This window comes from Lissotriton vulgaris, chromosome 1_2 (genome assembly GCF_964263255.1).
Source record: "Lissotriton vulgaris chromosome 1_2, aLisVul1.2, whole genome shotgun sequence".
NCBI classification, from domain to species: domain Eukaryota; kingdom Metazoa; phylum Chordata; class Amphibia; order Caudata; family Salamandridae; genus Lissotriton; species Lissotriton vulgaris.
The window spans coordinates 14,816,898-15,970,330 of NC_141686.1; the positions used below are offsets into that span (position 1 = coordinate 14,816,898).

At 46.8% G+C, this 1,153,433-nt stretch overlaps 2 protein-coding genes and 1 long non-coding RNA gene across 3 annotated transcripts; 2 read left to right on the plus strand and 1 right to left on the minus strand.

Annotated features, from left to right (window-relative positions):
* Nucleotides 1–847: 847 nt before the first annotated feature.
* On the minus strand, nucleotides 848–616,227 carry KIAA0930 (KIAA0930 ortholog). The gene is made up of 10 exons (XM_086952743.1): nucleotides 615,801–616,227; nucleotides 304,789–304,937; nucleotides 241,891–241,998; nucleotides 228,485–228,562; nucleotides 189,547–189,648; nucleotides 152,986–153,126; nucleotides 127,461–127,655; nucleotides 58,185–58,350; nucleotides 19,521–19,676; nucleotides 848–5,351 (listed from the first exon to the last, which is right to left on the minus strand). Exons 1-10 carry the CDS (start codon nucleotides 615,940–615,942, stop codon nucleotides 5,311–5,313), a joined length of 1,278 nt encoding a protein of 425 aa, XP_086808869.1. The 5' UTR covers nucleotides 615,943–616,227; the 3' UTR covers nucleotides 848–5,310.
* On the plus strand, nucleotides 534,091–538,371 carry LOC147733846 (uncharacterized). The gene is made up of 3 exons (XR_015307592.1): nucleotides 534,091–535,055; nucleotides 536,425–536,659; nucleotides 537,639–538,371. It is a non-coding gene; the product is annotated as an uncharacterized LOC147733846 (long non-coding RNA).
* A 413,199-nt stretch (nucleotides 616,228–1,029,426) lies between the features above and the next one.
* UPK3A (uroplakin 3A) lies at nucleotides 1,029,427–1,034,984 on the plus strand. Its single transcript, XM_086952744.1, has 7 exons — nucleotides 1,029,427–1,029,589; nucleotides 1,031,062–1,031,244; nucleotides 1,031,637–1,031,871; nucleotides 1,032,703–1,032,782; nucleotides 1,033,094–1,033,226; nucleotides 1,033,341–1,033,498; nucleotides 1,034,682–1,034,984. The coding sequence occupies exons 1-6, from the start codon at nucleotides 1,029,526–1,029,528 to the stop codon at nucleotides 1,033,495–1,033,497; spliced, it is 852 nt and encodes a 283-aa protein (XP_086808870.1). The 5' UTR covers nucleotides 1,029,427–1,029,525; the 3' UTR covers nucleotide 1,033,498; nucleotides 1,034,682–1,034,984.
* Nucleotides 1,034,985–1,153,433: the final 118,449 nt, after the last annotated feature.

The following is a 1,153,433-nucleotide window of genomic DNA, read 5'->3' on the forward strand; positions in this document are numbered from 1 at the left end:
TGCCAGTCCCGCCTTGCAGAGATTGTGGACAGAGGCTCCGCCCAAGAAGCTTTGAGAAACAATAAATTATAATGGAACCGCAGCAACACCAGGCGAAGGTCAGTGCTGAGGTTGGGGAATCACTTTCCAGCCTATTTCTGCAAAATGTACTGTGCTTAGCTGAGCTGTGAGCGCCGTTCACCTTCCTGCCCTGCAGCAGCGAAGGAACCTTAGTATAAAGAGAGAGCGGGAAAAGAGAGACAACAAGAGAGAGCGGACTAGAGAGAGTGAGTCAGAGAAACAGGGAGAAATATAAGAGATTAATAGAGAGGAAGAGAGACAGTGACTGAGAATGAGACAGGGAGAAGGAGACATAAATACAGATAAAGAGAGTGGAAGAGAACCAGGCGTGTAAAGTGACAGAAATGGGAGGGAGAGTAATACAGACAGATGGACAGAACAACAGGGCGAGAGAGACAGGAGGGAAGAGAAAAAGAGAGAACGAGAGATATGGGTAGATAAACAGAGAAATAGAGACTGACTTATAGAATGACAGAGACCGAGGGAAACAGATAGAAGAAGAGAACAAGTGCACGGTGGGAGCGTGTGAGGCAGAGAGGAGACGCCATGCGCGTGCACATCGCCTGTCCGTGCGCGCACATGATTTGTCTCTCTTCGCACACCAAACCGACAACAATAGTCTCGCCAAGGCGAAGCAGCGCATGCTCTGCGTTCGCTAGGCGAGACCTAAAAACTTAAGTTTGTTATCGTGGACACGAATAAAAGATTTTTGGCTAGCGCAAATCGACAGCATGAAATTTACTGCAGCAGAAATCAAATGGCAAAATCGCAAAGGAAGCTGTTGATCTACATAGACTTACGTTTATTTGAATATCACTCCTTCCTGATGATTGAAAACAATTTTACAAAAGAACATATTATTTAACATAGATACACAACAGGAAAGAAACGGAGGATTGTGGCAGACACACACGGAAAAAAGGTGATAAGAAATGTAAAGAATGAACTATAAGAAAAGATTAAAGAATCGGATGAATTCCTAAGAAACAGAAATGACACAGGAGGTAAATGAGTCAAACAGACAAAACATCACAATATAAGGAGAAGAAAAAAAGACCAATACAAGTTAAAAGAAGGAAATAAAAAAAAAATAGCATCCTCCACTCTGGAACATACATGATTAATAAATCAGGCAATGCCAGTAATAAAACAAACCTAAAAAACGGACATAAAACTGGGAACTCAAAAACGAAACGGCGACAGAAAGGAATAGGCTGAGAACGAATCAACAGTCACCAACAGAAATTCAATCTTACAGACAAAATAATCAACCTAGGGGCTGTCATGGATGACATCACTTGGTACATATGCCTGGGTCAGTCGACACACAACATCAGAGTCCTTGCGCAGGAGGCAGCGAGGTGATCCCAAGTAACACTTGCATCCATTCTGACGAGTAAGCAGATAGCGGTAGAGCTGTGCAGCCTGCCCACTGCCTCTTTCCACGAGCAGAAGGGCAGCCGAAGCAGAACACGAGACAGCCTTCTTCAGTCGCTCCGCCTCTTCCGGTCAGTCGGCGCGCGCAGCCTGCTTGTTCTTTCTATTGTTCGGCCTCTCAACCAGTCAGGGGCTAGTGAGAGACTAGCCAAGGCAGAAAACAAGGCAGCCTTCCTCCTGCCTGTCTGTCTTTTATCGAAGTCCAGGCAGTACTATCGGGACCGCCACCCAAGCCATTTATTTCAAGCACAATGTAACTTTGCAGTGTTTTCATTTTAATTCCCTCCAAAAATACTGAAATGATCATACAAAAAAATGTTCAACTGTAACAAAGCGACTAAAAGGATTCCATATAATGTAGCACCTTCTATCACTGGTAGCACATCACAGTATTTGTAGAACAGCTCTACCAATTCCATTCCCCCATCACAAATCTATGTATCCGAAAAGGCCATGGTACCCGAGGCAGAATGTGAACACATATGCTCTAAAGACCCACAAAATAATACCACAGTGCACGCTGACTCCCAAGCTACTATGCGCCCTAAGTCCTAGTTCAGATTAAAGCTTGACGAGGTAGGCAGCCACCTCAAAGCTCCCTTCATAAGAAGGGTATGCCACATTATACTGCGCCTTAATGTGCTGGGGAGGGTCAGGGACTTGAGGATAGGGCGCAAAGGCGCGACAAACATTTTTCGAAGAAGCAGACGCTTCCTTCTTATCCATAACAATTCAGAGTCTGGCATTTTGGTTCTTTTGGCTTCTTCACTCTCAGGACTGTTGTCTGAAACTGATAGGTGCTTCTAGAGAATCCTTTTTTTGTTTGTTCGAATGTGGCCACATTGCATGAAAGGGACCACTGAAAATGTCAGTGCTCTTTCCAACAAGATGACTTGAAAGCTGCCAGAGGACACTCTTCACCTCTACTTCAATCCTAAGGAAGTAAACTCATGATATTGTAATGGCCATGCTGTAAGCAAGAGATATGGTATAACAACTTGTAGAGACATTTTTAAAACAGGGACCAGCAATGATGGCACCCAATGAACTCAAGTGGCGTGCTTGACCCTGGTGCTGGGCTTTGGTATTATACTTTCAAATGGGTCGCCAAATGGGTCTAAGGGATTAGTCTGAGCTGGTGCAAAGCGGTGGTGTATGAACCAAATTTGGCATCTTAAATTATAGTGTGAAACGCCTTATCAGAAAATGCTTCCAGCGCAGATAAACATTGTTCTCTACACTGTCAGATGCAATGTGAGCAGCACAATGAAATATTTCCTTAAGTGCTCTGTTACTCTCCCGTTACTGAAGTGCTCAATGAAGGCTAGAATAAACCATTCGAAGAAGCTTCCTGCCTTCCAACGCAGTAATGTACTTCCTATTCTTAATTAGCCTTCCCAATGTCATTCTATCCATTTTGCTGAATGGTTATGTCTGGTGCCAAGCACAGACATCAGTATTAAAGTACCACGGGCATGCACGCCAGCCAAGTCCAGGAGCTGCAGCAATCTCTGATCGAACTGCAGACAAGGATTGAAATCGAATACAGAAAGTTACAATTTAACTCTGTCAAGAGTGCTGGACTGCCCAAATTACTGTGACTATACATTTGTATTACCTGCCTTCGACTGCCATCTCCTATAACTTATTTGCCCACAGCTTCCATTTTTATGTGTATAGAATTTCAATTCAAACATTCCCTTGAAACTGGTGAGCCCAACCCATTGAAAGTATTTTATAAATGTCAGACCCACCAGCTCCCGCGTACCAAGAATTGCTGTTATGCATATGGCTAATTCTTCTAATTTGACCCACAATCCCATAATACTGTTTTTAGTGTCCTGCTACAAACTCCCAAGAGTTGTGTGTAGCAAAACTCAGAATTAGTTATTCAGAGCTAAAGAAGCAGCTACTCTACGTAAATTCAACCTGAAATGAAAATAGAAATATGGGTCATAAGTCACCTAACTTCAGTCACATGCATTCCTTTTGGTTTCATACACACAAACGTCTTTTGAAAATGTTACTTGTTTAGGACAGTTTAATAGACCATGGTGAGTGCTTGTTTCAGTATGAGTCACATACTGGATTACAAGTATAATCTTTTAGGGATCACTTATCAGCAATTAACCCTAGCTGAACTCTCTATCCCATACACTTTCTTTCAAAACAAATGCATTGAATAAATTATCTTTATTAGATTCAAGAGCCGAATGGGACCCTGTTGCAAGCACCTTAAACCTATATGTTAGAGCAGTGCCACCCCAACAATGTGGGATACAGAGTTGTAGGTTCAGCAACATTTCAAGACTAGGCAGACAAGGTTCTTTTAAACCCCAACCTGCCCTTTTCCCTGCGGCAGTCACATTTTGAACTGAACCAGACAGTGATTGCGCCTGCGTTTTGTCCTGCCCTACACTTTGCACGCGATCTGTCAGATGCATGGGCTCTCAGTAGAACATGAAAGCATGGCATACAGGCTTGCATTAGTGCTTCATCAGGCTGACGTTCCAATGCCCACTGGTCCCTCCCTCTGGTGGATGGTCTCACCTAGAGCAGATACATTCTACCTGTCTGAATACAAATGAACAGGCAATGTGGTCGGACAGTCTGTGCAGAGTAGGGAATCTGAGGAATTGGAAATCTTGTTCAGCCAACTCTGCAAAGGTCTACGAATAGGGCTGTAGCTGAGGATGCACCCTTCAAATGCAGTGCTTTGGATGACAGTTCATCACTGCACTATAACCTGACAGGGAGCAAAGGCTGGACCTCACCCTGTTAGTACTGCTCTAGTAACAACCCTAGAGATTTGCCTGGTTTCACATTCGTGGGAGAGCAAACCTTACAGAAAAGACCAGCGATTGCCCAGACTAAGAGCAAGCCTCGCTGAACGGCTGCACAAGCAAGTCTCCTTCATGCATATTACTGTTTTCAGTAGTGTTTCGCCATCTTGCAGCATCGTTTCTGCCTTTTCCGCTTCGCTGTGGTTAATTGGTGATAACATTGGTCTAAAACGGAATCATTTGGGTGTCGAGCCTTTTCGTTGAGTCGCTATACTTGGGTGTAGCGCGCCTGCTTGTAACCACACTGTATAAAGAAACGCTCCCTCCGTGTACCCTCAGATACCGTGCCTTCGTCTGCTCGATGAGATCTCCGTGAGACCCAAACCAGCATTCACCCTCAGCGCATTAGTAGGTTAATTCTAGAGTTTTCTTCCAAAAACCACGAACTCAAAACAATCACTTTCACTCAAGGCAGCAGTGCGCTACCATTACATAACCAAATGCGACATGGACAGCCGTTTAAATAGTCTTGAGGGACCCTCAATGAACTGTGACGCGGCTTCTGCCCCGGAAGTGAGTGCGACCGTACATATCGGGTTCATCTATGTACAGTAATCAAGCATCAAGTTCATTGGTACATTTGGAAACTCTAAGTCAATTTCTTACCAAAGCATATATATAAATGTCAGCACATATTACGTACATTTCGTTGCATTCATTGTCTCTGTAACAAAGTAAACATCTTAGTAAATTGTTCGTAAAGCATTTACGTCGTTTTTTTTAATCGCAGCCCCTTTTCACGTTTTGTTACGTCCTCGCCTAGAACACTATGAGGAGAAGCACGGTACGCACACTCTTCGACTGCAGAATAAAGAGGCACTTTTGATTGGCTGGTATTCTTGAAGACTTCCCTTTTCTCTCTGCACGTACGTGCTCCTGACACTAGGTGGTAGTACTGTCATAGAAAACCAACGCAGGTCTGGTAATGAGGCACTTGGCAGCAAGGTTCCAAGGCAACGCCAGTTCTCTGCTATGACATCAAGATGGGCTTCTGTCGCACCTCCAGGATATCTAGATGGATAGAAAACATACATTTATCTCCGCAATACAAAAAGAACTGTAAAAACATATTGACAATCGAAAGAAAGGGCAAAACACATTAGCAAATTCTACAAAAATCCCACGAACATACAGTGTTAATGTTAAAGCAAGAGGTAGGCGAGCCAACAAATGAACAGGGAGAGCCGAGCCAAGGGTCTGGCTCGGCTCTTGGAGCCCGTGAACGAGCCAAGCCCAGTAATGTTTGCTATGTAACTCGTACAACAAACATCGCGTAAAACATGAAAAAGGCTCTTCAAAATTCGAAAAAGCATATTTATTTAACATGTTGAACGTTTAACACTGATCCGTCACATTATAGCACTGCACTGAGAAGTACTTGTTAAAAGTGATAGATTCTAAACATACACTTAGAATCATTCCTGCCCCCGCCCTAACTACAGTGCCACTAGTAAACTAAGAGGCAAGACAGGTGTCATGTGAACCTTATTTGTGCCCCAGTTTATTATAATCTGCGCGCAACATTATGAACAACATTACAATTCAGCAAATCAAAGTTTTTTTGTAGAGCTGGCATTCTGAACTGACGTATTTTAAAGTGCATTCATACACAATTAGGAAGAAAAAGGCGTTTGGGTGCAATAAAAAAGGTGCCTAAAATCCCAATTAAGCAGGGGAGCTACGATGTATGCAGGTTTTCTAGTTTCAGTTTCTCTCACCTTTTTATCTTCATGCTTTGTTTTTTCCTCTATGTGCATTTTCAGCAGTTTCTATATAGGTCAAACTCGACCCAAAGGTACTGGTGTGCTTTACATTAGCCCCAGTTACGTTACAGAAGGGCACATTCATTTTTTGCAGGCATGGGCAGATTAAGTGATTTGCCCTGAATCACAGGATGTTAGGTAGTCGCCAAGACTTTAACCTGGCTCCCCAGTTCCAAAGTCAGCAGGTCTGGCAGTAACGTTACATCCTGAGTAGAGCAGAGAGTGACAGGCAGAAGCAACATGAAAGTTTGTCTTACTATGTGCTTGAGGTTCCAAAAGGACCTTGAGCTGAGCGAGAGCCAGGCTTCAGGCTTGAGCCTGGCTTCAGCTTTCAGTGGCTCGCCCACCTCTTGTTAAAGCCTCATCCGCCGGACCTACAGCAGCACGGAATACTTGGAAAACCAGTAAACTTTTCATTATCTTGTTATTATAAATTCATTAAACTAAGGTACGTACAAAGTATTAATAAAATAGATACTTACCTGAGCTACATTCATAATAATAGATCTATGCGTTAACTGACTGGCGCTCATTTCACTATGATCTGATGGTGTGGGAGCTTTTATGTATTAATCAAGAATTTGCATTATTAACCCGTATCTTGCTGCCGTCGGCCAATGGCCAACACGGCCCGCCCGTTTTGCGGAAGTACGGCACTGCGGGAAAATCGGGGCCGCAGTAAACGGGTTAATAGTGTCCTGAGCAAGTAATCTAAAATCCAATCCATATGTGTTCCCGGACATGGAGCTATTGTTTTTTTAAACAATGTCAACATGACCTGTTAAAGTGTATTTTCTTGGCTTATGCAAAATAGGCCTCAGCTGGGCCTCAACGCCATCTTGTTCAAAATCGACGCCTCATCATGTTTGTGCTTTATATTTCTGCTGCACATAGTCAAGCAAGACATATGTTTATTTCTGAATGACACTGTTCTCAAAGACTCTCTAGCATGGGCTCACTATTATAACATTTTTCCAAGGATCTTCCACGTGGACACCGTATTACATGCATTCACAATTGTTTTTGGAACTAGTTTGTTCTGAAACTTCCGGATGATATTAGGCTTGAATCAATATTCATGTAGTGGGTTAGTGCTTAAATGGTAAGGCAATACAATTAATAAAAAAATCCATATTATGATTTGTTGATAATGTATTTCTTTGCACACACCATAATGATTCCGCAGTTTTCGTGTACTTCTATGGGGAAATATCCTTTGATTTTGGGAGTGAGCCAGAGACTATTCCTTTGCACTAGGCATGCTGTCTGATTTCTTACTGATCTCACTGCACATTTGGGACTTACCTATTTCAGATGTTCCCTATTATTCTGCATTGTACCGGTTACTGAGAGGCTTAATGGCAATATTCTATCCATTTAAATGAGATCTACTGCATCTGCACTTCACAATTTTTGTAGTGTGCTTTTTCAACTTTTTTAATAAACATTTATAGCTTTCCCAATTCAGCTCTAGAACTCAATTACTGAGTCACTTCTTTCTAATTTGACTATATTTTTTATGCTGATTTGCACCTTATCTTTGGACACATACCCCCTGAATATTGAGGTTAACACCATCCTCAATCCACCCAACCAGAGAGCATCCTTTAGAGGTGTATGATCTTAGGGGCACAACGCGTCCACAAAAATGTTGGTAGCAGTGGATGGTTTGAGTGGGTGGCTTTAGAGACTCCTTTTTGCCCTTTTCTCAGAATGAATGTATGTAGGTGGAAGTTGCACTCAATTGATCAAAAGAATCTGATCAAACGTTTACGTGTGCTATGTTGTATTAATGCCTGCTAAGCATTATGTTGATCAGTGAAAGTGGCCTAACCCCAAAATTTGGCAGCTAGGGCTACAACATGCATCAACTTAAAAAGAATTTTCAAAATCATTAGAACAATTTTATCGATTTTCATCAACACATTTAATATGTTATTTTCATCACATATTACACTTTTTGTGTTTTATCAACAAGAATCCATGATACATTTATTTTCTTAAGCATAAATTCTACCAGCAGTTACAATTCTTAAGAACCCAATGCATTTCGGGACTCACAAAGGTCCCTTTATCAGGGGTACCTGTGTTACAAAAAAGAACAAGGAAACACTTTTATGTGATGCCATTATGAGCCTATGTAAAATTCAATACAAAAACAACAGTAGAAATCAGTACATCAATTAAACACTCATTATATAATTCGTTTCAAATGTGGTCATGACACAACATATAATTTATTATTTGCCAACTAGATGTGCATTTATATATTACTTGGATCACTATTGGGAAGTACCTGTTCTACTTCTTATACTTCCAAAAATCAATGGAGTCAACAATGTTTCTGAAAGAGACAACTATACTAATGTACATTCACAATTCGCTTACCTGAATTGTGAAAAAGATAAAAGAAACTGCCTGCGGATACAAAATTAATGGGTTTTCAATACTTCTGCGGTAACGGTAATACGATACATCAACAAGTACCAGATTCAAAATCTCACCTGGTATCACCATGATCGTCACGATAAGTAATAGTGCAATCTAAATAAACAAGAGTGTATCCTAATTTTAGCAACCGGAATATAGAAAGAGCCGATTAAGACGACAAGGAGGTGAAAATGATATCACATCTCACCTGCTTTAGCAGCATATATTCCCACGAATACCTTGTCGTCTTAATCGACTTTCCTCTGAACTCAAGGCAAGAGAAGCAGTGGTGGGAATGAGTACAAGAGACCAAGGTCTCATCAGATAGAATGCATCTCCCAGTGATTTTCATGGAGGAAACTCCAATGCACATTAGGTTCGACACTGAACATTCTTGATGGTGAAAAACAGATCTAACCAGGGTATGTTTGCTCCACTGATCGAAGACTCCCCTTGCCACCTTGAGGTGGGAATCCCACTGGTGAGGAGACATCAGCACATTTTATTTGTACCAGCATTTAGATAATGTGTATCCTGCCTCCTGCCAGCTGAGTATGGACTGTGAGGGCAAGTTAAAGCAACCTGGTAGCCGCTGAAGCAGAAGAGGAAGCAATAAAGGAGAGCTGACCCTGTTCGTGTGATCAGCCTCTACTGCCGCCACCACAACCTCTGCCCCAAAAGGCATGGGCCTGCTATTGCTGCACAGGGTGGGAGGGCCGCATTGTCTGCAAGGTATCCCCCTGGAATAATCCCTAAACGTCCTGTACTGTGTCGTGGAACTGCTTAGCGTGGCGCATGAGTTCCAAAGATTGTTCTGTGGTTTGACTGTCCTTAGATCATTTGAGCCCGAATCAGCATTGGCATTCCCTTGAAAACCCAGTGATTAAACCCAGGCATGTCTTCTAAGCACTAGACTGGTACTAACAGCACTGCCAACAAAGTGTGGTGTCCAAGCAACCACGTAGGACACACTTTGTCACCTCCTGCCTATCATATAGTTTTTTGAGCCTGTGAGGCCCTGATGTATTACGGGAACGGCTACCTAAATATCGCTGGTCTTATCACACTCAGGAAGCCTGGGCCCACGGCGGGCCCATCTTGCGCCTGTCAGCGACGGACAGAGGCCGGGCCACCCCTCTTGGTCCTTGGGGTCAGATAGAACTTCTATGCCCTAGTAAGGTTGTTTTGCTACAGGGCTGACTTTTCCGTAAATCATTTTCTGGTCTGTTTTTGTTGTAGGAGTATCCAACAGCTGGACAAGCAGGCGGGCTGTTACTGGGACATTGGGATACCGCCAATTACTTTCTAAATCATCAATCCTTTCCTATCTATCCTCGAAAGTGGGGGTGGGTGGCAATTAATGACGAAATTTACACCTGCAAAAGAAGATTATGTATTAGTATTGTCCCGACTGCCTCAGTTGTAACCCCTGTTATGTAAACCCTGTTGTTATTTTAGATGACCCTATTATCATAGCCCACAACAACACTTCGACTAGTGCCCCAGGAGCGTTAGGCTCAACCCAGTTAGCAGCCACCATGACTGTCACCGTTCAAGTCCACCAACCGGCAGTTGTGGCTGGGTCAATTAACTTATTTGAGGACTGTGGTCCCCCAACCCCAAAGGGCAAAAAAAGTAAAAGGGCAGAAACTGTAACTGGTCGGTCTGGGACTAGGGCATAAGGGGGCCAAAATTGCCAGACTGCTGGGATAGGCAAGCCCCATAGTACAGTTTCTAAATCCATTAATAATAATGGGGAGTGTGTCCCCTTGTTGCAGTCAATGATTGAAGCCAGGGTGGGAAATTGTACGGCCAATGGCTGAATAACTTTTCCTCAATTGAGGCTAGTCTTAATATCTTAATAGAGTTTTGTAAATCCAACCCGTTTCAGACGTTGCCTAATGTGATCAATATGACCCCTGCTCCTGAAGGTCAGGGACAGGTGGGGCAAACAGGTTTTAAGACTGCGAGGGAGCTCAAGTCTGGTGCTATAGCCACACATCGCCCCCTCAAGGTGGGCCTGTAGTGCCTTCTATTAGCTTGACATCCACCCAGGAACCGGTGGCATCTTACAACCTGAAAAGCTACAGGAAATTCCATATTGTGAGGTCATATATTGACCATTTACTCCATGGTGATCTTGTTTCTGTCTGACCCGGCCTTTCAGCTGCGAAGGCAGGCAGGGCTTACTTGAGCACACACAGAAATGTTTATGTTTTTCACTTCATCAGGGGTGTGGAATTTAATAAAATATCTACTTGTCCATGGGGAAGGTTGCTTCATAAATCTACTTGTCCTGTAACAAAATCTACTTGTGCCTTAGGTGCTGTGTAGTGCAGCAACAAATTATGGCAGAAATCTCATTATATACAAGCTCTGATATAGCCTCTCTGTTTATGCTAGGGCTCATACCATAGTAGTGTTTGAATACTTGCAATCCCCTTATGCTGCCACGTTTCCGCAAATCTAAATATTGGGGCTGCAGTAGTGGTAAGCAACAGATCCAGGGTTAGAATGCCCTTTTCAGTAAAGCAAACCTACTAACTTGCATTGTTTTAAGGGTTTTCCACAACTCTTTTCTAATCATTCCCATACTGAGAAATGTTGGAAATTTACTCTTGACAATGGCAGACGTAAACCTTCTTCCAGAGTTGGTAAAAAAGTGGTTGGAGGGGAAGCGAACTTGCAAACACTCATATTTTCGCATGAGAAAATCAACACATGCATATTTGCTCATGCTGAAATGCAGTTCAGAAATATTTTCTGGGAGTACTATTTCTTGTCCTACTTCAGTAAATTCTTGGGAATTCATGAAAGCTGTATAGCTGCACTTAATGCAAGGACCTATACCATGGGTGCACTTTACAGACTTTCTTTATTAATTTACTAATTTGGTCTGGCGTTGACCGTGACCTTTTGTGTTTATTAAAATACGTTCTCTCTCTCTCTCTCTCTCTGTATCAGCTGGCTTCACTGTGAGTGACGGCATTCTGCTCTTTCATAAGGACCATATCTGCAAATAAAGTAGTTGTGTTCAGTGCCAGTAACTACTGTGGCAGGGTGTGCTTTTTGAGACAACAAAAATGTTTTGCTTTTGCCAATATTTGGTGTAATGGAGAAGGCCCGGCAGCTCCCACACCAATAAGGTTTACAAAAACCATGCCGAAACAATTCACACATTGATTAAATTAAAAAGATGACCACCAATTTCAGACCTACTGGCTTTGCCAATGCTTGTTTATTTTTGTTTCCCATAATCTTATTGAAACTGGTTACACTGATTTTCCATTATGAATACTTTTGGGAAATACTAGCCTGCATCAACACATGTTACTAAATGATGCTGCAAAGAAATGGTACCTCAAAGTTTACAGTAGTTTAGCAAAATGTTTTTTTCCTGTTTTTTTTTTTATGAACATTTTATTTTGAAAGCAAAGAATCATCAATCTTGCTTTCAAACCTCTGCAAATATTTGCATCAAATCAGAGAGCAATCTGGGAGCATTATACATAGCTTCATATTGCTAAACTTTGAAAACCTGTGGACACATTTTTATACTGGAACCACTGTCCCCAGTGAGGTTGAGCTTACAACATTTACTTAGACTGCTCACCCTAATAATAAGCATTTGCAATGTAATAGGTCTCGCAGCATTAAAGTTTGAGTTACTGGCATTGTAAATGACAATGCTTTGCATTCATTTTTTTTCTTTAATTTGCAATTGGTATATAAACATTGTTTGTGAATGGTTAGCTGTTGCTTATGCTAAGCAAAGTTGGCAGTAATATAGAGTGCTAGTCTTGCTTGTTATAAGCATGCTGATTTAAAGCACTCTGATACCTGTGGGTAAAGTTTGCGCCATATTAAAGTGAAAACTAATAAATAAATAAAAAAACCCTACCTGTACCACGTCCACCAGACCATAAATAACGTGCAAAAAGAAAAGACCATTCACCATCTCCTTCTAGGAATGGGGCTGCCCACTATGATCCCATACTGAAACCCCCAGCAGGCAATAAAAAATATAAAAACATTGGGGTGGAACACAAACGATATAAAATAATGGGTTAGGCATATAAATACCGAAAGGTTTTGGGGTAGATGGGGCGAGACATACAATTTAACAATAATAATCCAGAGTAACAATTTAGTCCTGATTAGCATGACGATTGTGTATTTGATGGCAGCCAAGTAGACAAAATATTTAGAACATCGAACAGACCGGGAAGGTTTAAAGTAAGGGGGTCTCGCTACAAGCAGGAGAGAGAGAACGGGGATGGAGCCCCGAAATATACTGTGAGAGTGGTCCGTTGCCAACACTACCCGCACCCCATCTTTCTGTGCAGTTCGGGGCATAAATGAATGAGTGGGTAAATATTGGGGGGTTTTAAAGCGCGACTTGGCGCCTTTGGTCCTGTAGCTGCCCCCTCAGTCATGCCCACTGTCACTGGCCCCCGTCCTCCCTCCTGTCTGTATTCCCGTCATGTCCTATCTGCACCCCTCCCAGCCCTGCCTTTTGTTACAATCTTGTCTGATGTCACTACCACTGTCCTGCAGGCCGTCACTGGCACAGGCTCACGTGCGCGACCCAATCCCAAGGCGCGCGTCGGAATCCGACGCTGCCATAGACAATGCTGTGCGCGTGGCAGCTCTTGTCTCCCCTCGTTGTCGGCTGAGCCGACAGCTATAGCTCACGCGGCAAGAGTGCGCTTTCGCCAGGGCGAGACCTAATAAAGGCTTTTAATGAATGAACCATAAATACAAGTTTGAAAAGCATTAACATATGGGCAACAATATTACCTTAACTGCAGACAGTTCCCTTTCCTGATCCATAATGTGGTACTGCAAACTGGCAGTCAAAGGGTTTGTGCTGCAGGGGGTTGGGCCTACTTGTCCCAAGGACAAAATACACATGAAAACTTGTTGCCCTTGAACGCAAACTCTTGGGAGTCGGGCTATAGGAATTCCACATCCCTACTTCACTGAGCAGGAGAGATAAGCTGCTAGAACGGACAGTATGGGCTGAATAGCCCAAGGTCTAAAAATTGAAGAAATCTGCCTCAGCTCTCATCGGAGCCTGGCCAGCTTCATTAAGTCACCTCAACGTAGAGAATGCAGCCAACATCTACAGTGCTAAATAAGGGAGTGGGAGCTTCCAGAAGCCTCTTTCTGTGTTAGCAAAGAGTGTAAAGACGGAGACCCTCTTGGCGTTTTGTCAGAAACTCTCTTTAGGGGTGGACACACCGCATATAGACCGTTTCCCGGTTGAGAGCTCCCACCAAGACTGTCGACAGGTTCCCCAGTTGTGCTGGCAGAATGATGCAAGACAGGCAAGCAGTGATGTATTCCAAGTTTTAATTACCTTATTCTTGTGTACATGCAGTTATCTTTCTATGCGTTTATTTTTGTGTATTAACATTTACTATATGCATTTATTTTACATGTGCATTATTGCTATTTTGATATATGGAAACTTGATGTAATAAATATTCCTCTTTACTTGGGAAATGAGTGTTGAGCTCTGTTTAACTTGTACCTTGATATTCTAAATGGGTGTAGCGTCCTATTTTGAAGAGTATTCACGTAGTGTCCTGGCGTTTTGAAGTCTTGCTCAGGTGTTCTGAAGAGAAAGCTAAACACAACCCGAACCCGCTTTCAATGAGCCCGCTGAGCCTTCCCTTCACCAAAAAGGATCCTTTCACTCGATTGTCGTTGGACCCCCACTGGGAAGGGTAGGCACCACCAAAAGTAAGGAGGGCTCATTTTCACTGCATGCTTACTGAATCTTCCACCTGCCTTGGTAACTTATGTAGTGGTACTCACCAGAGTTCCTGTACTAAAGCGCCAAACTAAAGAAAATTATTAACCCTTTAAGGAATAAAGTAACAAATTGGTTGTCCTTACTTGGCAATGAAGGTCATAGACTATTACACAGGCTTATCACGGCCAGAAGGGTCGACTGGGTGGGACCGTCACCCAAAAAACAATGGTGGGGATTGTGTTGCTAATAATTTTGACCATTCAGGAGTAGCTCCCACGGTCCTGAATCTTGCCAGCCTGAAGGACTGGCAGACATAGACCCTGGAAGATTTATATCGGTCACCTATTGTTACAACTCTCCCTGGGCCCATTGTGAATATCATTTGTCCCCGCAATAGATAAGGGAGAAATCCCAAAGTAATTAGTTTTTTTTTAAAGACTTGTAATAGGTTCGAGGCACTGGGTGCAGAGGCACTTGACCTACTCACTTGTCCACAGTAGAGAATTTGTCTGACAACACACTCTAGAATGGCCAGGTCGCAAATCAGGGTTTTTGTGAACTCACTTTTGGGGGATCCCTTGCCTTGGTATATGCTGATATTGAACATGGGCTCTAATCTCCCCTGATACAATTTGCCCTGGGGATTGTAGTTTTAGTTTTCTGGAGAAGCATCTATCAGGAGTTTAGGGGCACCGGTTCTGGGTCTGGCTCCTCGGGTGTTATGGAGGATTCCAACCCTGTTGGCACAGCAGGGAATGAAATATTACTGGCCCAAATTAATACTACTAGTGTCCTTAGACTGGCATCTTTGAATGCGGCAGGTGTAAATAACAAAAGATTGGACCTGGATTGTCTATCTTACCTCAAATCTTTTTCTATAATTTGGAGAGCTGGGAGACTGACTGCTCCTTCTTTTTAGATGGCTAGAAGTATTTTTTCATCCCTGCCACGCCATCTACAAAGGATAGGCATAAGGGTGGTTTCCTTTTCTGCAGGTGGTAGTTTCTGGTTTTGAATTTATATAATGCAACTCAATGATTGTAATTCACATTCTGTCCTGCAGGCCCAGCTTTTAGAGTTTGATTCCCAGGGTATTACTAGAGCTGGTTTTATTTTAGTGGGTGATTTTAATAAACACCTGTATCGATATGCTTCTACCCTCTGTGACCAATTTCCTGGGGAGGATGGCTTTCACTTAGAACATAGTCAAGCAGGAGGATGTTTAAATTACATTTGGTGGAGACGTGAGTCCCAGGCACTCCACATCACTGGAGTCAAGCTATCCAGGCTGAAGAAGGCTGATAGCCAGAAACCAGTCCTTGGATGCTTGATTTCGGTCTAGGAAAGACATGGCTTGGTAGTTCGGGCTGGACTGTTCCCATGAGGCACTGGGTCAAGGCTGATTTGCATATAGCCATTGTCCAACCTAGGGTGGTGTGGAGTGCAAAAAAACGATGGATTTAGGCCCAGATCTTTGTACTGGGGTGAATGTAAGACATTGTTCTGCATTCTGTCCATCAACTGTGTTTTTTACAATTATCACATGATCAAGGCACATATTAAGGTTAGGTTGTCCCTTCCCCCTAATAAGGCACTCAGAAATCAACCTGGATAGTTTGGCAAGGAATGCTCCAATGCTCATAAATCAGTACTGTTTGTGCTCAAAGCTCAGCCAAAAGATCAGGGTTTAATCTCATCTAGACATGCTTTATATGAAAAAGGGATAGTGAGAAGGAAAACGGACCTTAGGGAGGACGCAAGGTCCGACCTGGTGGAGACAGCTACAAAGGCAGACAGTGTCTGATTTTTGGAGACTGTTAATCGCCCACTTTTCAGTGTAAGTAATGGCCAAGCTATTGCCTCCCATATATCCCCCGCATTTTGAAGGCATTTATGGTTCATAGGACCAGGTTTCCTCGTATGGGCCCCCTGTGGTAGCATTGCAGCAAGGCAACTTAATATTTGACGTAGAGGAGATTGAATTGGCAATAATACGTATGACAAGCCATAAGGCTCCTCATCCTGACAGGATCCCTGCCGCCATGTTCAAATTTTAACACTGTTATTTAATCTGGTTGTGGTTGTTGGGTTACCACGTTCATGGTCCAAGTCTATTATTATCCCTTTGGATAAAAAAGGCTCTAGGGATCTTCCCTCTTGTTATAGGCCCATCTCTTTGAATGAGTCGGCGTCAATGTAACTGGTAGGGTGATCTTAAAGAGGGCGATGTCATGAGCAGAGGATGGGTCTGTTCTATCTAATCTTCAGTATGGTTTTCGGTTGTGTTTGGAGACCTGTGATCAGTATTTCAATTTTCACATGCTGTTCAACAAGAACACCGTGGCAAAATCGGGCTCAAAGTTTGTCGCGTACAGGGATTTGTCTTCTGCCTGCAATAATGTGAACAGATCTAAATTGTGGCAGGTCTTGCTGGACATGGGCCTCGATCCAGTGATTGTTTACTTCCTTAGTGAGTTGCATTAGAGATATGAAGGCAGTTGTTCGGTGTAACTCCGAGAGGTCTTGCACAAGCCCTTTTTTCTGAGGTCGGGTGTTAGACAAGGGTGCACAATGGCCCCACCTTATACGCAAATGATTTAGGGGCCACATTACTTGATGAGCAGGTGGAATACCCCTGTATTTGTTCTTGCCAAATTCCTGCATTGTTATGTGCAGATGATACTGTCTTATTGTCTAGAACCGCCCTGGGTCTCTGGACCTTGTTAGCTGGTTTCGTAAGTTACAGGAATCAATTAGACCTTTCCACCAACTATAGCAAATCCCAAGTAATGGTGTTTGGCCTAAAAAGACTAAGTCAAGATCTTTCCATGTACAGGGCAATAGTCTATCCAGTGTACAGCTGTACACATATTTAGAGGTACGCAGTCATGCATTAATAAGAACAGGTCCTGCCATTGAACCATATTTGCTCACTACTATTAATGTCCATCATAGATTCCTCCTCACCAGATTCAGGTTTAAACAGTTACATATGTTGTTAGCTTTCCCTAAAACCGCTGACTGGAGTACAAAGTTAAGCCCCTGTATTTGTGATAATGTTTCTCCCCAGGACCTATTGCATTTTTTTTTGTGGCTACTATGAAACCTTCCAAAGAATATATCTAATCCCACTATTAAAAGCTTTGCATTTGGTAGTAGTAAAACCTGCATTATTGTATTTGCAGATGGGTATTCTACATATGTTATAGCTCGCTTTTTGCCTCGTCTTTGAGGTTGAGAAAGTCGTATGATGAAGGGAGTGCCGACATGTAAACGCTGTTAGTCTTTTTGGTAAGAAGTTGCTTGTGGACATGTAACTGTCCTTCGTGAAAAGTATTTTAAGATGTGCTTCTTTTAATCTTTTAGATGTGATGTATAGTTTTTGTAATGTATTTTTATTTACATTAGTCATCTACTGATAAAGTACCCGGTATGCTATATACATTTTATGCTTTTTATGGATATAAGCGGCTAATTGCCATAGCATTTGGAATATTTTATTCTTTGTGTGAATTGTCTGCAACCGCAAATGCACACCATTGATCAGGCACAAACACCTCAAAGCGGGTTCCATCCCGTATTCCCCATGGGGCAGATTTTTCTTTGAGAAATGTATCAGGAAGCCGGCAGTTGCACGGGGGACCACTGCTTGCTCCTCCAAATGTGCTTCCGAAATGAAAGACTGCTTTAAAGTAGCACCTGTGCCTTTAATGAGCATGGCCTGCTTTAAAATAAACGAGTTCCTATTTGGGAAAGAAAATGTAAGGAAGGTGGCCCTCTGTACCTGATAGGACACCATTCTGAGTTTACAGCACTGCACGCAACCTGCATAACTTATATAGGGTTGGCAGGTCGTTTTCAGGATTTCAGACAGGTCAGAGGCTGCACTGCAGAATGAGAGGTCAGTCACAAAAGGTCAGTCCACAGTCTGCATATGCGGACTTTCTACATACATCAGGCCCTTAATGCCCTTTATGACAGGTCCAAGGATACCCACCACTTTACCACTAACCTCACTAACAAGAAACAGTCCTTCGTCTTTGGGTTATATGGCAAAAGGTGACCTGTGCCATTTTGCATTTTATCACGCGCACGCGTGTGCTTCCTGGACTGGATTGCTGCTGCAAGTACTCAGGGTGAAAACAAAATGTTGGTAGGTGGAATGCTTGAATTGATCTCAGCCACCCGGAAATATTCATGGCAACATTCCAGTGCGCTGTTTTTTAGCTCACTATGCCACTGTAGACTGAGACTAGCCATGTACGAACCCGTCTTGATCGTACTCCATAGGAATAGTTCAGCCCAAACGACCAGTCCAGTCCCCTCCAGAAAGGAGCCAAGTAACTCCAGACCTGTTTTTGAGTACTGAGGCCTCATCACTGATCTACAGCTTAATTTCTATATAATAGTGAACACAGGACTCACAACTGGACATGTCCTTCACACACAGGGTATCGCATAAGGTGTCACATTGAGGAAAGCAAAAAGGCAGGAAGCTTGAATTAATCTCAGACTCTGGTAGCTACTCGGGTCCACATTCCAAGGCACTGTTGTTTGTCCATTATTCCACTCGAGCACAAGCAACCCCAAGGCTTATTTTGGCCTAAGCAGGCGTCATCAGTGAGGAATAGCCTGATTCTTATAGCACAATGGTAGAAATGTTACGTTATTCCCACAAATAGTGTTGCAGGAGCTTATTGGGGTTCATTTTCCAAAACGATGAAAGTGTGCTCTCTGAGCGTCGTAAGCGGGAAGCTGCTTCTTCAATAAGCACCCGGAGCCAGATCACCATAAAACAAAGCAGAGCAGAGACATACAAATACATGCTATACAGATAGGAATTGAGCACTAACTGAAAGCACAACTTAACTGCACGTCCCATTCTTCAACTGGAACAAGAGAGGACATTAATCCACACATAATTCAAATGCTGCTATCAAGATGTCTGAATGCATGCATAGTCTTCTAGTATCCCACAAATGAAAAGTTGTTGTCATTTCGGTTGTCTCAATATTTGCTCATGTTTCAAGTGGTGTGAATGAGGAACAGACTATGATAATGTTTATAAAAAGCCACGGTTTTATATCATGATCTCCACGTGAGGATACATCTTCTGGTAAAGACAAAGACCTTGACTGTTTTCTGCAAATGACAATCATGCCTCAATTCTTAATTTATTTGTTTTCACAAACAAGGCCTCTATTTGTACACAAAGTGGAACGTTACCTGATAAAATACGGTGTAATGGCAAAGTGACATAGGTTAGATGTGCATAGAGTAGAAAATTCTCATCCGTTCTGTTTAGCTTCAGCCACGAGCCAACCAAAGACCTTCCTGTTCCCGATAAGGACCGCGATCTCAGATTTGTGGCATTGTGCATTTCTGAAAAGATATAAGCAAACCATGGGAATTCATACTTTACAAAGAAAAATCGAAATCGATTTTTCTCATGTCAAAAACTGAATCTCTGGAAGACAGTTTACTTAAGAGAAACAATCTAGCCGATACTTATTCACTTCAAATTAGAATTTGTCGGTCATCTTTGTTCAGAAACTTAATTTCAATACATTTTAGGATGAATCTCAAGCCAACAAACATGTTTGGGTAAACAAGGACTTTGCCAAGCATCAACAAGTATTCAGTCACTTTGTTCTCTGACCTGGTGTTACTCGTGAGCCTTGGAAAAGTCCTTGTTCGACACAACATGTGTTAACAGGATTGAGTTTTATTTTAAACAAAAACATAAAAGAAAGATCTCAGAATATATACGACTGAAGAGATTTAATTTAGAGCGCTTCTCCATAATGTATATACTGTATAGATGGGTTAAAGACTACCTTGTCAAAAAGGTAGCAGAACACACCATTCAGACAATCATCTAGTAAATCGCATAATGGATACTGCAGGTCCGAGCGCTAGCGATACTACAATTGTAATTTCAGCAAAATTAAATCAGATAGCCAGTCAGACCTTGATGCCTCACTAATACAGTGACTTTGAGTTTTTGTAAGTAGAATATTATGCAATCCACAAGTGATGGGGACAGGGAGCAGAAAAAGAAGTCCAGTTCCCTAGCTCCCAAGAAGAGGTATGCAATACACAAGGACATAGCTGTTCCTAAAAGAATAGAGCCATGTGAGGGGATTGAATCCTGGAAGGATGTTAGAGTCAGGGGGAGCTTCCTTATTAGGAAGTGTGGCCCTCACAGACCTGTGAAGGTGTCATGCTTCATCATTGTGTGTTTTTGCTCCTCGTGGGGTTGGCACTGCAATACTCCACGGACCCTGCGAGAGGGCTGTTTGGCAGAGATCTTTTAAAGTAAAAAAAGATTTAATGGGTAACAGAAGAGGCTCAAAGTTGTAACTTTGAACCTCTTCTGTTACCCTATTCTGCAGATCTCATACAGCGAGCACCTGCCCTTACCTAAGAGGCTATATCCGTTACCAAAGAGTGTAAGCAACATATCCCTCTTAAGTCATGGACGTTTATCAATACGCAAAATCTAAAGATGATTTTATGTGTTTGTTGTGTTGGGTGTGAACTTGTGGTCCTGCTAACGATACAATACTTTTTTTAAGCATGTGAATGCATGTCACACACACACTTTTTCTGAATGAGTGACACCCAGCAATGATATAATCTTCATACTGCAACTCCAGCACATCTTTTATAGGACATTTTGATTTTCTGGTGGCTGTATTCTTACCTCATTTTTTCTCCCCTCTTTTTCAGGTTGAATATATATTTTTTAGGTGACTGACCATCTACCCTTTTCCTTGCACCTAATTTACTAGTCATACCCAAACTAGGACAAAAGTGGGTAATCTACTTAATACCCACTACCTGGGTTTGCCTCTCCTGAATCTGGGCAGGGATAGATTTTCATTTTTTCTTTTATTACACTATACTTGGTCTTGATGAAACGCCATGGATCCCTCCTGGACCAATAGGGCATGAAACATGTCGACCCAATCCACTTCACCTGCACCTATGACTAAAATGTATTTCCTAATTGTTGGGAAGTAACAGTTTGGCTTCTGTTTTTAACCTGACCAGGTGGACCCAGGAATAAAAATCTCCCTTTTTGGGCAACTCCGTGGTATTTTTAATCCACGGTTTCACCAGCTCCATACACTTGCACTTACCATTACGGTGTTTTTAACTTTAAAAGATCTCCGCCAAAGAGCCCTCTTGCGGGGCCCCCGGAGTACTGCAGCGCCAACCCCACGATGAGCAAAAACACCCAATGATGAAGCATGACACCTTCACAGGTGTGGCAGGGCAACACTTCCTAATAAGGAAGCTCCCCGACTCGAACATCCTTCTTGGATTCAATCCCCTCACATGGCTCTATTCTTTTTGGAACAGCTACCCTCTTGTGTATTACAGTAGAGTATTATGCCCAGGCACACCTGAATGTTTTCATATAAGAGACAAAGGAATTAGTCAACTAGCCCGTGACTGCAAGCTATTCAGCTTTTAGTTTGTCAGTACGTAGGCCACAAAGATAAACCTGAAAGTAAATGTAGCCCTCCATCCGTTGCAATTTTTTTCTTTGTTTTAAAATTGAGAGAAGGGCCGCTCATTTTAAAGGCATCAGTAATTCATTACAGGTATGAAATAGTTCAGCACAATGCTGGTATACAGAAAAACAATGAAGATAATGTGTAAAAATTCTTTTTACTACAGAGTAACATCACATTTTTGGGGACAATCCATACTTTAACTAGACAGCGCTTCAACTATTGGTTATTACTACAGGAATAACTGTTGTATGATACCAGTATTGCTCCACAAGACTCTACTGCGTTCAGCTGGATAATGCCAGCACGTCTAAATAAGAAATTGATTTAGTGACATGGCGTTGGTACTTCTGAGCAGGATTGAAATACTTTCAGTGAGAAAGCAGTATCATTTTGTTCAACTGTCTTACTAATGGGATACAAGCAGCACTTCAGACATTTGGGGTATTACAACTTCGGCATGGATAGGCAAGCGTGATGTTGAGTACCCTGTTGATATGACTTCGAATGAAGATAATTGACGGATGAAATAGAAAGGGGTGGAATACTGTACATTACATATGGCTGTCAACAGGAGTATGTTTAAGAATAGGCAATATATGACTAAGTGATCGTTATGCAAGAAGTGTTCCAACACTGTGATGAATCTGGTCGATGTTATGTTATGCAGATTTGTAGAGAGTACTATCACACGGGAGGGTATCCTGGCACTGAGCAGGTGTGAGTCTGTACCTAGCTGCACAACATGGATGTTATCTGATTGATCAGAATGTTTTAGTGAGTTGACTACAGAGCTTTCTATCAAAAGTATTCTGACCATTCTGCGCACGTCCATTCACATCAAACCGGGCACGATCATTCATCCCTCTAGTTCAGGGAGTCAGTCAGTTCCACTGTCACAAGCGGAGAGTAGGAAACTAGAGAAGGGAGCTGTTGCAAAAAAGCAAGAGCTGTTCTCAGACCACAGACATTTAGGAGGTTTTGTTCTGGTCAGGACACTTTGGTCCCCTGGTGGATGCTTGCATACTGAGGAGGTGGCAGGGTGATGGCAGGGTGATGGCGATGGGGGAGGGTGCAGGCTTAAATTTTACTTAGGGACATGGGCTATGAATATTTCCTAGAGTTAACAAATTTAGAGGGGGAATAACATTTCTGTTGGGAGGAGGGCTCAATTTTTTGTATCCTAAATGGTATTTAAATTAATCTCTGTAATAAAGATATTGCTTAATTGAATGTTACTTGGCTAGCCAGAAGATGCTTCACTGAAATGGCCAGCGGCCTACTTTATAAAATCTCAATAAAACAGCTGGTTACAAAAAACGTACCATACATTTCACCATCTCAGAGGCCAACTGAGAGACTCTGCACTGGGTTGTTGGGGAGGCAGGCCGGGTGTGTAGGAGCCGACAATGGCATCAAAGTCTGATTATTAACTGTGAACAAGTCACTTGCGATGTCACACAAAATCATGAGGTCCACATGTTTTTTGCCTAGGTTACTAATGGCAATTGATGATCTGTGGCAATTCTTCCGAACCAAACAAAAATAAATTCTATAAAAATACAATATAGACCTGATTAGGCTGAAGTATAGAAACCTAATGAGCCCTCCCGAGGTGCTGGTGACAGGGTAGGTGGCCGTGAGATCGTCGCCAGGTCGACTATGCTGAAGGACCGCATACTGCTTCAGACATCGTCGAGGAGGCAAACACACAACTCTAATTGGGTCAGCCTCATTAGGTTTCTGCAATCCAGCCTAATCAGGTCTCTGTTGTATTTTTATAGAACTCTTCACTGCTTGGATCACATGTTTGTTACTATTGGTTTCAAGCATTGTGTAGATCATAACTTCCTTTCTGTTTGTTCCTGAAGAATTTCCACAGATCATTAATTGACTAACATAGGTAACAAACATGTTGACCTCATGATTTGGATAAGCCGCTATAGATCATTGCCTCTATGAGTTTTGCGCTTAATTTTTAATTGGATAGGTGGGGTCATTGAATATATAATCTTTTGTCTTATTATCCGCCTGGTACCTTTTTAGTCACCTGCATTTATACACCTTTCTTGCACATGTACATCAAGGGCCCTACACAGATACTACACAGACTGCTTAGGATATAAGATCTCTGCCAAAAAGCTGCCTAGAGGGTGCCCGTCGAGCATTGCAGCGCCAGCTTGACGAGGACAAGGCCCTATAATGAAGCATGACACTCGCAAGAGTATGTGAGGGCTCTTAATACAATGAGGAATCGCCCCTCCCCCCAGTTCCTTACTTTTTCTGGCCTGTTAGAACTTCTTCCTTTCCACCTCTACAGGAACTGCATACCCTTGCACTGACAAGTGTTCAATTGTAGCATGTATGCGGTACCTTCATGCACTCTTGCCCCCTAGTTGTTTTCTGCCTATTTTCTCATTACACTAGTGAATAGAAGATTATTTACTAATAGTGTATTAACAATGGAACAACCAGAGCTGGAACCAGAGCTTCTCTTGCAATTAAAATGCTTTTAAATGTAAGTTGTGTGCATGCTTGAAATTGAGTGGGTTTGTGTTAGATCGAATGTATATGTGAGAGCCTGTGTGTCTGTGAATGTGTGACAGCAGGTGTTTGGGCGTTAGAGTGAAAGTCAGTAACAGGTAATGAGTGAGAAGGAGTGAAACTGGGTGTCAGTAAGTGATTATGAGTGAGTCAGGGAGTTAGGATGAGTGAGAGTAAGAGTGACTGCAAGTGGCTGAAGACGTGGTGACAATAAATGAGTAAGAATGTGTATGAGGGAGTGTAAGAGTGAGTGAGTGTTTGTGATGATCAGTGAGTGGCAGTGAGCACGTGTAACTGAGTGAGAATAAGGAGTTATAAAGTAAGGATAAGTGAAAGTGAGTGCAGATAAGTATGATTGAGAAAGTATGAGCATGAGTGAATGTGAGTGAAAGTGAGCATTAATTATTGAGGCAGAGTGAGAATAAGTGCCATCAAGTAAGAATGAGGAAGTGAGAGCGAGTGCAAGTTAGAAACTGAAAGAGTTAGAGTAAATAAAAGTATGAATGTGGGAGAATAGGTGAGTGAGAAAAGAGTGAGTGTAAAAGAACGATTGAGAATGAAGGAATGCAAGTCAATGCGAATGAATGAGTGAGAGAGTGAGTGAGTGGATGGCAATAAATGGGTAAGAATGCGTAGGAGGGAGTGTAAGAGTGAGTGTGATAATGAGTGAGTGGCAGTGAGTGGGTGTAACTGAGTGAGATTAAGTGAGTTAAAAAGTGATGATAAGTAAGGATGAGTAAGTGCAAATGAGTGGTTAAGTGAGAAAGTATTATCAAGAGTAGAAGTGAATGTGAGTGAAAGCGAGTGTGAATTAATGAGTTAAAGTGAGAATAAGTGACAGTGAGTAAGAATGAAGAAGTGAGAGTGAGTGCAAGAGAGTGTGAGTGAGAAACTGGGTGAATGTAAAAGAACGAGTCAGAATGAAGGAGTACAAGTCAATGCAAATGAGTGAGTGAGAATAAGTATGAGTAATTGAATGTGATTGTGGTGTTATGCTTGCAACTCTGCCATTAGCCCTGGCATACTGAAGATTATTTTATTGCTTATTTAAGCACCCATGGCAAAAATACAGGCAATGGCATACTGACGGCTATTCTTAGCATGACAGATTCTTGCGACAAAAATATGGGTACTGACATACTTGAGGTAATTTTTGGACTAATGGGCACCCATGGTAAAATACTGGTATTTGTATACCAGAGGCAATTTCTGGCATATTGGGTACCAGTGGAAAAATGCTGGTGTCGGTATACTTGAGGAAGTTCTTGGCATGGGGGGTATTTGTGGTAAAATGTTGGCAGCACATTGGAGGTTAATTCTGGTCATAAGGGAGGACGACCATGGCATATGGAAGCAGAGCAACCATGCCAAAATGCTGGCTCTGACATGCTAGAGATCATTTCTGATGAAAGCGCAGGGATGTGATTTCCGGTAGCCAGACGCCCAGGACATATTGTTTGGGGTCAAAGGCAATAAGTTTTAATGTGTATTTTGTCCTTGGGACAAGCAGACCTAACCCCTTACAGCACAAACTCTATGGCTGTCAGTTTACATATTATGTATCAGGGAAGTGCAATGTCTGCAGTAAAGGTAATATCTATGTCCACGTTAATGTTGTTCAAACTTGTATTTATGGTTCATTAATGCAAAGCCCTTACTATTAGGTTGATCGCTCTAAGTAAATGTAAGCTCAGACTGTACTACTGACAGTGGTTAAGTATAAAAATGTGTACAAACGTTTTCAAAGTTTTGCAATATGAGGCTATATATAATGCTCCCAGAATGCTCTCTGATTAGATGCAAATATTTGCGGAGGCTTGAAAGGAAGCTTGAGGAGTCTTTGCATTCAAAATGAAATGTTCATAAAAAAATGCAAGAAGGCAAAAAACATTTGGCTAAACTACTATAAAGTTTTAAGTACAATTTCTTTGCAACATCATTTAGTAAAATGTGTTGATGTTTGCTAGCATATTCCAAAGATATTTTTAATGGAAAATTAGTGTAACCAGTTTCAATATGATTGTGGGAAACATAAAAGTAAATATGCATTGGCAAAGCAAGCAGGTCTGAAATTGATGGTCAGCGTTTTGGTTTTGTCAATGTCTGAATTGGTGTGTCATGGTTTTTGAAAAACCAAATTGGTGTGGGAGCTGCTGGGCCCTCGCCATTATAACAAACATTGGCAAAAGCAAAAATAGTTTTTGGCCTCAAAAAGTACACATTGCCACTGTAGTTCCTGGCACGGAAAAAAACTATTTTGTGTGCCGATATGTTCCTTGTGAAGAGCAGAATGCTGTCACTCTCAGTGAAGTCAGGTGATAGACAGAGAGAGAGAGATGGAATTTTAATGAACGCAAAAGGCCATGGTTAATGCCAGACCTAATTAGGGGCCCAATTTTTTAAGAAAATCTCAAAAGTGCACCCATGGTATATGTCCTTGTATTAGGTGCAGATATACACAAAAAGGTACAGAAGTAGGCCAAGAAATAGCACTCCAAGGACATTTTGTGAACTGCATTTTAAAATGAGTAAATGTGCATGTGTTGGTTTGCTCATGCGAAAATATGAGTGTTTGCAAATTCACTTTACCTCCAAATACTTTTTTTCCCAACCCTGGAAGAAGTTTCACATCTGCCATGGTCAGGAGTTAAGTTCCAACCTTTCTCAGTATGGGAAAAGATCAGATAAGAGTTGGTGAAAAACCCTTAAAACATTCAAGTTAGTAGGATTGCACAGACTCAAAAGGGCATTCCAACTCTGGAACTATCGCTTACCACTACCTTCAGCCCTAGTATGTAGATCTGCGGATACGTAGCAACATAAGGGAATGGCTAGTATTCAAACCCTATTATGGCATGAGCCTGGCATAATCAGTGAGGTTATATCAGAGATCTTATATAATGAGATTGCTGCCATAATTTGTTGCCGCATTACATGGCACAAAAGGGACATTGTTTTGGATTTTGTTACAGGACAAGTATATTTGTGAAGCAAACTGCCCCATGGACAAGTAGATATTTTATTAAATACCACACCCCTGACGCGTCACTGATAGCATTTGGGCAGCATTAAAAGCAAACTTTTAGCACCAGCATATTGTATGTAATTTTTGGCCTAAGCTGACACCAGGGACTTATGGGGTACCCATGACAAAATGATGGACCTGGCACAAGGGAGGTACGTTTTGACATATGGGGCACCCAAAATTTATTAAGAATAAAATAGGATCACATCTTGAGAAGCGACAGGTTTTATCGGCTTGGCACACCATAAAAGTACATGAATATTTAATGAGTACCCTTTCAGAGCCAGTGGCTTTAAACTTACGTAAAAAGTGTGCTTTAAAATGTACTTTGTGACTCATTTGTTTCAAAATGTTCTCCAGGTGAGTGTACTCTCGAGCACCCCATAAAAGAGGTCTGTCTCACTTGCTTTGCCTGTTCACTACAATTCAGAGCAAGTATTGCACGTACCACTTTCAAAGAACAAGTTCAAGTTGCCACCCTAATATAGGAGGTATCTACAATAGATATTTCTCTGTGTTATATTGATCATGCAGTTACTACATAACATTAGAAGTGTCAATTATTGTGATGTCATCACAGTTATGGCCATGTGACATCACTTCCTCAAAAGATTCACGGTCATGGGTCACTTACTGTGATGCTATAAGAAGTGGGATGGCGGCACACCCTCTGTAAAAGTTCAACAAGGTCAACTTGAATACGATAGTTATCGATCTTAGGGTGCCTAGGAAAGAGTCCCTCCCGGCCAGTGGGGGCTCCGAATTTCAACAAAAGAACTAGGGGAGTGCAGGAACCACCTGCACTGCTTCCTGTGGCACTCCGAGTGGAGAAGAAAGCTTTGACAATGGAAATTTAGTAAATGTAAGCAAAGTCGAAAATGGAAATACACTGTTCGTCAATAATCCATTTCAAGTGTGTTTATTATGAATGTCACATATTAAATCATAGTGACTGCGTTGAAGAAGTGTATACACAATTCAAAGTTCAAAAGAGATCCAATTGCATTGATGGTGTCCCTATGCATTTCTGGATGTGGCCTTCAAAATACACTGTTCGTCAATAATCCATTTCAAGTGTGTTTATTATGAATGTCACATATTAAATCATAGTGACTGCGTTGAAGAAGTGTATACACAATTCAAAGTTCAAAAGAGATCCAATTGCATTGATGGTGTCCCTATGCATTTCTGGATGTGGCACTTCATCAGGGGACAATTCGCAATCTGAAAGTAAGAGTACAGCGTATCAGGGAGGGAAGCCGCCTCCAGAATATAAGTACATAAACAGGGATAAAACCAATCTTGAAACGTGCCGGAGTAGATATCATAAATGGTGAATCGAGGCTGGAGCAAATGCGGGTATGAAAGACAGCATGCAAAGAAGTGCATATTAAACATAGAGAGACTGAATGGTGCTCGAAAAAGGTAAAGGGCGTGGTGGACAAAGATGTTTAAATGAGGCTAAAAATCCCGAAGGTGAAGTAAACACGGATGCATGTTAGCCGGAGAGGGTACAAATCATAATAAGAATGACGATAAAGAGAAGTTGAAAGTCCCAGATATTGTAGCGTTAAGTAGAACAGGGTGCATGCCGGTCAAAAATAACTTACGAGCAGTTTATTTAACTAACGGATTTACGAAAACCAAAGTGGGTTTAAACAGCAAGCGTTAATCACCCGTGTGACAGAAGTTAGAGGGAACGGAGTGTTCCGAGCTTACCGGATAGTATACAGGAAAGACGCGTAACGTGTCAGTCAGGAGAATGAGGGTTCCGTGAGTGGATGCGGAAGTGAATAGAAATAGACAAGGGGAATAAAAACAAACGATAGACTAGAATAAGAGAGCGATCAACGGGAACAGGGAAATTAAATGTGGGTGACAGTAAGATGAAAATATAACCAGGAAAGAATGCATTTAAAGTGCGTGAGATGTACAATAGTGAAAAGAAATTTAAGGATGTTTGACAAAAACCTTAAGGACAGACGCACACAGGCGGCCATCTTGGGTGAGGAAATCACGGGTTGTGTGGAACATGGTGGGTGAAATCGGACAATGAACACGAATACCACCATAAGCATACAAGAAATGTGAGAAAGATGGGAAATGGTGACCCTGGAGGCAAAGGTCATATAAAAATCCGGAACGATAAATGAAAGGAAAGAAGGACAAGAGCTCAAAAAATGGTCATTAGGATGAAGCGTAAATAAGTCAAGGGATGAAACAATGAGGGTAAAGAGGAAATGAAGGTAAATTAGAGGGGAAACAGGGCCGTGAGGCACAAGGTAACACGATGTGCAATGAAGTGAAATAATAAGGATACGCGAATGAAAAAGGAAAGTGCAAGAATGTGAAACATCTAGGACAATGAAGTGAAAAAGTACTAGGGCAAAAGACAGTAGGTGAAGCAGAGTGTGTAGAATGTAGAGAAAACAGAAGTAGAGAGTGAAAAAAAGCTAGAACAGGAGTTCATGAAGGTCAAAGATGATTATCAGCAAGTAAGACAACGAGTTGATCAAAGAAAACAACTATATTTAATCCTATCATTAAGGCCTTTAGGCTGGCAGGCATCAAGTCTCTTTATCCAGACAGTTTCTCTTTGTAAAAGTCTTTTTTTGTTATCCGTGCCTGGCCTCAACGGTACAATCTCCAAGACAAGGAACCGCAGTTGACTAACGTTGTGGTGGTGTGCGGTAAAGTGGGCCGCAAGGGGTGCTGTAGTAGTCTTATTCCTTATAGTGCTCTTATGTTCGGTCAAACGAACCTTAACTTTTCTTTCAGTTTTTTTTTTTTTTTAAACCTTTATTGTACCTTCACATAGTTACACAGCCATTTGCCTACAACCCAGAGGGCCGGACGCTAATAAATGAGCATTGGAAGTCATGTATAAAGTATGTCCATACTGTGATCATGCTGCTAAGGGCAAAAGGTGCATCATACGGTTAAGTGAAAGGTATACAATCGATATCATGTTGCAAAGCAGTTAAGGTTTTGTTTTTTTGTTTTTTATGAAAATAACAAAAATAACAATGAGGAAATCACAGTGCGGTCATCTAAAAGTAGTAATGCTGTTTAGCTGTATGAAAGATCCGCATGACAGTATGTGTTGCTATTTTTTGTCATGGATTCAAGCCAAAGAGAAGGGCAGTGATTCCCATACATCCACGTGTAACTGTGTAGCAGTCCCTATCCTCCGTCGACCCCTCAACCTACCCCCCCCTCATCATCCGACTCCAACTGGTCGTCCTCTGGCAGAGGATCACAAATTTCACCACGGTATACATTCCATGGGGACCATATCTTATTCCATTTTCCCGGGCACGCACGGCTTAAGTATACCGCCCTCTCTGTCACCATTATCTTGTCCATATTCATGCACCACTGCGACTTTGTCGGTAGTTCTGCCGCCCCCCAACGCTGAGCGATATCTCTCTTGGCCACCATCATGCCTAACGTTACCCAAAGTTGGCCACATCTGGACAGGTCAGTCGGTCCCCACACATTTAAGAGACATCGCCTCGGTTCCGGAAGGAGCGAGGTCTCTAGAGTCTGTGACATAGTGCGTAGTATTTGTCTCCAGTAGTTTTGTATGCGTGGGCAGTCCCAGATTGTATGGAAAAAGGACCCCTCCTCCCCACAGCCACGGAGACAGTAGGGATGTTGTATTCTGTGGATGCGATGTAAGAGTGTTCTCGTATAATATACTCTGTGTAGGACCTTAAGCTGTACAAGTCTCAGCCTGGCTGAGATGCCTACCTCTTTTGGGGACGCCAGTGCCTCATTCCATTCGTGTTCATCCAGGGCGTCCACTTCCCCTTCCCATCTATCTTTCAGGGGGGCCAGCGGGTCAGGTAAGTTATTTAGGAGTTTACGGTAAGTCAGTGATGTCGCTCGTTCAATCATGAAGTCAGTTAGAAGACGATCCTCCAACAGGGAGCATTCTGGTAGAACCGACCTGGAGGGGATGGCTGCAAGCAAAGCGTGCCGTATCTAAACGTAGCGGTATGATTCGTGTGGCCCCAGTTAATACAATTCCCTCAGGCGGTTGAATGAAATGACCTCACCCCGTTCCCACATGTCGCCCACCGTGGATATCCCGATGGAGTCCCAGTGAGAGAAGCCCCTACTGTATTTCAGGTTTCCCAAGGCACGGGTGTCCCAGAGTGGGGTAAGTTTGGTAATTTTCCCCTTCCAGCCCAGCGCAGCCAGCGCCACATGCCACAGCGACACAGTAAGTTTAGTAGGCCCCGTTAATGTTCGTACTTTACGTTGGTCGTAGAGTGGGGCTAGCATGTTGTTGGTGCCCAGTTGTGCCCTATCTGTTTGGAAAGCTGGGTCAGTCTGTGAGGCATGTATCCACTGGTTAATGGGTTTGAGGTGCGCCGCCCAGTAAAATAGGTGAAGATTCGGCAACGCAATTCCACCATCATACCAACCCCTGTGTAGCCTGGCTTGCGCTATACGCGTCGGGCGATTGCTCCACAGCAGACCAGAGACTACTGCTGCCACCTTTTTAAAGTATTTTTTTTTTTTGTTCTACTCGAGCTCGGCGGTGATGGGTAGGTTTCTCCACGAGGACACGGCCAGAGTGAGCTACATACAATAGACTCACCCCCGATGTCCAGACCCGCCGACCCCTCATGTGGCCCTTAGTCCCTGACCAATAGGCATAGGACAGTCCACAGAGGTATTGTACACACTACACACATGACACAAGCATGCTGTTGTAAACTCTTCTTTGCACTTTCTTGTAAGGTCCTGATGAATCGCGGGTGATTTTACCCTGAGCGAGAAACATGTCGACCAGTCTCACTTCTAGCTTTCTCTAGGGTCACTCGACCTAACTTGTTGACACCTAGCGAGCTAGCCCCACCTTTTAATTGCAGCTAGGGGACCCCCAGAATAAAGTTAATTCCGGTACCCCCAGCTACATTTTAATTCCTTAATTCCTTCATCACATAACACAATATCCCGCCCACACACCCCCACTTCACCATAAGGCTGTTGGATAAAAAGATCTCCGCCAAAGAGCCCCTCTTTGAGGTGAGCCCGTCGGGGATTGCACCGCCTCCCGGATGAGGAGCAAACGCCTATGATGCAGCATGACACCCTTATGGGTGTGTGAGGCAACTACATCCAACAAAATGGATGCCCTAGGGTGTCTCTTTGATACCTTGGTCACGCCAGTCTAATCCCCCCCAGTCTGTCTATAGGAACAGTTCAGCAACCATTTGTTTGCACCTTTTTAAAGTACCCCGGCGCCACAGGAAATGGCGTGTTTTCCAGTATATACAGAAAGCGGGGCAAAGACATCATTTTATATAGCGCTGCTTTTCCCAGCATTGTCAATGGCAACCCCGCCCAGAACTTGACGTCTTGCTTGAGCCGTTCAAGTGGTGGCGTCAGATTTAATTGCATAAATTCCAATGGATCCCGTGTGACATGGATCCCCAAATACTTGAAAGAGGAGCCAGCTAGCCTCAGGGGGCAATCGGGCCGAGCGTCGGGACCTGGCCTTTCAGAACATACAGCTCTGATTTGTTCCAGTTAATCGTGTAACCTGAAATTTTACCATGATCGTCACACAGATTCAAGAGCACCGGTACACCATGCTCGGGGTCTGTTAAGTACACCAGCATGTCGTCCGCGTAGAGGGACAGCCGGTCTTCCCAACCCTCCTTCCATTGTATCCCCTTAAGTAAGGGCGTTTGCCTTATTAAATTAGCTAGAGGCTCCAGGGAGAGCGCGAAAAGCAGAGGTGAAAGGAGGCAGCCCTGTCGGGTGCCTCTCCCCAGCGGAAATGTTCGAGAAATGTGGCCATTTGCTACTACATGTGCCATCGGTTTCGTATACAGCAGTCTGATCCATGATATAAATTTCGAGCCGAAGCCCATACAGGACAAAACCTCAAAGAGGTAGCTCCATTCCACTAAATCAAAAGCCATTTTCGCATCTAGGGCCAATATAACTGCGTGGTCGTGGATCAAGTCCGCTCTCGCCTGTACCCCATGAACCCTGCGAAGGTTTAGAGCTGTGTTCCTATGGGGCATAAATCCGGATTGATCTGGATGGATAAGATCAGGCAGATGTGCCATCAACCGGTTAGCTAGGAGCTTGGCCAATATTTTACCTTCTGCGTTTAGCAGGGAGATGGGGCGATATGAGGAGCAATCCTCTTGTGGCTTCCTGGGTTTAGGTATCGCTACTATAGTGGCCGTTCTTTGATCGAGTGGAAGCTCACCCCTCTCTCGGCATTCCTCGTACATGTTGAGTAAGTATGTACTGAGCTCCTCGGACTGGGACTGATACCATTCCACTGGAATGCCGTTCGGTCCAAGAGCTTTGCCAGGTTTGAGCGCTCGTATGGCCAGCTGTATTTCATCGCTGGTTATGGCCACATCCAGGTCGGCTATTGCCTCCGGTTGCAATACTGGGATTTCCATTCTACTCAGCGCTTCCCGTGCCATGTCAGCGGTCACCACCCGTTCTGGGGTATACACCTGCTCAAAATGTGTCGCCAATGCTTCCACTATCCGTTCAGGGCTTGTTTGAGTCGCGCCGTTGCTATCCCTCACTTGTTGGATCCCTCTGGAACTACCCCCCCCTCTTGTCGAGCCGGCCAACATCTTACCCGCCTTATCTCCAACATCGTATATCCGATTCTGTGTATCGGTGATGTGTCCCTTCACCATATGGCGAACATGTTCCGTGTATAGTCGCTGATGGAGTGCAAGGGTATGTGCCGTGTCTACTGTGGGGTTAGCCTCATGCAAAGTTGTTAAGTCGCGTAGTGTCAACTCAAGCTTAGACTGTTCAGCCGTCTGTTCCTTTTTATGGGCCGCAATAGAGCTTATAGCTTGCCCCCTCAACATTGCCTTGTAGGCTTCCCATAGCACCTCGGAAGAGGCCACAGTAGCCACATTTTCCTCGAAATATTGTGTTGTAGCCTTCTGGAGGGTTTCCCTGATTTTCGGGATTTTGAGGTAAGACGCTTGAATGGGATATATACGGTTACGTGATTTTTTCTGGGTGGAAACTGTTAGGGTGATCGAGAGTGGTCTGAAATGCCTCTAGGGTGTATGTCTGCGGTATCTACGTGTTGTAACCCTTCACCCAAAGCCAGGAAGTAATGTATTCGGGAAAGACCGTTATGGACTGTGGAGTGGAACGTGTACTGTTTGTCTTGGGGGTGGACGTGACGCCAGATGTCTACTAACCCCATTGCTGTCAGGAACCGCTGAAACCGGGAGGGCCCCCCAGGCGAAACTGTCGTAGGGAATCTGTCAAGCTGTGTATCTACTACAGCATTAAAATCCCCTCCCAAAATTACATCGCTTTCGGGGAGAGACAATAAAAAGTCACTAAGAGCTGGAAGCATTATTGAGTGAAGGGATGGCGGGATGTACACTGATACCACAGTCAGGGGGCGACCCTCCCATTGCCCCTGCAAGGCTGCGAAGCAACCCTGACCATCAGTTTTCGTGCTCAGTGGAATGAATTGTGAGGATTTTTTAATCAAAATGCCAGTTCCCCGGGAGCCCGATGTGAAGTCTGAGTGTGCCACCATCCTGTACCCCCTCCTATCTTAGGCTTTAGTGGCCCCCCTGTCAAGTGCGTCTCTTGTAATAGCGCCAGTTGGGGTTGTTGCCTCTTCAACGCATTTAGTACCAGGCCGCGCTTCACCTTATCCCCAAGCCCCCTCACATTCCACAAGAGTATTCTAAGGGAGGAACCACATGACCGTGACTCAGCGCTCCCCGCGTTACTTAGCTGCTCATCCGCCATTTCCAATCGTGCAGACACACACAAACGAATCAAGGAGGATCAACCGGACCTGTAGGTGTATCCTTCCAGCTATAACACATACACAGCGAGCACCAATTTCTGACCGACGTAGTGAATTTCCAACCAACAACCAACACCCCCCCCACCCATTCCCTCCCTGCCTCCCTGCTTAACGGACCTTCAACTGCCTGCCTCCCCAACTGAGCAGAGCGCTTAACCCATCCCAAAAACAGAGTACTTGCACGTTGGGGGAGAGTGTCTCCCCGAGCAGGCGGCTCCCCTGCTCCCTTCGGAGTACCCAGGCCGGCGTCCATTAACGACCTGTGTGTATAGGCAGTCAATCAGGGAGTCAGTGTCCAAGTTGTACACGGGCTGGCCATATTATTTTCCCCCGGCAGCCTCAGACAGGTCCGGTGTCGGTGATTTGCTCGCGCCTCTTCTATCTGAAGTTTGTGAGCCAGTCCGGCTGTCGTTTCGATGTCCGTGATGCATTCTGTTGGACCTGCGTTCTACTGTGCGCCAGCCATCAAGCCAGTCTCTTGCCGCCTCGGGGGAGTCAAAAAACCAAACCTTCTTATCGGCGACCACCCGTAGCCGAGCCGGAAATAACATGGAGTAGGATAATTCTTGCTCGCGCAACGTCTTTTTTACTTCTAAAAAAGTCCTCCTCCGTCGTGTTACCTCCGCCCTATAATCAGGGAAAAAGGATATCCGCGAGTTTTGAATTTGAATGGCTGGTGCCACTCTGGCTGCCTGCAGGATGGTGTCGCGATCTCTAACGTTAAAAAGTCTCGCAGGATCGGGCGCGGTGAGGCCCTTGGTTTCAGTGTCCCTCCTGGTACTCTGTGGGCCCGTTCCACAGTGAAGAATTTTGAAAGACCCTTGGGGGCTAGCTGGTTCTTGATCAAGTCCTCCACGTATAAATCTATAGCTCCTGTGGTTTCAGATTCCGGGACCCCCAAAATACAAACGTTGTTTTGCCGGGAGCGTCCTTCATGATCGTCCAGCTTTTCCTTGAGCAACTTGTTATCGGCCTGCAGTTTCTCCATTTCTACCTGTAGATCCGAGACGTCCTCCACCAAAGATTTAGCTACCACCTCCACTTGCTTCACCCTTTCGCTCATTTTCTGGAGGTCCGCCCGTATAAGGGTCACTTCTGTTGCGGTTGCCCCCACCGTCGCCTGTACCTGGGTCAAGGCGTTCAAAACATCCTCCAAAGTGGCCTTCTTCGAACCTTCTCCTTCCGTGCCTTTGCCCAGGGATTTGCGCTGCTCTGTCTGGGAGAGTGATTGTTTCTCAAAGGCAAATTTATCAAGCTTAGCTTGGGTGGAGGTATTTCTGGACCCTTTGCCCGCCATGTTATGACACTGGTACTCAGCCTGTGGCGGTCCCTTGTTGAAGGAGTGATCACGGCGAACGGTCAGCCGGGCCACCCGAGTTTCAGCAGCGCCCAGTCTACGCAGCTGTTAGGCTTCCCACAGTCGGGTCTGCACTCTGTACTCCAATCGTGATAGTTACTCAGGATCTAGTACCGAGCTTGCGGTACAGGTCGCTGGCCCTGCAGTTGAGAAAGTTCGTGCCCACAGTGGCGGATGTGATAGAAAATGGCGGCGTCTACGCACTTGCCTCTCAGGCTTCAGTTGCAATTAGCGTCGCCGTCATCCACAGCAAAGTCTTGTCGTTGGAGCGATATGTCGAGCCCTTATGTGATCTGTAAGGAGCTTCAGACTTCCACCGCCGTTGTCGCAGGGTCCGTACTCGCTGCGGGCACTTCCGGTTAACAGCGCCGACGAGGCTCCACTTCCGCCCTGGCAGCTCCCAAACCAGCCGCCGCGGCTGCGCTCACGCCACCAGGCCGCACACAGAGGTCGTCTTTTCCACCCGTTCCTGGGGCACCGATACTCCCAAACTTCTCCTCCAATTGCCGTTCGGTCACCGGACCCGGGGCACCTCGTCTGGGTTCGTTTTTGTACGGATAGGCATGCGGATTGATGCGGAAAGCCGCCTTACTCTGGGAGCCTCTCTAGTTTGCTGCCGCCATCATCGGCTGCTAGCCACGCCCCTTCTTTTCTTTCAGTTTTACCGACATAGGGTAACCCGCAGGGACATTTGAGTAGATACACAACGTTTTTGGAGTCACAAGTTGCGTTGGTCATAAGTTTAATGACTTTTCCAGATGATGGATGATTGATGGTATTCCCTTTGATAATGTTGTGACAATGACAGAAATTTAAGCACGGTTTGGTGCCAGTGTAATGGATGGAAGAGTCAGTAGGTTGAGTCTCCAAAATATTCTTGATGTTTTTAGCTCTCTGGTAAGCAAACAGTGGTCTGTGGTTGAAAATACCCTGAAAGTCTGGTTCATATTGGATCATGTCACAATTCTTTAGGATGATATTTTTGATGACAGTACTTTTGGTGAAATATTTAGACACAAAAACCGGTCTCTGGTTGCTGGTAGGTTTGATGTGTGGAGTCAGGAGATCATGGCGATTCTTTGTGGAAGTGAGTGTTTTAGCTGTCTGTAAAGTAGATTCCGGATATTTGCGATCCCTGTATTTCTGCAAAATCTTTTGTTTAGATAAATCATACGCCTCAGGTTCCGAACAGATTCTTTTGGCCCTTAACAGCTGGGAATAAGGTAGGTGCCTTTTCAAAGAAGTAGCACGACAACTGGTGTAGAATAGGGCATTGTTTCTGTCGGTGGCTTTCACAAACAAGTTGGTGACTAGTTTGTTGTCCTGCAATGTGACCTGAACGTCCAGGAAAAGTAAACTGGTGGTGCTGATGGTGTGAGTGAATTGTATATGATCATCAAGATTGTTGATGTACATTAGAAACTCAGTGATTTCTTCAGGTTGACCAACCCAAATTAAAAAAATGTCGTCAATGTATCGCCACAGGGTCAGAATGTTGTTTATCCATTTGTTGTTGCACAAGATGTGATCCAGTTCCATGCGGTGCATGAAGAGGTTGGCGTAGCTAGGCGCTGTGCAATTACCCATTGATGTACTAACGAGCTGTAGATAGTAGTCATTGTTCCAAGAAAAGTAGCTGTGGTAGAGTGTGAATTGTATAAGTTCAAGTATTAGAACTTTCAAGTCATCGTCGATGGGGTAAGTTAGCAAGAAAGATTAGATAGCTTCAATCCCCCTGTTGTGAGGTATCGATGTGTACAAAGCACATACGTCAATGGTAACCAAGGTATATGTAGTATCAGGCTCCAAAGTCACTTGTTGAAGTCGGTTTAGGAAATCTGTGGTGTCACATAAGTAGGTGGACATGGTCTTACCAATGTTCTGAAGGTATAAGTCGATAAATGTCCCTGTTGGTTCATGGATAGAGAGACTTGATGCCTGCCAGCCTAAAGGCCTTAATGACAGGATTGAATATAGTTGTTTTCTTTGATCAACTTGTTGTCTTACTTGCTGATAATCATCTTTGACCTTCATGAACTCCTGTTCTAGCTTTTTTTCACTCTCTACTTCTGTTTTCTCTACATTCTACACACTCTGCTTCACCTACTGTCTTTTTCCCTAGTACTTTTTCACTTCATTGTCCTAGATGTTTTACATTCTTGCACTTTCCTTTTTCATTCGCCTATCCTTGTTATTTCACTTCATTACACATCGTGTTACCTTGTGCCTCATGGCCCCGTTTCCCCTCTAATTTACCTTCATTTCCTCTCTACCCTCCTTTTTTCATCCCTTGACTTATTTACGCTTCATCCAATGACCATTTTTCGAGCTCTTGTCCTTCTTTCCTTTCATTTATCGTTCCGGATTTTTATATGGCCTTTGCCTCCAGTGTCACCATTTCCCATCTTTCTCACATTTCTTGTATGCTTATGGTGGTATTCGTGTTCATTGTCCGATTTCACCCACCATGTTCCACACAACCCCGTGATTTCCTCACCCAAGATGGCCGCCTGTGTGCGTCTGCCCTTAAGGTTTTTGTCAAACATCCTCAATTTTCTTTTCACTATTGTACATCTCACGCACTTTAAATGCATTCTTTCCTGGTTATATTTTCATCTTATGGTCACCAACATTTAATTTTCCCGTTCTCGTTGATCGCTCTCTTATTATAGTCTATCGTTTGTTTTTATTCCCCTTGTCTATTTCTATTCACTTCTGCATCCACTCACGGAACCCTCATTCTCCTGACTGACGTTACGCGTCTTTCCTGTATACTATCCGGTAAGCTCTGAACACTCCGTTCCCTCTAACTTTTGTCACACGGGTGATTAACGCTTGCTGTTTAAACCCACTTTGGTTTTCGTAAATCCGTTAAATAAACTGCTCGTAAGTTATTTTTGACCGGCATGCACCCTGTTCTACTTAACGCTACAATATCTGGGACTTTCAACTTCTCTTTATCGTCATTCTTATTATGATTTGTACCCTCTCCGGCTAACATGCATACGTGTTTACTTCACCTTCGGGATTTTTAGCCTCATTTAAACATCTTTGTCCACCACGACCTTTACCTTTTTTGAGCACCATTCAGTCACTCTATGTTTAATATGCACTTCTTTGCATGCTGTCTTTCATACCCGCATTTGCTCCAGCCTCGATTCACCATTTATGATATCTACTCCGGCACGTTTCAAGATTGGTTTTATCCTTGTTTATGTACTTATATTCTGGAGGCGTCTTCCCTCCCTGATACGCTGTACTCTTACTTTCAGATTGCGAATAGTCCCTTGATGAAGGGCCACGTCCCGAAATGCATAGGGACACCATCAATGCAATTGGATCTCTTTTGAACTTTGAATTGCGTATACACTTCTTCAACGCAGTCACTATGATTTAATATGTGACATTCATAATAAACACACTTGAAATGGATTATTGACGAACAGTGTATTTCCATTTTCGACTTTGCTTACATTTACTAAATTTCCATTGAAGAAGTTTTCTTCTCCACTCGGAGTGCCACAGGAAGCAGTGCAGGTGGTTCCTGCACTCCCCTAGTTCACTTACTGTGATGCCATTAAGATCAAAGCTTGTATCGTGTCACTTCCACTACCACTAGCATTTCTGTGAATTAAAATCCATGCACTTGGCTTTTATACATCAAGTGAAACTTTGCAAATATGAATATGGAGGACTTCTTCACGTGCCTCACCACACAACCGTGCTCCTTTCTTCGGGCAGGAGTACCATGTGAAAGTGCTCAGTCGTTTTATGATGGAGGGATGGAATGGCTACTATTGAGACACATTAATAGGTGACACACTTGACCCTACTAAATGAGTGCTTGTTTCAGCTGAAGTATTACCCAGGGATCAGAATGGGAGCTCTCATGGGAATTAACTCCCTTGCATGATATCTACACTAGATGTCCTCTGCAGGGTTCCCGCTACCAAGCAGACAGGAGTCCAAATACAAAAGGAGGACGCGAAAAATGGCAGGATTAGTAAGCCAGCCTGCTAGCCAGATGGCCTTGCGGGTGGCAGCATGAGTTAAGCATGTGGGGTGCGGTGGGGTTTGTAGGATGGAACTACATCTCGTGGACGACATACTGACTTAAGGACATATTACATTATTTGCTGAATTACAATCAGAGGATGCGATATAATCCACTCAGTTTTGTAGAAATGTTACAGCATGCCCTGAGCCCATACCAACCTTCAATAGACACAATCCTAGATTTCAATTCACTAGAGGTGAAATTAATAATTTACAAACAAGTCTGTCTATACTTGGTGACCCAGGCACATTTATAAAACTGAAGGTTGGGTGGGAGGCTGATCTTGGGCTATTGTCTGAAAAGGAGGGGAAGGATGCAAAAATGGTGCCTAGAAAGATGGCCTTCTCTGTGAGATTTCGCTTGATATAGTTAAATTCCCTGCCCTAAATCGATTACATAAGAGAGACTGTAGCACGTCTAACAAGATTCCTCCACCAACTGTCTTATAGGCAAGATTCTCAAACTGGCAAGCATTCAGCAGATGAAGCATTCACTCTGTAGTTAATATCCTTTCCTTAGCCTGTCATCGAATAAGGAACCTCGAGTCTCTTTCTGGAAAGGCAATTACGAAAATTGAAGAAAAATGCGTAGTGCACCAGTTCTCTCAGACATTTAGTGTGGCTCTGAAAGATCTGGCCTAGTCTTGACCCCAATTATTCAGCACCGTGACAAAAAGTTAGAATATGAAAGCAATTGATTGTAAACCCCTTGTTAGGCCTGTCACATATCTGCCATGTTTTAAGTGTCTAGAATCCTGCATGAACTCCCCTCCGCAGACAGGGAAAGGCTTTAAAAGGAATAACAATGAAACCTTCTCAAGTCTCTCTAACAAAGGCACCTCTTCAGGTGGGAACATGCCAGTGCACCCAGGCACATCCTTAACGGAAAGAACGACACGATTTCTTTGACGATGGACCTACATCCGTGAGTAGTTGTTGGTGATGCAAATTAAACGCCAGTTAAGGCCCAGAGAATGGATTTTAACATCCAATGCCGCAAGGAAGATTACCATCAAGCCTTAGCCAAGCGGGCTGGTTACGGAATAGATCTTTAATGTGATCGTCGCCACGAAAAAATATAAATAAAAAAATGAGGGGCAAATCAAAACAGAGAATTTGTTCTCATCTTTTTAAAACAGGGAAAAGTTAAGATCACATAAACAAGAGTGAATAACGTTTTTACATATAGAAACATGCAGACACATAAATGGTTCTGCCTTGGGATTGGGGGGGACGATAAATTAGCTTTATTATTTGGAAAAGTAAGGGGTCAGGAATAGAAACTATTTTATAAATGGAACCCACGACATTAAATAGCTAAGAAACAACAATCTGATTAAATTGCTGACATCCTCCCTGTTCAGAAAGAACATAAAGATGGTAGGAAAATTAGACACTTTTTTCACGTGCAATACCACTTTTCCTTTTTTCTGTGTAGTAACTTGCATTCTATCCAATCTTATTAATGTTATTTCAAGTTTATTCATAATACAGATTTTATTTCCATCGCCACATTTTGTTTATCCGAAATGTTTTTAGTAAATTTATATACACTATGACAACACCTCTGGGTGGGCGCACAGGTTCTGAACAATGGGAAGTTTCTCCAGTGTGGATTTAGTGAGAGAGGGACACTATGAGATTGTTTGTAGTAGAGAACACAGGAACAGCTGCAAAAGTGGGTAGGGTTACCTCTGAGACATTTTACCCCATTGGTTAAGGAGGGGCCAGCAGTCACCACCACCAACAGGATACTGCCAGGCATGAATGTCGTACCATCTGCACCTTCTTCAGAATACTACCAGACTTGTGAAAGTACAGAAGAAGGACTGCAACTGCTGTTTGAGTCATGAGAGGAGACCTGAAGGGCTGGACCTGCTCCCACATGTACCCAGGACAAAGAAATGGACTTCACAGGTAAGTGGCTGACCTCCTGCAAAGGCGATAGGGCCACAATAGGCTGCAAGGGATCAGTTTCTAATCTTCCCAGCTGACCAGTACCAACGGAACCGGATCTGGACCCTCCCTGCTGGTGGCCTCTGCTGGAGTGAGTCATGACCCCATAGTGCTGTTCCTGAAGTCCTGGGACCTTGCTGGTAACTAATTTGGCTTATCGCATCATCACTGAAAAACCTGTGACATGCAAAATTTGTAGGCTTCAGGCCTCCAGAAGACAAGGACAAGCCTGCCAAGTGGATCCGCTCAAGGTGCTTTGCTGCTGAGCTGAAGAAACAGGCTCCCCCTGCTTGGAACTTCTCTGCAGCAGCAAATCTGTTCCAGCGGGAACTTGTGGAGAAGGTATAAGGCCTTGTTAAACCCTCCTTGGATACAGCCCACAGTATTGCCCTGCTGGAGGGTTCTGAGCTCTATAAAAAAAAGACTATGTCCAAAGGTAAAATCTTGATTGGGAGAAGGCGGCAAAAAATTTCAGGCAGTGAGAGAACTTCCCTGGGGATGGAAATTTAAATTTCTCCCTCACCGAGCTTTTCTCACCAAAAGCAATGTTGCGTGCTTATCTAGGATCCTGATCGATACTGTGACCTTATGCCCCTATTCGGCTATAAATCCATTTATTCCCTATATTGGCATAACCGTTCAAGAGCGATATTCAGAAAGTCATCTCTGGCCTCACACGAACAGAGCCACATTCCAGAATAGTTCTCTGCCACTTCCTTTGCAACCAATTAGTGCAATGACAGAGCAGAAGTCACTATCTGAGATTCCTAGATTAACACTCCGAGTTCTTCAACAAGATAAAAACTCAGCAAACCTGGAAATCCCCGCTTGCTGTGTTTTGATTAGTAATGGAACTCTAATGAGCAACTGATAGCTATCACTTCCTAGTGACATCTTTAATTGACGTCTTATGTCCAGCAAACTTACGTCAAACCAGGCACCTGTCAGGTATAAATATTACCAACGTTGCCTTAAGCAATGGTCCTGTTGCTAGCTGTCTGCAGTACACTGATGCTGCTGCCCGTCGCCTGAAGCTGCTGATACCATTATCGCTGCTAAAGCGCGAACGATGGTGTGGTGAAACTAGGAGCTGAACAGCCGTCCCTCTGCGAAGAGCCCAGCAGATGCCAGCTGCCCGCGGACACTGTCCCCCCTCCTCCTCCTCGACGCGCTGAAGAGAGACGCTGTCTTTCTCCTGCTGAGAAATCCAGCTCCAGCGTTTCTAGTCTGCCCTCGCGGGTGACTGAGATACCGAGTTCCCCCTGAAGGAGATACCAGACCTCCATCATTCTATTCAGAGGTATGGTGTTGACTAAACCCTTAGTGAGAATTCTTGAAGCAAACCTTGGCAAAACCAACTTAAACTGAAGCTACTTACTTACTCCCCTCCCAAGTATTAGGCTTAGGTCAGGTACACTGGGGTAGGCGTAGTTAGAAGCACCAGTTGAGTATTTTAGCCTAATGTATATATGAATGTATATATGTTTTATTACTTTTAAACCATTGTATGGCTAAGAAACCATATCAATGCTTTTACAGTATTATCTTGCAATACTTCTCTTACTGTACGTACTTTTTATCATAACAAGTCTAGCAATTGTGGCAATACATTTCTCTTGTACGAGAAGACTGTTCAATAAATGTGAACCCTTTATTGACAAACGCCCGTCTCTCTATTCTCTACATATTGTGAAAGTAAACTGCACTAACCTGACTGAGTAAAATAACTGTCTATTGTTTCACACGACCCTAGAGATTGACTCTTGATCTGAGGAGCAAAGTTGTCATGTTGCACGGTTGTTGGAAAACTGAATCCCTTCTTGTCTGTGCCAGGGAAGCTGATCACTTCCTATTCAGTCAAGAAAGTTTCCAGTGACCTCTGAGCTAGTTGGTAACAAACCCAATTAAGTTTAGCATAGTCAGTGGAGGCCTGGAAGATCCGCACTTCTACGTCGATACTACTGTTTATGTTATTCCAATGCGCAGGGCCTAGTGGGAAACTAGGAACTACACTACAGCAATGGCTTCACCTGGACGTTGTCCAATGCCTATCTGATGTCATGGAGCCAGCCTCCTGTCTTCCCTCGCTGAAGACTTTTGCCTTTCAGAAAAAAACTAAGTCCTAAAGAAAAAACGGACGGCTGGGTCGAACCTGGTCGGTGTATCTGACCCTCGATCCATCGCAGACGAACTTATATAGCAGCTAGATTCTGGTTCTGGCAACCATTGAATATCATTGGCCCTTAGCGCTTTTTGGTACTAAATTTTACTTAAATCTTAATAAAATTATATTATTATAGTTCATTTTTTTCTGTTTTGGTGCCATTTTATTAATAAAATTATTCTTTATTGCTATAAATTGGAGTGGGATGTTTATAGTGTTGTCTTTTTAACTATTTTGCATTTACAAATGTTGTATACATTTTTGTAAGTTAAACTTGTATACGCTGTGCCATAGATACTAGAGGTGGAGCTCAGGTTTAAATGATTGAAATCTTTAACTGGACCTAAAAATATAGTGGCCTTATTACTTGTGGTTGACCACAATACACCACATCTAATAACCTCTTTCTCACAGCCTCTGTTCAGATTTTAAGAAACTCACAAAAGCTGCTGCTAATTTACCCTTTCAGTTCCTCTGATAAAGAAACAGGTAAAGTAATATATACTTGCAAAGCAGATCCCAAACTAAATTATAATCTACAATGCTGCAGAGTGAAAAAATACCTTCACTGACTCATATAAAGCCACGCCTCCTGTGCCACGTCAGAGATAACACATTAACGCAACACCAAACCCCTATGTAGTAGCGTATACACATTCTGTCTAGTAAGAGCCAGGGAGAAGTGGCACATGGAGACCAGGGGGTGGGTATACAGATGTGGAATCCAAACCTCCTGAATCCCCACCCCGCCGCACAGCCTCCCTCCAGTAACAGCACAGGGAGCCTAAAAACACAGAGAGCTTTCAATGCTAAACAACTCCAATGCTAATTACCATCTCTTCATTCTATATCACAGTGGGAAAAGTAAAAGGATGGTGGTGAGCTGTATTCGGATATCACGGACAGTCACTTCCCTCCACATGACTAAATGGCCTTTAATTGCCTAGAAGCTCCACTAATGTAACACTTGTAATAATGTTCTTAAGGCTCTTTGTCATGCGAGTGAACACAAAGCCATTTGATTCAGCACTGCTCTTAGCAGCATGGAAGATAGATGGCTTCGAGCTACATATAATGCAGCCTAAAATAGCAAAGTGCATTAGCAGCGGCATCAACAAACCCTGGGCTTTCAGGTGAACTCACAAGGTAGGAGTTCAGCCCAAGTGCTGATGGATTTCTCTGCAGTATTCGACTCAGTTTGTGCACTTTTAAGAGCAGAAATTATATCGAACCGCTTCTTTTGTTTTGTGTTTTTTAGATCTGGCTACAGACTGCTTTAGTTGTCCGATGACATCATAGCCATACATTATTCATCAAAGTCTCATGATAGGTATTTTGTTGACAGTGTAGAAAGCTAAAAAAAAGTCATGCATATAATATCAAGTATTTCTCAAGATGATCGGGTAAATAGAAATGGTATAACAAAAACTTATTTGGCCCCTATATTACAAAAGAGAGATATACAGCGGGTTTCGCCCTTTTTTATAACAAAACTAGCAGCCCGTCCCGACGTTGTCCGGGTATGAATTGCTGCCGGCCAGTAGTATATTGGCCGGCAGCAGTATATTGTTTTATAGGATTTCGTTTTGATAGCATTTATCTGTGACAGGCCTGTGAAACGCTCCGATTCACAGTGCACTGCTGATGCTCTTAAGAGTGCGCGTTCAGTAGTGTGTGAACTCGGGTTTCCCTACTTTATTTTTCCTTGCAAAATTATATAGCGCGAACTCTACAACATGGCGTGAGCACAATTTACATTACAGAAGAACACATTCATTTGTGGTAGGCACGGAGAGACAAAGCAATTTGCCTGGAATCACAGGATGTTGAGCTGATGCCGAGATTCGAACTTAGCTCCCCAGCTCTAAAGTTCGCAATTCTAGAACTTGTGGCGGGAGGTGTGTCTAAAAGTGTATGTCGGTGCTGGCCATTAATGAGAGAGACCTGTGCATTTTTCAAATGGGTGGTGAAAAAATATGAGTATGTTGCTGGAGATGTGGGCCGCCGTGCCACCAATGTACTTACCGGGGCAGGGTAAACACCCATTATTACGCAACTTTCTTTCTGCATACCATCACTCCGCATACTTTCATTAGGAAAGTACCATGACTCCGCAATGCCATTATAACGCATGGCATTACATTTTATATGCTTTTACCACGCATACATTTACAACGAAATTCGTTGTAAATGCATGAATGGTAAAAGCATGTTTTTAAAAAAATGTTTGGATAAGGTAAGTATGGGTATAGGGGTATATGTTTTGGGGTACTGAGGTATATGTTTTGGGGTGTTTCGGTATTTTAAGGTTTCAGATATAGTTTTGGGTTATGGGGTACAGGGGTAGTTTTAGGGTTCAGGGCTAGGTTTGGGGTTTGGGTATAGGGGTATTTTTAGGGTTCAGGGCTAGGTTTGGGGTTTGGGTTTTGTGGTATAGGGGTATTTTTTGGGTTCAGGGGTAGGTTTGGGTTTTGGGGTACAGGGGTATTTTGAAGGGTTCAGGGCTAGGTTTGGGTTTTGGGGTACAGGGGTATTTTTAGGGTTCAGGGCAAGGTTTGGGTTTTGGGGTACAGGGGTATTTTTGGGTTTCGGTTTTGGGGTACAGGGTTATTTTTAGGGTTCAGGGCTAGGTTTGGGTTTTGGGGTACAGGGGTATTTTTAGGGTTCAGGGGTAGGTTTAGGTTTTGGGGTAGAGGGGTATTTTAAGGGTTCAGGGCTAGGTTTGGGTTTTGGGGTACAGGGGTATTTTAGGGTTCAGTGGTAGGTTTGGGTTTTGGGGTACAGGGGTGTTTTTAGGGTTCAGGGCTAGGTTTGGGTTTTGGGGTACAGGGGTATGTTTAGGGTTCAGGGCTAGGTTTGGGGTTTGAGGTACAGGGGTATTTATAGGGTTCAGGGCTAGGTTTGGGTATTTGGGGTACAGGGGTATTTTTAGGATTTAGGGATAGGTTTGGGGTACAGGGTATATTTATAGGGTTAAGATGGGTTAGTGTTTAAGGGTGTTGGGGTATTTTAAGGAGTAAGGGTGGGTTATGATTATGGGGTACAGGGGTATTTAAAGGGAGCAGGGTGGGATTAGTTTTTAGGGTGTAAAGGGTAATAAAATAAAATAAATACAAATAATATAAATATATATATTTTTATTTATATATATATATATATATAGATATATATATATATATATATATATATATAAATAAATACACATATATACAAACATATTTTTGATGTTTTAATAATGTAGTTTTACAATGTATATGACTTTACCACACTTGCATTTGCGTTATAATGGCATGCGTGATAAAGTCATATGCGTTGTAAACGTTTTAGAAATTATGTCTTTGCGGAGTAATAGTCCTGCGTTATAAAAATTGTGGCGTCATGGTATGCGGGATGTTGGTTTGCGGAATATCATCACATATTCCCGGGGGAGGGATAGTCCCTTTCTTGCTATTTCCGTGGAGGCGGGCCTTGTGTCCGGATGTGCATGGCGCGAGGCCTGTGCGCAACAGAAGTGGAAAATCTCCAGTGTGCGCTTCAGGCGTCACCGGAAGTTAAGGCGAGATTACATTTCCTGCACAATGGTCCCTGTTTGCACTCCTTCCGGCCCTTGGGAATAGCGCCATGCCTGGCCTCCATACAGTAAAGCAGGTGCACGTCACTGGTAAGCACACCTGGAGCTGGAATGTACAGAACCTGGGTTGAAAAAACAATGAAATAATGGGCACAACGCGCGCTTTTTTTTCCGTAATCCCGAGCCCCACGCCCCCAGCACACGCCCACAGCACACGATATGAGACATGGCATGAAGGGCGGGACGTACTACACGCCCCCAGCATTTGTCACGCCCCCAGCACACGCCCACAGCACAACGCAGATACGCCCACAAGGGACTACTTTGCTGGCACGGTTCTTTTACCTTTCAAATGTATATGGTGGGCGTCCTCATAGCCTATGTCCTTCTGCTGCAACTGCCCTTTCCAACGCTGTATTGGGTGTTGTGATTGGTGCTGTGGTTCCTGAGATTACCCGCCTCAAAGGTTTGGGCTCTCTCTTTATTATATTAGTATAGATGAGCACACACGAGCTTTCTAAAAAATGCACCAAAAACTGGCAATTTTTAAGTTTCACCGCTATTGCCACATTGCCATTCTATCACTAAAAGCAAGAGCCAGATATACAACGGGTTTTGTGCACTCACATAGGCTTTCTGAAAACAAGAAGCTAAAGCCTTGTCAAAGTGTCCTCCGAGATAGGGCACACTTTCTGTTCCAGCTAATATGCCAGCCTTGTTACAGAGGTTTGCATTCTATGAAACCCTCGTGGACTGAAGTGGCACATTTTAACTATATCCTCAAATTTCTCTGACTATTCAACAAACTATTCACAATTAAACAAGTTAATCAAAAGAAAACCAAATCCAAACCATATGGGGTATTTCAAAAACGTTTATAAATTGCATCATTTATAAATACCTTTGTTACAATATTTGCAAGGCTGTTAAAGGCACACAGTGACACATAATATGTGAAGAAGGTGACATTTAGTGCTCAGTGAAATTGTGAATGTGTAATATATACAAAGGTGATTGAGGGGAGAGGAGGGGGAGAGAGAATTGGCCAGAGATACAGGATATTTCAGGTACTTCTGCGGACTAAATGAATAAGTCTCATCCCAGAGTCCTACAGCTGGTCCAAATATTGTAAGGTCGACATTTCAACCCTGGATCTGCACTGTTGGAAGGTCAATGCGGGTCTTCATCACGACTTGGAAGGGGGGGTAACAGCCTGTTGATTATAATGATCAATGGTCAGGTTTAGATTGGGAGGTAAGGTGCCAACTCATTGTTGCAGCACTGAAGGAGGTGAAAACTCACCTCAAAAAAGCCCATGCGGGCTCACCGCAAATTAGCTCAAGAAGTGTCACTTTCAAGGCTGTAGGTAGTAGTAGGAGCCTGTTGTTCCTTTCATTCAGTGGCTCTACAGAAAAAATGGGCGTAAGATTACTATCCCATTCTCAATTTCCCCAATGGGTCAGGAATAATGGCGGTGGGTGGAAGACTCACCTCGATAGTGGATGGTGGTGAGTTAGCAAAATGATCAACTCACAAGGTACTCAGTCAATGTTGTGGTTTGCAACTCGCAACTCAAGACGAAGTCTGTAGGAAGGAGAATGTGTGTTAATTAGCTCCATGCCGGGATTAAAATAATAATATAGGGAAGTGGTTTCTCTTATGGCAGTCTGCTCACCTTTAAGATCAACATGTCGATTTCCTTAGGCGTACGGGTATTTTAATTTCTTTTAGCCGCGTCCGCGCTCACAATTGAGGCAGCTGCGGCTTCGAAGCGGGACCCGTTTAAACCTGTTTAGCGAGCACGAGGATGCTTCGCCTGCAGGGACGCGAGGAAAGGTTGCCAAGCAACCAGTCGGGCGTAACTGAATCACATCGTCTGAAGTGCCGGGACAGGTCAGTGTTTGCGGTGGCTATCCGCCAAGTGCGAAGTAAATGAAACGGAAGGATTTCAATTCAATATATGCGGTGCTAATATTTACAGTGTGTCACAGAATAAGATTATACATAAATTGAGGAAGAAGATTGGGATGGAGATAATTAACAAACATTCTCTTCCCTACAGACTACGTCTTGAGTTGCAAACCACAACATTGACTGAGTACCTTGTGAGTTGATCATTTTTCTAACTCATCACCATCCACTATCGAGGTGAGTCTTCCACCCACCATCATTATTCCTGACCCATGGGGAAATTGAGAATGGGATAGTAATCATACGCCCATTTTTTGTGTAGAGCCACTGAATGAAAGGAACAACAGGCTCCTACTACTACCTACAGCCTTGAAAGTGACACTTCTTGAGCTAATTTTCGGTAAGCCCACCTGTGTTTTTTTTAGGTGAGTTTTCACCGCCTTAAGTGCTACCGCAATGAGTTGGCACCTTACCTCCCAATCCAAACCTGACCATTGATCATTATAATCAACAGGCTGTTACCCCCCTTCCAAGTCGTGATGAAGACCCGCATTGACCTTCCAACAGTGCAGGTCCAGGGTTGAAACGTCGACATTACAATATTTGGACCAGCTATAGGACTCTGCGATGAGACTCATTCATTTAGTCTGCAGAAGTACCTGAAATATCCTGTATCTCTGGCCAATTCTCTCTCCAACCTCCTCTCCCCTCCATCACCTCTGTATATATTACACCTTCACAATATCACTGAGCACTAAATGTCACCTTCTTCACATATTATGTGTCACTATGTGCCTTTAACAGCCTTGCAAATATTGAAACAAAGGTATTTATAAATGATGAAATGTATAAAAGTTTTTTAAATACTCCATATGGTTTGGATTTGGGTTTCTTTTGATTAACTTGTTTATTTGTGAATAGTTCGTTGAATAGTCAGAGAAATTTGAAGAAATAGTATGCACCCGATAGAACCAATTGAGTACTTTTTCATTACTGCCCAGGTTCTGAGGGATACTGGGTTACCCCATTGTAACTAAACTGCATTTTAACTATAGACAGCAAGTGTTTTTGTTATCAATCATTGGTGTTTCTGTTTTGGATGTGGCACGGTTTGCCCATTTAACCACACGTCTTTTTGACAACATCTCTCTTGTTTCTCTACCTACACCGCTGTCTACACGCCTTCCACACCCATCTCTATCTGCAACTGAATCTTCTTGCATTGCTGTCAGCCTGGGCGCCTCACCTACCTCTACCTGCAAGCACCCCGTCAGTCTACAGCCATCAAACACATATGTTTGTACGCACCTTCCCAGGCTGCACCTCAACTGGCCCATACCCTTCCAAGCCCACGTTCACCTCCTCATGTGCTCACCTCTGCCTCCACATACCTCTCCCTTCCTGTACCTTACCCAGCCAAAACCTCTACCTGCCGGAGCCTCTCGCTGCCAGCACCTCCCCCAGTCTGCATCTAATCTGCACATATCTCTTCCAGCCACCTCCTCCCAGCCCTGCACCTTTTCCTGGCCACGCGTTTCACCATAACTTTTCCTGTAACGTTTTAGTTGGAGCCAGAATTTAGCTTATTTTTTGATACGTGAGATAGGACAGCTTTTGCTATATTTTTGACAAGGAAAGGTAGTTTTAAGATTCCTCAGAGGATTTGGAAGTCAAGGTTTGGTCTCTTTGGCAGGGGTGCGTGATCAGATCCTACTTTTGTGATGATGGGTATATATTTTAGGGAGGAACTGATGATTCTGAGGATTGGCAGGGTGTGGCCTTGAACACCACATTTATCATATTTGCTGTAATCGACATATGATGATGGCTTTGGGGCTTCCATGATTTGGAGTAGCAACAGTAGGTCTAGCTTATTGAACTGTGTCCATTTAAGGATAGAGCTTGGTGGTATGGTTGGACTACAAGTCTTAATTCGTTGTGGATTTTCGAGGTTTACATGCAGAAAAGGGTAACAATATTAATGGCAAATCACAGGATACAATACTATTTGTGGGTTCGCAGAGGTATGTTTACACAGCGTTTTATGATACACATGAATGCTTGATCAGTTTCTTTAAATAGTTGGCTTTGATGTGAGGTGTTGTGCCCTTCTGGATTTGTATCTCTACTCAGTGATCTTAAGTTTGGTATTTGCCTACATATTTTTCTAGTTTCCTGATTGTTTCTTTACTTGTATTAGTTTTAGTGGTGTAGCTTAGATCGGAGGTTTTTTTCTTTGAAGGCTTGTTAAGTAAATGGTGCAAGTTTCTGGGTTTTAGGTGAATGAAACATTTAGTGGCCTTATTCAAATTTGGATGGTTTTGTTTGCTCTCTTTGTGTAGCTTTATGGTGTAGCATAGAACGGAAGACTGCAGTGGTCTGACCAATCAAGTTTGATTAATTTGTTAGGGATGATGAGGTTTGAGGATGCAATGATTCAGCAACCTGTATTTCCTTTGTTGTGAGTCATGAAAGGAGTGAGCTGGGAGAGGTCATGAAGAAAGATTTCTGATGATATTCAATGAATTGTTTTATTTATGTTCCACAGGATGTCGGGACTTTCAGGACGATATTGGTAGAGTAATGAATTAGCATGGAAAAGCAAGGTCATTGAAGTGGCCAGGAAGGGACAAAGTATGTCCCAGAGGACAGTAGATAGTGTGAAAGCTTACGGCTTTATTTCTGGGTGGCTTCATGGAAGTGTCAGGAAGGAGAATCTGGTAATTCTTCTACTGCTAACTCGTGTTTATAATGGCTGAGCCCCCGCTTTCTTCTCTGGGCCTTTCTTTGTGGAGTGTGTCATTATCAGTTGTACTACGAGGTTGAAGAAGTGGCTGAGGACCAGGTTTCAGGAGTCTGAGTCATGAAGTGTACTTGTTCTATAATCTTTCATTAATGAGCTGGAGCGGATCCAGCATTAGTTAGAATGCATTAGACGTGTTTCTTGGAAAGGTATTGAATGATGGACTGCAGTTGTCTGATTTGGAAAAGATCCTTCATATGTACTCCTTGCAGAGGTATGATTGAATATAGTGTGTGCCTTTTCAATGCCAGCTGGGTGGTAATGACTCGACAAAAGCACGTCTTGATCAGAGCTCAAGTGTTTTAGGTTTGAGAGTTGGCGAGCATGAGAGTAAATTGAGGAGGCCCTGCAGGGGAAAAAGAGGCGGAGGTAATTGAGGAAAGTGTTCTATTCCATCTATCCTAAAAAGAGACTCCTTCCTTAATTGTTGTAGATGGTGTGTTACAATGAGTTTTACTGTTGAAATCTTGCCTGAGGAAAATCACATGTTGGATGCCACAAAACGCTCCATGGTTACATTCGCAAAGGACGGAATTCCTTCTCATTCTCCCAGACAAATACATTAATTTGACCCTACTCTTTTGGCACTCATTGATGATAAACTACTTTGCACCATCCTACCCCACACTGTGGATCCTACATTAACTCTTATCCTTCACATGATAGATTCACACCGTAGATCCTACATTAACTCTTATCCTTCACATGATAGATTCACACCTTAGATCCTACATTAACTCTTATTCTTCACATGATAGATTCACACCGTAGATCCTACATTAACTCTTATTCTTCACATGATAGATTCACACCGTAGATCCTACATTAACTCTTATCCTTCACATGATAGATTCACACCGTAGATCCTACATTAACTCTTATCCTTCACATGATAGATTCACACCGTAGATCCTACATTAACTCTTATCCTTCACATGATAGATTCACACCGTAGATCCTACATTAACTCTTATCCGTCACATGATAGATTCACACTGTAGACCCTACATTAACTCTTATCCTTCACATGATAGATTCACACCGTAGATCCTACATTAACTCTTATTCTTCACATGATAGATTCACACCGTAGATCCTACATTAACTCTTATTCTTCACATGATAGATTCACACCGTAGATCCTACATTAACTCTTATTCTTCACATGATAACTTCTTCCTACGTATCTTAAAGAAGCACAAACATTTAATGTTATTTGACCACTTAAAAGCCTCAGTCTAAGCTCTCACTTCCAGGATTGGTTTTGGATTTGTGTCTAACAGTCCTCACTAACTCCTATTGATGCAATCCTATATCCAGCAGTCAGACTGGTTACTAATACAAAAAGAAATCATCCATGTTATGGAGCTCCTCCGTGATCCTGAATGGCTACCTGTGGCAGCCAGAATTCGTTTGAAATTGTGTGGCCTCAACTATAAAGATATTCATCAGGAGCAACCCATGTATAGATCCAGGCTACTTCTCACCCTATTCCACTGCTCTACTAAACTGACCTTAGTTACAATTCTATTACCGAGTTCTGAAATGTGTTTCATTGTTTTGATTTGCATGCCATCATCTGATCTGTTTGATATATTCTGATGTAACAGCTCAGAGTTCTCCGTAAGGAGCAGTAACACTTATAGTCGTCCAGGAGCACTATACCTAACGGTGAAATTAATCAAATAAAAAATACGAACTTACTCAGCATCAAAGAACTCAATTTCAATGAATCCCATCACATAACTAATTAGAGCAATTGCAGCAAAGATATGTAGAAGAGTGGCGAGGTTTATTGTTCAAATTGTACACAACAGTTGATGAAATTACGAAATAAAATAGAAATGAATCAAAAGATCCGTTCCATATAAACACAAAACAATAAACATAACGGAAAAAATCACTTCATGGTAACACTGTTGAAGCACAAAAGAACCCTCTTCTTTTCTCCAGCTGTGATAGAAATATTAAAAGAGCTTCGGGTGCTTCTTTCAAATTTAAAAAACTGAACAATAAACACTGTAAATAGCTGATTGCAATTCAGTCCAAGAATGGACAATAGGCTTTCTATAGGACCGGTACTTTATATGCCAAAGTTATACATGCATGTCATACCCGTTAGATTTCTCCCATCTCCACTGATCTATATTTGACCTCCACCTGGCACCTACTACTGTAGGTCAGTGGTGTACTGATCTCCCGATCTGTTGGTCTTCCTTTTTCTGTTCTTGGGACTGGCTAATCCTTTGAATGCCTTAGTTTACCACTGGGTACTTTTATTATGCATCTAAGACCTACTGTAAGCTATCTTTTGTAGGTGTTGCCTACAGAAAGGCATACAAGCTATTGTCTCCAACTACAATATAATAATTAGAGTGAGCTTTGGTTCAGCCCATTGCTCATTATTTATAGCCTTCATTGTCCATTACTTTAGTTTCTTGCTCATGATTCAATGTCTTTGAATGCAATTAAAAGGCTGGTTGTCCAGGAACTCCAAATATGTTGAGCGGGACTGCGCCAGTCCCTGCTCAGCATAGTGCTTTGTAACACTCCTGCGCCACTGCCAGGAAACCACTGTTTCCAGCTGCAGCCGACGGTAAACCACCAGTCCACCCGCAATACGACTTACAAAGTCGTAATCGGCAAAACGGTAGACAGCCATTCCAGCACCACCGCGAGTCTGGTGGTCGCAAGACTGCCAGACTCGTAATCAGGTCCTCAGGCTCCTAAGAGGTATTCAGTAACTGGAGGGGGTAATTTCATAGAGCCTTTTTTCCTACATTGAATAGCAAAGAATCCGTTGGCAAATGAAATGGGAAATTCCACTTTTAGGACCCTCTACTTTTTCCCAGAACCTGCTTAATGGATGTGCACAAAACTTGCCATGTAGAACCCAAAGTAAATGTACCTTTTTTGGAAAACTGTGTGCAAATTATTGGAAAGGTACCAAAGATAATAAGAAAACAAAAATAATATTTACTATGGAAACTCAGACTTAACCATAACAACACTGGTACTGTCACTTTCGGTGCAATATATGTTACATGTTTTTGTGCTTTAATTACACACAATGCAGTGGTATAAAAATATGGGAAATAGAATGACAGCCCAGAAACCACTCTGCAGAGGATTAACACTGTCAGGACTACAAGGATCATGCGGCATGGAGGCCAAAATTATGTGGCATGGTTATCTAAATTTTGCATGTCATCATTATATTTAATTCATTTGAAATAAAAACAATATTTTTCATGAAATCTGGAAATTTTGGAAACAATGTGGCAAATGTAGTAAACGCTAAATTGACTAACCCTCACCATTGTCCCTTGTTTATTAACACTTTATTCAAGAAAGGTAAACAACGCCTAAATATTTGAATTTTAATGAATGCTGCAGTTTGAAGAAAACTGCTGTTTTGAGCAAACTGCCTGCAAAATAAACATGTAATATAGCCTTGTAGCCCGCTGTAGAGGGCTATACCGGCTATTAAAGGCCCTCTCCAGCGTTAAAGGCCCGAGTCGAAGGCGGGGGCCTTCAACAAGGGAGAGGGACTTTAATAGCCAGTATAGCCCAGCTACGAAGGGCTTTAAGGCTATTAGAACATTCTGTCATTTGAGGGCAGAATGTTCTAACAAAAAAAACAAAAAAAGCCTTATGGGAGCGTGAGGAGGTTGGAATCCCCTCAGGCTCCCTGAAGTCTTTGTTCACAGCCAGAGCTGTGAACAAAGAAACATTGAAATGTTGGAGCTCCAGGCTTATACCAGGCATTTTAAGCCTGGAGCACTCCATTGTTTTCAAGGGAGTTCCCAACATTTCAATGTTCTAATATAGAAAATACATAGCGGATACCATGTTTAATTTGGTTCCATATTGCCACATCGGAGTTCTGGTGACATAACAAACGACTCAGCAAACACTTGCTAAAGTCCTGCACAGATTCTTTCTAATGAGACAATGTATCACCATCTCCTGCCAAGGCTGGTCGCTACTGGATTTTCAGGAATGCCCATCAGATGAAATGGATGACAAATTCCAGGCACGGTTTAGCCAACTATGTCTGCACCAGTTTTACACAGTGGTACAGCAGCCATTTTAGTTGGGAGCCACAGACCACTTCTGTACCATGCTCTACCCAGCTCATCTCTCTTACGTTGATATATCAGTGGTAAAGCTCTCTGTCTTCCCCCAACTTCCTGCTTATGTTTCTCTACGATTTCGTATATCATAGGCAGAAACAGAACTGCACATCACACACCCTATGGTCACCAAGGGCCAGATTACAGCTTTGGCAGTGCAGTGCTGGGTACGCCCCACCGCCGCACCTTCAAAGCTGTGGTCAGACCACCCGCCAGACAGAAATGTAACTCGTGCTTGAGCAGGCTTTTGTTTTGACGATCCCAGGGCGGTGCCCTGAAAATGGGCACCACAATGGGAAAGCCAAAAACAGTTCCTGCACAGCATGGATTAAAAAGTCCATGCCATGCAGGAACTGGGGTGCATGCACACCGGGTGGGAGGGGGGCACATGTTGTGCACCCTGGTGTGCATCCACATGCAGAGGAGGCACAGGGAGCCCCGCTGAGCCCCCTTTGTTTCCGCTACGTCACAGTGTACACAGAGTAAGAACCTCTACCACACCGCCGGCGCGGAGGAAACTCGTAATATGCTTGGTGGGTCCACGGTGGTCCCGTCAAGCATACTGCGGCCTTATGAGCGCTGCAACCCCACCATGGAATGGTGATTACCTGGTGGCTGCAGCAGGGCTCTGGCGGCCTGACCGCTCGAATCGTAATAGGGTAGTCGAGAGACCACCACACCCCCATTATTAGTGTGGTGGTCCATGGACTGCCAGGCACGTAATCGGGCCCTAAGTATCACAAGAGCTCGGAGTTCATGAAGGTAGCTCCTACATAGCCAAAAACGTTGCCTCTCTGTGCCCAACAAGAAGATTTTAATCTCTAAACATATACGTATTTTGAGGCCCAGTTACCAAGTGTCTCGTAACAATGATTTACTATAGTACTTGCTAAGAAGAGTTACTGCTCTGGAAACCATCACTGACCAGCCTGTGATATAATTCCTTAATTCTGTAATTTTGCAATGCCTGTATAACAATGCTACCATCTCTAATCCCTTACCTCCAGTGTCATCACCATCTCTGAAGAACTCCTCACTATCATTGGCTGAGTGGGACTTCTTCATTTCAGCTATTCGATTCCGAGGCACTTTCCTCTTAAGAGACGGGGAGAAAAACGATGGACGATTGTTGCGTTCCGGCGTGGGAGGTGTACTAAAGGACGTGACCTGAGAAGGGAAATAGCACATTTATCGAACACATTTCTTTCCAGTTATCCTATTTCAAGGTATCGAATGGTTGTCAAGAACATCCCTAGCATTAGTCATGCCTTTCTCTGGGTATCCTATTTACTATGATTAAGTAATGGTTTATTTACTATGTAACGGCTTGCAACTGTAGACATGAAGTAAAAGTGCAAGTTGCATGTGAAATTTACTTTTCGGTTGCTCAGACGTTTTTCGGAGATGATCTGGTTGGAAATTAATGTTAAACACATGGCAGCTGTACCAGGCCAATGGCGTATGCAAATTTCTGACAAGGCCTATTTAGTGACTTTTATTTTCAGAGGGTGAACATTTAATATTTCTAATTTTTCATAATAAAGTTTCATCCCCCTGTACAAAAGGTATCACTGCCATCCATTGTCAACAAGAGGCAGCAAGTCTGTATTGTGGCCAAGTTAAAGTACCAAGTTTCAAGCCTGCAGGGTAGTACTTTATATTACTTAGGTGTATATAGTGAGCCGCTGAAAATACATTTTTAGTGTTCAACCGCCATATTTGGTTAGATAAACACACATTACACATTAGCAAGAATAACAAAAACTACCTTTGCGATTTCTGAGAAGCAGTGTACTGCTAGACTAAAACATATTCCTGGAATTCAAGATATGAGTGGGTAAAGGCGTTTTAAAGAAAGTGGAAGAAACTCATCTGCAAACATCGGGTGTGCAGGAAAAAACTAATCTGCACAGCTAAAATACCAATAAGCCAAATATGTTTTTTTCTACACGTTTTGTTAGTATTAGTTTGTTTCCCAAAAATAGCTTAAAAGTTTACACATGCACTTAAAACAGGCATTGGAAAAGCCAATAGGTATGGCGATGAATACTTTCTGGCTTTGCTAGGGCTTGTTTTGGTCTGTCACCGTTTGCCCAAACCTGTATTGTTGGGGAGGTGCCAAGCACTCATCAATCTAAAAGAAAAGATGTTGGCTGAAAGCACAAATATTTATTGGTTTCAAAAAGCATATGTAGCTATTGTAGTGCCAGGCACTCAATGCAACACCTTTGTGTGTGCGTGTGCTCCTTAGTGAACTACTTTGTGTGTGCTCCTTGTGAAAGGCCAGAATGCTGTCGCTCACAGTGAACTACTTTGTGTGTGCTCCTTGTGAAAGGCCCGAATGCTGTCGCTCACAGTGAACTACTTTGTGTGTGCTCCTTGTGAAAGGCCAGAATGCTGTCGCTCACAGTGAACTACTTTGTGTGTCCTTCTTGTGAAAGGCCAGAATGCTGTCGCTCACAGTGAACTACTTTGTGTGTGCTCCTTGTGAAAGGCCAGAATGCTGTCGCTCACAGTGAACTACTCTGTGTGTGCTCCTTGTGAAAGGCCAGAATGCTGTCGCTCACAGTGAACTACTTTGTGTGTGCTCCTTGTGAAAGGCCAGAATGCTGTCGCTCACAGTGAACTACTCTGTGTGTGCTCCTTGTGAAAGGCCAGAATGCTGTCGCTCACAGTGAACTACTTTGTGTGTCCTTCTTGTGAAAGGCCAGAATGCTGTCGCTCACAGTGAACTACTTTGTGTGTGCTCCTTGTGAAAGGCCAGAATGCTGTCGCTCACAGTGAACTACTCTGTGTGTGCTCCTTGTGAAAGGCCAGAATGCTGTCGCTCACAGTGAACTACTTTGTGTGTGCTCCTTGTGAAAGGCCAGAATGCTGTCGCTCACAGTGAACTACTCTGTGTGTGCTCCTTGTGAAAGGCCAGAATGCTGTCGCTCACAGTGAACTACTTTGAGTGTCCTTCTTGTGAAAGGCCAGAATGCTGTCGCTCACAGTGAACTACTTTGTGTGTGCTCCTTGTGAAAGGCCAGAATGCTGTCGCTCACAGTGAACTACTTTGTGTGTCCTTCTTGTGAAAGGCCAGAATGCTGTCGCTCACAGTGAACTACTTTGTGTGTGCTCCTTGTGAAAGGCCAGAATGCTGTCGCTCACAGTGAACTACTTTGTGTGCTCCTCTTGTGAAAGGCCAGAATGCTGTCGCTCACAGTGAACTACTTTGTGTGTGCTCCTTGTGAAAGGCCAGAATGCTGTCGCTCACAGTGAACTACTTTGTGTGCCCTTCTTGTGAAAGGCCAGAATGCTGTCGCTCACAGTGAACTACTTTGTGTGTGCTCCTTGTGAAAGGCCAGAATGCTGTCGCTCACAGTGAACTACTTTGTGTGTCCTTCTTGTGAAAGGCCAGAATGCTGTCGCTCACAGTGAACTACTTTATGTGTGCTCCTTGTGAAAGGCCAGAATGCTGTCGCTCACAGTGAACTACTTTGTGTGTGCTCCTTGTGAAAGGCTAGAATGCTGTCGCTCACAGTGAACTACTTTGTGTGTGCTCCTTGTGAAAGGCCAGAATGCTGTCGCTCACAGTGAACTACTTTGTGTGTCCTTCTTGTGAAAGGCCAGAATGCTGTCGCTCACAGTGAACTACTTTGTGTGTCCTTCTTGTGAAAGGCCAGAATGCTGTCGCTCACAGTGAACTACTTTGTGTGTGCTTCTTGTGCAAGGCCAGAATGCTGTCGCTCACGGTGAACTACTTTGTGTGTGGGTGTGCTCCTTGTGAAAGGCCAGAATGCTGTCGCTCACAGTGAACTACTTTGTGTGTGCTTCTTGTGCAAGGCCAGAATGCTGTCGCTCACGGTGAACTACTTTGTGTGTGGGTGTGCTCCTTGTGAAAGGCCAGAATGCTGTCGCTCACAGTGAATTACTTTATGTGTGCTCCTTGTGAAAGGCCAGAATGCTGTCGCTCACAGTGAACTACTTTGTGTGTGCTCCTTGTGAAAGGCTAGAATGCTGTCGCTCACAGTGAACTACTTTGTGTGTGCTCCTTGTGAAAGGCCAGAATGCTGTCGCTCACAGTGAACCACTTTGTGTGTCCTTCTTGTGAAAGGCCAGAATGCTGTCGCTCACAGTGAACTACTTTGTGTGTCCTTCTTGTGAAAGGCCAGAATGCTGTCGCTCACAGTGAACTACTTTGTGTGTGCTTCTTGTGCAAGGCCAGAATGCTGTCGCTCACAGTGAAGTTAGCCAAAGTAGGTTGGTCAATTGCTCCATGCTATATGCTGAAGTGGGTGGGAGAAAAATGTGAATTACACAATACCAAATGAATGGATGAAGAGGGCTGACTGATAGCCAGAAGTAAGACTATTACACATATAATTTCAGTAAAATAAAAAGGTCTTGGCTGCCACCAGACCTAAAGAGTAGCAACTGGTTTATTAGTGACATTAAAAAGGGTAGAAATGACTGATAAGAAGTTCTGAAAATGATTTACAAATAGTTTACAAGTGCTGTATTTTTTTAAATAAATATGTTCACTTCAATAGAAATGATAAGAAACCATCACAGCATACAGAACTTTCGTACAAGATTAGTACATTTGACATTAGAAACCATAAAAGCATACAGAACTTTCGTACACGATTACTACATTTGACATTAGTACACAGCAGCTTTGGAAATATAATTTGGTATCAAGAAATAGATTCTAGCAAAAACGAATACAGATAAAATACACATATGATAAAACATTCTAGATTAAAACTCGTCAAAACTGCAATCACTGTATAATTAAAATATCTAAAAAAGTCATGCATTAAAAGAATCTGTATTTAAAATACAAGAATAGAGTTGCATTTAAGTTCATACTGATTATCTTAAAAAAGAATACCCGACAGATAAACCCTATGTAAAAAATAAGACCAAGTCATAATTATTATTAAAGTTACAAAGGCATACATATTGTTGTACTTTTAAGGCAATCTTCAGGTGTTTTAACCAAACTTCAGTAAAAAATGACTTACTGCAAAGGCAATTAGGCTCGAGGAATCTGTTTTTAAGATTATATGTGCAATGAAATAATGTGTACTTTTTAAGTTTAAACAAATTGGGCGTATCCAGCACTTGCGAGGATGATAATACGCAGTGCAGAAAAAAGGGCATGTTCTTCTGTTTTTGGCACTAGACCAGATGCTGGACCCTTATCTGAAGCGTGCGCTCCAACCCTATCACAAAAGTTTCTTAGGGGCAAGAAGCCCAAACGAAATCTCAAAAACAAATTCTTTGCTAATGGCGGTGAAACTATATCTAAAAATAGTTCAAATTTGGGACTGGATTTAAAACTCAGAAATTGGTGAAACGTCCTGCCTTTGCACTCAAGGTATATTGGTCATGCACATATTTCCAGTGTTTAGTTTTTTCACAGTAGGTATCACTGCCTTACTTATTCCCTCGGGGTGATCCCACAGATTGGACAGGCCAAATAACTTCAACCAAGTTGCCACATGCTTCAACCAGAGAATCTTTTGGTCGCTATTTATCCTCAACAGCTCCTTCAGAGCCTCTCGAAAATCGAGTAGCTCAGGCATAGACCGCAGTCATCCCCAGTACATCAATGGCTTCAGTGATGCAACATCGGTAATACTTTTAATGCCTACATCATACGACAGAGAGACCAATGGGGTGCTAGTGGGGACCGAAACAAGAGACCTTAAAAAATGATTCTCTACAACTACCAATTTATTAATGTACGCGTATCCCCATATCTCCAAAGAGTGCAGCACCTGGGGCTTTAGCACGATAAACCTCCAGAGCTGGGCTTATTGGACACAGCGGGATCTGCTTAAAAAAACAGAGGACAGTTTTGATCGCTGTACTGTAAGCAGGTGGCTTTTGCTGAGTTGTGGGTCCCAGCATAACCTATCCGACATCTTAACACCCAAATAGTCAAAACTGTGAACCTGCTCAAGGGTCTTTCCATTAACATTAACTATAGAGTGTATAGATCTACCCTTTCCAAACACCATAAATTGTGTCTTTGCTGTGTTGAGTTCCAGTCCCCTACAGGCACAAATATTCAAGAATTCATTTAGTAGTATCTGTAGGCCAGCAGGGGTCTTAGCTATCAATAAGGAATCATCAGCAAACAACAGAATTTGTATTTTCCTTCCATTCAGACATGGTAAATCATTCCTTCATTCAGTAAGATCATTTACCACCCCATTTATAAACAGGATAAATAATGTTGCGTGCCAAAACGCACCCCAGGTGTGCTCCACGGTGTATGGGTATTCTTTCAGTTACCTCTCTGCATTGTGTAATTGGCTTCGTGCATCCTGGCTATCCGAGTTACCACGTTAATAGGGGTTCCTCTGCTTAACAGTACATTCCATAAGCTTTCTCGAGACACAAGATCAAATGATGATCTTAAATCAACAAAAGCAACAGACATTTTCTGGTTGTTTAACAACATGTGTTTCCAGTTTAATAATTTAAACCTAAAAACTTGATCACAAGTACTTTTATTGGCATGGAAGCCTGCATGAAGAGGTGAAAGAATACCGTTTTTATCCATCCAGACCTGCAATTTGTCCAATAATGGTCTTGAATTTTTTGTTGTTGCAAATTGTCGAATAAGCTAATGGGCCTGTGATTCATTGAACTCGAAGCATCACCTTTCTTGTACCCTGCAATTATATCCGAAGCCCTCCAAGAATCAGGAATGTCTTCCCCCGGCAGCTACTGCGTTTAATATAAGATTAATATATGGTGACCAGATTAGGGGCTCTGACCCTCAAGCATACCTTTATATCTAAGCCAAGCTGCTGATATGTCCAAGTGGCTACACTCTCTAATAGTTTCCTTCCGACCTTCACTCTGCATTACACCATCTGTGCCCATTCCGGAGAACGGGAGTCCTTTGGGTTGCCTCCTTATTAAATACTTGGCACAACATTTTTAAAAATTCATCATGAATAGCCAGTAATGATGCAGGGGCAAGAGGGGAATTTTCATAGCTATTAAAAAACTACAAGAACACAAGAACACATGATAAATCCTAGAGTGCAATCTACAGTCTGCTTAAACCCGGGGCATGTGATTCTTCTGAAATTATTTGTTAGGGTGGGCTCCTGGGCTAAACTAAAATATGTATGGTATATTTAAGTGGTATTTAAAAAAATACAATTATTCGTCATAATTTCATTTGATTTAATTAGCCGTTTGAAATTGTTTTTACATAATCTTATTTGCGAATGTATTCCTTTCTTATGTATTTGGTAATAATAGTATGCTCTTAGTGGTATATATCACATCAGTATTTCTGTTAAATTATTTAATATAATCAGCGACCTGTGGGGGTTGTTATTAAATATTATTTAATATTTATTCAAGTGGTTTTTATTTTTTAATTATACGACTCATCAATATTTTTCCTAAATCCACTTAAATACATAAAATGTGCTACACCACTGTATCACATTTCCAAATATTTATCTCAAATTGTATCACACATATGCCTAAGAATTGACATTTCCAAATAAAAGCACATAGGTTTCTGCTGTTAGGCCATTTATTATTCTGATTGTATTTATTCCAGCACTTCCATGGAAGCCTTTTGTGCCCTCATTTAAAAACATACATACAGATGTACTCCAGGATTAGGCAGGCCGTGGTCTCTTTATTTATACCATGAGGGGAATTTATGTTCTTTCCTCACAGACACCCTGCACTTCTGATCATTATTAGGAATTCTACTGAAGTGAGAAAGGGAAAGGGACAGGTCAGACATCCTTCCATAGTTTCACATCATAAGGTGGAGGATTTTGTGGCGTGCCAGATCAAGTCCAGGAATTATTCCCAGAAATATCAGGGCAAAGTATTTCTATCACAGTTTCACATAGAAGTTGCGAAACACATGCTAGAACACGTTTTAGTATCTAGAGGTTGAATGGGTAAATAGTTCTGCCAGAAGGGAGAACAGGCAGAACCACCAGATTCCACATGGCCTGTCAATGTACTGAATCCGGTGGATTCTCCTTAATATGTCCTGTCAACAAGTCCTCCGTGGCACCTCTGGCTGTGCAGCACCCTTCAGATTATGAGGGCAACAACGAGTTTTGGCCAATCTGACTGGCCACTCTGCGTTTGTTTTTTAAACTGCTCCCAGCTCAAACCCCCATCATCTGTACACGCTTGCAGGAGGCAGCTGGGGACCTGTTCTAGTCTTTTTACTTCTGACACAATGGTAATACCACAGCTCAGCCCCCTCCAAAAGTAACTCATCTTCCCCATATTTTCAGATTCTTTTTCACATTATCCTTCACCCCCTCCCTCCATATCCTTTTTGTCAAATCATGTCTTACTTAAGGCACATAACTAAGGTGGGTAAAAAAGTTTTCTTTTGTTGATGCAAAACTGATTAATTCACAAAACAAACGGGTTTTTGCCACGACCAACTTCTTCATTCTCAGAAAGGAAAGAATTGCAACAGGAGTGATCCTGTAGCAGGTTATAAATCACTGGGAAAAGACAGACCACACCTTTTAATAAATAATCATTAAAGGCTTGAAAGTGACATTATTATTACTATTATTTAGTTCTTGTTTAGGGCATAGCTACCCATAGGGCTTCCCAGCGCTTAGGAACAGAATGCAACGGCCTCGAATGGACATTTTGTTTCTCTCCTAAGCAGTCAATCAGACTGGTCCAAACATAAAGAATAGTAGTAAGTGGTTGAAGTGTTGCCTCTGACAGTTCCTGGAATAGGTGGATATTTCAGCAAATCTAACTGGCGGTACTTCAGGCATCAGGATAAGTCACCGGAGGTACACCATGTTGATAAACTGCTGGGCAGGTGATGCCTCCCAGGATTGTTCACTTAGTCCACCTGCAAAGTAAAATTAGACATTTTCCGAAATAAATTTGCTGCCTAGGTGGACTAAAAGTGGAACAGATTCTATGTCTGGACCGGAGGCTTCAGATTATGCTATATCTTCCTTTGCTTTATTAACATAAAGACGCCACAGCAGCTTAGGAAAAGATATATAATAGTAACAAAAATGCTTTCAGACATAAAGCATTGACGGAACGTTCAACAAATCAAACAACAACTCCCGAGAGTCTCTTTGTATAACGACAGTCCATAGTCCTTCCACTCTGTCCATCACCGCTATAAATCCGGTCTTCTCTTCCTCTTCCTCCTCTTTCTTCGCTGCTCCCGCAGCCAGATAAGTGCTTTTCATGTTTTTTCCTTTCAAGGTTTACTTGATTGTATTGTGTGTACGATCGTTGGGGGACTCATTGCATGGTTTATTCCCTTACAGAGTCCCCGGTCGCGGGAACGCTTCGTCGTTCCTACGCGATCTTTCTTCCCCACTTGTGTGCGGTGCGTAAGTAGGCCGCCAGGGGGCGCCCTGACGTCTCGCCGACCCTCCGACGCGCCTCCGCAGTTGCAGGGGCCGCGCCGTGGAGTCTGCTTGCGCAGGAGCCAGCCCTCGCGTACCCCTCTGACACCTGGTGCTCCGGGTCTGTACATCCCTACTCCTGACGCCCCGTTGGGGTCTGTATTGCGGCCCAGACCGCGTAAAACACCTCCGGGTGAACTTTTTGCACCTTTTGATACGAAGTGTGGCTTAGCGCGCTTGAGGGGTGCGGAGACCCGGTCCCGGCGAGGAGGGTCGGCGCGCTGGGGGATTGGTGCAGCCCACTTGCCAGTCCAGTTGGCCCCGAAAAGTGATCGCAGCCAGTTGGCCTGCCCATATCCGAGATTTATCTCGACTGCCGCCCTACAGGGTGCCCCGGATTTACCCCTGTGCTTCGGGATGGAAGGGGAGTACGAAGAGGAACCCTACCCCTATCTGCAGGACGACGAATTTTACCAGGCAGTGGACAATTCCATTTACCGCTGCGTGACGGAGGTGGTAGGCCCTATGGAGGACCGCCTCTCCGCCCGCATCGTGGAAGAGTGCGCGAAGCTGGCATCGGCGCACGTGCCTCCGAGCCCCGATCTCCCGGGGACGTCCGGCGGGTTGCCACCCGCCCCGAAGAGGCCTTGTAAGGAAGGGCCGTCATCGGAGGCCCAAGGAGTGGACAGGGGCGCGTTTGAGCGCCTTCGGGACGCCTTTCTGGCAAAAGCAACAGCGGTGCCCCCTACCCCCTTGGTGGATCCTGGGGCCTCGGGAGACGTGTCGACGGCCCCCGCTTCCCCTGTGTACGACTCTCCAGACACCGACGACGACGGGGAGTCGACCCGATCTTGGCTTCCGGCGTCCTCTGCCAAGGAGATGCCAAAGGATCAGTCGGGCATGCTGGATCCGGACGAGATCGTCCACCCCCGCTCCGCGGCTTGGACGCCGGGAGAGACGGTGGCTAAGTTTGTGGCGGGCAGGCTGCGCAAACCCCTGGAGAAGGAGGCGCGGGGTTGCCTGCGTGGGGAGTGCCCTAGGCCAACCCTGGACGGCAAGGTGGCCATGACGCCAGAATTGGATGCCAAGATGGCCACCTTCCTGGCAAAGTTTATGAAGGATCCCAGGAAAGGCATCGATCGGTCCTGGCGGGCCTGCCAGGATAAACTGCTGGATGCGGTTGGGCCTGCCACGAAGATCCTCGATATGGCGGAGGAGGCGAAGGTGAATGGCACCGTCATTTCCCCTGAGGTGCTTTCGAATTGGGCCCAGAGGGTGATAGTGTTCTTGGGCAACGCCAACTGCGCACTTTCTACGGAGAGGCGGCGCTCGCTCCTGATCAAATTGGACCCGAAGTTGGGAGACCTGGCCTCGTCGGAGGCGGGTGCGGTGGCCCAGGGAGGCCTTTTTGGCGAACCCTTCATCAGGGAGCTGGGCAAGTTCGTGAACACATTCACGTCGCTGGATAAGGCCCAATCAAGCATGAAACGGGTGTTCCACAGGCGTTTCTCCGGAGGGGCCGGTCGCGGTAGGGGCCGCGCGATCGGGCGTGGCCAGCAGGCCACCAATAAGGGACAAGGCTCCGGAAGAGGACAATACCAGACCTCTGCCAACTATAACAACTTCTACCCCACCAGAGGGCAGCGCTTCGGCAGCAGAGGGTTCAGGAAGAACTCCGGACAAGGAAATGCCCCCGGTAAGTGTCCTTTGTTTGGATCGAGTTCCAATTGGGGGGAGGCTGGCAACCTTTCACGAGGAGTGGGAATTGCTCACTGCCGACGCTTGGGTCTTGCAAACGGTACGTGGGTTCCACATAGAATTCTACGACCAGCCCACGCAAGCGGTGCCCCCGCGCCCAATGGTTTTTTCGGAGTCTGACGCGCGGTTGATAGACGGGGAGGTCTCGGACTTGCTCCGCAAAGGGGCCATCCGCCTATCAACGCGCCACCCGCACGGGTTCCTCAGCAACGTCTTCTTGGTGGACAAGACCGATGGGGGCAAGAGACCTGTGATCAATCTCAAGGAATTCAATGGGTGGTTGGTCTACCGACATTTCAAGATGGAGGGTATACACCTCCTTCGAGACGTGCTTCTCCCTCGGGACTGGATGGTGAGACTGGATCTCAAGGATGCCTATTTAGTCGTCCCCATCCATCCCCCGCATCGTCGTTTTCTTCAGTTTCTATGGAACGGCAGGGTGTTCGAGTTCACCGCGCTGCTGTTCGGTCTGTCGTCGGCCCCCTGGTGCTTCACGAAAGTTCTCCATCCGGTAGTGGAGTTCCTCAGGAGTCAGGGGGTCAGAATGTTGGTGTACTTAGACGACATCCTCCTCATGGGGCAGTGCCCGGAGGTGTTGGCGGGCCAGCTTCGGCAGGCCGTGAACCTTCTCCAGAGGCTGGGGTTTGTGATCAACGGCTCCAAGTCGGTTTTGGTTCCTACTCAGAAGATCACCTTTTTGGGTTTCGTGGTGGACTCGGTGCAGGCGGTCTTGAGCCTGCCGGGTCGGAAAGTCGCGAAAATTCGACACCTGCTTCGGCAGACGATCGCAAAAGATCACACTTCCTTGCGCCATATCGCCAAGGTGGTAGGAATCCTGTCGTCCTCCATCCAAGCGATTTTCCCAGGCCCCCTGCATTACAGGGCGCTCCAGCGTCTGAAGGCGCAGCATTTGCATCGTGGGATGAGTTACGATCAGTGGGTTCCCCTCACGGACGAAGTGAAGGAGGAAATGTCTTGGTGGCTGTCTCACATGGAGGCATGGAATGGTCGGGCGATCTTCGGTTCGGCCCCGGACCTGGTCATAGAGTCCGACGCCAGCAGGTCGGGCTGGGGCGCCCGGTGCGGGGATTTTTCCACCGGCGGCGCCTGGTCTTCAGAAGAACAACGGTTGCATTTCAATTGTTTGGAGCTCCTGGCGGGCTCCTTCGCAGTCCGTTGTTGGACCAAGGATTCGGTCAAGGCCTGTGTCCTTTTACGGATGGACAACATTTCAGCGGTTCGCTATGTGAACCATCTAGGGGGTCCTCGTTCCCGCGCTTTAGCGGACTTGGCAAAGGACTTCTGGGACTATTGCCTGTCACGTCACATTGCGGTGACAGCGGAATATCTACCGGGTCAGTCCAACCAAGTAGCAGATTGGCACTCCCGGCACCTCAGGGACGCCAGCCAGTGGAAGCTGGATCCGGAGGTCTTCCGGTGGGTCCAAACTCTCTGGGGTCCCTTTTCAGTGGACCTGTTTGCGTCCCGTCTCGACCACCAGCTGCCGCGTTTTTTCAGCTGGAGGCCGGACCCTCTGGCGGAGGCCACGGACGCCTTTCTGCAGGATTGGAGTCGGGAACAGCCGTTTGCGTTTCCCCCGTTCTCCATGATACTGCGAGCGGCGGCCCAAATACGCCGCCAGGGAGCGGAGTTGATGTTGGTTACACCGCTCTGGAGGTCTCAAGTGTGGTTTCCGGTTCTTCTGGAACTTTCTTGGGATTTTCCAATCCTACTCCCCCTGTTTCCTCTGCTCCTGACAAATCCGGATCGGGAACCGCATCCTCTCATCACGCAGAGCTCTCTCCGCCTCGTGGCATGGAGGCTCTCAGGAGACGCTGGTCGCTCCCAGGCCTTTCGGGGTCTGCTGAGCACTTGCTCTCCAAAGCATGGGCCGATAGTACGACGAAGCGCTACAGATCCGCTTGGCTTAAGTGGATGCGTTGGTGTCTTCGAAGGGATCTGGATCCCTTGGTCGCAGGCCTCGTTCCCGTGCTGAATTTCCTAGCTCACTTAGCCGATAAAGGCTTGGCCTATAGGACGATCAATGCTATTCGATCGGCGATTTCGGCAGGCCACGATAACATCGATGGCCACCCGGTAGGGGAACATCCTTTTGTTTATCGGCTTCTGCGGGCTATTCGCCTCGCGTTGCCTCCTGAGCCCAGGTACTCCGTCCTTTGGGACGTCAATTTGGTTCTGAACTTGTTCTTGTCCTGGCCGGCCAACTCTTATCTGTCTTTTAAGGAGCTGTCGGCGAAGTTGGCCATGTTGTTATGTTTGGTTTCTTGCAGACGCGTCTCTGATGTGCGCGCGCTGGATGTCTCTGCACGCATTTTTTCCCCGGATGGGGTTACGTTTACCGTGGGCCGACGCACTAAGACGTCGTCGCGGTCCATTTCCTATCCAGCTTTTCTTGACACTCCTAAGTTGTGTGTTGTGCAATGCCTCAAAGCATATGAGGATCTGACCTTGGAGTTGCGCCCTCCGGGCGAGCGTCAGTTGCTGATTGCCCTGCGGAAGCCACACAAAGCTGTCTCCTCTCCCACTATTGCTCGGTGGGTGCGGTGGGTCATGCAGGAAGCGGGCATCAATACTTCTCTCTTTGGAGCACACTCCGCCAGGGGGGCCATGGCCTCTAAGGCATTCTCAGTGGGTGCTCGCTTGGAGGACCTAATGCGAGCGGCGGATTGATCCTCGGATTCCACCTTTAAGAGGTTTTATTTTAAGCCGGTGGTGGATTTGGCCCAGTTGGTGGTAAGTAAGCTTTGAACTAGCATAATCTGAAGCCTCCGGTCCTGACATAGAATCGAAATTTGCCTAGCTTACGTAACGGTAAGTTTCAATTCTATTAAGGACACGGAGGCGAGGATTATCCCACCCAGGCTACAGTGGTGTCTCTACCCACCCGTATGGCAGTAAGTAAAGCGTTTTCCTTTACATTGTCGGTACTGTACTAGTCATTGAATGCTCCTCCCCTTATTGTTGCATTCCTGGGCCACCTCGCTGATGCTGTTCCCTTTTTCGACAGGCAACGAGGGTGCTAAGCAGGATCAATGAGGTTCAGGCGTGATCTGCGCCAAGAAAGATGAGGAAGAGGAAGAGAAGACCGGATTTATAGCGGTGATGGACAGAGTGGAAGGACTATGGACTGTCGTTATACAAAGAGACTCTCGGGAGTTGTTGTTTGATTTGTTGAACGTTCCGTCAATGCTTTATGTCTGAAAGCATTTTTGTTACTATTATATATCTTTTCCTAAGCTGCTTTGGAGTCTTTATGTTAATAAAGCGAAGGAAGATATAGCATAATCCTCGCCTCCGTGTCCTTAATAGAATTGAAACTTACCGTTACGTAAACTAGGCAAATTTCGATTCCCCTCTATCACATTTTCGGATAGACTTTTGCCTACTCTCTACTAATAACCATAACCACTTACGCTTATAAGTGCATCACTGTAAAACTCTCAAACTAAACGAATCTGAGAGCACATGTTAATTTTGTCTTGTTTTGAAAATTCTTTTTTATTGCAGTTTCAATAAAAGTTCCAATTTAAGGGACAGATGCACGAATAACTGGTTGCAAAATAATGGGGTACAAATTGCGAATAGTTGATTTGTCATAGTGAGTCGCAATCCGACCTCCCGTGTGAATATTAATGAGACACGTTGCAAATTGTGACACTACGATTAGAGGATTGCGGCGTTCTGTGGTCAGCAGGCCAGCCTGTCTGCGATAGCTTAGAAGCAAACTTTTTGTTAATGTTAAATGCAGAATGTTTTTCTATAAAAAAAACGGGGCTACATTTAAAAGCAAAAGTTTTATTTTTTTGATTGAGGGTTGGCAGCAACAGACAGTGCTTGTTCCCAAATGGTCCTTTTTATTTTTTTATTCACAAAGCGAATGGATTGCCATTTGCTTTGAGGTCTCTGGAACTATTTAATGCTTTTTGACCGGATTTTATTGTACGATATTTATACATGCACAGCATAAATATTCAGTAAGTGGAAGGGATACCTACAACATGCCTCTTCTAGATAATGGATTGTTATCCATTTGCAACCGCACATAGGAGTCGGAAAAACTTTTCTGACTCCTAAAACTTGATTAGTCCACCCTAAAAAGCATTTTTACAGTTGCAAATGCTGATTCAGAGCGTTTGTCACTGTATAAAAGCTTAAAACTCCTCGTTCCTATTAAAGACTACAGTACATCAGTTGTGTGTTATCACATTGTATCTGGCAAAGGCCACCCTGTGTCAGATAATGTATAAAACAAAGTGAACTTCACATAAACCAAATACCCCTGCCCTCAAACCCCACCTCTAAGGAACTATGTGCAGGTCTATTTAGGTTTTTCGTATAACTTGCCTCTGCCATTTTCGAAGTTAATGGAGTCTTCCATCTTCTACCTTGGAGGCGCATGTCTCATGGGTCCCTATTCAGTCAAACAACAGTAATGCTCATATTGGTAGGACAAATAATCTCCCTGCAGTCCTTCTCTATGTAGCTCAGGACAGACTGCCATGCCCCAAAAACCTCTCTTTGTCTTTCAACAGGTGAATGGAATGCCTTTTAGCACAAATGTGTTCCATATTTTGGAATACCTGTTGAGGTTTGTTGGCTCACCTTGACTGTTTACACTTGCCTGATATTTTATTTATGCACAAACCAACAAATGGAATATCAGTTTCCACATTTTACCATTCAGCTCTTCCCATCTGCCCGATCAGAGCCTGGGGTTGTTATAGCTGGGTCAGCCGGTATTGAGAACCTGAGTAGTCCTTGATGGCTGCCAGAACGTCCTTCCAGACGATGGATATTTTCGGGCTGGCGCTCTAACCACTCGTAAGTTGTCAATTTCAAAGTTCACATGAACAAAACAAAAACGTTTTGTTTAGTTCATGGGAGGAGTGTCTATTGCCATATCACAGGACACGGATTAAGGTGTCTGTTATGGATTTGACCCATCCCTAGATACTTGGTTTGGCATACGATTGGTATTTCTGGAATCTTCCACTGATAAATGAACTTTGAAAATTACAACTCACGGGTGGTTGGAGCTGCCGCTCCCAGGAATTCTAAAGGTTACTTACGGGGAATATCTAATACCCCGAAGAACTCTACTGTGCGGAAAAAGCACGTTGGCTGTAACATCTGGATTATGGAATTTAAAATACATGTTGGAAAATATAAATAAAGGAAGAAATACAGAAAACTGAAGGACTCAAGTGGACTTTGTTTCATTTGATATTGGTCCAATTTTTTGGTGCACCACTATATCTATATAGAGAGTTGAGATGCCATTCAGTAGTTCTGCACATAAAGGAAGCCTAGTCTTCCCTTGTGTCTAGGAACTCCGAGAATAAACTGCAAGATCCTCACAAAATTCCCCTGCGACAAGAAATCCAACATTGCCTTCCAGCGTCTCAGTAATACCGTGGTTTCTATTCCTATCAAGAGGGCTCAAATATTTATAGTAGGTTCAGCTGTATTGTCGTTTTATGGCAGTGATTATTCCCAGTTAGAGGAGAAAAGTATTGCCATCTGCGAAAGTCTTTTTTTATGTGCTCTACCAGGAAGGACTGTTGACCTCATACAGGCCTCTCACCATGAGTGTTATATGGTCCCTCCAATACATTAGAGATTTAACAGTAGTGATTCTAAAGGGTGTGACAGCCTGCAATCAAGTGCTAGCTCTCCACCCCATCCGCAGGGCAACAGATCGGATTTTACATCACTCATCTTCCAGCGGAGGCATCTTCATAGGTGCCAGGAGATGTTGAATTGTCTTAAACAGATTAGTCAGTTATATCAAAACATCATTGGCAAAGAGAGATTTTGAGTCTATAGCCCAGGAAATCTCTTTCAATTGTCTAGCACAAGGGGTTTTCATGCCAATACAAAAAGATAAGGGCACAATGGGTACCTCCGGCTTGTACCTTCTGAACATTCTGCGAACTTTTGTGTATGATAGCAACCTCGTTTTGTCCATGTCAAATTTTGCCTTAACCTTCCTTAAAAATGTACAGTTCACCCTGTCAAAAGATGTTTCAGCATCTAGGGCCAGCAGTATTTTCCTTCTGTTTGCTTTTTGAACATGATGAGCTGCTCATAGCTTGCTATTAAAAGCCTTCCTTTCTGTGACGAATCTGGACTGATACTCATGTGCAACATTGGAAAGTTTCAGGTCTAGTCTTAAGGCCAAGACTTTCAGGTAGATTTTATTGGCTCTATTTCATAAGGCGATCGGCCTAAAAGGAGTGTATTGTGGAAGGTCCCATTCAGGCTTCTTGATAACTATAATTCCCCCCTGCAGCATCATGGTTGGGGTCTATCCATTTTCCACTATGGATCAAAACAATATCCTCAGAAATGGGGCCAGTTGTGGCAAGAATATCTTTTAGAATTCACATGGGAGACCACCTGGTCTTGGTGTTTTGTACCATCTTAGGCTTTTTATCCCTGCCAGAACTCCTACAGTGTCTCCCTGTTCACTTGTCACTCTGAAGAAGTTCAGTGCCCTCGGAAATCCGTCTTGGGCTTCAGCCTTTTTTTCCTCTGCCCTGCTTAGATTGATATAGAAAATCCTTCAACAACGTTTTTTCTCTATAATATGCCAAATAGTCCCATCAGCTATGTTTATCCAGTAAATTCTGCCCGTTTTTTCCCCGGATTTTCATGCATTCGCTAACAGAGTGTGGGTCTTGGTCCATTTTCAAACACTTTACGTTTTAGTGCCGTAGGGATTTTTCAGATCTATTTATGAGCATGATGCGTCATTGCCACCGTGCTGCTTTGACCATGTGAAGGTCTGCTCTGCCTCATTGTTTGTGCCACTCTTTAGCCTAAATCACAGCCTTTAATGCATTCCACTCAGTCTCTTTGGATGTTTCTGATTTGTCACTGAACTGTAAAACTTCCTGGATGGTAGTTGCAATCTTGGTTCTGTTGTTCATGTAAAATGTATATACATAACCACCATTTATTGTCTCTAGGTGAAACTTCCAATTCCTCTCTCTGCATTGTTTTGAGAAGAGATCAGCAATGTATTGCCTTTATGGACTGTCAGTATATGGTCGTTCTCGTCACTCCCCTGAAGGTGTATTCCAAATGAAAATGTAAACCCGAATCGTATCCCTTTGTAGTTGAGCATGCCTGCGAGAGTTTTACAGCAAGACTGGCTGGTACCAAGTCATGTAGGAAAATGATCTTCTTGTCTCCAAACAGGGGGCACATTTATTCGTCATATGTAGAAATTCTTTCTTCTGTGGGTATAGGAGATTTTCACTATTATGTCATGGATTTGGATGGAATCCTCTTTCTCCCTAGTAGCTACTCTATGTACTTTATCAATCCCAAACATGTTGCATTCCTTCGACCCAGAAGTTGCCCAAAGAGGCTTGGAACATAACTTTTAATGTTGGTCCCTTACATCTTCTCCGATGCATTCCAAATTCTAATATTGCCCCATCTAGCCAGGTTTCCGAGGTCTTCGCATTTCTGTTGGAGGAAGTCCACCTCCGCATCTAGTGATTTGAGTTTATCTTCTGCATTGTTTATGTTGGTGAAACAGTTGCCCGTCATTTCTTCATTCCTGACCACACTTGCTCCCAAATTAGTCCACATCCCACAGCTTGGCGCACTGCCTCCATAAGGCTCTATTTATCGTCTTCCATCTCCGGTTGTAGGTCTGTCTACCTTTCCTTTCACAGGTCCTGCAAGCATACTTTGAAATCAAGGGCAAATACATTCTGTATCCTATATGATTCGACATACAACCCTTGTAAGATGCAGAAGTGTTCTTCCCACACTTAGCCATCATTGTGACACAATGACATTGTTTTTAACTGAATAACTTCAATAAAAAGATATCTATGCATACTTTTAAATTACTTTTGTAAGGGCTGTCTGACCCTTCTTCTCTGCCACTACGAACTGTTCAAGAGTCTCCCTCATTGACTTTGTTGTTGTAATCTCACCGTGCTTTTAGTAGAAATATATTCTCTTCCACCTTGTGCTTTAAGACTTGCATGAAGTGACATGCGGGCTGGCAGGGTTGGGTTCCTCCGGCAGATAGCGTTACCACAGTTCTTTTGGTCCTAGGCTAAACTTATTTCTTATTATTAATTTGTGGAAATCGAAGTCTCATGGCCATCTTCAGCTGGCCATTGAATCTTGCACCACCCACTGCCCCTGCAAGCACTGCCAATGCCACTACCAACACAACTACTAACCATCACACTGCTACAAGTGTGAACATTCAGACTATTCCATGCCCCTAAAGCTATAAGAATGGCTCGGTGGCAGGTACTAGTAATTTGTCGTGTAAATTGAATTAGTAAACAACTGTTGGTGTGCTCATTTATAAATTAGACAATCAGCGCCACCATGTGGCAAATTATCACAAGCACTGGTTCCGAGCACCGGAAACCACCAGCTCAAATTTAGCACGGAGTGTACCTCATCCTTGTAACCACCAGTCCCTTTCTTGATTCATCCGTTTTTGGCAATATGTGTCAAAAGCTGAGATACCTCGCTGCTCGTCCGTATAAGCAGAGGTGCCTTTGATTCGTAAGTTAGCCCTCAACTCGCATTCTCCAATCAACCAATCAATCAAGTAGTATTTGTATTGCCCGACGAATTACACCAGTCGCATCCAGGTGCTGTGCTTCAGGTATCAGTTGAACAGCCAGGTGTTGAGTCCCTTCCTCAAGTGGTTTAGCGAGGACAGAGGTGGAGGGGGATTCCAGGCTTTGGCGGCGAGGTGGGAGAAGGCGCTTCCTCCTGAGTGACTGAAGAGGATACAAGGTGCCTGAGTGAGGGCGAGGTATGCAGAGTGGTGGTTTTTGGAGGATTGGTCGAAGCTCAGGGAGTGGTTCATGTAGTATGGTTATTGGTTGTGGAGGGCTTTCTCTGCGTGGGTCAGGAGCTTGAATTGGCATCTCTTCTGGATGGGGGCCAGGTTTGAGGTCTTTCAGGTGCTGGGTGTCCTCTTGAGTGGGTTGAGGATAAGTCTGGCTGCTACGTTCTGGTTTGTCTGGAGTCTTTGCAGGGGTTCGGTGTAGGTGCCGGCATAGAGTGCATTGCCATAGTCGATCCCTCAGGTGAGGAGAACCTGAGTCACAGTTTTCCTTGTGCTGATGGGGAGCCATCTGAAGATATTCCAGATCATGCGGATCGAGTGGAAGTATGCTGAGGCAATGGCGTTGACCTTATATTATATGAATAGTTCGCTGTCCAGTATGATGCGGAGATTGCAGGCCTGGACTTTAGGCGTGGAGGGGCGAGTTCGAGTTCCGTTGGCCACCAGGAGTATTTCTAAAGGGCGGTGTCTCTGCCAAAGATCAGCACTTCCATGTTGTCCATGTTGAGTTTCAGGCCGTTTTTTTATCCAAGTCGAGATGTTCTTCATGCAGTTGTGGTAGCTGGTTTTCATCCAGGTAGGAATCGTTAATGACTAGTTGAGTGTTGTCGTCGTAGGAAATTATGTTGATGTTGTGCGATCTGACGATGTCTGCGAGTGGCGTCATGTAAATGTTGAAGAGGATGGGGATGAGGGTCGACCCTAGGCTCTGCAGATGGTGCACGTGAGTTGCGAGGTGAAGGGAAGGAGGCAGACTCTCTGGGTGCGACCCATGAGGAAGGGTCCCTTCCATCTGCGCTCATCGTCTCTGATTCCAATCTGGCAAAGTCAGTCTATGAGTGTGTGGTGGGAGTGTGAAAGGTTGCGGAGAGATCCAGGAGGATGAGAGGGGCTGACTCTCATCTGTTGAATAGGGCTCGGATGTCATCTGTTGCTGTGATGTGGGCTGTCTCTGTACTATGGTTGGCTCTGAAACCTAATTGGGATGGGTCCAGCAGTTTCTCTCTTTCCGGATGTTCGGTAAATTGGAGGTTGTTGCCTTTTCCAGGACTTTGGCGGGGAACAGGAAGAGAGAGATGGGACAGTAGTTTTGGAGCTCTCTGGGGTCTGCAGAAGGTTTTTTGTGGAGGGGGTCTAACCTCTGCATGCTTCAGTGCGTCGGGGAAGGTGGCTGTGGTTATGGAGGGGTTGAAGATGGTGGTGAGCTGGTGGCTGATCGTGTTGCTTCTGAGGTTCAAGAGTTTTTTTTTTTGTTTTTTTTTGGTAGACCTTTATTGCACATTATGAATAAACACAGCGGTGTGCCTACAACCCACTGGCAGGGCCGGCCGCAATCAGTGTACTATACAGTCACAGTGGATCTCAATAACACACAACATCATTACAAGTGCAGTTCCAGACTGAGCTCCTGTAGGCACCATATATGTTCCAATTGCAATGATCAAAGCACACGTTGATGGCGGCCGTATAGCCCTTATGTGATCTCGGTCTCATTTTTTCGATTTTGCAGAACAAAGTCAACCGACTAACAATCTCAACTCCCCCCCACCCCTCCCAATCCTGGTCTTAGCGAGCCTTACGATTCGGACACATACACCGCTCAAGGGTTAGCTGTTGCAGGAAACGGCACAGTGTGCATGGATAGAGTAGGCATCGTAACGCAATTCTTACATCATACACTCGAAACACAGCTGGATAGCAGAAGGCAGTCTGGTCTGGTCAACCTCTCATAGCAAATGTATAGAACATATCGAGCACAACAGCACGAGTACATTTCACGACGCATTCATCTCCACCGCTTTCGAGCAACACTCAATCCGATACATGATCTTCTTCCGGCAAGTCAGTGGTCGTATTCCTCTCACTATCCGAATCCTCCAGAGACAAGACAAAGCGTAAATGGAGCCCATATGTCTTGCGGGCGAGACCTCTCCGGCAGACCCTCATAATAACAGTGCAGCTGGTCTCTGCAGTAAGCCATATCCTTCAGCCAGAGCTGCACGTCTGGTGCCCTCCTTCCCCCCCATCCTATAGCGACTCTCCTCTTGGCTAATTGTAGCGCCAGTACCACTAGTCGTCGTGATTGTGCTGCCACCCCAGAGGCTATACCCAACAGACAGAGACGCACATCAAGCTTAACCTCAGTTGTGGTCATAACCGTCAGACACTCAGTCACCGCCCTCCAGAAGTCATACACTCGCGAGCACCCCCAGGCCAGATGTATAAAGTCAGCATCATCCTCACCGCATCTCACGCACCGAGCAGCAGTTCGAAGACCATACCTCACTAGTTGAATTGGTGTGTAGTACCACTGATGCAGGAATTTATAATGTAAAAGACGGAAGTTTCCGTTTATCACATATCCTCCCGTCATGTTACAACACTCACGCCATTTGTCATCACTAAATGGGTCTGGAAGGCTTCTATCCCACCGCGCTCTTGCCAGTTCCGCCCCCCCTCCCTCATCCTCCTGCGCAGCCTTATACAGTTTAGAGACCAATTTAGCCCTGTTTTTAGCTGTGTAGAGCAACTGCAATGCCCCGAGTGTCGGTGGCTCCTCTGGGTACGTTGGATACAAATCCTTTATCGCAGCCCGCAGTCGGGCATAAACAAAAGTAGGCATGCACGTGTTAGTCGATCCAGCCGTCATGGCCTGCAAGGAGAGAAATGACGCCCCTGGAAAAAGGTCCCCCATGGATTGCAATCCGGCTTCCCTCAAAACTTGTAACCCTCCAATCTCACCGGTTACTGAAATATCAGAGTGGTAGAGTAGCGGCATAGCCGGTGCATATAACGGCAGACGGGCCGCCCGTCGACCAAGGTGTTTTCCCAAGCTGTCGCCGTGATCCGCACTGTGTCTATCTCTCCCTTCTCAAAAACCGAATGTTTGTTAACAACCATGGCCCTCAGCGGATACGGCAGAACCGCACTCGCCTCAAGTGCCACATGCGGGGTGTAGGGCGGAGCATTCAACCAATAACTCGCAAAGTGCGCCTGTGCGCAGAGATAATACAGCCTCATGTCCGGCAGGGCGAACCCTCCCAGTGCATACGGTTTGGTCAGCACCTCCCAAGTCACTCTTGGTTTCTTGCCAGCCCATGTGAGAGTTATCAGGAGCGATCTAAGCCTTGCAAAGAAATGCGACTTCAACAGAATAGGAATGTTAATGAAAAGGTAGAGAAATTTCGGCAACACCACCATTTTAATTAAGGATATTCGGTCCGCTAGAGTCAATGGGAGACGAGTCCAGCGCGCTACTTGATCTTCTAGCTTAGATATGGCAACACCATAGTTGGCCCGGATGACCTCCTGGCAGTCCCTATGCACCCAGACGCCCAGATACCGAACTGATTCTGTTGCCTATTCCAGGGGGAATTCTAGCTGGGTCTGGCGAGTTGCTTCTGTGAGCGGCACAATTACAGATTTATCCCAATTTATAGTGAGCCCGGAGTGACGACCAAACTTAATGAATTCGCGTAAGATGTTCTCCAGGTGGAGGGCCGGTTCCCTAACATACAGGACCATGTCATCCGCGTACATTGACACCGCCAGAGATCTGAGCGGGAATTTCAATGCAGCTTCAGCATACCGTTGCCGCAAAATACAGGCTAGAGGTTCCATTATGATGGCAAACAGTAACGGAGACAGAGGGCATCCCTGTCTCGTCCCCCTCTGTATCGGGAACGAGGAAGATACGTGCCCGTTGACCCTGACTCTCGCCGTGGGTGCAGTATATAAGAGGGCAATTAGTGACGTGAAGAAGAATGGCACCCCCATCCGGTGCAGTATAGCCATCATGTACTTCCACGCCACTGAATCGAAGGCCTTAGCCGCGTCCAGCATGACCGCGGCTGCAGCCAGTTCTGGTTTAAGCAGGTGCAGTACAGCAAAGAGTGTCCTTAAATTATGTGTAGTGGATCTGAGTGGTATGAAACCCGATTGGTCCGGTAAGACCATAACAGGTAGCAGTAAACGCAATCGTGTGGCCAGAACTTTTGCGATTATCTTTACATCAGTGTTCATAAGTGAAAGGGGACGATACGAGTCACACTTATCAGGCGGTTTCCCCGGTTTAGGTAGTGCCACCAGCAGTGCCTCCCTCATGGTTGCCGGTAATTGTCCGCAGTCAAACGCTTCCTCCAACACCTGTGCCAGCTGCGGGACCAGTAAATCTGCATACGTTTTATAAAATTCGGAGGGCAAGCCATCCGTACCAGCCGCCTTACCACTAGGGAGGGCTGCTATTGCGTCCCTAAATTCGGCCTCGGTGATGTGATGCATAAGGAATTCCTGCTGTCCCCTAGATAGCCACACCAAGGCTATGTCTTCCAAATATTGATTCACTTCTTCCTCATCAGCTGTGTCCCTATGTTCATAGAGTTGCGCATAATGTTTGGAGAAGCAGGCCAGTATACCCTCCGTGCTAGTCACCACGTTCCCATGATCCTCAATCTCCTGCACTGTGCAGTGACGTGCCCATGGATCCCTGATCCGATCCGCTAGGCCCTTTCCTGGTCTACCCCCTTCGCCGTAATACCTAGCTGTAGCCTTTTTGGAGAGGAATTTTACCTCCTGCTCCGCCAGATCGTTATATTCGTCCACCTTTGTTCGAATGTCAGCAAGGACCGTGCCTTCCACCCCCTCTTCCAGTTGCCGCTCCAGAATCAGCAACTCTCTTTCCAACCTGGTCATGGAGCCCCTAATGGACGTGAGCACCCCTGACCTCAGCCCAATACACGCACCCCTCACCGTCACCTTGAAGGCCTCCCAGACCGTACCCATTTTGTCTACAGACCCCACATTGTTCGTAAAAAACTCCTCAATTATCTGCCTCAATCTCTCAGACAACACCTGATCCGTCAGCACCCCAGAGGAAAGTCGCCAGGTGAAAGGAGTGGGGGCATGCGATGGGAGCTGCAGCACCAGTGTGACGGGCGCATGATCAGAGATAGTACGAGGCAGATGTTCAGCACTCACCACCCAACCGCTGATATCTCGGGTCGTTAGCCAGTAATCCAATCGCGACCATGTATCATGTGCTGAGGTGTAGCAGGTGCCCTCCCGCTTGGTCGGATTGCGTAGTCTCCATACATCCAGCAGTCGCAACCCATCCATACCCTCGCATACCGCATCCACTGCCTTCTTACGCACAGGAGGTCTGTCTTGTTTCCTATCAAGATCCGAATCCAGTGTGACGTTCCAATCCCCCCCACAAATAATAGCCGATGGTGCAAGTAAATAGAGCTTGTTCCAGAGAGTTACATAAAAATCAGGGTCATCCACATTTGGACCATATACATTGAGCAGAGTTATCAGTGTGCCGCACAATTTACCCTGTACTATGATGTATCTACCATCTAGGTCGATGTCTTCATGTATAACTTCAAATGGAACATTTCTCTTTATCAGAATCATCACCCCTCTTGCATAGGAAGAGTATTTCGTAGCCAGTCTCACCCCCGCCCATTGTTTGCCCACCATTTCGGCCGCCTTACCCTGAAGGTGCGTTTCCTGAAGGAATGCCACCTGCGCGCCATGTCTATTCAAAAAGGCAAGCATTTGTCTAGTCTTTTGCGGCCTATTGAGTCCCCGCACATTCCAAGTAATGCATTTGATTTTACCCCCCCTCTCCATAACGACAATCCCGCAATCCACCCTCAATGCAATAGGCTTTCCCCGGCTTCCATCTTAGAGGCCCATCCACCACAACCATCAGCACATAAATGACATGAGACCCTCCATTGCGGAGGCCGAACCAGAACCAGAAATTCCAAGCACAGTCCAACAGCATCACAGATCTCACTTCTCTGACCAGAAAAAATAACAGTCCCCCAACATCCCCCAGAAACCCAACCCCCATCCCGCCACCCACTTCAGCGTACCCAATGTGCCAAAGCAATCCCATTGTCCCCCCTTCCACAAACCCCAACAATACCAACAACTGCGTGTGGGGATCTCCCATCCCGGGGGGCGTAGTGGCACTCCACTCCCGCCAGGAATTGACGAGAGCGTAGACCTAACACTAGAACTATATCCCCATACCTGCAGCCCTATTTCGTGAATATAACAGTAACAGACAATCGAGTAAACCTCAGTACATTGTTAGATTAGCCCCCGCCCGGGTCCACAGCAAATAGATCAGAACTTGTAGGCAAAAGCGCACCGCATGCGCACCGCAGCACGTGTACACAGCGCACAAACCCAGCGGTCCACAGCCCGGCCCTGCACTGCGCACTCAGGTGAAATGACCTAGAAAAGATCAGTGCCTCACTTTCCACTGAGTCCCCATCAGTTAGTGTGCCCCTCCATCCACAGTGTACATATACGCTTAACAGGGCAAAGCAGACCCCAGTGGATCCCGAGGTCTAGAAGCTATAACAGCCCGAGCAACAGTGCAGGTGACATAACGCAGTGACTCGCAGCAATTCCCCCTCCACAGTCAACAGCACATTACAGATCAGGCGGCCTCTTCCTGCCCGCCATCGTCATCGTCCCGGCGGTCCCTCGGCCCTTTAGCTCTTTTTTTCAGTTTTTTGGCGTAGTCCATGGCCGCCTTTGGGGAGGAAAATATCTTATTGTCCGCAGGAGGTCCGATCCGCAGGCGTGCCGGGTAAAGCAGGCATATGCTACGTCTTCAGTTCGCAGCATCTGTTTCACCACGGCAAATTCTTTACGAGCCGTCTGCACCGCCATGGTGAAGTCGGGATAGAACTCGAGTTTGTTGCCCTGGTATTCAATAGTACCTTTTTCCCTCGCAAGCCGAAGAATAGTATCTCGGTCCCTATAGTTTAGTACCCTGGCTACAATCGGCCGCGGTGGTGCCCCAGGCGGAGGACGTTTGGCTAGAGAGCGATGGGCCCGCTCCACTATAAAGACTCTGGACAGTTGGTCAGCCCCAAATATATCAATAATCATGCGTTCCATGTAGTCTTCCATACGACCCACATTTGTGGATTCCGGCAGGCCCGTGACCCTTACATTGTTCCTTCTGGACCTCCCTTCCAACTCCTCATTTTTGGCCTGTATGACCGCCAACACCCTCTCCATACTGAACACTTTAGAAGAGACTGTGGCCAGCCCATCCTCCGTGGCAGATACTCTCTGTTCCACCTCCCCCATGCGTTCGTTTTGGCGGTCGAATTGTGTCGCCATTTGATCGAGGCGGTGATTGACTAATTCCATGGTGCCCTCAATTGATTGTAAGGTCTTTTGCATGGCCACCAGAGTGGATTCCAAGTTCGGGGTGCCCCCCACAGCCTCCCCCTGATCAGAGTCAGCAGGCACCTGGGAAGATGTGTGCGCATTTTTTTTATTCGCTTCAAATGTTATTTTTGGCTGATTCCTGTCTGGCCTGCCCATGGTGGCGGTTAGTTCAGCCCAAGAAGAGGCGCCAAGCAGCAACGCAGCTATTCCAGGCTATGCCCACAGTTCGGGCCCAGTACACACAGTCACTGCCTTGTGCTATTTCCAGCCTACAGCAGTGCTCTTCAGTATAGCGCTGGTAGGTCCACCGCCCTCTGCTAGAGAAAGCAGAAGCGCACCTCGTCGCAATCACAGGCACTTCACAGCTCTATGTGACCACAGCCAGCACAGCTTCCGATGAATTGGAACAGAACACCACTATCGCGTGCACAGTCTGTGGCTACTGTTGATGAGGCTCCTATCTAAGGCCAATGCCTCCCGATCTGGATGTCTGCCCCTTAAAATGGCGGATGTGCTTCAGGTCGCCAGTCCTCTAGTGCAGCATAGGACCGTAGCGGTTCTGCATCGCTCGGGACGATTCACCGCCGCAGCCCAGGGCGATTGGACACACTCCTCAGGGTCGCTGCCCTGCCATCTCTACGCGCCGTAGCCCCTTCGCCCTGCCCGCCTCAGCTCGCGCGGCCCAACCATGCCCGGCGCCACCTCCGCAGCCCCGGGCTTGCGTAGCGCCCCGCCCCACTCACCAACGCCAGCGGGCCGGGTCCAGGCCGCTCGTCGCTCCGCCACCACTCCGGAGTCACTCCGCTGTCGTGCACCGCCGCAGCCGCACCTCCGCAGTCCGCCGACTCCACGCCTCCGGGACAGCTCACACAGGAGGTAGCGGAGTCCTCAGGTCGGGCGGCAGCGGGTCGTCTCCTCCACGAGGCCACTAGACTGCACCAGCGTGATCGCGGCCCAGAGCGTCCCAGCCCCCAGGGGCTCTCCGTGTCACCTCAGGCGCCAGAACAAAGCGTCGCATCAGACCCCCGATATCAGTGGGGTTCTCTCAGCTTCCTCGCAGGGTGCAGGCATGAGATATTTAAGGATAAATGGACGAATATGAGTAGGTCTCGACAGAGCCTCACGTAAGTGCGGCCATCTTGTCCGGCGCCCTCTAGCGCCACCCCCGAGGTTCAAGAGTTAGTGGGGGCATGGGTCGGTGGGTGCTACTGAGTGGATGGAGCCCATCAGGGTGGCAGTTGTTGGTGATATGAGTTGTTCGTATGCGGTGAGCAGGTGGTTGGTGGTTGTGGCTGAAGGGTTGCAGAAGAGGTCAGAGGGTTGGGGATCGAAGTTTTTGCAGGCGGTGTTGAGGGCACGGAGTTCTGCAGAGGAATATCTGGGGGGTGAGAAGGTCCATGATTCCTGGCGCTGTGCAGGGTCTAGACATGGACCGGCACAGACTGTCTTGCCTTTGAAGCGCCAGTGGCACGGTTGCACTGTGCCCTTCACTAAGACGCCCTAGAGGGTGGGAGGGGCTGTCCGGGAGGAAGGAGGGCAGGGGACTTGGGTGGCGGGGGAAGAACGACAAGGAGCAGGATACCGGATTGAATCAGAAAGAGAGGCAAAAACAATTCAGTCAGAGCACAGTAAAGGGAACAACAAATACCTATTACAGAAACCCCACTACTATCCCAGCGTTTTTAAACTAGGTGACAACAGTGAAACAATACAATACTATCTCTGTGCGTTTAAGTAGTAGCAGACAGTGAAAACAACAACATTGTTGCCAAAAAACTTCAGGGCACACCAGGGGGACCGAGAACCGAGGAGTGGGTGGCTGAGGGACCAGAACAGTGCCTATACGCTACCGCAGCTGCAGGCAGAAGAGCGGCGAGCAAGACCAAGGTCGTCGAGGGCTACACCAGGCACCCATAGAGAGCAGTGCTCTGCAGTTTATGTTGTTAAGAGTCCCCGCTTTGCTTCCGGCTTTTCGAGTCAAGTTGGTCAGCTGCTTGCTTGTGTGCCACTCTTAGATTCTCCCAGTTCTAGCATGTTACAAACTTTCTGTCTAGAGCCTTCCTGGATGCCAGGGATCCTTTAATCAAGGTGTTCACCAATTCCCATCCAAATTCCTTCTATAGCACCCCTTAAGAAGTGGGGTTTTCATTTATTTTGTCTTTCATCTTTTTGGGGTTCAGCACCGTCTGTCTTTAGAAAACGGGAGTCGATGGCCAGTCTACAGAGGGCCTCACATCTATCCCCACCCCTTTCGACTCCCTGCTGTTCACCTTTGGCTGCTTCAGTTGGTCTACTACTCTACAACACTTCCTTAACTTGCATTGGCTATAAATATTTTCTCCATAATCCCGGCTTCTACGTGTGGTCCCATCTATGTATTCACGTTCCCTGGCCTTTACGCTACCTAGAGTGCATCTGCAGTTTCAGCTGTGGGTGACATTTTTGCAGGCAATGGTCGCTGTAGGTTAATGCTGTTAGTGGGCTTTCTACAGGAACTTTGGTTCAGCAGCTGGTTTCTTCCATAGCTAATACTTCAACTCTAAAGCTGCAGGTGTGAGTTTAGTTGGTTTTATTTGTGCTTGAGCTGTGCCGGAGTATCATAGATATATGACTTGAGTCTGCTATGTTCAAAGCCCTGGCCATGAACCAGAAGTTATTTTTTCACATATGGGACTGTATTATACATGCGGCGCATATGCCTTCATTGAACTGGACGCACCTTTTAAAAGGTGCGCTCAGCCCAATGACGGAAAATGTGCTGTGTTATGATGAATGCGCTGCCCTCAGGGCAGCCGCAAAATAGTGCTGCCCTGGGAGCAACACATTCATGTGAAAAACGTAGTGGCTGCTTTAAAGTTGCTCTGTGTTTTCACAGTGCAGCGGCAACCCGGCAGCACTTTGAAGGAAGATTAGAGATGTCTGGGGCGGGTGCAAGGGGCCCCTTTCCCCCTGCAAAAAAGAACAATTGATGGGCAGAATGCAGAACAATGTCATACATTCACCCCAGTACAGACATCTGGGCCTAAATCCTTCATCGTTTTTTTTGCTCACCATGCCATTCCAGTTTGGACCCAGCCGTATGCAAATCAGTCTTGACCCTGAGTCCAGTGGGAATAGTCCAGCCCGAACTGCCAAGCGAAGTCCTCCCTGGACTGGAAACACGCATCCTAGAACCGGTTTCAGGGTTTCACCCCTCATCAGCCAGGATAACTTGGCTCCAGTGGCATGGAGAGCATGGGACCCATGTCTGGGCATACCCGTCGGGGTGACAAATGCAAAAAGAAAAATCAATGGACAAAATGCAGAACAATGTCATACATTCACAGTACAGAGATCTGGGCCAAATCCATAGTTGTTTTGCTCACCGTGGCATTCCAGTTTGGACCCAGCCGTGTGCAAATCAGTCTTGACCCTATGCCCAATGGGAACAGTCCAGCCCGAACTGCCAGGCCAGGTCCTCACTTGACTGGAAACATCTTAGGACTGGCTTGGCAGTTCGGGCCTAACTGTTCCCATGAGGCACAGGGTCAAGACTGATTTGCATATGGCCAGGTCTAAACTGGGGTGGCATGGTGAGCAAAAGAATGATGGATTTAACCCATATCTCTTGACTGGGGGGTGAATGCTTTGATTGGTTCTGCATTCTGTCCATCAATTGTGTGTCTTTTGCTCCTTTTCCCCCTGTCAGAGGGCTGCTCTCAGGGGGGTGCAATGCCAGTGTGCCACCTCTAGGTGCACACTATCAGGGCGCCTTCAGAGAACTTTGTTGCCTCTGCACCCGCGTCTGTAATACAGTGCAGGCACAGAGGCAAAATAATTCCCTCAATTGCATGGGGCAAGCCCCCATGCAAATGAGGGACCGCCCCCTGAAGATAGTGCTGGCGCTTTATGTGCACCAGCGCTATCAGTATTACAGAAGGGGCCGCATAAGCGTACGTAGCCCCTCCTGTAATATTAAAGTGCCCCGGGGGCGTGCAAAGGAGGCGCAAATGCCTGTTGCGCCCCCAGGGCACTTTGGGTAATGCGGCCTCTGGTGTTTCACTGCCATTGGTGAAAACAGAGACCTGAACTAAGGTGTTGGCAGGTGGGAGAAGAAATGAGAAAGACAGCAAGCAGCTTCTTAGTACCAGCCTGATAGATAGTGTAGAACAGTGGGGGTCATCGGGAGACATGAACTAGAACCCCAAAAATCATCGATGCAAACCTGAGGAAATTACATAAAAAAACTAAAGAAAAACAAAAGGAAGCAATCACAGTGAGCTGGATGCTAAACAGTGTTTGCAGTGAAACAGATGAGAGGCCTTATCTGCTACCAACGCCTATAGATCTATACATGAAAGGAACGGAGTAATCTCGGCTTCTGAGCACCTGGGCAGCCTTCCAGCAGGCACCGCTCCGTAGCCGAGGTCACATCTGCGTGAACACACTGGGGACAAGAAGCCTAGTTTACAGTAAATAAGAGGCATCAATGAAAAGAAAAGGCAATCAGATAGGATCAGAGAAATGAAAAGAAGAGGGCGCATCTTTCAGCCATGATCATAGGATGCTCTCAGCGGCCAGGAGCAAGGGAAGGGAAGAAAAGGCTGAATGACGTACTCTGTCTGCAGCAGCAATTGAGAGAAATGATAGTACAATGGAGATGCTTCTTGCTGGGCTTTCATTTTCCTGAGCTAAAAATGATACGTGTCAGCACAGACACTGCACAGACACTGGCGGACTGCATGCTGAGGGCTCCACTCCAACCAGAGGCGGTGAGCCAGCCTTGCCAGCGTCTGAGAGGCGCACTCACGAGCACCAGCCTGCCTCTGGTCCAGAGCTACGGAGTCTGGCGGCCACCCACCATTAATATGGAGATGTTCAGGACGAAATATATTGTGTTTATGATCAAATCCGTCTTCTGACGAGCGGCCGGCTTAGAGCAGGCTGCTGTTCGATCAATCACAGTTAGAAACAATAGAGCCTAGTGGTGCTGGGGAGGGGGCGGTGGGGCAGAGGCGGGCCTCATTGGGAGTGCCAAGCAAGCACAGTGCGCGTGGCAGGTCTTTTTCTGGGCCAAGGTGGGTCCTTCACACATGGCATATTCATCTAAGATGTGTAGATGAAAAGGCAGCACGTCTGCCCATTTGATTAGTACCGAGCCTACGTAACAACACTGTCCTGCATTCATTACACTGTGCCTGCACAGGGCGGCTTGCGCCGACACACAGAGGATTACAAATAATCACGGAATCTCGCTAGTCAGCGGTCAGAGACTGGCTTCGAGCGCTCGAGTTCAGAGATGGGTAATGTGGGGCGGCGCCTTCGGGCCTAGGCACGGAGGGCCGGATAAAAACGCCTTAAGGTCCATCCTGACTGAGGGATGTGCTGATCGCACATGGCATGCGCCTCGCCAATCCTTCAGTCCTTGAGGCGCTGACAATGTGAAACAAGCATTCACAATGCAATGGTCTCGGCACTGTTAAAGTTAGAGCTATGGCATTGCTCATGACATTTTTTATTTATGTTTTTGTTTTTAAAACATATAAATAAATGGCATTGTCATTTATAATGCCAATAGCTTAATCTCTCGAAAATGCGAGACCTATTGCATTTGCACCCACAGTCCCACACACAGAGCCACACACAAAGCCACCCACACACACATACAGAGCCACCCACACAGAGCCACCCACAGTCATACACATAGAGCCACCCACACACAGAGCCACCTACACACAGAGCCACCCTCACACAGACAGAGCCACCCTCTCGCAGACAGTGCCACCCTCTCGCAGACAGTGCCACCCTCTCGCAGACAGAGCCACCCTCACACAGTCACAGACACAGAGCCACACACACAGAGCCACACAGAGGCAAGAAAAAAAACGAACAGCAGCAGGGAACAGAGGCAAGAAATAACAAGGGCAGCTCCCACCAGATACAGAAACGTATTCCCAGGTGCTTTGTGAGTTTGCAACCGCCTGCCCCACCTACAGGGCAAATTGACCTAAAAAACAGGCAGTCTCACCCCAAAGAGGATGAAAGCAAAAGAAACTAGGAGTGAGGGATGCGGAATGAGGAACTAGGAGTGAGGGATGCGGAATGAGGAACTAGGAGTGAGGGATGCGGAATGAGGACCAAGGAATGAGGGATGCAGCATGAGGAACTAGGAGTGAGGGATGCGGAATGAGGAACTAGGAGTGAGGGATGCAGAATGAGGAACTAGGAGTGAGGGATGCGGAATGAGGAACTAGGAGTGAGGGATGCGGAATGAGGAACTAGGAGTGAGGGATGCGGAATGAGGAACTAGGAGTGAGGGATGCAGAATGAGGAACTATGAGTGAGGGATGCAGAATGAGGAACTATGAGTGAGGGATGAGGAATGAGGACCAAAGAATGAGGGAAGTGGAATAAAGAACCAGAAGTGAGGGATGCAGAATTAGGAGTGATGGATGTGGAATGAAGACCAAGGAGTGAGGGATGCGGAATCAGGAACTAGGAGTGAGGGATGCGGAATGAGGACCTAGGAGTGAGGGATGCAGAATGAGGAACTATGAGTGAGGGATGCGGAATGAGGACCAAAGAATGAGGGAAGTGGAATAAAGAACCAGAAGTGAGGGATGCAGAATGAGGAACTAGGAGTGAGGGATGTGGAATGAAGACCAAGGAGTGAGGGATGCAGAATGAAGAACTATGAGTGAGGGATGCGGAATGAGGACCAAAGAATGAGGGAAGTGGAATAAAGAACCAGAAGTGAGGGATGCAGAATGAGGAACTAGGAGTGAGGGATGTGGAATGAAGACCAAGGAGTGAGGGATGCAGAATGTGGAACTAGGAGTGAGGAATGCAGAATGAGGACCAAAGAATGAGGGATGCGACATGAAATAACAAGGGCAGCTCCCACCAGATACAGAAACGTATTCCCAGGTGCTTTGTGAGTTTGCAACCGCCTGCCCCACCTACAGGGCAAATTGAACTAAAAAAACAGGCAGTCTCACCCCAAAGAGGATGAAAGCAAAAGAAACTAGGAGTGAGGGATGCGGAATGAGGAACTAGGAGTGAGGGATGCGGAATGAGGAACTAGGAGTGAGGGATACAGGATGAGGAACCAGAAGTGAGGGATGCGGAATGAGGAACTAGGAGTGAGGGATACAGGATGAGGAACCAGAAGTGAGGGATGCGGAATGAGGAAGTAGGAGTGAGGGATGGGGAATGAGGACCAAAGAATGAGGGATGCAGAATGAGGAACTAGGAGTGAGGGATGCGGAATGAGGAACTAGGAGTGAGGGATGCAGAATGAGGAACTATGAGTGAGGGATGCGGAATGAGGAGCAAAGAATGAGGGAAGTGGAATGAAGAACCAGAAGTGAGGGATGCAGAATGAGGAACTAGGAGTGAGGGATGTGGAATGAAGAAATGCTGGCATTGATGCTGTGCCTACATGGGCTCTTCTGGCATGACATGAAGCCGGGGACAGACAGAGGACCCGCTGAAGTTCAGTGACCTTTGCAGGCACAAGGTGTAATTTCCGCCTTGTGTGTCACTCCCCCTTTTGTAAACATTTGCCCTGCAGGGAGCGCCTCGAGTTTATTCTGATGGAAGACACTACTCTCTGCCCTTGGTGACGTGGCATATTTCTTTAGTGTTGCGCTAACACCGCATTTAAAAATAATATTAGTAAGTACGACGCTGCACAATTCTCTCCCGATTGCTCGGCGCTACACCCAGTATTTTCATGCAGCGCTACGTTGCATGGTATTTTTAATAACTGTGAGACTTTTTCAGGGTGTGGAGACAAGGAAATGGCTGAATTGAGCTGAAAAAGCAGAACTTAATAAAACGTAATAAAATTGTGATGAATCGGGTCTCCTCAATGTCTTTGACTTGTTTACTGCCATTAGAGCGGGATTACTTGGGCCTTATTTGGAGAGATGTGTGATGTGACGTGTAATCGGATTACCGTATATATATTACCGTATATACACACACCGAGCGCGCATCTTGAGCCCTTTGCAGGCCTCTGGTATCCACTGCTTCCTGCTCGGCAATTGCCCTAAGAAATAGCACTCAATTTAATGGAAGAGAATTAACTCACCTTAAAAGACGAAAGGCTAAATTAGTTTTGTGAAAATTCAATTTGTTATTCTCAGATTAAAGTAGATGTCAGCAGCAAACGTTCATTTTAACATAAAATGTGAACGGATTTGCTGGAAGGTAAATTCTAAACATAATTTTGCTGCGTTCTTTTTTATCGTACATCGCAACAAAATAAGGTTATTGAAGCATCTATTTATAGACATTAGTCTTTTTTTTGCAAAGAAAATGCAAGGCACAACTCTTAGTCCTATGACCTATGCTATCCGTTAATTGTATCATATATGCAACGTTTTGGTGGAGGAGAGAAACTTGTAATCTTTTCCTCAAAACCACTATAAAAAAAAATCAAAACATGTCGAATTAGCCAGGCACCGTTATCGCTGAATTGAGTGATTTGGCAAAATCTGCAGTAAAATAACCCTTATGACAGTGACATCATTTTGTAAAGAGTAAATTTGAAGAATGTTTAAAAAAAAAAATTATGTAGAGCGAACTCAGTCCAAGGGCATTAGAGCGTTTTTGCATGAGCACCAATTATTTTGCTTGTAGATTAGGTTAGTTGCCCAGAATCACAGGATGTTGAGTCGACGACGAGACTCGAAGCTCCCAAGTCTACAGCTGTGGCAATAAGACATTTCCTATGTTTAGGGAGACTCCTGGTGCGAGACTTGGGGAGGCTGGCGTCTTTGAGGGAGACAATGGGCTCTCTGGGGTGATCGGGGCTCCCTGTGATGTGGGGGTTGTTTATTACCCGGGCTGCCTAGTCTTGATTCCCCATCAGGCCTCTTTCTTCCATATCCTAGCTTTTCTCTCTTCATCTGACCATTGCAGGTTCTTTTCCATCCGCATTCTCCCTCTGTATTTGCCTCACCAACATTCAAAGGATGAACTGCTCAGCAGGCCCCGCTGGGTGTCAAGCCATTGCACTGTGCTGAATACAGGTGTCTGCGGCACATGCATTCGCCCACTGAGCAGTCCTACCCAGGCACAGCTTTGTAACAGCTAAACCTTGAGGTGATTGTCTGTGCTGGGGCAGAGGGGGACGTTTGTGAAACGGCATCTGAGGCTCATTTGCATAATGTTTTCGTCCTACGACACATTACTTCTGATTACAGCGTTAGCCATTTATTTCCTGACGGTGGTGGGTCGCTAAAAGAAATTGTAATCTAATGAGTTTTTTCCTCAAAACCATGATAAAAAAAAAAAATCAGGTTTTGGGAAAACTGATTTGAAAGAATGTATTACATACATTATATAATGTATTTAACCCATAAAACACGTCGAATTAGCCAGGTACCCTGTTATCAGTGAATTGAGTGATTTCGCAAAATGTTCAGTAAAATAACCCTTAATACAGTGACATCATTTTGTGACGAGTACATTTGAAGATTTTTTTGTTGTTGTTGCATTTTTATGTAGAGCGAACTCAGTCCAAAGGCATTGGAGCATTTTGCATGAGCACCAATTGTTTTGCTTCTATGCGCGAGAAGATTAGGTGAGTTGCCCAGAATCACAGGATCTTGAGTTGACTCCGAGACTCGAAGCTCCCAAGTCTGCAGCTGTGGCTATAAGACATTCCCTATTTTTAGGGAGACGCCTGGTGCGAGACTTGGGGAGGCTGGAGGTTTTCTGAGGGAGACAGGGGGCTCTCTGGGGAGATTGGGGCTCCCTGGGAGACATCTTGGGGCGGGGGAAGCCACTCTACCTGAGCCAGGGGTGCGTTTTTATCACAGCACAAGTCGTAAGACAAGCTGCCTGCCACTGCATCCTAGATTAAGAACGGCGAGGAGGGGGTTTGGGGGGGGGAGGGGTATGGGGGTAGTGCAGACACCGGTGACGCCAGCCCACCCCCCCAAATGACGGGCGTTTCTCCGAGCCATTTATGAATGACATCGGAGAAACATGGTGGTGTGGAGCGCTCCTCTCTTGCCTTACGATCTCGGAAGGCAAGAGAGGAGCGCTCCACACTACCATGTTTCTCCGAGGTCATTCAAGAATGGCTCGGAGAAACGCCCATCATTTATTAGATTGAGGGGCGTGTTTAGGTCAGACTGGGACCTCGGCGAGAGGGATGGTGTAACGCCCACCACTAGAAAAGGGGCGGGGCTTAAAAAAGAGAGAAAAACACCCTCGAATCGCGTCAAGGCAGGGCCTGAACTGAGTGACGCTCCTCTCCTCCAATGGCTGGCCAGCATTTACGAGGCTAGCCAATGGAGAAGAGGGGCGTGTTCAAGCCCCCATACTACACAACATAAAATTTTGGCTCCGCCCACTGCTTACGCAGTGAGACGGTAGCCTCAACCTAAAAACGCCGTCGGATTCGAACTGTGCCTTGAGAGATGTTAACCTGGCCTTCATCTGCTCCATCTGCTCCAAGCAAGTGAAATGATCAAGTGACTGCATGGAATGGAGAGACGCAAGCATTAACCATGCATGAACCCTGCATGGAATGGAGGGACGCAAGCATGAACCATGCATGGAATGGAGGGACGCAAGCATGAACCCTGCATGGAATGGAGGGACGCAAGCATGAACCCTGCATGGAATGGAGGGATGCAAGCATGCACCCTGCATGGAATGGAGGGACGTAATCACGAACCATGCATGGAATGGAGGGACGCAAGCATGAACCCTGCATGGAATGGAGGGAAGCATGCATGAAAAGGAGGGACGCAAGCATGAACCATGCATGGAATGGCGAGAAGCATGCATGAACCCTGCATGGAATGGAGGGAACCAGGCATGAACCCTGCATGGAATGGAGGGAACCATGCACGAACCCTGCATGGAATGGAGGGAAGCATGCATGAACCATACATGGAATGGCAGGAAGCATGCATTAAACCTGCATGGAATGGAGGGAAGCAAGCATGAACCCTGCATGGAATGGAGGGAAGCATGCATGAACCATGCATGGAAGGGCGGGAAGCATGCATGAACCATGCATGGAATGGAGGGAAGCATGCATGAACCCTGCATGGAATGGAGGGAAGCAAGCATGAACCCTGCATGGAATGGAGGGAAGCAAGCATGAACCCTGCATGGAATGGAGGGACGCAAGCATGAACCCTGCATGGAATGGAGGGACGCAAGCATGAACCATGCATGGAATGGAGGGACGCAAGCACGAACCATGCATGGAATGGAGGGAAGCATGCATGAACCCTGCATGGAATGGAGGGACGCAAGCATGAACCCAGCATGGAATGGAGGGACGCAAGCATGAACCCTGCATGGAATGGAGGGACGCAAGCATGAACCCTGCATGGAATGGAGGGACGCAAGCATGAACCATGCATGGAATGGCGGGAAGCATGCATGCCCCATGCATGGAATGGAGGGAAGCATGCATGAACCATGCATGGAATGGCGGGAAGCATGCATGAACCCTGCATGGAATGGAGGGAAGCATGCATGAACCATCCATGGAAGGGCGGGAAGCATGCATGAACCATGCATGGAATGGAGGGAAGCATGCACGAACCCTGCATGGAGTGGAGGGACGCAAGCATGAACCCTGCATGGAATGGAGGGACGCAAGCATGAACCCTGCATGGAATGGAGGGAAGCAAGCATGAACCCTGCATGGAATGGAGGGAAGCAAGCATGAACCCTGCATGGAATGGAGGGAAGCATGCATGAACCCTGCTTGGAATGGAAGGACGCAAGCATGAACCCTGCATGGAATGGAGGGACGTAAGCATGAACCCTGCATTGAATGGAGGGATGCAAGCATGAACCATGCATGGAATGGCGGGAAGCATGCATGACCCATGCATGGAATGGAGGGAAGCATGCATGATCCATGCATGGAATGGCGGGAAGCATGCATGAACCATGCATGGAATGGAGGGAAGCATGCATGAACCCTGCATGGAATGGAGGGACGCAAGCATGAACCCTGCATGGAATGGAGGGACGCGAGCATGAACCCTGCATAGAATGGAGGGATGCAAGCATGAACCCTGCATGGAATGGAGGGAAGCATGCATTAGCCTTGCATGGAATGGAGGGACGCAAGCATGAACTCTGCATGGAAGGGAGGGAAGCAAGCATGAACCCTGCATGGAATGGAGCGAAGCAAGCATGAACCTTGCATGGAATGGAGGGAAGCATGCATGAACCCTGCATGGAATGGAGGGACGCAAGCATGAACCATGCATGAACCCTGCATGGAATGGAGGGACGCAAGCATGAACCATGCATGGAATGGAGGGACGCAAGCATGAACCCTGCATGGAATGGAGGGACGCAAGCATGAACCCTGCATGGAATGGAGGGACGCAAGCATGAACCCTGCATGGAATGGAGGGACGCAAGCATGAACCATGCATGGAATGGCAGGAAGCATGCATGAACCCTGCATGGAATGGAGGGAAGCATGCATGAACCATGCATGGAAAGGCTGGAAGCATCCATGAACCCTGCATGGAATGGAGGGACGCAAGCATGAACCATGCATGGAATGGAGGGACGCAAGCATGAACCCTGCATGGAATGGAGGGAAGCATGCATTAACCTTGTATGGAATGGAGAGACGCAAGCATGAACTCTGCATGGAAGGGAGGGAAGCATGCATTAGCCTTGCATGGAATGGAGGGACGCAAGCATGAACTCTGCATGGAAGGGAGGGAAGCAAGCATGAACCCTGCATGGAATGGAGCGAAGCAAGCATGAACCTTGCATGGAATGGAGGGAAGCATGCATGAACCCTGCATGGAATGGAGGGACGCAAGCATGAACCCTGCATGGAATGGAGGGACGCAAGCATGAACCCTGCATGGAATGGAGGGAAGCATGCATGAACCATGCATGGAAAGGCGGGAAGCATGCATGAACCCTGCATGGAATGGAGGGAAGCAAGCATGAACCCTGCATGGAATGGAGGGAAGCAAGCATGAACCTTGCATGGAATGGAGGGAAGCATGCATGAACCCTGCATGGAATGGAGGGACGCAAGCATGAACCCTGCATGGAATGGAGGGACGCAAGCATGAACCCTGCATGGAATGGAGGGAAGCATGCATGAACCATGCATGGAAAGGCGGGAAGCATGCATGAACCCTGCATGGAATGGAGGGAAGCAAGCATGAACCCTGCATGGAATGGAGGGACACAAGCATGAACCATGCATGGAATGGAGGGACGCAAGCATGAACCCTGCATGGAATGGAGGGACGCAAGCATGAACCATGCATTAACCCCCTGCATGGAATGGAGGGAAGCAAGCATGAACCCTGCATGGAATGGAGGGAAGCATGCATTAACCCTGCATGGAATGGAGGGACGCAAGCATAAACCCTACATGGAATGGAGGGAAGCAAGCATGAACCATGCATGGAATGGAGGGACGCAAGCATTAACCATGCATTACCCTGCATGGAATGGAGGGACGCAAGCATGAACCATGCATGGAATGGCAGGAAGCATGCATGAACCCTGCATGGAATGGAGGGAAGCAAGCATGAACCCTGCATGGAATGGCGGGACGCAAGCATGAACCCTGCATGGAATGGCAGGAAGCAAGCATGAGCCCTGCATGGAATGGCGGGAAGCATGCATTAACTTGCTTCGGATTCACCAGAGGGATGGCACACGTCAGAGAGGCCATTCAGGACAGAGTCCCAGATTACCGGACCAGGCGCAGCACGGGACAAAGGTGAGTGAACTGTTAGCTCAGCCCACACAAAGACTGATAGTGTGACATTAAAGACAAGGTCCTCTTGTTGGTGTGGCCCATTGTTGTGGCCAGAGCTGCAGTCTTGAAGCAGGAAGTTAAGAACCTGGATTAATCATTCACCCTCACCCAACCTCACTGGTAAACAGCAAGAGCCTAACAATCCTATGAATGAAGAATTGAAGGGAGTGGATGAGTGGTCTGGGCATTGCTCATCTGGGTTCACGCAAATGACCTACTCTACCAGTACTTAATTTGTAAAAGAAGGAGCGCAGGAGCCCGAAGCTCTGCTCAGAAGCACACAGCTGGAGCAATTCAACGCCGGGCACCGAATCCAAGGACGCCAAGTCTTGAAACCACCTCATGCCTTAGGTCACTCCCAGCCCTTTATCTCACTCTTGCAGGTTCCTGCTCTCCCTCTGTGAAAGTTATTCCGTCTTTCTCTTCCTCTTCCTCTGTCTTTCTGATCTGTGCGTTTCTCCCTCTCTTGCTGTCGGCAAATATCTGATGGGGAAATGAAGAGTCGGTTCCCCAAAATAATCGAATTAAGCACTGCACTGGACTCACATTATTTTTAATTATATTGGATTGTCAACACACAGATCAAGCAGACTGTGTACACAACATATGCATCGGATAGTAGACATGCAGTGACATACAACAGGATCATACATCAAAGGCGGGTATACTGTTTGGTTACAAATCAGGCAGAAGGTAATAATGCACACTTTCGTGCGTTCATTTTGCCACTCCCGGACTCACCCGGTGTGGAAGACCTGCCCGGATTGGTCCTGCCGAACCCCATGCTGCTTTTTATTTACGTTCCCTCGCCTACTCCCCCAACCTTCACTTCCCGCCACATGTAAAGGGCCCCCCGCATACATTTACCACCTGCTTGGACCAGACAGTAAATGTAAGTGGTAAAAAAGCGTAGAAAAGGGCATCGCGTGAAGCTTCAAAGCCGTAAAAATCATCAGAGTTTGCGATTTAACGGCGGTTTGCCGGTAACTGCACAACACTGGTGAGATTTTACCATACAGAAATAAATGGAAACTCTACACTTCTTTCTCGGTCCATGCCTAGCAAACACTCCTGTAGCAGGGTCTCCTTGTCCTATCACCAATGCAGGGGCGGCTCTAGGCTCATGGCGGCCCTGGGCAGGGAACCCCGGAAGAGGGGGTCCGGGCGGGGCGGAGCGGAGCGCGGAGGTCAGTGAAGAGGGGGGAGGTCAGGGTGTTTGGAAGTGGAACAGTGCCGGAGGCCGCCAAATCCCTGACAGGGGCCGACACGCAAATATGTATCCATCCTCCGAGGATTATTATATTAAGGATATATATTGGCGTGGCGGGCCCCTGTGGTTTGGTGGCCCTGTGCAGGTGCACAGCTAGCACATGCCTAAGGCCGCCCCTAACCAATGCCTCATTTGGCTACCAGACAGCGAGGCCCATCACCATGCAGATGCTTTGCGGTGCTCCCACATCTCTGATAAAACCAACAGTGCAACCTTAGGAGTAAGAGGAACAAGCATTTTCAATGCAATGAGTTGCGCATTTGCATAAGCTATTGGCAATGCCTTTTATTTATGTGTTTTTAAAAAGGAACATATATATGTCAAAGGCATTGTTATTTTGAATGCCAAGAGCTCAAACTCTCCCAAATGCGAGACCACTTTAATGGTGGCCACACCCCTTTTATTAGACACTGCTCGCATATTCAGGTTACAGTGAACATCGTCTAAATAAAGGGGCGCGGGCAACATTAAAGTGAAAGCGGGTATGGCTCTTTCAACCTAAGGGGAAAAAAAGTAATTTCAAAAGGTTCTGTAGCATGGCCGCTAAGGTGAAAGCCGCCCGCGCTAGCTGGTAATTAAATAAGTGTGGCCACTAAAGTGAAAGGTTGCCACCCCGTACATTAAATAATAAGTGTGGCCGCTATAGTTAAAGCGAACCGTGCTGTAATTTGAATAAACACGTTACTAATAAAATAAAAGCCGGCTTGTGCTGCGATGTCGAAGGTGGAATAGGGGAAGAGCATCAAAGAAACTAGTGTTCACTAACTAATAATGCAAACCGTGAAAAGGGCCAGTCCTCATAGGAGGTTACAAATGAAGAAAAGGCGGCACTAAGGCAGGACTAACAAGCCTATGTACAAATCAGAAGTCAGTATTTACGAAGGGCAATGACACAAGCCAATGACAAATATGGGTGGAGAGTGGGCGGGGCTTCAAGAGCATAGTCCAATATGGTATACAGCAGAGGAGCGCATGTTCTGCCCACGCTCGACCTAAAAAGCCACCTCACTAACACTGATAGCAAAAGTTGCATTTGTAACCAGTACTCTCTGAATTTGAGCATGCCCAGACCCCATGTGTAAAGTTGCCAATCACATCATCGCATCTGATGCGATTTGAGGATGTGCCTGCCCGGCACACATTTTCCACATACCTTCTTGAGTATTATATGTTGTGAGGAAATAGCAGAATTGAATGAGACATAGGTGGATTGATACAGTAACATTTTAGGGTGTCACTTTCACCTCTTTAGGGGCTTTGATTACTAAGGAGCAATACATCTGGAATATGCATCTCTTTCCCAGCAGCTTCAGAACCAACTTCACTTGTACTTGACGATAGTTTGGTGGCTCCATTTGCTGCTTTCTGTAGGGTTCCAGGGCAAAAACCAGAAGAATTGGGTTTTGTGTAATGAGAAGTCTTTCGTCAGGTGCTTGAATGATCCCATATAGCTGTTGTCCCAGACGTCGCCTAATTCAGAGATCCAGCTGCAGTCCAGAGGCCCTCCAATCACACTGAGCGGGACAACCAGGCCCTTGCAAAACAGGGATCTCCTGCGTAGGTCTATCTTACCAACCCTATCCACCGCCAGCCCCATGCTAGGCTTACACTGTGGCGTAACAGAAGGGAGAGCATTGAGAATAGAACCCTGTAAGAAAGGTTGTGCGCACCAGCCACTCCAAAAAGATCTAATTCCAGCCTGTATGCTGAGCTGTCACCACTATCCGATCCGTAATAAAGTTGGATCCCCTCTGTGCCCAGCCCACGTCATAGACTGCCTGCAAGCACTTCTGAAGGATACCCTGGTCTGTTTGTCCACCACAGGAAATTGTGGAATAAGTGTGCACGCTGTGTCAAAGAGGCTGACTGAGATGTTATGTTATGTTATGTTATAATGCGTTTATATAGCGCACGGCTACTCAAAAAGAGTGTCCCGGCGCTTTCCACATGCAGCTCAAAGTCGAATAACACAACAGGGCATAAACAAACACCAGAAAAGAAGAGGAAAACAGAAAAGGCCTAAAGATTAAAAAGCCAGGTCTTCAGGCTCTTCCTGAAGTGAAGCAAATTGGCGGTGCTGCGTAGCGTCAGCGGAAGCGAATTCCACAGCTGGGGAGCCTTACAGCTGATGTCATATAATGCTCTTGAAGAGTATAGCGCATCTTCGCCAATGGTATCATTTATAGCTGATGGGTCAAAACATTAGCTAAGAGCCTTGCCTCTATACTATACTGAGGAGGGAAACCTGTCAGAAGGAGGTGCATGGATCAGAAAGTCTGCCAAGTTTCAGTATCACTGATACTATGGTGTGGAGGAGGCCATGTGGGAACTGGCCAATCTGGACCTCACTGAAAAAGACCAGGAGGTAGATGGGTCACTAATGATGCAAACAGTTTGAAGAATTCCACAGGGAAGACATTTGGGCCCAGAGTTTTCCTGCACTGCATCCTTGCAATTGTCTTCAATGCCTCCTAGGGTGTAAGAGGAAGATTAAGGTCCTCCTGGGCATAACAATTTAGGCCCCAGATGGGAAGTTCTCAGATCAAGAGATCAGATACTTTAATCACTGATGGAGGTTGTGATGTGTACAGCGATCCCAAACGAGTCAGCAACCAAGTGTTGGGCTATAATCCTTATTGTGGACACATTTCTGGAAACCACATTATATGTGGCCAGCCAAAACAACAGCCTGCCTGCCTTGTCTCCTGCTTCAAACAAAGTATGCTGCAAATTCATCCTGGCCAGTGTAGCCACATACACGGATAGCATATGCAGCTGTGATTTAGTGGACCACCACTTCCTAAGTAGCAAGTCATCCGACAACAGGAATACCTTCTGCTGTAGAGTAATCACCTTTGCATCAAGGAGGGTGATTACAGATTCTCTGTCCTTATTTTTAGGGTTAACATGAACCACAGACCTTTTCTGGTTAACCATCTTACGCCTTGCAAAGTGAGGCTATGATTGAGGCTGATCCTGTATTCAAATTGAAGTATGATTCTAGCCTTCTTGCAGGAAGCCACCAGCCTTCCTTGGGGCCCAATCATCAAGAGCCCGCTTTCACCTGGGCAACTTCCACCCGCAGCCCCAGAAAGTCTGGTCAAGTCCTTCCATTCTTCAAGTCAGTCCCAGACACATTCAGATGTATCGAAGAAGTGTAACTTTCCTTCATGGAGCACTTCACAACAGCAGGGAACAAAATACATTTAGCCCAAATGCATTGCTCTCAATTATTTGACCTCTGCATAGGATTGCATTGTTGCTGAACACTGAATGTATAATCCAGGAAGACAATGACTTTCAAGGAGTTATGGAAGAGTTTTCCTTCTTGGCGAGTGGCTGGCAGGACTGCATTTCGGTTCGTGTCGTTAAAGAACCAGAATTTGAGGGGCATGAAGGAGCCCCAGGGAGATGGTGCGGGACCAAGGATATAGATGTCCTTTCAAAGATAATGCAGCAGTTTAAATCACCCAGGAGCAAAGAAGGGGATAGTATACTGTGGCCTGGATGAGGACATTCTGGAAAACCTGCAATTCTGATATGGTTATGCCCACAACTGTTTTCGGCAACCACAACCCTGTTTTCCAGCTGTTTGTCAATGTTCAGCTGATGGCCGACATTGCTCTGGTGGGCCTATATCATGTCTTTTGACCGTAAGACGTCTGTAATGCAGTATATGACTTTTCGTGTGTTCTGGCGGAGGACACCGACATCCAGGACAACCTCACCAAGTTTGCACTGCAGCAACGCTCCTGTGTCCTAGATTGCCTGAATTATTGTTTCCAAAGTGGTAATGTAGCCTTCATTGCCGCCGCCACACCACAAGCTGGGGCCAGTACTTGCCACTCCTGCATTGCTTTTGACTTTGACCATGGCATAACTTTGTGACCCATGAACGATGAGGCAGCAAATGCACGTCTCCATCTGTTGCTACACTCACTGACCAGTAGACTCAGGACCACACTTCTCTCAGTGCCAATGACACTTCAGGCCTGCACTAGGTGCAGGGACATTGCCAAGGACGGTGACATAATCTTCAGGATCTCTGTATCCCCATAACGTAACCATCCACATACATAGCTCCAGGGACCTGGGATCAGGCCAGCACAGGGGCCCCTCAGTTATCAACCTGCATTAAAGCCCTCCATACCAAAGTGATCCACTAGGGTCAAGGGTAAGGGGAATCAGAGAGTACTGAAGAACAGTAGTTACTTACCTGTAATCTGTGGTTCTCCAGTATTGGTGTCTTTCATAGATTCACATGCCTGAATCATTCCCCGACGTCGGAGTGGGAGTACCACGGTACATAAAGCACAAGTTACTACTTGTGTAACGATATATCTGTAAGAGACATTAGTTAGTGATAGATTCCTTACCTTAGAATATCCCCAGGCGTCAGACTGGATCCGGAAATTTTTGCGTAGCAATACCCCTGCGCGTCGGTAAGCGTCGTCTGCGGCTCCGAGTCCGTCGGCGGCGGCTCCGAGTCCGTCGTCGGCGACGTTAGCGCCGGAATGACATCGTCGGAGTACTTAGACGCCGCCCTTGCGCGCTGATGTCAGTTCTGATACACAGCTTTTCCGCGCCAGATACGCAGAGCCATGATAGAACCAACACTGGTGCCATGAAACTAGGGCCCTGAAAGGGGATGACCTTAACCCTAGATATCGGTTCGCGGAACGGGGAGGATGGGTGGGTCGGTAAGGAATCTATCACTAACTAATGTCTCTTACAGATATATCGTTACACAAGTAGTAACTTGTGCATCTGAAAGAGACACGTTAGTGATAGATTCCTTACCTTAGAATAGATACCCCAGCAATACCAACCCCAGTGGTGGGTCTGCGAACCAATATCACACCAGAAAGTCCTGGAGGACGGAACGGCCAAAGAAGCCATCCCTCCGGACTTGACTGTCCAGGCAGTAGTGCCTTGCGAACGTGTGCAGGGAGGCCCACGTCGCTGCCTGGCAAATGTCCTGTAAGGGGACTCCTCGGCCCAGGGCAGTTGTTGTTGCCGTGGCACGAGTGGAATGAGCCCGCAATCCAGCAGGGGGCTCCTTTTTCGCCATGGAGTAACATGCCTGAATACACAAGATGATCCACAGCGAAATGGTCCTCTTGTGTACTGCCTTTCCCTTCTTCGCGCCCACGTAACCAACAAAGAGTTGGTCATCCACCCGGAATTGGCGTGTGCGATCTAGGTAATAGGAGAGCGCACGTTTTGGATCCAGACGGTGGAGCCTCTCTTCCTCTTTCGAGGGATGCGGAGGCGGAAAGAAGGTGGGCAAAGTAATGGACTGCCCGATGTGGAAGGCCGTGACAACCTTGGGCAGAAAGGAAGGTCGTGTACGCAACACCACCTTGTCTGGATGAACAGATAGGAAAGGTGGAGTAGAAGAAAGAGCCTGGATCTCACTCACCCTCCTGGCAAAGGTGATGGCGACCAGGAAAGCAGTCTTCAATGTGAGAAGACGGAGAGGACAGTTATGGAGCGGCTCAAAGGGAGCACACATCAGATAAGTGAGAACAAGATTCAAGTCCCACTGGGGCATCACAAAGGGAACAGGAGGGAACATGTGTGTGATGCCCTTCAGAAATCTATTTACAATGGGGGACTTGAATAAGGAAGGCTGATCAGGTAGCCTTAAGAAGGCGGAAAGAGCAGAAAGGTACCCTTTCAGAGTGCCCAGAGCAGAGCCCTGGTGGGCAAGGGAAAGAAGGAAGAGCAGCACTTCAGAAAGGGGTGCAGAGAGAGGATCCACAGCCTTTGCTGTGCACCATGCCACAAATCTGTTCCACCTGCAGGCGTATACCGACTTTGTGGAGGGACGCCTAGCTGCCAGAATGATATCACAGACTTCAAGAGGCAAGTCAAATGGCCTCAACTGTCGCCGCTCAATCTCCAAGCTTGTAGGTGGAGACTGGACAGGTTCGGGTGCAGCACCGTCCCCTGCTGCTGCGACAGAAGGTCGTCCCGAAGAGGCAGACGAATCGGGGGATCGACTGACATGCTGAATAGCTCGGGATACCAGTATCCTCGTGCCCAGTCCGGAGCCACAAGGATAACCTGGGCCCGGTCGCGCCTGATCTTCTTCAGCACTCTGGGCAGAAGTGGTATAGGCGGAAAGGCGTACAATAGACCGCAACTCCACTCGCGACGAAAAGCGTCTCCGAGCGAGTGCCGCCTTGGAAATTCCAACACGCAGAACTGATGACATTGCGCGTTCTCTTCTGTGGCGAATAGATCTAACCAAGGCTCTCCCCATTGCTGAAAGAGATCTTGCGCCACGTCCGAGTTAAGACGCCATTCGTGATCCATCATGCACCGCGGCTGAGTTAGTCTGCCCTGGCATTCAGAGAGCCTGCCAGGTGTTGAACCACCAGGGTCACGCCCTGATGTTCCAGCCATTGCCAGAGGCGCAGAGCCTCCTGGCATAGGGTCCACGACCCCACCCGCCTTGTTTGTTGCAGTACCACATGGCGGTGGTGTTGTCGGTGAACACTTGCACTACACTCCCCCGGACAGAGGGGAGGAATGCCTTCAGTGCTAGACGAATCGCCCGCAGCTCCAACAGGTTGATATGGAGCCGGGACTCCGCCGGAGACCAGAGGCCTCTGATCTCCGCCTCTCCCATATGGCCTCCCCAGCCCTGGAGGGACGCGTCCGTCACAACCACGTGCTCCGGGTGGGGTAGGGAGAGGGATCTGCCACTGACCCAGTTGCGGTCCGTGAGCCACCACTGCAGTTCTTTCGCAGTGCCCTCCGAGATCAAGACATGATCAGACAGGTTGCCCTGATGTTGGGCCCACTGAAACTTCAGGTCCCACTGCAGAGCCCGCATCCGCCACCTGGCGTGATGCACCAGAAGGATGCAGGAGGCCATCAGCCCCAGAAGCCGCAGCGTCAACCTGACCTAGACTCGGGATAACGGCAGGAAGATGGGAATCAAAGCCTGTATATCCAGAACCCGCTGTTCGGGCGGGTAAACCCGAAACTGTGCCGAGTCGAGAACCGCTCCGATGAAGAGGAGCTTCTGAGAGGGACACAGGTGTGACTTCGGCACATTGATGGAGAACCCCAGTAAGTGCAGGAGGTCGGCCGTAGTCTGGAGGTGGTTGACGACTGCCTGTGGCGAGCCCGCCTTCAACAACCAGTCGTCTAGGTAGGGAAAGACTGACACCCCTAACCTGCGCAGATGAGCTGCGACCACCGCCATCACCTTCGTGAACACCTGTGGGGCGCTGGTAAGGCCGAAGGGGAGCACGGTAAACTGAAAGTGCTCTTGGCCTACCGTGAACCGCAGGTAACGCCGGTGGGCCGGCAGGACGGGGATGTGGAAATAAGCGTCCTGCAAGTCCAACGCTACCAGCCAGTCTTCCGGGTCCAGGGCAGCTAGGACCTGAGCAAAAGTCAGCATCTTGAACTTCTCCTTCCGGAGGAAGCCGTTGACGTTCCGCAGGTCCAAGATAGGGCGTAGGCCCCCTTTGCCCTTCTTGGGTACCAGAAAGTAGTGGGAGTAACATTCACACCCTACTTCTGGCCCAGGAACGCGCTCGATGGCCCCCTTGGCCAAGAGGGCCGAGACTTCCTCTTGCAGAAGTTGCAAATGATCCCCCGACACGCGGTGGCATTGCGGTGGCATGGATGGAGGGGTCGCCTCGAAGGGGAGGGAGTAAACCCTTCGGACGATCTGCAGCACCCACCTGTCCGATGTGATAGTGCGCCAGTGGGAGAGGTGATGGCTAACCTGCCTCCCACAGGCGTCACATGGGCCTGAAAACTCGGACTAGGAAGGTTTTGAGGCGGGTGCTGTGGAGGGAGGTGTGGACTGGCCTCGCCGTTGTCCCCGACCGCCACCACGGCGGTTTCCATGGCCGCCACTGCGCTGTTGGACATTCTGCGGCGCGTGGCTGGCAGCACGTGTGGGGACGCCCCTTCTGTGGCCACGAAAGGAGTGAAAGGCACCCGATTGCTGGCGTGGGGCCGAGAGGCCCAAGGACTTGGCCGTAGCCCTGGAGTCCTTGAAACGTTCCAGCGCATGGTCTGCCTTGTCGCCGAAGAGGCGACTGCCATCGAACGGCATGTCCAGAAGAGTGGCCTGGACATCGGCCGAGAAGTTGGCGGACATCAACCAGGCGTGGCTTCGAACCGCCACCGTCGTTGCCATCGCCCTGCCCAGTGAGTCCGTTGTATCCAGCCCACACCGAATGGAACAACGCGCCGCATCTCGTCCCTCCGCAAGGGTTTGAGCGAGTTTAGCCCGGACCTCCTCCGGGCATTGTGGCAGCACGTCCGCAACCGTGTCCCACAAAGTGTGGGTGTAGCAGCCCAAGAGACAGGCGGTATTAACAGACCGCAGCCCTAGGCTAACAGACGAGAACACCTTCTTCCCGAACTGTTCATATCTCTTGGATTCCCTGTCGGGCGGGGCCGACGGGAATGCAGTCTGGAAATTGGAGGCCTGGATGAACAGGCTCTCGGGGGTGGGATTGGTGGACAAAAAGCATGGGTCGCCCGGGGCGGGGCGGTAGCGTCTGGCCACGTTCCTATCCACAGGCGGACCTGTGGTGGGCTTGGACCAAGTGCCTACATGAACGTCACACAAGGCCTCATTGAACGGCAGCAGAGGCTCGGCCGAGCTTGACTGCGGTTTGAGGACCTCAGTGAGGAAGTTAGTCCTCACGGCCGCGACGGGGAACTCAAGGTTTAAGGCCTTGGCTACCTTCGTCAACACTACGCTATATCTAGATCCCTCCTCCGAAGCCACAGTCGGAGGGGAGACAAATCCAGTGTCTGGCGATGTGTCAATACCACTGGCCTCCCCAAGCTCATATGTCCAGTCCTGTTGAGACTGGCACTCCTGTGCCAGAGGGTCCTCGGATCCCTCCCAATCCTCCTCGTCACCTTTGTATTGTAAACCAGGATTAGTAGACAGGGCCTCCTCATGGAGCTAAAAATCTCCAAAGGCCGACGGAATCGGCGCCCAGCGGCGCCGTTCCGACGCCCGAGTCGGACCGCAGGAAACATTGGGGACGGCACCCCCAGTGGGCGCCGGGGGCGACACCTGTGGGGACGGCGCCGGTGAGGCCGTAAGGTCGACCGGCGACGCCCGGAGCCGGATCCGGTGAGGTCCTGCGGCGCCGAGACCGAAGTCGCCGGTGGAGCTGGGGCCGAAGCACCCAATGGCGTCGGGGCCGAAGCACCCGACCCGTTAGGACCTCCAGACGGAACCGTTGGGCCCGAAGGCGTCACGGGAACGGAGTGAGGAGGGAGGGTTCTCATGGCCATGAGGTACCGCTCGATCTCCTCCGGCGTCGCGCCTTGCCCAGGGACCCGAAGGTGTGGGGCAGGCGGCGACGCTTGCGACTCTCGCGGAGCCGCGTGGGCGGTGTTGCCCGAGCCCCCGGTCGCATCGTGCAAGCGTCGGGGTGGGTCGGAGGAACGATGACGTCGCTCCTTCCTCTCATGCCTCTTACCTGAGGACTTGGAACCTGACGACCGGTGTCCACTCCTGGAAATTCGATGACTTAGACCTCGCGACCTGTCCCTCGACCTCCCGTGGGACCGGGACCCGGAGCGGCGCAGGTTCGATCGTCATGGTCGAGGCCTAAGCACTTCAGGCACCGGCGTTGGGGGTCCGTGACCGACATCAGTCGATCGCACTTCGAGCAGGGCTTGAACCCGGGCATCCCTACCGGCACCGATAGAGTAGAAGACTCGAAGAAAAAGAGTGTTCAAAAGATCAAAAAGTTCAGTCATAAATTGACTGGGGGTAGAGCTTCTCCGGATCTGCGCTAGCTGGCGCGGAAAAAAGAAGAACTGACGTCAGCGCTCATGGGTGGCGTCTAAGTACTCCGACGACGTCTTTCCGGCGCTAACGACGCCGACGACGGATGCGGAGCCGCAGACGACGCCTACCGACGCACAGGGGTATTGCTACGCAAAAATTTCCGGATCCAGTCTGACGCCTGGGGATATTCTAAGGGAAGGAATCTATCACTAACGTGTCTCTTTCAGATAAAACAATATTTGTACATAATAACCAAAAAACCTTTGTAATAAACAACCAGGAAGTAAAGTAGCCCAAGAGAAAAACTTCCACACTCATGACTATCATAGTCATTATGTATAGTCCGACCTGCAGCCAATCAGGGACAGCACCCACCACAATTATCTCCCCAGAGGCTCAGGCTCTCAGATTTTCTCGCACAGGAGTGCAAAACAAGATAACGTAAACCAGCCTCTGAGGGGAGGTGGGCGGGTTGCATGTGAATCTATGAAAGACACCAATACTGGAGAACCACAGATTACAGGTAAGTATCTATTGATCCTCACAAGTATTGGGGTGTCTTTCATAGATTCACAGGCCTGAATCAGTGTAGATAGCCGTACAGAACATAATGCTCGTAAAACACTCCTTGTACCAAGTATATATACATATATACATATATCAAGTCCAATCCCCCTGAAAGATCAAGGAGAGAAACACCAACAGGACTCCAGGGAAATCAGCACATAAAACCCTTTGTTTTCGGCATATGTAGACACGTTTCGTTTATTTCAAACTTCATCAGTGCTGCCGAGGTTCTAACCCAGGTGAGTCTTTCGCCCTCGTTTTAAAGTCAGTAGTCCTGCTACGATTGGACAGGACCCTCCAGGTGATAGTAGCGTGGTGGAAGTGAAAACCCAGAATGGATTCTCACGGAGCAAACGTCCATGTGCCAGTGCAGACCCCAGTGGGCTGTGTCTGCTCTAGTTCCACCCATGCTCACCGTGTTCTTACAGGAGGGCGGTGTTGCAGATTAACATGTCCCTCACTCCGCCGCCAAATATTCACAGCTTTCGCCCAAGTATCCTGCTTCAGTGAGCAAAATTACTCCCACGTAGTGTCGAGGTGCGCATGGTGTGTCAAGACGAGTTGTGAATGAGCGGCGTGTCCCATTTTTACCACAAAGTCTGTAGTGAAGTGGGTGTTTCAAAGGGTATTCGTGGCAGTACCCTATATTTCAAGTCCAATCCCCCTGAAAGATCAAGGAGAGAAACACCAACGGGACTCCAGGGAAATCAGTACATAAAACCCTTTGTTTTCGGCATATGCAGACGCGTTTAGTTTATTTCAAACCTCATCAGTGCTGCCGAGGTTCTAACCCAGGTGAGTCTCTCGCCCTCGTTTTAAAGTCAGTAGTCCTGCTACGATTGGACAGGACCATTATACACACACATATAAAAATAACTTTTGGAACCTCGTACCTTTGACGTGAAAGACAGACGTTGAGAAATGAAAGAAATAAATGGATTAACTTTTGGAATATTTTTGAGTACGTGCATAATGTTAAACACAAATGTCTATAAAGCTGTGCAACTCTTGGTGACTCGCACAGCGCGTGTCACACTTTTTGCGGTACCAAGAGATCTTGCCATTTCTGTGTCCTTTTTAATAGCCTGAAGTGCTTTATCGACATGCTGGCCAAATAGTAACTCCCCTGCAAACGGCATATCAATAATTTCGGCTTGGACCTCTTGGCGAAAAGATGAAGATTTCAGCCAATCTTGTCTCCTTAACATTTCTGCACCCGCTAACTGTCTGAATCCTGTGGATGCAATATCCACGGCTGTGTCAATTATTTCCGCAGAGGTACACTCTCCTTCATGCAAGATCTTCAAGGCTTCGGACTTGGAAGGTTCTGGCAGCATGTTAAAGTAGGGGTAGATGTCTGACCACATCTGTCTGTCATATTTCCCTAATATGGCAATGGAATTTGAAGCACGGACAGTTGTGGCTGCCATAGTGGAAACCTTTTTCCCAATCTAATCCAGACTTCTTCCATCCCTGTCTGGTGGAACTGTTATAGGCGAAGAGGGGTTCCTGGCCGGTCTCTGCGCCGCTTTTGGCTGACCTAAGAGGCATGCAGGTGAATTGCTAGGTGCCTTATATTTTTTGTCTAATCGAGGTAAGACTGCAGGCAGAGAATTAGGTCCTGACATACTCTTCAACCCTTCCTTCCAGTTGAAGTCTATGATGGGAATGGTCCGTACTTCTCTTTGTGGCTACAGACTCAGGGCAAGAGTCTTCCTCCTAGTCTTCGTCTTGATACTAGATCAGCAGTTCCAACGGACTTCTAGCAGTGTGGAATCTGTCATCCTCTTCGGCTTCCTCTTGGTCCTCGTCAGAATCCAGCAATTGCTCAGGCAACTTCAATGGGGATAGAGCTTCCAATGAAGAGCCACAATTTTTTGCAAAGAAGCCGTTGTCGTAGGCGGGGCAGAGGGGCAGTAGCCGTTGTTGCAGACCAAACTTGAATTTCTTTGCAAGATGACAAAAGAGGACGATATCGTCGTCGATGGGGTCAGCATCAGGAAAGTGACCGTCGACGAGGCAGCTGTTTTCGTTGACGACGAGGCAATCTTCGTCAACGAGGAGGTCGACGACGACGAGGCAATCTTTGTCGACGATGTGGCCGTCGACGACAAATCAGACTTCGTCGTCGAGGCAGTCATCGACGACGAGGTAGCCGTCGACGAGGTAGTCTTCGTCGACGAAGCAACCGTCGACGAGGCAGACGTTGACGAGATCTTCTTAACTTTCACCGTCGACGGAGCGCTGACGACAGATGAAATCTCCTTCGTCGACGAGATGGGTCTAACAGCAACAGAGACCAGCGTCGACGGAGATGAAGCCGATGACATTATGATCTTGGGTCTCGGTGACGAGAAGGTAACTGTAGACGCAGAAGTACAGTCTACGATGATAATCGTCGACGGAGGGGCCGTCGACAACGGAGCTATTTTCTGAGGAAAATCTTTCCCAGGAAGTCTTTTCGACGCCAGAGACTTTCCAGTCTTTCTCGGGGGCATAACAGGCTTAGATTTTGAAGGTGGAGAAGCCTTTTTGAGGAAGAAGAAGAAGGCAAGCTTGAACCCTTAGTGGGTTGAACTTTTCTCGACACCTTAGCCCCAGGAGAAGATACATCTTCCTCAGCCATCCTCTTCCTAGATGATACAGATGAACCAGAGGCCACACTTCCCACCTCAGATAAGGGGTTGTCCTGGTCTTTAATCTTCTGTAGCCACAGAGGTAGGCGCCCTTCTCTATCCCAGAGGGTCTTCTAAGGGAAGGCCCTGCAAATTTTACAATCTCTCACCTCATGATCTGGATAAAGTCAGTAGATGCACTTTTTGTGGGGATCTTCTGAAAACAGCCGGAGCTTCCCACAAGATTCACAAGGCCTAAAGAGAGATTTCTTAGAAGATGACATTCTGAAGAGTAGTAAAAATCCAGAAAACTAGTGAAGTACTGAGCAGAGCTCAGGGAGACCCCCTTCATTCGACGTGCGGTAGAAAATCTGAGAGCCTGAGCCTCTGGGGAGAACATTCTGGTGGGTGCTGTCGCCTGATTGGCTGCAATTTGGCCTACACATAATGACTATGATAGTCATGAGTGTGGAAGTTTTTCTCTTGTAGCTTCGGTCTACTTTACTTCCTGGTTGTTTATTATCAAGGTTTTTGGGTTATTATGTACACATTATTACTTTTTTATGTACCGTGGGACTCCCACTCCGACGACGGGTAATGATTCAGGCATGTGAATCTATGAAAGACACCCCAATACTGGAGAACAATAGTGTCTCAACAGTCCTCGCCTCCACAATGGCAACTTCCCATGCATGGCCACAAAGTCGCACAGAGGAAGAGGTGGAGAAAAGACATAATAAAGAGCCCTCTGTCCCGTGTGGAATCCACAGCCTCCTGATACTTGGAGCCAAATCAGTTTACTTCAGGGGGGGCTAATTGGAAGAAAAGGGCGTACACGTGCAAAGCAGGGCCCCCAGTCTCAGGCACAGCCATACCCCAGGCTGACAACATCTTGCACATCCACTTGTCAAAGCTCGCTGCAGTGGGTAACCATCTGTTCCGACAACACAATGTGCATTAGCTGGGATTACAAGGTTCAAAGGATGCCACAGCACCCAACCACCTCTACTCAAGATAATGAAGTCACTCAGCAGCAGGCATCAACACCTGCAACATTGACTGGCCGTGCCGGCAAGCTTCACCAGCTCCAAGGGGCCTTCAGAACAGCTGCATCACTCCTTTGGGAGATCTGCTCCCATACATCATAACAGACCCAGGAAAATATAATGCCTTTGTTCTTTAGAAGCCCATCAGGTTTCCCACATCAATATGTGCTCCAAACACTCATCCAACGTCCCAAACAAGGCAGGGCCAGTCAGGAGAACACGAAGAGCTAAGTCCTCAAACACTGGGGCTCAGATCAGCATGGCCCTCTGGAATTTCTCTCAGCTATGGATGGCTACAAAATGCCCAGGGCAATGCTAGATTGCGGTTCACCAGTCCATAGTTCACAGAAAGGCAGTTGCCATGTTTGAGGGCCATACAAATCAAGAGGAGGGAGCGGAGAGAGTGTGCAAGCAGCATACAGAGAACACAGGGAGAGTGGGAGGTGGCAGGGGGGAGCGGCTTGCCCACTGTTGGTAATACTGTCTGTTTGAGCAGCATCTGAGGCTGCCCAAACAGACCGTATTAACAACAGTGGGCAAGCCGCTCCCCCCTGCCCTCGAGTAACACCGCCCACTCTAACTTCTGCTTTCTCGCCGTGCGAGAAGGCAGAAACAAATGGTAGTTATTACGGTAATAACTACCATTTGTTTCTGCCTTCTCGCATGGCGAGAAAGCAGTGGGGCGGCGCCCAAACGCCCACATGGACGAGCCATCCCTGCTCGTAATGCTGTTTTTTTTAATTTTCTGACTCACTTCCCCAATGGCGATTCCCTCTGTAGCCAGCACTGCAAAATGCAGAGTTCCTGATGCTGTATTATCAAGGCCTCGTCGAGACAAGGAGGAAACGGCCGCGAGCCTCTTGTGAGAGACAGGAGACGGCAGCGGATGGGCAGGTACACTCCGAGAGACTTAGGACAGAGTGACAGACAAAGAACTGGGGGCAGAGGCAGCAGGTGGGCGATAACGACAAATGACGAGAAGTAATGGAGAGTTACATGTCAAAGGATGAAGTTAGGTATATAGGACCTTACTGTAGCCGGACTACAATCCGGTCAATGCGAACAAGGATGTGATTGGGTAACGAGACACGACGAAAGATGGGAGCATGTGAATGTTTGTAAGGGGAAGGGGGGTTGCAATGAGAAATGGGAGAAGCAGCGAAAGAATGAAAGGCATAGGCTATTCACCTGATGTTTTTAAATTAAAGAGTCATTGTTTTTTAGCAGTTTTAGGGAGAGCTGCACCTTGCCGCTCAGGGATTGCTGAGTCCTCGGCTAACAAGCATTTACAATGCAATGGTCTCGTCTTTGTTAAAGTTAGAGCTATTGGCATTGCTCACAACATTATTTTTGTTTTTAAAACATATAAATGAATGGCATTGTCATTTACAATGCCAATAGCTTAATCTCTCGCAAATGCGAGACCTATTGCATTTGCACCCACACACACAGAGCCACACACAGAGCCACACGCACCCACACACACACACAGAGCCACACACACAGAGCCACACGCACAGAGCCACACGCACAGAGCCACACGCACAGAGCCACACACTAACAGATAGAGCCACACAGACAGAGCCACACACACAGACAGAGCCACACACACACACACACACAGAGCCACACACAGCCACACACACACAAACAGAGCCACACACACATACACACAGAGCCACACACACACAGAGCCACACACACACACACAAAGCCACACACATACAGAGCCACACACACACACAGAGCCACACACACACACACAGAGCCACACACACACACACACACACACAGAGCCACACACACACACACACAGAGCCACACACACACAGAGCCACACACACACAGAGCCCCCCACACAAACACACACAGAGAGCCTCCCCACATACACACACACAGAGAGCCCCCCACACACACAGAGCCCCCCCACACACACAGCACCACACACACACAGAGCCACACACACACACACACAGCCTGAGGAAATATACATTTTATGGTCAAGTTGTGTTCCCTAGCGTGTACCCCACCGTCTCCATGTACGAGTTAAAGTGCATGTAACTTCCCTCCTGTACCAGCTATGAAGATGCAAATACATTTGCGTCCAACGTTAACATGTCCTCTTTCAGACCCACCCTGAATGGGTTGAATGGTCCGTTCCTAAGTATGTCATGCCAACGTCTTTTTGTGGTGTACTTCTCCGTTTTTCAGCTCTAGCTGAGTAGGCCCTGAATTTCTGCCACCGAGCCTCTTTTCTGGCTTCTGACTCCAAGGGCCTCTGCCCAGGCTGCCTCTGTACCCGTGAACTCTGACTTACTTTCAGCGCGGCCTCTCGTGCTCAGCTCAGCCTGCTGCCTGCCAAGATTGACTATAACCTTCGAGTTATCTGTTCCGCTCCTCGAAAATACATTCCTGCCTGCTAGCTTCAGTAAACATCCCCCTCAGCTACAGGGCCAAAGGGCCGACCTGTCTCCGTGCAAGTAATTCATAGCTTCTGTTGCCATGCTCCCATGGAAGGCCCATGCCCCCACGCTTCTCATACAGACACTCAGGCGCTTATACATGCACTCACAGTTAGTATAGAATAGCTTCTGCCCTAGAGACCTTTCCGTCCAGATAGCTCAGTTCCTAAACACCAGATATCAGATATGATAGAAGCACAAGTTGATCTGACATGCCAGACTTCTGTCTCTTTCCGTCAGTGTAAATGTCAAGTCCCCTGCACCCTCCAGTTTTACGTCCATCACACGTCATGCAGCTGCGCGCGCATCCAAGCTTCCAATTTCTGCGGACATTGCAACATTTCTGTTAGTGCCACCCCTTTTGTGACACCTATCTGTGACGTTTCTAGTTCACGCCTAGTCCACGCCTTCTGATTACGTACTAGTAACACGTGTATACTGTTATCTTGTCTTCTCTCAGCTGTTACGCCTACTATAACTGTTTCCTATGACATGAATTAAGTATATAAGCTATGTAATGTAATAAAATGTAGCGCTCTATCCCTTCTGACACCCCTGTGGTGGTCAGAACATGATATCCTGGTCTTGACCATTCCTTTTTAAGGAATAAAACCCCTAAGAACTCTAACACCACGGACTCTGTTTTCTTTCTTTCCGATTGAGTTATTATTGATTAAGTACTTACCTGCATAGAAATTAAGAGAGTAAATTAATTATTTACGTCATTTTGGCGCCCGAATAGGGACCCCTCCCCCACCTCACGCGCCGGTTGGTGCGTTGCAAGCTATGTCCCCTGCCATCAGTTAGATGGAAACTACGCGTACCGGCAGGATTTCCTGCATCTCCCTCTGACCCACGGAGGTGACGAAGACTGCGATCAGTACCCAGACGAGGCGGTGAGGAGTGCGGAGGATCCCGACCAGAGCCTAGCCGAAAGAAGCAAGGTCCGAGGTGTCAAGAGGCCCACCAGGTTTCCGAAATTTTCCGAAGTTTTCCGAAGTGTCGAGTCGAGTCCAGTCGAGTTTTCCGAGGCCTTCTGTTTCCGTGCTTCCCGGTGAGTACCATTGCTGGGACGTATCTAGACGGGTTTGGGTACACAAGTCCGGTCTGCACTGTTTTTAGGCAGTGTATCTGTACTGTTTAGCAGTATATCTAGTATTCTGAATTTCTGCACTGTTACACCAGTGTATCTGTACTGTTTAGCAGTACATCCTGTATAGGGGGTAGTCATCTATGTCTCAAATGTCTTTTCATGTGATTAATGTCGTGGTATGAATGTGACCGTTTTAATGTGCATTATTGTGTTTCTTGTAAAACTAGCCGTATCCAGTATTAAGTAGTAAGGATTGAGCATTCAGTAATAAGTAAGCAAAATGCCGTTTTTTAACAAGTTAAAGCAGATAGGAACTAGGAAAGGGATACTGGAGGAAGAAATTCCTATTCCCCCTAGGGACACTCCAGGTAACTTTATGTACCACAAGCATGGCATAGATGCCATATTATATCTCGATTTATGGGCTGACTATACCAAACATCTAGACGAAAGACACAGATGGCCCGTTAACGGAACCTGGGATGCCGAGTGCATCATGAAGGTAGAGGAAGCACTATGGAAAAAGAAAGCCAGACAATCTCAGAAAGACGCCATAGAATTTTGGCGTAAGGAATCACATAAACGTGCTGAAAGAGCATTACGTAGAGAAGATAGACTTAAAGAATCAGAGAAAGCCCAAGAAAACGAACTAGTTACCGAGGGGATCCGAGTAAAGACAGAACAAATAGACCGCGCACGACATAATCTTGTAAACGGTATGTATCTTGCGGCCGAGGGTACACCTGAGGCCCTTTCAGAAATACCGAAAAACTTACCGCCACCATTAGTTCCAACTAAAGTAATGCATAAGACTACTAAAGATATATTCCTAAATTCTTATCTAGAGGATGTAGCACCGGCTTACACCAATCTGCCTGTTCGTGCCTTGCCTACTGACAGGGACGGGGATGGCACCCCGCCCCCAGATCATGTTCCGCCGGTACCGCGACAGACCTCCCCCGTTCCGCCAGCCCCGCCACTTCCCGCACCCAAAATTGACCTACCGAAACAACGTTTACCTGATCCAACTAAACGACAGATTCAAGTTCAGATACAGACTCCACAGGGAGATAATGCACAAGCCTCCGCTTCAGGAGGTGCGACCGCGGGTCTTCGGACCCCGCCATTAACACACAGATTCAATCTCAGGGATATGCAGAGTCCTCTCACGTTCAGGTCACCCCGCCTTGACGCATTAAAAGAAAACATTTCAGTTTGCAGATATGATCCAGTACCCGGAAGAGACGATCTGATGATATTGGCATCACTACGGTTAAGATCTGCTACTGATGTCTTGCTATGCTATGTAGGAATGAAGGACCGTCTGGATAGAATATATGAGTTTGTTCAGACAGGGAAAGACCCTGACAGTATTAAGGAGGCCATGGAGAAACAGAAAGTTGACATTCAAGCACAGATACTACGTTTTTTTATAAATTGCCTAATAAGAGAACGAGACAGGCCTGGAACAGATCAGAGTGAATTAGATGCACTGAACAAGTGGGGTCAAAATATAGCTGAAGGAAAACATGACAAGGGGACTTGCATAGCCAGTATGTGTAGAAAAATAAGAAAAGCAGTGATAGCAGTACACCAAAAAGAGAAAGAAAAAGCTTCCTCCGAGGAGGAAGAAGAACAGGAAGAACCAGAGAAGACTACAGATATTATAGCGTATGTAGGTAAGGGAACTTACCTTAGGAAGGGTATCCGTCCGGAAAACAAGAGAGTTTTTCTCTCTGCTTTAACAAATCCGAATTCTTCTGAACATCAGTTTCAGGAGACTGATAAAATGCTTCGAGACCGAATGGGGTACCATGTACTCAATTCTATGGATGAACAAGAACTAGCCCGGTCAGCCGTATTATGGGCCGAAAACGCAGACATATATAATGATGATACCTTAGCACAGACGTTTCTGAACCTTTCTCCAGACGAACAGAAATTAGCAGGTATATACATGATTCAGCACCTCCTCACGAAATACAGAAACCAACATTCTGACCCAGGTCCCTTACACGAAACATTAGAAGCACTACTTATGGATAGATGGAGAGGTTTCAGTACCAAGTTAATACAAATAATTCTAGAACAACGACATAAATATAACACTTTCGTAAGCTCTGAATATGTTCCCGCCCCGCCTCCAGAAAGGAAAATGTACCACATGCAATGCGGGAGTGGCATTGAAAGCCAGAACCCTTTACGAGAAGTACACCCAGTTATGGGTGAGGATCACCGTTTGAAACGCGTGTATGTTCACACTCCTCTGACTAAATTAGAGCTGTTAGAAATGAAGAAACTAGTCCCGTGTCATGATAAAGACCCTGCAGGTTTTCACAGAGAGCTTAAAGACATGTTACTAATGGGGGATTACACGTATGAGGATATCATGAAAATGTTGAAGGTACTGTTGCCCACGGGCATCTACGAGAAATTAAAAGAAAAAGACTGGGAGGTGGGAGACACAAAGATTGCATGGGCAGAGATAGAAGACGAAGAAAGCAAACGTGTCCCAGGGGTAGGCCTTGGGGACAAAACTAAAGCATTACCAGGTTTAATAGTACAGGTTCTGCCAAGATTATTGACAACTAGAAAGGAAGATTGGGACGCTATCTCGTCCTGTAAACAGAAACATGATGAAGATACTAGTGACTTCTATTCAAGATTCGAGAAATGTTTCATTATTAATAGTGGCCTCAAACCAAGTAGCGAGTCATATCCGCATCTTTTTGTATCAAAACTAGTCGAGAACTCCCTACCATTAGTTAAAAACCGAGTGTACAAAGTTGAAAGTACTTGGCAGGCAAATACGCCATCCCAGATGTTACAGATGCTCCAATATCATCAGAACAGAATTAGAGAAGAACAAGATCAGGAACAAAAACGCATGAAAGACACGAAGATGAAAATGTTAGTAGCTCAGACGGTCCCAGCCGACGGTCAAAGGAAGGGTGGGACCCAGACAAGTCACACTACAGCTCCCGTTAAGGGGACATGCAATTACTGTAAGCAGCCAGGTCACTATGTACATGAATGCCCAGTTTTGAAACATAACATAGCAACAGGTAAAACTAAAGAAAGACCGCATCCGCCTAGACAAGATCATAACCAGCATCAGTCTTCACAGAATACACAGAATACACAGCCTATGCATGCTTCTTCACCTCCAGCACAGACAGTAGCGGTACCACAGCCACAGCCCATTGCCGCGTCCCAGCAAGTTTCGCAACAGATGTACCAGTATGCCCAGTCCGCTTACCCTGATTATCAACGATATACATGAAACAGCCTAGAGAGGGAATTTGGCTTGCCTCTTATTGAAATTCCTGTAGATCAAGAAGGTCCTTATGTACACAGTCAAGTATTGGGAAAAGACAGAAAGTTTTTAATTGACACAGGGGCAAACCGCACCACAATCAGTCATGATGAAGTCCCAGGGTCACCCCTCTCAGGCTCACAGAATGTTTCCCTTGGTTTTTCAGGACAGCCCATTGTAAATGAAGTATCAGAACCAGTCCCCCTGGCTGTGGGTCCATTATCACGTGTTACAGACTTGTTACTTACAAAATCATGTCCAGAAAATCTGTTAGGAATTAAAACATTGAAGGCTCTAGGAGCTATAATCTGCTGTTCCCCGGAGGGAGTTAGACTCTTTCTACGGGATTTCAAGGGTCATTATGTTTTGCGAGAATTCGATGTCAGATTGAAAAATGTACCAGATCACTTGTGGGCAAAAGGCCCAACTGATGTAGGTTGTATGCATATCACACCATACCGTGTTACACTCAAAACAGGAGTTGTACTACCCCGAATCAGACAATACAAGTTACCACCCGATGCTGTAGTGGCTTTACTGGAAATCATTGAAGAGCTTATAGCACAAGGAGTGGTCGTAGAGACCGACTCCAATATCTGTAATTCACCCATTATTCCGATTCTTAAACGTACTGATCCCAATGCACCGCCAGTATATCGGCTGGTGATTGATCTTCGAGAACTGAATAAATGCATTATTCCACAGTACCCTGTGGTCCCCGATATCTCATCCCTATTGACTGCTATTGATTCAGAAGCAACGTTCTTTACTGTAATTGACCTCAAGAACGCCTTCTTCAGCGTGCCTATTGATCCAGAGAGCCAATATCTCTTCGGATTCAGTTTAAATGGACGCAGTTTCAAATTTTCACGCGCACCTCAAGGATTCACAGAAAGCCCCAGCATCTATAGTCAAGCACTGAAAAGACAACTAGATTGTATCACAATGCCAGTTAACACCGCATTACTGCAATACGTCGATGATCTGCTGATCACCACACGAAGTGAGCCCGAATGTGAACAAGCATCGCTGACAGTTTTACATTTTCTGGCCGACAAGGGACACAAGGTGTCTCCTTCGAAGCTACAATTCTGTGTTCAGCAAGTTGTGTACTTGGGTCACTTGCTGTCCAAAGTGGGGAGACAGCTCACTCCCGATCGCATTCAGTTAATTGTGAATATGCCGCAACCCCAGACACAAAAGGAAGTGCGGGCCTTCATAGGCCTCACCTCGTACTGCAGACAATGGATTCCTCAATATGCATTTCTGGCCAAACCACTCATCCAGTTAACGACACAGGAGGCAGCGATTTCGACTGCCCTCCCTTGGACTCAGGAACACACACAAGCTTTTGAAGAATTAAAGAAAGCCTTATGCCAAGCACCAGTTTTAGCGACACCATGTTACAGCAAACCGTTTACACTTTTTGTTACAGAACGTGATGGTACAGCGTTGTCTGTCCTCACTCAAGATCAAGCAGGCTCACATAAGCCTTGCGCTTATTTCTCAAGTACATTGGATTCAGTAGCCCAGGCACTCCCTGCGTGCTTGAAGTCAGTAGCAGCAACAGCGTTAGCCATCAGACAGAGCGATTCAATTGTTTTAGGCCATCAATTAACAGTACAAGTTCCACACTCTGTAGAGGTTCTTTTAAACAGAACCCAGACTCAGCACTTGACTATAGCACGACTGACAGGTTATGAATTAACGCTATTCCAGCCACACATAGAAATCAGGCGCTGCAGCATTCTGAACCCCGCAACACTGTTACCTACAATTATGACAGATCCAGCCCCGCATGATTGTATAGAAATCATTAATGCAGTAACAAAGCCACGACGAGACTTAACAGATGTCCCACTGACAAATCCAGACCTGACACTTTATGTGGACGGTTCATGCATGAGAACAAGTACAGGAGAATTAGTGGCCGCATATGCAGTGACCACTGAAACTGAAGTTAAAGAAACACATCGTATTGACACACTGTCTGCTCAAGCAGCAGAGCTCATCGCTCTGACCCGAGCTTGTATACTAGCCAAGAACAGAAATGTTAACATATACACTGATTCCCGTTATGCGTTCGGAGTCGTACACGACTTCGGCATGTTATGGCAAGAACGAGGTTTCCTGACCTCTCATGGTGCCAAGATACAACACGGTCCCCTCATTCAAGCACTGTTAGAAGCAATACATTTGCCCTCGGGCATATCAGTCATGAAATGTAAAGCACATACTAAGGTCACAGATTCTGTTTCCCAGGGTAATGACCTGGCAGATCAGACAGCGAAACACACAGCATTGACTCACACCCAGACAACTGATGTGACAAAGACAATAGTACCGACAAAGTGTATGGCAGTCAAGGATCCCGCTCTAGATGTAATTGATATTCAGGCACATGCTACCCCAGAAGAAATAAAGAGATGGATTGAACTAGGAGGGATCCAGACAGATCAAGGTTGGATGACGAAGGGAAAATCTACATGGTTTCTCCCTGACTCTATGGTTCAAGTCATGATTAATACAGCACATAGCCCAGCACATCTAGGAGAGAAAGCGATGTTAGACAGTTTACAAAATCTTTGGAACAATAAACACTTACGAACAGCCGCAAAACAGAAAGTGCGTACTTGCATGATCTGTTGTCAGTTCAACCCAGGTAAAAGCGTCCCTGTAGAGCAAGGTGGATTTCATCCTCCCGATCACCCTTTTGAAGTCCTCCAAATGGATTATATCCAGATGAACCGTTGTCGAGGATTCAAGTATGTCCTTGTAGTTGTTTGTGCTCTGTCCCGCTGGACCGAAGCATACCCAGTCTCAGACTATACTGCTCCGACCACTGCCAAGCAGTTGGTTCGTGAATTCTTCCCACGATACGGTTTGCCTCGTGTCGTGTACTCAGATAACGGACAACCCTTCTCGTCCGAGCTAATGAAACAAGTTTCTTTACTGTTAGGATACCAGTGGAAATTTCATTGTGTCCGACATCCTGAAGCCGCAGGCCTTGTAGAAAGGCATAACCAGACACTAAAGATACGCCTTGCAAAAATATGTCAGGAGAAAGGGGTCGACTGGATAGTCGCCCTGCCCGTGGCACTGTTCTACATGAGGATGGTCGCCCACTCGAGATCAGGGCTATCCCCGTACGAAGTGGTTTTTGGCAGACCACCGAATATGTGGGGGACGCCCATTCCTAAAAAGATCACTGATGTTGATTGTAATATGTTGACAGATTACCTTGCCTCCTTGATGTCTGCACTCCAATCATGTCGTTCACAGGTTGCCGCCGCCTTCCCTGACAACACTGATGTAAAGCCGCACGAGGTCCGTCCTGGGGATCTAGTCCTGGTGCGAAATTTTGATAGGAAGAGTCCGCTGGAGCCCCGCTGGAAATCTCCGAAGACCGTCCTTCTCACCACGAGGACCGCCGTGAAGATCGAAGGGAGAAAGGGGTGGGTCCATACGAGTCATGTGAAAAAATTCCATGAACTGAAACCAGACCGAGACTCGTCCACCCCCACCAAAGACTGTGTTGAGCCAAAAGACTTTACAGTTACCGAACGAGAGAAAACTCCCCAAGAGGAGTACCGGTCGAAACTCCGATCTAGCAAGTCAGACAGTTTAATTGTTTAAGTCCTCCCCTAGGTGAATCGGTTAAATAGTTTCTGACATGTATCCCCTAGATCGAGATAGAGAGAGAGAGAGACAAATTAAGAAAGGTGCATATTGTAAATCACTTCGTAGTCACTGTATAGTGACACTATTAATCATGTTTATTCTGAGTATCTTAGTTATTGTTGCTAGCATTCTGCTACCTATCTACTGGCCTATTTTCAGGCGTGAACAATCTGTTTACAATGTCTCTGCTGAACACACCTTTAGTGAGTTACCTCTACACGAACTCTCTTACAGACTTGCGCTGCGCAACAACACATTCATTAGTATGTTACACCATTCCCATCAAACTAACAATGCTACAGACTGCTGGATATGTGGCCGACTCCCTCCCTACCAGAATTACAAGGGAGCTCTGCCCCTCTTTCCGTACCCGTTCACTCACAATGGCTCCTGTGGGGCATGGTTTAAAATAATTAATTCCTTAGATCCTGATATTGCCGTTTTCGGTGGGGGCTGGGTTTGGGGAAACTTGAACTTAGTCCTGCTCGACGTCTGTTACCCTGATAAGGAGGGACTCCCCACTCGAATAGGAACTGATCTAGAAAATGAAGTATATGGATTAGGTAACTACACAATTAGCCTTATGATCCTTACTGTTGAATCCGAGGCTGCACCAGTCCTGCCCCATATGCTAGTATTACCAGTCACTGGTGAATTATGTGTCCGAAAGAAAGGTTCAGTACACTTAGGTCATAGTAAATGCACTACTGTGGTCGAATTCAGTGATCATGGTAAATCGTCCTTCAAAGCTATCAGTCACTCTTATTTTGTTTGTGGTCATACCGCATACATACGCTTGCCTCCAGATTGGGATGGTACCTGTTACATTGCATTCCTTCTGCCACCTGTTTTCCTAGCTCCCCCTGATTACCATAGAAATACAGATCTAGTAAAGAATAGACCCAGAAGAGATATCCCACTTGTCGACTACACAGAAACGGCATGGGAACAGTACACTGATTTTAATAAGGGATTCTTTTTCTTTTTAGGCCCCGTCCAAAACAGTAAATTAATACGTAGATTAACTAGAACACTTGAAGCTGTAGTACATGAAACTGCCTCTGCCTTAGGTAACTTAACAGAGGAGCAATCTGCTATGCGGGTTGTTGTCCTTCAAAATCGTCTCGTTATTGACGTCATCTTGGCAGATAGAGGTGGAGCCTGTAAGGTCATCGGGTCAAGTTGCTGCGTTTTCATCCCACAAAACGCGCCATCTGTCTATCAAGCTATTACCCGTCTGCATAAAATTGCAAATCAGATACATCAGAATCCAGGCACCTGGACTTGGTCCGGTTGGTTCTGGACAACGTTAACTGCTTGGGGATGGAAGATCCTATCCTTCCTATGTTTTGGCCTTGTCATAGTATTCAGCTGCTGCCTGTGCCTACAGTGTGGGCCGGCGATATGTGGACTGTGTGCCACATCGTGCATTGAACATTCCAGTTTTCTCTCAAATAGACAACGGAAGAGAGACGAACAGATTAAGTTACAAGAACAAACTGATCAATTTATGATGATTGATATATCATGAAGGGTCCGTAGGGAACAAGGAGGGAATGAGGAAATATAAATTTTATGGTCAAGTTGTGTTCCCTAGCGTGTACCCCACCGTCTCCATGTACGAGTTAAAGTGCATGTAACTTCCCTCCTGTACCAGCTATGAAGATGCAAATACATTTGCGTCCAACGTTAACATGTCCTCTTTCAGACCCACCCTGAATGGGTTGAATGGTCTGTTCCTAAGTATGTCATGCCAACGTCTTTTTGTGGTGTACTTCTCCGTTTTTCAGCTCTAGCTGAGTAGGCCCTGAATTTCTGCCACCGAGCCTCTTTTCTGGCTTCTGACTCCAAGGACCTCTGCCCAGGCTGCCTCTGTACCCGTGAACTCTGACTTACTTTCAGCGCGGCCTCTCGTGCTCAGCTCAGCCTGCTGCCTGCCAAGATTGACTATAACCTTCGAGTTATCTGTTCCGCTCCTCGAAAATACATTCCTGCCTGCTAGCTTCAGTAAACATCCCCCTCAGCTACAGGGCCAAAGGGCCGACCTGTCTCCGTGCAAGTAATTCATAGCTTCTGTTGCCATGCTCCCATGGAAGGCCCATGCCCCCACGCTTCTCATACAGACACTCAGGCGCTTATACATGCACTCACAGTTAGTATAGAATAGCTTCTGCCCTAGAGACCTTTCCGTCCAGATAGCTCAGTTCCTAAACACCAGATATCAGATATGATAGAAGCACAAGTTGATCTGACATGCCAGACTTCTGTCTCTTTCCGTCAGTGTAAATGTCAAGTCCCCTGCACCCTCCAGTTTTACGTCCATCACACGTCATGCAGCTGCGCGCGCATCCAAGCTTCCAATTTCTGCTGACATTGCAACATTTCTGTTAGTGCCACCCCTTTTGTGACACCTATCTGTGACGTTTCTAGTTCACGCCTAGTCCACGCCTTCTGATTACGTACTAGTAACACGTGTATACTGTTATCTTGTCTTCTCTCAGCTGTTACGCCTACTATAACTGTTTCCTATGACATGAATTAAGTATATAAGCTATGTAATGTAATAAAATGTAGCGCTCTATCCCTTCTGACACCCCTGTGGTGGTCAGAACATGATATCCTGGTCTTGACCATTCCTTTTTGAGGAATAAAACCCCTAAGAACTCTAACACCACGGACTCTGTTTTCTTTCTTTCCGATTGAGTTATTATTGATTAAGTACTTACCTGCATAGAAATTAAGAGAGTAAATTAATTATTTACGTCAAGCCATACACACATGTGCATCTTACACAAGGCAATCTTTAGGTCCCATCCTTGGACCAACAGTTTGGCGTTTTATTTTATTTTTTACAGTTGGCTTTTTAACCAAGCGCACTTTGCATTAGTGGGAGGAACTGAGGTAGGCTGGGGGCAAACCAGAGGCGTGAGGCAATGAAGACGAGGCAGCATCGGAGGGTCAGACGGGAAATATTGTGGGAACAAGGCGTGCTAGAGGACGAGGCCGGATGAATTAAACTAGACATGAGGAGACCTTCATGAACTTCGGGGCTTGGGACTGGTCACAGCGGAGATACCAGGCGGAGGGTGCCTGGCTGTAACCAGGAGGCGGTGTCAGCAGAGCGAGCCGCTCTTACCACCACGCCCGGGGGAGGTTCAGGTTTTTTTAGGAAGAAACTGTTATGTCATACACCTCAGTTTTAGGGGGAAAAGTGTGTGAACATTATTTCTGTTGCAGCTTTTTAGTACCAATGAACACAGGCCAATCGGAGCTTTTTGTGGACTACTTATTGAATAATGCCACGCATAACTTTTCTGCAGAGATTTATCGGATGCCTACACCCTGTCATTACTGTCTCCACAGACATCATTAACAGCCACTGACAGAAATAGAGCCCTATTGACCACAATGATACATCAATAAGCAGTAGTCGCCCATCTTTCTACTTACCCTTTCGTGCACAGGTGACCCGGGGTAGGAATCGTCCTCCGTTCCATAGGGGGAGGTGTCGCCCGTTGAAACTCGACTCACTGCCATCTCTGCATGGCCCTTCCCCTGCGGGCCCTTCATTCGCACAAACTCCATGGTGTTGTATTTATAAAACCCAAATGACATTTTTTGAGCCATTTTAGCAGCAACACTGACCTGTGTAAACATGAAACAACATGTTAGCTCAGTTGCACACTATTCTTCCATGTGTCAAACATTTAGTTCTATTCTCTTGAGGAATGTGGCTCAGGAATCAGTGACCCAAGAGTATCAGTCTTTCAGTCGAACATGTGGAAATGAGTGTGGGTTCTCTAGTTAAAAATGAATCGGTGACCCAGGATTGTTGGTTCTCTAGTAGTACATGAAACAGTGACCCAGGAGTGTTGGTTCTCTAGTAGTACATGAATCAGGGACCCAGGAGTGTTGGTTCTCAAGTTGCACATGAATCAGTGACCCATGAGTGTTGGCTCTCTAGTAGTATATGAATCAGTGACCCAGGAGTGTTGGTCCTCTAGTTGTACATGAATCAGTGACCCAGAAGTGTTGGTTCCCTAGTTTCAAACGGATCAGTGACCCAGGAGTGTCCTTTCCCTATTTACACAAGAATCAGTGGCCCCTGAGTGTTTCTTCTCTAGTTGCACATGAATCAGTGACCCATGAGTGTTGGTTCTCTAACAGTATATGAATCAGTAACCCATGAGTGTTGGTTCTCAGTGACCCAGGAGTGTTGGCCCTAGTCGTACATGAACCAGTGACCCAGGAGTGTTGGTTCTCTAGTTGCATGTGAATCAGTGACCCATGAGTGTTGGTTCTTTAGTAGTATATGAATCAGTGACCAATGAGAGTTGGCTCTCTAGCAGTATATGAATCAGTGACCCAGGAGTGTTGATCCTCTAGTAGTACATGAATCAAGGACCCGGGAGTGTTGCTTCCCCAGTAGTATATGAATCAAGGACCCGGGAGTGTTGCTTCTCTAGTAGTATATGAATCAGGAACCCAGGAGTGTTCGTTCTCTAGTTTCACATGAATTAGTGACCCAGATGTGTTTGTTCTCTAGAAGTATATGAATAAGGGACCTAGGAGTGTTGGTTCTCTAGTAGTAGATAAATCAGGGACCCAGAAGTGTTGGTTCTCTAGTTCTACATGAATCAGTGACCCATAAGTGTTGGTTCTCTAGTAGTGTAGGAGTCAGTGACTCATGAGTGTTCGTCTTCTAGTAGTACATGAATCATTGACCCAGGAGTGTTGATTCTCAAGTAGTACGTGAATCAGAGACCCAGGAGTGTTGGTTCTCTATTAGTACATGAATCAGTGACCCATGAATGTTGGCTCTCTAGTAGTAAACGCATCAGTGACACAGGAGTGTTGGCTCTCTAGTTACACATGAATCAGTGACTCAGGAGTGTTGGTTCTCTAGTTACACATGGATCAGTGACCCAGGAGTGTTGGTTCTCTAGTAGTAAATGAATTCATGACTCATGAGTGTTTGTTCTCTAGAAGTATATGCATCAATGACCCAGGAGTGTTGGTCCTCTAGTAGTACATGAAACAGGGCCCCAGGAGTGTTGGTTCCCTAGTAGTAGATGAATCAGGGACCCAGGAGTGTTGGTTCTCTAGAAGTATATGAATCAGGCACCCAGGAGTGTTTGGTTCTCTAGTAGTAGATAAATCAGGGACCCAGAAGGGTTGGTTCTCTAATTGTACATGAATCAGTAACCCATGAGTGTTGGTTCTCTAGTAGTGTAGGAGTCAGTGACTCATGAGTGTTCGTCCTCTAGTAGTACATGAATCATTGACCCAGGAGTGTTGATTCTTAAGTAGTACGTGAATCAGAGACCCAGGAGTGTTGGTTCTCTAGTAGTACATGCGTCAGTGATCCAGGACTGTTGGTTCTCTAGTTGCACATGAATCAGTGACCCAGGAGTGTGGATTCTCTAGTTACACATGGATCAGTGACCCAGAAGTGTTGGCTATTTAGTAGTACACGAATCAGTGACCCAGGAGTGTTGGTTCTCTAGTTAAACATGAATCAGTGACCCAGGAGTGTTGGTTCTCTGGTTAAACATGAATCAGTAACCCAGGAGTGTTGTGTTGGTTCTCTAGTTAAACATGAATCAGTAACCCAGGAGTGTTGGTTCTCTAGTTACACATGAATCAGTGAGTGCTTTCCAGATTTTGAGCGTAGGAGTTTTTAATCTAAATATCTATTTGCATCTTAAGTTATCACTGCTACCTGTAACACCCAAAAGAGAGTGTAACATCTTACTTATTCGCTTTTGAAGACAGCCTAGCAGACATATGCACGCATGTGGTTTTTAATGGAGCCATAGTAGAGAAAGAAAGTCATAAAAGACTGAATGACTTTACGAAGGCACATAACACAGTCTTGAAGTCTGGGATAGGTTTAATGTATTTGGTCTCTCTTAGTAGATGCTATTGGGAACTGGCTGGTATCGATTATTAGATTAATGTGCAAAGTGAGCTTTAGCTGGAAGTTCATGATGAATCTCAAGACTCTGTATTTACTGTGGATTAGGATCTATCTTAGATGAAATTTGAGTGTCATCTGCCAACTGGTGGAAAGAGGCAGCACGACTATCCAGCAGGCTACCCAATAGCTCCTTGTAGATACTGAAATTAAGGGGTGGGAAGCTAGCCTTGTGGGATATTGCAAGTCTTTCAGAAAATACTATTTATACAACTGTCAGAATACAGAAACAGAATTGAGTTAAACCCAGTTTAGGTACACTGAAACCCATGTACAATATATGAAACTCCCCATGGTTTAACACACAGCTTTCCAAACTGTGTCGCGACACGGCACTGTGTTGCCTCCTATGTGTGGGTGTGTCGCGGCCGTCGCGATGACTTCTGTGGGCCGGGCCGATATTCGGGGAATGTGTAAGGGCAAGGACGACGTACGACGTGCGTGCAAGGTGGAGCGGAGCCTCGGCGGATCTGCATGGTCAGTGGAGCATGTCCAAGGCTCAGGGGCGGACTGACGCGGTCCTGGATTTAACGAGCAAGAGGCCAGTGGGAGGTTTGACACCCCCTTCCGGGAGTGCGCCACATAGCATGCAGCGCTGCTAACTGCTCTGTCCTGACCTCACTGCTTCTGAGCGCACGGCCTTGTTGCGACGTAGTGACCACGGAGCCGCCTCTGCCCCCATCTCAGGCGCTCGATAAGTTATATTTGGACATTTAAAAACTCCCACGTAGTCTGGCACAGATTTGACTGCTGCCTAACCATATGTGTCCACTGTGTACCAACATTACCCCCACTCAAAGTCTCATTGCGACAGCCCCGAAATAATGGAAAGGGGCGACCACTCGGTCCCCCCGAACGTATGGTTGGGTACCCCGATCCCCCCGGGAAACCATTTTGGGCGGGAGGCGTGTCTCGGCTGGTATGCCCGAAGTGGCGTACTCGGGGCGCGCCTTTTTCCCGCCCAAGAGGGGTTGTCCTAGACACCTACACCATTGGACACGCCCCGTGGGCGGTTGGAGGAAGGTCCACGCCCTCCCGAGGAAGAATAAAAGGAGCAACAATCCAAGGAAGCATCCTCTTGTTCCTGTGCTTGGAAGCTGCACCTCCTCGTTGCACGTGAGCCCGAGACGGAACAAGGAGCCAATTTTGAGAACTTGTAATTTTTGTGTTTCTCTTTCAGTGATTCCGAAGCTTTGGATCCAGGACCTCGAGTCGAATATCCGTGACGATGCCTGGCAAGAAAGTCGGAAAGAAGGTTGGGACCGAACAAATGCTTCGCATGCTGGTGAAGGACATGGCGAACATGAAGAAGCAGATGGCGGCAATGAATGGTACGGGTAGACCGAAGAAAGTCATCGGACCAGCATTGCCGGGAGTAGTCCCTGCCGGGAGAGGTAAAAGGGCCAGGAATAGGGCGGCAGGAGGGGAGGCCCTGGTCCCCGAGTCACCTCCGGCGAGCCCGGTCAGTCCGGTAGAGGCCCCAGTTCCGATCCCGAACGCGGGACAGCCGATCCCCCCGAGCTGGCCGCACAGTTGGCGGCATGGTTAGGCAGGAACAACGAGGGTGCGGAGGCACCGGGAGACGCGGCCGAGGAGGCCAAGTTAATAATGAAGCAGTTGCGGCAATCGAGAGATGCTGCGAAGGCACCTTGTCCTCTTGTTTCCCCGCAGGTTCCCTCGGAACAACCGGCGTCGAGCGTGGGAACAGCATCGACAACGGACCCAGCTACTGGTTCGGGTAAGCAGCCGTTGCCAATGGCGGGGGAGGGATCGTTACCCTCAAGGAGGGAAAAGGTGGTCCAACATATTCCTATGGATGTGAAAGAAAGGATTTGGTCTGATAAATATGTGAACATGTTTTCTCTGTTGACCGATCACTATGAGATAGAGCACGTTAAACAGCAGAAGGAGTTGTTGCATCCTAGTGTATGGCGTGCGAAAATGGCGGGTTTCAGAGTGGATGAAACGATCGCTAATTGGGCCAGGGCGTTTGGAATGTTCACGGCAATCATAGGGGAACGTAGGCCTGAAGTATTGGCCGAATTAGCTTGTTACCAGACACGTATTATGGAATTTTATGAATCATATGAAGGCAATCAATGGATGGGTTATGATAACAAATTTCGTAAGGCCAAGGAGCACGACTCATCCCTGACGTGGGATTGTTTCGACTCCATTTCCTGGCAGAAACAGGTTATGCCGAACACGGCAAAGTCGTCATCTTTTGGCGGGAATGGGGCGGAGCCTTCCCGCCATTATTCGGCGGCGCCCTTTCGGGCGGGCACCAGCAATGATCAACACACAAAGAGTAATGGGAACTCGGGGAGGAAAGGGGTCTGTTGGAGTTTTAACAGAGGCAAGTGCACTAGGCCACAAGGGGCATGCAAGTTCAGGCATGAGTGTGCAGGGTGCGGACAGGCCTCACACCCCGAGAGTTCATGCAGAGCCAAGAATGGTGATACAGGAGGTAGAGGAGGAGCCAAACAGGTCTAATATCGACCGAGGGGCACCGTTACCTACTCCCGTTGACATCATGGCAATGATCCCTTGGCTGAACGAATACCCTGATCATGTCTCCGCCGGGGTGTTGAGAAACGGTTTTTCATATGGTTTCCACATCCCGGCGGGGGACTTTCGGGGGGAAGCACAGTGTAAAAACCAACTATCGGTTCAACAAAATACGGCGGTGGTACAGGCAAAGATTGGAAAGGAGGTGGCCCGAGGTCGGGTTGCGGGACCATATGTAAACCCGCCTGTTGTTAACTTTGTTTGTTCACCATTGGGAGTTGTCCCCAAGAAGGACCCGGGTGAGTTTAGGTTAATCCATAATTTGTCCGCTCCTAAGGGTCTTTCGGTGAACGATGCGATTGACCCGGGAGTTTGTTCGGTGCGATATGCATCCTTTGATGAGGCCGTCGCCATGTTGAATCGCCTGGGGCCCGGAGCGCTGATGGCTAAATCAGATATCGAGTCAGCGTTCCGGTTGCTCCCGGTACACCCACAGGATCAGCTTCTCTTAGGTTTTGTGTTTCAAGGACGCTACTACATGGATAAATGTATGCCGATGGGTTGCTCCATCTCTTGTGCGTATTTTGAGAAGTTCAGTACTTTTTTGCAATGGGCGTTCACCAGAGCCACGGGCTTTACGCAGGTTATGCATTACCTTGATGATTTTCTGTTTCTGGGGGCAGCCGGTGACACGGAATGTGCACAGGCTTTGAGGGAATTCTGTAATCTCATGAAACGATTTGGTGTGCCACTGGCACCAGGCAAAACAGTGGGACCATCTACTTCACTCGAGTTTCTGGGAATTGAGCTCGATTCAGTAGAGGGGTGCTTCCGTTTGCCCAAAGAGAAGGTAATGAAATTTAAGGCCTCGCTTGAGATGTGCCTCGGCGAGAGAAAAGTAACTCTCCATCAGTTGCAACAACCTGTGGGTCAGCTTAACTTTGCCCTCAGAGTAATACCGATGGCTCGCCCCTTTTCCCGCTCTATCGCACAAGCCATGGTTGGCCTCAAGGAGGGGCACCACCGCACAAGACTGTCAGCAGAGGTTCGCCAGGATATGCGCATATGGCTGGCATTTCTGGCGGATTTCAACGGTCGCGTCGTGTGGAACAAACCGCCAGCTTCCTCCGAGGAGCTGGGGTTGTGGACCGACTCGGCGGGGAGTGTGGGTTTTGGCGCCATATTTGGTAATCAATGGTCGGCACGAACATGGCCGGCGTGGTGGCACGATGGTGGGCTCACAGGTAACATTGGGTTTCTTGAGCTGTTCCCCATTCTGGTGGCCTTGAAAACATGGCCAGAGGGGTTTCGTGATCGCTCTGTGGTGTTCTGGTCTGATAATATGACCGTTGTTGAATGTATCAATAATCAGGCAGCACGCTGCAAATGGATTTTGAGATTGCTGAAAGAAATTGTCCTGCTATGTATGAGACTAAACGTCCACTTTAGGGCAAGACACGTGCCGGGGGTACTGAACCAGGCAGCTGATGCACTCTCTCGTTCCCATATGCAGGCCTTCCGGGGTTTTCTGCCCTCAGCGGACTTGGTGGCGGCACCATTTCCCGAAGCTCTCTGGTCTCTCGGTGCCCCGGATTACAAAAACTCGTGGGAGAGAGTCTAGCACCCAGGACAAGGAAGGCATATGAAGGAGTGTTCCGTTCCTATTTGTCATTTTTGGGTTCAGCTAGTGGGGAGCATTGGGGGCAGGAGGAGTATGTCCTGAAATTTCTGGTATCATTACATCAGACAGGCAGATCAGTGGCTACAGCCAATAGGCACCGGGCCGCCATTTCCTTCATGGCGCGGGCTCATGGCATCCAGAACCCCACATCGTCCTTCCTCGTAAAGAAGGCACTGCGTGGGTGGCAACGCCTTGAGGGTCGTAGAGTGGATGAGAGGCACCCGATAGGTCTAGCAAGGTTGTCCCTGTTAATGTCCGTACTCCCTGCGACATGTTCATCTCAATCAGAGACGGTGCTGTTCCGGGCCGCTTTTGCATTAGCATTCCATGGGGCTATGCGGGTAAGCGAACTGGTAGCGAGGAATAAGCAGGATACGAGGGGAGGTCTGTGTCGAGAACACATTCAAATTAAGGGGGAGACGATGGTAGTATCAATAGCCAGGTCCAAGACCGATCAGGGAGCGATCGGGGACAGTGTGGTAGTCCAGCGGATTCCGGGGTCTCCCATGTGCCCGGTAAAATGCGTGGAGGAGTATTTAGCGCAGAGGGCGGCATCATGGGGGGGAAGCTTGCTGAGGCACACCGACGCCACCCCACTGACTAGGTTTCAGTTTCAGCGGGTGTTAACAATGGCAATCGCGGCAGCGGGCTTGAACCCGAGCGATTCTGGGACCCATTCCTTCCGGATAGGGGCTGCTACAGAGGCTACAGCCAGGGGTCTGAGTGTTGAAAAGATGAAACAGTTGGGGCGTTGGTCCTCGAATTTTTATAAAAGGTATGTGCGGTTGCACATGTTGTGAAGCTAATGTCATGCACTCACGCTTCTTGTTTTCTGTTTGGTTTACAGTTTCGCGAGCAGGCTTTGCGGGGCGGACTGTGCAGTTGACCCGACACCTGGGGACCAGCGGTCAAAGATCACCGGCTGAGGGAAGAGTGGTGTGGGTCATTGGCCACTCATACGTGAGGCGCGCCGCAGACGTATTCAAAGCAGGTGACATGATTCACGTGGCTGGGGAATACGGGTACAGGGTGACCTTCCACGGAAGGGGCGGGCTCTGTATTGACCAGTTTCAAAGTTTTATGGAGGGACTGTTAGGGCGGACGAGGTCACCGCCATCTGTAATCATAGTGCATCTTGGGGGCAATGATTTGGTGACCATTGGGCGACGAATACTTCTCGAGTTAATTTTATCCACAGTAAGTTGGTTGGCGAGAAGGGTTCCGGGGTGCACGATTGCATGGTCATACATGATTCCTCGGAAGGTGTGGCGGGGGGCCCTCTCTGTGACGGCTTTGAATCAGTCGGTAAAGAAGGTTAATAACAAACTGGGTAGGTTGTTTCGTACAGAGAAATTGCATTGTATTCCACATGGATGTATCCGGGGGGACCATATGTATCTGGAGGATGGGGTTCATTTGTCCCGGGTGGGGAATGTCTTACTCATAGGAGACTTCATAGCTTGGTTAAAGAGTTTGTGTAGCCATGACCTTTAGTAGGAGTTTTTTGGGGGGTCCGGATAGCCGGTCAACTATCCGGCCTGTGGCGGTAAGGTCATGATCGGTGAGCAGTAATTGGAAGATCCCTAGAGGTGGGCGCCACCCATTATGGATGGGAGCGCCCGGGGGGAGGCGGCCATTGGCCCCTCACACGGGGAGGCGGTACCCTCTAAGGATGGGGCCGCCGAAAGGGAAGGCGGTCATAGGCCCCTCCCTGGGGAGGAGGGGCTACGGGCCCCTCCTGGAAATTTCCCGGGGCCAGGACATCCGCGACGGCGGATGTGGTAAGCAGTGTGTGGTGGGAGGGGGGTCTACGCTACCTTCTAGACACCTCACACAAGTCCTCAGACGACCACCAAGATGGCCTCGAGTAAATATGGGGCCCCCGCTAAGACAAGGGAAATTGGAAGTTGGCACAGAGGTACAGTCCTCTGTGCGCCCGCCCCTCACAAGTAAGGGGGGGAGGTCTGGTATTAGGGATCTGACACCGGTTACGACCTTGCCGTTGGCCCGTAACGTTAGGATGTACAATTTGAATTTTGAGAAATGCATTTACAGGATGTTTTAGAATCGGCTAGGAGAACCTTTGTATTAGAGATATGTTGAGGTTAGCCAATAAACATCGTAATGTGTAAATGAAATTGTACATGATATGAAACTGTTATTTTAATGTTTTAATTTTGTTTCATATTTTTAATAAATACGGCCGGGAGGGTAACTCCCTCCCGCCTTCCAAAAGTTCAAGAACCGTTTCCGTCTTCCCATTCTTGGGGATTGTGTTGGGAGGGGGTGACGGGTATCCCGGCCATATTCCTGTTATTTCCTCACCCTGCAATTGTTAGCCAGGTTCCAGGTAACTCCAGGGCCTGAGAAATGATAAGTCTTTGGGGAATAACATGTGAAAATCGGCATTTCTATGACAATTCTTATATATTTTCCTCCCGTGTTTCAAAAGATTCCAGCTGCTTCTAGAAGCTCGTCGGATTTTGCTAGTGAAACACCAAAATGTATAATCCTGGTGAAGTCGGTACCTCACTTCTCCTGCCCTAGAGGGCACCCTTAATGCAGCTCCTCTTAGAAGTACTTAACTCTCTTTCTTGAAAATATATCCAGCAGAGAAATAATGCAACACACCATCTACCGTAACAAATAAAAAATACTTTCGGCACAGGGAATGCAAGGAAAAAAAACTGAATTTATTAAAAGGCCCTCCTATTATTTTTTAATGGAGATTGTTTCTGAAGGCTAACCATGCCATAGTATTGTGCATCTGGAAAGATAAACAATGGCCCGTGCTCCATCAGAAAGTCTCTCTGGACTTCAGGCAACAGCCAAAGGTCAGAGGTCCTGCGCATGTGACCCCTGCGGGGAGGGAGGAACAGGCTGCGCTCCATCAGCTCCTTGTCTCTAAAAAGGCATTTGTACAGGACTGTGTGAGCCAGTGAGGCCAGCTGTCCCTCAGAATCTGCCTTTTATACCTTAATATCTGGGGTTAAAGGGGCCTGCCTGTATTGTGGTGATAATTTGTATGTCATGTACTGTATTTCCCTGCGCTTGCCCCGATGCATTGGCCTCTGTATGTGTGTCTGTGATGGTGTGTTTTTTGTATACGCATCTGCTCATGTGTGTGCACTGATTTGTGTACTGCTGTGTTCTGTTCCTGTGTTCTGTGTATGCGCATTTGGTTATGTTTCTTTTTGTGTTCTTGTTTCTTATCAGAGTATCTCTGCATGTCTTTGCACCAGTTTGTATTGCGTGCGCCTGGGACCATGTCTGGTTACATTCATGTTTTGGCTTTCCAACCTGCATTTTTTTGCCTTGCTGTTTTTTTGTTTCCGAACCATTTTCTTTGTGTGCGAGTCGTTGTTGAGTGTGTTTATCTGCCTGCGTGGGTTTCTGTGTTTGTTTTGCGTGCACCCGCCCTTTTTGTGCCGTAAATGACTGGGACATGCATCAATGTGTGCATCATTATATTCTTGTTTCAGGCACAAACCTAACCTTGCTTACATCCAGTTTTGCCAGTCACTGTCTTTGTTAGAACAGATTCACATTTGTTTTATTAACCTTCCTGCTTTCTCAAATTTGCTTGAAAATGCACCATTTGCCTACTTTTTTTTCAAAATGTTCTCGGGGGAGAACCCCCGGATCCCCCTAAGGTAGTTCGGGCTAGCTCGCATTGCCTTGTCGCAAGATGAAAATTGTCTGAAAGGTGTGTCACCAACATGAAAAGTTTGGAAAGCTGTGGTTTAACATATCAAAGACTAAAAAAAGATGTTTCCTAGATATATGAATCGTTTATTTTAAGCATTATAAATAATGCAAACCTAGCTTCAAAGATCACCTAAATTCCACTGAAGCTGTGTTTCACTATGTCATGCTGTTTGGAAACACTGTTGTCAAGAGATAAGATAATCACCAATACAGTATTTCTCCTTGGTGACCTTCAATACCCTACTTCCACCTCCTCCTGCACCTCAAACCTAGAGGGTTGCATTAACCGAAATGCATGTCTAGGCTTTTGCTTGCATAAAATATTAGCTGTCAGCATTCTGACGGACCTTTAAGATTCTGTCAATTCCATTAAGGTACACCAGATTCCTCTTAGGTATCGGTGTTATGATGAAGCTAACTAATCTCTACATAGACTCACACCTTCCATTTCAGTATTCCTATAGATTGTATTATAAATACATTAACCCAGGACAGGGTTTAGTGTTCATCCCGATGGCACTGCAACTGTCACATTCCCATCCCCACAGTGCACTCCGTGTACCACTGCAAATCTTGACAGAGAAGACAATTTGAAAGCTCTTTAGAAAGCAAAGTACCAGCAGTACTCCTGCTTCAGGGAATGCTAAAAGGTGGATCCGATATGTGCTTAATCGTTCATTGTATGCACAATAAAATGAACTTTTCAACAAAGTAAAGGCTAGAATCCAGACTGAATATCCAGACTGAATGCATAGTAACATCACAGCCAGTATAGTAAGGGACAGACAAAAAGTCTTACAAAAGGAGGCTTAATTCAATGTGGTGATATATGGCCTCTATCCACAAGTTTCAACTCAGTTACACCATCTAAGGGCTACCCCCTGTAGGGGGAGCACCATTTTGGCCACACACATGGTATGATGTTAATGTTGGGCCGAAAAATCTCTTCTACTGTTGAGATAGAAGACTCAGTCTCACCAGAGCTATATTAGTGTTAATATTGAGAAAGTCTATGTCAATATAAAGAACAGTACATTTATATATAAGGCAACCCTTCATCCTCCCAAGATCCCCCCTTCCCCCGCTGACAATCCCTTTAATCCTCTACCTACACTCTCTCACAGTCCAGATAGCAACCTCACCTCTCCCGACCTAGCTCGGACATAGAGTCTGGCCTCCTGGATCGTAACTCTCCCAAGTCTATAGGAATGCAAGGTTCAACCTCTTCTTCCCCCCTCACTTGCCAACAAGCCTAAGCGCAATCTGGCTGAAACTCAGAGCCCAAGTTTGCAAACCACCCTACCCCCCCCCCCCCTCATTTCCCCACCCTCCTTACTCACTCCTGTAGTCCATTCAAATACAAATACCACCCCCCTCTCAGCACATGGCCTCGAGGACCAAGAACCTGCCCCCATACTGGTCTGGATTCTAGGTTAAATGCTATATCACTTACATTCCAACAACTAATGGCAGCTGTACATACCTTCTTTCTCCTCACATCGGAGCAGTCGGTTAATAAGTCAAGGGAGTTCTCAGAGACTGTGCCACACATCTACAGTCATCCCTCGACGTCTGGGGCTAGACTGCCTGTATACACCACCACACTATGTCCTCACCTCCAGGGGCTCATACACTTCAAAGCTGGAAAAAACTACCCTTCCCTAATGACCCCTCTCGGCCTCTCAGAGCTAAAGTACCACTCCTAGACTTGGATATTAAAACCCTTCTGCTATTTTATGAGGCATCAGCTGCTTTGAACACTGATATGATGTACCAAATTGAAACTATCCACTCTGACCCAGGTAGAGAACCCACGACCCAGGTAGAGAACCCACGGCTAATACTAGATTGTTGAATAATAGCAACCTCACCATGGTCCCCACCACCTCCCTCTCCTCAGATGATCTCAAACCCCAGCTTAAATGCATACTTCTCAATTGCAGATCGGCAGTTCGCCACGCTGCAGGCATCGCTGACCTCATCCTTGCAAATGATCCTGATATTGCAGTGCTGACTGAAACCTGGCTTAACAATTCTGCTGGTCCCATAATCAATATTCTAGTGCCCCCCAACTATAACATTATCAGGCTTGACAAACTGGGTGGGCTAGGTGGCGGCATCGCTTGCATTTATCGTATCAATTTATCAGTTAGACAACTGAACTCTGATTCCCTGGCTTCATGCAAATAAATGTGCTTCAAGGTCGCATGCAACAGCAAGCAGACCTGCAAATTCCATGCCCTCTATCACCCTCCAAGAGGCAATTCCCCTTTTATAGGACAGGCATTGGAAATATTTTCAACAAATTTGAGCAATCCCGGAACCCAGATCTTCCTGGGGGACTTTAACTTGCATTGCAATGACTTAAATGACACGTCAGTCAATAGCCTTAAAACCTTCATATCAGACCTCAACCTTACTCAAATATGTGACAGCCCTATGCACAGCAAGGGAGCTACCTTAGATCTGGTGTTTGGCAAGAGCAACTCCACTCAACTTATATCTATCCTCCCATGTGACTGGTCCGACCACCAGTGCATCTCCTTCCTTGTCTCAAAACCGGCAAGAACCATTAAATCGCAAATCAAGAAACCTGAATCTGGCAAAGAAACCTGAGAAATATTAACCTATATGATCTGCTATGCTGCACAGACAACATCCTGCCTCCTCCCATGGACATGTTGGCGGTCGATAACCTCACAAATCTCTACAATGACCCGATGTCCAACATACTAGACACTATGGCACCACTACAACAGAAAAGAAAATCCTCCAAAATATCAAAACCTTGGTACAACAGGAACCTAAATACTGATAGAGGAAATCTAAGACTAGCAGAACATATATGGAGATCTTCGCCCTCCGTGTACCATCTTTCGTAGCTGAGATCTCTCAGAAACATATACAACAAACGCATCAGAAGCTCCAAAGCTAGCTACTTCAGAGAACAACTAGACCCGGCAATAACTCATCCAAAAAAGCTATTTGAGCTCATCAAGCTTCAATCTAACAACATACCTATTCTGACCTCCACAGGACTTGACCAGCACTGTGTGGAGTTTGCTTACTTCTTCCGGGTTAAAACAACAAAGATTGAACAGGATCTACAGGCAGCCAGTGAGAATCTACTTGTCACTTTTCTATCCTCTGGGATGGTTATGCCCCCTCAAAGTCTGGTATTTCTCCCATTTGGCCCATCGACCAGGGGCTTTTTCAAGGCTGGGTAGGTATAAGTAAGGAAGAAAGGGGTGTTGGAGTTATGGGTGCAAGGACCGTTAGAGTGTGAGAGAGCAGTTTGAAACAGTGGGGATAGATCAAGAAAAAAAGGAAGAAAAGAAAAAAAAAAGTCCGGGCAGGTCACCCCCATACTAAAAAAAAACAACAGCTGACCAGACCGATCTTCATAACTTTCGTCCAATCTCGGCCATTCCCACACTGGCAAAACTCCTGGAGAAATGCGTTCACACCCAACTTTGTAGTTATATAGAACAACTCCAACTTCTTGACAAATTCCAATCCGGCTTCATACAAGGTCATAGCACGGAATCTGCTCTTATTCACATTGTGGATGATGCACTACGTATGCTGAATCAAAATGAATCATGCTTTTTGATCCTGCTTAACCTTTCATCAGCGTTTGACACAGTCAAACATGATACCCTCATCGGTCTACTGGAGCTCAGGATGGGGTTATCTGGGATGGTACTTAACTGGTTTTCTTCTTTTCTACACAATAGATCCCAAAGGCTGAAGGTTCATCAGTCCCTCTCTGAACCTTCTCCGCTCACTCTGGGAGTACCGCAGGGGTCCATGCTCTCACCCACTCTCTTCAACCTGTTCATGGAACCTCTAACAGAAATCTTGAAAGTGTCCAACATTCATTATCAAATGCATGATGACGACACACAAATATACCTGAAAATCTCCTCCCCAGCGGACATCAGATCTCTCAACTCAGTGCTTCAAGAAACACAAAGTTGGCTAACACTCAATCATCTGAAACTGAATGCTCTCAAAACTGAATTCCTCCTCATCGCCCCTGACAAACAGTTCCCAGTCATTGCAAAATGGATGCACCAACTGACAGCCCTCAACTGCTCGCCAAATATCATGGACTCTACGAGCTCACTCGGATTAATACTTGACAGACACCTGAACATGCAGAATCACATCAGCTCTCTCACCAAAGGAGCGAACTTCCATCTAAGCCCACTAAGGAAATTAAAACCGTTCCTCCCCCACGACCTCAAAACTGCGGTGCAAGCATTAGTGATCTCTAAGCTGGATTATGGCTGTGCAACCCTATGTGGTCTTTTGAGAGCGAGGACCGCCCCACTCAAGGCCTCTCTCAATTCTGCTGCAAGGCTTGAAACGTTATCATCACATCTCGACTGAGCTTAAAGTTCTTAATTGATCCCGTATGAGGCATGGATACATCTAAAAATTGCCTGCATAACTCACAAAGCTTCCCCTTCAACACCCCTCTATATCTTGCACAAAACCTTGAGCTCTCAGTAGGTTCTGATCCTCTAGACGCTCCAGCACCTTACTACTTAAACCACAGAAATTCCATAAAATGAAAACATACAATCGAGGATTCTCAGGTATTGCACCTAGAATTTGGAACTCCTTACCACCAGAATTAAGACTGAATAATTCCACAGCTTCATTCAAAAGGGAAGTCAAACTGATTCTGATGAAAACATTTCTGGCCTAGTTCCACAGCCCACTTGAGAAGGCGATGCTTTTTCCTTATCTCTAGTGTACTGCAAAGGTTGCTATTGTCATTTAGCTCTGCCCTCTCTCGGCTATGACATTAACTCTTGCTCCCGGATTAAGAAAGTCTTAGGGGTACACTGAAAGAACTTGGGCTCACTGACTTACTCTACGCCCTGTTGAAATATGCTACAGTTGTGACAGATGGTGTCCCTTTCCAGGCTTCCCTGTTCTAATGTCGTTTTTATTGCTTGTACCCTGTAATACCGTTTCTATTGCTTGTAACCTTGTAACTATACAACTACCTGTCTTTGAAGCGCTCTGATACCCCCGGTGGTCTTGTCCGTGCTATATAAAACTCTCAAAATAAAATAAATAAATAAAAACAAAATCGCATCTTTATTATTGAATTCGCCCGCTATGAATTCCATGTCAACCTGGAATCAGAAATACGTATTCAGGCAGGCTTCAAGACCTAGGCATAAGGACACTGGTTGATAGGTCACAGGTGGGACAGCACGAAGCTGGCTGACGAAGGCACAAAAAAGAAATCCCAGATCAACTCCACAGATAGATGCAGTGACACCACAATGGTCCAGGAAGATTGGCCCTAATAAAGCACACATGGTCGGAGGGGTACGCACGCTCCGAAAACCCTGTAAAGTCAGATGCCACATAAGTTAAGAACATATAACCAATCAGGACACAGCACACACAGTACATGCAGTGATCACGCACTCCCTATGCAAGACATCTGGACACGTAACCCACGGCCATCATTTTGTTTATGCAAGGTCCAGCCCCACCTGGATTACCCATAGAATACATTAATTTATGACTCCAAAGCCAGCTGTTCACTTCCTTACCAAACAAGGATCGCCAAAACTGTTTATGGCATTCAATGAGTTGTATATAAACCCATCTCAGATCGACTAAGTTAACAGTCCTCAGATCCTATGCCTGTAACTGTTCTAACAACAGAAATGTTTAATTAAACTAACTGTTCCTGTTTTGCCAAAAGCCTCTTTTCTCTTGTTTTTTCAATGTATTTCATGTTTAAGCAACATAAAAAGTAATAGTCTGTTTCTACAGCAAGATCCGGGGACAGCATCTGGAGGAAAGGGGAAGGGAACCCATTTACAAGATTAGCACGATCCACCAGTCTGAAGTCACTTGCAGGCAATTCCCTAGAAAGCGAGAGGTTCAAATCCACACGAGAGACCAGGTACAATTGAGTAAAATGCTAGAATTCTCTTCTGTGTGTTTGCTCATTGCATTTTAAAAGGTTCAAGCACCTCCAGAAGTGCTTGCAAGTTCTATTAAAGGCTAATGTCAGATGGGACACCTCTATATGTATTAGCAAGTGCCAGAAGTCACCAAATGCAAAATAACACGTAGGCTTTACCTTACCCAGCACCAGGTGTGAAAACGAATAACGTGCTCGGAAGCAGGGTTGAGTTCCAATTCTCTGGTTGCTCTGGCATTCAAAGTAGTGCTAGAGGTTGGAGCATAATGCGATGCCATGATGTTGAATATCTTCCAAAAAGGAGGCTAACTTCTTATGGTCTAAAACCATGGTGAAAGATATCTGCAATAACCTTGAGAACTCCTCAATAAAGGCACCGTAGTGGAGAGTCAGGGAGCCAGCTAAACTACACTGTTTCTCCTTGAGAGACAGAGGCATAGCATAGACTGTGATGTTTTATTGGAGCTGTGAAGTTACTTTAGGAGCTACACAACTGGAGTCATTGCGGCTCGCCCTACTTCCAACTGCTGACCAAGTTTTCCAGATCTAAACTGGTGCTTGGGTAATTTTTGAAGATGAAGAAGGTGCAAGAAGAAACAACCATGTGAAATATAAATATTTAAAAAATGCTGCATGGAGGAAAGTCATGTGGCCCTTCCCAACAGACAGAATAAAAATTATATTTGAACAACCTGAAGTACAGAAAACTGAGAAAGTAATGCGACCAGGTTGATGCTAAGACACTTGCCATGCAAGCATCCCCAGTGACTATATACTCAAATGGATGGGCTAGTCAAAAGTGCACAATCCACTGACATTCTTGGGAGCACTATAACAAAAGAGCCCACTGTTTCTGTTGAATATCTTACAGTTTTAATTAATGTAATCAAGGAAGATTTGGTTCTGTTATAAAGGAGAAAGTCAGACTGTAAGGAGCACAGTATATTGTAATCTCAAATAAGGTGTGCACTCCAACTATCGAGACCAGAAAATCAATGGCACAGAATATCGAGGACAAAATTTAAAAACCAAAATATTGATAGGTAAGTAAGTATAGATTTTCTACACCTAACGCCACATATATGTATCTTCGAGATATATATTTAGTCAAGATATGCAGATGTGGAGTTCAGAATAGTAAATCTACACACCCCTATGTACACAGACCTCTCGATATATTGTCCCCTGATATGGTGTCCACGATATTCTTTTAAAATTATGTTCTCGGGGTTGATATTTAGTAGTACAATCCTCGAATAAACAGGGGGAATCCTTTACAGATCAAGGTCCTTTTCACATGAGCATGTTTGGAAGGGTCGAGACAGAAGCATTAAATAAAAAAAGGCGAAATCTCCCACATGATGGAAGATAGCTTAAGGGGGCGTGGTTTGGGCGCCGATGGAGCAGGCGGCGTGAGCCGATAGCTCTGCGCTCGATCCCCCGATTTATCCTGAAAATCAGGGTTTACGGTGGCCTGGGACCGTGGAGCCTGTGTCGGAACACCAACGGCACAGTTTGGACCCGGCATCCTGGCTGGCGGAGCTTCGGTGCCGGAGTTTTCTTTGTTGGCGCTGGGGCCGGGCGGCCCGTAACGAAGCTTCCAAGATGGCGGAGATCCCTCCCCGATAGCCCTGTGGGAAGCGGACTTATCCTGGGGACCGGCGGAACAGTCAGCTGCGGCGAGGCCGGAGAGGGACGGCGGCTGCCAGGCGCCGAGACCTGCGTCCCCCAGGGGGACACTGCGGAGGGCGACCGCTGCCGGCCAGAGACTGGCGAGACCGGACTTGAGCCTTAAGATGGCGGCTACCGGGAAGACCTACAAGGAGCTGTGGTAACCCCTGGGCGGAGATCGGGGTCCCGTGGAGGTACGGAGCAGGGCCCGGTTGGGAGCAGACAGTTGCTGCACGGCCCCAATCGGAGCAGTCCTCGGGTTGTTGGAGTGCGGAGCAGAGCACAGGGCGGAACCAGATGCGGGCGGGCCAATATCTGGAGAGCCGGGAGAGCACTCAGACCAGATCGCGGAGAAGGATCGCGAGGCCACGGGGGTGCCGGCCCCCCGGTCCGGGACACAGGCGGATGCCCAGGAGGGTGAGGCAGCGCCGGTAGGGTGTTCGGCCCCGACGGGAGGATCCCAGGCAGGGAGCCGCCAGCTGGCTGTGGAGGGGACTTGCTGGGGGCCTCGAAGTGAAGGTCCCGGACTGGCTGGAGTGGGGGGGGCCTCTCTCTGGCGCTGCGGCCGACAGCCGAAGTGGTAGGGGATTGGCCTGAAAACCGGACAGTGCCAGTGTTTGGGGGCAAGAAGCGGACTGTTGGACTGGGAGCCAAGTGAGTGCCGGACGCCTGCGAACGGCCTGGAGTCCCTGCGTCTGCATCACTCTCGGGGGCCTACGGCCATAGTGGAGCCGCGGAGGCTGACTGGAATGTGCTGAACGGAGAGGGGGTGACTACGGAGGGTCTACTACTCGGCTGTTGGCACAAACTGACGAGAATTGGTGAAGCCCTGCGGGCATCGGGTGCGGAGAATCACGCCGGAGGGCGTTGTTACGTGGGACAGTGTGTGGTGCGGCCTGCGCGATGAAGCCAGGAACAGCGGAAGGAGGCGTGGTACCACAGACTACCGCCCGACGGGTGAGGAGGCGATTGGGGGCTCAGAGTCAGAAATGAGGTTGGGCAAACGTCTGGACCAGATACTGGAAGCCATCGCTGTGACCAAAGAATCTCTCCATAACGACATAGCGCAGGTGGCAACGGGGCTGGGCCTCCTAAAGGCTGATCATTCGAAGCTGGTGGACCGGGTGAAAGACACTGAATTGTCGGTGCAGGAACTGAAACCGTCGGTGGTGACTGTGGAGCGGAAGATGGAGGGTGCACTGCAACGGCTGTCAGCGCTGGAGAAAAGGGCGGAGGATGCCGAAAGTAGGAACAGGCGCAATAATGTGCGAGTGGTCGGCCTGCCAGAAAAAATTGAGGGGACGGATATGATTGCATACCTGGAGAACTGGTTCAGGACGCAAGTGGCCCCGGAGGGTTTATCCCCCTTCTTCACGTTGGAAAGGGCGCATGGAGTCCCGGCCAGGCTGCCATCATTGGGGCGCCCTCCCAGGCCGGTGGTGGCTCGTCTCCTCCACTACAAAGATAGGGATCTGTTGATTCAAAATGCGCAGTCACTGGGTCCCTTCAAAGTGGAGAACAGCTCGGTAACCATCTTCCCGGATTATACCCAGGAAATCCAAAGAGCTAGGGCTTCTTTCCTTGCGATCAAAAAGGAGCTCAGAACTGAGGGGATTCAATATTCATTACTGTTCCCGGCTAAACTACGGATTATCCTGGATGGCACGACGCAGTTTTTTATGACGCCTGATGAGGCCTGGACCTGGTTAGAGACCTACAGAGCGGGTACGGATCGCAGACATAAAGCTGAGAATGACCTATCTAAGCCGGCGAGGGTACGCCAGTCGCAGCGTCTCCGAAAACGACACAAGACTCAGCAGGCCCTGCTGCTCGCGCAATTGGCGGCGGACAAACAGGGGGCCCTAGCGGCGACTGCGGCCATCACGGGATCGCGACGAGAGGAGTTGGCAGAAGGTTCAGCATCTAAGGACGACAAGAGACATTCTGGGACTGAGATTTCAGATGTGGATAGTACTGCTGGGCCGGAGGTGACTCCCCGATCGGCGGACGATTTGTGACTTCTAAGACCTCCGGGGCGCAGTGCGGGGCACAGCCACCTGTGGTAGAGGATGGACTTCATGGTATCCTTCTAGAGCACGGTAGCGGTACCAGGCCACGGGGGGGGATCACGGGGCGGGGGGCTGGGGCGAGGGCTGCCGCTTGTCGGGGCACGACCGCGCTCCTACTGCCCCTAAGGCAGCCTGCAGTGGCTACTGCAGGGTAGATCTGTTTGTTTGGTGCGTGAGGTTTGGATGGGGGCTGTGGCGCAGTTGCTGGTTCCTGTTCTGGGGGAGTGGGTGTTGGGGATTCTGGGGGATGTTTGGGGGGAGGGCACTTTTGATGCTGGTGTGGGCTGGCGGGCTGCGGTAGGGCTGCTGCGATTGAAAGGTAGCCATGGGGACGATGCCTGAGCTGAAGTGCGTCACGTGGAATGTGCGGGGACTCCACACCATGTCCCGACGCCACAAAGTGCATGCATATCTGGTACGCCGTGGGGTTCAGATTGCGATGCTCCAAGAGACTCATCTTACTAAGCTGGAATGTGCGTCGCTTCAGAAGCGGTGGAGAGGGCAAGTGTTTGGTACAGCATATTCTGCGTTTGCGAGGGGGGTATTGATTTGGGTGCGGGCGGGGATTCCCTTTCAGGTGACGAGTCAGACGATTGATCCGGAAGGTAGATATGTAGGGGTGGCGGGGAGGCTCTATGGTAGGGAAGTGGCGCTCTGTTGTATTTACGCCCCGAACTCCGACCAGCCCCGCTTCTTCAACTCCATCTCGGGCCTCCTGGCTCAGTATCTGGCGGGGCAGGTCATACTGGGAGGCGATTTTAATTCCATTACTGATGTCACCTTGGATAGATCCCACCCCCCACTGATTGCATCCCCGGTGCGCAGAGTGGCGAAACAGAGGAGCGACTGGCAAGCTGAGTGGGGGCTGATTGATGTGTGGCAAGGGCAACATCCTGGGGACAGGGACTACTCCTTCTTTTCTGCACTCCATGAGCTACATGTCAGGATTGAAACGATCCTCTGCGACCCCACCACTGCCTCTTTGGCAAGACACACTGAGTACCTGGCTAGGACCATCTCTGACCACAATCCCCAGTTGCTTTCCCTCCAGTGGCAGCGGGTGAGGACAGCGATTCCTAATTGGCGACTGAACCCGGACACATTAGAAGATCAGGTCTTCCAGTCAGAGATCCGCGAGGGGGCGGAGTCATTCTTTGCGATTAATAAGGGAACGGCCTCCACTAGGGGGCTAGAATGGGACGCATTCAAGGTGGTTATGAGAGGCCTATGTATTGGGAAACACACTGGAGAAAGGAAGGTGGTATTGGAGGAGGTCAGGAAGGCGGAGGATGCGTTAAGGGAGGTGGAGAAACAGAGGCCGGAACGGGGGGCACTGCAGACACAGCTCTTGGAGGCTAAGGAATTAGTGGCATCGGTGACCGAGAGGCTGAGATGCTATGACTACAGGCAATACATAGCGAGGGTCCATGCAGAGGGCGACAAAGTGGGCCGCTGTTGGCGCGACTGGCGAACCCGGTGCCGCGGGGGGGTGCAATAATGAGTGTGAAGTTGGAATCAGGGGATACCGTTTATTCACAGGGGGCGATCCTCTTACGTTTTGCTGGGTATTATGAGACCCTATACCAGAGTCGCTCAGAGACGGAGGGTGGTGTCCTATCCAATTACCTGGCGGAGGTCACTCTCCCACAGCTTGACGATGAGGAGGCTAAGACCCTGGGTGCTGTGATCACACTGGCAGAGGTTAGGGGGGCTATCAAGCACATGGCACGGAAGAAAACACCGGGGGTGGATGGCCTTCCAGTTGAAATTTATGCTACATTCGTAGACATATTGGCGTCCCAGTTGTTAGAAGTCTATAATGAGGCGTTGAAACAGGGCCGGCTGCCCGGCTCGATGAGGGAAGCTCTGGTTGTGCCCCTGCTGAAACCGGGAAAAGATAGTACGGATGTGACTTCTTATAGGCTGCTGTCTATGTTAACGTGGACTATAAAATCTTGAGCCGCATCCTGGCCACCAGATTGCTGCCGCACATGACATCATTGGTACACGAGGATCAGGCTGGCTTTATCCCCACTCGGAATACCTCGGCTAATATCCGCCGCCTTGTGCGAGTCTTAGGTAGTGAGCTGGACCCGGGCCTGCAGTACTATCCGTCGACATAGAAAAAGCATTTGATAGTTTGGAGTGGGGCTATCTGGATGAGGTGTTGAGGAGGTTTGGCCTAGGGTCTAGGTTCAGGCGCTGGACGAGAGTATTGTATTCCTCGGCTACTGCCAGGGTGAGACTGGGCTCTGTGATCTCCTCCGCATACCCGGTCCAAAGAGGCACGCGACAGGGGTGCTCATTGTCGCCCCTACTGTTCGCCTTAGCTATAGAACCCCTGGCAATTAGAGCTAGGTCGGGGTTGGTACACGGGGGGATTGTCTGCCGAGGCGAGCAACACCATATATCGCTTTATGCAGATGATCTACTGCTGTTCTTGGAGGACAGGGGCGTTGAGGGAGGCAGTGAATGCGCTTACGGGGTTTGGAGCCCTGTCGGGTCTCAAAGTGAATTGGCGTAAGACTTGCCTTTTCCCGTTGAGAGCGGGGACACCACAACCGTCGTTACCGGCAGATGTGATTTGGGAGGACTCCTGTTTCACCTATCTGGGAGTCAGGATCTATCACACGTCCGAGGGGTTGCTGGAAGGGAACTTGTCGGTGTATGAGAGCCCTGCGGGGCTCGACGGCGTTTTGGGCCATGCTCCCACTATCGGTGGTAGGGAGAGCGGCGCTGCTCAAAATGGTGGCATTGCCACGCCTCCTATATTACTTTAGGACCTTGCCTATATGGGTCCCACCTAGGTTCTTTAAGGACCTGCGTACCCTCACCACTGGGTTCATATGGGGGAACTATATTATTTGGCGGCGCAGCTGCAGATCCTCACGCAACACGTAGCGAAGGAATTTCGGGGACCTGACCAGCACAGAGTGAAGGGGGTCCCGAGACACGTCCTAGCTTACATTGTAATGAACCAAAAGCTTGATGTGCGGGACTTGACACTCGAGGAAAAAACGTGGCGACTGTGCTGGAATAGAAGCCGGAAACGTGCGGGAGTGGAACACCCGTTTGCCCCGGAGATACCTCTGGGCATGTTGACGGCGCTGCCACACGGAGGGGATTGGACCACCCTTTTGGAGTGGGAGGAGTTGGGACTCCAGGTGATGGGCAACGCGGAGGGAGAACTGCTGCCCTTCCAAGCGGTGCAGGATCAGTTTGGGATCCCGGCTGGGAACTTCCTCTTGCACATGGCCGTCACGGCAGCGATTAGGAGGCACTGGGGTGAAGGGCAGAAAGAACCAGCGACCACATTGGCGTGCCAGTATGTCGTGATGGCTGCGGGGACGATTAAAGCGATTACGTGTCTCCAGTCGGAAATGCTTCGCGAAGGACTGACAACCCTTGTTGGATTGAAGCAGAAGTGGGAGGAGAGTATAGGGAAACCCATTCCAGATGAGACGTGGGGTAAACTCTTGCAGAGGGCGGGGAAGGGTTGCAGGAATGCACGCTTCCAGCAAGTGCATTTCTTTGTGGTCCATAGGGCCTATCTAACCCTGGGTAGGCTACAGAGGCATTTCCGAATCGCGGGGGCGGCTTGCCCCAGGTGTTTTCTTCCGGGGGCGGAATTGGACCATATGTTTTGGGACTGCCCAAGACTGGGATCCTACTGGACTGAAGTGGGTGAGCTCCTGAACGAAGTGACAGAGAAGCAGGTGACCTTTGACAAGGCCACCTGCCTGCTGCTATGGTTTCCCCACACGAAGAAGACGAAGGTTACCAGCAAATTTATCGATCTGGGGTTAACTCTGGCTCAGAGAGAGCTCACGTGGCGCTGGAAGTCGACGGAGGGCCCATCTAGTAGGCGATGGGCGATGGAATTGAGTAAATGGGCCAAGAGTGAAAGTATGATCCGGCTTAGGCAAGCAACGCGCGCCGCGGATGAGAGGGGTTTGGAGGTAGCACGGGCGTGGGAGTGTCTGGTGCAAGTGTTGGTGGAATACATGTCGCAGGAGGAGGACGAGGAGGAGTGAAGCAAATGGTGCATTCCTGGATGGCGCACGGTTGCCTGAGTGTTGTTCCCTTGGCTCCTGCACAACAGATTACATTCCAGCAGTCGGCATACACCAGCGATACTTCAGGGAATGGGTGGGGGATGGCAGGTATGGGGGGGGCCCCGAGGGAGGCTTGAGGATGATCACAGTGCGCGTAGGACACGGGTTGCGGCAAGTAGGTGGGCCGAATCGGTCCAGTTTCATTGGGTGGAGGGGAGGCGCTGACCCGAATCCTTATTCCTCGATGCTTCCTAGTAGGGGGGTGTTTTTGGTTTGGGGCTGGGGGGAGGGGGGCAGGTATTAAAAAAGCAGCGACATTCGACAGGCCTACCTTGATTGACGTCGAATTATTGTTCACATCGTTACTTTATCACCTAGCGCCATGCCATCCCAGGTCATAGACTTTTGCCGCCCTGCCTCCGGGATGTGGGCTGAATGGCTGTGTGATGCTGGAATACCGTTGGGGGTGGGCGAAGTGCAGAGAAGGGCAGTGATATGAGTAAGCTGTATAACTTTGATGCTGCAATAAAAATTGTTTTAAAAAAGAAAAAAATGATGGAAGGTAGCTTAAAGAAGATATGGGGTGCAACGTCTGTACCATCATTGTGCAAAATAAAAAGTCTGTCGAAATGAGATGGATATTTAAGTTGTCTTTAACACAGGCAAAACAAGTCGAAATTATGGAGTAAGGAAAATAATGTTAGCATGTGTTTTGTACCTCTTTAAGCTTGTGTAAATTTGACCTGTGAACCATGTTTAAGTCTGAAACACATAAAAAAGTAGTGGAAAAAAAGAAACAATTCATGAGCCATAAGAAACTCGAATCAACAGGAGCACCAACCAGTAACAGTTCCAAGAAAGACTGAACCGATTGGCCATATTCAGGTGCATGGCATATGCAGAAGTCTCTAATGGAATTACACATAATATGCCATATCTCAGTGCACTTTAAATAAAATGTAACCTACAAATGTCCATTTCAGTATCAAAGTAACAGCTGTTCATTATAATGCAACAATCGTTTTGCTTTGTTTATTCTGCATTTGCTGGACAAACAATTTACATTTTTTCCAAAATTTAGTGCTGCCTGTTTTATATTAATTACATAATAATAAAGTCAACTTCAAAATCAAAGGTGTATTTTTTCCATTTTATGCTGATGGTCCTAGCATATGGGGCTACAACTTTACACTGCAAAGCTACAGAGAAATTGTATACTTCATATGGTAAGAAAAGAATAAGCAATGTTCTCTAAATATATGCCTTGACCATACCAGAGTTAAATCTTACAAAACAAACAGTCATTTGAAATTGTTCACGAAGTGCAATGCATCAAATACCCACCCGGTTGTCATACACCTTCTTGAGAGCTTCGTAGCGGATGGACCCCTGAAAGATCACCCCCTGGAAAGTGTTGCTTTTATCACTAGCCACCAGCTCAACACAGACCATCTCACCTTCGCCAACAGTCATGTCGCTAAATACCTGCAATCAACATGGTTAAAACCAAAGGGTCAAAATCAAAATGTAAGCTGGCAATTCAGTTTGTCAGAGATACCACTGTAGGACCACAATACACATGGTAAACATTATGCATTTTTTAAATGTTATAATCAGCTATTTATTACTTTTGTAAAGAAAGGACAGTGGGCATCGTTGATGACAACGGATGTCACAGAACATGGGATGAGTGATGTAATATGTGAACACATAAGCAGTGTATGGTGGTGGTGCCAAGTTATACTTAGGGTAGTAAACTATAACTGATGCATTTCAACATATTTTGAGAATTTTTTTAGTTTAAAACGAAACGTTACGTTTGAACTGACATAGCTATAAGGTCACTTTAACGTTTGATTTGGCACGTTCTCTCCCTTCCCGTGCCGCATTTGTCCCCGGGGACCCCAGGGCTTTAAGAACAAAATTAGAGGAGGGGTGCCTTGTAGTCCAAATCCCAAGTCTTTAAAAGGTCCTGGAGACCCCATTCCCCAGGCAGGTGTTTTACAAAAATAGAAAGGGGCCACATGGCCCACGTCCCTGAGCCTTTATTGGCCCAGGAACTACATCCCCCATAGCAGGCTCACATGCTGTGTCCCAGGGAGCCCACCCCGAACCACAGCCAATTTTCCTGCCTGCACAGGCATGGGCAGGAAAACTTATGTTTGCTGCCGCCTTGCAGAAACATTTTTGAAATTCCAGCCAAAATGGAGCAAACAAAAAGTCTGCCACCAGCAGGCAGGAGCTTTTGAAAATGCACCCACCAGCTGGGAGCAGACGTTTGATCGGTTTCCCTGCCCGCACTGATGTGGACAGGGAAACAGATCAAGATATTTCTCCCACCTGGAGAAAGCAGCATAAATAACAGCTCCATGTGGGCGGGAGCAATGCAGGGCCCGCACCATGTGGGGAACCGACTGGGGCCGCAGAGGCCCTGGGCTACTCCTGTGGGCCCCAATGTTATAAATGGTGGATGTCTTAGTTTGGCACCAAGGCACCCATCTATACGAAAGGCAGACCCCGGGTCCAGAATAGGATTGGGAAGGAGGGGCACACAGCCCCCACCCCTTAACAAACAAAATCAAATAAAATGGCCCTGGGGGATGGGTTCCCCAGGCCCTAATGAGTCTTGGGGAGGGGCACACAGCTACTATACCATGTTCATTGGTTTGGTCCTTGGGGATGGGATCCATAGGGCCAAAGGTTCGGACGAGGGCCGAGTGGCCTTCCTCTCCTTTTTTATTATTTTGAGCACTGGGGATGAATTCCTCGAGGCATAATATGGCTTGAGGCGGGGAGCTGCCCCCCGCCCCCCATAACTTTTGGCCTCAGGGGAGGTGGTTCCTGCGACCTATATATGCTCGTGGGGGCGGTGCTTTCCCTCCCCATAATATATATGTTTTGACCCCAAGGGATGGGGTCTCCGGGGCCGAAAGGCCAACCCTACGCTAAGCACGGCAATGTCTGTGCGTGGTGTGGGGTTGACAGCCTGCTTGGGGTTTGGCCACAGGGCCTCGGGGCAGGCCAAACCATGCGACCAATTGCCAATCTGTACATAGCCAAAAGCTGTGCGCAGCGTGGGAGGATGCCTGCCTGTAGGGACTTGGAAGCAGGGTCTGGCTGTAAGCCAGGCCCTGTGGCCAAATTCATGTTGTACATGATGAAAGGCTGTGCGCAGAGTGGGGGTGACAGCCTGTGGTGGGGGTGGCTGTGGCCAGACCCTATTGCTAACCCCTGCTGTGCACGACCAAAGGATGAGCACAGCTTGGGGTTGGCAGCCTGTGGGGGGGTTCCCAGAGGGCCTGGCCGCAGGCCAAGGCTTGTGGACAATCGCAGGCCACGCAAAGCCACAGGCCATGTGTGGCGGGGGTTGGGCTTAAAATATAACTTTGCTTTAAAAAAACGTTATAAATTCACACAAAAACAAAGGTGAAATTAACATTACAGGTGGATAAAAAGATATGTTTTTGCTTTTTAAAAAAAATTAGAAATTCAATACACAAACCAAAGGTTAAAGTGACGTCTTAGGTGAATATGCCAGTGAACACATTAAAGATTTAAACTAAAAAAACACAGAAATTTACCAGTTATTGTTAGCAGAGATAACTATTACTTGCACCGCTGCCATGAACTGCTTATGACCTCACATATTACACTACTCATGACATGCTCTATTACATAATTTATGACGTCACTGATGGCATCATCCAAGTTGTTTTTGTACACATTACTCTATGAACTCGTAGGACATTAGAATACGGAAATTAAGTACAAAATTGCTTGGAATAATATGAAGCATCATTAATACTATCTCAGATACAATTCCCTTAGGTATTGCAAGCACGTGTTATGTGCAACATAGACACAATACCATACACTTCACAGGTAGCCTATTTCACATTAACAATCAATCACAGATATATGGGAAACCCTCATTGCACACAGTGTTTAATGAGTACAATTTTTCAGAGAAAGTCAGGTTCCTCAAGATACTCAACATCTGTTCCAAGATGAATGCCCTACTGCAGACAGCCTGTATCTGTATCAAAACCCCTCACAGTCACCAAACCTACATTGAGAAATTAATTTGATACAAGCAGAAAAGTGGGTACTGTAAACAGTGTTTACTTTATGGAGAGTTTACTGTTTGCAGACAGTGAAACTCTCATGAGATATACATCACAGATTAAGGACAGTGTACACTCTAAGGCAACTGTGCCTAATAACTCAAGGCTGCTTACAATACTTAGGGCCTTATTACGACTTTGGCGGTCCTCCAGCGGCACCATCACAGTGCCAGATGCTGAAGAACCGCAAAGACCGTGGTGTGCCCCCAGCTGGGTTATAATTGTAATGCATGGCGGACAGGCAGTGCAGGGGCGGTCTGATGGCAGTGGTCTGTTAGGCTCATTGGAGCCCCTAACATTTAGACCGCAACTATGAGAGCTCCGACTGCACGTTCCTGCATGGTGTTGCATGCATGCCACGCAGTGCAGGAATAGGGGTTACAAATCCAGAGAGGCACACAGATGCCCCCCCTGCATGCATCCCCAGGCCCAGGAGCGACAGGGGACCCTGTTAGGGTCTTATTAGTTGCCTCTCCGCCACCCTTTTCATGGCTGGCTTACCACCATAAAAGAGGCGGTGGAAAGCCAACACATATTATGCTCGGCAGTGCAGCAGCGGCACCGCCAGCATATTGCACCTCCCTGACCACAGCGGGATCCTGAATTCTTGGCGGATGCTTTGGGAGCACATGTGTTTTGCAAACACCTTCACCCATTAACTGGACACAGGGTGTACAAAATTAGGTAGAGAGATTTAATATGGTAGTTACCCACTGCTATATAAACTATAAAAAAAATAAAGTAGCACACTTATTGGATGATGTCATCAGAGATGTTATTTGAGATGCCATCAGTAAAGTCATAAATGATATAACTTTGCTAACTATAACTGGTGTCTTTTTTTTTGTTCAAAAGATAAATATTTTTTTAAGTTGTTGTGCAACATAAAGGGTCTCGTCCCCTCTATGGAGACACTATATATATATATATATATAAAAGAACAATGACACCAGCGGAAACGACTCTACTTAAAAGGGGCATCAACTTTTGTCCCACAAGAAAAATGGATTTAGCACAAACACGGATAGATTTATATCTATATATTCGAAAGATTAAACTGGCTAAACATTTTCTGGAGAGACAAAACAAACCTCAAATCCACAGAATTCCAATGAAACCATTCTCAGACCTAACAGTGAAAGACGCAGACGGGTATTTAACCCTTCTCAATTTGAATACAGAGGAAGAAAATGAAATAACTGACCACAGCTATACCACAATTAGGAGCTGGGATAAGCAGAATGAAGGCCAAGTCCAAATTTTATCCACAACTCACTCCAGGCAATAAAATCGATATCTTTCAGGAGGCGGTCATACAGGAATTATATAATATTCCAAAAACGAAATTCAAAGACAATCTAACCCCGCAAGAACGAGCAGCACTGACAACCCTCATCAATGACAAAAATGTGGAAATAAAAATGGCAGATAAGGGGGGTAACGTGGTGATTTGGGACAAGGATCTATATACGGAGGAAGCTATGACTCAACTTTCAAACACCGAGTATTACGAACAACTTGTGAAGAACCCAACAGATCAACTAAAGAGAGAGTTAGACCAAAAACTCTTAATATGGGAAAACAGCAATTTAATCGACTATGAAGAAAGGAAATACCTAACAGTCGATTTCCCACGTATGGCAACCATGTACTTCCTGCCTAAAATTCACAAAAACCCCACTAGACCACCAGGAAGACCGATAGTATCGGCAAACGGTTCATTGATGGAACCAATGGGAAATTTTATTGATTTCTTTTTAAGACCTTATGTGGAGAATCTGGAATCATATTTGAAAGATACTACAGACTTTGTGTGTACATTATCTGATTTGGTCTGGCAGGATAACTATTTGCTAATATCCATGGATGTTATCGGACTGTACACAAACATTGACAATGATTTGGGATTGATGGCTTGCAGATACTTCCTGGAAAAACGCAACATACATTATAAGGAACATAATGATATGCTGTATGAAATGATCAAGTTGTTACTCTCAAATAACATCTTCTTCTTTGGAGAACAACTCTATCGTCAGCGCAATGGCGCGGCAATGGGGTTCTCATTCAGTCCAAGCTATGCTTGCATAGCAATGGGGTGGTGGGAGGAAGAGATTGCCTGGAATCAACGAAATGTCAAATACACCAAACACATCGTACAATGGAAGAGATTCATTGACGACTTATTTATAGTGTGGGGGGGAAGTGAAAGTGAATTTGAAGAATACTTTGAACTTCTGAACAACAGCACAAGAGGTCTGAAATTCACCTACACAATAAGCAGGCAATCGATATCCTTTTTGGATACAGAAGTTTATATCCAAAAAAACAAAGTGGAGACGACCTTACACAGGAAGAAAACAGCTACAAATTCAACATTGGAAGCCACAAGCTTTCATCAACCTGCCTTGATATCAAGTATACCATATGGTGAATTCCTCCGTGTCAAACGAATCTGTAGTGAAAAAACAGAATGGGAGAAGCATAGTACAACAACAATGGAGAGATTCCGCAAGAGAAAATATGGTAAAAACCTGACGAAAAAATGTTGGGAAAGAGCCAACGCAAAATCGAGGGCAGAATGTTTGAAACCCCAAATCAAAGAAAAAGAAACGGAAGAACCTATAAGACTAATACTGGATTATAGCAAAGAAGCAAAAGAAGTGATTAAAATTCTAAGAAAAAACTGGAAATTATTGAAATTGGATCCGACAATTGGTCAAAAAATGGGTGATCACCCAGTGGTCACATACCGCAGAACCAAAAATCTGAAGGACCAATTAATCCATAGCCATTTTATGAACCGCAAAAAAACATCTTGGCTCAAAACAGTTGGATTCAACAAATGCCACAACTGCAAAGTTTGCGAGATAGCGAAACCAACTAAACAAATTGAAATGGCTAATGGCAAAACTTGGAAGATTAAAGAACTAATCACTTGCAAAAGCCAGTATACTGTCTATCTAATTGAATGTCCGTGCAAGCTGCGCTATATAGGAAGCACTATCTGTGAACTTAAGAAGCGTATCTTGGAACACACTAGGGCCACAACTAACAAAGACAGAGGAAATGCAGTGGCCAAACACATGGAGACAAATCATGATAGCAATTGGCGACTTCTGAAATTCCTAGGATTGGAAACATTGGCCCCAACGGAACGGGGGGGACATCGAGAGAAATTGTTGCGCCAAAAGGAATCACGCCATATCTTGAACTTTCGAACAATGACCCCTTATGGTCTGAACCAGTCCGAAGAACTTTATGTACATATTTAATAACAATGAAAAGCTTCTCTGAATGTACTCCATAATTAACTTTTCCCTCCACAAAACCACGGCAAAACATACATGAAAACCCAAATCTGGGCAGTTCTTGTGACATAATCTAACACCCTAGTCAATGTCAGCCCACCAGAGGGCTTTAAATAGGTCTAAGGACAAAAGACCTGGACAAAATACCCTATTGTTGTCCTTTTGTTTATTTTTTGAAAAATTATATGTTGAAAATCATTGAATTTTAAGTGCTGGAAACACAAAATTTGCAAGGTATAAGAAACCTCCAGCAAATTATAAGTAGTAATTATATGACGGAGTCAGCCCACTTGAGGGCCTTTATTTTCATTTCATTCATTTTTTCTGAAAAGTTGATTCTAATGAAAAAATAATGATTGTGTTTTTCTGGTACACAAGAAATCCTTAAATGTAAATATCATGAAAGGAATTTATGATTTAAAAACTGTCAACCAGTAGGGAATGGGTGTATAACCTGTGTTTTTTTTTTTTTTTGTTTTTTTTTTCTGTAACAACACGAAATGACATTCTATAAAGTAAAAACTACGAGTCCCAGAAGGCCATAGTGTCAAAGAAACACATGGTCGGAATCATGTGACCGATGGGGGGAGGGACTCCCTTTTAAATTATTTTCAGCAAACAGTGTTTGTAACAACCGTGATCAAGTGAGTGGGGAGCTCACGAAACGCGTTGGTTTTTCGCTGTGACAACATGCTGTAGAGGTTTAAATAATAAATCTACTGGTTTCTGAAAAACGCATTTGACTGCAGTGGCGGCTTCTTTTGTTTTGGACCCGGGAGGCCCTGGGGACAAACGCAGTTTGAATATATATATATATATATATATATATATATATATATATATATATATATATTACCTACTGGCAGTCGCCAGTAGGTATATATAGTTAGGATTTTTTTCCTATGGGATTTCTGAAAATTCTATGTCGAATAACTTTGGCGTTTGTGGACGGAATTGGCTGAAATTTTCAGGAAAATGGCACATGTTGTTTCTGAGCAGCCCCTGACAATTTTGGGGGGTTTCGGCAAGGGGGGGCCGAGAAAAAAGGGGGGTCCCAAAACGCGTTTTTCCCATTCATTTTTCCATAGGGTGGTTGGAATCACTTTTAGCTCGAACGGCTGAATGGATTTACACGAAACTTGGCAAAATTGAAGATATGGTTTGCCCGACGTGCCTTTGCTATGTCTCAATATATGTGCTCCAGTGGATTTTGAGAAATTAACGTTTTAAAAAACAGATATATCTGTAACAGCGCTCCGGTTAGCGCTCCGGTTCGCGTACCTGACGCGTAACGGAACTTCGCGAAGCGAAGCGGATTGGCTCTCCGGTGTCTGTCAACATTCTAAACAGTCCGGAGCGGCCGCCATCTTGTCTCTTGGTAGGATCGAGAGACAAGAGTTGGAAAAAAAAGGGGGGAAATGAAGGAAAGGGGGTAAGGTAGACCCCTCCTGACCCCCTAGGATTGATGAGGGGGCTATTAAAGTGCCCTGCGGGGCAAAAAAAAAAATGCGATTAAAAAATGCGGTAGAGGCGCGTCCCGGTAGGCGAACCGGGCAGCTAACCGGCATCGTAACGGGAGTCCGCCATCTTGTGTTTTTTGGAGCGTCCTGTTCGCGTACCGGGTAGCGCCCGGTAAGCGTAACAAGGGGAAAACCAAGAGAAACCGTAAAAAAAAATTTAAGGGAATAGATTTCCACCAAACTTTGTAAAATTGTAGGGACTGTTTGTTTGATGTGCCTTTGCAAGGCCTCAAGATATGTGAACGTGTGGATTTTGTCTAATTAAGGTTAAAAAAAAAATATATATCTGTAAGTGTGCTCCGGCGCGCTTACGTTACGGGTTTTGTTTGCGCTGCAGAGCAGATATGTCACGGTTATGCGACGCGTCATGAGACGTCTCACGTGGCTACGTGATACGTCATGTAATAAAGAATATATTTTACAGCTATAGATATTAGCTTTTAAAAAACCAATGAAAATTCACTGAAAAAACCATAGGTTATAGACCATATATAGTTAGGAAATTGCATTTACAAAACCTTAAAAATTCACAGAAAAAACCATAGGTTATGGACCACATATCTGTTAGGGATTAGCATTTACAAAACCTTATTTTACTCGCACAAAACCATTGAAATTCGCATATATAGTTAGTTGCACTAACTATATATCGCGTACCCGCAATCCACTGCTGATGATGTCACATATTACATCATTCATGACATGGTCAGTGACAGTGAAATTCCTAACTATATATGGTCTATAACCTATGTTTTTTTCAGTGAATATATATATATATATATATATATATATATATATATATATATATATATATATATATATATATATATATATATATATATATATATATATATATATATATATACATACATACATACATACATACATACATACATACATATATATATATATATATATATATATATATATATATATATATATATATATATACATATATATATATATCCTTTTTCCACAACAGAGATGAAACCGGCACTCCAAGGGTTTTCACTTGATTTTATTTACTTTTTGGTGATGGCATCTATGCATTTTGGCAGCCTTGGTCACAATACTGAGCCCCATTTTCGTTCTCATTTAAATATACACACGTTATTTTCAAAAAAACAAATTTCGACATAGGACAGTTACTATTGTAAATCGAGGCAGGTCACTTAGTTAATACAGGCGCCATTTTAGAACATTTCATATTGCGCATGATACCTCTTATTTTCAATGCTAATGCAGAATATCATCATTATAAAACATTTGACCTGGACAGTTCCATATCAGTACATGAACTTTAAAATAAGCAATATATTTAAAAGGAAAGTTCCTACTTTTTGAAGTGCCTCTGTGATTGCTGTTCTTTAGTTGCCGATTTGCACCAAGAAGTTCGAAGTGTATTTTTCAGTACTCACCTCCATTCTGCGTTATGTTCACTGTATTGTTTAAAGACTATGGTCACAATAAACATATATTTTGACTTGACTTGAGTACTCACCTCCCTTACATCAAGTGCCAGTGCTAAATTTATTTTTATGTTTTTCAATTTCATACTTTTAAAAAACTTTTTACAAACAAAGGGAAGGTTTTTATATATTATTTTTTCATTTCTAATGTCTTAAAGTGCTAGTGCTCATTCAAGTTTCTAATATAAAGTGCTCTCTTACAATAAAGTGCTAGTGCCTACTCTCCTCTTCCAAAATAAAAAACATATTATAATTGGCTCTCTTGAGTGTACAATCTCTATAGCAGTTGTCAATATAGGCATGTGAACAAATCCTCGTCCATATTTAATCCATTTGGCTCTTTACCGTCTAGTTCAAGGATATAGTATGTTTCCAACTTTCGTAATTTCTTTTCCCTGTTTCCACGCCTCCTTCTTCTGGGTACCTGTGCTATGCAACTGTACCGCATCAATGACGGATCACTTTGGTGTTTTTCTCAATGTGTCTGGCAACAGGGTAACTTTGATCTTCATTAATTATCACTCTTTTATGCTGCAAGAACCTTTTATGAGCTGGTAATGTGATACTTCCTACATATGTCTTCTCTCAGGGAAACTTTAAAATGTATACCACAAAACTTGATTTACAAGTTGAAGAACCTCTTATTTTCACAGTTTGGGTTCTCCCCATGGTGACGGGCTTTACCTTTTAAACACTTTCTAAAACGTTCTCTTTGCTGTAACAAGGTTTGATTTTCAATAGTCTCTTTTTAGTCACTTCTTACAATATGATCTTTTAAGATTTTGCTTTCCTATATGTTATTTCAGGATATTCTTTTGTATACGGTCCTAATGTAGGGTCGCCTCTAATAAGGTGCAAGTGCTTCTTTAAAATAATCTTTACTTCTTTATGTTTAGTATTATAAGTTGTTATGAACCTGTGTGTATTATCTCCTCCTCTATGTATTTTCGTTTTTGCTGTCTTGGAGGGTTCAAATAATGCTTTTTCTCTACTCACAGTGTTTTAAGTTTCTTCGAGGCCATTTTTAAGATTCTAGATGGATAGCCCCTCTGCATGAATCAACTTATCACCTTTTCCACAATCTCATGGTCGTCTAGAGCACTACATGTCCTTCTTGCCCTGTAAAACTCTCCAAAAGTGATGTTTCAAATGAGTGGTGTTGGATGGGAGCTACCCGCAAGCAATATTGTGTTACCTGTCATGGGTTTTCTGAAAACTGTAGTTTCCAATTTGTCTCTTCTCACTAGTACCCTTACATCTAGGAAGACGTTTTAGTATAGTGTCCCATAAAATTTAGATTCAAGACATTCTTCTTTAGATCATTGATGAAAAGATCTATACTGGTTTCTGTGCCCTGCCACAACACAAAAACATCACCAACAAATCTTTACCAAATTAAAACATTTTCCGTCCAATTATCTAACGTCTGCCCTCCTCCCACCAGATGTAAATTAGCATAACTGGGGGCGAAGCAAGTGCTCATCGCCGTCCCTTGTTCTTGTTGGAGCATTTCACCTCCGAACATAAAAATATTTTTTGTAAGGCACTACTCCATCATTTTAAGCATCATCTTCTTGTGTCTCAAAAATCTCATTGGTTTCATGCTTAGAAAATGTTCAGTTGCCCTCAAACCATCTGCGGGTCTTATACTTATAGAGGGTAGAAATGTCTAGAGTTACCAGTACCATACTTTGGTCCCATTTGACATCGTAGGTGCGTTTGAGAAAGTCTGCTGAATCTCTTATATAAGATAGGAGAGTTTTAACAATCAGATTTAAAAAGTCAATCTATTTTCAAAAATGTTCAAACAAACTGTTACAAGATGAGATTATTGGTCTCCCCGGTGGATTAAAAGTCTCTTTATGAACTTTAGGTATCATATACAAGACTACCTGGGTTCCCCTGCTTGACAAATCTGTATTGATCCCAGATCAATAGGTCCTGTTCTTTCCGCTCACTCAATATTTAAAAATATAGGTCTTTTACTCTTTCATATTCTGGTGTTGCAATCCTATTATAGCAGTCTCTGTTGTTCAGTTGACGTAATGCTTCTTTTCTGTAGAGTTCCCTACCCCAAAGAACAACCTTTCCTCTCTTGTCCTAGGGTTTTACTAATATTCCTTGTTCTTTTTGGATCTTATCACTACTTTTCTATCCAGAACTCGATTAATTTGCATTTCATTGGGGTCAGCCCCTCTCTTTTGATTTCCCATATTTTGATATAATCTTTGCAGGTCCCCTATCACATTTTCTGAAAAGATATCTAGATTATCTCTCATCATTTGCGGTATAAAGCAAGACCTTGGACGAAAGAGAGTATGATCATCTCCTTCCAGAGTCAAATCTATTGTGCTCCCTCCTGCGTCTTCTATTGAGTGCTCATCAGTTTGTTGATATTCATTCCATTTTCATCTTGTAGAGACCACATATCTTCCAAGATTGGTATATATGACACAGTTAGGTTAATCTGGCCTGATGGGGGAGTAGTTGTTGACAGCTCGAAGCTCCACGGGTCCATCCACTCACACAGTTACAAAATAGATTCATGTCTTCATACAATCAAGCATTGACAAACTCACTTTTCATCCTACCACACAGCCAATCTTTTAGTATTGCATTATGATTGAACTCTGATCAAGCAAGAGTTAGCATGAATTTGTGTATCTGCTCATCTAATACCCTGGCTCATCCACACTTCTGCAGACCTTTGAGAGAATTAGTGAGAGGATGAAAATGCACAAGAAATCCATGAGGGTCAAAATATGTTTCATGCTAAACATATTTGAGGAGTGCATTGGCTGTCTACAGTCTTATGATACTTGAAAAGTAGTGATGGATTCTGGAACTGTTGCTGCATTATGTAGGCAGTATTTTTCTCAAACAGTAGTGGTAAACTTACAACCCCTTACAACACAAAAAAGGCTTACACTTCTTGTCTAATTCAACATGCTGCCACCAATGCCAGCCTTCCCCACCTCAGGAAGATAAAAACAGTTGTTTCTCCAAATGAGGCTACACTTTGGGTGCCCCTTCCAGACCACAGAGACCCACTTTGGATCTCAAGGAAGATGTAAAAGGGTTGCAAGACACCAAAGAAAGGAAGGAACAAGGCAACTGAAGAAAGGTCTGCCTACCGCTAAGAAAGCACACACCTTTTCTTAAAAGTTTAAAGTTTGGTGGTTAGCGAATGAGCAGATGGTAGCATGATTCCGTGTCTCCGCACAGACTGAAACAAATCGGCACACACGGATGCTAAAATCAGGTCTTGATATCTACAATGGAGGGGTACTATGCCCTGAAACCAGGTCCCTAGCCAAGGACAGCACAAGATGGTACAAGCAACTGGCGAACACTAATGGAGATAACTTTTGGCCACACCTTACAAAGCATGGGCCTCTTGTGGCTACGTTCTACATCCAACTGATGGGTCTGCAGCAGTGTAGATGAGCAATTAACATGTGGCAGATACAGCCAACTGCATGGAAATACAAGATGGCACCCACAACTAGCACACACTAACGGAGATAACCTTTGCCAGTGTCACCAGCTGATTTGGTATACTGATCCTGGTGTGATTCACTTGACCCACTTCTTGGTGACACAGGCAACAGCCAAAGTCCAATGGCTGACTACTGGGTTTAAATTTAATTAAATAAGAAGCAACACTTTGGAAAGGTGAGCGCTTAGGGTGAAGGTTCATCATTATCTTTAAATCTGTAAACATTTGACAAAAGGACACCAAAATGGTGGCACTTAGATGGAAGTTAGCCTGCCACTAATAATGAGGATCACTAGTCACGCATGAGTCTGTAATAAACAGTCAATGACTTAACGTTATACATAAACGATGAGTGGGAATAAATGTTCTGTATTTAATTAAAAATGTCAAAAGAATAAATACTTCTCAGTGGCTCATTAGGGTGCTGATTATTCAGATGACAAAAATAGTGATGTTTGGTGAGTTTTACTGACAAAGTTGTATGAAACTTAAATTAACAGAACACAATGCTCTAATTGGGCAAAATGGCAAAGAATGGTGACAAGAATTTAGATTTTTACTGAGTCTTACTAACATATTAAAAACCCTATGCAAATCTAACAGAGAACAGGTAAAAAAGCTTATGAACGGCCACAGATGACTGAGGGACATGCAGAACCACTAGCCATACAGAATATGCCACTCTGTATTCTACTTTGAGTGCCCAATTTAACCCCAACGTCATTAACCCTACTGAAACTACATTGCTGGATGCTTGATAACATATATGAGAACAGACTAGTCACATCAGAACAACTAGTCATTTTCCATGACTGGTGAGGAGAACAGAAGTGAATGTAAAACCTTATGGTCTGTGTGCGAACGGTGAAATCCAGCTACGCAGAAACAAAGGTCTTGCAGTAAATTATTAATAGGGACAAACATTGCTGACCTGTTTTGCAAACTTACTCGAATCACATTTCTTCTAAGCATGGCTGAATCAAAAAAGAAAGATACAGGACAAGAAAGAATTGGAAACTGGACAGAAAAGGTACCTAAATCACAGATCAAAGAGAAAAAAGACACAAACATCAATTGAATACTCCAACGGCTATCCAGAGTGCAAAAACAAACACAGATCTCCTACATTGGGAAGTGCAAGGTCTCTAGAATAACGTTAGAGACCCAACAGCCAGAATAACAGATGCAGAGTCAGGAATAAGCATGGTGAAGGATAAGGAAAATGAGATGCAGAAAGAAACTGTCCAACTCACAAAAAGGTAAATACTCTGGAAAAGAAATTCTACTGAAGAAACCAAAGGAGGAAACCTGAGAAATTTGGTCTCACTGAAGATGAAGAAAAAGAGGCACAAACCTGTACATACGTCTTAGAGATCTGGATCCCTAAAGTCGTAGACATAAATTTCAATGATTTCTAAATAGAAAGCGTACACATGATTTCATCTAAGAAAGACGGCTCACTAAGACAATCGGGGCCCTTAATCCTCAAGCCTTTGACATGTTCTCATGCAAAAATGTTCCTTGCACAAATGTGAAACCATTACATTGAGAAGGGGTTTAAACTACAATAGCTGAGGAAATAAGTAAGGAAAATTAACTGTCAAATGAAGGTAAGGATTCCTAGCCCTGCTGAAGTCTGGGTCCCTGAGAGGTTTTACTAGGGTGACCACCCGTCCGTTATTTCTACAGACCATCCATTATATAAGCTTGTAATTTGTTGTCAGTTAGTCTTTCTTTTACGGACACCATTTGTACGTAATTACAGAACTGCTGTGACATGGCCAATGTTTGTTTATTGGTCACCCGTATGTGCCTGTTGTTTTACTGCTAACCAGGAAAAGGTGGAGCCTTGAAAGCATTAGTATAACTAGGTAACACAGGACTTCTTCGGCTCTCTGTCATTCTTTACTTAACAAATGTAGACTTGGCTGCCTTCCGGTGTCAGCCTGTAGGTCAACCTTCAGGCAGCAAGAATGCTTGCCACTGGAGGATTGTGACATAAGACAGTCCTGGAGTGACTGGGCATGTGAGGCCTCTGCCACGAAAAGGAGGAGGAACGAATGAATGAAAGAATACGCACTTATATAGTGCATGGCTACCCGTGGGGCATCCCAGCACTTCCTGTCACCACACTCATTCAACAGTAATCAAGCAAAAAGAAAGGTCTTCAGCTGTTTCTTAAACCTGAGATGGTCAACTTCAAGGCAGATGGCATCAGGAAGCTGATTCCAAAGCCTTGCTGCGTTATAGGAGAACAATCGTCTTCCAGTCCGAACTCTGGAGGAGCCAATTCAGCCTTTTAAGAGATGCTGCCCCGGAGGTGGGACAATAACTGCACGAGTGGTGAACTGACAAGGCCATTAAGCATCCCTGAATTAAACTACCAGAGGTCGTCTTATTCTAGCTAGCATAGGGCGTGGCATAACTCATCAGGGAATTACTTTCCAAAGTTTTCCCTCAAAAGTGGCAGAATATGCGTGTTCACTCCTCTCCTATCTGAACAGCAGGAGAGAAGACAGTACATTTAGCAGCTTGGATTAGTAATCACTGACCCTAACTCCACTAGTGACCTACGTGAAAAATACAGATATAAACCCAAAAATATACAGAAATAATTTTAACCCACATATATATACAAATATATATATATATGAATATACAACTCTATACAAACACACATCCTCACAGGCAAGCTCAAAATTCATCAACCCCCATGCAAGGTACTTTGTACCTTGTTGGTTTAGTCAGACACAATAATTCCCTGTTGCAAATAAAAATTGCATTCGGAGATTGCCATTTTTCTACTACATTTGACTTTTTTCCATAAACAATGGAGCTTAGCAGGCACAACAGTTGCAGTGTTCAGACAGCACTAGATATAACAGCTTTTCTCAGCAGGTTCGCATTTAGTATTTAGCTCAAATGAGTTAGCACAATTATCTCTCAACTCCTATTTTGAACTAGTGCAAAAACAAGCACAAAAGTAACTGCTCATGTAGCTGCACTAATGTCAACCTCTTAATGATGCCCTTGGATGTGGATAGTTACACTGACGCCAAGCAAAATTGGCAAACACGTATAGCTCCATGTGCAAAGGCACATGAATTGCCATATGAAAGACTCAGGTTCAAATACCTGTTTTGCCCTAGTATTTTAGGCAGTGGAACATTTGACTTTTTTCCATAAACAATGGAGCTTAGCAGGCACAACAGTTGCAGTGTTCAGTGTGCAGTGTTCAGACAGCACTAGATATAACAGCTTTTCTCAGCAGGTTCGCATTTAGTATTTAGCTCAAATGAGTTAGCACAATTATCTCTCAACTCCTATTTTGAACTAGTGCAAAAACAAGCACAAAAGTAACTGCTCATGTAGCTGCACTAATGTCAACCTCTTAATGATGCCCTTGGATGTGGATAGTTACATTGACGCCAAGCAAAATTGGCAAACACGTATAGCTCCATGTGCAAAGGCACATGAATTGCCATATGAAAGACTCAGGTTCAAATACCTGTTTTGCCCTAGTATTTTAGGCAGTGGAACATCAAATTGGGTGAACATACGACATACTTCGGATATGTGCCTGATTACTTTGCAGACGCACCCACGTTTTCAGCTTTGCTCACTGAGCATCAGTGCAGATAGCAAGGTGGCTGGAAAATGTTTGCAATTTCTCACAATGATGCCCAGTAGAGGCACAAAACAGATTACTGCATGTACTTGCACAAACACAACATTCATCAAGGGGATGCTGAATATGGTGCACTGGTGATAGCAAACAGAGCAAACATTTTTGTCTGCAGCAGTGGACTGGTTCAAATCACTTCCCAAGTCCATCATTTCTGCAAGATCTGCATATGTGAGCCACATTTTACGATAGAAATGTCTCTCGTTTGATTATGCTACACATTTGGGTAAATGTTTAGTATACATTTTCTCTACACACAAACTAAAAAAATGTTGGTAAAGTCAAAAAAGAGGGTTTTCAGTAGGTAGGAAGTTGTGTCGCTCAGCTAAGTTTGCATGTGTGTCAGGACCGTTACAAGTAGATATGGTGCTGGCCAGGTAGGGGAGACCCCTGTAACCCCTATATGTGTGTGGGAAATTCCCACAGCAATGTCGTACTACCAAGTCCTGGGCACTCATATAAGATAGTAATTGGAAAATTTCCTTAAATATAAGTCCATTTGAAAAGATCAATTAAACAAAGTTCGCAGAGGGAGGGGTTGTTTCTGGTTTCTTTTAATTTTATTTATGGAATTTTTAATGCGCAGCTAATACCCGAGGGTGTCTAGGCGCAGTATGATGCTTTAGGATTTGCGTTGTAAAAAAAATCTGCATATAACAACCAGCTGACACGTGTTTGGCCAGGGGAAGGTGGACCCCCGTCTCTTCAGGGCTGTGTTGAAGGAAGAGAGGTGGCATAAACGAGATGCCGGTGATAATTCCAACCCGGCAAGTCTGTACTGGTGGGAAGGGGCGGGGTAATTTGCCTATTTGCCCGCTTTTTAAAGATTATACCTGTCCGTGCCTGTATATTGGCGGGACGCTGGCGGGGGGCTGGCGGGGGCAAGGAGGGAACGCTCCTGTTCGTAGGTTGTTTCTACCGAACTCACTGACCCTGAGATCCTCGTTTCCTCGGTTCCGTTTCAGCTCGTTAAATGATCCTCTCGGCTTGTCACCCGCTAATCACCGGCTCAACTTACAACACCGAGCCGTATCCAGCAGCCGCTCTCTCGCTCGTCTCGTCCGTAGGTTACCGCTCCGCTCCGGCGTCCACAGCACGTTGGTGTCACGGGTCACGCATGTGCAGTACACTCTACGGCAACAACAGAGGATTAAGTGGCAGCTCTTCTGCTACACCAGAATCAGCCCTGACAAAAATGTTCAAACCAGCTGCCGTTTGCCGGAATCGTGGCAAGAATGTGGCATTTGTGGCAGTCCACCCTACACTAAAAACAGTCCCCTAGTCTGCAGGCACCGGTGAAATGCCAAAGTGGCAAAGTACTGCTATTTGATGCACAAACCATAGCATTAAAAACCGATTTTGAGTCGTACTTCTGTCAGACGTCAGTTTACACACTTTTATAATACAGCCTGACCTTGTCAGATGTATCCATAAAATTGACCTTTTGTCCTGAAATTAATTTTGCACTGAATTGTGACTTTCTGTCCTAAATTTTCACTGTCACTACCCACAATTGGCCTTGATGCCAGGTGGTCACCCAATCTCTCGTTTCATTTGTCTTCACAGGCCTCTCCAAGTAAAATAAATATTATGGTCTCAAAATGTAAAGGTAAAATCCAAGAACTAAATATATTAGTGGTACAAAAGTGCTGCAACAGAACACTCACTTGCCCACACTAGCATGTTAATAGTGAACATATTCAGGAGAGATTGTGGGCACATGCAGATTTTACACTTGCGTGAAGTAGTTACGTTGGTAAAAAAAAAAGGTAAATGGCCAGTAGATGTGCCAAGTTGGTTCTGGAGAGCTCTTTGTTCAAGGCATCTAATGAGTTGGTAACTAGAGTTAAGGTGGGAAGAAAGAGGAGTTTGCAGGGATGTGAAGAACATTTTTCGAAGAGGAGATCAAATACTGGGACCAAAGGAGTGGGTAAAGGAAAGAGGAGCTCCTTCCATCTGCGAACAAAATTCTGTCAAAAGATGCTATAGGTGTGGGAGGGATGAACATTTAGCCTATAGCAAGTGGGGTCCGGCAGTAAATCAGAAATGTTCCACTTGTGGCATTAAGGGGCATTTTTCTAACATGTGTAGAAGTAAAAATAGAGAAGGAAGAGTAAATATGGTGGATGACGAAAGTAGTTCCGACTCAGAACATACAACGGAAGAGGAAATGGGAAACTGCGGGTAGGAATGTGTGTTAAATATTGAAATTAAAGAAAAGATTGACACAGATGTTGTAGAAAGTCTGTCTAAAAGCAATAGGAATAACCCTGTCTGCAAGATCAAGTTGGGAGGGTTCTACTTTTAATACATTAGAAAAAGTGCCGGGTTTACATCTCCTCAAAACAAATATTTCTCCTGAAAGTTTCACTTGGCAACCAATTCCTATGGTGGGGTACAGAGAACTGGAATTTGAATTCAAGGACAGATTGGCTATTTGGAAATTATATGTTGCTGAAGAACGACCATCAGTGTTAGGGTGGATAGACCAGAGGGCAGTTAATATTATCCTCAACCCAGAGGGCAGTTAATATTATCCTCAACCCCAACAGTGAGAAACAAGTTTTGGGGGGAAAAAGAGAGAAAGAGGGATTCATGGAAAAGGGAGTGTCCTGAAGTGTTCTCTTGAAAGGTGAGACTATTGAAACAATTTGAACATAAAATTGTTCTAAATAAAGATGCAAAACCTAAAGTTCACAAAATGAGGAATTTACCCTACAGTGTAAAGGAGGAAGTGGATGTGGAAGTGAATAGATTGTTGAGTGAAGGGATAATTGAAAGCGCAGAGACGTCTGATTGGATTGCTCACAAAGTGGTTGCAAGAAAACCCAATTGGAATATACGTTTATGTGTTGATCTGAGAAATCTAAATGAGAATATTGTGGTAGAAAGATTTCCTCTGCCAAAAAATAACGATATGTCATCCATGACAAGAGGTATGAAGTTGTTTTCAACTGTAGACTTGAAGTCAGTGTGCCACCAAGTTAGGTTACATCCAGAGAGTAAACATGTAACTACATTTATGATGCATTCAGGATGCTATAGATTTGTAAGGATGCTGATTGACTTAGCTTCGGCGGCCGCAGTATTCCAGAAACATATGCATGAGCTTTACAAGGGAGAAAAAGGGGTATTATTCTTTCAGGATGATATTCTTATTATGGGCAAGGATGAATCTGAACATGAGGATCGTTTAAGATCAGTACCTTCTACCTTGAAAAGGAATGAGTTGTCTGCTGAGTTTGGTAAGTGCAAATTTAAGGTTCATACTCTGGAGCATTTGGGCCATGAAGTAAATGATGTAGGCACAAGACCAGAAAAGGTTCTGTTGCAAGTTATTAAGGTTGCTCCATGACCTAAGAACAAAGAGGAACTAAGGTTGTTTACTGGTTTGATAACATTTTATTCTTAATTTGTGAACTGCTTTTCAGATAGTATGGAATGAGACAGCTTTTCAAGAACAAGGTCAAGTTTAAATGGTCAGAAGGATTAAGAGTGGAGTTTGCTTCTATAAAGAATCAATTGTGTAAGGCAGATCCTTTACATGGATTTGACCCAAATTTAAAATGTATTATTACTAATGATGGCACTGCGAAAGCCATTGGTGCCGTTTTGAATTTAAGAAAATGAAGAAAACAAAGAAACCACTGTGGCGTTTGCATCAAGGGCCCTTTCTCCAGCTGAAGAACATTACTCTATGGTGGAAAGGGAAGCGTTGGCAATAGTATGAGGTTTGGAGCATTTCAGAAGAAGATGTGTTGGTGGAATGTGACCACAAACCTTTAACCAAATTGTTGACGCTGGAAGGGCTACTTACTGCCATACCTGGAATTGCAAGGTTATCTTATCTATAAGATTAATGGACTACAACTATAGGAGGCAATATGTAGCAGGAGTGAAAAATAAAGTGGCAGATTGCTTAAATAGACTTCCTTTACCTTTAGGTGTGGAGTGTGGTAATGAAAGTGAAGAGTGGAAAGTAGCCTGGATGGACGAAGTAGAAAAAAATGCAGTGTCTCCAGACGAGTGGAGAATGCAAGGAATGAAGATGTTACATTACAAATGTAAAAGAGTATATGATTAAAGGGTGGAAGTTAAAAAGGCTTTTGGAAGAAGATTGTTATAAGTTTTAGAAAATGCGGGAAGAATTATCTGTATGGAAGAAGAATTTATTGAGAGGTAATAAAATTATTCCACCTCAGAGTTGCCATTGAAAAATTGTGAAAAAGTATCATGAGGGTCATTTAGAAATTGTTAAGAGCAAGAAGATAGCGAGGACAAGTATTGCTGGCCTGGAATAGATTGTTATGTTATGTTATGTTAATTGTTTATAAAGCGCTCAAACACCCTGGGGCATCACGGAGCTGACTAGGCAGATTTTACTGAGGTAGGGAAGTAAGGATAGATTTAGGTGAATTTACTTAAACAGAAAAGCTTTCAGCTGTTTCCTGAAAATGCTGTAGTTTGGAATTTTATGTAAAGCCGGAGGGAGTTCATTCCAATATCTTGGAGCAAGATATGAGAAGGCTCTACCTACCGTGCGGACAAGCCGAATTCGGGGAATCTGCAGGAGATCCTCAGCAATGGATCTGAGATTCCTGCCAGGAGAGTATTTCTGTAATTTTTTCCGCAGATAAAGGGGGCCTCTTTCATTCAGTGCATTGTATGTCAGGCAACAAATCTGGAAAAAGTATCTTTTCTTTACTGACAGCCAGTGCAGTTCCGTCAACAGAGGAGCGGAAGATGAACCTGCGGGTCGATTTAAAATCATTCTAGCTGCAGTATTTTGTACCATTTGGAGTTTGGCCAATAATGTCTCTCCTACTTCAGCCAACAAAGCATTCCCGTAATCCAAGCGGCTGATTACCATGGCCTGTACTAATGTTCTACGGTGGGGGGAGGGCATGTAGGGAAGGATTTTTCTAAGGAGCCGAAGACTATAGTAGCACGAGCTTGTCGTGGCCAATACGTGATCTTTCATGCTCAGAACCGTTCCAATTTTAGACCCAGGCTTGTACATTCAGTTTGGGGGGAAAAGGAGGTGGGGGGCAAGGCCCAACTGAGCCATCCACCAATCCTCCGACCAGACGTCCATGGCTTTTCCCATGAGCATCACTTTGGTTAGTTGGCAGTCATCAAGTTGGAGATGGCAAGCATACCGGTGGCAAAGCGGGTTTTGTAAAGCGCTGGGTTAGGACCGATGGTAATATAAGCTGCGTATCGTCAGCATACGAAATGATCTCAAAACCTAGCCGCTCGACGCTCCCAGCCAGAGGGTTGGGCCCTGCGGAACGCCCTTGTCGAGGTGCCGTTTTTCGGAGGTGTAAGGTCCCAGCATCACCGTTTAGGTTCTATCAGACAAAAAGTGCTTGAGCAACTTAAGTGCAGCCCCTTGACACCACAGGTCACAAATGTCTCCGCCAGCTTAGAATAAGAGATGGTATCAAAAGCTGTGGAGAGATCCAGGAGGATCAGAATTGCTGAGCCCCCCGCATCTATGGTCTGTCTGAGAGAATCGGTCACGGCCAGAATTGTGGTCTCTGTGCTAAAGCCTGGCCGAAACCCCGACTGTGATGGATCCAGGAGATGGTTATCTTCCAAGTAGGTACTTAGTTGTCGGTTGATAATACCTTCCAATATTTTGCTCAACAATGGTAGCAAGGAGATGGGCCGGTAATTACCAAGGGATAAGGTATGTTGAACGTGTAGTGATGGCATGTGAATGTGCTGACAAATCCAAAGTTACTTTAAGGCCACCAATGATTCCGGTGGAGTGTCCCAAGATGGCATGGGAGACTACTGATGTGGATATTATGGGCCCTGTAGTTAATGAAGAGGGAAGTTGTAAATTTGTCATAGTGGCGATGGATTATTTTTCTAAGTGGCCTGAAATAGTTGTTGGGGAAGCAGTAAGTGCAGGAAATGTGGTTAAGTTTTTGGATCATTTGTTTCAAAGAGAAGATTTACCCAAGAAAATCTTAACAGACAATGGCCCGCTATTTCGGAGCATGGAACTACAATTGTTCTTGCAGCGTAATGGGGTGGAACATAAACGTACGTAAGTTTATCATCCAGAAAGTAATGATGAGGTGGAGAGGTTCGACAGCATGATTAAGGGAGCACTCAGATGGCGAGTATCAGAGGGAAAGACTGGATGATGAAGGTGAAGAAAATGGTTTGGATGTATCGTATAACGACTTGTGTGACTGGATATAGTCCTTTTATGCTAATGCGAGGTAGGGTTACCAAAGACACTCAGGATTGGATGGAACAATCTAAGCAAATTCAATGGTCACCAGATTGTGAGAAAAAATGTAGAGGCACAAATTAAGTACAAAACATGTAGTGATGTTAAAATGGGTGCCAAGGATGTGGAGGTACAAGTTGGAGAAATGGTGTATGCAAGGAGGCTGGTAAAAGGGAGAAAGGATGGGGGTATGTTTTAAGATCCTTGGAGGGTGGAACAGGTTTTTGTACATGGAGCTAAATTAAGTGATAGCAGTGTATGGCACATGAGGTGGATGGCTAAATGTAAGAATAGAGTGGAATCTTCAACAAAGCTAGCGCCACCACTACACCCCATCGTCCGCAAGGCCATCAACATCTCCTTTGAGATCGCAACCTTCCCGGAGAGCTGGAAGCACGGCGAGATCAACGCCTTACTCAAGAAACCCAAGGCAGATCCGAAGCACCTCAAATACTTCTGGCCCATCTCCCTGCTCCCGTTCCCACTGAAGGTTTTTGAGAAGACCGCCAACAGATAACTGACCCACTACCTCGAGGAGAACAACATCCTGGACCGATCCTAGTTCGGGTTCCGCAGCAACCACAGTACCGAAACTGCTCTCATCGCCACCACCGATGACATCAGGGCCCTGCTGGACAACGGCAAAACCCCGGCCCTCATCCTCCTGGACATATCAGCCGCCTTCAACACTGTCTGTCATCAGACCCTACGCACACGCCTCCACAACGCAGGAATCCGAGATAGGCTCTGGAAAGGACTACCTCCTTCCTCTCTGTTAGAACCCAGAGCGTCCGCCTCCCCCTTTCCGGTCCGTAGCCTCCAAGATCATCTGCGGCGTACCCCAAGGATCATCCCTCAGGCCGACACTGTTCAACTTCTACATGGCACCGCTCGCCCACGTCGCCCGACTGCACGACCTCAACATCAACATCATCTCTTAAGCCGACGACACTCAGCTGATCCTCTCCCTCATCAAGGACCCCCTCACCTCCAAAACCAACCTCCACGAAGGAATGAAGGCCATCGTCGAGTGGATGAAGAACAGCCGTCTGAAGCTGAACGCGGACAAGACGGAGGTCCTCATCCTCGGCCCACCCCCTCAGCCTGGGATGACTCCTGGTGGCGGACCGCACTGGGAGCAGCACTGAGACCCACAGACCACGCAAGCAATCTGGGGTTTATCCTTGATTTAACACACTCAATGACCAAGCAAGTCAACGCCGTCTCTTCCTCCTGCTTCAACACCCTCCGTATGCTCCGCAAGATCTACAGGTGGATCCCCACCGGAACAAGAAGAACGGTCACCCAGGCCCTCGTCAGCAGCAGGCTGGACTTACGGCAACGCCCTCTACGCAGGAGCCTCGCCCAAACTCCTGAAACGACTTCAACGCATACAGAACAGCTCTGCATGCCTAATCCTCGACAGCCCTCGTAACAGCCACATCACACCCCACCTGAGAGACCTGCACTGGCTTACCGTCAACAAGAGAATCACCTTCACGCTTCTCACCCATGCTCACAAGGCACTCCACAACCCCGGACCGGCAGACTTCAACAGAAGGCTCACCGTTTAAACCCCGAACCGCCAGGTCCGCTCCGCCGACCTCTCCCTCGCCACCGTCCCCCGCATCCGAAGGGCGACCACCGGCGGAAGATCATTCTCCCACCTGGCCACCAAGACCTGGAACACCCTCCCCATCCTCCTACGGCAGACCCAGGACCTACTAACCTTCAGGAGGCTACTCAAGACCTGGCTATTCGAGCAGAAGCAGCACCTCCCCCGCCTGCAGCGCTTTAAGACCCTCACGGGTAAGTAGTGCGCTTAACAAATGTTCTGATTGATTGATTGGATCTCAGGAGGTGGACAGGGAGAAGAGATTTTAGTGGTAGGAAATTGAAGAAATAGAAGGTGTTGGCATGTTGAAGAGTAGGAATGAGTGTGTGGGTGGTAATAAGGGAGATATGAGGGCAAGTGAAAGATGAAAGAGAAATAGGATGTGCTGAGGGTCAGAGAAGTAGTAGAGGTGTGACATAACGTAAGGAAAGAGTCAGTGAGAGTGGACGTGTGGTAAATAAACCTATGCACTAGGAGGAATTTGTTCTGGGGTATGTTGCATAGTTGATATATGTAATAGAAGGAGGTAATGTTATATATGGGATCTAGTAGAAATATATTATATTGTCATAGTCAAATCCTTGTTCTAGTAGTTAATACTTTGTTCTAGTAATGGAGGTTTAGTTTATTAGGTCATTATACATATTTTATATCATGTATATATGTTTTCATTTCTGTAACTGTTAAGTAAGAAAGGGGATGTGCTAAGTCATTAGATTCTTGTCTCGAGGTATGAGTTAAGAATCTAAAGTAGAATGTGTAGTTTTGAAGAGGAACAGTTATTTAGTTCCTAGATTGTAAGAAGGTTTCTCCCGAGTCGTTCCCTCAGGACTGAATTAAGAAGTAAATGTTTATCTTACTTTGTCGAGTACTTCTTTACGACACCTATTTCTATTTTATTAATCTTTCTTCAAATGTGCTTTTCTTTGCGGTCACCCCTCCTCCTCCTCTCTTAACTTCCCTTTCCTGTTCCTCATTTTCCCACATTCTTAGACTCTCAGCCCACTATCTTGAGCCACTCTTCTGTTTTGCTGTGCACTTTTCACTGTATTGAGCCTGTGGCATTTTTAAATCCCATTGGCGCCACACTCACTCTCACCTCTACTGACCATTACAAAAGTTGTCTTCGCACCTCCTTTCTGGCCTTTCCCTAATCCAAATGGCCACCAACTTGCTTGTGTCTATCAAATGGTTTGCCAACCAACTACTTCCTTAGATGCCTAGAAACCAATCCTTCAATGGTTACTTTGTAACTGGCCTCTTCAGCCGCCAAGGTACTCTCCATTTTTCTCCCTTCCTTACATACTATTCATTTACTGTAAATATGGACACTGTTTGAAAGGTAACTCCCCCCATCTGGCATAACTCCAGTTCCTGAGTTCTACAGAATAATAAAAAGCAAGAAAGAAAGAAAGAAAGGAAGAAAAAGGGTGGTATAGTATACCAGACAGGCCTGTGTGTCTGGCAAGGCTTATTTATTTATTTTATTTTGAAGGTCTTATATAGCGCGAACAAGATCCTTACGGATATCAGAGCGCTTTACACTCAGTTAAACAAGGTATACAAACAAGTAAATGTAGGCACATCAAGAATACAAGTTACATAGTACAAAAGTGAAGCATAAGGGTACAAGATGAGAACGTTGAATTAGGCAGTGTTCAGTGTGCGTACCTAAAGGAGTCAGGAGGCCCTTTGTCCAAGAGGGAGTCAAGGAAAGGGGGTACTTAGACAGAGGGAAACCTTGGACTATGGGAAGGTGAGTTTTGCCACAATATCCAACATGCGAGAGATTTGAGAGGCCTTCCGATTCTATCAAACAATCATTTATGAAGAGCGGGAAATCACGAGAGGCTCTCAAGGCACTGGATTAAAAATGTTTACAAAACACAAACCAAAAGTCCGGGAACGACCATTAGGGGCAATGTAAACTAGGCTCGTCCCCTGCATCCCACAACTAATTCTGAAGCACATTCAGCACACCTTGAAGACGGACAGGGTACCTATGCCAGCTTCTGAGGAAGTAATTAGCAATGATTTCCCTTCCTCCCCTTCCTGGTTTTGCAGCGCCAGCTGAAGATGGTAATTGACATTGTGTGCTAAAGGGGTGTCATCATTCATCTCACTCCGCTGGAAGAGATAGCAGTGCAGCATTAGGAAAGATGCTCCTGCACCTGTACCCCAAGCTTGGCAACCTTTCTTCCGAGCCTATCTTCGATTCAAACTATGGGGTACCTCCTCGAAAACAAATTCATCAAATCCCTGTCCAGATCTGTCTCTATGTTTACCTCACTGGTTAAGGCCAAGCAAACATGAAGCATGTTTTCCGCAAGCCCCATCTATTTTTTCACAGCCGGCGATCATTGGGGGTTCTTGTAAAGCTGCCTCCTAGACTGCATCTCTGTCCGACCCTCTTTCTGAGGGTGCTAGGACCTCACCTGTAGCTACAGCACTCCCACCTTGTTTCCAGTGCATCCTCGCACCTCCAAAGGTATCAGCCGTGTTTTCAAACATCCATACTTCCCAGCGCCTAATCAAGGTAAGCAATCTTTCCATCCTCTTTACACTCTGCCCCTCACGGGCAGGTGTTGCTTTAGACCTCCTAGCTTGAATCACCATTACCTCCAATCCTTGGGTCCTGCAGAGAGTTCCAGTAACAAAATCGGCTTTGGGCTACACCATCCCAGTCCCACAGACCAAACCCCATTCCTTTTGGGACTGAGTTATCCATCCTAGTAGATCAGGAGGTTTTAGACATGGAGCAGAAAACTGCAATAATTCCCACATCCCCTAAAAGAAGATTTATGAGCTTGATCGTCCTCATTTGCAAAAATGAGAAGGGCATTTACCAGTCATCAACCATCAAACTCGAGATCATTGGGTCTTGTATGGATGGTACACCCTTCTTCCACGGACTGGTTAGTCAGGTGTGATTTCAAGGATGCCTATTTTTCAATTTCAATCTGCTCAGACCATCAACTGTGTCTGGAGTACCGCAGTAGACGTGGCTGTTCCGCTGCTTCCCTTTGGTCTGTCTTTCTCACCTTGTTGCTTCACCAAGGACCCCGTGCAATAGGTCCCCATTTAAGGGCCAGCACGTTACACTCATTACTTGCCTTAACGATACCATTCTCATGCACCAGCCTGCAAAAACACTTTCTCTGAACCTCGTTCCTACAGTCTCACAATCTGGAATTTACATTTACATTCTGAAAATCTTCTAGCACCCCTTCTTCCTCGGTTTAACTGTGGACAGTGTCTCTTGTGCACTCAAACTACCAGACAATAAGCTGTCCCTCATCAGGGGTGAACCGAAGTCCACCTTATCAGCACCCTTCCTTTCCTTAAGGTCATTAACGCAGTAGTAACGCAGTAGTGACAAGCAAGCAAAGGAAAAAACACTGATCTGACTGTAGTGAAGAGCAGGAGGCGATATTCGTAATATAATGTACTTTAATTAGTTATATAATTAAATGAGGAAAGGTCATCTACACACACTTCTAATGGACTAGGTAATCTAGATAAACAGTCCGCCACAATATTTTCCCTTCCTGGTAAATAAATCATCTTGTAAATGTACTCCTTCATTCTCATTGATATCCTTCCTAATCTAGCAGAGGCTACGCAGTCCCTTCACCCAATAGAATACGAACTAAAGGTCTAAGATCTGTGCGAATGATTACAGGTCTTCCCCACACATAAGCTCGAAAATGTTCTAAAGCCCATGCACAAGTCAGCGCTTCTCTTTCTATTATGGGATATATTTACATTCTGCAGGAGACATGCTCTTGCAGCAAACAAAATAATTTTGTCTTTACCCTCTTTGCTCTGCTGTGAAAGGACTGCCCCAAACCCTTGTCACTCGCATCCGCTGTTAACAAACACTCTAAATTTGGGTCAAAACTAAATAAAGCATTTACATTTTGCAAATCTCTTTTAACCTGTGCAAATTCCCTTTCACACTCCTTTGACCATTTGAATTTTAAATTCTTTTTAAGCAACGATCGAATAGTGTACACTTTAGATGCAAAATTGCTTATAAATTTGGCACAGTATTCTGCCATACCTAAAAACCTTATTTCCTCTTTTGAACTAGGAGCTTGTGATTTTATAATGTTCTCCACCAGTGAAGGTTTTGGTTTAACTCCTTCCTCGCTTATTATGTGGCCCAAATACGAGACGCTTCTTTGCCCAAACTTACATTTCGTTAATTCTATGGCTAATCCAGCTGATTGTAATGTTGTCAAAACCTGATGTAACCTTAAGTCATGTTCTTCTTTGTGCGCAGCAACAATTAGAATATTGTCTTGGAAAAAACAGACTCCTTCCATTTCCCCAAACAATTTGTGCATCAGCCGCTGATAAACAAAAGGCATACGCCTGAATTGGTAACACCCAAAAGGCGTAATAAAAGCCGTAAGACTTCTTGACTCCGGTTCCAACACAACCTGATGATATGCAGCCGAAAGATCAATGGTTGAAAACCATGTTGCACCTCTCAAAGAAGACACCATCTCAATAATTTTTAGTAATGGGAACTTTTCTAGAACTATATTATTATTTAAATGGTGTAAATCATTGCACAAACACATTTTTCTGTTCGGTTTTCGTGCAACCACGACCGGAGAAATCCATTGAGATGTTTTAATCTCCTCGATGACCCGCTTTTGCAACAACCCTTGTATTTCTCTTTTGACCTCGTCTCTAATTAACATAGGAATAGTCCATACTTTATGGACTCTGGGTACTGCATTGCTTTTAAGCACAATTTTGTGTTCAAATCCTTTTAACATCCCCAAATCCTGCTCAAAGACCATATGAAATTTGTTTTTAACACCTCACTCATCTTACTGGATTTATCCATAATAAGTACCTTCTCTTCACTATTCGAATCTAGTATTATGTGTAAGTCTTTCTGTAAGACAGATGGTCCCACCTTGGCTACATATAGTTTTCCTCTTGTAGATCTTCCTTTAAAAAGGAATGTAAGCCACCTGAAACCCAACATGTCAATTTTCTCACCCGTGTAACTGACAGGATTCACGTCTGAAACATTCAACTTTTCACCAATTTTGTCTACAAATTTCTTTTTCCAAACTTCCTCGTTTATAATTGTATAAGGAGACCCAGAATTAGCGTAAACATTTACACACACACCCCTAATGACACTTCACAAATAGGTTTCCCTTCCATTGACTCTTCATTAATATTCAAGACTGAATTTCCTCTCACATTCTTCACGCAATCTTCATTATCCTCAAACTCCTCGTCATTACAACCATCATCATTCCAAATACATTTGACATTGCTACGCCTACTGCACATTTTGCTGAAATGACCTAGAAGTCCACAAATGCCACATTTCTTCCTTAACCCCTTCGATGCTCATTACGGAACGGTTCCGTCATGAGCATCGGTCGCGCTGTGCTCATGACGGAACCGTTCCGTCATGACCACACCCGCGATTGGAATGTTCAGCACCGGGGGAGAATCGGCGCCGCACGCAAGGTGTTAAGGCTGGGCACTTTTTACTAAATGCTAAATGTTCCTTGCTGTCACATCTATAGCACCTCCTTTCGTCTGTCTTTGTCACTCCTCGCTGTAATTTTGACGGTTGGTTGGTCCATTTTCCCTGAGTCTGCTTAGAATTGTATTTGGTTGTGTTTTGTATTTTAAACACCTCTCCTGCATCTTTATCTAGGGCTTTCTCTGTTTCTTTAATTACATTGGCGCACCTTCCTGACATTTCGGATTTTCTTATTATAGCTAAAACATCCTCCAAAGGCGCGTCACCATTCACCCATAGACGATCTTGTATAGGTGAATTATTATTGTGCATCACCAACTGATCGCGAATAAGGTCATCATGTAGATTACCAAATTTACAGTCAATCGCCAACTTTTTTAAATCGTCAAGCCGCTCATCTACCATTTCATCTGTATTTTGTTTCCTTTGAAATAACTTGTGTCTAATTACCCCTATGCACACTTATCCATATCCTTAAGTGTATTTTCAAACACATTCAAATTGGTATCTTCTACTTTTGTCATCCTCGAATGGGTTTATAATCCTATTGGTCCAAGTGAATGGAGGAGTATTCTCTTCTTTTTTTCTGCTTTCATTTTTCTTGCCTAATCAATTGCAGAAATATAATTTACAAAGTATTCCTTCCATTCTACCCATTTAATGTTGGGCTGTGAAACCTTAGCCCAAAAAGGTTCTGGAGCACTAATCAAAAAATGTTGTTGTGCCATAACCAGTTCTGTTTCTTTACTGTTACTATGTCCCTTTTCCATAAACTGTAAATATATCTCTTGAAATTATAATCTCACCTGTCTCTGTGAAGTTTATTCAGCAATTTCCAATTAATATCTTAAATAATATTTTATTTTTCGCTGTTTTCCGACTGCCTTACCCGTTTCCTCTATTCCGTTTTCTACTTCTGCCCAAACGTCCTTTCAACTATTGCAATTATAAGTCACTACTGTGACTCCGGCAAGAAGTCGTTCCAACTCGAAGTTCCGATTTCTGTCAGCCAAAACGGTCACCAACCCTTCGCGATGACGTTGGTACGCGCTACTCTCATTGAATACTCGATGATGTTGCAATTCCTCATCAACATCGCGAGGTCAGCACCCTTCACGCTCCCGGAATGTCGCCGCTGTTCGAAAGATGCAGCCGAAGGCGAATTCCCAACAGCTTCAGTTCACATCAAAGTAAGGTAACAAGTACTTCTTACCCCAAAATTATGTTCCACAGCTAGCCGTAACTGCAAAGTTGCTGAAGACAGTTTGTTGTCTTGACAAGTTCACCTTGTCATCAAAACATTATTTCCAATTTTGACCATCCAGCGCTCACGTCGATTTTCACCGTGGTGTAGCTTAAATCTTGTTCATTCTCCGTCCCTCATCGCCATTTGTAGTGAAGAGCAGGAGGCGATATTCGTAATATAATGTACTTTAATTAGTTATATAATTAAATAAGGAAACAAGCGTACCCCAGGAACACAGCTTCTCCTTTAATTCTCCAGCAGCAACAGCTCTAAATGGAATCCAATACAGAACAAAAGATACACATTCCATGGCTTGCTAAGGGGGGTTTGGGGGGGGGGGGGGCCAGCCGACGGCAGGGAGGTTCCCCCCCGGGCGGTTTGGGAGGGCCGTGTGGGGTGGGTTTTAGCAGCCCAATTGGGACATCCAAGGTTGAGAGTGGCATGAACACTGATGCAATTGATTTGGTGACAGGTACTTTGCATAGCAAGGAGCTGAAAATTAAGAAATTGCCCTACATGGGCGTCACAAAGCCTTTAGGTGCACATTTGATGCTATCCACAAAAGAGAGAATTTGGAAGGGTGAGTATGTGGAAATTTTAAAATTATTGCACAGGGAGGTACGTTCTAAGGAAGGTTCGAAGGAGGAAGAGTAGGAGTTGGCTAAGCGCCCCAAAGTTCCCCTCACCATTGAAAATTGGACAGCGGCCTTTTTAATATACGCTAGCGTATATCGCAAAAAATTTATTTCCAGAGCGCTGCGTTGCTATTTTTAAGTACATGGATGTTATCAGGAAGGCACAGATAACAGGTAGCGGTTTCGCGTGGGCCCAATATGAGGAAGAGTTTAGAGCTCGGTTGGCTTGGGACCCTGAGGCAAAGTGGGTGGAATTGGACACGGATTTATGGCAACACACAATGGGGGCATCCGCTGGTGGTAAGACGATCTTTACTGCTAGTGGATTATCTTTAGTTTACCGGCCCTTTCAGGGTAAGCCCACCAGGGGAGGGGTGGGACATGCATCAGCAACACAGTCTGGGGTGGGTACCTGTTGGGACTTTAACAAAGGTTTGTGCACCAGGGAATTCTGTAAATATCGCCACGAGTGCTCACAATGTGGTAGAAGACACCCCTTGGCTAAGTGTTGGGGGCCTCGACCTTCAGGGGGTCAGCAGTGGTCACAGCAAAGTGCTGGCGCCTCAGGCACACCGCAACAGTCACAGGTTACAATGGAGGGAAAGACAATGCAGGGGTTGGGCCCAAAGGCTCATACTCCGTTTAAATTGGTTCAATTGATGAAAGGTCTCCTGGATTATGATGATGTTAGAGCACAACAACTTTTGATGGCTGGTTTTCAAGAAGGTTTCTGTCTTGGTTACTCAGGGCCGCGGTTGCGGCGCTGGTCCAAGAATCTAAAATCAGCTGATGAGCACAAGGCTATAGTGCAAGACAAATTGGACAAGGAGGTACAGGAGGGTAGGATGGCCGGTCCTTTTGATGACTGGCCTCTGGATAATTTGATCATTTCCCCAATTGGTGTTGTTCCGAAAAAGGAAGCAGGTCAGTACAGATTAATTCAACACTTGTCATGGCCAGAAGGGTCCTCAGTTAATGACTTTATTGATGAGGAAGCAGCTTCTGTGTCTTACTCTTCTGTTGATGTGGCAATGTCCTTAGTGGTGACCGCTGGCATTTCGGCTGAAATGGCAAAATGCGATATAAAATCTGCATTTAGATTGCTTCCAGTCCATCCTGAAGATTGGAATCTTCTGGGCATCCATTTCAATGGTAAATGGTACGTGGACAAGGCACTGCCAATGGGTTGCTCCATATCCTGCTCTCTTTTTGAAACGTTTAGTACTTTCCTTCAATGGTTTTTTACACACAAGTCTGGACATCAGTTAGTGACACACTATTTAGATGACTTCTTTTTTGTCGGATCTCAGGGCTCTTCAGACTGTCAGGCAGCTTTGGACACATTTCAGAAGCTCATGGACCTTTTAGGTGTACCGTTTGCACCAGAAAAGACAATGGGTCCTTGTGCGACCATGTCCTTTTTGGGCATTGAGATTGATTCTCAAGCAATGGAGACTCGGTTACCAATGGATAAGAAGAAGAAAATGCTGGAGTTATTGCAATCAATGTTGGCAAAAACAAAGGTTACAGTCAAGGAAGTGCAAGTGCTGTTGGGCCATCTAAATTTTGCTTGTAGGGTGGTCAGAGCCGGAAGAACTTTTTGCAGGCGCTTAGGCAGGTCCTTGTCTGGTTTTAATCTGACCCATCACCATGTGCGCTCGTCAGCAGGGGTCAAAGAAGATCTGCGCATGTGGGAAGCCTTTTTGCATTCCTTCAATGGTGTTCCTTTATTCAGGGAGGACGATTGGGTTTGGGATGTTCAGATTTTCTCGGACGCAGCGGGCAGTGAAGGTTTCGGGCTGTACTGGCAAGGGAAGTGGTGTGCAGAACAGTGGCCTGCCAGGTGGAAGAATGGTGGTAGGAGTATTGCCTTTCTTGAACTATTTCCAGTGGTGGTGGCTTTGACATTGTGGGGACAGGCTTTGGCACACAAGAAATTTCTCTTTCGGATCGACAATCTGGCTTTAGTGGATGTCATCAATAGGCAATCAGCTAGGGATACGCAGATTTTGAAATTGCTCCGAGTTGTTGTGCTGGGCTGTCTTAGGTATGACATTAGTTTCAGGGTCTTGCACATTCCTGGTGTGGACAATGACATTGCGGATGCTTTGTCCCGTTCGCAGTGGGAGTGATTCCATGGGCCGGCCTCGGAAGCGGACAGGACTCCAACCCCCATGCCAGAACACCTCTGGGAGGTAGGTGACACAGGGTCATACAGCTGGTGGTAGGTTCTTTGTCTTTATCTACTCGGTCTGCATATGAGTTAGCCTGGAGAGAATTTTTGGAGTCAGGGGCTTGCAGGCGTGATCTTGGCTGGAGACGAGTAGAAGATGTTGTGCAGTTTATTCTGGATTTGATGGACAGACAGTTATCCAAGGTGACCATTGCGGGCAAGTTAGCTGACATTTCTTTTATGGGCAAGCTTTTGTGGGGTTACTCTCCTTTGGCTGGTGAGGTAGGGAAAAGAATGTTAGAAGGCTGGTCCCGGTAGCTCGGAGCCCCTTGTCTTGGCAAAATTTAGCTAGAGTGGTGGAGGTTTTGCCCCGGATTTTCAGGGATGATTTTGAAGAGTCCCTTTTCTCCACTCTTATGGTGTGGATGTTTTTTGGTGCTTTCAGAGTTTCGGAGTTGTTAGGTTCTAAGTTATTGGGGGGGTTGTCTGGGGGATGTTCATTTGTCAGAGAGGGGTGTTCATTTGTGGTTACCTCAATCAAAAACAGACCAGAGAGCGAAAGGTAAATGGGTCTGGCTAGACGCGTCTTCTCCCTTAGGTACATGCCCTTTACACTGGGCACGGCGATGGTGGTCTGTTTCTGGGGGACATCTGGATGATCTTGTTTTTCAGCATGCTGACGGATCCAGGGTTACAGATTTTCAATTGCGCATGGTGCTCCGTAAGGCTTTATGGGACATTGGTTTAGATGCTAAGAAATATGGTACTCATTCTTTTAGGATCGGGGCGGCCACTGAAGCACACAACAGGGGTTGGTCTTCCCAGGACATCATGCGCTTGGGGCGTTGGTCTTCACAATGGTTTAAGCGCTATGTGCGAAGTGAATCAGAAGAAGCGCTGGCGTCATCATCTTTTTCGTAAATTTGATACTGCCTTTTTTGTTTCAGGTTCCGTGGCTGGCCCCCGCTCAGCGGTTATGACCATTTGGATAGCGGGACACTCCTTCGTGAAGCGAGCATCTGTACAAGCTTGTGATAGATATTTTGGTTCTATGTTGGGGTTCAATGAGCGTTTTTTCTCTGTAATTTGGAAAGGCAGGGGAGGCATGCTTTGGAAGGATTTAATTCCTGCCCTTAATGCTTGGTTGGTCGTAGGCCAATGCCCGGATGTTTTGGTTTTTCACTTAGGGGAAAATAACTTGTGCACTGTAAAAGGCGTTGTCCTGTTACGAGCTATGAAAAAATATATTTCTTTGTTGAAGCAGCAGTGGTCGGGATGCCATGTTTTTTGGACGGAGTTGGTTCCGCGGAGGTCATGGAGAGCTGCACTCAAGCCTAAGGCAATTGATAGAGCTCGTAAGAAGATCAACCTTGAGGTTTCCAGATTCTGTAGAGGTTTGGGTTTTGGTCGTGTGACTCATGGGGATATCTGGTATGACACGGTGGAGTTTTTTCGTGGTGACGGCGTCCATCTTTCCAGGATTGGTATGGATTTGTATCTTCTTGAGTTGAGAGAAGTGCTATCTCGTTGTTTGAGGATTCAGCAGATTGCGTCATAGGTTCATGCTACTTTTTGAGTCGTTTCTACTGTTTGGGGGGCAGAAAGGGGGGGTGTAGTTCTCCCCCCCCCCGCTTTCTGGGTGGCGGGGATTTTGGTGCTTTTGTCAGGATTGGCAAGATTTCGGTTGGCATGTGTTTAAGTTGTGGCATTGTCAGGGGGTTTTGGGCAGGATGATTCCTTGGGTATGTTCCATAGGTTGGGGGACCTGGATTGTTTGGGGGGCAAATTGGGCATTTGTGTTATGGTTGGGGAATTTGATAAGTTGAAATGTTTATGCAGGGGCTTGCATTGTTTGAATTTTTGTAATTATGTAATGTACGGGAGGGGGCGGGTTTTGATGATGTGTTAGGGGTGGGGTTGGTGATAAGGGGTTGAGGATTATCATATTTAGTGAGGACTAGTTTTGTAAGGCTTGGCCGAGGTATTTAATTTGTTAATGTGCACCTGTTTCAATAAAGCGGCCTTTTTCACACACAACTTTTGTTTGGTCTGCTCAACCCCTCACCCCTCCTCCCAAGGCACGAGCCACAAACCATAAGAAAATATATTGTAATGCAAACCAACACATATATAACACTGACGCTCGGCGCTCCACTACTCGCAGCTCTTCTGGGCACATGCTCCCACAGTTCCCGTTGGCTAATCCTAACACTACTCTCACCAGGAGAGCAGTGTCGGGATTAGGCGGAGTGCACTGGTTTTGCGCTCCATCTGGAGCTGGGAGCCTGTGCCTGCTGGTCTCTCCACCCAGCAAGGCAGCTGGGTTGGAGAGAAGTCAGTGCGCATAACGATTTGGACGCCGGCCAAACTGTTATGCACACTGGCAACAGTGCCTAACACTCCCCTCACCCTACTGCATTGATATGGCCCCACCTACAAGACTCGGACGGATGAAAAATAAAATGATTATCATTTTATTTTTATTCTGCCTCTGCTGGCGGGGGGAGGTGGGGAGCCAGGGGTGCCGCTCCTCCACCATAGTGGAGGATCCGGCGTTGATTACATCTTGTGAAAAAATTTGACAGGAGTGCATTGTTGCTGTAAACCCCGTACTCTGATTCAGCAGGTAACTCCAATTTATAGATGAATTGGGATTAAGTCTCAACAAAGAAGAGATGAACAAGAGGTGTTTTAACTGCTGAATTGCTACAAAACAAAGCCACCAAAAGGAGTAACTAAGTTATGCATGTTCACGACCCAGTTCTATCGCATCCATAAATTTTTCGGGTCTGCTGCATCATTTTAACAGTTTCAGCAGGACGTCAGCCCACTATTAGGGCAATTTAGGCTTGCTCACCTCTTCGAAATTGTCGATCATGTAGAATATGTTGGGGTAGCTGATCTTAGATTCCTCTCCTTTGCTGTCCATCGGATGTTTGCTCGGCGAGGCAAAAACTTGCTGAAAATGATTTAGAAAATGGTGATGGTGATTAGTAGTTTCTCTGCCATATCTTATGTTCAATTTTTATCTTCAACTGATTTTTCTGTATTTTATAAAGTGAGTAATGCTCTATTGTATTTTACATATCTGCACCTGTAAGGTAACGTCTGAACAACTGTCTGGTAATTATTTAAAAATAGTTACGTTAATAAGTGGAGAACACTGTGTGATCATTTAAGCAAAACGTAATAATCATGGAAAAGAAAGGACAACAGCCATTAATTCCGTAAAGAAGATTGTAGCATACAGAATTATAGATGGATAATTGTGAATAAAGAGGATCTTCTTCATAAAGGGGTCTGAGTGACACCAAAAAGAAAACAAGGGCGGTGGCAGAACAGAGTAACCAATTTGGTTACCTACTGGTGTGGTGTCACTTAAGTGAATACTTAAGATTTAAATATGGTTATTCATTTTGAGGCATATGCAAAAAAACTGTGCTTAATTTAAGACAGTGGTTGCAGGTAGGGCCCACCGGCACTCGTTTTTGGGAACCAGCACTTATTTTAGCTCAGCAGACTATGACCCAGAGCAAGCGAGCGCAAAACTCAAAAGGGGGAAAGAATGACAGAGGGAACATTTTATTTTTTATTTTATTTTATTTTGAAAGTTTTTGGAAAAACAGTGACAAAGAAACACAGCATGGATGAAAAAAGGAACCGGAAAGAGGGAGATACAGGGGCAGGCACTCTTTGGTGATGGATGAAAAAGGCATGGGGTGAATCATGTTTACGCAAATTTGGTATTCAGCACCTCCCACATTTGATAATGCTGTCGAACAAGTTACTTACCTTCGGTAGCGCCTTCTCTGGTAGCCTTCCCTGTTAGCTGCAGGTTCTTTACCTTAGAACAGGCTTCTCCAACGAGTAACTCAAGAGCTAATAGCAGCTCTCCAGCTACTTGTAAGTAGCTCTCTTATGTACAGGCCAATCTACTAAATTAGAAGCTTTTGCCTTATTGAATTTAAATGTATATACCAAAAAGAAAAGCGCATTTGAGATACACATGTGTGTATTTTTAGAACTCATTGTTCGATGTTTGGAGAAAAGCGGTTACATTTCAAATTACATTTCCCGTTCAACAATACAAACTACTGAGTTAGGTAAAAATAGACATATGTAATTCCAACGCCAAGATACTCTTCATCTTCAAGTGAAGCCTTCATCAGGACAAGGGCGCGAAAGGGGGCAGTGAATCTGATCTAAAAAACGTAATCAGAGATGAGAGGGGAATCCGTCACATGAATCAGGATCCTGGAAATCTTAATAAGGCTGTAGGACCCAAGGGGTTCCTATGTGATTAATTTATTTATTTATTTATTTATAAATTTATAAAGCGCCTGGTGACCTCCAATCTCTCCAACAATGTACTCGATCTTGTTCTGACACATTCAAAAATGCTGGACTCTAATGAAGGGATCTGGATTGGAGTTTAATTGGAAACGATGGTGACTACAACCGTTGAGAGGTGTCCAGCTTCTTATAAAAGGTTCTCGGGCTGCCACGAGGGTCTTGAGTATCTTAGTTAGATGGCCACACAAGTTGGTTGAGGAATCTGCTGGAGAGAATCGCGGGCTTACACGGGGGTTCAAATCATCCACGACTATGTACCGGGGTACCTGAAGGAGTGATTGGGTAGATGAGCGAAGCTCACGGACAGGGGTATACTCTTTTAACAGAGAAGAGATGAAGGCAGGGGCAGTGCCCTGGCGCGCCTGAAAAACCATGTAACCAGTTTTAAAAAGGGATCGCTCCCTAACAGGTAGCCAATGTAGTGCCTTCAGTAGGGGAGTGGAGTGATGGGAGCGGGGGAGGCTATACACCAATCTGGCCGCCTAGTTTTGAACCAGCTGGAGCTTCTGCAGACTGTACGCTGGGATGCCGTTGTAGAGGGCGTTGGCGTAGTCCAGCCGGGAGATAACCAGAGCGGACATGATTAACTTGAGTGCAAGGGGAGAAAAGAAACAAGAAACAGAGCGGATAGTTCGAAGAACAAGAAAACAGGAAGAAACAACAGAACTAATTTGTGAGTGAAGGTTGAGATGATTATTAAGTTTAATGCCCAGGGTCTTAACTGAGGAAGAAGGTGTAGGGGGGGATCCAAAAGAGGAAGGCCAGAAAGAGGAATTCCAGGGACTGGAGGAACCACCCGTAAGGACCAATTCTGTTTTGTCAGGGTTCAACTTCAGATGGTTGTGGTTCATCAAGTCCCTGATGAAAATCATAGTAGACTGAAAATTAGAAACAGAATGAGGAGAAGAAGACAGATTAAAGATAAGCTGGAGGTCATCTGCATAATTGTAAACAGTGACTTCCAGTTGCTGAAGTGCAAAGATCAGAGGATAGATATAGAGATTAAACAGAAGAGGGGAAAGAGAAGAACCCTGAGGAACACCACATGTGACTGAGTTGGGTGGCCGAAAAATCCCCCAGCCGGACCGCCTGGGTGCGGTCCCTCAGAAAGGACGATGCCAAACCAAGGCTGAGCCCTCGACCCCCGCTGCTCCGACACGGGAAAGTAAGATGGAATGATCCATCGTGTCGAAGGCGGCGGAGAGATCGAGGAGCACCAGGGCCTGGTAGTTGTTTTGGTCCATGCCCTCCCTGAGATTATTCAGGACCGACACCACAACGGACTCGGTAGAGTGCCTAGGCCGGAAGCCTGCCTGGCGGGACGCTAGGCCCCCATTGGCTTCTACATGGGCACTGAGGACCAATGTTACATGTCGCTCCAGCACCTTGCCCAAGTAGGGCAGGAGGGAGATGGGGCGATAATTAGCTAGAGCAAAGGGATCCGCGCCAGGCTTCTTCAGGATGGGCACTATGGTGGCAGATTTAAGTGCTGGAATTACCACCCCCTAGGCCAGCGAGCTGTTGAGAAGGGAGATTGGCGGTTTGGGGCAAACGGAGTAAATCTGTTGCAAAATATGGGCTGGACAGATGTCCCCCGGGGAACCAGACTTTACTTTGGGAAGTATTGCAAGAAACACTTCTTCGGTAAGCGGAGGGATAGAAGAAAGACAGCAGTGAACAGTCGGGGGAGAAGGCTCAGAAAAAGTAGGGGAAGGAAGTGAGATGTTGGCTTTGATGTTGCCAATTTTTTCTAAAAAATAGGAGTTCAAAGAGTCACAGAGGGACTGAGAGGGGGGAGGCTTGAGTGTGGCCCTGTCAGAATAGGCCAAGTCCTGAACGATGGAGAAAATCTCCCTGGATTTATTCTCCGCTACCAGAATTTTAGCTGAGAAGTGTGCAGTTTTAGCGCTTAATATGGCCCTTTTATAGTCACTCAGCAAAGTCAAATAATGAGTTTTTAGTAGAGGGCAATAGTCCTTTCTCCATTGCCTCTCGGCCCGCCGGAGGGTCAGCTTTTTTATCTTCAGGTCATCGCCAAACCACCGATTGGACTCCTTAGATCTTCGGGTTGATATCCGTCGTAAAGGGGCTACCATGTCGCAGCCTCCAGCAAGCCAGGTATCGATGGCAACGGCTTGAGAGATAGAAGATAAGCCCTCTAAATTAGGTGCGGAGTTCAAAAGGGAGGATGACAATGCAGGAAGGTCTACCCTATTCCAGTTCCGCGCCCAGGTGTTTTTGGCAGGCGGAATCTTTGTTGCCGACTTAAGGCGGAGGGAAAAGGAAATCAGGGCATGGTCTGACCAGGGGCATGGGGACACGGACATGGAAGAGACCGAGGTATTAAGAGACCAAACCTGGTCTAGTACATGACCGTGAATATGCGTAGGAGTCTGCAGATGGGAGATAAAATTCAGGGATACAAGTGAGTCAGAAAATTGCTTAGAGGCAGTACATTCATGGGGGTCTAAGGGCCAATAATTAAAATCCCCTAATACCAGAACTGAAGCGTGATTAATCGCTAAAGTGGCTAATAGGTCCTGAAATGCTGGCAAAAACAGGTGGGAAGACTGGGGAGGGCGATACATTAATAAACAGGTGAGCGGCGGAGAAAAGGCGAAGGAGCGAGCCACAAGGTGCTCGGTAGGGTTGGTAGGAGAGGAGGGAAGAAGTTGGAAGTTGTGCTCAGATCGAGCAATAAGAGCCACGCCACCCCCTGCTTTACCCGCTGATCGATCAGCGCGGAGGGCCACATAAGAAGGGGGAAGGGCAGCCAATAGGCAGGGAGGAGTCACAAAACCATGTTTCTGTTAAAAGTAACATGTCAGGGTGGTGAGTATCAAGCAGCACAAATAACTCCTGGTGGTGCTTTACTGCCGACCTGGTATTGAGTAAGATGATGGACAGGGGAGGGGAAAGGAATGAGGAACCAGGATCGGGGACGTAGGACAACGGAGGAATCGTGTTAGTAGGTATAGGGTAATGGGAGGTAGGATCAAGGCCAAGAGCAGAGATGCGCCTAATAATGGGTACAGCCAGGGGCCAAGGACCCTGAAGAGCAAGTAGGTCCACAGATGAATAAGGAGGGACATAAGGACGCGCCCCTAGCCCTGTCTGGGCGCAGACGGGCTTGACTTAGGCTCGACTTCGGCGCGCCTTTGTCGCGCCCGCTGCGCTTCCTCATTGGGGGACGTTTAAATAGGGGTGGAGCGCGGGGGTGTGGCGCCGAGCTAGGTCGCCTGACCAGCCCAAACGAAGATGGCGCCCACACTCCACCGAGCCCTGAAGAGGTGAGATTAAAAGTTAGTCTCCTGTTGACTTTGGAGCAAATAAAAACAATTTCTGAAGTCCAGCGCCGCTGCTCTCATTCAGCAGGGCGTCAGCAAAGCACAGTCTCGTTTCTGACTGCAGGCGCGAACCCTCTGCCACCGGGGTCGCCTGCCTCCATTAGCGAGCAATGAAGAAGCCACTCCTAAATAGGGGCAGAGCGCGGGGGTGAGGCGCCGAGCTAGGTCGCCTGACCAGCCCAAACGAAGATGGCGCCCACACTCCACCTTCAGCCTCTTTCCCGATTTATCATTTGTGATTTTGTTTTTCTGAGGCATGAGTTTGTTCTAATCAATATATGAATTGTGTTTTTTCAGTTTGTCAATTAAATATTATTTCTGGTTTATTGAGGTCATAGTGACTACTGTTCTATTACTTATTCAGTACTTTCACCATCCAAACACTACCCTTCCCTTTCCATTTCTTTAGGGGCATTAAATGTGATCAATGACGGATGTATTTTATGAATAATTTTTATGATACACGTTGTGAATAAAAACAATTTTATATTTTCTCTGAATTCATTCAAGCTGTTCAGTTATGGTTTATTTGCTTTAGTACCTGGGACCACCTTGTTTGTATCATTACTGAACCCATTCACTCTTCTTCATATATGGGTTATAGAAAATACTACTGTCTATACCTGGGAGAGATAAAAGACAAAAAATCATGGATACATTTTGTACATTAACCGTGGCTTAAGCACATAGCGACAATCTTACTATAGTCTGAAACCTATGATTGTATCTTCCAGCATTACTCAAATATTCCTACAAACAATGAATAGTACCGCACTTATATCGTAATGTATGAAATGTATCCATGAGGTGGAAGATAAGGACATCACTTGGAGAACCGAGCACTCAAGTGATAAAATACCCAATGATGATACTACTCATTAGACATCAGAACGGAGAATCAAAATATAGCGCACCATGGCTCCCACCGGTCCCGACCCCCATTTTAGGCGCGAGAACCAGTGGGAAAACCTAGCAAGGAAGGGAGGTGTGCCCACTTTTGTCAACTCCACCACTCATGTGCGGGAGGCGAGGTGAAGCATCCATCTCAGTCCCCACCACCTCATAGATGGGGGACCCCTCCAATCAGCAAGGGGCTTATGCCTCCCTCCCACTTGAGGGTGGCATACTAGGAGGTGTAGACACCCCAGGAAAGGGACCCATTGGTGCCAACCTGCACACCCCTGTAACACCCCTAAATCTAGTATTTAGGGGTACCTCTGAACCTTGCCTCTTCAGATTCTACGTGACAAGAAGAAGAAGGACCGAAGAGCCGTGCTGCAGAAGAGGAGGAAGACAAAAACTTCTTTCAGCCCAGCCCTATTGGCCTGTCTCCTGCTCTGAACCTCGGCGAGCTGAACTCCGGTGTGTCCTGCAGCCAGCAGCCTCTTGCTAGCACATGCTTCAGGAGGAGCGAGGCCTCAAATTGTGCGGTTATTCCCACACCTCCCCTGATGACTATGACCGACACAGTGAAGTCAAAGAACACTTCAAATTCATGGGCTTCATGTGCTCCTTGTGCTACCTGACGATTTGGACTGGAAGGTCCAGAGACTGCTCAGGAGCGGCTCCATGAGCAGGACCAGGACCTTCTGTGTGACTGGACTCAAGAGCGTTGAGGGGATGGCCTTATGTCGGACAGCACGGAGCTCTAGAGAATGTTCCCTAAGCACCTCTGGATTCATGGCGCAGCAGTCCTCACAGGACTCCAAACATCACAAACAAACCAAATGTGGGACTGTCAGTTATCTGCATGTGATAGGTTTTTTGGGGGACATTACAAAGCACACCAAGAGTAAGTATTTGCAAAAAATGCTCTGACAAAACATCAAAAAATCTCAGTAAAAAAGTGACTGGGGAGTAGCTCTTCCAGATCTATGCTGACTGTCATGGAAAGAGAAGACCTGATGTCAGCGTACTGGGGTGGCACCTATAAAGGCACCGTGCATGTCACATCCAGCACTGACAATGCCGGCGCAGAGATGAATGACCCAACCTCCCAGGGCACTGGGCTTCTGCCTGGAAATTTACAGATCCAGACTGACACCTCAGCTATATTCTAAGGCATGGTTACTCACAAACTTTCTCTCAGGGGCTACATTTACAGTGAGGTTTATGGCCGAGGGCCACACCGGTGGGGGCGGGGTCAGTGGGGGAGGGGGCAGGGCTATAGCACAAAAAGAAAACTGTGACCATGAGGTTAAACCCAGGCCCCTGCAGCGGACGCCTTCGTCCACTGAGCCACCAGACCTGGAATGTATATGTATATGTATATGTATATGTATATGTATATGTATATGTATATGTGTGTGTGTGTATAAAAGGGAGGCACACCAGAGGCCAATAAAGAGTAAGACTTGCAGGAAGCAGTGTTTGCCGGAAATGGGTGTAATCAGCAGGCCTTCGAGAAAGGAGCATGATGGCTCCGAAACGCGTCAGGCACGAACTGGAAAATAACTGGGATGAAACTCCGGTCTCCTTTACAATAAAGATTTGGTGAAATCATCTGTTGCTGGAGTGGCGTCCTCAATGCAGGGGCAACTTTGTGGAGATGTTAATACGCGGATAGCCCATCCACGGAGGATTGCACCGCCCAGAAAAAAGGTAAAGGGTCCGTGGGGACTAGAAAACTTTCAGGACCCCGAAACGGTAGCAGCGGAATAACAATGATGAAACCGGAGTGTTTATCCTGGGACCCACTGGAGGGTTTTTGAATGAAAAGTTTTAAAACATTGTTGAAATGCACCAAACCCACTGGAGGGTATTAATGCGGCTTTAAATTTGTACCACAGCTCCCAGCATGCAATGTGATCAAGCCCGAAAAGGGAGGCACACCAGAGGCCAATAAAGAGTAAGACTTGCAGGAAGCAGTGTTTGCCGGAAATGGGTGTAATCAGCAGGCCTTCGAGAAAGGAGCATGATGGCTCCGAAACGCGTCAGGCACGGACTGGAAAATAACTGGGATGAAACTCCGGTCTCCTTTACAATAAAGATTTGGTGAAATCATCTGTTGCTGGAGTGGCGTCCTCAATGCAGGGGCAACTTTGTGGAGATGTTAATACGCGGATAGCCCATCCGTGGAGGATTGCACCGCCCAGAAAAAAGGTAAAGGGTCCGTGGGGACTAGAAAACTTTCAGGACCCCGAAACGGTAGCAGCGGAATAACAATGATGAAACCGGAGTGTTTATCCTGGGACCCACTGGAGGGTTTTTGAATGAAAAGTTTTAAAACATTGTTGAAATGCACCAAACCCACTGGAGGGTATTAATGCGGCTTTAAATTTGTACCACAGCTCCCAGCATGCAATGTGATCAAGCCCGAAAAGGGAGGCACACCAGAGGCCAATAAAGAGTAAGACTTGCAGAAAGCAGTGTTTGCCGGAAATGGGTGTAATCAGCAGGCCTTCGAGAAAGGAGCATGATGGCTCCGAAACGCGTCAGGCACGGACTGGAAAATAACTGGGATGAAACTCCGGTCTCCTTTACAATAAAGATTTGGTGAAATCATCTGTTGCTGGAGTGGCGTCCACAATGCAGGGGAAACTTTGTGGAGATATATATATATATATATATATATACACACTATGTTGCTATATTTATATGCTGCTATTATGATGAAATGTGTATTTTGCACATTATATGAATATCTGGCTGCTTTATCTTAAGTCTGCTATTCATCAACCATAAATTTGCACACTACGTGATTATTATGCTGCTACAATAATATGCTGCTATAGAAATGAATTCGATATTCAATTATTTTTATGCACATTGAAAAATGATGTTGTATCATTATATTGCGAATTTGCACAACTGTGGAGCATTATGCTGTACACTAACTTGTCTATGTTCATGAGAAAGAGGGAGAAGCGTCATTTCCTGGTCTAACACTTTATAAACACTTACCCCGCTAAGGCAACACGTCATGTGATCAAGACCTGATAGGGGTTGAAACGTGTCATGGTGGACTGGCTGGTCAAACTATAATAAAGAATCTTTGATTGGCACAAGTACCTGGGTCCACTATCGTCTCTTTGTTGTACAAGAAGCAATTTCAAGCGACGTTGGAGAAATATATATATATATATATATATATATATGTAAATGTGTTTCGATTTATATAGCGCAACACTTTAACCCAGGGGTCTCAAGGCGCTTGCTTAGGGAACCCGTCCTGGTATTCCCCTGTGAGATACCCCGGTCGGGTATCCACAAGGTGAAAGCCAGGCATCCCGCCGCGAGGGCCCGTAGTGGAGATTAAGCAAGCTATTGCCCAGAGTCGCAGAGTGTGACCCCATGAGTCGAGTAGGCACCGGATCGAGAATTATCGACTCTGTGGATTTTTGAGCCAGAGACCCGCCGAGGCGGGGAATCGAACCCTGGTCCACGGCCGATCTCAGCTTCCGGGTCTGCCGCCTCTAACCACTGAGCCACGCTTCTCCATATGTGTGTGTGTGTGTATATATATGTGTATATATATGTATGTATGTGTATATATATATATATATATATATATATATATATATATATATATATATATATATTAGGAAGCTATTCCCCCCCGTTTAGGGTGGGAACTCACCCCATTAACACTTTTACATCTAAGTGGGGTAACTCACAATCCAGCAACGGCCCATTTTGTCTGGACATGACAGAAACATTAGGTCACATCTTTTTCGTCTGTCCCGCTTATAGCAAACCCAGATCTAGAGGGTTGAAACCCACCTGTGCCAACTTGGGTACTAGGTCCAGCCTAGAGGCTCTTAGAATCCTCAAAACATCAGTGGCTGGACCGGTTGTGGTTGCGGTAGTTAATTATCTGGGCTGGGTATGGGTGCTTCGTTGGAAAGAGAAGAGGCAGAGGCACCGGTCCACCCCGATAGGCCTCTTTTGTTTTTTTAAACATCTATTATGTATCACCCCATAGAGACATTACCCATTTACTGTAAATGCAGGGCCCCAATTTTAGGCCATTTGTTTTGGCTCGGTTTTAATGTTTTTATATATATTTATCAACAATTTTACAATGGATATATAAGGTGCTCGAATGGATATATTGTATTATTCCTGTTCTGTCTCTTGACAACTACAATGAGTAGCTCCACTATCTTTATGTCATGTATATGTTGTTTTAACTTTTGTGATTTTATGCAAATCGAAATAAAGTTATACATGATATTGATATATATATATATATATATATATATATATATATATATATATATACATGATATATATATATATATATATATATATAATATCCCTCTCTCTCCCTCTGTCTCCCTCTCTCTGCCTCCCTCTCTCTGCCTCCCTCTCTCTGCCTCCCTCCCTCCCTCTGTCTGCCTCCCTCTGTCTGCCTCCCTCTGTCTGCCTCCCTCTGTCTGCCTCCCTCTGTCTGCCTCCCTCTGTCTGCCTCCCTCTGTCTGCCTCCCTCTGTCTGCCTCCCTCTGTCTCCCTCCCTCTGTCTCCCTCCCTCTGTCTCCCTCCCTCTGTCTCCCTCCCTCTGTCTCCCTCCCTCTGTCTCCCTCTGTCTGTCACCCTCTGTCTGTCACCCTCCTCCCTCTGTCTGTCTATCTCCCTCGCTCTGTTTGCTTCCCTCTCCCTCCCTCAGTCTCCCTGATTCCCTCCCTCGTTCTCCCTCAGTCTCCCCCTGATTCCCTCTCCCTGTCTCCCTCCCTCGGTCTCCCTCCCTTTGTCTCCCTCCCTCTCCCTGTCTCGGTCTCTCAGTCTCCCTGTCTCGGTCTTTCAGTCTCCCTGTCTCGGTCTCTCAGTCTCCCTGACTCAGTCTCCCTGTCCCCTGTCTGTCTCTCTGTCTTCTTGTCCCTGTCTCCCCGTCTCTATCTCCCCGTTTCGGTCTCCCTGTCCGTTTCGGTCTCCCCGTCCCTTTCGGTCTCCCCGTCCCTTTCTGTCTCCCCGTCCCTTTCTGTCTCCCCGTCCCTTTCTGTCTCCCCGTCCCTTTCTGTCTCCCCGTCCCTTTCTGTCTCCCCGTCCCTTTCTGTCTCCCCGTCCCTTTCTGTCTCCCCGTCCCTTTCTGTCTCCCCGTCCCTTTCTGTCTCCCCGTCCCTTTCTGTCTCCCCGTCCCTTTCTGTCTCCCCGTCCCTTTCTGTCTCCCCGTCCCTTTCTGTCTCCCCGTCCCTTTCTGTCTCCCCGTCCCTTTCTGTCTCCCCGTCCCTTTCTGTCTCCCCGTCCCTTTCTGTCTCCCCGTCCGTTTCTGTCTCCCCGTCTGTTTCTGTCTCCATGTCTGTTTCTGTCTCCCCGTCTCTGTCACCCATGTCTGTTTCTGTCTCCCTGTCTGTTTCTGTCTCCCTGTCTGTTTCTGTCTCCCTGTCTGTTTCTGTCTCCCTGTCTGTTTCTGTCTCCCTGTCTGTTTCTGTCTCCCTGTCGGTTTCTGTCTCCCTGTCGGTTTCTGTCTCCCTGTCGGTTTCTGTCTCCCTGCCTGTTTCTGTCTCCCTGCCTGTTTCTGTCTCCCTGTCTGTTTCTTTCTCCCCGTCGGTTTCTTTCTCCCCGTCGGTTTCGGTCTCCCCGTCGGTTTCGGTCTCCCCGTCTCCGTCGCCATGTCTCCGTCGCCCTGTCTCCGTCGCCCTGTCTCCGTCGCCCTGTCTCCGTCGCCCTGTCTCCGTCGCCCTGTCTCCGTCGCCCTGTCTCCGTCGCCCTGTCTCCGTCGCCCTGTCTCCGTCGCCCTGTCTCCGTCGCCCTGTCTCCGTCGCCCTGTCTCCGTCGCCCTGTCCCTGTCGCCCTGTCTCTGTCGCCCTGTCTCTGTCGCCCTGTCTCCTTTTCTCCCTGTCTTTGTGTCTCCCTGTCTGTCTCTTTATCGCCCTGTCTCTGTCTGTCTCTGTCTCTCTGTCTCTGTCTCTCTGTCTCTGTCTCTCTCTACATGTCTCTGTCTACATGTCTCTGTCTACATGTCTCTGTCTACATGTCTCTGTCTACATGTCTCCCTGTCTCTGACTCTGTCTTCCTGTCTCTCTGTCGCCCTGTCTCTGTTGCCCTGTCTCTGTTGCCCTGTCTCTGTTGCCCTGTCTCTGTCTGTCTGTCTCACTGTCTCTGTCTCCCTGTCTCTGTCTCCCTGTCTCTGTCTCCCTGTCTCTGCCTCCCGGTCTCCGCCTCCCGGTCTCCGTCTCCCGGTCTCCGTCTCCCGGTCTCCGTCTCCCGGTCTCCGTCTCCCGGTCTCCGTCTCCCGGTCTCCGTCTCCCGGTCTCCGTCTCCCGGTCTGTGTCTCCCTGTCTCTGTGTCTCCCTGTCTCTGTGTCTCCCTGTCTCTGTGTCTCCCTGTCTCTGTGTCTCCCTGTCTCTGTGTCTCCCTGTCTCTGTGTCTCCCTGTCTCTGTGTCTCCCTGTCTCTGTGTCTCCCTGTCTCTGTGTGTCTCCCTGTCTCTGTGTGTCTCCCTGTCTCTGTGTGTCTCCCTGTCTCTGTGTGTCTCCCTGTCTCTGTGTGTCTCCCTGTCTCTGTGTGTCTCCCTGTCTCTGTGTGTCTCCCTGTCTCTGTGTGTCTCCCTGTCTCTGTGTGTCTCCCTGTCTCTGTGTGTCTCCCTGTCTCTGTGTGTCTCCCTGTCTCTGTCTCCCTGTCTCTGTGTCTCTGTCTCCCTGACTCTGCCTCATCTGTATCTGTCTCCCTGTCTCTCCCTGTCCCAGCTCTCACTCCCTGCTGCCCTCTGTCACCTCACCTTGTGTGTGTGGCAGCCCAGGAGGAGACAGCTTCCCCAGCACACACACAGCCACACCCGAGTACTTCACTGGTCTTTAAAACATCATTCACTTGTTAATGAGGCTTTGTTGTATTTTACCTCTTCTCAGCGCCCCTACAGCTCCACTCTGACTATGGCTGGAATCGCCCGCCCCCATAGAGCAAAGTCTGTGTTTGCTGATACTCTTTAAAAAAAAAAGAACACAGGTGAGATGTCTGCAAGGTCCGCGGGCCGCCAAGGAAGGCTTGCTGGTCCGCTGGCAGCCCGCGGGCCGTACTATGAGTAACCATGTTCTAAGGTAAGGAATCTGCAGCTAAAAGTCTTTATCAAGTAGGAGGCTACAGAGCAAAACTTTGGGACCCAGCACTCATTCTTTTACAAATTACATACTGCAACAAAATGTTACTAACTCTCCAGCTGCACTACCAAGTGTAATTGGAGAAGGAACAGCACAACAATGATCTTAAGGTGTTCTAAATCTAATGCTCTTTTGAAATACTAGTGTTATAAAGAGCTTAAACTCTATCAGAGGATCATGGTCCTAGGCCAGGCGCGCAACACCCATTGGACTCAAAGGGCTTCAGCCCCCCCCCCCGTCGTGTGTGGTAGCGCGGCAGAGACAGCTTCCCGGGCACACACACAGCCACACCCGAGCACTTCACAGGTCTTTACAAGAGCATTTGCATGTTAATGAGGCCTTGCTGTTGTTTTACCCCTTCTAAGAGCCCCTGCAGCTCCACTCTGCCAATTGCTTACAGATTCAGCCCCCCTCCGAAATGTTATCTTAGTAGAACCCCCCCTCCCTCCGCCCCCGAAATTTGGCTCTAGTTACGCCTCTGTCCTAGGCTGAAGCTAGCTAAAGTCTTTCTAAGTCTAGTAAGTGACTGTGGGGCTCCTGCTGAAGTGGTTAGTTTTGGGGAGCATGGCAAAGTTTGATTATGTAGCCGCCAAGGTTGCTTCGCCACTGGAAAAGATTTGCTGTCTTGCCCTGAGACAGCGAATGCTTTCCCTTTGGACGTAGTCACTTTTTTGGGTCTCAAAATCTGACAGTGGGGCAAGGCTGAAAGCTATAGCTGGGAAGAGCTACACAGGATGGATGCCTTTACTCCAGGGTCATGTTGACCCCATTTTCAGTGCAGCAAAATAGCTAAAGCCTGAACATATCTGGTTTTCTTTTAAGCCAATGATTCAATCTCCCTGGGCAAGTGTCAGCACCATCCTCTGGATGGGAAATATTACAAAGCCACACTTTTCTTCAACTTCTGAAAAAGTTCTTTCTGGTCACTCCTGCAAACTCAGGTCCTTTGAGAAGGCTTAGAGGCACCAGTTCTTTCTTTCTATTTTGGAAGGTCCAGGAATGTTCTGAGGAGGTGGTGATGATGAAGAGGTAGCCTTATCCTGTGCACCAGCTAGCTAATGATTAGGGAGGTTTTCCTATCAAATCTAATCTACTTTCTTGTCCCACACTCATCTTCTTTTAAAACACTTCTTTCATATACTTTACAATTTCCAGAAGCCCTAAGACCACAATAGTTAACCATTTATTTCCTCTGGTGAGGCTCTAGTTAGTTAGCCACTGCCCTATTTGTAGTATTATTTTATTTGTTTATTGTATCGTTAGTTAAAACCATAACAATTTTACATAAGACAACATATTTCACTCGAAAACTTAAAAGCAATTTAACATTTTACAGAATAAAAATCATCATGGGGTGTATAATAACAATGAGTATAAAAATCAGTATATAATATGGGTTAATTTTGCTCTTCCTTGTTTTACTAGCTGAGCATGCTAAAATAAAAATAAAGTGCATTTGTGATAAAAGTAAACATTTGCAGTGCCAATCTAATTATTTACTTCCAACCTGGCAATGAGTTACATGTGTAAATCTCTTAGTCCCTTAACTAACAAAATTGTACTGGCAATACTACTGAAGGGGATCCACTTTGTTAATTCAGGCAATCAGTGATGGCCGCCTGTTTCGTCCCCTTCTCTGTATAGTAGCTAGTAGGAGTTCCCTATTCATATGAGATAACCTCTCCTCTGTCAAGGCAAACACTTGGTGCCCCTTCCAAATGGGGCTAGAGCCAGAAAATCTAGGAAGGCATTGCGAAGTTAGTTATATTTTTGTTATATGCATTAGTGGGGTAAATATAATTTGCGGGCCACATATGATATTTAACTTCCACACTACTGGTGTAGTTTTCAGCACCAACTTACAGTGGCCTTACTAGAGTATTACTATACCAAGGGGGGAAACAAATTACTAATGGATACTCCTATGTGCAGATCCTCATCTCACGAATCCTCCCAGGCGCCAAACTAAACACAGAATCTTGATTTAGTTTTCATGCACAGCAGGTAGGGCCACCATTCAAACTCTACTCCAGCTGCTCCCCAGACATGACACCACCCGGATATATTGGTTGTCAGCCAGTACACAGACATCATTTTCTTTTTTCCAAGCACTTCCGGAAGGTTTCCTTTGATTTTTTGGTATTGGCAGTTGCAGAGCTTGGAGTTTCGGTGCTAGGTTTGCATCTAGTCTTGCTGTAACTTGACCTGTATCTGTCTCATGTCCCTCTTGTGATCGCCTGAATGTTTTCTCAGGTCCTGGGGGTTTTGGCCCTTTAATTCCTACCACAGTTTGTGCGCCCAGGGAGACTCTGAGATGGCTTTGATGACCCTTCGCCTCACTCTGCTTAAGGGGTGCTCTACACCCCTCTGGCTCCTGTTTTTGGGGCAGATCTATTTGTCATTATTCCCATTCCCCAACTCTATCCTTTGAGTCGCAAGTTTAAATGTTAAAGGAGAGAGCGGTGAATCTAATTTCTCACTGTATCATACTACAGTAAAACTCTAGGAGTGGGACAAAAAGTTAATTACCAGCTATTAGCCATTTGACATACTTGGGAAAAGTGTTAGACGCCACGGACATCATTTTCAAGCTGGAGATACCCAGATGGACCTCCCCCTCCAAAAAAAATATATCTCTAGGATCGCAAGTGGATTGACAAATGTGGCTCAGGCTTTGGTGGTTAAGCAGGTACTACTGGCCTGCTGGGAGGTAAAAGAAGACGCCAATGGGTCCAAGGCTGGCTATAGAAAATCATGCTATACCTCGAAATAGAAAAGAAAACTGTCTTACTTTCCAACAACACCCGCTACTTTGACTTCAAGTTTTGTCAGCAGAATTTTCATTGGCTAGATATCTGCGAGCACTTAAGATCATTAGTCTACACAATTCCCAGTTTATGCAAAGAACTATATGTCATGAGGTGCATGTTGAAACACAGTGATTCTTAGAGACATAATTAGCAGATCTTCATCTTAGGTTGTGGCGAGTGAAGGGAAGAATGGAAGGATTAAGAGAGGATGAATAGGAGATTGTCGGGGAGAGGCAATTTTCCCCTTTTATTGGACCCTTTTTTGAGTTATGTACTTTTCATACTAAATACAGATGATAGATTATAGAATCTAGATTTTGCACCAGACCCGCTGTCTTGAATTACTTTGTACAACTAAAATATTGTTTAAAGAGGAACTCGAGGGCTATTTACAAGATATATTACTTCGCTATAGTGAGGATAGACATGGCTTTAGCAAGAGGCAGGAATGCATTTCAGCTATAAACGTAACTGCAGAAGTAAGCGAAGGAATGCCTTGCTCAATTCAAGGCTTTAAAATGTACTCACTTGCTTTAAGATGAGCCAACAAATTTTGATTTTGAGTTTACCCAGACCAGAGTTTTGTTTTTAGGGAACTGCTTGTGAATCACACACTTATTCTAGAGATGCTTAATCTACAGCTGCATGTGTGTTTGGCATGTTAGCTGAAGACTAACAGATATATACACATTCTAGAACTGGTACAATTGGTCCATAGAAAGGTTTATGTGCCAGGTTATACTGGAAGCCAAATATTTCAACTATTACTTTCAGCTTGAACCTAGACTTGTTTCTCAACAAACATGTTGAGCTCACTATCTGTTCATGTTTGGCTGTTTATCCGTAATCCTTGTGCCTGACACCGATCACGTTAAAAGAGATTCCAAACCTAAAAGTGTTTGGAAAATATAAGGCATTCACAGCAACTACAACTTAAATCTCAAGGCTGAGTTTATTCGCACTAACGAATCGAAGGCAAAACAACAGGCACATCACACACACACAGTGTAAATAAGTGGCAACCACCTACTCTGACCCTGGTGTTGGTGGTAACAGTTCCTAACCTTACAAATCAAAATTCTCTCTTGTGGCATTAGTCCATCATTAATGTTGACGGTCCGCCAACATCACAAAGAGATCAAAGACAAAATCCACATGGTTGTAGATTATGAAGGTTAAAAGGCTCAAATGACCTGCTACCTAATGAAAAGCTGTTGAAGATAATGGGGTAGCCCCTGTGTCACTCAGAACCTGGATACTAGTAATAAAATCTACAATGGGTTCTGTTGAGTAGACCAATTGCTTAGTGAACAGAATTCAATAAATGATACCACAAACAAACACCCTCTTTTACATAAAAGTTAAACAAAGCAAAGTATAATGAAAAGAACATTATCCTGGCCTTCCCTGGTTTATGAATGTAGTTCCTTCCCATCATTGCACACTTGCCCAGGGAATATCTCCTGTAAGAGCAAATGCAATTGTTTCACTGTTTGTTTGCAAACAAATCATGCCATCGGAGGATACTTTAACACCTTAGATGCAGCGCAAATATCCCTCCCCAGTGCTGCGCTGTCCATTGGAACTAGTGCTGAATGGACGTCCAATGGACGTGCGCAGCACTGGGGAGGTAGTGCTGCCGTCAGCCAACGCCCCGACGCAGCACTTATGAGGCTAGAGAATATGCTAGAGAAGACATAATCACAAAGTCATAGATGGGGAGGAGAAAAGAAGAGTTAGGATTCAGTGGAATTTATAACTGACCACGTGAATTTGCATTCTGTATAGAAGGCTTTGTGTAACAAGGAGGCTCTTCAAAGGTTTCTGGAAGCTAAGGAGGCTGTGTTTATCAAGATAACTTATGGGAAGATCAGTCCTTAAGTTGTGTTGGTGGCTATAGGTGGTAGGCACCAGCATTCATTTTTGGGAACTGGGAATTATTTTTGATCATCCAAATTTGACCGACCTCATGAGAAAGAAAGGCACAAAATGGAGAAGGCAAATGGCAAATGGAGAAGGCAAATGGCAAAGGGAGAAATCAGGGATGAAAAGGAACATGAAGGAGTTACATAAAGGTATAGTTAAGTGTAGGGTAGTAGAAGAAAGATGCATAGATCAACATTAGGAAGCCTTAGTCTTCGGCAACTCAAGCATCCAGCAGGGTCAGTAGTTGGCTCACAAGGAAAGCTTTGGGCACCAGCACTAATTATTAGTATTACAGTTTATTAATAATTTTTTGTCTATAAATTAGGCACTGTGGGGAAGGTGTTCCACAGTAGTAATTCTTAGTTAGCAAAGTTTCCATCATCAAAACACATTTGATTAAAATATTGATATTAACAATACATTTCCCTAGTAATTTCAACAATTAGTATGCCTATTTCGGCTAGGATTTACAGGTATAATGGCATTGTTGACAAGAGGGCTCGATAAATGATTCATAAAAATGTGGATACTTGTCCTTAAAGTGTTCATAATAGGGTTGATAGCCCTGCTTAAACAGATGCGTCAGTCTGGCCGCTTTAATCTCTGTAATGTGTGGGTTCCAAAGGGCATTCCCTGGTAAACCAATTAGAAAGGCTGTTATGGTAGTGAAAGGGAGTAAACATTTTAGTTAGTTTGAAAGTGGTGGTTTTGTGTTTACAAGATTTAAGAATTGAGAACCAAGATTAGGTTAGCATCTACATAACCTCCTAGATTCCACACATTCACAATTGGGAGGAGATGACAAAGGAATGTAATAGTTTGGAGGAAACAAAATTGGCTGTAAAGGTCTTGCTGATACTTGTGGCATGGGATTTTTAATCCATGTGTGGATGATCTGAAAGCTAGAAATATTAGAATCTGGAATGGGGAATCATGTTCTATTTCAGTCATAAACCTCCTACACCAAGTAAAGCAGTACGGACATCTACAAATACACAAAATATCGTACTGAAATGTCTGGCGATACTCAACTACGGTTACATACAGGTATTGAATAAGACGGTGGAAAAATCTAAATTACTCTGACGATGAAGACACAACTGCAGTCAAAAGAAGGCCTGACCAAAAACTACCTTCTAGTATCCCAGTTGATCTAGGAGTGTTTTGGGGAGATGGTGTCAAAAGTGACAACAAGCCCAGCAAGATGAGAAAGGCTAGGCAGCTCCTGTCCAGTTTCCACCACTGTGTGCTTCTGACATCAAGCAGACTCAGTGCCTTGTCAAAAACTACAATCAGATTGAGAGAAATAAAAAAGCTTCTGAAGGGGAAAATTAACTGAATGTTGTTTTAACCCACACCTATTTCAACTACTGTAAATACGATAAAGTGATGGGAGACTGGACCGAAGTTAATTTGAATGTTGTTTCCAAAGTTCGTTTGTAGGTCGTGCCTAGAGTAGTGCATGCACTGCTTGCTCGACTTTTAGTAAGGGGGTTTTCAAAGTGCTACCCACAATCTTTTGCGGCCTCAAGCTTGAATGCACGCTCGAGTGCACTCGAGCAGCCGCCATCTGCCTATCTTATCTCGTATCTCGCCACTACTTTCACTTTCATGGCCGCAAGGGAAATGCTCTGTGGGTCTGTTAGTTTGGAAATTAACTATTTTCTGTGCAATGCCCCCATCTAATGGTGTTAAGTCGGTATTACTCATCCTTCTTGGACACACATTTTCAATAATTGTTACTATCTAGTACCCATGTGCTTGCCGAAGAAAGCTGTTGTCTTAAAAAGGGCAGTAGTATTTGAATATTTCAGGCAGGATGTCCTCAGCCACTTCCTTTCGCTAATGGAAATTACCCTGGTCTGTTAAAATTGCTAAATGCCAATATTGTAAACTAGAATGCAGTTTATAAATGAACGTCCTTATCATCCCAACTGTTTCTCGAGATCACATTTTAAAATTACAGTCTTGAAGGGTAAGTGAACTTTATGTTTTATGGATTGTGTAGCCATATCACGTTTTCATTCATTTTATTGTCAGGAACCGAGCAGCAGTTAGTTTAATTAAAGTCTGCTTAGAGTGGCCGGTCTGCTTGAGTACATAGCCGTTGGTCTCATTTTAATCTTTTCCCTACTTACATTTTTCAAACATGTTCTGGGTATGTTTTGTGCGCTTACCAAACGGACATCCTAGTCGCCTCTTTGGAAACAAAATAACTTTTCCAGTGTTAACCAGAAGCATACAATTAAGGATCCCGTTGCATAATCTATTGTAGTCTTGTGTGAATTAACCTTAACCGTAGTTTGTTGACACAGTTACATACGATTTAACTTGTCGTAAAAAAAATCATTTTGCGCTGTTATTTTTGTGATCTTTCAGCATATATGCAAACAAGAACTGATGAAAAATAAGCGTTCCAGATTCTTCTCGCACTTGTTACACCAGTTTAATGGATTAGAAGTTAAGATGTGATATAATTAGGGTGACCAGACATCCTGCAGTTTCCATGGGAGTTTTGGTTTTCCACCAATGGTCCCGACAAATTTCGGGTTTCAGACACCCTGTATAGACACCCTGTATAATAAAGAGGGAGACATTTTTTATTTGTTCTAATATAGAATTAGCTAGCAGGCATAGCAGAAATAAATTTACTTAACACAGGTGATACCTTTTGTAAATGTTTCATTTAATTCCCCAAATGTCTCGTTTAATTTGTATCATTGCCACATTGTGTGTTTTATATGTTGCTGAGCATTGTCAGATAAGTCATTCTGTACCCCCCGGTCAATGAAGAATTGTAGTTCTACTTCTGTTTGTGGAATGCCCCCCTTTTTTTGATTTTCAAAATTTGGTCATCCCAGATTAAACAAATGCAATTCAAACATCACTACATAGAAAATAAGTCAAGTGCCTACTATATCTTCCAATTAAAAGACTCCTTTAATGTTCAGACCAGACCTATCCCCTTCCCCGTTTCAGGTCACTGCATTTTCCACACAGGACGGAAGGACAGTTTTAACGCCTAGCTTTCTTCTTCGCAATAGCCATTTGAGCCTTTACAACTATATTCCTATACTGTTCATACTCACAAAATTGTGAATGCTTTCATCTTTCCTTTTCCAATCCAGTATTTACTGGGGGTTGCATTGTAAATAAATATTGCCAACTATTTCTGCTTTCAAAAAGAATGCACTATCTTGTTGCATGATACTCTGACATCCACACCAGTGTGAACATTTTCAATAATGTTTTTTTGTGCTGCATTAACTTGGTCTTCCAGTTTCCTAATAAACAACAAGGGGGATTGTAGTCATTTACCTAATTGAATAGGATTGCAGAGACTTGGCTCCAGCATTATCCCACATTTATTCAAGCATCACGTTTTCTGCCACGGTCTTGTTTTCATGCGGTCTTCTCCCTTCGTGCTTTCTATTGCTTTTGCTCGTTGTCATGCAAACGTTTGTTTTTCTTGACTTGCAAATTCACTTTATTTGAATTGTAGCTCCCATACAGCGTCAGGGCATTGCTTTGGTGGCGTCCACTATTGTCTCAATATTAGGATCGAGAATTCATGGATGAAGTTGTTTTTGTCTCTTGTATGAATGCCTTAGGCATTATTATCATCTGAGGTAATAATATTTTCTTCTAGAGTGCGGGAGGGTCCCATCTGGTCCTCTGATTTTTTTTCTTTGTGACCTTTAGGTGCTAAGAACCATGTGTAAAGGACAGTTGGTTTACACCTTGAGTCCCTCATACGTATTAAGTCACCCTTGAAAAAGTGTATCTATTTTGTGGGATAACATAAGAGACGACTTATCACATTTGAGCCTTAGGCGAGTGTCTGAAAATGATGCTTTTCAGCTTTTTGTATTTGTTGAAGTACATTTTAGGTGCAGAATTTAGTGGCTGTACTGCTGGTCTTACATATGTTGTTTCCCGATATATTTTAGATTATTGACTCCAATTTGTAAGTGTTCTGTTCCCTCGCACTGTCTGGCTCCTCATCAGCGTGCTACATTTTTCTCTTGCAATTTTACCCTTCTTTCTGTGCGAATGTATTTCGCCCTCTGATAAATCGTCTACTATTGTTTTACCCACATAACACACATTTTCTTTTTTTCTTTTTAGCATAGTGACGCATTTGCAACACTAGGGCATAATGCTTTCCTACTAATGTAAACAGGTGACAATGTATTTCTCCTACGGGATGCATCCATTTTGCACCTACATTCAAAGAGTACATCATGCCACTGGGATATTCACTTGTGCAGATTTGTTTTGCCTCCCTGTGACTGGGAGTTACACCTGTTAATGAATTAGCCATCTTCAATTGGTGCCTTCTCTTAAATACTGTACCGGTAGCCATTACCATTCAAGGAACGTTTAACTATAGAACTAGCGAAGATTCCTTCTCAAAATGATAACCACAGTTATCAGAGGTCATATGTTTAGCAAGGGCCTCCTTAAATCCATTTCTTGGTCCAGGTCTGACAACTGCTCCACTAGATCAGTTTTTAAGCATACACATTTGATATTGAGGTACATTCTACCTGAATCAAGAACACACAGTTGAAGGAAGACACAACAACCCATACCTTTTAACATCAATCCATAAAAACATTAAATGCAGAGCAACAATAAATATAGAAGGAATAGGATCGAGTGGGAAAGACGAATAGCTAAGGAACAATTCTTCAGAGATTTGCGGTTATAGTCAAAATCAAATAAAACACCCATTTCAAATGAGCAACACGCCAAATAAATGTAGGTTAAAACTAGACGTTAATATTTTACATTGCATTAATAATCTTTTTTGCAGCCTTCCGGCATTTTACCTGCTACTTGCAGGATGCTCTCTGAACTCAGCTTCATGTGCAATAGCTCACTACAGTGCTTTAAAACTGAATAGTGCCTAATGACACATTTGCTAGCTATCATAAGCATGTTCAATTTCATTAACGGCACAGAGGCAAAGTTTATGCTTCCTAATCCCTTTACTACTTCAAAATTATAGCATGTCAAAACAAGCATTGGTATATCCAATAGGTCTCGCCTTTGGGACCTTATAAGTGTTTAGCCATGCAACAGTTGATGTTGTACCAAGGATATTGAGCTGGATAACTAAACACTTATAAGGTCCCAAAGGCGAGACCTATTGGCTATGCCAATGCTTGTTATGAGTAGCAGTAAGGCCAAGCCATACATTAGGCTTCATGAGACATCCATTATAATAAAAATATGTTGTTGCAGGTAGGAGTACCAAGGGCACCTCGGGAGGAGGGACGCTGAGAAAGGTGCCAATGTCAGCTTATGAAACTATTGGACTAAACAGTAGTAGTTATCGTGAATTTCTTTGAGGAGGAGTCTTATAAGGAGATACACAAATCACGGGTGTGCTTTATGCATTGGTCATGACACAGAGGTTTCTTCAGGGTTTAAGTGACTTTGCACTGCCTGGATTTAAAGGTTGGGGTACTTCTATCTTCTTGGTCTTTTTATTTGCAACAAGCAAATGTGCAGAAGTCACCTGTTTTTGGTTCCACGTGTTCTTTTAAACAACCTGCAACCCGTACACATTTCATCCAGGCCAATGAACTCACAACTGTTCTTTGTTAATTGTGAGTTTCCTTTGGGCAATAGGATTGCAAGGACCTGGACGAATTTGTATAGTTAAAGATTAAATTATACAACATGGCGCCCACAGTGTATTGGGTTCTGGCCGAGAATGCCAGGGTTGTTATTAAAATGCATTTACAAGCTCCTGGATTGATTTGTCTTGTGGAGGGTAAATCATACTCTATCAAACAAAAAAGATTCAAAAGGGTGCAGTATGCCGCCAACCAAGTATTGAAGACCTATACAAAATAATTCACAGACAATGTGTGGACTGACTTAAAACATTTTTTTTAATGTAACATTGAGTTCAGAGTGACACATCATTTTGCCACACGTATATAACTCTATATTTTTTTGTTCAAAGGTTTTATATAGCACTACTGGACCCAAGAGTATCAGAGCACTTTACAAGGATGGTGAACATAATGTGATAAAATTAACAATTACGCGAAAAAGAGTTACAGTACGATAATGCATTCAACAGGGCTAAGGGGGCAAAGAAACAGAGATAAAATTAAGTGGAAAATGAATATTAAAAGTTAGGAGAGAGAGGGGGTGATGAGAGTGGAGTGAGAAAATGAAGGGATTGGGAAGGGGTGGGAAGAGAAGTGGACAAGGGAAGAGAAAGGAGTGAACATGTTCAGAGTCAGTAACATTAGATACCCCAATACTTGTTGAGAAGAAGTACTTTGAGTTCCTTTTTGGAGAGAGGGTAAGAGGGGTTGCAGCGAAGATCCTCAATACATGTTTCCAGACCCATTTTCATTTAAAAATCTGCAGCTGTCACAGGATGCCCTAGTAAGTTCTGCACTGATCTAAATTTTCTCCCATTTCTTCGGACAACCCCCCCTTCATATATGAACTCTCAGCTATCATGCACCAGTCCATGTTTCTTTCCATATTTCCAGATCTGGAGCCCAAGCTGCCCTCCCCCCCCATTGTCTGATTATGTTATGTATTGCCAACATGAGTTCCAGCCTGTAGAATATCCTTTGGTGCCTCTGTACGATAATATTCTTTCAGATGTCCCGTAAAAACTTCTTGGGGCTGAGTTCCCTGTAAGAATCCGTAAGCCCATATAAGAAACTCATAAACCATACCCCGGACCCACTATTGGCTCTAAGGGGGAAATGGGAAGCAGAAGGAATCGAAATTGACGACGAAGAATGGCGAGAGGCACTGGCATCCCCTAAGGAGATAGCAATCTCGGCAAAACTGCGACTGATCCAGTTGAAAATCCTGCATCGAGTTTATGTTTCTGGCACTAGGCTAGTTCTGATGGATCGTAGTGAGGATGGACTCTTTCGCAGGGGGTGTGGGGAGGTTGGTACCTTCCTACACAAACTATGGGAATGTCAAGTGATACAGACCTACTGGACTCGGTGCTCAATTGTATGTACAAGGTGTGGGGGGTGTAGCTGCGCCTTGAGGCTAAGAGGTGCCTCCTTAACATCTGGGAGCCCTCTGACCGCTCATCAAAAGGCAAATTATGGGTTACGTTAGGCCTAGCAATCGCAAAGAGAAACATTGCGAGGTTGTGGGGGGCTGTTACACCACCAACACTTGGCTCCTGGAAGAAGGATATGGACTGGAGTATGGTTCAGGAGAAGACGGTATATGTGGCCCGGGGATGTCCACGAAAGTGGGTGGCGGTGTGGTCCAACTGGAATGACTACCGGGGAATATATGTGAACCACCCCTTATTGCCCCTATTGACAAGCTAATTGACTTATGATCTCCGTAACAATAGACTCAACCCTGTGATTAGATGGGATCTGACAGAATTGCAATTCCTGTAAATTTCATGTAGATATCATGTACCAAATGTATGCCTTGTGTGTGACGACCACCTTTCGTTGTTGTTCTTGCACAATAAAAAGATTATAAAAAATAAAAATAAAAATAAAAGAATCCGTAAGCACAGTCAGACAGTCCCCAATCCCCTTCCAAAAGGGCACCAGGTGGGGGCACTGCCATACTATGTAGACGAAATTGCCTAGCTCTCCACATCCGCTGGAGAAGCTACATATTTCAACTCCCCTTGTTTGAACTAAGCCCTCCCTGGTCAGATATGCTTTGTGGAGCATTGTGAACCACACTAAGCAAAATCCCGCTCTTATCGACACAACCCTCTGTGAGTAAATCATCTCCTTCCATTTTCCATCATATAGTGTTCTTAAATCCCTTTCCCATTGCTGTTTCAGTTTTCCATGCAGGTCCAGTGAATTATTTGTTATCTTTTTGTAATATGCAGGATATTGCTTTCTGGGGGAAATACTCCAATAGAATAATATCTTATAACTATGTGGTGGTCTCCTTTGGAATGTGAGCCATTAATGCATGCCAGCGTTCAGTGACTGCCAGTTCATATGTTTTCATTAGCCCTTCTAGTTTAGGGCTTCTTTCCACTGGACATCTCACAATTTACTAATTTCTACCTTGTCCCATTTTTGGATCCCCTTCTGAGTGTCCACCTCTTTTAATAGGTAACTGCCACATTTAGGCGTTTCTTTAGTTGGAATTCCTTCTCCTTTCAGCACTGTTTTTGTGAGAACAGGTAGGGATTTCTTTTCTTCAGATGTAGATCGCAGCGAGGTAGCCTCTCGGCCTTATCGAGTGCCTAACTATTCTTAAGGGGGGTGTGCCCACTGATAGGAAAGCCCACTCATTTATCACCACCATCTGAAAGGCCCAGTGATATCTTTGGGTATCAGGCAAGATGGTTACTGTCATAGACCCCTCTGCACTAGCTTTGCTAATGCCATTTGTGGTGGCCGTCCAACCCGTGGAAGAAACCGCACCTCAGCTTCTATCTTCCTAAGGACAAAGTCTGGGACACAGTAATGAACATTTTGAAGAACATATTTGGATTTTGGCAAGGCAATCATCCTAAACACTGTTACTCAACCAAGGAGGGACAGCTGCGTCTGTTACATCCTTCCTGAATTTTTACAAATATTACGTTAGTATTCCTATGAAAGAACTCCTCCTGAATCCAGGTATGTAGAGGTCTAGATATTGAAAACCATTTGGAGAGATGGTAAATGGGCACTGAAATGCCACATCCGGCAGTCACTTTTACAAGGGGTACTGCACTGACTTCTCCTAGTTTATTTTATATCCTTATTATCTACCAAAAATTACAAATATCTGAAATGTCTGGTTCCCAGTTGCCTCTGACTCCGCTACGTATAACAGGATGTTCTCTGTATACAGTGAGATCTACTCATCCCATGTTTCCCATTGGGGACCCCTTAGTAACCGGTCTCTCTGCTTTCAGCAAGCCAGAGGTTCTAGTAACCATGGGCGTAGCATTGAGGGCAGCTGGCACCTCCTCTCCAAACATAAATGGATTTGAAAGCATCCCACTGACAATCACTCTAGGTAGTGACTCAGAGTAGAGCAGCCTTACTTACCCATGTCAAATAATATCTGCTGATTCCCATCTGAGTCAGCACTCTGAACATATAGGGCCATTCCAGGGAGGCAAATGCTTTGGCGGGATTTAACGACACCATTGTTGATGGTTCCTGCAGGTCTCTCGTATATGCCAGGCATCCAAAAAGGCGCCAGAGGGTGAGGCAGATGTTCCAATGTGGCATAAATCTGGATAGATCCAGACGCACTAGGAATCTAATCACCCTATGTACTCGAGTGATCAATACCTTAGCGAGTATTTTAATTTCACAGTTTAATACCAATATCAGGCTGTATGCCTCACATTCATTGGGCAATTTGTCCCGATTATGAATTATGACTATTGTATGATGGCATCATTTTCTTTCTCGCAAGGCTGTACGAGAAATTGCAAACTAGTGTACGCTTCGGAGCCAAAGAAAAATGCACCCCAAAATTCCGTGTTAAAAGAGGAATCAGACAGGGCTGTGTTTTGGCCCCCCTCCTTTTTATATTATTTATTAATGGAATTGATGCTATTTTAAAAAAAAGTTAATGCAGATTAAAGGTGCCCCGGTACCGGTGTTATTATACGCCGATGACGCTGTCTTACTTTCTAGAACGCCTGTGGGTTTACAGCGACTATTGGATAGTTTTTCTTCCTTTATTAAAGATAAAAAATTTGTAATTAATAAAGGTAAAACCTATATAATGACTTGTGGGGCAAAAAATAAACTCTTAAATGCTTTTTTTATTGACAGTGAAAAGGTACAACAGGTTGACAAATTCTGTTACCTAGGTATTACCTTCTCTAAAGAGAGGAAATGGACTAATGAATTTAATAATATCCGGAATAGAATGGCAAAGAATGCCCATGGCATTTATAGATTTGTTGTGAAGGTTGGGGATCGCCGTACCGGGGATATGTTGAAGATTTACCAGGCTAGATGTGTTACCGTAGCATTGTATGGGGCGGGAGTATGGGGCCATAGTTGAGCTCATAATCTGCAACTGGAGGAAAATTCATTCCTAAAAAAGCTCCTGTTTTTGCCACCCTCCGCCCCTACCGAATTGATCCAACGAGAGTTAGCCACCAATTATGTAATCTATCTGTTATCCCTTAGGCCACTGAGGATCTGGCGGTCTATTTGGCTTAAGGATGAGAAGTCTTTTAACAGGACCATTATAGAGGATTGTTTATTGTTGGATAAATATCTTGAGATACACTGGATTAAATATGTAATTGTCTGCTTCTCAGACATATTTAACTTGAATATCTTACTTGACCCTGGTGCAGCAGCAAGGATCCCCAAAGCTGAAATGAAAAGGGTATTCTTGGTATATGCTGAAAGAAAGCGGGCATTTGCCACTGGAACAATGTCCACTGTCATGTTTTATAATCGATATATTTCTGGGGAAGGTTTTCCTTTTTATTTAACTAAGGTAACTAGGCACTCACATAAATTTGTGCTAATCAGACTTAGGTTTGGTATGACACATTTTCTAGTGGCCAATCCAAACATTAAAAAACACCCAATTGGGTCATGTATGTGTGATGGTCTGTCTATCCAGAGCACTCTGCACTTTTAGCTGTTTTGTAAACTACACAAATTTTCGTACTACCTTTTTGAAACCTATATTTGTTTTTTCAATTCAATCTTTATTTCGTTGCATTGCAACATAAAAGATACAATAAAATATACAATACATTATAAGACATACAACTGTAAAAGCTTCATCATGGGGGCACCCTAGTGTTACATTAATTCTACAATTCAATAATCTAGCACATTAGCAAATATTTCATCAATAGAGCACATAATATATAACTCGGTTTGGCACAGTATCAATAAATATTAAAATAATTTAAAAAGAGTAGAAAAGTTAAAAAAACATTAAATTGAGTTTACACCAAAAATTAAAAATGCTATACATTGGCATTATTCATGGTTCCGGGGAGTCTAGTTTAAAGTGGAAGAGATAGTTTCCTTCTAACAAAGTAGGTGGACAATAGGAATTTACTAATGCCGAACACAATTACTTGGCTGGTGTCCATAGTTAGGATTCTACCCGCTTCCCTATGGGAGGATGTACCAAGATTGCGGCACAGGGGGACTATCCATTTTTTCCTAGCTTTGTCATAACTAGGGCAAAAAAACAATATGTGGAAGATGTCCTCCCTTTGGTTATCGGTGCACAAAGTACAATGCTCTTTATCAGACTTCCCCCATCTTTTCTCTGTTACTTTTAACCTCAATATTCCATACCTGAATTTTAGATATAGTGTTTTTGCCAATGGGGGTTGGATTTCATCTAGAAATTGTTCGAATAGAACCTCATTTTTTGCCAGTAGGAATTTATCAGTAAGGGGGCCATGGGTTCTCGAATACACAGAATTATAGTGCACATATGACCAGAAGCTTAGTTTAACAATTTTCTTGGAGTTTGGATTTAGCGTTTCCGGCTCGTTCCAAAAATGTGCTAATCCGAGCTTGGTAAGCCAGTTTTTCACGTGCTTAAACCAAAAGATCTTATTGTCTCTATCCAGCTCTAAAACTTCGTTCAGGCCATTTCTGTAGTCAGATAATTCTACAGTTGTCCATAATCTGATCCACATCAGCAATGGTCTCAATATAGCATGCTGATCTGTGTGTTTGATGTCAAGGTCTAGATATAGGGGTATCAGGGGGGTGTTAGTTGGAATTTTTAATAGTCCCCTGACAAATTTGTTTTCCAATACTTCAAAGGATTTTTTACATATTGGACCCCAGATTTCTGCCCCATACAGGGAGGCGGATTGTACCTTATATCTAAAAAGCTCTATCGCAGGAGTAACTGCTTTGTTTACACTTTTATTATATCTCTGTGTGATTGGGAAGCAATTTTGTCTGAATACCAATTTAGATTTTTCCAGTTGTGGGCCCCAGCCCATTGCGGAGTCCATCAGTACCCCCAGGTAGGTAAAACTGTGCTCGTAGTCCAGTCTTTGCCCATTCAACATAAGATTCTTTTTAAAGGTTTTGTGCGGGTTCAAAGCCATATATTTTGTTTTTTTTATGTTAATTTCTAATCCTTTATTAATACAGTACTGTTGGAACCTGTCTAATAGGGTCTGTAGGCCATGAGGCGTTTGCGATATTAGGATTGTATCGTCCGCGAAGAGGAGGGACGCGACGCGTTCCCCTCCCAGTCGAGGAGAATCATTATCGCAATCTTGCATATAGGTTGCAATGTCATTTACATAGAGGGAGAATAGGGTAGGCGCCAGGACGCAGCCCTGCCGCACTCCCCTTTTTATTGGAATTGGGTGTGTGAGCTCCCCATTTGGGCCCCATCTAACCTTAGCGTAATTCTCCCGATGCAATCCTATTACTAGTTTTAAAAGGTCGCCAGGCAGCCCTTGCCTGTTCAGGGTTTCCCAAAGTAGATCTCGTGGGATGAGATCAAATGCTGCTCGTAAGTCAACAAAGGTCACATACAAGTGACCTTTGCGCATGATGACATACTTCCAATACAAGCAGCATAGCCTGAATACTTGGTCTATAGTACTAGTTTTGCTTCGGAATCCCGCCTGGTATTTAGATAAAATTGACTCCTCTTCCAACCATGAATTTATTCTATTAAGAATATGCCTAGCATATATTTTTTGCGTGATATCTAAAAGACTAATGGGGCGGTAATTTGCTGGATCACCACGATCCCCTTTTTTAAAAATGGTGATGATTTCTGCGCCATTCCAAGTATCTGGAATGTGCTCACTGGCTGTAATCATATTAAATAAATGATTTAGATAGGGTGCCCAGACTTCGATACTATAAAGGTACAGGTCACCAGGGATTCTATCGAGCCCTGGCGCCTTCCCTTTCTTGATTGTAATGATTGCTGCCTCTGTTTCTTGTAAGGTGAACACTACCTGCTGAGTGTTAGCTGGTATTTTAGGGGGCGGTACATCGTTGGCTGCCTCGGTCGAGGTTTTGGCTGCATATAATGACGAAAAGTGCTTAACCCAAGTGTCTTCATCTAAGTAGACCTCCCTGGAACCTTTCTCTCGTTTATTTTCTTTAGCTGCCAATTCCCAAAATTGTTTCTGATCCTTTGTTTTAGCGGCTATTAACATATTGAGCCACACTTCCTCATCCCATGTGGATTTAGCTTTCATTATTAGTTTGTTATAGGCCTTTCTTTGCTCTCTAACTATAGATGGGCTTTCCCCTTTAACAGCATTAATCAGTGCAGTTTTGGCAAGGCGGCAATCCTTGTTGTACCAAGGTTTGCCTAAGGGTTTTGCACCGGTCCTACCTGCACCTCTTTTTGGTTTCTTAGTAAGCATTTCTAATAATTTGCTGAAAAGGGATTTGTGCAGATCAATAAATTCTTTAGGGGAGCAGCTACAGGGGCAATATTGGTCCAGGGTATCTGCAAAAGCACTATATATATTAGTCAGTAGGTCCTCTTTTTCTAACACAAATGCCCATTTAACCGCCCTGCGATTGTTGCTAAGGACAATATTATCGGTAGTGGTTAGGGTTGCTATACTCTGATCTCCCTCCCTGTTATCAGGCTCCATAACCAAGCTTAATAGAAAGCTCATTTCTAAGGGGTAGTGATCACTTTCGTATCTTTCTTTGACTTTTAGATCCACTGTAAAAGGCCAGAGGTCAAAGGAGACAATAACATAATCTATTTTACTCCCATAATTACCTCTCTTAAATGTAGGGGCTTTTGGGCTATCTGAAGGCATACGTCCATTACATGCTCTCAGACCGTGTGAGGTCAGGAAGCGTGTAATCTGTAAGGCCAATGCTGTACCGGCAACCATACAACTCTCGCTCAGGGCAGGTATTGCATTGGCAATGTCCTCCTCCTTAAACAGTGCGGCTATCCCTGTGATAGGTTCAAAGTTGCAGTTCAAGTCTCCACATAAAATAACACCAGACTCTAATTTTAGTAAATCTACAAGCGATTCCAACTTCCCTATGCATATGGATTCCTTGTGGGAAGATTGGGGACTGTTGTAAACATTAAATAAATGAAGTGTCCTATTATCCGCTGTTCTTATTTCCAGACAAAGAATGTCTGGAGAGTCGGTGTTGATCATATTGATAGTTAGCTTTATGGAAACATTAACCCACACTAGGAGGCCTCCAGAAGCACGACCTCTCGGGGAAGGGACAGCCTCTATTTGGTAGGTTTTATAGCCAACCCTGTGTAGTTGTGTTGTAGCCCACGTTTCCTGGAACACACAGATGTCGAAAGTATTTATGTATGCGTTCCAGTCGGGATCGTTCAGTTTTGCACGCACCCCCGCAATGTTCCATGAGACCAGTGAGAACAGGGGAATTCCCCTATTCGTGTCATGGAGCACTGCAGGAGCAACTGGTATAGAACTCCTATTCACTTTATCTGGGGCTATAACAACAACAGAACATGTGTCCTCCATAATACTACTATCACCTTCTATTCGGTGGACATGACCCAGGGTACACAGTGCATTTACAACCCCTCCAGCGTCTCTTCTTTCTAAGCTCAAAGCAGACAGAAATGGGCCCTCATTTGTCTCTAGAGACACTATAGGTAATGCAACAGTCGATCTTTTTTTGTTTATATCATCACAAATACCAGTAATGTTTTGCCCAGACTTCAAACAACCTAATCCTTTTTCCACAGTACACCCCCTAGTACATGGGACATTTCCAATACCGCTATTATCTTCCCTGCTCTTTAAACATCAATCGCACTCTTCCAACCCACTGAATGCCTCAAACCTATTGGTCAGTTCCAAGAGAGTAAATGGGATAAGATTGGGCATATTACCATTTCCTCCTATGTTGTGATTAGTTGGTACAGTGTTCCACCCATGGAACACGGGGGGTGGGACAAACTGTTGGAAGTGAACAGGGTTCCTAGATGTTTCTGCATTCAAATATTGCATGTTAAATGGAATGAGTCTAGATGTGTGTTGAGTAGGGAATACAGTTGCTCTAGGGTAGAAGTAGGTTAATGGGCGTGGCACTACACAGTTGCTTTCATTGCCATATGGCCAATTCAATATATATTGGACCGCCTTCCTGTCCCTAAAATTTACCACTACAATGTCGCCCCCAATATCCTTTGTTCTGCTACCCAGCCAGGACAAACGGCGGACATGAACAATTTCGCCATTTACATGGTTAGCTTTCGGTCTGTACAATGATAACCAATGCATGATCTTGTTTTTTAACTGAAAGTAACCTTCCCGCTTGCCACTTGTCAGCTCGGGAACCCCAGTAAGCACCACTACATATGGTAGCGCTTCCGGTGGGAGTTCCGTAGGTGGTATCCTTCCCTGACCCCCTCTTGCATGACCAGCCTCTTTCTCTTCAACACTAGGTAACCAGTTTGAAAAACTGGTTGGATCCCTAGGTTGAGTATTGGCCAGGGTATCCGTAATACTTGGTATTGCGGTAGGTTTACTCTTAGCAGATTGTTGAATTTTTAGGTCAGTTTTTTTAGGAGGTTGACTGACAGGGTGAGTACCTTTAGTTGGGTGGTTAGGGGCAGCTGCATTAACTACTACCACGTTGTTATCTTTTGTTAAGTTAGTAGCTTTCACAGCTTCTCTTACGGTAGAGGGGGTACAGGGGGTGCAAACTGTATGTGTGGCTTTTTGGGGCTGTATTGCATTCTGTGGTCTTAGTGGCCTTTCCAATTGCCCAAGAGCTGTCAGATCCAGCTCAATCCTCCCCAACCTTGTTTCCACTCCCTTTAATCTGTCCGATAGAGCTAGCATATAGGTCCGTACAATCATTTCAATATTGTCCAGTAGATCCTTCGGAAAGATTGTCTGGGGACCTTCTTCCATCGGGGTGGGAGTAGTATCAGGCAATATGGTTAATGGTGGGGGAGATGTTATGGATTTTGACGGGGTTAAGGCAGTAGCCGTTGTTTGCTTGCCAACTGGCTTCCCCACTGTCATAGTAGATGCAATGCTGGTCTTCTTGCCAAACTCGAAATGGCTTAGCTTGGACTTGCTTGTGTCCATTTTTGTTCGTCTCCTTTTAGGGGGTGGGGGCCCATGTATTTTATTAGCCAGTGACCTCTGTTGTTTCCCTCTTACAACTTTCCCCGGCCTAATAGTAGGGGAAATCAGAGTTGCTGCTGGGTTGGGTGTACTGGGGAGATCTTGGCTCTCAGATTGTGAGACAATCCCAGTTTGCGTGGGTGAAATAGCAGGTGCCAAACATTCCTTGAGCAATAAGGGCACACTAGCAGTTGGGGATGGGTTGTCTGTCAAAGTGTTATAAGTGTCATTATCCAGGGTTACAGAATAGATGGGCTCGGACAGAGTCCTATTTTTAATACGTTCAATTGAACGACGTCTGTCTGCCCGCTTTTCTGCAAGAGATAATTCTTTGCTACCCTCTGGAGCAGCCTTGGAAAAATAGTCATCCAGTGTTCTGTTTAGTGCACTCCCGGATTTATCCAGCCCAGTATTGGCAGCGCTTACAGTGGCAGAAGCCATATAGCAAGATAATATAACTCGTGGATATGTTTTAACTTACTCGGGATTTTGTCCAGGACCTCGGGCCCAGCCCAGCCTCCTCCGGCCTAAGAGGGCCCGCCATTTGCCCGGGCTTCGCCCGGCTGCTCCCGCGCGCGACTCGCGTGACGAGAGGCACTCCTCTCTTTTCTGGCGCCTCCGGGCGCAAAGCTGGCGTCAGGGACGCGACTTGGCCGCCGGGGCACCTGGGAGGTGTAGTTTGTGGCCCCCGGTGGCTGCAGGCGGTGTTGCGGCGTTTACAAGCTGCCGTTCCCGTCACGGCGTGTCCCTTGGTCTGGTGCAAGAGCCGTTGCCCTCACGGCAGGGTAAGTAACAATACAAGCGTCCCAAGAGCGCTCGGCGCTCCTCTCTTTTCTGGCGCCTCCGGGCGCAAAGCTGGCGTCAGGGACGCGACTTGGCCGCCGGGGCACCTGGGAGGTGTAGTTTGTGGCCCCCGGTGGCTGCAGGCGGTGTTGCGGCGTTTACAAGCTGCCGTTCCCGTCACGGCGTGTCCCTTGGTCTGGTGCAAGAGCCGTTGCCCTCACGGCAGGGTAAGTAACAATACAAGCGTCCCCCCCCTATATTTGTTAAATATGGTGTACGTACAGTAAAACATGCTATGGTTTTAATTTTTAACCTGCAATCTGTAGACGTCTGTTTTTATACTGCAATGTTTTTAAATCAGTGCATCAACTCCAGGAAAAGTATGTGTTTTCAACTGACCTCCGACTGTTAATTATTTTGTGAATCAATGTGTGTTTTAATAAATTTTGCTGTCCATTAATACTACTTGTATAACTTTTAATGAAATGTCGACGTTTTTTATGTTGTGCTTTTATGGTCATTTACATGTACCGAATAAAGCTTCATGAATTGACTACTGTAGCCATTCAGAGATTGTAGAGCACAACCCCATCTGCTCTCACTCTTTCAAACATACATCTGAGGTGGGGAGCAATTTACTAGCTATGCTTTTGTAGAGCTCCACTGGCAGCCTATTAAGGCCTGGAGCCTTTCCCCAAATGGACCTTCTTGATCGCTTCCCAAATTACGACAAGTCTTTATATTTTCTGGGTCATTATCTCTACTCAGCCACTACCTTCCTGGTTGCAACCGGATGATGGGCCTGCTTCATATTCTCAAAAGGGCCACATCTGCCCCACTAGTATAGTCTAGGGGTCCGCTCCACCTCGCCTTCTTAGCATCGGCAGTCCCCCTTTCATCATTTCATAGGCTTACATGTTTAAATAGGTTTTCCTGAGGGGGGTGGGGGTCTCTCACCTTAGGCACGATCCCTGTATTTTCTGCCCCCTATACTTTTCACGTGGGGCCTCCAACCACTCCTCTCCATTCCTGCGGCAACAATTCCTGCAGTAGTTTTCTGAGACATTCCGGAAGGAGATTAGGCAGTCTCTATCGCCACTGTCTGCTGGTCTCCTAGGCCACCTCCTCCAGATAGTGCAACATGTTGCTGCAGCCACTAGGGCTGCCAAGGTGTGCAGGAGTGCCAGGCAGTTCAGGCCACTTGCTAATCTAATCGAATGTGCAAAGGCCCAGGCCTGACCATGACAATGTGTGGCCAGAATCTGTTCTGTGGTCTGGAGGAGCACAACCAACATGACCTCATACAGCATACAACTTAGACATCTCTTCCAAAGATGGGCATGGTTATAGCATCCACAGAACGAACTGTAGAGTGGGTAGCAACTGAATCAATTCAGAATGATACAGGGTGGCCGATCACCTCACCATGTAAATATGCACCACTCTGGTCTACCTCTAGGACTGCACCAAGCTGCAATCCTCCAACCCCCTCAAACACCGTCATTATGAAGTCGTCTCTGATGTAAACTGAAAAAAAATCAGAATTTGGAAACAATGGATTCTGTTGGTACCCTGGTTTATAAGGCCTTTTCTTTCCCGTGTTTTGCTGCATCACGAGAGCTACAGAAATATTTGTATGGAACTGCCCTTGATTTTCACATTCTGGACAGAAGTCTGTTGAGCTGCGACAATCTGTGTCTGCATCTCATATGCATTTTGCTGCATCTGGGGAACAAAATCATTTTGGAGTGGATCTGGATTCTGCCTACACTTAGGCTTCAAGAGCCCTATTTTGCCACAGAAACGACAAGCAGTGGTCTTCTTCAGCAAATTAATGTTTGCATTTACATCCAAATTATTCACAACCGTCCTACGATGACCCTGCATCTGCACCACCTCATTCCCATTCTCACAACTGTAAGGTGGTACATTTAAACAGTGGTTAGAAAGCAAGTTGGGTAATCAGGAGACAGGATATGGTAGAGGGACTGGGGGTTTTGCCTGTAATAGTTAATGAAACAACAGACAAAAATAAAGCTATTGAGGGTGACCGAGAGAAGCAGAACCAAGAACGGGCTAGATGCGTTGACTCTACAATGCTGTACCACTCCACAGGTACACACACAACCCAATGCAGGCCAAGGTTGATTTAAGCATACAGCAACAGGACTTTATTAGAGTGGGCCAGAAGGCACCACTACAGTGACAAAGATAAGGAGGCCTGTTCACTCTACTGATTACTATTATTTGAAAACAAGGTATGCTGCCACCACAGCACACATGCTGCTTAACTCCCAGTGAAGGAAGTAGCCATCCACCACCCAAGTGTAACATTTTGTGTGCCCCTCCCAGTCTTCAGCAAAGCTACAATCCATACGACAGGTCTTGGTCATGGCATAGACGCATGATCTGTGCTCGCCCATGACCAACAAACCAATCCTCCAGCTCGAGACGTGCTCTTCCTAGTTGGTGCCAGCGTGTATGATTACAAGGAGCAAGGAAAACACCATTGTGAGTGTGGGCTCTCCACCATGAGTGCGGAGGCCCTTTGTGAATTAGGCCCTATGTGTATGAAGAGGTGCTTGGAGTGGAAATGAAGGGGTTAATCTACTGAAAACGTTAGTGATATCTGGACCGTTATGCACTGAGGACTTCCGCAGGACTCCTGCGGGACCAAACATTTAAAAATACTCAAATCCCATTGAGTGAGGACGCCTTTTTTTTGTCAGCCGTTGGGGTACCACAGTACATCACAATTTAACTGGTCGGCCAAACAGCTTAAAAAAATGATGGGGTGTCCGTTACAAGACTCAATCCCCGTGTCGTGAAAAAGTTTTTCAAAAAAAGAAAGCCATAATGGGGCTTGGAAGTCCCTAAAAGAAGTACAGTACATAAGGACATTAATGGTTTGGGTGGTAACCAAAAAGAAGACGGTAGAATTGATGACGCCAAAATGGTTACTGAAGAACAAATACAAATGTGCATTAAATTGAACATGCCTACATATTTATACCCTAACAGGCCTAAAGATGACAGCATTCTTATCCAACAGTTGAAGACACAAATATAATTTCAACTTGATCAGACAAAACAGTGATCAAAAATGTCAGCAGCGATAATACAGCCGTACTGTTTGGGAATAATTGCGGTACTATTGGAAATAGTGGGACTTGTGCTGCTCAAGCAAGAAACTCTGTATCCTGGGTATATAGGGGGACCAAACGGGCATCAGATACCAATAATTATTTTGTAGTGTAGATATGATTGTAGCGTGACGTGTTATTGTGTAAATGTGGGGACTCAAACTATCTGTATCTGTCAGATCCTTGAGATCAAACAGCCTTCGCCTTTTGGTGGCACCCAGATTTCGTCTCGCCAGGAGTGGGGGCAGAACGTTTGGAGTGGCCGCGGCCAAGTATTGGAACAGCCTTCCTCTGGACCTCAGGTTCATTGAGTCAGAGCAAGTATTCCGACGGAAACTCAAGACCTGGCTGTTTTCTAATCCTTAAATGTATTTATCCTCTGAGGCTCTCTGTAGTTCCGGGTTATGATGGACATGCACCTGGTAGTTCCACCTCATGAATGACATGTATTTCACAGCGCCGGGACACCCCCTTTTGGGGGTAGCTGCGCGCTTTATAAGCTTCTTAAATAATAATAATAATAATAATTGTGCCTGCAAAGCCCAAGCTGGAGCAATGGAGTAAAGATACATGGTGCATGGGGTTGAGCTCTTTGTTTACAGAGGGAGAGGATCCCCGCACATAGTTGAGAAACTATGGGGACCATGGAGGAATCGTAAGGGGCTTCTGTGAGCTCAGTGACATATGTATATGTCCTTGATGCCCAACAAAAACCAGGAACAAATTATTGCTATGGTGGTTGCATGTATGGGATGTTTACTACTCAAATAAGTAATATCTATGATGCCCGGAGCAGCTCCAGGGAGATACCCACCTGTGTACTGGGTTTTGTTCCACGCCATGTACTTTGTAAGGTCTTTATTTCAAACAAATGTGGTTTTAAATAATAGCAAAGATCAAGGCTACACAGTGGTTGGGGGACACGTTCTATTTCAAGGTTTCGGTGCAATTGGGAAAGAACCTGAACACATCCTCGATATAGTATTCATTCTGTTCTTCTACCTGCCCCTTAACAGTGTGCTAGTTGGCTAGCGCTGGCTGTTTAATCTTTCTTTGTGATATTCAGGGCTCACAGTATTGTAGTTGTTCGGAGTACAAAGCCCCTCACAAACGGTATGTGGGCCATCATCAATGTGAAAGTTGCCCTTGCCAAGAAGCGAAGGTACCCCCTTAGTCCCTGGAGTCAGAGCCATAGATGATTCAGTAACTGTTGCTAGCTGGATGGAAATTTACCTTACAAGCACATGTATTCACTCCTGTAAGCCTGCTTTAATTTTTATGCTGCTACATGCCGAAATATAGGAAGCCCAACCAGACGCTCACCTGTGATTTCTTTTTGTGAATGTGAATATCGCCTGCTTCGGATCGTGTGCACACAGCGCAGGTCACCGTATAATCCAGCTGTGAAACAGACCAACATTTATTACATTACAGTATACATTCTCTGTAGTGACCCTGTGCAAAATATACAATAATAACTGGTAGAAATCACAATTCCCTTCCCACAGTGGGCTTTATTCAGCTAGGAGACCTGCCAAGAACCCCTTTGTTCAGGAGGACACTAAAGACCTGGCTGTTCGATCAGTAGCGGCCCCCACCTCACCCTCCAGTGCCTTGAGAACCTCGCGGGTATGTAGTGCGCTTAACAAATGACTGATTGATTGATTTGTTATGCTGATTCTAATCATTTAACTTTATTTCTCTAAATAGTGAAAACATTAAAAGCTGAAAGTAAAAAAATAAAAGAAGCTAACGAATTCATCTAACTCATGGTGATAATGAAATTACATCGATACTGAATGAACCTTAAACGTGTCGTATAGAGGGGTCAAAGGAGGAGCAGGAAAAACAAGCACATAGATGCAGACATCAGAGATGCAAGAGCTTCCATGCAACGAGCACCTAAGCTCATAACCAGACATACCCTTGGCATCCCTTTTCAGGGGTAGCAGCTTCCACCTGGCATGCCCTCCCTCCAACCGAATAAACAAGACCTATCGTTCTGGGAAAATCTTAAAATGTTCTTCCGAAGGAGATCCAATGAGGCTGAACATGTTACATCATCACCAAAGCTAAGCCCTCTACAGGTGTCCCAACTCTACCTCCTCCTGCATCTTCCTCCCTTGACTTCTACATTGTACCTCTCTCTCCTGTGTCTCCCCTCCCCATCCTCCTCTTCCTACTTCCTTGCCCTCTCCTCTAACCTTGTTGGTATTTGTAAGGGACCAGGCCCTAGCACGTGTGTGTCCCTTGCTGTGCAGCAGCACTAAGTGATTAGGTAACAGTGGGGCAAAGCCGAATTTAACATTTCCCTCTTACAACACCTGACATGAATTTGTTTATTCCCAGCCATATTGATTCCAGGACTCTTAGCCTACTGGCTCTCTCACATTTGTTCAGTGCAGAGGCCACAGGCCTGCACAAACATCTTATGAAGTGGAAACTCTTGCCATGGCACTCTGGTCCTCATCTTCCTGAGCAGATACTCCAGGTGTCCAATGCATTTTGCTACTCTAACCGTAGGCCATTCCTGGCTTCATACAACTATTAACAGAGCCAGGATGTCCAGGGCCCATAACAGGCAGAGAATAGTAAAGGGTGCATGGAATTTCTCAATTAACCTCGAAACGGACTACTAGGGGAAACAGCCTTTTGGGTGAAAAGAAGCAAGTAGTCTGCAAATTTCAATAGATCTAATCAGAATCACAGTGGAAGGTTGTGGAGGGATCCATGCCTAAATCCATCAATGCTATGAAGCACAGGAACTAATCCACTTAGGAAAATGTCTGATTATTTGCCTGGCAAACCTTGTCTTAACAATATTTTCTTTGGGCTGGCCATCCCTCTCGAAACAAGCATTAGCAAAGCCAGTTAGTCTCATTTTTTATAATGTGAGTGCTGAACTGTTGGCTTTACAAATTTCTGTCTGTATGGTATTCAAAAGCAAAAAAAACATTTTCAAAATACAGGAGGAAAAGCAAACTTATTATTATTAAATCAATTCTTGGTTTACCGCATGGCTGCCCGTAGGCATCCCAGTGCTGGTTGCAACCAAAAAACATATTCCTATTTCACTGCAGTTTACTGAAAGAGAGGTGGTGGGATGTGTATCTAAGCTGTAGGAAGAGTGAGTTCCACAAAATGGAAACGTTGTATGAAAACATACGTCCCCCCCCCGTTCTTACCCTCCGAATCTTCGGGACCTTGGCTAGGAACAGATTGGCAGATTTCAGGGTAGAATGAATTTTTGGGCCTGTGTCCCAGAGGGTCTTGTGTGCAATGCAGAGTGATTTAAACATTATGCGTTCTGAGATGGGAAGCCAGTGCAGTGTCCTCGGTGCTGGTTTAGCCGATTGTTTTCTAGGGATTTTATACAATAGTCTGGCTGCGCAGTTCTGTACCACTTGCAGTTTTCTTATTACGGAGTTAGGGGTGCCCAGGTAAAGTGTGTTGCAGTAGTCCAGCCGGGAGAGTATAGTATCCTGAAACTGTACATTAAATTCAGTGTTTTCAATCTTAATAAATGGCATGGTATATCTTTCAAATTCTTTTCACTATTGAAAATCAGAACAGAACTTAGAAAGTATAATGAGAAAGTATAAGAATGGAAATGGAAATGCATGCCAAACACTTGGCAAAGTCTAATTTTCGTTCTACTGGTTTCAGACATTTCATACTCTGTACTAACCCAGAAAGGAGCTATATTTCCATATTGGAGAATTGTCATGCTATGTACACCTTCTGCCACAGATAGCAGCTCAGTACAGCAAACGGCCCTTCCCTCAGCACCATAAAAGCCTCTGTGTGCCAAAGCTTGTGCTTTCATGCAAAATGTGTGATAAAAGTGATAAAAGGCCTTGCCCCTGCAAAAATATCCTTATTGCTGTACTTTTACAGAAAAGCTGGCAGGGTCATCCGGCAACACAGCATGGACAGGCGTATATGAGGGGGTGGGTGGAGCAGCAAAGGAGGGCGAGAAATAGAACACACATGCACTTTCATGGAGTGTTGAAAGAATAGAAAAGAAGTTCCCGAAATATTAGCACTGGAAAGGTACAAGCCGGCCAATCAAAAAGATTTTAAAGAGGCGATACTTTACGAGAAGGACAAACAAAAGAAGAGAACGGCACGCCGTTTAATAAAAAACAAGCAAATAAGAGTGATAACAAGGCAAACCAATGGTACGCCGCGGGAGCGCTGTAACTTCACAATAGGTCTTTTGTAATCAGACAGTGTATGAGACTAAAACAAAGGCTTGTAGGCGTATATACTGTTCTATCACCAAGTGGTGCAGAAACATTGTGAATATTATCGTTTCAAGTCTGAATGTCTCATACCTTGAAACAGAAAGCGTCGAGGTGCATGCTGCACCGGTCAGTTCTACTTTGCTTCAGGATGTGATGTGATGTGATGGGGCATAGGATCCAGGCCACTGTACACTGAGGTCTTGGAGGGGAGGGGAGGACAGGAATGAGCGCTCCCTACAGTCCAGTGGATCTGAGGCCGGTTAACTCTACTTGATGATACTTCACATTTTACTTGTCATTCTGTCCTGGACCAAGCTGAGGTCTCTAATTGGGAGATTTGATCTGTTCATTAAGACTCCCTACCTTCCAACAACTTTAAAGATATACAGCAATAGTACTGAGTAATAATAACAGACAGCAGAAATTAGGGACAACATTTACTGCTCTATTAAAAATATTCATAATATATTTGATCCATTGGTCATGCCTGAGGATGTTGCAGGAACATGTAAGTAAAAATTCAATAGCGCATATGAAGATGGTTCTGTTTGATGGTCTCCCAGAGGTGGACGACACCTGCAAACCATGGCTGACTGAACAGCCCCAAACCTTTCATGCTCAATGGCTAAAAGTATTAATGTCAGTTTTTATTTCACACTTTTCCGATACAAATCCTTGAACAGGTTATCCCCCCACCCCTGCCATCCTGCAATGTTCAATACAGATATTCTGAAGGATTGTAGCGATTGCTATGAACAAGTCGCTATCTTTATGAATCGTGCATGGTATTGCTTAGCAATATCTAGACTTCAATCAATCACAAATATCTTTACTGAAACTAAAACAGTATAACGCAAGTACAATGGCATATTCTGTAGGTACCCTACAGAACATTTGGTAGGAATCTTTCACCTGAAAGAGTATTTTTTAACATGTATGCCAGACCAACTAGCTACATACTCGCCAAGATATGTGTATAGCCTGCACATCATCGATTTAAATCTTATTATGGCACATTAAGTCTACCCTCCTTCCAAAGTAGTCTACTTTTGTTAAAATTGTGCAAAAGCACTACCTGCCATTTAAAGTACCAAAACTGGAACACTAAATGGTGTAAAAAAACATATATAGAAAATGACAGTAGTGGAAATAGTTGTTCCACTTGCAAAGCTGTCAAATTTTTTATCCACATCAAAAATCTTTTTGATTAAGGGTTTCTGGGAAGTATTTGTAAAAGCTTAGGATCTGAGTTGGAATCGGAGTTGCAGGGGCGTAACCTATAGTTAGCTCAGCCAACTATAACGGCTTAAATTCACTGGTTTTGTACGGGTGAAATCTGAGCCATAACTAGAACGTCCCTGTAACCTTTGTTTTTTCTGTGAATTACGAACTTTAAAAACATTTTATATCCTCACTATAACGTATCTGTAACCATTGTTTTTTCCAGTGAATTTCTAAGGTTTTTTTAATTTAATTTCCTGACTGTAACCTGTAACCTTTGAGAGTGGGTGGGTGAGTGGCTGTATAGGTAAGTGAGTGGGTGTGTGACTGGCTGCATAGATCAGTGAGTGGGTGTGCGAGTGGCTGTATAGGTCAGTGAGTAGCTGTATGGGTCGGTGAGTGGGTGTGGGAGTAGCTGTATAAGTTGGTGAGTGGGTGTGTGAGTGGCTTTATGGGTACGTGAGTGGATGTGTGATTGGCTGTATGAGTCTGTGAATGAGTGCGGGAATGGCTCTGTGAGTGAATGCATGAGTGGGGGGGTTGAACGCATCCTGGGGAGCACTGTCACCTGAGCCGACCGGCAGTCTGTTTGTGTGGTTCCCCGTCGCTGCAGACCAGCGCGGCAGCCTGAGCGGGAACTACACATCCCAGCAGTCTCTGGGGCATCGCCTTCTACCTTCATCGGACTTCCGCGCCAGGAGGCGCTTAAAGCCCAGCTGTCCCCCCGGTAGAGCGGGGGTTGAACGCATCCTGGGGAGCACTGTCACCTGAGCCGACCGGCAGTCTGTTTGTGTGGTTCCCCGTCGCCGCAGACCAGCGCGGCAGCCTGAGCGGGAACTACACATCCCAGCAGTCTCTGGGGCATCGCCTTCTACCTTCATCGGACTTCCGCGCCAGGAGGCGCTTAAAGCCCAGCTGTCCCCCCGGTAGAGCGGGGGTTGAACGCATCCTGGGGAGCACTGTCACCTGAGCCGACCGGCAGTCTGTTTGTGTGGTTCCCCGTCGCCGCAGACCAGCGCGGCAGCCTGAGCGGGAACTACACATCCCAGCAGTCTCTGGGGCATCGCCTTCTACCTTCATCGGACTTCCGCGCCAGGAGGCGCTTAAAGCCCAGCTGTCCCCCCCCCGCCTCGCGGGAGCGCGCGGGGCCGCGCCGGGCTAAGCCCGGGCAAAGGGCGGGCCCTCTTAGGCCCTCAGAGACCGGAAGAGGTCGGGTCGGGCCACGGATCCTGGCTCCATGGACTATGAAGTACAAGTAAGACTCTGTTTCCCTCATTGTTACATACTGCAGTATTGAAGAGTAACTGTTGCTCGAGACTGTGATATTATAGTTGTTCTGCTACCCGCTAATATGCCCACCATTACTATGGACCCATCTACATCGGGCCTACGTACCTTGGACAACTTCGTGTTTAAAAAAGTTACACAAATTAACAATGAACGTAGGGCTTCATTGGGTAGTAAAAGTCTTTCACCCTGTATGGATATTACATCTAACGAGCCCACAGAAGTGCCAGAATGCATCCTAGCACAGGCTGCACACAGCACTGAGGTCCCCAGTGTAGTTGTACAGGCACAGGTGCACTCTGAGAACCCAGTGAATCCAGTGGAACTGCTTGTCACTTCAGAGGAGGACTCAGTAGTAGAAGAACCACCGGAGGTCTCTTCCACACAAAGACCAGTGAGGAAATGCAGAAAGACTCAGGTGAGGCGTGGGGGAAAGTCTGCAAAATCTAAAACTCACGTCAACCAACCCAATAACTCTAGGGACACTAATGTTAACAGTGCAAGCATTCAGGTGGTGGAAGAATCCAATAAAGAGGGCTGTAGTAACGAAGGAAGTGTGTCCTTGTCTGACACCAAGTTAGAAGAATTAATGAATACAATAGTAGGTAAACTGGAGGCTAAAATTGTACATTTAATTACTCCAATAATGTCCAAACTGGACATAATAGCCTCTGAGGTGGAAAGACTGGGTAGTTTGGTGACGGGATATATGACCCCTGCACCAGTCCCAGCCCCAGCCGTGATATCACCTACAACTATTCCCGGCGGGAGTGTGAAGGAGCACTTGCTCAGGGGACAGAGTACACAGCAGAAGAGGCAGTCCAACCAAGAAACCGTGGCTGTTACTGTACCCGCGGTTCCCACGGCTCCTGTGACTCAGCCGACCCATCAGGCCTCTGCCCCGGCCCCCCTGGGCAATTGCCCAGTGGTCCCTCAGAGGGCTAGACTTAGGAATGTTAATCTCCCCCCCGAATGCGTCCCATTTGTGGTTGTGCTGACTAATGTCCCGCGTTATGAGGAAATTGCAGCACAACCCCATGGAGAATCACACGACTCATTAAAAAACAAAACGGTGGCATGGCTAAACAAAAACTGTGGCTTTCCATCTCACTACTACGATCAAATTATATCTACTGTAAGAGTAAATTGGATTGGACCTTCAAGGAAATCAACCACGGGGGACTGTGTAATCGTTAATTTTCAGCACCCACAACACGTTGCTACAGTCTTGTTACGCGCATCCTCACTGGTTTACAACACAAACAGTGTCTGTGTGCGACCCCTGGGATATTTCTATGCGCCTGACCAAAACTCACCTAAAAATCCCCCTAATACTTTCCGTGGGTACAGACCTACATCACAAATTCAGACACCAAATTCGGCAACACCATATATGTATAACAATGACACTAGTGGGCTACCTGGGTGGCAAACGCCAGCAGTAAACGCCAATGGCTGGCGGATACCACCTGCAAATTTTAATGCAGAGAATCTGAACAACAGAGGGTACAATATTCCTACACATAACCGATTTGATATGTTTTCAGGGCTGGATGCCTGCGACTGACTGAGGGCCTTGGAGGGTCAGGAAAACGACCAGTCGCCTGTAGCACAAACGTTAGAGGTGATTCCATCAATTACACCAAAAAATAATCTTATATGTTGGAATGTGGCGGGCTTAGAGAACAAAATGCAGGATGATAGTTGGTTAGCCTATATTAGGGGCTTCCAAATCATTTGTTTACAAGAGACCTGGTCAGTGAAATGTGATATTCAAATGGATGGCTATAAGGCATATTTTGTACCTGCTATACCAGTAACCCGGGGTAGATCAAAGGGGGGTATGGTAATGTTCATATCGGTAGCACTGAAATGCACAACTGTAAGTAGGCCTTCAAATAATCTTGGCATACAAGGTCTAGTTTTATCGGCGGGTAACTGCAAGGTTGGTCTGATCAACTTTTATAACTCCACTAATAATGTTACTAGTTACGCCCATTCCGAATCCTTAAGTGAGTATATAGGCACTTCAATGAGGGATTGTTCACACAACTTGTTGATAATGGGAGATTTCAACACTCATTTATGTAGTGATCCCCTAGACAAAAGCCTCCTGGAACTGTACTGTCCCAGAATTAACGGTCTACATTTAGAACATACCGTGGAAGGGACACTTTTTAATAACCTACTAATCGAACATGGTCTCACGATTGCAATGAGTTTATGTGATCCCTCAAAGCGCTTCTGCACCCCTACCTTTAAAGGGCACGGGAAGGGGACATTTATTGATTACATGTTGCTAACTGCCCCCATGCAAGTGTTTGTGCGTTCATTCTCTATAGATAGCAATCCACTCAGTGATCATAATCCCTTGACTATACATCTAGGGGGCCCCTGGGTGGAAAGAGAAGGACGTAATTTAGGTCGGGGTAGTGTTACAGCTACGGACGGTAGACGCCGTTTAAAATGGTCTATGTGTACCCCGGCCCTCATATATCAGAATATTCAAACTAACTGCAGTGAAATCATTGCCAGATGCACCCAAGTTGATTCAGACCCAGCCCAGGTTCTATTGGACTTCAAAAGCTTAACTGATAACATAGCTATCTCAATGACAGAACCCCTAAAATATAGAGGTAAGGAGGGCCCAAGGTGGTTCAATAAGGAATGCTCCAAAGCAGCCCGTGATCTCAAAGCAGCCTTACTGCTAAAACCTCGCAACAAGGAATTAGTCCAGAGATCACGTAAAGAATATAAAACAGCCATTGTATCAAGAAAGGAGGCACTGAGGAATGAGGCCTGGGCTGAGATCCTGGAACCCCAAACACTGAAAAACAGTGCTAAATTCTGGGCGGTGCTAAAGAAACCCTTCCTGGTGAAAGATCCAGGGGAAGGGTTAGAATGTGTCATCTCAAAAGAGGAATGGGTTGCTCACTTTAAACGACTGTACGGGGGGGGAGATATTAATGTGGTACCGTATGAATGCACTGTTGGGGGTCCTTGTATGAATGTTAGTATAGGAGAGGTCGTGATGGGCATCGAGGGGCTTACAGCGGGCAAATCACCTGGCCCGGATGGGATACCCCCGGATCTTTTCAAATCTGATCCTAATTTTTGGGCACCGATTGTCGCGGCAGTTATTAACGCAGCCTCAAGGGCAGGGTGCCCGACGTCATGGGGTCTATCCACAATTGTGCCCATATTTAAAAAGGGGGACAGGGCTAGTCCCCTTTGTTACAGGCCTATCTCCCTGATCAACTCTGTGGCCAAACTGGTGGGGAGAATAGTTTTGCGGCGACTAATTGAGTGGACACGGGACAAAAACATCATGTCCATCGCCCAATATGGCTTCTGTAATGGCCGCTCGACTACAACACAATGCCTGAATCTCTTCTTATTACTAAGTAAATATACCATCGTTAAAAAAGGCACAGTCTACTTGGCCTTCATGGACCTATCCTCAGCTTTCGACTGTGTTAACAGGGGGAAGCTGTGGGGGTCCATGAAGGATAAGGGAGTGGACAATGATATTATAAACTTTCTGGCTGACCTCCATAATAACACCAGTGCAAATGTAAGGTATTCCCAAGATTTATCTGTAACTGAGGATTTTAGAACCGGGAAGGGGGTTAGGCAAGGTTGCATACTGGCCCCCTTCCTTTTTAATTTTTATATAAATGAGCTGGATGGTGTTTTACGGGAGGTAAATTCAGACAGCCCAAGAGTGGGGACTAGAAGCATTCCAGTCTTGTTATACGCAGACGATGCGGTTCTGTTAGCAAGAACTGAAAATGGCCTTCAATTGTTACTGAATGCTTTCAAAAAATTTATGGAAGACAGGGATTTGTTAGTGAACAACTCCAAATCGTTCATCATGCAGGTAGGGAAACAGCCAAAGAGACAATATACTTTCAAATTAGATGAGACAGTTATACCACTTTCAAGTACATTCTCCTATTTGGGAGTACTCTTTGACTCTAAACTATCTTGGGCCCCCCAACTCGCAAAGAAAAAATGTGATGTTTCAAAGGTTAATGCCTCCATTTTTAACTTTGCATCAAAGCTTGGCAAAAAACCAACGGCTGCTATGATCAAATTGTATGAAGCAAAATCTGTAGCTACCGCAGCATATGGGAGTGAGCTTTGGGGCTATATGGTGGGGGAACAACTTCAGACCACAGAAAATCTGTTTTATAAACGGCTTTTGTGCGTTTCGGCCTCCACCTCAAACTTCATAGTACATGAGGAACTAGGAGTAGGGTACCTGAGTGATATCCTGACCCTACGACCTCTGCTATGCTGGCTGAAAATGTGGTTATCTGAGGAAATCCCCCTAACACACCTAATTGTCAAGGATTTCCTGGCTCTTGAGCACGCTTCACGCACTCCCTGGTTGAAGTACTTAAAATCATGTTTTACCGAGATGGGTCGTCCGGAATTATTTGAACACCCAGAAGGAATTGTGAAGGCGGATATTGACTCAGTTAAGCTGTTGTTCTTCCAGCGTAAGAAGGCTGAGAGGGAGGGTGCTGAGCTACAAAAAGTTAGTGTGAGGAAATTCATCATGGTAAAAACATGTTTGACAACAGAGCCTTATCTACTCGGCACTTTCAGCACCCATGATAAATTCCTGCTTACAAGATTCAGATTTAATCAGTTTCAACATCTGCTTATCAGACCCAAAAGGAGAGCTTCTGTAAACATCCTCTGTCCTGTGGCTGCGACGGTAAGTCTCCACAGGACATGATGCATTTTATGTTCTTATGTAAATACTATGAATTCCCCCGTAAACGCTTTTTAATTGCTCTTTTAAAAGAAATGAATTTTAAACAGATACGACCAGCCTTTTTATACTTACAATTGCTATACAGCAACAGTGTCCTTCAAGTTCTTGAATTTTTAAAACTGGCTCTTAAACTGCGACTTTGCCTGGACCAATGACTGAATCACTGTATGTAATGATCATAGTTCTTTTATCCTTTGAATTTACAATGTAATTTTGATGTATGTACTGTATGTTTTTATTGTACTTTTATGGTTGAAATATTACCGAATAAAGTCTGCTTTGAATTTGAATTTGAATGCATGAGTGTCCGAGTGGGTCTGTGAGTGGTTGAGTGGGTCTGTGAGTGGCTGTGTGACTGTGAGTGGGTGTGTATTCTGATGCATGAAAGTCAGAGTGGGTCGGTCTACGAGTGGGTGGCTCTGTGAGTGGGTGCTCAAGTGTCTGAGTGGCTCTGTGAGTGTGTGCGTGAATCTGTGAGTGGGTGCATGAGTGTCTTAGTGGGTTTGTGAGAGGGTGTGAGAGTGTCTGGCTCTGTGTGTGGGTGTGTATTTGGGTACATCAGTGTCTCAGTGGGTCTGTGATTGTTGTGTGAGTGAGTGAATATATGTGAGTGGGTGTGAGATTGTCTCAGTGAGTCTCTAGGAGGAAGTAGGAATGTCTGAGTGGGTCAGTGAGTGTAGTGGGTATGTAAGTGGCACAAACTTACTTTGTTGTCATGAATATTTTTATCCTTTTAAAGTGGAAACTTTTACCATTCAGCCTGTGCTACTTTCTCTTCCAGCTGAAAATATGAGAGCTAGCCAAAACCATGCCAATGAAAGAATCATGTACCAGATACATAACTATTTGGGTATGCATATCCTTTATGTTATGTTATGTTAGTAGTGTTTAATAAATCGCTCGATCACCAATTGGTTTCTTGGCGCTGGATCTACGATATGCCGGAAAGTTTGATAGTTCAATTGTAAGCCTGAAAAAGCAACCAAGTTTTAAGCAGTTTTCTGAATTTCAGTAGATGACTTGATTTCCAGAGGGATTGAGTTCCATAACTGAGGGACCAGGGTCGCAAACCTGGCTCCTCCTTGTCACTTTAACTTGAAGGTAGGGATAGACAATAGCTGGAGGTGGGCCGAGCGAAGGTTCCGTGGTGGGGAGTATCTTGAGATGAGGCTGTCTATAAATCCAGGACCCTGACCGTGCAGTGACTTGAATACCAGGCAACCAATCTTAAATGCACATCGTTGGGGCATAAATCATCATTAGCTTATTAATTTCAGCATACAGTCATGGAGTTTAAAACATTCTGTATAGTCCACCTCCTCGTTCAGCTTTCTATTTTGTATAGACTTCTGAATCATGGAATGATTTCAAAACTCAAACACTTTCAATAAAGCTGTAAGTGTGTTAGTGGCCCTGTGAATGGGTGCATGAGTGTTTGAGTGGGTCTATGAGTGGGAGTATGAGTGTCTGAGTGAATCTATGAGTGGGTGTGTCTGAATGGGTCTGTGAGTGGGTGCGTGAGTGTCTTAGTGGTCTGCAACTAGGTGCGTGAGTGGATGTGAGTGTGTGACTGGGTCTGTGAGTGGGTGTCTCAGTGGTTCTGTAAGTACCTGTGTGAGTGAGTGCCTGAGGGACTGCGAGTGGGTGCAGGACTGAGTAGGTCTGTGAGTGGGTGCATGAGTCTCTGAGGGGGTCTGCGAGGGGTTGCGTACCTGTCCAAGTGGGACTGAGTGGTGCCTGAGCGGTCTATGAGTGGGTGCAAGAGTGTGTGACTGAATCTGTGAGTGGGTGTGTGAGTCTGTGAGTGGGTGTGTGAGTCTGTGAGTGGGTGTGTGAGTCTATGAGTGGGTCTGTAAATGGGTGCATGAGTGCCCGAGTGGATCGGTAACTCGGTGCATTAGTGTCTGAGTGGGTGCGTGAATGTGTGAGCGGGTGCATGAGTGGATGTGTGAGTATATAGCTTTTTTTTCACAGAATTTTTTGAATCGGTCGCAAAGTTACATGGGGGGGCCAAACTGAGTATCGCAACGGATTTGTGAATCCTCACACGTGTAAGAAAACTAAACTATTGCTGAACATTTACTACCGCTGCCCCTGTGAGAACCCCTGTATTGCCCCCAGGGGGTCATGGTACTTCTACCAAGCTCCCTACAACATTTAATGTTATTTTTTGCAGCCAGCCACCATTCTCCAATGTAAAAAATGGGGGCCGCAACTTTCTACTCAGGTTGCGGGCAACCAATCACTCCATTCCTGTTGGTTTGAGGATTAGTGAAGTGCTGTGAGGTTTTGCTAAGCCTTGCCACGGATTCACAGAAGATTCAAGTCCCTAGATATACAAATGTGTTTTCCCTTTAATATCTTAAAAACTGCTGAGCCAATTTACACCAAATCACAAAAAGGACGCTTTCTAGACCTAGATCTAGCTTTCTGCCACATTTGGTGTAATTCCGTTCAGCAGTTTGGGCTGTAGTCGAGTCGAAAATCTCTGTGGGGATTAACATGGAAAAACACTTTTTGTTACCCCCTTTTTCTGGACTCCGGCTTGATGAATCACCCTGAATCTTTCCATGCACAACTAGAGTCAGGAGGACACTTGTTTTGGTCAATTTCGTGAAGATTCGTAAAATGGCACCAAAGTTATAAGCAAGTCAAAAAAAACGAGGAAGGAAGGAAGGAAGGAAGGAAGGGAAGGAAGGAAGGGAAGGGAAGGGAAGGGAAGGGAAGGGAAGGGAAGGGAAGGGAAGGGAAGGGAAGGGAAGGGAAGGGAAGGGAAGGGAAGGGAAGGGAAGGGAAGGGAAGGGAAGGGAAGGGAAGGGAAGGGAAGGAAGGAAGGGAAGGGAGGGAGGGAAGGGAGGGAGGGAGGGAAGGGAGGGAGGGAGGGAGGGAGGGAAGGAAGGGAGGGAAGGAAGGAAGGAAGGAAGGAAGGAAGGAAGGAAGGAAGGAAGGAAGGAAGGAAGGAAGGAAGGAAGGAAGGAAAGAAGGAAGGAAGGAAAGAAGGAAGGAAGGGAAGGAGGAAGGGAAGGAGGGAAGGGAGGGAAGGGAGGGAAGGGAGGGAAGTTAGTTTGCTAAGAAGAACTTTGGTGATGTTTGATTAATCTTCATATATTTAGACATTTAAAAACGAAACCCTACCTAAACTGTTCAGTCATTATTACTGAGGGCAGGTTATGAGAATTTCTTTTTACCTTCTGCAGAACAAGGTTCAGGTACACACTTTCCTCCCAGTCAATGTCGGGGTCACCAAGGCCAGGCAGCTTTTTGGAATCCTTCCGGTAGACTTCAACCTCCACCTGCTGGCAGTGAACAATATGCTCATTAAATACATCATTCACAAATCATGTGATAAACTGCGTGCAGAAGTTGTGGACAACAAGACCTTCATATGTTAATATATTTCACAATTTCAATGTCTGCAGCGTCCCAGAATATTGATGTTAACAACTAAGACTTCTGTGCTCCGCTCATGAGTACTAAGGCCTGGGACGATCTTCAGAGTTGTCTTAAGCTTAGTACCAGATCTGAGCCGGTGGTTGCAGGTGGGGCCCAATAGCACACATTTTTGGGGATCAGCATTTAATTTTCATCATCAGACTCTGACCCAGAGAAAGAAAGAGAAAAACACTAATGAGGAAAGGAGAAGAAAGAGAAAGAGGACAAAAGAGTAACAAAAGAAGAAAGAATAGATGAAAAAGAACCTCCAATAGTGAAATAAAATGATAAGGAGTGAGTGTATGATGGTGTAAAACAGAGGCTTGTGATGGAGTTAAGACTACGCAGCCTTGGTATTCAGAAATCCTGACATCAGTCAGCTTCGGCTGCGGCGTTCTGAGTAAAATATTGTCACCAGCACTTACTATTTTACAAATTATGCTCTGCTCAAGTCCAGCAAACACATTATCTTAGTACCTCAGGCAAAAAAATCCACCAAATTACAGTTTCCCTACCAATGTAAGATTCTCATCTAACAAGTCCTGTTATAAAGGTCTTAAACATGGGGACAGGAGTTGGCCTAACGGCTAGGGCGGTCGACCTCGAATCTGGGGAACTGGGTTCGAGTCCCAGCAGTGATGCTGAACATCCTGTGATTCTGGGCAAATCACTTAATCTCCCTGTGCCTAAAAAAAATTAATGTGTCCTCATGTAATGCAACTGATGCTATGTACGGCGCTCTGATACCCGATACCTTCGGTTCAAGTTTGCGCTATATGAAACTCTTTAAAAAAATGAAATCACTGAATAAAAGCTCTGAAAAATATGTCAAGTCTAAGAGGAAAGCAGAAAAGAGACGAATAGACACACCTGAATCCAGGTAACCAGTGAGAAGTCTATTGAGTAGCAAACGCATGATTTTAACTTCGCTGGAGATGTTGTAGACTGCTGTCAACCAAATGCAAATCCGTCTTGGTCAAGCCCCAACACGAGCGGTCCAATCCTACCAGCTAGTCCACCTTGCTATAATCACCCGTTGTATCAGTGTGTCAGCTCTGTTAGCAGAGGCCTCAGTAGTAATGCGTAATTCTTACAAGTACAAGGTCTGGGGTGTACCTCATGTTAAAATTACACCTGTGGATCGGAGAGGACAGTGGTGTAACACAAAATGATGCCCCCATGCAAAATGTAATAACAGACCTCTGTGCCTTCCACATCTCACATATATTAATTGGCCATAGGCTAAATGTGGCCCGTCTGAAGGATTGGGGCCCCCCTGCACTGCAGGGGGATGTGTTACGTCCCTGTGAGAGAAGTTAACGGACCCAGAAGTTAAACTGGGTCCGTCAAGGAGTTTTTCAATAGGAGCAAAATATCCAGGCATCAAGCATCTAATCCATTGAAAGTTGACACGAAACCTTTGAAGTTTGGCAGCAGTTTTAAAATTCGCTGCTAAATTCTCAAATGTGAATTTCAAAGTTGTTTCTATGAATCTGTATTTATGTCACATTGTTGGCCAGTTATTACATTTTCCCATTCATTACTTGCCCAAGCAACACACCTTTCCCTTAATAGGCGAGCTAAGAAAGAGATCTTTTAGTGCTATTGAGATAAATTGCTTTACAATTGACTACTGAAAGGATCATGCCTTCCAGCCAAGAAGTAAGTCTTTATTCCTAGCCAGATCTCCACTGAAAACAACCTTCACCTCCCAACCACCACATTCCAGAACCCCATACAACCACATTCCACTAAAGCCCGTGCACGCGACCACATGAGAGAACAAGTAATAAGTAATGCAACCCAACACATCTTCCTCCTATACAATCACAAATAAACATAATACAGAAATATTTCAGTTCAAGATCAAACGTTTAACACTATGACATAGTTCAGAAATATTTGGATCAATGCATGACACAACACTTTAACATAGCAGATAAATATTTGGATTAATGCATAACATACTCTCAGAACTTTGTTGGCAACCTAGTTATCCTGGAACAAGGCACCCGGTCTTTGGCATCATGGTGCTCCTCTCTGTGATCGGCTTGAGACCCATCCTCCCCGGACCCACTATCCTGCGGTAACTTAGGCACCGTGATTTTACTTTTGTTCCACCATCTGCCATCCTCCAATATCACTGCACTTCTGTTGATTCTCATTACAGTCTTGAGTTCAGAGAACTTAGACTCTCCCTTAGGAAGAATCCTACAACATTTTACTCTCACTTGATTACCAACATTTACTCTTAGCTCTCTGGCCCCCAGCTGAACATATTTGTCCTGAGCTTCAACCCTCTTCCTATCTGCTTCCTTTATTTTCCCTTCGGGCAACTCAAACTCACCCGTCCAACTCCTCAACATTTTGGAAGCGGGTCTTCTCAACAATATGAATGGAAAAACCTCTGCATCAGCGTTGGCCGTTGTGCGCACTGCCTACAACAGTTTTTTCAGTTCTTGCTTACAATTTAAACCATTCGCTTTGGACAGTTGTACATTCTCTCTGATCACCCTATTAAACCTCTCTACGAGACCATTGCCCCTTGGTTGATAAAGAGAAGTTCTAGTGTGTTTTATGCCCATAATTTCCATGAACTCCCTCTAAATTGTGTCGCAGTGAATTGACATCCATTATCGGAAAGTACCTCATCTGGAACCCCTGCCCCTTGCAAACAATGATTCAAGAAATTCAAATCACACAAACTGCAGTGGGCAATTTCACAAACGTAACCTCAGGCCAGCGACTGTAGTAGTCCACAAGGACTATGCCATACTCAGGAACACATCTGTCAGACAGTGACATGGGACCTATGATGTCAATAGCAAGTTTGAACCAAGCCTTTGTGGGCACCTCAACTGCTTCTGCAAGGCTGGGAACGGTTACTTTTGACTAATTGCTAACAGCAAAGTGCATGTAATCTCACAAAGTATTCTACTTGCCTGTCCAAACCCAAGCACCAGAACATTTCCCTGATTCTCCTCTTCCTGGCACGCATGCCAATGTGACCCTCGTGAGCTAACATAAGAACTCTGTTCCGCTGGCTTCAGGGACCACAAGTAAAGAAGCCAGATACAATAACCCATTAACAACAGACACATTTACTGAGAGAGTTGACCATTGAATAGCTTCCAGTCCAGCCTATGTGCATCAGGCTTATGACCTTTTCAATTTCCCCATCCATTTAATAAGCACCTCTCCACTCTTGTTCCAAAATGGCACCATTTGGATTACATACTGAATGGCAGATGATCTTAGAGTCAAAATCCTTTTCTTCATCTCCACCTCCATTGTCCTCACAACTGGATAATCTAGACAGACAATCTCTTCAACAAATTCTTCTTGCCAGAACATATGCAATATTAAAATTGTGCTCCAAATGTCTATATTGCCACTTGGCAATCCTAGGGGTTGCCTTATCACCGCCCTTTGTGGTGAATAGCTGAACTAAAGGTTTATGATCCACCTTCACTGTGAATTTTACACCCCATAAATAATGTTTAAAATGGACGATGCCTCACCAGCAGGCTAAAGCCTCGCGTTCCACAACGGAATACATTGCTTCAGGATCTCTCAAGTTTCTGGATGCAAAAGCTATCACATCATCCATCCCCCCTCTCTGTTGCATAAGCACAGCACCCAACCCTTTCTGACTTGGGTCAGTCATGAAAAGTGTATGATCCCTGGTATCAAATGGTTTTAAAGGAAGGGCATGTGCGATCTCCCTTTTGATTGAAGCAAATATGTCTGTACATTCGCTACCCCACCTGAACATGGAGTTCTTCTTGAGAAGGTCCCTCATGTGATAAGTCTTTGTAGCACAGGTGGGTACAAATCTTGCATAAAATTAAATGAGTCTGTGACCAGGGGGCGGAGCAGGTAACTACAACAACCCCTCGATACCTAAATCCCGCTTTGTCTCCACTACAGCGACCGGTGACCTGGAAAGGAGGGTCATCTGATGCAGCCAGTGAAGTCCGGAACAACGAGGGTGACTGTTACTTTAATTGGGCGGAGTTCCAGTCCGAGCACGCCCCCTGGTCAGCCGGGGCTCCGGAAGTAAAGGGCGGCTTTCCCACAACAGGTGTGTGGCTATCACCCGGAGGCGGAGAGGAGGTGTCGAGAGGAGAAGGAGACGAGCGGAAGGAAGGAACGGACGAGGAACGACGAGAGGCGGAGGAAGAAACGGAGGTCGAGACGAGACCCACTACTGGAGAGCCAGGAGGCCAACGACAAGGCGCTTCGCCCAGCCGCACTTCAAGGGAAGTGTGGCTCACCCAGGCACGGGACCGTATCGTGGGCTGGGCGGGGAGAAGAGGTTTTAGACCTCCCTAGAGCACTCGCCGCCGTTATCCATTCACCATACCCCATCCCTGTGTGAGCACACTCGGCACTTCGTAAAAGCTTTGGTTATTACAGCACGCGTGACTCCTCACTCCCCTTTCCCTGTCAGACTGCAGTAAACAGAGCAAGTTTACTCAGAGCCTTTTTCTTTTCTTTTCATACGGGCGGAGAGCGGCTCCCAAGACGGACGAGACGGCGACTGCAACACCCAGAAGTCCACGGGAGGGCAGAAAACCCGGAGGGGACCAGAGGAAAGAGAGGAGTTCGCCAGCACGTCGGGACAATGATCCACCTTTACCATATTATCGCAATGTAACCAGGCGAAGGCGTTTGATAAAAGGAATAAAACCCGCCTTACCACAACCTAAAGTCTACGAGATTCTATCGAACCCGCTACAGAGTCCCATAAAGGATCTCAAATGATCCTTTTCTTCATGTGTGCGAAAATCTTCTAATGGCCTTTACTAACCTGGGCGTGGGCTTCACCCCCTCGGCGGACAGCTTGTAGCCTAAATACTCCACGGTGGTCCTATTCAACTTGCATTTTTTAAGACTTAGTGTACTTTCTAGACAATACAGAGTGCAACCTTTCATTGTTTTGTTTCTGATCGACACCAACCCATTGTCCTGAAAAGACATCACCTGGGACATCCCCATGAACATGCTCTCCATAATCCTCTGAAAAACCGTTGAAGCAAGTTAAATGGAATAAACCTTCCAGGGGTGATAAAGGCAGTGTAATGTCTAGAGTCAGGGTGCAGATCGATCTTGTGTAAGGCTGATGTCATATCTATTAAACTGAACCACTTTCAACCCTTGAGAGTGGATGTCATTTCCGTAATGTTGGGCAAAGGGTGTTGATCTACCCATAAGTGCCGATTTAAATCGCGTAAGTCAACATACATGCGTAGGGCCCCTTTGCCTTTCTTGGCCAGAACAATCAGAGAAACCCAGTCAGACAACTCATTTGGTTCTATTAAATTGCTAGCACACAACTTATTCAATTCTATCTTTAACTCATCTTGTAAAGCCAAAGGTACTCTACGGACCTTGTGCACAACCGCTTCCGCCCCATCGACCAATCTTATTTTATGCTTAAATCCCTTAAAGAGATCTAGTTCCCTTTTGAAAACTCTTGCATATGTTGTCTTCCATGATTCTTCCTTAATAGTTTGAACACCGATAAATTCTTTCTTCAATATCACTTGATGGGGATCGTTGGGGTCCAGTATAATACCCAGATTGCTTTGGTCAGGCCACCTTACCAAACTAGCATCTTCTTTTGCCACATGCACCATCCTTTGGGATTTACTGTCTTTGAAACATAGATTCGCTTCGAATTTGCCCACTAGATCGATAGTTTTCCCTCCATAAAAAACTGGTCGTATTCTAGAATATCTCAAAGTAATTCCCTGTGTTTGGAACAAATCCTCCCATACTCTCTCGCTTATTTTTTTTTGTAAACACGTTTTTGTATAATGCATCTTCTTATACTTTCATCTCATTAGATTACAGGACACTCCATTGCATAGCTATTGTTTCTAGTACATTTGTTATTCCCATTTGCCCTGCTGTATTCCTGGTATCCTCATACTTGGTTATGCATGATCAAACTCCTCCTCCCCCAAATCCACCCTCCCTCTCCTGCACTGCAGACTTTCCTTCCATTATGTGTCGCTTTCCCTTGCTATTTGTTGACCATACTCTCTCACTTATAAGGGTAAATGGAGAGAATGACTCTGCCAACACTAACATCCACCCCACTGATGTTCACTAAGCACAAAGGATGCCTAACTCCTTGCGAGATAGCACTACAAGTGATCACACTGCGTAATTGTTCTTGAGATTCCATAATGATGAAGATCTGATCTTATTCACTTCTCCTTCTGTACATTGTTCTACATTGAGCACATTCCTTGAGGAATCTGCGTTGAATGACCTTTGGCAAAGGCCTATTTTAAAACACTTTGCTCATGTTTTGTCCATAGCAGGACACACTCTGACATTACCGAGATGGGAAGAGCTGCCACACTGGAAACACTCCCATCGTTTATGTGCGGGTTTAGAGACAGTTTTCTCCTTTCCATTGTTTCTTTCTTGGTGCAGTTTATCCTTTGGTTTCTTGTATTTACTTTTGACTGCCAATACCCCACTGGAATGTGTTTTTGAATTCAAAATCACAATTTATTCTAAAAAAGATGTTGTGCTTTCAATCCGAGTCGCTATTTCTAAAGCCTTTTGCAAAGTCAAACCAGGCTTGGACAGTGAAGTGAAGTGAAGAGATACTTATATAGCGCAAAACTGTCCCCTAAGGGTATCCTGGGGCTTAGATTGAAGAAAGCCATTATAGCAGCGGAATCAGCTGTCCGTGAGACAGTCTAGTGTTCGCTCCTGGGGAACAGCCAGGTTTTCAGACTCTTCCTGAAGCAAGTCAGCGAGTTGATCTGTCTGAGGTTCTGGGGCAGCTCATTCCATAAGCGCGCAGCCGCCACACCAAAGGCTCTGCCCCCGACCTGGATCTCTTGAATCTGGTGGCCGTTAGCGCTAGAGGAGCGAAGTTGCCTCCTGGGATTATACCAGGTAAATATCTCCTGCAGAGGAACAGGTCCCAGATCGTGAATTGCTTTGTAAACAATACAGAGAGATTTAAAGCAGATTCTCTCCTTGATAGGCAGCCACAGAAGATCGCTCAAAGCCAAAGCTTTAGAGGACCTGTGCTGTCCATTAAGCACCAGCTTTGCGGCCATAGACTGGACTCTCTGCAACCCCTGCAAAATATATTGCTGTGCTCCTAAATATAGGGAGTTGCAATAGTCCAGTCTGCTTAGGGTTATGCTCCTCACTACCAAAGAGCGGGTATCATTTGGTAGTAGCAGAAGGATCATCCGTAGCATTCGTAATAGGGAGAGACAGACGCTGATGGTTTTATTGGCCTGTGACTCCATTTGGAGGTTGCCATCCACCAGGACCCCCAGGTTACGCACAGTTTTGGCTGGAGTCAAAGGTTCATCCTCAGGGGTGAGCCTGAACTCTGCCGGTAGAGGTCGAGACACTCTAGTAGCAGGACAGAACACCACCTCTGTTTCCCCCCCATTAAACTGTAAGGTGTTTTTACTGAGCCAGCCATCAGTCTGGCGCATGCACTCCTGGAATGTATCTATAGACACCGCGTGTTTTCTTTCCAAGGAGAACACCAGTTGCGTGTCATCTGCATAGTTGACCAGGTCAATTCCATAAGATTTAATGATGGAGAACAGGGGACGGAGGTAGATATTAAAGAGGATAAGGCTGATCGCAGAGCCCTGTGGTACTCCGTGATGTACTATGGACTTGTCAGAGACAAAAGGCGTCATAGACACAGCCTGTTGTCGTCCTGACAGATAGGATTGTAGCCACTTCAAGGTCCGTCCGTTAACCCCTATACTCTTCAATCTTTCCACTAGCACTGTGTGGCTCACCGTATCGAATGCGGCTGTCATATCCAGTAATACTAGGACCGAGGAGTTCCCATTGTCAGCTCGCATTCGTAAATTGGACGAAAACCAAATTAGTCCTTGTCCAGCAGCAGATTGTCTTCCAAATAGCATGACAGGATCTTACTAACTGTCTTTTCTAATATTTTGATTGGACAGGGAAGGAGGGATATGGGTCTAAAATTTGCTGGAGTTGTAGGGTCCAAAGAGGTTTTTTTTTAGCAGAAGGTAACCACTGCCTGCTTCCATACCTCTGGCACCTCTCCTTCCTCCAAAGACTGGAAACAGTTCTGTCGCAGCCAGGGAAAAGTTTCCTGCCCAAATGTTTTCCAGATTTTATGTGGGAGGGGGTCTAGGGGAGATCTTGAAGACACACTTTGGGCGAGATGATTAATGGAGTCTTCCCTAGGGATTTGAAAGTATTCCAGAGAGGTGTCTACCTGGGATCTTTCATACACCTTCCTGAAAGACTAATCCTGGCTGCTGTGATCAGTAGGCTTAAGTTCCCCAACAATTTTAAAAAATTTCTCTTCAAAATAAGAGGCAATCTTGTTACTGAGTTTCTGCGATGCAACCACCTTGTTGCTCATGCAGGCTCGGCTAGAGAGATCCCTGAAAATATTGATGAGCACTTTTGTGCTGTTGGGCGCTAGCAAAATGGATTTGGTAAAAAAGTTTGCTTTGGCCCTAGCAATAGACTCCTCATATTGGGACTGTAGTAATTTCATGTCTATTTTGTCTGACACAGATTAGGCCCTCCTCCATTTTCTCTCAGCCTTTTTGCATGCTACACATATCAATTTCAGCTACTCATTGTACGGTGGGCAGAAGTATTTTTTCTGTTCTTAAGTCTTTTTACTGGGGCTAGCAGGTCAAGGGTATCGGTTACATAGGTACAGTAAGTTTGGTAGTTTTCTCCAACGGAGACAGAAGGGTCAAAAAGATTCTGTTTCGGAGATGGCATATGGGTCCTGCTTTTCACTAACTTAGCCCATTCTCTTCTCTTTTGATAAGTTACCGGCCGGTTGTTGCTGTTTTCAGCACCAGTTGTCAAAATACCAAAGTGAATAAGGGAATGGTCGGTCCAGTTTTGAGGCAATACCTCAACCACCTCAGTCTCAGTCTGATTTGCAAACAAAAGATCTAGGGCGTTCTAGATGAGTCAGCTGATGAACCAATTAATGCAAGTTAGAGTTCTCGCATGTGTGCCTTAAGTCTCTCAAATGATTGTCTAACTTATCGTTATCCCACAGGTTAAAATCCCATACGACAATCATTCTAGAGTGGGATAGACTCAAATTGGTAATGATGTCCTTTAAAAAGTTCTTAGCTGAGCAGAATATAGTCAATATTCAAGTCCAATATTTGTCTCAAGGGAATCATATATGACTGATAGAGTTGTAAGTATCCTGCTTTGTGTCCAAAGCGATGTGTTCTTCAGATTAACAACACCAGGGTTTGTTGTCAAAGCATCAGTGTAATTTATTTCAGTTCGTATTCCATCAAACAAAGACACAGCCAACACGTGTTTCGTCGGGCATTACAGTCATGACTTACGACTTCTTCAGGGCTGCAAGCCAAGAAGATAAAAGTACTTAGTCACTATAACGTACAAGACCCTAATCAACGTAAAATTACAGTAACGGGGGAGATTAAGTCTTATGTGAGGTCACCATCAAAGTTACCATGTGACTGACATTATACTAATTAGAAAATCACCTACATATAAAGGTGCTATCCTGGTGTATAGACAGAGTCACAAGAAGAGACCCACAAGTCCCAAGATTGAAAGACATAGTAAAGTAAAGTTCGCTTTACCAAAGAAAAGTTATATCCTTCCTGTGGTTCAGGCCTCCAATGGTATAGCCGTGAGTTACACCCTAGAATGAGAGAGGACACTCCTCATTTCCTTCTCATACTCCTCATTATGTCCAAATATACCATTATTAGTCCATATTGTCCTAATATTCCTAAAGCTAGTTACACTCTGCAGTATTGTTCCTCTTTTCCCAAAGGTCAGTCTTATTGTACATGGAAACCACTAGTAACAAAATAGAAGTACACAGCCCTTTTATGCAATGAGACTTATTTTAGCAAAAAAGAGAAGTAAATAGCACGTAAACCCCGGTTTTATAGTGTGATACAGTAATCAATTAATATGGCTCACCTCATTGTAAGAGGAATAGTCTCCAAAGTAGCGAAGAAATAATAATGTAATAAAAAAATCTCCAAATTCGTCAAAAAGCTGGGTTTGATAAATATATATTATCTGTAGCAGGAGACAATAACATGATGTTCCTAGTTTAGTCGTTAACGTCCAAAACGATAAAGTATAATTATCCAGACTAAGCCATGCCAGTAACACTCACCCGAATTCTTGCTGACAGTTTCCAAAGTTCTGAATGTCCCCGTTCTTAACAAGAGTACGTGACGGGTTATCCTCTATCTAAAAATATTAAGAGAGCGTGCGTAAGCCTCTGTTATATCCATCCGTTATTTGGTACGGAGAGCATGTACACAACAACACCGGGCAGCTTACCTGCAATCTACCGCGTGTACGCCGTCAGGTAAACACTGTCAGCGGCTGGCGTCCTGCACGGGCGCCGTTTTATTTACACATACCAGGCGTGTACGAGATGTGACTTTAGTCGCCATCTTGTAGTAGCCAAAATGCATATAAATGAGTGGTATATATGTTCTCTAATCGGAGATATATATTCTTATCTCTGTTAAATGTTGTAAATAGTTGTAGTACATGAAATTGATATAAAAGAAGTGAGTTACGCCTTTATACGATTAATAGGGATCATGTCCACGCCGTAAACGTCAGCTATTACAGTACCAAAGTATAGTACAGATATCCACATACTAAATCGCAATTGTAGTGTGCCATATAGAAATTATATACATGTATTCAATCCGAAAAAATATATTAATCGAAACCAGTATTATGCCTTCAACTACAGAGCCGGTATTCGAACCCTATAAGTTCAAAAGAAGATGTATTCTTTACACAGCTCCAATCACTCGCGCTATCGCCGCCGTTAGGAATCTTAACTTGAAATTATACTATAAAAGATTCAACTTCAGATAAGTCAACCAAAGTTAATATTGTACTTAGGGATGTCCACCCACGCTCCAGAGTTATAACCCCAAGTACACCCGGAGATCTGAAACTGTCAAGATCGTGTCTTAGGTTAGTTGGGGAAAAGAAAAAGTAGATGACAGGTTTGGGAAGCAGGGTTGGGGCAAAGTCAACAAGAACAGTTACCATCCAGTATACTGGTAATTAATAATTTTACAGTATGTTCACTCAGTATTCAAGTCAATAATGCACATATTGATACTTATCCTTCACATTTCACTAGAACAGAGGTTAGAACATAACCACATTATTTATAAATTATAAACGTCAATACTCAAAAAAATCAATCGTGCAATGTGCTAGCAGTCCATAATTATACCACGTGTAAATCAAGAACGATACATCATTTTAATCTCCTAGAAAAAATTGCAGTTCTGAATCCGAATTTAAACCCTCCTCAACAGCTCTCAAAATCATAATCCATCTAGCTTCTCTGGGTCTTAGTTTTAAAGTTCTGTTTCCACCTCTTCTGTCAGCCCTTACATGTTCTATTCCATGGTAAGTAAATACATGGTTTTTAGAATCATCTCGGTTTTGAATCGCATGGGAAGCAATTGGGTAACGTGTATCTCCATTCTTAAGAGTACAAAAGTGCTCCATCATTCTTTCCTTCAAACGTCGCACTGTGCTTCCAACATAGATTTTTCCACAACTACAAGCTATTATATAAATAACGTATGTAGTTTCACAGTTGATAAATGTCTTGATCATGAAAGTGCCAGTATTGTTGTATTCAAAAGTCATAATCTTCTTTTTTGCCCATCTGCAACAGCTACAGAAACCACAGTTATGAAAACCAATAGGTTTACACCGTAACCAATGTTCTGATTGTACAGACTTTGTTGTGGGGTAACTTGGACTCACCATATTGGCAATTGTAGTACCTTTTCGAAAAGTTAAACTCGGTTTCTCAGATAGAAATGGTGCTATATCTCCATCTGTCCTTAGTAAATGCCAATGTCTGTTCAAAATAGCATACAATGTATGACTCCCTATTCCAAAGTTAGTAATCATCCTTATCTTTTGTTTATTCCGAGTCAATTCATTCGCTGACAGTGTTTACCTGACGGCGTACACGCGGTAGATTGCAGGTAAGCTGCACGGTGTTGTTGTGTACATGCTCTCCGTACCAAATAACGGATGGATATAACAGAGGCTTACGCACGCTCTCTTAATATTTTTAGATAGAGGATAACCCGTCACGTACTCGTGTTAAGAACGGGGACATTCAGAACTTTGGAAACTGTCAGCAAGAATTCGGGTGAGTGTTACTGGCATGGCTTAGTCTGGATAATTATACTTTATCGTTTTGGACGTTAATGACTAAACTAGGAACATCATGTTATTGTCTCCTGCTACAGATAATATATATTTATCAAACCCAGCTTTTTGACGAATTTGGAGATTTTTTTATTACATTATTATTTCTTCGCTACTTTGGAGACTATTCCTCTTACAACGAGGTGAGCCATATTAATTGATTACTGTATCACACTATAAAACCGGGGTTTACGTGCTATTTACTTCTCTTTTTTGCTAAAATTAGTCTCATTGCATAAAAGGGCTGTGTACTTCTATTTTGTTAGTAGTGGTTTCCATGTACAATAAGACTGACATTTGGGAAAAGAGGAACAATACTGCAGAGTGTAACTAGCTTTAGGAATATTAGGACAATATGGACTAATAATGGTATATTTGGACATAATGAGGAGAATGAGAAGGAAATGAGGAGTGTCCTCTCTCGTGCTAGGGTGTAACTCACGGCTATACCATTGGAGGCCTGAACCACAGGAAGGATATAACTTTTCTTTGGTAAAGCGAACTTTACTTTACTAGGTCTTTCAATCTTGGGACTTGTGGGTCTCTTCTTGTGACTCTGTCTATACACCAGGGTAGCACCTTTATATGTAGGTGATTTTCTAATTAGTATAATATCAGTCACATGGTAACTTTGATGGTGACCTCACATAAGACTTTATCTCCCCCGTTACTGTAATTTTACGTTGATTAGTGTCTTGTACGTTATAGTGACTAAGTACTTTTATCTTCTTGGCTTGCAGCCCTGAAGAAGTCGTAAGGCATGACTGTAATGCCCGACGAAACACGTGTTGGCTGTGTCTTTGTTTGATGGAATACGAACTGAAATAAATTACACTGATGCTTTGACAACAAAACCTGGTGTTGTTAATCTGAAGAACACATCGCTTTGGACACAAAGCAGGATACTTACAACTCTATCAGTGATATATGATTCCCTTGAGACAAATATTGGACTTGAATAATGACTATATTCTGCTCAGCTAAGAACTTTTTAAATGTTCTAACCGGGGGGATCCTTGGTGTTTTTGAGGAAGAAAGGTGACCTTCCTTTTCCTAGCAGAAATTTTTTTGTACAGAAGATATCTTACAGTGGCCATAATTTTTGTTGAGCACCTGCATATTACCTGGTCATCGCATTGTATCTGGTAATGATGTCAAATAGGGCTTGATAATGAGTGTCTGAACCCTCTTGAACATTTTATTTCTTGTTTTCTCTACTAATTGAACTCATCATTTCTTCTTCAAAAGTTTTATATTCTCAAGACACAGCCAAAATGTGCAGTGCAACAACATAGCTGGATGCTGATTCTCCAGGTAAGTATGCTCTTTTTTAGAATTTGTGTCTCTCCAATGTTACATATTTGGAACCTTTGAATCTTGCGTCTAAGGATTAAATGGCTGTAGCTTATTCATCTTCTACACCATCACCTTCAACTAACAAAACAACTATCTTAGGAATGTGTTTCAGAATGCTGCAGCCATCTGAATTTAAACAGTGAATTAGAATTGCGTACTTCTTTTTGTGTGTGAAAGACTCGCCCTCAAGAGCATCAAGGCAAGCTTCAAATCAGTCTTTCCATCTTTCCCAATCAGATTCTGGAGATGCAGGATTAGGTACAAATGCAGCTGGTGGCATTATTGTTTGTTGCATGCTTTTATTTTTGTGGATAAAAACAAAGAAAATTTCAAATATTATTTAAACCAAATATGTTCTTAAATCTCATTTGGGGTTGAGATGTCTTAGCAGATAGACACGCGAAGATATTTATGCTGCTCTGCGTTGCATAAATTTGCTTTCACCAATGCTTGTTTTCTTCTTTCTCTTATGTTAAATGAATTGACTCACGCGGGGATACTGGGGTGTGTCACAGATTTTTATTTTTTTATTTTTATAAACGAAACTGCCACGTTTTCTTAACTGTGTGTGTGTCACCACTGTATGGATGTGCCGCAATGGCAGAGGAGAGGCTATTTAATGGCCTTGTCCAGCCCAAAGCAAAATGGAAGCCGGAGTGTGTGCGCGTACGTGCGCGTTGTCCGACAGGTCAGGCAACAGATCAGGAGATTCTGAACTGGCCGACAACAGCTCGTTAAAGGACCTCGGGCTGCGGAGATACATTACTGGATACCAGGATCTCACCTTAAAGATTCACCACCCGCCTGAAACCGGAGGATTGAGTGCCAAACTCCGGGTGCCGAGGACATCGGAGGCAAGACTTTGTCAGTAAAAAAAAGAGAACGCACTTGAAAGACGACTTTGTTAGCTCGGTAGTAACGCGTGGGAGCTCCTGCTGGCTGGCAACTCGTCGCCACTGAAAGGATCACGCCTTCAAGACAAGACATATGCCTTTATTCTTAGCCAGCAGGAAGGTCACGGCCACGACAAGACATATGCCTTTATTCTTAGCCAGCAGGAAGGTCACGGCCACCTCTCCACTGAAAACAACCCTCACCTCCCAAGCACCACATTCAAGAACTCCACACAACCACATTCCACTAAAGCCCCTGCACGCGACTACAGGAGAGAACAAGTAATAAGTAATGCAACCCAACAACTACCATAAATGTATTAAAACCTTGATGTTTATATGTCTCTATGAATTTATTTATTATTTATTTTTTATATGTGTATGGCGCACAGCTACCCAAGAAGGGTTTCCCGGCGCCGATGACAAATCGGACAAAAGTAGGAGGAAATTGATAAATGAAAAGTTATTTTATTTCTGGAAGAGCCAGGTCTTCAGGTTCTTTCTAAATCTGGCATAGCGGTCTTCCTTGCTGATGTGAAGCGGGAGCTTGTTCCAAAGAGTGGGCCCTAGTACAGAGAATGATTTCCCTCCCATTCTCGCTAGTTTGAATCTCGGGATTGAAAATAATGCCGAGGTCTGGGAGCGCAGTTCTCTAGCTGGAAAGTAGGGGGTTGCAAGAGATTGTAAATACTTTGGTGCGGTGCCAGATTTGATCTTAAACATGTAGCTCAGGGCTTTGAACCTGATGCGGTTTTCCACCCTGAGCCAATGAATGTCAGTCAGATGTTTAGACACACTAGATTTTTTAGGGATGTTGCAAAGCAGTCTTGCAGCCGCATTCTGGGCAAGTTGCAGGCGTTTGGTGACGGCTTGGTTGGAGCCCAGGTAAAGGATGTTGACGTAGTCAAGCCGAGATGTTATGAGTGCATTGACTACGGTCTTCTGGGTAGCAAGGGGCAGCATCCATAGGATCTTTCTCAACCATTTCATGATAGTGAAACAGAGGCCGACCACTTTGTTTGCCTGTTGTTTCATTGAGAGGTTGTTATCAATGATAACACCAAGATTTCTCACGTGTGTGGCCGGAGTGGGGATGGAGCCGAGTTCGGGAGGCCAGTGGGATGGATTCCAAAGGTCTTTGTTTTTTCCCAGGAGAAGGACCTTGGTCTTGTCTCCATTTAACTTCAGCTGGTTAGTTGACATCCAGCTGAAGATATTTTGGAGACCTTGTTTGAGACGAGATGGGGCCATTGGGCTTGACTCTGATAAGGAGAAGATGATTTGAGAGTCATCGGCGTATGTCATCAGAGTTAGTCCTGATTTATCAGCTAGGTCAGCCAGGGGTCTGAGGTATAGATTAAAGAACAGAGGGCTCAAGATAGAGCCCTGTGGTACTCGATGAGGAGCATTTACTGACTCTGAGCAAGCTATAGAGGATGTGATTTGGAAAGTTCTGTGTGACAGAAAAGACTCAATCCATTTAAGTGCATCACCACGAATACCGATTCTCTCTAGGGTGGCCAGAAGTTTGGAATGGGAGATGGTATCGAAGGCCGCACTCAAATCTAACAAAATGAGTGCGACTGTCTGGCCGTTGTCTAGGAGTTTTCTGATGTTTTCGGTAACTCCTAGTAAGGCTGTTTCCGTAGAGAAACCCACTCTGAAGCCGGACTGTGATGAGTGAAGGAGAGAGTTCTGTTCAGGAAAAAGAGTGAGGGTAGTGTGAATGTGTCGTTCCAGTAGTTTTGAAAAAATTGGGAGAAGAGAGATGGGCCGATAATTTGCTAAAAGTTCAGGGTTAGCTGTCGGTTTTTTTAGGAGTGGGCTGACCATGGCATGTTTCCAGAGTGAGGGAACTGCGGAGAGCTGAAGTGAGGAATTTAAAGTGTCAGCGATAATAGTCAGAGCGGGAATGTCCATTTGCTTAAGAACAGAGGCAGGTATTGGATCACAAGGGGAGCCTGATTTGACGGTTCTAAGGATGGAATTGAGTGATTCCAGGGTGATGGCAGGCCAGTGAATGTATATTAATGCACTCTATTAAAGTTAATATAAAAAGTTTGACAAAAAAACCCTTGATGTTATTTCAGCAGTTTCAAAAGGGAAAAACAAGTATTATAAAAATGTGTGGAGCCCCTGGCGGCGCTCATCCGACAGGACCCACTTATTCGGGGTTGGGCCTGGGACTCGAGCCAAGTGGAGAAGATAGACCTATATGCGGACGACGTACTGCTCTATCTGGCGGATCCGGAATGCTCTGGCCCCAGGTGCCTGAAGGTCCTCTCGGATTTCGAGCAGGTTTCTGGGCTCCGCCTTAATGCGGCGAAATCCGCTCTGGTCCCACTTCATCCCTCCAGAGAGTGCTTTGACTGGCAGTCGGATATCCCCCTCAGGCGGCACTCGGTCAAATACCTGGGCGTCTGGGTAGCTCCAAACAATCAATTGGGGAAGTGTAGAGGAGATGATAGAATCACCCTCCTGAACTAGACTTGTAAACAATGGGATTCTATCAATGTGAGTGGTGACTAATTTTATATGATTGTGTATATTCTCTACTATACACTGCAATTTGAAAATCAGGCCTCTCTGCGAGTGGCAGAATGAGGGCACTGTGTGTTTTTAAAATACCCCTCACACACTATGAGTTATAGTCACCACTCACATTGATAGAATCTCATTGTTTACACGTCTGGGTAGCTCTTCTGCCGGAGCTTGAGAGGGCCTTGAATGTTACGCCTTTGGTCGTCAGGATGAAGGCAGATTTTAAGAGATGACAGACCCTCCCCCTAAACCCCCTAGGCAGAAGTGCGCTCTTCAAAATGATGGTCCTCCCCCGCTTCCTTTACATACTGCAGAATATCACGGTCTACCTTTCGGGTAGCTGGTTTCGCGAGCTTGACAGCTTCCTCACCCAGTTTCTTTGGGGAGGTGGGAGATCACGTATATCCCTGGCACACAGTCGCATTCCCCCCTTTGACGGGGCATGGGGGTGACCAATCTCCATCTCTAGTATCTGGCCACGAAACTCATCGTCATCCACGACTGGTATGCGGGCGGCTGGTCCGACCCTGCCTACCGTGTAGAACTCAGTGTTGGACTTCATGCAGGTTCAGGCGTTCTTGCACGGTAGTCCAGTGCCGCAGGCGAAGGCCCCGGTCACCAGGATGGCGTTTCAGGCGTGGCGCACGGCCCTAGGCTACGTGGGGTGGGACCGGCAACTCACTCGACAGACGCCACTTTGGCATGGGTCCTGGATGCGGGAATTCTTGTCCCTGCTGGGGTTCCGAAGGTGGGACCTCATTGGAGTTTCAGTGCTCGGAGATGTTAGGGTGGGGGACCACATCCGTTCCTTTGCTGACCTGCAGCAGCGCCACACCCTCCCTCACTCCCAACTCTGTCGCTACCTGCAACTTAGACACGCTCTCTACATACATGTCTCACTTCCTGTCTCCCTTCCCGAGTTTAGCCCGTTGGAAGCTCAGGTGATGATGGGGAACCTAGGTAGAGGGGGAGTGTCCCACATATATCGGTCCCTGGTGAATAATGGTCCCGCTTCCCTAGATCGGCTAAGGGCTCGCTGGGAGGGTTGGTTGGGCCCCCTAGAAGAGGCAGATTGGAGGGATGCCCTCATGGCGCCCAAAACCCTGACCACATTCTCCAAATTGCACCTGGTCCAGCTTTACTAACTCCATGCGGCATACCTCAGCCCGGCACGTTTATTTCAGGCCCGATTGAGGCCCTCTCCAGCATGCGCGCGCTGTGCCGCTGCTCCGGCTGATTTTTATCACATGGAATGGTGTTGTCCGGCGCTGGCGCAGTTTTGGAGGGGGGCAGGAGCTTGAACTTATGCAGGCCCTGGGGTGGGAGGTACCGCATGATCCAATGCGTCTGCTGCTGGGGGTCTTTGATGGCCTGGATAGCTCTAGGATGGACAAGCGCATTTTGGGGACAGCTGTGGCGGTGGCCAAGAGGGACATAGCAGCGCACTGGTCACAGGCCAGGGCTCCTACTGTGCAGGGATGGAGGAAGGGAGTGGATTGGTGTGGGATCCAGGAGGAAGCCCTATTTGAAGCCCAGGGCTGTCCTGACTTCTTCAACAAAGTGTGGGGTAAATGGTTTAATATGTTGCCACCATGATGATCTGTCTTCCTTTTAATCCACGTAACACTATAACTACTGTATGGACTGCGGTGTTCGACCCTGCTGGACCGGCCCTACCTTTGTCATCAATTAATCCGGTCATGTTCCTTTCAATGATTATTGACCTGCAACCAATGAATTTTCTTAGTTCTCATAAACTAATAAAGTTGATTATAAAAAAAAAGTTGTAAAAAATTGATGCGCCTAGTGAGCACGTACGTGATGTTGCGCTAAGTGAAAATGCCTTCTTTAAAAGAATGCTGGACAGAATGATGTTCATGCTCTGCTTTCCCCAGATAGTACAGCCTGGTCAGGAAGCACAACTAGTGTCCCCTCAACTGAAACACACCTACTACTCTTCACCCCTTAGGGGAACTTTGGTGCAATGTAGGCCTACTGACTCTGCAAATGCTTATTTGATAGGCAGCGGTATTCATAAAAAAAGCAGAGGCACATATAACCTGATTTATCAAGTGGATAGGAAGAGGGTGATGATACTATGAAATTCTTATTATTGAGTGTCAAAGTAAAAAATTGGTACATGGCAAGTCCAAATTAATCTCCTTAAGAAAACAGGTATATAGTCATTTTTGTTTCTTTGACTTTTATATAGCGTGGACTAGATGTAGAATACGTATTAGGAAAAAGGCAGCAATGAATGGAAAATAATACATTCAGCAAATAAAAACATTGGCAATGAATATGGATGAGTTTGAACACAGTGTTACAACAAATAATTTACATATACTTTGAAGTAAATAGGCAGGGTAACAAATTGACAGTATCAGGCATTATAGCAATCAGATAGGTGATTAAAGTCATCAATCGAAGCAGCATCAAAATCGTGTAGATAAAGGTGGCAAAGCACTGAAACAGAAATAGCCATACCAACCACATAACTAATACAGTACGGGGGTGTTAGGAGTTTATTCTAAACAGCAAGGCTCTGCAGCACTGCATTTCCTAAAAAAACAACAGCCTTGTGTTATTGTACACAAGTCGGTAAAGGTATGCACTGGAGCCTTTGTAGCAACCTTGCATATTTCCACCAGACACACATTCCTGGAAAAGGAAAGAGAATCTAGCATAGGCATGAGGAGGTGGGATTTATGCTAAGAAACAAATGCAAGCTGACATGGACTGTACTTCTCATCCAACAAATATATCCTCGTAAATACTCATGACGAAACAAAACATGATTTCAAAGCGGATCTACCAAAAATTGGTAAATTCGAGCCCTATTTAAGTCTACAGTAAAATATATTATACAAAAATGAAAATTCAAGCTAAATACATCATTTACAATAGATGATAGCCATAATTTGCTTAGACTCAGCTGTGCACAGTTGGCTGCCTGACAATAAACCTGAAGATGGACTGCTTTCAATAGTTTTTTTATTTGTTCCTACACTCTAATGGCACAAACATTACTTTGTTGTCATGAATACGTTTACCCTTTCAAAAGTGGAAATGCAAAGACCTTGAACATCCAGCCTGTGGTGCTTTCTCTTCCGGCTGAAAATATGAGAGCAAGCCAAAACCACGCCATTAAAAGAATAATTCTTTGGCATGCATATCCTTTACAGAATCATCATTAAGCATATTCATTTCTGCATGCAGTCATGGAGTTTAAAACATTCTGTACAGTTCCCTCACCTAAGTCAGTTTTCTATTTTGTGTAGTCTTCTATATCATGGAACAGTTTCAAAGCCCAAACACTTTCAATAAAGCTCCTCAGATGAACTTAACCTTGTTAAGTGGTGCTGACTTTCATTGCTGCACAACCATTCATAATGTTATTTTTAAATGAATGAGTACCTCATTAAACATTGATCAGTATTTTACTACTAAATGAAGCTTGAAAAGGGACTGAAAGATGCGAGGGCAACATCCACCACAATGAAATCGGATGTTACTGAAAATAGCCTTGCTGAATTTAATGACCTTTGAAAGTTCTGTGCCGCGTTGCTTGAGTGTGCTACAATCTCTGTTTAAGTCTTTAAGAACTGTAGGTTCCAAGTTCAGGGATGTGCCTGGGCTGCTCCTTGCTGAACAGATACTTGAGCAATGTGCCATCAGAGTTGTTCTGCAGTGTTCAAAGTTACCACCACCTAACAAGATGAACATTCATCTGAAGAGCTTTAATGGAGGATAAACGTCATGATGTTAGGACAGCACTTTAGTAAAGTGATTCAACTGTTTAAATTAAAACAAGCATTTGCAATGCAATGGTCTCGGCATCATTAAAGGTAGAGCTATTGGCATTGCTCATGACATTTCTTTTTTTTTCTTTAAATCAAAAATAAATGGCCATTGTCATTAACATTGCCAATACACAGCACTCTGCACTCAACAGCACACAATGCTCTGCACACTCACTCTGCACACTCACTCTGCACACTCACCACTCTGCACACTCGCCACTCTGCACACTCGCCACTCTGCACACTCGCCACTCTGCACACTCGCCACTCTGCACACTCGCCACTCTGCACACTCGCCACTCTGCACACTCGCCACTCTGCACACTCGCCACTCTGCACACTCGCCACTCTGCACACTCGCCACTCTGCACACTCGCCACTCTGCACTCGCCACTCTGCACTCGCCACTCTGCACTCGCCACTCTGCACTCGCCACTCTGCACTCGCCACTCTGCACTCACCACTCTGCACTCACCACTCTGCACTCACCACTCTGCACTCACCACTCTGCACTCACCACTCTGCACTCTGCACTCACCACTCTGCACTCACCACTCTGCACTCACCACTCTGCACTCACCACTCTGCACTCACCACTCTGCACTCACCACTCTGCACTCACCACTCTGCACTCACCACTCTGCACTCACCACTCTGCACTCACCACTCTGCACTCACCACTCTGCACTCTGCACTCTGCACTCACCACTCTGCACTCACCACTCTGCACTCTGCACTCTGCACTCACCACTCTGCACTCACCACTCTGCACTCACCACTCTGCACTCACCACTCTGCACTCACCACTCTGCACTCACCACTCTGCACTCACCACTCTGCACTCTGCACTCTGCACTCTGCACTCACCACTCTGCACTCACCACTCTGCACTCACCACTCTGCACTCACCACTCTGCACTCACCACTCTGCACTCACCACTCTGCACTCACCACTCTGCACTCACCACTCTGCACTCACCACTCTGCACTCACCACTCTGCACTCACCACTCTGCACTCACCACTCTGCACTCACCACTCTGCACTCACCACTCTGCACTCACCACTCTGCACTCACCACTCTGCACTCTGCACTCACCACTCTGCACTCACCACTCTGCACTCACCACTCTGCACTCACCACTCTGCACTCACCACTCTGCACTCACCACTCTGCACTCACCACTCTGCACTCACCACTCTGCACTCACCACTCTGCACTCACCACTCTGCACTCTGCACTCACCACTCTGCACTCACCACTCTGCACTCTGCACTCACCACTCTGCACTCACCACTCTGCACTCTGCACTCTGCACTCTGCACTCACCACTCTGCACTCACCACTCTGCACTCTGCACTCACCACTCTGCACTCACCACTCTGCACTCACCACTCTGCACTCTGCACTCACCACTCACCACTCTGCACTCACCACTCTGCACTCACCACTCACCACTCTGCACTCACCACTCTGCACTCTGCACTCACCACTCTGCACTCACCACTCTGCACTCACCACTCTGCACTCACCACTCTGCACTCACCACTCTGCACTCACCACTCTGCACTCACCACTCTGCACTCACCACTCACCACTCTGCACTCTGCACTCACCACTCACCACTCTGCACTCACCACTCTGCACTCACCACTCTGCACTCACCACTCTGCACTCACCACTCTGCACTCACCACTCTGCACTCACCACTCTGCACTCTGCACTCACCACTCTGCACTCACCACTCTGCACTCACCACTCTGCACTCACCACTCTGCACTCACCACTCACCACTCTGCACTCTGCACTCACCACTCTGCACTCACCACTCTGCACTCACCACTCTGCACTCACCACTCTGCACTCACCACTCTGCACTCACCACTCTGCACTCACCACTCTGCACTCACCACTCACCACTCTGCACTCTGCACTCACCACTCTGCACTCACCACTCTGCACTCACCACTCTGCACTCACCACTCTGCACTCACCACTCTGCACTCACCACTCTGCACTCACCACTCTGCACTCACCACTCACCACTCACCACTCTGCACTCACCACTCTGCACTCACCACTCTGCACTCTGCACTCACCACTCACCACTCTGCACTCACCACTCTGCACTCACCACTCTGCACTCACCACTCACCACTCTGCACTCACCACTCTGCACTCACCACTCTGCACTCACCACTCACCACTCTGCACTCTGCACTCACCACTCTGCACTCACCACTCTGCACTCACCACTCACCACCACCAAGCATTGACAAACCCAATACCTTATGTAGACGAGACCTATTGGCTTTTCCAATGCTTGTTTTTAACTCTGTGGTCGCGTCCTTCTGAATATGTTAAAATATAAACGTTCACATTCTATCGCACGTTGGCTTGAGGGCTGTTGGAATTCACTGTATGCTTTAATCCAAAATGTTGATGCGGGTTCAACGAGAGAGAGACAGAATTTGGCAGTACGGCAAGCGATTTTCTTGCATGAGTTCAATCAATGGGTGATGTAAACAAAGCGTCTTTCATCATTGAACTCGCGGCCGCCCCGGAAGTCAGGCACGGTCGCCTGTGACGGGGGCGGGGCCACGTTCACACCGGAAGAGGAGGCAGGCGGAGTCGTAGCGTCTCGCGGCCCGGGGCTCCTGTGAGCGGTGTAGAGCCCCGGGGCCGCGCCAGCAGGAGGTTGGGCGCCGCGTGCTGAGGTAAGGTAAGTTCTGGAGCGCGATTGGTGCACTTGTGTGTGTGTATGCTCGTGTGTGTGTGTGTGTATGTATGTGCGCGACGGTGACGGCGGGGGAGGGGGGTCTGGAGCGCGATTGGTGCACTTGTGTGTGTGTATGGTCGTGTGTGTGTGTGTATGTATGTGCGTGACGGCGGGGGAGGGGGAGGGGGGGCCTCGGTGCACTTGTGTGTGTGCACGCGCGTGAGTATGAGTCAGGGGTGGTGTCTCTGTATGTATGTATGTGCGTGCGTGCATGCATGGGCGCGTGTGTGTGTGTATGCGCATGCGTGTGTGGTGCTTGCGCTTCCCAGGAGACAGCGCCTGGCCACAGCGCGCGTTCCAGTTACAAATCGCCTGGAAGGATGCGCGTGACCAGGACTGTCTCCTGGGACTGCTACTCGCTGACATAAGATCTCGGCGGAGACGCGCTTACGCGCGTCTTTTAGCCGAGACCTAAAAAGAGTTGACCACTGGAAATTCATCCGTTGTTAGTGGTTAATAGAGGATGAAAAAGAAGCTGGCAGGACTGCATCTTCCACAAAAGGGACTACATCTTCCACAATATTATGCAAAATTGCTAAAGGCAACATTTCTGAAGGTGCATATCTGTGAGGAGTTTTGTGTTGCTTTGTTTGAGTGCTACCATGTTCTGTTTATGTATTCTATCATCGTTTGGGGCCAAAATCTTGATTATTCTTATTTCTCTCCTGTGTTGAGTTGCACAAGATACTTTTCAAGGATCTGCAGCAGCCCATTAATACAAGCCACTCTCAGATGAAACGAGTCCCTCACAGATGCACTTAACAGAACGGAATAGAATGCAGGACCCTAATATATTCCTTGGCCATACACTAGACAGGAGTTGAATGAGCTCAAGCACGAAAGGTTATCTAGTGTTAGATGGAAAAGAGAAATGTCCTAAAAAATTGACTTTTCAGGAGTCTAAGAAAAGAATTCACTAACTATTTCAGCGTTCAAGAGGCTGAGCCCTGGGTATTGCGACCCAAGAGTGCCATATGTTCTTGCAGTTTGAGTGAAATATTTCAGTTTAACTGCTGAAAATATAGACTCTTCGGTATAAGGCTAGACTCTGCATTTTTTTTGTTTACATGGTAAATATTTTGAAGTGACTGGGAAGCCATGTCACTTCAACCAATGCTAGAGTTCACAGAAAGTGCATTGTAAGAAGTAACAATTTGATGTTGACTATGCATGAAATCGCACTATATGAACAGAGGGCAATATCTATTTTGTGGAACAATCCTCACCTGCTACTTTATTCTGATATTTGCAATAAAAAGAAGGGATGCAGAAAGTATCCAGGTAAAGTGTTTTGCTTTTGCTAGAAATATCTCATCATAATGCTAGAATAAGCCCTATCGCACATCCAAGCATTCCAGAATAGTTGTCAGGATATATTGATAAGTCAGAAACAATATTGTTTCACCATGCATAGGAATACCCACTAATAATTCGAACAGATCAAGCAATATTTTGGCAGCTTATATATAAATCTTTCCATTCCTAAAAGTCATCTGTAAGAAATTTGTTAGGCTTTTGAAGAGAACGTTTATAATTGCTGCATAGAGGCTGCACCTAGGTGAGATCAACCATATAATTGAATATATGATTGTGCTGATGGTAACTTTAAAGGGTGCCATGCACTGAAGGTCAGCAATTTCCTTCTCTGGAATATGGAGAGACAGTAATAACAACTTATCTTCACTGGTTTTATTTTCAGACATGGATCCATATTTCCGTAGTACTGGGAGTAAAAGTGGCAATGATCTCCCTGGGCACGGTAAAGAAAGCCTCATGGCATCTACAAATAAAGATGTTGTTTTCTTTGATGCCAAAGGCAATATCTCGGATGGCATTAACCACATATACTCACATGGCCAGGTGTTTTATCATACGACAAACATCAAGGGAGACATGGAACATCCTGTCTGGTGCTGCGGTACAAATGAAGCAACTGGGAAAACACTCCAACTGCTAACACCTTAAATTTTGCTCTGGGAGCTTGCCAAGATAATAATAATAAATATCTGCCCCAGACCAAATCTATTCAGCACTTCCTCCATTAAGGAGCAGCTCACCCTCTTGAAAGCTGTTTCAGTGACAAGCCCTAACAATGCCACATTTAATCTACCTGCGTCTACTTTTCCCAGCAAGGTAAGCTAGTCCTCAGACAATGTCAAATGTCTACCATCCCAGAACCAATCCCACCTGGTGTGAAAGGATCTAAGAGGGCTGTAGCACCGTCATACTGTTTGCATGTTAAAATTCGTATATAAACTTTTATGTCCAGGTTTAATAGGTTTATAGGCCAAACACTTCGATCTTTCTACGGTTTAGGGATGTCTATTTTATTTGCATCTTTAGTAGACAAGGACTATCTAGGAATCTCTACAAATGAGTGGAAACTCTTTTCAATATCAATGACCGCTTATTGAAAAAAGTTGTATAGAATTCTTCACTGAAGCCATCAGGATTTGGAATCTTGTTGGTTGTAATCTTTTATTGGTCTTAAGGATTTTATTCTCATCCATCTGGGCTCTAAGTTCTGCTGACTGTGCTAACGTCAACTACAGGAAATGACCTTTGCTTGCATTCACTTAAGTAACGACTATTCATCAATATAAGTTTGCATGGAAGGCGAAGAACATGAATGCCTTTTCACTTGCCCTTTTCATAGGTCAAATATTTTGTTCCTTTTAGTTTAGCCCCGAGTTTACTCGCCAAAAGTCTCCAACTATACACTTTTCACTTAAGAACCAGCAGTTCCCTTTTAGATTTGGCAATAAGGAGTACCTTTTACTTTTATTGACATCTTATTGTGTTTGCCATCTTCAAATCCATTCATGATCTACAGTCATTATCCTTTATCTCAGTGAGCTTTAAATCTGTCTCCAACCAAGTCTGCAGTAGAGCCTGTTCCCTTTTAGCAGGCACTGTGACTGCAATCATTCACCCCCTTGATCAATGCTTCCAAGGCAGAGGGGTATTAAGCTTATTACACTCCATATAGCTATACATTTAGAGACATCTGTGGTTAGGGTAGCCACCAGAAAGAGTGCCACTGAAGATAAATAATATTGTTCTGATGGATACTTGTAACTGCAGCTTCTCAACTTGTGAACAGCTCACCAAAGCAGTACCCCACAAGGAGGAGGGTCTGTGGAAAGGCTCAGATCAAGAAGTCCTGCAGAACCAAACAGGTGAAATGCCCATCTCGTCAGACCTGACTGTCAAGGCAATAGTGCTTCGTCAATTGTGCCCATCAGATATTTAGGACAGGCACTGTCAACCGGACAGATGTCTAGGACAGGCACTCTGCATACTAACATGTAGTAGCAGCTTTGACTTCAGTGGAATGGACTCTTAATCCTTCAGGTGGTGTAGCATAGATTTGCATGCAGAGGATTATCCACTTACAGATGGTTCTTTTCTGCACTTCCATTCTCTTTTTGCACCAGCGAAACCCGCAGAGCGTTGATTTATCCATCTTGCGGCCCCCGGTATGATCAATGTAGAAACTGAGGACTCTTAATTTCCAAAGATGGAGTCTTTCCTCCTCTTTCTAGGAATGAGTTAGAGCAAAAAATTAAAGAGGGGCGATAGCCCTCCCTGCATGGAAAGGTGTTATTACTTTCAGTTCTCAGCACCAGTTTCTCTGGATAAAATGTGGTTTAAGGAGGCTGAACTCATAGTGCCTGCAGCTCACTCATGCAACGAACTGCCATTATTGCGGCTACAAAGACTGTTTTCAGGCTTAAGAGACAAAGTGGAAAACTGTGAATTGGCTCAAATAGGGTACACATTAGAAATATGAGAACCAAATGTATGTGCCATTGTGGCATCAAAAAGGGCTTTGGTGGAAACCCGAGGTGTAAATCTTTAAGAAATATAATCACAACAGGTAGTTTAAGCAAAGAAGTCGGATTCAACACCTTCAAACAACAACACTGTAGACAGCTTGGCTTATAGTGGATCAATCTGATGGAGGCCGCAACAAGCCACAAATTAGTCATGGCTGGCACGGGGAAGTGGTAAGATGGGGAGGGGGGCACAGACAGAGCTGCTATCAGCCGGAACCTTCTCTATAGGGCCTAAACTTTTTGTTGCAAAACAAACTTGCATTGCTCCATCAGCTTCGCTGATAGGGATGGAAGGGACGGTAGTGTAAAAATAAAAGTGAGGGTATAGCCCCGCTTGACAAGTTAAAGGCTCCATGTATCCAGAGGGATGTCCTGCAATCTTTAGAGGAAATGTTTGATCATTCCTCCTACAGCAGGCTTCTCCAACGAGTAGCTTGTGAGCTACTTGTAGCTCTGCAGCTACCTATAAGGAGCTCTCCTTTGTGCAGCCGAGTGAACTAAATGAGAAGCTTTTGCTTGGTTGAGAAGCTTTTACTTGGTTGAATTAATGTATGTATACTGAAAAGGAAAAGTTTGTATTCGAGATGAAAATGTGTGTGTATTCAGAACTAGTAAAGTTGATATTTGGAGGAAAATGGTTGAATTTCCAATATACATTTAAAATGTATTCTTGATGTATAAAAATCAAAACGGTGTTCGGAGCACTAATTCATAATATTATTAGCTTAGGGGCATATTTATAAGGGCATTGAGTCATGCTTGTACCTCATATAGCGGTAGATGCACAACAAAGCTCCAAGTCATATTTATGAAACCACGCAAAGCCGCTTTGAATGGCTTCACAAATATGGAGTGATGTAACACAGCGCAAATTGCTGTGTTGCCTTCCTCTGTGGAAAGGAGGAAGTCCATCAGCATTGCGGTGGGTGTTCCGACGTAACTCCCAAAGGTTTGGAAATGCTTTAAAATCCAGGGCAGGTGTAACGAGGAGAATTGTTTGATTTTTCCTTGTTTTTTCCTCTTTCTATACGTCATAGAAAGAGAAAAACACCTCTTTGGATTGCTTTTGTGCAGTAAGGTGCCCCTTTCGGCACATAAACAATCCTGCCAACAAGACAGGCACTCTTGCACCATGGTGCAAGGATGCCTACGTTGGTGCTAAATTCTAGAAACGGCACCAGCACAAGGGGAAAGGAGAAGAACGCACCGTATTAGATACATATGGTGTATTCCTGCCCTTTCCCTGTATGCTGCGCTGCCCTGCACACCATTCCCATAAATATGCCACTTGGTGCTAGTGAAATTGCAGCTACGACTGAGATGTATTACTCAAGAAGAGGCAGTCCACATTGACAATGCATTTATTTTACATTACTGCTGACAACCATGCCTAATGCACTGAAGTGCTCACTGCTGGTAATCTTGCATACGGTGGGCACTAATGTACCTTTGTCTTATGTGGTTACTATTACATTTATAATAACATTAGTAGGTCAGGAGGAATTTCATTGACCATAAGTATCTCTTACAACAAAAAAGGTTGGAGACCACTGATCTGGATAATGCAGAAATTCTCTGCCCCTTCCCTTGCACTTGTTTTTATAGCTGAAAAACAATTTTAATATGAACAGTTTAGCGCCTGCAATAAAAGAGCTGATCTACATTTCTTTAAAATATAGGATTTTGGAAACTTCATAATATACAGATTTTATAAGTGTAAATAACATTTGTGGCATCTTTCCACGTCAATTGTTCTAGAAAACAAACTTTGATCTTAGTTTGATATTCATTTTAAAACGGTAAATCACAAATTTGGGCTATGCCTACAACTAACCCATCTTCTCAAAAAAGTCAATACCTCGCACCTGCGATCTTTCATAAACCTTCATGGTTTCTTTACAAACAAGTAACATTTTCTAAATATGGATTTAAATGTGGACTAAGGGTAGAGCCATTAGTGCTAATATTAGTGAGTCAGCGATTTCACATATGGAAAAGTCTTATTTCTTTTTAGATTATCACGAGGTCACTGGAATCACTTTGAGAACACAACTACTGCTGATCTTCGACATTATGGGAAATATATGTACAAACAGTGCTTACCACAAAATAAAGACTTGTAAATTGTCTCTGAAAAGGCACTGAGGGATGAGTTAATCAGTATCTTCCCTATAGGTTTTTGGATAAAAAGGCTTAAAAAGTTATAAATAAAGACACAACATATCTGTGGGAGTTATGTGAGCCACAGTGGTTGTGATCACTTGAATTTATTCTAATGTCAGGAACCTTAAGAGAGTGGATCTTAAGTTCCCATTCCATTTCTACTAGGTGCCAATAGAGCTCTGCTTCTTGCAGTCCAAAACGAACCTTTGCCAATTCTCTTGAGACCAATATCAATCACTTGTTTTAACAGGGGGGTTAAAGTAGCATTCTGAGGGCAACTATCTGGGCAGCACTGGAATCATTGCTTATATCCCGGTTGCACCATTTCAAAGATGTGCTAATCAGAAGGAATCTTTATATTTTGTTGGAGAGAGATACCAGTACCCACTGTCGGAGCAGTGTCCCTGAATGGCGGCTGGACTGAGACAGGCACGGCTTTTGGGATCACAATATCCCTTTCCAATAGCCGTTTTCATGGTGGATAAATGAATGCTATCTAAAAAGCACATCTATGAAAAGCATAGTCTGTACCTGAGAAAGAATGTATGGCATACTAAAAAGCCAAATTATCTGAAAATTTAAAAAAGGATTCCCAATAAAACATGAGTTGCAGCAACATATTGCACTCTATTTGGTATTTATATAGTGCAGTTGTAGCTTTCAATTGGGAGAGGAAGCAAAATCATTATGGGAAGAGGATGTGGCCTGATGGCTAGAGCGATCGACCTCGAATCGCCCCGTGCCTAACAAAAATGAATGTGTCTGTTACGCAATTGCTGCTCATGAAAGTGCACTGATACCTTTGGGTCAAGTTTGCCTATATAAAAATCCAAAAAATCAAGAGATCATGAGGCAGGTGTCGAGTCGGGTAGCGAAGAGATACACTAGGTTTACATGATAAGACTTTTGTTCAAATAAAGTATAAAATGCACTGGTTTATTTTAACTGCCTGCAGACATCAGGAAGAAAACGGACTTTAAAAAATCAGTTCTGGAAAATAACTACTATGGGTGCTAGAGACTTATTAACAATGCAGCATACATATCGTTTTAGCATCTAACTATGAATCCTGAATGTAAAAGTCCAATCAATATTTATCCTCACATTCTGTTGCGTTCAATTTACTTAATTGCTTGCATGTGTAATTCTGTGATATGACATTTTTTTTATAAAATGTGAAAGATGCCTCAAACACATAGTAAATGGAGCTCCCTCAGCAACATCTGTAGCGATACTAGGCAGATTCCTTTTAATTCTTAGACAGTGGTTTTCTTCCAGGCCTGAAGCGGGAGCATGGGGTAACTGGAGAGGAGCTTGTTACACACTCCTTAAAACAGAGGATTTCAATAAGAATGAAAACGGATTCTCAACTAATATGATTGCTCAATTGGCTTTTTCACTCCAGGCACTTGGGAAAGAATCCCCACCAGTAATCATAAAGTTGTAGCAAAACAACACCTTCTTCATCTTGTCGTAAGAGCAGATACTCCCTTACTGGTTTGTAAAAGGAAAATGTTAATAACTTAATGATACATTAAAGAGCCAAATGGTACAAAAAATGATCGGTCTCCACTACTGACTGACAGAAAAGCTATATACTTACGGGTGGTGATCTAAAGGCATCTCCCTGCTATCTTCAGAAACTTGCCTCACCCGCAGGTACTAGGGAGCTGGTGTGTGTTAGATTTACTGGGTAACACATGTATGTAAGTAATTTAACCAATTAGGGAAAACAGAACTGGAGAATTTCCTTTTACCTTTATAGGTGTGTCAGATTTATTCATGCACAAACGTCCTTCCTTCTTGCCCCCCCTTTTCAAACACTCACAATTAACATATAATATTGAAGAATCCCAATCTTTTAGTTTACACATTCTGTTCTCCTGGTTTTCTGGATCTTCCAAAACACAGCCCTAGAAAAGGCTGTCTAGACCTCCAGGTACTAAGGACTTTGTCAATACGAGACAGAAGGCCAATTGCGAATGCAACCACCCCGCAACACACTGAGTAGTATTTGAGTGAGACAAATGTCATGTAATCAATTCTATAAAATATTATAGGGATGATTAATGGATCCCAAACTCTCGTTCATGATAGAAAGCCACACTCAAGAACACTAGGAAACAGTAGATATATCTTAATGATTTATTTTAAAATCAAAATCCAATCTGTGTGCACACAATATGAATTGTTACTATGATAAAAACAAACAAAATAGTAGCTGCAACATTTACTAGGAGGATGAACAACTAAAAATATTGTAACACTTTGGTTAATGAATTAAGTTGATTTATGTCTATATTTTCAATCCCAACCTCACCTTAGCTAACTAAACTTAACAGAGCACCAAAGAAAGGGACTAATTTGAGTTTCAAAGATGGGTCACTTTCTCAGACCGATTTTGAACTATGAGGCTAATGTTAAATGTAATCATTTTGGCTCTATTCTTGTCTGCTTTGGCAGGCAGGATGATAAACACCTCTAGTTAGTGTTGAGCAAAAGTAGGTGAAAAGATTCTGCATGGCCTGTCTCAGTTTTCTGGAAGGAAGTTCCTCGATCACCCATCCCATTCTGTTCTAAGCTTACATACCATTATCTGGTCACTGTTGAATTTTTCAAAATCAACCATTACCAGGAAAATCCCTGATGCCATTTTACTTATTTTCATTTTATGGAACCATGTCCTCAATATAATAATAATCAAGAAATGAAGGTACAATTTCCATGAAAACGTGTTCATAACTCAAAAAAAATTATTCAGAACAGTGTTTAACTCAGATTAAGTACATCTACAACAATCAAGTAGACTTGATTATCGCATTGCAATGAATAAAAGTATTAACAGATGGCATTCTATAGTTGTCACTTATATTTAAATAATCAAGGTATATAACTCAAGAAGGGGATACCTAGAAAGGAAACACATGATAATTATAACTTGAATATTCAAAAACCATCACAGGAAAGCAGTCCGTCAACTGTAATATCTATCCACTAAGCATAATTTCAATTAGCATACCATCCATTTTCCCAGTGACTAAATAATGGGTCTAGATCCCACAAAAGGTGTAGTGTTGCAGTACAATTATTTCCATCAGTCACACCTCAGTATTCAATCATTTACCTAATACTATTTGAACTGTGCTTAGATATTTGATTGATTTGATTTGATTTTATGTTTTCTTAAGCGCGCAGCTACCCTGGGGCATCCCGGCGCTGAAAAAGACTACGGAACTGAGGGAAGGAAGGGTCAGGAGGTGAACTCAGGGGAACAGTAAAGTTTTTAGGCGTTTCCTAAACCTGAGGTAGTTGTGTTCTTGCCTCAGGGAAAGGGGGAGGGCGTTCCACAATCTAGGAGCATTATAGGAGAACAGGCGACCGCCTGATCTGGCTTTCCTGATTCTGGGGACATTGGCTAGGGAAAGAGAGTTGGACCTCAGATGGCGACTCGACTGTTGTTGAGTCACCAGTGTCCTGAGTATGGGAGGGCCCTCATTGTGCAGAATTCTGTGGGTGATGCACAGGGTCTTAAAATCGACCCTCTCCTTCACTGGCAGCCAGTGCAGACTTCTGAGAGCTGGTTTAGCTGAGTTCCTCGTTGAAGTTCCTGTGAGGATTCTCGCCGCTGCGTTCTGAGCGCATTGAAGTCTATGGGTCACCGATGCTGGGGCTCCCAGATACAGGACGTTTCCGTAGTCCAGCCTGGAGTTTACGAGCCCCTGCAGCAAGAGTTTCCTGGACTGGAGTGGCAGTAGATGTAAGATCTTCCGAGCCATCTTTATCAGGCCGAAGCAAGTTCCCGCCGTTTTTCTCGCCTGAGTTTTGAAGCTTAGATCCTGATCAAGCCAAATCCCTAAGCTCTTGACTTCGGACTTGGTTCATGCAAATCCTAAATATTCCATATGAATCAGGAAATTGTGTTTCTTGGGGTGTAACTTTGGAAGGGAAAGAGGTCCCAGCTATACTGGTCATTGAGAAGAATGGATCAGTCATCATACAAGATACAGAACGTCTATGATAACTAGGTGATAAGTCTTGAACTTGCCAATTGCATGCAGTATTTTGATATCCAATTAAACATTTCCTAGCAAAAAAATCAAAAAGAAAAATATTTATGTATTTGACATTAAAGAGGACGCTATTGTTTACTCTTGTGTTGCACTTGTTCCTGAGCAAATTATTGTACTTATCGCAGGGCCACTGGAAATATGTGGCACAGGAGGATCGAATTATACAGCAGGGTTGACTAGAATATGCAGAAAAAAGGCAAATTAAGCAACATAATGTGGCACATTTTGTGATAGTGTTACTTTATAATTTTTACACATTTTAGCACTCTCTGGGCAAAGGTATCACATCATTTGCACCAGTTTCACATCTACATACAGTGATATACAATGGAAAGGTAACTAGTCAACCTTCGCATAGGGCCTTCTATTGTGTTGCAACATGTGTAGCTGTGACTTTAGTATCCTTTGATCCACTTGAGCTAGAAGAACAAGTTTCTTACCTTCGGTAAAGCCTTATATAGTAGAGACTATCTAGCCATAGAATCCTTACCTTAGAATAATCCTTAGGTGTCAGACTGTATCCGGAAGTTTTTGTGAGCACCATTCGGCTCGGAGTGGTGTCGGCGTGTCCATGCCAGAAGTGATGTGCGCAGATGTCCAGGACCGGACCTCTGCATGCTAACGCAGTGGTAGCAGCTTTTGCTCTGGTGGAAAGAGCAAGCAAGCCTTCTGGGAGTTGCATCTTGGCCAATCCATAGCAGATCCTAATGCAGAGAACAATCCATCGGAAATGGTTCGTTTCTGCATGGTCTTCACCTTCTTTCCTCCGACATACCCCACAAAGAGTTTATTGTCCACCCGTAATTGTTAAATGTGGTCAAAGTAGAACAACAGTGATCTTTATTGGTCCAGCCAGTCCAGAAGGATGCTTGAGACTGAAGGACCAGTTTGTCTGGTTAAAAAGAAATGTACGAGGCTGAGATGACACTGCTTGCTGTTAACTGACCATCTGGGCAGATGCAATTGCCACCAGTAAGGCTGTCTTGATGGTGGGGAGCCAAAGAGGGCAGTTATGAAGCAGCTCAAAGGGAGAACATTAGAAAAGTAAGAACCAAATAGAGGCCTCATTGAGGCCTAATGAAGTGAGGTGGAGGATACAAGTGCTGAAGATCTTTAAGGAGCCTATTTGCAACAGGGCACTTGAAAAGAGTGGGCGGAACTGGCAGTAGCAGAAAACCTGAGATAGCAGGCAAATAACCCTTCAAATTGCCGAATGCAGAGTTCTTCAGGGCCAGGGTAGGAATAAACGGAAAAACTTGGGAAAGGAGTACAGACAAAGGGTCAACTGGTTTGTCTGTACATCATGCCACAAACTTGCTCCAGTGGCCAGCATATACCCCCTTACAGACTTCGGGTGGAAGGTCAAAAGCTGTCAACTGTCACCGCACAATCTTCACACATGAAGGCAGAGGGCTGACAGGTTGCGGTGGAGAACCCTCCCCTGCTGCTGCGACAGACTAGCAGCCTGACTGGGGAACCGACGGACGGAGAGTCTGGTATGCCTACCAGACTCTCCATACCAGACACTTCGAGCTCTATCCAGAGCCACAAGGGTGACTTGGGCAAAGGCATTCCTGATCTTCATGAGAGCTCTGGGCAGTAGTGATACAGGCAGAAAGGTTTACAGGAGGCCAGAGCTCCACTCAGGATGAAAACCGTCTCTGAGCGAGAGCCGCTCTGGAAACTCCAGCGTGCAGAACTACTGATATTGCGCTTTCAAGGCGGTGGCGAACAGATCTAATCAGGGATCTCCCTACTGCTGAAATAGGCCTTGCACCACTGCTGGCTGGAGATGTCACTTGTGATCCGCTAGGCATCCTCAGCTGAGTTTGTCAGCTTTGATGTTCAGAAAGCCAGGTGTTGAATCACGCAGATCCCAGGTCCTCTTGACAAAGGGATCATGACCCCATCCTGCCCAGTTTGTTGCAGTACCACATAGCGTTTGTGTTGTCTGTGAACACCTGCACTAGCCTTTCCTTGATGGAGAGTAGAAAGGCTTTCAATGTCAACCAGATTGCTTGGAGCTCCAACACGTTGATGTGGAGTCTGGAATCCTCCAGAGACCAGACTCCTCTGATTACCACCTCTCCCAGATGGCCGCACCAGCCCAGGAGTGACATGTCTGTCACTACTGTCAGATGTGATTGGGGAAAGGAGAGGGGTCTGCGATTTGACCCATTTGCAGTTCATCACCCACCACTGTAGATCATTTGGGGTGCCCTCTGAGATCTAGATCATGTAAGAGAGATTCACCTAATTCTGCGCTCACTGGAACTTCAGGTCACACTGCAGAGCCCACAAATGCTAGCATGCATGCATCACAAACAGGAAGCAGGAGGCAATGATGCCCAACAGCCTCAGAGTCAGTCGCACTAAAATCCAGGTTAGAGGCTGAAACGTCGGTATAATACCCTGAATATCTAGGACTCGCTACTCATGAGGATAAGCAAAAAACTGCAGTGTCCGGAACAGCTCAGATGAAAGGCAGCATATGTAGAGAGGGCTCAGTTGAGATTTCGGCACACTGATAGTGAACCCCAGCGAGTGTATGAGGTTTGCAATAGTCTAGAGGTGGGAGAAGACAACCTGAGGCAAGCCTGCCTTCAACAGCCAATCGTCGAGATAGGGAAAGACTGGAACCTCTGATCTTTGCATGCGAGTTGTGATTACCGCCATCACATTGGTGAACACCCGAGGAGCACTGGTAAGACCAATCGTGAGCACAGCAAACTAAAAGTGCTCATGGCCCACTGTGAACCGCAGGTAAGGTCTGTGGGTAGGTAGGGGGGGAATGTGGAAGAATGAGTCTTGCAAGCCCAACACTACCATCCAGTCTCCCAGGTCCAGGGCAGACAAGACTTGAGCGAGCATGAGCATTTTGAATTTTTCCTTATTCAGGAAGAAAAAAAACAACAACAACAAAAAGAAACTGAGAGGGTGCCAGTCTAGGATAGCAGTGGCGTAACAAAACTTGAGGGGGCCCCCCTACAAAGCACATGGAGGGGCCCCCCACCCCCCGGCAACCCGGCCCGCCAGTTACTACTTTGCTCCACCACCAAGAAATCTAGTATATTTTGATTTTAAACCTCCAACATTTAAATAAAATGTCTCTATATTGTCTTTCTCTATGTACATTGGAACTACACGTACATCAGATCCAAGCCTGCTTCCTCTTCAAGACCAGCTGCATCACACAAGACAACCAGAAACTATACCCCTGCAGACCTGCCAGAAAGAAAACACCTCAGGCACACAGTTTTGTGCTAGAAGACAGGACATTGTCATATTAGAAGCAAATTGTAAACACACTAAAAACAAAAAGTAGGCTTTTCCTAGCCAAGCTACCCGGAATTGGAATATCAACATCAGAAAGGCCCTACCCTGAAAGGACCTGAAGATTTGCCTTTTCAAGAATGCTACACTGCTTAACAATAGAAATCACCATTTTAAGATTCTGCCTTTTGTCTATGATAATTAATCATATCCCTGGACTCTTAACAATGTAATTATTAATAATTAGCTTATAAAGCGCACTGAAACCTAAACTGTATCCTGGTGCTGAGATAAACGGCAGATTCCAATTAGATAGGAGTACCAGATCAGGCATGTTGTTTATAAAGCCAGGTTTCTAAGCTTTACTAACACAACCGCTGTGGATCTTCTGCAGAGTTGGGCAACGTGTTACAATGTTGAACAGATTTTACTGAGGAGTTGCCTCCCAACTGAATTGCCGAACGTAGCGCTCTGGCTGGAATAAAAAACGTCAACTTATTTTGTATTTAACATGGGCCCTTACCATGTTGAGCCCAATGGGTCAAGCACAAAGATTTGAAACTGACCCGCTTGACAATCGATAACCAATTAAGAGAATCCCATCCTAAGGAATCCAAAGGCATCCTTGGCCATTTTAAGGCTAGTTTCGCAGCCACATTCTGAATAAGCTATACGCCCTTAAATATGCCTACTGCATATCCTAAGAATAGGAAATTACCATTATCCATATGGTTCACAATAAATACCTAGACAACCACAGGGCAAGCTTGAGAAGGAAAGAGTGGTTCAGCATTCAAATCCTCCCTAGCTAAGTCTGTGCTATGTGAATATACATACACACAAACCTGGCCATATCTAAGCAGTCAAAAGTACCCCACTTGGTTGTTTGAGACCTGTGCAGGGATTTACTACAGTCTCAACTGATCATTATGTCCAGAACAGAGACTGGTCAGTTTCCAAGTACATTACCGCTAACTGGGTCACAGATTTGAGCGCCCGTAACAAAGAAAGTGACCTGTTCGCCTCCCTCTGCTAATCCTAAACTATTACAAATGCCTGTGAATCTCCAACCTGTGCATCCCTCAATAGTTAAGCGTCCTGTAAGCATATAATGTCATCCTCCATTACATAGGGGCCTGTGAGATCCATACAAGGATAATAAATAACACTATTAAAGTCTTCAAATTGTTCAACTGCCCTTCTCTGACCAGGTTCAGAGATATGCAGAATTTCATCTGGCAGTCCAGAGATTTGTGAGCTTTTAACTCGGCTATTCTGGAGAGAACTGAACCTCCATTTAGCAACTCTTTACCAGTATCGAGACGTTCAGGTCTCCCAACTGGCCACCCATTTACCACCTGGCAAACAAAGAGTTCCAACTGGCTATGTGAGAGATGATGTGAAATATGCAACTCTTCCACATGGACATCCCTAACCTCTTCAGAGACTAGCAGGTCACCAACTTTGCTGTCCATAACCAGGGTTAGAGATGCGCGCACATGCCATGCACTACTGTAATAATCCATGATATTCGACTTGCAAACCTTGGAAAGTTGAACAAGAATGTGTCCTGTATTAGCCGGCACTGTATAGACAAACTTTTGAGAAGGTGGAGGGATCCGCATTTGAAACTTGCTAAACCTAGAGTGTTTTTCGTGGCCCAAATGCATTTTGCTATTTTGAGTCTTGGCAAAATTTCAAAATTATTACAAATCATGCACAATTCTATAATATTAACTTCCGTCCAATACACTTCCCTCTGTTCCACAGCAGCACTTTAACATTGTGAGGCCTCCAAATCACCGTGTTTCAAACCTTACCTCACTGAAACATGAAGTCATTGCAGAAGCGCTAATATCCAGTCATTCTAAAGGGTGGAAGGCTGAGCTACTGGGGAGTGGCGCGCACTGCTGCTGAGGCTAACAGCTGATGACGCAATGCAAATATCCGGAGCCTCTTTTGAACCCTGTCCCTTTCACATTTCGTCACAGGGAGAGGTGGGATCTGTAAGTCTCGCTGATCACACCCTGCCCTGTAAGGAGACGGGAACATGCAGTGTGCATTTTCGCTGGTTGACAGACAGCCTCGGGAAGTAAAGGGCTTAAGCCTAACATTCCAGGGCTGTGTTTAATTAGCGAGGCTGCACCATCGGGTGTAGTCGTAAAGCCTGGCAGGCTTTAGAGGTCCGGGCTGAACTAAGCCCCGCAAATAAAGGAACAGCAGCGCACGTGGCTGTAAAAAAAGGGCCCGATTGTTTTAGTGACTGAAAATGCTGAAATATAAAAAATAAAAAGAAGACAGCAGGAAATCAGAAGAGGGTTGGCACACTGAAAGGTACCACCACTATAAAGAGCAGAGGCCCGGCCGGGCCTGCGCACCTTTTAATGAAAGAAGAGGGGAACACCTGTTGGGTGACCAGACTGATGGGGAGATTGAAACGACGGAACACCGGCCCGGGGCCCACGCATGCGCAGTTGCGCACCATTCAATTAATGAAGAGGGAGCCTCTGAGGCCCTGCCCCGGCCGGGCGACAGGGCATGCATACAATGCAATTAATGAAGAGACTCTGAAGCCAGGCCAGGGCCCAGGCGTGTGTGCTGTGTGCACCATTACATTTAAGAGGCCGGGCGGGCATGCCGTGCCACTATTTTTAATCATGATTCATGATAAAGTGAGGGGGCCCCTGGAGCGTGGGTCCATCCCCCCCCCCCCCAACGCGGGGGCTACGTGGGCCTGTGTTACACCCCTGTAGGATAGGACTAAGGCCTCCATCCTTTTTGGGCACCAGAAAGTAGCGGGAATAAAAACCACAACTTACTTCTGATCCAGGCACTCTCTCAATAGCTCCCTTGGCCATGAGAGCCTGCACTTACTGGCAGAGTATCCCTGCCACACCAGGAGATAAAAGCCTAAAAAATATTTGACAAAAGGGTAGGAAATAGGTCAGTCAAAAAGTGACTGGGGTTAGCTCTTCTTCGGATCTGCGCTGACTGGTGCAGAAATAAAAAGAACCGACGTCAGCACGCTTTAGTGGTGCCTGTAAAGGCATGAGCATGTCACTTCCGGGGCAGGCAACCCCACGCGGAGCCAAACAATGCTAACTATTGAACTCACAAAAACATTCCGGATCCAGTCGGACCCCTGGGATTATTGTAAAATAAGGCAGCTAGAAGTCTCGATCAGGTGCAGGTTTTCTTTTGTTAAAATCTGTAGATTATGCAGCAGATGATTATGTGGCAACTCCATCAAATCCAAAATAATGTGAAAAACACAGAAAAATCGCACAATTCCTGTGGCCTTGACTTATGATTACTTACGCTTAAGCAGGGACCACTGAGTAAATTATATTCATTTTCAGCTGGATATTAACTATCTAACTTCTTTGCTGCAGGTAGACTGTGTGTAGATTCACCCATTCCCTGACCTACACACAGTAATCTACCGACATGATAACAGCCTTCACTAAAGTGTCTTCATTTCTACTAGTTCAGGGAGACCCGATCTGTTATCTAGCGAATAAAAAGGTGTCTACTGTCCGGTTTGTTTTGCTATGCCCTTCGATATCTGTAACTAGGTTCCTGGCCACCACAAGCCCTATAACAACCTTTAAATGAAATCACCCCAACACACCCAGCTCATGCATGATCAACAGAGTACTCAGGAATCTTAAACCCAAAGCAAATAATTCCACTCCCTCCAGTGGAAACTATGTCCACTCACCCTTCCAGAAGCAGATCGTATCTCTGTACAGGTCTGAATACAATTGAAAGACCTTCATACAGGCAACCTTCTGGTAATGTTAACTTTCTTGTGACACTAAATTTGGAGCTAACTACACCAAATGTGGTCACTTTATGTGGTATACGAAGTAATTCATGGATTTACAAGACAACAGCTTTCTCAGTAGTCGGGTGGGTTATATTGCATCATGAAAGGGATTATTCTAAACAGGTTACTTTTTCTTTTCTGGTGGAGGAGAAGCGTCTCGTAAAGATAACAGGCTGAACAAAGATAACTCCATCGCCTGGCGATTGTCCTAAAACAGCTTGTATGAGTCATATGAACTCTTGGAGAGCGACTGTGTAATAAGTGTTTACTTTGATTTGATTCCACAACACAAGCAGATTTCCTGAAGACAGTTTAACCAGCGCGATCTTTCCCCTTCTGCTCTGATCCTACTATTTTTAATAGTACTTTGGGGAGGGAAGGGAATACAATGAATATAAAAAGTTTGTTTTCAGACGCCTGCTCACAAAGCACCCACACCCACAGACCATGCACGTAACCTTGGCTTCATCCTAGACTCCTCTCTCTCGATGTCCAGACAAGTCAACGCCGTCTCGTCCTCCTGCTTCAACGTACTTCGCATTCTCAAAAAGATCTTCCGCTGGATCCCCCTCGAGACAAGAAAGACTGTCACCCACGCACTGGTCACGAGTCGACTGGATTATGGTAACAAACTTTACGCCGGAATCACAGCAAAATTACAGAAAAAACTCCAGCGCATCCAAAACGCGTCAGCGAGACTCATATTAGACATCCCGCGCCAAGAACACATCACCGGACATCTAAAAGACCTCCACTGGCTTCCCGTCAACAAAAGAATTACTTGCCGCCTTCTCACCCACGCTCACAAGGCCCTCTAAAATCTAGGACCCGAATGCCTCAACACTTGACTGTCCTTCTACAAACCCACCCGCCAACTAAGATCGTCCAATCAAGCCCTTGCCGCAGTCCCGCGCATCCGGAGATCCACCATGGGTGGCAGATCCTTCTCCTTCCTGGCTGCCAAAACCTGGAACTCACTCCCCACCCACCTCTGCCTTACTCAGAACCACATCTCCTTCAGAAAAGAACTTAAAACCTGGCTATTCGACAAATAATGAACCCCTTCCCCTAGCGCCTTGAGACCCTCTGGGTGAGTAGTGCGCTATACAAATGCCCGAACTTGAACTATTACATTAAATATAAGAAGAGTCAAAGTTGTTTACAAAAAAAATGTCTTCAGACTTTTTTTCTGAAACTGCATGTGCAGCTACTGAGACAAAATATTAAGGATCCCCGTAGCAAAGGGATGTCCAATTGACTCGCTGCACATCTGCACTACAGCGGCACGTTTCCTGGCCTAGCCAATGTGCAAGAGGCAGATCCCATTCCAACGGCCATGACTCCCTGCGAAATCCACAACCGTTGTTTGCATCAAATAGCGGGTGCCCCAGGGGGAGATTTCGTTCCTTTATCACAGGCTAGGCAGCAGCTTTTGACAAAGTGATAGCGGGATGAATGCCGCACTTAGGAGACTGGCGAAGAACTACTGCTGAGAACTTCAACTTGGCTGTTAAAGCCAGTAGCAGGTTCTGGGAAGCCACAGATCCCATGCACAAAGCATATAAAAAGGGCATAGATGGAGAAAAGATTTTGAATAAAAGTAAGGACATTGGTTGCCCATTCCCTGGCACTGAAGGGAAGTTCTTTGTAGCAGATGTGTGCACATTGGGCTCAGGAAAAATAAGCGTATCCATTGCCCTTTGCCAAATTGTGAAAGACCGTGCAACACACCAATATATGAAGGGGCTGGCTAAAACCTTTTTATGTACGTGTATATATAGGTATTTTTTCAAAAACAAAAGGTCTTGGCTAACAAATACGTAAAAACTGAGACTACAGACAGCGTATATCCTCTTTATTTGGGTTCAAACCTCAGCTATAATGGGCAATATTAACTTATACCGTTATTGCAGCTTCAGATAGAATTACTTTTATATGCACTAACACAGATGTATATGCTTTGGACAAAATTTTCATGATCATATAAACAATTTCTGAAAAATATGCTCAGCTTATTGCTTTTCCTGTATCAAACTAGTTTCCGCAATGACATCTCTAGAAGGCTCACAAAGTCCTTCCATTCCCAAGTGACTCATAAGCGTCGCTCTCTTTGTAACACTGAATAATGCATGAGACGCATGTTCCATCTGATAAGAAAATACTTTGCATTTCAATTTCCCACAAGAACTCTCCTTGCAACATAGGCAAGGTAAATGAAAAGCTCTAGCGTGCACTGTCCCGAGACCAGTGGCTCACCGTGTGGTGAAGTAGGACATTCTCATTCAACAGAAAGAAGACTTGGTGACTGTCCTTGAGCATATAGGCCACTTTAATGAAGTATTGAGGTAAACGATGGCTGATGTTTAGATAAAAGACACAATACGACTTTTAATCCAGGACAGCTCTAAAATATGCAACAGGGGACTCAGAATCTGGAGGTAAACTTTTCACCTGTCGCAATGATATTAATGTACATTTGTATTCTACCTGTGGATCCACAAATGGTACCACATTATTCGGGCGGGTTAAACTTTCCAACTGAAATGAAATGAAATAAATAAATATATATATATATGATTAGGTGATCAAGAGTACTTGATGCTTGAAACGCGTCATCGTTGAGAGGTTGCAAAAATAAATCATTTGCCTAACCTGAGCCGTGGGGTCCGTCTCTTCATTTCGCAATCCAGTGGAGATATATATATATATATATATATATATATATATATATATATATATATATATATATATATATATATATATATATATATATTTCCGCACTTGTGTTCCTGCTACCACGCCAGGCTATCAATCCTCAGCCATCAAACGAGTAAGAACACGGAAGACCCAGAGTGCAGGTGAGTTTTTATTTTTCAGTACACCACGCCAGGATAACGTTTCGGCCTGCACAGAGGCCTTGGTCACATGACGCACTGATGAAGTTGCGTGTAGTTAAAGTGCTTTGTAAAATTTCATGTATTTACAATTTGTGCAATGTTGCAGCCGCACTGCTGTGCATGATATGGCTATTTTGTAATCACTGCATAAATGCAATAGCCCCTAATGTACAAACTGAAAGTCCTCAAACTTCCTAGTAAAATATATACAAAAATTTCATCTATATACATCTATATACAATTAGCATCTTGCGTACTATTACCCGTAATAAATTTGTAGTATTGACTGGTAGTAGATAACCGGATAACAAAAAAGAGGGCCCAAAATGGTACATGCCTAACAACATTTTCTGATGCCCAACTGGAGTTGCTATTACCACATGAACCCATGCCGTTGTTACAAACACCCTAATAAACAAGTGAAGGTTAAAAAAACAGTTCTTACTGAAATTGAAATTGTAAGGTACAGCTAAACACAACTAATGAGGATCTATCGCAGTAACTAATAGGATGGCTAATCAAATATCTGTTTAAACTTTATCTTATTGGCTAGTTACGTTTCATAGGTGACATCTAAAAGACTCAAAAGATGACATAGAATGTGGGCGCACAGCCGACAGCATACAGCACAGGAATGGGGGGTATTGATGAAGGCTGAGGAGATGGAGAAAACTATAGACATGTATAAAAGTCCTCTGTGGAATTCAGACCATTTGGGCTTTTACTGTCCATCTCCAAGATGTATCTGGTCTCAAGAGCCCTTAAGATCCCTTCTCGGTTACCTCCCCTCCTGAGCGGACCTATAGCGTCAATAGCATAATATCTAAGGAGCCCACTATTGTTATTGTGGAACTCCTTAAAATATATATATATATATATCCTGCTCAAAACACTTCGCATTTCACGCAAAGACCACAGTACTCTGGAGGGACCGATCAGGTCCACAGTTTTCAGTTTTCTTTATTAGGGAACCTCACAAATGCGTTTCGGCCTTCTGCCTTCGTCAGTGTCAGTGACACTCTGCTCCTGACATGTTGATAAAGTTCCTCAACCTCCATGGACACAAACAAGGGACTAACTCCTCTGCGATGACTTAGTTGCCATCCTGGAGCGTATATTTACATCAAACTTTGCTGTCATTCTCATATAACATTGCAATCAGTTATCATGTAAAGGCAGAGGATATACGTCATTGTATTGGAAAATACCACCCCATCTAGCCGTTGGACGGCTAATATCCCTTGTTACACTGTCCAGGACGAAGTAAACCCCATCATTCAGACCGGAACAGAAAAATATACAAATATAGTAGACAGCAGAAACCTCAAGCTAAAATGCTCGATATTATGTTTCAATTACTACAAATCAATACTGCGCGACAGCCTCAGAAAATACTAATAATCACTCTAAAAATTCATTTCCTACGTGATAACTCCAACACATATTTTATCACATTATTTCATCTTATTTTTACCTTTTAACTTAATTACTCCAGCATACTTTTTTAGTATATTTTTTATCCCTGTATCTAGAATTTCATATAAGAGTGAGTTCACTTCCTTACATGTAATATATACACTATAGCTGACAGTATGTCAATCCTGTATTATCCCTGTCACTTCCCTAAATGAAATGCCATCTCCTCTCCACTGTTCAGGCCCCTAGGATGTTTGGTAGACAGGTCTATGATATATCTTGACTGCAGTCTACGGAGCCGCCTCAGCCGGTCCCCACCCCTGACATTTAGTGGTACAGAGTCCAGTCCGAAGTATTGTAGCTTGTTTCTGTCCCTCTCATGTAATTCTGCAAAATGACGGGCCACCGGGTAGGCCGAGTCCGCTTTGTCAATGGCTCTAAGATGTTCGAGTATTCTTATTTTGAGCTGGTTGATCGTACTGCCGATGTAGCATAAGCCATATGGGCAGACCAAGCAATAGACAGCGTAAGGGGTGCTACAGGTGATAACATTCTTTATCTTCATTGTTTTCCCTGTGTCTAAAATGTTGTATGTCAGGACTCTTCTACTTGCTGCACAAGCCTTGCAGCGGCCACAGGGATAGAAGCCTTTAATTTGTCGTAGGGTATTAGTGCAAGGGATTGATTTCTCCAGATGGCTCCTCACTAGCATGTCACCCAATGACCTCGCCTTGCTAAAGGTCACTAAGGGATACGCCGGTAAGTCGTCCTTTAGCACACTATCCGTCAGGAGAATGTGCCAATTCTTCCTCAGCATTGCTCCAAGATCATTTGCGCCAGATGAAAATGGGGTTATCATCCTAAATGGACCCTTGTTCTTGTCATCTTTGCTCTTGGAAGGTTTCACATGTAAGAGTTCCTTCCTCGGGATTCACCTCACCTTCTTAGGAGCGCTTAACAGCAACTTCTCACTACACCCTCTCTGGATGAATCGTACTAGGCATTCCGAGGCAGCCAACTCGAAGTCGTGATCCCTCGAGCTGTTTCTACGGAGTCGCAATAATTCTCCGTAGGGTATGCTTTTCACCAACTGTGGCGGATGACTACTACTGGCAAAAAGAATAGAGTTGCCTGCATTTTCTTTTCTGAAAAGTGAAGTATGTATGTGGCCATTGTCAATGAACACCCTCAGGTCCAAATAGTCCGCTGCCACCGGACTGATGGACCCTGAGAAGTGCAGCTTGTACTCGTTGTTATTGAAGATTTTGATATATTCCTCTGCCGTATCCACTGCCCCTTGCCACACAATGAATAGGTCAGCAATATATGGATGCCAGCATACAACCTTTCCACTGCTCTGACCCACTGTGCAGCTCCTGGGCGCCCATCGCCGTCCCAGATCTCTGTATGTACAGTTGTTCTTCAAACAAAAAGATGTTGTTTGTGAGGCAGAATGTTACAAATTCCAGAATCATGATGTTATGTTGCGCAAAGCGCAATTGTCGGTGGTTAAGGAAGTGCCAGACTGCATCCAGACCATGTTTATGTTCTATACATGTATGTAGACTGGTAATGTCCAGGCCCATCAAAAGGTAATCAGAGTTCCATACCATGTCCTCGATTTTATTTAAGAAGTCCTTAGTGTCCTGGGCATAGGACTGTAAACACGGACAATAGCTTAAAGCCAGTCACTCCAAGTTCAGCAATAAGCGAATGGGAAGCCTTGATTGCAGAATTGCAGCAGAACCTGGGGAAAGTTCAATGCAAGACCCAGAGAATGAAGGTGGAAAGGATACATCACGGAACTCGTCAATATAAAGTTCAGTTTCAGAGCAAGGATGCCCTCCAAAGGGCATTGAGAGCAAAGAAAATAAAATAATGAGGCAAGGAACTAGAGGGGCTCTCCATAGCTGCTGACGGTCAGCATATAAAAAGAAACTATGAGAAAACAAAAGGGAACACATAAAATGGGAATAGTTGAAAGTGTTATCCATGCTGAAAGAAATGAACACTACCAGAATGTTGAGGTATATAAATCGACAAAAAAATCAAAGTTGGTCAAAGGAGAATGTTGTTGCCAAAAAAGACTAGGAAAGACACGTTAAACAACTTTACTCGAAAAATCGTCCCCTGTTGCTGCGACAGAAGGTCCTCCTGAAGAGGCAGACGAACCGGGGCATCGACTGACATACTGAGTAGCTCGGGATACCAGTACCTTCATGCCCAGTCCGGAGCCACAAGGATGACTTGGGCCCGGTCACGTTTGATCTTCTTCAACACTCTGGGCAGAAGTAGTATAGGCGGAAAGGCGTACAACAGACGCAACTCCACTCGCGACGAAAAGCGTCTCAGAGCGAATGCCGCCTTGGAAATTCCAACGCGCAGAACTGATGACATTGCGCGTTCTCTTCTGTGGCGAATAGATCTAACCAAGACTCTCCCCACTGCTGAAAGAGGCCTTGCGCCACGTCCGAGTTCAGACGCCATTCGTGATCCATCATGCACCGACGGTCGAGTTTGTCCGCCTTGGCGTTCAGAGAACCTGCCAGGTGTTGAACCACCAGGGACACGCCCTGATGTTCCAGCCATTGTCAGAGGCGCAGAGCCTCCTGGCATAGGGTCCACGACCCCTTCTCACCCTGTTTGTTGCAGTACCACATGGCGGTGGTGTTGTCCGTGAACACCTGCACTACACTCCCTCGGACAGAGGAGAGGAATGCCTTCAATGCAAGACGAATCGCCCGCAGCTCCAAAAGGTTGATATGGAGCCAGGACTCCGCCGGAGACCAGAGGCCCCTGATCTCTGCCTCTCCATGTGGCCTCCCCAGCCCTGGAGGGACGCGTCCATCACAACTACGTGCTCCGGTTGGGTAAGGGAGAGGGATCTGCCGCTGACCCAATCGCGGTCCGTGAGCCACCACTGCAGCAGTCTCGCAGTGCCCTCCGAGATCAGGACATGGACGGACAGGTTGCCCTGATGCTGGGCCCACTGAAACTTCAGGTCCCACTACAGAGCCTGCATCCGCCAACAGGCGTGATGCACCCGAAGGATGCAGGAAGCCATCAGCCCCAGAAGCTGCAGCGTCAACCAGACCGAGATTCGGGATAAAGGCTGAAAGATCGGAATCAGAGCCCTAATATCCCGAACCCGCTGCTCGGGGGGGGATAAACCCGAAACTGCGCCGAGTCGAGAACCACTCCGATGAAGAGGAGCTTTTGAGAAGGACACAGGTGTGACTTCGGCACGTTGATGGAGAACCTCAGCAGGTGCAGGAGATCCGCCGTCGTCTGGAGGTGGCTGACGACTGTCTGGGGCGAGCCCGCCTTCACCAGTCGTCGAGGTAGGGGAAGACTGAAACCCCTAACCTGCGCAGATGAGCTGCGACCCCCGCCATCACTTTCGTGAACACCCGTGGGGCGCTGGTAAGGCGGAAGGGGAGCACGGTAAACTGAAAGTGCTCGTGGCCTACCGTGAACCGCAGGTAGCGCCGGTGGGCCGGCAGGACGGGGATGTGGAAATAAGCCTCCTGCAAGTCCAACGCTACCATCCAGTCTCCTGGGTCCAGGGCAGCTAAGACCTAAGCCAGTGTCAGCATTTTGAACTTCTCCTTCCAGAGGAAGCTGTTGACGTTCCGTAGGTCCAAGATAGGGCGAAGGCCCCCTTTGCCCTTCTTGGGTACCAGAAAGTAGTGGGAGTAACAACCACACCCTACTTCTGGCCCAGGAACGCGCTCGATAGCCCCTTTGGCCAAGAGGGCCGTAAATTCCTCCTGTAGAAGCCGCAAGTGATCCCCTGATACGCGGTGGTATTGCGGTGGCATGGCTGGAGGTGTCGTCTCGAAGGGGAGGGAGTAGCGCCTTCGGATGATTTGCAGCACCCACCTGTCCGATGTGACAGTGCGCCAGTGGGAGTGGTGATGGCGAGCCCTGCCCCTCACTGGCGTCACATGGGCCTGAAAGCACGGACTAGGAGGGTTTTGAGGCGGATGCTGCAGGGGAAGGTGTGGACTGGCCTCGCCGTTGTCCCCGACCGCCTCCACGGCGATTTCCACGGCCGCCACCGCGTTGTATCTTAGTCTGCGTTACGTGGCTGGCAGCACGTGTGGGGGCGCCCCTTCCTTGGCAGCGAAAAGAGCGAAAGGCACCCGTTTGCTGGCACGGGGCAGAGAGGCCCAAGGACTTGGCCGTAGCCTCGGAGTCCTTAAAGCGCTCAAGCGCATGGTCTGCCTTGTCGCCAAAGAGGCGACGGCCATCAAACAGCATGTCCATCAGTGTATTCTGGTCATCTGCTGACAAGTTGGCGGACCTCAACCAGGCGTTGCGACGAAACGCCACCGTCGTTGCCATCGCTCTGCCCAGTGAGTCGGTTGTATCCAGCCCACACCGGATGGAGAAACGTGCCGCATCTCGACCCTCCGCAAGGGCTTGGGCGAGTTTAGCCTTGACCTCCGCTGGGCATTGTGGCAGCACGTCCGCCACCATGTCCCACAGGGAGTGGGTGTAACGGCCCAAGAGGCATGCGGTGTTGGAAGACCGCAGTCCCAAACTAAGGGAGGAGAATATTTTTTTTCCATAATTCTCATACCTCTTGGATTCCCGATCAGGCGGAGCTGACAGGAATGCGGTCTGGGAATTAGAGGGCTGGATGACCAGGCTCTCAGGGGTGGGGTGGGTGGACAGGAAACAAGGGTCGCCCGGAGCCGGGCGGTGGCGTCTGGCCACGTTCCTATCTACAGGCTGACCTGTAGCGGGCCTGGACCAAGTGCCCAAAAGTACGTCAGTCAAGGCCTCATTAAACGGCAGAAGAGGCTGGGTTGAGCTTTACTGCGGTTTAAGGACCTCAGTGAGGAGATTAGTCCTCACGGCCGCGACGGGGAGCTCAAGGCCCAAGGCCTTGGCTGCCCGTGTCAACACCACACTGAAGGTTGCCCCCACCTCCGTAGCCACGCTAGGAGGCGAGACAAAACCAGTGTCTGGCGAGGTGTCCAGACCACTGGCATCCCCAAGTCCACCTGTCCAGTCCTCCTGGGACTGACACTCACGTGTCAGAGGGTCCACAGACCCCTCCCAATACTCCTCCTCATCACCCATCTCCTGGTACTCAGGGTTGACAAATGATGGGGTCGGTTAATTGAAGTAGAACTCCCCAAGCGGCGTCGAGAGCGGCGCCCAGCGGTACCGCTCCGGCGCCAGAACCGGGTCGAGGGAGGTATTGGGGACGGTGCCGCCCAGGACGGCGCCGGAGGTGACACCTGTGGAACCGCCGCTGGTGAGGTCGTCAGGTCGACCGGCGACGATCTGGATCCGGAAGCGGATCAGTGGGGCCCTGCGACGCCGGCGGCGTCAGGGCCAAAGCGCCCGCCGGCGTCGGGCCGAAGCACTCGACCCGCTAGGACCCCCAGACGGGTCCGCTGGGCCCGAAGGTGCCGCGGAACCTGCCGGAGGAGTGATGGACCTCATGGCCATGAGGAAGCGCTCGATCTCCTCTGGTGTCGCTTGCTGCCCAGGGACCAAAGGGGATGGGGTAGGTCGCGACGCCCGCGACTCCGACGGAGCCGCATGGGCGGTGTCACCCGAACCCCCGGCCGCATCGCACGAGCGTCGGGGGAGTCAGAAGAGCGATGACTTCTTGTGCTTACCTGATGACTACTTCGAACCCGAGGAGTGATGTCGACTTCTGGAGCTGTGGTGGCTCCGCCCCGCGACCGGTCCCTCGACCTCCGTCCTGACCGGGACCTCTCACAGCGCGGGCCGAGTGCCGGAGTTCGAGCCGCTTGCGGGACCGCTCCCGCCTAGCTTTCGAGGTTAAGGCCCGACAGTCAGAGCAGGCCTTGTCGTCGTGATCGACGCCGAGACAGTGGAGGCACCGACGGTGAGGGTCGGTGACCGACATCAGTCGGTCGCAGTCCACACAAGGCTTGAAATCAGGCATCCCAATTGGCACCGATCGGAGTCGAAGACTCTAAGAATGATCAAAAATATCTCAAAAAGTTTAGTCAAAAAGTGACTAAGGTACCACTTTTTCCAGATCTGTGCTGCTGGCGCGGAAAAAAGAAGAACTGACGTCAGCATGCGGAGGCGGCGTCTAAGTACTCTGACGACGTCATCACAGCGCCCACGACGCTGACGACGGACGCGGAGCCGGAGACGAAGCCTACCGACGCGCAAGAGTACTGCTACGCAAAAATTTCCGGATCCAGTCTGACGCCTGGGGATATTCTAAGGTAAGGAATCTATCACTAATGTGTGTCTTTCAGATAAACAATCTGAAGATGGAGAAGATGCCCATGCGCACTGTAGTCCAGGGGAGGAGTCACCTATCTTGTGATACTTCGAAGACTCTTCCAAGACAACAAGGTGCAAACATCCGGACCCAACACTAGGCGACGATCTATGCTAAGATTTGAATTCAGCAGCCCACATGCCTCGAACGTACAACTTCTGGCGAAAAAAATCAAGCAATGAAGACGGGATAAACAAACAAATATCAGGCCTTGCACCCATTTGTGCATCAAGATTGTCTGAATCATATGTTTTGAGCCGAATCAACACCCTTTATTAAAGCACTCACTACATTATGCTCCCAAACAGGGCATTACACGTCCATGATTGTTCAACACCTTTGAGCGATATTTGTAATTTTTAGGACAAGGTCATGCTGTAAAAGTACTCTATTTTTCTCTGGAGCAAAAATATTTCTCTAGTGTGGCCTGCAACAAAACCTTTCTATAATTCTTTAGGCTTCGATTTCTTACTCCCAAAAGTCAATACATTGAAGTTTTTTTTTTTCAAATGTGTAAGTTTGGGATCTCCTATCAAAACCTTACTATGAAGAAGGCTCCCTTGCTGCAATTCAGATTGGGTATTACATCTGACTTTTAGCAGTGTCAGTTGAGGATGTGGGTGAAGCCAATAGAATAAGTGGGTGGAGCCACTGGGGGAAGTGGGTGGAGCTGGCGAAAAGTAGGTGTGGCCTCTGACAAATATTTGAGCACCTGGACTTCATATTTTACAAATTAAGAACTGGGTACTATGGGGGTACCTCGGGTTAAATTGCCCGTTTGTTTTCCCCTCTTCTTATGGTTCTTTTCCGAGAAACGGTCAGACCCCCTCCTTCTGTCTCTAACCTAGGCCCATAGCTGATGCGACCAAGGTCTATGGACAGTGCTTTGTCCCCTTTTGTATGGGGAGACAAGGGACAATGTCCCTTGGGCTGCACATGAGCCTGCCCGCTATGTGGCACGTCACCTCGTAATGCTGCCACAGGAGGCTTCATGGAACAGTCTCCCACGCCTCTGTGCAGTGCAAAGGTTTTTCCCCTTCCCACTCCCTTCCCCCTTCCGCCCCTTTTTAATTGTGCCAGCCATAATTAAGCCAGCTCCTGCCACTGACCGCCCAGCCTTTCATTTCCACATGCCCATTTGCTGTTGAGCTACACCATTTTTCCAATAGGGCATTCCATCCCCCTGTTCCAGCCCGCATTTACTCCATGCTTGGTCTGTAATTGTCAGACCACTCTTTGGGTTTTAACTCAGATCAGCCCATCCAAGGATTACATGCCCACTTTTACCAGGGCTGTATTGCTATATTTAAGAGATGGTTTCTAATTACACCTTCCTGGAATTTACACCCAACTAACACTGTCTCGCTGTGCTAATTACTTTCCCTTTTCCATCGGGCATTGTCTGTAGGGTGTATGTCCGGATCCGGTATTTTAACACCCCGGCAATCCGGTGAATACCAGCCCCTTAACAAGGACTCATTTTTTTACTAATGACGTCACCCATATCTATCATGATGCGGTGCTAAGCTACACTTCCCAGCTTAAACAAAAATTATTTTGGAGCACGCATGTACATATTAAAGTCTTAGTTTCAGAAGTAACAAAAATATCAACGGCTGGCCTGTACACGGGCTGCACGCGACTGAGACGTTGCAACTTTAACAAACGATGTGATCGAAGTAACTGCTCAAAGCTAGAACGATATTTATTAACTGCATTCCGTGACACAGCGGGATTTGGAATTGAGTCGTGAGGAAATTTTTGGAATGAGCAGCCTTTGGCTTCTTACTAAGACCAAATCGTGTGGTTATACTGATTATCACGGAGAAACAATCCTTAATCTGGAAACACTTTGATTACTATATCAAGAGACTGTAACGATGGAGACAGCTATTACATAACAGACGACAGCAAGACATTGCACCTGAAGAGAAGCTAAAGCCCTGATGAAGCCGTAGGTTAACCCAACCACGGCGAAACGCGTTGGCACACAGGGATTGGAGTGTGACGGAAATAAAGAAAAGAACTGCAAGAGCCCCACTGACAATCTGCGTTGATATTTTTGTAACTTCTGAAACGGAGACTTTAATATGTACATGCGTGCTCCAAAAGAATTTTTGTTTAAAATTTTCAATCTCTGATTGAGTATAGGGAGGTACAGGTGTTCTCTTCCCAAATTTTGGATGCACCAGACTAATTTGCCCTGGGAATAGGGATTTCAAGTGGAATTTACTATATGAGCGCCCATCTGTTCCATACACCCAAAAGAGTTATACACTTCCCAGCTTCTCCCGGTCATTTCCGGTCTTTAGACAAATTTTAACATAGCGCCCGGCACTTCTGAGAACCTGCCTGCTTGGACATCCGTCCTGGGAGACAAAGCTCCCCACTCACGTAAGTGCCTATTTTGCTCTTTTTCACCACATCGTCTATACTAGCACCGGCCCACGGCTTGGTTCACGGATTGCCTTGCCTTTAAATTCCAGCTTTCCCTGCCTATGTCCAGAGCTTGGGGCTTGCGCGATATTTAGCGCTCACTTTTTCTGCCTCAGGTCAGTATTTATTTAAACCCTCCTTTGAGGGTCGTCCCCGACATAGTGCCTGCCTTCGAGCTCACATCTTTTAGAAATGTGGCTTGCAGGGACACACTTGGCACCATAGATTTATTGAGCGATATCACTCCCATTACTCTTAACTTAGCTGGGTGTTCCCCATATAACCACACAGGTATTATTGGGCCCCACATTTATAGTGTTCAACCTAGTCTAGCATAGCAATACCTGGGATATGCAGCACCCATATCTACACAGGTACCAAGACACTAGCCTGTACTATCCCCGTCTAGCGTTTTCCCTTTATCCCCCCCTTTACCTCCCCTCCTTTGTTTTGTTTTGTCTAACCTTGATGCCACCACCTTTCTCTCCCAGGTTGATTGGCACGTGTACCTATGGCTAATTTAGTCCCGGACAGAAGTGGTCACATTTTTACCTTACATTGATAAGTGCCTCTTCTCCTGCCACTTTTTGAATATAAAAGTGTCTCATTTGTGTTGAGCACAGTTCGCTCCACGGCTGTTTGGATGGGGTAGAAACCAAGTTCTTGTATTCTCTTTTTTCTAGGTCCTATCGGTGAGGCCTAGTGGACACAATCATTCTGGTTTAGTACAGTATACTGAGGCACATTTTAAATCATATATTTTGTTGTGCACTTTACACTAGTTGCAGTAGCTGCTCACTAATTGATCCTGATGAAAGCCATGACACCTGGATATGTTGTATGGCTGAAACATGTTGATCCTGTATATGTAGCTGTCTCTAATGTTGGTCAGCTCCATTACCCAGCTTATTACGTTTTAGCCCTGCCGCTAAGTAGCTAAATAAAGTTTGCTATCAGCTAGCCTTACGGGCAGTTTTAAACTCACTATAACGTACATTTGAGCACTGCACATTCCTTATGATTCTTTCAAACACCACGCTTACATAGGGTTTTAGTACAACCTAATTGCCCAAACTGAAGACGTCCCTGAGCTCCCACCTCGTAGAGAGGGGTTTGTAGCCCGCGTTAAGACTAGGTCTTGACATAAGGAGGCACCCCTATGATGAAGCATGACACCTATGGTGTGTGAGGGGAACCGTCCTAAAAAAGGGATTTCCCCTGCGTTGCGCTTGGTCTTTCTAGTCCCCTTTCCTCTCCGTCAAACATCTTGGACCCGCGGCTCGTTGTGTGATGGGGCCTCAAGAATGCAGACAAGACCAAAATGTACCCTATAAGAGTGCCCAGAGCACAGCCCTGCTGGGCAAGGTTCAAAATAAAGAGAAGGACTTGAGAGAGGGAAGGACAAAGAGGATCAATAGTCTGTTCTGTACAATATTTTTGCCACCGGCAGGCATACAGTCTTGATAGAGGGACGCGTGGCTGCCAAAATCACAACACAGATTTCGGTAGGAAGTATGAATGCTGCCAACTGCTGCAGCTCAATCGCCATGCAAGAAGGCGTAGAGTTGACAGGTTCGGATGGAGGACCCTCCCCAGCCACTGCGACAGACGATCCTCCCAAAGTGGAAGCCTGATCGGAGGATCAATGCCCAGCTGGAGAAGCTCAGGATACCAGACTCTCCGCCTGGAGTCACAAGAATTACTTGAGGGGGCCAGTCACTCCTGATATTCTTGAGCACTCTGGACAGGAGTGGTATTGGAAGCCTGAGCTCGACTCGAGGTGAAAAGCATCGCCAAGCAACTGCCGCCTTGGAAACTCCATCTCGCAAAACTGCTAACATTACGCATTCTCAACAGAGGCACACGGATCTAACCAAGACTCTCCCCACTTCTGAAAGAGGCCTTGTGCGCCCTCCGGATAGAGACACCATTTGTGATCCGCTATGCAGCGACGGCTGAGTTTAACCGTCCAGTCGTTCAAGGAACCTGCCAGGTGTTGAACCACCAGGCATATGCCCTGCTTTTCCACCCATGTCCAGAGACGTAGGGCCTTTTGACAAAGGGTCTAGGACCCCGACCAGTTGGTTGCAGTACCACACAGCAGAGGTGTTGTCCGTGGACACCTGAATCAGCTTTTCCTTGATGGAAGGTAGAAAAGCTTTCAGTGCCAAGCAAATTGCTCGGAGCTCCAACAAGTTGATGTGGAGTCCGGATTCCGCCAGAGACCAGAGTCCACTGATCTCAACCTCTCTCAGATTGCCGCCCCATCACAGGAATGACACATCTGTCATTACTGTGTGATCTGATTGGGGAAGGGAATGGGGTCTGCCTCTGACCCAATTGCGGTTGGTCAGCCACCACTGCATATCCTGTGCAGGTCCCTCTGAGATCTGGACCATGTCAGAGAGATTTCCCTGATGCTGCGCCCACTGAAACTTCAGGTACCACTGCAAACCCTGCATATGCCACCTGGCATGTGTAGCTATCAAATGCAGGAGTTCATAAGGCCCAGTAGCCTCAGTCAGTCTCAGCAAACTCCAGGATTGAGGCTGAAACATTGCTATCATAGCCTGAATATCCTGGACTCGCTGTTCAGCAAGATAGGCCCGAAACTGCACTGTATCCAGACCAGCTCCAATGAAAGGGGGCATCTGAGAGGGAGTCAGGTGTGACTTTGACACATTGATAGTGAATCCGGTGAAATCAGGAGATTCACTGTAGTCTGGAGGTGGGAGAGGACAGTCTGGGACGAGCTCTCCTTCATCCGCCAGTCGTGGAAATAGGGGACGACTGGCACCCCTGACCTGCGTAGATGAGCTGCGAAAACTGCCATCAACTTGGTGAACACCTGAGGGATGCTGGTAAGGCCAAAGGGGAGCACTGCAAACTGAAATTGCTTATGGCCTAATGTGAAATCCAGGTAGCGCTGATGAACAGTCAGGACGGGAATTTTAAAATAGGCGTCCTGAAAGTCCAACAATACCATCCAGTCTCCGGGGTCTAGGGCAAACAAGACCTGAGCCAGGGTGAGCATTTTGGAAGAAGTAGTTGAGAGGGCTCGCAGATCTATAACAGGATGAAGGCCCTTGTCCTTTTTCAGGACCAGAAGTAGCGGTAATACCAACCACAGCATACTTCTGGTGCTGGAACCTTCTCTATGGCTGTTTTGTCCAAGAGAGTTCAGACTTCCCCATGAAGCCAGTCCAGGTGGTCCACCGTTAGCCGGTCATAAGCCAGAGGCATGGAGGAAAGGGTAGTTTCGAAGAGGAGGGAGAAGCTCTTTGGAACTATCTGAAGAGCCCACTTGTCCAATGTGATATTTTGCCAATGGTGGAGGTGATGGTTGATCCTGCCACCAACTGGCCACCCATGATCTTGAAGGGCCGGACTAGGAAGGTTTAGAGCCTACAGGGGGAAGAGTGGACTGACTCCACCTCTGTCCGTCTGACCCACGGGTGGCCAGAAAGGGCCAGAAAGGGGGGAAAAGCAGACGAGAGACGGGTGGTCATCGAGAGGCCAAGGACTTTGCCCTAGCCATGAAACCTTAAAGCGCTCCTGGGCCATGTCTGCCTGTTATCAGAAGAGACAGGTGCCATCAAAGGGCATGCCCATAAGGAAAGCCTGGACTAATGGTGAACTATGCTGCATCACTCCCGTCTGATACCGCTTGGGAGAGAATGGCCTGGGACTCCTGGCGGACCAGCGGCAGCTATACCAACAAGAGAGAGATGGTCATAGGGATATTTAAAGACCTGCCCAGGTTCACATCCCCATTGCACTCTAATGTAAAACACAAAAAGAACCGGGGGTCTAATGGCCAACACTGTAGCCAACGGACCTCTACTCTATAGAGGGAGAGAGAACATGGGTCACATGAAAGCCCACAAGGACCAAACAAGCAATGAAAAAAGAGAGCAGAAGTAAAGTGACAAATAGTGAGATCCAAAGACAACTAAATGGATTCCCATCAATTTATAGCAGTGATCAATATTCTCATTTGGTCATCCATCTATCAGGATGGTATGTCCCTTGATCATCGAGACTTGTTACCATTCCAATGAAGATCAGCTGGATTGGATCAGACCCATAATCACTGAAGACAGACTATGTTACTTAATTCCAGATCACAAGAGAATACAGTGTAGTGCAAAACACAAAAAAGTGGTGATTAAAATAGGGTGATGGAGCGAAAAGCAGTAAACATTTTATTAGGAAAACGACTCACCCCCTAATTAAAAAGAGAACAGTGCAAGAGGCAGTTAAACAAATAACTGCAAACGAAAGGCCAATATGTTTCAACCTATAGGGAACCAAATCCCTCAGCTTTCTTCAGGGCCTCTGCTCTATAACTTTGCTACTGCAAATTCAGGTTTGTGCTGACATACAGTGAAAACTTATATATAAGGGAAACTACTTATAGTGAAATTAGAGATAAGAATAAGAGGTTGGAACCAATACAACCTACTTCAACTGCTCCTCCACATCAAGGGATGCAGCTATCATCTAAGGAAAATGAAATGTACACCATGTTACTCAAATAAATGCTCTCTTATTTGCTTATTCATAACGATGTAAATGTAAATGTAAATGTACAGGAATTTATATAGCGCAAATCACCGAGCGGTTTCTAAGCGCTTGCTTAGGGAACCCGTCCTGGTATTCCCCTGTGAGATAACCCCGGCAGGGTATCCGCAAGGTGAAAGCCAGGCATCCCGCCGCGAGGGGCCGTTGTGGAGATTAAGCAAGCAATTGCCCAGAGTCGCAGAGTGTGAACCCGTGAATCGAGTAGGCACCGGAGCGAGAATTTTCGAGTCCATGGACATTGTAGGACTCAAGACCCCGCCGAGCCGGGAATTGAACCCTGGTCCCGGGCTGACCTTTGCTTCTAGGTCTGCCTCCTCTAACCAGTGAGCCACACTTCTCAATGATTAGCATTCATTCAGAACAATTCAGTATGCTCACCCAGCTTGACAGGGGACTGGACCTCACCTCACCTGGAACAAGCTCAGGAATTGAAGGCCCCACTCTGAAGGTAAAGCAAAGGGAAACCATAGAGTACTATGGGAGAACTAAAAATGTTCAGTCCTTCTCATACTCTGTTCTAAGGGCCCTCCTATTGACAATCCTACTCAGAGTTTGCCAATTCTGTGGCAGCACCTGCTTAACCATTTCCCACAAGGAGTGGGCATAACCGCCCAACAGACATGCAGTGTTTACTGACAGCAATGCAAAGCTGGCAGGAGACAAAAAATCATCTTGCTGCCAACTATCCACTCTCTTGAATTTCCTGTCATAGGGGTGCAGGGAACGTGCCTTGTGAGGTAGAGGCTTGGACCATCAAGCTATCGGGCGTAGGATGGCTGGTGAGTAATTTTTGGTAACCCGGTACAGGGCGATGGTGGTGGGCGATTGTCCTATTCATAGGAGCCCCTGTGCTGGGTTTGGACCAGTTTCCTAGAAGGACACCAGTCAAGGCCTTGTTTAAAGGCAGGAAGGGTTCCGAGGAGAAGGCAACTGGCTGCAGGACGTCTGTCAAGATGTTAGTCTTGACTTCCATCTAAGAAAGCTAAAGGTCCAGGACTTCGGCTGTCCTTCTCACCACCTTATCATATGAAGTTCCCTCCTCCATAGCCGTGGAAAAGGGAGAAAACAGGTTAGAATATGGGGTGTATCCAGTCCACTGGCCTCACCCAATTCCTCATACCAGTCCATTTCGTGCTCATGATGGTCTTGTAAAGGGTCCAGTGACCCATCCCAGTCTTCCTCCATTCCTAGCCCCTCAAAATGAGGCTGAGGAACAGACTTAGGACCCAAGGTGGTGTTGGCACCGGAATCGGTGTCAGTAGGTGCAGATCTAGCTCTAAGTCATCACGGATAAGAATTGGGTTGGAGGCGCTGGTGAAAATTTCACCACGGGAGCCCATGCAGGAGAAGTCACAGGGGTACGACCAGCGCCAGTTCGAATCTACCACTGGATCCATTGGGGAGCATCGGTGCGGGAGCCACCAGCTAGGAACCTGATGGAGCCCCCTCTGAGCCTCTGGGCATGTAGGAGCGCCGGGAGAGTCAGGTTGCCCAAACATGGGGTTATAGAATTCTTTAAGCTGGGCGGGGGTCGGTCGGGCTCATGGAAAGGCAGTGAAGCGCTCAGCCGACTCTGGCGCAGGTTCTGCATAACGAGGTTTGGAGCATCAAGATTACTGCGTCACGTCGGCCGACGGACAGGGAGATGTTTAAGCACGCTTAGAATTCTTGTGTTTCTTATGCCTCTAACCTGATGACAACTTTGAGCGGGAGTATGAAGACTTCGGAATCCCGGAGCGGTGCCTGGACCTCTCTCTTGACTGGGAACAAGACCTACAGGGCGAATGGCATGTAGCCAAACGCCAGGCTGCAAGCAGCTTTAGGGATCCCTCCCTTAAAGCCTTTGGAGCTATGGCCCAGCAGTCAGAGCACAACTGAGTCGTGGTCGCACTCCAGGCACCAGAGACAAATTAAGTGTGGATCAGTCACAGACATGGATAAATGGCAGGTGCTGCATGGTTTGAAACCAGATGGCATACAGGAAAAACCTGCACACCAAAATCGTGGGCAAAATGTCGAAAAAACATGTCAAAAGTGACAGAGGGTAGCTCTCCTCAAGGATCTTTGCTAGCTGGCGGGGAAAGAAAAGAGTTGAAATCAGCGCACTAAAGTGACGCCTATATAGATGACGTGGACATCAATTACGGCGTGGATGACGCAGAGGTCAAGTGGAGCCGACCAATGCTACCTACCGGCACGCAAGGGTATTGCTTGAACAAAAGTCTTAGAGATCAAACCAGATACCTGGGAAATTCCAAGGTAAGGAATCTGTTGCTAGATATCTCTATCAAATGCCATTCTTGCAAACTGGAAAAATCACAAAAAAATGTCATATCACTCTCGGTGGGTCTGCGTTTGTTTTATCACAAGTGAAAACAGCGTTATTCACAGTAGTGAATTTAGTACAAAATCTTCAACACCCGTGGACAAGACTAGATTTTTACTTAGAAAATGATAAGTCTCCATGAACATCATTTAACACCATTTACATGGTCTGAATCTTCAAGTGTGTGTACGCCATAGCCCTCTTTCCCTTCTTTGTCCTCTGTGTGGTTTCTTACTTTTACCTCTTTTCTCTTGCTCCGGTCTATGAACTATCCGGCTAACTCATATCCATACTGTAACGGATGTTACTTTTAAAGCATCAGTATGTGGTAAACTGAGCTGTATTGGAACGTACTGCCATGCATGAGAATGTATTGTTCTTTCTTTTGATTCTCCAATAAAAAAATCTTTGTAAATTAAATTTGAAAAAACCTGCCTGTAATATGCAGAGCCTATTCTCAACCATGAATTTACATTTAGTTTTGTCAGATGTCTTACAACAACGCACTTTCAAAAGACTAAAGAGTAAAGGGAGATCTTTAGGGGCTCATGGCCCAAGATTCTAGAACTCTTAGGCCACAGCTCGAATGTTTCTAATTGCTTTTTATTTAGGGAACTCTTGAAAATGTTGTTATTCAGATCAGCTTACAGTTAGTCGTCTGCCTCATCAAGTGAAGCAACTGAAAGATGTTGGTACTAGTACCAACATTTACATCTATTTTCCTTCTTTTATTAATTATGAATGTTTTTAGGTCGTATTCGCTGTTGCTTGTAACACATTTTGTTTCATGAAAGGGAGCTTAGAGGTCACCTATTGCTTATCATTAGTTGGCTTCATCATCACTCTAATTTCCTTGCTTCCCTTTGGTCAGCGCGTGCCGACTTTATTTCCTCTTTCCGTGTTTGTCACTCTCTGGAACATGGCCCAAGTACTGCTTCCCTATCTAGTGCAGTGCCCTCCCACTGCTCGCACGCTTTCAGCAGTATTATTTTTCTTATATACTTTAAGTGTGCATGTGTTTGCAGACCATCATCCCCAATCCTGCTCTTCGTTGTTACGTGCCTCAATGTTCTTGCATGTCCCATCCCTCTCCAATACCCTGCCCCTTCTTGCTTTGTTACTTGAACCATTCCCGCGCACAGCGAATAGACCAGTATACCCTGACCCACTTCCCCATAACATTGCTTCCTCATACCCCTTCCTCCCTGTCATGCTTTCCCAATTCCCTATGCCCCCTGTTATTTGGCCGGTCTTCCACAACCCCCCCCCCCCCCCCAAGTTATCCATCCCTCCCTTTTGTTCAAGCCCCTATCCCTGGCCCTCTAACCAGTCAAATAAAGTGCTATGAAACTGCCACTGCTGGCCACAAACTGGCGTTTTTTCCCTAACTTTTAGCTATGCTGCCCAGCAGCCATGCCTCTGTACAACATGTCTAAAATACGTTGACAAAGCCACGGCTCTCACATAGGTGAGACCTATTGGCTTTGCAAATGCTTGTTTCTTCTAACACTATGATGCAGCCGAGGTAATATTTGTTGCAATATAAAACTCAAAAATATAAGAATCATGATGAAAAGCTGATCATCCAACAGGCTTGTGTCACTTACATTCTTATACAGTAATGTGCTGCTATACCCTTTAAATATTGCGATGCAGTTGCTTTCATCCCCTCGTGCATAAACTGCCTTGAAATTAGCGAATGATTTAGCTTCCGAACAGCTAAATATTTGTTACATCAATTATTTTTTTCACAGAAAGGCAAGCGTAGAGGCATAGAGAAGCTGTGATGAGTTTGGTTCTCCCTGGTAGTTGCGGACAGGCTTCAAAGGAAATCAGACTTCATACATTGCTTGCTAAGTTTCAAATCTCAGAAATTCAATTTACCTTCTTTCCCTCAGTGACTTCAATGCCAACATATGACAGCTTTCTTCGGACGTAGAATAGCATGTCATCCTGCCGGGAGGCCCACTTCTCCATGAAATAGTCAGAATACATTGAAGTCCAGAAAACGATACGGTCATCTTTGAAGAACCCTAAGAAAGAAAAAGAAAAATACCGTAAAGAAGTGCTTGAGACCTCTCATTGAGATCTAAATGAGTCCTCACTATGGGGGCGTCCCATTACTCAAAAAGAGAGCCCCAACACCAACACTTGTGTATGAGCTGCTACAAACTCTGTTTATGTACGTCTGTAAATTCAGTTAACACGAGCACACTACAATATAAACCAAATAGAAAACCGGTTAAGAAAAAAACAGGCAAGTTAACTTTTTTTGTTTTGTATGACTGCTTCATTGTCACCAGCGGTGGAGGAGTAAACAACTAAGGATACCTTGATAAGCTGAAACCCATCTACTGTAACTATGTTTTTAGATTGAGCCTGGGCAGCTCATGCGCTGCTCTGCGAGCCATACTGTATTGGAATATGTACTTGAAGCCCCGTCCATATTTGTCATTGGCTTGTGTCATTGACCTTCATAAATGCTGGCTTCTGATTCGTTATTATGCTTGCTAGTCCCTCCTTAGTACCGCCTTGTCTTCATTTGTAACCTCCCATGAGGACTGGCCCTTTGACTACGGTTGTTACACGGTACGTCTTCTTTAGTCTGTGAGCACTATTTTCTTTAATGGGTTCCTCTTACTGCAGGAGGGTCTTTCCTGCAAATCTGTGACCATCAGCTTATTTATTTAGCTCCTAGCAAATGGGGAGCTCTTTAGGGACCATGGGAGACAGACGGGGGCAACTCAGCGATACCTTCAAGCATTTAGAATGCAATCGGTCTCGCATTTGCAAGAGTTTAATCTATTGGCATTGTAAATCACAATGCCTTTTATTTATGCTTTAAAAACCAAAACATAAATAAAATGCATTGTTTTAAATGCCAATAGAGCAAACTCGTGTAAATGCGAGACATATTGCATTTGCAGATGCTTGTTTTATTTCTGTGTTCTCATGTAAGCCAACATGCCACCAGATGGCTGCTTCATAGAAGGCTGTTACCGAAAACAGAAGAGAAAGAGAAAGGTACTAGAAAATATCACTACACACATTAACTCTGCAGTAGCTTTAAGGTACTGGGATTTTCCTTTTAGCAGTCACCACCTGGACGTTCTACAATTAATCATTTAATTTGTACGTCTGTAGCCGTCCTTATAAATTACTTCTTTGTTAACTTTGCTTTGAAGCTTATTACATTGGTATGTAAGTCAACATAAAATTACCACATCCTTATGTTTTTTTATTTTGTTGCAATAATCTTGTCTGGGAAATAGGATTGACATTTTTTATTTTGTTGCAATAATCTTGTCTGAGAAATAGGATTGACATTGAATTTGACTGCTTGACGCCACGAGGAAATACAAGTGAAAAGGAAAAGTAGCTTCATGGCTATCGTCCATACTCTTAAGGTGGTTACAGCAATACAACCTGATGATGTCCAGGGCCTCTTGCAGAACAGTCTGAAATACAAGTACCTCTCTTTTATTTAGAGCTAGGTAACAAAGAAAGACACGTTTCTCGCTATACTTCAGGAAAACGAGAGTGAATTCCTTTGTATGGTCTGGCTTGACAGCAAAGCTGTCGCCAGACAAATATGTGAGCATGACTATGGAGAGGCTTCAGCTCCGCCCACTTGTTGGGAGCCAGGAGTACATGTGTATATTGGGTAGAAGCTATATGCTTCCACAAAAAAGTTCTTGCCCTCAACACAGCTTTGATTATTTTGCTTATTTATCCTGTTACCCAAGCTTGAACTTGCAGGGGTACACACGACATTGTAATGCTATTTAAAGTGACTAACGAAATAGATTATGGTGTTTTTCTCTAGCAGCAACACAGATGGGAGAAGGGCAGTCATTAATCTACATGGATGTTTAGGTCTGGCTTGACTGTGCAACTGTCACCTGGCCTCTTACTCTAAATCCATATTATTATACAGTCCTTTGCTTCCACATTAATATATATCAATTCCTATGCTATTTAATGGTAATATTTCACATTACCATATAACATTCCTTTAAAGCCAGACCTATTGGCAAAGCTTGTTAGCAAAGATGTTTTAAGGCATGGGAAAAGTGGGCTCTGGCCAAGGGCCCCAGCCTTTAAGGAGGCCCCGATAGAGCCAGCTCTGTTCTGCAGAATTCCTTGCCCGGATTTTTTTTGTTTATATTTATTTATTTATTTTTAACTTTTGGGGTTAATTAGAGACGGTATACATGAGCACATCTCAGCGAAGGATACAATCAGATCACGTTGGCATTTTAGATTAAGATAAAGTTGAGCAGTAATACATATCATAATCTCGATCAATGTCTGGCTTTGGTGTATGACAAAACGTCAACCGCCAAGTATGTTATGTTATGTTATGTTAAAGAGTTTATACCGCGCACGTACACCGAGACGGTTTCTTGGCGCTCATAACAGACATCGGGAGCCAGGGCAGAGGGGATTACTCTGAAGCCTCTTTGAAGAGGAAAGTTTTTAAAGTTTTCCTGAACAACTCATAAGAGGGGCAGTGGCGAAAGGAAGAAGGGAGGGAGTTCCAGAAGGAAGGGCCTAAAAAAGAAAAACGCATTCCGCCATGTTTTTTGCAGCGGTTAGATGGAATGCAGAGTAGATTGTCAGCAGAAGATCGTAAATTACGGGTAGGGAGGTATCTCTTTAGCTTGGAGGAAATAAACTCGGGGGCGCGACTATGGAGAGATTTGAAAATGGTGCATCCAAGTTTAAAGGAGCACCGTTTAGCCACTGGAAGCCAGTGGAGGCTCCTCAGAAGGGGAGATACATGCTGGTGTTTAGGTTGGTGGAACACCAAGCGAGCGGCCTGGTTCTGAATTAACTGGAGTTTTTGAAGCTGATAGGCGGGAATCACTACATACAGGATATTAGCAAAGTCAACCCTGGAGATGACCAAAGCCAGTAAGACTAGTATGAGTGCCTCTCTGGTAAGAAATCGGCAGATCTTACGGATCCTGCGCAGTTGAAAAAGACAGGATGATGTGACAGCCGAGATCTGAGGTTTCATAGATAAGTCCTCAGAGATGATCACTCCAAGGCTTTTCACAGAGCTAACCGGGCGAGGGGGGGTGCCAAGAGAGAGGGGCCAGTAATTGTCATCCCATGGATTGGTAGGACCACCCACCAGAACAAGTTCCGTCTTAGACGGGTTCAACTTGAGCTGGCTGTGAGCCATCCAGTCAGAGATGAATAACATTGTTGTTTGAAAATTAGAGCGAGAGGAAGGTGAGGTGTCCAAGGGGAAGATCAGTTGCAGGTCGTCGGCATAATTATATATTGTGGCAGGGGAGTGACGGAGGGAGACCATAAGTGGTTGCATGTATAGGTTAAAAAGAAGCGGGGAGAGAGCTGAACCCTGGGGAACACCACAAGTGAGGGGGGAAAAAGGAGCAGAGAAGGTAGAAAGGTGGACTGCCTGGGAACGGCCTTGCAAGAAGGATCGAACCCAATCAAGGGCAATGCCCTGGATGCCGGCGTTCCTGACACGGTCGATCAAGATAGTATGATCGACCGTGTCAAAAGCCGCCGAGAGATCCAACAATACAAGGGCTTGAGAAATGTTTTTATCGGCACTGGTTCTAAGAGTGTCCATGACAGCCGCGATCACCATCTCTGTGGAATGGAGGGGGCGAAAACCAGCCTGTTGGGGGTCCAGGAAAAGGGAAGTCTCCATAAACTAGCTCAGACACCTAGTTACATAGGTTTCTAAGATCTTTCCCAGAAAAGGGAGAAGGGAGATAGGTCTGTAATTGCTCAGCACAAGTGGGTCTGCGTTGGGCTTTTTCAGAATAGGTAATACCACAGCCTGCTTGAAAGCTTCTGGAACCACTCCTGATGTAAAAGATAAGTTGAGGAGGGCCAGAGCCGGATCAGGGCAGGTCATGAAGATTTCTTTGAGTATATGAGGGGGGCAGCAGTCCTTGGGAGACCCGGAACTGACTTTGTGAAGAAGACTGTGGAAGTCGGTGATGGAAATAGGGGGAAAAGTATAAAATTTCTGAGGGTTTTCAGAGGGGAGGGAAAATGATTTGGACGGGGAAAGTGGAGAAATATTGTTTTTAATTGTGGAAATTTTATTTTGAAAGAAGGCATTAAGTTCATCACACAATGCCTGGGTGGGCACGGGTGGAAGTGTGATGCGATCGGGAGGTGAAAGCTCATTGACTATCGAAAAGATGTCTTTGGCTTTTGAGGCCGACTCCAAGATTTTACGGGAGAAGTAGGAAGTCTCTGCCTCTAGTATGGAGGATTTATATTTATTAAGTAAAGTGGTAAATTCGGTCTTAAGTGCGGGGTCGTACTTGTGGCGCCAGCGACGTTCAGCTTGGCGGAGGGCTAATTTATCAAGTTTAAGCTGGTCAGTAAACCATCGCTGGGCGTCGTGGGGGCGCAGGACTTTTATGGTCTTTAGAGGAGCTACAGTATCGGCTGCTGCCTTCAGCCAGTGCTCAAGAGTAGAGGCTTGCTGAGAAACGGATTCAGAGACTGGAGGGACTGAGGCTGCCAGAAGAGAATGAAGTTTTGTCAGGTTGGCATTCTTCCAATTACGGGCCGTGGTGTTAGCCAGGCACGGAGGGCGAAGGAAGCTAGGAAGATCAACGGAGAAAGAGATAAAGTAGTGGTCTGACCAAGTGCAAGGGGTGATCAGTGGAGGTGAGATGTCGAGGTTAGCCATCCAAACCTGATCAAGTATGTGGCCCTTGCAATGGGTGGGAGTGGAAATCAATTGCTGGCAATTCAAGCTAGTAAGGGTTTCTGAGAACAGCTCAGACAGTCGGCTTTCTTGAGGGTCACTAGGCCAGTAATTAAAATCACCCAGAATGAGAATTCTGGAGTGATTAATAAGAAGCTGGGAGACGAGCTCTCCGACTAATTGAGCGAAAGAAGGCATGTAGGAGGGGGGTATATACATGAGAACGCAAATAAGGGAGGTAGTAGTTGAGCGGAGCTGGATGACGAGGGTTTGAGTGTTGGGGATGGGAGTGCAGTCTAAGATGGAGAAGACATGTTCTTTACGAATGATGGCTGCAACTCCACCACCAGCTTGTCCCCCGGGACGGTCAACGTGTAGTATATAGTAGCCGTTGGGAGTAGCGGCCAGGATATCAGGTACAGAGCCCTCTGTGAGCCAGGTCTCGGACAAGAAAAGGATGTCTATGTTAGTGTCATCTAATAGGCGGTAGATCTCCAATTGGTGTTTCACCATGGAGCGCGTATTAAGATAGAGGATGGTTAGGGCACAGGCGACAGGTGCGGGGGCGAAAGTAAGTCCGGGCGGGTGAGGGGTGGTGAAGATGCCACACTCTTGAGCCCTCCTAATAGCCTCAGGTGGCAGAGGAACAGCATGTTGCAGGGAACATAAGTCCGCTGACGAATACAGGAATGTTTGGGCAGAGTGTAAGGCCGCTGGTCGCGGACGGGCGCAGACGGGCAGGACTTTGGCTTGACTTCGGCGCGAAGTCGGCGCTCCCGCTGCGCTCGTCCGCTGCGCTTCCGCCATACCGTCATTTTATGTGATTGGGGCGTTAAACCACTAGACCGCTAACCTGCGCTGGGTGCGGCAGGGCGGAAGTGGAGAAAGGAAGACGGGGAATGGCGCTCTCTAGTTCGACCCTCCGCGCAAACGGCACTCAGCCGGGGCGGAACGGGGTCTGGAGCGAAGGGAAACAGGTGAGATTTCTCACAAATAACTACAACAGAAAGCCAGTTTGCAATTTTAAAAGTGACAGTGATTTTAAAAATACACAGCGATCAATGCGGAGAAACCGCGTTAAAAGCTATTAATCAGCTACAAACACTTCACAGAGAGATAATCACACAGCGGCAGCCTAGATCGCCGCGTCTGTCAAGTAGTGTGTCCAATAAGGATGACGTCTAGCCTATAATGTCATTGATTCCCATGTGTGGTGCAAGAAAGGAAGGGTGGGCTAGGTAGGTGAAGTGTCGAGGAAGGGGGCAGGCGGGATCAGGGTGCGAACAATAACAACTGTTGCCTAACGTAGGTTTCTATCGCCTTTTACTGATCAGATCAGGTTTAAGTCCCTACTTTTCCATCAAATATTGTGTATTCAGGATATATATGTGTGATGATAAAGTATTAGGTCTTGCGACAGCTTGCCCATTGGGTCGTACATGTGTCCCTGCTGTGCTTTGAGTGCCCTGCCCTGATGACCTTTAATAATTCTTAAACAGATTGTTTTGAGTACCATTTTGCTCGAATTTATATTTAACTAGCAGCCCGCCCCGGCGTTGCTCGGGGCAGAAGAGGGCTGGGGGCAGCATCGCAGCAGGAGAGGCGCAGCAGAGCGGCCGGGAGCAGCAGAGCGTACTTACAGTGTTTCCTTGCTCCGGTTTTGTTGGTCCTGGCCGTTTCTGCCCACGCTTGTGTCCGCTGTTTCCCCCGATGTCCCAACTTTGAGGAAAAGGCTTCCGAGCACTCATGGCCCCCGTCCGTCCCGCCGCCTGTCCCTCGGTGCGCACCCACGGCTCTTGTCCGCTGTTTCCCCGACGTCCCGACTTTAAGTAAAAGGCTTGCGAGCACTCATGGCCCCCGCCCGTCCCTCCGCCCGTCCCTCGATGTGCACCCGCGGCTGCTTCACTTACTTCAGCCGCCGCTCTCCCCGTGCTGCTGAGTTTACCGCTCACTGCTCCTCCGCTTCTCGCCGCTCCTCACCGCTTGTCCACTGCTCGCCGCTCCTCCCCGCCTGTCCGCAGCTCATGTCCGCCGCTCTTCCTCTTGCTCCTGAACGCCGCTCCTCCCCGCGCTCCCAATGTCATCACGCACGTCGCGCCCGGCGCTACTTGCAAGGGACTACTTTTTTTTATTCCTATATTTTTTAAAGAACGTATATTTTTTATTTTTATATAGCCTATGTCCTTCTTCTTGCCCTGAGGTTTTCAAAGATGTCTTGGGTGTTTGGATTGGTGGTGTACTTTTCGAGTTTACCTGGCTCAAAGGACACAGTTCTCTCTTTATAATAGTAGTATAGATGAGATTGATGTATGAGAGTCTATTACAGACTTTTATAGAGAAATTATGTGTTTGTTACATGCAACATCCATTAAAAAGTTTCTTTTCGATAAAAACAGGACCTCACATATGAGAATTGGGAGGGCAGTCACAGAGATTATTTGCAGTAATTTTAGTGCGCTGCTACTGTATTACAATATTGAAAAGTCACTATCCCTGATTATTAGATGCAAACATATTTGGAATTTGGACGAGCGTGCCTGTGCACTGTCAGAGACCTGGCCGAAGAGGGCATGAAAGAGCCAAAACTGGATCATAACTTCAAAGGGTTTTCTGAACGGGCCCCCAATTACGTTTGGAACCCAAATACGTTTGGACCAGGGCCTCCAAAATCCTTACGATGTCCCTGCTTGTTAGCCTATGTAGAGGCATATCCACCTGTGTAATGGTACATGTTATACAATTACACACAATGAAATGTTGACACCTTTTATCAAAGGCACGTTATTTTTAATCATGAAAAAACCTGTCTTCCCAAAGAAAAGCACTTTTTTGGGGATATCTTTTTGAAGTAGCTTGTCGAGAGTGATGTCAAGCAGATAACATTTGGATCTGGGAACACCTTTTTGAACCCAGTTTCTGCAGCTAAATTAACAATATGGGCAGCTACTTTTCTACTGAGGTTCATTACGTGGAGCTAGCATTCAATTAACTTAATTTGGAAAGTAGGTCAATTGTACAGTCATTTGAAACGTATTTCTGAAATTTCTGTTATTTGATGACAATACTTTTGTTTTATTTTATCTGATATTGCTATTTTTTTCCTCTGTCTTAGTAGCCTTTCTTTAAATGTGAAGTAGTGTGGCTCACTGGTTAGAGGCGGCAGACCCGAGAGCAGAGGACGGCCCGGGACCAGGGTTCGATTCCCGGCGCGGCAGGTTTCTGGACCAGGGTCAGCGGACTCGATAATTCTCTCGCCTCGGTGCCCACTCTGATCAGCGATCACACTCGGCAACTCTGGGCATTAGCTTGCCTCATCTTCACTAACGGCCCCACCAGACTGCCGGGGATGCCTGGTCTCACCCTGGAGATACCCATTAAGGGACCATCTCTCAGGGAAGCCAGGAAGGGTTTCGCAGCGGTCGAAGCGCCTTGGGACCCTACGGGTAAGTAGTGCGCTATATAAATGCCAATACATTTACATTTACATTCTAATGACAAAGTAATAGTAAAACAAGCAGTTGTAGAAGAACTTGTTAAAACATGTTGATGTCTCAAGAGACTGATTTTGCCATCTGGACACAAGGTTTTGAGCATTCTCTTTAATTATTGATTTATTTATTTGAGAGTTTTATATAGTGCTAGCTAAACCTGAAGGTATCAGAGGGCTTTACAACAGTAAATGTTCACATCAAAGATAACAATGATCTCCGCATACAAAGAAATCCACATGCCCTTTTTAGCACTCCTAACAAAGGCAATGATAAACTTTACATGAATACAGAGTTCTCATTATGTGCACCAATAAGAACAAGCAAGAAAAAACTGTTTGTTACAGAATACATTAAAAGTTTTTCTCATAGTCGCTCGGCTCCGCGAGCCCATCCGTCCCACACGTCTATCCTGCCGAATATCCTGACCCACGGAGGCATACTTTGATAAAGGGAAGACAACAAGCACCTACCGTTTGCTTCCGGAGCTCCTGCGTGCCGCCGATCCTGGGAATTCCCCCCGATTGCTTTGCGGCCCATGCGATGGTGAGACCGGGGCGTTGATTAGGCGGGCCTACGGCCGCAGCTGCTGCACCAACGGCCGTTGATGGCGGCGGAGAGCCTGCCGGTAGGGGCCGATGATATGAAGGACCGCACCAGCGGTGAAGACCCGACCCGCTTGTCGGGGGACCCTTGAGGGGCAGCGTGGCGACCCAGGATTGAGCGGGGCGCTGGACTCCTGCCCCCTTCTCTAAATTTTGTTGCCCGGGCATAGCCGAAGATTGCCCCCGACACGGGCGGGCGTGTCCCGAGGCCCTGCGGGACGCTAGCCTTTTGGTGGCTCTCCTTCCTGGACCCTGCCCCACAGTTCGTTTGACCTGGGGACGCATCCTGCGGTGCCCGCACAGTAAGGCCTGATGCCTGAATATGGTGAAGAGGGACGGGCCGACTGGATTAAGATGGCGGCCGGTGCCCCTCTCTGTGGTCCACGTCCATGTTGGGCGGCTGATGCAAGGAAGGGGCCGAGATGCCCGCAACGTATGACTGAGTTCACATCCTGGTACGTGTTGGCTGCCCTAACAGTTTTGCACGAGACTATTGATCACCACGCCCGAGACCTGGGTGCAAGGATAGACGCCATTACTGTTTCGCCATCTATGGCGGCCACGGTCCTATTCCATGGGTCGACCGATGGACTTGCTGCTGCATCCGTGGTGCAGGTTTCGGATCCTTGGAGGCACCTTGGGTCACTTGAAGACCGGGCTCCCGTGCCCGCGCGGACTGTCTCGGTTGCTTGTATGGAGAAATCCTCGGGACACAAGTCCGGCTGGTGGATGGGGGTGGAGCGCTGTTTTTCTTCTTGGACTGGCCTGGTTGTATCGCGATGGTGGCCAAACTATTTGTCTCTCCTCTCCTATATGATGTTATTATCTGCCAGCTTTGGGAGGTTCATGGGACCGGCGTTGTTGTTGCCTGATCTTCGCTTTCAATATTTGGACAGATTTGGATTACTATGCTTTTTAATGGCTTCGCCCCGTCCGGGCTCATCCATGCTGCTTGGACCCTCAGGACTGTGCTTTACATTGCTTAATGAGAGGGCTTCGGGCGGTACTACCGCCAAACGGGGTCAGGGATGAAGTGGTTTACAATCTGTTTTATTATTGACAGACGGTGCAGTGGGTAACTTTGATCGATATTTCACTGTTTTTGTACTCGGGATGTGTTATTCTTCCTTATGGTATTGCTTCCTACTTGTGTTTCCGAAGTGTAGGGGTGAACAACTGGTAACAACTGGTTGACAACTGGTTGACCCATGCGGGCGACGCCTTCGCCCCCCTCAGACGTATCACGGTCAAGCGAGCCCACGCCGCCAACCGGTGGTTCACTCCCACTCTTAAGGAGAAAAAGCTGGCCGCACGTAGGGCAGAACGAGCATGGAGAAAAGCATACTGTCCTTCTCTAAAAACCATCTATCTCTCCGTGCTCAAGGAATATAAGCAGAGCATCCTTGATGCCAAGACCTTATTCTATTCTAATAGAATATTGTCAGCAGAGTCACAGTCGAAGGAAATTTTCGCCACAGTGCACGAGCTCGCGTCATCTAACAGAGTCTCGGCCTCTATTCCACCCTCTCAATCTCTCTGTGACTCGCTCAACGACTTCTTTGTGGACAAGGTGATAAAGATTAAGGCCAATATCCCTCCCCCATCCCCCACTTTCACCAATCCTTCCCCCCCCCCGTTTCCTCCAAACTCACCTCCATCCCCCCCTTGACCACAGCCACGCTTCTCCCCCTGCTTCACAGGGTGAAATCAGGTTCCCCCCTAGATTTCGCCCCCGCCCACATCTTGAGAGAAATCTTCCGAACATGCCCATCCCCTCCCCTCACACTTCTAAATGATTCCCTCAGTAATGGAGTGGTTCCCGCCCCCCACAAATTTGCAGCCGTTATTCCTATTCTAAAAAAGGCTGGTGCGGACCCTTCATCCCCTTCCAACTATCGTCCCATTTCCCTCCTTCCCTACCTGGCAAAGGTTCTAGAAACCCACGTCACCGCCACTCTGAGCTCCCACGTGGAAATCAACCACTGCCTTTCCCCTCGGCAGGCGGGCTTTCGCCCCCTCCATTCCACGGAAAAGGTAGTGGTCTCAGTTATGGACAGCCTACGCGAGGGCATTGACACCAATCTCCCTCAGGCCCTCATTCTTTTAGATCTGTCCGCCGCGTTTGACACGGTGGACCATTCCACCTTACTTTCCCGTGTCAAGGCGGCGGGCATAGAGGGTCTAGCCTTCGCTTGGCTTGAGTCCTTTCTAAGCGGCAGAGCTCAGGCAGTCCATCTCACTGGCTTCACTGCGGCCTCCCACAAGGTGACGTGTGGGGTCCCCCAGGGTTCCTCACTTTCCCCCCTTCTGTTTAATTTATACATTTTCCCCCTCATTTTTATGTTACAGCAGCTCGAGGTCACGGTGTACAACTACGCCGATGACCTCCAGCTTATTTTTAACCTTTCCCATTCCCCTTCATCCTTCCAGAATGTCCAATCTGTCATGCTGTTCATTCAGGATTGGATGAACTGCAACCACCTCAAACTCAATCCGGACAAGACTGAACTAGTCTTGACCGGAGGTGGTTGCAGTCCTTGGTCCCCTTCTCACTGGCCCTCCCCACTCGGTGCTCCCCCACTCCCGGTCCCCAAAGTCAAAACCCTTGGTATCTTCCTTAATCCCTCACTTTCTGTTCATTCACAGGTTAGTTCTGTTGTCTCCTCTTGTTTTTTCTCCCTCAGAACCATCAGGAAGATCTCTCGGTTTTTTTTCACTCCCCGCCCTAAAGATCATAGTGCTGGCGATGGTGTTGTCGCGCCTCGACTACGGCAACATTATTTACAATGGCGCGCCTGCCTACGCCATTCACCGGCTGCAACTAGTGCAGAACCAGGCGGCCCGACTTATCTACGGCCTGCCTAAATATCATCGGGCCACCCCTTTACTGCAGGCACTGCACTGGCTGCCGGTGAAAGAGCGGGCCCTGTTCAAGCTTGGGTGCCTCACCTTTCAGGCCAGAATGGGCACTGCACCCGAGTTCATCTGCTCGGCTATCAAGCCTTACACCCCAGGGAGAGAGCTTCGCTCCTCTCACCTGGCCCTCTTAACTGTCCCCCGTTTCAAAAAGAAAAGGGCTGGCGGCACTAAGTTTTCTGTTCTGGCCCCTGTGTTTTGGAACTCCTTGCCCGTGACACTCCGTACAACACCCTCCTACACTGAATTTAGGAAAAACCTCAAAACCTTCCTCTTTTCTCGTGCTTTTGCTGCCTAATTTCTCCTCGTTTGCCATCCCCTCGCAATCTGAAGCGCCATGAAACCGCATGGTATAAGTGCGCTATATAAATGTTTTTAAATTCAAAATTCAAGGGCGGGGCCGGGCGGCGAGATGAGGGCCCTCCTCCGTATATTCTCTTTTCTTTTCTTTCCTTTTCCCTGTCTTTCTATATTTCGGGTCTATTGGGGCGACAGGCACGCGGCTGGGGGGTAGGCCATGACCTTCTGCGGGTGTGCAGGGTGGGGGGTTGTGGGATGGGTGTTAGATTAGTATTTCTTTTGTTTCCATGGCCCTTAGTCTTTTTCCTTTTTCTATAGTGTCGTCTTCACCCATGGTTCCTGTAACGTGTATTGTCTTAAGGGGTGGGGTTAGGATTTGCTATCCATTGGATTTGTGCTTACGCTTCTCCTGATTTGTGTGCCTTACCCCACTACTTTGTGTGTATTTATACTAATTGTTGACATCCTGATTGCGTGCTGTGTTGCAGGACCACATGTGATTGTACGGCACTTTCTCAGTTCTTATAAATTTAAAAATGAACCTTTGTAATCCTGATTCCGGACCTGATCATCTGTTCACGAGTTGTCTCCTGGTCTACGTATCGCCCTGGCTTTTGAACTGTGCTGATTTTCCGCATTGACTGCTACATTTTTACTTTACTTCGCGGCCAGCCGAGTAGGTTGTAGGCCCGTACCTGTAATTGATTGCAAGATTAATATAGGTTTTTAAAAAAAAAAGAAAAAAGTTTTTCTCATGGTAGTAATACATTGGGTTTGCCAGCATTCTGATAAAGGCCAGCACTCGTCAATCTCCGCAGTGGTATATCGGCAACAATCTGTTGTGGGCAGGGCTTTCCCAGATCTAATTTCATAAGTTGATCATTACTATAGACGCTTCCCACACGGGATGGGGGCACATTTACAGGACATTTATTTTATTTTTGTATTTATTTATAAAGTTTTATATAGCGCGAACAAGATCCCGAAGGATATCAGAGCGCTTTACAAAAGGATGGAAGGACAAATGAAATATCGACATAAAGTAAGAATGCAAAACAGAACTAATAATAGGAAAATATACCTTTGCAAGGGAGGGCTCCGCCCACCTTTGCTTTGTAGATTTGTCAAGTGCATTTAACTTGGTGAATCATTCAAAGTTATGGGAGATGTTGGGAGGGATTGGTGCCCCCGAGGACATTATTCGTTTCTTATCTCAAATCTACGCACATCTGCAAAGATACGCTGTGGGAAACATGGGGAATGCAAGAAGCACTTTAATATTACACGTGGGATTAGACAGGGCTGTACTCTTGCGCCTCTTTTGTTTACACTTTATATAAATGGTGTTGACTTTTTATTACAGAATTTGGGGGTAGATGTTCCTAAGGTCGGTAAGCGGCCTACACCCCTATTATTGTACACCAATGATGCTGTCCTAATTTCAAGGACAGCGAACGGCCTACAAACTTTGATGGACAATTTTACCCTTTTTATGACGGAAAAACATTTAAAAATTAACCTGAGTAAAACCTTGGTTATGTCCTGTGGTAAAAGGAACATTAAGACAAAAGCACATTATATTAGCGGGACATTAATAGAGAGAACGTTTACATTTTCTTATTTAGGGATTCTTTTTAATAGTAAGGGTACTTGGAATACACATATAACCCTATGCAAGTTGAAATTTGTGAAACTAGTGAGGGCCATTTTTAGATTCTCCCCAAAAAATCTGTAAAAAAGCCTGTAGAGATTCTAAAATTATACGGAGCAAAGTGTATTAAAGGGAGTTATTACGGGGGAACCCTTTGGGGCTGGGCAGATACTTCACTGTTACAAACCCTTGAAAATAACTTTTTGAGACGCTTGCTAGCCGTACCCGCTTCTACCCCTTCCATCATTTTGTATAGAGAAACTGAACATCATACATACATGATTCGATTAGTATGGCCGCTTTAAATCTGTGGCACCGTGTCTGGACTAGGGACGAAACTCACTTCACGAGGGATATTATTTTAGACTGTTTTTCCCAAGACCGATGCAAGAAAATACCCTGGTTAAGTTATATTAGTGGTCTTTTAGAAGAATGTAACTTGGCCATGAACTGGAATCAACCTGAAGATATACAAAAGATTAGTAAGATTGAATAAAAAGGAGTCTCTTGAATGTTAGGACAATGTCATGAGACGAGGTCTCAAGTACCAAAATAACAGTTTCATTTTATCTTGAGGGGCCAATTGCCATGGGTACACAGCCTTACCTCGTCTTTATAACTAACGTCCAGCATAGATTCTACCTAACCAGGTTATGGATGAACACATTACATCACCTCTTTGCTTTCCCTAAAAGGGGCAAGTGGTGTGCTAATCTTCCAAATAGCCCGTGTGATGGTAGGTCTACACAAAGCACCCTTCACTTTTTACTTTTTGGTACATTTTATATGGAAATTGAGAAAAATGTTCTCCATCCAATTTTTAAAGATAATTGCCAGTTCAGAGGTTGTGGTCTCACTCTAAAACAGACCTTCCACATAAATTAGCTGGGATCGGCAGTCCCCTTGGTGCTTAAAGCTTTCTTATGCCCCATTCAACACAAAACAGCCCTGATCAAGACAGATAACATGACTGCTATGTACTAACTTAAGAAACAGGGGGCAATCACTCTTCTCAACTATCGAAGTTGGCACAGGAAATTTGGCGATGAGCAGTTCACCACAAGATCCACCTAACGGAGTGAACAGCAACTTTACAGACATGCTCAGCAAGATGCAGCAACAAGTCCACGAGTGGGAACTCCTTCCAGAAGTCCTGCTCCAATGCTTTCACCACAGCCAAAACAGTATGAACTGTTCTGCAGAAGTCAATCCTAGCCCCCACGCAATTCAATCTGTACATAGAGCCATTAAGCTTAATCCTAAACAACTCGGTCATAGCCCTGCACCAATATATAGGTGACAGCCAGCTGAACATAATTCCAGATGATCAACGACACCATATTTGCTATCTTTGACAGAACAAGTCCCTACCTAATAGACCTACTTAGCATCTCAGGTGGTTAAAGAAATGTTAGAAGTAAAAAAAAAATTCTCCTTAAAAGTGCTAAATTTAGAATCTCAACAGCACAAAGACCCTTCTCTTCCGGCCACTCAATCTCAGAATCCTGACCACGCTCAACATGCTACAAAAGGAGCTTGAGGCTCACCTCATTAGATATTTCCTATATTAAGTTTGCAAAGGCTCTATGGACTCTAGAGCAAATACATAACTGTTATGAACTCTCTCTCCAATTGCTTATATCTTCTTCCCATCTGGATATAGCCTATGTTGTGCTTTGCTATGTTTCAATGTAAAGTGCCTTCACATCAAAATGTACTTGCACACTATAATAGTGGTTAAATAAATACAAATAATTAACACCGCTTTCTCAATGTGAATACGGCATAGATGTCAGAGGAAGTGAAAGCAATACTCTTGACACAAATGGAAACAGTTCCCAAAATAGGAGTCTTTTCAAGATTTAAAGATTTTTGCTTGGGCTAAAATCAAACGTGCAAACGTGTACAAACAATACCAGGGCTGAGGGATATTTAAAGCTACACATCAACTAGTTTGCACAGTAGAGTAACAAGAATTACTAACATTACAAAGGCAAACCAGAAAGATTGGTTTGCTAGATAGGTTTGCTAGATTCCCACCTGCGCCGTGGCTGGCCATGTTAATGCACCGAGACACACTCATCGTAGTGAATAGCACACATAAAGAGAAATCAAGAATAGGATTTCAAACCCCTTACATTGTAGTGTTTCTTTGGGAGAGACACAAATCCACTGCTAACAATATTTACTTATGATCTAGGAATATAGTCACTCACAAATAAAAGGTAGTCAAAGAGTAGTGAATCACATAAAGGGAGTTTCACCACACACTATGACATTAAACTTAAGCACCTACCTCAAAATGGCAAAGCTTTCACTATGGTACATAAATAAGCACAATATATCCACGCTGTAAATTTCACAAGACCGTATGCAAATAAGTGAGATTTTAGAGCAGTAAATGTAAAAACCTGAGTTAGCTAGGAACCATGCCATCAAAAAAAGATATTGCACATAAATAAACACTCAAACAGATAACCTGTGGTCCATAAACAAGTGCTGAACTCACTTGGCAGTTGTATCATCTTTCAACAAGATCTTGATCTAGAAAAGCATTCACCCGTATTTTGGAAGAAAAACAACCTCACTAAAAAACACAAAGATGCGTGCATGGAGCATGGCCAAAACACAACTCATCCAAGAACAAGATGCAGGCAGCTCGGAATTCAAAAATGAAACAACCCCTACATTGATAACATTAGTAATGGACTTGCACCTTTCAGTCCAAAGTGATATTGTTGAAAAGAAAGAAGCCACTGAGACACTGGATAGAAGAAGACTGACATTCGGGAAGAGGGAAACTTACATCGATTTAAAGGCACCCAACACTTACACACCACAATGTGTACTCCTGGAGATCCAGAGTGACACTGACCTACCACAGACACCTCCTCTTCTGCACACTGTAGTTTGCGCTAGCAAAGACGTATATGTGGAGAAGTGTGGCTCAATGGTTAGAGCTGCAGACCCTGATGTAGAGGTCTAGCCCGGGACCAGGGTTCAATTCCCCGCCTCGGTGGGTCTTGGGCTCAAAATTCCACGGACCTGATAATTTTCGCCTCAGTGCCTATTCCAATCATGGAGTCCCACTCTGCAACTCTGGGCAATAGCTTGCTTAATCTCCACAACGGCCCCCACAACGCTAAGGATGCCTGGCCTCCACCTTGGGGGTGCCCTGGAGTGGACGCCTCACAGGGAAAGTCAGGATGGGTTCCACAGCGGTATTCGTACAAGCGCCTTGAGACCCTTGCGGGTGAGTAGTGCGCTATACAAGTATCAATTTACATTTACATTTACATATAGCAAAAAGATTAGGCACCCTCAGGTGCCCACCAAACATTTGTGGGTGACGGACATAACACACTGTATGGAGGTAGAACGATTAGTATATGAAGCCAGGGGGAGCCCATAGAAATACACACAAAAGAGTGGGGGTGGATATCCTACTACAGACTGGACGTAGATGAACAGGTGACCTGAGAGTACCCTCTGCCGAACACTGAGGTATGTACTGGAAACGTGGCTATGGAAGGGGCTTAACAGGGGTTGACTCTTAGCAGAAATGGACCCTCCTAAAGCCAGAGAACCAGATAATCACTGTGACTATGTGGACCGCTCGCTGAGACTCGTTCCGTCACGAGAGTTATTGTATCATTGGCGGGTATCAACAATGTATTATTAACGATGGACAGTAGTGTTCTGTTTAAAAAACTGGGGAAAAAAAGTAGTTTAATCAAAAAAGAAGACTGACATTCAGGGATGGAAGCACACAAATCCTTTAGCAAAAAGTCCTTCCAATACAGGCAAACCAATATCATCATGAATAATAATGATGCAAGAAAATAAGAAAAAGTGGCGAGAAGAAAATTTATTTTTTAGAAATAAGAACACTTTTGTAGGGATGTAGAGAAAATGCTGTAGGGATGTAGAGGAAATGCTATATGGGTTATAGGAACAGTAACCCTATGAGATTTATTTTGTACAAGAAAATGCTATTACAGGTTAAGTGTTTACAGCTTTTAAATATCCCACCCTATGACATGCTAATCGCGCTTCCTGCCTGCAAGTGCAAGTAAGTAGGACACACTGAATAGCTAACAGAGAAGAAAATACTCTAAATGTACTTTCTTCTAGCTATTGGTCAGACTTGCTGGTCCTTGATTTTTACTGAGATTCAAGGCCACCTGGCTATATGATCTTCACTGGGGCGACGTGGTCCAACAGAATACACTTTAAAAAGTAAAGTAGTGATGTGCTTTTAAAAGCAACACAGGAACATGCATTTTTCCCAGGTATTTTAGATATTGCCACAAACATGTCTGTGAACTGGATCCTATTGAATGGGTGCTGCAATTAGCCAATCATCATGGTTCTAGTTTCGGAAAAGATACAACCAGGGTGACAGTAAGGAACAAAGATTTCGGTTGGAGCAGAGTATGCCCTTACAATGTTCAATGTTGACACACACACACACACACAGAGACACACACAGAGACACACACACACACAGAGACAGAGACAGAGACAGAGACACAGACAGACAGACAGACAGACACACACACACACACACACACCCCCCACCCACCCACCCAAACGAAAGTTACCAGCCTTCCTCTAGGTATGGGCAGCATCCGCTCGAATTATATTTTTCTCAAAGGCATAGTATAACAGGAACGTGCTGCACTAACTCCCTAGCGTCCTTTAAATGCTACGCCCTGTATGGGACTGCTCCAATGAGACTATGGGACACGCATTATGGGAGTTGAAGTGCATTTATTTCAGTCAAACATTTCAGCGCACTTATCACTGCATCCGTGTATAGTTCCTAAAATGAACCCCCTGCCAGCTGATTCCGCCCTCAATCCTGTTAAGAAACTCCACATTGAGGTAAGCGAATCTTGTCCTCGTGGCCCCCTTTCTCTTTATCCGGGGTGGTGCTTGCTCGCGGCCGATATATATTATCTACTGGCGATAGCCAGTAGGTATATATAGTTAGGACCTGGCTACCATAGGAAATCTGCAACATTCTATTGGGAATAACTTTGGCGCCGGTTGAGGAATTTGCGTGTAATTTTCCAAAATTTAAGCCAGCTCCGCTTCTTCCCTGGAAGTTTCGGGGGGATTCGTCATGCGGGGGCCGAGAAAAAAGGGGGGTCCCAAAACGTGTTTTCCCCATGTTAATTTCCATAGGACGAATAGACAAGGCTACACCCCGAACCGCTGAATGGAATTACACCAAACTTTGCAAAATTGTAGGGACTGGTACGCAGAAGTGCCTTTTCTATATTTGGTGAAAATTGCTCCAGTGGTTTTTATGAAAATTAACTTCAAAAACACATATATCTGGGCGGTGCCTAACCACACATCTTATCGTGAGATCTGATTGGCTGTCAGCACTTTATCCAAGAAGTGTTGGCAGCCATCTTAGGACCAATATATATGATAGCACCTCATTAAAAAGCATTGTAGTTACATTATAAATCATTTGTTGATGGTACCATACTCATTTTAGGAATTGTGGTGTGTTCTAAGGTGATTTTGTGAAAAAGCCTTCTGCTGGGATAACATTTTGAGTGACTTCTCAAATCCTCTTCTATTTCATAAAAAAATTCTGACATGCAGTCTCCCAAGATGGCCACCAGAGACAAAAGAGCCCAAATGTAGCCCAAATATCACCCAGATGTAGCCCAAGTATAGCCCAATGACAGAATGTCCCAGAGTGTTCTAAAGAACAACTAGAGCACTAACAGTCTTACTTATGACAAAAGTATGGCACACCAGAAGCCATCTTGATTGAGGGGGCTCATTTTGCCATAGAAAGTATGATTAGTGCTTCAGAAAGAAAAATCAGGGCACATTTTGAGTGACTTCTCAAATCCTCTTCTATTTCATTAAAAAAATTCTGACATGCAGACTGAAACATGCACTTTTGAAACACCAGCAGCAGACTTCCCTGGTGAGCAGTAGCTTTACTACAGTGATCTAATGAGCAACTAGAGTGCTAACATTCAGAATTTATGGCAAATGTGTGACACATCTGAATGCCTTCTTGATGGAACCGAAGTAAACAAGCATTGAAAATGCAATAGATCTCGCCCTCGTTTAAGTTAAACCCATTCTGTTTGTAATGAGGTGGCTTTTTAGCTTTGCCTTTATTAGTGTTTTTAAAACTTTCATGTAAATAACATGGCCCCCACATCAAACCTAGGGGGTCAGGGGGGGTCTATCCTGCCCCCTTTTGGTCATTCCCCTCTTTGTTTTAGCCACCTCTTGTGTCACGATCCTACCGGACTGTTTGGAATGTTTACAGACACCCGAGAGCCAATCAGCTTTCCGCGCGTGAACTCGCGTAGCGCGCTGGTTCGCGCCCCGGTGCGCGTACCGGGGCGCGCTTATAGATATACATATTTTTTTTAACCTAAATTACTCAAAATCCACTGGAGCACATATCTTGAGACATAGCAAAGGCACATCGGGCTACCAGTCCCTACAATTTTGCCAAGTTTCGTGGATATCCATTCAGCCGTTCGGGGTAAAAGTGAGGTCGACCGGAATATGGAAATGAACATGGGGAAAACACGTTTTGGGACCCCCCTTTTTTATCGGCCCCCGCTTGACGAATCCCCCCCAAAACTTTCAGGCAAGGACCGGAGCGCCGCGAGGCAAATTTGAGGAAATTTTCAGGCAGATTCCTCAACCGGCGTCAAAGTTATTCCCAATAGAATGTTGCGATTTCCCTATTGAAAATAACCCTAACTATAACTACCTACTGGCGACCGCCAGTAGGTAATATATGTATTTATTACTAACACAACCCCTCTGCACTCTTTATGAGGCCAGAGTTCAAGATATAGCACAAGTTACTCAATAAGCATACTATAAGTTGCACAAATACAATTCTGCCCCAGGGGCCTCACCAACCATATACTAAATAAGTGGTATAAGAACCACTTCAGGACAGGTGAATAGGCCTAGGGCATCGTTGGGGCTACACTGAGTAACCAAAGGTTAGGAAGCAGGATCCCTACAGGATGTGTGTGCAGTGTCTTTACACACATGCAAGTTCTCATAGACTTAGAATGGGACCGTAAAAGTTAGAAACTAGTTGATTTCGGACACTTCCGGAGTGACTACGGGAACACCCAGTTAAAGTAGGACACTTGGATAGTTAATACCCACGGGAGCACTGGAGTACTCGAGTTACCTCACCCAGGGACGCCGGGTGCATAGGTGCGAAGTTGTGTCGGGTTTCGTTGTCGAATCCTATGGAGAGCTGCAAGAAGAGGCTGCAGGTGACCAGGAGGAAGATGTCCGGGTGGATCCAAGGGTGGATCGAGGAAGTGAAGCAGAGGGGACAGAGTCTGGGTCACTAGCCAGTGACCAGGAAGGAACCAGGCGATGTCAAGATGCAAACAGGTGAAGAAATGAAGCTTGTCTCTGCAGCCACGTGGACCAGGAGGTGTCGACGGCGATCAGGAGCTGGATACGAACTGTCCTACGAGGGCTCTCGCTGTTGGCGGTGTCGGCCTCTGGCTGGAGTCAACAAGCCCTGGCAAAGGCAACCCACGCAGGATGTGAAGATCAGCTTCTTGTACAGACCAACACGGTCTGTGGGGCTTCCCTTTTACAGGAAAGCAGGAGCAAGCCCAGAGCAACCAGGCAAGCAGTGTTGATTCAAAATGGTGTCTTCAAGATGGCAACTAGCCAACAGGCTAGCAACCGCAAAGACACGTCGAGGAGAAATGCAGGAGCGGGCCCCAGGCGGCACTGGTGCAGTGTGGAGGGCTGAGCTTTGGTGCACATACGGCTCGGGTTGGGGCTTCTCAATCCCCAATGCACAACTTCGAGGACGCCTTAGAAGCTGCACAGTTTAGTAAAGAGCAAAATGGCCAGGTGTCCGGTCCCACGTCTCTCGTGTCCGCCACGGGTCTCAGCTTTGCTGGAGGTGTGGATCGGGGTCCGAGAAGTCTGGAAGTCCAGTCCTGTGAAGCAGAGTCGTCGGGATCCTTCAGGAGCGTCGACAAAGCAAACCGGCAATTCGCTAGGTGGTGCCTGTTTGCACAGGGTGTTCACTCCTTGACCATAAGGGAGATTCTTCAGTCTTCTAGTTGCAGTAGAATGTCGAAGGTCCAGAGTTTCGTTTCAGAATTTCAGTTCAGGATAACCCAAAGTCTCTAGACTCAGCTCCTAGCTTTATACAAATTAAAGGGGCTGGATTACCTGCTAGGTCCCTCCTATGCATAATGATAGAAGCACGAAGAATGTGAGGAAAACTACCCCTTGGTACACTCCGGAACTTCAACTTGCGAAATCTGCCTGCAAGAAGCTGGAACGAGAGTGGCGAGTCAGCTTCTGCCCGGGGATTAAAACAGACTATAAGAAAATGCAAAAAGAGTACTATAAGGCTATAAGGGTCTCCAAAGCCACACACTATAAAAATCGCATTGCGGAGGCTGAAAATTCCTCGAAGGAACTTTTTAAAATTTTCAAAGAGATATCTGTAATCTCGGACAATAGTGTGCCTTCCGCTGATTCAGTGGAAACCTGCAACAACATTGCTCAATACTTTGCAGGTAAAATTACGGACATCTATGCCAATTTTACGGGTAATCTGACTAATGGCCCTGATTTCGGCAGTAGTAGGGAGGTGGGTTTATTAGATTCAGAATTACCCAGCTTTCAGGTCCCTGCTGCGGAAACACTAATCACTGTATGCAAGAAGGTTAAATCAGGCTCCCCCCGTGATCCGGCCCCCCCCAAAATACTCAATGCTAGTCTGGATGTGTTAGAGCCTCTGTTCAGACATGTTATCCAACTGTCTTTCTCCTCGGCCACCCTTCCAGGAGACTGGAAGAAAGCCATAGTTTTGCCGATAAAAAAGAAATCTAATGTAAGCCAGGATATACTGGAAAATCTCCGTCCAATCTCCCTTTTACCTTACTTGGCGAAAGTGACGGAAAAACTGGTAAACACTCAGCTTATGGAGTACTTAGAGTCAAACAATATGTTTCATAGCTCTCAGTCCGGCTTTCGAAAGAACTATTCCACTGAGACTGCCCTGCTGAGAGCAACCGAAACTTTACGGATCGGAGCTGATGAGGGTAACACTATGGCACTTATCATGCTCGACCTCAGCGCCGCATTTGACACTGTGGCACATTCCACCCTGCTACAGTGTCTGAGCAGCGCTGGGGTTACCAAGGCAGCATGGGGATGGCTCAAGGACTTTCTCTCTGACCGTAGTTTCCAGGTTCAGAGAGGTATGTTCCTCTCCAACAGCGTTGCCTTAGAACAGGGGGTGCCTCAGGGCTCTGCCCTGAGTCCCACCCTGTTCAACCTGTATATGGCTCCATTGGCAGCTGTAGTTCAGTCATACGGCATAGATCTAGTATCTTATGCCGATGACACGCAGCTGCTCATCTCCCTGTCACAGTCACCCAAGTTAGCAGCAGCCAATTTTAAAACCTGCATGCAGGAGCTTGCTGGCTGGATGAATCAACACTGCCTGAAGCTCAATGGGGCTAAAACGGAGGTGCTAGTGATAGGGGGAGATGGGGCGAGCTGGACTCAAGAATGGTGGCCGCCTTGCCTTGGCTCTCTGCCCATCCCGTGCAGTGAGGCCAAGAACTTGGGGGTCTGGGTTGATGCTAAACTCTCTTTTGAGAGTCATGTTGACAAATTGGTGGGGAAATGCTTTGGGGTTATGAAGACCCTAAACCGCACTCTGGACCTACTGCCACTTGAGGCCAGACGCATTATGATCCAAGCTCTGGTCACTTCTCGTATTGACTACGCGAATGTGCTGTTATTAGGAACTACGGAGAAGAACCTGAGAAGACTGCAAGTGCTGCAAAATACGGCGGCCCGTTTAGTCCTCAGACTCCCCAAAAGAACAGCATCCAAGCCTACCTTGGCTGCCCTTCACTGGCTTCCTATAAAGAAAAGAATCCTCTTTAAAGCCCTCCCCTTTTGTTATAGGATAACTTCTGCGAAAGCGCCAGGGTATTTGAAGGACTTGGCTATCCCCTATCTACCCCAAAGAGCACTTCGCTCTGTGGGTATGGGTCTCCTTACAGTTCCTCGTGTAAGAAGGGCCAGGATGGGAGGCCGCTCCTTTCGGGTGCTGGCAGCCACCCAGTGGAACAGCCTTCCAGCTGTGATCAGACTAGCCAAAACTGAAACTATGTTCCGGAAACTTTTAAAAACACATCTGTTTGCCCTTTAGGGATGGATGCCTCTGTCCTCTTGACTCTCGCTCCACAGCGCGGGGATACGCCGTGATGGCGTCACCAGGCGCTTTAGAAACCCCTTTATTATTATTATTATGGGTGGAACCTGGGAAGGGGGTGGTTACACCCCTTTCCCTTTGTCCAGTTTCACGCCAGAGCTGGGGCTGGAGTGCCTCAGCAACTGGTTTGAACCGGGCTATGCATGGAGCACCTAGTGTGCCCCAAGCAGTGTCTCATTTCATTCAACCCACCCTGCCCCAAAACACTATAGCCTGTCTGGGGAGGTGCTAGCACCTCCCAAGGCAGGAAATCTATTGTCCAGGCCTCCCTCGCTGGAAGGACTCCCAGCTGCAGGAGGTCAGACTTATGACTGTGGCAGCAGCATCCATTTTGTGATGGTGAGGCTCTGTTTAACTTTAACCGGGTAAAGCAACAACTACATGTCTTCTCCCTCTAGACGGGTGGAATGCTACTCCCTCCGCCAGGACTGGCAGGGGGGTAGTATTCCAAAGCGTATGACACCTTACACGACATGGTTTGATAAAGCCAAACCAAAGTTAGCATTAACCGCGAGGATCATAATGCACCTAAGAGTATATGGTATGGCTATATCATAGAACAGCTATAAAGACATGGTTCAGAAAGCTGCAGACAGGCTCAGCTCATGCTAGAGCACCATCTCACATAAAACCAAGCACTCTGCCTTCAGGATTGTCAAGGCCTGACATGTATTGGTAGGTATAGGGATACTATACCTAAGCAAGGGGTGATTACACGACCTTGCCCCAGCTGAGTGATCAGCCAGTTGTGTCAATGTGGATGGCCAGCCAGGGGTAGCATAATAAATGCTGCAGCCCCTGGTGGGCCTTGGATGCACCTATGCCCTGGGTACCTATGGTACACTATACAGGGGCTCACAGGGTGACCCAACTTCCAATTGGAGATGTACCTAAAGTACATGGAGTCCATTTTACAGAGAGAGCAGATAGCCCGAGGCCCTGATTAGCAGGATCCCAGGCCAACTAAGTTAAAAACCAGCTAAACACTGGGCAAAAAGTTGGGATAACCATATAGTCAGATATCCACCTTCCTACAATGCCCAGGAGGCAAAAAAAAACGGTTCTGGGAGGAAACTTTAATGCAAACTTGTAAAGTATACCAGGAAAACAGTACAGCTGGCCAGTTCCTTAACCACAAACGTACACCTAGCCTAGAAGCCTTACATGGATTGAATGTACCCATACCGATCAAAATGCTTATATGTCCAATTCAGGTGTGGCATACTGCCCCAGAAAGCCCACACTATGAAATGAAACAAGACACCCTCAAATTCCAGATTTTGCCCAATCTGCCCCAACATTGCGGAATCTGTTGAACATTTTATGTTCTTCCGGTCTCAGTATAGAAACACACGCAAGAAATGGATAATGGCTGCACTAAAATCCATGGGTTTGAGGCACTTTAGGGAGGCGGAAAGGCTCCTTAAGAGCGACACCAGGGAATTACTAGCATTGGCAGTTTCGCGCTACTTGCACTGTGCTTGGAATCAGAGGCAGAAGGCCATAGATAATTTGCCTCTTATGATAGCCAGTTCGTAGTGAAAGGCATAGAAGGCTTATACAGCGTCTTGCCCTCTTTCAGGTCCTATACTCCTAATAACGACATTGGGGATAATGTCATTTTTATGGCTTGTTTATTAAATTGTTTTATCTACACATGATTTTTTTTTATCTCTATGATGAACACCTGTACAATAAGTTAATTCAGTTGGTATTGAGAATAGCGTAAAACTATTTTTTTTTTAATCATACATTTTAACCTTCGCTGATTTTAACTTAATGTAAAAAGTATGCTCGTTTGATGTTCTAATTGAAACTGTATTTTATGTTTTTTTGATTGTAACTTATTATGGCTTTTAGCCGAATAAAAGGTTTTGATGATGACCACATCAAGGGCTAGAAGGTGTCTATCACCTTACCTCTTGCTGAGCCACAATGAATGCGCGAAAATCCCATGCACAGTCTTACTCAACAGTCTGTCAACTCTGGAAAGGGATGTATTGACAAATGCATCACTGAAGGCTGCTGCTCACAGGGATTCCGGCCAGAAGAGACATTGTCTGAACATGCACTGTTCAAAGCTGAAAGAACTTCTAGATAAAATGGGATAGCACCTCAGGACTGAACTCCAAACTACTACTTCTGAAGAAGAAACATGGCGACCAGCTCCCATGGCTGTGACCGTTGCTTCTATTTTCCATTCCAGAGACTCCTGTTATGCTTCAAGGAAGGTGTCCTCTCAGTGCTTTGAAGCTGATGCATAGGGATGCAACAGATAGCTATTGTTCCCATTTCAAAACCTAGTCGCTGTATCAATTTTATATTTTTACATTTATCTGTTGTAGGATTTTACACTGTCAACAAATATGGCTTATTCTAATGGAGCGGTACTTTAAGCTCTGTCAATAACATGAAATAATGTTCTTACACATGCTCCATTAGAAATACCCTACCAACAAGAAGTGAATAAATAATGCTTAATGTGGAGCAACTCACTCTGCTTACAAAGTCAGACTAGAAGTATCTAACTCCATTCTGCATCAGTGCCTTTTAAAATCACAACAAATTAAATCATGGATTGGAACTGCTTTCACGGCCACCTGTTGAAGGTCAAGGCCTTTAGGAATATGAGAGGGGCTTAAGAAGATAACCCCTGCTCAATCTTTTGGCTTACTTTGGCCTAGCATGAGTAGGTGGAATCAGGGCCTGGGCTTTTTTTAAATTGTGGTTGGCAACCTTACTTTCTCTTTCTTTCCTAGCTAATGAGGCGTTTGTGTACAGCAGTATGGAGTAGTCTTTCAAAAATGTGCGTCTCTACTGCTCACATCGCAAACTTACATTCTTGTACATTGGGCATAATTTTATTTATCCGACAACACCTCTCCCTTGCACATTTTGTCATTTGGATTACTGGGCGTTCTCAGACTATCCCTTTTTTGAGGTACACGAACACAGCCTATATCTGTTAGTTCTCCTGCCCTACAACTAGACTACCTATTATACAGACTTTGCAAGCCTCTGCCTCTAGCATAAAAGAACCCATAAACATAGCAGGAGGCCAGCAGATTATATTGTAAACATCAACTATTTATATTTTAAATAATTGTAAACAAGCTTAATTCTCATACCGACTCTTCCATCAAGTGCTGTGCTCCATGAGAAAATAAGAACACTTTTCTGGAGATTCGCACAGCTCAAAAATGTTGTTCAAATATGCACATAGTATATATGGCACTCTGCCAAGCTTGTGCTGCCCCACGGTGTAGCCTGGTATCTGTCTGAAAATGTGCTTCGGTGCCCAAAAACAGGGCAAGAAGCACTACATAAAGGTTACAACACAATATAGTGTATAAGTTACATTTTTCAGTCTCCACACTAGCTATGCGTACATGAGAAGAAAACAGAAACTGGTCTTGCCTCCACCTGCTTTAGCTGTCAGCTGCAATCCATGGCCAACAATATAGATGCTCCAGCCAGAGAGCAAAAAAGGCACATGTCTAACTATTACTTGATCAGTTGATCACTTGATCAGGATGCAATGTCTGACTAACTCCCAGAACCGGGGCTCTTTGTCGGGGACCCGTTAGGGGCAAGACCAGGCACGAAACATGTCGACCTTCCTCACATAGATTGCCCCCTAGGACCATTATTTTCCACACAGGGGCACGCACTTAATTTTTAATTAGGCCAGAGCTACCTTTTTTATATAAATTGATTGAAGAGGACTGCTCTATACCTTTTTAAACTATTTTCACCTCTTTGTGCACTACCCAGCCCCCACAGCCGCATGCACCTCACGGCTCCTTCTTCAAAAGATCCCTGACAAAGAGCCCCGGTTCCGGGAGCCCGTCAGGCATTACAGCGCCGGCCTGACGAGGGGCAACAGCCCTATGATGAAGCGTGACACCTGTTGGGGTGTGTGAGGGCAACATGACGATAGACCTGTCTTCACCCCGCGTTCACACAGGAACTGCATACCTTCTCTAAATCTCAGTGCTAAGTGACCCATAGGTAAATATCAGGTAATGGTATGTACGAGTGGTCAGACGTGACCCAGGTGGAGAAGAACATGAAAATCTGGAATAAATCGCGATTTAAAGATATACATGCAGTTGCTGGGAAAAATGATGAAGAGGTGGGTCAAATCCAGGACTTCCGACAGTGCGTATGGAAGCCAAGACATGTGAGGGTGATCCCACCTTTGGGCAATAAGGGCTGGAAGTCCGTTCTCTAGCTTACATCTTATCTGAGTGAAGAAGATAAGAAAATAGGAGGTTGCCATTGGGTTGAAAGATGGGGGTGTAGCCAGGTACATTGTGACCATTGAAAGCAGAGGTCAGCATTATTGCCTAGTTTCGCAAGCTAAAGTTCCACTTTTACCCTAGACAATTGGGACAGCTCTGAGGTATCCTCGTTGCAACAGCAAACAAGCATGTGCAATGCAATAGGTCTTACATTTGTGAGAGTTAGAGCTATTGACATTGTAAATGACAATGTCTTTTACCTATGTGTTTTCTGTTTGGAGTGGAGTGATTGTATGTGGTGTGGAGTGTTAATATGTGGTTTGGATTGGAATTGTGTGTGGTGGAATTGTGGGATGTGAAGTGGATTTATGTAATGGAATAATGTAGCATAGTGGGCAGTGGAAGTATGTGGACAGTCCTTATGTCGTATTCAGTGTACTGAAACTATGTGGAGTGGGATTGTTTGTCAGGGAGTGTAATTATGCAGAATGGTATGTTGTGGAGTGGTATGCACTGGAGTTTAGTTATGTGGTGTGCTGTTGAATTTTGTGGCATGATGTGGAATGTTGTGGTGTGGATTGGACGTATGTGGTGTTTTGCGTAAATGTGTTGTTGAGTTGAATTATGTGGTTTGTTGTTGAATTATGTGATGTGGAATGGAAATATGTAGATCTGAATTGTGTGGCGTGGAAGTGTGTGTCTTAGTGAAAATTATGCTGAATGGTGTTATGTGGCATGGTATGGAGTGTATTTATGTGGCGTGTTGCTAGGTGGCATAGGCTGGAAGTATTTGGAGTGTATTTATGTGGTATTGAGTAGAGTATAATTATGTGGGTAAACAACCTTTACAACGAAACTTTTACAACGCACTACCATTACGACGCAACTTTTACAACGCAAACCATTACAACGCATTGCGCTGGGGGGCGCTCTAGGATAGGGAATAGGTTTAATGTACTATCCAACACCTTTCCTACTATCCACGGGGACTGGAGTTGGAATAGTAAATTAAACTATTCACTATCCAGCGCCCCAAAGCACTATGCGTTGTAAAGGCATGCGTTGTAAAAAACGCGTTGTAAAGGCATGCGTGGTAAAAGCATGCGTTGTAACGTCATATATCCAATTATGTGGAGTTGAATTATGTGGTGTTGAGTGGTATTAAGTGGAGTGGAGTTATGTTGTGAGGTGACTTGTGTGGGGGCTGAATTGTGTGGCATTGTGTAGTATTATGTGCCATGGTGTGGTGTAGAATTGTGCACAGTGAAATTATGTGGCATGTTGTTAAGTCAGAACTAGTGTTGTGTTTTCCATATTGTAACACAGCAGCAGTTCACTAATATTACTGCCTTAAAACGCCTCTGGCAGTCTGGGCTTGCTCAGCTTTGTGTACCGTTCCGAAATATCTGTTCGGCTTTTTCCTTGTAAACTTTTTTTAAAGAATCTACAGAGGGATAATCTTTTCAGCCCTTGCTGCTGACACTATTCCTAGTTTTTGGCCTTCAGAGGCACCCTCAGGTTAGCAGCTGCCAGGATGGCGCAGAGATGCTAAATTACGATCTTTCAAGCCCATTTACAATATTTGTGGAATGTTTAACTGTCCAAAATATTCCAGGATTGCAGTTAGAATAGGAAACGCTGATGGATGAAGTGGGAGAAAGCTGTAACTTAGCCTACAGAACATCTGCTACTTTTAGGGGTAGAGGAGGGCGAGAAACTCAAAATTAACTCTGCTTAAAAAACGAAAAACGCTGGTCGTATCGGTCTGCTTCAGAACAATGCATTACATGAAAACATTATTTTACAACTATTTATTGACAACAACAATTCGAACTAGTGAGGCAAAATTATAAATTGTGCCTTCATTCTAAATGGAGGCTCCTCCTGCTAGTTGAGCAGTGCGAAAAAGAAAATGATAGTAAAAAGACGTTATTATCATTGTATTTTTCTGTGCAGGACTGGAGCCAGGTCGGGACGAGGAGGTGGCTGAGCAAAGTGAGGAGAGGTTTGCACTCCACAAGTGCTGAGTGCGCATGAATGTTTGGTCGACCCTGTTGCGCACTTAGCATGCTCTCCACCTGGCTGTATTGCTCAGCCCGGTGGAGAACATCCCCAGGCTCCCGCCAAACAGGCTGCTCAGCCCAAACACAGCGCTGCATGCAACATCGTGATTGGCTGGAGAGCCGGAGAGCCCGGGAGCCTGGGTGCTTTCAGCACTGCCAGCAGTGTGAGGATGCAGCACAGGCGTGCGCCGGCGGCTAAGGTAAGTTTATTATTTCCCCCCACCACCCCTGTTCTAAAGCATCTGCCACTGTTCATTCTGTGTGAATTCCACTGAAAAGGAGAGCCAAGGAAGAAGTCGCATAGTGTCTAGATTTGGGCGGGTGATGTTTCTTTTGTGCTGCTTCAGGGAAAGGGCCTTAATCCCTGTTAGTTCCGTCTCTTTGAACGCTAGAGATTAAATCTCAGCCGTGCGAGCAGAGCAGCCCCCTCAGGTTTCACATGTGTTGTGGGTGCTGCCAGGATCAGAGGCGGTGCAGCAGATGTGGTCTTGGAAGGCAATGGACAGTGGCACATGAAGCTCTGCGCACGCGTGCTCCTGCCTGACTTTACTTTACACTATGCATGCCAGCGAGACACCTTATCAGAAGACACTGATTGTGCAAGTCCACGCAGACGCGACAAAGCACAGCTCTCAATTAAAGATAATAGTTCCTGGCAGGCTTTACAGGATTCATCTGATTAACTGCTCCCTGCAGCCACACATCTGGATGAGCAGCACCTACACAGTGGTTTGTTCCTCAAAAAAGCATTTTGGGCTGGAAACCTGCAGAGTGACACTTTTTAAAATTGGGAAATTGCATAGAATGGAATGGTTAATTACCAGTAAACTTCATGAATCTGAATCTAGGCCTTCCTTGCGGTGCAGCGGTGAGGGCTGCTAACTCTGGATGGGGATCCATGTTCGAGACTCGACATTGGCTTAACATCCAGTGGGCTGTAATTCTTGGCAAATCATTTGAACTCCTGCCCGCGCTCTACTAATTTAAATTAAACAACAACACCAAAAATAGCGAGGTCAAGCAGTGTTGTTGGAGGGGTGGAGGCATGGCAAATCAAGCTCCCAGAAGCAAAGTAAACACAACAGCGACTTAGGAGATGCAGGTCATGCAGTGTGTGGGAGGGGTGGAAGGGCATGATAAATTAAGCTGCCAGAAGCCAAGTAAACAGAACAATTAAGGAGCAGAGGCATGCCAACAAAAGAAAATAGGGCAGTCAAAGCTCTCTAAATAACCCTGACGGATAAGATACATGCAACAGGGGCTGTACTCATGGGAAGTAACAATAGAAGGAGGGACTACTAACAAAATAAACCAATGAACTAAAAGAATTCTGAAAGACACTGCAAGGAGCCAATAAAATGTACGGGCGGAACATAGGCAGAGCTTTATGCCCATATCTAACACCAGCCAGAGCTGGCGTAGTGCCACTACGTGGAGTTCCACACAGTTGGAAAGAAACTCAGTGGAACTCCGCTCCCCTCTACCCTCCCTAATGTAATTCAAATTAAAAGAGGCACTTACCTACTGTTGCTGCCTCCTCTTCGCCATGGTCTATCTCTTCTTCCTTGACCTCATCATCCTCGTCCATGGAAACCCCTACGTTGTAAGTCTTGCGCGTGCGCACACGTAAGGTGTACTACGTAGGGGTTTACGAGGACGAGGAAGGAGAGAGAGACCATGGCAAGGAGGAGGCAGCCACAGCTGGTAAGTGCCTTTTTTAAAATTATAAACACATTAGGGAGGTTGGAGGGGCCGGCTAACTTCGCTCCGCCTTGGAGCCGGAGTTTTGCCTGAACTCCGCATTCTGCGCGGAGTAGGCAAAACTCTGTAAACTCTGCTGGCGGAGCGGAGTTACCCACCTGGGCTTACCTATATCCTGAATACAACTTGAAGAGACAGCGCAAGCGCTGTGTTGTACCTGCTACTCAGCCAGTGTGAGTGTGGTGTGGAATGTTGGTGTGTGATGATGCTATGGAATGTTAGATGAGTGAGGCTGTCAGTTGGAGTATGGGCTGAGCAGCAGGAAGGCTCCTCCTGGTGGGGCTCTCTGTACCTTTTATCCTGAACTTACTATCATAATAAATACTACCTTAAGTTACCCTGGAGTTGCATCTTCATTTCATTACAACGTTTTGGCGCCAATTTACAAAGAAGAACCTGCATGTGAAAGTTCTACTAAGGATATATGATCTAAGTGGATTCGAAGCCTAAAGTAACTTGAAACTCAAGAAGAAGTGTAGTGTAGTTCCTAGTTTCCCACTAGGCCCTGCGCATTGGAATAACATAAACAGTAGTATCGACGTGGAACTGCGGATATTCCAGGCCTCCACTGACTATGCTAAACTTAATTGGGTTGTGTTACCAACTAGCTCAGAGGTCACTGGAAACTTTCTTCTCTGCATAGGAAGTGATCAGCTTCCTTGGCACAGACAAGAAGGGATTCAGTTTTCCAACAACCGTGCAACATGACAACTTTGCTCCTCAGATCAAGAGTCAATCTCTAGGGTCGTGTGAAACAATAGACATGTATTTCACTCAGTCAGTCTAGTGCAGTTTACTTTCACGAGATGTAGAGAATAGAGAGACGGGCGTTTGTCAATAAAGGTTAACATTTATTGAACAGTCTTTCTTCTCGTACAAGAGAAATGTATTGCCACAATTGCAATAATTGTTATTATAAAAAGTATGTACAGTAAGATAAGTATTGCGAAATAGAACTGTAAAAGCATTGATATGGTTTCTTAGCCATACAATGGTTTAAAAGTAATAAAACATATATACAGTCATATATACATTAGGCTAACATACTCAACTGGTGCTTCTAACTAAGCCTACCCCAGTGTGCCTGACCTAAGCCTAACACGTGAAAAGGGGAGTAAGTAAGTAGCTTAAGTTAAGTTGGTTTTGCCAAGGTTTGTTTCAAGAATTCTCGTCTAAGGGTTTAGTCAACACCATACCTCTGAATAGAATGATGGAGGATTGGTATCTCCTTCAGGGGTCTCTCTCGATATCCCAGTCACCCGCGAGGGTAAACCGGAAGCGCCGGGACTGGATTTCTCTGCACGAGAAAGGCAGCGGCTTCTCTTCAGCGCGTCGAGGAAGGAGGGGGGACAGCGTCCGCGGGCAGCTGGAATCTGCTGGATGTCTTCGCAGAGGGACGGCTGTTCAGCTCCTTAAGCGTACTGCACCATAGGTCGCGCTTTGGCGGCGATAATGGTATCAGCAGCTTCACCACCACAGGATAGCAGGCTGCAGCGACAGAGTGCTAGATTTACCAACACAGGGTCATGCAGGCAGCTGGCATCAGCAACAGGCAACGAACATTGCTTAAGGCAACGTTGGTAATATTTATACCTGACAGGTGCCGGGTTTGACGCAAGTTTGCTGGACATAAGACGTCAATTAAAGATGTCACTAGGAAGTGATAGTTATCAGTTGCTCATTAGAGTTCCATTACTAATCAAAACATAGCAAGCGGGGATTTCCAGGTTTGCTAAGTTTTTATCTTGTTGAAGAACTCGGAGTGTTATCTAGGAATATCAGATAGTGACTGCTGCTCTGTCATTGCACTAATTGGTCGCAAAGGAAGTAGCAGAGAGTCATGCTGGAATGTGGCTCTGTTCGTGTGAGGCCAGAGATGACTTTTCAGAAAATCGCACTTGAACGGTTATGCCAATATAGGGAATAAATGGATTTATAGCCGAATAGGGGCATAAGGTCACAGTATCGATCAGGAACCTAGATAAACACGCAACACCCACTCCACAGGTTAATGTCCATCAAAATTACTAAAACTAAGCAATTAGATGCATGTGTAACATTGCCCACCCCAAAATACATAAATGCATTCGAAATAGGCGTACTTGTAATACATGGAATTTAGGTACTGTACGTTTTTTTAAAACATAGTAATCATTCAAAAAATTATTGCATATGAAATCAATGAACGATTATGCATAAAGAATTACACATGAAGTATCTCTGACAGAAGAAAAGCGAAATAAATCATCACATAAAAATGCATTGTAATAACATGTGTGCTAGAGGCTGGTGTAATGTTGTTATGTCTCTAGATGTGTTTAGAAATAGAAGTGTGAAGCTTCTGTTCTCTAAGAATAGTTTTTACGTTAAGCAAAGAATTGTTCGTGCCAAAAAAGGTCAATATTAGAAAAAATTGTCCAATTCAAAGAATTATTGCTTGAACGGGGAAAAATAGATTTCCAAAGCTTATTGTAGTTTTTGTTGATCAAAACTGAAGGCCGAATTCAGAGTTCATGGGAACACTGTGTGTCGGAAAGCTTCTAAAAGTTATTGTTTCTCAGTGGGTGAGAACATCGTATCAGACAGGCTCTCAAAGAATTGGTCTACAAATTCAGGTGACAGTTCAACCAAATTAGATAGCGCTGTAACTTGGCAGGTGTGAGAATGATTGCTGTCATCATATTCGGGAGCAGCAATGCTCACAGCTCGCTGTACCTGGGTGATGTTGCTTTTGTCACTCGCTCCACTGTTACCACTTGGCTGTAGTACAGGAGTCTCCACAAATGCCGTCATCAGGATTGGTAGCCGCTGGGGACAACACAATGCGTGAGCCGTTATTGGACTGAGCAAAGTATCGACGTCCATTGGTACTGCTGATGGAAGTGAAAGACAGATGTCCAACACGCATTCATCGCCGCAAAGCATACACCGTAGCACAGGTAAAATGCAATTTTGCCATATCGGTCTGAATGAAAGGAACCAGGTCATGTTTAGATCTCTCAGCCTGGCCAATCCAAGGACGTTAGTTATCCTGTCCCTGTAGCGCATTGCTAGGATTGTCTCTTCCATTCCCATGGGAGCTATGTCTGAGCCGAGGCTTGCCATAACGAAGCAGGAGGGTCAAAAATAGAATCCCTGCGACGAGTCCCAAAAATAATGGTATGCCGCCAAAAATGGAGTGCACAAAATTAGGAAAGATTCCCAAAATTGCCTGGAAGGGTGTTAGCAGTCCCGTAAAGACTGTCTTAAATATGCCTGGGATGCTTGTTGCACTAGACATGTTAAGGAGTTGGCTGAACATTTCTACGAAATGCACGGGGCAATTTGTTGATAAAAGGTCATGAATTTCAGTAGCTGTCCTTGCAACTAGAAGATCATACGTCTCTTTAGATGACGTTATAGGCACTGTTGTCTGTAAAAGTACAGATTTCATTTTGCTTAATGTATCAATTCGTATAGAATAGAGATTCAGACGAGGCCAGATGGGAGTCACTATGTCTGGAGGCCCACTCGGGAACAATGCTTGCATACAGCATTTGACCATGGACGTTACTTCTATTAGATAACTTTTCCCTGGCGTCAGGCCACAACATCTGTGATCCGTTCTAAGAATGTAACTCCCGTTTGCGAGTTGCATAAAGAAGGGCTCTATCTGAGTTGCAGGTGTGACTAGCTGGTGGCATGAAAGGTTGTTTGAATTTCCATCACATGCTCCGTGTAAATTAATACCCTGACACAAAAGTATACCGCTTAGTGAATGTTTGCAGTTCTCACCACTAAGAAATAAATTTTTGTCGCTGTCACTATAGCAAGAATGAGTGTATGGTAATTTCCATATAGATTTTACAAATCCTTTACCCAATTGTTCATATTGGCCAGCAGGTATGTATTCAAGGCACTTTTTAAATCGGAAAGTTGTTATCGGAATTGTGATAATTCCGTGTATTATCCATTCAATGACAGGACTCTCTGACATTGTCAATGGTAATCTCTCGAGTTTTTCGATGCTCAGGATTGTATAGTCTGCTCCTTTCTGTGCCAAACTGATCTGTTTATCAGTAAGGTTAAAACTGGAAAATAATGACGTTGTGTTGATTAAACGCCAAGGCACATAGCCTGAACGAAGATTTTGCAGCGTCCAGCCTAATTCTATAATAGAGCGTAATTGAGACTGGCCATGTTGTAACATAAGCAAATCTCTGTCTATCACATCAAAGGCAGAGGATACAATATTGTCCAACGAATATATTCTGGAAGACAGAGTCGTTAACCCATTGTCTACCACAGAAAGTGATTTCTCCAAATTAATACGATCAATTTCTCGTATTTTTTCAGCAGTTTCAATTTGCTTTACTTTCCAAGCCTCGTTGTAAGCAGCATAGATGCTGGTCGCTATGAAACGCTTTTGACGCTGTTTGCGTGGTCCAAAAATGAAATCGCGCAAATCAGCACCATCTTTTAATAAAGACAAGTGTTGCTTAATTTCAGCCAGTGTGGATGTAGTTAGCCATTCAAGGCAGAGCTTCCCTACACTGTATGTTGTTATAATCCCTGGATGTTGTCTCTGGGAATATCTTGAGTCTAATCTGGTCATTTTTAACCCCTGTGTTTTATTCAGGAATCTATCTTGACAGCTGTTTGTGTCAGTAGGCCAGATTAACCACTTTTTCCAATCAGGATGTGTTCTGTTGAAATGTAAAATTTGTGATACGTCTAACTCAATATCTGCGGTTGCATTCTCAGCTATTGGCTTTGGTATAGACGGTGTTTTAAGGTCTTTGTTCTTAGCTAGGCCAAGAAAAGATGTTTGGTGTATTGTGTCATTTAAAAACAACATTTGTTCTGGTATCATGCAGGTTCTAAATAGTGCTTCAATGCCTTGCACCTGCCAATCTTTTGTACCCCAAATTGTTTTCGTTTCAATATTATTTTTCCAATAATCAAAACCAAATGTCATCATTTTGTCATAAAATGCTTCTGAATATATCAATTTAGAATTTGTCAGCATTGTTTTCATTCCTGTTTTATCTAATAGTTTGTAATAAAACGTTTCTGCATCACTGGTGTTAAACCCTGAGAAGTATTTGAATTTCTCAAAAAATGCTTTAGAACTGCTTTTAGGTGGTGTAGAACAATGTTCCCATTGATTATACATAAAAACATTTCTAGGCTGTGCAGATTTATGCAAGTAATGATCCCCATAGTGGGTGTAACAGAATAATTGCTCATAACTAGATGAACCTTGTAAATAATCATGATCTGTGAATCTAGCTGACATTACTAAATCAGACATCATGTCATTAATACTGTTAAAGTCCCAATCATCAGAGAATGTACTTGGTGTCACAAAGTCACTTAAGGAAACCTTTAGTTGATGAGGATACTTCAGGATTTCGACCGGACCATATATCTCATAGTCTGTTTTCTCCCATACTACCCCACCAGGTATTGGAATTGCTGTGACATTTACTGTTGACAGTTCTCTTTTCTTCACGTGGGATGATCTGTGTGGTTTCAGGACTAGGTTGATGTTCTGACTTGCTGTGTCCATTCAATTGTAATGAACTTTCCTAAAATTAAAACTAAAATTAGGCATAGTAGGAGTATGAATACCCCTGAAATTATCCAATGCTCAATCAACGGTGAATCCAGATATAGTTCTTTGATTTGTTGAAGGAGTCCTGTTGTATTTTCTTTAGAATACTTTTTTGTTTCTGGCATCACTTCGAGGTTATTTAAATCTTCAGAGAAGTTGTCGAAGTTGATGAAATAACCAGAGGCAGTTCTGTCAATTGATGGGATTGTTCTTTCAATCTGTCTTTCGGTAGCACTTTCTGATGCCACATCATTGTAGACTGGTGTTGTTTCTTGACGAACTGTTTCAATCTGTGTTTCAAGAGGCACGAGTTCCATGGCATTATTGCATAGTCCTTCATTGTGCACTGCAGGCTGATCGAATGTGATGAGTCTTTCAGTTTGAACCTCTTGGATTGTTGCAAGTTTGGGTATTCTGTTGTTTCTTGGGAGTCCACTGGGCCTACTGTTGATTATAGGCCACATGCTTGTGGTTTTACCAGATCGATAGACACGACTCTGTTCTCCTTTTTACCAGCAAGGGGCGGGAGCACAACTGATCTTGTTCCGGTGACTGCCAAGACAGGTACTGCTTTTCTGTAAGAAGGCCCAAATTCCTTCTTAACCGCGATCTTTTCTCTGACTAGATCCCCAATCTTTGGAATCCAGACAGGCCTTGCTGGGGCTGTTGCGGGTGGTGCCTCGTCAGTGGTACTTGGCTGTTGCTTTAACTTTATGTTGCTTAATGATTTTCTTGTTTCATTCAGTTCCTGTAAAACAGCCAAACGATCCTTTACATCAAAGTGCTTTGTTTCTTCTTGTACCACTGACATCTGACTATCGAGGTCCTGAACTCGCATTCTAATTCCGAACAATAGTTCGTATGGGCTGAAACCTTTTAGAGAATTTCTTGGCATGTTGTTAAGACTAGTCTGGACACTTATTAAATGTTTGACCCACCCAGCGCCTGAACCTAATACCTTCGCTGTTATAGATTGCTTTATGTCCCGGTTTTTTCTTTCTACCACACTATTCCCTTCGGGGTGCGACGGACAAGAATACCGCAACCCAATTCCCATGCTAGCCATGGCCTCCTTATAGGCTCGAGAGCTGAAAGCAGGACCCTGGTCAGAATGGAACGTGGTAATTGCGTATGTGCCGATAAAGACTCGCAAATCTTTAATAACCGTTCTAGCGTCAGCCGAGCGCTGGGGCCACATCCATATGAACCTCGTACAGGAATCCACTGCTACCATGATATATCTATAGTTGCCGTCCCTTTCTAGGGGACCACAGTGGTCCAGGTAAACGCATGCAAATGGTTTATCCGAGATGAGAAGGGGTGTCTGCGCTGGTCGTTTCACTGTTGATACTTTTATCCTTTGGCATATGTCGCATTCCAATACATACTTTTTAGTTTGTATTCTCAAGCGGGGCCACCAATATCTCTGTTTTAATAGTGATATTGTTGCGGAAACGCCAGCGTGTGCAGAGGCAAGCCCTTCGTGTGCCGCTTTGATTAGTCCTAGTCTGTGTTCCCTGTTTGGAATTACTCTATCCCCCACTCCAGGGATTCGAGCAAAAGGAACATTATTTGTATCCGTTAAGTACAAGTACTTTTTAGGAAAGCCTTTTGGGAGTGTTTTCTTATCATTTTTTACTGACGTACTGACAGCTTGTAGAATATCGCTGTCTATTTTTGTTTGTGACCGAGTCATCGCAGCTACGGAAGCCGTTTGCACAGCTGCCTTCGCGGCTTCATCAGCCAATGAATTCCCTGCAACGTGAACGCCATCACGTTGATGACTCAGTGTATGTATCACGTGAGTCTTTTGTAGTTCTTTTTGTAAAAGAACTACCTGTTCCCAAAGCATTTTATGCTTTATTGTGCCACCTTTTGCATCTTTGAAACCATTTTCCACCCAATTCTGCAAGTATTCATTATAGGATTGTACGCAATAGAAAGAATCGCACACTATTAGTGTGGGGAATTCGCGATCGGTATTTTCTAGCGCCATCTTAAATGCTACTAATTCAGCTCGTTAAGCCGAGCAGTCTCCTAGAGATTGTGTTTTAGTGACCAGTGGTCTGAATTTTCCATTGTGCCAGCGACCTTTTACAATCGCGCACGCAGCACTGTAAGCTTGCTTACCCCCAACTGCGGGTTGTGCTGATCCGTCAGTATATATAATACTTCCGTATTCTTCGAGAGGCAGGATTTCAATTGGCAGAGGACATTCATATTCATATTGTAAAAATTCCTGTGTTTTTAAATTAGGATCAAATTCGTAAACTACGTCTGTTGCAGCAAGAGAATTAACCCACTGAATCCATCTCGGATGCAAAGCTTTAGCATTAGGAATGCTTGCTTTAGTTACCGCTTCTAAAGCCGGTATAGGAGTTACGATTATTATTCGTTTACCTTGTGCTAGGGGCCTTTCTTTCGCTACAGCAGTTTGAACCGCAGTTATAATTTTCTCCGTTGAACTGAATTTTATTTCAGCCTTTGTGTACAAATGTGATTTGTAAGCTATTGGTACCTTTTCTCCCTCATTAGAGGTTAGGTATGTGAATCCGCATCTTCCTGGGATGACTCGGATTACAAGATCACGTGTGTTGTCACGTGTGTCTAATTTTGTTTTTGCTAACATGTCTGTTTGCAGTGATCTCAAAATTTCTGTGTGTTTTTGAGTCCAATTGATTTGTTTAAAATCAGGTTTTATTAGTTCGTAGAGAGGTTTAACCCTCTCTGCGTAATTTAGGATGTAAGTTCTTCTGAAATTCAGAAAACCTAGAATGGATTGTAAATTCTTCAGCGTTTTTGGAGCTTGGAGTACAGCGCACTTCTCTAAGAAGTTGTCCGCTAGGCTTTTCCCTTCACTTGATAATTCGTACCCTAAAAATAGTACTGTCAGATGGGCAATTCGGGACTTTTTAAAGTTGAATTTGTAACCCTCTGCTGCGAACCCAAGTATAATGGTGTTCACTCTCTTCAAGTGAGTATCCAAGTCGTCGTCTGTGAGATAAATATCATCTACGTAAGACAATGCTTCATCATCATAGATTTGTAGTAACTCTGTTACCCTAGCTGAGAATAGTCCTGGGCTGTTCTTGAACCCCTGTGGGAGTCGACAGAATTTTTTCTGCGACCCAAATGCGGAGAAAGCGGTCAAATATCTGCTTTCTGGTGCAATGTTTTGACAAAAGAAACCATTAGATATGTCTAATGTCGTTTTATATTTTTTCCTAACTATGTTATTCATTAGGGCTGCACTATGCGAGTTTTGTACTGCAAAAGTTTTGCAACATGTATTAAGGTGTCTGTAGTCCAAAACTAGACGATATGAATTGTCTGGCTTGGAGACAGGAAACAAAGGATTGTTCATTTGAGAGGTGCATGTTTCAATCACCCCCTGGTACTCAAGTTGATCTAAGATCTCCCTGACCTGTTTTTTAGCTTCTTGCTTTATGGGATACTGCCGTTGGGCAGTTGGTTCACTTTTTAGTTGGATTTTGTGAGGGGGAGAGTCCTCATCCCATCCTACATGATTTTTATATAATGCAGGTGCCTGGGCTACTGCCCATTTCCGTGCATATGTATATTTTTTGTGAATCGGTATGTGATTCGAGAAGGCAGGCATAATCACTTCTTCGCCACGAGGGCACTCCCTGACAAACTCCGGGGGCCAATCTTTTTCAGCTAACAGAATATCATAGCCTTTTGAGAGCTTATCCCAAAGTAGACCCTTAATTTTCCTAGTCTTATCACCCTCTATACGCAATGTTATTTCGTATATTTTATGGGGCTCGCTAAGTCTGGCGTCGGCAGTTTCAACCTGAATGTACTCATTTGTGTCCACTGTCTCCAGATGACTCATCAAGATCTTGCGCGCTATACTGATTTCTGCTGCACTGTCCAACATTGTCAATGCCCACTCCCCGTTTTTCAACTGTGTCCTCAGTATTCTCGGCATGGTTGATTACTCTAATACTGGCTACCTTCTTTTTAGGAAATTGAGATTTTTTACTCTGAGCAGGTTCCTTGTCTTTGGACTTGGTGTGCTCTCCTGGGTCTGACCGTCCTCTTCTTTCCGAATTCTGTGGAGAAGATCGAGAGGGACGTGTATCAATACTTTGATATCTATCAGGTTTTTTCAGATTATCCCTATTTCTAAGGTTATATCTTTTCTCAGAGGGCTCCCTCTGGGGAGACTGGCGTTCTCGAGTCGGAGTTCTTTCAATCCGTCGAGGAGACCTTCCTCTGGACTGGAACACTTTTTCCTTGGGAGTGGATTGTTTATTTCCATCCCAGCTCTTTTTAGGAGTGTTTAAATTATTTTTAATAAATAATTTTTCAGGATTTTCGAGCAGTTGGGGCTTTACTGGTTTTCCACCCAAGCTGTCTCTACCTAATTCTTCATAGCATTTTTCTATGATTTTTGCTAGCTCAACAGGATCTTTTATATCTGTTTCCTTCAACTTCTGGCGAATCGCCACAGATGCTGCTTCTCCCTTTATGTTGGCTAATAATATAGCCGTGACCTGCTTGAAGTCTTTCAGTAATTTCATACCTAGATTTAAAGCGGGCTCTGGACCGAATTCATTTTGAATCTGTTTTAGCACTTCTGGTATTACCGCCATAGACGGAACACCGCGTGTTTTTGTGTAAATGGAAGCAAAGACTGTACCCCAAGTGTCGCAGTCCTCCACGTGTGGTGCGATTCCCATAGGAAGGCAGATGGTCAAGATTCTGTGTTTCTCAATAGGGGTAGTATCAGGAAATACTGCCTCTATTTGAGTGATTTTCTGTGCTAACCAGAAAGGAATTTGTTCCCGTTTTACGGGTGTTTTACCAAGACATGACTGTATGTTCTGTGGTGTAATTTTATTTGTGTTCCCCTGGTGAGGGGTTAGCTGGTGTGAATTAACAGCTGGCTGGACTGTTGCAGTCCGCATTACATATTGGACTAATTGCCTATGTATTTTTATTAATGTGTTTAGCTGTACTAACAGCTCTTCTCTTGACATTCTTACAATGTCAGGATGTGGTGTGTAGCTGGCTAGAACCGGCCACGTTGCTCCTGGTCTCCCTAGAGGACCGAGCCTAGTTATGTGATCATTGTGTTTTAGGGCGCCATTAAACCAGAGCAGGTGCTCTTGAAATTTAAGTGGAATTTCAATCTCCTCGAAAGGAGCGTACTCTTCCGGAGGTTTCTCTATTTTGTAATAGTGAAACTCTTGTGTTGTAGCGTTTGCCGCTGGAAAGTTTATCCATGAATAGAATACCTCTGTCTGCCGATACTCGTGAGCCTCTATCACGAAAATTACTGTACCACCTTGAGGTGTCAGTCCGTTCTCTATAAGTTTTAACGTTATAGATCTTCTTAAGTGGACCGGGATGATAATAGCATCCGGGTCTGTGTGTTCGGGACCTTGCTGAGTCGCATCTGCTGCGCCCCCAGTGGTTCCGTTATTTTCTACTGACATTGTATAAATGCAAGGTTTGCAGAGTAGGTCTCCAAGGAGACAAAGATTAGGTGCACAATATTTTGGAACACTGTATCCTTCAACGTTGAATAAACCAGAGCTTTACATAGGAATCTCTTCCTACTAAGGTCGGGCGGATTTTAACCTTTCACCCACTCCAGACGTCTATTGGAGTATTTACGGGAGAAAGGGGTCTGTGTGAAATATGCACGACTGAGTTACTCTACTGTCTTGCGTTAGTTTATCGCCTTACCAAACTTTGGGCGCCATGTAGTGTAGTTCCTAGTTTCCCACTAGGCCCTGCGCATTGGAATAACATAAACAGTAGTATCGACGTGGAACTGCGGATATTCCAGGCCTCCACTGACTATGCTAAACTTAATTGGGTTGTGTTACCAACTAGCTCAGAGGTCACTGGAAACTTTCTTCTCTGCATAGGAAGTGATCAGCTTCCTTGGCACAGACAAGAAGGGATTCAGTTTTCCAACAACCGTGCAACATGACAACTTTGCTCCTCAGATCAAGAGTCAATCTCTAGGGTCGTGTGAAACAATAGACATGTATTTCACTCAGTCAGTCTAGTGCAGTTTACTTTCACGAGATGTAGAGAATAGAGAGACGGGCGTTTGTCAATAAAGGTTAACATTTATTGAACAGTCTTTCTTCTCGTACAAGAGAAATGTATTGCCACAATTGCAATAATTGTTATTATAAAAAGTACGTACAGTAAGATAAGTATTGCGAAATAGAACTGTAAAAGCATTGATATGGTTTCTTAGCCATACAATGGTTTAAAAGTAATAAAACATATATACAGTCATATATACATTAGGCTAACATACTCAACTGGTGCTTCTAACTAAGCCTACCCCAGTGTGCCTGACCTAAGCCTAACACGTGAAAAGGGGAGTAAGTAAGTAGCTTAAGTTAAGTTGGTTTTGCCAAGGTTTGTTTCAAGAATTCTCGTCTAAGGGTTTAGTCAACACCATACCTCTGAATAGAATGATGGAGGATTGGTATCTCCTTCAGGGGTCTCTCTCGATATCCCAGTCACCCGCGAGGGTAAACCGGAAGCGCCGGGACTGGATTTCTCTGCACGAGAAAGGCAGCGGCTTCTCTTCAGCGCGTCGAGGAAGGAGGGGGGACAGCGTCCGCGGGCAGCTGGAATCTGCTGGATGTCTTCGCAGAGGGACGGCTGTTCAGCTCCTTAAGCGTACTGCACCATAGGTCGCGCTTTGGCGGCGATAATGGTATCAGCAGCTTCACCACCACAGGATAGCAGGCTGCAGCGACAGAGTGCTAGATTTACCAACACAGGGTCATGCAGGCAGCTGGCATCAGCAACAGGCAACGAACATTGCTTAAGGCAACGTTGGTAATATTTATACCTGACAGGTGCCGGGTTTGACGCAAGTTTGCTGGACATAAGACGTCAATTAAAGATGTCACTAGGAAGTGATATTTATCAGTTGCTCATTAGAGTTCCATTACTAATCAAAACATAGCAAGCGGGGATTTCCAGGTTTGCTAAGTTTTTATCTTGTTGAAGAACTCGGAGTGTTATCTAGGAATATCAGATAGTGACTGCTGCTCTGTCATTGCACTAATTGGTCGCAAAGGAAGTAGCAGAGAGTCATGCTGGAATGTGGCTCTGTTCGTGTGAGGCCAGAGATGACTTTTCAGAAAATCGCACTTGAACGGTTATGCCAATATAGGGAATAAATGGATTTATAGCCGAATAGGGGCATAAGGTCACAGTATCGATCAGGAACCTAGATAAACACGCAACAGAAGATCTTGAAAAAGCTCCTCTTGAAACTAAGTTGTGTGTGTACAGCAAGCTGGCAGCCCTGAGCCTCACCAGTGACCTTTAGACAGGTCGGCCCCAACTCGGCGTGTTGGTTTCTGCTGTATCTTCCTGCTCTTGTTTGGAGTGGAGCTGTGGTGTGTAGTGGAGCTGTGGTGATTCAAGCTGTCCCTCATTTGACCATTTACCGGTCTGCTGCAGCCTCTATTTGGGACATCCTGCTGTGGTTACTCAAGCTGTGTCACTGTCGCCACTTGTGTCGTGCCTCCAGCACTGTGTTTCGATTTGGGCCACTGCGCTGTGTCCAGCGTGCTGCCTGCCAATTTCCCCTCTGTCGTGTAGGGAAGAGTATATGGGGAGCTGCTACTTGAAGAGGTGTCCCTGTGGTGAAGAGCAACTAGCCCCCAGAGCTCCTGTGTGGAAGTACCAATGGCAAGCCCACAGAGCAACTAGTGAGAGAAGTACCCGCAGTCTCTGTTTTGTGGACAGAGGAGCCCCCTTTGTTTGGGTCTAGAGGAGGAGCAAAGGGTAAGGGGCTCGGAGTCCGGGTTATGGAGGTGTGTATGGCCTCAAGTGTCCCCTGTGTCTGTGTGAATTGGAACAACAGGTGTGAGGAGTCCCCGGAGTTTGTGTCACAAGCGATTTGGGAAGAGGAGTTTCCACCCGCCTATGTGTTTCCTTCAATCGGCTGTCTTACGTGGATTGGTGCGGTGTTTGGTACATATGAGGTAATCTTGTCTCAACATTCGTCTGCTGCACCTGTTTTTTTAAAACTGTTGGAATCCGTTGGCTCACCTGTCTTCAACTGCCGTCCTCTTGCCTTCAGCGAGAGTCGTGGCTTCGGAAGCTCGCGGTGTGTTCTGCAGCTCCCACGCTGTGTTGTGCGTGCGTGGAGGCACCAGGCACGCTCTTGGCATACATGTCATCAGCTTGCTGCCATCTTTATTACGGGCTGTAGCTGGAGGGTGTTGGATATTTTCCCTCAGCGGTATTGTGGTGATCCATCAAGACTTGCGTATCTGTGTGCCTCAGCGAGGAGTTCTGGTGTATAAATGTGTGGAAGCGAGATATTTGAACAGCGAGGAGTTCAGGTGGCTCAATGGTTGGAAGTGACTTTGTTAAAACGGCAAGCCTCAATTTTGTTTCCTTTAAGTTTCACCTTCGGCAGCAGCGGATCACCACCCTCCTTTTTGGGACAACTATTACTGGTTTTTTTGTTGGTATAATAACAACTTCAGTGCAGAGGTAGGAACTCAACTTGGGACCTTGAGTAACAGCCCGGGCCCGGACTGTTCAAGCCTAAGTTCTTGCTCTGTATTTCAAGCTTAAGGGTTAGGTTTTAAAAATGTTAATGTCTTGAATATGGTGCTTGGCTGTATATGTCTTTCCTTAAACCACTGTTTTTGCTGTGTTTTGGAATTCCACTTGCAAAATATTGTTCTTTTGAATGATTGTGGTTTGTGGGTTGACTCTTTAACTTTAGGGTCACACTGGGTTACCACCTTGTGGTGGTAGTGGGAGACTTAGTTGAGTCTCCTACTGAGTGTGTATTTGAGAGTTGACTTTTACATGTTAAGTCTCTCTCGGTTATCCCCTTGCGTTGTCGTGGGAGTTTGTGAATCTCTCTGTTGGGGGTATGTGTATGAGAAGGCTCTTAGGTGCAGAGTTTCCCTGGCCTACCACTATTTTTGTGGTTGTGGGTTTACTTAGATCTGTTACCCTGGTGGGCGCCGTATTTGAGTTGACTGGGTAAAAGTCTCTTATGTCTACCAACTTTGGGTGGTTGGTGGTTGATTTTGGTTTCAGCCTTGGTATTGGGTGTGTGTAAGTCACCCTGTTGCTGTGGTCTTTGAGCTGACTAGCCTTTAGTCATTCATATCTACCACCTTTGTGTGGTTTGGGGTTGATTTAGGTTTCTGCCCTGGTATTGGGTTTGTGTAAGTCACCCTGTTAGTGTGGTCTTTGAGTTGACTAGTCTTTAGTCACTCGTGTCTCCCACCTTTGAGTGGGTATGAGGTGAATTTGGCTTCACCTCTAGCTTTGGCATTTTGGTTGAGGATTGTCTGTGTGTTTGTCCTCCCTTTTCTTCCTCCTTTATAGCTTGGGGGTTGGTGTCCTGTAGTGTTTTGTTTTGCTCTGGCAAGATATCTTCTGCACTGTTGGGGTTTGGTTCCCTGTGTGTTCATGTTCATTTTCAGCCTGGCCAGCTGGTATGTTTGTGGCATGTGGGGTTTGTTGGTTGTGCGCGGTGTAGTACTTTTCTGGTTTGTTTGGTGTTGTTTGGAAAGGTAGAAGGTATTTGTTTGTTTTGTGTAGAAAGGGTGTGGATGTGGGTAGGTATTTTTATTTTAGGTTAAAGACTTATTTTCCTTGTCCTGTTGTTGTTTTCATCATTGTGAGTACATGGGTGGGCATTGTCATTTTTCATCATTGTATTGCTTTATGTTACCATTCATACACTGTCACTTTCTCCTGTGCTTTGCTGCATTTTGATGTTAACTTGCAAGCCCATTGCACTGTTTTCCTTGCTTTTTATCCTAACAGGTTTGCCCTTAACCATCTTCAGGTCTTTGCAATGGATCCTCTTGTTATATCTTTGCATGTTATTTTTACCAATGTGAGCTGTTTCCTTGGACCCTTGCATTTCGTTTTTGTTCACTGTGAGGAAGGGAGAAGTATTGTACCTGTTGATCAGCCAGTGTGAGTGTTGTGTGGAATGTTGGTGCGTGCGGACGCTGTGGAATGTTGGATGAGCAAGTCTGTCAGTTGGAGTATGGTCTGAGTAGCAGGTGGGGCTCTCTGTACCTTTTATCTTGAACTTACTATCATAATAAATACTACCTGAAGTTACCCTGGAATTGGATCTTCGTTTCAATACAACACGCTGCCTAGCCGAAACCTAAAAACGAAAGACAGCTCGCATCTGGCGTTGTCTGAGCTTGTGCACTCAGACGACCCTTATTTATTTATTAACGCCATGACCAATATGAGAGTGCAGTGATGGGTTTGACGTATCATGGTTTTAACACTACAGCTCTACTCTGGGTACAGACGAGAGAACTGGTTTCAAAGTCTACTACCCAGGCTATTAGACTATTTAAACGAATATATGTCTTTACCACGAATACAAATACTCCGCATGGCATTACCACGCGAATTTTACTTCGCAAGTGGCTTTACCACGTAGCTTTTTAGTACGCAGGTTCTAACATCGCATTTAAAAAAACGTTACGTTCAGCAGCTCTTACTTCCATCCACCATGGAAATATGCGTGAAAACACGTCTACCAAAACTAAAAAAGGACTACAATTTTGACGTACACTGCCACATCTTTGGTGCGGCTCTTTTCTTTTACTTTTTAATGGCACTGTAGTGCGTTTTTTTAATGTATGTAGCCTGCTCGTTTTTTTTTTAATGGGGGGGGGCCCCCCAACGTCACGCAGAACTTACAAGCAGGACGACCAAAAGGAATACCACTTGCGTGGTAAAGACGGTTGTGGAAGGCACCCGCGTTGAAGAGACGTTTGCGGGGTAAGTGGATCGTTGATAACGTCATGCGTGGAAAAGACATCGTTGTAAATGATGTTTCCCATTTAAACTCATACATTTTAATTTAGCATGACTGACACTACTGCAGAGCTATTTATTACACAGGCATTTCACATTTCTGGTCGTGAAGTAATACAGAGCAGCCCTCAAAAGAAATGTAACTCCTTGAATCCTGTGTCTCTATGGTTTATAGCCTACGAACTCCTGAGCAATTACAAGTGTTAAGTGTACTCAAACGATTCATGCTGAAAATGCGCTGGGCCTATAACTCTGAAGAAAAGCCTGTCCAAGTAATTTATGACTGTGCACGGTTTACTTTGCAGCATAATTTCACCGCTAAGTATTAAAAGAAGACATCTCATTTATTGGTCTTAAGTAGATTACTGCACTCTTTGGGTAAAGCTGTGCTGCACAATACTGATCATTATGTTATCCAATTCCGAAATAATCTAGCCATTCTCCACAGTGGACTACTAATCTTACTTAAAAACGCGCCGGAAAAAAGTGGCTCTCACTACAAATTGTTTTCACAGTGAAGCACAATATCTCAAGCCCTCAACTCTCTCCCATCTTCTACGGGGGGGGGGGGGGGGGGGGGGGGGCGGGGGCGGGTGTTGGGGAGGGGGCAAGTGGATAACCCCAGTCACCTTCCACCCCCACAACCACGTTGCAGCCAGCATAGGTTTTCAAAATATAGGCTTTGCGGTTTAAGAAAAGGTAATTAATATTTTTGTACTTTTCTTTTGCAACAGTGGGCAAAGCGTTGTTGTGTTGCACATACCAAGCCTGACATCCCACCTCCCTCTACATATAGAGCTTCACTTGGCTGCCAGAAAACACACAATGCACTGGAGTGACGAAATGTGTTAATGGTCCCAGTGAAGATGGGTGCGGAATACCTCACTAGATCCTTTGAAGGGATACTGTAAAAAAAAACAAAAACGCAACTCTGCAAGAACGCACTCTGGGCAGCAATCATTATATGACAACGATGGAAGTTTTAATTACTTCAGATAACCAGTACTGGTGAATTGCAGTGCATTTTGTAGTTATAATTAACATATTCACGTAACTATAACATCACTTTAATCTTTGCTCTTTTCAATGAATTTCTACGTTTTCTTAAATAGAAAGTAATATATCATTACCATACAAAACTTTAACATCACATAAACTTTTGTTTTTTCAATGAATAAATGTAATATAAAGTACTATTTCATTACCATACCTTACTATGCCACCTCAACACCATGCACGGTATCAGGGTTTAGGCACAGGGCCTGGCCTACCCTCCAGCAGGCACCCGACTCCCCCGCCACGCAGGGCCTTCGGATGCGTGGTTGGATGAAGGGCCCAAACCCCAACAAGCATGACGTGCCCAGGCCCTGCGCCCAACCCCCACTTGCTGAGGTACCGAAGGTGTGAGGTTGAGCGCAGGGCCTGCCACCTAAAACCAGCCCTGAGTTGCCTTAACCTTTCTGTGAGAAGTTTTGTGAAGATTTGTCAAACTGGGCCCAAGTTATTAGCAAATAAAAAATCTATTTCTTATGGAAACATGGTCCTAACTATAACTACACGGTGGCGACTGTGACTGCCACTGTGTATTATATAAACACATATACATATCCTATGACAATATGAATGGAAAATGGTGTATTTGGGACCCTCCTTTGTTAGGGCTCGCGTCCTGCGCTGCACTGCGCAGCAATGCCCGTGCAGGCGAGAGAGCTTTTGTCCGAAATAAACTCTGGAATTGCACACACATGTGCGTGTGTTTTTACTTTTGTGGCCTGCTATTGGCCTTTTCCTGCGTGTTAGTTTTTAAAATAGCACACAATAGGCCAAAGGCGGGCGCATTGCTCCACCCATGGCCTATTGGTGTCTATTACGCGCAGTCCTGCCATATAGTTTCAATTATCGTGCCCAGACACGGGCGCGTTAATTGAAACCATATGGCGTGCACGTGAACCACTCGCAGCTTTGTTTTTCCCAAAAGCGATCGCTTTCAGTTTCGCGATCGCGTTCCTCCTCCCTTTATTTCCCAGCGTGCACTCTGTGGACATGAATGAGGCTGTGTGCTCTGATGCACATGGTGTACCACACGTTTGTGTGCACGTTGGCCGGTCACCAGTTCACCCAGGGCACCTCCGGGGTTGTTATGAAGACAACAGACACCGCAGCATTTACTGCAGAGTACAGGGTGCTGGGAGCCAGCGTCGAGGTGCTGATTTTAGCCCAGGCCGTTGAATGGTTGACTGTGGAGTTAAGGTTAGGGTGCACTTTCTTGTTTTGTAGCTGCTGAAGCCTGTTGACTAAAGTTGCATTATTTATTTATTTTGCGCCCTGACAAACTCCTCATTTCTATTTGCAGAGTCCCTCCCCGTGAGCTGCACATGCGTTCCTGCGGCTACACCGCGTTGAGTCTAAATTCCTCTCAGTTATTACTTTGTTGCCAGGGCTACACGTTCCTGTCCTGAACGCAAGTTTTGTCCGAGCCACCACATTGGCCATCTGAGGAGCGCCTGCCCCTGTTGGACGGGAGCCGCGGGAGCTCCGGGAGCCCCAGTCCATCCCAGCTAAATGACCTGGAAGGCGCCCGGAGAGGTGAGCTTTGTGGTGCGCTGGGGCAGCAAATGCCTTCTTAACGCACGCTTTGCAGCCCCGTGCACAGCCCTGGAAACACGCCGGCCTCCCTTCACCTCACACGGGCCGCGTTTTACCTCTCACATTTCTTCACTAAACACTCGACTCACTATATAATTTATTACCACCCACGGGTCCCTACATGTCTTTACTTCACACGTAGTTCACTGTATAATTTATTCCCTACTTTACCTAGTACCTTAGCAAAGTTGCCACAGTCCCTGGTGCGAGCAAGAAAATGGCCTGTTTCACTATTGTTGGAGGTGTATTATCAGGTCTCAATGGACCCTAGGCGCTCGGCCCCGGTACACTGTACCACACACGAGCTCCCTATACTTGCCGCACTTTACCGTTCATCGGGCTCTGTGCCTCTACCGCAGGCAGGATCTTTACCTTCTTTGCCACAGGGGCGTCCCTCTTTACCGCTCGCCATGTCTTTACCTTCTTTACCACAAGCGTGCCCCTCTTTACCGCTCGCAGGGCCTTTACCGTGTTCACCACACGCGTGCCCCTCTTTACCGCTCGCCAGGGCACTTTCCTCTTCTTTACCACAGGTGGCCTTTTACCTCACACATAGCTCCACACCTGTCTTTGCCACACTCGGGGTCCCTTCTACACACAGACACTTTACCCTTGTTCACCTCTCGCTTTACCAGACTCAGGGCTCTCTAGTCTCCCTTTCATTGCCACAGGCCTGGCTCACTTTACCACACACACAGGGCTCTTTACCATAAGAAGGGGTCAGTACCTCGCTTTACCACATTCCAGGCTCTGTGTATCCTGCAACATCAGAGACAGGACCCTTTTAGCTCAGTTTTCTGTGTTACCACAAACACGTTCTTACCTCCCCAGTGCCCTCATTACAAAAACATGCACACCCCTCCCCCCCCTTTATTATTTGCAGGGCTCCCTCGCTACCGTATTTGTGATATTACCACATACTGGATTATTTTACCAGCGCACCCACATCAAGCATGGGTAAAGTTATGCTCACTCCCTCTCACAGCTTTACCACACTTAGGGTTATGCTCCCCTCCCTCACTCCAGCCTTTCTTTGGTACTCTATGTCACACTCAGGGCTTTTTCTAACTCTGTACCACACTCGCACGCTCTCCATTACTCCCAGAAACATGCAGTGCTCTCTTACACACCGGGCAGCACCCCAGAGGAGTATTTCTTCAGTGTTCTTCGCACTGCCCTTTACGTCCCCATATAAATTCTTCACTACTCTTTTTCAGACGTAGACCTCTCTTACACACTTTGCACCAGACACAATCAGTTATTCAGTGCAATTTCTCACTAGCCCAGCTTTTTACGTCTCCTTATCACACTTTGGGGTTGATTTAGATTCTTTCCTACTTTTTTTAATCACACGCAGCACTATTCCACCACACGCAAGATTTTCCATAGCAATCCTAGGCACACGCACAGCTTTTTTACATCTCTTTAACCCCTTCGAAGCTAATGACGAGCTGGGCTCGTCATGGCGCTTACCTGCCGTGCGCGGATGACAAGGCCAGCTCGTCATGAATGATGGCATTCTGCATATCTCAGCACAGGACGGGAAAACGCCTAGCAGCCATGTGGTTAATACACTATTTACTATTGATTTTCACTCGCAGGACTCCATTACACACTCTGCACTACATAAATGCCTATGTTTTCTTTAGGTCTGTTAATCACACTGATGGCCAAACTTTACCATATGCAGTTTCACTTTACTTTACCACACACTCTAAATCCCTAACCCAACGGTGGTATTGCATTGATACATCGCTTACTATCCCTTGAGGCGTCGAAGCGCTTTGTCAGCTTTGAAAGACATGCGTTGCCTGCTTGTAAATTGCGTTTTTTTTATTGACACAAACCACGGCTGGGGACGACATGCGAGATGCCTGCTCAGTTCTGCGGCAAGGGGCAGCTTTCATTCGCAGCACTGTTTAGAGGTTTGCTTACCCCCAAAGTGTTTGAAAGGAACGTCAACATTTGTTAAACCACATTTCATGCAAATGAGACTTAATAAATTACCACAACCCGCTGGTTGGGTGTAAGAGTTTAGCAGGGCTAATTGCAGTCAATAGGGCCGAGATGGCCTTTGCCAGTAGCTGCTGGTTGAAGTTTAGTTAGAGGACGTGTCAGCCCCAGCCATGGGTAATTGCTTTATTGCTCACAAACCTATCACCCAGTTAGAACATTTGCTCCAATGTGAATCTGCAGCACTACATGCCACGAACAGATGCCCACAGGGTGAGTAACATTTTCCTTTCTTCATGTTACATTCTCTTCATTTATTAGCACACCTGATGACAGCTCACTGAGTTCTGATTGTTGGCTTATTCTTACTGCTTGTAGCAAGCTGACGGCCAATGCCAGACCTATTGGCTTTGCCAATGCTTGTTTCCGTTGCTAACTTTTTATTTTCCCTATTAAAATAGTGTGCTATTTAATCAGCGAGTAAAAGGACATGTAACCTATGAACAACAGTGTAAGCAACATCTAACTGTTTCATAAGGTGATGATGCTTGCAAGTGAGCACTCTAGTAGATATGCAACGTCCTCCTGAGCGCAAAGAAAGGATGCTTGGAGGTTAGCTCTGTTTCTCCGTGTGCAGTCTCAAGCACAAATTTCAGATTTTGCTTCAGAATTCCAGACCAACACAGTTGGCTGTCACTGAGTGTGCATTTATAAGTGTGATTTGAGAAGACGACATCCATAAGGTTACACTTCTGGGCTTCTACCACATTCGTGGTGGAAACAAGAGACGGACAGTCCACTTTGTGCCATTTAGGACTCCAGTATGTTTAGGTCGAGACTGGGCAGCGCTGCTCTGTGAGGCATGCTGTATTCAGGTAGGAACTTGAAGCTTCGCCCACTCTCGGCCATGTTTTTCATTGACTTACTTCATGCCACTGTAAACTGTGGCTATTCATTGGTCAATAGGCTTAATAGTCCCTCCTTAGTACCGCCTTGTCTCATTTGGTAGCCTCCCATGCCCACACCCTCTCTTACTTGTGTTGTTATTCTGTAGGCTTTAATTACAGCCTCTAAGCACTATTTTCTCAAATAGCAGGCTGGACATGCTCTCTCCTAACCCTTTAAAAAAATAATTATAGCACGGGCGCTGAATGCTTTTGCAATGCAAGAGGTCTCGCGCTTGCGAGAGTTTAAGCTATTGGCATTGTAAATGAAAATGCCTTTTATTTATCGGTTTAAAAAACAACACATAAATAAAAGGCATTGTCATTTACAATGCCAGTAGCTCAAACTCTGGTAAATGAGAGAACTATTGCATTGTAAATGCTTGTTTTCCTTGGCCCTAGCTTGATGGATCAAACCTTTCAGGAAGGAGCTGAGGTGTTTAAGACTTTTTTTAATATTTCGTGAAGATTTATGTAACGGCGCCAACGTTATAAGTAAACCAAAAAGTCTATTACCTAAGGAAATGTGGCCCTAACCTAACTATAACTACACAGTGGTGACTGCCACAGGGTAACTAACGCACACATAGGTTATGGTTGCAATTCCAAATCCAAGCACCATCGACCTGAAATGTGCTAGTTGGGGAGAGCACATCCCCCTGAATGCACTGAGCATGACATCTCACACATCATAGATGACATCCAAATGACATGATTGATGACATCACCAGCATGGGGCGAGTGACAAAAGTCAATGAGCGCATGCATTATTTGTTACCTCCCTGGTTTATCATGGATACCATTAATGAGCTGCCTGACCTTTTATAGACTAAATGGGATTTTGTTGTATGAAGCTGCCAGAGAGTAGAAGGACAAACGAAATTGAGGTACACAGGATCCGGAAGGTCTTACATTTCATTTCTCCTCTTTAGTCAATGAGTTTGTGGTTTGCATTTCTTACAAAAGGCTTGAAACACTCATATGCATGGCGAACCATAGGTTAAGGAAACTAATAGGTGTGTGTGGTCCATGAAGAGGCCCAAGAGGACTACTCACTACTGTTTAGCCCAAGAGTCTTCCATTTTCCACTATTTTAGTGTATACAAAGGAGCTCGGGGATAGTTTCTTTGGAGTGTAATTAAAATAAATTGTACTCCTGGAGTTTTTAGGGCGTGAACCCGAACTTTGTAAATGAAGATATGTACTGATTGTACGAAAAACCTTTATTGAGAGGACTCGCAGAGTCCGTTTATTTAGGTGATTTGTCCCCAAAAAAATAAGCCATGTCCTTTAAAAATGGCAGTAAGAGAAAGCAAGGCAGAGGTAGAACAAACAAGACAGTGCATTCATAAATACAACAACATAAATTTGCCGTAAGCACACCTACCACCCACTTGCGACATGGGAAGCTTTTCAGAAGGCGTGGATCCTATACTTCCTATTTTTTCAGTTGCTCTTTCTGGGCTTTGCAGTTTCTCCATGATCCACCATTTTGTTTATCAAGGCAGAAAAAACATATATGGTAATCCATTGCAAGCAAAAGCGTTGACTACTTAGACCTTAACCTTTTTCCAGAATGGCGAGCATCTTCGAAAGAAAGGGTACAAGGATTATACCAAACGCTTATTTGAAGCTCTTTTTAATGCCCCTTGCCAGAGACCGCCATTTTGGGACTAATAATACGGAACAAGCTTGTCAGAGCCCACTATAAAAGAGTGACTCATTAGAATGAATGGAAGCGAATACATCTACCGCATCACTCCTCTCCTGTTTAATTAAAAGGCTCTCTCTCCCTGGATAGATACTGTTCCTGGATGGATAATGTCAATACATTATCAATTCCTGAAGGCAGTTAGCAGCCCCAGAATAGCAACAAAACCATGCACGGCAGGTGGAACATTAAAGAAACTTTAATTGGATACAGAGAACGCACAAAAATCGCAGTTTTCTCTACAAAAAAACACCAAACTGGCCTTTTGTATGTGGAAATGCCTTATCACCTCTACTGAGCAAGTGAACACTATGCATCCATGTGCATAAACTTTACCCAAATAGTCAACAACTCGAGTGAGAATAGGTAATTATCTTATCCTCGAACATTTGGGTGGGTTTCTATGTCCCTGGCAACCTGGTCAAGGAAACTGACGTATACTCTTTGACCTCACACCCACAAAAATGCGTTTATTTCTTGGGGAAAATGGAACGAAGCAAAAAAAACACTTTTCAATTTAACTTGAAGTTTCACTTCCCAATTGATAACCAAAGACATCAAAGTGTTGACCTTTCACCTCTTGTTCTTATAACAGAGAATGTTCAACTACTTCTAATAGGATAAAAGAGTTTGTCATTATATTCATAATATTGAGTTTTAGTTTAGTTTTATTGTGGGTATTTCCTAATGCGTACCGTCACCCAAAGATGTCCTGGCGCTACACGTTGATAACATGGGGAAGCAAGAATAAAATCCACCAATCAGTGGATGAATCACATTTAGTTGATTTCCTAAAGTATAGATAATTGGAAGTGATTTGGAGATCGTTGAGGAGGTTGTTCAAAAAGCTGTGCTTGAATTAAAAAAACACCTTTGCCACCAAACGAAAGAAAGCAAATGTGATCAGTGTTAGAGAGTGGAGTATCCTATTGGGAAACTCTTATCTTCGAAAGTAGCAAGGAAATGTGCCAAACGGGGTACAATGTATAGAGTTTTGAAGATGGCCCATTGTTGAATCAGGAGCCAATGCAACCATATCAATTATGAGGAAACCGCCTTTACAACGACAGCTGAACCAAGCATGCCATTACCATGCAGTCTTTACAACACATGCATCTTTACCATTTATTTACGCCTTTACGAAGGCTGAACCAAGCATACCATTACCATGCAGTCTTTACAACACATGCAATTTATTTACGCCTTTACAACAACCGCTGAACCAAGCATGCTATTACCACGCAGGCTTTACAATGCATGCACCTTTACCACGCATGCCTTCAATTCTATTAAGGACTCGGAGGCGAGGATTATGCCTTTTTTCTCCACTTTATTCAACAGCGGCAAAGATACCAAAGACTACATTTCCCATGGAACCACTGGAACATATACTTCAACAAGAAATCCAGAAACACCTGGTAACAACCATTGAAATGTCCAGTCTCACTGTCCAATCAGGGCGCCTGAAGCCCTCACATAGTCCCTCAACAGTGTCCTCTCCTCCTCTTTCTGAGCGCGTAGCCATAGACAGTCACTCTCTGCTCTTCAGGCGTCCTGCTTAGAATCCGAGCCTGAGGGTAAGAGGAAACATTACCAGAGGAGGCACAGAGGAACAGTAATCAAAGTCAAACACAGTGCAGAAAAAACACTTCAAACAGAATTAATTACTTTACTTACCTACATACGGGGAGGGGTCTCCTCTAGGAAGCCAGGGCGGGATAATCCTCGCCTCCGAGTTCTTAATAGAATTGAAACTTTCTGTTACGTTCCCTAGGAAATTTTTCATTCTATGTCAGGACTGGAGGCGAGGATTATGCTTGTTCAAAGCTTGCCCACAACTAAGTGTGCCATATTCAAGATAGGTTTGAAATAAAGCTGCTTGAATGTGGAATCTGAAGACCAGTCTGCCGCGTTGAGAATATCCTTAAGACGCGCCCCAAGACTGAAGGCCTTTTAAGCCATGGCACCCCTTGTGGAGTGCGCTCCAAACTGGCTAAGGTTGATGTCTGCTTCCTGCATCACCCAACGAACCCACCTGGCAATAGTGGGTGAAGAAACCGCTTTAAAGGGCTTTCTCAATGAGATGAGGAGCTGTCTCTCGCCTGGAGGGCGGAATTCCTCCATCGCCTACTCATAAGCCTTAAGACAATTTACCACACAGAGCTTCGGGGAATCCGAGAATTGCACATTGTTCTGTAATCCAGTATCTGGTCTGCAGTCAACCCTTCACTGAGAATTGCGGATAGGAAATTGATCTAGTATGGCACTTCGTGCGCCTGAGCAAAGTAAACGTCATCCCCTCCGGAGTGAAAATTCTGCTAGAAATATCAAAAGCATGCCCGTCCGACACTCGCCTGCAAGACATGAGGCACAAGAGCATGGCCAATTTTGCAGACAACTCTTTCCTGGAGAGATATCTATTGTGCTGCCAGGAGAAAAAAAAAGGACAAAATTAACGTCCCAAAACGCGGAATAACGTGGTTCCGGGGACCCAGAAAGACGAATGTCAAACAATCGGCAAACCAAAGGGGTGTTCACCCACCGGAGCTCCATCCACCGGGACATGACCAGAAGAGATAGCTGACCTAAAAGTGTTGATAGACCGGTAGACCAGACCTTCCAAGGCCAGCTGGGCCAAGAAGTTCACTACGTGGACCACCTCCGTGACCAAGGGATCGAAACCCCGTCGCAGACACCAATGGGTCCATCTGTGCCATGTGGACCTGTATCTCTTGACAGTACTGTCCGCCCACGCTTTAGAGATAAAGAACTCAGCCTCTCGCAAAAGGCCAGGGGTTTCCCATCAACCCCTGAAATCCGCCACGCCATGAGCCTCAGCGAGCTCGAGGACACTAGAGGGTGAGGAGTCCAGTTTAGACTCAGGAGAAGGGTCAGAAACAGGGGGAGTAGGATTGGAAAATCCCCAAAAAGTTCCAGAAGAACTGGAAACCATACTTGCGACTTCCACAGAGGGGTGATCACCACCAGCTCTGCTGCTTGTCTGCGAACCTGTGCCGTAACGCTCGTGATCATGGCAAAGGGCGGGAACGCGTAACCCTGTTCCGCCCTCCAGGCCTGGAGAAATGCATCCGTCGCCGCAGCGAGCGGATCTGGTCTCCAGCAGAAGAAACAAGGAATCTGGTGTTCTAGTCAGGAAGCAAAGACGTCCACCGAGAAAGGACCCCAAAAGTGGTTCAGACTCCTGAACACCAACTGGTCCAAACACCAAAGACTCGAATCTCGGAAGGGGCGCGACTGGAAGTCTGCTTCAAATTGTCCCGGCCCGGAAGATATTCTGCCGTGACGGAGACGTGATTGTTGAGGCTATATTGCCAAAAAATTGCCGCCAGATCCGACAGGGTTTTCGACCTGATGCCCCCCAAATGTTTCACATAACGGACCGCCGAGATGTTGTCCATCTTGAGTATCACACAAGATTGTACTGAATCTTTCGTCCAGCACCGCACTGCGAAAGATGCCACCAGAAGTTCCAAACAATTTATGTGTAACTTCTGTTCGTCGGGCGACCACAACCTGTCTGTTGAGAGATCTCCGCATCGGGCTCCCCAACCCAGCCCGGGGCGGACCCGAAGATTGCTCTTCCGTTCCAAGCCTCCATGTGATCCAACCACCATTGGATTTCGGACCGAGCCTCTGCGGACAAGCCGACTTTGTGAGAATACAGATACCCTTTCGGAAGGAAGTACCCTTTGAGGCGTTGAAGGGCCCTGTAATGTAGAGGGCCCGGGAAAATTGCTTGAATGGAGGGGGACAAAAGGCCTACCACTTGAGCCAGTTGACAGAGGGAGATCTGTGGTCTGAACAAAACTCGCCGCAGCTCGTGACGGATTTTGGTCACTTTCTTGCCTGGAAGACTGAGCGTGGATACCGTGGAGTCTATGACGAATCCCAAGAATGTAATGCTCTGGGTCGGCTGTAACAGAGATTTCTTCTCGTTGATCACGAATCAGAGGTCCTGAAGGAGTAACACCGTCATCTGCAGGTGCTGCAACAGGCGGCGAGGACAAGCCGCCATCAAGAGAAGATCGTCGAGGTACACGATCATTCTGACACCTCTGGACCGCAAAAACTCTACCACCGGTTTGAGCACCTTGGTGAAGCACCAAGGAGCCGACGAGAGGCCGAAAGGGAGAGATGTGAACTTGTAAGTGTGGGGACCTCAGAGGAACTGAAGGAAGCGCCGGTGGGGAGGGAAAATTGGAACCTCTAGGTTGGCGACATGGAGGACCAAGCGGACCATCCAATCGAGGGGTCTGAGTACATCCCTGAGAAGATGGATCCCTTCCATCTTGAAATGGCGATAAACAAGCCATTGATTGAAGTCGGAAAGGTTTATCACTGGTCTCTTCCCCCCATCGGTCTTGTCAACCAGGAAAATGTTGCTCACAAAACCCCGGGGATGCTGAGATATGCGGGCAATGGCACCATCCTGGAGGAAGGAGGAAACCTCCTCATCCACTAGAATGGCGTCTTGAGCGGAGAACTGGATGGGGCGCGGCAAAGAACCTTGCACCGGAGTTCCCTCGAACTCTATGTGAAAACCCCTCACAGTCTGCAGAATCCATGCATCGTGCGTGATGGTAAGCCGCACTTGAAAACATTGTGTCAACCTCCCTCCTATGTCTTGTGGGGAAGAAGGGAGAATTCTAACCTGGCTAGAGGCTGCAGCTCCTCCACGGTATCCTCTTCCATTACCCCTTTTTCCTTGTGTGGGGTAAAAGTTTCAGAATCTGGATTGATCCTGGTAGTTTCCAGAGCCTCTCTGGTTGGTCTGGCATTGTTGGCGACCGGCCGAGCGGCCCATCCTCGGCCAGCCCCGCGAAAAACACGGGGAAACACCTTCTTAATCGTGGATTGAGCATGGTCAAGTGATGTGAAGGTATTCACAAATTTACCGAGCTCCTTAACGAAGGGCTCGCCAAACAGGTCACCTTGGGCGACCGCGTCCGCCTCCGAATCGGCCAGGTCCCCCAGCTTCGGGTCAACTTTAATAGGAAGCGACCAGCGGCGTTCTGTGGACTGGGCACATTTAGCATTGCCCATAAAAATAACCACTCACTGTGCCCAGCCTGAAAGGGTATCAGGGGAAATGATAGAGCCAGACTCTTTGGCCTCCTCAGCCATATCTAGGATTTTAGTAAATGGTCCCAGGGCGTCCAGGAGCTTATCCTGGCAGGCCCTCCAAGATCTGTTGATGCCTTTTTTGGGGTCTCTAATAACCTTTTGAAGAAAGGTGCCCATTCTAGGGTCACTCTCCGGTGTAAGGGCTACCTTCCCGTCAAAGGAAGGACGAATGCCTTCCGCCCGCAAACAGTTGCGAGCTTCCTTTTCAAGAGGGCGCCGGATATGGGCGGCCACATAAGCTGCCACTTTATCGGCGGGGGTCCATTCCGAGAACCGCGGGCGGACTATATTGTTGGGATCCAACATATATGCCGTGCTCTGAGGCTCTTGGGATGTCCCTGGAACAGCCTGAGGGACTGGGGCTGCAGGGAGGGGAACCTGACCGGGAGGGGAAGATGGCCCTGGAACCGTAGGTGGGGGGAGGTGCAGCTGGCCTACTGGCCATAAAGGCCTGCCTAGGGCGGTCAAAAGCATCCCAATCCACACCCGCCTCGTGGGAACGCTTAGGTGGAGGGGAGCCAAGAGGTTCCTGGGGCGTTGGCGCAGAAGCCTGGGAGGGGGCAGGAGCAATCTGCTGGGAAATCTTTGCAAAAGCCTGCTCAATTTGGCGCATCAGCCTATCTTCTAGAGGGGAAATGGCATGGTCGACTGCCCTATAAATGGCGGTATCCACTGCCTCAAAAAAGGCGTCCCCCCAGGGCATGTCAGCGGGGGGGTCTTCCTCCTCCTCCTGATAGTCGTCATAGTACTCCATGACATCACAGCGTGTAGCTGCCAGTATTAAACAGGGTGGGCACCCACTGGCCTGGAGACAGAAAGGCTTAGCAAGGGCTGGGTGGCAGCCAGACACTTTAGGTAGCAGAAAACCGCCAATCAATGGGTTCAAGCCCAGGGACAAACTGGCAACAGGAAATTGATCAAAAAACCCTCTTTGTACAGAGCAACCGGCTGGGCAATGTCCCTTTTTACTTGTGTCCCCTCACACTAAAGACCTAAACAGGTGTGAGACAGCTTACTGCTGCACATACAGGCTCTGCCCTGGTAGCAAAAAAAGAAATCCAGGGCCAGAGCGTAGGGCACAAGAATCGCGGTAAAAAATATTCTTGGAATACCGCTGATACACCTCACGGGCATTCTTCCTCAGCCGGGGCTGCCAACTGACGCGCGCGCGCGACGTTTGAACCTCTCTGAAGAGAGATCAAATGTCGCGCAGCGCCTGTCCCTACTCACGCGCCCTCTAAAGGCGGGAGGACCAGGGAGCAACTGCCAGTATTAGCCGCGTAGGTACGGGGGAAACCCGTAGCCGCGGAAACTCCTTTCCCCGCAGCTCTCCCGCTGCGGGAGAGGGGAAACAATAACACGGTATCGAAGAAAAAAGAAACACGCTAATTAGAACCGAAGCACATTAACGCATCAGTAAAAACCATGCCATAATGTGATTAACACAGTGTGATGCCATGTTATCTAGCAAATGCAACAAAGCAATTAACACAGCGTGAAGCCCTATACTATCCAACGAAAGCAGCGCTTTACAAATAGAGATGTCACTCACCCTAAAAGGCTAAAAACACAAAGGAAAAGCCTGAAGGGTACTGATCTTGCTGTGCAGCAGCGAAGAAAGAGGAGGAGAGGACACTGTTGAGGGACTATGTGAGGGCTTCCGGGGCCCTGATTGGACATTGAGACTGGACATTTCATTGGTTGTTACCAGGTGTTTCTGGTTTTCTTGTTGGGAAATGTAGTCTTTGGTATCTTCGCTGCTGTTGAATAAAGTGGAGAAAGAAGGCATAATCCTCGCCTCCAGTCCCGACATCGAATCATCACATTTGAAATCACATTCCGGCATTGTTTCTTGATCACAATTTTATTGCTTCTCCGCACCCAATACTGTTTATAAATCTAGGATGCCAGCACCGGTATACCCTCTCATGCCAGTTTATAGGGCTTTTTTGTTCATATATCACAAGGTGATCCTTTTCTGGGCTGAACAATAATCCATCCCCAAAATTCATGAATAGTTTTAAAACAGTCACTACATAATTGCTCTGTGTTCTTTGCATTTTGTTCTATAGCCTTGAAAAAGCCCTAGGCTTGCATGCCTCCAGATAGCAAAACACGTGTTGGCTACACATTCGCCAAAAAAATACGTGTGATAAAGAATAATAACGCCGTAATAAGACGATTTGTGTGTACCGATCAAATGTTTCTCACATCGAGATATTAGCATAGCTTGTAAAAAATGAATATTAATAGTACACTTGGAGGACACAATCATTCTTTTCTCTCAGTTAAACTTCAGATAGCTGTGGTAGGCCCTACCCTCATATGAGTGTCCCAAAATCCTCCATTCCAAAAGCCAGTATCTTAAACAACTGCCATTTATTGGAAAGCCAAGAGTGTGTCAGGCCTCACTTTGTTACTTCAAAAGCAATATTAGTTGCCCTTCACACCCACTGCAGAGACACTACATAACCTTCAGCCCATCTGCTTCTATCAATGTCAAGGTCAAGGTCCAAAGTAAAATACTCGCGAACAGACTCTTACAGCACATGACACGCGTCACAAACAAGTATCAGAACAGGTTTATCCCGATACAACCCTAAGTATCCTCATACTGCACCCATACTAGAGTGTTCTGTTGATGATGATCCCTGCATAGTTGTACTCTCCACTGACATAAAAAAAAAGCATTTGACTCTATGCATTAGGACTCTCTGTATGCCACCATGGAAAGGATGAGACTGGGAGAGAGCTTTATACAATAGATTCAGCTACTCTATACTAACCCAACAATTAAAGCACGTACAGGTCAGACCATATCCAGGGAATACAGTTCGGAGGGGCACAAGGCAGGGATGCCCATTGCCTAATCTGTTTTTTCCATGGCAGTGGAGCAGTTGACTGAGATGTGTAGAAGAACAGGGAAGTTTAGAAGAACAGAGGTTGGAAGTAGAATACATTATATTTTCCTCTATGCAGATGATATCTTGCTTGACGTACGAGACAGCAGGGTAGATATGGAGGAGGCTATAGAAATGTTACACACTTTTGGATTAGTCTCTGGCCTAAAGGTACACTGTAGCAAAACCAGGGCTTTTCCAATAATCCCTTGGGGACCAACTGTAGACACACCAATGTTGACAGAGAGTCTGACATCGGAAACATATAATATTTAATTACCTGGGGTCTCAAATATATATAATGGAAGAATACGTAATGGAGGGGGAATAGTAAGCCAGCTGTTTGAGGCATAAGAAGCTGCATAAACATCTGGAAAACACTATCAACAGCCATGCCAGGCCAGATATCACTTGCGCAAACGGTCTACCTTTCTGGTAAAAATCGAAAAGAAGTTGTTTCGCAAGATGGATTCTATTCTGACAGATTTCACTTGGGGGACAGACTGCCATCGACTAGCATTTGTGAAACTACAACTTCCAATGTAGGAGGAAGAAATCGAGGTTCCTGACTTTGAACTGTACTACCTAGCTGCACAGTTGCAATAGGTCACCAGGTGGGTAAGCTTTTCCCTCGGATATAGGGGCAAGGCTGCAACATGATATACCAAATCTCGCAGAAATTCTGGTGGTTTTGCTGAAGTCCCAGAGAAGGATTAGAGAGAGTCTATACTACTCCATGATAGCTGGCATACAGTACTCTACAGGACGGGCACCATGAAACCATATGCCAACTCCCTCCCATTACAATGCCTTTTTGCCACCCATGAACGTATCCATAAAAGTAATGGGTGAAATGCTTGAATTATTCATAGCCACTGGCAATTACTCAGGTCCCATCCCAGTCCAGAGTTATTTTGCACACCATGGCACTTCAGTTTGGACCCAGCCATATGCTAATCAGTCTTGACACTGATACAATGTGAACAGTCCAGCACGAACTGCCAAGCCAGGTTCTCCTCGAACCCTAACACAAGCAACCCAGAACCAGTTTTGAATTAGATAATGCTCAACAGCCAAGTGTAGCTTGATTCCTGTGACACAGTGTGCAAGGGACCCACGTCTGGGCACACTCATCTCACTTAGGGCAACACACAAAAGAATGCCAAAAAGTGATGGATGAAATGTTTGAAATATTCTCAGCCACAGATAATTACTTGGGCTTCATCCCAGTCCATAGTTATCTTGCCCACAATGGGAAGTACGGGTGGAGGGTGTGGTTGAACTACAAAGAATTTGGACTGGAAACATGGGAGACTTATACCAAGGGGAATCTTCAAAAACCTTTGACGACCTGAGAAATGAGTATGATATTCCAATTTTTGCTACATGAGTCCGTACAAAAAGTGGTGCAGGCCATAATGGGGGGGAGAAGTGTAGGAATCACCTGAGCACAAGGGCCTTTAAATGCTATGCACTACCAGCGGGAATGCCAAAGCCATTACTTTTAATGTATGGGGAATTACTGGCTCAGGTCAAGAGTAGTCTGGATGATTTATTATTAGCATGGGTAGCTAACATCCCTAGTAAGATTAAGGAAGAAGAATGGGGGAGAATACTGCAAAATGCCCATAAAGCCTCTAAGAATACTAGATTTTGCCTAATTTAGCTATTCCTCATACATAGGGCCTACCTAACACCCAAGTGATTTAACAGAATGTTCCCAGGACCACATGCTACTTGCCCAAGATGCTTATACCCTGAGGCTGCATTTAATGATATGGTTTGGGACTGTCCTGTTCTAAGGGTGTCTTGGGAGAAGGTGGCCCAAACAAAACATGACACGACACACAAGGATATTCCCGGTTCCCCACAAGAATATCTCCTGGGGCTCTTTGCTTGACCTAAGGTTAAAAGGTCACAACATGCTTCATTGTTTTGGCATGAACACTAACAAAAAGGCAGACAGCCCGAAACTGGAAGAGTGGTACGGTCCAACGCACTTTAAGTGGCTGCAGGATTTGAAGAAGTGGGAGACTGCGGAAGGAATTCCACTGCACATTGGAGACAAGACGAAGCCGCAGGTCACCAGGATTTGCAGGGCCTGGGACGCCATACTTGCTGCCATAGCAGATACATATGAGGGTGCACCCTCTCATTACGAGAAAACCTGAGCATTTAAAATAAAGAAGGGTGACAGAAGAACCTAAAACTGAGGAATTAAATTATATTATCCATGATGTAATGGGGCACACTAAGCCGCCTCAGCACTCAAGTCCAACCGCTTCTTTGTGAATGCCTCCCAATTTCTGCCTTGTGAGGAGTGTTGTTTATGACAGATGATGTGGGTAGCCCCCTTCCCTCTTACCGTCCTTTCCAAAGATGACAGAGTTGCTATAAGGAATCCCCCACACCTCCCAGTTCACAGGAGAAGCAGTTGTTATCAAACGCAGGAGGGATGGTTTCTTATGTTCTTTTCTATTGCAAGTCAATGTTATGGAATGTTAATGGTGTTGTTTGTTGATGCAAAACTCAATAAAATCGTGTTTTAAAAAACTGGTTGCAATCAAGAACCTAAACAGCAATTGACTAAGCCAATGGGTTATGTGGTGTGATAGTTCATATATAATATATATTGTTTGTAATGTTAATTCCCATAGGAACCTTTAGCCACACCTACAGTCCGAACCGCTAAACGGATTACACCAAATTTGTCAGGGAGGTAGATGTTGGTTCGAGGAAGGGCATTTAGCCTATTTGCTGTAAATCTGTTCAGTAGTTTTTGAGAAATTTAAACAGAAAATAAAAGTGATATTTCTGGCCGCGGATATTTTGCAGTGGTTTCACGATTAATTGCGAATGCACTTGCTAACAGGAATGCTCTGATTAGCTGGATGCAACCTGAACAGAAAGCAGCTGCCATTTTATCTATTAGGAACGGTTCATGGGGCTGAAAATTTGAGTGAAGGCCCACATAAGGGGTCAGGGTGGAGATACTCTGACCCCATGATTGAGAAATGGGGGCGGACCCGAAGATTGCTCTTCCGTTCCAAGCCTCCATGTGATCCAACCACCATTGGATTTCGGACCGAGCCTCTGCGGACAAGCCGACTTTGTGAGAATACAGATACCCTTTCGGAAGGAAGTACCCTTTGAGGCGTTGAAGGGCCCTGTAATGTAGAGGGCCCGGGAAAATTGCTTGAATGGAGGGGGACAAAAGGCCTACCACTTGAGCCAGTTGACAGAGGGAGATCTGTGGTCTGAACAAAACTCGCCGCAGCTCGTGACGGATTTTGGTCACTTTCTTGCCTGGAAGACTGAGCGTGGATACCGTGGAGTCTATGACGAATCCCAAGAATGTAATGCTCTGGGTCGGCTGTAACAGAGATTTCTTCTCGTTGATCACGAATCAGAGGTCCTGAAGGAGTAACACCGTCATCTGCAGGTGCTGCAACAGGCGGCGAGGACAAGCCGCCATCAAGAGAAGATCGTCGAGGTACACGATCATTCTGACACCTCTGGACCGCAAAAACTCTACCACCGGTTTGAGCACCTTGGTGAAGCACCAAGGAGCCGACGAGAGGCCGAAAGGGAGAGATGTGAACTTGTAAGTGTGGGGACCTCAGAGGAACTGAAGGAAGCGCCGGTGGGGAGGGAAAATTGGAACCTCTAGGTTGGCGACATGGAGGACCAAGCGGACCATCCAATCGAGGGGTCTGAGTACATCCCTGAGAAGATGGATCCCTTCCATCTTGAAATGGCGATAAACAAGCCATTGATTGAAGTCGGAAAGGTTTATCACTGGTCTCTTCCCCCCATCGGTCTTGTCAACCAGGAAAATGTTGCTCACAAAACCCCGGGGATGCTGAGATATGCGGGCAATGGCACCATCCTGGAGGAAGGAGGAAACCTCCTCATCCACTAGAATGGCGTCTTGAGCGGAGAACTGGATGGGGCGCGGCAAAGAACCTTGCACCGGAGTTCCCTCGAACTCTATGTGAAAACCCCTCACAGTCTGCAGAATCCATGCATCGTGCGTGATGGTAAGCCGCACTTGAAAACATTGTGTCAACCTCCCTCCTATGTCTTGTGGGGAAGAAGGGAGAATTCTAACCTGGCTAGAGGCTGCAGCTCCTCCACGGTATCCTCTTCCATTACCCCTTTTTCCTTGTGTGGGGTAAAAGTTTCAGAATCTGGATTGATCCTGGTAGTTTCCAGAGCCTCTCTGGTTGGTCTGGCATTGTTGGCGACCGGCCGAGCGGCCCATCCTCGGCCAGCCCCGCGAAAAACACGGGGAAACACCTTCTTAATCGTGGATTGAGCATGGTCAAGTGATGTGAAGGTATTCACAAATTTACCGAGCTCCTTAACGAAGGGCTCGCCAAACAGGTCACCTTGGGCGACCACGTCCGCCTCCGAATCGGCCAGGTCCCCCAGCTTCGGGTCAACTTTAATAGGAAGCGACCAGCGGCGTTCTGTGGACTGGGCACATTTAGCATTGCCCATAAAAATAACCACTCACTGTGCCCAGCCTGAAAGGGTATCAGGGGAAATGATAGAGCCAGACTCTTTGGCCTCCTCAGCCATATCTAGGATTTTAGTAAATGGTCCCAGGGCGTCCAGGAGCTTATCCTGGCAGGCCCTCCAAGATCTGTTGATGCCTTTTTTGGGGTCTCTAATAACCTTTTGAAGAAAGGTGCCCATTCTAGGGTCACTCTCCGGTGTAAGGGCTACCTTCCCGTCAAAGGAAGGACGAATGCCTTCCGCCCGCAAACAGTTGCGAGCTTCCTTTTCAAGAGGGCGCCGGATATGGGCGGCCACATAAGCTGCCACTTTATCGGCGGGGGTCCATTCCGAGAACCGCGGGCGGACTATATTGTTGGGATCCAACATATATGCCGTGCTCTGAGGCTCTTGGGATGTCCCTGGAACAGCCTGAGGGACTGGGGCTGCAGGGAGGGGAACCTGACCGGGAGGGGAAGATGGCCCTGGAACCGTAGGTGGGGGGAGGTGCAGCTGGCCTACTGGCCATAAAGGCCTGCCTAGGGCGGTCAAAAGCATCCCAATCCACACCCGCCTCGTGGGAACGCTTAGGTGGAGGGGAGCCAAGAGGTTCCTGGGGCGTTGGCGCAGAAGCCTGGGAGGGGGCAGGAGCAATCTGCTGGGAAATCTTTGCAAAAGCCTGCTCAATTTGGCGCATCAGCCTATCTTCTAGAGGGGAAATGGCATGGTCGACTGCCCTATAAATGGAGGTATCCACTGCCTCAAAAAAGGCGTCCCCCCAGGGCATGTCAGCGGGGGGGTCTTCCTCCTCCTCCTGATAGTCGTCATAGTACTCCATGACATCACAGCGTGTAGCTGCCAGTATTAAACAGGGTGGGCACCCACTGGCCTGGAGACAGAAAGGCTTAGCAAGGGCTGGGTGGCAGCCAGACACTTTAGGTAGCAGAAAACCGCCAATCAATGGGTTCAAGCCCAGGGACAAACTGGCAACAGGAAATTGATCAAAAAACCCTCTTTGTACAGAGCAACCGGCTGGGCAATGTCCCTTTTTACTTGTGTCCCCTCACACTAAAGACCTAAACAGGTGTGAGACAGCTTACTGCTGCACATACAGGCTCTGCCCTGGTAGCAAAAAAAGAAATCCAGGGCCAGAGCGTAGGGCACAAGAATCGCGGTAAAAAATATTCTTGGAATACCGCTGATACACCTCACGGGCATTCTTCCTCAGCCGGGGCTGCCAACTGACGCGCGCGCGCGACGTTTGAACCTCTCTGAAGAGAGATCAAATGTCGCGCAGCGCCTGTCCCTACTCACGCGCCCTCTAAAGGCGGGAGGACCAGGGAGCAACTGCCAGTATTAGCCGCGTAGGTACGGGGGAAACCCGTAGCCGCGGAAACTCCTTTCCCCGCAGCTCTCCCGCTGCGGGAGAGGGGAAACAATAACACGGTATCGAAGAAAAAAGAAACACGCTAATTAGAACCGAAGCACATTAACGCATCAGTAAAAACCATGCCATAATGTGATTAACACAGTGTGATGCCATGTTATCTAGCAAATGCAACAAAGCAATTAACACAGCGTGAAGCCCTATACTATCCAACGAAAGCAGCGCTTTACAAATAGAGATGTCACTCACCCTAAAAGGCTAAAAACACAAAGGAAAAGCCTGAAGGGTACTGATCTTGCTGTGCAGCAGCGAAGAAAGAGGAGGAGAGGACACTGTTGAGGGACTATGTGAGGGCTTCCGGGGCCCTGATTGGACATTGAGACTGGACATTTCATTGGTTGTTACCAGGTGTTTCTGGTTTTCTTGTTGGGAAATGTAGTCTTTGGTATCTTCGCTGCTGTTGAATAAAGTGGAGAAAGAAGGCATAATCCTCGCCTCCAGTCCCGACATCGAATCATCACATTTGAAATCACATTCCGGCATTGTTTCTTGATCACAATTTTATTGCTTCTCCGCACCCAATACTGTTTATAAATCTAGGATGCCAGCACCGGTATACCCTCTCATGCCAGTTTATAGGGCTTTTTTGTTCATATATCACAAGGTGATCCTTTTCTGGGCTGAACAATAATCCATCCCCAAAATTCATGAATAGTTTTAAAACAGTCACTACATAATTGCTCTGTGTTCTTTGCATTTTGTTCTATAGCCTTGAAAAAGCCCTAGGCTTGCATGCCTCCAGATAGCAAAACACGTGTTGGCTATACATTCGCCAAAAAAATACGTGTGATAAAGAATAATAACGCCGTAATAAGACGATTTGTGTGTACCGATCAAATGTTTCTCACATCGAGATATTAGCATAGCTTGTAAAAAATGAATATTAATAGTACACTTGGAGGACACAATCATTCTTTTCTCTCAGTTAAACTTCAGATAGCTGTGGTAGGCCCTACCCTCATATGAGTGTCCCAAAATCCTCCATTCCAAAAGCCAGTATCTTAAACAACTGCCATTTATTGGAAAGCCAAGAGTGTGTCAGGCCTCACTTTGTTACTTCAAAAGCAATATTAGTTGCCCTTCACACCCACTGCAGAGACACTACATAACCTTCAGCCCATCTGCTTCTATCAATGTCAAGGTCAAGGTCCAAAGTAAAATACTCGCGAACAGACTCTTACAGCACATGACACGCGTCACAAACAAGTATCAGAACAGGTTTATCCCGATACAACCCTAAGTATCCTCATACTGCACCCATACTAGAGTGTTCTGTTGATGATGATCCCTGCATAGTTGTACTCTCCACTGACATAAAAAAAAGCATTTGACTCTATGCATTAGGACTCTCTGTATGCCACCATGGAAAGGATGAGACTGGGAGAGAGCTTTATACAATAGATTCAGCTACTCTATACTAACCCAACAATTAAAGCACGTACAGGTCAGACCATATCCAGGGAATACAGTTCGGAGGGGCACAAGGCAGGGATGCCCATTGCCTAATCTGTTTTTTCCATGGCAGTGGAGCAGTTGACTGAGATGTGTAGAAGAACAGGGAAGTTTAGAAGAACAGAGGTTGGAAGTACAATACATTATATTTTCCTCTATGCAGATGATATCTTGCTTGACGTACGAGACAGCAGGGTAGATATGGAGGAGGCTATAGAAATGTTACACACTTTTGGATTAGTCTCTGGCCTAAAGGTACACTGTAGCAAAACCAGGGCTTTTCCAATAATCCCTTGGGGACCAACTGTAGACACACCAATGTTGACAGAGAGTCTGACATCGGAAACATATAATATTTAATTACCTGGGGTCTCAAATATATATAATGGAAGAATACGTAATGGAGGGGGAATAGTAAGCCAGCTGTTTGAGGCATAAGAAGCTGCATAAACATCTGGAAAACACTATCAACAGCCATGCCAGGCCAGATATCACTTGCGCAAACGGTCTACCTTTCTGGTAAAAATCGAAAAGAAGTTGTTTCGCAAGATGGATTCTATTCTGACAGATTTCACTTGGGGGACAGACTGCCATCGACTAGCATTTGTGAAACTACAACTTCCAATGTAGGAGGAAGAAATCGAGGTTCCTGACTTTGAACTGTACTACCTAGCTGCACAGTTGCAATAGGTCACCAGGTGGGTAAGCTTTTCCCTCGGATATAGGGGCAAGGCTGCAACATGATATACCAAATCTCGCAGAAATTCTGGTGGTTTTGCTGAAGTCCCAGAGAAGGATTAGAGAGAGTCTATACTACTCCATGATAGCTGGCATACAGTACTCTACAGGACGGGCACCATGAAACCATATGCCAACTCCCTCCCATTACAATGCCTTTTTGCCACCCATGAACGTATCCATAAAAGTAATGGGTGAAATGCTTGAATTATTCATAGCCACTGGCAATTACTCAGGTCCCATCCCAGTCCAGAGTTATTTTGCACACCATGGCACTTCAGTTTGGACCCAGCCATATGCTAATCAGTCTTGACACTGATACAATGTGAACAGTCCAGCACGAACTGCCAAGCCAGGTTCTCCTCGAACCCTAACACAAGCAACCCAGAACCAGTTTTGAATTAGATAATGCTCAACAGCCAAGTGTAGCTTGATTCCTGTGACACAGTGTGCAAGGGACCCACGTCTGGGCACACTCATCTCACTTAGGGCAACACACAAAAGAATGCCAAAAAGTGATGGATGAAATGTTTGAAATATTCTCAGCCACAGATAATTACTTGGGCTTCATCCCAGTCCATAGTTATCTTGCCCACAATGGGAAGTACGGGTGGAGGGTGTGGTTGAACTACAAAGAATTTGGACTGGAAACATGGGAGACTTATACCAAGGGGAATCTTCAAAAACCTTTGACGACCTGAGAAATGAGTATGATATTCCAATTTTTGCTACATGAGTCCGTACAAAAAGTGGTGCAGGCCATAATGGGGGGGAGAAGTGTAGGAATCACCTGAGCACAAGGGCCTTTAAATGCTATGCACTACCAGCGGGAATGCCAAAGCCATTACTTTTAATGTATGGGGAATTACTGGCTCAGGTCAAGAGTAGTCTGGATGATTTATTATTAGCATGGGTAGCTAACATCCCTAGTAAGATTAAGGAAGAAGAATGGGGGAGAATACTGCAAAATGCCCATAAAGCCTCTAAGAATACTAGATTTTGCCTAATTTAGCTATTCCTCATACATAGGGCCTACCTAACACCCAAGTGATTTAACAGAATGTTCCCAGGACCACATGCTACTTGCCCAAGATGCTTATACCCTGAGGCTGCATTTAATGATATGGTTTGGGACTGTCCTGTTCTAAGGGTGTCTTGGGAGAAGGTGGCCCAAACAAAACATGACACGACACACAAGGATATTCCCGGTTCCCCACAAGAATATCTCCTGGGGCTCTTTGCTTGACCTAAGGTTAAAAGGTCACAACATGCTTCATTGTTTTGGCATGAACACTAACAAAAAGGCAGACAGCCCGAAACTGGAAGAGTGGTACGGTCCAACGCACTTTAAGTGGCTGCAGGATTTGAAGAAGTGGGAGACTGCGGAAGGAATTCCACTGCACATTGGAGACAAGACGAAGCCGCAGGTCACCAGGATTTGCAGGGCCTGGGACGCCATACTTGCTGCCATAGCAGATACATATGAGGGTGCACCCTCTCATTACGAGAAAACCTGAGCATTTAAAATAAAGAAGGGTGACAGAAGAACCTAAAACTGAGGAATTAAATTATATTATCCATGATGTAATGGGGCACACTAAGCCGCCTCAGCACTCAAGTCCAACCGCTTCTTTGTGAATGCCTCCCAATTTCTGCCTTGTGAGGAGTGTTGTTTATGACAGATGATGTGGGTAGCCCCCTTCCCTCTTACCGTCCTTTCCAAAGATGACAGAGTTGCTATAAGGAATCCCCCACACCTCCCAGTTCACAGGAGAAGCAGTTGTTATCAAACGCAGGAGGGATGGTTTCTTATGTTCTTTTCTATTGCAAGTCAATGTTATGGAATGTTAATGGTGTTGTTTGTTGATGCAAAACTCAATAAAATCGTGTTTTAAAAAACTGGTTGCAATCAAGAACCTAAACAGCAATTGACTAAGCCAATGGGTTATGTGGTGTGATAGTTCATATATAATATATATTGTTTGTAATGTTAATTCCCATAGGAACCTTTAGCCACACCTACAGTCCGAACCGCTAAACGGATTACACCAAATTTGTCAGGGAGGTAGATGTTGGTTCGAGGAAGGGCATTTAGCCTATTTGCTGTAAATCTGTTCAGTAGTTTTTGAGAAATTTAAACAGAAAATAAAAGTGATATTTCTGGCCGCGGATATTTTGCAGTGGTTTCACGATTAATTGCGAATGCACTTGCTAACAGGAATGCTCTGATTAGCTGGATGCAACCTGAACAGAAAGCAGCTGCCATTTTATCTATTAGGAACGGTTCATGGGGCTGAAAATTTGAGTGAAGGCCCACATAAGGGGTCAGGGTGGAGATACTCTGACCCCATGATTGAGAAATGGAGGTGTTGGTGGCACAACTTATGTGGCTAAAATTGATCTTTTTTAATCGCATGCAACATTTGCGACAACTACGCGACTGACACTGCATCCCCGTGTACCATCGCGGGGACGTCGCGACTACCGATGACATTGTGAATATTGGTAAAAATATAAACAAATATATCAGTGAATCATTAATACACATTGTTATAGTGATATTGAAATTCTGACAAATGTTTTTATAAAGTTGTTTATATAGTGAGTTATCTACTGTGATGGTTAGATGTAATTATATAGTTTTAATTTTTGAATGTGGTGGTGGATATTGAATTCCTGCTTTTGTTTTCCGTTTTCGAGACGTGTCTGAGGAACTCGTGATTACCAACATCATTGTGACCTCTGGAGTCTCTGCGAAAATATAAAATAGGTTTTAGAGATGGTTTTTATAGAAACTCTCTAGAAACACATGACTTTAAGGAATACTGTAAGAAACCCCTAGTGTGTAAAATACTGTTAAGTGAGTATATATTTACACTTTATAAAAAAGGCTTGATTGGCGCGGTTAACGACATTATCGCGATGACCTGAATAACCGCAAAAACGGAAAATAGGTCTGAAAGATGGTTTTTAAAGAAACTTAGTAGAAAAATATTAGTTTAAACATGCTTTTAAATAAGTATGTATATAGTGATATGTGTAGTGCAATGTTCAGAATGGATATTTGTACATATTATTTTTGGATGTTTTGGTGGCCATTAAATGTCTTCTTTTGTTTTCCGTTTTCGGCACGTATTCGCAGGGATAGCAACGTCATCGCCAAGATCCACAAAAACTGAAAAAAATTATCTTTTTAAACAAAAAGAACAATGTTTCGGGTACTACGGTGGCTCTGAATAGAGCCTTTGAATTGCTTGTGTGTATATGGCTACTACAATAAGACCAGATGCAGAGTTTCAGGTTACTTAGAAACTCTGTTGCTTTCATCTGTAAAGTGCACTCCATCATTTCTATAAATTCCATGCATGTCAAAAAGCAGATTGTTGTTATAGATACAGCCCATGCGATGGTCTCTGAGGAATGCAGAAACAGTTTTATTAACATGTTTTCTGCTTTGTCAATTTGTGTACAGAATTGATTGGACCACTTCCATTTAGGTCTTTGGCATATGTTAGAGTACACCAAAACAGGGTGAGGGGAAAAGCATTATCAATTCAGCAAAGGTATCCTTCATTAGGATTTCCAGTCCTACTCCAGTTAAGGTGACTATGTCATTGCAATCACAGTGCACAATCACGAAGATGGTTACAGGAACGTTATAGTTAGGAAATAGCATTTTTTTAAACTTTAGAAATTCGCTGAAAAAACAAAGGTTACAGGGACGTTATAGTTTGGCTCAGATTTCACACGCACAACACCAGAGAAATTCAGCAGTTATAGTTAGCTGAGCTAACTATAACTTGCGCAATGCACTGCCTATGACCTCACATATTACATCACTCATGACATGGTCAGCAACATCACTGAAGACATCTCAAATGACATCACTCATGACATCATCCACAGCATCTCTGATGCACCCACTCACATCCCAATATAACCTCTCATACACCTCTCCAAATTCTACACTAGCATTCTCAAAACCATTGACATACCCATACCAGTACTTGCACACCCACTCACTGATTCATAGGTGTACACACACTTCCACTCAGTTACCCATACAGCCACTCATACAACAACTCACTCACTAATACAGCCACTGATATATCCACTTATATAGCCATACAGCCACTCATACACAGTCAGTCAGTCACTCACTCACTCACTCACTCAGGGAGCTACTCAAATACCTACACACTCCCCTTTAAAGTAAATCACACAGCCATTTACTCGCCTAAACAGTTATATACACTTATTCATATAGATACTAACACATACTCACTCACCTTTACAGTCACTGACAAGCACACACTCACCCATACAGCCACTCTCACAATCACTCACTCACACATATTTTATTTATATTAATTATAGAGCGCTATCAATCAACCCGAAGGATATCACAGCGTTAGGTAACAAGAATTCATCGTACAGCTGCCAGCGGGAGTAATAGATCTGTCAGATATTAGGTCTTGGGAAACAGATAGGTTTTATGTTTTTTTCCTAAAAACTAAAATGTCTGCCATAAGGCTTAGGTCTTGAGGTAGTTTGTTCAACTTCTTTGCTGCCAGATATAAGAAAGAACGTCCTCCTGCCCTCACATTCCTTATACACTTTGTCCTGGTCTGCGCTTGATGCTGTGACCGTAGGCTCCTCGCAGGAACGTAGAATTCAATTTTATTCTGTAAAATTCTTGGTCCACTACAGTGCAGTGCCTTATGTGCATGACTAAGTAGCTTAAACACTGCTCTTTGTCGCATGGGTAGGTAGTGGAGATGTTTCATGCACATCGATGCTGAACTCGGTCTGCTTTTATTGCACACCAGTTTGGCTTCAGCGTTTTGTAGCACCTGTAGGCATGCAAAGAGGTAGTCTGCCATGCCTACAGAGCACTGCCATAGTCCAGATTGCTGAAAAGCAGGGCCTGTGTAACAGTTCTTCTACATTCCAGTGGGATCCAGGGAAAAAGTCTTCTTCGCAATTTCAGAGTTGCAAAGCCCCTTCCTCACAGGGCCATCACATGGTCCTTCATGGAAAGGGTATTGTCAATGAGGATGTCTTCGTTTTTAGCACATTGCTTGGGTGCTGGGGCATCTCTAGGATCATACTCAAACCCTCATGTATACTGCCTTTCACATATGCAGTTATTCGCCCATATACCACTGACTCATCTATTCACTCACCGATACAGCCATACGCCCACTCACTCACCCATACAGCCACTCACAGAGTACTCATTAACCCAGATATGTATAACCACTCTATTTTAACAACAAAGGTAGACCCAAGAGCTATTAAAGATACAGAGTCCATGCTCCCAACCTAATCACTAAAACACTAAAGGGACACTGCAACTAGGACGTTGGATGCAAAAAGTCATCCTGAAACGTAGGGGTGCAAAAAGTCACCCAAACAAACAATTTAAAGAGAAGGAAGAAAAGGGGGGAAGGAGACAAAGAAAGAAGCCTAGGTATAAACACCCATCGTAACAAAGGCAAATATTGTCCTTAGTTGCCCTCACACACCCTTAGGATATCATGTTTCATCATACACCCATAGGATGTCATGCTTCATCATCGGGCTATAGCTCCACGTGGGGCCGGCGCTGCAATCCCCCACGGGCCCCAAGAAGGGACACTTTACAGGAGATCTTTTAGGACAGCCGGATGGTGCATGCAGGTGTGCGGGGTAAAGGAGGTATGGGGTAAGATGAGGGAAAAACCAGTGCCTAGTGAAAAATCAAAAAAGGGGGAGGAGGGTTGTACGCAACAATGTGTCGTAATGATATACCTCAAGCAGTAGTAGCTATGAAAGACGTTCTTGTTCTAATAGGTATATTCACCTGATGAATCAAGGAATCAAGGGTCAACATGTTTCATGCCCGTAATCGCCCAAAGGTCGGTGGCATTTCGTCAGGACCAAAAACTTATAAGTGCACGTGAATTATAAAAATAGAAAAAACCTCTCAATACCACTAACCACTCACCTATACAGTCAGTGACACACCGACTAAATCATACATACAGGCACTCATACACCCACTCATTCTTCATTACACCTTTGTGTACAAATACTTAACACCCAAACTTTTTAGAAACACTTACAGTCACCGAATTATGTCATCAGTGATGTCATTTGAGATGTCATTAGTGATGTCACTGACCATGTTATGAGTGATGTAATAAGTGAGGTCATAAGCATTGCATTGCAGGGGGCGAATTTTAGTTAGCTCAGCTAACTAGAACTGCTGAATTTCTCCGGTTTTGTGCATGTGAAATCTGAGCCTAACTATAACATCTCTGTAATCTTTGTTTTTTTCAGTGTATATATGTATACACACACACACACTAACTATAGGTTAGCGTTTGGGTTCTTAATAGAAAATCTTAGAACATCAAAACATCTCAATGAAACTGTTTTATCTAGTGAATTTATACCTATATTTAAGGGTACATGTGTGTGCAGACACACAGAGCTAGGATTTAATTAACAAGGCTAATGCAGATTTCAGCATAATGGTCGCCCTAATTGCTCACATTGTTACACAGGAGATGTAGTTTCCCTGTTTTTCTTCACAGTGGAGAAGACAAGAGTATAACATTAAGTTTCAGTATGCCATAAGGCTGTCGGTTACATTTGAAATCCATATATATTTATTTAACCAGGACTTTAGTACATAAAGTAATACATTAAAACTAAAGTGTTTTATTAAGTATTTTAAATATTAAATTGTTTTCATGCTTTTCGTTATTCAAGTGAATGGTTTTATTTAGGTATATTTGGAGTACATAAGTGGTAGGAACTAACAAGTGTCTACCTGCACCCTCACAGGAGTCCTCTGAGCCTGAATCATTTAGCAAGAAGGTGGAAAAAAACATTGCTTTTACCCCTTCCACCACTGAGGGCTCATTTGCAGGTCCTGTTTGCCTATCACTGCAAAGATGGGAGCGTTAACACTTAATATACTGTTTTGTCAGTAGGATTGTTAGATTTCTACAACGACATGCACTACAAAGTTGAAAAGAATATAGAGCATTGCCTGATTTCTGGTTTATAACAATATTTTGCCCTCATCCTGTGTAGGAGTGGGATGCACAGCAACCACAGATGCTAGCGTTTGAAGTGACAAATTGGACTGTATGTTTCTGTTGCCTTTTTCTTCCTTTAATTTTTTTCTCTCTTAGATGGGCAGTAGTGCATCACTGGGGCTTCTGAAGTGTTAGCCCTGTTAATGTGTGGCAAGAGTTTGAACACGCTCTGTAGCCCCCTCTAGCCACAGGTCTGCTATAGTAGCCTGTGAACCCCGATGAAGGGGAGCTGGACAGAGTTGCCACTATTTCTCCTGTGAGGAATATCACAGGCAAGATCAGTATGGGGAGTAGTTGGTGGCCTCCCCATCCTCAGCTCCCCGAAGCAGGGCGCGCGCACACACAAACCCACATGCTCGCACATAGTCACGCACGCACACCGATGCACGCACACAGACGCACTTACACAGAGTCTTGTATCTAACAGGTCTTTATTGGGTGCTTTTCTAGTGCAGAATAGAAGTAGCAAAGTTTTAGCAAATACAGTCAGCATAAGCAAAAGTGGACATTAAAAAAGTGGATAAGATGGAAACACACATCATGATACAGCTATATACTTGTATATTCTAACAAGAACTCTGCCATAATGAGAAGTGCATTATCATCCCTGCAAGCCTTTGCTAGGCTGAACAGTGCCTCTGTTGGGTACTTCATGATTGCCCATGAGCTGCTCACTGCTATCAGACAGAATAGCCTCCGGATTTCTTTTTACGAGAATGAATCACCTACAAAGATGTTCAGCAACAGTACCCCACTAGCAACTTGAAAATCCCAGGGGAACTATGTAACACTCAGAAATATCGTCAGGCGCAAGCAAAGTAAATGCCAGACAACAAGCCGTCTCTCCCTGTTCCTAGTGGCTGCTCCTCAGAGGATCGCCCCACAGCTTTGCAGCAGTGAAATAAAGGAAAAATACAATTATAATAACTATAGGTTATCATTCCATGTTTTCCTGCTACGGCAGCTGTGCAGGCGGGGCGGCCTGCTCTGATGAGAGGAGCAGGGGAAACGTGATAGCACACTCTAAGTGCGCATGAGTGTTTGGCCAGCCGTCTCAGGCCGGCTAAACAGTCATGCGCACTTTGCATGTTCTCCATCTGGGCTGTATTACAGCCTGGGTGAAGAACATGCCCAGGCTCCCACTGCCTGTCTGAGCGCCATACCATAGCGCATGATTGGCCTAGGGGAGCCTGGGTGCTTCCAGTTCTGGTCCCGGCAGAAGGGACGATGGAGGAGAGACCCTCCTCCGCCCTTTGATCTGTGCCGGGAGCCACTGACCTACATTCCAGATCAGGTTCAACCAGCTCTATTTCTGGAACTAATAGAAGCCTTATTTCTTCAAAACAGCAGCTCGTGCATGAAAAAAATAGCCCACAGCACTCTGGCCTAGGACACTCAAGAGCCCAAGAGTACGACCCCACCAATTCATCACTTCCTATCTCTTCCTTCCTCCACTCTATACCGCAATCTGGTGCTTTGTTGATAGGTTTATACTCTGAATACAGGCCCATACATACCCTTCTCTAAATCACAGGTACTCATCAGGGGAAAGAAAGGAAATCTGAGATGAACCTACTAAGAAGCATCGCTAGAATACCCAGCTGTTCGTGGGTTTGTCAAGGACAGGGATTCCCCAGCTAATGCAGAGCTAAACACACTCTGCATTACTAATTACCAGCCTGTTAAGGGTAGTGCTCTGCACACTCCGATTGGCATCTGAGTATTCACTGGAATACTAATTTCAGACCTTGTACACAATCCAACAGCCAGGAGAACACAATGACTGCCAATCAGTCAGGAACGAGGGGGTGAGGGGTTGTCAGAGCCAGCTTGAGCATTGGTTCAGCTGCTCTGCTAATGCAACGCGCTGTCACAAAGACAGAAGAGGTGCACACAAAAAAGAGTCCCTGCTTGATAACTTCTCACTTATAACAGTAGAAACGTTATAAGGTGAGGAGAACCTGGGTTTTTCTTATACAGAGGACCCAAAGGATAATAAAATGTATTATTACATAGGCGCTCGTTCTTATTCAACTTACACAACAAGCATGTTTACTGGTAAACATGGTCACATGTAGTGCACCTGGGCTGTGTGTCAAAGCTAAGAAACAAAATAGGCCCAGAAAGTCCAATTGATACCATATTTTCCGGGTATTTCCAAAGGATACATATACAGACAATTAAACTAAACAGAACATATTTACATATTTAATGGTTTTCCTAAAATTACTGCCTGGGTCCAGTCTTTCTGGACCTGCCATGGTTACCCCTATAATTCAGAATTCTAAGTGAGTCTACAATATATATATATGAAGACCCCAAACTGTCTCAGGAGTCTTTGTAGAGTCGTCCGGCTGCCCGTTTCTACCCCTAACATACGTAGGGATGCTATGTAAATTGCCAAGTAGCGCAGTTCCACAGTAAGAACAACATTTCTGTTAGAGATGGTCCTCCATGATGCAAATAAATACAACACTCAGCCGGGGGTTGCAGTACCCCTCCCCCCCCGTCTGGAGCGGACAATTGCCTGAGAGCCGGCTGCGGCCAAAGAGTGTGCTGGGCGCCTCGAGGACTTATGCGGAGCATTTGAGTTGTGTAGTGGTGCGAGGGACAGAGTGTGAACGACCCCACCTCGCATAACGGTGCCCTGGGAAGACTAGGAGTCGACGGTCATCGCAGGGATCCTCCCCTCCCCCCATGGGGGTGCGCTGATGCCTGCGGAGTGCTGGGGCTTGCTGTCTAAGTGATGGGTTACGCACGGATCCATCCACCTTTTGAAGTCTGCAATGCTCTTTTTGTGACCAGCGGATACATCAATTTCATGGCAACTTTGCATTCTGGGACGTGTAGTTTTGTCAATTCAAGTTGAACAACTCTTTCTAGTTACAAATCTACTGGACGCTGTTTTCAGCCTTGGTTTTACCACCAGGAGGATTTATAACCCGCTCGAGGAGGTGGAGTTCTTCTTCTCTTTCTGGGCAGAGAGAGTTTGTCTGCGGGACTGCGAGGACCAGCAGCCCTACAGCCGTGACGCTGATGCCTCTTTTCCGCCCCCACCCTCTCCCGCACGCCGGACCTGTAAAGCAGCACCTCACTGCCCCTGCTTCGCGGGTGCCGCTCGAGGAGGTGGAGTTCTTCACTTTCTGGGGCAGAGAGAGTTTGTCTGTGAGACTGCGAGGACTAGCAGCCCTACAGCCGTGACGCTGGTGCCTCTTCCAGCCCCTCCCACACGTTCTGTATCTTTTACCACGCCCTCCACTCCACGGGCGCGTTTAAGCCCGTTGTAGCCCGGAGGAGACCGGACCAGGCCACCCCTCTTTTGCCCGCCTCTGAACAAGCCTACGCCCCGGGCATACTGTAAGTACTTTTTGTGGGGGCAGACAGAACCAGCATTATGGCTGCATGCAAGAGTAGAAATAAGGCCCCAAGTGGTCAGCTAATGGGAAAATTGGATAACTTTATAATAAGAGCTAACTCTGTGATTGACCAGGGCATTGTACTGATGGAACGCCGGGTTTCCCAGGACTTAGCCATGGCCAAAAGATCATCTGTGGGCCACTTTGCCAACGCTCGTACCCCTGAGTTTGCTAGGGGACCGAACACGAACACTGTTTCTGCGTTTGTACATAACCCACCCAATCTCCAAGACCAGGTCGTTACTTCCCCTGTTATGCATTCTCAATCAAGTCAAGTCAAAAGATTTGTATAGCGCGCTACATACCCAGAGGGTCTCAAGGCGCTTGAAGAAGGGTGGGGAGTTACTTGTCGAATATCCACGTTTTGAGTTGCTTTCTGAATGCTAGGTGGTTCTGAGTGAGGCGAAGGTGAGTGGGAAGTGAGTTCCAAGTTTTAGCTGCTAGGTAGGAGAAGGATCTACCTCCCATGGTGGTTTTGTTGATGCGAGGTACAGTGGCAAGGGCTTGGTTGGAGGATCGTAGCTGGCGGGAGGGGGTGTAGAAGGATAGTCGTGTGTTGAGGCATTCGGGTCCGATTTCGTAGAGTGCTTTGTGTGCGTGGGTTAGGAGCCGGAAAGTGATCCTCTTATTGACGGGGAGCCAGTGGAGGGTTTTCACCTCTATTTCTACTCCGGCTAAGTCCCCTGAAAGACCCAACACTCGTCAGTTGCGGGAAAGACGCGAGGGTGCAAAACCTAAGAGGAAGCAGGCCACTGCCAATACTGTTGGTGGAAGGAAGGCCAAACTTGTTAAAGGCTCTGGCAACGATGTTACAACAGCTGGACACAAGGGAGCCCAGGAACCGAGGCCTACTGATACAAGTGCTTCACCTGTGTTGGCTGCAATAAACCCTGAAGAAAATTCACTAGCCGTGGATACAGCTATCGATGGATCAGTGGTAGCGGAGGATCACCTTTATGTGAAACTGGGTGCCCTATTGAGATCCTCACAAGCCACATTGGGAACTCTAGTCAATATTAAATCAAATGTGTTAGTCCAGGGCAACTCTCATCTTAATACTGCTCCAGGGGGAACTGCAATGCTTAATTCTCACACTGATGTGGCACAACCACTGGTAGATAATTCTATTGTACCAGCTGTAAGAGCAACAGCAGTTCTGAATACACTGCCCAATAATGTTGGAGAGGGAGATTCACAAATTGTAAAACAGGGTGGGCGGGCTCCTATTGTTGTGGGCTGCAAGGAGGAGATTAGAAATGATTTGCCCTCGGAAACGAGCCCGTATTTGGTTGTTTTGACAGGGGTCCCTGAAATTACTTCCCCTAAGTTGGAATCATACACCAATTTGAAAAATAGAGTCACCTATTGGCTCAACAAGAACAGACCACTCCCCCTTCATATCACCAGTGAAATATTGATGGTACAAAGGGTGTCCTGGGTGGGCCATAGCCCTAAAACTACTACTGGTGACTGTTTTTTGGTGAATTTTAGGGACCCACGTACTGTAGAATACATTTGCAACTTCTGGCACCATAGTCCTGGGGCAACGATTGAATCCCGCCCACTCTCATATTTTTATCCCTCCAACGATTTGTTAGACATAGAATACGGATGGTCCCTGGTATCGCATCATGTGTGGGAAGGGGTGAGAAGGGTAGGCATGGCCGTTTACCATCTGTACAGAGCCAGGTTGTATGCCATAACAGATACATGGCCTGGAACAGGTTGATTGACTAAACTGTAGCAGGGTGGAAGCATTAGGTACTAACCCCAGCAGGAGCAATGTCAATACTGGGGGTGATCAACCAGAACCCCAGGTTTGCATCCAGGGGAGCAGCCTGAGAATGGGCAAGGATGGCCTGGCAAATGTAGAGTTGGCCCACGTACTGGAGTCGCCCCAAGATTCATCTAGTGAAGGTGTTCAATTGGGGAGTGATATCACCTGCTCCAATCCTAGTAATTTGAGGTGTATGCTAATATTGTCATGGAATGTGGCAGGCTTATCTCACAACTTAAACTGTCCAGAGTGGGGTACCTTTGTGGATAGAAATGACATCTGTCTCTTCCAGGAGACTTGGGCCAGGGAGGAACAACATAGAGTGGGATTTGCCGCTTTCCACGTTCCCGCTCGATGGGGAGGCAAGGGACGCCCATCTGAGGGTCTCACCACCTGGGTTGGTTTACACCTGGGTTGCACGGGTGAGCCCATCTGCACCTATTCTGATGATATTCAGTGTGTGCTTTTGAAGTGGCCTAACTCTTATAAACTCGCTATTGTGAATGTCTATTCACGCCCGGTAAGTCCGGCTAACAAGTCTACTACTATTGAGGAGCTATCGTACTTCTTGAATACCCTCAGTAGCGACCTTTGCTTTGTGGTGGCTGGTGACTTAAATTGTCATTTCGAGCCCCTGCGGGGATTGAATGAGGGAGCCCTAACGGGTGAGGATGAACATTGGGCAATTCCGCCATGCCGTCGCCCTGTTCCAAGTCTTGGTCCCCTCTGGCGATTCAGATCTTGGCCCTAACCCTCAATAATTCGATCAGGGCCTGTAATGGTAGGACTCCTTCTGACATTCCGTCAAAGTGTACCTTTAACAAGAAGGGCCAAGAATCACGTCTCAATTACACTATGGTGGAGACCCGGCTGTGGTCCAAGGTTATCAATTTTGAGGTAATCATTAGGGCCGACAGCGATCATAATGCACTATGTCTGCAGATGGTTTTTCCTGGGCCTAAGGACACTGAAACTGAAGACGTGGCAGATCTAGGAGATGGGAAGATCTTAACTAATAACAGACGCAGGGTCAAGTGGGGAAACATTGTGGCATCCTCAGATGGATTACCTACATTATATAATACAATCTTACCTCTGCTCATGAAGCTTGATGCTCTAACTACCCCACCCCTGGCCACTGATTTTAATGACATATTGCAGTCCACGCACCAGGAATTGGTAGTCTGCTTAGCTGAAGTTTTCAACTGCCAGGTCCCTAGCGGGAGAAAATGGGTGCCTGTATCCTCATGGTATAATACCTCCTGCAGGAAGGCTAAAACTGAGTTGCTTAAGGCTCTCAAGGATGGGAATGACAAATATAAAATCCGCTCTCTGAGACTGCAGTATAGGGTGATAATGAACCACGCGAAGAAAGAGTGGGATATGGATAGGTGGACAAACTAAACCTCCGCCCTAGACTCCAGGGATGCACGCAGATTTTGGGCAATAGTTAGTACAGGTTCTGGCGAACCAAAATCTGCGATAGAACCCAACATTGAGCCGGGGTTTGGGAGGATCATTTTAAAGTCCTATACTCAGCTGAAATGGGTCTGGAATTTATGTCGTCACCCGTAGATTTAACTGCCCAGCCAGTTGAGTTAGAATTCACTTCAGAGGAGGTTTCCCACGCCATTGGGACACTCGCCTCGGGAAAGGATGCTGGCCTCGACAAGCTCCCAGGTGATCTTTTTATGCATCAACCCAGGATTTGGGGACCCTATCTGCATATTCTTTTTAATTCAGTTCTTAGAGGCATGGAGGTGCCCAGTACTTGGCTGGGAGCAGAGATAGTCCCAATATTTAAGAAGGGTTCTCCTCTGCTCCCAGCCAACAACAGGCCCATTAACGTTCCCCCCAAAATTTTCTCAAGGCTCATCTGGATCGCCTGTTGGATTGGATGGAGGAACATGATGTCCTCATCCCGTATCAAGCTGGGTTAAGAAGGAACACATCCACCATGGATCAGATCTTTCGCCTTATTTTACTTTATTGGAAAACGGCAAAAATAGAGGGTGTCAGCCTCTACATGGTGTTTGTGGACCTCCGGGACGCTTTCGATCTAGTGCCTAGGGGAAAACTTTGGGCTGTGCTTCTGGAGCTGGGTGTTCCGCATGAAATACTGAGGGTTCTGATGAGGCTGCATGCAGGGAATTTTGCACAGGTCAGATGTGGAAGGAATGGGGCGCTGTCTTCCAGATTCCCAGTTGGCAGGGGGGTGAGGCAGGGGTGTGTTTTGGCACCGACCCTGTTTTGCCTCTATGTAAACGGTGTTATATCGCACCTGGATGCGGTCCCCAATAATGATGCACCCAGGTTGGCTGGCAGGAGGGTGCCGGCGATCATGTTCGCTGACGACACCCTACTGCTTTCCAAGACTCCCATGGGGATCCAACGTGTACTGGACGGTTTCGTGAATTTTTGTCTTTGCTGTGGATTGGAGATTAATGCGGACAAAACGAAATTTATGATTTTCAATCCACCGGCATCTACCCACCCTACGCCTATTTTGGGATCTGTAAGACTAGAGAGGCTACAGACCTTTCTGTATTTAGGGGTCACGATAAATGAAAACTTGTCCTGGGGCTCCAACAGGGCCCGCCTGCTGCGCCGTCTGGTCCATATGCACATAATATAGGGAGAGGGCAGGAAAACGCCAAGCAACTAGAGCGCTGCCCTGGTGTCCACCTAAGATGGCGGCACCGTTTCTGCGAGCGTGTTCCTACAGTTGCAATTCCACGAGTAAAAAGGTCACGCTGTGAGCAGGTAAGGCGCAATAACAAAGTGAAGCACAACAATAAAATTGCACAAAGATTGGCAATAGGCAGCGTAAATGTAAGGATTAAAAATGAGGAGTGTAGCAGCCTAGAACCCCCGGCTCACGCCTGAGGGGACCAAAAGTACAATGAACACAGGCGCGCAAGAATGCTGCGAGATTTAAATGCAGCAGGGGCAGGGAAACGCAAAGCAACTAGAGCGCTGCCCTGGTGTCCACCTAAGATGGCGGCACCGTTTCTGCAAGCGCGTTCCTTCAGTTGCAATTCCACGAGTAAAAAGGTCACGCTGTGAGCAGGTAAGGCGCAATAACAAAGTGAAGCACAACAATAAAATTGCACAAAGATTGGCAATAGGCAGCATAAATGTAAGGATTAAAAATGAGGAGAGTGGCAGCCTAGAACCCCCGGCTCACACCTCAGGGGACCAAAAGTACAATGAACACGATATACTGTGCTAATTTACAGTGTGCTATTTAAGTTCTTGTATTGTACTTTTGCCTCTAGCCTCATAAAGAAACTAGAGAGGTTGTGTTTAGAATAAATACATATATTTGGTATATATACCTGGTGTGGTGCTCTTTCATTTGATCATTCAAGAGATTATAGACTGGTAAAACAAGCTGCTTTACATTCCTTCAAGACTTAGCCTGAAGGCTGCTCTCCACAGCTACCACTAGGATAGCTTTTGTTTGGACTGGTGCAAGGTGCCCACTAGCATAGTGGACATCATATGCCAGGCCAACTACTCACACTTATCAAGTGCTAATGTCAAAAGTAACCATACAAATATTGCCAACTCTTCAACTGATGCCTGGTTTATGCATAACTGGTGCATCTGATGCACGTTTTATGTATCACAACTGTATTTCCAAATCCTCTTTACCATTCAGACTACAGAGGACATGTCAGGTCTAAAATAGGGGTTTTGAGCAAACAAGCCAGCTCACCCAGGAAGTTAATGAGGGCATAACAGATGCACAAGCAACTGGAAAGGTTGGTAAGCAATGCTATTTAGCAGCAGCAAGCAAACTTCAAAATCCTCCCCCACACCTACAAATGCCTGCACAACAACGGACCCAAATACCTCAATGACAGAATAAACGTCCACATACCCAAAAGAAACCTGTGATCATCCAACCATACACTGGCTTAAACACAGAGGATCCACAGAGCCAGATCAGGCGGGAGATCGTTCTCTCACATCGCAGCCACGATCTGGAACAAGCTATCGGCAGACATCAGACGTGCCCCCTGCCTGAACTCCTTCATGAAGACCCTCAAGACCAGGCTCTTCGGCTGAACGGAGCGGCATAGCTCTCCCTCCCCTCCCCTCCCCTCACCCCCACCCCCCCAGCGCCTTGAGACCCTCACGGGTGAGATGCCCACTTACAATCCCCGATTGATGGATCGATTGAACGGCAAGCCAGTTTGTGCATTTTTCATTATAAGGCCCTATCCTCCACAAAACTTACCAGTGCAAGCGACAAATGTTTCCAATAAGAAGCCAGAGCAGCCCAATAATCATCTCATTTTGCAAAACCTACGATGTACACCTACTCTTTTAGTTCGTCTCGAGATGCAGAAGTACCCGAACAATTATTAGAGTGGTGGTGCTTCCATTAATGTTACATCACTGAAGCCAGAGGGATTGCCAAAAATCCAAGCCTAACACAAAGAACAAGTGTAGCAAATGTGCCTTACAGCAGGAGAGTGGAGAGGTTGTGGGATGTAACTGGCGCAGCATTTTGGAGCACTGGTGAGATAGTGCACTGTCATTTATAGAACGTATATATTCTGTTGAAATGGCCACTACATTTGCACAAACATGCAGTTTTACTAGTAAACCTATATATAGCATCAAAAGTAATTATGTGTTGAAATCGGGTTTCAAAGAATATTTATCATTTGCCCATCACCGAGTAAGGTGTCCTGATTTGTTTAGATTGTATTCAAATCTTTGTACCCATCACACTTCAAGATTACAAAACAAGGCTTAATTTATGCTTTCCTAATTGCTGATATAATTTGAAGTGAGGTATGGATTAGTTACTTACCTGTAATCCTAGTTCTCTTCCAGGGGTATCCTCATCAAAGTCATAAGCATTAGAATATTCCCGCCCATGTGCGGGACCCCGGAAACACTATATTATATGTGCCCCACATATATATACATATATATATATATATATATAAATAATATATATATAAAAAACATGCAATAGCAGCCAAATAACATCAGAGCTGAAATATGCTGTGAAGAATTTCCACCATACATGTAATAATAAGCATTAGAAACATGAGAAACAACACCAAAGATTGTTTAGAAACTGTTTTAATGCTTAGAAAGCAGTAGAAATTCTCATAACTCACTGGAAGAATAGGAAGCTCCCAGGCTGCATTGCAAACACACAGTCTAAAAAGACTGAAAAGCTAACCTGTAGCTGAATAGCAATAAACTGACACCGTGCCTTTAAGGCACCCATGACCCCCCTGTATCCCATCATGCCCCAGGGGTGACAGTTAGGTCAGTTGTTCTTTTCGGAGACTGAAAACAAACCCAATAACAAATAGGTTAACCATATCTCCTTATTAAAGAGTATCCTTTGCCCAGGGAGGCAGGAGGGTTGCTTATGACTTTGATGAGGATACCCCTGGAAGAGAACTAGGATTGCAGGTAAGTAACTAATCCTTCTCTTCCAGGGGATCCTCATCAATAGTCATAAGCATTAGAATAGAATAGCGAGCCTCTCCTCTTCCCTGCGGGCAAAGGAATGATAAGACAGAATCTCATCACAAATCTGAGTACACTATAGACTACCCAAACAGATTCCTCAAGGAGGCGTGCCCTACTTGAGTATCGGCCCTGGAATCAGATTCGAGGCAGTAATGCCTCGTAAAGGTATGAACTGATTTCCAGGAAGCAGCCTTGCATATCTCCGACATTGGTATGTCGTGTAAGAAAGTTACTGTAGCGGCTTTCCCCCAAAGGCTTGCCTGCAAGCTGATAGGCCAATTTAATGCAAGAGACAATCCATCTGGAGATGGATCTCTTGGCCGCTGGAATACCTGTTCTCATTGAACCATAGTTCACAAACAGTTGGTCCGTTTTCCTAATCCCTTTAGTCTTTTCCAAATAAAACTTTAGCACTCTCTTAAGATCTAAGGAGCGAAGCGACCTCTCGGCAGGGGTCGTAGGATTTGGAAAAAAGGAAGGGAGGGAAATAGACTGATTAATATGAAAATCAGAGATGACCTTAGGCAGGAAGGATGGATGAGCCCTTAGGACTACTCTGTTGTGGTGGAAAACAGTATATGGTTCCTTCGCACAGAGTGCTTGTATCTCACTTACTCTGCGCGCAGAGGTAATCGCCACCAAAAAGGCTGCCTTCCAAGAAAGATGTTGCAAGGAGGCCTTGTGGATGGGCTCGAAAGGAGGTGACATTAACCTGGACAGAACCAGGTTTAATTCCCAAGGAGGAGAAGGATTTCGCACAGGGGGATGCACTTTCTTCAAACCCTGGAGGAAGTCCTTAACCACTGGAACCTGAAAGAAAGACATCTGATCAGGTGACTTTCTGTATGCTACAATGGCTGACAAATGCACTCTAATAGAAGTGTACTTTAAACCAGCAGTTGCTAGGTAAAGGAGGTATGGTAAGATGACGTCCTCCTGCCCCTTAGTCGGATCTAAGTGATGATCCCTACACCACAAGTAAAACCTTTTCCACTTGAACGCATAGGACGCTCTCGTGGAAGGTCTCTTAGCCTCCTGTAAAATGTTCATGCATTCGGGAGGCAAGTTCAAATGTCCATATTGCAGGACCTCAGGAGCCATGCTGTTAGGTTCAATGATGGGAGGTTAGGATGCATTATCCTCCCGTTCATCTTGCTCAACAGGTCCGGCCTGCAAGGGAGCCGTTTGTGTGGACACACAGACAGATGTAGAAGGTCCGGGTACCACCACTTCCATGGCCAATCCGGAGCAATCAGGATCATTTCCATGTTCGACCTGAGGATCTTGGATACTACTCTCGGAATCAGAGCCAGGGGAGGAAACGCGTATGCGAACGTCCCTGACCAATCCATCAGTAGAGCATTCCCCTGCGTTCCTGGCCGGTGGAACCTAGACGCGAAGGCGTGGCATTTGGCGTTTTCGTCGTCTGCAAACAAGTCTATGGATGGACGACCCCAGCAACAAAAAAGCTCTTCTACTACTTCGTCGTTTAGCACCCAGTCTGGCTGATCTTCGAAGTGCCTGCTGAGTGCGTCTGCTTTTACGTTCAACTCGCCTGGAAGGTGCACTGCCACTATTGTGAGCCCTCGAGAGAGTAGCCAATGCCAGATTGACTGAGCCTCTCTCGAGAGATTGGGCGAGATCTCGTGCCTCCTTGTTTGTTCAGATAGAACATGGTGGTCGTATTATCCGTCTGAACTAGGACGGAGCTGGATTCGATCGCTGGTAAGAAAGCTTTGAGAGCCAGGAATACCGCTCTGAGTTCCAGCATGTTGATGTGGTAGGTCTGCTCCTGCGCAGACCACTGGCCTTGAATTTGCAGCGGACCCATGTGTGCTCCCCAGCCTTGCAGGGAGGCATCCGTCACTATCGACTGGGAAGGAACGGGATGGTGAAATGGAACTCCTACCAGCACATTCTTTCACCGAGTCCACCATTTTATGGCATCTTTCGTTGCCTGGGAAAGAGTAATACGGTCTTCCCAGAGTCCTGTCGCTTGGTCCCACTGATCCTCTAGAGCCTGTTGTAGAGGACGCATTCTCAGCCTGGCATTTGGGATGAGAAAAATGCAGGACGCCATGGAACCCAGCAGGGATGCTACTTGTCGGGCTGTTGGAAGCCGAGACTCCAGCAGAATCCCACATGACGTAGGTCGAGTATTGGCCTGAACTTGTCCTCCTGATCTTTTTTGGGGACAAGGAAGTATCTGGAGTAAACTCCCTTTCCTCTTTGAGCGGAAGGAACTTCTTATATCGCTCTTTTCTGCAGTACGACTTTCACCTCTCTTCGGAGCAAGCTTAGCTGGTGAGGGCAAGAGCTCTTTGGAGGCATGCTCTTCGGAGGAGTATGGAAACGTAGCTTGTATCCATTGCGTAGTATATTCAGCACCCACTGATCTTTTGTGATGCTGACCCACTCTGCCAGGTGTTGTGAAGCACTTCCTCCCACTGGAGTGGGTAACGGCGCCAGAGGAAGCCACTGCTCAGGCCTTTCCTCCTCTAGTGGTGTTAGAGGATTGCTGGTGACCTCCTCTACCTCTGCTGGGCTTGCCTCGAAACTGGGGTTTCCCCTGGCTCTTACTTTGGGACCACTGAGAGGTTTGAACCCTCTGTTGAGCCCCTCTCCCCCTGTTGGACTTGAAACAGCGCTTGAATTATTTTTTCTTCACCAAGCCCACCGCTTTCACAGTATCCAGTTCCGTTTTCATTCGGGTCATCTCTTCATCGGCATGTTCTCGGAAGAGTGCGGAGCCCGAAAAAGGGAGATTCAGGATGCGGTGCTGAGCATCCGGCTTCAGACCTGTAAGGCGCAACCAGGCCGATCTCCTGGCACAAACCCCATGGGAATAGGAATGCACCGAAAGCACTGCACCATCCGCAGCCGTGCTTATCATCTGGTTCGCCACCAGACATCCCTCCGTAACAGTCTCTTCAAAGTCCTGCTGGTCTTCTTTTGGCAGTTTGGCTTTGAATCTTTCCATAGAGTCCCATAAGGCTCGGTCGTATCGACCCAGAAGCGCAGCCGCACTAGAAACCTTCAGAGTGGACGCCGCTGAGTTGCAAACCTTTCGACCCCAGGAGTCTTGAGCTTTGCTGTCCTTATCTGGAGGGACTGAAGAGGAACCAGCCACAGCGTGAGTCTTCCTCGCCGCTGCCACAATTACAGAGTCTGCTGGAGGATCAGATTTTACAAACACTGGGTCCGAAGATGCCAGTTTGTACTTTTTCTGAATGCGGGCTGGTACCGCTCTGATCGCCGCTGGAGTTAGGAAAACCTCCTTGACAGATCCATAATCCCCGGGACTAAGGGTAGTAAGGGCCGGGAGATGGCTTTCTTGTGTAAAGTCTCAAAAATGACTGTTGTTGTTACCTGAGGGACAGACATTTCTATGTTCAGCTTCAGTGCTCCTCTTTGCAGCACATCCAGATACGTGCCAATGTCATCCACCGGGGAGGACCTGGACGTAGGACTGTCCGTCAATGTAGGGGAGTAGTCCCTCTTGGACAACCTGGTAGACGAGGTAGATGACGTAGACGGAGTACGTCGACGTCTACGGTGAGCACTGTGCCTCCGCTCCCGCGATCTTTTCGAACGCTCCTCCCGTCTAGGAGAGCGAGACCTGATTCGATCTTCCGACCGAGGTCTTCTTCTGGGAGATCGGGATCTTCTTGGAGACCTGGCTGATGGTATCACAGGTGATTTGGATCTTCTGGGAGACCTAGTTGATGGTCTCACAGGTGATTTGCGCCTGGGAGGGCTTCGCTTGTCCATCTCTTCCACCAGATTCTGCAGAGGAGACCTGTGATGTGGACTGGCATATTCCTGCATTCTCTTGGCAGCCCCAGAATCACTCCAATGGTCCAAAGACCTATACCATCTAGGTGATAGTCTGATTTGGTCAGATGAAGGATCTGGTCTACGCTCAGAAGATCTGTGTACAGGACTTCTGGACCTTGAAGGCTCAGTTGAGGAGCCAGAGGACCGTCTAGATGAGTGACGGGAAGCAGACTCCGTCACCATGACCGCATTTGAATGCCTCAACGTCGAGCGTTCTTCCCTCACCGTCGAACGCCTTCGAGCAGTCGGAAGATCAAACAATCTCGACCTCGAATGTCAAAGAGAAAACCTGCGGTCTCTCGACGTCGAGCGGCGATGACTGGCCGTCGACGGAGCCCTCTCTCTCGACGTCGAGCGACGATGTCCAGTCGCCGACGGAGGCTTCTCTCTCGACGTTGAAAGACGATGTCTTGTCGTCGACGAAGCTCTCTGACTCGACGTCAAACGGTGATGACAGGCCGTCGACGGAGTTCTCTGTCTCGACGTCAAGTGCTTGTGTGACGACAGCGGAGGGGTATTGGGCACCCTCGACGCCGAGAGCAGACGAGGCACTGACTGAGACTGCGACCTCGACGCCGATCGACGAGCTACTGTAGACGGCGGAGGGGTCTTGGTTCTCGACGCCGAACGCCTCTTCTTGGACGACGGCGGAGGGGTCACACTTCTCGACACCGGTCGTCGCCTGGATGTCGACGGCAGAGGAGTGACCTCCCTCGACGCCGGTCGCCGCCTGGTTGACGACGGCGGAGGGGTTATGGATCTCGACGCCGACCGTCGCCCGGTTGACGGCGGCGGAGTCGCCTTTCTCGACGCCGATCGTCGCCCGGTTGACGCCGGCGGAGGGGATTTCGACGATGGAGCTGGATCTTTCGACGTCGTCGACGTACCTGGTCTTCGACGGCGAGCCCGCCGTTGACGGTAGTTTTGAAGAAGAAAACTCCACCGGTGGTTCTTTTCTCAGCGCCGAGCCCGACGCTGAAGTAGAAGGGTATGAAGACTTCTTTTTTGAAGATGTATGAACCTTCTTGGAGCCTTTCTTCACTGGTGATCTTCCTCTTGAAGCCCTGTGAGCCAGGCCATAAATGCGAAACCTCTCCCTGTATTTGAGAGTTCTTCCTGACAGGTGCTCACAATGAGGACAGGTGCCTGGATCATGATCCTCAGGCAGGCACAAGATGCAGACGTCGTGGTTGTCTGATTTTGCCTTCTTGTTGCCACAAGAAGGACATTTGTCAAAGAGTGAAGGCATTCTCAGAAGAAAATGTTCACTAAAGTGACTGAAAAAAGCAGTATCTTACTTGTGAAGTATTTTTCTGTGAAAAACCAGAAAAATGGTGGAGCTGTGTAACCAGGGTCCTTCTATGAAGGAACCGGAAAGAACAACTGACCTAACTGTCACCCCTGGGGCATGATGGGATACAGGGGGTCATGGGTGCCTTAAAGGCACGGTGTCAGTTTATTGCTATTCAGCTACAGGTTAGCTTTTCAGTCTTTTTAGACTGTGTGTTTGCAATGCAGCCTGGGAGCTTCCTATGCTTCCAGTGAGTTATGAGAATTTCTACTGCTTTCTAAGCATTAAAACAGTTTCTAAACAATCTTTGGTGTTGTTTCTAACGCTTATTATTACATGTATGGTGGAAATTCTTCACAGCATATTTCAGCTCTGATGTTATTTGGCTGTATATATATATATATATATATATATATATCAATATAATATAGTGTTTCCGGGGTCCCGCACAGGGCGGGAATATTCTAATGCTTATGACTATTGATGAGGATCCCCTGGAAGAGAAAGTTCATTTATTGAAATTTACAGTTGTGGGTTCGAATTAAAAACTGACATGGACAGTCTTTCCATTCGTTCCTTGTACCCAAGCAGGATTGTCCCCTAGACCACTTTTACGAAACCCACTCACTTTGCAGTCAGACAAATAAAAATAAACACCAATTTTGGAATAAGCAGCAATTTGTCAAAAGACGTACCCTGGCATTTGACCTCTGTCTTTGAACGCAAAGCAAATGTGACAAGATAAACACACAATATAAAGACCTCTTTATTACTCACTAGGAGCCCTCCCCAGCGTTGCCTGGGGCAGAAGGGGGCTGGGGGCAGCATTTCAGGCTCTCCCGCCCTGGCCCCCGCCCGCCACAACATTGTCTGTGTCCCGGACAATTTCGTGGCAGGCGGGGGCCGGGCGGGAGTGCACGCAAGCCTGAAATGCTGCCCCCAGTGCCTGAGCCTTACCTCAGCCGCATTTGTTCAGGGCCAACCTCCCGCACCGGCTCCCTCCCACCCCGACATTTCCCGTGTCCCAGAGCCTTACCTGAGCCGCCGTTCCTCCCCGCGCTCCTCACTTCACCGCCGCTCCTCCTCGTCATGACGCACCTTAGCTGCCGCTCCTCCCCGCGCTCCTCACTGCACCGACGCTCCTTCTCGTCATCACTTACGTTGCAGCCAGCGCTACGTCACGGCCAGCGCAGCGTCGCGGCCGGCACTACTTTCAGGGCACTACTTTTTTTTAAAGTTATATTTTTAAATGTCTGTGTTTTTTTATTTTCTATAGCCTATGTCCATCTGCACACCCTGGGGATTACAACAATGTATTGGGGGTGTGGATTGGCGCTATGGTTCCCGAGTTTACCTTGCCAAAAGGTTTGTGTTCTCTCTTTATAATAGTAGTATAGATTGGGTTTGACCTCTGTCTTTGAACGCAAAGAAAATGTGACAAGATAAACACACAATGTAAAGACCTCTTTATTGTTCATTGGCTTTCTGAACTCTAGCATACTTCTGGGGGTGCCTCAGCACCCCCAGTCCCCCTACTTCCAGCACCTCTGTTGAGATGGCAATCATAAACTAATCTGGAAACTACAGAGCAGTTAGTCCAGCATCCATTTGAGAAATATGCTCATGAAAAAGAAAAATCAATTATGTCCGTACTTTCATGTTACTGCTTCATTATGAACGTGTTTAATGTTTGCATGTCCATTAACATATACTGACAAAAATACTTGTACTCAAATTGCACGTAAAGCAGTCACTTGGAGGAGAGCCGTGCCGTGTACGTCCTACTGATCACATGCAGGAGAAAACTGCCTCTGCAACTTATGCGTTCACATGGAGGAGAGACCTGCCTTGTAGGCCATTCTGGCCAAATGCAAGAGATAACGGACTTGCTCGTGATTCAGTCACGCGGAGGCTGAGGAAAGAGCTGTCTTACACATCATGTTGGCCAGATACAGGAGAAAACTGCCTTTGCACCTTATGCAGTCACATGGAGGAGAGCCCTGGGTTGTTGTATGTCATGCTGACCAAATGCAGACTAGAATTGACCTGCACGTGAATCACATAGAGGAGAGCCGCCTTGCACCTTTTGTTGGCCACAAGGAGAGAGACACTTTGCAGCCCATGCAGTCAGTCACATGGAGCAGACAGCTGCCTTACACATGTTGATCATATGGAGGAGAGAACGTGATACCGTCACATGAAGGAGCGAGCTTTTGCACTTCATGTTGATCACACGCAAGAGACAACTGCCTTTGCACCTCAAGAACTGACATGGAGAGAACTGCCTTGCCCGTTATTCAGTCACATGGAGGCGTGAGCTGCCTGCTGGCCACATGCCGAAGGACTGCCTCAGCACCTCACGCAGTCACATGGAGGACAGTGCTGCTTTTGCAAGTCACGCGGAGAGAGCTGCTCTGCACGTCATGTCAGTCACAGGGGGGGGGAGTAAACTGCCTTGTAACGTCATGCTGTCACGCGGACAACAGAGCTGCCTGGCACGTCACGTCAGTGACAGGGGGGAGAAGGCTGCCTGGTAACTTTATGCAGTCACGCGGAGGACAGAGCTGCCTGGCACGTCACGTCACTGACAGGAGGAGAGCCTGCCTTGTAACGTCATGCAGTCACGCGGAGAACAGAGCTGCCTGGCACGTCACGTCACGTCACTGACAGGAGGAGAAGCCTGCCTTGTAACGTCATGCAGTCACGCGGAGAATAGAGCTGCCTGGCATGTCACGTCAGTGACAGGGGGGAGAAGCCTGCCTTGTAACGTCATGCAGTCACGTGGAGAACAAAGCTGCTTGGCACGTCACGTCAGTGGCAGGGGGAGAAGACTTGTAACGTCACGCGGAGGAGTGGTTGGTCTGCCTCTGCACGTCATGCAGTTATGGTTTGTGCAGCCACAGCACGTAATCCGCTGCAGAGTATTAGAGGTCACCAGAGGCTGTTTTTACTGCACTGCAGCAGTGTTGTACAGCCGCCTGCAGGCAACTTCTGAAGTAACAAGTGCGCAAACATTGAATTTCATTTGGAAATAATGACAACGACTCTGTAATTGCTTGTGTTAGGTGCAAGGAGAATTATGACTGCAGTCAAAACAATAGAATCCGCAGCAGGTTTTAATGTTCAACAAACAGGATAAATAAAGGGCAGCCGTAAATGATGCAATGCTGCCTACGCCTTGAGCCCACGAAGCACTTTTCTTAGTTTGGAGGAGTAACATATATGCATTTTTGAGACCGACGTTCTCTACATGTAGTTTATTTAAACATGACGGCTTCTAAAAAGCAACACAAACGGCACAACTGACGTAATAATTCTACATAGAAGTGCCAAGACTGGTCTCAAAAGAGAGATTGTCACGTGAGTAGAATAACTCCACAGAACGGTTATTAACGTTGGACCTGGAGCACAGACCTCCATAAGTAGTGCTCATAAAAAAGTCCTCACAATAATGTGAGCAGCTAAATGGCCACAAGCTCAATTATACATGTGCCCTGGGGCGCAACGGGTGTTTGCATCCGTTTTGCGTGCCCCCGGGGGCACTATGGTATGTCAGAAGGGGCCGCAGACGCTTGTGCGGCCCTTTCTGTAATACCAATAGTGCTGCATCAGCGCTATCTTCAGATGGTGTTCCCTCATGTGCATGGGGTGCACCATAAAAATGAGGGAATTCCATTGCCTCAGCGCCCACGCTGTATTACAGACCTATCAGGTGGCACACTGTCAGGGCACACCCTGTGGCAGCCTTCTAGAGAGGGCGAAGGAGGTCCCATGGCAGGCGCGCAACACCCATTGAACTCACCGGGCTTCAGCCCCTCCCGTCGTGTGTGGCAGCCCGGGATGAGATAGATCCCGGGCACACACACAGCCGCACCCGAACGTTTCACAGGTCGTTTAAAGACCATTTGAATGTTAATTAGGCATTGTTATTGTTTCAGCCCTTGTAAGAGCCCCTGCAGCTCGACTCTGCGCTCCACTCTGCCTACTGATTAAAGTTCAGCCCCCCCCCCGAAATTTTTTCTTAGCCCCCCTCCCCCCGAAATGTGGCTCTAGTTGCGCCTCTGTCCCATGGACCCCCCAGAAATCCCCTTTCATGCTGGTGCAGTTAGTCACTGCATCCGCCTGCAAGGAGATCTCTAATTCCCCTTCAAGGTTCAGGTTGGTTGCCACCTGCAGTGTGAAAACAGAGAGCGACTTCAGAGCAGCCGCTACGTTTTGCACATGCATTGCATGCCCCACGGGCAGTGCGAGTTTGTGGCTGCCCTGGGGGCAGCGTATTCAACATAATACGATGCATTTTCCTTCATTGCACTGGGACCACCGCAATGCATTTCAACTTCTGCGTCTAAAGACCATCCTCCCAGAAGTGGGACGAAATGCAATATGCCCATATCAAGGTTAGCTATCAAAACTACCCAATCCCACCGCTGTGTCCACAATTTAAGTCTACCTGTGAAAAGTTAAGTAGGTTAGATAGGAAGAAGGTTATTTAGGATGCAGAGAAACGTATAGTAGAATACAGTTGATACCTCTATATTGATGCATCCCAACTGCCCATTCTTTGGAAATACCCCATCACTACCTTGCTCAGATACACCTTTGGTAGTCAGCAAATAAGACTATGACCCTAGACTGTAGATATCATATTTTCCCAATTCTCCGCTGTCAGACTGGTATTGTTTTAACCTATGTAGGTCTATATTTTAACTAGTGTCGGTACGGAAAAGTCCCTAACATGGTGATAGAAGTGTACCCCTGCCCGAGTGCTCCAGCTCCGGAGATATCTGGATCCTTAGTAACCATTTTTTGGTCATTAGCAAATAAAGATTATGTGTGTGTGCTATGACCTAGGCCTGTCTCATAGCCTGCGGTCTGCTTAGACCGGGTGGGGTGCCAAAAAGGGCCAAATTAAAGTGGTGTTAGGCTAGTGCCTTCACTGGGACTTAAGCAGCACAAGCACAGCGATGGCAGTATGCTTTTAGTGTTCAGTAGAGTGGACAAGACTTTTTCCTGTGTCATAGGAGTGGCACCTTCTGGTCCGGTGCTGTGTGCTAAACTCACAGATGGCCTGTATTGGAATATGTGCAGTGCTAGAATGTATGTGTGCCTGTGGGAAGGTACAGTGCATCAAGTCTCAGCGCGCTGGGATGTATGGATGCCTGAGTAAGGATGCAGAACATTTAAGGCTACGCACATGTGTATGTGTGCGCACAGAGGTGTGTGTAATGAACAACTCATGCAAGGCACTGGGTTTCATTTTAGGGGACACAGGGCTTGCTGGAGGGGCTGGGAGAGGTTTCCCCAGACAGATTTGTGGATTGCTGCCTTCCTGAGAACTGGATGGGACAAACACTATACAAAGAAAGAGCCATGCTCTTTAGTGCACATCAATAAGGGTTCGTTGATTCTGAAAGGAGGTCACTGGTCAAATGGGCCTGATCACACCTCAGGAAGGAGATGGTATGATAAGGAAATAATAAAGAGTAGGGCTGGGGCCCTTTGATACATTTTGGTGCACATATCAAAGAGGTGGACATCTGGAAGAAAGAGCATAACAAAGGAGAGGGCATTTCAAAGCGGGCATCCCCCAGAGCAGAAACTTGAAATACAGCGACAATAAAGCACGTGTCTGGAATTGTATTATAAAAAGGGGAGCTTGAGCTTCCCAAATTGTCAAACTGAAGCTGAACATAGCATGGAGAAGCTTGCTGTGAACCAAACTGAAGACTAAGAGTCTGCCATTCTTCCAAGTTGGGTGACGGGACATCACCTAGGAGAATCAAGAACACTCAACTTGAGCCTGGAGCATCATCTTCCGTTTGACCCAAGACCAATTGGTCATGCACGGAGATTACCAGGGGGAAACAAGGCCCATTGTGGGGTCTTACCAAAAGGATCCGGGGAGCGATAGGTGAGATTCTGGTCTGCCGAGAACAGCATGCAGAACAGGCAGTCTAAACACGTGTCCTGTGCGGCCCCAATATGCCAGCTGGCGGATAAAGAGAGTACTGGACCACCAAACCGACTGAGCCGCTAGCCAGTGAGCAGGGTGTGATCCCCTATTGCCAAAGGGGCAGCTGCCGAAAGAATGGGTTGCCACTGTGGTGCCGTACAGTCACTAAGGGAAGGTCACTGCCCTTGGTCTGTTGCCTTATCGATGTGCAGGTAATACTGATTACTGGGCTGTCGAGCCCTGAGGGAAATTGATGTGACTGACGCGATCAAGAGCGGGGATATGTGGAATTTAGCTCAAAGCCCTCATAGAACTTATAAAATTTGAACTCAGTGGAGAGGGCTAGCTTGCATGTCCCCACACGTGAATGGGGAATAACCACCATCCATAAACTGGGAAATGGGACAAAGCAGCCAGAGAAACTTAAAGAAAATGTGTATAGTATTTATGCAGCACACACAGAGTAATCAAGTGAAAAATCAAGAAAAATCTCACACCAATGTAGAAAAAACAAAAGAGTAAAATGTAATAATAATTTGACACCAAAATGACAATATTTCAATCAGTAGAACCTGGGCAAAGCAATTTCAAAATCACAAAGGACCTCTTGCAATTATCTAGTCGTGTGAGATCAGGTGAAAGTCCCAAGTTCAGGCCGACTGCGATGGAGCATGGGCTGGGTACAGGGGCCAGGTTAGTCCCACTGAAACAATTACCTTCTAAAGCCTAGGACAAAGATTTCCATTTGCAGTACAGGAGGCCGTGAGGAGCAGGAAGAGCGTTGTGTATTGTAGTCACTGTCACGCGAAGAACAGGCCAGGCGTCAAGGACAGTCGACACTGTAGCGCGAATAGCATGTCGGGAAACGCAGCAGTCATTACTAGAGCTTCACGAAAGCTGTCTCAGGTGGGCTGTCGATGCTGTAGCGCAAAGTGCAGATCCAATGTTGCCGGTCATCGCTTGCAGTCACTGTAGCGTTGGTACAGCGCAGGTGGCAAGATCTTGGTGCAAACATGCCCATTTGCTGTCGCGCGTAGCCCAAAACCTCAGGATTTATCCTTTTCTTCTAGGAGGAGCTCAACTAATGCAACACCAAGGGTCCAGGACCCGAGAGGCACCACTTGGGGATCAGGAACTCACCCCAGCAGAGGGTAGCATGGCTTGTGTGGGTTCAATTGCGGATCTGATGCAGCCTGGTAGCTGGGCTGATGCAGAGAGTCCTCTGGAACTTGTTTTGTCCCTGCAGCTCAGAAGAGGTCAGTCAGCTGACGTTTGGACTCACTTCAGTCTAGGATGAAGAGTGCATGTCCAGTCTTCTTTCTCAGACACCAGGGCAGGCCTCTAGCAACAGGGCAGTCCTTTTGTAGTACCCACAATTCCAGGAGTGTAGTGAAGAGTGGGTCTGAGAGCCCTATTTTTATACCTGGTGCCCCCTTTGAAGTTGAAAAAATTGCTGGAGTTTTCCCCTACATAACGGTCTGGAATTTGCTGCCTCCCTGCCCTGGTCCCACCCTGTCTGAAGGCACAAGAGCATAGTATGAAGTCCTTTGTGTGTGAGCTGAGGCAGTGTCTTTGAAGTGTAAGTGTAACAGGTGACAGATACGTCCCTCTCATCAAGTCATTCTCCCAATACCCAGACTCTCTAATGTATGGCTGTCTGGTAGAAATACACAATGGTCACCTGCCAACTAGACAAGCAGGGAGGTGCAAGCTCCAAACAGAGCACTCTAGACCACTATACCAGGGCCCCCGGTAGTGCCACCGGGTGGGGGAGGGGTGGAGCAGCCAGCTTGATACCGAACAACACGGCGCTCCTGGCGGCAATTACTGAGGCAAGAGATGCTCTTGACCCAAAGATTGGCGCTGTGGGGTCCGAGGTCTCCTTTCTGGGGCAGGACCTCCGGGAAGCCGGGGACCGTATCACTGAGGCAGAAACACGCATCTCGACTGTTGAAGATCACGTAATGACCCTACAGAAGAAAGTTCACAGACTTACGGTGGTAGCGCAGGAGCTGTCGTCTCGGGTAGAAGAGGGCCGCTCTAGACGCAACAATCTGCACTTTGTAGGCTTTACGGAGGTCTGCGTAGGCTCCTCCATGGACCACTTCATAACCCATTGGCTGAAGGCCACCTAAGAAGCCCCGCCCTGGAGAAAATCCGAGACGGGTCATTGCTAGGTTGCTGAATTATGCAGACCAGCACCCCGTATTGCAGTTTGCTAGGTCTCACAAAGACAAAGTACAGTACGAATAGAGCCCTAATATGATCTTCCCAGATTATACTCTGCTGGTGCAACCGCAGCACGAGTCCTTCATGGCAGCCAAGCGTAGGCTTAAAGACCTCAACATACAATATATGCTACTGTACCCGGCCTGAATGCGTGTCACCTACAACTCCAAATCCTACTTCTTTGATTCACCAGAAGCGGTCTTTGCCAGGACGGATGAGAGAACCCTTCTTAAAGCACGGACTCCGCCACCATTAGGCTCTGACTCCTCTTAAAGGTCACAGCGGAACAGGCCAAAGCGGAACAATTCCAAGAGGAGACATAGACCCAGATTCAACTGACGCTCCTCGGCCTAAGATGAAGCATCTTCTCTCCGGCTTTGGTCGGAAATAGTCGGTCATCGTGCTGAAGTATCCTGCTCCGTTTGAACGCTATGCTGGCATGGATGCCTAGCCACAGAACCATCACGTCCCTAGACATTCATGTTAACGTTCCTTGGCAGGTTGGGGTACAATTGGAGGAGATTCCCTAGGTTCCCCCGTTAGGGGCTTTGGGGTCCCTGCGCCGCAACAGGTGCTCCTTGTTTTTGGCAGTATCAGGGTGGGGGTCTGGGTATTCCAGAGGTTTCATGTTATCGCTGTTATAGTTATCACACGTGCACAGATGTTACGCCATGACTTCACAACTTCAGCCAAAAAAACTCCTCACATAGACGGTAGATGACGACACAGACACATCCTCCCCTGCTTGTAGAATTGGCCGTAGGATCCTGGAATGTCAGAGGGCTGCTAAACAAAATTAAGAGGTGCGCTGTTCTTCGCCAAGCCAAGCGATATGAGGCCGACATCCTTCCCCTTCAGGAGACTCACCTCCTAGGCAATAAAGCTCCTTGCCTTGCCAGATTCGGGTATAATACAATACACCACTCCAGGTTCACTAGAGGATCCCGGGGCACTGACATCCTTATACACTGCTGCGTCCTGTCTGTTCACACCAGGCACTGGCTGGATCCCGGGAGACGATACACCATTATATCAGGCAGACTTCATGGGGAACAAGTCAACATAGGTAGCATATATGCCCCCCCAACTAGAAAATGCTTTTATTGAAAAAAAATCACACGAATGTGGGGGGAACTTCCCAGGGGCCTGACCCTGCTGAGCGGAGACTGGAATGACGCCATGACGCCTATGGAAAAGCGGTGCAAACCCAGGCGGGAACCCCAGACAGGTAGATCTAAATTACACCTCCTGACCACTACACTGGGATGGTCCGTCATGTGGCGCGAGTATCATCCCTCCGAGTTAGGATACACCTATATTTCTGCCGTCCACGGGTCGCTGTCGCGACTGGACTATCTAGTCACACCACGTAGGTACATCCATCGGATCGCCCAGATCTCTATCCTACCAAGGGGACTATTCGATCATTCTCCAGTCCTATTCAAACTCTGCATCAAATCTCATAAACCCCTTTTTAGGTGGCACATGTCCCCATGGCACTTTCGTGATCCAGACTATCATGAGACCCTGGTCCAGGCCGTTTCAGACAACCTCGCCTCCAACACAGCCTCAGCCCCATCCAAGATCACTCTGTGAGAAGCCTAAAAACCTACAATCCGTAGGGTAGATACAAGTTTCCGTGCAGGCGAGAAGCACAAATGCAACGCACAACTGGTCGAACTGGAAAGTAGATAGAGGAGTATAGAAGCTCAGCTCGTCACTGACTTTAGTCCATCCCTACAACGTAATCTACTCTTGGCACAAGAGTACATACAGCAATATCTTACCAACAAAGCACAGGAAATCTGGCTAGCCTCACAGCATTGGATCTATCAATGGGGAGACAAATCCAGCAAAATGCTCCACAGACTGTGCCAGGCTGCAAAGTCTCCCGCAAACATCCCAACACTTCGGGGGGTGGACGAAACCCCGTGCTCGTCTCCTGAGGCAGTAGCCAGGGAGCTCGCACAATACTTCTCTTCACTCTAAACACTGCAGGAACATTTATCGGAAGCCCTAATCACCGGATTTCTCAGAGATATCCCCCCTCGTACACATACAGACCATATTCGGGATCAGCTGGATGCCCCTGTTACGGTAGATGAGCTCAGTGTGGCACTGGCCAATATATACCCGGCCCCCTCGACCTAACGGATTCCCTGCTGAATTCCTCAGGCCGCACATGAGCACGCTAGGCCCACACTTACTTGGCGCGATACATGACCCCCTATACCAGCACGTATTGCCCCAGGATTGGCGACATGCTGAGATTGTCCTGTTTCTGAAACCCGGCCATCCCCCAAAAGATCCATTGTCTTATCGACTCATCTCCATTATCAAGTTAGAGACCATCTCCTTGCCATCTCCTTGCCTGCATTCAAGACCTGCATTCAAGACATGATCCGCCCAGATCAGTCTGGCTTCATGCCACACCGTTCATCCCGATAACATCTGGCGGGTCCATAATGCCATAGCGAGGGCCCAGGTGCAGGGGCTACCTTATTGGCTGATATAGACAAGGCGTTCGACTCCCTCAGCTGGATGTACCCGTTTCAACTCCTTGAAGCCATCAACTTTGGCCTGCGCTTCTTAGCCTATGTGCGTCTGCTTTATACGGAGCGAACAGCTTCGTTCTGGGATCGCAAGACACCGGTCGGCCTCCTTCTCTATCGGCCGTGGCATGAGACAGGGCTGCCCCATGTCTCTGCTATTGTTCGCCCTGGCTGTGGAGCCCTTGGCAGCCTGGGTGCGAGGGGACCCTCTTATCCGGGGCTTCGAGTGGTCACGGACCCAATCTGACCGCATTTCGCAATACGCAGACGATGTGTCGGGACCCCGAATCCTACAGATCCTCCGAGTGTTCGGAGAGACCCCCCGACTTAATACCAACCCCTCAAAATCGGCGGCCAGCTGTCACACACAATCGTGGGTTTTAAATGCTTGGGCATCTTCATTTCGCCCTGTCCGAAGACCTCGTGGGCACACAACATCAATCCACTCATCACCAGTCTACGTGACAGCAATATGATCTCATCTTCCACTTTCACTATATGGGAGCTCAGTTTCTTTACCCCAAATAGTATGCAGGCTACAGAACATCCTATATGACATATCACATACATGGTTTGCGCAAGTTAATGCTGGACCCAATAAGTTTCTATGGAACGGTGGGGTGGTCTGGGTGGTGCTGAGTACATGCACGCAGTCAACGTACTGCAGCGGATGGGTATGCCTACTATGCAGCAGCCCATCTATTAATCATTTACGAATGGTGGCACAACTTGCCTACAGGTCCTGCCGAGCATATAGCAGTGGAGGGTGCCCCCTTCCACAGCTCCTATACAGCAATAGGAAACTCGATTTCCTACCCCCAGCCAGTAGAACTGTGATTCGGCTCTGGAGGTATACGGTCAGATATATGGGGTGGCAAGGCCGCCTGACAAAGGAGACCCCGGTGCGGCACGGCACTTACCTGCGTCCTGTTGCGGCTCTATCAGGATTCCGTAAATGGGATCTGTTGGGTGTTTCTACTTTGGAGGATGTTATGCAGGGCACTACCCTCAAATCATTCCAACAACTGCAGATCCATTTCCAGCTTCACAAGACGCAATTTTATAAGTACGTCCAGCTGAAGCATGCACTCACTCTGCTGATTCACTCACTCTATACCCTGCCCGAATTTCATCCCCTTGAGGGACGCCTGCTAATGGGGGACCTGGGAGCACATAAGATCCATCAGATCTATCAGACATTGACCGCACACACCCGCACAACACTAAATAACAACAAAGGAGCATGGTTAGAGGACTTACCAGACCTGATCAACGATGACTGGACAGAGGCCCTGGCCAGCCCCGATGGCTCAGCGGTGTTTACACGGAACCGCCTGATCCAATTCAAATATATACATCACATATATTTCACACGATCCCGCCTATGGAGGATAGATGCCATCGAGTCCCCCATTTGCCTTAGATGCAAGAGGGAGGAGGGAACCTTCTTACACCCAGTCTGGAGCTGTAGCGCATTACAACCATTCTGGCGTAATATAGCATCCTGCTTAGGCTGAGTCCTATAGTGGGATCACCCATTTGACCCGAGCTTGTTCCTACTCTATAGTACTGATGGGATTGGCGGGAATGGGTATAAGCAACATTTGCTCTTCCTAGCCCTCACTCTTGCCAAATGAGACATCGTCCAGTTGTGGAAGGGCACGCCCCCTCCAACAATAGGTGGGTGGTAGAAGGCCCTAGACAGATGCATGGGAGCAGAGATTGTGGTTTTCCAGGCCCAGGGCTGTCCCCAGAAGCATAGGAAAATATGGTACAGCTGGGCGACTTACCGGGGCCTAGATCAACCCCCTCTACCACCTACAGACCCCTCATAAATCTGCCCTTTTATATAGGATTGACTATTGTGCAGCCTAGACAATGCAACGCTACCGTCCGAACTTACAAACATTTAGATTTATTGAGCTCCGTGAGGTCTGGGACTACCTGTGCCATTTTTTTGTTGTTTTGCCTGCGGTTCTGCAAGTGTTACAGTTTCATGTACCTACTGGTACTCCTGATTTATTATGTCTTCACAATGTATACGAAAGTAAACAGAAACAGGAGTAAACCCGTTATCCCAGCAGTGTCCGGGCGAATATTGTAGCAATATAACAATGTCTCAACCAGTATATCATACAAAGGGACAGAGTAATGTGTGTATCAATCACCAAGCACAAAAAGGGTACAGGGGAGACCAAGTAAGAGTGGAAGGTTTGTTATTTGCAAATAGGAGCACAATGGACAACTAAATTGCAGTAACCATAACAACCAAATGTGCACTGGAAGTGTTACAGTGAATAAACGGCGCAGTGACACAAGTGATTAGAAGAACAATGTGAGGCGGCGATAACAAAATAGTGGATCAAACGAAAGTAGTTACAATCTCAAAACATTATTTCATTATTAGCGAATGACTCTTAGGATGCAGCGAATAGCGTTGTCGTGTTGACAGTGTTTCGATCGCTATTAGCTTGAAGTCATCATCAGGACAATAGTTACACGATTGGAAGGGGAGCGTCCAGTGGGGGGAAGCAGCGGTAAATGGCTGCGGATGATCGATTAGTTAAGTTCAAAGTCCACGTCAGGGGAGGTGGTGTAACTGGGACGGGGTAGTGCTCTTGGAATAGAATTAAGCAGAGTGTAGTCCGGCGGGAAATCGGACTGCCTACAACTGTGTCGCTTCATGACCAATCACAAGTTAGACCGTCTTTCCTTTATATACGTTTGTTTTCCCTTCGCAATTGTGTTATTCAACACCTGCAGAGAAGCAAAGCACAACAGCATATTAGTGGTTTCTATGCATCAGTCATAAATTCAGTGGTTCCTAGTCAAAGCCTCTTTCATGCATGCAGTCCACAATGACCTTCTGGCTTTGTACGCCTATAACCTCTTCACAGCTGGAAGCCACAGTGACGCCACACATTGGCATCAGTGTGAAGGGGCAAATAAGAGTCCGACACAACACGAAGACACATGGAGAACAGAGCCCACGAAGTTTATCCTGTGCACGCCGGGCTTTAAGTGGGATGAATAAACGGGGAAAGTGGTCTCTCTCAAAGGGGCGTGGCTGATGTAATTAAGGGTGTGGCTTAAATACACAATCTAAAAATCTGTGCTTTGCAGAGTGTCCCCCTGGATTGCTATTTTGCTGCTTCTGTCATTACATCCAGATATATAATACAAGTAACATTAGCCCTACTACAAGTCAACTATTGCTTTTGTCAATGGTTGTTAGGTGCATAAGATAAATAAGCAATAAATATGGACTTGGTATATATCATATTGAACATGCTTCAGTTCTGACATGATGAAACTGTGAAAGGGCTATAACGATTCTCTTTGAAGTTACATCACAGGCAGTGAAGAGAGATACTGCTGCTGAGGTTTAACCGCATCACTGTGGCGGTTATTTTTTCGCTACGCGGCTTTTCTCTAAAAGCCGCGTTAGATGACGAGCTCAGCTCGTCATCCGCACACGCCCCCCGTGGCTGATGACGAGCTGAGCTCGTCATCAGCATCGAAGGGGTTAAAACAAAATCACCCTGATGCTGAGGACAAAAAGTGAGAGCCCGTTAGGGACCCGTCTCAGCACCTGCTTTTTAGAACTGCTGGTGCTGAACACAGGCAGGACCCGGCTCACTTAAAGCCCTGTGTGTACGTTAAATGCCAATTGATTGCCTGTACGTCCAGCAGATGCCGCACTGGTGGGAGAACTCGGTCAAAAGTGATAGAAGCTAGCTTTGCCCTAGGTCCCACAATGAAGGTGCCACTGCTCCGAAACCCGAAGCATTGAATGGGACTCGCACACTCCTGTCACAAGCTTGGACGCCTGGGTCAACCGCCACAGACGTGGGTCATATTGTTAATGCTAAAGCTTCACACACTAGGGCACGCCAGGCAGCACCCCATTACAGGTATGGAATAAACATTGAAAGGGTAACGCTTTCCTTTAGCTTTCCATCCCATCAATGTCATTTAAGAAAACGATTTTCCCCAACACCTAATGAGAAGAAAACAAGAAATGCGATTGCTTCGTTCATCACAGTACCATAGAGCGGCACATGGCCCACAAGCTATCCCAGTGATCAAATCCTGATTGCTGTCTAGACAACAAACCCTGCTCTGGGCTGATCAATAGCAAAGTTAGGAAGGGGGAGGTTTGAGGAGGTGTTGGACTTTAGGGGGGATCACTGCGGAGGAGGCTGTGGGGAGGGATTGCTGGACTTTAGAGGTGGTGTTGAGCTTAAGGGGGATTCACCGTAGAGTCGGACCACCTTCATTTCCCATTACTCAGAGCAGTGGAACAATGCCCCACCACGGTCACTGGATCAGTATAGGCAATATCCGGATTAGTTGCACGAAGAGGTAGATTCAGTGCTTTAAATGGGCCAGTACTGTCCAGTACGAAGTACCCACACTTTTTTATTTTGAGAGGGAGAGTACCTGCACTTCTTAAGAAACACGTAATACATTTAATTGGAGAGTACCAGCACGACTCAGACACAAGCAGGTACTCTGGCACTTCTATTTCTCCATTTCAAGCACTGGGTAGAAATAGAGCCAAAATGTGGCTTTAAAGACTGCTCCCTCCTGGGTAAGACTATATAGAAAGCACTCCTAAGTCAAAATGTAAGGTCTTTATTGAGGTGTTAATTATATTAGCCATTTCTGGTGGCTTAGTGGACTAATGCGTCCACTGTAGGGGCCTGTGTTCGACCTCCTGGTCACAGATACAAATCCCAACGTGTCTACTCAGCCTTTCATCCTTCTGAGGTTGATAAAATCAGTACTAATGAGTTGGGTAAGAATAAACAACTGTTATTCAGCGCCAATATACCTGTGGGTAAATGTGTGCTTTACAAATACACGTTATGTTATATTATGAATACAAACAGAAACCAACCGGTGCACCAAATGGTACTTGTACATTAGAATAATCAAGAAGTATGAAGCAATTTCAAAGATGCATTTACAAATCTTTTTATTCAAATGGATTCGGATGTGGAATGCATGTGCAGGGAACAACAGCCAACACGTTTCGCCCAATACACTGGACTTCATCAGGGCATTACAGTGCTTAATTTGTAAAATAATAAGTCCAGGTGCTCAAATTTTTGTAGGAGGCCACACCTAATTCCCTGAGCCCCACTCACTTCCTCCATTGGCACCACCCACGTACCATATTGGTTCCACACACATCCTCATCTGGCACTACTGAAACCAGATGTAATACCCGCTGAATATCAGCAAGGGAGCATTCCATTCCTTAAGTAAGATTTTGATAGGAGGTTCCCCCGCTCTACGAACAGTTTGAAAAAGATTAAATCAAAAGAGCTTTTAAAGCACAATTTTGGGACAAATTGGCTAAAATGGCAATGCCATCAGTAAAGTCATAGGATTGTGAGAAATCCAATCATCACACAAAGAACAAGCATAGCAAATTAGCCTTGCCCATTCTGGCGGAGGTGGCGAGGGTGTGGTAAGTATGCATTGGAGCAATTATAAGACCATAGTTGCAAACATAATACTAAAGAATGCTATGCCCTGTCATTTACTGGCAGCACATTTTCCATTGAAATTGCCAAAAAATCCCACTGGCATGTAGATTTACTAATAAAACTATGTCCCATTCAAACGATAAAGAGTAGAATTGTGCTTCAGAAAATATTTCCAATTTGCACAACACAATGTAAGGTGTCTGAATTAATTTTTCTCCTATTAAAATTATTGTTTTCATCACACTTCAGAATTACAAAATAACGTGCTTTACTTCTCTAAATGCTGATATACTTTGAAATATTTGTGCAGTTCCTTGACCCTTACAAATAGTTCATTTTACAAAAGCGACGAACTTTACAGTCACAGAAATAAAAGTAAATACCACTCTCCGTTTAAAAATATTAAACATCAATTTGTCAGATGACATAGCCTGCCATTTGACCAGTTGAACCCAGAGCAAACTTGACAAGATTAAAGATAAATGTTAAGGCATTTTATTTACCATTCCCCTTTTGAACTCTACCCAGATTATTTTGGGAGTGATGAAACAGAACCAACACCCCTATTTCCAGCACCTATGGCCCAGGCCAGAAAGCAGTGAAATGGCCCACATTAAGCTCGGACAATGCAAACTTAGCAGGCCATACGCGCCACCAGTCTGCTCTGCCTGGGCGGCCCTCTATCCTAGTGACTCGACAACACTGGTGAAAGCCTCATATAGTCTTGGTCCAAAACTCGAGATCACAGAACAGAAGCACTCTGGGAGAAACGTGCACGTGTGCAAGGCAAGGGGCAGTCAGCGAGGGGTTGCATATCTGAAGTGAGGGGCTCCTGCATACTGGGAAGTCCAGGCACTCATTTGCATATTATTTAAAGCTTATGCTGTGTGCCACACGGAGCATAGGCATTTAATACCATGTAAATATTTGTCAAGATGACAGCGAGGCATGGAAGGCAGGACAGCATATTATTTAATGCCTATGCTCTATGCATGGAGCATAAGCATTAATTAATATGCAAGTGCGTGCCTGGACTCCCCAGTATGCAGCCACAGCACAGGCGATTGTAGCGTGGCGCCGTGTGACATAGAGAGCCTACAAGCCTCTGTGCAATATACAGTCAAGACACAGACCCTGACCTAAGAAAGAATTACAGGAAGATGCTGGATTGATTTAAAGTGAAGGAAGCACAATAGCAGGGGGCTCTGTGTGACTGCTGCGGGGGCAAAGGACAGTGTTGGTGAGGAACCAGTCTGCCACATGTGATGAAGTGCACTGAATAAGGACAGTATGGTCAGGCCCTGCCCGTACCACCAATAAGTGGCCAGTCCTGCTGCACACTGCCTCTGGCTGGGAACCAACGCGGCCGGCTGCAGAGCCTGGCCCGTTACCCATCTTGCTCCATGTGGCCTCCCTCGCAACACAGGGATTTTCATGAAAATGTAAAAAAAAAAATTCACAATATTGTGCCTTTTTTACAGATAACAAAATGAAGGCCCTGTGACCAGAGTTTTATTGAAAGTTGCAATTATATAGCAGGGAACTTTATTCTGATTTTTTCTGACATTTTCTATACTTCCCTGAGAGGCCCCAGCACTACCCTGTGGTTGGGCACCTATGGATGGTGCCTGCACCACTGCTCCATTAACTTGTGGCTAGGTTTACGCTTTAGAAATACCACATACATACGTACAACATATTAGGGTTTTTTTTTTTACAAAAATCTTTATTTTTAATATAGTGAAAAAAATCCCCTTCATCAAACAATCACATTTGACAAAAAATGTAGGATTCACAATTTTCATTATCACGTTTTAAAATTGCAGAGATCTACAATAATGTTAACGCATCACCTTTTCCTAAACGCTTATATCTCCAAAACTACTGAAAGGGTTTACACCAAACTAGGAAAAGTACACTTTCAAGCCAAGTTTGCTATAGGCGCCAGTAAACTTTTCTATGGAAGCTAGAATGAGTAAACAACTTTTTTCACCCACCCACTTTCAACTTTTTTCTCCCCTCCACGGAATGCACGAAAACTGGTATGCCACCCCATAGCTGATTATACTAAGCGACTGGCAAATCTGATGCAAATGAGTCCATGGTGGCAAAAATTATAGGTGCACCAAAAAAAACTTGTTCAATTAACCCCTTCGACGCTAATGACAAAGCCAGCTCGTCATGGGCATTACCTGCGCTGCGCGGATGACGAGCTGGCTTTGTCACGTTACGCGGGATTTTTAAAAATGCCGCGCACAGCGGGAAAAGCCGCCGCAGCGATGCGGTTAAAAGAGCGGCTGAACCATAACTACACAATGCAAACTGCCACTGCTTAATACATGTTTGTAACAACGGTACTATCAGAAGTAGGGCCAGCTCCTGCTCAAAATGCTGACAACATAAACATATTTTAGAGGAAATATTACAGTGAAAAGTCAAATATATCATTCAGTAATTTCAAGTCAATATTGGGATGTTATGCATTTTGTGTCCCCAATACTTCCACTACATTGCCAAGGATAGGCGTTTACTTGACATTGTAAGTGCTTGAAGCCTAGTTCCTTCCCCTCTAGATTTGTTCTCTATTTTTGCTTTTGCCGCAATGTGTTTCTTGACCAGATAATTGAAGATGAGATCAAAGCGACTATAGTATTCTGTTTGCTGTATTATGTCTTCTTTTTTCTTCATACAACAATGTCCACTATGTAGGACCTGACAGCTTTTTGTATGGTCTAGACCCCGATATTTGTGTTGTCAATAAGTTTTCGCGCAATGTACCATGGAATGGGGGCATATTTGATGCTTTTTCTTTTTTACAGGGATACATGTCTTCAATCTGTCTGATTTGTATGGTTTGTTTCGTATTCAATAAACAGAATTTACATTTAAAAAAATGTGTATGGGGGCGTGGCTAGCGGCCGAGCGGAATGGCTGCTGCCCGAAGGGGCTCCGGGGACGACGTAGCCTTCCAAGTTAATCCGTCCATCCATCCATCCGTCACTATAATGCACCCCAGAGGCACACGCTAACACCCAGGACCGAGCGGCGACTGCAGGTGAAACTCCGATGCAATTCCGATAACGGGTCCAGGCTGCAGCCGCCAATAAACTACAGCGGCCTACCTCCCTCGCGGCCGCCGGGGACTAAATTACCTATTCGGAAAAGGGGGTGGTGATGGACAGAGTATCTGAATTAAACAGAACACTCATACCCAGTCAACAGATCAGGGTTTGATCCATCACCGTTTTTTAGTTCACTGCACCATCCCAGCTCAGAACCTGGCTACATGCAAATTAGTTTGTCCCTGGCCCAGTGCATCATGGGAACAGGGTAGACCAAACTACCAAGCCAATTCTTATACTGGGAAGGAAACAAGCTTCCGGGGACCGGTTTCTGGCATTACAGCCGTCTTCGGCCCAGCTTGCTTGAATCCTGATGGTGCAATGAGCAAGGGACTCACATCTGAGTATACCCTTCCACGCTTATGGTGGACAAAACGATTCGGAAAAGGGGGTGGTGATGGACAGAGTATCTGAATTAAACAGAACACTCATACCCAGTCAACAGAACAGGGCTTGATCCATCACCGTTTTTTAGCTCACTGCACCATCCCAGCTCAGAACCTGGCTACATGGAAATTAGTCTGTCCCTGGCCCAGTGCATCATGGGAACAGGGCAGACCAAACTACCAAGCCAATTCTTATACTGGGAAGGAAACAAGCTTCCGGGGACTGGTTTCTGGCATTACAGCCGTCTTCGGCCCGGCTTGCTTGAATCCTGATGGTGCAATGAGCAAGGGACTCACATCTGAGTATACCCTTCCACGCTTATGGTGGACAAAACGATTCGGAAAACGGGGTGGTGATGGACAGAGTATCTGAATTAAACAGAACACTCATACCCAGTCAACAGATCAGGGCTTGATCCATCACCGTTTTTTAGCTCACTGCACCATCCCAGCTAAGAACCTGGCTACATGCAAATTAGTCTGTCCCTGGCCCAGTGCATCATGGGAACAGGGCAGACCAAACTATCAAGCCAATTCTTATACTGGGAAGGAAAGAAGCTTCCGGGGACCGGTTTATGGCATTACAGCCGTCTTCGGCCCGGCTTGCTTGAATCCTGATGGTGCAATGAGCAAGGGACTCACATCTGAGTATACCCTTCCACGCTTATGGTGGACAAAACTAAATTACCAGCAGCGCCTGGCGCCAGACGCGGCGGAGGCGGAGCGTCATTCACGTCGGTGGAGGCACTGGGAACACCCTCAAAAAACACTCTTTGGGGTTCCGGAAGTGGGTACGAGCACACAGGAGCACTGGACTACATGAACCCGGCCAAACAACATTCACACTGGCTATAGAGGAGGCGGCAGCGAGGTGAGGCCTAATTGTCGAGGTAGAGCCGGGGACTAAATTACTGGGGGCCCCGACCTGGGATGGGCCCGGTGGAGCAGTAAACTCAACGTAAGGTCAAATATCCGCACTGGGGGAGAACTGCGAAGCACTGGAGCAACCAGCGGGTACTCAGACCCTGCGACCCCCGACCCGGGTGGAACCTGAAGGCCCACTGGCAACGACACGAAATCTGAGGCACAAGTGACTAGTATCCGGAGGCTGGCACACACTAAAGCTCAGTGGCAGATACCAGGACCAGACGAGGGGGGACTCAGGCGGGCAAGGTCTTCCACCCTTCTTCTACAACGCACTTGAACAGCGCCTCACATTGCACTGGGGGTCCTGAGTACGCTGCGGACCAGTCGGACTAGCGAACCCGGAGGTAGAGACACCACTGCACGGAGGCACTCCCTGACCGCTACAGACGGCATCATGGCGGAAAGGGCCCCACGGTCACAGAGCAAGCAAACTAAACTGGACAAATATGCATACGGAAAGGACTTTCCACCACTCCCTGAGGGCCTCAGACGGCTCCAAAAAAGTAACTCTAGAAGACATAATGGCGGCCCTCACGAGCGTCCAGACCACGGTAGGGTCAATCTCCACGGATGTAGCACTATTGAGGGCGGATTTAAAAAAAATAACAACCAGGGTCACGGAAGTCGAACAGGTGGCCAAAACGTTGGTGACAGACACGGCGGTACTGCAGAGGACAGTGTCCAGGCTCAAAACCGAAAATAAGTTGCTGGCGGAGAAGCTGGACGATCAAGAAGGACGCTCTTGCAGAAACAATGTCCAAATTCTTGGAATTCCCGAGAGTGAAGGCGCTCCTGCAATGGATCTCTACGTGGAGGACCTTATAAAGACCCGGCTGCAACCGAAAGGACTTTCCACTTTTTTCTCCATAGAAAGGGCACATAGAGAGGCAAGATGGCTGCCGTGGGGAAGGCTGTGTAGGCAGCTAGCTCCCTTGCTCCTGGCGTTTTGATGTGAAGGGAAGAGAAGGGAAGAGGGATACTCAGCTACTTCAGTTACTTCTTCTGCCTAAATCATTACTAGACTCGACTCTGAGATTCTACGTCGAATCTTCTAAAAATCAGCGGGGGCACCTTACCTGTATCTCTGCAGTCAGCATGATCCCGGCCAGCCGGACGGAGCATTTACCGCTGTTTGCAGAGGCTGCCCCGGAGCTGTGCGGAGGTCGAGAGGGTGAGAAGCTGAGCGGCTGAGAGGCGTTGTCCACTTCCGCCCACCACCTACGGGACCTGATTCAGTGCTCTCAGCGACAGAGAGGTGTTTGTCTGATCCTCGACCAAGCACTGGAACAAAAGAATTTTCAAACCGGCGAATATTGGTGGAAGACAAGTGTATTACGCTGCACTATACACAGTCCTAACAAGCTGCTACAAACTGCTACAAACTATCACTTGCAACAAACTATCCCCGTGACAGGCGGTGTTCACGAATGCTTCTAAATTTTTCTGAGCTCCGACGGCGGTCTCCGCTGTGGCGCGCTACACTCTGTCTCTGCTGGATACAGAGGAGTGTTTTTCCTGGCAGAGGGGGTTCACGAAAGAAAAAGAGGACGCCGCTTCCCCCCTCCATTGCAACACGTAGCAGTAAGAAAAACGACATTGGGTCTAAGCCGAAGGACGTGGAACAAGTGAGCGTGGAGGTCGCGATGGCAGAGGCAGCACCACTGATTTCTGGCAAGACTACCACAAAACCGGGTAAGAGCTCCAATAAGGGGGTTGCTACTAAATCCAATACATCACAAACATTGCCAGACTTGTTTGAGAAGCACGCCGCTAAAAAGAAAATTTTAGACAATGGCACCGACAATTCAAGCATGGATAATCAAAGTACTGATTTAACAATTGCTCAGCTATCCTGTCAACCATCTATTAGCAGCGGTATTCAGAATAAAATTAATATTTCTTCTACTGTGATAACGGCTCCGATACCGACTGACTCTTTGAGGAAGGGCATTATGGGAATTGCAGTTCCTGGTGGAGCCATCTCCAATCGGTCATGCTCACTTCCATCATTATCTCTGGTATCAAACGACCTATCTAGTGATCTGCGAGCTGAAACAGAAACTATCACGCAGCAAAATAATCAGGAACTTCCTGAAAACTTTTATTCTCTCTCAGATCTGTCATCTGATGAAGCAACAGGCGCAAATAAAGAGTGGGCAGACATCAGCTGCGAGAGCTTATCTTCTGCCGGAGAGAGTAGCCTCAGCCCTGACAATGCAAATGCAGCTACCATCATTAAAAAGAGGCCGAAGAAGAAAAGATCCTCTCGCGCAGTGAGTAAAGAGACTATTCTCAGGCCATCAAACGATGTGAATTCTCTATCTCCCAACCTAGCAGCTACTGCTTCTGCTGCCGACGATACTCTCGGTCCTAATCATAATGGCTCACCCGACCCAATTTCGCCATCAGATAATAATGAAGAGATAACATTGAAAACGATATTTGACACTATGATGACTCATCGGGCAGAAAGTAAGGCCGAGAATCAACGTACGCAAATGACATGTGCCAAAGTCAAAAATGCAGTACGCCGTGCAATTAAACTATGTTCAGAGACTGCGGATAGGGTCACTGAAGCAGAGGCTAGGATAGCCGTGCTGGAAGAGGAATGTATGGCTCAACGACAAGAAGTAGGAGACTTTAAAACACAAAAAAATGATTTATCTGATAAGCTAGCCAGCTTGGAAAACCAGGCCCGCAGAAGTAACTTGCGTTTCTTGGGAATCCCTGAAAACAAAGAAGGAGGTGACCCGAGGCGGTTTATTATTAATCTATTAGGTGATGCTTTCCCAGAAATCACCGATTGGGATTGGGCCCGGGAGATACAACGAGCTCACCGATTCCCTTTCACCGCAAGGAAACCGCGACAAGGCCAAGAAAGCTATCCCAGGGCCATTTTGGTTTCATTTAATAATTTTCTTGCTCGTGAAGCCATCTTTGTTAATGCAAGACCAGATAAGAAAGCGGATGGTCTTGGGGTCCAGTTTTTCGTGCGACCAGACTACTGCCAAGCTACTGTGGCTCAACGCTGGCATTTGAAGCAACTAATTCCTGACTTTCAGAAGAAGGAAGTAGCAGTATTTCTTCAAGGCCCTGCTAAACTTAAAACTATATTTAAAGGCCAAACAAAATTCTTCATTTCAACAATTAAAGCTAAGGAGTATCTAGACTCTCTTTGAACGATTTTGATGAGCTCAGACGTGCTTTATGAAAATGTCAGAATATATGCTTAGGAACCATACTGAGTATTAACTCTTATCCTAATGTAGGACTCCTATGTATTTAGTCCCTAAACTTTTTTATACTCCTTCTTATTCTTTGTTTGAATCTGTCTGAATTCTGAGTGCTCCTCTTCTCTTGTTTTCTTTTTCGTTCTCATTTCTTTTTTTCTTTGGTAAAGATGCTAGGAGCCGGGGACCCGGCATCCATATGGTTCAGGAACTGATGGTTCCTGTGCCTCCTATAGTGGGGAGGGTGGGGGGAGGGGTTCTGGGGTTCAGGGTGGGGGCGGGTATGGGCAACGGGTGGTGGTGGGGGTGTATGGCTGAGGTGTTCAATACAGGGATGGCTACTAAGGCCGAGGTGTTCAATACAGTGATGGCTATAAGGCATACAAAGTCTAATGTGGGGGAGCAAATGTTTATGATGATGATCAACAATCGTTTTTCTATATTGTTTTTGAAATGCATAAAAGGTTGAAAATATGCACTATCAATATTAATGGTCTTAATGATTTAAAGAAGATAGCTATGTTTCGTACAATGCTACAAATTCTGAATATTGACTTGTTATGTGTTCAGGAAACCCATATTTCATGGGATAAACGCTCTCTCCTGAATAATCTGGGATTAGAAATTCTGATTACATCTAAGCAAATGGGTATCAAGAGAGGTGTTGCTATCTGTATGCGAAAGGGAGTAGGGAAGTGCGTTAAAACATCTTCCGACAAATGGGGGAGATGGGGGCTTGCGGAATTAAAAATTGGTAGCTGTAGATTTACTTTATGTTGTCTGTATGGCCCAAATTTGGATGATGCTGAATTATTTAATCTTATTAACACAGAGCTATCCACTTGGACACAACCGATTATAGTGTGCGGGGATCTTAATATTCATATACCAGCCGATTGGGATATTAAACTGGGAAAGAGATATACGGGTCGTAAGATTCAAGCGTATAAAGCTCTAAGAGATCTGGTATTGTGTAACGGGTTAACCGATGTTTGGAATAAGTTTCATTACAATGACCCTGGTTATACTTTCTTCTCCACCCCCCACCGAAAATTTGTCCGTTTAGATTATTTTTTTGTTTCTTCGGTTTTTCTGGAGCAAATCCGTATTGAAATACTACCACAGGTTATTTCGGACCATAATCCCATCATCGCGGAGATTCAATTCCCCACTGATCGTCAAAGCTTAAATAGATCTTGGTCATTTCAGAGGAGCTTATTATTGGACGAAGAGTACCTCCAGTTCATGGTCACTATTATCAAAGATTATTTTTCTATAAATAATGATTCTGCCTCTCCACAGGTAGTTTGGGATTCTTTTAAATCCGTTGTACGGGGGGAGACTATTAGTTTTGCTAATTATAGAAGGCAAAAAAATCAAAAAGACTTTAAGGATAGGTTAAATAAGGTTAGGCTGGCAGAGCTCGAATTATCCACCGCCTGTAAAAATAATGTCAATATAGAGGATGCACAAATTCGACTAACTATTGAACGTTCAGGACTCCGTACACATATTGCTGAAGAAGTAGCCATAAAATTTAAACAATACAAAACAGAACGTTATGAACTTAGTGAACGTACGGGGAAAATCTTAGCACAGCGTTTACGCCAAAAATCTTCTTTTAATGAAATACAATGCATCAAAGATATTAATGGGGTCCTTCAAGAGAATAAGGCAGGGATATTAGACGCATTTCATGGTTTCTACAAGACATTGTATAACGACTATAACAACGAAGTTGATAAGACTCTTAATCCTATAAACTATCTCCGAAACTCTGATCAATTGTCACTGCGTACAGATGATATCGATCTCTTTGCTAGGCCAATAAGCTGGGAAGAGATTGAAGAGGCTATCTTGAGTCTAGCTGCCGGCAAAGCCATGGGGTCCGACCAGATCCCCCTCGAATTTTATCGGACGTTTAGACATCTGCTGAAGACAGAATTATTAAAAATTTTTAATGCAGCATTTCAAGATAACCCTCCTGATTCCTGGTCGACTGCTATCATAGTTGTTTTCGTAAAAAAGAACAAGGACCCAAAGGAACTTGGTTCGTATCGCCCCATTTCCCTCATCACGGCAGACAGTAAGATATATTCCAAAATTCTTGCCAATAGGTTAAATAATGTCAAGGCTGGCCTGGTCTCTCATATTCAACACGGGTTTATCAAACATAGGGATACTACAGATCACGTTAAACGTGTTATCGCACTGTTGGATTGGGCCCAAGCGAAGGAATCCCCAGTCGGAGTGATCCTACTCGATGCTGAAAAAGCGTTTGACAGAGTAGACTGGGGGTTCCTTTGGTCGGTGCTAGAATGGAAGGGTTTTCCATCACAATTTATTAAGGCTGTACAGTCACTTTATTTCAATGCAAAAGGAGTAATAAGACTAGGTACTGATACTTCCAGACCATTTTCTATCACTAGGGGGACCAGACAAGGGTGCCCCTGCTCTCCACTTTTATTTGCACTTTATTTAGAACCTTATTTGAACAGATTAATTGCAGAACCTGGCATTCCCCCAATTCGACTCCATGAAATAGATCACAAAGTCTTAGCATACGCAGACGACGTGGCCATCGTAACCCCTGACTCATCCACTGCTTTACCTAAAATAATCGAAGTTGCTAGTGAATTTGGCAAATTTTCTGGCTATAAATTGAATGTTTCAAAAACACAAATCATACATTCTAAAACAGGGACACCCACTGATCTCCCAATTAATTCTACCGCTATATACCTTGGGGTAACTCTATCTCCCAAAATAGACGACATCGTTGGATTAAACTTGGGCCCTCTACTTTTATCCACCAATAGGACCTTGGAACGGTTAAACAATTTACATTTATCTTTATTCGGACGGACCAATGTCATTAAGATGCTAATTTTCCCAAAATTTCTTTATTTTTTTCGTACTATTCCTCTATTTTTTTCTATGTCTCTTTTCAATAAAATAGATAGGATGCTGTCTAGATTTTTATGGGGGTATCGTCGATCTAGAAGATCTCTTAAGTGGTGTACTCTTCCGCAAGGACGTGCGGGGTTAGGATTTCCGAATTTCAGAATATATTATTGGGCCATTACTCTTAAAACTATTAAAGTTTTATTATTCCACGATCATGCCAACGAAACCTGTAAGGCCCCATCTATTTTCGAAATGCTTATGGGTGATCATGCGCGTCAATCACTACTGATTTTTACGGAGCCGAGCTATTATAAAAAAACGAAATTCAAGATCTTTTTCTCTGCTTTTCTGGCTTGGAGACAGATGAATAAAGCTTTACGGATTATTCCTAAATATAATTTCTACACACCTATATGCTGTAACATTCCAACTTCTGGGATTCCTCAAAGCACCCCTATTTCTCGACTTCGTCTGGGACCGATTCACTCAATAGGGCAAATGTACTTAGATGGGACTTTAATGTCATTCTCCGAACTCCAAAACACATTTGGTCTTTCTAGAAATGATTTTTTTAAGTATCTACAAATTCGTAGCTTTTTGGAAAAAAAAAATCTTCTTTATAGTGATGTAATGGAGTCTAATGATGTCTTGGAGAGTGGTAGGAAGGATGCCCGTATTGGAACACTATATCAGTTAATGATTAACAGGCTGCACGATGACCTCGTTCAACAAGCCCAGAAGTGGGAGAGGAAATTGTCTATAGAAGGGATTGATTTGGCAAGGGCATTTGAGATTAGTAATACAGTATTAATTAATAGCTCTCTTAAAAGCCAACACTATATGGCCTCTTTGGATTTGTATTACACACCTGCTAAACTTGCTAAATGGAACGCTACGAAAGGTATCAACTGTAGCCGGTGTGGGATTTTAGCAGCTGACGCATGTCATATGTTCTTTAGTTGCCCTAAACTTACTGTATATAAAAATAAGATAGAGAATTTTTTGACTAATTTGCTTGATGTTGATATCAAACTATGCCCTTCTGTCACTATTTTTGGTTTATATTTTCCATCCGAGAGTTTATCTGTTGATCAAGAGCTTTTTTTTTTCATTGGAATGTCTATTTATCGTTTCTGTATAACCTCAAGATGGCTAGACGCTGATCCACCATCATTTGAACAATGGTTAGGCAAGCTGCTAGACACGTACCGAATGGACAATGCAGTCTATAAATTGAAAGGACGAAGAAAAAAGTCATTTGCTAGGAAGTTATGGCTTCCTATCGATAATTGGATTTAATTTAACCATGATTATATCTTCAGGAAATAGTATTTGAGTTATATGCTTTGAACTTTGCTATTGAGTGTCATTGCCTTATTTTTGCTGTATCTTGTTACATCCCTGTATTTGTTCTGCCTCAGCCACTGAAAAAATAAAAAAATATAAAAAAAAAAAAAAAAGAAAGGGCACATAGAGTTCCGGGTGGCCGGCCCAGGCCTGGGGCGCCCCCCAGACCAGTGCTCGCCCGACTGTTTAACTTTCAGGATAGAGATGCCATATTGCAAGCTGCGAGGGTGTCCCCACTGATCCGAATCCTAAATTCAGCAGTATCCTTCTTCCCAGATTATACAGCGGCAGTCTCACGGCGCCACAGAACTTTCCTGGAGGTCAAAAAAGCATTGAGAGCTAGGGAACTGCCTTACTCGATGATATTCCCAGCAAAACTTCAAGTTGTAGCAGATGGTAAAACGTGCTTTTTCGAAAGACCAGCGGAGGCGCACGACTGGCTTGAAGGCTGGCAAAGAGTAGAGGGACGGTGTCGCGGGAACAGAGGCCAACGCCGTCGGGACGAGAACGGAAACACAAGCAACCAGGATCAGCGGCAATCGGACGGGGAGGACACACAGTGGGCAGAAGCAGACGACCTCGGCCACGGATAGAACAGAAATGCAGAAAAATGGCTGGCTAATGGACACCCATACATACTTAAAGCGGGAGCAGCGCCGACTTTGGACACTGGGCTGACGCGGACTCTGGAGGGAAGGGTAGGACTGCGCTTTTCCTTGAACTTCCTACCCCATCCACGCAAGTACACTGTTTTGGGTTGGGATGAAGCACTCTGCTGAGTTGGGGTGGCGGGCAGATCAGAGTCCGTCGGGCAGGGAGGCAGGGTGGGAGTGTGGGACGGGGAGTTGGGGAACGAGTTTCTTTGTTTTAGTTTGCAACGGCAATGGTAACATGAGGGAATACACCCTGGCTGACAGGTTTTCACATTTATTTATTTATTATTTATTTATTTTGAAAGTTTTATATGGCACGGTTGGGCTGCGGCTCACGCTTCTTAATTATTACTTCTATGGCGACAGACACTATGGCAGATCATACCCATGACAAGGCCCCTGAGAATAAGGTGACCCCCCTCACACTACTTACTTGGAATGTACACGGTTTAGGAGAAAAAAATCAAGAGAGGTTTGGTGCTACAGGCTCTGAAACGCCAAGCTCCCACATTGGTGCTCCTGCAGGAAACGCACCTCACAGGCACGGCATGTAAGGCATTAGATAGATGGGGGTATAAGATGGTGGTGCATTCAGAGTTCTCGACAGGTTCTAGAGGGACGGGTATCCGGGTGCGAATAAAAAATCTTCCTTCATAGTGCTCCAGAGTCAAAAAGATGATATGGGGAGATTTGCAGCACTACAGGGCCAATGGGAAGGTAAGATTATCAATGTAGTATCAGTATACATTCCCCCGGCACTCCAAGCAGTGGCACTGCCAGCCCTTAGGGAATTTTTGCTTACTCTGCCGGAGGGTGACCTCATTATTGGGGGGTATTTTAACGCTACAATGGATGCAAGCCTAGACAGATATCCAGAGAGGGTGCAGACAGCGGGAATCTCCCGCTTGCAGAGTTTCACAGAAGCACTGGGGCTGGTGGATGTGTGGAGACACACCCACCACACAGCACGACAATACACATTTCATTCTAATGCCCATAACTGTCTCTCCCGAATAGACTATTTCATCACATCGGAGGCTAGCTTACAGAACGTTGACGACATTGCAATCAAACCCAGGGGCATATCAGACCACTCACCAGTAATGCTAACCTTCTCCTACCATCACAGGTCACGTAAGAGGCTTTCCCCAATATACCCTGGCTACATGCAAGTCCCGCCCATTCGAAGAGAAATTCGCAGGGCCACGAAATCCTTCTTTGCGGAAAAAACGACATCAGTGGACTCCCAGTCAGTCCTGTGGGAGGCTTATAAGGCAGTTATTAGGGGTCAGGCAATAGTCTCCATCACGGGGCACAAACGAGAGAAACAGAGAGACCTCATGGATCTGGAGCTAGAACTATACTCAGCTGAAACGAGACACGCGGCAGAACCCACGCCTGACTCAGCACATGCTCTACACCTCAGGCAGCAACAGTATAGGGACTATTTGAGACAGGAGACCATATCCAACCTCACAGCGACCAGGCATAAGATATACGTCGTGGGGGACAAGGCGGGAAGGCTCCTGGCTTGGCTGGACAGGCGAGAGCGGGGCACTAGGGGAATAGCACAGCTGCGGACAGCGGAGGGACAGCTCACGGTGGACCCACGGGCTATAGTGCAGGAATTGGCGGGATATTTCCGAAATGTTTATACTTCAGCATCGGACGTGTCTAAGGCAGAGGCTGGGGCCTCCATACAGGATATAGAGATGCCCAAACTCACACGGGAGGCTTCCTTGGAGCTTGAGGAGGATCTCACAGAGGACGAAATTCACGCCGCAATCCGCTCGTTACAGTCGGGTAAGGCATATCCCGATAGAACTATATCAACAGATGGCGGACGCTATTAGCCCGCACCTATTGAGAATGTACACCGATAGCTTAGAAAGAGGCGAACTACCACCTGACCAGAGACTGGCCACAATAGTGGCTATTCCGAAACCCGGTAAACCTCCATCCGAATGTACCTCATATCGCCCAATATCCTTGATCAATACGGAGGCAAAAATTCTTGCCAAAGCTCTGGCGACCAGGCTGTTGGCACACCTCCCACAGTTAATCCATCTAGATCGATCCGGCTTCATGCCAAACAGAAACACCGCTCTAAACCTCAGACGCCTACATGGTGCACTGGCAATGGCACCAGCCCTGTCTGCACCGGCGGTTGTCCTCTCCCTAGATGCGAGGATGGCCTTTGACATGGTGGAATGGAATTATCTTTTTGCAGTCCTTTCCCGCCTGGGATTTGGCCCAAAGTTTTGTTCGTGGGTCCGTCTCCTGTCGCCAGCCCACTGGTGTGTGTGACGGTCAATGGCCATATGTCAGACATCATATCTCTGGTGAGAGGGACGCGTCAGGGATGCCCCCTGTCGCCACTCCTTTTCGCGTTAGTATTAGAGCCCCTCGCGAAGCGGATTAGAGGACATCCATTACTAAGAGGTATTCAGTGGACAGAGGGGTGGAAAGACCGTCTTTCCCTCTACGCCGATGACATTTTGGTGTACCTAACAGACCCTAAAAACTCCATTCCTGTGCTACTTGAGATATGTGACGAAGTCGGTGAGATATCAGGGTACACGATCAATTGGGCTAAGTCGGTTTTATATGTACTGAGGGGTCCTACACCACGGCTCCCCGAGACTTGCCCACTGGTGATTTCACAGGATTCCTTTAAATACCTAGGTATCCACATTACAGCAGACCCAGCGACTTTCTTTTCCAAGAACTTAGTGCCCTCCTTTAGAGCGCTTGAAAAGGGACGTGACGCATTGGGAATCGCTTCCCCTCACACTGCTGGGGAAAGCAGCCTTGTTTAAAAGGATGGCCTTGTCAAGGTTTTTATACGCCCTTGAAAATACCTCATTCCCCGTACCGATAAAATACTTTAAACAAATAGCTGCGCAGATATCCGCATTGCTATGGGGCAGCAAACTAGCCCGAATAGCCCAAGCGAAACTGCACCACGGATGGTACGACGGAGGCATATCGCTCCCCAACGTCCAAATGTACTATTGGGCTGCACATCTCAAGGTCGTTATTCAATGGATACACGCCTCTCAGGCGGACCTGGCATACAGGGCGGACAGGGCACAGTTGGGAGCGGGAAACATACTTGGCCCTTGTACAATAGAAGGCAGACCACAAAACTGGTGGGTCCAACAAAACACACAGTCATGCTATGGCACGCAGCGCAGACACGACTGGGATGGAGGGTTGTAATTACGCGACTTACCCCACTCTGGGATACAAAGCGGCTGGGGTACTTGAGGAAAAGCAAGGGTTTCGTCCAGTGGCACAATATAGGTATTTCCACGGTGGGAGACATGTAGGACAAAGGGACTGTTGAACCGTTTGCTCTACTAAGGCAGCAGTATGATCTGGCCCCCACCGAGGCTTTCAAATACATTAAAATACGACACGCACTACTGGCGATATTGTCACTGGACACTGAGGCCCCTGAAGCTTCCCCACTAGAGGATCGATTACTTACAGATCACATGCCAAAATGCTCCACATCCCTCACCTATCGCAAATTATTCAATAACCTACTAGACGCCATGGGCACATTGAGAGAGAAATGGCAGCCGAAGTGGGAGACATGCATGAAACAGAATGGCAGGAGGCCTCGGCTTCGCCCAAGGGAATAGGTATACCCTCACGGTTCCGACTTGTGCAACTTAAGATCCTTCACCGCACATATCACACTAGATGCAAGTTAGTCAAAATGGGCAGAGCGCAACACCCATATTGCCTTAGAACAGAGTTCTTCAAACTGTGGGGCGCGACACCATCCCAGGGGGGTGCACACTCCACTCTAATTTTACCTTTGATCCCTGCAAGTCGAGGGAGGAGGGAGGGGAAATGGCCGGGCACAAAGTGCTCATGCTTTTATTGTGTTCACCGGCCCAGGTGGGGGTTAACTTATTCAGCTTCAGCTGCAGTGAGGAGGCGTCAAGTCTCCTCTGCTGAAACCGAACTGACAGACAGCCACTTCCTTTGCATTCGAAATTATAGTATTGGAGACTCCTAGCCTCACACTGGAGCTGAAATGCCTGTCTGTTTGTTCGCCCTCACTTTAAGCAGAGGAGACATCCTGCCCCTCACAGCAGCTGAAGCATTTCAGTTCTATGCAGTGCTTTAAATGGGAATAAAATAGTACTGGTACTCATTTAAATGCGGCGAATGGGCGGGGCTAAGAGTAAGACATGCTTATACTTATTCACTTCAGTACTAGTGGCAGCACATACCAACACTGATGAGAAATGTGTTTCTATAAAAAAAAAACGGGTTAACTCGTTTCACAAAAGGAAAGCTAAACGCCGTGATGTTTTAACATTTCTTTGGTTTATGATATTTACAGTTTCCATACCGTTATATGCTGTTGCTTGGCACAATAGTATATATTCTCGAGCGTACAGACACAGAGAAAGAAACAAGCAGACGTGCACAAAAAGCGTTCCACACATTTCCCTGATATACCTCCCAAGAGTGTCTCGATTCTCTCCCCCCCACACACACACACACACCCTTCTCTCACTTTTTTCCTCACATAAAAACGCCCACAGGCACACAGACAAACCTAAGCAGACACTCAGGCAAAATAATCAGGTAAGATTAAATCCATTTTAACCTCGTTACCTTCCTTGGCTTTCTTAATTGCGGCATCACGGGGCTGCCTGGATTCCTGTGTTTGCAACACAGCAGGATGGTGAACATCAGATGCAAATGAGCCAACGCTGAATAGTTCAGCGGGGGCTCAGCTCACCAGTCACTGCTATACAAGTGCCTTGGCTGTCAGAGACAAGTTTATGAGTACCAGTACTCTCCTGGGGAGCAGAGAAGTGCCGGTTCTCGGAGTGATAAAATTAAGAAGTGCCGGTACTCACTACCTGTGAGTACCGGCCCATTTAAAGCACTGGCTCTATGGATTAACCCCCTCCTGGGAGGGTTAGCGCTTCCCAGAAAGGCGACCGAGGGGCAGATTTACAACCTCTTTTACGCCGCTGTTGCGTCACTTTTGTGACTAGCAGCGGCGCAAAAGATGCGCCATGGTGCAGGGTATTTACAACGGGACGCATCTGGGAGATGCGTCACATTGTAAAGCCCTGCACCAGAAGTAGGCGTTCCTGTGCAGTGGGGGGGCCGAAGACGGCTGTAATGCCAGAAACTGGTCCCCAGAAGCTTGTTTCCTTTCCAGTAAAAGAATTGGCTTGGTAGTTTGGTCTGCCCTGTTCCCATGATGCACTGGGCCAGGGACAGACTAATTTGCATGTAGCCAGGTTCTGAGCTGGGATGGTGCAGTGAGCTAAAAAACGGTGATTGATCAAGCCCTGATCTGTTGACTGGGTACGAGTGTTCTGCTTAATTCAGATACTCTGTCCATCACCACCCCCTTTTCTGAATCGTTTTGTCCACCATAAGCGTGGAAGGGTATGCTCAGACACGAGTCCCTTGCTCACTGCACCATCAGGATTCAAGCAAGCCGGGCCGAAGACAGCTGTAATGCCAGAAACCGGTCCCCGGAAGCTTGTTTCCTTTCCAGTAAAAGAATTGGCTTGGTAGTTTGGTCTGCCCTGTTCCCATGATGCACTGGGCCAGGGACAGACTAATTTGCATGTAGCCAGGTTCTGAGCTGGGATGGTGCAGTGAGCTAAAAAACGGTGATGGATCAAGCCCTGATCTGTTGACTGGGTTCGAGTGTTCTGCTTAATTCAGATACTCTGTCCATCACCACCCCCTTTTCTGAATCGTTTTGTCCAAGATAAGCGTGGAAGGTTATGCTCAGACATGAGTCCCTTGCTCACTGCACCATCAGGATTCAAGCAAGCCGGGCCGAAGACGGCTGTAATGCCAGAAACCGGTCCCCGGAAGCTTGTTTCCTTTCCAGTAAAAGAATTGGCTTGGTAGTTTGGTCTGCCCTGTTCCCATGATGCACTGGGCCAGGGACAGACTAATCTGCATGTAGCCAGGTTCTGAGCTGGGATGGTGCAGTGAGCTAAAAAACGGTGATGGACAAGCCCTGATCTGTTGACTGGGTACGAGTGTTCTGCTTAATTCAGATACTCTGTCCATCACCACCCCCTTTTCTGAATCGTTTTGTCCACCATAAGCGTGGAAGGGTATGCTCAGACATGAGTCCCTTGCTCACTGCACCATCAGGATTCAAGCAAGCCGGGCCGAAGACGGCTGTAATGCCAGAAACCGGTCCCCGGAAGCTTGTTTCCTTTCCAGTAAAAGAATTGGCTTGGTAGTTTGGTCTGCCCTGTTCCCATGATGCACTGGGCCAGGGACAGACTAATTTGCATGTAGCCAGGTTCTGAGCTGGGATGGTGCAGTGAGCTAAAAAACGGTGATGGATCAAGCCCTGATCTGTTGACTGGGTACGAGTGTTCTGCTTAATTCAGATACTCTGTCCATCACCACCCCCTTTTCTGAATCGTGGGGGACATTACAGCGCAGGAATGCCTCCTAAAAGTGGCTGAGTGAAATCTACAAGATTTCACTCAGTCACTTTTGGGCCCATGCTGCGTCAAAACCCCTCGCCTGCTTGAAGCAGGCGTAAGGATTGACACAGCAATGTACACAGAAATTTCTGTCAGGTGTTGGGGGGGCCCCAACAGCTTATAAAATTGAGTTGGGGGGCTCAACCTACAAAAGTTTGAAGACCTCTGCCTTAGAGGATGTGGGGAGGAGGGGTCATTCTTTCATACGATATGGGACTGTTCCATGATAACCGATTATTGGCGTAAAGTACTAAGTACGATATCACAGGCAATGGAAGTATCGCTTACGCCAGAGCCGCGCAGGTGCCTCCTGAACTTGTGGGAACCCAATGACCTCACAAGGCATGGGCAAACATGGGTCACACTGGGGCTCATGGTGGCGAAACGCAACATTGCGCAAAAATGGGGGGCGGCGGACGTACCATCACTAACAAACTGGTGTAAAGACATGGACCTCATTATGGCGACGGAAAGAACAGTTTATATAAACCAGAAATGCCCCCAGAAATGAACCAAGATATGGGCGGCGTGGAACACATATCGAGGGGAGATCTGTGAGCCAATACCGAAAATTGATAACGACAGTTCTGATGACGAACTCGGGGACATATAAGGGAAGTATGCCAAGTGGCCTGTCCAATGTTGTAATTACTGTCAGCCAACATATTGTGAGACCTACTGTGGAATTGCTAGAATGGTTTTATAGCATAATGGTATTATGTGAATGTATGTATTCTGATGTTCATGCCGATGTTATGACTGAAAACAATAAAATAGATTTTTTTTTTTAAATGTGTATTCTAAAATGCTAATATGCTAATTTTAATAAATAACAATGCATATCTCTGAATTCTAGCGAGTTGGTGTTTCATCTGAAGGTTTATTAAACTGCTATCACATTTTCAGTTACCTGTTGCTCATGAAGGTGAAAAGGATATACTATAGGTACGGTGCAGAACATACATCATTATATACCTTGTTATCCTGCATCCTCCCAATCTGCCCCTTTATTCTTTTCCAATCTCTTGACCGCCTACCTTCAGGTGCAGTCTATTTCCTACGTTGCCAAAATGACAGCTGGAGCTTGAAAAAAGCAAGAGCTGGTTGACTGGTGTAGTCAACCATTCCAGAAAGGGTAGTAAAAGAGAGTGTACCAAGGAATGCAGCATGTGTACTCTACCCTGGGAGGACTGGGATCAGGGACCAGATGAACAGCAGCTGTATGGGACAACAAACAGAAATGAGTTACGGGTCGATCTGTTATTTAGGGAGTCCAGCCCAACCCCAAAGTCCCTGAAGTATCTGGCAGTGGTGATGTAGGCAGGAAACGGAACACAGAAGAAGTCAGTAGCAGTACCCCTTTCAAAAAGAGGCAGAGAGCATCCATCATGAATGATCAAGCAATCCAAAAGGAAAGCGAAACACATCTAGAGATGAATAACAGCGTCCAAGCAATCTGGATACAGTGTTGAAAAGGCCCTGGCCTCAAGCACCTACGCCTTTTTAGATCTGCCCATCAGAACACCAAAGAAATCTCTTAGGTGGCAGTTGCCGCAATGGAACCACTGTTAGAGTCTGTCCTAATGGCAACAGCCATCTTGGGATGGGTTGGATGTTTACATGGCAGGAGAGAAGTCAATCCGCCTTGGTAGGGACTCCATCTCCATGTCAAGTCAAGTCAAGTCAAAAGATTTATATAGCGCACTACATACCCGGAGGGTTTCAAGGCGCTTAGGAAGGGGAGGAGAATTACTTGTCAAATATCCAAGTTTTAAGTTGCTTTCTGAATGCTAGGTGGTTCTGGGTAAGGCGAAGGTAAGCGGGGAGAGAGTTCCATGTCTTAGCAGCCAGGTATGAAAAGGATCTGCCTCCCATAGTGGTCTTGTTGATGCGAGGTACAGTGGCGAGGGCTTGGTTGGAAGAACGTAGTTGGCGGGGGGGGTGTAGAAGGACAGTCGGGAGTTGAGGCATTCTGGACCGACGTCGTAGAGTGATTTGTGTGCATGGGTAAGCAGTCGGAAAGTGATCCTCTTATTGACTGGAAGCCAGTGGAGGTCTTTAAGGTGACCAGAGATGTGATCGTTGCGTGGGATGTCTAAAATGAGTCTGGCTGAGGCGTTTTGGATTCGTTGGAGTTTCTTCTGGAGTTTTGTGGTAGTACCTGCGTAGAGGGTGTTTCCGTAGTCCAGTCGGCTCGTGACCAGAGCGTGGGTGACTATTTTCCTTGTTTCGGAGGGGATCCAGCGAAATGTTTTCCTGAGCATGCGAAGAATGTTGAAGCAGGAAGAGGATACGGCGCTGACTTGTCTGTTCATTGAGAGTGAAGAATCCAGGATGACGCCTAGGTTCCGTGCGTGGTCAGTAGGGATGGGTGCTTTTCCGAGGGCTTCCGGCCACCAGGAGTCATCCCATGCAGAGGGGGATGTACCTAATATGAGGACTTCTGTTTTGTCTGAGTTCAGTTTCAGACGGCTGTGTTTCATCCATTCGGCAACTTCTTTCATTCCTTCGTGTAGGTTAGTTTTGGCGGTGCAGGGGTCATTGGTGAGAGAAAGGATCAGTTGAGTGTCATCCGCGTAAGAGATGATGTTGAGGTTGTGTTGGCGTGCGATGGCCGCGAGGGGGCTCATGTATACGTTGAAGAGGGTGGGACTGAGTGAGGATCCTTGTGGTACGCCGCAGATGACTTCAGAGGCCTCGGACTTGAAGGGTGGGAGGCGCACTCTTTGGGTTCTTCCGGTGAGGAACGAGGTGATCCATTCAAGTGCTTTTCCTTGGATTCCGATGTTATTGAGGCGTTGTAGGAGGGTGTTGTGGCAGACTGTGTCGAATGCTGCAGAGAGGTCGAGGAGGATGAGGGCGACTGTGTCTCCATTGTCCATGGAATCTACTGGCGGGACTGCAACTCCACCTTACTCTTAAGCGATGGCCCATCGCATCCACAATCTTTAGCAAGAATCACCAAGTGGAGCAGGTGACTGGTTTGCCCTGAACACCACAACAAGCCAGACAAATGACCTGGTGACATCGGAGTCCTTGGCACTTTGAGGAGGTGTACGTAAGGTGCCAGGATGGAAAGCCTGGGTCCTCAATCATGCCCCAAGTCGGAGCCCCGAGAAATCTGGACAGGAGTGTGACCCAAAGCAACTGTGGACTTGAGATCTTGAAATCTGCACACGAGTTTCTAAATCCCGATAAAACACTTAAAGTCCAATGAAGGAAAGATAGTATAAATATGAAAAACAGAGCAAGCAAGCCTGCGCGATAGAAACGAGAGAGGAGTGAGAAAGAGAGGAGGAAAGAGCCAAACAGGAAGTGGCTTTCTTGATCTTGCCTCAAAGCACAGCCATCAGACTCCACGCTGTGTGCACCTGCTACACGGTCTGGTTGGCCTGTAATGAACATTTCGTCTATGGCACTGGCATCTTAATTACACCGTACACTAACTGCTCTAATGAACACTTCAATAGCAAAGGAGTTTTCATTTTGCTTCCCTTGCCTGTTCTTCTATTTCAAAATATACGAATAGCAACACTGCTTGCAAACTAGCTCTCTCAGTGTTTCTCGGTGGCTGGCATGAGCTTCGCCCACTGCTTCCAAGAGGCACATATTTAATGAAGGAGATGCCAGACGTGCATGCCCTCTGGGATTATTTAGCACCGATTTCAACAAAATAACGATGGTACCCAACTGTACGATAGTTATCGTCAGCAGCATGCCAAGGCAGGAGATCTGTGCTTTGAGAGTTCTTATTTGTTATGGGGCTTCTGATGCTACTGAAAGCAGTTATGAAAATATGAGCATGCAACTGTCATCAATAAGCAACAGTATGTACAAAGGCATGGGGATCGTTCGCAAAGCGAAGAGAAAGGAAAAGAGTAAGACGCAGGAGTTTCAGGGGGGATCTGAGTGTAATCAATATTACAAAAATGCACTGAGCTTACACAATCGCAGCCTTTGCAGTCATTTTCAAGTTACAACGCAGGCTCCTAGGGAGATTAGGGGATTAGTGGAGTGATGTAGCGCGAAGAGTAAAACCTTGAGTTTTCATCTTGAACATTAGTGTGGGGAGTATGGGGGGGTGAGGATGAGACTTCGATGGAGTGGGAGATTAGTCCATAGTGCGTGGACAAATAGGAATGCCCGTTTTATTGCTTTGTAGGTTTTCCGGAACGAATTACTAGGTTGTGCCTGTGATATTTTGTTTTGGAATTTTTAAAGCGCTTTCTACTCTTCAAGCATTAAGACGCGTTGAGAGTTGGAATATGAATGCGGGAGGAATACCAACATTGACATACCAGTGGCAGAGCTGGTGGTGGGGTGTGGTGTGGTACCAGTCAAATATTCAGACAGCACTGGAAAGGCTACTCACAGGTCAACATCAAATATGACCACAAACAGATGTCAGAACCTTGAGAGAGAGGAAGTGTTGATACCAGTAAACATCGTTTACCACGCATGTGATGCAAAGCATGCCATTACAACGCGGTCATTACAACAACTGCGTTGTTACATTGCATACAATTACAACGCAAGCCTGAACAACGACTTGCTGTAAGGGGGCAGAAGATGTTGGATTTAAAATAGCACCTTCCCTACTGTTGCACAGACTGGAGTTGGAAAAGTAAATCCAGCCCCCCCACAGCAAGTCGTTGTTCCGACTTGCGTTGTAATGGTAAGCGATGTAACAACACAGTTGTTGTAATGACCGTATTGTAATGGCATGCGTTGTAAACGCATGTGATGTAATGTGGCATATTCCTTGATACCCAGGTTCGGAGGGCGGGTTGGTGTTTGTATAGCATGACATATGATCAGCCTCGTATGGACAGTACTTTGTGGAAGATGACATCAGCTAATCGTATAGAGACAGTTCTTGGATCAGAGGGCTGCGTAGGAAGAAGGCAGTCTGTGGCTTAATCATTTGAAATAATTTGAGTGTAATTCAGCTAATAGAATTTACCATAAAAAATTCCTCACAGATGAATTTCACACACAGAATTAGCCACACCACACATCCCAATTGTGCTTCAGGCTGTAGCAAATATGGAGAACAGGTCACAGCAGGACCTCCGAACACACTGCAAGACTGATCTAAAAAATTGAACCAAGTCCCTGCCCTCACATCTCCATTTCTAATCAGGTACCACTTACTGTGTATAATTGTGTATACTTGCTTTGGGCTCACATCTGCTGTTGTGACACAACCACATCCCTTCACCAGGCCATCCATATATAGTGGCTTTTCATTGGTCAATAGGCTTAGTAGTCCCTCCTTAGTACCGCCTTGTCTCTTCCTGTAACCTTCCATGAGGACACCCCTTGTTACTTGTGCTGTTACTCCCTAGGTTTTAATTACAGCCTCAGAGCACTATTTTCTTGAAGGGCTTCAGGCAGGACACACAGTTGGTCCTAATCAATTTTTGCAGTGGTTACTTTATTCACTAACACATCTCACAAGAGACCGTCTATAAATTTCCCTTCATCAGCTCCACACAGAGTACAACCTACTCTGGAATTAATATAATAATTATTTTATCACATTTCAAAGCTACTAATTGTTTATATGGACATGGCTATTTGAATGTTCTTGTGGTACTGTCTTGCATGCAATGCATTATTGGTATGGTGGATTTACCATATCTTCTGCAGGGTGCAGTACCATATATGGCCAAAAGAGGTCCCATGAGCTAGGCAAAAAACAGTAGCATTTATAATGCCAATAACTCCAACTCCAACAAATGCCAGACTAATTGCATTTACAATGAAATTGGTCTCACATTTGTTAAAAGTTAGAGCTGCTCGTGTTGAAAAGAGCAATATTTTTACTTTTTTATACCATTGACAATAGTGCTATGCACATATAATAGCTCTACTACAAATAAAAAAACTAAAGTAAAAAACATTGTAATTTTCAATGCTAACAGCTCTAACTTTAACAAACGCGAGACCTATTGCACTGCAAAGGCTTGTTTTTAAGAAGCAGCAAAAACGACACCTACAACGAAGGAGGGGATCGGAGGAATCTTGTTCTCATACAGCAGCATGGGATGCGAAAGTAATCAGGGACTTTACTGAAGGAAATGCCCTGGTAGTGCAAACGCTGTGAGGAATTCTGTTTGTAATTTGGGTGTAATGTGCTCCTGGATAGAAGGGCACTGGGAAAGGGATCAGTGCCACTGTTAAAGGGAACTGGCAAGCGCAGCAACGCAGAAGGCACTACAGTAGTACAACTGAGCATTATCACTACTGTGGAAAGAAAGTCATTTGAAAGGAGCAGCCTTTGAAGGAGGCCTTCTGTAGCAACACAGAAAGAAGGGATGGAAGTCCTGCTTGAATTAATCTGAGCCACTGATTCACCCAGGCTGCATTCCAGTCCATCGTTTTACACCCACTGGGCCACTCTAGAAAGAAACCGAGCACTCGGAGTTGCTTGTTTTACCAGCTAGAGGGGACAGGGCCTGGCAGTTAATTTTGGAGCTGGACCAATACTAATTTACATATGACTTATCTTAAGAGTCCCATAACGAGCACAACATGATGATCTGTATTACCAGGGGCTGGTAGTTATTCATGCATTACCTCCATTGCTTTGTTGTTTGTTCTAAGGACCATCTGGACCAACTGTAGATCCGGCTGGAGGAGATGGTACTACTTTTTAAGTCTGTAGTGAAAACCTGTTGGACTTACACTTCTTTCGAGTTTATGGCCGCGAAACAGGAGCATGGCTTAATATTTATTAAGAAGTGTAACATGCCACATGTAGTCTTTCAGATCGATCAGAGATCTTCGAGACACTTAAAGCTTACAGAAACGTAGCAATATATATATATTGTGCAATTCTTGATATAAAAACCATCACAGTAAGCAGGGTACCACACAGCTGGGTACTTGAAGGTGTGCAGGGAAGGACAGGGGTCAGGATGGGCGTATTTACTTTATGGCAGCAAAATTATTCCAGAAGGAGGTGTGGCTAAAGACAGCTTTTGCTCTCTGCCAGAGCTTGTGCAATCACAAAATAATTAGATAGTAAAATAGAGAGAGGGGCATTGCCTCTGCCCCTTTGCTGATCTTCTTTACAGGCATTTGATTAGGTAGCCGTTAGTTTAGATCACCTGTGGAGTTAGTTCCAGTGTTCATACCTGATAGACATTTTTAATGCAGACGCTGTATCAAATACAGTAGAAGGGATTAATATGGTGAAATCCAGTGACAAGTAAATTAGGAAGAAGTTTTACATTGTGAATTCTCCGACAGATGAAACAGATGAAACAGGCAGAATTTTACATTGTAAACTCCCCAACAAACTCCAAAGGAAGGAGCTTCTTACACTAATTTCTAGATCAGGAGAGGGTGTGCAGGCTGGTTTTCACTGAGTGTTTTTGTAATTTTATAGCTATATTTAGTTAAGTGTAAACTAACACACATTTTACTTTTAAAAAATAAACAGTACTGAAAGGTCATCCGCGTTATAGAGTGCTTTGTGGAGTTCTGAGTTCAGAACTCACACTACAACCCTGAGTAAGCCTTTGGCCGCTCTGTTTTGCTACACTCGTGCCAAGTGACAATGAGTTGGGCTGCACTTGGTGGCCGTTTGTGTCTAATATTAAGGCAGCACCAGGGCTCAGAACTCTGCCTATTTGTTGTTCTTCTTTACTGGCATTTGGTTGGGCAGTCTTTGTGTAGGCAAGTGAATTACTTTCAGTGGTCATAACAATCAGAGACATCTGTAACAGACACAAGATGTGAGCATTGAAAGGAGACTCCAGAACACCAGATATAAAATACTCCAGTTGTCACAATTTGGTGCCCAGAAACCCCAGGCTGCCCCTCCTAATGAGCCATTTCCTTGGTAACTGAAATGGAGCTACACTGTTACTAACCACTCCTCAGGAAGAAGACAGCCATGGTACTGCACATTTACCCAAGTTAGTTCACAGCAAACTCCAACAGTTGGAGTGCCAGCTGTTGCTGAAAAACAGCTTTAGCACATTGTTGGACCGGACATCCTTGGCATAGTATTTCCCAAAACTGTTGGCCTTCACCCCCCCTATTTCACTGAATTTGTTTTTGTTGGATTTAGGACTCTGCCCACTTTACCACTGCTAACTAGTGCTAAGGTGCTTATGCTCTTCCTTCATGCGTAGTAAAATTGGGTGACATCTAAGTGCCAAATTTAATTACCTTTTACATTCTTAGTAATTGGTACTACAGGTACCCCTGTAAATTAAAGGGTACTAGTGGGCCTGCAGCACTCATTGTGCCACCCATTGCAGTGGCCTTTTAAAACAGGTCTCAACCCTACCACTGCAACTGCCATTTGACCTGCCAAAAAATCTTTTGCAAGGCCGTAAACTTCCTTTAAATAATTTTAAGTCACCCCTAAGCTAAGCCCTAATGGCTCATAGGACAGGATAGCTTGTATTTAAAAGGTAGGACAAGTGGGTTCAGGGTTTACATGTCCTGGTAGTGAAAAACTCCTAAAGCCGTTTTTCACAACTGTGAGACCTATCTCTACCATTGTCTAACGTAGGTTTACCCTATTGCACTTAATAAGTGATAATCTTTGATTGGGAGCAGATAGAGAGATGCTGTTTAGACTCAAATCAATTGTAATTTAAAATCCTCTCTATAGTAAAGTTGAATTTTAAGGCACAATTCTGAAAATGCCACTTTTAGAAAGTTGGCATTGTCTTGTCCTAAGCATTTGTGCTTTCTGCCAGTATCCTGGGTCATATGACTGTCAAGGCTCTGATGCTGTGGTTTGTGTATTCGTTCCAAACAGGACACAAATGGTGATTAGGTGTGGAAAGTAGGGGCATTCCTCCCAGGAGGATTGGGGGCAGAGCTGTATCCAGTCCCACTTACATTTCAAAGGGTTTTGCCTCCCCCACACACAAAGTAACCCAATACTTGTCTTGTGTTACCCCAGCCTTCTTGGAGCTTGACAGAGGAAGGGAAGGACTTTCTTGAATTAGATGTGGGTTTGTATAGGGAATATTCCACTTCAGTGGTGGCACTGACCAGAACTAGTTTAGTGTTAGACAAAGTGGGTGGCCCCCATATACAAGCTGGCACTGGGTCTAAAAGTGGCACTCTAAGAAACAGAATACTCCTGGACCTGTGGAGACTCAGAAGAAGGAGTGCCCTGTTGTCTGTACCCTGAAAGAATACTAGGTCTGCTTGTCTTGGACCACAGACCCTTGAAGTGACTCCAAAGGTCAGTTTGCTAACCTCCTGTTGAGCCCTGCTACTGACCTGTTCTGGAGTGAGTCACTCAGTAATACACTCCTGTACATGTGGACATTACTGAAGGACTGACTTGCTCCCCAGAGGATTGTGCTGCTGCTTGAGGCCGGTCTTGTTTCACAGAGGACTGCTCTCCTGCAACCAGAGAATGGCTGTGACCCCAGAGTGCTGCCCTTCTACTTGAGGACTGCCCTTCTCACTGAGAAGGAAGAAAAGTACTGCTCCTTTCATTCCAGGCTAACCCAAGTGACTCCAAGGTTCAGTTGGCGGACCTCCTGTCTGAGTTACAGGGACACAACAAGCTCCATAGGCCTCCGTGCAACTGCCCAGCTGCCCTGCTGCACTGGATCTGCCTGAGCCCTGCTGGGCTCTCCTGGAGTATGATCCAGACTCTTTGCGCTACAGCGACAGCCAGCGACGTTCAGCAGTGCGAGATCTACACTTTGTGTTACAGCCACGATAGCCAACGGTGACCGCAAAGCTCCAGCAACAACCATCTGTGGCATTCTACCGGATTTTTATGCTGAAGTAAAGACTGTCCACAATGAAAGTCTTGCTCTTCATGTAACAGTGACAACCATCTGGGACGCTCTCCTTGCTACTCGTAGCTTTCTCCACAATGAACAGAACTCTCCCAGTCGTCCTGAACTTGTGACTTTCCCGCAGTCTAGCACGACGAGTTGCGCTTTGTGCTTTTAGGCGCTCTATCAACCTAAAACTTTAAAAATGAATATCTCCGATTCAACTGATTGAATTTTTGTTGTACTTGTATAATTTATTTTTGAACATTTTCTCTGTTTTTCTAAATTGGTATAGGATTTTTCTTGTGTTGTGTTTTCACTTTATAACTGTTTGTGCACTGCATAAATATTTTACATAGTGCCTATAAGTTAAGCCTGACTGCTTTTGTGCCAAGCTACCAAAGGGTTAAGATTAATTTCGTGACTTTTGCGGTTCACCCTAACAAGGACTGTGGTTGTTACCCGATTGGGGCTTAAACCCTTCTCAACTCCTAATTACACGCATCATGATTGGAGTGCCAGCAGCAGGGCCAGTACATCGAGGCATAATGCGCCGTGGAATCCCTAAAACTTGGATGTCTGCTACATTCAAACATAATGCAAAGAAAGCGCATGAAGTGGACTGGTTGTTGGCGAGTGCCGCACTGCACAACAGCTGCAGTGGCTTGCTCAGTTCCTCACACCCAGTGCTCTACGTTTGATGTATTGTTTTTACCACTACCTGGCTTTCACCCCAGCCACTGCCCCTCCTTCCCAGGTGTTGGTTTATCTAGTGCACACATATAGCTCTGGTTGGTACATGTGTGGGCACGTGCTCTTTGTCACAAGCGCAAAAAAGTAATTCTGCCTGATGGTAAACAGAAGCACCATGCGGTGGAAGGGCACCGCATGCTACTGCACATGTGGGCTGCGTATGCGCATAAACAACATAAACGAAGTGACTTTGAGGTTGGTCACCAAGCAGAAGGTAAAAGTCTGCAAGGACCGAGAGGACTGGCACGAGGGGGACGGGGTGACTTTCATTGCTGTAAATGATGTTTGGCGATGACAGTAAAGAAAACAAGTTGTACGGTTGTATTGTGGTCCGTGCGGGGGATTCATTTGGGAAACAGCTTGCTTGCAGTCAATGGGACAGGGTTTTCAAGCCTAACAATGGAAAGCTTGGTTGAATGCCTATCTCAATCTTTGGCCAGCCCTACAAGGGAAGTCAGAGCATTGAGGTCAATAGCAGAGGAATACTAAAAAAAAAAAAAAACACTCCCACACCCCTCACTTACTACCAGTGACAATACCAGAAGTACTCTCACGCATCTCACATGTTAGTAAACAAACACTAACCACAGCACTCATTCCTCTCATAAATTAGCAGTAAGCTGCCAGAAGCACTCTGGTAACTGAGAGTGTCTTCAGTGATTCGGGACTTTTTGTGTATGTGGTATTGTGAATGGGTGAGTTGATGTATACAAGAATCAGACAATTGGTGGATAAATAGATGAAAGAATGAGTAACCAAGTGCATGAATGATGAGTAATTGAGTAAAATACTACATAATGACGAAGGAACAGCCCTCCTGCACTCTCAGAGTGCAGCTAACCTTTCAATCACTCATTGATTGTAGCTATGCTTTTCACAATGTACAGCTCTGCGCTGCCTTCTGGCTAGGTTTGCACTATGCACATTTCACATATATATCTACATACCAAGTGAGGTAGCCCAAGCCGCCTACAGATGTTAACCAGGAAGTAGCAATGTGTTATATCCTGTGTTCATAAGTTCTATTGACAGTCTTACATATGAGACAAGAATAGTCTCTTTTGATGTTATCTGTTGCCTAGCAGTGTGGAATGTTCCTTTCATGGAAGCTCCAAGTCTGCAGTTGAACACTGGATGCTGACTGAGAGAGACACTCTGCTAGGATCTGGAGTGCTGTACTTCAATCCTGAATACATCTCCATATTTTATAAATCCTGGATTTCCTTCATTTTATTTTAAGACTGCAACATAATGTAAAGGGGAATTTGTATTAGTTGTCCTTTGTGCCCTTTCCCACCAAGGTCATATAGTATGAGTCCAGTTACCTTTCCTTCATGGACCAGACTCTTCAAATCCTCTCAACTAAATAAAATGTTCTCATTTTGTGTCCCCCTAAAATTACGAAGTAAAATGAATACACATAGCTGGCAGTGGGAGAAATATAGTTTCCATTATGTTGTGACATACAAAGTTATTTTTCTTATGGTTTGTGCCGTTTATTTTTAATTGCCACTCTGCTGATGCACACCTAAAGGTTTCGACTAGAGGCAAATTTAGGTTTTAAAATTAATTACGTGTGTTCAGACCAGGGGTCTCCAATCCAACTTTTTCTGTAGTTAGAGCTACTTCTGTTGAAGGAAAGTCCTCCTAAGCTACTAACAGAATTTATCACTGTAAAATAGTGACCATGTGTTTTAATGTTACGGTTTGAACAAAGTAAACAGGATTAGCAATAGTGACCAGCCAAGCATTTAAGGCAAGGTTACCTGAAGAAATGCCTGGAAAAAGCTTAGCAGTATTGAATGTCTCCCCATGACTTCTGAAGTAACATTCAAATCTAAATGACACAACCACAGCAGTAACTCTCCCTACATCAGCTTGAATTATCTAGCATTCAACTATCAACTTTAAATGTGTTTTGGAATTCCAACCTTTTGTTTTCACCGGCATATCAGTTTCTGAAAATACATATATTTGTCTACCACTTTCCATTGTGGGCAAACAAACAATTTCCAAGAAGTAAAACCTTTCCTGAAAAAAACATAATTTTGGGTTTCACAACAGCAGTTTTCATTTTTAGGAAATACACAGTCCCCAAACATCAGCTTGTACTCACATGTACCAATTATGCTTCAAATGCCCATGTATTACAATCCTAGGCCCTGGATGCTCACCTTAACATCAAGGATTCCTGTATTAAGCCAATAATACCCACCATTATATAAGGGACATCATTGTGCCAAAGTTAGATGCCATAATGACCTGGATACCCACTATATATCAATGATGGCCATTAATATACAAGGCACAGCCACCATTACATCAAAGATGGCTTAAAATAGGCCAGTCATGCTCTTAAAATACATGTCACTGGTAGCTGCCAGGATGCCACAACTAGATCAAGAATGCCCGTTATATTATGATATGAACAGAGACATTTGTACCAGAGGTAGCACCATTTTGATAGGGGTGGGAATAGATTTTTGGCAGTCCTTGAACCAGGCATAGTGTCCAGGGATCAATTCTATCTCTTAGGGAGGAACGCACTGTCACACAGATGCACACGTAAATAAATGCAGATGAGGTTCTTACTTTTCTCTGCTCTGGATCCATACCATGATTCTGAATGATTCTGGATCCATGCTGATTCTGCACCCAGCTAACACATTTTGACTCTGACTCCTGCAGTTCCACGCTTCAGGCTACTGCTCAGGCTACTGCTTGCACTCTTCTTTTCTGGTCCAATTTTCACATGTGATGCGACTGATAGAGCAAAGCTTTCAACACGGCCAATCTCTGTGTGGGAGTGGGTGCAGATGGTCATGTGGCAGACCCTAAAGGCCCACAAAGTCGGTGATTGACTGATCGTGATGCCCTGCCATTGGATTGGCTGTCACTCTAACAGTATCAAAATGAACAATTCTGCATTCTTTAGAAGCACAGATTCTCTAAAGAGATACAGGGCTTGAGGCCAGCTCCGAGAGCTACTTTGAGGGCGATGGCGAGCTAACAGTAGCTCCCAAGCTACTGGTTGGAGACTCCTGGTTGAGACCACAGGGGGACCCAAGGCATTTCTGGAGTTTTTAAGATCAGCAATTCATTGAGGACTCACCAGTTCCACCTACTGTCTTAGCGGTTAACCACCTTTGCCTGAAATTTGTAATAAAAGGCCACCAGTTTCTGGTGATTTATCAAATTTAGATACAGGTTAGATACAGGTTAACATCTGAATCGTCCAATTATTAGGACATAAGCAGCAGACTGAACAGCCCAATGAGGGATATAGGTCTGCAAACACAGAATGGAGCAGTTAAGGCTTACATTGGAATTCAGATGAATTATTCCAGATAAAACGATGAAGTTGCAAGTGTTACCTTTTAGGAGTAATGCTTTTCAAAGCTCACCTAAATTGTCATTCTTAGTGAGCAATGTACGCAACACTCCTTACTTGAATATAGTCCAAAAAATCCCAAAGGCTTGAGGAATGTGTTTGCCAAGTGATGAGTTCTTGAAACCCCTTGAAATAGCACAAATAATCGTGCGAGCTTGAGGAATGTAGTTGCAAAGTAATGAGTTTTAGAACTGTTGAAGTGAGTTGGTAATCCTTCTACGACCATTATGGATTCTCATGAATCTATTGGGACCTTCGGAATGAAAGGAAACCTGATCTTGTTTTTATAACCGAAACTTGGCTGAATGATACCAATTCTCCAGATGTGTCCAATGCACTACCCACCAACTACAAAATTATCAAACAAGACTGAATTGGAAGTAGGGGAGGAGGAGTTGCTATCGTATTTAAAGACTATTTGACTTGTCTACCAGTTCAAGTAACATCACACAATGAACATCAAATACTCCCCTTCCAATTACTTCATGAAGGTCTTATTATTCTAGCAGGAGTAGTAATTTATAATCCCCCAGGTCACCAAGTTGACCTTAGCACTAAGCTATTTACACAACTTCTTCCAAATTGCCTAAAATACAAAAACTACTTGGTAATTGGGGACTTTAATGTACACTATGAGAAGAAAGACAATCTAGTCGTCTCTCAATTGGAGAGCGACATGCAGATACTTAATCTTAAACAGTGTATAGAAGGACCCACCCATATAGCTGGTCATATGCTCGACCTACTCTTCTCTAACATTGAAGCTACGGATATTCAAGAGATCGAGCCTTTACTGTGGACAGACCATTCGCTTATAGTTTTAGCATTGGGTCTACCAACTAAACCTATTAAGCCCAGGGAAATCTATCGAACCTCAAATCGTGCCTGGAGGCTAGTCACTGAATCTGCATTTGCAACACATTTCTCAGGCTCTAATATACAGATCTCAGATGACACTGCAGTGTGTACAGAAGCGGTTAATCTTGAAACAGAGATTCACCGAACCCTGGACAAACTGGCCCCTACTCGGAAATCTCGGCAACGACTCCATACGGAAAAATGGTATACCCCACAACTTAAGAGCCTCAAGAGGGAATGTCAGAAATGTGAACACCTATGGAGACTGTCAAAAAATGAATCAAGCAAATTGAGATATAGGTCTGAGCTCAGATCCTACAATCAGGCTATAAAAACCACAAAACAATCATATTACTCCCAGCGCATCAATGAGAGTTGCAATACTGCTAAAGAACTTTTCAGAATTGTCAAAGAACTTAGCAAACCGACTAGCATGTCCCAAAGCCTAGTTCCTTCAGTAGAGGCCTGTGATAGAATAAGCAAATTTTTTGCAGAGAAAATAAGGAAGATCTACACCACTTTTAATTCCCCTAGCAAAGCTAACACAATAAATACGGTTCTGTTAACTCCCCATCCGGAAGCCACATCAGTTATGGGCAATTTTACTCCCCTCACAGATAACGAGGTTTTGAAGGCAATGAGCGCAGTGAAATCTGGATCCCCGTTAGACCCTTTCCCCCACTTCATTTTTGCGCAGATTGCCCCCACGCTCTGCCCTTTGATTACCCAGCTTTTAAACAATTCCTTATAAACTGCCATTTTTCCCCATATATGGAAACATGCCTCAGTGATTCCCCTTTTTAAAAAAGCAGGAACGGATGTCCTCAATCCTTAAAACTGTTGTCCCATTTCCCAACTCCCCTACCTTTCCAAAGTTTTGGTAAATGGGCAGTTGTCCAAGTTTTTGGAAATAAATCACCTTCTTGATCCATCTCAGACAGGATTCAGAGCAAACAACAGTACAGAGACAACGCTGCTGGCAGTGTCGGACAATATTAGACTATGCACTGACCAAGGAGGGGCAGTTGCTCTGATATTGTTGGACCTCTCTGCAGCGTTCGACACGGTCTCTCATGACAGGCTGATGGAAATCCTCTATGAAAAAGGAATTTATTCCAAAGCACTAAGCTGGCTTTGTTCATTTTTAAGTAACAGAACACAATCAGTACATCTCTGTCAATTTCAATCCAAACCCAGACCCATCGACTGTGGTGTCCCGCAGGGAGCCTCACTAAGCCCCACCCTATTTAATGTCTATATTTCATCATTGGCTAAATTTGGTAGGAAATGGGGCATTGGCATTTGCTCCTATGCGGATTACACACAACTGATGGTGGCTTTGGATTAAAAACCAGAGATTACTAAATCAAAGCGGCACAATTGTCTTACAGAAATGGCCCAATGGATGCACACGCACTGCTTAAAGCTGAATGCAGGAAAATCAGATATTCTACTGTTTGGTGGCACCAAACTAGTGTCAGACGCATCTTGGTGGGCACACACTCTTGGCAATGCACCAATTCCAAAACAACACGCCAAAAACCTGGGCATCACTATGGATGACGCCATGACCATGAAGGAACATGTGCGGTCCCTTTGTGGCAAAGGTTTTTCTATCCTGAAACTTCTGGCCAGACTTTTTCCCTGGATACCACTGGACTGCAGACGATCTGTGATGCAAGCCCTGCTAGTCAGTCTGTTAGACTATGAGAATGCACAATTTGTAGGCATGAATGAGCACCTATTTACACGACTACAGGTGCTGCAGAACGCTGCTGCAAAACTTGTCAGCAGTAAGGGGAAGCTAGATTCTGCCTCAATGTGTTTCAAGAAACTACATTGGTTGCCTATGCGCCAAAGAGCAGCATTTAAACTGCTTAGCCACACTCACAAAGCTCTGCACAAAACAGGTCCTAAAATACTTCAGGAAAAGATTGAATTCTATGTTCCTACAAGGAATTTGCGGTCATTGCAATTAGCCTTCGCCAGAACAAGGCGTATTAAGAAAGTAAGGACAGGAGGACGATCATTTTCCTATTTAGCAGCTAAGAGGTGGAATGAGCTCCCCCAGGACCTACGACTCACCTCTAACTACATTCAGTTCCGAAAAAAAACTAAAAACACATCTATTCCCTAAATTCTAAGCTACAGCCTCGCAGACTTACCAGGATATTTGCTCTTAGCGCCTTGATATCCCTTGGGATGAGTGTAGCGCTTTACAAATAAATAAAATAAATAAATGAACACATTCCTTTTTCAACGATATTTCCCTCCTCTTTCCAAGTCAACATATATCACTTCTTAGTATAAAATTGACCTCCTCTCTGTCCATTTAACTCGCCAAAGAGCAAATGTGTTTCCTTATGTTAGACACCCTGAAACCAATTCCCACCAAGCTCACCCTCATTGCCTCCTGCTGACTTTCATGTTAAAACATGCATTGTAAATAAACAGTATATGCGATGGTTAGGGAGACTTGCTCTATTTTTATATACATTACTAAACAAAGGATGTACATATAATTGTTTTGTACATTGCCCATATATACAATTTGACTGTCACCCAGCAACGTCCCAGCCCCAAATGTACCACTACCAGCAACTGTTTCAGACAAACATACGAAAACGTCTACATTCAATCCAACTTAAGTAGGGAAGTATTAGTTTTCTCTTTCTTTTCTTTCATACTCAGCAGCACAGATATCTGTAAAGCGCTACACTTCCTCATGAAATGTGGTGAAGTGTTTGTTTCAAAACAGCACCTATTGGAAAACATCTTGTCAGGTCCCATTCTTACTACCACATCCAATAAAGCGTCACAACAATGTCAACGAACACGATTGGGTAATCATAAGCAATCATTTGGAAAACATCACCAATCAAAAGTCAACCTTAACAAACAATGAATTGTACACAGGTATAGCTAAGGAATCCATAACTACCACAGCAATACATTGCTCATGACATCGCACATTACGTAACTGAAGTTGCTTAGCACCCTTGCCCCCAACTACCCATTGGGCGCATGAACTGGTGTTCAGCCAGGACTTTCTCCTTTGTTTGCACAACGTTTTGGGCATGGACTTTGATTGTACCCATTAAGCTCTAGCCAGATTTTTGGTACTGTGTGTGCTCAAATTCCCTATCTACCAGCCAACAGGGCATGCCAAGCATACTCTGCTGACTAGGTATCACCTCCAGTTAGGCACTCACCACCCCTACTCCCAGAGCCCAATCAGCATAAACTATGGATATACCCAAATGGCTCTGGGAACAAGGCCTGGCCCTGGCCGGACCCTATGTTCAGCTTCCCTCTTCAAGAGCTTGCTGTATATGTCCATTGGCCAAATTATGCCTGCTGTGGGTCTAGTTCCTGGCTCAACCTTTCAGAAAGGGCGGCACAAGGATCTGTACCCATCTCTTGGGGCACAATCTTCTGATGCACCTCCTGAACACTGGGATACAGCCCCTGGTTCTCACATAACATAGCACAAGAATGAATGAAAGCATTTTTCAAATTAAAGCTTACAGCAGAAGTACCTCAAAATATACTACTTACTGATAGACATGGCGAGGTTCACCCAGTACAGCATTCTAACCCATTAGATGAACATAAAAAGACACAAAAGCACGCGCAACTTATTAAACTACAAAACGTAACGACTCAAGGTCAATCCAGCGGAAATAATGGGCGTTTTGATTACATTGCGTTTTCCTTTTACTGCTTAAGGTGTCTTGGAAAAGTTAATTCAAATGCCTTTCGCTTCTACAGAGGGCTATCCGATTACAGAGTAGATGTTTGTTTTTTTCAGCAACAGCCTTCTGATAAGGATCTATGCCTCAGCACCTAGGACAGCGACTTCACAGGGAGTGAACTGGGGCATGCAAATCAAAAACATACGGTCTACTGCAAGGGTCACAGTTTGATATGTGAGGAAAGAAAACAAGGCGGGACAGTGCAGATAAAAATAGCACGTCACTAATACACATGAAGGCATGTGTGACACACTTTGGCAACTCATGTAAACTGCCTGAACTATTCCATTTGTTTGCATTATGTATACCCTCTACTTACCTATGCAAGTGAGAGCATGTTTGGAAAATAGGGGCCTGTTGTTGAAAGCCCTTTAGCAGTCGCAAACTCCGCGATTCACAAAATCACAGGTATAGCAAGAGAAAAACAGATTTTTACAATGTACAAAAGCCCTCTTTGAAAAGCCATTCCGACTCGTAAAGACGTTTACATCCTTTTCCAAACTGAAAATAGGAGGAGGCATCAATGGAGCGTCACAATCCTATTTATGAGTTGCAAAGAAACGTGCCAACGGTTTGTGGCCGCAACTGCAGTGCAAATCATTGATCAGTTACTGGCCCTCGAGCTTAAGTGGTAACTGATTCACAAAGGCAAAGACTGGGAATCGTGCTGGATGGCCTCGGTAGGAGTAGGCAGTGGTTGTGAGGTCTTCCCATATTGCAAATATGTGTTTTAATGCAGGCTATGTTTATTTCTTTAGTAGACACGTTCTGTTTTTTGCTGCTGTTGGTTTAGAAAAATATAAACGTTTCCCATTCGGAAATGCAAGAGCAGGATCACTGGATCTAAAATCTGCTGCCCCTTGAAGCAGTCATAGTGGTAGCAAACTGCGACCTACCTGATTAATACTACTTGGGTCACTTTGCAGCCCATTGAGAATGGACGGTTTACAATACGACGAATTAATACAAAGGTCACGTCGCAAGTTGCACACCTACTTTTAACATATTTACTTGGTGAGCAAATGAGTTTTAATGCATCAGGCCCCAGGACTCGTGTCTGTGCATGACTTTTAGAGTGCGGAGTTCATGCAGGCCCTCTACGGGATACCATGCTCAGAGTGTCACAAGCAGAGAGTGACACTGCCACCTCTATGTGTGTTGAGGATGAGATGCTTACCCTATGCATGGCCTGAATAGGCTGTAAAAGTACCTGCAGTCATTACAATGTGCTGGGAGTCTTACTGAGGTTCTGGGCAGGGAAGTTCCTCTTAACCCTATGACCGTTCTCCTAGACGTCACCGAGGGTCTAGATGGATCCAGGGCTGAGAAACTCTTCCTTAACACAACATTGATGGTAGCCAAAAAAGACATGGCGGCCAACTGGTTGGGTACGGCTGCTCCCACCATGACGTGCTGGAGGAGAGGGGTGGACTGGTGTGCCGCTCAAGATCGACCCTTGTAAGAGGCACGGGGTTGTCCGAAGAAATGTAATAGAATATGGGGCGAATGGGTTGGTATAGTGAAAGACTAATACCCTCCGAGTCCACCTGAGGTTGGGATCGGGTGCAGCATCGTTTTTATTTTTGCCTTCCTTACTATTGTCTCTTTATTATTGTGATGTTTCTTGGTATTTGCCTTGAATGTTCAACTGTACATAACGCTGGTGATGTTTTTTGTTGGTCTTCTACAAAATCAATAAACTTGGTATAAAAAAGTACCTGCAGGAGGCTGATTGACTGTGTGCCTGCAAGTGAGTAGCTGTGCATGAACAATAAGAGAACATCCTGGAAGCGACTGGAGTGTTTTCACTCAGTGAGGGTGAACCTGGGGAACTGCCAATTCAGGCAGACCTTAAGTGAAGTGGCCAATGCCCCAGAAGGGGAAGAAAGTATTCCCTCTTGGGCATCCCCAGCTAGGGATGGGGGTTTCTTAGTAAAATTGACAGGCAGCCAGCAGTAAAAGGACTGGACAGGCCAGAACTCGACTGGTTTGAAACACCTGAAGGCACATTTCCCTGGCTCCCTGTTCCTCTGAGCACTTCTGTGGCAACATATCAAACACATGGTGAAGAAAAGTCACTAGGAATGAGGATCAACTGGAATCCTGTGTGGCAGTAAATGCTGTGTTAGGGCTTCCAACTCAGTTGGCTGAGGCAGGGCATAGATGCATTCCTTCTGCCCGTCCAAGGAGTGGGTCTTGCACCAGACCCATCAAAGTCAAGTATCGAGCCATAGGTTGCAGCCAGAAAACAGAGGTACGCCATTCCCATTTGTCGACCCACAGGAGACACAAGAGTATTAGACCCTCAAAGAAGCTTGTCTGACCTCATCAGATTGCTGCCCACGCCTCTAGGTGAGCTAAGATGACCCCCTAAGAAGCTCAATGAGGAAACAAACACAAAAGCGAAGTGATACTACATGTTCAGACCTAGGATAGGATGGTAGGACCAGAAGGAATGTTTGTATTACCCTGAGTGGATGAGACCTTGTACAGATCACACAACACGGACTGGATTCAACTGAGAGGTTTCTTTACAAGTCGTAAACAACAACATCCCTCTGCCACCAGCACCAACGTTACGTTTTTAAAGCTCACACGTCCGTGTCACGACTCACGAGCCGTGACTTCACACAATGTGCACGGTGGGGTGACCCACATGGACAAGATACTACATATCTTCTTTCCTTACAAAAGACAACAAAATAAACAAGGAAATCAACATTTAAAACTACAATTGGGAAAAAGAGAGAAAAACAAAAAACAATAAAATACAGGAACATAAAGCAAAAAGTGGATACAGGGCATAAAGGATAATAATAATGGTGAGAAAAAAAACAAGAAAGTAATGTTACATAAACATAGTGTACTTAGTGATGATTGAATCCAGTCCATGGTGTGTGATCCTCGTCGCCACTTTTCATATGTAGAGATCACACGACACAGACGGGATTCAACTGAGGTTTATTCACAAGTCGTAACCAGCAGCATCCCACAGACCGGCCGCAAATTACAGCCCTCTGTCACCAGCCCCAACGGTATGCTTTCAAAGCTCACACGCCCGTGTCGCGACTCATGAGCCGTGACTCCACACAATGCCCACGCGGGGGTGACCCGCGTGGACAAGATACCTGTTCTAGGTTACCCAGCTATGTGGATGGGTGTGGTCCCCTTCGTAAACATGCGTAGAATAAGCCCCTGTGACGGACACCTACTGTGACATGGAACCTGCTGGTGCATGAAATAAAGATGTGAGCCTAACAGTCGGCGGTTTGTGAGTCTTTAGTCTTCGAAGCATTTAGGGTTCAAAGAGCCTATTACACAATATAAAGTCCCAGCTGTTTGATGATAAACTGTAAACATTTGGGAGACCCGTGCAAATAGCCCACCTAAAACTAGGACTAAGGATGTATACACGCTTTTTTACATGTCCACACCAATAACATACTCGGCCCTGGGGGACGGACAGGACGTCAACTGAATGAGGAAAAGCAGGAATACACAAGTTTACATATGCAAATGTAGCAGTAATATTGCACTGCGAAAAAACGTAGTACAACATGTGTTGCAGTAATAGTGATTGATGTGTTAATTTTATTATGATTTCCCGGCTAGAAACAGCGTAATTTGGCAATAAAAATGCGAAACAGCATTTATGTTGCTAAGCTGCACTAGAAAGCACAGGGAATATAGTTTTAGAAGTGCTAAACGAGGGGGAAAAGAACACAACGCAATGAGCAGTGTGAATTAAAAAATACAATTATGGCAGGGGGGGACTTAAGGTAACAAAGGGGCAGTATGAGGAGATAAACCCTCTGTATTAAAAAACACACTTCTTGAGGGTAAAAAAGGTCTCACTAGTACCAAGAAAAGCAACAATTTGTTTGACAATACTGCCCACCGACAGCACTTTAAACATGCTGTGATCTATCTCGGTCCATCTGTCACACCGTTACTGGTGAAATGGGTATGTCTCGTGAAGTTCCTTCTGGTGTGCTACCTTAAAAAAAAAGAAGTATTTTTTCATAACATTCAGTACATTAGAAATGTTCTACCAGTAACGTTTTGTAACAATATAGCCATCTTTCCACATGCGTTGTACAACTGCAGTAATTACTCACAAATGGACCATTGATGATCAAACATCACATGAGAAAGTACCATCCAGTTCTCCATCTCCGCGGATACCTACACCACCTTCCACAGCTGTTTAGTATTTCCACAAGTGTCAGACTCCAGTAGTCGGTCTTCGTGCAACTCCCCAACCCTCCACAAGCCCTGCAAAGAGTAGTCTCCCACATTTGCAGATCTTTTGCTGCTTGTTCGTCCCTCCTACACTGAAGGAGACACATCTCTTCTGCCACCGCCTATTCTTTGACATCCTTCGTCCATCCCTGGTCCCTAGGGCCAAAGGGACCCATCCATGAAAAGGCAACTTGACTTTTTGCCAGTAGCAGGAAAGATTGCATGAATTTCCACTCCATTTTCCTACCCTGTGTTTCTTGATATTTCCAAATAGACATGTAGCCGAATCTACATCCACTGCCAAACCTTCAATATACCCCAATCTTTGGACGAGTGGTCTCAGAAAGCACATACCGGGGAAAGGAACCAATCAGAGCGAAGGAAGGTTTCTGGCCTACTCTGATACCAGGTACATCCGTCTGTCTTGGTAGGGTCTTTTCTGTGTAGGAGGACCGGAGTTATGTATGCACGGCGTATATATCTATATATATCCCTTCTCCTAGGTCTGGAGCACAAAGCACCGGGACACTCCTTTGGAGTAGCTGCGCGATATAGAAGACCTATAATAACATAACATAATTAAAATGTACTAGCTTCAACCGCGCATTGCAAGTCCCCTCATTAACCAGTGAACAAATACCTTTCACTGTGTTTCCTCTAGCGGTGTACCGAGTTCTTCCTCCCAAGCAATTCTAGCCCAAAATGTAGTCCTGGGCATATCAGCAATCATAGCCCTATACAGGTGGGAAACAAAGTGTCTAACCCCGCCAAACTCCAGTAGTGTACTGAACATGTCCGAGGAAGTGGGGACTTCTGGGTATGTTGGCCAGATATCCCGAAATATGTCCACGATACTTGCGTACAATAGGAACTGTCCCTGACCCACACCAAAGGTCTTCTGAGCATCTTTGAACAAAATGAATGTCTCATTGTGGTACAAGTCCCCCAGGGTCAAACAGCCCCCCTCACTACGGACTCTGACATTCACTGTGGTGGTCAACAGGCGGAATGCTGAAAGGTCCCAAAAATTGCAATCTCATGAGAAGGGGGCGTGTCCCATCACCACTCTCACCCCTCACTCCCATAAGGAGGCTGTATGCTTAATTATATAGGGCACTGCAGAGTCACTTCTCCCACCAGTATGGAGCAATGGTGGCAGCTCCACTTCTCTGGAGTCATCTGCGAGCAAATCTTTCTCCCAGTTGTCGCCATCTGACAACCAATGTGCTGCATGTTGCAACTGGGATGCCAAATAGTAGTTCCATGTTGGGTATGGCCAGCCCATCCTCCTTCATAGGTAAATGAAGAATCGCTCGAGACACTTTGCTCCAACCCGGTCCAGACCACAGTCGTCAGTAAGGAGTGTAGACGCGTGAACACTGTCCTTGGCAGCGTGCCTAAAGAGTGCTGTAGGGTATATGGGTTACGTAGCAAGAACACCATCTTCGCAACTGCCACTCGAACCATAAGGGACAGGGGGGTCATGTTCCAGAATTGCATCGACTTAGTTAGGCCCTCCGTCACACTGACAATATTATATTGCTTCCGTTTCTGTCCTGTGTGCGCAACCATTATTCTTAAATTGCAAAATTGGTCAATTTTCCAACTCAATGGGAAAGCTGAGAGTGTGGCAGGGTCTCATATCACCAGCACACCCAAATGTAATACCACAGACTTGTTTATGTCAATACGCAACCCTGAAATGCTACCAAAGGCGTCAAAGCGCTCCAGTAGCAATGGCACCAACTCACTTGGAGCAGTCAGCTGAAAAAGAATATAGTCACCATACATAAAGATTAGATGTTCCACCCCTACTACTTGGATGCCCGACCTCGCCATATATCGTCGGAGACCTATGGCCAAAGGCTCCAGTGATATCGCAAATGGCAGGGGCGACAACGAGCATCTCTGATGTGTGCCTCTTGTGATCTTCTGAGGTGCAAAGCATAATTTACCCAGCCTGACCCTTGCAGTGGGTTTCATGTAGAGCAAACCTACCCAGTCTCTAAAGTGCCATCCTAAACCTATCCCCATTGCCTCAAGGACCGTAAGTAGGTACTCTCAGTTCACGGTGTCAAACGCCTTGGTGATATCATTGGATACCAAGAAGACTAATTCTCCCTCTCTGTCCTCTACTTCATGCATGACCTGCATTAACCACCTAATGTTCATGGTGGTGTTCTGGCAAGGTATGAACCCCCACTGGTCCAGGTGGACCAGCTTGGCAATCATCAGTCCCAACCGCAGAGCAAGAACCTTATATAGGATTTTCATGTCAATATCAATCATACTGATCAGACAATAGGAGAGCGGGTCAGATGCCTCAGTGCCAGATGTCAAAATCATTGCAATGATACCTTCACGCATGGATGTCGAAAGAACCTTCTTATCCAGTGCCTCTATGTAGCTCTCGAGCAGACAGAAGACATCTCTGTGTTAAAGGACTGGTAAAATCCAGTTATGAAGCCATCATGTCCAGGCATTTTCTCAGTTGGGAGGGACTTCAAAGCCCCTTGAACCTGTGAGAGAGGAGCGTCCAACTCCTGCTCTGTCACAGCTAAGGTGTGCTACCTTTAACTTGAAATGGTAGAAGCATTGTCCTTGATGCTCCATAATATGTGCATTTCATTTGTCAAGGGATATCCAGCTCTGAAGGGGTGGAAGAACTCTGCTCTCATTTATTGATTTATTTATGGTACACCCCCAAACACACCAATATTCCTATTTGCACAAATGGGATCTTGAGCAAAGAGCCCCCAACATACACAATTAACTTCAGCACATTTGGTGTGCTATCATGGCCTGAACTGCCAATTTCACAATGGCAGAAAAATTACAACATGACCCAGACACTGTCTTAGATCCTTCACCAAATGGAAACCCACTGTAATAGGTTGATAACATTTTCCACTCCAGCATAACTTCTCCAATAGATTAACATGCCCAGTAGCAAGGGTCATAATTGGCCAAATTGAAAATCAGCTCCAAGCTCGGGGTTCCAGGTAAAAAATATGTATAAAAGAGGGGCAAGTTTGAACAGAAGTCGGTAAGGATGGTACAAATTAGTTCAGGCCTGCCGCTGCCGTGTTTGTGCCCACCACCCTATTCGTTTCCACTGTCTGCGGTCTGGCAACGATGCCTAAACGTGACTGCAGCGGACAGGACTTTCTGGCTGAGACTAAAACCTCCCATGCAGTGTAATCCGCCAACCCAGGACAGTTGACTCTGAAGTAGGATTTTTGGACTGCATCTTTGATTTCCGCACTACCGCTTAAGCCCTAGTTTTGGGGCGTTTCTTTTATGTAAGAAGTTGTGTTTGCCCTATCTAGTTTACCCTTCACTGGTCACAGCTCTCATGCTCCGCTCCCCTGGGGAGCTAGGGGATTCAGGGTGTGCGGCAGAGCGGATAGTCCAGTGTTGAGGGCTGGGCTGGGCGTGGGCAAGTTGACTGGTGGTTGGCTCCGGTCTAAGAGTGTGAGCACTCAAAACTAAAGCACCATAAACAAACTGTGTACCTCTCAGCAGACATTTAGGGAGACATCATATTGAGGCAGGTGGAGGCGGCAGCAGCACTGATTTTTTTTTTGTAACAATTTTTATTGAGTTGAAAGCACAAAAGCATACAAGGCATTACATTAGTACTGCATCTCCGCCGTAATCATCAGTTCAGTACAAGGCAAGCACTCGGAGAAGCATCTTATTTAATAGGAAAATGTGTACACTCATTCCTTGTGCTCCGAGGGAATAATAGCAGTGTCACCAGATGTGGACAGTCAACCCAACCCCCTAGATGACTCCCCCCTCCTCCCCCCACTAATCCTTTACCCCCTACCCCAACTACTTCCCCCTCCTCCCTCAACCAATACCACCCACCCCCCTAGCCCCCAGGCGTGACGCGGTGGAACCCCTTTGGGAAGGAAATAGGTTGACGTCTCTGGACCAATGGATACTATGTGGTATGGGTCATCTCACTTCACAGGAAGGGGGCGGCAGCTGGCAACCGAACTATGCAAGGTGATCTACATTCATCTCGATATACTATGGCAAGTGTGTCCCAGGGCTATGTGTAGGAGTTTCCTCATCCTCGTCTGCAGGGAGTGCAAGTTCTATGACTAATCTTTCCCAGGCTCTCGCCCTCTCTAGTGCCTGTTCATTACCTGTTCTATGCGCCATTTGTAGACGGACCTCCCCCTCGCATTGGGCCCACTTACTAAATTCATTTTTCCATTTATCTACACTGCGACCCTTGTTCGCCTTCCACTGAGAGGTTAGGGTCCTTTTAGCTAGGAGGAACCCCAGGTCAATACATTTACTAGTGATTTTGTTCTTTGAGGTGTGGGGAAACCAATGTAGGGTACACTGTGCCATGGAGGATTGTAGGTCCCGCTCTGTAACATCCCTCAACAGTGTCGTCACCCCTTGCCAAAAGGAGTCGAGCGCCGGACAAGCCCAAAAATATGTTTGAAATCGGCGTCCTCCATTGCACATCGTGGACAGGCCGCTGACTAGGTTGGGAAGTATTTATGTAAACGGACTGGTGTTAGGTAAGCCCTATGTAGGATGTGAAAGTGCACCAGCTGGAACCGCGCATTTCGCGTACTCTTCCAAGCACTCTCCACTATCCCACTCCACGCCGTATCTGGTATATCCATCCCTATATCCGCTTCCCATTTCGACTTCAAAGTTATCAGTGGGGCTAGAGCTTCCTGGGTCATGCACTTGTACAAGCAAGAGACTGTTTTGACTGTGCCCGCAGCAACCACCACATACTGGCAACCCATAGATGTAGGCGGTTCTGTCAAGCCCAATTTCCAGTGCTTGCCAACCGCTGTTGTGAGCGCAGCATGCTTCAGAAAGTCACCTCCTGGTAATTCAAAACGGTCCCTCAGGACATCAAATAGCAGCAGCGTGCCATCCTCATATGGGACGCCTATTGTCGCTAAACCCTGTTGTTCCCAGGTCTCCAACCTCTGCCAGGTTCCTCCGTGCGGCAGTGCCCTGCATATGTTTAGTGGGATATTGAGTTCGTAAGAGACCTCTATACCCCCCGTCCTAGGTACCTATTCCAACATTTTCGGGCTGTGGCAAACTCCTGAGGAAGCTGCATGTCACCTAACGGGAGGCGCAGAACTATGCGAGACAACACCAGCAAGGGACCAGTCGGCTTACCTGTTTCTCCTTCTTCCCTAGTTGCCCTCGCTACCCACTGCGTGAGCCATTGAAGTTGGGCTGCTATGTAGTACTTCTCATAGTCTGGGACCGCTAGTCCCCCCCTCCGCTCGGGGTCCCATGAGTGTCCTGAGCGCCACCCTGCGCCTGCCCGAACCCCACAGAAAGGAACTGACCATCGCCTTAAGTCTCCGAAAGTAGGTCACCGGGATCCAGATCGGGAGAGTCCTAAAGAAGTAGAGCAATCGCGGAAGGGTCACCATTTTGAGGAGTGCCACTCTTCCCGCTAAGGATAAAGGGAGGGTGCTCCAGAACTAAAAATTGGCTTTGGCGCCCCTGATAGCCTTCCCCACGTTTACCTCCAGTATGACTCCCAGTTCGTGATAAATCACCGTCCCCAAGTACGGCAGACTTCTCTCCTCCCAGATCACCCCCTCATTAGTCCGCGGGCACTCTCTACCCCCCCACCCCTCCCCCCCCACCCCCGAGTCGGAATTAGGCACGACTTGGTCCAATTGACTTTTAACCCTGCTACTACACTTAGGGCTCGCAGCAGAGATTTCGCTCCTCGCAAGTATTCTCCCGCATCTGCCAAAAACATTAATAGGTCATCCGCATAAAGTGCGATATGGTGGACCTGCCCGTATACGTCTAACCCCTGATATGCACGCCCCAATCGAGCGTGCGCGCGAGGGGTTCCATCGATATGGTGAACAACAATGGTGAGAGGGGACAACCCTGTTGTATGCCCCTTCCCACCCTACATGCCTCAGATATCACCCCCCTGTTCGAACTCTGGCCATTGCATCTTTGTATAATAAAGCCGTCTAGCTCACAAATTCCGGACCCAACCCCATCCGACGCATAACATGAAAGAAGTAGACCCACTCTAAACTATCGAATGCTTTTTCGATGTCAACAGCGAACACTGCTGCCTCATCCTCTTCATAGGTAACGGCCTTCAGAAGATGTAGGAGCCGTCTTATATTATGCGCTGTGTTGCGGGCAGGGATGAACCCGAACTGCTCGCCATGTATCAGTGTGGACATGTGGGGAAGCAGCCGAGTCGCCAGGATTTTGCTCAAGATTTTGTAATCCAAGTTAAGCATGGATAATGGGCGATACGCCGTTCTATCCCAGGGCTGCTTGCCTGGTTTCAGTAGCGGGATAATGATCGCCTCCCTGGTGGATTCCGGCAACCTACCTAACTTCTTGGCCTCGTTGTAGAGCCACGCCAGACGACGCGCAAGGAGGTCGAAGTAAGTGAGATAGAATTCCACCGGAAAGCCACCCGACCCCGGCGTTTTATTCCATGCCATACTTTTGATGGCTACCCGCACTTCTCTCACCTCAATGTTCCTACCCAACAATTTCGCATCTTCGTCCCCCAATTCCGGTAAGTTCAGATCCCCCATAAAGTTTTGTAAGTCTTCCTCTGATGGAAGCACCCTACTAAGGTAAAGCTCCGTATAGTAGTAAAAAAACAGCTCATTTATCCCTTGTTGATCAAAGCAGGCCACTCCCATCCGGTCTCTCAACTCTAGTATGGCTGAGCCACGGCGAGCGGGATTAGCTAGCCAGGCCAAAGGGCTCCCGATTTATCTCGCTCTGAGTGCGCCCGTGTAAGATAGGCTTTGTAATCAAAACACCGTAGGTGTTCTACAGTTGTTGCAACTGCCTCCCTGGTAACTGCCTCCTAAGGCACGCAATCTCTCATCCTCCCGTCGGATGTCTTGCAATAGAGTCTTCCAGGTCCCAGACACCGTCGATATACATCTCCCGCGCACAACTGTTTTGTAGGCGTCCCATTCCACAGTCACCGACCCCGTAGTCCCTTCGTTAATTTGAAAGTAGTCTTCAATGGCCGAGGCTACAGTGGTTCGAAAGACCTGATCTTCAAGCGCTTCCGGGCACAATCTCCAGGTAGGGATTCTGGGACACAGCCGCGACCACTGTAGCTGGGCCATCAGCGGGTTATGGTCAGAAATAGTGCGGGTGAGATATTCACTATTGGTAATCTCTCTGTGCACATCAGGGGAGTATAGAAATGCGTCTAGGCGGACATGTAATTCATGGATGGCAGAGAAGAAGGAGTAATCTCTAACAAATGGGTGCTGAACCCTCCAAGTATCAATCAACCCCAAGTCTATTGCCAGGTATAGCGCGCCACTGCCAGTTTGCCCGCTGGTGCATTCGGTAAGGGGGGGTGTGGTCGATTCAGGTCAATAGCTGTAACACAATTAAAATCGCCCCCAAGTAATAGTGGTCCTACCAAGACAGACGCTAATTTATGGGACAGTGAGGAGAAGAAGGCGGGTTGGTCCACATTAGGTGCATACAGACATCTCAGTGTTAAATCTCTACCATCCAGTTTCCCCCGGATCACCACATACCTGTCTTTTGGGTCAATCAATTGTGATGTGCACTGAAAGGGGACCCCAGCTCTTACCCAAATTAAGACCCCCCTCGCATACGCCGAAAATTTTGTGTAATAAACTTGACCCCTCCAGCGGCGTTGGAGAGCCTTCCCTTCTTTTGCAATGAGCTGGGTCTCCTGGAGGAAGGCTATCTGTATACCTCTGCGTGTTAAGAAGGAGTGTATTTTGTGGTGCCTATGCGTAGTATGCATACCCCTTACATTCCATGTGAGACATGTGTAACCTAATGCGGGTCCCACTGCTGATAGTGGTCTAGGTAATGTTCCATCCCGTTCTCCCCCCGAAACGCCCAGGTCCCCTGAACCAAACCCCACAATGGAAACAATTAAAACATCCCCCAACTCCCCCTCCCCAGGACAGGCATCCAACATGGCATCCCCATCCAAACAAGGAAAATACACTTAGAAAGTCTAATCAGTTCAGGCTGCTTGGAACGTCGAGTCAATAAGCCCAGATGCCCCCCCAATCCCCCCTCCCTCCACTCTCCCACTGATTCATCTCTCTGCCCCCGTCCCCCTCAAAAAGTTCCACAGCGCGCTCAAACATTACCTCCCTCCACTAGGCACTAGATCCCAAAGACAAGCAGCCAACACAGATACCTCATGAAGGCAGCCATATCGTGCATAGTGTTCCGTCAGCCAAATATCTCATCCGCTGTTTGTGGAGTGACCACTGGTAAATCAGTCTCCGAGAGCCCGTGCACGCTGCTGGAACTAGGGCTCTATTCGCCACTCTTCGTGCGCTCCGAATTGTTGCTGGTTGGGCTGTGATCTCCTTGGCTGATGGCCGCCACCGCCAAAACCGCCCTGTCTCGTTCTTGGTGCCAATCCACGGGAGAGCCTGTTCGTTGCATCGGCAATGTGATAGGGGAGCGATGACGAGGCGAGGCTGCAGTTGGTGAGCGCTCCCCTGCCTCCTCGGGTTCCCAGCCAGTCCCAGGCGGCCTGCGGCGTGAGGAAAAGTGCGTATTCCTGTCAGCAGTGACCCGCAACCGGGCCGGGAACAGCATTGCGTAAGGAAGGTGTAGAGTCCTCCGCTTCCGCTTCACCGCTAAAAAGGAAGCTCTTTGGCGTTGCACTTCCCTGGTATAATCCGAGAAGATCATGATTTTACTGTTGCCAATTCGCAAATTCTGCAGCTCCCTGGCTTTCTGTAGGATGTGGTCGCGATCTCGGTAGTGTAGAAGTCTCACTACCATTGGGCGCGGCTGGGTCCCTGGTTTTGGTGGCCGTGTCGGCACTCTGTGCGCCCGCTCCAGCACGTAGAAGGGGGAGAGACCCCCAGACGCCACCGCCGCTTTTATCCAAGTCTCCAAGAACTGAACAGCGCTGGATCCCTCTTCTCGCTCCGGGATTCCCACTATGTGGATATTCTCCCCTTTCCAATGATACCCCTCCCTACTGGATCCCTGCTTCGCGATCGCCCCAGGGGGGCAGTCCCCAAGCAGGGATCCACCCATTAGGCACAAGGGGGGGCAGCAGCCCCTTGGACAAAGGCCTTTGCTCCCCCCTAAATATTAGGCTAAATTCAGTCTTTCTGCCCCCCCCCGGGGGGGCAGAAAGCCCACTAGAACCAGGAATATTTTTTAACCCATAAATTACGGGTGGGGGCTGCCCAATATGGGCACGTCAATGCCCTCACCCCCCTGCACAATTAGAGTCTTTCTGCCCCCCCCCTGGGGTGCAGATGAGGCAGTAGCCCCCTATCTGCCCCCCAGGGGGGCAGAAAGCCCACTAGATACCATGGATTTATTGCATTATGTAAAATAGGGGGGGCTGCCCCCAAAGCCCCCCCTGCACAATAAGTCTTTCTGCCCCATTCCCCCCCCCCCCCGGCAGTAGCACCCAATCTGCTCCTCCCAAGGGAGGCAGAAAGCCCACTAGGTGCCAGGGTTTTTTTCAATGATGAATTTAGGGGTAGGGGCTGCCCAAGATGGGGGTGTCAATGCCAACCTCCCCCCACAAAAAATTCCAGTCTTTCTGCCCCCCTTGGGGGGCAGATGGGGGCATTAGCCCCCAATATGCCCCAGTAGTGGCAGAAAGCACCCTAGACACCAGGAATTATTTTTTTATAGGCCTGGGGTGGGGGCAGCACAGAATGGGCATGCAAATGTCCCCACCCTACCCCCCAAAGAAAACGAAAGACTTGCTGCCCCTCCCGGAGGAAGATGGGGGCAATAGCCCCCTGATCTGTCCCGGGGGGGGGGGGGGGGGGGGGAGGGGGGGAGGGGGACAGAAAGCCACTAAGCGCCAAGGATTTGGTTTTTTAATATAATTAGGCGTGTTCCAGTGACGGCCGTAAGGAAGACTCAATATGACACGACTGAAGCTGCGTTGAACTCCACGCCGGCGTTGCTGCTCTGTGCCATCTAAACCATCGGGGCGACATTCCGGTATGTCCCGCATCTAAGATGGCGGACATGGCAGACATAGCGATCTCCCTTAACGCTATGTAGCGATCACGCTGCACTCTCAACTAAATCTGAGCACTTTCCATAAGAAGAAGCAAGCGACTAACACACTCTGAACAACGTGGTGGCTGCAGTATTTAATGTACATTTGGCGGCAGTATTTAATGCATATTTCACGAGGTGACGTTCCACTACCTGTGACTTAAACTAGATTTGAGAGCTCATGTAAGGCTCATTTAAGGTCATTTGGTCAAGCTCTAACTGCTTAGCTCTCATTAAGAACCTGACATTACGCATTTTTGCCCTGAACAGCAAAATGGAATCATAGTGGTCGCATAGTTCCCATACAGAACCGCCATATATGATCCTAACAGGGCCCCTGTACTTGCAAGCAGTATGGTGTAAGCGGTGACATACTTTGCTTACTGATCTCTGCATGATTGTTCATGATTGTTTCATGATGCCTGTACCTAAAATGGCTGTTGCCTAAATCTGCCTATATCTAACATGAGCTATGCCTGAACTTAAGATGGCTGCAGTAATGCATACTGGAAGCTTCTAAACTGCTTCTCCTACATCGGCTATCAGCCTAACAATAGGTGCTCACTACGAAACCAGTGCCATATCTCTCAGTAGTTCTAGGAACCCCTGCTATATCCATGTATAAAGGAACTTACTCTCAACACCCTACTTGTTGCTAATATAGCTCAACTCTGTAGTCCTCACACTACAATACAATACCTGTTGTCTTCATACTACAACTTCCTGCAATCTCCAGATTACAAACAACACGAGCACTTTGGTCATCACATACGTGCAAAATGGGAGAAAAGGAGGCAAAGAACCTAAAGAGACTTAAAGCGGATCCTCCGAATCCTGACTCGCCTACTAAAGGGAAAAGAGACATTAACGCAACAATGGACACTATACTGAATAAGTTGGCAGAGGTATACGATCTGGCAAAGTCGACCTAGGAGGAAATCTCTGCAATCAGACAGGATATCAGGGACACCAACACTAGACTATCCGAAATGGAAAACAGAATAAGCCACCTGGAGGACTCCGAGGCTAAAGTCTGTAAATCCCTCAAACAAATGTCTATCACAATAGACTCTTTGAACAGAAGAATGTCGGAGCTTGAAGACAGAAATCGAAAAGGAAATCTACGTATTTTTGGAATTCCTGAAGGATCAGAGGATTCCGTTGGCTTGTGCATCCCCTTCCTAGAACCTTGGTTCACTCAAGCAACTAACCTTTCCTTTAGTAACCCTTTAGAATTCGATCGAGTCCCTTCACGAATTCCACCAAACCAAAAAGGTCCAAGGCCAATTGTGTGCAAACCCCTATGATACCAACACGCTGAACAAATCCTGGCCTTTATGCGCAAGAGCAATCATATTCTCTGGAAAACTAACAAGATCTTTATCTCCCAGGACTACAGTAAAGAGACTGTAGATATCAGGAAAGGTTTCCTTGCTCTCAGGCCTAAACTACGTTCTTTGAACTACCAGTTTGGGTTTGTAGGACCAGCAAGATTCCGTGTAACGAATCAGGGGACACCTCAGGTCTTTATGGACCCTCTGCAGCTGAAAAGGTTCCTCGATGGTCCAGATGATCCCTCTATGGACACTGCAACACCAGGGTCATCAAGTACAGGCACCTGAATTCCTATCCAAGTGCGTCTCTTAGCCCTGCTAAATACCGGTCTACTGTTCTAATGCTTAATGTAGATCTCATTATTGTCATTTGCAACATTCACAGGATGCAACTTGTTAAGGTTCATTACAGGTTTTGCGCCCACAGGAGTATCTGTTTAGTTTAATATTAAGGAATTCTTCCTTATGTAGTTCACAGTATGCGTGCTTGATTCATGGGCTGCCTACAGCCTACTACTAAATCTCTTCTTTTTAGGAGATTTTCAAAGTAAACGTTAGTATTTGCTTCATCAAATGTTCATACTCGCCCAAATGGCTCAAACTCGGAATTAATGTAAAACGACCCTACATTAGAATACATGGTACCGCTCCTAACTAATGTTTCATCTTGTTAAGTACTTAAGCTAGCTGTAGTTATGCGGTCAAGTTAGCTGTTCTTGAAATGGTTTCGATATCATATGTTAAAAATGACTTAGTTAGCTGTTATGCGAGGGGAGCTATTCTCCCCTTGTCACCATGTCTACTGATTACTTTCTGGGGTGGGTTTTTTCTTCTGGGGGATGGGTGGGATGGGTTGGGGTCTTAACTGTGTTTTCTTGTCTTTTCTTGAATCTTAATTTTATGTTTTACTACCTGTATTTACCCTTGTATTTTTGCTCGTGGTGCTCTAATACCAGACTTCAGTCCGAGTCTCTATTTCTGTACGTTGACCCAGGATGTCTCTCTTCCACACATGTCATCCTCATGGTTATCAAAAAATTATTCTTAAGGTTAGCAATCACCTTGCTGCAAGTGGTCTTAGGCGGTCAACGAGTGGAACTGCTTATTAGAAAACCAATTAACTGCAATCTTTCACTGAGTCACACACTTTGGAAATGTATGATTTGTAGACCGATTCACAGTGCTCCAATTACGTCTCATTACGATACCAGAATCACACACTGCTTGTACATAACGATTCCCTGTCACCACTAGTCTCTTTGGTAACATGACACACAAAAGCAACAGTCTTAAAGTAGTCTCACTAGATGTCAAAGGCATTAACCACCCGATCAAAAGGAGGAAGATACTCGACTGTCTTTATAAACAAAAAGGAGACATTATTTTACTTCAAGAAACAAAAATCGACTCATCACAATTCAGCTCACTTAAGAAAAAAGCGTACAGTGATGTGGTGGGCTCTGACACACTAGGGAAAAAGAATGGGGTGCTGACCTTAATAGCAAAGAAATCTAATATTGACATACTAAGCAGTACTTCTGATACTAGGGGGAGATGGATTTCCACTAAGCTATCGAAAGACAATAGGGAATTTTATGTCACTAACTTACATGCCCATAACAAAGATGACCCGGAATTCTGGAGGGAGTTGTGTGATCATATCTGTACGATCCCAGATAGTACACTACACATAATGGTCGGCGATTTTAACTTGCCTATGGACCCGACACTAGATAGGGATTCACGCTTCCCTTTCCACCCCAACACCTCTCACAAATCTTGGCTCAATCTTTGTTCAGGTTTTAATTTGATAGATTCATGGAGACTACAGAACCCCACAGAGAGAGATTACACTTTCTTTTCGACACCTCACAACACCTACTCACGTATAGATTATATACTCTTGTCTAGGAATGCCTCCAGCAGCATCGAGGAAACCTCGATTGAACCCAGGGTGATCTAAGATCATTCCTGTATCACATTGTCCACATAGCCCTGATGAATAATATCAAGAAAACGAATCTCTGGAGACTCAATAATGCAGTATTAGAAAAAGACATCCATAGGCAAACCATAGAGAAGGCAGTAGAGGATTACCTCATGTCCAATAAAAAAGGAGAAACGTCTGAGCTTACACGTTGGGAGGCTCTTAAAAGCACCATCAGAGGTGAGATCATAAAATAAGAGCGGCTATGAACAGAGACGCTAACAGTAACCTCGCACGTTTGGAACAAGAGATAGCTACACTAGAAAAAAAGACATGTATTAACAAGAGACCCCCTTGTCTTGAATGAAATAGTGAATAAAAAATATGAATACAATAAGATAGACAGTGAAAGAGCAGGGATTTGGTTAAAAATTCAAAATAATACCAGACTATGGGAATCCAATAAAGCAGGCAAGAGCCTTGCTTCTTATTTGAAATTTAAACTACAGCAATCAGCGATTAAGAGCCTAACAGATCAGTCTGGGGTATCTCATTCTGACCCCACTAAGATCGCAAATGTTTTTAAGGATTTCTATAACAGTTTATACAGCAAGAACAAAGATGTTGACAAATCTAAAACAAAGGACTATCTAAACAATTGTTCGCTCCCCTCGGTTTTGGCCCAAGATCAATCAGAACTGAACAACCCGATCTCTGCCCCGGAAATTGAAGGCGCACTAAAAACACCTAAACTTGGGAAAGCCCTCAGCCCAGACGGGTTTAATGCAAAATTTTACAAATGCTTCACTCCGCTACTGACTCAACCTCTACTCAACCTTTATCAAGAATTTGCTAATAACGGCCAAGTAAGCGGCACTCCAGCTGAAGCTATTATAGCAGTGATACCCAAGGAAGGAAAGGACCCGTCATCTCCAAAACATTACAGGCTAATATCGCTTATTAACTTAGATTGTAAAATCTACGCTATGATCCTCGCGAAACGTATCCAGAAATTCTTACCCAAACTCACTTGCTAGACTTTCTAGCGATGATACACGCATCCTAGCCCATATACTAGAAAAGGACAAATTTACCGTCTCCCCAAAAGTTGCAATTACCCTAGACGCTGAAAAGGCGTTTGATAAAGTCGACTGGTCTTACTTGAAAGCGGCACTAGATCTATTTATAATAGGGGAGAATTTCATTCGTATGGTGATGGCACTCTACTCCAATCCCACAGCCAGAGTCAGAGCGGGTGGCTGCCTCTCATCCTCATCCAACTTAGAACAAGGCACAGACAAGGCTGTCCCCTTTCCTCTTCTCGATTACTGCTCGCTATCGAACCTTTCCTCTACCATCTTAGTAATAATTATAGGATTAAAGGGATATGTTTTGGTGAATGCCCGGTTAAAATTGCGGCCTACACTGACGATGTCCTGGTGATATCTGAAAACGCTGAGGCTGCTATACCGGCTCTAATGTCCTCAATAGCGGACTTCACCATAGTGTCTCGCTACAAATTAAACAAAGATAAAACGGAAGTGAAACTTTTAAACAACATTGGTGACTAAGACATTATGGGTGACTCAGGCTTAATTTGGCAATCTAAATGCTTCAAGTACCTAGGACTGGAATTTGAGAAAGACCTAATCAGCACCTTAAAAACGAATGAAAACTCCCTTTACAAAAAAATATCCACCCTTTTGAACGGATGGTCCCCGAAATGTTTATCATAGTGGGGTAGAGCGAAACTTTGAAAATGATGATAACACCCCAGGTTAATTACCTTGTTTGCATGCTACCAATGTTATTATCGAACGACTTCCTGAAGAAGATTTATAAACTGTTCAACACATTTCTATGGCAGGGTAAGAAACCTAGAATCTCTTTAAGTAATCTTCAGCTACCCAAGGAAAAAGGTGGTATAGGCCTCCCGAACTTTAGAAACTACCAGACCGCATTCTTATGTAAGCAGGGGTCTAACTGGCTTCTTCCACAATCAGACTATATCCCTGTCTGGTTGAACATAGAAAGAGCGATCATGAATAACATACCTCTCTCCACTCTCCTAACAACTGATGTTTCTGCCTTTCCTCATTCTAGGTACATTCTGCTCAATACCAAGAGAGCCCTGCTGAGTTTGGAACGGGTAACCAAGGCCAAGATCAAAATTAACAAGTCCAACTTGGCCTCCTTATGGTATAACCGGAGTTTAAAGGTGGGTGGTAGGTCACTCTACTGGGACCACTGGTCTAGAAACAGGATACACCTAGTCAAAGATCTATTTACAGGCTCACTGCCTTTACCCTTCTCCGAATTACAGACCCGACATGGGTTTAAACCTCTGGAATTTTATAAATTTCTAAAACTCAAATCGCTTATCTCATCTCACTCTATCACACCCTACGATCCTTCGATAGCAGGCAAGCTTGCTCAACTCGTAAAAGATGGGCACACTGTCCCCAGGATATATAAACTCCTTTCTCCCAACTCATAAAAATCACATAGAAAATGTGAGACGTCATGGGAAGATGAGATGAACTCCTCTATGATCCCATTTGATTGGGAGAAGATTCACCTGACCCCTTTTTCAAACAAAATTTCGCCTATACTCTCACAAACCAAAATAATGTTAATAAATAGATCGTGCTGGACCCCGGAAACATTTTTTAATCTTAAACTTATCAATAGCCCAACATGCTGGAACTGTAAATCTCACGTGGGTGATTTGGCCCACATGCTCTTTCATTGCCCTGCCCTACAATCCTACTGGGACAAGATCTATAATTACATACACAAAACATTTCACTACCACCCACCAAGAGATTTCTCCTACATTTTATTGGGTGCTCTGGATCCTCACCTTGTAAGCATCCAAGATCGGCACCTGATGGATCTCATGCTCACTCTGGCATGCAAAGTAATTCTAAACAAATGGAAAAGTGCTAGTGAAGTCTCCTTCAAAATGTGGCAGGAGTGGTTGTTCTCTCTGAGAGGTGCGAATAACGAGTCTCTCCATACTTCTCCATGGCATAAATCGCACAGGAAATTGTGGAGCTCCCTAGACTCTTCGTATACATGCTATAACACTCCATAAACTCACAAGTTCTGCATCGCCTAGTAAGTCTTAAACTTCTTGAAAATGTTATGACACCTTGCCTTTACCTATCGTGGGAATTGGTTGCACTGACCACTTAGATACTATAAGACCTGGACTCAACAAAGAACTCATTTGGCACTAGAGCACTATCAATCATTGATGTCATCAGTATTATTATTATTATTTCCACTATTGTTATTGCTTTCTTTTATCGTGTCGTCATAACACTTTTATTTTAACTATTATCTTCCCTGTATAATGCTGGTATGATTATTGTCATGTTTTTGCGCTATCAGGATTTGCAATATGTTTACTGCCATCACCTTTTCATCTTTTATTGTAATGTACTGTTTGTCCTTTTGTTTACCCTCAATAAAAACGATTTGAATAAAAAAAAAATAGGAATAGGTAGGCGTGGGGGCTGGCCAGAATGAGCATGTGAAGACCCCCATCCCCTAAAAAAATGATATAGTCTTTCTGCCTTCCCCCTCGCCCCCAGGAGGCAGATGGGGCAATAGCCCCTTATCTGCTCCCCCTGGATGGGACAGAAAGCCCACTAGCCAACGAGGTTTTTTTTCCATTTGAGAGCCAATCAAGTCACCCCATCCTCGATTCCCCTGGGTGTCTACTTTTCAAGATTGTATAGGTTTGTTAGGTTTCCCTAGGTGCTGGCAGAGCTAGGGTTCAAAATCTACAGGTAGGCACTTTGCCAAATAAGGGTCAGTTTTCACTGTGAAACTGTGGCGTGTCCCCGTTGAGTTTTGGACGTTTTCTGTCGCGGGCACTAGGCCTACCCACACAAGTGAGGTACCATTTTTCTTGGAAGACTTTGCGAAACGCGGGGTGGGTGGAATTTTGTTGATCCACGCAGACCCCAGATATTACCATCACAGAAATGTGAGGAAAATGTTGTTTTTCATTTTACAAATTGAGGTTTGCAAGAGATTCTGGATAACAGAACCTGGTGAGAGCTAGTCAAGTCACCCCATCCTGGATTCCCCTGGGTGTCTAGTTTAAAAAAATGTATAGGTTTGCTAGGTTTCCCTAGGTGCTGGCAGAGTAAGGGTTCAAAATCTACAGCTAGGCACTTTGCAAAAAAAGGGTCAGTTTTCATTGTGAAAATGTGGTGTGTCCACGATGCGTTTTGGGCCTCTTCCTGTCGCGGGCACTAGGCCTACCCACACAAGTAAGTTACCATTGTTCCCAGAAGACTTTGGGGAACGCGAGGTGGGTGGAATTTTGTGGATGCTCAGAAATGTGAGGAAAATTTGTTTTTTTTACACATTTTTTAATTTGCAAGGGATTCTGGGTAAAGGAACGTGGTGGGAGCCAGTCAAGTCACCCAATCCTGGATTACCCTGGGTGTCTAATTTTCAAAAATGTATAGGTTTGCTAGGTTTCCCTAGGTGCAGGCAAAGCTAGGGTTCAAAATCTACAACTAGGCATTTTGTAAAAAAAAAGGGACAGTTTTCACTGTAAAAATAAAGTGTGTCCATATTGCGTTTTGAGACTTTTCCTGTCGCGGGAATAGGCCTACCCACACAAGTGAGGTACCATTTTTATCGGGAGACTTAGGGTAACAGAGAATTGTAGAGCAACTGTTATTACCTACTGACTTTCGATGCATTTATGCCGTCCAAAGAAAAAAGACAATGTGTAAAAAAGAAGTCATTTTGAAAAATGACCTATAATTCTTATGCTAGTATGGGTACTCACAATTTCAGAAATGTGCAAACATCTACTGTTTCTAAACTCTATATTTTGTTCCAGATTCAGAAATGCATAGGTGTCTCTCATACCAATTTTTCAATGCTATATATTTTCCCAAATTAATTTCTATATACCCGGTACATAATAAAAAACCATTGCAAGACGCTGCTCAGTTATTGGCTCTGGGTTCGTCGGGTTCTAGGTGAACCTTCAAGTCTTATATATCCTCACAACCAGAAAGATCCAGCCGATGTAACGGTGCATTGCTTTCAAATATCTGTCATAGTTAGAAGAAGTTACAGGTGAAAACATTGACACAAATGGTTGTTTTTTTTTTCAACTAATTTTATATTTTTCCTATATTCAACAGTTAGTTTCTATAAAGAAACCTTGAAGGATCTACACAAATGACCCCTTGCTGAATTCAGAATTGTGTCTACTTTTCTAAAATGTATAGCTTACTAGGGTCCATTATTGCTTTCATACCCATTTCTACCATTAATTGGAAGAAGGTTGAAAGCACAAAAAATAGTACAAATAGGCTATGTCCCAGAAAAATGCCAAAACGGTGTAAAATATTTTGGTTTTCTGACAAAAGTCTGTTTTTCCCTGAAAGCCGGGAAGATGGTGATTTCAGCACCACAACATCTTTTTTGATACCATTTGCTGGGAAAAAAACAGACGCTTTCATCTGTAGCCCTTTTTTCCAATTTTTCCCCAAAAAAACAAAGTTCAGCTGCAATTTGGCTAATTTCTGGGTCCCCTCCAGGGCAATCCACAAACCCTGGGTACCTTGAGAATCCCCACGATGTTGGAAGAAAAGGACGCAAATTTGGCATGGATACCTTATGTGGTCAAAAAGTAACAGGAACCTATGTGCCAACTACCCCAAATAGCCCAAAAAAGGCTTAGCACGGGGGGAGAAGGCCTAGCAGCGAAGGGGTTAAATAAAATGTAAATGTGTCATCATGTGTGTATTTATTTGATGAATGCTTTATTTAGCATTTTTTTGTGTATTATTTTGCGGATCATATCATTGACAATGCTTAGGCCGGATCGCCGGCCTATAGTAAAGACTTTGTGGGGGGTTCCCAGATTCCAATAATGATTCAGTGGCAGTGGAGGTCCCTGGGTTCTAGTAATGATTAAGTGGGGGTCCCGGGTTCCAGTAATAATTTGGGGGGTTCCCAGATTCCAATAATGATTCAGTGGCAGTGGAGGTCCCTGGGTTCTAGTAATGATTAAGTGGGGGTCCCGAGTTCCAGTAATAATTAGGTTGGCGTCCCTACTGTAGTAGAACATTTACTAATTTAGGTGAAGGTGGCATGCAAGTGACCATAGCAAGTGAAGACAAAGGTCCTAAGCTAAGAAATCAATTTGAGTGCCTATCTCACTCAGTATTAAGACTCAAGGATAGTAGATGAGGGGGTGGGGAGGTAGGAGCGTTCTTAATTACAGACTTCACTCAGGCAGGCAGCCATGTCTTGAAATATAGGGGGTTACAAGAAACATTTGGAGAGAGGATGTGGTCGAACGGCTAGGGCGGGCGATTTCAAATCTGGGGAACCGGGTTCGAGTCTCTCAATGAGGCTCAACTTCCTGCGATTCTGGGCAAATCACTTAATCTCCCCATGCCTAACAAAAATGAATGTGTCCTTGTGTAATGCAACTGGTGCTTATGTAAAGCGCTCTGATACCCGATACATTCTGGTCAAGTTTGCTCTATATAAAACTCTGAAAAAAGAAACATTTTTTTTTAACCCAAAACAGTTTTAAAGAAATTTTGGGAAAGTACGAGATTATGTACCTACAGGAGACTTGGCTGTGTGAAGCACCCAAACCATCAGACTGATTTTTTATGCTTTCTGAAGATGCTAGGCGTCTGGGCCCGTCGGCTTTCGGGTGGGCTACTTACCTTAGCTTCTACAAAAAACAGCCAAAATAAGTAACCATGCTGAAGGTTAAAAGTCAAAGGTTACTGGCTGGCCAGACAGATGTAAAGTGGCCCACATGCAAAAAGTTATATAAAATATATATCCAACCATGGAATACAGATGTTTATGTGTCACAGCTTGAACTGTTGGAAGAAGACTCGGAGGCAATCTTCAAGAAAAGTCAGCTCTGCTGATAATGATTCTAGGGGATTTTAATCATAAGCTAGAACCAACCTCCAGTGATCAGATGTACATAGACCTACTATCCGCTACCCAGGTATCACTTGCCATCTTCCCAAGATCCTGTGGCTCAGTGTGCAATGAATCCCATGTGAGGTTTTTAGGTCTGTGGGTTTTGTGTAAATGGGCAGGTGTTTGATGATCGCCCCACTGTTCAGACCTTCCGCGTAGGTGATCAGGCTTGCCTAATTGATTATGTCTTTATTATTGATTGGCACTTTTCCTCAGTGGAGAGGTTTGAAGTGTTGTACACTGAGGGTAGCGATCGCAGGCCATTACAGTTAATGTGCGGTGTAGGACAGCCTGAGCTGAGAGATAAAGTTGACCCTCTACAAGTGGAATATCTTAGACGCATAACAACATGTAGAACAGAGGAAAGTTTAAAAGCGCGTAATGACTGGATGATAGATTATACTATACCTGTTGTAACAGAGCACCAGGGGACGTTCTACATCCAAGTGTTAGAGCAAGTCATAAATTGGTTGAGGGTAAGACTTAGCCCGGGGCCCTGGAATAAGAAATAAGAGCATGATACTCAGTGCAAGAGAAAGGGCTGCTTCAATAATGATTGTAGGAGGTTAAAATTTAGAGTACGAAAATGAGAGAGAGCGTTTAGGATAAAGCATGACCCAGGTATAGGTAGCAAGCTCTGCTCTGCAAAACTCGAATAAAAATATATGTTGAGGAAAAGGAAAATGGATTTTATGAATAAAAATTGGCAAACTATACTCTCTGTGATGGGTAAACATAATATCAGGAAGTTCTGACAGCAGATACGTGAAGGGAGCAGTCTGGGGAAAATGAGGTGTCTAGTAGGGGAAGATGACAGGGTCAACTATTTGAGCAATATATATGGCAGCAATAATGATGATGCAGGTCCGAAGAATAATGTTGAGGAGGATGATGACATTGGGTCATATTTTTCATTTAAGAAGATAAAATAAACCGTGCAGGTCCTTAAGATAACGAAAGAGGCAGAACACACAACCTCCCAGCAATTATAATAAAAAAGTAATGTGGACTGGCGGGCAAGCTTTTTCTATGTCATCTTCCAAAAGATCTTGGCCTCTGGTCACTTACCACGGAGTTGGAAAGGTGGATGCCATGCTGTCCAAGAATTACTGGCTAATTAGCCTCCTGGAAGTGAAGGAGAAACTATTCTCCAAAGTATTGTTAGGCTTAAAAATCTGGGTGGAACAAAACTATTTAATTCCAGTTGAGCAAGGTGGTTTTAAAAAAGTCAATTTAGTTAAGGGGCTGATTTTTCTGAGTTTTGTTGACTTCCGTGCTGCCTTCAACCTAGTTGGCCGTAAGTTATAGTGGAATATGCTGAGGAGACTTGGTATCAAGAAGGAACGCCTCTTGCTTATTCAGGAGCTACACAGTCAGGGAGATCTTAGACACCAGAGGGACCCTATCGAAGAAAATACAGATTAAGAACGGCTTACATTAGGGTTGTTTAGTGGCCCCTCTACTATTCTCTTTATTTTTGGCTAACTTACCAAATACATTAAATAAAGTAAGTTGTCTTTGCCCCAAGTTGGATGGTACCCACATCCCATGCCTACTATATGCCGATGATTTGGTGAAAGTGGACATGACAGGAGTGGGGCTACAAAAGGAACTGGATGCCTTCCATGACTATTGTTCAACTCCTTTACCGCAGCGCAAATTCCGCCGCGGTGCAGGAGTTCTATTAGGTGGGTGGGGCCACTCCGGCCAACGGACGTGCGCAGCACTACCGAGGTAGTGCTTGCGACGGCCGTTGGCCGACAAGCGCACGCAAGGGGTTAAGTAAAAGACTTACGGTTAATTTAACAAAATCAAGATAATGGTGTTGGTGAAAGGAGAGGGCAGGTATAACTGGTATTTGGCTGGCAATAAAGTGGATGTGGTTGACAATTACAAATAAATGGGCATGTGGTTTGATACCAAGTTAAATTGGAGAGATCATGTTGAATTACTAAACACAACAGCATTGTCCTCAGAATGGGGCCTAAATCTGTTTAGTTGGAAGTATGGAGGGGCCTCCCTACGCCTCATATTGTCTGCCTTTAATGCAATGGTTTACTCTCAACTCCAGTATGGAATGGAAGTGCTAACCCTAGGTGGCAAACTGAAATGTGTGAAAAGGATCATAGCATTAGCTCCGTTGGCCATGGTTCAAGCCATAAAGTTAGAATGTCTCTTCTCCCCTGCTGCTCGAAGGTCTTGGAAACTTTGGTGAACCAACAGCTATCTAACTACTTGGAACAACATAGCCTTTTAGACCCCTCACAGCCTGGATTTCGTGCTTCAAATAGCACGGAGGCTGCACTGTTAGAGGTGACAGATACCATAAGGATGACTTTGGATAGCGGAACCCCAGTAATCCTAGTCCTCCTCGACTTGTCAGCAGCGTTTGATACCATCTCGCACAGGACGCTGCTAGGCAGACTGAGGGGGATTGGGGTGAAGGGTAGGGCCCTCAAGTGGATTCAAAGTTTTCTTTCCGGTCGCACCCAGAGCATCCAGCTAGAAACGTTCGTATCAAAAACCATCAGGGTATACAGGGGCGTACCACAGGGATCTGTGCTCAGTCCGACCCTGTTCAATGTGTATGTAACCCCATTGGCCAACATCATCAGGAGCCATGGCTTTCAGACCATCTCATATGCGGACGACATGCAGCTAATCGTCCCCATTGGGGAGGAAATCATATCCACCCAATTGAGGTTCAGAAGCTGCATGTCTAGCATTGCTACTTGGATGAAGAGGAATTTCTTACAGCTGAACTCCTCAAAAACTGAAATTTTGCTGTTTGGGAAAGCGGAAGCCATTTGGTCCCCGGAGTGGTGGCCTACCGAGTTGGGCGAGGCCCCTGCACCTAGGAGCTGTGCGAAGAACCTGGGCATCAAGATAGATAAACTATCTATGGAGGAACAGGTCAAGACTGTTTCAGGTTCGTGTTTTGGCACCATGAGGAGGCTTAGGAAGGTCTTTCCCTGGATCCCTTTGTCAGCGAGGAAGACTCTCATCCGGTCACTCTTGGTGAGTTGGCTGGATTATGGAAACTCGCTACTGGTCAGTCCCCCCACAGGGATCCAGCTGGCCCCATAAGTAGGGCATACGCTTCTTCCACCACACTTGACCATCTACCCTCATTATCCACTCCCACCTGTCCTTTTCTTCTTAGTTTCCCTCCCCTTTCTCCCACCCATTACTTTTTTTAAATTCAAGGTCAGTAACTTACAGTAATGTTGCATGCGATTGGTGTAAATTCGAAGGCAGGTTTGGCACATATATTCACATTACAGTGCAACGCAGACATGACATGGGCAAAGAAAGCGACAGGTTGATAAAGTGGCAGCGGCGCAGGTCGAAGATGAAAAAAGAACAGCTGGGGAAAGTGCTAGCAGACACCTTAGTGATTAGAAGCAGGGGTACTGAACCAAACCCCCATGTCTTTGCTTTCTCATAAGTGAGCAAGGTGGCAGAGCCAGCTAGGAGGTGCCGCCCCAACCCCTAAAGTAAGTCCCCTATAATGCCAAGGGAGTGACAGAGAAAAGGCGGCTGGGCTCCGTACCGCAGCACCCGAGCAGGGGAACAGAAGGACCAACAGGCCCAACAATGCAGAAAGAAAAAACAAACCAAACAAACAATCCTCCAGCTGAGCTGGGAGAGAGAGTGCTAGCATGTGCTAGGTACGGGAGGAGGGGAGAAGGGGAGAGCACTGTGGGGACAGAGGGCCACCTACTCGGTGTAGTCTATCAGTGTTGGGGGCACCTTCGTGTTGCTATGCAAAGCCTTCAATTAAACAAATGAAGAGTTCAGAGTCTAAGCAGTAGGAAGCTGAGATATTCCATCTGGGACACATAATCGATCGAAGGCTGCCAGAGGCGTGTAAATTTCCTCTTGGAGAGTGAAAACTTATGGGACTTTTGCTCCATGGCTAGGGCATGCCAAAGCTGTGTGAACCAGGCCGCTAAAAGGTGGGGGCAGCCGTGGTTTTCCAGGCCAAGGCTATAAGCCGCTTCGCTGCTCTGGTCATGTGACGGCCCAGGTACCAGTCTGCATGGGTCTGTGCCTCCAGTGTGACCGGGTGTATTCCCCAGATAACTGATCAGTAATCTGCTGGTCTTGATACGGCCCAGGATTTCCTTCCAGAAAATAGTGATGGGAGGGGCACAACCACCATATGTCTTGGAAATCACCCACCTGCAATCCCCATCTCTAACAGGCAGCCGTAGACGAGGGGTACATAGAATGTAAATGTGCATGGGTGTAGTACCACTCAAGCATGGCCTTATATGTGGTTTCTTGCGTGGAAATGCTCCTATGGGGTTTGGGAATTTCCTGCCGCAGCAGTTCCCACTGTTTTCGCGAAATGCCCAGAGTATTGTCGAGCTCCCATTTTTTCTTGATAGGGATGATGGGGAAGAAGGCGGTACTGCTGGAGGACATTGTATTTATTATTTATTTATTTATAAAGTTTTATATAGCGCAAACAAGATCCCGGAGGATATCAGAGTGCTTTACAATAGGATGGAAGGAAGGACATCAATGCAAGGTCAACATCAAATAAGAATAGGCAACAAGACTGAACACATAATTACAGGACAATTGCATTAGGGAGATTAATACATTAAGCAAGTATTTATCGGGTTACGAAGGGTGAACTAATATGCGGTAAGGAAGAGCAGTAACTAATGAAGGTACAATGGTTGTAGGATCAAAGACTTCGAGCAGGTGAACTAGCACAATTAAGGTAAGAATTTGTTCATTAGGAATCTTTTAGTTTCCCATTTGAAATTGTACTTTTGGAGAGGAGTCTTTGACATCCGTCAAAGCCACAGACACGGGTCTCAAAGGGTGTAAGGGACCGGGTAGCCCCGAGGTAATAGAGGGAAACACAGAACTATAGTCTACTTTATGCACGAGCACTATTGTCCTTTCTGAATCATTAAGTTATAATATTTCATAAAGTGAACACACAAAGATGAGGCAACTAAAAATAAGGAGCAATCCAAAAGTTTGTGAGAACCAAAAAACAGCCATAGACACAGACGTTAGATGCAGCGTGCCTATAGCTATGAATGTCCATCGTATAGGCACAATCTGACAAATGGAAACCTAAAGTTCATCTTTAAGGGCAGAGTGTTACGACTGTGGTTCGACCATTTAGTGATTTACAAGTCATCAACAGGACGATGATGCAATGGAGCGCAGTAGATTACATAGGGAGCTGAGCGAGGACGTACAAGTTTGATTAATTCAAGTGGAGATTACACAAATACTCACTTTAGGAGAGATTAAGTGATGTGCATGAGAAGTCAGTTATGAAATCACAGGACTACAACCTATGACAATTATGCTTACAGGACCACATCTGAGCACATCGAAAAATAAGGTGCATGGTCTTTCAAATGGGTATATTCAACTAATATCGGACACAACATGAAAAAAAAGGTTGGGGAAGGCCAAATTGCAGGCTTTGTGGATATGAAAATGAAACCATTCTACACATATTATGTATATGTTCACCTTAACTGAATCCAGTACAAATCTTCTTCGACAATGGTTTAATCGACTGAAATTAAGTTGTAGGCAAGCTGTAATTCAGAGTTAAGCTGTAGATTGGTTTTATTCATGGGACATGCAGCTAGCATGTTTGCCCACAACGATGGCTTAAACCACCATTCCTTAGTCCCATGTTAACGTTATGTTTAAATTATAACTTAAAAAAGAATTCATAGTATTAGGTTGTGATTGCTGCAGAGTGCCCTGCATGCTACCTTCCTAGAAATTAATGAAATAAGGTTAACTGCGGTTTATTCAATAATGCAATCTATTGTGGAAGCCTACTTTTTAAAATTCCGTGCATGCACAATGGAAAACTGTTTTGCTTTATCTCATCAAAGCTTTTATCGATTCTTTTACTTTCTGGCTTTGTTTTTTTTTTTTAATTAACAATACAATCAAATTATACACAGAACCTAAAAATCCAACAAAGTAGCAAAGCCGTAGCACCCAGAGCATGGGAACAAGTAGCCATCTTCATGTGTCTATTCATAACTCTTTCGGCATTATTTCGGACCCTGTTTTGCCTAGTCAAACCCTGATCGACTTCAAATGTTCTCAGTGTTTTTATTTGGCTGACAAATTTACTACGTTGAAATACACCAATTTCAATATGAAAGAATTCATATTCTGAATGCCTCCTGCCCGAAGTGTTGGAGCGACCTTACATTTCAGTAGATCGAGTGACAGTAGTTTACAGGGGAAGTCACTACAGTTCAAATACTTTTACACTCAAAAATACCTTTTACGCTAACACAATTCTTGAACAATAGGATACCCGTGTTCTTGGCTTAACACTAGCAATACAGCCATCCTAAGAAACATGGAAAAAAAATAATTGATTTATTTAGCATTCTGTCCATTATTTATTTGCGTAGCACTTTTCACCCCAAGTCGGATGGGTATGCCCAGACGTGGGTCCCTTGATCACTGTGCCACTGGATTCGAGCTCACCTGGCTGATGAAGGGTAATTCCACTCGGGCTCTGGGTATTGGCACACTGCCACAGACAGATGACCAGTGTTGGCGTATGCCAATAAAATGCCAGGTTTCAAAACGACAGCAGAGTAGGGCAACACATATAGGACCAGATGTAAGAAGTTATTTTGCTTTTTCAAACAATGCATTTTGCAAAATCACTGGATATGCAACTCAGGGCCGGCTCTAGGCTCATGGAGGCCCTGGGCAGGGAGCGTAAGTAGGGGGCCCGGAAGAGGGGGTCCGGGCGGGGCGGAGCGCGCAGGCCAGTAAAGAGGGGAGGGGGTCAGGGAGTTTAGAAGTGGAACAGGCCACCAAATCCCTGCCAGGGGCCACCATGCAAATATGTATCCATCCTCAGAGGATTAATATATTAAGGATATATGTTGGCGTGGTGGCCCCTTGGGTTTGGTGGCCCTGTGCAGGTGCACAGCCTGCACATGCCTAGAGCCGGCCCTGTGCAACTGCAAAATGCCTTTTCCAAATGTACAAATCATTTTTACGAATCAATAAGGTTTCCCCGACTCATTAAATGGGTTTTGTGATCTAATGCGAACCTTCATTTGAAAAAGGTGTGAAAGGGGCTTTCCCTCCAGATTGCAATTCGGTATGATATGACTCATTGGGTTGTGACTGCAATTCCAGTCGCAAACCAATGAGCAGTTCCTGATTTAGGCAGAAGTCTAGATGACCACTCCTTGATGTTTTCCAAACAAGGGACATTTTATGTTGTTTAAGAACAACAGCTGTGAGGAACCTAGTCTACTTTAAAAAATGCAGTTGGGAATGCATACACATGGATGGAGGTCTGCTGTCCATTGCAGATCCTCATTCCTGTGTTTGTAGCCAACCACAGGGTGTAGCAAATTGTAAACTGCCTCATTTATTCCTCAGGCAGGTCGATAAGTGACCTCTTGTGAATGGTGATTTTGTGAACTGACCTAATAGTACATAGGTCTGTTTCAAAATCAGAGTCCATTCGCAAAAAGTTGGCGCTTAATTTGCATCTCCTTTTTCTGATTGGACTCTTAGTATTTATGGACACTAGTGTTTAAAAAGATTAGCAAATAGTTATTCTGATTAACGTTTAAAACAGTTGTGCCATCACAATAACCCTGATATAATAGAATATATTTTGAAAGTAGGAGAGGTATATTAAGTGTTTCTTTCGGACTAGGTCTTGGTGAGTGACATTAGTGGGCTGGTGAGGGCTTGATGTACTTTTTGCACATTATTTGCATGGTAAAGTAGTTGTAAGATGCGAGACAGCTCGCTTGCTCTGCACCTTTGCCTAAACGCTATTCTGCCATTTTGGAGGAAGGGCAGTCAGCGGTCCAGTCTTGCAGGTGATTATGTGCCGCCCATCAGCTGCCTATTTCGACAGACTGGCTTTGCATCCGCAGGGCAGGTGGTGTGCCAAAAGTGCACCAAAGGCGAGCCAGTCTGTAACTTGGTTGCGCCAGTCGTCAGCCATGCTTAGTTTATAATAATCCAGGTAAGCTTTAACCCGTTCCATGCTCGCGTCGGCCGCACGACCCTTAGCTGTAGAAAATAAGAAGTATTGATGTACATAGGCAACGTTCATTTCCCTTTTCCCACTCCCCTCCCTGCACGCACCATGAATATTGTAAAGCATTGACTGCATCCCTCAGCCCGCAAAGGCCTGTACCCATGCGTACATGACAGCCATTTTAGGCACCTTGGCCTCTTGCCCACTCATTAGAATCACTGGCTTCCCTCCTGCGCGCATTTGAGCACCCCCCCCTCTCCCACTCTCACATACATAGACCATGAAACCCAGCACTCTGCGCGACCCTGCTATGAAAGGCAACCCTCCCGCTTGACCCAGGCACACCCCCCCCCCATTTCCCTCTTGAAGAGGCATCCTTCGCCTCAGCTGACATAGCCCCCCAGTTGTATCTGACTGCCCCTGTTCTCTCATGTACAGGTCATAAGATCTCTCTCTCTCTCTCTCTCTCTGCGCGGCTCTGGCCCTGCATGCACCCTGACCCCCCCCCTCCTTCTCCTCATATGAGCAAGTCATAAACCCTCTTCTTTCGCAAAGCCCTGTCCTTGAGAGTCACGACCGCGCCTGACCAGCACCTCCTTCCCTTCCATGAATGCCCCTCTATTGACGAGCCCTCCCTCCGCGCTCGATTGTCCACGCAGGCATGAATACCACTCCTTTGATGACCCCTTCCCCCGAGTTCGGCTGACCACACATGTCCGAGGCCATCGCCTAAGCCAGGAGATACCATTTACTGCCCTTATTGTATGCCTAGCCACCCCACCCCCTGGGCCATGATCAGGCGCACACATCCTACGACACACTCAGTTGCACGATCGCCCTTCACTCTTATCAGCAGGTCAAGGGTCCCCATTGTGAACGTATGTGGAGTAGGATCATCACGAGGATTATAGGAATGTTTTCCTTTTGCGACACACTGACTTGATTGTATCATCAAATGTTCTGCAAATGTATAAAAGCCAGAGTCTCAAGCTCACTTGTTAGAGCACCTCCCGAAAGACACTGTGTTTCGTGTCCGAAATGACTGGCTCTCCTCATGAGAAATAAACTCTGTTCTTGATTCCTGCTCCCAGCGCCCGTCTCTTTATTTGGTAAATTATTCGGAATGGAAACTAAGAGGCGGTTTGCGCCAGCAGCCTGGGCATTGATAGAATTATGGGCTCACATTCAACAATTGGCGTCCCAACGCGGGGTCCATCAGTGACATAGGGTTCGGTAAGAGAGATCCAGACGAAGAAGTGAACGTCTAAAATGATCGGAGTATACCTGCCTTGAGAGGGCCCTAGCCCGGCTGCCGATCGACAGAACTTCACCAATTCTGAACGGACCTCTCTTGAGTGACCTATTGTCCTGACTGGAATCCCACAGGAATGCTACATGGAGTAAGAGAACGATCGGGCGCTGGAGGAGGGAGTCGAAGAACTGTCCGTATGGTCCGGTCCGGGTAAGATTAAGTAGGGTGTTTTTACGCCTGATTGGTAGGGTGGTTCTATCCACCTGATTGATTGATTGATTGTATTGAAATCGGTATTTGTATACTGATATTGTATTGGTTGGTATTGGTTCATTTAGCTTTGAGGGCTACTTGACATATTGGTTCTCTTTTGAGAACGAGACATTCTCTGTTTGCAAACAGCGGCGAATAGGAACGTCGTCCCTCTTTGCAGATAGAGAAGGGTAGGTAATGCAGACTTTTGTCCCCGTTGTAATCCGTCATGCCTACTTTTCTCCCCACTGATTGTTTGAAGTCGATTAATAATCGATTGTTGCTCTTTGAGATCTTCCCTGTCTACAAACTGAGACGAGTAGAAATATTCTGTCTTCCTTTTTGGATAGCGAAGGGCAGGTAATGCAGACATTTGTCCCCGTTGTAATCCGTCATGCCTGTTTTTCTCCCCACTGATTGGTTGGTTGCCTGGACATTGTTGTTCCAGGAATTGTTTCGTTTGAGGTATTTTCTATTTGCAAACAACGTGAAATAGAAACACTCTGTCTAGTCTTTGCAAGTAGAAAAGGGTAGGTTATGCCCCTTTGTGAATTCGTCAGTCCTACCCACTCCCCACTGGTTGGTTATTGTGGGGTAGCTCGCATGGTCCGCCCAGGAGACTACTCTTATGGAGGACATATGCTCTCTACTCATGGGCCATTTAATAGAAATAGACCGACTGGTCCGTCCAGGAGGCTACCCTAGTAAGTGGAAGTACATCGCTCGGTCTGTCCAGGATGATACCCTAATGAAGGAATATATGTTCCCCTTTTGATCGATAATCTCGTTCCACCCCGGACCATTTATTGGAGGGGACTCGTCTGGTCCGCCCAGATGTACCCCCCCCTAGTGAAAAGGACACATAAAAATATGAAGTGATCACCGTTCCCTACTAACAGAAAGCTTTAGCTCGAAACACGCTAAGGAAGAGAAAGAAAAATAAAAAGAAATCAGGCTAAGTCAGTAACCCCCTGATGAGCTTTTGACTTCACCAAAAATAAGAAACATTAGAAATAATTCGTAATAAGAAATGTAAAATGGCGAAAAGATTCGATAGCAGAACATAGCCACGAGGTAGCTAGGCTTCACTGCCTGTTCCTGTTCCCAACATGTCTGCCTCATTGCCCGCCCCGCCCAAATAACGGTCACATGAAATAGAAACAACTCGATAGGCACCTACCCCCGTTCCGGAAGCTCCCGAAGTGCAACAGGTCCGCGGTTACGCCCATCCGGAAGGCGAGGCCTGGAGGCGCGAGGGACTCGCCTGGCCACGGTCAGGAGGAGATGATGTTGGGCAGGCGGTCCAAAGGATGTCAAGGACCTCTCCGTCTTCTCCCTTCTGCCGCCCTGGAGGCCGCGGGGAGAGAGGGGGCTGTCTTGCCTTGGCCACCGACCACCTCTCTCTCTCACCCGATCCGGCTTTTGCCGAAGGCCGACGCCAAGGCGAGAACGGCGGCGAATCAAGTAGTCCCGCCACATTTCAAATTCGCCGCATGCCATCGCCTGCTGGTCCAGAGCCGAAGCCAAGGCAAGAACGGCGGCAAATCAAGTAGTCCCGCCAGATGCTAAATTCGCCGCCTGCCGCCGCCTTCATAGGTACAGGCAGTCCTGCCACATTTCGGGCTCCCTGGAAAATCAGGTAGTCCCGCCACATGTCAAAAAGGGAGGGGGGGGCTGTCTTGCCTCAGCCGCCGACCACCCCCCCCCATCATCAATGGCTGGCACGGCCAATGTCGAAAACGATGGAGCCGGGGAACGGCGCGGGGTCGCTGGAAGGGAGAGGTGTCGCGAACGACCCTCCCCCACCTCCCTCCAGGTGGAGGCTTCCAGCGACACCCCAACACTCTTTGCTTAAAGAGGGTCAACATCAAAAAGCGGTCTTCTGCCCAGGACGGGCACACGCTCCATATCGTCTCTCCTCGACCTTGAAGATTCTATAAGAGCCGGGGGGCCCCCGACCCTCTGCATGGGGGCCCCCGCCCCCTTCACTGGGAACCACGACATCGGTGCTACTCCTGCCGGCACCAGACTCGGATCGGAAATGGCTAAGATGCCGCCACGGCACAGGCTTGTTCAGTTCCGGAGGAACACCAGAATGACCCGGTAGGAAAATTGTTGCCGCCCTTCCCACTCTTTGACTCATGGTCCATATTGTTAGACTGTTAACCACATAGCACGAGACTTTTTGAACTGCCAATGGAAAGTCTGAGCCAACCATGTGAGACTAGAGACACTCTGACTGTGCTGGAACTTGCCTGACCCCACCCAAAATGGCGCCGACACAAAATGAGACGTTTTTAATGAACTTTGTTGCACCCTGATTGCGCAAGCTTTTTGCCCCGAGATATATATAACGTTTTGGATAATGAAAGTAGATATGAAGGATATTGAGTATGTGCTTGGACAATGAATTGACTTAGGGTGGGTACTGATTATGAGTTGGAAAATGAATTGGTGTAATTTAAGGTAATGAATGAACATTGGATGATGTATTTATGAATGTATTAAAGATGAATTACTGACATGCATCATGCTTGCTCTGTAGGGGAGTTTAATATGATTTTATTGCACTGCCGCACTTTATGCAACGAACTGCCACCAGCTTCGTTCTTCCCATGTACAGTTCCAATCTGCTCCGTGGCTAGCCCACCGGGTTGTAGGCCTGTATTTATGTGTCAACCCTCTTTATTAAAGGTATTTTGGAAACGAAAGCATAGTTGTAGCGGATTGCATTAATGAGTTTTGAATGTATTACTACTATGAGCAACGAGAAAGTATGATGAAGGCTAAAGGTTAAAAAGGACCCGATATTTAGCAGCCACACTATGTGTGACAGGCAGCCGGAAAGGTGCTTTAGAAGCCCTAAAACGACACCACAGAAATGCCACCTGACCGCCACCCTTGTACCCGATCAAAAGGGGTTACGACCAAGTAGCTCATGTCGCACAGATCGTCAATGATTATCTGTCTGACCTTTCTGGTCCATCTGGGCTTAAACGCCGTGATGGTAGAGAAATGCACTACGTGGAGATAGGTCGAGTATGTGGTAGGTAAAAGCATTTCCGGATTACTGCACGTTGATGAGGTTTTGAATGTTGCCCCCCACCCCTTCTTTTTTCCTCCCTTCTGCAGGTCACGTCGGAACCTTGGCTGATGTATGGAAGGACGATGATCGAACCACCAATGAGAAGGGGAAGAAGGGAATATGAGCATGGTCCTTATGACAAATAAAAGTTTTAAAAGACGTAGACTTAAACATGACTGTTCCTCCTTAGAACATAGCAACGGGAGGATGGACTGACATAGAGACTGGACAAGTACTGAATGACGAAAAAATTTGACTAGAAACGACGCGTTAAATAATGTAACTGGACGTTTTGACTAGGTAGGGAAAGGACAAAGAAAAATTGTACGGGTAAGGGTTGCCACGGCACCACCCGCCTAGGAAGCTAGAAATGTTGCCGATGTTCAAAATGCACTGCCCCCTTTCTCACACTCTTACAGATATAGCCAAGCTGTCCGACTGTTTTCCCGATCAATACTTGCCGTTGCCTCAGCCTGGAGAACTTCCCACCAAAGGAGGGAACAGAAAAATGGTTTAAGATCCAACCATGGGTAACTAGCGCGACCAGGTTAATTCCCGATCAACCAACCGAGGTGTGAGTATTGGTAATTGGGAACGCTCGCAGGCGTGACAAACGAGAAGGAAGAGGGGGGAAGGGCAGAAAGAGCTAAGCACGTAGATAAATAGGATAGTAAAGATACGTAGGATATATATAAAAACAGATGTTGTAGACTAACAATTGTTTCCTGTCTTGTTGTGAATGTCTTGTATATGTGTAATACATGTGCCGTCTTCCCTTTCTGAGTTTGTGTGTGTGTAAAGTACGAATATATGTCTCCCCTCTGTCTATATCTGCATGTTACCCGACCTTTGCTGTTCTGTGTTGTGAGCGCACTAAATGACCTATTTTTGTACACGTCTCTCTCTCTCTCTCCACCCTTTCTCTCTCTCTCTCTCTACATGTCATACGTGTACCGAATGGCTCGTTTAAATTGCGGACGACTCTCACTCTCTATGAGAGTCTCCCTATTTTCTCTCCCTCTTTTTGGTAAAATTGTGCCCCACCGGCACCAGTCTGATTTGATACATATTGAACACGAAGGTGTTCAGCGAAATTGACCGGAACTAAAATGACTGTATCTCGCCATGTTACTGCCTCTCCTTTCTGCAAAATGAATGAACTTGAATTGGCTGAGAAGGAAAGGACAGGTAAGACGGCTAAGGTCCCCCGATTTGGCCTCTTATAGGGGAACTATATGTCAATGGCATCCTAATTTTTATTGTTAGAGACAAGCGCCAAGGTCCAGATTGACCCCCAATGCCCAGATTGCCCCACCCCTTTGCACCCAAGCACGAATGCCCGAAGCGTCCCCGCCCCACTTGATCGACCCCAGCTACTGTCCCCGATATATATATCTGATGACCATGAGTAACTGCCGCCCCTCGAGAAAAACATGTTTGACTCTGTCTTTCAATGATTGCACCCCCGCTTGTTTTAAAGAGTTAGCCAGCTCTAAAGGGAAATGTAAGACTGTTAAGGCTCGAATTAGAAGGACGAGTCTCTCCTGAATGTTGTCAATCTTGGGGTTTTTTGTTGAAATACGCAGGTGATAAGAGTCCGACCTCTGTCCATATATGTCATGAACGAACGCCGATTAGACCTGGTGCGAACGCAGTAGAAATACCCACCTACTTACTTCATGGTAATAGACTTCTGACTATGACCAATGAGCATAACGCCAGGTGCTAGGATTGCGAGTGGAATTCATATGTAAAAATCTCTCCTCCTGCCAGTTCTCTAAAACTTGTTTTTACCCATTTAAAGATACTCAATCACCGGAGGAGAAGGGCCGGACGTGACGCACAGCGTGGCTGCAGATCATGAGACACATGCGACCTCAACCAAAGGTGGAGCCGCAGGACAACAAGAAACGGGACGAGGCAGCACTCTCAAAGGCGGTAAAAGAAAGAATGAAGGGCTGTCCTGAAGCTCTCTGTCCGCCAACCCACGTGTGCCTGGAGCCTCCGTCCCTCTTTTCAAGCCCGATTGATGGGCCTGCCTGCTTGTTACCCATTGCTCCCTTGGTCCCTTTGGTGTGTCCCGGGAAAATCTGCCCCCACTCCGCCCTCTCACTCCCATCGACTAACGAAACCGCACACCCTCTTTTCCATGCGACTCTCTGCTGAAAGGAAGAACAGCATCTAGATGGAAATGGGGTTACGCCACGGAAATATAGGTGCCAAGCTTAAGGCGCCACTCAAAGGATTGGTTAGGGAACAGGACTGTGGTCTAACAGCAGAGGACTGACCGCACCCTGCAACGCGTAAGGATAGAACCGAGCTGGACCTATAGCTCCACCGCGGGTGCTCAACAGCGCCAACGAAAGGACACGGACTAGAGCCTACCAGTGATGGCTCACTGATAAAAGACACTGTGACGAAGAGATCTTGCGTATTGAACTGAATTCCTCCCTTGACTACTTGGTCAAAATGTTCATTGGTCGCATTTTTAAGTCAGAAACATTTATGCTATGTAGTGATTTGAAATGATAGGAACTCGACAAATGCCATCTCCTATGTGCTGCGTTCTGCCAAACACATCAACTGTCCATGATTATATGCCATATGTTAGTATTGACAAATGCAAATTCTTCGATCGCACCTGTTTATATGTACCTTCATCGACTGCAAAAATGAACTTTGCTATGTAAAAAGGGGCGACTGTAGAAAATAAGAAGTATTGATGTACATAGGCAACGTTCATTTCCCTTTTCCCACTCCCCTCCCTGCACGCACCATGAATATTGTAAAGCATTGACTGCATCCCTCAGCCCGCAAAGGCCTGTACCCATGCGTACATGACAGCCATTTTAGGCACCTTGGCCTCTTGCCCACTCATTAGAATCACTGGCTTCCCTCCTGCGCGCATTTGAGCACCCCCCCCTCTCCCACTCTCACATACATAGACCATGAAACCCAGCACTCTGCGCGACCCTGCTATGAAAGGCAACCCTCCCGCTTGACCCAGGCACACCCCCCCCCCCCCCATTTCCCTCTTGAAGAGGCATCCTTCGCCTCAGCTGACATAGCCCCCCAGTTGTATCTGACTGCCCCTGTTCTCTCATGTACAGGTCATAAGATCTCTCTCTCTCTCTCTCTCTCTGCGCGGCTCTGGCCCTGCATGCACCCTGACCCCCCCCCTCCTTCTCCTCATATGAGCAAGTCATAAACCCTCTTCTTTCGCAAAGCCCTGTCCTTGAGAGTCACGACCGCGCCTGACCAGCACCTCCTTCCCTTCCATGAATGCCCCTCTATTGACGAGCCCTCCCTCCGCGCTCGATTGTCCACGCAGGCATGAATACCACTCCTTTGATGACCCCTTCCCCCGAGTTCGGCTGACCACACATGTCCGAGGCCATCGCCTAAGCCAGGAGATACCATTTACTGCCCTTATTGTATGCCTAGCCACCCCACCCCCTGGGCCATGATCAGGCGCACACATCCTACGACACACTCAGTTGCACGATCGCCCTTCCCTCTTATCAGCAGGTCAAGGGTCCCCATTGTGAACGTATGTGGAGTAGGATCATCACGAGGATTATAGGAATGTTTTCCTTTTGCGACACACTGACTTGATTGTATCATCAAATGTTCTGCAAATGTATAAAAGCCAGAGTCTCAAGCTCACTTGTTAGAGCACCTCCCGAAAGACACTGTGTTTCGTGTCCGAAATGACTGGCTCTCCTCATGAGAAATAAACTCTGTTCTTGATTCCTGCTCCCAGCGCCCGTCTCTTTATTTGGTAAATTATTCGGAATGGAAACTAAGAGGCGGTTTGCGCCAGCAGCCTGGGCATTGATAGAATTATGGGCTCACATTCAACATAGCCGACGCCGCCCGCCCACCCTTTAGAACGCCCACACCACGGCGGAATGTTCGCGGCGGTAAACGGGTTAACATCCCTCTAGTACACAAATTCTGAGAAGGCGGGAGGAGGCATCCCTCTTAATAAAAAAAAACTATGCTCATCAACGAAGGAGAAGGATGCTTACAAGGAAGACCTCGTGCAAAAGTTAACAAAACATTTTTCAATTTTTTGTAAGGGGGTTAATTGTATCTGATAAAATGTTTCTTCATTATCCTGCCATGCAAAAGAAATTGTGTTATTGACAGAGACCACTGCAACTGAAACGTTGACAATTACAGAGTCTTGGCTCAAGGAGACTTTGCGTTCTGATATTGCCAGAGCAGTGCACATGGGCTATCGATTAATAAAAAGGTATAGGGGAAATAGACCTGGGACTATTTGGTAATTATCTATTACACCAATTTAAAACTAGCTCTGGCTCTGCGTGTGAGTTTATTGAAATGCTGTTTACACTTGCATACATGTTAACTGCCAAAGCCTCTATTACAGGGCATCTTGTCTATCGCTCTCCAGGACCATCAGCAGACTTCTGCATTATCATGATGGACCAAATTTCTTAAAAACTTCAGGATAAAAATGTCTGGCTTTCTTCCCCCCTAAAAATGTCATCAACGAATGGTCAACTATGCTAAAATCACCATCTTCTCAGCTTTCAGGAACATGCAGAGCTACATTTTAAAAAAGCTCCTGTTTTACCATATTTTTGGCATTTTTCAAAGAGGTAGCCTATTTATCCTATTTTTGTGCTCTTAACCTACTTCCAGTTTGTGGTGCAGTGTGAAACCCATGGGTGATCCAGGAGCGCAATCTATTTCTGAAAAGTAGATAAAATGTCAAATTCAGCAAAGGGTTATATGTGTAGATCACTCAAGATTCCTAAAGAAACTAACTTATGAAATAAAGAAATATTGACAGTGAGTAGGAAAAAATGTACATTTATGACAACGTTTTCATCAGTAACAGTTTGTCACAGTGACCAAATTACAAAAGCAATATACTATTATTTCCGCTAGATCCTTCTGGTTGCAGGGCTATGTAGGGCTCATAGGTTCTTCAAGAACCCAAGGTACCAAGAGCCAAAAAGAATACTCATTATCCCGACACTGTAAGGATCAAAACCACATATATTAGGAAATCAAGCATGAAATGCAGCAGCTTGGTTACAGCGAAACACAAGAGTCACCAAATCTCTCAATATACAAATATATGGTGCAGTGCGTCTGCACTCTTATTAGGCTTTATATTGTAATTAGGCTTTTAAATGAGGGCACAACAGCTCCTGCGTGCCTATTACAGTGACTAAGGTAGTTAAGGCAGTCTTGCTCAATGAACAAGCCGGGCCTCCATCAAGTCTTACCCCATGTGGTGATGATCAAGAAATGCCCCCAAGGTAGGTGTGTGTAAACAACTGGGGTGGGGGTTGCACTTAGGACCGCTCAGGTGTGGTTTCCTGTGGTCAGCTGCGGCAAAATCTAAAAGCATAATCCCAAGGCATTCCGGACTGCCGCTGAGAGTATAGCTTGATCATTCAGAGACTGCTAGGGTCTAAAGACAGAACAAAAGGGAATGCACCAAGCCTGCACTGCCGAGGGTTCATGTCCTATTGGCAGCCAGAAGTCACAGCAGGCTCCTGGGGCTGGGGCGCACATGCCGGAACTCACCGATCTAGAGTGTTGGCTCACAGCTCCGGCAAAGGCGGGGCTCCCCGTGCCTCAAGGAACTCTGAGAACAAGAGGTTCAGTCCCAGTTCCAAAAGTGCTCTGCCAACATGGGGTCATAATCCCTGTACTTATACTCCAAATATCAATGATATAGAGGTAGCTTCAAAAGAAATCTTAGAAGTGCACAACACCCCCTTTCAACTCAGCCCTGGCTCCAGGTGTACAGTAAGGTGTACATCAGCCCTTTGTGTGAGGGCAGGACACAGCTTTTACAAATATAAGTGTGCCCCCTCTCCCTCTCTCCAAGCCCAAGAAGACAATCAGCATGCAGATGGATGCAGATGCCTCTCTTGTCACACCCAGTTGTGGCTGTCTGGAAATAATGCACAAGTTGTAGCTGTCAACCAGGCTCAGGCGCGGATTGAAGTCAGGCTGCAAAGCACATGGAGTTATAAGCACAGAGAAACGCCTACTTTATAAAAGCCTCAAAACCAAACAATGCCATAACGGACTATTCTTTTATACAAACTTGAGTTTATTTGTGATCACTATAATGTGGTCACCATTTATTTTTAATCATAAATCATATCGATTCGTCATTAATCATACACAGAAGTACAAAACGAACATATACTGCATTAATCCCGCTCCACATATAATTTATACAAACCAGTGGATACAAACAACAACTTACAAACAGTGTAAAACAAAAAAAACACAGAGTATACATGAGGAGCCAGAAGAGTCAAGTCTGTATTCTAAGGAGGAACTGAGAATGAGTTGCCCAAATTGAATTGTTTTTGATACAAGTCAGATTTAAAGGACACACAGAGAACAAGCATAAGGAAAAGACTTCTGGTTACTTGTGTGTATATACACATCAGAAGAGCCAGAACCTTATGTCTTTCCAATTGTTGTATGTAAAGGTCAAGTAAATATGAGTGGATAACAGTTCTGAGTCCTGAGGAGAACCCCTAAATAAGTGACTGGTTCTAAACGCGTTGACAGACATCTGTGCAACCAACTAGCAAAAAAGTGGCACTGGTAATTAGGGCAGAAAGGATTGTACAGTGTGGTCATAATACTCCTGGTCACAGTAGCATAGCATTGTTTGTGTTGCAATGCCCATTCATAAGAACTTAATACATTTTTGTAGTGTTATGTGAAAGTAATTATTTGCTCCTGACTGGAATAGTAACATTTAGAACTGACTGATTTTGGTCCCTTAATGTTGTCTTGTTTTTGTTAATGTTTGTAAATTTGTGTTTGCATCCACTGCTTTGTATAAATCATATGAAGGGTGGGACTAATGCTGTGTAAATACATGATATGTTCGTATTGTACTTCTGTGTATGATTAATGATGAATGATTTGATATGATTTAGGATTACAAATAAATGGTGACTACTTTTATTGATTATAGTGATCACAAATAACATAGCTGCCAAGGTTTCAGATTGCTACCTGTGACATTTTTATAATTGTAATTATGAGTGACATTTCAACAACTATGAGTGACACTTGCTTCCGAGCAAAATCAAACAATGAATACAACGGAAATATATAAATATCAGAAATTACAACCATTTGAGGAACGAAAAAAACTCTAAGAAGATATTAAAACAGTGAGTTCTGGAACCTGCAGGTATAAGGACTGATGGTGGGCTATATCTGTTTCAAAGGCAATAAAATATAACGTGCACTGTTTTAAATAGTTTCTTGCACATTTATTTAGCAAGAATTACTTTTCAAATTATATCACTCAACAACACTAATGTAGATCAGAATTCTAAGTGCTATAGTGCTTCAGGATTGTGAATTCAGAAAAGCAAATAAAATATAATGCAGCTCTTGGTTTACATTAATTTAGGAAACAGCCACTGTACTTGGGACCTAGTCAGGAAAAACACCAACCTTTTCCTCGTAAAGCTCGAGGTTAGCACATCTCAATAGCCACGTCACAAAATGAACTACTTGTGAAGAAATTGTCTTATCGTCATCCAGGTATGCACGTCAAGTGCCTGCTGATGACCCTGGACACCTTCAGAGGCAGAAGATTGGTTGCCGAGCTCCTAAACCATCTTAAACCAAATGTTGAACTTTCTCGTGCTCCATATTTGCAGGCTGTGACTTTGGCCTGAAAGACTGGCAGCAGACAGGCTTGGGCAGAGAGCCACCATGGGGGCTGGGGCAAATTGGCAATTAGAGTTTGTCCCCTGGCCCGCCTCCTGTGAAAGCCGTCCAGGCCTGGCTGCTGTCCTGTCATTCTTGTGAGTCCCGGCGGGCCGTCCAGTGACAGACAGACTGTCCTGTCGGCCCCTGAGTCACTGTAACCGTCCGCTGCGGTAATATACTGAATTCAGGGTGGGTAAGTAATAACAACAGCTGGCACACGGCCATGCGGCAGTCCGGGCGGGTGTGAGCCCTCGGCCGCCGCCATGATTATTTGCAGCGCTCCCTCCGGGCAGGATTATGTTCCGCGCTGCCCACAAACTAGCCAGCCGCCTTCTATCACCCAAAACAAACTCCTCGTGCTCAGGCAGCAGGATGTGACGTCACCCCACAATGATGTCAGGTTGACAGGAAGAGCTGCACCGCAGGAGTTGGAATCATGATGCATTATAGCAGTTGAGCTAAAGCTGCCAGCAGCCTTAGCTCTACAAAAGGGGGTGGTGATGGACGGAGCATCTGAATCAATCAAACCCTCACACCCAGTCAAAAGATCTGGGTTTAATCCATCACCGTTCTTTAGCCCACTCTGCCACCCCAGTTCAGACATGGCTATATGCAAATCAGTCTGACCCTGTGCCTCATGGGAACAGTCCAGCCCGAACTGCCAAGCTATGTCTTCCCTGGACCGGAAACAAGCTTCCGAGGACCGGTTTCTGGCATTCCAGCCGTCTTCAGCCCGGCTTGCTTGAATCCAGTGGCAAAGTGAGCAAGGGACTCACATCTGAGCATACCCTGCCACACTTATGGCAGCCAAAAGCGGTACAAAAGGGGGTGGTGATGGACGGAGCATCTGAATCAATCAAACACTCACACCCAGTTAAAAGATCTGGGTTTAATCCATCACCGTTCTTTAGCCCACTCTGCCACCCCAGTTCAGACATGGCTATATGCAAATCAGTCTGACTTAGCTCAGCAGCGAGCCCCAGTCCTGCTGGAGCAGGACGCACAAGCCACAGGGAGCGTGCTGCCACAGACTCTCAGTTTTAGTCACTGCTTTCAGTGACAGCTGACACACAGCATAGGCGTGACAATGAATTTCAGTGTGGTAATGTAAAGTACCACTCCAAAATGCGCTAGTCTAACGCCTGATGCATGATACTTGGCAGGACTGAAATAAAACCAAGTTTATGTAAAGAATAGTCAGTTTTGGCATGGTTTGGTTTTGAGATTTTTAGTGGCTCAGTCTTAATAATAGAAGAGGCCCAACCCCTGGTGTGTTGATTACTTTATTATAGTGGCATAAATGGGAATAAAAAAATCCACCTACACCAATAAGCAGGATTTATCACTACCATTCTAAACATACCAAACATGCCAACGCTACTCCTTTTAGATCAGGGATTACCACTTAAACATACAAGGGAATTCACAATGTTAGCGTATGAAAGGAGTAGGTCTCACAGTAATGAGAAACAAAATAGGGCGTTTGTCACTACCACAACATGCCACAGAATAAAGGCACATGTCCTACCTTTTACTTACACATCACCCTGTCCATTGTGCTACCTAGGGCCTACCTTAGGGGTTACTTATTTGTAGTAAAAGGAGAGTTTGAAGCTTGGAAAGTAGTTTTAAATGCCAAGTCAATGTGGCAGTAAATTGTGCACCCAGGTCCTGCAGTGGTAGGCCTGGGACAGGTTTGAAAGGCTACTTCTGTAGTTGGCACAAGCAGCGCTGCAGGCCCGCCAATAGCATTTAATTTACAGGCCCTGGGTATATGGGATACCATTGTACAAGGGACTTAGAAGTACAGTAAATATGCCAAACAGGTGTAGATCAATCATACCACGTTTTAGGGCAGAGGGCACACATACACTGTAGAACTGGTAAAGTGCCCAGAGTCCTGAAGCCAACAAAAAGAGGGTCAGAAAAATAGGAGGAAGAAGGCAAAAAGTTTGGGGATAACACTGCAAAAAGGGCCAGGTCCAACAAACATTTTTTACAAATACAGAAATTATTTTCAACCAATCTGAAGATAAATGGTAATATGGGAAAAAACGAGGAAGGAAAATGTTAAACAAAATCTTTTAATTGGCACTGCAGGATGGATTAAACTGCACCGACAGATGGTTTCGAACTATATGTGGGTGAGTATGTTTTCAATGCAAGCAGCAAAACAATGCTCGTCTTGCTTTCCCCTCTAACACCCACATGAGAGTGTCTCTTTTCTTACAGACATTTATCTGCTCGTAAACTGCCACTTGATTTTTCTTACAAAGATGTTTTGCCTCAAACAACAAAGCACAAGATACTTAACCAGTCAGCAAAGTCCGCAATCTAAAATGGCTGGAAGAGGTGCTTGGACTTATGTTCTAGATATTCAATTCCGGATCTGCATAACAAAGTGTGACGATAAGGAGGAACATTAATTACTTTAATACAGGCAGTAATGACTTGGTGGTGGGGATTCTGCAAGGGGGGGTCATTGGAAGGTAGAATTTGATCCCAAAGGCTACGCTGTCAACAAATAAAAAAAAAATATGACTGAGAATATGTTCTTGTGATAGTCTATAAGGATGTTATAGAATGCTATTTATTTTGAGCGTTAATAATGGCTTGATGTGGTCAAACTTTGGGGAAGCGTGACAGTATAAGAGCTGGAGAAACTGAGTGTTATTATGGACTGGTGTATGTATTGTATTGTAATTGCATTTATATAGCGCTTACTACACCTGACAAGGCGTTGTAGCGCTTTTTTAGCAAGTAGCACGCTACTCCGGATCCCTATAGGATTAGTGGTGAATTAGTATAGTGAAAAACGAAAATAATTTGAGTGGTGGATATATTAGCTAGTTATTTGGATTGAGAAGGATAGCGGAGGGATAGAAGAGGGAAACATTTTGCATTTATATAGCCTATGCATGCTACCCCTGATGGGGTGTTAAAGCGTTCTTTTGGCGAGTAGCACACTACTCCAGAACCCATAAAGGATTAGTGGTGAATTGTATATTGATATATGAAAGTAATTTGAATAGTGGATATGTTAGTCAGTTATTTGGATGCGGAAGGATAGAAGAGGGAAAAAGTTTTACATTTAGATAGAGCTTGCTACCTCTGATGAGGTGTCGAAGCACTTTTTCAGCGAGTGCCACGCTACTCCGGCATCCATAAAGGATTAGTGCTGAATTACTATAGTAAAATATGAAATTAACTTGAGTGGTGGACACGTTAGTCTCTTATTTGGATTGAAAAGGATAGTGGAGGGATGTTTTGGGGCTCCTAGGTATAAGTAATGGAAAGTGGAAGGGAAGAGTCAGAGGGAAGGGGTTAGATAGGCTTGTTTTGGTGAATTGGAATATTATAAGATGTATGAGATGATACACGGAGGGGTACAGTAGGGAAGAGTCTAGAAAGGGTTATTAGGGGATCATTCTAGTGGTATGGGGCTTGGGATGAATCAGAGAGTGGAGGTAGAGGGTATATTGATAAAGGCTTAGGGTGAGAAATAGGGTAGTGCATTTGAAAGAGTAGTAGAAAGAGGTGTGAGTTGAGTCAGAGAGTTGAGGTAGAGAATACATTGATGTGCGAACAGAGAAATGTGTACACTGGGGAAGGGATGCCTTAATATCTACTGCAGTGGTTCTTAACCTGTAGTCCATGGACCCCTTGGGGTCCGGAACACCTACTTAGGGTGTCCATGATTGCTTATAAAATTAAATAAGATTAGCAGATTGATCTAATATATAGACATAAAAAAGCACAACTGGAAAAAATAAAACAGTCAGTAAATGTAAAGCTAACAAGTGAGTTGATATCATTACGTTGCTTTGATGAAGCACTTCAAGTACATCAAATGGCATCATGTAGGGACAAAAGATTGCCTCAAGTGACCCACTTTTACGGACACACAGAAAGACCTTGCATTAGAGCAAAAAAGACGAAGGTATTTGCTAGAGTGTAGCATATCAGTTCCCCTTTAGGAAATAAAAGTACTTTTTGAAACGCTCCACATGCACATTAAAATATAACGTTTTGTTGTATGCTCATTTTCTTTGTGAACTAAATAAAATACTTCATAATGTCGTCCTGGTTTGGTAACTGGTTGTATGTTTATGTTGTGATGCTTCGTGCACACAGGAAAGCAGGAGACTGGAAACGATGGCCTTGAACAGGTAAGTTTATTAGGAGAAAACAACCTGGCATCCGACCACCTCGACAGCGCAGGAACAACTGCCAACTCTCGAGTGTCGTGTACCAAATGTTCCACACGGAACATGGGGAAAGAGGAGAGCGAGGAGAGAATCTTACGAACAGGTAAGATTCGAATACAACACATCCTCTACCCTAGAAGAGAGAGAAGCAAAAGAAAACAGTGCAAAAAGAACTATCCATACATAAGAAGGGTACAATGAAACAGAGTATGAAAAACATGAAAAACAAGAAACCCATACAGGACCCATCCCACTTCGGTGGAGAAAAAACAAACCAAAGCATATCAACCCTAAGACAGTACATAATCATTGAGATAAGCAGGAGTCTTATGTACTCTGGGCGCAATAGGCAAACTCACACTTGGAGGAGGACGAACCAGGGAATCACATGAAGACTCGCGGGAGCCAGAGGCGGAGAGATCATAATTGCAAATGGAGTCCTGAGACAGAGGGTCTCTGAAATCAGAGTCAGACATGAACATGGCACCCGAGCACCCCTCACCACTTGAAGTAGGGACGTGAAACGAACCACCCTTCTGGTAAAGAGCGACATTCCTAAGGTTCCACCTGTCACCACCTTCCAGAACCAAAGAAAATTTGCTGACAGAAACAACACGAAAAGGGCCCTTAAACTTATGCAGACCAGCTTTAGTTCTGCCGGATTTGACTTTGACCCAATCGCCAACAGCGATCCTGCCGGAAACAACAACAGGAGAACTTACGCCATCGGACAGTACCCAATCCTTTAACCAAGCAGGGACCGTTCTAGAGCCAGGGGAGCGCCCGCGCATAATTTGGAAAGGAGAAATCTTGGTGACACTGTGGGGGGTGGTCCGGTAAGACCAAACCATATCTTGAACCAGACGTTTGGGGTCTAGATTGTTGGTTAAGGCGAGTTGGATGGTACCTTTAACCAGGCGATTGGACCTTTCGACCATACCATTGCCCATGGGGTTGTACAAGGAAGTGCGGGAATGTTTGACACCACACTTCTCAAAAAAACACCTCATCTCATTGGAGGTTAACTGGGTGCCATTGTCAGTCAGGACCATGTTGGGGAAACCTTCTGAAGAAAATAAATTTTCAAACACTTCAATGGTAGACTTAGTGGTGACATCTCTAAGAAACTCCACACAGAGCCACTTGGAATGGACATCAATGACCACAGCAGCGAAACGCAAATCAAGAGAAAGACCAGACAGGGGGCCAATGAAGTCTAGACACAGGTTATACCAGGGTTTGCCAGGATCAGAAATATGCCCTTGTTTGGCTTGAAGACCAACCTTCAATCTTTTTTCGCTCTCCTTGCAAAAAGGGCAATTCTCCACCCAAACACGAATGGTATCATCCATGCCTGGCCACCAAAACTCTTGCTTCATTTTCCTAATAGTCATGCCCTGGCCCAAATGCCCCAAGTGTGCTAGCTTGAAAATGTGAGATCTCAGGCCAGCAGGTGGCACAAAACGATCGCCCCTCATGATGATCTCAGAACCTGCCAAAGACAACTCGTCTAAGAGTTTCCAAAAGGGCCTGACAGCCACAGGTACCATGCTTTCTCTAGGAGCACCTCTCCTAATCAAAAGAATGACTTCCTGGAGAACAGAGTCCTTCTTTATCTCAGTTAGCCATTGGTCTTGAGAAAAGGCGCCCACTGGAGATTCACACACGTCCCCAACCACAGCAACGGCCTCATCCACAACACACTTCTCCAGATCTTGATCAACCAACTTCCAGTCAACAGACAAGCGAGAAAGACAATCCGCTTGAACGTTTTTCCATCCTTGAATGAACACAATTTCATAAGAGTATTCCTGTAGCCTTGCAGCAAACCTTGCAAGACGAGCAGAACCTTTACCGGCACCACCACCAGAAAGAATTTTCAGCAAAGGCTTGTGGTCGGTCCGCAACACAAATCTTACACCCCACAGATATACACGAAAGTACTCAACACTCCAAGCAGCAGCCAGTGCTTCTCGTTCAATGACCGAGTAGTTTCTCTCAGCTTGAGTAAGTGTTCTCGAAGCAAAGGCAACAGTTCTTTCAAGACCACGCTGAAGCTGTGAGAACACCACACCGATGCCCGTAAGGCTGGCATCTACGGTCAGGAAGGATTTGCACCCAGGATTAAAGGGGGCTAAAATACCAGCATTGCAAATATTCTCCTTGATCTGTTGGAAAGAGTCCTCTTGGGCTTTGTCCCAGACAAACTTGTTACCCTTTCTCAGTAACACTCTCAAAGGCTCGGACAGACAAGCAAAGCCCTGAACAAATTTCGAATAATATTCGACTAAGCCCAAGAAAGAGCGAAGTTGATCCCTGTCCTTGGGTGCTGGGGCTTGGCTAATGGCAAGGAGCAGATTCTTTTTTGGAGCAATGCCGTCAGCGGAGATGGTATACCCTAAATATTCAATCTTTTCAGTTAAGAAAACACACTTATCTTTGTTCACAGTTAAACCGGTGTCCTCTAATTTGAAGAGGACCTGTCGCAAAGCTAAATTATGATCATACACACTTTTACCTGAGACAAGAATATCGTCTTGAAAGTAGACAACCCCAGACAGACCTTTGAGCATGCTAGACATCATCCTCTGAAAGACACTAGCAGCCGAGGCGAGGCCAAACGGCATGCGAGTGAACTGGAAGGTACCCTCTGTGGTAATAAAGGCAGTCAAAGGTTTGGAGTCAGGGTGTAATCGGATTTGGTGGTACGCACTCCTCAAATCGATCTTTGAGAAGAATCTACCCCCCCCCACAGATTGTAACAGCTCATTGATATTGGGAAGGGGAAAGGTGTCAGTAATAATTTCCTGGTTGAGGGACCTGAGGTCAATGCAAAATCTCAACCTCCCATCAGACTTCAAGGTAATTACTACGGGAGAAATCCAGGGCGAGGCTTCCACAGGTTCAATAACTTTGGTAGACAACATGTCATGTAACAAATCTTTCAAACCCTGTCTGACAGAAAGGGGAACTCTCCTTAGTTTATGTTGCACGGGAGAAGCATTGGGCTTCAAAACAATTTTGTGAAAATAGTCCTTGACACATCCTAACTTGTCAGCAAATACTCTATGAGCAGCATCTAAAATGTCTTTGACTTGAACATCACGCTCAATAGTCATAACCACATCCGGCGAACAAGGATTGATCACAATATTCAAATCAAACTGGTGCATCCACCCTAAGATAGGAGGACCTTCTCTAGCTATGTACACTTTTCCATTGACACTTCTGGATTTAAAAGAGATGACCCCAAACATGTACCCCAGAACATCAATAGATTTTCCCTGGTACCCCACAGGATCAATATCTTTTTCAGTGAGAGAAACGTTGTGCCACAAGGAAGAAAAGGTAGATTCCGGAATGATGGTGAACAAAGAGCCAGAATCAACCATCAGTAAGACATTTTGGCCACAAATAGAAAATATAGCGGAGGGTCTAGATAATCTGGGGGAGTCACTTGTGGTACTAACCAAGTCACAACTCACTTGTTGAACAACCAAAACCCTGTTGTCAATTACATTCACTTTAAATTTGGGTTTGTCAAAGGTGTCAGATTTAACTTTATCGGAACCCTCATTCAGTTTACACATTCTAAGGTAATGACCTTTGCGACCACATTTCCGGCAAACCTGGTCAAGAGCATAGCACTTCTTAAAATCACCTGAATGGAATTGGCTTCCACAACGCCAACATTCTTTGTTCTTGACCTTAGAAGGAAAATTATTAGGGTTACTTTTGTTAAAACGTTTAGAGATAGCATTAACGTCATAACCTTCCACACATTCTTCACAATCAACACTGCCAATTTGAGCGGAGGGCTTATCTTTACGCTCTAGTTCTTTGATACACTTTTGAGATTCTTCTATAACCTTCGCCATGTCAATTGCCTCTTTTAAGGAGGGATCTTTGGCAGCCCATAGTCTTTCCTGAACTTTCCTATGGCGGCATTGTACCATAAGTTGATCGCGAACTAACTCATCAGTCATGTTACCAAAACGACATTTGATGGAAAGTTCGCGTAAACTGGACACAAATTGATCAATACTCTCGTTTTCGGCTTGGGGGTGAGTATAAAAGCGATATCTTGCCATAACCAGGTTGACCTCCTTGGCAAATCTAGTCTCTAATCTTTTCAGAGCCTCTTTGTAAGCGTCATCCATGGGTTGACCATTGGGACCTAAAGCCACTGGTAAGTATTTGAATACTCTCTGGCCTTCATTGCCGAGAGTGCTTAACAAGAGCGCTTTTTTCCTTTCAGGATGGAAGTTTTTCCCATCAAGCGCAATAATGTAGTTGTCTAACATTTCAACCCAGTCCTCCCAATCTATTGAAGGTGTACCTGGAGAGGAAAGAAACATTGGAGGCATGACAATATTCGAGGCCATAGTGAAGAGAGAATGCAGTCAAAGTTAAGATACACCTAAAAAGAAACACAAAAGAAAGAAGCTCAAGCTTGTAAATATGGTGTGCAAATCACCGTGGTAGTGTCTGCAGAACGTTGAGTGAAACAAGGTAGTCACTGAAAGGCAGTCAGTGTGATGTCATAAGGCCCAATGGAAGGCGAGTAAGAACTGCTGCGAAGAGCTGAGGAAAACAAAGGGAACTGTGAACGTTCTCTGCTTGCAGACGCAATAATCAAGGCTGACGATGCGCTCCAGTGACGAGGCAGAGGTGTCAGAAGACGTGGGGGCGTCAACACGTCAGCACGCCAGGACGTAGGACGTGCAGCGTCAGAAGCGTTGCAGCAACGTCAAATGCGGTGCAGTGACGTGGGGCCAACCGAACTGCTTGGAACGTAGGAGTTCGACAAGCGAAAATGATAAATCAAATGACAGTACCTTCAAAACAGACGAAATCAGCGCGAAGAAATCTAGAAGACAGGCGAAGGCAGCAAACGGCAAACTCAGGGCTGGAGGAGACGTCGCGGAATCACCAGGTTGCTTCCCATACAGCGAAGGCGAGTGAGGCAGATCCAAGCATCGGAGCGTCGCCAAAAATGTTGTGATGCTTCGTGCACACAGGAAAGCAGGAGACTGGAAACGATGGCCTTGAACAGGTAAGTTTATTAGGAGAAAACAACCTGGCATCCGACCACCTCGACAGCGCAGGAACAACTGCCAACTCTCGAGTGTCGTGTACCAAATGTTCCACACGGAACATGGGGAAAGAGGAGAGCGAGGAGAGAATCTTACGAACAGGTAAGATTCGAATACAACAGTTTACTTGTTTCTATAATTTGTGTGTTGTTTAAGATTCAAGTTGTAGAACTTATTTAGATAGTGGTCCTTGGCTTCATGTAGTAATTCGGGGTGGGGGTGGCACAGTGGTCAAGGTTAGGAACCACCGATCTACAGTATTTTCTTCATGGATATTCCAAATATCAAGTTAATCTTCTTCAAAACAACTTATATTGTTGAGACGTTTTTGTCTTGTTTATTGTTTTTGTTCAAAAATAACTTCCATTCCATTATATCATATACCTTTTTATATTTGGAACGAATTCGGTTATACTATATATCATATGTCAACGTGTGGTTCACAAGAATATCTCGCTTATTCCAAGCATTGTTCCTTCACATTTCTAGAACTGTCAAAATATTTCACCATTGATTCGTTACTGATTTTGTGAGCAGTTCCGGGTTAAACTCGTCTGTTTATGACCTCAGTAGAGCTCTTGAGAGGAACCTGGTATTCTCTTCAGTTTTTCTAAAGGGAGCACCATGTTGCTCTAGAGACTTCTACTTATGCCATAAAGAGATCAGTTCTGGGCAAATGAATAGTTCAAGCTGGTCTGTTTGTGACTTAAGTAGATGTCGTTAGAGAAACAAGGTACTTAACGAGTTAGCAAACTCTGTTTTATAGTAAAGGACAGGAAAGGTGCTCAATCATATGCTCTATACGTTCAATTGCCCTTGGAAAGGCTCTCACAGCCTATTTCAAAAAGACCCGCTTTATCGCCTTATTCAAGAGAAAGATCAACACGTCTTAAGGAAATCTATACATCCTGCATGGCAACCTTCCAGAGTAACTCAACCGCCTTTTGTTTACTATCACGTCACTCTCCAGGACTCCATAGGTTGACTTCAGCTATCAGTCACATACTTTCTCTGCAAAGATGCTAGTATATGTTACCACCTGATGACTGTAAGTATACAAACTCGCCTGTGCAGTACTCAGTCAGAACTTTGAAGTCATTGTTGTCAGTGTTAATCTGTGCAAACACCAGAGGCATGCAATTTATCTGACTTTTTTTTTTAGCCACTCAGTAATAAACTTGAGATTATCATCATAATCCATGCCCATCTAAACGATGTGTTGTGTTATAACACCACTGGATTAATGTGCTCACTCGAGCATGTTACTCTCCATTCTGTAGATAGATGTGGTAAAATGATTTTATGATGTGACATCACTGGGTAAATGCACTCACTCCAACTTGTTACACTCCTCTTCGGGGATATCTATTGCAAACCCATGTGCTGTATGACATCGCCGGGTAAATGTACTCATTGTAAGCCTATTTGTTATTGATGTGACACCACTTGGAGAATGTACGCACTCATAAACCTATGATTTTCGTGACATCACTTGGCATATGTACTCACTTCAACTTGTTACTCCCCACTCCGAGGATAAATGTTGTAAAGCTCTGCAGAGTAATGCAACACTACAAGATGAAAGCACTGACTTCAACCCCTTCATGGATATTTATTTTAAACCTCTGTGTATGATGAGACATCACTGGGTGAGTGTACTCACTTGAACCGTTACTTCCACTCGGCAGATATATATTATAGCATTAAGAGTTATGATATGATATCACTGGGTGAAAGATCTCACTCCAAATGGTTACTCTCCTCTTCGTGGATGTATGTTGTGAATCTAGGAGTTATGATGTCACATCACTGAATGAATGTACTGACTCGAACCGGTTACTCTCTGCTCTGTGAATAAGTTGTAAAATGAAGTATTATGATATCATCTCAATCCGCGAATGTACCCATTCAAGTGTATTACTCTCCCCTCCGTAGAAATATGTTGTTCATTATTATGATGTGACATCACTTGATGAATTGAACTAATAGGACATTCTCCACTTCGTGGATATATGTTGGAAACATATGTGTCATAATGGGACATCACTTGGTAAATGTCCTCAGTCTGTTCATGCCTCCTCCGTGGACATATGTTGCAAAGCTATATGTTGTGATGTGACATTACCAGATGAATATACTGAATCTAACGTCTTACGCTCCACTACATGTAGATATGATGTAAAGTTATTTATTATGATGTGACATCACTTGCTGAATGTACGGACCCTAACCTGTTAATCCCACTCTGTGAATAGAAGTTGTAAACCTATGTGTTATGATGTGACACCATAGAGGGAGTGTACAGACCAAAAGCTATTACTCTCCTCTCCGTAGATATATGTTGTTACTCTCCATTTCATGGAGATGTTGTAAAAATAGACATTATGACGAGATATCACTTGGTGAATGTACCGACTAACCTGTTCTCCCCACTGCATGGATATATGTAGTAAACATGCGAGTTACAATTGGACATCACTGGGTCAATATACTCACTCAAACCTTTCACTCTCCTCTTTCTTGGTATATGTTATAAATCTACGTGCTTTGATGACGTGACATCACTTAGTGACCATACTGACTGGGAGCTGCTAGTCTCTTCCTGGTGGGTATATGTTGTAAACCTATGAGATATGGTGAAGTATAATTGGATGAATTTACTGGGTGTCCACTTCTACTAGATATACTGTAAAGCATTCGTAGTGTTCGGGATTTTAAAAGGTTAAAAATTATGATCTTACATAATGTGTTTACAGAATAATAACGATAGAAGGCTGGCACGAGCATCTGTGTTTTTTAACAATTCCAGTAATAATATTGCATATCAAGCAAAATCAATTCACAATCCATACGCCATCCATGGTCCAATAGATATTTGTAATCTTCAGAATACTTGAATCCAAACAGTACTGTTTTCTTAAATGTGATACAGTCACTGCTCCAGCCAGCTTGTTTGTCATATAGTGTATAACTCTCTGATACCCAAAGCTCAGGATTTTCCATGGTTAAAGATTAGGGTAATAAGGTGCGTTGTAGTTGTGTTGTGTGGAATTGACATGCGTCATAAAGGATGTTGCGATGTAATGGCTGCGTTGTAAATGTAGAGCGATGTGATGACTGCGTTGTAAAGGTTGTGTCCCACCCATGGGATATGAACCTGCGACCCGCAGGCCATGCACTCATATCCACAGCAGATAGGAAGTCAACTGATCTATCTTACCTTATCAGCTTACATTAGGCTCCAGCCTGTACTACCGGCCATCACCCTAAAACACGCAGGATTTGCGCTCATAAATGCACTCTTTTCTGCCCAGCAAACCTAACTACAAATTGGCACTCTTCGTGCTAGAGCAGCAAAAGCTCACCCAGACACTTACTGTAGTTCATGAAAAAGACACCATTTTCTATGCTTCAGATGTGTGCTGCTTTTATGACTAAATTATTCCTGGTTTTGCATATACTGTTTTTCCTCATAAGTATGCTTTTTAAAGTGTCTCAGCTCTACAAGAAGTTGTCATGCACAGCACAGCTCATTTAAGCCATGACTTGTTTTCCTGTTATGATTGTGTCTTACCACGAGGAAGAGGAGGCAGTCAGTTCTCAAATGGAAATCATGTTTTTACTGAGCAAATGGGAGGTAGGATGAGCCAGATGTCCAAATTCACCCAGTCTGTTTGAAAACTTTCAAACGCTGTCACGCCAAGATAAATTCAAGGCAAAATATTCATCGTCATGAACAGATTCAGATATGATTCACAGCCGTGAGCAGACAGCCTAGTTCCATTCTCCATCTAGCCAAAGAGCCCTGTGGCCACTGTCCTGCCTCTGTAATTTGAGTTTCATTAAGGGTGCAGTACAAAGAGCAGTCAAAAATGTACTTGTGGCCCGTGCACAACAAATGTGTGGTTTGCGATCAGCTCCCAGTAATTAAGTGTCAACTTCACAACTGCCTGATCTTTGCAACTTGCTGAGGCCACCGTCTCCGGGTGGTTTAGGGGAAGGTTTTTCATGCACCGAGATGGAAGGTCTTGCTGAGACTAGACAAAGGTACAGTTCACTCTTAAAACCTTGTCTTCAGATCAGCGACATCATGATTGCAGCACAAATATCTGAAGCCAAATATTACTTAAATCAATGTAGTAATCTTTGCAGACTAAGTGAATTAGTGTTCTGGCCCTCTCTTACCTGAGTACCAGGGGATGTAGCCAATACTGGTAGTCTGCCTAGAACTATTTTTTTTAATAATGTCTAACTTTCACTTGGTTCCCAGATGAGTGCAGAGGTTACCTCCCCCTTTTCAGAAATCTAGGAATTTGGAAACTATTTTCTTCTACCAGGCCTTTTCGAAAACAGCTGCTACAAACCACCTTAAATCCCTTATATCTACATTACTAACACAGCCATCCCTATGGAGTGGTTGCAGTGTGCCCAAAGGTGTTGCAGCAGCCTGGCATAGCCGAGAGGTGAGCTCACTTGCTGGCACATCTCACTGCTCAGCTCTGCTGAGTATTTCACAGTAAGCACGGTCACTATCAGGCAGTTATTACACTTGCTAAGCCCACTAAGGGTAGGATGTTCTAAATTAAAAAGAGAGAAACATGAAGGCAAACATTGGAACGTTTGAGCTAAGGGCTCTGATAAAAATTAACCATATAAAAAATAAAATTACTAACATTATTACATGTATAAACAAGCATGTGCAATGCAATCGTCTCGCCTTTGGGACCTTATAAGTATTTAGGCATGTGGCACATTAGCCTGGGTGCTGCAACACCTACTGTTCTTTAAATGGAAGCTTTGACATTAATAGGCACATTATCACAATGCTTTTAGGCAGCCGAAGACAGTGGAGTCCGAAAATCTGTGAACAAACGAGGCCCTATTAATAGAAAGAAGTGTCCCGTTAGCATTACAAGTCGTTGTGACCAAAATTATCGACCCCAACATTAGAAAAACATGATGAAAATACCGCTAGTTCTCAAAACTCTTTCGATCAAAATTGTGCATATCAAGATATCCAAAAAGGATTACCAATGTAGCATAAAAACATGAAAGTATAATTCTTACCCTCGAGATCAGGATACATGTTAGGTACACATACAATACCGGGAACGCCCCAAAAAATTGTTCATGTTGCAATCATTGGGTAAATACTAAAATCATTGAGTAAATACTAAAGTCATTGACATAGAAAAAGGATCCATAGTCAAAAGTCCTGACATGAACGACCGCTGGTGATGGCCGTGTTAAAAGTGCAGAATATCTCACTAAGGAATGTCCAAAGCTAAACAAATCCTCACTAAAGGAGGAGCTTTAATATATGTATAATCGAATTTGTAAGCATGTTAATACAAATCTAACGTGGTGAACAAGAATATTACATAACAAAAGTTATCGTACGAACTTGTGATAAAAACACGGAAATATCCCTGTTATGGGCAATTTTGCTTCAGAGACCCACTTTTATAAAAGAGGAACATTCACCCTAGGTGTACATTTATTGAAATACACAATACACTGATAAAAGAGTAAAGCAGCAGTTCCCACTTTGATTACATACAGAAGACTTTTACAGAATAGCCGACATCTGTGAATGTGAGGCAGAAAGCGAAGCAGTTGAGGCAGAGAAAGAAAAGGGAGGTGGAGAGAGAGGGTGTGAATCAGAAAGCTGGAGGAGGGGCGAGGCATTAAAAAGTAAGGTGAAGCAGGGAGCAAAAAAAGCAACGCACGTAGCCACTCAAAACACAAGTGCCTAAGCAGAAACTAAAAAGTGGAAGTAGACAAGTCCTGCAGCAATACTCTAGAGCCCACAAAGTACATACAACAGATCATCCAGTAGTGCAAGCGCTGTAGGCTTGACCTAAAAATACTTGCTTAGCAGCCAATCACAATTTTCATTTTCACATTAAGCTTTAAATATATTAGCATAACCGGTGAATTCATAGTTTCACCGCTGTGTGGTACCAGCTTTCATTATGCTCAAATCTAAAGCTGGATGCGTGGCGCGAATGAAGATGGCCGCTGCCTAAAGTAACAACGCAACTCGACCTCCATAAACCCCTGTCAATTTGGCACAAATCCAAACAAAACCTGTTGCCGGTCACGGGAAGGGGTGGGAAAGGAGAGGAACTAATATCTGAGTGCTCCTGCAGACAGTCCATGGATCGAATCTGTATACTGCCGGGGCGAGGTCTAGCCGTAGAGGTGAAGCACTGGCCTAAATTGAGGAGGAGGGTTGTGCTCCTGGTAATCACGGAACGGCGGAGGAGACGCAATGGCAGAGCAAGAGGGAGGTGCAGCTGGACCGTCTGTCCCTCCCCTCCTCTACTGGTGGACTGGGCGTCGCACAACGGTGACGGCCCCCCTGACGCAGTGCCTGAGAGACCTGGAGGCAAGAGGCCGCCCAGCAGTGGGGAACCACCCCTCCTCCCCCCTGCCCTGAGCTTGAGGTAGGCGGATGCTAAGACGAATGTGGAGGGAAGCAGTAGAATGTGGCCGGGGGCGGAAATTACTGATGTTGGCGCATAAAAACAAGAGGAGCGGAAATAGAAGCGAAACGGCGAATGGTTGGGGCGGGAGATGCAAAGACTAAATTTGCAATGCTAGTCCATTGACTGTACACCAGCCCGGAGATCAGAGTGGGGCCTAGCTGTAAGGGGAGAGCACCGGCCTATATTTTGGGAGGAGCAATACACACACAATTATAATGGATGACTCCGGGGGGGGCATAGGAGGGGGGAGACTCAATCGAGATGGGAGGTTTGGCCCAGAAGGTCCAGAGGCTCGTCTCCCCCTCCGCTTTTCCTCTGGCTATCTGACAGTGGAATGGCGGCTGCAGCAGTTCCCCAGAAGCAGTGCCAGATCAACTATTTTGTGAAAGGCCTGACGGCCGGGCTGAAGATAGGAAGGGTAGAGACTCATTAAAAGAGAGCCATTTGGGACCGAGAGCAGAGGTGAACCGATTTTGATGCGACGCAGCTAAACAGTGAGTAGGGCGGTCGCAAGCCAACCCGCACACCCAGTCCCAGGTACAAGCTCAGGAACCAGATGCAATAGCGATGCTCCTCTGCCAGGGTGAGTCCCCCTCTGTACTGATTAGGGCCCCTAAAATACACCAAAGGACCCTATTTAGATATGCTTGTCCACAAACCATACGCCCCTTACATGAACCCACCAGGTTGTGAGGGCCACGGAGCAGCAGCCGCAAAGGTGGGGGTGGGCTGAAGCCAATCCAGAACTGAGAAGATAAGAAGGGGGTGTGAAATCAAGTAGTCGCAGAGAGGAACTGCGTGCTGAGCTCAAAATTATTCCACGGACCAGCCGGGGAGTTCAGGGGAAAACTTCTGAGGCACAGGGAGACACCCTGATAGGCCGCAGGGGCCGCCTCGGTAACCCCTGGCAGGCGCAGAAGCTCCCCCTTTGTCCTGAACAAAACACACCATCCGCCCGGCGGAGGTCAAGCTCCAAGATGACAGGTGGAAAGAGTGTCAAGAGTAGCCATCAAACAAAATTGGATAGTTTCAGTCTCTGAAGGGAACTGAGACCCAAGAAGCTCCTCACGAACGTCTACCCTCAGAGTCCCCGTCAGCACCCAACAAGGGTACGCTATCCCTCCATGACATCATGGCTGCCATACGAGGGGTACAAACTACTTTAGAGAGCTGGATAGACTCAGTCACGACGGAGGTCTCGCTTATCCGAGAAGATCTACACAATATGGGGGCAAAGGTAAAAACAGTAGACAACCCCATAAAAACTCTGCTCCAGGATACTACTGTGCTCAAGGCTCAAATGAAGGAAATGCAAACACTCAATTTCCATCTGGAGGCCAGACTCTCTCTTTAACTACAGAGATCGTGACGTCATACTGCTAACAGCCTGGGCAGCTCAACCAGTCCTATTTGCACAGGTTACCTTCTCCCCGGATTTCATCCTAAAGACACAGAGGCTGAGGCGCAGCTTCATAGTAGTAAAGAAAGCACTCAGAGATAAAGGGGTGCAGTACTCAATGCTTTTCCCGGCGCACCTGCGAGTGGAATCTGCAGGGAAGGTTTAGTTCATTACAACACCAGAGGCAGGTTGGGAGTGGCTAGAAGGATGGACGACAGTAGGGGGTGCTGGCACTGAAGCTTATCGCAGGAGACCAAGAAAAACAGTAATGGGGCAGAGAGATCGACCAACAGAGAGCGCACAGTCGGGAGATGAAGCATACAAAGGATCTGTTGCTTACCAATCTGGAAAGTACAGAGGCGGAGGGGCGGGAGGAATGCATCCTCCTTGACCTACTGGACTATTGTCAACTAAATTAACTCTAGCCTGAGCAACCTGCTCCCCAGCTACCATAATACGAAGGGACATGTACCCCATCTAAATCATATAGCAAACCCAAGCCTGAACAGACAGTAAAAGGGAGACATTTACAAACTGATGAAAATACAAACTCCATCCTATCTGCAGTGGGAATAATCTTAGGACCAAAGGGGGGTAAAGGGGGGGGGAGGGGGGAGTTGGAGGGTAAGCCTACGTTCCCTATGTTCATTAAGTTGGGATGGGTCGACAGGCTCTCTGCTAAGTTGGGGGAGCAGGTAGTTAGGGGACCATCAGGCTGGGGTGGGGGGTGGTATGGGTAGGAAAAGGGAGGGGCGTTGTTCAGATCTTCTTATTAGTTTTGCTGAGCATTTTTTCATGTTTAAGGAAATGAGCAGTAAATATCTACCAACACAACCAACATATTGCGACCAACACCAATAGTTTGAAAGTGACTCATGGGCAAAGACCAGGAAGGGATACAACACAGGGCCAAAATGAAAAACATATCAGCCACTACATGACAGGAAAGTCTCCAGCTGAACTTAAGTTAATGACCTGGAATGTAAATGGGTTGAGGAGTAAAGTCAAACGTGGCATAGAATTCCAGTTCATCAAAAGGTACTCCCCGGATGTGGTCCTCTTACAGGAAACCCATCTCATTGGAAACAGATGTAACGCTCTAAATCGATTGGGTTACTGAATTAAAATACATACAGGATACATGTCGGGATCAAGGGGCACATGGATTCTTCTCAAGAAAGGATTACCTCTCATACTAGAAAAGAGATGGTCAGACAGACTGGGTAGATACGCGGCACTCTCGGGGACCTGAGCAGTCGAAGTCATAAATATCCTGTCAGTATACATCCCCCGACTCTAAAAGACTCAACTTTGACGGGTCTCGGAGCCCTCATGCTTGACTTCCTAAATGGGGGATGTTGGAACCTGGGATGTCAGGTCACCTAGGGTAGCCTGGCCTAGGGTAAGTCACATTCACTAGAGGCACATGTGTGAAGGTTGCAAACCACCCAGCAGTAAATCAACGCAATAACACACAAAAAGGACACTACACCAATGTTGGAAAAATACGGGTCTGTTTATAAAAATAATATACTCTGCTTTTATACCTTTGGAAACCACAACTCAGTACATACAGTTGTCATGAAATTAATAATAACACTTTCAGAAGTATCAACTTATCTCATTAATCAGCATCAATAGTACATTTCATTAGACTCAAGAATTGATTAGATTTGACTTCAATGAGGTGCCCTAAACTTTTCTCCCACAGCACCTCTAACCCCCCATCAGGTACACAGTCACTGAGAGGTTTCAAATAAACAAGAATTTTACATAGGCACCAGCAGCCTCTATGAGGAACTTATACCTTTACTAAAACAGCAGGCACCTTCAGCACTCTCTTTGCAGTTTGTTTCCTCAAGCTACTCCCCACCTCATATAACACAGTTGAGGAAAAACGACCAATGACTAAGTTATTTCTTTGCAGGCTCTAGCACCACTTTCCCCCTTCACCGACAGAACTTTTAAGGATCCCCCTCCTCTGCTCCTCGAGGAGAGGAGATTAATTCCTAGGGGCTCAGTCTTCCCTCCTTCCCCACGCTCTCCTTACTGTAACGTGGAGACGAAGCTTCTCAAGTCTCCGCGTATTGGTGTTAACCGGAGGCTCCACAGAAGTCCCGGCTGGCAGCTGCTGTGTCTATCGCCTCCCGCCCAGCCAGCCACCTGTTCCCAAGGCTGGCGCGGGGATTACCGGGGACTGGCTCTCCACTCCTCAGACACCGCTGCCGGTTTCTCAGCTGTCGGCCACACGATCTCGGGCTGGCACTGCTGAGGCTGTCTTGCGCCGACGAGCGCCGCTTCCGCTTCTCCCTTTCGACCGGCTCCGCCTCACAGAGCCCGGCGGCTCAACTGGGCATGCGCGGAAAGCGAGTGTCTCACCACCGGAGGCCGCGCTGCTCGGACGGCGCTTCCCTTCTACTACGCCCACCCGGAAATCCACAAGGGCTCCTCGGGGTCCGCTCCTCACCTCAGGACTCGCACCCACAGCTCCAAATCGGCGCCGCTCGCCACGCGCCGATTCAGGAGCAGAACGGCTCGTCGTCTCTCTGCCTCCGCTCCCTCAGCACTCGTCGCAACAGGTAGGAAGAGGGACACTGTGGGGTTGTGACACCAGGGGGGAGATTCCAGCAATCGGGCAGAACTCAATTAAAGAGCTGAGCAGGGGGGGGGGGGCACAAAGATTAACACCACTCCGTTTGAGACTCTCTGCACTCGGCAATAGTCTCACTAAAGTCTTTGCACTGGGCAGAGGACTGCACTCCACAGTGCTGCAGTCTCCTTCTCCTGTTCACATCCCCATTCTTCCAGTCTAGGGATTGGTCAGGCGCCCAGGGTCTCCAGTAACCCTAAACAGTGGGGACAAGACAAGTAACCCAAAGGGGGGTAGAATGGTGGATCAATAAGGCAGCATCCCAGTCCAGGAGGTCAACCCTCTGACTAGCCTCCCCCCACCTTCAGCCACAGCTTGTCCTCCAGCTGACTCTCTCTGGCAAGACAAAATGGCTGTCCAGCATTCCGCCTTTTATAGGCTGATCCTCAGAGGTCCAGAAGGGACCAGAAGGTTCTGGAATGCCCTATTCTACTCTATGGGACAGGTTCTGGGTTTGTCAGTTGGGACAGTTGGTAGCCACCATTTTGTGACTCCAACTATATTTCTGTCAGAAAAGGCCTCTAGGCCTGAGGTGAAAAATTATGAGGGTGAAAGAACACCTATCCCCTTGACCAACACCTTGAAAAATCTAGTGGACACAAAAATTAATAAACGGTATGAGGAGCAAAAAGGGGACAAAATAAATAATAAATTGGAGGGACTACGCAAGAAGCCAGACAGGTCTAACATTCGTCCCCCCCAGCTGAAAGTGGGGAGAACTACCCAACCCCTTGGGAGTCCTCATCACTAAGGCGGAAATACCTGGAGAGACCGTCTGCATTGGCGTGGTCCACTCCAGGCCGATGTTCCACCCAGAAGTCCATTCCCTGTAGGGAGATGGACCACCTCAACAGCTTGGGATTCTCCCCCTTCATTTGCATCAGCCAACGAAGGGGTCGGTGGTCAGTCTGAACCAGGAAGTGCGAGCCAAAGAGGTATGGCTGCAGCTTCTTCAGAGCCCACACCACCGCAAAAGCTTCCCTCTCAATTGCACTCCACTTCTGTTCCCGGGGAAGCAGTCTCCTGGATAAGAAGACTACAGGCTGATCCAGGCCCTCTTCATTTAGTTGCGATAACACTGCCCCAATGCCATGTTCTGATGCATCTGTCTGGACAATGAACTCCTTGGAGAAGTCTGGGGCCCTCAGGACCGGTGCTGCACACATTGTCTGCTTCAGTGTCTCAAAAGCTTGCTGACAAGCGTTCGTCCAAACTACCCGTCGAGGTTGTTTCTTAGAGGTGAGCTCTGTGAGAGGCGCTACAATAGTGCCATACCCCTTCACAAAGCGACGGTAGTAGCCTGTGAGGCCCAGGAAGGCTCGGACCTCAGTCTGTGTCTTGGGGGGTTCCCAGGCCATGATTGCCTCAATCTTTGCCTGCAGGGGCTGCACTGTCCCCCTACCCACCAAGTGTCCAAGGTACACAACCGACCCCTGCCCAATCTGGCATTTGCTGGCTTTGATGGTCAATCCAGCTTGTTTCAGGGCCTGGAGAACTGCTTGCAAGTGTTGCAAATGGTCCTCCCAACTGCTACTGAAGACAGCAATGTCATCCAGGTAAGCAGCAGAGAAACTCTCCATTCCAGAGAGGACCTGGTTCACCAGCCGCTGAAATGTGGCAGGGGCATTTTTGAGCCCAAAGGGCATTACGCAAAATTGGAAGTGTCCCTCAGGCGTGGAGAAGGCTGACCTTTCCTTTGCTCCATCTGTCAAGGAGATCTGCAAGTACCCTGAAGTGAGGTCAAAGGTACTTAGATATTGGGCAGCTCCTAGCCGGTCAATTAATTCATCCGCCCTAGGGATCGGATGAGCATCAGTCTTTGTAACTGAGTTCAGTCCCCGGTAATCCACACAGAACCTCAGTTCTGGTGTGGTGCCTGGTGGTGCGGCTTTTGGCACTAGCACCACCGGACTGGACCAAGGGCTGTTGGAAGGTTCTATAACTCCCAGCTCTAGCATCTTGGCAACCTCTCCATGGATGCTAGCCTTCACCTTGTCGGACAGCTGGTAGGTCTTCGACTTCACTGGTGGGCTGTCCCCTGTGTCCACATCATGGGTACACAGGTGAGTCCTTCCCGGGACAAGGGAGAACAACGTAGAGTACTGCTCCAGTATCTGGCGGCAGTCCTCCCGCTGCTCAGGAGTTAGAGTGGGAGAGAGAATCACTCCCTCCACTGACCCATCCTTCTCTTGAGACGAGAACAAGTCTGGGAGAGGTTCGCTTTCCGCTTCCTCTCCCCCATCAGTCACCATCATCAAAATGACCTCGGGCCTCTCATGGTGGGGTTTGAGTCGGTTGGCATGCAGCACTCGTAGGGGCTGTTGAGGGGTCTTAAGGTCCACCAGGTATGTGGCCTTACCCTTCTTCTCCAACACTTCAAATGGGCCTGTCCAGCGATCCTGAATGGCACTAAGCTCTCCAGGCTCCATCACCCACACTTTCTGACCATGCTCCAATTCCACCTGGTGAGCATTGTGGTCATACCACTCTTTCATGACTGCCTGGCTGGCCTCCAAGTTGTCAGAAGCTTGCTTCCACAACTTCGCCATTTGGCTCCTGAAGGCCAGCATGTAGCTCACCACATCCTGGGGGGGTTTCCTGGGAGACTTCTCCCAACCATCCTTCACCAGGCTGAGAGGACCGCGTACAGGGTGCCCATACAGAAGTTCAAAGGGGCTGAAGCCCACTCCCTTCTGTGGCACTTCCCTGTAAGAGAATAGCAAACAGGGTAGGAGGACGTCCCATTTCCTCCGCAGGCTTTCGGGCAGACTTCTGATCATGCCCTTCAAGGTCTTGTTGAACCTCTCAACCAGTCCATTCGACTGGGGGTGATAAGGAGTGGTGAACCGGTAGGTCACTCCACACTCCTTCCACATCGCCCGCATATAAGCTGACATGAAGTTGGTCCCCCTGTCAGACACAACTTCCTTGGGGAATCCCACTCGGGTAAAGATCCCCATTAGGGCTCTAGCCACCACAGGTGCAGTGACTGTCCTCAGAGGAATTGCCTCTGGGTACCGTGTGGCATGATCCACCAGAACCAGGATGAACCTGTGACCAGCTGTTGTTGGTGGATCTAAAGGCCCTACAATGTCGATGCCCACCCTTTCAAAGGGGGTGCTAACGACTGGAAGTGGTTCCAGGGAAGCCTTCTGCTTCACCCCTGTTTTCCCACTGGCCTGGCAGGATACACATGTCCGACAGTAAGTGTTGGACGCCACTTTCATCTGAGGCCAGTAAAAGTGGAGGACAAGCCGAGCAAAGGTCTTGTCCTGTCCTAAGTGTCCTGCCAAGGGTATAGCATGAGCCAATTCCAGCAGAAAGGCTCGGTATTGTTGCGGTACTACCAAGGCCCTTGATGAACCAGGTAAGGGTACCTTGGGTTCACTGTAGAGGAGTCCATCCTCCCAGTAAATATGGTAGTGTCCCGTAACATCACCTGCTGCCTGGGCTTCAGCCTGTCGCCTCAGTCCCTCAAGGGTAGGGCACTCCCTCTGCCCCTTACAGAATTCCTCTCTGGTAGGACCTCCCTCCACATGCCACTCAGCAGGGATGGGTAAATCCTCCAGAGAGTCTACTTCCCCCTCCACAGACTCCTGGTCCACCACCGCAGGTGGCCGATCTGTCACATGGGGTGTGGAAGCCGAAGCAGGCTCTTCCTGTCTCCGGGTCTGTCCCTTTTTGGCAGCGGGTTGGGCCATTGTTCCAGGCTCCAACCCAGGCGAACTCCCTCTCCGGGCAGTCGCAGACCGTGTGCTCACACAGGCCCAGTCGGGTGTACCCAGCATCGCAGAGTGCGTCCGGTATTCCACCTCTCTCCAAGTGTTGTGCTCCATGTCATTCCCCAGCAGACAATCAACTGGCACGGCAGGGCTTACGGCAACTCGAAGTGAACCTGCAACCCCTTCCCACTCAAATGGAACATCAGCCACTGGATAGTGGCCCATTCTGCCGTCAGCCATCGCGGCGGGGTGGAGTACATGGGGAACCACCTGCTCTGGAGACACCAGTTGACTCCTCACCATAGTCATACTGACTCCTGTATCTCTCAGAGCCTCCCCTCTCTGGCCATTGATGGTGACCCATTGCCCATACTTTGCAGTATTTGGGGGCACCTGGATCTTAGGAACCATCTCCCGTTCTCCCAGGGACACTAAGGTGACACCCGCCCACTCACCCCCCTTATCTAAGGGCAACTCCTCCCCGAGCGCTACACTAGCTACTCCGGGTGGTTTTCCTCCGGTGGGAGGGGGTGGTCTCTTTGGGCATCTGACATCTCCCTTATAATGTCCAACACCACCACACTCAAAACAGTGGAGAACCCTTGGCTGCTGGCTTTGGCCAGGATTAGGGTTTCTGGGCGGGTTTGCCTTAGGGGTGAAACCTGTTCCCTTTCCTTGGAAATTGTTTTGGGGACTTTTAGAGAACTCCCTCTTTTTCTCTCCCCCCTCCTTCTTCTGGGGGGCGCCCTGTCCGGCCTTTTGGGAATCCCCTCCAGTCCCCTTTGAGGACACCCGGGTACTTGCCCAGATGTCCGCCTCCTCTGCAAGCTTCCGGGGATTGGTCAGCTTGCTGTCCACCAGGTGTTGGCGCAGCTCGGGAAAACATTTCTCGAGGAGGTGCTCTTTCAAAAATAGATCATACAGCCCCTCATAATCCTTCACCTCACTGCCCTTGACCCAGCCCTCTAAGGCTTTCTTTACGTAATCTAAGAAATCCACCCAATTCTGGGTGCTCAGTTTATGACTTCCCCTAAATTTCTGTCTGTATTTTTCGGGGGTAAGTCCAAACTTTTTCACCAGCGCCACTTTCATTGTAGGGTAGTGGGTTTGCTCATCCCGCTCCAGAGCCAACAAGGTATCCCTGCCAGCAGGTGGCATATACTTATACAGCCCACCCCCCCAGTGGGTTTCTGAGATCCCATGAGACCTTAAAGAGACCTCATATGCGGCTAACCATTTGGCAATGTCATCACCTGGGGTGTAACTAGCAATAACATCCTTGGGTAGATAGGGCCTGGGTTCTCTGGTGTTTTCTTTGTTTTCGCTGCCACCATTGTTTGGATTAGGAGACCTTAATATTAAGGCTTGAAGGTCTAGCTCCTTTATGGTTCGTTTGTGGGCCAACCTCCTGTCCTCCCGCTCCATTTCTAATTTAGCTAACTCCAATTTCAGTCTCCTCTCTTCCCTCCTGTCTTCCAGCTCGGCGTCAGTAAAACTCCTCACTGAGACGCTGCTGCCCTCCCTTGAAAGTGTCCTGGGACCTGTCAGCAAATTCCCCCCTTCAGCTTGTTACAGCATTGCGGTCTCAAGGACAGTGTCCCTATCACCCTCTTCTGTGTCCTGTTCCTCCTCTATATGAGCTTCCACCCATGCCCTTATGCTTGTCTGTAACTCGCTTTTCTTGGCACCTTTTTTGAAGAATACCCCCTGTCGTTGACACCACTCTTTAAGGTGGGTCACAGTGTAGGTCTCTAGCTCTTCAAGGTTTAATTCCATTCTTCAAATATGGAATCAAATGAGCACTCAGGAGAGAACTAAGAAGCGTGATCTGAGGATAACCTCCACCCACCACCAGGAACAAATTTGGAAAAACAAAAGGACAAATTAGGAGGGCCGCTAGGAGAAAACTCCTGGTGTAGGCTAGTGTATTACGTTTAATTACTACCGAGTAGCTGCAACCACAGTCAGGATCCCACCGCTAGACACCAATTTGTTGGAACCTGGGATGTCAGGTCACCTAGGGTAGCCTGGCCTAGGGTAAGTCACATTCACTAGAGGCACATGTGTGAAGGTTGCAAACCACCCAGCAGTAAATCAACGCAATAACACACAAAAAGGACACTACACCAATGTTGGAAAAATACGGGTCTGTTTATAAAAATAATATACTCTGCTTTTATACCTTTGGAAATCACAACTCAGTACATACAGTTGTCATGAAATTAATAATAACACTTTCAGAAGTATCAACTTATCTCATTAATCAGCATCAATAGTACATTTCATTAGACTCAAGAATTGATTAGATTTGACTTCAATGAGGTGCCCTAAACTTTTCTCCCACAGCAACTCTAACCCCCCATCAGGTACACAGTTACTGAGAGGTTTCAAATAAACAAGAATTTTACATAGGCACCAGCAGCCTCTATCAGGAACGTATACCTTTACTTAAACAGCAGGCACCTTCAGCACTCTCTTTGCAGTTTGTTTCCTCAAGCTACTCCCCACCTCATATAACACAGTTGAGGAAAAACGACCAATGACTAAGTTATTTCTTTGCAGGCTCTAGCACCACTTTCCCCCTTCACCGACAGAACTTTTAAGGATCCCCCTCCTCTGCTCCTCGAGGAGAGGAGATTAATTCCTAGGGGCTCAGTCTTCCCTCCTTCCCCACGCTCTCCTTACTGTAACGTGGAGACGAAGCTTCTCAAGTCTCCGCGTATTGGTGTTAACCGGAGGCTCCACAGAAGTCCCGGCTGGCAGCTGCTGTGTCTATCGCCTCCCGCCCAGCCAGCCACCTGTTCCCAAGGCTGGCGCGGGGATTACCGGGGACTGGCTCTCCACTCCTCAGACACCGCTGCCGGTTTCTCAGCTGTCGGCCACACGATCTCGGGCTGGCACTGCTGAGGCTGTCTTGCGCTGACGAACGCCGCTTCCGCTTCTCCCTTTCGACCGGCTCCGCCTCACAGAGCCCGGCGGCTCAACTGGGCATGCGCGGAAAGCGAGTGTCTCACCACCGGAGGCCGCGCTGCTCGGACGGCGCTTCCCTTCTACTCCGCCCACCCGGAAATCCACAAGGGCTCCTCCAGGTCCGCTCCTCACCTCAGGACTCGCACACACAGCTCCAAATCGGCGCCGCTCGCCACGTGCCGATTCAGGAGCAGAACGGCTCGTCGTCTCTCTGCCTCCGCTCCCTCAGCACTCGTCGCAACAGGTAGGAAGATGGTCACTGTGGGGTTGTGACACCAGGGGGGAGATTCCAGCAATCGGGCAGAACTCAATTAAAGAGCTGAGCAGGGGGGGGGGGGGGGGCACAAAGATTAACACCACTCCGTTTGAGACTCTCTGCACTCGGCAATAGTCTCACTAAAGTCTTTGCACTGGGCAGAGGACTGCACTCCACAGTGCTGCAGTCTCCTTCTCCTGTTCACATCCCCATTCTTCCAGTCTAGGGATTGGTCAGGCGCCCAGGGTCTCCAGTAACCCTAAACAGCGGGGACAAGACAAGTAACCCAAAGGGGGGTAGAATGGTGGATCAATAAGGCAGCATCCCAGTCCAGGAGGTCAACCCTCTGACTAGCCTCCCCCCACCTTCAGCCACAGCCTGTCCTCCAGCTGACTCTCTCTGGCAAGACAAAATGGCTGTCCAGCATTCCGCCTTTTATAGGCTGACCCTCAGAGGTCCAGAAGGGACCAGAAGGTTCTGGAATGCCCTATTCTACTCTATGGAACAGGTTCTGGGTTTGTCAGTTGGGACAGTTGGTAGCCACCATTTTGTGACTCCAACTATATTCCTGTCAGAAAAGGCCTCTAGGCCTGAGGTGAAAAATTATGAGGGTGAAAGAACACCTATCCCCTTGACCAACACCTTGAAAAAGCTAGTGGACACAAAAATTAATAAAGGTATGAGGGGCAAAAAGGGGACAAAATAAATAATAAATTGGAGGGACTACGCAAGAAGCCAGACAGGTCTAACAGGGGGTGATTTTAACATGGCAGGATGTGAGTTTCTTGACCGTTTGCCAACTAGGGTCCCCAACCCTCAAACACGGTTGGAAGATTTTCTCTTAGCATTGGGCCTAATCGATATCTGGAGGTCCCTTAACCTCACTACACAAGAGTATACGTTTCACTTGGGTGCGGATGGGAGCCGGTTGCAAATTGACTTTTTAATATCCCTCCCCTCTCTCCTTCTCCACTTCACGGATGTGAAGCACCTGGCGAGAGGGATCTAGGATCACTCTCCCCTATGGACAAGGTATAAGGTGGGAGATGTGCGGTGTTCAGACCCATTAGCCATCAATCCCTGGTATATTAAAGTGCCAATAATAAAGAAAGGACTGACTGAAGCCACCAAACATTACTTTCAAGAAAATATCAATATAGTTTCATCACCACAGGTACTGTGGGAAACATACAAGGCGGTGGTTAAGGGTCAGGCCCTCTCGCTGATTTCAGGGCACAAACGGGAGGAGACAGCAAAAGTAGTTGGGCTTGAGCAGGGCATCTTAGACCTAGAACTTCAATTGGCAAGAATTATTATGACAACTTACAGCATACGCTAAAATAACAAGATTATAGCAACTGAGTGACACAAGAGGCCAGGAATAAAATTAAAGAAATGCAACACAGAGTATGAAATTGGCGACAAAGTGGGTAAACTGCCGGCATGGCTTGATCAGCATGAGAGAGCAAATCGATAGTTGGCTTCCATCTCCTCTAACACTGGAGAAATCCTAAGAGACCCCCTAGTGATTGCCGAGGCTTTCGTTGATCATTACTCTGATATCTACTCCTCAGGGATGCAATATTCAGAACAGAACACTCTTCAGTTCCTGGAGGAGATCCCACTCCCGGCTCTGACTGCTGAAGAGCGGCAACTGTTAGAGGATGACCTTACTGAATCCAAAATAATGCAAGCTACTAGAGCCCTAAATTCAGGCAAGCACTAGGTCCGAATGGTATCCCAATAGAATTATATAAGCTTACTGCACAGACAACCGCACCACATTTACAGGCCATGTTTGATAAAAGCAGGACACTCTGTAAGCTCCCAGTGGACCAGAGGCCGGGGATCATAGTGGTAATACATAAGGAGGGGAAGCCGGGGGACCAATGTACATCCTATCTACCAATATCATTGCTTAACACTGACGCAAAGATTCTTGCAAAGCTATTGGCCCTGCGGCTTCTTCTACTGCTTCTCACCTTGGTCCATCTGGATCAATCCTGATTATGGCAGGTTGCAGTACAGCCCTAAACCTTAGGCACCTCCATGCCGTGCTGGGGCGCGCCCAAAGGATCAGAAAGGATGCTGAGGTCCTATCCCTGGATGCGCAAATGGCCTTTGATACTACTGAGTGGCCTTATATGTTGGCAGTGCTCAAAAGAATGGGATTTGGACCACGCTTCCTGTCTTGGCTCAGCCTTCTATATACAGATGCCCTAGCACAGGTAGTGGTCCATAGGAAAACATTGCATGTGTTTCCCTTGCAACAAGGCAGGGTTGCCCCTTATCCCCCATAATTTGTGCATTGATTTTGGAGCCAGTGGCAACCTGGATCCGTGGGGATCTAATAATACGATATCCTTTCATACGTTGTCTCTCCTCGATTGCGAGAAAACTAAATATCTTTGCCACTTTCGGAAGATACTTGGGAAACACAATCAACTGGGTCAAATCAGTGGTGTTTGTCCTTTGCGGACAAAAACCTGTTCTACCTGTGGAGTGCGAGGCGCAAGTAGCGACGGAGGGATTGCGATATCTGGGCATTTTCGTAACAACCAACCTGGCGCGGTTTAAGGCCCGTAATCTGCAAGGCCCCCTGGAATGACTCAAACGCGTGCCCTCTCCCTCTTGGGTAGAGTGGCACTGTTCAAAATGATTGTGCTACCGCGATTTTTATACATTTCGCAAAACACAACATTTTCGGTTCCGGATTCATACTTTAATTCAATAGACTGCACTGTCTGTTAACTTTTATGGGATGGGGGCCCCCCACGGATCACTCTTAGTAAATTGACCTGTAGCTTGTACAAGTGAAGAATTGCATTGCCCCACATTCAAACTTACTGGGCAGTCCAACTAGTAACTATAAATCAGTGGGTTCACCACTATTGGAACCTGCTTATAAGATGGATTGGCTGGTTCTCCAGCCGAGAGGGTACCTCCAAGCGCTCTATACTGAGCCACGGCGACTCTCGTTGGAAGGACCCACGGCATTGACCGGTTGCCATTTGGCAATCAACCATGTCCAAATTAGGATGGAAAAATAAAATCACCAAAGCTATGCCCCTATGAGAATCTCAACCACTGGGTGGAATGGGAACCAGAAAGCGCTTTGACAAATGAACTTAATCGTAATCTCACGACTGGGGGACATCCACACGGGGGTAGATATTGTACCGTTCGAACAGTTAAAAAAAAAAAACTAACTGGCCCGAATTGAGTACTTCCATTATCTACAGATCCGACATGCCATACAGACAACGGTGCTCCTGGGGTCATACCCATGTCGTCGCCATTGGAATATAGACTACTTGAAGAACACTTAACATGAAGGGCGATATCGCTCACATACCAAAAACTCATTAACAGCTTACCTGACACTCTTACATCCCTTAGGAACCGTTGGGGACAGGACATCACAGATCTACAAGACGAAGACTGGGCCGAAGCACATGCCTCCCCTAGAGAAGCAGCCATTAGGGCCCACTTCAGACTGGTCCAGCTCAAACTCCTACACAGAGGCTACATCTCCTGTGTTACGCTAGTTAAAATGTGCAGAAAGGCGGATGTAACCTGTAACAGAAATTGTGGGGAAGAGGGATCGTTCTACCACATACTGTGGACATGTCCAAAAATTAATGACTACTGGGAGGCGCTAGTATTGTGTATGTCTAGAATAGTGGCGCCTCTTAAATATGTGGGAAGATACGAATCTGGGACGAGCGGATCAAAGCTGGACTACCCTGGGTCTAATGTTAGTGAAACGTAACATAGTGGGGCAGATATCCCACCAAAGCTTTGGGATTGGAAGAGGGATATGGACTGGTGGTGGCAGAAAAGTCAGTCTAGGTGAACAGAGGGTGCCCAAGAAAATGGGGGGAAATACGGGGCAAATGGAATGTGTATAAAGGGAACCCATACACGGCCCCAGTGGGAAAGACAATACAAACTCTGATACATCCAGGGGCCGATTGAATGTGATACAAGATTATGAGATGCTTAACAGTGTCTAGGTCAGAAGATGGCAAACTAAGGTTAAAAAATGACTCACTGTAAAAATCTTTGTTTGTGTTTTCAACAACTGTAATGTAAGGCGTGTTTTAATGCTTTTTTAGAATACAAAGTTACATTTTTAAAAATTATAATAATCTAAAGCTGGAAAGCAAGTGACATCAAAATCTGGAGCTAGCAGTGCTTATGGCTTTCACCTCACATTTGCATCCAGAAGAAGCGTCCACTTTTCACCCACCAACTTTGTGCATTTGGGTGCGTATGTGTAGATGTCATTTATTCACATTTAGGAGCAAATGTCACACTGAACGGTGAAAAACAAAGAACGTCAACAGAGTGGCCTTCTATAACCATGCTCTAATTGCAAGTGTCTGCATGGAATATATTATTGATTAAACTGCTGGGAACGAATAAACCCCACGTGAGCAATTGTCTAACTGTAACTTTAGGAAAGGACTGCCATGTTACTATTAACTAATGAACAAAAGGTCCGAATGCCACACTAGTTCAATGTCTTCGCCTTCTTCTCCAGCAAGATTTTCCCCCCATCCTCTCTGAAGCATATCCAGTCTCTGCAGTATTACGGCTAAAGCAAACCGATGTGTGGAAAGAACACCCCGCTCAAGCAATCTGCGTTGGGGAGAGCCCCCAAGGAGTGAAAATGTGTCTTGCCCGTCATAAGAACAAACCCTTGTTACGAAGTCTTCAAAGGCGTGATGTAAAGGCGAGAGAGTTCTCTTCAAGTGTCTCGTGTGCCTGATGGCCTTTGCCGGGCGAGATCCTTTGTTCTGTTACCTGGCAGCACATGATTATTTCTGTAAATTGGATAGTTTACATATGTAGCCCTACATATCTCTATTTTGAGCATATAATTGAGCCATCCTACACTCTTCCTGATGCTCAGTCGGTATCCTATCACTGAAATGCTTTCAGTTGCCTTCGTAAACTTGATGTGTTATCGCCGTCACACTGAACCAGAGAGTCTTACTCTTTCATTATCTGCAGTGCGTCTCTATAATGCTCTCTGACACTCTCCTTCCTGGTCCTGTCCATTAAACTAAACCCATACACAAATATAAAAGAAAAACTACCCTGACTATTGCCCATACAATGTAGGGTACAGTGCCACAGAATGAGAGGCAGCTTTTTAAGCAGTAAACAACTTTACTTGCTAGATTTTGGCATTCTGCTTCCAGTATCTAAGAGTCAGGATCACAACTAAATGCTTCAGCAGTTAATGGTCGTTATAATTAGGAGTTCATAAATTGCTAAAGCACTTGCTGTAAGAATTTTTTTTAAAAACACAAGCAATATGGAAAGGAAGAGACTATGAGGAACTCTTAGTAATCATTTGTTTAAGTATTATTGAAAGTGGCTGTAAAACATCGTTAAGGCCAGCGAGTGAGGAAAATGCGTTTTCGTTGTGTTCATAAGAGTAGGAAGAGGTAGGCTGGTTCGTAAAGCGCTCCTCTTAATATTTCCTGGAGTTCATGGATCTCTCTCACCTCTTCCATGTTTCCTGTAGGCATGGAGCATGAGCTATAAAACCTAATCTTGCTGGAAGATTTGAAGTGTAAGAGATTTTTGTAAACCGCTGGGACTTGATTTATGGACTGGGAGAATCAAACCAGTTATCTTTGCAGTCCAGGAAGCCGCTGGAGGGTTTAACGATAGGGTGATCAGATCTGCACAGGTCGCAAAACATTCTGGTTGCAAAGTGTGGAGCCTATCGTAACCTGTTGAATTTTATTGGAAATACCATAAAACAGCATATTACAGACAATTAATGAATGTTTGAATTTTTCTAACAATACAACAGGCCACATCAACATCCAACACGGGCATGGTAATTTCAGAGGTCCAGAGTAACTTGATGTGAATCCTCAACCTAGAACAGTCCTCGGTGGCATCGGTGTGAACTGAAAGCATCATGCTTATGAAATATTTCTTATGCAAAGTGATGTTTGCGCTGAAGCAGGGAAAGGATATGTGGCCAAGTATCGGTGTGTTTGAGCAGCTATGTTTTTAAAGCCTGGTCCAAAGACAGTCTCTTCTGCCCAGCAAGCTTGAGATCCATCATTACTGTGCAAGAGGGGTGTCGGGAAAGGCAGTTCAATAAACCCATATTCCTTTTGGCAAGTGTTGAGAGTGGGAAAACCAACAGACGGCGCCTGGTTGTAAAAAATACCCTGCCCTTGAGGAAACGGGAGGGCATCAAATATATCCACCCTGGGGTACGGCTGGAGGATGGAAAAACTCTTGTGGGTCTAGCCACTAAAATCCTCCCTGGCAATCTTGTAGAGTGGGGATGATTATTTTTACACACTGTCCTATTTCAAAGCTGTGATGCCTTATCCCTCCTCCTCTTCTCCTGGTCCTTGTCAGACCGGGAAACATCATTTACAACGCACACGTTACAACGCGTGTCATTACAACGCATAATCCATTACAACACATTCCCCAAAGTAACACCCCAACGGAGTTAGAAAAGTAATTGCGTTGTAATGGATTATGCGTTGTACCGACATGCGCTGTAACAACATGCGTTGTAATGGATTTTGCGATGTAAAAAAATGTGTTGTAATGACACACGTTGTAACACATGCGTTGTAAAGTGTCATATTCGGCCAGACCACGAACTGCAGAGTGCCAATGGTCATTTTGGTAAAAAATCGTTGAAAGTAAAATGTATCTTATAGGTGCAGCTAACCATAGCAACTGACTGGAATGAGAATGTTTCATAAATAGATATAAAAAATTAAAATAGTCAATGCTAGTCGAAATATGAGATTCTATGGCTTCAGCATCTAAAGCATTATTTTCGATCTATAGTGCTTGAAAGAAAACTTAACATATATTTTGCATTATTCAACTAAAAAAAATTCTAGCTCAAATAGCTCAAAATATTACTGCCTTACTTATTCCCCTGCTTCCAACTACGCTCAAACTTCTATTGAAGATCAGCCCCCCTACTATGGCAGAGGTGGAAGCCTAGTATTCATTCACCCCAATTCACTAACATGCTAATATTCCAGGCTCAGATTATAAATACTTTTAGGGGCAACAGTGCATATCACTGCCTTCTCTAAAGTCTCTCACATCAGCATTTTAAAAATTTCCATAAATTAGGACACCACCCTTACTTCATTTAGGACCTTCTAAAACTGGTACTGTCGCCCCAATGTCTTTCATGAAAGATCCTGCTTATGTTAGATTTCCACAGGGCTTGATAAACCGGGAACACACATTGTGGATTACCTGCAATTACTAACCTCTCTCAACAAATTTCATCAACCACCCATTTGGACGGATAAACACTGAATTTGGTTTTCACATGGCACATACTCATTTCAAAACCAAGGTTAAACCCTACTCCCAGATCGACTTCTCTAAACAATTAATACAAAAACTGAATGCAACAACACAAATAAGCCTTTATTCAGACCAAACAAACTCCATAGCGACAAAAGAAAAGTTGGTACAAATAGGTTCTACAAAGCCTTCATCTCTTTCAAAGAACAATCCCCAGTAAAAAGAAAAACAACAATCCAGAGGTTTTCCTAGAGACCTTCCATATGCATAGAAAGATCTCAATAATTCATGATGTAATGGCTCCTCGTCAACTTTAATTCAAACATAAGATCAACTGAAATAATAACCAGTAAGTGTCTCAAATCAAAACTGGTAGACATGCAAGGAAGGTCACAAAATAGAAATACATCGGAGTAAACATAAGTGGCAACTGAGAGGTAAGTAAGTAAAGCTCACAACAGAATGCCATAGAGCAATTCAAAAAGCAAAGAAGGTTAATTTTGCAACCAGACTACTTAGGGACCAAACCAAATTATTCATGAGTTCCTAGAAGCGATGCAGTTGTTGGTGGTAAAAATGTCCCTTCGGTTTCCAACCAATATTTTCCAAACCAGATGTCCTTGCTATGTTACAAGAACTTAGTATAATGCAGAGGACTCACTTCCGAAGGGGCATCTCAGTGCTCCACAGAATCAAGACAAGACAATAAATCAAAATAGCCAAGTCTTCAGAAGTTTTTTTAACCTACCAAAATCTGTACATGAGTAAATGTGGAGGGCTAGCTTGTTCCAGTGGCGGGGGCAAGGTAGGAAAAAGACTGTCTGCCATCTCTCAAAGTATGGATACGGCGGAACATAACAGAACTTTACCATTGGATCTGAAGTTTCTGCTAGGGCAGTACAGATTAAGCTTTGCAAATTGGTAAGCCGGGCCCTTGCCTGCCAAGGATTTGTAGTTGAGACAAAGAAGCTTGAACAAAAACCACTTTCCGACAGGTAGCCAGTGGAAAGCTCTTAACGTGGGAGCCAGTAGCAAGCTTACAGACCAGGCATGCTGCCGTGTTTTGGACTACCTCCAGTTTGGAAATAAAAGAGTTTTATTAGTCACTACCAGTAATGCGTTCCCATAGTCAAGACGACTCATAGTAAGGGCTTGCATCTAAGTTTACCTTGACCTCAACAGAAGCCACTGGAACACTTTTTAAGCAGGAGAATATTACCTCAGATGGACATAAGCTGCTCATTCATGGAAAGATTCTCATGGACCATAAAGCCAAGATTATTAACTGCCCTCATAGGGCAAGGAGCTGAACCCAACTCAGAAGGCCACCAGTCATCGAATCAATAGGCCTGTGCCTTACCAAACAGCAGAATCTCATTCTTGTCTCCAGTGTAAGAAGTAAGCAAATGGAGAGTCATCCAGGCAGCTATCAACCTCATGCAGTCAATAAATCAGATAATTTTTAAAAATATATTTTTATTATTTTTGTTACTTCATCAAAAACCTTAAACAATTACATATCGTGGCAGTTTTAAATATGTGTTATTCCTTGCTGGTACAAGTACCCAGTTTCTCTGGCATAGACATAATGAATTCATTGCATATATCCCATCAACACTTTCCCCTGCAGTCTGCTTTATTCCCCTGTCTATTAGCCGATTTATCCCCGACCTCTTGTATCATTCTTCATCGTTCTCCTCGTCAGAGCTGTCAGTATCATCTTCAGGCAGTGGATCGCACAATCCCCCCCTAAAGACATTCCATGTATCCCAGACCTTATTCCTTTTACGTGGACTGGCCCTAGCCTTGTAGACCCCGCGCTCAGTTACCATTAGCATATCCATATTTCTACACCATTGTGCCAGCGTGGGTAGATCTGCTGCACCCCATTTCTGTGCAACATCTCTCTTAGCAACCATAATGCCCAGTGTACCCCACGTTTGACCATATGTTCAGGATACATTTTCGTGGTTCAGGTATTATTGAGGTCTTTAGTGTTTGTGAGATGGTGCGCATAATCTGTTTCCAATAGCCTGTGAGAAGCGGGCAAGCCCATATGGTATGTAGGAAAGTGCCCTCCTCCCCACATCCGCGCAGGCAGTAGGGATGCTGCGCTCGTTGCAGCTTGTGTAGTGTGGTTCTGGTGTAATATATCCTATGGAGGATTTTGAGCTGTACTAATCTGAACTTTGCCGATATTCCCACTTCCCTCGGGGACGCCAGCGCCTCATTCCACTCAGATTCATCCATATCACCCACTTTGTCTGACCATTTCTCTCGCAGTTTCAGTGTAGGGTCTGGTAAGTTGTTTATTAATTTCCGATAGGTGAGGGACGTTGCGCTGCGCTGCATGCAATCTGTGAGCAGTCGATCCTCCAGCGGTGAGGCCTCAGGAACTTCGGTGTCTGTCGGGATTGCTGTTAACAAGGCGTGTCTGACCTGTACATATCTATAAGTCTCGTTTGGTCCTAGGTCATATTGTATCTGCAGTTGCGTAAATGGGATCACTGTCCCCTTGTCCCACAAGTCGCCCACCGTAGATATTCCGATATTGTCCCATTGTGTAAAGCCCTTACTACGTCTCAACTGTCGCAGTGCTTTGGAGTCGCATAGCAGGGTGAGTTTAGTAATTACTCCCCTCCATCCCAATTTTGCCTGTGCTGCGTACCATATTTTCGTGGAATGCCGTGTGGGTCCTATGAGCTTCTTCACCAAGCCCTTGTGGTAGAGCACCGCCAGTAAGTTGTTCGCGCCCATCTGTGCTCTATCAGCTTTGTAGGCTGGATCGTCTTGGGGTGCATGGATCCAATGGTTAATGGTTTTAAGTTATGTGGCCCAGTAATACATTTGCAAATTCGGCAGTGCAATCCCACCCTCATACCAGCTTCTGTTCAGTTTAACATGAGCGATCCGTGCCGGGCGGTTACCCCACAGTAGGTTGGAGACCAGTGCCGTCACCTGTTGAAAGTAGCGCTTCGGTACCGGATATGGTGTGTTGTCAAGTGCATAGAGAAATCTTGGCAGCGCCATCATTTTGTACAGCGCTGCTCTGCCCAGTAATGTCAGGGGCAGATTTGCCCAGTGTTTTACATCCCGTCTCAGTCGTTCTAGTAGTGGTTTCAAATTTTTATCATAGAACTCTTCTGGGTTCTGCGTTATATGTATGCCAAGGTACTTAAAAGGAGTTTGTCGCTAATCGCAATGGGCAGTCAGCGGCAAGGGAGGGCTCCGGTGCCTGCAGGACGTATATTATCGACTACGTTCAATTTATTGTGTAACCCGATGTTACCCCGTGAGCATCACACAGTGTAAGAAGCTCTGGTATGTTACGTTCCGGGTCCATCAAATATACCAACATGTCGTCAGCATAGAGCGAGAGACGGTCTTCCCATCTCTCCCTCCAGCTGATTCCCTGCAACAGCGGGGTAGTCCTGGGTCGCTAGTGGTTCCATTACTATCACGAACAGTAATGGCAACAGCGGACATCCCTGACGTGTCCCGCTCGCCAGTTGTATCGTACATGAGATGTGTCCGTTAGTCGCGATATGGGCAACCGGGTTAGTGTACAGAAGCTGTATCCACGCTATGAATCTAGGGCCGAACCCCATATGTGCTAGTACTGCGAAAAGATACTCCCATTCTACCATGTCAAATGCCATTTTTGCATCTAGTGACAGTATCACTGCAGGGCACGGTAGCTGTTGTGCCCGTGCCAGTACTCCATGTACGCGTCTAAGGTTCAGGGCAGTGAAACTATTTGGCATGAAGCCTGATTGATCCGGGTGGATCAGCTGTGGGAGGTGAGACATTAATCTAGTAGCCAGCAGTTTTGCCAAGATTTTCGCTTCAGCGTTTATGAGAGATAACGGTCCGCTGGTGGTTTTCCAGGTTTTGGAATTGCCACAATTGTCTACGTGCGCTGGTCTAATGGGAGTTCTGCGTTTGCCAAACTATCAGCATACATTGCTAGGAGCGGTGCACTTAGTGTGTCTGACATTAGTTTATACCACTTTATTGGGATTCCGTTGGGGCCCAGTGCTTTCCCGAACTGTCCCGCATGTATAGCTAATTGGATTTCGTCAGCTGTGAAGTCTGCCTCCAGTTGCCCTGCTGCTTCCGGCGTAAGTGTCTAGGTAGCTATAAGGCTGAGGGAAGCTATCGCTGCCTCTCTTGTCACTTCCCAGTCTGGGATATAGCTAGTGTGTGGACTATGTCCTCAGGGTGCGTCTGGAGTGTGCCATCCTCTGCATATAGCTGCTGTATTCCTTTGGTGCCTCCCCGTTTCTTGTCCAGCCAGGCCAGCATTTTCCCCGCCTTGTCTCCTACATCATATATCCTATGTGTAGTTGCAGTAATATCGTCTGCAGTCTTTAGCTTTAGGTGGTCTCTATGCCGCTGTTGACATAAGTGTAAGGCATGTAATGTATCTGGTGTGTGGTCCGACATGTGCGTCGTGTTTGCTATGTGTAGTGCAAGTTCTAATTCTGACAGTTCTTGATGCCGTGATGGATGCTATCGCCTGACCTCGTAGGACCGTTTTGTACGCCTCCCAGAGGATCGATGGAGTTGTCACTGATGCCGTATTTTCATCAAAATAATGTTTTGTTGTTTTCTTAAGTTCCTTCTTAATGGTTGGGATTTTAAGATAACCAGAGTAGATAGGGTATATTCTTTACCGAGACTTCTCCTGACAGGAGAGAGTCAGTAACACTGGGGAGTGACCTGATATCTCCCTAGGTTGAATGTCAGTACTGTCTATGCTTAGTGTCCCTGAAGTAAGCAACAGGAAGTAGTCTATTCGCGATAAGCTATTGTGGATCAGGGAATGAAAAGTGTATTGCTGCTCGGTGGGGTGCATAAGTCTCCATACGTCTGTCAGTCCGATCGCCACTATGAAGCTCTGGAGCCGTGAGGGTCTGGGTGTCTGGAGTCGCACCGGGAATCTATCTAAAGTGTCATCTATTCTTGTGTTAAAATCTCCCCCTATAATGAGTTCCCCTGCTGGTAGATCTAAGAGAAATTCGCCCAGTGCCGGTAGAGCAATGGACTGGAGGTATGTAGACTTATACTATGTTTAGTAGCCTGCCTCCCCACTGTCCCTGGATAGCTGCGAATCGTCCCTGATCGTCCACCTTGGTGTGTAGGAGAATGAAGGGGGACGTCTTCTTCACTAGAATGCCCGTCCCTCACGGGCCTGATGTGAATTCGGAGTGTGCTACCATGTGGTATCCTCGCCTGTCTAACGCCTGGTATGCCCTTCCCGTGAGATGCGTCTCCTGTAACAGGATTATTGTAGGACCCTGTCGTTTAATAGCCTGTAGTACCAGTCCCCTCTTGATTTTGTCCCCTAATCCCATGATACTTGCTTTTTGGGGTTAAAGGTCCTGTGGAGGTAACGGCCCCCTCTGTCCTCCTTGGCCAAACCCGGTCCAGTGTCCCAGGGCATTCTTGAGGTCAGTGTTCATTGCATCTGTTGATCCTGTAGTCACTCTGCTCGCCGCCCACTGACCCTGATCCTGATTCTGATGAGCGGGTCTGATTCTCTTGTCTTGCAGCTTGCGGGCCGGTCTGGTCCCCCTGCTGCTGGCCGCAATGATTCTTGTTCGTGCGTCAAGGTACTTCTACCTGTCTCCACCCCTCCAGCTAGTCATGGGCCATTTCTGGTGTATCAAAGAACCATCACCAACATGCAGCAAGCAATTTTGGAGTCGCAAACGGTGCGAATCGCAAAATTCGGCCGTTTGCGATTCCAAAATCACTTTTTTGGAATGCATTAAACAATTGTGTAGAAATCGCAATTTTTTGCGATTTCTAAAAATTTGATTGCATTTAAGGAATCGCATTTTTGCGATTCCTTAAATGCAATGCATGGATGTTTTAAAAAATGCGAATTCGCAAATAGGGGGAGCAAATTAACACAAGGGTGAACCTCGTGTTAATTTGCGAAATCTTTCAAAAATGCACAAAAATGAATTTTTTAAAGTGTCATGGTACACACGCACATGTCCTTTGGACATGTGTGTGTGAAACTTGCACTTACAAAAACATTTCAAGGGTGCAGGGGGGGGTCCTTTGGACCCCCCCCTTCAGCACCCTTGAAATGCGTTAACAAATTGCGATTCGCAAAATGAAAATCGCAAAATGTTAATGCCTTCCCATTGATTCCTATGGGCCTTTTGGCCCATAGGAATCAATCGGAAGGTTTTCCTTAATTGCGATTCGCAAAATGTGAATCGCAATTAAGGAAAATTAAGAAATCTATAAAATATTTGCGAATTATTCATTCATTGCCGTTTGCCATTTCTAAATTGCGATCCCCTAATTTTCGCAATTTAGGAATCGCAAACGGGTGCAATGATGCATGCGGGTGCATGTCTTTTTGTCAGCCACCACTCTGAGTTTCGCCGGGAACAACATAGAATACTGAATTTCTCTTGCTCGCAGTGCTTTTTTGACCTCGAAGAAGCACTTTCGGCAACGGGAGACCTCAGCTGTGTAATCCGGAAAGAATGCAATAGTGGAGTTGTGTACTCTGATTGGTGGCGAGATTCTTGCCGCCTGGAGTATAGCATCCCTGTCTCTGAAGTTAAACAGCCGGCCAGGACCGGCCTTGGGACTGCTCCCGGCTTTGGTTTGCCACCGGGGACTCTGTGTGCTCTTTCCACAGAGAAGAAGTGGGCTAATCCCTTAGGCTGCAGTCTGGTCTTGATCAAGTCCTCCACATAGAGATCCATTGCTTGCGCGCCTTCAGATTCTGGAATACCCATGATCCTTACGTTGTTCCTTCTTGAGCGTCCTTCCTGATCATCCAGTCTCTCCTTAAGCAGTTTATTTTCGGTCTCCATTCGTGCCATCGCTGTTTGTAGTTCTGAAGTGTCTTCCACTAGCGATTTCGTGATCACCTCAACTTCTTTAATCCGCTCCGTCATTTTATGGAAATCCGCCCGTTGTAGGGAGGCATCGGGGGAGATCGTCCCTACCGTTGTCTGTACGTGCGACACTGCCTTCATTATATCCTCCAGTGTGACTTTTTTTTGTCCCTTCACCATCTGGCGTTTTCCCCGTAGGCGTACGCCCCTCTGTTAGTGGTGGGTTGCTTTTCTCGTAGGCATATTTGTCCAGTTTCGCCTGTGTCGTTTGGGTCCAGGGACCCCTGCTCGCCATAATGTTGTCTAATGAGCCTCGGGTAGCCGGTCCAACTTATTCGCGTTTGATCACTTGTCGAAGGATCTTACCGGCTGCAGTGGGATATCGGCAACCCAGCGCTACTCCGGGCTAGTATTCTCAACAGGACGACTGTGCTTGATGGGACGAAGAGATGGTTACATATCACACGCGGTGCGAATGAGCACATTACACCCTGAGGGAGGAAGGCTGAGTATACTGGACACTTGAAGGACTGGGTTCTTTGGACCCAGCGGTGCCAGGGCACAACACCTGAAACCTTCGTGGGTAACCTGCTCCGGCGTACAAATCACAGAGACACGGGACACTTCCTTCGGCGTCAAAGAGTCAAGGTTTATTTACTGCAGGGAACACAGAAGTCACAAGAAGTACATCGAGTGTAGTTCGGGGAGACTGCTTCAAATTGTATTTGTGGATCGCTCCTTTTATACAGTTTCTACCCATAGGATAACATGATACACAATAGTTTACAACCTGGTTCCCACAAGTCGCTCTCAGAGGGGTCGCTTAGATCACTTTGAAACACACAAGATCCGGAACATAAGTGCGGAAACATTTGGCGGTTCCCAACTGTAAAAACCCATCTTCCCACCATTAGCAAATTCCAATCAGCAGTAAAGTAGATCGAAATAGGAACGAAGACAGGTGCAGAGGAAGACGGAGACAGTGGGGAGATCGGAAAGGGTGTAAAAGGGGAGTGTCGAGAAGCACGAGATACAGGCATCAAAGGGACGTGCCTAATGAGATGCACAACTGAGACAATAAGCCCGTGCGGCAAGATGAGCCTCGAGCGGCGCCATCTGCCTTACAGTAGCATCCCCCTCGTCATAAAGACACTTTCAAAGAACATGTGTCTTCCGCAAATATCTTGGGAGTCCCAGGGTCGCGAAGCGGACAGCGTCCGTTCGCTGGCTACTTGAGGGCAAGAGACAAAATGGATGCCGTATCTAAGATGGAACCCGTGGGTACAGATGACAAACCCACATAACAAACGAACGGTTTAAGTTAGCACAGCGAAACTGCGCACACTTGCTAAACTCGTCATTTGCGGTTCATAGATACTAGACTCGACCATATTCGTGTGAGTCGAAAACACCACTTACAATTGTCACGGAACCTCAGACGCTCCTTTTGCCCTCATGTAGGCAAGCACTAGTCGGAATCATACTCGATATTCATCAGACCATCAAGATGTCGTTGTAGCATAGCTCTGTCCAACCGAGTCCCCTTGGTAACAGATGGTTGTCTCATACACGTTGTAGCACAGAGGCCACATAAGGCAGGACCACACTGCACACAAAGGCAACACGTGAACAGGAACACTACCACAACCCCGATGATCGTCAGAATCTTCCAACCCCAAGTCGACACCAGGCCCCAAAACCAACCAAGTAGCGTCCAATCCCCTACATCCACGTGTATGGATTCGGAGATCTTGTGCAACTTCGAGATGGCTTGATAGACAGTAGGAGCATTATCTGGAATGAAAATGCAACAGCTCGAATGGATCACTTTACATACCCCACCGCGATCTGCTAAGACAACATCTAAAACCATACGGTTTTGTAATGTCATAAGTCTCTCCGCCTGAAGTTCTGTGGTGATATTACCAAGGGCACTGGCAGTAATGTTAGCTGTCGATTCTACCACTCGAGTCAAATGTCTCAGGTTCCTACTATTAACCATAGGTCCCCAAAACGGGAGGAAACCCTTGAAAAAGTCTCCTGCCTCTTGACCGGCAGTATCCTCTTCACTAATTACGCCTCGTACAACTCTAGTCTTATGATAATCGGCATCTACAGTAAACGTCGGAGGCAACAGATTTGCAACAAAACATGAGCCCATGAAGTCTGCGGGCAACCATGTGTATGCACGATCATGACAGATGAAGTACGTACCCTTGGCAGCCAGAAGCACAGGGATCGGGGACATTGACAGAACGTAACTTTCAGTGCAAGCACTTACTCCAAGTGAGGCTTGCGAGCCACGACCCACAAGACAAAGATTACCAGTGTGGGGTACGACCCATATTGGAGACGAGCTTTTAAGCTGCTTTTCATTAGTGAACGTACTATATTCCCCTCTATTCGGTGCCCTATAGGCTTGTACCTCTGCCTTAGGGATGAGATAAGCATCATAGATCTCATCTTCCAAATCCTGTATTATCATCGATACCACCCACTGCCATGAGGTAGGACCCGGTTTGGGGGAACGTTCTGGAGAGGGGTGGAAACCTAGTGCGCTTCGAAGCATTGTTTGGTATGCTCGAGCTGACCCTTGGGAACTATACGGTAACACCAGATATGGAATTCCCTTACCCGTAGTATGTGGCATCAACCCACACACCCAACAATTAGTAGTGTTAACCACTAACTGATGCTGATGGAGGAGCTGGATAAAGGAATTGTTGCGGAATTCTACACGTCTAGCCTGTTCGTGTTCTGGTAACATATGAAAGGAGTGAGGAGAAGCAGTAGAAGTAATGTTAGGGTAAGGAGTAGGAGTAGGGGTAGGAAGTAAGAAGTAAGACATAGTGTAATACACCCCACCCGCCAAAAATGCGGAAGCAGTTAAAAACAATACAAACAATTGGGATACAAAACATTTCGTACGACTAAGTTTCTGCAGTTTGACTCTATACGCCTGCGTTCCTTCCAAATCGTTCAGCTTTGAAAATGCCATTTCCCTACGACCGTCCGCAACGTTTCTTGACGCACTTCGTTCTGTGCAGCAATAGTCAATTCCCAGGAGTTCCTAGGAACCGACGGCCTTTAACCTAGCGTCAAGACCTACTGTCCAGAAGGAAGTACGCGCGCGGCCCTACGGCCCTCAATACACAATATGTATTTTATTTAGCACAAATAGTTCAGCTGTGGAAGGAAAAAGATACAAGAAAAAAATCTTAATATATGTACAAAACAATTTTCAGTGATACGAATTGTTCACAGTTGATCAGGGGAAACGAAGATATTGCAGTTATCAGTTTCAGCAAAGCAAGAAAAAAATTTATTTGTCCTTAGTATGAGAACGCAAAGAATATCGATGTTTCCCGGGACGTGTCTGCTCGTCAAACAAAGGATCCGTTGAGGAGACAGCGTCCTGTTGATCAGTTTGTTGATTTGGTCTTGAGTCTTTTGCTGACAATGTTCCAACAATGGCTTTCTGCTGCACTGAGTGTTCACCAACAAGTTGTGCGTCACTGAAAGGTACAAACGCCGGCAATGTCGCTGCTTCTGTTGACGCAATGCCTTTCCTCACCCACGGGTCTGCCGGCAAAGGAATAGGGACTCGCTTACAATGGGTAGCATGTACCCAGTTCTTCCGTCCCTCAAGACGAACGGCAGTCCTCGTGGCCAAAAGCACCTGGTGAGGTCCAACAAAGCGGGGGTCCAGATTCTTCTTGCGCGAAAAATTTCGGGTGACAACCCAATCACCAGGCTGGAGCTGGTGGCCTGGACCCTCCGTCTGCGTCGGCAAGGCGTCGTAAACCTGTTGATGAATTAACCTCAGTTTAGCAGTCAAGTCATGTAAGTAGTCAATCAACATCGGGTACTCAAGATCAACGAATATACCTGGCCTAGGAACCCCCCACACATTCGCAGGACGGCCGAACACTATTTCATAGGGACTAAGCCCTATTCGGGAGTGTACAGTCGCCCTAGTTGACAGTAATGCTAGAGGCAAAGCGTCAGGCCACGAAAGTCCAGTCGTAGCCTGGATCTTCGCTAATTTTAGTTTAAGGGTGCCATTGTACCCTTCAACCAATCCAGCTGACTGGGGATGATTGGCGCTATGGAATTTCTGATTAATTCCAAGGCCCTTACACACACTCTTCATTACACTTCCAACAAACTCACTTCCGTTATCTGACCACACGACTCTAGGCATTCCATACCGAGGAAAGTATTCCTTCAGTAGGATTTTCGCAGTAGACAAAGCAGTATTATCTTTGAGGGGATAGGCCTCGATCCATCGGGAGAATGCGCAAACCACAACCAAAACGTATTTCAGGTTATTGCATCGCTCCATATGGATGAAGTCCAATTGGATCACCTCAAAGGGATACGAAGGAGGAGCAAAACTGCCAGGGGGAGTTGGGGTTCCTTTGCCAGGATTGTACATTATACACACCATACAATTCTTCACCAAACGTTCAGCACACTTAGTAATTCCATCATTCTTCCACACATCAGCCAACAACTTGCAAATACCTTTCGCGCTAATATGTGCTAACCCATGTGCCATTTGCACAACGGCCAGTACATACGCATCAGGCAACATCCATCTTTTCTGATCTGACAAATCAATCCAGCAACCATTCACATCCAACCTTCCCGTACTTTCTTTCCACTTCATCTTTTCAGTGTCGGTGGCCTCATTCTGAATTGCTTTCACACTCTCTATAGTATTCTCACACATACTTGATTCTGTAGGCCACCTAACCGAATTCGTCACATACATTCGAGTGCTAAGGTTCCGGGCAGTCTCCTTAGCAATCTCATCTGCAAACGCATTACCACGACCAACATCATCCGTCACTTTACGATGCGCACTACATTTAACAATTGCAACTTGAGCAGGCAAAGTCAATGCATCCAAAAGATCGTTCACAAGCTGGCCATGCTGTATTTTCGTGCCATGTGACGTCAAGAAACCACGTTCTCGCCACAATCGTCCGAAACTATGCGCTACACCGAAAGCATACTGACTATCGGTGTACACATTCACACGTTTACCTTTTGCTAATACACATGCTCTAGTAAGAGCGATCAGCTCTGCAGCTTGGGCAGAATTCTGATTCAATCTCGCAGTCTCAACAACAGTATTCAATGTCACCACAGCATAAGCAGTAGTCACATCACCATTCGGCAATTTAAAACATGACCCATCCACATACAGGATGCCATCCGGGTCTTCCAATGGGGTGTTTTTAAGGTCCACACGACCTTTTGTTTCCTCCTCTGTCCGCAAGTAACAGTCATGTTCTGTTACTGCATCTGACTCTGCACTAATTGGTAACAAAGTTGCCGGATTTAGGACATTACAACGTTTTATCTGAATGTGGCTTGCCAAGAGCGTCAATTCGTACCCAGATAACCTCGCACTCGTCAAGTGCTGAGTTTTCGTACGGTTCAAAAGAGTATCGACTGCATGCGGAACCATCACCGTAAGCATATTATCCATGACCAATCCTGCTGATTGTCGGATGGAGACCGCAGCTGCCGCAGTTGCTCTCAAACAACTCGGCAATGCTCTAGCTACTGGGTCTAAGGTCGAGGAAAAATATGCACATGGACGTTGCTTACCACCAAAAGGTTGCGTTAAGACGCTTAAAGCACAACCTTCCCTCTCGTGAACATATAACGTGAACGGTTTACTGTAATCAGGGGTACCTAACACAGGGGCCGAACACAATGAATCACGTAATTCAGAAAAACTTTTCTGACATTCTTCCGTCCATGGTAAAGGAGTCGAAACATCCTTGCACGTAAGAGCCACCAATGGTTTCGCTAGCAATGAAAAATTAGGAATCCACTGCCTGCAGTACGATGTGATACCTAGAAAGGCACGCACATCTCTTTGGGTTTGTGGCACAGCCATGCGCGCAATCGCTGCAATTCTCTCTGGGGTCAATCTCCTTCCCTCCTTTGACAATAAGTGACCTAGATAGGTTACTTCTTGACAACAATATTGGAGTTTAGAAGGTGACACCTTGTGATTTAACTCACAGAGATGTTGCAGCAACGACACTGTAGCAATTTTGCAAATGTCCTGAGTATCAGCAGCCACCAATAAGTCGTCGACGTATTGGATTAAAGCCGCACCAACCGGCAACCTAAACGCATCTAGTTGACCCTTCAAAGCTTGACTGTAAATCGATGGACTTTCACAGTAGCCCTGAGGAGCGCGTTTGAACCGGAAGCTACGTCCACCAAGAGAGAAACCGAAAAGGTCCCTGCTCTCTTCGGCAATCGGGATGCTGAAAAACGCATTTTTCAAATCAATCACCGAAAACCATGAAGCTGTAGCTGGAATCAGAGTCAGCAGCGCCGTAATGTCAGGCACAACAGGGAATTGAGGAACCACAATTTTATTTACCTCCCGTAAATCGATAACAAAACGATAAACAGGCGGTTTGGTAGGATCAGTACGTTTAAGAATGGGCAGTACAGGACTATTGCACACGTTTCCCCGAGTTTCTTCAATGACATCTTTCTCGATCAAATCATAGATGATCGCTAACAAAGCTCGTTCACCATCAAGGGAGATACGATATTGGGGAATACGTGGCAATCGCACATTCGATTTCAACTGAACAACATAAGGGGAGATATCAAGTAGGCCCACGTCATTTGGACCCGTCGCCCACAAAGATGCAGGAAGAGAACTCAATTCCGGTGGAAGCTTATCGAGGGACAAGTACATGGGAGAGACTACCCTCTCTCCTAACGTAAGCTTTATACCCGCAGGAGAACAATACAAAGTCGCATACAAGCGTTTAAGCAAATCCAGACCCAAAAGATTTTCGCCACAACCAGTAGACAAAATCAATGGAGCTTCGAGCTCACGTGGCCCAATTTGAAGGGGCAAAGGGCGCGAAACTGGATTGCTAACGGGGGCGCCAGAGAATCCAACGGACACATTTGTTAAGCCAGACAAAGGTGCGCCAGGGAGTTTCGAATGCATAATAGAACTTTTCGCTGCACCAGTGTCCAACAGAAAAGGCTCAACGACGCCCGATGTAGCAACTGCGACGTAAGGCCCTCTCTGATCAACCGGAACTGATACCACTCCCTCTCCTTGTCTTTGGCTGTCCTAGTAATTACTATCGTCAGTTCCCTGATCGACGTAATAATCGTCTACATTGTACTGCGCAGATCGTCCTTGCGATGATCCACGTTGATCGAAACAATTATTAGAATTTGACGAGTTATCAGAACAGTCGTTCTGAGCACCACGACCTCTACCACGTGATGCGTGCTGTGCACCACCACGACCTCCTCTAGACGAATTACCACCACTACGGTCATTTAAAGCAGGACAATTGAATTTAATGTGTCCCTCCTGTCTACAATAAGCACATTGATTGTACCCCAACGAAGACCTCTGAAAAGATGAATCATTACGCGGCTGCGATCGATTCGATTGCGACTGCGATCTATTCTGCTGAGGCGCATTCTGATTAGAACGCGGCGGATAGGCTTGTTGTAACAACACTTTAGTTTTCAGCTCTTTCGTCTTTTTATCGGCACGGTCATTTTCCTCTTTTTCTCTATTTTCGTAATATTGTGCCGTAGCCAATATCTGAGCTGAGGTAGAAACGGCCCATGAACTTTCTGAATTTTTCAATTTATGGCTCAAGTCGGGCAATAAGTTCGATACGAATTTATCCACAAACAACCTCTGTCCACCCTCAGTACCCATATCCTGCCCACTATGATCGACGAATGTTTCCTCGAACCTCGTAAAGAAGTCTGAAACACTCTCATCTTTCTTCTGCTTGCAGGCTGACAACTTGTCCCAATTTACCCTCATAGCTGGCATAAGCGTTTTCATTAATGTAATGATTCGCTGGGGAAGAAGTTCAATCAACTGATCGGGTTTAGTAGCAGCCACTTGTCCAGCGTCTGCCGCTGTAATGGCAGCCCAATCACCACCTAATTCATTCGCGTGATCTTGGTGACGAATCTTGGCCCATACCGGTTGCGGTACGACATTGCCAAACAACATGTCGATATCGGCCAGATTCATTATCGTAGCGTCTACGAGCTGCGATAATTCTTTGTAATACCCCGCAGGATTTTTGCGAGGATCAGGCAAAGTTTGTTTCACCTGAAGCACTTCCGATCGTTTCCAAGGGAGGTGTATCCACACTCTCTGGAAATGTGCTGGTATTGGAGCATTAGCATTAGTATTATCAGCGGGTACCCAAACTGGCGGAACTTCTCGCATAGGATATTGGCCAGACCCATCTCGTTGTTCAATGTCCTCAACGAACAATGCATGAGGAATAGGAGCGGGACGAAGAGATAGCAACCGTTCAATAGCACGTCGGACATTAGTGTCGACTATCAGTCCAGTTGCGAACTGAAGCCGGAGTTCAGACAGGGCGGTCAGCACCTCGTCAGGCGCATTGGCCGCTATCTGATCATGTAAGAACTTGCACATTTCATCAAACACATATCTCTGAGTAGGTATGTTGAATTGATCAAACGTTTCGAGGACAACACGAGGTGGATTTCTAACAGGGTTTATCATCCAACCCATCGCCATATTGTATAGCGCAACACGTTCTCTATTACCAGGAAGCTGGCTACGTCTCTGTGGACCATCAGAACCTGCAGACCCAAAAACAGGTCCGAGCGACTGAAAGAAGTTTGTCGCAAGGGGAGAATCACGATTACGAGTAGAGGGAGAAGAGTAAGACACAGGACTAACAAGAGAAGGAGTAGAGACGTTAGCAGCAACAGGGGTTAACAACACAGGAGCAGTAGCGTGAGCAGTAGCGGGAACAGGAGTATGTGGAAGCGGAGGAGCAGTAGGAATAGAAAGAGGCAAAGGAGCAGGAACAGTCGGAAGAGCAAGTGCAGGTTGAGGAACTGGTGGAACAGGTACGGCAGGGACCACAGGAGCTGCGGTACCCTGTACGTACGGAGGTGGCGACTTCATAAGATAGGACATTAAAGAATCCTCAACTGCCTCTTCCTTCTTATCCGACTCCGTAGACAAAACAGGATAGCATTTGTCTATGGACATACGCTGTAATCTCTCAAACACTTCCTTATCCTTATCCTCCTTATCACGCTGAAACTGCTCAGCTTTCTTCACTATAGTAGCGACAGTATCTCGCTGACTACGTTTATTTTGTCTGATCTCTTTCTGTCGGGCTTCTTTGCGCCAGAACCGAAAGGCATCAAACATGGCCGGCCTTGATTTACGTTCGAACAACCTTATTTCCAAATTATCTAAGATCGACGCTTCGAAGCTACCGTGAGGTGGCCAACGAAGATCGCCGTCTTTCTTTGTATATTTGATCCAATAATCATTAAAAGCAATCGGGCCTAGCCCATGTTTGCTATATAAGTCATATGTAGGAGTTCCAACCGGAGGTATCGGACACGAGTCCTCCAGCAGGGAATCCGCACCACAAGGTCTAAAGCAACTGAACAAAGTACTGCGACCAGGCATCTTGCACACTAGCCGAGTTTCACAAACTTCAAGGGTTACGGGATTTCGGGATTTACCAAGTCCCAGCAAAGAACTAAACCCTCGGTCTTTGGCGGCTGCAGTCGTCAAACAAATACAACAACAACAAAGTACGCTAGCAAAGTGTCACCGACAAAAACACTCACACAGCGTGTACAACAAAGACACCCGCTAAAGTGTCTACAACAAAAACACTCGCTAAAGTGTTTACAACAAAGACACTCGCTAAAGTGTCTACAACCAAGAACTCTGGGAGCGACCCACAAATACTTAACTCAAAGATCAATGGCGTCCTCAGGAAGGCCCGTCAATCGTCTCGCTATACCAAGGTCTACGCCAGGCGCCAAAACAGGTCTACAGTCAGGGCAGCAGTCCGTCGCAGCCGTTAGGAGGCGGGAATCTTCGCGGGAAAAGTCTTCGGGCCACTTATTTCGACAACAGGATCGATGAAGCGGGGTGCACCTTCCCTCGGAGATTTCACACGAAGTTCCTCACGATCGTCAGGCTTGGACCGGTACCACTGATGCAGCCCCACGTTGGGCGCCAACTGAAGGACTGGGTTCTTTGGACCCAGCGGTGCCAGGGCACAACACCTGAAACCTTCGTGGGTAACCTGCTCCGGCGTACAAATCACAGAGACACGGGACACTTCCTTCGGCGTCAAAGAGTCAAGGTTTATTTACTGCAGGGAACACAGAAGTCACAAGAAGTACATCGAGTGTAGTTCGGGGAGACTGCTTCAAATTGTATTTGTGGATCGCTCCTTTTATACAGTTTCTACCCATAGGATAACATGATACACAATAGTTTACAACCTGGTTCCCACAAGTCGCTCTCAGAGGGGTCGCTTAGATCACTTTGAAACACACAAGATCCGGAACATAAGTGCGGAAACATTTGGCGGTTCCCAACTGTAAAAACCCATCTTCCCACCATTAGCAAATTCCAATCAGCAGTAAAGTAGATCGAAATAGGAACGAAGACAGGTGCAGAGGAAGACGGAGACAGTGGGGAGATCGGAAAGGGTGTAAAAGGGGAGTGTCGAGAAGCACGAGATACAGGCATCAAAGGGACGTGCCTAATGAGATGCACAACTGAGACAATAAGCCCGTGCGGCAAGATGAGCCTCGAGCGGCGCCATCTGCCTTACAGTAGCATCCCCCTCGTCATAAAGACACTTTCAAAGAACATGTGTCTTCCGCAAATATCTTGGGAGTCCCAGGGTCGCGAAGCGGACAGCGTCCGTTCGCTGGCTACTTGAGGGCAAGAGACAAAATGGATGCCGTATCTAAGATGGAACCCGTGGGTACAGATGACAAACCCACATAACAAACGAACGGTTTAAGTTAGCACAGCGAAACTGCGCACACTTGCTAAACTCGTCATTTGCGGTTCATAGATACTAGACTCGACCATATTCGTGTGAGTCGAAAACACCACTTACAATTGTCACGGAACCTCACACTGAGATGGAACGGACGTGTTTAGGTAGGCTTATATCGATTATTCTGGAAGGAGAGTGATCATCACCATGGAGCAGAGACTGAATAGTTGGGAGATTATTGACACCTGGGTATGATGGGTGGGGGAGAGATAGTTGGGGAGGGAAGGGGTGGGTATGGGACATGTCCTGGCAATAACAGAGGACCCTGATATTGTGCATGTATCTGTATGTTAACAACCTGGTTACAGGGATTTAGCCCCTTGTATTTACGGACTGGGAGTAAATTGAAAAATCGTGATGTATTAAATGCTCACTGCCTAATAATGTACGCTTATGCTATGAATATACATTCACGAATACAGTTTTGAAAAAAAAAAAACATATCACACGCGGCTCCGCCTATCCGAGATCTCGGTGTCGCCGTCCATGCGATCGTCAGAGTATCAATGTCGTCCCGGCGTGTCGTCTGGATTATTCTTTTATGGCCGCTCCGCGCGGGTAACAGTTCAGTTTGGCCGAGTTCTTGTTGGTGCCAGTGGGGTAGAATACCCAAAAAGGAGTTGTGTGCACGTAGTCTCTGCCCCCTCTGGCTCTCTCAGATATGTAGGTTGGCGCTCGGAAGTGGAGGTCTTTTTCACAGTAGTCCGTCCGTGGGTCAGGGCTGTTTAGTCCCTCCGGCGCTTTGGAGATCAGTTCAAGTGTCCCCACTGTTATTAGCCTTACTGCGGTCCTCCGCTCCTCACCAGGAGCAAGTCCTATGTGGCGTCTTCAATCCTCAGCCACGTGAAGATGGTCCCGCATATGCTTCGCGGTGTGGAGCGGTGCAGCGCCGCCGGTGCTGGTAGCTGTGCGCACCTTCCGCCCAGTTTCAGGTCGTCACTCGCACTCCATAGGGCGACCACGGGGAGGGGGAGGGGGGGACTGAATAAATCAGATTTTTTTGCATTTTCCGGGTCTTGCCCAAAAGAGATTTTTAATAGGGTATCATCTGCATAGGACATTATCTCAAAGCTACAGAATTTACCAATCTGACCAAGGGGGCCACATAGATTTTAGATTTAAAAAAAAGTAGGGCTCAGGGAAGGAGCCCTGAGAGACCTCCTTGTTCAAGTACATGTTCCGTGATTTAAAACGATCAAGTAAGATCCTCAGGGTCCTCTTTGCCAAAAAAGCTTTGAACCAGTCCAAGGCTTTACCAGAAATACCTACCTCATAAAGTCTTCGAACCAGGATGGAATGGGAGACATTATCAAAAGCAGCTGACAAATCGAGTAGAACCAGCGTCTAATAAAAGACTGATGGAATTAGCTACTGCTACCAATGCGGTTTCTGTGTTGTGGCAAGCTCTAAAGCCAGACTGACTGGGGTCCAGTAAGCAGTGGTCCTCCAGGTGAGTAGAGAGCTGTTTATTAACAAAATCCTACAAAACCTTTCCAAGAAGGAAAAAGAGCGAAATACCCTGACAATTGGCAAGTCTGTTAGGGTCAACATTGGCATGTCCTTCTTGAAGACCAAGATGTTCAAAATGCCGACTGCACCGCAACACTAATCCTTTTTAAACTGTCTGTAGCTTAAGACATTGTGGACCAAAAAAATGCTTGTGGAGGAACTAGAGAAATGGGTCCCGGATCCTCAGATTGGTTTTCTAAAGGTATTACTCCTTCTCAAATCAGAGCCAGCAACTGGTAGTTGGTTCATCGTAGTCGCTGGAAGACCATTGCATGCCAAATCCTACAGGGATCCCCTCCATCTGCAATATTGTTCAACATATGTATGAGACTACAGGCTCAACTGATTTAGAAATATCAATTAATTTAAAAAAAAGGCAGATTATGTGAAAATTCAGGTTAACAGTGACAACAGAAGAGGAAGCGATTAGAAATGAAGAAGTGAGGGGGATACGTAAGCGCCACATATCCATGGAATGGGCTCTACTCCTGCACCAATTCAAACAACAGACGGCACACAGTGAACTGCCCACTGCACCCCAGGCCCCAACAGCTCAAGCGATCGGGAACTCGCCTGCAGAATAAGACTCAAGGCCCCAACCAATCACACTCCCGCAACACCCTATAACAACCCATACGAATACCGGGAACTTGGGTAGGCCCGCAGAAACTGTTGCATTCCCCACACATACCTAAACACACAACACAGACCGACCTGCAGGTAAAATGCTCCCGCCTGAACACAACCCAAGCCCAACCGCCCCCCATCTAACCCCAGTTAGACCTAAAGCTAATAGTTAAGAAACCATGTCAGCAATTACCAGACCGGAACTTATAGGGAGGAAGTACATCCCAAGAAGGCAAACAGAGCATACAATAAAGCAATTAGACACATGCGCAAGTTTATGTACCACACATAACACATACTGCCTGTTGGACCTGCGATGGGCAAGCCCAGCACAAAGGGGGTAGCTTGGCTCAAGTGTCAAGGCAAGTGAAGGCTATCGTGTTAAGCCGGCTTTGACCCAATAATATCTCCTTGTACAACCACCAAAAAGAAGGACACCACACCACTGTTGTAGAAAAATACGATTCCTTTATGTAAAAATTCTCTGTGGTGAATGGGGATCAATTAGGAAAGCACATACACATTTCTTTTGGCCACAATTTGCAGGGTTTCAATTTCGAGTTAAATACAATAAATAAGTTCAGGAATAAATATCATCAATAAATAGAATAAATATCAGGAATAAATATCATCAATAAATAGAATAAATATCAGGAATAAATATCATCAATAAATAGAATAAATATCACTTTTTGTTTAGCAGAATAAATACTGGTTCATTTAAATAAACAAACACATGTTCATTCTGGTATCGCTGCCACCAATTAAATACTTCAGGAACATTAACTTGCAATACGTTTCAGGATGGAAAGATTACTCCTACAGTTTATGATGACTTCACTGTTAATGAATACAGGCTTCTCTGGGCACAAAAGAGTGTTGGGACTCTTTAAGAATCACTCGGGGGATATGTGCGTGTATCTACAAATCAAGGAAACACAGTGAACACTTCATTTACACTCGGCTGCCACCGGGTTGGGTTCTCTGTTTGCCCGTGGGGTCTAAGCGCGCCTACGGGCTTTGTTACCGCTAGCACTCAGGCGGCACCAGTTCAAAGTCTTTAGACTGACGAACGGGGCTGCCGAAGAGGTCACACAATCTTCGCGCTCAGTCACATAAATGCCGGTTCACAGTTCCTTTATAACACCGCTTCCCACCTGAAAAAACGGGCCCATCTCACATCGGCTGCAATCGAAAAGCGATTCAGTCGGGTTCAGCACTTCTCTCGCCAGCGACGGGTTCTCAGGGGCTCCACGGACCTCCCTCCGACTTCCTCAAACAGTGATGGTTCCCGCCCACAGCTACAGCCGCCGATTCACTGGGGAGGGACAGAGACAGTAGTCCCACCCAACGAAGGTTGGCCTTTCCCCGCCCCTGCGCACCACCTCACCTCAGTCTGCGCAGGAAGCACTCTACGCGGTGGGGCTCGGAGACGTCCGAGCTCCTCGCTGGAGGCGCCTGTCACAAAAGGGGCACAGAGGACGCTCGCGGTGAACTTGCTCTCGCCTCGCAACCCGAGTCGGTCGTAATTCACCACCGGGGGGGGGGGCGGGGAAGGCACACGAAAACGGCCACAGTCTCTTGGGGGTGACGAGGCACTCGCTGGGCAGGCGCTGTATGCGCGTGGTCACCGCACACACAGCTGACTGGAACGCCAGTCAGGATCCACGCCAGTGACCCTTGCTTGCTCTACTGCCCGCGCTACCAGCCGCCTCAGGGGTCAACAGGGCAGAAGTCAATCTGGTGTCAAGTCTGGAATCTCCTTCTTCGCCTAGATCTGGAACATCATTATCCTATCTAGTCTTCTGGTCATCTAAAATGGCCGCCAGGGACTGGACCTTATATAGCCAGTGCCCTGAGGTGCTGGCTCGTGCCAGTAGGTTCCAGAACCTTCTTTGGGCTAGGCCAATGACATGGCACTTCTGAGAGGTATTTGGGACCCTAACAGCCACCATACTGGGGTTCTAGAGCAGCCATTTTGTGTACCTGAGGAAAATAAAGTAATTCCCGTCAGGAATGCGCGCCAAGCAAAAGGGCGCCAAAACCTTGAAAGGTCAAGGTTCATGGAGGCTCCAAGGGGAGTCACTCACATGAGGAAAAGGGACGGCCACCATTTTGAGGTAATTCATACAGGTTGCCAATCCCAGTCTAATGTCACAGGTTTCGCCAGGTGCCTTGTAAATAGGTGCCAAAAACCTTGTGAACAACTGGGCGTCAAGGAACATCTAGCCCCATGAAACAGCACACAAAAGGTCCTGGTAGACAAAGAAAAGCGACAAATTTTGGGAGGTACAGGGGAACAAAAGAAATCATAGTGGTGAGGGGACTCTCAGAAGCAGACGGGTCTAACACTGCCTCATTCACACTATTGGAAATATGAACAGTTTGAGAAGGAAGGAAAACTGTATGAAGCAAATGTGATGCAAATATAAGGATGTAAGATGTACATAAAGATACAAAATACCAATAAAAATCCATTAAAAAAATGTAAAAAATAGCGACAACAGAAACTGCAGAAACATCAGCATCTGTCTCAAAACTATTAATCAATGGATGAAGGCGAACTATCTCAGCCCGATCCGATAAACCAATTAAGACTATGGTGTTTGGTTCGATTCAGACCTCTGTTTTGGTCATCACACCATAGGAGTAATAACAACAAACCTTCATCTCCTGGTGCTGAGAAGGATACTTCTCAATCCTAAATTAAGTTAGCTGACCAGCGAAATGATACTATCGAGACTGACTACGACAGTCTTGTTAACGTCAGAGCCTCAAAATAAAAGAGAGATACTGAAACTTTTGAGACTGTAAAAGCACACCATCAAATTGGCTTGCAGTGAGACATAATACAAAATCAAACGTCCTCTGCAATGTCCAAAATATTTTTATTTATTGTCCCTGGACGATATTTGAAGTGCAGCCTAAGAGCCAGTAACGTAAATATACTTGTTCAGGCAGATTTAACAAGAAGAATCATGATAGGAATTCAGTTCGTGTAGGGGGGAGTCCTGCCCTTGAACAATCTGTGCCCAAACAAAATTTACTGACTACTGTGTACTATCCACGAACTGGCCACTATCTGTCACTATCCAGCGCTTTATAAAAAAAAAATATATATATACAGATAAACTCTCTCCAACGTTGCCAGTACAGGTAAGGCAAACGAAAAGATTGCAGACCACCGTGGCTCATCAATTGCTATTTATTCAGGTTCCTGGATCAGCGCAGCAGCCATGACGCGTTTCGTCCCTCGAAGGGGGCTTGATTATATATATATATATATATATATATATATATATATATATATATATATATATATATATATATATATATATATAGAAGAATAGGTTGCCACCTAGGTGGGAATGCACTTACAGGTAGGAATTAATGCCAGCGCAAGGGCGCGAGCTGCAAACAGAGTCCCTTTCCTGCCAGACGCGTTTCGGGCCAACGCCCTCTTCAGTGGCAGCACATGTGACATGACGGCAGCTGCAGGCACCAGTAAATACCCTCAGTGATTATGCACAGGTGTGAAACCTGAAGAACCACCAGTCCCAGAAAGCATTGCTTCAGGTTTCACACCTGTGCATAATCACTGAGGGTATTTACTGGTGCCTGCAGCTGCCGTCATGTCACATGTGCTGCCACTGAAGAGGGCGTTGGCCCGAAACGCGTCTGGCAGGAAAGGGACTCTGTTCGCAGCTCGCGCCCTTGCGCTGGCATTAATTCCTACCTGTAAGTGCATTCCCACCTAGGTGGCAACCTTTTCTTCCATTTGTTAGCGGCCGGCCACGGTCGCGGGTTTGCACATCCGCGGACAAACTGCGGGTCCACGGCTGCCTCATTTGGGCAGCTTTTTGTGGTACAGGAGGTGCCTTTACTTGCGGGGTGCTTGCGGGGACATTGGCAATCCCTTTAAAACTTTTGCATGCGAATGGCGGCGGCGACCCACTTGGGTTTTATCGAACCACCAGTCCCAGAAAGCATTGCTTCAGGTTTCACACCTGTGCATAATCACTGAGGGTATTTACTGGTGCCTGCAGCTGCCGTCATGTCACATGTGCTGCCACTGAAGAGGGCGTTGGCCCGAAACGCGTCTGGCAGGAAAGGGACTCTGTTCGCAGCTCGCGCCCTTGCGCTGGCATTAATTCCTACCTGTAAGTGCATTCCCACCTAGGTGGCAACCTTTTCTTCCATTTGTTAGCGGCCGGCCACGGTCGCGGGTTTGCACATCCGCGGACAAACTGCGGGTCCACGGCTGCCTCATTTGGGCAGCTTTTTGTGGTACAGGAGGTGCCTTTACTTGCGGGGTGCTTGCGGGGACATTGGCAATCCCTTTAAAACGTTTGCATGCGAATGGCGGCGGCGACCCACTTGGGTTTTATCGAACCACCAGTCCCAGAAAGCATTGCTTCAGGTTTCACACCTGTGCATAATCACTGAGGGTATTTACTGGTGCCTGCAGCTGCCGTCATGTCACATGTGCTGCCACTGAAGAGGGCGTTGGCCCGAAACGCGTCTGGCAGGAAAGGGACTCTGTTCGCAGCTCGCGCCCTTGCGCTGGCATTAATTCCTACCTGTAAGTGCATTCCCACCTAGGTGGCAACCTTTTCTTCCATTTGTTAGCGGCCGGCCACGGTCGCGGGTTTGCACATCCGCGGACAAACTGCGGGTCCACGGCTGCCTCATTTGGGCAGCTTTTTGTGGTACAGGAGGTGCCTTTACTTGCGGGGTGCTTGCGGGGACATTGGCAATCCCTTTAAAACTTTTGCATGCGAATGGCGGCGGCGACCCACTTGGGTTTTATCGAACCACCAGTCCCAGAAAGCATTGCTTCAGGTTTCACACCTGTGCATAATCACTGAGGGTATTTACTGGTGCCTGCAGCTGCCGTCATGTCACATGTGCTGCCACTGAAGAGGGCGTTGGCCCGAAACGCGTCTGGCAGGAAAGGGACTCTGTTCGCAGCTCGCGCCCTTGCGCTGGCATTAATTCCTACCTGTAAGTGCATTCCCACCTAGGTGGCAACCTTTTCTTCCATTTGTTAGCGGCCGGCCACGGTCGCGGGTTTGCACATCCGCGGACAAACTGCGGGTCCACGGCTGCCTCATTTGGGCAGCTTTTTGTGGTACAGGAGGTGCCTTTACTTGCGGGGTGCTTGCGGGGACATTGGCAATCCCTTTAAAACTTTTGCATGCGAATGGCGGCGGCGACCCACTTGGGTTTTATCGAACCACCAGTCCCAGAAAGCATTGCTTCAGGTTTCACACCTGTGCATAATCACTGAGGGTATTTACTGGTGCCTGCAGCTGCCGTCATGTCACATGTGCTGCCACTGAAGAGGGCGTTGGCCCGAAACGCGTCTGGCAGGAAAGGGACTCTGTTCGCAGCTCGCGCCCTTGCGCTGGCATTAATTCCTACCTGTAAGTGCATTCCCACCTAGGTGGCAACCTTTTCTTCCATTTGTTAGCGGCCGGCCACGGTCGCGGGTTTGCACATCCGCGGACAAACTGCGGGTCCACGGCTGCCTCATTTGGGCAGCTTTTTGTGGTACAGGAGGTGCCTTTACTTGCGGGGTGCTTGCGGGGACATTGGCAATCCCTTTAAAACTTTTGCATGCGAATGGCGGCGGCGACCCACTTGGGTTTTATCGAACTACCAGTCCCAGAAAGCATTGCTTCAGGTTTCACACCTGTGCATAATCACTGAGGGTATTTACTGGTGCCTGCAGCTGCCGTCATGTCACATGTGCTGCCACTGAAGAGGGCGTTGGCCCGAAACGCGTCTGGCAGGAAAGGGACTCTGTTCGCAGCTCGCGCCCTTGCGCTGGCATTAATTCCTACCTGTAAGTGCATTCCCACCTAGGTGGCAACCTTTTCTTCCATTTGTTAGCGGCCGGCCACGGTCGCGGGTTTGCACATCCGCGGACAAACTGCGGGTCCACGGCTGCCTCATTTGGGCAGCTTTTTGTGGTACAGGAGGTGCCTTTACTTGCGGGGTGCTTGCGGGGACATTGGCAATCCCTTTAAAACTTTTGCATGCGAATGGCGGCGGCGACCCACTTGGGTTTTATCGAACCACCAGTCCCAGAAAGCATTGCTTCAGGTTTCACACCTGTGCATAATCACTGAGGGTATTTACTGGTGCCTGCAGCTGCCGTCATATTTACAACAAGGGGTGGTGAGGGACAGAGTCTCTGAATTAAACAGAATACTCTCACCCAGTCAAGAGATCAGGGCTAGATCCAACACCGTTTTTTAGCTCACTGCACCATCCCAGTTTCAGAACCTGGCTGTATGCAAATTAGTCTGTTCCTGTCCCAGTGCATGATGGGAACAGGGCAAACCAAACTACAAAAGCCAATTCTTTCACTGGGAAGGAAACAAGCTACCGGGGACCGGTTTCTGGCATTTCAGCCTCTTCGGCCCGGCTTGCTTGAATCCTGATGGTGCAATGAGCAAGGGACTCACATCTGAGTATACCCTTCCACGCTTAGGGTGGACAAAAATATTTACAACAAGGGGTGGTGAGGGACAGAGTCTCTGAATTAAACAGAATACTCTCACCCAGTCAAGAGATCAGGGCTAGATCCAACACCGTTTTTTAGCTCACTGCACCATCCCAGTTTCAGAACCTGGCTGTATGCAAATTAGTCTGTTCCTGTCCCAGTGCATGATGGGAACAGGGCAAACCAAACTACAAAAGCCAATTCTTTCACTGGGAAGGAAACAAGCTACCGGGGACCGGTTTCTGGCATTTCAGCCTCTTCGGCCCGGCTTGCTTGAATCCTGATGGTGCAATGAGCAAGGGACTCACATCTGAGTATACCCTTCCACGCTTAGGGTGGACAAAAATATTTACAACAAGGGGTGGTGAGGGACAGAGTCTCTGAATTAAACAGAATACTCTCACCCAGTCAAGAGATCAGGGCTAGATCCAACACCGTTTTTTAGCTCACTGCACCATCCCAGTTTCAGAACCTGGCTGTATGCAAATTAGTCTGTTCCTGTCCCAGTGCATGATGGGAACAGGGCAAACCAAACTACAAAAGCCAATTCTTTCACTGGGAAGGAAACAAGCTACCGGGGACCGGTTTCTGGCATTTCAGCCTCTTCGGCCCGGCTTGCTTGAATCCTGATGGTGCAATGAGCAAGGGACTCACATCTGAGTATACCCTTCCACGCTTAGGGTGGACAAAAATATTTACAACAAGGGGTGGTGAGGGACAGAGTCTCTGAATTAAACAGAATACTCTCACCCAGTCAAGAGATCAGGGCTAGATCCAACACCGTTTTTTAGCTCACTGCACCATCCCAGTTTCAGAACCTGGCTGTATGCAAATTAGTCTGTTCCTGTCCCAGTGCATGATGGGAACAGGGCAAACCAAACTACAAAAGCCAATTCTTTCACTGGGAAGGAAACAAGCTACCGGGGACCGGTTTCTGGCATTTCAGCCTCTTCGGCCCGGCTTGCTTGAATCCTGATGGTGCAATGAGCAAGGGACTCACATCTGAGTATACCCTTCCACGCTTAGGGTGGACAAAAATATTTACAACAAGGGGTGGTGAGGGACAGAGTCTCTGAATTAAACAGAATACTCTCACCCAGTCAAGAGATCAGGGCTAGATCCAACACCGTTTTTTAGCTCACTGCACCATCCCAGTTTCAGAACCTGGCTGTATGCAAATTAGTCTGTTCCTGTCCCAGTGCATGATGGGAACAGGGCAAACCAAACTACAAAAGCCAATTCTTTCACTGGGAAGGAAACAAGCTACCGGGGACCGGTTTCTGGCATTTCAGCCTCTTCGGCCCGGCTTGCTTGAATCCTGATGGTGCAATGAGCAAGGGACTCACATCTGAGTATACCCTTCCACGCTTAGGGTGGACAAAAATATTTACAACAAGGGGTGGTGAGGGACAGAGTCTCTGAATTAAACAGAATACTCTCACCCAGTCAAGAGATCAGGGCTAGATCCAACACCGTTTTTTAGCTCACTGCACCATCCCAGTTTCAGAACCTGGCTGTATGCAAATTAGTCTGTTCCTGTCCCAGTGCATGATGGGAACAGGGCAAACCAAACTACAAAAGCCAATTCTTTCACTGGGAAGGAAACAAGCTACCGGGGACCGGTTTCTGGCATTTCAGCCTCTTCGGCCCGGCTTGCTTGAATCCTGATGGTGCAATGAGCAAGGGACTCACATCTGAGTATACCCTTCCACGCTTAGGGTGGACAAAAATATTTACAACAAGGGGTGGTGAGGGACAGAGTCTCTGAATTTAACAGAATACTCTCACCCAGTCAAGAGATCAGGGCTAGATCCAACACCGTTTTTTAGCTCACTGCACCATCCCAGTTTCAGAACCTGGCTGTATGCAAATTAGTCTGTTCCTGTCCCAGTGCATGATGGGAACAGGGCAAACCAAACTACAAAAGCCAATTCTTTCACTGGGAAGGAAACAAGCTACCGGGGACCGGTTTCTGGCATTTCAGCCTCTTCGGCCCGGCTTGCTTGAATCCTGATGGTGCAATGAGCAAGGGACTCACATCTGAGTATACCCTTCCACGCTTAGGGTGGACAAAAATATTTACAACAAGGGGTGGTGAGGGACAGAGTCTCTGAATTAAACAGAATACTCTCACCCAGTCAAGAGATCAGGGCTAGATCCAACACCGTTTTTTAGCTCACTGCACCATCCCAGTTTCAGAACCTGGCTGTATGCAAATTAGTCTGTTCCTGTCCCAGTGCATGATGGGAACAGGGCAAACCAAACTACAAAAGCCAATTCTTTCACTGGGAAGGAAACAAGCTACCGGGGACCGGTTTCTGGCGATTTTGGCCACTATAGGTGTGGCAGGGTATACTCAGACATGAGTCCCTTTCTCACTGCTCCATCAGGATTCAAGCAAGCCGGGCCGAAGAGGCTGAAATGCCAGAAACCGGTCCCCGGTAGCTTGGCTCCTTTCTGGTAAAGAATTGGCTTGGTAGTTTGGTCTGCCCTGTTCCCATGATGCACTGGGCCAGGGACAGACTAATTTGCATATAGCCAGGTTCTGAGCTGGGATGGGGCAGTGAGATAAATAACGGTGATGGATCAAGCCCTGATCTTTGGACTGGGTAAGAGTGGTCTGCTCAATTCAGACACTCTGTTCATCACCACCCCCTTTTGTAAATCGATTTTGGCCACTATAGGTGTGGCAGGGTATACTCAGACATGAGTCCCTTTCTCACTGCTCCATCAGGATTCAAGCAAGCCGGGCCGAAGAGGCTGAAATGCCAGAAACCGGTCCCCGGTAGCTTGGCTCCTTTCTGGTAAAGAATTGGCTTGGTAGTTTGGTCTGCCCTGTTCCCATGATGCACTGGGCCAGGGACAGACTAATTTGCATATAGCCAGGTTCTGAGCTGGGATGGGGCAGTGAGATAAATAACGGTGATGGATCAAGCCCTGATCTTTGGACTGGGTAAGAGTGGTCTGCTCAATTCAGACACTCTGTTCATCACCACCCCCTTTTGTAAATCGATTTTGGCCACTATAGGTGTGGCAGGGTATACTCAGACATGAGTCCCTTTCTCACTGCTCCATCAGGATTCAAGCAAGCCGGGCCGAAGAGGCTGAAATGCCAGAAACCGGTCCCCGGTAGCTTGGCTCCTTTCTGGTAAAGAATTGGCTTGGTAGTTTGGTCTGCCCTGTTCCCATGATGCACTGGGCCAGGGACAGACTAATTTGCATATAGCCAGGTTCTGAGCTGGGATGGGGCAGTGAGATAAATAACGGTGATGGATCAAGCCCTGATCTTTGGACTGGGTAAGAGTGGTCTGCTCAATTCAGACACTCTGTTCATCACCACCCCCTTTTGTAAATCGATTTTGGCCACTATAGGTGTGGCAGGGTATACTCAGACATGAGTCCCTTTCTCACTGCTCCATCAGGATTCAAGCAAGCCGGGCCGAAGAGGCTGAAATGCCAGAAACCGGTCCCCGGTAGCTTGGCTACTTTCTGGTAAAGAATTGGCTTGGTAGTTTGGTCTGCCCTGTTCCCATGATGCACTGGGCCAGGGACAGACTAATTTGCATATAGCCAGGTTCTGAGCTGGGATGGGGCAGTGAGATAAATAACGGTGATGGATCAAGCCCTGATCTTTGGACTGGGTAAGAGTGGTCTGCTCAATTCAGACACTCTGTTCATCACCACCCCCTTTTGTAAATCGATTTTGGCCACTATAGGTGTGGCAGGGTATACTCAGACATGAGTCCCTTTCTCACTGCTCCATCAGGATTCAAGCAAGCCGGGCCGAAGAGGCTGAAATGCCAGAAACCGGTCCCCGGTAGCTTGGCTCCTTTCTGGTAAAGAATTGGCTTGGTAGTTTGGTCTGCCCTGTTCCCATGATGCACTGGGCCAGGGACAGACTAATTTGCATATAGCCAGGTTCTGAGCTGGGATGGGGCAGTGAGATAAATAACGGTGATGGATCAAGCCCTGATCTTTGGACTGGGTAAGAGTGGTCTGCTCAATTCAGACACTCTGTTCATCACCACCCCCTTTTGTAAATCGATTTTGGCCACTATAGGTGTGGCAGGGTATACTCAGACATGAGTCCCTTTCTCACTGCTCCATCAGGATTCAAGCAAGCCGGGCCGAAGAGGCTGAAATGCCAGAAACCGGTCCCCGGTAGCTTGGCTCCTTTCTGGTAAAGAATTGGCTTGGTAGTTTGGTCTGCCCTGTTCCCATGATGCACTGGGCCAGGGACAGACTAATTTGCATATAGCCAGGTTCTGAGCTGGGATGGGGCAGTGAGATAAATAACGGTGATGGATCAAGCCCTGATCTTTGGACTGGGTAAGAGTGGTCTGCTCAATTCAGACACTCTGTTCATCACCACCCCCTTTTGTAAATCGATTTTGGCCACTATAGGTGTGGCAGGGTATACTCAGACATGAGTCCCTTTCTCACTGCTCCATCAGGATTCAAGCAAGCCGGGCCGAAGAGGCTGAAATGCCAGAAACCGGTCCCCGGTAGCTTGGCTCCTTTCTGGTAAAGAATTGGCTTGGTAGTTTGGTCTGCCCTGTTCCCATGATGCACTGGGCCAGGGACAGACTAATTTGCATATAGCCAGGTTCTGAGCTGGGATGGGGCAGTGAGATAAATAACGGTGATGGATCAAGCCCTGATCTTTGGACTGGGTAAGAGTGGTCTGCTCAATTCAGACACTCTGTTCATCACCACCCCCTTTTGTAAATCGATTTTGGCCACTATAGGTGTGGCAGGGTATACTCAGACATGAGTCCCTTTCTCACTGCTCCATCAGGATTCAAGCAAGCCGGGCCGAAGAGGCTGAAATGCCAGAAACCGGTCCCCGGTAGCTTGGCTCCTTTCTGGTAAAGAATTGGCTTGGTAGTTTGGTCTGCCCTGTTCCCATGATGCACTGGGCCAGGGACAGACTAATTTGCATATAGCCAGGTTCTGAGCTGGGATCGGGCAGTGAGATAAATAACGGTGATGGATCAAGCCCTGATCTTTGGACTGGGTAAGAGTGGTCTGCTCAATTCAGACACTCTGTTCATCACCACCCCCTTTTGTAAATCGATTTTGGCCACTATAGGTGTGGCAGGGTATACTCAGACATGAGTCCCTTTCTCACTGCTCCATCAGGATTCAAGCAAGCCGGGCCGAAGAGGCTGAAATGCCAGAAACCGGTCCCCGGTAGCTTGGCTCCTTTCTGGTAAAGAATTGGCTTGGTAGTTTGGTCTGCCCTGTTCCCATGATGCACTGGGCCAGGGACAGACTAATTTGCATATAGCCAGGTTCTGAGCTGGGATGGGGCAGTGAGATAAATAACGGTGATGGATCAAGCCCTGATCTTTGGACTGGGTAAGAGTGGTCTGCTCAATTCAGACACTCTGTTCATCACCACCCCCTTTTGTAAATCGATTTTGGCCACTATAGGTGTGGCAGGGTATACTCAGACATGAGTCCCTTTCTCACTGCTCCATCAGGATTCAAGCAAGCCGGGCCGAAGAGGCTGAAATGCCAGAAACCGGTCCCCGGTAGCTTGGCTCCTTTCTGGTAAAGAATTGGCTTGGTAGTTTGGTCTGCCCTGTTCCCATGATGCACTGGGCCAGGGACAGACTAATTTGCATATAGCCAGGTTCTGAGCTGGGATGGGGCAGTGAGATAAATAACGGTGATGGATCAAGCCCTGATCTTTGGACTGGGTAAGAGTGGTCTGCTCAATTCAGACACTCTGTTCATCACCACCCCCTTTTGTAAATCGATTTTGGCCACTATAGGTGTGGCAGGGTATACTCAGACATGAGTCCCTTTCTCACTGCTCCATCAGGATTCAAGCAAGCCGGGCCGAAGAGGCTGAAATGCCAGAAACCGGTCCCCGGTAGCTTGGCTCCTTTCTGGTAAAGAATTGGCTTGGTAGTTTGGTCTGCCCTGTTCCCATGATGCACTGGGCCAGGGACAGACTAATTTGCATATAGCCAGGTTCTGAGCTGGGATGGGGCAGTGAGATAAATAACGGTGATGGATCAAGCCCTGATCTTTGGACTGGGTAAGAGTGGTCTGCTCAATTCAGACACTCTGTTCATCACCACCCCCTTTTGTAAATCGATTTTGGCCACTATAGGTGTGGCAGGGTATACTCAGACATGAGTCCCTTTCTCACTGCTCCATCAGGATTCAAGCAAGCCGGGCCGAAGAGGCTGAAATGCCAGAAACCGGTCCCCGGTAGCTTGGCTCCTTTCTGGTAAAGAATTGGCTTGGTAGTTTGGTCTGCCCTGTTCCCATGATGCACTGGGCCAGGGACAGACTAATTTGCATATAGCCAGGTTCTGAGCTGGGATGGGGCAGTGAGATAAATAACGGTGATGGATCAAGCCCTGATCTTTGGACTGGGTAAGAGTGGTCTGCTCAATTCAGACACTCTGTTCATCACCACCCCCTTTTGTAAATCGATTTTGGCCACTATAGGTGTGGCAGGGTATACTCAGACATGAGTCCCTTTCTCACTGCTCCATCAGGATTCAAGCAAGCCGGGCCGAAGAGGCTGAAATGCCAGAAACCGGTCCCCGGTAGCTTGGCTCCTTTCTGGTAAAGAATTGGCTTGGTAGTTTGGTCTGCCCTGTTCCCATGATGCACTGGGCCAGGGACAGACTAATTTGCATATAGCCAGGTTCTGAGCTGGGATGGGGCAGTGAGATAAATAACGGTGATGGATCAAGCCCTGATCTTTGGACTGGGTAAGAGTGGTCTGCTCAATTCAGACACTCTGTTCATCACCACCCCCTTTTGTAAATCGATTTTGGCCACTATAGGTGTGGCAGGGTATACTCAGACATGAGTCCCTTTCTCACTGCTCCATCAGGATTCAAGCAAGCCGGGCCGAAGAGGCTGAAATGCCAGAAACCGGTCCCCGGTAGCTTGGCTCCTTTCTGGTAAAGAATTGGCTTGGTAGTTTGGTCTGCCCTGTTCCCATGATGCACTGGGCCAGGGACAGACTAATTTGCATATAGCCAGGTTCTGAGCTGGGATGGGGCAGTGAGATAAATAACGGTGATGGATCAAGCCCTGATCTTTGGACTGGGTAAGAGTGGTCTGCTCAATTCAGACACTCTGTTCATCACCACCCCCTTTTGTAAATCGATTTTGGCCACTATAGGTGTGGCAGGGTATACTCAGACATGAGTCCCTTTCTCACTGCTCCATCAGGATTCAAGCAAGCCGGGCCGAAGAGGCTGAAATGCCAGAAACCGGTCCCCGGTAGCTTGGCTCCTTTCTGGTAAAGAATTGGCTTGGTAGTTTGGTCTGCCCTGTTCCCATGATGCACTGGGCCAGGGACAGACTAATTTGCATATAGCCAGGTTCTGAGCTGGGATGGGGCAGTGAGATAAATAACGGTGATGGATCAAGCCCTGATCTTTGGACTGGGTAAGAGTGGTCTGCTCAATTCAGACACTCTGTTCATCACCACCCCCTTTTGTAAATCGATTTTGGCCACTATAGGTGTGGCAGGGTATACTCAGACATGAGTCCCTTTCTCACTGCTCCATCAGGATTCAAGCAAGCCGGGCCGAAGAGGCTGAAATGCCAGAAACCGGTCCCCGGTAGCTTGGCTCCTTTCTGGTAAAGAATTGGCTTGGTAGTTTGGTCTGCCCTGTTCCCATGATGCACTGGGCCAGGGACAGACTAATTTGCATATAGCCAGGTTCTGAGCTGGGATGGGGCAGTGAGATAAATAACGGTGATGGATCAAGCCCTGATCTTTGGACTGGGTAAGAGTGGTCTGCTCAATTCAGACACTCTGTTCATCACCACCCCCTTTTGTAAATCGATTTTGGCCACTATAGGTGTGGCAGGGTATACTCAGACATGAGTCCCTTTCTCACTGCTCCATCAGGATTCAAGCAAGCCGGGCCGAAGAGGCTGAAATGCCAGAAACCGGTCCCCGGTAGCTTGGCTCCTTTCTGGTAAAGAATTGGCTTGGTAGTTTGGTCTGCCCTGTTCCCATGATGCACTGGGCCAGGGACAGACTAATTTGCATATAGCCAGGTTCTGAGCTGGGATGGGGCAGTGAGATAAATAACGGTGATGGATCAAGCCCTGATCTTTGGACTGGGTAAGAGTGGTCTGCTCAATTCAGACACTCTGTTCATCACCACCCCCTTTTGTAAATCGATTTTGGCCACTATAGGTGTGGCAGGGTATACTCAGACATGAGTCCCTTTCTCACTGCTCCATCAGGATTCAAGCAAGCCGGGCCGAAGAGGCTGAAATGCCAGAAACCGGTCCCCGGTAGCTTGGCTCCTTTCTGGTAAAGAATTGGCTTGGTAGTTTGGTCTGCCCTGTTCCCATGATGCACTGGGCCAGGGACAGACTAATTTGCATATAGCCAGGTTCTGAGCTGGGATGGGGCAGTGAGATAAATAACGGTGATGGATCAAGCCCTGATCTTTGGACTGGGTAAGAGTGGTCTGCTCAATTCAGACACTCTGTTCATCACCACCCCCTTTTGTAAATCGATGCAGCTGCCGTCATGTCACATGTGCTGCCACTGAAGAGGGCGTTGGCCCGAAACGCGTCTGGCAGGAAAGGGACTCTGTTCGCAGCTCGCGCCCTTGCGCTGGCATTAATTCCTACCTGTAAGTGCATTCCCACCTAGGTGGCAACCTTTTCTTCCATATATATATATATATATATATATATATATATATATATATATATATATATATATATATATATATCCTGCGATGGTGCTCCTCCTTACGGCTGGCTGCCTTGAATAATCTTTTAACCAATGTGCCTGCGCATAGGAGGTCACGCAACATTGCCTTCAGTGAAGTGCAGCCTGTTTCATTAGTTCATATTTAGTCATTTTCATGCAGACGCGTTTCAGGATAACAATCCCTTCCTCATAGGCAGCAGGTAAGAGATTGAAAAAGCGCCCCACTTCATTTTGCACGTTTTTATTCACATTAGTATGCACGCCTCCAGAGGGCGTGATTAGTTGATATTATATATATATATATATATATATATATATATATATATATATATATATATATATATATATATATATATATATATATATATATATATATATATATATATATATATATGTATTTTTTTTTTACAAATTCTGTGACATTGGAGGCCGGTGACTGCAGAGCTCTGAAGTAGCACTATCCCCTGCTGAGGCCACACTACTGGAGTTGATTTCAGCAAAAGTGGGAGTAGCGCTCAGTACCAAGTCGACATGTTTACGGGGCAGCAGTATCTTTCAAGGACACAGAAGTTAATGTCCCATGTCCCTTGGACTTTGATATTGCGAGCACAGCTCCTTGGACGGCCAGACTGGTAAACAAGAGGTATTGTTTATTATTTTGGAAGGAAGAGCTTGTTCATCTCCTGCTCAAGGAGCAGCTCCAGTCTACAGAAGCACTGTCGACTTCCTAGTGTTGTTCCCTGCAGGTGCCTGCTACCAAGCCACAGCTGTCAATGACCCCAGGCTTGTCTCAGGGAATCATTTATCAGGGCTCTCTATCTCCCTTACCTACAGAAGACTGCCAGTTTCACAACAGTGGGAAAAAAAGAAGAGTCAGATCATAACCGCAGCCAAACCAAATAGACTGTTAGATGTTTCAAGCAGAAATAGGATGGTGTGAAGCTACAAAATCAAGAAATTCTATGATTCTGAAAGGTTTATCTTTACCTTAAGGTTTTAAGATGGTGAACAAGGTCTACATGCTTTTAATTCTAAAAACAAAAAGAACTAACGAGAGTCAAGAAAACGCTCCTCAGAAGTTGAGGAAGCCTCAGGCCTAACACAAAGCTTCCTGGAACTCAATGCAAGACACCACACCATCCATTAGAAGTGAATCCAGAATGAGTGCGCATCATGATGTAGGAAGATTGATCCACCACTCATCATTCTGGTGCAACTTTATTTAGAGAAAAATAATCCGTCAACCTTCCCCCTGCTTGTGAAATGTCAGATTGTGCTCTGGATCCCAAGTGAGGGGGGCGGGGCCTGTGTGTGGTGTTTCTTTATTCTTTCTTAGTAGTGGTCGAAATTCAACCCAAAAATTAGCTTTAAAAAAGCTTTAAAAACTTGTTTAATGAGGTTCATCATTTATTGACAAACGTCAGCACTTGCATAGCACCTTTAACCCCTTAAGTGCTGCTGACGGCCAATGGTCGTCAGCAGCGCTACCTCCCCAGTGCTGCGCACGACCATTGAACGTCCATTCAGCACTAGTTCTAATGGACAGCGCAGCACTGGGGAGAAATGTTTACACGCAGCTAAGGTGTTAACCCCTTAAGTGCTGCCTCGGTGCATTGGCCGACGGCAGCACTACCTCCCCAGTGCTGCGCACGACCATTGGACGTCCATTCAGCACTAGTTCCAATGGACAGCGCAGCACTGGGGAGGAATGTTTAATAGCATCTATGAGGTTAACATAATGTGTATTTGTACAGTGCACAGACACTTCTTGTGGTGCCATGTCGCTGAATAACAAATATTTATTGTTACCCAACTCAACGTTTAATAATTATTTTTACTGCAGAATGATAAAAGGTTCAGTGGACCTGCTGGGACTTGAACCAGTGACCATCAAATAAAACACAGACCCTGGTGTAGAGGCACTGGTCCACTGTGCCACCAGCCTCAGGTTTAAGTAGGTATAGTGATTTTTTTTAAACAAGCATTGGCATAGCCAATAGGTCTAACCTTTGGGACCTCATAAGTATTTAGTTATGCAGCACAATATCTTTGGTGCAACAACATTAACTTTTTCATGGGTAAACATTGTTTACAGAGTAAAGAGTTTTTTATTAGATTAACTCAATACTAAAAAACAAAACAATATAAACAACCACTATTTCTTAGTGGCCTATTCAGGATAGCTGCTTTTTTTTAGAGACAGAAGTTAATTACAGTAGAGGACAAACACCTCCTTTAGGAGAGCAGCTGCATGAAGTTTATAAAACTATTCTTATAAAAACGAAAGGAGTCTGCACTCCACGAGAATATTTTCGTCGCTGCTACTAGTTTGCACCAACCCACATAATTTGGCTTTACAATTCATTGACTTTCAATAATAAATCGCAACATATGCTTTGAAAAGTGATCGAACCGTTTAAAACATGTTTTGTAAGCACCAAGAAGCACAAATTAGAAAACGCAGACCACGTGTTTTCTTTTACTACTGATTCCACTTAAACCTCTAAGGAGACGAAGTTCTTGTCAACAAGTCAAGCTCTGAAAATGTATCAATGCAACAGATTCATTTGTAAATAATCTGTGCATTCCCTGGCAGCTCATCGAGCAGAGGCTTGTTGTGCATCATACTAAATAAATAGTTACATAATGCACATAGATCACACGGAAGCTGACAAGAGGGACGTAGATTAGATCCCACTCTGACAAAAGCGTAAGCAGAGACGATTGCCGTCATATTCTTTCGTGAAATAATCGCCTCATGCACGTTTCGTAACGCCTACAATAAGCAATGGTGAGAAAGACAACACGGGAAGGAGCATGAGAGACGCAACGATCGAGGCACAATGCGAGGACTGGTCATTTACTGCCACGCTGTGTATGGAATAATTGCCCCATGCACAGTCCCTCCAGCCTGCGGGCTGTTACATGAACGACGAGGAAGACGAAACGGGATGGGGCAGAAGAGGCGCAACAATTTGGGCAAAATGGAACAACATGAAAAACAAGCATTGGCAGAGCCAATAGATCTCACTTTTGGGACCTTATAAGTATTTAGTTATGCAGCACAATATCCTTGGTACAACAACATCAACTGTTGCATGGCTAAACACTTATAATGTTCCAAAGGCGAGAACTATTGGCTATGCCAATGCTTGTTTGTCCTGGCCCTGCCTTACAATTGCATCCAAATGAGGCTTTCGGTGGGTTGATTTAGGAAAATGGAACACAAACTTGCCTTTGCAGTCTTCAAATGTGAATGAAATCCGGTGATCGTTTAGATGAAAAGTAACCAAAGCATGGATCTGAAAATGTATGGACTGGGCCATGTGATGTGATGGGGATTGCTACTGTTGCTAGACGAACTGCAAAAATCATGGTCACTTACAGAAGGAAAGTAAAAGAGCGACAGGTAAGGAGAAGTCTAAACAGAAGAAAAGATGGGATGAAAGGAGATATTTAGGTGTGGCAACAGTGCAGTGAAGGAGAGATCTGAGAAGAGCAAGAGGAGTGGTGAAAGGAGCATTTCAAGAAGTAGGGACAGAGCAAGGAGAGACAGGCACCCAACCCTCCAAGTGTACTTTTAAAGAAGTGCTCTGGGGCCTAGCAGCTGGCATACGATTTGAGCACAATGCGGGTTTCGAGCACAGGTTAAGAGCCACACTGAGTTAAGTTACAGCGCTGAAAAGTATAACTCATCACATTCAGGGGAACAATACTCCCACTTTCAGTGCATGTGTGCCAGAAATACTGAGTAATGGGGTAAGAAGGTCCGATTTGGGAATGTAGGTCTCGGTCTAGAGCCCGTCTGCATACAAAGAGCTTCGGTTAAAGGGGTCCCTTTCTGTTCAGTTAACTGGTTGGCCAAAGGTGGTTGGTTATATTAATCTCGGTGCTGCTAAGCAATGAAACAATTACAGAATATTCACAGGTTGTATCCTGGCTTCACAGTCTTGCAGAATGAAAATAAGTGAAAGAGCATCAGGACATGTTCTGTTTGTTGTTTATCCTGAAAGGTTCAATAATGACTAAATAATGTTGTATAAACTATGCACAGGCTGTGTTGGGTTAGAGAGAAACCTTTGTATCACATATGTGTCCCCTAAAGGTTCTGGTTGCAGAGGCTGATGAGATTCACAGATCACTTGAATTTTTATTTTCAATGAGGCTCACTGGTCTGCCTTCTATTTCCTTACATTAAGCTACCAAGCCTTTTCATTCACTTTGATTACTATTACTATTTATTATTGGGTACTGGGGCAGAAGGCAAGAGAAGAGGAAGGACAGTAGATGATACAGATAGTAATGGGGCAGTCAGAAGACACGGGGACTGACTGGGGCAGGGCAAGAGACAGTGCAGGGTCTGGAGGCAGGGACACTAACTGAAGGTCGTAGGAGTGGGGGCACTCGTGAGATATGTTACACAAGCACACATTAAAACAAGAGGGAGTTGTGTGCACGCACGCAATTTAAATATAAATAAATGCTATAATGTTCTGTTAAGCGACGCGGTCTCCGATTGCCTCCCAGATATGGGACAAGGTCTTGTGACCGTTGTGCTGCCATGGGTTTCTCACGGCGCCCCTTTCTCCCTTGTTTTGATTACTCTGCCTGCCAGCGGTGGCAGACGGCTCGTGGGGAGGAGTCTTCCCTGGCACCAAGCAAAGGCACAAGGCAAAATGGCGAGGTCACCCAAGTAGAGTGACCTTCTCACAGCCTCTCATAGGATGGGGTGGGGGAGGGTCCTGCATGCAGGAGCCTTGGGGACTGACTGGCAGAGGTGACAGGAGGGTGCAATATACACACAGACCCTCAGCCCGGGGTGCAAGGCAGGAGATGCGGAAATGACTGCACGAGGGGGCGGGAGGCAGGTAACACAAACCGAGAGTACTAAGATGGAGAGAGCGAGATAGGAACAGGCAGGGACGGGAGACAGTTAAAATAAATTGTACCAGGGGTATTAGACAAGAGAAGCGGATCGGTCAATAGAGTGCTGGGGAAAAAGGGACAAAAGATGTGGGTGCTGACTGGGGGAGAGGGCAGGTAATACAGAGACACTAACAACAGACCGTGCCAGGGGGACAGAGACAGGAACTGGCCGGGTCGGGGCAGGAGATAAGTATAACAGGCAGTGCCAGGGGAACAGGAACCGGAAACCCGAGGGACGAACTGGAAAAAGAAGACATGAAGTAGGTAAAACCGATGGTGCAAAGGGTACAGGGGCAAGAGAAATGGGATCTGAGTGGAGGAGGGAGGGATGAACTGGAAGAGGAGACATGAAGTGGGTAAAACCGACGGTGCAAATGGTACCAGGGCAAGAACCATGGGAGCTGAGTGGAGGAGGAACATGGGATAAAGAATAGAAAACAAGCACTGAGGCGAAGTAAAGATGCGCGGCCGCGAGTAGTGGTGGCCTAGACATGCCCGAAAGGTAATTACCCACATGGCGGCTGCGCATGTGCACGCAAGCTTGAGGCCAGCAAAAGCCTCTGGTAGCACTCTGAAAACCCCTTTACTAAAAGTCAAGCAAGCAGCGCATGCGCTGCTCTAGGCTCGACCTAAAAATGGCATGTCCTTGAAGTTAGAGAATATTTCCAACACAGTTACATTGGGCAAAGCCGCTTCTTACCAGCCCTGCTGAGTACCCATGCATTAGGCGTAGACTAACGCATATTAATGTGGTGATCTGCATCCCTGCATTAAAATGCATTAATCACACATTTTTTTGCTAGACCACCTGTGCGCTGAGGGTGAAACAGGTAATGTGACTGCAACCTTTGGAGCTGCAGTTACAGCAGTGCAGCATCCTTGTGCTCAAAGACGGCTGGGGCATGGAATCATGACGGGAGCATTACTAAATTTGGGAGTCAGCCTGTCGGAGATGAGCAAACCCTTCGAAACTAAACAGTTCACTGCGCAGGGAATGTGCAAGTACACACACCATGGAGGTGGACTGCAGAAACACACAAGAAGTCACAAGCCTGCACCTAGAGCCACATGCCCCACTGATGGAGTCTGACGCCGTTTCCTTCTTGTTAGATTTGGGGGTCAGTAGTTGGCACAGGTAGGTACTTGTGACAAATAGGGACCCTTGCCTCTAGTCAGGATAAGGGGATTACACTCCTAAAATAACCCCTGCTCACCCCTTGGTAGCTTGGCACGAGCAGACAGGCTTATCTCAGAGGCGTTGTGTTAAGCATTTGTGACTACATACAGTAACCCAGTGACAACACTACAGATGGACACCACACAAGGTTTTATATAAAAAATAAGTATACTTTATATAGAGTTACCACAAGACCATAAACGACAAAAATACACAATACTATTACTTTAAGATGGTAGGTTTTAGCTTAGTTCAGTTCTTAGATGCAACACTTTGCATCAATGTACCTTAGGTTGCGTTGCGCTTCCACGACAAGCAATGTCACAGCGAAGGAAATGCGGAAACGTTCAGGTGCAAAGAAATAAAGACGTGAAGATCTTCCAGATGCGGCACGCTTCTCCGGGGATGCGAGAAGTTCTCGGTTCGATGCGTGGACTGCAGCGGCGACACCCTTGTTTCGCGATGCGACGGCAGCAGATCCACTTGCGACACTCTTCACCCACGATGCGCGAAGCTTCTGCAGGATGCGAGAACTACAGCGGCAACATCCACGATGCGACGGCAGCAGCTCAGAGATCGGGCGCTTCTCGGGCATGCGAGGTGCTTTTCTTCGATGCGGTGCAGTACGACAGTTCCAGCGGCGGCACCCTCCCTTGGAGTTGCGACGGCAGGCACAGCGACGGCGACACGCTCCGACCTCGTTGCGAGATTCTTCTCTTGATACGGTGCAATGCGATAGCTACAGCGGCGATACCCTCCTTCGGAGTTGCGAAGGCAGCAGCAGCGACGGCGACACGCTTCCTGGTTGTTGCGGCACGCTTCTCTCCGATGTGGTGCAGTGTGACAGTTCCAGCGGCGACACCCTCCTTCGGAGTTGCGATGGCAGGCACAGCAACTGCGACACGCTTCCTCTCGATGCGTCGCGCTTTCAGCTCCTTGCGACACGCAGTTCCTCAGAAGGCCCCAAAAACACCAGCAGGCACTCCCAAAGAACTCTGGGGAGCTGGGGGGGGTGAAGTCTGTTGTCCCTGAGACTTCATCAGGAAGCAAGCTCTTTTCCAAGCCCGTGGAGATCCTTCACAAGTTGAAAGCAAAGTACACAAAGTTCCTTTCTCCTTCCTTTAGCAGTAAGTCAACACTGCAGGCCAATCCCACACGCAGCACTTCAGCTTGGGAAGGTTCCTCTCCTCAGTAAAGGTTTCTTCTTGTAGTCCAAAGTGATCCAATTTCATAGGATCAGGGTCCCAATATTTATACCCCAAAATCCTTTTTTCTCTGAGGGGAGAGTAGCCTTTGCCCAGTCCAAATCAGCTCTGAAGCACTCTGTTTACCAGACTTCTCCTTTCTTTTCATAGTGCAGGGCAGGCACATCAGACGCCCCACAGGAGGTGGAGCCAGCATTGTGGAAGGCAAGTACAGTCCTAGAGCACTTTGTTTGCAGGACTCCTTCTCTTCTTTCAGTGTGCAGGGCAGAGACATCAGCCGCTCCCCAGGAGGTGGAGCCAGAATTGTGGAAGGCAGGCACAGCCCTTTTCAAGGTTCAAGTGCAACTCCTTCCTCCCATCTAGATGCAGATCTCTCTATTCACCACTGGGCTGACTCACCCCGTCTCTTGGAATCCCCCAGCCTGTCATTCACAAAACTAGACAAACAAATATACAACCTAACAGGCTTGAAAGGTTAGGCAAGCAAATACCTAATTTCTAAAAGTGGCATTTGCAAACACAGAATGTTAAAACCAACTTTACTAAAAGATGTATTTTATCATTCTGAGTTCAGGCATACTAAACTCGAATTTCTACCATGTTCTCTGAGACAGTTAGGATTATAAACATGTAATAATCTAACAGCCCATTCTGGCCTATGGAGAACAGGTAGCCTTGCAATAGTGAAAAACTAAAATGGCTGTAATTTACTATTAGGACATGCCACACACATCAGGGCTTGTCGTACCTCATACTTACAATGCACCCTGCCCTTGGGCCTACCATAGGGGTGACTGATATGAAGAAAAGTGAAGGTTTGGGGACTGGCAAGTGGGTGCACTTGCCCAGTCAGCATGACAGCACCAAACTGCACGCAGGCTCTGCAATGGCAGAACTTAGACACATTTGACAAGGCTGCTTCTCTGGGTGGCACAGCCAGTGCTGCAAGTCCACCAGCAGCATTTGGATTTACACGCCCTGGGCACTCTCAGTGCACTAGACCAGGGTCTGACAAGTAAATCAAATAGCCGAACAGGGAACCACTGATTAATACATCAATTTACAATAGGGAGCACTTGCACTGTGGCAGTGGACAGCAATGGCACAATGCCCAAAGCATATAACACCAGCAAAAATACATGAGGCAACAGAAAAAAATGGAATGGAGACCCACGCCAATGGTGCCAGGTCTAACACTTCTCCACAGAGGCATGTAGTATAGCCACGGCAAGGCTAGGATCACAGAGGTGGAGCTTTGTGAGGGTCAAAAAGCAGGGCTCTGAAAACTGGTTTGCAGCAGCCGGAGCCCACACGTCTAGCACTCTCAGGGTTAATGGCGCACAGGTGCTGGGAGGGGAGTCAGTGATCTCGAACATCTGGGATAGTTCTTTGAAAATGACCTGAAGTGTTGTACCAACAAAAAAAGCTGGTCAAATGGGACTTAACCAAAGAATGAAATGTAGTATGTATCTTCATGTTTTCAGACTCGATACGTCACATGGGTTCATGGTTACTCACTTGCAATGCCTGCAAACCACCAAGTAAGAAAATTAAACGTTTGTAATCTTAAATGTAACGAGTGTTTTCGCTTCAGCAAACCTATCTGGCTCGGTGTTTCTAGTCATAAAGGTTGTTGTGTTATTTAACAAAGTAATAAATGTTAAGTTGAGTGTATGGGTGACACATTATGTATGTATGTATGTATGTATCTGAGCTTATATAGCGCACAGCTACCCGCAGTGGGTTTCCCGGCGCTTGCTTAGGGAACCCGTCCTGGTATTCCCCTGTGAGATAGCCCCGGCAGGGTATCCACAAGGTGAAAGCCAGGCATCCCGCCGCGAGGGGCCATTGTGGAGATTAAGCAAGCTATTGCCCAGAGTCGCAGACTGTGAACCCGTGAGTCGAGAAGGCACCGGAGCGAGAATTATCGAGTATAAGTAGCCTGCAGATAAAACATTCCAATTGCATCAAAATATATCAGAGGTGGATCAGACATGATCTTATTAACTGTGTCACAGACAGTCTCAGTGCTGTGAATGCAGACTGAGCCGCAAGCGAAGCTCACTCATAGTAACTGCTGGCTGCGTGTGTCTGCACAGTAAGTTTAATTAATAATGACTTACTGCGAAAGCTTCATACAGCACCAAGTGGGGACATTTCTGATATTTATTTTTACAGGGATTTTTTTTGAATGGTTTTAATGGCAATTAGCTTTCACACAGTGTCACACATGAAGCGTGGAATGTCACACAGAACAGCACTTAAACCATGGTAATGTCACACATAAGCAGTCTGGAACTTAGCAGCTATGTCTTAACATAGGAAAAGAAGAGTTGTTGTAATTTTTTATTAACAATGCATCAAGATTTAGAATTGAGGTACGGGCTCTATGCTGAGGAGTGTAAGAAACAGGAGGAAGATGGTGTGACTGAAATGATGCCACCCGAAATCCTTCTTCAAACTAGAGTGAATGAGTAGACTTGCTTCCCTTTTGAGAGGCGCGTTGTGTGATGCTGAGGGGAAACAGTGGCAAGGCTGCAGATGAGGCAAACATTGGAGACCTCTGGGAGATGCTGATTTGCTAGTGCAGAGAGGCGGTCAGAAGGGCTGGCTCTTCCTTCCAGCTCAAGTGTTCATGGGCCGGGCATCCGGGAAGGGAGGAGGCTGCATAGTGGGGGGTGGAAGAGTGGTTTAGTCCTTCTAATGCCCAGGGTAGAGGAAGAGGTCTGCATGAGGTGTAAACAAGACGAATAACTAGAAACAACCGATTTGCGCACTCAAAAACATCACATTAACAGGTAAATCAAAACAATCTACTGTCCCACTTTCAATGATCGAGGCCTAAACAGCGAGGCAGCATATGAACATTTATTTATTTGAATAAATGTTATGGTATATTACTTACCTGCAGGAGTTGAAAAGAATGATACATTTTACGATTTCTGCAAAAGTTATCTCTACATTACATCAGAGTTTCACAACAATACAGCAAAGGTAGTGGTGGATTTCAACAGTTGGACCTCCAATCCCACAAAATGTCTTAATTCATATTGGTTGTTTCTGGACAAATTCTGATTTATTTAGTATTGGTGCCCCTCAAGGTAACAAGAACACCCCACTACCAAGGTGTTGGCCTAACGAAAATCAAGAATGGAAATCGTTGGTAGAAATTTTTGTAACTACTTATACCTCGGCACTTCAAAATTTAGTATTCTACAAGCATTCGCATATATCTAATGAACAGAAAAGAAACAAACAGCCAAAAGTGTATGAAAATAAATGAAAAGTAAAAAAAAAAAAAAAGAAGGCAGTCATTGAGGGTGCGCAACACTTAAAAAATGCAGCAGGGAGGGGCGTGGCCAAGATGGCGGCTTAGGAGGACGTGTTTTGCAGAGGCTCCCCGTCCCCGATCCCCGGACCGGGCCTAAAAACAGACCACCTCGCCACCAAACCTCCTTGCCGACAGCCGACGGTGTGCTGGACATCGACTGGGCAACCAGGAGTCCCGGCGGGGCTCGGGAGCGGAGGCGCGACCCGCGAGACAGCGACGCCGGCAGCTACCATCCGGAGGCGCGAAAACGGCAGCCCGGCTCCTGTAGTGACGGGAACAGACGGGCCTCTCACGGCAGCTGGGAGGCTATACTGCCCCACCAGAGGTTTCCCCGACTGGTGCGGGAGACCACAGGCGGCAACTGCTGGAGATCCGACTGCGGGCCCTCGGGGTGCAGCCCGCGACCAGAGGCGCTGACTGAGACGGCGCGAGAACTACCCGAGGCCCCGGCTTGGGCCTACCAGACGGGGACGCAGCGGCCACAGGCAGAGTCGGACTAGACCGCCGCCACATGCAGAGGTGAGGAGCGCGGCACGGCGGACCAAGGGGCATCAACCCAGGGGGCAGACACTCGAGCCCCCGGCGCTCATTGAACCTGGACTGACGCCGCTGGGGCCTGGGGGCTCGCGGCTGAGTTCTGAATAGCGGCAACGCGAGGCCTACCACAGCTAGGCCGCCCACAGGGGGCAGCGGATTTACCTGCAAAGGAGCGCATTAGAGACGGCCTCGGGGCAGAAGGGAAGTAATCAAGGGGCATTACACGAGCCTCCGGAGGGTGCCCCGGGCTTCACATCGCGACGCAGCGGAGGCCCCACATCGTGGATACCGGCCACACGCCGACACAACCGCCCCGTGACCACAATCTGGGAGCGGAAGACAAAGGGAGCCCGAGGGAACCACCACAGGGACGAGAGAGATCGGGGGGCACTAAACGGGCCCTCGGAAAGTGACCTCGAGCGGACCACTGCTACACACCGCAGCGCAGCGAGGGGCCCCGCATCAAGAGCGCCGGCCGCATGACAAGGCGGCTGCCCCGGGACATCACCAGGGGGCGGAAGGTAGAGGGAGCCCTTGGGAGCCACCGACGGGGCACGAGGTGAGGACAGACCCTGCCGCCGCCGCGGCTCGGGGGGCATAACACGGGCCCCCGGTGATCGGATGGGGCCTGAGATCGAGAGTGCTGGATGCAGCCACCGAGATACGAGGGAGAAGATTGCTCCGGAGAGCCACGGGACAACACAGTCCAAGACAATGGGCCGAGAGGCACTAGACCCTTACTGCGACGCAGTGCCATTCCAACGCACTAATCCCCCTCCCTCCTTCGTACGCCCGCCATTGCTTGGTTGTAGTCTTGCGGATGAGCGCGGCACACCTGGGATACAGCCGGACCCATAAGGGAGTGGACTATGGCTTCTACCAACCGCAAAGGCGGCCGTACGATCCCAGAAATGCTGGCCAAAGGGACATCTAAGACCGACAAAAGCCCTGACAAACAGACACAGTCGCTTCTTCCACCTAAAGGAAGGGATCGAGATGAGGCGGAGGCACCGGCGACCAAAGCGTTCACGGAGGCTCTCTTCACATCTCTCAAAGAAGACATCCAAACCCTCAGACAAGAAATGGCAGGGGACTACAAAGAACTCTGCCGTGACGTCGATGACCTCGGGGAGCAGGTAGCCGCGACTGAACTCGCTGGGCAGGCCAGGAGCGAAGAGGTAAAACTCCTTCAGCAGGAAATCATCAGGCTCAACGAGCAACAAATGGACCTCCAATCCCACACGGAGGACCTTGAAAATCGCTCAAGGCGCAACAACATTCGAGTCCGCAATGTGCCTTCCAAGGCGGAGGGGGACGATGTGACGGGGTACCTACAAAGCCTATTCCGAACAGTGCTCGACAAAAGCGAGGGCCTGGCCCGTCACGCTCAGGGTCTCCCACCTGACATCCTGGCTTTCCTGCCTGACTACCCCCTCAAGGAACGCATACTGAAGGCGGCACGTCTACAACAGCCTCTTTGCTTTCAGGGCCACTCGGTGGAACTGTTCCAAGACCTATCGGCAATCACCCTACAGAAGCGGAGGGCCTTCAAAACGGCCACCACCTTCCTCCGCGATAAGGGGGTCCCGTACTCCTGGGGGCACCCCTTTCGGCTCATCTTCAAATGGAACGGGGCCCTCCATCAGCTCAGATCCCTGCGAGACACATGCGCCCTACTGGGCATTCCACACGAAGGGGACCAGCCAGATGACGACGGGGAGAGGCGATCCTCCAAGGCCTCCTCCAGATCCCCACGGACGACTGGTGACGGCTGGCAGAAGGTGCGACGTGGACGCTCCTCTAGGAAAGGCCTTAAGCCAAATCCAGAGACAATGGCACAAGAAAAGGCCGCAGCGATTCAAAAAGTCTCCAAGGACACCGGCGCTGAGTCATGAGAGACTGAGGCGATGGTGATACACAGCTAAGTTGTGGCGACATGGTCGGAGGGCGGGACGGGGGGCCTCGAGCCGCCACTGCCACGCAACCCATACATCTAACAATCCACCACAGGCCTGGACAGACATTACATAGGCCTGGGACAATTTTCACCAGTTGGGGTTTCATGTTGAGAGAGGGGGGTGGGGCCGGGGGGGGGGGGGAGCGGGATGGGGGGGGGTTTCCGGGGTGAGCTCAGGTGTGTCCCATCCATTCGGACAGCGAGATCAGGAGGGGTGGGTGCTTTCGCATTACAACGTGGGAAGAGTGTGTGCAGATACATACCCCCTCATGGCTGAAGAGTCTATCCAAGTTCTCACCCTTAATGTTAAAGGGCTAAATAACCCACTCAAGAGGAGAGCGGTGCTCTCCTACCTAGAGAGCTCCGGGGCGGCGGTGTGCCTCCTACAGGAGACGCACTTACTGGCCAAGGATTGGCACCGCATGAAGTCCAGGGTGTTCCCGACCCAGCTCTACTCATCCACCATAGAGAAAAAAGCAGGACTGGCCCTGCTCTTTGCTAAACATTTCAAAGGCCGGGTGGGGGACAAAGTGGCGGAAATTAAAGGCAGTCTATTAGCCCACACGGTTTATATCGGGAACCTGTCGATCACGGTGGGGTCCATATATGCCCCCAACACCAAACAGGAGGCGTTTCTTACAGGGGCACTCTCGGAGGTCATGGGTACTAGCACGAGGCACGTACTGATTGGCAGGGACATACATTGGGTTATGGACAATGAGAGGGATCGGTCAGGTCGGAGGTTCGGCGATTCCGGGGCTCTCTCTACTGAGGGGAAGCGATGGCTCGCCAGCAGGGGTTTCCTGGACATCTGGAGGGAAGCCCACCACACAGCCCCAGGATACACATTCTACTCTCATGAGCACCGTACATATGGCAGAATAGATCAATTTCTTAGCTCTACTGACCTGGCCCCTATGGTAAGGGATTTGGAAGTTACCCCAGCGGCTCTATCAGACCACGATGCAGTAGTAATGCGCTTACAGGTTCCACGGCTGCAATCACACAAGGGTAGTTGGCGCCTCCGAGAAAACCTGCTCTCCCGCAAGGGGGTCACACAGCAGCTCTCCCGGAGCATCACAGATTACTTAGGCCAGAAAGACACGGGGGAGGTGGCGGTGACAGCGGTCTGGGGGGGGCGCTCAAGGCGGTCATCAGGGGAGAGCTGATTGCACTTAAGGGCTGCAGACAATAGGGAAAGGAAGGAATGCCGCCAAGAGCTGTCGGCCCAAGTGCTGGAACTGGAGCGGGCGCACAGCCGGACAGGGGCCCCTAGGATCTGGCGTAAGTTAAAGGCAGCCAGGGCGCAGCTAGCGAGCCTTGACCTGGATCGGGCAGAATATGCGGCACGGTGCCTCAAGCACACGTACTACGTCGGGGGGGATAGAACGGACCGCTTGCTCGCCAACAAACTCAAAGCGAAAATCGTCCGATCTAAAGTCCCACTCATCCGCGAGGAGGGGGGCCAGGAGCTCAGGGAAGACTACCATATTGCGGAGGCATTCAAGACATTTTACGCCAAACTATACAGGGCTGATCCGGCCTCTGATGCGGAGGCGGGAGTAGCATACCTAGAAGAAGCTAAGGTAACAGCCCTCAATGAGGTAAACTACCTAGCGGTCGATGCCCCCATAAGACTGGACGAAGTGGTCTCTGCTATTGCGTGCCTCAAGCCGCTTAAGGCGCCCGGCCCAGACGGATTTTCCGCTGGCTTTTATAAATCCTTCTGCCCCCTCCTGGCCCCGGTATTGACAAAGCTGTTCAATTCTTTTCAGGGGCCAGGATCGATCCCTCCGGAGATGTTAGAGGCCGACATTATTGTGCTACCGAAACCGGGCAAGGACAAGGCCCAATGCGCGGCATACCGGCCGATCTCTCTCCTCAACCTAGACTTAAAGCTCTTCACGGGGATCCTAGCCGCGAGGCTAGGCCCATGTCTCCTAGGTATAATAGAGCAGGACCAGGCAGGCTTTATACCCTCCCGTCAAAGCGCAGATAACACCAAGCGCCTGCTGCACGTGATTGATAAGGCACACTACAATGCCACAGACGCGGCCCTTCTGTCAGTCGACGCCGAAAAAGCGTTCGACCGAGTTGACTGGATCCATCTCGACCAGACGCTGGCGAGATTTGGAGCGGGCGAAAAGTTCAGGGCCTGGGTGGCGAGCTGCTACACGTCTCGACAGGCGACAGTTAAGGTGAACGGAACGAGCTCCAAGCCGTTCGCCATTCACCGAGGCACCAGGCAAGGCTGCCCGCTTTCACCCTTGCTGTTCGCCCTCTATATAGAACCTTTCGCCCAGCACGTACGGGACAATCAGGCCATCACAGGCATTACATTCGGAGGCGAGTAACACACGATCAGCCTATATGTGGACAACATCTTGGTCACCGTGGACAACCCCAGAGACTCGATTCCAGCGTTCCTGGAGGAAATGGAACGATTAGGGAAGGGGTCGGGCTTTAAAATGAATGTTGGTAAATCAGTAATTCTCCCACTGGGGTGCAACGCCCGCCAAGCCAACAGAGGCTGGCTGCAATTAGGGGGACTGTCCACTCAAATGGCACTCCCATACCTGGGGATCGAACTAACACCCACAACTGCTCAGGCAGTGGAGCTGAACTACACCAAAATTCTCATGCACATCCAGGAGGATATTCGGAGGTGGAGACAGCAGCCCCTTTTGTGGCTTGGTCGGGTAGCTGCGGTCAAGATGTCCCTTTTACCGAAAGCGCTATACCTATTTCAAACCATTCCGGTCACCCCTCCGATAGGCATGATCAAAAAGCTACAAGACACAATACAGCACTACATATGGGCCGGTAAACGCCCTAGGCTGCGGCGCGACCTGATCACACGGGTCCCCGCGGAGGGGGGGTTGGGGGTCCCTGATTTGCAGCGGTACTTCCACGCAACGCAGATGCGATATCTCCTGGAATGGTCCAGGCCGACGTCAGAGAAGCGCTGGCTATTCCAGGACAGGGCCATGGCTGGGATGCCGGTCTGGAGAATCCCATTTCTGGCACTACCGGATTGACTGTCGTACATCAAAAAATCACCCATCACCAGGATACTTCTCCAGGTCTGGGATGCGGTAGCGGTGACCAGGGACCTCACGTCCTTTCCCTCGCCAATGACATCGCTATTTGACAACCCGGCGTTCCCGCCCGGAATGGTCCCCGGTTCCTTTCCGCAATGGAGACAGACGGAGTGCAACTCGGCTGGCCACTTGTTTGACCCGCAGGGCTTCATAGCGCTGAAAGATATAGGGGATGGGTACTCCATTGACAAACCGCAACACTTCCAATATTTTCAGCTACGGAACTGGCTTACCAAAATAAGGATGTCATACCACACGTAGGCCGTGTTCTTAAGCCGTACGAGAAATGGCTCCTCTCCAAATCCTCGGATAAACGAGCGATTACGGAACTGAATAAGTTATTGACAACCCCCCCCCACCCCACCCCCCGCCAGTAGCTAAATCTGCGGGACAACAACGGAGGGAGCGAGAGTTGGGTCGCGAGCTCTCGCACAAGGAATGGCAGGACATCTACTACCGGGCACACCACACGGCTCGCAACGTAGCCAGCCGGGAAACAGCAGTCAAGGTGGCATATTATTGGCACCTGACGCCAAAGAGACTACACCGAAGCAACCCTAGCCAGGACTCCCTGTGCTGGAGGGGCTGCGGACACATAGGGACCATGCTCCAACTGCTCTGGGAATGCCCGATAGTGCAGGAATACTGGGAGGAGGTCCTTCGGGAGATAGATGGCTGTTTTGAAACGGAAATTCCCCGCTTCCCAGCATACACGATCCTGAACCTGCCCAACAAACTCACTTTTCCGCTTAAGTCCATTCGGGGGTGTCAAATGGGGCTAGCATTAGGGGCGGCGACACAATATATTCTCTCGCTCTGGGGCACTCCACAAAAGCCCACACTGGTGGCAGCGGAATTGGTTTCGGACGGGACTGAGTGGCTGCATATCTTGCGGATGATCAGTCACACATTCCCGTGCCGCTTCAGGAGGGTCAAAGAAAAGAGATTTGGAAGCATAAATGACCCTGAGCTAAGCCAGCACGGGCCATGGGCCGAGCCAAAAAAGGAGCATAAGGGTAATGTTCAATGTCCTCAATTTCTGTTTTACAGCTTCAAACTATTTCCATTGCTTCCTAACATCAATGAGGTGATACTTTGCTTAAAGGGGGAAAATATTTTTCCACGCTGGACCTTAAACATGCATATCACCAGATACAGCATCACCAAAAGTCCAAATCCCTAACGGCGTTCATCACCATGGAAGGCACTTTCCAGTTTACTAGGATGCCATTTGAGCTTTCGTCTGCGGCAAGTCTCCTCCAGAGGATGATGAACGAAATTTTTAAGGGGTTGGACAATGTCATCTTCTTCCAAGACGATATACTAGTGCTTGGTGATACTGTAGATAGCCATAATGTTACCTGAACTAGGCCTTGGATCGTCCTGCAGTCTGGGACGACATTAAGGCAGGGAAAATAGGAATTTTTAGTGGAAGAGATTGAATATCTTAGGCATAACTTATCCCCCAATGACGTGAAGCCTAAAAGCGACTTAGGGGGGGCGTGTCCATGATGGCGGCGTGATCGGACGCAGGTCACCGGAGCTCCCTGCCCGATCCCGCCACACCACCGAGAAACGCAACCTACTTCTCTCCTGACCACAGCCACAAATAGCGGAGAGGCGGCCACACTGCAGCGGTGTCCTGAGGGTGCACCTTTAGCCCCGCGATCAGCGCCTGGAGCCGCCCGGAGGGCCTGCAGCCGAGAGCCGGTGGACGCGGCGGTGCCGGGGATCGGACGTCCTGCGCGAACACCCGGCTGCATGTAAGCTGTCTGGAGCGGGCCATTAATGCCAGGGACTCTGCGGCGGACCTGAACGCAGCCGCTCTACATACCACTGCCGTGAAAGCCACCTGACGGGCGGCCGCCTCACCGGCGCTCTGCTGGACGCGGGGCCCGCAAAACTTTACGTCCCGGCTTGGGCCTGCTGACGGGAGGGTAACTGCCATCCAGTGGGATTTGGCCAGCGCTAGTTGGCGCATACAACATTCCCCTCACCCGCGGAATCCTCCGGAGCCTGCCCCCCGCTGCCTGCAACATCGGGGCTGCGAGGGAGACGCGCCTTCATCAGTGTAACCCGGCCGGCATCCAGGGCAGTCCGGCCGGCAGTCGCGAAAATCGAGGCCCCGGCCTCGGGCCTGGCCTCGGAGCTCCCCGCCCCAGCACCCTGGAAGTGACCGCGTGGGTGAACCTGTGGCCTCCTGGTGCAACAACGCTGCTTCCCTGCAGCTTCTGGGGGCCCCCAGACATCGGGAGCAGCGGCGACTTTCTGGATGGTGTGGGCACTGACCAAGCTGCAACTGCACAGGTGAGGAGGACGGGGGCGATACAGGGGTGGCTCGGGGGGCATAATCGAGCCCCTGGCGGAGTGCTGTCTAATTGAGCCCCACAGGCTTCCTGGGTGGGCTGACCTGAACCCGTGCAGCTGTTAAGGAGTGCCACGCCTCTGGCTGGTGTATCAGTGGCCTCTATCTTCACTGCCCCCCGACTGGTTAACGCACAGTGCGCAGTGACTTGCTGAGGGCTCCTTGCTCCAGATACTGCCTCCCCACCCTTCCCGCATCGGACTACATCCCTGCTACCTACCGCCTGCGGGCACCCTGAGCATCGGACCGGCGGCGAGTCCGGCAGGGCGCCGGCCCGTCCCTTCTGCAGCGGACCTCCTAGGATACCTTCCGGGCTGCCACACCTGTCGCCGGAGATGGCGGCTGCCGCCCAAGCAGCCCGGTGAGTGGCCCGGTGGCCGTGCAACTCGAGGCCCCGGCTTCGGGCCTAGTCTACTCCCCCACCTACCTCGGATTCCTGCCGAGAGCCCACCTGAGCCCCGACAGGCCCCGCAACCGGAGGGGCCCTGGACGCTGCCCTCTGGATCTCCAGGTGGCCCCCAGCAACCCGGGGCAACACAGCTGACTTGGCCTGGCGAAAGGAGTCCCTGGGCACACCGACCTACCACAGGTGAGGAGAGTGGAGAAGGGAGTGGGAGAGCTCGGGGGGCGCAATCGAGTCCCCGGCGAACGGACATCCCTGTGGGCCCCCACCGCAGAACCCTAACTAGTACCTCTGAAGCGTCTCTCCGGGGGGGGGGTAGGCCGCACTCCACTCACCGCACTCCACTCACTGCGGTCTGTCGCCGGCTGGGCGGAGGCCACCTCCTTGCCCCCCCCCCCCCCCCTGGGCTTGCGGTCATCTGGAGACATTGGTCCCTGCCCGTGCACAGACATATATAGCCGCCTGGACACTGCCATACCCTCCACTCCCCGTCCGCCTCCTCACTGGTCCCTCTTGGGACGCGCGCTCCACTGCCCTACTGCCTGTCAGGGCCCTACCCCCTCACACGCCATGACGGGGCAAAGAGGCAAGAAAGGATCACAAACTCTCCCTGAACTGTTGGCTAAATCGCAGCCCAAGCTTGGCAAAGACCCACCGTCCCCTGGGACTGGGAAGGCATCACCTGCGGCCACGGATGACCAAGTGCCCATCACCAAAGCCTTTCTGGAGACGCTCTTCAACTCGCTACGGGAAGATTTCAAATCCCTGAAACAGGAGGTGGCGGGGGAAGTAAAGGAACTCCGGCGGGATGTGGAGGACCTCGGCGAACGGGTGGTCGCAGTCGAGGAGGCTGATCATGCCAGGAGCTCCGAGATCGAACTGCTCCAGCAAGAAGTCTTGCGGCTCACGGACCAGCACCTTGACCTCCAGGCTCATACGGAGGACCTGGAAAACCGTTCCAGACGGAACAACATACGGGTCCGGGGGGTCCCTCAGAAAGACGAGGGGGCTGATGTCACCGCGTACCTGCAGACCCTCTTCAGGAGCATTCTGGGAGAGGCAGACGACTTCCACATCCGCATTGACAGGGCACATCGCGTAGGACTGCCCCGCAGAGCCCCAGCCCCGCCGCCGGACATATTGGCCTTTCTTCCGGACTTCCTGCTAAAAGAACGGATCCTCCGGGAAGCCCGGAGAGCTCAGCCCATCCAGTTTCAAGGCCATTCCATTGCCCTATACCAAGATCTCTCCGCCACAACTCTCCAGAAAAGGAAGGAATTCAAGCCAGTCACGGACTTCCTGCGGGGAAAAGAAATTTCATATTCTTGGGGGCACCCCTTTCGGATCATATTCAAGTGGAACGGACGGTTACAACAGCTACGATCTCTTAAAGACACTTGTGATCTCCTGGGTCTAGACCAAGTGGATACTGAACCGGTTTTCAGGAGCTCGCAGGGCTCCTCCAGAGGGGGTTGGCAGACTGTACACCGCAAACGATCCCCTCCTCAGCGCTTCAAGCCCGATGCCTCTGTCATTTCCCGGGAGCGTGAAACTGCAGTGGCAGAGGTGATCAAGGAAACCTCTTCCCCAGAGTGACAATAACTCTTGCTAAGGAGATTGTGTATCGCACCTGCTCAGCCCTGGCGGCGGGTGGGTCGGGCGAGGGGCCCGGAGGAGCCGCCATCGGAAATGACCCCTTCATTGTTCTTTACCACGATCCTGTGTGCCTTGACAGGATTGGGACTACAGGTTTCAGTTTTGTTGGGATTGGGTTGGGGGGAGCTGGGTTTGGGGTTTTGTTATTATGCTGCTGCCTACTACTATCCTTATCTGCATGTACTACGTTGCATACTTTGGTGGCTGTGGGCTGTTTTTGGGGGGGATGTTGGGTTAGGGAGGGATCCAGGGTGGGGACCAGTGTGCCACGCTAATTCAGCTCTCTCGCGGAGAGACCCTTCACCAAGATGCATATGTCGACTTGGAGTATTCACCCACACAAAAGGTTCACACCCAGACACAACTAGAGGCCATACCATACACTATTCGCCAAGAACCGCCACATGCTCCCTTGGCATGCCTATAGCCCAATCAGCGCTGCATCACACACCCCTTGCGCGATGACAGACAACACCCTTAAGATTATAACGCTTAATGTCAAGGGGCTTAACAACCCGATCAAGAGGAGAGCTGTTCTCTCTTACTTGGAAAACTCTGGAGCCGCTATTTGCCTGCTACAGGAGATGCATCTCCTCCAGAAGGACTGGCACAGAATGCGCTCGCGAGCCTTCCCACAGCAATTCTTTTCCTCCCTTCCAACAAAGAATGCCGGGGTTGCGATCCTAATCTCTAGCTCCTTTAGAGGGAGGGTGGGTAGCAAGGTGGGGGAAATCAAAGGCCGCCTCCTGGCATACACCCTCACTGTGGGTGACACAACACTCACAATCGGCTCCCTGTACGCCCCAAATACAGGTCAGGAAGCCTTCTTAAAAGGCGCCATTTCCGAAGCCCTCCAAACCCCACATACACCCCTACTCCTGGGCGGGGACATTAACATTGTTATGGATACACATGCCGATCGGTCTGGCCACCGCTACGGAGATACTGGGGCCTTGTCATCTGCCGGACATGAATGGCTGTCCGAAAGGGGCTTGGTAGACCTCTGGAGGGCCCGTCATCCGACTGCCTCACAATTCACGTTCTACTCACATGTGCACCACACCTACGCCAGGCTTGACCACTTCCTGGGTTCTTCAGACCTCCTTACAACCCTTGAGGACATTACCATCACGCCCGCAGCCCTCTCTGACCATGACGCGGTGGAACTCTCCCTCGCTCTCCGTGCACCCCGCCGCCACCGGGGCCCATGGCGCCTCCGCGAAACCTTGCTACAACGCCCTGATGTCACTAAACGTATTGGGGACTGCATAGACACTTACCTATCTACCAACGACACACCGGGCATCTCAGCGACGGCTCTTTGGGGGGCTCTGAAATCGGTCGTGCGGGGCGAACTCATAGCTATTGCGGCTGCGGAAGCTAAAGACCGCAAAAGCAAGAGAGAGGACCTTACGGCGCGGGTGGCGGAGCTGGAACGGGTACACAGTCGCACATGTGCCCCTCGAGTGTGGAAACAGCTAAAGGCTGCTCGGGCCCAACTCGCCAGTCTGGACACAGACAGGGCGGAATTTGCAGCTCTCCGCCTACGGCATACTTACTATGTCGGAGGGAACAAAACGGGGCGTCTACTGGCCAGTGCTCTAAAAGCCAAGACCCAACGGGCCAAAATCACCACTTTGGTTGGCACCAATGGTGAAGCGCTCACGGACGACGCCCAAGTGGCCGAGGCGTTTCGTTCATACTACGCTTCCCTATATGGGGGGGAGGAAGTCTCATCCAGGGATATTGAGGCATACCTAAATACTGCGGCTATCACCGCGATCCCTGAATCTGCTGCAGAAGCTCTCGATGCCCCCATAAGCCAGGAAGAAGTCTTGGCTGCCATTTCTCGACTGCGCCCACTTAAATCCCCAGGACCAGACGGCTTCTCAGCGGGCTTCTATAAGCTCTTCAATCGGCGTTTGGCCCCGGTGCTTGCTCGCCTCTTCAACTCCTTCGAGGGGGCGGCAGCCATACCTCCGGACATGCTAGCCGCTGAAGTGGTGGTGCTTCCTAAACCCGGGAAAAAACCCATGCACTGCTCTGCGTTCCGCCCCATCTCGTTACTGAACCTAGACCTAAAGCTTTTTACAGGTATCCTTGCTGCCCGCCTTGGCCCGTGCCTTCCTGGTCTTTTGGAACCAGACCAATCTGGCTTTGTTCCAGGCCGCCAATGTGCAGACAATACTAAACGGGTGCTCCACCTTATTGATAAGACACATTCTCGAGCTTCGGACTCTGCGCTTCTAGCCATCGACGCGGAGAAAGCGTTCGATCGCGTGAACTGGGATTATTTACAACACATACTCCGCCGGTTCGGTCTCAGTGACCGTTTTTGCTCGCGCATAGCGAGCTGCTATCATCACCCGCAGGCCACGGTTCGCCTGGGGAGCCTGCGCTCGCTCCCGTTTGAGATCCAGCGAGGCACCAGGCAGGGGTGCCCCCTCTCCCCCCTCCTATTCGCGATGTATATCGAGCCGCTAGCACAGAGAGTCCGCGATAACCCGAGGATAGAGGGCATCGACTTCGGGGGCGAACCCCATCCTATCAGTTTATACGCGGACGATGTCATAGCCACTCTACACAGACCTGATACTTCTATACCTGCCTTCATGGAGGAACTTGACTCGTTTGGGGCTGTTTCAGGCTTCCGCATCAATATCGCAAAATCCCTCATCTTACCTCTAGGCAAGCATGCGCGCCTGCAGGCCCCGGCAGTGGGTCACCACAGTGGCCTACAGGTGGCCGAACGGATACCATACCTAGGTATTACCCTGACTCCCTCAACCGACCTCACGGTCTCCACTAATTACGCAGCTCTCATCACCCAGATACGCTCAGACCTGACGAGATGGTCCAAACAACCTCTTTCTCTGTTGGGGAGGGTGGCCGCTATAAAAATGTCAGTCCTGCCGCGGATTTTATATTTGTTTCAAACAATCCCCATTATGCCCCCAACAGGCACATTGAAAACCCTACAAGACTTACTGTCTGGCTTTGTCTGGGAGGGGAAGAGAGCCCGACTTCACAAACTGCTTGCACACAGGAGCATGGACGAGGGCGGTCTCGGAATCCCGGACTTGGTGCGATACTTCCAGGCATCCCAACTCCGGTACCTGGTGGAGTGGTACAGACCCAAATCGGAGAAAAGATGGCTCTTCCAGGATAGAGCCATGGCTCAGACGCCGCTGTGGCGGGTTCCATTCCTGGCCAAACACCACAGGCCCAAATACATGTCACGGTCCCCAATCACTCGCACGACCCTACAGGTGTGGAATCGGGTAGCACTTAAACGCGGACTGACTACTTTCCCTTCCCCTTTCACTCCCCTTCTGGACAACCCTGACTTCCCCCCAGGTGAGGGCCCGGGTGCATTTTCTCAGTGGCGGGGCTCAGCGTGCCGAGCTGCGGGTCACCTTTTTGACCTGAACGGATTTCTTTCCTTCGACGACATTAAACAAGGATACGGGATAGAACGCCCCCACTTCTTCCAATACCTTCAGCTCCGACACTGGCTCACTGACCCGAACGTCATTACCCTAGTGGGCCGCCCCATGACGGACTTCGAGAGGTGGCTGCTTACTAAAACCACAGACAAGCGCCTCATCTCCGAACTCTATAAAATGCTTGCCCCTTCACCCTCCCAGGCTAAATCACCCGGTCAACGGCGCTGGGAGGCTGAACTTGGGTGAACCTTGTCATCCAAAGAATGGGGGTACATCTACCACAGAGCCTCACACACTACACGAAACACCAAAGCAAGAGAAACTGCAGTCAAACTCGCCATATATTGGCACCTTACTCCAGCCCGATTACACCAAGGAAACCCGAAGCGCAGCGACCTTTGCTGGAGAGGGTGCGGCGAACGTGGTACCTTAACTCACATCCTCTGGGAGTGCCCCGAGCTGGGAGACTTTTGGAAACAGGTCCTGGATGACATAGACTCCACTTTCGAAACTGAAGTCCCGAGATTCCCTGCATACACCGTGTTGGGCCTGCCCAATGCCTTAATGTTTCCCCTCAAATCACTGCGAGGTCGACAGATGGGCATCGCTATGCAGGCAGCCACACAACACATCTTGTCACTATGGGGCACTACGACTAAACCTACACACACGGGATGGCTCCACAAACTGTGGTTCACCCTTGGGATGGAGCGTATCCACGCCACTCTCACCAGCTCCACAGACGCCTTTCGCAAAACGTGGCTTCCTTTGCTGACCCTCTTATCCAAGGAGTTCAAAGAAGTTACCTGCCCCAAATATCTTAGGGTTTTGCGTCTCACTAGCACCACCGGTGACTCCCGGTGACTCTACTCTTGGCATCGTCATACTCCCGCGACACAGTGCAGATGCCACTGACCTTCCTGGGCACACTGGTCGGGGTGGAGGGAAGGGGGATTTTGTGGGGAGGGGGTGGGGGTTTTTGGTTCGTGTTGTTTTTTCCATGTCAATCTTTTGCCCTTCCAAGCAAGACGTCAAGTCGCTCATTGGGCATATCTTCACTGCTTATTGTGCTGCACAAGGGAAGACATGCTTGTCTGTCCCGCCCGCAATGTATGCTCTGAGCTTACTTTTCTCACAGAGATGTCTTACTATATGCCTGTTAAAAATTTCAATAAAAACACTTTTGAAACTAAAAGCGACTTAGTATCTTCCATCAGGTCTGCGCCAACGCCTAGGGATAAAAAACAGTTACACTCATTCCTAGGTTTCAGAGTACTACTCAAAGTTTGTAAGAGATTTTGCAGCAAAACTGAGCGTTTAAAAGTTTTGATGGGAAAAGGGGTGAAATTTGAGATGGGTGCCTCACAACAATGTTGTTTTCAAAGCATCAAAGAGGAAGTATTCAATGCCTACACTTTAGTTACGTTTGATACGAGGTTCAAGACTGTAGTCACAGTTGATGCAAGTGCAACAGGTATAGGAGCTGTTCTGTCTCAAATGCACGGCATGGTTAAGTAAATGGCTGTGTTTGCATCACGCACCTTAACTGATATGGAGCGGCATTATGCAGTTATAGAGAGGGAGGCGCTAGCTGCAGCATGGGGCTTAAAATACTTCCGTACCTATGTGTGCGGCAGCCATGTTATTTTGCAAACACACCACAAGCCACTTTTGAAGGTTTTTCTTCCTGATGGTATGGGCAAAGGGTCAACTGGGTTGGCGAGCCTGGTCTCATGTTTACAATTGTACAACTATGCAATTGAGTACATTCTTGGGTGGAAGAATGTTCAAGCTGATTCTCGCAGTTATCGCTTGATCGGAAAACTGTCGATGAGGAAGCAGTTGAATGGACAGAAAGTGAAGGAGCTTTGATGAGTACTGAGGATGTTATCAATTGTTGTGGTGGAGCAGTCAGTGAATCGGAGTGGGTAGAAGCCATGAATAGAGATGAAGTACTGGTGGGGGTGATATGCCGGATTAAGAATGGCATTAGAAGGGAAAGTACACTTTCTCGTCCTTTACGACCTTATAGGAAGATTTCGGATAAGCTTTCTGTGAATGAAGGAACTATAGTTATGAGAGGTGACAAGCTGGTTTCCTCTTTGGGAGCGCGCAAAAAGTTGTTTGATTTAGCCCATGAGGAGCATTTGGGACAGACCATCACCAAGAAACAGGTAAGTAAAGAGTTTGTAGCCTGCCATGAATGAAGACATTGTTGATTGGGTAGAAAGAGGTGTCGAGTGTAAGGAGAATGAAAACATTTTGAAGTTAGGAGCTAGTTCTGGAGTGGGTAGCATCACAGATCCTTGGTTCGCATGGCACAGCCTGTGTTTTGACTTCATTGGTCCTATGGTTGGCCTGGGGCACGGTGAAAGGTTTGCTAAGGTTATGGTTGATGTGCATTCAAGGTAGCTGGTGGTAAACATTTTGCAAGAAATTGCCACATGAGCAACCATTAAGGCTTTCAGAGAAGTCTTTAGAGAAGAAGGGTTCCCAGCACAACTCGTTACAGAAAATGGGACACAACTCACCTCAAGGGAGATGGGGGATTTCTTGTTTTCATTTGGTCTGAACTTACCGCACTACAAAGAATTCTGCCACTGGTAAAACTCTTTTGTGTAATGCGCGGGAGGAAACCAGGTTCAAAGCTTTGCCCAGCTTGGATGTGTGACATGATTAAAGGAAAGAACAACACAGGCAACAGAAGTTTGGGTTGCAAGAGCTTTGTGAGATCTGATGTGGAATCCAATACATTTAAGGTTAGTCACACCGGACAGGAAGATACAGTTGTCGCGAGGATTACTCCAAGTGATTGGGTAAAGCTAAAGTCAGGAAGAGGCAAAAAAGGTTTTAATACTTTTTTAGGGCCTTTTAAGGTAAAGATGTACACAGGTGGCATGTTGTGTTGTCTAATGGTGAACGCTGGGATTTGAGAAGGGTGGCCAAGTATGGTGGACAAAGGCGTGGTGAAGATGGTAGAGCCAATGACAGTTGCAGTGGGTTCATGTTTATGATGGATGAAGATGTGCAATAGGGAGGGTAGCATCTTTGAAATAGCGAAGTATCTAGCATACATAGACGTGGTACAAGTAGGATTTCCAGACCAAGAAGACAACCAGCTTACTTATTAGATTATATTCAATGATTTAGCATGTTATGTACATGATTAAGGTAGAAATGCTTTTTTAAATATTTAGTGCATTTTATTTGTGGGTTTTTTCAGGTAAAGGTCTTAGGCATGTTTTCTGAGAATTCATATTTGGTTTTCTACATCTTGTTAGTCTATAGATAGAACATTAATAGTGTACGAGTGTTTTGCAATGTAACACTATGCTTTTTCTTAATGTGTAAAGAAAGGGGTTTTGTATTAATCTATGTTGGGACTAGTGAGGTCTCCGCTTCGTGCGTGTCCGAGTATTCCATGGTCCTTATGACGGTCCTTGATACGGCAATCATGGACTTGGAGTTGTTTGCTGCTTGGTGTAGGGAGCACCGCATCGAGAGCCATTCCAGTGTTAATCTTCAATATTTTAACCAAAACCTGGTGTGAGGAATATTAAAACACCAGGTATGGGTGTATGTTCCCTTGAATTGCTTGGGCTCATCCTTGAAATAGTAAAGGCCACACTACTAGGTTTCCCACTGGACATTACAATGGTGGGATGAAACTTTAATATGTTGATGTCTGCATGCAAAGACTGCTCTAGAAGAGCATTCCTTGGCCATCCCCCGACGCTACGGCTGATAGACTAGACGTCCAGTATTGGGCTCTGCAAGGCTTGGCGGGTTTGGAACCCAGATACATCGGCATACAGCTACACATCAGTGGCATACTTGCCCAGGTGCCTGTTTCACTTATTCCTCATGCCTACCACTGACTTGCTCCACAACACGGCAGCCTACATCTTCCCCCGCGGGATTTCTGACAACTCCCCGATGCTCATCTGGATTGAGGGGATCCAGCCCTCCAAACATCCGTATGGCATCTTAATGCCTTTTACCCGATGGGCCCCAAGATCACAGACTTCCATTCACAGGAATAGATGCCTACCTCGCCCTCAAAGAGGCTCTGTGGAGTCACCTTGCACCCTGTGGGTGGCGGGCAAAGCCTACATGCAGGGAATTGCTTGTTCACACCTCGGAGCCAAAGACAGACAAAAACAATACCAGGTGTGTGGAACTGGAGGCCGGTATTGTTTGTGTGGAAGAGCAAACAAGAGAGGATAAAACTACGTCCAGCCAGGTGGGGATTAACAGAGCATCACTGAGGTAACTGACTCAAAGAGGCTAGGTCTTGCTGGATCGTATCCCAAAGCAAGGTCTACAGGTGGTGAGACAAATCAAGCAAACTTCTCTATTGGTTAACCACGCACAACATAGTGGAGAGTATGATACCATACATTGTGGATACGGCCCAAGCGAGAATCGAGGACACTCGTCCAATCACATTAGCGTTTGTGGAATACTACTGCTCCCTATGCAAAACACATAAGGGCACCAAGAGAGTTTGCCGCTCCACTGATAGCGGATTTACTGCTGCCTATCTTACCATTACCTGACTGAGCTGAACTGGAGCAACCGATTACACTTAAAGAAATAAATGCACCTCTTTCCAACATGAAGCTTTGTGAAATGCCCGGACGTATTCCGGGTTGAATACTACCAAAACCTCCACAGGTACCTCCTTCCCCAGTTTCTGGACTTATACCACGAAGCTATAGCAAAAAGCCACTTTCCAGAAAAACTTAATGTGGAGACTTTAGGGGTTCTCCACAAAGCAGGACGCGCCCCTGAGGACTGTGTGTCCTACCGCCCGATCTCCCTCATCAATAGTGAACTCAAAATATACACCAAGGTCCTGGCCAACAGACTTCTTAGGGTCATCCACAAGCTAGCTGATTCACTTAAACCAATGTGGCTGCCCCAGCGAAGCATGCAACAATGCATCTGTAGGGTGCAGGCAGCCATTTTGTATCTGCAGTAGCTCATGGGGTCTGATACCTTCTTACTTATTGTATTTAGAAAAAGCTTTTGATTCCCTTCACTGTGACTCTCTGTGGGATACCTTGAGGTGCTTTGGCATTGAACCTCATTTTTTATTGTATATTTGATCGCTATATGCCAGCCCGACTGCACAGGTGTGCGTCAATGGGTTGATACAACGTGGTACCAGACAAAGGTGCCCTCTGTCGCCCCTTCTTTCCGCTTTGGCAATGGTGCTGCTGGCGTCTTATGTGGGAGGCGATGCTCAAGTACAGGTATTCTGATGGGGGGAAAGACGTATAAGATCGGATAGTGTTATTATGCAGATGATGTCCTGCTCTTTGTCTTCGACCCGGAGACCACAGACAATACTTCATATATTAGCTCAATATGGGCGGGCTGCGGGACTGCTTGTCATGTGGCCAAAATCACTTCTAGTTTCCTTAACTGGACCACCGGCAGATACGATAAGGCCCACTCACATACTGCTCCACAGACTGAGCTTCCTCTACATAGGCATTTACATATCCCTGCTTCCTACACTTATTTGGTCACTTAACCTGACGCCACTGATTCATAAGATGCGGAAAGACCTGGATAAGTGAAACCGCCTGCCACTTAATATATTGGAGATGGTAGTTCTCTTCAAGATGATGGTCCTACCGCTGTTTATATGTCCTATAGACTTTCTACACCCCCTTCCCAAACACTGGTTCACAGGGATACATTCCAGAGAAGACTCCTTTCTTTGAGACGATCGGGTACCACGTATCGCATTTAGGAAATGCATCCAAACTACCTTTGCATGGCAGGGAAAGACCTGCATCTAAACTATTGGGCCTCTCAGATGCTGGTCCTTATCGACTGACTGCATGGAGGCCAGGATGACCTGATCTACAAGGTTGAACTTAAGTCTACAGACTGGGAAACAACAGTAGACAGACTTTATGGCACTCCCATACCCCAGGCCTTCCCTGACCTCACTAGGTGTGTGTCCGGCATGGAGATTGGCACAGTGCTGGACCGGGTGCTTGAGCAAGATTACGCTGCAGCTTCCGCCCCTTTTGGAGTGGCACCTGGCTGAGCCAGGTAGCTAAGTTAGCTGGGTTTGGTTCATGGGACCTCATAGGCATCTCCAGACTAGATGATGTTTGGCAGGGAACACACATTAGATCCTTTCAGGACCTGCAGGCAGACTTCAGCCTACACTGGTCCCAAATTTACAGGTTCCTATAACTCCATCATGCACTAGCTTCTCACAAAGTGTCAATAGGGGAGGCTCCCAAGTTCGGTCCTCTGGAGTCCAATTTGCTCTAGTCTCCCGTGGGAGAGGAGGGTATTTCTTGTGTTTACCGCTCCCTCACCATTAACTCACCTGATGTATTAACTCTTCTGAGTGCCCGCTTGGAATCATCGGTTGGTCCCTTGTAAGACAATGAATGGAGGGAAGCAATAATCGCACCTAGGGAAGTGGTGATATCATCTAGGTCCCGCCTGATCCAGTTGAATTTTTTACATACCACATACCTCACACCATTGAAGCTTTGGAGGGCGGGCCAACAGCAATTATCCACATACATAAGTGCAACACGGAAGCAGCAGACTTCTTCCATGTGACCTGGTCTTGCCCGGTGATTGGGAGATAATGGTCCGCTATCTTACAAGCACTGGCCCTAGCACTGCATAGACCTATTGACCTATCTTCCTGTATTACCCTCCTTGGTCTGTTGGAAAATCTGGAGGACTACAAGAGCGGCCGCCGGCTTGTGGGCCCGGGGACACTGATCGACAAAATAGACATAGCTTGACTGTGGAGTTCAGTGACCCTGCTCATGGTGGTGGCATGGCATGCAGGCATGGACTTGTGCGTGAAACTGGAGGAACAAATCTATGCGTTACGTTGGTGCCCACATAAACATAAAAAGATCTGGTGGAAATGGCTGGACTACTATGGATTACAAGGCACGATATGTTAACTGCACATGTGATTCCCAACATATGCTTGTTGTGACTTTTTTGCACTGCCTTGGTTTTGGTTTGCTTTGTTTTGCTCTTTAAGCTCAATAAAATGTGGTTTATAAAAAATGCAGCAGAACAATCTATAAGAAGACGGACTAAAGAAAGTTCAGCTTGACAAGTCTCAAATGGATTATAGGAAACTAAAAAGGGTATGTTCAGGAGTGTGATCTAGGTGAAAACTAAGGTGATGAGCCACACACTTACCAAAGGTATTACTCAGGGTCTCACACAGCAGGTCTGAGTCAAATCCGAACCCCAGATTTTTAACAAGACTTATTGGAGTAGAGAATAAGCCAAGGATAACTTGGCAGATGAATAGAATAGCCAAGGAAATAGAGGCCTCAATGACAATCTTTTTTTCATCCTCTTCGAAGCAAAATTATGAATATGCTAGCTTGGGGTTTGTACAACTGGGGTTCAATTTGTTCAAGCTGGTAATTATTTATTTTCCTACTGCGTACCTATAACCAAAAAAGTAGTTGCAGATTAAAATGATAAATAATAATATTACATTAGTGATTTAATCTTTACCTATGTGACAGGAAATATGTTGGGACCAGAATGTCCCCTGCATGATATAAGGATGTGCAAACCCGTCCTGTGTGTTTGACTGTAAATTACTCTGGTATTCTGACTTTTTGTGCTGCCCAGCCAGCATGCTAATGTGTCATGTGTGCCTAGGCCTGTCAACGGTAAAGCCAAGGTCTAGAACCTCTTCTGTAACCTATGAAGGTGCACCAAGTGTACCCTCTGTAGTGACATGGAATTTCTGTACACATCTTGTGGAAATCTTGGGTTTACAGTGGTGGTGGCCCAGAACTGATTTTTAAGGATTTATCACTCAGGGCAGTGACTTGTCTGACTACTGGCTTACTTGTCTAAAATGTGAATACCTAATCCTTGCACTGACATGTTATGTGTGTGTCCAGTGAGTGTATGCATAGTGGATGTATGACATATGAGTCAAAGTGAGACTAGATATATAGTGCGAGCATGATTCCTATGCCAAGTGGGATTCATTCTGGATGCCCTCTGAAGGCTCCAACATAGCACAAGCTAAGAGGGTGTATCTCTGAACAGTGGAAGTGAATTGCCTGCATGTCTGTGTCTGGAGGGTGGAGAACTGACAGTGAAGTGATGAAGGACGGATAGACGCAAGGTTGCCTTTAGAAATTCCATGAAGGCTGCTGGGACGGAAATGTCCTCTGCATGGTAATAGACATGTACCCCTGCCCTGAGTGCCCAACTGTACTCTTGTCTGGATCCCTAATGCGATTTTTTTTTGTCATAGGCAAACACAGATCATGAATGTGCACCATGACATAGGCCTGTCAGAAGGATTGTGGTTTTGTTGAACCAGTTTTGTTGAATCCAAAGCACTACTCTCATAGTGGTGGAAAGTTACTGCCTTCACCGGGAGTTAAGCAGCACGAGTGTGGTGGTGGCAGCATACCATGTAGTGATCAGTAGGAGTGAACATGTCCTTTCTAACTTGTTTCACTGGAGTGAGGCCTACAGGCATACTAACTTTTTAAAGTTCAATTGCTGTGTCCTGAACTCACCCTTGGCCTACATCAGGTAGCTAAGCAGCGCTGTGCAGTGTGTACATGGGGAGTGCATGTACTGGGTGTATGTGTGCCTGTGAGAAGCACATGAGAGATGTAGTGCTGTTCAGTGCATGCATGGTGAATGCATCCACTGGGTAAATGTATACCTGCGAGAAGTATCTTACATGAGAGATATAGCGCCGTGCAATGCATACGGATGAGCATGCAGGGAGATATCTGGAGCTGTGGGAAGGCATTCTGGATTGTCGGAGGTGGATTTGCAGGCAGGTGGCCCCCTCACTGTCTCTAGGGATAGACTCGGGGCTGGAGAAGTCCCTTGTGGAGGGTTTGAACACTGTTTTGGAAAATGGACTGGATGAGCCATTACAAGTATGTGTGTTCAGATTGGCAGTGATGGCGGGTAGAGGGTTGTTCTGGCCATTTCCCTCCACTCCCTTCCTACCCAAGTCTGCCCCCTCTGTTAACCTTGTCCCCATCTTGTATTTTGTAGTTTATCCATATTCACCTCCCCCTTTTTTTCGGGTGGGGGTGGGCGGGAATGTCTTTCATCTTGGTACAATGATGCATAGCTTATTTTGCTGCTGTTTTTATGTCTGTGTAAGAGTTACAAGTTTTTGTTGTTTTATTTCGTAGTGCTTCTTTTGTGTACTTGGACAATCATTGTGTTGTCACACTGGGTGTTCTAAGGGACACGTCCGCTCCTGTCTGGCTCCACTACACCAATAATGATCCAATGTGCCTTTCTGATGAGCAAATTGCAAATAATAGCATGTTTTACATTTTTTTAATATAAATGGATTTGTGCAGCACAGACTAATTACCTGAGAGAGTCTCTAGGCGCTAAGTAGGTGCGGAAGGTCCGGATCAACAGTTGAAGAGCCAGGTCATCAGTTTCTTGCAGAATGTGAGCTGGGCAGGTGTTTTGATGTCCCGGGGGAGGGCAGTCCTGGTCTATGCTGCTAGCTAGATCAATGAGCAGTCTCCTGCTCTGCTTTGACGGATGTGTGGAATGTGTGTGAGTGACAGCAAGGCAGATCAGAGGTTGCAGGTTGGCTGGTGGAAGTGCAGATGGCGGTAGAGGTAGGCAGGTCCATTCTGATACAGTGCTTTGTAGGCAAGGGTGAGTGTCTTGAAGTGGCAGTGTTTCTGGACGGTGAGCCAGTGAAGTTCCCAGAATTGAGGTGTGATGTGGGTGTGGTGGGTAAGTTAAGAACCAGTCTTGCAGCAGCGTTTTGGATGATTTGAAGCTTGTGAGTGAAGTGGGTGGGTACTTCGCAGTAGAGGGCGTTTTCATAGTCTAACTTGCTTTTGATCAAAGCCTGGGAAACGGTCTTCCTGGTGTACAGGGGGAGCCCTCTGAAGATATTTCTGAGGATGCAGAAGATGCTGAAGCAGGTGGATGTGACGGCGCTGATTGGGGGTATCATGGAGAGTATGGTGTCCAGGATGATGCCAAGGTTTCCAGGGATCCACCCCGGTCGGTGGGAGCCAGGGTGGATCCCAATTTGGTAGAGCCCCAAGGGGAGTTGTTGGGTCCCAAAGTAGACAACCTGATAAGCAAGTAGTAATACCTTATTAGATCAGTGATATAGAGGAAACTGTCTCAGCTGACTGCCTCCAGTCAGGTCAGTTATTCGGAAATCTAATTGGCCAGGACACATTATATCTAGATAAACATGCATGGAAGTAGGATGATAGTATGCAGCTAAGAAGCGTGAAAGAGTTAGAAATAAGGTGGATGCTCCGGAAGTCTGATACTGTATATGACCTTTAGAAGAAGACAAATCTGCTTATTAAGTTTGCTTTCTTTAAAGTCAGCCCCTTTTAATAGTGGCGATGGTTGGTGTGCAAGATCCACCCAAGTCCATATCATAAGAACTGGCAAGGATATTATGTGCCATCGGGACTCGCCTGAGTCTATACACCCCAAACACAAGAATCTACACACTATCTGTGCATGTGAAACAAAAGCCAGAATTTTCTTCATGAGACTAAGAATTTGTAGGTGTGTGAAATATTCATCTTCAGGAAGCCAGTTAGAGCACTTGTTGTACATGAGAAAAAACCTTTTAGAATAAATATTAAAACCACAGACGATGCAAGCAGTAGAGAATACTTCAAGGTATAATAATTTTCTGTTTGAAATTATACTACAGGAAATAATGAAATGATGCTTATATCAACACCAGCGCTTAGGAGAGGATGTCCTCATAGGCTGAAATAATTCTACTCGTCACAAATCCAACGCATGAAAGCATGGAAGCACCATCTATTCTGCCCATGGTCCTCTTTGCTCTGCTCGTTTCCAGCCCCCATATTTCATTTGTCTTCGTTCTGTCCTAAGACTCACACTCACCAGAGATTCAGTCCAACTATCGCAAGAAAATACCCTCCAATCAACACCAGTTTGGATTAATTTTAATAAAATAATCAGCAACTGAAGCGCAACTGAGAGCTATAAGGTTCTACCCTACTGCGCGATGCAGCTTACGTGCATTCATGGAAAGCTATTTATTTGAGAATATAAAGCTGATTGACTGATTGAGCTGCTGTAAAGTGAGGACATAGAAAATCACATCTAGGCACAGTGGGAAGGCTCAGCATGTCATTAACTATAACTTAGAAACAATAGGGGGAGTGTGGGAAGAGATGGGTTTTCAGAGGTCTCCCGGAAAGTAGAAAAATTGTGTTCATCTATTATAAGAATAATAAAATATGCAAAACAAACAATGATTTCCCCTTTTAAATGGTTGTCATGCTCAGTATTACATAGCTGTTTGGAACATCCACGTACCACTCATCCTATTTGTGGTAAGTACAACACAAATGTAGCTATAGTGGTTTATGTGACGCACCTTTGAATCTATGTGGTGAACTGCCAGGAAACTCATCAATTTTTAGGTATGCTGTAGTCTTCGTGGCAGAACCACTGTTCGCTTAACATATCTATCTCCAGGTTCTATGCGTAACTGGGTTACCCCATTGTTATTAACGAGGAAACAGACCCGAAACATGCATCCATGTGCTTGATAGGTCTGACACTGATAAAGACAGGTGTGGTCTCTCATAAGTCTAATGTAGCTGTAGCATGAGCAAACCACATATGCAACTTCTGGGACTACGAAGGCTACACTAACCATTGATCAAAAATGTTCTCTGCTAACTCTGGAAACAGCATTTGCAATGCAATAGGTCTTGCATTTGTGAGAGTTTAAGCTATTGGCATTGTAAATGACAAATGCCTTTAATTAATCTGTTTAGAAAACTAGCACATAAATAAAAGGTAGTGTCATTTACAATGCCAATAGCTTAAACTCTCGACCTCAGAAGGGTGGTGGGGGCGGGCAAGAGGGAGGGGTGAGATGGTGTTAGTCATGGCACAGGAGATCCAGGAGTACGTCGTACTAGCCAATGGCGGCTGCACGCCTTTATGTGCAAAATGCACGCCTTCCCACTCCAGACGTGCAACTGCCATTGGCTAGTACTCCCATAAAAATAAAAGACTGCTGCAACTATAGTTAAAGCAGAAAGCTGTGGCAAAGTTAAGAAATAAAGGAGCGCAGCCGCTATAGTCAATGCAGACCATGCTGGCAACGTAAATAAAGAAAGGAGCACAACCACTATAGTCAAAGCGGACTACGTAAATAAAGAAAGGAGACAGCCGCAATAGTTAAAGTGGACCGCGATGCCCAAAAATTTAAATATCTATTAAAAGGTGAAAGCGGGTTTTGTAAATATGACGCAGCCGCCATTACAAAACAAGCTGGTTTTCTTAATAGGACATGTCTGCCATTACTAAAAAAATATAAATGCGGGCGCCGTGCTGCGTTACAGGAAAGCATGTCATGGGTGGAATAGGAGAAATCATCCAAGAAAATAGTGCTCACAGACTAAATAAAACACACCAAGCAATCAATCAATTACATTTATAGAGTGCGCTACTCACCCGTGAGGGTCTCAAGGCGCTGAGGGAGGGGGGGCTGTTACTGCATAAGTAACAACATAAGTATAAAGTAATGGCCAGTCTTCATGGGAGGTTATAAATGCAGACAATGTGGTACAAAGGAGGGACTACTAAGCCTATTCATAAATAAAAAGCAACATTTAAAAATGACAGTAACAGGAGCCAATTGAAAAGATGGGGAGAAAATGGGCAGAGCTTCAAGTCCATACCGGAATACAAAATAACTGTGCTGTTGTCATTGTTATTCACCATGCATGTAGTGTACAATCGGCCATTAGCGTGGCACCACAACGCTTTCCGTGGTCCGAGATAACTTCCAAATTGCCCAGAGATACCCATAGTAGACTCAATAGGTTTGTGGAAATGGGCTGTCAGTAGGGTAAGGAATGTGCATCTTTTAGCGGAATGTGGCAGATTTTGGCCCCTATTAACAGTTGCCCAGTCATCCATTTTTGGCTAAAAAGGTTATAATAGTGGTAGTGTTACTGCACAGCGGTATGCCTAGATCCTGTAACCCTGCATGGAATTCTCAGCACATAAATGCTAAAAGCATGGCTTGCATTATGGGTTTTCATATAGAAATCGGTGCAGTAACATTGATTTTATAATGTTAGTCCAAATGTACATGACCGTATGACGTTTTACCTCAGTTTCACTATCTAGCACAGTGTTGGAATTTGCAAGAAAGACAATAAAAGTTAAAGTGAAAAAGAAGAGAAATAATGGAAGCCAACGTGTGACCATTCATATTCCTGCAGCAGCGCCACAGACAGGCTTGTTTCCTGCTGAAACGACCGCGTTTACATGTTAAAACAAATAGCATTCTAACTGTGTATTGGAATTGATTCATTGAACAGATACAGTGACCGTTGGCTTCCATTGGCACATTTAAGAACCGCAATTAACGCAGGCCTTACTAATTAATCCTGTATCAACAATTTCTGAATACTACCGAGCAACCTGCAACCTCCACAAAAGATTCCCCTCAATAAACACCATCACGTTCAAGTCCTGATGAAAACCCATTAATGTTGACGGGGTTGGAAACGCGTTGACCACAGCGTCTGGGAAAAGCTAACCTTGAGGGCTAAGGGAGAAGGTTCAATTAATTTCCCTCCTGTGTTACCCTAAACTTGATCAAAAGGATCCTCAGAGCTGTGCATATAGGCAGGAGAAACTATACTGGTTTGCAAATTTGGACTTGCTACTCCGCCTGATTGCTACTTTAGATTTATGGACTGGTGTTCCTCTCACTCTGTTGCTGCGTTCAATCGCTGACTCTGCACTGTGGCTCTGAGACTTTGCCTTCACCTTCGTGATTACAGCTAGCGGTACCCGCTGCGCGGGTCCCGCGTCGCCAGAGGGCACTCTGCAATAGCGCTATCGCCTGGAATATAGCGCTACCACCTGGATCAAGAACTTGGGCATCGAGACCTGCAGGGCTGCGAGCGTGTTGTGGGCGCAGGACTCAAAGTCCCAGGAGCCCCCACAACTCCCAATCATCACCAGCTGGGACGCTCTCCCTGCAGGCTCCTCCTCTGGCTGACCAAACGTGGTAAAATCCGCCCTCTCACCTGTGTCAGTGGATTCCTGTTCCTCTCACTCTGTTGCTGCGTTCAATCGCTGACTCTGCACTGTGGCTCTGAGACTTTGCCTTCACCTTCGTGATTACAGCTAGCGGTACCCGCTGCGCGGGTCCCGCGTCGCCAGAGGGCACTCTGCAATAGCGCTATCGCCTGGAATATAGCGCTACCACCTGGATCAAGAACTTGGGCATCGAGACCTGCAGGGCTGCGAGCGTGTTGTGGGCGCAGGACTCAAAGTCCCAGGAGCCCCCACAACTCCCAATCATCACCAGCTGGGACGCTCTCCCTGCAGGCTCCTCCTCTTCCTTCCTTGATAGCATATTATCAACTACAGAGTCCCGCTGCGCGGGAGCGCGCGGGAGGGCGCCGGGCAAAGCCCGGGCAAAGGGCGGGCCGTCTAAGGCCGTCCAAGGTCGCACAAGGACGGGACGGGCCACCCCTCTTTCATCTACTTATTCACCGCTGTGAAAACAACATACGGATTAAAAGAGAAATCTGCAAAAACGTGGAAAAACTTCTTCTTCTGAGCAAAGTACTTGTCGCTGCCCACTGACGCCGATAAACAAAACATCTGATAATAATACGGTAACTTTCCATAATATTCTATATTTACAGTGACAATTATATATGGCATATAAAAAACTAAGATCGCGTACCATTTTCATGAAGAGGATGGGTACAGAGGAAGCAGTAAGACAAAGTTCCATAAAAGCAGTAAAACGGGGCCGGTTAACTGGCACGCCAGCCATTAGTAATTACTTCTTAGCTACTCCCAAAAACGAATCTGGTCTACTTGATCGTGAACCGTCTATAATGTTGGGAAAAAATCCACCTCAAGAGGCATCTGAACTGCTTACTACGGATGCTCACACTACCTCAATTTCAAGTGATCAAGGTTCCTAACTTAAACCTCAACCGCCCTGTTCAACACAGGAGTCTCAAACATCAACATCTATATTTGACTCTCCAAAATTAACTACCATCACACCGGTGAAACAAATAAATCACTCTTCTGACACCGAGGATTTTAACCCAAACGGTAACAAACCGACAGAAAACATTTCTGAGATATTACTTAACTCAGTCGATCTGCAAATTGAATCTCATCATCAAATACTTGATCACAAAACAGACATGGATATATCATTGGACACATTTCTGCCAAATAACATGAATTCTACTAACATGGCGACACCTGTCTCAAAATCTTTACATACCTTACAGGAAATTCTCGAATCTGTCCTTTCCTTCTTAGGTAACATCCTAGAAAATTCAGATCAAACCTTGGATGTTCAAATTGGCATTCTGAAATTTCTGGTAGAAGAAAAGAGGAAAAAAGATCATATTGAAATAACACAAAGTATACAGTCTCAAGAGGAAAGAAAAGATCTCTCCGAATTGCTCCTTGCTACAAAAACTCCAACTCCTGAATCTCAAGACAAATGTGATAACAGTACTCAAACCACCGAGCAAAAATCTACCCAGAAAAATTCCAACGGGGATCAAATATACTCTCTGAAGAAACTGTTTAGAGAGGAACCTTCATTGCCAACCAAAGAGTACCCGATCTTCTCGAATAAGAATACCAAAATGATAAAAGATACCGCTGAAGGGAATGAAATAACTACCATAGTATCTGTATCAGATGAGACTGGAAATGAAAAATCCTATCAAAAGGAAAGTAACAAAAGATCAAAAAGAAAAATGAGCAATAGGAGGCCATTAAGAAGAATCCATAAAAAGAAAAACAAAAAGATCAGATTTGAAAATGCAAACACTGACCAGAATAATGAGGAGGGATCTCTGGAAAAGGTAACAACTAAACAATCTATGGTAGAGGAGGAAAATGTAATCATAAACATAGTGCCCATAAAGCATTTGAACCATAAAGCACCTGAATATGTACCCCTTAGAAATAGCATTGATCAAACAAATAGAGAAAGCACAACTAATAAGTTACAACCCCACGGTGATGATCAACCACTGACGAAATATCTACAATTTGAAGAACTTTTTCCCACGGATGATTTATCGTTAAATCGAGAAAGGGTAATCAATCTGTTTTTTTTTTTTTTTAAGACCAACGGTCCCAAACTTTATTTAGTTTCACAAAGAAGCCAGTAGTTAATCACACATTGTCAAAACCATGGAGTATTGTTACAAACATTAACCCAGCAGATGGTACATGTCGACATTTCAGGTACGTATTAGTGAAAACAAAACAGTGGCTGGTGGAGGTGCATCAGTTCATAAATGACAGTGTCAGGAAATGTCACATGGTGCAGTGTCTACGGTTCATAGCACTGCAACACAGAACCAGCGTGTCCAAGACGAAAAGCCCACAGTCATTGTTGGAAATGAAGTTCCCTGGTCATCGCAGCAGGGGATTAAGGCAGCTTCATACCCTCCGGTGTCAAATGGGTCGCTGGGTGCCCGCTTCCTAGTTCTGAGCACATCGAAGCAGTTTCACATAAGATGCAGACAAGGAAGGGTATTCGGGCGTTACCAAGAGTATAGTATGAACGGCCTCTGTGTCAACCAAAATAATTAACTGGGTGGCCGAAAACAGGGGGTGGGGGAAAAGGGTAATCAATCTGTTGCAACAAATTCACACACTACAATCCATCACCAGTAAAGAAATAGATTTAGTCACATTTCCTGAAAAAGAAAATCAAAAAATCGCGAAAGTAGCCTTCTGGTCAACTGTTATTCCCAGGATCATTGTAAGAGAAAAAGAAACATTGCATAAATATGGATACGATGTTATCGAAATATTTCCATCTAAGAACTCCATATTCAAATCAACTGGTCCTCAAAATATTATTACCAACACCCACATAAACAATTGGACTGCAAACATCACTGATCTTGCTGAACTGGAGCGAATTAGCTCTAGGAAGGATATTCTGAAAATTCAGGTAAATAATGGTCAAAGAAATGTATGGACCCAAAATCTTGAAGCAAAAGAGGCCAGAAAAACAACAGAATCTTGGGCCTGGATATCAGAGGCCTTAAACAGCAACAAACAAGAACAACGATTGCAATGCACTGTTTAACAGTAGCTTAAAGATTACCTCGTGGAATATGGCCGGAAAGTTACCCAATAAAATGACTATAGCGCTGAAAGATAACCCTGACATTCTAGCCATCCAGGAAACATGGGCAATAAATCCATTTAAACAGAAGGGTTACTTTGTTTATGATATCCCAGCTATAACAACTAGCAGAGGTCACGCCAAGGGAGGCTTGGCTATTCTTTTAAGCGAAGAACATCAATGGTCTCAAGAAATAATCGATTCCAAATCTAACAACTTTCAATGTATCAAGATCATAACAAAAACAAATACTTCTAATCAAAAAAAAGCCTTCTTGTTTTTCAATATGTACAACCCTCCAGGCACTTCACAAGATGCATCTTTTATAGAAACCATAGATCTAATATCCAAAATAATCGAAGAACGAGCAAATACTCCGTACTTAATTGTGGGTGATGTGAACGGGAAACTTTCCAATACTGAAATTGGCAAATGGGCAAAAATATATGAAGATGAGCTAATTGATTTACCTATTCCAATATTCCCGAAAGGAAAAGTTGCCGATAAAAGAGGGAAAATGTTATTAGCTTCACGCCCAAATATAAACGGATTAATCCTGAATGGCAACGTAGAAGGCGACAGACCAGCATCTGACACAAGGCGGGGAAATGGATCCTCTTCTATCATCGACTACCTAATATGTAGCATAGAGATATCGGACACATTCCATTGCCTGAAAGTAAAGTTTACAGAAGAAAGCGACCATGCGCTCTTATGCCTAAATACTGGTTGGTCACTAAAAGCAGCTCTGTCTAACCCAATTATGTACCTTAAGGGAAAAATTGAAATAGATAAAAAGCAGAGACGAATCTTTTGGAACTCAGGGACACTAGACTACATAAATGGAAAGATTCTACAAAATAACATTCTAACTAAAATACACTCTGAAGATCAAATAACAAACTTCGAATGTATTATGACAATCCTTAAAGGTCTTCTTCTTAATGGGGAGAAACCACGCAAAAACAAAGTCTATAATAACTCTAATGAGAATATACACAGGAGGAAATTAAATAAACTTATACGAGGGCAATTTCTAGATTACTCACCTGTTATACAGCAAGAGATAAACAAGCTAAAAAATCAACTCAGAAGGGAGAAAACAAGCAAAAAAAGAATGCAACAAGACAAAAATTGGGTGGACATTCAAGAGGCGGCGAAACAGAACAATCAAAGAAAATACTGGTCTTTGATAGCCAAAATAACTGGAAGTAAAAAGAAACTATCTGCCATTCCAGTACCACCCCAAGAGTGGAAAGACTATCTAACTGATCTTTATAAAGCGAACCCAACTGAGACCGACAGTAATGTTGCTGAAACTTATCTGGAAAGCAACTTAATAGAAAAAAGTACAGCACATTCCATTGAAATTCATATCAGAAATGCCAGGACCACTTCAGCGTCAGGCCCTGACCTGATACCGATTAAAGTTCTGCAGTCTAACCCTAAGGAATGGAGCCAGATGTTAACATCACTTTTTAACCTTATCTTTTGTACTAGGAGAATTCCTAAATCGTGGCAAGGAAGTACAATAATCCCTATATACAAAAAAGGGAATCGAAATGTTGCTAGTAATTATCGCCAGATCGCATTAATGGATGCAGCAGGTAAAATATTTGCAGCAGAGGTATTGGACAGATTAAAAGCCTGGTGCTTCTCGAATGAAATAATACCGAAGTATCAGGCTGGCTTTCGTCCTAATCATTCGGTAACAGACAACATCTCCGTACTTCAGACTATCCTCGATAAATACGTTGGAAATAAATCACAACCAGTGTATGCTGCCTTTATAGATTATTCCACAGCGTTTGATCGCGTGGATAGACCAACGCTGTGGAAAAAACTGAGAAGACTGGGAATCTCTGAAAATTTGTTGCAAATCATAATTCAATTACATACGAATACCTGGTCCCAGGTACAAATGGGAAGTGAAAAAGGTCTGACGCAATCAATTAATACGTCGAATGGTCTTAAACAAGGATGTCTTCTTGCACCAATTCTTTTCTCACTGTATCTGAGCGACCTACCATCATATTTACAAAAATGCTCAAGCCTGCCACCAAAGATTGCCCTTCAGAGCATACATGCGCTACTCTATGCAGACGACATAGTTCTGTTAGACCTCACTCCTTTTGGTCTCCAAAATTTACTGTATTCTTTAAATATCTATTCGAATGATCATTTTTTAATCCCTAACCTAACAAAAACAAAAGTAGTGGCGTTTTCTGGCCGGAAAAAAAGCGCTAAATACCACTGGAACCTCGACGGGAAAAGAGTAGAGGAAGTAGATGAGTACACTTACCTTGGCAGGATCTTCACTAAGAACTTACAAAATCTTAAACACATAAATAATTTAAAGAAAAAATCTGAAATCCACGCCGGGGCACTCTCTAGAATGTATACTGCCACAGGAAGTAGGCACTTCTCCTCACTACTCAAGGTGTATAAAGTAAAAATACCCTCGGTCCTGTCTTATGCAACTGAACATTTACCTACAAAACAATGGTCCTTTATGGACATTACTGAAGGAAAGATCTTGAAAAGACTATTAAAGGTTTCTACATCTACATCTGTACAGGCTCTGAGGTTGGAATTTTCTTTGACAAGCTCATACGCAACAGCTATGGCAAACGTTATTCGATGGGCATACAATATTCTGCACGCTAAGGAAGGAACGCTAAGATTTTTGTTAAAGACTGAGATATTTAAAACAGATTCTCGGCAACTGATCTTCTCTAAAAACATGTCTGAAGCATTTAAAATAGCGAACCTGACTGAAAATATTCTGTCATCATGGACAAAACCCCAATTAAAGCTCTTCTTGAAATGCTCTATTCCAAGACTAAGTTATGATCTTGACCTCATGCACTGTAGTAAGTTATCCACATACAAAACTTACATAGAGTCGTTGGAATATAAGCAATTACGGCCATACCTGGGGCTCTCCCTTTCACATGGAGCAAGAAGGTCCATAACTATGTTGCGCCTAGGCATTCTCCCAGTCTCCACTGTTACATCTAAATGGTCTCCGGGAGATTCCCCCATCTGTAAACTCTGTTTTGGCTGTGATCAAGATATTGTGCATATTTTATTTGTTTGTCCTCATGCAACCGTAGTTAAAGCCCGCACAAGATATCTTAAGCCGATATACCAGAAATGCAATATTACAACAGTTAATAATTTACTAGCATTATGTAAACGACCGACTGACGAATGGGTTTGCTATAATTTCTATAAATTTTTAAAATCCTTTTTAAAATTGTATTGAATATGATATATTTTGTAAACTGTTTTAAATTTGTGGTCCTCAGCTGAGTACCAAAGCAAATAAAACTTTTTTGACTTTTTTGACTTTTTTTTGGACTGGTGCTTTAACTTCCTTTTTTTGTTTCATCAACTGCACAAAAAATTGTTGATGTATTATACACATTTGTATATAATTGTCTACATGTGTTATTTGTCTATGTAATTGAGATGTTGAAAATGTTATCAGTTTGTATTGTCCTTAATGTTTGACATGACTTGAATGTCAATAATCTCATAAAAAGTTTCAAAAAATTGTGAAATAAATCACACAAACTTCTGAATTGACTCCACTGGCTCGGTTGTGAATAAGTTCTAACTAAAGCTACTGGGTATTCGTGATTATACAATTATAGTTGTTCCTATCCAGTTAGCTTAGGACCCAAGCCTTCCTCTTGTTCCAATGAAAGAGAGCAGCAGATTTATTAGCTGGATTTACTATGCTTGTTTTGTGTTTTTTCTTTTAGTTAGTGCCAGTCCATTCAAATACCAGAAGCACTGTTTACGTGTAAGAGTTCAATGGGGAAGGCACTACGTCTAGGGTTCTACACATTACAGGTATGAACCCCAGCGGGAGGTGACTCAGCTTTTCACCTTTTCAAAGTTGATAAAACATAAGAAATAACAAAAGTAAATATTTTACGCGCCAAACGATAATTGGTTTTGTAGTCAGTGTCAAACGTCCTTATTACAATTCTGAAAGCATACATGTTAAAGACATTATGGTTTGCATTCGCTGTGGGGCAGTAAAGGAATCGCCTAGTATGTTCTAAGTTACAAGTCTGAAAGTTAATATCCTATCTGACATCCATAACATAAGCTTCCAAAATACTGTTTTTAAGAAAAACGCCCTGCTTTTTCTTTTTTGAATGGCCAGCGGAATAAATCGTAAAAACATCAAGTAGGCTATTATATGGTTCTTTGCGATAGTGATATAGCTTTCCGTTAAGACAATATTTCTACCCAGAGTAACACACTGGTAACAAAAACAAAACTGGACTACGATTGCCCTCTAAAGGATTTATTTAATTTAAGTGATGCATGGCTGGGTTCCCCAAGCCTTGTGATAAAACAGCCCGTAATTGAGAAGCATTTCATATTTTGCTCTTCGAATGCTTTCCAAGAAGAACTCGTCTGGCAGATTCTGTGAACGACGCGCCTGGAGCGCACGGAAAACACTGGTGTGGCACATCAGTGCTACTCCGTGCTCCTCCAAAGGAGACGCAATGACATCACTCTGTCTTCCAGGCAGCACAATTAGAGCGCGTGTGCCTATTTGTCATGCTGCTGGGATGAGTAACGTGCTGTTAGCGGAGTCCCGTTTCAAGCAGGTGTAGTAAACAATTGCACAAGACAGACATACCAACTTATGTGTGCGTATTCACGCTCAAAACAAAACACACAAAAAACGCAGTAGAGGATCCCCTCAACGTCTCAGAGCATCAACTCTGCAGGATTTCCAGTTTACACTGTATACAAATTGAGCCAACTGATACAAATGCAGTTTAACCACACAACACGCAGCACAAAGTTTCTAGTAAACTGATTAAAGGTGGGGAAACACCACATTAAATATAATACGGTGCATTCAGTGGAGGATTTGAGGTTTAGCACACATCAGCTCAAACATCGTTGCTTCTGTTGCTCCACAGAAAGGGAGTTCAAAGGAAATACAATTACCGTGTTGTTAAAAACTGCTCACTACCATGGTACAGAACACTAACGAAATCTCGGCTTTCCCATGCATGGAATGGATATGGGCTACCACTAAAATGATGCATTTTTTCTGCCACCTGCGAGCCAGACGAAAGTGTGCATTTCTTTATGGACATGTAAATTTACTGGGTGAGTTCCTTGTGGTAGAGTTCTAATCCATTTTTAAAACGCGGTTTTATTGATGTCGTAGGTAGGTGTCACATCACCAGATTTGTGTCTAGAAAAGTGATAACATAAACAGTGTATCATACATAAAATAATGTATCACCCGCCCACGTTTAAAGACGTGTTTCAAACAGTAACCACAGCTTCTCGTCTCGGTAAACAGACGACTCCACTTTAAACCACGAACACATCAGACACTCCAGAGACCAAATTTCACATATGGCCTGTCCAACCTGTCTCTTTTTACTGCTATTACACAGATCAGCCTGTTTCCCCCTCATACTAGTCGACTCTGAAAAAAACTAAATTCGAAACACACAAAACACGGTGGCATGTCGGCTGCTGGTTGGAGGGCCTCATACAGGGATTAAGGTATACTGAGAGCCAACGAAATATGTTACGCAGTGTGCAACACACACACACCCCCCCCCCCCCCCCCTCCCACCCACTAGAGCCCCGATTCGGTTTGGCAATCTGTTGCCACTGGACTATGATATAGAATGATCGCTCATGCTTATGCCCTTGAGGATGCACATAATTAGCAAGGCCACTCACCAGAACTGATCCACTTGACGTGATACACATTATTTACCAGTCCACAATAGTAGATGATCGCACATCACCACAACCATATTTGGACGTTTCCGCAATTATTGTTAAGGATGCCAATCCCGCTTTCAGACTTCAGATTTCTGCTTTCACAAGCAATGCTGGATGGGCGCACGGCTTTCTACGGATATTCCCGTAAAAAAAATGTATGCTACTGGGTGTAGCCAGAGTACAGAGAATTGTTCATCAATGCCCCCAAAAAGATCAAATCGTAAACGGCTACCGTGAATGTTATTTTTACATTCATCATGTTGCTTTAATTAGTCAAATAAGCAAATAAGTAGCTTTGACTCTTGTCCAGTATTCGGTGTGATGTGACATCTACTTACGAAATTAATAAATCAGCGTTTTAAAAATGGATTATAAGTCTACCACAAGGAACTGTCCTTGCAGTCACTTATCCAGTAAATATATCTCTTAAAAGCATCAACTCTGTCTCACTAGTCTCTAACCAATATCCACCTGATCTCCTAATAATCAGCCACCGAGGATTCCACTCTCTAAAGGAGTATTCCTTCAGTCAGTATTCTAGCTGGTCACATGTCAGCTGTCACACAGCAGTCACTAGACCAGATCCTGAACTGGCAGCAGTCACTCCCCGAGCCGTCACTTTGTTGAACAATTAGCTAGTCCCACAACATTCGCCCACACAAGGTCTCAATCGTAACTCTTTTGGTAGTACTCTGTTTAGTTATGTTCACTCACTACCATCGTCTCATACCAGTTCTTTTCCCGGCACTCACTTGTCTAACAATAAGTCACTCGGGAGTCACTTTCACCTTCTTGCGACATTCACTCTATTGGAAGTCACTCTCTCTGTAGTCACCCATGAACCTTTCGCTGTCCCTCACACTAAGGACCTGTCAACAGTCACCCTCTCGTTAGTCACTAGCTCAGAAGCCAACAGTCCCTGTTTAATGATGTCACTCTCTCAAAAGTCTCTTACCCAGCCCGCTGATCTCATGTCGGATGTTGCTGCGTGTCCTCTCCTCCACGATGGCAGAGATCATTTGCTGGAGGGATACATCCACTTCCCCGTTCTCATCCTCTCGCACCCCAACCCGGTTGAGGCTCCGGACAGATGTCATGGTGCTGCCGCCAGAGGTGGGAGCATGTCAGTGCGAAAGAGGCCGTGGCTTTGCACAGCGGGCTCGGCTCATCTTCCCGTTAGGTGATCTACCCAGAGAGACTCCTGCAGCCAACGGCGGCAGGTCTGAGCCAGGGAGCCGCTGTCAGTTCTCACTTCCGCCTCCCAGAGTATACACCACAAGAGATGAACACGAGCTACCCAAAGAGGGTGGCACAGTTTAGTCCTCCTTCTACTTCTATGAACGACTGGGTGAGGTCTCATTGTTCCCACCACAGGCAAAGGGAGTCTGTCGGAAGAGCTGGTAAATAATAAACGCGACCCTAACGGTCGGGCTGGCTCCTGTGCTGAGGCGTCGGCCATCATGGAAGCAGAGCTTACCCGATTTTCTGTAATACAAACACATGACAAGGCTTGTTTAATGACACATTTTTGTAAAGCGTGAGTATTGGCAAGCGCAACACTTAACGCATTTTATGCTGTATGCCACATTCTAAGATTTCTACCAAATGGAATGGAATAATCGCGTGTAATGCTGTTGATGAATGGATGTCAAAAAACAACCTCAGTTTCGATTGGTATCCCTTTTCGTCCTCAACTCCGTCTCAATCGAAGTTTCTTCGTGGAGAAATGCAACGTTTAGGCAGACCTGGCCCTGACTTTCGTTGCGATGAATTCATGTCAATGACATCTTCAAGATGGCGGCGAAATAGTCTGTCGTTGTCCCTATTAAGTTTCTCTCGCACAGGAAGATAAAACAATGTAATGACACAGCTGCCAATGTAGCCGGTCATGTGTTACAGAGTTGTCGCTTGACCTGAAGCGTTTTTAGGTCTTGCCTATTTTTAGCTGTTCTCAACGACGTATTGTGGATCTTAACGGTATTTAAAACTGGCTTTAGGTCAGCATATTGCTTATCATTTTTAGGTACCGCCTTAGGCAGCGCATGCGCTGTCTCTTCCAGACATGCTGTAGCCAGAATATGTAGGTACAGAAAACAGTTGGTCCTAGACATGAGTATAATTAAATGTTAGAAACAATTCAGATACGTTTTCTCTCATAAACGATTGAATCATATAGTTGAAAAAAGAAGAGAACACAGCCAAAATACATTCCTTATTCATGAAACATTACCCAACGATACAATCATCAGAAATTTCATTTGAGACATACATGTATGTCTCGAATTAAATTTCTGATGATTGACTAAAATAAATCTATATATTTTTGGGCATAAATTGTATCGGTGGGTACTGTTTCATAAATAAGGAATGTATTTTGGCTGTGTTCTCTTATTCTTTTTTCAATTATAGGATTCAATCGTTTATTGAGAGAAAACTTATCTGAATTGTTTCTAACATTTAATTATACTGTCTAGGACCAACTGTTTTCTGTACCAATTGATACCCAGGTCCTTTGGCATTTTCTGGGTCACCCCATTTATTAGGTTTCGACCTAAGCGAAGAGCTGCACACTTGTGCGCAGCTCTTCTGCGCAGGAGAAATCTAATGAGTATAAGTAGTGGCTTTGAATCCGCCCCTGTCTTCCATTGGCTAGCTCCATAAATGGAGGCTAGCCATTGGAAGACAGATCTGCCCGTCATGGCCGGACCAGATTCGTGGGCGTTCCTGAGATTTTTTCCCTCTCCGCCTCTGCGATGTCGTCATCGCGGCGGTGGGCGGAGTTTTGTTTTTTTGGGGGTTTTTTTTTGTCATTCCATGCCTACCACGGCCGCCGGAGGAAGCCCAGGTGAGTGCTTGTTTTCCTTTTCTTCTGCAGCTGCAATTTCCCAGCCGTGAATTTGTGATGATTTCCGACACTACGTAGTTAAGAATCATTTTAGCTGTCATCACCCCTTCGCAAGACCTCTGCAACTCCCTCGCCTCCTACTTCCACAACAAGATCACGGACATACACAACAGCTTCAGCACTCAACTGACGCACGCCTCGACTGAACCACTGCCCCCCACCACCACCCTCCGCGCCTGGACCCCGATCAGCACCGAAGACACCGTCCGCACGATGAACTCCTTCCACTCTGGATCTCCGACTGACCCCTGCCCTCACCACGTCTTCAACAAGGCCGACTCTGTCATCGCACCCCACCTGCGGGACATCATCAACACCTCCTTCGACACCGCTACCTTCCCGGAGAGCTGGAAGCACGCCGAACTCAGCGCTCTACTCAAGAAACCATCGGCTGACCCCACCGACCTCAAGAACTACCGCCCCATCTCGCTGCTCCCGTTTCCTGCAAAAGTCATCGAGAAGACCGTCAACAAGCAGCTGGCCGCCTTCCTCGAGACAAACGGATCCCTCGACACCTCGCAGTCTGGCTTCCGGGCCAACCACAGCACCGAGACCGCCCTGATCGCAGTCACCGATGACATCAGAGCGCTGCTCGACAACGGAGAAACAGCGGCCCTCATCCTCCTCGACCTCTCCGCGGCCTTCGACACTGTCTGCCATCGTACCCTAGTACAACGCCTCAGCAACGTCGGAGTCCAGGAGAAGGCACTGGAGTGGATCATCTCCTTCCTCGCCGGGAGGACACAGAGAGTCCGCCTCCCCCCGTTCAGATCTGAAGCCACCGAAGTCATCTGCGGCGTCCCTCAAGGCTCCTCGCTCAGCCCAACCCTCTTCAACATCTACATGAGCCCACTCGCAGACATCGCACCCAGCACAACCTAAACATCATCTCCTACGCCGACGACACCCAGCTGATCCTCTCCCTTACCAACGACCCCGCCACCGCCAGAGCCAACCTTCACGAAGGGATGAAAGAGGTAGCCGAATGGATGAAGAACAGCCGCCTGAAACTGAACTCAGACAAGACGGAAGTCCTCATCCTGGGATCCTCACCCGCCGCGTGGGACGACTCCTGGTGGCCCCCCGCCCTAGGCAGCGCACCCAAACCAACAGACCACGCACGCAACCTGGGCTTCATCCTGGACTCCTCCCTCTACATGACCAGACAAGTCAACGCCGTCTCCTCGTCGTGCTTCAACATCCTGCGCATGCTACGCAAGATCTTCCGGTGGATCCCCACCGAGACCAGGAAGGCAGTCACCCAGGCCCTCGTCACCAGCTGTCTGGACTACGGCAACACCCTCTACGCCGGAACCACCGCCAAACTCCAGAAGAGACTCCAGCGGATCCAGAACGCCTCAGCCCGACTCATCCTGGACATCCCCCGTCGCAGCCACCTCTCCAGACACCTGAGAGATCTGCACTGGCTCCCGGTCAACAAGAGAATCACCTTCCGTCTCCTCACCCACGCACACAAAGCCCTACACAGCCAAGGCCCAGGATACCTCAACAGCCACCTCAACTTCTACGCTCCCAAACGCCAGCTTCGTTCGACCAGCCACGCCCTCGCCGCCGTCCCCCGCATCCGTAGAACAACCACAGGGGGACGGTCCTTCTCCTACCTCGCCGCCAAGACTTGGAACTCCCTCACCACCCACCTCCGCCTGACTCAGGACCACCTCGCCTTCAGGAAGCAACTCAAGACCTGGTTGTTCGAGCAGTAGCAGATCCCCCCCCCCCCTCCCAGCGCCTTGAGACCCTCTGGTAAGTAGTGCGCTATATAAATTCAATGATTGATTGATTGATGTTGTGTTAATGTGGAAAAAGCATTAACGGCGTTGTGATGCAGCATTGCCGGGCATACTAGGTGAGCACCGGTCAAGAATTTCCTCTCAAAGGCAGAGACACGATTTTGCATACTCCAAGAGCAGATATTGGTAACAGCCCCTAGCATTTCAATCAATTTTGTAAGAAGAGAAACTGGACACTACCAACATATAGTGCCGTTTTCTACACTTAATTAAAAACAAAAATAGTCTTTTCCTTGTCAGAAAGGATCTTAGGGAGTAAAAGAACTGCGTACATATATCAGCGAAATGTTCGATATAATTACTTCCCCAACTGCATCTTTACTGCAATTCATCAACCGTGCATATAAGATCCAGGCAATAAGGAAGCAGGGTGGGTTTATAAACATTGATTTTATCAGCTTTCCGTCTAACGTAAGCGAGCACTGTGCGGAGGGGCGGGGGGGGATATATATTTTGATAATCACCGTGCCTGGATAAAATAACGTATACAGGCATCCAGATACTTATTGGTCTCTCTGTGATAGCCTATATGCTGCGGTAAATTAAACCTATAGAGAAAGACACCACCCACTCATTAGCAGGAGGGCTCAGGCGACAATGGTGACTGCATTAAAATATGGACTAGAAATATCGGTGAAACTGTAAAACATGACTTGAAAATAGAAGGATTTTATATATACGCAGGTGATAATACCGAGAGAAAGAAAGACAGACACAGACACACCCACCCACCCACCCACCTCCTTCTGAAACGTGCAAGAAAGCACATAATATTCTAAACATACATAGAGTAGAAAGTGCTTCTTCACACTAAATAAATAGTTAAGCCAAATTCACACATTTTGCACAACTACAAGGTATCATGTGAAGTAAAGAAACTAAAAACCTTCACAGAGACTTTGCAAGGCGATTTCTTTTCCCCGAAAATTAAAATTCTGCCCAGAAACCAACAACAAACACGTAGTCCGCCCTTGTTCTCCTAGGCCTAGTATTGGAACCATCAAATGCAGTGCAGATTTCTCCACACGAAGGACAATTTAAGAATTCAAACAATTCCCAACACCAGAATATTTGTTTTGACAATTAATGTTTTTTAGTAAACAATGAATAAGCAATAATCCACCCCCTACAAAACTCAACTTTCAGGACGGAGATGAACGCCTTTTTGCAAGTGGCTCTGGTATTTTTGTCACAAGGTTGGTGTTAATAGAATAGTGAGTCTTTGACGCTAAATATTAATATATATTCCTTTAATGGAGCACTGCAAGTCCTTGTTTTAGAATGTTGTGTGCAGCATGAGATGGAAAACTATATAACTTCTTGTTTTAACAGGGCTTTGAAAGGTTGATGAGGACAAATATTTCTTCAAGGCAGATTTAGTTTTTTATGCTGCGTTCTGTTAAAGGGTATGAGGGGTGGGCGAGGGAGAGCAGGAGAACAAAAGTAATGCAAAACACCATTACACATTTTAAGGAATGCCTTGTGTGGTCTTAGTGGAGGAAGGAGAGGTAGTGGACTCTATAGAGCGAACATTAGGCACTTGACCGCCTTTCTGTATATTTAAGGAGGGACGTTTTACACATTTTTGTGTTTTAATGGCAGGCCAACCAGCTTTTAGATGCAATTCTGCTTAGAGTTTCATACTATACATGGTTTGGGGGCTTGGTAACAAGGGATGTTTGCACATTTTTTGGGTTTCGCCTGGCGATCCGCTGCACAGCAGCGTTCGCGCTGGCGAAATCTTTTGAGAACAGTGTATGTGGCTTTGTCCCACCTCTCTGTTCCATTGGCTAGCTCCATAAATGGAGGCTAGCCATTGGAAGAGAGAGGCGTCTGTCATTGTCCGAGGCGATTCGTGGGCGTTCTGCAAATTCTTTCCCTCTCCGCAACGTCATGAAGACTTGGCCACTGTGGGGGTGTACTTTTAAAAAAAAAAAAATTTTTACACCGATGTTTGTCTTCATTATTAACTTTGTCCCTGTCCCACGTGGCTGTATCCTGACCACCTTCCCGCTGTCTGTCCCCCCTCCCGCTATCCTTGTCTTTGTTCCCGCCCCCCCTCACAGATCACTTTTCTAGCTCTTCCAGGCCCCTCGTTGTTTCTTGATGACAACGCTTCACTTATATTTTTGTCTAGAACATTCATCACGTGACTTCATTTTATCGTTATACGTGTAACCTTCTCAATATTGTCCTTGCTGTTCAGTTTTATCATATATTTTATCCTTTCAGTTCCTACTCTCTGTCCCTTTCTTTCGGTTTCCCTGCTGGGCTCACGCTGTGGAGGCAGCTGTGCTCTCAGGGCACCCAGCCAGATGGCAGTCCAAGACAGGGAGCCGCCATGTTGGGTCTGTCGGCTGGTTGCAGGCAGTCCTCGCCGGTCCTGTTCAGTGTATTTGCCTGGCTGAGTACAGGCTCAGCCTCGGACTGGCTTTGTGTTAGCAGTGAGAGGGTGGGGGCTTTTGGTTAATGAATTATCGGTGTGTGAGCGCACACCCCAGTGCCGTGCTGCAGACGGCCCTTTCCGGAGAGCCACGTGTGGTGCTGGATGCTGAACTTGGTGCTGCTTAAAGCGGTGGTTTCCCAATCATCACCGGATGCATCCTTCTTGCCTCATGCATCCCACCCAGACACAGTGAGGGAAGCGGTGCAAGGTGTCTCGTGCCCTCCAGGAAGGTGAGTCTACGGCTATACTTAGTGCAGGGTTTGCAACGCTTTACAGATCTGCTATCCACACATTCAGGTAGCGGTTTACTATGGAGGAGGCCGTGCCGTGCTCTGCATTTCTTTACAAAACGGGCGCACACGCGCTGCATCGCAGAGTCGTAGATATTTCGTAATTCTTGGTTGCTCACGGTCCCTTATTATTTATGCATGCATGCATTATTTGACTGCTGGGAGCGCGTCTCGGTGGGTTAATGCATCGACTGCTGAGATCGCTGTATATGCACTGCAGTGAGTTTCTTGTTTCAGTTTTAGACGCTTGCTAATATTCAACAAGAGTTCATCTTCTCGAGGCTTTTTGTATGCACACAAATGTTGTGGTAAATCGAGGTTCAAGGGCTTTGTCAAAGACCACTCCAGCGTCCCCGTGTTACCAGATCACACGTTGTAGCACACAAACTTGGCTTTGCAGTTTGGGATCGTGACTGTTGAACTTTGTATTGTAGGCATTTTAAACTTTTGATGTTACTCATTTTAAATCGTGTGTACTTGAGAGGTAGCACAGGCTTAATGGACAGCAATGTACATTGAGCCAGGTAATAAACGAGGGCACGCCCACCTCCTGGTAGCCCGCTGAGCTCCACACACTTCACAAAGGTAGCCTTGAGCTCAGGGGATGCTTAAGCCAATCTCTGCTACAAGGGAAAATGTTTGTAGGAGATGACCCCCATGTGAGCTCTCTATAAATGTTAATGTTCCCTGTTTATATGTAACTAGATACAAGCATTAGCCTTCGTATAGCGCTTCCTGTTTGGCAGAGGAAGGAATCGAGGAATCAGAAAATGAAGGGATTTCACCACAACTAAACCAACTCTTCTCCCGCCGCCTGAGGTCACCTTGGTTTCTTGAAAAGACAAGGCTGTGCTTGCTTCCCTGCTCCCTGGCTGTGCTTGCTTCCCTGCCCCCTGGCTGTGCTTGCTTCCCTGCCCCCTCGCTGCGCTTGCTTCCCTGCCCACTCGCTGTGCTTGCTTCCCTGCCCACTCGCTGCGCTTGCTTCCCTGCCCACTCGCTGCGCTTGCTTCCCTGCCCACTCGCTGCGCTTGCTTCCCTGCCCACTCGCTGCGCTTGCTTCCCTGCCCACTCGCTTCCCTGCCCACTCGCTGCACTTGCTTCCCTGCCCACTCGCTGTGCTTGCTTCCCTGCCCCCTCGCTGTGCTTGCTTCCCTGCCCCCTCGCTGTGCTTGCTTCCCTGCCCCCTCGCTGTGCTTGCTTCCCTGCCCCCTTGCTGTGCTTGCTTCCCTGCCCCCGCGCTGTGCTTGCTTCCCTACCCCCTCGCTGTGCTTGCTCTCCTAGGTGTGTGTGTGGCTCTGGGTGTGTGTGTGTGTGTGTGTGGCTCTGGGTGTGTGTGTGGCTGTGGGTGGCTCTGGGTGTGTGGGTGTGTGTGGCTCTGGGTGTGTGTGGCTCTGGGTGTGTGTGTGTTTGTGGCTCTGGGTGTGTGGGTGTGTGTGGCTCTGGGTGTGTGTGGCTCTGGGTGTGTGGGCGTGTGTGGCTCTGGGTGTGTGTGTGGCTCTGGGTGTGTGGGTGTGTGTGTGGCTCTGGGTTTGTGGGTGTTTGTGTGGCTCTGGGGGTGTGTGTGTGTGGCTCTGGGTGTGTGGGTGTGTGTGTGGTTCTGGGTGTGTGGGTGTGTGTGTGACTCTGGGTGTGTGGGTGTGTGTGGCTCTGTGTGTGTTTGGCTCTGGGTGTGTGTGTGTGGCTCTGTGTGTGTGGCTCTGTGTGTGTGGGTGGGTGTGGGTGGGTGTGGCTCTGGGTGTGTGGGTGTGTGTGTGGCTCTGGGTGTGTGTGTGGCTCTGGGTGTGTGGGTATGTGTGGCTCTGGGTGTGTGTGTGTGTGTGTGTGTGGCTCTGGGTGTGTGTGTGTGGCTGGCTCTGGGTGTGTGTGTGTGTGGTAGTAATTGCTGTCTGATGAGCTCGTCTAGTAGAGTACAATAGGTCTTACGTTTGCGAGAGATTAAGCTGTTGGCAATGTAAACGACAATGCCATTTATTTATCTGTTTTCAAAACCAACACATAAATAAAAATTTTGTCATTTACAATGCCAATAGCTCTAACTTTTGCAAAGGCGAAACCGTTGCATTGTAAATGCTTGTATTAATAGGTAGCCAGAATATTAGCTTTCATAGCTTCCAAGGTTTCAGATTGAAAAGTGTGAAATTTTCATATTTTCAGTGTCATTATGAGTGACACTTTCTCGAACACAAAATCAAGCAATGAAGACCAGGAAAACATATAAATATCAAGAATTGTATCCATTTGAGCAGCGAGGCACTCTAAGAAGATATTACAACTGCTGGAGAGCACCAGAAACTGAAGCACCGAATGCCCTGCTAAGCTGATTTTTAAACAAAAAGAGGACTCACTGTGATCTGCACAACTCTCATTGAGAGTGTGCACCGCACCACTGCGAACAAAATAATGTTTCTGTGGATTTCAGCAAAGTCAGTTATTGTTGTAGAGTCAGGTTAACTGTTGAGAAACCGGCGAAGTGTGCCTGCCACTTTCTCAACTCAAGCATAGAAAATAACAAGACTGCTATAGTGGGGGCGGGGAAAGAAGGAGGCAGATGAGGACTGTTTTAAAGAGTTGATGTCCTCACTTGAAAGCACCCATCATTGTTCGCTGGGGCACTGAATGTAGACTTCACTACCGAAATTTTGAACAGTTGTAACGCTTTAATTTCTTCCGCTCTGACAAACCTAAAATAAAAAGCATTACCGTTCTTGATACTCGGCTGCTGTAAATCTAAAAAGCAAAGCGACATCACTTTTATTAAGTACTAAATAAAACGATGCCTTAGGTCTGATTCAAACAATCTATTTGTGAAAGAGCAGTATAAATTGTCTCTTCCTAAATGCAACTAATCATTTTTAAGAAAATAAATTTATTACCTCATTTATGTACCTCCATACTCAATCCCAAAACAAAAACCAATTTCTGACTTGTGCTTTTATTTTTTGTGTTTGATTAGAAAAATTCTTTACCACAACGACGTATTGATTTATCAACCAAATAGTTAGGTACAATCACAGAATAAACATCTATATACACACATTACTTCTATACATATATATATATATATATACACACATCTTTTTTGTATCTTTTTCAAAATATGTTAGCCCAAAAAGAATTTTTGAAAAAGAGGATGCTATAAACATGTACAACTAAGCATTCCTAAGAAACAAGATCTAACCAGAAATTAAACAAAGAGCAAAGCAGGTCTATATTCTTTCAACCTATCTTCTTATTACACTCTTTTAGATATGAATTTTTACAACATAAGCTGTTTTAACACTGGTGTCTCTTCGTGGGTGTCGACGCGTTTCAGCCCATTCGCTACGGGCCTCATTTTTATTAAGAGCACCAATTGTTTAACGGTGTCAGAGGTTATAAATTATGTTTTATTTTACACTTACTTCTTGAGGCAGGCGACGAGTGGAGACGGTCCGGCTGCAACAGGCGCCTTCCCCCCCAGGCTGCTACACACTGTCACAGCTACAGGAAGCAGCCCGGCCCGAGTCGGTTAACCCCTAGGCCACAGGACCATAATTATAACACTATGCATAGAGCACCTAGCAGGCCGAAAGTTGCGAGCAGCTGGGTCAGGACGGCGAGGCCACTAACGCTGGTAGGCCCGGGTGAGCGTCACAGAAGCTGAGGCACGCCTGCTGTAGTCCGAGCGGCGAGGTACTTCTCAACTCAGCTGAGCTGAGCCGGCCTGAGCTTTAAGCATCGCTCTCTTTCTAATTGGATCCTTTTACTGTCCTTCCTAAATGTCTGGTTTTCTTTGGTTTACATGCTGAGTAGTCACTCCTTTTCTAGATCTGTAACCTCCCATGAGTGCTGCCCCGTTACTTGTGCTCTTACTCTTCATGTTATGTATTACTTTCTGAGCACTCTATTTTTATTGTGGCTTTTTAGGCCCAGGAACTTGTTTGTTCCCATGCGCGTTCTCTCTCCTCAGGCTACAGATGCCTCCTCCTCCTCCTCCTACTGCTTGTTTCAAAGTCAAAGTCAAAGTCAAAAGTAGCTTTATTCGGTTTGGATTTCAGAAATCCATAAAAGCACATAGTAAAATACAGATAAAACATTTCATCTCTTTCATTAATTTCAATTAATTTCATCAAATACAAATATTACTGACCATTTAAAAACAAAGGAAACGAAAATACCGAAGTGCCACTATATCCAAGAGCAAGTTAAAAAATAATTAGTTCATTGACAGTCTGAACCTCAGCATACTTTTTAAAAACACTGAAATGCTATACAGGGCATATTATTTCTTTTCTGCTCGCTCTTTGGTGCTGTTTAGCTTCGGCGCTCATCTGTCCCCCCACCAGCACCTCTCGCACATCGAATATAAATGCCTGTTTTTTCTATTTATATTATGCACAATAGCTGCTTTCTGTCTGGGCCGCATTCATAAGGGTTGTTTTTTTGCAATGCTGTTCTTCTGTCACACATAATATAATATAAAAATGGTCCAAAACATGAAACATACATTCCAGCGTGTTTCTTTGCAATGCTGTTCTGCCGTTGCGCATAATATAAAAAAAGTCCTGAAACCTACATTCCAACCCCTCCCATTTCTCCTGGTGCCTGATGCTCTCGTCCCTTACCCCTCCCGGCCTTTTCAGGCAGTGATATCACGTCCTGTTTGTAGATCGTTGAGGTCGGCTCAGAAGGGTTTCTGATCACCTCCAGTACCACTGTCAGAGCCGTCCTTTAGAGCAGGGCTGCTGGGCATCAAGTGTGTAGTTGTCAGGGGCGGCTCACTCCGCGCCCTGCCCCAGTAAGGGACTTAGTCACACTTTCAGTGGCAGCAGTGCCTTGTTAGGTTATTTTAGACTGCTTACCACTATGTCTGAATATACCGTATTTACTGTGCTCGATTGACATTATCTCTCCTTTACTTGAATACTTGAAATCCTCTTATGTTTGACTGTGTCCTTTCCTTTATGATTGGCTACTATTTATTTCATAATTCTTTTTTTCCCCTTTTTACCATCCTCCATGTGAAAAATAGTGGTTGACAGTCGATACACTTTTATTTACTTTCTACGCTCATTAATTTAGAAATACAGAGAGGAGTACCCCAATCGTTTGTGAATAGCTACAAAGTTATAACTCAGTGCATGTTGGCATCCTTTGCATGAACTAATCCCATGGCGCACCCATTAACACCTTTGTCATTAATAAATATACACTTATTGCTGCCACTCGTGTTTAATCTGTGCCTTGAATAAAAGGCAGAGCGCCCACATTAACCATCCTATAAAATATGATGGAAATTTACAGGCCCGCCATCAACATTTCAGGCACTCACTTCTGCCGCATTTTAATTTAAAACCCGTCCTGATCCGGGGAGAATAACGGGGGAAAAGTATTGATTTTATTGGTCACTACCTCAATAAAAGGCTGCTGGAGACATTTCTATAAATGAAAGTCAGTTAATTTCTGAAAGTGTTGAAATGTTCTGGTGAAATAAATAACTACTTGTAAGCAAGCCCACTACTGTCTATTTTTTCATTACCTAACATTGTGGGAAATTTACAATGACCACCTGCTTCCATTTTACTAGCAGGAAATGTTCTGTGACTCCATTTATCCTGATTTTGTCATGCAGCTCTCTGCATTAAATATTCTCATATTCTCATAATCGTGCCTTGCCAAGCTTATTCTCTCTATGCACAACCATCTGAAAGAATAGATTGATATGTTGCTAATGAAAGAAACAATCGCCATTTGCATTTTTAAAGTAAATTTTTACTTGAAATGACGTATTTCAACTTCAAGTTTGTTAATGTGGGCTAATACATTTCTGCATACTGATAGCAGGTAATCCAAGAACAGATGCTGCTATATCAATGGCAGTAACACCTAATTAATGTTTCAGAGATAAACTATCTCTATTTCTATTCAAATTGCGTAAAACACTTTATATTAATAAGAAAGGAGTACATGCTGTGCGTTCTGGGAGATTAGATAGTTAAACTGTGTAGCTAAGCAGACATAAGGCTCAACAGACCAAGAGCTAAATTGCTTCACCTGCCGCGCATACAATACGTTTAATACATCTTAAAACCCAAACTTAGTTCACCAATTCAAAAGACCGCGGCTTTGCCTGTTACGTTACTCCACTGAAAACAAAAAAGTAAACAACATTATCATTTACAATGCCAATAGCTCTAACTTTGACTAATGCTGGCTGATTGCACTACCAATGCTTGTTTTCTCTGTCTTCTAGTCATTTTGTAGCTCCATGGCTTTTCTCTCCTTGTGATCGCCCCGATCCTAGATCATAGCTTCTTTATCAGACTTTTGATTGGATGACTTCTATTCTTTAACTGTTTACTCTCAGGGTACTACTTTTGTCTTTTTATGTCAGCACTCTAATCAAATGCATTTGTTTCCTTAGCTCACTCTCTTGTATGCTTCTTTCTCCGAAATCTCCCCTCACGCTTTCCATGTTGCTCCTAATGTATTGGTCTACCCTTGCCCCCTAGTCTTCAATCTGAACTGCTGCAGATGAACCAGGAGCAGTGTTAACCCCCTAAGGATGTTGTTGTTCCACAACTGAACGTGGTCAACATATAAATTCAATATCAAATACCATTTGAAAATTAAAGGGAATAGGCTAGTTATAGATCTATTGTTAGCAAAGGAGGGTGGAGTCCGCGCCATGGTAAAGGTTCAGCAGTGCTGCACGTATAGATATCAGTAACCAAATGAACAGATATGTTGTTAAATTTTACTAATATCACACAAGATAAAAAGTTCAAGAATAAATTGGTGTCTGGTGAACAATTATTTGATGGTTTGGTGAGGTTGGACGGATTTTCAAAGGTTTTTGAATGGTTTGGTAATTTATGTAAGGGAATACTAAGCTGGACACTAAACCCTATAATAATAATTTTAATTTTCATAGTAGGTGTTAGATGTCTTAGGTGGATGAGAAAACTGAACTGTCTTATCAAAACTTAGTCTTGCAGCACCTCTGAATTTCGACTCATCTTTCTCTCTTTCTAGCGTAACTCTTTTCTCCTCAACCTTTTCAAACTGACTCTCACCTTCCACACATTGAGCTCTCCTGCAAGCTCTGTCTCACTTTGGTTTATTCAACATGTACATTTATTAACACTGTGGTTAATTTGCGTAATGTTTCAATATCCTGCCTCTCCGATATCATCCTTTGATCTAAAGCTACTCTGCTGATAACTGATATTGGCGGCCCCTACCTGAGAAGTTTTTGGGTCCATGGAAGTAGCTGGGGACGGTTGTGCGAAGGTGGAGAGTCGGCGAGGCCTGTGGAAGATGCAGCCTTGTGTGAAGTTGGGGGCGTCACCTGGATCCTCTGCCGACCGGAGGTGGCACCGCTGCCGCAGCAGAGTCATCGTGCTGTGTGGCCGAGGCGACTTCGACTTTGGTGAGTGCCCCCGGGCTGGGAGTCCCCTCCAGGGGTAGGCAGGTCATCTCTGCAGCGGATTCTGGCAGGGACTGCAGCGCAGCTCAGCATTCGTGTCAGGCCACGGTGGAAACAGCGAGAGCCTGGCCGCCTCCATAGTTACACCGGAGGCTGGTGTTCAGGTCGGGCGATGAGTGCGGGATGCATCCTATCCCCACAGACACCCTCTTTGGTCCAATGGCTGGCCGGGGCATGGGGGCCTACTGACAGCCAGAGTTAAATGCTCTTGCTAGATGCCCCTGAGCCTCTCCCCTCCTTCCTTCCCTGCACATTTATCCGGGGGGAATCGGCGGTCGCATTGGACTTTGCTGGGCAAGAAGGGACCACCGAGCCGCTATTCCTCCCTTCCCCCCTTCACCGTTCATGGGGGGGGTGAGTCGGCAGCCAGTCGGGCCAGGCGGGGGATCCTGCTGGGGACAGGTGGAGTGGAGTTTTCTGTGGTATCTGCTGGCTGCCTTGTCCTTAGTAAAGATAGGCTGCTGGGTAGTGTTGGCTGGCTGAAAGCCCGGGGGAGTTCTCGCTTCAGGGGCAGGATCGGGCCATGCAAGCAACATCGGCGGAGACCAGAGCCCGACACTTGGGCGTGGCACACCCATCAGGATAGATGCTGCAGCAACTCTTGTTTTCTTCCCCCCTCTCTGCTGGGTGTTCACAGCATTTGTCGGCGGTCTTGTCGGGCCACGAGGGTGAGGCTACCGAGGGTGCTGTCCTGTGTGTATGCTGTTTGGGGGGCCGTTAGATGTTACCCTCACTGCAGCCTGCTACCCAGAGTGTAACAGACCTGGGGAGTTGCCCTCTCTTCTCCCGCTGAAGGAGAGCTTACGCCGGTGGCCTCTCGGTCCGCGCAGACTTCCCTCAGGACTCCTGGTTGTGGCTCTAGACAATAGTGTTTCGCTGCATATTCCTTGACTTCTGGTGCCCTGTGGAGGTCAATTGGTGGCAGGGCAGTGATAGTGGCTAGTGTCGGATGGGGGTTCCCGCATAGAGGCCACTGGGTGCCTGTCTTCTTTCCCATCCCCCCCGTTTGCTATTGCTTACTCACGTTTGGTGGCTAAGTTGGGTCGCAGAAATCCTGCACTGGGGCCTCCTTTGCCCCCCTCCCTACCATCATCCTATACTCGGGCCATCGGACGCCTACCCGGACAGTGCCAACAGACCCGGAGCCAGCCATGATAAGAGACAGGGGAGGTGGTGGCTCGTCTAAAAAGCCCCCCATCAACAAGTTTACGGGCCCGGGGGACGCTGCGGGATCCTCTGGGGGACCACAGGGAACTATGCCTGACAATGCGGCGCTCATGTCTGCCATCACAGAGTCCAGGGACATGTTGGACACTAAAATCGGGGAGGTCGGTTCCGACATTATACTTTTGCAGCAGGATCTGCGGAACGCTGAGGCTGAGACTCGCATATCAGGGGTGGAGGACAATGTCACCACACTGAAGAAACAGGTTGCCGCCATGGAGACCACTCAGCGGGGCCTTGCGCTGCGGGTGGAAGATGCTGAAGGAAGGGCAAGACACAATAAACTCCTTTTTGTTAGATTCCCAGAGGGATGTGAGGAGGGCAATATGGAGCAGCTCCTCATGCAGTGGCTGGAGAGTTGGCTTCCTCCGGAATCTATTGTAGTGTAGTTCCTATATTCCCAATAGGCTCTGCGCATTGGAATAATATAAACAGCAGTGTAGACGTAGGACTGAGGTCGACTAGGTCTATACTGACTATATTAGACTCAATTAGTTTCGCCAGCTAGCTCAGAGGTCACTAGAAACTTTCTCGAATGTTCAGGAAAGAGTTAACTCTCCGGATTAGACAAGAAGGGATTAGCTTCTGACAACCATACAAACATGACAACTTTGCTCCCTCAGAATAGAGTGTATCTCTAGAGTCGTGTGAAAACAATAGGCAGCTATTTCACTCAGTCAATCGTGCATACTTAGTTTCACCAGAGTGCAGAGAAATAGAGAGACGGGCGTTTTCAATAAAAGGTGTTATTTTATTGAACAGTCTTCTTTCTCATGCAAGAGAAATTAATTGCCACAATTGTAATACTTATTATGAAGTAAAGTGCGTACAGTAAAAATAGTATTATGAAATAATACTGTAAAATCATAGATATGGTTTCTTAGCCATATCATACTTTAAAATAGATAAAATATATATACATACATAAAACCATTGACTAACGTACTCAACTGGTGCTTCTAACTACGCCTACCCCGATGTACCTGACCTAAGCCTAATACTTGGGAAGGAGTAAGTAAGTAGCAGTTTAAGTTAAGTTGGTTAAGATTGTTTTTTGCCAAGGATCTGAATCAAGAATTCTCTTTAAGGGTTTAGTCAGCTCCGTACCTTGGTAATAGTATGTGGGAGGTCTGGTATCTCTTTCTTCAGGACTCGATCTTCCAGCAACCCGCAAGGGTGACTCGGGAACACCGGAGCTGGATTTTCTCTGCGTGAGAAAAAGTAGCTTCTCCAGCGCGTCAAAGGGGAGGGGCGGCTTCCGCGGGCTCTCGCATCAGCTGGGCTCTCGGGCAAGTAGATAGCCAAACCACAGTGTGTTTGCTTAAGGCAACTGTTGGTATTTTATACCTGAAAGGTGCCGGGTTTGACGTAAGGTTGGACATAAGACGTCACTAAGAACTAACAGTTCTTTCTGGACTTCAGGAGTTCTTGTTCAAATCAAAACAAAAGCAGGGGGGAATTTCCCGGGCTGTTGGAGGCTTGGTTTGTTTAAAGAACGCGTTGTGCTTTCTAGGAGTCGATGGGAGTAGCCGTGCTGTGCTTTGGGCTGCATGGGCTATTACTGAATATGGATATGATTCTTATGCCTTTATAAGGATATTATTGATTAAAACCGCACAAGGGCATGAATCGGGAATATCGAATTAGGGTCCTAGATAGAAATACAACACCCACTCCACAGATTAATGTCCATCATTACTAAAAACTAAGCAATAGTAAACATATAACGATGCATGTGTGTTTTCCAACTCACCCCAAAATACATATTTCGCATTTGAAATGGTATATGGTAAATACACGAAAATGAGTATTGGTACTGTACGCTTTTCAAGCAGTGTCATCATTCTTTTAAATACATATATATATCAACTGAATGATTTGCGAAAATTACACATGAAATGGCTCTGAATACAGAAATAAGGATGGGTGGATTTCGCGGATCCACGATCCGCGAATTTGCGGATTCGCGGATTTTGCGGACTTTTTTTAAATGGGGGGATGCAAAGGCCTCTATCCAGCATCACAGCGGATTTTTGACGAAAGATTTGGAAAGAAGGCACACCTGCCCAGCCTCGACGACGCTCACAATTGTTTTTGGGCTGATGAATGAGTCACTGAATTTGAGCTTCAACTAGTTCCAGCGACCATGTGTGTGTTACTATGCAATCGCCCCGAAGGGCGCAGTGGTCCCTTGAGTGAACTGTCCAACCCATTCCCATCCATCATCCTGTAACTATTTTAGGATGGCGCCGGCAAGCTGCCAGCGCCATCCTAAAATAGTTACTAAATTAGCTTCATCAGGAAGCACTAATAGATAAAATAAAGCAGGTGCTTCCTGTTGAAGCTAACTGAAGCTAACTTAGTAACTATTTTAGGATGGCGCTGGCAGCTTGCCGGCGCCATCCTAAAATAGTTACAACTTCTAGCTTGAAGGCTTGAACTTTTGCCCCCTAAATCCGCCGCTCGCGGATTCGCGTATTTTCGGTAAGTTCGCGGGAGTTCGCGGATTGCGGATTTACCGAAAATCCGCGAAATCCGCGAGCGGAACGGATTTTCCTCTCACGCTTATACAGAAAAGAAGGTCGAGACCATTCCATCACATATTTATACAAAATGCTGTATATGTGCTAGAGGCTGAGGTAAAATATTGTTTCTAGTATCCTAAAAATAGAAGCTCTGTTCTCTAAGAATAGTTCTACTTTAAGCAGAGTACCATGTGCCAAAAAAAGGGAAATATTTTGGAAATGGAAAAAATAATTTTGCTTTCAGGGGAAAAATAGTTCCAAATGTTTCCAGTAGCTTTGTTTATCAAAACTGAAGGCCGAATTCAGAGTTCAGGGAACGCTGTGTGATCATTGTTTTTTAAGAGTTATTCTCGTTGACTGGAGAGAACATCATATCAGACAGACTCGCAAAAAAGTGGTCTACAACATCAGGTGAAAGTTCAACCAAGTTCGAAAATGCTGCGACTGTGCAGTTTGGAGTGTGATTGCTATCATCGATGTTTGGATCAGCAATGCTCACAGAAGGTTGTACCTGTTTGGTGCTGCTTTCCTCTCGTACCTCACCGCCACCTACTCGTAGTGGGGAAGTGATTGCAGGAGTGCCTTGCAGGTGACATGAAAGGTTATTTGAAGACCCTTCGCAGGCTCCATGCAAGTTAATACCTTGACCCAGAAGTGTACCGCTTAGTGATTTTTTACAATTATTGCCACTAAGGAACACCTCCTTTTTCCCTTCACCATAACATTTGTGTGTGTAAGGTAAATCCCAGGTTCATTTGATGTATCCTTTACCCAACCTTTCATACTGGCCTGCTGGTATATATTCTTGGCAATATTTAAACTGGAAAGTTGTTATCGGAATTGAAATTGTTCAGTGTATTATCCATTCAATGACAGGTCTCTCTGACATTGTCAATGGTAATCTCTCAAGTTTTTCTATGCTCAGAATCGTATAATCTGCTCCTTTTTGTGCCAAACTGATTTGTTTATCAGTAAGGTTAAAGATACCGAATAATGACGTTGTGTTGATTAAACGCCATGGTACGTAGCCTGAACGCAGATTTTGCAACGTCCAACCAAGCTATACAATAGAATGTAATTGAGACTGACCAAGTTGTAACATTAGTAAGTCCTGCTCTATTATATCAATAGCAGATAATACAATGCTGTCCAATGAATATATTCTGGAGGACGAGCAGGCCGATTCATCATCGGCATGTTTTGCGAGTCTGTAATAGCGAATAATAAGGAATCGCTATTACAGACTTGCAAAACGGGATTCATGTAGGAATCACAAAATAAATTGCGATTCCTACACATTCCTTATTTGCAAATTGAGATTCCTTAACTGCGATCGCAATTTGAGAAATCGCAATGTTTTGCGATTTCTCAAATTGCGAGTACATGACCCAATGAAGAATATCAAATGCCATTTTTGCGGGTGCAAACGGCTGAATTCTGTGATTCGCACCGTTTGCGCCCGCAAAAATGCTTCATGAATCTAGCTGAGAGTCGTTAACCCATTGTCCACCACAGAAAGTGAGTTTTCCAAATTAATACGATCAATTTCCCGTATTTTTTCTGCTGTTTCAATTTGCATTACTTTCCATGCTTCGTTGTACGCATCGTATATACCGGCCGCTATGAAACGTTTTTGACGCTGTTTGCGTGGTCCCAATATGAAATCACGCAAGTCAGCACTGTCTTTAACACCTTGGCTGCTAGGTGTTTTCCCCTCCTGTGCTGGAGATCGTTGATATTCATTATTCATGACGAGCTCAGCTCGTCATCAGCACAGCTCAACTGTGCATCATGACGAGCTGAGCTCGTCATCAGCATCGAAAGGGTTAAGTAAAGTCAAGTGTTGCTTAATTTCAGCCAGTGTGGATTTCTGTAGCCACTCAAGGCATAGTTTTCCTACACTGTATGTCGTAACTATCCCTTGATGTTGTCTCTGGGAGTATCTTGGGTCTGGCCTGGTCATTTTTAACCCCTTTGTTTTGTTCAGGAATCTATCTTGACAGTTATTTGTGTCTGATGGCCAGATCAACCACTTTTTCCAACCAGGATGTGTTCTGTTTTGGTTTAAAATATGGGATATGTCTATCTCCACATCTGTAGTGCTATCACTATCAGTTATGGGTTTCGGAATAGACGGTGTATTTAAGTCTTTTATCTTAGCTAAGCCAAGACAAGTAGTTTGTTGAATTGTGTCATTCAAAAATATCATTTTTCTGGGATCATGCAGGCCATAAATAATGCTTCTAGGCCTTGTACTTGCCAATCTTTGGTACCCCATATCATTTTTGTTTCAATGTTGTTTTTCCAAAATTCAAAACCAAATGTAGACATTTTGTCATAAAAAAATTTCAGAAAAAATCAATTTAGTATTTGTCAACATTGTTTTCATTCCTGTCCTATTTAACATTTTAAAATAAAACGTTTTTGGATCACTGTTGTTAAACCCTGAGAAGTACTGGAATTTCTCATAAAATGTTTTCGAGCTGACTTTTGGCGGTGTTGGACAGTGTTCCCATTGGTTATAAGATAAAACATTTCTAGGCTGTGCAGTTTTATGCAAATAGTGATCACCAAAGTGGTTATAACAGTATAACTCTTCATAATTAGATGAACCCTGTAAGTAATCATGTACAGTAAATTTGGCTGACATTACTAAATCTGACATCATATTATTAATGTTTTCAAAGTCCCAATCATCAGAGAAAGTACTTGGTGTCACAAAGTCACTTAATGAAACCTTGAACTGATGATGATATTTCAAGAGTTCAACCGGGCCAAAAATGTCATAATCAGTTCTGTCCCATGCTACCCCACCGGGTATTGGATTGGCTGAGATGTTTACTGATGACAGTTCTCTTTTCTCGATGTGGGAGGATGTGTGAGGCTTTAGGACCAAGTTGATGTTCTGACTTGCTGTGTCCATTGTACTATATTTTCCATCAATGAATTTTCGCAAACATAGAACCATGATGAGCCAAAGCAGGAGAGTAAGTACACCTAACACAATCCAAAATTCAATCCATGGTGAAATCAGATATGTTTCTTTAAGTTGGAGAGAAAGTTCAATTATTTTGTCTTTGAAAGTTTTTGTTGCAGGCGTTTCTTCATGCTCACTTGGATCTTCTGAAAAGTCGTCGAAGTTGATGAAGTAGCCCGATGCAGTTCTGTCAAAACTTGGAATCATTTCCGGATTTTCATTTGCTTTTGCTTTTTTCTTTGTTTCATTAGAATAGTCAGAGGCTACATCATTGTAGATTGGTGTTTCTTGACGAACTGTCGCAATTTGGGTTTCAAGAGGCACAAGTTCCATGGCATTATTGCATAGTCCTTTTTTATTCACTGCAGGTTTATCAAATGTGATTAGTCTTTCAGCATGAGCCTCTTGGATTGTAGCAAACTTCGGTATTCTGCTATTTCTTGGGATTCCACTGGGCCTACTACTTATTATTGGCCACGTGATTGTGGTTTTACCAGGTCGATGGATTCAACTCGGTTCTCCTTTTTACCAGCAAGGGGCGGTAGTACAAGTGATCTCGTTCCGCTGACAGCTAAGATAGGTACAGCTTTTCTGTAAGAAGGCCCAAATTCCTTCTTCACCGCGATCTTCTCTCTGACCAGATCCCCAATCTTTGGAATCCAGACAGGTCTTGCTGGGATAGGTGGTTTTTCTTCAGTGGTTGTCGGCTGTTGTTTCAACTTTATGTTACTCAGGCTTTTTCTTGTTTCATTTAAATCCTGTAAAACAGCCAAACAATATTTGATATCAAAGGATTTTTCTTCTACCACTGAAGTGTGACAGTCAAGATCCTGAATGTGCATTCTAGTACCGAACTATAGTTCGGATGGAGTGAGACCTTTTAGAGAATTTCTTGGCAGATTATTAAGACTACGTTGGACACTTGTTAAATGTTTAACCCACCCACCACCCGAACCTAATACCCTCGCCGTTATAGATTGCATTATGTCCCGGTTTTTTCTTTCCACTACTGCATTTTCCCTCAGGATGGAAGGGAGAAGAGTACCGCGATGCAATGCCCATGCTGTTCATGACCTCTTTGTAAGCTCGAGAGCTAAACGCAGGACCCTGATTAGAATGTAGCATGCCAATTGCGTATATGCCGATTAAGACTCGCAAATCTTTTTATAACAGTTCTGGCGTCAGCCGGGTGCTGGTGGTCTACATTTTTAAGTTAATTTGTCTTCATACTTATTGGGACGCGTTTCTCTGGTTGGATTTCTGTATTATAGATAGCCTGAAGCTTTCTAACAAAGATGTCCGGGCAATAGTCTGGTCCGGTTCACAGCTGCGATCTCTGTTGCAGTCTGGACAATCCATTGCAAATTTGTAAATTTGCATGCTCATTCCCAGCCACCAGTACGCTGATTGTAATGCTATTAAAGATTTCAAGATCTGTTGGTGCCTCAGACCCAGTCCCATGTGTGCGCTTTCAATCAAGAAATTCTCCTGTTCGTGTTTGGAATTACTCTATCCCCCACTCCAGGGATTTGAGCAAAAGGAACAGAGTTTGCATCAATTATGTATGTATTACTGAGTGGATAGTTGAGAGGTAATGCTGCATAATCGCCTTTTAATGAGGCTTTTACTGCCAGCATGGTTTCCCCATCTATTTGTTTTTCTGAACGCTTTTCAGTGGCTACGGAAGCCGGTTGAACCACTTCCGCTGTGGCTGTGTTAGCCAATGAATTCCCTGCAACGTGAACGCCATCACGTTGATGACTCAGTGCGCGTATCACGTGAGTCTTCTGTAGTTCTTTCTTTAAAAGAACTACTTGTTCCCAAAGCGTTTTATGCTTTATTGTGGCACCTGTGTCATCTTTGTAACCGTTTTTACTCCATGTCTGCATGTCACTGTTGTAAGACTTGACGCAGAAATGCGAATCGCTCACTATTAGTGTCGGGAATTCACGATCGGCATTTTCAAGCGCCATCTTTAAAGATCTTATTTCAGCTCGCTGAGCTGAACAGTTTCTGAGTGATTCAGTTTTGGTAATCATCGGTTTGAATTTACCAGAGCGCCAGCGACCTTTAACAATCGCGCAAGCTGCATTGAAGGATTTTTTCTCTACATCGTAGTGTTGTGCAAATCTGTCCATGTAGATTACACATGTGTACTGTTCCAGAGGCAGAATTTCGGTTGGCAGAGGATATTCTTGTTTGTATTCTAGATCATCTAGTTTTTTCAGTTTCGGGTCAAAATAGTATTTTACGTCTTCTGTAGCAAGGGAAGTTTCCCATTGTACCCATTTTGGATCTAATGCCACTGTCTTCAGATTATGTGGACTTGTTAATGCCTCAAGGGCTGATTCTGCAGTATAAACAGTTATTCTCTTGCCTTGGGCAAGGTCTCTTTCTCTTGCTACAGCAGTTTGAACCGCATTCAGAATTTTTTCCGTAGAACTGGATTTCATTTCAGCTTTAGTGTACAAATGTGATTTGTAAACTATAGGTACAGTTTCTCCCTCATTAGAGGTTAGGTATGTGAATCCGCATCTTCCTGGGATTACTCGGAATACAAGATTACGTGTGTTTTCACATGTTTGCAATTTTGTTTTTTGTTAACATGTCTGTTTGTAGTGATCTTAAAATTTCTGTGTGTTTCTGAGTCCAATTTATTGGTTTGAAATCAGGTCTTATTAATTCATAGAGAGGTTTAACTCTCTCAGCATAATTTAGTATGTATGTTCTTCCGAAATTCAGGAAACCTAGTATTGATTGTAAATTCTTCAGCGTTTTTGGTGCTTGGAGTACAGCACATTTCTCTAAGAAATTGTCAGCTAGGCTCTTGCCTTCACTTGATAATTCATATCCTAAAAACAGGACAGTTAGATGGGCAATTCGTGACTTTTTAAAGTTGAATTTGTAACCCTCTGAAGCGAACCCAAGTATTATGGTGTTCACTCTTTTTAAGTGAGTCTCCAGGTCGTCATCTGTCAGATAGATGTCATCGACATAGGATAATGCCTCATTGTCGTATATATTTGTAGTAACTCTGTTACCCTTGCTGAGAATAATCCTGGGCTATTCTTGAATCACTGTGGAAGTCGACAGAAGTGTTTTTGTGACCCCATTATTGAGAAAGCGGTCAAATACCTGCTTTCAGGTGCAATGTTTTGACAAAAGAATCCATTGGAGATATCTAATGTAGTTTTATATTTTTTGCGCACAATGTTATTCATTAGTGCTGCACTGTGTGAGCTTTGTACTGCAAATGTTTTACAACAGGAGTTAAGGTGTCTGTAGTCCAAAACTAATCGGATATGAATCGTCTGGCTTGGAGACAGGAAACAAAGGATTGTTCATTTGTGAGGTGGATGTTTCAATCACACCTTGATATTCAAGTTGATCTAAAATCTCCTTGACTTGCTTTTTAGCTTCTTGTTTAACTGGGTACTGCCTTTGTGCAGTGGGTTCATTTTTTAACTGGATTTTGTGGTGAGGTGAATCCTCATCCCATCCTACATGGTTTTTATATAAAGCAGGAGCTTGGGCTACTGCCCATTTTCTTGCAAGTGTATATTTTTTATGAATTGGTGTATGATTAGAGAAGGCAGGCATAATTATTTCTTCGCCATGAGGGCACTCCCTGACAAACTCTGGTGGCGGGACTTTTTCAGCTAACAGGATGTCATAGCCTTTCGAAAGGTTATCCCATAAGAGAACCCTTACTTTCCTCGTCTTGTCCCCCTCTTTACGTAATGTTATTTCGTATATTTTATGAGGTTTGCTAACCCTGGTATCTGCAGTTTCCACCTGAATGTATTCATTCGTGTCCACTGTCTCCAGATGATTCATCAGGATCTTGCGAGCTATGGTCACTTCTGCTGCGCTGTCTAGCATTGTCTGGTCCCACTCCCCGTTTTTCAGCTGTGTCCTCAGAATCCTCAGCATGTTTAATCTTAATACTTGCTACCTTCTTTCTGGGATATTATGATTTATTACTTTGATGAGCAGGTTCTTTCTCTTTGGACTTGACGTGCTCTTCTCTGTGTTCTGACCGTCCTCTTCTTTCCGATTTCTGTGAGGAAGATCGAGAAAGATTGAGTGAGAGGGATCGAGAGGGACGAGTATCAATATCTTGATATCTATCAGGTTTTCTCAATTTATCCCTATCTCTAAGGTTGTATCTTTTTTCAGAGGGCTCCCTTTGGGGAGACTTGTTTCCTAGGTCTGGAGATTTTTCTCTCCGTTGAGGAGAACTTCCTCTAGACTGGAATCGTTTTTCCCTGGGAGTGTACTGTTTATTACCCTCCCAGCTCCTTTTTGGTGTATTCAGATTATTTTTAATAAAGGTTTTTTCAGGATTTTCAGTTAGTTGGGGTTTTACCGGTTTCCCACCCAAACTATCTCTTTCTAGTTCTTCATTAGATTTTTCTATGATTCTGGCAAGTTCAAAGGGTTGGTCTGCTATATCTGGCTCCTTCAATTTCTGGCGGATCGCCATATCGTCCCTTGCCAATTGAACTAATTCTCTATATGCCTTTGTTAATTCTTTTAGTTTAACTAGGAGTTCTTCGCTTGACATTGTTTCGATGTCTGGGTGTGTTGCGTAACTGGCTAGAACCGGCCTCGTTGCTCCTGGTCTACCTAGTGGACCGTTCCTGGTGATGTGATTTTGATGTTTTAGGGCACCATTAAACCAGAACAGATGCTCTTGGTAATTTAGTGGGATTTCAACGTCCTTGAAAGGAGTGTATATATCCAGAGGTTCCTCTATTTTGTAATAGTGGAATTCTTTTGTTATAGCGTTTGCTGCTGGAAAGTGTATCCACGAATAGAATACCCCTGTCTGCAGATATTCATGGGCCTCTACCACGAATATGACTGTACCACCACGTGATGTCAGTCCATATTCTATAAGTTTAAGAGTTATAGTTCTCCTTACGTTGACCGGAATGAGTATAGCACTCGGGTCATTTTCTTGGATGGTTGTGTCATCCGCTATGATTTGAGCTGCTATTCTAGCTTGCTCCCTTTCTTCGTCACTTTCTGACATTTTTACTGACAGAAAGCTCTTTGTTGCAGATCAAGTTTCAAGGAAACAAAGATTAGGTGCACAATATTTTGGAACACTGTATCCTTCAACGTTGACTAAACCAAAAACGAATACATAGGAATCTCTTCCTACTAAGTTCCGGCAGATATTAACCTTTCACCCACTCCAGACGTCTTTTGGAGTTTTTACGGAAAAAGAGTACTGTGTGAAAAAGCACGACTGAGTTACTCTAGTGTCTTGCGTTAGATTACCGCCTTACCAAAAGTTGGGCGCCATGTAGTGTAGTTCCTATATTCCCAATAGGCTCTGCGCATTGGAATAATATAAACAGCAGTGTAGACGTAGGACTGAGGTCGACTAGGTCTCTACTGACTATATTAGACTCAATTAGTTTCGCCAGCTAGCTCAGAGGTCACTAGAAACTTTCTCGAATGTTCAGGAAAGAGTTAACTCTCCGGATTAGACAAGAAGGGATTAGCTTCTGACAACCATACAAACATGACAACTTTACTCCCTCAAAATAGAGTGCATCTCTAGAGTCATGTGAAAACAATAGGCAGCTATTTCACTCAGTCAATCGTGCATACTTAGTTTCACCAGAGTGCAGAGAAATAGAGAGACGGGTGTTTTCAATAAAAGGTGTTATTTTATTGAGCAGTCTTCTTTCTCATGCAAGAGAAATGAATTGCCACAATTGCAATACTTATTATGAAGTAAAGTGCGTACAGTAAAATTAGTATTATGAAATAATACTGTAAAAGCATAGACATGGTTTCTTAGCCATATGATACTTTAAAATAGATAAAATATAAATACATACATAAAACCATTGACTAACGTACTCAACTGGTGATTCTAACTAGGCCTACCCCGATGTACCTGACCTAAGCCTAATACTTGGGAAGGAGTAAGTAAGTAGCAGTTTAAATTAAGTTGGTTAAGATTTTTTTTTGCCAAGGATCTGAAACAAGAATTCTCTTTAAGGGTTTAGTCAGCTCCGTACCTTGGTAATAGAATGTGGGAGGTCTGGTATCTCTTTCTTCAGGACTCGATCTCCCAGCAACCCGCAAGGGTGACTTGGGAACATCGGAGCTGGATTTTCTCGGCGTGAGAAAAAGTAGCTTCTACAGCGCGTCAAAGGGGAGGGGCGGCTTCCGTGGGCTCTCGCATCAGCTGGGCTCTCGGGCAAGTAGATAGCCGCTCTGCTCCAAACCACTGTGTGTTTGCTTAAGGCAACTGTTGGTATTTTATACCTGAAAGGTGCCGGGTTTGACGTAAGGTTGGACATAAGACGTCACTTAGAACTAACAGTTCTTTCTGGACTCCAGGAGTTCTTGTTCAAATCAAAACAAAAGCAGGAAGGAATTTCCCGGGCTGCTGGAGGCTTGGTTTGTTTAAAGAACGCGTTGTGCTTTCTAGGAGTCGATGGGAGTAGCCGTGCTGTGCTTTGGACTGCATGGGCTATTACTGAATATGGATATGATTCTTATGCTTTTATAAGGATATTATTGATTATAACCGCACAAGGGCATGAATCGGGAATATCGAATTAGGGTCCTAGTTAGAAATACAACACTATATCCCATTGCTTTGTGGGTGAGCGAGCCCATCGAGCGCTCATTCAGAAACTCCCGCCTGGGGCCCGCCCAGGGCCAGTCCCCACGAAGCTCTTGAATTCTCATGGTCGGCATGCAATCCTAAAGCAGGTGCGGATTAAGGAACCCTTGCAATACGATAATGCTTGCATCCTAATTTTTCCAGATTACACAAGACTAGTTCAGCAACAGCAGCAATCCTTCCTGGCAGCCAAGGCCCGCTTGAGGGACCTTAAGCTCCCCTATGCACTACTGTACCCTGCCCACCTGCGAGTGGTTTACCGCTCCTGCACCCATTTCTTTGACTCGCCAGAAGAGGTGTTTAAATGGACTGACGAAACGGTGTGGGTGTGTGCTCACACACCACCTGGAAGGGAGTCTGATTCCTCATCATCAGAGGTGGCTCAAAGGGGGGCCCCGTTGAAACCGAAGGGTGCCAGAAGATCACATTCCAGGCGCCGCTCTGTGTCCTGCGATGCACCATCCAGGACTGGCTCCTCCTCGCGCCAGCAGACATTGGCTCCCTGACTGGTACACCTGCAAGGGGCAGTGGCGGAGCAGTCTACATTAACCTGGTCAGAGAGGCTTGTTTATGGGCCGAGTCCGCTGGTGGACTTGTGCTAGCAGAGAGAGTGCCAACAATATATGGGCTGTGAGTAGGGGATCCATTGGTCGGAGTGGGCCATGTCCTTCCGTTGGGGGATGTGGGCCGCTCCCGCCGCGACAGAGACTTAATCGTTTTTGAGGTATTGGGTGGGGGGTTTGTTGGGTGTTTTGTTTGTTGATCGCACATTATCTCCCTGACCTTAGGCTTCTACACATACACCGGATTGGATCCCACATCCTCTAAGCGTGGAAGGGTATACTCAGATGTGAGTCCCTTGCTCATTGCACCATCAGGATTCAAGCAAGCCGGGCCGGCGACGGCTGAAATGCCAGAAACCGGTCCCCGGTAGCTTGTTTCCTTCCCAGTGTAAGAATTGGCTTGGTAGTTTGGTTTGCCCTGTTCCCATCATGCACTGGGACAGGAACAGACTAATTTGCATATAGCCAGGTTCTGAGCTGGGATGGTGCAGTGAGCTAAAAAAAGGTGTTGGAGCTAGCCCTGATCTCTTGACTGGGTGAGAGTATTCTGCTTAATTCAGAAACTCTGTCCATCACCACCCCTTGTTGTTAAATAGCAGAGAGAGTGCCAACAAAAGATGGGCTGTGAATAGGGGATCCATTGGTCAGAGTGGGCCATGTCCTTCCGTTGGGGGATGTGGGCCGCTCCCGCCGCGACAGAGACTTAATAGTTTTTGAGGTATTGGGTGGGGGGTTTGTTGGGTGTTTTGTTTGTTGATCGCACATTATCTCCCTGACTGTAGGCTTCTACACATACACCGGATTGGATCCCACATCCTCACATTCGCGGACACAGCCAACATGGCAGATAACCCCCATAGGGGGCGAATGTCCCCGTGTACACTTCGCATTATTAGCTGGAACGTGAGGGGAGCCCTAGATAAGATTAAACTTGGGGCCATACTCCAACAGGCCAAACGGGCTGGGGCGGATGTCCTTATGCTACAGGAGCACAAAAAGAACAATGTCCCAACAGGTAATAGTGTATAGTCAATGAATTATGCATGCACACAGCATTGCTGACAAGGAAAGAAGCAGAATACTCTTTGAATTGAATTAAGATAGTTAATCATCTTATATTGTAATACAAGTTCATGGTCGGGTATATACAGTTTCAAGCAGCACTGTATAAAACAAATTTGTGACAACCATAATGTACTTGGTGCTCAAAAACGTGTCTGTGGTGAAAGTGGCGACGCAAGTGAAGGAGTGAACAGCATGAACGGCGCACTGAGAACAAGGTGCTTGTAATGTACAGTGAGTGGCTCAAGTAGTGTGACAAGGTGATATCACAGATTACAAGATTCTTTCAATTGGTGTTGAGCCACATTTGAGAAGTTCGCCTGTTAATAAGCTGTTAAGTCGACGGCGTTTCGATCCACATTAGTTCGGATCGTCATCAGGACTTGGTTGTCTGAGTAGGGGCGTGCTGGAGTTTAATTCGTAAGCTCGGAGAGAGGATCATCTGGGAATAATTCTGGAGCCTGTGATAAAGCGGGCTGCAGAAAATATTTTATTCTGGCTTGTGGATTCAATTCCCCATAACATTAACTGATTAATTAATGCACTGTTGCATGATTTATTTTATTAATCCAACCTAGATTAAGTTTGCACCACACATGAACACGCGGGAAACTAATTATATGTGCTTTTGTTGCATTTGCAAGTCTGTTTTTGTAACACATTATTAATATTGTCCTGTTTATTATGTCTGTCCTATTGTCTTTGTCACCATTAACATGTAGCTGATCATTCATGGCATGTGCTTTATATGTGCTTATATGTATGTCTTATGTTGTGTTTGTCTGTCTGTGTATCATTTAATTATCTTTTTATTCTTTCAGAAACATTAAGCTGGACTACATGAAGAATGGTGGTTATTTTATGTGCTGCTTTAAATGTTTGCTTTTGCTAAATGTTTTTATTAGTGGGTTAATTAATAATTAATAAGGGACTGGGTGGTACACAAGGGTTTGCTTTACTTGAATTAATCACTCTTTTTGTGTTTGTTTAAATAATAGCTCAAGAGTGAGCTGAGGCCTAGTCCTTGCTTTGGAGAAAAGTTGGTCGGCCTGAACTGAGCAGAAGCTGAGCCAAGCTGCACGTTGAAAAGAAAAAAAAACTTTGCAAGAGGTTATTGAACTTACTTCTCGTGGCTCAGACTTTTTATAAAAAAGAGACTCTTTCTATGGAGTATATTTTCATGGACTGCTCTGGATGTTCCTATTCAAGGTCGAGGAAGTGACAAGCGTGAATCTGCCGAGCTTAGGTGGAAGTAGTTTGGCAACTTTTTGTTGCAAAGCCTCGGAAGCTGATGTCGCTCCAAAGGACAATGGCATGGTGACGCGCATATTCTCTGGACTGGTAGCTGAGGTGGCCTGACAGCCACCATCCAATCATAGTGCTGAACTTTTCTAAAATATTACATTTAGTTAGGTTGAGAGCGAAAAATGATATAAAATTGGCTCTCTTGAGGGGTTTGGGACTGTCTTTTCCAGAGGGGCGAAGCGCTGTCGGATTGCCTTGGAAGAGTAAGCATGCTACTGTTTATTATTTGTTTATCTTACAGGTTAGAAAATTAACTTAGAGAAAAAACTATGATTTCTTAAATTCATCATTTTGATAGTTTTAACTTGACAGCTTACATTGTGCCAATGATTATGTGATTTGAATTAATAAAACTAAATGCTTGATTTTAATAAAGTGAGTTATTAAAGATTTTCAATTATGAATTTTAAAAAAATAAACTTTTCAAAATGACAAGCTGGTCTTGTTTTTGTAGATAGTTTATTGCTAAAAGGTATACAACACATAGTATCCATTCACCTCATTCACTATGTTTATGGGCCTGGTATTGTTTGATAAGTGTGATAGTGGAATGTGTCATCATTTGTAAAGAATTTTAGTTTCTAGGCTCCATCAATTTGGTAGCTTCAGACGGTTTATATGTTGTTTTTGACATGCATGTTACATATATGTTGGTATAGACATAGGATTGATGTTTAACATATGTTACGTTTTTGGTTATGTCAGAGTGTTATATGTAGTCTTAAGGAATTTTTCCAGTAGTGTGAAAGATTCCTGGTTAATTGCCGGCAAGGTAGTGTGACTAGAAGAGTTACACAGTGCATTTGTCTGTTTCAAAATTGTGGTATAGAATATATCACGTGTTGTGGGCGTACAACACAAGTTTAGGGACCTTAGATTGTATGGTTAAATGTTTAGTGAGGATTGCCTATGAAATTGTAGCATTAAGCAGAGGGACCTGGTGAGCCTGTTTTAAAGCTTTCTGTGAAAAGAGTAGTAGGATTTATTCAAGCTTGAGTGAAGGGTGAGATAGCGTCGTCTATTCTTATCAACGCCTGACGTTTTCTGTGGTTGGTTCAAGTCCTGCCAAGAATTCGTGTGTGTATGAACAGGGTTTTCTTTGTTTGAAAGTGTGTGAATGCTTTGTAAAACTGAAGGGTAGGGTAAGAATTACTCTATTAGCAATTGAAACTATTCTGTGAGAATAGCGTTGTCTATTCCACACTAAGGATACTTGGATGAATGTTTAAAACTATCTCTTTGTTAGAGAAGCAGACAAATGGTTTGTTTTCAATGTTGTTATTAATTGCGTTTTTATAAAATGATTGGAAACGTTTTTTGAGCCTTAGAGTAAAGAAAACGCTGTTTTAGGGAGTTATAAAGTGATTTCTGCCATTTAAATACATTTAGAAACATTGTGCGCTGTTTAAATCCATTTAAAAGTGCCCCGATCGAAAATTTGTAAGGGAGGGGCTGTTTAGGAGTGAAAGCGTGTGGGGAGAGAGCCTGCAGCTGCAGCCTGCTGCATACGTCAGAGCCTGCCGCGCTCTGATTGGTTTAATGTCTCTGCACTGACAGAGTAAGCGCTCTCATTGGTTGAAGCACGATCTAATGTTTAAAATGGTATTTATTTTGTAAATATACTATTAAATTAATTGCGCTATTTTTAGGGTGGGTTTGACCTAACTACAAGCGCTTTTCGAGCCTAACTTGTATATTGCTCGCTTGTTGGAGGATTAGCCGTTTGCGAATTGTGAAGGAGGTGGGGGCCGCTAGGAGCGAGTGGGAAGGAGAGGAGAGCTGTCTGCAGCGGCTGTTTACGTCAGCCGCCGCGCTCTCATTGGTTCAAAGGCCGACGCGTCACACACGGAGCCGTGCTCTGATTGGGCGAAGCTCCGTGTGTTGTGTGAGATCAGGGGGAGCCGCGCTCTCATTAGGAGAGGCTTTAGTAATATATAGTCTAGTTAATTTCCTTGTCCTTTCAATGAAGTTGGCAGCGCGTCAGCTGTTGCGCTGGTATTGATTAAAGGTTCTCTTGCGTTGTTAGCCAGCCGCGCTCCCATTGGAAGCCAACGCGTCGCGTCATAGCCAAAGCTGCGCTCCTATTGGATGCCAACGCGTCGCGTCATAGCCAAAGCCGCGCTCCTATTGGGCGAGGCTTAGTGATTGAAGATATCTTTTGGGCTCCGGCGAGGTCTTTGCAGTGGCCGCGCTGTGTAAGCGCGAGTGGTAATAGAAAGTGACACGCTCTCGTTAGAAGAGCGAGCGTGTGTGTTAGAAAGTGACACGATCTTATTTATAGTTGCGCAGGTTTTTTAAGGAGCGAGCGCTGTGCTGTGGTGACACGCTCTTGCTTATAAGCATTTATTTAATTTCTATTGTGGAGCAGAAGCTGAGAGGGGGCTTAGTGAGGCTCCGTGAGACGAAGTGCATCTCGAGGGATAGGAAGAAGCTGGCTGTGACGTGTATAGTCACATGTTGTATCCTGATTGGAGGTAGGGCTAGCTTTGTACTGATTGGTTGGGTCACAGAGAGGCCGCGACCGGATTGGTCGAGAGACAGTAGGCATTTTCATTGGCTGAGTGCTGTGTAGCCACATGGTGATTGGTTAAAATACACAAACACATTGTTTACATTTCCCAGAAGTGATTTTCCCACGCTATTAATGCTCAAAGCTTTAATTCTTTTAAATTTAAAAATTAATTTGATATTTATCATTGATAATTAGTAAATAATGCAACAATAAAGACCCTGATTAGGATAATAGTAGCAAAGGTGATTAAAATAAGGATATTAATTATTTAATTAATACAAATTAGATAAAAACAGTTGTTTAAAATTACAAATAAAATTATAAATGTATAGCTTTTGAATTAAAATACAAACATGAGTTATTGGGATGATCATAAAAAAAAGCCTACATGGTTTCAAAAGGTGAAAAATTATTTTAAACCTGACAAGAAAATTGAGACACGTGGTGGTAAATTACTTCATAAGTACAAAACACCTGCAGCCTATATGGAAGGTGAATATGGTTATCATACTGTAATTTGGTTTGATAGCTGGATGCAGTATACCAAAAAGGATGGTGTACTAGCCTGGCCAGAAGATGGGTCATTCAATATGAAAGTTTTACAAAATTTGAGAGGAAAGATGATGGATCTTGTACCAAAGCCAAGACCTACACAATTTGAAGCCCTAGTTGAGTGGGAGGTTGAGATGATGGAACTTGAACGTGAAAGCAAGTGTACAGCACCTAAATATTCAAAATATGTTGTAAATAAAGAAACACATGAAGATAAAGTGAGACGCTGGAGAAAAGCAGACATGTATGATGGTCTGTATCCCATAAGAATAATGATTAATGAAGATTTAGAACAAAAGACAGCTGGAAGAGGAATTGATGAGGAATTAGATGACGCAGTTTTAGAAGATATTTATGCCACTAAACCTAAACCGCCACCTTATCAAGCAGGTTCTCAATCTACCCCGAGAGTTTCTACAGAAGCTTCTCCAAGCGCACCACCTAGAGAAGTTGAGGAAGGTTCTCCTAGATTTTTAAAATTACCTGGAAGAGTAGGCTCAGTAAATAATTGTAGTACACCTAACAGAAGCAGAGTAGCCTATCAAGAAAATACTTCTGTGAGGAATCAGGAAAGATTACCAGCTGAGCAAGAAATTTCTAGTTATAATAAAGCAAAGCATGATTTAATTGAACAGCTGACAAAAGGTATGGAAGCAGTTACAGTACCAGTAACTATTGGTCCTGTGGTACCAGTTTTTGACCAAGGAGAAAATAGACAAACAGCCTTAACAGTTCCATTAAATGCTGAAATTCAAAAGGTTGCTGAAAAATTTTATTCAGAACTTTCAGAGATTCATAGAGAAAAATCTATGATGCCAAATTTAACACTACATGGAAGTTTATCAAGTTCGCAAACACCAACAGTGGCAGGTTCAGACTCAGGTTTGTCAGAAAAAAGTTTAAACAGAACGGAATTATCTCAAAATGGAATGTCCCCTGAAGCCCCTGATTATAAAAAGCTTGATGTAGCTAAATTAAAAGCTGATCTGGAGGAATTGATCATTGGCACAATTGGTACTGATAATTTGAAATTATATCAAGATGATGAATTATTATTCATATGCAAGAGTATTCAGTGGAAAACTAAAAACAGGTATGAACAACTGGAAGAAATGGCTGCTGAGTCAGAAATTGATTTGAGCAAACAAAAACATTTACAGAAACATTACAGGGTGGATTTCTCTGAGAGGGACATTGATAATTTAAATGCTGCTGGAAGAATAACTCACATAAGAGAATTAACAAGCTTTCTCAGAAAATTAGGTGAGTTAGGTAAATGGAGAATAAAATGGTCAAAGAAAGAACAGGATAAAAGACTAAGAAATGATGAAATTTCTGAATTTCCAATGAGAGAAATAGCAGGAGGTGGGTATGTGCAAGTTCCTTGGTCCAGACAGGATATACTCCTGTTTACCAATGATTTTCCACGTTTGAGGGAGAAACCAGTGGAATGGTACCGTCAGGTAGACAGATTCATACGGGTGTCAAAGGTTCTGTGGATTGATCTGGATGGATTCTTTGACATTGTTGTTCCATCAGATCTTTGGACAGAATGCAAGATCTCTATAGATTGGCCAAAGGAAGAACCTGCCCCAGATAAAATTACAGGTGCCCCATCAAAAGATGTCATGGATCTTTATAAGAAAGTAATTTATTGGCCGAAAGAGAAAATTCCCCCAAAGGAAGTGGACTGGGTTAAAATAGACAGAACAAATCAGGAACCAAAAGAATCAGTTCATTCATTTTATGAGAGGTTACTGTTAGTCTTTAAACAGTACAGTGGCTATGAAAAATTAAGTGAACAAGACATGAGCCACTTTATATACAAATTTGTATATTGCCTGAGACCTGAAATTGGTGACATGATTAGAAGTGGAATTGTTTGTTGGCAATCACTATCAGTTGATGACATCTTGAGAAAAGCAAAATATTGTAGTGACGAGATAGATGCAAAGCAGAAGAGTCTCAAGGAGAAAGCAATGTGGGCACAGGTGAAGGTAGCTGAGCAGCAACAACAACAACAGTTAGGTTCTATGCAACAGGGAAAGTTTAGGGGTAATTTTAATAATTCTAAGCCAAAATTTAATGTAAATATTGATGAGTTAAAACAAAAGCTCCCATGTTTTAATTGCGGCGAAATTGGACACTGGAAGCAAGAGTGTAAAAACCCGTCCAGAAATGTTAAAAATAATTCATTGAATCCACAGGTGCAGTGTGAATTAAGTCCGCAGCAACAACAACAGCTACAGCGGCAACTGCATGAATTAAATCAGCAGCGACAATTACAGCGAAGAAGTGAACCAGACACAGCAAAGCCAGTTTCAACAACAAAATCAGGTACAGCAGAATCAAATTCAACAGAGTCAGTTACCTCAAGCACCATTTCCTGGTAGTGCTAACACACAGAGATTTTCTCCTGAAACAGGTTTCTGTGGAAATAATTTGGTTAAAAATGTGTCAAAAGTCAACATGACAAATGCTTCTCAATTTTGGTTAAGTGACAAAGAGGTGAGTGATTCATCAGAGGATTACTCATGACGGTGCCTGAGAGAGGAGGAAGAGTGTGTGCTTGGACCCACTCTTGAGGTAGATCAGTCTGGTCCATTTGTTAATGGTAAGGTAAATGATAAAGATATCACTTTCCTTGTGGACACAGGTGCTACCCGTTCTACTGTTAGATCAGCAGAAATAGAAAACCTTCCTCTCTCGGGTGAAACAATTCAAGTTGTAGGTATAGCTAATCAGCAAATTAGAACCAGTTTGACAGATCCAGTAAAAGTGGAAATAAGCAACTACAAAGATAAACACAGATTTTTAGTTTGTGACAGTAGTCCTGTGAATCTGTTGGGTCGTGATATATTATGTAAAATGAATTGCAGAATATATTGCTCACCAGAAGGCATTGAAATGCAAACAGCAGAAGAAGATGGTCTTTATAAATGGACTATGATGATGGTGGAAGAAGAAAAAACACCACCAATATTTCCTGTATTTGATAAAAATGATTTGCCAGAGGAGCTCAAAGAGCCAGTTAATCCAGCAATTTGGGACCTAACAGGTAATGATATGGGTCTTATGAAAAATATTGATCCAGTAAAAATCACTGTTAAACAGGGAGTTGATTTTCCAAATGTTCCTCAATATAAAATGAAGGCAGAGACAATTGAAGGTGTCATTCCTGTGATTGAAAAATTCATAAGTCAAGGAGTGTTAAAAGAAATTGAAAGCAGTCCATGCAATTCACCAATTATGGGTATTAAAAAGCCAAATGGAACATACAGAATTGTTCAAGATTTAAGAAAAATTAATCAGATAGTTGTTCCCTGCTGTCCCATTGTTCCAAATCCTGCAGTAATTCTTTATCAGATTCCACATGATGCAGAATGGTACACGGTCATTGACCTGTGCAATGCATTCTTTACAGTTCCATTACATCCAGATTCCAAAATAGGATCCTAGCATGGTGTCGTATTCCTCAAGGGTATACTGAGAGTCCATCTATCTTTAATCAATTATTAAAGAAATCTCTGGAAGATTTAGTGTTGCCTGGTAATTCCACCTTGGTACAGTACATTGACGATTTGCTTGTGGCAGCCAAAACACGAGAAAATTGTGTTACTGATACCATTACCCTGTTAAACCATTTGGCAGATGAAGGACATAAAGTCTCACCAGCAAAATTGCAGTTTTGTAAACAAGAAGTGAAATATCTTGGTCACAGAATTGCAAAGGGAACCAGAAAAGTGACAGTTGAAAGAATTAAAATGATTCGAGCAATACAACCACCAACAACACAGAGACAGGTGAGAATGTTTCTAGGAATGGTTGGTTACTGTCGACAATGGATTAGTGGGTTTTCAGTCATTGCAAAACCACTTCAGAGATTAACAAAGGCAGATGTGAAAGATCCCATTAAATTGTCAGAAATTGAGCTGGAAGCTTTTGAGCAGTTAAAAAAGAGCTTATGTGAAGCTCCTGCTCTGGGTATGCCAGATTATGAAAAGGAATTTGAACTCTACTGCAGTGAAAGAGAAGGTTGTGCATTGTCAGTCCTTATTCAAAGGCATGGAAACTTGAGAAAACCAATTGCATACTTTTCAGCTGTTTTGGATCCTGTTGCAAAAGCTTTGCCAGGTTGCTTAAAAGCAGTGGCCGCAACAAGTGTAAGTCTTGAGCAAAGTGAGGGTATCATTATGGGTTTTCCTGTAAGGGTATATGTACCTCATTCAGTTGAAATTCTCCTTACCAGAAGTAGAACTCAACATTTAACAAGCAGCAGACTGACAAAATATGAGAAAACAATTTTGGGTTCAGACAATGTAACAGTTGTTAGATGTGTGAACTTGAACCCTTCCACATTATTACCTGATGGAGCTATTACTGAGGTAAGTAATGAGGATGACATTGATCATGAATGCCTGGATGTTGTAGATTACTGCACAAAACCAAGACAGGACATAAAAGATGTCCCATTACAAGAATCATATATAATATATTTTGTGGATGGATCTTGTTTGAGAAATGATGAAGGAATTCTGAGAGCAGCATACTCAGTGTGTACAGTTTCAGATGTTATTGAAGGTTCACCTTTGGATGGAATTCGTTCCGCTCAAATTGCAGAATTAATTGGTTTAATTCGAGCCTGTGAAAGAGCAGTTGGCAAAAGAGTAACCATAGTGACTGATAGTCAGTATGGTTATGGTGTTGTTCATGATTATGGACAACTGTGGTCCAATAGAGGTTATTTAACTTCTGCAGGAACACCAATAAGAAATGCGAAATTGATCAAGAGATTGATTGATGGCATTCAGTTACCAGAACAAATAGCAGTAGTGAAGTGTTCGGCGCATAAAAGGGGTGATGATTACATTACCAAAGGAAATGCCTTCGCAGATGAGATGGCAAAATATTGTGCCAGAAACAATTACGCAATCAATTGGGAAAAAGACGGAAGTCACACAATGAATTCTCTCATGCTAATTTCTGTAGTTGAGACATGGCAGGAAGTAAAGGATTTACAGGATGAGGCAAGTGAGGAAGAGAAAGACACATGGCTAAAAGGTGATTGCAGACCAAGAGAGGAAGACGGGATCTGGGTACACAAAGATGGAAGAGTTGTAATGCCAGACAGCATGATTGCTGATATGGCACGATTGTGCCATGGTCAAAGCCATATAGGTAAAGGTTCCATGATTAGATTATTCAGACAAACATGGTTCAATGTAAAATTTAGATTAATTGCGGAGTCACTTTGTCAAAGATGTTTAACCTGCCAACAGATGAATGTTCACAAAAGGGTTGTTACAAGCACAGCATTTATAGGACGAGAGGGTGGTCCTTTTACCAGATTGCAAATGGATTTTGTTGAAATGCCAAGACATAATGGTCTACATTATATTTTGGTATTTGTTTGTTTGTTTTCAAGATGGGTGGAAGCTTTTCCAACTCGTCATGCCAATGCTGTTACTGTGGCAAAGTTACTTCTAAGAGAAATCATACCTAGGTATGGATTTCCGGTTACCATTGAAAATGATCGTGGAAGGCATTTTGAGAACAGTTTAATGAAAAAGATCTGTAAAGCTTTAGACATAGAACAGAAGATGCATTGTGCTTACAGACCACAAGCATCAGGTGTCGTTGAACAAATAAATGGCACAATCAAAAATAGGATCTCAAAGATGTGTGATGCTACAGGAGTAAAGTGGACAGATGCACTTCCACTTGTTCTAATGTCAATGAGAAGCATCCCAGATAGAAAGACAGGTCTTAGTCCTCACGACATTGTGATGGGTAGAGTGATGAGACAAGCATTTGTTCCAGTGGGCAAATTAATGAGTATTAATGATAGCGCTATCTTTGAGTACTGCCAAAATCTATCTGATGTAATGCATTCTGTATTTCATCAGGTGGGAACTGACATTATTTCAAAAGAAAAAGTACAAGCTCATGATTTGCAACCCGGTGACTGGGTCAGGACGAAGGTTCACCGAAGAAGGAACTGTTTGTCACCGAGGTGGCAAAAGCCTCGTCAGGTAATCTTGATTACAACAAATGCAATTAAATGCAGAGGACTAAAAAGGTGGATTCATCCAAGCCATACAATTCGTGTGTCACCTCCTGAAAATGATGAAGAAGGTGATTTAACAGCTGATTCAGATTCAGAAAGAGACCCAGAAGATCCTGATTCTGATTCAGATTCAGATTCTGATTTTGGTGATCAAGAAGAAAATCAACATCAAGAAAATCTAGATGGAAGTCAGAACTTGAATAAAGAAGATCTGAATACTGGAATTCGAGGTGTTGATGATGATGATTTGCTTGAAGAAGAGTCTCTGAGAGAAAAGAGAGATTCAGAAGAAGCAGAAGATTCTGAGCGAGACGAAAATCTGAGCGATACCCTTGAAAGGCAAAGAAGAAGTAGCTCTGAAAACAAAAAGCTTAAAGCTGGGAAGCTGAAGGTGATTCCTGAAGAAGAAGAATTGCCAAGTACCAGTAAAGGTATTGTTTCAAATGGAGTGAAGTTGCTGAGTAAAGAAGTTCCTAGGTACAGATTTGATGTCTCAGATACAGACACTGAAAGTGATGAAGATTCTGAAATAAGAAAACACAGAAAAAGAGCTTGGAAAACTGAATGCAACGAAAGTGTGCCAAAGAAAAAAGTCTTGAGAAAAGGAGACATTTGGCCTGAAAATAATCTGAAATTCAAACTAGTAAAAAAATCAAAGGAACAAGTCAATGAAGTTTCTAGTCAAGGAAGTGAACTTGAAAAAAGTAACGAAGGTGAAAACAAGAAAATAGAGGTTATTACTCGCAAGACAAAAAGAGTAATTAGGCCAAACCAAAAATACAGATCTCCAGGATGGACATATATAATCATCCCACCTATTGTTGAGGTGGAAAGCAGTGGTCAGGAATTCTTAGAAAGTGACAGAGATTAAAATTGTTAGAAATCAGTTGAGGATCTATTTCCTAGCACAAGGCTGAAGAAAATATGTATTAGGTAACTTTTTGTTTCCTGGCACAAGGCTGAAGAAAATATGTATTAGGTAACTTTTTGTTTCCTGGCATAAGGCTGAAGAAAATTTGTTAGGTGACATAAGGTCGAAGAAATTCTGTTTAGCTAAAGAAGACATATTTTGTGGCACAAGGTCGAAGAAAAACTGTTTAGGGTTAAAATCTTTCTAAAAAAAAAATTTTTTTAAAGGGGGGATATAATTTTGTTAGTTATACTTACATTTTTGTTATACTTACATTTTTATTTAAAATTTTTGTTTTTGGAAATGCCTAGATCAGATACTTCTAGGTGTTCGATTTTTAAAAGGTGTTGTAAGATGACCTCAATTTGTGTGGTATTATTAATTTTACTTTGGCTAATTTTAGCTGTGGTCTATCCTTTTGATGTTAATAAGCAAAAATCTAAGGCTAATATTACTAGTAAAGTAGAGTCTAATCATGAGAAGCATGCTGGCAAATCCAGTAGAGTTATTAATCATGATCCACTGTCTCATCAAGATAGATCAATTGGTGATTTTTCAACCAATTCGTTTTCAAGGCTTTTATCTGAATATGTCAAAGTAATGAATGTCAAAGATTGCTACGTGTGCGTAAAATTACCCGCTTCTGTTTCTGAGGGAGTGACATATAATATGTTACCTCTCACTTATGGCATTACCTGTAGTGTGATTGCTAGTCTGTTCTATCAAACTGGTCGTCTGGAGTATTATTACTCAGACTTTGATGAGGTTTTTGCAAATCTCAAAATTGTAAATAGCCTAAACAAAGTGAGATCTGCGAAACAGATGAGGGAATTCTTTTTAGTTACTAATGAACTGAACTATGAATATGCTTATAGAAATAATTTAACATGCAAAATGAGAGCTGAAGAAAAAACTTTCCTTAACATGGTTGAGGAGAGAAGGGCTGTTTATAAAAGAAATGAAAAACTAAAACATGCTAAATCCAAATACTGGCAGTTAGAAGATGCTAAATTAAATGGTGTTAATACTAATGCAGCAATACACATAGATGAACCGGTTAGTGGTAAATTTTGTATTAGAAGAGATAATACATTGTATGATAATCTTTTTGTAGGTGCTAGTCAATGTGAAGATACTTATCGTATTGAAGGGGGATGGGGATTCAAAGGTGGAAAGGATCCAATTTCCCTGGAATTTATTTTATTTGTGGCAATAAGGCTTATTTTAGCCTCCCAGACCACTGGTATGGGACATGTTATCGTGGCCTGGTCTTTCCAAAAATATGTCATGTTGACAGAAATGAAAAAGGTACTTTTGAATTTGGTGAACACTTGAATCAAAATAGATACAAAAGAGAAAGCTTCACAGAAATCCTGGGAGACATTTTTGGTGCTGTTATTCCTATGGTGGGGATTACAATGAATTCTATCAAAATTAGAAAAGTGTCCACAATTGTAGATAGGTTGTCAACTGATACTGCAAGTGGTTTCCAATTGGTTAGCACAGAACTTGTTGCAACCAGAAGTATGGTTATGCAGAATCGTCTTGCGTTAGACATTCTGCTTGCAAAAGAGGGTGGAGTCTGTGGGGTCTTGCATGTCCAACATTGCTGTACTTATATACCTGACAAAAGTCAGGACATAGAGTTACTTGTTAAAAATATCACACACTTCCATGAGGAAATTGAACCCATGGAGGAGGAAACCTTTACTGAGAAAATTGGGAAAAGAATGGAGGCTATCAAAGATTAGTTTTCAGAACTTGGCAGGTCCGTCATTGGCAAAGTGCTCTATCCAGTAATTGTCATTATTATAATGATAATGCTGCTAAAAATTAGTTGTTTGATTCACAAGAGGAGGAAGCGTCAGAACGAAAAGAAAAGAATTTATAAACTCAGAAAGGAACAGGAAAAGGAATATGAATTAGAAGAAATGCGAAGAGTTCAGTTTGATAAAGATAATCAGACAGCTGAAACAGGGGTTTAGGGAAACTAATATCGAGAGAATTCAATGTGTGTTGTCTCTAAATTGGGTAAACATTTTAAAAAAAATTGTGTGTGTTGTTTGGTGATTTTAATATCACCAGATGAGGGAGTTGATAAAGCGGGCTGCAAAAAATATTTTATTCTGGCTTGTGGATTCAATTCCCCATAACATTAACTGATTAATTAATGCACTGTTGCATGATTTATTTTATTAATCCAACCTAGATTAAGTTTGCACCACACATGAACACGCGGGAAACTAATTATATGTGCTTTTGTTGCATTTGCAAGTCTGTTTTTGTAACACATTATTAATATTGTCCTGTTTATTATGTCTGTCCTATTGTCTTTGTCACCATTAACATGTAGCTGATCATTCATGGCATGTGCTTTATATGTGCTTATATGTATGTCTTATGTTGTGTTTGTCTGTCTGTGTATCATTTAATTATCTTTTTATTCTTTCAGAAACATTAAGCTGGACTACATGAAGAATGGTGGTTATTTTATGTGCTGCTGTAAATGTTTGCTTTTGCTAAATGTTTTTATTAGTGGGTTAATTAATAATTAATAAGGGACTGGGTGGTACACAAGGGTTTGCTTTACTTGAATTAATCACTCTTTTTGTGTTTGTTTAAATAATAGCTCAAGAGTGAGCTGAGGCCTAGTCCTTGCTTTGGAGAAAAGTTGGTCGGCCTGAACTGAGCAGAAGCTGAGCCAAGCTGCACGTTGAAAAGAAAAAAAAACTTTGCAAGAGGTTATTGAACGTACTTCTCGTGGCTCAGACTTTTTATAAAAAAGAGACTCTTTCTATGGAGTATATTTTCATGGACTGCTCTGGATGTTCCTATTCAAGGTCGAGGAAGTGACAAGCGTGAATCTGCCGAGCTTAGGTGGAAGTAGTTTGGCAACTTTTTGTTGCAAAGCCTCGGAAGCTGATGTCGCTCCAAAGGACAATGGCATGGTGACGCGCATATTCTCTGGACTGGTAGCTGAGGTGGCCTGACAGCCACCATCCAATCATGTGCTGAACTTTTCTAAAATATTACATTTAGTTAGTTTGAGAGCGAAAAATGATATAAAATTGGCTCTCTTGAGGGGTTTGGGACTGTCTTTTCCAGAGGGGCGAAGCGCTGTCGGATTGCCTTGGGAGACTAAGCATGCTACTGTTTATTATTTGTTTATCTTACAGGTTAGAAAATTAACTTAGAGAAAAAACTATGATTTCTTAAATTCATCATTTTGATAGTTTTAACTTGACAGCTTACATTGTGCCAATGATTATGTGATTTGAATTAATAAAACTAAATGCTTGATTTTAATAAAGTGAGTTATTAAAGATTTTCAATTATGAATTTAAAAAAAATAAACTTTTCAAAATGACAAGCTGGTCTTGTTTTTGTAGATAGTTTATTGCTAAAAGGTATACAACATATAGTATCCATTCACCTCATTCACTATGTTTATGGGCCTGGTATTGTTTGGTAAGTGTGATAGTGGAATGTGTCATCATTTATGAAGAATTTTAGTTTCTAGGCTCCATCACCTGCATGGGGGCAAGGCAAGGATGCGCTGGGCGGCCGTCTGCGATCCGCCGATGGCCGGGCACGGGTCCTTACAGGATCAGCGTGCTGGGGCAGGAATGAATCCTGCGGATTCATTCCTGCCCCAGCACGCTGATCCTGTTCTCAGTGCGCCGTTCATGCTGTTCACTCCTTCACTTGCGTCGCCACTTTCACCGCAGACACGTTTTTGAGCACCAAGTTCATTATGGTTGTCACAAATTTGTTTTATGCAGTGCTGCTTGAAACTGTATATACCCGACCATGAACTTGTATTACAATATAAGATGATTAACTATCTTAATTCAATTCAAAGAGTGTTCTCCTTCTTTCCTTGTCAGCAATGCTGTGTGCATGCATAATTCATTGACTATACACTATTACCTGTTCTTTTTGTGCACCTTCCATACCCAGTCCCGATTTGGTATATGGGTCACACTCCTGTAAACTTTACCTAATCTACTTATGCTACAGGAGACACACCTTCTGGGGTCAAGGACCCTCTGCTTTCAATGAGATGGGTATCAACAAGTGTTTAACATGGGCTTTGTGAGGGGGTCACGGGGGTGGCTTTATTGATTCACCGTAGAGTCCCCTATATGCATGTTAAGCAATGGACAGACACTCAGGGGTGCTACATATTCCTGCAGGGCAAGTTGGGGGAGGAATCCCTGGTACTGGGTAGCGTATACGCCCTTCCTCCGTTACAGTAAACCTGGTGGAGAGTCTCATGACTCTCTGGGTGGATATGCAGGACGGGGTGTGTGGTGTCGGCGGGGACTGGAACGATGTGATGGATACGGCCAAAGATCGTTGGAGGGAATGGGTGAATCCTGAGGGTGGCCGCACCACGAAGCTGTATTCCTTAGTGACAGGAATCGACTGGGTGGATACATGGCTTCATTTGCACCGGGATGGCTGGGAGTTCACGTATCTGTTGGACTTGACCCTTCGGACTCGTGTGATTAAATGCTGCGCGATGATGTCGGGGACATGCTTTGCCACTTTGAGAATGCTACGGAGATTCTTTCCATTGCTTCCTAGAGAGGCAAGGGAGGCTGTTGCCCGAGCCCTCATCCTGGCAAGGCTAGATTATGCGAACGCCCTGTTCTGCGGCATCCCCGCGTACTTAGTTAGACGTCTGCAGGTGATTCAGAACGCTGCTGTCCGTCTTTTATTTAATGTCCCAAGATGGCAGAGCGTTCGCTCTCAGCTGTGCAGCCTCCACTGGCTGCCAGTGTCCCAGCGCATTATGTTCAAATCTCTGGTACTCTCGTTTAGAGCAATTCATGATCAGGGACCTGCCTACTTGAGGAAGAGATTTACTCTCTATACCCCCACACGTGCTCTTAGATCATCCTCTTTATTTAAAATGACTCTCCCTCGCTTTAAGCGAACCAGACTAGGGGGCCAGTCCATAGCTGTCATGGCTGCCCAAGCCTGGAACACTCTTCCCCTTCACCTGCGCTCCACTCAAAACATTGCCCAGTTCAAAAAAGGTTTGAAAACTCATTTATTCAGGAGTGTAGCATAAGTTGATTTCTGTCGGTCCTTCTCTGCTGGTTTCCTTCGCGCCAGGATACTCCCAAGTAACAGAGCGCGTTATAAAATGGTTTATACATACATACATACATGTGTGCGACTTTAATGTGTCTAGTGTGGAAGTGCCACTTCTAGAAGTTGGCCTGCCTGTGCAGTAAATGTGAATTGACTGTCTGGCTTGTGATTGGCTGGAGCTGGATGGTGTACCTGGCTCCAGAAGTCCGGATGGGTCTGCCCCGATGGTGAATGGGGAGATCTGCATGTTGATGGCAGGGAGAGGCTGTACCTGGGACCTGAATAGGGCTGGGCTTTCCCCCCACAATGCTGACTCCGCCCCCTGTGGTGCGACTGATAACCCTAGCCTGTCCTGTGAATAGGGAGAGGGGCTGAGCAAAACAAAGTGCTCCAGAATCAGCTACGTCTGGTTTTCCCCCACCCTGCACCCTAGAGACAAAGGGATTTGGTGTATAAAAAGAGGCTGTGACCTCATGTTAAATGTTCTTGTTTCCTGACTAGAATCTACCAAGGGCGTGCTGCTGCTGGGGCCCAGGGGAAGGTTTGCCTCCTTGGGCCCTGCCTAGCCCCTGAATGCCTTGAAGATCTTGTTTCTCTGGGACCCCTCTGCCTTGCCTGGGGGACTGGAGGACTCCCCTTTGCCGAGGAGCTGGTTGCTCACTTTCTTTGCCCCAGGACCTTGCTGCCTCTTTTAGGGCCCTGGGAGTGCTGTGCTTGTCCTGTTCTTTTTGACCCTTTAGGAGGGAATCCCCTGGCGAGGGATTCCCCCTGTGATCATGGCAGCTTGGGTGCCACCACGCTTATTTTAATATTTTACTGGCAGGTGCCACCCTGCATTATGCCCGATTATCGTTATTTTTACTGCAGGTGCCCACCCCGCTTATTAGTGTCCTTAACGGGTGCCCACCCCGTTTCTATGTTTTATTTTTAAATTTGTGGGTGCCTACCCCTCATTCTGCCCCCAGGATTCACCGCCGCGGCCCGTGGCGAAACCGAAAGTCAGGCAGCCTTTCTGGCGCAGGCGGGACTTCTGGTTTGTCAGAGGAAGTCCCGCCCGCCGCCGCTCTGGGATTGGCTAAGTGTCCTGTGCCGGCTGAAGGAAGAAGAGAAGCTGTCCGAGGAGATGGACGCTGGCGCCTGCCAGTGCGGGGCTCCCATTGCGGAGGGAGAGCCCCGCAGGCGCCAGTCAGTGGCAGCAGAAGGCGGAGGGGGCGCGAGGCACATTGCCGGTGCCTGCCCCCGCCGCGCCTGCCAGGAGAAGCCTTCCCCCGCCGAAAGCCGGTAAGCTGAGACAGCTGGAGTGGGGGGAGGCCACGTGTGCACAGCGGACCCGCAGTGGCGGGCCGGCCCTAGCGATGAGCTAATCCAAGTGAAAGGGCCTCCCGTCGGGGTCCCTCAGGCACCCGAGTGGTGCCCATTGCCCTATTCAGAGCGGCCCCGGATGTCAGTGGGACGCTCCTATGTTTTGGGGGCATGTGTGTTTAAGGAGCCCAGGTTGCTCCCCCGCCCCATTAGTTCTCTGAGCCAGATGGCTCCAACGTCAGGCCAAACCGGTCTACCTGTGCCCAGAGTGGCCCACGCTTGGTATTTAAGGAGCCAGTGCGCTCCAGGGCAACTGATTACTTCTAGAGCCTAGAGGTCTCCAATGTTTTTGCGCAATGTGTATTTCCAGAGCCTAGAGGGCTCCCCCATTTGGCGCAGTTTTGTTCAGAGGGCCAGTGAGGGCCCATGCCACAGTTTTGATTCTACAGCTGCCCAGCAAGTAGTGGGCAGCTGCACCGTTTAGGTTTTCCTTTCTAGGGACATGTACTTTGCATCTAGGAGTGAGACGCACTCCTTCATCCCTACCATGGCCTTCCCCAGCTGCGCAGCACTTAGTGCCAGCTGCAGCATTTAGGCCCTGTACTTGTCCTCAGCTGCCCAGCAAGTAGTGGGCAGCTGCTACGTTTAGGTTTTGGCGCAGTGGCGCACCCTGGACCCTTAATATGATTTATGTGCTGTTATGATTCATGTGCTATTGGTTTTTGGGTGTTAGGAAATGTACTGTGTGTAGTATGTTTTGCGCATCCTGTGTTCTGATACCTCTAGACATATGTTTATGCTTAGGAGGTTGTTTTATCTAGTATGGGTTATACTCGTGAGTTCATGGTTCCCTGCGTGATATATGCCTAAGGTGGTTAGGATTGCATAGGAGGTACTTACCTTTTACCAGTGGTTACTGGTTGTGTACTACATTTGCTATTTGGTACTACAATTATTCTATGTCCTGAGTGTTATTCCTGCAAAGTGCTATTTCTACCAAGTGCTGATTCCTGACAGTGGTCCCTGTGGCCCTGTCATGTGTACATAGTCCCTAGTAAATATTGCCCAGTGCCAGTTGGCACAGCGTACATAATGTGTTTACTATTCTAATGTGTTTTAGATAATACAAAGGCTATTTTTGATATAATCTTGTGTGGAGTTCCTTTTGTGGGGGCCCTTGGATGTTGTTGCTGGTGGGTGCGTGCGTAAATGCTTTACACATCGCCTCCGAGATAAGCCTGACTGCTCGTGCCAAGCTACCAAGGGGGTGAGCAGGGGTTATCTTTGGCGGGTGACTTCCTTGCTCTGACGTAGAATGGTGGTTTCTGCCTGGCTTTAGCGCAAGCCTCAGCCAACCGGAAATCGCCATTTCTAACATTGGTGATCAGCGGTGGGAAATGGACTTGTGTTTGTGCAGTACCACAGCGACAACTGGCTTCACTTCCAAACTCTGCATTTTAGATAGTCACATGGAAAGGGATTATTGTTTCTAAGTTTGTTCTAAATGTCATTTCTTTGGAAATGTGTTTCTTGTGCACTGTGAGTTAGGTGTCCCTAGCTCGGGAGGGTAGATCATCCCCTAAGTGCGGTGTGAGTTTTCTGGGAACACCAGTAAGGGTGGGATCCAGTGGTGGCAGCGAAAGTGTGTCCAGTGCATGTGTTCCCCATCCCGTTCCCAGAGTAATGGTACCTGTGTCACGTGGTGGTCAGGTTGAGAAATTAGGGGCAGTAGAAACTGCCTTACCAGTCCGAGTGGGGGTGTTTGTGGATGAATGGTGTGAGTTCTCTGGGATGGGGAGCTTGCTGAAAACTTTTGTGTGAGTTCTCTGGGATGGGGAGCTTGCTGAATACTTTGTGAATTGTGTACTCCTGTTTTAACTCAGACACCTAGGTTCCTTGTGTTAAACATTTCTCGAGAACGTCTGCCAAAATGGAGCCTGCTTTTCATGTCTGTTGTCTGTTTAGATACATTATGTTGGAGTTGGTAAGGTTCTGTGAAGAGAGAGACATAGAGGTGGGAGTGATTCCAAAAAGAGTGGCTGAGGTGTCTTCCAGCCCAGCGTGGTGGAAGAGGTTCAGAGTAGCCCAGCTAGTTCCCGGTGTAGGGGCTCACGTCCTGTCTCAGAGGAGAAGGAGTGGGTGGGACTGCGTGTCTCCAGGTGCCCGAAACCCAGTTTCAGGGCCTGGATTGTTTCTTAAGGGAACATCAGGTCGGGGGCCTAGGCTGTACTGATAGGTCATTTGAGGAGCATCTCCAGGTGTCTAGAGAACGTGGAACATCTGTAAGCAGGGTTCCAGTAGTTCTGGTGTCTGGCAGTATCGCTCCAGTTGGGAGGGTGCAGAAGTCCAGATGGAGGGGTGCGAGGGGTATAGGCTCCCCAGTGGAAGAACCAGTGAGTCAGGGGCCAGCCAGAGGAGCTGTGTCGCCGGGGAGTGACCATGATGATGCCACTTCTGTCCTGGATAACAGGCAGACTTGTGACACAACACATTAGTTAAGTGTCACCCTCAAGGAAGTCCTGGTGCGCCAGGCATCTGACCAAAGGGTACGTCCCTCGGTTGGGGAGCCAGTAGCCGGTGGTTCCGGATCTGGACGTAAGGGCAACTGTAAGTAGTGTCCTGAAGTTACAAGAAGAAACTTCTGCCTGAAGAGAAGGAACTGGGTAAGCTGTATGGAGGAGTACTGTCCCTGACCTGGGGGATTGGCCTGCAGTGGTTGCCTTGCTGCTGAAGGAGAAGAGAAAGCCTTAGACTTTATTTTCAACTTGTGAAGTCCTGATGCGCCAGGCATCTGACCAAAGAGTCCGTCCCTAGGTTGGGGAGCCAGGTTCAGGTGTTTGCGTGTCCTGGACGGCAGGGCGACTGTAGCCAGTGTCCTGGCCGGTTTGTCTTCTAGGAGTACCACTCCTGTTGGGAGGGTGCAGAACTTTGGAAGTGGGTACAGAGGGAGTCTGGCCCCTGTGCATCCGGTGAATGTGGATCCCAGGTGATAAGACCAGTTAAGGGAGCTGTGACCTATTCGTCATGACCACCCTAGTGTCCTGTAGGCACCACATTGAGCAATGTCTGCCTCGAGCCGCTCGCCGACTCTGTCTCGACGCTGTATGCGAGCCGTAGCCTGCGCCGCGACTGGCAGGGCACCGCGACGTGCAACGCCTCGCCTCACCATCTTGTGCTGGTCTGACCGCGGTCACTGCTGCTGAGGGAGTGAGGTCCCGAACTGGTGGGATAGTTGTGTTCTGGAGGGTGCTTCTCCTGAGAGAGTGCGCAACCCCAGAAGTAGAGGTAGGGTGGGGCATTCTTGCCCTTGACCTCTGGTCAGCCTGAGGGTGCGGACCCTAGGGTGAAGGATCAGTGGTACTTTGGAACTACACTGAGAAGGAGGATGGAGAATGGCTATTGTATGCCAGGGGTTACAACCCCCCACTCTGTGGATTGGCAAGGACCAGTGGTATCTGGGTGGCTTAGGGCCTGGTCCTGGCCGTGGACAACTAAGGAGTACCGGTGGGGTAGCCTAGTTGGGCCTGAATTTTTTTTTTTTATGTGTGCTTGTTTTGTGGAACAACGTGGCGTAGAACCGGAGGGTGTCCGTGTTCTATCACCCAAAGCAGGGAAGTCCATCACAGTGGTGATTGGTCTGCCCTGCGTTTTGGCTGGAAGGGGGTTGTGTTGGACTTGGCCCTTCGGACTCGTTAAATGCTGCGCGATGATGTGTGCATCTTTAATGTGTCTAGTGTGGAAGTGCCACTTCTAGAAGTAGGCCTGCCTGTGCAGTAAATGTGAATTGACTGTCTGGCTTGTGATTGGCTGGAGCTGGCTGGTGTGCCTGTCTCCAGAAATCCGGATGGGTCTGCCCCGGTGGTGAATGGGGAGATCTGCATTTTGATGCAGGGAGGGGCTGCCCCTGGGACCTGAATAGGGCTGGGCTTTCCCCCCACAATGCTGGCTCCGCCACCTGTGGTGCGACTGTTGACCCGAGCCTGTCCTGGTAATAGGGAGAGGGGCTGAGCAAAACAAAGTGCTCCAGAACCAGCTGCGTCTGTTTTCCCCCCACCCTGCACCCTAGAGACAAAGGGATTTGGTGTATAAAAAGGGGCTGTGACCTCATGTTAAATGTTCTTGTTTCCTGACTAGAATCTACCAGGGGCGTGCTGCTGCTGGGGCCCAGGGGAAGGCTTGCCTCCCTGGGCCCTGCCCAGCTCCTGGATACCTTGAAGATCTTGTTTCTCTGGGACCCCTCTGCCATGCCTGGGGGACTGGAGGACTCCCCTTTGCTGAGGAGCTGGTTGCTCCCTTTCTTTGCCCCAGGACCTTGCTGCCTCTTTTAGGGTCCTGGGAGTGCTGTGCTTGTCCTGTTCTTTTTGACCCTTTAGGAGGGAATCCCCTGGTGAGGGATTCCCCCATTGATCATGGCAGCACGGGTGCCACCCCGCTTATTTTCATATTTTACTGGCAGGTGCCACCCTGCATTATGCCAGATTATCGTTATTTTTACTGCCGGTGCCCACCCCGCTTATTAGTGTCCACCCCGTTTCTATGTTTTATTTTTAAATTCGAGGGTGCCTATCCCTCATTCTGCCCCGGGATTCACCGCCGCGGCCCGTGGCGAAACCGGAAGTCGGGCAGTTTTTCGCCTGGCCGCAGGCGGGACTTCCGATTTGTCAGAGGAAGTCCCACCTGCCGCCGCGCCGGGATTGGCTGTGTCCAGCGCCGGCCGGAGGAAGAAGAGAAGCCGCAGAGTAGATGGACGCTGGCGCCTGACAGTGCGGGGCTCCCATTGCGGAGGGAGAGCCCTGCAGGTGCCAGCCAGTGGCAGCAGAAGGTCAGAGGGGGCGCGAGGCACATTGCCGGTGCCTGCCCCGCCGCGCCTGCCATGAGAAGCCTTCCCCCGCCGAGAGCCGGTAAGTGGAGACGGCTGGAGCGGGGGGGAGACCACGTGTGCACAGCGGGCCCGCAGTGGCGGGCCGGCCCTAGCGATGGGCTAATCCAAGTGAAAGGGCCCCCGTGGGGGTCCTTCAGGCACCCGAGTGGTGCCCCTTGCCCTATTCAGAGCGGCCCCAGATGTCAGCGGGCCGCTCCTACATTTTGGGGGCATGTGTGTTTAAGGAGCCGATGTTGCTCCCCCGCCCCATTAATTCTCTGAGCCAGATGGCTCCAACGTCAGGCCAAACCGGTTTACCTGGGCCTAGAGTGGCCCACACTTGCTATTTAATGAGCCAGTGCGCTCCAGGCACCTGATTACTTCTAGAGCCTAGGGGGCTCCAACGTTTTTTCGCAATGTGTATTTCCAGAGCCTAGAGGGCTCCCCCATTTGGTGCAGTTTTGTTCAGAGGGCCAGTGAGTGCCCATGCCACAGTTTTGATTCTCCAGCTGCCCAGCAAGTAGTGGGCAGCTGCACCGTTTAGGTTTTCCTTTCCAGGGACATGTACTTTGCATCTAGGAGTGAGACGCACTCCTTCATCCCTACCTTGGCCTTCCCCAGCTGGGCAGCACTTAGTGCCAGCTGCAGTGTTTAGGCCCTGTACTTGTCCTCAGCTGCCCAGCAAGTAGTGGGCAACTGCTACGTTTAGGTTTTGGCGCAGTGGCGCAAATTGGCCCCTAATATGATTTAAGTGCTGTTATGATTCATGTGCTATTGGTTTTTGGGTGTTAGGAAATGTACTGTGTGTAGTATGTTTTGCGCAACCTGTGTTCTGATACCTCTAGACCTATGTTTATGCTTAGGAGGTTGTTTTATCTAGTATGGGTTATGCTAGTGAGTTCATGGTTCGCTGCTTGATATATGCCTAAGGTGGTTAGGATTGCGTAGGAGGTACTTACCTTTTACCAGTGGTTACTGGTGGTGTGCTACATTTGCTATTTGGTACTACAATTATTCTATGTCCTAAGTGTTATTCCTACAAAGTGCTATTTCTACCAAGTGCTGATTCCTAACAGTGGTCCCTGTGGCCCTCTCAGGTATACATAGTCCCTTGTAAATATTGCCCAGGGCCAGTTGGCACAGTGTACATAATGTGTTTACTATTCTAATGTGTTTGGATAATACAAAGGCTATTTTTGATATAACCTTGTGTGGAGTCCCTTTTGTGGGGGTTCTTGGATGTTGTTGCTGGTGGGTGCGTGCGCAAATGCTTTACACATCGCCTCCGAGATAAGCTTGACTGCTCATACCAAGCTACCAAGGGGGTGAGCAGGGGTTATCTTTGACGGTGACTTCCTTGCTCTGACGTAGAATGGTAGTTTCTGCCTGGCTTTGGCGCAAGCCTCAGCCAACCAGAAATCGCCATTTCTAACAGTATCTCTCAGCGGTCCACAACTCTTATTCGAGAATTGATTACCTCTTTGTCCCACAAGTGGCGGTGAGCAGAGTGGAGGTGGCAGAGATTCTTCCGAGGGGCCTGTCAGACCATTCCCCAGTGGCCCTCACCATACAGATAGGGCGGAAGAGGCAGCAGTTTCGATGGCTCCTCTCGGTGAGGCACCTACAAAAATGATGACAATCGGGAACACATGTGCAACGCCATAGATGGGTATTTGAGAGTCAATGTGGGGTCAGTCTCCAGGGCCGTTTCAGTGTGGGAGGCGATGAAGCCTACCTTGAGGGGAACAGGCATATCCTGGTGCGCGGAGGCTCGCAGAACACGCAGAGAGGCGGTACTACAGGCGGAGGCGGGCATTGAAGATCTTGAGTGTCGGGTCAAGAGGCCGGAGGTGGCCAGGTCAGGCTGCAATTGCTGTTAGCCCAACAAAATTATGCTGCGCTACTGCTGGACGAGGCCCGGCAAGCATGGTTGGCGACGCGCAGCAGGGTATATCATTGGGGAGATAAATATAGCTAGATGCTCCACCGATTCTGCCAGGGGGTATACAATTCCCAGACCCTTCCAGGCATATTGGGATCGGCAGGCGAGCTACTCGCGGATCCACGGGCCCTGGCGGAGAGCTTCGCTACATAATATGTAGACCTATATGGAAGAGGCATGAGACCGAGGCTCTCTTCCCCCAGACTAGAGGCATGCGGAGGTGGTTTTCTTTCACAAACTGGGTAGGCTACCAGATCAGCACGCATCATATAGACCCATATCCCTTTTGAACGTGGAGGCCAAAATCTTGACTAAGACCCTGGTGAATCGCCTACTGCCCCATATTGCTGCTCTGGTCCACCCTGACCAGGCTGGCTTTATACCTCAGAGGGCGACTAGGCACAACAGAAGGCGGGCGCATGCAGCAGTGGCGGCCATCCAGCGACTGGATGCACGGCGATGCTATTTTTAGCAGCCATGGATAGGGCGTTTTGGTTCCCTTAGCCTTATTGCATAGGCTGAAATTTGTATCGAGGTTTATATCCTATTTGACTCTTCTTTACACGGTCCTCACAGCGTCTGTGGGGGTAGCTGGCGCAGCCTCCTCTGCGTTTTCAATCGTTTGGGGAATGAGGCAGGGCTGCCCCCTGTCCCCATATTTATTTTCCTGCACAATGGAGCCTCTGGCCACGTGGGTGCAAATGGATGCGCATGTATAGGGATTTAAATGGGCACAGGGATTGTCAGATAGGATTGCATTCTAAGCGGATGACGTCCTATTCTTCCTCACGAACGTGGATAGAACGGGGCCACGGCTCCTGCGCATTATGCAAATCTTTGGGGAGACCTCTGGATTGTATATGAACCCCCATAAATCTATGTTGTGGATGCTCAGAGACCAGGGATTGGGCACCTGCGCATCGTCGATTCAGATGGAGACGGGGGACTGAAATATCTGGTTGTATTTATAACGAACTTGCCCGCAGTTTCCCGGGAGCGAATCTGGTTCCAGTGTGGGAGCGAGTGCATGAGGATATTAAGACCTGGTCCTGTATGCCCCTGACCATCTATGGCAGATCGGCTATATTTAAGATGGTTGGGCTTCTCGGTCTTCTCTATTGGTTGCAGAACCACCCCTATCCGATCTCCCCCCAATGTTTCTGGCAAGTCAATGATGCTCTTGGGCAGTTTTTGTGGGAAGGGGGTAAAGTGTGTGTGCTTCTTATCTACCTATTGTGGGGAGCTAGCATCGTCGGACATTCTTTCATACTATCACGCATTCCACCTGCTCGTATTGAACAAATGGTGGTAGGATCCAGCTCACGCTGTCGAATGGCGGCTTATGGGAGATCACTCGCTGCACAGGGTATTATACTCTGCACCGTTGCAGGGATCGGTGCCCTCGGCAACCAAGGTCATGTTCCAGGTCTGGAGGCAAACATTGCGTAGGATCGGATGGTGGAACACGCTAACGCTGGAGACTCCCCTCAGGATTGAGGTCATTGTACTGACCCTGCCCCGCAGATGGAGTTGCCCAATCGACCTAATGAAAGATTGAATGTACCTCATCAGCCAGGCCTCAGCAATACTCAAGGACAATGTAATCTCTGATGTTTATAAGTGCAGCTGAAGGCAAAGAAGGTATTCTCATGTCTCTTCCCATCAGTACGTCATGGGGAGATTCCTGTTGTCTTGTATTGCGTGTCTATGAGACTCTTTAAGACAGGTGGAAGTGCATCATGCCATTTGAGTGAGGTTGAGGTACAAACCTTGCCAATCTGGATTTCAACGTACCATTGACATCTTCTACCACTCCTGATGTCTTGGCTCTTTATCTGCAATAGAATTCTGAAAGAAACAGGTTAGTATTAGATTCCTTACCTTAGAATATCCCCAGGCATCAGACTGGATCCGGAGACTTTTGTGTAGCAGTACCCTTGCGCGTCTGTAGGCGTCGTCTGCTGTTCCGCGTCCGTCGTCGTTGGCGCCGGGATGACGTTGCTGGAGTACTTAGACGCCGCCCTCACGCGCTGACGTCAGTTCTTCTTTTTTTTCCGCGCCAGCAAGCGCCGATCCGGAAAAAGTTGTACCCTTAGTCAATTTTTGACTAACTTCTTAAATCCTTTTTGATCATCATTCGAAGTCACTCGACTCCGACGGTGCCAGTAGAGATGCCTGGGTTCAAACCCTGTGTCGATTGAAGCCGATGTCGGTTACCGACCCCCGTCACTGGTGCCTTCACTGTCTGGGCCCGACCACGACGACAAGTCCTGCTCTGACTGTCGGGCCCTGCCGTCCAAAGCTAGACGGGAGCGGTCCCGCAAGCGACTCGAGCTCCGCTCGAGGTCCCGGTCCGGAAGAAGGTCGAGGAACCGGTCGCGGGGCCGGAGTCTCCACAGTTCCGAGAGTCGTCATCAGTCTTCGGGCTCGAAGTCCTCAGGTAAGAGGCAAAAGAAGTCAAAGAGGCGACATCGCTCTTCTGACTCCCCCCGACGCTCACGCGACGCGGCCGGGGGTTCGGGCAACACCGCCCCCACGGCTCCACCGGAGCAGCAGGCGTCGCGGCCTGCTCCATATCCGCCGGTTCCTGGGTAGAACGCGACGCCGGAGGAGATCAAGGCCTTCCTCACAGCCCTGAGGTCGCTCACTCCTCCGTCGGGTTCCACGGCACCTTCGGGCCAAGCGGCCCCCACTGGGTCCCCAAACGGGCCGGGTGCCTCGGCCCCGGCGCCATCGGGTGCTTCGGCCCCGGCGCCGTCTGCGACTTTGGTCCCGACATCGCAAGGCCCCGCCGGATCCAGCTCCGGAACCGGGTCATCGCCGGTCGACCTCCCGACCTCGCTGGCGCCGGCCCCCAGGGTGTCGCCCCCGGCGTCGTCCCTCGGTCCTACCCTCGATTCGGGTCTGGCATCGGAGCGTATTCGACGCCGCTAGGAGATTTCTTCTTCTATGATCCGGCCCCATCCTTTGAACCTGAGTTTCAGGAGATGGGTGGCGAGGAGGATTGGGAGGGGTCCGAGGACCCTCTGGCACGTGAGTGCCAGTCTTCTCAGGACTGGGCTGGTGAGCTAGGGGAGGCCAGTGATCTGGACACTTCGCCCACACTTGTTTTCTCCCCTCCTACCGTGGCTACGGAGGAGGGGGCTGCCTATAGTGTGGTGCTGACGCGGGCTGCCAAAGCCTTGGGCCTTGAGCTCCCCGTCGCGGCCGTGAGGACCAACCTCCTCACTGAGGTCCTTAAACCGAAGGCAAGCTTGGCTGAGCCTCTGCTGCCGTTTAATGAGGCCTTGTCAGACGTTCTTCTGGGCACTTGGTCCAAGCCCGCTACAGGTCTGCCTGTAGATAGGAACGTGGTCAGGCGCGACTGCCCGGCTCCGGGCGACCCTTGCTTCCTGTTCACCCACCCCACCTCGAGAGCCTGGTCATCCAGGCCTCTAACTCCCAGACCACATTCTCGACAGCTCCCCCTGATCGGGAATTCAAGAGGTCCAAGAGGTACGAACAGTATGGTAAAAAGATGTTCTCCTCACTTAGTTTGGGGTTGCGGTCAGTCAACACCGCATGCCTCTTGGGCTGTTGCACCCACTTTCTGTGGGACACGGTCGCGGACGTGCTGCCACAATGTCCGGAGAAGGTCCGGACTAAACTCACCCAAGCCCTTGTGGAGGGTCGAGATGCGGCACGTTATTCCATCCGGTGTAGGTTGGATACCACGGACTCGCTGGGCAGGGCGATGGCAACGACAGTGGCGATTTGCCGCCACGCCTAGCTGAGGTCCACCAACTTTTCGGATGATGTCCAAAACACTCTTATTGACAGGCCGTTTGATGGCCTCTTTGGCGACAAGGCAGACAGTGCGCTTGAGCGCTTTAAGGACTCCAGGGCTACGGCCAAGTCCTTGGCCCTTGGCCCGCACCAGCAAACTGTTGCCTTTCGCTCCTTTCGTGGCCAAGGAAGGGGCGCCCCCACACGTCCTGCCAGCCACGGCCCGCAGACTAACATCCAGCGCGGTGGCGGACATGATAACCGACAACATCGAGGTCAGTCCGCACCTACCAATGCAGCATCCGCCTCAATACCCTCCTAGTCCAAGCTTTCAGGCCCATGTGACGCCAGTGGGGGGCAGGGTTCGCCATCACCACCTCCACTGGCGTTCCGTCACATCGGACAGGTGGATGCTGCAAATCGTCCAGAGGGGCTACTCCCTCCCCTTCGAGGCTACCCCTCCAGCCATGCCACCGCAGTACCACCGCGTGTCGGGGGATCACTTGAGTCTTCTGCGAGAAGAAGTTACGGCCCTCTTGGGTAAGGGGGCCATTGAGCGCATTCCTGGGCCAGAAGTAGGGTGTGGTTGTTACTCCCACTACTTTCTGGTTCCCAAGAAGGGCAAAGGGGGCCTAAGCCCTATCTTGGACCTGCGGAACGTCAACAGCTTCCTCCGGAAGGAGAAGTTCAAGATGAAGACTTTGGCTCAGGTCTTAGCTGCCCTGGACCCGGGAGACTGGATGGTAGCGTTGGACTTACCAGCGCCCCACGGGTGTTCACGAAAGTGATCGTGGTGGTCGCGGCTCATCTACGCATGTTAGTGGTTTCAGTCTTCCCCTACCTCGACGACTGGTTGTTGAAGGCGGGCTCGCCCCAGACAGTTGTCAGCCACCTCCAGATTACGGCCGACCTCCTGCACCTGCTGGGGTTCTCCATCAATGTGCCGAAGTCACACCTGTGTCCCTCTCAGAAGCTCCTCTTCATCGGAGCGGTTCTAGACTCTGCGCAGTTTCGGGTTTATCCTCCCAGAGGGTTCGGGATATTCAGGCTCTGATTCCGATCTTTCAGCCGTTATCCCGAGTCTCGGTCAGGTTGACGCTGCGGCTTCTGGGGCTGATGGCCTCCTGCATCCTTCTGGTGCATCACGCCCGGTGGCGGATGTGGGCTCTGCAGTGGGACCTGAAGTTTCAGGGGGCCCAGCATCAGGGCAACTTGTCCGACCATGTCTTGATCTCGGAGGGCACTGCAAGACAGTTGCAGTGGTGTCTCACGGACCGCGATTGGGTCAGCGGCAGATCCCTCTCCCTACCCCAACCGGAGCACGTAGTTGTGACGGACGCGTCCCTCCAGGGCTGGGGGAGCCACATGGGAGAGGCGGAGATCAGAGGCCTCTGGTCTCCGGCAGAGTCCCGGCTCCACATCAACCTTCTGTAGCTGCGGGCAATCCGGCTTTCACTGAAGGCATTCCTCCCCTCTGTCCGGGTGAGTGTAGTGCAGGTGTTCACGGACAACACCACCGCCATGTGATACTGCAACAAACAGGGCCGGGTGGGGTCAAGGACCCTATGCCAGGAGGCTCTGTGCCTCTAGCAGTGGCTGGAACATCAGGGCGTGACCCTGGTGGTTCAACACCTGGCAGGTTCCCTGAATGCCAGGGCAGACAAACTAAGCCGTCGGTGCATGATGGATCACAAATGGTGTCTGCACTCGGCCGTGGCGAAAGGACTCTTTCAGCAGTGGGGAGAGCCTTGGTTAGATCTATTCGCCACAGGAGGGAACGCACAATGTCATCAGTTCTGTGCGTTGGAATTTCCAAGGCGGCACTCGCTCGGAGACGCTTTTCGTCGCGAGTGGAGCTGCGGTCTGTTGTACCGCTTTCCACCTATACCACTTCTGCCCAGAGTGCTGAAGAAGATCAGACACGACCGGGCCCAAGTTATCCTTGTGGCTCCGGACTGGGCACGAAGATACTGGTATCCCGAGCTACTCAGCATGTCTGTCGATCCCCCGATTCGTCTGCCTCTTCAGGAGGACCTTCTGTCGCAGCAGCAGGGGACGGTCCTCCACCCGAACCTGTCCAGTCTCCACTTACATGCGTGGAGATTGAGCGGCGGCAGTTGAGGCCATTTGACTTGCCTCCTGAAGTCTATATTGTGATTCTGGCAGCCAGGCGTCCCTCCACAAAATCGGTATACGCCTGCAGGTGGAACAAAGTTGTGGCATGGTGCACAGCAAAGGCTGTGGATCCCCTTTCTGCCCCTCTTTGCAGAGGTTCTCCTCTTTCTTCTCTCTCTTGCCCAGCAGGGCTCTGCTCTGGGCACTATCAAGGGCTACCGCTCTACTATTTCTGCCTCTTAAGGCTCCCTGATCAACCCCCTTTGTTCAAGTCCCCAGTTGTAAATAGGTTTTTGAAGGGCATCACTCATATGTTTCCTCCTGTTCCTTTCGTGATGCCTCAGTGGGACTTGAACCTTGTTCTGACCTATCTGATGTGCGCTCCTTTCGAGCCACTTCATAACTGTCCTCTTCATCTCCTTACTCTGAAGACTGCATTCCTGGTTGCCATCACTTCTGCTAGGAGGGTGAGTGAGCTCCAGGGTCTTTCCTCTAAACCTCCCTTCCTTTCTGTCCATCCGGACAAAGTTGTGTTGCGGACGCTACCCTCTTTCCTGCCCAAAGTAGTCACAGCCTTCCACATCGGGAAGTCCATCATCTCCCTACTTTCTTTACGCCTCCGCATCCCTCGAAAGAGGAAGAGAGGCTCCACCGTCTGGACCCAAAACGTGCGCTCTCATTCTATTTGGATCACACACGCCAGTTCCGGGTGGATGACCAACACTTTGTTGTTTACGTGGGCGCTAAGAAAGGTCGGTGTGAGAAGTTGGCCTGTTATATGATGCTCACTAGTTCTAGTGATCACCTTGTATCAGTCCAAACAACCCTTATGGTAATTGGTTGTAAGTCAACCTTATAGACCAGCTATCCTAATGGTAGCATGGACAAAGCAGTCTTAGGCTAAACTCTTTTGGCATGTGAAGCCAGCTGTTTTACCACATATAACCCCTTGAATACCAGATGAAAGGACACCACACAGGTTGTTATGAAAATAAACAATATCTTTATTACTAACAAACACCTCTAAACTCTTTATGAGATCACAGGGCTAAGCACATAACAATACTCTTCAGAAAAATACAATAAGTCAATCTACCTATGAGCACTGAAATGCTCTCGTTACCTCACCCACGGGCTGCGGGTGCATAGGTGTGAAAGTGTGTCGGGTTTCCTCGTTGAAGTCAATGGAGCCTTGGAGAAAGACGCTGCAGGCGACCAGGAGGAAGATGTCCGGAGTGATCCAAGGATGGATTGAGAAAAATGGAGACCTGAAAGCAGAGGGGACAATGTTCACAGTCACTAGCCAGTGACCGGAGTGGAACCAGGGAGGAACCAGATGATGTTGTCGCGATCAGGTGAAGAGTGAACGCTTGACTCTGCAGCCATGTGAACCAGGAGGTGTCTTCGACGACCAGGATGGAGGCACGAGCTGTCCCATGCAGGCTCTCGCTGTCAGCGGTGTCTGTTCTGGAATCGGAGTCAACAGGCTTTGGCAAAGGCAACCCACGCGGTGAGTGAAGATGGCGTCTGGTGCGGACCAGGAGGGTCCGGGGTGCTTTTCTTTTGGAAGGAAGCAAGGGCCAGTCTGGAGCAACCAGACCAGCGGTGTAGATTTCAAGGTTCGTCGTCTAGGAGGCCACTAGCCAGCCGGCAAGTGACCAGACAACGCGTCGAGCAGCAATCAAGCAAAAGGGCCCCACGCAGATCTCGTGGATGCTGGAGGGCTGGACTTTGGTGCAGGAGCTGCTCGGGCTGGGGCTTCTCAATCCCCAAAGCACTTTCTCGAGGGTGCCTCAGAGGTCGTGCTGGAAGCGAAGTGCAGTTCTTCAAAGATGGCCGGTCCCACGTGTCTCGTCGCACCCACGGGTCTCAGCTGTGCTGCAGATGTGGGTAGAGGTCGGAGAGGTCTGGGAGTCTGGGTCTCGTCGAGCTCTGAGGTCTGGTTCCGGCAGGAAGGATGACAAAGTTAACCGCTAGGACGCTTGATAGTGCCTGCTTGTGCAGGGTGGTCACTCCTTGGCCACAAGGGAGATTTCTTCAGTCTTCTGTGGAGCAGAATGTCGAAGTCCAGAGTTTCTTCTTGTAAATTTTTAATTCAGGATAATCTAATTTGGAATGGGACCAGCTCCTACCTTTATTCTGCTAAAGGGGGCTGTACTAGTGACTATGTCCCTCCCATGGGTGGGACCAGGAAGGGGGGTGGTTACACCCCCTATCCTTTGTCCGGTTTTGTGCCAGAGTTGGGGCTGGAGTGCCCCAGCTACTGGTTTGAACCGGGGTGTGCACAGGGACACCTTGTGTGCCCCAGGCATGTCTCATTCCTTTCAGCCCTGCCTATCTGGATACACAAAGTCCTGTTGGAGGTGGTGCTAGCACCTCACCAGGCAGGAAATCCTTTGTCAAGGCCTCTGTTGCTGGAAGGACTCCCAGCAGCAGGAGGTCAGACTTGTGTCTGTGGCAACAGCATCCATTTTGTGATGCTGAGGCTCGGGTTAACTTTAACCGGGGTTACAGTTACATACATGTCGTGTCCCTCTAAAAGGGTGAAATGCTACCCCCGTCGCCAGAACTGGCGAGGGGGTAGTATTCCAATTCGTATGACACCTTACTCGACATGTTTTGATAATGCTATGCCAAAGTTAGCAATAACCGCGAGGATTATAATGCACTTAAGAGTATATTGTATCGCGTTATCATGGAATAGCTATAAGGACTTGGGGCAAGATGTAGGTGACCCAATACCAGTCGGTATTGGGCATTCGGGATGTAGGGAACTGAAAGTAGCCAAATCGGTAAATATACTGAATCGGTAAAGTTACCGAATCAGTAACGTTACCGAATCGGTAAATTTACAGAATGGGTAAATTTACAGAATCGGTAAAGTTACCGAACCGGAAACTTTACTGATTCGGTATATATACCGAATCGGTAAAGTTTCCGAATCGGTAAAGTTACCGAATCGGTAAATTTACTGATTCGGTAAATAAGAAATGGTAAAAATGAATTTCAAGATATAGGTTCCCTTTTAAATACCGAATTTGCATGAAATTCGGTATTTAAGAGTCGGTATTTACCATGGATTGAAATCAGGTGGTAACCAGGTGCAGGCTATAAAAAATGCCCCAAAATGCACCACTTTCACTAGAATGGCGGCATTCTATGTCATTGCGAGGCGGCTACGGCTCCAGGCAGAAGGAGAGAGGGTCTGGAGGAGGGAGGAGCAGGTGTACAGGCAGAGGATCACACTATTCCCGCTAACTGAGCCTGAGATCCTACAAAGGTACAGACTGGCCCCACAAACATTCCTGGACCTCATCAAGGACCTCCACCCATTTTTGGACCATCCTATCCCAAGGGCATATGCCATCCCACCCCATGTGCAGGTGCTGTGCAGCCTACACCTGCTTGCATCTGGAAGCTACCAGAGTGTGGTTGCAGCGATAGGTGGGGTGTCCCAGAGCTGTCTGTCCCGTTTCTTTCAATAATTCCTTGATGCCATGTTGCAGAGAATGCATCACTACATTAACTTCCCTGCAACGCATGCAGAACTGCTAAGGACAAAGACAGACTTCTATCAGATGGCGCAGTTCCCTAACACCATTGGCTGCATTGATGGTACCCACATACCAATATGCCCTCCTGCTGCTACAAAGTACATTTATCGGAACCGTAAATCCACCCACACCATAAATGTACAGGTGATCTGTGATTCAAAGTACGTGATCACTGACATAGTAGCCAAATTCCCAGGGAATACCAACGACTCCTACATCTTCCAAAACAGTGGGATCTACGCACGCCTGACTGCGGGGGAATTCGGCGAAGGATACTTGCTAGGTGACACACTGTGTGAAATTCACTTGATACGTATTTCAGGTGGATGTGTGTGTGTGCATGTGATTAATGTTTATTTCTTCTTACTATTAGGGGACAGTGCATATGCCCTCCGGTCCTTCATCCTCACACCCTACCTCAACCCAACAACACCAAGTCAGAGGAGATACAACCGGGCACAACAAACAACTAGAAACATTGTGGAGTGCACCTTTGGCATGTGGAAGAGCAGGTTTCGCTGCCTCGATAAAAGTGGAGGGGCCCACCAGTACACACCAATCACCTGCTGCAAGATGATTGCAGCCTGTGCAATGCTGCACAACCTGGCGGTCAAGAAGGGCACAGAAATGGAAATCTCAGATTATGAGGACCATGACGACGAGGAAGCATTTCCTGAACCACACACATCTGGAGTTGCAACACCAACTGATGGCAGACACAGACGGGAAGAGGTCACAAGCAACTTCTTTTAAGTAAGTAAAGAGACAAAGACAGGCGTAGTATGCAACAAAATTAGTTTAATTTTGTAATGACGTAGGTTTCTTAAAGCACAAATGTGAAACCAAAAGTATTCAACTGCAATGATGTCAGTCCTGGTTAACTTCACTATGAACTGTGAAAGTTATTTCCTTGCTCGCTTCCCAGTAACACTTGTAGGTTGCTTAACCTGCTCACTGTCTTGCTGGCCTGTGGCCTCAGCATGGCACCTGCTCCTCCTAGTTTCAGGGACAAGGGTGCTTCCAATGCTGCTCCTGCTTGTGCTCTCCTCACTTACAGGCACATCCAGCGCAGCTGTGTGTGCAGTTTGGGCATTCAACAGCGCCTCAAGAGCACTGTTCATCCTGCCCATGCCCCTAGTGACCTCATTGGTGTTTTGAGTCATGGCCTCCTGCATGTTGCTGCTTCTCCTGCATGACAGGGATGTGGCAGTGGCCAGGCGGTTGATGGCTTTACTTTGGACATGTGCACGCTGCCTATCCTTGTACCTCGCTGCAAAATCATTGTCTAGTTTGGTGCATAGAAGCTGCACCGAGTTGTTAATTCCGCACATCCCTGCTGCCATATCTTTGTTGACCTGTACCAGCTCACTGATGCCCTTTCCTATTTCTCCAATGTTATTATTCAGGGACCTCATCTGTCGTTGGCATGCCTGGATGGCTCTTCCCTGCATCCTTTGTATCCTCACCATGCTCCCCTCCAGACCAAGGAACACACTTGGACCCTCAACTGGTGCATCTGCTGACCTTTCTTGCACTCTGCGGCGTCTTGCAGCACTATGGCCCATCCCTGCACTGGCGTGTGTTGTACCAGAGCTAACTCCTACAGGCAAGTTGTGTGGTCCGTCACCCTCCATGTCAGCTGCTACGGACTCCAATTCGGGGAGTGGAGCTACGACATGCCTCCTGCCTGATTGTGATGGAGGTATCACATCATGCTGCGATGCTGGCATTTCTGGTGATGACAGCAGGAGAGGGGACTGAGATCTGCTAGGGGACGCCAGCAATTCTTGGGCCATTTCTGTGTCTTGGGCTGGGGGATGGCTACTTGATGCAGCTTTGTCCTGTGGTACGTTGGGGGTACTTTGACCTGCATCCTGACTCTCCTCCCTCTCAGGTGGTGTGCCTTCAGCCTCCTTCGAACGCCTGCGAGACGTTTCACCTGTGGACTTTTTGAGTGTACATTAGCTAAGCGCTAATGTCTCACAGTCACTACAATTAAATAATTATCACATTGGCCATGTTCTGTATGCAGTCTTTTCATTAACTAGTTGGTTGGTGTGCTGTATGACATGTCCTTACATTTCCTGTCTACATATCGCATCATGCATTGGCCCTGTATAGTGCTTGCAGTACTGGACTTGGGTTCACTTGCCCACTAAGGGTACAGGTAAGGGTGTTGGTATTGGGGGGAATGCAGTGCATTTGTCTTACCTTTTTTGCTTGCAGCTCTGGCTGAGCTGTCTACTTCTCCCAGTCCGCAGACGCTGTCTGGTTCTATGGTTGAGGCCACCATCTCCTCCAGGTCAGTCAGGGGGGGTGCTGGGTTCTTGCCTCCGCCAGTTTTTGATGCCTGCTTGTGATGTTCTGCCATTTTCTTTTTAGTTTGGCTCCTCAGGTCATAAAATCGTTTGTTAAGGTCCTCTGTGTCCCTGGTGGTCACCCCAACTGCATTTACTTTCTCCATAATGTCCAGCCAGATTTTTCTTTTGGCTGATTCAGCCACAGTGAGGGACTACCTGCCAAACAATTTGTGGTGCACCTTCACCACCTCCTCCACAAGGACCTGCAGCTCCATGCTGCTGAATTTCAGTTTCCTCCTCCTCTGAGGCTGCTCTTTTTCTTGGCTGCTTGACATTTTTCACTTTTAACAGTGCTTAAACCCCTTTCAACTGCTCCTGCACTCAGCTCAGCTCCAACTGCCTGTCCAGAAGCTTCTAATTAGTTGCAGCTGCCTGTGTAGCCACTTCCTGGTAGGGAGGGGGAGGGTGGTAGCACCTGATTGGCTGCCTACTTGAGTTTCACTTTTGTTTGCTTTCCGATTCGGTATTTACCGAATCGGTATTTACCGATTCAGCATTTCCTATTCATTCCTATGGGCCAAAAGGCCCATAGGAATGAATCAGGAATACCGATTCGGTAAATACCGATTCGGTAAGTTCCGATTGTCCGATACCGAATTTTACAGAATCGGTATTTTTTACCGATTTTTTTTACCTACATACCATTTTCCGATTCTAAAATACCGATTCGGTAAAATTCAGTATTTTAGAATCGGTAAAATTGATTTACCACACCTGGCCCTTGGTTCCGAAAGCTGCAGACGGGCTCAGCTCATGCTAGAGCACCATCTCACATAATTCCAAGCACTCTGCCTTCAGGATTGATAAGGCCTGCTATAGGAGTGACTTATAGGAATCTATGTGTCCATTTTGGGTTAGATATAGGTATACTATATCTACAGCAAAGGGTGATTACACCACCCAGCTGTGTTACCAGCTAGTTGTGTCAGTTTGGATGGCCAGCCAGGGGTGGCATAATACATGCTGCAGCCCCTGGTAGGCCCTGGGTACACCTATGCCCTGGGTACCTAAGGTACACTGTACAGGGGCTGATAAGGTGACCCAGTATCCAATTAGATATGTACCTAAGGTGCATGGAGTCCATTTTAACAGAGAGAGCAGGATGCCTGGGGTCCTGAATAGCAGGATCCCAGGCCAACTATGTCGAAAACCAGCTAAACACTAGGCAAAAAGTTGGGGGCAACCATAGTCAGATATCCACCCCTACAGTCGGGAGGTGCACAAGCGGACCATCTCTCGGTGGGTCCTGTTGTGCATCAAGGTATGCCACTCCTTGGCTAAAAAGGAGCCTCCTGTTGGGCTGAGGGCCCATTCCACTCGGGCCACGGCGGCTACTACTGCCCCGGGTCGGGGAGTTCCCTTGCAGGACATCTGTCAGGCAGCTACGTGGGCCTCGCTGCACACGTTTGAAAGACACTACTGCCTGGACAGCCAAGTCCGGAGATATACTTCTTTGGCCGTTCTGTTCTCCAGGACTTTCTAGTGTGATCATTGGTTCGCAGACCCACCACCGGGGTTGGTATTGCTGGGGTATCTATTCTAAGGTAACAAATCTAATACTAACCTGTTTCTTTCAGATGCACAAGTTACTTACCTTCGGTAACGATATATCTGTAAGAAACAGTAGTTAGTGTTAGATTCCTTACCGCCCCACCCATCCTCCATGTTCTGCGAACCGATATCTAGGGTTAAGATATTAGTGCCCTTTCAGGGCCCTAGTTTCATGGCACCAGTGTTTGTTTTTATCATGTTCTGCGTTTTTGGTGCGGAGAAGCTATGTATAAGAACTGACGTCAGCGCGCGAGGGTGGCGTCCGTCATTCCGGCGCCAACGACGATGGACGCGGAGCCGCAGACGACGCCTACCGACGTGAACGGGTACTGTTACGCAAAAGTTTCCGGATCCAGTCTGACGCTTGGAAATATTCTAAGTTAAGGAATCTAATACTAACTACTGTTTCTTACAGATACATCGTTACCGAAGGTAAGTAACTTGTGCTTTTGGTCTATCCCAAGAGCTAAGCAGAACAACTCCATAATTTTGTTTTTAATGTGTACCACAGTCTTATTCAAAAGAAACAGTTATGCCAAAACAAGGTATCAATTCCCTCAACAATAATTTGGTTACACTGAGACTGTCAGTTCTTCTTCATGTCAGGTATGCCTCAACCCAGCAGGAGACAAGGCAGACTATAACCAATCTGCATCTCAGGCCCTGGCAAACTGGTATTTTTCCCTCTGTGACTCACGGTTACAACTGTTTTCTTGCCAACATTTAATTGGTGGCATGTAATGTATTGCTGACACAAGTTTTCAGCCTATGACCTGTGTCGAGTGTTGAACCAATGCCGCTGAAAGGTATGGTTCAGAAAAGGGGGTGGTGATGAACAAAGTGTCTGAATTAAGCAGACCACTCTTACCCAGTCCAAAGATCAGGGCTTGATCCATCACCGTGTTTTAGCTCACTGCACCATCCCAGCTCAGAACTTGGCTATATGCAAATTAGTCTGACCCTGGCCCAGTGCATCATGGGAACAGGGCAGACCAAACTACCAAGCCAATTCTTATACTGGGAAGGAAACAAGCTACCGGGGACCGGTTTCTGGCATTTCAGCCGTCTTCGGCCCGGCTTGCTTGAATCTTGATGGTGCAATGAGCTAGGGACTCACATCTGAGTATACCCTTCCACGCTTATGATGGACAAAAATAATTCAGAAAAGGGGGTGGTGATGAACAAAGTGTCTGAATTAAGCAGACCACTCTAACCCAGTCCAAAGATCAGGGCTTGATCCATCACCGTTATTTATCTCACTGCACCATCCCAGCTCAGAACCTGGCTATATGCAAATCAGTCTGTCCCTTGCCCAGTGCATCATGGGAACAGGGCAGACTAAACTACCAAGCCAATTCTTCACCAGAAAGGAGACAAGCTACCGGGGACCGGTTTCTGGCATTTCAGCAGTCTTCGGCCCGGCTTGCTTGAATCCTGATGGTGCAGTGAGAAAGGGACTCATGTCTGAGTACACCCTGCCACACCTATAGTGGCCAAAAATGATTCAGAAAAGGGGGTGGTGATGAACAGAGTGTCTGAATTAAGCAGACCACTCTTACCCAGTCCAAAGATCAGGGCTTGATCCATCACCGTTATTTATCTCACTGCACCATCCCAGCTCAGAACCTGGCTATATGCAAATCAGTCTGTCCCTGGCCCAGTGCATCACGGGAACAGGGCAGACTAAACTACCAAGCCAATTCTTCACCAGAAAGGAGACAAGCTACCGGGGACCGGTTTCTGGCATTTCAGCCGTCTTCGGCCCGGCTTGCTTGAATCCTGATTGTGCAGTGAGAAAGGGACTCATGTCTGAGTATACCCTGCCACACCTTTAGTGGCCAAAAACGATTCAGAAAAGGGTGTGGTGATGAACAGAGTGTCTGAATTAAGCAGACCACTCTTACCCAGTCCAAAGATCAGGGCTTGATCCATCACCGTTATTTATCTCACTGCACCATCCCAGCTCAGAACCTGGCTATTTGCAAATCAGTCTGTCCCTGGCCCAGTGCATCATGGGAACAGGGCAGACTAAACTACCAAGCCAATTCTTCACCAGAAAGGAGACAAGCTACCGGGGACCGGTTTCTGGCATTTCTGCTTAATTCAGACACTTTGTTCATCACCACCCCCTTTTCTGAATTATTTTTGTCCACCATAAGCGTGGAAGGGTATACTCAGATGTGAGTCCCTAGCTCATTGCACCATCAGGATTCAAGCAAGAAACCGGTCCCCGGTAGCTTGTTTCCTTCCCAGTATAAGAATTGGCTTGGTAGTTTGGTCTGCCCTGTTCCCATGATGCACTGGGCCAGGGTCAGACTAATTTGCATATAGCCAAGTTCTGAGCTGGGATGGTGCAGTGAGCTAAAACACGGTGATGGATCAAGCCCTGATCTTTGGACTGGGTAAGAGTGGTCTGCTTAATTCAGACACTTTGTTCATCACCACCCCCTTTTCTGAATCATTTTTGTCCACCATAAGCGTGGAAGGGTATACTCAGATGTAAGTCCCTAGCTCATTGCACCATCAGGATTCAAGCAAGCCGGGCCGAAGACGGCTGAAATGCCAGAAACTGGTCCCCGGTAGCTTGTTTCCTTCCCAGTATAAGAATTGGCTTGGTAATTTGGTCTGCCCTGTTCCCATGATGCACTGGGCCAGGGTCAGACTAATTTGCATATAGCCAAGTTCTGAGCTGGGATGGTGCAGTGAGCTAAAACACGGTGATGGATCAAGCCCTGATCTTTGGACTGGGTAAGAGTGGTCTGCTTAATTCAAACACTTTGTTCATCACCACCCCCTTTTCTGAATCGTTTTTGTCCACCATAAGCGTGGAAGGGTATACTCAGATGTGAGTCCCTAGCTCATTGCACCATCAGGATTCAAGCAAGCCGGGCCGAAGACGGCTGAAATGCCAGAAACCGGTCCCCGGTAGCTTGTTTCCTTCCCAGTATAAGAATTGGCTTGGTAGTTTGGTCTGCCCTGTTCCCATGATGCACTGGGCCAGGGTCAGACTAATTTGCATATAGCCAAGTTCTGAGCTGGGATGGTGCAGTGAGCTAAAACACGGTGATGGATCAAGTCCTGATCTTTGGACTGGGTAAGAGTGGTCTGCTTAATTCAGACACTTTGTTCATCACCACCCCCTTTTCTGAATCATTTTTGTCCACCATAAGCGTGGAAGGGTATACTCAGATGTGAGTCCCTAGCTCATTGCACCATCAGGATTCAAGCAAGTCGGGCCGAAGACGGCTGAAATGCCAGAAACCGGTCCCCGGTAGCTTGTTTCCTTCCCAGTATAAGAATTGGCTTGGTAGTTTGGTCTGCCCTGTTCCCATGATGCACTGGGCCAGGGTCAGACTAATTTGCATATAGCCAAGTTCTGAGTTGGGATGGTGCAGTGAGCTAAAACACGGTGATGGATCAAGCCCTGATCTTTGGACTGGGTAAGAGTGGTCTGCTTAATTCAGACACTTTGTTCATCACCACCCCCTTTTCTGAATCATTTTTGTCCACCATAAGCGTGGAAGGGTATACTCAGATGTGAGTCCCTAGCTCATTGCACCATCAGGATTCAAGCAAGCCGGGCCGAAGACGGCTGAAATGCCAGAAACCGGTCCCCGGTAGCTTGTTTCCTTCCCAGTATAAGAATTGGCTTGGTAGTTTGGTCTGCCCTGTTCCCATGATGCACTGGGCCAGGGTCAGACTAATTTGCATATAGCCAAGTTCTGAGCTGGGATGGTGCAGTGAGCTAAAACACGGTGATGGATCAAGCCCTGATCTTTGGACTGGGTAAGAGTGGTCTGCTTAATTCAGACACTTTGTTCATCACCACCCCCTTTTCTGAATCATTTTTGTCCACCATAAGCGTGGAAGGGTATACTCAGATGTGAGTCCCTAGCTCATTGCACCATCAGGATTCAAGCAAGCCGGGCCGAAGACGGCTGAAATGCCAGAAACCGGTCCCCGGTAGCTTGTTTCCTTCCCAGTATAAGAATTGGCTTGGTAGTTTGGTCTGCCCTGTTCCCATGATGCACTGGGCCAGGGTCAGACTAATTTGCATATAGCAAAGTTCTGAGCTGGGATGGTGCAGTGAGCTAAAACACGGTGATGGATCAAGCCCTGATCTTTGGACTGGGTAAGAGTGGTCTGCTTAATTCAGACACTTTGTTCATCACCACCCCCTTTTCTGAATCATTTTTGTCCACCATAAGCGTGGAAGGGTATACTCAGATGTGAGTCCCTAGCTCATTGCACCATCAGGATTCAAGCAAGCCGGGCCGAAGACGGCTGAAATGCCAGAAACCGGTCCCCGGTAGCTTGTTTCCTTCCCAGTATAAGAATTGGCTTGGTAGTTTGGTCTGCCCTGTTCCCATGATGCACTGGGCCAGGGTCAGACTAATTTGCATGTAGCCAAGTTCTGAGCTGGGATGGTGCAGTGAGCTAAAACACGGTGATGGATCAAGCCCTGATCTTTGGACTGGGTAAGAGTGGTCTGCTTAATTCAGACACTTTGTTCATCACCACCCCCTTTTCTGAATCATTTTTGTCCACCATAAGCGTGGAAGGGTATACTCAGATGTGAGTCCCTAGCTCATTGCACCATCAGGATTCAAGCAAGCCGGGCCGAAGACGGCTGAAATGCCAGAAACCGGTCCCCGGTAGCTTGTTTCCTTCCCAGTATAAGAATTGGCTTGGTAGTTTGGTCTGCCCTGTTCCCATGATGCACTGGGCCAGGGTCAGACTAATTTGCATATAGCCAAGTTCTGAGCTGGGATGGTGCAGTGATCTAAAACACGGTGATGGATCAAGCCCTGATCTTTGGACTGGGTAAGAGTGGTCTGCTTAATTCAGACACTTTGTTCATCACCACCCCCTTTTCTGAATCATTTTTGTCCACCATAAGCGTGGAAGGGTATACTCAGATGTAAGTCCCTAGCTCATTGCACCATCAGGATTCAAGCAAGCCGGGCCGAAGACGGCTGAAATGCCAGAAACCGGTCCCCGGTAGCTTGTTTCCTTCCCAGTATAAGAATTGGCTTGGTAATTTGGCTTGCCCTGTTCCCATGATGCACTGGGCCAGGGTCAGACTAATTTGCATATAGCCAAGTTCTGAGCTGGGATGGTGCAGTGAGCTAAAACACGGTGATGGATCAAGCCCTGATCTTTGGACTGGGTAAGAGTGGTCTGCTTAATTCAAACACTTTGTTCATCACCACCCCCTTTTCTGAATCATTTTTGTCCACCATAAGCGTGGAAGGGTATACTCAGATGTGAGTCCCTAGCTCATTGCACCATCAGGATTCAAGCAAGCCGGGCCGAAGACGGCTGAAATGCCAGACACCGGTCCCCGGTAGCTTGTTTCCTTCCCAGTATAAGAATTGGCTTGGTAGTTTGGTCTGCCCTGTTCCCATGATGCACTGGGCCAGGGTCAGACTAATTTGCATATAGCCAAGTTCTGAGCTGGGATGGTGCAGTGAGCTAAAACACGGTGATGGATCAAGTCCTGATCTTTGGACTGGGTAAGAGTGGTCTGCTTAATTCAGACACTTTGTTCATCACCACCCCCTTTTCTGAATCATTTTTGTCCACCATAAGCGTGGAAGGGTATACTCAGATGTGAGTCCCTAGCTCATTGCACCATCAGGATTCAAGCAAGTCGGGCCGAAGACGGCTGAAATGCCAGAAACCGGTCCCCGGTAGCTTGTTTCCTTCCCAGTATAAGAATTGGCTTGGTAGTTTGGTCTGCCCTGTTCCCATGATGCACTGGGCCAGGGTCAGACTAATTTGCATATAGCCAAGTTCTGAGCTGGGATGGTGCACTGAGCTAAAACACGGTGATGGATCAAGCCCTGATCTTTGGACTGGGTAAGAGTGGTCTGCTTAATTCAGACACTTTGTTCATCACCACCCCCTTTTCTGAATCATTTTTGTCCACCATAAGCGTGGAAGGGTATACTCAGATGTGAGTCCCTAGCTCATTGCACCATCAGGATTCAAGCAAGCCGGGCCGAAGACGGCTGAAATGCCAGAAACCGGTCCCCGGTAGCTTGTTTCCTTCCCAGTATAAGAATTGGCTTGGTAGTTTGGTCTGCCCTGTTCCCATGATGCACTGGGCCAGGGTCAGACTAATTTGCATATAGCCAAGTTCTGAGCTGGGATGGTGCAGTGAGCTAAAACACGGTGATGGATCAAGTCCTGATCTTTGGACTGGGTAAGAGTGGTCTGCTTAATTCAGACACTTTGTTCATCACCACCCCCTTTTCTGAATCATTTTTGTCCACCATAAGCGTGGAAGGGTATACTCAGATGTGAGTCCCTAGCTCATTGCACCATCAGGATTCAAGCAAGTCGGGCCGAAGACGGCTGAAATGCCAGAAACCGGTCCCCGGTAGCTTGTTTCCTTCCCAGTATAAGAATTGGCTTGGTAGTTTGGTCTGCCCTGTTCCCATGATGCACTGGGCCAGGGTCAGACTAATTTGCATATAGCCAAGTTCTGAGTTGGGATGGTGCAGTGAGCTAAAACACGGTGATGGATCAAGCCCTGATCTTTGGACTGGGTAAGAGTGGTCTGCTTAATTCAGACACTTTGTTCATCACCACCCCCTTTTCTGAATCATTTTTGTCCACCATAAGCGTGGAAGGGTATACTCAGATGTGAGTCCCTAGCTCATTGCACCATCAGGATTCAAGCAAGCCGGGCCGAAGACGGCTGAAATGCCAGAAACCGGTCCCCGGTAGCTTGTTTCCTTCCCAGTATAAGAATTGGCTTGGTAGTTTGGTCTGCCCTGTTCCCATGATGCACTGGGCCAGGGTCAGACTAATTTGCATATAGCCAAGTTCTGAGCTGGGATGGTGCAGTGAGCTAAAACACGGTGATGGATCAAGCCCTGATCTTTGGACTGGGTAAGAGTGGTCTGCTTAATTCAGACACTTTGTTCATCACCACCCCCTTTTCTGAATCGTTTTTGGCCACTGTAGGCGTGGCAGGGTATACTCAGACATGAGTCCCTTTCTCACTGCACCATCAGGATTCAAGCAAGCCGGGCCGAAGACGGCTGAAATGCCAGAAACCGGTCCCCGGTAGCTTGTCTCCTTTCTGGTGAAGAATTGGCTTGGTAGTTTAGTCTGCCCTGTTCCCATGATGCACTGGGCCAGGGACAGACTGATTTGCATATAGCCAGGTTTTGAGCTGGGATGGTGCAGTGAGATAAATAACGGTGATGGATCAAGCCCTGATCTTTGGACTGGGTAAGAGTGGCCTGCTTAATTCAGACACTCTGTTCATCACCACCCCCTTTTCTGAATCATTTTTGGCCACTATAGGTGTGGCAGGGTATACTCAGACATGATTCCCTTTCTCACTGCACCATCAGGATTCAAGCAAGCCGGGCCGAAGACGGCTGAAATGCCAGAAACCGGTCCCCGGTAGCTTGTCTCCTTTCTGGTGAAGAATTGGCTTGGTAGTTTAGTCTGCCCTGTTCCCATGATGCACTGGGCCAGGGACAGACGGATTTGCATATAGCCAGGTTCTGAGTTGGGATGGTGCAGTGAGATAAATAACGGTGATGGATCAAGCCCTGATCTTTGGACTGGGTAAGAGTGCTCTGCTTAATTCAGACACTCTGTTCATCACCACCCCCTTTTCTGAATCGTTTTTGGCCACTATAGGTGTGGCAGGGTATACTCAGACATGAGTCCCTTTCTCACTGCACCATCAGGATTCAAGCATGCCGGGCCGAAGACGGCTGAAATGCCAGAAACCGGTCCCCGGTAGCTTGTCTCCTTTCTGGTGAAGAATTGGCTTGGTAGTTTAGTCTGCCCTGTTCCCATGATGCACTGGGCCAGGGACAGACTGATTTGCATATAGCTAGGTTCTGAGCTGGGATGGTGCATTGAGATAAATAACGGTGATGGATCAAGCCCTGATCTTTGGACTGGGTAAGAGTGGTCTGCTTAATTCAGACACTCTGTTCATCACCACCCCATTTTCTGAATCGTTTTTGGCCACTATAGGTGTGGCAGGGTATACTCAGACATGAGTCCCTTTCTCACTGCACCATCAGGATTCAAGCAAGCCGGGCCGACGACGGCTGAAATGCCAGAAACCGGTCCCCGGTAGCTTGTCTCCTTTCTGGTGAAGAATTGGCTTGGTAGTTTAGTCTGCCCTGTTCCCATGATGCACTGGGCCAGGGACAGACTGATTTGCATATAGCCAGGTTCTGAGCTGGGATGGTGCAGTGAGATAAATAACGGTGATGGATCAAGCCCTGATCTTTGGACTGGGCAAAAGTGGTCTGCTTAATTCAGACACTCTGTTCATCACCACCCCCTTTTCTTAATCGTTTTTGGCCACTATAGGTGTGGCAGGGTATACTCAGACATGAGTCCCTTTCTCACTGCACCATCAGGATTCAAGCAAGCCGGGCCGAAGACGGCTGAAATGCCAGAAACCGGTCCCCGGTAGCTTGTCTCCTTTCTGGTGAAGAATTGGCTTGGTAGTTTAGTCTGCCCTGTTCCCATGATGCACTGGGCCAGGGACAGACTGATTTGCATATAGCCAGGTTCTGAGCTGGGATGGTGCAGTGAGCTAAAACACGGTGATGGATCAAGCCCTGATCTTTGGACTGGGTAAGAGTGGTCTGCTTAATTCAGACACTCTGTTCATCACCACCCCCTTTTCTGAATCTGAAAGGTATGGATCATATCATCATTTCCCAGGAGTAGTGCCTTGAAAGGGTTGCATCATAGGGAGAACTAGCGAATCCGGAAACACTGGTCTCCCATCATTTGAAACACTGGTATTACTCTCATTGCTGCAGCAATCTGCTCTGACCCTCCTTTCCATCTCACTGTGTGCCTCAAGTTGAATGTCTCTGAGCTCATTCAGGTTATGGACGGTGGTCAATAACTTATTTGTCAGATTGTCACTGCAGTTTTATGTGATTTTTCTAGATTGACTGAGCTGACTTAAAAGCACAGAATTTGGCCACCTGGCCAACATCATGATTTCTGGGTGCGACCACATATTATCGCTCTTGTGTGCAGAGCTTTTCACAACTACTTAAGTTAACTGCAGTGCTTCCCCCATTCTGATAATATTTGCTGACTTCGAGAGAGTCTCTGGCTTAGTAATTAATGAATCCAAATCAAATGCTTTTTTTTTTCATACACAGCCTCACCCAAACACTGTTCCCTTTGGGAGATTGACCTTACAAACAGCCACACGCACTTTCAAATACCTGGGCGTCAATGTCTATCGCTCTCACGAAGACATGCTAGAGGGTAATCCTGGCAAAGCTATCAGGGGCATAAGGTCCCAGGTAGCGTTTTGGACCACGCTGCCTCTGTAGGTCATGGGCAGAATAGCTATATCTAAAATGGTAGTGCTCCTACGTTTACTATATTATTTAGCAAATTTACCACTGGTGGTGCCCTAATTTTTTTAATACTTTGGATACTATTCTGCTGGACCTTATATGGGGGACAGGACCTCACAGAATAAGCCTTAAAAAATTACAGATTGACACGCGAAGGGGTGGCCTGGGTGCACCAGACTTTAGAGCCTATTTTTACTCCTGCCAATTCCTGTGGCTGTCCTACTGGATGGCGGGCCGTAATCTGCATGAGATTGGTTACAACATGAAACTCCTCGAACAGGGGCTTCTGCACACTTTCTTACTACCTTGTGACAAACCCCCACCAGCCTTGCCACCACTGTTGAAGACGGCACTAGACTGCTGGAAGAAGGCCTTGAAATATACATCTAAGTGCAGTCCATACGCAGCTAACATCCCGCTGGTGGGGATTCCGCTTGCGAGCTGGCAGACTAATGACACATGCGCTTGGTCCATGGCTGCAAGTGGGGGTGGACACGATTGGGTCGTTGTTCAGAGGTGAGGCCCTTTTGGACCTTGACACTTTCATACAGGCAACTGAGGCTCCCAATACCCTATATGTTACACATGCTGCGCTAATATACTATATTAAAAAGCAATGATCCCCTGACCGGGTTGAACCGCAGACCATGAACTAGTTAAAGCACTTTATCCTCTGGATCGGGGCAGCCATCTTATCAATTGGTTATATGTGAGTATCCGCACACACGTAATGCTCCCCACCGAGACGCTAAGTGCGCACTGGGCAACGGATATAGGCAGAGACTTCTCGGATAATGAATGGGCAGGAATCTTAGATTACCCCAGGAAAATCCCATTGTTGCCCTAAATGTCAAATGTTGGAGGCCGACTTGTGAATGTGAATGTGAATGTGAATGTGAATAGGCTTTTATAGAGCGCACTTACACTCCAGGGAGCATCTTGGCGCTAGACATCACTGTCCCGACAGAGAGGAAAAAGGGAAGCTGCTTAGGTAGATCCTAAATATAGATCCTGGTCTATGAGTAAAATGTGGTTTAGATTAACGCTAAGCAGATTGAGTCTTCGATATTGAAGATCCATGTTTTGAGCATTTTACGAAACAATTTTTCGGACTGGATCAGGCGCATTTGTGGTGGGAGCTTGTTCCAAGCTTTGGCTCCCAGTACTCCGATAGATTTTCCACCTTTTGTGGTTAGTCTGAATTTGGGGACTGCGAGTAGGTTTAGGTTGGATGATCTGAGTGATCGTGGGGGAGTGTATCTTCCAAACCTTTGGGACAGGTATGTCGGTCCTGACTGGTGGTAGGCTCTGAAAGTAATGAGCAGGATTTTAAATAGCACTCTTTTGTGGATGGGTAACCAGTGCAGGGTTTTGAGTGCTTTTGAGGCAGATGATTTCCTGGGTAGTCATAGCACCAGGCGGGCGGCGGCGTTTTGAACCATCTGCAACTTGTGCAGAACAGCTCTGTTTGAGCCTGCATAGATGCTGTTGCAGTAGTCTAAGCGGGATGTGATGAGGGCTACTGCCACAGTCTTTCTAGCTGTTAAGGGAAGGAAGTCAAAGAATCTTCTAAGACCTTTAATGATATTGAAACAGGACCCTGCCACTGTACCTGCTTGTTGCTTAAAGGATAGGGCTTCATCAAACCTTATCCCTAGGTTACGAGCTGACGTGATAGTATTAGGGGGAAATTCGGCGTCTTGAGGCCACCAATTGGAGGGGGAAAAGAGGTTGTTTTGGCCGAAAGGGAGGATTTCAGTTTTACCTGAATTACATTTGAGGTGGTTCGTTCGCATCCAATCAAAGGTTGCCGTCAGACAGTTTCGTAAGTTTTCCTCTGCTTTGGAGGAGTTGTTATCCAGTACTAGGATAAGCTGGGTGTCGTCAGCGTAAGATATCATGCTGATGTTAAAGGATGTGATGAGTTCTATCAGGGGGGTCATATAGAGGTTGAACAACACCGGGCTCAAGCTTGAGCCTTGTGGTACCCCTGTTTTTATGGTTTTTTCATCCGAGCAGTAATTTCCTAGCACGGTTACTTGTCTCCTATGGCTTAGGAAGTTTTTCAGCCATTCGAGGGCGGTTCCTGCTAGCCCTGACTCTGTCAGGCGGCCTATCAACACGGGGTGTGAGACCGTGTCAAAGGCCGCCGACAGGTCGAGCAGGATCAGGACGGCCTTTTTCCCGTGGTCCAGTGCCATCTTGAGGGTCTCTACAGTATGTAGGAGGGCTGACTATGTGGAGTGTTTTGCCCTAAAACCAGCCTGGTTGGGGTGGAATAGGTGGTTTTCCTCTAGATGTTTTGTCAACTGTTTATTGACTGCCGCTTCGGTCAATTTAAACAGTAGTGGGAGCAACGAGATGGGGCGAAGGTTGGAAAGCGTGGTGGGGTCGGATAGGGTTTTTTTCTGCAGAGGCTTGACTGCCGCGAGCTTCCATTCAGCCGGAATGGCTGCCGTAGACAGGGAGGAGTTTATAATGGAGTTTATGGCTGGATTTACCGTGTCCACCAGAGTGTGGAGCAGCATTGGGGGGCATGGGTCGAACGGGGAACGTGATTTACTCGAGAGGATGGCTTGTCGGGATTCGTCGAGACTGATGGGAGTAAAATTTTTCAACTGGGGTTTGTTGTTGATTGGTACTGTTGCGTAGTAGGGGGGGGGGGTTCAGGAGGGTCAGGGAAGTCTGAAGTAAGTTTAAGTATTTTCTGTTCGAAATAGTCAGCTATGTCGTTACAGAGAGCTAGTGAGGGTGGTATTTCTTGCCTGAGGATTCTGGGGTTCATGAACTCGTCAACAATTTTAAAGATTTGTTTCTGGTTGTTGTTGGACCGGTTAATTCTTTGAAGAAAATGGTCTTTTTTGACGTTTTTTATCATGGAGTGATATATTTTCCTTGCGGTTTTATAGGCAAGAGCTTCCTTTGGATCATAGTTTTGACGCCATTTCTTTTCAAGAGATCTGATCTCTGTACGTTTTGCTTTTATTTCGGGGGAGAACCAGGGTGCTGATTTTCTATTCTGCTTTTTCCTAACTTTCTCTGAGTTGGCCGGACCACAGCACTCCGAGATCCAGTTGCAAAATATTTTGTAGTCGAATTCTGTGTCTCCAGACAATGAAGGTTTAGATTTCTCTGCGGTGAGCAGGAGATTTGGTGAGTTGGCAAGCTTTTTCCAGTCTTTTTGCATAGGGACTTCGATTTTTTGGTTGGCGGTGTTAGACCTTTTCTTATTGGTGGTTAGATTGAAAGGAATTAAACAGTGGTCGGTCCATGTTTGGATCAGCGGGTCTTCGACGGTTAGGGTTTGGGTATTGGTACAAATGCAGTCTAGTATGTGGCCTGCTTTATGCGTGGGCAGTTTGGTCAGTATTTTCAGTCCTAGAATATTTGTCAAGTCGTTAAGCCACATGGTGTTGGGGTCGTTGGGTTTGTCTAGATGGAAGTTTAGGTCGCCCAAAACGGTGAAATTTGCGTATTTTAGGGTGAACGTGCTGAGAGCATCTTCCAAACTTTCGAAGAAACCGTTTTGGGGTCCTGGGGGGCGGTAAATGAGGGCTCCCGCGAAGGTATTTTCCTCATTTAGTCGGATGCAGAAACCCATGCTTTCTGCCCCTTTTACGTCAGGGAGTTCAGTGATGGTACATTTCAGAGAGTCTCGATGGATGATGGCCAAGCCACCACCTCTGAGTTCTTCATATGCTGTGGGCATATCTGTGTTTGAGCCTTTTGGGGAAGGGTGAAACAAACACTTGAGACTGTTACCCTCCTTGATATAGGGGATTCAGTGTTAGTATGTTTACTTGGTCTCCGTAAACGCAGACCAGCGCAAAAAGTTCAGTTATGCTTTATGGATCTGGTATTATTACTGGCCAAAAGATCCATCACCATGCATTGGGAATCGACTTAGGCTTCTTCACTACACACTTGGCATAACGAAATGGTCAGATGGGCGGGAGCGGAAAGTGCATCCCTGCTCAGCGAGGAAGCCAGGGGACTCCGGAAAAACCCAATATCATTGGAGTGGGCTTCTATATTGGAGGCCTTCATAGGTAGTAGCCCAGAGGGGGTATCGGACGTTCCACAGTCGCAATGAGTACACACATGCAGCAATCAATCAGGAATGTAGTATGATGAGCAGGGGGAATCTCTTTATGCCGAATCGACAACTCCCATCCAGGTTGTTGGAAGGGATGTGAATATGACTTACGAATTACTGTGCTCGGAGCCCAGGGGGAGGGAGGGTAGTATATAGAGGGTAGGAGGGGGGGAGTTATCCGGTTGCAATTGAAATGTTATCCTGTATGTTATTGAGGAAATATAAATTTTTGGTCAAGTTATGTTCCCTATCGTGTACCCCACCGTCTCCATGTACGAGTTAAAGTGCATGTAATTTCCCTCCTGTGCCAGCTATGAAGACGCAAATACATTTGCGTCCAACGTTAACATGTCCTCTTTCAGACCCACCCTGAATGGGTTGAATAGTCCGTTCCTAAGTATGCCATGCCAACGTCTTTTTGTAGTGTACGTTACATGTTTTTCAGCTCTGGCAAAGTAGGCCCTGAATTTCTGCCATCGAGCCTTTTTCTGCCTTCTGACTCTGAAAGCCTCAGCCCAGGCTGCCCCCGTACCTGTGAACTCTGCCTTACTTCCAGCGCGGCCCACCACGCTCAGCTCAGCCTGCTGCCTGCCAAGACTGACTACAACCTTCGAGTTATCTGTTCCGCTCCTCGAAAATACATTCCTGCCTACTAGTTTCAGTAAACATCCCCCAGCTGCAGAGCCGAAGGGCCGGCCTGTCTCCGTGCAAGTAATTCATAGCCTCTGTTACCATGCTCCCATGGAAGGCCCATGCCCCCACGCTTCTCATGCAGACACTCAGGCGCTTATACACGCACTCACAGTCAGTATAGAATAGCTTCTGCCCCAGAGACCTTTCCGCTCAGATAGCTCAGTTCCTAAACATCAGATATCAGATATGATAGAAGCACAAGTTGATCTGACATGCCAGACTTCTGTCTCTTTCCGTCAGTGTAAATGTCAAGCCCCCTGCACCCTCCAGTTTCACGCCAATCACACGTCATGCAGCTGCGCGCGCATCCAAGCTTCCGATTTCTGCTGACATTGCAACATTTCTGTTTAGTGCCACCCACATGTGACACCTACCTGTGACGTTTCTAGAACACACCTCCAGTTACGCCTAGTCCACGCCTCTGATTACGTACTAGTAACACGTGGATGCTGTTATCTTGTCTTCTCTCAGCTGTTACGCCTACTATATTGCTTTCTATGATGTAAATTAAGTATATAAGCTATGTACTGTCAATAAAACATTGCTCTATCCCTTCCTGAACCCTGTGTGGTTGCAGGAACATGATATCCAGTTCCGGAACGATTCCTTTTTAAGGAATAAAACCCCTAAGAACTCTAACACCACGGACTCTGTTTTCTTTCTTTCCGATTGAGTTATTATTGATTAAGTACTTACCTGCATAGAAATTAAGATGGTAAATTAAATATTTACGACATTTTGGCGCCCGAACAGGGACCCCTCCCCCACCTCACGCGCCGGTTGGTGCGTTGCAAGCTCTGTCCCCTGCCATCAGTTAGAAGGAAACTACGCGTACCAGCAGGATTTCCTGTATCTCCCTCTGGCCCACGGAGGTGACGAAGATTGCGATCAGTACCCAGACGAGGCGGTGAGGAGTGCGGAGGATCCCGACCAGAGCCTAGCCGAAAGAAGCAAAGTCCGAGGTGTCAAGAGGCCCACCAGTTTTCCGGAGTATCCACGTGTCGAGTCGAGTCCGGTCCAGTCGAGTTTTCCGAGGCCTTCTGTTTTCCGTGCTTCCCGGTGAGTACCATTGCTGGGACGTATCTAGACGGGTTTGGGTACACAAGTCCGGTCTGCACTGTTTTAGACAGTGTATCTGTACTGTTTAGCAGTATATCCGATGATTCAAGTTCTTGCACTGTTCTCAGCAGTGTATCTGTGCTGTTTAGCAGTACATCCGATATAGGGGGTAGTCATATATGTTGCAAATGTCTTTTTATGTGATTAATGTCGTGGTATGAGTGTGACTGTTTTATGTGCATTATTGTGTTCTTGTACAACTAGCTGTATCCAGTAATAAGTAGTAAGGATTGCGCGTTCAGTACTAAGTAAGCAAGATGCCGTTTTTCAACAAGTTAAAGCAGATAGGAACTAGGAAAGGGATACTAGAGGAAGAAATTCCTATCCCCCCTAGGGACACTCCTGGAAATTTTATGTACCATAAGCATGGCATAGATGCCATAGTGTATCTAGATTTATGGGCCGATTATACTAAGCATCTAGACGAGAGACACAGATGGCCCGTTACTGGAACATGGGATGCCGAGTGCATCATGAAGGTAGAAGAAGCATTATGGAAAAAGAAAGCCAGACAATCTCAGAAAGACGCCATAGAGTTTTGGCGTAAGGAATCACGTAAGCGTGCTGAAAAAGAACTACGTAGAGAGGACAGACTTAAAGAATCCGATAAAGCCCAAGAAAACGAATTAATTACTGAAGGGATCCGAGTAAAATCAGAGCAAGTAGACCGTGCACGAAATAACCTCGTAAACGGTATGTATCTCGCGGCCGAGGGTTCGCCTGAGGCCATTTCAGAAATACCGAAAAATCTGCCGTCACCATTGGTTCCGACGAAAGTAACTCACAGGACCACTAAAGACATATTCCTGAATTCCTATCTAGAGGATGTAGCACCCGCTTACACCAATCTGCCTGTCCGCGCCCTGCCTAACGACAGGGACGGGGGTGGTAACCCGCCCCAAGATCATATTCCGCCAGTACCACAACAGATTTCCCCTGTTCCGCCACCTCCACCACTTCCCACACCTAAAGTTAATCTACCGAAGCCACGTCTACCTGACCCTACTAAAAGACAAATTCAAGTACAGATACAGACTCCACAGAGAGATAATGTCCAAGCTTCCGCCTCAGGAGGTGCGACGGGGGGTCTACAGACCCCGCCATTGACGCGCAGGTCACAGCTCGGGGACTTGCAGAGTCCCTTCACGTTCAAATCACCCCGTCTTGACATACTCAAAGGACAACTTACAGTTTGCAGATATGATCCAGTACCCGGCAAAGACGATAGAATGATGATGGCATCACTACGGTTACGATCTGCTACTGATTTCCTGCTGATGTTTTCAGGAATGAAAGAATACCTAGATAGAATATATCAGTTTGTACAAACCGGGAAAGACCCGGATAGTATTAAGGATGCCATGGAGCATCACAAAGTTGACGTTCAAGGACAGATACTACGTTTTTTTATAAATTGCCTAATAAGAGAACGGGACAGGCCCGAGACAGATCAGGGTGAATTAGATGCACTCAGCAAGTGGGGTCAAAATATATCCGAAGGAAAACACGACAAGGGGACTTGCATAGCTAGTATGTACAGGAAAATAAGAAAAGCAGTGATAGACTTACACAAAGAAGAGAAAGAGAAGGCTTCCTCCGAGGGGGAAGAAGAACCTGAAGAACCAGAAAAGACTACAGACACTATAGCGTATGTAGGTAAGGGAACTTACCTTAGGAAAAGCATCCGTCCAGAAAGCAAGAGAGTTTTTCTCTCTGCCTTAACAAACCCGAATTCTGCTGAACATCAGTTCCAGGAGACTGATAAAAGGCTTCGAGACCGAATGGGGTACCATGTACTCAATTCTATGGATGAACAAGAACTAGCCCGGTCAGCCATATTATGGACTGACAATCCGGATATATACAATGACGACACCGTAGCACAGACATTCCTGAACCTTTCCCCAGACGAGCAGAAATTAGCAAGTGTATACATGATTCAGCACCTTCTCACGAAATACAGAAATCAACATTCTGATCCAGGTCCCTTACATGATACATTAGAAGAACTACTCATGGATAGATGGAGAGGTTTAAGCACCAAATTAATTCAAATAATTCTAGAACAACGCCACAGATATAACACTTTCATAAGCTCCGAATATGTTCCCGCCCCGCCCCCAGAAAGAAAAATGTATCATATGGAACGTCGGCATGGCATTGAAAGTCAGAACCCCTTACGAGAAGTGCATCCAGTTATGGGTGACGATCATAACTTGAAACGTGTATATGTACACACGCCTCTGACTAAGTTAGAACTGTTAGAAATGAAGAAACTAGTCCCGTGCCATGATAAAGACCATGCAGGTTTTCATAGAGAGCTTAAAGACATGTTACTGATGGGGGATTATACGTACGAAGATATCACGAAAATGTTAAAGGTACTGCTGCCCACGGGCATTTACGAGAAACTAAAGGAAAAAGAATGGGAGGTGGGAGAGAAAAAGATTGTATGGGCAGAAATAGAAGACGAAGAGAACAAACGTGTCCCAGGGGTAGGCCTTGGGGAGAAAACTAAAGCATTACCAGGTTTGATAGTACAGGTTCTGCCAAGATTATTGACAACTAGAAAGGAAGACTGGGATGCAATCTCAGCATGTAAACAGAAACCCGACGAAGATACTAGTGACTTCTATTCAAGATTCGAGAAATGTTTCATTATTAATAGTGGTCTTAAACCAAGTAGCGAGTCGTACCCGCATCTTTTTGTATCAAAGTTAGTAGAGAATTCCCTGTTAGCAGTTAAAAACCGTGTATACAAGGTCGAGAGTACATGGCAAGCCAATAACCATCACAGATGTTACAAATGTTACAATACCATCAGAACAGAATTAGAGAAGAGCAGGATCAGGAACAGAAACGTATGAAAGACACGAAAATGTAAATGCTAGTAGCCCAGTCTGTCCCAACCGACGGCCACAGGAAGGGTACGACCCAGACAGGTCACGCCACAGCTCCCGTTAAAGGGACATGCAACTATTGCAAGCAGCCAGGTCACTACGTACACGAATGCCCAGTTCTGAAACATAACATAGCGACAGGTAAAACTAAAGAAAGACCGCATCCGCCTAGACAAGACCATAACCAGCATCAGTCTTCACAGAATATACAGCCCATGCAGAATACACAGCCTACGCATGCTTCATCACCTACAGCACAGACAGTAGCGGTACCACAGCCGCAGCCCATTGCCGCAACTCAGCAAGTTTCACAACAGATGTACCAGTATGCCCAGTCCGCTTACCCCGATTATCCACGATATACATGAAACAGCATAGAGAGGGAGGTTGGCTTGCCTCTTATTGAGATTCCTGTAGATCAAGAGGGTCCTTATGTACATAGTCAAGTATTGGGAAAAGACAGAAAGTTTTTAATTGACACAGGGGCAAGTCGCACCACAATCAGTCATGATGAAGTTCCAGGGGCACCCCTCTCAGGCTCACAGAATGTTTCCCTTGGTTTTTCAGGACAGCCCATTGTAAATGAGGTATCAGAACCAGTTCCCCTGGCTGTGGGTCCATTATCACGTGTTACAGATTTGTTACTTACGAAATCGTGTCCAGAAAATCTGTTAGGAATAAAAACATTGAAGGCTCTAGGAGCCGTGATCTGCTGTTCCCCGGAGGGAGTCAGACTCTTTCTGCGGGATTTCAAGGGTCATTATATGTTACGTGAGTTTGACGTCAGATTGAAAAATGTACCAGATCACTTGTGGGCAAAAGGCCCAACTGATGTAGGTTGTATGCACATTACACCATACCGTGTTACACTCAAACAAGGTGTAGTTTTACCCAGAATTAGACAATACAAGTTACCACCTGATGCTGTAGTGGCTTTACTGGAAATCATTGAAGAGCTCATTGCCCAGGGAGTGGTCGTAGAGACCGACTCCAATATCTGTAACTCACCCATCATTCCAATTCTTAAACGTACTGACCCCAATGCACCGCCAGTATATCGACTGGTGATAGATTTAAGAGAACTGAATAAATGCATTATTCCACAGTACCCTGTGGTCCCCGACATCTCATCCTTATTGACTGTCATTGATTCAGAAGCAGCGTTCTTTACTGTAATTGACCTCAAGAACGCCTTCTTCAGTGTACCTATTGATCCAGAGAGCCAATATCTCTTCGGATTCAGTTTAAATGGACGAAGTTTCAAATTTTCGCGCGCACCTCAAGGATTTACAGAAAGCCCCAGCATCTATAGCCAAGCACTGAAAAGACAACTTGATTGTATCACAATGCCAGTTAACACCGCTTTACTGCAATACGTCGATGATCTGCTGATCACCGCACGAAGTGAGTCCGAATGTGAACAAGCATCACTGACAGTTTTACATTTTCTGGCCGACAAGGGACACAAGGTGTCTCCTTCGAAGCTACAATTCTGTGTTCAGCAAGTTGTGTACTTGGGTCACTTGCTGTCCAAAGTGGGGAGACAGCTCACTCCCGATCGCATTCAGTTAATTATAAATATGCCACAACCCCAGACACAAAAGGAAGTGCGGGCCTTCATAGGCCTCACCTCGTACTGCAGACAATGGATTCCCCAGTATGCATTTCTAGCCAAACCACTCATTCAGTTAACAACACAGGAGGCAGCGACTTCGGCTGTCCTTCCCTGGACTCAGGAACATACACAGGCTTTTGAAGAATTAAAGAAAGCTTTATGCCAAGCACCAGTTCTAGCGACACCATGTTACAGCAAACCTTTTACACTTTTTGTTACAGAACGTGAGGGTACAGCATTGTCTGTCCTCACTCAAGACCAAGCAGGTTCATATAAGCCTTGCGCTTATTTTTCAAGTACATTGGATTCAGTAGCTCAGGCACTCCCTGCGTGCTTGAAGTCAGTAGCAGCAACAGCACTAGCAATCAGACAGAGCGATTCAATTGTTTTAGGACATCCATTAACAGTTCAAGTTCCACATTCTGTAGAGGTTCTTTTAAACAGAACCCAGACTCAACACTTGACTATAGCACGACTGACAGGTTATGAATTGACACTATTCCAGCCACACATAGAAATCAGACGCTGTAGCATTCTGAACCCCGCAACACTGTTACCTACAATTCTGACAGATCCAACACCGCATGATTGCATAGAAATCATTAATACAGTAACAAAACCTCGACGAGACCTAACAGATGTTCCACTGACAAATCCAGACCTGACACTTTATGTGGACGGTTCATGCATGAGAACAAGCACAGGAGAATTAGTGGCCGCGTATGCAGTGACCACTGAAACTGAAGTTAAAGAAACGCACCGTATTGACACACTGTCTGCTCAAGCGGCGGAGCTCATCGCTGTGACCCGAGCTTGTATTCTAGCCAAGAACAGAAACGTTAACATATACACTGATTCCCGCTATGCGTTCGGAGTCGTACACGACTTCGGCATGTTATGGCAAGAAAGAGGTTTCTTGACCTCTCATGGTGCCAAGATCCGACACGGTCCCCTCATTCAAGCACTATTAGAAGCAATACATTTGCCCTCGGGCATATCAGTCATGAAGTGTAAAGCACATACTAAGGTTACAGATTCTGTTTCCCAGGGTAACGACCTGGCAGACCAGACAGCAAAACATACAGCATTGACTCACACCCAGACTACTGATGTGACAAAGACAATAGTACCAACTCAGTGTATGTCAGTCAGGGATCCCACCCTAGACGTAATCGATATTCAGACACATGCCACTCCAGATGAAATAAAGAAATGGACTGAACTAGGAGGGATCCAGACAGATCAAGGATGGGTCACAAAGGGAAAAACTACATGGTTCCTCCCCGACTCAATGGTTCAAATCATGATAAATACAGCACATAGTCCTGCACATCTAGGAGAGAAAGCTATGTTAGACAGTTTACAGAATCTCTGGTACAACAAACACTTACGAGCAGCAGCAAAACAGAAAGTGCGTACTTGCATGATCTGTTGTCAGTTCAATCCAGGTAAAAGTGTTCCTGTAGAGCAAGGTGGATTTCATCCTCCCGATCACCCTTTTGAAGTCCTCCAGATGGATTATATCCAGATGGACCGTTGTCGAGGATTCAAATATGTCCTCGTAGTTGTTTGTGCACTTTCTCGTTGGACCGAAGCATACCCAGTCTCAGATTACACTGCCCCGACCACTGCCAAGCAGCTGGTCCGAGAATTCTTCCCGCGATACGGCCTGCCTCGTGTCGTGTACTCAGATAACGGACAGCCGTTCTCATCCGAACTCATGAAGCATGTCTCCCTTTTGCTAGGATATCAGTGGAGATTCCATTGTGTCCGACATCCCGAAGCCGCAGGCCTTGTAGAGAGGCATAACCAGACACTTAAGATCCGCCTTGCCAAAATATGCCAGGAGAAAGGGGTCGACTGGATAGTCGCCCTGCCAGTTGCACTGTTCTATATGAGAATGGTTGCACATTCGAGATCAGGACTATCCCCGTACGAAGTGGTCTTTGGCAGACCACCGAATATGTGGGGGACGCCCATTCCTAAGAAAATTACCGATGTTGATTGTAACATGTTGACAGATTACCTTGCCTCCTTGATGTCTGCACTCCAATCATGTCGTTCACAGGTGGCCACAGCTTTTCCTGACAACACTGATGTAAAGCCGCACGATGTCCGTCCTGGCGATCTGGTCCTAGTGAGGAACTTCGACAGGAAAAGCCCGCTGGAGCCCCGCTGGAAAGCGCCGAAGACCGTCCTTCTTACTACGAGGACCGCAGTGAAGTTTTAGGGCAGAAAGGGGTGGGTCCATACGAGTCATATTAAACTATGCAACGAACTGAAACCAGACCCTGACTCGTCCACCCCCACCAAAGACTGTATTAAACCTAGTGACTTTAAAATACCCGAACGAGAGAAAACTCCCCAAGAGGAGTATCGATTGAAGCTTCGATCTAGCAAGTCAGACAGTTTAATTGTTTAAGTCCTCCCCTAGGTGAATCGGTTAAATAGTTTCTGACATGTATCCCCTAGATCGAGATAGAGAGAGAGAGAGACAATTCAAGAAACGTGCATACTGCAAATCACTGCGTAGTCACTGTATAGTGACATTATTAATTATGTTTTTTCTAAGTCTTCTGATTATTGTTGCAAGTATACTTCTTCCTATCTATTGCCCTATTTTCAAGCGTGAACAATCTGCTTACAATGTTTCTGCTGAACATTCTTTTAGTGAGTTACCTCCACATGAACTCTCTTACAGACTTGCGCTGCGCAACAACACATTCATCAGTATGCTACATCACTCCCATCAGACTAATAACGCTACAAACTGCTGGATATGTGGCCGACTCCCTCCCTACCAGAATTACAAGGGAGCTCTGCCCCTCTTTCCGTACCCGTTCACTCACAACGGCTCCTGTGGTGCATGGTTTAAAATAATTAATTCCTTAGATCATGATATTGCTGTTTTCGACGGGAGCTGGGTTTGGGGAAACCTGAACTTAGTCCTGATCGACGTCTGTTACCCTGATAAGGAGGGACTCCCCATTAGAATAGGAACTGATCTAGAAAATGAAGTATATGGATTAAGTAATTACACAATTAACCTTATGATTCTTACTGTTGAATCCGAAGCTGCACCAGTTCTGCCCGCTATGTCAGTACTACCAGTCACTGGTGAATTATGTGTCAGGAAGAAAGGTTCAGTACACTTAGGTCATAGTAAATGTACTACTGTGGTCGAATTCAGTGATCATGGTAAATCGTCCTTTAAAGCTACCCGTCATTCTTATTTTGTTTGTGGTCATACCGCATACATACGTTTACCTCCAGATTGGGAGGGTACCTGTTATATTGCATTCCTTCTGCCACCTGTTTTTCTAGCCCCTCCTGATTACCACAGAAACACACATCTAGTAAAGAATAGACTCCGAAGAGATCTCCCGCTTGTCGACTATACAGAAACGGCATGGGAACAATACACCGATTTTAATAAAGGATTCTTTTTCTTTTTAGGCCCCGTCCAAAACAGTAAATTAATACGTAGATTAACTAGAACACTTGAAGCCGTAGTACATGAAACTGCCTCCGCCTTAGGAAACCTAACAGAGGAGCAATCCGCCATGCGGGTTGTTGTCCTTCAGAATCGTCTTGTTATTGACGTCATCTTGGCAGATAGAGGTGGAGCCTGTAAGGTCATCAGGTCAAGTTGCTGTGTTTTCATCCCAGAAAACGCGCCATCTGTATACAAAGCTATTACACGTCTTCACAAAATTGCAAGTTTAATACATCAGAATCCAGGCACCTGGACTTGGTCCGGTTGGTTCTGGACAACGTTGTCCGCTTGGGGATGGAAGATCCTATCCTTCCTAGGCATTGGCCTTGTCATAGTATTCAGTTGCTGCCTGTGCCTACAGTGTGGGCCGGCGATATGTGGACTGTGCGCCACATCATGCATTGAACATTCCAGTTTTCTCTCAAACCGACAACGGAAGAGAGACGAGCAAATTATGTTACAAGAACAGACTGATCAATTCATGATGATCGAGATATCATGAAGGGTCCGTAGGGAACAAGGAGGGAATGAGGAAATATAAATTTTTGGTCAAGTTATGTTCCCTATCGTGTACCCCACCGTCTCCATGTACGAGTTAAAGTGCATGTAATTTCCCTCCTGTGCCAGCTATGAAGACGCAAATACATTTGCGTCCAACGTTAACATGTCCTCTTTCAGACCCACCCTGAATGGGTTGAATAGTCCGTTCCTAAGTATGCCATGCCAACGTCTTTTTGTAGTGTACGTTACATGTTTTTCAGCTCTGGCAAAGTAGGCCCTGAATTTCTGCCATCGAGCCTTTTTCTGCCTTCTGACTCTGAAAGCCTCAGCCCAGGCTGCCCCCGTACCTGTGAACTCTGCCTTACTTCCAGCGCGGCCCACCACGCTCAGCTCAGCCTGCTGCCTGCCAAGACTGACTACAACCTTCGAGTTATCTGTTCCGCTCCTCGAAAATACATTCCTGCCTACTAGTTTCAGTAAACATCCCCCAGCTGCAGAGCCGAAGGGCCGGCCTGTCTCCGTGCAAGTAATTCATAGCCTCTGTTACCATGCTCCCATGGAAGGCCCATGCCCCCACGCTTCTCATGCAGACACTCAGGCGCTTATACACGCACTCACAGTCAGTATAGAATAGCTTCTGCCCCAGAGACCTTTCCGCTCAGATAGCTCAGTTCCTAAACATCAGATATCAGATATGATAGAAGCACAAGTTGATCTGACATGCCAGACTTCTGTCTCTTTCCGTCAGTGTAAATGTCAAGCCCCCTGCACCCTCCAGTTTCATGCCAATCACACATCATGCAGCTGCGCGCGCATCCAAGCTTCCGATTTCTGCTGACATTGCAACATTTCTGTTTAGTGCCACCCACATGTGACACCTACCTGTGACGTTTCTAGAACACACCTACAGTTACGCCTAGTCCACGCCTCTGATTACGTACTAGTAACACGTGGATGCTGTTATCTTGTCTTCTCTCAGCTGTTACGCCTACTATATTGCTTTCTATGATGTAAATTAAGTATATAAGCTATGTACTGTCAATAAAACATTGCTCTATCCCTTCCTGAACCCTGTGTGGTTGCAGGAACATGATATCCAGTTCCGGAACGATTCCTTTTTAAGGAATAAAACCCCTAAGAACTCTAACACCACGGACTCTGTTTTCTTTCTTTCCGATTGAGTTATTATTGATTAAGTACTTACCTGCATAGAAATTAAGATGGTAAATTAAATATTTACGACATTATGGATGTGTTTAAATGCACTATTGTGTATGATGTTGAAGATTCTGTACTGGACTATATGGCTTGTATGACATTGTATCATTGAAACGGCGTACAAGGCAGATATTCATTGTGTAAAATACGTATCACAGTGAAGTAATTATTTTATGCTCTTTCAAAAAACAAAAAACCCAATAAAGTTTGTTTTAAAAAAAGCTCACTGCAGTGCTTCAATGAGTTTGTAAATGAGAATCTGTTTTTTGCAGGAGAACCAGAGGATGTCATAAAACCCCTTTGTGACCACAACTGTCCAAATTAATGGATCATGCCACACACAGGTTGTCAGTGTAAATGGTAACTCTACATTTTTCGGCTACAGAACACGCTTTTGTCAGTGCGATTACTTCAGGTATTTGTGCTGAGGTTACATTGCTCAAGAAGGATGCTTCAATGATATCAAATGCAGTGCAGACTAGATATGAAATTCTCGAAATTTCATAAGGGTCTCTCAAGCAAAAGCCATCCACATATGAGGTAATTGTGGCCAATTCAAGTGGTAAATCCAGTATTTCTGGTCTTGGCTTAGTACACAATCCTGTAACACCTCTTCATCTTCCTCATCGCCTGCATCTGAAATTGGCAAGAGTGTTGCAGGGTTCAATGTAGTCAATGTGCGGAATGTAAGGTTTTCAGTCACTCAGATTATCTGAGCATCTCGAGCTAGTCAGCTGTTTGTCATATGCTGAGTTTGAGTAAGACTCAACAAAATATGAACTGAATGAGGTGCCATGACAATAAGGGGATAACCCATTACAATCCCTTCACTCTGCTGCATTCCAACGCTAATAGTAGGAACATTTTAAACACTCTTGAACTGCTATGGTCACAGGATCCGTTGTGGCTGAAAAATAAGCCACTGGCCATTTCACTTCTCTATGGAAATGTGTCAACACAGATAAATGTGGAACTGTAAAGTTTGTCACAAAAAAGATAGAAGTCCTTCATATAATGGGGCATGCCTAAGGCTGGCATGCAAAGAAGTTTGTTTCTGTGCTCTAGGAAGGCACTCATTCATTCATCATCCCTGAGTACTAGAGCACTCACATAATTGTATGAAAGCCTCTGCATAGGATTTACCACTAGGGAACATTTTGGAATTCACTGACGCGAGTAGCTAACCATTTTCAGGAATGTTCTGACTTCTCTTTGTGTAGTGGGTAGTTTCTTTCTTAGTACTGCAGAGATGTGTTCTCTGAACACCTTTCTGACTCCCATCCCAATGTGGTGTCCCAAGTATATGACCATTTTCTGACAATGATGGAATTTACTTGGAGATACCTTGTGCCCATTCTCTGCTAGGTGATTTAACAGGACAATTGTGCCCAATTTGCAGCTTTCTTTCATTTTGGATGCCACCAATAGGTTGTCTACATATTGCACTATCACTGAATTAGGGGGCAACTGGAAGGTCTTCAGATTTGTCCTCAGTATTTGATTAAAGATCGAAGGGCTGTCAGGTTACGCCTGTGGGACCCTCTGGGACCCTACACCAAACAAGGGTTTTACTCAAAAATGTGAATGCGAAGAGAAACGGACTGTCTTCATGTGGGGGAATGGAAAATAATGCATGGGACATGTCAATGACTATGAATCATTCCGCATCTGATGGAATCTGAAAAAGTTTTATGGCAGGATTCGATGCCACAGGACAACATGGAATTACAATTTGATAAACTTTTTCCAGAAACTGCACTATTCTCTATTTTTTAATTTGCTTTTTGTAGACCCATGATGGGTGAGTGAAAAGGGCTGGCCATTATTTCCTTTACAGTACCTCAGTTTATCATCTGCTCAACTACGGGAGTTATTCTTGAGACTACCTCTAAAGTGGATGTGTACTGAGACGTTTGTGGATAGACTGCATCAGATTGTATCTGTATTTTCACAGGCTGTACTTCTTTCATCAATGTAATATCTTTGCCCTTAAAATCCCAGACTTCCTGCTGTGTGAGCTGCGCCGGGTGCCCGTGGGACGGGGGGTCCGTTGGTGTTGCGCCGGGGGTGAGCCCGGGACCAGACGACTGCCGGGGCGGTGGTGGAGGAGAGGCACACGGCTGCTAAGTTGAGCAGCGGCAGCCTCGTGGTTGCGGGGCCTCTCCTCCCCACTGATCCCCCGTGCTGTTCAAGGACTCCGCTGACGAGAGCCTGTCTGCCGTCGGCCTTGAGGCTGCCTCTTACCAGGCGGTCCATCCTGCACAGCCTCTGACCCTCCCTTCCCGCTGGCAGCCATTACCTTTCTGCCTTGAGGCCCGGGGTGACGGCGGGAGGCTCGACACATTCGGCTGCCTGATCGGGCAGCATAGGACGACGGGCTGGACCTGGCTTTCTCGAGGTGAGCTGGGCTGTGCTGTCGTTGGGGGGTGGTTGGCGCTCGGCTGCTAGATCGGGCAGCAGGTTCTGGTTGTTGGGGCCTAGCCCCCCCTCGCTCTATTTTGCTGGTGCCCCCCAACCCCTAGATGCTGTGAGCCCACGACCGGCCTCCTGATCTCCTGATTGAGGGGCTGTGGGCTGGTTATCGCCATGGCGTGGGGTCCTCCCCTCCTCCTTCCTTGGGGAGTGACCGGGGCGGATGGTGTTGCCGGTGGCTCCCCCAGGGCCGCTGCCTGATGGACGTCCCTTAGGGTCTGCTGAAGCTGTGCTGTCACTGGGGGAGGAGGTGGAGGGGAACTTCGGCTGCTTGATTGGGCAGCACTATTACAAAAGAACAAGGAAACCCTCTAGGTATGCAAGGACCTGGGGTATCAATTAAGTGAGAAAACAATGGTCCTTGACAAGGAGAATAACAACCACAATAATTATAGGCCACAATCTGCACTATAATAAACAAGAAGTCCAGCCGGACTTAAGAATTTATTCAATAGTTGAATATATTGGTTCTGACAAAAGACATTAGAACAGTGGGACACAGTCCGGCTGGACTTCTTGTTTATTATAGTGCAGATTGTGGCCTATAATTATTGTGGTTGTTATTCTCCTTGTCAAGGACCATTGTTTTCTCACTTGATTGGGCAGCACTGGCTTGGCTGGTGGGGCCCCCCCACCGGACTCTGTTGTGGCCCAGCACTCCTCCTCCTCTTTACTGACGTCGATCAGTGAGTGGACCTCCGCTCCCGTTGGACCACAGGGCTGGTTCGTCGCTGTTCCATCATCAGAATTCTCCTGCGGACTGCGCTATCACCCAGGGTAACTTATATCCAACCCCGACTTGGCGCTCAAGTGTGTGCTCAATCATTTATGGTCATCTAAACTTCGACTGCCATATTTTGGACTGGAGAGGTCCTCCCGGATCCACTGACCTGGCACTCAACAGCGGGGCTGCCGGGAGCAATGGGATACTGCTTTCGCGTTCCCGCTGTCTCTACTCCTAGAGCCCATACGGCTGTTTCACGGGAAGAGTGCTGAGGCGGTGTAGGCCAATCCCAGAGGGAGGTAAACCCGCATTGTACTGAACCTTCGCTTTTGGATCCATCGCTGGCTGCTCCTGCACTCAGCGATTCTTGCTTGACGGGCCCTGCACCTGGGGTCTGACATAGGATCCCTGCTCCCCGCCGGGATTGGCTGAACCTGCTGATGGCTCCGGTGCGCTTTCCTCTCCATTGGCGGCCCACCAGGCCCTGGCGGGCTTAGGATGGGCAGAGACAGTCTTCCGAAGACATCCACCTCGCACAACCAGACCAAGATGGACCAATATACCACTACGGAGTGCGGTCTGGGAGAAGGGATCCCTGGTACCTCTCCTGCCTCCGGCACTCTCAACTATCCTGCAGGCCATCAGCACCTCTCAGGCTTTGGTGGAGGGTAAAATTGGAGAGGTCTGAGTGGACGTGGCCCTCATACACCAGGATCTTAGAAATGCCACAGCAAGAATATCTGAGGCAGAGTCGCGTATCCCCAACAATAGAGGATGAGCTAGGGCAATTGAAAACCCAGATGGCTAGTCTACAAAGCCGCACCTTAGACCTACATCGGCGCGCTGAGGACGTGGAAAATCGTTTGCAGCAAAAAAAATGCAGCTTTATAGGTTTTCCCAAAGGGATAGAGCAGGGGAACCCGGTTACCCGGTGATGCCCACTCCGCCTGGTTCTCGATCGAACGAGCCCACCGCTCTCTTGCCCTGAAGTTCCCTATCGCCGCTCTACCTCGCCCTATTATTATTAGAATTCCTAACTTCAGGGACAGAGACACCATTCTTAAGGAAGTGTGGCTCCATGACCCCTTGAAATTACAGAATCAGACCATCATGCTCTTCCCCGATTATACAAAAGAAGTCCAAACGCAACGGCGTAGGGACTCGGAGGTCAAACAAAAACTCTGCAATCTCGGACTACGGTATGGCCGCCTTTTTCCAGCGTACCTCTGTGTTATTTTTCAGGACAAAGTGATTTTCTTCGAGTCCCCGCAAGCGGCCTGGACGTGGCTTACGGAGGAGTGGCCCTTGAAGGCCCAGCCCCCCACCCGACTCAGCCACCTCCCTTTACGGTGCCTCCTCCCAAACAGCAGCGGCGGGGCACCAGATCCCAAAGGAGGCACAATTGCCGAGGAGGGCTCTCGCATTCGCCTCCCCTTGGACCCACGCATCAGCAGCCCACTGGATCTTCCCTGCCCCCGGGGACGCGCCCCCGGCTCACTGGAACTGCTGGACCGACGATCTACTTCACCTGCCTCCTCCCGCCCTCTTGAATCGGACTCAGACCTCTCCATAAGCCCCAGATGCCAAGCTCGGGAGGGAGGGTCGGTGCAAGCCTTGCGAGCTCAGGCGGAGCCACTGCCGCTTTGGACCATGTCCAGGACTCTTAAACTTTCTACGCACTGATGATATTAAGTTATCTGACGAAACAGAAGGGTCCGCCCATGCCACGCATTACCCCGCTAAATGTTTTAGCTTAGCTATTGTTACTGTCTCTTAAGTTGTTTTGCTTTTTGTTCCTTCCTTAGGGCGACAGATGCTTCAGTTTCAGAAGTGTTGGGGGGGGGGAGTTGGGAAGGGTTGGGAAGTAGTTGCAGCTCCCTCTCCACAACCGGTTCTGCTACAGTTACTTGGTTTTACGAAGAGTCTTGTAAAAGTTCTACAAATCCACCAGCAACAGTCTCAACAGCATCCATCGCGGCCCCACCCCTGACCCGGCATGGCAATAACGTCCATTGGAGGGCACACATCTTCCCTTGTCCAACCCCACCCCATGTCCCATGCATGATCTAGATGGCTAACACAGACAGGTCGCTACACGATCTGTCTTGGAACGTGAATGGCATGCTGGATTGTATTAAGTGCACCGCCGTTCTCAAATACGCCCATCGCTGCACGTCTGATGTCCTCTTGCTCCAGGAGACTCATCTCCTGGGTAGCCAGTGCCCTTTCCTGGCTCGATATGGCTTTGTAGCACTCCGTCTTCACTCGTGATGCCCAGGGGGTGGATGTGATACTGCGGAGAGGTCTCCCCTTTACCCCCACACAGATCAGAACTGACTCCCAAGGATGGTACGTGACCGTCTCCAGAACTCTTGAGGGCCACTCCATCAATTTTGCCTCAGTATATGTCCCCCGCTGCCCTTTTCCAGACCCGGTGCTGCCTCACTGAGACTATTTCAGCCCTACCCCAGGGAGAGACCATCATAGGGGGTGACTTTAACGCAGTCTTACAGCCGCAACTTGACTCAACCGATGCCCCATCCACGACATGACTGTCCCATGCCTCCAAACTCTCGGACTGGACCAAAGCCCTTGGCCTTTGTGACGCCTGGTGGATCTGGCACCCCGGGGACATACAATTTACCCACACTTCTGCCGCCCACCACACCCACTCTTGCATCGACTTGTTTCTCCTTCCTGCACTTGATTGCCATCTCAGCTCCCATCTCTTAATTTTCCATTGCGGACTGTCAGACCACTCGCCCCTCTCCTTACGCCTTTGCGGACCACGCACGGACGCACGACCAATATGGCAATTAAATGCCTGGTTTCTCCAGGACCAGCAGTTCAGGGATGCGCTTGGGTTGGAGCTCCAACAATACTTCCGGGTCGGTCTCTTCCCCAGGTGTGTTATGGGAGGCCAGCAAGGCAACTCTCCGTGGGGTGGCTAGAGGTTTGGTACACTCGAAGCGGACTGAGCAGACTGCTCGCTTGGCTCAGTTGGTAGCACAAGCCCTACGGCTGGAAATGGTTTCTACGGATACATCTGATGCTCGCTCCTCTAGGCAGTTGGCGGCCCTCAGGGATGAAATCCGTAACATCTCTCTGGAGTCAGCCAAGATGATGTGGCGCTCTTCTGTGGCATGCATCTATGGTTGGAGGGATAAAAATGGGAAGCTGCTCCACAACTTGGTCTCCTACCCCAGAGCCCATAGAATCATCCCTGTAATTCAGGACTCTACCAGTTCCATTCACTACATGTTGCGAGCCATCGCCCAGACGTTTGCTGATTATTATTCCCACCTTTACTCCGCTCAGGTCCTGGAAGCCTCCCTATCGGCTGTGCTGGAGAGAGCGGACGTCTGTCTTCCCTGCCTTACCCAGGTGGAATCAAAGGAGTTAGACCTCCCCCCTACCTCAGATGAGATTCACAATGCGATCTCACGACTGAACTCTGGAAAGACGCCGGGCCCGGTGGTTTCCCACTGGAATATTATGCAGCCTTTAGAAACTCCTTAGACCCTCATCTAACTGAGCTCTTCCGATATGTGTCCGAGAAGGGCGCCTTCCCCCCGAGACTGACTTAGCCACCGTTGTCGTTATCCCAAAGACCCAGCCCCCTTCACCTTCCTGCAGGGATTACCGCCCAATCTCTGTTTTAAATACAGAAATTAAACTTTTTGCAACAGTGTTAACCCAGCATCTTCACCCCCTCCTCCATAAACTAGTCCACCCCGACCAATATGGCTTTATGCCGTTGCGAGGTACTCAGCACTGTATACAGCATCTGCACCTCGCTCTTTTCCACCACCAACACCTGGCCTCATACCTTGCTCTATTGCTACTGGACTTTGAAAAAGCCTTTGACACAGTTGATTGGTCTTACTTGGCGGAGGTTCTCCAACTGATGGGCATTGGTCCCCTGTTCCTACACGCCATTCGCGTTCTGTATTCTAATTCACGGGCTAGGGTCCTTATCAACGGGGCCCTCTCTGATGTGTTCCCGATCAGGAGAGGCACATGTCAAGGGTGTCCTCTCTCACCCTTGCAATTTGCGCTGGCCGTAGAGCCCCTGGCTTGTCTCACCCGCTCCGACGTGGTGGTCCAAGGCTGGTCCTGGGACCCCCATCATGTGGATAAAATAGCCCTCTATGCGGATGATGTTCTTCTTTTTATGGCCGACCCAGAGCATTCCGGTCCCTGCTGTCTAGAGATACTTCAAAGCTATGAAAGCCTTTCCAGACTCCGACTTAACCCCGCCAAATCCATCCTTGTCCCTCTCCACATATCGAGAGCCTGCTTTTAGTGGCAATCCACCATTCCCATCAGGAGACAGTCCTTTAAATATCTGGGGATTTGGATAGCCCTCCTACCGGAGTTGGAATGGGCTCTGAATATCACTCCCCTGATCTAAAATGATGATTCTCCCCCGCTTCACATGTATATCCTCCAAAACATTACCCTCTACCTTCCGAGGAGCTGGTTCCAAGATTTTGATGAAGCTCTCACCAGATTCCTCTGGGGGCATGGGAGATTGCGCATTGCCCTGGCTCAATGTTGGATCTCGCCCTTCGACGGCGACATGAGAGTGACTAATTTACACCTTTCTTACTTAGCAACCAGGCTCCTCGTAGTCCATGATTGGTATACAGGAGGCTGGACAGAGCTGGCTTACCGAACTGAGCTTCGGTACATGGACTTCCTACAGCTGCATGCCTATCTCTACGGCGCTCCTATACCGCTCACACTCCCCCCTATGACTAGATCAGTTCTGATGGCTTGGCGCTCCGCCCTCCGGCCTACCTGTTGGGATAGACAACTTACTCAACACACACCCCTGTGGCATGGCACATGGCTCTGAGAGACGTCCTCCCTCTTGGGCTTCCGGTCCTGGGACCACGTTGGAATCTCTCTCCTTGGGGATGTGTGGGTGGGAGATCACGTTTGGACCTTTAATGACTTACAAAAGATTCATTGACTCCACACCTCCCAATTCTATTGATACCTCCAACTCCGCCACACACTCACGGCACATATCCCCCCTGGTACATCAATACCCAAATTCAGCCCACTAGAGGCGCAGGGACTTATGGGAGACCTGGGGCGGGAGGGGTCTCGGGATATACCGATCACTGATTAACAACACCCCTACCTACCTGGACACAGTCCGAGCCCGCTGGGAGGGATGGTTGGGCCCCCTGGAAGAAGCGGATTGGCGGGATGCCCTTATGGCCCTCAAAACCCTTACGACCTCTTCCAAGCTTCGCCTCATCCAACTATACTACCTCCACACATCCTACCTCACCCCAGTACGTCTACATAGGGCACGATTGCGCCCCTCCCCTGACTGTGCTTGCTGTGGTCCAGCCCCTGCAGATTTTTTTCATATGGTGTGGACCTGCCCGGCCCTTGCTTCGTTTTGGTCCAGTATAGAAGTGGAGCTTACCCAGACCCTAGGATGGCAGGTTCCCCAAGAGCCCATGTGCCTGCTCCTTGGTGTCTTCGATGGCTTAGACGGCTCTAGAGCAGACAAGATCTTTTTGGGCACAGCTCTCACAGTTGCCAAACGCGACTTAGCGGCGGCATGGGCAAGCAACAGACCCCCTACCCTGCGGAAGTGGCGACGAGGGGTGGATTGGTGCGCCACCCAAAAAGAACCCCTGTTCGAGGCCCGGGGTGTCCGAGAAAGTTCTAGAGGATATGGGTATGTGGTTGAATTTGCTACCTTCTTAATGTTCATGTTGCCCTCTAAATGTATACGTACATGTTGCCTTATATATGGAAATAAGATGATGTACCATCATTCCCTAGAGCCGGATTACGCTGTTTGTTGTACATGGCTATTGTGTATTCATGCTGACATTCACTGGATTTTGTTCTGTTGCTTATATAAAATGCAAATAAAATGTGATTATCCAAAAAAAAATCCCAAACTTCCTCTTTCACTCTGAAGCTTAAATCAGGAGGTACGTCTTCCTGTGTGAAAATGAGGAGCAAGCTGGGATTCTGTCTCATGTGATTTTATTTTAATGTCAGCATCTGATCATAGGAATGAATTTCTACTCAATCTAATGTACAGAATGTTGTCAGTAGATTTTGCAAAAGAGGTCCCTTCTTAGTAAATTAATAGTACTCGTCACATTTTATGAACTTATGAGTATCTTTAGTTGAGCCAATATTTACAGGTAATTTTGTGGGAACTTGATTTGTAAGCTGCTGAATTGAGATGTCTACAACTCGGATTTCTCTTTTCGAGAGGGGTAGATCTGGAACCTCCATCAGACAAACCCTGGAGTGGGTAGCTTCGGTATGCCATAAATGATATTGGGTGGCCATTCACCTCACCATCCACATAGGGGCCACTTTGGTCTACTTATAGGACTGCACCACATATGAAATCCTCCTCTCCCTCAGGTACCATAATTGTGATTGATTAGGAGCAAGTCCAATGGGACTTTCAGTTGCTATGAAATACTGGAGAAAACTGTCATAGATTATCATAGGGTTCTGCTGAAATCTGGGACCCTGTTGAAAAGTAAATCCTTTATTTCACAGGTTTTGCTGCACCTTTGAAGCTTATGGCAATTTTGAATGACTAGGTCTCTGATTTTCAATGTTCTGCTTAGGGATCAATTGGGCAGACGGCATCGCCCCATTCTGATTATTATTCATCTGAGCAGCTCTCTGAACTCTGTTAGGATTCAGTCTGCATTCTGTCCTTGTAGTGCAGATATGGCATGTGGCGCTCTTTGCAGAGCGCTAATGCTGACATTCACATTTGAGATAACAAAACCTCTGCCTTCTTGGCCAGCCCTTGAACAATTGATTACAGTGACCAGTTCCAGCAGACTCGTAACACAACTGTATGGTTATGTACAAGCTATGTCACCTATTGTCACACCTAAGGCTCAACAAAACTGGAAGAGAGAACTAGATGGACAGGTGACAGAGGAAAAGTGGGTCTTCTGCTGCTGCCAACTTCAGGTACTCTCACCCAATTATAAACAGAGATTAATACACTTCAAATATATACACCGGTTCCATCAAACCCATAGTCAACTTTCCCGTATAGGATTAGGACCAGACTCTGGATGTTGGAGATGTGGCTTCACTCCTGCCACCCTTTTACATATGTACTGGTACTGTCCGCCCAGTGCTGCCTACTGGACCTGCATTTTTAACAAGATTCACAACATTTTAGGGATACCCATGAGCCGGATCAGTTAAAAGGCCTTCTTGGCTATGTTAAAGACACTAAGGCTGAGCACCGTAAATTGCATGCTTTGTTACTCTTGAAGGCCAAACGCAGGGTATCTATCTACTGGGGCGAAAAAAGAGCTTCTACAGTTAAAGCTTGGATCACTGTCGTCACATTAAGCCAACTGTCGACTTTTTGGGAGTTAATGCCTGCAGCCGCCAGGCCGAGGAATATATGGGAACTATTTCTTGACTCGCTGCAGGAGGATATATCTGCCCCTCCCGACCTGGGGGTGGCTAGCGACACAGTTCCATCTGGGGCGCGTTCTGTGAGTCATCCAGACTAGCTTGCTTGCATCAAGTTGACAGGTGACGATGTCCTTTACATACGATGTACTGATGAGTATTCTATAGTAAGCCTGATATCTGCTTAAAAGACTGTGGATCGCTGTTTCCTGTCTATGATTTATTTTAGTTTTAGTTTATATTTGTTTGCTCACGTGGTCAGCCATATGCGATTTCTATTATGTCCTATAACAATGCCGTGAGATGTTTGTATTTTCTAAAATGCTAAAAAACAAATTTAAAATACAAAAAACAAAACCAAGGGTGCGTGGCCAAGACCCGGAGCAAAATGGCCGCTTGATTCTGAAGCTCCGTGAGCCCAATCCCTCCTCTGTCTATCCTGAGTGCATTTCACCTTACAGGTCTCTGGACAACATACAATGACATGACAGAAGTAGATCTGTCAGACAGTTAGATGAGCCCTCCAGAGTACTAATTAGAACCATTTCCAAAACTGAGTGTTGGCACCACCATAACATCCTACAAGGACATTGTCATTGCTATCAGAGGGTTGTAGTTGTGTAGTGACCTCATGAATACCATAAAAATAGTGACAATACCAACTATTATCGCCATGATAGTACTATAACTGCAACCTCTCGAGTTTGTAGTCTAAAGGAATTATCAAACATTATAGATTGGGATATAGCTAGCTAACATAAGAGTGCACATACAGAGGAACAATTATTAAACAGTATAGACAGGGATATAGAGAACTGTCCTAAAGGTGATTTTGAGCTGGACGTTTGTACAGTTATAATAAAAGAGTTCATTGCAAAGTCTACAAAACCTGTCACTGTTGTCCATCTAATGGGAAGGTACCCTCTAAAAGGCCCTAAAAAGAACTGACGTATCCCCTCTATGAGCATTGAGGGAAGTGACCAAAGTATATTCTATCATAATCATCAAGGACAGATAGTAAAAATAATAAGCCAAATGCCCCAATGACCTGCATACTAACCGATATAGACAGAGAAGAGGAACAACAAGCATTTGTGGTATATATGAAGTAGGAACTAAAACATCTTGGAAGTGGGGAAACGTCCTGCTTGATAAAGAGGGCAAGACAAGTACAAAGTGAACCTTCTTCTACATAGATGTTCATTTTTTAACTTCATGTATGACACTGATTTCTTTTTTTTTCCTTTTTTATTTCTGTTTATTATTTTCCAAAACAAACAAAACAATAGCCATCTTTTCAGTACTTTTCTCGTCCGCATACTTATAACATTCCTGTATACATGGTGGTTTATACAATTATGTCCATTTCACATATTGCATAGTATCATTGGTCAACTTCTGCACATTAAAAGGGTAAGACGAAGCAGCACAAATACAAACATCATTAACTGTATCTACACGGCGACATTGCGGCACATTAATAGGAGCAGTCACTGTCAGTTTTCCCATGGTGGGTTCAGTATTGTTAATGAAAGACGAGCATCGCAGAGGACACAACACCACATGCAATAAAATGTTTCCCTTCACTTTACCTTCCTGCCCTGTGTGGGATATACCTTTTCTGATATGTTTACCACGGCACCATCAATGCATGTGAGGCTCTGCTTCAACCGTCACTTCTTCCTGTGAGTGTTCCAGGAGATAGCAAGTCAGTGGGGCCCAAATGTCCCAAGGCCTTGAAGCACTAGGAAGCAGCTCAGCATATGCAGTAAGGCGATCCTGGCACTGCACCATATCTGTGATCCAGTCTTTAAATTTGGGCTCCCGCCCTCTGCCCTATATGCAGGCTATCCGCCTCTTAGCAATAAGCAGAGCAAGTGCTATATACTTGCAGTGCACTGGCTTCACCGGCTGGACATAGCCAAGCACAGCCATCAATGGCCTGGGTTCCAATCGCGTGTTTGTCATTGATGTCAGAGCTGCAAACACCTGTGTCCAATACTCTCCCACTCCCGGACAAGCCCCGGCCAGATGTAGAAAATCCACCCCTGGTGCTTTGCATCTGTCCCATCTAGCTGAATCTCGTAAATGATATCTATTAAGTCTAGCAGGTGTCAAATATAGCCTATGCAAAAATGTATAATGTATTATATTGAGTCTACTACTGGAGGACACTCTCCATTTGCAGGCAGCAATATTCCCACTGATCATCTGTTAGATCAACCCCCAGTTCCTCCCCCCATCGTGCGCGAGCAGGGGCAGCTGGCAACTCTCTCTGTGTATGGACCGTCCTATAGAACAGGGACACAAGACGTCTAGCCGTCGTGCTCTTGAGTAATAGTTGTAGTGGGGCAGGCTCCTGTGGTTCCCCAGGGAAGTCTGGGGTGAGAGATTTAATACCTTGCCAAAGCCAAATATACAAAAAGACATCAAGAGGGGATTGTTCCAGACCCTGAAATATCTGTTCTACCGAACGGAACTGTCCTTCGAAATATAGATCCCCCCATGTGCAAATGCGAGTGCGTTTCTTGAAATCATGGAACAGGGCATATTTGGGTCATATGTAAGGGGCAACAACGAAGAATATAGGTGGGGTGATTGCAGTGTGCGCCCTATGCGTTGCCACGCCATCACTGTGCATGTAACTGTGGTCGGCCTTTGTTCCCTAGGGCTGGGTAGTTCATGCATCACTCCATCTAGGGGAAGGGGGTGAGCAAGCCAGTGCTCCGCCACAACCTGCGGCATATACCTCGGCTGCTTGACCCAGAACCATACATAATGTGCCTGTGCGCTTATGTAGTATAATTCGAAATTCGGGATTCCGAAGCCCCCCAGTGAATATGATGTGGTGAGGACATCCCATTGCAACCTCGGCTGTTTTCCCCCCCAAACTAGGCGCATCATTTCCGATCTGAGCATCTTGAAATAAAAGGCTCCAGGATGATAAGGGATATTTAAAAACAGATAGAGTAGTTGTGGTAGGATTACCATCTTAATCAAGAAAGCTCGACCTTCCATTGGGTAATGCAATCCAACAGGTCACAGTCTGCGATTCGTTCGGGTCATCGCAGTGCCATAATACCATGGTCAGCCCTACACAGGGACGTTTGACATGGGCGGATGTGTGACATTATGAAGGGACACATTGGGTCAGTACTCGCTCCGCCCCAGACTGCCAGACAGAAAATAACTCACTCCAAATGAGATAGTGGCTGAGGAAAAAAATTGTTGGTACAATGTTGTCCCTTTCACTGACAACTTAGCAGGTTGGACAGAAGGCTTGGCCCACAAATTACACCATGTCCACAAGAAGGTTCCTTTAAAACCCAGACACATGGCAAATATAGGGATGTGCAGCTTTCAGTGCATAGGGGATCCAGGCAGGGATTCTCCCAATATGCAGAAGCGTTTGTGCGTATGAGTACACCAGAAAATATATTTCACAGCATCCTGAAGGCTTAGTTAACACACTCCAGTCCCAAATCCCCATGTATATAAAGGAGGGGGAGTATGCCTTTATGTACAATGGCCCCATATGGACAAAGAGAACCTTAAAAAACGATTGCCACACCTCGTTAAAGAGTTCGGAAGTGGATATCAGCTCTTGACAAACATACTGCAGGGAGTACTCTTGTAATATAAATTCCCTCACAGGAGAAGAGACAGACACACTATTCAAGAAGGCAGGAGTACAGGATGTGACACTGACTGACCCTAGATGTGCCGGATCATCTTTCAATAACTACAGAGGAATTGTTTGGAAACAACTGATAAAAATGAATCCAGACAGAGCAGGCATGGGGTCCCTTATGGCACAGCCACTGCATCCAAACGAGGATCCAGCCAATTCCTTAGTAGAATGAAGGAAAAGTTGATGCAAGAAGTTCGAGAAAGTTGGGGTGACTGGAGGAAATGCAGTACTGTTTTATAATATAGTGAAAATGTACTACCAGCTGAAGTGCAGGACAAACTAGGCAACATAATGGCCTTAGATGCCAAACCATGGACAGAATGCAATTGCCACTGCTGCTACTCAGTTAGCCGCAGTATCCCTGGGTGTGCCTCCTGCAGGCATCCAAATGCAACCCCAAGCAGATGCCCAGGGAATTACGTGATTGGAAGAAGAGGTAGAGGATGTTTTGGGGGAAATAGAAGAAATAAATTCCAGAGCAGACAGACATGCCACTATTGCAGGAATCGAGGACACTTCATTAGGGACTGTAGGCCCAAAAAGAGCAATAAACGGGACAACCAGGCATGGGCAACGTATAGCCAACAAGTGGCATCACCTGGTGGCATCATAGCACAACCCGCTAGTGGGTATCCAAGTGGTATATCTCCCTCAGTCCCAATTGCAAATGTAACATAAACCATAGTTGCAGCCTCAGCAACTGTAGCAACCCATGTCCCAAATACAGTATGGGCCACAACTGACAATGCAGTACGTTTAAACAGTTGGTCAGGGTAGTCATATATTTAAAAAGAATTCAAAGAAACAAAAATACAGAAAAGCAGTTCTGTATTTTTTTCTGCACTGATGACCCAGGCCGGGTTGGTTTTTACCTGGGTATAACCCCGTAAAAACTCATCACAACTAACAATGCAGCCCGCCTTACAACAGCAGAAAATACAAGGAGGGTTAACTGTCAGGGGAGGGAACTCCTTACAGCAAAATTACATGGAAGGATATGCCCAGTGATGGTGTCCATGGAGTAGGCTCATGCATCCAGTTTTATCAGTAACCCACAAGCCGGATGAGGAACCCACTGTGACGGTAGCCATAAATGACAAGGAGTACAGCTTTCTAATCAACACTGGGGCCACCAGGTCCTGTATCCAGGAGAAAGGACTCCCACTGTCAGATTCATCAATGGACATATAGGTCAGATTTATCAATGGCATATAGGTTCTCCAGGCTGTGATAAGGGTTCCAGTCACAAAAACTGTGGAGATGGAAATAGGACGGAGGTATGTTGACGGCAGTCTCTTATTATCTCAGGCTGCCGCTGTCAACCTATTAAGATGTGATCTTATAGCAAACTGAAACATATCCATCTATTTCGAAGAGGATGGGACAATGATATGTTCAACAGCAGGAGTGTTTCGGGTATGCATCATGACAAGGGTCACACAATCCCCAGACGTGACTCTGTTAGGGCTACACCCACAGACATTTTAGCCTTCACTAGAACAGGGTATTCCATCATAGCTGAAACACCAGAATAGGTAGGGAAACAAGTCGAATTGCCAAATATCTTTTCTTCTGGTGACAGGGTCACTTTTCTGAGGTGCCATGCAAAGCCCTCATCCTGGAGGTAGAGGCTCTGGGGATATCTCCCCCATGGGACGCTGATGACAACTGACCACATCCATGCGACGTGGGCATTTGTCAACTTTCAGGATACAAACATGCAAACAAGAGACATATCAGATGACCAGTTGCTTGCTGATGACCCCAAAAGGACAGCGACTGTTTACCAAGACAATATACCCCTATGCACCACACAAGAGACATGGTGTGTAGAGCCAAGAACTGCCTCTCGCCCTATTAACAGGGCCGGACTGGTAATACCGGGCACCGGGCAATCCCCCGGGAGGCCGGAAGGGGTGGGGGCTGGTTTCTTTACAGGGGGCCGGTATTGTTACTGGGTCCTCCGATTTTTTTTAAATCGACCCCCATCAACAAAATCAGAAGGCCGTCCTGCTTCCAGGCCTGTGTACGACATCTGTGCGCTTTGTGGAGCACTCCATGCTTGCACCTCTTCTGACTGCCAATCTCTTAGCTGACAGATTGCATCAGACTTACTTGGGCTCAGTTTGCGGCTGGCAGTGCTGTGCAACTTCCACAAGATAACGCGGCGGCAATTGCTGACTTCAGGTCGCGAGGCCTCAGTGCCATTGGCCAATCCGGGTAGGCGGACCACCAGCGCGAGCGGGCGTACGCTGCATAGTTTAAAGTTGCCCCACAACTCCCTCCCTCCCTCTTTATCTCTCTCTCCTCAGCCCATGGGCGCGACAGGAGTAGGCTTGGTTTGCTGCTCTGCGCCTCCTGCACCAGTCCACTAAGTCCGGAAGGAGATAGGTGCAGCACCAGCGTCACCCGTGGAGGTAGGGGCGGCTCCACAGCTCATGTGTGTCTGATTCTAATCCGCACTAACGAGCCAGGGCCAGCACTTTTTTCTGCGCCAGAGCCGGCGCGCCGCGGGCAGTGCGAAGATACATACAACATATTAAGGGGAAATAAAGAATTCTCGTGAGATACATTCTATCCCAGGGTGTCCATGGGCGAACATTGCACGCAACAGAAGGAGGACTATGGTAAGCATTTGAGTGCAACAGTGGTCGAAGTGGGCGGGATCGGAAGGGCACGGCGTGCCCCTACTTCTTTCATTAAAAAGATTCTGTTCCCCTAATTTTTCTTTTCAAAACCGTGTCCCAGGTTGGCAGAAATATCAAAGGCATTCAGATAAGGCTCGGCTTGCATTCGTGGACGTTCAGGGACGGGCAGAGAAGGAAAAGAACTCTGTCTCTTCCTTACTGCCCAATGTCCTCTTCTTTTCCATGCTGGCAGTTGCCCTCTCTCTCTTCCTATTATTCCCTTTATTTCTGTCTTGCTCCTCACTTTGCCTTGAAGAAACGGTTCACAACCTCTTTTTCCTTCTTTCAGTTAGTTGCTTCCCTGTGAAACGGATCCATAAAAGAAAAACACTCTTGTGGGAAATACCCTTTTTCTGACATTTTTCTATTCCAAAGTGCAGCTTCGGGATGGAGAGAAATAAAAGGTTTTGAATATGAAAAATAAATACATCACTAAATAAAGCAAGACAGAGGGTTGCAAAGTGGCCAGATTGGTTTTATTCACATCTAAAAACACATCAGACTCACTTTACAGACTTTGCAGTGAATTGCTACTTTTGTTTTCTAGTCTTTCTTTGAACAGCATTGTTGTCCCCAGGTGGGGAAGTGCACCATTCCTGGATGTATTGCAATACCTGGTTGATGGGTGGATTGGAAACCAAAATATGTACCATGGCTCTGTGTTTATGGATGTGGTCTTTTTTAAATAATACTGCTTATGTTTTGTAAGGATATAAGCAATGGACATTGAAACGGTTCCTTTCAGGGCCCTGTAGTCATGTCCTTAACTTTTCAGGTAAAACCACTTGCTGATTTCTGAATAGTGAGTGAGAGATCGTTAAGGTAATTATGTTGTTTCTGCTTACATTTCACATGCTTTACTTAATATTGCATTCCCTATGAGTGTTTGCTTTAACTTATTTTTTTTAGGAAGCATATTACTCTTAACACATGAAGAATTTGAATTGAGCCACATCCAAGTGTTTATAGCAGGCACAATTAGGTTGTAGCCAAAGGCAGTGTGAGTTTCTCTCAGTGGGGCAGTATGGTGTTCAGTGGGGGAGAGGATGTGGCATTATATCCAGAGCTGTTGAATTTGGAACTGGGTTCAGCCTTCATGACCAGTCCACCAGATCACTCTACTGAGGGAGAATATTCCCATGCTAGACCTCACAAGGCCCCACTAGACTTTAGAAGGCCTCACTAGACTTTAGAAGGCCTGATGTCTTAGCACAAGCAGGTGTACCCTTGTGCTGTCAATTGTGGGTTAATCTTGAAGGCCTGTCCACCACAATCCATACTGAAGTTCATCTCCAGTCTTGCGAGCAGGCCTACGAAGTAGCACACCCTACATCAACAGTGATCCAGTCACTGTGACTCTGTCACTGAGGTCACATAAACCTTGAGCAGGTTAGGGCGGTGCGAACGGTGTGACCGCACTGGTTACCTTTTTCGGGTGGGTGCGTAGTGTTTGCAAGTATATTATTGTTTAAAAAAACTTGCTGCCTCCTTCCTGGCCTCCAGCAATTTTCAGCAACAATAAAAATGTCATGATAACTTCAGTGATTAATGCTCTTCCTAGAGAGAGATCAGAATTTTGTCTAGTGGAAGGGTTGACTCCTGGAAAGGTAGCACAGAGGGTTAATGTGCCTGCTGCAAAGAACATGTACCATGCAGATCACAAAGTGCACATAATGTTAACTAGGTTAGTAGGTTACTGCTTTCTTCAGAGAGATCCTTTTGTTACTTGCAGTTTATAAGTTAAAATGCTAACATAGCAAAGTGAGGTATTAACCTATGCTTCCTAATACTGTTGCGTGTTAATCTAGGTTCCTGATCGATACTGTGACCTTATGCCCCTATTCGGCTATAAATCCCTTTATTCCCTATATTGGCATAACCGTTCAAGTGCGATTTTCTGAAAAGTCATCTCTGGCCTCACACGAACAGAGCCACATTCCAGCATGACTCTCTGCTACTTCCTTTGCGACCAATTAGTGCAATGACAGAGCAGCAGTCACTATCTGATATTCCTAGATAACACTCCGAGTTCTTCAACAAAATAAAAACTTAGCAAACCTGGAAATCCCCGCTTGCTATGTTTTGATTAGTAATGGAACTCTAATGAGCAACTGATAACTATCACTTCCTAGTGACATCTTTAATTGACGTCTTATGTCCAGCAAACTTGCGTCAAACCCGGCACCTGTCAGGTATAAATATTACCAACGTTGCCTTAAGCAATGTTCGTTGCCTGTTGCTGATGCCAGCTGCCTGCATGACCCTGTGTTGGTAAATCTAGCACTCTGTCGCTGCAGCCTGCTATCCTGTGGTGGTGAAGCTGCTGATTACCATTATCGCCGCCAAAGCGCGACCTATGGTGCAGTACGCTTAAGGAGCTGAACAGCCGTCCTCTGCGAAGACATCCAGCAGATTCCAGCTGCCCGCGGACGCTGTCCCCCCTCCTTCCTCGATGAGCTGAAGAGAGCCGCTGCCTTTCTCGTGCAGAGAAATCCAGTCCCGGCGCTTCCGGTTTACCCTCGCGGGTGACTGGGATATCGAGAGAGACCCCTGAAGGAGATACCAATCCTCCATCATTCTATTCAGAGGTATGGTGTTGACTAAACCCTTAGACGAGAAATCTTGAAACAAACCTTGGCAAAACCAACTTAACTTAAGCTACTTACTTACTCCCCTTTTCACGTGTTAGGCTTAGGTCAGGCACACTGGGGTAGGCTTAGTTAGAAGCACCAGTTGAGTATGTTAGCCTAATGTATATATGACTGTATATATGTTTTATTACTTTTAAACCATTCTATGGCTAAGAAACCATATCAATGCTTTTACAGTTCTATTTCGCAATACTTATCTTACTGTACGTACTTTTTATAATAACAATTATTGCAATTGTGGCAATACATTTCTCTTGTACGAGAAGAAAGACTGTTCAATAAATGTTAACCCTTTATTGACAAACGCCCGTCTCTCTATTCTCTACATCTCGTGAAAGTAAACTGCACTAGACTGACTGAGTGAAATACATGTCTATTGTTTCACACGACCCTAGAGATTGACTCTTGATCTGAGGAGCAAAGTTGTCATGTTGCACGGTTGTTGGAAAACTGAATCCCTTCTTGTCTGTGCCAAGGAAGCTGATCACTTCCTATGCAGAGAAGAAAGTTTCCAGTGACCTCTGAGCTAGTTGGTAACACAACCCAATTAAGTTTAGCATAGTCAGTGGAGGCCTGGAATATAAGCAGTTCCACGTCGATACTACTGTTTATGTTATTCCAATGCGCAGGGCCTAGTGGGAAACTAGGAACTACACTACATGGCGCCCAACGTTTGGTAAGGCGATAAACTAACGCAAGACAGTAGAGTAACTCAGTCGTGCATATTTCACACAGACCCCTTTCTCCCGTAAATACTCCAATAGACGTCTGGAGTGGGTGAAAGGTTAAAATCCACCCGACCTTAGTAGGAAGAGATTCCTATCTAAAGCTCGGGTTTATTCAACGTTGAAGGATACAGTGTTCCAAAATATTGTGCACCTAATCTTTGTCTCCTTGGAGACCTACTCTGCAAAGCCTGCATTTATAAAAAAATGACAGACAGTGAAGAAGAAAGGGAAGCAGTTAGACTTGCAACCCAACTAATAGAGGAAGACTCGAGTCTCCTAGAAGCAGACCCGGATGCTATTATCATCCCGGTTCACTTAAGAAAATCTATAACTTTAAAACTTATAGAAAACGGACTGACACCTCAAGGTGGTACAGTAATTTTCGTGATAGAGGCTCACGAGTATCGGCAGACAGAGGTATTCTATTCATGGATAAACTTTACAGCGGCAAACGCTAGAACACAAGAGTTTCACTATTACAAAATAGAGGAACCTCCGGGAGAGTACGCTCCTTTCGAGGAGATTGAAATCCCACTTAAATTTCAAGAGCACCTGCTCTGGTTTAATGGCGCCCTAAAACACAATGATCACATAACTAGGCTCGGTCCTCTAGGTAGACCAGGAGCAACGTGGCCGGTTCTAGCCAGCTACACACCACATCCTGACATTGTAAGAATGTCAAGAGAAGAGCTGTTAGTACAGCTAAACACACTAATAAAAATACATAGGCAATTAGTCCAATATGTAATGCGGACTGCAACAGTCCAGCCAGCTGTTAATTCACACCAGCTGACCCCTCACCAGGGGAACACAAATAAAATTACACCACAGAACATACAATCATGTCTTGGTAAAACACCCGTAAAACGGGAACAAATTCCTTTCTGGTTAGCACAGAAAATCACTCAAATAGAGGCAGTATTTCCTGATACTACCCCTATTGAGAAACACAGAATCTTGACCATCTGCCTTCCTATGGGAATCGCACCACACGTGGAGGACTGTGACACTTGGGGTACAGTTTTTGCTTCCATTTACACAAAAACACACGGTGTTCCGTCTATGGCGGTAATACCAGAAGTGCTAAAACAGATTCAAAATGAATTCGGTCCAGAGCCCGCTTTAAATCTAGGTATGAAATTACTGAAAGACTTCAAGCAGGTCTCGGCTATATTATTAGCCAACATAAAAGGAGAAGCAGCATCTGTGGCGATTCGCCAGAAGTTGAGGGAAACAGATATAAAAGATCCTGTTGAGCTTGCAAAAATCATAGAAAAATGCTATGAAGAATTAGGTAGAGACAGCTTGGGTGGGAAACCAGTAAAACCCCAACTGCTCGAAAGCCCTGAAAAGTTATTTATTAAAAATAGGGGAAAGAACTCCGACTCGAGAACGCCAGTCTCCCCAGCGGGAGCCCTCTGAGAAAAGATATAACCTTAGAAATAGGGATAATATAAAAAAACCTGATAGATATCAAAGTATTGATACACGTCCCTCTCGATCTCTTCCACAGAATTCGGAAAGAAGAGGACGGTCAGACCCAGGAGAGCACACCAAGTCCAAAGACAAGGAACCTGCTCAAAATAAGAAATCTCAATTTCCTAAAAAGAAGGTAGCCAGTATTAGAGTAATCAACCATGCCGAGAATACTGAGGACACAGTTGAAAAACGGGGAGTGGGCATTGACAATGTTGGACAGTGCAGCAGAAATCAGTATAGCGCGCAAGAACTTGATGAGTCATCTGGAGACAGTGGACACGAATGAATACATTCAGGTTGAAACTGCCGACACCAGACTTAGCGAGCCCCATAAAATATACAAAATAACATTGCGTATGGAGGGTGATAAGACTAGGAAAATTAAGGGTCTATTTTGGGATAAGCTCTCAAAAGGCTATGATATTCTGTTAGCTGAAAAAGATTGGCCCCCGGAGTTTGTCAGGGAGTGCCCTCGTGGCGAAGAAGTGATTATGCCTGCCTTCTCGAATCACATTCCGATTCACAAAAAATATACATATGCAAGGAAATGGGCTGTAGCCCAGGCTCCGGCTTTGTACAAAAATCATGTAGGATGGGATGAGGATTCTCCTCCTCACAAAATCCAATTAAAAAGTGAACCAACTGCCCAACGGCAGTATCCCATAAAGCAAAAAGCTAAAAAACAGGTCAGGGAGATCTTAGATCAACTTGAATACCAGGGGGTGATTGAAACATGCACCTCTCAAATGAACAATCCTTTGTTTCCTGTCTCCAAGCCAGACAATTCATATCGTCTAGTTTTGGACTACAGACACCTTAATACATGTTGCAAAACCTTTGCAGTACAAAACTCGCATAGTGCAGCCCTAATGAATAACATAGTTAGGAAAAAATACAAAACGACATTAGACATTTCTAATGGTTTCTTTTGTCAAAACATTGCACCAGAAAGCAGATATTTGACCGCTTTCTCCGCATTTGGGTCGCAGAAAAATTCTGTCGACTCCCACAGGGGTTCAAGAACAGCCCAGGACTATTCTCAGCTAGGGTAACAGAGTTACTACAAATCTATGATGATGAAGCATTATCTTACGTAGATGATATTTATCTCACAGATGACGACTTGGATACTCACTTGAAAAGAGTGAACACCATCATACTTGGGTTCGCAGCAGAGGGTTACAAATTCAACTTTAAAAAGTCTCGAATTGCCCATCTGACAGTACTATTTTTAGGGTACGAATTATCAAGTGAAGGGAAAAGCCTAGCGGACAACTTCTTAGAGAAGTGCGCTGTACTCCAAGCTCCAAAAACGCTGAAGAATTTACAATCCATTCTAGGTTTTCTGAATTTCGGAAGAACTTACATTCTAAATTACGCAGAGAGGGTTAAACCTCTCTACGAACTAATTAAACCTGATTTTAAACAAATCAATTGGACTCAAAAACACACAGAAATTTTGAGATCACTGCAAACAGACATGTTAGCAAAAACAAAATTAGACACACGTGACAACACACGTGATCTTGTAATCCGAGTCATCCCAGGAAGATGCGGATTCACATACCTAACCTCTAATGAGGGAGAAAAGGTACCAATTTCAATTAAATCTCACTTGTACACACAAGCAGAAAAAACATTCAGTCACACAGAAAGAACTGTGAACGCAGTGCAAATCGCATTAGCAAATGAACGAGAACTAGCACACGGCAAACGGATTAATATCCTTACAGCGGATTCCGCCTTCGAGGTGCTATTCAGCCCAGTAAACCTGCCTACAGTGTCACTGGATCCAAAATGGATACAGTACATAGATTCTCTAGGAGCGGAAGACGTGAAATACTATTTCGCCCCGCAATACGAAGAACTGAATGATTTAGAGTATGAAGAAGAATATCCTCTGCCAATCGAAATTCTGCCTCTCCCACTATATGCCTGTATAATCTATACAGATAGCTCTGTACAGCATTTCAACGTAGAGAGAAAATCCTACGATGCAGCATGTGCGATCATTAAATGTCGTTGGCGGTGCGGTAAAATCAAACCGAAAATAACAAAAACTGAATCAGTAAAGTACTGTTCGGCTCAAAGAACTGAAATCAGATGTTTAAAGATGGCGCTCGAAAATGCAGAACGCGAATTCCCCACACTTATAGTGTGCGATTCTCATTTTTGCGTCAATTCTTACAACAATAAACTGCAGAGTTGGATCGAAAACGACTACAAAGATGACACTGGTGCCACAATAAAGCATAAAATGCTCTGGAACGAGGTAGCTCTTTTAAGTAAAGAACTACAAAAGACTCACGTGATTCACGCACAGAGTCTTCAACGTGATGGCGTTCACGTTGCAGGGAATTCATTGGCTAATACAGCCACCGCGGAAGCAACTAAACCGGCTTCCGTAGCCACAAAAAAGCGTACAGATAAATACATAGACGGGGAAACCATGCTGGCAGTAAAAACGACCGTAAAAGGCGACTGTGCAGCACTACCCGTAAACTATCCACTCAATTATGCATACATAATCGATGCAAACTCCTTTCCTTTTGCTCGAATCCCTGGAGTGGGGGACAGAGTAATTCCAAACACGAACATGAGAATATTTTTAATAGCAGACGCACATATGGGTTTGGGTCTGAGACACCAAACAATTAAGGTTTCTCTGACTGAATTACAATCAGTATACTGGTGGCCGGGAATGAGTGTAGAACACCAAATATATGCAAACAACTGTGAAAACTGCAATAGGGATCGCAGTAGCGAACCTTGCTACCGGCTACCAGTCAGAAAGAGCGTAACGCTGCCTGCACCCCAACCTGCGTCCTATTAATTAGTTAAGACGAAAAGCACTTAAAAAATTAGGCCTCCAGCGCTCGGCTGACGCTAGAACGGTTATAAAAGATTTGCGAGTCTTTATCGGCACATACGCAATTACCACGTTCCATTCTGACCGGGTCCTGCTTTCAGCTCTCGAGCCTATAAGGAGGCCATGGCTAGCATGGGAATTGGGTTGCGGTATTCTTGTCCGTCGCACCCCGAAGGGAATAGTGTGGTAGAAAGAAAAAACCGGGACATAAAGCAATCTATAACAGCGAAGGTATTAGGTTCAGGCGCTGGGTGGGTCAAACATTTAATAAGTGTCCAGACTAGTCTTAACAACATGCCAAGAAATTCTCTAAAAGGTTTCAGCCCATACGAACTATTGTTCGGAATTAGAATGCGAGTTCAGGACCTCGATAGTCAGATGTCAGTGGTACAAGAAGAAACAAAGCACTTTGATGTAAAGGATCGTTTGGCTGTTTTACAGGAACTGAATGAAACAAGAAAATCATTAAGCAACATAAAGTTAAAGCAACAGCCAAGTACCACTGACGAGGCACCACCCGCAACAGCCCCAGCAAGGCCTGTCTGGATTCCAAAGATTGGGGATCTAGTCGGAGAAAAGATCGCGGTTAAGAAGGAATTTGGGCCTTCTTACAGAAAAGCAGTACCTGTCTTGGCAGTCACCGGAACAAGATCAGTTGTGCTACCGCCCCTTGCTGGTAAAAAGGAGAACAGAGTCGTGTCTATCGATCTGGTAAAACCACAAGCATGTGGCCTATAATCAACAGTAGGCCCAGTGGACTCCCAAGAAACAACAGAATACCCAAACTTGCAACAATCCAAGAGGTTCAAACTGAAAGACTAATCACATTCGATCAGCCTGCAGTGCACAATGAAGGACTATGCAATAATGCCATGGAACTCGTGCCTCTTGAAACACAGATTGAAACAGTTCGTCAAGAAACAACACCAGTCTACAATGATGTGGCATCAGAAAGTGCTACCGAGAGACAGATTGAAAGAACAATCCCATCAATTGACAGAACTGCCTCTGGTTATTTCATCAACTTCGACAACTTCTCTGAAGATTTAAACGACCCCGAAGTGATGCCAGAAACAAAAAAGTATTCTAAAGAAAATTCAACAGGACTCCTTCAACAAATCAAAGAACTATATCTGGATTCACCGTTGATTGAGCATTGGATAATTTCAGGGGTATTCATACTCCTACTCTGCCTAATTTTAGTTTTAATTTTAGGAAAGTTCATTACAATTGAATGGACACAGCAAGTCAGAACATCAACCTAGTCCTGAAACCACACAGATCATCCCACGTGAAGAAAAGAGAACTGTCAACAGTAAATGTCACAGCAATTCCAATACCTGGTGGGGTAGTATGGGAAAAAACAGACTATGAGATCTATGGTCCGGTCGAAATCCTGAAGTATCCTCATCAACTAAAGGTTTCCTTAAGTGACTTTGTGACACCAAGTACATTCTCTGATGATTGGGACTTTAACAGTATTAATGACATGATGTCTGATTTAGTAATGTCAGCTAGATTCACAGATCATGATTATTTACAAGGTTCATCTAGTTATGAGCAGTTATTCTGTTACACCCACTATGGGGATCATTACTTGCATAAATCTGCACAGCCTAGAAATGTTTTTATGTATAATCAATGGGAACATTGTTCTACACCACCTAAAAGCAGTTCTAAAGCATTTTTTGAGAAATTCAAATATTTTTCAGGGTTTAACACCAGTGATGCAGAAACGTTTTATTACAAACTGTTAGATAAAACAGGAATGAAAACAATGCTGACAAATTCTAAATTGATATATTCAGAAGCATTTTAGGACAAAATGATGACATTTGGTTTTGATTATTGGAAAAATAATATTGAAACGAAAACAATCTGGGGTACAAAAGATTGGCAGGTGCAAGGCATAGAAGCACTGTTTAGAACCTGCATGATACCAGAACAAATGTTGTTTTTAAATGACACGATACACCAAACATCTTGTCTTGGCCTAGCTAAGGTCAAGGACCTTAAAACACCGTCTATACCAAAGCCAATAGCTGAGAATACAACCACAGATATTGAGTTAGACGTGTCACAAATTTTACATTTCAACAGAACACATCCTGATTGGAAAAAGTGGTTAATCTGGCCTACAGACACAAATAGCTGTCAAGATAGATTCCTGAATAAAACACAGGGTTTAAAAATGACCAGATTAGACCCTAGATACTCCCAGAGACAACATCCAGGGATTATAACAACATACAGTGTAGGGAAACTCTGCCTAGAATGGCTAACTACATCCACACTGGCTGAAATTAAGCAACACTTGTCTTTATTAAAAGATGGTGCTGATTTGCGCGATTTCATTCTTGGACCACGCAAACAGCGTCAAAAGCGTTTCATAGCGACCAGCATCTATGCTGCTTACAACGAGGCTTGGAAAGTAAAGCAAATTGAAACTGCTGAGAAAATACGAGAAATTGATCGTATTAATTTGGAGAAATCACTTTCTGTGGTAGACAATGGGTTAACGACTCTGTCTTCCAGAATATATTCGTTGGACAATATTGTTTCCTCTGCCTTTGATGTGATAGACAGAGATTTGCTAATGTTACAACATGGCCAGTCTCAATTACGCTCTATTATAGAATTAGGCTGGACGCTGCAAAATCTTCGTTCAGGCTATGTGCCTTGGCGTTTAATCAACACAACGTCATTATTTTCCAGTTTTAACCTTACTGATAAACAGATCAGTTTGGCGCAGAAAGGAGCAGACTATACAATCCTGAGCATCGAAAAACTCGAGAGATTACCATTGACAATGTCAGAGAGTCCTGTCATTGAATGGATAATACACGGGATTATCACAATTCCGATAACAACTTTCCGATTTAAAAAGTGCCTTGAATACATACCTGCTGGCCAATATGAACAATTGGGTAAAGGATATGTAAAATCCGAATGGAAATTACCATACACTCATTCTTGCTATAGTGACAGCGACAAAAATGTATTTCTTAGTGGTGATAACTGTAAACACTCACTAAGCGGTATACTTTTGTGTCAGGGTATTAATTTACACGGAGCATGTGATGGAAATTCAAACAACCTTTCATGCCACCAGCTAGTCACACCTGCAACTCAGATAGAGCCCTTCTTTATGCAACTCGCAAACGGGAGTTGGATGTATGTCGTTACAACGCATACTTTTACTCCGCATACCATTACAACGCGGTATTTACAACGCATACCGCTACAACGCATAGCGCTTTGGGGTGCTGGATAGTGGTAAGTATAATTTACTATTCTAACTCCAGTCCCCGTGGACCCTAGGGAAGGTGTTGGATAGTAAATTAAACTTACCTCTTATCCTAGAGCGCCCCCCAGCGCCATGCGTTGTAACGGTATGCGTTGTAATGCCTGCGTTGTAGTGGTAGTGCGGAGTAAAAAATGCGTTGTAACAGGTGCATACCACGGGAGTTACATTCTTAGAACGGATCACAGATGTTGTGGCCTGACGCCAGGGAAAAGTTATCTAATAGAAGTAACGTCCATGGTCAAATGTTGTATGCAAGCATTGTTCCCGAGCGGGCCTCCAGACATAGTGACTCCCCTCTGGCCTCGTCTGAATCTCTATTCTATACGAATTGATACATTAAGCAAAGTGAAATCTGTACTTTTACAGACAACAGTGCCTATAACGTCATCTAAAGAGACGTATGATCTTCTAGTCGCAAGGACGGCTACTGAAGTTCATGACCTTTTATCAACAAATTGCCCCGTGCATTTCGTAGAAATATTCAGCCAACTCCTTAACATGTCTAGTGCAACAAGCATCCCAGGCATATTTAAGACAGTCTTTACGGGACTGCTAACACCCTTCCAGGCAATTTTGGGAATCTTTCCTAATTTTGTGCACTCCATTTTTGGCGGCATACCATTATTTTTGGGACTCATCGCAGGGATTCTATTTTTGACCCTCCTGCTTCGTTATGGCAAGCCTCGGCTCAGACATAGCTCCCATGGGAATGGAAGAGACAATCCTAGCAATGCGCTACCGGGACAGAATAACTGACGTCCTCGGATTGGCCAGGCTGAGAGATCTAAACATGACCTGGTTCCTTTCATTCAGACCAATATTGCAAAATTGCATTTTACCTGTGCTACGGTGTATGCTTTGCGGCGATGAATGCGTGTTGGACATCTGTCTTTCACTTCCATCAGCAGTACCAATGGACGTCGATACTTTGCTCAGTCCAATAACGGCTCACGCATTGTGTTGTCCCCAGCGGCTACCAATCTTGATGACGGCATTTGTGGAGACTCCTGTACTACAGCCAAGTGGTAACAGTGGAGCGAGTGACAAAAGCAACATCACCCAGGTACAGCGAGCTGTGAGCATTGCTGCTCCCGAATATGATGACAGCAATCATTCTCACACCTGCCAAGTTACAGCGCTATCTAATTTGGTTGAACTATCACCTGAATTTGTAGACCAATTCTTTGAGAGCCTGTCTGATACGATGTTCTCACCCGTAGAGAAACAATAACTTTTAGAAGCTTTCCGACACACAGCGTTCCATGAACTCTGAATTCGGCCTTCAGTTTTTTTTCAACAAAAACTGCAATAAGCTTTGGAAATCTATTTTTTCCCGTTCAAGCAATAATTCTTTGAATTGGACAATTTTTTCTAATATTGACCCTTTTTGGCACGAACAATTCTTTGCTTAACGTAAAAACTATTCTTAGAGAACAGAAGCCTCACACTTCTATTTCTAAACACATCTAGAGACATAACAATAATACTACACCAGCCTCTAGCACACATGTTATTACAATGCATTTTTATGTGATGATTTATCTCGCATTTCTTCTGTCAGAGATACTTCATGTGTAATTCTTTTTGCATAATCGTTAATTGATTTCATATGCAATAATTATTTGAATGATTTCTATGCTTTTAAAAAACGTACAGTACCTAAATTTCATGTATTACAAGTACGCCTATTTCGAATGCATTTATGTATTTTGGGGTGGGCAATGTTACACATGCATCTAATTGCTTAGTTTTAGTAATTTTGATGGACATTAACCCGTGGAGTGGGTGTTGCGTGTTAATCTAGGTTCCTGATCGATACTGTGACCTTATGCCCCTATTCGGCTATAAATCCCTTTATTCCCTATATTGGCATAACCGTTCAAGTGCGATTTTCTGAAAAGTCATCTCTGGCCTCACACAAACAGAGCCACATTCCAGCATGACTCTCTGCTACTTCCTTTGCAACCAATTAGTGCAATGACAGAGCAGCAGTCACTATCTGATATTCCTAGATAACACTCCGAGTTCTTCAACAAGATAAAAACTTAGCAAACCTGTAAATCCCCGCTTGCTATGTTTTGATTAGTAATGGAACTCTAATGAGCAACTGATAACTATCACTTCCTAGTGACATCTTTAATTGACGTCTTATGTCCAGCAAACTTGCGTCAAACCCGGCACCTGTCAGGTATAAATATTACCAACGTTGCCTTAAGCAATGTTCGTTGCCTGTTGCTGATGCCAGCTGCCTGCATGACCCTGTGTTGGTAAATCTAGCACTCTGTCGCTGCAGCCTGCTATCCTGTGGTGGTGAAGCTGCTGATTACCATTATCGCCGCCAAAGCGCGACCTATGGTGCAGTACGCTTAAGGAGCTGAACAGCCGTCCTCTGCGAAGACATCCAGCAGATTCCAGCTGCCCGCGGACGCTGTCCCCCCTCCTTCCTCGATGCGCTGAAGAGAGCCGCTGCCTTTCTCGTGCAGAGAAATCCAGTCCCGGCGCTTCCGGTTTACCCTCGCGGGTGACTGGGATATCGAGAGAGACCCCTGAAGGAGATACCAATCCTCCATCATTCTATTCAGAGGTATGGTGTTGACTAAACCCTTAGACGAGAATTCTTGAAACAAACCTTGGCAAAACCAACTTAACTTAAGCTACTTACTTACTCCCCTTTTCACGTGTTAGGCTTAGGTCAGGCACACTGGGGTAGGCTTAGTTAGAAGCTCCAGTTGAGTATGTTAGCCTAATGTATATATGACTGTATATATGTTTTATTACTTTTAAACCATTGTATGGCTAAGAAACCATATCAATGCTTTCACAGTTCTATTTCGCAATACTTATCTTACTGTACGTACTTTTTATAATAACAATTATTGCAATTGTGGCAATACATTTCTCTTGTACGAGAAGAAAGACTGTTCAATAAATGTTAACCCTTTATTGACAAACGCCCGTCTCTCTATTCTCTACATCTCGTGAAAGTAAACTGCACTAGACTGACTGAGTGAAATACATGTCTATTGTTTCACACGACCCTAGAGATTGACTCTTGATCTGAGGAGCAAAGTTGTCATGTTGCACGGTTGTTGGAAAACTGAATCCCTTCTTGTCTGTGCCAAGGAAGCTGATCACTTCCTATGCAGAGAAGAAAGTTTCCAGTGACCTCTGAGCTAGTTGGTAACACAACCCAATTAAGTTTAGCATAGTCAGTGGAGGCCTGGAATATAAGCAGTTCCACGTCGATACTACTGTTTATGTTATTCCAATGCGCAGGGCCTAGTGGGAAACTAGGAACTACACTACAATACTATGGTTATCATGTGACTTCTATACCTTGTAGTCCATTGTCTTATGTAACCTTTCCTATACAGTGATTTACACACATATAAATGATTGTCTCTGGGCAGTGTGTGTGATGTAAAGTGCTCTGACACCGTACACTGGTATGAGTGGCGCGGTAAATCAAATTAAATTCATCTGAGAAAGAGTGTGGTTATGGAGACTTGAAGGGGACTGTTAAAGGGTGGTAGTGAGGGAGTCCGAGGCGTAGGTGATCACTGGGGGCACCAACAAACATTGTTGCACAGAGCGCCAGTGCCACCAGCACTAAAGCCGGCCCTACATAGCCAGGCTCTCGCAACTACATTTATGTATGTTCCAACAAGGTACAATGACCAAAGTCAAAAGGAAGCGCAGAAGCAGGTTCTTTGATGTAAGTCTTCTTGTCACAGCAAGATGTTTATTTTCTCCAGACTTGAAATAATACAAACGCCGACACGTGTTTCGTCGTGTGCGGTTGAGTCACACGACTCATCAGGGCTTCCACTCCGATTCCAATATGTGGATGGAGTAAGTCTGGACCTCTGAAAGCTCTGTATCGAGCTGCTATTTGCTTTGTAGTAAAGCGGAAAGCCGGGAGGGGATTCTTTATGGCGCCAAAAAAGAAGGAAACGGGTACGTGTCCTCCGCAGTGGTGTGCCACTGCAGGCAATCCCTCCTCTGTAGATTCCCGGCGGTCGTCTCTCGTGTACGGACCACGAGATACAGAGCTTTCAGAGTTGCGAGAGCCTGGCTATGTACAAATGTTTTGTCTTTTGACTTGTTTGGACGGTTAAGGGTGTTTTGCCGTCTGCTCTTCACGCACTACATGAACTACTGTTTTGCTTCTCACACACTTTGTAACGTATGAACCCAGGCAGCGCGCCCTGTTAGTCCTATTTTCTAAAAAACCCCGTGTCACTAAAGCCGGCCCTGCCATGAAGGCAAGGCCGCCTCACCCATTGGTACCTCCATTGGCCTTGTTTCAGCAGTAGTAGCTGCAACTCACCAAAGATCGACAATGCAGGATTTGCACGCACACCAAACTAAGTTTGCAAACTTCACAGTCTCTCTGCTTCATGCACAAGCACTTTTAACATGTGCTACCTGCTTTGGAGCCACTGGAATTATGCAGCAATGGGGGACAAAATGATGCCGCAGTGTTGACTAAATTATGCAACACAAAAAAAGGCTGCAGCGTAACGCAATATATTTTCTTATACTTTATTATTTAGACATTTTTACACATGTTAAGTCTCTGCAAAAATTCTGCCTCATTAGTATCAGTATAACATACAAATGCAGTAGTGAGAAAGGTGATCAGTCAACCTTTGCAAAGGGCCGTCCACCTTGCAGCAACTCAAGTCATGTTTTTTAGTAACTTTTTTATCCGTTTGAATTACAAAAATGATTATTTAAAACTGTAAGATTATTCAGTGGGTGATGTATTATGTGGCAAATATGGCAGAGCCATAATTATATAGAAAACATTTGCAAACTAGGATATTTTGCCATTCATGTTTGAACTGCTCTTGTGGAATAAGGGAGGAGAAGTGTTAATGAGAGAAACTGCATGGCTTTGGAGACAAATGGCTTGGGATTCCATTTTTAAGCGTATTATTGACATTGTGTGATTGGAAATATATCCCACTTTGAGAATGTATTTAAATGCCAATAACTCCTATTAAACCTTAAATAATCAAGTGTATCCACTGTTTGAATTAAATAAAACAATAAGCTAAAACTGGTCGGTGAAATGCCAAACAAATACTAAAAATTGCAATGTTTGGCACATTCTGGCCACAGCTCTGACTCCGCCCACTGATCCAATCCTTGGGTTATCCCCGCCCTCGGAGTTTCCGCCCACAGTTCCCCTACTTTTTTCCCCCCATTTCCACCACTGGAGTGCGGGGAGACAAGTAGTATTGGGGCCAGCGCATCAGGGAAGGGTCGGTGGCATTTCCAAAGGCATATTGAATTATGGCATGCAGGTGGGGGCGATAAATAATGCAGTGACCATTGCTGGTGGCACTAGCACAAGAAGGCATCATCCAGGAGCGACCACAGTGCCCGGAGGGTGGGGCTGCACATGGAAAGGGCCACAGGGAAATTGGGTGGGCCAGCTTTCTCACAGGGCCCCCCAGACAGTGGTTTAGTGCTTTCATATCTTATGCAAATGCTGGAGCTATTGCAAGCAAAATACCTATATGGCATTTCCGCACTCCCAGGTTTTATTGGCCACACATGCGTAGCTGGTGGCAGAACCCGTGGGCAGGACCATCTACACAGGAGCAGGGGCAGGCCCCCAATGCAGGTATGGGGGTGGGCAAGGAAACCAACTTGGCATGGAGCGGAGGCCGCAGCAACTGGGTCAGACTAGAGGAGAGCCCAGGCACAGGGGTAGACACAAATGCACAGGGGGAGAGTACAACCAAACAGAATGTTAGTCAGCACAATCAGTTAGTGGTGGCATCAGGCAGGCAGCCCACGGGCTGCAGACATGAGGGCAGTCTAGAAGATAATTCAGCTTCACTGGACCCTATGGCAGCGTGGGTGGCAGGATCAGTGCAGCTACATCCAGCCACTAAATCTGCAAGCGTGTATGTGGGGCCATCCCCAGGTGACCCACACAAGATAGCCAAGAAAACTGGGCTTGCAAGCCTCGTTTCCTTGGTGGTCAAGGAGAGGCTATAGAAGAAAAAATTCACACATATATTCTCACTCTTGGAGAGGCTGGGGGTTGTATTTAGTTGCACAAGAAAAGAAGGATGAAGAGAAGAGGGAGAAACACAAGCCTAGAATAGATCTCTACACTGATTAATGCATATGAAGATGTATAAGTGTTAATTTCATTTATATATTTAAACCAAAGTTTTTCTTTACCCTCATGACTGACAATGTTATAAGGTTTGAACTGCATATTCGCAATTTGACTGCTTTATGAGACAATACTTGTTTGATGTTACATATGTTTAGTGGCTACGAATTATAACTTTTCACATTCTGTGATCAATGTCAGGTGTGTGTTCACGGTTTGAATGGGTTTATCTTAGTATGAGGATGTATGAATGATTTGCGTGAAAGATTGTCCATGGGAATCGCCATGATTTGGGCCTTAGTGAGTTTTGTAATTTTTTTTTATCATTACGTAAACACATGATTCATGTACTTATTTGTCTGCTTTGAATAAATTGAAAAAAATATAAAATGTTGTTTATATAATCTGATTTATGCAAGTGTTTGAGCGCATGACTTAGCAAGAGTGGCATTTGTATAAAACAACTTTATTGCATTTAGTTAAAATATACAGGTAGAGCAGACTGTTATTTGTTTGGTACTTTTAGATCTCTACATAGAAAATTGGTTTTATGCCTTTCAAACTTTAGCCTGTGTAGTGATTGAGAGGTTCCCACAAAGCATTGCGGCCCTGCTGCTATATAAGCATATGATTCATGACGCATACTGAAAATACCAGGGTTATGCTTGGCTTAGGTATGACAAGATCGTCAGAGAAACCTGGCTGACAATAGAATGGGACCAAAAGATGTAGCAAGATACAGAAAGATAATAGCAGCAGTGAGAGAGGATGTTGCTAAAGGCCATCACACTTTTCACTCCTCAGGGAAGTGTAAGTGACATACCGCTTGTAAAGTCAGGCATGCTTGTGATAAATGCAGGGCAGCACACTTCCCAAGTGAATGTAGGAGTGGTAAGCCCCATGTGGAGAGGAAGTATGCCCCAATGTCAAAGTGGAGAGGAGACAGTGCCATCTTGGTTGTGGGAAACAAAGAGGGAGACATTCAGGGCACCCACCCTGTTTAAAGTTGCTGGACTCCATCAGTTACTCAATGGTTATCACAGAGAAGAGAAGGGGCAGCTATTAGCATGCAGGTTTGAAGAGGGCCTTATCATACCGTGCAACGAACCAGTGATTGAACACATGTGCAAGAATTTGAAGTCAGTGGCCAAGCACAGCCATTTAGTGAGACAGAAAGTGGCTAGGAAGTGCGATTAGGCCAAGTGGAGGGTCCTTTCCGGAGCCCACCCCTTGAGCATTTCAGGGTGTCCCCATAGGTAAGTAGTCCCATAAATAGGAGCTGGGGAGTTGAAGGTTGATTCCCCACCTATAGCACCCTGAGGAATGTCGATCAATGACAGTCTGGCGTAAGATCAGTAAGCATTCGTAGATGGTGCTATTGAGATTGACAGGCAGAGGGGCACTACTGGCTAAGGCAGACATAGAATGAGCATTCAGGCTACCGCTGCTACACCTGCAGAGTTTCCACCTACTGGGCTCCCAGCTAGACTGTTATATTATTTTGACAAATGTCTGCCGATCGTTTGTGCAGTTTTCTTCCCATACCTTAAGGATTTCAACACATTTTTGGTGTGGGCGATCAATGAGTAGTGCTATTTACCCGCACAGACAGACAGAGGTGATGTGTTGCAGTAGTTGGGTTGAATTTAGTAGCGCATATGCCTTACACAAACACTAATAAATGCAACCCAAGTTACTATACCAGTCCACCCAGCTACTGCACTGTGCTTGCTCAGGGACAGGGTGCCGTGTGGCTGGTGCGTGCAGGCCGCGGCCCGCTTACACTTACTTTCAGCACCACACCCACTGTCTACCACTACCACCACTTGTGACCAGGCAGGCACTGAGGCACCTGACTTGCCTTAATTGTAGGCATAGTGACTGGATAATCTGGTGCTCTTTAAGGTCATCATCTACTATTTACTGTGCTTTAAAAGTTAATACAATTAAATTTGTAATGAAAAATGTGCTGTAAAATGCACCATTTTGGTCTGTCTTTTTTCAACATTTTCTTGGGGGGAGGACCCCCCAAATCCCACTAGTAGTGGTTGGGCACACTCGCTCGCTACACGCCGAATGGGGGCGGCTCTGGAAAATTTGCTAGGGCTGCTTCAGTCCCCAGTCCGTCCCTGCCTATCAAGGATGATGACCATGCACAGGCACCTCCCCAGCTTGTGAACAAAGGGACATACGCAATGATGTAGGCCTTGTCCGCACAGCAGTACCCTTCAGAATTACTCTGAAGGAAGAGGCAATACTACCAAGAGTGAGACAATTCCCTGTCTCAAAAGAAACAGAGGAGGACATCGCACCCGTAATACAGGCATTGGTACAGCAGCGAGTCATACACCCAGGTGTATACCCCTGCAAAACTACATTTATTCCATCAAGAAGGCCAAGGGTAATTTGTGGCATATAATTCAAGACCTACACCTCCTTAATGATTTAGCGGTACCAAAATTCCCAGTAGTATCCGACCCTTACATCAACCTCAAGATACCAAATACTTTTCAGTCATACACTTAAGGAATGCATTTTTCAGCATTCCCCTGCATCCAGACAACCACTATTTGACTGCATGTGTGTCCCGCGGCTCTCAGTATCTCCTTTAAAAAAAAATGTTTTTAATGTTTTTATTGGTATTTAAACATTACATACAATACAAGATACATACAATTGCTGTTCTTTGGAGGATCATCACCTAGGGCAATAGTAATGAGCTTGACGGTTTGACTTTGTTTGCCCTAATAGACTGGCTAACAAGTAACATGTAACATATATTGTTGCCATTGGCTAGTGTCTAATTAGAACATAAAACATAAAGTGGTGGTGGATGTTTGTGACAGAAAATCAGGACCAAAACTTGAGGTTGGGTAGACCTGTGTTGTTCTTTGTTTATGGTGGTTTGTAGGAGTCTAAGAATTTGTCAATTTTCGACCACATCTTACTGTTGGGGTGTCTTCCGGGTGTGTTTCTGAGAGTGGTGTAGTCTGCCCCTCTGAGGAAGATCACCCAGTTCAGCCACCCTGTGAATGTGGCCTTGGAGGTGTTTTTCCAGTTGGTTAGTACTATCTTTGTTGCAGATGTGAGGAGGAAGTCAAGTAGGTATCTTTCCTCTTGAGTGGTGATGTCTGATGAGATATGTGCGGTGACAATTGAGGCGAATGTTTGCTTTAGGCTGCAGTTTAATGTCCTGTTTGTGAAGTCTAGTACTTGTTTCCAGAAGGTTTTGACTTTTGTGCAGCGGAAGATGTGGTGTTCTAGGTTCTGTAAGTTTGGATCCTATCTGGGTTTCCCGGTAGGCCGTCTTTTTGTCGTTAAGTTTGGTTGAGACAGGTCGGAGTAGTTTGTATAGGAGTGAGACTTGGTGCCCTATCTTGTTTATGTTTTCCATAAACTTGAAGATGGATGGGGCCTGTATGTGTAGTTTTGATTTTGCTAAGGCTGTTTTGATAGCTAGGAAGTTGTAAAATTCTATATCAGGGAGGTCATATTTTTTTCCAGATGAGCTGGGAACATAAATCCTAGTTTTCTCCATGTATTCATGTCTATTGTTTTTCTCCTGTATTTAATCTCTGGGTTAGACCAGAGTATCACCCACTGCGAGTTCTTGATGCTGGTTTCTAGGTTATGGTCATCCTTGACTGGTGCGTGTCTTGTAATCTTTAGGATCAGATTGTTGTTGAGTGCTTGCTTGTTAGATGTGAGCAGTGCGAGTGGCTCTGTGTCGTTCAGCATGGATTTCTCTATGGCTAGCCATGTTGGCGTGTATCATTGTGTCGGGAGCAGCCAGTGCATTCCCTGCCTGGCTATGAATGCTAGTTGGAACATTTTCAGATCCCCTATATTGAGCCCGCCCATTTTCTTTCCTAGTCTCAGCTTTTGGAGGCTTATTCTGGCTTTTTTCCCTTTCCATATAAATTTGTTGATCATTTGGTCTATTTTCCTGTGGAGGTCTTCTGTCAGGGGCAGGGGTAGCATGTCTGCCAATTAGTTGACTATAGGGGTTACCATCATTTTGATAGTGTCTATTCTACCCCACCATGTGATGAACCTGGGTGACCACGTGTCTAGTAGATCTTTTATCTTTCATAGCGTGAGCTTCTCGTTCAGTTCTAGGGTGCTTCTTAGGCTTCTTTTAAATTGGATGCCCAGATATTGACAGCTTTTGGTTGGTTGCCAAGCTAGACCTGAGTCTCCTATTACTTCTCTAGTTGTGTGTATGTTGAGAGGCATGCATTCTGATTTGTCCTTATTGAGTTTGTAGCCTGAGTGTTTGGCGTATGTTTCGATTGTGCGCATGAGTGCTGGTATAGAATGGCCTGGGTTGTTAGTTAATATAAGAAGATCTTCCGCGTAGGCTGCGATCTTGGCTGTGGTATTGTTGATTGTTATCCCTGTAATCTCTCTGCTAGCCAGGGTGTCTCTGACCAGGGGCTCTAGGGCTAGTAGGAACAGTAGCAGGGACAGCGGGCACCCTTGTCTCGTTCCTCTCTCTAGTTCGAATGGGGTCGATGAGCCCTCATTTATGGGTATTTGCGCTTTCTTTTTTTTGTATAGCGCCATGACTTTCTTTGTGTACTCGTCGCCTAAGTTGTACGCCTGCATGCATTTCTCAAGGAAGTGCCAGGAGCCTCTGTCAAATGCCTTTTCGGCGTCTAGTGTGATTGCGACTGCCGGGTGAGGTGAATTTGAAGAGTGTTCTATGACTTGGCACAGGAGTCTTGTATTGTCGTGGGACATCAAAGATTTCATGTAGCTTACCAGCCTGTTTCCAATCAGCTGGGGTAGTATTTTGTTTAATCTTGTGGCTAGTACTTTGGCGTATATCTTGCAGTCAAGGTTAATTAGTGGAATGGGGCGGTAGTTTTTGGGCCATTATGGATCTTTACCTTCTTTTGGAATGACAATTATGTTGGCTTGTGCCTTTGTTTCTGTTATTGTCCCTTCTTCAGTGCAGTGGTTGAAGGTTTTGGTTAGAACTGGGAGAAGAAGTTCTTTGAACTTTTTGTAAAAGGGTGCTGTATAACCATCTGGGCCTGGGGCTTTGTTGTCTTTTAGTGAGTTCATAGCTAATGCTATCTCGGTCTACTTGAAGTCTTGGCCCTTTGTTTTCGCTTCATCTTTCATTATCTTAGGTAGGTTGAGTCTGTTTAGGTAGTCTGTGGTGTCTGCCTTGTCGATGTTGTTGTCTTTTGTGTATAGGTCTTCGTAGAACTCCATGAAAGTGTGTAGGATTTCCTTGTGCCGGTTGTGTGTTTTGTTGTGCTGATCTGTGATTGTGGAGATGCAGTGCTGCCTCTACTTGCGTTTGAGGTATGTCGCTAGTATTTTTCCTGACTTTTTTGCTTCGCAGAGGTTGATCTGTTTGTACTTTCTTATCCCCAGGCCCGCCCTTTCACCGAGGATTCTATTGAATTCGTATTTCTTTCCTGTGAGTGCTAGGAGGATCTCTGAGTTTGAGGTGTTGTCTATATGTTGGGTTTCTAGCTGTTTTATGTCCTTTTCTAATTTGTCTAGCTGTGCTTTTGCTTCTCTATCTCTTCTGGCTTTGATTTCTATTAGATTACCTCTGACGGTTGTTTGAGGGCATCCCATAAGCATTTTAGGTCGGTGTCTGGTGTGTTGTTCTCGTTTATGTAGTTTTTGATTGCTTTCTCAATCGTATCTTTGTCATCTTGTTTTGCAGTCGTTGTGTTGTTGAACCGCCATCTACGGGTAGTGTGGTCGTTGTGCCTGCCTGTTAGGTGTAGACTAATGCAAGAGTGGTCTGAGATCGTTCTTGCTGCAATATCTGTGTGTTCTATTAGGTGCGTGTGAGTTCTTGAGATGAGTATGTAGTCAATTCTGCTGTATGTGTTGTGTGGGTTGGAGTAGAAGGTGTAATCCCTGGTGTCTGGGTGCTGTAGTCTCCATGGGTCTTGTAGCTCAAATCTGTTGCAGATATTTTTCAGGACGTTGTAGGGGGCTGTGGGTCTCGTTTGGGTACTTGCTTGTCTGTCGAGGGTGTGATCAAGGACCTGGTTGAAATCTCCAGCTACAATGTTCAAGTTGTGATTTTGGTTTTTCTCCAATTTTCTTGTTACCCCCTCCCAGAATGTTGTGTCATCTGTGTTTAGGGCATATATGTGGGTTAATGATATTGTTTCTTCTCCTCCTTTGAGTTGAGTGCACAGAAGTCTGCCACCTTCATCATGCTCTACGCTATCAATTGATATCTTGGACATGGAACTAACTAGGGTGATTACTCCTCTCTTTTTCCCCACAGCTGGTGAGCAGCTAGCTGGCCTATCCATCTCGCTTTAATCTTATTTGCGTCTTCTGTTGATAGTTTTGTTTCCTGCATGAGGATGATGTCACCTTTTGTTTTTGCTAGGTAGTCTAATATTTTTTTCTTTTTGACTGGGTGGTTCAGAGCCTTGACATTCAGGGATATAACCTTAAGGTCGGACTGCAGTATGTCTGTATTACTCATTATGATGGTGTGTATGCCACGGTCTTACCAGCTTGTGGGTGCAGTGGTTGTTGGTTGTATACGGTCTACCTGTGCGAGTGGCTGATGTGTTGCTAGATGGATCGTGTTTTCTGTCTAATGGTTCGTTAAGGATCTGGACATGACTAACTTGACAAACGTGGCGAACAGGATGGACAAGACAAACAGGATGCAACATTCCCCCCTTCTCTTGCCCTTCCCTCTCCTCCCATCCCTCCCCCCTACTACAATGTTGTACTGAAAGCGTGCAACAGTAAGGTCCTCGGCCCCCCACTCGAAAAGGATGTCTAATATTGTAGTTTAGTCTAGATATATCTCTTGTTACATAAGATTATTTGGACTACATTAAAACCCTCTCTGGATAGTTAACTAGTTTTCTGTGAGCACGATCCCTCTATAGCCCCATTGTTCAAAGGATATCTTTGTTTTCGGGTCCTGCGCCGCGCTTTCTGGTCAAGGGCTTGTGCTGGTGCTTGTGGTTGTCTGGTCTCGAGTTCTCCACTGATCGTTTTCTTTTTCTCCCGTTGAGGTTGTCAATTGTTGACCTTATATGAGGTAGATACGTTGCTAATTGTGCTCACTTTTCGTGTTCTTTCCCTTATTTTGTGTGCCACTCTTTTGTCTCTGCTTCGAGTTTATTCTATTTCGTTGTCATCATGTCATGTGAAGCTCTTCTTTTTGTTATCGCAGTCGACATTTCCATTTCTTGTGGTTCTGTTGTTGCCAAGTATCGCGATAGGTCTGCGGGGTCTTCGAAGGTTATCATTGTTCCTTTGTTATTTACTCTAAATCTCGTTGGGCAGACGAAAGAGTAGATGATGTTTTTTTCCTTAGTTTATCTCTTTGCGCCAGGAAGCCCTTCCTGATGTCTACTGTTGTTTATGAGTAGTCTTGCGTGAGGATGATCTTATTGCCACTCCATTGCAGGTTCGGGTTTTTTCTTGCTACTCCGAACATGGCTTCTGTGTGATGCGAGCGCAGTGCATATAATTGGTCTTGGTGTTTGTCTGTTGCTTTGTTTGTACGCAGGTACTCTGTAGGCTTTGTCCAGCTCGAATGGGTTTACGAATTTGAGATTCGTGAGTTTTGGTATGAGGTCTTGTAGCATAGCCACACAAGATCCCGCTTTGTCCTCTTCACCCCCCGGTATGCCCAGAATTCGTATGTTCCCATTTCTTTGTCGGTCTGCTGCTTGCTTTTGTAGGTCTGTCGTTGCTTTAGCAATGTTTCACATTGTCTTGCTCATGAGCTGTGCTTTGTCTTCTATGTCGCTCACTCTCTGCTCCACTGACGATATTCTGTTAGTCGTGTGGATGTCTGCTCTGCACGCTGCTAGTTCGAGTTGTATGGCGTCAGTAGTTTTTTTCGGTGGTGCCAGTAAAGTGGTTTCCCTTTTTTGGCGGTTTACACCCTCTTCGTTTTGCTTTGATTCTGGTCTTGTGCTTAAGCTTCCTTCCTTGTTGTCACTTGTTGCCCCTGGTGCTCTTCTGGGAGCTTTGTGCTCCTTGTCTTTCGATTGCCTTTTCGCCATTGTGTTTGCCGCTGCTGCTCTTTTGCTGTTGTTTAAGTTGTGTTGCAGTTTGAGCTGTTTGTGTTTTGTCTGTAGTTGTCATGCCTGCCGAACCCGTACTGACGTGGTTGGCAATGACATGGTTGGCAATAGCTCCGCTACTCACGGAAGAGCGCATGCGCAAGGACTAGCGCATGCGTGAATAGAGTATTTAGTCCTTCCTTGTCCTTGGTAGGACGCTTTGCGTTCGTTGCGGGATTGGTGCATTGCTTCCGGGGTTGTTGGCGTTCGGACCGCGTCGGGATTCGGTTGGTGTTCTCGAGGCGTCTTCCCGAGTTCTTCCGTCGAGTGCAGAGCTAAGTGATTATAGAGCTTGTGATTTATAGCTTCTTAGAGGAAGATTACGTTCAGGGCAGGTTGCGCTGAACGAAGTGTTTATATTGGAGCTGGGTTGAACGGAGAAGTATCCGTGATAATTATACCGGCAATGGTGATTTTTGTCTTTGATTTGGAGCTACTCACATAAGTTTTCAGCGCTCCAGGACGTTATTTTATAGGTTGTTTACAGGCACAAAACAGGTACTCCTGATTTATAAAGGGGGCTTCTAAACCTACTGGACATACTACAGGAAAACTAAAATATCTCTATTGTATTTAGGGAATCATTGTTAGAGAACCAGTGGGCTTCTTGTGGAGTAACAGGGAGACATTCTTCTCACAGCACGCTACAGAATTGGTACATATTTATGCCTTATGTTAGTCTAGACAGTCCCCAGTAGCAAAGACACTAAGATCTAATATATATCCCTTATCTATAGGAGTGTTCCTTTTACTGCATCTTATAATCGACTTCTTCTGTGAAGATAACAGAACCCAGTCACGTCTAGGTAGATGCTTTACACACAGTATCCAGGTAAATCATATAGAAGACAAAGGAGATACACATAAGAGGGGTCACTTGAACGTTTCCATTAATCAGTCCTCTTACTTACAGGAGAAGATATTGCTGACCCGAGAGGGGAATTTCCTGTTCTCTACGCATCCTGGATTCCTGATTCCTGTGTCTCCCCGACTTTCCTTGTTTTGTTTCCCTGCTTTCCCGGCATTGGCATCATCTCTGTTCACCAGTGTATATATATTGGTTTTGAGTGAACCGGTGTAGGGGAGTTGTGGATAAGCTTCATCTCTGTGGTGTTTCCGAGGCAACCAAAATCAGGACACGACAGAACGCAAAGCCTGTAACTACATTGCCGCCCAAACACTATGGAGGTGACGCTCACTGATTTAGCCAATATGATGGGAAACCTTCAGTTAGAAACCCAGGCATTGGCAACTAGACTGGATAGAATGGACAGGGACGGAGCCGGAGCAGCTTCTGGCGCACAGGCGCAAGTCATACAAGTGGTTACTCCTGCTCCCCCATTACCTCTTGCTCCCCCTGAACGTTTTTCTGGCGATCCTGCACGCTGTGCAGCATTCATTAGTCAATGTCAATTATACTTTATGTGTAAACCCACTTGTTTCCCTACTGATCAATCCAAAGTTGCTTTCATGATCTCATATTTGGGGGGCTCGGCTTCCAATTGGGCAATCCCCTTAATAGAACGAGATGATCCTATATTATTGGATTACGACAGATTCAAGAGAGACTTACGAAAATTGTTTGACAAACATACTTTCACCCATGCAGCGGATACAGAGCTGCTTCACTTGAAACAGGGGAATAGAGAATTGTCAGCTTATATAGCCACTTTCAATCGTTTAGTAGTGGAAGCTGGTTGGCCACAGGATAAACGTAGTGCTTTATTTTATAAAGGGCTACGTGATGAGTTAAAAGATGCTTTGGCACATGTGGTAGATCCCCCAGATACTTGCCCGGAATTGATTGATTTAGTGGTGAAGTTAGACCACAGATTGGGGGAACGCAGAAAGGATAAAACAAAGTATGAGTATAGCAAGACCTTCTATAGAGAAAGAAAGACAGAAGCGGAATCTAGTGGGGTGCCGGCATCAGAAGGAGTAGAACCAATGCAAATAGGGAGCGTGAAGGGTCCAATTAGTGAAGCAGAAAGACAAAGGAGACGAGATCATAAGTTATGTCTGTACTGCGGCAAGGCAGGCCACTTTCTCCGTGAATGCCCTATTAAACCAAAACAGGGTAGGAGGTCGGAAAACTAGAAGACCCGAGGCCGAAAGAGACTGAGGCATCGGGTCATTCTGGATCTATAGTCTCCTCAAACAATCACATGCAGAGTCACTTCTTTGTGCCTTCTTTATTGCAGTGGCGACATTCTCAACAACAAATACCCATAATGATAGACTCTGGGGCCTCCGGTAATTTTATGGATTTAGAGTGGGCTCAACAACATGACATTCCCATAACACAAAAGGATAGCATAGAAGAGGTGTGTACCATTGACGGGAGCACTCTCAAATCAGGGCCCATAACGCAATCCTCTGAACACATCCTAGTGACATTAGTTGGGATACATACTGAAAGCATGTTCTTTGATTTAATTTTGTCACCACAATTTCCAGTGGTTTTGGGCTTACCATGGTTAAGAGCCCACAACCCTTCGATAAACTGGCAAAAGGGTGTTATCGAGTTTGATTCTGAGTTATGTAAAGAACATATCAGACCTTCAGAATTACACACTGAAACGGGGGTAGGAGAGGTAGACCACTCCCGAGCATACGAATCGGATGAGACTACTAAGTGTTGTACCGCTATTTCCAGTACAGAATTACCAGTTGACGAACCAGACACTTCTTTACCAGAGGTTTACCTTCCTTTTGCATCCATATTCGATGCCAAGGAGGCTACTAGTTTACCCCCCCATCGGGTATATGACTGCAGGATTGATTTGCAAGCAGGAGCACGCATACCCACAAGCAGAGTGTACGCGTTAACCGAGAAGGAGAATGTATATCTGAGGGATTATCTCGACAAGATGTTGGAACTGGGTTTCATAAGGGTATCCCGCTCCCCTGCATCGTCAGCTCTTTTTTTTATACCGAAGAGGGAAGGGGGTCTGCGGTGTTGTATTGACTACCGTTCCCTCAATTCAGTCACCATAAAGAATCGCTATCCACTTCCTCTCATCGCCTCATTGTTGGATCAAGTGAAGACGGCTAAATTCTTTACGAAGTTGGATCTACGAGGGGCCTACCACCTCGTAAGAGTGAGGGATGGAGATGAATGGAAGACGGCGTTTTGCACAAAATTCGGTTTATTCGAATATTTAGTCATGCCGTTTGGCCTATGCAATGCCCCCTCTGCATTTCAGTTTTTCATTAATGACATTTTGCGAGACATATTGGATCAATACGTGATAGCCTACATTGATGATTTGCTGATTTATTCTGTTACATTACAAGACCATATTCACCATGTTCAAACCGTTTTACAAAGATTGAAGGACAATACTCTATTCTGTAAGTTGGATAAATGTTTTTTCCATAGGTCACAAGTGGCCTTTCTGGGATATATCATCTCTGCTCAGGGTTTGGAAATGGATCCACACAAGGTGCGTGCCGTAATGCAATGGACCGCCCCTACTTCCGTTAAAGAAGTGCAGCAATTCATTGGCTTTGCCAATTTCTATAGACGCTTCATTCACCGTTTTTCTGATCTAGTGACACCCATTACCAGGCTCCTAAAAAAGGGAATCCCTTTTATTTGGACGGTTGAGGCTGATACTGCATTCCAGGAACTAAAGAGGGCCTTCACTAGCGCTCCTGTTTTGAGACATCCTGATCAGAGTAGTCCTTTTGTAGTAGAGGTGGATGCTTCACAAGTAGCGGTGGGAGGAGTGTTATCACAAGTCCATCCTGAAACAGGGGAATTACATCCCGTCGCGTTCTACTCACACAAGCTGACACCACCTGAAGTGAATTATGCGATAGGGGAGAGAGAATTGCTGGCAATAAAGAAGGTACTAGAGGAATGGAGATCCTATCTCCTAGGGACTAAATACACGGTGACTATCATCACTGACCATAGAAATCTCCAATACCTTAAGACAACCAAAGCCCTCTCAATGAGACAACTACGATGGACCCAGTTTTTTAACGGGTATGATTTTGAAATACACTTTCGAGCTGGGCGAAAGAATGGGAAAGCAGATGCCCTGTCAAGGTTAGGGTTTGATCCGTTACCTTCAGGTGAGGATCCTCCTTCCATTCTAGATACCAAAAAGATCATAGGTGTAGTAAGCACGGAAGAGAGATTTCTTAAGGAGATACAGGAGGCACAGCAAACCCCCCAAGCTTTGGAGTATCTGAAGAGTCAGGAAACCATCTGGAAGGACGGTTTAGGATACGTGATGGGTGGTCTATATATACCAACTGAGCCATTGAGAAACAATATTCTACAATGGTGTCATACACAGGGATTGGCGGGTCATCCAGGATGCAAGAGAACAGTGGAAATGGTGAAACGGTATTGTTGGTGGCCCAGTATGTCACAAGATATACAAGATTTTGTGAAGACCTGTCATGTCTGTGCACAAGGTAAATCCTCTCACATCAAACCAGTAGGATTGTTAACTCCCATTCCGACCCCTCCAGGTCCATGGCATACAGTATCTATGGATTTCATAGTCGAATTGCCTCGCACCAGTGCAGGAAACACTACAGTATTAGTTGTAGTAGATCATTTCACTAAAACTGCCCATTTCATTCCTTTAACTGGATTGCCTACTTCTTTGAAACTAGCTCAAATATTTGTAAGGCAGGTAGTTCGTTTGCATGGCATACCTTTTGTTTTGATCACGGATATGGGTACCCAATTTGTCTCAAGATTTTGGAGACAATTATGTGGGCTATTACAGGTGGAAGTACGTTTGTCATCCAGCCATCACCCCCAAACTGATGGACAAACGGAGAGAGTGAACCAGAGTTTAGAACAGCTGATTAGATGTCAATGTCTTCAGTCTACAAAGGAGTGGGATGAAGACATCTGGTTAGCGGAACTGGCATATAACAATAGTCATCACTTCTCCACTTTGTTTACTCCTTTTTATGGTTCACATGGGTTCCATCCTAGAGTATTACCTATACCCCTTTCCATTACATGTAACCATCCCTCCGTATCTGCCTTAGTACAACATTTGCAAATGGTACACGATTCTGTAATGAAGAATTTAGATAATGCCAAGACTCAATACAAGAAGGGGGCGGATGCACATAGAACACCAGAACCTGTATATGCAGAGGGTGATAAGGTGTGGCTATCGTCCAAATACATTGCCTTGAAAGGGGCTTGTAAATTCCAACCCAAATTCATTGGCCCTTTTGCAATCTCTAAGATAATCAATCCTGTAGCCATGAAGCTTGATCTCCCTGTGTCCATGAGAATTCATCCCGTATTCCATGTCTCGCTTCTTAAGCCTGTCTCACCTGGTACACGTTTGCCCGTAGGTACGCCACCTGTTGTGGTGGACTCTGAAGAAGAATATGAAGTGGAGAGTATTGTGGATGCACGGAGAAGTAGGGGTAGATTACAATATCTGATACACTGGAAAGGATATGGAATTGAAGAACGCAGTTGGGAGCCTGCAAGTCAGGTACATGCCCCTAGACTGATACGTCTGTTTCATAGACGCCATCCTAATAAACCCAAACCTGTTGGGGGTGCGCTAGGAGGGGTGTACTGTCATGCCTGCCGAACCCGTACTGACGTGGTTGGCAATGACATGGTTGGCAATAGCTCCGCTACTCACGGAAGAGCGCATGCGCAAGGACTAGCGCATGCGTGAATAGAGTATTTAGTCCTTCCTTGTCCTTGGTAGGACGCTTTGCGTTCGTTGCGGGATTGGTGCATTGCTTCCGGGGTTGTTGGCGTTCGGACCGCGTCGGGATTCGGTTGGTGTTCTCGAGGCGTCTTCCCGAGTTCTTCCGTCGAGTGCAGAGCTAAGTGATTATAGAGCTTGTGATTTATAGCTTCTTAGAGGAAGATTACGTTCAGGGCAGGTTGCGCTGAACGAAGTGTTTATATTGGAGCTGGGTTGAACGGAGAAGTATCCGTGATAATTATACCGGCAATGGTGATTTTTGTCTTTGATTTGGAGCTACTCACATAAGTTTTCAGCGCTCCAGGACGTTATTTTATAGGTTGTTTACAGGCACAAAACAGGTACTCCTGATTTATAAAGGGGGCTTCTAAACCTACTGGACATACTACAGGAAAACTAAAATATCTCTATTGTATTTAGGGAATCATTGTTAGAGAACCAGTGGGCTTCTTGTGGAGTAACAGGGAGACATTCTTCTCACAGCACGCTACAGAATTGGTACATATTTATGCCTTATGTTAGTCTAGACAGTCCCCAGTAGCAAAGACACTAAGATCTAATATATATCCCTTATCTATAGGAGTGTTCCTTTTACTGCATCTTATAATCGACTTCTTCTGTGAAGATAACAGAACCCAGTCACGTCTAGGTAGATGCTTTACACACAGTATCCAGGTAAATCATATAGAAGACAAAGGAGATACACATAAGAGGGGTCACTTGAACGTTTCCATTAATCAGTCCTCTTACTTACAGGAGAAGATATTGCTGACCCGAGAGGGGAATTTCCTGTTCTCTACGCATCCTGGATTCCTGATTCCTGTGTCTCCCCGCCTTTCCTTGTTTTGTTTCCCTGCTTTCCCGGCATTGGCATCATCTCTGTTCACCAGTGTATATATATTGGTGTAGAGTGAACCGGTGTAGGGGAGTTGTGGATAAGCTTCATCTCCGTGGTGTTTCCGAGGCAACCAAAATCAGGACACGACAGAAGTTTGATTTGTTATAGTACTCTCTGCTTCGGACGATTCTTCAGTGTGTTGTTTTTGGTTTGTTTCTGTCAGACGAACTATGGCGGCTTTTTTTTTGTCTTAGCGCTGTAACGGGAAAGGATTATTATCTCTTATTATAGTCTCTAGTGGCCCTTCCAGAGCAAAAGATGGCTGTCTTTCTTGTTTTGGAACTCCTCTGTGCCTGCTCGTTACTCCTGCTCTGGGTGATGATATGGCTGCCTGCTTGGTGTCTCGGTGGCGGTTTCACTTTCGTTCCGCAGCGCGCATGGCTTTTTTGTTGGTGTGGTCAGGTGTGGTACTGTTATGTTTTGACAGCGCTTTGTGTTAGTATCGGCTGCAGTGGTCAGCCTTCTTGTTTGTCGTTGTGGTTCTTGTTATTGTTGTGCTCTGGTCGATGGTCCAGCTCAACGTGCTGTGGCAGTTTTGGTCCCCGACGCTATTGTCTCCTGATTCCTCGTTGCCAGGGTCTGTCTTTTGTTTTTTCAGTTGGACTCTTTGTTTATACTCTAAAGGTCTGGCTTTATATCTCTCTTCTTAAGTTTTTACAGCTGTTGTTTGCCGTACGCGCCTGGCCCTTGTTGTCGTTTTAGTTGCCCTTTAGTTTAGTGCTTGCTCAATGCTCTCTACACCGTCTAATCGCCAGCTGATATCTTCCTCCGTCAGCCCTTTGTGTGTAGTATTAGTCATGGTGCTGTTCCAGCAACCCCCAGTGCTTTTTTGTCCCGTTGGTGTCGTCACACCCCACACAAAATGGCCTCCTTCTGTTGCCTTTTCATTTTGCTTGTGCCCGTGTTGCTGCTACCCACGGTGGGGAGGCGGGGTTAGTGCCTTCTGTGGCCGCTGATGGTGTTGGCTTGGGTAGGTTTAGTCTGGCTCTTTGCTCACTACTCCCCTTCGGTTGGCTGCTGGGTTAGGGGAACAGCTGGCTCTGCAGCGTTTCTCGTGTACTGTGGCTCTTTGTTTTTCTCACCACGCCCTTTGCAAGATGGCGGCCCTCAGTCGGGTTCGCAGTTTCAGTTTTACTCACTCGTTGTCACTCGTTTTCCTTTGTGACTTCGACTGTGCAGCACCGGTTGTGTCTAGCTTGCTGCCAGTTGGTGTCGAGGGTATTAGCACACTGGGTTATTTTCAATCGACCTCGCAGGCTGCTCTACCCCGTGTTCTGTGTCTCTTTATCTTTCTTGCCCTGCCCCTCACAATATGGCGGCCCCCAGTCGAATTTTCAGTTTCGATTTTACTTGTTTTCTTCGTGACTTCCACGGTGGGGGGTCGGTGAGTTTTAGAAGGCTGCCGGAAAGGGGGGGGGGCAGTAGCACTCTGGGGTTTTAACCACTAACCTCACAGGTGAACACAGCTCCTCCCGGCTGCTCCAGGGGACTCTTTGTCTTTACTCGCTGCTACCCTGTGGTTACTTTTCCATCAGGCGCCATCTTGCCAGCCCCGTATTCCCATTTTCATTTCTAGCAGTGCGTTTTTTGGTGTCTTCTGGCTTTTTGTGGCTCACTTCATTGTTACCCTTCGGTGCGCATCGTCTTCCGATTTCTGCAGTTATGGTTTCGTCTTGGATGAAGACGTCTCGCTTTTTGTCTCGTTTACGTCTAGGGGTGTTGCGGAGCTCCGGACTTAGGCAACTCTCCACATTGCCGTCCAAGCCACACCCCCCCGGCTCTCAGTATCTCCATTCTTGTTTACCTCAAGGGTAATGCGAGTTACTTAGAGTCTTCAGAGGACGGTCAAGAATGACATCACCAATTTTCAATGTATCAGTACAGTAGTGCAGTATGTCGAAGATTTGCTGATCTCCAGTGCTACAGAGGAGCAGTGCAGAAAGGACACTCAGGCACATGCATCAAGTGTTTTAGAATTCGGTAAAATAGTGAATCACTAAAATATGGCATTTGCGATCGCAATGTGAAGAGTAGAAATGCATGAACCTTAATTTTGCGAAAATCTGTACATTTTCGCAAAATTAAGGAATTGCAAAAAAATTCTGCGAAAACCATTGCGATATCCCGTTAGCGATTCACAAGTAAATAATCGCAAATAAGGAATCGCAATCCAAATGCATGAAAAATCGCAATTAGCGATTTTCTTGAAAATCGCTATTTTGCAATCGCAATTTAAGAAGGGACCCAACCAGGTGGTAAAAATGAGTGCAAATCAGAAACAGCTGAAGAACAACATAAACATATATAAACACACCCACAATGAGGCCCCAGTTTCCAAAATGGCTGCTCTGTACCTGATGGCAAGGAGGATGAGGCTGCAAGCGGCTCAATAGAGAGGGAGGCAAATTAATGAGCGCATCTTCAGAATACGCGTCACTCTGCTTGGTCAGGAGGATGATGAAATATATGACAAGTATAGGCTGATTGGCCAAATGATACATGATCTGATCCATGAACTGGACCCTATCCTGCAACGACAGACCCATAGGACCAATGCAATCCCAACGCATGTGCAGGTATTATGTTGCCTACATCTACTGGCGTCAGGCACTTTTCAGGGAGTCATAGCAGTAGCAGGAGGTGTGTCTCAAAGTGCAATGTCACGAATATTGGCTGATTTTCTAGATGCTATGATGGTACGGATACACAACCACATACGTTTTCCTACCACAGCCCATGAAATAGCTAGGACCAAGCAGGAGTTCTATCAAATTGCTGGCTTCCCCCAAGTACTGGGTTGTATTGATTGCACCCATGTGGCGATATGTCCCCCAGCAGCTCATGAATATATGTATCGCAATAGGAAAAGTTATCATTCCCTGAATATTCAGGTGGTGTGCAACGCAAAGAACATTATAACGGACATCGTGTCACAATTCCCTGGCAGTGCACATGATTCGTATATCTTCAGGCAAAGTGGCATTCAGACCCGTCTAGCAAGGGGAGAGTTTGGAGAGGGACATTTGCTAGGTAATTATGTGCAAAACATCTTTCCATTCCTTGTACAAATGTAAAACTCAAACAACCACTGACAGCCTTTCTACCCTCTCATGTAGGTGACAGCGCATACGCCTTGCGAAATTACCTGCTGACACCATATCTAAATCCAGCCACAGCCGCACAAAGGAGATACAATGCAGCACATATCTCTACGAGGAACGTGATTGAGCGCACATTTGGCCTACTCAAGAGCCGATTCAGACGCCTCCATAAGACCGGAGGTGCAATGAAATATAGTCCCGTCAAATGCTGCAAGATAGTGGCAGCATGTGCCATGCTGCACAACATTGCAACAAAGGGAAGTTTGGAAGTGGAACTGTCTGACAGTGACTCGGAGGACGGAAACCCACAAGTACCACCCCACCCTGCCCAACAAGGCACAGGCGCAGCAGAAGGCTGCAGGCGCAGATTGGAGATTACACAGAATTACTTCTGAGGTGAGTAATGAAGACACAAACACATTCAATGATATGCGAAGTATACTTTATGTAAATGTATTGTGACCGGTGAACATAAGCAAACAGCCAAAAGTGACTAATGTCACAATACTCATTGGAATTCAAAAATAAAGATAAATATTTAAATCAAATGTACTTCAAAGTCAGTGATATGGTCACAGCGTGTCAATGGTTAAATCACCATTTCACTCAAAATGTCAGGATGGGAGACTGGCGTTTTTTCCCTCGAACACCCAGACGTCTGTCTTGCGCTGCATCTTCTTGCTCTTTTTTGGCAGTGGATGGGGTAGCGCTGCGAGTAGTGCGTCTCATAGCAATTGCAACAGGCACTGTGGTACTGCTCATGTTTGAGGCACACTCACTACTGTCATCCTGTGCAGTCATGTGCACTTGCCTACCGGATGCAGTCATCAGGTCTACTGCATTAGTCACTTGATGCAGTGCTTTGGCAACATCTCCACTACAGTGACACATTTCCGTCTGCAAAGTCACTGATCTACGCGCCAGCAGTGTTGTGGCTGTGGCCAGACTATTGTTGGTCTTTCCTTGGTGTTTGAGTTGCTGCATCAGTTGGCGGTGCTGTCTGTTGCGCGCTGCATCCCCCTCCTGCATGACCTTTGTGAGTTCCTGGACACTACTGGCCAGTACAGCAATGTTGCCTGACATCTGTGCAATTTCCTCCTTGAATAACCGAGTGTTCTTGCTCTGCAGGCGATGTGAGCGGAGCATCTGTCCCTCCAAGCCACCCCAGACTGAATTTCTCGCCTCCACCTGCTGTGGTCTGCGTGCTCTGCGTCTTCTCCTTTGCGATCTACAAAAGCCTCTCCGGATCTGTGTTGGTGTGGGTGTTGCGATGTCTGTTTGCCGTACACGGACTGCAGGTGCAGCATTGCCCTCATCATCGGAAGCCATGGGACGCAGTGTTGGGGCAGGTGCCCTACGGGAATGAGGCACACGTGAATGCGTAGTTGGCAGAGCTGGTGTGTCCTCATGTTTTGATGCGCTCCTGTGTTGCATTTCCTGACCATCAATGTCCCCGGCCTCATTGAGTTCTGCATCTTTGAGGTGAAACAGTGCAAAACGGCATCAATGTATGCTTGTGAGGTCATGTCACAGTTCTAATTTAATAAAAATCTACATTTTGTTAACATCTGCTACACTATTTCTTACAGTTTTGGGCATTTCTGTGTGTGTGTCATTGTCAGTACTTAGCCGGACTACAACTCCCATGATGCACTTTCCTCAGTAATCTAATAGTATACAGGCTTTACAGTGTGTGCTTATGCTGTGCTCTGCTGACATCCTGACTTATGTACTTGGGGCTATTGACACATGCATTTCTCTTACCTCCTGAGGTGTGTGCGGCTCCGGAGGTGTCCAGCTGCGTGACTCCAACAACTGCTTCAGGCTGGATGGTCGACTCCACCAAATCCTCCATGGGAGTGTTTCCTGTGTGTGGTGGTGTGCCCCCTCCTGTCTTCTGTGCCTCCTTCATACGGTCTGCAATGCTCGCCTTGGCACGACTGTGTAAATCGTACCATCTCTTCTTAAGTTCCTCTGTTGAACGGTGAGTGACCCCAATGGCATTTACTTGGTTCTGAATCCGGATCCATATTTTGTGTTTTTCCTGCTCTGGAACCTTCAGTGAGACTTTCCCAAACAGCTTATCATTGCTGTGCACTACACCCTCAATTAGAGTCTCTAGTTCTTTTTCAGAGAATTTAATTTTTCTCTTCCTTGAACTTTGGCTGTCCTGTGCTTGGTTGTCAGCTTCCATTTTGCAGTTCTTTCCAGGTGTAACACAGTCTCTCTCCCTCTCACTCTCCTCTGCTCCCAGAGCCAGCTCCCTCCTCCTCCCTGAGCCTCAGCAATGAAAATGAGGCTTGGACAGCACATTTCCTGGTTGTGATGTCATCAACATGCATCAATGTGCGACCTCGCAATTTGCGAATTCGCTAATTGCGATTTCGCTATTTGAGATTTCGCAAATTGGGAAATCGCACTTTTTTCTGCGAATTTTACCGATTCCTTAAAAATTTGCACATTTTTTCTTGCATTCCGTTGTGCGATTCCTTAAAAATCGCTAATAAGGAATCGTAAAACCATTCAATGATGCATGTACCTAACTGTGTCTCTGGTGTGTACCCTTGCTCATTGAGGCACCAAGGTGGACTAAGACAAATTTACAGTATTGTCAGGAACAAGTCCGGTATTTGGGACAACTGCTGTCGGTCTCAGGCTGCCAAGTTACGCCCAAAATAACAGCATCCATCAGACAGATGACAGAGCCCAATACTATGAAAGGAATGCAGAAGTTCCCGGGCTCATGAAATTATGTCAGACCATGGGATTTTGACTACGGTACATTAGTAGACCCACTGCTCGTGTCTATCAAACAGGGTAAAACACTGAAGGACAGGGTAACACGGACTGGTGAGATGGAGCAAACCTTTAGCAAAATAAATAGAGAGAGAACAAATGCACCAGTGTTAGGAAAATCAGACTACAATTAAGAGATTTTTCTTTTTTGCCAGTGCAATGGCCATGTGATGACGGCGGTCCTCACTCAAAATTATCCTCAAAGCCATAAACTGATTGCTTTCTTTAGTGGACTACTTGATTCTGTCATGAAAGGCCATTAACCCTGTGAACAAGCGCTAGCCACAGCAGCCTTTGCAGTAGAGAAAGGTGCCCCCATTGTTATGGGTGCACCTCTGACACTGTGTGCTGAACGCTAAAACAAAACTAACAACACAGAGGGTATCAGGCTTTAAAATAATATTATCATTACCATCTCTCAACTTGGTTAAGTCTCATACCGTCAAACCTGCCATGTTCTTTGCACACCCCATTTCAGATACAGACTATGATGCCCATGACTGTGCCACGTACTCCAGACGAGTGTAGCCAAGCAACAGAAGACCCCATTCCAGATAGTGATGTATATTTTGTGGACGGGTTTGCCACAATAGATCATGATATGGGAGTAAGACACACAGGTGCAGCAGTGTTCAGAGCCATGTGACACAACCTTGTGACAACAGACAGGGGGCCCTCAGTCTGAATCCTTAAGGCACAATGGCCTGTGGTATCTAACTGGAAGCTGACGGTGTACAATCGGTTACTCTCCGCGTCTGCATACAACAGCGTCCTGTCTGTCTGTATCTATCAGAACTGTCATCCTTCCTTGTCTTGAAAAAGACCCGCCGCGACCACCAACAGGGGCGCATGAGGGTCAAAACGTCGACGCTTTTATAGGCCTAGATTCACCAGGATCCTTATAACTAACTTAGGAATCCTTGGTCAACATTCAACATCTGGCTATCAAAATCAATTTTGTACATATGTATATGTATGAATTTCCTTCGTAATAGATTTGATGTCACATCTATTGAGCACCACTTCACAAAAAGTCACAGCAACTGCATGTTTTTATGACGGTCCTATCTTGTATTGAAAAATGTATCCTTGAATGAAGTAATTTGGATAAGTTTGGAAGAAATTTGATATAATTTATACAATATAACTCTTTGACCTTATGACTTTGTCTTCTGTTTTTTGAGCATCCATTTCTCAAATTGCATCTTTTGTATCAGAGCGCTTTCTTTCGCATGTCTACACTTATGAGTATTGTTCAAGTAATCTGCCTTACCCAACAGAACCATTGTTTGTTTAACTACTTCTTCTCTAAACAGGTCACAAGTGCAGCCGACAAGCGTGCCAAATCACCTCCAGCGGATGACCAAGAGATGCCCATACCATTGGGAACTTCAGTCTACATAAGGAACTTTGTTCGCAAGTAGAAAGATAGCAAGTTCAGTGGACCCTTCCCTGTGACGGACAACACAGATACAGCTGTGAAAGTCCAAGGCCACAAACCATGGTTCCACCTCACGGACAACCGCCTAGGCCCCAGCTTTGTCATCCATCCCTTCGGACACAAAACAGGAAAAAGAGAGGGAGAAAAGAAGAAGCAACCAGAGTAAAGCCTTCCTCTACCACTCTAACAAGAAGCAATACGTATTTCAAGTTATGTATTTCATTGTTAGGTCAAGCGTAACCCTAACTTCCATTGTCAGGAAAATGAGAAAACACTCACAGGATACAGCGTTTCCCAATTAATGATAAGCACCCAGTTCACAAAGGAATACCAACACATTTTGTTATCAACACACATATAGACACTCATGTAGACACTCATGTAGACACTCATGTAGCTGTTCACAAACCCATGTAGCTGGTTACACACCAACAGACAGACGGATACAGACATTCACACAGTTTAGTCACTAAACCATGCATTCAGTAAGATACGTTTAATCACTCACTTATAGAGTCAGTTACACACCTACTAAATCATCCATTCAGAAACGTATACACCCACTCATTCTTCAATACGCCTTTCCCTATATATAGTAAACATATTCCAACTTTACAGAAACACACAGTCACTGGATGATGTCATCAGTGATGTCATTTAAGGTGTCATCAGTGATGTCATCAGTGATGTCACTGACCACGTCATGAGTGATGTAATATATGACGTCCTCAGCAGTGCATTGCTGGGGCGCAAGTTATAGTTAGCAGAACTAACTATAACAGAGGAATTTCTATGGTTTTGTACAAGTGAAATGTCCAGCTAACTATAACACCCCTGAAACCTATGTTTTTTTCAGTGAATTTCAACGGTTTTTCAAATGCTAATTTCTAACTATAATGTTCCTGAAACCTATGTTTTTTTCAGTGAATTTCAAAGGTTTTTCTAATGCTAGTTTCTAACTATGCCTACAGAGGTAGGACATGTGAAGAAAGAAAAAAAAACGCACAGAAAGAAGCAAATGAAATGCAGAAAGAAGCAACAGAAGTCCACAAAGATGAAGAAAAGTGCAGGAAGAAGCAAGACATGTGCAGAAAGAACCAACAGAGGAGCAGAAGGAGGCCTTGTTCCAAAATCATCCTGTGCCCACAACTTTTTTAGACGGGTACTGGTGGTAACTGACTCTGACTAACCAGGCCTAGAGCCAGTGCTATGCTAAAAGACACTTAGAGTACAATGAAAACACCTACTTACACTAGGGAACACTATGCGTTGGGGTACACTGTCATTAGCATGACCTCCTCTGTTAGGCCCTAGTACATAAGAGGGCAGGGGGATTAAAACTACCTCTTAAAACGTGCTACGGGACGCGTTTGCACAGTGGTGAGGGGAGGGCCCTGAGGTGACATGTGTGCAAACAGGCCCAGTGGCCGTTTTAAGTTGGGAGATTAAGTCCCCTTGAATCCTGATGGTGCCTGGGGTCCAACTAGCCAACCAGGTACCGCCAGTGAGCGCCACAGAGCTGCGTTGCAGAGAGGTGTAAAAAGGGGCATGGCATGGCCCACCTCTCTGCAACGCAGCACTGTGGCGCTTACTGGAGGTACCTGGTGTGGTTGTTGGCCCCCAGTTACCCTCAGAAGTGAAGAGGAATTAATTGCCCAACTTAAAACGCGCCACAGGGCGTGTTTGCACACATGGCGCGTTTTAAGTTGGGATATTAAGTCCCCTTGAAACTGGAGGGTCCCTGGGGTCCAAGTAGCCCACGAGGTACCTCCAGTAAGCGCCACAGAGCTACGTTGCAGCGAGGTGTAAAAAGGAGCATGGCCTCTGAACACCTCTCTGCAACGCACCTCCCTGGCGCATACTGGAGGTACCTAGTGCGCTAGTTGGCCCCAAAGGACCCTCAGTATTCAAGGGGAATTAATTCCCCAATTTACAACGCGTCAAGGGGCGCGTTTGCACAGTGGTGAAGGAAAGGGGCCTTAGGTGACATGTGTGCAAACACGCCCTGTGGCACGTTTTAAGTTGAATTAACTAATTCCTCTTCAATCCTGAGGGTCCCTAGCGGCCAACTAGCCCACCAGGTACCTCCAGTAAGTGCCACTGCGCTGCATTGCAGAGAGATGGCCAAGGCCACGCCCCTTTTTACACCACTCTCTAACGCAGCTCTGTGGTGCTTACTGGAGGTACGTGGTGGGCTAGTTGGACCCAAGGAACCCTCAGGATTGAAGAGGAATTAATTGCCCAACTTAAAATGTGCCGCAGGGCGTGTTTGCACACATGTCACCTCAGGCACGCCCGCTCCCTTCACCACTGTGCAAACGCACCTTGTGACGCGTTTTAAGTTGGGGATAAAGTCTCCTTGCATCCTGAGGGTCCCTCGGGTCCAACTAGCCCACCAGGTACCTCCAGTAAGCACCACAGAGCTGCGTTGCATAGAGGTGTAAAAATGGGTGTGGCCTCTGAACACCTCTCTGCAACGCAGCCCCCTGGTGCATACTGGAGGTTCCTGGTGGTCTAGTTTGCCCCAGGGACCCCCAGTATTCAAGGGGAATTAGTTCCCCATCTGACATGCAGCTCCCCCTATGGGAAAGCAATTCTGCTTTGCTTCATTGAAGCAAGAGCAGGTTTCCCTGCTCTCGCTTCAATGAAGCAAAGCAGAGTTTGTAATGACAGGGCGGGAGCCGCAAGGTTCCCGCCCTGTCATTGCAAACAGCAGTATCCCGGGGGTGGGCACCCTGGGACACTGCAGGAGCCGGCCCTGGGGGCTGGCGGTCCCAGAGCCATCAAGGGCTCCAGGAGGGGGGGCGCGCGGCCCCCTCCCAACAATTGCAAAGCGCCAGGGAGGTGGTGGTGCCCGGGGGTCCGCTACGGACCCCCCGAATTTGAATATTAGTGCCCCAGGGAGGTGGTGGTCCCTGGGGCGTGTGAGGGGGCTTGAGCCCCCCACACAGGTGTTATATTAAAAATAAAAGCCCCTGGGGTGGCGGTCCCTGGGGCAGTGGGGGGCCGTGTGCCCCCGCAAAATGTTTATTGAAAGCCCCGGGGGAGTGGCGGTCCCCGGGGCTTGGGGGGGCCTTGGAGGCCCCCACACATAAAAAATACAAAGCCCCAGGCGTGGCGGTCCCCGGGGCAGCAGGGGGTCGTGAGCCCCCACAAATATTTATAGAAAGCCCCGGGGTTGGCGGTCCCCGGGGCTGCCGGGGCCTCCCTGGGCCCCCGCTATTACATTTTTCTTGCCCCGGGACTCGGCCCACCCAGGTGCTAAATAATAATGAAGCGCGGAGCCCGCGCTTCGTTTTTTAACATTTTCTCGGACGGATTCGCGCACCCAGCGTGAATTCAGCCGATTCAGCCGATTTTATTTTTTTATGCTTTTTTGGGCCCTGGGGGTCCTTGTGGGGCCCCCTGAGCAGGCCTAGGGGGTTAGGGTGATTCAACCCTGCCCCCTTTTCTTGTTTTGCCCATTTCTTTTTCTCTTTTCTTGTGCCTCGGTTCTACCGAGGCACAAGATGGCTGCCAACACTTCCTCGTTTTGAAGTGTTGACAGCCAATTAGAATGCAACTCATGATCGGCAGGTTGCGCGGATCCTCCGTGCCTCTATATATCAAAACGTTTTTGTTTTTTTTTTCTCAACAACTACTGAACGGATTTACACCATTTAAGAAAAAGAGTGCTTTCTGAACCAAGCACAACCTTTCTGACAAATTTGGTATAAATCCGTTAAGCAGTTCGAGCTGTAGCCATGTCTAAAGTTTCCTATGGGAAATGCATTTTTCGACCTCTTTTTTCCAATTTCTCAGGAACTACTGAATGGATTTACACCATTTAACAAAAAAGAGTTCTTTCTGAAACAAGGGCTATCTTTTCGCCAAATTTGGTGTAATTCCGTTCAGCAGTTCGGGCTGTAGCCGTGTCTAAAGTTTCCTATGGGAATTAACATGGAGAAACATATTTTGGGACACCCCTTTGGGATCCCCCTTTTTTCTCGGCCACCGCTTGCCGTATCACCCCGAAACTTTCAAGATAGGAGCTGACCGGAGCGCCCCACTAGTTTTGAAAAATTCGCGAAGATTCGTCACCGGCGCTAAATTTATTGGGAAAAGAAAAAACCTTTTTGAATAGAAACACGGTCCTAACTATAACTGTCTACTGGTGACCTCCAGTAGGTAATCAATAAAATATATTTATATATATATGTAAATATATATACCCCTTTTGGGGGTGTCACACTCCAGGCGCGTGGATTCCCGAAAACCCGGATTAACTGCCAATACAGTACATAAAACAGTAGCTTCATAATCAACAAAACCCAGCCCCAACATGGAGACCTGGGAGGACTTACCTGGTAGGTTGCATAGCAGGGAAGAAAGAGGAGAGGAGTGAAGAGAGTATACTGCAAACCATGCAATATGATTGGATGGGCCTTGTTTCTATTTTTCTTAAGTTGATAGAAAAGTCAGAAATAGTGAGTGAGAATTGCCTTCATATATTAACTCTGAGAAATTCCGAGTTATATGTTTGAATTTCAAAAAGCTCGCATGCAAAAAACAAAACAGGCGCACAACCCTCCCGCCCCTCATGATACAGTACCTGTTATTTACTATTACGCAACTTCAATGGTACTCATTTTATCAACTTCGGAAGTAAGAAAAGCTGAGTGAACCTGCAGGGCCTCTAACCTGTTGCCTTCCTCAGGTCCTTCCCGCATACATGCCAACATTTTAAGAGGAAAGTAGGAGAACATACAAAAAAAGAATCGAGAGACGGTGTTTCTCCTTCCACTTCAGTTGTAAGAGAGACAATTTCGCCTGAGGCAGCCCAAGTGTACCTTGTGCTTCGACTGTGTACTTCGCAGACGACCGAGAGGTTTTATGTCGTCGTTCACGTGCCTCCACCTACCTCAGAAAGAGCACAGTGTATCTCACACTGCCTGCCCTGCGGGAGTACTCGTCACGTGGAGCGTCCCAGAGGTGCACGCTAAGCCCGACGCCCCATGACGCTGTGAGGGCCCGTGGGAAGAATTTCAAAGGCGTGCTAAACGAGGATTTTGACCTTTCCCATAAAACCCGATTCTGTTATGATCATTTATACTCGCCGCAGTATTGATTTTCACCTGATGAGCTCACACGTTTCTCATCTATCAATTTTCATCTGAAAGCAGGATCAGGCTCAAGGGCACCCCTCCTCCAAAGTCCTAAGAACCCCCCACCCCTCCCCAGGAGCCCCTGTGTTTGTGGCTGCGGAGGAATACCTTCGCATTAAACAGCTGGAGTTCAGCGGAGGGGCTTTACGGTGTCTCGTAAAGCATCGAAATCGGAAGAGAAAATGGGTGTTTGTTATGGCTGGGTTGTGATTGCGAGCAGTCTTGCCAGGTCCCAGCAGAATGTGGCAGTCAAGCGACAGGAACACAAGGCGCAGTCTCACATCTCCCAGTGATTAAACGCTGGCAAAGGGACAGTGCTACGAACGGCGAAGGATGCATAAGGCACTGGACAGCTTTGAGCTGGTGTTTGCATTACATAATGACTTTGGGAGCAGGGCTGAGGGCTCGGGAGGGTGTGCGATTCAGTGGAGAAAGTTTTCACGTTTCAAAATAGTTCGAGAAAACCCAAGAAGTGTGTCTCTGGTCTGTAATAGCACCACGGACGTGAGCCATACAGATACCACATAACATAAAAAGTGTGGTGTTTTAGCCTTAGGCCCACATGCTGGACGAAATGACCACACTGACACAGTTGTAGGTTACTGGAACTTGCCCAGGACAGGTGCGCCGGCCCCTTTTTTTTTTTGCAGGGTTACCTGACTGGTGATGCCTGTGTTGGGTGGGTGTTCAGAGTGGGTACAGCAGAAGGCTGAACACTAGAACGTGTCAGCAGGATACTACTTCCCTCCTAAACTATTGGAAACAAAACAAACAAAAGTCCAACCTAGGGCAAAAACACAAAACAAATACACAGCACCATTGAGTCCCTTCAGGCCATCAGCCGGGCAGTGCTGGATCTCAAGACCGCACATTCAGGAGGTTTTAGTCCACCTCCGCGATGTAGTTCTGACTGGCCTGGTCTCACGGTGTGGGAGTCTATTTACACAGTTCAAATTGGAATGCACCAGGAGCGATGGTGGAGTCCACTTTAGAGATCTTCTTGAGGGCGCTCCGGTGGACGGCATGCCGGCAACAACTGAGGATGAAACTGAGGATGACCTTGGTGGATGAGGGCCTTCCTCAGGTAGCCATGGGGTGACAAATCTTCATCTGCGACCTCCATGATTCCCGATGCCTGTCATGGAGCTGCTGCCGACGCATCTCTCCGGTTGGGATTCCCCTCTCACAGGAACTCCGTTGAGGCTCTTGCCCCTGGATTGCCACATGACTGCTTGGGCTGTGCAGGCCTCTCATAGGCGGCGCTGAGGGGTCGCTGTGGAACTCCCAACAAGGCCACAGCCTAGTCACGTGTAACCCAAATGGTGGCTAGTCCAATGGTTAGGTATGCTCTTCTTCAGCAGGCCTCAGGTTTACAGGGGCACATAGAAGGTTCCTGGGTGGCTAGCATACAACGTAACAAGGAGTGTCACGATGAACTCCAGATGTCTTGAGAGTTTGGATCCATTCTGGGGGTGCGATGTTCCTTAGATGTTTTTGGTGATGATGCGCCTGGATGATGAATACGATCATTTTCTTGCACTTGGGCAAGAGGCAGCGATCTCTTGCTTAAGGTGACTTCAAGGAGTGAGGAAGACTGGAGAGACTTTGTGGCAACTTACGGTTATCTTCTGGCAGGTATACTTGCTAGATATGATGCCAATCGATGCCAAGCACCCGGTGACAGGTAAGTGGACGGTCGCACTGTGAAGCGTGGGGCTTGGACACAGATCACGCATGCTAGCGGCTTACGGTTGGTCATCCAGCGGAGCTGTCTCCAGTGATGTCTCTGCACCCCAGTGGCTGGCTTGTTTTGAAGAACACCTTCTCCAATGTTAGCACAAGTACTTTGTCCTATCGCGCTTCTCCTTTTCCCTCTTGCTTGCCTGTGGTGGTTGTTCGCCCTGTGGCATTGTGCCACTCACCTCTCCTCCTTTCCAAAGTGGCATCCTGCCACGCTGTTCTCTCCCTTCGCAATCTGGCACCCTGCCACGCTCTTCGCAAAACACATAGCAAAAACATAGGAGGCAACAGCATAAAATGGAAGGTAGACCCACGCCAATGGTGCCAGTTCTAACATTCCCCTTGTGCCCTTCGTGTCCTTGCTGCCTTTGGCTTTGCTGCTTGGGTCTAGGTTAGCTCTTGGGAGCTCTTAATCCTGGGTGCTTTGTTTCTCATCTTTTTAGCTGGGACATGCTTGGTCAGGGAGTCAGCAGTCTCTCTGCACAGGGTGCACAGTCTCTAACTACCACAGTTTTCCATGAGGTCTTGAAGGCCCTGACGAGGACACTCTTAACTGCATGTCTCCCTCTTGCTCAGTGTAGGGCTTGTGCGGCTGACATCTTCATCAGGCAGCACAGCGGTCCTACTGGCAGTGCTGCCTTTCCTCGTTTTGCAATACTAATGTGTGTCTCATATGGGAAAAACCTACCCTTCCTTCATTCACTGCAGACCCTTTTGCATGCTGGAGGCTTGTGGTCTTTATCCCGGGTAGTCTCTGTGGTGCCTCGTGTGCTTTCACGTGGCACTGAGAATTTGCTTCAGGTGGTGGCTGGCTATTTCTACTGCAGGATGCGGCACCTTGAGACACCACCAGCTGGTGCTGCAGCTACCATTCACAGACCCCAACAGCTTTATGAGGACAGGCCTGCAGCTTTCACAGGCAAGCCAGGAGGTCATCATTGCTGCATCAGGCTTTTGCAGAGGTATACACGAGCACTGCAGTCTTCACACTGGATGGTAGGGCTTTTGAAAATTGCCCGGTTGGACTGAAACGTTTAGGTCACCCAGAGCTGCTCACCAGGTTGTGCGTGATGCACCGAATCACCACCAGGTGGCACTGCAGCGCTTACAAGGTCTTGGCGGCCTTCCTTCAAGTCGGGAGCTCCACAGGACGTGAGAGTCCGGTTTGAGGAGTTTGCACCTCCGCAGTTCAGCCTCAGTTATATGTCCTGCTGTGGGTGCACTGCAGACTTATGCTGGCAGAAATGCCGTGCACCAGAGCGCTTCACGCCAGGTCACACCACTTCTGTGTGCCAGCAACCTCTTTTTTGTGTTCAGCGAGTACCACTGGGACAATGGAGCGTTCCGGTGGTGCGGCTGCCTCGGAGATGATGCAGGCAGTGGCTGTAGGCAGCGTCGGATTGGTAATGGGGGCATTCGGGCAATGCCTGAGGGGCCGGGGTCCGAGTTCCAGCTAAGGGCTGCTTTTGAGCAGCCTGTGGGCCGATTTGGGCGGTGTCTCTGTTGTTTGACTATACCGCCAGCGGCCCAGTGGGTGTCTAATTGGCCTTACTGGGTGCAGATGGGCACTCATTACCTCCTGTATAGCAGCAACAGGTAGAGGTGTCACCCCCTTTCTCTCGCTGGGCCTCCCATTAATGTGTGCATACTGAGCGGGGCAGGGGGCCTGAGCAGAAGTGGCCTCACTTGTGTTCAGGTGTGTGTCACTAGTGTAAACTGATGCGTGCACATTTTTTTTTACACCCCCCCTTTTATGTAAATTTACGCTGAAGCAGTGATTTGAGGGAAGGCAATCATGCAAATGTGGGCCGATTTTTTTATGCGTGCCCGGGCCGATTTTTAATCCCAATCCAACCCTGGCTGTAGGGGGGCTACAAATACTGTAGCCCTGCTTGCTGTGGGGACGCACTTGTGCAGCAGAGCGGCTTGCTTGCTGGAAGGGCAGGGGTCAACGCTGCTAAGGCACTGTAGCGCTGATATTTCTACCCAGCATAGACTTCAGCAGCCTTCTCATATCGGCTGGCCTTTATGTGACTGCACTGCCGGCCTCTTGCAGTCTGTATGACTCCAGCTGTTATAGGCTGGGTCGCAGGGGTATTGTAGGCTTTCTGTGTCCCCGGGCAGTCGTCTTTGCAGCTACAGGTCGAGTGTGTCTTACATGTAGGAGGGGCCTCATCCACCAGCTGTGATTGCGCCCTGCGCCGGTACCATCATGCTGGCTGAAGATGCGGGCAGTGGCTGTGGAAGGGTCACGCGATGCAGGAACGACCCCCAGACATAGTTTCTGAAGTGTTCAGTGGCCCAAACACGAGCAACAAGCTCTTTTTCGATGACGGCATTCCTTCGTTCAGTCTCACTAAGGGTGTGGGAGGTGAGTGCTACATTCCACTTTTCCTTTTCACACTTCTGTGACAGAACACCTCCCACCCCACACATTCCAGCATGAACAGTGATGACACACTCCTTTCCTATGCAGAATGGTCTCAAGGTAGGGGCAAGTACAATCTCTTGCTTAATGTTTTCAACTGCTGCTTGTTGTCTGTCTGACCACTTATATGTAACCTCATGCCTCAACAGTTCCCTCAGCGGTTCCATTTTAGTTGCAAAGTTCTCTATAAACTTGCTGTAGTATTTACACATTCCAGCAAATGAAAGTAACTGCACCTTACTAATAGGCACAGGCGCCTTGACAATAACATCGACTATTTTAGTACCACTCCATTATCCGACAAAGTGTGTCCCAAATATTCTACAGACACATCTTGCATTTGTGACCATTGAGTGTCAACCCATTTTTATCTAACCTGGAACACACTTCAACAATGTGTTGTAAATGCTCTTCTTTGTCCCTTGAAAAAATTAGAATATCATCCTGGAAACATTTAACATATTTGTTGATGTCTCTGAAAATGTGGAACATGGCTTTCTGGAAGACCGAGGCCCCAGAGGCCAAGCCAAAAGGCATTCTTGTAAACTGATATAAATGTTGTGGAGTGATAAAATCAGTTAGGTGCTTTGATTCCTCAGGAAACACGACTTGATGATAAGCTGACCTAAGATCTAGAGTGGAAAATACCTTTGCTTCCTCCAACATAGACACCACCTCATTAATGTCGGGGAAGGGATGACAATCAATCAATAATTTTGCATTCAGTGCTCTCAAGTCAAAACACAAACACAACTTTTGGTCAGGCTTCCGGGCCAAAACAATGGGAGAAACCCATTTAGCTGATTCTATCACTTCAATTATCCTTTCCTTAACTAATTCATTGAGAATATCTCTCAGCTCATCTCTCACGGTGATAGGCACACCCCTCAGTTTTTGTCTGACTGGAATAGCATTATTTCTCAGCCTCATTTTGTGTGAAAAAATCTCCAACTTCCCTAAATTTTCTGAAAATACTCTTTTGAAATGATCCTTGAGTTACTCCTCTCCGTCGTCGACCCTGATGGATGCTACATGTTTCTCATAAAAATCCTCACATGACATTACCTGTTCTTTGGCACCTGGATTAAGCATTATGCCCAATTTCCACTGGTCTTTCCATCCTAACACGTTCACTCCTTTAACAGCAACATACAGCTTGATTTCTGTACTTCTGCCTTTGAACTCCACTATCACACTTATATTACCGTTCATGTCTATAGTTGAACCATCAAAGCTTTCAGCCACTACGTCAGACTGAAGTAAACACTCCATGTCCCAAATGCCACCAAACTTTTCTAGCAGTATTGGCTGGAAACAGGTTGGTAGTTGATCAGCGCAAGGCCGCAGCCCTGATCCTACTTGACCTGTCTGCAGCTTTCGGTACTGTCTCCTACAATTTGCTGATTAGCAAACTCCACGAGATTGGCCTACATTCACATGCCCTTCGGTGGTTGATCTCTTTTCTAACAAGCTGAACTCAGAGAGTACAGCTGTGCACCTGTAGATCTCGCCTCTTACATCCAATTGTGGACTCCCATAGGGCTCCTTGTTCAACCCCACCCTATTTATTATCTATGTTTCTCCACTAGCAAAGATTGTTAGAAAATGGGGCTTTAAGGTTGCCTCCCTTGCAAACGACATCTAGTTGATTTTTTCACTGGGGGAGAAACACGACAAGACCAGAGGCAAATTACGTGATTGCCTCACTGAAGTAGCAGGAGGGAGGACAAATCACTATCTTAAATTAAATGCAGAAAAAACTGGGATCCTGCTATTCGGCGGGGCGCATCTGATTTGGGATGCGTCCTAGTGGCCGGCATCACTGGGGGATATGCCCATCCCCAAGAAATTGGCTAAAAATGTGAGGGTCATTACCAATGATCGTCTTTCCATGCAAGAACATGCCAGGACTTCCTGCTGCAAATACTTTGGCATACTCAAGCTTTTGAGACGACTGTTCAAATGGATTCCGATAGTTGGTGTAAAACAATAGTCCAGGTTGTCCTAACTGGACTTGACTATGGCAATGCCCTCTTCGTAGGCATGGTGGATTACCTGTTCACGAGATTTCAGGTGACCCAAAACACTGCCAGCAAGCTAACCTGTAACATGCACAAATTTAGTTCTGCTTTGGTATGTGTGACATTCTTACATTGTCTACCTAAGCACAAAGGAGTCAATTTCAAACTTTTATGCAACGTTCATAAAACCCTTCATAATTCGAGACCTGAGATTTTGCAGGACAGAGACATTTTTTATATTCCTACTCTTGATTTGAGATCTTGTAATTTAGCTCTCACAAAACCTAAACGCATAAGGAAAGTTAGAACAGACGGACAATCTTTTTCTTATTTGGCAGCTGCCCAGTGGAATTCTTTACCTCTGGATAGTTGTCTCATTGACAATCACATTAGATTCAGAAAGAAATTAGAAACCTGGCTTTTTCCAGGCTAATGTATTTTTCTATAGGTCTGATCTTAGCTGAGTTCACTCACTGGACAGGATGGGTAGCAACCTAGAAATGTGACATCCCCAAGGGGATAAGTGTTGCGCTTTACAAATACGTACATAATAATGCTGTAGCAAATCTTGATGCAGGGGAACATCCAGCAGGAAATTATGCACTTCTGGCTCACCTTGCTTCTTTTGAAACCAACATAGCCAAGGAAGAGCTGATGATTAAGGCAATATTCTCAAGTCCTGTCGCTGTAGAAAGTGAGAGCTCCCTGAGGATCCAGATAATGTAGACTCTTTTCCTCTCTGTTAGGATGTAGAGACGGACAGAATGATGGCAAGTTGATTGATTCGACAAACAGGGTATGAGAAACCACCTTTGGAAGGAAGAAAGCCCTCGTCTGAAGCACCAACTTATCTGGGATTAATGAAAAGGTGAGTGTATAGACAAACTGGGGAGGTGGCAATAAAGAAACCAGTGTACAAAGTCTTAAGGAACAACTGGGACTGGGCGCAGATCTTAAACCCAATAGATTCAGGTCTGGCATAACAAAAGGTGAAGGAAGAACCAAGTTTCAAGTTTTATTTATTTATGATAATGGAACTCAATTGAGGTCCACATAATAATTCCAATATACAGATTAAAAGCAATAAAATACCATAGAAAAGTACATGATATCAATTTGTCAATATTATGGCAGGAAACTTTTAAAATAATGAAACAAGTTTAAGCAAACATTTCATTTGGAGGGTTAAACATTGCTTCAATAAAATCAGAGGCTGTAAGGATACCCATTTGGAAACACATAGGTCTTAACCATATGCGTCTAAATACCATAAGTGCCGGACAGACAAAAATGACATGATACACGTCCTGGGGATTGGAATTACAAAAATCAAAAATATCGGAACGGCCGTACCATTTAGACAGAAGACAATTCAAAGGGAGTAGATTTTGCCTTAGCAGAAGGATGACGATTCAAAAAGGGGGTGGTGATGAACAGAGTGTCTGAATTAAGCAGACCACTCTTACCCAGTCAAGAGATCAGGGCTTGATCCATCACCGTTATTTAGCTCACTGCATCACCCCAGTTCAGAACCTGGCTATATGCAAATTAGTCATACCCAGTGCCTCATGGGAACAGGGCAGACCAAACTACCAAGCCAATTCTTCACGGGAAAGGAGACAAGCTTCCGGGGACCGGTTTCTGGCATTTCAGCCGTCGTCGGCCCGGCTTGCTTGAATCCTGGTGGTGCAGTGAGCAAGGGACTCATGTCTGAGTATACCCTGCCACACTTGTGGTGGCCAAAAACGATTCAAAAAGGGGGTGGTGATGAACAGAGTGTCTGAATTAAGCAGACCACTCTTACCCAGTCAAGAGATCAGGGCTTGATCCATCACCGTTATTTAGCTCACTGCATAACCCCAGTTCAGAACCTGGCTATAAGCAAATTGGTCTGACCCAGTGCTTCATGGGAACAGGGCAGACCAAACTACCAAGCCAATTCTTCACCGGAAAGGAGGCAAGCTTCCGGGGACCGGTTTCTGGCATTTCAGCCGTCGTCGGCCCGGCTTGCTTGAATCCTGGTGGTGCAGTGAGCAAGGGACTCATGTCTGAGTATACCCTGCCACACTTGTGGTGGCCAAAAACGATTCAAAAAGGGGGTGGCGATGAACAGAGTGTCTGAATTAAGCAGACCACTCTTACCCAGTCAAGAGATCAGGGCTTGAGCCATCACCGTTATTTAGCTCACTGCATCACCCCAGTTCAGAACCTGGCTATATGCAAATTAGTCTGACCCAGTGCCTCATGGGAACAGGGCAGACCAAACTACCAAGCCAATTCTTCACCGGAAAGGAGAAGAGCTTCCGGGGACCGGTTTCTGGCATTTCAGCCGTCGTCGGCCCGGCTTGCTTGAATCCTAGTGGTGCAGTGAGCAAGGGACTCATGTCTGAGTATACCCTGCCACACTTGTGGTGGCCAAAAACGATTCAAAAAGGGGGTGGTGATGAACAGTGTCTGAATTAAGCAGACCACTCTTACCCAGTCAAGAGATCAGGGCTTGATCCATCACCGTTATTTAGCTCACTGCATCACCCCAGTTCAGAACCTGGCTATATGCAAATTAGTCTGACCCAGTGCCTCATGAGAACAGGGCAGACCAAACTACCAAGCCAATTCTTCACTGGAAAGGAGACAAGCTTCCGGGGACCGGTTTCTGGCATTTCAGCCGTCGTCGGCCCGGCTTGCTTGAATCTTGGTGGTGCAGTGAGCAAGGGACTCATGTCTGAGTATACCCTGCCAAACTTGTGGTGGCCAAAAACGATTCAAAAAGGGGGTGGTGATGAACAGAGTGTCTGAATTAATCAGACCACTCTTACCCAGTCAAGAGATCAGGGCTTGATCCATCACCGTTATTTAGCTCACTGCATCACCCCAGTTCAGAACCTGGCTATATGCAAATTAGTCTGACCCAGTGCCTCATGGGAACAGGGCAGACCAAACTACCAAGCCAATTCTTCACCGGAAAGGAGAAGAGCTTCCGGGGACCGGTTTCTGGCATTTCAGCCGTCGTCGGCCCGGCTTGCTTAAATCCTAGTGGTGCAGTGAGCAAGGGACTCATGTCTGAGTATACCCTGCCACACTTGTGGTGGCCAAAAACGATTCAAAAAGGGGGTGGTGATGAACAGTGTCTGAATTAAGCAGACCACTCTGACCCAGTCAAGAGATCAGGGCTTGATCCATCACCGTTATTTAGCTCACTGCATCACCCCAGTTCAGAACCTGGCTAAATGCAAATTAGTCTGACCCAGTGCCTCATGAGAACAGGGCAGACCAAACTACCAAGCCAATTCTTCACTGGAAAGGAGACAAGCTTCCGTGGACCGGTTTCTGGCATTTCAGCCGTCGTTGGCCCGGCTTGCTTGAATCCTGGTGGTGCAGTGAGCAAGGGACTCATGTCTGAGTATACCCTGCCACACTTGTGGTGGCCAAAAACGATTCAAAAAGGGGGTGGTGATGAACAGAGTGTCTGAATTAAGCAGACCACTCTTACCCAGTCAAGAGATCAGGGCTTGATCCATCACCGTTATTTAGCTCACTGCATCACCCCAGTTCAGAACCTGGCTATATGCAAATTAGTCTGACCCAGTGCCTCATGAGAACAGGGCAGACCAAACTACCAAGCCAATTCTTCACCGGAAAGGAGGCAAGCTTCCGGGGACCGGTTTCTGGCATTTCAGCCGTCGTCGGCCCGGCTTGCTTGAATCCTGGTGGTGCAGTGAGCAAGGGACTCATGTCTGAGTATACCCTGCCACACTTGTGGTGGCCAAAAACGATTCAAAAAGGGGGTGGCGATGAACAGAGTGTCTGAATTAAGCAGACCACTCTTACCCAGTCAAGAGATCAGGGCTTGATCCATCACCGTTATTTAGCTCACTGCATCACCCCAGTTCAGAACCTGGCTATATGCAAATTAGTCTGACCCAGTGCCTCGTGGGAACAGGGCAGACCAAACTACCAAGCCAATTCTTCACCGGAAAGGAGAAGAGCTTCCGGGGACCGGTTTCTGGCATTTCAGCCGTCGTCGGCCCGGCTTGCTTGAATCCTAGTGGTGCAGTGAGCAAGGGACTCATGTCTGAGTATACCCTGCCACACTTGTGGTGGCCAAAAACGATTCAAAAAGGGGGTGGTGATGAACAGTGTCTGAATTAAGCAGACCACTCTTACCCAGTCAAGAGATCAGGGCTTGATCCATCACCGTTATTTAGCTCACTGCATCACCCCAGTTCAGAACCTGGCTATATGCAAATTAGTCTGACCCAGTGCCTCATGAGAACAGGGCAGACCAAACTACCAAGCCAATTCTTCACTGGAAAGGAGACAAGCTTCCGGGGACAGGTTTCTGGCATTTCAGCCGTCGTCGGCCCGGCTTGCTTGAATCTTGGTGGTGCAGTGAGCAAGGGACTCATGTCTGAGTATACCCTGCCAAACTTGTGGTGGCCAAAAACGATTCAAAAAGGGGGTGGTGATGAACAGAGTGTCTGAATTAATCAGACCACTCTTACCCAGTCAAGAGATCAGGGCTTGATCCATCACCGTTATTTAGCTCACTGCATCACCCCAGTTCAGAACCTGGCTATATGCAAATTAGTCTGACCCAGTGCCTCATGGGAACAGGGCAGACCAAACTACCAAGCCAATTCTTCACCGGAAAGGAGAAGAGCTTCCGGGGACCGGTTTCTGGCATTTCAGCCGTCGTCGGCCCGGCTTGCTTAAATCCTAGTGGTGCAGTGAGCAAGGGACTCATGTCTGAGTATACCCTGCCACACTTGTGGTGGCCAAAAACGATTCAAAAAGGGGGTGGTGATGAACAGTGTCTGAATTAAGCAGACCACTCTTACCCAGTCAAGAGATCAGGGCTTGATCCATCACCGTTATTTAGCTCACTGCATCACCCCAGTTCAGAACCTGGCTAAATGCAAATTAGTCTGACCCAGTGCCTCATGAGAACAGGGCAGACCAAACTACCAAGCCAATTCTTCACTGGAAAGGAGACAAGCTTCCGTGGACCGGTTTCTGGCATTTCAGCCGTCGTCGGCCCGGCTTGCTTGAATCCTGGTGGTGCAGTGAGCAAGGGACTCATGTCTGAGTATACCCTGCCACACTTGTGGTGGCCAAAAACGATTCAAAAAGGGGGTGGTGATGAACAGAGTGTCTGAATTAAGCAGACCACTCTTACCCAGTCAAGAGATCAGGGCTTGATCCATCACCGTTATTTAGCTCACTGCATCACCCCAGTTCAGAACCTGGCTATATGCAAATTAGTCTGACCCAGTGCCTCATGAGAACAGGGCAGACCAAACTACCAAGCCAATTCTTCACCGGAAAGGAGACAAGCTTCCGGGGACCGGTTTCTGGCATTTCAGCCGTCGTCGGCTCGGCTTGCTTGAATCCTGGTGGTGCAGTGAGCAAGAGACTCATGTCTGAGTATACCCTGCCACACTTGTGGTGGCCAAAAACGATTCAAAAAGGGGATGGTGATGAACAGAGTATCTGAATTAAGCAGACCACTCTTACCCAGTCAAGAGCTCACGGCTTGATCCATCACCGTTATTTAGCTCACTGCATCACCCCAGTTCAGAACCTGGCTATATGCAAATTAGTCTGACCCAGTGCCTCATGGGAACAGGGCAGACCAAACTACCAAGCCAATTCTTCACCGGAAAGGAGACAAGCTTCCGGGGACCGGTTTCTGGCATTTCAGCCGTCGTCGGCCCGGCTTGCTTGAATCCTGGTGGTGCAGTGAGCAAGGGACTCATGTCTAAGTATACCCTGCCACACTTGTGGTGGCCAAAAACGATTCAAAAAGGGGGTGGTGATGACCAGAGTGTCTGAATTAAGCAGACCACTCTTACCCAGTCAAGAGATCAGGGCTTGATCCATCACTGTTATTTAGCTCACTCCATCACCCCGGTTCAGAACCTGGCTATATGCAAATTAGTTTGACCCAGTGCCTTATGGGAACAGGGCAGACCAAACTACCAAGCCAATTCTTCACCGGAAAGGAGAGAAGCTTCCGGGGACCGGTTTCTGGCATTTCAGCCATCGTCGGCCCGGCTTGCTTGAATCCTGGTGGTGCAGTGAGCAAGGGACTCATGTCTGAGTATACCCTGCCACACTTGTGGTGGCCAAAAACGATTCAAAAAGGGGGTGGTGATGAACAGAGTGTCTGAATTAAGCAGACCACTCTTACCCAGTCAAGAGATCAGGGCTTGATCCATCACCGTTATTTAGCTCACTGCATCACCCCAGTTCAGAACCTGGCTATATGCAAATTAGTCTGACCCAGTGCCTCATGGGAACAGGGCAGACCAAACTACCAAGCCAATTCTTCACCAGAAAAGAGACAAGCTTCCAGGGACCGGTTTCTGGCATTTCAGCCGTCGTCGGCCCGGCTTGCTTGAATCCTGGTGGTGCAGTGAGCAAGGGACTCATGTCTGAGTATACCCTGCCACACTTGTGGTGGCCAAAAACGATTAAAAAAGGGGGTGGTGATGAACAGAGTGTCTGAAGTAAGCAGACCACTCTTACCCAGTCCCTTGCTCATTGCACCATCAGGATTCAAGCAAGCTGGGCCGAAGACGACCCTGATCATGTTGACTGGATACGAGTGTTCTGTTTAATTCAGATACTCTGTCCATCACCACCCCCTTTTCTGAATCGTTTTGTCCACCATAAGCGTGGAAGGGTATACTCAGATGTGAGTCCCTTGCTCATTGCACCATCAGGATTCAAGCAAGCTGGGCCGAAGATGGCTGTAATGCCAGAAACCGGTCCCCGGAAGCTTGTTTCTTTCCCAGTATAAGAATTGGCTTGGTAGTTTGGTCTGCCCTGTTCCCATGATGCACTGGGCCAGGGACAGACTAATTTGCATGTAGCCAGGTTCTGAGCTGGGATGGTGCAGTGAGCTAAAAAACGGTGATGGATCAAGCCCTGATCATGTTGACTGGGTACGAGTGTTCTGTTTAATTCAGATACTCTGTCCATCGCCACCCCCTTTTCTGAATCGTTTTGTCCACCATAAGCGTGGAAGGGTATACTCAGATGTGAGTCCCTTGCTCATTGCACCATCAGGATTCAAGCAAGCTGGGCCAAAGACAGCTGTAATGCCAGAAACCGGTCCCCGGAAGCTTGTTTCCTTCCCAGTATAAGAATTGGCTTGGTAGTTTGGTCTGCCCTGTTCCCATGATGCACTGGGCCAGGGACAGACTAATTTGCATGTAGTCCCGTTCTGAGCTGGGATGGTGCAGTGAGCTTAAAAACGGTAATGGATCAAGCCCTGATCATGTTGACTGGGTACGAGTGTTCTGTTTAATTCAGATACTCTGTCCATCACCACCCCCTTTTCTGAATCGTTTTGTCCACCATAAGCGTGGAAGGGTATACTCAGATGTGAGTCCCTTGCTCATTGCACCATCAAGATTCAAGCAAGTTGGGCCGAAGACGGCTGTAATGCCAGAAACCGGTCCCCGGAAGCTTGTTTCCTTCCCAGTATAAGAAATGGCTTGGTAGTTTGGTCTGCCCTGTTCCCATGATGCACTGGGCCAGGGACAGACTAATTTGCATGTAGCCAGGTTCTGAGCTGGGATGGTGCAGAGAGCTAAAAAACGGTGATGGATCAATCCATGATCATGTTGACTGGGTACGAGTGTTCTGTTTAATTCAGATACTCTGTCCATCACCACCCCCTTTTCTGAATTGTTTTGTCCACCATAAGCGTGGAAGGTAATATTCAGATGTGAGTCCCTTGCTCATTGCACCATCAGGATTCAAGCAAGCTGGGCCGAAGACGGATGTAATGCCAGAAACCGGTCCCCGGAAGCTTGTTTCCTTCCCAGTATAAGAATTGGCTTGGTAGTTTGGTCTGCCCTGTTCCCATGATGCACTGGGCCAGGGACAGACTAATTTGCATGTAGCCAGGTTCTGAGCTGGGATGGTGCAGTGAGCTAAAAAACGGTGATGGATCAAGCCTTGATCATGTTGACTGGGTACGAGTGTTCTGTTTAATTCAGATACTCTGCCCATCACCACCCCCTTTTCTGAATCGTTTTGCCCACCATAAGCGTGGAAGGGTATGCTCAGATGTGAGTCCCTTGCTCATTGCACCATCAGGATTCAAGCAAGCTGGGCCGAAGACGGCTGTAATGCCAGAAACCGGTCCCCGGAAGCTTGTTTCCTTCCCAGTATAAGAATTGGCTTGGTAGTTTGGTCTGCCCTGTTCCCATGATGCACTGGGTCAGGGACAGACTAATTTGCATGTAGCCAGGTTCTGAGCTGGGATGGTTCAGTGAGCTAAAAAACGGTGATGGATCAAGCCCTGATCATGTTGACTGGGTACGAGTGTTCTGTTTAATTCAGATACTCTGTCCATCACCACCCCCTTTTCTGAACCGTTTTGTCCACCATAAGCGTGGAAGGGTATACTCAGATGTGAGTCCCTTGCTCATTGCACCATCAGGATTCAAGCAAGCTGTGCCGAAGACGGCTGTAATGCCAGAAACCGGTCCCCGGAAGCTTGTTTCCTTCCCAGTATAAGAATTGGCTTGGTAGTTTGGCCTGCCCTGTTCCCATGATGCACTGGGCCAGGGACAGACTAATTTGCATGTAGCCAGGTTCTGAGCTGGGATGGTGCAGTGAGCTAAAAAACGGTGATGGATCAAGCCCTGATCATGTTGACTGGGTACGAGTGTTCTGTTTAATTCAGATACTCTGTCCATCACTGTGAGAAGTTGGCCCGATATGCAACGTTCGCTATTCTAGCGACCGCTATGTATCGTTCCAACGACCCTTATGGTGTTTGGTTGTAAGTCAACCTATAGACCAGCTATCCTAGTAGCGTGGATACGAGCAGTCTAAGGCTAAAGACTCGAGAGGGCGTGTTAAGCCAGCTGTTTACCACACATGTACCCCTTGAATACCCAGTGAAAGGACACCACACAAGTGTTATGAAAATAAACAGGATATTTATTAAGAATCACAACAGCCCTGTACTCTTTATGAGGACAGGGTACTAAGCACAAACCAAATCTCTTTAGCAAATACTTCAAGTGCACAGTTTAAAACAAGTGTCCGAGGACACGGAAAGGTTAAGGTCTCGGGCGGACCCGATAAGGCAAGTCGGAAGCGAGGGACTCGGGACCCTAGAGTAAGGAGGCTATGCAGGCACCGAAATGCCGAGTTACCTAGCCACGAGGGCTGCGGCTGCACAAGTCTTACAGGCGTCGGGGTCTTCGCTGACGAGCCAGGAGCCGGAAGGAAGGAGTTGCTGGCCGGCGACCAGTGCTGAATAGTTCGTAGAGATCCAAGCCTGGATCGGAGATTGATGAAACCTGAAAGCAGAGGGGACCAAGTTCGTACTACTAGCCAGTAGTCAGAGGGTACCAGGAAGGCACCGGTTGGCCGTCACCTCGACTAGGTGAGTGGGCGACGCTAGGCTCTGCAGTCTCACGGACCAGGAGGCGTTGTCGGCGACCACGGTGGAGGTGCGAGCTGTCCCACGAAGGATGATGCTGTCGGCGTCGCTGGGCCCAGGATGGGGCAACAAGCCTTGGCAGATCTCAGGGCCACGGGGTGGGCCTAAGATGGCGTCTTGAGTGGACCAGGAGGGCCCGGGGTGCTTCTCGCAAAGATGGAAGCAAGGGCCAGTCTGGAGCAACCAGACCAGCAGTGATGATTCTCGGATGTCGTCACAGAAGGGCACAAGCCAGCTTCGAGTGACCAGACAACGTGCTGAGCAGCGAGCAGAAGGGCCCCACGCAGATCGTGGAGATGCTGGGAGACTGCACTTTGGTGCTAGAGCGGCTCAGGGTCGGGGCTTCTCGGACCCCAGAGCACTCACCAGAGAGTTACCTCGATGGTCGTGCTGGTTTTTAAGAGCGTGCAGGTTCTGATGATGGCCGGTCCCTCGAGGTCTCGTCGCACCCACAGATCACAGCTGAGCTGATGACGTGGGTAGAGGTCAGAGGTGCCAGGGAAGCCGGTTCTCGTCGAGCTGGGCCGTCGGATCCTTGAGGAAGGACTTGCAGCAAACCGCAGAGTTCTTAGATGGTGCATGCTGATGCAGGGTGACTACTCCTTAGTCACAAGGGAGAAATCTTGAGAAGAGTCTTGAGTGTCCTTTCGTAGGAAGTAGTTCTTGATTCAAAGATGATCTAACTTGGAAGGGTCCCCGCTCCGGCCTTTATTCTAAAGAAAGGGGTGGGTACATGACTAGGTCCTGCCCTAAGGGTGGGACCAGGAAGGGGGGTAGTTACGCCCCTCTCCCCTGCCGGGCTTTCCCCAGGCCAGGGCTGTCGCCCCTGGAACTGGTTCTAACCGGCAGATGCGTAGTGAGCACCGGGGTGCCACTTCGCAGTCACCTTCTCGCCAAAGCCCTACCTACCCAGAATACACAAACCCTGTCTGGGACGGTGCGAACAGCGCCCTCGACAGGAAACCCTTTGTCCAAGTGCTCCTCGCTGGAAGGACTCCCAGCAGCAGGAGGTCAGACTCGTGTCTGTGGTGGCAGCATCCATTTTGGGGAGCTGAGGCTTCAGTTAACTTTAACCGGGTTCACAGTTACGTACATGTCGTGTCCCTCTAGAAGGGCGGAATGTTAACCTCGTCGCCAGGGTTGGTGAGAGGGCAGCATCCCGATTCGTATGACACCTTACTCGACATGTCTTGATAACGCGACACCGAAGTTACCGATGTGGTACGCGTTATCATGGAACAGCCATTGGGTCTTGTTTCCGCAAGCTGCAACCGGGCTCGGCTCGGGCCTGAACCTAGCTCACACGAGCCCACGCACTCTGCCTTCAGGATTGTTAAGGCCTGCCATAGGAGTGACTGATAGGAACTCGGGTGTCCATTGTATGGTTAGATATAGAGCTACTATACCTAAAGCGAAGGGTGGTTACACGTCTTCGCCCCAGCTGTCGTGCAGCCAGTTGTGTCAAATTTAAGAGGCCAGCCAGGGGTGGCATAATACATGCTGCAGCCCCTGGCGGCCCTGGGTACACCTATGCCCTGCGTTACGGGGTCTGATAAGGTGGCCCAGTACCAATTGGTAAATGCACCTAGGGTACATATCGTAATTTAGAAAGAGAACAGCCAGGCTGTGGGTCTGATTAGCAGGCCCACAGCCAGAGAAAGTCGTAAACCAGTGAAACAAAAGCAAAAAATCTGGGTGATCATAGGATTGCAGACCCTACTCTCCTACAATCACCACCCCCTTTTCTGAATCGTTTTGTCGACCATAAGCTTGGAAGGGTATACTCAGATGTGAGTCCCTTGCTCATTGCACCATCAGGATTCAAGCAAGCTGGGTCGAAGATGGCTGTAATGCCAGAAACCGGTCCCCGGAAGCTTGTTTCCTTCCCAGTATAAGAATTGGCTTGGTAGTTTGGTCTGCCCTGTTCCCATGATGCACTGGGCCAGAGACAGACTAATTTGCATGTAGCCAGGTTCTGAGCTGGGATGGTGCATTGAGCTAAAAAACGGTGATGGATCAAGCCCTGATCATGTTGACTGGGTACGAGTGTTCTGTTTAATTCAGATACTCTGTCCATCACCACCCCCTTTTCTGAATCATCAGCAGAAGGATAAATCGCCGGACTCCATGGGGGAGATTCCAGGATATGTATAACTGAGTTTTTTTCATTTGACAAAAACTACTGGTAAAAAACATTCCTCTCTTCAATTTACTCGCCCCACTGTCTACTCTATAACCTAGCTCCCAGGAAGCCGATTTTAATATCGACTTTAGTTGGCCCGCAGATAGTGAAAAAAGATCTAATTCATCTAACTGTAATAATGCGACTGCCTGTCGAAAGTTCCTTACAATTAAAGAATAAGTATTAAAGGTACCCAACAGCTCATTTTTTATGAGATGCCTCAGCGTACCCGGCATTCCTTTAGCTAGATTGAAAACCCAACGCACCACACTCGTAACTGCTTGGGCCCAGGAACTATGCAAACCAAATTCCTGTCTCAGAGAGGACGTAGAATTTGCGGTATTTACTGAGGTGAGGTTGCGTAATATTTTTCCTTCAGTGGAATCCAAAAAATTCCAATTTGTTATATCCACTGTTTCTAGTCCATACATAAGGGATGCAGGGATTTTTGCTCGGAATACCTCGAGCAATATAGAGAAGTGCCTTCTACCTGTTGCCTTGTAAAGAGTGAAGAGAAACAAGGCTCTTCCCTTTCCTGCTATTGTTCTCGATATGGGCTGTGTCACTTAAACTACTCGTGACAACCTTTCCAAGGAAAGTATAGGTTTTGACTACCTCTAGTCTTTCACCCCCAACAGACCAGTGGAAATGGTCATATTTGGATTTTTTCCTTCCCCTGAAACACATTATTATACTTTTTGAAATATTTATTTTTAGAAAATGGGCCTCAGCGTAGGTATTCAGGGCGTATAGGCGACCATTCAAACCTTTTGGGGTAAGGTCCAATATTAAAATATCGTCTGCGTACATTAAGCATACTACTGGGGTTCCCCCTAAAACTGGAGGAAGGGCCATGCAAGACAACCCCTTTCAGGAAGTCATTACAAGCAGTGACTGAAGGCTGATCCGGCAAACAAAGAAAATCTGATAGGCCTGATAAATAGTCACTAATTATGTCCAAAGCAAAAACTTGTTGGGACGACAAAAGAACAAATTACAATATATCAGAAAAATTTGCCTTGAGCAGGCCTACCCTCTCCACAGCACACCAAGAAACAAAACAAGACCGCTGACCAGAAGAGATTTGGTGGAGAAGTGGGCACAACTATGATAATATCCACAACCTAGGGGTTAAACAAATAGCAATCAGATTGCCCCACTCATCCACATGAAAGTGGAAGCTCTGTAGACTAGGATAAAAAACCTGCCCCTCCCCCTGAGAAAGGAGATCTACCTTTATTTCAAATTCTGTTTATTGAGTTTGTAGATTGATAAATAAATTCAATACATACGCAACAGGTGACAAGCTATGCCCAGAGTTTACAGAAATCACATAAAGGTTACAGCTTGTTTACAAGTTCTGTGGCATGAAAGAACCTAATGAAAATTACAGCCGTAACATGTTGCATTTGGTGTTCAGCGACCTTCCGTCAATCCGCCCTTCGAAAAGAGGGGCATATAAAGGAAACTTAACAAAACTAAAGCTAACCAACAGAACCGGGATGTCATGGTGCAAATAATAATAAGATGGGCATAAGGGATGGACACCCATCCGGAGCACAAGACGCGGCCTCTTCCCAGGAGCCAACCGCCTCTCGTGATGCTGTGCTTTTAAATATGGAACAGATTAAGAGCCCTTAGCCGTGGAGCGCCCGCCATCAGCAGAAGCCCTTCCGACTAGTAACTCACCAGCAGGGACCATATATATTCAAATCCTTTTCTGGTGTCTTCTACAATGTCGCCTGTGCGCTCCAGAGCCAACGCCCTCCATAGCTGCGCCTGCCATTGGGTTATAGATGGTGGCTCTTTCTTTTTCCATGGGGCAGCTACTGCCGTTTTAGCTGCCCCCAAGCAGAGATACATGACGGATCTATCACTCTGTGTCTGACGTTTCAAGGTTGTGTCTCACACCCCTAATAAGGTGTGTTCCAAGGACTGGGGAATTGGGTACCCTAACCTGAGCTTAATTTAGGACAAGATCTTTGTCCAAAAAGGCTGTATGGAGGGGCAGTCCCACCAGATATGACGAAAGTTGCCCAATAGACCACACCCCCTCCAGCACCTATCCAAGGTGTTATGGAAGATCTTCAGGAGCGGTTTCTGTATTAGGGTGTAGGGGCTGCCCCCCTTTCCTTTCATACCTCCAAGGTTAAGTAAATTAATACAATTCAAAGTAGTGAATGTCATATTAATAGGTAGTTTTGCGAAATTGCAGGGCATGCCTGGATGCCCCTCCGTGAGAATGTGCATGATTCAGCATTAGGAGGGCTTACCCCCACACAGCCCGGGTATTTCCTTAAAGCACTGTGACGTCGCCATAGTTTCTCCACCTTCTTCTGGAGCGTCCGTTTGAAACAGCCTGGGGTGTTTAGCTGTCAAGCCTGGGCTGTACGAGTTTGAATGCCACTCAATACCAGCTACCTCACCCTTCAGTATCTCGCCACTGGGTGAGGTGGAGCCAGCAAGATTCACAGACCACACCTCACCCCGTGACGAGATGTGAAGAGCGAGTTTGGGGGGCAGCCAAGCACCACATGGTCTGCCCCCCGGGCAGATTGGGAGGGGGTTGGGACAGCCAAACGCGGCCATTTTGTGACCTTTGGGCTACATAGGGAGTAGCCCAATTGTAGCCCAATCTTAGAGAGTAGCCCAATTTACTTAAGGGGTTTGCGCGCTTTCCCAGCCACAATTTTACGTTTGGTGGCCCGGTTGCTGGGAGCGCTGCATAGTTAGGTTTTTGTCTAGAGGCTTGTAGGTTTCTTGGGGGTAGTTAGTAATAGTGGTGGCAGGGTTTACTGTTTGTTGCATTGTCAGCTTTTTTGGAGAGAATATGGCTGGCGAGGGCCACAGGGTGCTAGAGGCCATCTGCCTCCCTAGCGAGGCTGGCAGTATGGACCTCCTGCTGCTTGGGCCGTCGGTCGGGTCGCGCCCGGTGAGGCGCGAGCCAGCAGGAGTGGCGCCCGCTGTGGTGGCCTGCTCGCCACCCCGCAAAGCGGCAAAGAAAAAGGTGAGCGTTCAGGGCCCCGCAGATGCCAGGAGCGCAGCCCTGGGGGTGCGTCAGGTGGAGCAGGGGGCCGCGGGTGAGTAGGAGGCTCGGGTTGCGGGTGGGAAGAAGGCCTGGCGGGGGAGTGCGTTTCACGTCTCCCCGCCGGTGCAGCTACTGAGATCCGGCCGTTCCAGGTTGCAGGAAGCAGCCGCTTGCATGATGTTGGTGGCAGCGGGACTCGGGGAGGAGAATGGGGAGGCCCGGGCCCTCGTGGCAGGGCCTTCAGGAGGCAGACATGCGGCATGGAGGGGGCGAGAGGCGAGCCTCTCTACAGTACACACGCAAGAAGACAGGGGCCACCCGCGAGGGAAGAGAGCAGCCTGGAACAGGAGGCTGAGGGTCATTCTGGGCCGGCCAGGAGGGAGGCAGGTCACTGGAGCTTGAGAGGGGTGGGGGGAGCGGGGCCTAGTGCGCAGGTGTGGTAGACATGTCCCCAGTGTTGTTGAAATCGGATGGCAGTGAGAGGGACTGGGAGGGGTTGGATGTCTTTGATTTTTTGGCGGAGGAGGTCAAGGACGCCCAAGTAGAGGATAGGATGACGGGGAGCCAGGGGTGGGTTGTTTCTCCTTCCCCATGGACTGGGGGATGGGGGGTATGGCGAAGGGCGAGGGTGAGAGGGAAGCAGTAAGGGAGGGTGGGGGGAAGATGGGGGATCCCTGGGAGAGTGGGGTGCTGGGGCCGGAGGGTTGGTTTGGAGCGAGGAGGAGGACAGGGAGGACGGGGTCAATCTTAGCGTGGTAGGTAGGGCGTGGGCTGCTGGCACTTTGGGTGTAGGGTTGAGGTGGAGTGGGGGAAGAGAGTAGGGCTCAGCAAACCAGACCTTATGTTTCTTTTGCAGGACGCGGAGCGACGCGGGCCACCAGACTTGGCAGGGCCGGGAACGGCCTACTGGCACCAAGGAGAAGGGAGGGCTGAGCCACGGGCGGAGTACCCAGTACCGGCGGGGGTTCCCGTCGAGGCCGGCAGAAGTAGGCCCAGAGCGGGCTTCGCCAGCCTCAACACCCACGGGGACGCTACAGCCCGGGGAGCAACGTTGGAGGAGGAACGCCGTGAAAGTTGATTTAAATGTTGTTAAGAGGGTGCAGTCGGCGCCGCCGGCATTGAGGGCTGGTTGCTCTAAAGATGAGGATAGCATGGAGGAATGAGAGTTGAGAGAAGGGAATGGAGGGGGGGCTGTGTGTAGTATTTTGCAGGTGTCACGGTGCCAGGCGGAACCCACGGGTCGGACATCGCATTGGGAGGACAGGTCGGCCCCCCGGGAAGAAGGACAGGAGAACGGCTAGCGGCTTCTTTGGCTCCAGGTAAACGGGCGGTCGGTGCAGCCACTTTGATGGTATCAGATGGGGTGGGGGACATGGGGGGTAGGTTACGGAAAGGTACATACGTGATGGATGTTGGGGTGGGGACAGAAGAAATGGAAAAGGGGGCACTGGAGGACGCAGGTAAGGCATCCGGAGGCGGAGGGAAAGATGGCCAAGGTAAGGGCCAGCGGACACTAAGACTAAGGGGCCTGGGGTGGACAAGGCAGGGACAGGAGACAAGACGACTGGGGAGTCAGGGATCAAATTGGAAAGTAAGGAGTTGAAGATAAAACGGTTACCATATATGGGTGTCACGAAACCGTTGGGGGCTCATTTAATGTTGGCCACCAAGGAATGCATCTGGAAGGGCGAGTATGTGGAGATACTGAAGCTCCTTCACATGGAAGTTAAAGCGAAAGAGGAGGAATACGAGCTACAGAAAAGGCCGAAGGTGCGCCTTACAATAGAGAACTGGGCGGCGGCTTTCCTTATTTAAGACAGCGTGTATTGCGAAAATGTCCCCAAGAGGTCGGTGGTCATGTTTAAATACATGGAAGTGATTAGAAAGGCCCAGATTACTGGGGGGGGGGGTTATGCATGGGCACAATATGACGAAGAGTTTATAGCTCGCGTGGCATGGAACCCTGAAGCGAAGTGGGGCGAGCTGGACTCGGACCTGTGGCAGCAAACGATGGGGCTAGCTGGGTCAGGAAAGACCATTTTCATGGCCAGCTGGCTACCCATAGTATATCAGCCCTTTCAGGGCCGCCACACCCGAGGAGGGGTGGGGGAGCGGGGAGGGACAGTCGGGGTCCAAAGGGACCTGTTGGGATTATAATAAAGGATTGTACACACAGGAATATTGCAGGTTCGGCCACGAATGCTCGGGTTGTGGAAAGAGTGGGCATGCCTTGGTTAAATGCCGGGGGTTCAAGGCCAGCAAGAAGGGATTCAGCAGGGACTGGCCAGGGGGCTTAGGTCAGGGAATCAACAACAGCCCACGTGAGGTGAGGGGCCAAGGGGCCTTGGCCGAAGGGCTCATACACCGGTTAGAGGGGACAAGTTGGTAGCAGCCTTGCGGGATATCCAGACGCGGGGGCTGCAGAACGTTTGCGGATAGGGTTTCTAGAGGGGTTTAGACTTGGCTATGACGGACCGAGGATGGGACGTTGGGCAGACAATTTGAAGTCGGCAAAGGAGCACCCCGAGGTGGTGCAGGAACAATTGAACAAGGAAGTGAGTGAGGGCCGCATGGTCGGACCCTTTGAGGATTGGCCTCTAAAAAATGTGATCTTGTCACCCATTGGAGTGGTGCCAAAAAAGGAGAAGGGTCAGTTTCGCCTCATACAGCATCTGTCGTGGCCCGAAGGTGGCTCGATAAATGATTTCAATGATGAGCAGGAGACCATGGTGTCATATTCATCAGTTGACGCAGCCATGTCACTCATAGTGACCGTGGGCGCAATGGCGATGATGGCAAAGTGTGACATTAAGTCAACTTTCTGGCTGCTTCCAGTCCACCCAGATTGGGACCTACTGGGGATCCAGTTTAATGGACGCTGGTACGTGGAAAAGCACTGCAGATGGACTGCTCCATGTCTTGCGTACTGTTCGAATGTTTCAGTACGTTCCTGCAATGGTTGTTCATGGAACGGACGGGTCACCAAGGAGTAAGGCACTACCTGGATGACTTTTTCTTTGTGGGCACCCCAGGTTCCGCGGACTGCCAGGATGCACTGGAGAGGTTCCAAGAGATCATGGGGGAGTTGGGCGTGCCGCTGGCACAGGAAAAGACGGTGGGGCCTTGTACGGCACTGTCGTTTCTAGGAATTGAATTGGACTCGGAGGCAATGGGGGCACGCCTACCGGCAGACAAAATGCTGCAAATGTTTGGGCTGCTGGCAGCTATGTTGGCAAGACACAAAGTTACAGTGACGGACATACAGGTGCTATTGGGTCACCTGAACTGTGCATGCAGGGTGGTGAGAGTAGGGAGGACTTTTTGTAGGTGACTGGGCAGGGCGCTGACAGGACGGAAACCTCCGCATCATCACGTGCGACTGTCAGCAGGGGTGAGGGAGGACCTGAGGATGTGGCAGTTCTTCTTACAGGACTTCAACGGTGTACCAATGATGCAGGATGACGACATGGTCTGGGATGTGCAGATCTTTTCAGACGCGGGAGGTAGTGAAGAATTTGGACTATACTGGCAGGGAAAGTGGTGCGCTGAACAGTGGCCCCCTGAGTGGGTGGGATGGGGACGAAGCATAGCTTTCCTGGAGTTTTTCCCACTGGTGGTTGCGATCTTGCTGTGGGGGGACTTGCTGGCTTTCAGACGGGTGACGTTCAGAATAAACAACATTGCAGTGGTGGACATTGTGAATTGGCAGTCTGCGAGGGATGCGCAAGTTTTGAAGCTGCTAAGAGTGTTTGTGCTGGGCTGTTTGCAGCATTATATTGCCTTTCACGCAGTGCATGTGCCAAGGGTGGACAATGACATAGCCAATGCTTTGTCTCTTTCACAGTAGGGGAGATTCTGTGGGCTAGCCAAGGACGCGGACAGGACCCCGACCAGCATGCTGCAGAATTTGTAGTACGTAGGCAACACAGGATGTTGCAGCTGGTTCTAGGTTTGCTGGCGCAATCAACAAAGGTGGCATACACAACAGCATGGGCAGAGTTCTTAGGCTCGGGTGCAAGGCAGTGGATATTACTGGCGGGTCAGCAGGAACACGTCATGCAGTTTATCCCGTCTTTGATCGAAAAGGGGCTCACGAGGGTGACAATAGAGGGTATTTTGGCAGGGATAAGTTTCATGGGAAAGCTTTTGTGGGGCTATGCGCTGTCTGCGGGGGAAACAGTGTAGCGCATGTTGGAAGGGTGGGCCCGTGAATGTGGTTGGTGGCTCGGGTCAGAAGTCCCCTGTCATGGGACCTTCTGGAGAGGGTGTTGCAGACGTTGCCAAGGGTATGCAGGGATGACTCGGAGATTTGCCTGTTTTCCACATTGATGTTGGGGATGTTTTTTGGAGCTTTTCGGGTTTTGGAGTTGTTGGGATCCAAATGGGGGGAGGCCTTGTTATAGACGAGGTCTCCCTCCAGGGGAACACGGTTTGCTTGTGGCTGAGGAAATCAAAAACGGATCAGAGGGGCGGGACTATGGGTCTCTTTACAGGCGGCCGACTCAGGCTTGACCTGCCCAAATAGGTGGAGGACGAGAGGGAGGTCTTTGGCCTCAGACACGTCGGGATTCGTTTTCAGGCATTCTGATGGACGGGTGGCGAAGGGGTCGCAGCTCCTGGCTGTCTTGAGGAAAGCTTTGGCCCAGCTGGGGGTGGATGGCAAACGTTTTGGGACTCATTCCTTCACGATTGGAGCAGCATCAGAAGTGAATAATCGGTGTTGGGGCAGGGGGACATTATGAGATTGGGCAGGTGGTCATCAGACTGTTACCGGCGTTATGTGTGCAGCGCTCCCGGCCCATTGTAGCACGGTTATGTGTTTTCCCTGTGTTCATTCATGTTTCTAATTTCAGGATCGGTGATGGGTCCTCTCGCCAGGGAAATGTCCATCTGGATCGTGGGTCATTCCTTTGTGAAGGGGGCCCAGGTCCAGGCCCACACCAGCTATTTTGGGGAGAAGCTTGGCTTTAATGATGAACTGTTCAGTGTTTGTTGGAAAGGGAAAGGGGGAATGCTCTGGAAAGGACTTTTGCAAGGGTTGAATAGGATGTTGGTGGCTGGTAGGTGCCCGACGTACTGGTTATTCACCTAAGTGAAAATTATATGGTTAAGGAGACGGGCTTGGCACTGATGAGGTGCATGAAGCGCGATTTGGAAGGGATCAAGCGGCAGGGGTAGGGGTGCGCAGTAGTGTGGACGGAGTTTGTGCCGCGTAGGGTTTGGCGGGGTGCAGTGAACCCAGGGGCTGTGGACTGGGCCAGGAGGAAGGTAAATGTAGAGATGGTCCGTTTTTGCCGCCAGTTGGGCTTTGCCAGGAATTGGCATAGAGACATCAGGTACGACACGCCAGAGTTTTTCAGGGAGAATGGTGTCAATTTGTCTAGGCTAGGCATGGACTTGGGGGGTAGGGGTCTAGGCAGGGGCTAGGGGGGATAGGGAGTCATGGGCTAGGAGGCGAGGGGCAGGAAAACGGGGAGGCGGCACGTCCGCCTACACTCCCGCCTTTTCCTGGGTGGCGGGGTGGTTTGAAAGTTGGCCAAGTTTGGCTGGAGTTTTGTAGTTTCTTGTTAAGTTTGGGGAGTTTGTGAACAGGAGCAGGGAAATGCTAAACAGGCAGGAAGTTTACATTAGAGGTTCGTTAGTTACAGTTGCATAAAGGCAGGTAGGATTTTAGGTCATGAGAGGTTAGGATTTATAAATGCTATGTTGTAAGATTGTGTAATATTATTGTTATGGAAAGTTATTTATTGTATGTTGCAAGGTGGGGGTTTTATGATGTGGGGATCGTAAAGGTGGGGGGGGGACAAGGGGCCAGGTATTTTATGTATAGAGAGGTTTTAGTTTTGTAAGGCGAAGTGCCAGTGTTAATAAAATTGTGATATACACCTGTTTCAATAAAGCGGCCTTTTACACACACACAATGGGTGTTGGTGTGGCTTGCCCCCCTTTCCCTCCCAAAGGGTGGGTTTAGGAAGCATGTGAAAGGCACCACAGACAAAGCTATTTCGCCAGTCTGTGGCGTCAGGTTAGGGTTGAGTTATTGAGTTTACGGCCAGCCCAGGACGTGGCCTTTCATACTTAGCAGCAGCGCTGCATATTTGATCATTCATCCGATCCTGCACTGCGAGCTGCCTGAACACCACAAATAACATAGGCAAATAAATGTGGGAGCTGCATTACATAAGGAACGGAACTTACAGCCAGACAGACAGTGCACGAATCACAGGACTGTGAGGAGAGTTTCACTTATGAAGCAGGAAAGGCCCTAGAAACATTATCATACAGGTAGGAAGCAACTCACTAAGTAGAACAGGTTTGTCTGAGGTGAGAAATGTCCAAATCTGCATCCTGGACGTCTTGGTTTAGTGAAGTTTATCAGGCTTGAAACAGGTTTTCATCTTTATACCACACCACACAAAAAGCTGTACATTTTAGAAATATTAATAAAGGTGTGGTGTAAAGACTATGGAACTGGGGAGCCTAGTTAGGGTCTTGGGGTCAGCTTAATTATCATTCTGTGATTCTGGGCTAATCACTTAGTCAACCCTGCCTAAAAAAACGAACAGAAATGTGCTCGTGTAACATAACTGGCGCTCATGTAAAGGGCCATAAAACCCCTTTGTGTCAAGCTCCTATTAAATATAAGTTAAAAACTGTAAAAAAGAAATCCTGATGAGTGTGCTTTAACATTAAGTTTTCAGGTAACATGACCGGATCAGCAGCTCCTTCAAAACAACTGCACAAATAAGCTGGAGAAAAAAGTCAAAATATATTCCTTTCTAACTGCTGTGCTGTTTTCTCTGCAGCACAAATGGGGTCAGTACAAAGCTACTTACTGTTACAACTACAGATGGTTCTTTTATCTCCCTTGCAGATCAAATGTACTTAATGTTGTGGCAGTAGACATTAGTAGATGTAATCTGCAGGGAGAATAAAACAAGCACTAACAACGCCACTTAGTGTAGCTTTTTATTAATGAAATTGCTACTTACTCAATGAGTGATGTTAGGTGTATGAGAGTGTGAATGGGTGAGTAATTGAATGTGGGGGTTGACTGTGTGGATAGGTAAATGTGACGACTGGTTATATGAATTGGTTGAATGACCATTGGAAGCTTGATGTAGATGGGTGAATATGAGGGAGTAAGTGAATAATGTAAGGTGGGAGAAAGTGAAATAATTGTTGGATGTGGGTAGGTAGGTAGGGGATTGATCTTAAGTGAGTAGTTGAGTGAGTAACTGGGTGGATGACTGTGAAAATGATAAGGTGGATAGACAAAAGTTTGTTAAAACACCATGAGTTAACTGAAATTCAACCTGTTGTCTTCAATAACCTATTTAAATATCTGAAAATATAACAATGAGTGGGAATGGCAATGTGAATTAGGTGACTGAGTGGAAGGGTAGTTAGATGAGAATGTATGATTGAGTGAGTGAACGAGTGTGAGTGGGTGAATAGCAGAATGGGTGTGTGTAGTATATGGCTCAGAGGGGGAATGAGAGCGTATGGTTAGATGGATGAATGTGAGTTGATGAGAAATTGTGATGAACATACGTTGGTACAACTGGTGAAGGTTTGAATGAAATCTGGTCAGTCTCTGGTCAGTCTCTGGCCTCTTGTCTCTTAGCTGGGTCTGAAGGATCATTGGACTAATGCACCACTAAGCCTTCTGACATGGCTGATGATCTCCACTCAACCTTTCACCCCTCTAGGTCGATAAAAGAAAACTATTGAGTTGTGTAAAAGTGTGCTCACTCTCTCTTCCCAAACACAGTTTCCCTGATAAAATCAGGCATCAGATTGCTCACTCTGCTAAATTGCGTACTGCAATCCTGTCTATGGACTTCCGCCTCACCATTTTTCGCAGCCACCAGCCGCCACTGCAGATCTTATGCAGTTTCTGGGGATACAAGCACCAGTCATACATGATTTTGTGGCGTGCCTCCCTTAGGTACATCGAGCGATTAAATTTCACTATGTCTCTTCTTAAATGCTCCCACTGTTTGTCCACCAATGGGTATCTAAAAGTGCTCCCATCAGAGTTTAAATCGCGGGGTCACCTTGGGGCTCAGAGCTTGAATGAGAACATACATAAAGGAGATGCATCCTCTGGAGGAGGACCCAGACTGAGCAAACTTCTCTCTGGGAGATCTGCCTTTAATAGAAGTGTAAGAGAGCTCATAGAGAGGGGCAGCAGGTTTGCCTTAAAATGCAAGCGCATTGCTCAAAGTTCGAGCAGGTACCTGGGAAGACTCTGCTTCGCAATAGACCACAGGCCTCTGATCTCCATGGCTTTGAAATGGCTTCCCCAACCAAGGGAGGAGACATTCTCTACAATTATGGGCATCACTGATGGAGGGCAGAATGTCCTTGCATACGTTAGGTGTTCTAGAACCAGCACCAGCCACCACCTCAGGTCATGGAAGATCTAAGTGGGTTCCTCCAAGAGCCTACTTGTAAACCCACTGGAATGTCTGGTTCCTGGTGCGCAGACCTGCTGAAAGCCCTTGCCTAGTGCAAATGAGGAAATATTTGCCTACCAATCTAGGGGTGGATGGGGGAGCGAACGAGAGAGAAACACTGGACAAGAGTTTATTCTCAGACTGAAATCTGCTTGGGCCAAGAGTGGTACTGAAGGTCTCGCTGGTAGGAGTTTGCGGATTCACTACACCGGTATAACCACAAGTGGGTATGAGCTACTTTTGGGTGAAATGAAGCAGTAGTACAACCAAGACTCAGACTTACCACAAAATAGATCCAACAAGAGCTGGGGAAACAAGGAGGATGGTCAGAGGTATCACAGATAACCATACAGACAAGCGTAGGGAAGAGGAAGGGAACCTCGGGATAAGACGGAGATGAAAGGGAAAAAACAGCTAATGTGGGGGATGCATTAATGAATCTACACTATTACAACATGGAGAGGCACAACAACTAACACATTGCCAGGAAGGTTCTCCTTCTTTGCTAGGCTCTTAAATACCGGATCTACACCAGCTCCCTCAGAAGTGTCTTGACAACAGGACGTGAATAAACCTATAAACCAGCACCAGATTAGAGGTCTAGAGTTTGGGTATTCACTGTCATTGCCTGGTTCTCCAAAGTCTTGGCTCATTGTGTCTGATCAAAAGGATCCCTGACAGTGACCCCCTAAACAATTTCCCAGATTGGAACAGTGGGATGGACCTGGTTTTGAGGGGAACTAACTCCAAAAAGTTTTTACTAATTGGGTGACTGACCTTGGAGTATGCATAATTCTATTATGGCCTCTACCTTTTATTTGTAGAACGATTTGTCAAGCCTGGAGGTGGAGTACTCCCAAAGTTAGCAATTGAAGCCTTAACTAAAGAAACATGAAACACAAGGTGAATGGTCTGTTTCGACAGTAATCTTCCAGGAAATGTCCTCAGTGTGCAAGGGCCTCTTTCAGTGCTGAGAGTTTTCTCTTGTAGATGCAGTAGTTTCTTTCTGCTCCAGAGATAGTGCATGCAAAATACTTTGCTGGATGCAGGGGTTGGATCGAATGCTCATATTGAGAAAGTACAGCTCAGAATGCATATTAGCGACCGTGCACTTGGTTTCAACTGTAAAGTGTAAAAACAAACCAGGTTGCCGCTCTTTAAACCACTCTGCAAATGTGGCTCCTGGGGCACTCCCAGGGTTCCAACCTGGGTAAGAAGTGGCACTCAGGGATACACTGAGTTGCTGGGAGATATAAAGGAGAACCAAATATGTGCTTAGGATGATCAGAGGCAGTTGTGGAGCATATAGTTAGAGCAATCTAAAGCCGGTCTAGTGAGAGTTTAAACAAACTACAAAAGAGGCGTGAGTTGGAGGGCCTGTTTATCTGTTACTAGACTTGAATGCAAGTTTAGTTGTCTCCTCCTCTATGATGGTAGTGTCAGTGATGACAGGCAAGACAGAGGGGCATATTACCAAGCAATAGCGATAATTATCGCTATTGCTTGGTTAGAGACAAAAATGTACCGCAAAGCTGCGGCGATTTTTATCGCAAATAAACCTTGGTATTACCAAGGTTTATCGCAAATGCGATAAAAATCGGCCGCAATGCATGAATATCGCTGAAAAGTCAGCGATATTCATGCATTACGGAGCTAATGCTCTTAGCCATGTTATCCACCTCCCATTGGATAACATGGCTAAGAACTGCTCAGGGCAGGTGTTAGCTTTAGGAGATATTCGTGCTTAGCGCGAATTTCTCCAAAAGTTGGTAATAGGAGATAGCGATGTTAGCGACTGTTTCCAGTCGCTAACATCTTGGCACGCCCACTTTGCATGTCATTAGTGATAAATATCACTAACATGCAAAGTGGGCCCAAGATGGTCGCTATCTCCTACTAGCTGTCGCTAACTGACTTTTCAGCGATATTCATGCATTGCGGCCGATTTTTATCGCATTTGCGATAAACCTTGGTAATACCAAGGTTTATCTGCGATAAAAATCGCCGCAGCTCGCCGATCATTTTTTCACGCTAACCAAGCAATAGCGATAATTATCGCTATTGCTTGGTAATATGCCCCTATATTTCCCTAATTTTCTGTCCCATCGTTTTCAATGCCTATGGTTTTCAAGGCTCTCACCAGCTCCTTCCATTGGTCTGCTACTGGATTCTTGCGCACCCCCTCGCTTACTATCAGTGCCCTCGTCTCTGCTTCCGTCCAGCTCGTGAGATCCCTCTTCCAGTTATCTATTCAGAGTCCAGTGCTGGCCTTCCAGGTCATCGCTACTCGCCTCTCGGCAAGTGCCATAGCCAGGTCGACAATTCTGTTTCCCACCTTCCGTTTCAGCTGACAGGGAAAAAGGTCCAGGAGGCACACCTCACCTGATTTATTGATTTTTCTCCCCAATGTCACCCCTATTCATCTTACTACTCCAGTCCAGAAGGGGCTCAGTATTGGGCAATTCAAGACCATATGGATAAAGTCTGCGTCTTGTTGGGCACATCTTGGGCATGCTCTCGCCTCCCCTCCATGTATCATTCTAATTCTGTGTGGGGTCAGGTATGTCATGTGTACGTAGTTGAATTGGATATATTTTAGTCTCTTATTACCGGATATCGACTTGGGGGAAGCTAGGACCTTTTCCCATTCTTTGTCTGTAAATTGCTTGTTCAATGCTTGCTGCCAGCTCTCCCTATCTTGGGCAATGCTGTCAGCGATACCCCCACTAACGTCGTGTAAAACCACTTTACTTGGTGGTCAGCACTTCCCAGTGTTAATAATGCATGGACTAAGGGATGGGTTTCCCGTTCCTCTCTCCCTCCCCCCACAGCTACCCCCATCCCCAAAGCTCTCTGAAGGTGCAAACTAGGGCCTCATATTGCAGAAACCAGCCCACCAGCAATCCATATTGCTCCACAAACTCCACAAAAGGAATCAGTACATTTTCCTGGTATAGATCGCACACTATCCCAAGGCCCACTTCCTCCCATTCAGCCAGTTCCTCTGGTGTGAATATTTGATGTGGGGCTCCGTGTGGCAGGCCCGCCAGGGGGAATTGGTGTGAGTGTATGGGGGTCATAGGCAATTTGGTCAAGATCTTCTTCCAGAACTGTAATCCCGTGGTCTGCAGTTATCTTGTAAGGTGTGGCAATCCCGCAGTCCAGTACTCTGGATAGCACTAGAATGGGGCGAGCACCCGAATCTCCAATGAATACCCCTTCTACATTGGTTCCTCCCAGCCACTGGGCTAGCCACTGCATCTGGGAGGCCAGGTAGTACAATTCATAGTTGGGCACTCCCACTCCACTATGGCTCGGGCGCTGCAATGTCGCCAGAGAGACTCTCCTGCTTCCCTCCCCTCAGATCAAATCACGGAACAGTGAATATAGGGGAGCAAACCGGTTTTGGGCAGCACCATGGGGAGGTTTGCGAAGCAATAAAGTAATCTGGGAAATATGATTATCTTGGTCAGCGATACGCGCGCCATAACTTGCAGTTTCAATTCACTCCAGAATGCTACGCAGAATCTAAGCGAGTGAAGCGATCTGTCCAGGTTGCCCTGGCGCATGTCAACCAGGGAGTGGTAGACATGTATGCCAAGGTATTTAAATTAGGTTTGAGCCCAGTTAAGCCCAGTTTGGTCCCCTGGGAGCGTAGGCGGCCTCGATAGCATTAGGTGGTCCAGCTGGGCCCCTATGATGAAGCATGCCACCTACTAGGTAGGTGGGTGAGGGGTTTCCTAAAAATAACGTGGGTTGTTTGCACTCCCTTTTTTCAAGTGTTTGGGTCAAGAACCACGAACCTAAACCTGTTAAAAAGACTTGTCCATACTGTTTATTTGCGTATTATCCAGGGAATAGGACAAGTAACTCTTTCCTTACTCTAGTTGTTCTCATGTGCTATAAGGTAGTCCCAACTGATGGTATCAAAAGCCTTTTTGAGGTCCACCGATAGGATTGCACCTTGTTCGAGTGTATTGGCTTCCTCCCTTGGTATAAAATGGAGTATAGCCTCCTGAGATTAGCCAAGGTGTTTCATGAGGGGATGAATCAATTTTTATCAGCATGGATCACTGTGGGCATGTGTGAGACCAGTCTCATCACCAACACCTTGCTCAAGATTTTGAAATCCAAACGGTGGGACGACATTGGAATCTCCACGATAGGAGACGTGATCGCTAAGGGGGAATTGAAATCCTTTCAGCCCCTGAAGTCAGAGTTTGGGCTCCAACACTCACAGCTCTTCAAATACACTCAGCTGCGCTATGCTTGGAGGGCACAAAACATACACTTATCGGGGCTTCCAGAATATGCACCATTGGAGGGTAGGCTCCTGCAAGAACAGATTCAGGGGAAGGCGGTCTCACTCACCTACAAAACCTTAACTAACAATATGCTAGGGGATCTGGCGAAACTTAGAAATACTTGGGAAGGTGAGGTGGGAGAACTTGATGACCTAGATTGGGACTTAGTGTTAATGCATCCCCGAGAAGTGGCGATTAAGTCTAGGCTCCGCCTCATCCAATACAACGTGCTTAACAGAACCTATTATGATAGGGTGAGACTCCATAAAATGGGGAAAATTGAGGACACTAAATGCCTCCGATGCCACAGAGAAAACGGAGATTTTTATCACATACTATGGACATGTGATGTGATTCAAACCTATTGGAACCACATCTTTATGGAACTGAGGGAGATATTGGAGGTTCCACTTATACAGGAGCCCAAGCTGGCTTTACTGGGAATGACTAATGACGTGGACCTACCGCGCCCTCTCGTAACTTTCCTGGTTTTGGCCTTAGTGGTATCCAAAATAGACATAGCGAAATACTGGGGGTCACCGACTTCCCCGGAGTTGGAGGAGTGGAGAAGAGGGCTGGACCTTTACATGGCTGCCGAGAGAGTGACCTATAAATCTAGAGGGTGTCCAAGAAAGTTTCGAAAGGTTTGGTCAAGGTGGATGGATGGATGGTTTGGTCTGGATGGGGGGCTGGGAGGGAGGTGAGCTCAATACCAGTCTACAAGTCCACATAGGCACCGGAGGGAGGGCCTGGGAGGGGACGCTGAGAGATACCTGTACATCGGATAGATGGACGCTGCACCTGTATGATATGAAACGTAACAGCAAAGTACGATTCTGGAGGGGCGGGAGAGGGAGTAGGGGGTTGAATGATGCTAATTACATGACTGTACTGTTGAGTTATGAACAAAATGCAAATAAACATATAAAAAAAAAACGATTTTGAAATCCAGATTGAGCAATTATAGTAGTCGGTAGTCCCCTACTCGGGTCCCCAAGACAGTAGTCTGGGGGAGTGGGATAACCATGGCAGTCTGTGTGGAAGCTGGGAGCTGTGGCATACAGTGCTTCCAGGCGGAGCGCCAATTTAGAAGCAAATGCTGAGTTGAACTGGGCCGGCAAACCATCTGGGCCTGGCGTATTCCCTTCTACCATTAATTGTATGGCTTGTCTTATTTCTACCAGCGTCACTGGGCCTCCCACTGATTCCCTGTGCTGTTCATCTAGCCTAGGCAACTTCAGGGGCGCCAAGAATTCCTGAACTTTATCCGGCGGGCGTGGAGCAGTGTAAAGTGTTGCGTAATATTCCCTTAAGAGGTAGTTGACCTCCTCTGGAACATTTAAGATTGTGCCAGACTCATAGCGGTTATGTATTGTATGGAATCCTCACATCTCTGGTTTAATCAACCTCGCTAACAGTTTGCCTGAATTGCCCTCTTCATCATGTATCTTGGCTAAGTGGCCTTTATAGTCGAATTTCCTGAGTGGTTCAAGGCCTCGGTATGTTGGGATCTGGCATCTGAGAGGTCTGCTAGGGTCGCCGCCCCATTCCCCTGTCTATTATCTAGTACATGAAGCCGCTGCTTCAGCTCCTCTAGTTCCCGGTGTAAAAGCCTCCGCACTCCGATCGACTGACTCAGGCAATGGCCCCGGACCACAACCTTAAACGCCTCCCACTCCACTAGTTCAGAGGAGGCAGAGTGTGTATTCATGGCAAAATAAGTGTCAATACAGGTATCTAGGGATTCTCTAAAGGAGCTGTCTTCCAGCATTTTCAGTCTGAGCCGCCACATCGGAATTGGGGGCCTATTTAATAATAATAATAATAATAATAATAATACTGAATTTTGTAAAGCGCATACAGCTACCTCCGGAGGAAGTGTCCCAGCGCTAGAGTGAGCAGTGAAAGTCATTTCTCGAGGGCGATGACAGAGAAGTAACGGGCTATGGTCCGAACAGGTGTGTCCCAGGTATTCAGTATGCATGACTGTCTCGTTCATGGCTGTAGAGAAAAGGAATGCGTCAAGTCTAGTGTGAAGTTGATGCAGGGGGGAGAAATATGAGTAGTCCCTGCTTGTTGCATACTGTACCCTCCAAGTGTCCACAAGTCCCTAGTGGTTGCCCCTTTCGTGAAACCCTGCCACAGTGCAGTGTGGTTTTATACCCGGGAGGTGGGGGCGAGTGGTCCAGAGTTACATCTTTCACACAATTGAATTCTCCCCCTATTATTGTGGCTTCCAGTGGCAAATCTGTCAACTGGGCCAAGAGCTTCCGCAAGAAAGACAGCTGGTAGATGCTTCCAATGATTACATCCATACCATTAAACATCCCATGCAGTATCTAGATTCCTATTATACATGGTGCAACATTCCAGCCTCTTAAATCAAACACACGAGAGAGATTTACCTAGGATCCCACAATTTGGTCAATCTTGGAAGTTGAGATAGATCACAGATTTTCTGATTTCATATTGTTCACTAAGCCATTATATAGATATCTCTTTATAGTTTCTGTTTTACTTTAAAGATTAATGCTTTGTCTTAATTCCTGGCAAATCAGGTTATAGCGTGGGTGGCACACAAGTGCTGCAACTGTGCACTTTTCACTTCAAATAAGGACTGCCTTGCACAATCCTGCTTGCTACTCCAGGATTGACAGTTGAACGTGATGTCCTGAGGCGGAAGCCGGGACCTGCATGTAAGAGTGTGTTGAGCTGGCGATTATCCCCATAATTATTTTTAATTGCACTGCACGAGCGATCGTTGTTAGCACTATTTGCTGAAATTTTTAAAATTGGGCTATCGCGCTCCCTGCGCTGGCATTACCCGCAGGAAATCCTAACCTGACCACTTGAAGTGTCTTGTCCCCCATTGCAGCCGATTAGGTGCTGCTCGGGGTGTATCACTTCAGGCGCCATCTTGGGTGAGGAGAGGAGCAGGCGAGTGGTCTAGTGCTCGGCCCCTCCCGCCCTCACAGCCATAAAAAACCCGACAATTACCGCGCTCATCGATTGACAGTTGAACGTGATGTCCTGAGGCGGAAGCCGGGACCTGCATTTGAGAGTGTGTTGAGCTGGCGATTATCCGCATAATTATTTTTAATTGCACTGCACGAGCGATCGTTGTTAGCACTATTTGCTGAAATTTTTCAAATTCGGCTATCGCGCTCCCTGCACTGGCATTACCCGCTGGAAATCCTAACCTGACCACTTGAAGTGTCTTGTTCCCCATTGCAGCCAATTAGGTGCTGACCGGGGTGTATCACTTCAGGCGCCATCTTGGGTGAGGAGAGGAGCAGGCGAGCGGTCTAGTGCTCGGTCCCTCCCGCCCTCACAGCCATAAAAAACCCGACAATTACCACGCTCATCGATTGACAGTTGAACGTGATGTCCTGAGGCGGAAGCCGAGACCTGCATGTGAGAGTGTGTTGAGCTGGCGATTATCCCCATAATTATTTTTAATTGCACTGCACGAGCGATCGTTGTTAGCACTATTTGCTGAAATTTTTGTAATTGGGCTATCGCGCTCCCTGCGCTGGCATTACCCGCTGGAAATCCTAACCTGACCACTTGAAGTGTCTTGTCCCCCATTGCAGCCGATTAGGTGCTGCTCGGGGTGTATCACTTCAGGCGCCATCTTGGGTGAGGAGAGGGGCAGACGAGCGGTCTAGTGCTCGGCTCCTCCTGCCCTCACAGCCATAAAATGGTTCCCCCTTTTCGGAAGCGCAGCGGACGAACGCAGCGGGTGCCCCAACGGCGAGCCCGTCTGCGCCCGTCCGCGACCAAATGGGTTCCAGGGCCAGGCACGCTGCCCGTTTGACCTCATATTCCCGCCATGATCTTTTTATTTACAACAAAGGCCATGGCCACATACCAAGGGTCACGTACAACAAGGCTAAGAAACTATTGATCCTGGCATATTGCTCTACCCTGGGAGACACTCCCTTCATACCATGCACTGACCTCTTCAGTCAGGTTGAGTCTGCCTCCCATCCTCGATCCTTGACCATCCTGTATTTAAACACGTGCTCCCTAGTTAAACATCAGAAGGACATTTTTTATGCTGCTGATTACGGAGCATCCTGATGTCCTTTTATTAACTGAACCTGGCTGACCCCAGATTCTGCTCCCGATATCATAGCTGCACTTCCCCCAAATTATTACATCATACATGCGGATCGTGCCTCATGTAAATCTGGCGGGGGTGTGGCAGCAATCATTCATTCCACCTTAAAAGTTACCACCCTCACCTGCCTCAATCTGCCGAACACTGATAACCTAGTCTTAAAATTTGAAACCTTTAATACTATCATTTTGTGTGTACTTCTGTACAGACTCCCAAATTCTATGCCATCCTTTCCTTTCAAGCTTAGCGAACAAATTGCCAACTTAGCTATGGAACATGCTGGGATTCTCTTGGTAGGAGATTTTAACTACTGGTTTAACGACCCCTTGGAAGGCCCTCAATCAAGTGAGCTTACTGAGCTTCTTATGAACCTGAACCTCTCACAACAAGTGATTTCGCCAACCCATTGTAAATGACATATCTTGGACCAGATTTGGTCCAACTTTTCCTTAACCCCAATCCCGGCACCTACTCCTTGTCTTTGGTCGGACCATCTCCTTCTCTAATTCAAGATTACCTGCTCCCCCACTAAGTCAACTACTACCCTAGCCGGAAGTAGGGCAAGGAAATGGAATACATTAGACAAATCAAAGTTTTTAAATACATTAACCAACACTGTCCCACCTCCTCACCCCGACATCAATACATCCGAATCCAATCTTGCCGGCTGGCTTCAAGCAGCAAGCGACATCCATGTACCTTATAAGGATATCAAGTTGGCCCGGCGCGCAGACGCCCAACGTTGGTTTTCGCAAGAACTAAAAGCAAAGAAATTGTCTTTGCGCCAACTGGAGCGACAGTGGCGTCGCAGTTATTACCCTGACTAAAATCTAGTTTTATCATGGCCAGGAAAGATTGCATGAAGGCCATTCTCGCCACAAAAGCTGCTTATTTTTCCTCCTGTATCCTCAACTCGTGAGATAGATCTAAGGATATTTTTTCAATTCTGGATGAGTTGACTAATTTAGATAGTGTCCGTCCTAGGGTGACTCCAACCCAGACCTTTTGTGAGGCTCTTAATGTCTAATTCATCGACAAAATTGTGGACATCAAAGAGAGTATCCCAAAATCCCTCACTAAAATCTCCTCTGAAACTCATACCACTACCAACATGGCCCAACTTAATAGGTTTCCTACTATTACCCCAGAGCAATTCCTGGAGCTGATAGCAAGAGTCAAATCTGGTGCCCCCTCAGACAAATGCCCCCCTTACATCCTTAAAGAGTGCCTATCCGCTCTTCCAACTCCGACCTACACTCTGTTGAATGACTCTCTTACCACTGGCATAGTACCCCTTGCATTTAAGGAAGCAACGGTCATTCCATTATTGAAGAAACCTGGAGCCGACCCAACTTGTCTGGCAAACTATCGGCCAATCGCCTTGCTCCCTTTTTTGGCAAAAGTAATGGAGGCTCACGTCGCGAATTCCTGTCCAACTTTTTGGAGGGATCAAACTATCTAGAACCCCATCAGGCAGGATTTCGGCCGGCCCACACAACAGAGGCAGTGGTGGTTGCAGTCCTAGATACGCTCCGGGACTGCGCTGACAGACGTTCCCCCCAGGCCTTGGTACTGTTAGATCTGTCCGCCGCGTTTGACACGGTCGACCATAGTATCTTGGTCGACCGTGTCAACCGGGCTGGCATCGGGGGCTAAGCTGCCTGCTGGTTGAAGTCCTTCCTTGAGAACCGATCCCAGACGGTTCGTCTTGGAGACCTGGTTGGAATTAAACAAACAATCACTTGTGGAGTTCCAGAGGGCTCCTCGTTGTCACCCCACCTGTTCAACATCTATATTATAGCTAGCTTAATCTCCACTACGGCCCCACCCCGATGGGATGCTTGGTCTTCACCTTGGGGATGCCCAGTAGGGGTTATCTCGCAGGGAAAGCCAGGACGGGTTCCCAAAGCAAGTGCTAAGAGACCTGTCGGTGATTTGGCGCTATATAAATTGAAATTAACATAACATAACATTCTTCCTCTAATCCAGGCTTTAAGAGATAAACAGGTGACGTGTTTAATTACGCAGACGACCTGCAACTGCTTTTTACCATCGACAATTCTATCTCCTCTATTTCCCATTTTCAGTCTACCATGAGGTTCCTCCAAACTTGGATGAACCAAAATCATCTAAAACTAAACCCTGGAAAAACCGAGCTGGTGCTCACAGGTGACAGTGCTAAACACCGGGGCCCACATTACTGGCCATCAGACATGGGTCAAGCCCCAATCCCCTCCCCCTCAGCAAGGACACTTGGAGTCACCCTGAATAGTGATCTTTCACTAAAAGTGCAAGTAGGTCAGGTGGTCTCCAAGTGCTTTTTCCAGCTCAGAAAAATCCAGAAGGTGCGACGATTCTTCACCCCAGAGGCCATCACCCAGGTGGTGATCGCCACTGTGCTTTCCCACCTGGATTATGCTAACTCTATTTATCTAGGCCTACCCCTCTACCTGCGGAGGCGCCTCCAGATGGTGCCGAACAATGCGGCAAGACTGATTACGGCACAACCCAGATGGCATTCAGCAACCCCCTTGCTTAGGCACCTTCATTGGCTCCCCATGGCCCAACACTGCTCCTTCAAAACCGGATGCATGATTTTCAGTCCCTCCATTGCAAAAGTCCTATGTTCATTGATAAACTCATCACCAGGCATATTCCGTCCCGCAATCTGCGCTCAGCCCATCTGGCCCTCCTCCAGATACCTGCCTTTAAACGCAAGCGCACAGGAGGTTGCAGATTTGCCGTTCTGGCATCCTGTCTGTGGAACACCTTTCCCCTTGAGATCCGGACTTGTCCGGACCTCATGTCATTTAGGAAAGCACTAAAAACCTGGCTCTTCAGACAAACATATCAGTAATCTCAACATATTCATGCCTCAGGCCCTGTTCTCTGTCTATTATCAGCGCCAGGAAACCAATCGGGTGCAGTGCGCTTAACAAGAATTTTTTTTTTAACATAACATAACAGAAATATCTAAATTCTTCACACCAAACAAAAACAACAAACAAACAAAAACAAAAAATTATTTCCAAACATTTAAAATTATTTACCAGTTCTTTATTTACCAGTTCTAAGGCCATATGTATGAACACATTTTCCCATAGACACAGAATGGGTAAAACCCTTTGTTACATCTGGCCCCTAATCACTAAATGTAGAAGAGCTGTTTTTCTTGAAAGGTTGCTTGTTTGTAGCTCTGGAAATTCGAGGGAGCACCATATGGCTTAGTTAAATTTTCCGCTTTGGGCCCTATTGCTGAATGCCAAGTTGCCATAACCTTTTTCTTTCACTACTCTATACTTATGCTAGCTGGTTCTTTGTTCATCCTATTTTCTACCTTCCGCATTGTTTTCCTATTTCTCTTTTCTCCTTTCTGTCTTTCTATATTGATTTGGGTCATGGTCTGCTCCAATTTCCTAAAATGACCACAGACACATTAAGTGATGAGTAGGGCTGGGTAAGCAAACTTTGCATAGGAGAGCGGTCTCACTTCTGGAGAGCATAAGCAACTAAAGCAATCACATCTGTATGGAAATGTGATGCTTCTGGAATATTACCCCTGGCGACGTAGGCTGGCGGCAGAGTTAGTTTGCTCAATCCTTGGGTAAAGGAAGCTTTACGCTGACAACAGGTGATGCCTTCTGCAAGCGTCAGTTATCTACCTCAGAATACCCTTTATTCGATTTAAAAATTGTTAAACCATAAAAGCACAAAACATAATAATCATTTGCATCATCTGGATCTACACCACAAACATCTCCCACAGTATGTGGGCAGGGTCCACAATTAAAATCCCCTCCCCAGATTATGCAGTAGTCTTTACCAGGACTTCTTTGGGTCTTGTCCAAATCTCTCTGCAAATGCATTAAGATTTGTCGGCTGTCTGCAATTGGTATATTATTATAAAAATTTGACAAGACTAAATAATACTTATTGTTTAAGTTGATGTTTAACACCTGATAGTAGGTTTTAGACTTAATGAGATCTATCTTATGAGCATTTAACCTATTGGACACATAAATGCAAAGGCCGCCCTTATTCCTTCCCTTACTTGATGGCACCGCTTGGCTGGAAAATGTCTTAAAGCCATTAATATGTAAGATGTTATCAGACCAAGTTTCTTGAGTACATATAATGTCAAAATTATAGATGAACTGTAGCCAGGCAGGGTTAGACAGTTTACCTTTGAGGCCTGCCACATTCCAGAATAGGGTCTCTATTTCTTTCAGTCTAGGGTCAGACTGTGATATGCAGTCAAAGGGGACAGGAGCTACATTGGGGCTACCAGAGCTATTTAGTGTTTCACTATAAGAAATGCTGACCTTTGATTAAGCTATTTTACTCTGGGTTGTACAATTATTACAATTATTAGCGGCATTTCTTGCCTTAATGTCAGATTGTTCAATATTTACAAATAAAGCTGTGTGTTGCGAGGATGTTCCTATTGATTGGCATTGTACTTTATTGCTAATACTGTTCCTGAGTCAATCGTTATTTTCCAAAGAAGAAAGGGCCTCAAATCTATTAGTCAAGGGTATACTAAATTGAGTATGGTGCGAATCTCCAGTCCTGCACATCGGAGATAGTTAATAAGGGGATAAAAGTAACCCATTTATTCCATAATTGGTCACATGGAGGGAGCCCTGTCGGCGCAAAATTTCTTGTGTTAAGCTAGGTGATCTAAAGGTGAGAACTATGCAATCACCCAGGAGCCTCTTGTCACGTTTCCCCACCCATCCCACTCTCCTTGCCATTTTAAATTCCCTAAATAGGGCATCAGTCAGACCAATTTTAGACCCAAGCCAGCCAAGAGACTTGCTACGTAAAGTCTCCCAGGATTCAATTGATTTGGACTTGAATTGTGGTACACTTGCCAATATTATTGTATACAGTGTGGCTTCTGGAGGTAAATTCAAGGTCAGGCCTTCTTCATTTACCCTGTCCCTTTCCCTATATGTGATCTCTGGGTTGGGCAATCTTTGAGTACTAACGGGTGCTATATTAGATGTCACTTTATTATGTTATGTTAAGTTATGTTAGTGATATTTATAGAGCGAGCTGCTGCCCAAGGGCATCCTGGCGCTATGTAAGATGTCCTCCTAAGGCCTGATCACAGGGTTACTTTCCAATCTAAATTAAGATGACTCATATGTCCAACACCCCTCCCAGATTGTACGGCTGGTTGTGAGATATCCGCCATATGAGGGTTGGCTATATTTTCACCATTTGATGTACTCGCTAAGCACCCTAGACGATTGGATGGTATATTGTTTATGCCTACACCCTGTATTTTACTCAACAGATCCTCGATCGTCAGAGTCGTTGCCAACAATTTCTCTAATGTGGCTGAGGCCGATAGTGGAGGTTGATGGTGTAAGGCATTGCCAGAGTTCTGCCCCTCACTGGGAACCAAAGAATTCACAGTAATAATACACGACTCCATGGGCCCAGACAAATCAGTCAATGTATCTTGCTTTAAACTGCCGTCCAGTAAGGCAACATTTTTGTCTACAGATACGCCGACCCGACCAAGGGCAGTGTCCAGTACAGTCATATCAGTGGCATTAATGGCGATGCCATCCTCCTTGGGACAGGATTGTATAGACAATGAAACATCCATGGTCTGAGTACCTACAGAGCAACTCTTTACCGCTATATTGGTCTGTGAGTGGCACTGGGGCTCTTTCTGGAGTTTTTGTTTTGACTGACCCATACCCTTCTTACGGTTCACAGATGCCTTTACCTTCGGCTTAGCCTTTATACCCCTGCTAGAAGAATTGGAAGTCCGAGTTCTAGAGGCTATACTTGACCTATTAGAGGTATCCATTTGTAGTTCTGGCGGCTCGTCGTGTACAAGGGTCAAAAATTCCAAAGCCACCGGTGCTGTCCCCAAGTTACGAGGTGATGAGCAGGGTTGAATTGAATGTTGGGAAATACCTGCCGGATTATGTAATCCTGATGAGGTTCGCCTTGGGTGCGATGAAGGGTCTAGAGACCACCACCACTCTGTTAGTTCTATCTCGAGGCATAGTAAGGATTCTGCCCTTGTTATAAATGCATCCAAGTCTCCTTGACCCCCTTTCTATTTGACATTGCAGAATTACTAATTTTTGTGCATCAGAAAGTCACTCCCCCATGACGTTGAGTATCTGTCTCGCTTCACACGAATCAATAACGCAAGAAGGTATAATTAAAATCTGTACCTGGACGTTGTTATAGAGATGGTATGATGTAGGACCACTTGTTTGAGGGGGGGGGGCCCAGCCCAGCCTCCTCCGGGCTTTGACGGGTTTCGACGGGCTCGCCCTTGGGATCACTAAAGCGATTTTAAAGCGCCTCCTGGCGCTTGGTTGTGACGCTAGTGGAGGCGCCACAGGGGGGCAGCAACAGGATAGTGATCTCGGTGTAACTTGCGTGGAGAGGAGCGTGGCAGCAACAGCAACGGTGCAGTCCCCAAGGACTGTTTAAGGGAGAGCAGATATGTTCCAGCAGCCAGCAGATTGAGTGAGGGACTCTACCTATCTACCTAAATCAGGAGTGCTTGTATAAAGGCGCGGTGCGTCCATTGGGGCGTAGGGGCGTAGCCCCACTAAGCCCCATGGACCTACCGCGTCGTCACTAAAATCCCGATACAAATATTTTTAAAAAATCGCGCTAACTGCCAGCCGGGAAACCGGGAGCCAATAGGCTCAATACATAGCTGACTTTGGTGCTGGGAAACCAGGTTCGAGCCTCTTACCGAGCCATAAAAATGTATACATTACTTACTTTTGTGTTAAATAAAAAGATATTTTAAAAAACAAATAAAAATGATGTTCCGACTAAGGTGTGAAATTGGTGTCGAATAAATACATGTTTTAAAAACAATTAATATTAATCATGTATCATTGGCGCTGGAGTACAAGGTTCGAGACTGGTATTGAACACTGACAAGCTGTGTGCAAGTTATATGGTCTTAAAAATACATGAATGATGGATGGATGCAGGATGGATGATGGGTGGGTGGATGGGTGGATGCATGAATGGATGCAGGATGAATGATGGGTGGATGGGTGGATGCATGAATGAATGATGGATGCAGGATGGATGGATGGATGGATGGGTGGATGCATGAATGAATGATGTATGCAGGATGGATGGGTGGATGCATGAATGAATGATGGATGCAGAATGGATGCAGAATTGGTGGGCGGATGGATGGATGGATGGGTGGATGCATGAATGAATGATGTATGCAGGATGGATGGGTGGATGCATGAATGAATGATGGATGCAGGATGGATGCAGAATTGGTGGGCGGATGGATGGATGGATGGGTGGATGCATGAATGAATGATGGATGCAGGATGGATGGATGGGTGGATGCATGAATGAATGATGGATGCAGGATGGATGGGTGGATGGATGGATGGGTGGATGCATGAATGAATGATGTATGGATGCAGGATGGGTGGGTGGATGGATGGGTGGATGCATGAATGATGTATGGATGGATGCAAGGTGGTTCGGGCTCGCTCGCTCGCTGCGGTGCAATAAGCAAATTAGTTTACGCCCCACCACTTTCAAATGTCACCAGCCGCCCTGCTTGTATGTATACTCGTAATGCGCTTAAATGTACTCATGATAGACCCGCTAAACATATGAGTATGGTCTTAAGATCTGATGCCACTTCCTGAAAGTCATGACTTGTGATGCCACTTTCTCTGATGTCACTTCCTGTGGTGCCACGTGTGATGTCACGGAGCATGATGTCACATGTCGTGATGTCACCTGCATACTGCCTAACTTGGTTAGCCCCCCACTTCTTTTTTTAGGACTTGTGACCTTACTGAAAGAGTCAATTTACATATCAGAAAGAGTTTTTGGACTCACAAAAGAGCGTCTGTAAATTAAGATATGTAATCTTGCCATTGTAAACCATTTCATTGTGCGACCTGCATGGTTTGCCACTGCAAGAGGACCTAGCACATCAGACCCTACTTTCTTTATGCTAGAAACAAAAACACTGAAATTTGCTTCAAATGTAATGCTTTGCTGCCCTCTAGTGGCAAAGCTGTATAAGTACCGGCCTAAAAGACCGAGAATGTGGAAAACCAGGCGTTATCAATACTCGCTCTTTTAATGCTTTAATTAGCTTCTTCTCGAATGTTGGCCCCCTTCACAGCGACGCCATCCATGGCCGCCCATCTGAGGGATTGTGTTTGGAAGAGATGGTGTGCTTGGTTATCCTTAAATAAGACTAAAAGGCAGTAGAGTTATTCTCCTGGCCATGTTCACCTTCCATCCCGCAGCTAGGGTTACCAACTGGCAGGGGGCAACTTCAGGACGGTCAGTGTAAAAATTCAGGACAAAGGGTCAAAATTCAGGACAAAAAATCAGGACAGAAGGTCAAAATTCAGGACAAAAATTTGGGACAAAACATATGTTTTACAGACATATCAGAGGAGGTGGCACGATAATATATAAGTAAGTAAATAGACAACCAAAATAAATACAAGTCAAAATAAGTTTATATAAGGTTGAGCCAACCGTGCACTTCAAAGTTTTTCAGTATGCGCACAAGTTTGCAAAGCGACATTAGGCCCTTTATGCAATCAAGATGTGCTAGTAAAAATAAACATTCATAGATAGTATTTTTTTATTTGTATGTTGAAATTTGTCTTTCAAATGTACAGTGAAAACGGTGTTAGTTATTTTATTTGTATTTTCTCCAGCATGGCGCCAAGACAAAAGCAGAATGCTTTGCCCTAGTTCCATGCAGGAGAAGGCACCCCACATGCTGTCACTACAATTGGGCCCATTAGCACTTATAGAATGACAATCAGCTGCAGTCTCAGACTGACAATGGGCCGCTCCACAGTCCGGGAGGGGCGGCTGCAGGGAGCCTCTTCAGTTTAAAAGATAAGAGCGAGAGGCCGGAGTGAAATCTGTTTAACTCACGGGGCCTCTCGCATGGGAAACAGCATTCCTTTCTGAGATTTCCCATTTCGATTTCAGTATGATGTCTGTAAGGCATTTGGGATCCCCAAATTACGGAAGCCTTGTGGATATCATACTAAAATGACGGAAGGCCAGTGAAATTTACGGACGGTTGGTCACCCTACCCGCAGCACCTGCAGTAGTGCCTGGCACTACTGGCAGGGCTTTAAGTGAAATGAAAAAACCTAGGGGGTCTCATGAAGGGGCGTGGCCAATGTAATTAAGGGCGTTGCTTAACACATTAGGTAAAAATCTGTGTTCAGCCTAGTTACAACAAGTAACATCATTCCTACAAGTCAGGATTAATGGCTTTGTCAATGGTTGTTAGGTTCATAAGATAAATAAGCAGCAACTATAACTTGTATATAATATTGAAAAACCTTCCACTTAAAGCCCTGGTAACACCACAACAATGTTGCTGCTCCAGAGTTTCAAAAAGAGAAGGGAAATCCAGAGAGAAAATTATTCTCTTTAAGGATTTCCTTTTCCCTACAACGCTCAGCTGGCATGACGTCATGCAGTTACTTCTCCACTAGTGAGAAGCATAAGCAGCGCACATCGATGTGCCTGCTGTCACTGCAGTACGGAAAAAAACGGACCGCCTGTGCCAGTGCACAAAACAGAGCCCGATAGAGACCAGTTTCTCAGCACGGGTGAGACCTACCCACTTAAAGTCCTGACTACTGGCATGGCAAAGATGGCAGGGCATAGGTCTACTTCTTGATAGGGCAGTGATCCTGTGGGTGGGACCTTCCTCTTTTCATAGTTTTGGGGGAGGGGAGGAATAGAAATCCTATTTTTTCTCCTGTTGTTGTGGTTTGTTTGTCATGATCGCTCTGTTGGCTGTGGCAGGTAGGTAGACGGGGTTTCGTTGCTGCAATCGACCCCGCACGGGCAGTAAAAGACAGGGCTGATGCACCAGTCCGGAAGGACTGACGATTGCAGGTAGGAAGGTGGGCGGCGTTGGCGCAGGAATGTGCAGGCAGTGACACCAACAAAGGGGCAGGAGAAATATTTAAGAAGGTAATGGTGCATAAAAGCAACATTATGGTTATCTTCGGAAAGACGCATTTGAGAACAGTTGGCAAACGAGGGAGGTTTAAGGGTGGTGGGGTTAGGTAAAACCGATGTTTTAGTGAGGCAGTGATTCGTCATAAAGTTGCAATGTTTTGAAAGCTAGTTTACGGACATGTCCTAATAAAGCATCTTTTTACTTTCTTAATTTGTGTCCTCTGTGTTGTTTTGCCTGATTATTGTAGTGTCTTGATACTACGCACGCTGGAACCCTTGCGGCTATGGGCAGACTCTAAACAGGAATTACGTAATCTGCTGGGAGGTGTCAAGATGTGGCTATAAAAATCATGATGCAGTGCTTGCAATGCGTGATGGTATGCTGAGGAATACAGTTGTCTGTTGCAAAGCTCCGTGTGTGGCCTATTTCATTTGGGTGTGAGTAAGGCAGGGGATCCAGCCGAAATGCGTAACAACAGCACAGCATTTTAATAAAATAAACTTGGAGAAGTAACCTGAGTCAGCAGTGTCGGTGTCCGGTTTCTTCAAGGGACCCAGTGTTGGTTTGGATATATATATATATATATTTTCGCTCAAACTCCACCTCCTACGAAGCACTCATGGGCGTGTGCGATATGGGGCCGTAGAATCCGCAAATTATTATCGCTCTTGCTCCTTCTAATCCAGAGAGAACATCGCACTCACGGGGGCATTTGAAAACAAGTTTTATTCCATAGCCAGCAACAAACACTTTTCGGCAATAAGCCTTCTTCCGTGTTAGTGAACACAACGGAAGAGGCCATTTTTAGGAGGCATCTTGGTAGTGCATTACAAGCAAACAGGGACTACAGTCCACAGATCAGATTGTGCGCCATCTTAGTAGTTTTCCGGTCACATTACTTGGTTTTCTACAATTTTTATTTTTATTGATTTTCGTACAAACAGACATAAACACAGGTGGCCTGGTGGCCTCAAATTATCTCCCCTATAATTGGAAATTCCCCATCTAAATTGTTGTGTGTCATATCCATGTGTCGACTATTTTATCAATTTCCTCAACATAGCCCAATAAACCCCGTCATTTACACCCTCAACTCCCTTTTCTAACAACAGTTGCTCCCTCCCTCCTCCCAGTTCTCGTCACTGATGCATAGAGCAGTAATTATCCCTGATATTGTTTGTGTTCAGGAAAATACTACGTCCTAATCCTGTCGATGTTCCTGCCGTGCTACGGGACTTCTCCTGTATGGTGTAATACTCCAGCTAGCCCTCTTGTGTCTCGTCGTCTCGTAGCACCTGTACTGGCGCTTCCCATGCTGTCGCTGTTTCCAGTTCTCTATCATTGCCTCGCCTTCGCGCCTGTTGAAATCGCAGCGCACACTCACTATTTGCCCACTTTACAAACTCATTTCTCCACCTCTTGCTGCTAGGTCCTACTGTCGCTTTCCAATGTCTCGTGATTTCCTGTTTTGCTAATATGAGCCCCATATCGATGAATTTACTCGTTATTTTGTTTTTGGATGTGTGGGGGAACCAGTGTAGGATGCTAGTGGCCATATCGAATGTCAATTGTCTCTCTATTATCTCATTCAGGGTGTCTCCCACTTCCACCCAGTAGGACCCCATCATTGGGCAAGACCATAGCATATGTTCTCATTCTACTCCCGTCCGTGTACACCTGGGACATGCCGCCTCAGGGACCTTAAAATATTTACTGATCCTTCCAGGCGTCAAGTACGCTCTGTGGAGGATGTAGAAGTGTACTAGCTGGAATCTTGCATTTCTTGAGCTCTTCCATGCTCTCCGTATTATTTGTGTCCAGGCGGTTTCAGGGATTTCTTTCCCTATATCGACCTCCCATTTCCCTTCCAGCGTCTCCAGAGGAGTCAATCCCTCGTTAAGCATTCTAGAGTAGAGACACGTGACCGCCCTGAAGGTCCCGGCTGCCATCATGGTATATTGGCAGGCCATCGTCGTCTTACTTGGTTTTCTACTATGTGTCCTATTTACATGTGAAGCAAAGCAATTCAATTCCTTTCACAACTACCGAGGCTCACATATTTACATATATTTACATATATTACGTTTCCTCATAAAGTTTTTCAGCTTTGTATCGGCACATGTTGATAAGCAAGCAGTGTGTCATGTCATCACTTTGCGCTCTATCATTTGTTCAACCACACATTATTACATCAATTAACATCTCTTTAAAATTCGTGTATGTGAATTAATTCGGGATCTTGACCGTATATTGGTTTAAAGAGATGTACATAGCAATAATCCATACGCTGTGGATCGCGCAACTGTATCTCGCCGTGAATCGGCTTTTTGTTGAGTACCATCTTTTAATATCCTTGTCAAGCTTGCATCAACATATACATCCTCGTACATCTGAGTGCTGTGTATCAGCACTGGTTCTCGATGTACACATAGTTAAATACCGACACACCTTTTGGCATTCCTTTCAGTATTGCACCTCATAATGACTAGGTTTCCTATCTTGCCGTGGATTGGCAAAAGTCCCTTTCAGGTATTATTGCACTATACTCATTCTAATTTGTTTACCAAACTCAATACTCAGGGGGTATGAGTACTACACGTTTTGCATGGAGGTCACAAACACTAATTCATTTAAACACTATGATCCCATAATGTAAGTTTCTTACTACAGATTTCAAGTTTATACTGTGATTATAACTGACCTACTCTGGGTGAGTCAACCAAAACTTTACATTTTGCAATTATTTACAGGTTATGAAGGGTCTATGATCACTTGATCATTGAAATATTCTACTCTCAAAAATATACACCATGATCCCATAATGTATATCTCATTTTCCAGATTAGGACCCAATATGTGACGCCAGTTCATCTCCACTATTCAAACCCCTAGGGAATGTCGTGAGTAGATCTATAATATAGCGTGACTCAAGTCTTCTCAGATTCCGTAACCTCTCCCCTCCTCGGACATTCACTGGAATATAGTCTAGGCCAAAAAACTGCAGCTGATTTCTGTCACTTGCATGTTTCTCAGAGAAATGACGTGCCACAGGATAGGCTGTGTCAGTTTTATCTATGGCTCTTGGATGTTCTAATACTCTGATTTTTAATTGATGTATTGTACTGCCAATATAGCGTAGCCTGCATGGGCAGGTTAGGCAGAATACTGCGTATGTTGTACTGCAGGTTAGGAATTTGGTTATTTGCTTGGTCACCCCTACCTCTGGTATCTCATAATACAGGACTCTTTTACTATTCACACAGGCTTTACACCTACTGCATGGATAGAATCCTTTCATATCCATCAGAGTGCCAGCCTTTTGCAGCATCTTCTCTAAATGACGTTTGACCAGCATATCCCGAAAAGATCTTGCCTTCTTAAAAGTAACAAGGGGGTATGCTGGAATATCCTCACGGATAATGTTGTCTGTTTTTAAAATATGCCAATTCTTCATCAGCATCCGCTTTAGATAATTGGCTTCTGATGACTGAGGAGTCACCATCCGGAATTTTCCCTCATTAACATTTTCTTTCTCTTTGATTTTTTCGTACAGCAGATTAATCCTGGGTATCCCTCTCACTTTTTGTAGGGTGTTTTCTAAGCTCTTGATACCATACCCTCTCTGTGTGAACCTTGTTATACATTCTTTTGCTTGTACCTCAAAACCATCGTCTCTGATACTGTTCCTTTTCAGCCTAAGAAGTTCCACGGATGGGATACTATGAACCAGTTGTGATGGGTGGCTACTGGTTGCAAAGAGTGTGGAATTCCCTGCTGTGGATTTACGATACAGGGATGGATGTACCTTGCCATTGTCCACAAACACCTTCAAGTCCAGGTAGTCCACTGCCACTGGACTAACTGTTCCTGAAAAGTGTATAGTTAGATTATTGGTATTAAGACTCTGGATGTACTCCATGGCCAATTCAGTCGTCAAGTTAACAATACCACTTGATCATTCTTCCACTTAGATTTTCATTTTCATAGGACCTGGGCACCTGCTCCTCCCACCAGCCAAGGAACAAGTTTGCATAACTGGGGGCGAAGCAGGTGCCCATGGCTGTACCAGAGATTTGTCTATAAAAACTGTCCCCAAACAGAAAAATATTACTGGTAAGACAAAACTCCATAAACTGTAATAAGATTTGACTATGTTCACACTACCGTAGCTGATGTTTGTTCAGAAAGAATTATATGGCCTTCATACCATCATTATGGTCTATACAAGTATGAAGACTCGTTATGTCCAATCCCATTAACTTGTATGTAGGGTCCCATATCAAATCCGTGATTTTATTCAAAAAGTCTTTGGTGTCCTTTATGTAAGATTCCAGTTGTGCCACAAAAGTAAACAAATAATGATCAATGAGCATGGAAAGGTGTTCCGTCAAGCTATTCTGTGAGGAGACGATAGGCCTTCCAGGCGGATGAACACTGTCTTTGTGCAATTTAGGAATATGATAAAAAGTTGGGACCACTGGGTTTTCACTACCTAAAAACAGATGTTCCTCATTTCCTAACATCGATTTTTTGTACCAGGTCCTGATTAAATCATCATAGTTTTTTATAGTACGTTGATATGCTTCACCTGATATGCTTCACCTGCGCACAGACACCTCCAAGTAGTGGGAGTGGATGGGGTGCACCAGCCTCATTCTACATTGGCAAAACAGAGAATTACACGTGTGCAGTTGTATGTACTCTGCACTTACTAATTCTATACTACCTTTCAGATCACTAAATTTGAGGGCCGCACTATCTCCCGGCACGTGGTTGGAGACACACCAGTGGCACAAAGGTGAGCTGCGAAGATTTTCTCTAGTGTCAGCAATCCCTCACCATCTCTGCCTTTCTCTCTCTCACACTTTGTCTCTTTCTCTTTCTCTGTCTTATTCTTTCTTTCTCTCTTCCTCTCTCTCACTCTTTATCTCTCTCTCTTCCTCTCTCACACTGTTTCTCTCTTTATTGCTCTCTTCCTGTCTCTCACACTGTTTCTCTCGTTATGTTCCTCTCTGTATCACTCTATCTCTCTTTGTCTGGCTTCCTCTCTCTCACTCTTTCTCTCTCCCTCTCTCACTCTTTCTCTCTCTCTTCCTCTCTCTCACACTGATTCTCTCTTTCTCTCTTTCTCGTATCTCACTCTTTCTCTCTCTTTCTCTGTCTTCCTCTCTCTCACACTGTTTCTCTCTTTGCCTTCCTCTCTCTCACACTGTTTCTCTTTCTTTCTTCCTTGTATCTTACTCTTTCTCTCTTTCTGTCTCTTTCTCTCTTTCTCAGTTTTTTCTCTCTCTCACTCTTTCTCTCTCTCTCTCTGTCTTCCTCTCGTTCACTCTTTCTCTCTCCCTCTCCCTCTCTCTCTTACTCTTTCTCTCTCTATCTCCTTTGCTGGACACATGACGCACCATTTTATCTTTCTTTTTGTCTTGCAGGCTGTGAATCACAAATGAACCAGCGATGACATGCCACGGGTGTACATAGTTTTATTTCTTGTTTTTTTTTAAATAAAATGTTTTATATGTAAATCTATACATGACTAAGATTCTTATTTGTCCAACCACACAGGGACACTTTCGGGCCCAAGAAGGTTGTTGAGAGTATGCTGGTGATGTAGGAAGAAGGTACATTACCTGCTAATGTGGGGAGATGCAGCGTGAAAGGGGTATCTCTCACAGAAAGAGCTCCGGTATGGTTTCAGAAATGCCTCGGACAGATGCCAACTGACGGACTGAATCACAAAATGGCTTTTTAATGCTTATATAGTGTGACTTATTAACAGTTCGTACCCAGGCTCGCAGATGGACAACTGCGGCCCGCCCACTCAACTCACAGAGGCAGAACTATGAGCCATTCGCTCCCAAAGGAACAGTAGCGAAGTAGCTTGCAGAGGTAGAGACACAGCAGAGTACTAGCTCGCAAAGGTAGAGAGCTCTGTGACAACGGACTGGCTTCTAAAGGCATACATGCGAAGTGGTGTTGTTGGGCACAGGGAGCGTGAAAGGGTTATCGACCTACTAGTGTCCTAGAGTGGAAGTTGTGTTGCCTGGCGCTCACCTTTTTCTCCTTTATTGTTAATAAAGTAGCAGTCGCAGCAAGTAGTACCAGCTGCACCACTTAGGCAACTTTATCCGTGGGGACAGTTCTGATTGAGTTAGGAATCCCAATGCATTGGCAGCACCATTGACACTATGGATTCAGGGCATTTGAGTCCCCCTCTGAGATGTCCAGTTGGCCAGGTAGACTGCGAGGTTTGTAGGGCACCAGGCCCTTGTACGTATATGTGGTGCTTGGAAATGTTTTTTCATGTAATATGATTTCTGCACACTGTTCTGAGTACCTCTACAGGTGGTCTTAAGATGACGAGGTTGTTGTGCCTATTTAGATTTTGCTAGTCAGTTTTTGCTCCACCCTATGCTCTTTGCCTCTAACGTTAGTGATTCTCAGGAGCCTGGGGTCCAATAGTAGTCTGTTGAGATCATGGGCGTACAATGCGGTTGGTGCCGAATGTGGTTCTGTTAACAGGCTGGTGTTAAGTACAGTATTCACCAATGGTCACTGGGTGTTCGTTTATATTCTGTTCTACTTCTACTATATTTGCTTTGTGAAGGTTCTGAAAGTGGACAAGTTGGTCCTATCATATGTAAACAACTCCCTTGTAAATATCATCTAGTGCCAGGTGGCATCATGTATTCCGAGATGAAGGGCCCAACAAATACCCACCTCACTTCCCGAACAGGCACATTAGTTCTGATATCTTCACCCAACGTCTGGAATATATGCCCCCGCTATGCCCTTTTACTTCTCCTCACCACCGCTTTCCCAGTAGCACCCTTCTCATATCCCCCCCACCCTCCTCCGCCTCACTTTCCCAAGATGGCCACCACTCGAGTTAAGGCTGGAATTAATTGCTACAAAATCAACTATCCTGCCAACCAGACTAAAGCTGCAATAAAACGATTGAAGCATAACACTATTGAACATTTTCCTGGATTCCCTATTTGTTGATCAATTTTACAATGATGGGAGGCTCAAAAATGATTTAACGTTCTTCACTCACGACACCCCTTCTTGGTCCACCAGCTTATACAATTCCCTTAACGTCACCTCCTCGTCTATCCATCATGGGAAACAACTAAAATGTCCCCCTCTGCGTGTTTCAATGGCTACCTCAATATCTCACTCTATAACAACGGTACTGTCATGATCCAATGCAAAGACACCTGTCTCTTGCTCTTTGACCACCTCTTCCCCTCCCTACTCCCCTCCTCTGCGACCGTGTTTTCCCCTGACTCTCCATCTAGCTCCACCCCGATACCTCTCTCCTCTCTCCCACTCCTCCAGCAATGCTGTGCTACTCCCTTTCCCCCCTTGGTAACTCTTTCCCTTTCCCTCCCTCGGGCCCAGCAGAACCACTTCCCTTCCTCAACTTCCTTTTCTCTCAACCCCCTCGCTCTACCAGATGCCTGTTCCCTCACAGCCACCTCTCCTAGCTGACAGGACCTCTACAACCACCTCACCTCGTTTCCTCCCAAACCTCCTACATTCCCATGACTCCACACAGTCCTCCCTCTCCTTCCACCTTACCGCCTTGTCCGCACCCATCTCCCCCTAAATATGTCCTTAATTCCTCTCCCTCTTGAAACGCCAACAAAGACAACTCTCCCTTCACCTCCGATTCACCAACTCCTACTCTCAACCTCCACCTTTCTCCACTCTTGAACCCTATACCCCATCTCACCTCCTGTCCCCCCACCTCTCCCTGCCTTCCACCACCAATTCCACCCCCTCCTGTTTCCATCGAGCCACCCAACCTTCCGTGCTCTGCCTTTACTCTCTCTGGAAAATAAGCTAGGCTCTCTTATCACCTCCATCTCCCAGCTCGTAGCTGCCATTTCACTTTTAAGCTCCAAGATTTCCACCTTTCCATGCACCTCTACTCCTTCCCAACTTCCCACGAGATGCACCTCGCCCACTCACCCCAATATAGCCAAGCTGAACTTGTCGTCTGCAAACTTCGTTAACTCACACAAGCCCTTGAACACCACCCTTCTTCAAATTGCATCCCCTAGTAACCCTACTATCTACACTATTCCGACAATCTCCTCTGTCAGAACCAGGCATCCACCTAAACCCTCCCGAGCACCCCGCATAAGTACAATATCCCGATCACCCTTCAGAGCCCAAGTGCCCCGTCACCAAAACAGTCTTGACAGAGCTGCGCTGTCTGCTCCACACTTGCAGATCTGCAGTAAAACAAAAACTTGAAATCTCCGATACTATCACCTTTCACAATATTGACATGATCTTCCTCATAGAGACCTGGTTCAACGATACCTCTCACTCCATGTTTGATCTCCTATTACCCACAGGCTATTCGATATTTAGGAATGATAGAACTGACAACATTGAGGGAGGTGTTGCAGTCATCTTTAGAAACTCCCTTCAACTTAAGCCTTCTCCTATCAGCAAGTTCCACACCTTTGAATGCCTTTCTCTTGAGCTTCAATTGCACCACCGCTCACCCCTCAGATTCCATGTCATTTACCGCCCGCTTGGTAGTGGCCCTTAATTTATGGAGGAACTCACTGACTTCATCAGCGACCAATACTCGCGAAGTGACAATCAGACCTTCGTGGGTGAATTCAATCTCCACTGGGGTGTACCGCATGACTCTTCTGAGAAACTCGCTGGCCACCTTCCTCTCTGCAAACGATCTTATCCAACACTGCACAGAACCAACACACTCTAAGGGCTCAATCCTGGACCTTGTTATTTCTAAAGCAGGCATGCTTTCTATCACTACCCCAATTCATGTAGACTTTTCCGACCACCTTCTCATCCCAATCTCTCTTCACCTATCACACTCTATAACTCTTGGCCAACCTAAGAGGGCTACCTCCTGGTTCCGTGATGCTAAAAATATTGATGTCAGTCCCCTCTGTGAATCAGCTTTGTTATCACTTCCAAGGCAAAACCCGAATCTAGATGTTGACAAACTAACCTCCCAATGCCTCACAGTCCTTGCAGCCGAAATCAATAACGTCGCTCCACTCAAAAGCAAAAAGATAAGGCCACTCCCTCAGCACCTTGGTTCATGAAGAAAGAAAGCAGCTAAGATTCCTGGAGAAACAATGGAGGCAAGTGCCCTCCACCGATAATTTGGCCACGCTTTGTTCAGCAAGATCCAAGTACCACAAGCACATCTTCCTAGGGAAAGCATCGCACTTCAAAACTCTTCTTGACTCAGCCAAAAATAAACCCAAAAAATGATTCGATCTCATCAAGAATCCTAACTGCTCTCCCCCAACCTCCAAGTTGGAGGATTCTACAAAGAAAGCAGCGGATTTCGCTATATTCTTCGATGAAAAAGTGAAATCACTTGTGGATCAGGTCGCTCATCCTACCCCTCCAGAGGAGCGCAAATCCTCAGCCATTTGGCAGAACTTTGACCCCATATCTGAAGATGCCCTCCTCAAGTGCATCCGCAAAACAAAGCCCTCCAACCATTCTCTTTACCCCATCCCCAGTGCCATTGCCATTGACTGTTATACCCATTCCCTTTCCAATTGGACCACTCTGGTCAACCTCTCCCTCTGTCAAGGCTCCCTTCCTGTCTCCTTCAAAACTGGGCAGGTCACCTCTCTGCTTAAAAAACCCACTGCTGATGCGAATGACCTCAACAACCCCCGCCCCATCACTAATCTACCCTTTCTTGCGAAGATCACAGAAAGATGTGTAGCGAAACAACTCCCTCGTCATATCAAGGACAATGATCTTCTTGACAATTGTCAGTCCGCTTCATCCAAAACTGCAGCACTGAAACAGCCCTACTGCAAGTGGTTAATGACGCGCTGAGGATACTCGATTTGGGGGGGTCCTATCTTCTAATTCTCATAGACCTTTCTGCAGCCTTTGACACTGTCCATCACAACTCCCTCCTCAACACTCTTCAACAGAGAATGGATGCAGGAGAGTAGGGTCTGCAATCCTATGGTCACCCCAGATTTATGCTTTTTTTGCTTCACTGGTTTACGACTTTCCCTGGCTGTGGGCCTGCTAATCAGACCCACAACCTAGCTGTTCTCTCTCTAAATTGACATCCATGTACCTTAGGTGCATTTACCAATTGGTATTGGGTCACTCTTGTAAGTTTTTGTACAGTGTACCTTAGGTACCCAGGGCATAAGGGCACCCAAGGCCTACCAGGGGCTGCAGCATGTATTGTGCCACCCCTGGCTGGCCATCTAAAACAGACACAACTGGCTGGTAACACAACTGGGGCAAGGTGGTGTAATCACTCTTTGCTGTAGATATAGTATACCTATATCTAACCCTAAAATGGACACATTTACTCCTATAAGTCACTCCTATGGCAGGCCTTAACAATCCTGGAGGCAGAGTGCTTGGAATTATGTGAGATGGTGCTCTAGCATGAGCTGAGCCTGTCTGCAGCTTTCGGAACCAAGTCCTTTAGCTGTTTCCATGATAACGCTATACCATATACTCTCAAGTGCATTATAATCCTCGCTGTTATTGCTAACTTTGGCATAGCATTATCAAAACATGTCGAGTAAGGTGTCATACGAATTGGAATACTACCCCCTCACCAGTTCTGGTGACGGGGGTAGCATTCCACCCTTTTAGAGGGACACGACATGTATGTAACTGTGAACCCCGGTTAAAGTTAACTCGAGCCTCAGCATCACACAATGGATGCTGCCACCACAGACACAAGTCTGAACTCCTGCTGCTGGGAATCCTTCCAGTGAGGGAGGCCTGGACAAAGGGTTTCCTGCCTTGGGAGGTGCTAGCACCACCCCAGACAGGATTTTGTGTATTAGGTAGGACAGGCCTGAAAGGAATGAGACATGCCTGGGGCACACAAGGTGTCCCTGTGCATACACCGGTTCAAACCAGTTGCTGGGGCACTCCAGCCCCAGCTCTGGCGCGAAAGCGGACAAAGGATAGGGGGTGTAACCACCCCCCTTCCTGGTCCCACCCATAGGAGGAACCTAGTCATAGTACAGCCCCCTTTAGGAGAATAAAGGAAGGAGCTGGTCCCATTCCAGATTAGATTAATCCTGATTTTAAACTACAAGAATAAACTCTGGACTACGACGTTCTGCTCCACAAAAGACTGAAGAAATCTCCCTTGTGGCCAAGGAGTGACCACCCTGCACAAGCAGGCACCATCAAGCGTTCCAACGGTTCACTTTGTCGTCTTCCCTGGTGGATCCAGACTTCAGAGCCCGACGGACCCGGACTACCAGACCTCTCCGAATTCTACCTACATCTGCAGCACAGCTGAGATCCGTGGGTGCGACGAGACGCGTGGGACCGGCCATCTTGGAGAAACTGCACTTCGCTTCCAACACGACTTCAGAGGCATCCTCGATGAAGTGCTTTGGGGATTGAGAAGCCCAAGCCCCGAGCAGCTCCTGCACTGAAGATCAGACCTCCAGCATCCACGAGATCTGCGTGGGGCCCTTTTGCTTGATTGCTGCTTGACGCGTTGTCTGGTCATTTGCCGGCTGGCTAGTGGCCTCGTAGACGACGATCCATGACATCTACACTGCTGGTCTGATTGCTCCAGACTGGCCCTTGCTTCCCTGCCAAGGAGAAACCCCCCGGAACCTCCTGGTCCGCACCAGACGCCTTTTCCACTCACCGCGTGGGTTGCCTTTGCCAAGGCCTGTTGACGCCGAATCCGGAACCAACACTGCCAACAGCGAGAGCCTGCGTGGGACAGCTCGTGCCTCTATCCTGGTCATCGAAGACACCAACTGGTCCACATGGCTGCAGAGTCAAGCGTCCACTCTTCACCTGAACGCGACAACAGCATCTGGTTCCTTCCTGGTTCCACTCCGGTCACTGGCTAGTGACTGTGAACATTGTCCCCTCTGCTTTCAGGTCTTCATCTTCCTCGATCCACCCTTGGATTGCTCCGGAGAGCTTCCTCCTGGTCGCCTGCAGCATCTTTCTTCAAGGCTCCATAGACTTCAACGCGGAAACCCGACACACTTTCACACCTATGCACCCACAGCCCGTGGGTGAGGTAACGAGAGCATTTCGGTGCTCAAGGGTAGATTGACTCTCCTAGTGTCCAGGTATCCAGTCATTTTAGTCCTAGCTAGTCGGAACTGTCTATTACTTACCTTTTCGTCATTTGTACTGTCCATTGACTTTGTTCCGCATCTCGCGTGTGAGTTCACACTCTGCACACGTGTCCCGTGGGCCTCCTGCTACTTACCTAAAGTTAGGGTAGTGTAGTCCCAGCGATCCTACAGCCTCTGGACAGCTCCATTTCCTCTATTGATTTCCTTATACCATTGACTTAGTATATGGTTTGTCGTGCCCTTAGGGTACCATTGTAATTTGGGCAACTTATCGTATTTTTCTTAAGAGTCTTGTCATGTGCTTAGCCCTCTGATCTCTTAAAGAGTTCAGAGGTGTTTTGTTAGTAATAAATATCTTGTTTATTTTCATAACAACCTGTGTGGTGTCCTTTCATTTGGTATTCAAGGGGTTATATGTGGTAAAACAGCTGGCTTCACATGCCAAAAGAGTTTAGCCTAAGACTGCTTTGTCCATGCTACCATTCGGATAGCTGGTCTATAAGGTTGACTTACAACCAATCACCATAAGGGTTGTTTGGACTGATACAAGGTAATCACTAGAACTAGTGAGCATCATATATCAGGCCAACTTCTCACAATGGCCTTCCTCTCAGATAGATCCCAAATGATCAAAATAGCGAACAGTCTTTCATCTTCTGTGGCGGTAGGTCAAGGTGTTCCTCAAGGCTCTATCCTTACACCCACATTGTTCAATCTCTATTTAGAACCACTTGGAAATCTCCTAAGTAAATCCGGGATACACTATCATCTCTATGCAGACGACACGCAAATCTACCACAAGGTTGCCTCCACTCACGATTTCTCCATCCTAAGCTCTACTCTCGACTCCATTCAAAACTGGATATCAACTCATCAACTGATTCTGAATCCCTCCAAAACTGAATTCCTCCTCCTCTCCTCCTCACTCTCTCCTCCCTCGGTTCAATCATGGATGGATCAGATGAATCTACTTAACAATAAACTCATCATTGTCGACAGCACAAAATCCCTTGGTGTCATACTCGCCAAAAAACTCAATCTAATCTCCCACATCAATTCCATTGCAAAGTCTGCTCAATACCAACTGCGCCTTCTTTGGGGAATTCGTCGCTTTTTCCCGGAGCAGGACCTTAAAACCCTGGTGCAATTGCTGGTCCTCTCCAGACTGGACTACTGCAATTCTCTTCTTACTGGCCTCCCCAAATCCCACTTGTCCCCCCTTAGATCTGTTCTCCATTCAGCAGCTCGTTTCATTTATGGGGCCAAAAGAAGCGAACACACCACACCGATGATATCCACCCTCCGCTGGCTTCCCATCGAGGCTAGAGCTATCTACAAGACTGCCTGTATCACCCACAAAGCCTTGCACTCCTCCTCGCCTCACAACCTGGCGAATAAACTGAAACTCTCTGGAGGCTCTAGACCATCACGTAATGCAGAAAATCTACTGCTTGAACCTCCCACTTTCAAGAAAGAAAGATTGATGGCCCAATCCTTTTCAGGCAACGCAGTGAGAATCTGGAACTCACTTCCGCCTCAGCTCCGGACCACCAACTCCTCCCAGGTCTTCAAAACGGACCTCAAAGTTCTCCTCCTCCAAAGACACCTCCAAAAGTAATTCACGCCCTCTCTATTATTTGAAAGAAGACCTCCCATTATTGAAAACTCTATTCTCCATGACTATGGAAGTGCCTTCCCAGTGTGTTCTTGTGGTTGGAGTGTTTGCCATTTATTGCAGTATTATCCTTGTACCTGTGTTTGGTACTCTTTTGCACACGCCACTTTTCTCTTGTAACACACTGCTTGCTACCTCTCACATTTTGTTTGCTTTTGATACTTGCACAAGAGCCACCATTGCCTACATAACGTTTATTTGCAGTATATTACCTCTAATTGTACTTTGTTTTTTCTTGTAACCTGCACACTTGTCACTCTTTCCTCCTGTAATGCATTGTTTGCTACCTCATGTATTTGGTTTGCTCACAATTGTCACTTTTACCTCATGTAACTTAAAGTTTGCTTCCTAAGTCCTAGCTTTATTCTCACCCAGGAGATTTACAAACAGAAATGAGCTCATAATAAGGGCTGTGGGATACCCCGGTGTGAGGTTTCTCCAAAAGGCAGCCCCAATCCACCCCATCGAGTGACATCTTATAGTTTACAGAACAGGTTTATAGTGATGACTGACACCATATTATAGACTATGATGGATAACATCAAAGTGCTGTCAATGATTCCGCACCTGGGACAAAAGCCAGTATGAAGGATTGGCAAATAGAGCCCCCAGCCATGAATCTAAGGCGCATATTTACAAAGAAGTGACAGAGCGCTGCGTTAACCTTCTTGGCTTAAGGCCGTGCTCCGCCACTTCTGAATCGCAGGGCTGCACCGTATTTACAACAATATGGTGCAGCCCTGCATTTTCCCCTGGGCTGGCGCTAAATTTAGCTGCCTAGCACCAACACAGCATCCTTGCACCATAGTGCAAGGGTGCCTGCATTGTTTATGTGCAGGAAGGGACACCTTCCTTCACTTAAACACGCATGCATGGCATTTTGCTGTTTTTATGTGTGCTGCACAATGTAATACACATAGAAACAACAAAAACAAGGAGAAATGAACCATTTCTCCTTTTTGCGCCCTGTTAAGATCAGGTTTTCCCTGGTCTTCATTTTGGTGCTGCCCCATATTAACACCACCATAGTAACTATGGGGCAGTGTCAAAATCAATGGGTGTTGCTGCAGAACCCCCACTGCAACACACATTGCCCCCCCCCTGTCACACTACGTATAGCGTGAAAGGGGCCTTATTTACAAGATGGCATTAAATGGCTTAACACAGCCTTGTAAATAAGGCAACGCTTGCCACCACAACATCAAAAAAAAGTGACGTTCTGGTGGCTATAGGGGCTCATAAATATGCCTCTAAATCCGTTACAGATTAATGCAAACCGTTTTGCTTCTACATCTTAAAGGGGATTTAGTCTACAATGAAAGGGTTTTCCTGAGAGAAGTAGAGAGACTTTGCAACCTTCCATGTTACTGGGATAACCAAAGTGTTTAGGCGCGAGCCAAACAAGCACTTCACCCAGCAACTGATGCCATTTTAGACAAAAGGACGGTAGTCCATTTGGCCATCGGGCGTCTTTGGATCTGGTTTACTGAATTAATTGGATCAGGCGTGAGAATTCATAGTCACTTCATAAATGCACGTAGGCGCTGCACTGTGTCACTGGGCAAGGGCAGAAGTGCACCATATTTAAGGCATGTGGCGCATTCCTGACTTTTACCCTTTGTTGCCGCACGATGGGCTCCCTGGCACCATGGTGAAAGAGTGTCTGCGTTGCATGCAGTATTGTTTTTGTGAAGGAATAGGGCCCCTTCCTGCACAAAATGAATCCTGAGAGGTGTTTTCTACTTTCTATGTGTGCTGCATAATGCATCAGAAAGAGGAAAAAACTAGAAGAAATGAAGATATTTCTCCTCGTTACGTCTCACCTGGGGAGGTGTCGCTTTTTGGCACATTCCGAGGTTTATAAGTTCTTGTAAATCTGGGAATGCATCACAATCCATGGATGTTGCATAGGAACACCCCTGTAACAGCTATGGAAACGCCTTCCTGGTGCAGAGTAATGCAACCCAGTGACTTGCACTGATTGACATTACTCAAGATTTATGACGCCAAGCAGGATCATCCACGGAGGCCATGCATGGCTTCATAAATCCCAGTTTTTGTGTGCGCCGTTCTTGCACCACGTTGCGTGGTGCAAGAGCGACGCCAAGGGGCTCATAAATATGAACTCTTAGCATCTTTTTCTATCAACCGATTGCATACTAAGTGCTCTGCAGTAGCATAAAGAGCTTAAATCCGACGCATCTAATATTTATTAGTGATGTATCAGTTATAAGAGACGGTCCTGAGGCTCAATCTAGTCAATAGTAATATCAAAGTGTATGCAGATCAGCATCTTTGCAGATTTCATGGTTGACAACCTATTTGTGCGCCACGTGGGAGCTCCGACAGCCCAGAACACTTTCATCTAATAGTGAATTCGTCCAGTTTAGCTTATTCACAATCCACTGTCCCACTTATAATAACATCATTGACCATTTTAGCCCATTTAAAATGTAATGAGACATTTACCAGAAATTAAATTACCTTTGAAACCGCGCCAAAATTCCACTAGAGGGAGCCATTGCTTTTATTATTATGTCTGCAAACCTCGAGATAAATCTGGAACCACATGCTCGTAAGAAAAGCCATTCCCGATTGTCAGATATATCGATATTTTAAGTCGATAGTTTGTTCAGCTTGTTTATTGGATATAATTACTTTTGATTGAACCGTAGAACCTACACTGTTTTAAAGACGCGCTGCATTCCCTGGGTTTAGCTTGTGTCCAGAGACGATGCTGTCTGTACCTTCGGAGCTCTACATGCATCTGTAGGATGGATTCATCGCCATCCTCTCCAGAGAGATCTCTCATGGGAAGGGCCCAGCCTTCTTGCTGCCAGGGGTCATTCCCACTGTGTGAGGCAGGACCTTTTACAAGTAGTTTCCATCTTGTAAGAATCTGGTTTTGAGCACACCAGGGCAATTTGTATTGTGTTTAGCCTAGGAATTATGATTTGTGAAAAACGTTTCCTGGATGAATTTCGTCTGGCCCTTCCTGCCCCTTCTCCTGGTTTGCTGGGTCTTTTTTCACAGTGGCGGCTCCTCTGCTATGGCGGAGGAGCGTCTCCCCACTGCTTTCAAGCAGTGCGAGAAACAAAAACAATAAATGATAACTTTCAGTCATTATCATTTTATGTTTGTGCTGCTTTGTGGGCTGGTGGGAGGGCGATGGGCGGGGCGGCTCTGCTCTCGGAGCAGGGCAGGGGAGGAGTTGTTTGCCCACTCCTAAGTGTGCAATGACTGTTTGGTCGGTCCTCTCGGACCGCCCAAACCAGTCATGCGCACATAGCATATTCTCCATGCAGGCTGCATTACAGCCTGCATGGAGAACATGCCCACCCCTCCGTCCCCTGGCTGATCGCCATGTCAGGATTCTTGGACCAATCACAACGCTGCATTACAGCATTGTGTTTGGCTTGGGGGAGGGAACCTGGCTGCCTGCTTCCTGTTCCTGAAGTCGGAGGCAGGAGAGCAGGAGCAGAGACGTGGAGCCCTCCCTCCCAAAATCGCGACCTCCCCCATCCCCCCGGGCAAGCCCCCTGTGCCCGCACCCACCAGAGAGCCATGCCGGCCACCACTGCTAGCAAGAAAGATTGTTTTGCCATGGAGGGCTGTAACTTGGTAATGGAACAGAAAGCTGGTGAGGAGCTCTCTGTGCACCATACACAGAGGTTGCTGATAAAGACTACATGGGATACGGCCTGTTATCCAATATTTTAAGAGTGCAAGTATTGCTAACCTTGTGGAGCCCCATCTGTGATTACTGGGTTTGAAGCCAGGTCACAACTGGCCATACATCAATCAATCAATAATTTGTTAAGAGCGACTACTCACCAGTGAGGGCCTCAAGGCAGTGGGTGGGGGCGGGAGAGGTCTGTGGTTCAGTCGAAGAGCTAGGTCATGAGGTCCTTTCTGAATTGCAGAGACAGGGACTTCCAGGTCTTCGCAGTGAGGTAGGAGAAGGATCTTCCTCCAGCTGTGGTCTTGCAGATCTGTGGGATGTTGGCCAGGGCCATTTGGGAAGAGCGGAGATGTCTGGTGGGAGTGCAGAAGGAGAGGCGGTGGTTGAAGTATGCAGGTCCAGCATTTTTTGAGGGCTTTGTAGGTGTGCGTTGTGAGAAGTTGGCCTGGTATATAATGCTCACTAATTCTTAGTGATCACTTTGTACCATGCCAAGCAACCCTTATGATGATGGTTGTAATTCAACCTTGTAGACCAGTTATCCTAGTGGTAACGTGGACAAAGCAGTCTTAGGCTAAACTCTGAAAGGCATGTGAAGCCAGCTGTTATATCATACACAACCCCCTTGAATACCAAATGAAAGGGACACCACACAGATATATATTGAAAATATATATTGATTTATTAACTATAAAATCCCCTGGACTCTTTATGAGCACAGAAGCACAAGCGTTAAATCACAAGACAGTTTAAAATACACAAAAGTTGCACAATATGGATGAGCCCTAGGGGCCACCTAAACCATATACTAAGAAAGTGGTATAAGAGATACCAGGAGGAAAGTGAAGAGGCCTAGGGCCTTGGGAATCACTGGAGCTATTCGAGACTAGCAGTGACTAAGTCGGGAGAGGCCCACGGGACTCGGGTGCAGTGTTCAAAGTGCACGCACTTTCCAATGCAAAGTCTATGGTGCGTAAAAAGTACAAAGTTAGAAAGTTAGGAACCTTCCGAGTGACCTACGGAGCTGAAACTTAAAACACAGGCCCTTGGGATGTGTACCAGTGCAGGAGCACCGGCGGAGCTGAGTTACCTCACCCACAGGAAGCGGGTGCACAGGGTCGAAGTAGTGTCGGGTTTCGTCACGCTGGTCGATGGTGCTTGGAGCTGAAGATGCTGCAGGCGGCTCGATGCGAAGAGTTCCGGTGGATCCAAGGGTGGATGTGAAGATGTGAAGACCTGAAAGCAGAGGGGACAGTGTTCAAAGTCACTTGCCAGTGACTACCGTGGAACCAGATTGGAACCAGGCGATGTCGGGTGCAAACAGGCGTTGTCGGGTAGCTTCTTTCTGCAGCCACGTGGATACCCAGGGTCGAGGACGTCCAGGAGTCGGTCACGAGCTGTCCCACGCAGGCTTCTCGCTGTTGGCGGTGTCGGCACCTTGATCGGAGCAAACAGGCCTTGGCAAAGGCAAGCCAGGCAGAAGTTGAAAGATGCTTAACACTCGGACCAGCAAGGTCAGAGCGGGTGCTCCTTTTCACAGGAGCTTGGGTAGGTCTGGAGCAACCAGACCTGCTGTGTAAATCTTCGGGTTCGTCGCCAAGATGGCCGCTGACCACGTGGCTAGTGGCCGGGATGGCGCGTCGAGTGGCACAATGCAAAAGGGCCCCACGCAGATCGTGGAGATGCTGGAGGGCTGATCTTCGGTGCAAGGGCTGCTCGGTGGTGGGGGTTCTCAGTCCCCAAAGCACAACGTCGAGGATGCCTCAGAAGCTGCGCAGTCAGCTTTTCGAGTGTCTTCCAAGAGGTCCGGTCCCACGTCACTCGGTGCCTCCACGGGTCCCTTCTTTGCAGGGACTGTGGATCGGGCTCTGAGAGGTCTGGAAGTCTGGTTCTTGTCGGGCTCTGGGCTCGGGCTCCGGCGGGAGGCGGCGGCAAAGCAGACGTCGAGTTGCTGGTTGGTACCTGTGTTCACAGGGTGGCCACTCCTAGGCCACAAGGGAGATTCTCTTCAGTCTTCTGTGCAGCAGAATGTCGAAGTCCAGTCTTCTTCTTCGTGTAAAGTTGATTCAGGATGATCTGCTGTGCAATGGCACTGCTCCCACTCTTATTCCCAATCTGAGGGGTGGATCACCTACTAGGTCCCTCCTCTGGGAGGAACCAGGAAGGGGGGCGGTTACACCCCCTTTTCTTTGTCCAGTTCCGCGCCAGGCCTGGGTCTGGAAAGTCCCAGGACCGGTTTGGACTGGCCTATGCACGGGGACACCTTGTGTGCCCCGGGCATGTCTGATTCTATTCAGCCCTGTCCTACCCAATACACAAAATCCTGTCTGGGGTGGTGCTCGCACCTCCCAAGGCAGGAAACCCTTTGTCCAGGCCACCATCTGCCGAGTTTCGGTCAGCAGCAGGAGGCCAGACTCGTGTCTGTGGTGGCAGCATCCATTTTGTGATGCTGAGGCTCTGTTTAACTTTAACCGGGGTTAAGGCTACACACATGTTGTGTCCCTCTAGAAGGGTGGAATGCTATCCCCGTCGCCAGAATTGGCGAGGGGATAGTATTCCAATTCGTATGACACCTTACTCGACATGTTTTGATAAAGCCAAACCAAAGATAGCATTTAACCGCGAGGATTATAATGCACTTAAGAGTATATGGTATGGCAATATCCCGGAACAGCTTAGGGAGTGGTTCCCGACAGCTGCAGACAGGCTCAGCTCATGCTAGAGCACCATCTCACATATTTCCAAGCACTCTGCCTCCAGGATTGATGAGGCCTTCCATAGGAGTGGCTGATAGGAACATATGTGTCCAGTTTAGGGTTAGGCACAGACATACTGTACCTAAGTAAGAGGTGGTTACACCGACTTACCCCAGCTGAGTGATCAGCCAGTTGTGTCAAATATGGAGGCCAGGCCAGGGGTGGCACAATACATGCTGCAGCCCCTGGTAGGCCTTGGATACACCTATGCCCTGGGCACCTAGGGTGCACTAATACAGGGGCTCATAAGGTGAACCAGTTCCAATTCGTAATGCACCTAGGGTGCATTGGCAGTAATTTAGAGAGAGAACAGCAGGCTGTGGGTCTGATTAGCAGGCCCACAGCCACATTAAGTCAGAAACCAGTGAAGCAAAAAGCAAAAATTTGGGGTGACCATAGGATAGCAGACCCTACTCTCCTACATAACCCCCCCCCAAACGCAGGGACATTAGACTAACCTTGACCAGTTGTGTCTTCATGTTCTAAGTGGAAGTACCTGGAGAGACCATCTGCGTTGCCATGGTCAGTCCCTGGGCGGTGCTCCACTGTAAAGTCCATCCCCTGTAGGGAAATGGACCACCTGAGTAGTTTGGGGTTTTCACCCTTCATCTGATTAAGCCATAAGAGGGGCTTATGGTCGGTCTGAATATTGAAGTGAGTACCAAACAAGTATGGCCTCAACTTCTTCAGGGCCCACACCACAGCAAAGGCCTCCCTCTCTATAGCTGACCAACGTTTCTCTCTGGGGGTCAGCCTTCTGCTAATGAAAGCAATGGGCTGGTCCTGGCCATCTACATTAAGCTGTGAAAGCACTGCTCCCACTCCCAACTCAGAAGCATCTGTTTGGACAATGAACTCTCTTGAGTAGTCAGGACTCTTCAGGATAGGTGCAGAGCACATGGCCTTCTTCAGGTCATCAAATGCCTTTTGACAGATTTCTGTCCACTGAACCTTTTTGGGCATCTTCTTGGATGTCAGATCATTAAGAGGAGTCACAATGGACCCATAGTTCTTAACAAACTTCCTGTAGTACCCAGTCAGGCCCAAGAAAGCTCTGACCTGAGTCTGGGTAGTTGGAGGGGACCAGTCCTTGATGGTCTGGATCTTACTCTCCAGTGGTTGAACTTGGCCTCCACCTACAAGGTGGCCCAGGTATACAACCTTACTCTGCCCTATCTGGCACTTTGTTGCCTTGATAGTGAGGCCTGCCTTCTGCAGAGCCTCAAGCACTTCCTTCAGGTGGACCAGGTGATCCTCCCAGGTGGAGCTAAAGACAGCAATGTCATCCAGATAAGCTGCACAAAAGTCATCCAACCCAGTGAGGACTTGATTCACCAACCTTTGGAAGGTGGCAGGTGCATTTTTCAAACCAAAGGGCATCACCACAAACTGATAATGCCCACTAGGGGTAGAAAATGCTGTCTTGGCTTTAGACTCCTCAGCTAACCTGATTTGCCAGTAGCCAGCTGTCAAGTCAAATGTGCTCAAATATTTGGCAGAAGCCAACTTGTCAATGAGCTCATCTGCCCTTGGAATAGGGTGTGCATCTGTCCTGGTGACAGCATTGAGTCCTCTGTAATCCACACAGAACCTCATCTCTCTCTTGCCATCTTTGGTGTGAGGTTTGGGGACCAGGACCACTGGGCTAGCCCAGGGGCTCTCTAAAGGCTCAATGACACCTAATTCCAGCATCTTTTGCACCTCAGTCTTTATACAGTCCCTGACGTGGTCAGGTTGCCTGTAAATCTTGCTCTTTACAGGAAGACTGTCACCAGTGTCCACCACATGTGTACACCAGTTAGTCTGACTGGGTGTCAATGAGAACATATGCCTGTATGCCTGTAGAACTTGTCTGCAGTCATGTTGCTGATGTTCAGTGAGGCTGCCACCAAAGGCCACACCATCAACTGAGCCATCCTCAGGGTTCTGAGTGAGCAGGTCTGGGAGAGGGTCACTCTCTTCCTCCTGCCCCTCATCTGTAGCCATGAGCAAGCCCATGTCTGCCCTGCTGACATATGCCTTCAATCTGTTTACATGGAGCACCCGGTGGGGGCTCCTGGGAGTTCCTAGGTCCACCAAGTAGGTAACCTCTCCCTTCTTCTCCAGAATTGTATGGGGTCCAGACCATTTGTCTTGGAGTGCTGCTGGGGCCACTGGCTCCAACACCCATACCTTCTGTCCAGGCTGAAATTCAACAAGGACAGCCTTTTGGTCATGCCAAGCTTTCTGTAATTCTTGGCTAGCGTCAAGGTTTTTGGATGCCTTTTCCATGTACTCTGCCATCCTGGAGCGGAGACAAAGTACATAGTCCACTATGTCTTGCTTAGGCTTTTTGAGAGGTAACTCCCATCCTTCCTTCACTAGACACAGGGGTCCTCTTACAGGGTGCCCAAACAACAGTTCAAAGGGGCTGAAGCCAACCCCCTTTTGAGGGACCTCTCTGTAAGCGAACAAAAGGCAGGGCAGCAGGATGTCCCATCTTCGCCTGAGCTTTTCAGGTAATCCTTTAATCATGCCCTTTAGGGTCTTGTTAAATCTCTCAACAAGCCCATTGCATTGTGGGTGATAAGGAGTGGTGAACTTGTAGTTGACACCACATTCCTTCCACATAGCTGTCAAATATCCAGACATGAAGTTGGCACCTCTATCTGATATTACCTCCTTAGGAAACCCCACTCTGGAGAAAACTCCAAGTAAGGCCCTGGCCACAACAGGAGCTGTTGTGGTCCTAAGTGGAATTGCCTCTGGGTACCTGGTGGCATGATCCACTACCACCAGTATGAATCTGTGCCCAGATGCTGTAGGGGGATCCATTGGACCAACAATATCAATCCCCACTCTTTCAAAGGGAACTCCCACCACAGGTAGTGGTATCAGGGGGGGCTTTGTTGTTCCACCTGCTTTACCACTGGCTTGGCAGGTTTCACAGGAGCGACAAAACTCCTTGGTGTCTTCAGACATGTGAGGCCAGTGAAAGTGAGGGACAAGCCTGTCCCAGGTCTTGTTCTGGCCTAGGTGTCCTGCTAAAGGAATATCATGGGCCAAGGTGAGTAGGAAGCCCCTAAATTGCAGAGGTATAACCAACCTCCTGGTAGCACCAGGCTTGGGGTCTCTAGCCTCTGAATAAAGGAGTCCATCGTCCCAATATACTTTATGGGCACCTTGAGCATTCCCAGCAGCCTCAGCAGCAGCCTGCTGTCTGAGGGGTTCAAGAGAAGGACAGGTTAACTGAGCCTGCCCCAAGTCTGCCCTAGAAGGTCCCCCTGTCCCCAGAAACTCAACCTGATCAGGTTCAAGTTCTTCAGAGACAGTTCCTTCAGGGGTCTCAAGATCAGTTTCCTGTGAAGCCTGATCCTCACTTGTAGGCAGTTGGGAAGGCGCAGCCTTAACCCTCCTGTTCTTCTTCTTGGAAGGTACGTGGTCCATTGTTCCAGGATCCAAGACCTGAGGTTCAGAGAGGCACTTTTTGGCCTGTGACCTGGTCACAGCAAGGACATGTGATGATATCCCTAACATCTCTGCATGAGTCCTGTACTCAACTTCTGACCATAGAGAGTTCTCCAGGTCATTGCCCAACAAACATTCTACTGGGAGATCAGCACTAACCACAACTTTCTTTAGGCCAGTTACCCCTCCCCAGGAAAAGTTAACAAGTGCCACACTATGTGTAGTAGTGACATTGCTGGCATTGGTCACCAGGTAATCATCGCCTGGCATGTATTGTCCAGGGTCCACAAAGTTAGGTGTCACCATAGTGACACTGGCACATGTGTCCCTGTAAGCTTGAGCCACTTTGTTGTTGATCAAAGGTGTCTGTCTGTATTTGCCCAGGTTACTGGGACTTATGTCAGGGGTCAAATCTATGTCCCCTTCACAAACCAGAACAGCCTGTGTAAGGGTTCTGACTAGGTCAGAATCTCCTTCAGTTCCCAAAGTGATACCCACTAATCCCTTGGCTTGAGGACCAGCACTGCTAACTGTACTAGTGGGTGCAGGTGCCTTAGGGGCTGCAGTGCTGGGGGCTCCACCCTTTTTACACTCACTTGTCCAGTGAGAGGTGTTCTTACAAGTTTTACACCAGGGTTTCTTCTGACCTTCTTTCTTCTTCTTCTTCTTGGAAGTTTGGGACCCACCCTCTGTCTCAGTTTGGGGCCCTGTTGAAGACTTCTGGTCTTTAGCTTTCTGCTCCCCACCCTTCTGGTCTGTTTTCTTCTGGTCACCACCCTGGTTCTGGTTCTGGTTCTTTTGCTTAACTCTGGTTCTTACCCATTTATCTGCCCTCTTTCCCAATTCTTGGGGAGAGGTCAAATCTGAGTCAACCAAATGTTGATGCAACTGCTGGTTCTGACAATTATTTAAAATTTGTTCTCTCATCAGCAAATTATACAATCCTTCATAGTCTGTAACCTTGCTTCCCAGCAACCATCCCTCCAGAGCCTTAGTGGCACACTCAACAAATTCAGACCAGTCCTGAGTCTGTGTCTTCTGGGTATCTCTGAACATTAACCTGTACTGTTCAGTGGTTAAGCCTAACCCATCAATCAGAGCACTCTTCAGGACCAGGTAGTTTCTAGAATCCCCATCACTAACTGTGAGGAGTCTGTCTCGGCCTCTACCTTCAAAGGAGAGCCACAAGATTGCTGCCCACTGCTCCTGAGGGATCTGCTGTACTCTGCAGGCTCTCTCCATTGCAGTAATCCATTTATGGATATCATCCCCAGCTTTGTAGGGGGGCACAATCTTACTCAGGTTTCTATTATCAAAAGACCTGTCTTTATCCTTGTGGATATTGCTGCCACCAGTGGGTTCTATTACCCCACTCTCTCTAGGCTGTCTTGCTCTAGCAAGTTTCTCTTGGGCCAGGGCAATTTCTAACTCTTGTCTCTGGACTCTCAATTCAGCCTCTCTAATTTGAGATTCTCTCAATTTGGTCTCATGTTCCCTTCTCTGAGGGCTAGTCATCCTTCTTCTGGAGTGACCATGAGAACCTCTAGAAGCATGGGAGTTGTCAGAGTCACCTGAGTGAGTCCTTCTCCTCCTAGGCTCCTGGTTAAGTCCACCTGGGGGTCTGAATGGGTTGTTACCTGATTCATTCCCAAGTAAGCTTAAGTTAGCCTGGTTCAGTCTACTGACCAGCACCTGACTATTTCTGTCATCATCTGACTCACTGCTTTCCACCTCATCCTCCTCTTCCTCTTCCTCTACATCTACCTGAGGAGCTCCAGTGGTGGAGGCTTCCTCATCTACCAGGATGATAGGGGCAGGGGTGTCTACAGTGTCATCCTCTGAAGGATGGCCTCCTTCAGCATCCCCTGTGGGGTTTGCCTTAGAGGGCTTTAGAGTCTCAGACTGGTCTAAGAGCTCTCTTAGGTGGTCTGTAGTAGGGGAAGGCCCTGTCTTCAGACCCCTTAAGACACAAAGCTGTCTTAATTCCTTAAAGGAAAAAATAGCAAATTTGGATGGTGCCCTTGGAGGGTCACTCTCAACAGGAGAAAGTCCACTGGACCCCTCCGCTCCAGACATTGCTCTAGTGTGGGTGGATGTGTTGCAATCTACCTACACTGGTGTTTACCTACTAAACCTATCTAGTAGTTGTAGCTAGGGTGTGCTACTCCCTTTGCTCTACAACAACTAAGTTCAGTAGAACTTAAGTATACTAGTCTTGTTTTATATGTACCTAGAAGGTACCTGTATGATCTTTCAAATGATAATCTCAAAGATTGTAATGGTAAAACAACAGCAAGCTCAGATCCCAATCCGCTGCTCACCAATGTGAGAAGTTGGCCTGGTATATAATGCTCACTAATTCTTAGTGATCACTTTGTACCATGCCAAGCAACCCTTATGATGATGGTTGTAATTCAACCTTGTAGACCAGTTATCCTAGTGGTAACGTGGACAAAGCAGTCTTAGGCTAAACTCTGAAAGGCATGTGAAGCCAGCTGTTATACCATACACAACACCCTTGAATACCAAATGAAAGGGACACCACACAGATATATATTGAAAATATATATTGATTTATTAACTATAAAATCCCCTGGACTCTTTATGAGCACAGGAGCACAAGCGTTAAATCACAAGACAGTTTAAAATACACAAAAGTTGCACAATATGGATGAGCCCTAGGGGCCACCTAAACCATATACTAAGAAAGTGGTATAAGAGATACCAGGAGGAAAGTGAAGAGGCCTAGGGCCTTGGGAATCGCTGGAGCTATTTGAGACTAGCAGTGACTAAGTCGGGAGAGGCCCACGGGACTCGGGTGCAGTGTTCAAAGTGCACACACTTTCCAATGCAAAGTCTATGGTGCGTAAAAAGTACAAAGTTAGAAAGTTAGGAACCTTCCGAGTGACCTACGGAGCTGAAACTTAAAACACAGGCCCTTGGGATGTGTACCAGTGCAGGAGCACCGGCGGAGCTGAGTTACCTCACCCACAGGAAGCGGGTGCACAGGGTCGAAGTAGTGTCGGGTTTCGTCACGCTGGTCGATGGTGCTTGGAGCTGAAGATGCTGCAGGCGGCTCGATGCGAAGAGTTCCGGTGGATCCAAGGGTGGATCTGAAGATGTGAAGACCTGAAAGCAGAGGGGACAGTGTTCAAAGTCACTTGCCAGTGACTACCGTGGAACCAGATTGGAACCAGGCGATGTCGGGTGCAAACAGGCGTAGCTTCTTTCTGCAGCCACGTGGATACCCGGGGTCGAGGACGTCCAGGAGTCGGTCACGAGCTGTCCCACGCAGGCTTCTCGCTGTTGGCGGTGTCGGCACCTTGATCGGAGCAAACAGGCCTTGGCAAAGGCAAGCCAGGCAGAAGTTGAAAGATGCTTAACACTCGGACCAGCAAGGTCAGAGCGGGTGCTCCTTTTCACAGGAGCTTGGGTAGGTCTGGAGCAACCAGACCTGCTGTGTAAATCTTCGGGTTCGTCGCCAAGATGGCCGCTGACCACGTGGCTAGTGGCCGGGATGGCGCGTCGAGTGGCACAATGCAAAAGGGCCCCACGCAGATCGTGGAGATGCTGGAGGGCTGATCTTCGGTGCAAGGGCTGCTCGGTGGTGGGGGTTCTCAGTCCCCAAAGCACAACGTCGAGGATGCCTCAGAAGCTGCGCAGTCAGCTTTTCGAGTGTCTTCCAAGAGGTCCGGTCCCACGTCACTCGGTGCCTCCACGGGTCCCTTCTTTGCAGGGACTGTGGATCGGGCTCTGAGAGGTCTGGAAGTCTGGTTCTTGTCGGGCTCTGGGCTCGGGCTCTGGCGGGAGGCGGCGGCAAAGCAGACGTCGAGTTGCTGGTTGGTACCTGTGTTCACAGGGTGGCCACTCCTAGGCCACAAGGGAGATTCTCTTCAGTCTTCTGTGCAGCAGAATGTCGAAGTCCAGTCTTCTTCTTCGTGTAAAGTTGATTCAGGATGATCTGCTGTGCAATGGCACTGCTCCCACTCTTATTCCCAATCTGAGGGGTGGATCACCTACTAGGTCCCTCCTCTGGGAGGAACCAGGAAGGGGGGCGGTTACACCCCCTTTCCTTTGTCCAGTTCCGCGCCAGGCCTGGGTCTGGAAAGTCCCAGGACCGGTTTGGACTGGCCTATGCACGGGGACACCTTGTGTGCCCCGGGCATGTCTGATTCTATTCAGCCCTGTCCTACCCAATACACAAAATCCTGTCTGGGGTGGTGCTCGCACCTCCCAAGGCAGGAAACCCTTTGTCCAGGCCACCATCTGCCGAGTTTCGGTCAGCAGCAGGAGGCCAGACTCGTGTCTGTGGTGGCAGCATCCATTTTGTGATGCTGAGGCTCTGTTTAACTTTAACCGGGGTTAAGGCTACACACATGTCGTGTCCCTCTAGAAGGGTGGAATGCTATCCCCGTCTCCAGAATTGGCGAGGGGATAGTATTCCAATTCGTATGACACCTTACTCGACATGTTTTGATAAAGCCAAACCAAAGATAGCATTTAACCGCGAGGATTATAATGCACTTAAGAGTATATGGTATGGCAATATCCCGGAACAGCTTAGGGAGTGGTTCCCGACAGCTGCAGACAGGCTCAGCTCATGCTAGAGCACCATCTCACATATTTCCAAGCACTCTGCCTCCAGGATTGATGAGGCCTTCCATAGGAGTGGCTGATAGGAACATATGTGTCCAGTTTAGGGTTAGGCACAGACATACTGTACCTAAGTAAGAGGTGGTTACACCGACTTACCCCAGCTGAGTGATCAGCCAGTTGTGTCAAATATGGAGGCCAGGCCAGGGGTGGCACAATACATGCTGCAGCCCCTGGTAGGCCTTGGATACACCTATGCCCTGGGCACCTAGGGTGCACTAATACAGGGGCTCATAAGGTGAACCAGTTCCAATTCGTAGTGCACCTAGGGTGCATTGGCAGTAATTTAGAGAGAGAACAGCAGGCTGTGGGTCTGATTAGCAGGCCCACAGCCACATTAAGTCAGAAACCAGTGAAGCAAAAAGCAAAAATTTGGGGTGACCATAGGATAGCAGACCCTATTCTCCTACATGCGTGAGAAGTTTAAAAGTGATTCTTTTGTTGATAGGTAGTCAGTGAAGGCCTCTCAGGTGGCTGGTGATGTGGTTGAGGCATGGGATTTTCAGGATGAGTCTGTCAAAGGCGTTCTGGACTCTCTGCAGTTTCTTTTGAAGTTTCTGGGTGATGCCGGCATAGAGTGCGTTGCCGTAGACGAGTCTGCTGCTGCCTTAGAGCATGGGTGACTATTTTCCAAGACTCAGTGGGTTCCACCTGACGATCATCCGAAGGAGGCAGAGCATGTGGAAGCAGGAGGACGAACCCGCTTTGATTTGGTGGTTCACGGAGAGCGAGTAGTCCAGGATGATGCCGAGGCTTTGTGCATGGTCCATGGATGTGGGGATATTCCGAGCACTGCGGGCCACCAAGATTTGTCCAAGGTGGAGGGGGGGGGGGAGCCCAGGATGAGGACTGTCACGTGTCTGAGTTAAGCTTGAGGCAGCTGTCCTTCATCCAGGTGGCGACTGTGAGAAGTTGGCCTGATATATAGTGCTCACTATTCTAGTGATCACTGTGTATCATTCCAAACGACCCTAATTGATGATTGGTTGTAAGTCAACCTTATAGACCAGCTATCCTAGTAGCGTGGACAAAAGCAGTCTTTAGGCTAAACTCTGGAGGGCGTGTTAAGCCAGCTGTTTTACCATCACCTATACCCCTTGAACACCAAGTGAAAGGACACCACACAAGTTGTTATAAAAATAAAGGATATTTATTAATAACAAGTCTACCCTGAACTCTTTATGAGTCAGGGAGCTAAGCACAATACAAAACTCTTACGAAAATACTACAAGTTGCACAATTTACACAAATGCCCGAGGGGCACGAAAAACCATATACTCTCAAAGTGGAATGCGAAATGCTAGCAGGTGAGTAACACGATCCAGAGGCTTCAGGACTGCTAGGACTACCTTCTGAATCCTAAGGTTAGGAGCAGGAGGCCGAGGGAGATCGGGTGCAGAGTGTGAACTCTTACGCTGGATGCGGGACAAAGTCTATGGACGCTAGCAATTCTAAAGTTACCGTTTCCAAACGAATCCGACTAGGTAGACTAAAAACGAAAAAGGATCTGGACACTTGGATAGTGAACCTGCGTTGGAGCACCGAAATGCTCTGGTTACCTAGCCCAGGGGCTGCGGCTGCATAGGGTTCAAAAGACGTCTGGAATGCTCGTTGTAGTCTATGGAGCCTGAAAGAAGATGTTGCTGGCAGGCGACCAGTGAAGATGTTCGGTGTGATCCAAGGCTGGATCGGTGATGGAGACGACCTGAAAGCAGAGGGGACTCAGTTCTTAATCACTAGCCAGTGATTGTGTGGGCACCAGGATGGCATCGGATGAGGTCACCGCGATCAGGTGAGTGGGCGACGCTGGACTCTGCAGCCACACGGGTCAGGAGGCGTTGTCGGCGAACAGGCTGGAGGTGCGAGCTGTCCCATGAGGGTGTCTGCTGTCGGCGATGCTGGATCCAAGATTGGAGCAACAAACCTTGGCAAAGGCAAGCCCACGCGGTGGAGTCAAAATGGCGTCTGGAGTGGACCAGGAGGGTCCGGGGTGCTCCTCTTTTGGGCGGGAGCAAGGGCCAGTCTGGAGCAACCAGACCAGCGGTGAAAACGTCGTGGTACGTCGTCAGGAGAGTCACTGGCCAACGGGCAAGTGACCGGACAACGTGGCAAGCAGCAAAAGAGCAGAAGGGCCCCACGCAGATCTCGTGGATGCTGGGGGCTGGACTTTGGTGCTGGAGCTGCTCTGGGTTGGGGCTTCTCAAACCCCAGTGCACTCACTTGAGGATCCCTCGGCGGTCGTGTTGGTTAAGCGTCGTGCAGGTTTTGAAGATGGCCGGTCCCTCAGGTCTCCTCACACCCACGAATCTCAGCTGGGCTGATGATGCAGGTAGAGGTCAGAGATGGCGGGGAATCCGGGTCTCGTCGAGCTGGTCAGTCTTGATCCGGAGGATGGACGTGCAGCAAACCGCAACAGCTTAGGTGGTGCCTGCGGGTGCAGGGTGGCTACTCCTTAGCCACAAGGGAGAGCCTTCAGAGAATGTCAAGAGTTCCTTTCGTGGAAAGTAGTTCAAGATTCAAGATTATCTAATTTGGGAAGGTGGCCCGCTCCTACCTTTATCCTAAGAAAAGGGGCTGGCACGCCACTAGGTCCTGCCCATGGGTGGGACCAGGAGGGGGGTGGTTACACCCCTCTCTTTTGTTCCAGTCTCTCCCCAGCTCAGGGGCTGGGGTGCCCCTGGAACTGGTTTGAGCCGGCATATGCACAGTGAGCACCGGGGTGCCACTTGCAGTCAACTTCCTCTCAGCCCTGCCTACCTGGGATACACAAAACCCTGTCTGGGATGGTGCTAGCACCGCCCCGGACAGGAAACCCTTTGTCCGAGCCCTCCTCGCTGGAAGGACTCCCAGCAGCAGGAGGTCAGACTTGTGTCTGTGGTGGCAGCATCCATTTTACAGAGAGAGTAGTGGGCCTGGGGTCCTGAATAGCAAGGCCCAAGGTCAACTAAGTCGAAAAACCAGCAAAACACCAGGCAAAAAGTTGGGGGCAACCATAGTCAGATACCCACCTTCCTACATAACCCCCCCCCCCACCCCCCCCCCCCAAACGAAAGGAGATAAGGCTATCCTTGACCAGGTAAGACTATATTGCCTGAGTGGCCATATGAGGTGGTATATGCACTGGCATGGTTACCCCCTATAACATGGTCCACTAAACAATCCCTCACCCTAAGGGTATCTGAGGGTCTCCACCATAGGGAATCTCTACCTGTGGTGTGTTTTGGCAAAGTAAAAGGCTGGTGCTGAGATGGAGTACTGAAGTGAGACCCCACTAATGTTGGGCTCAACTTCCTCCAATCACTATCCACCACATGTGCCTTTCTTTCCAGGACTGAGTTGCTGCGAGCTCTCAGGGTCAACCTCTGGCTACCTAAAGCTGGAGGATGAGTCCCTCTGTTTGGCTTACTGGAGGGACAGGTCAGGGTTGGGGCCCTCAGGTCCCAGGTTTGGCTGTGCCCAGCAGTGTCCATCTGTGGGAGGTCCCTAACTAAGTTTAAGGGGGATCCCTCAGGAGTTTGTTTTATTTTCACTTGGCAAGGTCTACTAGCTTCAGTGCCCTTAATCTGCTGATTGGGGAGTTCTTTGGGACAGGGGGCCCTTTGGGGTCAACCACTGGCCTCCCTGACCTCTACAGCCCTGGGCTGACTGGGGCAGGGTAGAGAGGGGCAGGTTACCTGCTCCAGACTAGGTCCCACCTTGGAAGGGTCCACTGACATCATGGGCTCTGCCAGGCTAGGCCTGACTACCTCTGGGGCAGTTCCTTCACAAGGGGTCAGATCAGTTCCCTGAGAAGGCTGATCCTTTCATAGAGTCTGATGGGAGGGAGATTTCTCCTCCTCCTCAATGCTCTCTGTCTGAGTGGAGTGATCCATAGTTTCAGGCTTCACAACACTATTATCTGTCTGAGTTTGAGCTGTGGCCATCACAACTCCACCAACCTTTTCAGGAAGGGACTCAGTTTGGGTATGGGCTGTGACCATCACAGCCTTGCCAACCTGTTCAGAAAAGGAATCTATATGAGATTGGGCTGCGACTGGCACAGTCCTCCTGACCTGTTCAGGGAGGACATCTTGGACTGGGGCTGTGGCTATCACTGCCCCACTAACCTTACCATGGAAGTTTACCATTTTAAAATGGGTTTCTTGCTCTACCTCAGACCAGGCTGAGATCTCTAAATCATTCCCCAGTAGGCAATCTACAGGCAAGTTTGATGAAACTGCCACTCTCTTGGGGCCAGTGACACCTCCCCAGCTGAGATTTACCACTGCTATGGGAAGATCTCTCTGCACTCCATCAATGTTGGTCACCTGGTATGTGGCTCCAGGTATAAGTTGCCTTGAGGGGACTTGGCTCTCAGTCACCATGGTGATGCTAGCCCCTGTATCTCTATAGGCCTCAACTTTTGAACCATTGATGAGGGGCTCCTGTCTGTACTTGTCCAAAATGTTGGGACAAGCTGTGAAGTTGGCAAACACCATGCCAGTCTCACAGACGAGAGTATCTAAGTCAGGGAACCTGGTTAGGCCAGAGTCCCCAGGAACTCCCAAAGTAAATGCACCCAAATTCTTGGGGGCACTCCCACCACCTGGGGGATTACTACTAGTAGTAACAGGAGGCTTGGAAGTGTTACTTGGGGGTATGTTTTCCTTATTGTTGTTGGCTCTTGGGCAACTGCTGTCAGTTTTCCAATGGCCTACCTGTTTGCAGGTATGGCAATAGGGTTTCTTTTGGGTATTAGAAGGATTCTGGGACCCATCCTTTTCAGAGGATTTTTGGGGCCCTGATGTGGTTTGATCTGAAGATTTATTCCCACCCTTCTCTTGAGGCTTGGTTGATTCCTTCTTTTGGTCACCACCCTGGTTCTTAGGCCTAATCCTGGTCCTGACCCATTTGTCTGCCCTCTTACCCAATTCTTGTGGAGAGGTCAGATCAGAGTCTACCAGGTGCTGGTGTAATAACTGGTTCTGACAATTATTTAAGACTTGCTCTCTCATAATAAGATTATACAATCCTGTGAAGTCAGTAGCTTTACTACCCAATAGTCCAATACTTCCAGAGCCTTAGTGGCACAATCAACAAAGTCAGCCCAATCCTGAGACTGAGTTTTCTGGGTGTCCCTGAACAGCAACCTGTACTGCTCAGTTGTTAAGCCAAACCCATCAACCAGTGTATTCTTCAGGACTTGGTGATTGTTAGCATCCTCAGCTCTAGTGGTGAGGAGCTTATCTCTACCTTTACCTTCAAAGGAGAGCCACAGAATAGCTGCCCACTGACTCTGCGGGATGCACTGGACAGTGCAGGCCCTCTCCAAAGCAGTCATCCATTTGTGGATGTCATCCCCTTGTTTAAAGGGGGGCACTATTTTACTCAGGTGTCTAGTATCAAAATTCCTGTCTTTATCTCTAGGGATAATGCTGCCACCAGTGGGGTCTGCCCCACTCAATTTCTGCTCTCTGGCAAAGGCAAGTCTTTCTTTGGCAAGGGCAAGTTCTTCTCTCTCAATCCTCAGATTGACTTCCCTCATTTTAGCTTCATGCTCTCTTCTCTGAGGGGATGTCATCCCTCTGTGAGAAGATGCCTGAGAGCCATTGGTATGAATAGATCTGTTAGAGCCTCTGGAGAGAGACCTAACTCGTCCATTCCCAATGTTAAGCCTGCCTGAGAGTGGGCTTGGGAGTCCCCCAGCTCCATTCTCATGCCTGCTTAAGTTGGTCCTAGTGAGCCTACTGACTACTACTGCTGGACCTTTTTCTGCCTCATCCCCTGACAACTCCTGTTCCTCTTCCTCCTCTTCACTTTCTGTTCCATTGAGGTTGAGGTCAGGGTCCCCAAGGGTTCCCTCTAAGGGGGCATGCTCCCATCTGGATTAGAAGGGCCTGTGTTAGAAGCTCTTCTGGCATCATATGTCTCTAAGAGACCTATCAGAAAGGGAGTGGTAGGGTTAGAACCCTGTTTTAGTTTCCTGGAGGTACACAATTGTCTCATCTCCTGGGAGCTAAGAGCTGCATATCGAGAAGTGACCTGTGGAGGGTCAACAACCACAAGGGGAGTCTAAGAAGACTCTCCGTGGGTAGACATGCTTCTAGTGAGGTGTAAGTGGTGCACTTACCTACACTATTTGTTTACCTACTGATCCCTTGCTAAGAGTTGTAGTCAGGGTGTGCTAGGCCCTGTTACACTACAACAGCTGGTTCAGTAGAACTCAGAGTATTCTAAGCTAAGTTATATGTACCTTGGTACTTATGTGATCTTTCAAATGATATTCTTAGGATACGTGTGTGGCAAAACAACAGCAAGTTCAAATCCCAACCGCTGCACACCAATGTGAGAAGTTGGCCTGATATATAGTGCTCACTATTCTAGTAATCACTGTGTATCATTCCAAACGACCCTTATTGATGATTGGTTGTAAGTCAACTTTATAGACCAGCTATCCTAGTAGCGTGGACAAAAGCAGTCTTTAGGCTAAACTCTAGAGGGCGTGAGCTGTTTTACCCTCACCTATACCCCTTGAACACCAAGTGAAAGGACACCACACAAGTTGTTATTAAAATAAAGGATATTTATTAATAACAAGTCTACCCTGAACTCTTTATGAGTCAGGGAGCTAAGCACAATACAAAACTCTTACGAAAATACTACAAGTTGCACAATTTACACAAATGCCCGAGGGGCACGAAAAACCATATACTCTCAAAGTGGAATGCGAAATGCTAGCAGGTGAGTAACACGATCCAGAGGCTTCAGGACCGCTAGGACTACCTTACTGAACCCTAAGGTTAGGAGCAGGAGGCCTAGGGAGATCGGGTGCAGAGTGTGAACTCTTACGTGGGATGCGGGACAAAGTCTATGGATGTTAGCAATTCTAAAGTTACTGTTTCCGGACGAATCCGACTAGGTAGACTAAAAACAAAAAAGGATCTGGACACTTGGATAGTGAACCTGCGTTGGAGCACCGAAATGCTCGGGTTACCTAGCCCAGGGGCTGCGGCTGCATAGGGTTCAAAAGACGTCGGGAATCCTCGTTGTAGTCTATGGAGCCTGAAAGAAGATGTTGCTGGCAGGCGACCAGTGAAGATGTTCGGTGTGATCCAAGGCTGGAACGGTGATGGAGACGACCTGAAAGCAGAGGGGACTCAGTTCTTAATCACTAGCCAGTGATTGTGTGGGCACCAGGATGGCACCAGATGAGGTCACCGCGATCAGGTGAGTGGGCGACGCTGGACTCTGCAGCCACACGGGTCAGGAGGCGTTGTCGGCGACCAGGCTGGAGGTGCGAGCTGTCCCACGAGGGTGTCTGCTGTCGGCGATGCTGGATCCAAGATTGGAGCAACAAACCTCAGCAAAGGCAAGCCCACGCGGTGGAGTCAAAATGGCGTCTGGAGTGGACCAGGAGGGTCCGGGGTGCTCCTCTTTTGGGAGGGTGCAAGGGCCAGTCTGGAGCAACCAGACCAGCGGTGAAAACGTCGTGGTACGTCGTCAGGAGAGTCACTGGCCAACGGCAAGTGACCGGACAACGTGGCAAGCAGAAAAAGAGCAGAAGGGCCCCACGCAGATCTCGTGGATGCTGGGGGGCTGGACTTCGGTGCTGGAGCTGCTCTGGGTTGGGGCTTCTCAAACCCCAGTGCTCTCACTCGAGGATACCTTGGCGGTCGTGCTGGTTAAGCGCCGTGCAGGTTTTGAAGATGGCCGGTCCCTCAGGTCTCGTCACACCCACGAATCTCAGCTGGGCTGATGATGCAGGTAGAGGTCAGAGATGGCGGGGAATCCGGGTCTGGTCGAGCTGGTCAGTCTGGATCCGGAGGATGGACGTGCAGCAAACCGCAACAGCTTAGGTGGTGCCTGCGGGTGCAGGGTGGCTACTCCTTAGCCACAAGGGAGAGCCTTCAGAGAATGTCAAGAGTTCCTTTTGTGGAAAGTAGTTCAAGATTCAAGATTATCTAATTTGGGAAGGGGGCCCGCTCCTACCTTTATCCTAAGAAAAGGGGCTGGCACGCGACTAGGTCCTGCCCATGGGTGGGACCAGGAGGGGGGTGGTTACACCCCTCTCCTTTGTCCGGTCTCTCCCCAGCCTTGGGGTCTGGGGTGCCCCTGGAACTGGTTTGAGCCGGCATATGCACAGTGAGCACCGGGGTGCCACTTGCAGTCACCTTCCTCTCAGCCCTGCCTACCTGGGATACACAAAACCCTGTCTGGGATGGTGCTAGCACCGCCCCTGACAGGAAACCCTTTGTCCGAGCCCTCCTCGCTGGAAGGACTCCCAGCAGCAGGAGGTCAGACTTGTGTCTGTGGTGGCAGCATCTATTTTACAGAGAGAGTAGTGGGCCTGGGTCCTGAATAGCAGGGCCCTAGGTCAACTAAGTCGAAAAACCAGCAAAACACCAGACAAAAAGTTGGGGGCAACCATAGTCAGATATCCACCTTCCTACATAACCTCCCCCCCCACCCCCCCCCCAAACGAAAGGAGATAAGGCTATCCTTGACCAGGTAACCTATATTGCCTGAGTGGCCATATGAGGTGGTATATGCACTGCCATGGTTACCCCCTATAACATGGTCCACTAAGCAATCCCTCACCCTAAGGGTATCTGAGTGTCTCCACCATAGGGAATCTCTACCTGTGGTGTGTTTTGGCAAAGTAAAAGGCTGGTGCTGAGATGGAGTACTGAAGTGAGACCCCACTAATGTTGGGCTCAACTTCCTCCAATCACTATCCACCATATGTGCCTTTCTTTCCAGGACTGAGTTGCTGTGAGCTCTCAGGGTCAACCTCTGGCAAACTAAAGCTGGAGGCTGAGTCCCTTTGTTTGGCTTCCGGGAGGGACAGGTCAGGTTTGGGGTCCTCAGGTCCCAGGTTTGGCTATGCCCAGCAGTGTCCATCTGTGGGAGGTCCCTAACTAAGTTTAAGGGGGATCCCTCAGGAGTTTGTTTTATTTTCACTTGGCAAGGTCTACTAGCTTCAGTGCCCTTAATCTGCTGATTGGGGAGTTCTTTGGGACAGGGGGCCCTTTGGGGTCAACCACTGGCCTCCCTGACCTCTACAGCCCTGGGCTACTGAGGCAGGGTAGAGAGGGGCAGGTTACCTGCTCCAGACTGGGTCCCACCTTGGAAGGGTCCACTGACATCAGGGGCTCTGCCAGGCTAGGCCTGACTACCTCTGGGGCAGTTGCTTCACAAGGGGTCAGATCAGTTCCCTGAGGAGGCTGATCCTTTCCTAGAGTCTGGTGGGAGGGAGATTTCTCCTCCTCCTCAATGCTCTCTGTCTGAGTGGAGTGATCCATAGTTTCAGGCTTCACAACACTATTATCTGTCCGAGTTTGAGCTGTGGCCATCACAACTCCACCAACCTTTTCAAGAAGGGACTCAGTTTGGGTATGGGCTGTGACCATCACAGCCTTGCCAACCTGTTCAGGAAAGGAATCTGTCTGAGATTGGGCTGTGACTGGCACATCCCTCCTGACCTGTTCAGGGAAGACATCTTGGACTGGGGCTGTGGCTATCACTGCCCCACTAACCTTACCATGGAGGTTTACCATTTTAAAATGGGTTTCTTGCTCTACCTCAGACCAGGCTGAGATCTCTAAATCATTCCCCAGTAGGCAATCTACAGGCAAGTTTGATGAAACTGCCACTCTCTTGGGGCCAGTGACACCTCCCCAGCTGAGATTTACCACTGCTATGGGATGATCTCTCTGCACTCCATCAATGTTGGCAGTGCTTAATTTGTAAAATTTGAAGTGCAGGTGCTCAAATTTTCTTTTAGGCGACCACACCCACGTCCCCCGGCTCCAAATGCTCCGCCCACCACGGATTCCCTTACCACCACTAAACAACAGTGCCCCTTATCTCTCCATAGTTCCTCTCTGACAAACATATCTTTTTTTTAGCACTGCTCATACCAGTGCAGGGTGTCAGAGCACTTGATACCACTGACCCATTATATGAGACAATGAATCATCCAAGGAATTGTTAAATAAACCAATGGGGATTAAAACAAGGTTTAGAATCACCCAACAGTGAAGAAGTTTTGGGGTCTGCAATACCATTAATAATTACTCTAGTCCAATAACTCGGTATTTAATGCAATACTGTGAATAAATGCAAAATTACGCATTTAGCCAAGCCAGGCCTTCCCTCAACCGTAAATAAGCATCCTGGGACCGGTTTCGCGGTAAAGCCCCTCATTAGCCAGGCTAGCTTGAATCCAGTGGCAAGGTGAGCAAGGGACCCACGTCTGAGCTTACTCTGCCAACTTAGGGCGAACAAAGAAATTACAAGGAGATGATAGACGGAGCTGTGGTACAGTTTCTGAGGGGTACAGCATATGTCCATGAACATCTGGATCCAATGGGTTGCATCTTCAGCAGCCCACTTCTGTGTTGGAGAGATCGAGTGAGTTCAGGCTCTCAGAAGCAGTGCCAGGTTCCATGGACAGGCTCAGGGCGTCCACACTGACCAAGGGCGACAGTAGCAGCAAGGCAGTGAATTAAACCTTTTGTATGCCTTGGCTTAGTCCTATGAAAAGAAGAGGGGAAGGAAACCCTCCCCATTCATTCCCATGGGCCTAGAGGCCCATAGGAATGAATGAGAAAACATTCTCAATTTGCGATTAGCAAGTAGAGAATCGCTGATTGAGAATCAATTTCAAGGTAGCAAGGGTGTCAAAAGGACAACCTGTTGCACCCCTGAAATAAGCATGGGTGCACATGTGGCGCACATACATTGGTGCCACATTGCACTTCGAAAAATGCAAAAAAAGGCATTTTTCAAAGAAATCGCAAAATACCACCAACTTAAAGTTGGTGGTAATTTGCGATTCCTTAAGGCCAAATTGCACTTTTTCTGTGCTTCTTACATTGCATTTAAGGAATCTGAATTTGTGATTTCTTAAATGCAATCGCAAAATAGGGAATCGCAAATTTTGCGATTCCTTATTTTGCTAGGCAGGCTTTCATTCATACACACCACTAAGCCCAATTGCAATCACAAATGCCCAAATTCTGTGAATTTCGGCGTTTGCGATCGCAATTTGGAATTATACAAATGGCCCCTAGTGGTATTTTGCTCCAGTGGCCAGCCTTGCTGCAGAGTGGAGGAAGCTGTGAATGGGGGTTGCCTGTGTTTGTTCTCTCCCCTGTTTCTCTTCACATTGTTGACAATCACCCAAGGCCAGGCCTCAGCTGCTAATGCAAGGACTGCAGGAGCCTTGCTTGTCACCTCTGCCAACGAGCTACTAATCCTACAGCATTCACTCTACACAGTGAGGATTACAGAAACTTTTTAAAATTCATTTCCTAATCAAATACAGGATATTAACACCAAAGCACACGATTCCCGACAAAGCCAGAACATCACACGTCACATTTCTTCTCACCAGCCTGTCCTTGCAAGCAACCCCTCCCACCCCTGTGCCCATGAGTGGTGGGCGGGTGGGCTTCTGGGATCATTCAGGTGAGAGAAGTGGGAATATGGGAGTCATTAATGAGGTTACTGGAGGGAGACAGACCCCCTACCCCCAGCTGCCTCCCTGAAGGAAGAGAGCGTCAGACGGAGGCAATTAAAGAGCTCCCATTCCAGGCAGCCAGGTCAGGGTCTGCCTCGGCTCGGGTTCTCCAACACTGGGAGGCAAGAGTTAAATTACTGGCATAGCTCCCACAGACTGGTTCCCCAGGCGCTAGTTCTCTCTGCTATTGTACTACCCTCAACATTGTTAATCCACCGACTGGTCACCAAGCCGTAAAAGAGTTTAGGTTCGTAGATGTCCTGGAATATCATTGACCAGTCTAATGCATTCTGGGAAATGTAGTTTTAGTCCACTTTGTGATTTATAAGTGTTTTTAAACACCAGACTGCAATTGAATGATGCTGCAAATACCCAGGCAAGTGGAAAATAGTGTTTATATTCAACATCTAAGTTTGCAGCTGGCAGGCACACAGGCCTAACGAAGACTGCCCTAGTACAGTTTAAAATTAAATATTCTACAAAACTTTTATACATTCTCCCTTACATCATACGGGGCTAAACCCATACAAGCTAAACCCAACGCATCTCCCCATTTGCTGCTAGCTTTAGCAAAAAACAAACCACCACCCCCCACCCCCGACACCGAACTAACGGCCGCCACAGCCACACGAGATTCATTCATCATGTCCGAACTTCATGATCATTGCGCCCGCAACACACTTCGCGCTGGGAGTAGCGGATGACTGTATTGGAAATTGGGAAGGGGACAGAGACCAGACAGACAGTACATTGAGTTTGAGTGGGACCTGGATGTTGTAGTAATGGAGCCACCCGGCCCACACACGTACGCACACACGCACGCATACGCCTCGGGGGCGGGGTAGCCCCTGAGTATAAATAAACGGCCATAAGACCGCTCGTGGTCTTTGGCCCTAACTGTCAGTCAGTGTTGCGTTGTTTGTTTAGTCATAGTTAGGCCCCACTTCGCGGCCTAGGCATTCCTTGCCCCAGTGACTCCGGACACTACACTGGCGACGAGGCGGTCACGGTTACCCGCGCCTCGCCACGCAGCTGCGCCGGCCATCCCTGCTTGGCTGAGCCCCGCGGTGGTGCTGCCGAGTGTGACGTGCGCACCAGGCCGTGGTGCGTCAGGTGAGCTCACGCCTCTTCGAGGCCTCAACCGACGCCCGCCACCCTGCCCGCTCTTAAGCGGCTTACCGGCGCTCACGCCAACGTTCGCCTTCCTTCGTGTGCGCTCCTTCGCCTGCCGCCGGCGCATCGGGGGGTAATCCTCGGCCCTCGCGCCCGTACCTCAGCGGCCGCGCTTGGAGCCGCGGGCTCGCGCATGCGCACACTGCATCAGGTCGCGTAAGCCCTGTCAGCTCGTGTTTCAGGCTGCCGACCGGGGCGAAAGGACCTGCGTATCCTCACGCATTGGGCGGACGCAGTAATTCGCTAGGAAGGAATTTTTCGGCCCTCGACCAGACGGCAAATCGGCTCACTTCAGGTCACGTCAGCTGCCTCATCCACCAACACTGCACCCCTGGCTATCCTAGTCTATTCGAGCATATTTCTGCACGCCTCACCCGGACTGAAAGCCTAGTTACCCGGCGCTGCCGTTTCTGCCACATGGGACCTGCGCCTCACTGTGCCTGCCCTGCCTTAGCCTCTCACATCGTGTTTTCTCACGTGTTCCTACTGCTAAAACCATGAGCCAACAACAAGCCGATGGTGGTGCCACTGCCGCGACCCCTGCACAGAACCAACCACCTGCTCCTACTGGTCCCCCAGCCACGGTGCCACCTCTCGTTGTTCCGGGTCCGGCTCCTGGTGCCGCCGCAGCCGCTGCTGCAGCCCCCCCCGGGCATGGCCTCGCAGCACCGCTCCCTCCGTTCAGCGAACTGGTGGATCCACCCACGGCTGCGGCAAGATGGCGTCTGTGGATTGGAAGGTTGGAGCACTATTTTATCGGCGTCCGTGAGACCGATGGCAAAGTCAAGCGCTCTTTGCTCATGTGTTATGGCGGTGATGAGCTATATGAACTCTTTGAGACATTGCCAGATCGGGGTGGAGAACAAGACTACGACGCCGCAGTACGGGCGTTAAACCTCTACTTCGATCCCAGAGTGAACCCTGACTACGAGTGGTTTAAGCTGCGCCAAGCCAGGCAGGGAGAGACGGAACCCATTGACTCTTTCTATGCCCGGTTAAGGAAACTAGCTATTGCCTGCGAACTTCCGGACCAGCGCCTAGAGATTCGCGCACAACTAATCCAAGGGTGCCGGTCGGTACAACTCAGACGCCTCATCCTTAGGCAACCACGTATCTCCCTCGACGAGATCCTCGTCCTTGCGCGCTCGCATGAGCTATCCAACGCCAGAGTTGACGAAATGCAAGCTGCTCTTGACAGACCCGGTGCACCCGCAAAGACCCCTCATATCAAGGAGGAACAAGTAGACGCCATTAGGCGCCGGCCACAAACACAGAGGGGAGCCTCACAAGCCAGTTCCCGGAACCCCTGTGGGAACTGCGGCATGGAACACCCTGCAGGCGGAAGGTGTTTCGCGAGAGGAAAAGTATGCTCCAACTGCGGAAAAGTGAATCATTTTGCGAAGGTGTGTCGCAGCAGCGGGAACCGCCGTTTTAGCTCGAGCGGAAGAGGACCAACCCAGGCAGTGCGACAACTCTCCTTAGAAGATCCAGGCCCGTGCAGCGACGCCTCCAGATCAGCATTCCGTGTCGATGACGATGATGACAACGTTTTTTTCGTCTCCTTCGTGGGGAGAGAAGGCTCTAGAAGACGCCCACCCCCGATGTGTGAGATCTCCATTGCTGGCTCTCCCGTGCAAGCCCTCATTGATACCGGGGCATCAGTAAATGTGATGGACAGCACGCAATATGAGCTACTGTCTCCACGCCCACCGCTGTCTCCTTCAAACGCCAAGATATACACTTATGACAGCGACGACCCGCTTCCCCTGAGGGGAGTAATCGAAGTGACTGCTGCTTGCAATGATCAACAAGTCAAGACCAAGTTCCATGTTACCGGAGGCAGGCGCGGCACGCTCCTGAGCTGCCACACGGCGGAAGATTTGCAACTAGTATTCTTTGCGCGGCAAGTGCATGAACTACACGCAGAAGCAATTTTGCGAGATTTCCCGACCCTATTCAAAGGACTTGGCTGCTTAAAGGGGAAAAAGTTCAAACTACACGTTGACCCAACGGTCCGACCCACTGCTCTCAGACACAGACGAGTGCCGTTTCACCTGCGGAAGCAAGTGGAGGAAGAATTGCGCAAACTTGAAGAGTTGGGGGTAATCGAAAAGGTGTCGGGCCCGACGCCCTGGGTATCGCCGCTCGTGATTGCTCCTAAGCCGAAGCAGTCAGGCGCTATACGCCTGTGTGTGGACATGCGTCTTCCGAACAAAGCAGTAAAAAGGGAGAGGCATCTAACACCAACTATGGACGACATCGTGGCAGACCTCAACGGCGCTCGCTGGTTTTCCAAACTGGACCTCAACGCCGGATATCACCAGCTTGAGCTTCACCCGGACAGTCGCAACATCACGACATTCTCCACCCATGTCGGACTCCGGAGGTACAAGCGGCTGAGCTTTGGGGTGTCATCGGCGGCTGAAGTTTTCCAAAACGCCATCAGGGAGACTCTCTCAGGCTTGACAGGGGTCATAAACCTAAGCGATGACATCCTTGTCTTCTCCAAAACCTTGGAAGAGCACCACGTCCACCTCCGAGCCACGTTGCAACGCCTTGCCGATCACGGTCTCACTCTCCATAGAGAAAAGTGTTCCTTCTACAAGGAATCAGTGGACTTCTTCGGGTATATCTTCTCCAGGGAGGGACTTCAGGTCGATCCGAAGAAAGCGGACGCCATCCGGGCAGCTCCCAAACCGACATCAGCCACTGAGGTCAGAAGTTTCCTGGGGATGGCCACGTACTGTGGCCGTTTCATCCCTGGATTGGCATCCCTCTCCGAGCCATTGCGCACCCTCACCAAATCGAGCCAACCATGGGTGTGGACTGCCAAGGAAGACGAAGCCTTCGCGGCAATCAAAGCTGCGCTAATCGACGACAAAGTCATGGCATACTTCAGGCCACACCGGCGCACGGAAGTCGTTGTGGATGCGAGTCCCGTTGGGTTGGGGGCCGTCCTCATGCAGGAGACAGAAGCCCATGAATGGGTGCCGACAGCCTACGCTAGCAGAGCACTGACCGCGACGGAGATGCGGTACGCCCAAATTGAACGTGAAGCACTGGCCATAAAATGGGCGTGCCAGCATTTTCACCTCTACCTGTTTGGACATGAGTTCAAAGTAGTGTCTGACCACAAGCCCCTTGTGCCTCTGTTTGCAGGAACCGCTAGGCTCGCCCCACCCAGGATTGAGAGATGGGCTGTGCAACTCCAAACATACCGTTTCGAGGTCATCTATCGGCCTGGAGCCGACAATCCTGCGGACTTCCTATCAAGACACCCCGGCTCCTCAAATGCAGTCCAAACTACAAGCGATGAAGACGACGTCGAGGAATACGTCCGAATGATCTCTCAAGACGCTTGCCCAGTGGCCCTGACGCTGGAAGACATCGGGAAGGCCACGGATGAAGACGAGTGCCTCATCAAAGTAAAAGCAACGCTGGCAAATAGAAACTGGAAAAATTTTCTGGATGGAGTCAGCGCCCTCACGCCCCAGGAGCAGCTGGCAAGACAACAACTGTGGAGGGCTCAGAGCGAGCTGAGCATCGGACCCCATGGTGTGATCCTCCGAGGGACAGCGATCGTGGTACCTGCAAGGCTACAGGGGGAAGTCGTGCGCCTCGCGCACCAAGGCCACCAGGGGGTGTCAAAGACCAAAGGACGCCTGCGCAACAAGGTGTGGTTCGCCGGCATGGACGCAGCGGTAGAGAAAGAGGTTGGCAACTGCCATTCGTGCACCATCACAGGCCGGGAACCTGCTCCCCACCCTGTGGTCACCGAAGATCCCTGTAAAGAGCCATGGTCAAAAATAAGTGTGGACTTTGGATCATTCCCGGATGGACGGCACACCCTCGTCTTAATTGACTCCTACTCCCGTTTTCCTATAGTGGAAATTGTACCCTCCACAGCGTTCCACCATGTCAAGAAGGCCCTGGAGAGAGTATTCGCCATGGTAGGCCTGCCAGAAGAAGTGAGGTCGGACAATGGCCCTCCTTTTCAGGGGAAAGACTTCCAAGCATACCTCGCCGCCCGGGGCATCCACCACAGAAAAATCACTCCACAATGGCCCCAGGCGAACGGGGAAGTCGAGAGATTTATGCGGACCTTGAACCGCGCGCTACAAATTGGCGTGGAAAGAAGGGAGGACGCCGAAGAGTGCCTGTCACAGTTCCTCAGCGCATATCGACAGACACCCCACTCGACCACCCGCTGCGCTCCGGCGCACCTAGTATTCAAGAAGGTACCCAGAGACTGCGTGCCAGCTACACCTGCCTGGTGCCCCCCAGAAATAAACCACGAAGCCACCCAAGAACGACGGAGGCGCACAAACGACAAAGCCAGTCAGGCCAGGAAAGCCCAAGCCAGGTCATTAGTAGTTGGTGACAAAGTGGTCCTCAAGAACAGACACCGACATTCAAAATACGACCCAGCCTTTGAACCGGAAGTGTGGGAGATCGTGAATGTGCACGGCACCATGGTGTCCGCATCCAGAGGCACACGAGCTGTGACTCGGAACGTGTCATGGTTTAAGCGTGTCTCTCGCGAAGGTGGACACGCCGGCTCTGCATCTGAGGAGGCGGAAGACGGAGACCAGGAGCCGGCACGCATGGAGTCACCCACGTCCCCACGAGAAGAAGAAAGACCGACTTCACCGAGACTCGAGCCGGCCGACAACATCAGCCCTGAAAACTCCTCGAGCAATGATCAACATCGCCCTGAGCAACCAGCGGAGACGGGGGGTCTGGAAAGTCGTCAAAGCCAAAGATATCACCTGCGACCCAATCCGACCCCCAACCAACGATTGAAGGACTATGCATGGAATATGAACTGATCCAAGACATCTCATGGCCGGGACTATTGATCTGTGAGTTTGGAGGGATGTAGTAATGGAGCCACCCGGCCCGCACACGTACGCACACACGCACGCATACGCCTCGGGGGCGGGGTAGCCCCTGAGTATAAATAAACGGCCATAAGACCGCTCGTGGTCTTTGGCCCTAACTGTCAGTCAGTGTTGCGTTGTTTGTTTAGTCATAGTTAGGCCCCACTTCGCGGCCTAGGCATTCCTTGCCCCAGTGTCTCCGGACACTACAGACGTGTCACGTGGCCGTGGGACTCTGTGCACTACCGGCTGCTGCGCAGCTTTATTAACTGTGTGATTGCTGTATTATTTATTAGGCCTTCCTGTCTATGCCTCCTCTTGGCTCAGCAAGGGCACAGGTCAGGCTGAGGCTCAGAGGCGCGCCCGCCCAGGCCGCAAGTCCGCAACACACTTCTCGTGATGGCCCAGGGATGGCATGGCTGGGTCGAGAGACGGCAGTTGAGTGGGACGTGGGTGGGTGGCCGTGGGACTCGGGACTGCACTGTCGGCTGCGCAGATTTATTAACCGTCTGAAGAAATTGAGATTAATTAAGGTTTGCTTGCTTAGGCCTGCCAGGAGGCCCCGTCTCACCTGGTGCAGAAGTTGCCGGACTCTACTGGTTAACTCAAGGCGCTCACAATGTCGTCCGGCCGGCACTACTAGTGAGTGAACCAACGGCCGTTGAACAACGATGACTGGGGGCGGTCGACCGGCCATGGTGCAGCGGGTATGCAGGGGCAGGGGCGTGCCACAACAACCTGAAAAAATCTGCGCAATGCCGAGTGCGCACGCTGCCGCGACCACGCACAGCCCCCCCCCCCCCCCCCCCCCCCCCCCCAGCGGCGACACTGTGACTGCATGAACATTCGAGCCTCGAGCAGTAAGTGAAATGAGAATGAGATCATCAAAAATAAATAATCTGATGATGATCCATTGAGAATGAGAATGTGAAGTAATTGATGACTGTTCAAGCGAGTAAGAGCGCACACAGACAGTGTCTCCGGAGTCGGACCGGATGAGAAGTGAGTTTTAGTCCCGCAGCGATACGATAGTGAAGCAACAAAAAGCAAAGAATTACCAGTATAAAATAAATCAATTACGAGTGTGAAGACCCGGCCCTGATAATTATGTGCCGGTGCTTAGCACCGGCAAGCACCGGCACAAATTAAGCCCTGAATGTTGGTCCCCTGGTATGTGGCTCCAGGTATAAGTTGCCTTGAGGGGACTAGGCTCTCAGTCACCATGGTGATGCTAGCCCCTGTATCTCTATAGGCCTCAACTTTTGAACCATTGATGAGGGGCTCCTGTTTGTACTTGTCCAAAATGTTGGGACAAGCTGTGAAGTTGGCAAACCCCATGCCAGTCTCACAGACAAGTGTATCTAAGTCAGGGGACCTGGTTAGGCCAGAGTCCCCAGGAACTCCCGAAGTAAATGCACCCAAATTCTTGGGGGCACTCCCACCATCTGGGGGATTACTACTTGTAGTAACAGGAGGCTTGGAAGTGTTACTTGGGGGTATGTTTTCCTTATTGTTGTTGGCTCTTGGGCAACTGCTGTCAGTTTTCCAATGGCCTACCTGTTTGCAGGTATGGCAATAAGGTTTCTTTTGGGTATTAGAAGGATTCTGGGACCCACCCTTTTCAGAGGATTTTTGGGGCTCTGATGTGGTTTGATCTGAAGATTTATTCCCACCCTTCTCTTGAGGCTTGGTTGATTCCTTCTTTTGGTCACCACCCTGGTTCTTAGGCCTAATCCTGGTCCTGACCCATTTGTCTGCCCTCTTACCCAATTCTTGTGGAGCGGTCAGATCAGAGTCAACCAGGTGCTGGTGTAATAACTGGTTCTGACAATTATTTAAGACTTGCTCTCTCATAATAAGATTATACAATCCTGTGAAGTCAGTAACTTTACTACCCAATAGCCAGCCTTCTAGAGCTTTAGTGGCACAATCAACAAAGTCAGCCCAATCCTGAGACTGATTTTTCTGGGTGTCCCCGAACAGCAACCTGTACTGCTCAGTTGTTAAGCCAAACCCATCAACCAGTGTATTCTTCAGGACTTGGTAATTGTTAGCATCCTCAGCTCTAGTGGTGAGGAGCTTATCTCTACCTTTACCTTCAAAGGAGAGCCACAGAATAGCTGCCCACTGACTCTGGGGGATGCACTGGACAGTGCAGGCCCTCTCCAAAGCAGTCATCCATTTGTGGATGTCATCCCCTTGTTTAAAGGGGGGCACTATTTTACTCAGGCGTCTAGTATCAAAACTCCTGTCTTTATCTCTAGGGATAATGCTGCCACCAGTGGGGTCTGCCCCACTCAATTTCTGCTCTCTGGCAAAGGCAAGTCTTTCTTTGGCAAGGGCAAGTTCTTCTCTCTCAATCCTAAGATTGACTTCCCTCATTTTAGCTTCATGCTCTCTTCTCTGAGGGGATGTCATCCCTCTGTGAGAAGATGCCTCAGAGCCATTGGTATGAATAGATCTGTTAGAGCCTCTGGAGAGAGACCTAACTCGTCCATTCCCAATGTTAAGCCTGCCTGAGAGTGGGCCTGGGAGTCCCCCAGCTCCATTCTCATGCCTGCTTAAGTTGGTCCTAGTGAGCCTACTGACTACTACTGCTGGACCTTTTTCTGCCTCATCCCCTGACAACTCCTGTTCCTCTTCCTCCTCTTCACTTTCTGTTCCATTGAGGTTGAGGTCAGGGTCCCCAAGGGTTCCCTCTAAGGGGGCATGCTCCCATCTGGATTAGAAGGGCCTGTGTTAGAAGCTCTTCTGGCATCATATGTCTCTAAGAGACCTATCAGAAAGGGAGTGGTAGGGTTAGAACCCTGTTTTAGCTTTCTGGAGGTACACAATTGTCTCATCTCCTGGAAGCTAAGAGCTGCATATCTGGAAGTGACCTGTGGGGGGTCAACAACGACAAGGGGAGTCTCAGAAGACTCTCCGTGGGTAGACATGCTTCTAGTGAGGTGTAAGTGGTGCACTTACCTACACTATTTGTTTACCTACTGATCCCTTGCTAAGAGTTGTAGTCAGGGTGTTACAATCCAATTGGTCGCACACTGCTTGTCCTATCAGCGTGTTGCCCCAAAGCACCGTGGTCCATGTAGTCAGCGTCAGCGGGTACGCCTCTGCCAGGGTCTTGAGTAAAAAATCAAAGTCGCGTTGGCCATCCCTGGACACGTGTTTCGAGGTTGTTGCCTCTCGTCAGCAGGGAGTAGGAATGTATGAAGGGGTGCTGCATAGGCTGCCAAAAAAATATCTTCAGGTTCGGTACCACTCGTGGCACGCAGGTGCGTAACCCGGCTCGTCAGCCCCACCAGCTCCAAGGAGCTTGAATATAAGTTACAATCCAATTGGTCGCACACTGCTTGTCCTATCAGCGTGTTGCCCCAAAGCACCGTAGTCCATGTAGTCAGCATCAGCGGGTACGCCTCTGCCAGGGTCTTGAGTAAAAAATCAAAGTCGCGTTGGCCATCCCTGGACACGTGTTTCGAGGTTGTTGCCTCTCGTCAGCAGGGAGTAGAAATGTATGAAGGGGTGCTGCATAGGCTGCCAAAAAAATATCTTCAGGTTCGGTACCACTCGTGGCACGCAGGTGCGTAACCCGGCTCGTCAGCCCCACCAGCTCCAAGGAGCTTGAATATAAGTTACAATCCAATTGGTCGCACACTGCTTGTCCTATCAGCGTGTTGCCCCAAAGCACCGTGGTCCATGTAGTCAGCATCAGCGGGTACGCCTCTGCCAGGGTCTTGAGTAAAAAATCAAAGTCGCGTTGGCCATCCCTGGACACGTGTTTCGAGGTTGTTGCCTCTCGTCAGCAGGGAGTAGGAATGTATGAAGGGGTGCTGCATAGGCTGCCAAAAAAATATCTTCAGGTTCGGTACCACTCGTGGCACGCAGGTGCGTAACCCGGCTCGTCAGCCCCACCAGCTCCAAGGAGCTTGAATATAAGTTACAATCCAATTGGTCGCACACTGCTTGTCCTATCAGCGTGTTGCCCCAAAGCACCGTGGTCCATGTAGTCAGCATCAGCGGGTACGCCTCTGCCAGGGTCTTGAGTAAAAAATCAAAGTCGCGTTGGCCATCCCTGGACACGTGTTTCGAGGTTGTTGCCTCTCGTCAGCAGGGAGTAGGAATGTGGTGCACTTACCTACACTATTTGTTTACCTACTGATCCCTTGCTAAGAGTTGTAGTCAGGGTGTGCTAGGCCCTGTTACACTACAACAGCTGGTTCAGTAGAACTCAGAGTATTCTAAGCTAAGTTATATGTACCTTGGTACTTATGTGATCTTTCAAATGATATTCTTAGGATACGTGTGTGGCAAAACAACAGCAAGCTCAAATCCCAACCGCTGCACACCAATGTGAGAAGTTGGCCTGATATATAGTGCTCACTATTCTAGTGATCACTGTGTATCATTCCAAACGACCCTTATTGATGATTGGTTGTAAGTCAACCTTATAGACCAGCTATCCTAGTAGCGTGGACAAAAGCAGTCTTTAGGCTAAACTCTAGAGGGCGTGTTAAGCCAGCTGTTTTACCATCACCTATACCCCTTGAACACCAAGTGAAAGGACACCACACAAGTTGTTATAAAAATAAAGGATATTTATTAATAACAAGTCTACCCTGAACTCTTTATGAGTCAGGGAGCTAAGCACAATACAAAACTCTTACGAAAATACTACAAGTTGCACAATTTACACAAATGCCCGAGGGGCACGAAAAACCATATACTCTCAAAGTGGAATGCGAAATGCTAGCAGGTGAGTAACACGATCCAGAGGCTTCAGGACCGCTAGGACTACCTTACTGAACCCTAAGGTTAGGAGCAGGAGGCCTAGGGAGATCGGGTGCAGAGTGTGAACTCTTACGCGGGATGCGGGACAAAGTCTATGGATGCTAGCAATTCTAAAGTTACTGTTTCCGGACGAATCCGACTAGGTAGACTAAAAACGAAAAAGGATCTGGACACTTGGATAGTGAACCTGCGTTGGAGCACCGAAATGCTCGGGTTACCTAGCCCAGGGGCTGCGGCTGCATAGGGTTCAAAAGACGTCGGGAATCCTCGTTGTAATCTACGGAGCCTGAAAGAAGATGTTGCTGGCAGGCGACCAGTGAAGATGTTCGGTGTGATCCAAGGCTGGATCGGTGATGGAGACGACCTGAAAGCAGAGGGGACTCAGTTCTTAATCACTAGCCAGTGATTGTGTGGGCACCAGGATGGCACCGGATGAGGTCACCGCGATCAGGTGAGTGGGCGACGCTGGACTCTGCAGCCACACGGGTCAGGAGGCGTTGTTGGCGACCAGGCTGGAGGTGCGAGCTGTCCCACAAGGTGTCTGCTGTCGGCGATGCTGGATCCAAGATTGGAGCAACAAACCTTGGCAAAGGCAAGCCCACACGGTGGAGTCAAAATGGCGTCTGGAGTGGACCAGGAGGGTCCGGGGTGCTCCTCTTTTGGGAGGGAGCAAGGGCCAGTCTGGAGGAACCAGACAGCGGTGAAAACGTCGTGGTACGTCGTCAGGAGAGTCACTGGCCAACGGGCAAGTGACCAGACAACGTGGAAAGCAGCAAAAGAGCAGAAGGGCCCCACGCAGATCTCGTGGATGCTGGGGGGCTGGACTTCGGTGCTGGAGCTGCTCTGGGTTGGGGCTTCTCAAACCCCAGTGCACTCACTCGAGGATCCCTCGGCGGTCGTGCTGGTTAAGCGTCGTGCAGGTTTTGAAGATGGCCGGTCCCTCAGGTCTCGTCACACCCACGAATCTCAGCTGGGCTGATGATGCAGGTAGAGGTCAGAGATGGCGGGGAATCCGGGTCTCGTCGAGCTGGTCAGTCTTGATCCGGCGGATGGTCGTGCAGCAAACCGCAACAGCTTAGGTGGTGCCTGCGGGTGCAGGGTGGCTACTCCTTAGCCACAAGGGAGAGCCTTCAGAGAATGTCAAGAGTTCCTTTCGTGGAAAGTAGTTCAACATTCAAGATTATCTAATTTGGGAAGGGGGCCCGCTCCTACTTTTATCCTAAGAAAAGGGTCTGGCAGGTGACTAGGTCCTGCCCATGGGTGGGACCAGGAGGGGGGTGGTTACACCCCTCTCCTATGTCCGGTCTCTCCCCAGCTCAGGGGCTGGGGTGCCCCTGGAACTGGTTTGAGCTGGCATATGCACAGTGAGCACCGGGGTGCCACTTGCAGTCACCTTCCTCTCAGCCCTGCCTACCTGGGATACACAAAACCCTGTCTGGGATGGTGCTAGCACCGCCCCTGACAGGAAACCCTTTGTCCGAGCCCTCCTCGCTGGAAGGACTCCCAGCAGCAGGAGGTCAGACTTGTGTCTGTGGTGGCAGCATCCATTTTACAGAGAGAGTAGTGGGCCTGGGGTCCTGAATAGCAGGGCCCCAGGTCAACTAAGTCGAAAAACCAGCAAAACACCAGGCAAAAAGTTGGTGGCAACCATAGTCAGATATCCACCTTTCTACAGCGACTGCCTTCATACCTTTGTGGCAGTTGCTCTTGGAAGCTGTGGATTTGTCTGTGAGGGAGAGAATCATCTGGATGTTGTGGGCGTAAGAGACGATGTTGAGTCCGCAGCTTCTGACAATGGCTGCAAGCAGGGCAATGTAGATGTTGAAGAGGGTGGTCTCAGGGAGGACCCCTGAGGCACTCAGCAGCGGATCTCTGTGGATTCTGTGTTGAGCAGTGGGAGTCTCACTCTCTGATTTCGACTGGTGAGGAAGAAGCAGATCCATTCAAGGGCTTTGTCACAGATGATGGTGTCATAGAATCTTGCGCAGAGGGTGTGGTGCGAGACATGTCGATGGTGGCTTAGAAGTCCAGGAGGATGAGGGCCGCAGTCTCACCTCGGTCGATGCAAGAAATGTGCTGGGTCAGCAGGCTACAATGTCAAGTATAGGCTCTCAATTATTGAGGAACAATGAAAGAGGGTGTATGAGATAAGTGCAGTTGGAAGACACAGGTTCACAGACAGTTTCAACGAGTTGACCTTCCATCTTTTCTCTCTTCTCTTTAATCATACAAATTCTTTCCTTTCTCTCTTTAATCACAGTGAGGAGCAGATCTTCCCTTGATTCTCCAGTTTACCCCTCCATTCAGGTTGAAAACACAGGAAAATACACATGCAGGGCCTTCAGTGTAGTGTAGAATTCTAATGGATAATTTAGAAGAAAATTTAAGGGGAATATGAACAGGATTGCTGTGAACTCAGTTGTACTAATCACATTTTTCTGGAGAGCAGCGGTGAAAGCAGCAGAAACTTCACCAATTCTTTCCTGCTATTGCTGTGCTTATGGTTGCTGGCCTACAGCCCTTGATATAAATAGTGACTTTTTATAGGAAGGACCTCAATGTTATGTTATGAGGATTTGTAGAGAGTGCTTATCACCCGAGGGGTGTCCAGGTGCTGAAGTTAGTAGGCTGATCAGGCTCTTAGTCAAAAAGCCGGGTCTTCAGCTTTCTTCGGATATTGAGAGGAGATGGGAGATCCTGATGTGGTGAGAAAGGTTATTCCAGGATTTGGCAGCGATTTAGGAAAATAAAAGTCCTCCTGATTTTCTCATGCGGATGTGAGGTGCTTGCACAAGGAGAAGTGAGGCTGAGTGTAGTTGCCTAGTGGGTAGGTGAGGCAGTGGTTGAGGTAGGCAGGTCCGATGTTGTGGGAAGCTCTGTATGCTTAGGTGAGCAGTTTGAATTGGCATTGCTTCTGGATTGGTAGCCAGTGTAGATCTCTGAGATAGGACGTGATGTGTGTAGGAAAGTAGGATCTGCTTTCATGGCTACCCCCCCTTTTTGCTTGGTGTCAGTATGTTTTTGACTAGTCTGACTGTGTTCCTGCAAATCAGGACCCCAGTCACTGTGCTTTCTCCCTAAACTTACCATGGCAAGTCCGTTTGTCCATCCATAATTGGCTAATGGTGTACCCTTGTAAGTCTCTAGTATCCAGTACTAACGTACCCAGGCCTTAGGTACACCAGGAGTCTCCCATGGGCTGTAGCTTGTATTGTGTCATCCATGGTAGCCCACTTAAACGGTATGATATACGTTTTCTTATATCTGGGGTCAATGCACTTAAAACCAATAAGTCACCCCCATGGCAGGCTCTTCAGTCCTGAGGGCAGGGTGCTTGGTGTAAGTGCGAGGGTGCCCCTGCATGAACAGGACACCCTTAAAACCCCAGAGTCGATTCTCCAGGCGTTGTATGTGCGTTCAGTCATTTTAATACATATAGTGGGCATCAGTCATTTTTTAGTATATGGTTTGGCCTTCCCCTGGAGACCACTACATATTGTGCTTTCTTACTTATTTGCAATTGAAGTATTGTTGTGCTTTTGTGTTGATATCTCAGGGTAGGAGATATACTAATGTGTTAGTGGGTGTTATGTAATAAATAGACATATTTGTGTATATATACACTGTGTGGTTCATTTTCATTTAACCTACACTACATGATTAGCCTGGTAAAATAAGCTACTTAATACGCCTTCAAGATAAGCTTGAAGGCTGCTCTCCACAGCTACCACTTTGAGAGATTTCTATGGTTATGGAAGACCCCTAAACTCACCAGAAGTGTTGCCTGGATTAGTGCAAGGTGCATTACCTAAATAAGTATGCACAATATACAAAGCCAGCCTCCTACAATGTGTGTGTTGTGGGGGATGTTGAGGATGAGTTCTGGGTGGTCTGGAGTCTTTGTAAGAGTTGATTAGTGATACTGGAGTAGAGTTTATTGCTGTAGTACAGTCTGCTGGTGATGAGGGCCTGGGTGACCATACGTCTGGTGTCCATGACGAGTCAGTGTAATATAATGCAGAGCATGCGTGGGATGAGGAAACAGGATGAGGTGAAAGCGTGCACTTGTTTGGCCATTGTGAGTTTGTTGTCCACAATGATACCAAGGTTTTGGGTGTGGTCGTGAAGGTGGGTCCCAGGTATGTTGGCCACCAGTAGAAGACCAATGGAGAGCTCTTGTTGCTGAAGATCAGGACTTTAGTTTTATTAGCGTTGAGCTTTAGGCAGTTCTGTTTAATCAAATTAGCTACATTAGTCATGCAGGTGTTGAAGTTAGTCCTGATGGTGTGGTTGCTGTCCATGAGGGAGAGGATGAGCTGTGTACCATCCACATAGGATACAATGTTGATTCCAGGGGATCTTATGACGTGGGCGAGGAGTATCATGTAGACTTTGAAGACTGTAGGGCTCAGTGATGATTTTGAGGGACACCGCAGATGAGGTCTTGGGTTTGCTAGATCCAATCGGCGAGAAAGGAGGCCAGCCGGCTCAGGACATGACCATGAATACCCGAGTTGTGCAGTCTTGTGATAAGGATGCTGTGTGAGATGGTGTTGAAGGCAGTGGAGAGGTTGAGCAATATGAGTGCGGCTGTTTCACCTTTGTACTTGATGGTCTGAATGTCATCAGTCCCTGCAATGAGAGTGGTTTCCATGCTGTGGTTCTTGCAGAATCCAGATTGTGAGATGTCTAGTGGGTTGTGTTGTTTGCAATGGTTGGAGAGCTGTTTGTTGATAGTTTTTGCCATGACTTTGGATGGGAAGGGCAGGAGCAAGATAGGTCTGTAGTTTCTGATGTCCTTTGGGTCAGTTGTTTTCAGGAGAGTTGTGATTCCTGTGTGTTTCCAGTTATCCAGGAAGGTTCCACTTTGGAGGGAGGCATTGATGATGGTGGTGCGGTGGGAGCTGATCAGGGTTCCTCCTATTTTACTTGCCTCATTGAGATGGGCGTGATATTTCTTGAGTACGAACTTGTAAGAGTTTCTTGAAGTGGTGGCCCGATTTGTTCTCCATTTCTCTCCATCTGTTGCAAAGTTGTGTTTTTAAAAATTTTATTTTTATTAACTTTTGTTATCGAGAATTATACAGCGTTGCATTGCGAATGACAACTCCTTATGAGTATAGTAATTCATTGGATATATACCTTACATATCAGCAGATATCAGGCCACAAAAAACAAACAGAAATACCGAAATACAAAACATGTGCAGTGCCATGTAATAGATTCCGAATCCACAGTTGCTGTTCATCCCTATTCAAAACTTGATCAGCAAATTTACCCTTATGACGCCCATTCATGGTCTTGCACAATTATACCATGTCCGGGTGATCCAGCAGATAGCAAGTCAGCAGCGCCCAAAAGTCTTGGGGTCTAGAGGCCTCAGGCAGTTTCTCAGCATAAGTATCCAGTTGTTCCTTACTGTATACAAGTCCTTTTATCCATTGTGCCACTGTGGGATCCGATTTTCCACCCCAATGCTTTGCAACCATGCGCTTCGCCAGGAAGGTGGTGCCCCCTACTATTCGCCTGTTGCATGGCTTATTCCTTTTTCCCAGACCAAGCAAGCATATCTCAGGTGTGCATTTCACGGTTTCCATTAGGAACAACGTCAGCGTCTGAGTTACATTCATCCGGAAATGAAAGATAGTGTTACAGATCCACACCAAATGCGCAAAGTCTGACCCATCCTCCCTGCATTTCACACATCTGTGAGAAGTTGGCCTGATATATGATGCTCACTAATTCTAGTGATCACCTTGTATCAGTCCAAACAACCCTTATGGTGATTGGTTGTAAGTCAACCTTATAGACCAGCTATCCTAATGGTAGCATGGACAAAGCAGTCTTAGGCTAAACTCTTTTGGCATGTGAAGCCAGCTGTTTTACCACATATAACCCCTTGAATACCAAATGAAAGGACACCACACAGGTAGTTATGAAAATAAACAAGATATTTATTAACTAACAAACACCTCTGAACTCTTTATGAGATCAGAGGGGTAAGCACATGACAGGACACTTAAGAAAAATACGATAAGTTGCACAAATTACAATGGTGCCCTAGGGGCACGACAAACTATATACTAAGTAAATGGTATAAGGAAATCGATAGAAGGAATGGAGCTGTCCAGAGGCTGTAGGATCACTGGGACTACACTATCCTGACCTGAGGTAAGTAATAGGAGGCCCACGGAACGCGGGTGCAGAGTGTGAACTCACACGCGAGATGAGTAACAAAGTCAATGGACAGAACAAATTACGAAAAGGTAAGTATTAGACAGTTCCGACTAGCTATGACTAAAACGACTGGAAATCTGGACACTAGGAGAGTCAATCTACCCTTGAGCACCGAAATGCCCTTGTTCCCTCACCCACGGGCTGCGGGTGCACAGGTGTCAAAGTGTGTCGGGTTTCCGCGTTGAAGTCTATGGAGCCTGGAAGAAAAGATGCTGCAGGCGGCTAGATGGAAGATGTCCGGAGTGGTCCAAGGGTGGATCAAGTAAGATGAAGACCTGAGAGCAGAGGGGACAATGTTCACAGTCACTAGCAAGTGACTGGGGTGGAACCTGGATGGAACCAGATGCTGTTGTCGCGATCAGGTGAAGAGTGGACGCTTGACTCTGCAGCCACGTGGACCAGGTGGTGTCTTTGATGACCAGGACGGAGGCATGAGCTGTCCCACGCAGCCTCTCACTGTCGGCGGTGTTGGATCCGGAATCGGCGTCAACAGGCCTTGGCAAAGGCAACCCACGCCGTGAGTGGAAAAGGCGTCTGGTGCAGACCAGGAGGGTCCGGGGTGCTTCTCCTTTGCAGGGAAGCAGCGGCAAGTCTCGAGCAACCAGACCAGCAGTGTGTATTTCAAGGATCGTCGTCTAGGAGGCCACTAGCCAGCTGGCAAGTGACCACACAACGCGTCGAGCAGCAATCAAGCAAAAGGGCCCCACGCAGATCTCGTGGATGCTGGAGGGCTGATCTTCTGTGCAGGAGCTGCTCGGAACTGGGGCTTCTCAATCCCCAAAGCACTTTGTCGAGGATGCCTCTGAAGTTGTGCTGGAAGCGAAGTGCAGTTTCTCCAAGATGGCCGGTCCCACGTGTCTCGTCACACCCACGGATCTCAGCTGTGCTGCAGATGTAGGTAGAGGTCGGAGAGGTCTGGGAATCCGGGTCTCGTCGGGCTCTGAAGTCTGGATCCACTTGGGAAGACGACAAAGTGAACCGCTAGGACGCTTGATGGTGCCTGCAGATGCAGGGTGGACACTCCTTGCCCACAAGGGAGATTTCTTCAGTCTTCTGTGGAGCAGAACGTCGAAGTCCAGAGTTTCTTCTTGTAGAGTTTCAAATCAGGATAATCTAATTTGGAATGGGACCAGCTCCTACCTTTATTCTCCTAAAGGGGGCTGTACTACGACTAGGTCCCTCCTATGGGTGGGACTAGGAAGGGGGGTGGTTACACCCCCTATCCTTTGTCCGGTTTCACGCCAGAGCTGGGGCTGGAGTGCCCCAGCAACTGGTTTGAACCGGTGAATGCACAGGGCACCTTGTGTGCCCCAGGCATGTCTCTTTCCTTTCAGGCCTGTCCTACCTAATATACAGAATCCTGTCTGGGGTGGTGCTAGCACCTCCCAAAGCAGGAAACCCTTTGTCCAAGCCTCCCTCGCTGGAATGACTCCGAGCAGCAGGAGGTCAGACTTGTGTCTGTGGTGGCAGCATCCATTTTGTGATGCTGAGGCTCAAGTTAACTTTAACCGGGGTTCACAGTTACATACATGTCGTGTCCCTCTAGAAGGGTGGAATGCTACCCCCATCGCCAGAACTGGCGAGGGGGTAGTATTCCAATTCGTATGACACCTTACTCAACATGTTTTGATAATGCTATGCCAAAGTTAGCAATAACCGCAAGGTTATAATGCACTTAAGAGTATATGGTATAGCGTTATCATGGAAACAGCTAAAGGACTTGGTTCCGAAAGCTGCAGGCAGGCTCATCTCATGCCAGAGCACTATCTCACATAATTCCAAGCACTCTGCCTCCAGGTTTGTTAAGGCCTGCCATAGGAGTGACTTATAGGAGTATATGTGTCCATTTTAGGTTTAGATATAGGTATACTATATCTAAAGCAAAGGGTGATTACAACACCTTGCACCAGCTGATTGATCATCCAGTTGTGTCAGATTTGGATGGCCAGCAAGGGGTGGCATAATACATGCTGCAGCCCCTGGTAGGCCTTGGGTTCACTTACGCCCTGGGTACCTATGGTACACTGTACAAGGACTTACAAGAGTGACCCAATACCAATTGGTAAATGTACCTAAAGTACATGGATGTCAATTTAGAGAGAGAACAGCTAGGCTGTGGGTCTGATTAGCAGGCCCACAGCCAGGGAAAGTCGTAAACCAGTGAAGCAAAAAGCAAAAATTTGGGGTGACCATAGGATTGCAGACCCTACTCTCCTACAACATCTATCATCTTAATGCAGCCCATACGTCTGCAGTTTCATTAATGTATAATACATTTGATGCAGGAATTTAAAATGTATTATTCCAAGATTATAGTTGGCAGTGAGGCGACTAGTCAATGCACAACACGCTTCTCAGTCTTCCCAAACTAATGGCTCCTCTAGCTGTCTATTTGGGATGCATTATACAACCGAGAGATAAGCCCCCTGGGCTCCCCCACTGTTAATACAATTTACAATGCTTTCAACATCTTCAGTTCATTTGGGAACCCCGGGTCTAGTACCCTGACAGCCATGTGCAGCCTGGCGTAGACAAACCCTTTCATTGCATTGTATTGATTTTCCTGATGTGAAGTCACCCAAGGATATAAACTTTCCATTTAGATACATATACCCCATTTTAGTAGATCCCTGTGGTGGACAGAGTACTCAGTGCCTCAGTCTTCTGTATCACAGAGATATCTGGGTGTGCTATAATCGGCATAGCCAATGTGTACAAACATTCACGCTCTGTGCGGACTGCTTGGGCCTTCCACGCTCTGATAGTGCATGTAACAGTGTTTATCTCCATCCTATTCTCCTGTGTTCTGTTTTGTAGAACCATAGCAGTCAACAGGATAGGGTGTACACTAGCCGCCTCTACTGCCAGGTGTGGTAGGTAGCACTGTGGAAAGTACCAGTAGTGTGCAAATTGGGCTTGCGCACAAAAGTAATATAATCATAGATCTGGGGCCTCAAAGCCACCCCTTTCGAATGGTTGCGCCAGGGTGTCCCAACTGCATCTCAGCTTTTTGCCAACCTAGACCGATCCCAGTAAACATGACTGAATAGCCTGAAACATTACTTTGTTTTGTATTATTGGGATATTCACAAACAGTTATAACAATTTAGGGAGGATAGCCATCTTGACAACAGCTATCCGCTAGAGACAGAGGGAGGCGGGTCCATCTGGCAACTTGGTTGCTTAATTTTGCAACCACTCACCCATAGTTCGTAAAAAGTACTGTTTCAGAGTCTCTGTGCACCCAGACTCCCAAGTGTCACACAGGTTCACTCGATCAGGCCAACGGGAACTCCAGCCCCTTTAGCCGTCGTATACTCAATGAGGGGAAACACCGTACACTTACTCCAATGAATGCCCAGGCCAGAACATCGTTCAAACCGGACATATTCCCGCAATAGGGGTTCCAAGTGTATCGCAAGTTCCCTAACATATATTAGCATATCATCTGCGTATAGGAAAATGGCAAGTGGTCGCTGCCTGAAGCCCAGTGCTGCGTTGGCATGGTCCTGCCTTATCTTGCAAGCCAGAGGCTGAAGTGCCAGGGATAATTGCATCGGGAATAGGGGTAACCCTGCCTAGTCCCTCTACAGATATTTATAGGGTCAGTGACCATTCCATTCACGCGCACCCTGGCAACTGGCCCGAATAAAGGAGGTGCACCCACTTCAGAAAAAATGGTGATATCTCCATGCATTGCAGAACTACAAACATATAATCCCAGTGTAGCGAATCAAAAGCTTTGGTTACATCCAAAAGGACAGCCACAGCAGGAAGCTCAGGGTCCAACCGATGCAGCACAGCAAATATAGTATGCAAGCTATGTGTGGTGGATCTCTTGGTTACAAACCCCGACTGATCCGGAAAAAACAGATTTGGAATCAAAGGCTGCAGTCTATTAGCGATTATTTTAGCCAATATTTTGGTAGTGATATTTATCATGGAGAGTGGCCTATACGATTCGCATCTATTGGACACCTTGTCTGGTTTCAACAACGTCACTATGAGAGCTTCCATCACGGAAGGGGGAAGCACACCCATATCATACGCTTATATAGACTGGGGCTAGCCAGTCTACATAAGCCTTGTAAAATTCATTGGGCAGCCCATCTAGCCCGGCTGCCTTACCATTTGGAAGCAACCTTATAACCTGTTTAACATCTTCAGTCGTCCAGGGCTGCATGAGGTACTCTCACTGGCCCAGGGACAGCCAGCCCAGAGCAATTTCATCTAAATAGTTTGAGATCTCACAGTCTGCAATAGGCGGCACCGGCCTGTACAGGTCAGAGAAGAATCTTGCGAAAACCAGGCTAATCACCGTCGTAGTGTGCGGAGCTACAAGGCCACTGTCTATTATTTCTACAATATGATCCTGACTACTAGGTGTCTGCAATTTACTGCCAGCGAGCGGCCTGGTCTACCTACCTCTCCATATCATCGAGCAATCCATCTCCTGGACCTATGCCATGACTCCTGCTTGGCCACATCTTTATTTTCTGTTATTAGATCTCTCATTTGGGCCAACAGTATATGTGTGGGTGCTTGTTCATATTTATGTTCAAGCGCACAAATCCTATCCTCTAATACACATAGCCTGCCTCTGTAATGATTTTAGAACCCCTGCCTGCGCTCCTAAACATTCCCCCGGATACTGACTTTAAAGGCCTCCCACAGTAAACCAGCACTATCCACTGTGCCTTCGTTCTCCCCCAAAACAATTGTGATGGCTGCCCCAATTGTGACGCGAAATACTCAATCCAGTAGTGACGAAGGCTGCAGTCGCCACTGAAATGCTGGCGTAGTGTGGGTCGGTATGTCAAGCTCCAAAAGTACGGGGGCGTGATCAGAAAGTGTTTTAGCAAGGTGCTTCACCGAAAGTGTCCATGCACTTACTTCCTTAGATACAAGCCAGTAGTCCAGCTTGGATCATGAGCCATGCACTGTCAATACAAATGTGCCCTCCCTCCCGTCGGGGTTGTAACACCTCCACACATCAACAAGGCCCCCTGCCTCCATTATCTCACTTATCATTTGTGCAGCTTGTTTCCCATGCCATGTTGTGTTGGCTGATATGTCTAACTGCGAGTCTAAATATACATTTAAGTCTCCACCCCATATCACAGCTGAGGGGGGCAACCCCTCTATGCGTCTCCAGATATCATTATAAAACACGGAGTCATACACGTTGGGACCAAGTAAGTTTACAAATAGAAGCTTCATGACACCCAAGCAACCCTGCAAAAGGAGCACCCTCCCCATATCATCTGTTTTCGAAGGGGTTAATGTGAAAGGAGTTCCCCACTTTATCAATAGGAGTGCACCTTTGGAATATGTGGAATACGACGCTGCTACTCTAACTGCAGCCCAACGAGCCCCCACATTTTGTTCTGCGTACTTGGTGAGATGCGTCTCCTGCAGAAACTCCACTTGGATACCCTGTCTGTCTAAGTATGATAGTACCTTACTAATTTTTGGGGGGTTATTAAGGCCCCACATATTCCATGCTATCAGTTTGATGGTACCACCTGGGCTTCACCTTGTCTAATCTCGACCTGCTATATTCACTTCTGCAAAGACCTACAGCAGCTAAATACCCTGAAGTGACCGTCACATGTAATCTGTACTGCATCTGCAGCCGAACATAAACCAACATACCTTCCCCACCCACTTCAGCATCCACAACATGCTAAAGCTATCCCAAAAACATGTAAACATAACCCCATTACATAACATTTTCCAAATACAGAAGTGGGATACACCCATAGGGGAACACCAGTGTGCAATCATCCTCCCAGGTGTCAGGGAGTTGGCCAAACTTGAACAATATTGCAGCTTGCCATTCTAGTATACTTCTGCAACAGGGCCTGTATGTATAAAGCCATGAGCAGCTGAGGTGTTACAATACTCACGCACTGATAGGATAACGCACAGTCCTTGACCATTTGGAGACCTCGCCACCTTGGTAGCCACCGTCACCCACCACTCATCGCCTGTGGCCCTCAGCGGCTATTCCTACCCCTATAGCACCGAAAGAGAACCAGAGAGCAGTAAAAAAAGGCCCAGCTAAGCGACGGTCATTATTCCGCCTCATCCTCTGGGGCTTCTGGTGTGTCGTGTCGACCCCTTTTAAGTGTTTTAGCACACTCCATGGCGGATTTGGGGTTTGTATATATCTTGGCTTTATCTTTTGAGCCTATGTGTAGCCAGGCAGGGTACAGCATGGCATACAGAATGTTCTCTTCTAGTAGTAATTTCTGGACAGGCTGGAATTCCCGCCTGGCGGCCTGAACCGATGCAGTAAAATCTGGGTAGAAGGCCAAGTCATCCCCACAATAGTTTATAGTGCCTTTCTCACATGCAAAGGGCAGGACTGAATCATGGTCCCTGTAGTTTAGCAGCCGTGCAATAAACAGCCATCATCGGAGCGCCCGTAGGCAGGGGGCATCGCCATTGATCTATGGGCTATTTCCACAATGATCATCGTAAACAGGTTTTCCACTCCCAAAAATTTCCTGAGCCTGTCCTCAACACAGGGCTCCAGTTTCCCTGTATTGGTTGACTCCAGCAGGCCTGTTATTTGTAGGTTATTTTGCCATGACCTGGCTTCAAGGTCGTCATTCTTGGCCTGAATTATCGCAAGTAACTTCTCCATTTTGAGGGTTTTGGATGGGACACTTTGCAAACTATCCTCGGCATCGGAAATTCGCTTTCCCGCTTCGCCCAACCAGGTGCCCTGTTTGTCAAGCTTCACTGACATGTGATCCATTCTCAAATTAAGGGCATCCATTTTTCCATCAATAGATTGCAGGCTGCTTTGCATTGCAAGGAGGGTCGCCTCAAGCGACGGCGTGCCATCAGATGGGGCATCAAGCTCCGATTTTGAGGTTGCCCTTTGCTACGACTTGCCAGGCTTCCGCAGTTCGAAAGTAAGACGAGATTGGTTCCTGCCTGTCTTACCCATTTTGTCCATATAGGCTGCGCGGTCTTGCAGAGATCACATTACACCGTCTTGCTGCCCCTTCTCACCACGCCCATAGCCCCTGCAGCTCACATGGTTCACCGCAAGTCTTTTACTGGGCACAAAGGATCCTGCCTTGGTCCCCCTCTGTAGCCTGTAACAGTGTGCACCGCATTGAAGTTAATTCAATATTACCATTATATGTGTGCCCTTCAGTGCACGTTGCGCTTAATTTTATCAAGTAATCTCAGCTCTGCTTGTACCGATTTTCTAGTTAGTGGCCTCTAATAATTCCTAATTGGAAGGTAGGGGAGCTTAGAGTGACAAGTGTCATGCATGTCCCTTATACAATTCCAGCCGTCAGTACCTCCTGGTCAGCCAGTCACACCAGGAGCCGTCAGCCCCAGCACCCCATGCTATGCACCTTCAATTGCCTCAGCCCAAAAAACATATACTGGTCTAGAGCTCCTCCAGGCAGCGCGAGACTCAATTGCAATGTTTTGTAGTTGCTCTCCAGTGCTTTTGGCCCCACTTAGCCCCTGTCATAGGCCCTTTGCAGGTCCCCCGCCCTGTCTCAGCAGGCCCTTGCCACGCTTTGCTCCGGCTGCGAGCTCTCACCCGCAGTACCGCAGTACCGCAGTACCGCAGCTCCGAAGGGATCAGGAGGGGCTGCCATGCCCCCTACTCAGACCCTGGCCCAGGCTGCATGCAGTCCGCCGCGGAGCACTCTCAGCAGCAGCCGCCCAGGCTTGGCAAGCAGCACCAGTTCACTGGCTCACAGCAGGCTTCTGGTGGTAGCGTCTTCCTCGCGGCAACTCATGGCACCCAGGAACCCACGCAGCACCCCCAAGACAGCTCCGCTCACCGTCACTCAGCTGGGGCACCCGCCTTGTCTCGCGATCGCCATATTTTACTCTGCGCCATAGCAGGGTTGATCGTCAATCTCAGGATTGCAGGCATTGTGCAGCTCTGCTTCCCCTTTCAAGTTGCGCCCCCGCCATGCAGCGTGAATGCGGGCTGATCAACTTGTCCCCGCAGGGGACCCTCATAAGAGTGCGGCCCCCTTAGTGCTGGCACGCGAGACAGCCCAGGGTCCAGGGTCGTCCCTTCCGGGAAGGTGCGTCAATTCTGGCCGGGTGGGGGGGGTGGGGCGGAAGTATTTAAGGCTCCCCCCCTACTGGAGGTCTCTTTGGCTGCTTCTCCTTCGATGTTTGATGTGCCCAAGAGCTGCTTTTCTCGGTGAGTCAGTTAATCGTACCCCCTCGTGCCCTCTCCTCCCCTTCTGGGGGTCTCAGCTGGGCCGGGCGGCCTGCATAGCTGCGAGCCACTGAGGCTGGGGGCAAGCTTGCGGGCAAGCTTGCACGGGCAATCGAGTCCATGTATTTTACCCCCCTCATGCCCGCTCCCCCCCTTCTGGGGCTTGCAGCTGGGCCGGGCGGCCATAGCAGTGGGCCAGTGAGGTGGGGCATGCCCGGCGCTTGCGCTTCGAGGAACAGGGTGGGGGCTGCTCTCCCCCTCGCTCCCCTTGGGTTGAATATGGCGCCCACGCCCAGCGGCCATCTTTTTTCCCGGGGTCTTGCGCAGCCCCAGGGATCGCGCGTGTTGCTTGGCCGCCAGGTATTCCTCAGATTCCTCCTGTTCCCGACGCCAATGCTCGGCGTTTTGCGGCGGCATGCTTGGGGAAGAGTCTCCCCCAGGATTCTGCCTGGGTGCCGGATTAGTCGGGTCTTCCCGGCTGTTGCGGGGCGATCCCGGGGAGAGGAAATGGCGTCCCCTTTCGTTGTTGCCCCCATATTAATGTTTGTCTTTTTTTATGCCCTAAATGTATTTTCTGATATAAAAAGTGGATAGTACTTTCGTATCTTTGTTATCCCAAAATGAATAAAAACATATATATTTCTAATATGATCTGTAGAGTCTATTTGGATTGACCTTGTGATTGTTGTGTGTAGTGTTAACTCCTAGGCTAATCACCCCTCCATATATACTTGTTGGACCCTCCAGTTAGGGCCATTATATCTCGAGGCAGGGTGTTCTCTTTTGTTCTATTTACATTAGTCTTTTCCCCCTACGACCTGCCCATATCTTAAAGTTACCCACGGGGAACCCCCTTCTTTTGCTTACTCCCACGAACCAGCGGCCATGTTCTCCCCGAACCCCTCCCCCCCGCCCCAGGGTCATTTTCTGTTCGGGGGTTTCTCCTGAGTCTCCATCCGGGTCGGGCATTCTGGGCATTTCCGGCTTTCCCGAGGTTTCTGCGCTCGGAGGCCCGACTCGGGGGAGCTCCTTCTGCCTGGCGTTTGCGCTCAGCAGTAGGGGGGGCATCGCTAGGGCGCACCTCACATACGCTGTGTCTACCAGAAGAGGCACTTAACGGAGGTGTCTGGGGGTTCGACCTGTCCTTTTCCCATGCCTCTGCTGTGGGGTGCTCTCCTGGTTCACGGTCGCGTACCCCAGGACCAGGACGCATGTTTTTTCTACTCTGCTTGTGTAGCGCTAGGAGCTCGTTTTGCTACACGTTTCCTTTACTGAACCCAAGGTGACTGGGTGTCTCCCCCTTGTGATCTACAGTAACAACGCTAATCATTTTGCATTTTCTGGTTATAAACCTTCAATAGAGTATGTCCATGGCGGGAACAGGTGCAAGACTTTATGTATTTGGTTTGCGAAATATGCTGTGCTAACATGTGTGTACTTGCAGGAGGTGTCCTTTACATGCTTACGGAGGACGGGCAAAGCAAAGCCGGACAGGGGGCCTACGACACCCAAACTAAAGGAGCAAGGCCCGGAGACACAGGGCCCAGCAGAAGGGAAGGAAAAGTTGTTAAAATTTTCTTTTTTATTACAGGTGTCTATCACAACACCGCTAATGGGAACGAACGGCCGACAGTGCAGTTGAACAGAGCTGAAAGTAGTGGACAGCATGTATAAGGCAGGGTACGGTGACACGGGGGGAGAGCAAGAGGGTGCGCTGGCCCGCTCGGGGTCTTTGAACTGGCAGAGCTAGCCAAGAGGAGCGTCACAAGCCTTGTTGCCCACTAATGTTGTCAATTTTACCCCCTAGCCCCCCTCATCCTCACTCGCAGAGGATCGCCCGCATCGTCCACATTTCTCTCTTTTTGGCACATACACGCTTTTCGATATGTAAGTATGGAGGGGATTGGGGGCACGCATCCTCACAGGAGCGGGGGTAGGTTGACCGGTCGATATTTTTACACCTTGTACCCATGGCTGATCCAGCTTTTTATCCCCAGATTGCCGTGCCGTGTGCCAGCAGAAGTGAGCATGGACAGCCAGGGCTCCCCCCCCCTTTTCCCGGAGACTACGCAGGTGGAGGACTCGTTGCCGGGTACTTTCCAAGATGCACAGTGGGCAGACTTTTTCGAGCTGGCCAAGCTTAAAGGCCTAGCGTGGGCAAACAGCGTCATGCATGCCCCCAAGACAGAAGACTCTGGATTTGTGGGCGATCCGCCCCCGTCGGATCTTCAGTCCAGCGCTGATGTGGCCCCATCCAGACCCAAGCGGGTTCGCAAGCCCACCGTCAGGGATTTCCCTCAAGACCCTTTGCCACCACCCAGGAGCAGAACTGTGTCAACCCACCGGGAGGTCATATCCCAGGTGGCTGCTCCCCTGCCACCAGCACGGTTATCACGAAGGATAGCCTCACTGCCCAAGGTAATTACGCAACTAGGGATGACATGGCCAAAATTTTGGACACATTGAACACTTTCATGGTACGTTTTCAAGCAGTGTCAGTAGCTGCAAGCCTGTCACAGGTGGGCTCCATTGTCTGTGATAAATTGAGTGCTGCACCTGTAGTGTCTAATGTTTGGTCCACAGGGCAGCCAGCTAGTCTAGGCGGGGCAGCGCCGGCGGTGAGCATTCAGGTTGCCAGCAGTGATGGGGGGTCGAGTGCGGTGCCTCCTCCGGTCGCTCATCCCCTGGTGTCCAGCCGGTCCCGCCCGTAGCACACAGTACCACAGGGGTGCCTCCTGCAGGTATCCCGGCGCCCATTCCCCCCAACTCTTTGGTTCCACTAGTCACCTCCGCCCGCTCTTGTCCGGATGGTGCTCTTTGGCCTGGCAAGTACCGCAGGCCGCCAAAGAGGGTATCTGGAGGCGGGATTGCTTAGATATCTTCACGTTGCTCATGCTGGGCCAAGAAGGCATGGACGCCAGAAAGATAGGTGTCAAGGAAGTACCAACCCTGGCCGGAAAAGAACATTGCAAACTGGCTTGAAGCCTTCTCTATTCTAGCCTCAGTCACGATGGAGAATTTCCCAGAGCAAGGCCCAGATTTGGTGCATTACTCCAGGATCATTCACAACGAGGCCATGAAATGGGGAAGTAATGGGTGGGTCAACTACGACAGGGAATTTAGGAGAAAGATGTCGCAGTGCCCAGAAATGAGATGGGATCAGAAAGAGGTGCAGATCTGGATGAGCAAATGGGGGCCCGTGCTCACCAGACCAGTGGCTCCCAGGGTTTTCCCCCCGGGGGACAGCCCTCACAAGGAGGGTCCTTTCAGTCAGGGCCAAGGGGCAAACATACCTTTCGAGGAGGCCGCAGAGGGGGTGGACAAAGAGGGGGCTTCAAGAAATCCCCCCCAGGGACATGCCGCCTGTTTAACAACAGGTCATGCTCCTGGGGTAAGAGGTTCAAATTCCTGCACGCATGTCACACTTATGGGGGACCTCACCCTGCGGCCTCCTGCCAACCCAAACAAAGCTCGCAACCAGCAGGAAGAGGGGGGCAGCACAGTTGAATCATCAGTTATCTCGCCCCAGCTCTTGTTCCCCCTCCCCAGCCACTTTCTCATGCCCCTGCTCAGCTCCTGGGCGGGAGCAGTTTCTCTAATTTCCCTGCCACCTTGCCGCCAGTTGCTCTTTCTCCTTCTCCAGGGCACGATGCTTTAGGTTGTTCTCCTATTATCATGGACAACATTACCCCTTTGCTTAGGGGTTATCCCCTGTTGTTTGGATTCCATGAAGGTTTCAGGATCCCCTACGTAGGTGCCCTTGGCAGCAGAGAAGCAGACAACCTTAGATCTGCCAAAGACCAAACAGAGGTAGTGCGGGAAAAAGTGGAGAAGGAAAGATCATTGGGCCGGGTATGGGGACCATTCCCGTTTCCCCCGATGGAAAACTTTGTTGTCTCGCCCCTGGGGGTGGTACCCAAGAAAGAACCTGGTGCCTTCAGATTGATCCATCACCTTTCATACCCAGAGGGGGCTTCTGTTAACCATGGTTTGGAGGAGGGCTCATGCTCTGTGTCATATTGTACGCTGGATGTAGCCTTGGACCTAGTCAGGCGGGCAGGCAGAGGGGCCTAATTAGTAAAGGCAGACATTGGATCTGCTTTTCGCCTATTACCAGTCCACCGAGCAGCTTTCACCTACTGGGATTCAAGCTAGACGGAAAGTACTAATATGACAAATGCATGCCCATGGGCTGCGCTGTGTCCTGTGCCTACTTCGAAGCGTTCAGTTGTTTCTTGCAATGGGCCCTCAAAGACACCTACGGGGTGGAATGGGTGACTCATTACCTACACGACTTCTCGTTCATCGGGAGCGATGGGACACAGCATTGTTCACAGGCCCTGGCAGACTTTGTACAACTAACTGGGCATCTGGGGGTCCCTCTCGCCCCTGGAAAGACAGTAGGGCCAGCACAAGTGTTAACATTCCTGGAAGACATATAGTGAGGTTCCTGAGGCTTGAGCCGGGAACATCGTTTTTGCGATTTCTAGCGCATATTTTAGAAATCTATTTCTTTGTGTTGTTGCTTTTAAAATACTCCCGGGGCATTTATTACCTTTAGAATTTACTGGCTCACGCATACCATCATCGCGCTGAAGCTGGGGCCATAGCAGCAGAATAAACGCTGCATTGGAAACTTCGCCGCCATCTTGGGTCAGTCACAGGGTGAGCAGACTACTTGCTCGGCCCTCCCACCCTCCCACCCTGACCAATATAAAAAGCCCATTATCTGGCAGCCTCCTCATTGATAGACATATTGTGAGGTTCCTGAGGCTTGAGCCGGGAACATCGTTTTTGCGATTTCGAACGCGTATTTTAAAAATCAATTTTTTTGTGTTGTTGCTTTTAAAATACTCCAGGGGCATTTATTACCGTTAGAATTTACTGGCTCACGCATACCATCATCACGCTGAAGCTGGGGCCATAGCAGCAGAATAAGCGCTGCATTGGAAACTTTGCCCCCATCTTGGGTCAGTCACAGGGCGAGCAGACTACTTGCTCGGCCCTCCCACCCTCCTACCCTGACCAATATAAAATGGGACCTCCTCTTCGGAGGCGCAGTGGACGGGTGCAGCGGGCGCGCCGGCGGCGCGCCGAAGGCTCGCCAAAGGCAAGCCCGTCTGTGCCCATCCGAGCCTGTCCCGAGCCTAGGGCCACCCCCCCCCCTGGATGAAACACTTCCGACTCACCACACTCGAGAATCTGCTATGACGCAGAATATTTAACATCTTTCAATACCAATAAAGCCCACTGTTCCCCGATTAACCTACATACTCTAGACTATGCCCCATATACCTGTCCCCTTTGCCCTCTTCACATTATGGAACATCCTCACTTACCAAATTCAGTTGTTACCCCTCACAACAAATCCTCTCATATCATCAAACTAGCCCTTTTAAACACTCGATCACTCCCTAAACACAGGTATGAAATTTCACATTTTATTGACAGTTGGCACCTTGATATTCTGCTACTCACTGAAACTTGGGGAGACCAAGCTTCGGACCCTGATATCACCTCAGCTACTCCGGAAGGATTTTCTAACATCAGACTTGATAGGTCACTAAAAAAAGGGGGGGAGTGGCGATTATCTATCGCGACCCTTTTCGTTTACGCACAGAACCCCTAAAAATCAACACATGTGAAGCTTTGAACTTCACCTTTGTTACTCCTTATTCTACCTCCTTCCGAGGTATTTTGCTTTATCGCCCCCCTGGCCCCCGTTCCACTTTTCTGTACTCCTTGAGTCATATTTTAGAACCAATTCCTGGAGAAAACAATTTCACTATTCTGGGTGATTTTAATTTCCACTTAGAGAGGAAGGAAGATCCTGATAATCACTCCCTCCTCACGGAAATTAATGCAGCAGGTCTTACGCAACTTGTCCACTCACCTACACACTTAGCTGGACATACATTGGACGGAGTCTTTTCCAATCTCAACTCCTTAACCATAGAGCACATATTACCTCTTACATGGACAGACCATTCTGCTGTTTGCTTTAATATTCTCCCTCTGACGTCGACTCTCACGAAATCCTGCAAACCAGGCACCTTTAAATCCTGGAAAAATATTAATGTTTCTGAATTTACTAACAAACCAGACGCCTTGAAAAAAATCGATACCGCTGACCCAGAAGCCGCAGCCATTCATTACACTATGTGTATTAAGACCGCAATTGACACCTCTGTTCCCATAAAAAAACGTTCTTCTAACAGACTTTCAAACTCTGCTCCTTGGTTCACTGAAGCACTCAAGTTAGAAAAGCAAAGCTGTAGACGCCAGGAACGCAAGTGGCGTTCTAAATACGACCCCCACGAGAAAAGCTGTTATAAAGAAAAACTAAAAAATTACAAATTATCAATCATTAATCAGAAAAGTATTTTCTTTAATAATCAAATTGAATCAGCTCAAGATTCAATTAAACAACTTTTTCAGGTCGTTTCCCATCTCTCCGGCTATGGCAAACCTTCCACTGTAGAAGCCTCCCAATCTATGTGCAATGCACTTTCTACCTACTTTCAAGAAAAAGTTTATGATATCTATTCCAACTTTAACAAACTTACTAACGATGCACACCAGACCTATACCCACACTACACTCAAATCCACTCTCTTTAACCCCCCCATTACCCCCAATCATCCCAATTTTTCATTTAGTTACATTTCGCCTGAGATGATTCACAAACTCATGATGTCTACCAACTCTGGTTCACCTGATGATCCCTGCCCACCTTCAGTCATTAAAACGGCTCCAGAGAAGATTTCACTTGCCCTTGCAAATATCTTTAACGCCATGATTTCATCCTGTTTTTATCCTACCATATGGAAAAAAACAGAAATTAAGCCTCTACTCAAGAAAACTACTTTAGACCCTTCCAAAGTAACCAGTTACAGACCTATAGCATGCATTCCCTATCCATCCAAGATCATTGAGAAAATTATGAACACTCAATTATCTGAATATATAGACTATAACAACTGTCTAGATGCCTCCCAATTTGGCTTCAGGAGGGGACACGGGGCGGAGACAGCATTAATAAAAGCCTCAGACGAGATACGAATGATCCTTGACAAAGGAGGCGCCGCGGTGCTCATATTACTCGACCTGTCTGCGGCTTTCGACACGTCGATCATTCCATTCTGATCGACCGTGTCGGAAAAGCTGAAATATCATCTGATGCTCTCTCACTCCTGGCTTCCTTCCTGACAGACCGAGAGCAATCAGTCTCCATGGGCACACTCTCTTCTGACTCCTTTACACTACCTTGTGGAGTCCCCCAGGGATCCTCGCTAAGTCCAACACTTTTTAACATTTATGTGATGGACTTAGCGAGGATCATCAAAGCTCATTGTCTAGCAGTTACATCGTACGCAGACGATACACAGCTTGTCCTGGCTATTAACAACAATGGAATGGAGGTTGCCAATAACTTCCAAAAAGGAATGATTGCCATATGTAATGGGATGCATTCAAACTGTCTGGAACTCAACTTGGATAAAACCGAGGTGATGGTGTTTGGGAAACTCACCCCTGCATGGTCCTCTATATGGGGGCCGCAAGATCTTGGCCCCCCCGCCCAATCCTGTCACCAAGGTTAGAAATCTTGGTGTTATCTTTGATAACAAACTCTCATTTATTCAACAAGCCAACTCTATAGTTTCTGCCTCTTTTTTCATACTTAAAATTATTTTAAAAATCCAGCCCTATCTTCCTTTAAATACCATAAATACCTTGATTTCTACCTTACTAATGTCCCGAGTCGACTACTGCAATGCACTCATGCTTAACGCCCAAGAACAAGTAGTCAACAAACTTCAGCTGGTCCAAAACGCGGCCGCACGACTCGTCACAGGTATACCAAAATTCAAGCCCATCTCCAATACCATCCGTAATCTTCACTGGTTGCCAATCAGACAACGCATTAAATTCAAAGCCCTCTGTATTGCCTTCAAGAGCATTCATGAAAAAGCACCAGCCTTTCTTAAAGATGCCCTCCATCCCTATCGACCTCTACGCAATCTTAGATCTGCTGATGCTAATCTCCTGGAAGTAATTAAAACTAAAAAGCAACTTGGGGAGATAGATCCTTTGCAGTAGCTACTGCTAAATTATGGAACACCATGCCAGGACATCTAAAAAATGCTCCAACATTATTATCATTCAGGAAGCAGTTGAAGACGTGGCTGTTCAATTATTAAATCCCTTTATTCCCGGGCCCAACCTTCAATTTTTTTCTGTCAAAGCGCCAAGACACCCTTGGGTAAACGTGCGCTCAACAAATTGCATAAAATAAAATAAAATAAATTGAGATTGATACCATTGCAGGAGAGTCCAGGTTACCGGCAGACAAAGTGAGGGACCTGGCGAGTCATATCCAATCTTTAGCTGGTCTAGAAAGGGCCCCCCTGGAATGCATTCAAGGCATCTTAGGAAAACTCAACTTCGCAGCTAGAATCATTCCAGCGGTAGGGTGTTTGCCAGAAGACTCGCTAGGGCCACCGCCAAAATAATCAAGAAACACCACATGGTGAAGCTGAGTAAAGGTATGCAGCATGACCTGGCCATGTGGGCAGAATTCCTGGCCAATTTTGGCACAAGAAAAAGGTTGCAGCTAGGATTACAGTTCTTGAGTTATTCCCCATTGTTGTGTCTTTTCACTTGTGCCTGCAGTGTTGTCAGACAAAAGGGTCCTGTTATGGTCGGATAACCTGGCTGTAGTACAAGCCATAAACTCCCATTCTGCTAGTTACCCACTGGTTTTGTGCATCCTACGTGAGCTGGTGCGAGTGTCTTTTCAATAATGTAGAATGCAGGGCACGACAAATTCAAGGTACCCAAAACATTGCGGCTGACGCTCTCTCTCGTTTTCAGTGGCGCCGTTTCCGGGAAGTATGGCCGAGAGCGAGAGAGGAGGCAATCTCCTTCCCAGCACATCTCTGGTACCTGTTGAAGTGAAAAAGCGAATGAGGGGACTAGGGGAGCTGTCATTAGCACCTAAGACCGTCAGTAGATACAGGACATGCATTCAAAAATGTTGTGCTACAGTGGGGGCTTGGGAGGACTGCGGGGCATCCTTAGAAGCGAGAGTACATTCATTTATCCTGTGGGTTAAGGACAGCAAGAAGAGCCATTCCTGGATATCTGGCCACCTAGCGGCCATCAGCCACCACGCCAAGCTGAGAGGGCAAGCTGACCCTACCAAGGCCTTCGTGATTAGGGCAGCGTTAAAAGGTTGGGCTAGGAGTGAACCTAAGGCTCCAGACAGTAGGTCACCCATAGATGTTCAGACTTTACAAGGGATGATCGATTGGCTGCCCCAAGCAACTAGCTCAGATTTTGAGGCTGTGCTGTTTGCAACCACTTTTAGCATGGCTTTCTTTGGAGCGTTCAGGATTTGCGAGTTGGTTGCTAGATTTAAGAATGACACGTCAGGGGTGGCACTGAAGTTGCATGATGTGTCTCTCTCTGGTGAGGCACTGAAACTCACGCTGTGACGATCTAAGACTGACCAGCGGGGGGAAGGAAAAGTGTTTTGGTTGAACAGCCTAGGAGTTAGCAAGTACTGCCCAGTCCGTTTAGTAGCCGCCTACTTGGCAGCACGCCCTGCAGTGGATGGCTATCTCCTCATGCACGCAGACAGCAAACCCTCACCAAATATCAGGTAGAACACGTTATGCACGCATGTCTGGCGCCGTCTGGGGGGAACGTCCCGGGCAAGCGCTTTTGCACTCATTCCTTTCGCATAGGCGCAGCCACCACAGCATTTACAGAAGGCTTGCCAGCGGAGGGCATCAAGCAGGTGGGGCGGTGGCAATCAAACTGTTTTAAAAGGTACATTAGAACATGAGGGCATGATTATATGGTCAGGTCCGACAACAGACACTGCGGGGGGCATTTCATAGGGTGTTGGTGACATGTACTTTTAATCAATGATGGCGTGTGGCCACAAAGTTATGGAGCTGCCAGTACACGGCCCCCGGTCTGGCAGCAGAGTGTGGTGTTATGTATTCATTTGCAGTGTGGTGTGATTTGTGTTTAATAAAACAAGTTTGATACATCACATCTCTTTATTTACCAGGAACGAAAGTCTGGGTGATGGGCCACGCGGGTGTCTCCAGATTGGCACAGTGGTCTGAAAGCAGGAAGTGGAAACATGGGTTTTGCAACACTGAGATCATTTAGCTGGGATTCCCGGGCATGCGTTTGAATGGGTTGTTGGGCACCTTGCAGCGAGAACTGGATAGGATCTTCCCTCTGCCAGACGTGCTAGTCATACATCTTGGCGGGGACGACCTACCGGCATTGGGCAAAAGGTTTCTGCTGAGGGACATGAAGGCGAACATGTGCAAGATAAGCAGCATGTTAGGGACATGTGAACTGTGGTGGTCTGAGATTACGCCACGTCTGGTGTGGCATGGGGCACGATCGGGGCAAACTTTGGAGGTGGCACGCAGGAGAGTTAACTGCGCAATGCGTAAATTCACCGAACAGTTGGGTTTTGGCTTTATTCAACATGGGGAACTGCACGCCAAATCCACCGGATGCTTTGAGGTTGAAGGAGTTCACCTTTCCAACGTGGGCATGGACTTGTTTCTCTTAAACCTTGAAGAAGCATTAGGAGTAGCAGGATGCAAATAAGTAGGTGTGCTCAGGTGGGGGGCCCTGGTTGCGACGGTCGCCACACCCAGGGCTGTGGCGGAGTTACAGGATGATCCAGAGGCAGAAAGGGACTCAGGAGTACCCTATGCAGGAGCACAAAGGGTGCTGTGGCCTAATATCCCCGGGAGATCTGTGTGGTGGACCCTGGGGGGCGATGGCGCCCCGTTATCCTATGGGCAGTTGGAAACCTGTACAACCGGGGGTCGCTTGAACGCTCCGCCCCTCGTAGGGGGGTTGGGAGCAAGAGGGTGGACCAATGGTTACCGGATATGGGAGGGGCTATCCTCTCACCACAACCGCTAAGCACCGTCTGGCCAAGGCTGCGATGCTACTTGGCCCATCAGGTGGTAAGCTGCGAAGGGCGGCTTGCCTTTGGATCATCTGTAAGATAACCCACCATGGTGGCATTGTTTATGCTAATAAACCTGCAACAACGTTTTCCCATCAACAATAGTCTGGTCTGTTTATTTATGGGATATGCATGTTCCTGGGGGGCTGGTGTGCGTGCCGATATGGGCACTATATGCTTCAATTTATTGCACAGGATGGCGGCTGTAAGCAGGATTATTGCCGGATGGGAAGTTTGGCCAGCAGAGCTGCACTAAAGCACAGCCATCTTGCTGTGCGCCCTCTTGCACCCCCTTTGCAAAGTCATTTGGAGTTTCTAAGGGTCTTTGGTGTACCAACTGACTCGTGTGTTAGTTCCTGAGTGTCTGGCGGTCTTCAGGTGGGGGGGGGGGGGGGGGCTGGGTGTCTGCACTGGTAGTGATCCAGTTGTAGAAAGCTTTGATGTTGGCAAGCGGGTCGTATATGACGTTCGGCTGGTGTGCAGTGAGGGTTTTGGTCCACTTTGTGTCCCTTATCTTGTTCCAGCTACCTCTGAGGTTGTAGGTACTAGTATTGGTTGAGGGGGGCTGGGGTGTATTAATGGAGAAGTGGACGATGAAGTGGTCTGTCCAGGTAAGCGGAGTGAGGTAGCTGAACTTGACTTGTTGTTGGCTGTGAAAATGAGGTTGAGGGCATGTCCCACATTGTGGGTGGGGCACTGGACGATCTGAGAGTGCATCTTGATAGTGTCCGAGATCTCAGTAGCATGTTTGTTGAATGATCTAGTGTTAAGGAGCATGCAAGTCAGACGGGGTGAGGCATGTATGGTGTGTGACGGGCACATGTTGGCGCAGGTGAACCGTGCATGATGGAGTGCATGAGTAAGGTCCTGCCATGGTGCATGGAGGGTCACGGAATCAGCTGATGTTGCAGCGTCCAGTGTAGAGTGCATGTAGGCTGGAGGCTGGATAGTGGTGGGAGTCGGTAGGACCAAGGTCCTTGGTGCTGTGCGCAGTCCAGGCACAGATGGCCGCTGATGAACTGTCTTTTGGCGCACCAGCTGCGTGCCTGCTTTGCAGTAGTGCAGTGGCTGCCGTTAAGTAGCTCCAGGGAGCAGAGGGCATTAGGGGGGCAAAGTGCGGGGTAAAGGAGGCGGTAGATGGCACTCAGGTAAGGTGTGGGAGAGGTGGGAAGTGTGGGAGGTGGAAAGCACGGGGAAGCAGGGAAGCATGGGAGGGGAGGTGGACACAAAGGAAAAGCAGGGCACAAAAGAGGCACACAGAAGGAAAAAGAGGGCAAAAAGAAGCCCATAGGGAGAGGAAGTGAAACTAGGCACAAAGAGAGAGAAAAGGATGGCAAGGCGAGCAAGAAAGCATCAAGAAGAAGGAGTGCAGGAATGCGGCAAGGCCTCTCAGCAGTGAGGCCGGGTCTGAAAGGGCCGTAGATTGGTTTGAGGATCAGTCCAGGTACGTGGGAATTGGGGCATAGGAACCATGAAACGAAATGTGTCTTGGCTTTAAAATGATGGATATTTCCATTATCCAGTGCACTGGTTCCCACTTAATGGTCTTGAAAGCATGAAAGACTGAGTTTGTCCTACCAATTTCCAGTCCTCTCACTTGTAGTTTGCACATAAACACTTATATCACTCAGTGATTTTACAGACTAGTTCAATAGTTTATTCAACATGTACTGGTCACCAGTTTTACTGATAGGGAAAGTTGTGCGGCTTGAGGTAAAGTATGCCTGCTGGTATGTCTGGTATGTAGTGTTTTTTGTGTAGCATACTCCATGTACCCTGAGTCGTTTTGTAAACTACCCTACAGTAGCCAGCCATGCAGAAGGGAGCTAGATGATCCTATAGCCCCCTGAGAGAGAACGTAAAGGGTGAGATCTTGAAGCATTACTGTATTCGTGCATGATCATAACTTATCATAACTTCCCCTCATTCAATGAGGTCATGTGCTAGTCGCAACCTAGGAAGTAAGCAAAGGAAAATCTGGAAACCATGTAGAATAAACATTTAAACGGGGGGTTTGGGGACCACATATAGTTAGGAAGGGCATCGGGAGACTGGGAGTGAGGCCTTAGCCATGTAGACTTTGGGGTAAGCTGGAGCCTTGGAGAACTACATTGAACAGGGCCGCTGTTGCGAACCTAAGAGATGGAAGGAACCTGTAGGGCTTAGTGGTGTGCCGGAGCCTTGGAGATCCGGTGATGGCTGAGGATCTCAGAGCTTTAGTATGTCCAGAGCATCTGGGGACCTGACATTAAACAGAGCCTCAGGGAAATCTTAAGGTGAAAATGGACTTCACTGACCTGAGAGTGAGCAGGGCTCTGGGTAAGAGGCAGCAAGAAAGACAGGACCTAATGGGGAGCAGGGATATAAGGGGAGCAGGGGGTTAGAAGGATTCCAATGGAACCAAGAGTGAACAGCAGCCTATGGGGACCTCGGTGTGATCAGGAGCTTCAGGGAGTGGAAATGAGCTGAAGGGTCCTGAGAGAGATGAAGTTTGAGAGCCATTGATTGATGAGCAAGAGTCTCACTGTCTTAGGATGAGCAGGCAGCCAGTGCACTGAGAGTGATTAGAAGCCAAATCTATAGATAAACATGATGCTCTGAGGACCTGTTGGCCAATGGACAGTAAGATTCCCCATGACAGAGGCCCGCTGCAGGGAGGGGACTCGGGGCTCTGAGGGTGGGCATGGCTGAAGGCAGAGGATTCATTGACCTGAAGATGAGCAGCAGGAGACCTGTGAGGGAGCTGCAGTGGAACAATGGTGTTTCCAGACTTGACCAATGTTACTGACCCTACCCGCTGTAAACTCATTCATGTACCACAAATGTCTTCCAAAATTAGCCCCGGTACTAACCAAACAATACTATGGGGAAATCGTGATCTTCGAATGTGGGCCAATTGTTGGGGCGCCCGGCCTGTTCTTGGTCCCAGCCTCCCTCTTGGGTGATCAGCTCTGCAGTCTGAGCACCTTTGCGTCGCCCCAGCTCAATGCAAAACACAGCAAACGTGGCCCCCGCCATGTACCGAGGAGAGCTGGTTCCACCGGTGCTCCCTGCAGCTGCCAGCAAGATTTAGGGCATCCGAAACCCACGGAAGGTGTTTCACTTATTTCAGGAATCTGACATGGCTGGAGGAACACCGGATCAGCTGGTTCCCAGCTCTTCGAGGACAGGCCTGTTCCACGGGGCAGCGAGGGGTCTGCCCAGACAGCCAGCACGCTGCCCTGCCCTGGACTGGACGAAGGTCCCAGTTTGATATCGACACCGATGACCCGAGCGATAAGGGCCCTGTCCCCAGACACTCCGGCTCTGACCCCTGCACCTGTCGTACCTGGCAGCCCTCGGTCGGTGTGCATGCCTGCACGCCCGCGCTGCTGGAATGCCTGGACTGTAACCCGACACTGGCCCACGAGGAAGAATTCACAAAACTTTCTTCCGTGATAAACTGAGTGCACCTGGTACTTGCACGGTGACATTCCAAGCACGGCATTCCGCTGAAGCCACAGGGTGCTTTATATGTTTATGTTATTTCCTTGACTATTCTTGGTCTTTTTGTGCGTGGGTATTAGTAGCACACTTTATCTGTCCAACCAACAAAACATTTAATTCGAAATATGCTGCATTATTGCTGGCGCGAGATTTACACATTTCTGAGCACATGAATTCCGACTTTGGAACTGGGGAACCAAGAGCCTCATTTATGAGGCTGTGCGTCACTTTTACGCCGCCATTACGTCAAAATTTTGCGCCTGCCTCACAGCAGGCGTAAGACTGACGGAGGCCCTTTCACATGGGGCTTGCCTTATGTGAAAGGAAGCGTTGCTGGAGTTGCGTCACTTTTGTGACACACTCCAGCAATGCGTCACTTTTGCGCTTACAGATACGTCAAAAATACTGACGTATCTGTAACTCCTTGCGACATGATGCGTCATACATTAAATATGACGCATCAGGAATGTCGCAAGGAGTGCGCACTGAGAAGTGACGCATCGCTGCTTTCACGCAGCAATGCGTCATTTCTCATATATGAGGCCCCAGGTTTGGTTCTCTGAGTCAGTTCAACATCCTGTGATTCTGGGCAGAGTTTGCGCTATATAAAACTACAAAAATAATGAATATGTGTATGTAATGATAGTCTAGGACGTGTATATACCGCTCCTTTCCTCGCCATTGTAGTCTGTGGCACTTGTAATACTGCAGCCGGGATACCCTCCTCATTTTGACTCAGCATCTCATCCACCACCCTTTAAATTAGACCCATAGGAGCTTATAGGGACTTGGTGCAGAGAAGCACAGCAAGTCACATTGCTGCACTGCCCTCGTCAAAGTGAAAGGACAGGAAAGTGTATCTATGACATATGGCACATTCTTGGTATTTGCCCCTGCGATGGCCTAGCGCCTATGTAGGCACCTCTGCACCATGGTGCAAGGGTGCCTGCATTGCATGCAGGATTGTTTTTGTGCAGGAAGGGGCACCTTCCTTCACAAAACAATCCTTGGAGCCTTTTTCCTCTTTCTATGTGTGCTGCATTCTACACACATAGAAATAAACGAGGAGAAATAAACTTATTTCTCTTTGGTGCGTCTCCCCTGGGGAGGCGTGAAGGTTTGGTCTTGTAAATCTGTGGATGTGTCAAAATCCAAGGGTGTTGCATGGGAACACCCACCGCAATGCCCATGAAACGCCTCCTTAGCGCACAGTAAGGAAACAGCGATTTGTGCTGCGTTGCCTTACTCCATATCTATATGAGACCATTCAAAGCCATACAAAGTAGCTTTACGTGGCCTCATAAATATGATTCAGTGGTTTGTGCCGCCACTGCACTGCAAAAAGTAAAACAAAGCAGCACAAGGAGCTTGTAAGTATACCCAGTAGTTAGTGTGACCAGATGTCCTGGTTTTGTTTAGGCCGTCCTGTTTTTGTAAAAGCAGTCCAGGTGCTCCGACACTTTCTGCCAAAACAGAGACATGTCCCGTTTTTTGAGAGAGGGTCGGATGAACGTGCATATTAATCACAGAGTTGTGCAGGCTCACGGTTCATCTGGCCCTCTTATCACACCAAAGACACAACTTAACTCTTACAGCCATCTACTGTGCTGCCTCGCCTCATTTAAGTAGCACAGCAGGATTTAGGGCCAGATGTACGAAGCATTTTACCGTTCTCAAATGGCCCATTGGGCCTTTCCGATCAGTTAAAATGCATTTTGCAATGTACAGAAGGCAAAATGCGACACTGTACTTTGTTACCGAATCTAATTTTTTTTGTGTGAGTCGTTATAAGGACAGAGCATGTTTAGGGCATCCATTTCTAAAACCGAATAGCACTGATATGTATGAAAGTTTTGCGACCGGGAATGCGGTCACAAAACATTTGCATTTACCACCAACTTCCTACTCTTAAAAAATGAAAAGGTAGCTTTTCATTTTTATTTTTTAAATGCATCCCCTTTTCCTTTAAGGAAAACAGGATGCAGTGCCCAAAAAATATTGCTTTATTTAAAAAGCAGTCACAGACATGGTGGTCTGCTGATCCCAGCAGGCCACGATCCCTGTGATTGTTTCTATTCACAATAGGTCACAAATTGCTACCTACCTCATGAATACTGATGAGAAAGGTCCTTTTACGAGTCGCTGTCAAACACACTGTCGGACATCACAGTTTGTGATTTCCAAATAGCGAATCGCTAAAATTTGCTATTAGGAAATTGCAAACACGAGATTTAGTACAACTGGCCCTTAATGAGGGAGGAATGAGGTCTTTAGAGCTCATAAGCCAGGGCCAGACTCACCAACAGTCTGACCCTGCAGCTGATGCCAGCAATGGGTGGTGGATACATATGTGACCTACTGGCGGTCACCAGTAGGTAGTTATAGTTAGGACCGAGTTACCATAGGAAAATTGCAACATTCTATCCCCAATAACTTTGGTGCCAATTGACGAATCTTCGCAACATTTTCAAAACTTATGGCCCGCTCCTATCTTGAAAGTTTCGGGGTGATTCAGCAAGCGGGGGCCGAGAAAAAAGGGGGTTCCCAAAACGTGTTTTCTCCATGCAATTTTCCATAGGAAACTTTAGACACGGCTGCAGCCTGAACTGCTGAATGGAATTACACCAAATTTGGTAAAAAGGTAGCCCTTGGTTCAGAAAGAGCCTTTTTTGTTAAATGGTTATAATCCGTTCAGTAGTTTTTGAAAAATTAATGGAAAAATAAATATATATCTGGGCGGAGCCTAACCACACATTTCATCGTGAGATCTGATTGGCTGTCGGCACTTCATCCAAGAAGTGTTGGCAGCCATCTTGGGTCCAATATACATGATAGCACCTCATTAAAAAGCATTGCAGTTAATAGCAGGTTTTAAGACTTTAGTTACATTATAAATCATTTGTTGATAGTACCATACTCATTTTAGGAATTGTGGTGTGTTCTAAGGTGATTTTACCATGTGAAAAAGCCTTCTGCTGGGATATCATGAATCATGTTTGAGAGAAAACTATTTTCTCATGCTTTTCCCGCAGAGGGTTGGAAGGTGATCTATTAGCTAAACTGAGAGCATATTTTCTGTAAATTCACATTATCTTTCTCAGTCATGTGAGAATGAAGTCTGACATTCTCAGTAAAACATGTACATCCAACAAGGGCAGAGGCTGTCAGTTGATTACTTTGTGTTCTACTGCAGCTTCCCAGAGTGTTCTAAAGAACAACTAGAGCGCTAACAGTCCTACTTATGACAAACTTATTGCACACCTGAAGCCATCTTGATTAGAATAAAGTGGTAACTCTTGAAACATTTAATTTAAAAAGGAACAAAACAAGGGGGTCCATGTTGCCATAGAAAGTATGATTAGTGCTGCAGAAAGAAAAATGAGGGCATATTTTGAGTGACTTCTCAAATCCTCTTCTATTTCATTAAAATATTCTGACATGCAGACTGAAACATGCACTTTCAATACCAACAGCAGATTTGCCCGGTGAGCAGTAGCTTTACTACAGTGATCTAATAAGCAACTAGAGTGCTAACATTCAGAATTTATGGCAAATGTGTGACACATCTGAAAGCCTTCTTGATGGAATCAAAGAAAAAAACTGAAAGTATTTCCAACTGAGGAGACAGTAGTAAATGAGGAAATTAGGAAACTTCATAACAAATAAGTCTCCCAAGATGGCCATCAGAGACAAAAGAGCCAAAATGTAGCACAAATATCACCCAGATGTAACCCAAGTGTAGCCCAATGACAGAATGTCCCAGAGTGTTCTAAAGAACTACTAGAGCGCTAACAGTCTTACTTATGACAAAAGTATGGCACACCTGAAGCCACCTTGATTGGAATAAAGTGGTAACATTTAAAACATTTAATTTGCAAAGGAACAAAATGAGGGGGTTCATTTTTCCATATAAAATATGATTAGTGCCGCAGAAAGAAAAATTAGAACACATTTTGACTTCTCAAATCCTCTTCTATTTCATAAAAAAATTCTGACATGCAGACTGAAACATGCACTTTTAATACCAGCAGCAGACTTCTGTGGTGAGCAGTAGCTTTACTACAGTGATCTAATGAGCAACTAGAGTGCTAACATTCAGAATTTATGGCAAATGTGTGACATATCTGAATACCTTCTTGATGGAATCAAAGTAAAAAACTGAAAGCATTTCCTACTGAGGAGACTGCAGTAAATGAGGAAATTAGGAAACGTCATAACAAATAAATCTCCCTAGATGGCCACCAGAGGCAAAAGAGCCCAAATGTAGCACAAATATCACCTAGATGTAGCCCACATTTAGCCCAATGTCAGAAGTGTGCAAAACACTTTTTATTTTTTGTGTTTTTTGCAGTTTTATATAGTGCAGACTTGTCAGGTATGGGAGTGCTTTACATGAGCATTGGTTACATCACACAAGAACAAATTCATTTTGGTTTTAGACATGGGGAGATTAAGTGATTTGACCAGAATCACAGAATGTCGAGCTGAAGCAGAAACTCCAACCTGGTTCCCCAGTTGCAAAGTCTGCAGCTCTGGAAGTAACACCACATCCTCTCCCCTAAGTGCAACATTTAATCAAGTGGTCAACTGGATAAAAAAACATAAAGATGAAAAATAATTTAAAAGTGCTTTGTCGCTATTTGAAAACCCAGAAAATATGTCCTCATTTTAGTTTTTTAGAGCACTAATCATAATTTTGATACAAATAAAACCCTCTCATATATGTCATTTCTAAAGGAAATGCTCTAGGTATTACAGTTTTGATTACATCAAGATGGCGTCAGGCGTTCCACACTTTTGTAATACATATAGAATGTGAGCAATCTAGTTGTTCATTAGGATACTATTGAGAGGCAGAGGCCAGGGGCACAGACTCTGAAAATTGAAGGCAGGTAGGAGGGTGCAGAGGCAACAATTTTACCACACTGGGCAGGCAGGAAGGGCAGTGGCAGCACAACAGACTATGGAGGGCAGTGGAAAGGGGGCAGGGGCAACAGACCAACTATACAGAACTGCCAAGAGAGGCTGTGGCAATATAATAGACTATTGTGGGGAGAAGGAAGAGGCAGTGGTAAATGTATTGGCATTTATATAGCGCACTACTTACCCGTAGGGTCCCAAGGCGCTTCGACCGCTGCAAAACCCTTCCTGGCTTCCCTGAGAGATGGTCCCTTAATGGGTATCTCCAGGGTGAGATCAGGCATCCCCGGCGGTCTGGTGGGGCCATTAGTGAAGATGAGGCAAGCTAATGCCCAGAGTTGCCGAGTGTGATCGCTGATCAGAGTGGGCAGCGAGGCGAGAGAATTATCGAGTCTGCTGACCCTGGTCCAGAAACCTGCCGCGCCGGGAATCGAACCCTGGTCCCGGGCCGTCCTCTGCTCTCGGGTCTGCCGCCTCTAACCAGTGAGCCACACTACTTCACTAGTAGTAGTACAACCATACATGCCAACATTTCCGATTCGGCCAGGATACGTCCAATGTTTTTAAGCCCAAATGGGCTTTATTAGATCTGTCTCCTGTCTGCAATCTCCTTTTTTTCAATGTAAGTCAAAGGGGGAAATCAATACCCCAGTGTAGGAAAGTGGCTCTATATATACTGGACCAAAGTAAGGTACAGTGTGTATAGAGTCCCCAGTCCCCAGAGATTTGGCAGAGGCTAAAGGAAGATATAACCTTACTCTCCAAAGTGGTAACTTGGTCGAGCAGTAAGTATCAGAGAGCAGTGTAAAGCATTTATTGTAAACACTCAGGGGCCGATTAGGATGGCGGACGGATCGCCACCACCATGCAGGCGGTGGCGATCCGTCCACCATCTGTGCACGTCCGCCACCAATTTCCCCCCCGCCATATTACAATGGCGGGGGGACCGCGGCAGACAGAAACACCTTCCGCCGCTTTTCCGCCCCTGTCACCTTGCGGCCGGGGCGGAAAAGGGTTCATATGGCTGGCGGTGTCTTCCAGACACCACCAGCCATATTACGATGCCCGGGTGCAGATGCCTTTCCGTGGCGGCATACGGGCTTTGCTTTGGGGGCCCGCAATGAAGTAGGGGTGGGGGGTGCCCATGGGGGGTACCTATGGTACCCCCCTGCGTTTCACAGTACAACATGGCAGGCACCGGGCGGTGCCTGTCATGTTGTGATGTGAAATGCACAACATGTATTTTTGACATTGCGGCGGACGGTGCTTTCAGCACCAACGGCCGCAATGTTAAAAATGCGGGATGCACCCGCCACTGTGGCGTGTGCATCCTAATTCGGGGCACGGTACCTCTGCCCTTGTGGCGGACGGTCCCTGCCCCAGACAGGATGGCAGACGGACTTTGTCCGTCCGCCATGCTAATCGACCCCATAATCAGCAAATGGTCTCATACATTCAAGAACTGAACTCTAGGTCAATTTTTTGTATCAAAAGATATAGTTGTTTTATTTTGGAACAAACGAGGTAGCAAAAATATACTTTCACAGAATGAGTTACTTTATTTAAATACTTTTCAAATAGGCAATAGACTTTTTGAATGCAATAGTTACAGTTTGTTGCAATAGGCTACACAATTTCAAACAGAATGCAACATTGAGCTCAATGGGAATTTCTAGTTGAATGCAATTAGTTACTTTGTACACTACTTTTCTAACCCCAGGACTGGATCCTAGATTCAGTCCCGGGACTTGAGCTGTAAACAGTTAAGTAAAAGCTTTTTGGTTACAGTAGTGATTTTTAAGGAATATTTTTGTATTTTAAAAGTTGACATGTAGAAACTTTTTCAGTTACAATTACCAATGTTATTCTATGGAAGGAAATTCAATTTGCAGGTAAAGTATGTTCACGTTACTTTTGTAATCCAGTACTGGACTCCTAATTTCAGCACTGGGATCTCTATCTAAAACAGGTAAGTAATTACGTTTTGGTAGTTGGTATGATTTTTAAAGAATATTTGTAGTTTGCAAAAATCGACACTTAGAAGAAATTTCACAGAAAAACAGTCAATGATTTCCTATGGAAGAAAATACAGGTTACTGGTAAGTACTGTTAAAATTACTTTTCAAGGTTTGTGCTGGGCTAAAAGGTGCAGCACAGAGGACTCTCCTGATAACAGGTGAGTAAATTGGAATTCGTTCTTTGGCTGATTTTAGGTGAATATTTTAAAGTTCCAAAACTCCACACATTTCCAAGTGAAAACAAGTCAATGTTAGCCTATGGAAAAAAAGTGAGTTATCGGCTTTTATGTAAGTACTCGACTGGCAGAGTTAAGCTTCTGGGCATAGACTAAGGGGTCTTCCAGGGTCAGGTAGGTACAGTTGGTACACCCTCAGTGGCAAAGGGGCAGCCGGGTGCAGAGGTAAGTAGGCCAATGTTATCCAATGAGAGGCAGGGGTCCTTCGGCTGGTGGCTGCTGGCTAGCGGGCCACGCAGCTGTGGGAGCAGGGCTCCTGGTCACTTGCTCAGGGCAAAGGGGGAAGTAGGATAGTTCAAAGATTGCACTGCCACTCGGGCGGTTGGGTGCAGGGTGCTTTTGAGCCGTTGGGCGCTCAATGTTGTTCAATGGAGATCTTGAAAAGGGAACAAAGGCTGCAGGCTCGGAGATGGAGGATCTTCTGGAGCAACCAACACTTTCAGTGGTAAGTTGAGATCTTGGAGGGTAGGTAGTCACCCCGGAGTTGGGCACAGGAGGCCGGGGGGGCGCCGGATGCAGGGGTGTCTTTGGACGTCAGAAAATCTTACCCTTTACTGGTCGCGGTTGGAGGGGTCCCTGGATCTGAGGCTGCAGGAGTCATCTGGGTCATCGAGGCGGGTCCTTGGGCACTGGATTCCTGGTCAGGATCGCCGGGGAGACATCCTCAGGGTCTTGGTCCACTCGGGCACAGGCCAGGTTCGGCGGGTGTAGAGTGGGCTGAATTTGCGGTTCCTGGCTGGCACCAGGGGTATTAGTGTTTGAGCAGAGCCACTGCTCGTGGGAGTCCCAGTTTCTATGAGGGTCAAGGCAGGCAGGTTCTCCGGAGTTCTTTTTTTTTTTTTTTTTGGTAAACCTTTATTGACATTTCACAGTTACAGTCAAAGTCCATCAACCGGCACGGTTGAACAAGGGTACAGAGGTAGTGCAGTCAAACAATGTAAATCAGGATCAATGCAAAAGTACACCTCACAGTATCAATGCGCAACTCAGGAGAGCTGAATAGAACATGGTCACAGGATTAGAAAGGTTTTTTTTTTTTTTTAATGAGGGAAAGCAGGATCCGATATCACACAGTTAAACCTTGCCAACACTAGGGTTTCACTTGAGACAGGATATTTACGGCAGAACCATCATAGGCAGGATATGCGTAGCAAAACGTACAATCAGGATATTCAACAAACAGTGCAGAGCCCTGCCCAAACAGTACCTGTCCGCCACGTAATAAAGCATTAGAACAGAAACCCCTGTACTGAACTAGAGAAACGCACAGTGAGTTACCTCTAATCAGACCCACAGAAAAAGAGAAGAAGAAAGAAAAAAGGAAAGAAAAGCCGAAGTATTAACATGAAAAAGAAGGCCATAGAACTAAAAAAAAACGAATCAAAAACAATACCCCACCCCCATCCCTCCACCCTGCACCCCTGCATACGGCCACGGCCTACCCCCCTAGCAGCGTGCCTGTCGCCCAGTGTCTAAACCCGAAATATAGAAAGAAAGAGACAAAGAAGAAAGAAAGAGACAATATTCAACACGAAGTAAAAGGAAAAGAAAAAGAAATAAACGAAAACCCCACAAAAGGAGAAGAGAAACTAGGGGGGTCCCCAACACAGGCACCCGAACCCCCCCCCCCGCCGCCCCGCACCCCTGCAATAATACCGTGGTGGATGATGAAATATAAAAAACATAAGCAGAGTCAAAATCACTTGTACAGCCCACCCCCGCAAGCTATCCAGGCAAGATGGAAAACTCTCCGTGCTAGGGCAAAGGAGCCGAGTGTCATTGTTGTACATACAGTTCGCCGGCCCGAGTCAGAAACATAGCACAAAGTTATAAGCGAGAGAGAACAAGTAAAACAGCACAGTGAGCGGGCAGGCCAACTCAAGAAGAACAGGATGCCCTGCAATGTTCCAAGTAGCTGCACCGTCAGGGGCGCCCGCCGCCATTTTGCGTCTGCATTTCCAAGAACATTAGATAGGAGAACCAGGACGGCCATTTCGTAGTTGCAAAGCTCAACATCAGGAAAGGCAAGTAAAAGGAAGATGTATCAAATGTGACCAGCGGACACCCCGAGTACCCGACGTAGGCCTATGAGAAAGTGTCAAGTAGGCAGTCAATGAAGAGCATACAAGAAGTGATACTTGCGCAAACATTCTCCCACGTCGCCGAGAAAATCGGAGCAGGGTCCCACCACCAAACCTGTGCAATAAAGGCCGAACAATGGCTGCATGGACAAAGTCTCGCACTCAAAATGCCTGCGGCAATGTGTCCCTCCGTTCCGGTGGTATCCGGCGCCCCCCTGCATTAAACCATTTCCAGCTCCTTCCTTTCAGCGCACGGGGGACGTCCACTCTACTCCCCGGCATTCACCGTGCGCACTTCCAACGCATACTGTGGTCTCACCATTTCAAATCACCACTCGCAGGGGGGACCCCAAATCCCAACGCCACTGAAGCAAGTGTCATGGCCGCCCGCCCCAAGTCCGATAAAAGGGGAAATGGAGTCAGCATCCCCACGCCACTACCCATTAGTGTCTGTGCTCCACTGCAAGTGAATAAGCATGATCGGGCCCCCACAATCCAAAAGGCGCCTTGGTGGTACTACGCCGCAGCCAGTCCCACGCAGCGGAGATGTGGAGTAGGCAGCCCCTTGCAGGCCAGGCAGCACGCCATCCGAGCAGCCAGCAACAAGTAGGGGACGAATAAGTCCATCAAGGAGAGAGGGGGGGTGGGGGAGACACCAAACCGGCGCTGAAAGCAGCGTGCGTTCTGTCCTCCCGGTGTATGGGTAGTGCTGGAGCCAAGTCCACAGGGGCGGGCTGACCTGTTCAGTTGTGGGGTGGTTCCTCCTGGAGCTCTGCATCCATTGTTGTCAAACTCGCTGGCGGCGGCGTAATCACGCCAGGGCCCGGCTGGAAGTCGCGCGCAGGCCAGAAACACAAATGCCCGTAACTCCGCTCCCAAGGCGCGGAAAGCGCTCGGAGTCAAACACATCCACTCGGCACCCCCTCCGACACACGGAAACTCCGGAGCTGTGCGGGGCGGATGGGAAAATCAGGCGGCGGGAGAAGAGAGCCGCGGAGCCGGGCACTCGTGCGACCATCTTGGCCGCTGGCCCGGCCCCGCCCCCTTCTCCGGAGTTCTTGAGGTTGCTGTCCGCAGGAGAAACCAGGATTTAGCCGGAGCAGGTTCAAGGATCAACAGGCCTGTAGGTCTGGGGCCAAGTCAGTTGGTGTTGTCCTCTTGTTAGCAGTTGCACGGCAGGTCTTCTTCTTCTTGGTCTTCTTTCTTGTTTTTTTTGTTTACATTTGTTTTATTGGTTTCAATAAAAAGCATAGACAGTACAATGCAATATAGAGGCCACACGAAAAGGCAAATGACATTCTGAAGAAACCACATCATAAGGCATAGCAGATAATTCGCAAAGGTCACAGATTCCCACTGTCGTTGCCACGTGGTGGCACCCCACTGTGTTGTGGCATTGAGCAATAAGCGTCCGTGAAGCCAACTTGGTAAAAACCGAAAGAACAAATCCCCCCAAAAAAACTCTCCCCTCCCCAACCAGTGTGCCGAACCTTGTGAGTGGATAGTACCTCGATGACCGCGCACTCACTGTGCTTCTGCTGTGGCAATGTCTGTATCTGTCAAACGCAGGAGGCGAAGATATCTGGGGCACATAATTTCATTAAACTCTTGAGAAAGAAGTGCAAGTAGTGGTTGCCAAACTGTCTGAAATGTAGCAGTGGTCTGCGTACGTGTGGCTTGGATGCGTTCCATTCCTAATGTAAACCAAACTCTGTTTAACCAGCCCGTGTGGGTGGGCAGCGTGTTAGTCCCCCAGAGGGAGAGGATGTGCTGGGAGGCAGCCTGTATTGCAAGACCACTTTGGCGCCCCCTATAAGATTTCAAAGGAAAGGTAAGTGTGTTTGGGAGTCCTGGAATGGTGTAAGCTGGAAAACTGAGTATTTCGGTATCTAGGGAACTGTCTATGTCGTTAAAGACTGTTGTCCAGTATGCCCTGACTTCTGTGCAGTCCCATAGGAGATGTGTCAGAGTACCTGTTTTCCCACACCCCAACCAACAGGACGCGCTCCGGGATAGATTGCCTCTATTGACCTTAGCAGGTGTGAGGTACCAATACGTAGCCAGTTTAATTGCCGACTCTCTACCCGCTGTATTCTTTGCTGTGTGGTTTGCCCGATAATATATCGACCGCCATTCCCGCAGTGTCAACGTTCTCCCTAATTCTGCTTCCCAACGCCTCTGCCCCGCGGTGGGCGTGTCTCGGGGGGAGGAAAGAGCAGCTCATAGAGGTCCGTGATAAGGCCTCGATCTGAGTCCTTCGTTACCAGCCATTTCTCGAACTCTGTCATGTGCCTACCTACTAGTGGGCCAATCGCAAGTTGCGTGAGCCAATGCCTAAATTGAAAATATTGAAAGAGCTGTGGCGAGGGGATATCTTACCCCTGAGACAGCTCAGTGAATCGGATAAAGCCCTCAAAGAGATGCCCAGCCGATCTACAGGCAGAGCCTCGCCATTGTGGGAACGATCGAGGATCAGTGCCAGGGGGGAACTCAGGATTGTCCAATGGAGGAGTGAGCGGCGAAGGGAAGGTTGTGAGCGCTTATCCGGTAGCAACCGAATCCCACACTTTCAGTACAGTGCGCGTAATGTGTGAGTTCTGGAGATACCGAGGCCTGTGAAAACGGTGAAGGAAAGGTATTTTCCCCAAAGATGTTTGGGCCATAGCCCGATCTTGAAAGATCCACCTCTTCTCAGATTTGGGCCTATAGCATTCCACTAGGTATCTCAATTGTGCTGCCTGAAAGTATTTGTGTAAATTGGGAATCCCCAGACCCCCCTCATCTCTCCCATGATACGCCAAGTGTTTGTTCATTCGCGGTCTCTTTCCCCCCAAATAAAGTGCTGCAGGTTTTTAATAGTTCCGGGCGGCGGGGACACCGAAATAGTTTGAAAGATATAGAGTATTTTGGGGAGCACCGTCATTTTCACCGCAGCGATCCTTCCTAGCAGGGATAGCGGTTGTTTCGTCCAGCGCTCCAAGTCCCTCTGAGTTTGCGTTGTGATGTTAGCATAATTCAAAGCTACCGTCTGGGCTGTAGATGGGGTAAGGGTGATACCCAGGTAGGGGAGTTGCAACTGGGTGAGCAGTCCCCCTCCGTACATACCTAGCGGCATGACTAGGGATTTCCCTCTATTCATCCGAAAGCCCGATATCCTGCCGAAAGTCTCAATCTCGTCCCGGAAGGCCGGTACTGAGCGCTCGGGGTGGTCAAGAACCGCCAAAATGTCATCTTCATACAGGCCGATGGAATGTGCCTCCCCACCAAAAGTTATGCCTCTGATATCGGGGTGGTTGCGCAGTCTCTGTGCCAGTGGCTCGACATAAAGCGCAAACAGGAGAGGGGATAGGGGACACCCCTGCCTGGTACCGCGTTGAATTTCAAAGGGGCGGGAACATAAGCCATTAAGGCGGACCCACGCTTGAGGGCTATGATAGCAGCTTGCGACCCAGGCTTGGAAACGCTCTCCTACCCCGAAATGCGTTAAAACCTTCCTTAAGAAGCTCCAATCGACACGGTCAAACGCCTTTTCAGCGTCAATGGCTAGGAGTACTGAGTCCGATTGCTGGAAATGGGCTCAGTCAATCAAGTGAAGGAAGCGTTTGGTATTGTTGCTGCATTGTCTGCCTGGGATAAAACCCGATTGATCCGGCTCTATTATCCCCGGGAGACAAGGTCCAAGCCGCGAGGCCAGCATGCCCGTAAAGAGCTTGAAGTCAAGATTGAGTAAAGAAATTGGCTGGTAAGCAGAGCATTGAGTGGCATCTTTGCCGGGCTTGGGTATTACTATTATTTCCGCCTCCAGCATATCGGGTGGGATTGATCCAGGGCCCTGAAAAGAATTAAAAAGCTTCGTGAGCAGCGGGGCCAGCAGAGGGCAGAAAGTTTTGTAAAAGCTGGCGGAGAAGCCATCTGGGCCTGGCGACTTTAGGGGTTTGAGACGGGAGATGGCGCTAATCACCTCTCCGATTCGAATAGGTGCATCTAGTGTGCATTCACTGCATTGAGCGCGGTAATCGCCGCGCCCCGTAGGTAAGTATCAGCATCTGCCCCAGATATGGGGTCCGCCTTGTACAGGGACGCATAATAGTCCCGAAACGTCCCCGCTATTTGTGAATCATCACCTCTCATTACGCAGGAGTAGGATTTTTGAGCGTTGAACCTTAGCCCGCAGCGCGCTCGTGAGAAGGCGTCCCGTTTTGTTCCCCCCAACATAATAGGTATGTCGTAGGCGGAGAGCCGCAAACTTGGCCCGGTCTATGTCCAGACTCGCTATTGGGCCCTAGCAATTTTTAGTTGTTTCCAGATTCTGGGGGCACCCGTACGTCTGTGTACCCATTCCAATTGTATGACCTTAGCTGTGAGGACTTCTCTTTTGGCTTTCGATCTTTAGCCTCCGCTGCTGCTATGGCGATTAGTTCGCCCCGCACTACTGTTTTAACACCTCCCATAGTAACGTCATAGAGGTATCAGGGCAGTCATTGCCCGCGATGTAATCAATGATGCATTTACGGACCTGCTGGATGCTGGACTACCTCTGTTCGCTGCAAGAGGGGTTCCCTCAACCTCCATCTACCAGGGGATCTCTTGACCCTAGGGATTCTGATCGTGATCTCCACGGCATCATGATATGACATGGCCGCCGGGACGATACCCACATCCACCACCCGGGCGACCAGCTCAGAGGAGCCTATGAAGTAGTCTAATCGAGCATAGGTATGGTGCACATGCGAGTAGAAAGTGTAATGCGATGCCCCAGGGTGCTTGGCCCGCCACAGATCCTCTAGCCCTCTTTGCTCTAACCATTCTTTACCTGCCACCGAGATAGCTCCTGTATTGCCGTAACGATGGCCCGATCTGTCCCTGGCGTTGTCCATCACCAAGTTAAGGTTCCCCCCCCCCACCGAGGAGTAGTAAGGAGTCGGAGGAGCGCAAGGCCTTCGAGAAAGCGTTTTTTAGGAAAGGCTCTTTTCCTGTATTCGGGGCATATAGGGATCCCACTGTAAGCTGCATGTTCCCCACTGAGATACAATGGGCCAGAAATCTACCTTTGATCTCCCCCACTTTCCCACCAACTTGACCGCGGAAGTGCCTGGCAACCAGAATTGCGACTCCCGCTTTTTTGTCAGGGGTGGAGGAGAGAAATTGTTGAGGGAACACACGGGACCTCATTCGGTGCCAATCTTTAAAGAGTAAATGCGTTTCTTGAAGAAGGCATAGCTCGGCCCCAGAGCTTTCTAAATATGATAGTACCGCTCGCCGCTTAATTGGGTTATTGAGGCCCTTCACATTCAATGTTAGAATTTTTAGGGTAGCATCAGACATCTGGGTGTCAGTGAGTGACGTGTGTGTGTGAATTGCCCACTGTTGTCGCCTTGCACCTCACACGTGGGCTTCTGTCCCTGTCGGCACATTGGTTCCCACCCACATCCCCGCAACTCTCCCAACTCCTACCCCCACCCTGGTCCACCCGTCTGCCCACCCCCCATCCCCAACTCCCCTCCCAAACCCCAACACGCCCCATCAGCCCCCCCCTCCCTAACCCCAACATCAAAAACCCCAGTTGCATCAAAGTCCCAGGCCAGGTACCTCCCCACTCAGGCCTGTGGTAACGTCATGTAAAGGGACTCGTGGCATTGGCGACCTCCCCGGCCCCCTGTCCACACCCCTCCCCAACTTGCGTGACTGTGGTGCGATGAAACTCCTTCATTTAGTCCGGTCAGGCTGTCTTTGAATGGCTGATCCTTTTTTATAAAGTGCCCGGTGATTTGTATTTTAAAAGAACGGATAAAAATAAATAAAGAACTTTTCTACATACACAAACAATATTTTCTCTGGACTTCTTTTTGGTGCGCCCCCGAAAAAATTGAGTAAAGTATCCTTTTGATCTGGAAAGCACAGCAACGTCAAACAGCAGCTGACATTGGGGTTGGCAGCACAAAGCTCTAAAGACTAATTCTCGAACTGGATTTTAGGTGCGGCACCGTTGGGTCCGCTGCTATATTCTCAGTGATCCTGAATGGCCAAGGCCTGTTCCTGGGCCACAGTGGCGGGGTCCGGTTTCCCAGAGGTTTTAGGTGAGCGTCTGCGCTTAACCTTTTGCCATCTATGTTGGAGTGGACACCGCGACTGGGCGGGCGGGGATCCTTGCCAGTTATCTGGCGAGGCAGTGTCATCCAGAAGGTCGATGCCCAGAAGGGTCCAGGTGTCTTGCAATGACCTCATTTGATGCAGGGACCCATTCCATTTAAAAATCAGCCTGAAGGATTGACCCCAAGAGTAGGGGGCTCCCTTATTGCGGAGGAACGTCGTGACAGGTTTGAAGGCTTTCCGTTTGTGAAGGGTGATGGCAAAGAGATCCTGATAGAGTGACACTGGTTGCCCCTGATGCTTAAGGGGTTGCTTCTGTCGCGCCTCCAATAGTATTGTCTCCTTCAAAGGGAAGTCGGGCAGGAAAGCTAGGATATCGGGAGGGGGTGCTGGTGCGCGGCGCGCTAGGCCTACTCTGTGCGCCCTGTCTATGCGGATTTCGAAATCCGGTGCTTCCCCCAGAATCTCCCGGAACATTCCCTGCAAGAAGCTGATGACGCTCTCCCCCTCTGCTTTGGATGGCACTCCGCGGACCCCAATATTGTTCCATCTGGACCTATTTTCAAGGTCCTCAGCGTGCACCTGCAGGTCCACTGGCTGGTCGCGGAGGCGGAGGAGTTCCTGCTGGAGTTGTTCCATTCCTTCGCCTCGAGAAGGGTCTATTTCTTCTACTGCCACTACCCGCTCGCCCCGACCATCCACATCTCAACGAAGTTCCCGGTGCTCCCCAGCCATCTCTTCATCACCCACCTCACGGCAGCCTAGCAGGTAACTGAGGTCTGCAGTTGTCCCTACAGACCCCGAGTGCGGGGGGTAATGCAGCCAGGGCCAAGGGCCGGAACCCTGCAGGCTAACACGTATAAGGAGAGCAGACACAAGTGGAAATTAGCTTCATGGGACATCCTGCTATGAAACAAGGTCTCTAGATCAATAGTGGGGCAAGGGGGACCCTACAGGCTCATCCAGAAATCTCAGCAGTCCAAAGCCAGGTATGATTAGGCAATGCAATGAAGAGATGAGGGCGCCAGCACCAGACGGGCCCCTGCAGCTTCCGTGAAGTATATATTCCAGGGGGGCAGTAGCTGGTGATCAAAAGGGCGTGTGGATCTGTTTCCCGCCTGAAAGAGGCCTCCTCAGGATCCGCTCTGTCCCTCTGCAGCTTCACGTAGAAATTATGCGAGGCCGCCGTTTGGCCTACAGTGAGGGCCTAATTGCCATGGCCCAGAGAAGCGCCCGGCCGGCGCCAGCCTCTTCCAATGGAGGCGGTAGTCGATGCTCCACTCCGGGCACTGCAGGGGCCGCTTCTCACCCCACCTTCCCCCTATGCTGGCCGGCGGCAGGGTCTCCACTCCTGGGGCCTCTGGATTGGAGCTTGCCCGCAATGGGGTAGGTTGGCCGCGGTACTGTCGCGCAGGCCACGGGCCAAATTTACGGTGTCGGTGCCCGGCACCCTCAGCAGCCAAACTCCTCCCGCTGCCCCACCGGGAGGGCGACTCCTCTCCTCCGGTGCCGGATTGTCTCCGTTGTGCGGTGCAGAGCAGGGCTCGGGCACCCGCCGCGAGTCCCACGACGCACTCTCGAGTGCTAGGCCCACAGCCCGGTCCTCAATTTCCGGAGCTTCGCCAGAGGGGCACTACAGCTGCCGTCAGCCACTCTCCGTCTCCACCTTAAGTCACGCCGAAACCACAGGCCCGCTCCGCGACACCCTCGGGACAACGATTGGCCGCCTGCTGCACTGCTTGATTGGCACAGGTGGGCACACAGGGCCACAGCTCTCACCCCTCACGCAGACGCCATTTCGTGACGGCGGGCCAAATAACGGGACACTGTCCAGGGTGCGTCCTGAGAGACCCCGCTCCTCTCTCCAACTGTTCCAACCTCGCGGGGTCACACCTGGCCTCCAAAGTCACCAAATCGGGGCAGTATTGTGTTAACTGGGCTCGGAGAGGGGATCTGGAATTGGGAGTCTCAAGGTCCTGCTACCGCTCAGGTCGCCATCTTAGCCACGCCCACTTCTTTCTTGTTTTGAAATCGGGATCTGAGGAAGGAAGGTTCAGGGTGCCCCTAAATACTACATTTAGGGGCGTTATAGGTAGGGGAAGGGCAGGGACCAATAGGTCCCAGTCCTGGGGTGAGTACACCCCTATCCTAATCCTCTCCTGAGGGAGTGGGCAGAAGCCTATCTGTAATTGGGAAGGGCTCCCCATCTTCAAGATGGCCGGAGCCCGTAGTTGTGCTTCACCTCGCCTCTCCCACCTGAGGGGTGGAATTGGCAAAGGCTGGCACACCCCCTTTCCTAGCGTAGGTTTTCCCGCCAGTCTTACCGCCAGAGTGGGGGTCAGAACCAGTGTGCTATGTCGAGACTTTGTTTACTTCTGCACCAGGCCACTCAGTCTGCAAAGGCAGTGTGTAGGTGTCAGGGTGCAGGGCCCCTGAGGGTGGCACAATAAGTGCTTGTGAGAAAGTGCAATCTTTCTTGCCTTGGTATGCCCCCACTTTTTTCTGAACTGCTGGTGTGCTTTGACTGAGTGTGCCCTGGGTACTGCCAACCAGGTACCCAGGGCCTGTGTTCCTTCCCTAAAACTGTGTTGAAACTAAAACCTAATTGGCATCTCTGGCCACCTTTCAGCCCCTAGTAAATGGTACCCTAGGTACCCAGGGCAAGGTGACCAGAGAAGACCTCTGAGGACTGCAGCACTTATTGTGCCACCCTCAGGGGCCCTGTACCCTGACACCCACACACTGCCTTTGCAGACAGAGTGTCGAAGTACAGAACTAAGCAAAGAGTCGACCTGGCACACATCCCTCTGTGCCATGCCCACAGAACCCATTGCCCCGGCACACTTCAGTCACCCCTCTAGCTGTGTGCCCTATGCCAGAGGTGTGGGCACAGGAGCATGAGCCCTGTGCCCCTACAGTACCCAGGGCCATTCCTGGGCACTGTAAGTGCAGTGATGCCATTAAGAGTATATGGTGCTGGGAGGTTGTCATTATGAACTCCACAGCACTATAATGGCTACACTGAAGACTGACAAGTTTGGTACCAAACTTCTCAGCACATTAAGCCCGCACTGATGCCAGTGTGGGATTTAATGTAAAATGCACCTGAGGGCATCTTAGAGGTGCCCCCTGAAAACCTAAGCTACAATCTATGTATGGGCTGAGAAGCTGCAGAGGCTGCCACACAGCAGACATGTTGCTGGACCCCTGGGTGGAGTGCCCCCTGCTCTCCTAGGCCTGCAACAATACGCATCCTGGGCGAGGTGCTAGGTATCCTCCCCCAGGATGGGCAGGGGGAAGCTTCAAAGGCCTGCCGCCTCTGTGAACTTCCCCAGACCATTTTCTGTACCCACCTACTGGCCCCCACCAGTCCTGACCCCCCACTCTGGCGGGAAGACTGGCAGGAAAAATTATGTCAGGAAGGGGGGTGTGACAGCCTATGCCAAACCTCACCCCTCAGGTGGGGGAGACGAGGTGAAGCACGACCCCTGGCTCCTGCCATCTTGAAGATGGGGAGCCCTGCCCAATCACAGCTAGGCTCCTGTCCCCCTCCCACAGGAGAGGAGCAGGCTAGGTGGTATACCCACCCCAGGACAGGGACCTATTGGTCCCTGCCCTTGCCCTACCTGTAACTCCCCTAAATTCGGTATTTAGGGGCTCCCTGAACCTTCCTTCCTCAGATCCAGATCATGAAACAAGAAAGAAGATCAAGGAACACAAAGACCTGTCGTGCAGCTGCTAAAAAGAGGAAGACACCAACTGATTTGGCCCTAGCCCTACCGGCCTGTCGACCCTCGAACCTGCTCCTGTTAAACCCCGGCATCTCCAGTGGTCAGCAACCTCTAAAAGCCAAGAGGACCTGACTGCCTTGTGACTCTGACTACCTGGATCTCCCACGAGCAGTGGTACTGCTCAAACCAAGTAACAAGCCCTGGCATCAGCCCGGAACCGCGAACCCTACACAGTCTGCACCCGCCAAGCCTGGCCTGTGACGGAGTGAATCAAGACCCCGAGGACGTCCCCCCGGTGATTCTGACCTGGAATCCAGTGCCCAAGGACCCTCCTCAACGACCCCGAGGCCGCCTGTAGCCTCAGGACAAAGAACCCCCTCCAACCGCGACAAGAAGGGGGTAAGATTTCCCAACCTCAAAAGACACCCCTGCACCCGGCACTCCACGGCCCCCTGTGCCCATCTCCTGGGTGCCTACCTATCCTCCAAGATCCCAACTTACCCCTCAAAGTGTTGGTCGCTCCAGAAGATCCACCGTCCCCGAGCCTGCACCCTTTGTTCCCATTTCAAGATCCTCATTGAATAACATTGACCGCCCGTCGGCTCAAAAGCACTCTGCACCCCACCGCCCGAGTGCCCCTGGTGTTGTATCCAAAGTATGACAGGAGAAGGAGATAAACTTAATGATTAAGTTTAATCAGGAAATCCAAGTACAGCATAAGATCTATCAGAGTGCACATCCAAGAAGCTCCAGTCTTCAACTGAAGATAAGGAGAAGAACATTCTACAATAACCTAGCAACCAGGTGCTAGGATACAAATACATGAAACAGCATGAGCAATAAGGAAACATAGGATAGGATAACATAGGATAGGATATAACACACCTCCTTCCCCACAATTACAAAACAAAGCAAAATAAAATAAACAAAGTGAGAAAACAAAAGAAACAATAATTTTAGAACTGAACAACATATCAAGTAATGTAATCATTCAAATATTTGGGTGTAAACTTAATTCTAGATGACTTTGAACAGGATGCAGAGACCTCAGAAGATTCTGAGGTAAGTTGAGGTACATCTAAAGAAGTTGTGTTATTATCATCAGAAATCATCAAAGGAGTAGATTGAAGAAACTCTTCCTCATGAACATTAGGATTGTCAAACAAAGACATAGCTCCATCAGACACCTTGGAACTACATGAAGGAAGATTGTAAGGAGACAAAATGTTAGAGGCAACTGCATTTGGGATAACGTTGGACCCTGAAACCTCAACAGGAGCAACGTCCGAGCCCTTCACTTTTGAAACGGCTCTTTTACTCCACCACTTACCACCAGTAACCTTAACAGCATGTTTGCTGATTTGAACAATAGTTGTCTCCGGATAAAACTTCGAACCTTTGGTCTTACATGGTCTACGGATTCTAACTTTGTCACCAACGTTTAAAGAAATTTCTTTTACATGTTTATCCAGATCATACCTGATCTTGGACTTGAGTTGGGCAGATACAACCTTGTCCTTAACAAGATCAAGATCAACAACACCTTTACCTTGAGAAGTTTTGCTAACAACCCAACCAGGTGATAATTCATTAAAGGATTGTCTCCCTCTTAACAAGAGGAAAGGTGTCACCCCAGTGGTTGAGTGTGGTGTGTTGTTGTATGACCAAACCCTGTCGCAGACAACATCTTGAACACAAAGACCAGATGAAATAGCTAATTGGACTGCATCCTTCAGGACACGATTCGCTCTCTCCACTAAACCGTTGCCCTGTGGGGAGTACAAGGCAGTGGTAAGATGTTTAATGGCAAAATTATCCAAAAAACTGTTCATCTCATAAGATACAAATTGTACCCCATTATCCGATACTAAGAACTTGGGAATTCCTTCGGACTGGAAAAGTTTCTTAAGACATTTTATGACATTATAGGTATTGGGTTCTTTTAAAAATTCACAGGCAAGCCACTTGGAGTGATAGTCTACAATAGTAAGTATAAACCTGAAACCCTGGTTTAAACCACCAATAGGCCCTAGAAAATCCATACCCAATTATGTAGTATCAGCTGTGTGTATCAGCGTAGACGATACACGTTATGGTAATTAGGCAATATCAGCTGTGTGTATCAGCGAAGAAATACACTTGTAAAATTTGTAAGCAGCCAGTCTTAGAGTAAAAATAAACGAACAAAAGAAGTATTAAATACCTTGTAGAAGAAAATATTGATGATTATAATAACGCACTGAAATCCGTGAAGAAACGTTGTATTAGCGGTAGCGTTGTATTAGCGGTAGCTAGGCAACCCCAAAATGGCCGCTACGTTGTACGGTGTGCGTGCAAACATCAAATAGTGATGACGTGCTTTGTTGAGGAGACTGCCGATGGACGCCGAAGAAGGAGAAACACAGCGCGCGTCGTTCTCGTGCAGTTTAAACCGCCAGTGGAGGAAGAATGGCGATATTTTTTTAACAAGGAGAGTTCTGAAGTAGGTAGAAGGCAATATAGATATTAATTAAACATGTTAAATTGAAAATAAGAGAAAAAATAAAAACGGGTAAAATTGTTTGGCGCTTCTTGAGAGATTTGGTAGGTTCAGAGAGAAGAGGTGAAAGAGTCTGCCGCAGGTGCAATCAAAGGCACAGCTAAATTGACAGCCGCTGATTATTGGTGAAAGAAGAAAGGGTTTGAGGTGAATAATGATAAAAAAACTGGCGCTGGTGCAATCAAAGTACAGTGAGAAGATATGAGCAGGCGCAGGTGCAATCAAATCACAAAGAAAGAATAAACAGTCTATTTTTTTTTTAAAACAAAAATCACTGTTATTTTCTAGTGGCTGTAGTAAGATTTATAAAAGATAAAGCCAGAACAAAGTGACAGCTGGAACAGTAGGTAAAATTAATGAGCAGCCGCTGGTGCAATCAAGACACAGATAAAAAACACAGGCGCTGGTGCAATCAAATCACAGAATATAAGAAATATCTTACTTTAAATGAAGTCAACGTTGTTGAATTTTGAAGAAATTCAATTTGAAGCAGGTTGATAGAAGAATTGAATTGATGTAAGAGGGTAAAAATTCAAAATTCAATGATGAACATCTGAAGTCTGATGAGATCTGTTTAAAATTGAAATTTGGGCGTAGGTTCGAAGGTAATGCTGACTTGACCACCTCATCGCCAATTTATGTTGTATCCAAAGTATGACAGGAGAAGGAGATAAACTTAATGATTAAGTTTAATCAGGAAATCCAAGTACAGCATAAGATCTATCAGAGTGCACATCCAAGAAGCTCCAGTCTTCAACTGAAGATAAGGAGAAGCACATTCTACAATAACCTAGCAACCAGGTGCTAGGATACAAATACATGAAACAGCATCCGCTGGTGCAATCAAGACACAGATAAAAAACACAGGCGCTGGTGCTATCAAATCACAGAATATAAGAAATATCCTACTTTAAATGAAGTCAACGTTGTTGAATTTTGAAGAAATTCAATTTGAAGCAGGTTGATAGAAGACTTGAATTGATGTAAGAGGGTAAAAATTCAAAAATCAATGATGAACATCTGAAGTCTGATGAGATCTGTTTAAAATTGAAATTTAGGCGTAGGTTCGAAGGTAATGCTGACTTGACCACCTCGTCGCCAATTTATGTTGTATCCAAAGTATGACAGGAGATGGAGATAAACTTAATGATTAAGTTTAATCAGGAAATCCAAGTACAGCATAAGATCTATCAGAGTGCACATCCAAGAAGCTCCAGTCTTCAACTGAAGATAAGGAGAAGAACATTCTACAATAACCTAGCAACCAGGTGCTAGGATACAAATACATTTATTTATTTATTTATTTATTGACATTTGTAGAGCGCGGCGAATACCCGTGGGCGTCTCGGCGCTAGTTAAGGGATGGATCAGCAACTGGGGTAAAGAAGATATACAAGGCTATTGGTCAAATAACCACGTCTTTAGCTGTTTGCGGAATGTGAACAGGGAGGGACTTGCTCGGATATGTGCAGGAAGGGTGTTCCAGAGTCTAGGGGCGGCAACCAGAAAACGCCTGTCGCCCCAGGTGACTGTTCTAGTGCAAGGCACAGCCAAGAAGTTCTGAATAGAGGAACGAAGAGATCGGGTTGGGACATGATGGAGAAGATTCTGTTTGAGAAAGTGGGGACCTTGATTATTGAGTGACTTGTAAACAATACACAGCGATTTGAATTTGATACGGCTGCGTATCGGGAGCCAATGGAGATCCCTAATGATGTTTGTAACTGGTGCGAACTTGGGGATCCCAGCCAGCATTCGTGCGGCTGCATTTTGGATTGACTGCATCTTATTTGTCACTCGGACTTGGGCATTTAAGAATAGAGCGTTACAATAGTCCAAGGAGGACAGGACTAGTGAGCTGACCAGTGTTTTCCCGGCCGTGTTCGGTAGGAAAGGTAGTATTTTCCTAATCATTCTCAATTTCATATGAGCTGAAGCCGCAGTTTTATTCGCATGTGCCATAAAATTGAGGCCAGCATCGAAGATGACGCCTAGATTTCTCACTTTGCTAGCTGGACTCGGCGGGGGACCGAAAGATGGTGGCCACCAGACAGGTGACCAGCCCGGGGAGAGGTGACCGAAGATGACCACTTCAGTTTTTTCTGAATTGAGTTTCAGACAATTCGTGGCCATCCAGTCACCTATTGCCATCATTCCTCTCGTGAATCGATTGGCCACTTTCTCCCCGTCCCCTTTGATAGCCAGTACCAATTGGGTGTCATCGGCGTAGGAGGTCAGGCTCATCCCAAATGCTTTGATGACATTTGCAAGGTCCGACACGTAGATATTAAATAGTGTCGGACTCAGGGATGAGCCTTGAGGGACCCCACACGGCAGAGACACCTTCGATGATTGGTAGGGTCCTAGAGATACTGCTTGTGATCTATTGGCCAGAAACGATACAAGCAGGTCCAGAGCAGTTTTCTGGACCCCCAGTCGTTCGACACGGTCGACTAAGATCTTGTGGTCGACCGTGTCGAAGGCCGCCGAAAGATCCAGCAGTACCAGGAGTGCTGTCCCCCCCTGGTCTCGTATGGCTCTGATGTCATCCGCAGCCTTTAGAAGGGCAGTTTCCGTGCCATGACATTTGCGGAATCCGAACTGGGTGTTATCGAGCAACTGGTGCTGCTCCACAAATTCCGACAGTTGCTGATTCATGGCTTTTTCTATTACCTTAGCCAGGAAAGGAAGACTGGCTATCGGACGATAGTTTTTCAGGTCATCTTTATTCAAATTGGCTTTCTTTAAGAGGGGTTTGACCAACGTATGTTTCAGAGAAGCCGGGAAAATTCCGGAGCTAAACATAGTGTTGGAAACATGAAATAGCATGAGCAATAAGGAAACATAGGATAGGATAACATAGGATAGGATATAACACCTGGGAGTGCAACCTTTGTCCTATCCTACTTCCCCATTTGCCCTGAGCAAGTGACCAGGAGCCCAGCTCCCACAGCCGCGTGGCCTGCTAGCCAGCAGCCACCAACCGAAGGCCCCCTGCCTCTCTTTGGATAACATTGGGGCTAACTACCTCTGTACCCGGCCGCCCCTGTAATTCTGACAGTGTACCAACTGTACTTACCTGACCCTGGGGGACCCCTGAGTCTATGCCCAGAACCATAACTTCACCAGTCGAGTACTCACCTGAAAACCGATGGCTCACTTTCCTGCCATAGGATAACATTGACAGGTTTGACTCGAAATTTCTTCGGTGTGAAGTTTTGAAACTTTGAAATATTCATCTAAAATCAGACGAATAACGAATTTCGAATTACTCACCTGGGATCAGGAGAGAAGCCAATACTGTACCTTGTAGCCCAGTACTGAACCGCAAAAGTAATCACAACCGTGTTTGCTAGTAATCTAAATTTCTGCCATAGGAAACCATTGACTGCCTCTCTTTGGATAACATTGGGGCTAACTACCTCTGTACCCGGCCGCCCCTGTAATTCTGACAGTGTACCAACTTTACTTACCTGACCCTGGGGGACCCCTGAGTCTATGCCCAGAACCATAACTTCACCAGTCGAGTACTCACCTGAAAACCGATGGCTCACTTTCCTGCAATAGGATAACATTGACTGGTTTGACTCGAAATTTCTTCGGTGTGAAGTTTTGAAACTTTGAAATATTCATCTAAAATCAGACGAATAACGAATTTCGAATTACTCACCTGGGATCAGGAGAGAAGCCAATACTGTACCTTGTAGCCCAGTACTGAACCGCAAAAGTAATCACAACCGTGTTTGCTAGTAATCTAAATTTCTGCCATAGGAAACCATTGACTGTTTTTCTGTGAAACTTCTTTTGTGAATTTTTTAAATGTTAAAATATTCATCTAAAATCAGCCGAATATGGAAATCCGAAGTACTCACCTGTAATCAGGAGAGAAGCCAGTGCTGTATCTTTTAGCCCAGTACTGAACCGCAAAAGTAATCCCTAGCGGGTTTACTAGTAACTAGTATTTTCTTCATAAGAATCCATTGTCTGCAACTCTATGAAATTTCTTCTGTCTACTTTTGAAAGCTAGAAATATTCTTTAAAAATCATACGAATTACAGAAACGTAATTACTTACCTGTTTTAAGTTGAGACCCCAGTGCTGGCCCCAGGAGCCCAGTACTGGATTACAAAAGTAACGAGATCGTACTTGTAGGAGGGTGGATACTTGACTATGGTTGCCCCCAACTTTTTGCCTGGTGTTTTGCTGGTTTTCCGACTTAGTTGACCTGGGACCCTGCTATTCAGGGCCCCAGGCCTACTGCTCTCTCTGTAAAATGGATTCCATGTACCTTAGGTACATACCAATTGGTACTGGGCCACCTTATCAGACCCTGTAACTCAGGGCATAGGTGTACCCAGGGCCTACCAGGGGCTGCAGCATGTATTATGCCACCCCTGGCTGGCCATCTAAATCTGACACAACTGGCTGCACGACAGCTGGGGCAAGGTGGTGTACTCACCCTTTGCTTTAGATATAGTATACCTCTATCTAACCCTAAAATGGACACATAGATTCCTATCAGTCACTCCTATGGCAGGCCTTGACAATCCTGAAGGCAGAGTGCTTGGAATTATGTGAGATGGTGCTCTGGCATGAGCTGAGCCCGTTTGCAGCTTGCGGAACCAAGTCCTAATAGCTGTTCCATGATAACGCGTACCATATACTCTTAAGTGCATTATAATCCTCGCGGTTATAAGCCAACTCTGGTATCGCTTTATCAAAACATGTCGAGTAAGGTGTCATACGAATTGGAATACTAACCCCTCGCCAATTCTGACGACGGGGTTAGCATTCCACCCTTCTAGAGGGACACGACATGTATATAACTGTGAACCTTGGTTAAAGTTAACTCAAGCCTCAGCATCACAAAATGGATGCTGCCACCACAGACACAAGTCTGACCTCCTGCTGCTGGGAGTCCTTCCAGCGAGGGAGGCTTGGCGAAGGGTTTCCTGTCAGGGGCGGTGCTAGCACCATTGTGGTAAATATTTGATTTACCGTCCTAATTTCTATGCAGGTAAGTACTTAATCAATAATAACTCAATCGGAAAGAAAAAGGCAGAGTCCGTGGTGTTAGAGTTCTTTGGGGTTTTATTCCTTAAAAAGGAATGGTCATGACCGGATATCTTGTTCCTGCCACCACTGGGGTGCAGGAAGGGATAGAGCAATATTTTATTGACAATACATAGCTTTTATACTTAAGTTACATTATAGAAACCAATACAGTAGGCGTAACAGCTGAGAGAAACAAGATAAAACACACACGTGGTAATAATACGTAATTAGAAGGCGTGAACTAGGCGTGAACATAGAGGTGTGTGCTAGAAACGTCATAAGTAGGTGTCATAAGTGGGTGGCAACAAAAAGCAGAATCTTGCAATGTCAGCAGAAATCTGAGGCCTGGATGCGCGCGCAGCTGCATGACGTGTGATTGACGTAAAACCGGAGGGTGCAGGGGACTTGACATTTACAATGGCGGAAAGAGACAGAAGTCTGGCATGTCAGATCAACTCGTACCTCTATCATATCTGATATCTGATGTTTGGGAACCATACTATCTGGGCGGAAAGGTCTCTGGGGCAGAAGCTATTCTATACTGACTGTGAGTGCGTGTATAAGCGTCTAAGTGTCTGCATGAGATGCGAGGGGCATGGGCCTGCCATGGTAACAGAGGCTATGAATTACTTGCACGGAGACAGTAAGGCCGGGCCCTTCGCTCTGCAGCTGGGGGGATGTTTACTTAAACTAGTAGGCAGGAATGCATTTTCGGAGAGCGGAACAGATAACTCGAAGGTTGAATTCAGTCTTGGCAGGCAGCAGGCTGAGCTAAACGCGGTGAGCCGCGCAGGGAGTAAGGCAGAGGTCACGGGTACAGAGACAGCCTGGGCTGAGGCTTTCAGAGTCAGAAAGCGGAAAAAGGCTTGATGGCAGAATTCAGGGCCTGCTTCGCCAGAGCTGAAAAAACGTGTAAAGTACACCACAAAAAGACGTTGGCATGGCATACTTAGGAACGGACTATTCAACCCATTTTGGGTGGGTCTGAAAGAGGACATGTTAACGTTGGACGCAAATGTATTTGCGTCTTCATAGCTGGCACAGGAGGGAAGTTACATGCACTTTAAGCTCGTACATGGAGACGGTGGGGTACACGATAGGGAACATAACTTGACCAAAAATTTATATTTCCTCACCATCCCAGACAGGGTTTTGTGTATCCTGGGTAGGCAGGGCTTTAGAGGAAGGTGACTGCAAGTGGCACCCCGGTGCTCACTATGCATAGGCCGGCTAGAACCAGTTCCAGGGGCACACCAGCCCCTGAGCTGGGGAAAGTCCGGCATGGGAGAGGGGTGTAACCACCCCCCTTCCTGGTCCCACCCATGGGCAGGACCTAGTCGCGTGCCAGCCCCTTTTCCTAGTATAAAGATAGGAGCGGGCCCCCTTCCAAATTAGATCATCTTTGAATCCTGAAACTACTTTCTGCAAAAGGAACTCAAGACTTCTTCTCAAGATTTCTCCCTTGTGACTAAGGAGTAGTCACCCTGCACCCGCAGGCACCATCTAAGAACACTGCGGTTTGCTGCACGTCCTTCCTCCGGAATCCGACCGACCAGCACGACGAGACCCGGCTTCCCTGGCACCTCTGACCTCTACCTACATCGTCAGCCCAGCTGAGATCCGTGGGTGTGACGAGACCTCGAGGGACCGGCCCTCTTCAGAACTGCACAACGCTTATCCAGCACGACCGCCAAGGGATCCTCGAGTGAGTGCTTTGGGGTTCAAGAAGCCCTGACCCTGAGCAGCTCCAGCATCGAAGTCCAGCCCCCCAGCATTCACCAGATCTGCGTGGGGCCCTTCTGCTCTTTGCTGCTCACTGCGTTGTCCGGCTACTTGCCTGCTGGCTTGTGACCCTCTTGACGACGCTCCCCGACGACAACACCACTGGTCTGGTTGCTCCAGACTGGCCCTTGCTCCCCTCCAAAAGAGGAGCACCCCGGACCCTCCTGGTCCACTCCAGACGCCATTTGAAGTCCACCGCGTGGGCTTGCATTTGCCAAGACTTGTTGCCCCAATCCTGGGTCCAGCGACGTCGACAGCAGAGACCTTCATGGGACAGCTCGCACCTCCATCCTGGTTGCCGACAACGCCTCCTGGTCCGTGAGACTGCAGAGCCCAGCGTCGCCCACTCACCTGGTCGAGGAGACTCCATCCGGTGTCATCCTGGTGCCCATCTGATCACTGGCTAGTGATTCAGGACTTGGTCCCCTCTGCTTACAGCTATCCTCCATCATCGATCCAGGCTTGGATCCATCCGAATCTCTTCACTGGTCGCCTGCCAGCCACTTCTTCTTTCAGGCTCCATAGACTGCAACGAGGATTCCTGACGTCTTTTCAGACCTATGCAGCCGCAACCCCTGGGCTAGGTAACCTCAGCATTTCGGTGCTCCAGCATAGCCTCACTATCCAAGGGTCCAGATCCTTTTTCGTTTCAGCTCTACCTAGTCGGATTCGTCCAATAACACTAACTTTGTAATTTCTAGCAACCATAGACTTTGTCCCGCATCCCGCGTGAGAGTGCACACTCTGCACCCGATCTCCCTAGGCCTCCTGCTAGTAATCTGAAGGTTCAGTAGTCCAGACCTAGCGATCCTAAAGTCCATTAGAGTAGTACTTACCTGCTAGTAATTTCGCATTCCACTTTTAGAGTATATGGTTTTTCGTGCCCCTCAGGCATTTGTGTAAATTGTGCGACTTTGCACATTTTCGTAAGAGCTTTGTATTGTGCTTAGCACCCTGTCCTCATAAAGAGTCCAGGGTTGTTGTGTTCTAAATAAATATCCTTTTATTTTCATAACAACTTGTGTGGTGTCCTTTCACTTGGTGTTCAAGGGGTATATGTGATGGTATAACAGCTGACTTAACACGCCCTCTAGAGTTTAGCCTAAAGACTGCTCTTGTCCATGCTACTAGGATAGCTGGTCTACGGTTGACTTACAACCAATCATCAATGAGGGTTGTTTGGACTGATACAGAGTGCTCACTAGAATAGTGAACATTATGTATCAGGCCAACTTCTCACATTGGTGAGCAGGGGTTGGGATTTGAGCTTGCTGTTGTTTTACCACACGTATCCTAAGAATATCATTGTGAAAGATCACATAAGTACCCAGGTACATATAACTTAGCTTAGAATACTCTGAGTTATACTGAACCAGAACATGACCTGTCCCTCCAGTAAGCCAAACAGAGGGGCTCAGCCTCCAGCTTTAGATAGCCAGAGGTTGACCCTGAGAGCTCATAGCAACTCAGTACTGGAAAGAAAGGCACATATGGTGGATAGTGATCGGAGGAAGTTGAGCCCAACAGTAGTGGAGTCTCACTTCAGTACTCCCTTCCCACACCAGCCTTTTACTTTGCCAAAGCACACCACAGGTAGAGATTCCCTATGGTGGAGACCCTCAGATACCCTTAGGGTGAGGGGTTGCTTAGTGGACCATGATATAGGGGGTAACCATGTCAGTGCATGTACCACCTCATATGGCCACTCAGGCAATATAGGCTTACCTGGTCAAGGATAGCCTTATCTCCTTTCGTTTGGGGGGGGTGTGTAGGAGGGTGGATACCTGACTATGGTTGCCCCCAACTTTTTGCCTGGTGTTTTGCTGGTTTTCCGACTTAGTTGACCTGGGACCCTGCTATTCAGGGCCCCAGGCCTACTGCTCTCTCTGTAAAATGGATTCCATGTACCTTGGGTACATACCAATTGGTACTGGGCCACCTTATCAGACCCTGTAACTCAGGGCATAGGTGTACCCAGGGCCTACCAGGGGCTGCAGCATGTATTATGCCACCCCTGGCTGGCCATCTAATTCTGACACAACTGGCTGCACGACAGCTGGGGCAAGGTGGTGTACTCACCCTTTGCTTTAGATATAGTATACCTATATCTAACCCTAAAATGGACACATAGATTCCTATCAGTCACTCCTATGGCAGGCCTTGACAATCCTGAAGGCAGAGTGCTTGGAATTATGTGAGATGGTGCTCTGGCATGAGCTGAGCCCGTTTTCAGCTTGCGGAACCAAGTCCTAATAGCTGTTCCATGATAACGCGTACCATATACTCTTAAGTGCATTATAATCCTCGCGGTTATATGCCAACTCTGGTATCGCTTTAACAAAACATGTCGAGTAAGGTGTCATACGAATTGGAATACTAACCCCTCGCCAATTCTGGTGACAGGGTTAGCATTCCACCCTTCTAGAGGGACACGACATGTATGTAACTGTGAACCCCGGTTAAAGTTAACTCAAGCCTCAGCATCACAAAATGGATGCTGCCACCACAGACACAAGTCTGACCTCCTGCTGCTGGGAGTCCTTCCAGCGAGGGAGGCTTGGACAAAGGGTTTCCTGTCAGGGGCGGTGCTAGCACCATCCCAGACAGGGTTTTGTGTATCCTGGGTAGGCAGGGCTTTAGAGGAAGGTGACTGCAAGTGGCACCCCGGTGCTCACTATGCATAGGCCGGCTAGAACCAGTTCCAGGGGCACACCAGCCCCTGAGCTGGGGAAAGTCCGGCATGGGAGAGGGGTGTAACCACCCCCCTTCCTGGTCCCACCCATGGGAAGGACCTAGTCGCGTGCCAGCCCCTTTTCCTAGTATAAAGATAGGAGCGGGCCCCCTTCCAAATTAGAGCATCTTTGAATCCTGAAACTACTTTCTGCGAAAGGAACTCAAGACTTCTTCTCAAGATTTCTCCCCTGTGACTAAGGAGTAGTCACCCTGCACCCGCAGGCACCATCTAAGAACACTGCGGTTTGCTGCACGTCCTTCCTACGGAATCCGACCGACCAGCATGACGAGACCCAGCTTCCCTGGCACCGCTGACCTCTACCTACATCGTCAGCCCAGCTGAGATCCGTGGGTGTGACAAGACCTCGAGGGACCAGCCCTCTTCAGAACTGCTCGACGCTTATCCAGCACGACCGCCGAGGGATCCTCGAGTGAGTGCTTTGGGGTTCGAGAAGCCCTGACCCTGAGCAGCTCCAGCACCGAAGTCCAGCCCCCCAGCATCCACCAGATCTGCGTGGGGCCCTTCTGCTCTTTGCTGCTCACCGCGTTGTCCGGCTACTTGCCTGCTGGCTTGTGGCCCTCTTGACGACGCTCCCCGACGACAACACTGCTGGTCTGGTTGCTCCAGACTGGCCCTTGCTCCCCTCCAAAAGAGGAGCACCCCGTGCCCTCCTGGTCCACTCCAGACGCCATTTTAAGTCCACCGCGTGGGCTTGCATTTGCCAAGACTTGTTGCCCCAATCCTGGGTCCAGCGACGTCGACAGCAGAGACCTTCGTGGGACAGCTCGCACCTCCATCCTGGTCGCCGACAACGCTTCCTGGTCCGTGAGACTGCAGAGGCCAGAGTCGCCCACTCACCTGGTCGAGGTGACTCCATCCGGTGCCATCCTGGTGCCCATCTGATCACTGGCTAGTGATTCAGGACTTGGTCCCCTCTGCTTACAGGTATCCTCCATCATCGATCCAGGCTTGGATCCATCCGAATCTCTTCACTGGTCGCCTGCCAGCCACTTCTTCTTTCAGGCTCCATAGACTGCAACGAGGATTCCCGACGTCTTTTCAGACCTATGCAGCCGCAGCCCCTGGGCTAGGTAACCTCAGCATTTCAGTGCTCCAGCATATCCTCACTATCCAAGGGTCCAGATCCTTTTTCGTTTCAGCTCTACCTAGTCGGATTCGTCCGATAACACTAACTTTGTAATTTCTAGCAACCATAGACTTTGTCCCGCATCCCGCGTGAGAGTGCACACTCTGCACCCGATCTCCCTAGGCCTCCTGCTAGTAATCTGAAGGTTCAGTAGTCCAGTCCTAGCGATCCTAAAGTCTATAAGAGTAGTACTTACCTGCTAGTAATTTCGCATTCCACTTTTAGAGTATATGGTTTTTCGTGCCCCTCGGGCATTTGTGTAAATTGTGCGACTTTGCGTATTTTCTTAAGAGCTTTGTATTGTGCTTAGCACCCTGTCCTCCTAAAGAGTCCAGGGTTGTTGTGTTCTAAATAAATATCCTTTTATTTTCATAACAACTTGTGTGGTGTCCTTTCACTTGGTGTTCAAGGAGTATATGTGATGGTATAACAGCTGGCTTAACACGCCCTCTAGAGTTTAGCCTAAAGACTGCTCTTGTCCATGCTACTAGGATAGCTGGTCTACGGTTGACTTACAACCAATCATCAATGAGGGTTGTTTGGACTGATACAGAGTGCTCACTAGAATAGTGAAAATTATGTATCAGGCCAACTTCTCACAGTACTTTACCTGCAACCTGAATTTTCTCTCATTGGATAACATTGCCAGGTTTCTGTCAAAAAGTTTTTAAGTGTGAACTCCTGAAAAATCACTACAATACCTAAAACGTTTTTGCTAAACTGTTTTCAGCTTAGACCCCAGGACTGAACCTAGGAACCAGTCCTGGAATTACCAAAGTAATCTACAAAGTAATCAACTGTGTTTATATAAGGAAATCCATTGAGCTCAATGCTAAATTGTGTGTACAGTTGTGTTGCCTACTGCAACCCCTGTACCTATTGTATTTACAAAGTTAATTGCCTTTCTGCAAAGTACTCATCTGAGACCTCTCATATGTAGAACAGTACATTTTGATACCTGTCGGTTCTAGAAATAAAACAATTATATCTCTTGATATAAAAACATTTGGCCTGGAGTTCAGCCTTTGAGTGTGTGAAACCTTTTGCTGACTGAGTGTGTGCAACAAATGCTTTACACTGTCCTATGGTACTGCCTTACTGCTTGACCAAGCTCACACTTTAGAGAGTAAGGTCACACCTGGCTTTAACCTCTGTTATACCTCTGGGGTTTGTGGACTCTATACACACTGTACCTTATTGTGGTCCAGTATATATAGAGCCATATTCTCACAGTGCTGCTGCCCTTAGGGGTCTTCTCTGGTCACAATGCCCTAGGTACCTAGGGTACCATTTACCAGGGGCTGACATGTGGCCAGAGATGCCATTTGGGTTTCAGCTTGAATACAGTTTTAGGGAAGGAACATAGGCCCTGGGCACCTGATTGGCAGGAGCCCAGGGCACACTCAGTCAAAGTACAACAGCAATTCAGCAAATATTGGGGGCATACCAATGCAAGAAAGATGGCACTTTCTCACACCCAGTTTTTTTTCAAAATCTCCCTCTTACCAAGTTCAAAATGTTAATAAGTATGGTACATTGGATCATGGAAGGCAGGAGGAATTGGAGTAGGGACATGGAGAGGTGCACCAAACTGACCCTACAGGGCAGGCATCAGGGTTTGCAACAGCACAATACACCACACAGGGCTTGCGGGACGGGAGTGCAGCACAACAATTCATTGAAAGCAATAGGGAGGGGACAGGACCATGCACATGGACAACAGAGAACAGAGGGGAAAGAGGCAATGGTAGGTAGCTGACCATAATGGACAGACAGGAGAAAAAGCTGCAGCATAACGGACCATAAAGGGCAGGAGGGACGGATCAGGAGCATTACAATGGAACAGACACATGGAAACAGAGGGCTGGGGGCAAGGGGGCAGGGCAGGAGCAGCAAGATGACCATGGAGGTCAGGAAGGATGGGTACTAGAAGCAAGACACATCATGAAGAGCAACAGTGAGGCTATAATGGCATACACACAGACCATAGAGGGAAGGTGGGAGGGGTCGTGGTAGCACGGAAGACCATGCATGGCAAGTGGGAGGGTTAGTGGCAGCATAATGGCTATGATGGGCAATAAGGAGGGTGCAGGGGCATGCACAAAGGACCTAGGTACAAACAAGAGAGTTCAGGGTAAGGGGCCGCACAACATACCACACGGGGCAGGAAGGAGGAGCAGTTGCAGCACAACAGACCAGGGAGGGAAGAAGGGTGTGGCATTAAAATGGACCATGGGGGACAGGAGGAAGGGGCATGGAATGTGGACAGGCAGGGTGGAGGTGGCAGGCACAGGTAACAGTCATCTGACAATGCTAGGCAAGTGGGAGGGGAGTGGCAGCTCAACAGAACACTCAGAGTAGATAGGAGTGGCAGGTCCATGGAACATGGTGGGCAAAAAGGATGGAGCAGGGACATGCACACAGACATTGGAGGGCAGGGGGAAGGAGAATAGGGGCAGCAAGCTAAGCACAGAGGCTAAGCAGGAGGTCAATGATGCGGAATAGAATTGGGCAATGGAGGGCAGGAGGAGTGGACTGGTACATCATGCTAAATGGAGGGCAGTGGCAGCACATCAGACCATGCATGGCAGGAGGGAGGAGGCTAGTCCATGGATTCAGACAACAGAGGATAGGGGGAGGTGGATGGGGTAGCAAGCTAACTGTTCAGAGAAGGCGGGAAGGCCAGTGGCAGAACAACGGCCACACTGGGCTGTAATAAGGGAGCAGGGACATGGACTTGGACAATGGATGGCTAGAAGGGGGGAAGGCAGGAGCAGCATGCTTGGGTGGGGGCAGCACAATGCCAGGCCCTGCTTCCAACCCCCACCATCCATTGTGATATGCATCTAACTTAACGTTAAAAAAAACCTAGAAATTTGCTGTAAAAAACAAAAACGAAGATTACAGGGACATATAGTTAGACTCGGATTTCACTCATACACTGCCAGTGAAATTCAGCAGTTACCTCAGCTAACTATAACTTACACCCCGGCAATGTACTGCTAATGACCTCAGACATTACATCATTCATGACATGGTCAGTTACATCACTCATGACATCACTCATGACATCTCCAATGAGCTGTGAATGGAACTATAATAGCTAGAACTTTATTTAGGGATAGTGTGTGTATATTAACAATTTTATTTCCTTTTCTTTCGTGTAACAACCATTATAATGTGCAATGTGCCCAGATTAATATGGGCGATAGCCTTTCACTTTAAAGTAATGTGTAGTCCATTGTTTATGTTGATGTTTGCAATCCTAATTATGTTTATTATGAATAAGTCACGTTGACGAACATACAGGTATGGAGGTCACGGGGCAAGATATGCTGGAATGACATTGTGTGCATATTAACACTTGTTTTCTTTTCTTTATTGTATCAATTCCTGAATGTTCACATCGTGAACAGGCCAATATGGCTGCCAGATTTTTGTATTAAAGTAATATGTAGTCCTTTGTTAATGTTGGCAACTTTAGGCATTTGTACATTTAAATAAGGATGCTACAATGACGTCTTCTATCGATATCAAGGTTCCGACAAGCCGAAACGCGTGGATCACGTCCTTTGCTAATTAAATACTTCCAAACTACAACCTGAGTGCTAATTCCTTCCTTCTAAGAGTGAAAGGAGATTAAATACATATATATACAATTCACTGAAAAAACCATAAGTCTCAGGGACATTATAGTTAGAAATTAGCATTTAAAAAACCTCAGAAATCCCTGAAAAAATCACAGGTTTCATGGACGTCATAGTTAGTTGGACATTTCACTCGGAGAAAACAAGAGAAATTCACCCGTTATAGTTAGTTGTGCAAAGCACTGCTGATGACGTCACATATTACATCACTCATGACCTGGTCAGTGACATCACTGATGACATCACTGATGACATCTCTAATGGCATCACTGATGACATCAATAAGTCTTAAGATGCGTGGTATTTATTATACGGATTTTGGCACCTCTTGGTGAAATTGCACAAATTATAAATTTCATAAGAGTGTAACAACGGTGCTCAAAGGTGTGGAGAACCACTAAACTCCACAAAACAAAAGCCTAGGCTCTATATAAAATCTACTTCACTCCCAAGCACACGTTATGTATTGAAATGGTTTCCCCATTAAAGTGAAGACACAATCATTTCCAAAACAAAATATAAACAAGTTCTTTTGGTCCTTTCTTTTCAGGCTTTTATTCTTTTGGATTCTGCCACAGCCAACACGTGTTTCGTCGCAATTGGGGCTTGATCCCGCGACCTCATCAAGGCTATATCCTTCAAAGTGTTGTGATTTTAAATGTGGTGATATTTCCAACCCACATTGGGGTTCCAAATTATGTCGCGTAATTCCAGGTAATTAGTCTTACTTCAAAGATCCTTTGTATTTCACGTAGTGTTCTTTAGATTAGCAGAGTACGGCATCACAAACTACATCTAGCGTCTATCGAGTACAATATAAGGCTCATTTCACTCGTACAAAACAAGAGAAATTTGGCCGTTATAGTTAGTTGTGCTAACTATAACTCGCACCCCCGCAAAGCACTGCTGATGACGTCACATATTACATCACTCCTGACATGGTCAGGGACATCACTGATGACATCTCTAATGGCATCACTGACGACATCATCCATGTGATCAACTGATGCACCTCCTCACACCCTAAAATACAGACTATCATTCTCAAAACCATAGACACACCAATACTAGTACAGCTACATTATTCTGTGCACTATGCATGCAGACCTCTAACCAGCTACATACTATTGATACGCTCTTCTAAATACCCAGTTAGTACCTATGCAGTCTAGGAAACCTTCTGGCTGTCCCATGCACTTCTCCACTCACCCATCCAGCACTATCTACGTATCCTATCACTCCACCAATACCTAAGTACTTATAAATTCATCCCGCACTATCTTTGCAACACTGAAATTACTCCAGTTATAATTCATATACTTAAGGAATGGCGTAGTCACTAACACAAGTGCATGTACAATATTTTGTACACTATGCATGCACCCTTTTAACCAGCTACAAACTATTGATACACTCTTCTAAATAGCCAGTTAGTACCTATGCAGTGTAGGAATCCTTCTGTCTGTCACATACATTTCTCCAATCACCCATCCAGCACTATCTACTTATCCTATTAATCCACCAATACCTAAGCACTTATAAATTCACTATATACTCTGTTTGTAATACTGTATTTCTTCTAGTTACTAGTCATGAACTTATGGAATGGCCTAGCTACTAACACAAGTACAGCTATAATATTTTGTGCACCATCCAAGCAGACCTCTAACTAGCTACATACTATTGATACACTCTTCTAAATACCCAGTTAGTACTCATGCAGTGTAGGAATTGTCCAGTCTGTCCCATGCCCGTCTTTAAATACTTATCTACCACTATCTACTCATCCTATCGACTCCACCAATACATAAGAACTTCTAATTAAGTGTTCACTCTGTTTGCAGCACTGTCATCATTCCAGTTACTAGTGGTATTCTTATGAAATTACCTAGGCACCAACACAAGTACACATAAAATATTCTGTGCATAATCCCTACAAATCTCTAAGCAGATACATACTATTGGTCCACTCCATTAAATACTGTAGTAGTACCCATGCAGCGTAGGATACCTCCTGTCAGTCTCATGCAATTCTTCAATCACCCATCCATCACTATGTTCTTATTGTATCGGTCTGCCAATACCTAAGCACTTATGGAGCAGATTTACAAGCACCCTGCGCCACCAGCACGTCACTTTTTGTAACGTAGTAATGGCGCTAGGCACTCCTTCATATTTATAAGGAGAGGAAAAGGCACCCTGCATGGTTTTTCCTCTCCTAGTAAATATGACCCCTTCATACGCAGAACTTTGTGTTGAAGGGGCGTTCCATAGGTGTTGCTGTGGGTGTTCCCAAGCAACACCCATAGAACAAGACACATCTCCAGATTTATGAGAAATCGTGAATCTGGAGATGTTTGTGAATGCTGCGCCATCCTAGAGTTGGTGTAGCATGGCGCAACGAGGAGAATTGTTTTAATTTCTCCTCATTTTTTCCTCTTTCAATGCATGCTGCATTCCACAGCATACATTGAATGAGGAAAATGCCTTTACTGAAACAATCTCCGGACGACACAGACATTCATGGTGCAAGGGTGTCTGTGTCATCGCATGGCTGCAGTTTGTGCAGCAGTGCAGAGGGAAGCACAGAGTTGCAACATATTCATGTACATATGTCACATTCCTGTGCTTCGGAAATGCCACAGTGCATTGCAGCTAAAGAGCTTGCAGTGTCACACTGCAGTACTTCCTCATAAATCTTCACCTATAAATGCACCATACACTAATAATGCTGTATACATACATTCAACCAAACTTTCACACATTACCTTGCAATTATAGTTCTTTTTCTACTTTTGTATTTCTTTTTCTTTAACAATTGTGTATTTTTTTTGGTGTTTTTTCAAAAAATGAACAAAAAAAAGAACGAATAAAACGGGAATCTTTTGGAATTACTTATCATTCCAAAAACAACAACAACAACAAAAATTAACAACGATGGTTGCATTGCGCAGCACAACTGCAACCACCGACTGCTCACCGAAGAATATAAGTTTCTAACACTTCACGCAGTGTTGCTCAAGAAAGGCGAATTCTGGCCTAATGTCCATTGCAGGTGTTCCTGAGGACGCTCCAGACGTACTTGCCACAGCAGGTCAGGGGTCCAAAGCAGCTCGCCTCATTTCCTCCCGAGCAAGATTGCGAGGATGTGTGGTCCGGAGATGCTTGCACATTGAAGCAGTGCCACAAGAGTATTTTTTTCACTGCCTCTTGTCCGGACTCAGTCACAAATTTTGCACGTCACCTTTCTTGCACTTACTTTCTTCTCTGAATTTCCACACAACAGATTTGGCCTCTGTGGACGTGGTGCCTCCTGCACAAATTCTTCTTCAGAAGATACGTCCTCCTGCTGCTGCTGTTGTCCGGATGCCATTTTGTTAGATATTTTTTTTAAAACACACAATAAAAAAAGAAAAAAGGGTTCTTGTAGGAAAAGAGATGTTCAGTTCAATCAGTCTTTATTCGAATAAAAAAAATTCATAAAAGACAACAAATATCTTTAAAAAGCATTTTCAGTATACAGCATTGTACATTGGATCCCCCAGTACATAAATATAGTGTACATAAACATTAAAACTAATAAAAAAGCGATTTACAGTTTCTTTACACGGATAAGCCACAGCCAACCCAAAAATTTTGCAACACAAATCACTGATTTAGCAGTGCGTAGATCTCTCAATTTAAGCAGGGCTGCGTGGCAACCCCCACAGTTGCGTGTTTTACAGATCGGTTTCAACCATTTTAGTCTGGGCGATCGATAGGCAGGACATGCAAAAAAATACATGGCCCAGGCTTTCTACCTGATCAGGACAAAAGGGGCATTTGTCGCTTGAGTTTATTGCCCACTTTGCAGTAAAAGACTTGATCGGTAGGGTGCCCACCCGAAACTGATGGTACAACTTGCGATCAAGTGATTTGCATATCAAGTCCCAATAAGGTTCGAGAAATGGGGTTATCTTGTGCATTAGAAACTGTCCCGTTAGGTTATTAGCAGAGGAGAGGGAGACCAGTACGGATTTTTTACCAGCCCAATAAAGCTCTTTGAATTCCGCTTTCGATGGGAAGCTTGAACATTCGGGATGTAGCCATAGCTCTGGGAGGCCCATCAAATACAGTATCTGCTTAACCTCCCGTAGCCATGGAATTTTCTGGGCACCCCACAATGCTCTAACCTCACCTAATTCTTGGGCAAATAAGCTAAGTTCTTGGGTCGTCCAAAGGCGACGCCAAAGAGCAACAAGACGGTACTGTGCCATCTCATCCAACGGTTTGCAACCTAAATCTAAAAGCAGAGGTGTAATGGGGGAAGATTGGGGGAGTCCCACTAGGTTCCGGAGGAACTTATTCTGAGCACTAGTAAGGGCCGACAAACCTTTATATCCCCAGATATCCGCACCATACAGGGTAGCCGCATTCACCTTGGCCTCGTATATTTTTAACGCTGGTGTAATGCGTTTTGTCATGGTTTTTTTCTGTTCCTTAATCAGACAACATGTAAGGCGAACAAACTTAAGGGTTAACACTTCCAGCTGGGGTTTCCATGTAAGTTGGTGGTCCAAGGTCACGCCCAGGTAAGACATGACTTTGACCTGTTCTATTGGAACACCCTCTAATGAAAATGAGCTGGTGATAGGCTTGTTTTTATTGAAAATCATAAATTTGGTTTTGTCAGCATTGATTTGGAGGTCATTTAATGAACAAAACTCAGCAAATTTATTTAAGGCAGCCTGCAGGCCGCTACGGGTCCTTGAAAGGAGCAGGGTGTCGTCGGGGAATATTAACATGGGATACTTTGAACCCCCCAGGGTAGGTGCATCAGTATGAGTGTTGTTGAAAAATGCGACCACCCGGTTGATAAACAGGAGGAACAAGGTAGGGGCCAGCACGCAGCCCTGCCGGACGCCACGTTCGACAGGGAAGCTAGCGGTCACCTGACCCTGTTTGCCCCATCTTACGCGTGCAAAGTTATCCTCATGAAGGCGCCTAACCAGGTCTAACAGTTCTGGAGGAAATTCCATGCTTCTCAGGGCATCCCAGAGTTTTGCCCTGGGAACCAGGTCAAATGCCGACCGAAGGTCGACAAAGGCAGCGTAGATGACACCACCGCCCAAAAAGACCACCTTCCAGTACATCATGGTAAGCCGAAACACCTGGTCAAGGGTGCTGGTGCCTGATCTAAACCCTGCCTGCATGGGGGAGAGTATGTTGTTTTGCTCAATCCACCCCTGTATTCTAGCTAGGGCCATTCGTGATACCACTTTCTGGATGGTATCGATCAGGCTGATGGGCGATAGTTTTTTGGTAAGGATCGATCCCCTTTCTTAAAGACCGGGATTATCTCGGCCCCTTTCCAGGACTGCGGTATCCTTCCCCCGGCTGCAATGGAATTTGCTAAGATTGTGATATAAGGGACCCACAAATCTAGGTTCAATTTAAAAAGGTCAGCTGGTACAGCGTCAATACCTGGAGCTTTCCCAGACTGAATGGAACCTAGTGCATGTTCAGTGTCTGAAAAGCTAAAAGTGAGTCTGTCCCCATGCGGAGCTAATTTGGTCCCTGTTAAAGGCCCTTCAGCCGACTGGGGGGCATTCTGATTAGTTAATTGGGCAGAAAAAAATTTCACCCAATCTGCTGCTGAAACATGGTTTTCAGGGGATAATGAATCTAAACCCCTGCCCCGCCTGACTATCTCCCAAAATCTAATTTGGTTGGAAGACTCACATGCTTGAAGAAGGTCAAGCCAATATGAGTCATCCCAATCCCTTTTGGCTTCCCAGATAGTGCGTTTGTAAACCTGTCTCGCTACCCTAATGTCCGGGGTGTTTCTAGATTTGACCGCAGCAATAAGGATGCCATGGGCTTCTCTACAGTTTTTGTTGTACCAGCCTTTAGATTGCTTAGCCTTCTGTTTCCGGCATGGTCTAGTGAGAAGTTCCTTAATTGCCGCAAAACATGCCTCGTGAAGGTCGACGTTATTAATCTTAGGCATGTCATTGGAAGATGGTGCCATCATCTTATCTTTGGTATGTAGGACCAATTCTTCTATCTGACTGACAAGCTCTGAGTCAGCTATCACCCTGGACCATTTTACCCGTCTTCTGTTGTCACACAAGACGAGGTCAGATGTGATACAGTCTGATTCCGCCTGGAGTGGCCCTAGCCCTGGGACCTTGAGTACAAGTGAGAGGGGATTGTGATCACTCTCCGGCCTTGTCTCTATAGTCATGTCAGTTACAGATGCCCAAGATTCGATGTTAATTAGTATGTAGTCAATGCGGCTTGCGCAGGACCCATTGTCAAAAGTTGGCTTCCCCTCCTTATCAGATAAGCTACGGCCATTCACTGCTCGGAGCCCCCATTCCAGGCAGAGCCCAAGCCAATTAAAAGCAGCCTCAGTTCCCCTGACACCCTTGGTGATTGCTAACGGGGGAATGTTCCATGTGGAATCTTCTAAACCAACATCCTCAGCAAGGTTCAGGATAGGCTCAAATGAGCAGTTCAAGTCACCAGCCACTATAGTGAGCTGGTCGCTTTTGTGCTCGTTTAGGAAGGCTTCCAGATCATTAAGGATCGGTTGCTTCTTGCCGCCCTGGCATCCTCTGGCATAGATATTAATAAGGATTATATCTTTACAGTTCTCCTTACTTAAGGATATACAAAGAAGATCAGAATTCATCCCCACTATTTCTCTTGTGTTGAATCCCAAGCTATTTTTTATCCAGATGGAGAGACCACCCGAGGCCCTGCCCTTCATGCCCTGTGTTGCCGGTTTATAGAAGTTTAGATAACCTAGTCTAAACAGTGGGGCAACTGATCAGGTTTCCTGGAAAAGGATGATGTCATGGGATGAGATGTAATCTGCCCAATCATCATTATCCAGGCGACCCCGTAAACCCGCTATGTTCCAGGATGCTATTTTAATTTGGTTAGCGGGGGTGCTAGTACAAGGGGTTACATGCTGAGCTAAAATTCCTACTTCAGCCGGGAGGGGATTATGGGCATTGGCAAGTGTTGTTTGTTGGACTGAAGGCAACATTGGACAAACCACACTAACACCTTTCGTGGTGTACATAATAGGGTCTGCCAGCTCCCTTTTTGTGTTCTCCCCCCCAAGTCAGTCAACCTCCTCTAGGCAGCCAAACATATTAGACATAGGGGCACCCTGCCACCAAGCACTCTGGCTTGGTCCCCCATTCCTAAAACCCCTGTTCCTGGACTTTTGAATTGTTGTCCAAGTCCCGCCTGTCCTATGCTGATTTCTAGGAGGGTAGAAAAAAGTGAGGGGTCTAACAACAACTGTCTGGTCGTCTTCGCAAGGGGCCCATGAACAGAGGTGCTGTGCAGTATGGGGGTCAGCAAAGGTCACCACTATACAGTCGCCCATGATGGATTTGTGGCTCGGTCCGACCCATGGTACTCTTCGCACCATTAGTACCCGGCTTCTTTGGTGGCTTGGGAGCTGTCTATTTGTATTTAGCCAGTGTATTACCTTGTTTTTAAGAGACCAGTTGTCCTCTTTTGCTAGTGGGTCAAGAGTTGGTACACCAGCTAATACAATGACGTATGAACTAGCTTCCGGTGGTAGATCAATATAGCCACCACGGAAGTTGGGTCTACTAAGTTCAAGAGGAGGCTGGGCATTGAGGGATGGCTGATTAGGTTGCCGGTCAGCTAAGGGCACAGGTTTTGAACGTGCAGTATTCTGCTGGGGATGTGAGTCAGCCCCAGCTCGAGAGTCAGTGAGCTTAGGTTTAGGTGGCACTGAGGACTCCTTCGGAGGGCAAGCTCTGGGATTTGGGATGGTAGTGATGCTATTCCCTATTTTTGTGCGAGGTTTAGGTACAGGTTTGGGTCCCAGAGAAGGAGCAACTGGTGCATCTACTTCTAAAGGCTGTGAAGGTAAAACCTCCCCCTGTGAAAATCTAGCTTCCATCTGCTTGAGACTAAGACTGGCCAATGTGACGATTGTCCTGTCCATCTCAAGCAGATGGTTTTCTATTCTAGAAAGTTTGAGTTCCAAGGGGGTGAGTAACTTCTTAACAGTTTGTACAAATTCCTCATCACCCCTCTTATCCCCCTCAACCCCACTCAAACTTCCCTCCCTTGACCCATCTTTGCTCGAGCCAGGAAGAGATACCACCTGTTGAACATTCAATGCTCCCTCCAAGGCATGGGTAGTAGCACTAACAGGCAAGTCTATGTAAGTTTTGTCATTTGATTCGCCAGGGGCAGAGGCGCTTAATTGGCGTCGACAATTAAAAAACTGGGCTCTCGCAATTTTAGGCTTTTTGCGGGCAAATGCAGACCTAGCCAAGCTTTTCTTTTGCTGAAGCGCCCTTTTTTTTAGCATTATTATTAGCCCTTGTAGCAGCCCTAGGTGATTTACTCTTTGCCTGTGAGCTTACACCAACTACAGGTTTGGATGGCGCAACCTCCTCCGGAGGATTTGGTGAAAGATCCTTCACTTGGTCGCATGGAGGCAGAGATGGGCAGTGGTGTATTTCTGCCAGTGTAAGCAGGGGGCGAGGGCCTGTTGTGCGCTCAGGGGTAAGAGCTAGAGCAAGGTTGCCAAGTGATGATTTTTTTGAGGAGGCAATATTTAAGGACAGTTTGCGGGCAGCATCAAGTTCAAGGGAGACCCTGTGTTGCATTTTGTTAATTTCGGCGTCAATGGCCAGATTGGTCTTTGTTAAAAAGTCAGCCAGGGTCCCGCTAGGTCTACTAAGTCCCCTAGCAGTTTTACTTCGTGTGGCTCATGTACACATAATGAACAATGGGGAGCTAACCACAGATGAGAAGAAACTGACTCACATACAATTAGACAGCCGTAGAACCAAGTAACGTGGCCCAGCCCAGACCACTTAGACCTCGAACGGCCTCAAACGGCCCGCTCTTTGCCCGGTCTTCGCCCCGGCCTTGGCCCCGCGCGCGTCCCGCGTGCGCGTTACTGTCTCAGATTATCAAAGAGAGGGGCCAATGGAGGGGGCGGGAAGAGGACCAGCTGCGGCCGATGAGCGCCGCTCAGCAGGCTGGTCCTCGCAGTCCTGCCTCTTGCCTGGGTAGATGGATCAGCAGGTACTCTGGCCGCGTTGGTGCTCCTATGCACGTTACCGGGTCAGCAAACACCAAGTCCCCACCAGTGTCTTCCGCCTGCGAGCGGCTCCCGCGGAGCGGGGGCCGCGAGGCGTGGTGTGGCGAAGGGACCGGAAACAGGTAGACAAAACGAAACGCAGCTCCCAGCAGGGTCATCAGTCAGGAAGGAAACCCAAGAGAATTACACTCCACACTGATTTTATCCAGTGGAGGGGGCGGGAAGAGGACCAGCTGCGGCCGATGAGCGCCGCTCAGCAGGCTGGTCCTCGTAGTCCCACCTCTTGCCTGGGTAGATGGATCAGCAGGTACTCTGGCCGCGTTGGTGCTCCTATGCACGGTACCGGGTCAGCAAACACCAAGTCCCCACCAGTGTCTTCCGCCTGCGAGCGGCCCCCGCGGAGCGGGGGCTGCGAGGCGTGGTGTGGCGAAGGGACCGGAAACAGGTAGACAAAACGAAACGCAGCTCCCAGCAGGGTCAGCAGTCAGGAAGGAAACCCAAGGGAATTACACTCCACACTCATTTTATCCAGTGGAGGGGGCGGGAAGAGGACCAGCTGCGGCCGATGAGCGCCGCTCAGCAGGCTGGTCCTCGCAGTCCCGCCTCTTGCCTGGGTAGATGGATCAGCAGGTACCCTGGCCGCGTTGGTGCTCCTATGCACGTTACCGGGTCAGCAAACACCAAGTCCCCACCAGTGTCTTCCGCCTGCGAGCGGCACCCGCGGAGCGGGGGCCGCGAGGCGTGGTGTAGCGAAGGGACCGGAAACAGGTAGACAAAACGAAACGCAGCTCCCAGCAGGGTCAGCAGTCAGGAAGGAAACCCAAGGGAATTACACTCCACACTGATTTTATCCAGTGGAGGGGGCGGGAAGAGGACCAGCTGCGGCCGATGAGCGCCGCTCAGCAGGCTGGTCCTCGCAGTCCCGCCTCTTGCCTGGGTAGATGGATCAGCAGGTACTCTGGCCGCGTTGGTGCTCCTATGCACGTTACCGGGTCAGCAAACACCAAGTCCCCACCAGTGTCTTCCGCCTGCGAGCGGCGCCCGCGGAGCGGGGGCCGCGAGGCGTGGTGTAGCGAAGGGACCGGAAACAGGTAGACAAAACGAAACGCAGCTCCCAGCAGGGTCAGCAGTCAGGAAGGAAACCCAAGGGAATTACACTCCACACTGATTTTATCCAGTGGAGGGGGCGGGAAGAGGACTAGCTGCGGCCGATGAGCGCCGCTCAGCAGGCTGGTCCTCGCAGTCCCGCCTCTTGCCTGGGTAGATGGATCAGCAGGTACTCTGGCCGCGTTGGTGCTCCTATGCACGTTACCGGGTCAGCAAACACCAAGTCCCCACCAGTGTCTTCCGCCTGCGAGCGGCTCCCGCGGAGCGGGGGCCGCGAGGCGTGGTGTGGCGAAGGGACCGGAAACAGGTAGACAAAACGAAACGCAGCTCCCAGCAGGGTCAGCAGTCAGGAAGGAAACAAGATGTCTCTCTAAAGATGCTCCAACAAAAATGAATAAATGGGCGGAATCCTTCAATAGTTACAGTGGGAAATGTTATGAACCAATGAAATCTTTTTTTTTGAGGTCACATGGGATCCGTGCAATCTGCGCTCACGAAGCACGCACCCGACGCGACTTCATGGAAATATATTTAAAAATAATATAAGTCTATTATAAGTACAAATATATTATTTTTAGGAATATCTTAGATAATCTCTTGCCCTAATATGTATATTAAAGACACATACATATAATTTTAGAATCCCAAAAATGTTTGTGGGAGTCGCGCACCCAACGCACCCCAGCACGTATATGACGTCACACGGGACCCGCCACCGTGCAAGCGTCGCATACGGTGATGCGTATGTGTTGCGAATGCGCAGGAGCAGAAATCGAGGACTGGTCCCATTCCAATCATGCGCATCATGTAACATTAAATATCTATGATGTAACTGAAAAACACTCCGCACACCGTACGCGGATCCTTCATGACTTTTCTAGAAATATAAATATATTAAAATAAAACAAAATAAATAAACAATATTTCAGTTTGAATTTTTAAAAACATTTTTTTGCAGTTTTCAGAAAAATATATAATGTTATTTAATTAATAAAATATTTATAAATAAAGACCATCGGTTTCAGAGACGTTATAGTTAGAAATTAGCATTTAAAAAAACTTAGAAATTCACAGAAAAAAACCATAGGTTTCAGGGGTGTTATAGTTAGCTGGACATTTCACTCATACAAAACCATAGAAATTCCTCCGTTATAGTTAGTTCTGCTAACTATAACTCCACACCCGCAATGCACTGCTGTGAATGTCACATATTACATCATTCATGACATGGTCAGTGACATCACTGATGACATCACTGATGACATCTCACATGACATCACTGATTACATCACTGATGAAATCATCCAGTGAATGTGGTTTAGTTTGAAATTTAAATTATATATATATATATATATATATACCAATCTGTATTGAAGATTGATTGAATATATAACTGGATGGAGGATTTAGTAGCTGTCTGACTGTCTGTTTAAGTGAGTAATTAAAAGTGTCTCACTTAATTCATGGATTGGTAACTAAACTATGTGAATGTGTGCATCATTGTTTCTATGGCTTTGTACGAGTGAAATGTCCAGCTAACTATAACACCCCGGAAACCTATGGTTTTCAGTGAATATATATATATATATATATATATATATATATATATATATATATATATATATATATATATATAAATATAGGACTAATTGCTGAATGACATGTCAACATTTAGTCCCATTTCTATGTCTGTGCCCATCCTGGTTTTTAGTTCTAAAAATCTGGTCATTCTACCCCAAGTGTGTTAGGCAATGTAAGCACTAGACACTTGGCTCACCTCTTCATGTAAATGACAACTATTCAGTTGTGGCTGGCACAGGTAAGAGCGGTTAGGCGGGGGGAAGTCAACAGATGACGAGATAGGTAAAATAAAATTTTAAAAATAAGGAAACTACTTATCTTGCGCTTGCCGATGCGGTGAGCGCAAGGTAAGTGATTTTACTTCTTTTTGTATTTTATTTTACTTATCTCGTTGTCTGTCAACTTCCCCCCCACCCTGCCCGCCCCTCTGGTCTTACCTGCAACTATTTGCCACAGAGCTAGTCAAATCTATTTATTGGCCCTTGGAGAACTTATGGTTCCGAGCCACAAACAAATCAGCTATAGGAGTGTAAGCAAGATTAACAGCATTATTATTGAGTGACTCCAGGGTCAGTAAAGGAATTATTACATGAATGTGGCAGCCATGTCACCACTTGCCACCCATTCCTCACTCTAGAGTTTTCAATTCAGAAGTCATTCCTCTCCTCATTGAAATGCCTCAAGTGAGCTGTGGTCTGAAAAAAATCTAAAGCAGTCCAATACCAGCAGCTATGGACTGCATTCTGAAAATCATGATCTGCTGCACATTTCTCAACATTTATTTTATTTATTTATTTTAAGAGTTTTATATAGCGCTGGCTAGACCTGGAGGTATCAGAGCGCTCTACATGAGGTTCCACAAAATTACAAAACTACATCAGTTACAATTTACATTGGTTGCTAGACAAACATTGCACGAGCATGGAAGACGAGATAAGTGAAAGTGTAGAGGGGAAGGGGGTAAGGGTAAAGGGGTAGGAGGGAGATAAGGTGGAGAGACGAAGAAAAGAGACGAAGGAAAGACTGACCAAAGTTCGGCTGGGTAGGTGACGGTCGAGGGGGAAGTCCACAGCCCATCTCCGCTATAGCTATCAGGTAGCTCCACCGGGTATCGGTCAGATAGCTAGGTCTCCGTAGTCGGAGGTAAGTTCAGCAGGTTCTACGTCTTGATGGGGGATAGGCGAAAGTCAATTCGATGTACGGTTTTTGTCCTAAAGTAATAGCATAGCATGGCAGGGACCACGTCAGCCATATTGTGGTCGGACAAGGGAATTTTGACCTTGATGTTATATTCAGCCAGCCACCATTTTTACATGTGACCAAACAAGGTGCCAGCAAGTCCTCCAAGCTGCAACCCACTCCCCGCCTCTAATGGTCATCAGCTGTATATCTGCTGTATATCTTTTGCGAGGTGTCACCACCAACAGAGAGCGCCCAGCCCGATCGTAATTCTGCCTGTTTGTGAGGCCTTGGAATGACTGTAAAGGTAAAGTGCCAATACAAGTAATGATTCACCTATTTTTGAGGTCTTGAGCCAATCATGTGACCCCCGAGTGTGTTCACACACCAGCTCTGCTACACTGGTAGCTTGGGGCTGTGAGGATATTTGGAGCACACGTGGTTTATTTACCTCCAGATGTTGATTCCCAGCGTCTACTCAGTGTGCCTCCCTTGCGAGCTGGATCCTTCTGGGTGTCTCCCCGTTGTGTAACAAGGGGTGCATGCCCCTCCTTCACGCTCACCGGTGCAGGGTATTGCTAGTGTCTCTTTGCTGACAGTTATCCCCGCGTTTGTCCCCGTCTGCACACGCCGCCAGTGTAGGTCTCCATTCTTGGGTGGGGGGGGGGGGCGATGTGCTACAGCATGTGTGATTGAATATACCTGGGTCCTCGACCTCGCCCAGGTTGCGATGGCTCCGCGCTTCGTAGGTCAGCCGCTACACGTCGTGTCTCCTGTTCCGTTAGTGATGTCCCTCAATCCAGTATTCTGGTGGATCACTGACATAATATCGACTACAAAAATATAGGCATTTAAAATATCGACTACAAAAATATCGAAGTCCTATCTACAAACAGGTAAGTACAAAAATATCGAATCAAAAATATCGTTTGAAAATATGTACTTTGTAAAAATATCAAATTTATTAAAATTAATGTAAAATTAAAAATATATTAAAAATAAATATCTAAAATATACTTAAAAATACTTAACCTTAAAATTATTAAATAATTAATTTAAGTTATAAACAAAATAATACAATTTTATTTGTTAAAACATATATATATATATATATATATATTAACATAATATTATTAAAAAATATACTATATTATTACTGTAGAATAGCAAGAGTGTTAAAATTACTATTCCCACTCCAATGAGTGCAACAGTAGGGAAAGCGTTGGATAGCGTAGCGGTAAAAATTACTATTCCGACTCCAAAGAGTTCAACAGTAGGGAAAGTGTTGGATAGAGTAGGGGTAAAAATTACTATTCCCTCTCAAAAGAGTGCAACAGTAAGGAAAGCGTTGGATAGCATAGGGGTAAAAATTACTATTCCCACTCCAGTGAGTGCAAAAGTAGGGAAAGCGTTGGATAGCGTAGGGGTAAAAATTACTATTCCCACTCCAGTGAGTGCAACAGTAGGGAAAGCGTTGGATAGCGTAGGGGTAAAAATTACTATTCCCACTCCAAAGAGTGCAACAGTAGGGAAAGCGTTGGATAGCATAGGGGTAAAAATTACTACTCACACTCCAGTGAGTGCAACAGTAGGGAAAGCTTTGGATAGCGTAGGGGTAAAGATTACTATTCCCACTCCAGTAGGTGCAACAGTAGGGAAAGCTTTGGATAGCGTAGGGGTAAAAATTTCTATTCCAACTCCAAAGAGTGCAACAGAAGGGAAAGTGTTGGATAGCCTAGGGGTAAAAATTACTATTCCCACTCCAAAGAGTGCAAAATGATAGCGTAGGGGTAAAAATTACTATTCCCACTCCAGTGGGTGCAACAGTAGGGAAAGCGTTGTATAGCGTAGGGGTAAAAATTACTATTCCCACTCCAGTGAGTGCAACAGTAGGGAAAGCGTTGGATAGCGTAGAGGTAAAAATTACTATTCCCACTCCAATGGGTGCAACAGTAATTACTATTCCCACTCCAGTGAGTGCAAAAGTAGGGAAAGCTTTGGATAGCGTAGGGGTAAAGATTACTATTCCCACTCCAGTGGGTGCAACAGTAGGGAAAGCTTTGGATAGCGTAGGGGTAAAAATTTCTATTCCAACTCCAAAGAGTGCAACAGTAGGGAAAGCGTTGGATAGCGTAGGGGTAAAAATTACTATTCCCTCTCTAAAGAGTGCAAAATTATAGCGTAGGGGTAAAAATTACTATTCCCACTCCAGTGGGTGCAACAGTAGGGAAAGCGTTGTATAGCGTAGGGGTAAAAATTACTATTCCCACTCCAGTGAGTGCAACAGTAGGGAAAGCGTTGGATAGCGTAGAGGTACAAATTACTATTCCCACTCCAATGGGTGCAACAGTAGGGAAAGCGTTGGATAGCGTAGGGGTAAAAATTACTATTCCCACTCCAGTGAGTGCAACAGTAGGAAAAGCATTGGATAGCGTAGGGGTAAAAATTACTATTCCCACTCCAGTGAGTGCAAAAGTAGGGAAAGCGTTGGCTAGCGTAGGGGTTAAAATTACTATTCCCACTCCAAAAAGTGCAACAGTAGGGAAAGCGTTGGATAGCGTAGGGGTAAAAATGACTATTCCCACTCCAGAGAGTGCAACAGTAGGGAAAGTAAATATTTCATATATTATTTAAAAAAATATAAATTAATATCTATAAATAAATAAATTAATTAAAAGTAATTACCAATTTAATATAATATAATAATTAATCAATTAAAATTACAAATTAAAATTAATTATTACAATTAGTTACCTATTAATACAAATTAATTACAAATTAACAATTAATTAATGAACAATTAAAAATTAATTAACATTTAATTCAAATTAAATACAATTAAATAAATTGAATTATTTAATAAATTATAAATAAATTACTTCCCACCCTATTCCCCTATAAACCCACAACCCACTACAGAAAATTAATTAGTAAAATTAAAATATTTAGCAAATAATCAATTAAATAAAATTAATTAGCAATTAAAATGTTATTAATTACCCATAAAAAATTAATTAACAATTAATTCTAAATAAATACCAATAAATAATTTTACATATTTCATTAATTATAAATAAATTACTTCCCACCCAATTCCCCTATAAACCCACAACCCTCTACAGAAAATAAATTAGTAAAATTAACATAATTAGCAATTAATCAATTAATTAAAATTAATTGCCAATTAAAATTTCACTAATTACCTAATATAAATTAACAATTAATAAAAAATTAATACCAATAAATAAATTTACATATTTAATTAATTATAATTAAATTACTTCCCACCCTATTCCCCTATAAACCCACAACCCGCTACAGAATTAAATAACGAAAAAATTAAAAAAACTAAATTCTGTAATTTAAATAAATTATAACATAAATACACACTTTTCACACATATAATAACATAAAAAAACACTATAAAAAATTCGATATTATAAAAAATTCAATAATTTTAATAACCTATATTATATACTTCGATATTTTACATTTCTATATTTTTAACATTCAATATTACATTACTTACCTTAAAAACGATATTTTTGATGTCTATAATCTGTCCATTCGATATTTTGTCCATTCTATATTTTAAACTCGATATTGTGTCCATTCGATATTTTTTACTCGATATTTTCACTGTTTACCATTCTGGTTTGTCTCACTCTCGATTTTCTTCCGTCAGCATCGCCGTACCAAGCATACCGATTCCTCTCCCTTGTCTCGCATTGAAGCTGGTCACAGAGTCGCTTAACTCGGAGACGCCTTACGCTGCGTTGTCCAATGAGCATCACTGCCACTTCGGACTGTGTCCCCGTACCGATCTTGGCCTCAAACGACTCTTTTTGGAGCGCTTCTCTTCCGCTGTCCTTTCCGCTCTCGCGGATTCGTCTTTTTGCAGCTAATGAGGAGGATAATGCCAGATATTTTGTGGCGTTGGGGAGGGCTTCCCCAGTTAGCGGCCATTTTGGGATCAGAAAAAAAAAAACATAATGTTGCTGATCCAACCAATATAGGAAATGTGTCTTGTGCTCCAATGAAGGTCCCATTTTTACTTTGTCTAAAAGAAAGGTTGCAGCAGGTAGAAACGTACAGAGTCTGGAATAATCAATAGTAAACTGTGAGCGGACTGTACTAGATACGACTGGCCCCTCATAAATATAAAATGCCACTAATAGAATGAAATACAATGAGGGCCTGGAAAAGGGGGGCAGGGGATCTTCATGTAAAATAAAGGCAGAATGAATATGCTCAAGAAAGAGACTAAGGGGCAGATTTGCAAGCCCCTTGTGCCACTTTTGTGTCACTTATCCCATGTTAAAAGTGACACAAAAGTGGTGCAAGGGTCTGGTAATTCTGCCCCTTAACCTCTCCCAAACCACGGAACCCATGACTAGGGCACAGGACAACCAGAAACAACAGCACACTTGGAGGTTTGTCAGGGTTAAATGAGGAGACCCTATGACGAAGCATACCACAATTGGTCGCTTAAAGTTCATCAGCATTTGTAAGTACACAAACTTATGGTAATCTATAAGAGTGTTTTTTTCCTTTTTTGATGGGTGAATTGTGGTATTTTTAATATGCAGACATTTTTGAGGATTGATCAAGGGTTTTAAAATCCCCACCACTGAGCTACCCACTAAACACAGAAAATGAGCACAGGTCCACAGCGTGACAGTAGTAGGGCCACTTTGTGTTCCCCAAGGACAATATGAGGTAACATCATCACTGTGTCTTGTCACTGTTCAGTCCGCAGAAGGAGATCACACACACACAGAGGACAAGTTCAAAGACATCAACTCATTGCACTGCAGTAGTCCCACTCTAAACCTGGTGCAGAGACAGCAGCACAATGAAATGTAGGTATGCCGTAGCTTAGGTCACTGCTGTTGCAATCATTGTGCATCGGTTCACTAGGAGTAGACAGAACATCACCTACCAGCAGAAGAAAGACCCTACATGGCATGAAGAAGTTATGCGTCTACTTCAATAGATGATGCGGAAGTCAGACACTTTTATTCTAAACTGTACTTCAACCAGGAGCAGTGATGACATGATCTTTGCATTTATTACTTATGTACTCTGAAGGAAACTGGCTTACTGGTTGAGGAGCGTGAAACCCTACACAAGCAACCTCAAATTAATCTGTGCTCAACCCTCTGGTAGCTTGGCACAAAAGCAGTCAGGCTTAACTTTGATGTGATCTGTATAGTGTTTATGCACCACATCAAACAATAATAAAGTGAAAACACAACACAAGAAAAATCCCACACTAATTTTGAAAAATTGAGTGAGAATAATTTAATAAATTATTTGTGGCCAAAACAAATATTCTATCTGCAGAACCAGAGAAATTCAATTTCAAAAAGTTCAGGTAAGTATAGCACATAAAGGCACAAAGTCCCACTCGTGCTTATCTGGTCGTGCAAGACTGGTTGAAAGTCACAAGTTCCATTCTGACCATGTTTGAAGTATTGTGGAGGCAGCTACGTGGAGCAGGGAGAGGGTTGCGGATGGTTATTCCTGTAGCGTGAGGATCAGGTCGTTCGTTGAGGATTGCCTTCGCGTTAGCGCAAAGATCCTGTTGGGTGTCGCAGATAGTTGTTACTGGAAATTCGCGTTGGTGGTCACCACGATATAACATTCTCAGGAATATACAACAGGATTCAATGAAATGTTCAAGTTAAATTTATTTAGATGGAAGCAAAGGAAAGTAGCTCATTCATCAAACCTGGGCCAACCGTCTCTGTGTGGAATCTGGACCACGAACACTGTGTTCCAGATTCCAGCCAAGAACATCAGGACACCACACATCCCCCTTTGTTAACAATATACATATAAACATTACAAAGAAAACAATAAGAATAAAAATAATAACATTATACAATAGCCAAAGGCACACATTTGTAAAGAGAAACTATGACAAAGTTTCCCATATCCAAGCCATAATCTTTACACCAAGATGGGCTTTGTCGCTGTCTCTGTACTTGATGTCTTTGGAGGTTTCTGGATTGTTGACAGAACTGTTTCCGCCAATTAACCTTATCATTTAACAGCTTGGACTCCTGCATAGTCTTGGAACACACATTATTACATAACCATTTTGGAATTTTCACAACTTTGGATAAACTCCAAACATTCCCATCAGTAAGTTCAACCACCTGCCTGCCACTCTGACAACTCTCATGGGAGACGAAAATCTAGACTCGCCAGATTTCACCAATCTTCCCTTCCTCACATGCACCCAATCATTGACCTTAAACGATGACACAACAGGTTTGACAAGGTGATCATGACCAGTATTGCATTTGTCAACCTCTCTAGACACCAATGTCTCTTCCATCCCTGACACCTATTGCACACACTCTTCTTACTCCTCCTTTTTTCAAATGGAGACAAATCACCATCACTCCTAAGAGTGTTTCAATAACTCCGAAGTATGTCCTTAATAGCCTGATGGCAGTTCCTACCATAACTAATTGCCAGCTGTAAACCTTCTTTTAACACCCTGATCCACCTTCCCACAATACCATTACTAGGATAATAGACCGAAGAGTGTTTATGTGCAATCCCATGACCGTCAAGAAATTCCTTCATCTCAATAGATGTCAACTGCACCCCATTGTCAGTTAGCAACGATTCAGGAAAACCTTCCCTTTCAAAGACTTCATTTAAGAACAGAATCACAACTCTTGAAGTGATATGAGAAACCAATTTAACATCAGACCACCGTGATAATTGATTAACTAGGACAATGGCATACAAAGGATTGTGACCAAAACACTTAGGACCAGCAATATCGAGAGACAGACATTCCCAGACACGAGAGGGTCTTGAAACTGGAAAATGTTCATACGCAACAGTTTTGGGGGATTTAGCACTTACCCAGCACTCAACACAACATCTGACTGCCTTCTATGCACCTATCCATTGCAGGCATCCAGAATTCACTCTTGATTCTCCTCTTCATTTTTTTTTTGTAAAGTGTTTTTATTGAATTTCAAACAGCAAACATCTGACATTCTCTGTCTTGGCAACTTGCTTAAATATATACTACATTAGTGATGCCCTGATGCTTTGTTCCCAATGTACTAGTTATTACATTTATGCAATTGCGTCCATATCATCCATAATCAATTTTTCAGATTCCGTTTTCACTATAGCAGTCAAGAATCGTAATTGGGAGCATTCTCCGCTAGTAAAGCAAGCCCTCGCCAGTTAAATGCTTTTCGCATAAATATCTAAACAAGCCAGTCCCACTCCCCCCACCCTCTTCACCCATCCAGTGTGTCCCATCATCATAAAGCGAGGAGAATAATCTGTTACATTATTCAAGGTTACCAAGCTTGGTAACTTCAGGGTTATCTAATCCTGCGTCTTATCATTTCATTGCAATATTAACGCCATCTAAGACATCAGGGGTTCCCCTACTAGTCCAATAATTCAAGGTGTTCACACCTGTAGATCTAGAGCCAAGTCTTCATCCGAGTCTACATCAGGAGTCTACAGCGATATTACTAAGGCCTCCCACGCCCTCGCAGCCTCTAACGCTTTATCATTATTAGATCTCTTAGCATGCTGAAGCCGAACTGTGATTTCGCTTGTTGCCCATTTGACTAATTCTGCCTTCCATCGTGCAAAGTCAGGCCCCTGCCTAGATTTCCAATGCACTGTGTGGTCCCTTCTTTGCCAACAGCAATCCTAAGCCCAGGAACGTACTCAAGACTTTCGCTTTAGGTGTGTGCGGAAGCCAGTATAATAAGCATGTACCCATGTCGGGCTCTATCTGTCTTTCTGTGACCTCACAGAGCAAGCTAACCACCTCCTCCCAATACGTTCCCAATTGCGGACAACTCTACATCATATGATGAAACTCTGCTCCTTCTTAGTTACAGCGCAGACATTGAGCTGTATCCACTTTAAAGTACCTATTAGTCTTAGCAGTTGTTAAGTATGCCCAATGTAATATATAGAAGTGAATAGGTTGGAACCTGGCATTATGCAAGCTTTTCCACGCCATCTCAAATAGCTGGGCCCAGGTTGTATCAGGTATCTCCTTACCAAGGTCTGCCTCCCATTTCCGTTGTAATTGGCTCAATGGTTTCGTCCCCTCGTTCACCATCCCCCTATATAGGCATATGATGGCTTTAACAGTCCCCGCTGCAATCATGATATATTGGCACACCATAGAGGTCTGTGGTTCCATTAGCCCCCTCCCCAGTGACGTTGAATTGCTGATACCAAAGCAGAATGCAGTAAGAAATCTCCCCTGTGGAGGTCGTACCTATCCTGTAGGGTCTGGTATGGTCTGAGAGCACCGTCTTCGTATAAATCTCCCACTACTTCTACCCCCCGTCTCCCCCCATGTGGCCAAAGCAGTCCAATCCCCCCCAGGCGGAAGAACGGCGCACATGCCCACAAGGATCTCCGGAGCATATGGGTGGACAATCCCAGCTCTGCGTTGACTCCGATTCCAGCACTGCCTCAGCGACCGCTCTTCCTGAGAAAGGGACCCTAGTCGCAGCTGCTGTTGAAGAACAATAAAGGACAATATATGGCATGGGATCCACCGACTTTCCAGGCCATCCGGGCCCCTAAACTCCCTGGCCACTGCCTGGGTAAGCCATTGCAGGTGAGTTGCCAGATAATACAGCTCGAAGTCTGAAACCGTCCATCCCCCCTCTATCCGCTGACGCATCATTGTGGTCAACGCTACTCGCCACCTGCCGTTCCCCCACAGGAATCCTCCTATCATAGAACGGAGTGTCTTAAATAGTGAATTAGGGATCCAGAGCGGTAGTGTCCTAAAACAGACAATAATCTGGGAAGCGCCACCATCTTCAAGAGTGCTACCGACCTGCCACTGAAAGCGGCAGGGTGCCTCAAAATGTTAGGCTATCCTTGATACCTCTCATAGCTCTGCCTATATTACCTTCCAATAGATCCTCCGGTCTACAATAAATATTAGATAAATATTAGTTCCAAGGTAGGGCAAGCAGCAAGGTTCCCACCGAATAGTCCCCACTTGGGCGGGAGTCATTGTTGATGCAGCCACAGGAAACAGGCAGGCCTTCGCCCAATTCACCTGCAGCCCTGAAACCTCACTGAATGTGCGCAACAGAGTTGTCGCCCCATTCAGGGCCTTTCCTGTGTTAGCCAAGAACATAAGTAAATTATCTGCATACAGCGATATATACTGCATGTCTCGGCGAAGTTCCAGTCCAAGGTAGTACCTGCCCTACCAGGCGTGTGCGGCTAGCGCTTCGATAGCTAATGCAAATAATAGAGAAGAGATGGGGCACCCCTGTCGTGTACCCCGCCCAACCACATGGGAAGAGGAAACTGTCTCTCCTGTCCTCACTTGAGCATTGCGGATTTTTAAAGGATCTCTGTCCATCTCACAAAAGCCTCCCCCAGATCCAGCACTTGCATAACTCAAAACAGATTAGGCCATTCCAAGCTATCAAATGCATTTTTGATATATACCGAAAGGACTGTCGCTGAAGGTACAGGACTGTGATCTTCCCCCAAAATGCGAAGTAAGCGTAGCACGTACTTATATGTGTTCTGGGTGGGGATGAACCCCGCCTGGTCATGGTGGTCCAACTGCACCATGTACGGGAGGAGTCGAGTCGCAAGGATCTTGCTCAAGATTTTATAGGCAGTGGCTAACATTGATAGTGGTCGATATGCCGTTCTATCAGTGGAGTCCCTTCCAGATTTCAACAGTGGGATAATAGCAGCCTCCCGGGTAGATGACATTTTCCATGTCCGTGCCTTGTGAAATACTGCCAGCAACCGTGGCGCCAAGTTGTCTGCATATACCAAATAGAGTTCTATGGGTAGCCCGTCCACCCCCAGTGTTTTGTTGCGTGCCATGTGTTTGATTGCTCCCCTTATTTCTCCGATCGCGATCTTCTGACCAAGCAGGTCCGCTTGCTCCTTTTCCAACTGCGGAAGTGCCAATTCGGATAAAAAAATCTCCAATGGCGTCCCCTTTATCCCCATCATGCTTTGATAGAGCTTGGAATAATAATCCAAGAACAGTCCATTAATCCCTCGTTGGCTATACACTATCCTCCCCGTCAGGTCCATCAGACCCAATATAGGTGTACCCCGGGGGTTTGGGTCCGCCATCCATGCTAATAATGTACTCGCCTTGTCCCCTTCCACATGTGCCCTCGCCAGATACGCTCTGTGGTCAAAACAACGCAGCGCTTCAACCTGCGCGGCTACTGCCTCTCTAGCCTCCAAAACTTCCCTTTGGGCACCCGGGTTCTCTGGGCGAGCTCTCTCAGCTGTTAATAGCCGTTGTTCCACTGTCTCTACTTCATTTAGCAGCGCCTTCCTCACTCCTACCATTTTAGTTATATATAGGCCTCTCACCACCACCTTAAAAGCATCCAGTGCTAATGTGGATGCTGTGCCCTCATTCTCGCTAAAGTACTGAGCGATACCCGTTCCAATTTCCTCGCGGAAAACAGGGTCCTTCAATGGTTCCGGTCATAACCGCCAGGTCGGTACCACAGGTCTCTCCCTGATCCAGGGTATTATGACTAATAATGGGTTATGATCTGACAATGTTCATGCAAGGTTTTCACTGTGTGGGTCACTTTAGCATGAATGTCAGGGGTGCACAATATCATGTCCAACCGCACGTGCAATTTGTATAAGGCAGAAAAATATGAGTAGTCCTGCTCCCCCATATGGTGCGTGGCCCATGTAACTACTATTCCCCATCTATCCTGCCATTCACGCCTGGCCTTGGAGAGCCTGTGTGGAGGGGCTTCTGGCAGCGGAGCGTGGGATCTATCCATCTCGGTATCTACTATGGAGTTTAAGTCCCCTCCCATCAGCACTGAGCCAGTCAGGTAAGGAGCTGATCTCCCTGACAGCTGATTAAAAAAGGATATCTGATCAATGTTAGGGGCATATATATTACACAATGTTACATCTGCGCCATTAAGGTGACCTGCCACTGCTACAAACCTCCCTTCCTGATCTACCAGATGTTGTGTCGGTTAGAATGGGACTCTGCTGTAACCCATATCAGGGCTCTCCTCGCGAAAGCCAAATATGTTGTATAAAATAGTTGCCCCCTCCATATACGCCTCAATGCCATACCTTCAGAGCAGTTTATATGAGTCTCCTGCAGGCAGGCTATGTGAACCCCCCTTCGCACCAAATAAGCATGCATTTTATGTCGTCTCACCATTGTATGTATCCCCCGCACCTTCCAGGTAACGCATTTTAATTCAAGTAATGTCCCCATGCTGGAATCCGAGTCTCACACTCCACCTTCCCCATCGTCTGGACACACCGGCGGCCCTAGCTACCCCAACAAGAAACTACAATTTCCCCCAACAGCCCTTCCCCACAACAGGCCCTACAAATCTAGTACCCATCCAAACTAATGCACTAATTGCTCCTCTGGTAGCTCCAGAGGAACCACAAACAAACAAAAATAGGGGAGGCGGCCTAGATCCATAGAGGTTTGACCTACTATACTACCAATATTCTGCGCCGAATCCCCATTAATAATTAGGCCCCACCATCTCCTGGGGAAATACAATATAATGCAAGTTACACACCATTCCACCCCCTTCAGTCCCTCCTACTTTTCCCCTAGAATCACCCACAGGGAGGTGAGGATCTAGAGTAGTTCTGCAATATTAGGCATAGACAATCTTGTCCGCCGTCCCAGGTGTTACATGAGGTAATCGAGCACTCCCCTTGTCCGAATCATCAATTTCCGACCCCATGGATCCCTTTTCTGATTCCGTCGCCTCCGGTGACACTACTCCTGTACCTTTCGAGATTGCCATGACTGCCAGCAGTGCGGCCGATCGTTCCGTCTCGGTTTGAGTCTCCATGGGCTTTTGAGTGCAAGGGCGACGCCCTCGAAAGTGCCGCAACCAACATGGACGCGGCCCCTCTGCTGTGGTATGGGGTGCACCCATACCACAGCCTGCTTTCCCCGTGCCCGCTCTGTAAGCTTCCAGCCATGTCCAGGCGTCCTCGTGGTTGTCGTGAAAATATGTTTTACCGTCCATGGCCACCCTTAGGCGTGCTGGGAACATCAGCAAGTACTGGAGGCCCTCTTCTTGAAGCGCCTTCTTGCTCTCCAGAAACAAAGCACAGCGGCTCTATACTTCGAGCGTATAGTCCGAAAACAACGTCACGTTACAGTGGTCTACTTTGTAGGGTCCGAGCTTTATTCAGCAGGAGGTCTCTATCCTTATAGTGGAGTAACCTCGCCACCACCGGCCTGGGCGGCCTGCCAGGTGCCAATGGCCGAGCTGGCACTCTATGTGCCCTTTCCAGGGTATAAAAGGCCATATAAAAGGCCGTCAGGCCTTCAGGGGCAACCTCAGTCTTCAGCCAATTTTCCAGGTAATCCAACATATTGGCCCCTTCCACTCCTTCCGGCAGCCCCACCACGCGTACGTTATTTCTTCAGTTCCGCCCTTCAGCATCCTCAGCCCTTCACTCAAGGGTTTGCAATCAGTGAGTAACATCTGCCATTTGCGCCCCCAGTACCTTTTGGCCAGGTTCTAGGGTCCCCAAAGTGGCCTCTGACTGCTATACCCGATCTACTAGCTTAGCATGGTCTGCAATAAGAAGGCCCAGCCCCTGCGCCACATGTGCAATGTCCTTCTGAAGAGCGTCCCTAGTATCAGTGATGGCCGTAAAAATTTGGTCCACCTGTTGTTCATCACCTACTGTCGCGGCGCTATTGCTTCTTGTTTTTCTTGCGCCCCTGCGTCGTCGTCCTGGTCTAGGGGGCCTTCCCCCTGCTTCCCTCGTGATTTCCCCATTGAGTGAATGAATGAATGAATAAAATATTTAATAAAGCGCACGATGGCCGAGCGGCTTCCTGGCGCTGGGGACCTGATCAGAACTCAACAGAGGGGACCCAGGGAGATTTAAGAGGGGAATGCCTGAGAGAAAAGAAAGGTTTTAAGGGCTTTGCGGAAGTGAGTGTAGATGGGAATGGAGCGGATGGAAAGAGGAAGGCTGTTCCAGAACTGGGGGGCCAGGACTGAGAATCGAGTGCCCCCTGTTCTGGATTTACGGAAGCGAGGGATAGGAAGAAGAGAAAGAGAAGAGGAGCGAAGAGTGCGGAGAGGGACATGAGAAGAAACAAGACAGGTGATGAACAGGGGCGCAGAGCGGGAATGAGCCCGAAAAGCTAAACAGGCCAGTTTGAAAAAGGATCTGAAGCGAACAGGGAGCCAGTGAAGTGATTTGAGAACCGGGGTGATGTGAGAAGATTTAGGGAAGGAAAGGATGAGACGAGCAGCTTGATTTTGGATGGCCTGTAGACGGCGGGATTCGTAAGCAGGTATGCCCACGTACAGGCTATTCCCATAGTCAAGGCGGGAGATGACAAGGGCCATGACTATGGATTTAAGTGCATCGGTAGAAAAAAAACGTGAAATTTTCCGAATTAAACGGAGAGAAAGGAAACAAGAAGACACCACGGAACTGATCTGACTGTGCATAGATAGGTCATGACTGACCTTAATCCCAAGAGTGCGGACAGAGGAAGCAGGCACCGGGGGGGGGCAAAAGAAAGGGGCCAGTGTGCAGGGGACCAAGGGTTGGAGGGACCACCAGTGAGAACAAGTTCCGTCTTATCTGGATTGAGCTTCAGATGGTTGGCGCTCATCCAGTCAGAAATGAAAATTAAAGTGGAACAGAACTTGGAAAGGGAATCAGGAGTAGAAGAAAGATCAAAGATGAGCTGGAGGTCATCTGCGTAGTTGTACACAGAGACCCCCAGCTCAAGAAGAGAGGTGATGAGGGGATGAATATAGAGATTGAAAAGAAGAGGGGAAAGAGAAGAGCCTTGGGTGACTGAGCGGGGTGGAGCAGAGAAGCCGGGGAGATGGACTGCCTGGGACCTGTCCCGAAGGAAGGACGCCAGCCAGGAAAAGGCCGCACCCCGAATGCCCGCTGCGCTGACACGGTCGAGAAGGATGGAGTGATCAACCGTGTCAAACGCAGCGGACAGATCGAGGAGGACCAAGGCTTGGGGGAGATTAGAGTCGGCTTTCCCCTTGAGCTCGTCCAAGACTGCGAGGACCACCATCTCCGTGGAGTGGCCCGGGCGAAATCCTGCTTGGTGGGATGCAAGAAGGCCACTCTCCTCTATATAAGTGGAGAGGCAGGAAGTGACATGGGCTTCAAGGATCTTGCCGAGGTAGGGAAGAAGAAAAATGGGTTGAAAATTGGAAGGAAGGGAAGGGTCTAGACCGTTTTTTTTTAGAATAGGGAGGACTACAGCAGATTTGAAAGAAGAAGGAACAGATCCAAGAGCCAAAGAGGAATTGAGGAGAGCAAGAGGGGGGGCAGGGCAGTTGGTGAAAAGAGTTTTGAGAATGCGTGCTGGCGCGCAATCCACGGGAGAGCCCGACTTGATTTTAACCAGAAGTTTTAAAAATGAATCAGTAGAAATAGGAGGGAAAAGAGCGAAGGAGGAAGAGGGACAGGTGGAGGGACAAGTAGGACGAGGTTGAGGTACTGTGGGAATGTTGGCTTTGATCTTCACGATCTTGTCGATAAAAAAGTCATTAAGAGAAGAACAGAGGGACTGTGAGGGAACCAAGCTAGGAGTGGAGCAATCAGAGGTGGCAAGATTATGGACCAGAGAGAAAATTTCACGGGGTTTGTTGGCCGCGAGAGCTACTCTCTCAGTAAAGTAAGCGGTTTTGGCCGCTAGGATCGCTTTTTTATATTCAGTAAGGAGAGGTTTGTATTTGGCGCGCAAGGAAGAGCAATAGTTCCGTCTCCAGTGGCGTTCCGACCTCCTAAGGTCGAGTTTAAGTGTTTTAAGTTCTGGAGAGAACCATTTGTGCGTGTCGTGAGAACGAACCGCCTTGATCTTTCGGAGCGGAGCGACTAGATCGCACGAAGAGGAAAGCCATGTGCCAATGGCGTTGACCTGGGAGTCAAGGGGAAGATCGGTGAGGTTAGGAACAGAGGAAGCCAAAGTGAGCGAGAGGGAATCAAGATCGGTCCGGTTCCAATTGCGGGCTAAGATGTTTTTCGGAAGGGGGGGCTTGTCGACCGCTCCCAGATTGAGGGCCACTTTGCAGGTCCCAGTACCAGTGCGGTCTCCTGGCAACTCTCTTGTGCCACACGTGGCGTTCTCGGGTGCCAGTCCAGTGTCCCTGCCAGGGAAGTTTCTTTCCACCGCCCCCGCAGTGAGTCTCACAATGCAGTGTCCTCTGCTATCTAGGACCGCTCCTAGCCAACACCCAGGTGGTTTCTGGACAATCTACTCGTGACCACCACAATCTCCCTTTGAGGTTCTTCGGTTTCCGACTTCGTCCCGTATTTGGCCGCCATTTTGTGTCCCGTCGCCATTTTGTGTTGCCCTCACTAAGGCAGCATGGTGAACGGAGTGTTTTTGCCTTTTCCAGCTGCTACGTGTCTCTTCTGATTAAAAAGTAACCCCCTGCCCTTGTTTACGAAACCGATGTCAGGGTCTGGCCGAGCTCACTAATCCATGTCTGGGTTGATTGATCGTTGTCTCAACTGACTGTTTGGGTTTCCCTATTCTTTCCTTACTTTATCTTATCCGACTGGCCTTCGCTATTCTCTCTTTGTATTCTCTTGTTACATAACCATCCTTTGAGGCATACAAAGACGTCCTGCTACCTGCAAATTGGATTGTAGGTACTAGCACTGATTAACTTGAGGGGAGGGGTGAACACAGTGTCTGAAAGAGAGGCGTATTTGAGACACTTGATAGCTTGTTTTCCAACTTTTTCTATTGGCTAGCCTTGTATGCATTAGGGCCATACGTTGTAAATATGTGTGCTATGAAAGATTGTGCGCCATGGAATAAAGTGGCAGTCTCCTAAGAACCTACTTTGTACTTCTGGGACAACTGTGCTTAGCTGCAGCTAATAAACCTGTTTTTCTACGCCTAACAGAGTGTTTCGTGTCTCTGTCTGACATATCAGGTGAACTCGGAGATTTTAAGGCGTGCCCTGCGCCATCAGGCCCATTTGGCCCGGTTCTCCAACTGGCGCCCAATGTGGGGCGGTTTCAGTGGTAGCGGTTCAGCCCGAGGGTCGTGAGGAGCCTCGCAAGAAAATTACTGAGGATTCGCGAACCACGTCAAGCGACCCCTGTATGTCGAAGTGGATCGAAGGTCTTTTGCAGCGCTGCTACTCCATTCCGACGGCAGGTGTCGACTGCTGCCCTGACTACCGCCCTGTCTTGGCCCTTTAGTGATGACTGGTATTGCGAGACGTTAGACGGACCTCTGTTGGCATGAGAAAATACTTAGTTAAGTATTTGTGGGTAGCGCCCACTTCTTTGTTTTTGTTTTTGGGTTTGTTATTTGACCATTGCAATAGCCGAAGCCAAGGGGTGAGTACGTTTGTGCTGTGTTATTGCATTATCCCCTTGAAGTTTGTGAGCAGACCAGTGAATTGAAGATGCCTGGTCTTAGCAAGTTTAGGAAGTTTTGTTGTTTTGGTTGCAATAGGGATTCCCGGCTGGAGGACTCTTGTCCAATTCCTCCGGTTTGAACTCCCACTTATGAGCTTTATTCGAAACATGGTGTTGGTCCCATTGCCTTCAACGAAACATGGATCCGATACACAAAGAAAGATGGTGTTCTGCAGTGGCCACAAAATGATAGCTTTGAGCCTGACATATTAGACAATTTAGAAACAATTTTGTTCAAAAGAAAAGCCCGGCCGGCAATGTTTGACTCTTTCCGCCTCTGGCAAAAGGAAGCCAAACAGAGAGAAATTAAACAGGCAAAAAGAGATAAGAAAGCGCAGGATATGACGATTATACAAGCTGCCCAGCAGTTTAAAGATAATGAGATTGATCAGGCGATTCTGGTCTCAGAAAGACAGCATCGTATGGCGATAGATAGTTGTTACCCTGCGTTGCCTATTTACCCGCAGAGTAAGGACCCTGACGAAGATCCCTTAATGTCCCATGTGTTGAGATTGCCCCCGCCCTATGTACCAGGTGCTAATGCACCGCCATTGTTACCACTTGCCCAGCAACCTGTTGCTCAGCCAGTTGGTCTGGCTCTTCTACAATTGCCCCTTCCAGTATTGCCACCTCAGCCTCCTTTGCCACCAACTTCTGTATCTCAGTCTCCTTTACCCTCGGTTCCTCTTGTAACTATTAGCCCATCTCCTGCTGTGCTTAATACCTTGTCTCCCGTTTTACTGTCAGATTCTCCCTCGGTTCCTAGACGATTGGTTGATACTGTTTCTGGCCTTTTCTCCCCTTCTTTGAGTCTTTTAACATGATTCCTGCTCTTTCTCGAAGGCAATCTCGTAGTCAACTCCCAGGTTCCGACGAGCGAGTTGCGTTGGACTCTCTTGTTCACAAATGGATCATGAGTGGTCCACAGTATAGTGCGCACGATATCCTGACCACCTTTCTCCAGTGGAATGCGCCCACGCAGAGATATGTTTTTAATGTTTTGTGTGCTATTCTTGTCAAAGGATGGGAGGATATGGATTTGGGTTCAGCTCCCCAGGGTCTGTTAGACGTACAGGCTAAGTTTGATACAGGACTTATTGTGGGTTCCGAAGTTGAGGATACCATAAGGACACTTGTCACTTTCAGGTCTTTATTTTCTTCTCAGGCTTTTCTTGACTCTGATCCTGCAGTAGAAGTGAAACATTATCCTATGAGAGAAGTTCCTCCGATATGGAGACCAGAGGTTCCACAGGCAGGAAATATTCCGCGTGTCCCTGCCCATTTCCAGCATATATGGGTACACGTCCCCTGGAAACGATCTGAAGTTTTGGCGCTTAAACAGTCTTTACCGGACCCTCGTAAAAATCCCGCTGGGTATTATAAAGAGCTGTCCGAGACTGTTGATGCATGTGTTATGAATTTGGCCAATATTGATATGCTGATGGGGAATGTAGTCCCACAAGCGTTATGGGCTAGGATTCGTAGGGAGGACCATGACCAAGCTTTAGGTGGTAATTGGGCTGCTATAACTGCTGCGGATGCAGCACAAGTAGGTGGTGCTAAACCCAATGATTTGATTGCACAACTGCCTGGTAGGATCATCACTTTAATGAAAACGATGATTATTATTATTATTATGTTTGAGCTTGTAAAGCGCACTGTTACCCGGAGGTTTCCTGGCGCTGTGTAACGCTGGGGAACCCATCCTGGCTATCCCTGTGGGATGGTCCCTGCTGGGAGTCCCCAAGGTGGAGACAAGCATCCCCGGCGTTGGAGGGGCCGTTGTGGAGATTAGGCAAGCTGATGCCCAGAGTTGCCGAGTGGGACCCCTGATTAGAGTAGGCACCGAAGCGAGAATTATCGAGTCCGCTGACCAAAGTCCACAACCCTGCCGTATCGGGAATTGAACCCTGGTCCAGGCCAACTTCTGCTCCCGGGTCTGCCGCCTCTAACCAGTGAGCCACACCACTCCACAGATGATGCCTGCCTTACGTGTTAATTGGGATAAGTTAGCTGCGTGTAAACAGAAGGAAGATGAGAGTGTCTCCGATTTCTTTACCCGTTTCGAGGAGACGTTCATCGACCATAGTGGTCAAGATATGAATACTGAGAGTGGACAGCGATTATTCGTGGAAAAATTAGTATTTAATTTACTTCCAGAATTATCGCATAAATTGAAAGACTCCGAAAGTTCGTGGGCCGTTTCTTTGTCTGCCCAGATATTGGCCACTGCTCAGTATTATGAGAATAGGGATAAGGAGGAAAAGGATAAACTCGAGAAAAAGACTAAAGAATTGTAAACGAAGGTTCTTTTGCAACAGGCTTATCCGCCTCGTTCTACTCAGCGCCAATTTCAACAGCCTTTACAGTTTCAGAGGTTGTTACAGAAACCTGAACACTTTGTTCCGCGACCTTTGCAAGGTCCTAATCAATGTGCCTATTGTAAGGAGGAAGGTCATTTTAAGAATAGCTGTCCGGTTTTATTGCAGCGTAATGGTGGATTGTCCAGACCGCAAGGTCGTGGCGGTTTTCAATCAGCACCCAGAGGTAGAGGGCGAGGTGCATTGTCTCAGGGACAGCGTACCTCTCCCCCTCAGAATTCTATGAATTACTTTGACCAGCAGAATACTCAGTCTGCACAATATTACAATGACGATTATTGTGTTGAAAGTGAGAATCAGGATTTTAACACTAGCTAGGACAGCCATGGGCAAAGCAAGGGAGTTGTATCAGTTCCAGTGGATCAGAATGGGCCTTATGTTACTGTTGTTGCATTGGGTGTTTCAGAACAATTTCTTTTGGATACTGGTGCAATGAGAAGTTCTATTATTCACTCCAAACTCCCTGGGGCACGACTGGTTGCGGCGAGAATTTGTTGGGTTTGGATTTATTGAAACGTTTACATGCCACATTGTATTGTTCCCCCTCTGGTGTACATCTTACTCTAGGTGAAAAGTTGGTTTCTCCTATGTATTTGGCTAAGGATCAACTCCTTCCGAATTGCATTCACTTCCTGCTACGCTTTGGGCTACGGGTCCGAATTATGTTGGTTTGCTCCAAATTCCACCTTACGTGGTTACTGTCAAGCCTAATGTTAAATTACCACGTATTCCTCAGTATAAGATTTCTGGCGATGGTGAAAGAGCTCTGTTGGCTATCATCTATGATCTCGTTCAGAAGGGTGTGGTTGAGGAAACAAGAGAGAATGTTTGTAATAGTCCTGTTCTCCCTGTTCTTAAACGCACTGATCCTTCTCAGCCTCCTGTATATCGTTTTGTGATCGATCTTCGGGAGGTCAACAAAATTATTGTCCCCCAGTTTCCTGTTGTCCCAGATATCACTGCCTTGCTCACAATGATATCTGCTTCAGCTGCTTGGTTCTCAGTTATTGACCTCAAAAATGCTTTCTTCAGCATTCCTATTGCTGAGGAGAGTAGGGATATTTTTGGTTTCTCTCTCGGAGGCCGAAGTTTCCAATTTAAACGTGCACCTCAAGGTTATTGTGAGAGTCCCTCCATTTATAGTCAAGCTTTGAAATCTCAGTTGGATGCTTTTACTTTGCCCCCAGGTGCCACTCTAATTCAGTTCGTGGATGATTTATTAGTTGCTGCTGATTCAGAGGACGTTTGTAAGAATGTGACTGTTTCCCTTTTGCGTCATTTGTCTGACCTACAGCACAAGGTGTCACCCTCTAAATTGCAATATTGTTGCCAAGAACTTACCTATTTAGGTCATCTCTTGTTGAAGGAGGGAAGGCGATTGACCCCAGAACGTATTCAAGCAATTGCACAAATGTCTGTACCATCCTCACAAAGGGAGGTGCGTGCCTTTCTGGGCATTACCTCTTATTGTTGAAGACAGTGGATTCCAAATTTTTCTTTGTTGGCTAAACCTCTGCTGGCACTTGTAGGAATGTGGATATCTGACTATGGTTGCCCCCAACTTTTTGCCTGGTGTTTAGCTAGTTTTTCGACTTAGTTGATCTGGGGCCCTGCCATTCAGGACCCCAGGCCCACTGCTCTCTCTGTAAAATGGATTCCATGTACTCTAGGTACATATCTAATTGAATACTGAGTCACCTTATCAGCCCCTATACAGTGTGCCTTAGGTACCCAGGGCATAGGTGCTCCCAGGGCCTACCAGGGGCTGCAGCATGTATTATGCCACCCTTGGCTGGCCATCCAAATCTGACACAACTGGCTGATCAATCAGCTGGGGCAAGGTGGTGTAAGCACCCTTTGCTTTAGATATAGTATCTCTATATCTAACCCTAAAATGGACACATATCCTCCTATCAGTCACTCCTATGGCAGGCCTTATCAATCCTGAAGGCAGAGTGCTTGGAATTATGTGAGATGGTGCTCTAACATTAGCTGAGCCTGTCTGCAGCTTTGGAACCAAGTCCTTTAGCTGTTTCCATGATAACGCTATACCATATACTCTTAAGTGCATTATAATCCTCGCAATTATTGCTAACTTTGGTATAGTATTATCAAAACCTGTCGAGTAAGGTGTCATACGAATTGGAATACTACCCCCTCGCCAATTCTGGTGACGGGGGTAGCATTCCACCCTTCTAGAGGGACACGACATGTATGTAACTGAGAAACCCTGTTAAAGTTAACCCGAGCCTCAGCATCACAAAATGGATGCTGCCACCACAGACACAAGTCTGACCTCCTGCTGCTGGGAGTCCTTCCAGCGAGGGAGGCTTGGACAAAGGGTTTCCTGCCTTGAGAGGTGCTAGCACCACCCCAGACAGGATTTTGTGTATTAGGTAGGACAGGGCTGAAAGGAATGAGACATGCCTGGGGCACACAAGGTGTCCCTGTGTATACACCGGTCTAAACCAGTTCCTGGGGCTCTCCAGCCCCAGCTCTGGCGCAAGACCGGACAAAGGATAGGGGGTGTAACCACCCCCCTTCCTGGTCCCACCCAGAGGAGGGACCTAGTCGTAGTACAGCCAACTTTAGCGGGATAAAGGTAGGAGCTGGTCCCATTCCAAATTAGATTATCCTGAACAACTTTACAAGAAGAAACTCTGGACTTCGACGTACTGCTCCACAGAAGACTGAGGAAATCTCCCTTGTGGGCAAGGAGTGTCCACCCTGCACAAGCAGGCACCATCAGCGTCCAGCGGCTTCCCTTTGTCGTCTTCCCTCGAGGATCCAGACTTCAGAGCCTGACGAGACCCAGATTCCCAGACCTCTCTGACCTCTACCTACATCTGCACAGCTGAGAGCCGAGGGTGCGACGAGACACGTGGGACCGGCCATCTTGAAAGAAGCAGCACTTCGCTCCAGCACGACTTCTGAGGTAACCTCATCCAAGTGCTTTGGGGACTGAGAAGCCCCGACCCCGAGCAGCTCCTGCACCGAAGACCAGCCCTCCAGCATCCACGAGATCTGCGTGGGGCCCTTCTGCCTGTTTGCTGCTCGACGCATTGTCTGGTCACTTGCCGGCTGGCTAGTGACCTCCTAGACGACGAACCTTGAAATCTTCACTGCTGGTCTGGTTGCTCCAGACTGTCCCTTGCTCCCTTCCAAAAGAGGAGCACCCCGGACCCTCCTGGTCCACTCCAGACGCCGTTTCCACTCACTGCGTGGGTTGCCTTTGCCAAGGCCTGTTGACTCCAAATCCGGATCCGACACCGCCAACAGCGAGAGCCTGCGTGGGACAGCTCGTTCCTCCATCCTGGTCGTCGAAGACACCACCTGGTGAGGTTCTGTGACAATTGTAAGTGGTGTTTTCGACTCGCCCGAATATGGTCGAGTCTGGTATCTATGAACCGCAAATGACGAGTTTAGTGGGTGTGCGCGTTTTCGCTGTGCTAGCCTAAACCGTTCGTTTTTTGCGTGGGTTTCTTCATCTAAACCCACGGGTTCTATTTTAGATACGGCATCCATTTTGTTTCTTGCCCTCAAGTAGCCAGCGAACGGACGCTGTCCGCTTCGCGACCCTGGGATTCCCAAACTCTTGTGGAAGGCACGTGTTCCTTTGAGGGTGTCTTTATGATGAGGGGGATGACACTGTAAGGCAGATGGCCCCGCTCGAGGCTCACCTTGCCGTGTTGGTCTATTGTCTCAGTAGCGCATTCATTAGGCACGTCTCCTTTGATTCCTGCAAATCGTGTTTCCTGATACCTCCCCTTTTACACTCTCTTCGATCTGTTCGCTATCCTCGTCTTCCTCTGCACCTGTTTTTGTCTCTTCCTTGATTCGTTTACTGTCGAACGGAATGCACTAATGGTGGGAAGATGTACTTTTACAGTTGGGAACTGCCAAATGCTACTGTAATTATGTTCCGGACCCTGAATACATGAAAGCGACCCCCTATGACATTTACTGTGGGAACCGGGTTGTAATCTTTTGTCTATCATGTTATCCTATGACGAAAAACTGCATAAAAAGAGCGATCCACAGATACAATTCGAAGCAGTCTCCTAGAACCTACACGTGTTGTACTTCTTGTGACTTCTGTGTTCCCTGCAGTAATAAACCTCGAATCTTTGACGCCGAAGGAAGTGTCCCGTGTCTCTGTCATTTGTACGCCGGAACAGGTTACCCACGAAGGTTTCAGGTGTTATCCCTGGCACCGCTGGGTCCTAGAAAAACCCAGCTTTAGCGGGATAAAGGTAGGAGCTGGTCCCATTCCAAATTAGATTATCCTGAGCAACTTTACAAGAAGAAACTCTGGACTTTGACGTACTGCTCCACAGAAGACTGAGGAAATCTCCCTTGTGGGCAAGGAGTGTCCACCCTGCACAAGCAGGCACCATCAGCGTCCAGCGGCTTCCCTTTGTCGTCTTCCCTCGAGGATCCAGACTTCAGAGCCTGAGGAGACCCAGATTCCCAGACCTCTCTGACCTCTACCTACATCTGCACAGCTGAGAGCCGAGGGTGCGACGAGACACGTGGGACCGGCTGTGAGAAGGTGGCCTGATATGCAGTGCTCACTATTCTAGTGAACACTATGTATCAGTCCAGCAACCCTTATTGATGATTGGTTGTAAGTCAACCTTATAGACCAGCTATCCTAGTAGCATGGATACGAGCAGTCTAAGGATAAAGACTCGAGGGGGCGTGTTAAGCCAGCTGTTATACCACACATATACCCCTTGAACACCAAGTGAAAGGACACCACACAAGTGTTATGAAAATAAACAGTGTATTTATTATAATCACAACAGCCCTGTACTCTTTATGAGGACAGGGTACTAAGCACAAAACAAAACTCTTACAAAAATACTTAAGTTAGCACAGTATATACAAATGCCCGAGGGGCACGGAAAACCATATACTCTGAAAGTGGAATGCGAAATTACTAGCAGGTAAGTACAGTACTAATAGGCTTTGGAATCGCTAGGACTTGACTATAGAATCGTTAGATTACTTCTAGGAGACCCAGGGGACTCGGGTGCAGAGTGCGCACTCTCACGCGTGATGCGGGACAAAGTCTATGGTAGCTAGTAAAGACAAAGTTAGTGTTCTCGGGCGAACCCGACCTGGTAGGAGGAAAACGAAAGTGGATTCTGACCCTTGGATAGTGAGGCTATGCTGGGGCACCGAAATGCCGAAGTTACCTAGCCCAGGGGCTGCAGCTGCATATGTCTCAAAAGACGTCGGCAATCCTCGTAGACGGACCAGGAGCCTGGAAGGAAGATGCTGGCAGGCGACCAGTGAAGAGAGTTCGAAGTGATCCCAGCCTGGATCTTGAAGAGATATGACACCTGAAAGCAGAGGGGACCAAGTTTGTGACTACTAGCCAGTAGTCAGGTGGCACCAGGAGGGCACCGGATGGTAGTCACCTCGACTAGGTGAGTGGGTGACGCTGTGCTCTGCAGATCTCACGGACCAGGAGGCGTTGTCGGCGACCAGGATGGAGGAGCGAGCTGTCCCACGATGGATGAAGCTGTCGGCGTCGCTGGACCCAGGATTGGGCAACAAAGCCTTGGCAAATTCAAGCCCACGCGGTGGACTCAAAATGGCGTCTGGAGTGGACCAGGAGGGTCCGGGGTGCTCCTCTCTTGGAAGGGAGCAAGGGCCAGTCTGGAGCAACCAGACCAGCAGCAGTGATGTCGTCGGGCGTCGTTAAGAAGGCCACAAGCCAGCGGGCTAGTAGCCAAACAATGCGGTGAGCAGCAAAAAGCAGAAGGGCCCCACGCAGATCGTGGAGATGCTGGGAGGCTGAACTTCGGTGCTGGAGCTGCTCAGGGTCGGGGCTTCTTGGACCCCAAAGCACTCACCAGAGGGACACTCGGCGGGCTTGTTGTGAAGAAGTCGTGCAGTCTTGGCGATCGTCGGTCCCTCGAGGTCTCGTCGCACTCACGGTTCTCAGCTTGGCTGTAGAGGTGAGTAGAGGTCAGAGGTGCCAGGGAAGCCGGGTCTCGTCGTGCAGGGTCGTTGGATTCCTGAGGAAGGACTTGCAGCAGACCGCAGTGTTCTTAAGATGGTGCCTGCGGATGCAGGGTGACTACTCCTTAGTCACAAGGGAGAATCTTGAAGAAGAAATCTTGATGTCCTTTCGCAGAAAGTCGTGTCTTGATTCCAAAGATGATCTAATTTGAACAGGGGGCCCGCTCCTATCTTTATACTAAGAAAAGGGGCTGACCCGGTGACTAGGTCCTGCCTATGGGTGGGACTAGGAGGGGGTGGTTACACCCCTCTCCCATGCCGGACTTCCCCCAGGCCAGGGGCTGGTGTGCCCCTGGAACTGGTTCTGACCGGCCTATGCGTAGTGAGCACCGGGGTGCCACTCAGCAGTCACCTTCCTGTAAAGCCATGCCTACCCAGGATACACAAAACCCTGTCCAGGACGGTGCTAGCACCGCCCTCGACAGGAAACCCTTTGTCCAGGCTCCCCTCGCTGGAAGGACTCCCAGCTGCAGGGGGTCAGACTCGTTTCTGTGGTGGCAGCATCCTTTTTGTGGAGCTGAGGCTTCGTTTAACTTTAACCGGGGTTCACAGTTACATACATGTCGTGTCCCTCTAGAAGGGTGGAATGCTAACCCCGTCGCCAGAATTGGCGAGGGCTTAGTATTCCAATTCGTATGACACCTTACTCGACATGTTTTGATAAAGCAATACCAAAGATAGCATTTAACCGCGAGGATTATAATGCACTTAAGAGTATATGGTATGCGTTATCATGGAAAAGCTATTAGGACTTGGTTCCGCAAGCTGCAGACAGGCTCAGCTCATGCCAGAGCACCATCTCACACGATTCCAAGCACTCTGCCTTCAGGATTGTCAAGGCCTGCCATAGGAGTGACTGATAGGAATCTGTGTGTCCATTTTTAGGGTTAGACATAGGTATAATATATCTACAGCAAAGGGTGATTACACGACTTTGCCCCAGCTGTCATGCAGCCAGTTGTGTCAAATTTAGGAGGCCAGCCAGGGGTGGCATAATACATGCTTCAGCCCCTGGTAGGCCCTGGGTACACCTATGCCCTGAGTTACAGGGTCTGATAAGGTGGCCCAGTACCAATTGGTAAATGCACCTAGGGTACATGTTGTAATTTAGAGAGAGAACAGCCAGGCTGTGGGTCTGATTGGCAGGCCCACAGCCAGAGAAAGTCGTAAACCAGTGAAACAAAAGCAAAAAATCTGGGTGATCATAGGATTGCAGACCCTACTCTCCTACATGACCCCCCCCAAACTTTGGGACAATAAGCTAACCTTGACCAGGTGAGTCTTCTTGTTCTAAGTGGAAATATCTGGAGAGCCCATCGGCATTGCCATGATCAGTACCAGGTCTATGTTCCACTGTAAAGTCCATCCCCTGTAGGGAAATGGACCACCTAAGCAGTTTGGGGTTTTCACCCTTCATCTGATTTAGCCACAAGAGGGGCTTATGGTCGGTCTGAATCTTGAAGTGAGTGCCAAACAAGTATGACCTCAGCTTCTTCAGGGCCCAAACCACAGCAAAGGCCTCCCTCTCAATAGCTAACCAATTCTTCTCTCTGGGGGTCAGCCTTCTGCTTATAAAAGCAATGGGCTGGTCTTGACCATCAAAATTCAGTTGAGATAGAACAGCTCCCACACCCAACTCAGAAGCATCTGTTTGGACAATGAATGGTTTGGAGTAGTCTGGACTCTTGAGGATAGGTGCTGTGCACATGGCCTGCTTTAGGTCATCGAATGCTTTTTGACAGCCTGCTGTCCACTGAACCTTTTTTGGCATTTTCTTACTTGTCAGTTCATTTAATGGAGTCACAATTGATCCATAGTTCCTGACAAACTTTCTGTAGTAACCAGTCAGGCCCAAGAAAGCTTGAACCTGAGTCTGGGTGGTTGGAGGAGCCCAGTCCCTGATTGACTGTATTTTGCTCTCCAGTGGCTGAACCTGGCCTCCACCTACAAGGTGGCCCAGGTATACAACCTGTGTCTGCCATATCTGGCACTTGGTGGCCTTGATAGTGAGGCCTGCTGGTTGCAGAGCCTCTAACACTTTCCTCAGGTGGACCAGGTGATCCTCCCAGGTGGAGCTAAAGACAGCAATATCATCAAGATATGCTGCACAGAAGTCATCCAGCCCAGTGAGGACATGATTCACCAACCTTTGGAAGGTGGCAGGTGCATTTTTCAGACCAAAGGGCATTACCACAAATTGATAATGCCCACCAGGGGTTGCAAATGCTGTCTTGGGCTTGGCATCCTCAGCTAACCTGATTTGCCAATACCCAGCTGTCAGATCAAATGTGCTTAAGTAGTTGGCAGAAGCCAATCTATCTATAAGCTCATCTGCCCTTGGTATTGGGTGGGCATCAGTCTTAGTGACTGCATTGAGACCCCTGTAGTCTACGCAGAACCTCATCTCTCTCTTACCACCCTGGGTGTGAGGTTTTGGCACTAGAACTACTGGACTAGCCCAAGGGCTATCTGAGGGTTCAATGACTCCCAACTCCAACATTTTCTGCACTTCAGTTTTGATGCAGTCTCTAACATGATCAGGCTGCCTGTAGATTTTACTCTTGACTGGCAGGCTGTCACCAGTGTCAACCTCATGGGTACACCAATTGGTCTGACTGGGTGTCAGAGAGAACATATGTCTGAAAGACTGAAGAACCTGTTTACAGTCTTTCTGTTGATGCTCAGAGAGGCTGCCACAAAAGACAACACCATCTACTGACCCATCATCAGGATTCTGAGTGAGCAGGTCTGGGAGAGGGTCACTTTCTTCCTCCTGTCCCTCATCTATGGCCATGAGCAAGCTCATGTCCTTCCTGTCGACATATGCTTTGAGCCTGTTGACATGGATCACCCTGTGGGGGCTCCTGGGAGTTCCAAGGTCCACCAGGTAGGTGACCTCTCCCTTTTGCTCAAGAATTGTGTGGGGCCCAGACCATTTGTCTTTGAGTGCTGCTGGGGCCACTGGCTCCAACACCCACCCCTTCTGTCCAGGCTGATAAACAGTCAGGACAGCCTTTTGGTCATGCCAAGCTTTTTGGAGTTCTTGACTGGCCTTAAGGTTTTCAGATGCCTTCTCCATATACTCAGCCATCCTGGAGCGGAGACCAAGTACATAGTCCACTATGCTGGTTGCAGGCTTTTTGAGAGGTCTCTCCCATCCTTCCTTACCAAGCACAGGGGTCCTCTTACAGGATGCCCATACAAAAGTTCAAAAGGACTGTAGCCAACCCCCTTCTGTGGGACCTCTCTGTAAGCAAACAGAAGGCAGGGAATCAGGACATCCCATCTACGCCTGAGCTTTTCAGGTAGTCCATGAATCATCCCTTTTAGGGTCCTGTTGAACCTTTCAACAAGCCCATTGCATTGTGGGTGATAGGGTGTGGTGAACTTGGAACAAATTCCTTCCACATAGCAGTTAAGTAGCTTGACATGAAGTTTGCACCTCTGTCAGAGACAACCTCCTTAGGGAAGCCCACTCTGGAGAACACTCCAACTAGCGCCCTTGCCACTACAGGTGCTGTAGTGGTCCTAAGTGGAATAGCTTCAGGATACCTGGTGGCATGATCCACTACCACCAGTATAAACTTGTGCCCTGATGCTGTCTGGGGTTCCATTGGACCAACAATGTCAATCCCCACTCTTTCAAAGGGCACCCCCACCACAGGCATTGGTATAAGGGGGGCCTTTGTTGTGCCACCTGACTTACCACTGGCTTGGCAAGTGACACAAGAGCGACAAAACTCCTTGGTATCCTCATTCATGTGAGGCCAGTGAAAGTGTGAGACAAGCCTGTCCCAAGTCTTTGTCTGGCCTAAGTGACCTGCTAAGGGAATCTCATGGGCCAAGGTAAGGAGGAAACCTCTCTGAGACAAGGGGATAACCAGCCTCCTGGCCATGCCAGGCTTGGGGTCTCTTGCCTCAGTGTACAGGAGTCCATCTTCCCAGTATACCTTGTGGGTACCTGTGGCGTTCCCAGCAGCCTCAGCAGCAGCCTGCTGTCTGAGGGGTTCAAGGGAAGGGCAGTCTAACTGGTCCTTCGCCAGGTCTTCCCTTGAGGGACCCCCTGAGCCCAGAAATTCAACTTGATAAAGTTCGAATTCTTTAGGCTCAGTTTCCCTCAATTCCTGTAGGTCAGCCTCCTCTGAGACTTGATCCACAACCTGGGGCAAGGGGGAAGGCAATGCCTTAACCCTACTGCTCTTCTTCTTGGAAGGTGTCTGGTCCATTGTTCCAGGATCCAGCACCTGTTCAGTGGGGCATCTTCTGGCCTGTGACCTAGTCACAGCAAACACATGTGCTGGCAAGCCTAACATCTCCATGTGAGTCCTCTGCTCCACTTCTGACCATTGTGATGACTCCAAATCATTGCCCAACAAACAATCCACTGGGAGGTCTGAACTAACTACAACCTTCTTTTGGCCAGTTACCCCTCCCCAGGAGAAAGCTACAATTGCCATACTGTGATTGGTAGTGACATTGCTTGCATTGGTCACCAGGAAATCTGTACCTGGTATGATCTGTCCAGGGTCCACAAAGTTAGGTGTCACCATTGTGACACTGGCACAAGTGTCCCTATAGGCCTGAGCCATTTTTCCATTAATGAAAGGTGTCTGTCTGTATTTGCCCAAAGTATTGGGACTTATATCAGGGGATACATCCACATCCCCTGTACAGACAAGGACAGCCTGAGTGAGTGTGCCAACTAAGTTGTCATACCCCTCAGAACCCAAGGTTAACCCAACTAAACCCTTGGGAGGTGCACTACCACTGCTGACTGTACTAGGGAGCACAGGTGCCTTAGGGGCTGCAGTGGCAGGAGTCTGCCCTCCTCCTTTCTTGGTGCACTCACTAAACCAGTGAGTTTTACTTTTGCAGTATTGGCACCACCTTTTAGATTGGCCTTCTTGATTCTTCTTTTTCTGTGGAGCCTGACCCCCACCCTCTTTGGGTTGTTGGGGACCTGTTGAAGACTTCTGGTCAGTTTCACCCTTAGAATCTTTACCCTTCTGGTCTGCTTTCTTCTGACCCCCTTGATTCTGGCCCTGGTTCTGTTTAACTCTTGTTCTGACCCATCCGTCTGCCTTCTTTCCCAATTCTTGGGGAGAGGTCAGATCCGAGTCAACAAGATGCTGATGCAACAACTGGTTCTGACAATTGTTTAAAATTTGTTCTCTCATGATCAAATTGTACAATCCTGTATAATCAGTAACCTTACTGCCCAGCAACCAGCCCTCCAAAGCCTTAGTGGCACAATCTACAACATCAGACCAATCCTGAGACTGAGTTTTCTGGGTATCCCTGAACAGCAACCTGTACTGCTCAGTGGTTAGGCCAAACCCATCAATCAGTGTATTCTTCAGGACTTGGTAATTGTTAGCATCCTCCACTCTAGTAGTGAGGAGCTTATCTCTACCTTTACCTTCAAAGGAGAGCCACAAGATAGCTGGCCACTGTCTCTGGGGAAAACCTTGCACAGTGCAGGCCCTCTCCAAAGCAGTAATCCATTTGTGGATGTCATCCCCTTGTTTAAAGGGGGCACTATCTTATTCAGGTGCTTTGTATCAAAACTCCTTTCCCTATTGCTAGGTACAATGCTGCCACCAGTGGGTTTTGACCCACTCAATTCCTGCTCTCTAGCAAAGGCAAGTCTTTCTTTGGCCAGGGCACGTTCTTCCCTTTCAATCCTCAGATTGACTTCCCTTTCCTTGGCTTCATAGATTCTCCTCTGAGGGGAGGTCATCCTCCTCAGAGCAGAGGCCTGAGAGCCATTGGTTTGAATGGATCTGTTAGAGCCTCTTGATAGAGACCTAACTCGTCCATTCCCAATGTTAGGCTGGCCTGAGAGGGGTCCCAGGGATCTCCTAGTACCATTCTCATGCCTGCTTAAGTTGTCCCTAGTTAGCTGACTAACTACTTCTGGACCTTTGTCTGCCTCATCCCCAGATGTCTCCTGATCATCATCCTCCTCACCTGAGAGATGGATGAGATCTGGGTCATCCCTGGTTCCTTCTAGGGCGGGCATGTCCCCTTCTGGATGAGAAGAGCTAAGAAGATTCTCAGCCTTTCTAGCATCATAAGTCTCTAAGAGACCAATCAGAAATGGGATTGTGGGGTTAGACCCCTGTTTTAGCTTCCTGGAGGTACACACTTGTCTCATCTCCTGGAAGCTAAGGGCTGCATATCTAGAAGAGGCCTGTGGAGGGTCCTCAACCACCAGAGGGGTCTCAGTAGACTCTCCGAGGTTAGACATGCTTCTAGTGTGGTGTAAGTGATGCACCTACCTACACTATGTGTTTGCCTACTGATCCCTTGCTAAGAGTTGCAGCCAAGGTGTGCTAAGCCTTGAGGAGCTGCAACAGCTGGTTCAGTAGAACTCAGAGTATTCTAAGCTAAGTTATATGTACCTAAAAGTACTTATGTGATCTTTCAGCAAGATATTCTTAGGATACGTGTGGTAAAACAACAGCAAGCTCAAATCCCAACCGCTGCTCACCAATGTGAGAAGGTGGCCTGATATGCAGTGCTCACTATTCTAGTGAACACTATGTATCAGTCCAGCAACCCTTATTGATGATTGGTTGTAAGTCAACCTTATAGACCAGCTATCCTAGTAGCATGGATACGAGCAGTCTAAGGCTAAAGACTCGAGAGGGCGTGTTAAGCCAACTGTTATACCACACATATACCCCTTGAACACCAAGTGAAAGGACACCACACAAGTGTTATGAAAATAAACAGTGTATTTATTAAAATCACAACAGCCCTGTACTCTTTTTGAGGACAGGGTACTAAGCACAAAACAAAACTCTTACAAAAATACTTAAGTTAGCACAGTATATACAAATGCCCGAGGGGCACGGAAAACCATATACTCTGAAAGTGGAATGCGAAATTACTAGCAGGCAAGTACAGTACTAATAGGCTTTGGAATCGCTAGGACTTGACTATAGAATCGTTAGATTACTTCTAGGAGACCCAGGGGACTCGGGTGCAGAGTGTGCACTCTCACGCGTGATGCGGGACAAAGTCTATGGTAGCTAGTAAAGACAAAGTTAGTGTTCTCGGGCGAACCCGACCTGGTAGGAGGAAAACGAAAGTGGATTCTGACCCTTGGATAGTGAGGCTATGCTGGGGCACCGAAATGCCGAAGTTACCTAGCCCAGGGGCTGCAGCTGCATATGTCTCAAAAGACGTCGGGAATCCTCGTAGACGGACCAGGAGCCTGGAAGGAAGATGCTGGCAGGTGACCAGTGAAGAGAGTTCGAAGTGATCCCAGCCTGGATCTTGAAGAGAGATGACACCTGAAAGCAGAGGGGACCAAGTTCGTGACTACTAGCCAGTAGTCAGGTGGCACCAGGAGGGCACCGGATGGTAGTCACCTCGACTAGGTGAGTGGGTGACGCTGTGCTCTGCAGATCTCACGGACCAGGAGGCGTTGTCGGCGACCAGGATGGAGGAGCGAGCTGTCCCACGATGGATGAAGCTGTCGGCGTCGCTGGACCCAGGATTGGGCAACAAAGCCTTGGCAAATTCAAGCCCACGCGGTGGACTCAAAATGGCGTCTGGAGTGGACCAGGAGGGTCCGGGGTGCTCCTCTCTTGGAAGGGAGCAAGGGCCAGTCTGGAGCAACCAGACCAGCAGCAGTGATGTTGTCGGGCGTCGTTAAGAAGGCCACAAGCCAGCGGGCTAGTAGCCAAACAACGCGGTGAGCAGCAAAAAGCAGAAGGGCCCCACGCAGATCGTGGAGATGCTGGGAGGCTGAACTTCGGTGCTGGAGCTGCTCAGGGTCGGGCCTTCTCGGACCCCAAAGCACTCACCAGAGGGACACTCGGCGGGCTTGTTTTGAAGAAGTCGTGTAGTCTTGGCGATCGTCGGTCCCTCGAGGTCTCGTCGCACTCACGGTTCTCAGCTGGCTGTAGAGGTGAGTAGAGGTCAGAGGTGCCAGGGAAGCCGGGTCTCGTCGTGCTGGGTCATCGGATTCCTGAGGAAGGACTTGCAGCAGACCGCAGTGTTCTTAAGATGGTGCCTGCGGATGCAGGGTGACTACTCCTTAGTCACAAGGGAGAATCTTGAAGAAAAAATCTTGATGTCCTTTCGCAGAAAGTCGTGTCTTGATTCCAAAGATGATCTAATTTGGGGGGGCCGCTCCTATCTTTATACTAAGAAAAGGGGCTGACCCGGTGACTAGGTCCTGCCTATGGGTGGGACTAGGAGGGGGGTGGTTACACCCCTCTCCCATGCCGGACTTCCCCCAGGCCAATGGCTGGTGTGCCCCTGGAACTGGTTCTGACCGGCCTATGCGTAGTGAGCACCGGGGTGCCACTCAGCAGTCACCTTCCTGTAAAGCCCTGCCTACCCAGGATACACAAAACCCTGTCTGGGACGGTGCTAGCACCGCCCTCAACAGGAAACCCTTTGTCCAGGCTCCCCTCGCTGGAAGGACTCCCAGCTGCAGGGGGTCAGACTCGTGTCTGTGGTGGCAGCATCCATTTTGTGGAGCTGAGGCTTCGTTTAACTTTAACCGGGGTTCACAGTTACATACATGTCGTGTCCCTCTAGAAGGGTGGAATGCTAACCCCGTTGCCAGAATTGGCGAGGGGTTAGTATTCCAATTCGTATGACACCTTACTCGACATGTTTTGATAAAGCAATACCAAAGATAGCATTTAACCGCGAGGATTATAATGCACTTAAGAGTATATGGTATGCGTTATCATGGAACAGCTATTAGGACTTGGTTCCGCAAGCTGCAGACAGGCTCAGCTCATGCCAGAGCACATCTCACACAATTCCAAGCACTCTGCCTTCAGGATTGTCAAGGCCTGCCATAGGAGTGACTGATAGGAATCTGTGTGTCCATTTTTAGGGTTAGATATATGTATACTATATCTACAGCAAAGGGTGATTACACGACTTTGCCCCAGCTGTCATGCAGCCAGTTGTGTCAAATTTAGGAGGCCAGCCAGGGGTGGCATAATACATGCTTCAGCCCCTGGTAGGCCCTGGGTACACCTATGCCCTGAGTTACAGGGTCTGATAAGGTGGCCCAGTACCAATTGGTAAAGGGTACATGTTGTAATTTAGAGAGAGAACAGCCAGGCTGTGGGTCTGATTGGCAGGCCCACATCCAGAGAAAGTCGTAAACCAGTGAAACAAAAGCAAAAAATCTGGGTGATCATAGGATTGCAGACCCTACTCTCCTACACCGGCCATCTTGAAAGAAGCAGCACTTCGCTCCAGCACGACTTCTGAGGTAACCTCATCCAAGTGCTTTGGGGACTGAGAAGCCCCGACCCCGAGCAGCTCCTGCACCGAAGACCAGCCCTCCAGCATCCACGAGATCTGCGTGGGGCCCTTCTGCCTGTTTGCTGCTCGACGCATTGTCTGGTCACTTGCCGGCTGGCTAGTGACCTCCTAGACGACGAACCTTGAAATCTTCACTGCTGGTCTGGTTGCTCCAGACTGTCCCTTGCTCCCTTCCAAAAGAGGAGCACCCCGGACCCTCCTGGTCCACTCCAGACGCCGTTTCCACTCACCGCGTGGGTTGCCTTTGCAAAGGTCTGTTGACTCCAAATCCGGATCCGACACCGCCGACAGCGAGAGCCTGCGTGGGACAGCTCGTTCCTCCATCCTGGTCGTCGAAGACACCACCTGGTCCACGTGGCTGCAGAGACAAGCGTCCACCCTCACCTGATCGCGACGACGACATCTAGTTCCACTCCTGGTTCCACTCCAGTCACTGGCTAGTGACTTTGAACATTGTCCCCTCTGCTTTCAGGTTCTTCTCTTCACTGATGCACCCTTGGATCACACCGGACATCTTCCTCCTGATCGCCTGCAGCATCTTTTCTTCCAGGCTCCATAGACTTCAACGCCGGAACCCGACACGACTTCGCACCTATGCACCCACAGCCTGTGGGTGAGGTAACACGAGCATTTTGGTGCTCAAGGGTAGCTTGACTCTCCTAGTGTCCAGTTCCATTGTCGTTGTAGTCCTACATAGTCAGGATAGTCCGTTCTCACCTTTTACTAGAACTGTACTGTCCATAGACACTGTTACGCATCTTGCGTGTGAGTTCACACTCTGCACCCGCGTTCCGTGGGCCTCCTATTACTTACCTAGAGTTAGTGCAGCGTGGTCCCAGTGATCCTACAGCCTTTGGACAGCTCCATTCCTTTTATCGACTTTCACATTCCACTTACTTAGTATATGGTTTGTCGTGCCCCTAGGGCACCATTGTAATTTGTGCAACTTAAACGTATTTTTCCTAAGAGATTGTCATGTGCTTAGCCCTCTGATCTCATAAAGAGTTCAGAGGTGTATGTTAGTTAATAAATATCTTGTTTATTTTCATACCTACCTGTGTGGTGTCCTTTCATTTGGTATTCAAGGGGTTATATGTGGTAAAACAGCTGGCTTCACATGCCAAAAGAGTTTAGCCTAAGACTGCTTTGTCCATGCTACCATTAGGATAGCTGGTATATAAGGTTGACTTTACAACCAATCACCATAAGGGTTGTTTGGACTGATACAAGGTGATCACTAGAACTAGTGAGCATCATATATCAGGCCAACTTCTCACAGCACTTACTCTGAAAGACACGCCCCAACCTCTTCCTTGGACTGACGAATGTCAGAAGAGTTTCTTTGACTTACGTACTGCTTTGTGTTCTGCCCCTGTGTTAGGTACTCCGGATTATAGTAAGTCTTTCACACTTTATGTGCATGAAAGAGAAGGTTGTGCGTTGTCAGTTTTAGCGCAACAATTTGGAGACAAACAGCGGCCATGTGCCTATTTTTCGGCTACATTGGATCCGGTAGCCAAGGCGCTGCCTAGTCTCAGAGCTACAGCAGCAGCAGCGATCTCGATTCGTCAATCTGCTGGATTGGTATTGGATAACACTCTTGTTGTTATGGTACCACATGCAGTGGATACTCTTCTGAACAGAACGAAAACACAACATCTCACGAGTGCCCGTTTGTCTGGGTACTAGTTGACGCTCTTGGCTAGTCATATACACATCAAGCGATGCAATACTTTGAATCCAGCAACACTGTTACCCATTCCAGAAGAGAAAGACACCCAAGAACAGCAGGATTGTTTTCTTCGTACAGAGGAGGAAACGAAAGGCAGAATAGACTTAAAAGATACACCACTCGTGGACCCGGATGGGATCCTGTGGATGGATGGGTCTTGCTTCAAGCTTCCTAATGGCGAGACAACTGCGGCCAAATGCTGTTACCACCTTGTATACAGTAGTGGAGACAGCACGCATTACACAGAATTCAGCCCAAGCAGCTGAGCTGATTGCACTGACGAGAGCGTGTGTGTTGGCTAAGGGAAAGAGAGTGAATGTTTACACAGATAGCCAATACGCCTTTGGCGTGGCTCATAGTTTTGGTCGCTTGTGGAAGGAAAGAGGATTCTTTACTTCCCATGGGACTAAGATACAGCATGGTCAGTTGGTAACTGACCTTCTTGAATCACTTGCTTTGCCTACCCAAATAGAAATAGTGAAGTGTAGTGCCCATAAAAGGATCACTGATGATGTGGGTCGCGGGAATGCTTTTGCAGACGAGGTAGCGAAAGAAACAGCGAGAGATGCTACAAGTCACATGTATGTTGCAGGCCCTGCAAGATGGGTCAGAGAAGTAGGAATGTGTGAGGACACAATAGAAACTGTGAGAATGATTCAAGAAGAGGCTACAGAGAAGGAATTGAGTAAGTGGAGAGAAAGTACAGGAATGTTGGACGCAACAGGGTGTTGGACGGAATTGTCAGAACACCAGCGTTGGCTGTTACCAGATGCCTATGTACTACCTGTAGTTACTATGGCGCATGGTCCAGCCCACATCAGTGCGAAAGGGATATGCAAACTTTTGGCTCCAGTATGGCAGAATGAAGAAATCCCTAAATGTGCGGAAAATGTGGTGAAACATTGTATTGTTTGTTTGGTGCATAATCCGGGAAAGGGAACCCCAACTCCGGCAGGTCATTTTGCTCCCTCCTACGTATCCTTTTGAGGTATTACAAATTGATTACATTCACATGGAACGTTGTAATAACCTTAAGTATGTCCTGGTGATGGTGTGTGCCTTTTCCAGATGGATAGAAGCCTACCCCCTAAAGGATAATACTGCTTTGTCCACTGCCAAAGTCCTCTTGAAGGAATTTTTCCCGAGGTTTGGTTTGCCGCAAATTGTCTGGAGTGACAATGGAAGTGAATTTGTAGGCCAAATTATGCAGAAGGTGTGTGCGGGTCTTGGTATTAGGCAGAAATTCCATGCGGCAAACCACCCTCAGTCAGCAGGTTTGGTAGAGTGTTATAATGGCACCCTCAAGCTCAAACTGGCAAAGATTCAGGCCAGCACGGGTCTTGCTTGGCCCGATGCTTTACCTTTCGCACTTTTATCCACGAGAACAGTTGTACAGTCGCGTTTAGGACTTAGTCCATATGAGGTCGTTTTTTTTTTTTTTTTACTTTATTTTTGTGCAGGTATAAAAGAATACAGTCACACCAGGCTCATATTCAGTATGTGAAGACTTACATCATATTACTATATCCACAGCCTTCACGCCCACAACCCGGAGGCCGGGCGGCGACATAATTTTCGTTAAGTGAGTTGCAGTTATTCTGAGACTTGCGTGCACTTCACGGAGCTCCCCAGACCTGCTTTTGTTTTATTTTTTCTCTCACAACTCCCCTCCCCTCTCACACCCCCCCCTATCAACAAAACTGGCTGGTTTCTCCCCTCAACGTGGTAACAGTCCGATCACATGTCTATCAAACTAAGTGTCACTAGTCCATCAGTGCCATTTGTGCCTACTCTACTGATGCTTGTCTCTCTCCCCATGTTACTGTAGATCCCCGTACATGTGTGGTGTCTCTAAGTTTGCAGTGGTTTGGTCAGTTACCGAGCATTGATCGTTATCGGGTGGTCTCCCACTCCCTCCTCTGTACTCTGTTCGTCTATGTGTCACCTCCTAAATGCCCGGCTTCTAGGCCATGGTATTGTCTCCATTTACCCCATACCTTTCGGAATTTTTTAGGACAGCCTCTCGCTTTGTATGTCACTCGTTCTGCAGCCATATAGAGGTCTAACCCTCTCCTCCACTCCTCTAGTTCCAGCCTCTCCGCCACTCCCCAGTATTTTGCAATATCCCTTTTCGCCACAACTAAAGCCAGCACCAGGAAGATAATATGTGGGCGCGGCAGGTCTACTTCTGTCACCATTCCCAGTAGTGCCAGTCTCGGATCCAGTGTCAGCTCTACTCCCAGTACCTCCCCCAGTTCCGCGAATATGTGAGACCAATACGTTTGAATTGCCGCACAGGACCAGATAGTGTGGTAAAAGTCCCCCTGTTCGGCCCTGCATCGAAGACAAGTGTCATCTGTTATCCTCCCCATTTTGAGGAGACGTCTCCTATCAAAGTACGTCCTGTGCAGCACATTCAACTGAATCAGCCTTAGCCGTGACTTAATGGCCACTTCTCGGGGGTGCATCAGGATCAGCTCCCAGTCTAAATCTTCTAATTGCCCCACTTCCGCCTCCCACACTCTCCTGAGTTTCGCCAAATTCCCTAACATATTATTTGTGAGTGTTTTGTAGGTAAGGGACACTGCCTGGTGTATTATCTGTTCCTGTAAGAGTCTTCCTTCTAGGGGTGAATATTCCGGTATGTCTTGTAATGATATCTTCTGTGCTTTCCATGCATGCAATAGCTGCAAGTGTTTGTACTGTTGTGAGTGGTGCAATCCAAACTCTGCCCGTAGCATTGCGAATGTCTTCAGCTTACCCTGCCTAATTACGTCCCCGATAGTCGATATCCCTATGTCGTCCCACCTTTGGAAGTCTTTCAATTTTTGAAGTTCCGTGAACCAGCTGCAGTGCCATAGTGGTGTCTGGCGTGTAGGTTTCTCCTCCCACCCCGTGGATCTCGTGGCCCGTGTCCATGCTTGAATCGTGATCATGGTAGCGGGCAGGAGCTGTCTTCCCGCCCTCCCCCCATATAAGTAGTGAAGTATATTGTGTGTGGACAATTTATGTCTTTCCAATGCATATGTCGGGTGGTCCACTGGTGCGTGTAGCCAGTAGTTTATGGGGGTCAAGTGTTCCGCCCAGTAGTATGCCTCCAGGTTCGGCAGTGAGATCCCTCCACTATACTGGTGTCGTTGGAGTGTTTGGAGGGCGATGCGTGGTTGTTTGCCTAGCCATAGGAAGGATCGCAGGTCTGCATGAATTTTGGTGATCGTGTTAGCCGGGAGCGGGTAGTATTCATTCTGAAGTGCGTAGAGGAATTTGGGTAGCGTAATCATTTTATACATTGCCGCTCTTCCCAGTAGGGTAAGCGGCAACAGCCTCCATCTCGTCATATCTTCTACTGCCTCTTCCATTATTCGTTCCACATTATGCTGGAACGAGAGCTTCTTGTCCAGAGTGATATAGACCCCAAGGTACTGGAACCCCTCCGCGGTAGTGAGTAAACGGTCCGGTAGCGTCACTCCCGTCACAGGGCCCCGTGGCGTATACAAGACTGATTTGTGCCAGTTGATGGTATGGCCCGCCATCGCCCCAAATCCCTCCAACTCTCTGAATAATGTCCCTACTGAGACCTCGGGTTTCGTAATGTATAGTAATACATCGTCTGCATATAATGAAATTTTTTCCTGTGCCTCCCCTGAATCACTCCACGTGAAACCATGGATCCCTGGGTTTTGCCGAATTTTGGCCGCCAAGATTTCTATCGTGAGCGTAAAAAGTAGCGGGGACAGCGGGCATCCTTGTCTTGTGCCCCTTTCCACATGGAATTCACGTGATAGCCATCCATTTACTCGTACCCGCGCTTTCGGTGCCGTGTATAGCAGCCCTATCCATTTCTGGAAGCGTGGACCAAAACCAAACCGCCTCATCACCGCCATGAGAAAGGGCCAGTGTACTGCGTCGAACGCCTTTTCAGCGTCCAAGGACAGGAACCAGTGCGGTTCAGCCCTATCTTTCACTTCTTGAAGCCAGTTGTGTGTCCGTCGGAGGTTGAGCTTTGTCGCTCTGTCTGGCAGAAACCCTGATTGGTCTGTGTGTATAAGGTCTGGAACGACCGTCCGGAGGCGTGCCGCTAGAATCGTGGCCAGCACTTTCACCTCCATGTTCAGCAGTGAGATGGGGCGGTATGAGGCACAATCCTCCTCTGGCTTGCCCTGTTTGTGTATCGGTACTATGGTCGCCAATGTTAGGTCTCGCGGGAGTGTCCCTATCTCATAGGCTTCAACATATAAGGCCAACAGGTGACGTGTCAGCAAGTCGGCCGTCTTTTTAAAGAATTCCGCCGGGAACCCGTTGGGGCGCTGAGCTCTGCATCCAGGAGTGGGATGTCTACCTTTTCCATATAATGTAGAGCCTCGTCAACTGTTCCGAGGTCTCTACCTCTATAGAAATTCTCATAGTGGAGTGCGAATGCCTCCGCTATGTCCTTGTCCGTGGTTTCCATGTGTCCCCCGTCTCTCCTGATTCTTTCCACCCACCGTGCTGCTCGTTCTTTCCTGCTAAGCCATGCCAAAAGTTTGCCTGATTTGTCACCTACATCATACAGGCGGTGTAACGTAGCTAGTGATTGTGTCTTTGCCTCATTAGAGACCAGTTGTCTATACTCCCTTTGTTTGTCTTGCAGCCGCCTCAGTGTACCCTCACCTTTGTTTACATGGTATTCCCTTTCTAGCGCTAGGATGTCAGTTTCTAGCCCTGCCGCCTCCATGTGTTGTTTATTGCGTCATATGAGGTCGTTTTTGGGTGCCCAGCTAACGTCTGGGGAGTCCCTCGACCTAAAAAGTAGTCTGATATTCCGTATCCTATATTGATTGAGTACTTACATGACCTCACCACTAAACTGCGTGTTCTTCATCAACAGGTTCAAAACGCTTTGCCAGAGGCCTCCACAGATCCAGGTCATTCCATCCAACCCGGTGACTGGGTTTGTCTGAAAAATTTTCAGAAGAAAAAGAATCTGGAACCTCGTTTGGGGCCGCCCTGGCAAGTTCTTTTGACAACACGCACAGCAGTAAAGGTCGCCGGAAAGAAGAATTGGATCCATGGCGTGCACTGCAAAAGGGTACCTTTGCCTTTGCCTTTTGATCAGTGGGTCCGCAAGGGGCGAAAGGTCCCTCGGTTGGTACCTTTCAGTAGTGCACGTCTGGATCGGGCAAGGTCTGAGAAAGAAGACGACGACGTGTTGCAGGAAGCTGTACTATCACATTTGTGATTGAATACAACAAACCCAGAAACTTTGTTTCGAGAGCAAACGGTACCTGACAAGACTCTGTACAATCTAAGACCTAGACTACTGAAGAGCAATTGAACTTTTTCTCTTTTCTTTTCTGGTTACATTTTTGAGAGACATTCTTTCCATCATCCATCAAGTTGCAGGGTCACGGTAGGAGTCTTAGGTTGTGACCTGAGTAGTGACATAGGTCTGCAGGACTTGCAGTGTCATAGGACGGATAATATCCACAACTAAGTGATCCAGGAAGATTACCGTGAGCAACGCTTTAGAGAATCGATATTGAAGTGGAAAAAAATGATAAACAGCAAGAAATGAAAAGTAAATATAAAAAATTGTTGTTTAGCCCAAGTGGTGTAACCTTGTGTATTTTAATATGTTCATGTATTCTATTGGCTTGTGTGGGTTTGGTAGTCCACACTATGCAGCAAGCACCTGTTCCTACTTCTGTTTCTTTGCCTTTTTCTACTACTGCCTCCCCGCATCAGTTCCATACACTCCCAGAGCATGAGCAAATTAGGAGAACAGAATACTTTAACAATTCATTTATCCAGCTGTTACATCAGCATCAACTGGTAGTCAATACTACTGATTGTTGGGTTTGTGGACTCATGCCCCATAACACAGAGAGAGGGATGCCATATTTAGTCCTTCCGTTTTCCTACGAAGGTTCCGCTTGGGCTTATCTAGCTATGTTTTCTAATGCATATCAGAATCAACTTCGATATCCTCCTGGTGGTTCCTATGGTAATGGAGCAGATTTTAGTCATAGTTCTTTGATAAAGGGAATAGTGGCCATGGCTAGAATTGCTGAGATTGGTAAGATTCCCGTCGATAAGAAATGAGCGTATGATGGTTGGAACGTGACTCGTTACGTTACTAGCCTCACAGATAAGGCTAGACGAAGGCGATCCCCACTAATTTGGACCGTACCTCATTGAGGTAATTTATGTATGCAGATACATGGTCAAAATATTAAAAACCAACAGGAAAAGAGTGGCACATATTTTGTCTGTCACGACAGAGCCTACATGTGGCTTCCCACCTATTTTTCGGGAACGTGTTATGTGGCTTTTCTTCTCCCTCCGACAAACACTGCTTCTTCAGGTCATCACAGAAAAAGATATGGCAGAGAGGTTATCGATTCAAAAGACACAGCAGGACAAGAGGGAGGAGACTTTATTAAAGGGTTTCTTCCTTTCTGGGGCCCAATGGCCAATATCAGAAACATTAGACAGTTAGTTCGTGTTCTTGAGGCTACAATAAATGTGACTTCTGGAGCCTTGAGCAATATAACAGCCGAACTTCAGGCGGACCGCCTTATGACTTTGCAGAACCGGATGGTTCTAGACATTGCTCTTACAGATCGTGGAGGAGTTTGTAAATTGATCGGGTCTAGTTGCTGCATTTATATTCCTGATGATGCCGCTACGGTATACCAAGCCATCTCTAAATTGCACGTAATTTCCGAGTCTATTTTCCAGGACACAGGAGATTGGTCTGTGATGGGATGGTTTTGGGGACTACTGTCCACATGGGGATGGAAGGTATTAACCTTCCTTGGAATGGTTTTGGCCATCATTTATTCTTGTTGTCTTTGTTTACAGTGTGGCCCTGCCATCTGCGGTCTTTGTGCCACCATGTGTGTCCCAAGGCCTGTGTCACAGAAAACAGAGAACATTAAAATTATGTTGCAGCAACAGCTTGATGACCTCATGACCATTGACATCAACTCAGACTAACTTGAGTCCTTTGTGTTTTGCCTGAGTAATGGCAAAAGGAGGGTCTGAAGTTCTTCGGTTTCCGACTCCGTCCCGTATTTGGCAGCCATTTTGTGTCCCGTCGCCATTTTGTGCTGCCCTCACTCAGGCAGCATGGCGAACGGAGTGTTTTTGCCTTTTTCAGCTGCTACATGTCTCTTCTGATTAAAAAGTAACCCCCTGCCCTTGTTTACGAAACCAATGTCAGGGTCTGGCCGAGCTCACTAATCCATGTCTGGGTTGATTGACCCTTTTCTCGACTGACTGTTTGGGTTTCCCTATTCTTTCCTTACTTTATCTTATCCGACTGGCGTTCGCTATTCTCTCCTTGTATTCTCTAGTTACATAACCATCCTTTGAGGCACACAAATACGTCCTGCTACCTACAAATTGGATTGTAAGTACTAGCACTGATTAACTTGAGGGGAGGGGTGAACACAGGGTCTGAAAGAGGGGCGTATTTGAGACACTTGATAGCTTGTTTTCCAACTTTTTCTATTGGCTAGCCTTGTATGCATTAGGGCCATACGTTGTAAATATGTGTGCTATAAAAGATTGTGCGCCACGGAATAAAGTGGCAGTCTCCTAAGAACCTACTTTGTACTTCTGGGACAACTGTGCTTAGCTGCAGCTAACAAACCTGGTTTTTCTACGCCTAACAGAGTGTTTCATGTCTCTGTCTGACAAGGCAGGTGAACTCGGAGATTTTAAGGCGTGCCCTGCGCCGCTAGGCCCATTTGGCCTGGTTCTCCAACTTTCCCGCTGGGGGCCCAGGTATGATACAGTTTCTCCTGCCAGCACACTCCACTCTCCCCGGGTGGTACCGCATTCATGGACTCGAGCAGCGTCTCAAGCCCCGCTCACATCTAAAACACCTCGCTCCAGGCTTCTCCCCCTCCTTAGTGCAGCCGTCGACAGTGTACCTCAATACTTGGTTTTCTAGGGGCTATACTCTCCACTCCTCCCCCGCTGCAACACTCCTCAGCAGCATGATCAAGGGGGCAATCCAACTCAGTCTCAGCCACTCCAGCAAAGCCTAATAATCAGTCCTAATGTCTGTGATCACGAGGCCGCTCCTCCGCTATGTCTTCCTACGATGGTTGTGCCCCTCAGCCAACGCTGCTGTGATCAGGGTCTTCAGTGTTGTCCGCTGCAGTTTCTGCAGTGCCAGCTGACGCCCACTTAGTGAAGCGCAGCATCGCCCAACAGGACATCCCGCACCATTGGGCTCACTGCTCGCCGCACTTCTGAGATTGCAGACTATGCCCCGATAAGACAATCTCGCCACGTATTCAATTTCCCCGAGGGTGGCGCAATATAACTATCATAGGGGCTAGGCGCCGCCCGCTCCCCCATGCGTGCCACTGTATCGGAGGAGAGCTGTACTCACTATCTTTCTCAGCTCCCGATAAGCCTCCGCTTCATCGAGCCCCCCCGCAGCTGCTCGGTAGTTGTCAGGGACAGGACCTCGGGGTTGTCAGTCCTTTAGTGCAGCAGGGGTCTCGCTGGTATCAGGAGCTGAGCGTACTCGTCTCCCTCCTCCGCTCCCGCACGGTCTCTCAGTTGCCGCTTACAGCTCTGCTTTCAGTTTCTCGAAGCCGCCATAAGCGCCATCTTGAGGGATCTCCAAGTGGTCGCAGCCCCTCATCGGACTGCCGGTCATCAGACCGGCCCAGTCGGCCAAGCTCAAACAGCAATCATCCCTGACCCCTCCGAACACTATTGCATGTGCTCTGGGGGTCTATTGTGGTTCCCTAAGCAGGATAATGTGTGGGGTCAGTGCGGAGCTCCGAGCTCACGCAACTATCCTCATCGGCTCCTTGGCCACGGCCCTTGATTCTCCTCTTCATACTAGTCATCCCCAGATGACCTTTATAAGCCATGTCTAAAACAATTTGTTGGAGTTCAACAGGCACAACAAGTTGCAGACCCCTCATTAAAACATAATCCCGCAGAGATAATTCTTGGACAACTTGAAAAAAAGGTTAAAGATTCTGCGGAACATCAGCTTTTCTAGGCGATGAAGATTTAACAAAACCTGCAACCTCTTTGAGACTTACATCCTTATCACACGCTAGTCTCCACTGATCTTCCTTGATGCAACCCTTAGATACTTCACACACAGAGACAACCCCCTCTAAATCCACATCATCCTTAACTACATTATCATTTTTCACAGGTAATCTTGATAAACAGTCAGCCAATATGTTCTTTACACCAGGAATATACTCAACCTTGAAATGAAAATCTTGTAACTTTTATTGCCACCTTGCAATTCTAGGAGTAGCTCTTCCACAACCTTTGGCTGTAAACAAATCTACAAGAGGATAAAGATCTGTCCTTATTTTGAAAACAGTGCCATACACATATTTTCAAAATTATTCAATACCCCTCCAACATGCAAGCGTTTCTTTTTCCAGAGTGGAGTATTAGCATTCAGCACCTCTTAATGGCCTAGATTAAAAGGCAATAGTGACTAAATTACCTTTTTGGTTTTGCACGGTGACAGCACATATGCCAACATTGCTAGCATCAGATACTATAACAGAATTACAAGTAGTTTCAAAAGTGGCCAAAGCAGGTGCAGATTATATATATTTCTTTGAATGTTTGAACTCATAGGCACACTTGTCATCCCATAAACATAATTGGTTCTTTTTCATCAGATTTCTCATATGGGTTGTTTTGACAGAAAACACATTAATACATTTAGCGTAGTATTCTGCTAGACCAAGAAAAGATCTAAGATGGTCTTTTTTTTTAGGCTCTGGAGCCTCTTCAATGGCATTGATCAAATTTCGTTTAGGAGAAATACCATCTTTGCTGTTTGAGTGACCTAAATAGTCCATCGAATTTACCCCAAACTTGTATTTCTCATTTGTTACGGTCAAACCATTATCTTGTAAAATACATAGGACGTTGTGCAATGTATCAGTATGCTCTTGTGAAAAACCAGAATATCATCTTGAAAATATAACACATTTTTGATGTCTTTAAATAATTTATGCATAACCCTTTGGAAGACAGAAGACGCAGATATTAACCCAAATGGCATTCTTTTATACCTGAAAGCACCTTCAGAGATAATAAATGAGGTAAGATGTTTGCTATCTTCATGTAAGGCAATTTGATGATAAGCATTTGACAAGTCAAGGGTCGAGAACACCGAAGCCCCTTTGAGTTTGGCAAACATTTCCCCAATATTGGGAAAAGGATGTCTGTCTACCCACACGTTGTCCTTAAGATCTCTCAAACCCTCACATAACCTAACTTTTCCATTGGGTTTGTGTGTGACAACGATAGGCGACAACCATTCATTGGAATCAATTTCCTCTATGACATCAAGATGACACAATATTTCTAGTTCTTTCTTTATAGCTTCTCTTAAAAGTAATGGAATATTTATAACTTTATGTACCCTGGGTGTGGCATTGTGTATCAAAATAATTTTGTGAACTACATTTTTAAGCAGACCCAATTGAGAAGAAAACACACTGGGAAATCATTTTTCCCACTCGGATGCAGGATCATTTTCAACATGGGGAATCAAATCTGAGTAACCCAGAACTTGATCTGGATGGTTGGGATCAAGAGGCATCATTAAGTCTCTCTTCAGAGGCCAAACTAAAATACATGAACTATCTTTAGCAACATATACTTTTGCAGATATGGATTTACCTTTAAAACTAAGATTAGTAGTGCAAAATCCTAAAACTTCGATGGGTTTCCTCCCATAATCCACAAGCTTGATATCAGGGGGAAATAAGTGTACACCTGGATATTCTTTTAGCCATTCATCCCCAAAAAGGGTGTCTCTAGCACCTGAATCCGCCATAACATTTACTTCTTTATCGCCGATTACAATTGTGCAAAAAGGAGTATCTTTCACATTGCTATTAACCCCACAAACAGTTAGCAGAAATTCATTATCTTCAAAGTGCAATTAACTTCCTTAATTTGATCTGCCTTTTGGTTTTTAATATCTATACCTCTACTCCTAAATCTATTTTTATTTTTACACATTCTAGCATAATGTCCCTTTACTTTGCAATATCTACATACTTGACTGATGGCAGGACACCTTTTATCATTGGCCAAATGCCACATTTGAAACACACATAATTGTTTCTTTCCTAGTTGGAATAAACCTTACTCTTAAATTTGCTATTAATACTCTCATCAGTATTAGTCTTTTTGATTAAATAAACCTCAGTGACATTTTCTTTTCTGACAGTTCTTTCATGCCTAGTTTCATGTCTTCAAAACGATGAGCAATTTCAATGGCTTTGTTAAGAGTCAAATCCTCAGCGGATAACAATTTCTCTTGCAATTTGACATCAGACAGCCTTATGCATCATTTGATCACGTACCATCTGATCATGAAATGAAGAATAATTGCACTTGGATGCCAAATTCCTCAAATTGTTGACAAAAACGTCAATTAATTCATTCACTAATTGACCTCTGCTGAGAAATTTGCGTTGTGCAACCACTTTGTTGACCTTTTTTACATATAGTTTGTCAAGTTGTTTAATAGTATTGTCAAACACATTGATGTCATCTTCATCAGAAGAAAGATTTGTAGTAATTGGAGGCTCAAAATGTGTCTGCCTTCAGCTCCTAGACAATGTTTTAAAATAGCAAGCTTCCTCTTGTCTGTATAATCATTACCATCTAGAAGCCACAATTTCAGGATTTCTCCTTTCCTTGAAGGAGTTCAACTGATGCCACACCAAGGGTCCAGGACTTCAGGGGCACCTTTTGGGGCTCAGGAGCTCACTCCAGGAGAGGCCAGAAGGGACCGGGCAGTTCCAGTTGCAGTTCCTGTCATGTCCATTGCAACAGGTCAGCTGGGCAGTGGCAGGGAGACCCCTGTTGCATGCTATGTCCCTGTACCTCAGAACAGGAAGTCAGTCAGCTGATCTTTTGAGTCACTTTGGCCTGGGATAAAGGATGCAGGTCCAGGCGTTCATCTCAGCATGAAGGGTAGGCTTCAAGCAGCAAGGCAACAGGTTGTCCTTCTTCTGTAGTATTCACCAGAGGCGGCTGCCTCGGAATGGGGGCAGGTGAGAATTGTAATATTTTTTTTTAATGTACCTTCATCACTGCTGCACACCTCTCCTCCATCCTCACTTTACACCACCGGAAGCAGCCAGGCTCCCCCTAACTTTTTGCCAGATACCTGATGCCAACTTGACTGGGTGTGCCCTGGGACACTGCCAATCAGGCTCCCAGGGCCTGTGTTCTTTCCCAAAACTGTACCTTTGTTTCCACAATTGGAACACCTCTGGGCCACATGTAAGTCCCTTGCAAAAGGTACCCCTTATACCAAGGGCCTTGGGACCAGAGAGGGCCTCTGAGGGCTGCAGCATGTATTATGCCACCCTCAGGGACCCCTCACCTTAACACCCACACACAGCCATTGCAGGCTGCGTGTTTTGGTGCACACCAAACTGAAGAGTCAACATCAATCAATCAATCAATCAAGACATTTGTACAGCACACTACATACCCGTGAGGGTCTCAAGGCACTGGGGTGGGGGGGAAGCTGCTACTGCTCAAACAGCCAGGTCTTGAGTAGTCTTCAGAAGGTTAGCAGGTCCTGAGTCTGCCGTAGGAGGATGGGGAGGGTGTTCCAGGTCTTGGCGGCGAGGTGGGAGAACGATCTGCTGCCGAAGGTCGCTCTTCAGATGCAGGGGACTGTGGCGAGGGCGAGGTCGGTGGAGCTGGCGTTTGGGGGTGTAGAAGTTGAGTCGTCTGTTAAGGTAGGCTGGTCCGGTGTCGTGTAGTGACTTGTGTGTGTGGGCGAGGAGCTTAAAGATGATCCTTTTGTTGACGGGGAGCCTCTCTCAGGTGGGGTGTGATGTGGCTGTGGTGAGGGATGTTGAGGGTCAGGTAGGCGGAGGCATTTTGAATGCACTGAAGTCGTTTCAGGAGTTTGGCCGAGGCTCCTGTGTAGAGGGTGTGAGAAGTTGGCCTGATATATGATGCTCACTAGTTCTAGTGATCACCTTGTATCAGTCCAAACAACCCTTATGGTGATTGGTTGTAAGTCAACCTTATAGACCAGCTATCCTAATGGTAGCATGGACAAAGCAGTCTTAGGCTAAACTCTTTTGGCATGTGAAGCCAGCTGTTTTACCACATATAACCCCTTGAATACCAAGTGAAAGGACACCACACAGATTGTTATGAAAATAAACAAGTATTTATTAACTAACATACACCTCTGAACTCTTTATGAGATCAGAGGGCTAAGCACATGAAAATCTCTTAGGGAAAATACGTTTAAGTTGCACAAATTACAATGGTGCCCTAGGGGCACGACAAACCATATACTAAGTAAGTGGAAGTGAAAGTCGATAAAAGGAATGGAGCTGTCCAGAGGCTGTAGGATCGTTGGGACCACGCTATACTAACTCTAGGTAGGTAAAAGGAGGCCCACAGAACGCGTGTGCAGAGTGTGAACTCACACGCGAGATGCGTAACAGTGTCTATGGACAGTACAGTTCAAGAAAAAGGTGAGTACGGACAATCCTGACTAGGTAGACTAAAACAACCGTGGAACTGGACACTAGGAGAGTCAAGCTACCCTTGAGCACCAAAATGCTTGTGTTACCTGACCCACAGGCTGTGGTGCATAGGTGCCAAGTCGTGTCGGTTTCCGGCGTTGAAGTCTATAGAACCTGGAAGAAAAGATGCTGCAGGCGATCAGGAGGAATATGTCCGGTGTGATCCAAGGGTGGATCAGTGAAGAGAAGAACCTGAAAGCAGAGGGGACAATGTTCAAAGTCACTAGCCAGTGACTGGAGTGGAACCAGGAGTGGAACCAGATGTCGTCGTCGCGATCAGGTGAGGGTGGACGCTTGTCTCTGCAGCCACGGGGACCAGGTGGTGTCTTCGACGACCAGGATGGAGGCACGAGCTGTCCCATGCAGGCTCTTGCTGTCGGCGGTGTCGGCTTCGGATTCGGAGTCAACAGGCCTTGGCAAAGGCAACACACGAGGTGAGTGGAAACGGCATCTGGAGTGGACCAGGAGGGTCCGGGGTGCTTCTCTTTTGGAAGGGAGCAAGGGCCAGTCTGGAGCAACCAGACCAGCAGTGAAGATTTCGGAGTTCGTCGTCTAGGAGGTGACTAGCCTGCCGGCAAGTGACCAGCCAACGCGTCGAGCAGCAAACAGGCAGAAGGGCCCCATGCAGATCTCGTGGATGCTGGAGGGCTGGTCTTCGGTGCAGGAGCTGCTCGAGGTCGGGGCTTCTCAGTCCCCAAAGCACTTGGACGAGGATGCCTCTGAAGACGTGCTGGAGCGAAGAGCTGCTTCTTTCAAGATGGCCGGTCCCACGTGTCTCGTCGCACCCACGGATCTCAGCTGTGCTGCAGATGTAGGTAGAGGTCGGAGAGGTCTGGGAATCCGGGTCTCGTCGGGCTCTGAAGTCTGGATCCTTGCAGGAAGACGACAAAGGGAAGCCGCTGGACGCTGATGGTGCCTGCTTGTGCAGGGTGGACACTCCTTGCCCACAAGGGAGGTTTCTTCAGTCTTCTGTGGAGCAGAACGTCGAGGTCCAGAGTTTCGTCTTGTAAAGTTGTTCAGGATAATCTAATTTGGAATGGGACCAGCTCCTACCTTTATCCGGCTAAAGGGGGCTGTACTACGACTAGGTCCCTCCTCTGGGTGGAACCAGGAAGGGGGGTGGTTACACCCCCTATCCTTTGTCCGGTCTTGCACCAGCTCTGGGGCTGGAGTGCCCCAGGAACTGGTTTAGACTGGTGTATGCACAGGGACACATTGTGTGCCCAAGGTATGTCTCATTCCTTTCAGCCCTGTCCTACCTAATACACACAATCCTGGCTGGGGTAGTGCTAGCACCTCCCAAGGCAGGAACCCCTTTGTCCAAGCCCGCCTCGCTGTAAGGACTCCCAGCAGCAGGAGGTCAGACTTGTGTCTGTGGTGGCAGCATCCATTTTGTGATGCTGAGGCTCGAGTTAACTTTAACCGGGGTTCACAGTTACATACATGTCGTGTCCCTCTAGAAGGCTGGTATGCTACCCCCGTCGCCAGAATTGGCGAGGGGGTAGTATTCCAATTCGTATGACACCTTACTCGACATGTTTTGATAATGCTATACCAAAGTTGGCAATAACCAAGAGGATTATAATGCACTTAAGAGTATATGGTATAGCGTTATCATGGAAACAGCTAAAGGACTTGGTTCCGAAAGCTGCAGACAGGCTCAGCTCATGCTAGAGCACCATCTCACTTAATTCCAAGCACTCTGCCTTCAGGATTGATAAGGCCTGCCATAAGAGTGACTGATAGGAGGATATGTGTCCATTTTAGGGTTAGATATAGGGATACTATATCTAAAGCAAAGGGTGCTCATACCACCTTGCCCCAGCTGATTGATCAGCCAGTTGTGTCAGATTTGGGTGGCCAGCCAGGGGTGGCATAATACATGCTGCAGCCCCTGGTAGGCCCTGAATGCACCTATGCCCTGGGTACCTAAGGTACGCTACACTGTACAGGGTCTGATAAGGTGACTCTGTATCCAATTAGATATGCACCTAAGGTACATGGTTGTCAATTTTTAGAGAGACAGCAAGGCTGTGGGTCTGATTAGCAGGCCCACAGCCAGGGAAAGTCGTAAACCAGTGAAGCAAAAAGCAAAAATCGGGGGTGACCATAGGATTGCAGACCCTACTCTCCTACATAACCCCCCCCCCAAACTTAGGGACATTAAACTAACCTTGACCAGGTGAGTCTTCTTGTTCTAAGTGGAAGTACCTGGAAAGACCATCTGCATTGCCATGGTCAGTCCCTGGTCTGTGCTCCACTGTAAAGTCCATCCCCTGTAGGGAAATGGACCACCTAAGAAGTTTGGGGTTTTCACCCTTCATTTGATTTAGCCATAAGAGGGGCTTATGGTCGGTCTGAATCTTGAAGTGAGTTTCAAACAAGTATGGCCTCAACTTCTTCAGGGCCCAAACCACAGCAAAGGCCTCCCTCTCAATAGCTGACCAACGTTTCTCTCTAGGGGTCAGCCTTCTACTTATAAAAGCAATAAGCTGGTCATGACCATCAATATTCAGTTGAGATAGAACAGCTCCCACACCCACCTCAGAAGCATCTGTTTGGACAATGAAAGGTTTGGAGTAGTCTGGACTTTTGAGAATAGGTGCAGTGCACATGGCCTGCTTTAGGTCTTCAAATGCATTTTGACAGCTAACTGTCCACTGAACTTTCTTTGGCATTTTCTTACTTGTCAGGTCATTAAGTGGAGTCACAATGGTTCCATAATTTCTGACAAATTTCCTATAGTAACCAGACAGGCCCAAGAAAGCTCTGACCTGTGTCTGGGTGGTTGGAGGAGCCCAGTCCTTGATGGCCTGTATCTTGCTCTCCAAAGGTTGAACCTGGCCTCCACCTACAAGGTGGCCCAAATATACAACTTGACTCTGCCCTATCTGGCACTTAGTAGCCTTGATAGTGAGGCCTGCCTTTTGCAGGGACTCCAAAACTTTCCTCAGGTGGATCAGGTGATCCTCCCAGGTGGAGCTAAAGACAGCAATATCATCTAGATATGCTGCACAGAAGTCATCCAACCCAGTGAGAACTTGGTTCACCAACCTTTGAAAAGTGGCAGGTGCATTTTTCAAACCAAAGGGCATCACTACAAATTGGTAATGACCTCCTGGGGTAGAAAATGCTGTTTTGGCCTTGGCATCCTCAGCTAACCTGATTTGCCAATAACCAGCTGTCAGGTCAAATGTACTCAAGAATTTGGCAGAAGCCAATTTATTTATGAGTTCATCTGCTATTGGTATTGGATGGGCATCTGTCTTAGTGACAGCATTGGGACCCCTGTAGTCTACACAAAACCTCATCTCTCTCTTACCATCCTGGTTGTGAGGTTTAGGCACTAGAACTACAGAACTAGCCCAAGGGCTCTCTGAGGGTTCAATGACTCCCAATTCCAACATCTTTTGTACTTCTTGTTTTATGCAGTCCCTGACGTGGTCAGGTTGCCTGTAGATTTTACTCTTTATAGGCAGACTGTCACCAGTGTCCACCTCATGGGTGCACCAGTTTGTCTGACTGGGTGTCAGAGAGAACATTTGTCTAAAGGACTGAAGAACTTGTTTGCAATCCTTTTGCTGATGTTCAGAGAGGCTGTCAGAAAAGACTACACCATCTACTGACCCATCATCAGGGTTCTGGGTGAGCAGGTCTGGGAGAGGGTCACTCTCTTCCTCCTGTCCCTCATCTGTAGCCATGAGCAAGCCCATGTCTTCCCTATTGACAACTGCCTTGAGCCTGTTCACATGAAGTACTCTGTGAGGGCTTCTGGGAGTTCCAAGGTCTACCAGGTAGGTGACTATCCCTTCTGTTCAATTATAGTATGGGGTCCAGACCATTTGTCTTGGAGAGCTGCTGGGGTCACTGGCTCCAACACCCACACCTTCTGTCCAGGCTGGTAAACAGAAAGTCAATAACAAGAGGAGTTTAGAGGGAATATTACGGGTATTAATGGGAAAAGCCCTCCACTCATCAAATACAATCAAAAAAATTCCCAAAACCCGGGACTCATGTTAGTAATTATCTAGCAGGCATGCGACTTTGATAAGCCCAAATTCTCAAAAGTAAAATTTAGGAAAAACACCCGATATTATTTTTATATTAAGGTGTTTGTCGTCTCTAATGCCTTACCGTCCTAAAACAGACATTTTAGTCTGTCGTTATCAATGATTGTGGGGGGTTCGTAATTTTTCAACTCGGCGCAACCAAAAAATGTCAGCCCTGTTTAGGACCATACACAGACCCACACATGTACCAAAATAATAAGTGAAAAAATGTGTGGCGGAGAGGAAGGCACCTCACGGGCGAACACCCTCGGGGCAATCTGGTCAGATGTTTACCAGAACCTTGGCCCCTTTCTCATCATAGGCGGCCGTTCCTATTCCAGAATTTTGGTGAATAAGTGAAAAGAAAAGAGAGAGAGTACATATCAAGGAGATTTAGAGCGTGACTCCTTGGACCAACAAAACAGAGTGAAGGGTAAAATCAACAACCGCACCACTTAAACAACTTTTATTCATGAATCGGGTGTGTGAAGTTGAAATAAAAAGGAGGGTAGCTTAAAGTTGCATACCACTACCTGTGACCAACATGTTTCACTGCCCAGAAACCTTTATGGCAGATTCATCAGGGTCAATACTCTGTTACTGCACCCCCTTCCAACATCTTTTAAACAGGAAGCTGCCGAGTTGAAAAAAACATAAAAAATTAAAATCACGACCAGTTCATAGTCTAGACCACCCAAATGTTCATACTTATCATAGCAAATAAATTTTTCAATGTTAGTTAATGTTTCCAAATTGATTTACCCTCATTCAGCTATGCTCCCTCGTACCAGCTGAACACAGGGTACTCCGCCGAACAGTCGGTTGTCACATCAACCTGTAGGGTATTTATAACTAGTTAATATCAAACGTATGAGTTGGCCAGCTCTCAGAAATGCCATTTTATGCATGGGATGCACACCAATTGGAACCATTGCATCACCCCAATGCATGTATATATATACCCCAGCAAGAGCATCAACAGAGAATGATGGAAAACCTCCCTATCTTGCCATGTCCGTACAAGTTGTCTGACTAAATGGTGGCCTTCAATGGTAACTGTGTCAAAAATGACTAACCACCTATATTTTATTCAAAAAAAGGTTTTTGGGGTAGTTTGTATCGAGTAAACAGTGGGGATGTTCACATATCATACATATCATACATATTTTTTGTGTTTTATGGCCCCATATTATCTATGCATGATAACCTCATTGCTGCTACTGGCCTAATCATACATAATACATAGACCATGCGAATAAATTGGCCCACCGGAAGATTATCACGCAAGGCCCTCGGATGGTGTGAATTGTACAATAAGAGGGAATTCCTATCCGTGAGTTTTTGATGGGCCCGAGTGCTCAAAGTACCAATCTCATTGGCCTCAATGTCCAGATCTAAGTAGGTGGCCTTAGTATGACTGTATGACCAAGTGAATTTGAGGCTCTGGTCCTGTAAATTTAACCAAGTGCAGAATTCAAGCAGCGACTCCTCTGAGCCTGACCAGATGCAGAGCACGTCGTCTATATATCTTTTCCAGAGGCAAATCACGTGATTGTGGTGCGCGACGCGGGACTACCTTGCTGGGAAGTTTAAATTGTGCACTCCGGCTCCCGCCTGGTGTTCCTGGGATGATACGACGCCCTGGTTCCTCTTTTGTCGGGTAAGGAGACGGTTCTGGGTCACTGGCCCGCTGCTGCCAGCCCGATCTTTGCACAATACGCCCATTTTGCTCCTATGTCCGGTAAGGAGAGGTTTCTGGGTCACGGGCGCTTCTGCCAGCCTGAGTTATGCATACTGTTTTCATGCACCGAGTAGGTTACTCAAGATCGGCAGCTTGAGTTATGCATATTGGTTTCATGCACCAAGGGGGTTATTTAAGATCGGCATGAATTTTTTGCCGTATTTGACATAGACTCTTTTCCGGGTTGGTAGGATACCAGTAACACGCTGATAGCTAGCACAGGTTATGAATGCATGGTGTATGTATTATGTATGATTAGGCCAGTAGCAGCAATGAGGTTATCATGCATAGATAATATGGGGCCATAAAACACAAAAAATATGTATGATATGTGAACATCCCCACTGTTTACTCGATACAAACTACCCCAAAAACCTTTTTTTGAATAAAATATAGGTGGTTAGTCATTTTTGACACAGTTACCATTGAAGGTCACCATTTAGTCAGACAACTTGTACGGACATGGCAAGATAGGGAGGTTTTCCATCATTCTCTGTTGATGCTCTTGCTGGGGTATATATATACATGCATTGGGGTGATGCAATGGTTCCAATTGGTGTGCATCCCATGCATAAAATGGCATTTCTGAGAGCTGGCCAACTCATACGTTTGATATTAACTAGTTATAAATACCCTACAGGTTGATGTGACAACCGACTGTTCGGCGGAGTACCCTGTGTTCAGCTGTTACGAGGGAGCATAGCTGAATGAGGGTAAATCAATTTGGAAACATTAACTAACATTGAAAAATGTATTTGCTATGATAAGTATGAACATTTGGGTGGTCTAGACTATGAACTGGTCGTGATTTTAATTTTTTATGTTTTTTTCAACTCGGCAGCTTCCTGTTTAAAAGATGTTGGAAGGGGGTGCAGTAACAGAGTATTGACCCTGATGAATCTGCCATAAAGGTTTCTGGGCAGTGAAACATGTTGGTCACAGGTAGTGGTATGCAACTTTAAGCTACCCTCCTTTTTATTTCAACTTCACACACCCGATTCATGAATAAAAGTTGTTTAAGTGGTGCGGTTGTTGATTTTACCCTTCACTCTGTTTTGTTGGTCCAAGGAGTCACGCTCTAAATCTCCTTGATATGTACTCTCTCTCTTTTCTTTTCACTTATTCACCAAAATTCTGGAATAGGAACGGCCGCCTATGATGAGAAAGGGGCCAAGTTTCTGGTAAACATCTGACCAGATTGCCCCGAGGGTGTTCGCCCGTGAGGTGCCTTCCTCTCCGCCACACATTTTTTCACTTATTATTTTGGTACATGTGTGGGTCTGTGTATGGTCCTAAACAGGGCTGACATTTTTTGGTTGCGCCGAGTTGAAAAATTACGAACCCCCCACAATCATTGATAACGACAGACTAAAATGTCTGTTTTAGGACGGTAAGGCATTAGAGACGACAAACACCTTAATATAAAAATAATATCGGGTGTTTTTCCTAAATTTTACTTTTGAGAATTTGGGCTTATCAAAGTCGCATGCCTGCTAGATAATTACTAACATGAGTCCCGGGTTTTGGGAATTTTTTTGATTGGTAAACAGAAAGGACAGCCTTTTGGTCATGCCAAGCTTTTTGCAGTTCTTGGCTGGCCTCAAGGTTTTTAGATGCCTTCTCCATGTACTCTGCCATCTTGGAGCGGAGACAGGTACATAGTCCACTATGTCTTGCTTAAGCTTTTTGAGAGGTAACTCCCATCCTTCCTTCACACGACACAGGGGTCCTCTTACAGGATGCCCAAATAGAAGCTCAAAAGGGCTGTAGCCAACCCCCTTCTGTGGGACCTCTCTGTAAGCAAACAGAAGGCAGGGTAAAAGGATGTCCCATCTTCGCCTAAGCTTTTCTGGTAACCCTTTTATCATCCCTTTCAATCAGTGACACTTATAAAGCGCGCTACATACCCGTAGGGTCTCAAGGCGCTGGGGGGGGGGGGAGGTGCCGCTACTGCTCGAACAGCCAGGTCTTCAGCTTCTTCCTGAAGGAGAGGTGGTCTTGGGTCAGGCGCAGGTCGGTCGGGAGGGAGTTCCAGGTCTTGGCGGCCAGGTAGGAGAAGGACCTTCCTCCTGTAGTCGCTCTTCGGATGCGGGGGACGGCGGCGAGGGCGTGGTTGGCTGATCGGAGGTGGCGTTTGGGAGCGTAGAAGTTGACTCGGCTGTTGAGGTAGCTCGGGCCTTGGTCGTGTAGGGCTTTGTGTGCGTGGGTGAGGAGGCGGAAGGTGATTCTTTTGTTGACGGGGAGCCAGTGAAGGTCTCTCAGATGTCCGGAGATGTGGCTGGTTCGTGGGATGTCGAGGATGAGTCTGGCTGAGGCGTTCTGGATCCGCTGGAGTCTCTTCTGGAGCTTGGCGGTGGTACCGGCGTAGAGGGCGTTGCCGTAGTCCAGTCGGCTGGTGACGAGGGCCTGGGTGACGGTCTTCCTGGTCTCGGTGGGGATCCACCAGAAGATCTTCCGTAGCATGCGTAGGATGTTGAAGCACGCCGAGGAGACGTTGTTGACTTGCCTGGTCATGGAGAGGGAGGGGTCCAGGATGAAGCCCAGGTTGCGTGCATGGTCTGTCGGTTTGGGTGCGGTGCCCAGGGCGGGAGGCCACCAGGAGTCGTCCCAGGCGGAGGGTGAGGAGCCCAGGATGAGGACCTCCGTCTTGTCCGAGTTCAGTTTCAGGCGGCTGGTCGTCATCCACTCGGCTACCTCTTTCATCCCTTCGTGCAGGTTGGCTCTGGCGGCGGCGGGGTCGTTGGTCAGGGAGAGGATCAGCTGGGTGTCGTCGGCGTAGGAGATTATGCTGAGGTTGTGTTTGCGTACGATGGCCGCGAGGGGGCTCATGTAGACGTTGAAGAGGGTGGGGCTCAGAGATGATCCTTGGGGGACGCCGCAGATGACTTCGGAGGCCTCTGACTTGTACGGTGGTAGGCGGACTCTCTGTGTTCTTCCGTCGAGGAAGGAGATGATCCATTCCAGCGCCTTGTCCTGGATTCCGATGTTGCTGAGGCGCCGTACTAGGGTGCGGTGGCAGACCGTGTCGAATGCCGCGGAGAGGTCTAGGAGGATGAGGGCCGCTGTTTCTCCATTGTCCATCAGGGCTCGGATGTCATCGGTGGCGGCGATGAGGGCGGTCTCGGCGCTGTGGTTGGCTCGGAAGCCGGACTGTGAGGGGTCGAGGGATCCGTTCGTCTCGAGGAAGGCGGCCATCTGCTTGTTGACGGTCTTCTCGATGACTTTGGCTGGAAACGGGAGGAGCGAGATGGGGCGGTAATTCTTGAGGTCGGTGGGGTCCGCTGTTGGTTTCTTGAGTAGAGCGCTGAGTTCGGCGTGTTTCCAGCTCTCAGGGAAGATGGTGGTGTCGAAGGATGTGTTGATGATGTCTCGCAGGTGGGGTGCGATGACAGCGTCGGCCTTGTTGAAGACGTGGTGAGGGCAGGGGTCGGTCGGTGATCCGGAGTGGATGGAGTTCATCGTGCGGATGGTGTCTTCGGTGCTGATCGGGGACCAGGCGTGGAGGGTGGTGGTGGGGGGTGGTTGCTCGGTCATGGTGTGCGTTGGTTGGTCGTTGAAGCTGTTGTGTATGTCCGCGATCTTGTTGTGGAAGTATGAAGCGAGGGAGTTGCAGAGGTCTTGCGATGGGGTGATGTCGTTGTTTCCTGCGCTGGGGTTGGAAAGCTCTTTCACGATGTTGAAGAGTTCCTTGCAGTTGTGTGCGTTGTTGTCCAACCGGTCCTTGAATGCTGTTTTCTTGGCGGCGCGAATCAGCTGGTGGTGTTTCCGGGTGGCAAGTTTGAAGGAGGTCCTGTTGTCCGGTGTCGGTTCCCTTCTCCAGACTTTCTCGAGGGCTCGGCAGTTCTTCTTGGAGCTCTTGAGTTCGTCGGTGAACCATGGGGCCTTCTTGCTGCCGGGTCTGCTAGGCGGGGTCCTCAGTGGGGCGAGTTCGTCCGCGCAGTTGCTGATCCACTTCGTGAGGTTGTCGGCGGCCTGGCTGGGGTTCGCTGAGCTGGCAGGAGGGTGCTGGCTCAGGGAGGTGGCGAGCTGGTCTGCTGTGATCTTGTTCCAGCTTCTGCGGGCGGCCTGTTGCTGGTGTTGGTGGGTCGTCGTTCTCTTGAAGGTGAAGTGGACGCAGCTGTGGTCCGTCCATTGAAGCTCTGTGGCGTGGCTGAAGTCGATGTCTGTGCTGGAAGAGAAGACTGCGTCGAGTGTGTGTCCGGAGAGGTGGGTGGGGGTGGACACCAGTTGCTTGAGTCCCAGGTTGGCGAGGTTGTCGAGCAGGGTGCTGGTGTTGCGGTCGTTGTTGTTCTCCAGATGGAAGTTGAGGTCTCCCAGGAGGATGTAGTCAGCGGAGGGGAGGGCATGCGGGCTGACGAAGTCGGCGATGTCCTCGCTGAATTGCGTGCGTGGTCCAGGGGGTCGGTAGATCAGGGTGCCTCTGAGGGTGGTGTTCGGGTTGGTGTGGATCTGGAAATGCAGGTGTTCGGCGCTGGTCAGGGTGTTGTCGGTGCTGGTCGTGAGACGGATGGTGCTCCTGTGGATGATGGCGATGCCTCCTCCCATCTGGTTGGCGTTTCGGTCCCTCCGGACGATCTTGTAGCCCTCTGGGATGGCGATGGCGATGTCGGGAGCTGAAGAGGCGTTCATCCAGGTCTCCGTGAGGAAGGCAACGTCAGGGGCTGTGGCGTCTAGGAGGTTCCAGAGTTCTATGGCGTGTCTGTGGACGGAGCGGGTGTTGAGCAGGATGCACTTGAGGTGGGTGCTGCTGGTGTTCGACTTGGCGGGTGCTGGTGCGAGGCTGGTCCGGATGCAGGTGAACTTGCAGGCGTGGCAGCAGAAAGGTCCGTGGGTACGTCGTGGAGTGGCTTGATGGCATTCTGGGAGTCGGCCGGTGTTGAGAGCGGTGAGGGTGGCGGCGGAGTACGTCAGGCGGGTCGGTCGGGGTCCTCGTGGGCCAGGGGTCCTGGCACTGGGCGCGGTCCAGGCGCGGACGGGCGTAGACGGGCTTACCTTTGGCGCGCCTTCGGCGCACAAACGGCGCACCCGCTGCGCGTGACCGCTGCGCGTTCGCACGGTCGCCATTTAAGGCGAAGTGCGCGGGTGGGCGGAGCAGCTGGGAGGCGGGAGCGGGGAGGGTACAGAATAGAAAAAGGGGCGGGGAAAAGCGGCGGTGGCGGGAAGGGAGGGCGGAGGGCGGCGAGGTAGGCGGACAACAAGGAAGGAACACCAAAACACGGGGAAAATGAAATAAAACAAAACAGGCACAAATTATCGACAAAACAAGGGCAAAATGAAAATAAAACAAAACAGGCACAAATTATCGACAAAACAAGGGCAAAAACAACCGCAGCGGAGGCAGCCGGCAACCGGCAAACGAGGCAGCAGCGAGGCAGAGGGCAGGCAAGGGGCACACGCAGCAGCTGGTGGCCGTGCGGCGCGGGGGTGTCCCACAAGTGGGTCACACTCACCTGCGTCGCACGGTCGCCATTTAAGGCCAAGTGCGCGGGTGGGCGGAGCAGCTGGGAGGCGGGAGCGGGGAGGGTACAGAATAGAAAAAGGGGCGGGGAAAAGCGGCGGTGGCGGGAAGGGAGGGCGGAGGGCGGCGAGGTAGGCGAACAACAAGGAAGGAAAACCAAAACACGGGGAAAATGAAATAAAACAAAACAGGCACAAATTATCGACAAAACAAGGGCAAAATGAAAATAAAACAAAACAGGCACAAATTATCGACAAAACAAGGGCAAAAACAACCGCAGCGGAGGCAGCCGGCAACCGGCAAACGAGGCAGCAGCGAGGCAGAGGGCAGGCAAGGGGCACACGCAGCAGCTGGTGGCCGTGCGGCGCGGGGTTGTCCCACAAGTGGGTCACACTCACCTGCGTCGCACGGTCGCCATTTAAGGCCAAGTGCGCGGGTGGGCGTAGCAGCTGAGAGGCGGGAGCGGGGAGGGTACAGAATAGAAAAAGGGGCGGGGAAAAGCGGCGGTGGCGGGAAGGGAGGGCGGAGGGCGGCGAGGTAGGCGGACAACAAGGAAGGAAAACCAAAACACGGGGAAAATGAAATAAAACAAAACAGGCACAAATTATCGACAAAACAAGGGCAAAATGAAAATAAAACAAAACAGGCACAAATTATCGACAAAACAAGGGCAAAAACAACCGCAGCGGAGTCAGCCGGCAACCGGCAAACGAGGCAGCAGCGAGGCAGAGGGCAGGCAAGGGGCACACGCAGCAGCTGGTGGCCGTGCGGCGCGGGGGTGTCCCACAAGTGGGTCACACTCACCTGCGTCGCACGGTCGCCATTTAAGGCCAAGTGCGCGGGTGGGCGGAGCAGCTGGGAGGCGGGAGCGGGGAGGGTACAGAATAGAAAAAGGGGCGGGGAAAAGCGGCGGTGGCGGGAAGGGAGGGCGGAGGGCGGCGAGGTAGGCGGACAACAAGGAAGGAAAACCAAGGGTCTTGTTGAATCTCTCCACAAGCCCATTGCACTGTGGGTGATAGGGGGTGGTGAATTTATAATTGACACCACACTCCTTCCACATTGCAGTCAAGTATCCTGACATGAAGTTTGCAACCTCTTTAGGAAACCCCACTCTGGAGAAAACTCCAAGCAGGGCCCCGGCCACAACAGGATCTGTAGTGGTCCTAAGGGGAATAGCTTCTGGATACCTGGTGGCATGATCCACTACCACCAGTATAAATCTGTGCCCAGATGCTGTTGGGGGGTCCATTGGTCCAACAATGTCAATCCCCACTCTTTCAAAGGGTACCCCCACCACAGGTAGTGGTATAAGGGGGGCCTCTGTGGTACCACCTGATTTGCCACTGGCTTGGCAGGTAACACATGAGCGACAAAACTCTTTTGTGTCTTCAGACATATGAGGCCAGTGAAAGTGAGGGACAAGCCTGTCCCAAATCTTGTTCTGGCCTAAGTGACCTGCAAGGGGAATTTCATGGGCCAAAGTAATAAGGAAACCTCTCAGAGACAAGGGGATGACCAGCCTCCTGGTAGCACCAGGCTTGGGTCTCTTGCCTCAGAGTAAAGGAGTCTATCATCCCAGTACACCTTGTGGGTACCTGTGGCATTCCCTGCAGCCTCAGCAGCAGCTTGCTGTCTGAGGGGTTCAAGAGAGGAACAGTCTAACTGTGCCTGCCTCAAGTCTGCCCTGGAAGGTCCCCCTGTCCCAAGAAACTCAACCTGTTAAGGTTCTAGCTCTTCTAGGACAGTTCCTTCTGGGGTCTTTGGGTCAGCCTCCTGAGAGGGCTGATCCTCACCTTGAGGCAGGGGGGAAGGCACTGCCTTAACCCTACTGCTCTTTCTCTTGGGAAGTGTCTGGTCCATTGTTCCAGGATCCAGCACTTGTTCGGCTGGGCATTTTTTGGCCTGTGACCTAGTCACAGCAAGGACACGTGCTGGCAAACCTAACAATTCCACATGAGTCCTATACTCCACATCTGACCATAAGGAGGATTCCAAATCATTGCCCAAAAGACAGTCCACTGGGAGGTCTGAACTAACTACAACCCTTTTGAGGCCATTTACCCCTCCCCAGGAGAAATTAACAAGTGCCATACTATGGTTGGTAGTGACATTGCTAGCATTGGTCACTAGGTAGTCTGAACCTAGTATTACCTGTCCAGGGTCCACAAATGCTGGTGTCACCATAGTGACACTGGCACAGGTGTCCCTGTAGGCCTGAGTCATTTTTCCATTGATTAAAGGCGTTTGCCTGTACTTGCCCAGAGTACTGGGACTTATTGTAGGGGTCATATCCATGTCCCCAGTACAAACAAGAACAGCCTGAGTAAGTACCCTGACTAAGTCAGAGCCTGCCTCAGATACCAAGGTTAACCCCACTATAGCCTTTGGAGGAACACTACCACTACTAATTGTACTAGGGGGTGCAGGTGCCATAGGGGCAGTAGTGGTGGGAGCTGGGCCGTTCTTGGTGCACTCACTAAACCAGTGAGTTTTACTTTTACAGTATTGGCACCATGGTTTCCTCTGACCATCATTCTTCTTCTTTTGGGAATTCTGGGACCCACCCTCCTTAGATTGTTGGGGCCCTGTTGAAGACTTCTGGTCATTTTGCTTATTCTCATTACCCTTCTGGTCTGCTTTCTTCTGGCCACCACCCTGGTTCTGGTTCTGCTGCTTGACCCTTGTCCTGACCCATCTGTCTGCCTTCTTTCCCAATTCTTGGGGAGAGGTCAGATCTGAGTCAATAAGGTGCTGATGCAACAACTGATTCTGACAATTACTTAAGATTTGCTCTCTCATAATTAGATTATACAATCCTGTGTAATCAGTAACTTTACTTCCCAGTAACCAGCCTTCAAAAGCCTTAGTGGCACAGTCAACAAAGTCAGCCCAATCCTGAGACTGAATTTTCTGGGTGTCTCTGAACAGCAACCTGTACTGCTCTGTTGTTAAGCCAAACCCATCAATCAGTGTATTCTTCAGGACTTGGTAATTGTTAGCATCCTCAGCTCTAGTAGTGAGGAGCTTATCTCTACCTTTACCTTCAAAGGAGAGCCACAATATAGCTGCCTACTGACTCTGGGGGATGCACTGGACAGTGCAGGCCCCCTCCAGAGCAGTCCTCCATTTGGGGATGTCATCCCCTTGCTTAAAGGGGGGCACTATTTTACACAGGTCTCTAGTATCAAAACTCCTGTCTTTATCTCTAGGGATAATGCTGCGACCATTTGGGTCTACCCCACTCAATCTCTGCTCTCGGGCAAAGGCAAGTCTTTCTTTGGCATGGCCAAGTTCTTCCCTCTCAATCCTCAGATTGACTTCCCTCATCTTAGCTTCATGCTCCCTTCTCTGAGGGGATGTCATCCCTCTCTGAGAAGATGCCTGAGAGACATGGGTGTGAATAGATCTGTTAGAGCCTCTGGAGTGAGACCTAACTCGTCTATTCCCAAGGTTAAGCCTGCCTGAGTATGGGCCTGGGGCTCCCCAGTTCCATTCTCATGTATGCTTAAGTTGGCCCTGGTAAGTCTGCTGACTCCTTCCTGACCATGGTTTACCTCTCCATCAGATGAGTCTCCATCTTCCTCCACTTCATCAGTTTCAGGGAGATTAGAGTCCTCCTCTAGTGGGGGTAGGGTTCCCTCTGTAGGGTCAGATGGGCCTGGATTAGAAGCCCTTCTGGCATCAAATGTCTCTAAGAGACCTATCAGAAAAGGAATTGTAGGGTTAGAACCCTGTTTTAGTTTCCTGGAGGTACACAATTGTCTCATCTCCTGGAAGCTAAGGGCTGCATATCTTGACATGACCTGTGGAGGGTCAATATCACCAAGGGGAGCCACTGTGTTCTCTCCTGTGATAGACATGCTTTTCTAGTGAGGTGTAAGTGGTGCACTTACCTACACTATGGGTTTACCTACTGATCCCTTGCTAAGAGTTGTAGTCAGGGTGTGCTACTCCCTTTCTACTACAACAGCTGGTTCAGTAGAACTCAGAGTATTTCTAAGCCTGTTATATGTACCTATGGTACCTTATGTGATCTTTCAAATGATATCTCAAGATTATATTTGGTAAAAACAACAGCAAGCTCAAATCCCAACCGCTGCACACCAATGTGAGAAGTTGGCCTGATATATGATGCTCACTAGTTCTAGTGATCACCTTGTATCAGTCCAAACAACCCTTATGGTGATTGGTTGTAAGTCAACCTTATAGACCAGCTATCCTAATGGTAGCATGGACAAGGCAGTCTTAGGCTAAACTCTTTTGGCATGTGAAGCCAGCTGTTTTACCACATATAACCCCTTGAATACCAAGTGAAAGGACACCACACAGGTTGTTATGAAAATAAACAAGTATTTATTAACTAACATACACATCTGAACTCTTTATGAGATCAGAGGGCTAAGCACATGACAATCTCTTAGTAAAAATATGTTTAAGTTGCACAAATTACAATGGTGCCCTAGGGGCACAACAAACCATATACTAAGTAAGTGGAATGTGAAAGTCGATAAAAGGAATGGAGCTGTCCAGAGGCTGTAGGATCGTTGGGACCACATTATACTAACTCTAGGTAGGTAAAAGGAGGCCCACGGAACGCGTGTGCAGAGTGTGAACTCACACGCGAGATGCGTAACAGTGTCTATGGACAGTACAGTTCAAGAAAAAGGTGAGTACGGACAATCCTGACTATGTAGAACTAAAACGACTGTGGAACTGGACACTAGGAGAGTCAAGCTACCCTTGAGCACTGAAATGCTCGTGTTACCTCACCCACAGGCTGCGGGTGCATAGGTGCCAAGTCGTGTCGGGTTCCGGCGTTGAAGTCTATGGAGCCTGGAAGAAAAGATGCTGCAGGCGAACAGGAGGAAGATGTCCGGTGTGATCAAAGGGTGGATCAGTGAAGAGAAGAAACTGAAAGCAGAGGGGACAATGTTCAAAGTCACTAGCCAGTGACTGGAGTGGAACCAGGAGTGGAACCAGATGTCGTTGTCGCGATCAGGTGAGGGTGGACGCTTGTCTCTGCAGCCACGTGGACCAGGTGGTGTCTTCCATGACCAGGATGAAGGCACGAGCTGTCCCACGCAGTCTCTCGCTGTTGGCGGTGTCGGCTTCGGATTCGGAGTCAACAGGCCTTGGCAAAGTCAACCCACGTGGTGAGTGGAAACGGCGTCTGGAGTGGACCAGGAGGGTCCGGGGTGCTCCTCTTTTGGAAGGGAGCAAGGGCCAGTCTGGAGCAACCAGACCAGCAGTGAAGATTTCAGAGTTCGTCGTCTAGGAGGTCACTAGCCAGCCGGCAAGTGACCAGACAACACGTCGAGCAGCAAACAGGCAGAAGGGCCCCACGCAGATCTCGTGGATGCTGGAGGGCTGGTATTCGGTGTAGGAGCTGCTAGGGGTCGGGGCTTCTCAGTCCCCAAAGCCCTTGGATGAGGATGCCTCTGAAGTTGTGCTGGAGCGAAGTGCTGCTTCTTTCAAGATGGCCTGTCCCACGTGTCTCGTCGCACCCACGGATCTCAGCTGTGCTGTAGATGTAGGTAGAGGTCGGAGAGGTCTGGGAATCCGGGTCTCGTTGGGCTCTGAAGTCTGGATCCTTGCAGGAAGACGACAAAGGGAAGCCGCTGGACGCTGATGGTGCCTGCTTGTGCAGGGTAGACACTCCTTGCCCACAAGGGAGATTTCTTCAGTCTTCTGTGGAGCAGAACGTCGAAGTCCAGAGTTTCTTCCTGTAAAGTTGTTCAGGATAATCTAATTTGGAATGGGACCAGCTCCTACCTTTATCCGGCTAAAGGGGGCTGTACTACGACTAGGTCCCTCCTCTGGGTGGGACCAGGAAGGGGGGTGGTTACACCCCCTATCCTTTGTCCGGTCTTGCGCCAGCTCTGGGGCTGGAGTGCCCCAGGAACTGGTTCAGACCGGTGTATGCACAGGGACATCTTGTGTGCCCCAGGCATGTCTCATTCCTTTCAGCCCTATCCTACCTAATACACAAAATCCTGTCTGGGGTGGTGCTAGCACCTCCCAAGGCAGGAAACCCTTTGTCCAAGCCTCCCTCGCTGGAAGGACTCCCAGCAGCAGGAGGTCAGACTTGTGTCTGTGGTGGCAGCATCCATTTTGTGATGCTGAGGCTCGAGTTAACTTTAAACGGGGTTCACAGTTACATACATGTTGTGTCCCTCTAGAAGGGTGGTATGCTACCCCCGTCGCCAGAAATGGCGAGGGGGTAGTATTCCAATTCGTATGACACCTTACTCGACATGTTTTGATAATGGTATACCAAAGTTGGCAATAACCGAGAGGATTATAATGCACATAAGAGTATATGGTATAGCGTTATCATGGAAACAGCTAAAGGACTTGGTTCCGAAAGCTGCAGACAGGCTCAGCTCATGCTAGAGCACCATCTCACATAATTCCAAGCACTCTGCCTTCAGGATTGATAAGGCCTGCCATAGGAGTGACTGATAGGAGGATATGTGTCCATTTTAGGGTTAGATATAGGGATACTATATCTAAAGCAAAGGGTGCTTACACCACCTTGCCCCAGCTGAATGATCAGCCAGTTGTGTCAGATTTGGGTGGCCAGCCAGGGGTGGCATAATACATGCTGCAGCCCCTGGTAGGCCCTGAGTGCACCTATGCCCTGGGTACCTAAGGTACACTGTACAGGTCCTGATAAGGTGACTCAGTATCCAATTAGATATGCACCTAAGGTACATGGTTGTCAATTTAGATAGAGACAGCAAGGCTGTGGGTCTGATTAGCAGGCCCGCAGCCAGGGAAAGTCGTAAACCAGTGAAGCAAAAAGCAAAAATCGGGGGTGAACATAGGATTGCAGACCCTACTCTCCTACAGAGGGCGTTTCCGTAGTCCAACCTGCTGCTGACGAGGGCCTGGGTGACCGTTTTTCTAGTTTCGGTGGGGATCCACCTGTAGATCTTGCGGAGCATGCGGAGGGTGTAGAAGCAGGAGGACGAGACGGCTTTGACCTGCTTTGTCATGGAGAGAGTGGAGTCAAGGATGAACCCTAGGTTGCGTGCGTGGTCGGTGGGTGTTGGAGCTGTTCCCAGTGCTGTCGGCCTCCAGGAGTCGTGTCAGGTCGAGGGGCTGGAGATGAGGGTGAGGACTTCTGTCTTGTGCGAGTTTAGCTTGGCACCCATCCCTTTGTGCCGTGCCGACCAACACCGCCTGTGGCATGGGTAAGTCACCCCTCTAGCAGGCCTGACATCCCTAAAGGCAGGGTGCACCCTACCACAGGTGAGGGTATAGCTGCATGAGCAATATGCACTTTTTCATTTTTTTACAGTCATTTCAAGCACAAATTTGGAAATATCTGGACGATTTTCACATAGTGTTTGCCACATTTATCCTGCCTCGCTCGAGCGATATTCCCAGCATTACACATTTTTCTGAAGTGCTGTATAAAACCATGCAGGAGCCTCAGAGCAGTTTGAGTAGACCTTTGGGTAAGGCCAGAATAAGTTCAAAGGGGGCGTGGCCAAGATGGCGACGGAGTGAGACGCTCTTTCGTGTCCCTCCGGCGCCTGACCTTTCTAAGCTTTGTATTTGCCTGCCAGGTGGCGTGTTAACTGCCGCCGGAGCCCTGCGGAGAATCCCCGAAGCGGAGGAGCAGTGACCGGTGCGGTCAGCGGGAGCGGGGGCCGCCTGGCGCGGACTGCGGCGCAGCAGCGAGTAGAGGCCCAGTGACCTTCGGCCTTGCGGCGTGCTTCAGCCTGGAAGCCTCGGCCTTACGTAGCGAAGAGGGCCGGGCCCCCGGACATGCAGCGGCGCAATCGGGACTTCAGCGGGGGGCCGCGGCGGGCTTCGAGCTCGCGGCTCCCGTCCCGCCGCTTGCCGGACCTAACGCCTACCATCGGGGAGGAGCGGCTGCCTGAAGGGCTCCATAGTGGCCGGGAACTAGTGCTGGTGAGGCGGGACGGCTGGAGCCGATGGGAGCGGCGGCCGCGGTGCTGCGCCGGCGCCGCCTCTGCTCTGAGCCCGGGGCGAGCTACCCTGCCTGATTGCCTTACCTGCGGGGGTCCTGCGGTGTCCCTCTGTGTGACGCAGGAGGGGCGGAAGACATCAGAAGGTCGGAGGAGTCGAGTGGAGCAGCGGTGCATATCGGCGATTTGAGGCCTGCAGATCCCCGACCTGGAGTGAGTGCAGGGCCCGGGCTCCCCGCCCTGAGGTGGCGGCAGGGTCGCGCTGCAGATAGTGCCACGCGGCCTACACCTTTGGCGCTTAGCGGTCTCGGACTGTCCTCTGCTTGGGGGGATCCTGGGAGAGAAGGAGGAGAGCCCTCTTACCGGGAGGCCATTGCTACGGTACTGCCCCGGATGGACGCTTGCTAGCTACCGTTTCTGGGCCCACCTACCTGGCCTGAGCTCGGGGTCTCGCAACACCCGGCTCCCCCATTGTTGGACACAGCAGGTGGCTTGACGGAGACTTTGCAGGGGTGTCTCCTGGGGCGAGGTCTCTGGAGTGCTCGCTGGAGGAGAGGTAGGAGTGCGGATCTCTGACTGAGTTGGCTGGAGGGTCGCCTTGCCCTCAGTCCCCCTCTCCAGTTATAGCGGGAAGTCTGGTGGATGCCTTGCCCCCCCGCCGAGGTGAGTTTCCCGAGATGTCTAACACGCTGCGCAAGGGGAGGCCAGGGAAAGATGGCGCATCGAAATCCTCTCAGCAGCCGGCTTCTCCCGGAGCCAGCGGATCGTCCAAGCAGTCAGGTGACGATGCCCCCGCCACCAAGGCCTTTATGACTGAGCTCTTCACCTCTATTAAAGAAGATATCTCCGAACTTCGGGCCCAGTTGGCATCGGATCTCCGGGAAGTGAGGAGGGATGTGGATGGCATTGGAGAGAGGGTCTCAACACTGTAGGATCATGACTTGAGTGTGGCAAATGATGTCCACCAGTTGCAGCAAGACATCATCCGACTCACGGAACAAAATCTAGACCTCCAGACCCACACGGAAGACTTGGAGAACCATTCCCGGAGGAACAACATTCGCATCCGCGCTGTGCCTTGGGATGGTGAAGCGCGGGACCTACGTGGCTATGTCCAGGCGCTCTTCCTACAGATCTTGGATGAGGAGGAGGTGCAGGACATTAGGATGGATAGAGTGCATAGAGTCGGCCTGCCCAGGTGAGATGGGGGACCTCCTCCGGACATCCTTGTTTGTGTCCACGACTTCCAGTTGAAGGAACGCATCCTGCGAAAGGCCAGAGCCATCCCCTCTTTACAATTCAGGGAGCACCGTCCGCAGCTCTACCTGGACCTGGCGGCATCAACCCTCCAGAAGAGACGTGAGTTCCGCCCTGTGACCTCCTTCCTGCGGGAACGCAATATCTCCTACTCGTGGGGTCATCCCTTCCGCATCATCTTTAGGTGGCAAAATAGACTGGCGCAGATTCGTTCTCTTCAAGTAGCAAAGGATCTTTTGGGCCTGGAAGATGCCACGTCAGCACAAGAGGAAAACTCTTCACCGTCGCGGAGGCGCCGCCGGTCCTCCTCATGGCATAGGGTGGGCCCGTACCCGGACCGGGTGCGGCCGGACCGCACTGCTAGTTTACAGGAGAGGGGGGAAGCAGTGGCAACGGTGGCATCGGCCACACTGGCAGATTCCCAGCAGAGCTCGGGCGCGGCCTGAGCCATGGGTGGCTGATGCTTTGGTGCCGGAGGGGCACATGCTCTGGGGTCCTGTGGGTTGATTGTACTTTTGGAGAAGACACCCCGGACCGTGGCCCTGGGAGACTCTACTTCGGTGCCCCAACCCCATCCCCAGGCCGGGGAGGGCCTTACGGACTACGGACTAATGGAACTGCGGAGTGCAATGTTCAGGTTCAGTGCACTGTGTTCTCTGTTAATGTTTTTCCTGTTCTTCTGTTTGCAGGGGGGTGGGGGGAGGAGCCGGGGGGGATTGCGTAGGGGGGGCACTGGGGGTCAGGGGAGAAGGGGGGTGGAGGGGTGGTGGCGACCGATGGATGTGTGGGATGTGTGCTGTTCCCTATGGAAGGGTATTGGGCGGGTCATTGATACTGGTGTTTCTACTCAGGTGTTGTCACTGTGTTATGCTCTGCTGGTCATCCTGTACCTCGCATTGGACGACTGGCCTCTGGGGAGCCTGGAAACGCGGGACTTGTGGTGGGAGAGAGGGCTTGGGGGTTGGATGGGGGTGCTTAGAGATGGGACTGGCCCGGGGCGGATGGAGTGGATGTCGAAGAAGGTCGGGGCGGGCACTGATCACCCTATTGGGCACACAGCACAGGGGTTTACTATTTCATTATGCCTGTTAATGTGGGTACTTGGAATGTGAAGGGTCTCAATTCCCCGCAGAAGCGCCAGAAGCTATGGAAGTACCTGTCGGATCATCATCTTGATGTAGTGGGCCTCAAGGAAACTCACTTAGCTAAGAAAGATGAACTTAGACTCCGGCACAGACACTTCCCCCTCATTTATAGGGCGTCAGCGTCCACCAAGCATAGGGGGGTGGCTCTTCTGTTCCGGGCGTCCCTTCACTTTCAGTCTCTGGGGGTGAGCGGCAATAAGGAAGGTCGTTGGTTAATGGTGAAGGGGTCGTTATATGGTCGACAGTGTACTTTTGTGGTAGTTTATGCTCCCAATGCTAGACAGAATAGATTTTTACAGGAGTTGCTGGACAAGGTGGGGGATTTTGTAGAAGGGCACTTGTTCGTCGTGGGGGACTTCAACATGGTGTGGGACAGGGACATGGATAGTTCGGGAGCTCAAAGGGCAGACTCTGGGGTCTTTTCGGATGAAACGCAACGGCAGGTGGGCGCACTGGGGTTGGTGAACAGCTGGCGTTTTTTGCACCCTCAAACCAAGGATTATACTTTCTTTTCCCATGTCCATCGCTCTTACTCTCGTATAGACTATATCTTTGTTAGTCAGGCCCTTAGGGGGGATGTCCGAGTCTCCAGCGTTTTTCCACTCTCAGTATCTGATCATAGCATGGTGGTTCTTGGATTGCACTGGTCAGTGGGGGGGACGGTTGGCGGAAATGGTACTTCCCGGCAGCGTTGGTGCGGGATGAGGTGTCCTGTAAGGAGCTGCGGAGGGCTATAGGAGACTTCTTGGCTCTTAACCCTCCATCTGACACCTCGGTGTATAACACTTGGGACGCGTGCAAGGCCTCGTTGCGGGGCACGTGCCTAGCCCTCAATGCGAACCTCAACAAACTTGGGAGGAAGGAGAGGGAAAACCTGGAGGCGGAACTCGCCGTTTTGGAACAAGCACACAAATCGAATCCGTCTAGGGCAGAGGTCTTCAAACTTTTTGATGCCAAGACACCCTTGTAAAACCTTTTTAGGCTAAAGGACCCCCTTCCAACAAAAGTTTCTAGAAACTGGTACTCCTCATCCTCAACAACTATCGACAACCATAAATGTGACTGTTAGACCTCATCACATTCATCCATCATTCATCCACCCACACTTTCACACATCCATCCATCCATCCTTCATCCATCCACCCTTTCATCCTTCCATTCATACATCCATCCTTCATCCAGCCACCCTTTAATCCTTACATCCATTGTTTACCCATCCTTCCTTCCATCCATCCATCATTCATCCATCCACCTTTTCACACATCATTCCATCATTCATCCATGCAACCTTTTATCCATCCATACACCCTTTCATCCTTCCATCCATACATCCATCCTTCATCCATCCACCCTTTCATACATACATACATCCTCCATCCATCCACCCTTCCATCCATCCATACATCCATCCTTCATCCATCCACCCTTTCATCCTTCCATCCATACATACATCCTTCATCCATCCACACTTTCATCCATACATCCATCCTTCATCCACCCATCCTTTCATCCATCCATCCACCCACCGTTTCACACATCCATCCATACATCATGATCCATGCAACCTTTTATCCATCCATACATCCATCCTTCATCCATCTACCATTTCATCCTTCCTTCCATCCACACATACATCCTTCATCTATCCACCCTTTCATCCATCCATTCGTCCATCATTCATCCATCCACTTTTCCCACACATCCATCCATCCATCATTCATCCATGCAACCTTTTATCCATCCATACATCCTTCACCCATCTACCGTTTCATACTTCCTTCCATCCATCCATCCTTCATCCATCCACCCTTTCAACCATCCATCCATCCATCCTCTCCTCATTCATCCACCCACCTTTTCACATATCCATCCATCCATCCTTCATCCAACCACCCTTTCATCCTTACATCCATACATTCATCCTTCATCCATCCATCCTTTCATCCATCCATTTACCCATCATTCATCCACCCACCTTTTCACACATCCATCCATCATGATCCATGTAACCTTTTATCCATCCATACATCCATCCCTCATCCACCCATCCTTTCATCCATCCACCCACCTTTTCACACATCCATCCATCATGATCCATGTAACCTTTTATCCATCCATACATCCATCCTTCATCCATCTACCATTTCATCCTTCCTTCCATCCATACATACATCCTTCATCTATCCACCCTTTCATCCATCCATTCACCCATCATTCATCCACCCACTTTTTCCACACATCCATCCATCCATCATTCATCCATGCAACCTTTTATCGATCCATACATCCATCCTTCACCCATCTACCGTTTCATACTTCCATCCATCCATCATCCATCCATCCTTCATCCATCCACCCTTTCATCCATCCATCCATCCTCTCATCCTCTCATCATTCATCCACCCACCTTTTCACATATCCATCCATCCTTCATCCAACCACCCTTTCATCCTTACATCCATACATTCATCCTTCATCCATCCATCCTTTTATCCATCCATTCACCCACCCACCTTTTCACAAATCCATCCATCATGATCCATGCAACCTTTTATCCATCCTTCATCCATCCACCCTTTCATCCATTCATCCACCCACCGTTTCTGTGCCACTCTCATGGGGGGGAGTGGAGGAGGGGGGTCAGTATCTCTCTGCGTCTTCTTCCTCTCTCATGGGAAGGCATCTCTGTGCCTCCCTGCTGGGGGCGGACAGGCTGCAACAACATCTCACCTGAAGTGACAGACTAAGGCACATTTCTCCTGCACAGGCGCCAGGTATGAGGGTTCGTGCTTTGTGCTTTACAGGCAGGACCCACAGCTCCAGGCGCGCAACGCCCATTGAACTCAAAGGGCTACAGCCTCCTCCCCCAGCCACCCTCGCCTCCTCCCTCAGCCACCCTCCCCTGCCCCCCATCCCTTCCCCTCCTCGTGTATGTGAGCCGGGCTTAAACACCTTCAGGGACACACACAAAGCCGCACCCCAGTACTTCACACGTCTTTAAAAGACATTTTACTTGTTAATGAGGCTTTGTTGTTTTTCACCCCTCGGTGTGAATTAGGCCTCCGCCGTGAGCACCCTCAATCAGCCCCACGCCATCTAAGGCAAACTGACAATCTGCGACCCTTCCCAGGACTCCACGACCCCCCTTGGGGTCGCGCCCCACAGATTGAAGACCCCTGGTCTAGGGTGGCCCTCCGACCCCTGACAGCGGTGAGGGGGAAATTGAGAGCCCACTACAACAATCGGGCTGAATTTACTCTCCTGCGCCTCAGACGCGTCTCCTACTCTCAGGGGAACAAAGTGGGGCGGCACTTGGCCCGGCAACTCCGAGACAAGCGGGAGAAGGATTACATTGGGGGTATACAGGATCACACGGGTTCTGTGCAGCACCAGGATGCAGACAAGGCGGCTCTTTTCAGCCGCTTTTACGCCGATCTCTATACAGGCGACGTCCTTGATCCGGAGGCCCAGTCCGCGTTCTTGGACGGTCTCCCTATACCACGGGTCTCCAGGGAATGGAATGACTTGCTGTCTGCGGCCATCACTAGGGAGGAGGTTTTAGACGCCATCAAGGCTCTGAAACTCTACAAAGCCCCGGGCCCTGATGGCTATACTGCCCTGTTTTACAAAACGTTTGTGTCAGAGCTGTGCGATTGCCTTGTCTCCCTCTTTAATGGGATGGCATCTGATGGAAGAACCTCTGAGACTATGGCCGAGGCCCTGATTACCGTTCTCCCGAAACCGGGGAAAGATCTTACCAAATGCGCGTCTTATCGCCCGATAGCTCTCCTCAATCTGGACGCTAAATTGTACTCTTCTATCATCGCAAGTAGGCTACAGGATTTGATGCCAGCCCTCATTCACCCGGACCAGTCCGGATTCATAAAAGGTCGGCAGACTCATGACAACCTGAGGCGAGTGATCCATCTGATTGAGAAGGCCAATAGATTCCACATACCGGCGGTATTAGTGGGGCTGACCGCGTCGATTGGGGTTTCTTGCATCGCCCTCTGGAAGCCTTCGGGTTCTCTCCCCACTTCATACGAATGATTGAGGCTAACTAAAGCCATCCCACATCTAGGGTGATGATTAATGGACATAGATCCGGATGCTTCCATCATTCGCGCGGAACGCGTCAGGGATGTCCACTCTCCCCACTCCTCTTCGCTTTAAGTATTGAGCCGTTGGCCCTTGTGATTCGGGAGAAGGAACAAATCTTGGGCCTTCCCTTCACGGGTGAACAGCATAAGATTTCGCTGTTCGCGGATGATGTGTTGCTGTCGGTAGGAGACCCGGTGCTGTCGTTGCCCCATATTCACACGGTACTCTCTGACTTTGAAGCGGTAGCGGGATTCAGGGTCAACTTCGACAAATTGTATATTCTGAACCTGACTCTTCCTCCCGAGGAGGTAAACCGGGTTCGAGCACTTACGCCACTGTCGTGGTCGACTTCGTCCTTGTTGTATCTGGGAGTACGGTTGACCTCTACCCTGGGCTCGCTATTCTCGGCTAACTTCCCCCCGATGTTGGCAACGATACGCGAGGAGCTGGAGAGGTGGAAACCGAAGTGCATTTCGTGGCTAGGTAGGATTCACGCGCTCAAGATGGTCCTCCTTCCTAAATTTTGGTATCTCTTCCAGGCGCTACCTATACCGGTGGAGTTAAACTTTTTTCGCCGGCTTAAAACCTTGATGTTGAAGTTTGTGTGACAAGGGGGCCGGGCGTGACTCTCATATGCGGTAATGCGGCGTCCACGAGCGGAGGGAGGGGTGGGGTTCCCGGACATGCACTTGTATTATAAAGCTGCACAGCTGAGGATACTGGTGGAATGGTCCCAGCAACTTTCAGAGAAGCACTGGCTCCATATGGATTTGGAGTGTGGCCGGGAGATCCATCTGGGATGTGGCCTGGAAGCCTAAAGCTGGACCCATTAATGCATCTACTGATTAAATCCTGTGACGGCACCTCTCCTCGGCCGTCTCCTCCTCTTGGTACTCCCATGGCCTAACGGGGCTCCGTTACTGTGCCTTTCCCAAGATCACCATCATCATTTGGCAACCCGGTCCTGATGAAGATCCTAAATCAATAGGATCGAAACGCCGTCGACCTACAATACAGTGCAACCCATGGCGCAACACTCCCTCTGGTTCCCAAACTAATTGTAAATATCCATTCACCAAACAGGAACCAGAAACTCTGTATATATTGTTTTTCATCTTTGTTAAATGTGCGTCCTTCGCAGTTTTTTCACCCATATGTCACTTGCGCCGTCACCGTTTGTCTCACTATCACGTAGCACACCTAGGGCCAGATGTAGGTAAATCACATTTACCGATTTTGAAATACCGAATATTACCGAATTTTACCGATTCGGTATTCCAAAATCGGTAAATGGTATGTAGGTACCAACATCTGGATTTTTTAACGAATCGTTAAAATTCGGTATTAAAAGATCGGTATTATCCGATCGGTATCTACCGATCGGTATTATCCGATCGGTATTTACCGATCGGTAAATACCGATCGGTAATTCCCGCGACGGACAACAAACAAAAGTGAAACTCAACACAACAGCCAATCAGGTGCAACCACCCTCCCCCTACTCTCCAGGGAGTGGCCCCACAGGCAGGTGCAACTAATTAGAAGGTTCAGGAAAGGCAGTTGGAGCCGAGAGACTGGGAGCAGCAGAAGCAGCAGACAGAGCTTGTGTATTCACAGAAAACTCCAACATGGAAAGCAGCAGGGACACTGAGCAGGCTGAAAGGAAAAGAAAGCTTAAATTCAGTAGACAGGAGCTACAGCTCCTTGTGGAGGAGGTGGTAAAGGTACACCACAGACTTTTTGGAAAGCAGTCCCTAACTGTGCCAGAATCAACAAAAAGGAAACTTTGGCTGGAAATCAAAGACAAAGTAAATGCAGTGGGAGTCACCACCAGACGCACTGAAGATTTAAAGAAGAGGTTCTATGACCTGAGGAGCCTCACGAAGAAAAAATTGGCTGACCGCCACAAACAGTCACAGCAAACAGGTCGAGGAAAGAACACTGCACCCCCCCTCAATGAGCTGGAGGAGCTGGTAGCCACAACCCTGGAGGCTGACAGTGTCCATGGACTGGGAGAAGTGGACAGCTCTGCGCAAGCTGCAAAAAAAAAAGGTAAGATGCATGCACAGCTATCCCCCTCCCACCCCCATACATCCCTCACCCCTTGCAGCTAAGTTGCCCCAGTCCCATGGTGCCTGTGCAAAACTGTACCAATGCATCATGTTACATGTAGTTAGTCATTGGAAGACCATGTCACACAGCACTGTAACCAACACATAATTCACATGAATGCTGACAAAATGAAGGGCAGGCAGCATGTACAAAGTGCAATGTAACATGTTTAATTGTAGTGGCTGTGACACATTTACACCTAGCTGATATGTGCTCATATGTCCACAGGTCTCACATCCAGAAGGCAGTCTGAGGAGGCAGAGGGCGCGGCACCCCAGAGGGATGGCAGTCAGGAGCCAGGGCCCAGTGCATCCCAGGACACAGGTGTTCCGAGTGGGCAGCCACCCTCCCAAGAAACTGACATCTGTGAAGAAATGTAGGGCTCCCCAATTCCTTCACAGTCACCACTATTGGTCTCATCACCAGAAATGCATGCATCCCTTGTTGTAGAAACACCTGTTGCACACCCTGGCAGGAGGCATGTTGTTCCCCCACTGCCGGAAATGGAGACAGGTGCTGATGAAATGGTGGGTGAAGACTCACTTCACTTGTTACAAGCTCACATCACTGCCACACTGCAGCCTAGCACAGAGCCTGTACCAGGTACCACTAGAAGGCGCACAGTGCAAGGAAGGGATGAAGGTGCACATGGGGAGGGTTCCAGTGTCTTCAAAGGCCTGGAGGGAGCCATGGTCAGGATTCAGAGGATGCAGGGCAAGGGCGTCATGGCCTGTCAAAGACAAATGCGAAACATGAACATCAACATGGAAGAAATTAGCAAGGGCATAAAAGAGCTGGTGATAGCCAACCAGAGCATGGCAACAGGCATACAGCAACTGTGCACAAAACTTGACTCTGATATTGGTGCAAGGCGCAGGGACAGGCAGCGCGCAGTGAGAACAGAGAAATCCATGGAGCAGCTGGCTACAGCCACATCCCTGCTATGCAGGCGTAGCATCAATAGTCAGGTAGTCCTGACTCTTAATAGCAACCAGTTGACAAGGGGCATAGCTGGAATGACCGGTGCGCTGGAGGCCCTACTCAATGCACAAAGTGCACAAGGTTCTGCTGTAGACGTGCCGGACACTGAAGCTAGCACCAGTAGGAGCAGCACAGCTAGCCCCCATGGCTTAGAGCCAAGGAGGAGCAGCAGGCGACAGGGTGAGGCTATAGGCCAAACGCCCAGTGAACAGGCTGAGCCACAGACCCCTGCCAGTGCAAAGCGTGTGCGTAAATGAACAGCTGTAACGATGGCCTACTGCCAATGGACATTTGATTTATAGTTCATACAGTGTTATTTGCACATTTGTGCCATTTCAACCAGCCAAGTGACTATGTACAACTATGGTTGGTGGATTCTACACCTGTCTGAGTGTGTTTGCTCACTGTGAGCATTGATGTCAAATGCTTACTGTTGCACTTTTGTTCTTCAATAAATCTTTACATATCGAATTAAACAGAAGCTTGTGCTTTCACTATAGCTCAGTGTCTTCACTTACTCAGAAATAGTTGCGTGCTATGTCATCACGTCTGTATCTGCCATCACTTGGTGTTGACACTCCAGCAGGTTGTCTTTCAGGCACAGCAATGTCGTCGTCATGATCCTCATAGTCAGATAACTCCACCTCAGTCCCCTTCTTAACAGCCAGATTGTGCAACATAGCACAGGCAGCAATGATCTTACAGCAGGTAATGGGGGTATACTGCCTTGCACCTCCGCTCTTGTGCAAGCATCTGAACCTACTTTTCAATATACCAAATGTTCTCTCAACAACATTGCGTGTGCTCTTGTGTGCCCGGTTGTATCTCCTTTGGCTGGGTGTTGAGGGGTTGAGGTAGGGGGTGAGTATGAATGAGCGGAGGGCATATGCACTGTCTCCTAGAATGAAAAGGGTAAAATTTACTCACATGCATACATGTACTGCTTTTTGCAATAGGTGTAATAGGTGTTGCACACTGTCTCTTACCTAGGAGGTAGCCTTCACCAAATTCCCCTGCAGTCAGGCGTGCATAGATGCCACTGTTTTGGAACATATATGAGTCGTGTGTACTTCCCGGGTATTTGGCGACAATGTCTGTGATGACGTTCTTGGCATTGCAAATCACCTGCACGTTGATGGTGTGGCTTGACTTTCTATTGCGGTAAATGTATTCCGTGGCAGCAGGGGGACAAATGGGGATGTGCGTCCCATCAATGCATCCGATGATATGGGGAAATCTTGCCATCTGGTAGAAGTCAGATATGGTTTCAAACAGTTCAGCATGGGTGGATGGAAAAGAAATGTAATGCTCCATCCTATGCAACATGGCGTCAAGGAAATTATGAAAAAACCTTGAGAGGCTGCTCTGGCTCACCCCTCCCACCGCAGCAACCACGCTCTGGTAGCTCCCTGACGCCAGCAGGTGGATGCTGCACAGCACCTGTACATGTGTTGGGATTGCATGTGCCCTTGGAGTGGGGTGCTCCAACAATGGTTTTAGGTCCCTGATTAGCTCCAAGATGGTGTCTGGAGCCAACCTGTACCTTTGCAGTATCTCTTCCTCTGTGAGCATGAACAGGGTCACCCTCTGCCTGTAAACCTGCTCCTGTCTCTGCCATTCCCTCTCTCCTTCCTCCTGTAGCCGTAGCCGTCTTGCAATGACATAAAATGCAGCCATTGTGCAAACAGAATTGCATTTTGGGTCCTTTTTTATAGGTTGCACCTGGTTACCACCTGCTTTGAATCCATGGTAATTACCGAATGTTAAATACCGATTTTGGAGCAAATTCGGTATTTCGGTGCCTCCCTACATCTCAATTTCAATTTTGACTGTTTTTTACCGATCGGTACGTTTAACGATCGGTAGGTTTACCGATCGGTACGTTTACCGATCGGTTGGTTTACCGATCGGTACGTTTACCGATCGGTTGGTTTACCGATCGGTACGTTTACCGATCGGTAACTTTCACGATCGGTAACTTTACCGATCGGTAACTTTAACGAATCGGTATATTTACCGATTCGGCCTATTTTCTGTCACCTACATACGGATCACTCAATACCGGTCGGTAACGGCCCAAAATCGGTATTTTCGGCCGTTACCGACCGGTAAAGGCCTACCTACATCGGGCCCCTAGCCCCCTTGGGTTGCCATGAGCATTATATGCCTCCAGTGCTGTGTTCTCAAACTGTTTCCTAATTGTCTTAATGAAAATATGTCTCCAAATATATGCTGCTATAAGCACTTCTAAATCAATTGAAATTCCGAGTCTCTCTTCTATGTTCAGATCTTTTGTAATGTCTTGTACATACAAATGGTTCTGTTACCAAAGTGAATCCAATTGCGATATTGTTGTTTTTTACACATGTACACCCAGATTTCAATTTGGTCCATGGGTTATACTCCTGTTGTCTATTCCAGTATTAATGTCAGGCAGTGGTAGTTTCATTCTAGGCCTATCGCCAAAATATTTTCGTGCTAATGTGATGCATGAGGGATTTATGCCTAAAGAGGTGTTCTGCCTAACGAATAGGCCCCATGCTTATATGATTCATGCCTGCTGAGTCCTAGTACTAATGACATGCAATGATGGTCTATTCAAGGCCTCCTTCCCCATGCATTTATGCTACTGAGGATAATGCCTATTGGGATACCACTCGCATATGTCAAGGCCTACTGAGAGCACATACTATGATTATGTCCAATGTACCTTCTGCTAATGTGATGCTTAATGTTTTCCCTCATGGTTATATTGCTGGTAGTCTGCATAATGGGCTTATGCCTAATTTAATGTGATTTATGCGCTTGATTTCTGTCAAATGTGTTTTTATGCCTAACGGCAGGTTATGATGTGCAGACACTAGGCCTGCGCTATTGGGTTCATGCTGATGCTTTCATGCCGAATGTGCTACTCGTGCTTTATACCTGCCGCTCTTATGTCTATGGTTATGCCTACACCCTGATGAGGTCGACTCTATGGCCACATGTTTATGCCTAGTGCTAATGCGGTATAAGTTTTAGGGGCATGCCCATCTGGAAACATTGCTAGGTTCAGTATTCTACCAGTAGGTATTGACTGATTACCTTTATTATTGCCGATGGACTTTACATTTCCTGATTATACCTTGTGATAGTTCTGGCATAGGCCCGATTGGCCCTGCCGTGTAAATAGTCCCCTGTGAATGGTTAACCGGTGCCGGCTGGCACGGATGATATGCACCTGTGTTCTGCCTTCTATTGTGTTTTATAAATAAACAAGTTATTTTTTATGCAACCTGGTGTGGAGTCTCTTTTTGTAGTGTGCCTGGTGTGGCGCCTGTGTGTGCTGCGCGGATGCTTTACACATTTCCTCTGGAGTTTGGCCCGCCCGCTCTGCACCACGCTACCCGTTTCTAACACACAGAATCATCTACACTCGGTGTGTTATGCCGGATGCACACTGTAGGACCCGCTGTGCCCCTGCCAACAGCACAGCAGGCTTGCCATACTCACAAAGAACTAGACTAAATTGGTCCGACAGGTACTGTGACAAAAAAAACAAAGAGAGGGGGTGGTCTACTACGACTATCGAGTGGCCTTGGAGTGAACTGAGCTACATGAGCTCCCCAAAGGGCCACAGAGATTCCCACACAATGCACTTTACTACCAAAACCTTTCCCCGGCGATTCCCTTGTACTACTAAGATCATGTTGATCATGGTTGGAGTTTCTAGTTGTGTGAGTAGCAATAAAGTACTTTTCATTTTAAAATCCACTGCAGTAAGTGTGATTCATTGATGGATGCCTGATGCTTACTGAGTGCTGAGGTTCAGCCCCACACTGTGTCCTTGAGTAAGCCTTGAGCCTTCCACTACCCTGAGAGCAAGTGCTAGATGGGTGTGTTTGGTGATCAAGTTTGGGTCCAACTGTTGTGTTAAGCCCCAGGACACCAGTGGAGATTCACACAAACTGAACCCTGATTGCCGGAGACTCCTGAAAAAATTCCCATAGGCACCACCTGCAAAAGGACCATTACAAGGTATTGATTGCTTTAAGAGTTTCAGGAAAAGTTTACAAAGTCGAGGGGGTGCACTTGGCTTTATCTTTTATAGGTGCATACAGGAAAAAAAATAGATACCGGATTTACATCATTTCTGTGGAGATGAATTCCCTTCAACCTGTAAAGTCTGAGTATCTCGTTGTAACATGAGACCTCTGCTAAAAGCAGACCGGCCTTGCAAGTTTGGTCTCAATAGACTCTTTTCTTGCAAGCGCCTCGGAGTTATGACTCAAAATGTGTTGATGTAACAAAATTAAATGACTGATTACTTCCTCATATCAATGACGAAGTACGATCCAGCTTTAAAAAGTCCTTCCCATTTTAGCTATAATTTCCCCATGATGTTTTCTTTCTAGAGCAGCTACAATCTTACAGCATTACCGTTTCTGAATATGATTCGATCACATGAAACAGATCACCTGGACACAACTGGGGGCTGGTGAAGTGTTATGTCCCTCACCAGAGTTTGTCTCAACTCTAAGTATATTACATGAAGTGCAGCTTGTCACCAGAACAGTCAAAAGTTCTTTATCACAAAAATTAGCACAAGCCTGCCTGAAGAGGCAGGTGTGGATATAAAGGCTTATTTTATGTAAAGCAGTTTCCTTTATATCACACTCGTACCTTTAAACGCATTAGCCAGATGCTACAATGTTGTTAGAATACAGGCACAACAGAACTTATTTGAAGTTGCCCTTCACTTTTGGACGTTGTGTGTGTCTTTACTGTGCAACACTGCAATAAAGTGTTTCTAGTGTCCTTATGTAGTGTACAGATGGTACACTTTGGGTATCCTTTATTTTTCCAAATTTGCAGTAGTTGCATCCCTTCTTCCTCGGCTTGCTTAGCTGGCAGAATGCTGTTGCAGCGTTGGCTAGGAGTTAGTTATAGTTCTGCTTTTTTCTTTCAGTCAAACAATGAAGTGACATCCATACGGCCTAGATTCAGGATGCTGACACTGCCGACATTTTAGGCATCCCTTTTATAAAGTCAGGAACATTCTGTAAAAATAGCAGTTTTAAGGTAATACCTCTCACTAAAGAGACTGAATTGTGATATTCATGTGCTGAATGCAGCCATGGGCCTTCCTAATCGACATTAATAATTGCAGCTTATAGTACCTAATGTTCTATATGTCAACTGTCTTCAACTAGTAATTGCCATTGGATTATTGTGTGCTGCTTCACTCTAATGCCTGTTTAAAACAAGCATTTGCAATGCAATAGGTCTCACATTACTGAAAGTTTGAGCTATTGTCGGTGCCTTATTATTAGCAACGCCAATGGTGCAAACATTCAGTAATACGAGACCTATTGCATTGCAAATGCTTGTTTTAATTGCACACGACCCTCCTCCTTTTTTTACACATCAAGTTGTAAATCTTAGCAAAACACTCCCAGAGCAGGGCTTGTTGAGTTATCTCATCCAATGTTAACACTGAGGTGTGGGCACTGGGGAATCTAGAGGGCGTTCGGGTGTTTCAGTGCAGTAGCCGAATTAGGGGAACTACACAACTAGTCGAAATGTTTAGACTGAAAGTTCATATTGGTTCAGGATATATGGGAGGGGGGGGGCTCTTTGCAGCTGATCCACCGCATTCTTGCTTGGCCCTCCTCAAAGAATGCCGCCCCCGCGTCCCCTCATAGGACGCGGCTCCAGGTGAGCAGCCGCGCGCCACCCAGAGCGTCGCACGCTGCGCCTGATTGAAGCAGGTGGAGCTGCAGGCCGTAATTGGCTGCGCTGTTTGTGGGCGGGGCACGCCAGGTGACCTTTACAGAGTGCCGAGCGTGCGAGCAGAAAGCTGCTGTTGCGCTGCACGGAGGGTCTGTTTTCGGAGTTCCAAACCCGGTCTTCGCCCGACATGGTTTCCTTCCGCCGCCTGCTGCCCCTGTGGTGGGCTCTGCTGTTCGTCAGCTCCGCCTTAGGTGAGTTAAGTCGCCAGCCAACCCTTCTTTAGGTAATTGGAAGGATGCATAAAAGCACAGTGGGATTAAATGGTAGTGGCAACAGGTAACAACAATAGCTATGGTCTGCCGTGTGCATTTTTTTTTTAACTTTGTTCTGGTGTTAAGGAAATGTGTTGGTTTGTCCCAGAACGCCACTTCTTTTGTCTTCGCTATTGCCCCGTTTTGCATATTTCCTGGTAAAACTAGAAATCACATTTCAATAGAGGTGTTTAAAACTTTAACGAGGAGGGCGAAAGCTTCCTCGCCTAAACTGCTGTAGGTTCATTGTTGTTAAATCCGTGTCCTGGTCCTCTTTAGGCTTCCACCTCAAGGACCTAGAGGTGCACCGCAGGTTGTAAGTCCGATGATGCTGGCCAATAACCCCACGGTTGCCCTGCAGAAGCCAGATGCTATGCACTCCTGCGTATAAAGGAGAATATATTTGTGGAACTGCTTGTACTCTGCAATGGGACCCCCCTCCTTCAAGTAACCGAGGTGTGCCAGGACAAATAAGTAATCGGTGGTATGAGAAAAAATAGGCCCATAGGACAAGAATAGGGGGCGAAACGCGTGTTGGCTGTACCACACACTTTTTTTTGTTCTTGTTTTACTTTGTTCTGAATTACTGAACGTTAGTCTCCTTTCAAAGAAACGCTGGATTCAATACAAGGACTCTTCCTAATGATTACGAAAATTCTTATTTGTCCTAGCACACCTCTGGTGTCGGCGCTTAGCTTCACTTATGTGCTTTAATCTTACACCGAGAAACCTGTACACGTTTTACTATCACGTGAACTTGATGCATCGACCGTTGGAGACGTGACTTTTTTCTGTGCTGGGCTTAATTTGTGTGTTTACTACACGCCCCTTTTTCTGCCACTCTTGCTCTCGAACGCATTTTCAGATTGTACTTTTCTGTTTTCTGATTGGGGATCCGACGAATGCAGCGCACGGGTTCTCTGAAATGATGCAGTAAAACGCAGCAGGTTTTGGGAGACTGGTTCAACTGGTGCCCCCACGCGCTTGGGTCAGCGCGCCCCATCCCCCTTTATCAAGTCGCCTGTGTATAGTGTGGCTGGTATCGGATGTCGTGTTTGCCGGTAGCTCCAAGTGGCAAACGCACCATTCTGAACAGTGATTGTGTGAGGTGTATATTTTTACGGTACGGTTTTAAGCACTTCCGTTTCGGATGTCTGCATTTTTCATGACTTTGTGGTGGCTATCGTCATACCAGTCTGTCTGTTCTAGCCATTTTAGGCAATGGTTGTTAGAATAACAGGGTACATAGCTGGGCGCAGGTTTTATTAAAGGAAACTGAATGCAGAGCCGCGTAGCAATGTTCCAGGAGTAACTAATAATTTTAATTGTTTGAGTTTTTTCGTTCTGTTGAATTCTGGAGGGCGGGGGTCATATCATCTGAATGACGAGGTTTCTCTTTGCTTGTTTCTCAGGAGAGGAATCCGCCCCGCAGGTTGTGAGTCCGATGAAGCTGGCCAATAACCCCACGCTGACGACGGTTGCCCTGCAGAAGCCGGTCTGTGTCTTTGACGCCGCCATTCGCAAAGACCCCGGCTCGGGAGGAGACCTCAAGTACGATCTCTATGATGTAGCTCTGTATGGAATGCAGGCGACTGGTGAGTACATGTTTCACCCAAGCCAAGAGTGGGAATGTTCTAGGGGGGTTTCTAGACGGCGTTTGCGAGCTGCCTCCTCCTACATCGCCAGCAGGGTCCCCGACCTTCTTCCTGGGCAGTTGGGGAATCTCCCCTGCACAACACCCAATAACATATGCGTTGAAGTCGATGGGCCGGCCATTTGCACAAACTCTGTCTCAGTGCTGCCAAGCGACTGCTATGCATATTGCCCTGGCGTGCCCACCTACTTGCAGCAAGGTGCCCGGGGCACGCGCTGGCGGGCTTTCGGGTGAGTGTGCTTGGGTGGATGCTTTCACTTGGGATGAGGCACGGGTGTGGCATCTGACTCGCTGCGGGAATGGATGATGTATAACGTGCGCCCTCTTTTACAGCTCCTGACAATAACATCGATGGCTTCGGAACTTTCCGAAACACCAGCGGAGGTGCCACGGCGCCGTACAAAGTAGCGCAGTTTGCAGTCCCCAACTGTACCGCCCTGGGTGGTGGCGCAACGGACGACACTCTGCAGCAGTACCTCGTGAGGGTAGGGGACAACACGACCTGCCTGAATGACCCGAACTTCAGCGGGATCTGCAACCCACCGCTGGCCAACAACACAGCATACAGGTATGAGCTGATGTCGGGCCGGGAGACGTCCGTGGTTACCCCACGGGGAGGAGGAGCAATCCATTCTAAGCACCCCAATCCTAGGGTCACCAGGCGGCCCGAATTTCCCCGGCTGATTGCGGGAAAATGTGCTAATGTCCCGGATTGAGACTGAGCAGTTCTAATAAAGCTCAGCAATGTAATTAACAAGCATGATATTGACTTTTATAAAAAAAAAATTGCGATGTATTTTCTTACTGTCTCTGTAATAAGCTGCTGATTGCGTCGTAATTCTGGGTGCCTGGTTGATGTAAAACTGTAGTCCTAATTTTGCTGTGTCCCTTTTTTTTGTTACAAAATCTAATCTCTCCTCCCTACCCCCAAATACTCAAAGCGAGCAAACGCCGCCGGGTTCAACTCTTACCCGTAGAAAAGCATATTCCCAGGCCGCTAGTAGGGCGAGGGCGCCCACAAGCCCCATGCCTACGAGCGAGATGTGAACTTTTTTTGTAGACGTTTGACAGAGTTCTGCTAAGCAGATAAGACCAGCCCCCATTTCTAATACCCCCTCTGGCGGGCGGGAATAATGCAGACCAGGCACCGGGAAGCGCCCGCCCTCCCCAAAGCACCGCTACTGGCACTCACTGCACGGATCTGTGCACTTTCACCATGGGGCGTGGTGAGCATTGCCCCCATCTCTTTTCTTCCTTTGTACCCCGGGGGTGGATTGTGTGCTCACTATCGTTTCTCTCCCTTAGCACCCGCTGGGGGTTGTAAAACATGCAACCTTTGAGGGATTTGTGGACCGTGCGGGTTATGCATTGATGGCGTTCTCTTCTGTACTTTCTTTAGGTTCGTCTATAGATTAATCAACAAAGCGAACGCCCGTATTGGCCAAACCCTTTGGTCCGATAAAATCACTACAAAGGCTGGTAAGGAACGCCATGCAGCTGAGGGGTATTTAAAGGAAATTGCGGGGTGGAGCAAACCTCGCTCTCTGATGCAGGGTGGGGGCGGCGGGGGTGCTGCCCTCTGGTATCCGCAGAACAGGCCCTCTTGCATTTTGCAGAGAATGGATGAATAAGGCCCTCCTGTATAGTGGGGACTGCCGCTGACCCATCCCCGGGGTAGCTGGGTGTCTTGCATATGTCTCCAGTGTCACGGTGTGGGTGGCGTCTGCGGGTGCATGGGTGGGCATTGGTGGTGGTTGATCCAGAGGCCTAACGCTCGGTTTCTTCTTCAGCTAAGAGTTCGGACTCCATCGACACGTGGCCCGGCCGCAGGAGCGGCGGGATGATCGTCATCACCTCCATCCTGAGCACGCTGCTCTTCCTGCTGCTTGCGGGGTTCGTGGCAGCCGTGGCGGCCAATGTGCTGTAAGTACCCGCCCCTCGGGGCTCCCTGCTGATGACCCCTCACGGGTGGGGTGGGAGGAAGTGTGGTGTGTGTGTGTATATATATCATTGACCCTCGGTTCCCTTCTTGTGCAGGAGCGGCGCCTCCGGTGAGGTTCATACCACCACCAGACACGAGACCACGGTTCACCAGCAGGCGGTGCCAAAGGTCCAGGCCAGCGCCGAACCCGCCTACTCATCTGTCATCCAAGGGGGGGCTTCGGAGCGCTACGCCGTCAAGCCGGTAGTGTGAGGTAAGTGGCGGGCATGGGTCGCCGGGGGCTTCCGGGCAGTATTGGCAGGGTGGAGAGGCACTGAGGCGGAAACGGCTATTACCACGATCCCTTAGATTTGATATTAATGAGTGTAATCACTGTGGTCCTGACTTGAGCTTTCCCTGCTAGATGTGGGCGTGCTTGAGCTGACCTGTCGTACAGTACAGGCTGCTACTTGCTGTAGCTCCCTGTGCACATGTGGCAGCCACGTGTGGTGTGATAAAGGTGCGTTACTACATCGCATGCAGAGGCGGGGACTCCCTTGTCTGGAAGGTATACCTCAGTGAACTTGAGGAATTTGTTGCAAGCTGTAGATCTGCAGAATTACGAGGCCCAGGTGACGCTAAATCCTAATGTTTCTCATTCAAACGCACTAAAAAATCGTGCTGTTCAGTGTGCTGCCCGTGTCGCTCCCCTTAGCAAGCATTGCTGCTGGTACAAACCCAGGGCCTCCATATTTCATCGCGGCGCTCGCTACCGACCATTTTGTAGCCCCTGTATCCTTCAGAGCCACTAGCGTGTAGATATCTAGGTCAAGAGTACAGTGTCAAGGAAGGTTAAATCCTCGGAGCCACCAAGGCACAGCAGTGGCAGATCATGAATGCGCTAGACCGATTTTAGTACCACGAGGCACTAAAACCTAGATCGTTTTTCTGCCCCTAAAAATGTTCAACAATTTAAACTTAAGATCTGAACAACCTGTATAATTGCAGAAACTTTACCTTAAACTTTGTTTTAATATCAAACAATTATTCATTTTAACCTGTAAGTAAAGGAACAATTTCCACTTAAATTGGTGTATTTTCCCACTCTACCCCCTCCATCACAGCAAAGTTGGAATTTCCTTTTTAAAATCACGTTATTGAGTTTATTGACTCTTTAAGTAACCAGTACAGCTCATTTATAGCCGAAGTGACGTGTCGGGGAAAAACGAGATGTGTAGTTTGTGGCCAAGACTTTGTATTTTGTAAGAACTCTTTGCTGTCGGGTGGGTGGGTCGTGCGTGTTGGGTTCTAGTGTGCAGCCTGACACAATGTAATGGGCATCCCGGAGCCTCCTTCTGGGGAGCATGTTCGGTCTGGATGGGGGTGGTCGGTGGGGACCTGCATGCTGTCTATGAAGTCTTGGCGCGTGACCTGACATTGTCATTTCTCTCCATTAGAATGACCCGGCTGTGATCTGAATGCTTATATCGGAGTTTGTTCCTTCGTCCCTGGTGGTCATCGTTCTACATACAACTGTCCAAGGGTCAAACTTCGTGACTGGACACATGGAACCAATGACCCTCGCACATGCGTGTCTGTGGGCGGAGAAGGTTCTGTGAATGACTTGTAAATTCTTCTGTTTTGCAGTATCATGGAAGCGGTGGACTGGCTCGGCTGTAATATACATACCACCGCAGTTTTATCTTTTGTATTTATCTCGTTTTTTTTAAGTTTAATAAAGATTTAATTACCCTCCATGATTGGCTTTTATTTTTATTATGACTAAGGGCGGCTTTTAGACCCGTGAAGAGCCTTTAAGTAGACCTGTTGGTCAGGTTGCCATACGTATATGTGGTTGTCATTTAACTTTCCCCACAAGCTGTCCAAGGCTGTGACATTTTGTATATCGCACACTATGTAGACAATGGGTCATACTTGTGTAAATCAGTCGCTAGGATTGCACGGTGTGAGAATCACTTGCCATCCATACTAGTTGGCAGTCTAGTTTCAGGTAAGTATATTATGTTTTGGGAATTGCATGTTTTTGGTCAGAAGATGAGGACCCCGTGCCGGCTTTAGCACTTGTGGCGCCCTGTGAAGTCTGCCCCCCCCCCACCCCCACCTCCCTCTCCTCACCCAATGACCACCTCTGACATGCCTTTCCCTCACCACCGCCCTTCAAGTCTCAATTACAACTCTTTCGGATTTATTTAGTTTTATATCACCACTCCTACTAGTGTAAGTTGTAGGAGCACTTTACATCACGCACACATTGCACAGACAGTCATAGGTGTGTAAATCAGTGTTGTACTAGTTGTTACAACAGACAGGACTACAAGGTGTAGGCCATAGCGAGGACATCTGCAGCTGGTCAAGGCCCCTGCCTGAGCCTGCAAGGTGTCTGCTTTGAGTATCCATCTAATCTGGAAGATCCGATATCACAAAACAAGATCAGGAGTGTAGGGTTTAGTATTTCAAAAGCTCATACCTAGATGGCAAGCAACAGTACAGGTGGATAGTCTGGGACTCTATTTTCCCAATGGCCCTAGACCACTTTGGCATGGTCTACGAGATGTATGACTTGGTAAAGTGCATATGCAGAACTACACGGAGCAGTGTAATCTCCCCTGTTAACAAAATTGCTGCAACATTCTCTCCTCACAAAAAGGTAAATGATTGTGTAATTCAGAGCAGCAATTGAGTCCAGACTCTTAAAGGGGATCCTATGGGGCATTTGACAAGGAAAGAAGAGTTACGGTGATTTAGGACCATAGCTACCCCATTACCCTAATTTATACCCCACTCTCCAGCAAGGATTACTATTTGTGGAGTGTTTTGGAGAACACTTTGCAAAAATGGTGGTGGTCTGGCTTTCAGGCTGGTTTTGAACTGGGTTCCTTGCACATCCCTGGCGTCTCACTTGCCGAACTCGGTGAGCTGCCGATGTCGACATTCAGGGGCAACATAAAAAAACACCTTTTGGACTGATATTTGGGCAGCGTCCCACTCATGACAAATTCGGACCATGATCTATCCATAATAAATGGGGGGGGAGGCATAGCTAACTGAAATTCTGTTTAGAAAAAATGTAATCTGGTATTAGAGAAGCCATGTCACTCCACTTCCAATAATTACCGGGTCTTGCTACAATTTCCTTGCAGAGCAACCTAGCTTCCCGTTCTACAGTGGAATGTAGAACCTGAACGCACCAGACCATTTCAAGTAAGATGAGTGCTTTCAATATGGGAAGCAGTAGGCCCTACTGCTTCTCTAACAGTCTGTTTCCCACATGCACATTCCCTGCATCTCAAGGGACTGCTGCATTTTCCATGATGTAAGCATGCACTAACAGCCTTCCTGTGCATAGTTGACCCTGCAAAGTTGGAACAGCCACAACTCTTCACCATCTGAATGTTGCTGGAGGTCTGTCGCACAACATTCTGAGATTGCCTTCTGACACAACTGGGTGAGGTCTAAGTCTTTCGGGATATACACCCATCAAGATTCTAAGGGGATACAGATCTCCCTCCTCGGGCGGACCTCTGCGAGGTCTAAATCCTGTCCGAGTAGGGGTGGCAGGACTTTGCTCACTGGAGCTGTGAGGTCTGGGGAGTGTTCAGTTCATGATGGGACTTCCAGGAGTCCTATTGCTTCTGGGAGGCTGAAAAGCTAAGCGAAAGAAAGGACATGAACTATAGTAGTGAGTTCCTGTAGTGGCATGCTCACACTGTGCTGGACTACCAGTCCTTCCTATGACACTATATATATTGTTTTATAAAGACTCCGGCAAAGTATTAGTAATTCTGGATGTTTCCACGGTAGTCAGCCAAAATCTACCTCTAAAATAGGAAATCCATCAAGCTGTAGAGAAACTGCTAGAAATCGCTGTGCCTTGTTCCAGTTCCCGCACCTGGGTACAACTTTGGCATAAGATGCCACCATGACCCATTCTATGGGTTTCCTGATGTATCTGGAATTTTTATGTTGGATCTCCTCTAACGGCTTCGGGTGCACTGTGGGGTGCTTTGATTTATTTAATCAATACCTGCCTCTTGAATATATCCATCTACAGTGGCAGTTCTGTTGCCTGATCATTTCTACGCGTGACTGTACCCCGTTGACGCATCCATTCCTCTTTATGAATGTTGCAAAAACAGAATCCTCATGCCAGTTTGTACATGAATGAAGGCAAAAGCATGGTGGTTGGGGGTGCTTTGACCCTGTTGTAAAGAATATCAAGTGAATGGTATGGCACATGGCTTCTCTCCCAGCATGCCTCGGCCACCTGAACAAACAAGTTACTAGATCAGGTATGGCTTAACCTGGAATCTATTCAGGTTCTTTCTGCCGAGGCAAAGTGTCTGCTTTAGAGGGTGGGAATGAGTCCGAAGATTGGCCCGGCCATAAAAGTAAGAGGCCCTCATTGGTGAAATACATGGCTAAAACGTTGTCTATGTTTGTACACTGGGCGAGAAAGCAAGAGACATCTTGCACATTGGGACAGTTTCAAAGTTGTGCTCTGTATTTTGAAAAATATAGTGCATAGATTTGAGCTTGCTGCAGGCAAGGTTTGTTTTTAATATCTGGGAAATCAACAAAACTGGCTAAATAGACCATAAATCGGACCCAAAGAAACATACCAGACACGGACATGTCAGACTAGCAAATGGGCTACTGCCTGATTGCCTCATAGGCCACTGCGAACCTGCTGCTTAGCCGAACTTTTCTAAAGATCTTAGTTGTCAAAAGCTTTTTGTCAGTGATGTAATTAAATTCTGCTGGAAAATACTTATGACAAAATTCAGTGGCGTAGCTAGGGGGGGCGGCGGTGGGGGCGGTCCGCCCCAGGCGGCACTACATTGGGGCGGCGGCACAGTGCACACGTTAGGTGCCATTATGTAAATGCATTGTGAAAGCGCACCTGTTTACAAATTCTGCAGTGCATGCCACGCACCGACGCACGCACCACCTAGCATATTGGTGGTGGTCCGGTGCGTGGCGTACCGTGTAAGTGGGTCCCAGGGCCGTCAATCTTGTAGCGCGCAAAAACGCTACCAATGACGGCCCTGGGCATCATTTTTAGCCATCCCCCGCGCTGTCCTCCTGTGACGCACAACTCCACCATGCGATTGATTCAGTGGAGGACAGTCTCGGCAGGGGAGTGCGAGTGCTAGTTAGCTGGCTGCCCTTTTTGAATCTCGAAAGTCATAAACTTAGACCTTCGGCTCTGTTTCTTTCTAGAATCGGGCCCAGGCTCTTCAATATTTGATGCATAGACATTCACCAGGACTACATTGTTATCCGCCAACGGCCCCTCCAGAATCACATATCAGCCTGCTTTGTCAAGGAAGCTATTGGTAAGGTGGAAGGATAAGCTCTTGTGGATGAGCGTACACACGTTCTGTGAGTATGTATTTTTAACAGGAGAAGTACGTATGAGGACCCCACGATTTTGTAAATAGTAGCGGGGTGGGGGGTGTCTGGTGGAAGTAAGTGAATTTGCTTCAGGAAAGTTATTTTTTCCTCGTGTCTATTGAGATAAATTAGGAGCTGTTTACTTTTGCGTGGGTTGTTTAAACCTCTGATGTTTCAGGTCAGGAATGTTATATCAGCACGGGCAGCTCGGCCCAGCGGTGTTATTTAAGTAGTAGGAGTAACATGTCCTGTAAAGTGTTCTACAAATCAAAATCATGGCCCTTACAAGAAGTACATCAGAAGAAAAAAACAATGCTTCAGAAAATCCCCACTTTAGCAGAAATCCCCTCCCCCACCCACACTGAGCAATAAGTTGCCGATGAATCCCACACACCCAACAAAAACTGGATCAATAAATATCAGAAAGTTATTAACACTTTAGGGGTGAGCAACGCTATGCATAACGCAGCCCAGTATGATCACCTTCATGAATAATTTGGAAAAATAGCTCCAGGCATGTGTATGCATCCCAGCGGCCAGACTTTTAGACGAGCTTAAGCTTGGGTGTCCAGCTGATAGTGCACAGGCAGGCGACCTCAAAGGTAGCAGCACAGCATCCGCAGTTCAGCCCGATGTAACGGGGTCCACCTGATGCGTCCCATGCATGTCAGTCCCTGTCTGGGTTGGGGAACTGTTCGGTGATGGGCAGCACTGGGTATTTTCTGTTGCTTGTTGCACAGGGCAGTTTCCATACAAATATTGTGGCATTTTCATTATTCGTAGAAGACTGAGATGCGTTAGTAGAGCAGGAGGCTCTGTAGTTTGAGAAGGAGCATTGTTTTGAAGGTGGGAATGGCATTTTACAGGTAAGATGCTGTTTAAGATTATAAAGTGTACTTTAAAGGTAGAAGAGTAGAGTGGGTCTGAAGAGGCACCTTTTAAAACCATAGAGTAGTGTTTGAGTTTTGGTGATATAATGTGAGGGTAGAAGGTTGGCTAGTTTAAATATGGGATGGGTTAATATAAGGCAGAGGTAGGAGGAGTATGGAGTAGTTTAGGTGTTGAAGGGGTAATTATGTTTGTATGCATTTACTGATCTAGCAAGTTCTAAATTCAGTACAATTGTGAGCAGATTTACCAAGATTCACACTATGCAACTATGTGCAATAGTGTCCCTTGCACAACCAAAATTAGCATTGCATTGTATTTACTGTACATTGTGCCACAATGATTGCATCAGCCACACACATGCAAATAACTCTGATTTGTGACAAATATGATTTTTCATTTATGCAGACAGAGAAACAATACTTTGTATGAGTTTTGAGTAGACCCTCGAATGCAATTCTTTCATGCAGACAGCCTCCTAAGGGTAAATTGGTCACTGTAATTTTAGCAGATATCACACCTTTTTTTCACACCTAATATGCTTTCAAATATTTTGGAATTTCCCATTGTCTGTTGTTTGTACTGGGCTATGCTAGTTTGTATAGCTTTAGTTTAGTGGATATGGCTTTGCTTGGAGTTCTAGGCCTGTTGGTATGGTTCCTACCCCATTACACCCACTTTGCAAGAATTTTAAGGGGGGTTGTGCTACGCGACAAGAATTAGATTACTCAACATTATGTTACATATATATTATAATTTATGAAATAATAAAATGTAAGATGAGAGAGGATGAATTTCAATATCAGTAAATAAGACCAGTTCTAGAAATCCTTGGTATAGTGAAAAGGAAGGGGCATGGGGAATTGAGGCTGACATTGCGACATGGAAGATTTGCTCAGGTAAAATGGGTCATGCTGAGTGCAGGGTAAGTTGATACTGGGAGACTGAGTGTAGGAGTAGTAGGTAGGAGATGGGGACAGTTTGAAAGTTTGAAGTATTTAGAGGTCAGGAGGGATGTTACAAAATGTAGGGTAGCTTCGGTGCTGGGGAGGAAGTTGGAAGGTAATAGTTTACAACTGGAGGTAGTTTCAGCATTGGAGGGGTAGTTTGAAAGTGGAGTTTGCATGAAGGTGGGGGTAGTTTGTTTGAAGGGGTGACTTTGTTCTAGAAGTTAGTAAGTGGAGATACTCTGACTGTAGGCAGAGTTATTTGACAATAGGAAGTAGTTTGAGTGGAGAGGTAGTCTAAAAGTATGGGGTAGCGAGAAGATGGGGTAGTTTTGGTGTTGGAGAGGTTGTTTTGGTGCAGTTTGGGTGAAGGAGGTTGGGTTGAAAGGGGAGGGATAATTTGAGCATAGAATTGCTAGACTGAAGGTAGAAGGGGACAGTGTGAGGGAAGATTGGGATATCTGATGGTTGGAATAGTTTAAGGGGCAGTATCGGGTAAAAGTTCATTAGCCCTGGCTGTGTTTTAGGGCCATTTAAAATTAGTTTTAGCCACACTGCAAAGCATCTGCACTGCTGTACAGCATGGCTACAAAGCATAGCTCTTATAAGCAAGACCTTTTGGCTTTGCCAGTGCTTGTTTTTTATTAGTGTCAGCTCAGCAAAGTAAGCCTGTGCTGAAGTGGACATTTACAGCTGAAGAGTGAATGTGGCAAGCAACACCTGTGTGTTTTTAGTAACACACAAAAAGAGCGCGGGCGATATGAAGGTGCAGAGACCTTGGCTTTACTCATGTGCTAACAAGAGATGTTTGTGAGGACAGGCACATACTGTGATATCAGGACTCACATTCAATTACTTTGCTTTCTAAACTTTCAGGAATATTGAAACAAGGCAACTTAGGTGCAATTCATTTTAATATTACAAACTAAACTGTTATTAGTATACATTGCCACCGTTCCTTCTGCAGATTCCGAGGGTTGTCCCCTCCTAGTATACCCTTTCCCCCCCACAAAAATATGAAAATATTTCAATAGATTTTTACATCTTTTTTACGGGCATGGGGCTGTCTCTAGTGACAGGTGCAGGGTCAAGGCTGTCTCTACGATGAGCCACGGGTCAGATTCCCCTTCTAGACTGGGTAGGTAAAAATTGCATTTTTCACATTCTACTGCATTCTCTGGTCTGTCACTCCAGCTTATTGAAATGCTTTCGGAGCACTGACAGTCTTTAAAAACTCACACTACTATACTGTGGTGACCATATGCGACCCTGAGTTGGTGTTGAATGCTCTCTGTTTGGCGGGAGGGAGGAGTAAAATGGTTACACTGCTCTCTCCTGGGATGGGTGGGTCAGGGTATGTAGTTCTTCTGTGGTTGGGGCAGTGGATGGCTCCACTGCTCTCTCCTGGGAGGGGCACGTGGGATGGCTTCTACTGAGCTGTCATGGGGGGCTTGGGTGGAGTGAGAAGTTTTCCACTGCATGGCTGTACTGCCCCAACTGCAGAACTCAAGTTAGTCTAGTGATCAGGTGCCTTGGACCCACCTGTAGTATCCTGAAGGTGCTGCCAGGGGAATCGAGGTCAAACCCAGTGTGGTGGACCGGTCTGCAGACATTGCTTAGGTCATGGGCGGGGTAGATAGGGGACAGGGGACAAGGGCCCTGCACAAGCTGTGATGTTATGAGTGAGATGTCACAAACAGGGTAGGTAGAACTGATGTAAGTTCTGCTTTTCCTTCAGCGGCGTAGCTAGGTGGGGGCGGCCCGCCCCAGGCGGCACTGTTTTCCGGACGAGTCATGTATGTGCAGGTAAATTGCATGATCGAGGTAACTATTAGCGGCGATACTACGTGTCTCTCTGTCCTCTTTCAGGTGCTCGCCGTCCTTTTTCCCCAGCAGCCCCCGAGGGGGGCGGCAATCTGAAGGAGAGCCCCGGGCGCCACAAGCTCTAGCTGCGCCTCATAAAAATAAGCTATTGAGTGGACTTGCTCAGTTTGAGGATTTGTCTGAAACAAAACACCTCCCATACTATGATACATATTTGAGAACTGCTGAACAAATCTACCTAAGATGGCAACACCCAAAAGACTGGTTGATGTTGGCCACTGAACTGTCTCCTTCTCACGCATCTTGACCTTCAGGTGTCCTTGTAGAACCCAGAAATTCTACAGTAGTATGGAGAGAACTTTCCAAGGACACCTTAATGGTTAGTGTGTGCCTCCAGAGAATCTGAACAAATCAGATCTAGATAAAATAATGGAAATGAGATGTGACAGACATGTTAATAAACTCTGAACATTTTTCATCTTAACATTGTCTGTCTGATCTTGATTCTGGAAACTGCACATACTAGACTACGAGCTTTTAGTGCAACAGTTTCTAAATCAACTTTACAGTCCTTACTGGTGTGAAGATAGTTTACTTGCTTATGTCTACTAAAACACAGCACAGAAAATGCCGATATAAAGTAGTCACAAAGCCAATAACATGAGGTCCTGTCATTCCTTCCAGATTCGTTTAGATGACTCCTGTAATGGCAAGAAGCGTTCTGAAGACAACTGGAATTTAATTGCATTGTTCTAGCTGCCCAGTCAATGCTGGGTTTATGCACGGTCAACCATGGCATACCTAGAATCACTTTAAACTAAAGCGTGTATTGTTAGAACATTTGTTTTCACGTTGGGCTCCAAAACAAACCAAGGAAGAAATGTGTTTTTAAATGCACTGGGCTCAAACCCGGAATGGGACTCCTTTCTTGGGACCCCTTTCTTGATTACAGGCATTTGCAGAGGCTGAGCAAATTTCTTGTAGTTTCCTGAAGCCCCTGAATCGAAGTCCAGAAACAATCCTTTCTTGCCATGCCACAAAGTTATTTTCATTAATACATTAGATTGGCCCTGAATACAAATTTAGGAACTGGCGTGAATTCTTCACTCAACAAACCTGCTTCTTTCATGGTTGAGGAATCTAGTTTCCGCTACCTATTTTTCTGTGTGAAGTTATTGATCTGTTTTTAAATATATATATTCTAGAAATCCTTAAAATGGCCTGACCTACCACAATATGTGCATATATTCGGTCTACGTCCTCTTCCCTCTATTGTGAAATAGGTAATTTTACACTACATAATTTCATAAACTTCAGAGGTTCTGTAGTCTTTTAACCTCGGACATACTACTAGTGGTTTAGTGTTTGCTTTTGTTTTCTCTGAATGATCTTTGGTTAAATGATCTGACTGCACCACTAAGTCTAGAACTGTGCTCACTTAGGAGGATTTAGTACCTGTGTCCTTGATAAAATAATGCTGCACGTCTCTCTTTGGAACAACCAGTCTCCACGTACATTAACTCTGGTAATATAACAAATTTTGATGGCCCAGTTTTATCTTTAATAATTCACTATCTTGAGAGTATGTATCTTTCTAGTAAAGAACTTCTGCATTTACCCAATGAGAGGTTCTCATTTCTCTCAAATGGATATGAAAGTAGCTAAGGTTGAATGATAACGTGGGTTAGCCAAGATATCAAAGCGCCAACCTCCGTGCATGATCCAGTGGGAGCAATGTACTTTTCGGAACTTTCCTTGTTCACAGCCAGCCACTCACAGGAGGGTCATGTTGGTTTAGCAGTAGCCCACGAGAATGGAATGGGGTAAGCAGGGAAAAAGGCTGAGCCTGAAGGTATATGTATACCACAGATGATGATTCTGCCAAGGTGCCCAATTTTGTACTGCTGACACCACTGTTGTCTGATGCTTATCCTGTGGCTACAGATATTGCCAGTTTGTGTTCTGTAATCCACACAATCTGTTGGTGTCAGGAAATATCATGCCAGTTTGTGAGAAAGTGGCATCTTTCTTGCATGGTATGCCCCTACTTTTTGCTGAATTGCTAATGTGCTTTGTGCTCCTGCCAATCAGGTGCCCAGGGCCTGTGTTCCTTCCCGAAAACTGTTGAAACTAAAACCAAATTGGCATCTCTGGCCACATGTCAGCATCTGGTAAATGGTACCCAGGGCATTGACCAGAGAAGACCCCTAAGGGCTGCAGCACTTGTTGTGCCACCCTTAGGGGTCCTGCACCCTGACACACATGCACTGCCTTTGCAGGCTGAGTGTCCTGGTGCAGAACTAAACAGTCGACATGGCACACCTCCCTGTGTGCCATGCAAACCCACTGCCCTGGCATACATCAGTCACCCCCTAGCTGGGTGCTCTATGCCAGAAGTGTGGGCACAGGTGCATGAGCCCTGTGCCCCTACAGTACCCAGGGCCATCCCTGGGCGCTACAAGTGCAGTGATGCCATTAAGATTATATGGTGCTGGGAGGTTGTCATTACGAACTACACAGCACCATAATAGCTACACTGAAGACTGACAAGTTTGATATCCAACTTCTCCGCACAGTAAACCCACACTGATGCCAGTATGGGATTTAATGTAAAATGCACTACAGAGGGCATCTTGGAGATGCCCCCTGAAACCTAACCTACGATCCACGTCTTGTCGAGAGGCTGCCACCCAGCAGACAAGTTGCTGAACCCCTGGGTAGGGAGCCATCTGCTCTCCTGGGCCTGCAACAATGCACGTCCTGGGCGAGGTGTTAGGTGTCCGCCCTCAGGATGGGCAGGGGAAGCTTCAAAGGCATGCCACATTTGTGAGCTTCTCCAGGCCACTTGCTGTCCCCAGCAACTGACCCCCACTGTGGTGGGAAACACTCAGTGAGGAAAGGGAGTGTGCCAGCATGTGCCAACTCCACCCCTCAGGTGGGAGATGTGAGGTGGTGCACAATTCTGGGCATCTTGAAGATGGGGAGCCCTGCCCAATCAGAGATAGGCTCCTACTCCTCCCACAAGAGAGGAGCAGGATAGGGGGTGTACTCATCCCAGGAAAGGGACAGATTGGTTCCGGCCCTTGCCCTACCTGTAACGCCCCTAAATTTAGTATTTAGGGGCACCCTGAACCAACCTTCCTCTGATACCGATTCGAAGACCAGATCAAGAAGAAAGACCCACTGTGCAGCTGCTAACCAGAGGACGACACCAACTGACTTGGTCCCAGCTCTACAGGCCTGTTGATCCTTGAACCTGCTCCAGCTAAATCCCGGCGACTCCTACAGACAACCTCAAACCCTGGAGGACCTGCCTGCCTTGAACTTCTTAGACTGGCACTCCCATGAGCAGTGGTTCTGCTCAAACCACAATGCCCCTGGTGCCAGCCAGGAACTGTGAATCCAGCACACTCTGCACCCGCCCGGCCTGTGCGTGAGTGGACAAAGACCCTGAGGACATCACCTCCCCTGCCCCCCCCCCCCAGATTCTGACCTGGAAAACATGTGCCCAAGGACCCTCCTCGACGACTCCTGCAGTCTCCCAGCAAGGGACCCCTCCAACCGTGACCAGCAGAGGGTAAGATTTCCTGACATAAAAAGACACCCCCTGTGCCCAACTCCTGGTTGCCTACTTATCTTCCAAGATCCCAACTTACCTTTCGAAGTGTTGGTCGCTGCTGAAGAATCTGCGTCCCCGAGCCTGCACTTTGTTCACTTCCCAAGATCTCCATTGAATAACATTGAGTGCCCAACAGCTCAAAAGCACCCAGCAGCCAGAGTGCCCCTGGCAGTGCAACCTTGGTCCTAACCTACTTCCCCATTTGCCCTGAGCAAGTGACCAGGGGCCCAGCTCCCACAGCCGCGTGCAGTGCTTTAAATGGAAAATAATAAGTGCAGGTACTCATTAATATGAGTTAGAGGCGTGGTTAGTGGGCGGGGCTAGGGGCGGGGCTTATGGCGACATATGATGATACATAATGACTTCTATATCAATTGCAGCAACTAGCTGATGGAATTAAGTTTACTTATTTCAGAAATGCCTTCACAGGTAGCTGGCGAGATATATGGTAAGGCTTGTATAGGTACATGCTGACTGTCACATCCCTGCATCATATAATTAAATGCAGCAAGCTCTTTGCTGGATAGCACCAATCAAAGAATAATTGTCAATAGAATAAATAATACCAATAAGAAACAGGAGGTAACAAACCCTTTTCCCTCTGTATGGGAAGAAATGTTTAAAATACACATCAATGCATATTCTCAAGCAATGTACACCACTTAAGCCGGTCCTCGGTTTAAAATGTCATTATTTTGATACGTTTTATGGAACCACATCTTAGAGCAAAGTTTTCTTACTATACGAAATGCTTGAGTAGAGCTGCTTTATTGGTCTCAACTAGGAAGAAGAGTGTACAACGAATATTTAAATTCTGTTGAGAAACGAACTTCTGTCTACATGTACCAAGACTGCAAGGTATCGCCACAGTAACTAGAATACCAACTCAGCGATCAGGACCTTCAAGACTACGGCCCTCTCCGCCATACTACACATTCACAAAACATTTCGAAATATGAGCTCCTTTGCAAAGACCGTGCTCTGTCGGACAGCATCCCTAGCAACAATCTCCTTCTGATCCTTCAAACTTTGAATTATCGAAAGGAGCACTTGCTATCTAACTACAGACAAATCCATTGACCCCAAGTGCTGCCTTATCCAGCTAGAGGACCAAAGAGGCAGAAGCGCCCCGGTATCTTGCGCACAAAACATTCCTTGTAACCTTGGCCACTCCTAAATATGCTAAGACTGCTCGCAATCCTACGGACTTAATTAGCACCAAACACTACCCAAAGCAATAAAATAAAGCAGCGATATGTGCCAAACACCACGACCTTCTAGTTTATACACAACTCGCTCTACTCCGCTCGTAACCGTACATTTTCCAAGGCACAGCTCTACAAGTTTTCTCACTTTAAAGTGATGCAAAGTACTTGCTCTGCAGGCTGAATTTTTGATGTGGGTCTTAGTCACTTAAGCCAATTATCGACCTCGTGGAAAGATAAACACCTGCACTGTTAAGCACAGCGTGAGGCACAGCAGGCCCTCTTAGACCCCTGCAGTCTGGGGCCATTCACATGGACACTGCTGAAATCTCCAACAGCGACTGCAGGAGGCTTGGCGCCCTTACAAGATCCTGAGAGACAGGGCGGCATCTAACCTGTGTTAGAGGCGATAAACAATCGGAGCCTGCAGTGCAACTATTAGGGTACCGGTACTCTCCCTTGGCTTATGAGAAGTGCCGGTACTGATGGCCCGAAAATTTAGAAGTGCCGGTACTCAGTACCGGTGAGTACCGGCCCATTTAAAGCACTGGCCGCGTGGCCTGCTTGCCAGCAGCCACCAACCGAAGGCCCCCTGCCTCTTATTGGATAATATTGGGCCTAACTACCTCTGCACCCAGGGGCCCCTGTGCCGCTGAGGGTGTACCAACAGGTACCTACCTGACCCTGGGAGACCCCTGAGTCTATGCCCAGAACCCTAACTCTGTCAGTCGAGTACTTACCCAAAAGCCGATAACTCACTTCTCCTCAATACGCTAACATTGACTGGTTTCACTTGGAAATTCTTCTGAGTGTGGAGTTTTGGAACTTTAAATATTCACCTAAAATCAGCTGAACGAATTCAGATGTACTTGCCTGTTATCAGGAGAGAACCCAGTGCTTCATCTTTTAGCCCAGCACTGACCCTGAAAAGTAATCCTAACCATACTTACCAGTAACTTGAATTTCCTTCCTTAAAAATCACTACTGTAACCAAAATGCATTTACTTAACAGTTTACAGGAAATTTCCCAGGACTTAATCTAGGATCCAGTCCTGTGGTTATAAAAGTAATCCACAACGTAACTAATTGCATTTAACTAGAAATTCCCATTGAGCTCAATGTTGCATTGTGTTTGAAATTGTTGCCTCTTGCAACAACTGTAACCATTGTAATCAAAGTCTATTTGAAAAGTATTTGACTAAAGTAACTCATTCTGAGAGTATATTCAGCCCCAGACATCACCATTGCCATCCCGGAAGGATACAAGATCATCCGTAAGGACCGCACCGACCTAACAGGAGGAGGCATCGCTATCGTCCATAAGAACTCCATCTGCATCTCAACCAGCTCAGAAGTCAACCTTACCAGCGCCGAACACCTTCACTTCCAGATCCACACCGATCCCAAGACCACACTCAGAGGCACCCTCCTCTACCGACCTCCAGGATCCCGTGCACAATTCAGCGACGACATCACTGACTTTATCACCCCACACGCCCTCCCCTCCGAGGAATACATTCTACCCGAGAGACCTCAACTTTCACCTGGAAAAGAGCAATGACAGCAACGCCACCACCCTTCTGGACAATCTCGCCAATCTCGGACTCAAACAACTTGTCACTACCCCCACCCACATCGCAGGTCACACACCCGACCCTATCTTCACCTCCAGCAAACATGTCTCCTTCAGTCACACCACAACTCTACATTGGACGGACCACAGCTGCGTTCACTTTATCTACAATAAGACCACAACTCACAACCATCCTTAACCTACTCTGCGAAGAAACTGGAAAAAAATCACCATCAACCAGATCTCCTCATCGCTTCTTCAAAACCCCCCTGTCCACTCCTCAAACCCCGACCAAGCAGCCATTAACCTCACCCAATGGCTATCCAACAGCGCCGACATCCTAGCACCGTTGAAAAAACGTCAAATCAAACTAGGCAGCAAAAACGCCTCCTGGTTCAACAATGATCTTAAGAAATCAAAGAAACTCTGTCTCTCCCTCGAGAAGGCCTGGAAAAAAGACCCTAACACCAGCACCAGGGACGCCTTAAAAAACGCCACCCGCATACACCACCAACTAATCCGATCTGCCAAGAAAGCCGCATTCAAAGACCGACTAGATAACAACGCCCACAACAGCAAGGAATTATTCAACATCGTCAAAGAATTTACCAACCCCTCAGCCAACTTCAACGACATCACCCCCTCTCAAGACCTCTGCAACTCCCTAGCTTCGTTCTTCCACAACAAAATCGCAGACATCCACAACAGCTTCGACAACCAACCCGGAGACCAACCCACCCAACATTCTGCAGGACCTTCACCCCCCTTGAACATCCTTAATGACTGGAACCCTATCTCCACTGAGGACACATCCACCTGATGAACTCCATCCACTCAGGATCCCCCACAGACCCATGCCCTCACCACATCTTCAACAAAGCAGACTCCATCATAGCACCACACCTCCGTGACGTCAACTGCTCCCTCAACTCCGCCACCTTCCCCGAAAGCTGGAAACACGCCGAACTTAGCGCCCTTCTGAAAAAACCCACAGCTGACCCCACCGAACTCAAAAACTACCGCCCCATCTCGCTCCTTCCATTCCTATTCAAAGTCATCTAGAAAGCTGTCAACAACCAGCTCGCCGCCTTCCTCGAAACCAACAAATCCCTCGACCCCTCACAGTCCGGCTTCCGAGCCAAACACAGCACGGAGACCGCCCTCATCGCAGCAACAGACGACATTCGATCTCTACTGGACAATGGAGACACAGTCGCCCTCATCCTCCTTGACCTCTCCGCAGCCTTCGACACAGTCTGCCATAGCACCCTTCTACAGCGCCTCAGAAACATCGGAATCCAAGGAAAAGCACTGGAATGGATCACCTCGTTCCTCACCGGAAGAACCCAGAGAGTCCGCCTCCCACCATTCAAGTCAGAGGCCACTGAAGTCATCTGCGGCGTACCACAAGGATCCTCACTCAGCCCCACCCTCTTCAACGTATACATGAGCCCCCTCGCGGCCATCGCACGCCAACATAACCTCAACATCATCTCCTACGCTGACGACACTCAACTGATCCTCTCACTCACCAAAGACCCTAACACCGCCAAAACCAACCTACATGAAGGAATGAAAGAAGTAGCCGAGTGGATGAAGCACAGCCGTCTGAAACTGAACTCAGACAAAACAGAAGTCCTCATCTTAGGTACCTCCCCCTCTGCCTGGGATGACTCTTGGTGGCCAAAGGCCCTTGGAAAAGCACCCATCCCGACGGACCACGCACGGAACCTGGGCGTCATCCTGGACTCCTCACTCTCGATGACCAGACAGGTCAGCGCTGTCTCATCATCTTGCTTCACCATTTTTCGCATGCTCAAAAAAACATTTCGCTGGATCCCCACCGAAACCAGAAAAACGGTCACCCATGCACTGGTTACAAGCCGCCTGGACTACGGAAACACCCTATATGCCGGTACCACTGCAAAACTCCAGAAAAAACTCCAACGCATCCAGAACGCATCAGCCAGACTCATACTAGACATCCCGCATAAAGACCACATCTCCAGTCACCTGAAAAACCTCCACTGGCTCCCCGTCAATAAGAGGATTACTTTCCGCCTCCTAACCCACGCACACAAAGCACTTTACGAACTTGGACCCGAATGCCTCAACACACGACTGTCCTTCTACACCCCCCCCCCGCCAGCTACGATCCTCCAACCAAGCCCTTGCTACCATACCTCGCATCAACAAAACCACCATGGGAGGTAGATCCTTCTCCTACCTGGCAGCTAAAACCTGGAACTCACTCCCCACTCACCTTCGTCTCAATCAGAACCACCTAGCATTCAGAAAGCAACTTAAAACTTGGATATTCAACAAGTAATTCCCCACCCTTCTTCAAGCGCCTTGAGACCCTCTGGATATGTAGCGTGCTATATAAATCTTTTGACTTTGACTTTTGACTTTGTTGGTTCTAACAATAAAACAACTATATATTATAATACAAAACAATTGGCCTAGAGTTAATTTCTTGAGTCTGTGAGACCATTTGCTGACTGAGTGTGTACAACAAATGCTTTACACTGTCCTCTGATATTGCCTTACTGTTCAACCAAGCTCCCACTTTATAGAGTAAGGTTATATCTAACTTTAGCCTCTGCCAAACCTCTGTGGACTCTGCAGACAGTACCTTACTTTGGTCCAGTACATACAGAGCCATTTTCTTACAGCGTTTGCATGTGACGAGTTGTGGTCAGGGCAATCGTTAATATTCTGACAGTAATCGGGAAGGCAGCAGCTGGCACCTTTTGAATAAGCTCAACATGACCGGTCAAGCCATTGTTGCAAAAAAGCGAAGCAGGTACAAAAAACAGGCACCACCAATAATAATCCCAGCCACTTAATGTCATTTTTGAAAGGCCAATTACTATGTACGTCTGGTTCTCAGTGTCAACCTGTTTTAGTTCGCACAATATTTTATGACTAGTGAAATTAGTTAAATTGAGCACAACACTGGTCACTTTGAAGTCATTGTCCTCAAAAGTGACATCTCAAAGTACTGTTTCTTTCTTCTATTCTTTCACTGTGATACATTCTTAGTCTCTCCTGTCCATCTATTTTATCGTGTTAGGTATTTAAGTATTATCACCATAGAACATCTTGTTCCCACTACCATCTTTACAGCGCCTGGAAACCCATCAATAATAGTGAAAGAATAGCTTTGTGTCTTTAATTTGCGTCCATGGCGACAGTAGATGATTTTAGTGCTCGACCTGGATTGGAAGGTCAAACCATCTCTGAACACTTTCCTGGACTTAGATGGTTACAAACAAGCTGTGAAAAAGCTCTAAGCATTTAAACCTTCAGAAGAGCATTGTGGCGAAAAGCATTACCTTTCTCTAAAGATCAACATCGTGGTGAGACTATTGACTCCTGTGTGGAGGCACTGAGGATAGTGGCCGCTCATGGTAGTTTGCAGCAGCACATTCATGGTCAACTCGTCAACATGCCATCAAAAAACATCAATAGATGACTGCAGGAAGCGTGGTGTGACATTTTGCCAGAGGGGGGGTCATGCGACGGAGAAGATGGCCACAGAGCATGGAGACTGGTGCTCGCTTTACTTGTTGATGACAAGAGGATGTGTGTAAGCAGAGTGCAAGAGTTCACTGGCTGAAATTATTATCCATGGAATGGTCTTCGATTTGTTAGTTGATTCTATTGATCATATTAGTATCCTATTGAGCAAGACACTTATGTTGGTTATGGTGTTGAGACCAGGCCGAAGGATACAAAAGAAACACGTATGTGTGGCAAAACTGTGCCGTTTGTAAGGCAAGTTGTAAGTAATTCTGGAAACAACGAGAGGGCGTAGAAGTTGTAAAAAAAAACAAGCATTTACAATGCAATGGTCTCGGCATTATTAAAGGTAGAGCTATTGGCATTGCTCCTGACTTTTTTTTGTTGGTGTTTTTTCTTAAATCATAAATAAATGGCATTGTCATTTATATTGCTAATATCATAATCGTTAAATAAATGGCATTGTCACTTACAATGCCAATAGCTTAATCGCTTGCAAATGCATGACCTATTGCTTTACACCCACACAGAGCTACACACAAAGCCACCCACACAGAGTCATTCACATAGAGCGACCCACACACCAGGGCTCCAAGTAGAAGCGTTTTCAATAATATACAAGCCATAGTTGCTGCTTATTTATCTTATGCAACTAACAACCATTGACAAAGCCAATAGTCCTGACTTGGTGTAGGTATTAAGTTACTTGGTGTATCATATATATGGATGCAATGACAGAAACAGCAAAATACAAGTTGGGTGGCACACTATGCTAAGCACAGATTTTTAGCTTTCGTGTTTTTAAGCCACACCCTTAATTACATTGGCCACGCCAGTTTGAGAGCCCCTCCAGTTTCTTCATCCCACATAAAGCCCTGCTCAAGGGACATAAGTCACAGAGAGACTGCCACGTTTAAGTTAAATTTATGTGCCGAAATGGCTCTGTATGAGAAGGACGTTCACTTTCCGTGCACGTGGACCCGTTGGTAACATTATTCTACTTGGGAGTGATGCTTGGGTAAAATCTGTTATTTCTCCCATTTACCGGGCACAAGTGATTTTGCGGTGGAGCCAACCATTCCAACCGCAACTGGTTACAGGACAAGCCAACCGTTTTACAGAATATTTTACTCTTGAACTGACCACCAGTAAAGAAAATATACACATTATGCATAGTATTCAGACAGTGTTACAAAAGAGTACAGCTGCAATTAACATCCAAGTTTAGGTGACAGAGGATTGTACCTAGCTCCCAAAAATAAGTAATAATATTTGCAAACTGCACTGCCCAAAAAAAAAAACAAGTTTGAGCTATTGACATTGCAAATAACAATGCCTTTTATATTTATTTTTGTTTTTAAAACATAAAAAAAAGGCATTGTCATTTACAATGTCAATACCTTTAACTCGTGTAACTGCGAGACCTAATGCATTGCAAATACTTGTTTGATTGTGTCACTGAGAAATGCGCTTTCATCTCGAATGTTATGAACATCTTTGTAATATATATATAATTTTACCCAGTAAAAGCGCTTCCCTCAGGTCTTGCGCAGTACATTTTGACTGTACTATTTTGAAATGCTTTCAGGGGTGTCGTTTGGCATTGTGTCCTTTTGTGGGTAGAAATACATCAGCTTAATTTTAACATTCGAGATAAGTGTGTCTTCTCACCCTGCTGCCCTTGGAAAGGTTTTCGGACATTATTCATGTCCGTTCCAGGTTACTTATGATTTCAACCTTTGAAACGCACCCTCGCCTTGGCTCTGGACTCCAGGGAGAAGCTGAGGACATGGGCACAATCGGATTGGTCATTTTGTATAAGTGATGTCATCAGCAATGTCCGTTACCTGCATGAAGCAATGGTGGCTAAAATAAACACTATTGTGATGTAACAGCGATAGCATATTTTATTTATTTGTCCTGTAAATGGCAAATGTTGTCTAACCATGTTCTTATTTGGCGCTTAAGATGTAAAATAGGAAAAGGGAACTCTCGCTTTATATGCAAAAAACTGGCAGCGCAGTGAACAGCTGTTCTCACGGGACGCACAGTAATTAATGTTGCTGAATTTACAAGGATCCGAGTAGGTCCTTCGGAGTATCACGCTCGCCAACGAAACAGTTTTAAAAACAGAAATGGAGCTACGCTTTCAACTTAACTGCCCGCTGTTTAGAATCTGCCAAATACATTTTTCCATTCCCAGGTGCTGACAACTACAGTAACAATCTACTTTTTGAAAGCAATGTGTCTTTCGTATAGTTGTTACTAGACTATAGAGAAAGCGCTGTGCTGAGCTCTGAAGTTAACACAAACTATTCCCAGGCTTAATAGGTTCGCGTCATCTCGTGGGAGTCCTACACACTCACACATGCTTTTTGCTGAACAAGGTAAGAACGACTGTCCTCAGAAAAGACGTGTGTCAAACAGGAAATGAGATGACACAAGTTCGCTTTCACCTCCTTCTAATTAAGCCTTCTTTGTAGAAAATTCATAATGAGTAGAGATGCCGTTGTCTGATTTATGCACACCACGTCATTTACATTGATCGGGTTCGTCTTTGAATAGCGCTTCATGCCAGAGCAGGCTACTTCCAGGCGCTTGCCACCGGACAGTTCCCATCAGACGCGAATACCCGTCTTAGGCTGCTTGGGCTCACTCTGCAGTCGCTCGCCGGCGGGCACTCGTCCTGAACTTTTCCACCTCACCACCTTCAAATGTCCCCAGTATTTATAAATTTCATTATTTGCACACAAAAAGATGGACGACTCGGAATTAGGCTGCCAGGGGTTATTTAGAGGAGAGAAGTAACCGAACATCCACTGTAAAATGTGAACTGTGTCACCCGACACCCGAACCACATCCACTTTCTAACTTACATGTCGGAAAAGCTGGTTTTCCAACAGCGAAGTAGAGACCAACTCTGCCTTCACTTCTTAAACGTTCGGGTTGTGCCGCTTCTAAATGGGGCTGATAGGCAGAGTACTTTTCACCATGAGCCTCACAATAAAGGCTCAAATGAAAGCAGGTACGCACACATAGCTGCGCTTACGGGCAGAGTGTGTCGGAGTAGGGCAGAGGGAAGGGGGGGAGGCGAGAGGGAGGGTGTAACGCCCACCACCAGAAAAGGGGCGGGGCTTAAAAAAGAGAGAAACGCCCCCGAATCGCGTCAAGGCGGGCCCTGAACTGAGTGACGCTCCTCTCCTCCAAAGGCTGGCCAGCATTTACGAGGCCAGCCAATGAAGAAGAGGGGCGTGTTCAGGCCCCCATACTACACAACATAAAATTTCGGCTCCGCCCACTGCTTACGCAGTGCTACGGTAGCCTCAACCTAAAAACGGAGTGCGTGTACAGTGCTTGGGTGGACTGAGGGCTTTCAGCATTGAATTCGGCTAAAATAGAATGGTAATCCTGTGAAACACAAACTCGGGATAGTTTCAGCTTAGTATTAGAAAGAAACGTTCTGACGTATCGTAGCTTAAAGTTAAGGTAGATTTGCACAATCTCAAATTGTGCCATTTGGGCTGATGGTTATCCCGTATTGAATACTGACGGAAGGGTGACATCCATATTCAGGGAATTGTTTTTCCCAAACTTTATTTCAAGCCTGCATATCCAAGGGAGTAACCAGAAAATTAAAATAAACCCTCCTCAGAACCAACGCTCTGACACAGCACACAATGCAGGTGAGCCTGAACATCTATAGCAGGCCTCCCTTGTCACTTCTGTTCAAGCATCTATCCATCATCATTTCACCTTTCATCTACCTGCTGATATCCACCATTCTGTCATCCATTCATTCTTTCATCCATCATTCAATCGTTCACCATTTCATTCATCCATTAGCCATTCAATCCATCCATTCACACATCCATCAACTATGCATACATCCATACATTCACATATCATTTAACATACCCATCCATCAATATTGCTATCAGCCATCAATTGTCCCTTTGTCCATCCATGCATCCTCCCAGATTTCTATTTACTCTGCCATCTGTTCATCCACCCATCTACACATCCACTCACCCATTCATACACCCATCTTTTCACCCCCATCCTTTCCCCATCTGCCCTTTCGCACACCTATTCATCCATCCTTTCACATACAAATCCTTTCACCCATTTATCGATCCATTCACCCTCTGATCCATCCATCCTTTCACCCTTGTATGCATCCACTTGTCAATCTTTCTCATCTAGCAACCCACCTTTCTTTCTTCTTTCCTTTTACCAAATTATGAAATTTTTTAAAAATGGATCTAACTACACTTTTTGGTGGTGGTCAGAGCTTTATTGAAGTAAGTGTGACCACCCGTACAGCACCCTAAAAAGTGGTACTGGCAGATCTATCCCCCAACCCTAATCGAGTCATGGCTATGCGACGTCCTGTGCTGGTAGTGGCAGACACTATAATATAGTGTCAGTTTTAGGTGTGCAGGAACCTCTGTATCCCTACCCCTGCACAGCTACCCGGGATGGCGGTCACACATGTACTTCAATGAAGCCATGACCACCACCAAAAAGTGTAGGTAGATTCATTTTTGGTCCTGAGGAATTGCCATCAATAAATAACAGGCAAGAAACATGTTGACCTATTACACCAGCACATATCCCGACATACTTGAGAGTGGGAGTGTGCGTTTTTTCGAGTTTTAACCAGGGTAGTGACCACAACTCATTACAATTGTTCTGAGTCAACCACTATTCCCTGTTTTAATTCACACAGTATCTCCATCTACACCCCTATCTCACACCAGGGCCTTCACGCACTGCACCAAACGGCTTAAGGAATAAAGATCTCCGCCAAGTAGGCCCCATCAAGGGCGCCTGATCGGGTATTGCAGCGCCAGCCCGAGTAGGAGCAGATCCAATGATGAAGCAAGACACCTGCTTGTTGGGTGTGTGAGGGTCTTTTTCCAAAAAGGAGGAATCATCTCTCCTGGCCTTGTGAATGCCCACACAACAGGGTTCATTTGTGAGATCACATACTTCAACCTGCAACACTCATTAGGAACTGCGGGCCATATTATCAAGAAAGGGCGATACATTATTGCCGCTTTTATCGGCAGGAAACTGCTGCTAAAGTGGCGATAATGGCTTGATAATATGCCCTTGTGAATTCCTATAGAAGCCCAGATAATGTATCGCCCTTTTTAGGTCTTGCCTATTAATCCCGCAAGGGATAATAGATGAGAGTATAGTGGGCAAACCAAGGTCTGAAACCATCGCGGATTTCGGACAGTACGTGTGGTGCACTCGTGCGGAAAGCGCGTCCACATCAAAGCCATCAGCCTCCCTCCCACAGGCATCTGTTGATTCCCCAGCGTGCGCAGTGCGCGCTCGGCCTCACTTCTCCTCCCCCTAATTACATCCCGCTTTCACTTTCACGGCCGCGAGGCCATGAGCTTCACTTCAAAGGGGCCGCCAATGCTTGTTGTGATTCTTATCGTAACAGAACAGGCATCTGGTATTTTTAAACGTACAAGATGTGGACTCTTTCTGATTCTTTCGTTACCAGAACGGGCTTGTTACACTACATGTTCTTTCTCCCCTTCATTATTAAATCGCCCACAACGCGGTCTAATTGAGTTGTCAGTATCCTACAAACATCACTTTTATTCATTCCAAAAAGTATGTTAACTTTCTATAAGCGGCACACGGATTTGCATGTATTCCTGTGTCCCGAGTTTAACCAGTAACTCGTCCGTATCATCTACACTAACTTTTGACCTTCCCGGTTTTTGATGCCAGAGATAACAGTATTTAGCTGCTGTCACAGGCCGCGCACACCTTCGGCGTGCTGGCCGTGACGTAACTCAATTCCAGTATTTCACCAGCTGGTTGACAGTTCTATTCAAGACTGAAGCCGAGCACTGGTGACCCGATAGCTCCAATACAGGTAAGCGAATTCTCTCACGTTTGCATACTTTACATGCGCAGAGGGTTTACATCCCTGTGTACATTTTCTAATATTATCCACTCTAAAAGACGGATTAGGAAGCGAGCTCCCATGGCACCCGCAAATCTCCCTTCTTCAAACACTCAGTGCTTCCGTCTCCATAGTTTAAAAGCACGGGGGGTTCTATTCCCTTACGCAAGTGCCAGAATTTCCAATTCACCAAGACGGACTAGAAAGCAAGTTCTCAGGCACCAGCCAATCTCTTTGAACGCACTCAGTGCTTTTATCCCCATGTGCTCTGGCCATTGTCATTCTACAAGCAGAGTAACCGTGATGTGCTTTCTCTTAGTGGTTTGCAACCCCTTTGCGATTTCCAACTGGACTGGCGCCTACACTTACAAGCACAGAATGCCTTTACCCTAACATGCTTGTTTTGCTTATTTAGAATCTCCAAGCGCTTTCCCATAGATCCATTTCTAAGCATAGATTTTTGAGAGTTTTGCTTTATTTACATCAACAGAGTTTTTCACCACCACTCAGCACAACCTCAGCATTACCACAGCATCACCACAGCATCACTCAGCACCACCACAGCATCACTCAGCACCACCACATTATCACTCAGCACCACCACATTATCAATCGGCACCACCACATTATCAATCAGCACCACCACATTATCAATCAGCACCACCGCAGCATCACTCAGCACTACCACATTATCACTCAGCACCACCACATTATCAATCAGCACCACCACAGCATCAATCAGCACCACCACATTATCAATCAGCACCACCACATTATCAATCAGCACCACCACAGCATCACTCAGCACCACCACAGCATCACTCAGCACCACCACAGCATCACTCAGCACCACTCAGCACCACTCAGCATCACTCAGCACCACGACATTATCACTCAGCACTACCACATTATCACTCAGCACCACCACATTATCAATCAGCACCACCACAGCATCAATCAGCACCACCACAGCATCACTCAGCGCAACCCCAGCATCACTCAGCGCCACCACAAAATCACTCCGCGCCATCACAGCATCAATCTGTGCAACCATTCAACAACAACTGGTTCAAAAAAGTTCTCTCTATGTTTCAAGCTTTATTACAAATTTCACAAAAAGATGTTAATATTTCACTTCTGTTCAGTGTATTTTATTGTGATGAAAATCCAAGAACATAATCTTCACAAAAGTTATTTACAAAAGTTTAAGCTATTGCCATTATAAATTACAATCACTTTTATTTAAGTACTAGCAGCCCGTCCCGACGTTGTCCGGGTATGAATTGCTGCCGGCCAGTAGTATATTGTTTTGTAGGATTTCGTTTTGATAGCCTTTCTTATCTGTGACTGGCCTGTGAAACGCTCCGATTCACAGTGCACTGCTGATGCACTTAAGAGTGTGTGTTCATTAGTGTGTGAACTCGAGTTTCCCTACTTTATTTTTCCTTGCAATATCATATAGCGCGAACTCGACAACATGGCATGAGCACAATTTACATTACAGAAGAACCCATTCATTTGTGGTAGGCACGGGGAGACAAAGCGATTTGCCTGGAATCACAGGATGTTGAGCTGATGCTGAGATTCGAACGTAGCTCCCCAGCTCTAAAGTTCACAATTCTAGAACTTGTGGCGGGAGGTGTGTCTAAAAGTGTATGTCGGTGCTGGCCATCAATGAGAGAGACCTGTGCATTTTTCAAATGGGTGGTGAAAAATATGAGTATGTTTCTGGAGATGTGGGCCGCCTACCACCAATGTACTTACCGGGGAGGGTAAACACCCATTATTCCGCAACTTTCTTCCCGCATACCATCACTCCGCATACTTTCATTACGAAAGTACCATGACTTCGCAATGCCATTATTACGCATGGCATTACATTTTATATGCTCTTACCACACATACATTTACAATGAAATTCGTTGTAAATGCATGAATGGTAAAAGCATGTCTTTTTTTAATGTTTGGATAAGGTAAGTATGGGTATATGGGTATATGTTTTGGGGTACTGAGGTATATGTTTTGGGGTGTTTGGGTATTTTAAGTCTTCAGATATAGTTTTGGATTGTGGGGTACAGGGATAGTTTAAGGGTTTAGGGATAGGTATGGGTTTTGGGGTACAGGGTATTTTTAGGGTTCAGGGCTAGGTTTGGGTTTTGCGGTATAGGGGTATTTTTAGGGTTCAGGGGTAGGTTTTGGGGTACAGGGGTATTTTAAGGGTTCAGGGCTAGGTTTGGGTTTTGGGGTACAGGGGTATTTTTAGGGTTCCGGGCCAGGTTTGGGGGTACAAGGGTATTTTAGGGTTCAGGGGTAGGTTGGGGTTTTGGGGTACAGGGTTATTTTTAGGGTTCAGGGCTAGGTTTGGGTTTGGGGGTACAGGGGTATTTTATAGTTCAGGGGTAGGTTGGGGTTTTGGGGTACATGGTTATTTTTAGGGTTCAGGGCTAGGTTTGGGTTTTGGGGTACAGGGGTATTTTTAGGGTTCAGGGGTAGGTTTGGGTTTTGGGGTACAGGGGTATTTTAAGGGTTCAGGACTAGGTTTGGGTTTTGGGGTACAGGGTATATTTATAGGGTTAAGAGGGGTTAGGGGCAGATTTATGAGGCCGTTGCGCCTCTTTGCGCCGCAATTGCGTCACTTTATTTGACGCAACTGCGGCACAAACAATGCGCCCTATTTACAACGTGACGCATCTCGGAGATGCGTCACGTTGTAAAGCACTGCGCCATAGGGAGGCGTTCCTGCGCAGGGGGGGGCGTTCCTGCGCAGGAACGCCTCCTGAAAGTGGCTGAGTGAAATCTATGAGATTTCACTCAGTCACTTTCAGGGCAATGCTGCGTCAAAACCCTGCGCCTGCTTGAAGCAGGCGTAGGTCTTGATGCAGCATTAGTAGAATGGGGCACCCCCGAGCCTTGCTGGAGCTGCGTCGCGCTTGCGACGCAACTCCAGCAATGCGACACATTTCCGGCACAGATGCGTCACGCATCTGTGCCGTTTTTGCACCATGGTGCGCCGCATTATAAATGCGGCGCACCATGGGTGGCGCAGCTGTAGCGCACTGTGGCGCATGTTAACTGGCGCATCCCTCGGGATGCGCCAGTTAACATAAATCTGCCCCTTAGTGTTTAAGGGTGTTGAGGTATTTTAAGGAGTAAGGGTGGGTTATGATTATGGGGCGAAGGGGTATTTAAAGGGAGCAGGGTGGGATTAGCACATGATATGAGACATAGCATGAAGGGCGGAACGTACCACACGCCCTCAGCGTTTGTCACGCCCCCAGCACACGCCCACAGCACAACGCAGGCACGCCCACAAGGGACTACTTTGCTGGCACGGTTCTTTTACCTTTTAAATGTATATGGTGGGCGTCTGCATAGCCTATGTCCTTCTGCTGCAACTGCCCTTTCCAACACTGTATTGGGTGTTGTGATTGGTGATGTGGTTCCTGAGATTACCCGCCTCAAAGGTTTGGGCTCTCTCTTTATTATATTAGTATGGATTAATTATTAAAAAAATTAAAAGCCATTGTTAATTGTAATATCAATACATCTAAGTCACGTAAATACAAAACATGTTGCATTACAAATGCTATAGGTGTCACATTTGCGAAAGGTATAACTATTGGCATTGTAAATGACAAAGCTATTAACCCCTTCCATGCTGGTGACGAACCCCAGCCGTCATGCACTACGGTGCTCGTGTGCTGATGACGGCTGGGGTTCGTCATGGCCCGCCCCTGTTCGTTTGTTTACCGCACGGGGGCGGAATCGGGCCAGCAGGGAAGGGGTTAATATAGCTATTTTCAAAAGCAACGCATAAATAAACAAGCATTTTCAATGGAATGGTTTCGCCTTTGGAAAAGTTTGAGCTATTGGCATTGTTAATGACATTTTTATTTATGTGTTGGTTTTGAAAACAGATAAATAAATGGCATTGTCACTTACATTGTTATTAGCTTAATCTCTGCAGTCTCTAGAACTCCATAGCACTCCCTAGTTACTCTACACTCCCTAGCACTGTGCACTCCCTAGTACTCCCTAGCCTCCCTAGTCACTCCGCACCTCTTAGCATTGTGCACTCCCTAGCACTTTCTAGTCTTTTCCTAGCACTCCTTAGTCACTCCCTAGTACTCTGCACGGTCTAGCACTCTGCACTCTCTAGTCACTCTGCACTCCCTAGTCACTCTGCACTCCCTAGTCACTCTGCACTCTCTAGTCACTCTGCACTCCCTAGTCTCTCTGCACTCCCTAGTTACTCTGCACTCCCTAGTCACTCTGCACACCCTAGTCACACATGCACACTTAGAGCCACACACACCCCCCACAGAGCCACACACTCCTCCCAGAGCTACACACACCTCCCCCCAGAGCCACACACACACCACCCCAGAGCCACACACACCATCCCAGAGCCACACACACACACACTTTGAGCTACACATATATATCCAGAGCCACACACATACACAGATAGAATTAAAAAAACTGGACCCTGTTACATAAACTGAGCTGCGAGGAGCAATGTATTAAGTTCATAAGACACAGGGGTGTGCCCTATGCATTCGCTGCAATCACTTTATAAACATAGACTGCAACTTTATATATCACAGGCACCAGCTCTGTGACAGTAGCTCAGTGCATCTGTATGCCGTAACAAAACTGCACCCAGTTCAATGCTCTACTGCTACATGGAGATCACGTTCTCTTTGTATAGCCTTTGAATAGGGTTTTTACAAATACCAGGTGTCACCTGTGAGACAGCTTCGTGGCGCGTTCATATGCAGTAACACGACAAAGCCGCTCGAGTACAGGTGCAGGGGAAGTCATGACAGACCCAAAGAAGTAATATTTACTTTATATAGTGCCTCACATCATAGTTCTGCTTCTAAGCACTCTAAATAACAGGTGCTACCATTACTCAACTTAAAGTTAAATACAAGCAATTAAAAAAAAGTTACAATCAGGCAATGCAAACAAAAACAGGACACTGCGGTCCAGGCTTCCACCAGTTATCACACCGCCTTACCATAAATTACCTGTAGGAGGCACTGCTTTCTCGGTACAAACCACTAAGCTCTGGAACTCACTACCAGTCAAGATTTGAAGCATTCTGGAGCATATAAACTTCAGAAGGCAGTTTCAAATATGGCTATTCCCTAGATAACTACATCATTCCACACCCCTCATTGAACCCGTAAAGATAACTGCACCTTCAAGTAGAATCTACAGTTTATAGCCCACAGGTATGGAACAACCCAAACAGCGAACTACTGTATATATCTAGCTAAGCTAAGAAGGGCTCCCTACAGTTAGCCGGGGCATTATTTAGTAATATCAATTAATATATAGCCCTCTCGCCCATACTAATACCATAACTCTAAGCGGTTGTCAGCCAACTACAGCTTTATTCTCTTACACTCACGTAGGACGTGTCGGCTACAGGCCCTGTCCATCACCAGCACTGGACCAGCTCACAAACCGGTCTTCACCACCTGGACATGCCTGGAATGACTGAAGAGATCGAACATACACTGTGGCCAATTGGAGGACTATAAAATAGTCCACGATTGTCCACCACAACAGGTCCCAACTAGCTATGAGCGCTTCCTTACATTTCAGAATGTCATTCAGATATGTGACGACAGTAACAAAGCCCATCCCGCAGACGTCCACACGCCTTCTCTTTCCATCCATGTCTGCTCAGGAACAAAAAACATTAAACAAAATATCAGGTGGGACAACCCAGTGCAGTAACCAGCTAAGTAGACTATGATCATAAGAAATACCATAAAGTGCCCTCCAGAGCGGGTCAAAGCTGCCAGCGTGCTGGAAACCATAATCGGCGCATCTGTGTCTTACTCCTCCTCGTCCACCACACTAGTAAGCGTTGCGTCTGAGAACATGTTAAACACGCATCGGTGGTCATCACACACAACATGGAAACACTTGCACTTCCCACATAAGACCCAACGCAAAGACCACACCCTTCCAACCACACACCCTACACGGCATAGCTTGCTGCCGAAGGAGGAAAGCGCTTCAGTGCCTCACATGGGGGTAGTAAGTGCTATACAAACTCTGCAATACAATACAATATATTAATAAGAGCGCAGTGGGGACCCACGAAGGGCATCGACAATACATTGAGAATACCCTCCAAGTAACAAGCGGACTCAACCGGGTACATCCGTACCCCATGGACCATTCATTAGGCGGGTGCACCTTCTCAGATTCAGGAGTACAAGTCATAAGAACTACTGCGTACCCAAACAAAAGTAAATACAATTATGTGCAGAACAGAGGGACTATTGGGGTCAGGGATAGGGCAGAAAATAGCCCTAGTAGGCCCCATGATCGAATCTTGTAGTAATAAATGAGCTCTTATGTGGAAATGGTGGCAACCTGGAAGTTTATGAGATGCTGAGAGTTGAGGGGGGCACACATCTGCGCTTGCTACTGGTATTACTTGTGGTAATATTTCTGAAATGCAAATTCTGTATCTGCCCTCCTTACAGGGGGCAATGAAGTATTACTATTCCGGCTCTTCTACCCAGAATGTGGTATTATTCTTTAGATACTGCCTACAATGATTCCTAGAATCAGCAAGGAGCCTTCCGCAATCCCTCAACCTTACCACCTCGGAGGCTTTGCCTGCTGCACTGCCTGAGAACACTCAGCGAGCTGAAGCACAAACAGAGGTTTCCAAGTGTAGATGCGCGTGCACATACCCGATCTGCCCTGTGTCAAAGCAAACGTAGCACAAAACCAGCACACACTGCGAGGCTGAAGTGCCCAGACAGGCGAGACAGAATGACGTGCACTAGTGCAGTGGAAGGACACGCACTGGTGAAGTAGCACACACAGGTGATGTGTTAAGAGAGGCATCAGTGAGACATTAAAGCGAGCACCAGGGAAGTAGAAAGGTGAACACCGGCAGGGAGTAAGGCATACACTTGTGGTGCACATGGACGTGCTTTGAGGAGTTACTAAGGCAAACACTAGTGGCTGAACAGCCCTTTCACTATAAAGAGGGATGCACAATGATCAAGCGTAAGAAGGGCACGCACTAGTGAGGTTGAAGGGTGCACTGGGGAAGTACCTGGTGTGCACTCACGTGAAGTTAAGGTGCACTGGTACAGCACTTGGCGCGTGCTGGTGAGGAAAAGCACACGCACCTGTGGCACAAGTGCACCTGCACGTGTCAATCTACAGGAGTCACTCACAGGATCTCGGACTCGGATGACGACAGCTGCCCTCATTCCGTCCTCTCCCCCGGCACAGACGGAACCCCCTCCGGCCTGTGAGAGGCCGTGCACTTATTATAAGAGGACACTCGAGCAGTGGCCTGTCTTCAGGCCCCCCCCTCTCCCCTTGTGCTCGCTGAAGAGCAAAACATCTGCCAGCGAGCCGGGCCAAAGGACAGCTGTTCACATCTCACTGGTTCCGAGGGTGTTTACAAGGGGCTTCTTAAATGACACAGCTGGAAGGATCCTGCACACAAAGGCGGGGGGGGGCCGGCGGCACTGGGCTATGTCCTTCTGCCAACACGGACATAAAACTAAGGTCTTTGACGTTTGGGAAATCAGCCAGGCCCAGTGTTATATGTATGACCAGTGCCGACAGCCAGCTACCTTAAAGCACTACCACCAATGACGGCGTGAGGGCGTTATTCTGCAACACATGGATTCAACACGCACCTATGAGGACACGAACAGCGGGGGGGGGCGGTAAAGGAACGGACAGCGGGAGGGGGGACGGACAGCGGGAGGGGTGGTGGACATGGGGACACGAACAGCGGGGGCGGGGTGGGAAAGGGCACTCGGTCAGCGGCAGCGTGAAAATCAGCCCGACTTGAAAAATAGCGTTTCTAAAATTAAACAAGCACCTACGGGCACATGGACAGCGGGAGGGGGGACGGACAGCGGGAGGGGGGGCGGACACGGGGACATGAACAGCGGGGGTGGTGGGGGGGGGAACCGGGCACACGGTCAGCGGGAGAGGGGGGGCGGGAAAGGAACGCACTCACCTGGACTTCTTCCGGCGGCCGTGGTCGGCATAATGACGAAAACAAACACCCCAAAAAAAAATACGAAACTCCGCCCACCGCCCGATGACGATGCAAAAAGGGTGGAGAGGGAAAAAAATGCAGGAACGCCCACGAATCTGGTCCGGCCATGACGGACAGATGTCTGTTCCAATGGCTAGCCTCCATTTATGGAGCTAGCCAATGGAACAGAGGGCGGGACTAAGAAGTACACTGTAGAGACATAAGATTTCTCCTGGGTGCGGAGCTAGGAGCTCCGTGCCCCAGGCGAAACCTAACAAAAACGGCTGCTTCATTTCACAGATGTAATTGGCCGGTCAGCAGTCGCACTTCTTCACCCCCTTCCGCTCTCCGTTGGGTTGTCAAGCCCCCAGCCAGGGCTTTAAGTGGCCGGGTCCTGCCGGTGCTCAGCACCAGCAGTTCTAAAAAGTAGATGTCCAGATGGGTCCCTATCTGGCTCTCCATTTTTGCCCTCATCCTCAGGGTGAAGCTTTTTAAAAAATTTTTTTTTTTACTCTGCAGCAGTACCACACTTCACTGCCTTTGATGTAGGTTCAAAAAGACTTGTTATAGTTCTTTCAAGGTCTCATAATTTCACAACTGAAGCATTTTCAATATTTTATTTAAGGGAGCCATAGGTGTTGCTTATTTAGCATATGCAACTAACAGACATTGACAAAGTCAATAGTCCTGGTTTATTGTAGGTGTAATGTTACCTGTTGTATTATATATCTGGGTGCACTGGCAGAAGCAGCAAAATACCACTCAAGCGGCACACTATGCTAAGCACACATTTTTAGCTTACGTACTCTTAAGCCGTGGCCCTAATTACATCGGCCACGCCCCTTAGAGAGACCCCTCCGATTTTTCATCCCACTTGAAGCCCTGCCCCAGTCCCTCCCAGTCTGCGTTGTCGTTTCAAATCACCCTCCCATTGCAACCTCAGAATTCCCGCTTGACGCAGTGCTTAGAAGTCTCCGACAGATGTTGCATAAAGGATTCACACACCCGTTGTTGGCTGTGAGCGCCCATGCCCTTTCTGTACCACTACTAGCCCTCACACAGTCTAGTTTCGTAGGCCGAGCCTGCAGACTCTATCAGCGGGCACCTACGCAGCCCGTGCACGAACCACACTATACAAGTGTATACTGACCCGAATTTGAAATCACCTGAGGATCTGCTTCTTGACCACGAACTGCAGCGCATTCCCTGAGGCAGTGGTCGGCTGGTGGGAGCGTTACTGCATTCGGCGGTAAGTCAACCCGCTCTCAGCGCGACCCGCCCAGGTTGTAGTGCATCTGATAGGCTGTCTCCTGGAAAAGCCTACCGGGGGACTGCGAGGCCCAGAAACCACCGCACCTTGCAGCTGGTGCCTCTTCCCCCGGCGGCCACGCCCATCTAATTGGCCCGTTTCCTATAACTTTTAGCGACACCCGCTGCGCGGGTGCCGCTCACTGACCCGAATTTGAAATCACCTGAGGATCTGCTTCTTGACCACGAACTGCAGCGCATTCCCTGAGGCAGTGGTCGGCTGGTGGGAGCGTTACTGCATTCGGCGGTAAGTCAACCCGCTCTCAGCGCGACCCGCCCAGGTTGTAGTGCATCTGATAGGCTGTCTCCTGGAAAAGCCTACCGGGGGACTGCGAGGCCCAGAAACCACCGCACCTTGCAGCTGGTGCCTCTTCCCCCGGCAGCCACGCCCATCTAATTGGCCCGTTTCCTATAACTTCTCGCGACACCCGCTGCGCGGGTGCCGCTCACTGACCCGAATTTGAAATCACCTGAGGATCTGCTTCTTGACCACGAACTGCAGCGCATTCCCTGAGGCAGTGGTCGGCTGGTGGGAGCGTTACTGCATTCGGCGGTAAGTCAACCCGCTCTCAGCGCGACCCGCCCAGGTTGTAGTGCATCTGATAGGCTGTCTCCTGGAAAAGCCTACCGGGGGACTGCGAGGCCCAGAAACCACCGCACCTTGCAGCTGGTGCCTCTTCCCCCGACGGCCACGCCCATCTAATTGGCCCGTTTCCTATAACTTTTCGCGACACCCGCTGCGCGGGTGCCGCTCACTGACCCGAATTTGAAATCACCTGAGGATCTGCTTCTTGACCACGAACTGCAGCGCATTCCCTGAGGCAGTGGTCGGCTGGTGGGAGCGTTACTGCATTCGGCGGTAAGTCAACCCGCTCTCAGCGCGACCCGCCCAGGTTGTAGTGCATCTGATAGGCGTCTCCTGGAAAAGCCTACCGGGGGACTGCGAGGCCCAGAAGCCACCGCACCTTGCAGCTGGTGCCTCTTCCCCCGGCGGCCATGCCCATTAACTCTTCCATTTAAGCAAACAACCTCCAACGCGACGCGGGTCGCGCGCGGGTCGGAGCCCGGGGCGAAGACCGGGCAAAGAGCGGGCCGTTTGAGGCCGTTCGAGGACGCAAGAGACTGGACTGGGCCACCACTCTGACATTTCCACCTGGATACACTCCATTCTTTTCTCTAGTAACACCATCCGATTCACAGCCTAACAATAATGGTTCTTACAAGAGGATCCAAAACTAAAACTAAAGCCCCGAGCTCGGTGGGTAAACTGCTTGGCCCTATGGACGACTTCCTAACGAAGGCTAACACATTCATAGACCAAAGCATTTCAATGATGGAAGAAAGGGTCTCCCTGGATCTGGCATTCGCCAAAAGATCTTCATTAGGTATCCTGGCGGAAGCCAGATCCCCAGCCATAGGAGCGTCAAATGCTGAGGTAGCCCCAACACGAGAGAGACGCAGCTTACCAAACACAGTAGATTTATCAGTATCCCAGCTTGCGGACTCACAGCTTAGCTTTGACTTAGAAAAAACACCGGATCTACTCCCGTTAACATCTCCACAAATTTCCTCCACAGACAAAAGAATAGAAAGGGGTAGGAGGGAGAGAGCCATTAGTAAGAAAAGGGTGTCCACCAATCCTAACACACTAAATAACCCGACGCAGCCACCTAGCATCCCACAAGATCGAGAGGATAGATTAGTTCAAATAGAGATCCTAGCGTCAGTTCATCAATCAGAGAAGGAAACATCGATCCCGAGAGTTCCGGACCCTCCCTCTCTCACACAAGCCCAAGTGGACTTGAGTGATATGGAGGTCCCTGAACTAACACTGACCAGTATAGCCAGCATATTTAAACAAGCATTACAACCCCTAGAACAGCGATTAGCACACTTGGAGTCACAAATCTCTAAATTTTTAAAAACCCAATACTCAACCCTCTTATCAGGCCCACAAAAAGCAGGAGGAACTAATATTAAAAAACCAGCTATTACTAAAACTGCCAACGCAAATCCACCCTTGCTCAATCCCCAACAAAAGACTCTTCGGATAACAACGCCCAACGTGCCCACTAACAACAATACACCAAACTTAGCAAAAACATCACAAATTGCTACTGTTCCGAGCACCACTAATAATTCACAACAGACAATCATACTAACCTCCCCAGGTGTGGCACTTACATCCGCCCCAACTCCAGTGGCACCTAATAGTTCTGTTAATAAAACCCTTGGTAAAAATGCAAATAAACCATTAACTAAAACACCGGCCCCTCAGGCCCCAGCTCCAAAAACCCCCTCGGATAGGCCCGAGAGAAACACTGCAAAGAATTTTGGTCCCCCAAGACTCCCAGCAGATTTCCCTCCTGAGGCTTCACCGTATGTGGTGGTTATGGCTGGCGTCCCCGAATTAACTGATCTTAGTTCGGAACCCGTTTGGTCCTTAAAAAATAAGGCCCAGCATTGGCTCCAGACCAATCGCCCGATTCCATCCACCTGGCGTGGAAGGATTAGATCCGTTGCTAGAGTTCCATGGGTGGGTAGCACCAGAAAGACGATCCCCGGGGACTGTATAGCGATTACTTTTGAGGACCCACGCATAGCGGACTACGTCTGCGCATGGGAAGATATTGCCTCAAATGGAGGTATTAAGATCAAGTCACTCTCCTTTTTCTATCCCTTTAGGCAAATGGACGGATTTATCCAGGAGCAAGAGCCACCCTGGTCCGTCCCATTCCCCAGGCAGGACGATTTACCAAATCCTAGATACCACGGACCCCCCAACATTTATGAGCCAGATTTTTCCTGGCACACAGTAAGACAACGCCATCAGGGTGGACGATGGGAAGATAGAAGACCCCACACACAATGGCCGCTATCCAGAGACCAATCCCGGTGGGATCCATGGCATAACATCCCGTTATACAACAGGTATAGTGGCCTAGAAATGGTCGACTGACCACTAACAGAAACCCTACCCAATGACCATCATGTTTCCTCTTCTCCACAGACCTCGATTATCCCCTCAGGTTTTAGAAATGCGGAAGCCATAACCTCAACAGAACAACTAAATGATGAGCTCTCCCCAATTACAATACTCTATTGGAACACCGCAGGCCTTCGAAGTAAAATCGAGGATGGATCTGCGCAAAATTTCCTAAAACCATACCAAATAATCTGTCTCCAAGAGACATGGTTATCAGAAGAACTACATTTACAAGGTTATAAAACCCATTTTGTACCAGCATTAACCAGCCTAATGGGAAGATCCAAAGGTGGGTTAATAATCTACATAGCAAACACCCTATCACTCAATAAAGTGGTTACACTTTCTCAGGATTCTAACCACCAAATTCTCTCATTAACCCTTGTGAATAAAGAAACAAACATCTTGACTAACGTATATAATAATCTATCGGAAGAAAATTTCATAACTCTCCTCACAAGTCTACATGATAAATTAAAACAATTTTACCAATGGAGATCTGGCAAAGAGGCAACCCACTTAATTTGGGGAGGAGATTTCAACCTCCATCCCTGTTCAACGACTAACCCACTGTGTTGTGGGATAGTGGACGAACTCGGTGCCCCGTTAGCGCACTTTGTACACAACAAATTGGGAAACACCATTAACGCTGTCCTTTCGGATTTGGATCTGCATATTGTTAACCATCACGATGCAGACCCTAACAAATTCAGTCCGACTTACGTGGGCAGAGGCCATCAAACTACAGTAGATTTTATATTTCTTTCCCCCGGCCTGATGAACATAGTCAAGGATTTCGGGGTCATTGCTAATCCTCTTAGTGATCACTCAGCCTTAACGATCAAGCTATATATGTCAGTAAGCACCTTCCACAAATCAGATATAGCGACCACCCTCACACAGAATACAATTGAGGTCGGTAAACATAATGGATTCACAATTAAATGGGCAAAAATTAATCCTACTGAAATAACAAAAAAATTAATAACTCGGACCTATCCAAATATTGTAAAATGTCTAGACCTTGCATCAAGTCACAAGGAAGTCCTAATAAACTTTAAACAAATTCTAGATTCTACAAAGGACCTACTTACCACAAAACCTAAAGCAAACCGTACCGCAAAACAGAAATGGTTTAATCATAATTGCACAGCCGCATTAACAAAATTAAAATCAGCACTCCACAACAAACCGCGTGACGCAGCCCAGATCCAACTCTTAAGGCGTCAATATATAGGGGAACTAAAGCTGAGAACTGCCCAACTTAAGCAAAAACTTTGGGACGACCTCCATAAGGGCGCAGTCTCAAAAAATAGTGAGCTTTTTTGGCGCACAGTTAGAACTCCATATCTCTCAGAAACTGGCATCCCAAAAATAGAAGTCGCCATTGATGAAAACACTTGGGTTACACATTTCGCGGAGATCTTCAAAAACACTTCACCTACAGACCCATTGCCCTTAAAGGCCCAGTACCCCATTTTGCTTCCCTTTGACATCCCAGATCTCTTGGAGGCTTTGCAGAACAGTAAACCAGGCAAGGCACCAGGTCCCGATGGGGTCCCAGTGGACTTCTTTAAATGTAACCTAGACCTCTGGGCCCCCATTTTAACGAGAGTCTGTATAGCGGCCGCAAATGAGGGAATCCTAAGCTCTTGGACTAAATCAATAATGGTCCCCATTTTCAAAAAGGGGGACCGCCAAGATGCAAAATGTTACCGGCCAATCTCATTGCTGGATTCGCTTGGGAAAGTAGTGGGGAGAGTCATCCTAGAGCGTCTTCAGCAGTGGAGTGAGGACCAAGGCATTATCTCCGACATTCAATTTGGCTTTCGCGAGGGCTTCGGTACATTAGAGCAGGTCCTTAACCTCACCCTAATAATGGGCAAATATACCCAGGCCATACCAACTAAGATCTATATGGTCTTTGTCGACCTATCCGCAGCTTTTGACTGCGTCTCGCACGCAAAGCTGTGGAAGGTCCTAGCCCAATTGGGAGTAGACCTCCCCCTTTTGGACTTCCTAAGAGAGCTCTATACCGGGGCATCGGCCAGAGTGCGTTTTGGCCTAAACGGAGAGCTGACGTCCCCGTTTAGTGTAGGGCGTGGAGTCAGGCAGGGATGCGTCCTGGCCCCCTTCCTCTTCTCACTCTATACCAATGGTCTGGAGGGGGAGATGTTGAGGGGGGCTCAGAACCTCCCACGCATAAACCGTCGCCTGATTCCAGCCCTGCTCTATGCGGAGGACGCTGTCATCCTTCCACGAACTCCTCGTGAGCTCCAGAAATCATTGAATAGGTACACGACCTTTATGGGCAACCTTGATCTAATGGTGAACGTGAAGAAAACGTTCGTAATGACGGCTGGTAGGGGTCAGAAAAGAATAAAACCCATTCAGCTTGACAACCAAAAGCTTGAAGCTACCCCTCAATATCCCTATTTGGGGGTTATGAAAGATGACCAATTGACTTGGAAGCCAGCAGTGAACACAAGGGCACATTTATTTAAGAGATCAATTGCCGCTCTAACGAGCTTTTCTCAGAGACTAGGAAAAAGGCCACCAGTGGAGCTACTAAAGATTTATAATGCTAAATGCCAGGCAATCGCAACATATGGCGCGGGAGTCTGGGGCTACACTGACACCAGCTCTATCCAGAAGGCAGAAAATGCCTTCTTGAGATTCCTATTAGCCACTCCCAAAGGTACCTCAACTTATGCAATGCATCTAGAACTAGGCATACCCTATATAGAGGACCTAATCAAAATAGAACCATTGATGTTGTGGCGCCGTATCTGGAAATCAGATAAAAACGCACTGACTCAATCCATCATTGCTGATTCAATGAACCTGGACAATTCTTCAAAAATAAAGTGGCTCCTTTACGTTAGAAATTTTTTTAATGACCTAGGTTTTGAGAACTATTACCTGGATCCAGTATCCATAACAGACATCTCTAAAAAAGACCTTAAACAGGAAGCATTAAGACATTTGGAATCCTTAAGACTTGCATCCAACTCATCAAAAACGGCAGTTATACATGCGAACATGATCCAAATAGCCTATGGCATTCATCCGTACTTGGCACTGCAAACATCAACTTACGAAAGAATGCTAATTACAAGATTTAGGCTAAACACTTTTTTAGAATGGTCACTTTTCCGCTACAAAACTGTTGGAATGCCACACTCCCGCCTTGCCCGTGTGATGGCTTATCAACACAGTCTAACTTGCATGTGATCCTGCTTTGTAAATTTCATCAAGCCCACAGAAAGATCTGGCTACTACCGATATTAAGAACTTGGGGGTTGAGACAATGCAGACCCGCTCTCTTAAGACTCCAAATGCTGGAAACAGAAAATGTCTGTTATTTTGTTAGTAATTTTTTAAAATGCATTATGAAACATAGAAAGAATCTCTAAAAGTCCTCATCAAGTCCACTTTGAGCGGTTTCCTACATATTTCGATTAACTCCTTTTTTAACTGTTAAATGAATTTTATATGAAATGTTATGTAACGTGTGTATTTTTTTTTTTACCATGCAATTATGTAATGTACGATATTATCTGTCTCTTTTATGGTTTTTCCACTGTGAATAAGCCGAATAAAGATCTTTATATATATACTATACAAGAGACGCGGGAGCTTCAGAGCCAAACTCCATGTTTTACAGACAAGACCTGCCCTGCTCTGCTAGGTGATTGTGTAAAAAAGAACAATTGATGGACAGAATGCAGAACAATGTCACACATTCACCCCAGTACAGAGTTCTGGGTCTAAATCCATCGTTTTTTTTACTCGCCATTCCAGTTTAGACCCAGCCTTATGCAAATCAGTCTTGACCCTGCGCCCAATGAGAACAGTCCCGCCCGAACTGCCAGGCCAGGTCCTCCCTGGACCGGAAAAAAGCATCCTAGGACCGGTTTCGGGCTTTCAGCCCACATCAGCCAGGATAGCTTGACTCCAGTGGCATGGAGAGCACAGTGGTTGTGGCATAAAGGCCAGAGCTGCCCATGTTGGAACTGTGGATCCAGGTTTGAGTCTCAGCGCCCGCTCAACATCCTGTAATTCTGGGCAAATCACTTAATCTCACTGTGCCTACAAACATTGATATGTGCTTGAGTAATGTAAAACTGGTACTCAAGTAAAGCTCGAATACATTCAGATAGAATTTGCGCTATTATAAAACTGCAAAAAAATAAACACATCCCCACAGTTAAATAGCTATATCTCGGTCTCAGGACACTGGAGTGAGTTAAGGTCTTGAATACCAGAGAGCACACGCTGTTGGTAACAAAAAAAAGACCTAATGTGAGTTTGCAGTGGACTTAAAGCCCGCCCATTTCTTACCAATGGTTGACTTAATTGTCACCCAGTTGCTTGCTTTCTATAAGTTAGATTGCGTAAACTGTCCTTCCTCTTGTTGGGTCGGTTGCTCCCCTAGAGCACACCCTCATTGCTTGTATTCATCCACGGCTTACTATTCAGGCACTACTTTTTGGGTTAAGCACTGCATGAGACTGCATGTGTTTTCCAGCTGTCTCCGTCCTGTACTTCTTTACCCAAGCACTCCACACTCTTAACCTTGTGCTTCTCCACATACCCCTCTATGTTTTGCTCACCCTAGTGTGTTTATTCACCCAGCGCTGCTCTCTTGCACCTGTGTTTCTCTCCTGCCTGCATGGCTCTCTCACATGCGCTTCTCTTCTTTCTGGTGGCCACACAGTTCTTGCTCGCCTATCTCATGTCCACTGGGTTTTTATTAATAATTTGTGTAGCCATTGTTGGTTCTTATCTTTTAAATGCAACACTTTAAAAAATAACACTTGTCACCCATGCCTTCTAGCTACTCCACTGACCCCAGGGCTGTGCAACTGTCTGTCCGCAGGCACTCTGCCCTGAGGGGTGCAAGCGCCTCGGGCCGCATCCAGCGTGGACCAGGGGCATCACGGGTCATAATATAAACAGTAGAATTGCCTGCCCACCCCCTGATTTCATGGTTTAAAAATAAAACGTTACTAACTGGGGTGACTCGGGCCCTTCACACCTTGGGCCCTGGTGCCACTAGTCCTGCTACACTGTTGATAGCAATGCCCCTGCCGAACCTGCATGCACAGTGGTGAGGTGGCCCAGGCTGGTGAAGCACCAGGGCTGGGGGGGCGAGGGGGGAGCTGTGCGATAACATGTGCATTTGAAAGCGTACGTTCACCCAAGGGTATCTTGGAACTGAATAACAGGTTTATTGGTACCCTTTCAATGGTATTCATTTTATCAACCTCAGAGAGACGAAAGGCTAAGTAGACCCGCTGGGATTTTAAGCTGTGACCATGAGCTCGAGCACAGGCCCCTACAGAGGAAACATTACACTGAGCCACCCGCCCGCCTGCCTCCAAGTGGGTGAGTTCAGCCGTCCGGCACTGTTTGTCAACATGGAACACGATCTGAGATACAGCAGCATATTAGGTAGCATACCACAAATTGTATCCATAAAACACACACACACAATCTTATTCAGCATCTAAAGGCCGCCTCATACAGGAGGAGGGGTGAACTAAAGGTCATTCCTGGTCTCCCTCCCGTCGTCCACACAAGCTCTCTCACCTCACTGAGGCCTTGGCGAGTGGTGCTCGGCGCTGGCCCGCACCCCCGTGCTCCTCACCGCACCGTGGACCTCGCTGATGCGGGGCAGCTCCGAACTGCCCGCGCCTCCGTTGCTCACCAAAATGGAGCAGCTCCTCCCAGTGGAGGGTGGAACTCTGTGGTAATGTAGAGCCTGGAAAGGCGTTTTGGCGCTATGCGGCCTCCACCGCACCCGACCTCGCCCACAGAGCACTAAAAGTACTGAGAGTTCAACCTCTGCAGGCAGCAGTTGTTGAATTAGGACAGTACAAAGAAACCGGGGACAGGACTATAGCCAGGAAGCAATAAATCCGTGCGGGGTCACAGACTTCGAAGGAGAAAGCCAGCTCAGAGCGGGGTCTAATCAGCACAAACCTCACTTCAAACCGCTGTGCTTTAAAACACATGCACTGAGGAAAAGTTCCATTTATTGCAGACAAGACTGCCGCGTGTACACACCAACCCGCAGTCTGATGCGAGTCACATTTTGTGAAGGCACTTGGCACAACTCCTACTAATTGCCTTGAACCCGCTTCCGATTCTTTCGAGGCGCTATATACAAAACACGAAAATCTAATGGAATTCAGCAAACTGAGGCAAAGCGGGTGCTTAGATGTATTCGTCTCTCAAGCGGTGTAATATACTCGTATAATTTAGGCAAAGAAACCTTCCTTGGACTTTAGAAGACCTTGCTTTGAAGCAGGGGCCTGGCGTGCTGAATTAAAAAACTTCAAACGTATTAAATAAACTCTGCTCGCTGTGGCAGACTGTGTTTTTCCAGCGCTTGGGCTGGACACAGGAACACTGAACCGGAAGGGCTAGGGGGGCAGCCCAAACTTCCAACTTTCGCACCGGGCGAAGTTTCCCAGTTTAAGCCCCGTGTGACGTTATAGCAATACGAAATATGTTTTCCCGCATTTTCCCGCATTTCGAGATAATGCTCACTTTAATGAAGCCAACCCAATACTGTACCTTTTATAATACAAAAAAGCAACGCTGCACCTTCGTGAACTTTAGCAAAGTTTCCGAAACCATGTGAAAGTCTGTGGCAGGAACTCGGAAGGGGGGGGGTCAGGACACGGGGAATTAACCTCTTAATGAGCTGGGCGCCACATCCGGCGCTTATCCCAATTACCACAACGCAGGCCTGCTCCCCCCTGCCTTCCTGGAAGGGTGCCCCCTCTCTGCCCCCGCTGCCAGGGTGCTGCAGGCGCCGAATGACCTCTCCAAAGAATGCCAATTTGGGCTATGAAAGGGGTAACCGAGGGGGCACGCCGACGGGCGGCATGGTCCGAGGGGGCACGCCGACGGGCGGCAGGGTGTCTGGCTGTGCCCGGGCAGGCCCTCGCTCTCCTGGGTGCGTGCACTCCTGGAGTCTGGCCGAGTTCCTCGGAAGAGAGGGAGGGAGGGAGCTGCCCCCACCTACCGCCCAGCCCGCACCTCGCTAGGGCTTCAGGGTGAACCATGTTTAAAAAGAATTAATTCCATCTTCGGTCGCATATTTTTTTGGACGAGTCATCACATCAAGGGGAACATGAACTCATGTTAGCTGCTCCAGTCCTCCGCTCGGGATCCCACTTGCCAGCCGCTTCTCTGCTCCTTCTCGGGGTCGATGCAGACACGGACAGCGGGAGGGGGGGGGCGGGAAAGCACACGGACAGCGGGAGGGGGGGCGGGAAAGCACACGGACAGGGGGAGGGGGGCGGGAAAGCACACGGACAGTGGGGGGGAGGGGCGTGTAGGCAGGAATTTAAAAAACCACTCACCTGGACTTCTTCCGCCGGCCGTGGTCGGCATGGAATGACGAATACAAACGAAAAAAAAAACGAAACTCCGCCCACCGCCACCATGACGATACGAAAAGGGTGGAGAGGGAAAAAATTGCAGGAACGCCCACGGATCTGGTCCGTCCATGACGGACAGATCTCTGTTCCAATGGCTAGCCTCCATTTATGGAGCTAGCCAATGGAACAGAGGGCGGATTCAAGTCCCCCATACTGCAAAACTAAAGATTTCTCCTGGGGGCGGAGCTAGGAGCTCCGTGCCCCAGGCAAAACCTAAAAAATTGTCATTTACAAGACCAATAGCTCAAACTTTCATAATGCGAGACCTATTGCATTGCAAATGCTTGTTGATAATATGGCCCTGCATACCTTGTTGTTTACACAAGTTGCAGATAAGAACATTAAAAAAAAACCCTCGCTGTATCTGCTGACGCTAGGTGTTCACTGCGCTCCTGTGTGTATCACCAGGTAGTGTTGGCAGAGGGTTGGAGGCATCTCACTCTGTTTGTAACTCCAGGCTGTGTTTTCCATTTCAAGAAAGTATAATTTCGGCTGGTATTGGACTATTGTTGAAAGACAATAAAGAAAAACACATTCAAATACTATTTTGGAAGTTTCAAGCATTCTTTTAAAAAAAAACACTTTTGTTTTCAGATTGATAAAAGGATCATTATGCGTATTTGTTCACTTTTCACATTTGTCAAACATTGTCACGATACATCAATGTCAGTTGCAAAAAACACAATCATGATGTTATTCACCAGGCAGATAACCACTGTAACATCAGTGTAAGATTATAAAACAAGAAAGACCCTCACAAACATTCTCCCGCCCGTTCCGAACCCCCGGCAGTGGTGACATATATTCAAGTGCATTGATTGATATCTGCAGAAATCATGTCCATTAGGCATTCAATAAAGCAATAAGAAATGCAAGGATAAGATTTACCCTAGTCCTTCCGGAACTATGCCCCTTTCAAGCTGGGAGCTGGATGTAGGACGTATGTTTTCAATGTATGAGCAATATGGGTGCCATATGTCTTTAGGACCTAGCTATTCACATTGCAGTAGGCCAGAGGTCTTCAAACTTTTGTAAGTTGAGCCCCCCAGCTGAATTTTTTTAAAAGTTGGGCCCCCCCGCCCAGCCCTCCCTGATCCCCCCCCCCCCCACCCCACACCACCTGACAGAAATTTCTGGAATCTGTTACACTACATAATCAACTGCCACATGCATATCACAGGCCATATTCAGCAAATAATGTTTTACATAATTAGAGTGTTAAGTAAACTGCAGGTTTCTGAATGGGTGTAGTGAAATGACAGAGGCTCATTACACAGCTCAAAACCCAATTTTCCAAGATAAAATGTGCGCAAATTCTTTTTTTCTAGAATGCTTTGTTTAACACACGACCTAGATTAATAACAACACCACCAACATAAATGTGTGGACCCGTTTTGATCTAAAATTGCATGAAACAAAAACATTTCTCTGCAAATAGTAATAGACTCTCTCATATCAATCACATTAAAAAGAAATGAAACCAAACAGTATTTACAAGAATCTGTTCAGGATTTATTCCCGGCCATCAGGGCAAAAACAGAGCTGCCTCTATCAAGGGAACCCCTGAAAGGCTGGATTGCAGTGCATGTAAATATGTCCTTTTGTAATTTAGGACGAAAACCTTGATGGGGCACAACATGCCCATACTTGTGTACAGGGGCGTAACTAGACCCGAACTTCGAGGGGGGGGGGCTAACACTCTCATCCAGGGCTGGCCCTAGCACTGGTTGCACATAGTGCAACAGTCTGTTTTGCCCCACCCCCATTTCCTCCTCCTCCATGAATTTCCTCACTACCACTTATCAACAATGCCCATTTTTTTATTGCGCTACTCATAGTTTACCCACACTCTGATCTGCATGGTACATGTTCTTTGTAGTGGGCACGTTAAACCTCTGTGCTGTGTGGGTGTCAGGAGTACCCATGTGAGTGCACGTTGAGCGATGCGAGAGTGTGGGAGTAGGGTAAGAGGAGTGACTGCAGGGTGAGTGAGGTGACCATATGAATTTGTGTGCGAATGTAAGTGCAGAGTGGGACAAATTAATGTATGGTTAGTGATGGTCTTATTTGAGTGAGTATGCATATTGAGCAGTAAGGGAGACATGTGAGTAACGTGTTTCATGAGTGCAGGGTGAGTAGTGTGCTTGTGTGACTGCAGGGTGAGGTACAGGGTGAACAGCACAAGTGCATTGTGAGTGCATGGTGATCAGAGTCAGTGCATGGAGATCAGAGTCAGTGCATGGTGATCAGAGTCAGTGCATGGTGATCAGAGTCAGTGCAGGGTGAGCGGGTGAATGGTGATCAGGGTGAGTGTATTGTGATCGCTTTGAGTGCAGGGTGAGCGGGTGAATGGTGATCATTGTGAGTTTATTGTGATCGCTTTGAGTGCAGGGTGAGAGGGTGATCTGTGTGAGTGCATGGTGATCGGTGTGAGTGCATGGTGATCAGTGTGAGTGCATGGTGATCAGTGTGAGAGCATGGTGATCAGTGTGAGTGAAGGGCGCCAATGAGGAGTGAGTTGTCTGAATGCATGGTGCATTCCCAGACACTTGAACTAACTCAGCAAGTTATTGACGGCAGCGTAGGGTTTCAGATATGTTATACTATTGCTGTTATGGCATTAATGTGAGAAGGTGGCCTGATATGCAGTGCTCACTATTCTAGTGAACACTATGTATCAGTCCAGCAACCCTTATTGATGATTGGTTGTAAGTCAACCTTATAGACCAGCTATCCTAGTAGCATGGATACGAGCAGTCTAAGGCTAAAGACTCGAGAGGGCGTGTTAAGCCAGCTGTTTACCACACATATACCCCTTGAACACCAAGTGAAAGGACACCACACAAGTGTTATGAAAATAAACAGTTATTTATTAAAGATCACAACAGCCCTGTACTCTTTATGAGGACAGGGTACTAAGCACAAACCAAAACTCTTACAAAAATACTTAAGTTAGCACAGTATATACAAATGCCCGAGGGGCACGGAAAACCATATACTCTGAAAGTGGAATGCGAAATTACTAGCAGGTAAGTACAGTACTAATAGGCTTAGGAATCGCTAGGACTTGACTATAGAATCTTCAGATTACTTCTAGGAGGCCTAGGGGACTCGGGTGCAGAGTGTGCACTCTCACGCGTGATGCGGGACAAAGTCTATGGTAGCTAGTAATGACAAAGTTAGTGTTCTCGGGCGAACCCGACCTGGTAGGAGGAAAACGAAAGTGGATTCTGACCCTTGGATAGTGAGGCACCGAAATGCCGAAGTTACCTAGCCCAGGGGCTGCAGCTGCATAGGTCTCAAAAGACGTCGGGAATCCTCGTAGACGGACCAGGAGCCTGGAAGAAAGAAGTTGCTGGCAGGCGACCAGTGAAGAAAGTTCGATGGATCCAAGCCTGGATCGAAGGAAGATGACACCTGAAAGCAGAGGGGACCAAGTTCGAGACTACTAGCCAGTAGTCATTGGGCACCAGGAGGGCACCGGATGGTAGCCACCTCGACTAGGTGAGTGGGTGACGCTTGAGCTCGAAGATCTCACGGACCAGGAGGCGTTGTCGGCGACCAGGATGGAGGATCGAGCTGTCCCACGAAGATAGAAGCTGTCGGCGTCGCTGGACCCAGGATTGGGCAATAAAGCCTTGGCAAATTCAAGCCCACGCGGTGGACCTAAAATGGCGTCTGGAGTGGACCAGGAGGGTCCGGGGTGCTTCTCTTCAAGAAGAAAGCAAGGGCCAGTCTGGAGCAACCAGACCAGCAGCAGTGATGTCGTCGGGCGTCGTTCAGAAGGCCACAAGCCAGCCGGCTAGTAGCCAAACAACGCGGTGCACAGCAAACAGCAGAAGGGTCCCACGCAGATCGTGGAGATGCAGGGAGGCTGACCTTGGGTGCTGGAGCTGCGCAGGGTCGGGGCTTCTCGGACCCCAAAGCACTCACCAGTGGAGGACACGGTGGGCTTGCAGTAAAGATGTCGTGCAGTCTTGGCGATCGTCGGTCCCTCGAGGTCTCGTCGCACTCACGGTTCTCAGCTTGGCTGTAGAGGTGAGTAGAGGTCAGAGGTGCCAGGGAAGCCGGGTCTCGTCGAGCTGGGTCGTCGGATTCGTGAAGAAGGACTTGCAGCAGACCGCAGTGTTCTTTAGGATGGTGCCCGCTTGATGCAGGGTGACTACTCCTTAGCCACAAGGGAGAATCTTGAAGAAGAAATCGTGAAGTCCTTTCGAAGAAAGTGGTATCTTGATTCCAAAGATGATCTAATTTGAACAGGGGGCCCGCTCCTATCTTTATACTAAAAAAGGGGGCTGACCCGGTGACTAGGTCCTGCCTATGGGTGGGACCAGGAGGGGGGTGGTTACACCCCTCTCCCCTGCCGGACTTCCCCAGGCCAGGGGCTGGTGTGCCCCTGGAACTGGTTCTGACTGGCCTATGCGTAGTGAGCACCGGGGTGCCACTCAGCAGTCACCTTCCTGAAAAGCCCTGCCTACCCAGGATACACAAAACCATGTCTGGGACGGTGCTAGCACCGCCCCGGACAGGAAACCCTTTGTCCAGGCCTCCCTCGCTGGAAGGACTCCCAGCAGCAGGAGGTCAGACTTGTGTCTGTGGTGGCAGCATCCATTTTGTGGAGCTGAGGCTTCAGTTAACTTTAACCGGGGTTCACAGTTACATACATGTCGTGTCCCTCTAGAAGGGTGGAATGCTAACCCCGTCGCCAGAATTGGCGAGGGGTTAGTATTCCAATTCGTATGACACCTTACTCGACATGTTTTGATAAAGCAATACCAAAGATAGCATTTAACCGCGAGGATTATAATGCACTTAAGAGTATATGGTATGCGATATCATGGAACAGCTATTAGGACTTGATTCCGCAAGCTGCAGACAGGCTCAGCTCATGCCAGAGCACCATCTCACACGATTCCAAGCACTCTGCCCTCAGGATTGTCAAGGCCTGCCATAGGAGTGACTGATAGGAATCTGTGTGTCCATTTTAGGGTTAGGTATAGGTATACTACACCTACAGCAAAGGGTGATTACACGACTTTGCCCCAGCTGTCATGCAGCCAGTTGTGTCAAATTTAGGAGGCCAGCCAGGGTTGGCATAATACATGCTGCAGCCCCTGGCAGCCCTGGGTACACCCATGCACTGAGTTACAGGGTCTGATAGGGTGGCCCAGTACCAATTGGAAATGCACCTAGGGTACATGGAATCCATTTTAAAGAGAGAGCAGTAGGCCTGGGGTCCTGATTGGCAGGATCCCAGGTCGACTATGTCCAAAACCAGCTAAAACACAGGGCAAAAAGTTGGGGGCAACCATAGTCAGGATGTACCTTCCTACACAACCCCCCCCCCCAAACGAAAGGAGATAAGGCTATCCTTGTCCAGGTAAGCCTCTATCACCTAAGTGGCCATATAAGGAAGGACCAGCTCTGGCTTGGTTTCCCCCTGTGTCATGGTCCACTAGGCAACCCCTCACCCTAAGGGTATCTGAGGGTCTCCACCATAGGGAATCTCTGTCTCTGGTGTGTCTTGGGAAAGAAGAAGGCTGATGCTGGGATGGAGTACTGAAGTGAGGCTCCTCTACCTTTGGGCTCAACTTCCTCCAATCACCATTCATCATGTGTGCCTTTCTTTCTTTAGCTGAGATGCACTGAGCTCTCAGGGTCAGCCTCTGGCTACCTAAAGCTGGAGGCTGAGTCCCTCTGTTTGGCTTACTGGAGGGACAGGTCAGGTTTGGGGTTTTTAGGCCCCAGGTTTGGCTGTGCCCAACAGTGTCCAGCTGTGGGAGGTCCTTAACTACTTTTAAGGGGGATCCCTCAGGAGTCTGTTCTATTTTCACTTGGCTAGGTTTACCAGCTTCAGTGATCCTAATCTGCTGATTAAGGGGTTCTTTTGGACAGGGGGCCCTTTGGGGTCCACCACTGGCCTCCCTGATCTCTTCAGCCCTGGGCTGACTGAGGCAGGGTAGAGAGGTGCAGGTTACCTGCTCCAGACTGGGTCCCACCTGGGAAGGGTCCACTGCCATCAGGGGCTCTGCCAGGCTAGGCCTGACTACCTCTGGGGCAGTTCCTTCAACAGGGGTAGAGTCAGTTCCCTGAGGAGGCTGGCTCTCACCTAGTGTCTGGGAGGGGGAAGACTCTTCTTCCTCCTCAATGCTCTCTGTTTGAGTGGAGTGATCCATTGTTTCAGGCTTCACAACCTCACTGTCTGTTTGAGTAGAGGCTGAGACCATTTCAACCTTGCCAACCTTTTCAGGAGGGCACTCAGTTTGTGTTTGGGCTGTGACTGTCACAGCCCTCCTATCCTGCTCTGGAAAGTCTGTCTGAGCCTGGGCAGTGGCTACCACTGCCCTCCCAACCTTTTCAGGGAGGAATGGTGCTTGGACTAGGGCTGTAGCTATTACTGCCCCACTAACCTGTCTGGATAGGCCTATCATTCTGGAGTGAGTTTCTTGTTCCACCTCAGCCCATGCTGAGAGTTCCAGGTCATTCCCCAGTAAGCAATCTACAGGTAGGTTATCTGTCACTGCCACTCTCATGGGCCCTGTGACATTACCCCAGCTGAGCTTGACTACTGCCATGGGATGCCTTCTCTTCATTCCATGAATGTCTGTCACCTGATAAGTAAAACCAGGGGTCAGTTGAGCAGAGGGGACCAGATGGTCACTCACCATGGTGAGGCTGGCCCCTGTGTCTCTGAATGCCTCAACTTTCTGACCATTCACTAAAACTTCTTGTCTATACTTTCCCAAAATGTGGGGTCCAGTAGTGAAGTTGGCAAACCCCATGCCAGTCTCACAGACAAGAGTGTGGTCAGGGAACCTGGCTAGGCCATAGTCCTCCTGATTGCCCAAAGTAATGCCCACCACATTCTTGGGGCCACTCCCACCACCTGGGGGATTACCACTAGTGGTAACAGGAGGTTTAGGAGTATTACCTGGGGGTATATTTCCCTTATTGCCATTTTTAGGGCAACTGGTATCACTTTTGTAATGGCCCACCTGTTTACAGGTATGACAATAAGGTTTCTTCTGTTCTGAAGGAGTGTTCTGGGACCCACCACCCTTGTTGGAGTTTTGGGGCCCTTGGGAAGTCTTCTCTGTGGATTTATCCCCACCCTTCTCTTGAGGCTTGGTTGATTCCTTTTTCTGGTCACCACCCTGGTTTTTAGGCCTAACCCTGTTTCTGACCCATTTGTCTGCCCTCTTACCCAATTCCTGTGGAGAGGTCAACTCAGAGTCTACCAGGTGCTGATGTAATAGCTGGTTCTGACAATTATTTAAGATTTTCTCCCTCATAATTAGATTATACAATCCTTTAAAATCAGTAACCTTACTACCCAGTAGCCAGCCTTCAAAAGCCTTAGTGGCACAATCAACAAAGTCAGCCCAATCTTGAGACTGAGTTTTCTGGGTGTCTCTGAACAGCATCCTGTATTGTTCAGTGGTTAAACCAAACCCATCAACCAGTGTATTCTTCAAGATTTTGTAATTGTTAGCATCCTCCACCCTTGTGGTGAGGAGCTTATCTCTACCTTTACCATCAAAGGAGAGCCACAAGATAGCTGCCCACTGACTTTGGGGAACACCCTGCACAGTGCAGGCTCTCTCCAAAGCAGTAATCCATTTGTGGATGTCATCCCCTTCTTTAAAGGGGGGCACTATCTTATTCAGGTGCTTTGTATCAAAACTGCTTTCCCTATTGCTAGGTTTATTGCTGCCACCAGTGGGCTGTAGCCCACATAATTCTTGCTCTCTAGCAAGGGCAAGTCTCTCTTTGGCCAGGGCAAGTTCTTCCCTTTCAATCCTCAGTTTGATTGCCCTTTCTTCAGCTTCATACACTCTCCTCTTAGGGGAAGACATCCCTCTGTGAGAAGAGTTGAGAGAGCCATTGGTTCGAAAGGATCTGTTAGAGCCTCTTGATAGAGACCTAACTCGTCCATTCCCAATGTTAAGCTGACCTGAGAGTGGCCCCAGGGGTCCCCCAGTACCAATCTCATGTCTGCTTAAGTTGGACCTGGTTAGTCTACTGACTTCTACCTGTCCCTTATCTGCCTCATCCCCTGACAACTGGTCATCATCCTCATCCTCAGCATCATCTGCTTCCTGGAGGGGATGTTCCTGGCTATCAAAGGGTCCCTGTAAGGAGGGCAAACTTCCTTCTGGATTAGAAGGGTCTGGGTTACCAGCCCTACTGGCATCATAAGCCTCTAAGAGACCAATCAGAAAGGAAGTGGTGGGGTTAGACCCCTGTTTTAGTTTCCTGAGAGTACACACTTGTCTCATCTCATGGAAGCTAAGAGCAGCATATTTTGAAGTAAGGACCTGTGGAGGGTCCACTGACACAAGGGGATACTCAGAGTTTCCTCCTTTGTCTGACATGCTGATTCTAGTGTGGTGTAAGTGATGCACCTACCTACACTATGTGTTTACCTACTGATCCCTTGCTAAGAGTTGCAACCAAGGTGTGCTAAGCCTTGAGGAGCTGCAACAGCTGGTTCAGTAGAACTCAGAGTATTCTAAGCTTAGTTATATGTACTAACAGTACTTATGTGATCTTTCAACAAGATATTCTTAGGATACGTGTGGTAAAACAACAGCAAGCTCAAATCCCAACCGCTGCTCACCAATGTGAGAAGGTGGCCTGATATGCAGTGCTCACTATTCTAGTGAACACTATGTATCAGTCCAGCAACCCTTATTGATGATTGGTTGTAAGTCAACCTTATAGACCAGCTATCCTAGTAGCATGGATACGAGCAGTCTAAGGCTAAAGACTCGAGAGGGCGTGTTAAGCCAGCTGTTTACCACACATATACCCCTTGAACACCAAGTGAAAGGACACCACACAAGTGTTATGAAAATAAACAGTTATTTATTAAAGATCACAACAGCCCTGTACTCTTTATGAGGACAGGGTACTAAGCACAAACCAAAACTCTTTCAAAAATACTTAAGTTAGCACAGTATATACAAATGCCCGAGGGGCACGGAAAACCATATACTCTGAAAGTGGAATGCGAAATTACTAGCAGGTAAGTACAGTACTAATAGGCTTAGGAATCGCTAGGACTTGACTATAGAATCTTCAGATTACTTCTAGGAGGCCTAGGGGACTCGGGTGCAGAGTGTGCACTCTCACGCGTGATGCGGGACAAAGTCTATGGTAGCTAGTAATGACAAAGTTAGTGTTCTCGGGCAAACCCGACCTGGTAGGAGGAAAACGAAAGTGGATTCTGACCCTTGGATAGTGAGGCTATGCTGGGGCACCGAAATGCCGAAGTTACCTAGCCCAGGGGCTGCAGCTGCATAGGTCTCAAAAGACGTCGGGAATCCTCGTAGACGGACCAGGAGCCTGGAAGAAAGAAGTTGCTGGCAGGCGACCAGTGAAGAAAGTTCGATGGATCCAAGCCTGGATCGAAGGAAGATGACACCTGAAAGCAGAGGGGACCAAGTTCGAGACTACTAGCCAGTAGTCATTGGGCACCAGGAGGGCACCGGATGGTAGCCACCTCGACTAGGTGAGTGGGTGACGCTTGAGCTCGAAGATCTCACGGACCAGGAGGCGTTGTCGGCGACCAGGATGGAGGATCGAGCTGTCCCACGAAGATAGAAGCTGTCGGCGTCGCTGGACCCAGGATTGGGCAACAAAGCCTTGGCAAATTCAAGCCCACGCGGTGGACCTAAAATGGCGTCTGGAGTGGACCAGGAGGGTCCGGGGTGCTTCTCTTCAAGAAGGAAGCAAGGGCCAGTCTGGAGCAACCAGACCAGCAGCAGTGATGTCGTCGGGCGTCGTTCAGAAGGCCGCAAGCCAGCCGGCTAGTAGCCGAACAACGCGGTGCACAGCAAACAGCAGAAGGGCCCCACGCAGATCGTGGAGATGCAGGGAGGCTGACCTTGGGTGCTGGAGCTGCGCAGGGTCGGGGCTTCTCGGACCCCAAAGCACTCACCAGTGGAGGACACGGTGGGCTTGCAGTAAAGATGTCGTGCAGTCTTGGCGATCGTCGGTCCCTCGAGGTCTCGTCGCACTCACGGTTCTCAGCTTGGCTGTAGAGGTGAGTAGAGGTCAGAGGTGCCAGGGAAGCCGGGTCTCGTCGAGCTGGGTCGTCGGATTCGTGAAGAAGGACTTGCAGCAGACCGCAGTGTTCTTTAGGATGGTGCCCGCTTGATGCAGGGTGACTACTCCTTAGCCACAAGGGAGAATCTTGAAGAAGAAATCGTGAAGTCCTTTCGAAGAAAGTGGTATCTTGATTGCAAAGATGATCTAATTTGAACAGGGGGCCCGCTCCTATCTTTATACTAAAAAAGGGGGCTGACCCGGTGACTAGGTCCTGCCTATGGGTGGGACCAGGAGGGGGGTGGTTACACCCCTCTCCCCTGCCGGACTTCCCCAGGCCAGGGGCTGGTGTGCCCCTGGAACTGGTTCTGACTGGCCTATGCGTAGTGAGCACCGGGGTGCCACTCAGCAGTCACCTTCCTGAAAAGCCCTGCCTACCCAGGATACACAAAACCATGTCTGGGACGGTGCTAGCACCGCCCCGGACAGGAAACCCTTTGTCCAGGCCTCCCTCGCTGGAAGGACTCCCAGCAGCAGGAGGTCAGACTCGTGTCTGTGGTGGCAGCATCCATTTTGTGGAGCTGAGGCTTCAGTTAACTTTAACCGGGGTTCACAGTTACATACATGTCGTGTCCCTCTAGAAGGGTGGAATGCTAACCCCGTCGCCAGAATTGGCGAGGGGTCAGTATTCCAATTCGTATGACACCTTACTCGACATGTTTTGATAAAGCAATACCAAAGATAGCATTTAACCGCGAGGATTATAATGCACTTAAGAGTATATGGTATGCGATATCATGGAACAGCTATTAGGACTTGATTCCGCAAGCTGCAGACAGGCTCAGCTCATGCCAGAGCACCATCTCACACGATTCCAAGCACTCTGCCCTCAGGATTGTCAAGGCCTGCCATAGGAGTGACTGATAGGAATCTGTGTGTCCATTTTAGGGTTAGGTATAGGTATACTACACCTACAGCAAAGGGTGATTACACGACTTTGCCCCAGCTGTCATGCAGCCAGTTGTGTCAAATTTAGGAGGCCAGCCAGGGGTGGCATAATACATGCTGCAGCCCCTGGCAGCCCTGGGTACACCCATGCCCTGAGTTACAGGGTCTGATAGGGTGGCCCAGTACCAATTGGAAATGCACCTAGGGTACATGGAATCCATTTTAAAGAGAGAGCAGTAGGCCTGGGGTCCTGATTGGCAGGATCCCAGGTCGACTATGTCCAAAACCAGCTACAACACAGGGCAAAAAGTTGGGGGCAACCATAGTCAGGATGTACCTTCCTACAATTAAGGAGAGATCAAGGTGGAGGAAATAAATGTGCTGATCTTGCAACAAACTTCCAGTTTTATGGTTAGGGTTGCCAGCTCATTATTTTGATGGCCCAGTTGGTACAAACATAAACAATCACCTAAAGCTGTATGGTCAGCACTTGTCTGCACATACTTTGAACAGCAAATATAAATAGTAGCACTTTTAATTGTGTTCTAGGGCTGCCTGAATAGTCCATGACTGATAATAAAATATAAAATGGAACAAAGACAGAAAAGTCATATTACAAATGTATTTATATTTATTTATGAGCATAGTTGGTGTCAAGACAAGCAATTTGCAGGCTGTTTAAAAAACACATGGCTGTCTGACATTTTTCTTTTGGTAACTCAAAGTTCTGTGGCGCCTGCCTGTGTAAATGTAACAGAAACTTTGTCTCCTTTCTAAGAGCTTCCTCCCAGGACGGGGTTAAACTAGTAGAGCTGAAATGCTTCAGCTGCTTTAGGAGGCAGGATGTCTCCTTTGCTAAAACTGAAAGCAAGGAGCAGACTGTCATTTCATGGCAAGGCATCTCCTCTGCTATGAAATCGAACACGAAGGAACAGGACTGTCTGTTCATTTGCTATCGTTTTTTAGGTCTCGCCTCTCAATGATCATGCGCATTGAGCAGAGCGAGACTATAAGGACTTAAACAGACTTTACCCAACTGGCGATTTGGTGCTGTGCCCATGCGCTTTTAGGTCAATGCGCAAGCGCATTGACCTAAAATGCGCGTGCACAACATCAAATCGCCAGCCATCTGTTCCCCAGCAGCTCTTCCCGCTCCGCCCCACAAGCTTCCCCCAGCGTGCGCTCTGCCTCAGCCGCGCTCCTCCCTGCTGCGGCCGTATCGCATTTCTCCTCCCCTCCTCCCCACAGCAATGCCCTCCGTCTTGTAATTTGCTTTTGTAATTTGCTCACTTTTAATGTTCTCATGTATCAGTTTTGTTCCTATTGTGAACAGCTCTGCCATCCTAGGGTAAAGTCCCAGCTATATAAAAATGCATAAACAAATAAGTAAATAAGGGTAAAATGTTCTTGCTGCGCCCACCCTTTTAATGTATTCTCTTTCCTGCGACAACAACTCCCCCCTCCTCCTGTGCGCTTCTGACCTTTTAATGTTTTCATGTATCAGTTTTGTTCCTATTGTGAACAGCTCTGCCATCTTAGGGTAAAGTCCCAGCTATATAAAAATGCACAAACAAATAAATAAGTAAATAAGGGTAAAACATTCCTGCTGCGCCCACCCTTTTAATGTATTCTCTTTCCTGCGACAACAACCCCCCCCCTTCCTCCTGTGCGCTGCTGACCTTCCCCCCTCCATTCCCCTTTCTTTATCACTACCGTATTGCAATACGCCACCCCCTCACTTGTGCACTTTCTGCACCTATCCCTTTTCTATGTCCTTCTAAACAATCGAACTTCCGACCTCCCTCATCCACCCCAGTTAGAAAGCCAACCCCGCCCCATTCAAAACTTTAATCTTTTGACCCTCTGTCCTTAATTAGCACCCCAGCATATCGACTACAGCAAAAAATAACTCCACCAACACTAACTAGCACTTACAAGCCACCCCTACCCACCATACCATTTAAAGCTCTTGCACACCACAAACAAATTACATTCACAACAAATTACCTCATAAAAATAAAAGGCCCCTGCTGCGCCCCTTAATACAATCTCAATTTTGCACCAACAACTCCTCCGTCCTCATGTGTGCCGCTGACCTCTCCCTCCTCCCATTTCCCTACCTCCATTACCAACCGCATTCCAATACGCCACCCCTTCCCCCACTTGTGCACTTCCTGCATCTATCTCCTTTCCGTCTCCTCGCAAACAATGAGATCTCCCACGTCCCTCACCCACCCAAATTACAAAGCCAACTACGCTCCATTTAAAACTTAAAGCCCTTGACCTTATGTTCTTAATTACGGAAAAAAACTTCACATTCACCAAACATCACCTACAAGCCACCCCCACCCACCATACCATGTAAAGAGCACTAACATTACAAACAAATTAAAAGATCGCTTTTTTTTATTACCTGTCACACGAGGCCGTAAACTAACAGCAGACGCTACACTCCTAGAAACTACGCGGTTTACTATGTGGGAATTTCCAGCTGCGCTACGTACATACGCTACATAAGATAACGTAGCAATGGCATTGGCTGAGGGACATGTCACTCACAAAAGGAACACAAAGGGGGAAAGAAACTAGTCTGCAACACTAAATAACGAAAATATTGTTAGAGGTCATTAGGATTATGATTTATTACACGCATAACAAATTGTACTTTCCCATTACATAATTAGTTCAGAAAATGTTTGACACATTGCTAGTTGCTTATATTCCTATTCCTTGAATAGTCTACCCCAAAGTTTACACAGCTTAAATAAACTGAAATTCACAGTGACACAATCTTTTAAATACCATGACTGTAATAATAAATACATGTCCCAAAGAGATGCTTTCCCTCGGGCGTTGCCATCCCATCCATTGTGCGCCTTGCTTCTGCCACAGTTATAGACCCAAGACTCAGATTGCTATGTTTGATATTTTCAATATTTCTGTGGAATTATGAGTGACATTTCAATGATTATGAGTGACACTATTTCTGTTACCACTGACCAAAGTCACCTGACTCTCACCAAGTTTTCTGTACGCACATGAGTGCAGTTCTGTTTTCAATTCCCCTATGAGTGATATTCACATCTCATTTGCGGCACTTTTATTGACACTTTATAACTGGCAGCTTATTAAGAAAATACATTTTATAAAATAAAAATCTTGTGTAAGTAAATACCATGGGATACTTTGAGATTTGTGAAGTTGCCCTCCGCCCTTTCATACTGTACTATACCTTCCTGTAATATATTTTAGCGCCATTAAATGAAATGCAGCTGGTAATCTATACCAAATAACTGCTTATCTCAGGGTCAACCTGCATATACACTTTGATCTGTAAGTTATGATTAATTTTGTAGTATAAATATATTACACTACTTTAGTATTTCAGTGTTTAAATTGATACGCATTACCCAAATGAATAACTGCAATTTTGTGATCTCTAATGCACTTACCTAGCTGCCACCAACCAGTGCGCTGCACATTTATCACCACTCGCTAGGCTGTGGAATGGCACAAGTCGCTTATTTCAGATCTGACTGTCTTTGTCGACTTATTATCTGGAAAAGAACATACTTTTACTTAGCATAGTCAGTCTCTCAGCATTATAGTCGAGCAGGAGGCTACAGGGCAAGTGAGTCATCTGCCCATTAACCCTTGGCTAGTACAGTCTCAAATGTGACACTTACTGAGTTGCGATGTGAGCCATTCTGTCTACCGGCACTGTTGACCCCTCAGACTCCGTGCTTCTATAAACATCTCACTGCACTCCCGCAGAACATGCACGAATGGTGTGTTGCCCCCGCTCACGCATGATCACACTGTCACAGGCTCAGAAGGTGCAGCGAACTGTATAGTGGGCTCCAGAGACGGCCTCGGTCTCGTGGGGTTGGGTCTAGGGGTCGCTGGATCTCATCATTCTTTGAATTTACCGCTACGTGCACCAGCACTGCCATGATTTTCCACAACTTCAGACTCACTGGGAGACAGCAGGGAGCGATGCCGCGTGGGTCCGACGAAACAGCACAAGAACTCCTCGAGTTGAGTCCCGGGCCTTGTAGCTTCTGTCCGGGACCTCACTCCACTTCCTTCCTTGTAGGGCGTGAGATCACATCCGCCTACGGGGCCAGTCAAAGTCAACCTCTAATAAATGAAAACATTGTAGTAGACACAATGATCTTTAACTGTTTCTGATCCTGCTGGCGGTCACAAGTGAAGTCTGCCTCAGCCCGGGTGAGGCACACCACACAGTGTCAGAGGTGCTGGCGCCCGTGCTAGCACCAGGCTGGCCTATGCAGCCAGTTTCAGGGCTGTCAGGCAAGTGCCAGTCTGTGGCAAAATGCGTGACAATATATTTCGGTGCGGTGTTGCAAGAACACCACACTAAAATGCGTTATTGCATGCTTGGTGTGTGACACTTGGCAAACTTGCAGACGCCACAATCCTGCCACAAAAAAAACAATATTGACATTTTACTTGCTAGCTGATCTTATACAGTCATGTTAACTAAAGTGCCTCATTTCACTTTAAAGAAACACTAATACACAGTCCACTTAAAAGTAGCTTCAGTTTTACCTTTAATACGTGTTGCACATATTTACATTTCTACTGCCCTTTCACTGTAAACACATTTTTAGTGCTCTACTCTCTCCTGTAGGCAATCAATCAATCAATCAATCAAAGACATTTATAGAGCGCACTACTTACCCGGAGGGTCTCAAGGCGCTTGGGGGGGGGAGGGGGTGCTGCTACTGCTCGAACAGCCAGGTCTTGAGCTTCTTCCTGAAGGAGAGGTGGTCTTGGGTCAGGCGCTGGTCGGTCGGGAGGGAGTTCCAGGTCTTGGCGGCCAGGTAGGAGAAGGACCTTCCTCCTGTTGTCGTTCTTCGGATGCGGGGGACGGCGGCGAGGGCGTGTCTGGCTGATTGGAGGTGGCGTTTGGGAGCGTAGAAGTTGATGCGGTTGTTGAGGTAGCTCGGGCCTTGATCATGTGGGGCTTTGTGTGCGTGGGTGAGGAGACGGAAGATGATTCTTTTGTTGACGGGGAGCCAATGCAGGTCTCTCAGATGTCCGGAGATGTGGCTGTTTCGTGGGATGTCGAGGATGAGTCTGGCTGAGGTGTTCTGGATCTGCTGGAGTCTCTTCTGGAGCTTGGCGGTGGTTCCGGCGTAGAGGGCGTTGCCATAGTCCAGTCGGCTGGTGACGAGGGCCTGGGTGACTGTCTTCCTAGTCTCGGTGGGGATCCACCGGAAGATCTTCCGTAGCATGCGCAGGATGTTGAAGCACGACGAGGAGACGGCGTTGACTTGTCTGGTCATGGAGAGGGAGGAGTCCAGGATGAAGCCCAGGTTGCGTGCGTGGTCTGTCGGTTTGGGTGCGGTGCCCAGGGCGGGGGGCCACCAGGAGTCGTCCCAGGCGGAGGGCGAGGAGCCCAGGATGAGGACTTCCGTCTTGTCTGAGTTCAGTTTCAGGCGGCTGGTCGTCATCCACTCGGCTACATCTTTCATCCCTTCGTGAAGGTTGGCTCTGGCGGCGGCGGGGTCGTTGGTCAGGGAGAGGATCAGCTGGGTGTCGTCGGCGTAGGAGATGATGTTGAGGTTGTGTTGGCGTGCGATGGCCGCGAGGGGGCTCATGTAGACGTTGAAGAGGGTGGGGCTCAGCGAGGATCCTTGAGGGACGCCGCAGATGACTTCGGTGGCCTCTGACTTGTACGGTGGTAGACGGACTCTCTGTGTTCTTCCATCGAGGAAGGAGATGATCCATTCCAGTGCCTTCTCCTGGATTCCGACGTTGCTGAGGCGCTGCACTAGGGTGCGGTGGCAGACAGTGTCGAATGCCGCGGAGAGGTCCAGGAGGATGAGGGCCGCTGTTTCTCCGTTGTCCATCAGGGCTCGGATGTCATCGGTGGCAGCGATGAGGGCGGTCTCGGTGCTGTGGTTGGCTCGGAAGCCAGACTGTGAGGGGTCGAGGGATCCATTCATCTCGAGGAAGGCGGCCGGCTGTTTGTTGACGGTCTTCTCGATGACTTTGGCTGGAAACAGGAGGAGCGAGATGGGGCGGTAATTCTTGAGTTCGGTGGGGTCCGCTGTTGGTTTCTTTAGTAGAGCGCTGAGTTTGGCGTGCTTCCAGCTCTCCGGGAAGGTGGCGGTGTCGAAGGAGGTGTTGATGATGTCCCGCAGGTGGGGTGCGATGACAGCGTCGGCCTTGTTGAAGACGTGGTGAGGGCAGGGGTCGGTCGGAGATCCGGAGTGGATGGAGTTCATCTTGCGGACGGTGTCTTCGGTGCTGATCGGAGTCCAGGCGCGGAGGGTGGTGGTGGGGGGCGTTGCTGCGGTCGTGGCGTGCGTCGGTTGAATGCTGAAGCTGTTGTGTATGTCCGCGATCTTGTTGTGGAAGTAGGAGGCGAGGGAGTTGCAGAGGTCTTGCGATGGGGTGATGTCGTTGTTTCCGGCGTTGGGGTTGGAGAGCTCTTTCACGATGTTGAAGAGTTCCTTGCAGTTGTGTGCGTTGTTGTCCAGCCGGTCCTTGAATGCAGTTTTCTTGGTGGCGCAAGTACCTCTTTACCTTCAAGCTGTAGATGCCTGTTTTAATTGCAGGTTTGTTTGGGTTTAAAATTACAAATGCTATAGGTGTCACATTCGCGAAAGTTATAACTATTGGCATTGTAAATGACAAAGCTATCAATTTAGCTATTTTAAAAAGCAGCACATAAATTAAATGATTGTCATTTACAAGACCAATAGCTCCAACTTTTCTAATGCGAGACCTATTGCATTTCCAATGCTTGTTTAGCAGAGGAGAGAGACCCTGCCTCCCACAGCAGCTGAAGCTTCAGCTCTACCAATTAACCCCCTCCTGGGAAGGTTAACACTTAGCTCTTTGCAAGACAAAAGCGCAAGTGGTGCCTTATCTATTCCCCCCTCCCCGCCCCCACCCTCCTCCAGCCCTCAGTTACCGGAGCTCAATAAACAGATTCCAATTTGAAAGGGGTGAAGACCTGCATGCCTCAGGACAATAAAAGACTGAAAGGGAAGATCTTAGTGTGGAGTGCGCGCCCCCCCTGAGATGGTGTTGCGCCCCCTTGGGGGGGCGTGCCCCCAGATTGAAGAACTCTGCAGTAGGCCATGGGTACTCACAAACTTTCTCTCTGGGGCAAAATTTACAGTGTGGTTTGTGTCGGAGGGCCGCACCGGTGGGGGTGGGGTCAGTGGGCGAGGGGGCAGGGCTAGAGCAAAGAAAACCTGTGACCATGAGGTTGATCACAGGTCCCTGCAGTGGACACCTTCGTCAACTGAGCCACCAGACCTGGCATACACACATCTCTCTCTCTCTCTCTCTCTCTCTTTCTCTCTCCCTCCCTCCCTCCCTCTGTCTCCCTCTGTCTCACTCACTCTGACTCTCTCACTCCCTCTCTCCATATCTCCCTCTGTCTCACTCCCTCTCTTCCTCTGTCTCACTCACCCTGACTGTCTCACTCTCTCTCTCTGTCTCCCTCTCTCTCTGTTTCCCTATCCCTCACTCTATTTCCCTCTCCCTCATTCTATTTCCCTCTCTCCCCTTTCCCTCTCTCTCCTTCCCTCTGTGTCCCTCTCTCTCCTTCCCGCTCCCTCATTCCCTCTGTCTCCCTCTCTCTCTCTGTTTCCTTCAACCTCACTCTATTTCCCTCTCCCTCCCTCGCTCTCCCTCCCTCTCTCTCGCTCTCTCTTGCTTGCTGTCCCTCCCTCCCTCGCTCTCCCTCCCTCGCGCTCCCTCCCTCGCGCTCCCTCCCTCGCTCCCTCTCGCTCTCCCTCGCTCCCTCACTTGCTCTCCCTCCCTCGCTCTCCCTCACTCCTCGCTCTCCCTCCCTCGCTCTCCCTCGCTCCCTCTCTCTCGCTCCCTCGCTCTCCCTCCCTCTCTCCCTCTCTCGCTCTCCCTCTCTCGCTCTCCCTCTCTCGCTCTCCCTCTCTCGCTCTCCCTCCCTCGCTCCCCCTCCCTCCCTTGCTCTCCCTCCCTCCCTCTCTTGCTCCCTCACTTGCTCTCCCTCCCTCTCTCGCTCTCCCTCACGCTCTAGCGTCCCAAACCCTAGGCACTGCCCGATCCTATGTCGCTACCCCCAGACCCCTGGTGCAGACACCAGGACGCTCGGAGAGGCTCGGCATCGTGCCTGGGGGCCTTATGGCTCGTCCACTACCTGTCTTCACTACCGGGCAGTACCCCTGAGCTGACGGACTCTTTGAGAGCCACGGCTGCCTAAACCGGGGCGCTGCGTCCCTAAAGCCAGTGAAACTCACGCAGAGGGCAGGGCGCTGCGGGAGCCTCGGCTCTGTCTCTAGCGCCCCAAACACCAGGCACTGCCGAACACTATGTCGCTACCCCAGACCCCTGGTGCGGACATCAGGACGCTCGGAGAGCCTCGGCTCTCTCCCTGGAGCCCTTACAGGCAGACAGGGCTCGTCAACCTGTCTCCACTACCCATACACCTGAGCTGACGGACTCTCTGAGAGCAACGTCTCTATCTCTGGCGCTGCCAAACACCGGGCACTGGGTCCCTAAAGCCAGTGAAACTCACGCAGAGAGCAGGGCGCTGCAAGAGTCTCAGCTCTATCCCTGGAGCACGCAGAGGCGGGGAGCACAGGACACTCCGCAACGCCCCTGGTGTTCCCAGACATTGTTGGACCCCGTCACCTCTGCCACTGTCCACCGGCGATGAAGGGCTAGACCTCTGAAGAGCGTCTGCTCTGTCCCTGTGCTCCCAGCACTGGGTAGAGCCGATAATGCTCTAGGCAGCGCCCCTGGAGTTCCCAGCCATTGTTGGACCCCGTCACCGCTGCTGAATGGCTGGACCTCTAAAGAGCGTCTGCTCTGTCCCTGGTGCTCCCAGAACAGGGTAGAGCAGATGAGGCTCTAGGCAGCGCCCCTGGTGGTCACAGAGTGCGAAACAACAGGAGTCTATGTACCTGTGCTGTCAGCATCAGCCTGTGCCACGGACCGCCGCCCCCTATGCCCCTCGCGGGAGGAACCTCTGTGAGCCATCACCATTTGCTGCCATGACTGGCGGGCACCTGGCGGGCACCACTGCCACCCGTTCGCTCAGTGACCCCAGAGAGACTCAAAAACCCGCGCAGACACGGAACAGGTGCATCAAATCAATAAGCAAGTCGCTGAGGCGTTCCGGCGCTTGCAAAGTAAACACCAACTATCCAAGCGGACGCAAATGAAAAAGCCTCGCTTTGTTTAGTCCTAAAAACAGTCTTGGAAACGGCGTGTCTCCTATGCTGTTCAGCTTCAAAGTGCTTCTGCCCGCCTGCGAAGAAGCGCAGCGATTTGAGAACATTTCTTTACTGGGCACGCACACACAATCTTCACACACAGCCGCACCCAAGCACTTCACAGGTTTTTAAACGACCATTGGCATGTTAATGAGGTTTTGTTCACCTCTCAGCGCCCCTGCAGTTCCACTCTGACTATAGTGAGAATCACCCGGCCCCCGCAGAGCAGCAGAGTTTGAGTCGCGCTCTGTTAGCAGACACTCTTAAAAAAAAAACACTCGGGTATGATGTCTGGAAGGTCCGCGGGCCGCCAGGGAAGGCTTGCCGGGCCGCCACCGGCCCGCGGCCCGTACTATGAGTACCCCTGCAGTAGGCCAAATTGTTCAGCCAGTTCTGGACAGTGGGGGCAGACTTACGCCCCCAATGGATAGCTACTTCCCGCTTTGCTAGCAGGAGACCTAGGGATGTGATCTTCTTGGGTAAGTTGACTGTGTATCTCAGTAGGGCCAATTTCGGGGTGGGGATCAACTAAAGATTGATCATTTGCCCTAGCGTATAATGTATACGATCCCAGTAGTGCTGCAGTTTCGGTCATGTCCAGGTAAGATGTGCAAAATCAGCATGAGGTGCAAAGCATTTTCGACAGTTGTCCGGCTTGGATGGGTCAATTTTGTGTGCCATAACCGGGGTGAAGTATATTCTGCGCAGAAATTTAAAATGTAGGAACTTGTGTCTACTGTTTAGGGAAATGTCTTGCATGACTGTGCAGCACTTGGCCCATTGCTCATCAGTGATTGGTTGTCCAAAGTCGGCCTCCCATGCGGCGCGTACTCTGTTGTCATTTATAGGTCTCAGAGCAGCGCATGCATTGTAAAGTTTTGAAATTAAGTGAAAGCTATATGTGTTTTCTATAATCCTCGTGAGGGCGAGGAACAAGGCCGCCTCAATTGGAAAAGACGGCAAGGTGGAACGCAGGGCTGATCTGATGCAGCCCAGAACAAACCTGTCCGTGATGTTCCCAGATTGGAAACAAGCATCTTCTGATAAGGAAAAGATGTGCCCCCTGGGGTATAGATCACCCAAACGTGAAAGTTCAAATGTCATCGGATTGCGCTGTGCTAATCGTTCCCCCGTAATTGGGATCCATCTCAGGTTGAGGATGGGTAGCGCCAAGGAGTACAATGTGTCCGCTCCCATGAGCCTGCGTAGGTCGTGGTAGATACGGTTTGGATGTCTTTGGGTAAGACCGTGGAGAGCCTCTCCGGAAGAACAAGATCTGCCTCTGGTCTTAAATATGGAATTCGGGCGTAAGGGTTATACCAGGAGTGAGCGTAACTACATTGGGCCACTACATAATATAATTGTAAATCAGGAACACAGTATCCCCCCCCCCCCCTGTCGTACGGCAATGCGAGGACTGACAACTTGACTCGCCCTGTTTTCCGCCCCAAACCAGTCGGGTTAGAAGAGTATGAAGCGTTCTAAAAAAACTATTGGTGAGAGGAATTTGTATGTTGTTCAAAAAGTATAAAAATTTGGGTAGAACAACCATCTTCAAAATTGCGACATGGCCAGCTAGCAATCGGGGTAGTCACAGCCATCTCTCTATTTGTGTTTCAAGCATGCCAATGGCTCGTCCATAATTCAGCCTAATGATTTGGGCAGTGTTCAAATGTATATGGACGCCTAGGTATTTAACATTGCACCACTCTAAAGGGAATTCACATTCCCATGGTCTTGTGCCAGCTGTCAGAGGGAAGATGACTGATTTATGCTAATTGATGCCTAGTCCTAAGAAACGGCAGAATCTGATAATTTCCCAAATCAGCGGGTCAAAATTGTCTTGGGGTGCCTGATATATAGAATTGTGTCATCCACGTAGGGCAAAACCATAAGGGGGCCAGTGTTGAATTGTAGACCTCTATGTAAGTGACGTTCTTGAAAATGGTATATCAGTGGATCCATGGCCAGGATAAACAGTAAAGGGGACAGAGGGCAGCCCTGGCGGGTTCCACAGGAGAGCTTGAAGGAGCAGGAGAGTGTGCCATTTCAGCGAAGTCTAGCTGTCGGTTTATTGTATAGCAATGCTGTTGTGGCGATAAAACCCATGGGCATGCCCATACGTCGCATGACCGAAAGGAAGAAGGCCATTCCAATGAATCAAAGGCTTTTTCCAATTCTAGGAGAATAGCGCTGCAGGGGTTTCTGGGTTGATCCTATGTATAACTGCAAAGAGCGTTCTAAGTTTTAACCATGGGGTACATGATGAATTTCATTAATTGGAACAGCCGGTTGGAGATGATTTTGGCTAAAATGTTATAGTCTATGTTTAGGAGGGATAGGGGTCTGTATGACCCGCAGTGTTTAGGGTCTTTGCCAGGCTTAGGGAGAAAGATTATTACCGCTTCCAGAGTGTAGGGGGAAGGAGTTGCGCCTCCGAGCTTCAGCGTAAACCTCAATCAGTTTGGGGGCTAGGAGATCTTTGTAAATCTTCTGTGAATCCATCTAACCCGCGGGCTGAAGAGCCGTGAATAGTGTCTATGGCACCAATCACATCTGCCACAGAGATGGGTTCTGCTAGAAAGTCCTGCATGTACTTTACGAGAAAGACAAAAGCTATCTCGTTTAAGTATGTCTCTTGTGCCTCATGAGTACTTCCTAGTTTGGTGGAGTACAGGGTCGAGAAATGTTCCAGGAATGTGTCCCGAATGTCCATTGTGGAGGTGTACGTTTGATTGTCAAAGGTGTGTAATTCTGTGATGTACGTCTTGTGATAGAACGGTCTCAGCAACTGGTCCAGTACTCTGCCTGGCCTCTCACCCTCACCATATCTTCTGGCCGTGTGGTATTTCCCCAGATATAACATTTCCCGGTCAGCTGTTTCCCTGTAGTCGTCCAGGAAAGCCAAACGTCGGCTCATGTATGTGGGTTCCCTTGTCATTCCAGTGCACCAAGCTAAGGCTGAATGGGACCCTCTTGTGTATTAAAATATGTGTTCCCTTCAATTGGTGCAATTGAAGATCCTACATAGGACATATTACACTAGAACTATGCTTCACAAAATCGGCCTGACTGAGACACCTCTCTGCCTGCAGGGATGTGGGACACGGAGCACATTTTACCACACGATTTGGGACTGTCCTCGTATAACACACCACTGGGAGGCGGTCATGGAAACCATTACTCAGGTGTGTGGCTTTGAAGTTCCCCAGAGCCAAAAAGGTGCCTCCTCAATATATGGGAGCCGACCAACCTTAATCACGCAGCACAGGACTAGGCAACCCTTGGGATCACGTTGGCTAAATGCAATATCACACAACATTGGGGTGCGCCCACGGCCCCCCTAAAACGACACTGGTGTCAAGACATGGATAGAGGAATGGTGGCTGAGAAATCAGTCTTCGTGCCCCAAAAAGTGGGAGCGAGTGTGGGGCAAGTGGAATTCATTCCGTGGCAATATTTGTACCCCCCGGCAGAAGAATCAGACCCAGACTTAAGCGACTAGCCCACAAGGACTATTAGAGGGCCGGATACAAGCCCAGTTTTGGTGGTCCTGACACTCTGACAATTCGAGATGTGATTTACGGCAGCTCTCTACAAGGCATTACCTGTGTGTACAGACAATAATGTATGTGGCATGATAATGGACATTGCTAAGTGTATCCAGCACTGTTTGTGTTATTTTTGAGCAAATGACAATAAAAACGTTTTTTAAAAAAATTGCTGTTCCCTGTGCGTAATTGCTGTAGTTAGCAAAATTACTTTGTGCCACCCAGCTAGTGCCAAATTGTGATGCATCTGTTTTGGGGATGTGTGTCTCTTGTAAGTAAGGAATGTTCACCATGTGACGTAGAAGATAGTGAATTACCTATCTCCTCTTACGGGTGTTATTCAAGCCACGTACATTCCAAGACATTAGGGAGAGGTCTGCGGAACCATCTATATTACCAAACCTGACCATTTACATAATGCAACTTGTATATCATGGCATTGCAGTGACAATGAACACTGATGAACAATAGCGCACAATTCCACACAAATCAATAAGCTTGTATTACAAATGCAAACTTTCCCCCTCCTCACCCCACCCAGCCAAACCCCAGAAGGGGAAGGGCCATTCCCAAAAAGAAGAATTAGTGTAAAGTACCAAATAGCTTTGCGGTGGTATGATAATCTCAAAAAGCAGTACCCCAAAGTAAACCAAACCAATCTCAAAGGATACACCATGGGGCGCGGCAACGCCCAACGAAGCTATCAGCTGATTGTAATAACAATGCAGAGTGTCAATCGTATTCCCAATGTAATATAAGAACAATTTGGCGTGAGTTAGCTGCGTCAGCCTGTGCCAGAGCTAGCAAAGAGATCAGAACTTGCGTCAGATCCACTGTGTGGAGGGGAGGGACCCGCTCCTATCCTGGCGGATTGATTGTTATTCTGTTTGTAGATATGACAAAACCCTTGTGCCTCCGTGGGATTTTCATAAATACGAGATATGCCGTCCATGTCGACCTTCAGTCTGGCAGGGTAGAACTTACCGTATCGCAGTCCCAAGTTCCTTAAAGCGGCCTTGACACCATTGAATTTCCATCTTGCATCCTGAACCATGGTCGTATAGTCTGTATAATGAGAAAGTTTAGAGCCCTGCCAGTCTACATCGCCTCTATCCCTGGCCAGCCGGATTGCTGTATCCCGGTCTCTGAAGTTCATGATGTGCGCCACGATGGGCCTGGGGGTGGAGACCGGTGTTCGGGCAGGGTCCTAACGATCTATGTGCTCTTTCAATTACAAAGCCTGGAGTAAAGGATTCTTTGCCGAACAGCCCGATTAACAAAGACTCGACAAAAAGGTCTTTGTGACCAGTGAGGGTCATCTCTGGAATGCCCAGTATGCGTAGATTATTGGAGCAGCTGCGTGATTCGAGGTCTTCATTTTTGATGGCCACCTCTTTTAGGATGCGCTCAACTCTTTCCAGAAGCTTAGCCGATTGTGCAGTTCCGTCTTCAATATCTGATATTCGAGCCTCCATCACATCGAGCCGTCGGTAATGTACTTGGATCTTGTCACCCAGACTGGAGATGTTTTTGTCCAGTAGGTCGAATCGTCTGTCTAGCGCTTTAAAGCCGGGTCTCATTTCCTGGAGCAGCGAGGCGGACACCTCTGAGGGGGCATCCCAATGTTCTGTGTGTTGTGCGGACTCTGCCATGTTGGGGCCGTGATGCGGGGCTGTCGACTATTTTCTCGATTGGTAGTGTCTTCTGTTTGGGGTCCTTGCGGCCCATGCCACGGCAGAGTAGCGCAGTTGAGATCCGCGGACATCACCAGGCCTGGCCGTGGCACCAGGTGTTTCGGGTGTGCCTTACACACTTTTGTCTGTGGGGTGCTCAGCTACGTGTACCAGCAATGCCGGGATGAAGTGGAGTGTGCAGCCAGTGGTGCAGAGATGGCGCGTTGAGAGCAGGCGCCGGACAGGCAGGCCTGGACGGAACGCAGAGATACTGCGTCTTGTGGGCACACTTCAATCCCAGATCCTCAGATCTAATATTAGTGCCAGTGTACTGCGAAGGGGGACCGCTGACAAACCTCAGGGGCTTAGAGGCAGCAATTCCGTGATGGCGGCATGAAGGCGACGGGAGTCCCGCTAAGATGGCAAGACTAGGTGTCTGTCAAGCTGCAGCTCCATTTGGTGAGGGAGGGGGCCTAAACGTGGGCACAAACAGGCCACAACCAGATCGTGGAATGTGTGGCCTGCAGCGGGAGCGACCGGGATGTCCCCAAGTGATGACGGCAGCGTCCGTGTAGACCAAAGGGTTGCCAATCACTGCGGGTGCGCAGCAGGAGTCACTACATGCATACTGCTCTCAAAAAAGTCACCAGGGGGGAAATGTGGCCTCTTGATGCAGCCGCCTCTTTGCTGGGAAGATTGCGCTCCACCGCCAAATGATTCATGCACGCCCACGGCGGGGCTATGGAGCAGTTCGAGGCAGCAGTACCGCCCAGGCCGCGCCACCACGGCTGTGCGTGTGTCACGCCTCTGATCAGTGTTGCGTCTAAGAGCCTCCGGGCAGGGGGGACGGCGGGGCACAGCGCTACCTCACCAGAGATGCAGCCTGGGAGTCAGTCCCCAATTCGGACGCGTGGTCAGGTCTTCCTCCTCACCGATCCTTACGGCCTATAAGTCGTCCGGTCGCAGAACTCCACCCCCGCCAGGCAACGTCGCAGCTCTTGCCCAGCTTTGCCGTTGATGTTTCCGGGCAGTGTTCAGCATCGATTTTCGGTCTGCAGGGTCAGGACCTCCTCCGATGTTCGTTGAGCCATGCTGATCGGTGTTTTGGCAGCTAAAAAACACGGGAATACTACATTTAGCTGGAACGCTCGTCAGAGCTTCACAGCCAGGCGGCCATTTTAGTCACCGGCTTGGCAACGCCCCCAAGTTTCAAGCATTCTTTAGACTGAAAAAGTTTTGAAACTGAGCTGGTACAAAGATTCTGTCTTGCTGAACATTCCTTAACATAGAGTATTCACCAGGTGTCAGACTGGAGTCAGAGGTTTTCAAGCAGTACCCCTGTGCGCCAGTTTGTGGTGTTGTTTGACTTCGCATCGGTGACATCGGCATCGAACACCCCAGAAATGCAGTGTGCTATTGGTATATAAGCCCCACTCCGGCATGCTGACATCAGTTACTTTCACAACTTTCCAAGCCAGGAGCGCGGACCTACGATGAAGACTGAAAACTGGTTTAACATTCTAAGGGCCATAGATGTGTGACCTTTACCCTGTAATCAGCTCAAGGCACGGGAACGATGGGAATGCTGATAAGCAATCATTGTCTAGATAGATTCTCTATCATATAAGGCATTACCAAAGGTGAGTAAGTTATTAATCTAATACAGACTTCTTGCCACAGATTTCTTTTCTTAGAATAGATACCCAAGCAGTGCGCCCCTGTAGGTGGGTCAGCAAAGCTGATTTAAACCAGAAAATCCTGATGGACCGAACGGGAGAAGTGCCCATCATGAGGATCCGGATTGACCAGGCAGACGTGTATAAAGATGCTCATGTTGCTTGGCAAACGTGTATAAAGATGCTCATGTTGCTGTCTTAAGATGTCCAGGATAGGGACTCCACTGGTTAATGATGTGGTCACAGCCATGGCTCTGGTGGAATGAGGAAGCGAGCCCTCATGGGGTTGCTTCTTGGCCAATGCATAGCAGATCTTGATCCAGAGCACTATCCATCTTGAGATGACCTGCTTCTGCACAGCCTTCCCTTTGTTGGCCCCCACTCACCCCATGAAGAGTTAATTGTCCACCTGGAACTCTTTTGTGCGATGAAGTTAGAATTATAAAGCTATTTTTGTGTGTGTCCAGACATGGAGTCTCTCCTCTTTGGGGGGGGGGAGGGGGGGTGAGGCGGTGCAAATAAGGTAGGCAGGGTGATGAGCTGGCCTACATGGAAAGGAGTCACACACTTTGGAAGAAAGGAGACAAATGTCCGGAGAACCAGCTTTAAATGATGGTATAGCGAGGATGTGCAAAGAGTGCCTACAATCAGCTACCCTTCAAGCTGATGTTATGGTCATCAGGAAAGCAGTCTTGATGTTCAATAACTGAAGAGAGCAATTGTGCAGACGCTTAAAGGGGAATACATTAAAAAAAATTCAGAACAAGGTTTAAATCACAATGTGGCATGATGAATGGCCTGAAAGAAAACATATGGTGTACACCTTATAGGAAGCTAGCCACAACAGGTGACTTGAACAAAGAAGGTTGGTCCAGCAACCACAAAAAAGCCAAAATGTAAAATAAATAACCTTTAACCATGCTCACAGCAGAGCCCTGCTGGCCAAAGATAGAACAAACAGAAGAACCTAAGCAAGAGAATCAATGTTTCCACAAAATTACCCCAGCTGCAGGTATATACCGACATGGAGGACGGGAGCCTGGCTGCCAGAATAACATCACATACTTTGGAGGAAGGTTGAAAGCTGTCAACTGTGGCTGTACAATCTCCACAAATAAAGCTGAAAGGTGAGCTGGTTTGGGTGCAGGACCCTCCCCTGATACTGCTACAGAAGATCTTTTCAGTCTTATCGAGGGACAGATGCTCATGCTGAATAGCTCAGGGAAAACCAGACACTCCAGAAGTGGAAAAAATGTGCCCAATCGTTCCTGATCTTCTGGAGAACTCTGTGCAGGACTGGTATTGGCAGGAAGGCGTACATGAGACTGGTGCTCCGCTTAAGATGAAAAGCATCTCTGAGCGAGAGATTCCTTGGAAACTCCAATTGCTGACATTGCATGTTCCCCACGGTGGTGAACAGATCTAAACAATGCTCTCCCTACTCTTGAAAGAGGCCTTGCACCACCTCCGGATGGAGATGCCGTTTGTTTTCCTGGCCTTCAGAGAGCTCGCCAGGTGTTGAACCACCAAGGAAATGCCCTGGCATTCCAGCCATCTCCAGAAACACAGAGCCTCTTACCAAAGGGTCCATGACCCCACCCTGTTTGTTGCGGTACCCCATGGTGGTGGTGTGGTAAGTGAACGCCAGCCTTCCCTTGATTGAAGGAAGAAAGGCTTTCAATGTCAAGCAGAGCACATGAATCTCAAACAGATTGATATGGAGCCCGGACTTCACTGGACACCAGAGTCCTCTGATCTCCATCTCTCCCAGATTGGTGCCCCATCCCACTACAGCAGCTCCGGTACTGGAGCTGGGAGGGGTTCTGCCACTGACCCAATTGTGGTTTGTCGGCCACCACTGCAGATCTTTCGCAGTTCCCTCTAAGATATGGGTCATGTCGAAATTATTCCCCTGATACTGTGCCCACTGGGGCTTAAGGTACCACAGCAGAGCATGCTTATGCCAATGGACATGTGTTACAAGCAGTATGCCATAAGGCCCAGCAGACTCGGGGTCATTCTCACCGAAATCCAGGATAGAGGCAGAAACATCGGTATCATAGCCTGAATATCCCGGACTCGCGCTTGGGAGGATAGACCAGAAACTGCATTGTATTCAGAACAGCTCCGATGAAAGGGAACATCTGAGAAGGCATCAAGTGTGACTTTGCGACGTTGGCAGTGAACCTCAGTCAGTGCAGAAGATTTGCCATAGTCTGGAGGTGGAAGACGACTGCTTGTGGTGAGCCCGCCTTCAACAGCCAATCGTTGCGGTTGGGAAATTCTGGACCCTCTGACTTCCACAGATGAGATGTGACCACCTCCATCACCTTGTGAACCATCCCAGGGGTGGTAGTTAGGCAGAAGGGGAGGGCAGCAAACTGAAAGTGGTTTTAGCCCACCATAAACCACAGGTAACATCTGTGCGCTGGTAGGACGGGAATGTGGGAATATGAATCCTGCTGGTCCAACTTCCAGTCTCCAGGGTCCAGGGCAGATAGAATATGGGCAAGTGTGGGCATTTTGAATTTCTTCTTATTCAGAAAGTAATTCAGAAGGCGTAGGTCTAGGCTAGGATGAAGGCCTTCATCCTAGCCTAGACTTGCACCAAAGAGTAGCAGGAATAGCAACCGTAACCTACCTCTGATGGCACCCTGTGAGGTAGTGTGGCTCACTGGTTAGAGGCGGCAGACCCGAGAGCAGAGGACGGCCCGGGACCAGGGTTCGATTCCCGGCGCGGCAGGTTTCTGGACCAGGGTCAGCGGACTCGATAATTCTCTCGCCTCGGTGCCCACTCTGATCAGCGATCACACTCGGCAACTCTGGGCATTAGCTTGCCTCATCCTCACTAACGGCCCCACCAGACCGCCGGGGATGCCTGGTCTCACCCTGGAGATACCCATTAAGGGACCATCTCTCGGGGAAGCCAGGAAGGGTTTCGCAGCGGTCGAAGCGCCTTGGGACCCTACGGGTAAGTAGTGCGCTATATAAATGCCTATACATTTACATTTACACCCTCTCGATGGCTCCCTTGTCCAAGAGAGCCTGCACTTCCTGCAGGAGCAAGGAGAGGTGTTTTCCGTGAGCTGGTCATATGTAGGTGGCATGGGTGGAGGGGTGATAAAGAATGTGATGGAGTAGCCCTTTAGAACAATCTATAAAACCCAACGGCCGTAAGTTACTAACCTCCAGGGGTTCAGGTGATGGCCTATCCTGTCCCCAACTGGATGCCCATGATGGACAAAGTGATTTGGAGGCTGCTGGGGGATAGTGGAGTGGCCCAAACTCTAACTACCTGTCCCACATTGTCTATGGGACCTGTGTCCTTGGTCACGAAAAGGCTGGGAAGCCTGTTGGCCATGGTAACTGGGAGTGTATGGACACAATTTGAAACCCCATGGCCAAGAAAGGGAAGGATAGCAGACTGGGGTTGATGAGGGGTCATAGAGAAACTTGCGGACCTGGCCGTAGCTCTGCTTTGCTCAAAGTGCTCCAGCGCTGGGTCTACCTTCTCTCCAAAAAGATGAGAGCCATTAAAGTGCATGTCCATAAGCAAGACTTGCACATTCCCTGAAAAGCCAGTGGTTCTCAGCCAGGTGTGGCTGCAAAGGGCCACAGATGAAATTGATCTACCCGTTGAGTCGGTCATGTCCAGTCCACAAAGTACAGTGAACTTTACTGCATCTCTCCCGTCAGTAATAGCTTAGAAGAGTATGGCTCAGGTGTCCTTGGAGACCATAGGCAGCACAGGCACAACCAAATCCCAGATTGTAATGGTATATCAGCCCTAAAGGCACGTGTTGTTCACAGACAGCAGTGAAATGCTGGCAGAATAGAACATCCTGTTGCCAAAGGTATCCATCCTTTTGGATTTCCTATCAGTTGGAGTGGAAGGGAATGTACCAACCTTGACCCTAGAGGTGGAGGCTTGGACCACCAGGCTCTCAGGGGTCGGGTACTGAGTGAAGAAACTGGGGTCCCCAGGAGCGGTGGGAAATTGTCCTATACACAGGAGCTCCTGTGCAGGGCTTTGACCAGGCCCCGCGTCGGACGTGGGAAAGGGCTTCATTAAAAGGGAGAAAGATTCAGACGGGGCGACTCTAGGCTGAAGCACCTTTTTCAAGATACTCGTCTTGACTGCCACTAAGGATAACTGAAGGTCCAAGACCTCAGCTACCCTACACATATACATAGCATACGGTAGAAGAGAGACCAAGCCAGTGTCCGGTGAGGTGTCTAACTCACTGGACTTTGTCAGTTCCTCATACCAGTTGTCCTTAGTATCATCTGGGGATGCTGGTAGCAATAAGGGTCCTCAGACCACTCCCATGTGAAAAAGGCACTTACTCCAAACTGGAGGGCATGGTCCCGGATAGTGTCAGAACCGGTGCCGGACAACGTCCATCCGGGTCTATGTCAGAGTTGGGAATGACGATGGTGAAGGTGCTGTTATGGGGGGTCATCACAGCTGGGTTCTTTGGTACAGGAGAGGGTGCTGAGTAAAGTCTCGGTCTCAAAGGCAGCTTCGCTATGTACTCAACATCGTATCCATTGGGACTGACCAGCGCTGAGGGAGAACCCACCGAAGTAGGTCCAGTGGGGGCCCCTCCCATGCCCTTGGGGCCTGAAGGGGCTCCAGAGGGGCCGGGCTGCCCAACTATGAGGTGCATGGCCACTGTAGGGAAGTAGGATCTGCTTTCATGGTTACCCCCACTTTTTTCTTGGTGTCAGTATGTTTTTGACTAGTCTGACTGGGATCCTGCTGATCAGGACCACAGTCACTGTGCTTTCTCCCTAACTTGACCATGGTAAGTACTTTGGTGCATTCCCAATTGGCTACTGGCGTACCCTTGTAAGTTCCAAGTACATGGTACAAAGGTACCCAGGGCATAGGTACACCACAGGTCTATCATGGGATGCAACATGTAGTGTGCCACCCATGGGATCCAACTTAAACTGTGACTACAGGCCTGCCATTACAGCCTATCTGAGTTGGTGCTTGCACCACTCACAACAAGTATAACTCTCCCTATATCTGGGATCACTACACTCAAAAAACCTACAAGTTAACCCTATGTCAGGCTCTTCAGTCCTGAGGGCAGGGTGTTTGCATCTAAGTGTGAGGGCACCTCTGCATGAGCAGGACACCTCTACAAACCTCTGAGTTGATTATCCAGGCTTCTAAGTGCGGTCAGCCATTTTGAAACATATAGTGCTCATCAGTCATTACGAGATGTCTAACTATATAGTGGCTGCTTCAAACCTGGTCATGTTTGGTATCAAACATGTTGGAATCATATCCCAACATTGATGTCAGTGTTGGAAGTATGATCCCATGTACTGGGAAGCTCCCTTGGGGTACACCCCTTTACTACCGGTAACTGCCTTTCAGGGTCCGAAAGCAAGCTAGTGCTGCTGCCTACCACAGACACGATTGTGTGCTCCTGCTGCCGAGCCAAGCTTGAGCAGGGAAGGTAGAACAATAGGTTTCCGGTCACAGGAAGGTGTCATCACATCTCACACAGTAGTTAGTGTATTGGGCTGTGGTGGGGCGCTTGACAGCACCTTAGACAGATTTGAAGAGCACATTTGGTGTCCTACTTGCATAATCCAGTTAGAGCCAGATCAAGGAGCCCTTGGCTCCTGTTCTGGCATGAAACTGGACAAAGGAGAAGGGAGTAGCCTCCCTCCGTCTAGCCCCTACTCTTGAAAGGTCCCCTGAGTTGTTCCAACCTTTCCATAGGGTACTTAAGGGCTTAACTGTGGGTGGTTTCTTAGATCTGTCATGGGACAAGACTGAAACCAAGTCACTCTTTGACTGTCTATACATTTGGACTTCGCCTGGAGCCAAGACTGCACCAAGGAAGACTCTTGCTGCTTCTGGTCTCGCTCTTCTGTAAGTCTTCTTGTCATCTGTGTCTGTGCTTCTTCCAGGATCTTCAACAGATCTGTGGGCATCAAGGACATCTAAAGTAATCTCCCTTGGGTGAAAGAGTCACTTCCCTATATCTGCAGGCACCACAATGAAGCTGACCGGTCTGCTGCTCCTGACGTTCCACAGACTTTGAAAGGCTCAGCAACACCGGTGGTGGTTCTGCAACTCCCTTGAGGTCTGACCTGTCCTCTCTGCAACTTTGAGGCCAGTATTTCTCACCAGAACCGCTGGGACCGAACCCCTGTGCACTACGTCAACTTGCCGTTGCCAAGGCTTGTTTGCTCTGCACTCAAGAGATCTTCGTGCTACAAGAGACTCCAGCTTCCAGCGTCTTTTCCTGCCAAGAACAGCATCCTCACCAAATCCTCTGCACCGTGGACCATCTTTCCTGGTGAGCTGCTTGAGGTCCTCTTGCGACTCCTTTGGCTTGGGGGTTCTCTTGTGGGTCTTCTCACACTTCACTGGGCTCCCCTGCTTGCTCGGTCCTGCATTGACTCTCCTGCTGTTGGTGAGTCCCTTGAACCTTGCTGGTACCAATGTTGCTCCTTCTTTGTTTTCCACGCCAGTTGCGGCTACCAGGACTTGTTGGTGCCCCCGCCGGACATCGACCCCCTGGCCACTGACATCTGACGTGGGATGGCTCATGCCCGGCTCCTGGGCTTCCTCAGCATCCCCAGGGCCTCACAGCTGCAATCACAAGGACACCTTCAACACACCTGCATTTTCCAACATTGGTGGGCATTGCTCTTCCATGCCTCCTGGTCACCTCTGAGTGGCATCAACTCTGTCCCCTGTGCTTACAGGTTATCCTCTTCAATAATCCTACCTTGGATTCCACTGGGTTCTTGCACAGTCTTCTCTAGTGGCATCTTCTTCGAAGTCCTCCATTGTGGTCCCAGCGGTTTCCAACATCACTTCCAACCTATGCACCCGGCTTCTCTGGTGCAGGTATCCAGATTCCTGGGGTATCCACTGGTAGGGTGGCTCTCCAACCTTCTGTCTTCCACTGGGTGTCTTTGGGGTCCACTGGGAAGGGTCCTTCTTCTTAAAAACTGCAACTGCGACTTTCCCGTTGTCTTCTATTAGGCACATGGCTGTTTCCACTCTGCACACAGCTTCCATGGGGTTTCTGGGTACTTACCATGGGTGGTTCCTTGTGTCCTCAGCTCCTCTGAGTCTCCTGGTCCTAATCCCATTCCTTGTTGCAGTTCACATCTCTGTTTTTTAGTATTTTGTGCTATTTACCTTATTGACTTATTTACTGTGTTGATATCTATGGATAGGAGATATAACAAGCACTGGCGTTGCCAATAGGTCTCGCAGTAGGAAAGTTGGAGCTATTGGTTTTGTAAATGACAAAGCCCTTTATGTTTTTAAAATGAAAAAAAAAGGCATTGTTATTTGCAATTGTAATGGTTCCAACTTTCCTACTGCGAGACCTATTGGCAACGTGAGTGGTGTTGCATGTGTGAGTGGCGTTGCGTGTGTGAGTGGCGTTGCGTGTGTGAGTGGCGTTGCGTGTGTGAGTGGCGTTGCGTGTGTGAGTGGCATTGCGTGAGTGGCGTTGCGTGTGTGAGTGGCGTTGCATGTGTGAGTGGCGTTGCATGTGTGAGTGGTGTTGCATGTGTGAGTGGCGTTGCGTGTGTGAGTGGCGTTGCGTGTGTGAGTGGCATTACGTGTGTGAGTGGCGTTGCGTGGGTGAGTGGCGTTGCGTGTGTGAGTGGCGTTGCGTGTGTGAGTGGCGTTGCGTGTGTGAGTGGCGTTGCATGTGTGAGTGGCGTTGCATGTGTGAGTGGCGTTGCATGTGTGAGTGGCGTTGCGTGTGTGAGTGGCGTTGCGTGGGTGAGTGGCGTTGCATGTGTGAGTGGCGTTGCGTGGATGAGTGGCGTTGCGTGGATGAGTGGGGTTGCGTGGATGAGTGGCGTTGCGTGGATGAGTGGGGTTGCGTGGATGAGTGGGGTTGCGTGGATGAGGGGGGTTGCTTGGGTGAGTGGCGTTGCGTGGGTGAGTGTGGTGTTGCGTGGGTGATAGTGGGCTTGCGTGGGTGATTTCCCTTTTAATGAATATTTTTTTTTTTTAATCATGGTGAGCTGGCCACAGACATGTAGCCCCTAAGCACCGACCATACCCTTGTATATAACACCCAGCAATTAAGGTTGTTGCAGGGTTAGAAACAACTCATGCAGCATAAACACAGGCAGGGCAAAACAGTGGTTTCACAGCAGAATCGGCAGTCTGAAAACCGAAGCAAGGCACAGGGTTTGGGGTACGGGCAAGCAATGAAGAGACAGGAAACAAATTAAATGGAGGGGGGGCAGGAACGATTGGAAAGCTCGCAGAGGAGGAGAGATAAAAGCTGCAAATGCAGTAATAGAGTGATAGATAGCAAATACAACTTTGCTCAGGGTACTTTATCAATAAAATAAATATTCATCTAAAAAAGTTTGATTGCAAAGTGTCCTGTCCAGCTTAATGAGTGCGTGTTGCAAGCTGGTCAATGATGCCACAGAAAGGGCTTAAAAGTTTCCCCTCTTCTAGGTAAGGACATGGATGGCTGCGCACTCTATGCACGGGGAAGGGTGGGTTGAGGGAAACGTTGCATTCGTGCTCGGAGGGTGGGGGAGGGCTCAACACCAATCCGGAAGGTGAGAGCGCTCACTTTGAAGCTCCGTGGGCTCCTGTGGTGACCTCAAACAAAACAAGGAGGGAAAAAAAATGGTGTGCCTGCAGAAATGTTGTGTGGGGAAAACAAATGTAAGCCTGGGGCCACGAATTACTTCTTAAATCCACTTGGGAACGTACCTGTCAACGGCAAACGGCTATCTGCGCCACAATAGCAAACGAGACAATTATGTAAAAGAAAATTAGTTTTTGCAGCTTAGTGGATATTGGGAACGGGTTTAGACGCTTTAACCAACTGTTCTTAAAATCAAGCTTTATTTTCCGCAGCACTGTAAGCATGAACACTCCAAGCAGACAGCCCACAGATGTGCATCAACAGACACACCAGTCACACCAGTCACTTAAGAAATATGCAGTGCACAACTGAGGCAGATCACAACAAGGTAGAAGAGTATTCTTCACTGTAGGATTTAGCATCTTTATCTCCAGTGAGGTATAAAAGCTGGATGATTAAAAAAAAAACACTCTTAAATAATAATAATGATGATGCCCAGGCCAACGGGTCTGGCTTGCACTGGAGTCCTGACTAAAATATTTAATGGTATCACAGTGAGATAGCATCGCAGAAGACTTTCACAGCTGATCATGAAAAGCATTGCACAAATGAATGCGAGTATCTTTCTATTATAAGTTATTTTAATGGATCAGCAGAACAACAATTATGATGTACATTATGATTGGTATGTTTTCGCTGGAATATAGACATTTGTCCGGAAAAACAGTAATGCAAATAGATTCATGCATTTCTTAGGGCGTACCTGAGTGCCAGGGCTGTGGCCGGAGGGAAGCCGGATGGGGGCAGGAGAGCCTGGTGGGGGGCGGGAATGCGAGCGAGGGGAGGAGAATGGAGGGGCAGGCAAGACAGAGGCAAGGAGTGTGGCAAATGGCCGGAGGGAAGCCGGATGGGGCAGGAGAGCCTACGAATGGCGCTTTCACTCCTGTACACCAGTGTTGTGCTCTTTGTAAGCATATTAGAGGCCTTGACGTACAGTGATCTATGACTAATGGACTTGGCTTGAAACTGGAATTATTTCTCAGGCGCAGTGTACAGGAGCGGGGTACAGATTTTCATTTTAAGTAGTCAAAATGAGTGGTAATCGGTGCCGTTCACCGAAGAAAAAAGTAAAGTTTACAGGTTTTATTTTCCATGGCGGGAGAGCCTGGGGCGGGAATGCGAGCGAGGGGAGGCAGGCAGATTACGAGGGTAGCCGGATGGGGGCGGGAGAGCCTGGTGGGGGGGCGTGAATGCACGAGGGGAGGCAGGCGGATTGGGAGGGAAGCCTGATGGGGGCGGGAGAGCCTGGTGGGTGGGCGTGAATGCGAGAGAGGGGAGGTGCTGGTGTGGGAGGGGGGAGTTGCTGGTGTGGGAGGAGTGCTGCTAGGGGAGGAGAAGCCTGATGGCGTGAATGCAAGAGAGGGGAGGTGCTGGTGTGGGAGGGGGGAGTTGCTGGTGTGGGAGGAGTGCTGCTAGGGGAGGACTGGGCTGGGCTTGCATGCGATGCGTGTGCATGTACACGGGAACTGCATGAAAACCGCGGGGCTGAAAGCCCTTTGGTTTCAGGATGTTTTCGCCACTTGAATTCTCGCTCCGCTCGATGCGCTTGTGCACATCGATAGGTCGCGAGACCTAAAAATGTCTTAGTGAGTGTTGTTTAGTAAATAGACATCTTTATATATATACACTGTGTGGTTATTTTTTGTTCCACCTACATTACATGATGAAACTGGTAAAACAAGCTGCCTAACACTCCTTCAAGGTAAGCCTGAAGGCTGCTCTCCACAGCTACTACTTTGAGAGCTTTCTATGGTTATCAAAGACCACTAAAAACACTAGTGCACTATATACTAAGCCAGCGTCCTACAGCCACATAAAATGAATTCAACTGGGTGGGGGTCACTCTGGGAAAGTCTAGGAAGAACGGGGCCGGCCCTGCCTCAGCACCACTGAATCACAAGGCCTGTGGTGCAGATGCTCCCGCGCCTTGTCAGAAGACTTCACAGGGTGCTGCAAAGTCGAAGACCCCCTTCAACTTTTTAGATTTCTTTTTGCGGTGGAGCTTACCCAAAGAGTTTGAACAAGGCAACAACCACCAGTTGAGGCTCCGCAAATGATCCCAGAACCTTCCACATTACCAGATTTGAGCGTCGCTTGGTTGTCCAATGTTGGGTGGCGAGGAGCTTGAGAGACTGCTCCCTCAGTGCCTTTGGGTGCATGGGGCAACAGACAAACCAGGTGTGGATCTGGTACAGACATCTGCCTGTGAGGGACGCCACATGGTTTGAAACCAGTCTGTTTCTTTGAGGATAACCTGTCACACCAGGAGAGAACATTTCTCGACAAAAAGTTCAGAAAAAGCCAGTCAAAAAATGATTGAAGGTATTACTTCACCTATCAGTGCATTCTGGCACGGAAAAGAAAGAACTGATGCCAGAGTGCCGGGGTGGCGCCCATATAGGTATCATTTACAACAAGGGGTGGTGAGGGACAGAGTCTCTGAATTAAGCAGAAAGCTCTCACCCAGTCAAGAGATCAGGGCTAGATCCAACACCGTTTTTTAGCTCACTGCACCATCCCAGTTTCAGAACCTGGCTGTATGCAAATTAGTCTGTTCCTGTCCCAGTGCATGATGGGAACAGGGCAAACCAAACTACAAAAGCCAATTCTTACACTGGGAAGGAAACAAGCTCCCGGGGACCGGTTTCTGGCATTACAGCCGTCTTCGGCCCGGTTTGCTTGAATCCTGATGGTGCAATGAGCAAGGGTCTCACATCTGAGAATACCCTTCCACGCTTAGGGTGGACAAAAATATTTACAACAAGGGGTGGTGAGGGACAGAGTCTCTGAATTAAGCAGAAAGCTCTCACCCAGTCAAGAGATCAGGGCTAGATCCAACACCGTTTTTTAGCTCACTGCACCATCCCAGTTTCAGAACCTGGCTGTATGCAAATTAGTCTGTTCCTGTCCCAGTGCATGATGGGAACAGGGCAAACCAAACTACAAAAGCCAATTCTTACACTGGGAAGGAAACAAGCTCCCGGGGACCGGTTTCTGGCATTACAGCTTGTCTCCTTTCTGGTGAAGAATTGGCTTGGTAGTTTAGTCTGCCCTGTTCCCATGATGCACTGGGCCAGGGACAGACTGATTTGCATATAGCCAGGTTCTGAGCTGGGATGGGGCAGTGAGATAAATAACGGTGATGGATCAAGCCCTGATCTTTGGACTGGGTAAGAGTGGTCTGTTTAACTCAGACACTCTGTTCATCACCACCCCCTTTTTGTAAATCGTTTTTGGCCACTATAGGTGTGGCAGGGTATACTCAGACATGAGTCCCTTTCTCACTGCTCCATCAGGATTCAAGCAAGCCGGGCCGAAGAAGGCTGAAATGCCAGAAACCGGTCCCCGGTAGCTTGTCTCCTTTCTGGTGAAGAATTGGATTGGTAGTTTAGTCTGCCCTGTTCCCATGATGCACTGGGCCAGGGACAGACTGATTTGCATATAGCCAGGTTCTGAGCTGGGATGGGGCAGTGAGATAAATAACGGTGATGGATCAAGCCCTGATCTTTGGACTGGGTAAGAGTGGTCTGTTTAACTCAGACACTCTGTTCATCACCACCCCCTTTTTGTAAATCATATAGGTATCATGCACGTAATTTCCAGCGCAGATGGTGCGGAGCAGAACAACCTCACCTATCGGAGAGCAGGGGGACTACATAAAAACATCTGGATCCAGTCTGATGCCTGGGGAATATTGTATGGTGAGGCCTATCCTTAAGGGTATAGGAGCTCTACCCCCTACTTCCTTTTTGGCATTCATGAAGAGTGCTTGTTTGGCTGAGCAAGGTCATCCTGACAGGCATACTTTATGTTCCGGTCAGACAGCCAGGTGCTACACACACATTAAGGGGCAGATTTATATGCCACTTTTGTGCCGTCGTTGCGTCACTTCTGTGACACAGCGGTGGCGTGGAGCTAGCACCATGCTGGGGGGGATTTACAACGTGACGCGTCTAGGGAGATGCGTCACGTTGTAAAGCCCTGCACCACGTGAAACCTGCGTCAGGTTTCACATGGGCGTTCCAGCGCAAGGTGGGCGTTCCGGCGCAGGAACGCCTCGGAAAAGTGACTGAGGGAAATCTACAAGTTTTTACTCAGTCACTTTTCCGACCCCGCTGCTTGAAAAAGGCGTAAGGTGTGACGCACCATCTGGAAGATAGGCCGGGTTGGCACAGTGCTGGAGTTGCGTCACGCGTCGCGCCCACAACTCCAGCACTGCACCAACCTGCCTATCCTTGCGCCATGGCATGCTGCATTGTAAATCTGCCCCTTTATGCGCAAGCGGGTGGCTACCTGAGCTGAACTTTGCTGAGCCTAAGCTATCACAGCCCTGTTGCTGTGACCTCCTCAGCCTGGAAAAGCGCCTTGAGGTCCTTCACTGATAGCCTCAGACCTGGGCTCTTCAGTTTCAAGCCCTGAAGTGTTTAGGACCGAGTGTCTTTCAGTGACACCTCGTCACATAGTGGGGTGGGGTCAGCAACTCTCACTGACCCCATCCCAGTCATGACGAGCACGGGACTGTTGCCTTCTTTCACTGGCTGACCTACGGTTAGCCAGTGAGTGAAGGCGACAGTCATAACCCTCCAAGAACGTCTGAGACTGAGATCAGGGCTGCAGCCTGTGTTTATGGTTGGTGTACACCTACGTGTGTATGCATAAATGTATGTATATTTGCGAGTGCATGATGTGAATGGGTGTATGTGTGTGTGTGCATCTGTGCTTCTGAATGCTGGGTGTATGTGTGCATGCTTGTGAATGCATGGGGGTGTGGATTGAGTGCGCACATGCTTGGATAAGTGTGTGTGTGTGTGTGGCTCACCCACCACTACCCCTGCTCCAATTACCGTCCGGCACTGCAGGAATCAATACCCATCTTGTCTTGGACTGTTTGAATTAGTTCCAAATGTGTCCACCGTAACTGAACCATTAACTAAGTTACTAAATACAATGGGCAGCTTTGTATGGAAAAAGAAGCAGGTTCAATCTTCAAAACCTCTCAAGAAAAGGCTCCTCGAGGCGCTGCTGAGACAGCAGTTGATGCAAGTGAATAGAGAAAATATGGCATTTACCTTCCACGCTTTTAAACAAGAGAAAACATTAATTACAAGGAAATGTTGGCCTGCACTTAGCACTGCTCAAGGTTAAGGGTTAGGAGATGGGATTAAGGCCCACATTTAAAGCTGATCACAAGCCACAATATAGGTATGTATCTATACTTCAAGTTGAAAATGTGAATTATAAGTCTACAGCAAGATCGGCTAGGTTAGGTACAAAGCTATTAGAATATGATTTTCAGGTAAATCATGTAGCACATTCTCAAAACAGGAAGGTAGAGTTTTTGTTGAATTATATAATTTCTCACTGAGCACTCCACAATATGTGTTATAATTGAAAAATATTATGATTGTAACAAGTTCAAATTGTAAGGTCACAACATCCGATTGTCAATAAAGATCAAGTCATCCAATAGCCCTTATCGAGATAATATCTACTCGATTATACACATATTGTGGAGTGCTCAGTGAGAAATGATATAATTCTGAAGTACCCAGAGTTCTCTTTGGGTGATGTGGGAAAGTTTGGTAACCTTTCCTTCTTGCTTGGTAGCACCTCTATTAATTTGTGGCATTACTTTGCCTGTACCCATGCTGTGCGCCTGAATTTATACCTGGTTACCTCAATTTTTGCAGAGTTTTTGTTGAAGTTACATTTACAGGCAAATGTAGAAAATAATGGGAAAAAGAAATGGAGGAAGACATGGTGGATGGGGCAGATATTCTGCATCTAAAACAGCAGCATTGAAGGGAGATACTGTGTTGAAGAAGGTTTTATAGAATTTGTTTAAAGAGGGTGGCCCAAGGAAGGATATCAAGCTGTGGAACTGTAGCCTTTTCCAAAGTGCCTTTGAGTTAAGCATTGAATAAAGATTACTACTGTGAGGAGGCAAAGTTGTCGCATTCGTGAGCGCGAAAGGCAAAGTCGTGCCGAATGGTCATCTTGGCATAATGTTATGAAAAAAGGTTACTTGAATCATACTGGTGACTTCTTATTGAGGTTGAGTATAAAGTTTGAGTTTGTCAATCATCCGACAACAATTTTTATAGTAACAAGATGCCCGAGCCAAAAGCTGAGCTAGATATTGTTTTCTTGGGTATTGTGCATTAGAATATTTTCCTTTGGTCTTGGTGTATTATTTCCCTATAAAGACTTAGACCAAGGTTGTCAGAAATACTGGCAATAAAACCTCAACTGAACTTCTATTAAATGTATTTTCAAGAGAAGGATTGCCTAGGATTATGGATTCAAAAAATGGTGTCCAATGTGTTTCTGAGGACATGAAGAGGTTTTTTTGGTCGAAGCCTACCCAACAGCACAGCTGTCTGTTTGCGAAAAGACTTCTTGTGGGCATTCTGAAAGCTTCTCTGGCAATGCATTCCACCCATTGCTTACTATTGCTTTTGTAGCTCATATTTTAAATCTTTTATATTTGCTGGCATTATTTGCTTTTGCCTGTCCAGCATGTCTTCCTCCCTCCTTTGGAGCAAAGCTTGTTCACCATCACTCCATGTATTGTTCCACGAGTTTTCGCTTTCTGTAAACAGGTCTTTAAATTTTGTACTAATCTTGTCACATTTGCTGTGTGTTTAAAGAAAGAGATCAGGGTCCTAGTTTGTTTATAGCTGCACAAACGTAGCTTCAAATAATTTGGACATTTGCCATGGAGAGAGCGGAAAGCAAGAGTTAGTGCCTTGAATTCTAGCGCCCCGAGGTTCAAGAAGGCTCGCATTGGAGGAAGGTCCTTTGGTACCGTGGCATCAGAGATTTGGAATGAGCTGCCCAACTTTCTGTGATAGAAAAAATCTGAGCCCATTTTTAGGAAAGCCTTGAAAACGTGGCATTTTAGTCTAGATCCTTAGTGACAGGATCACACCTGCCAATCTAGAGGTTTCGCACTTCTGTCTCTTTCTAAGCGCCGGGACACCTCTGTTTGCGCTCTTATAAATTCTGTTATTATTATTATATTATTAATGTTTAGTTTTAATCATGGCACAATAACTGATGACTTGGAAACATAAATGGTTTTGGTTTTGGAATTGCAATTGTAAAGCGCTCTGATAACCTACGGAGGGTCATGTTCACTCTATAGAAAACACCAAATAAATAAATAAATATATAAATGTAAATGTAGTGTATTTGATAAAGTGCACAGCTGCCCCAACGGGGCTTCCCGGCGCTGTATAACGCTGTGGAACCCTTCCTGGCTCTCCCTGTGAGATGCCCCTCCTGGGCACCCCCAAGGTGAAGCCAGGCATCCCAGTGTTGTAGGGGCCGTTGTGGAGATTAAGCAAGCTATTGCCCAGAGTTGCAGCGTGGGACCCATGATTAGAGTAGGTGCTGAGGCGAGAATTATCGAGTACGCTGACATTGAGCTCAAGACCCTGCCGCGTCGGGACTTGAACCCTGGTCCCGGGCCTGATCTCTGCTTCAGAGTCTGCCGCTCTAACCAGTAAGCCACACTTCTCCACGTGAGTGAGGGAGCATGGTGCTTAATTTTCTTTCTCTGACTTGAAAGTGGGAGGATTTATGTGACAATTTTGCCGGCAACTGGAAAAGAAAAGGTTTTTTTCTAGCACACAACAAAATTAAAATGTCTGTCATTGAACGGACTGACTCAAATAGTTGTAAAAATTCAGAGTTGGGGGGCGTGGCCAAGATGGCGACGGAGTGAGACGTGCCTGCGAGCTCCTCCGGCACCCCGAGCCATTCATAGCTCTGTGTAGCTGAATTGGGGCGATTTCAGCTCCGGAATTGACTTTCCTGGGGTCACCAAGGTGCCTTGCATGCGTTTGAACCTTCTCCCGTCGAGCTACGACCTGGAACGGCAGACTTAGCCGGGGTGTCGGAGTGGTGACGCACGAGCGCTGGTGCGGCCTACGGAGCCTCGCCTGGGTTGCATCGGCTCTGAGCACGAGGGGACCCTGGACCTTAGCAAGTTGTCTAGTGTAGCACTTGCATTGCGGGATCCCCGACTGGGATTGTGGCGAGCCCACCTGGCGCCCCGGTGACCCATCTGGCTCTTGGCGCCTGAGCGGAGGTGACGAGGAGGCGCCGACCTGTCTAGCGGCTGCTGGACAGCGCAGAAGGCTGTGGAAAGACGAGGAGGTGCTATCTTGCCCCTAACCCTCTCTGCCTTAGGGGCGATTCAACGGGCGTTGGGAGACACGGCGAGTGCTGCCTTCTGATCGCATTGGCCTCCCGGTGGCTACGGAGCGGAGATCGCGGAAGGTGTGAGGGAGCGTGGCCTGATATCCGAGACGCTCCGGGAGGACGCGAGGAGCCCAGGAGTAGGCTGAGGCGCCGCATCATGACGACGAGGAATCGCATGAATAAGCCAGGGAAGGACGGTCCTGGGAAAGGGCCCTCCGGATCGCCCCCCGGCTCTAGCAAGTCCCCGGCCAAGGACGACGGAGAGGGCCCAGTCACGAAGGCCTTTTTGATTGAACTTTTCGCATCTATCAAAGACGATATTACAGAACTGAAGTCGCAACTGGCTTCCGATCTACGTGAGGTCCGTCGAGATGTGGACGGCATCGGAGAACGGGTTGCGACCCTGGAGGACCATGATCTGGGCCTCAATGGTGACGTCCATCAGCTACAGCAGGACGTGCTCCGGCTACGCGAGCAGAACTTGGATCTTCAGGCCCACTGCGAAGATTTGGAAAACCGGTCCCGCCGTAATAACATTCGGATCCGAGCGGTACCCTGGGAAGGAGAGGGTGAGAACTTGCGGGAGTATGTGGAGGCCTTGTTTCTGCAATTTCTGGCGGAGGACGACAGCACGGAGGTTCGCATGGACAGAGTACATCGGGTTGGTCTGCCGCGTGGCGCGCGCTCGCCGCCACCTGACATTCTGGTTTGTGTCCATGATTTTCAATTGAAGGAGACAATCCTACGGAAAGCGAGGGACACCAACAACTTGCACTTTCGTGGGCACAACCCTCAGCTTTTTCAAGACCTGGCGGCTTCCACACTGCAAAAACGACGGGACTTCCACCCGATCACGGCTTTCCTGCGGGAGCACGGGGTGTCCTACTCCTGGGGTCACCCCTTTCGGCTCATTTTCAGATGGCAGAACAGACTGGTGCAAGTGAGATCTCTAGCAGCCGCCAGGGAACTTCTAGGCATGGAGGAAGCATCTGCGTCGGCGAACGCCAGCGCCTCCCCGAGAAGACGTTGCCGTTCCCGCCCCCTGGCGTGGCAGAGAGTGGGCCGACATGGTGTGGCGGAGGGTCCGACTCCATCGGCGAGCCAAAGTGAGATGGGAGAGGTTTTGGCTTCGGTGGCCCTGGTGACTGAGTCGAGCCGGGTGGACAGCTCTTCAGCGGCCTAGGCTCCCCCAACAGCGGCCCGGGGGGCCGGGGGGGCTCTACCATCTTAAGTACTCTGAAGGACCGTGCTCCATTGGAGGGTTACCCCGACCCTGAACTCGAGGGGGGCATTACCCGGGTCTTCTACCCCCGACCCTTATGGTCATGTCCGACTTTCTTTGTTCCTTTTCTGGTTCTGATTCTCTCTCTTTTGTATATTGTTTGGGGCTCCTTTGGATTGTGGAAGGGTTGTTTTGGAACGGGCACAGTGGTGGCGGCAGGGGATTTGGTATGACTGCGAGTGTGTTTGGTTTGATTCTGGCATTATGGGGGGCACTGATTGGAGTGGGGGGGGAGGGCACTGACTAAATGATGCCTGTTACGATAGGCTCCTGGAATGTTAAAGGCCTTAATTCTCCTCAAAAGCGTCAGAAAGTGTGGAAGTATATTCTTGATCATCATTTGGATGTGGTGGGTTTGCAGGAAACTCATTTGGCCCGTAAAGACGAATCTAGACTTAAGCATAGGCAATACCCTCTGATTTACAAATCCTCTGCCACTACTAAGCACCGGGGGGTGGCACTTCTGTTCCGCTCTACACTTCAGTTTCAACCCATGGGGGTGCGAGGTGACAAGGAGGGAAGATGGCTGATGGTGAAGGGGATGCTCCTGGGTAAGCTCTGCACGTAGGTGGTTATCTAAGGCCTTATTGATAGCTGGCGCGCCCTCCACCGCCACACTAGGGATTACAGGTTCTATTCCCATGTTCACCACACGTATTCACGTCTCGATCACATTTTTTTAAATCAGTCTTTGCAGGGGGACTTGCGTGACAGTAAAATATTTCCGCTCTCTGTCTCAGATCACAGTCTTTTGGCGACGTGCTTGACTTGGGCCCCAGAGACGTCCCCACACCGCAAATGGTACTTCCCTATCTCCCTCACACGTGATGAGGAATCCTGCAAAAAACTTAGGGCAGCCATTGGTGAGGTTTTTGAGTTCAACAAAGCTGGCGACACCTTGGTCTTCACCGAATGGGACGCCTTTAAGGCGACGACGCGGGGCACGTGCATTGCGTTGAACTCCGCCCTGAACAAGCTTAGGCGCGAGGACAGGGAGGCACTGGAGGCGTAGCTGGCGACACTAGAAACTGCGCATAAACAGAATCCTTCTCGAAAGACCCTTCGCCCTCTTGCTGCGGTGAGGGGTAAACTCGGGACCCACTATAATAATCGGGCCGAGTATACCCTCTTGCGCTTACGGCGCCTCTCTTATGCTCAAGGCAACAAAGTGGGGAAACATCTGGCACGGCAGCTCCGTGATAAGCACGAGAGGGAATATGTGGGTGGCATCCGGGCGCCCTCCGGCGCCATGGAACATAGGGACACGCTCAAGGCCGAGCTTTTCGGCGACTTTTATGCCGCCCTATACTCGGCAGACCACCTGGCGCCTGCAGAGCAGCAGGAATACTTAGGGGCTTATCCACTTCCGCAGGTCTCCAAGAAATGGAATGACCTCCTGGAGGCCCCCTTCACTAGGGAGGAGGTGTTGACCGCCATTCGGTCCCTTAAACCGCACAAGGCGCCTGGCCCAGACGGATTTACGGCTCCCTTCTATCAAACGTTTGCGTCTGAGCTGGGGGATTTTTTGGTGATTCTTTTCAATGGCATGAGGGAGGCGGGCCAAACTACGGGCACCATGGCGGAAGCAATGATCTCGATTATTCCCAAAGCTGGGAAAGATCCCTCTAAATGCGAATCGTACCGGCCCATAGCCCTGTTAAACGTGGATGCTAAATTGTACTCCTCTATCTTAGCTGCCCGGCTCCAGGACCTCATGCCTGCCCTTATTCACCCCGATCAATCGGGCTTCATAAAAGGTCGCCAGACCCACGACAACACCAGAAGGCTGATTCACCTGATCCAGAAGGCTAATCGCTTTAAGATCCCGGCGGTCTTGGTGGGCCTCGACGCTGAAAAGGCGTTCGATCGGGTGGATTGGAACTTCCTCTTTAGTACTTTGAAGGCCTTTGGGTTTTCTCCCAAATTTATTGACATGCTTCGGGCCAACTACCATGGTCCACACTCGAGGGTTATGGTGAATGGCCATGTTTCACCCTTCTTTGCACACTCCCGGGGTACGAGGCAGGGCTGCCCCCTATCTCCTCTACTCTTTGCGCTCAGCATCAAGCCTCTTGCCCTTAGGGTGCGAGAGGACCCGGATATTGTTGGTCTCCCCTTTTCGGGGGAGCAGCATAAAATATCACTCTTTGCTGACGACGTTCTATTGTCATTAGCAGACCCGGGGACTTCACTCCCACGGGTGCAGGAAGTGCTTTCTCAGTACGAAGCGGTGGCGGGTTTTCGGGTCAATCCCGGCAAATCCTACATCCTCAATCTCACGCTGCCGCCCGCTGAGGTGGACCGCATCCGAACACTCACGCCCCTGTCGCGGTCTAGTTCCTCCATACAATATCTTGGGGTCCGGCTGACCTTGTCTGTCGCTACCTTATATGCGGCCAACTTCCCTCCCCTGCTGACCCAGATACAGACTGAGCTTACTCGTTGGAAGCCCATGTTCATCTCTTGGTTGGGTCGCGTGCATGCCATTAAGATGACGATGCTCCACAAGCTCTTGTACCTGTTCCAAGCTCTCCCTATCACTTTGGAGGGGGATTTTTTTAGGCGACTTAAATCCATGATTCTGCGCTATATCTGGCAGGGAGGCCGTGCTAGACTTTCCTTTCTTACGCTGCGTCGGCCTCTGAAGAAGGGTGGGGTCGGCCTCCCAGACATGCATCTCTATTATAAGGCGGCGCAACTCCGGGTGCTGGCCGAGTGGACCCAAATGGAGTCGGAGAAGCACTGGTTACATATGGACAGGAGTGTGGCAGGAAGATCGATATGGGACCTGGTTTGGAAGGCGAAGGGGGATCGGCCTCACAACGCCTACATTAGCACTCCTACGAGTACCACTCTGAAGGTCTGGGACTCGGTCTCTAGTGACGAGAGGTGGACCTCCTTCCCATCCCCCTTCACGCCTATCCACTTTAATCCGGCCTTTTCGCCGGCTCTCGTTGAGGGGCCCTATGACGGGTGGAGGGCGGGGGGTTGCCACGCACTCACACACTTGTTCCATGGGCATGAGCCGCTCACCTTCCATAATTGCATGCGTGACTATGCGGTGCTACCTTCTGAGCGTTACCGGCACGCCCAACTGCTCCACTGGGCGTTGTCACCAGAGGTGCGGGATGCTGCGACAAGGCCTCCCACAGATTTCGAATCCTATATCACCCGCACATCATCTATGAAAGGGGTGATTTCATTCCTCTATGATCTCCTATTGACTTCTGCTATCTCGCCTCGCCCTAGATACATGGGTCTGTGGGAAGAGCACCTAGGGCGAGATATTTCCGACGAGGAGTGGACTCGCCTCTGGCGCGATTTACACAAATTCAATCACTCTATTGATCTTCGGGAGGCCCATATGAAAACAATGCTGGATTGGTATCTGTAAGCCGAGCCGATTGCAGAAGATTTTTTCCTCTGCATCAGATAGGTGTTGGCGGGGCTGTGGTTTCCTTGGGGATTTTCGCCATATCTGGTGGGACTGCCCTATCATTCGCCCCTACTGGGAGGAGATACTGTCTTATATCAAGGACATGCTGGGCTACCCGATTCCGGACTCCATAGGCTTCGTGCTCCTGGGTCTCCGGGACCCGCTTTTAGAGCATCAGACCAAGGCAGATAAACAAATCCTTTGGCTCTGCATAGGTGCGGCCAAGTTGACCTTGGCTGCGGCTTGGAAAAAGGAGGCCCCTGCACTTTCCCTCTGGTTTGCTAAGTTGTGGAAGCTGTTGAGTATGGAACGTATGGCTGATGTTTTCAGAGGTGACTTTAAGAATTTCATTTTCAGGTGGGGCCCACTAGTCCGCTTTCTTTCTCGAGGTTTGCTGTCGGCGGTCTGTCCACCCACCTTACGTGCCTTACATTTGTTTCAGGTGTGAAGACTGTTTGAGCGAATGCCTGCTGCTGGGCGCCACCACTGGGGGGAGGAGGGTTGATAGATGGCTGGAGCCTCTGGGGGGGGGATTTGGTTTGTTTCTTCAAATGGGGGTGGGTTTTTCCGTTAGACCTCGCTGCAATGTCTTTCTCATGGCCAAGACACATGGGGGCGCAACTTGAACTGGTCGACTGAGCCTCGGACGTGGACAGCTTTTGCCTGGTGCCAGTGTGGGTTTATGCCCCTCCAGGGTTCCTTGTTGGGCACGACGCTGTTGCTGGCGGACTTTGAGCCTTCTCTTGCCTAGAGTCGTCACGCTGTACGACTCTTCATCAATGTTGCTGCTTCTTGGTCATGTGGAGTTAGCCCCTGCGAGGGCTTTTTTTCTTTGCATTTCAGGTGTTTCCATCCTTTCTCTCTTCTGTTATTTCTTCCTTCCTGTATTCTCAATAAAAATATCTTTAACAAAAAGTCAGAATTGGAGAAAGTACCAATGAATCACTTTCATTGTAATTCGGAAGTGTGGTGGAAATAAATATTTGAATACAATTAAAACAAATCAGTACAATAGGTGATGTAATTTCCACACATTATAGTTTGTGCACTGTATAGTTTTATCAGGAAAACTGTATGTGCAAATGTAATGGCCATTTCAATTGAAAAAGTGTTGTCTATAATGGCAGTGCACTGCCACACCATACATACTGCACACTATGCCACTCCACTTTACTCCACTCTGACACTCCAGTTCACTCTGAAATGCTCTACGCCCCTTAACCCTACATTACTCTAATCTATGCCTCTCGACACCACTCTACGGAACTCTCTCTATGCCACTCTACTCTATGACACTCTTCTCCACTACTCCACTCTACGCCACTCCACTCTGACACTCTTCTCCACTAAACAACACTCCACTCTACAACACTCTACTCTATACCACTCTAGTCTATGACACTCAACTCTATGACACTCCACTCTATGACACTCCAGTCTACAACAATCTACTCCACTCAGTGACACTCCACTCTACAACACTCCACTACACTTGATGCCACTCCACTCTGCCACTCAACTCTACGACAATTTGCTTCACTCTATGCCACTATACTCTACAACACTCTATACAACTCTCTCTGCGCCACTCCACACCACTTTACTCCACTCAATGCCATTCCACTCTACTCTATGACAATCCACTCTGTGATACTCTATGCCACTGTACAGCACTCTACACCCCTCCACTCTATGCCCCTCCACGACACTCTCTGTCACTCCATTCAATGCCACTCTACTCCACTCTATGCCACTTTACTCTACGACAATTTACTCCACTCTATGCGACTTCCTTTATGCCACTCGATGGCACTTTACCTCACTCTACTTCACTCTAAGCCATTCCACTTTATGATACTCTATGCCCCTCCATTCTATGCCCTTCCACTCTACTCCCTCCACGACACTCCAAGACACATTATGCAACTCCACTCTACCTCACTCCACTCCACTCCACGTCACTCCACTCCACACCACTCTCCTCTACGCCACTAACTTTTAGCCATGCTGAACAGCACCCACGCTGGTGTAAGACATGGCTTAAACACATTGGGAGAGCCAATAGCTCTTGCATAGGTGCGACCTATTGGCGTTGGCAATGCTTGTTAGACATTACTGCTTTTATAAATAGAAGATATAGGGACATATTTGCAAGGAGTTAATGCCACCAGAAAGTCACTTTGTGCGACGTTCTGGTGGCATTAACGCCTTTGCCTTATTTTCAAGGCAGAGTTAAGCCACATAACGTGGCTTAACTCTGCCTTGTAAATAATGCCCCTTTTCACGCAGCATTTAGCGTGAAAGAGGTGTGTAATGGGTGTTGCAGTGGGCGTTCCACCGCAACAACCATTGCTTTTTGGGGCTGCTCATATTTACAGGGTATGGGCAGTAGCAAAAATACCATCCGGCCAGGGAATACCTGGTCTTAGGCAGGCGATATGAGGAGAAATTTTTTAGTTCTCCTCGTCTTTTTCGCTTTCCACGTTTGCTGCATTCTGCAGCACACAGATAGTGCAAATCACCTGTAAAGATTGTTAATTGTTCAAGAAGGTATCCCTTCCTGCACATAAACAATTGCCCTTGCAGCACAGGCGCCCTAGCAAAATGGCACTAGGGTGCCTGTGCTGGCGGTAGGGGTAACCCAGGGGTGCGAACCATTCTTGTAAATACGGATCATCCATGCGGTTTGAAACTGTCGGAGCGCGGCATTACCAATTTTGGCATAACAGAGCGATCCCCCAGTTTCTTGGAAATATGCCACATCGTTTCTGCAACTTGCAAGAGAATTCTTGGGTAGAGCGGCCAAATAGATTTGTGGGTGATGGTGTTCAGCTGGTTTCTATTAATGTAGAGAAAGAATAGTGTAAGTGCAGGAAGCAAAATTATAATTTACATTGTGTCAAGGCATTTGACGGCAAGGTGGGTGTTAGCCTGAGGATCAAGAATAGAAGCAGTGTAAGAATGGAGAACTGAGTATGGCCCTGACCAAACTGTGAAGGAAGTATCGAGGTCTTCTGTCATGGTGTGGTTTCAAGGTGGTGGAACAAGGAGAGTGTAGCACATAGTAGACCAGAGAGGGGTTACAGGGAGCAGGATTGGGGTAGCACTGTGGGGCTGAAGATGTTTCGCTCTCAAACTGTGATTTTATAAGGAAACGGGATGGCTCTATTTTTTTTTTTCATTTGTTTTTATTGCAGAATTAGAAAACAGTTCACAAAATGGATCCACCAGTTCACTTATGATATCACCAAGCATAGAAGTAGTTACAGTAAAGTCGTACACAGCCAATTAGCCCACAACCAGAAGGCCAGGCGGCGCATTGTATTGTATACATAGCAATGGCGTCACAGTGATCACCCCATAGGGGGACCTGGTTAATAACATCATTTAGTATCTGCATTTTACCCCCCTAAACTCCCACCCCCCCCTTCCACACCAGCCAGCATAATCCGGAATCCTATGTGAGTGATATCGGCGTTGTAACCCCTGGTCCTGCTCAAACCTATCAGTGGATTCCTATGGTGTCAGTCCAGGGTGTATCTGTTATTGCCCTCGGCAACCTGGGTAACCCCTCTTGAGGACCCATGGTCGTGTACCCAGCCCCCGGTGTACCTTCGATATCTTCCATAACCTTTGCTCGGTGTCTAACAACCCTCCCCAAACCATCCCCTCCACCCCCCTCCCCCCCAACCGCTTCTGACGTGGGCATAGTTATTCCATATTAATAGCGGAGCACGCTACAAATCGGGTATTGCAGTCGTTCTTTCAAGCCTCATGGAGCCCTAAGTGTTCAATTTATCTATTCTTCCTCGTCCATCATGTAGTCACGCAACGCTTGAACTATCATCTCCCATGCTCTCACCATCTCCAAGCTTTTATCATTGTCAGTCCTGGCAGCCTGTCTCATTCGGAGCACACTTTCACACCCGGACCAATTCAGCAGCTCATTCATCCACCTCCTCACAGATGGACCCTCCTTGGACTTCCAGTGCCAGGTGATCTCTCTTTGAGCCAGCACGAGCCCTAAATCAATGAATTTACTTGTGATTTTTGTGTTCTTTGTGTGGGGAAACTAAAGCAGTAAGCACGCCGCCATGTCAAAGTCCACCTCCCTGTCAGTAACCACGTTCAGGATTTCCCCTATCTCCGGCCAATACGTCCCTAAATTCGGACAGCCCTATAGCAGGTGATCCAGGTCTACCTCAGGTGCCAAGCACCTCGGGCACATTGCGTCGTATACCTGAAAGTATCGTTTAATCCTTTCCGGGGTCAGGTAGGCCCTATGTAAGACAAAGTAATGAACCTGTTGGAAACCGGCATTCCTGGTTCCCTTCCATGTTCGCTTCAAAATATGGCCCCACACTGTGTCTGGGATGTGCTTACCAATACTGTCTTCCCATTTCACCTTTAGCGCCAGCAATTGTTCCAGTCCCTCATTCAACATCCTATTATGGAGGCAGGTCACCGCCTTATACGTACCCGCGGCCATCACCACATACTGGCAGGCCATGGTTGTTTCTGGCTCAATTAGTCCTCCCTTCCAGTGCTTTTGTATCGCCGCAACCAGCGCTGCATGCAGAAGAAAGTTCCCATCCGGCAGGCCAAACTGTTCCTGCAGCGTCTGAAAGGGGACCAACGTGCCATCCATGTATAGGTCCCCCACCATCTGTAAGCCTAATTCCTCCCATTCGGAGAGTGGGGACCAGTCACCCACATGCGGCAGAGCAGTCAGCATTCCCAATGGTATCTCTAGTGCATACGGCCGGGCCCTTTTCGCTCTCCTCAGACTTCTGTGCCAACACAGCCTGATAGTCTTTTCCTCCATTGTAAGGTCCCTCATATCTAGTTTCTGTTGCATGACTATGTAGGCCAAGACATGGCGCTGAATACCAGTCCCTCGTTCGCGATCTGGCCCTCTGAACTCTCTGGCGATGTGTTGTGTGAGTATTTGAAGTTGTGCTGCTAAATAATATAATTCAAAGTCGGGGGCCGCCATCCCCCCCTCAAGCTTGGGCCTAATCAAAGTGTTCAGTGCTACCCTGCATCGTCCGTAACCCCAAAGGAAGTCAGTTACCATCATCTTCAGTTCTTTAAAGACCCGCTGGGGGATCCAAATCGGCAGGGTGCGGAAATAGTAGAGCAGCCTTGGGAGCGCCACCATTTTCAATAGTACTACTCGACCCAACACCGATAGGGGGAGGGAGGCCCAAAAGGATATGCAACCTCTCAAGGCGCGCATGCAACGCCCCACATTACCCTCAACAGATTCTCGGCCTCATGATAGATGCGGACCCCAAAATAAGTAAAGCAAGATGGCTCCCAGACCACATCCAGCGCGCGAGGGGGACACGGCGTGCCCGCCCGTAGTGGAAAAATACAAGTCTTATTCCAGTTCACCTTGAGGCCTGACAATCGGCCAAACCTAGTTAACATGCCCACTGCTCCCTCCAGGGCCCACTCCGCATCCGCCAGGTATAACAACAGATCGTCCGCGTACAGTGATATGTAATGCGACTCCTCACCCTGCTTGATCCCCTGGTACATGGCCCCCGACCTAGCCTGCGCCGCCAGTGGTTCCATCGCCAGTGCGAACAACAGAGGGGACAGCGAGCACCCCTGCCTCGTCCCTCTACACACCGGATAATCTGAGGATATAATCGATCCTAGGCGTACCCTTGCTGTGGCCGCTGAATACAGCACTTTTGTCCATCTCCCAAACCCCTCTCCTATACCAAACTTCACCAACACCTCGTCCAGATATGTCCACTCAAGGCTATCAAAAGCTTTCTCAATATCAACCGATAGGACTGCAGGTTCTCGGTCCGTGTCCGCAGCACTGTCTAATATCCGGATCAGTCGGCGTATGTTCATTGACGTATTCCTAGTAGGAATAAACCCTGCTTGGTCCCTGTGCACTAGGCTGGTCAAGTGTGGTAGCAGTCGGGTGGCCAGAATACGGCTCAAGATCTTATAGTCCACAGTTAGCATGGATAATGGCCGGTAGGACGTCACATCGGTTGCCTCTCTGCCTGGTTTTAGTAACGGCACCACTAGTGCTTCCCTCATTGACTTGGGCAAGTACCCCAACCTTCTAGCTTCAGTGTATACCACCAATAGTCTGGGCGCTAAAATGTCAATATATTTCATGTAGAATTCTATCGGCAGGCCATCTACCCCAGGCGTTTTATTCCTCGCCATCTGTTTGATGGCCACTCTAATCTCCGATAGCGTTATAGGCCCTCCCAGATCTATCGCTTCCTCGCTATCCAGTACTGGCAGTGGGATAGAGTCCAAGTATTCACCTATGTCAGAGACCTCCACCCCTAGTTGGCATGCATACAACTTCGTGTAGTAAGACTGGAAGCGTGCCAGCACCGCTGCCTGAGAGTAGACCATTTCCCCTGATTCTGTTCTTATGCTCATGATTGGGCAACCTCTAATGTCTGGGTTAGCCAGTCTTGCAAGGAGCGTACCCACTTTATCTCTCTCGGCATGTGCTTTAATAGTGTACTGCTTATAGTCATAGCACTGCAGCCGTTCCGTTTCAGTCGCCACTACTTCCTTAGCCTCTAGTAACCGCTCCTGTAATTCCGGTCGTTCAGGCCTACGCTGCTCTAATTCCCTCAACGCATCCTCTGCCTTCGCTAGAGCAGTCAAAACTGACGTCCTTGCATTCGAGAACTTGCCCATGCATACGCCTCTCACCACCACCTTCATCGCATCCCATTCTAGTGATCGCGCAGTCGCTGAACCCTCATTCTCCTCAAAATAGCGTTCAATGCCCTGTTGGACCATGTCACTAAACACCAGATCCTCCAATTTATCAGGCCGCAGCCGCCATGTTGGAACCGCTGATCTCGCCCGCTGCCACTGCACTAACACTAACAAGGGATTGTGGTCCGAGATGGTCCTAGTCAGGTATTCCGTGTGAGTTACTGCTGCCGCCAGGGGGCCACTACAAAGGAAAGAGTCTATTCTGACCTGTAGCGCATATAGTGCCGAAAAAAAGGAATAGTCCCTAGTGTCAGGGTGCTGCTCCCTCCATACATCTATCAATCCCCACCTCTCTTGCCATTCCCTCCTATGTGTGGCCAACCTACGCACTGGGGAGTCGGCCAACGGTGGGTGCGACCTATCAAGTGTCACATTAGTAATGGCATTGAAGTCACCTCCTAGGATGAATGGGCCCGCCAGGAAATAGGCCAGTGAACTCGTTAGATCATTGAAAAAATGGGCCTGATCAACATTAGGGGTGTATACACTACATAAAACCACATCCCTACCATATAACCTCCCCTCCACCACCACATATCTGCCCTCAGGGTCCACCAGCTGGTTCGTAACCTGGAACGGTATCCCCGCCCTTATCCATATCAGCACCCCTCTAGCAAACGCCGAGTACGTGGTACCAAACACCTGACCACGCCATCTCTTCTGCAGTGCAGTACATTCTTGCTTAGTTAGATGAGTTTCCTGTAACATTGCAATCTGAACGCCACGCCTCACCAGATAAGCATGTACCTTGTGGCATCTCACCATTGTTCGTAGTCCCCGGACATTCCATGTTAGGCATTTCAAATCAGGTAACGTCCCCATGGTAGTCCTCTCCATATCGTTTCAATGGCAACCAATTATTGCCCACATCGATACAGTTGCAACCCCCCATCAAAAGTACTGAAAAAACTCCCCAAACCCCTCTCCCCAGGACAGGACCTAATAACCCAGCTCCAGCCCTGTTCCAAACCTGTAACACAGCACACATCAGACTAATCTGTGGTCGCCACCACAGAAGGCATTAAGGGCCTCAAGGGGGTGAGTTAGCGCCGACCCAGGGCAGGCAGGGCCCCCACTCCGCGCCCTCGATCCCACACTGCATTTGCAGCACCATACCTGCCAGCCTGCCAAACACCTGGAGAGCACGCCCCAGTAGAAACAACGAATTTGTTCAGCCCTCTCAATTCTCACTCATTAAAGAGTCCATCTGATGTCTGAGGGGTGACCGCTGGGCCCTTCGAGCTCTCAGCCTCCGACACTTCTTCCCCGGATTTTCCTCCATCTTCGTCAGTGTCCGACCCCACTGCCGCCGACTCTTGTTGCGACCGCGTGATACTCGCTGTTGCAGCTAGCGCCCCTTTTCTGTCCGCCGCCATCTGACCATCCCGCATCGCTCTTTTGAGTTTGTTTCTTTTACGGATACGCTGCGGTTTACGGATCTGGAGCGGTTTATGTCTCTCCCGTTGATTTTTGCCATTGCGGTCCGTTCCAGCACGATATAGCTCAAGCCATGACCATGCTTCATCCGGGGTCTGAAAGAATTGAGTGTTCCCATCGAGGATTACTCGTAATTTGGCCGGAAAAAGCAAGGAGTATTGAATCCCTTCTTCCCTCAGCTCTTTTTTCACAGTCAGGAAGGACACTCTGTTCTTTTGGACCTCCTGTGTGTAATCCGGGAAGACCGTGACCCGGCTATTGTCCACCTGAAAGGGGCCAACTGAGCGCGCCCGCTGTATCAACAGGTCCCTGTCCTTGTAATGTAGGAGTTTCACCACCATCGCCCTGGGCGGTCGGCCTTGCATAGGCGGGCGGGCTGGCACCCTGTGTGCCCGCTCCAGAGAAAAGAACGGAGATAGGCCCTCTGGCGCCACTACCGTTTTGAACCAGTTCTCCATATAGGCCACCGCATCATCCCCCTCAATTTTCTCCGGAAGGCCCACTACCCTCACGTTGTTCCTCCGATTACGACTTTCGGCATCCTCTGCTCGTTTCTCCAGTGTGGCTAGGCGGTCGAGGATATCAGTCAGCTTATGTTCCGCGGTCACCACCGCTGGTTTCAGCACTTGAAGTAATTGTTCATTTTCTTTCACTCTGTCCGAGAGCTTAGCATGGTCCGCCCTCAGGAGACCCGGCCCCGCGGCAACCTGTGCGATGTCCTGATGTAAAGACTCCTTAGTCGACGTTATTGCCTCCAATATGTTGTCCAGCCACTGATTCAGCCTCCGCTCCTGTTCCGTGACTTCCAGGGGAGCCTGAGCCCCGCCATCCCGGGCTAGCGCGATCGTGTCTTCTCGACTGCTCCGCCAGCAGCGGCCATCTTGGCTGCCTCGTGCGTCGTCATACGGTCGCCTCAGGAACTCCACCAGGCCCTGCGCTCTCCTTCACGGGAGCCTTGCTCTCTGCTTACAGATCTCGCTCGAACATCTCAACTGTTTCGCTCAGCAGCAAGCTCCCACGCTGGTTCCGATGGCCACCTCAAACAGTCGCCATTGCAGGGAGCAGGGGGTGGGGGGGAGAGGTAGTTGTTTCGGCTGCCGTGTATCAGGCTGATACCTCCGGTTCCTTTCTGGAGTCCCGTGCAGTTGGGCCCCGACTCTCCGTACCCCGCCGGCAGATGACTGCTACTCGTTGCAGATCTGATCCGCCTCGCCCCGCGAGCAGTCTCTGCTGTCCCCTCACACCGCCATTTTCTCCACTCTCGGCTCGGGACCACCGGCCTCCGGAATCGGGCCTTGGCTCTATGCTCAGTCTCCTGATGGCCCCCAGCTGCTCTCCAATGTCTCTGCAGTACTTCGTACGGAGAAACCGCCTCTCCGGGGACACCGATGGTGTGGTTTTCAGGAGAAATAGCGGAATCAGGCGCGGAGCTGCGGGCTCACGCCGCCATCCCGATCGGCGTCCAAGCCACGCCCCCAAAACGGGGATGGCTCTAGTGTGATGGAATCAATTTCATAGATGGTCTGAAAGTTGCAGATGCTCCACAAATCGGTGCAACACAAGTGGAAACATGTTATGTGTGATGCATTTGTTAAAGTTTTCATCTTATATCTTTTTATTTTTTAATATTTGTTTTCTTTATAGTTGTTGCAAAAAAGAGGCGTGTTATATCCACATTTTACTTATTACTGTTCTAGTATGTTACTTTCCTTGCTTACTATTGTTCTTAGAATGTTGTGTTTAGATGCAAGAATGTGTTCATGGTGTAGTTTGGGAAGCTGAGTCAGTTGGTGGACGTGCTGTCTTCTTTCTATAGGCTCTTTCTGGTGGTTGCATTGAAGAGGCTGTCCACTTTATCCTGCCAAAGAAAACCGTTTTGGTCTGAATGACTGGGATCGGGGTGGAACCCTGAATGGGAATGACACTGCTTTCGCCTTCATATTCTTCAGTGTAACATGTATCAACACTATAATCAGTGGGTTCTGACTTGGCTGGCTGATGACATTTGTCAGTGGGCTGATGGGGCACTGAGAAGAATTCACAATAAGCTGGAAAGCTGCATGGTCGGGTGCACTCTTTGGGCCCGATTCACAGAATGAACTTAAGACTTAATCCTAAATTTACTACTATTTTGCTATTCACAGAATGAACTTACTACTTTTGGTATTCACAGAAGTTAGGATTTTGTCTGAAGTCTGTCTTAAGTTTGTCTTAAGACAAACTTAAGACAAAATCCTAACTTCTCTGAATACCAAAAGTAGGAAGTTCATTCTGTGAATGCCAAAAGTAGTAAGTGCATTCTGTGAATACCAAAATAGTAGTAAGTTTAGGATTGAGTCTTAAATTCATTCTGTGAATCGGGCCCTTTGTGTTTGGTCCATTTTCTCATATCCCATATTTAACAATGATTTATGGTCCAGTTTGGGCAGGGCAGGGCCTATTAGTATCACAAGGTAATACCACCCAGTGGTTACGGAGGAGATTGCACTTAGTCAACTGCGACTAGTCAATCAGCTGACCTCCTCTTCTGGGCATAAGTGACTTTTGTGTTTTTTCTGTTTTCAGTGACTTTAAGGTGGGCGCTACTAGTCAAGGTACCCAAAAATGCTTCCTTTTTCTAATGACTTCAGTAAGCTGTTGCCCCATTTTAAAGTCTTCCTTCTTTTACAATGTTATTGTTGTGTGTGCCCATACAATTTTCCTGCTGAGAATTCTCGCCTGCTCCAAACTAGCTCACATTTTTTAAAAGAATAATCTTTATTAAAGTTTTTCATCATAATAGTCGATTATATGGATAATAGTGGATATATTCAACAAACACTCCGTGGCTTTAAGTGTTCTTATATAATGCACAGTCCTCTCGTTTAGCAGTGAAGTGACATGGACTAGCAAAAGAAGATATATATTTTTATGTGTATTATAGAACAGTGGCCAAGTTAATGTCAGACCAACTACAAAAAATAGAGCTAAACAGGAGGGATAAAGAGTTCATAACTTGCACTACGTCACATTCTTATGCACCATTACCATAAGAATCCTCAAAATGTTTAACATAGGCTAGCATATAAGTAACCAATAGTCCTGTAGCTTCAGCAGAGAAATGAAAGGGCATGTATGTCAGCAACCACCAGTCCAATAAAAAAAAAACCTGGAAACAAAATAAATGATTGCCATGGAACAAGCCAGCCCCTCAAACCAACACCCACAACAATAAAAACAAACAACCGGCCTTTTATACCAGTTTTATATACAAATAATATGACCATAAGAAAAACGGTCATCATTAAACGAACAATCAACTGCACCAAATCAACTTCTAGTGATGAATCATAAAACAGGAAAAAGCCAGCAGGACAACAACGAAAAGGCATAAGCCAGGTCCTAGTAACTCAAAACATAGGCAACCCCAGGAATAAGCTTGCTCTTGAAATAGCCCTCATTGACGCCGATTATAACTAAAGTACTTTAAAAACGGGAAACAATGATGCAGAAAAAGAAGGTTGGTTTTGCTAAATTTGAAGTCAAGGGCATTTGTTTTGCTGCTTGGGAGCTAAAAGTAGAGGCGAGAACAGTGCACGGCACTCCTGCTTCTCTGGGGAAGACTGCGGTATGTGTGTTTGGTGACCTCCTTAAAAGGCCATTGTGTTGTCAGGTGGAAGGATTGGCAGGTATGTGGTTAAGCTAGTTTGGGAAGTATTTCTGGCAGGACCACAGTTTTGCAGACCCGCTTTACAGTGCTGGATTCCTTTTTTCATGAGACCGTAGATGTTATCAATTGTAATAACACAGATGCTACACCACTGATACCACCAACTCTCGGCCACATTTTTTTGTTGTTGCGTTTTTGGTAGAAATTGTTCGGAAGAGAACTTTCGTTGTTAGTAAACGACATACTGTAAAGTGAAGAACCACCACTGCTTTGTAGTTTAGTTATTCTAAACTCATATAACTCAGCAGATAATCTGGCCAAGAGAAATCGGTAAAGTCAGAGGATAGGGTTAGAAATGTGAGAGTCATTTAAGGAATCTCAGTCTTTACAGAGAGAAAGTGAAGTGCATGGAGCTGTCTCCTCGTGTGAGTGACCGAGCGGAATCGTTTGCGGAATTCAAGATGGTCTGAGAGGATACAGAGTTTAAGACAAGCTCTGTCAAAACCAATAGGTTTTACTTTTTTGGTATAGCATGCGTGCGTTTCAAGTACTTGTTTTTGCGCATCTGTTGGCTTTGCCAGAGTTAGGTCGCTTGCAAATGGATGCGACACAAATATTAGCAAACTCACTAGGTTGCAACTCTAAAAGACCAAATCATTGGCTTTGCCAATGCTTTTTTATATTGTCCGTATGGGAACGCATGCATCAAAGCATTTGCGGTCTTATGCATGGTTGCCATGTTTGCAATGGTTTATCTGTTAAAACCCCATTCAAAGTTTGTCGCCGATGTGTATCATGACACATGCGCACACAGGTTTTGTGATGCATAATCAGGGCACAAGTCCTAAAAAAAGAAGTGGGGGGACTGACCTAGTTATGCAGTATGCAGGTGACATCATGGCGCGCAACATCACGGCGCACGACATCACAACGCATGACATCTCAAAGAGGCATCACAAGCCACAACTTTACAGGAAGTGGCATCACAAGAAGTGACATCAGATCTAAAACCCTCACATATATGTTTAAAATGTCTATCATGTGTAAGTTTGAGTGCATTGTGAGGATAATAGCACAGTGAGCTATGGAAGATGATATGTGACTTCTACACCTTGCAATCTCCCATTTTTATGTAACACATGCTGTACATTCATTTACAAACTTATATAATGTATTGTACATGCAATATGCGAGTGTTGATGTAAAGCGCTCTGACATGCTGCATTAGGATGAGTAGGCCTATACAAGAAAAAATAGTGGTACTTAAATTATTTCAACGCCTCCTCAGGTATAGTAAGTGCTATATAAATGCAATTTGTTATGTTGTAAATACTGTGAAAGACCAACACATCTGACATTCTTACAGTGCATGCATATCTCCTAAACAGTGACTAAACAAAGTAAAAAGCTGCCTTTCTCAAGTATGTGTGAAGTGTTAAATGTTGTTTCCCCTACACTTCATTTGCATCAAGGTGTGAGGCTCCTGATTGCTACAAGCCAAGAGACTCACAAAAGGAGGCCTAATAACCCCCTCAAATTTGCCCTTTTTTATGGGCCCAGCAAGAATCTTAAATAAGAAAGCCCCATCCTGTCTCTGCCTGCTCGGTGTTGTTTGTTGCAGAAGGAAAGTAGACAAGGTGCAGGCGCTGCTGAAAGTGTCCCAGTGTTTGGAAATGACACCAGGACGAGTTCAGCACATTATTCAGTGGGGTCCAAATTCTTGGCAGGGTGGACGGCGTTAAACCTGTGAAAATAGTGGCTGAACACTGTCCACCCGCTTGTACCCTAGACACGTGCCCTGTGCAAAATGCATGCACACACATGCAGAATGATGCCTGGCAGGCATTTCTTAATTTACTGATTTAACATCAAATTTGAAAGTAAAAAATAAGAATAAAAAAGTGCACATGAGCACAAAAAAAGAAAGTGCGTGTCCCAGTGGCAACTAGCACCTGCTGTGGTAGTATATAATTTTTATTGCTTGATTACTTAAAATCATTGCAATCACAACATCTTACACTCCAAGAAAAACAGATTTAGATTACAAACAAAACATCTTCTCATCACGTAATATTAAAAAAAAACTGTCCCATAAATACAATTTAAAAACTTATCAATAAACCCAAATCTAACCACCTTGCATCCTTAATTACAGGATATTATTGCACATTTTACATTTTAAAGTGAGAGCGTGCATTGCATACTCTTTCCATGTATATAACATAAAAATATTCCAACAAAAAAACATTAATTTCCACTAAGAAACACTACACATGTTATATTTCAAAGTGCTAATGATAAAGTGCAGAAGTGACTAAAGCGAAGAGGTTTCTATTGTACATTTTGTGCACCCATTACCTTTGAAAGTGCTATTGTGCAATAATTGCAACGACCATCATATCAAAACAATAAAAGTGCATCAATTTACTGCAATGGTAACCCAGCTATTGTTACATTTCAAATTAATACCCTCGCATCAAAAGTTATTAGGTGATAAAATATATGAGCCGGTTAAAACTGTTCGTCACCAAAGCCTTAAAAATAGTGGGGATCTGCCATATTATATTAGACATTTTTCAACTGCCATTAAAAATGTTACCAGTTGACATAATAATAGAACCAATTCACCAGACAATGACATGATTAAGGCATGTCAAGCAGATCTCATGCCACTCATCAGAAAGTAAGGTCTCAAAACGAAACGTCTAAGATTAATCAGCTTGGGGCATACTATATGTACAAGAGTTTCCTGTGGCCATCCAAAAAATCTACAGTTGGAATCCGGCCACTGCTTGATCCAAGATTGAGTGCCCTCCTTTGTTCGGTTTATTCCCATATGTAACCTTAAAAACTTTTTTTGAACTTTGCAGAAAAGAAAACATTCAGATACGGCTGAACAAGGCGGGATTGGTGTGAATTAATCACATACCATGCATAATGTTTCTCAGCTAATGCATTTTTATCCAATTTAAACGATTCAGCTTTAATATGTTTTTTTTAAATGAACCTATAATTGGGTATTTTCAAATCTGGCAGTGCACTTTGCAGGCCAATATCTCGCAGGAAAGTTAAAATATAAGATCTCCATTTAGCCGCTTAGACAAACGTGTCCATTTCTTGCCAACAAATACTCCCTAAAGATGCAGGGGCTGACGTTGACAATGCGACCATACTTTAAAAAAAAAAAACTCCCTTTGATACCGAGCACTGTCTTTGGAGACCGAATTCCAATCTTATTGCTGCTTGACACACTGACTTGGCAATCCAGTTCTGTTGTGTTTAGTCATCAAAGGCAGTAATAAGTCTTTGTAGGCCGATAGGAGTATGGCTCACAAGAATTGTGTCATCGGCATATTTGAGGTAACTAATTTGCACCCCCCCCCATCCTAGGAACATTCCCATTAACAACAGCCAAATGCTGATAAACATCTGATAAAAATAAATTAAATAAGCAGGGGGCAAGGACAGAACCCGGCTTTAGGCCATTCTATGTTCTAATCTTCCTTGATAAGGAATTGCCCTCCCCAAGCTTAACTTGAACCAAAGTGTCGGTATAAAGAAGTATGATAGCTTTCAACAATTTCTTTGATATGCCCCGATCAGACAGTTTAATCCATAACAAGTTTTGTGGCCCAGAGTCGAAGGCTGCCTTAAGATCAATAAAAGCAATGTATACATTTTATTTATTCAAGACAGCCCTCTCTGCAAGTAAGGTTAGAGCCAACAAATGTGTAGTAGTGGATTGTCCTTTCTGGAAACCAGTCTGATTAAATGGATAATACCCTCCTGAATAGCCCAATCTTCCAATTCTATCAGATGAGAAGAAGCAAACACCTTTCCATCGACATCAGTCAATGAGATTAGTTGATAATTAGCAGGATTTGCCACCAGGCTGCCTTTATAAATAGGTTGCATTATGCTACCTTGCCATGATTCTGGGACAACCTCCAGTGTTAAAACTTCCCTAACTAAATTATGCAGAATGCTGGCCCACATGCCACTATTAGCACGAAACAGGGCATTAGGTAGCTCATTAGGTCCAGGGCTCCATTTGCTTGAAGCCCACGTAACAGGGTCAGTATTTGATTACAACTTGGAATTTCTAAGTCAAGATTTGGATCTAGACTAGAATCAATAACATGATCTATGGAAATCAAATTGAGACACTCTCCATTCCCCACATTGGTTATTGATATATTATTTACCTCACATACAGCCAACCTGTCTGGTTGATTACCCATCTGAACCGGTAAAGCATACAAATTGGCTATTAACGTTACCCAACTGGATTATGATATATTTACAGACAAAGCCCTACAGCCTCCCCTTTCGGGCTTATTAATAACTGCCCAAATGTTTTTTGCATTATTTTGCTCAGAGGCGGATAATAAACTATTCCATAGCCCAGTTTGATTATTACGTTTAGCTTTTCATACTTCTTGTTTGTAGGTCATCTTAAGTTCCTTCAGATTTTCTTTATACACTAAATAGGTCTGACAAAATCTACTTATGCTGCACGGACAGCTCTGTTAAGTAATTTCTTTAACTTTAAGCCCTTCGATGCGGCCGCGATTCCCCTGGTGTGCTGTAAACAGCACGAACAGGGGCGGGCCGTGACGAACCCCAGCCGTCATCAGCACACGAGCACCGTAGTGCATGACGGCTGGGGTTCGTCATGAGCATGGAAGGGGTTAATAGTTTGGGGAGAAACTATATTTTTAAAATTTTCAGATTGGTATTAATTTTCCTAGTCTTTTGAGTTGCAAATTTCCCCACGATAGACGTTGTTATAAAATTCCATTTATTAATCATATTCGTATCGCTCTGAACACCCTGATCACATTCTTTAATCAATGCCTCAGCTGTTTGCATAATTTCCTCCTTTTTGGCAAATGCCATACCAGCCTCTTCAGGTAATATGCGAAATATGCCATGTTGGGAAGATTATTGGATTTAGAATGACATTCTACAGAAAAAAATATTTTACAACCTGGGGTTGTGATCACTTTCTGGCCGACCGATTACCTTATATTCAGACATACTTGATCTCAAATTGTCTGAAATAAATGTAGAATCAATGATTGAACCTTGCTTAGAATTCCTAAACATGGGAGTAAATCTAGATTTTTCTTTTAACTGGCTGGCTCCAGCCTTAGACATAATGTCACAGTAGTCCTTTGCCAGACCTCCTGACTTACAATTAGATTCTGAGAACCGAAATAGCTGCAAATTAAAATCGCCTGATACTATTAAGCCAGCATCTGGGTATTGGATTATGAATGCACTCAGTACATCCTGCAGGATATACAACTGTGTAGACTTATTTTTATTAGCACTCAGGTACACATTAAGAATAACTAAACTTAAATCAGTTGTGTTTACAACAAGGCATTGTAGCCAACCCAAATTAAAGCCTACCACTTCTACGACTTGGTTTAAGTCGGCCGCAATATAACATGTCAATCCACATTGTGCACGGCCAAATTTATTGGTTTTTACTGCCAAAATACCATATTCATTAGCCCCTTACACGCGGGGCTAATTCCCCTGTGGTGCGGGGGAGGAGGGGAGGCCTGCGCGGCACCGCAGTGCTTGTGACGTGCCATGCTCATCATGCTGCACAGTGGAGCTGTGCTCATGACGAGCTGAGCTTGTCACAACTCTGCCCACTCCTCTAGAACGTCCGCACAAGAGGGGAATTAGCCCCGCGTGGGCGTTCCGCAGCAGAGCTCGTCATGAGCACAGCTTCACTGTGCCTCATGACGAGCTGAGCTCGCCATAAGCGTAAAAAGGTGTTAAATCCAGACAAAGGAGTCATTTGTTCGCACCATGTTTCTTGGAATAATAAAAATGCAAATGAATTTAAAAATGTTCTCGTATCTGGGTCAGACAATAAATGATTCAGTCCGTGGACATTCCATGAGCTTAGACCTATTTCATTTACGTTAACATCCATAGCTTCGGTTATTCAATTACTATCTCTACGGGGCACCTTTGCCAATGATGCTGGTAGCCAAGACCATCCCTCATTCGCACATTGTTTTTGGGTTGCCACTCTCAAAACCGACCCCCTGACTGGGGATTGGTAATCAACAAACCAGAACTACAAGATTGGTTATTTGATGGACCCTCTGCTCCTCTTAGAATTGGATTTGGCTTGTTACTTTCAACTATTTTGCAACCTTTATCCACCTTGAGGGCCAATACCTTCAAGATCGGGGGATATTGTACATTGGCCCAGATCTCAACCTTAATTCCACATTCCATAAAGTGCAAACTTGATCCTAAAATCTTCGTAACAATATCACTCGAGGACCAAGTTGTAACAGTGGACTCTCGAGGTGTTGTAAATGAATCTCTGACCCTAGTATAAATTTCCCGATTCATGCCCTTATATAGGTATACTTTATCATTTCCTTATATAGGCATAGAAATCATTACCATATTTGGCCTAAACCATACAGCCCAAATACGGCATGGATACTTCCACTAAGCTCCAAGAATTAACAACGTTTTCTTGAAAAAAAATGCCTTCAGCAGCTCGGGACTTCCCCCTGCTTGAATATTAAGTTCTCCTAGAACTCCAGGGCGTTTTCCAAGAAATGAGCCTTTGAATGACGTTATTAAGTCCAAACATGCGTCAAACTCGGCACCTTCAAAGTATAAATATGCCTTGATTTGCCTAAACAAACACACAGTGGTTTGGAGCAGATCGACTATCTACTTGCCCGACTCCCTGCAGTAGCAAGTGCCAACGGAAGCCGACCCTCCAGCAGACGAACTGCGAGACTCTGTCATTTCTCCTGCTGAGAAATCCAGCTCTAGTGTTTCCAGGCCCTTTCCTTGCGGGTATCTGGGAAATCGAGTCCCGAGAACGAGATACAAGACCTCCTTCATTCTAGAACAAAGGTACGGAGCTGATTAGACCTCTTAGAGAATTATCGGAATCAGATTCCTGGCAGAGAACTCCTAGACTTAAACTTCTCCTCTTATACTCCCTCCCTCTTACCAGACTTAGGTTACGTACACCGGGGTAGGCATATTCTAGAAGCACCAGTTGAGTATTTTAGTCATCCTTTTATCATTGTATGTATTTTATATATTTTATACATTTTATGCACTTTATGGCTTAGAAACCATATCATGCTTTTACAGTACTACTTTATAATACTGTTTGTATTATATGCATTGTACTTCATAGTAAGCTCTACTATTGTAGCAGTTTATTTTCAATGCTTGAGAAAGAAGACTGTTGAATAAATACCTTTTTATTGAAAACGCCCGTCTCTCTATTTCTCTTGCACCTCTGGTGAAACTAAGCATGCACGATTGACTGAGTGAAATAGTTATCTATTGTTTCCGCGACTCTAGAGATTTGATTTCTTATTCTTGAGAAACAAAGTTGTCATGTTTTATGCGGTTGTCAGAAACGAATCCCTTCTTCTTTATTCGAGAACGTTTCTAGTGACCTCTGAGCTAGCTGGCACTCACAATTAAGTCTAATATAACTGGTAGAGACTTAGTAGACCTCAGTCCTACGTCTAAGCTACAGGATATATTATTCAAATGTGCAGAGCCTATTGGGAATATAGGAACTACACTACATGGCACCCAACCTTTGGTAAGGCGATAATTTAACGCTAGATACTAGAGTAACTCAGTCGTGCCTTTCACTCAGACCCCTCTTTCCCGAAAAACTCCAAAAGACGTCTGGAGTGGGTGAAAGGGCATAATATCCGCCAAAACTTAGTAGGACGAGAATCCTATGTATTAGTTTTTGGTTTAGTCAATGTTGAAGAATACAGTGTTCCAAAATATTGCGCACCTAATCTTGTTTCCTTGAAAATTGTTCTGCAGAACTTTTAGTAAATAAAAATGACGGAGAGTGACGACGAAAAGAAGAGAGCTAGAATAGCAGCTCAAGCAGTCTTAGATGACACAGCTCTCCAACAAAATGACCCGGATGCTATATTCATCCCGGCAAATATAAGGAAAACCATAACTATAAAACTTATAGAAAAAGGGGTATCATCGAGAGGTGGTAAAGTTATATTTGTAATAGAGGCACATGAATATCGGCAGACATCTATTCATGGATTACCTTTCCACAAACAAATCCAGTAACACGGGAGTTCCACTACTACAAAATAGAGGAACCTCCAGCGGAATACGTTCCTTTCGAGGACGCTGAAATTCCACTAACTTACCAAGAGCATCAGCTCTGGTTTAAAGGCGCCCTAAAGCATCAAAATCACATTACCAGGCTCGGTCCACTAGGTAGACCAGGAGCTACATGGCCGGTTCTAGCCAGCTATACACCACATCCTGACATTGAAGAAATGTCAGATAGAGAACTTTTAGCTCAGCTAAAACAATTAATAAAAATACATAGACAATTGGTTCAATATGTCATGAGAACTTTAACAGTCCAACCAGCGATAAAAAACCCGTACCAGGGGAACATGAACAAAATTACACCACATACTATACAGTCAGTCATTGGCAAGTTACCCGCCAAAAGGGAACAAATTCCGTTTTGGCCAGCAAAACAATTACTCAAATAGAGGCAGTATTCCCCGATAGTACACCTCATGAAAAACACAGAATTCTGACAATCTGTTTACCAATGGGGATTGCACTGCATGTGGAGCACTGTGACACTTGGGGCACAGTCTTTGCTTCAATCTACACAGAAACACATGGTGTACCATCCATGGTAGTAATACCAGACGTTCTGAGACAAATTCAGAATGAATATGGCCCAGAACCAGCCTTAAATCTAGGTATGAAATTACTGAAAGATTTCAAACAGGTCTCAGCTATATTATTAGCTAACATTAGAGGTGAAGCAGTATCCGTGGCAATCCGCCAGAAGTTAAAAGAAACAGATATAGCAGACCAACCTTATGAGCTTGCCAGAATTATTGAAAAGTCATATGAAGAATTAGGGAGAGATAGTTTGGGTGGAAAACCATTGAAGCCCCAACTAACTGAAAATCCTGAAAAAACATTTATTAAGAATAATCTCACTACTTACAAAAAAGAAGTGGGAGAGTAATAAACAAACTCTTCCTAAAGAAAAATATTCTCAACCCAGAGGAAGGTCTCCCCAACAGAGAGACAAGTCTCCCCAAAGGGAGCCCTCTGAAAAGAGATATAATCTTAAGAATAGGGATGATTTGAAAAAACCTGACAGATATCAAGATAATGATACTCATCCCTCTCGATCTTTTCAGACTTCCTCGCAGAAATCGGAAAGAAGAGGACGGTCAGAACACAAGGAAGAACGCGTCAAGTCCAAAGACAAGGAACCCGTTCACCAAAGTAAAAAAGCTCAGTTTTCCAAAAAGAAGGTAGCAAGCATAAAAGTCAGACATGCCGAGGATCTTGAGAACACAACTCAAGAACGGGGAGTGGGCTCAGACAATGCTAGACAGCAAAGCAGAAGAAACCATAGTTCGCAAGATCCTGAAGGATCATCTGGAGACAGTGGACTTGAATGAATGCATTCAGGTTGAAACTGCAGACACCAGGATTAGTATACCCCATAAGTTATATGAAGTAACACTCCGGATGGAGGGGGACATAACTAGAAAAATAAGAGCACTCTTTTGGGAGTTATGACATTCTTCTAGCTGAACAAGACTGAATTTGTCAGGGAGTGCCCACATGGCGAAGAGATAATTATGCCAGCTTTCACATTCCAATTCATAAAAAATATATATATGCCAGAAAATGGGCAGTAGCCCAAGCTCCAGCATTATATAAAAATCACTCAGGATGGGATGAGGATTCTCCTCACCATAAAATCCAGTTAAAAAACCAGCCCACTGCACAAAGGCAGTACCCGGTTAAGCAAGAAGCTAAAAAACAGGTCAGGGAGATTTTAAATCAACTTGAATACCAAGGGGTGATCGAAACATGCACCTCATCTATGAACAATCCTTTGTTTCCTGTATCCAAACCAGACAATTCATATCATCTAGTATTGGATTACAGACACTTAAACTCTTGTTGCAAAACATTTGCTGTACAAAACTCACACAGTGCAGCACTAATGAATTACATCGTGCGCAAAAAATATAAAACAACATTAGATATTTCAAATGGATTTTCTGTCAAAATATTGCACCAGAAAGCAGGCATTTGATCGCTTTCTCAATTTTGGGGACACAGCGACAATTTTGTCGTCTCCCCCAAGGATTCAAGAATAGCCCAGGGTTATTTTCAGCAAGAGTAACGGAGTTACTTCAAACGTACGATGATGAGGCATTATCTTATGTCGATGACATCTATCTTACGGATGACGACTTGGACAAGCACTTGGAAAGAGTGAACACCATAATACTTGGGTTCACTTCTGAGGGGTATAAATTCAATTAAAAAAAATCAAGAATTGCCCACCTCAATGTCATATTCTCGGGATATGAGTTGTCAAGTGAAGGCAAAAGCCTAGCAGAAAACTTTCTAGAGAAATGTGCGCTGCTCCAACCCCCAAAAACGCTGAAAAACTTAGTCAATTCTAGGTTTCCTGAATTTTGGAAGAACCTACGTTCTGAATTACGCAGAGAGGGTTAAACCTCTCTACGAATTAATCAAACCTGATTTTAAACCATCACATTGGACTCAAACACACACAGAAATTTTGCGTTCATTACAAACGGATATGTTAGCAAAAACTAAACTAGACACACGTGAAAACGTGCGTAACCTTGTTATCCGAGTCATCCCAGGAAGATGCGGATTTACGTACCTAACCTTTAATGAAGGAGAAACGGTATCAATAGCTTACAAATCACACTTGTACACACAAGCATAAATGAAGTTCACTTCTACAGAGAAAATTCTGACAGCAGTTCAAACTGCTGTAGCAAAAGAGAGAGCTCTCGCACAGGGTAAACGCATAATGATTGTTACACCTGTACCTGTCTTAGAGGCAGTGACAAGAGCAAGCATTCCTAATTCAAAAGCTCTACATCCGAGATGGATACAATGGGTTAACTCTCTTGCTGCAACAGACGTTCCATACTTTTTTGACCCTAGTCTAAAGACACAATAATTTCTCCAATATGAACACGAATGTCCTCTGCCGACTGAAATTCTTCTTCTTAAACATTATGGCTGTATAATATATACAGATAGATCAGCACAGCCCGCAATTGGGGGTAAACAAGCCTATAGTGCTGCGTGCACGATTGTTAAAGGTCGCAGGCGCGAAGGCAAATTTAGACCTATGGTCACAAAAACACAATCACTCGGAGACTGTACAGCTCAGCGAGCTGAACTACAGGCTTTCAAGATGGCGCTTGAAAATACTGATTGCGAAGTCCCCACACTTATAATGTGCGATTCATATTACTGCGTCCAATCTTATAATGAGTATCTGCATAACTGGGTTCAAAACGATTCAAACGGATTCAAAGATGCTAAAGGTGGCACAATCAAGCATAAGTTGCTTTGGGAACAAGTAGTTCTTTTGCAGAAAGAACTACAAAAGACTCACGTGATACATACACTGAGTCATCAGCGTGATGGCGTTCACGTTGCAGGGAATTCAGTGGCTGATGAAGCCGCGAAGGCAGCTGTGCAAACGGCTTCCGTAGCTACTATCACTCGGTCAAAAACAAAAATAGACAGCGAAATAATGCAAGCTGTCACTGCTTCAATCAAAGACAGTGGTAAGACACTCCCGAAAGGCTTTCCAGTAAAATACTCGTATATAACTGATGCAAACAATGTTCCTTTTGCTCGAAATCCCTGGAGTGGGGGATAGGGCAATTCCAAACATGGAACACAGGTTAGGACTATAATTTCAGCAAATGAAGGGCTTGCTTCTGTACACGCAGGTCTTTCTGCCACGGTATCATTATTAAAACAGAGACACTGGTGGCCACGAATGAGGAAACAAACTAGAGACTATGTACCGGAATGCGAACTATAAATATATCATGGTCGCAGTGGATTCCTGCACGAGAATTATTTGGTTATGGCCCCAGCGCTCGGCTGATGCCAGAACTGTTATAAAGGATTTGCGAGTCTTTATTGGCACATACGCAATAGGCCCGCTACATTCTGACCAGGGTCCTGCGTTTAGCTCTAGGGCTTACAAGGAGGCCATGGTTAGCTTGGGCGTTGCATTGTGGTACTCTAGTCCCTCCATCCTGAGGGTAATGCGGTAGTGGAAAGAAAAAAACATGAAATAATGCAATCCATAACAGCAAAGGTATTAGGTTCGGGTGATGGGTGGGTCAAACATTTAATAAGTGTCCAATGTAGTCTTAACAATCTGCCAAGAAATTCTCTGGGGGGAATCACTCCTTATGAGCTATTATTTGGTACTAGAATGATAATCGAGGATCTTGATTGTCAGACTTCAGTGGTAAAACAGAAACCCTTTGATGTCAAAGATCGTTTGGCTGTCTTACAGGACTTAAATGAAACAAGAAGGAGTCTAAGTAACACAACACAAAAGCCAACAGCCACTGAAGATAAATCACCTGTCCCAGCAAGACCTGTCTGGATTCCAAAGATTGGGGATCTAGTCAGGGAAAAGATAGCGGTGAAGAAAGAATTTGGGCCTTCTTACAGAAAAGCAGTACCGGTCTTAGAAATCCAAGGAACAGGATCAGTAGTACTACCGCCCCTTGCTGGTAAAAAGGAGAACAGAGTTGTGTCCATCGACTAGGTAAAACCATAACATGTGGCCAACAATAAGTAGTAGGCCAAGTGGACTCACAAGATGTAGCAGACAGCCAAATCTTGCTACAATCCAAGAGGTTCAAACTGAAAGACTTATCACCTTTGATAAACCTGCAATAAGAAAAGAAGTACTATGCAACAAAGCAATGGAACTTGTGCCTCTTGATACCCAAATATCTGTTCGATCAGAAACGCCAGTCTACAATGATGTAGCACCTGAATACACTAACATGACAAAGGAGAAATCAGTTCCAGCAATTTCAACAAACCCCAATGCCATTCAAACAATTGACAGAACTGCATCTGGATATTTCATCAACTTTGATAACTTTTCTGAGGATCCAAGTGAAACTGAAGATACAACAACAAAGAAATCTCTCAAAGAAAAAACAACAGAACTTTTTCATGAACTTGAAAAGATATATCTGGTTTCACCATGGACTGAATTTTGGATTGGTTTAGGTGCATTTTTCCTCCTGCTCTGGCTAATATTAGTTTTAAGCCTGGGGCAAATGATAGATGGAAAATACAGTACAATGGACACAGCAAGTCAGAAAATCAACTTAATCCAAAAACCCCACAAATCATCACATGTTGAAAAAAGAGAACTGTCATCAGTAAACATCACAGCCGTCCCTATACCAGGAGGTATAGTATGGGATAGAACTGATTATGATATTTATGGCCCGGTAGAGATGTTGAGGATTCCACATCAGTTCAAGGTTTCTGTGAATGACTTTGTAACACCCAGCAGATTCTCTGATGATTGGGACTTTGAGACAATTAATAATATGATGTCAGATTTAGAGATGTCTGCGACATATACTAAACATGACTATTTAGAAGGGTCATCAGACTATGAACAAATGTATTGTTTTAACCATTTTGGTCATCACTATTTGCACAAATCTGCAAGCCCGAGAAATGTTTTTATGTATGATCAATGGGAACATTGTCCAACACCACAAAAAGGCAGCTCTAAAACATTTTATGAAATGTTTTCTTACTTCTCAGGGTTTAATGTTACAGATCCAGAAACGTTTTATTTCAAAAATGTAAATAAGACAGGATTGAAAATAATGTTGACCAATACCAAACAAATTTATTCTGCAAACTTTTATGCTAAGTTGTCCACATTGGGTAACGACTTCTGGAAAGACAACATCGAGACAAAAACTGTCTGGGGCACAAAAGAATGTTAGGTGCAAGATCTGGAAGATTTATTCAGAGCCTGCATTACACCTGAACAAATAATGTTTTTAAATGACACTGTGCAACAAACCTCTTGTCTTGGCATAGCAAAAATAAAAGATTTAAATAAACTGTCTATACCAAAGCCCATACCTGAAAATAACAAAACTACAGAAGAGGAGATAGACGTACAATATGTTTTCAAATTGAACAGAACTAGTCCTAATTGGAAAAAATGGTTAATCTGGCCCATAGACACCAATAACTGTCAAGATAGATTCCTGAACAAAACACAGGGTTAAATTCTTAACAGGCCAGATCCAAGATACTCCCAGAGACAACATCCAGGGATAGTAATAACATGTAGTGTAGGGAACCTATGCCTCGAATGGCTTAAAACTTCTACACTTCCAGAAATTAAACAACACTTGACTTTACTTAAAGAAAGCAATGATTTGCGAGATTTCTTACTGGGACCTCGCAAACCACGGCAAAAACGTTTCATATACACTGGTATATATGCTGCGTACAACAAGGCTTGGAAAATAACACAATTAGAAACTGCAGAAAGAATACGAGAAATTGATCGTATTAACTTGGAGAAAGCTCTCGCTGTAGTGGACAATGGGTTAAATACTCTGTCCTCCAGAATATATTAATTGGACAGCATTGTATCCTCTGCAATTGACATAATGGAACAAGACTTGCTAATGTTACAACATGGCCAGTCTCAATTACGTTCTATAATGCAGCTAGGCTGGAGGTTGCAAAATCTGCGTTCAGGCTACGTGCCATGGAGACTTATCAACACAACGTCATTGTTTACTGGGTTTAACCTTACAGATAAACAAATCTCTTTGGCACAAAGAGGAGCAGACTATACGGTGCTGAGCATTGAAAAACTGGAAAGATTACCATTGACAGTTTCTGAGAAACGTGTAATAGAATGGATAATTCATGGCACCATCATGATTCCAGTGACAATTTTCCAGTTTCAG

Excerpts from the sequence above, each read along its gene's own strand:
- KIAA0930 (XM_086952743.1), bottom strand. The coding sequence starts at position 615,942 with ATGACATCTGTCCGGAGCCTCAACCGGGTTGGGGTGCGAGAGGATGAG. Across the intron at positions 58,351-127,460 it reads GGTCACCTGTGCACGAAAGG|GTCACGTCCTTTAGTACACC; the intron begins GTAAGTAGAAAG and ends TTCCCTTCTCAG. Across the intron at positions 19,677-58,184 it reads AGATGGTGATGACACTGGAG|AAATGCACAATGCCACAAAT; the intron begins GTAAGGGATTAG and ends ATATCTTTTCAG.
- UPK3A (XM_086952744.1), top strand. The coding sequence starts at position 1,029,526 with ATGGTTTCCTTCCGCCGCCTGCTGCCCCTGTGGTGGGCTCTGCTGTTC. Across the intron at positions 1,031,872-1,032,702 it reads GCCAACAACACAGCATACAG|GTTCGTCTATAGATTAATCA; the intron begins GTATGAGCTGAT and ends TACTTTCTTTAG. Across the intron at positions 1,032,783-1,033,093 it reads TAAAATCACTACAAAGGCTG|CTAAGAGTTCGGACTCCATC; the intron begins GTAAGGAACGCC and ends TTTCTTCTTCAG.